The 1,004,049-nt window shown below is 35.8% G+C and overlaps 25 protein-coding genes and 3 long non-coding RNA genes across 56 annotated transcripts; 15 read left to right on the top strand and 13 right to left on the bottom strand.

Moving 5' to 3' along the window:
• Positions 1–31,803: 31,803 nt before the first annotated feature.
• Btbvii (BTB-protein-VII) lies at positions 31,804–46,208 on the bottom strand. Of its 5 annotated transcripts, none has more exons than XM_071999997.1 (6): positions 45,546–46,208; positions 44,595–44,948; positions 44,140–44,493; positions 43,367–43,496; positions 36,315–36,871; positions 31,804–35,540 (listed from the first exon to the last, which is right to left on the bottom strand). In XM_071999997.1, exons 2-6 carry the CDS (start codon positions 44,904–44,906, stop codon positions 35,283–35,285), a joined length of 1,611 nt encoding a protein of 536 aa, XP_071856098.1. In that variant the 5' UTR covers positions 44,907–44,948; positions 45,546–46,208; the 3' UTR covers positions 31,804–35,282. The 5 variants fall into 5 exon arrangements, with proteins under 5 accessions (XP_071856098.1, XP_071856101.1, XP_071856099.1 ...); XM_072000000.1 differs by having other exon boundaries at positions 36,315–36,868; XM_071999998.1 differs by lacking the exon at positions 45,546–46,208 and adding an exon at positions 45,331–45,539.
• Positions 46,209–46,708: 500 nt separating this feature from the next.
• On the bottom strand, positions 46,709–56,656 carry LOC139985519 (beta-1,3-galactosyltransferase 5). Of its 2 annotated transcripts, none has more exons than XM_072000004.1 (3): positions 55,952–56,656; positions 50,015–50,608; positions 46,709–49,656 (listed from the first exon to the last, which is right to left on the bottom strand). In XM_072000004.1, the coding sequence occupies exons 2-3, from the start codon at positions 50,568–50,570 to the stop codon at positions 49,142–49,144; spliced, it is 1,071 nt and encodes a 356-aa protein (XP_071856105.1). In that variant the 5' UTR covers positions 50,571–50,608; positions 55,952–56,656; the 3' UTR covers positions 46,709–49,141. The 2 variants fall into 2 exon arrangements, with proteins under 2 accessions (XP_071856105.1, XP_071856106.1); XM_072000005.1 differs by having other exon boundaries at positions 55,959–56,656.
• Sirt6 (sirtuin 6) lies at positions 53,255–62,355 on the top strand. Of its 2 annotated transcripts, none has more exons than XM_072000003.1 (7): positions 53,255–54,035; positions 58,186–58,313; positions 59,359–59,477; positions 59,560–59,683; positions 59,775–59,948; positions 60,316–60,439; positions 60,616–62,355. In XM_072000003.1, exons 3-7 carry the CDS (start codon positions 59,408–59,410, stop codon positions 61,102–61,104), a joined length of 981 nt encoding a protein of 326 aa, XP_071856104.1. In that variant the 5' UTR covers positions 53,255–54,035; positions 58,186–58,313; positions 59,359–59,407; the 3' UTR covers positions 61,105–62,355. The 2 variants fall into 2 exon arrangements, with proteins under 2 accessions (XP_071856104.1, XP_071856103.1); XM_072000002.1 differs by lacking the exon at positions 53,255–54,035 and adding an exon at positions 57,903–58,044.
• LOC139985520 (uncharacterized) lies at positions 56,953–58,275 on the bottom strand. Its single transcript, XR_011799428.1, has 2 exons — positions 58,140–58,275; positions 56,953–58,035 (listed from the first exon to the last, which is right to left on the bottom strand). It is a non-coding gene; the product is annotated as an uncharacterized lncRNA (long non-coding RNA).
• A 216-nt stretch (positions 62,356–62,571) lies between the features above and the next one.
• On the bottom strand, positions 62,572–166,451 carry LOC139985515 (uncharacterized). 2 transcript variants are annotated; one of them, XM_071999996.1, is made up of 5 exons: positions 166,311–166,451; positions 165,242–165,396; positions 71,330–71,403; positions 66,592–70,977; positions 62,572–66,370 (listed from the first exon to the last, which is right to left on the bottom strand). In XM_071999996.1, exons 2-5 carry the CDS (start codon positions 165,243–165,245, stop codon positions 65,804–65,806), a joined length of 5,031 nt encoding a protein of 1,676 aa, XP_071856097.1. In that variant the 5' UTR covers positions 165,246–165,396; positions 166,311–166,451; the 3' UTR covers positions 62,572–65,803. The 2 variants fall into 2 exon arrangements, with proteins under 2 accessions (XP_071856097.1, XP_071856096.1); XM_071999995.1 differs by lacking the exons at positions 165,242–165,396; positions 166,311–166,451 and adding an exon at positions 95,562–96,411.
• Positions 166,452–255,803: 89,352 nt separating this feature from the next.
• LOC139985343 (dual specificity protein phosphatase CDC14A) lies at positions 255,804–259,818 on the top strand (the record flags this gene model as incomplete). The annotated part of the gene is made up of 7 exons (XM_071999718.1): positions 255,804–256,009; positions 256,319–256,561; positions 256,648–256,914; positions 257,170–257,299; positions 257,372–257,550; positions 257,988–258,100; positions 259,610–259,818. Coding segments are annotated over 7 exons (1,347 nt in total), but the record flags the coding sequence as incomplete, so codon positions are not given.
• Positions 259,819–260,747: 929 nt separating this feature from the next.
• On the bottom strand, positions 260,748–265,083 carry LOC139998359 (PHAF1 protein CG7083). Its single transcript, XM_072022777.1, has 8 exons — positions 264,759–265,083; positions 264,167–264,249; positions 263,839–264,066; positions 263,562–263,771; positions 263,334–263,483; positions 262,972–263,136; positions 262,700–262,876; positions 260,748–262,574 (listed from the first exon to the last, which is right to left on the bottom strand). The coding sequence occupies exons 1-8, from the start codon at positions 264,820–264,822 to the stop codon at positions 262,377–262,379; spliced, it is 1,275 nt and encodes a 424-aa protein (XP_071878878.1). The 5' UTR covers positions 264,823–265,083; the 3' UTR covers positions 260,748–262,376.
• An 8,904-nt stretch (positions 265,084–273,987) lies between these two features.
• Positions 273,988–280,848, top strand: LOC139985332 (phosphoenolpyruvate carboxykinase [GTP]). Its single transcript, XM_071999700.1, has 7 exons — positions 273,988–274,391; positions 276,305–276,562; positions 277,232–277,416; positions 277,712–278,106; positions 278,536–278,883; positions 279,017–279,283; positions 279,872–280,848. The coding sequence occupies exons 1-7, from the start codon at positions 274,132–274,134 to the stop codon at positions 280,328–280,330; spliced, it is 2,172 nt and encodes a 723-aa protein (XP_071855801.1). The 5' UTR covers positions 273,988–274,131; the 3' UTR covers positions 280,331–280,848.
• Positions 280,849–280,955: 107 nt separating this feature from the next.
• On the bottom strand, positions 280,956–291,881 carry Ca (RCC1 and BTB domain containing protein claret). Its single transcript, XM_071999698.1, has 20 exons — positions 291,615–291,881; positions 290,748–291,205; positions 290,214–290,662; positions 289,936–290,114; positions 289,465–289,865; positions 289,213–289,390; positions 288,921–289,132; positions 288,654–288,835; positions 288,455–288,582; positions 288,230–288,361; positions 288,019–288,150; positions 287,821–287,947; positions 287,183–287,745; positions 286,716–287,084; positions 286,220–286,592; positions 285,666–285,994; positions 284,708–285,549; positions 284,504–284,637; positions 284,250–284,428; positions 280,956–284,157 (listed from the first exon to the last, which is right to left on the bottom strand). The coding sequence occupies exons 2-20, from the start codon at positions 291,170–291,172 to the stop codon at positions 283,894–283,896; spliced, it is 5,598 nt and encodes a 1,865-aa protein (XP_071855799.1). The 5' UTR covers positions 291,173–291,205; positions 291,615–291,881; the 3' UTR covers positions 280,956–283,893.
• A 999-nt stretch (positions 291,882–292,880) lies between these two features.
• LOC139985662 (U4/U6.U5 tri-snRNP-associated protein 1) lies at positions 292,881–297,367 on the top strand. 2 transcript variants are annotated; one of them, XM_072000259.1, is made up of 11 exons: positions 292,881–293,183; positions 293,551–293,999; positions 294,083–294,211; positions 294,272–294,691; positions 294,768–294,909; positions 295,097–295,371; positions 295,460–295,547; positions 295,634–295,832; positions 296,674–296,860; positions 296,946–297,100; positions 297,178–297,367. In XM_072000259.1, exons 1-11 carry the CDS (start codon positions 293,021–293,023, stop codon positions 297,203–297,205), a joined length of 2,235 nt encoding a protein of 744 aa, XP_071856360.1. In that variant the 5' UTR covers positions 292,881–293,020; the 3' UTR covers positions 297,206–297,367. The 2 variants fall into 2 exon arrangements, 1 of the variants encoding a protein (XP_071856360.1); XR_011799468.1 differs by lacking the exons at positions 296,946–297,100; positions 297,178–297,367 and adding an exon at positions 295,975–296,099 and having other exon boundaries at positions 296,674–296,862.
• Positions 297,368–297,510: 143 nt separating this feature from the next.
• On the bottom strand, positions 297,511–334,166 carry Plx (PTB_TBC1D1_like and TBC domain-containing protein plx). 4 transcript variants are annotated; one of them, XM_072000256.1, is made up of 16 exons: positions 316,202–317,277; positions 304,952–305,074; positions 304,445–304,627; positions 303,986–304,291; positions 303,679–303,883; positions 303,216–303,332; positions 302,904–303,120; positions 302,489–302,806; positions 302,122–302,408; positions 301,858–302,019; positions 301,458–301,774; positions 301,107–301,359; positions 300,901–301,019; positions 300,589–300,813; positions 299,542–300,504; positions 297,511–299,400 (listed from the first exon to the last, which is right to left on the bottom strand). In XM_072000256.1, exons 1-15 carry the CDS (start codon positions 316,286–316,288, stop codon positions 299,584–299,586), a joined length of 3,840 nt encoding a protein of 1,279 aa, XP_071856357.1. In that variant the 5' UTR covers positions 316,289–317,277; the 3' UTR covers positions 297,511–299,400; positions 299,542–299,583. The 4 variants fall into 4 exon arrangements, with proteins under 4 accessions (XP_071856357.1, XP_071856358.1, XP_071856359.1 ...); XM_072000257.1 differs by lacking the exon at positions 316,202–317,277 and adding an exon at positions 333,880–334,166 and having other exon boundaries at positions 297,511–300,504; XM_072000258.1 differs by lacking the exon at positions 316,202–317,277 and adding an exon at positions 330,575–330,766 and having other exon boundaries at positions 297,511–300,504.
• LOC139985664 (uncharacterized) lies at positions 313,630–314,790 on the top strand. Its single transcript, XR_011799469.1, has 2 exons — positions 313,630–314,234; positions 314,497–314,790. It is a non-coding gene; the product is annotated as an uncharacterized lncRNA (long non-coding RNA).
• Positions 334,167–334,807: 641 nt separating the features above from the next.
• Elp3 (elongator complex protein 3) lies at positions 334,808–337,402 on the bottom strand. 2 transcript variants are annotated; one of them, XM_072000260.1, is made up of 9 exons: positions 337,228–337,402; positions 336,869–337,110; positions 336,545–336,748; positions 336,220–336,473; positions 335,953–336,142; positions 335,660–335,877; positions 335,309–335,569; positions 335,045–335,226; positions 334,808–334,953 (listed from the first exon to the last, which is right to left on the bottom strand). In XM_072000260.1, exons 1-9 carry the CDS (start codon positions 337,244–337,246, stop codon positions 334,868–334,870), a joined length of 1,656 nt encoding a protein of 551 aa, XP_071856361.1. In that variant the 5' UTR covers positions 337,247–337,402; the 3' UTR covers positions 334,808–334,867. The 2 variants fall into 2 exon arrangements, with proteins under 2 accessions (XP_071856361.1, XP_071856362.1); XM_072000261.1 differs by lacking the exons at positions 336,869–337,110; positions 337,228–337,402 and adding an exon at positions 336,832–336,850.
• A 12,910-nt stretch (positions 337,403–350,312) lies between these two features.
• On the bottom strand, positions 350,313–619,184 carry E23 (ABC transporter G family member E23). Of its 8 annotated transcripts, none has more exons than XM_071999701.1 (13): positions 618,249–619,184; positions 611,198–611,931; positions 392,539–392,699; positions 388,870–389,039; positions 379,119–379,224; positions 374,072–374,172; positions 373,198–373,453; positions 371,916–372,086; positions 369,782–369,903; positions 363,799–364,006; positions 359,283–359,497; positions 355,656–355,864; positions 350,313–354,262 (listed from the first exon to the last, which is right to left on the bottom strand). In XM_071999701.1, exons 2-13 carry the CDS (start codon positions 611,308–611,310, stop codon positions 354,067–354,069), a joined length of 2,028 nt encoding a protein of 675 aa, XP_071855802.1. In that variant the 5' UTR covers positions 611,311–611,931; positions 618,249–619,184; the 3' UTR covers positions 350,313–354,066. The 8 variants fall into 8 exon arrangements, with proteins under 8 accessions (XP_071855802.1, XP_071855803.1, XP_071855806.1 ...); XM_071999702.1 differs by lacking the exons at positions 611,198–611,931; positions 618,249–619,184 and adding exons at positions 467,245–467,337; positions 486,402–486,565; XM_071999705.1 differs by lacking the exons at positions 611,198–611,931; positions 618,249–619,184 and adding exons at positions 467,245–467,337; positions 486,464–486,535.
• An 827-nt stretch (positions 619,185–620,011) lies between these two features.
• On the bottom strand, positions 620,012–624,622 carry LOC139985783 (ATP-dependent DNA/RNA helicase DHX36). Its single transcript, XM_072000511.1, has 14 exons — positions 624,432–624,622; positions 623,561–624,127; positions 623,232–623,421; positions 622,986–623,160; positions 622,766–622,914; positions 622,555–622,687; positions 622,284–622,479; positions 621,935–622,199; positions 621,554–621,846; positions 621,023–621,449; positions 620,740–620,948; positions 620,565–620,647; positions 620,397–620,488; positions 620,012–620,320 (listed from the first exon to the last, which is right to left on the bottom strand). Exons 1-14 carry the CDS (start codon positions 624,487–624,489, stop codon positions 620,224–620,226), a joined length of 2,934 nt encoding a protein of 977 aa, XP_071856612.1. The 5' UTR covers positions 624,490–624,622; the 3' UTR covers positions 620,012–620,223.
• A 696-nt stretch (positions 624,623–625,318) lies between these two features.
• On the top strand, positions 625,319–630,685 carry Kri (uracil phosphoribosyltransferase krishah). The gene is made up of 7 exons (XM_072000512.1): positions 625,319–625,545; positions 625,701–625,743; positions 626,187–626,336; positions 626,394–626,538; positions 626,621–626,751; positions 627,053–627,116; positions 630,440–630,685. Exons 1-7 carry the CDS (start codon positions 625,409–625,411, stop codon positions 630,493–630,495), a joined length of 726 nt encoding a protein of 241 aa, XP_071856613.1. The 5' UTR covers positions 625,319–625,408; the 3' UTR covers positions 630,496–630,685.
• A 407-nt stretch (positions 630,686–631,092) lies between these two features.
• On the bottom strand, positions 631,093–635,985 carry LOC139985785 (SH3 domain-binding glutamic acid-rich protein homolog). The gene is made up of 5 exons (XM_072000513.1): positions 635,553–635,985; positions 633,720–633,902; positions 633,386–633,532; positions 633,133–633,173; positions 631,093–632,948 (listed from the first exon to the last, which is right to left on the bottom strand). The coding sequence occupies exons 1-5, from the start codon at positions 635,595–635,597 to the stop codon at positions 632,783–632,785; spliced, it is 582 nt and encodes a 193-aa protein (XP_071856614.1). The 5' UTR covers positions 635,598–635,985; the 3' UTR covers positions 631,093–632,782.
• A 1,639-nt stretch (positions 635,986–637,624) lies between these two features.
• Rpl37a (ribosomal protein L37A) lies at positions 637,625–638,595 on the top strand. Its single transcript, XM_072000542.1, has 3 exons — positions 637,625–637,767; positions 638,217–638,345; positions 638,422–638,595. The coding sequence occupies exons 1-3, from the start codon at positions 637,765–637,767 to the stop codon at positions 638,566–638,568; spliced, it is 279 nt and encodes a 92-aa protein (XP_071856643.1). The 5' UTR covers positions 637,625–637,764; the 3' UTR covers positions 638,569–638,595.
• A 105-nt stretch (positions 638,596–638,700) lies between these two features.
• Positions 638,701–678,594, bottom strand: Pgant5 (polypeptide N-acetylgalactosaminyltransferase 5). Of its 4 annotated transcripts, XM_072000538.1 has the most exons (9): positions 678,454–678,500; positions 676,808–676,898; positions 646,636–647,456; positions 645,606–645,924; positions 644,922–645,099; positions 643,685–643,865; positions 641,579–641,817; positions 641,362–641,496; positions 638,701–641,284 (listed from the first exon to the last, which is right to left on the bottom strand). In XM_072000538.1, exons 3-9 carry the CDS (start codon positions 647,243–647,245, stop codon positions 641,135–641,137), a joined length of 1,812 nt encoding a protein of 603 aa, XP_071856639.1. In that variant the 5' UTR covers positions 647,246–647,456; positions 676,808–676,898; positions 678,454–678,500; the 3' UTR covers positions 638,701–641,134. The 4 variants fall into 4 exon arrangements, with proteins under 4 accessions (XP_071856639.1, XP_071856638.1, XP_071856642.1 ...); XM_072000537.1 differs by lacking the exon at positions 676,808–676,898 and having other exon boundaries at positions 678,454–678,594; XM_072000541.1 differs by lacking the exons at positions 643,685–643,865; positions 676,808–676,898 and adding an exon at positions 642,448–642,628 and having other exon boundaries at positions 678,454–678,594.
• On the top strand, positions 678,258–679,078 carry LOC139985806 (uncharacterized). Its single transcript, XR_011799502.1, has 2 exons — positions 678,258–678,395; positions 678,468–679,078. It is a non-coding gene; the product is annotated as an uncharacterized lncRNA (long non-coding RNA).
• An 11,101-nt stretch (positions 679,079–690,179) lies between these two features.
• On the bottom strand, positions 690,180–989,632 carry LOC139985554 (monocarboxylate transporter 10). Of its 5 annotated transcripts, none has more exons than XM_072000072.1 (12): positions 989,393–989,632; positions 984,595–984,863; positions 801,592–802,091; positions 800,124–800,289; positions 788,936–789,058; positions 787,770–787,943; positions 720,062–720,230; positions 716,688–716,852; positions 702,626–702,911; positions 700,520–700,694; positions 692,861–693,067; positions 690,180–691,959 (listed from the first exon to the last, which is right to left on the bottom strand). In XM_072000072.1, exons 3-12 carry the CDS (start codon positions 801,760–801,762, stop codon positions 691,541–691,543), a joined length of 2,055 nt encoding a protein of 684 aa, XP_071856173.1. In that variant the 5' UTR covers positions 801,763–802,091; positions 984,595–984,863; positions 989,393–989,632; the 3' UTR covers positions 690,180–691,540. The 5 variants fall into 5 exon arrangements, with proteins under 5 accessions (XP_071856173.1, XP_071856174.1, XP_071856172.1 ...); XM_072000073.1 differs by having other exon boundaries at positions 984,595–984,888; positions 989,486–989,632; XM_072000071.1 differs by having other exon boundaries at positions 989,486–989,632.
• LOC139985574 (uncharacterized) lies at positions 829,410–831,196 on the top strand. Of its 2 annotated transcripts, XM_072000122.1 has the most exons (5): positions 829,427–829,505; positions 829,579–829,843; positions 830,387–830,631; positions 830,724–830,917; positions 831,040–831,196. In XM_072000122.1, the coding sequence occupies exons 2-5, from the start codon at positions 829,597–829,599 to the stop codon at positions 831,179–831,181; spliced, it is 828 nt and encodes a 275-aa protein (XP_071856223.1). In that variant the 5' UTR covers positions 829,427–829,505; positions 829,579–829,596; the 3' UTR covers positions 831,182–831,196. The 2 variants fall into 2 exon arrangements, with proteins under 2 accessions (XP_071856222.1, XP_071856223.1); XM_072000121.1 differs by having other exon boundaries at positions 829,410–829,843.
• On the top strand, positions 831,444–833,379 carry LOC139985400 (nose resistant to fluoxetine protein 6-like). The gene is made up of 9 exons (XM_071999809.1): positions 831,444–831,510; positions 831,606–831,813; positions 831,901–832,066; positions 832,153–832,232; positions 832,305–832,400; positions 832,491–832,620; positions 832,696–832,870; positions 833,009–833,151; positions 833,230–833,379. Exons 1-9 carry the CDS (start codon positions 831,444–831,446, stop codon positions 833,377–833,379), a joined length of 1,215 nt encoding a protein of 404 aa, XP_071855910.1.
• LOC139985544 (uncharacterized) lies at positions 837,515–905,801 on the top strand. Its single transcript, XM_072000045.1, has 24 exons — positions 837,515–837,545; positions 838,766–838,994; positions 867,724–867,968; positions 868,061–868,254; positions 868,377–868,498; positions 868,605–868,847; positions 868,943–869,150; positions 869,238–869,403; positions 869,490–869,569; positions 869,642–869,737; positions 889,054–889,183; positions 889,259–889,433; positions 902,672–902,916; positions 903,153–903,346; positions 903,470–903,591; positions 903,731–903,973; positions 904,071–904,278; positions 904,359–904,524; positions 904,611–904,690; positions 904,763–904,858; positions 904,932–905,061; positions 905,137–905,311; positions 905,444–905,586; positions 905,670–905,801. The coding sequence occupies exons 2-24, from the start codon at positions 838,769–838,771 to the stop codon at positions 905,790–905,792; spliced, it is 3,810 nt and encodes a 1,269-aa protein (XP_071856146.1). The 5' UTR covers positions 837,515–837,545; positions 838,766–838,768; the 3' UTR covers positions 905,793–905,801.
• Positions 840,621–863,048, top strand: LOC139985588 (nose resistant to fluoxetine protein 6-like). The gene is made up of 9 exons (XM_074111625.1): positions 840,621–840,681; positions 840,773–840,980; positions 841,068–841,233; positions 841,320–841,399; positions 841,472–841,567; positions 841,641–841,770; positions 841,856–842,030; positions 861,721–861,863; positions 861,942–863,048. Exons 1-9 carry the CDS (start codon positions 840,621–840,623, stop codon positions 862,089–862,091), a joined length of 1,209 nt encoding a protein of 402 aa, XP_073967726.1. The 3' UTR covers positions 862,092–863,048.
• Positions 848,009–860,551, top strand: LOC139985570 (nose resistant to fluoxetine protein 6-like). Of its 2 annotated transcripts, XM_072000116.2 has the most exons (6): positions 848,009–848,348; positions 848,865–849,109; positions 849,346–849,539; positions 849,662–849,783; positions 849,923–850,116; positions 860,355–860,551. In XM_072000116.2, the coding sequence occupies exons 1-6, from the start codon at positions 848,126–848,128 to the stop codon at positions 860,406–860,408; spliced, it is 1,032 nt and encodes a 343-aa protein (XP_071856217.1). In that variant the 5' UTR covers positions 848,009–848,125; the 3' UTR covers positions 860,409–860,551. The 2 variants fall into 2 exon arrangements, with proteins under 2 accessions (XP_071856217.1, XP_071856216.1); XM_072000115.1 differs by lacking the exon at positions 860,355–860,551 and having other exon boundaries at positions 849,923–850,215.
• Positions 877,260–879,099, top strand: LOC139985586 (uncharacterized). The gene is made up of 3 exons (XM_074111638.1): positions 877,260–877,419; positions 877,540–877,661; positions 878,970–879,099. The coding sequence occupies exons 1-3, from the start codon at positions 877,286–877,288 to the stop codon at positions 879,038–879,040; spliced, it is 327 nt and encodes a 108-aa protein (XP_073967739.1). The 5' UTR covers positions 877,260–877,285; the 3' UTR covers positions 879,041–879,099.
• On the top strand, positions 894,827–898,583 carry LOC139985342 (nose resistant to fluoxetine protein 6-like). Its single transcript, XM_071999717.1, has 13 exons — positions 894,827–895,050; positions 895,612–895,856; positions 895,948–896,141; positions 896,262–896,383; positions 896,490–896,732; positions 896,828–897,035; positions 897,123–897,288; positions 897,375–897,454; positions 897,526–897,621; positions 897,695–897,824; positions 897,910–898,084; positions 898,217–898,359; positions 898,443–898,583. The coding sequence occupies exons 1-13, from the start codon at positions 894,840–894,842 to the stop codon at positions 898,581–898,583; spliced, it is 2,154 nt and encodes a 717-aa protein (XP_071855818.1). The 5' UTR covers positions 894,827–894,839.
• Positions 989,633–1,004,049: the final 14,417 nt, after the last annotated feature.

Raw genomic sequence — 1,004,049 nt, 5'->3', positions numbered from 1 at the left:
TAGGCAACAAGGCGTATCATTCGTGGCGATGGGGGAGAGAGCGTAGCCGAAACACACAGAGACAAAGAGGGCTCTCGTATATAGGCTTTTATTTGGCAAACATCGACGATAGACGGGCCGCACAAAGGGCGGGCATTGTCGCGTATTTACGCGGACTGACAAACGGCCAAATACTCGATACGACGTCGCCTCGTACTTTCAAAATACACGGTACATCTTTCGAGTCTGGCGATATTGCACAGGCAATTCTGCTCTTGGTTTCTTCGTTATGTTCTCTCTGCGAGGGATGACACGTGTCTTCTGGATCGTTGCTTCTCCCTCTTTGCTTTCTTGTAGGATTCGTATGAAAACTTTCCTCGAGGAGGGTAGACGCGTATCTCTCGCATTTTCTCGTCTCTGGTTTCTTCGAATGAAAGTTTTCTCGATAGAAGCGGACGGACTTGTATCGTTTTGCATTTTCTCTTCTTTCTTCTTCTTCTTATTTTGCTTGCTTCGGCGGAAAGTTTTCTTGATAGAAGAGGACAGCATTAGGTGTATCTCCCGGTCTTTTCCTTTCCTCTGCTTCTGGTTTTTTGAAAGTATAGTTGATTGAAGAGTGGAGGAAGAAGAGAAAGTTGATTTTATTTCCACTTTTTTTCTTTTGTTTTCTTTCTGATGTTTTAATATATGTAGTTGCCTTCTTGGGCAGATTGACGAACGGGCTTGGTTTTTTTCACAATTTACCTCTTTTGATACAGGACATGTAACTTTTGGATCTTGCTCTTTCTCTTCTTCTTCTTGGCAAGGATATATCTAAAGTAGCAATATTGCCTGGTGCGGCTCGACGTTTCTTTCTTCATGGTGTTCTTCTCTGAAGAACATGTATCTTACACATGTGCTTTTTTTCATTGAAGAACAATTGTTTCCCGTTTCCTTACATTGACCTTTTTTTTTCAGTGTATATATAGTTAATTTCAGTTCTTGTTTTGTGGCTCCTCGGGATAGAAGTTTTCTTTAACAGAACGGAACACAGAACAGAAAGGAAAACATAATTTTTTTTATTTTCTTCTAAAATACTTATCTCCATCGGGTAATTTGGTTTTTAATTTACCACAGATCTGGTCTTTGGATATAGAATCCTGTCTTCAAAAGTAGCTTCTGCTTTCTATTATTTTATACTTAATACTTCTATAGTTCTTCTTCTATTCAAAATCGTTACGACTTCCGTTAAACCACGATTCATTTTTAAGATATCGACGAACAAATTTTCGAATTGGCCACCAACTTTTGTAGTGACATCGAAGAGTTGGGAAGGATTATCCGATCCAGAGAGAAGAAACAAAAGGAACCCCTAGTCCCTTATTTGTCAAATATAATTTCTATATAGACGATGAACAGGCAAACACCTCTCTACGGTCAATATGCCAATTCTTCAAGGTTCTGGTTCATATGACTTGCAGCTATTCTCGATTAGCCTATTACAAGCAATCCTACTCTACTCAAATAACAAAGAATAGGAAAGCTGTAAGAAGCATATTACTGTGTCATTACAATGGCTACAAATTTCCATAAATGTACTTTCTTCGAGCTTCAATAATGGACAGAAAAAAGTATATGAAACGAGAAGTACGAAGGACATCATAATTTTTCAAAATGGATTTATGTCAAACAAAATATTTATGTATATCATAGATTATCGTGTATCATTACGATGAAAAGGCCACAAATTTCCATAAATGTCATTTCTCAGAGCTACAATGATGGACAGAAAGAAGTTTATAAAAAGACAAGTACGAAAGACGTCATGATATTGCAAAAAGTTTTACTGATAACGTTAATAACTGCAAAATTCGGAATGTTTTAATAATTGGAAATTTAACCCTTTCCTTTTTCCTTTCCGCCTACTTTTCTCTTCTACTTCCGTATTTAATTTTCTAAATTCAATTATCAAACTCCTCTGCTTACAAAACACAATCCTTTCTAGTTTAAGCTCCAAATTCACTATTAGAATCCTCTGTTTCCAAAATTTGACTCTTTCTAATTTCAGGTTCTTCGCTTATAAAACGTAATAATCTTTCATAATTTAAATCCCAAATTTTCCTAACCTCAAAATTCCCTGTTTACAAAATTTGACTCTTCCTTTATTCAGTTCCAAATTTTCCACTCATGAACCATAATAATTCTTCCTAATTTAAATCCCAAATTTTCCCAGCCTCAAAATCCCCTGTTTTCAAAATATATATAACTCTTTTTAATTTCAGTTCCAGGTTTCTCTTACAAAACGTAACAATTATTCCTAAATTAAATTCTACCTTTTCCCAACCTCAAAATCCCCTGTTTACAAAATTTGACTCTTCCTTTATTCAGTTCCAAATTTTCCACTTATGAACCATAATAGTTCTTCCTAATTTAAATCCCAAATTTTCCCAACCTCAAAATCCCCTGTTTTCAAAATATAACTCTTCTTAATTTCAGTTCCAGGTTTCTCTTATAAAAGGTAACAATTATTCTTAAATTAAATTCCACCTTTTCCCAACCTCAAAATCCCCTGTTTACAAAATTTGACTCTTTCTTTATTCAGTTCCAAATTTTCCACTCATGAACCATAATAATTCTTCCTAATTTAAATCCCAAATTTTCCCAACCTCAAAATCCCCTGTTTTCAAAATATAACTCTTTCTAATTTCAGGTTCTTCGCTTATAAAACGTAACAATTATTCCTACATTAAATTCCACCTTTTCCCAACCTCAAAATCCCCTGTTTACAAAATTTGACTCTTTCTATAATCAGTTCCAAATTTTCCACTTATGAACCATAATAGTTCTTCCTAATTTAAATCCCAAATTTTCCCAACCTCAAAATCCCCTGTTTTCAAAATATAACTCTTCTTAATTTCAGTTCCAGGTTTCTCTTATAAAAGGTAACAATTATTCTTAAATTAAATTCCACCTTTTCCCAACCTCAAAATCCCCTGTTTACAAAATTTGACTCTTCCTTTATTCAGTTCTGAATTTTCCACTCATGAACCATAATAATTCTTCCTAATTTAAATCCCAAATTTTCCCAACCTCAAAATCCCCTGTTTTCAAAATATAACTCTTTTTAATTTCAGTTCCAGGTTTCTCTTATAAAAGGTAACAATTATTCTTAAATTAAATTCCACCTTTTCCCAACCTCAAAATCCCCTGTTTACAAAATTTGACTCTTCCTTTATTCAGTTCCAAATTTTCCACTCATGAACCATAATAATTCTTCCTAATTTAAATCCCAAATTTTCCTAACCTCGAAATCCTCCGTTTACAAAATTTAACATTTTCTAATTTCAATCCCAGATTTTTCGCTTGAAAACCGTAACAATCCTTCCTAATTGAAATTCCAAATTTTCTCAATATCAAAATCCCCTGTTTGCAAGATACCAAGAAAAATCGGCGGTGATGTGTTACGATGCAAAAGCACCCTCGGGATGCGTGACCAAAGGGTGCTTAGGGGATGGTTTGCACCCCCTGTCACGAAACAACGTTGGAACCGTATCGGCATAATTACACGGACGGTGTTAGTGTCACATATCCTGAACAATGACCAGGGAGAGAACGATAGAGAATGGGAGAATGTTAGAATGGGGTGGATGCACCTGCAAGGAACCATATTTCATCCGGACGCGGAGCAACGACTTTTGTGCTTTTATGCGCCGTGAAATCGCGAGGATCACTAGGTTTCCCTAATTTCTATTATGCTCCACATAAGACCGTGCTAAATGTCGACTATCACGGCTATTGGGGGTCCTCGAGTTTTGTTTCTTGTTTCACCCCTTTTCTTTTGCCAGGTAACGTTACTTTGACAAGCTTCTTCTCTTACGTATAATATACCTTTCTTTGGAGATATTTTTCTTACCCTGTTTATATTCTTTTTTTTTTTTTTTTTAGTGATTTATTTAATGAATTATTGAAATTTGGTTGATTCAGGCGTGTGTAGATATTTAACGTTTATCATGTGTGTTATTTTATCAAACTATGTATAAACGATTTTATCGTTTAAGCGAATTTTATTATCACATTAAAATAAAAATGCTTTTCGTTCCATTCTTTAGTTTCTCATTATAAGGTAGAACGTTCTAAATCTGTGGCAACGATGATCAAACCTTTAAGTAACCTCACGTAGAATCCTAACTCCGAATCACAAGGAAAGATATAATTACGAATCATAAACGATAAATAAATTTCAACTTCGCAGATCAATAATTGCGATTAGTATAAAACCGACACGAAAGCAATATTTACAAATATCACGAAGCTAATAACAAACTGAAGAATTAAATTTCATTTTAAACACTTGCAGCCAAACTGTCTGCTGTCTGTCCACGAGAAATGTTAATTCTCGGAACAATTTTCCATTAAACAGGTCAACCAAGAGGGAAAAGATGGACTTTATCGATTCAATAAAATGGAAATTTCCAGCTTGCATATTCTCCTGATGCTTATCATTTTGCTTTAATAACGCGAACGTAGAACGTGTATTATAAGTTCCTTTAAAAAAAAGTGTACTGTACGGACAAAGCTCAAAAGGAAAGAGATGGAAGGTGGAGGACCACCCTCGATCAACTTTTTCACAAGTTTTCTGCACGTGGCTGTCCTAGCACCCTTTGGTTACGCACAAAAGGGTGCCCCGCATCATAATACGCGTCGAAGATTCTTGGGCCCAGTTGCGGCATCGAGATTCACGAAAGGGTGGATCGAATTTTAAATTACCGTCATTCGTTATAAATTATGCGACGAGTATGTTACAGGTCGATCAGAGACAAATCGATAAAGGGTTGTTAAAATTATACCGCCTTTTTTCAAATTAATCATATTATTAAGAATATTATGTTGAGTGGAATATACCAGTGGGACACTTGTTGCGAATGATTTCGAGTTAGGGGTTGTGTTTCAGCGGTCGCGTCATTAACGCGTAGTAAATTCGCCCTGCTTTTGTCTTTATTCGCGGTATGATATTCCTTATGAGAAGAAACGTGTGTTTCTCTTTGCCTATCGGATCGTATCTTCCTAATTCTTCGTAATTTTCATACTGTGCTTCACTGTCTTTGAAGTCACAAAACTTCAAGATCGTATTTTTCGACCACGTGCGAATGAATTGCGAAGAATATCGGTTACTCGGAGAAATTTGAACACAATTGTGAAAATATTCTTGAAAAGGTAATCGGGATCATTGGGATCGTATTGTGGTATCGTGAAAGAACAATTAGCAAAATCTTGATGAACTACAAATAGAGAAGGAAAGTGATAAGGGGTTGGGAAGGTTGGGAAATTTCGATGGATCATGCATTTGTGGTCCTTTAGAACAATGGGCAATTGGAAAAGGCAATTGGTGTGTGACCACCTTGGATCGACAGCTGTAATATACGTATTCGTTGCAGGAGTAGCGAGAACTCTAGTATAATTGGGACGTCTTGGTGGAAAAAATCAGTCAGTAGCAGGTGGTTAGCAATCGATAGTTGTAGTTGGAGTTTACGATTGAGTTGCGACTAGTTGCAGTTACGAGTAAGCTGCGAATAGTTGCGGATTGATCGTTGCTCATGAGTTGTCGAGTCGCTGTGAGTTGCGAGTTGTTAGTTGTAAATTGTAAGTTGAGTAGTTGAACAAATTTAGTTGCCTCGGTTGTACTACATTGAGTTCTAATTAAATATTTATAGTTCTCTGTTTCAGTCACGATGGATAAATCTATATAATAAATAAATAGAAATCACCGTAATTCTGATCTCTACAGTATCATACATAGAAACGTGCGTACTAATTTTCGTAACGTTAAATACTACAAATGGAATATAAATATATTTGTCCCTTATCGTGACTAGTAATCGGTTAACGTGGACTAAAACACTCGTAGTCCGAAATATAAAAAAAAAAGTTAAGTATCGAGGTAAAAGGTAAAATATGGAGATACAAAAGGTAAAGATCAAGATTCAGATGAAAAGCAAAGAATTGAAATATGAAAGTGTTTTTGAGTTTAAAGAGCAACGTCTGACAGTGAAAAGCGACCTATTCTAACGTGGCGCATGTCCTCAGGCTTGTTCAACCCTCGTGACGGTCTTAGGCGGACATTCCACGCTGGTCGGCCCCGGATAAAATGTAATAACGCGTCCTCTTCAGGCTGGCGCGCACGAATCCATCTTTCGTTAACGAGGGTGGAAGCTCACGATTGCGTCCCAGGAATGCGTGATGACTACTTTGTCAGGAATGCGTCGTGGCACCCATACGCGAAAACGGGAGCGAGCGAACGCTCCAGTTGTGCCTGCAACAACCACCATCCGCAGCCAAGAAATCTTCATCTACCCTTTTTTCTCTTTTCTTCCTCCTCTTTTCCCCCTTTCCGTCTTGTTTTACAATGTAGAATTCGAGACCAGCCGATTTTACATTTCTTTCTTTTTTTTTTTTTTTTGGTTTACTAGAATTCAGTAAGAAGAAACGTTCTTACTTTTCGTTTCGTTCTTCCCTTTCTTCCTTTTTCTTCTCTTTAGTCGACAGTTTTTATCTAGCTCGCTTCTCCGTTTCTCTGGTCGTGGAAATTTCTAAGCGAAATTTCACCCGCTGCCCCACCAGGTAGAAAACTGAAATCCGGAGCACGTGCTCGTTTCCGATGAAATACGATGTAATTTTGAAAAAATCGACGATTTTATCGTGGGCAATAATCGTCTGATTAGCTGACGCGAAATCTGAAGAAATCTGAAGAAATCTGAAAAATCTGTCTACCCCGCAATGGGGTTCGATGCATATTGCAGGATACCAGTTGAAGATTAAAAAGTAAAGAATTAGATATATAAATATAAAAAATATAGAAAAATAGTTCTTATTTAAATAGGTACCAAAGAGAAGAAAGTAATTTTTCCACTCAGACATCGTTAAGTAATAATATTGTATATATGAACGTAATAATAACATACAAGTAAATTTATATATATTGAGCACATGCAATAAAACCATTTTGCCTACTTTTTTCTAATTTCTACATTTTATTTGTTTTACTAAAACAAATAAACCTTCTTTATTTTCTTTCTCTTCTTTCTTCGCCATCTACAATGGAGGGCTAAGACACGTTGATCTTCGTTTGCTGTCTTATTTGACTTTTTCTGTTTTGCTATTTTCCTGTTTTTCTTCTTCTTTTGTTTTACTAAAATGCTAAAAGACGTTGCTCTTCTCTTTCTTTCCTTTTCTTTTCTACTTCATTCTATCTCTTTCTTTAGACACGTAGATCTTGCTTCCTTTTCTTATTTTTCTTCTTCCTTCGCTTTCTTCTTTTCTTCGATTTTTCGTTTTACCAGTATCTAGCACCAAGAAACTTGTCGATCGCGTTTCTTTTTCTTTCTTATTTCCCTTTTTCTTCCTTTCCTCGCGTTCTTCTTCTCTGCTTTTCTTTTAATGGTAAGGGATGAAATTCTATCGGGCGACATGAATTATTGCCAATTGTTCTATCGTTACGTTGAAACTCCTAATTGTAAGCTTTGAAACGTTCGCTTTATCCTGGAAATGAATGCCGACCGAGAAATAGTTCTTCTACGGTGAATTTTGCCAATTTAATTTCTAACGAATGAAATAAAAGATAAGAGTACGCGAAATTTTGAAATTTACGAAAAATTAAAGAAGACTTCAACTGTCTAAAATTAACATGACAAAGAAACCAGAAACTAATCTACAACCAGACAATACAATACAATTGGCAATACAATTTCATTGTATTATAAGATATCGTATCAAAATACGAGTAAACGTACTTTCAATTATTCTATCGACCGTGTCCAACATTGCTGAAATAAATCAAATCTAAACTAAAATATAAAAACCCTTCGTGTCGTATAAACGAACGAAAGAAAGTTACGAAAAATCACGAAGCTTCACCAACGTTTCAGAAGCTTTCACATCTGCACGGAGCATCATGCACGGTACAAAAAAAAGAAGTATTAACAACGTGATAAATCTCTCTTTGATCGCGGTCAAGCTTCCCTTTAAAACTTCTGTCGGCTTTCATAATTTCCTCGCTCGCGGGCCAATTAATCTTCAGCCCTTTGAACGAAACACGCTTTCGAAAAAGTTTCGTTTTTTCCAATTTTTACGTGGGTGTGTTTGCCGAGCGTCGATGCCCGCCATTCCTCGGGGTTTGCTGCCTTCCGATTCGCTCGATAAAAAGGACACACGCAGTGGAAACCAGCCAGCAGAGCAGAGATGCGATACCCTCGCAGTTTCACTCGATACTTTCATTCCCTTCGAGACGATTCTTTTGAGGAACGCGAGGGTAACGTCGCTCATGCAGAAACTCGACGCGTACTTAGAATGCTTTTCCACGGCGGAGCAAAAGACTGGAAAGGAGGAGACGGGTTGGAAACGAATGATCGCAGAGAAATTTGAGAAAGAAGAGCGGAGATCGATGATTTTTCCCGCTGTTCGATTTAGAAGAATTTCGCGCACTTGGAATTTTTATAACGGCTTTGGAAATACACGAAGATATCTGAATTAGAAATGAAAATATTGGATCGATAACTAAGTGATTGCGAATTTTGTCATTTGGTGGTATTCACAAAATTTATTTTTATTTTTAGCATTTTTAATTTCGCCTTGCCTTCGACGAGGTTGCGATATAATTTGATACGCTGTTCAGTAAGCGAATGAGTTATCTGAATCGTCGTATGTGTTTGAATAAAATAGAAATAAAATAAAGAAGTCGGTTGTATGTTTTTTAGTAAAGAGCCTTTCGAAGGTTTTTTACTTGCGTTGATGATTGCAGATGGATGACGCGTTTGTTTGGCTCCTCGGATTTCGAATACGATCTTGTTTGAGCAGGTTTCCGGTTTTTGATATGTTGAGATTTGGAAAGTTTGAGGGGCGAGAGCCAATGATGCTGCTGAGAATGCTTGGTACAGTGTCTCTGAGATATTTTCAAAAGTGTATTGCACCTGATACTGATAAAAGTTCTGCAAATATGGACGTATTTAGAATGTTTTTCAGGGAAAATTTGAGGAAGAAGAGTGTTTTGCTTTGTTTGATGAGATTGGTACGTTTGATGATTTTAGCTCCTGTTTTGCTACAACTACAATGCTTCAAAAATTGAAGCGCGAGTATACTCATTAAACGTGAGACTCAGATTTTGGAAGGTTCAATCTCAGATAACTCAAGTTCAACTGCTCAAAAGTTGGAAAAGGAAACTGTGAAGCACGAAGACTAGAGATCTTTTATCCTGTTAGATAAAATGAAATATGAATATTTGAAGATTCTAGTGAACTACTAGAAAAGTATGTTTGAAGTAGTATGATCGAAGTTTTGGAATTCAGGCATCGGATGTCTAAAGTTTCATTGTTTGAAGTTTGAGTGCTCGCAATTGAGAATGCTCGAATTTTCCACGCTTGGAATTCGATTGTTTGAAATCTGAGTTGTCAGAGTTAAGTCGCAGCTGTTGAAATTTTATCTCCTGCGATTTGAATTTTCTGAAAATCGGTACTCAACTCCTTTAAAAGATAAAGCTTCAGCTACCTGTATATATTCGAAAGATTAAAATTACGTTTGCTTTTTAATTGTTCGATTCAGAGTGGAAAAATTGAATCTTGTATACGTGAAATAAAATTTGAAGAGAATCGGAGCGTGAGGAATTTAAGTTATCCGCGAAAGAGAATTCATTTCGCTTAACTAGACAAATGCATGCAGAGTTTAAGGCCGGTACGGACACCTTTGTCTCCTGAATAATAAAAAAAGCTACTATTTAAATATTCATATTCCCTATGAATATATTCTCATCTCTTTGCCATTCAAATCTTACTCGTTATGAAATCTTTTTCTCCGTTCTTTCCTCCAAGCAATATCCTCACCTGCAACCATGATGCAATATTCCAGCCATAAATTAACACTCTTAATGCTCAACATTTCTGACAAACTCACACCTCACACCCAATCATCATTTTCAAAGATATAAAATATAAGAACACTCCTGTCTTTTAATTTCTTTCTCTACTCACAGATAATTATGATCCAAATTGGCTAATTATCAACTGGCTATGAGTCAACAATTAGTATTTTAAAAGATTCAAAGGTATAAAGTATAGCAACTCTTCTGTCTTTTAATTTCTTCCTCTACTCACAGATAATTATGATCGAAATCGGCTAATTAGCAACTGATTGTGAATCAACAATTAGTATTTTAAAAGATTCAAAGATATAAAGTATAGCAACTCTTCTGTCTTTTAATTTCTTCCTCTACTCACAAATAATTATCATTTAAACTGGCTACTTATCACCTGGCTATGAGTCAACAATTAGTATTTTAAAAGATTCAAAGGTATAAAGTATAGCAACTCTTCTGTCTTTTAATTTCTTCCTCTACTCATAGATAATTATGATTTAAGTTGGCTAATTATCAACTGGCTATGAGTCAACAATTAGTATTTTAAAAGACTCAAAAATATAAAGTATAGCAACTCTTCTGTCTTTTAATTTCTTCCTCTACTCACAGATAATTATGATCGAAATTGGCTAATTATCAACTGGCTATGAGTCAACAATTAGTATTTTAAAAGACTCAAAAATATAAAGTATAGCAACTCTTCTGTCTTTTAATTTCTTCCTCTACTCATAGATAATTATGATTTAAGTTGGTTAACTATCAACTGAATATGAGTCGGCAATTAGCATTTTAAAAGATTCAAAGATATAAAATATAAGAACACTCCTGTCTTTCAATTTTTCCTATACTCATAAATAATAAATAAAAAAATAATGATAAATGAAGATTAATTTTCACTCAATAACGTTCTTCCAAAAAATTGTTAAAATAACTATTATTTTGTATCTCTGTCTACTATCATCGCCATACAATACATTTCCATATAAAACTCCTCCTTGTCGATCGTATCACGATTATTGAAACACCCTATATATAAATTTACAACAGCCACTTAACGTAAAACGTAATCGCCAAAAATTCACCAACTCGAACAGCTCTTCTATCTGTCATTTACTGAATAAATCCGCTAAACGCTTCACGCCTACGCTCCTCAAACAGCTAATTCGCCCGTCATCTATGATATAACTCCCCTCTGTCCAAGCATGCACGCACAAAGACCAGCGTAAAAAAGTAAACAAAAATCGAGGGACGTGGAGTCGACGTTTCGACGGCAGACGGCCTTACGATATAGCTACTCGGCAAACAGCCACCCTCTGCTTAAACCTCTTCAACCCCCTTCAACCCACTTTTCAACCCCGTTCGATCCACCTTCGCCACCCGCCGCGAGATTTTCGATGGACGCGCGGCAATCGAGATTCACGGCGACTTCCGGGCCCGATACGAAGGCAAGGTGAGCGTCGAATCGCGATTAACAAGAAGCGTGCAGCAGCTTCAAAGGGCGATTTTCCGCGTGGTTCACCCGAAACGACACGTGCCGCCTCGTGGCCCTCGTGCGACCTTACACAATTGCCATTCGCGCAGGAACAACTTGTCCCGTGCAACAGCCATGGATCGGTATCGTGTTTTTTTTACAGAGGTACGATGTTGTTCGGATACACCGGTTCGCAAAAAAGTACTTAACCCCTCGCCATACCATTTAACTCGGAAGAATCCGGGCTCAAACGTTGCGCTCAAATGGTCGGAAAAGGAGCCGAAGTGGCGGAGATAAAGTGTCGGAACTTGAAATATGATATCGCACGACCGAGTGCGTAGATAGCCGCGCCTGTCTTTAGGAAAAAGACACCATTCAAGACATTCACAATAGGTGTGAGATTAAGATTACGAATGAGACTCGTGATGTTCACGTTTCACATGAAATTAGATCACGAGCCTGACTCGTGATATTCAAGTTTGGCTCAAATTTCTCATCACGACTCAAACTCGTAAAAGTATGGCAAGGGATTGGCACTAGAACCACCGATAGTTAACACGAAGCTATTTCTACCAAAACCAGTCAAACTGAGTGGTCTTTAAAAAATACGTAACAGTAGAATATTTTTTTATTTATCGATGTATTACTTTCTTACAGAAGAAATTCCATGTTATGTAGTATATTTTTGGTACTGTTAATTCATCTGGGATCATGATCCTTAAACGAGGGTTGGAACGTTTATAAAAATTGTAGAAAGTCATTTTGATTGGTGTGATATTTCTAGTGTTAGCATCTAGCGATCGCGGAATTGATGACATCGAATGATACACGGTAAAAATTTTGAGAACGTGTGGGAAGTTGTAGAAAACGAGGAAACTAGTTAATTGAGGTTCGATAAACAGATTGCAGGACCCAAGTATCAGTCATTTTAACTGGTATTGGTATAAGTAGCCTTGATACAAAATTATTTTCAGTTTGAATACATGAGAAACAAAATAAAATTCATTATATTATTCTGTTAGTTATCGTTGCAAAAGTCATTACATCATCGCAGAGAAAATATAGCATGAAGTAGGAATTTTAAAATAAAATTGTAAAACCAATCCATTTGACTGGTGTGGTAGTTCTAGTGTTAAGCGCTCACTGCGGTGAACGTTTACGTGCATAGTTGCTTACCAGAGTAATTCGAACGATTATAGAAACCTCTTATCAATAATTCGTTATTATTATCCTGCGCGTGTGCGCATGTTGTGCGGGGAACACTTTGGAATTTCATTAGCGTTATAATTAAAAGGCAGGATTGTCATAAGTACTATATTGGTAAAGTTGGGAACGAAGTTGAAAACGCGCTTTTATCCGCCAAGATACTCCAAATTGTAGAGGGGGTGCGTTAATTAGCACGTATCAGTATCGCTTTCCAAAATTTTGTTGCGTTTCACGATGTCTGGTACGTATCACGGGGAAACGATGCTGTGCGCGCTGTATCCACCGTTCAAAGAGCAGCGAAACGCACTTTTGTTTGTCAGCATATCTGAAATGCGAACAGGCAGATACGTTTACGCGAATATTTGTACGATACTTTCTGAAACGTTATATTTCCCGATGTCCAGCGTATGCCGAGGAAAACCAGCTATACGCGCTGTGTTCGCCATGGAAAGAGGAGAAAGAGATATGGATAGATAAAAGGAATGTAAAAATTACAAGAGAGGTTTTTACTGCAAATGTATATATATGTCGAGTTGTCATTGGAGTTAGGGGCGTGTAATTGTGGTTATACAATATAGATGATATTTACTAGTACAAATATGATTATTACAGAATTTGACAAGTAACCGTGGCGATTAGATACTCGAGATGCTAATGACAATGATCTTAGGTTCAACGACGAATCCACGGTCAACGGGGTAGCAAATGCGTTTTCTTCCAAGGTCTAAATCGAACTCAATTTACTGGTTCACAATTCAAGTGTAACTCAATTTACTTGTCCACAGTACAAGTCGAACTCGCCTAACTCCCCCAGTGCAAGTGGAACTGCACTTGTATACTCTTCTCTGTACCTTTCTGTACCTCTTGGTTCAATTATATTTTTAAGGAGAACCATACAACTACTGCATACCTCCGTTAGGTAAAAACGTCCCTCCCATGACCGTGGCTACGTCTAGCGACCATTTGTGTCTTTTCGAGCCCAAGCCCATTGTCATAAATCTCTGGCACACATAATTGGATTAAATCATAAACAACTACTTGTAAGTTTTATTATTCAAGTACAGTTATAATAAAAGGTCTAGACTAAAGTTTGTGCGGTGGTGTTCCGAAAAATTCCAAAAGAAAGGCCCCGATGTCCTTTCGTCTATATACACATGGACCTGGTTATTTTCGAAGGTGGTCTGTTGAAGTAGCCTCAAGTGCAAGTTTTTGTAAAACGAAAACGATGTTCGTTTGTCCATCGTTGAGAGTAAAACAGCGAGCAAATTAGACAATTTGTCATCGGCAGCTCTACGAACATTTTTCATTGATTCGTAAGCGAGATACGATCGTGCACGATTTGTCCATGTTTCCGAAGGCTGAAAGATTTTCAAACGACGTGACAAAGATCGACGAGTTTTAAGAAGAAGAACGTGGCTCCGTTAAACATCGAGCTTATTATCGGAATGGATAATTGAATCTTTAAATAATTTAATAATAATCTTTTAATAATAATCCTTAAATAATTATACGCTTGTGCCGAATATCCTGCAGTTTCTATGTACATTTTCACATTTGTTTAAGACTTCACCACTCGCGGTCGAGTTCCGCTAATGAAATTCCAAGATGCTTTGTATAACACGTACAGTGTATTCATAGAATATTTCTACGGGTGCAACTGTATATTTATATCTAAAAGAAAAAACATCTTACCCTGTGTTTTGCACAGACTCCTGCGCGAATCACAACAATGATAAAAATCTGTATTTCTTGTGGCGAAAAAAGAGCGACAATGGTAAAAATAAGTACACACTACGTTCGTATCGTATTGATATTGTAAAATTGTAAAATCGTTGGTCAGACACGGACAAAACGACAGGCGCAGGCGGGAAATCAATTTTCCATTGAAATGTTTCGCCTGCTGGCTGGTCGTGTACGACCAAGAAACGTAAGCATCGATGAAACACGAAAAACAATCGGAATAACAGCACAAGTGTAGCTTCTGGCCTGTTTGCATGGCGGCCGTCGTCACCCGGATATGAATCGGCCGTGTGCTCATGTGATTTTGGCAAAGAACAATATTTATTCGCTGCTCTGGCCCGTGTTTGATCGTTCAGGCATTTGAAAGTACCGATCGTCCAGTTTATACGTGCCATGGCTCAAAAGGAAAAGTCCAATTTGGATGAAACGCTGCACGCTCGAAGAACAGCTGAAAATATTAGATACATAGTTTATTTTAACTGTGGCAACTCGTGTTTGAAGGATTAAATTACGAATAAAAAGTTCGACCTGTTAACAGGTAAGTTTTAATTACACGGTTGCTCGGGTAACAGATAGAGCAAAAATTGGCTGACTTTTGACACGGAAGCACATGCTGCAGTTGAGGACAAATTTTCACGGATGCCTGAATAAAAGAGCAGCACAAAAGATTGCAGTATTTTTGCAAAATCAATGGTACACGTATACATTGCATATGGTTGGCTCGTGAGTTGATACAAAAATTCAGAAAAGAAGAATCGCATCCTGATAATTTACACCTTTTACGTATCCGCGTAATATTCGAATTTCTATAAAATGAAAATCCGAATTTTCCTCGAATCACACTGATCGCGTCGATAATAATAACTTTGTATGCATTAGGTCCTTCGAAAAGTTTCTTTCGTTTTATAAGAAATTTCGTTTTACATTATTTTGTCGAATTACGTATGATCCATTCTGTTCTATCGAAATAAAGATTACAACGTTCGACAGATTAGGTTTCACGTTTGTATAAAGACGCGTTGTTGTAAGAGACGTGTCTGTAAAAGAAAGACACTTTTTGAACAACCTTACTATTAGGATTTAATCTTGAAGTTAAGATTAATAACCTTTGGAAGACACAATGTTTGCGTTGAAATAATATTCAGTAATGTTTATTAAACAGACACTACAGAACCTGATGTATATAAGCGAGTGATATAATTAACAAGGTATACAAGAATTGTTGATTGTTGACCAGTTACTCTCAGACTAGACTTAGGTAGTGACCCATGATCCCTTAAATATTTTGAGCCCTACTCTCTATACAGTAATGAGTATGACCTGTGTAAGTGTCCTGTTAAAATGCCTGTGTAAAGGTATTGTGCCTATACGTGAAATATCGTTGTATTCCAACACTTACAAAATAATAATAATAATAAATAATCCTTATAAAATGAAAATTCGTGATCACAATTACACCGCTCGCATCGATCATATTCCAATATACGAAATTTTTGTACGTCTTCCCTATAGATCGATGAAAACAATTCGAGCAACAGTCTGCAAATTAGCAGCGTGATGCAAGGTGTTAAATGTACGCACGTGAAATTTGAAAGAGAACATTGCCAAAAACCAACGACACCGACAGATATCGTTCGACACGGTCGCGCGTAAGAATTTCGTCAACGCGACTGCGTTTCCACGTGTCGATCGTTCCAGAAATCGAGAAGAATGTCGCGTGTTTGCCGGAAGAACGGTTCCCAGGTTCGGGTTCGGGTTCGTCCGACCCTTGTTTTCGAAGCGCGTCGCGCGAGCAATTTCGGAAAGCCGGTCACTTTGCAAATAGTTGCTCTCGTTTGCGAACTGGCTATGAAGATTTCATAGCGATCGTTCTTCCTATTCAACGATCATGGGGTGGGCTTCGAACGTATCGTATTGACAGAGGTCACGTGGCGAGGGCTCATCACGTGCGCTCCTACGCCCATGGGAAACTCTCATCTCCGGCAAAGAGATCGCCTCGATCAAAAGTCAGATTTCTTGTTCCGAGTTCCTTTGATCTCTTTCGCATTGATATTACTCATTGATACAACTTTAAACGAAAACGTTGTATATTATATGTATAGGGTGATTTATTTGCACGATATGCACGTTTGTAGCGAATATTGAGCAGCGTTAAAATTATCGTCGATATCAGTACCAATGTTTAAGGATCGCAACGTTGCATTCACGATAATTATGTAACATAATCGCGTACGATAATGTTGAGAACCTCGAATATTACTGAACGCTTCGTTGGAGAATTTCGTGGAGAATTGAAATATCGAAAATTTGTGTAAAAGAAGCGTATGACGAACTTCTATTTCGTTTCTTTGGATCTTCGTTTCTTATGGATAAAAACGACGCGTATTAAATAAGGAACAGAAAGATAGAAACATAGAGAAAACAGAGATATGGTGTCCGATAGAAAAGACACGAAACTGGTGAGAACAAGAGGATGAAACTGTTTTCAAGCGACCGGTCTGCTATGAATGACAGTGTTGATCGAGCGAAACGTATACATTTATGTTTCATTTACAGGAAACCGTAGTACGTAAAACGAGTATCAAGGAAAATTGCCATTTGCCATATTGTATGCTACGTGATTCTAAAAGAGACAGTGCATTACACATACGGTTAAAGATATTCGTAAAATATACGACGAACGAGCTTTTTTTGCACATCCGGATGAAAATCTGTGCCCTCCAAATAAGGAATAAAATGATAGAAAAATAGAAGAAAAACATAGAATTGTACCATGTCCGATAGAAAAAATACGAAACTCGTTGGTACAAGGGGATGAATCTGTTTCCAAGCAATCGGTCTGCTATGGACGACAGGCTTAATTGAATGAAACGTACGTTCTACTTGTAGGAAACCGTAGCGTTTAAGCACGCACGCGACCAGAGAGGAGTCTCCTATTCGATCATTATGCCCCCGACGTAGCTACCAGCAAAACCACCCTTCTGGCCGAAGGTGTAGGTCGCGCGAGCCGCAGTCACGTGTGTGTCACGTGCCAGGGATTACTAATTATGCGCCGAGAACGATCATAATATCCTGAGCCCAGTAGGCATACTGCATAGATACAGTTAATATCTGGCACGGCAAACACCACCACCATTCGCCGTTCCGATTTATGAATAAAGTTCCTTGCTCGAACGCCGCCCTCGATATTTGATTTTCACACATGAGCATCATCGGTTCATCCGACGTCTTCCGAGGATTTCTTCCTTTTCTTCTTCTCTCTTTTCTTCCCAGCGAGAGTTTTCGTACAGCGAAAGTGGAAGTAAGCTTTGATAACGATCATCGAACGTTTTCTTTTTATTTGGAGCAACGAAGATATTTTATGAGAAATTTGCGTATATAGCGCATAGATTTTTAGACAAGATACTTTAAAATTAGATGAAAAATATTCGTGGGACGACCTGATGCAATGTATGAGACACAGTACGGTAGAAAGCGACAAACTATCCAAATAAATTAATAGAAGCTTTATGTGTGCATAATTGGAATTCTAAAGAGGATGGAAAATAAGAAACATCCTCTGAATTTTGCTCGTATACTGAACCGTCAGTAATTAAATACTAAAACACATGCAATAGTTTCTCGATTTAGAAATCCCTATCTTTTTAAGTGTCGATTAAAAATAAATGATATTGTATTTACATTTAGAACGAACTTAATTAAGATCGATCTATCTTCATTAATTTTTATTTTCCAAAACCTCCTATCGTTTAAACGTCCTTTTATTCTTCGCTGTATTATTAAATACATAACCAAAATAATTAAGTTTTACATCGTCAAACGAGCACAGCACACAAATGAAAGCAAAATTCACGAGTCTACCGAAACGAGGAAACGAAAAATCAATTGAAAGGGAAAAGGAAACACCGATTCATGAGAAAGCATCCCTCTAAAGGGTGTAAAAAAAAGTCCCTGGCGGTATTTCCCGATGGACATAAATTGGCTACGCCCCAGATTCGCAGGATCAACAGGCTTCGAGAAGGAGCGAAGGACAAATTGCGAACGATTCGACTTGGTGTTGCTTGTTTCATAGAAATTCGGCCAGTAACTACGCGGAGAGTAGCCGAAAGAGATGGGAGGATTTTTACGAGCAAAGGCCTAAGTGAAATTCCCTTTCCAGGACGAAATATTCCCACCATAGCGGTGTTAGGAAGGGCGGTGAACGGTCATTAATTATTTATGTGCGGCAAGACGTAACGATCGCGACGCGTGTCGAGGCTTTTAGCGGCTACGAAGAGACCTTCTGGCCGAAGGTCGCCACCTTCGCACCTTCCGATCCGCCCTGGGGAAAATCTGCGACGACTTTATTATAGAGAACATTCGCACGCTCGATGAGCTTTGTTTCTGGCGAAACTTTACTACGCGGCTATTTCTTCTATTTTCCCTTTTTATTTTTCTATTTTAATTTTTGACTCATTTGTACATGTTTGCGTATTTAGCGTTTGAAATTGTTCTTGGTCTTTTGGAATTTTTGTATCATTGTTTTATTTTATGAATATCGAACGTCGATTAAATTTGTCGTTACGGGAGATTCTTGGAATTGAAATGATTCTTTTTTTTTTTTTGTTACAGATATTTGTACGTTTAATCGTTTGAAGCTGTTCTTGAATTTTTAGAATTTTTCCATTTTATTTATCGATGTCGAGTGTTAATTAAATTTGTTATTTTGAAATATTTCTGCGACGTAATTGAGTTGAACAGGAACAATTTTTTTTTTTTATCATATCTATCCGTGAGTTCACTATTTCAATTTATTTTTAATTTCTAAAGTATTTGTATTTCACTCGTTAAAATTAATCGTCGATTGAATTTATCATTTTGGGAGAATTTTGAAACGGTTAATATCGACGACTGACATTTTCTAAATATACGATACCAAATTTTATATTATAAAATCATTGAGTATATATTAAATACACTCAGAAATCTTAAGTTAATTATTATGCTAGCATCAAACTGAAAAAATTCAATACTCAATGGAAGCATTGAGAAATGATAGAAAGTGGCAGTAATATAATAAAATACTGTACTTATACACCTGTTAATCAAAGATTCAATTTTTAATCCTTTTTAATTCAACTGATTAAGCAACCACAATACTATTCTCGTATTATTCTTTCGATCAGAATATTTAGTATTACATGTTCACTACGGTTCGATTTAATTAACAGCCCTATCGATATCATGGACGTCCCACGAATGATAACGATGTATGGACAGCTTTCTGTTCTCAGGAGATGAAAAACTCTGACGATTATTCGTTATCATTCTGAAAACATTAACATATGCTTCGTGGCTTCAGGATTAATAAGGCATTAACAAAACCGATTCGCCGCTAACTGCAATTTTAATCCTCCTTTTCGACCCAGTCATATTTGAATCTGTAGCTTGGAATTTTTCAAAAATGCCCTAGCATAATTAAAATACCAAACCATCTACCAATTCGATACTTACTTCGAAGAACAAAACTCTTCTAATCTACATTTCATGAGCTTAATTTGCCTTAATTAACAGATTCTTGATTGAGCCATTCAGAAGCCACATTCCACGCAAAGTATAGAAACACGATATGACGTTACACCGTTTCCTAGATTTCCCTTAGAACTTGCCATTGCGTGTTATTATTTATTTGCTTACGATGAATCAACTTACGAAAGTAAATCGTTCGTTTCTTGAGTGTTGAATATTGATCGCGAGCTTACGTACTGAAATTAAGAAATTAAATAAAAAGCACAGGTATGATCAGTTTGGTTTCTGAGAGGCTTAATCGGGAATATTAAAAACTGATTCAACTAAGGAAATTATTTCGTTTGCCAAAATAGAATCAAGATACCCAAAAAGTTCACATACACTGGAAATGTGTAACTCGATCCAGTGAACTGTAACCAACTAAATCGTAACTAATAATACGTTATAAATCTACAAAATATAATAAACTATAATATACTAAAAATTCTCGTCATTTGAAAATCGATCAACGTTGCAAATTCGTCTAAATCCAGAGACGAGGAAGATCGATGCATTAAATATGGCGTCGGAGGGAAACTTGGCGGATCCCTACGCATGAAGCAGCCCTAGCATGGTACAAGGGATCAACATGAGCTTAACGGCAGGCGCCAATATACCTAGCTACCCCCTCACCCGCACATACCGACCAAGCCGTCAAGCTGTGGTATTAAACGGGGCATGCGTGAGGTCCACGGTGGTTGGTCACGTGTACGTTTCCAACCACCCTCTATCCTCGCCACCCCCTAACCGACTGTGTGCGTACATTCTTACGATTTCTAAGGAAGTGTTGCCTCCGAGAACCACGCCACGGGACAATTAAATTGAACGCCAGCAAGGGAATATATGTATAAATGGAGATATTAGTAAGGGTGCAATGATAGTTTTGCAGGGGTTGGAAATAGAATATTTGAATTCCTTTTTATATTCAGAAAAATTTGGGGAGATACTTGGAGAAATTTCGTAGCAGAGGCTTGGTATTTCCGTGGTGGTTGACTTTTAGAACGTTTAACTAATTGTACTTGAGGTTTAGATTAAAAGTACAGACTCATGGGAGATGGAATCTTTGTATCTCCTTTTGTATTCAGAAAATTTTGGGGATACTTAGGGAAATTTCGTACCGGAATCTTGGTATTTCCGTGGTGATTAAGTTTTAGAACGTTTAACTAATTGTATTTGAGGTTTAGATTAAAATTGCAGGCCCATAGGGTTGGAGATGGAATCTTTGTATCTTCTTTTGTATTCAGAAAATTTTGGGAAGATACTTAGGGAAATTTCGTACCGGAATCTTGGTATTTCCGTGGTGATTAAGTTTTAGAACGTTTAACTAATTGTATTTGAGGTTTAGATTAAAACTGCAGGCCCATAGGGTTGGAGATGGAATCTTTGTATTTTCTTTTGTATTCAGAAAATTTGGGGAGATACTTAGGGAAATTTCGTACCGGAATCTTGGTATTTCCGTGGTGATTAAGTTTTAGAACGTTTAACTACTTGTATTTGAGGTTTAGATTAAAATTGCAGGCCCATAGGGTTGGAGATGGAATCTTTGTATCTTCTTTTGTATTCAGAAAATTTTGGGGAGATACTTAGGGAAATTTCGTACCGGAATCTTGGTATTTCCGTGGTGATTAATTTTTAGAACGTTTAACTAATTGTATTTGAAGTTTAGATTAAAACTGCAGGCCCATAGGATTGGAGATGGAATCTTTGTATTTTCTTTTGTATTCAGAAAATTTGGGGAGATACTTAGGGAAATTTCGTACCGGAATCTTGGTATTTCCGTGGTGATTAAGTTTTAGAACGTTTAACTACTTGTATTTGAGGTTTAGATTAAAATTGCAGGCCCATAGGGTTGGAGATGGAATCTTTGTATCTTCTTTTGTATTCAGAAAATTTTGGGGAGATACTTAGGGAAATTTCGTACCGGAATCTTGGTATTTCCGTGGTGATTAATTTTTAGAACGTTTAACTAATTGTATTTGAAGTTTAGATTAAAACTGCAGGCCCATAGGATTGGAGATGGAATCTTTGTATTTTCTTTTGTATTCAGAAAATTTGGGGAGATACTTAGGGAAATTTCGTACCGGAATCTTGGTATTTCCGTGGTGATTAAGTTTTAGAACGTTTAACTACTTGTATTTGAGGTTTAGATTAAAATTGCAGGCTCGTGAGGTTGGAGATGGAATCCTTGTATCTCCTTTTGTATTCAGAAAATTTGGGGAGATACTCGGAGAAATTTCGTACCAGAGTGTTGGTATTTCCGTAGTGGTTGACTTTTAGAACGTTTAAGAAAATGTCTTTGTAGATTAAATTAAAAGTATAGACCCACGGGCTTGGAAATGGAATGTGGGATGATTTTGGTTTGGAATTTGTATTTTTCGAATTATTCGAGGAGAAACGTTAAGGAATGTGGTGGAGTTTTAGAAGCGTAGTCTTCCTAAATTTAGTTACAAATATAATTTCATAGGGATTGCGCATGAAATTCCCTATTAGATTTATTCAAAAATTACCCGCTTTGGAATTATTTCATTATTTGGGAGGAGATGTTGAGGAGAATGTCAGAGTTTTGCATTTTTCATGATGTTCGACTTAAAAAATTCTTAAAACGTGTTCGTGAACTTTATTAAGAAACGCAGAGATATAGTTCCTTTGGTTTTGTAAGAAAGAAATTTAAATATTATCGTTCCTCTATAAATAAGAAAGATTACGAAAGAATATTGAAAGATGGAGATCGAGTCCTTTATAAGAGTCTCGCGTTTTGCTTTTCTGCGTGGTTTTATGAAAACAGTAAAATTCTAAGAACAACGAGGAATATAAAATTTCCAATATTTCTGTCACAATCGAACTAAATTCCATCGTATCCGCGAAACAAAATTATTCGCCTTTCCTACGAACATGTAAAACACGCGGAATCTCAAATTTCCTATTTCGTTGTAGCCATTCGCGAAATATCTATAATTTCCTGAACGACATGTAACATAAGATATATATCCAGTAACATTGCCAAAATACTTGCAAAATTCGATCAACGTACCCTCTCAAATTTCCTTCTTTCTTCCTTCGAAAATAGATCTGCGTGATTTCTAAGATTTTTAAGATTTTTCTAGTAAAACTGTGTTACGATAGAATCGTGAATATTCTAAAACGAACTGGCGGTAATATCGAGATGAAGATAATAAAAAATTCCAACGAGAACCGATCTATTTGCAATCCTTTCAAGAAATGAATCAAATCTAAAGAGGGGATATTTCAAATGATCCGTGCCGCGATTAATTCCGCCGGAAACCGGTCGATTTTCTTCCATCGTCATCCCCGGAATTCCCGCTTTTCGAAACGTTCTTTCGCAATTAATATTTCATGTTTAATATCGTCGAATATTTTTATTACTACGAAATATGAATTCCGTTTGTTTTTACGTCCTCCATTACTTTCATCGTTAAATTTCAAGTTTATGCGTATGTATGTATATCGATATATGCACGCGCCGGTGTAATTAACGAACGCAATTTTTCAAATGAAGTACACGTGGAATGTCATTCAATTAAATCAACCTGACTATAAAAAGAAGCTATTATTGTCGCTTGAAATTCGTTGCATGCAACTGTTATTAAATGCAACAATTTCGAAGGAAAAAACATGTTGACTGGAAAATTCTGGTTATATTAAAGGCTGTAAAGATATAAAAATTTTTTAATAGAACGCGTGTAAATTGTATAAATAACGCGATCGCATAGATTATCCGCTTTTTAATTCCAACCAAAAAATTCCTTACGATCCAGCTGCGAGATAAAAATATTCGGATTCTCCAAAGAAACGTGAAAAACACAAACACTTTTATCGAAAATCCATAATTAGATCGACGTTTATGCAAATTCACCTCTTTTATGAACACAATTAAAGAAATGGAATCTAATTACAAATTTCTTTCGTCCCTTCAAGATTCCAACGAATAATTTACTGCAGATACTTTGCATATTAAATCGCAGATTAGTTGAAAATATAAATTTCCTATAAACGCATAAATATCTGCTCTTCGATTATGATATACATTATGCAGGCGAATTTAAGGTATTTTTATTATAATATAAGGTATTTTTTTACTTACTTGTTGCTGCAATTCTACCGATATTCCTATAAATCTGTTTATCGTGCAAGTTTAAATTCAAATTAAGAGCTAAAGGAAAGATTATTTCGAAATTTACATTCGCGATGAAACGTGTTCGAAGAAAGTCGTTCCCTTTTTAATTTCGGGGAGAAACGCGTTATTTGCGGAGCGTTAAACGCGTCGAATAAGCCGCAAGACATATCTTAGTTATTTAGAACGCAACGTCGTAGGGAGAAGCCTCTTTCATCCCTTCGAGTGTCCTGCAAGATTTAATTAAAAATCGGCCAGACTAAAGCGGCACACACAAAAGATACGACGCGTTCTTTGCTATGCATCGTTTTGAATTTACAGAGAAACTTGGAACGCGTTGAATAGGTACGTTTATTTTATAATTTCTGAAATCAGGATTCTCTCGCACGATAATTTACCAGCTAATCGTATTGGCAAACTGTATATACTAAACTGCTCTTTTATAATTTCATTATCTTCATCGACGTCTTACTTCGTCTTCGACTGCAAAATTTATTTGTAGAATTGTGCTCACAATTTTACTATTTTTTTTTTTTTTTCTTAACAATTGAAATTCTTCTTCAAGGGAATGATCTATTTGTGAAAATTTATTTATTCCTCTACTAAACTTGTAAGAGCAATTGTTAGCATCGATTACTTGTAACTTACAATTAGTTAGGTTCAATCGTGCAAAAAAATCTAGACGTCGCGAATTTTTCCAATTCTCTCGAGATGTTCAAATTAGAAATCGACAGAGTGGAAGAAGCGATTTTCTGAAAGTTGCGCTGAAACTGACAACTCGTTAATTTCATTTCTTTAAGAACGTGTCAAGCTAAACGTCTTATCGAGAGATACGACAACGATGCGATTCTCGTTTACGAAATTAGCCTCGCGGGATACAACGAAAAATTTCTTCCAACGTGTCGAAAGTCATTTCATCCCGACGATTTTATTCCAACGTTGAAAAAAGACGTAAGAAAGAGGGAAAGCCGAGCTTAAAAGAAAAATCAGCGTACCTTAAAAGAAAAAGAGGAAAATTCTAAAGCACTGGTTCCCGTTCCTTTTCCACAGCGTCGATCGATCTCCATATATCTGGAAACGTTCCTCTGCCTCTGAAATTCCTCCGACCCTCATTCCAACAAAAACATCCCCCGAGACAGGTATCCGGAGTTCCATAGAAATGGCGGAAAAGCACGGTACGTTCCGTTCTCTGTCTATGCTCCGGCTCTAACCTGTGCTGTAGCATTGTATAAAGCGCAAGCCTCGTCCTGTAGTAGGTACCTCCCTGCTCCTCCTCACCGCACTATTGACGGGAGTTTTAATAAAAGTACCCCCACCAGCAAAGCTAAACGTCGCAGTGGAAGGACCCGGTGAACGCCGAGCCAAGAAGATATTGGGTAAAGCAAAGATCGTAAGGACACTTACAGACATCGGGCCCGGGCGAAATTTCGGAGCAGATTGAGACCACCGACGCTTTACTCTCCCCCATGGCGACTACAGTAATCGTAATTTTCGCAGTGACGGCAACGCCGAAATTCTCGTTTAACGACACAACGAAAATCTATTGCGCGCATCCGGTTCGTACGACGGCCAGGTTTTTCGACGTTTCCCAAGCTTTTTTGCAAGTTGATTTATCGACGTTGGCTTTCCGGTTTTTATCTGAAATATCACAAGTTAGATATAGGTAGCGAAATGGTTGTAAGCCAGAGGAAGATACGCGATGATAGATGTAGATAGGTTGCAAGAAATAAAGCTACGCTTATACGTGTAATGTAAAGTATTTTTTAGATGTAGGAGGGAATATACGTTGTGAGATGAGAATGCGGACGGATGTGAGTTTGGGGTAATGTTAGATGGTGTAAAAGCTGTATAGGAATGAGCGAGAACTAGAAATATGTGAGCCAAGGCCTGTTCGTAGGCTGTGAAAAATAAATAAATTGAAAGTTGGATATTAGTATGGCGAGTAGATCGAGGATTTTTATGAATTTACAGCAAATTCAAATATACAGAAGTACAGATATAATATTGGAAAAATAGGAGCGTTCGTTGGAATATTTAGAGGATGGAAGAAATTTCTATCTCCATTCCGTTTCTCTCGAGATTATTATTTATAGAGATTCGAACTACTATAAATATATTCGCAGTGGAATGAATTTTTTATTTATTCAATATGTGTTGATTATCGTGGTAGCTTTAACCAGACCAAACTTCGAATCGATGATCAAAGAAAGTCGACGCATAGGAAATGAACAAGATATGGTACGATCGTTGAAAAGGAATTCTCAATGGATGAATCGTCACTAGATCACGCTCTAGTGCGGCGTAACACAAGGTGGCGAGATCGTCCTTTGAATATAAACCCCGGGACCATTATGACGCCTCGTCGATCCCATAGAAAGACGAGTCTCGGTTCCAGTGGATCCTCCAGACAACAACCACCGATCCATCGTTTCCACTATTCACAGACGGCCTCTGTGTTTGACCACAAACTGTTTTAATCCCTCTGTTACTTCTATTTGCGTTTCTCAAATCGTTGAGCAATATCCGCTGGCTCGTGATCCGATGTTACGTGGCCTGGCCACTCTCTTTAGCCGTCATCGTAGCTGGATGTATCGATCTCTCGATGAATCCACGCCCTATGCATACGATTTGAAGAAACTGAAAATGCAATTGTTCGGAAAGTGGAACGAAAATGGGAAAAATTTGCGATTGTTTGGGGAGAAGCGAAAGGGAAGAAGTAGCGTGCAAGTGACGTTTAGCTAACCCTTTGTCGAAGTAGAATGGAGAAAGGAGTAGAAAGTTTTACATTTTAGTGGCTACCATGGATAAAATGTCACCTTATCTGAACTTTCCGATCATACGTACGGTACTGTAAAAAATAATTTTCTTTATATTTAGTATCGAATAATATTAAAATGTTTCATTCTACTTACTTATCTTTATTAATTTTTTAATTTAAAAAAATATGCTGCGGCGAACTTTCGCTCGTGACAGTTTTTGAAGATTACGTGATATTTATGGCATAGGTGTCGATTTACGATCTGACGATTTCATAAGGAAGAAGGTAAATAATACTTTCGATAAATGCTCTTGATAAATCAGCTGAAGTATTCAGTTGCTTGTGTAAATATATAATTGTAACAATTATGTAATTTTTGATAATTAATCGTAACATAAGCCTCGTCGTACGATTCTTCAAATTACGTTTCATAGCACAGTGCCCTAATTTGACAGAAAAACGGATAGCTCAATTAAACTTCCAAAAGAAATTTTTGCAAAAGAAAGGAGAGGATAGAAATAGAAGCAGAAGCAAACTAAATTATTATTAGAGAAGATTCTATGGCAATATAAATATACAAAGATGCAGATGATATAAATTGAATAGGACGATTAATCAGAGGTCGGTCAGGATCACCTGACCATTGGTTCTTACACCTGGGGATGAAACCTGTACGAAATAAGAAAGAACACAACGAAACACCTGTCATTAGTTTGCGGGCTTCGATGGAACAGTACAGTTAGTCGATAGTTAAGCAAACAGGAGAACTTCGTGGCTAATAGCGTGTCAAATCTAGCAAGGATAATCGGTGAAGGCCTGTCAGCTGTGTCCACAACGATACTTTTCGCTCTTGTCTTTTAAATATCCCAAAGCAGTTGATTTATCGACTCGTACGTACTATCAGATGATCGTTTTATCAGCTTTCGTGATCATCGTCGATGTCTATCAAATGGTCATTGAATCCCCATTTTTTAATATTTGTTCATTCTCAAAAATGGGAATCAATTTTTTTGCTCATCGTCGGTCATCGAACGATGATGGAGTTATTCCCAATTTTTTACATTTGGTTATTCCTACAAATGAGAATTAGATTTTCTAAAAAACTAAGTCAATAGAATTATGTTTTTCTTATTATTATTATTATTACTTAGTCCGTGCCTTTGGACGAATTTTCGGTTTTACATCTCGTTTACCTGTCACGCTTTTTACATTCTATCAGTCTTCTGGCGTTATCACCTTATTGCCTCCTCCCTTACATCTATTTAAACTCTTTTCCTTGTCTATTTCTCTTTTCTTATATATCTACCTCCCCTTTTATCCACTTTGTTATATCGCACTCCATTATATATTCTGTCTCCAAAACTATGGCAACTTTTGGGCTTTTGCCTCCTTGCTGTACTTCTTTATTGTCGTTCCTCCCCGTCTTGTATGGCCCTTCTCTTCTCCATTATTGTTTTCAATTCTATTAGTCCTTCTCCAGTCTCGTTTAGTATTTTGTCTGTGTCCTTTGGTCCTCCCGTTATTTCGCATTCTTCTATTACGTGTCTCAGGCCTTCTTCTTTCCTTTTACATAGCCTGCATGTTTTTTCTCCCTCTTCTTTCCAGTATTCCCTTGCTTTGGTCTCGTTTCCACATCTGAATCTTGCTAATATTTTTCTGTCCTTCCACTTCATCCTCCCTTCTAAGTATTTTGGTAACTCTTCTTTGGCGATTTATGTTTCTCTTATTATGATTATTTTATTAAACGAAAAATTAAAAATTAAAAATATTATGCAAATCCTTTGTATTCTTGCAAGCTTAACGTTGGAAAAGGAAATCTGGTAATGTTCTTCTCATTGCGCTGCACTAAACAACAGTCCGAAATAGAAGACGTTAATCGACGATTTTTTCTTGCAACCCCAATATAAAAAAGACAGATCAACAATATCCTTCTTCTCGCGTTACGCTGAGTAAATATCCAAAACAAAAAAACATTAATCAAATCCTTACGAAAGCCTCTTACCAATCCAATATAAAAAAAATACTAATTTTTCTCTTACTATTAATGTTGGGACGATTACTGTTACTCTTCCTGCGTTACGCAGAAGAAAAAGAGTATCCGAAACGAAGAAAATTAATCAAATCCTTAAAATGTCCTCTTACAACCTCAATATTAAAATAAAATAAAATTCAGTAACATAAATTAACTAAAAAAAAAAAAAAAAAATCAGAAACTGCAAGTGAAATGTTGCGTTAACATAACATCGGCCATTAACAGATTAATCCCTGAGCGCGTGCACACGAAACCTTCAAGTAGAATGAACTTTCATCGCTACGGAAGGTTCAGCCGAACTTAACGGTCGACCGGGATAAGGTTAAAGGTTATCGTTCGAGGAACGACGAAAGAGGGAACGCGTAGCCATGAGGCTTGTTTTATGGCTCCGCCCTCGGTACACTTGCTATTCCACCCCCGCGAGTGTGACATGCGCGTTCATAGCACCCCACGACGGTTCTCAAACTCAATTCTCTTCCACTGAAACCGAAACTATCTCGTTGAATAATCCGGGATTACCGAACGAGTGATTTTTGTCCAAATTTTGGGGACAATCGCAAATTGATGGACGACCATTGGGAGAACAGATGAAATTAAGATTCGTTAAGTGTTCGTGGATCTGCATTGTGTTCGATTGATCTTACACCTGCTTCTAAATGATTCTGTGCCAAGGTAGACGATGATCGAGAGGTTTCACCTTCTTGTTCATATTCAGTTAACGTTAGAATTATCGACGACTAAAGCGTAAAATTTGTAACAATTGGAATGAAACTAGTGTGAAGAAATATGTAGTGCAAAGTGAAGGAGAGACTTTGATTTAGATCTCAGGTTGTCCCAAAAGGTTCTTTCGTTTTGTAAGGAAATAATAGGTGCACGACATGTTTTGTTATTTATCTGAATAAAATGGATTATACGTAATTCGATAAAATAATATAAAACGAAAAATGCTGGGCATTTATTATCTCCTTACAAAACGAAAGAATCTTCTGGCACAACCTAATATTTTATAAAGAGTCATTAAAATTCCTAAGAATGTACCTCAGTAAATGTATGAAATTTTGATGAATAATTAAATTAATCAAATTAAATAAATTAAATTAAAAATAGTTATAGAAGTGTCCGAAAAAAAAAAAACGACGCTATTCATTAGTAGATAAATATCATATGTGGATATAGAAACGTTGCGTTAAGTGGCTGATAGATACAAATGTAATGGAATTGCTCTAACAAAGAAAGCTACGAGGCTAATCGATTAAGAGAAATAAATGTTACTTTTTGACGACAAATGACAATAGAAAAACAACTTCTCGCGGTTAGTAATAAAACGTAATAACACAATGACAATGTGGAATAAAATGAATAAAATGGATACCTATATCATATACCAATATCTAAATCTCAACACAGAAAGAAACGTCTTAATGTAGTCGCTCTTTTTCAACCGATAGACCAATCTTCTGTAACATTCTATACACATGATCAATTTAAAAGATCATCCACCTCTACCAAAACGTCCAAAAGATTCAAAACCTATCAACCAACAAATGAACAATAAATCTAAACACATTAGACAAGCATCTTGATCCGATGATATCTCTGTTCCACCGACTGGTAAACCGATCAGTCTGCATAATGTGATTTAAACGTCACCCTAACGAGATCAGGTTCGGCCCCAAGGTTCGGCTCGCTGCAAGGTCGACGCGAGCGAAGGGTGCAAAACGATTAATCCGTGACTTTTCGTCCGAAGCAGGATCGAAACGTGCCGTTATATCCTTTGCTGTAGGAAACGGGACGAGGGAGCCAGCTGTCGACAGGGTAGCGGCTGCACGTACAATATCACCGTGGCTTTTGGGGGATCCAAGATGACGGTCCTCTCTTCCGTCGTGTTACGCTTTAGGGAGTCTCTCCTCTGGCGTCAGCTTGCGAGGGAAGAAACGAACTGGCTGACCCTGCGGACCAGCCCATGGAAAAAATGTCCCTTCGCATAGTTATTGATGTATCAGCGACACGATATCGCAGGAAAGAAAACTAACGCGTTTGTGCAAGATGAAACTCGCGTATTAACGCGTTCATTGTCACGTAAATTTGATATATTTTAGCCCGGGAACCGCGACAGATCGAAATATATCGCACCGTGACATTCGATTTTGCAAAACATTGTATTGTGTTATGTTTACGTTTTATTGTGTTTTTATTGAGCCATTCGTTTTCAGAAATTTTTTAGTCGGTGAAATCTGCCTAATTTTCATCGTCGTAAGAGACTTGTTGCTAGTAACGCGTGCGTCATCGATGACCACCGTGACATTTAATTTGAGTAGATAGTTGCAGCTTCGGAGAATTTACGTTTGGTAGCCTTGAGTTTGAATAAGATTTTTGTAAAAAGGTGGCTACTGGTTTACAAGACGAGAACACGATCAACGGTGGCTTCAGATCACACGTTGCGTTAATGTACGAGTACGTGGTTATTGGACGAAAGTATAGTGAAAGTTGCAATTTTAGGAAACTTATGTTTGACAGTCTTAAGAATTTGTAGAATTTTCTAGACTCCTATGGAGACTCGATTTTCTTGAATTTTTGAATGCTTGGTGTCTTGGAAGTAAGTCGATCTTCAATTCGGAGAAGGATGAAAATGGACAAGTGTGCGATTGTGTTACGTTTTTTCCAAACGTTTGGTCGAAATTGTGCAATTTGAAAAATTTGTGTTTCGTGATCTTGGGTACTTTGCGAAAACTTCCAGGGAGTTTTCCAAGTTTCGAATGCTCGGTAATCTTAGAACTTTAAGCTTTAACTCGTGCAACGAAGCAAATTCCTGACTGATCTTTGTATAATCTCGACAGTCGTGAAAGTGAATTCATTTCCTTGGAAGTGGTACAAAGAAGTCCATTAAAGATCCATTAATAAACATACATATGCAAATCTATTCGTTTAATCTGCATCCAGATAAAACAATAAAAAAGATACCAGAACTTAATCCTGTCTCGAAATCGTATCACGATCATATCTTCGAAATAAACAGAAAAGACGGCGATACGTTTCCATAACTGTCAATACAGCCATGTTGGATCACATTGTTTTTATTTTAACTTACGAACTTACGTCGCTAGTTTTACATAAAATATACTTAATCGATACAACTGCGCATAATATACTCGTGATGCCGAAAAAAAATATATTGCACGTATGCTACATTCTCTGACGTCTTATATTTTACTTTGTATAGTGCGCGAGACATCTTTGTGATTGCAGAACGTAGAATATCGTAACGCATCCTTAAACAGGCTGAAAAATACATTTTCTCTTGTACCAAGCTCTTTCTTTCTGTCTTAACAAGCGACAGGGTGTATCCATTGAAAACAAAAAAGATTCTTCCAAACGGAAGAACGAAATATTTCCTGGATATCCGTTCTCCAATTTATATTACAGTGTCTTTCTTAAAACAAACTTAACGCACTCATTCTCGTACATCGAACTGAAAATATTCGTTTTTCCGGACAAAATTGCATACGATGCACACACACGCGCACACTCACGTTTTATGCACGTTTCTTTCGCGACAACACAAAGTCACGTGCCGCGTCTTTCATTTTGTAACAAATATATCTCTATACATATTATATGTATCTAATATAATAGAACTTCTGCAAACGGCTGCAAAATATTTCATTTTCAGCAAAGGTTAAAAGGTTTTAAAGACACGATTCCTTACTCTCCTTCGTTCGTAGAAAACTATACTCTTTGTTTCTTCCTCTCGCGTTTTTCGATTTCTCTCGACGAATACGAAGATTCCGTTGCTCTTTGTCGAAGCAACCAATCGATTCTTCCGTTTTGTTATCCTACAAAAAGTTCTTCGAATAAATGCAGAAAATACACGTTTCACTGGAAACGAAGGCTCGTTGGAGATCTGCGACACGGTAGCCAGCACGCAGAGCTCCCTTTAATATCAAAACGATCAGATCCGACTGTTTCGCGAATATCAATGTATAAAGTTCCCTTGGAACCGGAAGTCGATAGAAGTACATATGTACAGTTAAGCCATCAAGTTATTTACACGACCACGAATAAATTAATTGGTAGAAACAAGCTGTAGCCTGTTTATCTATTCAGGTCCCATAGTCATTACCGCATACAATTTTTATTAAAATCAGTGTATAATTTTTAAATAGAGTAAGCAAATGGTATCTGTATTTTTATTTGCTTACCTTTTTTAAGTACTTGTTTTTTACTTACTTGTTTTTATAAGTATTTGTATTGTAAATTATATATATATATATAACATTTATATTTGTATGTATATGTATATCCAAATGATTATACAAATGTCTATTTTGTTCCAAAATTTGCTCTTTTTCTCTCGTTTTTTAAATAAAAAGGAGGCAATACAATTAATTAATTGTATATTTAATTGAATATTCGACATGGTCAGACGGCCTTGAGTAACCGGTTGCTCATAAACAGGCTACAGCAGTGAGTATTTATGCAAAGATACAGAGTGTTTCAGATAACCAGAACTTTATATAAGTTATTATATAGTCGTTCGATTCTTACTTCGCAATATTTCCTCTCCCTTCGAAAAATCTATGTGATTCGTTCTGCTTATATGAAACAGCCTGTACACATCTAATCAACTTAGAAGTTCTAGGAGAACGACGTCGGGTTTCTCTCGAGTTCACAAAAGAACGACAATTAATGTATAATTAAATAGCAAACAATTGTTGTCCTTGAAACTCATCTCTTAGATTAATTATACACGATATGGTATAAATTACACAATTATAATTTAACGTATAATTCACAATTATACCCAGGCGTTTCCCTTTCTCACGAGACAAAGTAGAGGACAATTTCTGATGCAATGAAGAAGGTACGACAGAGTACAAAGACGAGAAGAAAAAGGATAGGAAAATACCTGGATATTCTTGGAGAAAAAGCAGGATGCTGCTCTAATGGGATTCTACCGTGGCTTCGTTTCAATTGCCGGACGTAAAACTATCGTCCCTTCGTGTTAATATTTGCGACACTCGGCGTCGTCAAAGCCGCGTCTCCTGCTCAAGCCTCACAGATATCTTCCGTCCAAACACACTCTGTTTACTTCCTGAGGAAATTCTTAGACGCATGTCGTGAAACGAGCTATACAATTTTTAATTAAGAGATCTGTGGACGAACGTTGCCAGTAGATAGAGTCTTTCGATGACGCAACACGTGCGTCATTGCAGGAGCGATCATTGGACGATGTTGTTCTTTCGAAATGACGATCTACTTCGATCGTCAATTTTCTGGTCTGTTAAAGGAGAAATTTAGATTTGGATTAATTAGGTAAATCTCAAACGATTTGGGACTTAACGTCGAATCGAATAAACCGTGTGGGTTGAGATTTGTAGAGCTGCACGTGGTGTTTGTGATAGCTCAAATTAAAATTCAGGTAGCTTGGCTTGATCTTCAATGAGTTAAGCTTGAGTTTTTCTTTGCTGGATCCCATAAGCCCACGGTTAAGTTCTTTGTATTCGAGTTGGATTGGGATGTGTTCAAGTTAAAATTAAATGGACTTTATGGGATATTTAACTGTTGGTCTGATCAAGTCTCAGTTTAATCCGTGTTAATTGGATTTAATTAAGTGCAAGTCGATTAAGTACTATTTCTACATGTCAAGTAGAATCTATTTTTTCCTTGTATGTTCTTAGTATGCAACAAGTCACAAAAATTCAGAATTAATGTTTCATTATCCTAGTGAAGACTTCCATCGTATCTTCCTGTGTGTCAAATTGCCCAGGAAAAATAGTTTCTTTAATTATATGATTGATAAGGAAACGTGGACTTTCTTCTTTTTTAGAAAATTAGTTCCCTCAAATGTCTATCACCAGAAATAAAAATTGTTCTAGATTAGATAGAACAATTGAACTATTAATAAATGTATTTCTCATGTATATAAAATTATGCATCAAATTTCTGAAGCCAGTAACAAGAAATATAAATTCAATTTCACTTACAAATTGAATTAGAGCTTATTTTACCTATTGAAAATAAATTGAAAATAAATCAGGGAATCTTAAATAACATCCCAGTCCTTTTAATATCTAATAGCACAAATGATTATCAAAACTCTCGATCCTTTGCGCCTCTTTTTTTTTTTTTTTTTTTTTTTACAACTGCCCGTGTCGTTCTAATAATATCCTTAGGAACTTTCATTTTCAATTCTTCCTCTTTGCTTTCATCTTCAAATATCGTCTGATAAGGCAAACGATAATGCACAAAACAGTGGACAAAAATGACTTGTCATTCCAGGTCTTTCAAGTTCTTTCAAACCTTCAATAGTTAACTTCCCATGGTACGTCCATCGTCAAGGTTCACAAACATCGTAAAACGAAGTGTATCGATATATACAATGACATAACGGAACCTCGACGAAGGGACAAAACTTAATTCGGTGGTTGTGAATCACAAATCGAAGAATTCTTATTCAATTTGTGATTCTTGTTAAAAGACGCACATTCAAAATTGACGTGTACGATTCGAAAACCCGAATTTATAGACGTAAACGCGTTAAACTGAACTGGTTTTCGGCAAAGGTTTCAGCTTCAACTCTCGTCGTTGCTCGTGGTAGTCTTGGAAACAGGGAACGATGCAGAGGTTGGCTCGACATTCCGGACAATGATACTTCGTTTTCCTTCGAAGCGTCCTCCCGTGGGAGTCCATCGTGTTCCAGCAGTGCTTGCAACCCAGAGCTGGCCCTGGCCGTAACACTGGACAATGACCGTATCGTAGGTCTCCTGTATTCTCTCGAGACTCCCTGCCCGTCGTCTGTAACAAATTTATACTTTTTTATCGATTAGGTTCATAATTGCTCTAACGTTTTGTCTATAGACGTCTGGAACGCAATGAAAATCATCTCCTCGGAACATGTAAATGAAGAATTTCTATTTGAACTAAAGTTTTTTTCACTTAAGCCATAAATCATACATATACGTACCAGGGAGGTCCAATTTTTCAATAACTCAATACATTAATATGACAAAAATAGAATAAAATAAATACAAATAAATAAACATTAGAAATCTTCATCTAAAAGTAACCAAAGTATCTTCTAGGAAAATACTTCGCAGTATAAATAAAATATCTTTCTTGAAACTATTTATACAAGTTCTCTTCGTTTAATAAGCCATAGTTTTTCCAAACTCTTTCTACCTAAACGTCGCAACCTTAGGATGCCCTCGAACGATCAACATATATCGTTAATATTTCAAGCTTCTCAATTGAGAGGTTCGATACATATCGTCAATATTTATTGACAAACTACATTTTCGTTGAGAATCTTGAAATATCAACAATATCATTGATCGTCTGTATCATCTAACGCTTAAATCCTAATGCTATCACCTAACAACTGAACTGCCAATGTTTATGCTTCATAGCTTTATAAGCAAAACTAAGGAAATCTAATTTACAGAGAAATTTGTTCCGCTCGCTAAGCAACGTATCAAGTACGTATTATACTTTGAACATTCTATATGTGTGCGCTTTTAAATCCTTCATAAGTGTATAAACATCCGCATTCTACTAATAAATATACCATACTTGTGGAGATGAGGAACTCCGCCTAAGTTCCGTGGTTTTCACCCTCAAGCCAGATGATGTGGACCCTGCGGTAGTCTCCGTAGTAGTTGTAGCGATAGTTGGTTCCTCTCTGATTTCCTCTTCCGTTTTAACAACAGGCGCCGGTTCCACAACGATCGATGGACTGGTGGTCCTCCTGGGGAACTCTGGGTTCGAGTGTTGCCTGTGTATCCAGTAATTCCCACTGCTGGATTGTTGCTGACTAGACAAGAGCGGATGAGAGTGTTGTTTCATCAAATAGGATGGCTGAGGCACGGTCAACAGGTTCGTCGAGGTGGTCACCGTCAACAGACTAGGCTGGTTCACCAGAATCGGTTGCGGTGGCGACGAGATTCTCGTTTCCTCCCAGCTCCTCGACGTCTGTGGCAGGTTCAACGTCGGCGCCGTCATATAGATAGAAGACGAGACGATATGAGGTGAAGATGTCTCGCTGTCTGGCGACAAATGATTCGATTCCTTCTTCACTCGGGGCTGACGCAACAGACGACACCTCTTCGGGCCTACCTGCTTACAGACTACTGGAACGAAAAGGGAAACGATGTTAGAAGTTGAGATTAGAGGTGACATGGATGAAAGTGGACATTTAAAACACAATTTCTTGAACTCTTTTTTAAAGCGTCGATGGTGTTTTATACGCGGAGGAGGGGATAATTTATTAAATGGGGTAATTGTGGCGATTTATTTAGTAATTAGTAATTGGTTGAGTACTATAGTTTGTCCATCATAATTATAATTTTATTATCTAACTTTTTGCATAGAATAGTCTAATTAAAATAAAATAGATACGAAAGACTCGATGTTTTGTGTTTCGAATATATTTTATAAACAGTTTGATAAAACGTACGGTAAAATTTATTGTGTAAAGCAAATTTCATGGGATTTGATTTTTAGATATATACAATTCTGCCGCAAATATAGAAACTAATAAATATTATTTATCAATAAAGTTGTATGTAAACGATATACAAGATCGTGAGAGGAATAAGAGAACTCAATGACTCATGAGTAATTAAATTAATTTTGAACAGACTATAGTACTGAAACTACTGAACACTTACAATTAGGTGATAGTGGTTAAAACGTGCTCTTCGTGTATGCAAACGACAAAATTTCATTAATATGCGGGCACAGATATTTCCTGCTGAAAGAGTTAGATGGTGGTTCTTAAATAAAAAAGTTTATTTTTTATACAATAAAATCGCTACATAAATAAAGATCTAAAAAAACGGATTTCTTACGTGAACAGAGTCGTAAGCCTGGCCAGAAACGATTTTTCATTCATTCTTCCTTCACGTGATTTATTAAAGGCGTTATACAATAACATTGACACATCAAAACTCGACTCTCTGCATATAAAATTCGGTACCGATTTTAAACTAGTTGCTTTTTTTACACCTCACTTATTTATTCTGTTTTTCGTTTTTTTTTTTTTTTTACGAAGTATCAATGTTTAAGATAGTGTACATTACGATCAACATTTCTTTAACATTCTATATTCATCTATCGTTTTGTACAGACGTTCGGAACGAAAACAGGAAACAGCGAAACGCGCTCAATTTTCGCCAGAAATAATTAGTCGATTATCTCGAGTAGTCAATTATTTTCTAATAAAAGGATTTCATTGAGATTTCATGTCATCGATGTAAAAATTTCGGAAAAAAATTTCGATTCCTACGTACATTTTACAATTCAACTATTTTACAATGCAATTACTTTATGAATTGATATTTCCATTATTAGTCTAATTTATAGAAACGGAGACAGAGGAACAAAAATTTGCAAACCTTTTGCAAATCTTTCGTTATTTAGTTCATGTACGAGTTAAAAACATGAATCTCCAACTCTATTAAATGCCAAGTACGCAAAAATGAGTGATAGCACTCGTTCGTACAAATAAACAAAAAAATTATATTATGTACATTGTCGTTAAAATTCATTCGCGTCTATTTAAATGCTAAACAAGAAGATAGTATTCGTTTTAATTCTAGCGTCGTAATATAATATTTTCTCGCTTCAATGGAACACTTACAGATCATTCTCTCTTCCCATTTAATCATAAAATGAGAAAAATTATTATACAATTAATTTTGTAGAGAAACTTAAATCTTTGTCTATTTTGAAAAATATCGTAAGTTTTCGTAGTAAAAGGAATTAAAAAATCGAATATTAACATTAACTAAAATCATTTGTCCAAGAAAATTGAAAAAATTCTCCAACCATCAATGATAAGTTGTCACATCGTACACATCTATTTTTCAATACATGCATTACTTTGTTGTATTCCCTTACTTCTTTCTTTTGCTCTTTGCTTCTCTTCTTTGCTCAGGTTATACATGTAATTGTACGTTAACAGATCAACGAGTTAATGAGGAAAACGTTTGTTCCCGCGGATATTGCACTTAATTAGCGCTTATAGGCTACAACATCCTAAATCAATCGGAACTATACATGTAAATAACATACATATTGATATTAATTACATACTTTAAAAAAAAAAAAAAACAGATAATTCACCAATGAAAATTGCGATGAATTTTGATGAAATTGAAAAAGATTAAATTAGTACATTTAATCCTTCGTAAATATCGAGGAACAATTCGAATACGTTAAAAAATTACCTGATTTTCGGTCAAAACGAAAGACAGTACAAGAACTTCACAGTATTTGTACTAAAGTGATCCTGCACGCTAATAATCGTGCTACTATACCCTGTAGCCTGCTGTCTCTATGTACAGGGTGTGCTATAAAATGTCTCATTCGATATATAGCAACGTTTTAATGATTACCAGACGCGATGTTTCTCCCAATTGCATGAAAGTCATCCCCACTACTGGGGGCGATAACCCTCCTCAACAGGTCCTGGCGTTCTCTATGACACATATACCGCTAAGTTGGGCGACTAAGTGTAATATGACTTGATCCGAATTCAAATATCCACGAGACAATACTAATTTAACAATGGCAATTGTTAATTTCTGATTTTTTGAAAATCGAATTTTTACTAACGTATTTATAAGATTTTTTAAAATCTTTTTTAAAATCTTTTTTATATAGGTATTTAATGCGCGAGAAAATATAAGTTAATGTCATTAAATAAATAAATATGTTTCAAATTGTATCGTATTTGATCTTATTTCAGTCAGAAAAACCTGACAATCGATAAGTTTTATTCATAAAAAATTAAAGATAAAAGTATTTCATCGTAGCGCTAGTATTATGTAACATGAACCAATAGATATGTTTCTTTCTTTTTTCTTTTCTTCTTCTGTTACTCGCATTATCGCCCTCTACATTCGACAAAACAACGCATCCGTATCTATACTTAGGGTCAAGTTCCGTAAATAAACGATAATTGCAGGCCGTGTCACCTGATTTTCTGGCAATTATCGTGACATTACAGTATTGCAAAAACAACGTGAATTATATTTGAATTAAATGTTACATGATATCGCAGATACAGCGGTAAACTACTTTTTTGACTGAATCACCAGGATTCACAGACATTTTCTTTACTTCATAATTGAATTAATCTTACAATTATGTATTTTATGAAACACCCTGTATAATAGAATTTTTTACGCGGAATAATCCGTCGAAAATTTTGAACAAATTCCTTTAAACAGTGCAACCCTCACAAAAGCTGTTATACTCGTTACAAAAAATATAAACGAGTTTAGATATTCTTTACAGATAATTATGATTCGTCAGAAAATGTATGCTCTTTTTCAACGACTGCAAATTAATCGTAATACATGTATTGACGACGCATTGCGTTTCACTTCTCGCTCGTAGATAAGTTGTTAATTCCGTAGGATGTATTAGCTACGTGTTTTTTTTATGTGCAAATACACACAATATATTCTTGATCTATGTTTCACTATCGCTACTTTTATTCACTATGTACAAAAATGTCGCGGCATGGTACAGGCTAAAGTTGATAAAAAGCGAAATAATTCTGACGTGTCTGCGTAAGATTATTCCACCAACTTTAGATTATATCGATATTCGTGTGAAGACCGATCATGCATCGATAAAAACGTGAAATTAAAAATAGTTCGCCCATAAATATCTGAAATTACAAACAAGCAAGTATATGCTTTCAACGTATGGTCGTTTCTGCTCTATCACATTCGTGTATAATTCAGATTTCAAAAGATACGATTTAAACTAAAGGAACCTGTTCCAGAATTTGTTTTCTTTTTTCTTTACCCTTCGCCGGAACTTTCGGTGCTCGACGAAAAAGAGTTGCCGTCGTCCACTCTGAACTCGTTCACTCACAATTTATTATTCTAATTGATTCCAACGAGTATCCGATGAAATTATTTATTTAACTCTTACACGATCCTGTTTTTTCAAAACAGTGACAAGATTTCCGCTTCTTTCTAGGATTGAACCAGCCAGAAAAGAAGTATGTACAATCTTTAAGAGTTACAAGTCAACGAGCTTCAGCGACGACATTTTCCATTATAATATACATGTATCCATAATGTAAAAAATCTGTAGTGTATAAACTATGATATACTGACGTTTCCAGTTGTTCGAGATCATTGCGTTAGTCGAAAAGCACTTTTATAGATACGTATGAACTAGGCAAAGAAAATATCTAAAACTGTATCGTTCCTCTTCATTTAACAAGAGAATACGCATTCTCTGATGAGTATTGCCGATCTAAAATTCTTCTTCCACACGCTTGTTTGGTATTTAATACTTTTCAAGCTCGTCTATACAAGTGACCGTTGGTATCGGCGTGTCGTAGCCTGTGGCTCACATCGCGTTGTAGTTAACGCCGTGTAAATTGATTGGCATTGTAGTGCTGGGCAATGCGTAATCCGTATGCCTGCTATCAATGTAACCACTTAACATCGTATGAGGACTATGAGTGGTTAGCATGGTATGCGTGCTGTGGGTATTGTGTGTACTGTGTGGGGTGGTGGGAGGGCCCATGGGCGTAGGACTCTGCGAATTAACCGGCTGCGCCGACGGGGCTGGCGGTGGTGAGGAATTCACTTCTTGCTTGACCCTCGATTTCAAGCTCGGTCGATTGTTCGGGTAACCACGCTTTTTGTATTCCAGCCAAAGTGTTCGATTGTTCACGCCGAACATCCTGGCTGCTTTACAAAAACCTATACCGCCGTATCGAACGGCGTCTAATGCCCTGATAAAATTCTCGTCTGCTTGCGGATTTGTCGATCGTTTCCTTTTAATTGCGGTCTGCGGACTGGCGCAAGGACTCTGGCAGTTACTCGGACACTGTGCCGACGGTGATGGGCCGCTCGACGATGCGTGCTGCAATGTCCCGTGCGAGGAGTTCGGATAATTCGTCAGGGCGCAACTGGAACCAGTCGTGCTGGTACCAGAGTACTGATCGCTGATGGTCGAAGAAGCTGTTATTTCGGGCGTGGTAAAAGCTGATGACGCTTGGATCGACAGATTCGTTTGACACGAGGACAGAGCGAAACGTGGATATGTATGCTCCATAATAGTCCATTGCAATCCTGTGGAACAGACCGGTTCATACTTTGGTCAGAGCACAGGAATATTATTTCGTTAATGGCAGTATGTATGTTTTCATATTGGCGCAAAGATAAATACTAATTATAGGTGTATATTATATATATATATAATAGATTATATGTATATATTATATATAATACTTATGAGACGTGTGTTGCCTTTTCAAATGGAATATTTAGAAATCGAATAGATAAGGATCTTTAATAGGCAAAAAGAAATTAAATATTTGTGTAATATAATAAAATCGTGATTATTAAAAATGTATTGTTATATATATATATATAATAATATATATATAATATATATATAATATATATATATATAAATATAGATATAAATATATCGAAACCTGGCAGCGGTAATGTGTTCGTATGATAATAACAAATAAAATAGGCAATTCGGCAATAATTGGCTTAATCATAGTAATTAGACTATAGAATCGGAAGAAGATATCTAATTGAAATGAAACGTATTGCTTTATGCTACTATGTGTGTAGAAAATAAAATAAAGATGCTAAGCTGTAAGCAGAAAAGAATGGAAATATATTTGTAAAAATTTGTGTGGAAATAATGGTATACATATGGGAATATTAAGAATAAAATATCGTGGCATGGCACAGATACATTTTAAAGCACATTTGTCATACATATTTTTGATATAGGAAAATGTGTCCAGCTTTTTATTACATGAATTAAAGGACAGAGTAAGGCACACATACACACTCAACAATGTTTAAGGCCCGATTTTACTGTCCTCTAAAAGAACATTATACATTGTGTGCTATGTATCTGTGTACCATGATGAATTTCATGAATGAGACTAGCCTTATAGAAATTTGCACTACTAATTATGATTTTTTTTTCCTCTCAACTTTCGCTCTATTTTCATGTCAAACGTCTGTTGATTTTCCTTGTGCAGTACATTTAAACGCATCTGTGCCAGCATATAATGTGTTTAAGTATCATTTGTTCGCATGCAATTTCGATACCCACCACGTTCGCTATAGATTGTGTTTCGCTACTAAACTACTAAGATATTTGTGCGAGAGACAGATACATCATGCATATTTAAAATTGAATTATTGCCGCTTGTGCATAAATAAAGAACAGAGTTACCAAATATATGTACATATTTGGTAAAAATTGAAACAGTATTTGAAATATAAGCAATCTTTCTTTCGGACAATCTGTAAAATCTAATTATTAATAATGGCCTTAATTTTTAAGATATATATCTTTACATGTAATTAATTAAAATAATCTATATCATATATTCTACTTATATTGTATATACAAAAACTATTCCTAATATTTTTTAGAATTACCGCTTATGATAAAACATAAACCAAGTATTTTTTTATTGAACATATTTGGAAGTGTTAAAATTCCTTCTTATATTATTTTACAACATATGTTATAAATATTTAAATATACAAATCTATATCAAATATCCTAAAATTATGTCAAACTAATGGCACACATTAAGGAACGTTACTTACCTTGATGTGCGGGTGGTTGTGAAGAAACTGTACTCTGTGCAACATTTCCTCCTGACTGTTGACTCACATCTTGTATTGAGCCATCACTTTGTGCGGGAGTTGTTGCCGAACTATTCTCCATGTTACTCATCTGAAATGAATGACAGTTTTATGTTTTAATAAGTTATATAAAAATTAACTATAATATATCAATTAATAAACATAATATTTTATATTCTTTTTATATATAAATACTTTAAGAATAGTAATATTTAGCACATTCAATACCATGACGATCACCGGTAATCGTCACTGAGCTTTCCATTTACGTCTCTGAAGACCGGACATTCTTTAAATTATTTTAAAATATGTATAACACATAGTTACTTATACATTCCTAAGATTAATATTAGTTTTTAATAGTACTAAGAAAGCATAATAAACAAGGTGCATTGGTAGACAATGTAACACTGTTTTATTCATGAACAATTTTTAAATGATTACATGGGCATATTGCGATGAACCGCATTAAAACACGGCAAGCAATAATAAGGGTTACTAGTACAATCTCCACAGAATGTGGTTACTTTTTTTGTGCGATTTTTTGCAAATTCTCGACCAAATTTCTTCACATTTTCTTCATAGCATTTTTTGCATTGTCGTCTAGTTTGTCGTGCGCTTCCATCTTTGCTTTGTATTTCGTGGCGCTTATAAGAAGTGGGGACATAAGTGACGTGAACGGAAAGTCTATATAAATACGCATTGCAATGAATATGTTAAACAAATATACTTACGATCGATATTTGATCCTCATCAATACTTCCTTGAGATTCAGTACTAGTATTAACAGGTCTTCTTAGACTTTCGCTACCTTCTTGTGAAACTATCAACGGTTCTGGTTTTACAATATTAGTGGCAACTAAAGTGATTTCATTCATTTCTTCTGGTTTCTCACCAGATCCAGATGTTGATCCTGTCGATGATTTCCTTAATCTCTTTCTACGAAAGGATGGTGATAATGGAGAAGGGCTAGGTGAACAAGATTCCCCACGATCTCCTCCTCCAGGTTCACTACTACCACTTGGCCACTTGGTTAAAGAAGCACTGTGCATTTCTGCGAGTCCTTTTATTTTTAAACTCTCTGCGGTCTATAAAATACAAATGCAAGGAAAATTATATCAAATTACATTATTACTACTGTAATAAATATAAAAGATAGCAAAATAAATTCTGAAATGTTTCAAAATACCTTTATGATAGATGGTAACTGATCCTGTGATATGTTTACTTCACCATAGTACATAAAGTCAACCATGATTTTTAAGTCAGAGAATTTTACATCCTTTAATATGACGATTGGATGTTGACATGGATTCACAGTAAACAATGATTGAAAATATGTGCTACATGCAGACAGAACAACTTTGTGTGCCTGAAGGTGTCTGCCTTCAGCAGCTAATGTCACATCCACCAGAGTCTCATTGTTCAACAAATTCGAAAACACCGAAATGAAATTTGGTTGATGATTGTTCCACCGCAAACAGAACTGTTGCATCGACATCACAGCAAATAGTCGAATAACTTCCAAACACTGTAATTATATCTGTAAAATCATTGTTCTCTTATTTACTCATAATGAAATATATATATGTGAAATAATACCCGTATGAAATATCATATATCAATAACAAAATTCATTTCACGAGATTTCCAAAAATAAACGGCAAACAATGTTGAATAAATTTCTATCAACCTCTACAAAGATAAAAACAAAGAAAACAAGGAGCTTGAGATAAATAAAATTATTGATGAAAGTTCATGTCAGTAATTATAAACATCAAATCGTAGTCAAAATGTATAATTTCCTTTACATGGAACACAAAATTATTAAATAACTTCTGATGAAAATACAATTTAACTGCTGTCGTAATTTAACTGAAGCGAGCCACTCGATGACGACAAAAACTCGAATCGAATTTACCAACTTATGTCGCGGGGAAGCGAGTTGTCATTTCTAAAAAAAAAAAAAAAACGTAGGAACTACTCGTACAACTGTTGAAATTTATCGCAAATAATTTTTCAAGAAGATAAAACAAAAGAAAGACTGCTCAACTATACGGTTACAATCACTTAACACACAACAAATAGATATAGACTCGTAAGGATCGCGATAAAAGACAGACAGAACAAAATTGCTCACTTTCAGTACGAACAAGGATTCCTCGACGATAATACCGTGGTTAACAGAGTATCCGCTGGTGAACACGATGCACTCCGATATCGAGATTGTTTTCGGTGTTTATTAGGAAAAACAGTGTTCACTCGACGCTGCCATATATTCGACGAAATTTTCCACAACAGACTGAGTGGTGACGCTTGTGTAATTCACAAATGACGTCATAGGCGAAAAATTAAGATATTACGTATGGCGCGCGGTAAACTCCACAAAAATCACACCGACAGATATGTTGATATCGTGAGTAAATTTTTCATACAATCGACAAATACTGAGATCTTATCAACGTGCGTCCTTAGAAAATCTAACTTGATCAATATAGCGGCCGACTTAGAGTGACATCTATCGAGGATCTGTCAAAAACTACGCTTCTTGCATCTTTTGAAATATTTTTTCTTTTTTTTTTCTCTCTTTTTTAAGAATTGTATATTTTTGAATGATGATAAGACAGTATGTACGATTATGAAGATACAAGTTTTTATGGGCGTTTGAATTTTGATTTCGGGGCGATTCGAAGTTTTTTAATATTGGAAAAATTCGAGTGGCTTCGAACATAATTCGATACTTGAAATTCTTGAATTTTTAAGTTTTGAGTGCGTGAATCTAGAAAATCATAGATTATGAGTAACGTGTTTTAAATAATAAGTATAATATAAGGGACTACATGTATAAGATATAGAAAATAAGATATAAGAAATTATATGTAGACTGCGGATTTTTATGCATTTATGTGAAATTTTAAATTACAAAAATGTATAAAATGCACGTAATATGCAAAAACATAAAGAACATTCAAAGTGAAGTACTTGTTATAATATTTAATAGATGAAATAAATTTTTACGTAGATTACATTTCCGTACTTATGTTAATAAAAATATGAACTTGCATGAAAATCCGCAGTTCCATGATACGTATGCATAAGTTTTTAAAATTATTAAAACTTTCGAGGCTTATGAAATCCTTGAAGGCTCAAAACTACAAGATTGAATTTTTTTAGAAAAATTCGAAATATCAAATTATGTTCAAATTAATTCGTATTTTTCGTCACATATAAGTTAATATTCGAAACAATTCCACGTCTGAAAAAGCGAATAAAATTATTTTTGGGGTTACAGATAGCGTACAATTGAAACAATCCGTAGTTTATTGAAATTATAAGTATTTTACTCCATTACTATATAAACACGTTCGATAATATACAATGAAAAAATGCTCGGTTTTTCTACATAATGTGACAAAAATGCTGCTATAGTTAATATAAATTAAATAAATAAGAAAAAGATTGTTTAATCCACATCAGAGAATAATAGACATGATTCTTTGCTAACTAATAGTCACCAACATTTTGTACGTATATCTATAAGTGTATACAGAACAATTCAGAATTTACAGATCTCCATTGCAGCAACAGTGAAGCGTATTATATTAATTGTTACTGTTTAACACATATATTCTCTCTCTCTCTTTCTCTTTCTCTCTCTCTCTCTCTCTCTCTCTCTCGCCATTTTACAGAGAAATTCATGCACTTCTTTTGCAAATCGTATTCGTTGTATTCTAGATTGAAACAAAGAGAGAAAACGACAGAACAATCGAGATTTAAATATGTATATCGTCGGTTTGCCAGAAGGTTGATATACTTAAAAAATTGTTACTTCTAAAATGAAAAAATTAGTTCTATAGAAGAAATTTATTTATTAAGATGAAAATATACTATTTAATAAGAATAATATCATACTTTAAAATAATACTTTAATCCTTTTTCTAGTAGTAAATAATATACACAAATAATATATACCCAGAACATAAAACCTTTCTTGTAATTTATTATCTATAGGTGCTAAACGTAAATGGAAGAATGCAGGAAAGGAAAAAGTTGCACAATTGTATAAACATATAGAAGCACAAACTGCTAAAATTACAGAATTGTGTACTATACAATTTGGTACTAACAATGAGATGAGCTCAACGTTGCAAAAGACAGAATGTGAACTTGAGATAATGCAACATTACACAAACTCAGAGTATTTCAAATGCAATATAGAGAATCAGTAGCCAAAACAAGAGAACTTAGCTGGCAAAACGTCCAGGGTGATGAAACTAGAAGAAATAGCTACACACGAGCATAACTAATTAGTTGAACTTAGCCCAAAATTGAATTTAGGAAATACCAAAACTACAGATTTGAAGATTAAGCTAATAAATGAACAAGATTCCAAACCCTGCTGTTAATTATAAAACGATTTCATTGTTAAATAGTCAAGTAATTAATAATTTCCAATTTGAAACCTATATCAAATACAATTCCTGAAAATATATTATTGTCAATTGCAATTTTTAATTGGAAACTTTTTATATCAAACATATTGCTTGAAAAATATAATATTTTCATTTGTATTACTCTCCTAGCAAACCAACTGAATATAATCATAACATATGTGTAAGTGTGTGTGTACATACCTATATTGAGGTATATTGCATCATCGATAAATATGAAAATTGATAGAAAGAAAGGTGCGTGTAGGTTCAAAATCCATGTTTTCGCTAATCATTCAAGGAGCTGAGAATTAGAATTTTATTCGAATCGTCAGATAAACGATTCGCGTTACAAGAACAAGAATTTCCAGTTTTTAAGCCCTCCTAACTCGCGAATGGACCCTTGATTTGGGGTTATACTTATTGGTACCTAATAATCTCATTTCATATAATCAGATTTTATATAACAATTTGATATCTTAAATTTTGAATTGAATATCTATAAATTTGTTTTTATTTCTTGATCGTTTTCTGGCCCTATAATCTTGGGATTATAATACATTTGTTTTTGCATCAATTGATTCACAAAGAGGAAAATTTCATTATGCGATGTTAATATGATATGCATCGCTTGATCATTTTTACGATGAATTTTTCAAAACAGATTATTCAATAATAAGTAAATTAGTCGAATATACATCACCAAACAAGGAATATACAAATCATTGTGCGTTGATTGTGATGCACTTCATCAAATCAGAAACGTTTTTAAGAATTTCATTGAAACGTTGATTACGTAATATAGCCGTAAAATAGCCGTCACACAGATATAAAATTACGAAAGAAATTATATTACTTTTATAACATCATTATGGAAAAGCCAACCACGATAAAAAAATATTATATTATTCCGAAATATGCGATTCGATATTTAGAAAAAATTTCCCTTGCAACGAAGTATAATACTGTAAAAATACTGTGCAAAAAATTGAACACTCACGAAGAGAATTATATCCGTAGAGAATGGAAATGTATGAAAAGTGTGCAAAATATCAAGTACCGGAGAATTTTTTTGTCGTATTAAATAAGAAAAAGATTTATGCATCTGCCTTATAGTTAATAAAATTTAATTATCGAAATATTTCGTTTGAGAATTAATTTTTAACCTTTGTTTATATCTAAAGGTTACTGGGGATAGGTAAAAGAAAGAATTTAAAATCGCGATGAGGCTTTTTCGTCTGAAAAATTATCTTGAGAATAAAAATGATCACAGATGCATAAATGTCTTTCGTTCATTCGAAATGTTTCAGTTTACTAGGCTTTCGCTGCTAGGCCGTGGTTTAGTGACCAAACTCTGTAAGGCTCTTATCTCGTTTTCAGTGAGGTTTGGAGGTCCGAACAGAAACTCCCTACGAGAATTTGGATTTGATAGAAGGTCCTGCATATTCTCGTTAGTTAGCACCAAGTAATGCACAGAGGTTTGTGTTAAATTTACTTTCCTAGCTAACGTCCCGGTAATATGAACATCGTCGATCCAGAAATATGGCTCTTTCTGTGCCTCACGATACAAAAGAAATACGCTATCAGGAGAATAGAGTATAGCCCATCCGGCACAATACGCAGGATAGTGTCTGCCAGGATATTCTTGAGGGGAGACTCTCCACTTGGAACGCCAGGATCTCTTCACGGTACCCGTGGGTAGAAGATCGCATAGGATCAATCGTCTGGCTCCCCATGGCGATAGATCACGAGTCAAGAAATCCAACATGGCAGGTATATGAACAAAAACATCATCGTCTAATTTTAATATATATTTGGCACCTGAAACGGTAAAGAAAAGGAACATCTTTCAGAAACTTCATATTTATAAAGAATATATTTTCGTAATAAATTCACATTTATCACAGAAATTTACAATTATAGATTTGTCCATAGCAGTTCTTTCTTCTACTGAAATAATATTCAAAATAATCTTGGAATTCCATCATTGTTTGAAGATATTGCAAGTTCTAGACATATTTGATAATATTAAGAAATCTTTCTTAAGAATACCTGATAATAAACATACGTTTATCATCGACTATGAAAGAATTAACGAAATATCATGACAATAAAAGAAAAGAATTCTGCTATATTTAATGGATTACAGAATTATTCAAAATATCTCACAAAAACTTACTTGGACAATGATACGTAGCCCACTTCAATGCCATCACATGCTTGTAAGTCATGTTTCTGTAGGCATCGAGAAAGTTGCCTTGTATCAAATCTTTGAATTTTCTATTCTCCTCTTCCAGCATCGTCTGATATTCATCAGACGAGCCGACGAAGAAGAGGAGCGCCACCTCCGGAGATTGCTGGCCCCATGTCTCCCTGACCACGTTTCTCTTAACAAAGTTTTCGGGAGCCGAATGAACCAGCATCAGCAGCAACGGGTGCGTCCGGTTGCACGGGTCATTGTTGATCGTGAACCGGAAGTCCTTTATGTCGATCAAGGTGGATTTGTCACCGAACGAAAGTTCGTGCAGTAAATACGGCTGCGGGGAGAGCGTCACGTTTCCGGGAAGGATTAGCAGATATCCCGGTGCCGACGCGCCGCTGCTGTACGGCGTCGGTGAACCGGAGCTGTCGATGTGAAGCCAGAAGGAGAAGCATCCAGTCAGTGCCAAGGCGACCACGAAAATCAAAGTGTAAGGCGACGTACCGGAGGCATGGAGTCGCCGCTTATCCAGCATACTAACGAGTCCCTTACATCATACACGTCTAAGTCCGGCTGAAAAAGACAAACATTTGTGTTAGATTTTATTCTTTATTTTGATACAGAGTGTTTCGTAAATAGGTGAACAAACTTTGGTATCGTACTTTCTCCACATTTCAAGAAAAGTCTATAGGTCAGGAAACTCTTCCTTTTCAAGATGTAAGCACTTTTTCTCAAAATTTTCAATGAAGCGTTTTTTTATCCGGTTCTATACACTTTATTTTCATAGTACAAAATTTTCCTAATCATACATAGAATTAAACAATTAATATGTAAATGTTATAGTAAATGTAAGTACTTCTCGAAGCCGCTGTAGTTGCCACGCGTAGAATTATGAACACTACCAACGTTTTCTTCTGTTACAAACGATACAGTAGAACAAGTTAACGCTATAGAGTCTCTAACTATATATTTCTGAAACATCTTGTACATAATATTAGTTGTTACATATAGTTTTATATTTTATATAAACATAATTATATGCTCTATAATATTTGTTTCATAGATAATAAGGGAAAAATTCGTTAACTCCTGAAGTGGACGGTTCAAGCTGCATATAAGTTGAGGAGTATATACAATAATGATTTTGTTTGTAAAGAACATGTACATCACAACTCACTGCTATAATCTGCGATATTGTATTTCATCTTGTTCATATATGAGGTGGTATTATTTGTAGTAGTCGGTATACCTAGTGTGGTGATAGTGTGCTACTGCTACTAGTGTGTAGGGATGAGACAGGTTCTGCTGCGTGGGGTAGATGTCGCTGCTGGGGTACTGCTGTATTTTCTTCTTATTTTTGATGCCGCGGAAGAAAAATCGGACTCCGGTCGCCGGAATTTAAACCCGGATCCCGAACGTTTGCAACCTTAGGCGCTAACCACTGCGCTGCCGTCGTCCGACACTACTGAATACTGGTGGTATTTTACTGTCGAGTGCCATCACATATACTTTTAACAGTCGATAATTTCTTGAATATTACAATACAAGTAGCGATAATACAAAATGATAAGATTGTTTAATTTTCCGGAGGTTGATAAATTAAATATCAATACCTAAATATCAATTCAACAAGAATCAATGTTGAAACGCGTACACATTTGAGTTGGTATGTGTCCAGTTGGATGAAAGACAGCCAATTATCGATATTTTAGGTATACCTTGAACTAACGTCAAACTTAGATCGCTAATAACATTCACTGATAAATGGCAAAAGAGTTTGCGGCCAGTTGAACACTTGAAGGAGACGAAACTATAATAAAACTAAATGAAAGTGCATACCAGATGAATTATAAGTGAACGATTTAAATGCACATGTATATACATGTAGTATCTCCTACGGATGACTGACACGGTGCTCACGTCCATACACTATCTTTCATCTTCCACAGGAAATGTTATAACTAGCTATACATACATACATACATACATATAATATATATATATAAAATACATGTTTATTTATTTTTGTAGATAAGTTGGTGATCCTGTATAATACCGTATCAGTGATAACCGATACTTGAGATTATTATAGATAAAAATGTGCCAATTATTTGCTATGTGTAACGTGTGTAACGTATAATTATGTTCTGCTCGTTGCATCTGTAGACAATTTAATTTTTATACAGTTTAAGGACGGAGATATCTCATATATGTCTGTATAACCATAATCTCACTTAAAAACATTTGGCACATCTTGTATTTGTTCTGTTAATAATGCACAGGAAGGTATAGACGAGTTAGGTATTATCCGCTTGAATAATTTCCATCCTCCCATAACCTTGAGCAGTTTAAAAGTCTATGTTTCAAATGTAGCTTCTCCGAGGTTATAGCATTTGTTTAAAAACGTATAGATTAATTTTAGTTTCGAAAGGCCCCGGTGGCCGATAGACGTTCAATATTGAGGGGGCTTGATGAAAGGAAGTAGGGGAGTGTGAGCCCCAAATATAAAATGTTAGTTTTAGATATTTATTTATTGATATATTTCCGAGGTATTGATACAGGACTTGCAGTACTGTACATTAAATTCTGTCTATACTGATGTTACTAATGCAAGCGTCATTACTGAAATAACGTCGTCATCGCCGTCAACTGTCAAGCAGCCGATGATGCAATAGCGATATTGGCTTTAGTATCTATGGGGTGTTCCACCTACAACCCGGTCACTTCTTTTTACCGAAATATATTGGGTTACACTTTACTTAGTGTAATTTTGGATACCGTACCGGATACTGTCCGGATGGAGATAGAAAAGTACGAGTAATATCGGTTAGGACTAGGCTATATATTTTCCTTGTCGAAAGGCTACTTTGCCAATTTCGGTGATTTCAAAATATGTTGAGAAATTTTATATTTTGAACGACCTTTTCCTATACAGGCAACCAATAGTTGGCCTTAGTTTTCGAGTTATACGCAAAATATCTCGCTACTCCGCTTTAGTTTTCAAGCTGGCTTAAGTTAATATTAAAGTTAATCCAGCATTTAATAGCTTAAACACTTTAGAGAATAATTAAATAAAATATAAAACATCCTTTGGGCGGCCGAGGTTACAATAATCTATTTTACGTGAAACACCCTATAGATACTGAGGGATATTGCCGCTGTATCGTCGCTTACTTAAGAGATAACGGCGATGACTAAACGAAAACGGTTGTATTAATAACATCTGTATAGACAGAATTCAATGTATAAATTTCTAAATGTCTAAAAAATGTCTAATATTTTATATTTAGGGTCCATCACCGCCATCAAATTTCGAGTCGATAGGTTACCGAGGGCCTTTCGGAACTTCAACCCAGTAACGTCCCCATTCGGTTTATTTACATCCCTTTATCATTCAATAATTACTTCAAAAAATATACATTTCCAAGTATTTGGTATGCAATGTAAAGATTATTACATATTATTTTATCATTGAACTATATAAAATTTTATAAAAAGATAATAACGACAATTATTTGTTTTTATAGATAAAAAGTATTCTCCCCTTTGGAAGTCATTTTTTCCAGTTCAAAATTTTCGAAACTCTTCTGTCGACATTCTTGTCCGGTTTCTAAAACTAACGTTCTTTAATGAATTGCTTTCTGTAATGCAGGAATAATAGTTGGTGACACCGGTTATTTATCAAAAGATTACAGCGCTTATCGCATGGATATATCGGCCACTCGGCCGACGTGGCAGTGTTCAACGATCCTCAAAGCCTAAAACATCTTGTTCAGGTTCTACATTATTTTTTCATATAAAATCAGTGTATTTTCGATGCACTCAAAATAATTTTTTTATCTCTTTTATATGGAAAATATAAAAACAAGCCTGGTAGCTTTCATTACTTCATAGACATCTTAGATCATTAGATCTTGAAAACTATATGGGACACTCCGCTGCATAGGAAAGAACATAGCAATTGCGTCACAACTTATTTAATCGATACATAAATATTTGTGTAAGTACAAAAAAATTTGTCACATATAAATTCCATTCTTTGGCTATTAATGTTCGTATTTAACGAGATCAATACAGTAATATATATCAATCAATATTAATAAGTCAATTGTGATAAACATAATTTTGTACATGTGAAAAAGTGATATATATATATATTATATTATATATATATATATTTTTAAAGTAATGTACACACGCACAGTAATATATACACACATATATACTACATTGTGTGTGTGCGCGCGCGCGTATGTGTGTGATGTATGTATTACATACTTCATTGTTTCGAAGAATTTTAATGCAAATGATTATTGTTAAGGGTAACTTATAACGTGTGATAACCTTTCACTCCAGATTAGCTTTCATTACATGATTTCCAACTTAAAAATTAATAATTCTGCACTTATGATATCATAATAAATGCAAACAATTATTATATTGACTTTACTATTTTAATTACATAAATTTTTTATTTTAAATACAGAACAATTTTATGTTGAGTAAATAAAATTCATATTACCAACGTTTTAATTAATTTTTTATAAGTTATTAATTATTTGTAACTTTTAGAGATCATAACAAAAATTACTACAAATACTTTTGTGAAAAAATTTAAACACCATATTACTGTGAACCGTGCTAAATTACGCAGCGTTTAGAAAGTGCTTTGAAAAAATCAACATTCCAGAACCTTCACTTCTAATATTCCGAAAACGTTTGAAACTTATTGTATTGTAAAATAATATTATAATATAAACACGTCTTGTTTCCTAAAGATCCTCATCTCTGTTTCCTCGAAACAAAGGAAACATTACAAAGCTGGTTGCTTTACATGCTTCATTAATAAGTCATGGGGAAACTTGTTACTTGTTACACACCCCGGGTCTCAACAATTAGATAGATAATTTATGAAACAATATACATTCACAGTTTCCCTTATCAGTTTCGCAAGTTTAAATATTTTTATAAATAATCTTAATGTTCGAAATTTTTATTTCTAGACAAATATCTTTTTAATATACATCGTTTTTAATATAATATATATGATATAATTATTAAATATTTCTATTATAATTGTCAAATTTATACAATATTAATATACGCATTACTTCTAAATATAAATTTCTAAGTAAATCGTTTAATATATTCAGGAAGCTAACTTTCTTGTTATGAGAATATGCAGGATGTTTCTACTTCTTTTCGCAAAATGGTATCATATTCTACGATTAAAAATAAGAGAAAAATGTTATATAAACATAGATTCAAATATGCTTTATTAAAAAATTATAACAAAGATTCAAAATAACAACAGACTAGTTTTCGTTCAATGGACTATATGAATAAATTGATGATTTATGTAGTTCCATTTTAATGACAGCTGTCAATGCTGTATTTATAAGAACTGAATTTGAAATGCAACTAACCTAAGTAAATACATTTCGCAAATCTATTCTTATAGTGTATCGATGATGAAAGCCGTAACTGTTTCGTATTTTTGTTATAATTTTTTAAGAAAGCATTTTTAAGCCTATGTTTATATAACATTTTTCTCTTATTTTTACTCTTAGAATATGCTGGTGTCATTTTACGGGAAAAAATAGGGACACCCTATATATAAAACAAGGATATACTGTAATATATAATTTATTATGTTACTATAATATCATTTAATCAATTTCTAATATACATATATTGTTTTCTTCCAGAGTGATAATTCATCTTCTCATAAGAATATACATGAAACAAAAAGAAGCTTTTGCTAATCGTGCAACATACGCATCCTCGAACACTACTATCGCCTAAGCGCTTCTATCGAGAAACGAAAACAAAAGCATCAAGCTATAGTACCGAAAAATAGCAAATGTGTAACCCGACCCGACCCAACGGAAAAAGAAGCAGAAAAATTATACTTACAACTTACGTGCGATAAAGAGCAATGAAGATTTCGCAGCATCTGTCGCCCAGTTAGAAATCTTGTCTTACACATTCGGCACAGTTGACATTAATGCCTCGACGTCGCTGAAGCGTAGTATAATGTAATCACAGGGAGTTTGAGGTTATGCTAGATGAACGTTAACGACAACGTCGTATTTGACGCCTGGCATATCACTATTGGGCCAAGAAAACGTAAACGCGCGTTCTCGAAAGGAAAAGCTACGCGAACGTCAACAGAATGTGGATATCTCGGATTGTTCAACAGCTCTGTTCCTTTTTTTCCTGACACCCTTCATTTTTCCCTTCCTCTTTATTTGTTTAATCGTATGCTTCTCTATACGACCGAGACAGATCGAACCATGTGTAGAAAAATTCGCTAGGATATGAAACCCACAGTGAGATGCCGTGGCCAAAGAGCGAAGTCCGTTTGAGCCATGAGTCGATGGTAAACCCGGTGTTCCCATCCTACGACTCTGCGCTGTCTATTGGGCGCACCCTCTTCAGTCAGCCTTGCCCATCGCGTCAAATGCGGGAAATTCAAGTAACAAACCTTATCGATTCTCTCATTTCCTTGACATAACTTTTATTAGAGATCATGGTTTTGAACTAGTATTAATACACTTGACCTGTCAATATTCGACTACATAGTATTAAAAAGACACGTGTACTTGTACATTATACGTGTCCTTACGAGATTATTATTCATGCTGTATACTAATGTTTTACTAAATGTATGTTTGCAGTAAATGTGCTGTAGCCTCTATGTACACTTTCGAATTTCAAATTTTACTATTATATTCACGGTAGTTATGTCTCACTATAGTGCTAATGAAATTTCAGAAAGTTTCGTACAATGCACATTATGTATTTATAAAAATTGTCTGTGGTAAGTATCCGAATATTTTTGTGACCTGTTGTATTTAAATAGACGTATATTATTTCACGTGTATTTAGTTAAGATAAATAATACAAGTAATGCATGAGATTTCATAAAATTTTTTAATCGATCAATTATTTTTGTATCTTTACAGATTTATGAATAAATTGGATAACAAGAGTATACTGTGTCATTTGTTTTAGGCTTAGAATCTTTTCAAGTAGTATTGTTAAAAGAATGAATTATGATATAATATTTCGCTCGACTTCTACATATGAAAGTTCTCTTATTAATTCTGTGCAAATTGTAATGACTAAGAGTACCAGACTTTCAATGTTCAACTTCTAAATATTCAAAATGGCACTTTCTTTTATTATTTTATTTAAACATATTAACTTATTTCACTTTACACAACGATATCTAAGACCACGTAGAATATAAAAATTTATTTATATAGAAAAATTTGTGAAATCATAGGGGATCGTACCAATATTTATTATAAAATTCATATCAAAATGCTTTAAACGTCAAACGCTGAGCGAAAGCACAGATACAAAGTAGCGCTGGAAACTTTACAGGGTGAATCGATTGTAAGAGGAAAGCGGTAAGAAGAACGAAAACGCGCGCTTTATATCGCACTTTACAGTTCTTCAACTAAACAACTAATTGTTTCAAATATTACCGCGAACGAATTTTAATCGCAAAGAGTAGCCGTAGATGGCGCTGATTGTCGGCGGCATGAATTGAATGGACGCGAGAAACTCAAGCGTCTGCAGCGCTATAGCCACCTCTCCCTGGGGCGCATCCTGCGCATGCGTTGCACGTTTATTATCTTCTTTCTGTTCAAGTGCCATTTCATTGCATGCAGTGCAGTCTATAAAACAGAATGCGTTCTCGGTGGATCTCGAGTTTCCTATCACTTATCGTCATTCGTAGCGTATAAACATAACAGCACGCGGTCATTAACTTACAAATTGTTTACGTGTCGTCCGACACATGGGAAACCGTTGATATCGTGCACGAAATGCCAGTTTTCGTCTAATAAAAAACACGATCGAGCCATTGTTAGCGTCGTAGTCGAGGGTTTTCGGAGTCGAATAATTTGTCGAGCGATAACGCGCGAGCAAAAATGTCATGCAGCTACGCGGACGGTCTCTCGCAGTACGAAAACAAAGGAGTGCTGGGCCTGGAAGAGGTAAAAACCGTTTATTCACCATTGCCCGTTTGGCGGGAGTCGACCATCCGCGACGATTTTCAATCGTTCGCCCACCCAATGTGTGAAAACTTAACTATCGCCTTTTTTTTATTTCCTTCTCTTTCCTTCCTTTTTTTATAGAGATACGACAGCGTTGAGGCGTTGCGACTGAAGTGCGGCCTTCTAGCCGATTGGATACAGGCGGCACGGCACGTAGTCGTTCACACCGGCGCCGGCATCAGTACTGCTGCGGGCATTCCGGATTTTCGGTGATTATCATTTGTAATTTTTCGCTCGAATCCCCACCCTACTTCTAACTACTTTCATCCCCTCTCCCCGAGCAGCTCCCGATCGGCTCTCCCGTAATTCCGATTCTCTGCTTATGCGTTCCAAAGCGCCACTGGGCCAATTCTTTTAAATTAATCGAGCGGGAATAACGGAAGCGCCGAAGAAACAGCCCGAAATATTTCCTTTCGAATCGACGCGTCCACCATTGTTGCGTGCGACAATGCCTCACCGTGATCTATCCCAAAACGCTGATTAACTTATGAAATCGAGCAGAAACCATCGAATTAACTCAAATTTTCCGAAATAAATGCAGAGATAGAATGATAGCTAATAATTCTAACAATTTTCTTTTTTTTTATTTTGCGAAAAAGTTATGAATTAATTTTTTAAATAAATAATTATTCTTTTATCCTATATATAGTACGTAATGTAATTATATTACTTCATGTTGTGTATGTGTGTGTGTGTGTGTGCGTGCGTATGTGCGTGTGTGTTATATGTAACACACATATGTAACATGTTACACACACACACACACACACACACACACACAACATATGCCATTTTTTATATTTTAAATACATTATATCTTTTTTATCATAAGTAAAAAATTATGAATTTTATGATAAATAATAATTTAATTGAAATTAACGTCCAATTCTATTTTTATTATATATATATAATTATGTTTTGTTTCCTTTTATGTTATATTTCATATATGAGTCACACACAAGCCCTACTAATTAACTCCATAAATTGGAAAGTAGGAAAAGATGATGATACAACATTATCTTTTAATATATATTTTAGAATTTATTGTTATTACCATGCTATCTCTTTGATAAATTGTGAAAATAGGTCATCTGTTTTTTGAACAATGAATATTAATAATCTACTTAGATAATGAAATTGAGAAATTGACAAAGAATAAAGTTGATCAGTTTGACTTTTGAGAGACTCATATAGATATATATATATGTTGAATATTTCTAATAATTTCCATATACTATGTATGTGGTTTCTTAGAGGTACAAATGGAGTATGGACATTAGAGCAGAAAGGTTTGAAACCTACAATGAACATTTCTTTTGACGAAGCAATTCCTACAAAAACACATATGGCATTGAAAAAATTAGTAGATGCTAGTGAGTACAATTATGATAATACAGAGCAATTATATACTTTCATTTCATAGAAAATTTCTGATCAATATTATTTCTCCTCCAGAAAAAGTTAAATTTATTATAAGTCAAAATATTGATGGCTTACATCTTCGATCAGGAGTACAGAGACAGTATCTTGCAGAATTGCATGGAAATATGTTTACCGAACAATGTGATAAATGTGGAAGGTTGGTATTCTTTTCCCAAAAATTACATTGTACAATTACAAATTTACAAAATATTATACTTTATTTTTTTCATTTGTTAATGTTCATCTAGGCAATTTATTCGGAATTTTGCAACTAAAAGCGTAGGAAAAAAGTCCCTGGACACTGTATGTAGATCTGAGCAAATTGGTGGTCGTCCGTGCCGTGGACGCATGCACGACACCATCCTCGATTGGGAACACAACTTGCCAGACAGTGATCTATCTTTATCTGACTTACACTCTAGGTAAATCGGCAAAGACCTCTAATGAATTGAAAGATATTAATTTTTTTTTATATCGTGACATATCACTGAGATAAATTTCAAGGCACTGTGCAAAAGTTTTTAAACAGGCGATAAGAATATTGTAATAAAATGAACGTACTTTGTAATATAATTTAATGTGAAAAATTTGGTATTTTTTGCGAACAGATAAAAGGAAGATCGCCTAACAGTTGTTGATGTATTAAAAAGATTTGGAAAAACGATTCGTTGATCTGAAAAATCCTATATTGATATCTCAGGTTTTAGTTAACAATTATTTACGACAATTATTTTGTTTGATAATGCTATTGTGAAAAAATGTATTTAATATAAGTATATACGTTTACAGTGTCGCGGATTTAAGTATATGTCTTGGGACGACACTTCAAATTATCCCGAGCGGTAATTTACCTCTGTACACCAAAAAATACGGAGGACGTCTTGTTATATGTAATCTACAATCCACAAAACATGTAAGACAACTTTTTATCTTTAAACTACTATCAAAGTTTTTACTCTAAACTTTTAATAATTAACCTGTTACTAATTTAAGGATGTATTTGTGTAAATTACTATAGCATACTGTGGTCAGTATACTTGTTCGAGTAAAAAATTAATATGATTAAAAAAACAAAGAATATTATTTTAGGACAAAAAGGCAGACTTAATTATCAATGGCAATGTTGACGAAATAATGATCAGCGTTATGAAAAAGTTAGGACTAGAGATACCTGAGTACGAAAGTACAATGGATCCTACGCGTAATTCTGACACAACGTCCAAGGAAATGGACTGGACGATACCAACGAGCAGAATAAAAGAAATGAACGTTTTGTACAAAAAGGTGTGCAAACCGATGAGAAGGAAACGGAAGACCTTCATGTACGAGCGGGAGAGAACTGACACGAAACGAGAGACGAAAACGAAGAAACAAGCGTTCATGATGAAACAGGATATAAAAGCAGAGGATACGATGAACACAGCGAATCAGGTTTGCAACAATGCGGTAGTTCCGGAGGATATAAGCAATAATGCGGTGAAAATCGAGGACGAGATGAAAGACATAGAACCGTTCGACTTCACCGCGAACAACATGACTCAGCCAGATCCTGGGTTGGAAGTGAACGACATACTGTAGCATGATTTAAGCAGGTGGTGATCCAGCGACCTAATACTCCTATTAATCTTCAGTCTTTGTTAAATTTATTTACGAGTGCATATAGTATGGATGTTATCTGTATGTGAAGAATGCCTAAAAAAAAAAGTGCTATTGATTTGTTTATACGAAAACGACAAAAGAAAACAAAAAAAAAAGTAAGAAAAAAGTAAAAGTATAAGTTTATTAACCGGTAAACCGCTTTTATCGTCAAGTCAGAAAGCGCTGCAATACGTGTAAATATGTGTAGTAGTACTTTCGTAATCGCTTCCATGTTCTGTCCGCTTTTTCATTACTAGTAGTTCTCTTCTTAATCAGAGAAAATCAAGAGTTTTTCCAAGTGATCTAATGTGTATCATACTCTACTGACATACACGTATATGCATGCACACCATGTTTTTCTCCATTACGATACATTAAATGTTAAGTACGTAAGATGATTTATTTAGAATCGTTTGTAAGGTGTTAAACAGAGATTTTGTAGTACAGCGTCGATCATGAGATGATCTTTCTTCAAACGGATCTTGAAATGATCGTGAAGAGCGCAGCTATAACGTGTTACGTTCAAGTGCGTTTAATTCGTATATCTATATATATTATAGGTATAATACTGTTCGTGTTTTCCACAGAAAATGAAAAGAAACATGACCAAAAAAATCTTCCATACACGAAGCGATTATCGGAAGATCCGCAGATGTTTTAAAATTGCACCGGAATAGTAAATACTCGTTGCTACTTTGAACGTTTAAGATTGAAATCTTTTAATAGAAAGCTCCATACGAGCCTCGGTGTTGTTTGATCGAATCTAATAGTTAAGTGTCTCTTGTTAAACGCACATACGTTTGTATAATCGTGATAGAACGACTAAGAGCGTTTTGTAGGTAAAGGATGAAACGGATAATGGGACCGCGAATGTTACTCCCTCGACAATATGTCTCCCGAGCGAGTTTAAAAGCGGAAGTGCAAAAATTTGAGAGAGAGAGAGAGAGAGAGAGAGAAATAAAGTATGGAAATGCAAGCGAGTCTTTCTTATATCGGCATTCGACGCTATTTTGTCGATAGCGTTTTATAGTAGAACGCAGATTAGTGAAATGTGTAATATTTATATGTAAATAGTGATATATATGCTTGGTTGCTCCTAATAATTTATTACTTTAATTGATATTATTTACTGGACGTTACTATTAGTGAAATATTATAGCATTCGACGGGAAATAAAATTGTGGAAAGGGATTTTTGTATAATCACTATTTCCTATTCTGTTTTAGGTAATTTGGGAATTAAAATAAGTACAAGAGAATGTTCAATTTTTCATCTTGATATATTCTTATTTATAAGCAAAATTTAAACAAGGATACAATATAATCATGTACTTACACGTGCGCTACAATAATTACTTTATAGCATAATTCTTTTTAAATCAATTAAGAAAAAACATCACTCCAAAGATTTAAATACATTTCGCCTCTTTAATAAATAGATCTTTTTCGTTTACATATTTTATATTTTTTTTTTTTTTTTTACGTAGACTTCACCGTCACGTTGCGCTGCGCTACATCGACGTGGAAACATTTTTGAGATCTGAAACAGTGTTTCCTGCTTTTTTTTTATCTAAATTACTCCTTTTTTGCACTAGCATTTTTCTTTTTTTATTGTTTCAAACAGTTTCCAAATAATATTGAATTCATATACATACATGAGGTTATATGAAACCGCATGTTCGAAAACATTAACGATGCAAATCGTGTCGTCAATAATATTATATAAAATAAAATTAAAGTTAACAAATAATAATTCTTTTTGAGGAATTGTTTTATATTATATCTTTGAATGTATTAAAAGATTTTTCTTATATTAACAAAGAAACACCGATTCAGAGCGAAATTACTGGGGCTGTTTTCCGTGACTACGAAGCACAAAAGCTAACGTTACGTTTTGATTTTCGTAATATTAATAAAAAAAATATTCCGATATTTTGTAATAAATATACATTATTGTAATAATTATACAAGCTTTCACAGATTCTTTTATCGATAATTTATGCTTCCAGCATAGATGCTAATATTTTCAGTATCTCTATATTTACACATTTATTTATGCGTATGTATTTAAGAATTAGTTAATTCCTATTGGACACATATATGTTTAAATCGTAACCGTTGACATCCTTAACCTAAACATTAGTATAACGATTATCCCATTTATGTTTAGTCGAATAGGGGATTCCTCGAATATCAACATGTCACGAATTGCTACGTATCAATAGTCAAAGCAGGAAGTCTTCTTTTTTATACATGTACTGCGCGAACGAAATTATCGATATTTCTTAAGATTTTTCCACCGAAATCTATAATTTATAGAATAAAATTTTCAAACTATACACGTTCCACGCAATACACATATAACATACGTGTGGAAGAAGAATCTAAGTGCTATTGACGGAACTTGAAAGGAAACGGAAAACACCCCGAATAAGTTTACAAACGGTCGACTTTCGACGAGCGCAGACATCGATTCGCAAGCAGCCATTCTCGCTAAAGAAGGATAAGTACGGTGAGCTTTAAAAAGGGAAAGAGAGAAAGAGAGACAAAAGTGAAGATTGATAGGAAAGGAAGAGAAAGAAGATGGGAAAGAAGTTGTATATGATGGAATGTATTTGTGTCACATAAAAGAGATCATATAGTGAATGACAAAAGGCAAGAATGAAAAATTATATCAGAAGCAAAAGACTGCGGAGAGGAAGAAGGAAAAAAGTACTAAACGATTAGAAGAAAGTATTTACGATTAGAAGATACAAATGTTTTATCGATTGGTTCGACTTGTATTTCTGGTGTCCACCGAGAAGGCCGATAACCGACATCAGAATCGAAGCCGACTATTTGGTATAATTGCATTTTTTTTTTTTAAATATTGTCCTCTCGATTCCTAGGGGACTCGAATGAACGAGGACTATATGCACGATACGACGTAGAACATAAACCTACCGAAATTTTTAGTTAGACTATCTATGTACAGTAATCATTTATCCGACGGAATAGAAATCGATTATTACATATATATATATATATATATATATATTTATTTATATAATTATATACGATAAACTTTCTTTTCTATATTGCTCTACTTGCATATTATTGAATCGCGTTCTTCGCTTTGCATGACGTCTACCGAGAAGAACGTATGCTATCTTACCGACTGAGCTTCGCGGTCCGGTCTCTACGATCAATAAATCGAACGCGACTTCAATTTCTTTCGGTTGTCTCAGTTTTCGATTCGCGTTTCGAGACACCTTTTTCTTCAGCAAAAAATAAGTACATCGCTGATAAGGAAAACTTTCCATTTAGAAAATCTCGATTTTAGGTACGTGATGAACAATAAATAGAAGTATTATATGGCTAACTTAATTCGTTGTGTAAAATGTATCTTTGGGTTTTAATACGGCTCGCTCGATTAATGAAGAGAAAGTCACCGACTAAGTATATGCTCCGTGACGTTCTCTTGTATCATTCCTGACCAGGGGCATAAACCTTTTGTTTTGACACGGCTTTGTATTGACAAAGCTTAATCATGCCTTTTTAATGTACAACGCTAGCTCTTAGAGAAACGTGTAAGCTTATTAGAAACGTGTGATTCACACGCATTTGTGGTTATAATATGTACATAATAGAGAGAGATACGCGGAAATATGTTAGCCCGTGTTTCGTGTGGGCGCGAGAGATTAGAAGAAAGAGAAAATAGAAAAAAAAAAAAGAGGAAAGTAGGCACTTAATTGACGAAGAAAAAACATGCAGCGATTCTGCGAAAGTGGCTTTGAGCTGTTGTAGTCAATTTAAACATTTCTCTTGGCTCGAACAAAGCATAACAACTTTATGAAATTTTATTGAAATAAGCTGTTAATTCGCTTATGTTGTTAAAAATCATTAAAATTCATCCACAATATAATCATAGATTTAATTTTATGTAATTTGAAATTTATATTTCTATTGGCATCGTTGACATTTGTCATAGTTTAAAAATATCACCAAACGACTCATGTTTATTAAAGAAAGAAGAAATTCACCAACGTCAAATTATAAAAATGTGTGAAATTAAGATAAAAGGTCTTGTATGTTGTTAAATTTCTTCTTCGGGAATACGGTTAATATTTTGTAAGGTGATATTCTAAAAGAATCAGTCTGATGTCCAATAAAAATATCTAATAATGGAAAGTGCATTTATTTGAAAAGATGTCCAATTCACTCGAATTGTCTACAAATCTTATGAAATTATCAATGTATCGAGTGAATTGTAACATATAGACAAGTAAGAAATGACTACAATTCTTTCACAGTCACGCAAAAATGAATTACTACAATAAGTATTGCTATATAAAAACACTGATATATTGTTGTATTTCTTCATTTTTTCAACAAATTTTTGTTAGTTAAATTAACTATCAAGTAAATAACAATAAAAAAGGGCTAAAAGAAAATCAAAACTCAATTTTTAACAATATTTATCAATTTATCATACTTATTAACACGCATGCACACTTTTGTTTCTCAAATAAGTACCTACTTACACTATCTCTATTATACAAAGATCAACTTATCGATTGACTTTCGTACACGTAAATGGGAGGGAGGAACCTAAGGCACGATCGTGAAATGTCCAAAAAAAAGCAACAGCCGAATCTACTTCACTCATGGCTACGCTTTACTCCTAATAGCTTGGCGGCGTCATCAGCGGATGCCTGTAGTACTCTGTCGATGAAACTCTTGTCTCTTATTCCCAGCAGGTTCGAGATCAAATCATTGTCCGTGCTCTCTGCATCTGGGTTTGCGTTTGATGGAATACTGGCCAATTTTCCTGTTAGAGTGGTTAATTTCTCGTACGGATTGAATCTTATTAATCCACTCGGGGCTGCATCACCGGTCGCGACTGGAGTAACAGTTGGTAAAGAGATTCTATCTTGAATACGGGAATTTCCGTTGTTGGCTGCCACCAGAATTTGTTGTTGTTGTTGACTTCGTGGCGTGATCGTAGGTGGCTGTGCAGGTGAATTTTCTTCATCTCCGCTTGTACCAACATACATGGTAGAATCAATGGACTCGTGCTTCTTTCTGTGCCGCAGCATACTATGTTTTAGGGTGAATCTTCTGCAGCATATATCGCAGGAGAAAGGTCGTTCTCCGGTGTGTGTTCTCATATGGCGCCGAAGATCCTCTGCAGACCAGAACCGCCTCATACAGAATGCACATACAACCTAGAAATAATAAGAAATTAATCGTTTTAGTCGCAGTTCGCATGTTTGGTTAATCAGTCAATTGTTACAAAGTAACACTACTTGAAATAGACTTGATAATACAGAGCATCAGTTAACCATAGACAGACTTGATCATAGGTAAAGGAGTTCTATCTACGAATGATGTTCACAACTTATTTACGCTCTGTATAAGTCTTTCTTAAAAAAGTAGATGTTCTTACCTTCCTGTTACTATAGTCTGGGAAACGTCCCCGTTTTTCTTCTCCGTCGCTGGTATGATGTTGTGGCGGCGGTTGTTGCTGGTCTTCAACCGCGTCGATGTCCATGTCCAATGCCCCTTTTGCTACTAACATTTCGTAGGATTTTTTGTGGTTCATTTTGATGTGTTCGAGGCAGTCGTGTCGTTCTGCGAAACCACAATCGCACAAGTGGCACTTAAAGGGAACATCACTGGGCCCTGGTGATGATCTTGGTGAAGGTCTCCTTGACCTAGCTGTTTCGTTGGCCAATTGTGAAGCGCCGGAATTCGATTTGGTAAGTCCTGGCATCGAAGAAGTTTCTATCCCTTCAGACACGCTCGAAGACTGACTATCATAATCAGTTTGTTCGTTGTTCGGCTTTGGACACTCCTGTGGGCTGGTTTGAGGTTCACTGGATGGAGTCTCCGACCTGGTCTTCATCTTCCGAGCGTGTTTAGTGGAACGATGTTTCTTTAGGTTACCCAACGTTGAAAATGTTGAGCTGGGACACTGATTGCACTTGTAGGGTCTTTCAGGAACGTTCCTCATGGAGAACGAGTTACTATTGTTGATGACCGTTTGAGAATCTGGAGAAGAAGAGTTTCTAACTCTACGCATCTTGTTCGGATTTGCTTTGTGTTTTCGGAGCAAGTGACGGTCACAGTTGGATTTCGTTGTGAATAACAACGAACAGTGAACGCATTGGTAAGGTTTCTGTCCAGTGTGTGTCAAAATATGTCGTCTGAGAGACGAAGTCCATGGAAAAGGTCTTTCACAGTATGGACAGATTACTCTATTGGGGGCCATTGAATATGCTGATTTCTTCTTTTTTTTCTTCTTTTTCTTCTTTTTCTTTGATGCGTTCGTTGAATGTGATGAATTTACGGAGTCGGATTTTTCATCACTGCCGGAATTATTGCAATCACTGTTCGATGCTACTAAACCTTCTTCATCGCTTAAATATTGGGGTTGAAACTGTTGGTATTGTTGGGAGGCATTGTCCAACAGTTCCGACACGCTAGCGAGATCAGGTGCTCCATCCTCCATCTTATCGCTGTTCATATTAACTGATTCCGTTTTGAGCACTCTGTCAGGATTCTTATCAACGGAATTTTCCGTCACAGTAGTCTTCTCCGTGTCAGATTTTTTCTGTTGTTCAGTAACAGTTTGTTCGTTCTTCTCCAGCTCAACATTTATCTCGTTTGGGCCATCGTTTGAACATTCCATGGCTTCTTCTTTCACTACAGTTTCTTTCGTAGATTCTGTAGCTTCTAATTGCCCACGCAAAAGACTCTTCTCTCTTTGATCCTGAGATTCCTGATTTTCTTTTTCCTGGGGCCCTTCGTCTATTACCAGTTCTTCTTCAGAGTCATTGTCTTCCATTTTGTTTGCTTTTAATTGCTGTGCCAGGATAGCGTACTTCACTTGGTCGGAGATGGAATGCCTCGTAAATTCCGGATTCGTTGACTGTTCCACTTTTGGCAGGATGTTGTTGTACGATTGACTGCCTTGAGAAGTTGCCTGTCCAAGGTTTTGAATCAGCGTAGGATGGCTGGAAGGTGGTCTTCCCCTTGTCGAGTGACCCCCTCTGGGTCGCTGGCTCCAGTGCTGAGGATGTTGTTGTTTAATGTGCCTTTCCATATTGCTCCTCAAGGTAAATCTCGCTGAGCAATGTTCACAGGTAAAAGGCCTCTCAGTTCTGTACCTTCGTTGCTTTTGTTTAGGCATCAGGACTCCATTTTTGATTACCATCTTTACGGAATTGGACGAGGGTAGATTGTCTGGTTTATCGCGGTTCGTCAGACTCTTGTTGGCCATCTTAGAAGATATTAATTTGGCATATTCACTTTGGTCGGTTGTTGAATGAGACTGGGAATTCATGTCTCTATTTTGAGAAAAGGCGGTGAATCCCGCGCTACCTATGGGTGGCTCCACCAAAGTACCTCCGCTTGTCAACTGTAGACCTCTGACCAATTCCTTCTGTAATCTTTCCTTCATAGAGAAATCCTGGCCAAAGACATGAGGATTGAACATGTACGGTGGTAATATTCCAGCTCCTACGCTACCAGGGAATGTACTGAAATTTCTGTAGATTGCGTTAGCGTACAGAGCTTCCAAAGATGTCGGTTGAGAGCTACCCTGGCCAGCTTTCAACAAAGCCTCAGTCAACAATAATTGACTGGTAGCACTGTACAAATCTTTTTGGTTATTACCAAATTGTTCGTGAGCCGCGGCGAAGTTATCGTTCTCCTTCTCCTTCGACTTCTTGCTGAGATCTAATACGTCCATGGAAAGGTCCAACGGACCGTCTTCGCCTATGTTTTCCGATATGTTGAGACCTTTCTTTAAATTCATAGGACTAGCTTGTATTCTTTGGTGCGAATCTGTTTTGGTTTCTGTGACTAGAGATACGCTACCCTCGGACGACCTCGACTCCAAATCGTCGTCCAACTTCGAATAATCCGATTTGGCATCCTGACCAGGTTTTGTCTCCTCGGAATTCCTTTGAGTCAGCTCCAAAGGCTGACCATGCCTTGAAAACGCGTCATTTTTTTCGAAGTGGCTAGTGCTGTATATTGACATCGAGGAATTTTGCAGCTTCGCCTCTTCTATTATTCTGATCTCACCTCTTACCTCCATAGAAACCGGAGGATAATGTATTTGCGCCTGGTGGTGAAGATCGTCGCGTTCTGGCGGATATACCAGGCTCTTCCTCACTTCATCTTTCAAAACTCTGGGCGAGTTTCCACGTTCCACGTTCTCGTTCGTAGAATCTTCATTTGGATGGTAAATGAGAACGCTCTTAATGTCTTCTCTTGTCAATTTTCCATGTCGGTTTCGTACATGGCGCTCACAATTTGCTTTAGTTGTGAAAGCGTAATTGCAGAGAGAGCATTCGTAAGGTCTGTCGCCATTGTGAGACCTCAGATGCCTCACCAGAGTCGCTTTATCAGTGCTGGTATAAGGGCACATATTACAAGGATATGGCATGCCAGGTCCCACGCCCATGTGCGCCCTATTGTGACCTTTTAAGGCTCTTAGATTAGGAAATATTGATGAACAGAGCCTACAAGGGAACTCTCCTTTTAATTTCATTTTTCTGAACTCCGCAGAAAATGCGTCTTGAGCTTCCTCCTCGTGGTACTCTGCGCAATACGTACTTGAACTACCAGAAGAATTTACATTGGTATTAAATTTGATGTTGTTCTCGGGCGTACTGGTGTCTGATCGAAAACTCTGTAAGATAGGTCCAGAGGTGACGGATATGATACTCTGGATATCGGCAAGATCTTTGCCTTCTTTCGCTTCCCTCAAAGCAGCCTTGTTTTGAAGATCCAAGCCAGCGAAGAAATCGTCTCTTCTCGATTGGCTATCGTCGGTTGTCCTGCTTTGCAAGTTCATCGTGCCGCAGTCAGTTTCGTGGGCGTCCAACGCGGATCTACAAGGGAATGCTCGCAGACATTTGGAGCATTGGAATTTTGCTACCTCGCCAGAAGCTGGTCGGTGAAGCGACTGTTCGCAGACAGCTCTAGCTATTGCTGGGAACTTATCGGACGAGAAATCAACGAACGTTAAATCATTGAAACCTACTATCGAGTTTCTCAGGTTTCTCGCGGTATTTCCCATCGAGTGTTCCGCGAAATGTATCATGAATCGATGCAGATTCAGTACTCTGTGGTTTTTGAACGACAAGTTGCACGTGTCGCATTTCGCAGGGAATTCCGGATGACTTCGTTCCAGATGCGTTTCTAAGAGGGCGCTAGTGGCAAAATCCTGTCGCCCGCATACTGGACAATTGTAAATGTTTTGGTTGTCGTCCGGTCTCGATTTCATTTCGCTTCTCGAGCTATTTAGAAGAATCTTGTGCCTCTTCTGTGTTTCGCTGTCGCTCGCATAGTTAGGGCACTTTCTCTTTCCAGTTACCGACGAGGTCTGTTCCTCGTTCCGTCTGTCTCCGATATTTGGCGAGTTTCTTTTTGTGATCTCGTTGTTGTTGTATTCCTCGAGATGTCGCTGCCTAGATGATTTGTCCGAGTCGCTGCTACCCTCGGAGTCGGTGCAGCTGTTAGGCGAGGCGCCTCTGTGCGCTGTCCTCAAATGCCTGTTCATATTGCCGTTCGTGGTGAACGCCATCTCACAATACTTGCATTTGAACGGCCGTTCCCCGGAGTGTACCAATACATGTCTGTCGAGGGAACTTGCAGAGCTCAGCACCTTATTGCACACGCCGCAGCAATAGTCATCTTCGCCGCTACAGTCTGTGCTGCGAGGCGAATTATGGCCGCGTAGGTGGTTCGTTAACTCCCTGGAGGTGGGCAAAACAGTCGGACAAGCTGGACATGGGTGTGCGCTTTCTGGTAGTTCAACCTGTAGAAACAAGCACGGAAAATGTTAAACGGCTTTGATTCTCGAATAGTAAATAAAATAATATATAGCGGAGTATTTAAAGATAATTAATAGCTATACGCGTTAAGTAACAAGCTATGGTAATAGATGACGACAACTGAGATTGTTAGATAGGTTGGATCCTTCGGTATTTAATCGATGACTATCGTAAGATACATAAACAGGTAAAAAAATGTGATAGAATAATAAGGGGAATATCGTACAATGAAATAGAAAGATTGCTAAAGAATATGAATCTAAAATCTATTTTTGAGAATTTTAGTTTAGAACGGGATCGAACTGATTGATACTTTTATTACTTGACTGGACTTACACTAGATGGTGAGGATGCAGCATCAGCTGGTGTTTCGTTCTCATTTTCCTGGGTGGCTCCGTTCTTAACAGTAACTGAAACATAAAGGAAAATCACTGTAAGACAATTGCAATCTATATTAATAGATTGATACTTGATTTAAAGTCTATACTCTTCCTATATTGTTCAAATTTTCTTTAGAACTTTTATATCCTAACCTATTGTTTTATTATCCTCACTACAGTATCAATCCTGTGATATCTGATATCGATAAATTTTTAGCCTTACGAAGTGATAATCTTAAAAAACGTAAAAAAAAAAAAAAAACGAAATAAATAAATTCCGTCCAGATATTAGCTTTTAAGATGTCGATGATACATTTGTCTTCGTCGATTTAGCATTATTTTCACATCGTTCATTCATATAACGATTTTAATATGACTATATTAGATACGATTATTTTCCAAAATATATCGAATATTCCTTCGCTCTTAACTGCTATTAAAGAAAAGTTTCTTCTATGAGAGAAAGATCATCGCTGTGCTTGAAAGTAGGTTAGAATTTTCAGTTGTTCTATACGCGTAACTAACCGATAGTAATTTCATCTGACTCAATAATGGGTTATTGTTTGTAAATTTTTTAAATTGTAACAAGCGAGCGATACGATCGCGTCATAGAAATGGACGCGAACCACGCGCGTCTTCCGGAAGCTGATAGAACGACCGCAAAGAATGCCTCGAGGCTGCTACGATGACACTTATCAGCTACTCGAACCACAATCGTCCTTATTTACTAAGTCTTTTCTATTCTGCAAGCTACTGTTGGAGCAAACTTCCGAGAACGATATCATGTCGAAAATAATGTCCAATATCGTTGATCCGGTATCGTTACAAAAATATTACAACATCGATACGACGTTGATATAGATATTAATTTCGTACCCGTCAAGAGTCTTGCCGTTTGAAATTATCGATTGTATGGTTTGTTAAAAATCGACGATAATTCAGTTATTATTATTGCCAAGCTCTTATTGCGATTTATTTTATATCGTTAAACTTCAGGTATTATTACTCGATAAAATATTTGAAAGCGACGACATTCGGAGATTTTATTATTAGACGTATCTGAAGCGTATCGTTAAGTTACCTGAAACGTTGAAGGGTTCTATTATATCGACTGACGTAACTAGAAATTTTATCTTCGTATCGAAACAATTCGAATGATCTAACAGCGAGATCAATGTATACGTAATTATTTGCGATACAGATCATTTGTACCATCACGTTCGCTAAGCGAAATCGACTTGTCCTAATTCGAATCACGTAAATTCGCCCGAACAACGATCCGCAACCACGAAAATTCACTGGGAACCGCAAACGAAACCGACGAGAAGCAAACATTGGATGAAACAAACTAAGAGCAACTCGTCTCGAAGTATCAATCGACGGTAATTGTATAAGGTACGAATGCAGAACTACGCTGAAATGGAAGAACTACGCTGCGATTGCGATATGCGAATAAACAACGGTGAAATATGAGGAAATAGCGTGTTCGAGAGCTTTTGAAAATAAAAATTCCAGTAGCGCAAACGAACGTGATCTTGTACGATCGACTTTATCTCGCTCGAGCGTTCTCTTTTCATCCGACAAGAAAGTAGATTAAGAACGACAACGACAGCGTCGTGCGTCGTCCATTCGAGCCGTAACACGATACAGGCGAAACATCTTTGCTCTGTTATCGACGATCAATCGTTAGATGGATTCTAACATCACCGAGGAGACTAAAGATTTCGTAGATGTTTTCTAACCTCATATTTTCTAACCTCCTGTGCAGTTTCGTCGTTCGTTGTTGTGTAAGCGGAGATTGTCCATTGTAGAAATACGTTTTCATTGGACAGAGAAGGAAGAACGAGAAAAAAGCAGAAAGAGTATGAAGGAAAAGTTAAGACGAATAAACCTGTGATAAAAGCTTGGTAAAAATACCGAACGATCTTCTATCGTTCTCTTATCTATATATCTGAGTAATATTTAAGTGCAATATTATCGCTATTTTAATCTATGAAATATTCAAAGTTTCCATTATGTCAAATCTCGTTACAACGTTACACGTTCAAGAAGAAAAGTGTAACGCTATCAAAATGATCTTACAACACGTGTGTTCGATATACAGTTAATCTTTGCTTTTAATTCTACGAATTGAATAATTCATTCGAGCTTCTTTGCCATTTAATCGTCTTGCACAGACCTAAATGTAATTTTACCGCGATCATGTTGATGCGTTCTGCGGCACATTGAAATATGCAAGAATGTATATGCACGCTAGATAAATAGACTATATATTTCAAATGAGATTCTCTGTTTCGTTCATAATTATATTCGTAATTACAAAACGAGTACATAAACGTAATAACCGTAAATATATATCTAGTTATCTACGATTAATAAAAATACAGAATTTCTACCAACATTTCTGTCAATGTATAAATATATAATTATATAACCAAATGTGAATATAATTATATCTCTAAGTATAACAAATTACTATTGCAATTTCCATCCCTGAAACTTCTCGTCGTAAATGTGCACTGCACCTGTAAACAAATGCAAATCGTTTCGAGCGTCTGATTTTAATAAGATGACGAGCCTATAGAAACCTAGCGGACAAATTGCTGGCACAAGGACAGGCCCGGTCTTCGTCGATTCGGTGGCAGGACGAGAGAGGAACAGGTGCGATTAAAGCCGGTCTCACACGCCTGGCATTCCGCTGACAAACGCGTCGGCCAGGTGACTCGATTCATGCGCGTAAATCACGCGGGCCAAACGGGTTTTCGGCCAGTTTAACTCTACTCTGATTTAACTTGCGGTTTGCGTCCACGTTTAGCGGACAGGTTGGCATTTAAGCGCGCGAATAAATTCGACACGAATGATGTACGTGGACGACCGTCACGACCTAACCTCCACTCGTTTCTCGCTTCGTGCGTACAATCGGACCACCATAAGTCAGGCACCGGTGAAAATCGCTCACGTGTGATCAAACGAGACGATTCAACGTAGATGATGGAAGATTCGTTGATCGAAACGATGTGATCGACGATAGAAAAAAAAAAAGAAAAATATATATAGGATGATTTCTTGATCGATCGTTTAGTGCGAATATGTCGGTAATATTCTATTAGGTTGGCAACTAAGTGATTGTGGATTTTGCCATTAGATGGTATTGACAAAATCTGCAATCACATAATTGCCAACCTAATAGATTTCCATCGATCGCGATCTGACTGTAGTTTTGAATCAGGCTTAGCCGAGAAATAAGTCGAGGAAGAATAATTTACGAGATAAAGTGGAAATAACGTGGTGGGAGGCGACGAAGCTCGATGAGCTACATATATCGGATATATGTTTTGATATTGGGTTTCTGGGATAATCGCGTTTGGAGTACACAGTTGCATTTTGCGTTCGAAAAACCACAGTATCGAAATATGTCAGGAGCATCGTGAAAATAGCTATTTTTATTAGTTGGTTGGTATCATCATGGTGCGTATAAATGTTCAGCTTGGATTTGTCTATGCATGTAATTGGGTGAGAATCGTAACGTTACGATTTTGAACGCGATTTCGATGTGAATTTGAATGAATTCGAGCATCGAAATTTGAATATTCATTTTATGTGATAGTATAATATTTATTAATATTATATTTCCTATCTTCGAATTTGCATCTTTGAATTTGTATTAGGTTGTCCGAAAAGTTTCTTTCGCTTTGTAAGGAAATAACAGATGCACAATGTTTTCCGTTTTATATTAATTTATTGAATTATGCACGAACGTAATAATAAAAATATAACGAAATGGATCAAACGTAATTCAATAAATCACGATTTCGTATAGTCGAAGATAAATGTCGATTTGAATTTGAGAACTGTGAAAAGGATATTTTTATTAAAGAAGTTACTTTTTTACCAAGCAACGTACGAATGGTAAACTTTCAGTGGAAATTGCAGATGGAAACTTGGCAAATTGAAACGATAGGTTTTCAGTTCTTAGAAGATGTTTATACATTGTAAAAATTATTGAAGAGCATTTGAAACGTAGGTGATCGATTCTCCAAGTTCAAGATTATCTATTTGATGGCGCCAGATACCTATGTAAGTATAGGAAATGTTTAAAGGGTAACAACGAGCTCGCAAAAGCCTGCCTGATAACTTGGTTCTGCAAAGTAAATAAACATTTATCTAGCAAATGAAAAAACCTACTTATCTTTTGCGCAAGAGTGACTACCTTCTTATCTGGATTTCGAGAAATTTCGTTTTTTAAGTATTATCTCGAATGATATGTTGCAGTCGACCGACACCTCGCATCCAGCCGATCAACGTTGAAAAATCAAGACCAAGTTGAAAGATTAACTTCAAATTGATCGATAACAGATTATACGTTTAATCGATAAGCTAATAAAAATTTCGCCACCGCTAAGCATCGAAGCCTTAAAAGAAGCGCAAAAATTGGCAATTTGAGAAAATTGTGAAAATTTACAGTCTCCAATTTGTTACATTCGGCTGAAATTACGTACAGTTACGTATTAGGTTGTCCGAAAAGTTTCTTTCGTTTCATAAGGAAATAACAGACGCACAATGTTCTTTGTCTTAACGAAATGGTCATACGTGATTCAATGAAATAATTTAAAACAGAAATTCTTAAAATTATGAAACGAAAGAAACTTTTCGGACGACCTAACGTACATCGTTTTCAATGAAAATTAGAAATTTCCAACTTTGTCAGAGAAGATATTCGGAGAAATTGTCTGCTTTGGAGATATAAATCTTAGAACAGAGAATGGATACTCAAGTACATATTTAAGTTTCTTTGTAAAAATTGCAATTTAGCTTCTATGTATGTACGTGCAGTAGCGTATATTTTGTTTATTTTTTATTTTTCATAAGGAAGAGAATTTCGCTCGGGCACGTACGTAAATATTTAATACTTTTTAAACTTAATTTAACCCAATGATTCAGGCCAAATATTCGCAGAATGGTAAAAGACGATCGGAAACTGTAGGAAATGGTAAAAAGCGACAAAAGTGCGACGAAGAGTCGCATTAAACGAGAGAAGACAACGCGAACGATCGGGCGGCCGCTAACTCTGTTTCGGAATTCGAGTGAAAAATTTCACGTAGTTGCAGCTGTCCGATATTGAAAATTGGAAGAGATTAGAAAATGAAATATAAATCAGTTGACTATCCGCTATAAATATCGGTGGCGTATGAAATCGAGGATACACACGGAGCAGGCGAGTCTGGTGAAATTCGGAACAGATCCGTCCGTCTTGACAAGTGGAAATCCAGCTGCTTTCCATTTCTAACGATCACCGATCGCAGACCAATGGTTACGAGGCTCTGTCAACCACGAAAACCGATTTCTATTTTCTTCTCCGGCCACTTCCACCTGTCGATCGAAACTTACGACACTTTCGACCATCGACGATTTCTAACAGCAAAAATAAAAAAAAAGTTTCGTTCAATTCGTTTCACCCATTTTGGGAAGTTTCTTCTTACGAAGAAAGAATTTTCTTTTGCAGAGACGAGGAAGAAGAAAGGAAGAGCCGTGGAACGTTTCTTCCAGTTGGAGCGTACAAGATCGATAAGGTTTCTTCTTCTTTTAATCGTCGCGCTTCGATGAATGACAATATTTTTTCGATTACGTTCGCGTTGTTGATTCAGCAGAGTTCAGAGAAACGTACGCCATGGTTAGAAACGATGACAACGCTCCTACGTCGATTATGTCGAACAGGACTTCTGCAAAGTTTCTTCGACCAAAGATTCCATTATTCTCGACGATTCTCCGAAACGATCGTTCTCTTCGATGCAAATAAATCGTTTCGTGATTTTCGTTTATTCGAGTTCGATCAGCTTGCCGATCTGTTCGGATCGTTGTAATTTTAAGTTTCTGTAGAGCGAACTCGTCAGAGAGAAAAATCGATGTAAACGGAAATCAGTAAACGCGCTCGACGATAAAAATTAGCGGTAAATTTACGATTTTCAAAAATTGTATAATATGTTACGAAGTTAAGCGCGAAATTAGACTAAAGCAATCGAACGGAAGATTCAAAGTTAGCGTTGTTTGTAGAGAAGAGATCAGCGCGAAGATATTTTCTACGAGATCGTTCGTGAGATTTTCTACGATTTTCGATCGAGAATGATGTTTGATTATCGGTATTTATTTCTTGGAATTATCAGAGATTTCGATCGTTCGACGCGGAAACGATCGAAAGAGCGAAAATTGAAAATGATCGAAGAAAAATGTTGACGAGTGACGAAACGATGTTGTGAAATCGATTTATGAAAGCTGCCGGTTTATTAAAGAAATATTTAAGAATATTGACCGCTGATCGGCCTTCGGTCACGAAAACTGATTTGTGTTTCGTATTTCGCGAAGCGGAAGCATTTTTCGAATTGTATATTCGATCGAAGAATCAAATCGAATCGAAAACACTTTTGGTAATTGTTGAACAAATACGAATGACACAGGTTTTCATTGATAATTTCAAATTTCGTGCCAAGTGAAAGAAATTCAACCTCGCTGTGTTCGAATTTTGTCAATATTTTCCATAGAGCGTTCTTCGTTCCATTGAGAAATTTCAAAATAAAAGGTTACTCGAAGATCGAATAATCCCCTTATTATTAACTTACCAACGAAAATCAAAATTGTTAACTACGTTGCTCTATTTGTGCAACCTTCGAGTTCTAATTTAGGTACTCGTACTTTAGATGCTGGATTGCCAACGTACGATAACGCGAATCCATATTTTCATCGCAACCATAATTTCTAAAAAATATTCACCTAACCTCAACTGTAGGAAAATCATCCCTTTCTATCAACATTAGATCGAACTTCATCCAATAAACTGTTATCATCCGGTTAAAGAAAACAAAGATTTCTAAAAAATGTTCACCTAACCTCAACTGTAGATAAATCGCCCCCACCATTATCAAACTTCGTCCAATAAACTGTCGTCGTTCGGCTAAATAAAACAAGATTTCTAAAAAAAGGTTCACCTAACCTCAACTAGATAAAATAGGTAAACCATTTCTACCATTATTATATATATTAATGTTAACCTAACCTCACCTATAAGTCGTTGCTTGTTATCGTTATTAACGTTGAAATCCAGCCAGCGCCAAACTGAAAAGTATGGCAGAAGAAACAAAATAAAACATGTAGAAGATATCGCAAATAAACAAAAATTCACTTGTATCCAATTCCTTTCGGTTGTCAATCTCGGCTTCGAGATGTTTTTCGAATAATTTTTCACGTATAAAATACAGAACGGTACAGCGTACGTATCGCCATTGAGCAGAAAGGGTCTTTCTTCAAGGGCCGTGCGCCACGCCCTGTATCCGCAATGCACCCCCTGCGAGAGAGTTCATGTTGCAGGGAGTCGTGGAAAAGGGAGCAGTGTCAGTCCATCGAGGGCGTACATGCGCACTTCCGCCAACCGGCGCCTCCTACGAATCATAGTGATGCTGCGCTGAAGCATTGGTGGGGGAGATGCTCGCCATTGGCCGCTTCTCATCTGTCCAGAGCTTTTATCTCGTTCCCCTCTCCTTCGCTCCACTAACTTCCCTCTCTCTGCTACGCGTCCCCTTTTCTCCTCGTTTCTCCATCTCTTACTCGTATTTGAGAAGGTTCTCCCCCCCCTCACTCTCTCTGTTTTGTTACATATATATATATTTTTTCTTTTTCTCTCCTTTGTTATATACATATGTCTGTCGTGATATTTACTCGCCTTCCTGGAAGGCGAGTTTTTAAACGTTGGAATTTAAAAAGGTTCTTTTACTCGATAGATTTTAAAAAGAAGGCAATGAACTCGACGTTCCCGTAGCTTGTCAATGGCCTCTGCACCATCCTTTCTAGGTGAAATTTCTTGCTTCGAGACCGAATCATTTCGAGGGTTGCTGTGTGGAGATTTTGGAATTTTTTGAGGTTATGAGTTTACGTAGCATCTACCTATATCGCTCTTGCGTTTCTTTTAGGTCGGTTGATTTATTGTCCTTGCCTTTTGGATCGGTGTCGTGATTAAACCTAACCTTAAAACTTTTACCTCAATTTCATGCTGCGATACTGATCGTCGAAAAAATCGACGCCGATGTAGTCGCGTGATGCTGAATCGGCGGTAGGAATTTTTATTTCCTTTCTATCAAGCTTCGTGAATCACGAAGTAAAGAGATTTATGACGACGAACATAACCAAAGTTCCACGTATTTCATCGGGGGAATGTTTTGCTTTGCTGTTAACTTGTTACTACTTTCAACGACAATAGTATACATATATACAAGAATATGCTAAAAAAAAAACAATGTACATATTACTTAAAACAGTCGCTATCAAGACTAACCTCAAATCGTCAGTCGTTGGGTTTTTGTGCATCTATGACAAACTGAAAAATTCAAACATAAATATAACATGCACGTCGTAACATAAACTATATAAAACACCTAAAATTACACGTAACATGTAAAATATAAGAACCACGTAAAAATCTGAAATTCATTAGAATGATCAACATGTCGGACAATGCTCTATTTAGGTTATATTTTCTCGATCATCTTCCCGAAGATACGAATCTGCGCATAGATATCCGCAGTCTGTTTATTACTATACACCTAGCATTACCGTAACGCTAGACATTAACGTTCCTCTATATAGAACATTCCCAGGAATGTTATATTTTTCCACACGAATAAACTTTTATACGACGTAATTCCTACATGACGTACATATAGATAATGTACATATTTCACTTTACGCATATTTCCACCTTTTCCTCGGTTCTCTATGCTCTCATCTTCCTCTACCTCCTCCCCTCCCTCCTCCCCTCATTTACTTCGCTCGTCTCGTCTCTTCGAGCGAGTAGCTCGTCGTCGTCGTCGTCATCGTTGTCGTCCAGGCTCGCTCTTTCCCTAGCTCTCCTCTCGCTCTCCTCTCTCTATCGTTCCCCCCACCCACCCCCTACGTCCCCGCTCTCTTCACGCTCGGATACACCCACGCAGCACCACGCAGGAGAAGCAAAGATGGCGGTCGGTTAGTGTGTTTCGAGAGTCGTAGCCCTGACAACCTTGGACTTACCCAGCCGTAACACCCTGCCACCCTCTATGCGCTCTGGGTGACACACACGCTCTCCCTTTTTTCCCATCTTTTTCCTTTCTATTACTCTTTCGTCTCTCTCTCTCTCTCTCTCTCTCTTTGGTATACGAGCCCCCTCGGAAGTCATAGTCGATCGATTCCACTTTTGGCTGAGTTTCCCAATTTCATTACGCAGGCGATTTTAATTTCAAATTGCGAGTAAAATTTCATTTAAAATTGGCAAGTCGTTCGATCACGGGAAGTAGGGTATCGTAGCGACAGTTTTATTTAGCGCTTTAGTCCTTTCGGTATTCGTGGGATACGATGTGCTTTTAAATGGCTACGTCTTAAATGCTTTACTTTCCATCGTGTTTCGGTATATTCGGTATATCTAGATTCTCAAGGTTTCTAGCTCATTTGCTACGTTGGATATTAAAAATGTTTTAACTCGTTCGGATTTCCGGAGTTCCCAGTGTCAGGGATTTTCGTATCAGTTCTAGGGAATTTTATGGCGTGCACAGGCACGCAGTTAAGTCGAAAATTTAACAATGGTTCTCGCCACAGTTCCTCCGGTTGACGGTTCAAATTTGCAACATTAGATACATAGAGGAATTTCTGCTACAGGTAAAAGTTTCCTAAATTACGATACAAAGTTCTAGAGACCATTCCGACGAGTCTAGTTATTTCAAAGTTTAATATCCTTTCTAATTCCCGCAATTCCTAATGTATATTTCTTAGCTTCCAATCTTTTTCTAACTTCTAGCCTAAGATAAGGCAAAATTCCTATTGGCCATTTATTCTGAATTGCGGGTAAGCGATATCTAAAAGAAACTATGTAATATTGAAATAAAATTCGGAATATCAATCCTAAACTAAAAGAGAGAAAAAATTCGAAATTTCCAATTCTCTGTCAATTACCTTCGCCGATCGATAAATAACAGATCGATGAACTTTTCTATCACGCACTTCCTATTTACGATCGCCTGCTTAATATTGATCGCGAGTACATCTCATCTGCATACGTATACTAAATAACAACATGACTGGACTAAGAATAACGAAGATGAACGTACTTGTACAAATTCGTAAAATCCTAAGCATCCAACATCGTGATAGCCGATAACATAACTAACCATCGTAACTATCCTGTTTGTACATGGAACAACAATATTCTATCAGCCAGACTTTGTATAGTATGTAGCGAGATTAGATTCTAATTCTCTTGGGTCCAAAGTTTCCACGGAAGTATTAAGAGGCAACTCGATACAAGACTTAGGTTTGCGACGATGAAAGATCGATATCTAAACTGTATCACACAGCCTTATCACGAGACTACTCCACATCCAGCTTTCGCTTCTCTTAATTCTGCCACTAATCCAGCAAATTATTCCTAACCATACGTTGATCAGTTCGATCAAACGAGGTTTAATCCGGTGACCTCGACGTTCAGCCTGCACGATCAACATCCTCGCTATCTAGCTAATATACATCAAATTTGATCCTCGATTTACTCGTCTGTTTCCATTGACGTTGTCCTGAATCGCTATAGGTAGCTAGGTATTCGATACGTTTCTTCAGTTTCCATTTTATCACGTTCGATCGATATTGATATCGTGTTCTCGCGAGGAGCAGACGCAAGCAACGTATTATTTCACGCAAACAGATATTAAAAATAAGAATTGTGTCTGTTCGAACGAATGGAATTAATGGTATTTAAAATATAGCGGTGGAAGATACGAAAGAATCTTTGTATCGACCGAGACAAGGTCGCGATAGACGACTATTATTATTATTATTATTATTGTTATGTATTATCTTTTTACAAGACAGGAAATTTCCTCTAGAAATTTATTAGAAAATTAAACGATGAAATTAATTTTGATGAAAGCGCCACTCGAAATATCGTACGCGAGAAACTCTGTAAGTTGCTTTTAGAAGAAAAAGGATGGAAAAGCGGAGAATTTCTTGGAAACTAAATCTAAAAACTAAATTATTATGTTATATATCATAGCAATCATTATATAAGTATCATATTTTATATCAACGACTGTATTACAATAATTAGACGATTTCTTCGATCAGCTCCACTTCTACGTTTCTACACGACGATTACGAAATATGTATATAGATATACAGGCGTGATTATCTCGTCGCAGCATGATCGACAGTCTTTCTCCGAAAACTTAGATCTGTACGTGTGTAAACACGGGAGTTGACCTCTAGCTCATGGGAGCAAACAATGTAGAAGCAGTCTCTGGATCGTATCCGATTCTCCAAGACGACGAAAAAGTTCCATGTATTATGGATTTTTTGTTTGCTTTGTGTGTATTGGTCGCTTAGCTTGTTCCTTTCTATTTGGTATTATTTTTAGAATTGAGAGAGTACAGCAAGAAAGTACGACGAATTTCCAGTCATCGAGAATAGATCGAAGGAAAAACGACTCGTAGCAAAATTACGATAAGAAGTCCATTCGTTGGCGAAAAATTGTTTTTGCAAGAAAATTTCAACTTGTGCGAATATCTACCAAGTTGTCTGAAAAGCGTCTTTCTTTCGCAAACGTGTTTTTTACAACAGTGCACCTTCGTACAAACGTGAAATGTCTGTGAAATGTCGCGGTGTTTATTTCAACAGAAGAAAACCGTACGTAATTCGACAAAATAATATAAAACAAAAAACACTGCGCGTCTATTATTTTCTCATAAAACGAAAGAAATTTTTCGGACAACCTAATACATCGAACGAGACTATAGAATCCTATTTCTTTCAAATATGTTCGAGGAGAAGATACTCGTAGAAGAAATCACGTAAAAATTCCATTTATCCGAATATTAATCGAACAACGTTGGACAAGACAATTATTTTCGAGACAGCGAGAAACCCAGTAGAATTCCATTTTTTCGCGCGTATCTATCGAGAAAAAATTTTGAAAAGGAATAACATCGTGACAGAAGGTCGTTTTTATCAATAGAAATATCGCAAGCACCAACGTGAAAAATAGACGAATAATTGTTATAATATTCATAGTTAAGTAAGTAAGGTCGTAAAGAGCGTCTTCCTGTATGGATGCTCAGTATTCCGCATGTTGCGTTACGCGTGCACGTTTTATTACATTGTTTATCGTGTATTCAGAGTATGTAACGTTCGTATATCATCCTTATGGCAAAACATTAAAGTTATTATGTTAATCGTCATTTTGTTTTTATTCATATAAACATAGCTTCATGAATGGTTTATTCGACATAATGGTTTATTAACATAAATCTCGTAGGAAACGAAATAACTCGATCGTAATTTTCGTAACGAACTGTAGCAAAGTGTAGACGATCTCTTTCGTTCGACTAATTACGTCTAATAATATAAGAAATTCGTTTGTCATAAGAAAATAACGCGAACAATCGGAAAATTCCCCTCTCTGTTTTCTTTCTAAACTTTTACTTTCCATTTCGCTCTGTACCTTTTCGTTTATGTAGCTCAACGCCGAACCATTGGTTTATAGAAACAGGATAAATACAAAGAGGATTAAAGCGCGATAGACGCGGCGAGAATGTTAAAACAGCGTAGGAAACACGTTTCTCACGTTTTCAAGATTTTCTTGGGAACACCGGGAACGCGGCTTGGATCCATCCGTGCAACGAACGCATGAAAAATGAAAGGCAACGTTCGTCTGGCGGTCGGATCGAAGCGAGGAAAATTGTTTCTCAGGCCTGGCGGCGAAACCAGAACGAATCTTTAATCGTGATATTCTAATTTCTTCCGGCTCGTCCATTTTCTCCGTTTCGAGACATCGTCTCGGAACCAGGAAATCTCGTTTTGCTTTCGGCCAGTTGAAACGCCTCGCGATCTTAACGAGCTATTTCTCTCTCTTTCTCTCTGTTTCTAGCACGTCTATCCACGTTTCAGAGCTCGTTAATCGATATCAGCGAAACATTTCCTGTTATCTTTCGGCGAATTCGTTTAAAATATATTTTTATCGGAAATAAACCGACTACGATCAAGAGATTCAGCGAATGTTTGACGAACACGTTTGTTGTTTCGTTCGAAAGATACTGTACGTAGTTGGAGAATTTGATTCGAGTTGAAGATTTGATATGGATCGGGATTAAACGTTGCGAGATAGCAATTAAACGGTGTAAAGAAGATTTCTTTGAAACGGATTATCGAAACAGTGAAATTCTTGGGAAACTCCAAGGTTTGATCGAATTGCCCGATGGATAAACGCGGTTGAAGGTACGTTTAACGCGGAGTCGATGGAAGGAAAATTGAAATTAATTTTTTTCTGTAAAAAAAAAAAAAGAAAAAATATAGCAGTGTGTAGTATGATAGTAATTTATAAATAATTGGAACTCTATTAAGCCTGCTACGTAGATAGGTAGGATTTAATCCTGGCTATGAATCTTATTTTTGCAAGCAATTTTTCTTTGTTTTAAATCCAGTATAATGAAACGTTGCAATAATCAAAGGATAAAGTGAACGAGATTGGCATTGGATCTACCATTAACCTTTTGCACTGTTACGTCGAGTGTGAACTTGATATCAGTTTTTATCTCAGGAATTTCTTTGTCGAGTCCCACTTTTTTGTGTGTAACGTGCAAAAGAAAAGCAGGATTGTATCCTGGAAATTGTTTCAAGATATATCATACACTTAAAAATTACAAAATACAAAAATAGTGTTAATAAAACTGGTATTTAAGTGAATTTGTTTCTTCCTCTATTTATTTAAATTGTCTTATTCTTTAGTTAAAGTAAATTTCAAATAAAATACTTCAAATCGTTGGGAGCTTCTGGTAACGAAATTGAAATAAAATTCCGAGTGCAAAGGGTTAAAAGTTTTCCAAGCAACGACAGAACTAAATTTCCTGCAGCGAGACGAACAACATTCGACAATTTTCAATTATTAACTGTTAAACTTGACTAAAAATAAAAAGTTCTCGGCTTACGCGCCGTGTTAATGTCTCTACCTTTTTCTTCTTACTTTATCATATTCAATAATTTATATATTCAATAATTTTATAATATCAGGAAGTTCTCATGTTTGTTTCTTGGCTAAGCATCCAATCAGACGTTTGTTTGCCAAGACCAGAGAAATTATTAAATATTATCGGCGTTTTGTTTACTTCCGTTCGACGTCTCGCAGCTGCTAACGTATTAGGTTGGCAACTAAGTGATTGCGAATTTTGTCATTAGGTGGTAATAACAAAATCGGCAATCACTTAGTTGCCAACCTAATACGTTAGCAGCTGCGAGACGTCGAACGGAAGTAAACAAAACGCCGATAATATTTAATAATTTCTCTGGTCTTGGCAAACAAACGTCTGATTGGATGCTTAGCCAAGAAACAAACATGAGAACTTCCTGATATTATAAAATTATTGAATATAATCAACGAGTAACACCGCCATAATTACGTCGGCGAACGTGGAGCTGTGCTTGAATCGGCCATTTCTTTCCCACCGACCTCGTTGCTCCAAGCTTTCGTAAAGCGGAACGACAATCAGAAGCTTTATTTCTACAAGATCACATAATCACACGTTGAAATAACGAAACACTAAGGAAACAAATTGAACAATTTTCTCGGCCAATATGTATCTGATCGTAACATAATTCGTGCTGCATTCATATTCGTTACGACGTATGTAATTTATGTTACGATCCAAGAACGTTCAACGCTATCGGATAATAAGAAACTTTTCGGTTGTTTTTCGTCTGACGAAACAAGAGGATATTCTTAATGAAATTTCCATCTTATTATATTAAATTCCATATTTAATTAATAAAATTATAGTATAGTACGTTCGTTTAATTAATAACATTCATATTCGGATATTACGTTATTCCATATTTTGCAATATTTTATATTATCGACAAAATCGAGCGTTTTTAATTAAACAAAGATTTCAAATAAATATATATATATACAGAAGATATTTATATTAAATATATAAATATTTATTTAAAATCTTTGTTCAATTAAAAACGCTGGATTTTGCCGATAGTATAAAATGTTGCAAAATAAAGAAGAACGTAATATCCGAATATGAATGTTATTAATATATATACAAACAGAAGATATTCATATTACACATGTAAATATTTATTTGAAATCTTTGTTCAATTAAAAACGCGCGATTTTGCCGATAGTATAAAATGTTGCAAAATATAGAAGAACGTAATATCCGAATATGAATGTTATTAATATATATACAAACAGAAGATATTCATATTACACATGTAAATATTTATTTGAAATCTTTGTTTAATTAAAAACGCTGGATTTTGCCGATAGTATAAAATGTTGCAAAATAAAGAAGAACGTAATATCCGAATACGAATGTTATTAATATATATACAAACAGAAGATATTCATATTACACATGTAAATATTTATTTGAAATCTTTGTTCAATTAAAAACGCGGGATTTTGTCGATAGTATAAAATGTTGCAAAACATGGAAGAATAATATCCAAATATGAATGTTATTAATATATATATATAAACAGAAGATATTTATATTAGATATATAAATATTTATTGAAAATCTTTGTTCAATTAAAAACGCTGGATTTTGCCGATAGTATAAAATGTTGCAAAATAAAGAAGAATGTAATATCCGAATACGAATGTTATTAATATATATACAAACAGAAGATATTTATATTACATATATAAATATTTATTTAAAATCTTTGTTCAATTAAAAACGCGGGATTTTGTAGATAGTATAAAATGTTGCAAAATAAAGAAGAACGTAATATCCGAATACGAATGTTATTAATATATATACAAATAGAAGATATTCATATTACACATGTAAATATTTATTTGAAATCTTTGTTCAATTAAAAACGCTGGATTTTGCCGATAGTATAAAATGTTGCAAAATATAGAAGAACGTAATATCCGAATATGAATGCTATTAATTAAACGAACTTATACTTGTACGATCTAATACCATATTCGATTAATATCGTATACCGGGTATATAAACCTCGCAAAGAGCTTCGAGTAAGCTTAATAAGAGAAAAAAAAGATGGATATAGCAGAATGGAACGCCTACACTGTGCCGACCAAGTATCGACTAGCTTACTGACTTCGATCGAACCGACTCGACCGACAAAAGAAGCGAAAACTCGTTCCAAAAATGGTCTGTACGAGTGAACCATGTACCGTGCATTTCGTTGCATATCATTTGGAAGCAAACGAAAAACAGGTACCGAAACGTGCTCGATTTAGATAACTGGTTGCAACGACAATGAAACGACGAAGCGGCGAATCAAAGGAATATTTTCTCGAGCAATTTCTATTGACCAACGTGTGCGACCCAGCGCAAAGGATGTCACGTAAAGAATCTTCGTATACGTGGCCCAACCGAGTGTTTCCGCATATACCTAGAGACGCGGTCGTCATATCTACAACCCGCTGCGTATGGATCGTTACCAGAGAGAGCTTACATATTATGCAAGAGGGAGGAGGGAAGAGGAAAGAGGGCGGTTGCAATAGCCGGTAGATTGGTAAAGTGAGACGCGGACAGTCGAATGATTCCGCGATTTTCTTCCGCAACAGCCGCTATTTTACGATGCTCGAATTTTTACACGCATTCGTTTCCACGTTGCTGCCGATTTAGCGGATAAAATGATTTGCGATACTTGACGAGAATGTTGAGTACGAAATTGTAAATTGTAATATATAGCGAAAATGCGAAGTAATCTAAAGATAACGATTTTTCTCGTGTCTCGCTCGATGATTATTATTCAGATTATTACTCGACGTTGGAAATATGTAATTGCGGAAACAGCGGAGTAGAGGGAAAATATTCACAAGCGACACAAGCCTGTTCCTAAGAAGAAAAGTCAAATTAAAAGAACGACGAGCAACGTAGTGTAAATCCGTAGGTTTTTTAAGTTGTTTTTTTTTTTTTTTGGTGCGGCGAGGGTTTTTTTTTTGACTGGTTAATTTTGAAGTTTACTTTGTGTTTAACGCGCTCTTATAATCGATTTAACGAATTTTTTTTGGACAGAAAGAACGTTTTTGTTTAGAATTGTCGATATACGAACACCGGATATACGTGAATCGAACGAATTTCTTAGTATTTCCTAGAACGAATTTCTATTGAATTTTTTCCTCTAAGAACATCCTAATTCCTGGAATCCTTTATAAATGGATACGGTGCCTATTTAGAACATGAATTATTTATATTCGCCGATGAATCTGCATTTTAAAATTGCTGCCACTAAATCAGCCGCGAGATGCAGGTTATCGATTCACCTCGTTCTCGCGATTCTTCTTGGAAAATCGGGTCAGTGATGTAGTCAGCGATGAAGTAACAATTATTATACAACGCGAAATAAGATGCATACCGAAAGAAATCGTTCGATTTAAATAATTATTAGCCGCATGCAAAAGTGTCTATTAGACCGTGGACTTTTTATCCGAATTTATAGGAAATTCGAAGATTTAAAAATGCGCAGAACGCACGCAACATGCAAAAATATGCAAAATATCCAAAGCATAACACTTTTTAGAGTATTTGATATGAAAAAAAAATTTTTTCTACTTTCTATTGTTAATTCCATTTCTTGCATTCTCATTTGATAATTATAATTAAAGGTTACAATACAAATTGGTACAATAACATGAAATTGCATAAACATTCGCAGTATAGTCGTCAAAAATATTTCTTCTTATCTAGAAAATTAAATTCACACGTATTCCTCTTTCCAAGATGACCGTCTTTTTCTTTTTTCTTTGTAAAAGATACAAAGTTTTATAGAACAACTCGTTTGCAATCTCTGAAAGCAAATTTTCGGAGACTTCGATGCGAGAAAAGTGGCGAAAACGCCACTGTCCAACGACCACCGACGAGACGAAGGATAAGCGACCAAGGTTGGAGGGCAAGGACCCCGAGGGTGAGAAAAGGGAGCGGTTGATTTTCCATGCCACGCCCTAATTCACCAGCCCTTCCCTACGAAAACCTGCTTTTCTCGCCTGTTACCCCCAACAGATTCCCATCGAATTTGTATCTTCACATCTTTCTATTTTCTTTCGATCTGTTCTTTAAAAAGCTTTTTAAAAGTTTTCTTTTTTCGAAAGTTTCCGTCAGAAGATTTTTTGGATGTTGCTACGAGAGAAAAAGACACGTTCGTTTTATCTTGTTACTCGTAACGTGTGTTCTGGTTCCATCGCACGAAACGTTTTCCACTGAATTTCCAAAGCAATGTCAGCCGATGAATTAAAGAAAAACGAAGGATCGTTATCGGTGCCATTAACGTTTTAAATCGTGAAAGAACATCTCGAAATCTTCCATCCAGACGAAGAATATTTTATGAAACTGCTTGAAACTTTTTGGTGTCGTCGGTTATTTTTCATTCTACAAAGTTTTCATCAATGGGAAATTCCAAGATGCGCCATTAATTCTTTTTCTGTTTTCTTATCCCATAGCAGGAAGTATAACGACCCTTGTTTCGAGAAAATTACACGATTCATCCCTTTATTAACTTTATCGATTATTCTTTTCCTATGCCAAGGTGAAAGCTATTTTTAAAATTTCTATCTTAAACAAAAATTGTAAAAACGAAAATGCTAAATAAGAAGCAAACACGATTCTTCGTAAGACGTGCTAGTAGATTTCCACGTTTCTAAATCTGCTTAACAGGAAGATTAATCAACGTTATATATTTCCAACCAACATTCTATTTTCTCCGCACGTATTATAAATTTTATTAACAATTAACCCTTGCTAAAAGTCAAATTTCCCGCTTTCCAAATTCACGGTCAAACACGAAACTCCGCTACGCGAAACTAAGGCAAATTTTCCACTAAAGAAGGAACAAACTCCTGCGCGAACCACCTGCTACTCCAATTCAAAGTTCCTCGTCGACTTCTCGTATCTTCTCGTTTTAGAACTTTCAACCTTTTTCAATCCTCGTTTCGAAATATCTGCCATTTGTCGGCCGTACGAATGAAACTATTATTTTGTCCAAAAAGTGTCTTTCTTTTACAGACACGTCTTTTACGACGACGCATCTTTATACAAACATGACACCTAATCTTCCGAACGTTGTGATCTTTATTTTACGGAAAATATTGTGCATCCATTGTTTCCTTATAAAACGAAAGAAACTTTACGGACGACCTAATACTTTGCGAAGCAAGTGACTTTCAAAGTCACGTCCGAGTGTATCTATCGCAAAAGCGAGAATCACGAGAAAAGAACGAAAATGCCGAAATAAAGAGCGTTGGAACGTTGTTCGAAGAATGCGACTGACTGCAAGATACCGCAGTTTCTTCATCCTCGAAGATCGTCAGTCAGTCCTTTTACGGGAGCGGTTCGACAAATAATTTCTAAGATAAGAGGAAGAGTTCAGGTCCTTATCTACGTGGACTTGGACAGGCATGTCGCCTGTTTTCTTCTCCCTCCTTCTCTTTTCAACCTTCTCGCTTACCTTGTCGATACTCGTCGATAGATTAGAATTCAGACACGTCAGCGTCGTGGTCGCGAGATCGCTCCGCGCCTTTTCTCCTCTTTCCACGACAGCTTGAACCGCGTGCGTATCGAGCGACGCCGAAAAAAATCGATACGAGGCTTCCTGGAAACTGAGTGGACGGCTGGCTGGTTCTGGTGGGATACCAGAGCTACGATTGCGTCAGCGGCGATCCCCGTAATCTCGTTATCTCGTAAGCTTCTCGTTCCACGGACGCGAATTTTTCCCCTTCGAGAACATGACTAGGTGCTATCGCGGTCGCGTTTCAAGAAGCATCATAGGTTACGCATGGAAACGCGAAAGGCTCGAACCATCGTCGTGCAAGTCGTCTGACCGATTGAAATTTCCATTTTCACGCGCACAGTCCGAGAGAAATAAAATCGAGATGGAAATTCGTTTTAGTCGGTGAATTCGTGCGGTTGTTGTTTGTGCGTTTGCGTTGGAGAAATCGAAGAGCGCGAAAGTGTAGGCAAAAAGAGCGACCAGTAATGGAAAATATATATAGAAAAAAAAAGATGTAAAAGAGGAGAATCATCGTGGGAGTATTGTAATTGGACGGCGAATCTTTCTATTTATGATAGATTTCTATGCTCGTAGCTAAAGGAATAGAACTGATAGAGTAGACTGCAGATATTTATGTTGCTATGGGAACTTGCAGGGTGTGAAAGTTTACAGAATGAGAAGAATAATGCAAAAAATATGTAACAATGGAAAATCAGGATGGAAGTTTTCCTATTAGACAGCGAACCTTTATATTTTACATTTTGATGCGCACAGGCAGAGAAACACAGCTGAGATACAAATAGTAATTTGTTTTAGCTGCTACCAGTAGACCGCGTACGTTGATATATTTATGGGAAATTGCAGGGTGTGAAAGCGTACAGAACGTGAAACATAATGCAAAGATATGGAAAAACGATGAATCATCCTACAAGTTTATTAATTAAAATGTAAAACACAGCGAATCTTTGTGTTTTACATTTTTTATTCGCATAGGCAAAGAAATAAAATTCACTGGTTTGTTTATGCGTTTATGGGAAATTTAAGGCTCTAAGAATGTATAGTATATGTATAGTATATACAAAGATTGAGAATTCATTTTCCAGACGATTGTACGAGACTTTTTGGACAACTTTCCTCGAAAATAGGAATTTTTCTTAGAGAAGACACAATTATTCGATTTAAATTTAGAAGACATCGATTTATAAGAAATCGTGGCTCCTTTAGATAAGTTTCTTTTCAAGTACAAGTATTTAGATATTTAACGATTTTTTTTAAATAAATTCAACGATTTCGTTCGAAATTAGAGAAATCAATTTAATTTAGAATTACGTAAAATTAGAATCGTGATACTTCCAACGCATCTCTCTCTCTCACAAATTTCGTAAAAAAAAAAGATAGTAATTTCGAGCTTGTTTAATTAAATGAAAATTCTCTGTTTAATCAAAAATAGAAACTTTTGGTGGATAAACGTTAATCTTGATCGAAGATTACGTAACAACGAGATCGTAATATTTTACATGCACTCGTTTCCACAAATTTTTCTTACAAAAGCTATACGAACGTGTAATAACTATTTCAATTAACGTGGTCTAACTGTATTTGAAAAATAGAAATTGCATTTAAACAGATCAACTTCGATCGGATATTACGTAAGTCGGCGATTATGTTCGTTTTTTTAACTCTCAAAAAAAAAAAAAAAAAAAAAATGTTACGCTATTCTTCCCATTCGTGTTCAATCTTTCGATAATTTCTCGATCAAGTCAGCTTGTTATTGATCTTTACAATAGAAATTTTTGCCGAGATACAATTGTCTCTCATTCGAAATTACATAATACCAGCTATATAACATTTCCAGTGCCATTTAATCAAATTTCGAAAAAATCTGTTAATCCTTCGATTACCAACACGTCGGATCATTGGAAACTTTGGTGGGGATACTATTTTATCTTCGATTGCAGAACAATGAAACCAGCGAATTATCTCTTTCTCTCTCGTCTAATCGTGTTTTATCATCCTTGCTATATTTTTCCCGTCAGATACAAATCTAAGGACGAAAGAATTCAATTTCTGATAAAACCGTCTCGCCTGACCTAATTCGAAAACTAGAAGAAAATCTCTGTCGTCAATTTTGTTTCCGCAAAGTTAACCGAACTAGTTCTCGTTTTATCGAGATTTTACGGAAAAAAAAGACCATCTGAATTTTTATTTATCAATTAAACATATCAAAGATTAAAATGAAATTTCTAATAGATAAATAAAATTCACAGAAACAGCTCAACGAATTAATCAAATTTCTCAACATCTTATTTATCTCTTATTTATTCTCTCACATCTGATTTCCGTTTCCCTCTATTTACAAATTTTCATCTTCCCGTGCTTCATAAACTCTCGATACCTAATTTCTGTTTCCTCTACGTTCTATTCGAGAAACACCTTCAGGAACGTTATCGAAAGAAAAGTTACAGTCACATGGAAAATTAAAAGGTAATTGTCACTCTGTTTTCGATATAGCGGAAATCGTACTCGGAACTAATCGGCTCTGAAGGAAACCACGAAACGCACAGGTCTATCGTTTATCAAGCATTTTCAGCGAGCGAACGAAACGGAGTCTCGCGTAACATTGACACGCGAATTTCAATGGAGAACGTGCGCCGCGTTCTTGAAACGAAAATCCCATTACACGCAGACTTAATGGAGATACCGATAGGCATCGATATTTTCTGTGTTAATCGAGATACAAAGCGAAAGCAGAGACAAAAGAATGAAGAGGAAGAGAGACAGAAGTGGCGAAACACAACGGTCACGAACGATAATATCTCTCTTTCCTTCTTCATCTTCTTCTTTGTTGTAGTACTCGACTTGCTCATTAGCCATCGAATTTCGGTCGTTTCCTCGCATCCTGTTGCCTCTCGGCCCAAATATTCCCAAGCCACCGATAAACCGGCTTTAACATCGCGTTAGGTCGATTCGAAAAACAATAGACGCCTCGTTAAAATAGCGAAAGGTGGAAAACAAGATCGAACGAAATTTGTCGAAGTCTAATAAAAGAATTCTACTTGTTTGTTGCTTCTTTCTTTTTTCTTTTTTTTTTTTTTTTTTTTGTATATCTGATCGGTCTCCTTGAAAAGACTCGAAGAACACCGAACGAAAATAAAGCGTTTCCGGGATGGACGACTTTTGATCTCGGCTGTTCGGAGAGGTGGCATTCAAGTCTCCGCACGATGGAATTAAAATGGCCGTGTTAATGGAACATAATGATGTGCTTAATTCGAATGATTATACATAGCGATAGGAAGATGGCGTCTGAGCGAAGGATTCGAATATTTTTCAGTAGCGTTCTTTTTTTTTTTTTTTTTAACAAATCCACCTTCGTCGACGATGCAACGCTTTATTTACAAAATTGCCGAGATTTCGACGATTCTCTAAATGGCGAAAAATCGAAATTTCGAAGATTCGCACTTTTAATCTTTGCAGTTTTCGAAGCTTGAAACTCGTTTCTCGCGTAATAAAATTTACCGCGTGGAATCTGCAAATTTGTTCTCGAGCAAAGCAACGTCGTCTACGTGTTTGTTATTATTTTATCGTTTGGTCCTTAGAGGACTAACGTTCTAGATCGTCGTTAGTTTGTCCTACCTAGTTAAAATATCCTATCTATCGTTTCGAATCTGACGAGAATCAATGTTTTATCGTTTTTATCTGTTTTTGATTTGCTCCAATGTGAAATTTTCGCCATTTTCTGACGATGCAAATATATAGTTTGAAAAAGATACAGAGAGTGGAAGATAGAATCTTGAATTATTCATTGAATTAGAACACGTTAGATAGGATATTTTGACTAATTGTAACGAACATCTGAAATATTCCTCTCGTTCTCTTAATTAATTATAATAAATAATTAATATAATTGTAATAAATAATTAATTATAATTATAATTAATCTCGCGGTTTACTAGAAAATGATCGGCCGCAGCATCCTCTCTACTTGTTTATTCTCAAAGAAACTAAAAATATACAGCCACAACGAGCTATTAAGACGGAGAAATGTTCAGAAGATGAACTCGATCGATTTCTTGTTAGCAATTTCATGTAACATTTGATGTTCGAAGTTACCGAGGATATTTGAGTTTCCATCTACGACACGCGAATCAAATAGCGACAAAATTAATTATAGATTCTACACGACCAGCAACGGTATGTTTACGGATCAAATTACATAACGTCACTCGTCTCGTCTCAAAACGAATCTTTAACTTTTAATCGATCTCTGTGTACGCGATAGATACGCAACGATTGAACTAAGAAGAACGAAAAAAATAAAAGCGGTGTTTGATACGATGGATCTTAATCAATCTCTGCAAGAATCTTTAATAAATCTATTATTAAGAAACCATTTTGTTTCCCATTTGTGTCTGTATATTATCTCGGACTAGAAGAGTCCTAGCTACGATCACTATTAAGCAACAAAATAGCGGAACAAACCGAAAACAAGAGACGCAAGAAATCGATCGACGCGACGAGAGAAAATCTCTTATCTGTATCTCTCTGTCGAGAGAGAGAGAAAGAGAGGCGTAGAAAGAGAGAGAGAGAGATAGAGAGAGAAAGAGAGGCGTATCTCATCCAGTCACCTGACCACGAAACAGGAAGAAGAGCAGACGTACCTTTCGTCGAGTAATCCATTCTTCCCTCAGTTTAGCGCCGTGATCGAATTATAAAATTCCAAGGTCAGCAGTTCAGGCACTTAAGATCCAAATAAATGGTGTAGCTTGTGCACTTAACACGAGATTTCTTCACAGGGACCACATCAAAAATGAAATCTTAATATATCACTGTTTCGCTTGCTGCACGATGCAAGGACAACTTCGTTTTAATACTCCAACTTGTATTGATATTATACCAAACGATACACAGAATATTATATCGAATGTTATATTAAATATTATAATACTAACGAATATAACTAACGAATATGACTAATGAGTATAACTATCGTATATTATTAACGTATATCACTACCGAAGTAATATAACGAATATAAAAAAGAGAACGAAAAATAATTTACACGCGCACAAACGATTATCTATGTATTCGTACGTTAATATAATACGATACTAACAAATCTTCACAGCTTCTGTGTATCTCGATAATTACGTTCCGCGAAACAAAAGTCCGTTTCACGAAACGCAAGTTCGTCCATTCGGCACAACGATCACCGAGTCACTATGTCTTCTATCTGGCTCTTTAATTTGCTTCGATACACTGTCTTCGAATGTCACATGCACGCGATACGATGGTCTGCGGACGAATAACGTACTCCCGGCTCGAGTCTGGATACTTATCGTCTGTCACGGACACACAGATACAATCCGAGAGAGATAGACCGATTCTGACGGAGCGTGGTCATATAGACTGAACCGACGTGACGATGTGCGAGTTATATATATATACGTATATGCAGAGGAACACCACGAGCCCGCACGAGAGAACAGGTCGTTACAGACCAACTCACCGCGGAGAAATGACACGATGTGCTTCTGACAATTCCTCTTAGTCTGCGCACGAGAGCCTCATCATCCCTTCTACCTGTCCCCCCACCCCGTACCTTCCCCGTATTCGGCTCCGTTCGACCGCCCGACCCCCACTCCGACGACTCATAATCCTCCCCACCACTAGCATGCAACCCTTCTTGCTCTCACTCGTTCCCCGTCTTCAGTGCGCTTCTCTTCCCCTATTCTCTGGCTTACGCCCTTCCACCAACGCTTCTCTTGGTCCCCAGTGCGCTACAATGTTGAACATCACTATTCTAACGTTTCTTCTCTTTTCTATACTCTATATTTTATCTGTTTTCTCTTCATTTTGGTAGTAGAAACTAACGTTGGTCCAGGATTTATTAAAACCTACGTGATGTACGTTCTTCCGTACGTTGAACGATAAAAGATGCATCGAAATTCACGCGTTTCAGGACAGCGTTTCTCTTTCTAGTACATAGTATCTAGTTTCTAGTAAGCGTATCCTTTGATTTCCATCGATCAGTATTTACAAAAGTACGTCTATCTATCTGTGTTTCTAATTCCAGCTACATTATGTGAACAACATACGGTATCTAAGCGTCCTTGTTTACTTTTTACGCGCGTCTTTCCCTGAATCCTATACGCAGCCCTAACTTCGTCTTATGCATCATCCTCCGTTATGAAATGATTCATAGTATTTATGCATTGTCGCTTGTTTGTCATACGTGTCTCTCTTTCTCTAAGTAAAAGTACCAAAAACCTATCTCTATTCTTCATACTAGAGTGTATCCTTCTCTAGTAAACAGCACAGAGCATTACTCATCCTTGTTGATCTTTTACGTTTCTCCTGACTCTTGCGGTCATCCCCACTCCTGAAGCCTCTCCCGCCAGGTCACGTCGCTTCCTAAGTCCTTACGTGTTTTCCATAGGAGAAGCGTGTACCCTCTCGGGCTGTATCTCTTTCTATTGCCTCTCTTTCTACCCCTACCCGAGTAGAGGGCAGTCGGAGCATCCTTATCGCGCCCCAGGTGCTTCCTTCTCTCGCCTCGTGATCGTTTCTCGGCTCCTGTCTGCTGTCCCTCCTCTCCCACGCGTCTCACCGCCCATCCCCTCCACTCTGACCTTTCTCTTTCTCTCTGCGCTTTATCTTATCCCCGCCACCGGCGGTCCGTACCTATGCCAACGCCGCTCATCGAGTACAGCGCGCGCACATACATCGCTCGCCTGTAAATGTGTGTGCGTGTCGCCGGATGGGAGAGCGAACGCGCGCAGCCACCCACGCAAGAGGGACGACGAGCTTCTCCGGACCATACGATATGTGAGGGCAGGCGAAGCGAGTTTTCCCTCTTTTCAGCCCCGGGAAACGCTGCATCGTTTCCGTGCACTGCAACGGCAATTACGTAAAGGGGTGACGCGTTTCGACTGATCTTCTTAACACGGCGCGTAACTTTTTCTTTAACACAGACCATGTTTATGTAATTTTTCAACCTCGCGAATCTACGAGATTTAGCTCAAAGCGATCCGAGAATAGGAGCGTTGCGAATACGTTTCGTGCGTTGGATGGAACATTTTGGAGCAAAAACGAAACGTACGCGCGCTGTTCTTCATTGGCACTCTAAATGACACACAATTTTAAGCGATGATAAAAGCTGTGTGCAGGATATTTGGTACTAATTTAGACATGTTTTGCAGGATAGATAGGTAAACGTCCATAATGGTAATTAGTCACAGCGTACATAGTATCCAGGGACTATTTCTAAATGACTATTCGTATCGCGTACGTTTATCAGATATAAGTTTGCGATATTTATTTTACCCTTCCTATGTATCTGTGCGCAGAATGTTTACAAAAATTGGTAGCAAAATTCAGGAACTTGCAGAACTCGCTGAAAGAAGCAGAAACGCGAGTTGGAAAACTACTAGTTTCGAAATTATGAGAAGCTTAATGCGTAAAGGTACATACGATAAACCAGTTGCTCCGTTCATTCGATTGATGCAACGAATCGAAAACTGCTGCTAGATGATGCCGGGGATTTTTCAACGCGTGCGTGCGGCTATGAGGAGACGCGTGTATCGAAATAAACGATGGACATATCGAACGTACGCTGAGAAGTTCGAAACAACATTGGTTTTACACTTATGTTTATTAAGACGTTTTTGCTTGTTTTCGCGAGTTTGGCGACAACTTTTACAGACACGCTGCATATTTTCAGCTTGGATTCAAACTTTACCGATATAATCATCGCGACTCATTCTTTGTTTGCTAATGAAATTTCAAAATGTTTTACACAACACGCACAATATACGCACGTAAAGATTTTCTCCGATAAGTGAGACTACGAATACTTTTGCGAGCCGCTGTATCACGAAATAGGTAGATGACTGATACCAATACGATAAGAAATTCTTAGTACGAAAATTACTAAAATTCATGCATACATTTGCAATTTTCGCTTAGATCGAGTCATCGCTATCAGACAGAAAATTAGTTAATTTGTACGTACATTAAATAAGAAAGGCGTTAAATATATATAAGTTGATATTAATTTTAAATACAAGAATATACATAAGCATGTTGACAGAGTTTAGGTTAAACTACGACCATCATTCCAATTTATTTTGTACGTGTAACTGCAAGTCACCGCATAGCCGAAGGGCAGACAGAAATAAAGAATTCTAAAACAGAGAAACTAAAAATACGAATAATTTATGATATCTGATCATTTTTCTCGGAACCACCTTTCGAACAGGTACGTCAATCCGTACGAAAGAGTATACGCTATATATTGACAATAATAAACCTTCTTTCATTTTACTTACGTACTATCGTGCATTTCATTTCTACCCAAGAAGTACACAGTCACTATTTTCTTTTGGAACAGTGGCCTGCGAATATCCCAAACCTTTCAACTTCTACATAATATGCAAAATGTACGGATGCAGACAATCTCCTATTTTACGATGTTCAACAAGGACGAAATTACCATCCCGAATATTTACAGTGTAATGATACATTTGCTTGCTTTTTAATTTATTGCCTCCGAGCAGTTACTCGTTTGTTTGCTCGTTCAACGTCTGAAACGCAGAAACAAACAGCAAGACTTCATTATTGGAGAATTACTGACTGATTTGCCTTTATTTATCGTGTTTGGCAACAGTTGATTTTCTTGAAGGAAAGGAATTCCAAAGACAAAGATTTTCCTAATGAAAACAACTGCGAACCCGTGTATCTTAATTATTCTGATTAACAAATATACGAGCGAGGAGAGCGGTTCCGATCCCTCGTATCTTCTTACGATAAACGTTCTTCGATCTGTTTAAGAATGTATTTTATGTATCTATGGTCAAGCGATATCGCTGCTGCTTGCGAGGCTTTTCCAGCAAACTGCGTATGTTTTTCTTTGGTTTACCGCGAGTCTTCAAATTTGAGGTTTCGGACAACGTGGAGGAAACGATCATAGGAATTGCATATTTTGGAATTTGTCATGATAGAAATCCTATTTTTTAAATTAAATTTCACTGCATTGGTAACATTCTTTTAACAAAAGATTTTTAAGTTATTATCCTACAGATAGAAATGCTGCCAGCGTGTGGCCAATTGTCGTGTTAAATTTATTAAATTCAGGTTTAAGGGTTGAACGAAGGGTTTGATTTAGAAGATGAAGAAAGAAAGGGTAAAGGTAGGAGAAAGAACGTATAATAGGAAGGCCGATTGTACGGAGAACAAGTTGCAATTTATAATGATCACTTGGTCTTTTATATAATTTAGTTTAAATTACAGTTAAAACGAACTCTTATCGCGATAAATTTCATTTGATAAGTAATAACCGTTTGTTTAAATATACACTCGTATATCAGAGGGTGGAGGGTTAAATATACCGAATTTGTTATTATTTAAAAGTACTTTAAATTGATTCAGATATTTTGGAAAATTAGAAGAAAGAATAGAACTGAACGAAAGGTAGATGTATCGATACCACGTTCAATATTTTAATATTTTTAATCTTCGGTCATAATTACATATTATAGTTGCTGGAAAGATCGTGAGAAGAAGAATAGTAATTATGTAACGAGAATATTAATCTTTAAATTTTGCAATTAATTCGATGTAAATTAAATAATTTAGAATTACACGTTTGCACGGTGTGGATCCCTGTGAATGATCCTTCTTTGCAATTTGATGATCAGCCTACCTAATTAATGCTGCCACTTTTATTATCCTCCTTCGTTACTACCAGCAGGCTAATAAACCCTTTAGTAATTAAGGAATATAAAACTCGTATGGAAAAGTAGGTTGAAATGGACACTTTGCGTGCTGCGAAAATAGTTGATATAATAGTTAATTATTTATCACAGTAGCATAAACGTGTCATTCGTGATAACGAAAAAGAGTATGAAAAAAAAGAGAAATTTTACACATTTTCTTCTAAAAAGCAAGATCAAATGAATTTTAATTAATATTCACTGATTATGGAAGAACATTTTTTTTTTTAATTAAAATAGTCTCTTTTGAATTCTTTTAAATATCTTTACGTTAATCTATCTTTATTTATATTTTTATATTATAATTGTTTAATGGTATTATCTATTATTACACAGTTAATCAAGAAGAGAAAATAAGAAAGGAAGAAACTACAAAACTAAGATAATCCGTTACCTCTATTCCAATATTTCGTTACAGGAAAGATTTATTTGTTTTAAATCCCTCTGAAACGATAGAAAAATCTTATACCTGATGGTAGCAAAAAGAGTAGAACATCTGTGAGGTGTGTTAATCTAATAGCGGTATTTTCGGGTGCAATAAAGTAATGTATAACTTTCTGAACAACTATTGTCTAAACTGCTTGTCTAAGCTGAATATCTAATACCTGAGATACATAAAACAATTTCGTCGGATTTGAACATTTTTGATGAGGGCAGCATCTTTGAGCAATCGAGTTTTCAAATTTCTGAATTTTTAAATTCGTTCCAGTTGTCCAATCTTTCGATTTCAGGACATGGAAATTTTTAAACTTCGAGGTTTTCAAACCTCTAAACTTTGGAATTTTTCAATTCTTCAGCTTTTAGATCGACGAATATCGGAATATTGTAAATTTCAGAATTTTCTAGAATTTTACACTCCCAATTAATATAAAACCGTTAATATAGAAATAATAATTAATATAGAACCTACAAATTGTGGGAATTATTCGTTTCCAGAATTGTTGCATTTTGTAACATTGAAAATTTCAAGCTTCTAAACCGACAAATTCGCGAGACTTTAAACTCTTTAAAATGTCCACTTTGTATTTTATAAATACAACGAGTGAATTGAATTTACATATATAAAAAATCTCGAATTTCCCACTTCCCTGATATTTAAGCTTCGAAATTTTTTATTCCTAATTTATTTTTCAATTTACATAAATTAGTTTTCTTCGACCTTCGCCAGAAGTAAACTAAGCCTCTTTGCATCCCTCGAAGATATCATTTATCACAGACTGTCCCCTTTCTTTGCAGCGTGAAAAGGACCATACTTTCTATACGTTAGAAACAAAATAGAAATAATAATTGAGGAAGAGGGTCGAGATTGACCGCGATGTCCATATGGTCCATCGTGAGCTTTGATGCAGAAAAAAGGGCTGCAAAGGGAAGTAACCCTTGCCGTTATTACGAATCTCGCGTTCTGGACCTGTCGGAAGTCAAATCAGATGGGCAAAAAAATCAGGATCACAGTTGACTTTTAACCGTTTCCGCTTCTACCTGCCATTGAGAAGATCCTCTCGCGTCACCGCATCTAAAACGGACATTGTCCCCTTCTTGCTTGACCGGAAGCAAAAAATCTGATTTATCTTAAGCGTCACTTGCAATCGACGAAGGATTCTTCTCAGTGTAAAATCGCTTGTTTTGACACGTTTAGAATTATCGATCGAGATGGGTAGAGAAGATGTGGAGAAGAAATGGACGACGAGAGAGGATCAAATTACGATTCGTAGAATGTATCGTTTATTTTCTGACTGTTAGAAAATTGAATATAGGAAATATAGAAAATGTAGGCAACAGAAACGATATGAATTGAAATGAATTTCTTTGCAGAGAACGGAGCGAAGGATAATTGTATTTATCCATCGTTCCTCTGAGAAACTAAAATATATCGGATCGAGGGTGTATTTTAATTAATAACTGAAATATAAACAGAAGCATTAACTTTTGGGAAAAGCACGTTTGTGCTATATTTTACCAAACTTCTCGATTAATAAGTTTAATAACAATCAGCGTTGTCTAACAAATAATCGTTAATATTATACGATTAATATAATTAACATCTGATTAATTTACTTGATGGAATATTTATTGAAACGTTTCTCGAAAAACGATTTCAACGAAATTACAAAATCTTACGGACAGGAAACCACGCGTTTCCATGGTGAACTAAGAGAAAACAAAGTGGAGGTAGTCAAACGACCGTGGTAATAAAAAATAAAAAAGTAACTATATTCATTTCTGGCAAATGAGCCGGATGCTAAAATGAATAAGTGAACCTTAATCTTTAAGCTATAACCGTATTACTTCTAAGTCGCAAGCAAAGGTCAGCCATATGGTCGGTTAGGATCATGGGTGACGAATGTCCCTTTCAGACGGTTCGCAATGTTTAGTATGTTTTGTACATGTAGTTAACGTTTCATACTTTGAGTCATTTCTACGACACGTGACGTGGATCCGTTTCGAAGCCAATTAGTTTTCGATCCTTGTTATCTTCTCTATACCTTCCAAGATCTTTTTTGTTTTTTTTCTTTTTTTTTTTTTTTAGATAGAAATCAATTACGATCAATTCTCATAGAGAATTTTTATCAATTACGATGAGTTATCGTGGCATAAAACATAACTTTACGATAAGATTTTCAGTATTCTTCAGTCAAATTCATTTAGAAGGAGAGTTGCTAAACGATCGGAATGTTTAGTGAAGCTCGCGTTGTAGCGGTTATTGAATTTCGAAATTTCTTCTTTAACTGTTGATATTTTTAAGTTTCTCTGTATAGTTTCATCGGTTACGTAACAAGAAACGTTACGGATAAGCTTTAGCGTTTTTGATTGCGATCGCCGTTGAGATCGAGTTGTGCCAAGGTTCTTTTCTTCCTTGTATTCCATCGATTTTAATTTTCCATGAACCATGTTTGAAATTATAGAAATTATGCAATAACCTATATTGGTTAATTATTCGCTGTTAGTAACAATAAAACGGTGATTAATCGTAATCGATCGAGGAGTCGATGATCTAATGAAATACTGTAATTTTGTAGAAATTTATAAAATTTTCCTTTTTATATATACGTCGATTACAGCGAATTGCATTATAGGAATAAAATTCGGAAGGGAATTTATATTTATTTAAAATAGCATTATACAGGCAACGTTGAAACGGTTGTGTCGAGGGTTGTTCAGATAATACGACAGCGTAATATTTTCCAAAGGAATACGATTTCTTAGATATTTCAATTGCAGCTATGTGAAATACGCTGCAGGAATAAATAGTATAATTTTATTGCCTTATTTATCTAAAAAAGTACCAAAGTAATATATTTTATGACCCTAATATCTTCTTCTTTCCATCTCCTTTTCAAGTTCGTAGTAAATTTGTTGACGTCAGAATGCTGGAAAATTCTTGTGTATAATTCATCTTCTTTTGCATAATAGCCAAATATGCGTAGGGTACATTTAGCGTGCATAATAAGAGATATTGGGTATATCTTTAAGAATTAGTTGTTCACTACTTAGCGTTCGCTATCGGATACAAGATTATGGTTAATGGTTTAAAAGTAAGTAAGTTTCCAAGATAAGGGATTACTCTCTTCGAAATTGTTGGGGTATTTACCGTTTTAATGGCAGGGATTTTTAAGAATATGCGCTTTACTGTGCCAAGCAGTGCCACAGATTGCGTTCATTTATTTACGAGAAATATCGAGTGACAGGATCGTGCTGCTCTGTCTTTTCCTTTATGCAGGTGGCTTACGATTATTTGAAGAAAAGTAATTACGAGAGGAAATTCTGATGAGTCACATTTGGAACTGAGAGCGTTGTGAATTGACGATCGTGATCACACATCGCGAACAGCACGGTCGCGCTGCGTGACACTAAAATGGTTAAGATTAGGATCTTGGAAAAATATTTATACAATGACTCTTTGGGTAGTTTGGCTGCAGATTTTGTGAATAATCGCAGATCGCAGTGAAACTGTTTTCAAACAGTTGCGTAGGACGAGACGAAGCGTCAGCGGCTAGCGGTCAGATACTCACGTATAGGGGAAGATAGAATCTTTTGTTAATTTTCAAGTTTTCCTAGCTATGATCTACCGAAGGAAGAGTACACGTTATTACGAATATGTAATCTATTGCATACATTGTATTTATTTTGCATGCGTAATGTTATCCATATACAACGAAAGAGCAATGAAACGTTCGTAACAAGAACGATATTCAGAGCAATTTTCCATTGAAACTCCTCAGCTCCTCCTATACCTCCTAGTGCAACGGACCGATTACTCGCTTTAAAATTTATCTTCAAACATATTTGATAATTTCTACAACGAACGAGATACGAAACATTGGCAAGAAAATTCCTATTCAGCGCAATTTTCCACGATTTTCAGCTACGCCTATGCCTCCTATTGCAAAGAACCGATTATTCGCTTTAAAATTTATCTTTAAATATATTTGATAATTTCTCCAACAGACGGGATACGAAACGTTTGCAAGAAAATTGATATTCGGTCAATTTTCCACGATTTTCAGTTCTCATTGAATATACGTAACACGTACAACGAATCGAATATCCGCTTCCAAATTTCATCAGACACTCGCTTCAAAGATATTTCATAATTTCTACAACGAACGAGATACGAAACGTTGGCAAGAAAATTCCTATTCAGCGCAATTTTCCACGATTTCCAGCTCCGCCTATGCCTCCTATTGCAAAGAACCAGTTACTCAAACTACAAAATTTATCTTTAAATATATTTTATAATTACTCCAAAGAATGAAATACGAAACGTTTGCAAGAAAATTCCTATTCAGCGCAATTTCCACGATCTCCAGCGCCGCTTATGCCTTCTAGTGCAACGAACCAGTTACTCGCAAAACCAATTGCTAGAAAATTTATCTTCGAATATATTTGATAATTTCTACAACGAACGAGATACGAAACGCCTGTAATAAAATTGATATTCAGAGCGATTCCACAATTTCCAAGCTGGATCGTGGATATCGTGGCCAGGATCGGAGGAGAGGCGACACGAAGAGGAAAGTCGGCATCGACCACGGTTTCCGGGACGGAAACCTGTCAACGCGACCGCGTCTCTCGTGGCAACGAACGACAACGTTCGTTCCCTTCGTCCGCTTCGCTTCTGATAAGGTGTTCCCACAAGAAAACGCCCTGGAAACATTGCTAGAGTAGTTCGTAACACGGTGATGCTGCAACACGTCAATAACTTTTCTCGTTTCGGGTGAGAAACCCCGTAGCTACGCTGATAAAAGCCGACAACCGAGGCGATTAGATCGCTCGTGTTTGCTTCTCCTCGCCCATGTTTGAACGATGATGTCACCGTTGGTCCATCCGGTTCGGGATTAGGTCAAAGTCTCTGGCCAACTGATAAAAATCGAACTGTTCATCCTAAAGGAAACTGCATCGATGGAAAAGAACTGCCTCGTTTCATTTGTTTTCATTTCTTCCTCTTTGCATTTTCGTTTTACAATCTTTCTTTTGTTCGTTAAGTCGGTATAATTCGTAAGCCGTCGTACGTTGATGCGGGCTGTTGGGTTCCTTGACATATTGCTAATTTTCTGTGGTGATTTGTGTACAATTTCCTTAGGCTTTTGTAATTACCAGGTATATTTAGTGTACGATGTTGAAATAGACTAAAATATTAAAAGCGAAGCGAAAGAAATGAAACCGCATGGATGAGAACAAACAGCTTCGACATTATTTTTCATCCTTATTTTATTTTAAGATTTTCCATCGTTCGAAGATATCGTGTTGAGGATTAATAATATTGTAATTTCGAATTATTATTCATTTCGAATCACGTTTTAGCTAAGAATATTGAAAATTCTGCTTGGAAATTTCACGACAGAGAATTTCTTTCTGCCAACAGTCGCTTCGCAAGAATCCGTTGAAAACGAACAAATTACGCTTTCTGAATTTCATACTGAAAAGACGTGAAATCGATATCTCCGGTTAATCATACCGCTCGAATATTGGCCAAAGAATCGGCGATTTCAGCTCGTTAATACCTTTTCCTCTAAATTTTAACCTTATCGAACAAGATTAATGAAGATATCAGCCAACGTTCGAGCACAAGATCGACATCAACTTCAACACTATTCGCGATTTTCCATCCGAAAGCGATCTCTCGTCTTATTCGATGTTCGATATTTCACGAGCAAATACAACGATGATTGTAAATTTAGCGGAAACGAGAGAAATTGTGGAGAAACGAAGCGTTCTCTTATCGAAGCACAGCATCGTTACTAAGAAATCTGCAAATTTCGATGGATATTTGCGATTATCCGGTTGGCCTCGCGAAGCTACGAACGTCGACCACAAAAAACAAAGTTGCCACACGTTAGATATCAATTTGATGAGTAAGCGTTTTATCGTTCGTCAAGGAGCGAGTACAGAATCTTTTCGAGGTCTTGAACGAAAGCTAACGCTTTCGTATCTGGAGGCCAGATAATTCCTCTATCTGGAAACCGACGCGTATCGATGGCATAGTCATATAACGTTGCTATCTGATTCGCTGAATCAGATTATAATCGCCGATGTGCCTCGTACATCGCGCGATACCATCTGCGAAAAGCATTTCCTTTTTTCTCTTCCGAAGGAAACAATCGAGTTTCATCGTCTGTTCTTTACGAGTAAAGCGTATTGGAACGCGTGGCTTGTCGCCGAGCTTGCGGAGGAACGCAGGTGACACGCGCCGATTTTGACGAAAGTTCGCGCAAATGGAATTTTGCAAAAGTGCTCATTACACTTAGCGAAGAATTTCCGCGTGTTTGTAAATCGTAAGCGACAGAAGATACGAAGAAATGGTCGAATTAAAAATTATAGCGCGTCTGGAAGTCTATAAATTCGTGGGAAAAATTCTTTGAAAAAATCGGCAACTGTCTATGTAATTTTTGTCAAGACATGATCTTTCCACAAATTTTTCGCGATTTATAGAATTCAAGACACGGTGTGATTTTCGTTTCCATCGATTCTTCGTATCTTTTGTCGTTTATGATCGGCAAGTATTTGCGTGGAAGAATCGGCTCGGATAAAGAGGCTGATATTTTATTCGAAATAAAATACAGGTACGAACGGATTGCGGTTAAATTCTTAGATAATTTTGACGAATATTTGTACAAGGTTTCATCGGAATCCGCGTGTATTTGTCTCTGGGATTTCCTCGTTAGGTTGAGCATGTGAGAGGATCGCCAAACACAGCTGTGTATTTCGCCCTCGTATTTGTGATAATGCAACGATGCGAAATTTTTTTATTTCGAATTTTTTGTTAAGAGAAATTTTATCGCCGCGTTAGTGAAACTCTGCTGATTAAATTGAGACTAAACACGATATTACTAAAGATAAAACACTAAAGCGACGACGAAATTTCGCTATTTCAAACAGCTTACTAATAAACATTTCATTGGCAATTTCATCGTTGCCGAGATTTTTCTGATTAAAACCATTTTTTGATTGAGACCAAACACGATATTACTACGAGAATGATGCAGAAAATAATATACGTTCGGTTGTAGAAGCCATATGAAGCGATAGAATTATAGAATAAAATAAAACACTAAAGCGACGGCAAAATTTCTCTATTTCAAATAGCTTACTATTAAACATTTCATTGGCAATTTCATCGATGCCGAGATTTTCCTGATTAAAACCATTTTTTGATTGAGACCAAACACGATATTACTACGAGAATGATGCAGAAAATAATATACGTTCGGTTGTAGAAGCCATATAAAGCGATAGAATTATAGAATAAAATAAAACACTAAAGCGACGGCAAAATTTCTCTATTTCAAACAGCTTACTAATAAACATTTCATTGGCAATTTCATCGTTGCCGAGATTTTCCTGATTAAAACCATTTTTTGATTGAGACCAAACACGATATTACTACGAGAATGATGCAGAAAATAATATACGTTTTATATATATAAAAGCCATACAGGAATAATTATAGAATATATATATATATAGAAGGTGATTTAACTTCGTTCGCACATTGATATGGATCATAGTAAATTTTCAGCTTAAATAAACAATATCGTCGTTGTTTCGTACATTTCGAACGCCGACACGAATTGACAACGCAGCAGGGGATGTGACGATTTTAATGCTATTTCAATGCTAAAGGCGTTTTTCCGAAAATAAAGCTTGGTTTAAAGCGATGGTACTAAAGCGATGGTACTAAAGCGATGGACGATGGATTATCGTTAAGGTAATAAATGCGGGAACTCAAAGGGCAGATAGGCAAACCGTATGTGATGACAAACGTTCTAATCTTTCATCTCTCGTTCGGAAAGGATGTATCGGACGAGCCAGATCGTTATCTCTTTGCAAAATTTGAAAACTTTTTAGGCGAATGACGCTTCGTAAGAATCGATGATTTAAAAGATTGCACGAAACGACGATTATGTCGACTAGAATATTATGTCACTGTGGATACGACGAAGCAAGGTACTTAAATAAAAAATAAATAATTAAAGTTTGGTCAAAATTTTGTATTAAAATTGTATAATAATATTTGCATTAGTCACGCTTTAGGACTAGTTTATACGATTCTGGTCCATAGTACGTATTCTTAGAAATAAATAAGCGTAGGAAAACTTCGTAGTATAATATGGAACTTCGAATAACATCCATAAAAGTGGCAACAGTGTAATTCGGAACGTGTAAGAAAAGCCTCTAACCATAGTAAAAGTAAATTATGGCTGTACGGTTTGCTCCGCCCCTAAGCAAAATGTTTAAACATTTCAGGGGTTAATCCGGACAAAAAAAAAGATAAGAAGGTTCGTCGCGCATGGCTGGACAATTAACGAGCCAACATAATAAACACTTTTTCCTTTCTTAAAAAAGTACATAGGCGAACTGGAAATTTAGGATCGTTTATTGCCCTTCTTAAATAAGAAACGCTATTCTTTCCTTAATCCTTATTTTCGCAACATCAAATTTTTTCATCAATTTTTCTTTCTTTTCTTTTTTCGTAGTTAACGAGAGAGACGAAACGTAATATGTTTTAACTTAATTAGTATACCGATGGCTTGATGCGCAAATATTTCGTGTCCATTCTCCGCAATTTCGAGAAGAATGACTTATTTTCTTTATTTTGGCAATATCAAATTTTGTCATCAATTTTTTTTCATAGTCAACAAGAGAGTTGGTACTAAATAACACGAAACGTAGTATTTTTTAATTGAATTAGTATACCGATGGCTTGATGCGCAAATATTTCGTGTCCATTTCCCGCAATTTCGAGAAGAATGAGTTATTTTCTTTATTTTCGCAATATCAAATTTTGTCATCAATTTTTTTTCATAGTCAACGAGAGAGTTGGTACTAAATAACACGAAACGTAGTATTTTTTAATTGAATTAGTATACCGATGGCTTGATGCGCAAATATTTCGTGTCCATTTCCCGCAATTTCGAGAAGAATGAGTTATTTTCTTTATTTTCGCAATATCAAATTTTGTCATCAATTTTTTTTCATAGTCAACGAGAGAGTTGGTACTAAATAACACGAAACGTAATATTGTTTAATTTAATTAGTATACCGATGGCTTGATGCGCAAATATTTCGTGTCCATTTTCCGCAATTTGGAGAAGAATGAGTTATTTTCTTTATTTTCGCAATATCAAATTTTGTCATCAATTTTTTTTCATAGTCAACGAGAGAGTTGGTACTAAATAACACGAAACGTAATATTTTTTAATTCAATTAGTATACCGATGGCTTGATGCGCAAATATTTCGTGTCCATTTCCCGCAATTTCGAGAAGAATGAGTTATTTTCTTTATTTTCGCAATATCAAATTTTGTCATCAATTGTTTTTCATAGTCAACGAGAGAGTTGGTACTAAATAACACGAAACGTAGTATTTTTTAATTGAATTAGTATACCGATGGCTTGATGCGCAAATATTTCGTGTCCATTTTCCGTAATTTTGAGAAGAACAAGTTTGAAAGATTTAATGGTATCCTGTAATTGAATAAATATTTTTATTTGTCGATATTTGTCGTATTTATCGATACTTACGTAATATTGATCGCAAACCGTGTACCGATCATTTTTAGAAATATAGAACGACAAAGGTGGATCGTTTTTTCTTGAAACTAAATATAATAAAGAAAAATGTAACCTCTGACAAATTTATGAAGCAGACATAATATAAAGGACAAAGATACAATTCAGAACTATTTGTTGCTTATAAAAACTTAAATTTCACGAAAGTCATCGAACATTATAACAATACGATGGTGTATGATATAGTATACAATACATAATATGATATGATTTCTGTTTTATATTATTTCATCAAGTTACGTATGATCCATTTCGTTCTATTTCTGTTATTACGTTCGTGCATAATTCAATAAATTAATATAAAACAAACAACATTGTGCGTCTATTATTACCTTATAAAATGAAAGAAACTTTTCGGGCAACCTAATACTTTCTCTAATTATTCCGCTGTTAATTATTCTTCGTATCGATCGTTCGATCGTTCGAACATCGAAGAAACCTCCATTACTCGATTGCACGGAGAGTTTGATACACGAAACGGTGGGTCCAATTGTTGGTCATATTCTAACGGATAACCTACATTCGAGTCAAACTGATACGACTCATGAACGTGCACGTGGATTAGCCGAGTGTCTTTCGTATGCATCTTTCGTCGCTTCTTTTCCTCCGTGTACACCTTTATTCAGGTGTATCCATCGTGAACACAAACGCGTAAGTATACGCGCTCACGGTCAGATATACAGACGTAAATAAGTGGGCCTCGTACCGTTGTCTCCCGTGTCTTAAAACGAAACGGACCCACTATATATATAAGGGAAAGAGGAGAAAAGAATGCGTCGCGAATAAAACGTTGCGGGTAATAAATTTTTGTCAATTGTCTTTCAGGTGATTTGATTCTCTTTATTCTTTTCTCCACTCTTTTCTCGAGGAATAATTTATATTCCTTTTCACATCTTTCGATTCTCTCTTTGCGCAGCTTTCTTATTTCCGAGATTCTTTTTTTCCTTTTCTTATATTTTTTTTTTTTTTTTTTTTGCTACGTAGGATTAGTTTTGTTGTCGCGTAAAGTTATTTGCTCGTAGGTCGTAAGCGTGAAATTTTAGATTTTTCATTTCGATTCGATTTAACGCTAATTAGAAAATTTCGAGTACGAGCGGATGGTCGAAGAGAGAAACTAAATAAATCCGCTTAAGCAAATCCTAACGTAGACAAAATTTTGCGAAATATCCTAATTAACACTTTGACTGCCACGCGGAAATCACATGTTCCGCTCAGGACGTCATAGTCTTTTAACACAGTGCACCGTTAGATACAAGATTTGTTCTCATTTTTTTTAAATGATGTTCCAATAAAAATGTTTAATTGTTCAATTTTTCAATTTTTATTTCAAAGTATCTTCTATTTATCGGTAATATTCAAAACCTAACCCTAATTGTCAATTTTCATTCAATTTTTACAATTGTAAGAAGTTGATGCGCTCCGGTCACCAATGACCGTCGCGTCACAGGAGAAACCGTGGCGGGTCATATACGACCAACGTGGCAGTCAAAGTGTCAAGTGAAATTCTAATTGTAATTAAGAAGTTTCAATGAATAAACAACGTTATACACGAGATACGCAGAAAATTTCGAAAAATGTGAAGTTGATCAGCGAGATTGATTTCTCTCGTGCTTATCGTACGTACAACTATACTATACGTACAACTATACTACTCGATGTTACTATACCATAGTTATTCAGCATGGTGCGTGTTAAAATAGTGTCTATCTATATCAAAATAAAACACGATACGACATAAGACACGTATGTATCAGATGCAAATATCGATGTTAACCGTATATTTCGATCTATTATCTACGTTAACGCGTTAATAAATCTCACGTTCGAAGATTTCTATCTAAATTAAAATTTAAGAAAGAATGAATCATGATTCGTCAGAAAGTATCAGGCATGTGTGTGTGTGTGTGTGTATGCACATTTCTATGTATATGCCGGTAGTACCTGTAACGAACAGATGTCTGGACGACTCGTGTAAATATAAAGTACCTGTCTAGCCTCACCCTGGCAGCCGCCCTTTCGCCTCTCCGCGTCATTATATGCTCATCAACCACCTTCCATGGGGTTGCGACTTTATAACATGTGTGTCGTTAATGTATAACGTGCACGCGAGACACTCTTTGCTTTCCTTCTACTTGTCACACATTGAATTTTCCACTTTCTTTCGACCATCGTCTACCGTTATCCTTCTACTTTCTTAATTATTCAATATAAGTATCTGATAAATAACATTAATAATTATTTATTTCCTACAGTTAGTTTATGGTGCGCCGTTCTGTCTTAAATTTCTACATTTTTCTTGCGATTTTTAAATTTGCTTCTCGAGATGGTCGTTTCTTCATAAATATCTTCCACAATTTTCTTCTTAGGAATTAGATTTTCTTATTTGCTCAATTTTTCGATCGTTTCGTACAGAGAAAAATACGAATAAATATTTTTACAATTTTGTTTGTAATAACTAAATTTTGGAAAGTTTTTCACCGATGATTACGCTTCTATCGGTGTTTTCCTGGAAGCTGAATTCGAAAGATAGCGAAGAAAGTGAATTTTGTAAAGATTCGTGATACTAATTTATCACGTTGTTATCGTCGATGCCAGGATTAATTGCAATTATTTAATCGTAATACAGAATAGTATTCGTGAAATATTTAACACTTTTATCATCGCAAAAATCCTAAACCCGCGCAATGAATGCAATTCTTTAACTAACTTCACCCTTCCTACTTTCCATTTGAAAAATCAAAATTTAAACGAGACTCGACGAGAAACTATTTCTAAAGCGCATAGAAATCAAATCGCAATAATTTCCCAACTAACCGATTCGCGCAATAATCCATCAACGAATATTAATTAGGTCGTTTGAAAAGTTTCTTTTGTTTTCTAAGGAAATAATGGACGCACAACGTTTTCCATTTTATATTATTTTATCGAATTACGTACGATCCATTTTGTTTTATATAAAAGATCACAACGTTCGACAGATTAGGTTTCATGTTTGTATAAAGATGCATCGTTGTAAAAGACTGGTCTATAAAAGAAAGACACTTTTCGGACAACCTAATATGTCCAAATTGACGAGTTACAAATTATCGATCACGATAGTTCCCTTCTATGATCCGATCAACTTGAAAATAGTTTGTAAAATCTGCCTGTAAAATTTCATTTGACTCAACACTAAAATTGTTACTGTCAAGCAACGGTATTCCCTGACATTTTATCGACCGCAAAAATTTTACCGCTCTTCAATTTTTTTTTATTTTTTTATTATTTTTTTTTTTTTGGTAAAATATTTCAAGTTCGTAAGCTTTAGGTAAAGGATCGATACGCATGTGACACGAGCGCGCTGTCACCAGACATTAACATTTGGCCCAAGCTTGACAAGACTTAGGTGCCACCGGATGTGAAAATCTTAATATTGATAAGGCATAAGTAACTTGTCACTTGGGAAAGTTCACGATAATGACATTGTAGCTCAATTATACAAAAACGTCCAGGATTTTCGCGGATGCTCTTCCGGAGGTGTTGGCGTCATCCGCGTGAAAAATTACCCCGGTTGACGTCAGTCGACCGATTGTCGACGATAATCGGAAGACAGAGAGAAAAGAAAAAATGTAAATCAGATTAAACGACGATTTTAACTTCGTTCCTTCTATTGTACGCGGTAAATGCGTGTCGATTGGATGTTGTGCATCACGGATTTTGTTTGTTCAACTGGACTTATACCTCGTAGTATGTACGTAAATATTCTGCAGCATAAATCGTTATAAATCCAGACGATATGAATTACAATAAATAGATTCGTGTAATCGTGTCTCCGTCTAAATAAAAATTGATAATATTCATTTCGGCGAGGGATACGATTAGGTAATTGTAAGAAGAAAGAGTCTAAAATACTTCGTTTTGACGGTAGTTCACCTTTGATAATTTTGACGCGAAGAATACAAAAATTATATATTTTTAATAAGTTTATATTGTATATAAAATACTATCTTGTATATTAGAAACATATTATACATGTATTATACGTACTATAGAAGAATAACAAAATTCAAAAATTAATAATATTCATTTCGACGAGAGATACGATTAGGTAATTGTAAGAAGAAAGAGTTCAAAATCCATCGTTTTCACGGTAGTTCACCTTTGATAATTCTGGCATTAAGAATACAAAAATTATATATTTTTAATATGTTTATATTGTATATAAAATACTATCTTGTATATTAGAAACATATTATACATGTATTATACGTACTACAGAAGAATAATTATAATTATAATAATATTATTATAATTATAATTTAAAAAATATTATTCATAATAATTATAGAAGAAAAATTCAAAAATTAATAATGTTCATTTTGGCGAGAGATACAATTAGGTAATTGTAATAAGAAAGAGTTCAAAATCCATCATTTTGAAGGTAGTTTACCTTTGATAATTCTGGCGTTAAGAATACAAAAATTATATATTTTTAATATGTTTATACAACATATAGAATACCATCTTGTATATTAGAAACATATTATTTATATATTATATGTATTATAGAAGAATACAAAAATTCAAAGATACACACGTGTGTGTGTGTGTGTGTGTGTGTTATGTTATGTATCTTTGAATTTTTGTATTTATTCATATATATATTTACATATTTCATATATATGATATGAATATGATGTATATATATATATATATATTGTAATTATTCATATATATATTTATATGTGTTTTTAATGCAAATTTTTCATTTGGCGACTTGCAAGGAATCCTCGAAGAACTGTAACTGTACAATGATTCGACGTTTCGCTTGGAAGAAAGGCTACTTTCGTCAAGAGAGAAATAATCGAACAAGCATCGAGTAACACGCGTCTTCACGTAGATGAGAAGCAGATTACAGATCGGTCCGCGAGCTTTTTATGCTTCCCGTGTTTCCGAAGTCTCATTCATCTGTGAACGAAACGCTGTTTGAATTACGAATGAGCAACGGCCATTGGTCTGCCCTGTCCCCGCGTATTTTTATTCAACCGCGTCGATGCTGGACAAGATTCCTGGTCGAGTCTCGAGATTTCCCTCTTTTAATCGAAATCGATCGAATACGCCACTTCATGTTTCCGACGATGTAATCAAAACGAGTAGAACTTCGCTAGAATATTGTTTTGCCTATCGAGTGCTATACAGTGGAAAATATTGTATTTCCAATTTTATATATCAATTTCAATGTAGAAAATTGTATATATTTCTTTAGAATATGCGTTCCATGTAATCTTGCACCTTCAAATTAAATTTTCTATAATCGCGTAAGAACATGCGGTCTATCGGTGAATTTGTAATTCTGCCGAACATATTCAATGTCGGGCTATCGAACGAGAAGGAGGACGAGGGAGGACACTGAAGGAGCGATGCTCGAAGATTGTAACATCGAAAGCGTGCAATTCTATTTAAATCGCAAGAAGATGCATCGTTGAAGGACCAAATAATTTCGCGATGGGAACTATTTTCGTCCAGCCCCGAAATTTCCTTCCTTTCGTCATCATTATAAATCGATTAGTTTCATTGAAGACGTTTTCGATACGAGATTGTCGAATAAGAACGAAAAGCGAGGAAACTGAAAAAGAGAAACTGAAAATATCGCTCATCCGTAACACGTTGAAAGAGAAGATGCTGAAAGAAAAATTCGACAGTTCAAGTTATAGCCGAAAATAGAGACGTATTTTGTAAATGTACACGAAACGCGCCTCTTTCGTTCGAAATTTTAAATTCGATACAAAAATGTCTCGTCCTTCGCTCGAAAACGATTGGCAATTTAGTTGACGATATTAGAATCAGTTGCACCGTGTGCTTGAAATTTCGTGCAACGTTCTATTTGCATTGCAAAGAAAAATAGCGAAAAGGCCGAATATATCAGTTTTTAGCTAAATTAATTAATTTCACGACGGAAGCTTTCTCGGATAAATTGAAATCGAAATTGATCAGCTTTTACTTCCGAGAGATGCTTCCATCGTCGGACTATTGGAGAGGAAACGACAAAAAAGGCAACTAAAGGAACGATACTGGGAGTTTACGGTATCGAAAGTGTGCAATATCCGATTTAAATTGCAAAGAGATGCGTCGTGAAGGGGCCGAATAGTTTCGTGACGGAAGCGTTTCGGACAGATGGTATGTACTGCTTTCTCGCGTATGGTTTCCCGTGCATCTACTCGCATGAACGCTTCCCCTCGCTCAGGTACGCGTCTACGCTTCGGGCAGGTTTCCTCGAGATCCTCCCGTTCACCGAATTTCCTTCGTCCTATTACGCAACGCAGCTGCGAGAGAAGTCGAAAAACTTCTCCTTAACGCTTCATGTATAATCATCTCGTTATCTTATTCTTGTTTTGACGCACGATTTTAACGAATTTTCAACGCCACTGAAATTGACGATTATGTAAAATTTGCAAATTATATGAAACTCGACAAATGTATATTTGATGGTTGAAAAATTTCAACCAGATCTTGTGGTATAGAATCGAGGACGAAATTCGTTATTTCGATATCACACGCATGTTGCGAACAGCATATCGTTTATTTGAATATTCGATTGATTTAAGAATACTTTTTTTTTAAAGATTTTAATAATTTTAATAATAATTTGTAGAATAACCGTTTACGGGATGAAGCGTAATTTATGCAAATTTATGGGATAACAAAATTCGCGTCATCTTACCCATGAAAGGATAACGTCTCTCAGATTTCCATGTTCTGAGGTTCGGAAATCGATCCAGGATCTTGGATCGGCGATTTATGATCCAGGCTGAAACCTCGACCCGGCAAGAATTTCTCGCGTGGCCGCGTCGGAAGGAAGCTGCGAATCGCACGACCCAGTGACGTACACGTATTTACACAAACGCACTTACGTACGTGTACCTGTCGTATCTTCACATATTTTATTTCAATACGCCACACTACAAGAACACTCGGTGTTATTTGAATCTCGTGTAATTACTTTCAGACGAATATCTTTTCTAAAAATCGGTAATTATGCGATGAAATATTCATTCGTTGCTGCTTACATAAATATAATAAAATCTAATTGAATTGTTTGATAATAATAACTTTAATAATCGAGCTATCCTTATTGCGCAAAGTTGGAATTTATTTAACAATGTTCAACAGTTTACATAGCGAAACTAAAATTCCTATCATCTGCAACGTAATATTCAAATCAGATCGATTGAACGTTATTTAAAAATATATTTTAGTCATCGTTGAACTACGAATTTTTGCGCATACTGTGCGAAATTTGGAGATAAAAGGATGCATCAAAGAAATACATCAAGTATGTAGAGCACAGTATTCTTTACGATATCCGAACGAACGAAACATTTGGCTATGTAAATTCCATTTTGCAAATTACATCTACGAAGATACGAATCCGCATAAATTCGTAGGCTGGTCGTCGTTACAAGATCACCGACGCAGGCCAATGTGTCCAAGCGTGAGTATAAAAAGAATCTGAAGGTATCATGTGGTAGGTCTGCTGCTCATTTCGTGCATCCCGTATAATGGTCCCCGCCGACCGGAAGTGAGCTACCTGTCTCTCACGTGTGTGATGCAGCCAGCCTCCCAACGTGATGCAACGCAACACGGCTTGAGGTCGCATGCGTGCACAGTGCACACAGCTGCACGGACAAAACCCACGCACCGGCTTCGACGTCTCTGCCTGTCACGGTGTCCTATGTTTCCCGATGCACGACGTTGCCGACGACAAAGTGTCAACGAGAGACAGCCAACTTCTATTGGTCGGCGACGTGCTGTTTCGAATGGTCGTAAAGTAGTCTGATCAAACTCCTTGAGAGGAATGACGATGATCGAGAGAAGAGACTTTTCTAGAGAAAATCCTATCGGACTTTCTATAAAGTCGCCAGGAAACGGTCGTTTGAAAGTCGTGTGATTTCTGACGAATCGAGACGCCAAAGTCTGTGAATTTTTGCGTTTATTCGCGGGGAAATTTCAAGATGTAGCAATACGCAAAATGTAGGAAATATGATAAGTAACTGCGCGTTACGATATTAAGTAGATGAGATAAATCTCTTCTAAGATTAGATCTCTTCAATTTTCTTTACGTCAGAGCGATAACGAGGCGAGCGTAACTCTTTAAAATACTAAATATATATTTCTGGTCGATATTCGCAAAGAATTGTTATTTCAATTTCTCACCTTGTCTGTGAGAAAGCGTGCGAAATCTCCAGCGTTACGCACACGATATACAAATTCAGAATAAACGTTATTTATCTACAATTGCTCGTTATTTTCCTATCATTGATCGTTCCTATTCTATTTATTCATCGACTTAGATTCATTACCATCCACAGAAGAACGTAAAAACGTACAGGGTAACTAAATATATACAATACAGAACAGCACTTGATATGGAACAACTGCGGTGTCTCTAACTATTGTGTTGACAACTAAGTGATTGCGGGGTTTGTTATTACCACCTAATGACAAAATCCGCAATCACTTAGTTGCTAACTTAATAGACAAGTAACTAAGAAAATCAATCGACGATAGCGTAAAATATTTCGTTGAAAGGGAAAGACAAGCGCATATTCACGGAGCTTCGCTGCGAGCTATTCACCGAGTTGTGGGCTTCACGTGGAAATTTCTCGTTGAATGTGAGTGTTCGAAAGCGAGTAAGAGTTTTCGAGAGTTAAACAGCGAAATATCTTGGCGAACACAGGTTAAAAATATTACTTTTGTATGATTTATCGTTAAACATGTTTTGGTTTCTGAGCGTTCGAAACACATTTACCGTCAAATTTATTTTCCTCTTAATATAATTATTTCTCTGTCTGAAAAATACAAAAATAAATTCATGTGTAATATGGAACGCGTCAATGACACTGTTACCGACGACGATGATACAGAATTGATATTTACTTTGCGGCGGTAATTAAAAAAAAATAAGCGAAAGAGACGACAATGGTAAAGAGTTGTCTAACGTGTTTGATGAGATCACATCACGTTTCATCGAGATCACGAAGAACGTGCTACAGACGCATTGTTCGAAAACAAAGAAAATCAACGTGACAGAATATTTTTATTTAAACAACCATTCATTTTCCGCAGCGAAAACAAAGTTTCTTCAGCCTCGTTTAACATTCGCACGACGACGATGTCTGCGTCTGTTCGGATCTCTGGTTCGCGTTGTTTCGAGATTTCCGATAATTGTAACGGTGTTATATCTTCTCGTGATAGTTTTTGAATACAAAGTAGCATAATTTCTTAACCGGGGGAGACGAAATATTTCGTCATATTAAGTAAACGATCCTATTGGGTGTGACAACACAATTCGTCACGACATCGTGTCTGTATGGAAATAATTTCCCATTCTACCCATTCTAGAAATTTCGACATAGGCAGGAAAATATTCTCTGGTTAAGAGGTTGAGAGTCGAGCGTTCTATCGGTTACTTTTCAATTCCGCTTCCTTTCGGCCTTGACAGACCAGGTAGACACAAGTCGAATAATACTTAGGTTCGTTGTTGGAATTAGAGTTACGCGAAAACTATTCGTTGGCTACGACTCCGGGTCTATGCTAGTTCCTTTTCTCAAGTTTCTCTTCGGTTTAGTTTTAGCGATAGGTCGATGCCGGAGACGCGACGCGCCGCTCGTAAAAATCAGTTGCGGCGAGCTTTTTGCGACTTGTACGAACCCGCTGTCGCATTTTCATCGGTTTGGATTCTGAGTTTATTTTACACCTGTGCTTTACACGAGTATAACGCTGTATCGTATTCCTGAAATTTATATCAAACTAGTTTGCTCGTTGCTTTTAGGCTGATTATTTTTAAAAGAGACGCAAACGAGAATTCCGAGATTCTAAGAAAAAATCGAAGAGAAGACATCGTGGGCGGGAAGATTGACAAATTTTGATTTTTATATTGGAGAATGTTCTACGTACAAATGAGAATACGAGTAGTATAGTATTCAAGCTCAATTCCGCTTTGCAAATAGTTGTTAACAAAGTTAGGAGATGGTGTCGCAACGTGTCGCCTCTATAGAGGAAGACACAAGCGCCAATAAACTAAACAAGAGAAAATTATTTCTTGGTTTTCATCTACGTCACCTAAACGAACGGAACATTGGATTTTCCTTGCGACTAAGAAGCGGCGCGTACAGGATTTTCCATACAGGTACACTTTTCCTTTTCACGAACTTGGGACTATGTTAACGCGCAAGGTTTCTTTTCTTCCTGAAAAGCATGTTTCTTGGCACTTGCAACAAGAAACTGTTTTCTGCAACCCGCTTCTTCAATTATTCATCCGTCGATCGTTTCTAGGGACAACAGCCAAGAATCGAGAGGTATTTCGCACATGTCAGAAATTCATTAAGCGCGATGAAATTTTCGACGAAGATAACGCGATTTTCGAGAAAACCGGTGAAGTCGTGGGATCGTTAAAAGCCCGACGATCGCACACGGAGAAAAGTAGAGACGCGGCGAGGAAAAATGCCGTGATTCATCGAAGAAAATTACTACGTGGCGATTATTTCAAAAGGAAGACGAACGACCGAGTGAAACAATTAATTCGTATTTTACCACCCGCAGGCAAACTTCCACAATTTCCATATCGCAGGCTAAACAGCTTTCACGCGGAGGAACTAACCGAGACCAAAGAGCCGTGTTCTCACCATGGAATAATACCGCTCTCGGTCGGTGGCGACGGTAGAAACAATAAAAAGAAGTAGAAAAAGAAAACATCTATTCGATGAATACAAACTAATCTTCCTTCGGAGCGTGCACACCGCGATGCACGATGCTCGGGAGGCTGCATCGCGCACGTGGGAGACAGGTAGCTCGCTTCCGGTCGCCAGAGACCATTGTACGGGCCACTGCGACGTTCCTGCGAGTCACAATGTTGCCAACAAATACTACGTGCCCGGGATTTCCCTCAGTGTGGTCCATCGGTAACATTATGGACGTTTGCAACGTTAGAATTCATCGAGACAAACTATTCTCATAGAGAAACTGATCGCGGCTATTGTATTTCTGAATGTGAAGGTTTTAAGTTCAGGCAGACCGATCTTGAAGATTTCACTTTGCACAGATCGACTTGGGTGAAAATTTGGAGAACCGCGGCAATGCAATGGTCGCATCTCAGGGGAAAAGTAGAGTACACGTTGAGGAAATTTCATTGACATGAATTTCATGTTATCGTGAAATTGAAACGCGCGTTAAACGAGTAAGTTGAGTTTCTCGATATAAAGTTAAAGATAAGTTTATTATGTTGAGAGTGTTGTCGAGTCGTTGGAGGTGAGCGATCAAGAGATGGCCGCGTATTCTCCGATCTTAGATTTCTACTTGGATAACAACGCGATATAAAATGCAAAACTATTATTAATTTAACAGTACTTTCAACGTAATAATAATTTACGAGTGTATTGTTACATTTATATTTATATCGCAGCATTTCAATTTATTCACATTCGCACGTGCAATATCGCGCCAAATAGAAGGCACAGAATTATATTCTCCGTCATTTGTTTCCTATTATTGCTATACTGTTTCAACAGAATCTTACAGATTACATAAAAGAATCACGCAATTCCATTTATTAACGAAATTTCAATCGATCGAAACGGACAAGTATTTTAAGATTTCGATCATAAATTGTCCCTAAATAAAGAGATCGTATTGAAGTATATATGAATTCATTGTTTTCCCGATTTTTTCAAAAATGGACCTGGGCCATTTTCAAAATAAACGCTCCAATATAATTCTATTAAACTGTACCACACGAGCTTCTTCTTTTATTAGGTTGCCCGAAAAGTGTCTTTCTTTAACATAAGTGTTTATCTTTAACATAACAAAATGGATCGTAATTCGACAAAATAATATAAAACAAAAAGCGTTGCGCGTCCATTATTTCCTCATAAAACGAAAGAAACTTTCCGGACAACCTAATACATTTCGATTTACACTTCGATCCGATATACATTTATCGAATTATACAGGTGTCATTTTCTTCCACAAGCTTCCTGCATCTTTCACGCGACTCGAATATTCCATCCTTCCAGAAACTCGGGTTTTTCGACGAGAAACTTTTCCATACGATTTTTCACATCGACCAAGTTTCCTTAAGAATCGCAACGAACTTTCCGAGCGACCCAATATCTTGTGATTTCTCTACACAGCGACTAGGAAAACTATTTGCACGTTGCATTTATTACAATATTCGTATGCTGCTTACTTAGGTCCAAGCGCGTTAAATTTCATATCGTTTAGTGGTATCTTAATACGATCACAAAAGTTTGATATTGCGAGAATGAAACGTAAAACCCGACAAGAGGAAGTATATAATATATAATATAGTATTAGGTTGTCCGAAAAGTATCTTTCTTTCGCAAACGTGTCTTTTACAACGGTGCACGTTCATATAAACGTGAAGTTAAAATAATATAAAACAAAAAAACGTTGCGCGTCTATTACTTCCTCATAAAACGAAAGAAACTTTTCGGACAACCTAATTCATTCATGAGGTCTGTACAATTACTCTTTACAATCGCTGTGTGCATTTTCAAATTTCCTTCCAACTTTACCAATACACGATAACGACGAGACTTATCAACGATGTTAATGAAATTTCCAAACGTGGAAAAGCGTAACACGCCTAACACGAATATGTTTTCACTTTTTATTTTATAATTTACGAATGTAAAAAGTATGTAGAAGCACTCGAATACTTTCGCGAACAATCTCTACGTACGTATACAAGCAAGAATCGACTACATATACAAATACAATAATAAGTACACGCAATTACCACTCTCCCTTTTTCTTTTCCTCCGGGCAACTCGGCCTTTTCTTTCCACCGACCGAGTATGTAAAACGCGAGGAAGTTTATTTCTATAGACGCCGCCGCCGCGTCTTTCAGAACGTTTCCTGTTTGTTAAAAGAACGCGATAATGGTCTGCTACCCGTCACGGACAGAGATTTCTTATCCCGATACTGGCTAGGGACTTTGATTGTTCGAACCGCTTATTAGATCTTTTCAACATCTTGGATATAATTAATGATAGTTGCGATTGATGATCGTTTTCATTGTTCGCCGTCGTCGCGTATTGTTGAAAAGCCTCATTAATCTCTCGTTAACGGGCCAGCCCAATAACAATAAAAGCGCAGCGTAGGAACTTTGTTCGTGCAAATCGCCTGCCATTTTCTTCCACTTTTCTATCGCGTTAGCGCCTTTCACCCTGCGCCACCGATTAACGTAAATCAAAATCGTTTCCTATGGAAAAGTCCGCTGCAAGTCAAGTGTGTACAGGTGAAGGGTGTGTTTCGAGGATTCCTTAATCCTCGATCGTTGCACCACCGTTTCTTAACAGTTTCCCGCAGCCCAATATTTCCGAGGAATCCGAAACAGACTCGGAAAACGATCCTTACACTATCGAGGTTTGAATAATAATCGACTCGATAAGTTTGCAACTTACCAGTTATCAATTATCAATGTTAATTGATTTTTATCGTTATAGAAGAAGAGGTCGCGTAAACGAACCTTCTTATTCTTGTAATATTTTCGTGGGCGCAATAATATTACATTACGTTTTCAATTTATTGCTTCATCGTTTTTATCAGTTATGAGACACCCTGTATCACGTGCTTTTTATCATCTTACGCGTCACATCTCTATATTTTTTACGTAAAGAAGAACGTCACGATGGATTTAAACGAATTTCTTCTTGCAATTATCAAATGGACGAAATGGTTTATAAGATTAATTTACATAAATATGGCTGATATAACAGGTACGAAATTAAATTTATAGCGTCGATATTTATAACGTCGTATTTAAAAAATAAATTAAAGTCACAAGGAAAGAAGCTTTACACTCTACCGTGACTTTCGAGAAAATGAATTTCTAGTCATCCGTTAATGTCGCGTGCGAACCGGCATTCTTGTCTCTCGATGAAACTCGTAATTAACCGCGTCTGCAAAGATTACCGCAATGATTAAACCAAACAGCTCGACTAACATTCTTTTATGCTAATGCCATTCCCGTTTAAATAGTTACGCAATGAACGGCGCGGTTGAAAATCCGATTAATTCGATATCGTAATCGTAGTTTATCGATTACGCGGAGGAGAACAATGAAGCAAGTCGTCTCCCGGAAGATGAATCGCGAAGCAATCGCTGTGGACGATAAATCGCGCGTGATAGGCTCAACAGCTCAGAAGTAATGTTATCGTCACGTCGATAGCAATGATAAAAGCCACAAGTGTCACAGAACGAGTTTACGTGCCCGACCAAACAGAATCTTCGGATCCGATCGGAGTTCGTGGTCGAATTTTCACGGGAGAAAGCCTTGGAAAATTGTACTATACATGGGATGCTTCTCTTATCGAGATGCATAATTCAAATTAACAGAAATAACATAAAACGCTAAATGAGAAGAAAGTTATCGTTTTAATAAAACGAACTAATGTAGAGCAAATCTTCGACCTTCCATGCTATAGGATAACCTTGAAGTTTTTAAACTTTTAATCACTTGCCAGACAATTGTGCATAAAAAACCATTTAATTTTGTCTAATGAAAGTTTTTTCTACTCTCCACCGTTTCGGAGTTACGACTCTCTGGAATTGTGTGGGATACACCGTGCAGCGTAACAAGCCTAGTTTCACCTTTTTCAAAGTCCGTAAAATTCCTATATAATGTAATATTCGTAATCGTAAATGTGCAATAAATTTGTCAAATTCGTGCAATTATAAATTTGTAAAGCCATGTATCCATGTAATTATAAATTCTAAATTTATAAATTTCTACGATCTATACGAAACTGGAAATTTCTAACACTCGTACAGTTCGTTTAGATTTCTTAAGTGGCTAAAATTCGTATAAATTGTAAATTTTCGATTGTCGGTTGGTTCTATATATTCGGAAAGCTGATTTTCCATGGAATTAGCGCACATTATCTGATTTCTGCTCGCTGTATCATGCACCCACCAAGGGTAAGAGCAAGGAGTGGGCAGTGCACGTAAGTCAGGATAGTTAAGAACGTAATAAGATAGCGTAGAATCAGCTCATTTCTTACTTCTAATCGCATATTACATGTTTATTTAGTTTACTTCTCTTCAAAGAGTTGTTTCACAAATATTGTCATTGTTCGGTATCATTTTGATCTCACGAATCTCAATAATCCAACGAAGGTCATCTTGTAACAATAATATAACAAAAAATAAAAAAAAAAATTATATTTTTTCCTATTCCGGTAATTCGATAGCAGGCTGAATTACGTGGATGCGGATCATAGATAACGGCGAGGCCTGCTACAAGCTAGCAATTCCAGGAATTGGTGGGGATAACTCGTGGCCGTGTAAAATATGTATAAGCGGACATATTCGTGGTCATATACTGTATATTATCCGGACACTGCGCACTAATTATAAATTTCTAACATTACTACATGTTGCTAATTATAAATTCGTGAAAGCTGCGTAGTCGCAAATTCACAAATTTGTAAAATCCATATATGTAGATTTGTCAAATTTGATAATTATACATTTGTAAAGTGTGTATAGTTGTATATACTCGTAAATGTAGAACATCCATGTAGCTATAAATTTGTAAAAGTGCATGTGACAGAAAAATTTGTAAAATCCTTGCAATTGTAAATTCGCGACGTTCGTATAATTACGAATCCGTGAATTTGTAAAGTGTGTTTGATTACGTATACTCGTAAATTTATAACATTCATGTAGCTATAAATTTGCAAAATCCATATAACTGTAAATTTGTTCAGCGCGTATGACAGAAAATTTGTGAAAGCCATGCAATGGTAGATTCGCGAGGTTCGTATAATTACGAATCCGTGAATTTGTAAAATTCACGCAAACATAAACTCGTAAAGCGTGTACACACGTAAATTTATAACATCCATGTAGCTATAAATTTGTGAAATCCATATAACCGTAAATTATTAGTTCAGCGGATGTGACAGAAGGAAATTTTCAATTTGCAAAATCCGTGCAATTACGAATTCGTCGATTCGCATGATCCATATCTGTGATGATAAATTTGTGAAAACCTCCTTATGATCATAAACTCGTAAACTGATAAACGTCCATGTAACCTGTGAATTCGTAATATTCGTGTACTTTAATTTGAAATATGTATATCGCAAATGAAATTGCAAATATATAAATTAATTTCACGCCTTTTATCTCGTTTCCTATATTCCCAATATCTATCGATTCTGATTGACGACGTTCATACGCGATAAAACACGTTTAATCGTCGACGAACTGGCTTCTCAAACTCTCCACGAATCTGCCGTACGAGATCCCCCATCGTGTCGCCGTGTTTGCACATCTGTGATCTGCTTGCGTTTCCAGCAAGTCGGTCGCCTTTATCTTCCATTTTATTCCGCTTTATTTACAAATTACGATCTTTCTCATCGGTATTATCACTTACACATACGCGCGTGTACGACTCTTTAAAAAAGAGATCGACGTTGAACGCGTTATCGAAATTCGTCGCGAATTCAACACATCCTCCGCGGCGGCTGATAGAGCGAGCGGCTGTTTCATCCGCCAGCAGATTTCGATCTACGGATTCGATATCGCTACGAGTTGATAAAACTTCGGAGAAAAGGATGGAATTTTTTCAGAATCGCTGGCTCGCTCGAACCTGCGATTATTTGTAAGCTTGGAGTTGGAAGTCGGACGATCGTGCGCGCTCTAGATCATCTGCTGATCGTTTCAGAATCGTATGCTTGATCTGTTTGTTATCTTCGTGTTGACAATTTACGGATGTTAAGCTATTTTTTAACTCTCTTATTTTTTCAGACGGTATTATTTTTAGTTCTTTTGAGGTTTAACTCGCGATGACCTTGTTCGTTGATTTCGTTTCCGATTATTGGCTCCTTCAATGCCAATCTCACCAGGCCCGTTCAAATCACCGCTATCAAAATTGAATTTAAAATTGTACGCTTTATTTCAAATTGTTACCTCTTTGCTCGTCTTTAGCTTTATCTAAATTCTTATATTAACAGAATTTGAGAAATCGATTAGTCGGATAATATAAGGATTTACATAGAGTTAAACGAGCAAAAGAAACAACGACGAATGTACAATTTTGAATTAAATCTTGAAACCGATCGTTTCACCAGACCCTGGTAAAGTAATCGTTAATGAGTTCAGGTAATGTCATAAGTTTTATATCTTGCGTAATGTACACGTTTGTTCGTTTCGAGCTTTCCCATCTGCTGGTTGAACGTGGATAATCTTTCAGTTTCTGACGATTCGTTTTACTTATTTCGCGTTGTCGTGTCAAATTTTTACCAAAATCAACTAATTTTCTATTTACTTTCTATCGATGTTAATTTCCTCTCGCTCAAAATCATTCGTTTTTCTCCTCTAATCACCCCACCTCCGAATTTCTATCAGCACCGATAAATTTCTCACCTATTTCCCATCCAACTACCGTTTTCTCAATTTCCTATCGAAGCTTTCAATTTCTCTCTCTCTCCATCCGAACATCTATCCTTCGAATTTTAATCTCAATTTCAACGTCATATAAAATCACATTATAATCTAGAATGAAGGCGCAAACGTAGATCGAAATTAGAAACACGTATCTACATCGGCAGATAAAGAGAGCTAGAGAGACAGAGATAGGGAAGAGATTTGAAAAGTTGAGCGGAGAGAGGAAGCGGAATATTCCGTCCGTTTCCCTGCGCGACCACAACGAGACGGTGCAAACAGCCACATCTTCCACGTTGTAGGAAAAAGATACGTCGAAGATATAGCGACTTAGGAGTTTGTCGAGCGGATGACAAAGGCGTGTTCTTTCGTCGCGGAAGATAATGTACGTTCGTGTACACAGGTGGTAAGACGCAGATGCTGCGTTTAATCGTCGGAGGCCGTGCTAGCTGGACGAGCGGATATACACGATCGATGTATCAACGATCATTCTTCGTCACGAGCGAAACAAATTTTCGTTTTGTTACCTTTTCAAATTCTAACGAAAATCGATCGAACGAGCTGCTGCAACAAGGAGGCAACTTTATCGAACTCTTAGCAATCAGCCAAGAAGAATTAAAAAATTAAATATTTCGTCGAACGTGTGAGGAACTCAATGAACGTTATGGTAGTAGTAAATTTTTGTAATTTTGATGATGGGAAACTCGATTTAGAATTGCAATTACTATGTCTTTTCTTGCAATAAATACAATTTAAAAACTTGTCGTTCTGAACTCTTAAGTTCGATTGAATTTTCGTATCTTCGAAGCTTAAGTTTGAACGAAGTTTGGGTTTTAAACGGTCGAACGTTAAATTTCTCGCTCTCAATTACGGCATGTAATTGAAAGAATATTTCTATGAGATTTATGAAATTTATGTGGAGAACTGAAATTTCGTAATTCAACTTGCAGCTTAATTTTACTTCGAATTTTACTTAGAACACGTTGCAAGCAGAATGCTTCAGGTCTCTGTTTCAGAGAGGACAACCACAGAAAATCCTCATACCTTGCGAAAAAATGTTCAGAAACGCGTTAGAAGTTCGTGAAAATCCCATGAATGGATCGCGTGGATTTATGCAAATTTCTATTTTTAAAAATATCGCAACAAAGATCCGTTTCACCTGCTAAAAATCTAAGACATAATTAGACCGCGAATTTCTATATATTTACGAACCTTGAATATTCTATGTACATAGTTTCGTCTATTACGCGGTTCCGTGCATTTTTCTGCTTTTAAATTTCTCCTAAATTCGCAAATATCGCGGAAAAAATAAAAATTACCTGTAAGAAGATCGAGAATCGATCATTTCGACGCTGGTAACGTCTAGCGTGAAAACGAGAGACCATCGGACTCAGAATCCTTCGCGTCTCTTGAGAGAAGCGGAAGTCGTTGTGCCGCGAGCCGATCTGCCGGAGGAGCGCTCGAACCCGAGAAGAGAAGAAGCATAAGCTCGCATGAGCACAAAGAATTATTACATCTTCGCGGTCTGGTGCACGAGGCTGTGCGTTTAGTCATGCCACGTCCGAAAGTGGCCTCTGGCAAAGAAGGAAGAGGAGAAGGAAGAAGAAAAAGAAAAGAAAAAGAGAATCAACGACGTTGAGCATAACAGGAAGCGGCACACCGGCTACACGACCAAATTATCGAGATTTCCTCCTGTAGACCACCGACGAATGGGACAATTTCAGTCGCTCGGTGTTTACGAGGAAAGATTGTAGCCGAGTCTAATGGCTCCTTGGATATGAGAATATCAACTATAGTTCAGCACCGTACGAAGAAACGTCGTTTCTCCATTCTAACTATAGTATGTCATGTGCGGATATGCTACAGCAGATAAATGGCAAATTGTCGTTGATTGTGCGAATAATTGAAGATCATGGGAGAAAAATTTGTAATGGTCATTTTGCGAGAACAAGTATAGCAAGTATTGGGTTGGCAACTAAGTGATCGCAGATTTGATCAATACCACTTGATGACAAAATCCGCAATCGCTTAGTTGTCAACCCAGTAGTAAGAGCAGACCAAGTTTTGTAGAAAATTAACGGTAGATGTAACGAAACAAGCAATATTTCGATAATGCGATGCGTAATGTTTTTGGAATTGTAAGGAGGATCAAGCTATACGATATTTAGTTACGAAAGGAAATAAAAATAGACTTGTTGAATAGAAACTTATGCGACAGATATCGCTATACACTGTGGCAATTTCTTTTGTTCCGATTTTTCGACTAAGAATTATTCTAAAGAAGAATAATTGTAATAACAAGTTGACGTTTTTCAAATTCCTAGATTTCATGAAACTTCCAACAATTTCCTCATTTTTGACTTTTAAGAGTTCAACCTGTAACACAGAGTAGCTTCTACTAAAATGTGCGAAAGATATATCACACACATTTGAATTACTATACCTTTTTTATTACTATAATTTTACCATTTACAGTAGGATAATACGGTAATATAGGATTTGTGGAGATTTTCTATATAATGTTATTATATTAATAGTAATATATATTATCATTAAATCATCATTACCATTGATAAACCGCGATAAGATTTGTTAAGGAGAATCTCTAACTCTGTAGACGTATGATTTAATTTCAGCGCTTAATTGTAGCTTCGAACTTGCTTATGAGAATTTTGAGACGTTTCTTCGAGAGATTGATAACGGTGTTAATTGGTTAATTAGTAGCTCGATGCCCGATGCGAGATGAGCGATAATTCGGAATATGGATGTTAATAATAGCTTGATCGAAGTATGAAGGAGATACGAATGCTGAGCGTAAATTACGATATTTTCTGTCGTCAGAACGTTGATCTTGAATGTTCACGGAAAGAACTTATCTATCTAAGAAGTTCGATAATCAATCGATGATTCGTCGTTCGGTGTAAATCATAAATGTCGATTAAAAAATGCTCTCTTACTCCTTGTGCTGTTAAAAAATTCTTTCGCTTTACTATCATCAAATTTCTCGATAAAATAAGATGAATTTACTGTGCATGTAATTTAAAAAATTATTCAAATTTAGCAATTATATTAACATCAAGCGTCTAACATTTAATGCTATGGTATTCAGATCAAATTGATACATTAACTATAGTTTGTTTTATCGATAAACAACATTTCATCTACATATATTTAAAAGAGAAACCGCGTTTTATTAATTTTCCTATAGAAATTATCTTTATCTCTGTTTCGTGTTATTTTTTATTATTACTCTGATTGATGTTGTATTATTGTACACGGGCATTTAGCATGTACCGACGTTTAATATTCGGATCAAATCGTTCCAACAAATCTACGTCACGTATTAATAATATGTTAATGAAACATAAAGTATTAATAAAATAAAAAAATGAAGAAACAGATACAGCGCTGCATAATATTTTCTGCCAGTACGCATAACCCAATCCTTTTTTTTTTTCTCATTTAGCCGAACCATCGAACGAAACAACGTTTCACGAAATGCAAACGAAATTCAAACGGAAATCTCTTTGGAAAAATGCGATGGAGGCTCCTGTCTGGGTCGGTTTATTTGTATTTCGCGGCTAGATTGGGCTCGTTAGCCGTACGATCGCACAGCTAGATAGCCGAGGCTAATAGTTTTCTTCGTAGAAGGATGCACGCGAGCTTACAAGAAACATCCGCAAATTTTATCTGGCCGTCCATTTACCGTGACGATGCCGTATCGTCGATTCTCTGGAAACTGATCTCTCTTTGCGAACCACTTCTTCTAATTCTACCGTTACGCAGTCATTTTCACGTTTCGACGATTGTTATCGATGACGAAGCTGTTCGAGCTTCTCGAGTTTAAACACTTGCCAAGGTAACTAAACGTTTCGCTCTGCGATATCGATCCTTAACCTTCGCTGTTTTGCTTCTTCTCCGAACATTTCCTATTTCCTTTAATTTATTTTTGTTCCTTTCCCACTTTTCTATATTTTTATTTTCGATTTATCTCGGTGTATTTTATATTCTGCGAAGATTTTTTAGCGAACTTTCTGTTTCTTCTTCCTCACGAACTTTCTATTTTTATCGAACACTATTTATTATTTAATTATCGAATATTATTTATTATTTAATTGAAATCGATATCGCGTACAGAATTTTTTTTTTTGAGACGAACTTTCCATGCGAAGATTTTTTATCTCAATTTTATAGAAACATTTAATTTCCCCTTTCTAAACGCGTCTTGTTTGAAAAATATATTAACAATTTTATCAAACATTTCTAAATAAATCTACTTCGTATCCTTTGCCTTCTCAAATACATTTCATCCTTAAATATGGTGAAATATGTTATTCGATATTCTTAATAATAATCTCAATACTCGCTTCTAAATCAAATTAAATATTTTATTAAATACTATATATGTATTCATAAGTGAATAGTGACAATATTATTGAAAATATTCAATATTATAATTAGCCATACTTCAAGGCAAAATATATTTGAAAAGAGAAATAATACGTTTATTATACATAAATATATTATATATATAAATAACAGTTTATTTTAAAAGGCATAGATTTTGACTGGTTTTGTTGATGGAAAAATTAGAATGTCACGGGTGTAATACTATACTAATCTCTGAGGCTTAAGGAATTATCTACACTTTAACTTATCATATCGAACGAACGAATAAAGAGTATAGGTATATAATACGTTTAGTACATTATTCTTTTCTCAATTATGTCTTATTTTTATCATATCTATACTATCGATGTATATCGAATCGAGATGAAATTAGGAGAAAAATTTGTACGATGTACACGGTATTAATAAAATAAAATGTATTTCGTGGAACGTAATATTAGGTTGTCCGAAAAGTTTCTTTCGTTTTATGAGGATATAAACGCACAATGTTTTTTATTTTATATTACTTTGTCGAATTACGATGCATTTTGTTACGTTAAGATAAACACCGCGACATTTCAGAGACTTTGTTTCACGTTTGTACGAAGGTGCACTGTTGTAAAAAACACGTTTGCGAAAGAAAGACACTTCACGGACAACCTAATGTATAATCGAACATTTTGTTTGTATTTTATGCGCTGGCTAACGTCTTAATTTCGTTATATCCACGCTATCAACGTAATAAAATGAGATGGAATTAGAACGAAATTAGTAGAACACACACGGTATTAATAGAATCTCTTCTGGTAAGTAAACGTTGGTAATTTAAAGTAGAATCGAGCTAAGGGTTTGAATGTTAAACGAGAGTTTCGAGCGTCTTGTGGCCAAGGTATAAGAGCGAAGAGGTAGAAGCGGGGAAGAATTGAAAATTCGGGGTTCTTTTATGGCCATTTGGGATGCAAGTCAGTGGCCGTTTGCAACCGGGGTCACTGAACGCGTACAGTTTCCTGGGCAAACTTTCGTTCGAATGTGTTTCCGTGAGGTTCTTCCTCTCTCGACGATACAGCACTATTTTTACACGTGGAACACAAAGTCAGCCTGGCAATTACCGATAGGAATAAGACGAATCAAACTCGTACACGTATTTATACAAATCAATGATTTATTTGAATTACCGGCGTATCTGTGAAAATCACCTTTGAGATGCTCAACGCTGAACATTTTTTTTTTTTTTTTTTTTCGTTCACAGAGTCGCGATATTTATGAAACTAAACGATAATAAATAACATAATAATATAATGATTGTATAATATATACAATAGATAATATGGTAATAAAATCGAGACTGCTGAAACTTTACTTTTAAATAGAACGAAATTAAATAGAAGATACCGAGAAGAAGATATAATTTGATGGAAAATTACAATTAATAATGGAAGAAACATTTATAAATTTATTCTGTATGGATTAAAATTTAATTTTTAATAATTTGTAATTAACTTTCTCCAGATATCTATAAATTATGGAAAGCAGACAAACGAGTCGTTAATTTTGACTTAAAAAAATAAATCATTAAGTAAGAAAACTGTTCTGTAGCGTATGACACCAATCTTCTTATCATCTATTAATCTTTAAAAACAAATATTATCGCGCCATACTATTCCAATAAAGCAGCTGTAATAAAGAGTAAAAAGGAATAAAAGAGTCTTTCTACTCGTTAGCTTGTAACTACATAGTCGGCCGTAATTAATTCGGACACGTTGCGATGTTAACTGAAATTGAATACTTTCCGCAATTCCTATTTTTCAGTTATTTCGTTCTAAATCTTTTCCTTATTTCCCCCGTATCGTACTAGCATAAATCAGATACTTGATACACGTGTTCAAAAAAAAAAAAGGGTCTTTTGTTTTAAACAATTCTCGAGATTCTTCGATACTCCTCCAAGTCTGTGGAATATCACGCGATAGTTGTTATCGTTGAATTTCTTCGAGCGAAGTAGAATCGAAACGGAGACGCGGAGAAAACGAAAGAAGGTGGCAGTGTGCGAATGGACGGCTAAATTCGATGCTTTCCACTATTTTCATTGTTTCACGTTAAATCATAAAATGACAAATCGTAAAATAATCGAACGATAGATCATAGGCGCGCTGTAACGCAAAACACCAAATAAAAAGAGAAATTTTTTGGAGTTTTGAAATAATCGTGGCGAGCAGGCGTCTCGATGCTTTTCACCGGCGCTGTAATTTGCATTGTCTGAAAAATAAGCACGTGTCCGCGTATCATCGAGCGACGTTTTACAACGACGTGAAACGATGGCACGCGACGTTGAAGTGTGTGTTGGCGGAGACGAAATATAAGAGAAACGGGACTAGACGAATCGCATAAGTACTGCATCATAGCGGGATCGTACGTATTAAATGACGTCTGTCTGGCGTTCCTCTGGCATTGCCTCGTCTTTCAGAAGATGCATCCACGAAGCAAGGGCACGATGAGGCGAATCGGAAGCGAGTAGCAACGGCTCGATGGAATTCGCTTATGTGACGAGGCGCGTGGAAAAAAAATCGATGAGATCGCGATACACGGTTTAGCTGGAAGAGCGTTTACTCTTATTCCGCAGACTGGGCGAAATCAATCGGCAATACGACCCGTTCCAACACCGCGAAAACGATCCTCTTCCACTCTCGAAAACGCTGAACATCGATGATCCTTTTCGTATCTTTTGCACGGATTCTGAGTGTACTATATATCAAGTATATTCTTTCGCGTTCCAACAGAGACAAATACGAGAGAACGTTGCGTTTGCCGTGAACGCTTCGGTTGAACGATTTATTAAGAGACGTTGTTGATCGTTAAAACGCGACACACCACGAAGAGAAGGAGCAATGCCAATTTTTGCAATTGATCCGTCAGACACTTTGTCGTTCGTTGGAAAATATGGGCAAAAATTGTGACTGTTACGGGAACTTGGAGCAGACTATCATCGGCGTGTCTGCGATTTATTGAAAGAAAATGAGCAACGGAGATGTTCTAAATCGATGGAGGAAAATCTTGATAAAAATATAAATAAAATGTGGATAAAGATTTTGTTTATTGAGAAGCCTTTGATCAAATAACTGTAGGTTAGGAGTGTGATTTATTAGAATAAAAGAAAGAATAGCGATCTTCTAAATCGATGCAAGGAACTCTTTATAATTGATTAGAAAATATGGGCTGATATTGCGATTGTTACGGACTCTACGGTTAGACAAATATATAACTTTCGTTCGTTAAAAAGTATAGACAAAGATTCTGATACTTACGAGACCATCAATTAAATAACCTATGTATACGACTTCGATTCGTTAAAAAAATAATCTTTCAAATCGATCGGCGAGACTCTTTATAATTAATTAGAAAGTATGGACAGATATGGTGATTGTATTGAACAATTATAGGTATGATTTCGATTCATTAGAAAAACGAAACAATGCCAATCACTTCAATTGATCCAAGAAAGTCTTTATAATTCGTTAGAAAGTATGCACAGACACGTATAATTTTAATTACACATATAATTTTCTATAGGTATGACTTCCATTCGTTAGAAAAACGAAACAACGACAAGCTTCTAAATCGATGTACGAAAATCATGACGATTCGTTGGAAGATATGGACAACATTTTTAATTGACGTGGGCCTTCCAATTAAACAATTACGTGAATATCGATTTATCTAAGAAAAGAAGAAACAACGACAATATTCTAAATTAATGTACGAAAATCATGACAATTTGTTGAAAGATATGGACAACATTTTTAATTGACGTGAGCCTACCAATTAAACAATTACGTGAATATCAATTTATCTAAGAAAAGAAGAAACAATGCCGATCTTCTAAATTTATGTACGAAAATCTTGAGGATTCGTTGAAAGATATGGACAACATTTTTAATTGACGTGAGCCTACCAATTAAACAATTACGTGAATATCGATTTATTTAAGAAAAGAAGAAACAATGCCGATCTTCTAAATTGATGTATGAAAATCATGATAATTTGTTGGAAGATATGGACAACATTTTTAATTGACGTGAGCCTACCAATTAAACAATTACGTGAATATCGATTTATTTAAGAAAAGAAGAAACAATGCCGATCTTCTAAATTTATGTACGAAAATCTTGAGGATTCGTTGGAAGATATGGACAACATTTTTAATTGACGTGAGCCTACCAATTAAACAATTACGTGAATATCGATTTATCTAAGGAAAAAAGAAACAACGACAATCTTCTAAATCGATCCACGAAACTCATTAATAATTCATTAGAAAACGAAACAAAATCTATACGATTGTATAGTTGTAGAATAGAGCAAGAGAGAGAGAGAGAGAGAGAGAGAGAGAGAGAGAGAGAGAGAGAGAGGGAGAGAGCGATTGAGAGAGAGGGAGGGAGGAAGGGAGGGAGAATTCATAGCTCAAATTCAATACTTAAGAAAGAAGAGAATAATTTAAAAGAATTCTCTAAACGTTTTCTAATTTACCAGAGAACAAACACAATCTGTAAAATCATGGAATTCCATTGTACGCGAAGCAGTGGCGCATCGACTCTTACAATATGATTTTGCTGAGTATCATTTTGGTATTTCCAAAGATTTTCGAGGATCTGGCCAATCGTATCTCGCCGGTGAGCCAATAAGAGGCGTTCCGTTTCTTCGATGTCACACGAGACGAAGCTTGCGCAACATCGGAATACTTTTCCTCGCGAACGATGCACCTTACGGTATTTGTAGCGTAATTCGACTTTCTCACAAATTCTTCGAAATTTCGATGGTACTTTATTTAGCATATTGTCTAAACACGCGTCGATTTTACAGCTTTTTCGAAATGAAAATATTTATCTTCGATGCTGAAAGTTTACACCAGGGACGAGAAACGACAATTATCTAAAAATCTTTTTATAAAATACGTGAGTTACGGAAACTTTTTTATTATTTAATTGGTGAGAATGCAAAGCAAATTAAAGAAAAGTCATGCGATTAAAAGATTTCAATTTATAAACCTTCCGACAAATTTCGGCCAATTTGAAAGCCGAAAACCTAATCCAAAGCAAAACGATATTTTCCTCGTCGACGGTTGCTACGTACGACCGATATACAATTTCTCTCATCGATAACTATCATGAATTATACCGAAATAAATTTCCCTGGTCGATAACCATTATCGGGAATGAAAAAGCGTTTTCTCCTACTTACAATTATTATTCATAACCAAAAACATTTTGGTAGGGAGAGATAATTGTTGTCTTACGACTCTTCTCATTTTACCCATGACAGTTATGGTCTCTGATTTTAACGCGTGATTATTATAGTAAACCGTTGGAAAAATGACTCTTTGATTAATTACAAAATTGACAAAAATAAAATTAGAAAAATAACATCTTAATAAAAATGATATGTACGCGTAGCGTTCAAACGACTAGAAGATCTTTCTAACGAAAACTCTAGTCCTCGTCTGATCGTTTCCAAGCAAAAATGGCAACGCGAAACGCGTAATGTCGGTGATTTTGGCGTCCAAAATGCCGTTGATCGACATAACGCGAGGTCGCTGTTCTGTCCATTTTTGAATTGTTTGTTAGAGTGTGTGCACGTAGAAAGTGCAGACCACCGAGAAACGTCTCTCTAGAGGGAGAATGTCAGACATGCGTGAAGAATATGACTTTCGAGACACGACGTGTCTTACTTTTGAAAGATATTGTGGCGGTGTAAACGCGTTAAGGCCGCAGAAATCGAACATGTGAGTGCGTAGGCTCGCGGATTCTTCGCACACCGAATGACCGAACAAAGAAAGTACGGCTCGTCCGGAAATCAGAAACCGAGCCGCGTTCTCTTCCGATCCTCCGCATTTCCTCGAATCGATCGACGAGCTTCGAGTAAGCGAATTCCTCGCGATCGACCGTTACCAACGAGATCTTCTAGTGGAAATCGAACGTCAACTCCAAACAACGTGATTATTTTATGTTTGCCTTTGCTGCGTTACACTTGTTTCTTAATTCGTTAATAATATTCAGACGACAAGACGAATCTTCGTAAAGATATTCACGCGGAAATACGATTCTGTATGGAAATTCCGATTTCAATTATTACTAGGCGCGGATATTTATGGAATTTCGTATTTTTATAAATATAATTGAGGAAATGGAATCTGGATGGAAAATTGTTTTATGCATCAAAGATTATGGAAATTATATATGGAATATTATACTTTGGCTATTTTAGATATTTTTGCAATTATGAAATTCTGATATTAATTATTACTAGAGATATTAGTAGAGAATTTTATATTTTTGTAAATATAGTTGAGGAAATGGAATCTGGATGGAAAATTGTTTTATGCATCAAAGATTATGAAAATCATATAAGGAATATTATACTTTGGCTATTTTAGATATTTTTGCAATTATGAAATTCTGATTTTAATTATTACTAGAGATATTAGCAGAGAATTTTATATTTTTTTAAATATAATTAAGGAAATGGAATCTGGATGGAAAATTGTTTTATGCATCAAAGATTATGGAAATTATAAATGGAATATTATACTTTGGCTATTTTAGATATTTTTGCAATTATGAAATTCTGATATTAATTATTACTAGAGATATTAGTAGAGAATTTTATATTTTTGTAAATATAGTTGAGGAAATGGAATCTGGATGGAAAATTGTTTTATGCATTAAAGATTATGAAAATTATAAATGGAATATTACATGGCCATTTTAGATATCTTTGCAAATTATGTGTGCTTCTAAATCTATGTATCTTTTTGTATCTTTAAATTTTCTCGAATATTTTCCTATAATAATATTTTTATAGACAGATAAAAATCAGAAGACTGGTTATCATTAATCTTCAATGACCACGATTATCTACTGTCAATTTACACGTAAAAATGTCAAAGGGAAAGAGATTAAAATTTCCCTTACAATTCTACCTACGTTTAATCGTAGTTGTAATAAGTTATATTACTAAGAATTCCTACACAATTGTGTGTAAACAAGTAGAAAACCTACAACCTTTTATTTGAATAATGCCTATAGAGCAAACTGGTTGCAAATTGGTGTTTACGGTGTAGGTAAGTTGTTTGGTCCGCTAACCTCAGACGTTTTAAATCCATCCTCAGATTATGCACAGAGTAATCAGAGCTACTGTATTTTACGAGACGTTATTGTTTCCCAATATTTGGCTGTGCAAATGATCAAACATACATACAGCGATAAAGGAGTAAATATAATATAATATAGAGGATTAAGAAAATATCGTGTGTTTTACGTTCAGAAAAAATAACCGAAAAACAAACCAAACGAAAAATCCTATGATTATCCTAAGAATATTCAGGCCAAGAGGAAAATGATCTAACCGAGGAAAATGATATAAGAAGTAAACAGTAAAACTTCGATCGGGCCATTTTATAGTTGGCTGGAGAATTTTTGTCTCCTTGAAGAACAGATAAATAAAATTTAATTCTTATCAGAAAAGCGACTTCTACAAAATTACATAGTTACAGCATATCGCTTCGATATTAAAACCAAGTGCTGACGATTCAAGATTTAGGAAACGCTGAAATTCGCTTCAACTTTATTATCTTATCTCGCGTTACCATCGAAAGCGACAGAGATATCTTCGAATCGGCAATTTTTCACACAGTCAACCTAGCAATTTTTTCTCCTTCTCTTTTTCTTCTCTTCGTTAAAACGCCAATGAGAATGAAGAGATAGAGGGAAAGGGGAAAAAAAGAAGTTTATCGTCTGGCCAGACGCAGAAACTGCATTATGCTTTCAAGACGCGGATGTCTGCAGGAGTCGGAAACTGTGCTTACAAATCTTGCTCTCAATTGACGGTGTTCCTTCTTCCCCGTCGCTTCTCGAGGTGGCTCACGATGGAAGAAGGAAATGACGCCCTGTGCATAACAAAATGACGATACGTCAGACCGTGGCACCGTTGCTTTCCACGAGCGACGTGTGACACGCATTACGCGACAGATTCATCGCGGATGCGCGTGTCGAAAGAAAAAAAAAAAGAAGAAAAAAGAAGAAGAAAATGAACTCGAAATACCGTGGAAACGATCAAAATATTTTATCGATTGAATAATAGAGAATCCTAATGTTAATAATCTTCTTGCGCACCTTTAAGAATTCTTTGTTTCTAATTAAATTACGTTTATGCAAATTACTATTTTCCTGTTGGTTTGTATTTTGATATGTTGGATATATTATACGTTATCTTTGCGTTCTCGTGTCTCTAAATTTCTCATAGTTGTACAAAAATCTGTCCAATAATTGTCTATTTTTAATACGCGGAGCGCAAGTATACTACTTGGCCCTCGAGTACAGCCAGCAGCAAAAGGACTGCTCGATGATGCGTTAATATTCGAATCGATGTGAAGTTTACGTCAAAGAAATCAAACTGAGAGATACACAGACCGTCTCAGATTGTGTCAGCCAAACGTTGTATTTAACGCTTCACAAAATTATCCCCCGATGCGCATAATCGATCAACAAAGACTTCCACTAATTTCTGAAATTAGGCTTCCTTTCCAATTTTCTTTTCCTATTTTCAGCTTCATCAGCGCGATCTTTTATTTTATTCTTCGATAATGTTCGCCGTGCTGCTGGTTCTTCTTCAATTTTTAAGAACGCTAGCGAACGAACGGTATGATCTGGTTTGCTGGTTTAGAGAAAAATTGTAAATTGATGGCGGTTCTCGACGTCAGAAACGGGACGAGATTACCACGCGATCGTCCATTACATAATACGTTACGCGTAACACGTTAACTCGAGGGAAAAGAATTGCTCGGACACCGGGCATCGTCGGTTTGTTATGCGAGGGGCATCATTTCCTTCTCGTGGCCTCCGTGAGAAGAGGAGAAATGATAGAGAACGATGACTGGAGACCAAGGAACCGAGAGAACAGCTGCGATTCACCTGGCCACGCCACCCAACAGTCTAAAGTTGTCCTCCTTTCATCAATATTCTCGTACTACCTTCCTCTTCAACTTTTTATTGCGATATAACTCCTTACGCGTATGTCTAATATAGCCTTTTCGTGAATAAAATTATAGTAGCTGGTTGCATAGTTAACGTATAATGATCGTACGGTAGTATATGGTAGTAGTATAGCGGAGTTCATTTATAATTGTTAAGATTTGTTTTTGTTGGCGGTGTTTTTCCTTAGAAGAACGTTTTAATCGATCTTGTTCTGTTTTTTGAATTTCGTACTTCCAAACTTTAATCCTTCGAGGTTTCATATTTCTCTCAACATCTTTCTCCTCGATTTTCTCTCAGGGAGCCAAGTTCTTTCAACAATGTTGAGTCGATCACGTAATTGAATCAAAATTTCCATTTGCTGTTACAGTTTAAAGAATTCCAAATTGAGAATATCAATTTTTAACAGCCAATCGAATAGGGAGATCTCCCCTCTGTGAAGAACATCGCTGTGTGACCGTACGGGGAGATCTCCCTTTTTGACTTCAGCAACGCGTTTTCTTTTTCCTTCTTTTTTTATCGCCGTTATTATCAGTTATTCTTCCCAAATAATTGCACCACTTTTTCTGCTTTCATAAAGTACAGTATACAATAAAATACAGCAATTTAGCGGTGTTAAAGTGAATGAAAAAGTTACACTATCAGTTATGATTAAATAAAGTTATAATCGAACGACACTACACTGTAAAAAAATATTAAAATGCATCATGAATTTTTAATTTCACGTTCAAGTCGTGTTATTTATCATTGATCATCTTTAATGTTTTCAATTTTACCTATTTTTTTATACTTTTAATTTCATGTTTTGTATAAACAATATGTGAAATCGTTAAATAAAATCATTACCAAAAATATAACTGACCACTTAAATAATTTGTAGACTTCTTTATTTTTTTAAGTAGTCAATATTAGTCCTCGATACTTGGAAAAATCTGCGGTGGACAACGTATAGGTTGGCTTGTCCGTTTGCGGTGGAAACGCATAGCTCGCTGTGGCACGCGCCGTTGGCTAAGTGCGAATAATCTCTAATCACTGAAATTCCAGAAATCTATTTCTATACGTAAGTCCAATTTTTCAATCGGTAATTGACTACCGAATCAGACACGTCCATATTCTGTTACAAGCACATTTTGCCTCTTTCAATGCTTCCAAAATTTGTTCATCAATTGTTACTCTCTGACATAATCTCTTTTCACAATTTGTATATCAATCCTTAAGCCTTGAAACTTCAAACTTTCTATTCTAAAATGTCAACAGTGTCAAATTGGAAAAGATTAATTCTTAAGAATCTTTTCAGGGAAATTAGGAAAATTCGTTTAACTGGTAATTTTACAAATTTAACGTAAATTGCATTTTACCTTGACCTTTAAATGCTTTTAAGCTGCCCATTGTATGGTATTACAAATTCTACAGTTAAAGCATCCAGCCTAAAAAATCTCTAATCGTCAATATTTCCTAAACACTCGTTGTTCTTCCCCTTTTCACTTCTATCCATTTAACGTACAAACCATAAACCAAATTCTCAACTTCCTAATAATAAAGGACTTACAATTCTTAGCTGCGCATAAAACCCTACTCAAAATTTAAAATATCCTTCAGTATATCTGGTAGGTAAAAATCCCTAGACTCTTCATCCTCTTTTTTTCTTCTCTCGCCTCTATCTACTAATTCCTCCAGGTTAAATTTGCATCTACGATCGACCACACTGAAACCATGAAATCCTCCAGTAAACCACGTAAACCCTCGGCCATCGAAACTCATCTTCCCTCGAATTTTCTTCGTCGAGGAGATTTCATCGAGCAACTTTCACCCTCCGAACACGTCGTTCCATCGATTTCTTCATCTTCGATTTGCCATGCACGATACGTCGTTTCCTTCTTCAACTTCTACCTCGCTCTGAACGCAGTACACGAGGATCGAGAGAAGAGAAGGAACTCGATGGAGAAGAGAAAGGCGACGAAATACGAAGTAAGTGCTCGCTTACACTGTATGTGTACCAGAGGAACGGCACGTGTTGTACGACCGGTGGCATTGGCCGGAACCAGCTCTGTTCCGGGCATAAGGGAACGCGTGCGTCTCGAAACGGGACACGGGAAAAAGGGCTCGACCGAAGATGACGGGTCAAGTGCAATCAACACGGCCACGCAAACGACAGCGACGTTTATATCCAGCACGTGTGCAACTATGCTATATCTCGAACAGATATAGGCAGATATACATATAAGTTGTTTCTTATTCTTCTACTTTTCGCCGAGAACCGCTTCCGCTTAAATCCAAATCAGTAAAACCAGAAGTCGAGTGGATTTTTCTTTGTTTGCGAGACAAGGAATTGAAATTGATCGTGGTTTTTCGTCTTGATAGGGCAGCTAAGAATTGATCATTTTATACGAAGATGAAATTGCTGTGAGACAAGAGGTGGTGTATATAGAGCGGCTGCAAAACACATTGGCACGTACATACCTTTATTTATTCGATGATTCCATACATCATTTAAATACTATTGAATCTCTATAGTCATGCGAAAGTATAGTCATGCGCTATATGATATGGAATTTAACATACTTGGACTTAATTAATCGTTGCATAAATGTTATAATAAATACAATGGTGGTCTTGCAAACATTGTAGATGTTACAGGATTGCGACATAATGATGTTAGCTGTAGTTCTGCTCGTGTTCTTTGTACGCTTAGACCGAATTGATACACAGTCAATGCATCAGACCAAAGTCTACATCCCTTTAACGTATTGGGTTGGCAACTAGGTGATTGTCATTAGATTGTAATGACAAAACCCGCAATCACCTAGTTGCCAATCCAATGGGACATGTATTATGTTAAAAAGCTTAGAGATTTTGTACACGTTAAACCATATTTCACGCACATATCAAAATATCGTTACATAATTCTACATTTAATCATACGAAATGATAAGAATTAAATTATAAAATTGTAAAATCAAGGTAACGAATGTTTAAAATTTACAACAATCGTACCTATACTACATTAATACATTTCACTTCTCAGAATAAGAACATCGTTTACGAATAAGATTTCTTGCCTTCGTACGGTTCTAAAATCGCGAACGAACGTTTCTCGAAGAAGCTGAAGACGAGAGACGTCGATTATGGAGATCTGAATTAAGAGTCACGCGTGTCATTCGTCCAGACCATTTGCGCGTGTGAAAAGCGGACCTCTGATGACGTTTGCGCTTTAGAAACGACCTTTTCGGCGTTTAAACCGGAGCAGGGGCCGATTTGTACGGAAAGAAACGGGGATCCTGGCGCTTGTGCGCTAGTAGCGCGTTTCTTTTCTTTTTCTGGCGCGCGTGCACGCGCGTAATCACGTGAGTTACCCGTTTTGCGGGTCCGGTGTCAAATCTTCGTGGCGTGGGACCACGGACGCTTAAAAAGCCGTTTTCGGCCTCTCAGTGTCGTCGCGGAACGCTTACAAATTGCCCCGTTTAAACGGAGACAAGAAACGGGAGATTGAAACGAACCGTTTAGTCCTGAGTTTCGGAATTTTTCTAAATTAACGAAAATTAACGTTTCTCTGGGAATGAACGTAGTTCGCAGTAACCAGAGAGAATTTGTTTGTTGTCGAAAAGGTTTTAAAATTGGATCGGGCAAGATGTTATTTACTTCTTTTATATCTTTGATAAATCGACGATAAAAGAAAAGAGATAGAACTCGGAGAAGGAAGTTTCCTCGGAATTTTACAAAGAATGAGATTTAATACGATTTCAGTTAGATTTTGAATTAATGGGAATACAAATTTTAGTGCGAAGATCCCCGTAACTTGAATAATTTTTACGCTGTTTTGAGTAACATTTTCTATTCGGAACACTACCCTTTTGTTGATCGAACGTGATAAATTGATAAGAAGACGATTAATAAGAAGTTGTTGGAACGTGGAAAAGAAAGTTTTCTCGAAATCTCGTAGGAAATAAAATTCGATACGGTTCTCGGTTGAAATCGTTAAAAATTTTTGCTGAAACAAGGCCGAGGTAGATGGGACTGGAATTTCCAAAATGAAAGTAGCTAAAATTTTACTCCAATACAGGTCATACAGAACTTGAAGAGACGCGAACGTCTCAAGTGAATTTCAAACTCTCGATAAGAATTTTTAATTAACTTCCAGCCTTTCCAATTGGATCTAATGTCATCGAATTTCGATATAAAAATTAATAGAAACGAAACAAATGAAAAAGCGTGAAATTAAACGAAGTCTCCCGTACGTTTAAAATAAAATGAAAAATGTCTCGATAGAAAGTTTTCATTTCACTTGCGAGCATAATTCGCCAAATTCGCATTCATACGCTCATCTTGCATTCCGCGAAGCGAGCGTAACTTTATGACCTGGACCAGCCGATTACCGCGAAACTGTATCGTTTTAATCTCTAGGGATCAACCGCTAGTTCAAATAAGATTACCGTCTTATCTGATCGCGTTAACAGAAACGTGGATGACAATAATATAGTACCAGTTGCTACAACACCTTCCCGACTCGCGTAATAGACAAACGCGAAGATAAAAGAAGTTTAATGTCGGTGTGACTCATTTTTGGAATTAGTTAGGCAGGTGTCTTTAAATTGTGTGGGTATAGTAACTGTGCAAATTGCAAACTCACGCTAGGCGTGAACACTTCTCTTTAATTCCCATGAAATACGAAAATACGCAATATATATATGTATCGAATATTTCTAATAACATCGATAACACGTTTGAATCAAGAAAATATTTTAATTCCTAAAATTTTCTGAATATTTTTAAATATTTCTCTGGACAATATAGAGCGTCTACACGGAGGTTTAAATCTTCTCGAGCTATTCGCAAGGTTGTTATTACAACAATATCATCGTGTGAAGTTACGTACTCGTGTATCTTTGTTCCTTAAAAGAAACAAAATTCTGATCGCAGAGAGACGACGAAAGAAACGAAGGATATTTGTTCTTGATTAGCCCACGGGAAGATCAGTAACTTTAAAATACCAATAAAATATTTTCTAAAGAATAAAAAAAAAAAAAAAAAAAAGAAGAAAGAGAAAAAAATGGAAAATAACGAGAACACGGAAACGCGAATTTAATTTAAACCACAAAGGCACGAGCCTCTCGGTTTCTATCTCGTACAGTTACAACACACGAGGAGGGTAAAAAACACGAGCTCCATTTTAAGCGACCACAAAACCGTTTTTCCGTCTCTTGCATGCTCGAAACGAGGAATCGTTGCCTTTCGACGTGGTTTAATCGCGAATTCTCGAGGATCGATGCGAGCTGTGTCACGGATGCCGAAGAGAGAAAGAGAAAGAGAGAGAGAGAGAGAGAGAAAGAGCGGAATGAACGATCCACGGATAAATCAGACAGGCGTGTTTTCTTTTCCGTGGCGGAAGGTAAGCTCGTATCCCCAAAACGCTCGACTTCCACTTAATTCCCACTCGAACGAATATTTCTCGTTTCTCTGTTATATACTCTCGATTTATTCAACCATACATCGTTATACTAGTGTACAGCTAACCGTGGAAGTGTCTTGAAGAAACGAGAGATCGAAGTAAGCGAAGATATTGCTCGGACTCTAATAAGATCGTCTCTTAATTAGAAACTTCTGTAATTATGAAATTAAAAATTGATAGCGAAGGTAAATCAGCTTCGCGCGGATAGTTTCGGTTCTTGCAAACGTACGTATAAGGTGGTTCGCTTGTAATAAAAATGCAAGTGTGTAGATACAGAAAAATAGCAGATCTCCAACGGAAGAAATTATTATTATGCCATTGACGAGTTAATTTGTCTTCCTGGATCAACAGATTAGTTATTTTAACAAAAAAAGAAAAAAAGAAAGATAATACCTAGACATATTTTAGAAGGTAATTTATGGAAGCAATAACTGTAATTATAAGAATCCTTTTTTAATTATTGAATTTCTTTCGCATCTTTTTCACGTCTTTTTATATTAGAAATTTCGATTTGTCGATCGCTGTAACGCGGAACTGCTCGCTTTCGATCATTTCCATCGCGTTAGTCTCCCTCTCTCTCCTTCTCTGTATCTTACGATGAAACTACCAGTGCGTTTTCGGAGCTAGTGATTTCCTCTTATCGTGCGATCGACGGCGTAACGCGCCTTCACCGATTCCAATTCTAAAGAACGTAACCGCTCGCTTCCTCGTCTCTCGAGGCTTTCCTGGTTCCTCACCGGCTATCCATCCTGTTCTTCTCTCGTAACACCAAACGATCTCTTTTAACATTAACATCGATACGCTCAAGTTCGATAAGCAAATTATACCGGAACAGCTTAATTAAGATACTGCGTCTCGATAGAGCAAGAAGCGACACAAATTGCAATTTGAAAAAGAAAGGACGACGAGAGTGAAGAAACCGTTGAATGCTGATGTCTCAATGGACACTCCACTCTTTTCCTCGTGTGTATTTCAATCACGTTTCCTTCAAATTAATTGTTTAGCTTATTTATTAGTGTTTTCCTCTATTGCTGCAATTATACCGTCCAATAAGGGAATAACTACACAAAAAAATCGTACATTTTTTATTAAAAATCGCTAAGACCAAAGACACACAGCTAATTGGAACACGGTAAATCTAGAACTGAAATTAAAGCAGAGGAACAAAATAAAATACAAATCTTGCGAAAGACAAAATTATCCATTTAACCTATTTTACCTACTACAGCTAAATTAATTACTTTTTTAAGTACCATCTACGCAAATTAATAGGTGGAAACGCTGCAGCGTGTTCTCCGACGATCGATCGATTACACCGTAGCTGTAGCTATCGATAAATACATTCACGAAGACGTCGTTATATGCTATGTACTATGACACTGCGTAAAACTGGCAAGATTTTCTCGCGAAAACATCAAAGCGTCGCGACGCGAGCAGCTCAGTGAGGATTACGAGGCACGAGCATCGTATCCGCCTTCGCGTTTTAACACACTTAAACATGTTCGAACGTACATAAACACATATGCAAGAGAAGCGTGTAACCGGCTATCTCGGCTGGCTGGCCGCCGGTTTCTCCCGCGCTAATTAGCAAAAGTTCGCCGTGCAATAAACGCGTCTAGTTTTACGTAACCCAGCTGGACAAACCTGGCGGATTGCGAGCGAGCGAGCGTACGATCTACGGAAATAAATGGCGATATAGCGTAGAGAAGAGGAAGAGAGACGAGTTACGTCTGCGTGTCTTTGTAAAATTGCTACGACACAAGCGACGAGATAGAAATTGTGTCGAAACGAGAAATTTTTGTCGGGGAATTTTTTCTTACGTCTTTTTAATCTTCAAGATCAAACTTTTAACGAGCGTCGTTAATCGTTGACTTTGTTTTCTAAATCTTTCGTATAAATTTTAAAATTGACTTTCTACGTGGCGAACATTGAACGGAATTTTGGAATTTCTCCACTGTTTGTCAGTTTCAAGATTGTTTCTTTTTTTTTTTTTTTTCTTTTTAAGAAGCACGGTTGTTCGAATCGTGGTGACTCGAATTTTGAATTTCCAACAAAATTTTCAATAAAATTCTTTGCCGTTCAAATCCTAACGCTTACGTCTCGATGCAAACTAACGCGCGTGACTCGCAAAGTATGTACGAGCAACATTAGACACAAATTGAAGAGATCAGGTTCACATTTTGTCCAGTTTTTTCATTTTCAAACGCCGCGCAAAATTCTGAACTATACAAATTCCAATGCCTTCCAGCCATCAAATTTCCAACTTTCAATCCGTCGAGCGTTCGATCGTAGTAGAACCCGTCTTTCAAATCTCCAACTCTGCACAAGATTCCCAACTATACGAATGCAAATACTTTGCAAACTCCAAATTCCCAGACTCGTAGATCTGCGAATTGCCAACCTCCGACACTTTGAAACTGCAAAACTTCCAAATCCACCTTTCAACTACCAAGCTTCCAAGAGCGTTCAACCCATACAAATCCAAATCTAAACATAAATACTCGAAAACTTGCGTGCGTGTGTCAGCGATGAACGTGACTCAAGCAACTTTCAGCAACCTCCATCTTTCTGCAGACGATGGCGAGAGATAATTTTCGCGAGACCACGTAAAAGCACGGTTACTTTGGCGAATCGTCGAGTAGATAATATCCGCGAACAGCGAGCACAGCCTCTCTCTTCCTGAATCGGCGTGGCGCGTTGCCATGGGCTCTCGCTTTCCGGACAGCCTCACCTCTCCGTTCACTGACCATTTATGCTCGACTAATTTTACTGGAAACACACACACAAAACGCCTCTCGATCTAGAGGAACCGGTCAGAAGAGACCGCGAATCTCTTGCGACGCAGGTCGATTTCGAAAAGTTCTCGCTTTCGAAAATCGCGATTTGAATCGTTGCTCTCCCTCCTCCTCTTCTTCCTCTGTTATACTTGTTTGGCTGTAACGCAGACAATTTTCTGCATTTTCCGTGCAGAACGAATTATTAAGCGACGGGCCACGCGTAACGATTCGAGTTCACCCGCTTGGTAAACACGTTGTTGGCCGGTTCGATCGAAGATCGGTGAAAATTCCGTTTCGTAAGGAGCCTCTTTTCTGTTTCGAAAGGGGAGATCGGCTCTGATTATGAGCTGGTTCCTCGTGAACACTCGCAGAGATGTTGCTTTTTTTTTCGTCCTTTTGCTTTATTTCATTTTATTTTGTTCGCCTTCTTGATTTCCTGTGAACACTTGCACAGATATTGTCTTTCTTTCGTTTTTTTCTTTTTTTTATATATATATATTATTTTAGAAGGATTTTTAATGATTCATACTTCAGTGAATCTTAAGAAGGATATACGTACGTGTTTATAGATATATGTACATATATTATCGTTCATGATTGTTCGAACGATTTGGAAAGTCGATGCACGAATAATTAAAATTTCAGACACGTTCAGTCTTGTGAACATCTTGGTGAGATGTTGGTTTCTTTCATTGACTTTCCTTATTTGTTTTGTTTACTTCTTCTGCTTGATTCTGAACACCTGGTGAGATGTTGTTGTTCCGCTTCTTTCCTCTTCAGCCTTTATTTTATTTCATCTAATTTTGTATAGTTTCTTGGTTTCTTGGTTGGCCTTTTGAATATCTTCTTTTATTTTATCTTAGCAGCATTTTTAATGATTCATACTTCATTGAATGCTAAGAAGGATACGCTTTTATATGTGTATATTGTCGTTCATAATTATTCGAACGACTTCAAAAGTCGATGGATAATGCATGAATAATTGGAATTTAAGACACGTCCAATCTTGTGAACACTTGGTCAGATGTTGCCTTCTTTGATTACCTTCTATCGTTTTATTTCAATTTATTTGATTATGATTTTTAACGATTCGTACTTCACCGAATCCCAAGAGCAACACGTTTATACACATCGATGCACGTAATTATTCAAACGAATTCAAAAGTCGATGGATATTGCTTGACTAACTGAAATTTAAGACACGTCCAAGCTCTAATCGATAATACGATTCAAACAGTGTTCGTTGTGTTCCAACAGAGAATCCGATAATAACAAGAAACCCTTAGGTTTATCACAGAATTGACATTCGAGACAAAATATGTTGAAAGTCCTTAACGTAAGATTGAAACAAGCGACCATACGGCACACCAACAGCAATTTCTTTCATATTTTGCTCGAATTTTCTTATTAGAAAAATAAAATTCGATCGAAAATCATTAAAATTTAATATCGACTTAAGAAGTTACAATTTTCACGTCCACTTTCTGCACCTCCCACGGAAAACTATGTCTTGAAAATAGTTGACTTATGGTTTCACGCGTTCAAACACGACGATACCATCGTAAACACAAGATGCAACCGAAAGAAAATAAAATAAAATATATGGACTAAAAAATCATCGTTTTTGTATAAAAATGTATTGAAAAGAAACAAAAATAATAATAATGACTAGGTATCATCGAGTAATCGAACGTAATAATGATATACAGGAAAGCCTGTTTATATGGAGCATAGGCGGTAATCACACAATAATCGCTCAATTGTTGAACTGAAGTTACTAAAAATAAAAAGAAAATATCTGACTCTAATTATGAATCTGAGATTTCTCTAATCAAATAGAGAGTCTTCCAAAGCGTTAAAATACTGGAAGCTTTAAAATAAAACCTATACGAGTACGTCAGGTCTATTTTTTAGTGATATGAGTTCGATAATCGAGCGATTATCATGTTCAACGTATACAGGTTTTCCTGTATATTATTATTACGTTCAATTACTTAACGACATCTGGCTAAGAAAATTAATTTCTTCCTTTTGGTACATCTTTCGATAAGATCTTCCGTTTACTAAATTTACATATTTTATCCTTTACTTTTTAAAGTTTAACTATTCAATAATCGATATGCATAGAACTCCATCGTGAGATAAAATTGATGAAATGAGATTTCACGTTGGCTACGATAAAATTGTCAATTTAAAAAAAAAATTTAAAAAAGTAATTAAAAAAAAATTATATCACACCACATTTGAAATTATATCGTCGGAAAACAGTGCTCGTCCCAAATCTCAGCTATCTATGTATTGGACAAGTAGGTGGAATTTCGGACAGACAGGCGAACAGAAAATTAAAGCAAATAAAAAGCGATTAACGATAAAAAAGAAAGGAAACGGCGCAAAAGAAATAGAAAAGAAAGGAAGGAAAACGGGGAAAAAATATGGTTCGGCGTCGGATCGTTAGAGCGAGCGGTCCGGACAATGATAATTAAAAGTAATTAAGAACCGTGAAATGAATTTCGCAACCGCACTATTGCGGAAAGAAAGATAGTTACGAGGCGATCGAGCTATCTCCGGCTGTTTCCTCCTTTTCACGAGATACACGGCTTCGTTCCGTCGCTTTTATCGGAAGCATTTCGGCCCCAGTCCAGACAAATAAATAATCCACGCTCGTTCAATAATTCATGTTGCCTGTTAACGTGTATGAAGAACAGGACGATCGTCTGTGAGCCACCATCCGATCGTTTTTCGGTCTTCATCCACGTTGCGTGTCACATCATTTATTTGATGAGTAACGAGCTGCTTTCAAAACTCGATTTTTCTCGGCCTTTCACGGCTGCTTACCCCTTGATGTGAATTTTATTCGGATGTTGCGTTGCGTTCGACAATCGAGGAATGTGAGCTTCGTATGATTTGTGAACTCTGTTTTTCTGGTTCGAGGTAGAAGATGTGGAAGCGAGTTCTGTTCTTCTGCTTTGAGTTAATTTCGTGTAAATCTTGGGACAGAAAGAGAGAGAGAGAGAGAGAGAGAGAGAGAGAGAGATTTGACGAAATCGAAGGAACTGGAGTGAAGGTTGAAGAGGATTTGCGTAAGAGATCGTGAGAAGTTGAAGATTTTAAAAGATGTACATTAGGAAATCGTAAGGGACGAGAAAAATGTTTAAAAAGATCTGGGAACGCCTAGAAGTAGAATAAAAGTAGCAGAAATCATTTAAAAGATAAATTGAATTCTAAGAAATCCTGAAAAGTCCAACAAAAGCCTGGGAAATAATAAAACAATTTATTGAATTGTACAAAATTCTATTAGGTTGTCCGAAAAGTTTCTTTCGTTTTATGAGGAATTAAAAGACGCACAACGTTTTTTATTTTATATTATTTCTTTTATATTATTATTCTGTTGAGATAAACATCGCGAAATTTCACAGACTTGGTTTCACGTTTGTATAAAGGTGTACTATTGTAAAAAACAAGTTTGCGAAAGAAAAATACTTTTCGGACAGCCTAACACAAACTCTAGAAACGCCTAAGAGGATCACAGAAAATTCCTCGAAACCTAAACAATCGGTAACAATCATCTCGATTAGAAAATTTCCAAATCTTGGAAAATTATACAAATTTCCCCAGAATCTGTTAAAATGTCCTTTTAAAAATTTTAAGTCTCGACAATCCCTTGACAAAATTTCCTCAGAATCCTTCGATATGGACTTCGCTAATTAATAATAATAAAAAAAAAAAAAAAAGCAAAAGAAGAAAAGACCAACGAAAGCAGGACGTTCGAGTTGATTCGCTGACTTCCTATTTGTGGTTCGATGATAAATTGATTTAATGAACTATATCTTCCTGTTGGAGTGGCCAGATATGAATAAAGAGGAGCAAAAACTGCTGGTAGTATCGTTGGTATCGAATTCGCAATCTCCACTTCCCTGTTTTTCATTCCAGTCGCACTTTCACCGATTTCATCTTGGCGAACTTTACATCAAGCTTGACGCAGATTCACTGATAACGATCACTAGACGCATTATACCGATGTTGAGCAAAGTTTAAAGAAAAAATTGCGTGATGCCAAGCCAGTGAATACGAATGGATGCAATTAACATCTGGAATATTTACATGTGCTGGCTCCTTGATACATTTCAGTGAATGTCTAATTGAAACTTAAAAAAAGAAAAAAAGAAAAGAAATTTACTTTAGTGCTGACTAATTGCGATTAAATTGAAAATAACAGAATTTTCAGTTGTTAATATTGTAGAAATGAAATATAGGATAAAGTATTAAAACAACAATTGAATTTTATTTTATTGTTAAGTCGAGGAAAGGGGCAGAATTTAGCGCAGAAGTAAAATCTGAAATAAAATAATCCAATTTTGCGGTTGTTTATTAAAATTATTACTCGACTTTACATCGTTGTTAATTGAATGTAAAATAACCAGATAACTGTGAAAACGATGTAAGAGACAAAGAAGAAATATTCTGCTCATTCTTTTATTGGAAAAAATCAAAATTGCTAGATATAGTCATAGACTTGGCACGAAATGGACGATACAGAAAAATGGCGAAAACATAATTGAAGAGATAAATGTGTAAAGTATCTAATAAAAATACGAGATTCGTGATATTTAAAGATCATATATATAGGTATTTGCAAGAAAAGAAATATTTAAGCTACATACGTCGTTACACAATTTGCAGTAAACATTCAGCTCCAAAATGGAAAATTTATTCTTTGTGAATTTTCTCTCATTGCAAATATATTGTTCGGACAAATAAGGTCTCTCTGTGGCTTAACCTGCTTAACTTTCGTCTGATGGACGAATAAACGTAATTGAACTTCCACTATAAGAAAAATAAAGAAATTTGAACTAATGAAATATTATTCGGTATTTCTTCATGCTTAAAATAGATTCTACGGATATAGCGTATATCGTAGATACTTGCTCAAATATTTTGACATATATCAGATAGACGAAACTTTCTGATTCACCAGAATCATCAGGTGGATCCGATGGAAAATACGATAACGCATGGAAAGCGTACGGAAAATCACGTTCAGCAGACTCTATAAGGAAGCGATATTTCTTTCGTAGCTATTTTTAATGGAAACTGAAAAAGCTTACGTAATGATTCGTTACAGAAGAACAACAAGGAGCTGCTCATCGCGATGGTTTTTACCACGCGGACTTTGTCGGTGAAACTTCCTTCGGATTGGGAAGAAAAGAAAGTTCCTCATCCAGATACGGACACGATATTAAGCTAATCATTTATATTAGGAAAAAAAAAAAGAGAAAAGGTAGGATTCGGAAATAGATAAGAATAGAAAGATCATTTCCTACTTCATCGAGATTTTTATCTATTTCTCATCCAACTTATTCAGGATATCGAGTCGTTCGTTTGATTAAGATTTATTTTTGATGAACGTCTAACGAGATACTTCTTTTATTCATTTGGTATTTTATATTACTTGATTTTCGTTTAAAGACTTCGAATAATAACAAATTTTGGAACTTTCGAAACTTCGTACCGCATCATCCTCTTAAGAAAAGAAATAAAGTTAATAAAAATTCGTCTCAACTCCGGCAAGATTTACACACATATTTTAATCCAATAGAATATTTCTCATCTATCAATTATTAAAAATGTTTTAACGAATCAATCAACCCATCCTCTCTGATTTTACAGGTTTATTTCAATTTCATCTTATAACGCGAACAAAATTTTTAACTTAAAAATGTTCCACATCGACGTTGAATTTGTCAAAGAACGCGTTAAGTTCTTTTCAATTTTATTCGTATGCTTAAGAAAAGAGATAAAATTAGCAAAAATTTCTATCTAACTTCACAAAGATTCGCATACATATTTTCAAATCTATAATACGATATTTCTCATCTCGAACGAACCTGCATCCGATTCTACCAAGATTTATTTCAACCTCATAACAACATCTTTTATTTAAAAATGTTTAATATAGACGTTGAGTAGTTCTCTTAAATTTTCTTCAATTTTACTGCCATTTACTTTCCAGTCCGCAATGATACGTCTTATTCAACGACTTGAACAAGCCGTGAATTTTTGTTTGCTTTTGCCGTAACATTTAAGTTAGCGGAAACTTTCGACAATTTGTATTCGTAAAGGTATCAATTAGCGTCTTTAAGGACGATGATCGGAAGTCGAGGAGTGAGCACGTGCAAAATCCTGTCTGCACCAGCTGCCACATTCCAATAACAACTGATACTTGATCACGAGGATTTTGAACAGGTTTTGGCAAGCGACACTTAACACGGGTCAGAAACTACATCGTGCATTCTGCTCGATCGTGTTCAATGATTAATTGGCGAAGGAACACACGTCGAATGTATTGACGTCGTTCGAAGAAGGCTGATCTCAATTTCCATTGTGCACACGTATCCAAACGTGTTTTTACTGTTTTCTACATACTTGGAAAATATTTAACATATATTGTAATACAATTTTCTGACCGCTGCAACTCGTGAAAATAATTTCTACAATTTCGATCTTTTTCTTTACTTTCCAGTGGTTTCCTGTGTAACGTAAGGATCTTCTAGTCTCGTCTTTCACTTTAACGCCAAGAGTTTTGCATCCTGTGACGACAGAAAATTAATTACAGATAATAAACAAGAATTCTACGAAAATTGAGCAACCTTCCGATCGAAAAAGGAAACTTTCTGCTCTACAAGAATTGTAACGTGACAAATTTCATCGGGACGACACAACGACGCGAGGGAATTTTCAAAGAATCTTTCTTTTTACAAAAACTCTCACGTTGAAAATATCGTCGCGAGGTGGTGAAATTTGCAAATGTTTTGTTCCTCTTGTTTAGAAAATAAAACTAGCTACAGAGATTTATTGTAACACGAAGACGTTACGTTTTCTATTTTATTTCTTTTTAACAGAAAACGACTCCGACACATCGTTTCGTAGGAAACGTTGCAAATCTCGTCGTGAGATTGTAAGTTTTTTGAAACTCGACGACATTTCTCGAGAAGAAAAATAGGCCGAAGAAGTCTATTACAAGATGAGCACGTTATGTGAAGAGAAAATGGAACTGGCGTGTTTCGTAAGAGTGCACAGCCGGGGTTACGATGCGACATGTTCATCTTGGAAGAAAACTAGAGCTATTAAACGAGTCTTGCTACACCCAACGCCATAAATCCCATAAAGCTTCAGTCTAGCTGAACGTTATAGCGTCCGCTATTTCTTTCGTCCAGTTGGACTTCCAGTTTTAGATGGAAACGCCATTCGACTATAAAGAAACTTCATAGCCATGGGATCTTGTTGATGACACCGTGAAAATGTCTGATCACAGCAGCAGATACGACCAGTATCCGCGGTTACGTGACTACTGGTACTGGCCTGTGAGAGGTGTTCGTATTCAAAACGCGCCTCAACGCTCCCTCTGCGCTTCAGTTTCCATTCTCTATCGTTAATCCGAGCAACATTTTAACCAAATTTCCAATTCGTTAACCTCGAAACGTGGGAATAAACAACGGCTAGAATCAATTTTTGCCACCCGTGCAGCGTAGCTTTACGAGCTAAAGATATTGGCTTGGCAACTAAGCGATTGCGGATTTGCCAATACCACTTAATGACAAAATCCGCAATCACTTAGTTTCCAACCAAATAGATGAAAGAGATTTTATGTAACTTTGTAAGGGGAAGGAAAAGTATTATTTTTATTTCGTTAGTGGAATCTCTCAATTCTTCGAGATATGAACTTTACTTTTTTCCCATTAAATCGATTAAATTATTCGATTAAAACGAGTCATTTTCTTTTAAATTGAGAAACGTAGTTGTCTTATTCTTAAGAAATTCTGCGACGTTTTACAAAGGAAGCAGATATTGTTAAGATGTTTTATAGATAGGCTATAGATGCGTGTAATGGATAAATCAGTTCGCATCGATGCATGTGTACGCGTGTGTACAAGTATTATCTCTAACTGTTACCTGTTTCGACTTCCACAATTACGTATCGGATTAGGCGTGGTCTGGGTGTGCTTTGTCCGCTGCATCAGTCACTTTCGATCGAGTAAAGTGCGTCTTTGAAACGAGCGAACGGAATATGCATTCTCGTCGTTGAATTATTTCTTATTTTCGGTAGTAAAAATACGCGGCAGAGGCAAACAAAAATTTGTAGCGTCTATGGTGATGTTATTATGATGTGAATGAATGGACCGTTAGAAAGAAGATCGAAAGGTTTGAAGGTTTATGTTTAAAGAGGTTCCAACTTACGCGATCGCAAACGGAGTGACGATCAATGTGGCTTTTGAAAATACGAAATTGCGAATTCAATCGAAGAAAATTCGAGATACGCGGCAAGCAGACTTGCCAATATGTCACACGTATCGCATAAATACTTTGTTTTATGTTATTTCACACGATTTATTATCTCAGCGCGGAATGAAATTTTGACAGGATCGTTTCATCTTTGTTTAACTTATTTTTACTTTCATTTCATTTCGGATAGGAATTCCATTAAATTCGCGGGACATACGTCGCACAGGTAAATTATTCTTTGAATTCCGCACGATTCTTTGTATCTTTCCAATCGTGGATCGTAATTTAGTCGCGTGTAAGTTGATATTTTTAAATCGGAAGACGCTACAGAAAAATCTACGAGACAACGGGTCAAGGTATTGAGTGACGTTTATGCAAAACACGTTGTTAACATAAACGAGACGAACGACATTGCGATAGGGTCGTAATCGTGATACGGTAAAAGAACGAGACTAAGATGGTGAATCGTGTGGCACGCGTAATCTCTGTAACGCTACACTTCTCTATTATCTGTACACTACCTGCGTTTTATCCGCGTTACATCCTGTATATATGTTATTACATTCGTACGAAGTATGTGTACACAGGATGTTCGTGATACATCCGTGTTGGAAACATCCGTGCGATTTAAAGAATCGAGTTCTCCTCCGGCGTTCGGAATGAAATAAAACTTGTATTTGATCGTCCAATTCGCAGACTGTTTACCTTGACTTTGTACTATAATTTTGTTTCAATCGAAATTTAGATAAAAGTCATTTATCGAATTAAGGTACGATCGGTTGCTTTGTTATAATACGTTGAAAAATACCGTTGCATGGTATTATCAAATTGGATTGATTAACGAGGAACGAAGCATTGGAAACTCGAGGTGCGACGACTCAAGAAGAATATCACACGGGGATTGTCCAGCCAAAATGATATTTAAAGTATAATAAATTCGAGCGAAGATTTAAATATAAAGCAATTCTCGACGCGTATCTCAGATACGTACGACTTTTCTTAGTAAAACTGCACAAAATTACGATCCAGAAGAATGAAACGCGAATATCTGAATGTACATTGAAAGAAGTTGCTTTATACTCGCTATATTTGTATGTGAGATTAATTCTATTAGTATTTCGTCTCACACAAGCCTATCTCAAAAAAACATTTAATTTTCCAATTTAACGAAATACAATATATTAGATACATTACGTATATTATATTATTACATATACATTAGGATGTCCGAAAAGTTTCTTTCGTTTTATAAGGAAATAATAAACGCGTAATGTTTTTTGTTTTATATTAGTTTATCGAATTATGCACGAACATAATAATAGAAGAATGACGGAATGGATCATACGTAATTCAATAAAATATTATAAAACAGAAATTGTTGTTAATCTATTATCACCTTATGAAACGAAAGAAACTTTTCGGACAACCTAATACTATAATATAATATATTACACAAAAATTTACCAAAATCATATTTTCTATCCTGAAGAATAAAAATAAACCTATTCTTATATAACAATCTATAATAAATTTCAAAGAGTTTCTCCATACTTGTGGAATCTATATCAGAATAAGATTAAACGGATCGAAAGTATTCGATTTTCGATAAAATAAGATAAAAGAAACGAAGAATTTTTTGTTTTGAAATAAAACTTCGCGAAACTACGTTTCCTATCTAGAACAGTAGAACGCGAATCTTTTATTTACGAATTATCTTATAACGCAATATCTTCTGAATTACGACTGATCACTGCGACGACCACACCAACTGCTCGTTCAGCAGCGTTATTTTTATTCTCTTCCTGCAACAATCTCGTTCAGTGAGATCAGCAGTCTCAAAGACATCCTATACACGAGCGAGCAGATCGAGCGATAAGACGAACAATCGCGAGATGGGACACCTCGTATCCTTTTGTCGCTAACACTACGGATGTACGTATCTTTCGCAAGTACAACGTGTCTATATTGTTTCGATGTGTTATCATTTAACACGGCGGTACACGCGTGCATACATCATCGCCAGGTACATACAGTGTCACACGTTGCCACGTGCTGAAATACTCAACTGTTGAGTCTGCATACGCGTATATCCGATTCCTTAGCCTTCTGTTCTTTGCTTTTGTCTTTTTCTTTCTCACTTTCCTGTCTTCTCTAATCTACCACGCTCGAGACTTTGGCGTACGTTTACAAAACTTCTTCGATCGATATACACCTCGTGGTACTTTTGAAGATTATTATATATTATTATATCCTTTTCTTTCTGTCAATTTCCGACAGTTTCTTGGGTTTTCTTTGACTTTCATTATTTCTTTTCTTTTTTTTTTTTTTTTTGTTGGCTTTGGTATTGGTAGTTATTAACTGGATTCGGGTGAAATTACGTTAGAAAATATGTTCGATGCGATTACTCGTCATTTAACGCGTTTAATTTCGTTGTTATTATACAGTAGGCACATGTAATTGATTCAATGCATTTCTGGTGTCTAATACTATTGAAGTGTTAGGTTGTCCGAAAAGTGTCTTTCTTTTACAGACACGTCTTTTACAACGATGCTTCTTTATACAAATATGAAATCTAATCTGTCGAACGTTGTAATCTTTATTTTGATAGATCAAAATGGATCATACGTAATTCGATAAAATGATATAAAGCGAAAAATGTTGTGCATCCATTGATTCCTTATAAAACGAAAGAAACTTTTCGGACAACCTAATTCATTCATGAGGTCTGTACAATTACTCTTTACAATCGCTGTGTGCATTTTCAAATTTCCTTCCAACTTTACCAATACACGATAACGACGAGACTTATCAACAATGTTAATGAAATTTCCAAACGTGGAAAAGCGTAACACGCCTAACACGAATATGTTTTCACTTTTTATTTTATAATTTACGACCTAATATATATCTGGTATACTATTAATTTGATGTTTGTGATCGATACGAAAAGAAAAGAGGGAAAAGAAAATTATAACGAAACGTCATGTTCAGAGTAAAAATTGGTCAAATTTCTTTAATTTCTTACTGTAATCGATTTTCCTTTCGACGGAGGAAAAAAGGAAAAGCAAAGAAGACCACCGAACTCTACGTTTCTTCTAAATTGACTCAACACAAATATTTTCGGGCCTAATCCGATTTTCCCTAATCTTTCTTTGCACTCGATATACAGACAAAAGTATACAGCTAAAGAAGAGAAAACGGGATATAATCGTAAATCATGGTATTTACCAAAGAAGAATCACCGAATCCTGTGCAAACTATATGCAAACTGAAATTCATAGCGGTGTATATGTGTAAAAATTTGAAAATTCTTGAAAATATCATCCCATCGGTTTCGTAATTGACAAAGTTACTGACTAGAGTACGGATATTTATGCAAATTCATATTTTTATGCCGACAATGTTACTTTTATAAACGCGATGGAATAAATGGAATGTGAAAAGACAGTCGTCCTACTTGTTAGACGTTACAAGTATTATACTCTGATTGTTTTACATATTTTTACATATCATGTACATTGCGTATATTTCCATACCTTCAAATTTCCCACGAATATGAAAATTCATAGTCTAATCGTAATTTCCTTTATTTTTCATCTGTGTTCGTGAATTCAAGGAACGTAATTGATTTATTACAATAGCAAATCGTGGCGTACGTTATTGTATTTTATGAAAAATGACGACGCACCGACAGTCATCGTTATGAGTCTCTAATTAGATTTGTACAACAACGAAACGCATTGTTTTACAAAAAGCAGCAATCGACTGATTTCGACCATTAGAAATCATCCATGTAATTAAACTTTCGTATACGCGGATTACATCGTTCTATGAAAAATAGCAATGAACTGACATATACCGTTACAAATCTGAGATGTAACTAAACTTCTCTAACGAAACACAGATTAACATTACTTTACGAAAAGTATCAACTAGCTTTCGGTGTCATAAATCTCAAACGCAATGAAATTTCTGTAATAACAAAACGCAGGCCATCGTTCTACGAAACACACCTTATAGGTCTTCTGACTTGGCAGTCTCGAAATAAAGATAATTAAACCCCTCTAACAAAACACAGATTAACATCTCATTTTGTAAAAAAAAAAAAAAAAAAAAACAACGATGGACTTGACCAACGTCATTGCGAATTTCAATCCTGCCTATAGAAAGAAACATAATCGAAAAATAGAAGAAACAACGTTTCTTGCGATCCTTCGGAGTTCCACGAACGTCCAGCGGTATCTACGCGTGTAACGGGACGCTTTTACACAATAGTAGTACGTTGTTGCTCGTGTAGAGGAGAGGAGGTGAAAACAGCGAGGGACAGGAGGGGTCAGAGGGCTAGGAAAAGCCGATTCAGAATCAGCGAGCACGTTGTTAATGTAGATTGGCCGATTGCGGGGCCGATGAATCACGTGGTTTCCGGGCTGCGTGTCCGCACGCATATCGAGGCACGCGTTGACAGAACGCGAGTCTCGTGACTCATGTATTGCTCAGGATCTTGAATCTTCCTTCCATTCTGGCCAGCTGCGATTTGCACAAACAATCCCGGGACGATATTTGTCTACCGTTGTTTTCTTCTTTCCGAATCGTTCGTCGTTAGGGCAACGATCACCCTCGTTTGATTCACGATATTTTCTTCACGAATTATATGATATGCTTCACGATTATACAAGAAATTGAAGGATTCGATGAAATGCTCGGAGAACGTGTTTATTTTGTAACATATAGTCGTGTAATTTATTTATTACTGTATTAGGTATTATTCATCGAATACAATGCAACAGTATTATGTTAGATACGAAAGTATTCCATTTATAAAGATACACTTGGACCACGAATTTTCATTATATTCGATAGATATCTACAGGTACATCTTATTTGTAACTCGTGCAACGCTTATAGACGAGAGAAATTCCATTTTTCCGTAGCGAAGGAAATTCAAGAAATTTTCTCATAGTGCAATCCAACTCTTTCGAAATAATTCCCAAAAATTCCTCGACTATTCCAATGAATAAAAAAGGAAACAGTAATCGTTTGGAAAGTCGAATGCTAAATACTCTTCGCTGTAAAAGGATTCCGCTTTAACTCAAAACTAAATTCTAACTTAAAATATTCCTCGTTCTGGGGTCTCCGAATTATATCCAGAATTATTTCGTAAATAATAAAAAGAATTTCCCAATGGACGAACTTTTGGATTAGAAGACTAAACGAACGGTACATCGATAGTCCAGAGAAACGTGTCAAGGGTCGATGGAAGGACTGATCACTTTGGACGCTGGTGGGAAATCGTTTCCGAGTGTCAGGATATCTGGAATCGACCGATGCCGTTATAAACGTCGAGAAAAAGCTACGAGCAAGAAGATTGTCGATTGATAATATTGCGCGCGCGTAGTTATCAGCATCAAGTACGAGCGTCTTCGTAAACGATAAACAGAAATGGCTACAGTATAAACACGATGCGCCTTGGATACATAGTTTGATATTTAATTTTTTATTTTCTCCGCCACTCTTCCCCGCTTCATCAATGAACTGCCGCGTGAAACGATCATCGATAAAAATGTGCTCGAGAAATGAAACGAGTATCGAACGCATGACTCGATAGAGCAGAACACGTATTTCGTTTCTAATTTTTTCGAAAAGTCAATAAAGAAGTTGCGAGATTGTTTGATTTCGATTTATCTGATCGATCCAGTGGAATTTTAACCGGAACAGAAAATTGTACGCCTCGTGCGGTAGATCGTGCGTATATTCAAATTAAAAACAAATATTATCTCTTCTGGATTGTTATCAAGAAATATTTTAATGTAATATAATCGAAACTTGAAGTCGATTAAATTCTCTCTTCTAGGTATTAATTTTCTCTTTATCGATTACTTCTGTAGAAAATAATAAAACGAAGAATTCGTATCGTAGAATAATTAAATGACATTATGGAATCCTCGAAAGCTATGGTTTTTGAAAAATCAATTTTTGGAAATGCGGATCCTCTCGCGATTAAAGGGTCAACCAGATTGAGCACGTGCAAAATTTTTTATCGATAGAATTCGAAACGAACTTTAGACTCGATGGATTTATTTGCTGGTGATGGTTTTCGATCGATCTTTGAGCAAACTGTGGCGAACCTTGGCAATGATAGACCTCGAACGTTATCTTTACTTGGCAACGTGTTGAGAAGACGCAGATAATAATTCAAAGCGCCGACTATGCGTTGAGATTTCAAAATGTATACTTGTGTTTCATGATCCAAGCATTAATTCATATTCATAATCATATTCGATGCATTCATATTTAATTCATATCCAATTGATATTCAATTCATAGTCATGATCATGTTCAATGGATTTCCGAGCAGAAATTTCCAATTCATCGGTCAATCATATTTTAGGTACAAGTACCATCTAAGTATGCAGAATGAGGTGTAAACGAATAATGAATACGTAGCAGACAGGACGTGCGACATAACGAAACGATACTGATTCTTAACGAAGCCCCAAACATTTTTTACAATCTGTCACACAGGTACTACGTATGTATAACGTATATACTTACACTCGCGTATCAACACGATACAATGGCCGTTGTTATTATTATCTTCGCTATCGATATCATGCGACGAATCAATCCTAACGTAATTACATAATTCATTAACACAATGATCCAACGGCACAATTACAGTAACGTTTAGCATATAAAAAGATAAACACATTATTCTTGACACAGCAATACGAATAGGTACATACGTACACTGAAAATAACGTCGAAACAAAATAAATTTAACCCGTTAACGCACGACCAACCAATCACATTCTGTACCGATCAACGCGCATCACGCTTTCGTATTTCTAAAGGCACTTGCTTTCTTTCGGCTTCCATCTCGCGCTTTGCTTCCTATCGAACTATAAAAGCGCAAGATCGGAATTACAGCGTCAGAATTACAGACAATATATCGTTACATAGGCAAGAAACGATCGCGTTGAAAATAAGTTCGTGCATTTTTCAACGGTTATAGGAGATTGTACGTGAAGGGCTTAACAGCGGAAATAAAATAGAAAGGAAGAAAAACAGGGACAAATCGTCGGAGAATTTTTTCGAAGGAAGACAAAATTGAGACTCAGAATGAACGTCACTCACCCATGGTATCTTCGGTCGTCTCGCGAAGCTAACCTTTCCACCAGGTAACGAGGAAGAATCTCCGACGCCTCATACAAGCGATCGTTCTCTGTTTGCCAATCGAATCAGCGGATCGATCGATTGCGCAGTTACTCGAACGGAATCGGCTCGCGTCTCTGCAACCAAAACAATTCCAACTGTGTCTCGCTGTCCTACTAATTTAGGTATTGAGACGGTAAACTGTATAAATGCCATTGTAAATATCGTTTCATAGTGGGAGTCGTTAATAACTCAATCTCGTGGTTCATGTGAAATGAATAAATAAAAAAAAAAAAAAAAAAGAAGACAGATAAAAGAAATGTAAATGGCAGGAAGGAATAATTTCAATACTATTAAACAACATGCGTCTGTTTAACAATCGAACGAATCGGATTTTCGTTACTCGGTATCTTTATAGATTTAAGGAGATGATATTGAATTATTTAAATCGAGGACTGTTGGCACTGTGTTATCTTCTCGTATTAAAATACAAACTCACGATTTTTATCATTTTCTCTGCATTATTATTATGCTATTATATAGCTGATAATATTATTAGTATATTTTATTACTCCTATGGAAATAAATATATCGTTATACCGCACTATTATTTCGAAATTAATTATTAACACGATATAAGGTAAATGTATTTTTATTATTATATTCTTAAATATATTAGATTGTTCGAAAAGTGTCTTTCTCTTAGACACGTCTTTTACAACGCATCTTTAAAAGTTGTGATCTCTATTTTGATAGAACAAAATAGATAAAATAATATAAAACGGAAAATGTTGTGCATCCACTATTTCCTTACAAAACGAAAGAAACTTTTCGGACGACCTAATATATCACAGTATGACCCACAAGTTATCAACAATTTCTACTATTCACGAAACAACCAATTCCAACAAATTATCTGATATTCACGCGTCAAGAAATTAATAACAAATTACGTATATCCAGTATAAAAAAACATAAATTACCCTACGTAACATGCCGTTAATCGCTACTTTGCGCAAACAAGATAATTCCTAATCTTCCTTGTACTTACGTCGTTTACCCTTTCGACGTTATGTCGTCACTCGCGGCAACGATTATCATCCACGCGTGTTTATTCCCGCGTTTACCAAAATTACAACGGTGCCATGTACAAACAACGGTATTGAGGGTTGGGAAGAAGAAACGATTGGAAGTTGAAACAATAGGAAAAAGAAGAAGGAATAACTGCATAAACGAACTGTCGGTAGTATTTCACCGTTATGTCAGACGCGAGAGAACGAGCAACATTCCTGGACCGTGTCCAGAAGCGATCTGAATTCCTCAGCAGAGAATTCCAACGAGACTGTCATTCGAGGGTCTCAAGGTGAACACACGGTGGATCGGCGATCTGCGTTTCGCGTATGAATGAATACCGGTCGATCCCCACGCTGTAGCTTCGCGGAATCACCCTTCGCTCGTGCTCCAGTTAACGATCGGGGGGACGGCCGATTCTTCCTTTCTCGCAAGAAGGGACGACCCTCTTTTTCAGCGTTTCGCATGCAGGATATGCGTATTCAAATGCAACGGATTTTTCCAACGATCCTCTGTTTAACACGTGCTTCGACGATTGGTGAAAGTTCGGATGGTTGCGGTTGTGGCAGTGTTCGACTTGCGCGAACATCGTTGCGGAGTAAAATCGGTGTTTGCGGAACATGGAGGAAAGATAGAAGAGGTGCGTGAGAATGTTCAGAAGATACGAATTGAAAGGGAAATTTCGCGGAAAGAGTAAGAAGAAACTTTTGTACGAAAAATCACGTCACCTATGCGCGACTTTGGCTGGCAGCTGTTACGACGGTGTTCGAATCGCGCGGCAATTGCGTTACAGAGCAAAACGTAAGGCGTTCGCGGAGCATCGAGGAAAGATAAAAATGTGACAGAATGTTTAAGCTATGTTTGAATACGAACGTTTCAACGTGAATTCGAAGGAGAACGTAATAGAATTCGGCGGGAGGAATTCGTAAAGAATCATGTTACGTACGCGTGACTTTGGCTGCCAGCGGTTATCATAGCGTACATGTTGGACAAAAGTTATTGGAATATAAGGCAAGTACTTGTTTGCGGAATATGTATCGAAAAAAAATAGAGGTTTGACAGAATGTTAAAAAGGTAGACGAGAACGCGACAGAATTCCACGGAAAGAATAACAAATTTTTGCATAAAAGATCGTGTTACATATGCGCAACTTTGGCTGTCATCGATTATGATAGCGTACAAGTAGCGCAAGAATTATTGCTAAATAAGACAGGTATCTATTTGCGGAATATATATTAAGAAAAAATAGAGGTTTGACAGAATATTTAAAAGATAAGAATTTCAAGAAAAACATAAATTAGTAGGAGACAGAGGAGAGGATCGGATGCAAATATTCGCAAATATTGCAAAACGTCGATATCTATAGCCGAAAGTAGTTCACCGTGAGAGTTTCATCGTGCAATTTCCTATAAATCGAACGCAGCATTCGCTCACAGCGACTTTCTATCGGTACGCCGCGAATTTGTATTTATTTACGAAGAATTTAAAGGTGAAAAAATTATAAAATACAATAGAGAGAGAGAGAGAGAAAATAATATTAAAAGTATCCGAAATATAGTACTCGCCATAGTAATTAATAAGTAAAGAAATTCTCTATCTAGATATAGAAACGTGAATTTGCATACGTATCTACTTACGAATGTCGCATGCTTGTGTTATAATAATAAAAAGAAAAAAAATCCGACGTTGAAAAGTATCTGATGTTCGTAAGAAATCTCGTGTTTGGAGTATTTTAGGATTTTTTTTACATCGCACACTAGATTACAAATATAGATTACAACTTACGTCGTAGAGGAATGAGTGAATTGAGAAAAAGAAGAAAATAAAACTGTCGAGGAAATATTTCGACAAATATTGTTGAATCTTTCTGTACCGTGTTCGATCGATGACTGACGCTATCGATTATACAAAATGTTACGTGTGCTAAGTATAGCATTTATCATATATTACGTTGAATATTCCGTAAACATTCGTCCAAAGCGAAACTTCACTCGTAAACGATCGAGATTATAATTATGGATAATTTATTAATATTCTACTTGCTGTATACGTCCCAACGCACAAGAATGTTTTCGATATGTGATGTCAATTGAAATTGTCGATTCTAATTTGCGGAAGTTTATTGGAAAACACTTTTTCATGATAATTTATGCGAAGCATTGTATATAAAAATAGAATTTTCTTGACCTGTCATACGTAGTATATTGTTAGATTCATTTACCAATGTCATTTATTCAACTTACTACGTATCGTGTTTGTTTTCGTTCCTCAAAATATTTTTAACGTCGTCGTTTCTTCAATTCCGCTATACGTTGCGCAGTTTATTGAATTCATCAAATCTGAAATAAAATCTATGAAACGCTGGAATAAAAACGCGTGGCGAGTATTTCTCAAAATTCGAGGAATCAATTGAATCTTAAATTTACGAAACACTCACGGTGCAATTTTGCTTGAAATTATTTTGATAATTCTTCAACTTTTTGAAGACCTTTAATTGAATTTTATCAAATTAAAAGCAAGATTTGAAAGATACGGTCAGCGAGATACTTGGAATTTAGATAAAGTCGGATGCTAAGCTCTGGACGGTACGTGTGAAAGTAAAAAGAAAAAAGTCGTCTCCAACGTAGACTCCTATCTTCTTTCAATATTTATTCGATAATCGACCATAGAACGCTCTGTATATCCAATTGAATTTCTTAGTACACGTAATAACGAGACATTAAATAATCCTTCGATTAAACGTTCTCGAAAAATATTTCGTTGAAGCAGATAAGCATCTATTGGGTTGGCAACTAAGTGACTGCGGTTTTTCTCAATACCATCTAATGACAAAATCCGCAATCACTTAGTTGCCAACCCAATATTATCGTATGATAATGTGAATTATAAATTTTAAGGGATGATATCCAGAAGAAAGGCTTAGGTATCTAGAACGAATCAAGTATTGATCATCGAGTATTCAAAATCGATATAATCGCTTCGTTAATATTAACACCGATATTATAAATAGCGTATCGGGTTTCGTGTTTCGTTGCAAGCAACCCAGAAAATAAATGTCGGTCACCGATGAAGCTGAATAAAATTAATCGTACTCTGCTCAATCTTGTCAACCCTTTCGCCATTACAGGCTTGTTTATCCGCGAATTTCAAACACTGGCCGATATATTAATGTTTCTGAGATTTTTCAAAATTCAAAGTTTCGTGGTTCTTCGGCTTTCGATCAAATTTCTGACAGTACGTCGAGCTTTGTTTCGACGTATCGTGAAACTTCTGATTTATTTTTCCGGTGCAAAACCGAAGGTTTAAAATCTAAAACATTGAAATTGTTCAACGTGATACATGGAATTGCAGGTTATACATCTTGCAGAAAATTCACATTTTCGTGAACGCAATCGAGATTCTATGGCTACTATGTTATAGATATTTTGATTACGTATAATAATTCTGACCCTTCAAGTTTCCTGTAAATGCATAAACAATCACAATCTAATCGCGTGTATCTATAGGAAATGAAAAAGAAAGAAGAAGAAAAGGTTGGAGTAGTTTTAAAAACTATTATTTTCCTTCGTTTCTTAATCGCAAGTCGAACAACGTGACTTGTGAAAGACCGATAACGCAGCTATCCTATCGCTATCTCGCAACGAAGGAGAATAAATTTTCATATTCTACGCGAATTAATATCCACTGTCCCGGCAACACAGAAACACGTTGTTGCCTGGTTACAGGCATAGTTAGAATCGAAGGTAATCGAAGGTAAGGATTAAAGGATTTGAAGAAAGGGTCTACGGCCTATTATCGTAAGATTATTCGAATTTCGAGGAAGATTTGAAACTGGCGGAAACGAAAATCGAATACTTTCTCTCGGCATTCCGTTCTGGTTCGAGCACGGTTTATTTACACGTAGCGATAGTATTTCTAAGAATAGTGCACGCACGCTGGTGGAGGCGTATTATCGGCCGAGTACCAAGGCGATCCTGCTTTTCACATAATTACGAGCAAAGAAGACACTTTGCGTTTCGTCGTTATCGTTTCGTGTGTCTGGCGAACCGTTTTAACTTTTTCCGCTTAGACAATTCTGCATCGGTGGGATTCTACGTTGGAAGAGAAATATCGTACGAGGAGGTCGGTTTAGTCTCGAAAACCAGAGCAAAGACTCGCAATAGATAGGACGATGTACAAAATAATTTGTATCTGTAGCGGTGGCTGCAAGTTTCCAGCCAAAGTAACAAGTAAACGAGCTAAAGAATTTTTGCCAAAAGTCTCTATATTCTCGCAAGTGTAACGTGTTCTGTATCTTATAAGATGAAATAAAGAGTAAAAATCGCTGCAAGAGAAATTTTATCAAATATGTAACCGATTGAAATAGAAACTTTTGTAAGGAAATCTTTGCTTTCGCAATCAATTCTGTCTGCAAGATTTCGTTATGAATTTCAGAAATTTTTATTACAATAATTAGATCTGTCTTTAGATTTGACGCTTCGAAACAAACGAGCTTTTCTATCAAACATTCGCTTTTCCAATGTTTATTTCGAAACTTCAACGATCTGAAATGATAAAAATTGGGCAGAAGTTGGTTGTTGTTGGAAGCTTCCAGGTTCCTAGAATTTCATTTAACGATAATATGCTCGTGTTTCGGTCTTTTCTTGAAACATCAAATGTCTCGCTTTTCCATTGACATCATCCTATAAAATTTTCCATGGAAGAGGAGCGATAATAATATTTCTGTCCTCTATAATTATTCCATCAACGATAGTGCGACTGCGTTTTAACCTAAATTCTGCAACCTTTGTCCTTCCTTAAGACGTACATTCTCTCGCCTGTGCCACTTTTCCTTCGAAATCTTCCTACAAAATTTTTCACACGAGATGAACGATAATTCGATCGGACGTAGCGCCAGGTAGAATTAAGCGAACGTAATATTTCTCCGTATTTTCTAATTATTCGCCTGTTCGATTTAAGAGCTGTTGCCATTCGGATAAAGTAAAACTGCGAATTCAGTTACGTGTTGGTATTTCGTCTTCCAGCGAGCAATTCGAAAGTGAAAAACGTAAAAGCGGAATAAAACAAAGAAAGGAAGAAATACGAAAGAAAAGGTGTTGTACTGCGTTAGATGCGTCTCAAAAGTGATTTACGAGGTTGAAAGTAGACCGGCTGGCGATTGGCAATCGCGTCGGAGGAAAGCAACGCAGGCAATCGGTGATTTGAACGGGCGGTGTTTCCTCGCGCGATTTTTCCTCGTGCTCGAACTGGCCCGAAGGAAACCGGTCGTCTTTATCATCGTGACGATAAGTCTGCCGCTTGTCCGCTGCTTGCGCAACTATTATGCGCCGGAGAAACCGTGCTTCGTATGCAAAAAAACGTGCTCGTTTCTTCTTTCGCTCCCCCTTCTTTTTTTATTTCCATCGTTCTAAATGTACAAGCAGATTACTTTTTCTCTGCTTCGTAAAGAAGTTGAACTCTTCTCATATATTTTTCTACGAGTTTTCTAGATTTTGTTTCTTCGTCGGACCTAAAATAATTCGAATACGTCGACGCTTTCGTTGAATATTTATATATACATAATTAATATTTATATAAAGATTAATTTCTTTTTTTTGCAAATAAATCTAGTTTAAACACTTCGAGATCTTGGAAACTATAAGTTGCGATAACGTTGAATATTTATAAAAAATATGTGCAAGAATATTATAAATATATGATAAACACGTGGTTGCAGGTATTCGGAAAAATGAAAAATTTTCAGTAAGCGTTCAAAGAGAAAAGGCAGAAAATTTGTTTTGTAATGTTTCGTCTTTAGAAGGATACAAAGTAGAACGTTAGAAAGGATCGTTTTAAATGATTGATTTTATGCTTTCTCTTTTGCTCGTTTTAAGATCTTTTATCGTGGTTAAATTTGACTTCAACGAGGAAAAATAGAATTAAAATTGAAGAGAAGCGATAAGAGATCGTGTGAAGTGAGTCTGACAAGTGTACGAGAGGCTGGACCATTCGAGAAGTGGGGAGATAAATATCCGGATTGGCTGTGGTCCAGAGACCAATAGCAAACGAGAAGATTACGCTTGCGCAGCATCCGATCTCTCTCGGCATTCATCTCTCTGGGGATACTTGATTTTTCACGAAATGAAGATGTAAGGCAGAATAATAAAACGATACAGCAGAATGATAAAACAAAATTACAAAAAGTATCGAATAAAATGCTGTTGTGAGAAAGTAGTAGTTAATTTTATGAGGTAAAGTAAACCTCAAAATAAATTTCAATATTAGTATGTGATATTAAAAATTATAATTTTTACCATTCTACCATTTTGTAGAATTTTCTCATACTCGAACAATATTCAAACAATATTTGTCCAGAATTTTGTTCATATTACAGAGACTCTTATACCATTTCCATTAAAACTTCTAGTTGTTTATTATTAAAATTATAATTTTTACCATTGTACCATTTTGTAGAATTTTCTCATACTCGAACAATATTCAAACAATATTTGTCCAGAATTTTGTCCATATTACAGAGACTCTTATACCATTTCCTTTAAAAATTCTAGTTGCTTATTATTAAAATTATAATTTTTACCATTGTACCATTTTGTAAATTCTTTCTGATATTTAAACGTTCAAACAATATTTGGAATAATATTGATAAATGACGATATCAATTTTGTTCATTGTACATTACAGAGACTCTTATGCCATTTCCATTAAAACTTCTAGTTGTTTATTATTAAAATTATAATTTTTATCATTCTATCATTTAGTAAATTTTTTCTCCTACTCGAACAATATTCAAACAATATTTGTCCAGAATTTTGTTCATATTACAGAGGCTCTTATACCATTTCCTTTAAAACGTCTAGTTGTTTATTATTAAAATTATAATTTTTACCATTGTACCATTTTGTAAACTCTTTCTGATGTTTAAAAGTTCAAACAATATTTGGAATAATATTGGCAAATGACGATATCAATCTTGTCCATTATACATTACAGAGACTCTTGTACCATTTTCGTTAAAAATTCTCCTTGCTTATTGTTAGTTACTGCGGATTTCTATGGAAACTTGAAGGTACAGAAATGCAGAGAACGCATATACAACATAGAAATGAATAAAATATTCAAAACCCAATAACTTTATCGATACTCAATAGATAAAACATTTTTCTATCCGAGTCCCGTTTTGAAAATTGTATTTGCAGACACGCCAATTAACAAAAATATAAAGTCTACTTATTATCAATCTCCATTCTTTCTCATTAACGCCAATCTTAACCGAATCAAGAGACAGACAGACAGATAGAGAGGTGCAGCAAATTCTCAATTTCCCTGAACTAAACAAACCTTCCACTCGACTTTCTCCATCAAAATACAACGCTATAATGATCACAATATTACAATTTCAGCAAACGTTAAATCGCTTTCAACATCTTTCTTGCAAGGTCGTCCAAGAGAAACGAGGAAGAGGAAGCAAAGGGTCATCGAGGAGAGAAGAACCGGAAATAAGGCGAGGAAGAGAGGTGATTCAGGCCAAGATCTGGGGTCATAGGTTCGTATACCTGCACGTTCCACAGGGACTTTGTCCGCTACCTGTTCGATCGGCAACGTGCGTGTGGTAACGTCGATTGTCGAAGGGCTGAAGGGACGCGATGATCCGGTATAACGGGAGAGTCTGTCAGGTACGCAGGTCAGAAGAGACCCAAGGGTGAAACGTTGCGGGTCACGCAGGTACATAACCCTCCAAGGGGCCCGTTTAAATGCCCTTACATCGCTCTAACCCTTTCTTCGACACGCGAGTGTTAAAAAATCTTCGATAAAATATGGTATACCGCGTTTCGTTGACCGGATGCTCCGATTGGAGGACACTTCGCGAAGAAAAGAAATTAAGAGCAGGAAGGTGAGGAGGAAGGGGGCGCAGACATCGGCGAGCTCGGAGGTTAGAAACCGTTTGCGTAGAAGGAAGGAGATGGACAATGGGGTAGAGAGAACCGTTGGGTGTTTGCGAAGGAACGACGAAGAGAACAATCTATCGGATCATGTTCTTTTGGAGTGACAGGGGTTGATCGATGACGACTGGTTCTGGCTTGATGTAATTTCGCGCTGATTAATTTGCTGCAATCCAAATGGGCATTGTATACATTGACGAATTAAGAGAATCAGATCGGCGATGTTTAGCGTTGATACGTCGCTAATGAAATAGCAGATAGGATTCTTGTGCGTCTTCTTTGCTTCTATTTGCAAGCGTGTAAGGGGTAAGAGAAAGTGGTGGATGGAATTTCTTCGCGATTGCGAAACGCAATTTTATGAATTTTCTTTGAATACGTTGAAATAGGAGAAACAATTATCGACGATATTTTAAAGATTGATTTGGATACAAATTAACGATAAAACGAAAAAGATTTGGTTTCAACTGGTCGTAATTATAAATAAGATTTTCTGTATTCCTTTTTTAAGTACGTTGGAATAAAGTTAATGAAACGAGTATGTAATTTCTTACGCAGGAAAGTAGGTTCGCAGATGATGAAGTCTACTGTCGATCCAACAGAAAAAATAAAAAAAAAACAAACGACAGAAGGAAACTATGATTGTCATTGTAAAAACGAACGACTCTGTTGAAGCGAGGTTTGTTGCAAAGGTAGCATTAGTCACGTTGTAGGTAGTAAATAAATAAAGATAAAAGTAACGGTTGCAAGAACGATGGACGGCGGTATAACTTGCTACAATAAAAATCTACTTATTTTTCTTTTTCGTAGATTACAAATTTTTATACTCGCCTTCGAAAAATCTTTATGTCTTGCAACGATTATTAAACATTTTTACGCATCGCTACACGCATATTAATTCTCTTTCGAATTTAGCAATGGTAAAATGCTAGGAATTTCGCTTCGTTGCTTATAATTTGACTCGTAGATCGGAAAAAAATATCGGTAATGGACGTTCTCGAGAATTACAGATTCAGCTTCTAAAGTTAAATATTTCTTCCAGATATATCTATTGAATAATGTAAAGAATATGACGATGTAGTGGTCATGATAAGAGAGGCGATAAACTTTTACTGACGTGCCTGGTTAAATTTCAAGGCTCTGCACGGAACGCGTGCAATTCTCCGAGAAAAATTCGCTCGACGTTCTCGAATCTATGACCTACAACACGTGTTCTTAATATCCGTGACAGAAACCAAGCAAATAATCTGTTTCTCACTTTTTGAAATTTTCCAATATTTAGGTAGATTTCCATTGTGTCGAAGCATTTAAATTTTTTAATTTTTAAATGCTCAAATTTCCAAACTTTGGAAGGTTTGAATATTCATATTCTCAGATTATCGATCGTTCGAGATTCCAAAATTTCGAAGCTCGCACACCTCGTAGTTTCGAAATTGTCAACCGCTGAAATTACCAAACTTCCGAATATCCGAGCCTTTAGATTCTCAATTATCGAAATTCCCGATTTTCCAAATCTCCGAACGTCCAGTTCCCATATTTTCGGACGTTCAGACCGACGAACTTTCAAATTCCCCTACTTCGATCCTTCAAAATCAATTCCAACGTAACCTAACGCTCGATCCTTTTAATTAAAAAATTACTGAAAAATCTCCAAGAAACGAGTTACTGAAACGCCACGAAATCCTGAAAACCTGCCAGAATTCCAAAAAGTCAATAACGACCGAACTGAAAATTCTCGAGCTATGCAACGGAAATTCACGTTGCGCCATCGAAAGCGACCTTTTCCGCGCCCAACTGCTCGCCATATCCAACCTACACGTAGCTACGTGTCGGTTGCTCTACATAAGATCGAGTCACCACCCTAATCACCACCCTGTAAACATTCTAACGGTCGAAAATTCCAACCGATCCAACGTTCGTCCTTCAAAACCACTAAACTGACGGTCTGCATCGTCCATGTTCGAAGCAACAATACGAGAGTGGGGACAGAGATAGTCGTTGCTCTAGTTAATGAAATGCCATGTACGAGCCTGGTACGAAGTCCAGAAGCAACGAAGAAGAGAGGAGAAGAAGAGAGGAGAAGAAGAGAAACGAAAGACAACGCCAATATCGTCGGAAGGTTTTCGTCCAGGTGCGAGGATATTCCGCATCCCTTAACGGTTCGTCGCATTAGTGTTCTCGTAGTGTTTCCCATCGTCCGTGGATACGCGTAAGCTGGACACGATGAAGGTCACCTGTGTCTAACGGATTTTTTCGACCTGATTTAAATAGGTTCCACGCCGTATCACAATATATATATCATATATATCACGCACACAGTGAAACGTACGGGGATGTCCAGGTAAAATTCGATGACCGCACGTTCCTTTTTGCTCGCAGCGGCAGAGAAATTTGCCTTTTCCAGGTAGCCAGAGTCCGTCCATGGGAAATCCATGGGAATCTAGGCCGAGCTGACCATTCGTATAGGTCAGTCGATCTCGAAATTAGAATATCGTCAACCCTTTGGTCTTGATACGTCTCCGGTGTATGACACACGTCCTGGGACCTTTCTCTTCGAAGATTCCCGGGTCCTGGGCTTTAGATTCTTCTGCAGGGATGAGAGATTTGTTTGGGGAGGATGGTATACAGGTAGGTTACAAGGGAGGATGAAGTGGACGTGGCCATGGTCTAGGGGATGAACATGGGAAACCGGGGTCAGTTATTGGCTTTTCATGGATTACTCGATTTGAGATGGTTTGAGCTAGCTGTGACGAGCAGCCTATGCTTCGTGCATTTACGCGACGCTTAAAGCTGTATAAACGTGTACGACGTACATAGTGTGCGACGAATGTGTACAAAATATATAAAGTATAATGTCGATTATAATATTTACATAGTTTGTAAAACGAATCTTCGCACAAGCTCAACTTGTTTTAGCGGTGATCATAAAAATCTCCGGCTTAGAGGTAAGTGGATTGGGAAATGAGAAGAAGAAAAAGTAGGGAAGAAAGTGTGAAAATTCATAATTTTGCGATTACGAAGATATTAAATGTATAGTAACTTGCTTCGTTTATTGGACGTTGCTGCTTGAACCGTAGCAACGCTACTTGTGACGAGTCAATTTTCGTAATCTGTTTTCAAATATACATCTATTATCTTTCGTAACTTATTACAATATCATTATCATTCTTTCATAAATAACATAGAAACGAATTGCGATCGTTATTTTCTCGTAATTAGGATCCGAAGCAACATAAATTAGTGATTTTTGAAAACCGTTCTTCACGTTTCAATACGCACAAAGTAGTTACAGAAACAAAACGGCAAAAATATACAAAACGAGAAGAGACAGCACGAGTGAGACCGATCACGTATCCAATCTCCTTCGATTAAATTCAATTATCGCTTCTTGGTCAAGTTTAATCCTATCGCTTTAACGAAATTATCGTTTCTCGTCCGAGTTTCCTCGTATTATACGCATCAAGAAAATTACCATTTCCCGTCTAAATTAGATCGTGTTATATCAATAAAATATGTTGCGCATAGAAAACTGTAAAATAAAATTTTGCTCGATAAATTTTCTTAGCGTGTTCGATGGAGAATAGCATTTGGATGGTATACGATGAAGAGTATTTAAGAAAGAAAATATTCAGGCCGCGTTAACAGGTAAGTACTTGGTATCGCGTCTCTTTACCAAAGTATACCAACTCGTCGGTCGGTTTGAGCTTCCAGAACTACTGATACATCGCGATTAACATAAATTTACAGACGGAACGTCCGGTGTACTGCCCTGCGACTGCCTATCAGCGTGGTAACTGTCTGCTTTGCATACACTTAATTCTTAAGCGTTATTTATTTCTATAGATGCATCGTGCTCGTTTAACAACCGAGAGAAATCTACCTGCTTTGCATAACAGATATTATATAATATTAGGTATAATAGCTGGTAATACCAATTTTATATTTAAATACGCGTGTTATGATAAACGTACGTAAGTATTTGCTACTCCCTGTGTGTAGATTTTAATTTGATAATATTCATTTCTTTTTTTTTTTTTTCAACATAGATGAATATCTGTGTCTTTATGTTTCTCACGCGCGGAAATCGTTTATAAAATACGAAACTAACGTAATTTTATTCAATTAAAGACATTTGCATTTAAAGACGCATTAAAATATAACATTACGTAGAGAGATCAAGCGAACATTTTCTTATTTCGCGTAACCTCTCGTAATTTGTTTGCCTTTCTCACCGTTCATAGTTTGTTCTATTTTTGACGCAAATTTCTTCTTTCTTTCAGAAAGTTCTAAATTACATGTTCTAATTCCAAAGAGCCAAGATTCGCAAGCAGTTTGTCAGGATTTTCAGTCTCACCTTAATTCTCTTAAAATTCTATTGCAATAACGTCGATTAATTTAATTGCACGCGACTAGAACAATCTCAAACTGATGACATTAAAATTTCCTGGAAAACTCTCGGCTCGTTGGACCTCGGTTCTCACTATCTTTCGCTTTAATCGTTGAAATCGTAACCTGTGAATGTAATTTTCACATCGATTTCAACTACCAATACAATCATTCAACCAAGGCGTGTTACAACGTTCGCGTTATTTCAAAATGTTTCGCATAACACGGATGATACGCTACATTCGAATACTTTCGCGAGTATCAGTGTATGTTGATAGACAATAGACTGTTCGTCGCTGTTAAATAATTTTGCAACGAGAAACAACGACCGAGTTGGCGGCTCTGTTTCTCGATTAACTTTAAATTAAATTAAATAACTTTCTCTGGCGAGTACGTGACAATCCTATCACCGACCAATTTGCATTCAATGAAGCGACAAAACGAAAGGACGCAACATGAAAAGATGGTCGGCGTAGTAAATGAACAGCGGGTGACGTCCGGGACAAACACATAATCAAACGCAAGACGATAGAGTATCCTCCTGACCTGAGGATCAATGAATGATCGACATCGATCGGCGACGATCCATATTCATGGCGGATTCGACGAGGCGACGACACTATGGGGGCAAAAAAGGAAAAGAGCAGGGAAGGGAGAAGGTAGAACGACGCTTCTGGTTAGCCTCGAGCATCGGCCCGACCACGACTTATTCGCGTGAATGTAACGATGATGTTGCGCGTACCGAACGGGGTCGTAGGTCGTCGCAAACAATCCCAGTGTGTGGGAACTCGTGTCAGAAAACGACTGCGTTCGCTTCCAGCAAAAGACTTGGGGCGAAGGAGAGGGCGATCAAATGCTGCGGAGAAACTTGAAGATGATGCCGGGCAATTAATAGAAAATAAGAAACCGCGTCTCAATGGAAGAAATTTTTAAAGAAAATCATCGCTTTGGTTGGGGAAATCGGAGTCATTCGAAGTTTTACAGAGGTTTGTTATTCGTTCTCAGGAGTTTAATGGAATTGTAAAATAATAGGCGTTCAACGTTTGAAATAGATTTGAACGCATCGAAATGGATAGAGTTTGATTAGTATTGAACGATTTAGGGATGTTTGGTTTTCATGGAGAAAAATTGCGATTGGAATTATAATAAGAACTCGTTACGTTCGTATCGCTTGAAACAGATGGTAGAGAACGTAATCTTTCCTGCGTGAGCAAACATCATCGAATAATTTCTACAATTCTTAGATTACATTTTTGGAACATGAAATTCGACGGTGATCCAACGATACGAGATAGGTAGATGAAAGGAAGCTTTACCTTCTTAAAGAAAATAACAGAAACGTCTTACGACAAAATTCTTGAAATCATTATTTCCAACGATATCACCAATAGGTACGTTAATTCTTCGATAATCGCAACAACAGCAACACGTGCCACCTTGGAACAGAAAAATATGACGAGTATTATCTATTACTCGGTCGTTTCTCCATCAGTGTTATTTAAACCACCATTCGAACTACAGCTAAACTAACTCAAACTTACATATATATATCTGCTACATCCTTGTCGTTACTCGTCAATAATCGACTCTTAAGTCGAGGTAAATTCGCTAGCTTCTCTGCCCTGGGCTAATTGTACGTTTGCTTAATAGTTGTGTAATTAGTCACGATAACGAGGACGTTAATGCCTTCTTTTTTTTTTTTTTTTTTTCAAGCGCTCGTTGCAGATACTTTCTGAGGTAAGAAAAACAGGAACCAAATAGCTGTATGCCGGCGATATGCTCGGCTAATGCCCGTCATTGGTTATATTCGGCATATCTAGAGTTGAAAAACGCGTGACTCATCGTCGCGTATCTGTGACGAACACGTAGCAAAGAATTCGCGTGCTCTCCGGCTAGAGCATTAAAAAAATATGGAGGTTCTGTTTCTGGTTTTCAAAATAAAGATTTCTAGTATACTTAAAGATGTACGTAGAATTCGCAACTTACGAGCTTGTTCAATGTGGCGAAGCAAATAAGAAAGTTCTCGCTCGAATGTAAAATTCAAACCTTACAATCGAGTTACTCGGAGCTTCGAAGCTACAGGTTTTTTTTAGTATTTAAAAAAGTATTTAGAATTTGAGAGCTTCTTTGATACCGAAGAATATGACGAAATGTTCGTACAGGTCTTCGTATAAAATTTAACCCTTAAAATCGAGTTACTGGGACGTTAACGAAACAAGAGGAACTGGTAGACTCGTATCATTTGATCGATTATCCTAACTCTTTCTTCGTCAGCCTTAACCACCCTTCATCCACAATTTACGATGCTCCATTTTACACCGAAATGAATCTTTACTATCACGTGACACTGGGTTTCCAATTTATTGAGATAATTAACAGTAAACCGCAGATGTTTCAATGCAAATTCCTTGTACCTCTCAATTTTCCTACAAATGTGAGAAATACTGAAAGTTTCAGCGTTTCTAATTCGATCTGCGGAGACTGTACAAGCTCGCTATATCTCAGCCCGTGCTATAAAGTAGCTCCATTTGTTTGAACGAAATTTTAATGGACATCTGATTTGAACTCATCGAAGATGTGAATTCTTCTTATACATATAACGAATAACTTTATTATGAAAGGTAGGTATAAACAATTTAATTTTCAGAGATCACGTTGATCGACATAAATAATAGCATAGAAAAAGGCGTACAGTTTTGAAAATTTTCCTTGGTATCTACGACCATCTAAGCTGTTCTTTGTATCCTGAGACGTCGAATATTAATTGCCATCAACTTGCGAATTCTTGTGCGTTCCTAGAAAATTTGAGGACGCAGAGAATACGCGTAATTTAGGAAAATATACAAAACATCCAAATTCCTAGTACTTTCGATAACATCTAGTACATAAAACAATTTTCTGCCTAACGTATTTACATTATACGAAACAGCATCTACTAATCGCTCAATTTAAAAGATTGTGTAATTAATTCCTGTAATACCGGCTAACGAAATTGAATCGTCTTCGTAAAAGATATCGGTGTTCTATCAAGGATAAGAGGCATCCGAAGACTAGCGATCGGAAATATCAAATACGAACCCTGTAAGTGGTGCGACAGATTCGCGTAAACGAAGTTCCATCGTGATTCAAAGTGCGCGTCCGCATAGATAGAGCTGTCCCGTCCCCCCTCGCTGCTTTTTCGTCCGTCGTTTTCCTCTCTTTCAGCGGATAATCGTTAAAGCAGGTGTCCCCGACGAGCGTGGGAGAGCGGAGCGCCACCCAGCGCAACTCCCAACCCATTACTATAACGAACACCAAAGCGTCACCATAGCGACCCGTGGAGAAACACACGTGGGGTTGTACAGCGGCCCGCTCCCGTTTTTTCTCTCCCTCGCACCCATACGTCTACCGTTTCCCCTCCCCCTTCTATATTCACCCTCTTCCAACAAGCAGCGCAGAGTCTTCTCTCTTCACCCTCGCTCGTTTCCTCCCTCTCGACATTGCCTTTTCGTTCTTTATATACTCTTGGCTCACTCTGGCCACGGTGGCCCGTGCTTTTTCAGCGAGCAGCGCGAGCTACCCTCGCCCTTCGACCTCTTTCACCCACAGCCGGAATATCTCCGACTAGCCGTCTCTACGTTTGTGAATTAAAGCCCGAATGAGCCAGCCAACGTTACCATGGCCACCGGTCTGGTTGCCATCGCGATACTTAGGCACAACATAAAATCGCCACTTTGACGATTCGTTTCGGGCCATTGATGCCACATCAGAATCAATTTCACCCTCCTCATCGTCCTCTCGCTATGTCCCCTATCTATATATCTATGCACAGACGTGGGCGTAATTCGTGGTACGAGGGAAATCAGCAAGATGATCACCGTGACGCGATACAACGGGGGGATGAAGCAGGCAAGATGGAGGATAAAGTAGCGTCCAAAAGCGTGCAAAGCGTAGAATTACTATTGAATTACTCGGTGAATTATTTACTCGGTAATTATTAGATAATTATTATTATAATTATCAGGTAACACGATCGTATCCGTATCATACTCGTTTGCGTCGTAATTCGTTAGTTCGAATCTTTCGTTCGATTAGATCGCGGTGGAATTCGGAATTGAGCGATGTGATTGAGAAACATAAATGCAAGATCGAGTCATGTACGAACACGGATGGCAAAGCCTTATGAACATGCAACGAGTACAGACGCAAAAGACAAATATAAATATTTATCTCGCTTCTTCCGAGTTGCGAACTGTAATTAATCGAGAAATTTCGCTTACGTAATTCGATTAGAACGTAATCGAGTACAGCGTAAGTAGATTACGGTGTGATTGAATTAGCATAACCGTGTTGCAGACTTCAATTTCCGGAAAATCGATGTTGAAAATCGATCAACTATATACATAGGTGTACGCGTTTGTCCAATTCCTGGAAATATTGGTTGGAGCAGTAAGTTTTAGTAAGTACCATCTTGTGATAATGATATAATATTTGTAGATAACATTTTGTATTATATATAATATTCAGTATATTACAATTCTTAATTAGATAGATTTTGTATGCTGTTTAAAGAAAATACGGATAAACTCGTTGCTCAATCCAAATAAAAATTCCTTTGCTTGGAATCCGGAACTATTGAATTTGAAAATTTGTCGAGTACGCGCACCGAGTTCGTACGTCTGACCATTTCTTTCACAACGAAGCTTCAAACCTTCAAACTCCGATTTCTTTTCCTTTATTTTACCGTAGAATCTTCCTGCAGATTTCACACGCAAGTAAAGATGTAACGAATTTAGACTCGCGATGTATAAATCGAATATTCGTATCGACGATGGTAAAGTTAATTCCGTTTTCAAGCGTAATTTTTATCGGCAAACTTTCATGATCCACGTTGAATCAGCTCGCTTTCTGGTCGGCTTGTTTCTTGCTCAGGAAAATGACTTTCTTAGAAAGGGTTCACCACGAACCTGACCGCTGTTGGGTCGACGTAATTTTGTTTAATGGTACCGTCGATGACGAGGCACGCGTAACATTCGTTTGGGGAATTATGGCCTCTGTCGTGTGGATGATTACTTGTTTAGGTTCGATTGACGTTGAAAATCGTCGAAATGGGGTCGATGTTAGGATATTCCCTAGTTCTGCATTTTGTTGCTTGGTTCTAATTCTAATGCCGAATTCTAATGAAATATCTTCGCACTTGTTAGACTGGAAATGGTGTTAAGATATTTCTTGCTTCTTGGTTTTACATTGGTCGTGTAGTTATCTGAATGTTGATAGAATCTTGTTGATCGTAAGATTACAAAATCGAAGAGATCGACGGAACTGACTTTTTCTATTTGTCGTAATTTCTCCACTCGCTTTCTCATCCTTTTCTAGATTTCTCGTGAATTCAGATGTTATTCTTCAGTGAATTATAATTTTCTATTTATCGAACATTTCTCTTCTATTTCCATTAAGCTACAAAATTCTGTAACCAACGTCACGCGTCTCTTTCAGTTAAGATTGCTCGAATTCCCTTTCCTCGTACAAAGCTGAACATTTTCAAGTCCAATGATCTCGTAGCTATATCTGATCCGTACGTTGCGAAAATAAATTTCGTATTATACGAATTACTTTTTCAATTAATTTCCTATCTTCTTCTTTTTTTTTTTAGATTTCTTAATTCTTCCGCTTGCCTCAAATCTTTCGTCTAATTTTTCAACAGACATTTCTACGACATTACGTTCCTTCTAGCTATCTTTCCAATTATCATTCCGATCTATCTCTTGTTCTTAGCTCCAATGTAAAAACAGTCCACGATTTCGAGTTTCATCGCGCAAATAAAAATCAATGGATCAGGAACATTTTTCAGGTTGGATTTTTTCCACCGTCAGCATGCACATTGCGAGTTGGATGTTCGTGCAACGAACGCATAAGCACTGCGTCACACGGATATTTAGGTATTTAGTCGTACCCACGTGTGCATTTAGGTATAACGATCTCAAGTTCAAGCTCACACGCCACACGGCCGTGAACGGTTCCATTTGCTCGATAAAGTCGAAAACTCTCGCGACTCCGACCAACTTTCTTTCGCCACGTGCCAGGCGAGATTCAAATTAATTGAAATTAACGAAAACGCGCGCTACGTAAGAAAATTGAAAAATAAGCGCGCGAAATTTGATTAACGTTACTGGAAAGTTAGTTTCATTTAAATCGTCTTAACGCATCATTAAAACAAAGAAGATATTAATTAAAAAATTAACAAGATTTGTTATTGATTCTAACAAGAGTTTAATGCTTTTTAGTTTTACGTATTTATGTAATTTTGAGTGCAAAATGGTTATGTTTGATTATTTTTAGATTAAATTTGAACTAAGTTTGGATCAGTCTTAGATTAGATTTGGACTGTGTTTGCATAATACTTGACTTAAACATAGTATAACTCTTCTAATTCTAAGAAATAATCGAAGAAAGTTTCGAGCAGTGTTTCAAATTGTTATTTTTTCCACGTAAGTAATGCGTCTTGGAGAAAATAAAAATTATACGAATATATTCCATGAACAGTGAAATTTCGAACAAACTTCCTGGAAAGATATTGTATCGTTCTTGAACAAGCCGATAAATTGTCCATGATAATTAGTTTCATAAATAAATAAATAATTAATATACAATCTTCCTATCGATTATGGTGGGAGAAATAACACCGCGAGTGACTTCTTAATTTGTTCGAAAAATTTGGCTATTTCGATAATTTAAAATGAAAGAAACACAGAAAAAGACTTAGCAACTACGGTTATCTCTAACTTGAGCAATATAGCTCGATAATTTCTGTTAACAGGTATGGTATCAATAAATGTAGATAGGAATTCTGCTGTTTAAGCGACTACTATGTATGAAAAACATTTCGCAGAACTACTTATTCTATTTCCATGAGATATTCCAAGTAATTATAAACATCGATTAGTTTCAATGTTAAAGAAGCAAATTAAAAAAGAGATACGTCGAAGATACATTAAGGTACCAGGAATATATAATCGATAATACAAATTTTAAATAATACTTTTACAACAAAATGTTCAACTAAAACAAGCGAGTCAGGTAGTTTCAGATTAATTTTACATTAGATTTCCATTACGCTTAACGTAAACTTGAATCAGCCTCCAATTTGACTCGGTTTAAATTTTAATCAGAATTTCGATTAATCACAAATCTTCAGGTTTGTAGTTAAATTTTACATTTCTATTATATTTGCATCGTATTTTACTTAAACTCGAGATAAGTTTAAATCAGACTTAGTTCAAACTTTATCTATATTTGAGTCAAGTTTGTATTACGAGTTCAAACTAATTTTGGATTAGATTGAAATTTATCTTCGCGTTACATTTGACTGAAACTTTTGTCAAGTTCCAATTACACTTATTTCAAACGTTAAGCTTCCCACCAGATACCTAACCACGTAAGTTCGAAATATAATTTCGCATTAGATTTAGAGCAGACTAGATCTGGATCACTTTCGACTGCAATATAGCTTTCGATTCAATTTCAGCTGTTTTTAATTTTTATTTGGATTACGTTTGGATTAGAGCAGGTTACGGAAGATCGTTTGACGGAAGTTTCGGCGACCCTCGGGCACGCTTTCGATCGTTCCACAAAGCCGGAGCGGAGCAGTCGCGCAACAGAAGGCGTTTTACACGACTTTCCACGTCGCGGTATGCACACACGTCGCGTCGGCTCCGCGACGGCCACGGATAAAGGCGAACGCACACGCGAAACCGAGAAGCGCGTCGCGCGAACATCGTTACGTGATCCGCGATTGTTATGTAAATATGGCTGCTCGCTTACACGCCCGCGGACGCAAAACGTCGTTTTTCACCGATTTTTCGTTTCCCTCCTCGTCTGCTCTTCCTAATTCCCTTGTTTTCCTACCGTAGAAACGTTCGACGTTGCTGGTTACGATGAAAATGAAAAATGAAGCTACGTGGCAACTTAATTTCCCTTTTTATGTTCTGCATCTTTAACACGATCGCTAATGGTGTTACGTGTTCCAAATTTATGTTTCAAACTCATTTATTATTTGCACGTATCTGTTCGAATCATTTAAGGAACATATTTGACATCCTAATCGAATGTCCTCATTATCGAAACTTTAACACTTGAATAGTTTATTCTGGTATTTACACCGATTAAAAGATATATATTTGGAATTATAATTTTCCAACGTTTCTGCATAATTTCTCGAGAAACACGTACATTTTATATTCTATGGTAATTTATTCCCCTAAATCATCTGAATTCCCTTGAAAATCTCCAATCCGTAGCTTCAAAAGACGTTGCGCTAATTTATCCTCCTGTGTAATTCATTGTAAAAAAGAATATTACAAGTTACACTCTCTAAAAGTGTCCATTCTACAACTTAAAAAAAAAAAAGAAAGATTTCCATAATTTATTCCTCGACGATAAATCATTAGAAACAAAAACCTTAGAAATTCCGCAATTTTGTCGTTATCATTAAAAAAGAAAGAAAAATGCCGAGAATCACGATCTCTAAAAATCCCGGTAATCGACAGCCACGGAAAAAATTTGCGAAATAATTTATTCCTCTAAATCATGGAAAATGTGAAGATTAAAAGTCTCAATCTTGAAAAATCTCAACACATTTAATCTTCGGGCGGAATTTATTTCGGAGATAGGAAAAGGCCGGCACGAACGGTTCGAGCGATGGCCGCGATAGGGAAAGAATCTTTCCGCGTGTTCCTCGACGATGGGCGAAAAAAGAAAACTGGAGATCACGTGGGGGCGTCGAGTGAAAGTACAACAACAGACGCTTGTTAGAAGTGGATGCTTGTTAGTTAACGATCGGCGTGGCCAATAAGATGCAGGGCCGCTCATCAGCCCAGTTATTTATTGCGTGCGATTGCGAAAAACGCCGCATCGTGCATCGGTGCGCGCCTCCACTCTCGTATCTCCATTTCGATTTCGAATTACGCAGCTCGATCGTCTGCACCGTTTTATACGTTTCTATTATATCAAACGATTCAACCGTTTTATTTCTGCAAATTCATCTGCGAACTTATACTGAATTTACACTTGATGAATTGTCGAAGCGAGACGATCCGATTTGCTCGTGTTTGGCGACGTTTGAAGAGGTTTGGACAGGAAGTTTCTGTGAAGATATTTAAGATATACAGATGGTGTGTATATAAAATGTACTTATATTTGGTAGAGTGGATAAATTTAGATAGAAATTCAAATTGCAGTTTAAATATCTCTGCAGATATTGGGACAAATCAATATGATTTTCTGTCGCATGTTCTAATAAGAATATGTAAGTGGAACGAATGAATGGGTCGAGTGAATGGTAGTAAAATAAGCGTAAAACGTGTAAAAAGTGTGCAGATAGTAAGAGAAGTGCACGAATATAGATATTATAAAAGGAAAAATGTGAACCAGGAGTTAACCTCTTAGGTACGATACGCCACTATAGTGGCTTTCGCGGATGTCATCTTGTATTACGACGCGCCACTATAGTGGCTCACTCTACTGACTCATTCGCTCACCGTTTCAGCTAAATGATCTATTTCGGTTGTCTTGCATTATACTTTTTTGTCCTCGCAATGCTTTATAACAGTGTTAACAATATATACAGACAGAATATATAGTCTTTGTTTTTGATACGCCAGTGTCAGATATCAATTGTTGCTTTCCGTTAAAATAAATATACCATTATTAGATGCTGTTTTTAACATGCCGATCCGTATCCTTGTAATTATAAAACAGAAAATAGAAAGAGCAATTTGAAAAACATTATCGTGCTATGAGTGTGAAAATTGTTACGTGGGTCTGTGTGTCGTAAAATATATCATACTCAATTGTACTATTAATTATTAAAGTAAATTATTAAAGTTCAAGTATATGTACCGTATCTTAAAAAAAAAAATTATAATTTAATTATCGAAAACTTCATACCAATGTGCTTGCATAGAGAACAGCATTATCCGTCTCACGTTGCAGTGCTATATCGTTTACGCGTAATTCGCGTGGAACTCTGCAGTACAGAGAAACAACCCCATAGAAAATTCAACTGTACCTACGAGATTAAGGCCTCCTTCGCCAAACACGCTTCCGCGTCGCAATTTCTTTTTCTTTTTCACGATTTATGATCTGTGTACGTTTCAGAAAATACCAAGATTTATTGTATACTTTGCGTACATACGTACTTTTGGATTTATCAGTTTGTTCGGTACATTGGAATTTCTCAAAATTTCACAGCGTGTTGTTCGCACGTTCGTTATACGAAAAAGTTCGAAGGGCAACGAATCGAAGGGCCGAGTGGATTTGTTGGTCGAAAGTTATGGCAATTTTTCGTGGCATTGTTCAATTTTTCGTACAATTCATGCATTATATTGTTCGATACTCTGAATCGTATGTAAAGAATTGTGTCGATGTAATAAAAATTTCAGTGCTCTCAGAAAATTTTAGTGACGATTTATTCGATCTATTCAACGATTATGGTAAATTTTCACTTTAATATAAACACTGTAGAATAGAGTTAATACGACATCCGTAGTGTACATGTAACGTTGTCTGGTTCGCTTCAGCGACGATTCGCTACTGCCGAAATTCACTGTTTGCCCTTCTATGCCGATTCGTTTGGCCTACAATGTCGCTACACATACATAAACTGTCATAGTCGTTGTTTATTTTTCCTTTTATCGAAAATTAATTTCAATAAATTTCCCTGTCTGCTGTGAACCGAGTGTGGGCATTACTGAATAAATTTTTATTTAAATATGTAATTATTTAAGAATAGTTAATTAATATTAGAAGAGTCATTTGTTATTTGAGAGCTCAAAGAAAACGTAGAAATAAATTATTTTTTACTTGAACAAGTCCAAATGTTAAAATGCAACTTTCTTTTATTATTTACTATCCTTTTTTATCTTTATTTATTGTTTATCGATCGTTGAACAAATTTATTTTCAAACAGATATAGCATGTTGATGCGAGTGATTTTTGTAAATTACAATTCATAATTTTTAATAATGTTTGTTACCTATGATGAATACGCTAAAATCGAATAGATTTCCGGACAACTTGTCCCAAAAGCAATTTTAAAAGCTAATGTGAACTATGACCTGTCTATTGAAAAATAACCACATTAACCTCGTGATTGTTTCATTGTACAAAATGGAATAGGTAAAAGACAAAAGCAAAGACTATTTACTTATATATATTATCATTTGTTTTCCATGAAATTCAAATAAAACATAAAACTTCATATACAAATAAGAAATAACGAATAAATAATTTTTGCCATTGTTTAAATGACTTTTATTCAAATAAGAAATTTATTTCCCGTATAGCAACTAAAATATTCTTTCAATTTCCTATTTATTATTTAATAGGTAAATAAAATTTTGCCCGACACTGTCTATGAAATATTCTTCGAATAAGTGTAATTCTATCTCTACATTATTCTCATTATTTTATCTAATTAATATCCTATTCTGAATATTCTTCGAATAAATATAATTCTATCGTCATATCACAGAACAAATGTCTACATTTATATATCACCTTATCTACCTCGATATATTACCATTCCGTTGTAGATATAATTTAAATAAATGCAACTCGATCGTTTACAAAGTCCGCCTTCCATTTTAGTTAGTGGAACTTGCAACTTTAAAATGAACCTTTTTATCTTACATTATTAATACCACGTGCTTCGCAAAATTCTACTTAAAGTACGTATAACATAATAAGTAAATCCTATTATTAAAAAATCGTTAAAGAATGTCCACGATCAAACGATCGTATCTTTTTCTGTTTCATTTCAAGGGACCTTACATTCTACGCTCTACGCTCTATTCTACTGACATATTCTCGTGCAACGATTGCGAATTCGTGAACAGGTATGGCCGCGGAGCAGCGGCGAAGAAAAGACGCTTCTGATAACGATAAACGTCATATCGCCTCGTTCCCCTTTTTTCCTTTCGCCCCTTGTTACAAACAGCTTTCCATTGTCGACTGATCGCATTATGCTTTCACCTTTCGCCTTCTACTTCGTCATAAATCTTTAAGTTTCATATATCCGCCAGGTGAATATTATCTATAATAATTTGTTGCAAACTTTCCTAAAAAAAAAAAATTGACTCTAATTTTCATTTCAATTTCCTTCCATTAGCGATACGTTCGATTTGCTAGAACTAAATTCTACTTATAAGAAAAAAAAAAAGAATGTTGTATTATCGAATTGCGTTCGTTACTCTACTTTTGTAAAGGTTCATTACCATTACTGATATTAATAAATCATTCTCAAGAGTGACAAATAAGATAACGAAGTCACCGGTCCCATTAGATATTCGCCGAGATGTCCTCGACGCACAGGAATCTCTCGTAGAAACGAATCTATCTGTCGATTCTCTATTCCATGCAAATTCTATGCGGAACGTATGGAAATTAGCAAATTCTACGGCAAACATATTTGTCACGGTATCTTTGATAATATATTACATACGCGTCTGTGCACTCGATGATTGTTCTGAAACGTAGTAACTTTCCTGGAAGACCTTTCTAGCAGGCACAAATCGCTCTTATTTCTTCGTAAAATCAAATTAAACTAATCGCTTTTCTTTTTGCAAGGGAAACAAATGTACGAAAATTACAGATTAAAATGTCGCCGCAGTAATTTTTCTTTTTATAAATTAAACGAATACGTATGCCGTAGCTTCAAATGATTACTGATTCGATGTAATTTAATAAATAAGAAATATTAATACTATGCTTGTTATATAGTTTTGACTTCTCTATTTTTTAACACGCGATTTCGACAGCGTGGTTGAACAAATATACAAAAACATGAATTTCCATAAACGTCTGAATGATATAAACGTCAGAAACGGTGTCAAGCTGAAGCTGTTACGAATTACATGCAGCCAATAACCTGCCTGCAAAACCCCTAGAATTCGTCACATCGAACGCCCCTAATTTTCGGTTCCCAAGTGCATGGAAGGGTCTGCCATTCCATCACCCTCGATCTCCCATGGCGCACATTCGATAGAATGGAGCTTTGGGCAACCAATGAACCGTTCCAACGATTTTCCCAGCAGAAGAAGTAACAGGTGAATCAATGGCGAACAAGTGAACTTTCATATGTACTTATGTAGCTATCTCAAATATGGAAAGAAAGTTTTTATTGGATTATTGTCTGGATCGCCTATTGCGAAATGTGTATCGTTATTGTTTATTTCGTAGCAAGAAAAGGGCAGATCACGTGACACTGTAGCAATAGATGACGATAGTGATTAAACAATAATGAAATTTATTAACGAAATTTTTTATATAAAATTGATAACAGTGTGGCTAATTGTAAAATTTAGGAATTTGTAACAGTGTCTATAATAGCATTTTGTCATTAGATGGTAATGACAAGATACGAATATAAGTCATAGTATAATAGTAAACTTGACTAATGTACGATAGTGAAACTTATTAATAAATTATAATATATCTGTTACTGATATATCTACCAATTATTTTAGGAAGTTATAGCTAAGAGCAAAATTTGTTAAAAAAACTGTGGGTATAATAGCGAAGTTAATAAATAAAAGCTTTTTACTGGAGTATTTTTTTCAAAAGTATTTTGGAAAAATAAAACACAGATACATCTGAAAAAAGGTAAAATAACGTGGCAACACTCGACGATACGGGAGATCGGACAAGTCGATTGTCACGTTTCGCGGAATAGTTTAAGCGAACGGTAAAATGTCCTTCCTTGGCTCAGTATCGAGTATCGAGCAATAAAGCGTCGAAGTAGTGATAGCGGCTAATAGACACGTAAACATCTTCACTCCAACCTCTATGCACGCTGTTTCCTAAAACATTTTCACTTACGTTCTAATGTAAATCAATTTAATAGCCTTCGTTACGCTGGTTTCCAAAGTCGGATCATCGTATTCGCAATATCGCGAAGAATAAACAATGAATTTGAACAGGTCAACGAATTGCCGAATCAAAATAATTATTAAAACATCGAAAAAATATATCATCGATCTTTGATTATTTTCTCAGCTACCTCCACATAATATTTTCAATATAATATAAAAAATAAATATATTCGATATAATAATTTCAAAATAAACGTATATGTAATGCAATGACGAGTATAAAAACAGGATATAACGCTCATGCTCGTAATATTTGTTATTTCTATTTTCCTATAATGTTGGACTTAAAAATACGTTTTCTATACTTTAAAGCACTATAAACTATACAACGACTTTCAAATATTTATTTCGAATAATCGTTACAGATTAAATAAATAACTTTAAGTTTTTGATATTAAAACTTTTCCTCTTTATACGTTCGTCACTGAAGAAAATTCGTATATTTTTAACATTTCTCTTTAATCGTAATAATATCGTTGCAATTGTCAAATCGATAACTCGGTTAATTTGTCACCAGTCCACTCTCGAGCAAATTTACACGTAAAATCATTTTCCGCGAACGTTCGCGAGTACGACGTCAATTTTCAACGATCGATAATCGAACGATTGCTTCTTAATCCACTCAAGAATAATTTTCATTTTCTAGTAACTATATTTCCCGCCCCGATAACGCTCCATTGATTACTCGCGTAAAATTCAATCGCGAGTTCTGAATAATCGTAAGAAGATACTAAATAGGTAATTACCGGGTCATTAATCAAATTAACTGTACGCACGTATCTTGATCGACCCGAGCGTCTAGATTTAACGCGTCGAAGAAGGGAAAAGTGAAACGGAATTCTGTTGGTGAAACATGGAAACAACTGCTAAGCTCCTTTAAATGGTTAACTTCCTTCTAGAGTTTTACATTAAATGGAATTTACAGATAGTAAAGATAGGTTTTATTAATTATACAATTTTTATGATATTATTTTCGTACGTTCACCTTACTTTTCACGTAATAACAGGAGCAACGCACCATAAACTATAACTATAACTATAGTATCTATAGATATACTCTATATATACTCTATTCTCTATACAATATACTCTACTCTAAAAATAAAAATGGAAATCGAACATAACGTGCAACAACTTTTACGATTTTACGTCTCATTTTTCTTACGAAATTACAAGACACAAAATATTTGATTATCATAGCAAATCACAATTTTGATATCAGTACATATCTACATTCACGTACGTCCTATTCTTCTAAAATACAAACGAAGCATAATACTCGATGAAATTCCTTCTTCGTTTCAAAATACTTTTATTAATAAAAATCCTACACCTGTGACAATCTCAAAAACCTACACCCTGCGACATCCAATAGAACTTCTTTCGCGCTTCAACATATTCCTTTTAATAGAAAACCTTCACCTATGAAATTTTTAAACACCCTACAACAACTGATTCGTGTAGAAATATTGCAAATTACACAGTACAATTGTACAGTGCACAGGAAATGAAATTTCCAACGCTCCTCAAAATATTTCTATTGCTAGAGAACCTCCGCCGCTGAAAATTTCAAAGTGCTACGCCCTATCTATCATTTCTGCTACGATTGAAGGAAAACCGAGAAACAAACCCTTCGAGCGTCGATCGACAAGGTTTATACGGCGCCAGACTGATCCCGATAGTAAAAGGCCAGAGCACTTTCGCTTTTAGCGAAAATTGTTGGTAATTACGGGTCGGCATCAATTTTTCCTTCGTCGTGTGACAAGTGCAACGACACTGTGTCCCTCTGTATACGTGTTTCTCGCACACACGGAAACCATGCCATTGGCCTGTTTCCCGGGGACATTTTCATATGCGCTGGAAACGAACGAGAAGATCGTTGACCGTTACAAGAGCAGAGGCAGATACCGATTAAAAGTGAACGAACGTGAAACGAGCCGCAGTGAAGAAGAGAGAAAGAGAGGAGAAAGAGAGGAGAAAGGTAACGCAACGTAATGGAAATGTGGATATGCGGTTGGCGCGTGCGCCTGCAGTAGGGCAGGGCAAGACGACAGCTGTTTCAGTCCTGAGGCAACATCAGTGTTGCACCTGCCTACTTGCTTTGCCTGCCTGCCTGCCTGCTTGTCTGCCTGCTTGCCTGCCTGCCTGCCTGCCTGCTTGCGAGTTACAGCGAACTCGCGAACCGAGTTCGAGTTCGTACGCTTGCCTGCTTGCCTGTCCGCTAAACCTATAACCACCTACCCACCTACCAAGGCTAGCAGACTCGCTCTTATTAGGTGACTGATCTCTCAGTCTCCTTCTTCTTGTACCCTTTCGGTTTGTTTGTTGTTTTTCTATTTTTTGCTTTTTGTTTTTTTTTTTTCTTTTTGCGGAGGTTTGGGAATTTTGGAAGGAAGAGAAGAAGAAGAAGTTACGGTGTTCTTTTTTAAATGGTTAATGGCTGGGCTGTACGATTTTCGGATTGGCGGTTTGAATTTAGGGAAGGTTAGGGAGAGCGAAGAAGTTGAGGAATTCTTGAGAACGCTGCGGATATAGTTAGGTAGCGGCGATTTGAAGATCCGGTCGTTTCTAATCGATAATTGCAGTTCGTTTGATCAGCGAATAGATCGGAAATTTATGACTCGAGGAAGTTGGAAGAGAGGATCAAGGAGTTCTCGAGAGGCTCATAGAAGTTTCCTGTTGATGATCACTCGATCTTTAATAGGCTTTGTGTTTAAACAGGATGTTCGATATGTGGCGTTTAATGTGTGAGAAATTATCACGGAATACGACGAATGCTGTGGATTTACGTGCAGGATTTACGTATTGGAAACTTCACACGGTCAAATAGATCCTCGATCGACGATATGTCGTAGACCATAGACTCTCAGCACGTGGCTCGCCAGTTGATTTTAGGCGGACGATTAAATGTTACAATTAAATATCGAAACACATTACACGATAGAAATTCGATAAGAAAATAGATAGCGAAAAATTATTTACGAAAGTGGATCTGGAAATCGTAAAAGTTTGAGAGGCTTATGATATATAATAGACTATAATTTCGAGGGTTTTCTGGCGAGTCAGCACAACTAAGATTCACGCTTCGGGCAATAAATTTGACCCAGGTAGGTACCCCTTTATGCAGTTGGTAAGACGGACGTAGGCACGTGTTAAGAACGTTAACACTTTATTTTCGGATGCGTGTGCTCGCATAGTTCGGTGACGACCTAATGTATCGGATGCGTCGTCGTGTCACGGCGCCCGCATAAGCAAGCGTGGCACGCGTCACGACGCCTCGCCGTCGATAAACAAGGCGCTGGAAACCAAAGGTAACGGGATTTAAAGACCGATCTCTGTCTTCGACCTCCTCTCTTTCTCTCTCTCTCTCTCTTTTCCTCTCCTTCTCTTCCAATCTAATTTTATCGCCTAGAGAAATTCGACAATTGTTTCGCTCAAGTAGATACGTTTTCGGCGTCTGTGCTTGAATTACCTTTTCCATTTATTAGAGTACATTCGTCAGAGCGACGTATTGCAATCGTATTATACCGTTGAGAGACGTTTTCGAAGTAGAAATTTCTATAACGAGAAATTAGAAATTAACAAAGCAATTTTAGATTACGTTGGTTTTCGTACCCGTGTGCGTGTAAATGTAACCATCAGCAATTTACGACACGTACGAAGATAGGGCAGTCGTAAATAGAGGAATTGTTATGTTCAAGTGATTGGTAAACTTTTTCAGTTAGTAAGTTAGGCTAATGGCTTGCTGTATTATATTGCTATATTATCTAATGACGAGCATGTTTTTGAATCTGACACGACATGAAAAAGAGAAAAAGAGAGAGAGAGAGAAAGGAATGAAACTTGAACGTGGAAATGAAAAGAAATTTAAATTGATTTGGTTTTGAGTGGTGTCCAAGCGTCGTCTATCGGAGCTTCGATCATGCATATCGATAGATCCCAGCTCGTATAGAGGACTGACAATAAGAATCGCGACTTAGAAGGCGACCGTTGTCACTGCAGGCCTACTTCATGGCGGAAGTCTCTTGACCAATCAATCCGTCGATTCTTGGTCAACAGGTCACTCGGATCAAATGGAAGAGAAAATTAATGTGGCTCGCCGCCGTGGAATGCTTCTACATTTCATTATTCTCCGATCAAATCACCTTATCATCGACAAGAATAGAACAAGGTCTTCTAAAAGTATACTTTTGACACGTGCGAGATAAAATCATCGTAGATTTTCAAACTTTTTAACGACGAGTAAATGGCCAATAGATTTATGCGCATACGTCTCGTATGTGACATTCTGACAATCGGAAATCAAAGTGATCAATTCCGCGTTCGATACATTTCTCAATTTCATTTTTCAGGTATACGATTAGCATCCACTTTCAAACAGCAAAGGAATTACTTTCGTAAGTTTCTTTATCGCAGAAAAATTGGTAAAATTAATGGTAAATTCCAAGGTAAATTTTAACAGATAATGTTTATAATATTTTGAATCTCATTCATTTTAATAGAATCTCCAAGGTTACATGAAATACATACTCTAAACAACTGAATGAAAAGTGTACTGTCCATTACGGAAGTAAAAACAACAAGTATTCTATCTATCTCTATAATCGTACTATTATTTATAACAGAAATGAGAAATGAAAATTAAAATTCAACCCTTAAATTTCATTACGAACCTAAACTCTATCATCTTCTCCTCTAGACGACACGTTTTAACGAGTCATAAATTCGACAACAAATCTGTAGCTCTTACCATGCAGGTGCCTAATTTTCTAATACTATACACATCTATTTATCTATAAAATAATATTACGTATTAAAATTCATCCCTGGCAAATTTCACAGCAAGCAAAAATTCCCTGCGTCTTTCCTTCAAAGCCTAAACCCTAAATCTTCTAAATGTTATCACAAACTCAAATTGCACTATTTTCCTTGGATAAAAAGAATTGCAGCGAACGCGATGGATTGAATGGAGCCGAACTGAAAGCGCAAGAAGAGCGGCGGGCAAGAAACCACGAGGGTCACAATCGAACGAGTCTGAGAAACGAACGCACGCGGTTAGTGAATTGTAAAGAGAAAAGAGACGTTACAGTTAGGTCTAAACAACAGGCCTGTTGCTCCCGCATATAATACGCGGACGAGCGCATGGCATATAATATGAGAAAATACCTCGTTACTTAGATTCCGGTAATAGAGCCACCGACGATGCCTTCTCTTTTCGCTCGGCCCGTCGGTCTAGCGGCAATTTATTAACGTAACCTCTGTGATTAGATCGCGATTTAATAAACGACTGTGCGCCAACAACGTCGAATTAAATGTAATAAACTCGATACGGGCTTTAGCGTGACCCGATTGCGACACACAGCCGACAAATGTTCCATGATAAAGCAGTCTGCAGATCTTCGATTAAATCTTTATTCTCTAGGCAACTTGGAATCGCATATGTAATTTCGTGCGAATTTAACACGGCTTAACTGCGAAACTGTGTAAGGTTCACCAAAATGTGTTTTTTCATTTTTTTATGTTTTTTTTATTTTTTTTTATTTTCTAATTCCTATTTTATCATTTCATTAAATGAGAGAGTTTCGGATTGAAAGAGAGAAAGAGAATGGATTTTTGCGCGTTGCATATCTTTATACGCGCATTAAAATCTTGATTACTGCGAGCTTAATGAATTGGAGTAATGAACTGTCTCGAGTTGATGAATAACGCACGACCACGTTACCAGATGAAAAACAATTGCTGATGTATCTGCAACTTTGTTAAGAACGGTTCGATAAATATCGAAACGAGATAAACAAGTTAACGATCGTTAATTAAACATGAAATTTCGACGCGAACGTACGTTTAAACGAACAAAAAGTGGCGATTAATTAACTCTGGTAATTAAGACGTCCATACGATAAATTATATTGACGCAGAAAAAGAAAGAAAGAAAAAACGAAAATTTATCACAAGAGAAGACAAATGACGAAGGAAAATGAATAGAGAAAGAAGCTTTATTTTTCCTAAGTGAATGAACGAAGCTGCGCCCACAACGATGAGGCGATGACAGATGTTGCAACCGTATTAGATAATTAATCTGATGGAGGAAGGAATGGATGCTCGAATGACGGGCGTGGAGGGATGATTATCGAGCTCGTTTAGTTTTATTAACTCGGGATGAGGGCGATACCCAACCTCTCGACTTCGTGCCCTTTCGATCCCCCGTGATTTCTACCTACCCTGTAACGGATATCTAAATCTATATAGAAAGCGAGAAGAATCCTGTGAAAAGTAAACTTTCATTGTTTGGATAAAAATAAAATTGGGAAAATCGGGGTTTTTACCCTCGTGAGAATTTAAACATAAAATTGTGTGAACCGTGATATTATCTCTTTTTAAAAATATTTCCGATCTCTTTTTAATACTTACAATCTGCTTAAATATTTCATCGTTACGTACATCGTGTAATAAAAATAATTTATTTTGACAGTACTGTATCATAATGACGTGTCATGAATGTTAATCGATAATTTTAGATCGTCCTAGAAAATACTTAAAAAATTACAATCTTCTTTCAATCGTCATTTTATCAGTCTTCCATTAATCTTGCAATTAATTTATAAAAGATTCAGTTTCCTAATAATTTCCACAAATAGTCACTGTGTATATTGCTTATGTCAGCAGCAGCCACGTAACTTGAATTTCTTAACAAAAAAAGTAAAGGAAGAATTCATCGAATAATACTTAAATTTCTTCTTCCAATAACAACTTTGCTACACACCAACCGCAATCATCGCCAAATCACCTTTACCTCCATTTGCACCAAATCACCCAACATGCTCCCGAAACTCTCCCACACCATTCCACTTTCCCTTCAACAACGATCACCCACGATCTCGCAAACTTCCTCCGTATTCTCCTCCGGAGATCGATTCCAGGGAAGCCAATTAGAGCAAAAAGTTGGTGATCGATCGGTGTGCAGGAGGGTGAACGTCGAAAGCAAAGATAAAAAACAGCGAACAGAAAGGAAGCAACTAAAAAACAGGCAGAACGAGGATAAAGCTTCGTTCAGATTAGTCGAGTTACTTGAACGAAAAGCACACGAATTCAAGTTTCGAATGTCTCGAAGCGTTTTCTTCTCGAACAAAAGTTTGCCTTCCAATCATTTCGAAAAGGTCAGGCGATTTGACTTCAAGTTGTTGCTCGTAAAGATCAAGTTACTTGACTTCAAGTTTGCGTTCATACACTTAAAACAAGTTGCGTAATTTCAAGTTTATATTCACACAAACCAAGTAACTTGGTCTCAAGTTTGTGTATATGAACACCCAAGCCAAGTTGCCTGAACCTGGGGATCGCATTCATACGAATCAAGTTACTTGACTTCAAGTTTATGTTCATATACGTTGATCAAGTTGCTTCGACCTCAAGTTTGCGTTCGTACAAATTAAGTTACATAATTTCAAGTCAAACGATTAAATTTATCCGATTATTAGGTAACCTCGCTACTAGTATATCTATCTGATAAAAACTAGATACCGCACAGGGCATCGTTTCCTCCTCCTTTCGGTTGGACCCAAGTGGAAAGCAAACTAAACGAATGTACTCAGAATCCGAGTCATTAAAATTCGATTAATTCGACTAATCTGAACGAGGTTTAGGTCTGTAAACTAATCTGAACGAAGCTTAAGAAAGCTATATAGTCAGAAGTGGCAGAAGGTCCACCCACGCTCGATCCAGGGAGAAGGATAAACAAACGATCTCCCCTCGACTCGAAAAAGTTCCTCGGCCGGTTTCACAACTCCCTCATCCCCCTTCGAGTCCCTCGATCTCCCTAAAAAGGTGGAGGGGCCCTTTGGTAGCGTGGTGCCACGCACCCTGACATTATCTGCCGGTTTATTATATAGGTACCTGGTGGCACGCGCCGGCCCAGGCAACAGCTGCTCTCGCGGCGAACACCGGAGGTGGATGAATAAAGTGAGAGGCACACCTTGCTGCAGACGCGTGCCGGCAGCCTTCAAGATGTGAATACCGAGATCCTTCGTGTGTCTGGCCGTTGCCCTCTCGCTTCTATCTCTTAGAATCGGACCCGGTGAAATTTTGCTCTTTGGACAGACACGGAAATTCTACTTCTACTGATGTGTCGTTTTCATGTTTGTTCTATATCGTACAATTTATTATTGCGGATGGATTATCGTAGTTCGCGTACTATGAGTGAAGGATTGCTCCTCTAATTTTGTTTCACTTTTTTCATGATTCTTATTAGATGACTTGTGTCTGGTATGTACGTATGAAATATACGAAGTATTTTATGTATTATCCGAGTATATAAGTTATAGTTACCTAATTTGTTATGATTCTTCTTTGACTTCATTTTTACAAATAAGAAACAGAATACAATATTTTGCAAATTTGTAATTGTACAATGTCATTTTTGGGGGAAAAAAACCATCTTTACACATCCTATCGCATTGTTCGATAAACATATTTCCGTGCAATTCTTCAAGATGCTGTCTCTGTATTCCTGGTCGAAGATGCAAGCCATCAATATTTTGACTTGTAATAAATCTAACTTTTTCTGCAGGAGAAATAATATTATTCAGAAATTTTCTATGAAATGAATGTGTATAATTGCTTTGTATTATTATAATATCGTATAGATCAAACGATTCTGTCGTGTATAGGTAGCATCGTAAAAATATATTACAAAGGGAACAAGTTTCTCCTTCGATCTAATAGGCATCGTATAAACGATTTCATAGTACTAATAGAATACAAGATATAATATACAGAGATATTGAACAAACATCAGGCATAGTCTTGAATTTGGCCACGAAAGAACATGCTACTATAAATTAAAATTCCAATGCAGTTAACCTTGCATCAACTTTATGTAGCTTCAATGAGCCTGGAAATATAGTCTGAAAACTGCACCACTTTCCCTTCGTCATAAAACCCTGCGTAAAATAACAACCGTCGCGTAAAAGACAATAAACGCGAGTAACACGTCCACCATAAAAGTAAATACACCGAAGGGGATGTGAATGGGAGCGATGCATCTGCGAGGAGTGCAGAAGATCGCGCGACCATCTTGCAGATGCGGGACCCGATGTTTGCGCGTGTGTAAGAAGTCAGCTCTCTCGAGTCGTATATCGCGGCATTCATCCCGGAGCATGAAGGGTAGCACCTGCTACCTGGCCCAACAATGCTCTCGCTCGGATGAAGATCCTCGCATAACATTTTTTATCACTCAAACAACGACGAGATGGAGACCGAAGCGAGCCGAGTCGAAGAGTGCAGGCTCCGCGTCGTTCCCTTAACCCAGATTCGTCCGCAGATATTTCCAAGCAATTCTTTACTTTTACTTTCACGCCGCCGCACAACGCGACTTGCACAGTGAACAAAAATGGAAATAATCGTCGTTCGATTTTTATCTTATTATTCGACGATATTCGTCAGTCTGTGAATAAGCAAATTTAATGTAAAGAATAATTCCATCAAACGTCGATGCAGAATTTGCACTCGTTTGTCATACATTCTGGTTGATTCTTGTTAGGTAAAGCTCGTTACACCTTAAATGTGGAGAATTTAAGCGAACGTACGTGTAATTTTATTTTCCAATAATTTCCAACAGCAATTTAAAGAATACGGTTAAAACTGTTCCGTAATTTTGATCGTTCTGTGTCAAGGAGGTATTGCATTACATTCGTGTGTAACTTTTTCCTGCTATAAACTGCTACATTGAATATTCTTTATTTCTTTTTTCTTTTTTTTTTTTTTAAGGAATTGGATTACTGACGACGCTTGTTCCAAGAAAATGTTAAAGGTTACACAAAGTCTCTGTTCTTTACCAAATGTCGGCGCAGTATGTGACAAAGCGGAAGAAAGGATAAATGATTTTTGCATGACACTAACGAAAAAATGGGAAGATTGCTCCCGATTGTCACAGGCACTAGTTATTTAAATGTCCAAGTACTACTAAGTGAAAATATAATGAATGAGTAAGATATTTCAACTGAGCCAGAGAGTAGGAAAATACTAACGAAGATTTGATAAACAGGCTTTTACTCGCCTCGGATCCTGCGATACCAAGAAAACACAGAACGACACTAAGACAACAGAAACGTGCTGATCATGCTCTTTTCCCTGTCATCTTCATATGTAGAAATAATTAAAAAATGCTGCGCTATAAAAACGCAAAAATTAAAAACACCGGAAGATTCGTCCCCACAGGCCATTTGTTTGCGGAAGCTTCGACCAGTGTGGAACGCAACAAGATTAATTCCAAAGATGCCTTTTATATTTAGCAACCAACTTAACGTAGTAAAAAATCGTAGTAAATACGACAATTTTAATCGCGGAAACTCGAAACTCTGGAAAATAATAATCCAAGAATATACTTTAGCTGCCTCGATACGAAGAAACACGTGATACGGATCGACCTTTCGAACCGCAGAAGAAGATCTCGCGCAGGATATCGATAAGATCGCATCTTTGATCTGGTGTAGCCGGCGTTACCTGTATCGTGGGTCTGCGAACGCCCGTTTAAATTCATGAATGTCACCTGCTGGTTGAAGGAAGGCGGCGTTGCTGGCTTTCAGTCGAGCCGCGCGGATACACAACGAGATGCGTATCAACATCCGACGACAGGGTGCCCGGCTCTTTGGCCCGCCTTGAATTTCCCGCCGAACCGTTCATCATCCTCGCTCGTAATCACACGTTGTCGATCGTGATAATGCTTAAAACGTAGCCGCCAACCTAATTAAGACTATCATCTGTGACAAAGTCTAAACGAACCGCGGCTCTCCCTTACTTAACTTCTGCCACTGAAAATTCGCTTTTATACTGATTACACTGGTTGGTTCATTTTGGGCAATAAAAGGTACGTGTGAAAGGTATTTTGAAATTATCGGGTAAATTAGGGTTTTTCGAGAGACGAAGGTTTTTGGGTTGTTACGAGTTAAGAATATATTTATGGGATATCATTATGGGTTTTGGGTGTTACCTAATTTCATTTTCGTAGACCGTAAAGTTTTAATCTCATTTTTCCCTGAGTTTGTATGACCCAAAATGAAAATTATGCTTTACCAGATACATATCTATTAAAATATGAACACTGTGTTTAAATATTTGGCTTTAGTAACTCGGATATATTCTATGCACCTTTCGTTCGACAATTTGTAGGGAAGACGCGCTTAGAGATAGAAAAATGTGAAATACAAGCGAAGGGGAGAGCACAATCTTTAACACGTTCGCTGCGGATCTAATTTTCATTGTTTACAGCGCCGTATGTTAACAAATAATTTTTGTATAATATCTGTTTCTGTTTTGCGAAACTTTATATGTTACGCGTAAATGTACATTTAATGTGAATTATTATGAGATACCTTTTCATAGAAATTAAATGGAAGTCAACGTACAATATGAATTATTTAAATAACGTTACGTAAGAAAAAGTGGTAACGCATACGTGTTCGCATCTTTAGGATGGAACTGACAATAACCTACTGATCGAAGGCAGCTGGACCTTCCTCGAGTCATCTGCTTGTGTAGCTCGCGATGCGATAACTATTCCCCCTTCTCGCCACAACTGCATTAATGGATATTTATTATCGTCATCGAAGGTGGGTACCCAGAAGACAGCTGACTCGGAGAGGAACGCTGTTCAACGTTGGATGATGCGAGCCAACGAGATAACTTGTTTCCGGTCCTATCAGAAATTCCATACCCACTTTCGATTCCAGTGAAAATGTTAGGTTCGTAATATCGCATAAACTATAGTATTTTCACCGTATATTTTAAACTAGCTAAAATTATTATAAGTATAATTATTAGTAAAAAAGTTTGAAATTTATTTCGAAATTTATTCTAATCCTCAAATTATCTGAAATTATTTAAGTACAAATACTAACAAAATTTGAACTTTTACATTTATTCGCTTTATGTTATTCGCTTTATACAATTTTTATTTCATACCTTTCAATTTATTATTTATCGCGAGATTAAAAAGGCTTTAGATTGGACAATTTTATTAAACCTAGTCAGCTCAGAATCGTCACGCAACTATCAAGATAACCAAATAATTATACAAAAAGAATCTCATTCCTCAGATTCATTGTCAACAAAAAGCATAGAAAATATGTAGAAATTTTTACTTCACGCATATTATTTATATCTTTCGTCCAACCGTGAACCCTATCTCGCAACAAAAAAAGGAAAGAAGAAGGAAATATAAAACACAAGCGTTTCTTCTATTTAATTATTAACAGAATTCCGACTTCTAAACTAATTCTGTATCCGATACACCTAACAGCCGAATCCAGCGTATTTCCACCGCAGAAACGATTATCCTCGACAAGCAATTAATACACCTCTCTGCTGACCAGATAGAACGCAAATATTTGACGCAGCCAAAGTGTGCAATTCCATCCGGGGGCCGTGTTTCGTGTCGCTATGGTGGTTTCGGCACGCGCGTACCACTGAAGCCGAGTGTGGGAAGAGCACACAATCAAACGCTCATATTACTCACACACGCGAATACACGTAGAAATAAAAGAGAGAAAAAAAATAAGTAGAAGGGAATATAAGAGATGATGGTATTATGTCATCCGGAAAGGCGGGAAATGTTCTCTGGTAATATCGGTCTCCGGTGATCAGATAGGAAATTGTATAGGGATGTTTAACGAGGAGGGTAGAGGCGTAAATGCCACGCTCTTAAAATGTCAGAACAGCATCCCTCTAATAGGCTGATAGGTACCATTCTGGCGCCGACCTATTGTCGATGTATAGTTCATCAAGTTACTTTGTCACGGTTTCGGGTCATCTTTTTGCTCGTAAGCCACGAGGGGAGAACCGTGAGATACGTAAAAAGGTTTCCCCTTACCATCTCTTTTCGTTCACCTTTTTTAACGCTGAGCATAGATGCTTTCGGAGGTATCTTTTTTATCGCGTACATTTTTTTCTTTATTTTTGATGGTAGGTGTTATGTAATATTTTTTTGAAACAAATTCAAGCATCCAGATAATTACATGAAACGATGAAATTATGAGAAAGAAGTTTATTTGAATTTATTAATATATATATGAGGAAAGTTAATTTAGGGATTGACAAAACATAACGTTGTGGTTGTAAAATACTTTTGGGAATAAGTTTAATTTTCTACGTGGGAAGAGGTTAATTAGAATATTAGGGAACGATGTAGGTGTAGTTTTATATTCTGTTGATTTACAAACGCAAGATTCTTTGGGGAAGAGTAGAAAAATGAACTACTATTAAAAGGGAATTTTAGTCGAATAACAGAGGAATTGGAAGATAAATGGTAATTTAATTAAAATTAATTAAAGCAGAATTCGAATTAATCGGAGAAGAATATAAGTTTTAAAAACGTTTCTCGACTTTATAAAATTCCTGTAGAACCACATTTATCTTGTAGCAAAGGAAATGTGAATTTTTAGCATTAACCACGTTGGTTGAATCTCATTAAAGAAGATGTAGGTTCCACTTTGAAAATCAAACGGCACTCCGTTCATCTGATAACGGGAAACAATGGTATTATCTGAACTGAGAAAAGTGAGAATTTTTAACACGAATAATTTAATGGAAAGTAAAATTGTATTGCATCTGGAAAAATGCAAATTCCGCGGAGTTTTCCTCGCTTCGTGAGCCGAGAGGCATTTCGTTTATCGTGTGGTAGGAAACGATCGCGTTGTTTAGACGGATGAAACTTAGGAATCTTTGTTTTCGAGCGCGTTCGCGCAGCATTCTGTCACGGTTCGAAGATGCTTTTAAATTTCAAGACGAGAGAAAAGGCAAGAGGGAGCGACTCGAGCTCGCAAGAATCGCCTTTGTTCTTTCTGCTACGCTGCCGTACCGTGAAACGGCAACTTTCCTCGATGACGAGACGCTGAACCGATTATACAATATCAAAAAACGAGTTCTGCACGCGATAAATTTCAACTTGCTTATCGAATCCACCTCGGAATCACGAGGTGTCATCGAATCATTGCTCGAACTATCGTGTAAATGCAAGAATAAAGATTACGATCAGTGATAATTATATTAATTAAAAGTACATTCTGCGACTGGTTTCGCCTTTTATTTCAGTCATTAACCTACTCTGTTAACTGTGTCTCCCAGTTATATACCTTTTCTGCAGCCGTACGATTGTATCGCGTAATAAAGTTCTGCGTGTTATGATTTTCATATCAGAGGAAAATACTACATACATATTCTTTAGGAATAAAAAGTAGAGTTTCTAGAAGATTACAAACGTCTAAATTATTCGTATGGTTAAATTATACGGATTTCAAACGAACTAAATTACACGCAATTAAACGTAAATAACAATATAATTTTCTAGAATTAACACTTTTCAAGTAAGTGATATTACACGCACTCTTTCAACATCCCAATATCTAAATATTCTATATTTTCTCAATTATAATTGAAGATAACTAAATCTCAACAGATCTAATCTGTGCATGTGCTGTAGGAAAGGAACGAATTGACACTGTATGGTCTTGAACAAAGTTTCGATTTCCTTATCTTCCCTTACATGTTCCAAATTACTCTTTCGATTCTCCGAACACGTAACCTTCCATATATCTATTTTTCAACTATAACTCGCTTCGATGTTCCAATATTTCATAAAATTCAAACGCTATGTATCTTACTGCTTCTCATTTGATATTCAATATAAAAAGGAAATATATCTTTCTCCACGAACCACGATGTTTTTTATTTAAAAAAAAACTTACGTATATTTATACGTATCGAGACAGTCGACTAGCAAACGGTAACCCACATTACTAATTTTAGGATCATCGAAATAAAATAATTCTAATTTGCAAAAATTAAATATTAAGCGTAGTATATTTCCATCTATCGCGAATGGCAAAACGAAATATATAAAATTGACAGTAACAATCAACGCGTCAACTATTTGAAAAAATTGTCCGACTATTAAATGCGAGTCGTCGTGCCTCGATTCTGCGATACTTTGAGCGTGTTCCAGAGCGAGGAGACGGCCAGTCGAGCGGCGCACGGCCGAGTGTCACATTTTTTCCCCGTTTCTCTGTGACGTGGCCACCCACACACGATCGTCGCGCGTATCGAAAGGAGGAGCGTGCACCTATCGGCGTGCAAATGTGTCCACCGGTGGTCGATAACGGACAGAGACGCCGCAGAACTGTTGGATGTTCATCGGACACCGTATATCCTGTTATTCGGCCTACTATGGAACGATCGCGTCGCAAACAGAGAGAAAAGAAATAGAGGAGCGAAAGAAGAAGGCACGGACGACGAGCACAAATATTTTTCTTGTTCTTTTTTCAAGCGGACGAAGATTTGCTCCGTGTCTCGTTGCTGAAGAACGCACATCTCCCGCTACGGCCATTCGATCGAAGTGAAAACGATCTTATCTAAGGCAAAACGACTCCGTATGAGATCGGCGTTACGTTTCGCGCGTTATAAATATAAACGTTCGCGCGTGTCGACGCGATTAAACGACTTTATAGGAAGCTTTGATTGCACAGGGGCTACGCAGAGTCCGGTATTTACAGGTAGAACTCCGTTTATCTGAACTGGTCGGGCGATAAACAGTTTATATAATTGCAGGACATATACATAATAGGAACTCTGCAATTTTCTCTGCTATTATTTTTCGTTCACGTAGTAAAAGAGCTCGCGTTCGGATCACTGAATCGAACAGCAAAAATTTGGTTAAACAGGCATTCAAATTTAAAAGAGCGAAAGATACGTGGAATTTTTGTAGTATTTGCACATCGCTATATTTGTTATAGCATTTACATACTAATTAACTCTCCTTTACGGCTAGATGGCTGCGGGTATAGTTCCTCTATAGGGAACAACTCGCCGTGAATATTCGCTTTGCGTAAAAAAAGTAGTTGATCGAAAATAGAACTTAAACACCGAACATACAAATAGCCGATTTCTTTCGCGATTTTTTAGAAGAACCGTATTTTTAACGCGCAATCGAACATTTATTAGTACCGAATAAATCACCGCGCACGATCGTCGATTATAGTGAAAAATGAAAGGGGATTAGCTCCAGGTACTGTATTCAATTTTGTATCATTCAGTACTATTTTCATACGACTATAAAAATTCGATACTATGAGAAAAAAAAAAAAAGGAGAGCAGAATAAAGAAACGCTTCGTTGAAGGATAATAGTGTGCGTAAATATTTTTTGTAACTGCTATAGTGATGTATACAGACTGCGAATTTAATGGCGGATTTAATCAAATTTCTATTTACGATGGCAAAGAAGAGAAACTGTAAAAGATCAGTGACACGAGCAATCACCATGATTTTAGAAAATGACGTTACGATTGATCAGAGCAATGCACAGATATAATACAAAACAACTAAACTAAATAAACTAACTATATAGATAACTATTAGCAATTCCATTTACTGTTGTAAGAAATGTCTGTGACAAAAATTACTAATCTCATAGACGCAAGCGTCGATTTAAAATTTTCTTTCGTCAGCTTCCGTAAATTCCACGTTTGTGAACGTTGCTGATAAACGCGTAGATTAGCCAGCCAATGCGATTCATATGGAGTCGGGTAGATCGGTGGAAATGGTTTGCGGGAAGCGCGTGCCTTCGCGAAACTGGGAAAAGCAACGATGTCTGTGCCGTTTCCACTCGTGACCGGCACGACTCATTAGCGACATTCCACATTGTTGCCTGACTCATCGGCAATACCTTAGGCCCATACAACTCTGCATACCTGACTACAGAAGCTCATATTGTGATTTCGATCAGACGAGCTCGATAGGCGATCTCGTTCTAGCTTTTAACGACCTTGGAACGAGAAACGATAATGCTACTTGCTGACTCGTTTCGTCATCTTTCATACTTTCCAGCGCCTTTCGACGAGTTCTCCTCCGTTCTCCTCTTCGTCGCGTGATTTCGAGAATTTTCTAACTGGAAGCTGAACATTTGTGGCTCACGTTTAATTTTTGACCATTGCAAGAAATACAGGAAAATTTCCTATTTTGGGATTAACTATGAGTTTTTAAAAAAGCAAGCAAAGCGAAGATTTATATAAAGCTTTTTGGGATATAGAAGATCAGTTCGATGATATTTTAAAGTACTTTTCACGACAATCATATCTTTAACGATTTTAAGAAATCTCATCTTTTTTCCATTTAGATAAGTTTCCGGTGAGCGAAGATGACGATAGCCGGATCGCGCAATGTTTGGAAAATAAGAGAGACGAGGAAGAATCTCAAGTTACTGTGTTTAAACTCGTATAAAATAATTGGCCAAAAATAGACTTTGTCTGCTCCATATGTAACCATGAAAGCTGCTCTGAACTTCTCAGTCCAAACTGGAACCAAATGTTTTACATAGCACGCTATGCTAATAAACCGATTTTATCTTAAACTGTGATGTACGAGCTATTTGAAACTATTTTTCTTAATAGCTTTTATCTTGAACTGTGATGCATGAGCCATTTAAAACTATTTCTCTTAGTGTCCTTAAATAGACGACTTAAGCCAGATAAAAATTTTCCAGCTTAAAACGAGAATTCGCGTTTATCGCATCTCCGTGATGACGACAGAATTCCTCGAAGACAATATGTAATTAAAGATATCCGCATAGAGCTGCAGGACGAGGATGACACAGTGCTCCCGAATGAATTGCACGAAACAATAATGGCGACCTATTCTCCAGCTCGTCCGTCAGTGAATTAGGGTAGAAGAGAAGGAGAGCGTATTTTTCGAAGGCTTATTACGCGTCTCGAATCTCGCATAGAACGTCATGCAACAAGATGCCTGTAATCACACTCGTTCACACACACGTAGACGTATATACACGTATACAGGGTGATTAAAAAAATGTGGACAATATATGATGCGATCGTAGGCATCGATACAGCGAGGAAAATTCACCTACAGAAATATCGTTCGATATTTATTTTTTAAGTTGTAAACGATTTAATTCTACGCTAAAAATATGTACAGTTGTTAGTTGTCCTACCGTCAATGAATCGGTTGAAGGTTCTTTCCTCTCTGTTTCATTTATACTTTATGGTTTTTACTCTGAAGAAACGGATGACAATAGAATTTTCCGGCTGTCGTATTGAATTAAAATTCGCACGAAAAATTCGTCGTAAAACGAAATAGTGTTCCCATTACGAATTTGTATCAAGTAATGAAACGTTCGAACAAATACCGTTTTTTAATCGGATACTAAAGTGAATTAAGAAGAAGCATCGAAGATTCGCTTATGATATAGAATTCGCCTTGCGGTGAAACACAGTCGGACTTGGTATATCTACGAAATTTTAAATCGTATCTGGAATATTCATTTTCACCTGTCTTATTCGTCAAACATAATATAGCATTGTCATTATTAGTTGCAAAACTTGTTCAGAAAGATACAGACGAAAATTAAAATAAAAAGCTTGTAAAAGTTTTTTGGAGAAACGAAAAATTTGTCAAAGACGGACTGCTATGAGGCTATACGTAAATGGCAAACAGTGTATTTCCTTAGCATAGAATTAAATTATCTATAGAATATCTGGAAAAATAAAGCTCAATCGACGTGTTTGTACACGAACATTTTTCATTGTAAATATCGCCCACTTATTTTTTAGCAGCCTGTATAGACACACATACAGAGAATGTATGGTACCTTGAATTCGCGTGTTCCGCGGATCGTGAGAACTGGTGTAGTATCTTTCAAGAGCGTGGGTTGCGAGTGTTAGTGTTTATTCAACAGGCAGAACAATGCACAGGACTGTCGGTGCTCCGTTCCGCATTGCTGCGCCCAAGATCATCAGCAGCCAGTTTGCTACTGTTCTAAGTGTAGCTTTGTCACTATACGATGACTAACGTGTACCTGGACCTCGTCCTCCCTCTCTAACAATAATGTACGTTGATCGTTATTTAATGAAAATGTAAGTGTTCGGATTACGTGATGTCTGAGAGACCAAGAGACACCGGATTCTTACGGCTACGATTGTCTCTTGGAAGCGTTATACGAAGAAGGAAATACTTATCTTGGTTTTACCGTGATGTATTAAAATCAATTAGAATCTTCCTCTGATTTCTCAATCACGAAGTTCCTCTTTTCGTCGAAATTTCGCGAAAATTTGGCAAACTTCATAGAATTCTCAACTTTGAAAAATTCACAGCAGCCTTCCATTGGAACCTTACCACTCTTCGGTTAATAAATCGCAAAATTCTCTCGCTTCAACGATCCATCTTGGGATAACGATGTTCATGTCGATACAAACTTTCACAAACCTTCCAGAATAGTTCTCCATCGGTACCAACAACGTCCTAATTTTACAGAATTCTTATAAAGATCAATCACAGACAAACATAAAATAAACATAACACAGATAAACGTAAATCATAGAATTTCCTCGTTCGTTTCGAAATCATGCAGAAAGCTTGGCAAAACTCTCGAATCAGTTCTTTACCATTATCGACGTACCAACCTTATGAAGCTCTGCTCAACCTTGGGAATCTTCTGTTGGGAGCTAACCTTCCACCGATTTGTAAACCAGCGTTTATAATTGTCTCTGCGCAATGGCCAATTTCGAAATCACAAAAATCCCTCCACCACCGCAAACCTTCACAAACCTGTGAAACGATCTTCGCCACTACCAGCATCCTAACATTACGAGGCTCTAGAAATCATTTATCGAAATCTGAGCCCGCAGTCTGTAAATCACCACTCGTAATTCTCCGATTCTAGCGTATTGCATGATTTCGAAATCCCAACAGTTCTCCCATTATCGACTCTCGCAAACCTCCTAAAGCGGTTCTCCGCCAGCAGCTAAATGCATCCCAGTTCAACAAACTTGCCAACTCGACGAAACGCAACGTTCTACCTCGACAAACCAAAAACAGCTATTAACCACCCACGCAGCACCCATTCCTTCGTATTACATAGATTACGCAAGAATTTCTCGTAGCACGTTGAATTTCTCCTTCAATAAGGCCTTAAAGAGGTGATTCTGGCGGCGCCAGTTACGCAAATGCCAATTGGTCCCCTACCCAGCCGGGTTAACCTCGATTCTCGTTCGCATCATCTCCCGTTTGCGGTCGAACAATGGCGGCATTACGCGGCGCCTAACTCGCGTCTAGATTTCTCAGCTGCGAGCCTGCGTTCACGTTAACGCAATTTCCACGAAAGGTGTGTACCCGAAGCACGGAAGACAGCCCGTGGAGCTGGCGAGGTCCCCGGTTATTGATCGGTTGGCTGGCTGGCTTGGCTCGGCTGACTGGCTGGCTGGCTGGGTTGATTTTACTCCCGGCCTGAGGAGGACCATACTGGATGTGGTATGGATAATGGTCGACTATACGTATACCAGTTACACCCACAGCTGTACGTGGAAGCTACACGTAAGCTGCTATTACCGCATGACGCAGATATCGGTTTGATTATCAGACAACCGGTCCAAAGATGTGTTCGTGACGATATATGAGGTATTGGGAGCGGATGTGTACTAAAAAAACCAACAGCCTTTGTCTAGTCGTCCGAACTATTGATAAATCTTTCGCGATTTTATAATAGGATTTCTTGTGTATCGCTATTTGCGTTATACATTTACTGAAAGATTCGTAATTTTTTTAATTTTCCACATAGGCAACTTCTCTCGTAGGTTACGTTTTTGTGAATTTGTGTATTCTAACGAGCAGTATTTATTCTATAAAAGCGGAGGAATTAATTTTTTTTTTAAATCAGATCTAAATAATACAAATTAGAAACCAGTTGCACCGAATGTTTTGTACTGGTATCTATTCCAGATAGCGAACTCATTCAGCTCGTTGAATATTGAGGTTTTAGTCTGATTTTATTGTTAAAGCCTCGTATACTACTCGAAACAATTAGAGAATCCTCTGTGTTATATTGATCTTTCTAACTACCGCTCATGCATAATTTTGAAATGACTGTCTCAACCTCTTACGAACTATAGTATTACGACTATAGTATTTCTTAAATGTCATCATATGTAGCACAATTATCGACACTTATTTCCTATGGAAAGCTCAAAGTATGTATTTCTTGTATGTAAAAAAATATGTCATTATTTGTTAAATCGTTTATTCTAAATTCTTCATTTCATTACATTGTTAACCTTTATCGGTATATTCGACGAACGTGTCAGTATAATGGAGCTTCTGTTTGCTTGATTACTACAATAGTTCATTTACTTTTTCAGGCAGTCTGCAGTTATTTATTTGCAGCTTCTTTAAATTTGGCTGGCGCTCGATAGAACTGTGCGGTGGCTTAGACGCTGTTATTCTCTTAACGAAGATTAGGTGTCGTCTCGTAGGGTTTCGGCCGGTTCGGAAGCTGATACGAGCTGCCGGCTTCGTTTGAGAAACGGGAACGATCATCGATCGCGAGAACAATTTCTCAATGCCGGAAGAGTATTTTCGTGACGTTAACGAAGATTTCACGGATGGTGCATAAGGTTGCTTTACTTATAGATGGTTTTACGTAATCGATTACTATAGAGCGAGTAAAGACAGAGAACGATACGAAGGGATGTGTAACGAAAAATTCTAACAGATATTTCTACAAATTTCTTTCAAGGAATTTTGGAAAAGGCCAAAAATTATCCAACGCGATTTCATTTAAAACAAATCAATTGAATCGCGAAAAAGAAAATTCTTCAGAGACAAGTTCTAACAAATATTTCTATAAAAAAAGAATTAGTAGACTAGCCTGAATAATTTTCCTATTAAAAATTAATCCGAATTATGTAGACATTTCTTTCGTGAAATTTCAGAGAATTTAGTAGTCTCGTCTGAGTGATTCTCCTTTTAAAAAGATAATGAGAATTATAAAAAAAAAATTCTGAGGTATTTTTATAAAATTTTCTACGAAATTTAGGAGAAACAAGGAACTATTATCGGTAGTTCTGGATTGGTGTACGGGAAAACGACGCAGACAACGAGGGCTGGTGAGCTCGGCGGTGAAGCGAGGATCCAAGGTAGGTGGTTTCGTAGCCTGGCAACCTGGGCTAGTTCCAGCCGTAACCACACCCTCGATTGACCAATTTATTACTCATCTAACAACCGTCGGCTACTGTGCGCCGCAGTGTGTGATTCTGATGAGCCGCACGGTCGATCCAGCTAGCCTGGATCGTTGCAGCGTTTGCGCTTGGATAACCTACATTTCGATGCTCTCTCTCCTTTTCAATTACCGTCTGATAATCCGCCGACTGACTGGATCGATACCAACTTCAGTCGAATATTTTTCACTCTTTTAGTTCCTAATTCAGCATCAATTTCTCAAAGTTTCGTGTACTAAGAAAATCTTAATTTTAAGAAGGAGTCCCTTAAAATTACATCATCCAGGCTTTAAGAGATTTATTCTTTAACATCCTTCAAAAATTCAACCGTTCAGCGATCAATGTAAAAAAACCCATTGCACGAGGGGAATGATAGTTTCAGCCATCCCTTCGACATCTTCATCGAGTAGGTTTCAAAAACATTCATCCTTTCAACGTCATGCTTTCGATTAATCTATTCCTTCGACGTGCAAAAGTTCAACTTCTTATCGACCAATACGAGACAACGTGGGATCCATTGCGCGAGACGAACGACGATCCAGTCACACCCCTTCAACATCTCTATCAACATACTGTAGGCTTCAAAACATTCATCCCTTCAACGTGACGCCTTCGACTAATCTATTCCTTCGACATACAAAAGTTCAACCTTTTAGCAACCGATATAAGAACATATCGAACCTACTGCATGAGACAAATCATAATCTCAGCCATACCTCTAACATCTTCCAAACTTTAAAACATTCGTTCCTTTAACAAGCAATACGTATGAGAAACTAAAGAACCCATTCGACGAGACTAGCGATGATCTCAGCCACCCCTTGAACATCTAACGGGCGATTGGTAAGGTGGGCGGAGGTACGAATGCGAGAATTCGCGAGGAAGCCCTAATGATCGAGCGTTTCTTCCACGAACCCGGGGAATCTGATTCAAGGGGAGGAAGAGAGGTGTGGGTGGACGGGCGCCCCGCTCGCGCTAAAGTCAGATCTCCAAGGTTTTATAGGTGTGTTGGCTACAAACGGTTGCTAAGCTACCTGGCAGGGAGGCAACCGGTCAATACCTCGCCTCTGCTTTACCTCCGCATGAGCTAAAACGTCACCGGTGGAGAGTTGCTCTCTCCACCTGTCCCAGCCCCTCCCGCACGCCCCTGTGCCCACCGACGACCCACCCCGACCCTGCCGCCACCAGCAGCAGCACCAGGACGCGCAAACGTCCCCCTCCGTCGTGTCACGCCACCATCCCGGCCGCGTTTCTGCTCCTATAACCCACGGCCGCTAACCCCTCATCCGTATTTATCTCTATCTTTCTCTTTTTCTCTCTTGCCGCCGATATTTTCGCCCCTGTTCTTCTTTATTTTAGTTATATTTGAGAACTTTTTTCACTCAGAAGTTCCTATGTCAATAGTATCTATATCTGTTTCTCACTTTTTCTATGTTCCTCTGGCAGCTTTTCGTTCTGTTTTTGGGTAAATTCTCACGATCCTCGATCGCTAACAACTCGTCCATATCTATTTGTGTCTTTTTCCTTTGCTATTTCTTCGTTTCTTCGTGAGTCTTTTACTTTGTTGTCCTTTCTGGTTCTTTTTATTGCATTGACTTTTAAGGATTTTTTAAGAATTAATTTATTTATTAATTTTTTTTTAATTGGGCAGGTAAATATCGAGCTCAGACGAAAGAGGCAGGTTTACGGGATCGGAGGATGAAGTGGAATTTTCTGAGTCGTGTTGGAAGTTTGAAGGTGTTGAGAAGGTGGAGGAATTCGTAATTCTTTGTACTCGCTTTCTCCAGTTTTTAATTGAAATTATATATAGATTTGTCTGATGTTCGTGATAAAAAGGATAAGTATTTTAGATAGAAGATAGAACAATGATAGGGATGGTGAAGAAGAATCAGGGTGTGGCGGTAGCCATTTCAAAGAATCGAAGATATTGAGGATTGTACAGAATGCAAACCTTTGTTTCTGTTCTTGTGTTTTCACGTTTGTTTTTTCACGTCTAATGGAGATTGAAAATTCCCTGGGTTTTTCTGTTGAGAAAACATATTACACGAATCCGCCACCCTTTTTCGTGGGGGTGGCATTGTAGTCTAACGTCCACGCGTGTTTCCACAGGAAATGAGGCCGTGACTAAATGGAATTAATCCCATGATGCAACGCGCGCAGGTTGATGCGGAGGTGGATGTAGGTTGATCAGGTGATGTGAGCAGCTTGTGTTAACAAGGTAGGCTAAGTTTCTGTGGGGTCAGTTAAGGTCTGAAGATGAAAATAGAGTCATTTTGGGCTTTAACGTTACGTTCGAAGTTTCTTCTTCAAACACATTTATTCGGGGAGTATCCGTTTCTTTTGCAACGATTCTCTATGTCTTTTAACTATAATTTCTTCTTGGTTAATATGCTGATAATATCTCGATAATACCGAATATTTGACTAAAGATTTCAATCTTCTTTGGACTGCAAATTTTTATATTTATTAAAAGATTTGTGTCACCTATTAAAAGCTATAACGAGAATTTTCCAGATTCTACACGTTTTTGCCTATTACATGTACTCTATGCATCTTTTATCTTTAAATTTCACGTTAACGCATAAAAATTCCCATTCTACTCGTCGTTCTCTTTCAAAATCTTTTTTTCCTATCTATCATCTTCCGCCTAAAAAAAAGAAAAAAGAAAAAATGGAACAAGACATCCTCAAATTCTTCTCAAAATTCCTTCTTTGTCAAAATAAAACTACGGTACCCAATACGTATAATTCTTATTTTTCCGCAATTCAAATGAAATTTACGTGCATGGAGGAGAATTTCAATCGAACTCGTAGGCAGGTGATATGATATCCGTACCGCGTCTCAGTCCAAAGTTTCTTAATGCACAATGGATTAAGTGAAATGTAACATAGGAAAGAGAATAGAGTGTTCAAGATCAATGTGCTCGATAAGATCGTTCCGAGCATTATGCAATTTTGTACTAATTATTACGTACACACGTGTATCGAACGGCGTATCTCTCCGCATTTTAAACGCACGAACCTACCGACATACGTATATTCGTGTCCATGCCTCGGATTACATTATGCCCACCTTTCTTCCTTGTTTCTCGGAACCATAATTGCACGACCTTCTTAATTTTAATAAGCTCTCTACGTTACCGTATTATTAACGAAGCTTCAAAATTACCCGTTGCACGTTTCCAATTTTATTGGATTGGAGGGTTTTAGCATTTAATGTCTCGTCAATTATTATTATAGTATTTTAAACGACTCGATGAAGATCGGTGTTTTAGTTTTAGGAAATTGAGACTCGACCCTTTCTCGAAATTCGTGATTTCTTGTAGTTAGACTGAGAGCAGTGGAGTTTCTTTCGTAGATTTGACACAATCACGCCATGTTAGTGTCCCAATTTTTTTTACAATTTACAATAGTTAAATATTAAATGCATACTTGTGTATAATCGAAGAACCAAAGAGAAACTCAACTCCGAAGAATACTATCATTTTCAAACTTCTAAGAACACGATTTAAGAGCCTCGGGTGGATTAAAGATAAAAATTCATCGACTACAGTAGCAGATACAAGAAAACTTAAAAATGATACACCGTGATAGATACACGTATTAGTAACTTGTTGCTATACTAGTTATATGTTGTACTATATCGGTAACAATCATTTATTCAGAGATATACATATTTATCTATTAATTGCCCTCGTTATATATAATTGCATTTCATACTATGATGTCTCTTCTGTCTTTTGTCTCATATAGCGAGTACATGCGTATGTACCATCGTTGAATACAATTAATTAGGTAGAAATATATCCACGATAAGTTTTGTATCGCATGGTAGACTATAAAACCATGCGTAAGGCTGCGAGAACTTACATACAATAGAAATGAAATATGACACGCGATAAAAGCTTCACAAAAAGAAAATAAGAATACATGTCACCAAAAATATTCTTCTCCAATGTGTATTACTAAAAATTCCAAAAATAAAATTAACTTCCCTGCGTGCGAAAACCACCGCGATCATCAACAACCATCCATCGAAGATTGATCAGAGAGAAGTTAAAAAAAATTCGATCCACAGCAAGGTAGAAAAACGAAATGAAACCGGAAGTGGCGGTAGCTGGGTCGATCGCTCGGCTCCCCTAAGCGCGGCTGCTCCGCAATAAAATTATCTATGGAACAGGCGATATCTCCCTTCGCGCGTACTCGTGTTCACGCGTGTTCCTTTCGTGGCGACCGAGCCAGCCACCTATTTCCGGGAACCGTAGCCACGGGTCGCCCCGCGCCCCGTGAAGCCCCAGGGACGAGTGAAAGGGGTGCACTTCCCTCTCTCTGTCTCTCGTTCACCTTGCTCTCGCTCTGCACCACCCGCAAACACGCAACACACGTTCTCTCCGTGTCGGTACATCCCCCGTGCACACGGAGGGCCGATGCTTCTCGCTTGCTCCACCAGCGCGCCATTTTTCGACTCGATGACAACGTCACATTCGGACCAAGGCTTCCTTTCCTCATGGTAAAAGGTCGTCTGGACAGGGACACTCCCTCGCCTACTTACGTTATATTAGCTACGAGTTTCCTTGCTGCTACTTGCGGTTTGCTTGCACGTGCACAAAATTGTGTATAGTGTGCGAGACGCATTCGATACGTTGGACGATGTTGACGAGATACGGTCGATGTCGATGATGTTACTATATTATACGGTAGTTTTATGGATCACGTTTGTCCAGAATTTTAACTAAATTGGGGACTAGAGGGTTTCGTGTTCTCTTTGTTAATGGAGTTTGACCTATAGTCGTTGACTAGACCGCATCTACTGTCGAGATACTCTTTTGTCTGTTGTTTTTGTTCCTCTTTGTTAGGATTATGGAGGTTCCAATTTGCTTAATGTTTTATCGCATCAGATATATATAGGAAACGGTTTTCGAAAATTGTTACTGGGTTTGGTTTTCTTATCTCCTTCCTTTCTCATTTAGCCTCCACTATTCTCATAGATGAGGCAAGACACTTAACTTTATTCACTATGATGAATAATCTCGATGACAAGGCTGATACTAGTAGACTTTTCTTCTCATTCTCTGTGTTGTTTGCTTCTAACGTTTTAGAATTTGGTTTGAGACAGCGAAGTTCTTGCAACCGATGTTTGGCGATTGGTGAAGTAACAAGTTATTCAAGAATGAGATCGTAGTATCTGTGGATAGCATTGAGGCAGAAACTTCTGGTAAATTTGATTCTTCTGAAACTCGCAGTTCCACATTTGGCGATTTACGAGAAATTATAGTGAGACCGGAAAGTGAATTTTTAGTCTTTTGGAACGTATGCAATATGGTTAATCGCTACACGTGTAAATATAACGGTAAATTCTCATTAGCTTTATTAACGTTAATCAGGAAGGTGCAGATAGCCGAAACTGAGAAACTTCTTAGTCCCGAAGTTTCTGAGTTCCGAACGATCATCCGATAAGATCAGCTCGTTAAGATGAATAATTTACTCTCTTATAATCGAAGTGCGAAGACGTCAGGAGCTAAAGAGCTTCTAATGATCCGGGAGAAAGCAATGATGTTTAACCTAATCTACCACCATTAACAGATCCCCTAATGTTACAACAGACATAGTTCTTCTAATGGCACAAATATAGTAAATAAACTACCCTGTAGATAACAATTAACAATACAATGTCCTACACGTATCTTCCAACGATTACTTATCTCTTCCTACTTCCGAAGCAAATACGGCAACTCGACTGTCGATCTTTATGGGTTGATGGAAAATTTGAAGACATACAAATGCTAATATATTACATCATTATCAATATCATTCAAACATATACGTTATACTAATTTTGCTATTTAAATCACATCTATCTAGATGAAATATTAAGAATTTCAATGTAATATTAGTATAATTAATATATTTGAGGGATATAATTCTATTTTACTTTGTTAATATTTTATCTAAATAGTACTTGATCTATTGACAAATCTATTAAAAATGCACAAAACGCACATGATATATAAAATATCATAATATAAAAATACACGATATATCTAAAGCATATCTTCATAATATTTAATAAACAGAATTTTTTAAGCAAGTTCAAGGCTTTCAAATATGTTCGTAAAAATATGAATTTCTACAGACATGTTAGAATGTACATAATACGCGAAAATACATAATTTTTTATAATATCCAATAAATAGGAATAATTTTTTATTCAAGTCCCAAGTGTTTCTAATTATATTAAATTCAACATATATCGATGTGTTCCGTGAACGTGAACTAATATATTAAGTTGTCCGAAAACTGTCTTTCTTTCGCAAACGTGTTTCTTACAATAGTGCTCCTTCATACAGAACCTTCATACAGTGTTTATCTCGACAGAACGAAATGGATCGTACGTAATTCGACAAAATAATATAAAACAAAAATCTACGTCTATTATTTCCTCATAAAACGAATGAAACTTTTCGGACGACCTAATAAATTTGCATAGATATCCGAGGCCTAACAATAATTATCTTGAAACTTTCCAACAGGGGTGTGTATACTTTCCATTTACGGGAAACTGAATTCCCAGCAATCCCATCGAGTTTTTCCACGAATCGATCGAAATACATATTCATAAGGCGAAGTTATACACGATGCCCTCATCCAGAGAAGAGCAACAACGTACCCGCAGGCGAGTCGATTCCTCGGTTTCAGCCGCGTGCACATCCTCGCCGCAGCCTCGTTGCTCACCTGCGTTCACCTGTCTTCCGTTCGCTCGTTTTCCTTACCCCAACGTGGGCGAACGTGCGCTCGATCCACATTGTGGCGACCATTTAAACATCAACCGTTTCCCAACAGCGTTTCCAACGGCTCCCACACGTCGCCGATTAGACAGACACGCGGCTTGGAACTCGATTGCGACATCACAAGGCGGACTGTTCCTCGTCCAGCGTATATGGAGATTTTTTCCAACGCGTTACAGCCAGACAATCGCTCGTTGTACTCGTTCTCGCTTTTCTATTATATACAGTAAGCACTTGGGTATTGTGGTGCCAAATAGGATGAGTTTCTTTAGAAATGAAACTTGTGGTCATCGGCAGTCAAAGGTCGTTTAACTCTTTAAGAGTATAAATGAGAAAGGATGGAGGATAGAGGATTTGGGAAATAATTATTTCTTTCACCAAGATTTCTTGTATTTTTATTACCAGATATAAGAGACGTATAGTTTCGCCTTTTTATGGGATACGAGTATTGATAATCGGAATACAGTGAGATTACCGAGCGAGTGTATCCTTCAAAATATATTCACAAGTTCTTACACATACGTGCATGTTGCACAAACGTTGAAAAGATATAAAGTATATAGAAATAGAAATTAGTAGAAAAATATATGGGTAAGTCGATGTTATATGAACCTTATTCTTGTAAGGTGTGTACTCGTTCTTGACTCTCGCTATATGTACGTATGATGAAATTTATAATATTATATTAGGTGGCTGGCTCGAGTCTTTCGGGCCATATTATGGAAGACTAATCTTTGCAGCAACTATAATTCTTGTTACGAAGTTGGAATAACAAAAAAGATATATTTATTGTACAAAGTGTTGAGGTTATTAGATGTATGTGAATACAAAGGAACATGTGGATAAATTGTAAGGTAAAAAATACTAAAATACTAAAGTGTAAATACAAGTCGGAATATAATATGAGCTGATCCAGATCCACACGCTAGCAGTATTACCCTATGACTGAAAACCCTGAAGCCAACGTTGCTTGTGTACAATTTATGGTTTGCCTTCGACGCAATCTTTTGTCTATAGGCTGTCGATAGCTTCAGTGCTTGAGAAAACTAAAAGAACAGATGTAGAGTTTTCTTAGAAGCGATGACCACTTCAACGCAAAGGAATATTGGAGAACGCCTATACGGACTAGTGGTAGAAGGTTTTTAAGCGAACTTGAGGTAGTGTCTGAATTCCAGAAGAGCTATAGCTCGAGAAAGCTTCGAATCCATATCTTCCAGTACCACGGATCGATATTCAACAAGAGTATTCAAGAAAGAAAGACGTCGTGCTAATACTCGAACGAGACTTCCTTACACTGTGCCTATTTTTATATTCTTTAAACTCACTTCTATGATAGAATTACCGTTGATAGTTGCAAAAAAACAAAGTTGCACGTCCAATTAAGGATAGCTGTGTTGGAAGAGGCTCACGGTAGAACGAAGTCCAGCGAAGAGAACGAACGAACAGGTAACGCGCTGTGTTGCATTGAATGTTAATTAATGAGAATTGCGATCGACGTGTACGTTTCGGAAGAAATCGAGAATATAGAAAGTAACTAGAGGAAGAAGAATCGACGTTGGCTGCAGGCTGGGAACTATAGCGAGGTGTCTGTGAAGCAAAAGCCAAGGAAACTTGTCTTTTGTCAGTGGCATTTCGAGTTCAACGTTCTCGTTGGATGCTATCACGCGATCCATCCGCCATCATTCTCCCCGTACTTCTGCGAAAAACCAAACTCGATAGTCGTTTCATAATTTATGCCTGGTATAGCTCTCCCGTTTCCATTTTCACGCTCTGCACGCTGCCAGAACGGTGGAATAGTACCAGTTTCTCCGTTTGGTACGTGCAAAGGTATTACGATCGTGATGATCAAACATAGTTTTCACAGTGTATAGACCTTTCAAACGATTCTTTAATTTCTGTTCAGAATTTGAATATTATCAACAGTTCTAGAATAAATTTATCCGGGAAACAGAGCAGGTGAACGAAGGAGGATGTAGGAAATTGTTCCCTTTCTTGCAGTTTTCTTGACCATTTACTCGTGAATTTCCATTCCATTGCTCTTCGTTGTCTTTCGTTTCATTTCTCTTACTTTTAGCATAGAAAGATAATTCAATAAAAGTATATGACACAGGCGAGATATTACACCCACGTTTGCTTGAATTTTTTCAATGATTATTTCAAAATCATTCGTTCCTTTTCGAGATTCTTTTTCTTATTTGCGTTGCTAGCTGATCTTCGATAAATCACCAATCATCCCAATTGCGAAAATATATAATTACGATCAAATTACAAATAGGCTTTGAATTTAATTTGTTAAACACAATATTGAATGAATCAAATAGCTCAAGTAGCAAAGAGTTAAAACTTCGAAGCTACTTCACGTCCTCTTTCAACCACGAACCATTGCTGGCTATTCTTCCTCATTTCTTAAATGACCGCAAGCTTATAAATCATAAATTATAAACGACCTTTCAATTACTTAGTACTTATGACCTATTCAAAAAATATAATAAAAACATATTATAATAATTCCTTTGGATCCCATACAGTTAATTACAGAATGAGATAATCCTAACCAAATTACAAATCTGATTTCAACCTATTAAAGAAGAATCGATTACAACAAAACATTGAATTGTAGAGAGATTAAACTTGAAAACTATAATTCTTCCATTGCATTCAAAGTTGCATACAAAAGCAACCATTGATTTCAACCTATCATAAAATATAATAAGATTTACAAGTATGGTCGTTGCAACCATCGCCTCGAAGGATATCAGAGGAACCTATGTTTACGGAACTACATAATCGTAATCAAGTTACAAATAACCCTTTGATTTACCTACAATTGGATAAAGGAATACAAATAAGCCGCAAAAATACCAAAGCAAAGTTAACCTTCGAAGCTACTTCATCCCCTCTCGCAACTATAAGTCCTTTCATCATCCTTCTCTGTTTCCGCAGTCCTAAATGACCACAACGTTAGAGGAAAAAGAGCCTAGGTTGCCGAAGTTATTCGTCCATCATCGTTTATCCAGGCCTAACGAGCCTATAACTCAATCCAACGTCAGGATAAAGTACACACGAGTGGCTGTCAAGTCGACAGAGAGGGCGAGAAGCAGGGAGGGCATGATTTCCATAGCAATCTCGAATCGCTTCTCAGCGAACGCACGAATGCATTAAGCTAAGTCCCGTAGAGCGGTTATCTCGTCCGCGAGAATTGATCAAGATTAGAATTCCCACATCCGGAAGCGTTTCTTATAAAGTTTCCCTTTTCCTTCATCTTCCGCGACCGCCTCTGGCCCGGCCTCCTCGCGCACCTTCTACTTTTCTTTCATCTCTTCGCCCGTGCCGCGCTTACCATCGCGAAACGATGCACCTGCGGATATATCATGCGTTCACCATGGCGCGGCACGGTGCGCAAAATGCGATTAAACCGATTTCTTCTAGAACAGAGCAACGGAGAAGCTCAGTAGAGTCTCGAGAGTCGTAATTAATACACGTGTACTTAATGGATTTTCAAAGGTTTTCTCAGCAGAAAAATCATTCCTTCCATGAGGTAAACTGTGGAATGTTACGCGTCTATGAGAAATTCTAAGGTACAAGAATGTACAGAATGCAACGTAATATGCGAAATTATATGAAATTGCTTAAATTATCCTACTTGGACATAAGACAAATTATTAGTTATCTAATTATGCTTGTTTATTATATTTAGTGACGAACGCGTTAACGAGGGATCGTTCTCTTCCTAGTTGTTACAAGGACACATTTGTTTTGTTTTCTACGTCATCCGTTCCTCGTTTTCTCTTTATCTTTCTTTGGTACGACTAAAGGAAAATTGGGATCTTAGGATGTTAGGACATGGACGATAAGATATTTCCTATTCAATTTTAATCCTTGTGATTTGTTTTATCAGCTACAGTCGTTAAACTTAACTGTTTTTTTTTGGAGACTTTAACGTGAGTAACATGAAAATCATGAAAATATTTGACCTAACTTAGGTCTAACGGTTTCCAATTCTCTGAACTAAATTAAATGTAAACTAAATTTCTGTGTTATAGTTCTTGCTAGTTTGAATGGTACGGATATTACAAGATAAGAAGGATTGAAATTGTTTCTCCGTGAAAAGTGAAAAATATGACTTAATGTGTTTCTCTTCTATGATGTTGGTGTAAAAATACAATAAAGAAAGTGATCGCTGACTTTGATCTCACTTGAGGATGAATACCTTGAATTTCATAAAATCACATTCCATTACCTTTTGATTGTATTCGCCGATATAAAACCAATCTGTCTTATCATTTATCTCAAGATCAGATAAAGAAAAAGCCAATTCTTTCCACTTTAACTTAATTGTTAATCTATTAGGTAATTTCACTTTTACTTTTTAATTTTGCTTTATCTCGTTATCGAAAGTAAAAGCAGCTAGATAATCTCACTGGCACCGTTTAATCGTAAAAACGCAACGTTTATGTTGCATTCCATCTCGTTTTATCAGCGAACGTTTGTAAGGAGCCAATAAGAAAGCCTACTGAGTGAACATCCATCCACAGAGTGCATCTTTCGCCATCGGAAACAGACAGCGAACTCAGCCTTCGACAGACGCCATGACTCATTCGACAGACTTTCCCGTTACTCACCGCGTCCAACAAATTCATCACCTGATATCCTTCATACATAACTCCCTTATCGCGACATCGCGTCTTTCTATCCATCTTCGTGCCGTTCTTTTGTTCCGACCAACGAGTTGGAAATAAAAAAAAGAGAAGAAAAGAGTAAAAGATACCGTGGGTAATCGGCAAAAGTGAATGAAAGACGTTTTAAGACGGAATAACTTTTTTTCAAACTGATCAAACTACTCGATTTTTCCTTCTTTCTTTTTTTTAAGAGTGAAGATTACTTTGCTAGATGACGTGTAAAAGAAACGTTGCAGACATTGTAACTGGTCGACAGAGTACACAGAGGGTACACAGAGTTTTGTTTCTGTATATGCTAGAAGTAGTATCAGGCAAAATAGTATATACGAAAGTTATTCATTGATAGTTTCAGCATAATTGGTCGCCGTAATTACTTCGATATTTGTTAATAGGACAGGACGAAAGCAGATACGTAATCCCAAAATTAGATGATAATAAATAAATATAGGTTTAGTGGTATTTGGTGTTAGTATTGATGCAGTAGATTTGGTAGAAAATCTTACGTCTTTGAATCGAACAGATCGTTTTTCAACTGTGCTATATTCAAATATTTCCTGTTAGTCACCGAGTTACGCTGAAAGATCAACAGAAACAGATGCGAATAAAAAAATTCAGAAAAGTCATCGAGATATCTTTCTTCTATACAGTTTTCGCACACAAATAGATTTTAATATGAATAGATCGTTTCATTTTCGAACGATCGATTACTGTGAAGAAATGGACATTTTTCTTCATTTCTTTTTTTTCTGACGAGAAAAGGTGTCTGAGGATTTACACGCGACAACGCTGTCGCAGCACGGTGAATATCTTCCGTGCAGAAGTTATGCTTCTCGTTTATCAACTTGCCTTTTGTGATACGCGATCTGCTATATTTGCACCGGTGTCATCGAAGCAAATTGTCGCCGGTATAATACGAGAACGGTTCTGAGAAAACGGATGCGGCGCTAATATTTCCGAGCCACGTGTAACACGCAACACGATCGTTCGAAAGATCGCTAAACTCGCACAATTTTCTCTAGACTTTACACAGATTCACGATCTTCGTGTCTTTTCACATTCATCGCACTATAATGATCCACGACGCGCGTTTGCTGATCTTTCCTATCCTCGGGATTCGAAAGATATATTTTCCTAATAATGCACCTATGAAAATTTCAATTAAAAGCAAATTGAAAGAAAAGAAAGTTCTCGCTATCAAAAGGATTAAAGAATTCTACTAATAAATTTATTCTAACGTTTGTTTAATATCATAATTGTCAAGATCCAAAAAATATCTCAGTATTTAACAACCCGTATAAAGAAATAGAAATCTTTTCAGATTTAAAAGCAAGAAAATTCTCGTCGCATTGATCAAATGGAACATGCTATTGCAAAGTTAACAGATGATTTACTAAATGATGGACGATTTCATTCTAATATTTACCCTCGAGACCAAGAAAAAATAATTCACCTTTTGGCAGTCCCTGTGTAATAAGAATATGCAAATCGAATAAAGGGAAGCCTTTTAGATATAAAAATAAGAAAAGGAAATTTCCATTACGTTAAAAGGGTAAATATTAATTGTCAATTTTATTATAGTTCCAAAAAACTCTGTCGTATTTTAAAAATCTTGAATGGAGAAGCTGACAGGATACGTGATACAAAGTGTTACGCAAAAACAAGTAACACGTCAGTCGACTCCATTAAAATAATTCTCATTTATTTGGTCGCACCTCTAGAGAAATTAACCGATGGTAATAAATGTTAAGAGTAATAAACGACATCCGTGTAATTATCACCGGTATCGTTCATAAATTCGCCGGCGCATGACATCGTGCGAGGCTACAATGTGATCAATTCAATATGCACGATAACCGGACGTGAGACGTTGTAAATTGTTGCAAATATCACTGAATTATTGGCGAAAGTATATCGCTGATATAAATGCGAGATGTTGCGCGCGTTTTGCATCTGTTCCTTGTCTGTTCGTGCTGTGTAATTTTTCGCCGAGCATACTTTCGATACAAAGTCACGTCTCGGCTGTCATTTTGACAGGAACCAATTTTTAATCGATGATTATCAAGTCACGTTTCTGTCTTTAATTACGTACAGCGAGTCTTTTAGTTTATTTTAATTTGAATAATTATTCCGTAAAAAATATGCCGTACGTTTTAATTCCGTGTTGCACGGATTACATTTTTCCATCAATGTAATTCTCTTCCTAAGAGATTGATTCGGTTGTTTTCGAATTACAAGCTGTTAAAAAGAATCAAGAATTGTCTCGTAAATCCTACAGTAACCAGGACTCGTAAAACTCGTATCAATCTTCGTGTTTCATCGTGAATTCTTAAGTGAGGTCTTTACGTCGGCAATATTTATAACGCGTCGTTCGAAAGAATATTTGTTACGAAAATTTCGTATTAATCTGACTGATCGGACATCCCTCTCGATTCATTTGAACCTATTGTGAATTAATACCGAACCCCCCATACTGAATTAATTAATTAATTAATTTTTCGTACTGTTAGCGTTGAATTCTCAGAAGATCTGCGTTCGTTTGAAAAATATTGATTGGAGTAAAAAAAATACCTATGACAAAAATATATAATTATTATCATTGATGGTATAAAATATGTAAAAATTCTCCATTATCTCATGATAATTATTTAAACATCTGAATGAAACATTATCTCAATATTCTAGCAAGCATCATGTGCGTGCTCGTCCAGCAGACTCGCACACAGACGAAGTGTGAAACATAAAAAATGCAAAACATCGAAATAAAGGTATCCTGTTCTTCTTAATGCACTGTAATTCTCCGTGCGGATAATTAAGGGGACCAGAGGAAGAGGGTCGAGGGGCAGAAGAGAAAGAAAACCCTCGAGGAACACCCTCGGCGTCGAGGACAGAAAAGATGATGCGGCGGCCACGTGCAAAACCGTATATAGTACCTACGCTAATTCACTATATATAGTCTGCCGATTTATTGCAATTTCAATTCTCGATTTTAATCTATTTTTAAATGCGCATATTTTCCTACTATATTTATCGAATTTATTATACGTATATCAATAATAAATTCCAAATTATTCAATTTTACAACCTAATCATTAATAAATTCTTACCAGTTACATTAGTCTGATAGCTTTTGATCGATTTGTGGTAAAAATATATTACGAGTGACCAGCACGATAACTTCGAGTCAATTAAAACGAAATGGTCGACTATCTTGGAATGCGATACAGACAGCAGAAACTTTATTTAGTATATTCATATTACGTTATATTTAATATATCGATATATATTAAAACATAATTTAGTTCTCCTAGATGGCAATGAACAAATTTTCATTTATTAAAATATCCGAAAAATATTTATTAATATGGAAGGGAGGTAGTTAATAAATTGTAAATTTTATTTATTTTAATATAATATTTTTCGGACTCCGTCTTCATCCATATAAAAGAGTTATGAAACGCAAACTCCGCGTAAATTGTGGGACCAAAAACTCGTCTGCGTTTTTTCACTACTCATCAAGCATAAACGAACCGGTGGCTCTCGGAATTAATATGCATATGTATTCGATCGTTCTAGGCCGGCTGATACGGTCCCGAGATCGAATAAATAATCATGCGGCATTATGCGCTGGATGACCCTTGATTACTGACCTCCTCACCTCTTGTACCCGACCACGCGTGAATTATTCATCATCCTCGGTCGCGCATCCTAAAAACTCATCACCTGGGCCGAAAACGTCTTCTCGTGGCGGCTTAATGAATACCGTGAAACGACGAAGAACCCGGTCGATGCGTTTCCTTTACGATCATCGGAAACGGTGAATCTACATGCGTCGTATTGTCCACCGTGAAACAATCGAGTTATAGCAACCGATTCTTCTGTACCTCCTAGCTTTCGAATTTGTATTTTGAGAGTTCTTTTTCTGGAACATCCCATGGATCTTGCAGGAATTATATTGTTTTCCTATGATCCCTGGAATCCATAATTCAATTACTTTTCTTAAATTACCTTCTGCATGCAAAGAAACCACATTAGTATCGAAAAATGCTCGAATTAGAAATGACCACTAGAAAAGAAATTGCAAGTTTTCGAATCCGAAAACATTTCACAGAGGATTGTAAACTTTGTCAAATTCATCCTTTGAAAGTAAAACATTTCCTCAGGCAGAACTAAATATCGTTATCCCTAAAATCGAAAATTACGCAAAAATTAAAGCTACGTAACACATCTCCAGAGCCATAACCCAAATCTAACCCAAATTTAGCGCAAGCCTGAAAACCATACCTTTCCGCCTAGTCTTCAAGAATCTACCAAATTTCAAGTATCCAGAATTATACCTATGTACACGATCTTACTCTAGAATTTTCTATTTCTACAAATTACTCCTATAACCGAAAAATTCAATTACTCCCACCATCACCCTGAAGAAAACGAACCTATGCATATAAGGCATCTCGAAAACCATAACTCAGGTGTAATGGAAATGTACGAACCATGTCTCTTGCCCTGTGATCTATAAAATTTCGAGTGTCTAGGGAATTTTCGCGCGGCAACGAATGCCCGCAGATGCGTTTCCCGTGCAGATGTATCCACGTCCGTGGAGATACGCGCGCATTACCTTTACACAGGCTTGAAACGGCGTGTGTAGGTCCACCTGAGCGAGCAGACGAGCGAGTGAGCACGGAGGAGAAGGTGTCTCACATGGGTGCCTCTGTTCCCTGCAACACGAGTCCCACAGATGGGGGAGACATCCGGGCAGCTGACGTTCAAATGAAACTGACTGACTGACTTCGGCTTAACCGACTCCACATCCTTCTTCGATTAAGGAGAACTACGTCCGGGAGAGGAACGTTGGAGAACGGAGGATGGAACGTTTATATATCCCGTCGAATTGTTTTCCCTCCCGACGTTAGGGAGAGGAAGGCCTTTAGCCTGTCCCTTCATCGGTCACACACTCGCTGCAATCCTCTTTGTCTCCATTTATTCCTTCCTTTCCAACCGGGGAAACTTCCAAGAAGAGTAAAGAAGATCTTTCTTGGAAAAATCTTGGCTGATATTCTATTTCTTTTCTTTCTTATAGAATTCAATTGACAGTGTACAATGGGCGATATTTGTATGCCAGCAAATTTATTATTGCTTCTATATATCGATTAATAAGATACAATTGTTATATAATAAATTTTGTATCGTTTAGTAAGCGCTTTCGTACGATTATAAAAATCTTGTACCAAGGAAATATTAATATCGCGATTGATATTTATAACAATAATATTATTATTATTAGTATAATATATTTATAAAATTTGTTATAGTGCAGCGTTTTCAATCTTCTGTAAGTATATCTCGTATATTTTGTTCGAGTAAATTTCCCTTATATTTCCCTACAATTTTGATAGGAATTTATATCGTAATCGGAAATATACTAACAATAATAAATAATTGTAAAACCTCAATTAATAAATTAATATCTCTGTTCTATATAATATTACGTACCCAAATGTATTACGCGCAACTTGATATACGTCTTACGTAACTTATACTACTGTTTCTTTAGAAATTTTCCAATTTTTATTAAATTTCAGATATACTATGATTATCTTATATCCTTCCTTAGATTTACGCATATTTATGAAGACTGAAGGTATTTTATAGCTTCCTGGTCATCTTAGAGACCGCTTTTTGGGAAGATCGAAGTATCTGAAGAGATCTCGTGTTTTTTAAATTAACGAGAAGATAAAGAGAATTTAAACGTGTCAGGGCGTGAGAAGAGCGTAGAAAGTGAATCGTGAGAAGTAAGCGTGACGAATTATGGAAATATTACAGTTCTTCTTGGTTACTTTTGTCCGTGATATATTATACAATCCTTTATGTTTCATTCTTTCAACGTTTATTTGACGCAAGAACGAGGATGAAATTCAGAATGTCCTTGCCTAGACAATTTGTCACAGAAAGAATCCTTCGTCGATCTTCTCTGTAGACTTTTATCAAACTACATACAATATCTTAAGAAAATATTCCAACACTTATAAGAGCCTGTTACGAATACACTATGACTGTGCTATACGTCCACGCATGCAATGACATTCTAGTATCATGATTATATTGATAACGTTTGAAACAAATTTGAAAATGTATATAAAAGCTACAAAATATTTGATGCAAGTAGAGATCGTAAGAGTATTTAAATAGTCAATCATCCATTATATTAATAATGAAATTATCGTTATATGTTTAATACAGCTGAATAGAATATATATACTGTACACTAATTTTTTATTAAACACGCGTTTGCAATAAATATTTTATAACTTCTATACCTATATAAATCTTTTAATTGATTTCAAAGAGCAATATGCTCGTGAAAATCGCATCTCATTACAAAACCAGCGAAATTTCAAAATGTTTTATACGACACGTACATTACATACATCGATATTTTTTATGGTAAACGTTCGAATCTTTTCGCGAGCCAGTGTACATTGATATCAACGTGATTCGATAAGATTGCGTGATATACGCAGAGAACGTGCCACGTAATACCTCGACTCGCGTTAATTTAGCCTTTGTTACAGGCCATCTTGTCGTAGAACGATTAACGAAAGATGATCGAGCACGTGGTTCTTTGGATCTATCATCGATCGATGATTTCATGGCGTTAATAGTATCTTTATCTTGTCATCTACTTTCCCTGTTTCAAGTTGATATTTCGTAATGTGTACGTGAGTGATATAAAATACTGATCGTTAAGGTTTAATTGGCTGAGACGAGGAATTACTTACAAAGTGAGTCCGATAGGATCTTTAAATACATACTAATTTAGTTTGTCAACGAGGTCATAAGATATTCGATAATTATTATAAAAATATCATTTTTAAATGATTTTTAAAAATCCTCAAATAACTTCTATGATGTGGTTCTTCCAAAGAAACTCCCTCCTATATTCATACTAATTCCTCGAATTTCCCCAAACATCATCCTTCTCCATGCAAACTGTTCCACCAAAATTATACCAAATCAATTAAAACATCAACTGTCTTTGTTCAAAGTATTCTCAACAAATGTACATCAACGTGTCTATATCAAACAATTCATATTTCTCCAGAAGCTTCCTTTCCCAAAAATCTTAAACACACAACCTATCAAAGTCCACCATGTTCCATATCCAACCAATTTTAAGGCCGTCGTTACAGTGGATCCAGTGTTCTGGCAAATGACGACTCCGCGATTTCAAGTATACTCGATAAATTTTCAAACTCGATTTTTTCGTGAACTAAGCCTTAAATGCAAAGGATTTTACTCCATACTTTGTTCTTATTTTCATAAGGAATCGCCTCGTGCCCGCTTGTACATGTCGTTCGACCGCAGTCTATATATTGGGTTGTCCGAAAGGTTTCTTTCGTTTCATACGGTGATAATAAATGAAGAACAATTTCTGTTTTATATTATTTTATTGAATTAGGTATGGTCCATTTCGTTTTATTTCTATTATTACGTTCGTGCATAATTCAATAATCTAATATAAAACAAAAAACATTGTGCCTCTATTATTTCCTTATAAAACGAAAGAAACTTTTCGGACAACCTAATATATGTATATTAAGTACATACGTAGATTCTTCCGAAAGTATGCTTTCCCTGTCCTCAATGAAGATCGACTCAACGCGTCGACCGAATAAAACACGTACGCAGATTCTTACTATCCTATACGTTCCGACGTTCAAATGTTTCATTTAGTAAATCGACTATTGATCAGAACACGCATCCGCTGTAACCATATCGTAAGCCATAGAGCTAAAACTACAGCTCATACTCCATCGAGATGTGATCCCCGGCGCCGTTGTTCACGGTGACCAATTCCAACGTACGCCGGGTTCACAAGGCTCGCAGGATACCGTGTAGAACGAGATGGAGCGCGGCGTTTGCTCGCATTTGCAAGGGGGACCAGAGGAAAGACAAGAGCGCAGAGAAAGAGACAGAGATAGAGCGAGTGAAAAAGGAAGGTTGGAAAAAAGGAGGAGATAGCGTACATACCCCAGGGACGGGGAGTAGCCCGTAAAACGACGAGGGCCGGACCAGGGCTTCGATAAAGGGAATAGTAGAGCGACGAAGAGAGGAAGAGAACGGGAGAGACAACTGGAGAACGAGGGAGAGAACGGGGAGGGAACGGATAAGAGGAAGCGTGGGCACTCAGGTGTGACTCTCCCGCGGGTTCTCCTGCCTCTCCTTGCCAGCAGCAACAGATACGCGGACCTTGGTCTCCCCGTGCACCTCCGGAAGTGCTCTTTATCTCTGTCGGTCTGTCCCCTCGCCCGTACCAACGTGCGTGCCTGCGTGAGTGCGTGCACCAGCCCGTCTCGCTCCTCTCTTTATTTCCCCGGCTCTGGTCTCTCCCTCGGTTACAGACCACGTAGACTGCAACGGCTGCGTTTCCCTGCCTGATTAACCGAAATTTCGATCGCACGAATCGTATCGACCAAACGGTGAATCCGTGACAGCGGCGCTAAGGTTTTCTTTTTTTTCTTTTTTCGGCAACGTTTCGGAGGTTGCGGACGAAGGGTTACATTGGCAGGGGAGGTTCGTAGAGGTTGAGAAGGAAGAATGGGATTGTACATAGATAGCGTGTTGGATGTTGGCGTTTGATAGTTTGCCACGTCAGATCGCCTACTGTTCTTTAGGTTTTCGCTAAGGTTCGATCTTCGGCAACCGTAGGATGCGTATCGCTCAAACTCCTCCAACTGATCGATTACGTTTCTTGAAAATCGATAGCAAGACGTTTTCTGAAGTTCCATACGAGAACACGTAATTAATGTTTCGTTTCGTAGCAATGATTAACTTCGATGAATTCTGTCTGGCTTAGCTTTTACCTAACGTGTAAACTCATTAGTCGATTCATAGTACACGTTTCATACGATACACGCAGTGCATGTACTCGTTAGAAATAAAGTTTGAGCTTTTGCTGGTAGGATTATAGCGATGAATTGTAAGAAATGTATTTATTGGATAGTGTTTGAGTAAATAGTTTCGTATTGTAACTATACATTACTTATTGTTACTAAATTTGATATTTTTACTGCAACAACTACGAAGATCAGGGTTAATCTAGAATCTTGTCACAATAATTTCGGATTTGTAAAGTTTTTAACGAAATTATATCGAGTTCTTTATACTACGATTGAAGATTCTACTTTCATAAGACAATCGAGTAAACGTCAATTTTAATCTACGATTTTCCTAAGCAATTGAAAGAATTCAATTAAAGAAAAAGTAGAAGAAAATGCCGGTATTCTAAATGATGTTAGGAGAATATACACATAGCATCTATTTGAAATAACGTAAAATCGTTGGTTGGTAGCGTATAGCTAGACAACGAACGTGTGTACCACCTGCTATACACACTGGCCTCTAACTGTTCGATTCACAGCTCTGCTCGAAGCAATTTCCTTTCACAGAGCTGAAAAATGAGAATGTTAATTTTTCATCGAACGCCCGACCGAATACGTCACCACGTCACCGACGACGTTCTAAATCCAACGAAGGCAGACGTTTCAGACGCAAATAAATTCAATCAGCTCTTTAGATAGAAAAGAAAACAACGGAATTACACAACATTAGTCTCTCTCCATCGGAGTAATTTTACAGATAAGATATTATATTTCCATTACAGCAAACTCGATGAATAAATAGAATTCACGGATTGACGCAAACAATTCCCAAAAGGTAAATATTTTGAAAGTTCAACAAGAATTAAGTTAGACAATAATTTTTAAAAAACTTACATTCTTTTTAAATCTCAAGGGACAATAAACGAACCATTTCTTTTCGCTAAAAAAAAAAAAAGAAAAAGCTATAAGAAAAAGTCATAGAATTTACACACATTTTAAGAAGCATAACTTGTTGAAAAGAAATCTATATAAGAAATCCCAAATAGGATCGAATAAACTATTTCTCTTCGCTAAAATAAACGAATAAAACAATAAAATTCGCAGATTTTAAGGAGAATAGAGTATGGAAGAAAAATCTCGCGTAAGAAATGAATGGTTTACTTGGTCGATGATACTGCTCCCAATGCACGGCGCGTCGCAGTCTCAGGCAAGAAGAAAACCGATGCAAAGGGGACATGAAACTCGGTGAAATTCGCATTACGTATTACATAGCGATGAATCCGATGTGTCTTCGAAAGGTAACAAGCGGCGTGCAGGTGTACGATACAACGAAGCAACGGAATGATCGGCTGTTACACGATTAGACGCATTTCCCGCATTTATTTACACGCAAGACTAACTAAGCCGACCCACGTAAGTGCTGGAAAGGAGGATTTTCTTAGATTTCGCAACGATGCATGCCCCTTTCGGTAAAATAGCTTTTACGTCGATCAATTTCAAGCAAGAGGAAGTTGAAGAGTTCTTTACGATATTCTTTATTAATTCTGTGACTTTCAGTATCCTGATGGTTACGTATTTTCAGGTCATCGTCTTTCTTAGACGCGTGTCGAACGCCACTGTTAGCTAAATTATTGGAAATTTGATAGTTCTATTTAAAGTTTTAATTATATTTAATCATCTAAAACGTTGATGGCGTTACAATGTTACTAAACTAAAAAAATAACGATCAAGTATTTCTTTATATCTATAAACATTCTATTCTTCTGCAATTATATAATTCGGTATTTAACTCATTATTCTTGTGCATATAATTAAATATTCCGATATAATCTACCGACTTAATCTCTGCTAAATATCTCTATAAAAATTGACCGAGAAATTTGAGTACATTAGCTATATTATTAGAATTATATTATTAGAATTGAATATTCTACTTCGAAATACTAATAAACTATTCTTCAATATTGAAATATTATTTTATTCTTCTATGATTAAATACTTTAGTATCTTCCTATAACAAATTTCTACAATTTTTTCCATATAATTTCAGATTTGTTAAAAAGAGCAACTTATCCAAAGATCATTGAATCGCTTTCATCTTCTCTATCTATCTATTATTTATTAAAAAAATCAAAGCGTATTCGCGTTCGAGTAAACAGAATAGAATGAAAATAGAAGCAAAACCGGAGAAACGAAAGAATTACGGAGATGGAATAGCACAACGGAATGGTTGGGCTGGTGGGGCTTAATCGGATGAACAGACCGACAAACTAGACGTTCTCTTCAGCTTTAGAAACATCGACGTATGTGGCAATTAATTTCGTTACTTAAGTTGGACGATTGTCCGATATTAGAAATGATCTTCCTCAAACCAGGCGAACGTCTTTCTTGCGTCTAGTTCGCAATGAACAGTTAGCTGTTTCGAACGAACTGCATACGTAGCTTATCTAACTACTCTTTCTTCATACGAAGTTTATCCGATCGTGCAACGAATATACCGGCGATTTTTATGAATGCACGAGAAATTTGAAAGTGGAGAAATCCGCGAAGTGCAAATAATTGAGAAAAATGGACACGTGGAAAAGTGAGTTTAGAATAATTTATAAAATATTCACAGTATAATAGTAAAACAATTTTCTATCCAGATTCCATTATACTCGTACAATCTTTCACACGAGTATATCGTATCCGTCGAAATGTGAATTTGCATAAAAATCCTCGGTCTAGCAACAAATATCGTGAGTTACTGTAGAGAAATTTTCGAAATCTTTTTATCGTAATATAAAATTCAAACGTCCGTAATCAAAATCCAATTAATCTGAATTACGTTCATAAACGATGAGACGATATAATCCAATGTTCGTCAAGTGCAAGCACATATATTCAGAAGCGATCACGATCTCGATTGGCAGCTCGAAAGTTTCCAAGGCTCGAGCAGCGACGACCGAGTTGGCGAGGAATTAAGAAGCGGAGAGGAAAGGGCGTATGGGAATAATCGCGGGAAGCGGGGCGTCTTTTTTTTTATTCTTTCGAGAGAAGAAGGCACCTCTGCTCTTTTTCCATTCCTGAGAGGAGAAAGGAAGCAGAGGCCGGGCGAAGAGAACAGAGACGAGAAGAGATGCACGGAGAAGCAATGCTAATTCCTAGCTTGGAGTTGGGAGACTCAGAGAGGTTTCCCACCTTCTACGGTTTCCCTCTTCGAGACAGCGCGACGGCCACTCGTCTGTCAACCGTTGGCGATGATAATGATTTCGCTTGCTACAATCGTCTCCGTTCGATTCACGACCGTTGTGTGCCAGTCAACTTGTTTTAACACTCAGCTGATATTTAGCTCGTTTGCAAACTAAAACCTCCAAACCGAAACAAAGGAATGCATCTGTATCAATGAGGCAGAACATTTCAACAGGAGAGACGTATTGATAATGAAACTTGATTTCTTCATCTTTGTTATCGTTCAACATATTTTTAGAAGAATTCAAATTAGGCTGAGTGATTTTGTACACATTTTATAAAAAATAAAATACACCACGCGTTACTAGATTTGTATAAAACCTATTTAATTAGAGATCAAGTTATTTCAATTTTTTTTCCTTTTTTAATAATTCAAATATTTATATGTATAGTTTAAGGAATATATCTTTAGTATTCCGAGAAATATACTACAATATTTCAAAGAGAAGAGACATATTTATAGTAAAATTTGATTTCGTTGAACACATCCTCCTCCTAAGCAAGCTTTATGCCTCTTTCGATTTATTTATCATTTATTATTCGTCTTCAATTCTATTTCTTTAATACATAAAATACTGTATAAAGCACATTATGAAAATATTTTGTCCAAACTTTTCTAATTTTTAAGATCTTGTATCCGAGTCGATTACATCGTATGTATTGCACAACTACGTGTCAATCGTTACATGTAACAGGAAATGACTGTAATCCCTGCTCGGAGAAGATAATTAAATTCCTGTCATAATAATAATAATAATCTTATTCCTAAAAAGGTTGATCCTGTTCACACATTAGAAAATTTTCGACCAAAGAATCACCGTTAAGCACATCCGCTTTGAATCTGAGTTACATAATACAGGAAGATATAAAAATCCTAATCGACCATATTTTCTAAAGAAAATTAAAAAATAATAAATAAAATTCCAAGACTGAATTCGTCGTTCTATGATAGAGATATAGGTACGTATTTCTTCCTGCTGTCCGTACTTTATTCCATTTTACACAAATCATCGATAACGCGAGTAACGCGAAGCTTGCCGCTATTATCGGTCTTGTAACGCTAGGACGTAACATCAAACGAAATCGATGACAGAGATAATGGACGCAGACAATATGACGTCGAGTACTGAATATAAATTGTCCCCGAGTTAGGACGTTCGCGGATATAGGCTTTGTTCGTAATTCTGTCCAATGATTTTAGAATAAAATTGCAGGTTTTATTGAAACCACGCGACATCTGTCGGAGAACCAGCAAAATAATGGACAACTTGCCAGATAAATTCGTTATGCCGTTTTTATACCTACCCTTTTCTCACGGTTCTAATCGAATAAAATAGTTGATACTACACAAATCAGTGTTACAGCAATTTTATATTCTATAAACGAATAAAACCGTAATAAGTTTGATAAATTATCGTTGACAACAAATTTGTTGTTTAATTTTAGTGTTTTTTCTTTATGTCTCAGTCGCGTCGAAACATGGCAAAGAGATTCACGAATTTATCCCGGCTTCTTTTTCCTACAGACAACATTTCGTAGTTTCTAGTGTTGACAGTTACGAAATCGAGATATGCTCCGTTACTGGCCATGCAATTCATAATTTTCTCTGTGCCTGTTTCTCGATCGAGAAATATATCATTTTATATAGTCTGATTAACGTCGCACCTATTATTGGGAACTCGCCATCTCCACTTTGATAATACAGTGGTTCTTCGATTGATCCAATCCTTTAGCAATTCTTACGTTAAAGTCGTATGTTCTAGGTATGTTCTTAATATAGGGGACGATTATTACGAGAAGACTTACAACTTCCTAGTTGATATCGTGATTCTAATAATAGTCGGTCGTGTTTATTGCAAATGTTACAAGTACTCGTCGCTATTACCATATACAAGAGAAGTAGATTTATAGAGATCAACAATTTTAATCTTTCTACTTGTGGAACAAACTGTCTTAAAAACTCTCAACAGAATATTCGTCTGACAGTCTGATATTCGGCTATATAAATATTTTCAATCAACCGAGACACAAACGTTCTTTTTTAGTACTATTTAGTAAACTATCTTTTTAAAATTCTTCGACAAATCCTAATCATCTTTCGCTTTATCTACTCTATGACTGCAATGAAATGCGTTAATCCCATTTAATAAATTATTTTCTAGAAATTTTCAACAAATTCTTTTGAGCTTATCCACTCCATAATAGACACAAACTTCGTCAAAATCGCACCGAGTGAATTATTTTCTCCAAAGTTTCTTGGACTCCAATTCTAGAAATATTTATGAATTCCATTTCCCTTCAGGCTTATCTGTTTCATAATCGGAAATAAAATTTGTCAATCTCGCTTAGTAGAATAATTTCTCAAAATTCCTCAACAAATCCTAATCTTCTTCCACCGTATCTACTCCGTATCTGATACGAAATTCATCGATCCTATTTACTAAATTATTTCCTCCAAATTTTCAACAAATCCCAATTTTCCTCCGGTCTGTCTATTTCATGATCGATGTAAAAGCATTGGTCGCGTCTACGATCGGATCGATTGCGACGGGCAAGCGAATGTCTGTCACTGGAATCGGTAGAAAGTCGAAATCCCTGGTCGCAATGGTCGAGAACCACTATCCGTTGTTTAGCAGTTGTCATTTCGCGGATAGTAGTCGCGAGTTACGATGGCAATACGGGAAATGCTACACTCATCCACCCTGGCCAGGCAGAACGACCGTTACATCGCGAGCTCTTACCGGCCTTACCGCTGTTCTCTCTTCTGCGTCAATGGTCAATCGTGGAAAAAAGGAAAAAGAAAAAGAAAATCTACTCCGAACACCGGTAATTTCCATGAACCGACCATATCGTCGATGCGCACTGCGATAAACAGCATCTTACGTCTGATTTCTCCGTTTGCAGAGACTACGTAATTTAAATGCAGACTTTTATGAAATAGAGATCGTAGTCAAATGAGATATTTCACGGTGTGATTATAGTTTTCTGTCACAGTTCGATTTATCATTTAGAATGATTAGTCCATTTAAATTAATTTATAAGTTATAACTTATAAATATTTTTAATAAATTAATCGTTCCTAATGCTAACGATCGGAAAATAACATTTTAATAAATGATGATATATCTATTTGTTTATTTATTTAATTTATTTGTAAGTTATATTATGAGATTGAAGATTGTATATGATAGGATGAAAGTAATATAAGTGGAGATTTTAAGGATTTATATTTGGTCGCGTATTTCAATTGTTAAAAATTTAGTTTGATTTTTAACGTTCATTAATTCTAATCTTTTCATGCCTAAAAAATAAACATAATGAATTTTGTACACGTAATAGAGAAGAATGTTTTATGAAAAATAGCAGCGGACTTAAATTGGCGATGTTTTGATTTCGTACGTGAGATTTTACATTGGAAAGCGCTTTTAGCGTCGAAGCGATGATTGGAAAACTAAAACATTGTTCCTTTCGAATTTCACAGAACGCCGGGGAATCTGTGACGAGTCGACGAGGCACCAATGATCCATGAAACCCAGTTCGGAGAGCGGTGATCTGAATAAAAGTACGACACAACTGTGCACGTTTCAGAACACGTTCTTCTTCTTTCTTTTTTGCTCTTTCCAGATGAAAGAACAATTAAAATAAATATAAGTCCTATCTGCCTTTACTTTTTGCTAATTAAATGATTTAGAAAATAAATAAATATGAAGTAAATAAAATAAAAAACTAAATAAAGACGAAGAAGAAACCAATCGCACCAAGTTTACCGATTCTAACGTTGAAACATTTTTTTTTTTTCCTATTTACTCATCGTTAAACTGTGAATTTTTATGTAAATTCCTATTCTTGAGAATACATTTAAAAAGGTCGAATCTCGATGAAAAATTTATCTATCCATGTCAAGTATTATACCGAGCACTGTACTTTGGATATTTTATCCTACCTTTTCATATCATGTGCATTTCCTGCAATTCCGCGCTTTCGAATTTCCTATAAATACATAAATATCCGCAGTCCACTTATCATCCGCAACCACGTTCGAGTTTCCCATCCTCTGTTATCTCGTATGTGTGTGAGGGGACTTTAAAAGGAAGAAAAATGCAGAACCACACGCGTTATCTAAATGCACGTTAAGGCAGATATGTATTCGGTTCATGAGATCGACGAACGTTTTAGAAGGTTCACGCGACGCCTGATGACCGGAAGTTGTCGATACCGTAATGTTCGGGTACCGGGCGAACCGGAAGCAGGTCCCACGTGTGCTACAGAGACGCGTAAGAAACGGAGAACGAAAGAAGTGGAAGGGATATAAAGAGACGTAGTCAGTCACAGTACAGTTGAGACTTTCTTAACGAACGACTCAATAAATCAATCACGTAAAAGAAACTTATACGCAATGGTTTTTGCATATGTATGATGAGTTATTATTAAAAGACTCCCCTAGCCAGACGTCGATTAATTTTCACGAAGAAGAGGCTGCTTTCGCAAGCGTTACACCTTGTCGTTGCGTCTTTACGCGCATTAGTATACTTGATGCAATTCTTAATGCGTGTTACATGCCCAGTAATTTGATGTTGCTTGGCTTTACAAGTGTTTTCGGCGTTAGTGAGCTGTTGAATTACTACGTTTTGTGTTATCGTTAGTCGTGTTGTTTTGTCTAGGACGAATACGTATGAAGAACGACTTCCTTAGAAGAAACATCAGGTTCGCTGATCAGATACATCATTGACGGCCAACTACTCGAAGTAAATTACTCGTTTCCATATTTTTATTTATCTCTGAAACATATCGCGACAATAACAAATTCTAAAGAAAATTTTCAAATAGAATACTTGTAATTGCATTCTAATTTCCAGTTTATGTGCTGCATATCCAGTTCAACGAGTCAAATACCAAGTTATAATTTTTATAACAAAAAATATAATCTCAAATTGTAATCACATTTCCGAACAACCAAAACCTGTATTTCCATATTACACGATGCAGTCTCCGCTTCTCTTCTAACTTGTCGATTCTCTGATATTATTAATTGATAAACCATGGTACAAAAGTCCAGATAACGATATGAATAACAGAGAAAGAAAATTCCAAAGGCCGTTCGATACTTCTATTTTTCACAACTATCTGTGCAACTCCAAAAGCCAAACACTCGAGTATCGAACAACAAAGTACCAATAGATACGAGAGTATCGGAATATCAGGATACCAAAGTACCGAAAATAAGTGTCGTCGACACTTGCATCTCCGCATGACCATAACTCAATGCAATCTCTGCTTGCATCTCGAACGATGCAACGATTACGTGCGCGATATTACAGCAACGAGGATAGGACAAATGGTTATAGTGTTGGTAAAATGGTTTTCCCAAGGTCACGATCGGGACCATCTCCGTTTTCCCGACGAGAAAGCTCGATAAAGCGTAGCATGGCGTGGCCACGGCCTATGGTGGCGGTGGCGGCGGCGATCACGATCTCACCGCATCTAAAATCACCCGGCGGTCCTCGTGATTGTATTAATTCACTTGACAGAATACAGAATACGGGACGCAGAGTGTATACAGATGCGGCAGCGTGCCGGTGTTGGATGTGGATGTATTGTCTTCTCGGCTCCTTTCTCGCATTAGCATAAGAATTCAGCGTGTACATGATCCGCGTATCAATCGGCGTCCCGGTGAATCAAGACTTAAATCTTGCACCATGATCACCCGGCGACGTTCGAATGTTGAAATATCGTCATCAAACGATTGGAAACCAACGGGGGACGGCTACGTTCACCCACCGTGATGCTACAGCTCGGACGATCTGTCGTTCGTACGTGCGAATATACCGCCTCTTAGGTACTCGGTAGCGTCTAGTAACGTGGATTGATTCGTGCCATTTTTCCAAATGAAAGTTTATTAGCAGAGAAATTGTCAGAGTATTTGATCGTTCGACTACGTTTCACGTATAAGTACCAAGTTATTATATGATACGATCGTATCGTATTTTTGTGCTCGATGATTATTTTAAGCTCGAGAGCGCATACCACTGCACTTGATTAACTGTACGAGAATTGATAGAGCGAGATACGTTCAATTGTAATATAATATGTTCGATATTAATGGTGAAATTGTCAGAACGGTAGGTATTTGATCGTTTGAACAGGTCTGATGCTATCGATGTACATCGTAGATACAAAGTCTCGAATCGAAGATTTCTGGGAAGGGTAGGCCCGAGTTGCGAGTTGTGTATTTTTGGAAGGAAAGGGGATTCGCTTATAGGAAATCGTTGAATTCTTCAGAGAATCCAGTAGTGGGGATTCTAACCCCTTTGATGTGTCTGAATGAACGTTGGAATGTTTTGCATACTGAAGTTTAATGGTTTTGAAGAAGACGGAGTATCCTGGAATTTGGAATTTCTCGACGTTAGAATTGAATACGTTTCGAAGAATTTAGCGTCTAACGTCAGAGCTTGATATTTTGTCTAGCAATCAAAAATGAAAATTTGATGTTCTTGGAAGAATTAGAATATTTCTAATACTAGAGTTTCATCATTTCGCAGAACGTTAAAACATTGTCAACGATCAAAATTTTATTATTTTCTCTATATCTATATTACGCTATGATTATTCATCATCCATAAATCATATTGCATTGTGATTATCTATAAGCTAAATCGTATTGCACTATAATTATTCATAATCCATGAATCATATTGCGCTATAGTTATTCATAATGCTACTATTTTCTAAGTTACTAAGTTTCATTTATCTCACTCCCAGGTCTTAATATTAATTATCCACAGAAGACATTAGCTTCAGAATAAAACTATCTAACCCAGAATACGAAGGTTGGAATTCCTCGCTGGAGTCTCCTAATGTTATCGATATTTTAAAAGCTATGATATTTTTTTAATGTTTTCAGCAGCTGCACGAAGGCAAGAGGTTGTAAGGATGCTCTGTACCAGTTTCATTTTGGAACCTTGTTTTGACTCTCATCGTCCAAGGCCAAGGAGGCCCGATTTCCGAAATTTATATCGAGCCAGTTCCAGAATATTAAATCGAAAACCTTCTCTGTGCTCTGTCTCGACCCGAATCGCGCACAGTTATGAAGATAAATTTGCAGCGTCGTTCAAACAGAATGAAGCTGCATGTCCAACATCCTAACGGGAATCACGTAGAATCGCGATAAGTTAAAATGACCACTATCACGTCATGTAGATTCAACTTCCTGTCTTCGATAAATCCTTGCATCATTCTGACGCGTTTCGATCGAAAACAACCCTTAGTCTTCAAACTAAACTGTTTCTTCCAAACCATAGGATAATTCAAATTCGGTGAATTATCTTATTACTATAATATGTAAAGTATATTATATTAACATGGTATAAACTATCCGGGACCAAGTTTTCAAATAACGTGTAAGAGTTAGGTAAATGCAACGATGTCGAAGGATCTAAATAAAATAACTTAAACATCGTTTTGCCAGGATACAAAAAATGTACTAAAGTAAGAGACACTTCTCAGAGACTCAAACGAAGGGTACAAAAAGATTTTTCATGATTTAGAGAAAAGTAGTTTATCATAGTTTACCATGCTCGAATTTGTTTTTCATAAAATTGTAAGATTTAAGTGGGAGAAGTAGCGAAAAAGAAAATGTTGAGCATATCTTATATTGAAAAATAATTGAAGATCTATATATTTGATATTGGAGAGCGGACTTTTACGGAAGATGGAAAAGTAGATAGAATGCGAGGTAATATGCAGAGATACATAAAATGTCTGAACTATAGTCGTTCTTATAACATCTAGCGATGAAATAAATCTCTGCATAGGTTCTATTTATTTAGTCATATTCGTGAAAATTTAAATTCGCGCGAACATCCGCAGTCTACTCGTAATATAAATTAATTGAAGAAAAGATTATAAATGAAATGTTGCTTTTGAATTCAACATTTTCCTTCGATAGGTTAAAAGGAAACTCTATCTCGAAAGAGTTAACAGATATCGGTTTCCTGCGTACTCCAGCAATTGCTCGAGAATTCTTTAAAACGAAAGGTTCGATCGATCGAAATGACGGCAGGACGATAAAAGAGAGGAAAGCTGGCAGTTTTCTCTTACAACAAGGAAGATTGAAAAGGCGGGACAGCGGCGCGGATGTGCAACACGGCCAACTGAAAGGATCGACGATCCATCCAGTGGCTCCAGTCCCAAGAACAGAAATTGTTACGTGCCCGCTCCGTCGTCGTGATTCGAATGCTCATGCGTATCGACCGCGGTCATCCAGCGACGAGAGGAGAGACAAGAGAGTTCCGTGGCGTGGCTCGAGCGGAGAGCTTTCTTCGACGCGTGTACACACGCGTCTCTGTCCCCCAGGTGAAACACACACGTACAGGGTGTCCCACAATCAGTCACGCAACCAGAAATAAAATCATTAGATGTGTAACGATGAATTAGGAAAACTCAGAACAATTATTTATTAGTATCTTTCGGTGTCGTTTAACTCTTCCCTTAACGTGTCTTTGTTTTTCAGACGAAGCACACACCTACAGGATGTCTCACGATCAGACACGCAACCAGAAATAGAATCACTTTATGTGTAACGATAGATTGAAAATTTTTGAGTGAAATTTCTAGTATGTATTATGTTAGATCTCTTTTTTAAGAAAGTTTAATTGAGTATCACTCTCTTTTTTGAGTCTCATTTTTCTCTGCACACATGCGCCTCTACCATGTGAATGTCTTAGAATATCACAGAATAATTTTAGCGAGGAATTAAGAAAATTTACGAAGGAAATCTTTATTTTTGAGGAATTTTAACTGAGCAATTTTTCTTGGTATCTTTGAGCATCATTTAACTCTTTCGAGGTGGATTTTTGTTTCAACAAGGCATGCGATATATCTGCGATACTCTTTTATAATACCCAAGTATAAGAAATACACGTTAAGAATGATTTTTAAATGATAGATATGTACGACAAAGGAGAAAAGCTCGTAGCCCTGACATCTCTCTGACACGAGTAATGTAAATTATATAAAACGATAATTAAGAAGCCAGGAATTGTAAAGAAACCAGCCAGATGCGCCGAACCACTTTAAGGAGGAATCCCCACGACTCGTACTAAATCCATTTCTTTTTCTTTTCATCTAGGGGTTCTACGCTTGGAATGCGTGTAACACATAAAGATATACAAATACATCCAAAACATAGTGCTTGTTCCAATAATTAATATATAGAAACAGATCCTTACACTTGAGTTTCACGTTCAGATGCGCTGGACTCAGTGCAACCTAACGATAAGCCTACTCAAAAGAAATCTTCTATTAAAAATCTCACAATTTCTCCATTCGTTTCTCCGTATACATATATATCATACATATAGAATCCTAATAATCTTGATAGTAACATGATTACAGGACACCCTGTATCGGTACACGCATAGAGACGATTGTTATGCCGTGGTAGTTTGGCGGGACGATGAAATCCGTGCTGGTAGAGAGCGCGTGCACACGAACGAGCTCGTCAAAGGCGATTGTCCGTCCACGCGGAAGCAGAGCCACCGCTTCGCGAGCATCTATCCCTCGATCGGCCTCTCACTCGCAGAACACGTACACCTCGTGTCCCCGTACACGTTCCTTAGCCTCTTCTTGTATGCCGGTATTTTGGCGGCGGTGCGTGGATGTGCCAGTTACCTTCGCCTCACGCCGCTCTGCAACGTCCAAATTATCGAATAGGAGAGCCAGCCACGATGCTTTCGCGACCAACATTCCAATGGAGCTCGTCTCGATTCCGATCGATGACATTTCACCAAGTGAAATGTAGTCTGTATCGTGGCTTTTGATGGCCGGGTTCCACTGGATTGGAGGCTGGTTTTCTCGAACGAGTTTAGTTAGTTCGACCAAGGATGCTCCCTTCGATGATTCTTTCGATAGTTTGATAAAGGACCTTTCCCTTGGTGTTGTTCTTTGGTGAATGATTTGATAATTCGACGAAGGATATTTTCTTTGCTGATCCTTTTGATAATTTGGCAGAAGATTTGTCAGTTTGGTAAAACATGTTTTCTTTGATGATCATTTTGGTGGTTGCTGTGTAAAGCATTAGTCAAATAAGTAAGATTCGTTCGACTATTTTTTACTTGTTCTTTTGGTGGCGTTTTGATAAAGAATTTGTTACACAAGTAGAATTACATCGATAAAGGATGATAGCTTGATAATCTTTATGATCGTTTAGTAGAAGATTTGTCAGATGAATGAAGCTTATTTGGTAAACGATTTTTGGCTATCCTTCTGCTACATCTTTGATCAAGCATTTGTGAGACGAGTAAAATTCTTTTGGGAATTTTTCGAACATTCTTTTGATAATCGTTTTGGTAAGAGAGTTGTTAGTTTGATAAAGGATATTTCCTTTTCTGATTCTTCTGATAGAAGAAGCTAGCTAAAAGATGCTCTTTTTCACGATCCTCTCGATAGTTGCTTAAACCTGGTCGCAGAAAGCAGAAATCGGGGCAGCTGAAAACCAGGTCGATTAAGAAGAAGAAAAGGAATCAAGGGAACATCTCCCTCTACGGTTAAGCAATTTCTAAGCCGGCTAATTACGCTTCCAACTGGTATCGTTCGGGATCTATTTTAAGCGCAACGTATCTCGGGTAACGTTACGCGAGCTGGATAAGGCTATTGAATACCGACAACTGGATTCCAATTTTGCATTTGCGATGTACGCAATCGCGTTCGTATATGACTACACGCCTCTCTTCAAACATATTAAAACATTTACCAACAGCGTGGAAAAGAATTATGTTATGAAATCTTAAAAAAAAAAGACGAAAAATATAGATAGAATTTCCATCAACTTTGGATAAATAAATGAATAAAGAAATATTCAATGTTGTAGCTTTGCGTACAATGAAACTAAATATCCCTCTCGACCATTACCTTAAACAAATCTATTATTCGTGTTACTAATTTTCCCACTGTATTTATTATTATCTAGTTCTGAATTCTGATTCGTACTCCAAATCTCTGACTTCTGCGCTTAATACGTTCACTGTCTTTTCAATGATCTTCCAATTGGGAGATTACGAGGATCGCGATAAATGATTATAACTCCAGCGAATATAATTTTTGCAAATTCCTAAATCGTTATTTTGAATTGTACCTGCAACATTCTCACTCGAACGCAGAATTCCGGTCGATTAATCGTTTCCTTAACAAGTTAATCGACCGTCGCGCTTTCTATGAAACCAGAAAGTGTTCGTCTAACGCTTTGTGAACAGGGATGTGCGTACCTAAACGCGCACGAAACTTTCAGTAAGAAATATCGATCTGGTAAGTTAATCTCTGTAAAGCTGAGTTAAGATTAAACAACTCATCGGAGGAATTCCCTCGAAGGACAAGCGCGATGAGTTGGCCATAATCCGGTCGTTAAAAATTTCCAGAAGGTGGCCACGAGGCAGAGCGCTCGCGACCAACATCCTCTGCTGCGGTCATATGTCGTCGTCGTCGTCGTGTGCGGCACGAAGATCCGCTCATTGTTTCTCTAATGCATATTGACTATTAACAGCGAATCCGCTTTTCCTTATACGCGAGGATATAACTACGTCACGTCCTTATTCGCCCGGCATCGTCTCGATCGGCCACGCTCATCTTCCAACTCGCGGCCATATTCGGCCCTCCCACCCACCGCACAATGCCAGCCGCATTCATAAACCTTATTCCTTACTTGCCAGCCGATCAATCGAATTCAAACAATCTGTATTTATGCTTGTTTTATTGTACATCATGCGTCTGCGAAATTTTACGACTCATTTTTCTTCAGAGAATCACTGCAGCACGTGTCACGTGGTGCTCGTATAACGCGACCAGAAAATTGCTACCGCGCCCAAAATTGAAATTGGAAATACTTTACACGCGTGTATACGTGTATGTGATGATAAATGTTAGAATTCTTTCGGACACAGTAGGATAAGAAAGGTTCCGCCTTTTTAGTACGTGGGTTCGCGTACGCACAGTGAGATGTTTTTCGCCCCATGTTGAAGTATCAAGATAACTCGGAGCACAACGGTTTCCAATATATCCCATCGATCTGGTTTTGTCACAGATACGACTAACACACGCTTAATGAGCGCAAAAGACATGTATTAGTTTGGTCGATACACCCTCGTAACTCGTTTAGAGCGGTCGCAATTTGAAATAAAATTTCCGTGCAACTAGAGACCTTCTTGGTGTCTTAAAATTCCGTGCGCTAAATAGTTCGATACGCAAGACGAACAAAGGAGAATGATATTTGTAGTTGAAATACATCGAACGATTAAACACATATTCTTATATTTACTCGAACAATTTTTATTGTCTTATGAAAATATTATAAATATTATAAGTTGGATAAATATTAAATATTAAATAGTATGTTGCACATATAAAATATCCACATTACATCGATACAGATTACATTGATTTACGTCTTCAAGATGAAAATCTATGCAAAAAATTACCGAATAACCAAAGTAACCAAATATGAATGGATTCTACGGAAGAAATGATCCGAGAGAAAATCTGTAGAGTTTAAAAATGTACCATCTACAAGCATCTTAGTGTTTGAAAGAGGTGAATTTACAAATATTGTAAGGAACGGTAATCGATACTAAACAAGTTTGAACTGAATCATTCGAAAAGATGACACATTATCGTTATCTAGTGATTCATCTTGTATTCGCAGTAACTAATTCATTACAATGCTGCAAGTACTTCTCCCAATTAAACATCCCAAATTCCCCAACGAACCAAACAATGACTTCACTCGAAGTCTGGGAGCGAATCAACCGCAAAAAGGAATACATCATCGCGCGAAGAGGACTAAGACGAATTGGGTGTCGAAATTTCACGCGACTCGAGTACTAATTAACCGTCCATAACTGGATTTCCCTTTGCTTATGAGAACAAAAACTCTGCTTCATTACGATTTCTTAATCTATCCTTTATCTCCGGTACTGGTAATCGTATCTAAGAATTAACTTAAATAAATTAATCCACTCGACGTAATTGGAATTTCAATTAGTCATAGCAAGCATATGTATATTTTGAAAGAAAAAAATTCTTTGATTTTTAATTGTCATAAAAATTTTAAAAATTCCTTACTTTTCACTAACGTTTTAATATTTGATATTTTAACATCAAACAAATTTTCTATTAGTATTTCTATTCTGTTACTATATTCTATTAAAACTCGTCTTTATCTGCAATTTTTCTCAAATTAATAAGTTTGCCACATTATTTTTCTAAACCTCTCAAATAATTCATGTACGGTTATACGCATAAGAATATATTCTCAGCTTCTGTACTATACATATAATACATAAATCTGTTCTCGCAATCGGATCTACCTTGAATTCAAATCGAACGATAAGCGAGTAAAGCAAGATTTACACAACACTGATAGATAGTATTAAATAACCAACGCCAACAAACAACTCCAACGAATTCGACTCGACCTTATCATTGTTTAGTTACTCTTACACGTGTCAACTTATCATCTCTCTGATAAAGATAACATACTCTGAGTACGGGACTCCAACTTATAAGATAACCTTATGTAGTCTCATCTTAAGAAACAAGATGATTATGTGAATAGTTTCTTGCACAGGTCGATGATAGGTAGCCACAGAGAACGAACGACATCGAAGCGATGATTTCGATTTATACTTGTTTATTAGTAGACTACAGATTTTCATGTGTTTATGGGAAGTTTGAAAATGCATATGCTGTGCAAAAAGAATACATGAAATATGATCGACGCAGGGCGTTCGTTATAACATTACAAATAAAAGAGGTTCCAATCCTTCAGTTATGTTTACAAAATTTGAACCTGCAGAAACTAAATGCAAATATAACAAGAGGCTAAATCAAAAGACACTGGATACACCCTGTATATTTATTCATTTTTACTGCAAGCTGCATTCTATTATACATTAAAATGGAAAGAATAAATTCTTATTAAGTTTCTATTCTACAACTGAAAGACTTTATTTTAATTCTAAGATTGTAAACTTTGTTGCATAAATTTCTATTCTGGAATCCTAAATTTTGTCGTGAATTCCATCGTACATTTTATTCTAAAATTAAACGCCATGGCTAAACCGCAAAATTTTTACGCGCCTAAGGGAAATTGGAAAACGCAAATAATACAAACGATACGTAAAGGTAAAATAAATAAGCAAATGTATGGACACAATTTATCAAAAATATAAAATATATAAAATATGCAATTTTCTATCGACGTTCTATTTCTTTAAAATACGTTCTCGATAGTATGAATATGCATACGAATCCGCAGTCTAACCATCGTGCAAGTAGGAAGCTGAATGAAAAAAGAGAAAATGGAAGAAAAGGGGTGGTAGTACAGGAAGAGGATATCGCAGACGCGAAGAATAAAAGATGCAACGAGGAAAGTCGTGGTAGACAGAAAAAAAGGAGCGACGACGAGATAATTGTCGAAGGGGGACATTGGGAATGGAATTATCGAGAGGGCGGAGAAACAAGGAGAGGGATAGAGAAACAGAGAGGCGAGAAGTGGGAAAAGAAAGGCGTGGAGAGGGGCAGATTTATCGGCAGAAAGGGGAGGAAATGGAGAACAGCAGGAGACGGAGAGTACGGAGAAACCGAAGAGATGAAGGGACTGGGAGACGTTCTTGGTAACGAAGCCATGGAGAAACGAAATTTGAAACGATAAATCGTGTACGAGGGAGATAAAGGCAAACGAAAGGGGAAACCGTGAGAAACGGAATGTCCGAGCGAAAGATATAAAGAAGCTGTGAATAATATTATGGAGGAATAAAACACGTGCAATGTTTATAGATTGGAATGGAGAAAGATGACGAAAGAAATCAAGAAATGTGTAGATCAAGAAAAATGTAGCAAGTGCGTAATATGAAAAATGATATAACAAATAACGAAAGACAAATACGATGGCAAACATGAAACTGTTAGGTTGTAACATTAAATTTTCAAATGTATAATTATAATCACATTATCGGAATAAGACTTGTTAATCTGTTCTCTAACTTGATTTAAATATGTGAAGTTATATTATAAATCTAGAAGAATTAAAAATGGTGAGCTTCCTAGACAGACGATGAAATTTTGCTCTTTAATTCCGTCCTTACGAATCTTTCTCTTTGTCGAATATTTCAAATCGCTAAAAAATCTAAATATCAGTAGGAGGATGAAACTTCCACCTGAAGCACTATAGTTTGCCTGTTAAAAATGATACGTTTGCCTATGAGAGTTAAGTAAGTAATAAAACTCGAAAGACCAGTCGCAAGCCACGACGAAAAAAGAAATACGTTCCAAAAATAACGAAATTGGTGAAATTCTTACGCAACAACGCCTAAAAATACCGGTAGAAAGCAAAACGGTTCGATCGGTAAACAGGCGAAAGAACGAAAGATGATAGAAAGAAGAAGAGAAGCAGCGGGAGGAGGGAAAGAATTTTCTCAAATTTACGAAAGTCTAGAATGGTAGACGAAGTTTCGCAATATTCGTACGCAAGCTACGAATAATTAAATACGACGACAAACGTGACGATAAATAAATAAATAAAAAATAGCGGACAAAGTTTCAACGTAAAGGATCATATTTGCTCGTTAATCGTACAAAAAGAAAAACAATAAAATAAGAAAAAGACGAGAAGAATGAAAAAGCAAAAACTCGCAAGGACGCGTGACTGAAAAACAACTACCGTTCCAAAAATAACGAAATTGGTGAAACTCTTACATAAAAACGCTCAAAAATAACAGTAGAAAGCAATAGTTCGATCGATAAAGAGGCGAAGGAACGAAAGATGACGAGAAGAGGAAGAGGAGCACGGAGGAGGGAGAGAGAGAACGGCGACTGGGCGGATTTCGAATGCATCGCACGGATCGCTACGAAATCTCGGATTCTATTAACGGAGAAATTATAACGGATTGACGGACGCAGGGAATGGATGCACGGAACGGATGGACGGAGCCGCCTTGTTGTCCCGCGAAAGATTTCTCTTGAATCGTAAATACCGATCAGTCGCTTTACCGGTTAGGCCTCACGTTGCATGTTAAACCACTTCCCGGTGCATTCGCAAATTGTACCGCAGTGACATAGTGGAAAAACAAGGAGGAGGCAGTGGTTGGGGAGAAGAGGAAAAGTTTTACGCAAGATGGTCAAGGTGGAATACGTTGAGATTCTTCGTACGAGAAGAATGGAAGATTTAAGAGAAATTGCCATCTGAGGCTACTTGTTTCTTTTCCTTTTTCAAATGAGAACAACATTGCGTCATAAAAATTGCAGAAAAAGTATTAGGTAGGGTCAGAAGTTAGGATTAACGCGTTGACCGCTACGATGGTCATCGATGATCCACGTTATTAAATTAAATTGGATAAATTAGTAAAATTAAGTTTTGGGAATTTAAACTGACTTATGATCTATGGATTTTATATTCCGTAATATTTTAATGTTATTGGAATTATTATTATTATTGTATTATTTACATTACTGAACATATTGCAACATTTCTAGAATTATAAATATTTCCTAACACGTATGAGTTAATGAAAATGGTACACCTCAATGTCGACTTTTTACGAAGCTTTTTAAAGACATCAAAAGAAATGATCAAGGCATGCAAGGACGTGCACTTTAATTAAAAGTAACGCAACTGTAATTACAGTCTGAAAGCAGAGAAAATGAAAAACTTTGACTCACCCTTTGTAGCGTGCGTTGATATTTCTGCAACTTCTTATCGTCTCTAGCCCTGCGAACGTTATTAGAACATTGTTAGAAATTAATTGTCGGGACATCAGTATTGTGAAAATATAAAATGCATTATTCTAAAAGTATATCGTATACGAATTATGATCCAAAAGAAACGACCAATGGTCAATCAACTCTTTAGAAAAAAAAGTTGAGAAACGTGGAGACTCGACAGACATCTGGGAAACATGAGATCAGTAATTTGGCGTGGCAAACAACGATAAATTTAGGAGCAGATTTTATTTTGTTAGAAAATGAAAATTGTCCAAGGTACACGTATTATAGTATCAGTAACTCTTAAATTCTCTCCTACAACTAAAAGAATGAAAAAATATGAGAAAGAAATACATTTCCTTTTCATCTCATTTGTTTTTCCAGGTTCAGAGAATCATGTGTTTGGTTAATTACAATTTTGTAATCAAAAACTATCTTTGACAACAAAACAGACAAATCTATGACACTGTCCCCAAATTAATGCATATCACGATAATAAATTAAAAAGAAGCATATTGTTTTCTGTGCAAGATATGACTAGGACATCTTTAAAAATCAATGACCAATCACAAGGAAATTTCGACGATAATCATTTTCATATAATTTACAAAATGATTTATCAAGGCTGAAACATGGTATTGTTTAATTGTCATACAAGGTGTGTGGTTTATAGAAAATAATCGCGCTTATAGGAAGAACACGTTTCGATATTCTTTCATCATGTACGAGCAAAAATGTTATGTACCCTCGAAAAGAAACTATCATACTTGCGATAATAGAAACATCAACCCAGATGGTACTTACGAAATGAATACTGACAGAAATTTGTTTGTTTTGTATTCTTTCTGTATTATCTTATATTAATCTTTTTCTATTAGAAATTACTACAGTTTATAAACATCCAGATGTTACTTATATCTGTGAATATATAAAAGACAAATTCTATTTTGCAACGTTATACAACGGTCGAAAGGATGTAAAAAGCACGTCTAATATCCATTTCTTTACAATCGACGACGAGCTAATTTACAATAATTTTTACTACGATTTTGGCCCTTTAAACCTCGCTTGTTTATACAAGTAAGAATTTAAAATCCTTTTATACTTCTAAATAATAATATTTTTATATGTCCCTCAAGTATTATCTTTTGATAGTGTCCACCATATCTGTAATAATTTATAATTATATGAAAAAAACAAAATTTGAAATAATAATTTCATAAAATTATTTTTTGTATAATTAAGAGGATTTGTATTTAATTATACTGTTATACAAATTATACATTATTATAAAATTCACAATATTAATTAAAAAGAAATAATTGTAATAAGATTGAAAACATTGGAACTATTATCAGATGATAATACTGTTAATAATGTTTTTTACAGATACTGCTGCAAAGTAAGTAAGAAGCTCGAGAGCCCAGGAAATGAGCATAGACAAATCGTGCACTATACATCACAACGAGATCACAAAAGGGCAAATTCCGCATATCTGGTTGCCTCTTACGCGGTATTATACCTGAACAAAAGTCCAAGAGAAGCTTACAACATTCTTTTTATGGGAGGTGAAATTCCTATAAAGCCATTTCGAGATGCCTCTATGGGATCAGGAATTTATAATATTCATTTGTCAGGTGACAATTTAGAGTGGAAATTATAAACTGGAAAATTAATTCTACTAATCGAAATTAATCTTATATAATCTACTTTACAAGAATAGATTGCTTGAACGCGCTTAAAAAAGCAGTTTCTTTCGGCTTTTTTAATTTTTGCGACTTTGATGTGGTTGAGTATGAAAAGTATGAGGACATGAGAAACGGTGCCTTAAATTGGATGGTACCACAAAAGTTCCTGGCTTTCGTTGGTCCAAGTACGGAACCAGGCACACCTTATCATCCACCTGAGTGCTACATTGATTATTTTTTAAAGAACGAAGTCACAGCCGTGGTCAGATTGAATAAGAAAGCATACAGTGCATCGAGGTACAAATCTAATCTATAATCACAGAGATCTTAATAATTTCAACTGATGATTTTTTAAAATTCTATAAGATTATCTAATTGTAGAAGAACTACATTATTTATTGCAAATATTGACTACTTCCTAACTTTTAAGATTTATTACTCTATTAATACTGAAAGAATTATATTTCCCTGAAACTCTTAGAAATTATACGGTTACATAATTTGTTATGGCTCTAAGTTTAGAATGAAATTAAAGTAATGCTTTAAAAATAGATTCACAGATGTAGGGATCACGCATTACGATATGTTCATGCCAGACGGCACGGTACCACCGAGAAGAATACTGAATGAATTTTTGCAACTAAGCGAAAATACCAGCGGTCCGATAGCAGTTCATTGCAAAGTTATTTGAAGTTCTTTAAACAATTTTCTAATCTATCTTCAAATTTTATTTACTATATGAATAATATTTTAGGCTGGATTAGGAAGGACAGGTTCATTAATTGCCGCATATTTAATAAAGCATTATAAAATGACGGCAAGAGAAGCTATTGCCTGGATAAGGATTTGCAGACCTGGTTCCGTTATTGGACATCAACAAGCCTGGTTAGAAAATATAGAGAAAAATTTGTTGAACGCTGGTCAACAATATAAGTAATTCATATTTCCCTTATTAGATATAAATAGTAATATTGCAATAAAGATTTTTGATCATTGAATCAAAAAAAACAACCTTAACCCTTTAGAAACTAATAGGATAAAATATTTCAAGGTAACTGTTAAAAGGATCATAATTTGTTTTTTTCTGGCATCATTGAAATTTATTAAAGCATAGGATCTCGTTGTAAATTGAAATTATTTCATTTTAAAAATTATATTTAATTTATTATTATTATATTATCGCATTATATTGTTGCCGTATGTTATATCATTGCATTTATTATTGAAAGAAAATCCGTCTCGAAAGGGTTAATACAGATAGGAATTGTCTTTCTTACTATTCATTTTTAATGAAAAATAAAAAAAGAACACGACGTATAAATAATATTCAGTACATACCTATATACATCATGGTGATGTATCATTCGCAGACTGAAGTATTATGGCGATGGTGATGTAATATTGCACCATAAACGCGGAATATATTCGATCGCAGACAAGTTGGAAAGGAAAATACACTACACGCTTGATGGAGGGTGCACAGGTAGGACTTTATGTCTCTGCCTAAAATCAACCAATAATCGTATAAGAAAAGAGTATACAAGGAATAGAATTTTTTATTAGAGGCTAGTAAAGATATTACCTATGAAAATTGTAATTTTCAATCCAGCCTTTATATTGAAGATCTTCAATTTCTGCTTTGACGAGAAAGTGATGATCTAACAAAAGAAAATAATTAGAGAAAAAAGAATGGTGAAAAATGTTAATTTTAAATTAGAGTTAGGATTACATTAAATTATGGTGGCAATTTTTCAATGTAAATTTGTATTGTTTCAGAACCAAACCACGATAGTCTACCAATAGAGAAAAAAGGCAAAACGAAATTTACGAGAATTTTAGGTATTTATTCAATATTTTATCATTTTCGTACTTTATTTCTTAATTTTTAAAAAACACAAGTAAAAATACGGTTCTATATAACTGATATAAGATAATATATATACGTAGTATATTACACTTTTCAACATAGTATTCTTTTCTAATTGAAAATTGTTTCTAAGTTAATTTCATGTAATTATATCGAAATTTCAATAAATCTTTGGTATTCTAGCATAGGTCTACTGACCTTGAAAAACTAACATATAATATTTTGCTCTGTTACATTACAAAAGCTATTGAATTATATTATTATACCTTTATACAAACCATAGTAGTTGAAATCCTCATTATGAAAGAGTGTTGGCGTCATTTGTAACGTAAAATTAGGAAAAAATTCAAGAGTACGTCGAAGCGTGCAGGAAAGAACAATCGCGCGCCAAAATTACTTCAGAAATATGCTCGCGCATCTCAATTTCGATTACTAATCGATCGAGATTTCTTACCACGTAGAAATATATATATAACTTTAACACTTATGATACCTTAACGAATGAAATAATCATAGAAATTGAAGCAAAAAATTAGTACAAAATATATTTTTATAAGATATCAACGTAAGAAGACATTTATTTACAGAACAATCATTATCAATTTCTTGTCGATCATTCAATACTTCATATCTATCGATAGCTGCGCGCGCAACCAATATAAATTGGAATTAATAATGAATCGAAATTAAATTAAAATTAAATTATTTATGAGAACTAACGACTCAGAAAAGTAACAGGGAATCATTAAAATATTTTGCAGCAAATATTATGAGTTTAAAAGAAAATATCAATAAAACAAGTTTTCGCGCCAATAGATCTCATACCGAACATTCTGCGCGCGCATCCAATTTCAATTGGTTCAATTTACAATTTCTAACATAGTGGTAGTGTTCTTTGTCTTATGCAATTTTCTTGTTATTTATCGACACTACGATGGAATTTGAATTATGCAGTCATTGTAAAGGTATCTTTTAGTGCATATATAAAAGGTAAACTACAAACTTGAAGAATATAAAAAAGAATTTAGGCTATGTAACTAATCTACATCGTTGAATAAATAAATAAATTTTGTTCTATGCTATGCAGGTATTATAATACAATTTTTTTTCTTTTTTTGCTTATAGGAAAATTAAGAAATTTTCGCGGAACAGACAATTCAGAACGAACACCACAGAAATACAGAGCTATGGATCCATATATTATGACACAAGGAGATAGACTGAACGAAATCAAAATGAACAAATTCAAACCATCTCGAACGTCAGAGTCGCGACAAAAGAATTGCATCTCTCACGGATTGGACGCTTTGAAAAACACGCGTCGAAGAAAATAAGTAAGTAAACATAAAAGAAAAGAAATTATTTTATTTCGTTCAAACACGAAATTTACTTCTTTCTAGTTTAATTTGAATTATAATTGAGATTTTTTCAAACCATACAAAATATATATATATTTTTTATAATTAATATATAATATTAATTAATATATAATATTAAAACATAATATATAATATTAATTAATATATATATATATATAATTTTTTGAAAAGAAAATACACAAGGATCAGTAAAGCCTGACAGAAATATTGAAGGAAAAATGATTTATAGAAAATTTTTTTTACATGATTTTATAATCCATTCAATACAAAATGATTCATCCTTGTATAAACTAAATAGAGAGATTTCTTGGGAAGAATTATCAGAAATAATTATATAGAGAATACAATTTCTAAAAGATCCACTGATTTTCTCTTCCTCTGTGTTTTAATTCTACCTTTTCTTTTCTTTTTTGAACATTTGTTATTGCATTGGTGAATGCTTCAATGAAGCTTGTTTAGAGAATTTTATGCTCTATATATTTACTTGAAAATAATTTCCACGCAAAACTGTTTCGACAAAAATCGACAAAAATGGGAGATATTCCATCAAAATAGGATTTTGAGAAACAAGAACAACTGCAGATCAACACGCAGATCCACATCTCTTAAAGCTTTTTTTGTACAATTATGCGTCAATTAGCACTTTTCTTCAACAACATTATTTATTCCATCACTTTTACTTTTACTTTTTACTATTGAGATCATTCGATATTTCAAGTTTGAACTTCAAAGGAAATATCATCTGTGTCCAATAGTGGAAACAGAAGGGTACAATTTACAGAGATTTATATCATAAATCATGGACCACAAAATTTCTGCTAATTCGGTAAACAGGAAGGAAAATCGTCACGAATCTGTGCAGTTAAAAGTGACAATCAAAGTAATTCATCGTTCATGCCTCGCGCTCCAATCTCGAACGCGTTCTTTGTTATTTATATTTTACGATTATTACTCATTACAGATCTTATAATCGCTGTAGATTATCAACTATCAAAGTTTATACGATACATAAAACATATTCGCTTTTATACCCTATGATTAGCAGGAAACAAGTTCATATAGGGTATATACAATTGTGCAATTTAACATCAACGTGAAATCTCGAATTTATAGAATAGAAAAAGAAACGAAAAGAACTTTCCTTCTGGCATCGTAAGCTAATGACAAATTCATGATATAGTATTTCATATTACGTGACTAAAAGGTTAAAGACTAATTCAGTTTTGTGAGTACACTTATAATCACAAGAATTATGTAATGCCACAAAAATTGTATAAGAAAGTAATTAGTTAATTATCCTTTCTCTTTTTCTTCTGTTCTTTGTTTGTGTTAATGCAAAGAAGTAACTTATGTAAATATTGCAATTTAAATATTATATAATGTATTGCGCTTTGAATTTTCGTCACGTATCACAATGATTATAGTTTGATAGATAAAAGCGTAAAAAACAGGCCATGAATTTAATTCCTCCCGCTATGATAAATACTTTTTTTGTTATTCAGTGTATAGTTTTATCATTTTTTGATAGACTTTTACGATTTTACATTCAATTCTGCACAGATTGAATGGATAATGCCATTCTAATATGTATAATATATATTATGTCTATTAATTTGTGTACCCAAAACATCGCTTTTGTATCATCATTTATCTTTTTTTTATTTCTATTTGTCTGTTATCTTAAACACGCGTTAAAAAATTTTGGTTTCTCGAAAGTTAGATATCATTTTTTTTACTTGCACTAAGCACATTATAATATTTTACTGTCATGTGTTATTAATCGTTACTGTCGTTATAATCATCATAGGTTTATCATTAACTATCAAAATTCTTATTATCCTTTGAAACTACTCCCCTTTTATATTTTTTTTTCTTTTTATTATAGAGCTCAGATATTATAATATTCATCGCTCACACAAGATCTTTTTTTTTTAATTTTTAACTATATTTAAAACTTATAACCAAAAGATAAAAACAGTATATTAAATATGATATTATTGAATATTGCAGACACTTGTACCCCTTAGTTGATCGTGTTTTTGCTTTTTTCGTGATATTTATTCCTTTTTTTATTTTGTTTTGTTTTATTTCTCTGGGTTTGGATATTCCAGGGAAAAATATTTATGTATATCGTTACAAGCAACAATACATGATATTCAAAATGATATCGCTTGATTTTCTGAGCTTTAAACCGTCATTGCATCCTTCATAATCTTCCTCTCTTTTTTTTTTTTGTTCTTTGTTTTTATGTAAAATCCTCACGATTTCAATGTTGTTACGTTAGTGTTAAAAAAAAAAAGAAAAGAAACTGCATCAGGATTTTGCATGCATTTGCACTCCCGTTACTTCTTTTTGCATCATACAGTCTTTTTTCAAAGGTGATGTTATGCAATTTCCGACAAAGTTGAAACATGCCTATTTTTTGTTTGTTTTCATCTTTTCAAAAACATCATTCCATCAATTGCTCCTCAAAGAGCACTTTATAATGCACCATATTGTATAAATTATCAAGGTCACACAGCTCTGTATAAAGTTACACTCGCGATATGTTGATTCGCCATGACTTCGACGATCGCGTCGCGTATACCATAACAAAACGTACACCCAAATGGATTTGTTGTGTTCGTCGAGGAAGCACGGTTCAATACTACTGGCCGTGCACTAGCCTTCAACTGTTCGCTTATTCTATCCCATTTTGTGTAGGCAGTGATCTAAAAAACAAACGATCGTTGAAATTATCTTAATCTCAAACACTTATCGAACATTTATCAAAGCTGCTTGTTGAAGCTGCTATTATTTGTCTTAACTATACATCTCATTCAGAAATATATCGTACCGTAACTGGAGAAGGGGAAACATCTATAAGTTTCCCCGATTCGGTGGAATTATTTTCTGGTGGAAGAGTTAAAGAAAACTCGCAACGATGGTACATGTTAAAATTATAATGCCCCGGGTAATTTGTGTGTAGCACAAACTTCTTAACACATTGGGTTTTGGCATCAAATAAAACATCCTAGAAGAAATGACAGAATGTTTAGATATATATGTATTTCAATTTGCTGATTTACTTTTTTGAAGTATGGAATAGTTATTAAGAGAAAAATGTACCAATCCTAAAGTAAAATAGTTGTAGAAGAAATCCGACCGTCTTATTTTATCGCGTTTGTGTGCGTGAGGGCTATGAATGCGCATCTTATCCTCAGCTTTGAAAAAGACTCGAGATGGTGCTCCCAAAGCACTCAGCACATCTTCACAAGTATCACCAAATAACACCTATAATTGTGTATGTTGTACAAAATATAAGAATGCAGCATACAGCAAAGTTCAATTGTTATAGATTTAAAAGTTCTCCCATTGCTATAACGATCATACAGCTCACTTTAAAAGTCACTTACAATGTTTGAAGAAGTTTAGACTATACAGTACTTAGGGATAAAAATTCTACTACAAACTAGATTATAAAATATAACCTCTTTGGTTAAGCAGCGTTTTTTTGGCTCCAGTAATACCCTTGTTACAGAGCTACCTTCTGTGAAAAGGTGCAATCTAAGACCTCGTGTACGCATTTTGTCTCGCATGACATCTGCCTTTTCTAAATACAAATTGTTATGATAGCAAACCTAGCAAAATGTGATTATATAATATTAATCTTGCTTAGATATTTGTTCTGTTCTATAACACCAATAAAAAATAATTACAAGTGGTAGAGGTGGTGGTGGTGCCTTTAAGTTGTGCTCATCGCTTCCACCTCCAGCACCCATGTTACCAACATAAATAGCTGTTTTTGCCACAAGGGGAGATGTTCCATTTGGGAATTGCAATGATCCTAATCCATGTGCATATCCAGGTTGAAACTTTGAATCAATGGGAAAATAAAACGATAGTCCTCGAAAATTTAACACAAATACCTAAAAACCAACACTATTTGATTGCACAGATTTTTACTTATCGTTTATATAAATGGAAATACTATACTTGTTTATCACTATCATAAACACCAGGATGGGTTGCTCCAAATGAATGTTCAATCTGTTCAATAGATGGCAAAACCTCTGGTGAATTGAATGGCAAACCACAGTATTTGAGTTTAACTAATTTCATGTTATAAATCTCAATTATTTTGAGCCTTTGTACCACTGGGTCGAATATAAGCCGAACTCCATCATGAGGTAAGTTAATTACTAAATCTACATCTAAAGGATTCTGCATGTGTAAAACATACAATTTAATTCCACATTAATTACGCAAAAGTAAAGAATAGGATAATAACATATAAATCTAATTTTTATCAATATATACTTACACTATCACTATAAAGTACTTGTACTCCCCTTATAATGCCCACTTGGGATTGTATTATTGATACAGATTGGGAAAAATGCATGCCTGTAAGAATAACTCTTTCTTAAAAGTAGACCACACATTATCATTATTTCATGAATTGCTCGTATTAAACTGTATGCGCATCAACATAATTATTTCAAATAATATCATGACTCTCATTAAACTCATATCTATTTATAAAGTGATATCTTATTAAAGCGTCAATTTCCAATTAATTACTAGCCAATTAATTGATAATCCAGCAGCGAATGTCCAAATAGCGAGGCAATATGTGTAAACAATTACATAATAAGCAACAAAATATTCATAATGATCACCATTTTCTTTGTTTACGCGCGATTGTCAAACGAGGTGTTTACAAATAGAATGAAATAGCAAAGTACGAATGCTGACATGACGACAACATCAATAAAGTTCAATTTGAAAAAGAGAAAAGAGTATAACGGAAATTCTCTGTTAGTTTTCCAAATTATTACAAATTAATTTGATGAACGCAAAATTACGCGTAATACGACGTAGCCGCGATACATCGCGAGTATTTCGTCACTTGCCTAAAATAAATTCCCACTGCTCGCAGCCGAGGGATCTTTCGGGCACTACCTCGAGTTCCAACATCTCTAACCGATTCCTTTTGTTATTTCCCTTACTTTTATAAATTAAATTAAAACAGAGTGCACCACGCGTCTCCAAATATCATGAGAACTGCGTTGTTCCTTTGTCTACGTATCGCACTGTTACTAATCACCAGATAGCCATATTGCTTTCCTAAACAATAAACCTCAACACTCTACTCTCACTGCTAGCAAACTGTCACCGAACAGCTGATATGTGCCGCGAATTACGTGAAACAGAATCAGACTATCGACTGTGTACGAAACTGTCGCCATTTCGAAGAAAAACTTCGTTTCTTTCGCTTTAGATGCCGCCACATATGCGACTTCGTCGGCTAAAATTAGCAGTGCGAATATTTGAATTTTGCCTCAGAAACCTTTTTCTAGAAACAACAAAAATTTGAATTAACAATAACTACTTTGCTATTTATTAAAGCTGTTTGATTTTGTAATTTTAATGTAAACGATGTTACATTATGTCGTGATATATTTGTTGTTTAAAAAAATGTATATCGACATTGGAAAATTGGAAATATTGATTGAGAAGTTTTATGTAATTATACGAGTTGTAAATAAAGCATATACGGGAAAATGATCTGATTTGTAAGCGTACTACGTATTATTTTCATTGATCACATGCTAATCATGTTGGTGTATCTTTTCTTCATTCGCGCCGCGATACCAATCACGTGTACAGATGTTTCCAATTACGAGATCCGCATTATAAAACATGCCTCCTTCTCGAGATCTTTCTAAATTCAAATTAAATTCAGTAGTAAATATTTACTCTTTTCCTTATCTTTTTTTTTAATCCTTTTACATTGTACGAAGACGTAACCAGATACGTGTTGATTTCGAACAACAGGAATTATGTTTCCTTATTTTAATAATTCCTTTTTTCTCGAAATTTTTTTATTTTATTATATTCTAAGTTTCATAAAGTTTAACGAAATAAATTTGCAATAATAGACAAGATTCTTACTAAGCGGACAAAGAAAACTCGATTTAGCAAGTTTGCAATACAACTTCCCTTCATTATAAGATGTCGGGGTTAAAGATCATAGATAATAGAATCTTGTATTCTTTGTTAACCCACGCCGTGGGGGGTTTTACGATTGTAAATACACGAAAGAACTTTCGCTACAGCAATTGGAAATATTTGCATGAAAGAATCGTTTCAATCATACTTTGTTACAATAGAAAAGAAATGAAGAAAAGATATAGAAAAATTGCTCGATTATTTATAAAATACTTCGATTCTTCATAAAAAGAAAAAAATAATATTATGTAAACAAAAAGCTTCTTGATTGTAAAAATTCATTTTATGGAAAGTATTAAGGTTTGTGATAAATATGTTGGAAATTTGAGAATGTAACGCAATAGATAGTCAAAACACAAAATAATCTTTCCCGAGATATATATGACGCATTCTTATTGAAAATCATCCGGATAACAAAGTGCGGTCTTAAGATAACAGTCTGCGAAAAATTCTGCTTACGAATTGATAAATTAAAAAATACAAAGATCATGTGTATATTCTATGTATGAATTACAAACTATAAATAAAAAAAATAATCTTCTTTAGACTGTCCTTTATCGAAGCTTGAAATTTTACAAATGCACCTTTTTATTTTTATAGGAAGATCAATGTTTCTACTCTGATGCAAAGAAATTTTTAATTTTCTACTGAATAAGTAGTAGAAATTATAAATCTATTTGAAATCAATATCATCGTGAGATAACGAATTTAGATCAATTTTGCGATCAACGTGAATCAAAATGGACAAACCTTCTTTTTAAAAACTTAATAAAGTACAGTTACAAAAGACAGCACTGAAACACTTTTACTGCATAAAACCATTACTACAATAAATATTATAAATTTATCCAAAACTAACTGTCATCGTTAGTAAACAATTGAGATAAATTTATTTATTTTCTGAATGAATCTTAAAACTAAGCAAAATACTTGAGAAATATGAATCGTACCTTCTTGGTAAAGCTAAGAGAGTTACACTAAATCGCCATTACAACGGAAATATTTCCATCTTATACAATTACATTGGAAAGATATTTGAAACTATATAATTACTATTATTGGTGGAAACTACAGATAAATTTATCGGTCGCCTGAAAGAATTTTAAAACGAACGAAAGCGTTTGAAGAATGTGAATAGCGCTTGGTAAAGTTACAGGTTCTAACAAAACGCCATTGTTACGATTGAAATACTTTTTCCTCGTGAAACGGTTGTTGGTGCATACATCGCGCGGTCGTGCCCACCATGTTATGCAATCAATTATGATAACCATATCATGCGCTACACAGTCGAGCCTCCAGAAACGTCAAGCCACGCGTGACTTTTCTGCGAATATGTATGCGTTCCGTATTGTGTATATTGTATATGTTTATGCAAAATATATCGATAACTCTGTGACACCGGGTCGAAGTTATCGAAGTCTAGAAAAATATGAGAAAAAGATGAAAAGGGGAAGAATGAAGGCGATAAGAGACGAGCGATTTCGAGGAATTCATTCGAACCAAAACACAATGACTCTTATTTCAATTCCATCTTCGATTCTCTCTGTCTCTTTTAAAAGCTACATTTATTTCATTGTTACACGAAGACCACAAGTAAAAGTATCTTTGTTAATTTTCTGATCTTAATGTCACTTTATGATTAAAGGAGAATATTTTAGTATATAGTTGATAAAAATGAAAAGAACCTATTAGATTTAAAATATAGTCGATGAAGATTTATAGGAACTAAATATATAACAAACGATATTTTAATATTCCCATGAGCAATGTTTTTGCTGTTTTAGATTTTCAAAAGATTTGAGAAAACCTTGGAATACTTCCTTAAATCTGTACTACATTATACAATTAGTTTTTAATTATTTTTAGGGAAAATGTTAGTAAATGCACATATAATACAAAAACTGAATAAACTTACTTAATTTGGAATTCAAATAGAAAATGAAACTATTTAAAGAAACATCATAGCAAGATTGAGGAATATCTGAATAAAAAGAGTACATAGTTTAAATGGAAAAACGAATTATGAGAGATGTAAGGGAAAAAACACTGTAGGAAACATTTAGTCTATTTTAATAAAGTTTAATATGCAATAAATCTTTACAAATTAATTAACCTCAATGCTGTATTATCGCAAAAGAATCAAATATTTTTTCTATTCCTTTATTTAGAATTGTAAAAGGAAAAGTGATCCAGTATACGTGGTAACTCGAAACAAAATAATTAATATTTTCGTGTGTTTATAAAACTACTATCAATAAATCTGATACGAGATTGAACGCAATATATCTATAACTATTTATGCACAATTTTATTGGACGCAATCGCGTTCTATTCTTTCTAGCATCCTATTAAAATATACCTATTAATTCGATTCAATTGACATGATCGCTTGATAGGACAAGGTCCACGGTATCAACTTTGCGAACGGGTCAGGTAAACAAAATACGCAGATCGACGTTACGTGGTACAAATGTCTCATTTTGATCCGTAAACATTTTTTTACTAAGACGATCCGACTTCATCGATGACTCTTGACATAGGATCTTCATGGATCGAGAAAGAACGTTGCCAAAACTATATATATAACAAAACAAAGAACAATAAATAACACGTTCAAAAATCGTATTATTGTTTACCAACTACGTATCTTGCTAATACGTAAACATCGATAAATGACATGGCAAGAGGACTTTGCAACATTACAACATTATTTTTATTAACACGGTTCAATTTTGTTGTCCGACTTGTGAAAATATTCGTCCGCTTGTAGATACCTTTCATGAATACCATGCGTGTTATGTGAAACATTTTGAAATTTCATCAACACTGTTATCTGACTCGATTGTTATGATTGTATTTGTATTGGAAATCAATCTAAAAATGTATTTTATTACTCTCAATTACCCTTTGATCTTTCTTGTTGTAGTAAAATATTTATCAATAAAAATGATGGAAAAAATGATAAAAAAAAATTCATCTTCGTGCCTGTTATCTTTCTTTGTTTATGTTTGTAATTTGACTGATAAACGATATAAATGTCGTTTAAATTTCTGTATAAATTTCTAGGCAATTCGTGCATCATTCAAGACTTGTTTACACACCTGTACGCATTCGATTAGCATAAGCGAGCTACTGTTTTGTCGTTAAGAACCTTTCTTTGTCTTTTTCCGCTCATCTCGATGCATCGATGAATAATTTTCGTATATCGCAAAGATAGAAAAAAAATTTTGTGACGTTAATACGTAGCATTGTATACGCGGGATAAGAGGTCGACCAGCAAGCCTTAGCTGTTCGGAGAAAAAATTTTCTCCGATAAAAAAGGAACAACGTGCACGCAACGTGAGTGGCTGAAATACAAAAGCTGTTATCTCTACTCAGCTGAAAAAGCATTCGGTCGTGATCCTTTTATCGTTCCCGATGGTTTCGCGAGATTCTTCGTGTTATATTCCGTGGTCTGGCTCGCGCAGACACGCAAACACCACTGGACTAATCATTAATTAATCGGACGGGGTGAAAAAAAATGCTGGATGTTGATAAACTCGCTGAATGTTACCTTGAAACGAGACATTAGCTAAATAAATCATTGCAACAAAATCATGAAGTATACGATTGCTGTGTGTGCAGACAGTTGTACTTATAAGCAATTTCAATTTAACTCAGTTTCGCTTTGTTTGAGATAGCTCGACTCAATGCAAGTTAGATTTAGTTTAAGTCGATTCAGTGTAACTGATTTCACAATGTAATCGATTTAAATTAGTTTAAGTCGATTTATTTCCATCAAATTCAGCTTATGATATAACTTAATTTAATTCAACTTTCAGTAAATGTTAACTCAATGTAATTCAACTTAACAGCTCAAACTGAATCTAATTCAATTTAAACTTAATTTAATATAAAGTCAGGCTAATCGAATCTATTTCAATTTGATGCAATCTGATTCTATTTAATTCAACTTAATTTGATTCTAATTCTATATAATACAAGTTGATATCGCCTAACTTACTTTCACGCAATTTAACTCAGCTCTAATTCGATTTAATGAAATTCAAACGCAATCTAACTTAGTTCTAAAATTAAATTAATTCAACATGATTAAACTTGACTTAACCTTGACTCAACTTCGTTTGAACAGAATGTAACTCAGTTTGTTTCAAAACATACGATGCTACCTCGTTTTCTGATATTTATAAAAAAAGGAATTAAATAATCGATTTATCAGAGGCTGACGTGTACCGGAGATATAGGTCACAAGTATGTACATGTAAATAAATACGATATTTAATGTCTGGCTTTCCTTGGGGGAAACCTTTAAAACTTTTCTGTCAATGATTCTTCCAGGAAATTAATCGTTCTCTGGATTGATTAATGGCAATCCGGGTCTGCAAAGTCCAAACAAAGTGCGATGTTGTTCGAGAAATCTCTGTAAACAATAATGTTGTATGAATCGCATATAGTGGACAGCTTAGATCAAAGTACAATGCTTGAACATAATTTCTTTCTCCCAGTAATCTTGCCTCGATGTTGTCTTTTTCCGAACGTTGGACGAGCCAGCTCGATCGATTTCTTCTATATAATCGATATTAATTCATGTTTCTTCCAAAAATTATTGCGTTTGCCAAATTATTACGTTGCCGAAGATATAAAACATCTCAATACATGTAATATAGTATCTAGAAAATGTTATTTAATAATAGAACTATCGACTTTTATGCGGACCTAAATATATATTAAAGACGATTATAATTAAACGGTTCCATTAAGGAAATGAAATTTAACGAGATAAAATCCTGTTAATGGATTGAATGTCTAATAATAAAATTGAAATAACATTTTGATGCAACGGTTCATTATGGAACTCGTAAAAATATTGTAGATTATAATTATAAGTGACATAATAAAACAAAAATGGATATGTATGATCAAAAGTCAATATTAATTTTATCAGAAGTTATTAATATTCTTCATTATTATAAAAACAATAATCGCTAAACAAAAAAGAAAGTCATTCATAAGAAAAATACGATGACCGAACGATCGCAATCTTTGTTGGTGAATTTATCATGCTCAGCTGCAGTAACTCTCTATTCATTTTTTGATCCCATTATAAATGAACATGCAGAATGCATCTCGTTGCCTGTAGTCTGGTCCGTAGTTCACTGTCTGACCGCGATAGTTCACGAATGCCACATTTTTCGTGATAAAGTATGAGGGACAACAAAACCTATTGACACGATTTAGGAAAAGATATATTAGACTTTATTTACCATCGAAAACGCTATTTTATCTATTTTTCCATCGTTTCTTGTTATTAAAATTAAAGATCATACATTCGTCATATCCATAGTATACATTATGTTGACAATGAACTTTCATACTTAACCGTATATTTAACAGTGAGTTTCGTATTTGCGAGGGATTTCGATGATTGATAATTAAAGAAAGATGTACTGGATCGAGGATCAAAAATTTTTAATTATGATTAATTTGATACGCAATTCAAAACTAAATATTGTTTTTAGAATAGTTATCGTCATATTTAATAAGAAAATGATCTAAATCTTTAGCGATTGAGCCAAAGGAAAATTGGAATTTTATCAGTTTTAATCTTTAAAATAGAAACAACGACGATTAACATATTCACCAAGATAGCGATTAGATAGAAATTAGGCGAACGCTCTATTGATTTCAGAGTTAACAGAAAATCCTATCCTAATCTCTGTTCCCTTAACTAACAGAAGAATCAATTATCTTGCAGATAAAGTGCCAAGGACGTTGACACAAAGAAAAAACGATTTAACATTCGTTATAAGATCGTTTCATGCAAATATATGTTTGAGTTTTTTCGTATTATCTTACAATTTTATATCATTAATTATATTGCCAACTTTATTAATAATTTATATTAGTTAACATTTAAAATTGGATTTTTTGACAGATATAAAATTATGCGATTAATAGTATTTGATAACATTAGAGAATATTCCGTTCTCTATTGTGCAATTGGAAGTTTCAGCAAAGATTCCAGAGAAGTTTTTTGCTTCACGTTATCAGAATTGATTCATTTAGGACAGCAATTCTGACAGTGTTCTACTGCTTATACTTTGAACTACATATTATCCCATCGATTAGATATAAACATCACGATCCACATCGATCCAACGTTCGTTTATAAGCAATTTAATTGTTCCTCGGACGAACTGGTACCGTTTGAAACTGACGGAATTCTAATCGACTATTGTCGGGTTGAGCAATCGTTGGATTTTATTGATCTTTACGAAACAGAAAATATATCGATCTATCTAAATATTTTGGCGTGCCGTTCTTTATAGCAAATATTGAACAATTTTATGGACCTCAACTACAGTAATCAAATTACGCTATCGTGTATTTAGTTTGACACACCTCAGTGCAAATGTATCGAAATTCGAAATCATTTTGAGCACGCACATTTCAAAGGCTTCAAAGTTACAAATTTAAAAATATCCGTAAAACTTGCTCGTTCGTTATTGTTAAACGCTATTCTTGAAAATCTTAATTCTCACGACTTTTTAATACTGCAATATAGCAAGTGTTTTATTTACATACAGTTAATTCCCTCATGCGACTGCATATAATAATCAGAATTTTAATAATTCAATTTGTCAAATATCATTTCTCCAAATCTTAATTTACTCAATAATCCGAAAATATCAAACAATCTTTATCTCTTATTTCCTTTCAACATTCATACAACATGTATTCGATGCATTAGCGCAGATCAATGGTAAAAAGTCGCTCGATAATCGGGGATAACCCGATCGATCATGAATTGAGCTGTTCGTCGATCTTCCTCGAGGTTTTGATAACGATTCTTAACGATTCTTTTTCATGTATAATTTTAACTTTTTTAACGAAATTTCATTGCGATCTAGCAATAATAACTTGTTCAATTACAATGATAGATATACGACACGCAACATGGAGCCTGAAAAATATTGAAAAAGGGATCATAATCGCAAAATCTATGTACGAATGATACTTCTACATCTCAAGATGCTCCTACGAAACGCTTACAACGTTAAAACAATCCAAAGCTCAACGATGTATATCAATGACCGCCACCACTTAATACTTGATATTTACGATCTTGATGCTACGTCGTTTCCACTAGATATAAACAAAATTTATTATTAATCGTTTCTCGAGACGATATTTAACCCGTACAAAGGTGCTCCGTTCAGATAATTAAAAGCGATAGAGCACATTGTTGGTCTTTCGCGACATCGCGTCGCGTCGCATGCTGCGCTAGATAGAGGAAAGGGAAAGTGTTGGCGCAAAAATAGAAGAACGAGTGGCGGGTAACGGTTTCAATATAAAACGACACGGCCACTGCAACCGATTTCGTTTTAATGCAACGCGTGGGCCGATCAATCACGGTACCGCGATTACTTTTACTTCGATCGACTCGCCCGGGTGCAGTGCATTCGAAACCGTGTAATAGTGCGTTATGTTCCTCTTTAAATAGTTTATTCTTTCCTTTGTTTCTAAGTGTCGTCGACCATTACCGCTAACTTCATATATCGGCCGCCACGAATTCACGGCTTGTTACTTGCTAAGTACCTACTACTACATAAAACCTCTTCGTATGTTCACCTCAAGACGACTTCAAGGCTGTCACCAGACTGTCACGAGATAGAGAATATAGAAGGCTCGATCAATCACGTTCGACGTCTTTGCTCCATCAATCGTGTCACCGTTCGCTCGATCGATAGACGTCGGAGGATCCTGAAGAACATCTTCCATCATCATTAAATAATTCAAGCTTTAAATCCTTTTCTTCTCGAAGTAATAATCTTCTTTTAAATAATTTTACGTTTCTTCATAATTGAAATTCTTTTGCAATTCTTCTAAAATTTCTTCAGCGTTTATCTTCATTCTTATAAGGAAGTCAAATATCGAGGATCTTCCTTTAAATAGTTCGCTTAAAAATAATCTTACGTTTCTCGAAAATCGATAAGAAGCTCTACTTCTAAAATTTCCACGGAGTTTCCCTTCGTTCTTATAAAGAAACCAAGTATCAAAGATCGTTTGAGATCGAGTCTGGATAGCGACAATCGGCAAGGCGAAGAACCGCGTCAGCAGTAGACTGACCCAAAGTCCGTCGCCGATTCCGCCGGCGTTCCGCACCGAACCCCCACTTTGTTCACCGGAAGTAGATACAGCCAATCCGCGGGGCAAATCGCTAGGGCTCGTGTGAAATCCTTGTCGATCGTATAAAAGCGAGCAACGCAGGACATGTCGCCGAGAATCGATCCGATACGCTGGTCGAATCTTGCCAGTACCAGTTTTCGCACCACAAGAAGCTTCTCCATAGCTGCAGCTTCCGTCAGAGGATCGTTGATCAACAACCCAAAGAATCTTCGATATTTTGGACCGATCGATAGTGTTAACGTCTTTGGGAGCAAACAGAAGATAGCAAGATTCGCGATTTTGAGCCATCGAACTATTCCAAACGTTGGAGAGATGCCGCACGCGATCGACGTGTATTATCCGCGGTGAGTACGATACTGGGATGAAGAAATGTCATCCTGCTTGCATTTAGAGAACTTGATGATGAGCTGGTTGGTATTGAAGCGAACTTGAAATTTGTAGGAAAGACCAAGTTATTTGATTCCTCCTTTTCCTTTCAATGGATGTTTGAGTTCATTTTTAGGAATTTTAATGAAATTGGAACATTTTTCAATTGAAGGGGAAAACGGAATTACTTGGTATTTTCTTCTTTTTTCTTTTTATTTTTGAAGAATATTTGAGTTGCTCTTTTAATGAAGTTTCGGAGTGGAATCGGAAAGAAAGGTGAGATTACTTGATTTCTCGTTTTAAATTGATATTTAAAAGTAGATTTCTCGAGGAAAAATTTCAATAAAATTTTAAAATAGAATTTAAATAGAAGGATCTCTTGTGATCATTTGGTATTTTTTGTTTGAGATAAATAAGTCTGAATTGGATAAATATTTCGATTAATAACGAGTGTGTTACAAAAATTTTCAAGTAAAGTTCGAAACATTGTGGTTCGCAATATCATAAAGAGCTTAAACATCCTGCAGATACGATTCAAGTATCACGCAAAATTATAATACATGTCCCAAATTCTTTCATAAGTATGCATAACTAAATTATATTATTTTTAAATCATTTCTAAAAGAGGAATCAATTTGGGTGAGAGATTGGAAAAATTCCGAAGCGATTGCTGCATAAAATGATTCAAACAATAAGAGATAGATATGAAACTTACTATTAGCATAGAAACTATTCAGTTGACTCTATTTGACTGCTATTGCATAATGTAGTATAATATCCAATACAACGCATCATCGTTGCGCAATTTGTATGCACTGTTTGTTTACAGTATCATTAATGCTATTTTTCTATAGAAGACAGACATCACTTTTTATCGTCTGCGACTGACTTTTGTTATTAAATTGTAATAATTATACAAAATAGGTTTTCTAAATATAGTTTAGCACCGTCATAGTGTTTACGGAATAACTGAGATAAAGCGATGATGATTAGTAAAGACAACACAGAATATATTAATTAATTAGTTAATGTAACTTTATATTTTATTATGAGATTATTACCATTTACATCCCAGTTAATTTTTATTTTTGAAAAATTGTCGTTTATTTAAAATCTCTTTTCTCTACTTCTCTGTTACGAATATTTTCTAAACGAATACAGTTTCATTATTATCCTTTTATTATAAGAAATTGCTTTTAGTTAAACAATTACATTTTCTTTAATTGACAACTATTTTTAAATAACGAAGCTTCTATGTTACTTTTCGATGTGGACAAATAATAGTAACGTCTAAAGTATTCGTCATGCTTTTACTTTTCTTTTAACAGAAAAGTACTCCATAGTGTCTACTCTAAACTATGTATGTTCGTCGAAGCATGAAAATTTTTTAAATGCAGTTGCAGCATGTACTTATAAAGGCAACAGGTTTGCCGGTAAAAGGAAAGGGTACATTTTCATGTACGGTATGCAACAGCATGAAAGTTGCGAGATCTTTTTCAACATCATCAATGAAAAGTAAACGGGTAACTCTCGATCATACTTTGATCTATAGAGACAGGTTGTTACTTCACGAAATATCGCAATGAAAAATAGCAATGTAAAAATTCATTTTTTCCTTTAATCAAAGTTTCTATAGTGATGAAGTAAAAGTCGACATGTTACTAACAGACACTCTGTGAGACGCTCTATATAAGATCTGTTATGCTGATTCAAAGCTAGTGATTAGGCTTTTATGCGTTAAGTAGAGTAACGTAGAGTACTTCGAATTCAGAGAATGAATATCGCAAAGGAAATGCGTTAAAAGATATTAATATCTCGTAAAATCTAAGCGTTTGAATGTGAAATAGTTAATAAGCGTTAAGAGTATTTAAATTTTCGTTTTATTTTACAGAGTGTCCACGTTGGTCACCAATGTGGCGAAAAATCCATCCATCAGCAACAGTTACGATTGTATAGGGAAGATACCGTTGCTGAATACACTGACAGAACCCCTTGCTCCAAAAGTTTGTTCATACGTCGAGGAATGTGCATCCCTTTGCTGTCCTAAGGACATTTACATTTGCGATGGAAGCGATGCAGAGTACGATCATCTGTTGAAACTTATGGAAAAGAATGGAACGATATCGGCTTTACCAAAATATGAAAACTGGTACGTGTTTAATTCATACGAGAGCATATAACATTTAGGAAATTCTTTGAATACGTAAGTTATTTTGAGCAGTCGTTCTTTGGACATTTGCCAATATTTTCTTAAATAACATCTGTTTTATAAGGATTTGAAGATATAATTGAGCAACATAAGACTTAGGAAATTTTCAAAATATTTTTCAAGATATGAGCTATATATCAAATAACAGAGAATAATGACAAGTATATAAATAGAAAGTATTGGTAAAATAGCTATAGAAGGATAATTAAAATGCGAATTTTTAACCCTCCATTTGCATAATAAGTCGTTTTCTACCAGTAATTTAAAGTGGTTTTCCACATTTTCTATATTTATTTTTGTTTAAATTTTGCTTTGTTTAATAAAATTAAGGTAACATGTAGCAATAAAAACTATTCAATGATATTCTAGAAACTTAGAAAATTATTTAAGAATTTTGGGGATCTTTCTGTAACTCAGAAACCTAAAAAAATTTGCTTGGACTTGTTGTTAAAGGACACAGTATGCAGATGATACCAGCAAAAATAAGGTTGCAGACGGAGGACTAATATCTAATTTTCTATGCTCTCAAAATTCTAATGAAAACTCCGTAGCTATTTGAAAGGAAATTTTCAATGTACATAATTATCGTAATATAAATTGTACTTTTAGTTGGCTTGCTAGAACGAATCCAGCGGACGTAGCACGCGTCGAGAAATGCACGTCCATCAGCACAGACTGCAAACGCGATACTATTCCTACTCCACGTAACGGTGTTACCGGAGAACTGGGTAACTGGATTTCTCCGGTTGACATGGACAAAGCTATTCTTGAACGTTTCCCAGGATGCATGAAAGGTAACTTCAAAACCTTGAAAAAATACATTTAATTCCTTAACACACCCGAGACCGGCATATTTTGCTAAGATTGCCCCTACTGCTTTTACCTAATTTTAGAACAAACGATTATTTTATACTTCAAACTCTATTTTATAATTCACTTTTCTAGTCGAACAATTATTTTACTTACAATCCAAGGATTGATTGATAATCAAGCAATAATCGATTCATAATCAAATACTGATGTCGAGTTAATCTGAGTTAATCAATTTAGTAAATAAAACAAACTTATAATTCCATTTTAATAATCCAGGTCGAACAATGTACGTCATCCCCTTCAGCATGGGTCCAATGGGCTCACCTCTGTCAAAGATTGGAATAGAGATCACAGATTCCGCATATGTCGTCTGTTCCATGAGGATAATGACTAGGATGGGGAAAAAGGTCCTGGAAACCCTTGGCAATGAAGATTTCGTCAAGTGTCTGCACTCTGTCGGTGTACCAAAAAGCGACTCTAAGGTTGAAGTTAACTCTTCCTGGCCCTGTGATCCTGAAAGAACCATCATCCTTCATAAACCAGCCAAGAATGAAATAGTTTCTTACGGTAGCGGTTATGGTGGCAATTCTTTGCTTGGAAAAAAGTGTTTCGCTCTGAGAATTGGTTCGACTATTGCTAGGGATGAAGGATGGCTTGCAGAACATATGCTCGTACGTAACATTGTATAATAATTCGCAACTTCACCTTGCATGTAATATGTTGAAACCTTTAAAGACAATTGTATCAAAGTTTAATTTTATAGAGATTACTATCATATAGATTAAGAACAATTATCTTAAATACTAAACTTCGTTTTTAATATAAATTAAAAGCAATTGTTTTAAACACTAAATTGATATAATATAGATTAAAGGCAATTTTGTGTATGTCTTGAACATCAAGACCCACTTTCAATATAGATTAAAGATAATTGTCTTAAATATCAAAACTTACACTTTAAATAAAAATAAATTTTTTTAGTTTTTAAGATATTAAGACAGTGACAACTTCACTATTACTCTTATAAACTGTTTCAATCGTTACTTGGCACTTACAAGTACATTAGTCGCCTAAGATTCTGTATCAGTTACCTTTTGTAGATACTGGCTATCACAAATCCAAAAGGTAGAAAGCGTTACATTACTGCAGCGTTCCCCAGTGCTTGCGGCAAGACCAACCTAGCCATGATGCAGCCGACGTTACCAGGGTATAAAGTCGAGTGCGTGGGAGATGATATTACCTGGATGAAATTCGACCAGGAAGGCAGACTCCGTGCTATAAATCCAGAAAATGGATTCTTCGGCGTGGCACCCGGAACCAATAGCGCTACGAACCCTAATGCTATGAGAACTATCTTCAAGAACACTATCTTCACCAATGTGGCTGCAACCAGTGACGGTGGAGTCTTCTGGGAGGGATTGGAAAAAGAAATCAGCGATGACGTTGAAGTAGGAATTCATTATTACGCATGAAAGTATTTAACAAATCCTTATCACCAAACTGCGAATGTTTTTTCTATTCATAGGAAATTTAAAAACTCAATATTTCCTAAAACTTTCCTAAGTAAACATATTTGTATAGATCACCGATTGGCGAGGCAAAAAGTGGACCAGAGGATCTAGGACCCCAGCAGCGCACCCGAATTCCAGATTCTGTACACCAGTCAAACAATGTCCTATTGTAGATCCTGCTTGGGAAGAACCAACAGGTGTTCCCATCGATGCTATTCTGTTTGGAGGGCGAAGACCAGAAGGTATTCCTCTTATATATCAAGCTAGAAACTGGCAGCATGGTGTTTTCATTGGAGCTTCGATGAGGTCTGAAGCTACTGCTGCAGCGGAACATACGGTACGTAATAATTCGAAGAAGAATCATCTAAAAAAAGATCATCAAAGAATTATTCTATACTAAATTGGGATCATTATTTTCTACTTATACAAAGTACTTTATTAACCAATTCGAGACCGGTGACTCAGACATTGTTAAATCATGCGATCCCTGATTAAGCTAATGATGACGGCTGATCCATGACTGAGAACGTAACGCATGGGTCGTCTGCAAAGATTTATATTGTCAGTAGACTACAAATTTCTGTACATACATTTATGAGAAATTTAAAGGTGTGAAAAAGCACACAATGCAGAAATATGCAAAAATACGTATATAAAATATCAAAAATACAGTACCGACTATGAATGAAGTGAATCTCTGCTTAGATTCCGTCTTTTTTATTTGTGTGTTCATAAAAGTCTGAATTTGAATAAATACTCAGTCTAACTATCAGCCAATTCTCGATTGCAACCAGAAAAATTATTGTTAGAATACGCTGGTCTCGAATGTATTGAGAAATTTAAAAGGAAGATATAAATTCTTCATCATGCTTCTCCATTTCAACTCTATGTTGTGAAACTAATTTGTATAACAATTGATAATCAGGACAAAGCAATCATGCACGATCCGTTTGCTATGAGACCCTTCTTCGGCTACAATTTCGGACATTATCTCAATCACTGGCTGAATATGACCGAAGTGAAAAATGCCAAGCTACCAGCTATATTCCACGTGAATTGGTTCAGGAAGAATGCTGATGGCAAGTTCCTTTGGCCAGGATATGGCGAGAACTCACGCGTTCTAGACTGGATTCTTCGAAGGCTCGACGGCGAAGACGTTGCGGTAGATTCTGCCATAGGTTTATTACCAAAATTACAGTCTTTTAATTTGGAAAACTTGAAGGAGAATGTAGATATGGAGGAATTGTTCAGTTTACCAAAAGATTTCTGGCAAAAGGAAGTTGAGCACCTTAGGGAATATTTCGACGCGCAAGTAGGCGATGATTTACCTGCAGCCATTCGTGAAGAGCTCGATCGTCTCGCTTCTAACGTGGATAAGCTTTAATCCAATCGTTTGATCTTTAATATCGTGGAAAATTTGAGTAACATCGACATACATCGAATTGTATTTTTTTTTCTTCTTTTTTTTTTATCGAAAGTAAGGTATTTACAACGAAGACTAGAAAGATTCTCAAATTAAGGATCATATTAAAGTTCAAATTGAATCCGTACAGGGATCGTAGTCCATACAGAGATAGTTATACAGATAGTTGTTAGGTTTTTTTATTATACTGAATCTAAACGTAGTATTACGACGATTTCTACTTGAACATCGAACATAATTGTCATATTCATTAAAACATTTTTCTTCTTGTTTACTCTTTCAAACAAATGCTCTTTCTTTACACTTTACAGTATCGTTTTTATTATAAGAAAATACTTCTTAAAAGAAAGAACAGATTTTTTGTAAGGGATCGCGTGCGAGGATAATAGTGTGCAAACTAGCGAAAAAAGCAATTCAGCATTTGTAACTTAAAGAATGATATGTATTTTTGGATATGTATTTTCTAATAAAAAATTTTAAGAAAATAATAAGTTGTTTTACAGTTCTTTTTAAAGATATTCAATTCAAGCTATTTATCTGGAAGACAATATTTGGATGGATTTTATTTGAAATAAAAGAAAAAAAATTGTTTTAATTGCATTTATTCTGATCCAATATTTTAATTGTCTAAATACTATCAGTGAAAGACTTCATAATTTATATATGTATAAGACATTCAAAATTATACATTCGGATGTATATTACAAGAATATTGCAGCTGTTCACATATATAGAATTAGAACTTTAAGAACAATTTTATACTGTATATTGAATTTAATATAACTTACACAAAAGAAATGTATCGATATTTCTTGTTGGAACTTAAATAAACAATTTACTTCAATTGGTATGCCATATACATACTATATGTTTAATATAGATAAAGAATAATGCAATTTACATAAAGAAAAACATAATGTATATATTTTGTATAGAATAGATTATCTTTAAGAAATTTGTTTAAATTTCTTGATTATTATTTTAATAACATTATACCCGTATGTTAAGTATCGAGAAATAAGTTGGAGACCTATATGTCAAGGATATAATATATACTATACATATATTATACGCTTTCAAATATATTATACAATTTAAAAAGAATAGCTAATAGAATAAAGTATCACACGTGTTAAATACGTAAATTTTGTAAAAGAAGGATTGAGATATTATTCAATGTTATTTTTGCTTAAAATATTGTACTTTCTTAAATGACACATATACTGTTTCCTTATTTACAATTTTAAATCTTCTATAAAAAGAAAAATAAAAACAACAATCTCAAGCATCTAAAATAAGTAATATAAATTTTGTTTAATATCACATTTAGGAAATTAGTATGTGTCTGATAAAAAAATATTTCCTGTGAACTAAATGAAGGTATTTATAATTTTTAGATATAAAGGAAGTATTAAAAATTTACCAAAGAATATTAAAAATCACTTCACAAGTATTTCTACTTATTTTTATCATTTTGTTATGAAATCTTCAAATTTACTTATTTTCTTCTTAATGAGATTGATCATTATTTAAATATTTTGAATGATAGTGAATGACTCAACACAATGTATATCTGTGAGTAATTCTTTTGCATGTCAATAATTAATTTTTTATTACTTCTAACTTACATTATTTTGTGCGAGAAATTGGATGTACATACATATACTATTTATTTTATTCATTTTGTGCTATTATAATTTTACACCTTCATTTAGCTCTACAATTTAATAATATAATTTTAACAAAAAGAATATTCATTTTATTCCACAATTTGCATTGATTAATTTCTAAACCTTCATTTATATTGGTCACTAAAATGATAATGGTAAAGTTCCCTCACATACGCAAGTATTATTTTCCACTTTTATGCAATTCTACTTTAAAACATACAACAGAATGTGTCTATGAACTTGCTCCGTCTGTAACCAAAAGTTTCTAACTTTATAAACAATGTTCTATGTACAAGTTCTACACGTTTACAATGTCAATACATTGATCATCTAATCAACATAAGTTCACAAAGAATCACATGATATATATATGTATATCTTTTTTATTAATGATCTATTCTTTCCAACTTCTAAGATCAACTAATATATTCTGGCATATACTTTGAAGACTAGATCAATACATTTTTCATCAGTCCTTAACACTTTGCACCAATTTTATAAGATTGCACAGATAATAGCTGTGTCCATTTTCTAATCTTATCTCCTTTTTTTTTCTTTATATATTTTACAATGTTTCTATAACTACTGTACAATTCTATATTATGGCTTCACAGTAAGTAATATTTGGTTAACAAATATATTAACACTTTCGCGCCCGCATTGATTCATTTCTCATTCAACTCTGTTATGCATATATCTACCCCTTTTCTCTCTTACCAAAATTGTAGAAAGGGTATCCCCTGAGGTCTGATAAAATCATGAAACAAAAAAAAAAAAAAAAAAAAAAAAGAAAAAAGAAAAATACGTAGTATCGTGCCATCGATCACGAAAGTGTTAATAAATTTTATATCTTATTGACATATTTTCTTTATAGCCGTTTATATATTTTACAACACACTATCTGGATCTTTCAGTTGAATTAAAAGTTAAAATTGTAATAAGATATAACAGATAATGATAAGCAATTAGTTCTCAAATAAAATGTAACATCTGCTAAAAGGAATATTTCAAGCAGTATAAATTAAAATTCACTAACAATATAATTATCATATTCATAAAAAATAATGTTTGTAAAATATCAATTCTAAAATTTGTACAATCTAAGATAAAATCGTTTTATAAACAAAGTCCAAAAAGGAAAAAATTCCTGGTTCGCTATTCTTCACATTACATCGTTGTATTTGAATCTCTAACTTATTTTTTAAAATATAGTGCTAACTGCATGTAGAATATTAATTGAAAATGACATATTTCACTACATCTTTTTTAATTTTCTGAGGTTCACAAATTTAAATATGTATACTCAAAATGTTAATGCTTAATGTTATCCCTTGTTAATTCATGATACGTTTTAGTAAAGTATTTGAAATATCACTTGACAATTCATGAACACATAATATGTATCTAGTTTCAGTGAATATGTTCAATTTTAAAGTGCATAATGAAATAATCCTCCTGATATTGGACACGATGCATGTTCTTAAGTAATGAAACATATAGTGCACTATAATGATATCTATGTAGAATTACCTATATCTATAGATAATCTAAAAAATATAATTTCAAAGATATAGAGAGCTTTAGTTCTTTACAGTGCTTTGTAATGTTTATTGAATACAACGCAATTGCGATGGCAAGTGTTGTCCGTAAATTTAAACGTAATCATTATTTTAATTTACATTAACTACATTTCAGTGTTAGTTTAATGTTTTAGTTCAATAAAATTAATTTAAAAGTTCACTCTTTCATGTGTATAATTTTAGAGTTCGTTAAGATCCTAAGAAAAAGTTATATGTCACCTTTTTCTATCATTTTGTTCTTTTTCGTTAAAATAAAATGTCAGGTACATACTTCTCACCCACCATGTTTCTTCGCCAATGTTTCCAATGCTCTCGGTATACACATAGGGCATAGTATTTCCGGCTTAGTAGTTTGAGATAACATTTTTCCTAAGTACTGGGCTGTATGTGGAAGAACTAATGATTCGGATCCCAGTAACTCGGTTTCCATCGTTGGAATTACTTCGGTTTTATATGTAGCTAGTGGAAAATGATGTCCACACGTGAATATCATTGTATCTTCTTCAGCCTCGAGAAATCGATATACTGCATCCGGATCCTAATTTCATAAATAAATGTTTATAAAAATAATTCTTAATTTAAGCAATACTTTAAATAACAAAATAAATGTACTATAATTTTATAATCTACCTTAATGTGTACAAAAGATTTGGAGTCATGAATATTAGAAGACACAGTGCTTATAACTCCTTCCATCATTTCTTTTGGAGTATTATTTCCACTTGAGCCTGGATATCCAGTCAATGGCGGTCCAAATTTGTCAGCCATTAAGCAAGATAATAGTTTAATGTAATCAGGCATAGGTTGGTCTAAAATAAATAGATAATAATTTAGTATAAAGTATTTATATTCGATATGATATTTCAAAACGTAAGATTGCTTACTTTGATCGATATGATGTAATAATGTGGAACACACTTGAAGACAAAACTTAAGAGAAAAACAGTTAATTGCAATAAAGTTTTTAGTTTCGCTATTATTTTTATTTATATCCAAATATTTATCCATGATCTCTTGGCTGCAAAAATATTTTACGATTATGACGATGTTATTTAAAAACGTACAATAAATAAATATAATAAATTTACCAGAATAACAGCAATCCAAGAGGATAAAAGATCGATTGAATGTGTTCCAAAAATATATTCTCTATACTTTGCATCGGTAAATCGTGTTTAATCCAGAACTCAAGCGCATCTTGTAACATTTTACATTTGATAGTGTCCGTTTCGTTTTCCATTTCATTCAAGAAAAACTTAATAACTTTTACAGCTTCATTGGTTATATTATTCTGCCGAGATCGAGAAATTTTCTTTTCATAAAATGTCCCGTAACTTTTGGGCAACTGATCTACACTTTCCTTCATAAGAGTAGAAGGAGGAGAAGAACTATCTTTAGTGGATATCTCTGCTTTTTTCTGCTTTGGTAATTGGTTTTCCTTGAAAATAAGACTTTCCAACCATTCCTCCGAATCAGAACTAGTGTCAGAATCGAAACTATCCCCAAAAATCTCCATAGGTGCATTTTCACATTTAATATCTCTGCACAGTTCTTCTAAGCCACCCTGACAATCGAATGTGTATAGTTCTTGTTGAAGCGTTTGCAGACTATTTAATGATTTGCTTGCAGGAATTTTCATTTTGTTCCTAGCGGCGCAATCTTTTACAGAATCAATCAGATTCTTCTCTATCTGTTTATTAAAAAGTTCAGTGTTTTTTCTAACGTGATGTGCTGATGAAGACTTCTTTAAATCACACTCATCCAAAGACTTTCGTTCTGTCTTCTCACACAAATTTTCAGACTTCACTTTTGAGCAAGATTGCAGACTCAATACATGTAAAATTTTCAATTGATACGAAAACGCATCGGAAATATTATGCTGCAGCATAGCTATTTTTGAGCAAGCTTGATAGTTTCCCAACTCGACACTCTAAAAATGTAGATATAAAATTATTAATTATACAAAATTTTTATTAATATATCGTTATAGAACTATAAGTTTTAGTTGATTCTTTTAAAAATTATGTAAGATAGTAAAAAACCAACCTTCTCTATAATTCTTGAGGAATCATATAAACCAGAGAAATATTCTAATGCATAATGTAGTGTCAATTCTCCTGGTGATTTTTCAATAACGCTCAAAGGACGAATTATACCCGCCAGAGAGGGTATGTCATAACTTTGATAAGAAATAATGGGAGCGGGAATATTAGGAACTTGACTAGGTACGTCCAAAGCTACATGCGATGCGTGAGGGAGCCGTACAACTCGCTTTTTAATCAACACAAGCTTATCGTCGGTGTCACGTGCATCTTTTGCAGGAAGCCGACCTAATTGTGCTCTACTATTATTACCCCAAGCTAGAACTGTACCTCCTGAAAGAGAATACAGCGAAAAATGAAAACATTGTTGATAGCAGAACCTGAAACTATTTAACGAGAATAATCACTTAAACTAATTAACTTTAAACTAATCAAAAAGTCTACGCCTAGAAGCATAAGGGGATAATGAAGCTAAATTTTGTACTATAAACATAAAACTTATTTTCTTCAAGCTTTTTTTAACATTCGTCAGCACAACATATTATGCAGTTTAAATACCTGGTTGAATAGCGACTGTATAATCGTATCCGCAATGAATTGCAACAGTTTTAATTATAGGGTTTATTTTTTCCTTGGATTTACTGCTTTCTGCCTGGAATGATCTGGCTTCATCATGTACATTTCCATTTCTCTCGTTCACCGCAGAATTCTTTACATCGCCGTTTAAATCTTGTTCCTCTTCCACTCGTTTGTAAGCATTATGCCTTGGTGGTACTTGCGCAAAAATCGAAGCAGGATTGTAACACAATGGCGTAGGAATCGGCACTTCCCGTCTGCTACCATTGCCTATCTGACCATCCAAATTTCTGCCCCACATATAAAGCGATCCATCCTTCGTCATGAGAGCATTATGGTGGCAACCAGCCGATATCTGTTACATTATTATTAATAGATGTGTTATAAAATTTAGATATAGAAAAAATGTCAAAATAAAAAAAAGAACGATAAAATACGATAAAATAGTAATCTTGTTAAAGAGAATCTTCCAACTAACCCGAATGATATCCCCTTTGACTAAACTCGTATCTACAATAGTTGGTTTTAAATGTGTTTGAGCTTCTTCAAGGGACCCGACGTTTACATTTTTTAAACATGTGTTATCTAATTTTTTTCGTGATTCTGTACTAATACCGCATGCTTTTGATTGTACATTTCTATTTTGTGCATTATTTTCTAAGACTTCTTCATTTGTATCATTCATGTTTGCGGAATCCGTGACTTTTTCGAACTCGTCAATATTTTCAAATTGCTTCATGTCTCGTTGTTCCAATATTCGAGTTCGTTTTTGCGTTTGTGCTTGCAATCGGAGAACTTGGGGACTAGCTCCCCATATATATAACTTATTTGTATAACTAACAGCAAGCTAACAAAAAATAATGTCATTAGCAAACATGTGTAATCTTTTCTTTTATTTACTTTAATATGATAAATGATCATAATCCAATAAACTTTTTTACCTACATTGTGAAAATATCCAGTTGTAATAAGAGTTATTCTTTCTGATAACGAAACTTTTATTGGCACTGAACTCTTAACATTACTACCCACACCCAATTGCCCAAAAATATTACAACCAAATGCATACACAATACCCTCTGTTGAAAGAGCTAATGTATGTGCATGACCGGCAGTAATGTAACGTATAACGGTACCAAGTAATGACGTAACTAACGTGGGAGTCATTTTTTTGTCGGTATTACCATGACCCAATTGGCCATGAACACCCCAACCCCATGTGAAAACTCTACCATCTGCAGTCAATGCTACTGAATGGTATTGTCCAGCTACTGCATCAATAATGACTTCTTGAGCCAAAGAAGTGATCAATTCAGGGGTTGAACATTGTAAAATTTTCCCCAGACCTAGTTGACCAAACTGACTTGAACCCCACGCGTAAACGCCGTTATTAGTTACTGCCAGAGTATGACAATGTCCGCAAGATACACTGAGAACCTCAACTTCCATGAGCCAGAAAAAAGTTATAGCTTGAGGTGAACCATATCTCAATACAGATGGACCAATTCCTAATAATAATTAATATAAGTATAATACATATAAAGGGTATAAAAAAATATGTCTTTAATTGCATGTATATTTACCTAAACATCCATGCACAGAACTTCCCCATGTATAAACATTTCCATTCCTAATAAGAGCAACATGAGAAAATCCAGCACATAATGGTCTTCTTTTGAAATCAGCACCAGAATTAGTATTTCTATGATCCTAGTTTAAATTATATAAATATATGATTATCTATTTAACATGAAATACTAAGCAGTTTATGTGATAATTACCTTCTTAAATTCTAATAATTCAATGTTACACGTAGTAGATTCTTGATGTAAAATAGATTTTTTACAAATCAAAGTCAGTAAAATTAGTAAAAAAGTTTCTATGATTTCTTCAATGAGTGTATCAGCCTCATCCTACATAAGAAATAAAAATAAATGATAATTATATGAATAAACGAATGAGTTAATTGAATAATAAGTTAATTATACATACATTTTCTACGAGATCTATAGAATCACATTGACTAGATTGAGAACTGTGCGAAGTAGTTCTATGACGTAATCGGCATCGCACTACCCTAGGTCTTATTACTGGATTCGTTGGATCGTATAGTGTTACTAATCTCTAAAACACAATAAAAATATTTTCATTAATTATTTTTATATTATATTATATACTATTAACGTATTTATGACATAAACACAATTTAAATCCTACCTGAAGTACAAAAATTTGAGAGTCTTGAAGATTATCAAGAATAAATGACATATGATTTCTAGCTAACTCAGGATAGACTAACATTGCTTGCATTAGACTTGGTTCACTTATACATATCAGCAAACCATCTAAAAAAATTGTTTTATGAATAATTACATAATTATCTTTAAACTATATTGTAATTATAATTTTGTATTACATGGTGTTGGTTGGAAATTGCTTGTGCTGAAAGTATGTATTGTCCTCATAAGAATATCTAACATTTGTCCATAAAGACCCTTCTGTGTTGCTAAATGATGTAACACTTCCCACAGACACGTCTGTCCAGCGATATTAACTGCTAACAATTCATCGTAAAAAGAATTTGTAGATAAGAAATACCTAAAATTCAAATGATTTTTATTGAATATTTTCTTCATAAAGTTTTTATAAGTCATATCTGAACGAGTTTTAGTTAAATGCTTACAAAAATTCTTTATATATAGCTTTGGACTTTTGAGATGAAGCTCGAAGCGTTCGTTCGATAAAAGCGAGAACACATAAGTTAGAAAGATGTATTCTTGGTGCAACAGGCATTTCGCTAATAACCGGGGAAGTTAAACAATGTGTAAGACAACGTAATAAATCCGCTGTATAACCAACAGAAGCAAATTTTAACATACTCTTCATTATTCTACACTGAAAAAACAGTAATCATAAAAATTATATACAAATTTTAATGAGGAAACAATGTTAGCATTTTTCTTATATTTACTTACTTTAGACAATTTATAGCAAGCTACAGCACGTGGAAATTCTTTATTAGTTAAAAGTATATCACCAGCTTGCTCTAATAATTGTTGTGCATTAATACCGAGTACTACAGCCAACTTTGCCGCCTTTTCAAGTTCATTATTTTTTAATACTAATTCCATAAAAATTGATAATATTGATTTCCTGCAAATGAAAACGATATGATTATTGTGAATTTTGATGAAACGAATAAGATATAATAAGGATATAACACTGACCTTAAAACAATTTTATATACAGAATGATTTGTTACAATTATACAAGTATCCACATGAGGTAATTCGATTTTAATATCTCTTACTCCCTTTGGTAACGTGTATTTATGTTTAATTTCTTCAGAAAGTGTTGTTGGTGCACTATTTGTACAATCAATAGCTCTGTACACGGCACGTATAACTTCTTTACTGTTCACCAAAGAAAAGTGACCAACAATACACTCTGGATTAAATTTACCATTATCGCTTTTACGAGTTTCGGATAATCTGTCTGATATTACATATATTACACGTTGACTGGCGTCAGTAATAAAAAAAAATCGCTGAGTTAATAAAACGTTTCTACATGATTCAAATACTTTATGCGCTGATAAAGGTACAGTAGTAAAATTAGGTCCATATACCTGCAATTTTAAAATCGTTCCTATGTCATATTTATTATTACAACTAAGAATTAATAAAATATTACTATACCAATATCTGATTTGTAATAGAATGGTAACATGTATATAATTGTTGTCCATCCCTATCTAACTGAGACATTAGAAATACATCTTTTGACATTGCTTCTGGTGTTATCTGATTCTGATTTACTTCTGTAGAAGAGTCAGAATTAATACTTATATTTTGTGTATTTCTATTGCTCGTAATATCTGTAAAATTAGTAAAAAGATAGTTAAAAGTTAAATTATTCTTATTAATGGTATATAACAAAATTAAATAATTATTGAATTTTATGTGAGTATACAAACCATGATATTGTAAATTTTCTCCTAATGTCTGATTTTTTGTTTCTATTAACTTTTGTCTAAGAATTGCAATTTTTTCCACAGACAACTGCTTGAGTCCTTGCAATCTGGATCTAGTAGAAGCAAATATCTTGGTATTATCATACATGTTATCATTTGTATGCAATGCATTATATGATTCCCCATTCTCTAAATGATGCAAACAACTGTATGTACGCTGCTCCAAAAGTAATCTCCACTGTCCTCTGGATTGGCTTGTTATCAGAAGAGATACAATATCATTACTTTGATCGCGACAAATATGCAAACTGGCAATATTCCCTTTGATTTGTGTGACATTTGTTTGATGGCCAGTTTCAAGATTTATAAATATAATCTCCCCATACTCAGTTCCAATAATACCAATTTCAGCTGGTATTACTGTACTTTGCCACCATACAATTGCAGTAGGCCTAGAAATTTTAAATTATAAAAATATAATAACTGAAACATTAACTTATGATTATGTTTCATTACAAATTCAATTATGATATGTACTTCGAATGGGATGACTGTGAACTAATGGAAGGAAAAGAAGTTATATCATCACTAGTCCATCTTTTGTCCTTCTCACAATTTTCATCTACAAAGTATAGAGCAGGGATTATATATACAGATCCATCAACACTTGTAGTGAGCAACCATGATCCCATAGAGTGAAAACATAGAGCTGCGATTTGTTTGTGAGATCCTTGGAACCAAGGTATTCTTTTAATTACTGCGGTAGATACTGAATCTTTCTTATAATACAAAAAAATGTCAGCATTTCCTGTTGTAAGTGCTAAAAATAATTTTTTTCCATATTCACATTGTGCACTGTGTTGTATCTCTGTTGCTTTAATCAAACATTGTAACTTAAATAGCCTTTCTTCAGTAAAACTTGTCATTGGCTGAAAGCCCTCTGTGCCTATTTCTGCAATCATTATATTTATGGCAACTGGTAATCTTAATACTACCTGAAATATAAAATATTATATTAAATTCTTTAAAGAGATTTTATTAAAAATATTATCATACAGTACCAGAAGAAAAAATACAATATATATTTTTATAAATTTCAAACTTAATATCTACAAAGATAATGTAATTATTAAATTTTTAAAAATATACAAGATTTTATATCTATCAAACTTCTAATTCCATAAAAATGTAAATATAATACAGTAAAAAAAAATAAATAGGTGAAAAAGATCATCATAAATTTCTATGACTTACATATATTTAAATCAATAATTAATAAATTATTTGTCATATACATGATCTAAGAGATCGTGGAAAAATTTACATAAGATGTAATATTCATATTATGCTATTTATTATTATAATAGTGTAAAATATTTATGAATATATTGCAAGATATTATACCTGTGTTTATGCGCTTGTAAAATAATATAGTTAACGAGGAGAAAGATTTGCCTATTAAGAAATTCTTGTTGTGCTAAAAATAAATGATTGCAAAAGTAATCTAGCTTAAATATCACATTACGCATTCCGTCGAAACGTATTTATTTTTTCCCTACACGAAAAACGAAGAAAATTAATTATTTACAACGCATTACATCTTTACAATAACACCGCCGTCAAATTTCCAAACGTCAGAATACCAAGGTTATATTGCATTATAATCACCACTATTACCATCATGAAAAAAACAAAATTATTAGTTTATTATGCAAGCGAATATTTCTTGCGTATGCGCCTTGATAGATCATGAATACAATTACGAATATGTTTTAATAATTTTAATATTTTTGAGACAAAATTAAATACTTTTAATTTATATACATAGGTGTACGCAGGTACCGAAAATAAAGAATGTTAATGAATACAGTACATACAAAATGTATGAACACATATTTTTATTTTCCCAAGAAGTCAAGTTCTACATTTTTTTTTATAGCATCAAATTTTGATAGTCATATGAAATTACTGTTAAATAATACGAAATTTAATATAGTAAATACTATAACAAATAATATACTATATCAAACCTCATATCGGTCTTAGGACCGTTTCTTCTCAAGTTTATATACAAATTTTTCTCACAATCATACTTTTCTAGATTTCATGATTATGAATGCTTTTTTAAGCGAGAATATATATTTGCATATTTTTTTTTTTTTTTTTTTGGCAATATAGAAATGAAAAAGACAGTCCTAAGACCGATATAAGGATTGATACAGAGATCATAAATGAAACCGATATATATATAGAAATTTTAATTTTTCACAACAACTAGGCATTTAGAATATCTTTATATTAATCAAAACCGTTATGCATAATATTAATAGTAGTGTTAATAGTAGTTATTAACGGTTATTTTCGAGACCGTCTTAAAATACATCACTGAACGTTCTCTATTGTTCAAATACGTACGCTGATGTATGGCGGACTGCGTACATGCGGATGTCTTTAACGAAAATTTAAACTCTTTATAGCTTGAAAAACAAATTTCAACCGATATTTAAATTTTATATATAATAATATAAACTAAAGAATAAATATTTCATAAAATTTAAAACGCCAATATTGAAACAGATTTTTAAACTGGATACACAATTGTTTCTGAAAATATTTTAGGTTTTCCTAAACATGGTTGGTAATATTTACATCACACTTCACATAGTATTGTCATTTGAAGTGCGCATTGAAAGAATGGCGGATGGTAGTAGAAATTGACAAATTAGAGCCGAATAAATTGTAAATTTAAAAAAAAATTTAAGGAAAAAGGTGTATCGCACGGTATACGTGTAACTAAAACGGGCTTCAAAATGGGCTCGAATAAACGACATAAGACCGAGAAGAGTCGGGACGCTAAGAAGAAGCGTCACCGTAGCCGTTCACGAAGCTACACGCCTGAGCGCGAGAAATCGGAAAAGCACAGGCATCACAAAAAGCATAGAAGAAAAGAACGCAAGGATTATGATAGTGATGGTTATTATCTGCTTCATTATTTTTAAATTATACAAATACGTTGCACAGTGCCTTTTCTCAATGTCGTGTGTTTTAGTAAAAAAATTAACTACGCGCGCACCGCTTCAAAAATGTAATTATTTATGAGCGGTTAGATAAGCTAAAATACTTTTCATTTATCTCTGTTATTTCTCCTTGTCATCGTTTCGAAAATAATATCGTGTTTCGTCTGCGCAGAAACATATTTATCAATTTCAAGTACAAGATTAAGTAATTTGGAGGGAATCAAAGCAAATAATAATATATACTTTGCATAGGTACATAAGCATTTACTATGATGAGCATACGATAGTTAATATCAGTTAATACTGCGTTTATTTTATTTCAGTTGAAATAGTTAATGCACCTCCACCCCCAAAAATTTCTAAGTCTTCACATCCGTCAACGCCTCCACCTCCTGAAATTTCTAAGCAGCACAGCCCTTCGCCAAGCAAAGGCGGTGGAACACAAACCTCTCTATCGATTGAAGAAACTAACAAATTAAGAGCAAAGTTAGGTTTAAAACCATTAGAAGTTGATAGTGGACCAAAAGATGATCCTAATAAGATTAAGGATGACTTGGGAGAATTCTATCACAAGCCTGCTCCTGATGTTAACGAAAAGTTAAAAACCCAAAAATTAAAGGAAAAGATTGGCACTCAGAAACAGAAGAGATTAATTGAGGCTAATTTAGCTAAAGTAAAGAGTTTAGGTGAATGCGACTCTGATGATGATACCAGAAATTGGATTGATAAGACCAGACGTTTAGAAGAAGAGAAGAAAAAAGCAGAAGAAAGGGTATTTTCAAAATGTTTCAAATCTATATTATTCAGTCGGCATATTTATAATTAATGTTTTGATTTTTTCTATTTTCATGCTAGGCAAAAATGTTAGATCAGTTAGACGAAGAATTTGGAATTGGAAATTTGGTTAAAGAAGAAATTCATGCTGCACGTAATACAGCTTATACTGAGAAAAATTTAAAGGGCCTCAAAGTGGAACATAATATTGTAAGTACCTACATTTATGTATATTTTTAAAAATTATAGCAATTGAATGATATTCAACAGGAGAAATTTGAAGAAGGCAAAACACTTGTCTTAACGCTAAAAGATCGACAAGTGCTAGAAGAAGGCGAAGACGTGCTTGTTAACGTAAATATAACTGATGAGGAACGTTATCAACGTAATATTTTCAATAAAACGAAGAAGCCTGGTTATGATGCATACGATGAGGATAACTTCGATGAATTCGGTTTTTCAAAGAAAACAATTTTGGAAAAATATGACGAAGAAATTGGAGGAACGAAAAAAGACACTTTCACGCTGGGAATTAATAACATCAAAGACGTGAAGCAGAATAAACTCGACTACGTTAAACAACGTTTAGCCAATAAACGATTAGAATCGTTACAATTAACAGAGCCAAAACTAGCTAGTGAATATTATAATGAAGAAGAACTTGCGAAATTTAAGAAGCCAAAGAAAAAGGTAATTTTGTGAAATCAAAACTTCATGCTATTTCTTACATAATATACAAGCTCAATATCTTGTCATATCATTTTAGGTTCGAAAGATTAGAAAGAAATTAAAAGCAGAAGATTTAATTCCTGAAGACAATGATTATCTTCGAGATCTTGGAAGTAGGAGAGCCAAAAAAACCGAGGACGTAAAAGAAAACGATGTTTTGGACGTAGATGATTTGGGAGGTATTTAGTATATTTTTTTAAAGATTATAATTACTTTTCAGCAGTTGGACCTCTGTTGTATTGCTGATTATTATTATGCGTATTATGTACAGTTAATTATTACTATTAATTATATTAATTATTTATACTGTTATATTACTATTGTACTGTTTAAAAATACATAAGCCAATTTTTCTTCATCCTCAAGCTCCCACTGAAGATCTCAGTGGAATAAAATTGGAAGAAGATGACAAAGAGTTGGAACTACAATTAGCATTAAAGAAGGCTCAAAAACTAAAAGAATCCCAATTATCAAATATCGAAAAGGTTGTTGAAACTATAAAACAAGAGTCTATGGGTTCTGAAGAGAGTCAATCTGGAAATATTGTTCTTAACGCCACTGCAGAATTTTGTAGAACACTAGGAGACATTCCTACTTATGGTCTTGCTGGAAACAGAGAAGAAAATGGACAGGAGTTGATGGTATTGAATGTTTTATTACTATATTTCTCTTGAAATGGTATTATCTAATCTCCTTTTCCTATTTTCTTTTTTTTAATAAAAAATGCAGGACTTTGAAATGGATGGAGTCAAAGAGGAACCTCCTGCAAACGAGGATGAAGATGATGGCCGTGGCGCATGGAATACTGTGCATCTAGGTATCTCTAACATCCAAGCAGATTTTTACATTGTATATTATCTTGATCTTTTACATTGTATATAATCTTTTATATTTTATGAACAGATGAAAGTACATCAGAACCAGTAGCAATGGAAGCCGCGATTCTGGATGCAGAACCTTCACTCGGACATGGCGTAGGTGGAGCGTTAAAACTTGCTATGAGCAAAGGTTATTTGCAAAAAGAAGATAGTAGTAGACCATCTGCGTCTCGTTTCGCACATCTACAAGCTCAGAATTACTCGATAGAGGACAAGACTTATGGGTATGTATGGAACAACTATCATTCAATACAAGAAGCTTTCTTACATATTTGGAAAGAGAAATAAATGTGAGAAATATTCTTCTATTGAATGCATACCAACGAACCTTGTTAGACAAGTCTCTAGTGAATTTCAAACTGTTAGTTAACAGTCGTAAATAGAGAGCTCAGATTTCGGTGCTCGGAAAATGGATGATCTGCTACCGCAACGAGATTAACTACTTTGTTGGAGATGATGAAAGGCCTAAGAAGAGAGTAGGATTAATAGAGGTATGTTTATATTATGCGATTCTACTGTACCAAGCGAGATCTGTACGAGCGTTCTAGACAAGTCCAAGTATGGATTGAAGTTGCATTAATATAATTAGCAAGAAAAGAAGTTCATCTGCTATATATACATCACAGTATAATATTTTACTATTGCATTCTATACATGCATGTTCAAATATGGGTAATAAAATAACCTTTAGGTACGGACTTTATACAATCTTGGTTTGAACTGAAATCCTTTTTAATATTTATGGTTATACGTTCTATCAAATATGTTATAAAAGTTAATCTCCTTTGAGGAAGTAATAACAAATAATTTAATACATACATATACATATAATTAGTTAAACTTAAATATATCTTTGATAAGAACATATTATTGATTACGATAGTTAATATCGACTTGTTTAGATTCGTGTTAATTTAATCGCATAATGTAATGTATCTTTGAAATTTAATAATTTTTTTGTTCGCGGTAATGTAAATTTCGAAACACCGAATTCCATGAGCTACTATCAATTTTTACACTTGAACGAAGTTTATTGTTATTTGTATTTATCTTTGTTTTTTTTAGAGATGATGATAAATTTGGTAGAAGGGATCGTTTCAATGGTCCAACGTCAGAATTCAAAGAGAAGGATGGTTTCAAACCAAATGTTAAGTTGGAATACATCGATGACGATGGTCATGTTTTAAGTGCAAAGGAAGCTTTTCGATATCTCTCACATAAATTTCATGGGAAAGGTCCAGGAAAAAATAAGGTCAACTTATTTATTATCCTACCTAAAACTCTCTTTCCTTTTTAAACTGCAAAGTGGATATTAAACATAACTTTATAATTTATAGGTTGAGAAACGAATGAAAAAAGCAGAACAAGAAGTTTTAATGAAACGAATGTCATCTACGGATACCCCTCTAGGAACGCTTAATTTATTACAAGCGAAACAAAAAGAAACTCAGTCGCCATATATAGTACTCAGTGGAAGCAAACAAATGCAAACGTAAAGCAATTTTATATTACTCTAGTAGATATTAATTAAAAGTTAATTTCGTAATACTTATGAATATTTTTTTTCAGGACTAGCATATCGAAGTCAAAGCATTAAGTTAAAGCTAATTGCTGTAAGAACTGTATATAATATAGTGACAGAAAAGTCGGTATACTTTTTCAACAGAATAGTACGTTGGAAAGTGAACACTTGCACATTTTTCCTTTAATTTGTTAATCTACTTACACGATAATAAAATAACATTTGTGAGTTTACAAAGGCAACTAATTTTCTTTGGGCCCATTCCTTTTTTAATTGAAAAAATCATTAAATAATAAGTTTTTTAAATAATATAATTATTTATTTTATTTTTAAGGTTTTGTTATACGGGAACATTACAATTTTAATTTTCGCGTATGATATGATTGAAATATTGTGTTTATATTTTACAGACAAGTTTGTAAGGCTTTACTTACATTATAAGTCAGATATGCTGAATTGATATATGAAATCTTCAATATATGTACATATCGATGCAATTACCAGAGAACATTACTTACATTCTCTTGGTATATATAAAACAGTATAAACTCATATTTTGTCACAGTTCTTTTCGATAATGATACTTTATATACTTAAAATATTTCATCTTAGTTTTTAATCAAATAAATTGACTGCTATCACAATAAAATTAAGTGTAGGGAACAAACGATGTTCACAATTATATCTTATTTATATCTATATTAGAATAATACGATTTCTATATGCTAACAGTAACATGTGCATAAAAGCTATAAATATTTTAACATTACTTCTTAATTACTCATCACAATTTACGATTAAAGTTCCTAGTTATCTACTTGTACAAATTGCTATTCGGAAGGTAGAAATTCCGGTACTACAAAATATTTTATCCTTTCTAATAATTACCGTACAAACGTACTGAACATTGTTTGTTTTTATCTTTTTGCTTTTTATTTAGTACAATATGTTATTATGAGATTAAAAATATTTATCGGCTTGCTAAATAAAAGAAGTCTTGATCAATTATGATGACAGCATGATTCGCTACTGATATCAATTTGAGTATTTTTACAAATTATCAACGTCATTATTTCGTATTTAAAAAATGATTTCTCTTTATGAGAAGGTTGAACGGCATTGATTATAATACATAGTATATAGTATTCCTGATATCACAAGGCTTTCCTTTGTGCAAAAATAGTAATAATACTTGATGATTTCTCGAATCTTACACAGTGCACAATAATTATATAAATTATATCTTATAAATATGTCTCGAATATACACGATACAGTTACATCTCAATATATGTTTTAGAAAACTTCCTCTCTACTAGTTATATACAATTTAAAAAAATTTGTTTTCTTTTCTAGAAAGTTTGGCACTTCTCTCAATTATTTATACAAAAGTAATAGGAATTCTTCGCAACTAAAAACAGTAATCTTTTAAATATATTGTTTAGCTATTATTTGAAAATACTTTTTTAAATTAAGGCAGCAATATATTTTGTATTGTTAGCTAGGAATTTTTGAGTAACTTTGAAACCCTGTCAAAAATTCAAGTTGACTTACTATTAGGGCTACTGCTCGCTGAAATTTGTTATTTTGATAAATAAAAATTTTGGGCAACTATGTACTAACAACAAAAAATATATCATTAATCGAACAAACAACGTTTATTCCTTTAATTCAATATTTATTTCTTAAATGAATTCCTATCAATTTTGTAATAATCTAATGTACATTTTGATACAGATATGACTTCTATTTGCTTGATTCTAAGAAATTTAGTTTACGCCAGTAACATGTATTTTGTCAAATAATATTACCAATAAATTATAACTATATACAATTCTGTTACTTCGCAAAATTCAATAGAAACTATTTTCTATGTTACTGTCGTTTTAAACAAATTTCTTGTCAGCAGTTTATTTATTATATTTATGTAAATATTCCTTTTTACTCTTTCCTACATTCAAATATTTTTGATAGTTATTAACTTGCTGTACTTATTCTTCCTAATTTTTCTCTAAGTTTTTTGTTTATGTATATACATATATACGTATGAACATATTCAACTATATCTGATACTGATACATTCACACAGAAACATACGCGCACACAAAAGTCGCGTCAAGTTTTTAAATATTATAAATTGACTTCTTTGTTATATATAGTTTTGCTTATTTTCCGTTCTCTATCGCATGGTATTAAAATCATTGGTATAAGTAAAAGGGAAGTGCGAGTCTCAGCATATTTTGATCGGCAGTTCACCTCTTGTAGACGGAGCTTTTGTTAAAAAATAAAAATTGATTGTTGTATCAAAAAATTGTATACAAGAGAGGACACGTGCACGAAATGTGGAAGTAAAAGATGAATTATGATACTGTTCCGTTAGCTTTTTGGGTAGACCTTTCTCAAGTTAGTTACCTTCCAAGGCATCTTCCTTGAGCGCAACATCATCAGCAATTGTTATCTGTTCAACGTTTCTATGTTCTGGTTCTGAGCGTTTTTGCTCATACCTTCATCTTGGCCGCTTGGGCTCGATAATCTTGTTGATTTTATCGACTTCAATTTCGTTGTTCCTCCATATCTAAAATTCACATCGCTGCAGGTATCCAGAGGATGCATCGTTCCAGTTAAATTCGTCACGTTATCATCGTTTGTAACTTCTAACTTTGTAATTGGTACTTTTTGAACAGATCCTAACTCATAAGCTGATTTCGACGACTTCAACTTCATATTTGAATTTAATGGCAGCGAACTCGATTTCTCCAAATTGACTTGTTGGATCTTCAAGTGATTATCGTCCTGCACCATGTTCTGTTGTTCGGTTGAATTTACCGTATCAGTGATCCGAATATCTATATTGACGGTTTTTGGATCGTTTTCGTCATTTCTAACACCTTGCTCATTCGCATACTCATTCCTAAGAGCGGCCAATTGTGCTCGTTGCTTCTGAATATGATTATGCGAGTTTGAGAAGAACGACGAGACTCTCTCCAGTTTTGTAGCCAAGTTTGGTTGGCTCAACGTGGATTTTAAAGGGTACGGAGTATCCACTACGTTATTATTTTTTAACAAATTTTGAGATTCTCTTCCTGCGGAGTTACTCTTGATCATTCCCATTTTATTATTATCCTCGAGCACTTTTAGAGAGTACAATCTACTGGCTGTGCTTCTTCGTTTCTCAGCGATGCTTAACTGAGCGATTATTCGGCGAATTTCACCAGGAAATTCGATGTCTGGGCGAGTTTCAGATAGTTGTTGTATAAATGCACCCAATGTAGCGACAGTCACTTCTAGACTGCGATTCTGAGATTCAAGTTTGTGCAGGGTCGATTGCTGCATAGATCTTGCTGTCTCCAAACGGTGCAAGTCGTTCATAGTAATCTGTGATTATAATTATATTTATTTAATTTTAGAAACAATAAAACCTTATAGTTTTTAAGTAAGATTAATGTTTAAAGATCTTACTTCAAGTTGTCCACTGAGCTGACCGACTTCTTGCGTAAGTTGCTTGTTAAGTACTTTTAACTTCTCCAGATTTTCCATTTGCGGTTTCATTGATATCATTTCTTCCTGTAACACCTGGTATTCCACTCTATATTCGTTCAATTGCTTCGTAATCTCTTGATCCGGATAAAACACGCGTTTCATAACTCGGTCCAGAATTTCTTTATCTACAGCTGGTACGCGCGTCTATAATTAAGAGAAATTAAGGAACATAGGTATTATAGTTATATCAGAGAGCTTCATTAAAAAAAAAAAAAAAAGAATTTCTCATACTTTGAGATATTCCATAATTTCTTCAAAACTGTCACACATTAATAATTGATCTTGATGCTCTTCTAACAATGCCATAGCTACCCTGAAAAGTACCTCAGTACTTTCCAAGAAAAGTAAATCTATAAAAATAAATATAAAAAATAAATACCTGAAACTGTAAACATAAATACGTGTGTATAAATTTGTATTCATCTTGTTGTACTTACCAAAAACTCTAGTCACAAAACCAAGTGGAAATTGACTGGCAAATAAAGTTAGCAACCATGGTGCAGCGTATAATGTGGGGGAAACCTCATGTTTGTCAAAATGATTATAAATCGCAGGCAATCTATCGTGCAATAACCTGGATAATTGATACAGGTACAATTGTAAAGCTGCCATATCAGGAAGATATAATTTCCTTAGGCCTCTTCGAAACATTAAGTGTCGCAGGAGGAAAAACGCTATATCTTCTGACATCTATTAAAAATAAACCATATTTTAAGAAAAAGATGCTTATTAATAAAAATTAAATACTAATTAATAAAATAATAAAAATTAAAAATATTTAAACTCACGTGTAAAAGAAGAATGCCAGCTACGAAACTGAGACCTTGACAATAACCAACTTCATGGTCCAGAAGCGAGTAAGCTTTCAGCAAATTGAACAAAGCTAATTGTCCAGGTCCTAGAGGTGAACTGAAATATGGATGGTTTGGAAATGTTCGTCCTAAATCTATTAAAATTGCATGTTGCTGGGACGTAAGCTGTTTCAAAAGCAAATCGTATGGTGTATTGTAATTAGGGAAGTCGCGCGTGTCTATTGGAGGTTGCTTCAAGCAAAATTGTTCGGCCAAAAATTGCCATACTTCTCCTCTCTTGCCTTTTGGTACACCTGTAATAATATGAATAATTATTAAATCGTTAAGTCATTGTATCTAAAAATACCTTGATATTTAAATTTTTATGATCACTTACCTTGTTTAATAGCATGTAAAAGCATTTGATTATCACATTTTGTAGAGATCCTCGACTCTTTGCTTACTAAAAGGTCCCATACTTCCATTAATTCGCGGCCACAAGTGTTAAGTTCATCATACTCCAATTTTATTCTCTTAACAGTCGCTTCTTCTTGACGAACTGAAATTAAGTACATTTTTATGTACACGTTGAAAGAAGTATTTCTCTATTATTCAGGAAAAGATATTAGATAGTATATTATTAAATATTGGATTATATTACCTCTAAGCCTCGCGTTCTCCTTCTCCATTCGTATAAGTATCACCTGCTGATTGATAGCTTTCTTCCACAGATCCCTTAATTCTTGTTTCGTTCTGCGCGTCGGCGTCGCCTGGGGAGATTTGATGATGCCAATATTTCCTGTTTTATCGCTTTCTTTTTCGTGATCTTTATTGGGAGTTACAACTCGATTCAATATAGCTTGTCTCCATGAGCCATTTGACTGTACCGAATTGTTTCCATCTGTCTCAGTTGGAGACATTTTTGGTGAATTTCCTACCTTCAGGAATCTATTAAAGAATATCATAAAAATAATAAAACAAATTCAAGTTATAATTATAAACTACATACTGTCAAAAATTATACGTACATATCCATCATAGAACTCTTTGGTCCAGTATTTACAGTCAATTGTTGTTCAGGTGAAACCCTTAAAGATTTGGGTCTACTAGAATCCGGCGAAATATCTGCCATGGACGGTTGTCGCGACATATCGGGGCTTTGGCTACCGCTTTTTTGTATCACAGTGTTGAGGTGACTCATATCTTTTAAATGTCCAAGTCCAAGGTCATCCCGCGAACCCTTTCTCTTTATGAGGTTATCAAAACTATTTGTAAGCGAGCGTTTCGCTTTCATGAATATTGTGCTTCCGACACCTACGCCTAGGTATTGATTAAGAAATTCACTCCTGAAACGTATTATAGATTAGATTGAATTATTAACATAAATAAAAATTGTATTTTTAATAAACATTTCAAGAAATTTTTTCTTAAAAGAAATTTTACCTATTCTCGGCTGTGTCATGAACGTGCCTAGCCTGCTTCGTCTCGCAATGAGCACGCAACAGCCTTATTAAAAATTGATTTTGCTCGCGTAAAGATGTCCCTGTACCACCGGCGGCCTCAGCATTTTTGTATTTACTAACGACGATTTCCTGCTCGTCCTCCGGCAGCATTTCCATCCGCGAAAAAATTATATTCTGGGTCCTCCTGTCATTCTGTCCTGAAACCCGCAGGAGAACATGCTAACTTCTTACTCGTCCCATAATTTTGTTGGCAATTAAAGGGAGACAAGACATAAGTATACTCGTAAATTACCTTCGATTTCCTGGCACAACTTGTTATACCAATACATGGGGCAGTGTTCGCATGAAAACACGGAATATCGGTCTTTCCTTGAAACTTCGCATGTTCCAACAAACGCTTGTGAAATAGCTAAAAAATACGTATATGATTTTAAATTGTTTGATTTTAGTAAATTGATACTTCAATGTATTTTTATATTGTTAAATTAGATGTACTTGATTAGAAATTATGGAACTTCTACATTATTAGTTGTTTATACAGGGTGTTCTATTAGTGATGGAATCTGCCTTATCTGAAATCAACACTGAAAGAAGATTAATGTATTTATTACCAAATCTTAGCCAATATAAAGTTTAATTTCTTATATTAATTAATAAAAATTAATATATATATATATAGGAACTTTCTCGTTGCAATGCCGGATTTATTTCATCGTAGCAGACACCATCAATAAAGAACAAGAAACTCGTTTTACCAGCGACAAGATCATCTGCAACGGATTCCGATTGGCACTTGAATACGTAGCCAACAAAAAAATCCATGTTATTCTCTTTGCAAATAAAACCGAAGTGCTCGGGGTTCTTAATGCCTTGCACGCAACTCGCCACGTCTCTGAGTTGCTTGTGAAGCAATACCAGCTTCCTATCCGGGCTGATTAATCTCAAATCATGTCGGCCTACCTGAAATTCAATGTCAGATCAAATCAGTTTCGATACAGATCCTATATAATAGTATATATATATTATTATTATATGTAATATATATATCGAATCATTTCAAACCTGGAAGAGCATCGTGCGATTATGTTCGTCACCTCCTCTCGCCATGGAATCCCTCCTGGCATTCAACACGCTACCCGTAGAGGAAGCCCGGTTTCGCATAACTTCCGGTACTTGCATTGAATTATTGTTTGTAACATCTCGATTCTCCTCGCGCTCGTCTTTCTCGGCGAGATTGGGGTTCTGTGTCTTTGGAAACGTTTCCACCGAACCGGTAAGTGCTGGCGGTACACCCAGCGAGTTAACCGGCGATATGACCCCATTTCCGGAGACATTTTCTATACTTCCGGTCTCACTAGCATTAGATTCCTGAAGTAAAAATTGTTTCTTGATATTATCTAATATACTGACTTTTTGAATTATAATTAATATACATGTACAATTGTAATGATATTATAATAAATATTATAATTAGAATATATGTATAATTTAGTATAGAATTAGGAAGAAAAGATAATTTACCGTGCTATTTCTCCTATTATTAGAAGACGTTAAAAGTGATTGGCGCTGACTCTCGGAAAGAAAGTTAGTCACTGACGGTCTCGATTTTTCAAGTCCGTGGACGCGAAATCTTACTAACGCATCGTCTATGAAGCCCTCGGATACCTTTGGATGCGACACTCTGATTTTCCCCACATAGAGCACCTAAAAGTTATTGATTATTAATCTATATTTTAAAAGAAAATTATTCAGTGAGAAAAATTGTATCTAAATTAAAACTGGGGTCAGGGACTTCTAGCTTTTAAAGATCATTCTTGCACTAATTAAAGTGTATATATTTAGAGGCTGCAACAAGTATTAATAGCAGAAGTGCTAATAAGTATATTTATAGTCTACAAATTTTATTTTTAAATAATCTTATTTCGTATTTTATTTTTATTCATTTATACTTATTAACTTCATAGATGTATAGAGCAGTGAAAAGCGTTTAAAGGAGAAAAAGAAGAAAGAAGAAACACAAAGAATCACCTCAAAGAAATGGGAGGAACTTGGAGATATGTCAGCACCTAGGGACGTTAGGCTGGCCGCGCTACTTTGCGATCTTTGAGGGACATCCCGACTTTCCTTCATATTTCTGAGGAATTGTTGAACCTGGAAACAAAGCGAAGCATTGAATTGTAATCTCTTTCTCGTGACATGACATCATGGTATTTAAGTTGTAAATTAATTCTTGTCACGCGACACAGACAACAATCGTGTCTTTAATTCTCGAGTTCGAAATTCTCGCGAAAAATACAAATTATATAAATTTAACATTTTATTTTAATGTTAGATTTACAAGTTATATTTAAATAATAACGAACGAAAGAAAGAATGTATTTTATTAAAAATTATGGAGAAGAACGATTTAAACGTTTTTTAAATAGATTCCTTTCAATTTAGTTACAAAGCTCGCCAATTTACATAGTAATGTATCGATTTGCATAATTCACACTGTTGTATAACACTAGTGTGGTGTACGTGCATCACCTATGCGTTATATATTGGCGATATATTTTCGAGGTAAAAATTTGTCAGAAATTTCCCAGAAATAATCCAGGATGTAGCATCCTAACTGCACCATTAATATACAAACCGATTTCGCAAGAAAACGTGGTCCAAACGTGGCCGATGGCCGTGGACCAAAATAAATTTGTTTCGAGAGCATTCGCCGGCCGCATGGTTTTCTCTTCTTTCTTTTATATTTTCCTTTCCTCTTAAACAATTCCAGATTCGTTGTTTGTTGTTCATCATTCATTCTTAGACTTTATTATATTTTCTTAGGTTTTATTCCTATTTTTTAACTACTATTGCATAAACTAGCGATACATATATAATATTTAAAGGCGAAACAAATCTCAGTCTAGGTTTCATTTCTATAGCTATGTTTATAAACGCATGTCTGAATGCGCATAAACATTCGTAGTCTAGTAATTAAATATAGATATTTTGTTTACCATTTAATGATCTAGAATCTAAGAAGATCAATCGGTAAGTCATTTACAATAATAAAACGCCATTGAACTAGTGCGACATCTACATCATCTCGATTTGTGAAACAACTTTCTTATAACTCAATAGCATCCTCCCATATGCATTTTAAAATAATTAAATTCCGTGTTAGAAGAATATTAAAACCCTCAAAGCGTGGTTTCAAGCGTTAGGAATGGAAAATTACAAAAATAATATTTGACCATTGTTTTCTAGACACCATAATATCGCTAACATTATACGTTTCTTAAATAGCTTTCTACATAAGCTTCCAAATAGCTTTCTTGCTTTTGTCTCGTGAAGAATTTGTCTGATTGAACTTCTGAAATACATGTGCGATACGTTATCATATTTTATAAACTGCTTCTCCTGCAAATGCAACTTGTATAGTGCTGCTACCAGCGTGTACTAAGGTAGAATTTCAAACTAAGAAATAACGAACTGTTCGTGCATCGACAAATTCTTCATACAACGAGCTCATCCAAGCGTTACCTTGGAGGCTGCCCAAGCGTTAGGTTACACTGTTACACCAATTTTCATGAGCAATCTCGCGTGAGACACGCGAGTTCTTTGCCATTTACGAACTATGATGTATACGTACAATGACACTAAAAAGTATGTGTACGTATTGGGTTGTAACATAAATAAGTTTGGATAAACTCAATATATTTATTGACCGAACTTATTTTTGTTACAATCCAATATTATTAACGAACAAGTGCGTTTGTATAAGAAATAGAGAGAAAGATTAAAAATATGGAAGAAAGCTGGAAACAAAAGGGGTTGAATCCTATAATCATTGAGAGTTCGGAAAAACAAGGGGAAAAGCAAGCAATCGATCTTTGGTATAAACGTGGCTGACGTTATGAGCCACGTTAAGAGCAAACAATTTATTATGCAAACTACGATTAGGTTTCGATTACGCGATATATCGAGAACGATTAGCAAGCCGAAAATACGTCGAATGACCCGATCGATCAGAGAACAATTTGTATCAATGAAAAGAAGATTATCTTGACGGGTGGTTATCTGGACGACCATGAGAGGTCTTCTCAGCTGCGACAGGAGAATCTCGCTAGCGTAGTTGCTGACACAGATCGGCACAAAGCGGCAGGGCTTCCTTTATCCAATTACCAGACAAGCTTTCTTTTTATTATCCGGCCGGCCCTTTCTCATACTGTAAAATATGTACGACTGACACTTGATACACATTGACTGCAATCTATACAGGACGATGAATAGCAACGCGACATTGAAACTGGGGTATCTCAATGAATTCTCATCCTTTAACTACAAATCTTTTTTTAAATTTTATGAATGAAGACTTGGGAGAATGTAAATTTAGCAAGAATGCAGATTAAAATGTAATTCTAGGATTTGCTTTATTTTCCTAATTTCCTATTTTGAATTATTTAGATGGAATAAAAGATGAATGACCATAGAAAACAGTTGCATAGTTGAAGAGACGTGTTCTAGCTTTCTAATAGATCGATTAAATTTCTCATATCGTGTTATACTTTTAGATGTAACAGAAAATGAATGGTCATAAAAGAATTACAGCAAATACAGAAATGTGCCTAGATAACCGATTTAGTTAATGTATGTACATCGAATATATATTAGCAGACAGATGTATACATTTAATTGTAAAGTAACGGTTTAACAGATCACGAGAAAACTAACTTCCTGTCGCCTTTACTTCTGGACTTAATCATTCTTAATAAGAGGATACTTGGATCGGATATAAATAACCTGTTTCCCGTCATCACATGTAACAATATCAGTCATATAACGAGAAATCTTGCAATATAATTGTCATCTCCTGAATAAATCTTTAAAAAAAGAATAGAATGACAATACTATTAATTCTGTATTATTCCTGATATATCTAGTATTTTTTTGCTTACATTTTTCAACGAACAATGGCAATAAATTTCATTTAACATTTCAATATTCGCATTCATCGAATCTCCTCTGTTTCAGCTATAAATACCACCACTGAGAATAATCGCGAAATTTTCACAAGGTCTTTAAGCGCTCGTGTACGCCACATCTATCGTGATTCTCCATCTTCTTTGTTGACACTCGCTCCGTCCACTCCCAATTGATCATCGTCAATTCGAAACATGAAAGCACGCGTGATCATCAAAAGAAGCACGGTTTTGCATCGTGACGCTGCTCGATTGAGTGCACGTGGAAAATTAGATTGAATATCGCCGAGAAAGACCCTATGAACCGTCTCATCGAGTTGTAGTTAAATGGTAACGGGTATTTCGTAAGCTGTGCTCCCGGACCAAGGGCGCTCGCATGATCGACGATCGTGAGAAAAGACGCAGCGGAGAAATCGCTTCCGTCCGTTTTTCCAACGCGCTTCACGGCCAAGAATTAATGAGACTCTCTGCACGCGCGGATCTCGTGTCTGTGAATGGAATCTTCGTTGTGAAGTCAACGATGGATGATATTCTTTTTTCAACTATCGGATTTCTGCTATCTACAGGGATATTCTTTCAGTGCAAGTAGAATAGGAATGATGTCGCGTAACTTTCCAGTAGAAATGTTCGAAATTATTGCAATATGATAATTATTTTAGAGTTACCACCTCGAAATTTTTAAGAATTTGTAAGATTTTTTAATTTCATGATCGCAGTTTTTTTTATGATCCGACTATGGATTTTTAAATTTGCAAAAACGTAACGTACCGAAACTACATGAAACTTCCAACGCAAAATATTTTATTACAGTATTTAGAATGTGAATCAAATTTATACCTAAGTCCCATTTCTTTCGTTGCCTCCATAAAAATACGAATTTACATAAAAATCCGCAGCCTAGTTATAACTTCGATATACATATATATATTTTATCGCAATCGTTGATTAAAGTTTTTTACACCAAGAAATTAATAAGGATTTTGTAGAACTAATCAGGAGTTTAAATCAATTTGTGAAGATATACGTCGGAGATTGTTAAAGCAACTCTCACTTGATGAACTTCTGATCGCTCACGAATGCGCCTTGCGCGTGCAATCATTCATCATTCGAGATGTGCATAGCAATTACTTTTTGGAACGGAACGAAGGTAAGGTGTTTCATAAGTGTATTTTAAGGACTGCATGGAATTCAAAGAATAATCTCCCTAGTTTCATTCTTTTTTTTTTTAAATTGCAGAGTTTCAGTAGCAACTACTGTAAACGTATTATTACGTAAATCTTCTACAATGCAAATAACCAGGCATTAATTATTGATGAATAGGAATTTAATGAAAACCATGTTTGTGACGATTAGAGATCTCCTATGAATGACAATAAATACAGACCTATTAATTCTGTTATGAAAGTTGATTCGATGAAATTAAAGACATACATATAATTAAAAAATTATATAACACATATTGTATGAAAGTATGCACTGTATACTATAAATTATATGATGAACTAGATTATACATTGCACAGTATACAATATACTGCCCTATAAGGCATATATATGTATTATATATCAAACTAAATATATAAGAAGTAATATTTATTTTTATGAAAATAATGAAGAGATTCTTAATGTTTAGAATCAAGTGTTTTGCGCGTTGAAACATTCAAACTATACAGATACTTTCACCCTGGCGTTCATTTATGGAGCAGCAGCGTGAAAAGAGACGGGAGCTACATTTTCATACGCGCCATGTGTCGACCATAATTAAATCCTAATTGCTGGAGCCAGACTTAATTTGATTTGACGCTAAAAAAAAAAAAGAAAAAAAAGAAAAGCTGGATAGTGTCGATAACCGTACGTGTAAGGTCTTTGATCTTGGTTGACATAGTTTCCATTGAAATGTCGTGGAATGCGTCACGCGTGTCTGCCGACACTTTTACAGATTAAAATAAGAATTGTTGAGGCCGAACACCATGAATAAATGCACATAAATTTTCTTTCGCTTAAAAGTATCGTTGAACGGGTATATATATACTTTAATATCTATCAATTGATTTTGCAATTTAATACAATATGATTTTAATTAATGTGTGCTAATGGACGTTATAGCAAGCTTGTAACTAATGTGGCGGAACACCTATAAAATAATTTATAAGCAAGTTTAATGATTAAAATACAAGGAACATTTTATTTCTGTCTGTCATTATTCCTTATTTGTAATTAATCTGGTTTATAATGCGAAGGAAATCACATTTGCTATTGCAAATAGATTTGCTATGCAAATGGCAGCGGTCGAGAGAAGAAATATTTTAGAGGAATCCATCTAAAAATGTATGGCACTCAATGGGTCTAATTATATGCAGACAGCTTGTCTCTCCCAAACGTTACACGAATATCCAAGCTTTCACTTGTGTTATTTAAATACCACGATCATACTTTTCCAAGTTGCTAGATCTGTTGACTCACGATTTTTTCCATTACTACCGAAACAATTATATTACATTCATTGAATTAATTGCTTAGAAATTAGCGAGTTGCTTGCTGAACAGTGTTTTCTGCTAATCGGCCAAAAATACTACAATCTCTGTAAACATGTTAGAAAATCCCTACATATATCCTATGTGCAATAGCAAATGTACTATTCTGAAATGTGCATCAATCAAACTTTATCAAAACAAACTTACGTAAGCAAATATACTGAATGTGTATCATAAAACAAAATAAGATGCAAATGTTTTTCATTTGCTGATTTATTCTTAATCTGGTACTCCTAGTTCCAATAAAAGTGTGCAAGTATCAGATAAATTTAGTTTAAATGTTGCATACAAGAAAGAATATTTCACTTCCTGCTTCTGGATAAAAGCATACAGTGCTGGCTATAAGTACCAGAACTCTTGCAGAACTCTTGCTTTCCATTATTTTTGTTTTCTAAATATTTTATTATAATAATATAACAAAATATAAAATTGCAATAATATAAATACAATCTACGTTATAATGTAAAATACTAAATATGGTATTTGTCAAAGTAGATACAACTAGTAGGTATCCTGATATTTATAGCTAACAGTACAATGTAAATGTTTTATAATAAGACACCTAGCAAGACACCTCTTATAAGATAACTATGAAAAGATAGTAGCGTAAGAACGCATAGAGTACCTCGTGCACGTACGCATACACCGTGAAACAGCAATAAAGGGGGAAGAGAAAGAATGCAACGTATCTGTCTACGTGACCAAATTAACATTAAGTCCGAAACAAGCAGTCATGTCGAAGGAACAGGTAACATAATACCTACGAGCGAGCAGTGAACAAACTGTTACGCCTTATTATCGACACTTTGTTGCAGAAAGTACTGTAATCATTCTAACACGATTACGCGTTAATGAGCACGTTTTTTGTGGCAACCACCAGATCCATAGACGGAAAAACTGGTTTAAAACTGTGTTGTGGATATTCATTGAGACACTCTGTTTCTTCTCGTCCTACTATCGCCTTCTCCTGCCGTTGTCATCGAGAATTCAAAGAATCGTGAAAGCAGAGATACTGGTACGTGATCGAAATGCCATAACTTTGGCACGAGGCTCCTGGATACCGGCAAAATTCGTGACGGAACTCGGATACAAGTCGATCGAGCGTCTCCTCTAGCTTATCGCACATTTACTAAATTCTGGTTCTTACTGGAATTATGTGGAGAAATCCGGCCGGATGTTTTCAACTAGCATGTTGCATCTATGCAATATTTAGATTTGAAAGTGACATTTTACATAAAGATTAGACCTTTCAGGCAATTGAAGTCTAATAATCTATTTATTAAGTAAACGATAGATGTTTTTAGTTTTGGTAAAACTAGTGATAAATTTTAATCCATTGTGTATTTTGTAAAAAAAATTATTATAGAAAATGTATTTCTATTATTAATTATAAAACTGCGGACTTTCTTTTAGCATTTATGGGAAATTCTAAGGTGCAAAAATGCACAGAATGCATATAATGTAGAAAAATATATATCTGAAATATGGCACTGAATATTGAATGGCTAAAACAATTTTCTATCTGCGTTCCATTTCTTAATTATATGGACAAAATAATTGAGGATTTTTTCAGAAAATTCCACAAAACCCATAGAAATGGAGAGTTAAGTAAATTGCATTAGAAATGTTAGTTATAGTTTTCAATATTCACTAACTTTTATTACAATTTTATTGTTTTTATATTTACCGAATAAATGGAAATTCCATGATAATTAAATTATTGGATTAGAAAATACAGATCTGTATTATACGTTTACCATAGATCTATAAGCTGGTTTTTCAGATTGTAGCTCCTTTTAACAACAGAAATACATTCTTCCTTTTCTAAAATAGAAGTTTTCTTTAAAGCCCTACAAACGTTCAATTCTGGAAGAGTTAAATAAAGAATAATGAATCTTTTATATAGACAGAATTTTACAGAAAAATCTGGTGTATGCCAATACCTCTGTTCGTCATTGTACCTGACATGAAGATACCTCTAGTAACTTTTGCGAGCACAATTTGCAGAATGCAGGCTGTAGAATGTTGAGTGTGGAATGCAAAACGTGGAATGTGGAATGTGAAAGATGAAATGACAAGATACGGACTGCAGAAATATTAAGGCTGTTGGAAAATTCATGTGGTCACGTAAAATGCATTTCTTATTCGACACTATAAAACTAACTTCGATTGTTTCTTTTTTAATGAAAAGATTACTTGGCTGTATAAATATAAAATAAAATGTTAATATGTACATAAGAAGCTTTGCGTGAGCAGTCAAAGTAAATAACATTTATTTTCTTGTTAACGATGCAATCACAGAATTTTCTACCGGTCATCTGTTTCTTCGTTTCTAAATTCGAGAGTAAAATTCTCACAGCACGAAACTAAAAAGAATTATTCGCTGCAAAGAATTGAAGAAGAAAATAGAAGTAAATATAGGACTTCTAAACTTATCGTTTACCTATATTGCTGGTCTGTAATATTTTTGAATTTTTTCATAACTTATCTTTCGTTCTATATTTTTATTACGGTTAGGTATCTTATGTCTGATCTTAATATTTTTATTTCGATTTAAATTATAAAAACGAGTATCTATTATTTTGTTTGAATAATAAGAAAAATATATTGCTAGAGTTGTTGAAATAATTGCTGTGTAAAACGATTAAGAAAGTGTTTTACAACATATTGTTAATTAATTGCAAATTTAATTCTGTCTCTAATCGATAAATAATTTTGACATTAATTTTCGTACAAACACTGCGATGTCATTTAAAATTAAATGAATCACGGAATTCCTAACTGTTGTCAAGAACTTGTCCTATTTCTATTTTCTAACCTTCCATAAATTATAAACCGCAAGGTTTCTTAGATTATTAGTAAATACCCGAGGAAAATATTATTGTGACAGATCAACTGCCTAGTGTAGTTAACATATAGATTCAAAATAAAAAACTTTACTACATTCTACATTAACATCCTGTCCTTTTCCCGGCAAATGATGAATTAAAAAAAACTAATTTCTTACGCAAATGAATAGCTTGGACTATTCAAATAGAATGGAACGCATAAAGATCACATTAATAAAATAGAGATTAGCATTGTCGTAAGTTCTAGAATAGATAAAGGGTTCAAAATGAATAAATTTCACAAAACGTCCGCTAGGGGCGACAGTGGTAGTGAGCGGTTCCGATCAAGAAATAATTACGTCAAACTCCATTCAGACGTGTTTAGTACTTTACGTAACTTTCACTACCGCGTACAAAGTAGACGTGAGAATGCAGCGATATTCTTAAACGTTTAAGAGCCATCCAATCTGCGTCATATGTAAGAAATAACACAACAGAAGTAAAAAGGATCTGCGTTAATAAAACCGATATTTTTTTACAGAATAATTGGAACACGGTCATTCGACGAACCGAACGTTGGCAAAGAGCTGGGATTCTTGCTCGTTTGTTCGTTGTTGTAAATTTAGATCCACGGTACGCCTGGTTCCACGAACGTAAGAGTCTTACTAACGACGACAGACGGAAACGAGAAAAAAGGAAAACAGCCTCCAGGCTAGCGAACATCCTATGTCGCGCATACGATTAGTCGCAAAAGATGAATAATCTCCTGATAAGCCGATAAGAATAAATAACGGATATGAGATTAAGACTACTACTATAGAACTAGATATATTCGTGGCGAAATATCAATAATGACTGACGTCGTGATAATGTTTGATCGAATTTCTGAATAGGAAAAAACACATTCTCTCTTCCGGTATAAATTATCCCCACCTTTGTGTGCTACTATCATGGTCCAGATAATGAAGAATCGTGCCAGGAATTTCAAGGTAGTAATTTGACTATGACATACATCTCGATTTACCTGTGTAACATCTGGTAAAATACGATATAATGATTTTATTTATTAGGGAAACGTTTAAATTATTTTTTTAAATTGAAAGCAGATATGATTTTCTGTTACTAATCTGACCATGAAACACGTTCCACTGTGTTTGTTAAGGATCTGAGAACAATTAACTAACACTAAATTAAAGATTTTCTATATAAAATTTGAATGATAATGATATGAAAATTATACTGATTGTATAGGGATAATTAGAAGATTAACGTGGTACATGAGAAGATGGGATTGGCACGTTTGTTGAGAAATAGGGCGAATTATGGTCATACAAGAAATGATAGACACCGTTTTAGAAAGCAAGAAGGAAGAGCAAGGAGAAAAAATGGGCTAAAGAAACTGCGGAGAAAACGGGAAAATTAGACACGTAATGTCTCATTTTGTCTTTGCCCATACGCCATTTGAGATAATCTCTTGTGGATTTTAAAATGAATCAATGTAATATTTACATGGAGATATTATATACAAAAATAGTATAAATAAAAGTTTAATAATTTAAAACATTTAATGATATATGAATTTTGTAACTTAAAAATGAATTTATATGCATCAAGTAATAGATAATAATTAAGGAATAAATTATTATTACCGACAGTTCTTCTTCAATTTAATCGAAGATACAATACAATCATCAACATGATAAGTACATAGCAAATTATTTCAATCTATTGCCCATTCACAATAAGATAAAAAAAGAATAACTTCATAATTCCCATAGTACATATCTCTATACAAGATCATTAAATTATCTCCTATAACAACAAACTTCCTAGAACTCTTCATTATCTAGCACTAAATGCGCATTTGTTTTTAGTAAATTTCAAATGAGAATTAATAAACATTGAATATTTCATTTCCATAATTACCTGTTAGAATACACAGATAGATAAATGCGCATATATACATACATACATATATATATCATTGAAGAAGAGTGTTAAAAATTTTGTCAGATCTTGACCTGCGCTTTCTATATTTTTCCTAGACCAAAAATACCCCTATACAATACGAAGAAGAAAGAAGAAAAGACTTAGTACGAGCGTACCCACCAAATAGCACGCATCACATTAATTCATGCTATCTATTTTAGGTTTGTTTTTTACTTTCATATAGAGTTTATTTAATCTACAGCGTGTTTAAAAGTATATAAAGATATTTATTATGCAATGTAGTGCGTTCTGCGTCGTATATTTTGTATTGCACATTTTATTTCATATAGTACGCTATTATTGCTGTGATATTGCATTATTAATAAATTGGTTAGCATATTTTCGCATGTATTAGAAATTTAAATTAAGTACAGGTACAGAGTACATACAGCATGCAAAGATATACAAAATATCAAAAGTGAGGTTACTGTATTTCAAGGATAAAATAAATCGATATTTAAGTCCTACTCATTCATAAATCAGTCATATTCATAAATATACAATTTATTTGTACTCATAGGATATTAACATAATTTCTATAATCATCCTCATATTAATAAATAAACAATAATACCTAATAAATACATATTCTCATCCAATAAATCTTTTAAACATTAATTAAGTTGATAAACCAGGCCATGATCTTACAATCTACATAAAGAAAGTAAAATATTGGAAAAAAAGGAACGGAACAAGAAACCGATTCTTACGGCTTTGTATTAATAAAATATCAATATAATTGGTACTATCATCCCACATTAATAAATAAGCATTAAAACCTAATATTATCCAAAAATCCAATAAACTTTCTAAATATCGAATGTTTTCAACTTCATAAGTCAGTTCACGACCTTAAAATTTACACAAGTAAATTAAGAAACAGAAGCTAAGAGAATGGAACAAAAAACCGATTTTTACGACCTCGAAGTAAAAAATCAGACTGTGAACGGTTTCTTGATCTACTCACTGTAGGCTTTTTGCCAATAGCGCTTGCATCGCTGTAGGATGTAACCTTCATGTAAGGACTGGAAGCGGATATCGGCACGGTAATCATTTTTCCGCCCTTTGCTTCTCCACCTTTCTAGCATTCGACGGCCGAAAAAATCGAACGTAAGCCCAGTCACCACGTTCACCGCGGTTGCTTTCCCTCAAACCGAAGATTTGGCACGTTTTCAGGGCCACTTCCGGCGACACGACTTTTCTGGGGAGAACGATGCACAGTCCCCTTCCGGGACGATGACAAAGCGACGCTATTCGAGCGAGTTTATTACGCTTCTCTAATTTCACGTTGATCTGCCAGCAGCTGGACGCAAGCAAGTAATCACTGACTCTGATTTATCGTCGAAAGTTTTGTTCATTCACCTGTGACGCTTACTCGAATAAATTTTCTGTTAAATGACGAAAGCACGATTTTGCGTCTATAGAGATCGTCAAAAATGATTTTACAAGTTTCTTGCGAAGTTTGGTATACGTCGCCACTGAGTAGAAAATGATTTATTTTCAACCGAACTTGTGCGTCTCCTTTCAAGGCTGTTCACAATCGTAGACTCGTTTCTCCTTCAACGAGCTATATATCACCGAATTCGATCTCGAAATTTCTACAGCAAAGTATTTATAATTGAACAACAAATATTTGCAGTTCTTTTTTAACACTTTTATAGTACATCGAATGACGCGGGAAATTTAAATCTTTCGCCAAGTTCAATGTTCCAATTGGAAGCCGTTGAAATAATCTTTCTATTTATTCGACGCAATTTCGACTGATTAATCAATATTAGTTCCTCGATTATAATGTTCAAGTAATGTTTAAGTACTTTAAAATATTCTATATGATTTCATTTAGTGTCACTCACACATTATTTAATGGGAGCTCGCGATGCGAACCGCCGCGTCTCAAGACAAGCATTGCACTGATCTAATCGTGGATTAGCGTGCGAACTTTTCTAGTAGAACGAAACGACGTTGTTTTCGAGTTGACGGAACTTCTTACTTCGGAACTAGTAACACCTTTACCGACGGACGAGCAAACATCGACTGACGCGTAGCGCACTTCGCCGCCTAAGGCCTAAAGGCCTAAACAGACGAATGGACCTCTCCATTGGTTGTCGCGCGCTTCCAGGTAACACCGGTGGATTATACTCATGAAAAACACCGTTAAAAGGGTTGTCGTCATAATTGATTCTCGAACATTTGTTATCAAATATTTTCTGTCGATATTAATTTATTAAGCTCATAACGTTTATTGCTTCACATTGTTTACCCTCTATAGATGTTGTCTTCATTTTTCAGACGTCATTTGTTATCACAGGGTATATTATAACATAGTTTACTTTATAAAGATAATCGTCATTAACTTATAAGACATATTTTGTAACTAAAATTTGAAGTTAGTAACAAGATGTCAGTCGAAAAATAATTTAATTTTACAATCTTAAATATACTTTGTTATGAATGGATCCAATTGCAGGATGCACTTATGTAATGCTGAATCAATAACGATGATCGAAGGTTACTTCTACATATATTTCTGTTTTCTCCGTGGCAAGTAGTAGCTAATATGCCACACTTGGTAGTCAAGTGTGAGAGGTTTTTAATAATTCATTACTCCCGCGCAGACACCATTGTAAGTTTGTTAAATCATGGATGAAATCACGATGGTTACAATTATAATATAAACCTTCATTGGAAGAAAGAATCATCCGTTAATTACTACCTTAAAGTTTGCGTTGAATGCGAATTCATTTTCATATAATATATTGCATTTATACATTTGATTTCACCTTGATAGATTTACGCATCTCTTCCAGAAAATATACTTAATTACTTAAATTTATATGTAATAAATACTTAAACTTAAAATAAAGCATGTGTAATTTCAAGGACATCTATGAACAAACATTTTTCCTTTTTGCGCGCAAATGTGAAATATTATTATATAAGTCTGTCGTTCCAAAATGTCTAGAAATCACTAAGTCGTAGAATGATGATTTTAAAAACTCTATTTCAACCAGTTATTTTCCAAGTTCCTTGGAGCAAATTTACGTTTATATTTTTTATGAAAATAGATAAAAAATATGGTAACAATGCGTGTATCTCTCATTTTTGTCCAACTTATCTAGAATTAAGTGTCTGATAAACAACGATATTTCGGTTACGTCAAGCAATATATAATAATAGTGCACCTTTGATTACAAACATTCCAGAGGGGCAATTCCGTATGAAAACCTCGATAAGGACGACCGGAACGTACGTGCCTCCTTCAGACACGCGTTTGGATTTTTTTAACGCACGTGCCCGAACACTTATAACATTTTACAAGCTCGTTATTCGTAAGCAACGTGATTTGCAAGTCAAACGAGGCGCATTCGATTGGTGGAGTTTTCATTGCCTCGTTTAATCGGCCATCTTGGAAAATTTAGTTCGCTTTTGCGAAGAAAATATTATAATAAATATAATTTCTTAAATAAAACTTGCGTAACCATATTAACTACTCACATTAGAAGAAACAGGGAAGACAAATTTCAATATGCACATTGCTAATCTTTTTTTATGTGAACAGTGAAAATCGAATGCTACAAAATTTGTTTGTTGATTCATCATATGCGCTAAATCATCGGTGAAAGATGTATGTTATTTGGGATAGGTTAAAATTTATATGTTTATTATTTCTTGAAGAAATAATATGAGATGGATACTCTTCTAATAGCAGAAGATTAGTTGCCTTGTTTTCAACGATGGATTAACCTGCGGCGAAATTATTTCAAGCGGATATTATTGTTTTCATTGTACCGTGCAAGTGATCGCATTTAAGTTATTGGAAACGCCGCCAAAACAAGGAGGGCGCTAAAGTATTCTTAACTAACTATATAATCCTCTGAAATTCTTATCGCACTTTTTACTTTCATTACAAAAATGGTAAACATTATCATATTTGAATGTCAATAGAAGTCACCGGTTTTCGAAAGGTACAAATTCTACAATAGAATTCCTCTGTACAGAACGGTTATTGTTTTCCTTGTTCTACATACATACATATATTTTACTGACTGTGAGATCATTTGCAATTCAGGTAAGGTTCCACTCTCTCGTGTCTTACATTCAAAAACACACCACCATTTAACCCATCCCTAAACGTGTATACACAGTAAGACTGATGGTCTTATCTATCATAAGGGGATAAGAATAAATTAACGGAATCCTTTATGTCCTGAATTATGTCATTTATAGTCCCACTGCTGCTTTTATTCTAGATATTTCAAAATATAAATATTGTTACTATTATTACAGCACAAAGAAACATCAGAAAAGAAATAAGAATATACAGGATTACAGCAAGGATCAAAACACCTGTTACTCTAATATCTTGAGGATGAAAGATGAAAGTTGGCACAAACATCGAATTTCGAACCTGATAAACAATTGTTTTATGTATTTAGAAGCGTAGATTCGGCAGTGTTTGCTCTTCATGCTATTTCAGTAGCATACATCTTATTGATACATTAACGTAGGAGGCAGACGTCAGGATTCCAAGTATACACATACCCCTTCTCGTTATCATTCCGATTGAATGCGTGAACATGCGATGCATTAACATATAATGTTGTTGATTTCTATGTATTTATATCATGTTCGTTATATTCCGTCTTTCTTCGCTTTTAATATTTGCGTTTAATCTTGACCGATCTTGACTCTTCTAGGTCACTACATTCTTTTAATAATTTTGTTTACACAATTATTTTTACATCTTGACTGATTTTCATGTGTCAGAAAATATTTCATTTGCATTAGTCATACTTTTTTTGTAGTAATATTGCGTGCAACATCTTTGCGTTTTTCTATTTGCAATATTTATGTATACATCCTAATCAATATTTTTATTTTCTTTTAGGCTAAAAAAAAAAAGAAAGAAAAAATCCACAACAATGAAAAAGATGCAATTAACATTATCTGTATGCAATTACAATTATCCAGATCACTCTATGAATCAGAGATAGTCCGTTCATAAGACACAAACGTTGCTTTCCTTTAACTTCGACGCATTACCTTCCAATCGTTAAAAATTCGTGGTTCTAGTTACCAACCCAATATACGAAACTTTTCACGTCATTTTTAAAATTAACTTTTAACTTCCATGCGCGCGAAATTTAAATTACGATTCGACCACCTTCGTGTCAAATTTAAATTAGACGAAAATTCTACGATAGAAACGTTTTACTTTAACGACATCAAGCGACCTGTTCACCGAATCGAATTTTAATTAGACGCGTTGTTAGCGAGATCGTAAATTGCCGTCAAGAAATAGGTCCGCGAAATTTTTCCTTTCTTACATGCGAACGCGTTCGTTAACACGATACCATGTCAGTATGTCAAAGAGGCTTAGAAACTAATGGAACTGTTAATCCACAGAAACGGGAACTTCGTGGAAGAATGAAACCTCTGGAAGGAGTGCGACGCTAATGGCCATAGGGTTAAACCAAGATGGCGTGCAATCTTAAGTTCTCTTCAGTTACACTTAAACATGGTTTAAGCCGTACTTTTAAACAGTTATATAAATCCATCAATGAAAACTGATTTTAATTACAACTTGATATCCAGGCTTTACTGTTAGCTATAATCAAGTCGAAAATACTTTAATATTTTTACAAATCCCTTGATATTTTAATATTATGTTAATTTACTAAAGTTGAAAACGCTTCTTTATAAGTATTTCTTAATATCTTCATATTAATTAATTCTTTTCTGAAATCTGCAATATTAACCTCCAACTTGAAAGTCCTCCTGTATGTTATTTGTATATTTCGACTAACAAATCTAAAGTTATAACAGAAAAATGACCAGTATTAAAATTTGCGATAAAAGGTTATGTACCATAACCTCCAATTCAAAAGATTGTTAGTATGTCTTACGCTAAACACAGTTCAGGAATCCGGTTCGTACCGTTTCACATGTCGCACATGTTTTGCCCGATCGCACCGGTGTTAATGAAAAATAACAAATCGGTCGCGGAGAGGAACCGGTTTATGTCGTTGCATCACCGAACGTCGAGTATTCGTGTCTTTCGATGCAACAGCGAGTTTCATTCCAGACAATCGCAACGGTAATTATTGCACGTACCGATGTACTCGCACTCGCATCGAATCCAAGGTCTATCCCACCCCGTCGCCGTTTCGTCACAGACATTTTTCACGGTCAAATGGTGGGGAGCTTGTTAAACGTCAATTTAACGGATCACATGAGCCGTTTCAGAGTTAGCAATCGCTTTCCAATTAAATCAGCTCCTTTAGGTCATTATTTGAAACTGAGAAACGGTTGGTAGCTGAGCTAAGGAGGATTCGAGAAAACGGGACTTTAAATTTATGCGCGGGTAGATACATACGTGTAGGGAATATATGAAACGTTAATCTTGTCATAGTTAAGTCATACCGTTCTTTTTTTCTTTTTTTTTTTTTTTTACTACTAAAAGAGAGAAAGAAACGATGCATGACATTCTGGATTTTAGTAACTGGTATTCTATCAAATCTTATTGGATCTCTTGATTAATAAATTTCGATTTAGCTTTATTCTAGATATATCGATATAGATATACTGATCTAATGGATACGCGCTCTTAGCCTGATTAATAAATTTGAACCGTATAAATGTCTTATTTAATAAAACCGGTATAAATGGAATGAGATAAAAAGTGAATTTTGGTTGCGATAAGCAGTTGGTCTTGTTCTACAATACATCTATTAGAAACGCGGCTTTAGCTATAATACCATTCTCGAATTGCACTGGAACTTCCGACTAATAAATTTGAAGCATATAAATGTATTATTCGAAAGGAGTGGTATAAATAGAATGGAATAAAAGTCGAGATAAGTGTGGCTGTGATAGATACGAGTTTATGTAGGGTTTACCAATATGGCATAGAACAGTTTAACTGGTAGCAGCCGCAGTAACAGTATCCCGAGCTCTCTGGCATTGGAATGTAGTAAGAATACCAACGTGTGCCAATGAACCATGAAAGGTCCTTTCATTTCGTTGTCCTATTGTGATTGCATAATTGCGATAATTGCATCCGACAGGATCTTGTTTCAACGAGCAATGACATAGAATAGATATTTTCCATCTCTCTTGTCGTGGGATTTGATATTGATGCGTACAATAAATATTTTAGGGTATCTAACTCTTTGATAACGTAATAAAATAACGAAGAATTCAGAACAGATAATTTGGAAAATAATTATTTACTCACTGTCAACATCTTTTGCACATATAAAAGATAAGATATATATACTTTCGAGAAAATAGATATTAATAAGTGTAAGATGAAAGGGTTAAGAGAAGATGAGAAATATTAATTTACAATTGGATAAATACATACGTACTTGTATTCTGATAAAATCATGTGATGTACTCTGAATAGCATATATCTGTATCCTAATATCATCCCTCTATTTTAAGCTAGAAAATATAGTATTTAACAAATCTCAGATTGACATTGAATCAGTCCAATGATTAAAGAGTTCTGTGATCCATCTCTCTTGCTCTTAGTTACTCAAAATAGAACCTTCTGATTAACTATACTGTCAACTTCCTCTGATCTCTGTTCTTGGAAAATTATTTTGTTTGCGACCTTCTGAAGAACAGTAGTGATTTTCTGAATTGTTATACTGCTGTTTCATATGAAATAAGAAAATGCAAACCAGTGATAAAATCAGAATCAGAATCTGATAATCAGGATGATCTACCTCTTAATAACTGTGGACAACTATTACATTCAAAACTTTAAAAATTCAAAAGTGTAAAAGTATTCAAAGAACCTAAGAATCGAAGAATCGAATTTTTATATTCCTTAAGACGTAGTCTACAATTTTCATCGCATTATTAAATTAGAAAAGATAAGAACGGTATCTTATTATCAATTTCAGGTAACGCAAAATCGATGAAAGCAACGTGATTCAAGCAATAAGATGTCATCGTTATTGCAGATTGCATTCTCGTCTCGAAGAGAATGTATCAGTCAAGGACACCTCGCTCCAAAGAGGTATTAATCTTAACAATCCCTTCCGCTTTAACGAGCAATAAAGTTTGAAATAATGCAATACCTTCATCTAGCTGATAAGAATCCGGACTGATAACAGCCATAAGAAAAAAGTTCCTCAGCTCAGATTTACGTCAGTCTTAGTAATCTAAATTTTAGTCTTAAATTCATTCAAAATTTATTCAACGGGGTCGATTCTTCCTGACTTGAATTCATTAAACTGTAAGATTAATAGCTTTGATTATGTCCAGGATTCTTAATTATCAATCTGTTACGCAAAGAGCTTAATTGCAACCTCAGAAAAATATTCTACAAGGGAAAAGCATTGTATCAAAAAAGTATAATTAGGTTAATAGAACATAATTAAGTAATTTGCTTAATTACGATATTATGATAGAGTATAACGTAACTAAAATTCTAGGAAAATGCTGCTTGAATATCCCAGTAAATTTTTTTCACGTAGTTTGACCACTTTGAGATTTTATCTAAATTTTACGAGTCTACTGTAATCATCCTATTACATTCCCCCATTGTAAACAAATAGTAAAAACTACCGTGTTTTCTTGTTTCGTGTAACCGAGTCACCCCTTGTACATTAATTAAATCCCTTCCGCCAACTTTATCGTACGTACCTATGAACGGGTTATATATCTTTTTGCAACGTGGTGTGGCAAGGAATTTACATTTCTCACAGTAGGGTTCGGTACATTTGCTTGGGTTCATCTTACGTTCTATTATAACCTTGTTTCAATTTAAAATAATAGAGATTTTGTTTTTTTCATCAAATCTAAATTTGAATTCAAATTCAAAGATTTAAAAATTCGGCAATTCAAATATTTCAATATTCAAAAATTTGATTTTGCGATCAAGTATGATATCAATAGTATTGACTATGCAAAGATTCGTTTCTTACGAAGCATTATATTAATTTCTATAGAATCTAATCGATATTTGAACTTAGTACAAAGAAGAAGATTAAAAATTATACTAGACATTAGTAATAATTTTCTTATTAAATCTTATTAATTTATCAACTGAGAAACGAAGTATTTTATCGAATACAATACAACCGATAAGAATAAAGAAATTGATACAAAGAACATCAATTATATTCTGATATACCAGGTTATTCTCTTTTTCAATTATTTGAAAATATAATGACGCGAAAATAAAATAATCAACAAAACTAACCTTAAAATATTTGTTTATATGGTCTTTGATACCTATTATTGCGCTCTATTGGAATGTGACAATAGTTCGGTGAGAAGAATCGATATCGTTAACGAATCGATAAATCGGCGATAACCGGTCGAACGTTCAATAGGTTAGGCGTAGTTTTTTTTCGGTTCGTTTCCATTGTTTTCGCTACGACTGATTGTCGTGGTTTTCTCACGACGCACGGCTCTGTTTCTACGTTATTAACCCTCTTCTTTTGCCACGTCCTCGTTTGAAGCCGACCAAGTACCGTCGAGTGGCGTCTTCTAATGGCGTGTACTCGACCGCCGACAATCTTAACACGCGGAGAAGTCGTAGAAAGAGAGAGAGAGAAGAAAAAACATGTTCGGTTGCCGTGCAACGCTAATGATAACGCGCCATGCGTCAGGCGTTTTATCGGCTCTTTATTAATTTCGGTTAATCTGGTATGCTCGTTATTGATAACAAGAGGGTGAAGTTTCTGGTTTTAAACGTATTTCTTCAAAGGGGATGGTGAAAACTGAAAAGAAGAGATACAGTTAATTGCTAGTTTTATATTTGAATTTATGTCCTCTTGGACATTCAAATTTCCGAATTTTTGGATTTTTTAATCTTCTTTGAATTTCCGAATTCTTGAAATGCACGGATAGCTTTGATGTGGAATTGGTTGACGAAATATTAAACTTGCAAATTGCTCCCTGATAAAAGATCTTTCTTTTATAAAGATCGTTTCTCAAGTGCGATCTTCAATTGCATAGGATGTTTCGAAATATGTATATACTATAGATAGCATGATTGCCTTGTGCAATAAATCTTAGACGATCGTTATCAAACTTTTAACTAAGTGTATGTACAATAAAAAAGATTACATTGAATTAATCTTGATTTAAGTCACGTTCTACTATTTTAAATTTAATTTAAGCGATTTAAATAATAGAGGATTTTACTTAGATTATTTCGAAGAATTCGAATTTAAGATAGCAATAAAGAGTATTGTGACACGTAATGGGTAATTTTAACTGCCTCCTCTTATTATTAACGGAGGTACTATACATTCATCGCACAGAGTGCGATAAGGGCCAAAAGTCAACGATACAATTGACCACGCGGTCGTATGTTTCCAAGAAATGTCCTTCGAGTTATGGAACAAATGTCAGCCATCGTTTGAAATTAAAATAAGGGACCTCACTGAGATACTTTTGTTTACTGAATTCTAGTGCGTGATCATTTGATTGCTTGATATCAAAATGACCTCCACAAATTGTCACTACCGTAATCATCATTTTATTAAGACTAATACAAAAATTCGTATTTCTAACATTAAAAATTAGAATTACCATTTAAGTGTATCTTCCACAGAAATAAATTTCAAATTCGAATTTTTATATTCAACTAATTTCCCATTGCTAGAAACGTTTACTTCCACCTCATACATAACCTTAAACTTGTACAACAAAAGTAAAGTTATCAACGCGATTCATTCGATACATCTCATCCAATTACATTCTATGTATTTATTAAGAACGATGAATCTTTGCATTTCAAATTGACTAAAATTTATTTAATATAGATACGAGTTGCTTATTTTTCCAATTTTGTCGTAATACAGTTTGGTCTATCTGCGTGACGTCAAAGCTTAGAACGACAAAGTTCGAGGGAGAAGATCCTCTCTTATCTTTGTACGTTTTTTCACGTACGCTAAACATATAAATCGATTGGCCGCGTTTCAGCCGAGGAATAAATATTGTTCGATGGTTTATGTTGCACATCGTTCAAGTCTTTCGACTACGAAATGCATCCCCGCCGAAAATAGAATCACGTATCTATACGTGCATAGGCGTGAGTGCATCGTGCGCGTTACGTCATTACGTAATCGGTGCACGTGTACAGCGAATGCCGAAACGGGGGAAATGATCGAAATCCCAGCAGTTCGCGCGTGCACCCGTTTTGGCACCTTCCCGACAATCCAAGTACAATCATTTCTTGGATCACTGGGAGAAACGTAGAAGCTCGTTAACACGAATTCAACACTCATACGGCCATCGAGGCTTTTTGGGGAATAATTCGTTTTCCACTAATTTTCCTTCTTAATTGTTCACAAGACTAAAATCACTGATATTCCTGGAACATTTCTTTAATATCTGTATCTGGTTAATTCTGATTAACTGTTTATAACATGTTCAGATTTACACGAATACCACAATGATACTACACATGTTCTTCAACCCAAAAGTAGTCTCTAATAATCTCGTTGCTGATGCGACTATAAATAAATAAATAAGGGGAAGAATATGTAAATAGCTATTTGTTTCTTGAGTACTGAATATTAATCGTATAGTTATATAATGAAATTAGGAAATTAATAAAAAGTTAGTTGACCAGTTTGATTTCTGAAAGGTTCGTGTATGACAAATTCAATCTCATAGAAAAACATAGCACACGCCAGTTTAAAACTCATCTTCTAAAATTTCATTATAAAATATCACTTTTTTCCAGAAGAAAATTACCTGCGAAAACCGATTTAACCTTTCACGAGAGTACCGTCAAATATTTTTACGTACGCCTGGAGCGCTTTTTAAAAAATATTCGCTGGACGTCGCAACCAATTTCGCCATATTTTCACCCGGTTCTCAGGAATTAATGCCAGCGGTACTTGCACACTGCTTTTATTATTTTTTTACGAGATACAGAGGCTCGTAGGGTAGTGCAATTTATCGTCGTGCTCTGTATATTACCGGCCAACGCGTAACTTATGGCGATTAAAATATGTCACGCGAGATTACATGCTCCTGCGTGCTCGTCTATACTTGCCTACTCTCGTACGTGTTGCACTTGAAAATATTTTCATTTTGTAACGTTTATCTCGGCTTCCTCTCGCGATAAAAATAGGACATTCATTCCATTTCTGCGACTACATATATATATATACATAGAAATATTTCTTAATCCACTGATAAGCGGTTATCCAGAAATATCAAAAAAAGAAATGTCTATTTATCGACTGAGAAATTTTAGATTTAAAGATGATCTGTACAAATGTTTATAAATGTGATAAGTAGAGATATAAATGTTGATTTATCTCCGTAATTATGATAATACTAGTGATGTTGATATCAGTAATTTGTAAATAGTTTACTTTTTTATCGGCAATTTTACAATATTAATTTTCTCGAACATCGACTGATGTCATCATAATATCGGTTGAAGAAATCGTTAATGCACGCAACCAGTATTCGTAAAGTTATGAATAAATACGCTCGATTAATACAATACCGTTACCACGATCTCATGACGACCGCTGAAACATATGTGGAAGTAAATATCTTTGAGGAATTCCAATGTCACGTAACTACGACATTATAATTTGCTATATATCAGCAGCTCTATGGATTAAATGCAATGTAAGCACACTGTAAAGTATCGATAACTTTGCACAACAAGCGATCAACATGGCGCTCCAATTTCGTCACGGAATTAAAGTTTTAGATCTGTATCGACATGTATCGATCTGTGTCGAGCAATTGGACAGCGTCCATCGATCTTTCAATACATTTAGCACATCGATTCTCAATCCGTGTCCCCTGGACAAGATAAAAATCGGTGATAAATAACAATGATATCGAAACGAAATTATTTTTTTAAATCCACTTCAAATTTTTATGCTCTTTCGAAATACACAAAGTGCTCCAAACTTTTCTTTTTTATACTCGTTATAACATTTCACAATGTTTAGATAGAAGAAATTGGAACACTCTGTATACAATTCTATCCGGATTCTTATTTACCTTATCGCCATAATATTGAACACATTTAAGAATTTAATCTGGATCCTATCGCGCAATTAGACTAATATTATATCTACTAGTGAAATCTTAGAAGTCAGAAGTTACAGGTTATCCGTACTAATAAATTCTCTTACATAACAGCAACAAGTTTGTTAATGAAACATACGTAGTTCTGCACAAATAAATTTTATAACTTACAAATCAATTGTAACTTGTCAATTTAATAATACCATTAGTTGATAGACCTAAAATACACATATAGACAGTGTGTGCCAAACATAGAAATATAAAGATAGAGTACGCGAGTCATATGTTACGAGTCATATGTGTAAGTGAATACGATACGGGAATAGAAAGAGAACGCTACATAGAGTCCCCTTCTGTCCTTGTCTAATCAGGCATGTACACTAACGACACTGACGCCGCTCGTTGATCGGTGTTACATATATATATTTACTGTATACGAACGTGTATGCGTTATTAGACAAGGACACAAGGGGTCTCTATGCACCATTTTCTTTCTATTTCTACATCACTTTCACATGCTATACATGTATATATATCTAACGCGGTCTCTCTTTCTCTTTCTAACAGATATTCGTTCGAAATAGATAGGAAAGAAAACAGAGATCTCGTTATTTATCTCTATCTTTCTTTCAAAGAGGTTCATTTTCTCAACACGTCATTTGCGATCTATTCTTCTTATCCCTATGGTTTGTGTAGTAAAGTGATATCAAAATAAAAGTCAAACGCCGGTGCATTCTAATCGGTGTTGATACAAGTTTCTTTGGCTTTTAAATTCGAAATGACCGTTATTACGACGTTCACGGTGAACGGACGTAAAGTGTCTCCAAGATGGCGGTTCTTTGCGAACGTCATTCAAACTAATCTCCTATTAATTCAATCTAGATTCCGTGGTACGCGATACTATACGCTTAAATGTAAATCCACGAAGCTTAACAAGAAATTCATGGTCAACCAGGAGTGTCCCACTTTCCGGCAATGTTCAGCGCACATGTCGACGTGGGCGTGCAAGCATAACACCGAACATTCCTCGTAAGCGCAGCAACGCGTAGCGCGCCACTTTGCCGAACAAAGATGCAAATTCGAGAATTGTTGCACATAATACGGCGCGAAGATCCTAAGAGACTTGATAAAACGAAATAAACGGCGCAAATAATAAGTCAATCGAGGTGCTTGTTTAAAAAAAGACGGCGAGAATTTGCGATGGCAATTTTAAATCAACAATTTTGCGATAAACTTGTCGAGGCATATTAATTATTGTAGATAAGATATTCAATGAGGAAATTATCTATCTATACTTCCTTACATAAGAATCGACCTGAAGTAGGTAGATTATTTTGTTTACGTATTTTTATGTTTTAAATACTATCGTGGTGAAAACAAAAGGACCTTTACCTATTATAGATAATAAATTATTCATAATGCATATAAAAGATCTTACAGTATATACATCTTTATACACTGTAGAAAGCATAAGAATAGAATTTTATAACGTATTTATTAGTATATTAGAATATATTTCATTATTATATATTGTAATAATATAAGGTATAAATACTATGCAATTTTAATATGAAATAAAACAGAAAAGTGTGAATTTTTTAGTAGTCGCCATCTTTCGGTATTTTTAGCTATTACGAGAGATCGTGTCCCTGACTGTGTCAATACATTTGGACAACACGGCGTTGATACATTTGGTAACACGAGCATACACGTTCCTACTAATTGCCTTGCAATGTTACATCTCGAAAATTGTATGGACACATCGATCCCTTATCTGTCAGACATGTAGGCGTACGAACTTGATACCAGAAATTCTCGGTATAAGCTGCCATGCATATAGCGTATTATTTGAATAAATAACGACGCGATAATATAGGCGTATGTTTGCTTCGGTATCCATTATGTGCTTTTATTAGTCAGTATCTATTTATTACAATATTCATCGTGTTAACGTAACAAATACAAGCAAAGTTTCTCTTTAATTAATTAGATTAAAATTAATAGATAATAATAGAGTAAGATATATCTTTTTTTACAATTATTTCCTAAACTTTCACTTATTTTCAGTTCACTTCCAAAAAGGAGCGTTTAAGATGACTCAAGATGATTCATCCGGAAGAGTGGTTGGTTAGTAACGCGAAGCAGCGTCTGCGATTTTCGTCAAATTTCTCTAAATATACCAATTTTCAACGTGATCATAAATTTATGGAGTATTAATGTCCAAATCGATTCTATTATTTCTATATCTATTATCAGTCATGTTGCCAACTAAATGTTCCCATTTTACGGTAAACGGTTCGTGACTTACCTATACGACAGTTGGCGTGGTACGGTGTTTCTACAAAATAGTATACACGATATTCCCGATGAAGTTTCGCGCGGATCCTGGAACTACTTAATGGGAACAGTGAAAACACACAATCACTAGATCACTATCCGATAACTTCGCGAAGTTCACGAACGGATCCGATGCCATTCGTGTGACGGGAGCTAATGGTTGCGAGATGATACCCGTAACGATCGTTAAGGACAAACTTAATAATAGTAGCCGGATATTTACTATAGATCGCGAGTCGTCCAATTGGCCGGTCGGAGACGAATTCATGACTGGCGGCCACTTTGTGAATATATCGCGAGCATCGAGCCAAAATCGTCGGACGAAACACAGATTCACGGCCTATGAAAGGGTATGATATACACATGATATATACTGTAAAGAATGGTAACGTACTCATATAAATGCAAATATCTTGTAGATACGTATACTTGCTAAAGTATCGGCACCTTATCGGATCACTTAAAGAAAGTAGGATACTTTTAGGGAATCCCGAGTGTCTCTATTCTACATCGAGTATGGGTGAGATAATGGTATTTACACATTTGTTTATTTTATATATAGTGATTCGTGGAAATATTTGAGTACTTACAATAGACAACTTTGGTGAATATGCTACATAATATTGTAATATATATTATATGATATTTATTAGTATATTATTCACAATCTTTGAAACCTTAGAAACATTTTAATGAAACACAGTTATCATAAATAAAATTTCAAATTAATTAAATAATGTATATAGAAGTATAGTATATATATTTAACATAAATAAATGCTTCATAAAAAATTAGTATACAGAATGAATAATTGCTTCAAACATACATATAATTAACGGTAAAGATGGCTTATTAACTCAATGAACTGTAGTTTCTATGTATAGTTAAAAATATATTCATGATAATTATAATTATTACATTACATGTTTTATTTAATATACTAATATATATAAACGTAGATACTCACCAAAATATTGTTCAAATACTTTTATGAGCCAATGTATAATGCGTTACTGGAAAGATGATTAGTCTTGGGATCTGGTATATAATACCAGAGAAACTCATTTCACAAAGTCAGTTTCAATAAATGGTGGGATTAGCGACGGTCAGTTAACAAAGCAAAACCCTGACCAGTTAACGTAGCACTACTGTACACTGTATACGGTTGCGTGGGTGCAACCTGTGCACGCACAAGGGAATTACCGCTCGCCTGGAACTGCTCTTGTCGTGCTTCTTAATCGGCAATTAAGATTATGCAATCTTCGAGATAATTTATTGTTTGAAATGTATCTAATTAAAATAATGACGCGAGTAACATAATACTGATGAAATTACGTGATTATATTGTTAACATGACGATAGGAATATGTGAAGAAAAGCTGGGGAAATTCTTATACTTAATTATTTAATTAATTTAAATCTCTAGGATTGTGAGATTTTATCCACTTGAATGATTTGATATTCAATGATATTATTGAAGGTTTTGAGAATTTGTAACTTTCAAATTTCTATAGTTAATATCATAATGCAATGAAGCAAATTTTTATTAATTCTAGAGTGATATATACATTGTAATTATATAGTTCAAATATAACTCATACATACTTGTCTATTTCTTATCATGGTAACAGGAAAAACAATATCGTGATATAGAACATGCTTTTTCTGAAATAGATAGGAAAAAATAGTTGAAGAACAGACGAAAGTAAAGATTCTATTGACATAATTTTATCGGTAAATTGGTAATTTACCGATATTACATAGAATAGATAAGAATAAATGCCTATGAAAATTGGAAAATTTATAATTCTTATAAATTTAACTTCTTTGCTGATATTCCAATACAACAATGACGTAATTAGAGTATTATGACACTAGAGGTCGTCGAACTCGGTGCATCACTTTCCACTTGCACATTGCTTAACTGAACATTGCAAAATTGGGACTATGCGAATAATTTCCCGAAAATTCGCATTAAAGAAGTTAACGAAGCAAAACTTCAAAAAAGAAATCTAATATCTCTCGTTTTCATCGGTATTATTAGAATTCCGCGAATATGTAACATGATATGACATGAAATATTTTCTCTGTCGATAAAAAAATCTACTTTTGAACGAATACAATATGTCGTTTACTTTATCGTTTACTTTATGAAAACAAATGAAACAGTTTTGACATGGATAAACAGCTTCGTAAAAATATATATCGAAAGAAGAAAAACAGAAAATGTAAACTATAGCCTTTCGAATTTTTGTGACTTGTATATTTTAGATTGAATTTTTGAGGTTTTAGATTCTGTAAGTAATAAAACGCAACAAAATAAAACAATTTTCCGCGCAAGGAATTCTGAGGAGTTCAGGAAATATAATCGAGTCTCGCGGACGTTAAAAAATATCATGTTAAGTAACTTTAATTGTAGACGTAATTTATTGGTCGAGCAAGCTCAAGAAAGTTACTGTTGCGTTGAAAACGATTGCTTTTTACTTTACGAATGTTGCCGATGTTTCTTAACGACATAACCTTTAGAACTTTACCTATCACAATAATTTGTGAATAATTATTTGATAAATAATTTTTATGTAGTAAGAAGAAAATTACAAAGTACACGTAGAAATTCATTATGGAGTTAAGATAACGATGTTTGTTTACATAACAGCGTAACGTTGTTCATGGTATAGGTTTGGTATCGACATAACTCGATTGTGACTTTTTATGCAAATCAGGACTTCTGTGAAATAATTCTTTTAACAATTCTGTAATTATTATGGAAAGTAATTTATTTAACAAATATTCTGCATGGGTTATCAGCGATACACGCGGCTTGGTGACAAATTACAAAATTGAAGCAGCACGAAATTTATTAAATTCGAAATTTTCCAACTGAACTTCATTTATGTATCTGTATTTATCATTCTATTTGTACAATACAAAATTCTAATATAATATTAAACATACACAAGTTCATCCATCTATTAATTGCAGATATAATGCAGTAACATATAGACTGCAGTTATTTATGCAACTTTATATTTTGATAAACAGTTACAAATAAAGAAATGGAACCTAAACAGAATCTACTAACCACTAGATATTATAATAAGTACTCTGAATATTTAAACATATTTTTCTGTATTATGTGTATTCTGACACCCTTACATTTCTTACGAGTGTGTAAAAATCCGCAGTCTAGTAATATTACAAGGAATTAAATTTTTGAATGTTTATACATCGGCGGACCTAACCTAAATTTTAATCAATGTTTGCCATTTCACTTACCCCTATGATTTGGCGCCAGGATAATACCGCTTTCTCTGTAAACGCCTGGTCGTCCTGTTGTATTGACACAAATGTTCTAGCATCTACCGTTCACCGACCCACTCCTTCCACGACATTCTCGCGTCGGCCGCGCAAACGTTCAAGCGTCGGACAAACACGCGATAATTCGTTTTTACCGAATTGCGCGTTTGCGATCGACTTCTATCTGAAGAAATGCACATTACAAGGCAGACCGAGCTCAGACAACGACGTTCACTGATCGACACCGGTGTCACGAATGCGACTTGCTTTTGTTTATTCTCTTCGAGCGCCGTCAGCAGGTGGCGCGCGAGAGAGTGGGGGAAACTATTAATAACAATCGGTGTTTAAATCTGGATATCGAAATTATATTTACTTAAATCAGGCTTTCAGTACCATGAAAAATTTTTATTTGTATCGATGTTTAAATTAGAGCTTTTTAATAATTTCAATACTGTGAAAATTCAAATTATGGCAGCAGTTGATTCGATTTACTCGATTACTTAACACAGTTATTGAGAAACATAAGAGTGCGTTTTTTAGACACTGTTGATAGTGAGCAGCACGTGTATAAATATGGGTTTTGATACGTTCTTCCCATACTTGACCTTGTCGGTATCCGACTATATATCGTGAATCAAAAACAATAAATGTCTTGTAACTTCTATATGCATTTTCGAATTGGTTTCAAATTTTGCTACTGTAATAACGATAGTTGTCTCATTACAGTGCTAACGAAATTAAAAAAAAAAAAAAAAAAAAATGTCGGGTAATGCACATAATATACTCATACAAATTTTCTGTAGAAAGTATTCAAATACTTTTATGAATCAGTGTACTGTTAAGATCACAAATTTAATGTTTGATCGATAATCGGTTGTTCCAACGTTTTCTAACAAAGATTTCTAATAAAAGAGAAAATATTATGCTTGTTGTTTTTTCTTCTTTTTTATTATGAAGAAAATAGTATTTATTTGCAAGCTATAAGCATCTTTGACATGTATGGACCATCAAGTTCGTATCCCATTTTCCGATAATAATTTCTTGTCCCGACACCTGGACAGAATTATATACATCATAATAATAATAGATTTATGATAATACTTATAGTATTTATTGTTAAGATTATGAAATGTAAGATCTGTACCTGATATGACAGCAAGTTTATGAGATCCATGTTCCTCCCTCGCTATCCGCTCAGCTTCTTCCATTAATAACATTCCAAATCCTTGATGTTGAAATTTTGTAGGATCACGAGCATTTACTGGAACGACGCTACCATACACATGAAGTTCTCTTACTATTGAGCACCTGTCTTTAAGTTCTGGTCTGTAAAACGTATCTGATTTAATATAATCGTATTCCAATACTCATATATATATCATATATAATTTCTGTAATTTTACTTTACCTAAACGTATCGCCCGAGCATTTTCTTAGCCTTAATAAACCAACCAAAATATCTTGTGTGGGATCTTCATAAGACAAGAACGTTTCCCACCCGCCATTGGCAACATAATCACGACGTATAAGTTCTACTTCATAAGGCTGTATTTTGTGATGGATTTCTTGAATACCAACTTCTCGAGTTCTAACATCGCGGCAATCAGTTCCCAAATCTTTCATTCTTGCCAATGCCAATTCGCGTAAATTTCCGTGTTCCACGCCCGAACTGCGTATTTCAAAATTAAATTTAATCTAAATAGAAATGACCAAAATAAACCAAATAAATAAGGTGTAAATGTAGTATAAATAATATTACCTGACCAAAGGCATAGGTATATCTCTCTGTACACGATATACACGAGTCCAAGGTGGTATCAGAGCCAAAATTCGAGCTATAAGATCTATTAAAACGCTCGGTGGATAGCTTTTGTATCTTCCTGTCTTCCACAACTCATATAAGCCTGTACCACGTATAACTAATGTTGGATAAATTTTCAGACCATCTGCTCTGAAAGCAGGGTTTTCAAAGAATTCCTAAAATATACATAATTTCTTTGATAAATAAAAAAAGTGAATAAGGAATGTTTTAGTAATACAGTTATAACTCACAATGAATTGGTTAACATCCCTTTCAATATCGACATTCGGTAAATCTGGCATCATATGTGCTATTACTTTGAAACCAGCATCCTTCGATAGTTGAAAACTCTCGCACACTGCACGGACTGTGTGTCCTCTGTTAGTATCTCGTGCTACGTCCTCATATACAGATTGAACTCCAATCTCTAACCGAGTACACCTGTTAAATTTGTTCGAAATATGAGTCTAAGGAAATTAAAAAATATTTATTCATGTAAATTATTATAATACATGTACCCATAAAGTAACATGTCGGAAAGATGTTTTTTAAGGCAATAATCAGGACGCGTTTCTATAGTAATACCAATACACTTTGTACGACTTCGTTCAGAAAATTTAACCGCCTCGCTAACATTACTGCTTACATGACCAGATAAAGCATCATGTAAGTTTCGAATAAAATAATCTCTGTAATCTTCTGGCAGAGACATGAAAGTACCGCCCATAACGATAAATTCAATTTTATCTACACTGTGTCCCAATTGCTTCAGCTGCAACAGTATTTTATGGTTATTATTTAATGTTTCTTATATAAAAGTAGTTAATAAATTCCTAACTTCACCTGCTCCACACGATGCCTGGTTTGTAGAAATGGATTATACCTGGCTCGAATAGCTCTCATTGATGTAGGCTCATAACCAGTATAAGACTGTGTGGAATACTCAAAATCAGAGTCAGGTCCACCAGGACAATACACACAAATATTCCCTGTCATGTTGATATGAGGACATCTGTGAGGTTTACACATTACAGCCACAACAGCTATCTGTAAAGACCAAATTATTCACTGAATATATTTTTTACAACAATTTGAAAAGAATGTTGTTGAATTTCTATTAAAGATTTTACATTGCAATTATAATATAGTAATAAATTAAATACTAACTCCACTGGCAGTCCTAATAGGTTTTGCTTTTAATTTTGGTACTAATATATTTCGTGCATCAATAGGTACAGCTGCTATAATATCAACTAATCTTGGTGAGCTTTCCAAGCCATATTTAGAAGCAATTCGAGTTTTTAATTTATTCAGATCAACATCTCTGTTTTCATCATGCGCTTTCAATAATTCTTGTATAATTTCGCCAATAGTTATAACCATACGTTCTTCCTTACTCTGTTCAAATTCTAAAATTAAATACACATACACATATTTAATAAAATAGTAAAACTATTTCTTCTATAAATAGTACTGCAAAATGAATAATCATATATTAACTATTTTTGTGCAATAATAATATTTACCTCTTCTTTTCTTTACCATTATGATAGTTGTAAAGAAAATCTTCCAAGATCACTAATAATGTAATTATTACTTTTTTTTGTAAAATATAAACACTTATTATTGTTAAATAAGGTTCGATTTCAAGGTTATATTTGGTGACAGATACACTTTTCGGCGATTGAAACTTAACTAAGACCATGAGAACTCAGTCAATAAGTTCATGTATGCAGTGATCTATATCGCCACCAGAGGGCTCTGTAAGGAAAGTACTAAAATTAATCTTGGTTTCAAACCCATATTATTGTCAATTAATCGTTATGATGAATTTAAGTTTCTTTATATTTCGGGTATAAAAAGATGATAAAAAAGACATGTTTGGTATTATAACATCATTTTATTAGATTTAAATTGAAATCGGTTATAAATTATGGTGATGAGTTTGAATACTAGGACTAGGACAAATGGTTCTCGCTGCTCTGCTTTGTATACTCAATTTCATATTGCGTACAGTTGGTGAAGAATAAACATGATCGTTTGCAAATGCTTTCTCTTCCTCTTTCATACACACATGTACAATCACGCGTGTTATCTCATACCTCTCCTTGAATTCCTTTCGCTTTTATAAATGCACATGCGCCTCTTTTTATTTCTTCCACTTTCATTTTCCTGTTTGTTATTTTATAACACAATCGTAATAATGCCTGCTCAATTATGATAAATGCACCAAATTCCAGCACGCAATGTGCATAAGGAATGCAGTGCGAAAGATATCTTTTTCACTCAACAATGTTCTAAAGAACAAAGTTTCGTATGGCTCATACAAAATTCGAGAAACGTAACATATAACACCCTTATGCGTAGTAGCTCTTACATAAGAATCATTATCGTTTAATAATTATATGATATCGTAAGAAATTAAACGAAATCAGAGAAGATCGAAAGGTTAGATTCGATCCATCGCATCGAACCGATGTTGTTGCCCGCCATCGACGACTGCGCGTGCGTACTGCGCAGCAGTAACCGAGTTCCGCTTGTGAACATCGAGTGACCAAAATCTCTGATCACCGCACTTCTTATGCTCTAGGATCTATAACAGCGATTTTCAACCATGTGCCGTGAAAATTTTTGAAAGATGCAGTATCCAACTGTTTAATTAAGGACATTGACGTCTTTTTTCTTAGATTGTCAAATAAAAGAATGACAACAGCTAAAACATAACATATTTTTTGTCATGCCGCAGAATTGTAATAATCAATTTATGTGTTCTATGAGATGAAAAAGGTTGAACATCGCTGCTCCAGAATCGCTCGAGGTTGACGCATTGTACGAATTGGTGATGCTACAGACAAGAAACAAATGAACCAGTTTCGTGGACAGCGCTCCACTGGTACCTCTCAATCTCCAATATCATTCGCGAATCAAAAGACGCAATCGAAAGGGAATATCTTCTATTTGGTCACATCTTTAATCGTAAGTTGCCAGCAACTCTCTAATACCAGCATTGGAGCTCCGTCCACGATACAACGTCCATAATGGTACTCCTAAGAAGTAGCTCATATGGAGTAACTTCGAAGGCTCAATCGGAAGTTTCTTGAGGAGTGAGACTTATTGCAAAGAGACTTAAGTCTCTCAACAAACTGGACACACAATGTTGTTCCGGCGATAGAATGTTTGCGACACAGTTAATAAGGAACGCCACTCTGTTGTTGAAGCCACACACGATGCGGTCCATAAAATAATACGATAATTTCATTTGAATATTTAATCGCACTTTATTATAGCATGTTAATACTCAATGAATAAAGTACTGGGTGAATTGGGTGGTAGTAACTTTATTTAAATAAGTGAATAATTTAAGAGAAAAAAAAAATTATTGCTAGAAAAATTCGCAAGTGTTTCATATTTTAATTCGGAATAAAAGTAAATGCATCGCGAAGCAGAAAAATAACAATAAAATACAATATCGTAAACGCGCATCGCTTCGTGGGTTCAAATCAACGAAGTATGTATCTCTCTACACAAAATCGCCATCGTTTACTGACTCTGCGTCGCCGACATGGCAGTGATTACAGCGATAGATCGAAAGTCGATTGTTTGCGACTATACATACGAGCTCAAGCTTAGCGCGCCTCTCTTGTTTTACCACGAGAGACATTCCAACTAGTAATTGAGACTAATGAACCGTTCTCCTCGACTCGACGTTGACCGATTAAAGGCGAGTTCGATTCTCGAATATCTCGAGGCTCGAACCGCTTCAACAATCACACGCTCCGCCACAAAGATCGTTTCCGATTATTCGTTCCAATCCCAGCGCGATTCGTGACGCGCTATTTCGACGTGAACACGGGGGGACAGCGTCCGATTTGTTGAATCGAGACAATATATCGAAATCGAAATGCGTAGTCTCCGCTCGAATTGGAACGTGGCTTCACTTACACGTATCCTATCCATGGACATATGTAAGAAGTATAGACCGTGGGTGTCTTATGAAAAGCGCGGTCCTCGTTGAAAGAGAGATAAAGATATTTAACGTTGCCTCCCTTTCTCTTTCTAACAGATATTTGTTTTTAATAGATAGGGAAGGGAAGAGAAATCCCGTTACTTATCCCTATTTCTTTTACAACGAGGCCCATTTTCTCAACACGGCATCTGCGGTTAACACTTCTTAGATCTATGGTGCTATCTACTTTATTCAAAAGCGAATTTATCGAAGAATTGCGCCACTCAGTTCACGTGTCCTTTTATGCACCTTTTCTTTTCTCATATTTTCCATGGTGGCTATAAATCGTGAATCAAATGTCAAATGTCCCCAAGCGTTCCCTCGCATGGCTGACAGTGCATGAAAATGAAACGAACACGACGTGAACGAAGAGCACAAGAACGAAGACGATGAATATGTCGTATTTGATCGAATACAGTTCGCACGACCATGGCTTGCATGTGTACGGTATGAACATGTGTCATTGCAAAAGTCGCCATTGCGTTCGTTACACTCATCTGTTTTTGATTGAAGTTGGCTTCGAGTGTAAGAGCAACATCGATAGTTCGATCCATTATCCGATAACGTAATATCGATACAAGCACACGTTTCGAATGTTGTTTCACGTCGATCCTATCGCAAAGTTAAAATGCCGAAGAATCGTTCAATCGTTTATTCGTTCTTTACTTGAATCAATGGCGTCCGATAACGTGGATCTGCCATCGAATTGTGTTTCTGTTGCAATAGCAGCCTTTGCAGTTCTACAATCTTTTTTTTTTGGAGGTAATACCGCGTCCGCAAATTAGTGTATATGTAAATATATATGTATACATATGTATCATGTATTTATACATATATATGTATATATATATATGTGTGTGTATCACATCGCTATTCAACAATTTGCACAGCACAGCCAGCGACGCCATCTATTTACATCCCCGTCCATATTTTTTTTGATCCGGCACACGATGTCGATAATTTAATTCTTTTATTTTTTTCACATTTCTCAACATCAGTTCGAGGAAGAACTACGTTATAATAAATCTTTTTCTTTTTTCTCTCTCGATAAACAGCTTTTTCGACAATCTCTCGCTATCTTTTTTTTCGTTTTCTCCCCTTCTTTAACGGTTACAATAAATTACGAAGCGAACATTTCGAGTATGCAACAGCGCGTTTTTTAGTCACTAATAAATGTTATGATGGCCGCGCACAATCTGAGCTTGTAGATTATTATGCAATAACCAACGAATAGCTTTGAAAATACAGACACACTATCTTTAACAAATCCTTCATAAAATTTCACTATCGAAACGTTTTTTTCGCTTGACTTTTTTTTCTTTCTTTTATTAGAACGACTGCCATAGTTGGTCCGCCATATTGGATCCGAAGAGACGAATTGACAACGATCGTTCGAAATATACATACGATAAGTAAATTAAGAGTAGCTATACAATTACTTATTTTTGTAGCTATACAGTAATTTATTGGCATCTTCTTAATTTTATTAATAATTATTTATACAAGATCAAATTGTGCTCGGCAGAATGGTAACACTTGCTTTGAGCAGAAGGCCGTTCGCGTCCTTGAATTTGTACGAGATTTATATCATGATCAATTTGTGTCTACTTTATCGTAATTTCAAATTCAAGAAAGCGCACGAACGTTTCAGAGTTCGAAGCCGCACAGTTCTCGCTTGTGAATTCACTGTGCTCGAAGAACATCGGTAACATTCAAGGGCCAAGTTCGCTATAAGTTTCTTTTGGGACACGTGCGAGCGTTTCGCACTACTCGGCTCGTCCTTTGGTCGTCGAATCGAACATTCAATTTCAACTTCGTCAGATTCGATTTTTTCGAATGTGGTATTACAAAAGTGATTAAAACGAAATAACATTAAATAAGCAGCGTTTCAGTAATAACCGAAGGAAAGTATTTTCTATAACTTTTACATTTCTTTACATTCATAAAAGTTCTTAATTTAATACAAGATCGACCGTATAATATACCGTGAAACTCATTGATTGGATTAAACCTAACTTTATTTACAGGTTAAATAAATCGAGAAATCCTTCATATATATCTATGAGTTTCGAAGAAGGCTTCGTTAAAAATTATGTCAAATAATATTAACCAATTATCACAAGTGCAGCTCTAAGGACGCGAATGGCCTGCAACACTGTTTTTCTGCGATATGCAACGTCAATATATCATCCGAACAGTAGTTACTCGATTTACCTAGGAAAAAGACAGGAAACATAGGAAGAAATTCAATGGCTAGTCGTCGATATCGAAGCTGATTATTCGATTCAACTCCATTCAAGATCGCCTACGCTCGCACGCGCATTACTCTCACCGAGCACACATGCACACGCACGCCTCAAAGTAACGGGAAAAGGGGGACAATAAAGGACGATAACATCGATAACAGGATTCGGTGCTTCTTCTTCTCACGCATCTCTGGCACCGAGATCCTCGATCTACATCAAAGACTCCACTATTCTTAAACTCTCGCAAAATCCTACAAGCCGCTTCAAACATTATGTTCAAAGAACATTTTTCTTCTTCATCGATTCCCCGAATTTTATTTCATTTTTTTAAATCAGTCTAATTTGCAGGAGACGCTCGTAAAATCGGGGAATCACATTTTTATCGAAGATAACGCTACGCGTGCCGCGCATTGGAATCATCGTTGCTGGAGAAGAAGAGATATTTAAATCGAAAGGAAATGTTGATATTACCCCTTCTTCCCGAAGGACAAGATGATAATCGTGCAAGGGTTCCTTCCACGAACAGCCACGACTCTTAGAACGTTTCTAGAAAAATGAAAAACAGGTGGAAGGAATCGTTATACGTGTCTAAATGGCGCGCCGCGCGCAGACGCCATCGTCAAAAGGCGCGAAACAAAGACAGCTCGCCCTGAACGTAGCGATCGTTCGAATAAATCGGCTATCGTTCACGGGACGATACGATCTCCTGTCTTCGAATCTTCCTTTCTTCAATTGAGATCATTCTTCGGCAACGAGAAGGAATCGGGCCTGCGACGAAGAAGCGGGTTTGAAGGAAGAAGGGAGGCGAATTTCCACGACCAAATTATGGGAATTTACATTATTAGAAGAAAGAATTGAAAAACAAAAATGGAAGGAGAAAGTTCTCGAATGAAACTCGACGAATTCGCGAAGAAGAGAAAGAAAAAATGACGAGCAAAAGAGATAAGAAATCGGAAGAAACCGGCGTTCAGGTTGAAACGATGAGGATGACGATGATCTCGCGACGATGAACGATGGAGGGCCGACGGAACGACCCTGACAACGGCGATGCTGACGATAATAATATTAATAATAATAATACAATTTGATATAATATAATAATCATAATAATAATAATATTAATAATTAATAATAATAATCCTTATCGTTTATATCAATGACGATTATTTAACGATTATCGGTAAAATCAAAGTGTGATAACGCTTTCTCTCTCTCTCTCTCTCTCTCTCCATATATATGTATATTATATATATGTATATGTGTATAACGATTTTCAATTTCCTCCTAAAATTGTCGGCGCGGAAGGAGGAGGGAGGAGGATCCGGATAGGGGGAGTAGGTAGATCTACCATGAAAAACCGCGTCTGTCCTTTGATTGGGACAACAGGTATAATACTATCAGTTAATTAATATCATCTCATGTAATAATAATCATATTAATGATATAGGGTAATCGTGTTAGTGCTAAGTGTATTTATCATCCGTCTTAATATACATATATAATTATGTATATGTATGTATATCTTGTACGATATTTATGGTATGTACAATACGCAGTCTCGAAATATCTTTTCATGTGCGAAGATTGATAGACTGGAGGGATGACGATAAAACAGAATTTCTGCGTGTGTGTGTGTACCTATGTATACGTGTATAATATGTATATGTATGACACGTGTACGTATGATGTATGTGTATTATAATTTATGACAATCGTTGTGCGAACGATTGATCAGTACAGCGCGTATCCGTGTGCTCCTCATTCGCTCGTGTGTATATCGCGCACATACATACATACATACACACACAGACATACACACATATGTATATACACACACTTATATATATATACACGAATATAATATGCGTATATATATAACCGTAACTAAAGTTAATATATTAACTTCTTTTCCTTTCGTCATATTTTTTTTTTCTTTTCCTTCATTTTCTTTAGCACACATTCTACATATGTACTCGATTATTACTCGCAATTTCATTCGATTTTCTTTCCTTTCTTTTTTCTTTATAATAGGTACTAATTTGGGGATCCACGGCGGCATTAATTAGTGGAACACTTTTTGGCATTTGCATTTTTTTTTCTTCTTTTCCTTTATGTTAGTCCCGCGGTGCTCTTCTTCTCTATCTCATACACACACATATAACAATCTCGCTCTCACTGTCACACTTTCACACGTAAATTGTTCGACCTCCGTTCTCCAGAAAGAAACGCACCCTCTTCCGCTCTCATTCTCTGTGTTTCAATAACATCGTGGCCGTGTACTATGTTCGTGCGTGTTCGTACGTGCGTTTTATTCCTATTTCCTTTTGTTGCTGCTGTTACTGGCGTACCGTATGTGCGCATGTATAAGATGATGCTCGATATTTCTACGTTTCCTAGCAAATCTCCTCATTTTTAGTTTCTTCCTAGTCTCTGTTCTTCCTCCGATTTCCTATTCTTTGTTCTATTATTTACTTATTTCCTTCTTCTTCGAGATCGTCGTGCGCGAGCAATGAGGATGTTTCTAATAGGTAGAACACCGGTCAGAGATCGGTGCATCGAGACAGGGGATCGAAACAACAAACTTTCATCAGGACAATTTCGATAATATTCCGAATATGCTATATTGAGTATTTCGGAACGTATACGTCATTAAATTCTGCATGTTTATTTGCTTAAAACTTTTTAAAATCCTCTTCGTACAACATTCTTTTAACATTCTTTTAACATTCTAGATTTGTCATCCAAAATGAGAGTAATATTGAAATATAGAAATCCAAGAATCGCAGCAGATTTAAAGAATCTGGAAAATATCAAGTTTCCGAGCTTAATATTTTCGTAAAAGAAGAATTCCCATCGAATCTTCGTCGGCATCTTTTCAGAAATCCCAGACGACCAAACGCTACGCTTTTCAATCTTTCGTCCTTGCCGTTCCACCCTCGACTCGTCAGTCTCTTCATCTTCTTATTTTTTAAGCTCAACGTTACCCCCTCCTCTTCCTTTCGTTCTTTCTAAATCTACATCTTCCCCCTGGGTCGCTTCCCTCTCTCGTAAGTCTCGCAGATATTCGCCTACGTGTGTGTGTGTGTGTGTGTGTGTGTGTGTAAAATGTGTCTTTATGCATGTCTACGTGTGTTATACGTTTATATGTGAGAGTGTACGCATTCGCATTCCTTGAACTCGACTTGGCACAAACAACAGAGTCTTTGTAAAAAAGGCACTATTTTTGTAAAGCGAAACATTCACGCGTTATATCACGTCTCGTCGCCTTCAACATTCCTATTCTCACCCCGGCAAAGCAGGGGTCTCTCTCCCGTGAGACGCGTAGAGAAGGGGAAGATACAGTCTGTGCGGATTCACTCGTTTGCTCGAGGCCATTTTTGCTGTCTACTCCCTTCATTTTGCTTGAATACTTTTTATTTTTTTCTTTTATTTTATTTCTGTAGATTTTTAGTTTTTTCTGCTACCGATTTATCAGTTGGAACATAAGAGGATTAATTTAGTTTTATAAGAGACAGTTACGTTAACATTTATATTTAATCGAGATCATCTTTGTCTATCCTCGTCATTTTGTTCGAATGTTCTGTTACTTCTGGTGCTTGTTTTAATTTCGTAAATCTGTAAAAATTCTAGCACTGATTAATTAGACGAATAGAAAAGTCAATTTACTTTTGAGAGAAGACGACTGTATAAATTAGGCAATATTTATATTTAATCCTGTTATGGTTTCTACATTTCCATATTCTTCGATCTCTTTCGTTTCGACAAACGAAGGGAGTTTAACGTTTCAAGGAAGTCATTTGAATAAAATTGAAATATTAAGCAATGAAATCATCCATATTAATAACGGTTCTTTCATGCCAGTCCTTAACTTGAGAAATGTTTTTAACGGCTAAACACGAATAGAAAATGATCCAAAAGATTTATTTCTGATTTGACTAAAAGCGAAAATATAATGAATGTAATATCCTGAACTTTCATTTAAATCATTTTAGCGTTTTGCAATATTATACCATAGGAAACTTCGGAAATTCCAGCACCATAGATTTATTATCTTCCATTCTCCTATAATTATATTAACTCCTAAGATCTGGCAGTAATAAATCAGCAAATAGCCTCGATAATCAAACTAATCTCGCACAAGCCATGAAAAGCCAAAGGTCTAATTTAAACATCCCCTTTCGAATTCTCATCCTCGCGTCAACTATGTTCCATTCTCATCGCTCGATTACATATTCCATCGACTCGTGTTTGCGAAGAAGAAGCCAGAGCTAGAAGAAACGTGAAAAATATCGTCCGCAGAGAATTTGGCTGTATTAATTCCATCGTAAGCTCCATGAAGAGATCACGGTGTATGGCTGGTTCATCGATATTTCGGTCGTACAGACCGCAAGGGTGCAACACACGAAGATTCTGAATTACGAGAAAGTCCCTCGTAGACGGTGTCGTGGTTCGTGACTCACGTCAACATGTATAAAAAACGTTTTCTCAGTCTTATTGTAGTTTTAGTGCAAAAAGCATGTGTAGCTTCCTCGAATTGATCAACTCGAGGATCGCGAATGTTTCGTTCGAACTACGGATTACGTGCGATCGCTGTCTGCCTAACGTTGTACGATACGAGAATTATACTGTTTTCCATCGAACTCGACGATCGATGATCGGTATTCGTGAGATTCGAACGCTGTTCGATCGATTAGAAAATTCACGTTTCTTATTTGGATTTGCATCGATTCAGGTGGATAAATGTCGTCGATAAAATGCGCATTTTTATGCTTTAAAATCATGTAGATTGGTTTACTAATATCTTTCTATTTAAATAAATTCATGTTTTCATGGATATGATCGAATAAATGAAATCTAAGTAGAAAATTGTTTTTGCCGTAAAATATTATTACGAGTATTATACTTCGAATATGCTACACGTTCTTGCGTATTACGTTAATCTTCAAATTTCATATAAATGCATAAAAATTCGCAATCTGTTTCTCAGGAATGTGATTATCAAAGAATGGCAGTTTTATTATTCATAGAAATTCCAGAGTTTTTGGGCGAGTTTGAAATCGTAAAAATCTTGATGATTCACGGTGTTTCATTTTTTATCTTCCCTCTATTTTTCTCCGTTATTTTATATGCTTCTTAAGATGCAACACGTACGTCGATCGTCGAGGTTCGACGTTCTTTCCTTCGCAAAAAGGGTAATTTGTAAACGTATACAAATGTCGGGATGCTGTGTATAGTGTATATAATACAATACGAGTATCAAAATTTTGAAAAGACGATCTTTTAATTCCAAAACGATCCGGCCAGTGATGTTCCTTTTTTTTCTGTATAGATGCCGTCAGCCACAAGTATTACCACACTTGCTCATATTCAGTGTAAATCGAGTGCTTTTTACTGCTTTTATTTTTATTTCATTCGCAACATGTAGGTCTTATAATATAAAATATTAAATAAAGTAAAATTTGTTAGAGATCTTTAACCCTTTAACCAGGAGGTAGGATGAGTTGACTCGTTACTCGGATTAACAATCTTTTGCATACAATAATTTCTCTATTTACAGATGTCCTATTGTTAAATATGTTCTCATAATTTCTCTTAAAAATCAATTGTATTGCATTTACATTACAAGGCCTAGAAATTGTACTGGTTGTAATTAACTAGTCTGTATTTGCTTTTAGTTTCACGCTTATTAGATCGCGGATGTTCGTGCGATTTTCTCATTCCATCGATACAATTAAACAAATGGTTTTCAAATAGAGAATTTTGTCTTTGAAATATTATAAAGAGTATTTCGCTTTGGATATTTTGTGTATTTTCGCATGTATTACGTACATTCTGTACACAGTTGCACATTTAAATTTCTCACAAATACACGAACATCCACGGTTTAACGATTACAAAAGCTGTCTGATCATAAATTCTGGTTAAGAAATAATCCGGTCGAAAGATTAATAACGAGTAACGAGTAGGTGTCCTAATACTTACACAGCCGACCATAAGCGTTAGGACACCCGCTGATATTTAGTAAGAATCGAACGTTCTTCGCCTCTTTCATCTTCTAATTATTTCTAATTATTTGTGAATCTGTTGCTTCGTTCGCATCATACGTACCTTAGAATGCAAAACACTTGTTAGTAAAGTAAAATTTACTCGAGTTTTTCAATAAATCTAACGAGTCGGTGTCCTAATACTTATGGCCTGCAGTGTATAGTCAGCAATGCATGTCCTAGAATAACCCGTCTACGAAAGAGTCGTTTTACAAGTAGAGAAAGCAATACCGTACGACGTTGTCGTCCCGTTCGTCCATTGAACAACGGTAAAATAGAACAGATGGAAGTACTCTTAAACGAGTGAGAAGGGAAACCTTCTTCGAAGAAAAGGTTTTTCTTTCACGAACCGTAAGAGAAAACGCGTGTTCCGTTTACTCGCTGGCACAATGGCAGAAAAAGTCGAGGACGATTCGCGGCGAGGAAAAATGCAACGAACGGCGGGAAAAGTGTTTTTCTTGCTATCGCTACTTGCGTCGATTTCTCCTCAAGCATCGACGATTGCTTTTTCCTCCGTTAGTTTTCTTCTTTCCTACGGTTTCGATCGTCCGTCTTGATTTTATCCGACGATCGTTTAATCGATTTTCTCGTGGTTGAACTGTGTCAACATGTCTTTTAAAAAAGACCTTCTATCTTTTTATATTTTATTTTATGCTTTGACAGACATTGCGCTATATCTAAATAAATATGTAGATATCGTTTGCTGTGAACGGAGAAGTTTCGCGTAGATTGTGAATTTTCTTTTATAATTTTTACGTGGAATTTTTGGTTGCAAGTAAAGTGGTATTTCCTTCAACGAACGAAGCAGCTTCTTTTGAAGTTTTAACGGTGTAGATTTAGTTTTGACGTATTACATAAATGTAACACAAAAAAAGAACAAGAAAAATGTTTCATTATAAAGTTACAGCAAGTTATACCTGCTAAATAGAAGCAAATATAATTTTTTAATTTCTGTCTTGCGATCGCAAGGTATCACGCGCTTTCTAGTTTCCTATAAAAGATATTGACTCGATATGAAATTAAAATTCAACGATGTCGAACTTCTCCACTCGCGTCAAACAACTTCTATGTAGCCGTTAAAACGAGTTTCGTTTAAAAATTCTACAAGGTTCTAAAAGTTGAATTTCTTAATAAACGATCTTAGTCTTTCTGGCAGTGATATTTTATGTGCAAATCGCACTTACAATTTCTAACAATCGTTAAATACAGTTTTCCAATAATTTCTAGTATGAATTGATCCTACCGGGCTTCCGTATTGAAACCCATTGTACCATTCTTCATTTACATTACATTTTATCTCATTTCTCATCGAACACATTGACACAATTCGAACAATTTCAACCTCAAAATTCCACAAAAAACTGACACGTCAAATTCTCCCGTCAAGTAATCGCAATTTTCTCTCCTCCTTTGGCAGTGATTAATATCTTACGTGCATGGAGCTGCACAACCTCATCGCCGAGGTAACAGTAGAGATTTAACATGAAAATGTCTCTTTTGAAGCTGACGAACGGTATCAACGATAAACGAAGCCTCAGGAAAGAAGAAAACCGAACTTCGGTAGCGCAAAAAACGAACGACGACGGTGAACGACTTTCGAACGTGGTGTTCTTCTCTCTTTTCCTAACCGGTGTGCGCTGTTCTTATTCTCTTCTCTCGCTTGCACTCTCTCTTTCTCTACAGCTTTCTCGTCGACTTTTCCTTCCACATTCTCTCCCTCCCTTTCACTCTTCCATTGCGTCCCTCTTTCTTTGCTTAGAAATCGTTCAAGTAGAAAAAAGAAAGCGTTACGAACGAATAAAAAATCGTTAGAGACATTGACACAGCCAAATCTTTGTTTAAACGTCTCTGTTACTCCGTGTTGTTTGTTCCGATACAGCGTACCTAATCTGAACTCTGGACCGATTCCCCTTAAATCCTACTTTTATTGGGAAGCAACTCGTTCTGCTCGTCCTAAGGTCTCACCCACCCTCTCTTCGTTCCACACCGAACCAACTTTGAACACTTGGTGGATATTGCGTTGTGCGTGCACCGGACGAATCCCGTCGCGCGGCCTTGAAAGTCGAGGATCGTTCGGTCGGCACCTGTTCCCCTCTTCGTTTCGATTTCTTCCCACTGGTTCACCTGTATTTGAGCCGTTTACAGGCCAAAGTGGTTACCTCCACTTTTCGACATTTCTGAAATGTTAGCGTCGAAGCACTTGATCGACGCTTATCTTATATAACTTGATCAACACACGTTCAATGCGAAGTCGACACGTATGTCGAGCAAGAGCAAGTTATACGGTGACGACGTCGGTATACGTATCGACGTCATTCTTTTTTTATTTTTAAACGACTTAATGCGCGTTCATCTTTTCTCCTAGGAACAAGTAAAACGAATTTTTTTCGTCACAGAAAGTAGGACTCGTAGAGATCCTCCCGTATGGAACGTATTAATTTTCCTCGTTTCTCGTCTCGTGCAGTTAACTGATTTAAAAATGGCAAATAAGCGGCTCATTTAACCCTAACGTAGGCAACCAGCTATCCATTTCTATATTTCTCTTACCAATTTTCATTTCCTAACGAAGATATCCTTCCGGGACGATTATAACAAAGATCTCCTCCCTTTGAATATTTCTAAAATTTATGTAAAACTTTTAAACATCGAAGCTTCAAACTTTATACATTTATTAGATAACCATTTTGGTTTTGGTTGCCTACGCGAGGGGTATTTTCTTCCTCGTTGTTTTTCATATAGCATAATTTTGTATCATATATTCTTTTTATATAATTTTCGAAAAATTGGCTTTTGAAGAGAATCGAAAGGGGATTAACGGTAGCCTGACCGAACGAGGATATGCAATAGAGATCGTGGACGCGCGATGGTTCCCCAAAATTCGTTCTAATTCGTCCTAATTTCGTTTGTTAACATCGCGGGAAAGCTGCGGACGATTACGTGGACCGGTCCACGGTATAAATATCCGGCGAGTCGTCCGGTTCGTCGCACAGAATCGAAACGTAACTCGTTTTGGCTGACTAAAAGACACACAGCGTTCCTCTTGATCGATCCTGACCGATCCACGTCAGCCAACCTAATCTATTTAATTACTTACTAATAACAAACACTGGCTCTCCGTGATTTCTGTACGTATATGTATGTCTAGCGCATACATGTATATGTATGTGTGTGTGTATACATAAGTTTATTTGAAGGTTTTGTACGGTGAGCTGTACGGTTTCTCACTCTTCCGGGGAGGAAAAAGAAAAGGATATTTGATCTCGTCTGATCGCGTTTTTCCTCCCTATGTGCTATGTAGTTAAAATTCTTTTTTTCCTATTCGAATATGCTCCAACTTTTGCAAGTAACGCAACTGGATCGTTTGGTAAAAAAGTCTCTGAATAGAAACATACTTGTGGTTCGCTTAGTATTCGCCCGTGTGTGTTATGATATTCTTACTCATCGTATCGTTTTCCGTTTTTTTCCCCCGTTCGATCTGTCGGTGCAAGAATGTACAAGAATGAATAAAAAAAGAAAGAGAAAATAAAAACGTCGCGTGCCTCCTAGTTCAGTCCGCGGTTTTTACATATACATAATGATAATAATAATTAGAATAATAATAAAAAATAATATTAATTATTAAAATTGTTATAATAAAAATAATATTAATAATAATAATGATAAGAATAATTATTATAATATATATAGGATTTTTCTAAATATATATATATATGTGTATATATATATGTTTCTATATACACAAGGTAGACCTAATGAATTTATTATACCGCGCGTTAAATGTTTCATTTAGATCCCCATAACGTGTCGAGCTCCTCGAGAAACATCACATAGATTACGTCAGAGACCAACAAACGTTCTAAGATCGACTTAGAGTCCCGAATCTCCCATAGCCAGCCTAATCATTTTACGAACCTTCTTCTTATTAAATCGTACATATTTTCATACGTCGGGTATTTCCTTTACCTTTCCTCGAATTATTTTATACGTCGTTACCCGATGTTTAAAATGCGCGACAAGTGCAAACAATTAACTGCTATAAACCTCTCCCCGCTCTCCCTTCTCCATTTCTATTCGAATTGTTCCATTCACAAATTCTTTCCAAAATTCTTTTTCTCCATTCTCGCTCTTTGCACACGTGTTTCTCTCTCTCTCTCCCTCTCACTCTATTCTCGTTTCATCGCTTTCCTCTTTCTACAAACCGATCAAAATTGGCAGCCTATATATATGTATATGAACGGTTGTTTTTCGCTCGATATATCCCTTAACGCAACTTACAGCGTCCGATAATAAAAAGTACTAAGTGGTAGAGATGTAGTTTTATCATAATCCATAGAATTAGCAGCAGCTTGTCCATCTTATCAGCTAGGGGTGAATATCGTCTTAGCAGCGATAGATTGTTCAGCGGTAATAAAAATGTAGAAAGTAAAACGTGGATAGTCGCTAAGAACGATTTAAAAAGTTCCTCTCCGTTTTCTTATCTTCCTCTTTTTTTCTTCTTCTTCTCCTTTTTCTTCATTTTCACGTCTCTTAAACCTAAGCGTTTCTTTCTTCTTCGTGTAGGGTGATTCTCGACGTGGCGTGAAGTTTCATTATCTCCGCGAGTTTCTATTTCCGCTTTGCCTATTTCTTCTCATCTGCCTCTCCTATGAGCTTAAGAAATATGCTTCGACGTACAAATGTCATGTGTGTATGTGTGTGTCTGTTTTCTGATTCCTTTCTTTCAGTCGGTACCGCGACGCCACGACGTCGCATCGATTCTTTCAAAAGATATTAAAGAAAGAAAGAAAAAAAAAAGAAAGAAAAAAAGAAAAAGTAAAAAGAAATGGCTCTCACACTTTCTCACTCACGCTTGTTCTCGTTCACTCTTACATACTTTCGCGTTTTTATACGTAAACACACAGATACAGACATTCTTTCCTCTATCATTATACCCTTGTTTCCGCAAGAAATTAAAACAGAAGAGTTCCCTCCACATTCTTTCTTGTGTTCATCCACCCTCTCTCGTATTCCTCTTACTTCACGTGATAGCGTGATATATGTATGTATATCTATCTATTATATATATATATATGTATGTATATATATATATAAAGTCTCTACGTGTACAATCTTATGTATAGTCCTCGCCAAGTCTCTTGATCACGCGTTTTCGCGCGTTCTATCTCATCGCCCGTCGCTAGCGGGAACGAGCGGAAACCCCCTATATTTCTCCGCTCTCTATCAACCCCTATTATCTTGGTTTCTTTTTTTTTTTTTTTCTTTTCTTTGTTAACCCCTCGTTTCGCTTAGGTCGCTGGTTTTTCCCTGTCTGTCTGAGGTATTCTATTCTGCGAGATGCGTGTACAATTAATAAAAATAGTAGCTAATCGCTCGGTAATTAAAATAGCGGTATCAATAGTTTGGTAGGCGGCGTTGAAAAGAGAAAAATCCCAGAAAAGTTGGCAAGCTATTCCGCTTTCTAGAAAGTTTCTTCAACTAATTATCTCCCCTCGAATCTCTCCCCTTCGAAGATTCATTCTACTCCTCAAAATATAATAGACGTACGACACAACGTTTCTGCCAGAGGAAGAAATCTAAAAATTCCTCTTTCCGATCGCGTCCACCCCGCTCCAATCTCAACCGTCCTACTATGCAGTTCGATTCGATTTCTTTTATTCGATTCAGCTTCTTTCGAACCGCTTGATTCGTTCGATTCGACGAACCTAATTCTGTAGGAAAATGATTACGAGGGTGTAAAACGTACCCGTGCCAGTTCGAGGATTATCTTTTCACCACCACCTCCAAGCCCTGCGCCGTCTCGAGACGACCAGTGGCATCCTGGAAAAATAAACTTTCGCGCGCGGTTTCTGTTCGGGTTGTTCCGTTCGGTTTCGCGAGCTACTTTGTCGCTGCCCGTGGGCGAAACGAAGGGTCAAAGGGAAGCTCGACGACGATGTTGACGACGACGACGATGATGACGTTCCCGTTAGCGTAGCGAGGCCGTCCCGACGTCCGTCGATCGCGGCCATAATCCAACATTTCGTGGATAAGGCGGCAGTAGAAAGGCGGTTCTTCTCATTGTACGCCGTTTCACTTGGGCACGCGATAGTAGCGCAACACCAGGTAGCCCAGGGTGCGGAATATCACTAGGAACGCCAGGAGGACGGCCGTGTTCGCCCATAGTGGAAGACCGGAACCCCTGGCGCCGCCCTGGCTTTCTAGAATCGCAGACACCGGTATCGTCGTCGAGTTCCTGCACTCTTGGAACTTGCTCGGCTGCGAGCATCTGCAAATCAAAGGATGGATCGTTCGTTGATTAGTTTGGTCTCGTTCTCGGTTTGATTTAGTCATTTTTTTGGAGATTCTGGATTGGCTTCTTTTTTATTTCTTTTAAGTTTTCTTTTAAGTGTTTAATGTTACACGCGCCTTTCAAGGTTACCGTGACCACGACGAGAACGATCAGTAGCACAGAGCCTACCTATAATAGGTCGTATAAACCAATATCTTTCAGAAAATCTAGAGCTTTTGTGCCAGAGTCTTGCTTTTGTAGCATGTTGAGCGTATTATGTACGTAGTTGAGTCATGCTGTACTCTGTGGATCAGTTTGTGCGTTTATATGTGGGACATTGAAACGTGACAAATTGTGTCGAATATATATAATTTGGAAAAATATACAGAGTACGTAAAATAGGGCACTCGCTGCAATATTTAATTTTTATTTCATTTATGGATGTAAAAATATATAGAACGAATATAATGTAAAAAGATATATAAAATAGCCAGAATATTGAAACTAGATAAGATGATCTTTTATTTAATATTCTATTCTATTTCTTTAGTCGTGTTCATAAAAATAAAATAAATTTGCATAAAGTTATAATATTAATTTTTTATTTAATATTTCTCTTCCATATAAATTGCTCATCTTCACAATTTCATTTTCTCTTCCCTCAATCTCATCTTGATTCTGGAATTTTGCAAACATCGAAGAGAACAATTTGGATTTGATTAATGCGTTGCCACGCATCGTTGAACCAAATATGACATCGATTCCAAGAATCTAGTGTTCACCATAGCGTGAGCTCTAAAGCGGTTAGACGTGATCGTTGAATGATGCATCGTATCGCGTCGCAGTAGAGGTTCATTTATCATTTATACGCGGTGTTCCTCTAAATTCGTGAATGACAGAATCTAACCGGACGAATTTTAAAAATCAATTGTCCTACAAACGAAGCATCAAACGCGAAAAAATATTCTTTCGTCGATTCTACTTGTTTAAAAAAATAATACAAATCGCGTATATTCGTAAATTACAAACGAAGCTTCGTCCGAAAGAATAAAAATTGTTCCATAATTTGTACTTATTTATTCGAGGAAAATTGGCTCGTGTAAATTCGTAAATTGCAGAATTTAATTTTTAAAATCGAGCATCTTATAAATAGAGCTTCAGTCAACAGAACAAATATATTCTATAATTTCTCTTTATTTTTCCAAGGAAAATCAGCTGGTGTAGACAATGAACTTACACTCGACGAATATTTAAAGTCAATTATCTTAAGCTTCACGCGAAAGAAAAGATTCAAGTCCATAATTTGTACTTATTTTTCCAAGAAAAATCTTGTAAATTCGTATTTATTGACGATGCCATACTCTTTATAGATTTTGAAATTGTTACTTACGTGATCGGCTCGCCGACGCCGAATTCCAGAATCTGCATGTTTTGATAGGCATAGTGCACCATGCTCGCGTATCTGGCCCATGCCAGCCATGGCGGAACCGCCGTCGCCAAATAACCGCCAAGTAACTGTGTGGCGAGCGTGTAAAGCGCGGACGCAGTTATACTAACTTGGAGGTCCAGACAACATGCACCAACGAAGAATCCCACGCTCTGAAATCAGAAAACACAGTGGCGTTTCGAATTATTGAAATATAATTTGAATTCATCTATGGTGAATATTCTTTCAGAAAGACACGATTAGGTGGAAAAATCTAAAAAACACTGTACCAATCTATGAAACCTATCGTAGCTTAAAAGTATAATTTTGATGTAACTTTGCAACTCGACGAGATGGAAGGTCAGGTTTATACATAGGAATTGTACAAAGAATTCGAAGAACTTGCTTTTGGCAAACTAAAGAATGTAACTTTGGACGCAAGTAAAACATGAGATTTCTATGCGGAAATTAAAAAATGTTTTTTTAAAAATTTCAAAATAATTTAACAAAGCAGAATGACGCTTCTGATTGTGTGTCACATAATAAATGCAGAAATTATTGTTTTCTTTTATTTTCTCTTTTTATCTTTCAATTCTGAGACGTCCTCGGTTACTCATTTTAATTTCTCCCTGATTACTTTCTAATATTAAAGTAGAAATTCCTAGACAATTTGGAAACTTGATCAATTACTCGATCAATTATATTATTAGATTTATTAAATGTGTAGATATCTTGCAACAAGAATTTTATTACAAACGCGAAAATCTCTATACAAAATCAATTAATCAATGGCAATTTAATCGATGAGTGGAAGAACACGATAAACTGTCGTTTAAGCGATGGTCGATTAGCAATTGAACTTATAGAAATCGAGTCGATCGCGACATTACACACCGGCATGTTGTGAAACGCGCGAGTTACTCATTTCCGTCAATAGGTAGGTGGTTTTGAAAGTAAATCGCGGCCGCCTTTCATGCTACGATGACTTAGTACATTGACCGTAGGTGGACAGTGTCGAGGGCTGGTCGTACGAAGGGAGAGGAAGAGGAGGGGCGGAAAAAAAAGGAAACCGCGAAATTCTTGCTGTTTATATTTCTTGTGACTAAAGAAATTTGCCATGATTGCGACAGCATGCTGTCGTTACTCGCACTGCGGTTCTGTCATTGATGCTGCGTCCATTATTTAACGTTACCACGTTCTTCAAATCATTTTCCAATTTTATTTTCTATTTTTCATTGAGTACATCTTTACATTTGAGAAAAAAATTTAAAATATCGTCTTTTTTCTTTTTTTCGTTTACCGTAAAAGACACAAATATCTAAAAATTGAAGTAGAATTGAAAGATCGACGTCTGTATGTTCAGTGAAGTTTCGTATCTGTATGAGAATTGAAATTTTGTTTCTTTACGAGAAATAAAATTTTAGTCGACTTCATTTTTTTTTTTTCTTAGGTTTATGGTGTGCTAATTCGTGATTTAATTGTTCGCATAATTTGGAAGATAAAATTATTCCATGATATCGATAAATGAGAATAAAATAAGTGAGAATGAAAGAAATAAATGAATACTATTAGTTAATAATAGCATTAATAAAAGTGTAAAAACGAGGAGGGTTTGAAATTCGTTTTTAGCTATTAATTTACATTTGAACGACACAGTTGTACATGTAGTATCTTCTTTGAAAATTTCTAGTACACTGCCATTAAATATTCACAAATTATCTCAACATGCATACAACTCGCTTCTGCCCCATTTTCAAGTAAACCAATGTAATCAATTCCATTGAAACGCGTATACAAACATTCGTGTTTCAATTTCATTGTTTGAATCCTATTGAATCAACCTCGTTTCTCTTGAATGAAAAAATAAACCATGTAAATTCGCCTGTAGATACACGATCAACACGAGCCAAACGCTATTACGTTAAACTTTAAATAAAAAGACGTAGATATCCTTGGATCGTATCTTGCTAATCGAGATTTAATGTTTCTCGAATGTCTCACTGATTTTGTACGAGTAGGCTTCTGACTAATAGAAAATATACGAGAAAATTGTCTGCTTCACCAATCTTACGAGTACACTACGGATTTTTATCCAAATTCATACTCTTGAGAATATAATTAAAAAATGGAACCCAGGTAGAAAATTGTTTTCCTACCAAGTATTATATAGATTGCTATACTTTTGCATATTTCGTATATTTTGTACAAGAGATTTCCAAAAGTCCCATTTAGACCCTATTTAACTTTATTAATGACACAGTTAGGGTAATTCGGCATGGCTGGTGTTTGCTATTCGCATCTTAAGATCTTTAAAAGGACTTTGCCGATGATTGTATCCTATTGCAAATCGATCTCCGTCACTTTCGTGCAGAATTAACGGCATGTCACTAAATTTTACTAAATTCCATTTAACAAGGTTATCTCGACGACTATGCACGATTATGTATGAGTATAAACTCGACAACGTGGCTCTGTCTCAAGTATCAGAGATTCGTGAGTTAAGCGTCCGCTATTCATCGCTTAAAAAGAAAATATTAATATTAGGATTTATAAAGCGCTGTGCTTGAAATTTCAGTCCTCCCCTCGCTATCAAGCTGTTACATTGCTCGCTTGTTAGACCGTGGTTGGGGTATGCATCGGCAATTTGGTCGCCAAATCAAGCTAAACACATACGATTAATAGAGAGGATACAGCATAGCTCGCTAAGATATGTGACCTTTAAGTCGGGTCATGGAATGGCTTTTGCGGATCATAATTACAATCAGATCATGAGTCAGCTTAGCCTTGAACCGCTTGAACCCCCAAGGACTTTAGCGGATCTGCTTTTCCTATTCAAGCCGGTTAACGGTATTATCACGACTTGTTGGCCACGGCTTCTTCACTTGATTCATTTTTACGCTCCTATGAGACCATTTAGATCTTCAGCAACTTTTTCTCACGCATCGCTGTACATCTGGTCTTTTCTAATTTTTGATCCGCTAAACCGCATATATGTGCTGCTGCGAATTCGTCTAGCACGGCTGTACACATTTACCTACGCGACGTTAATTCCTTTAGAAATTCTATTGCCAATCATCTGCAAGTCTTTAGGACACAGCTCCTTTGTCTGCGGCTCTTGCAGACAAGTTTACATTCACTGCAATACTTACGTACACTAACGAGACTTGTCTCTGTTTATTCAATAAATATATAGAATTAATAGAATTCTCTATTTCTGCTTAGACTGCCATTCACGCTACAAGATATAAGAATAGTCATAAAATGAGCCAGAATTAGAAGACACAAACTCTCTCGTAAACAAAGACACTTACGTAATAAATAAGTCATAGAAATAATTATAGTTCGACTATAATCGACAATCTCTATAATCCAAATTAATATCTATCTATGTAAATCTGTATCTCAAATTGCTCATATCATCCCGTATCTTCTTTCCAATATATATACTATAAATATTTGTTCATATTACGCGCGTTCCGTGTAATTTTCCACTTTGGAATTTCCCACAAACGCGACAAAATCCGCTGTCCGCTTACGAGTAAACTTTCCGACTGAGAGAAAATGAGCGAAAAAGATGAAAAAGGATCCTACCTGCGCGACGACAGTGTTGAGTAAGAGGAACGCCAGCAGGGTGACGAAAACTGCCGGACTGTGGAAGCCCAACATCGGGTAACTAATGATATGGTAGACCGCGGGCAACGTAATCGTAAGCGGCAGCTCGCCGACCATTTTCGCCAAGTAATAGGCCGAGAGCCGATACGATCCTGACAGTCGCTCCTTGTTGATCACCTCGCGTTCTGGAGGAACTGAAACAGAATTTCATTTGCGATTAATTCACTTGTATCTGTATAGAGCGTTTCGATAATTACGATACAATCGGCAAGACAGTGGTTTTACGTGAAAAAATAAATCGAAGATGTAGAATAAAATTGTCACACATTGCGTGCTTCGTTTTGGATAGAACAGGATTTGGAAATTTGTTTAGTGCACGCGAACTCGATTAATCCCGTACTGGGTATGAATGAACAATTAGCAGCAGATTGTCCTGCATGCGAGAGTAAGCGAAAAACGTGGAATAAAATTTTTCCAATTGGGGCCCTGTTTTCAAGAGTATAGAGTTGCAACATGTTCAATTAAGAATCAGTTTGATATGTGCAAATCTATCTAAACAAAATTTCAAATTTAATTTTCTCGCGAGTGAAACTTTACTAGGAAAATTTACTAAAAAATTTTTATTATACTGTTTCGACGTATTTGGAATGGGAATTTATTTGAAGTGGGAAAGTATTCCTATATCAATCCCATATGGAATACGTCGAAAGGAGTTATAAATACTAGAATCGTTTGTTTTAGTTGTAAGAACCCTTACAAGAGAGAAGTACAATCGTAATTTAACTAATTTGGCATGCTATTATTATTTCTTTATTTTCCTCTTAAATCTGTAAAGACCATAAACGCTACAACTCCAAGTTCAAGTTCCTGTAATTAGCAGAATCTTAACAACTCACAACCAACGTTTTATACAATTGAAACATAGCAGAGAATTCCTTTTCAGAGTAACAAACCGTTAACAACAGATATACAACGTGACGACCGAATCCAAACGAGAAATTCTCGTGAACAAAGGATAGTAAATGATAAAATGGAGAAGTTAGTAGTTTCGTGATTATTTTAGGAGGCGCACAACTTAATCATAGAGCCAGCAGCGATGTCTAGTCGCACGAGTTTGCCATTTTACAGTCATCGTCCCTCATCCTCGAGTAGAAAGTGAAATGGCTACAAGCAGACGATGAAAGCAAACTCGAAAAAGGGATGCCGGCTCGCAGCGAGCTGTAAAACCGATTTTAGCATCCTCTTTGATTCCCTCTCCATTCGAATCTCTTCCATCTCTTGGCTATTCATCTTCCTTTCTCGTTTCTTACTCTTTTCTACGCCTCTTATGCTTTAGTATGTATACTCTTACTATAATCACGAGCTTCTAGCTACAGAGTCGAAATTCTGTGCCTTCAACTTACTTGGTCTTTGCCTTTTGGTGCAAAATTTTGGGATTCCTGAAGAAACGAGTTTCTTTGACGATGGATTGGCCTCTTTTCCTTGTTAAATAAGAAGTAGAAAAACGGCTTCTACAATATTCTTTCATTTAGAGAAAATCTCTTGCAAGTTTGGTTCTTTTTGTGGATATCTTGGACTATTTATGTAGAATTTAATATTTCCCACGTTCTCTTTCTTTCTAATCATTTGCGAGGATAGCATAGTTTTTCGTATGTTTTTCTTACATTTTTCATTGCACTTTATAACTTAACTCTCCTAGAATTATTTTTTCTTCCCGAGAAAAATTGTTTTTTATTGACCACTATAATAGAAATACACTTTCCTTCTTTCGGTGGTTTTAATATTTATTGTTTGGTTAAACGATAACTTATTAAATAAGTATCATAGTCCTGCTAGCTATAAAAATTTCTGTGGACGTTCTGACACCAAAAGTACCAAAGTTTCTCTCCAGCCTTTTTAGATTTGTACTCTATACATTCGAAACGACCATTGAACATTGATCTCTCCTCGCCATGAACACGAGAAAACACTCGACTTCCCTCGAGATCAGATAGATACCAATGCGGACGACAATATTCAACGATAAAAGAACTTTAGCAAACTTGCCTTCGGACAATTTTGACTTAACCAAGTTTTCTAGTATTGTTCAGCAATATCTGTCCAATATTTTCTACTTCCATTTACTGTAGGTTTTCTAACGTAGAAGGTTCATGTTGCTTCTGCGAATGCCCAACTGCAATGGAATTTTCTGGGATAAAAATGAAAACAGGCAACGAATCGAATAAATTGAAGAGCTGATAATAACAACGATCCTGGTCAATCCTTATCTCTTTGTAGAGCAATGAAAAGTACTTCAATATAATATATATTCAGTATATAAATATATATTTATATATAATTATATATGTATTTTTTTGAATCACCAGATACAAATTTGTCTGAAAAGAATATCCATTCTACATGTCCCATTTGAAATTTTACATGCAATTATCTCCCTATTGTTATTCAATATTATCGTTGTCAATATATCTGTTATCATTATTGTTGGTGTTGCTATTGTCATTGTGGTTTTGCACTATTTGTTATTAAAAAAGGTATTTCAAACAGAACTTACATTATTTCGACTATAATAATAAATGACCTCGAATAACCTTGGGAGACCACCATATTATAGGTTGATAAATTTGTTACAGAACGGGTTACACGACTACCTAAGTGAAAACATATAGTTCCATTAAAAAAGAAAAAACAAGGATCGTCTTGAAATATCAGAGGCCCATCTAGACGAGTTTCGTGACCAATACGAGATATTCCCCTTGGAATAAGACAAATTCTGCTTGAAAAATTTGTTTCAATCGCATACTTCAAATGGGACATCGGTATAAATTGACTTCTACAGAATATTAAATTCTTACAAGAGGCGATAAATGTTAATGATTTACGCAAAAGTCAGAATAAAAGTTAAAGTGCTCTGAGATTAAGTGACTCATCCCAAAGTTTTGTGATAACGATTAGCCGGCAATTAGCCAACGATAACGATGAAGTATTCCAACAGCTGATTATTTAACCTTCATCGGTCCGTCGTGTCAAGTTTGACACACTTTTCCGGCCAAAGATTATAATATTCGGCCATTTATAGAACAATTTGTCCAGAACCTTCTCACTTTAATTCTCTTTCTATATTCTTTGCGACGAATATGCGAATGAAATCCGATAGAATAATTTTCAAAATTAATTAATTATCTTTTCGTTTCACTCACTTTTTTACCATTGTGTCGAATCGACACCAAGGGACTCGCGTAAAGACGCGAAATCCAGGGACGTTTGAGGGTTAAGGAATTGAAAGCTTCAACAAAGACAGAGGAGTTTCGTTACGACCATCACAGTTTCTTCTAGTAGAAAATTTCTATGGCGTTTCAAAGACAGGCTGACCGTCTGAAATTCGTCACGGCCGTTTCGAGCTTTGGTACCGGGTACGACAAAAGGGCCTCAATTGCCGTGCCGGATGATAAGTGGGTCACGGCACGACCTACATACTAACGTCTTGATTGACCGTTCCTCTGGTCCTTTGCAATTCTTTGCAATAAAAAAAACGCGCGTTCGACTGAATGGCCGATTCAGAGCGTCACGTCGTCGCCGCTCAATTAACCAATCTACCTCATATCTGAGACTCTCCGCGTTGTTGCGCAACTACCTCCACTTGTCCATCACCACCTGAGAACTTTCCATCGTCGAGCTTCGTTCGTCGTGCTACTTCTCTTTCCTTTCGTATATGTTCAGCAACGTTTTTCGGCTAGTTGATTGGATGGCAGGAAATTTCCAAGAGAAAACTCTTGGGGATAGGTAAGGGAGAAATTAAGGAGTTGTTGACAGACTTGGGTCGAAACTTCTGCAAGTATTTGTACAGAATGTTCGAGTTGGTTAGTAGGTTCTAACGTGTAGTGAAAATTAAAGAGTTCGTAAGACGTGGTAGAATTAGTTGATAAGTTGTAGTACTTGCTTTTTTGTCTGGCAGCAATTAGAAAATTCAATTCGACGCTTGAGCGCTCTTTTTCTGCAAATCTTTTTTGTACGATCGCTTGGATAGCTTGGATTTTTCCAATTAATTTATCGCCAATTTGCTTTATACATTGTAAGGACGTTGGTATTTGTTGATCAGAAACTTGAAGAAATTAGGAGTTTTTGGTGCTTGAAAAATCTGTAGGAATTGCACATGCACAAACTGTGTAGATAAACAAACGAGGTGAGAATGAGTAAACGTACGAACAAACTGAGAATATAAGTAGACAAATTGAAGATACAAACGACAATAAGAATATAAACAACAAATCAGAATGTCGTATATTGGAAATACCTTTACAACGATACTAGGTATAATTGCTAAATATAAATAATCTGTAAATACTTTCTGCTGTAAAATAAAAATTGCGCGAATATTTCGTATTTTCCGATGAACTATACTTCTTCGTTAAATTGGATTAAATTTCTTAAAACCGTGGTCCGCTAAATCGCTAAAATTGGACAAGTAAATATAGAAGGAGAATGAAAGACTTACAACTGGAGAGTGCACCAAAGTGCGCGAAGAGCATCCAGTACGTGGTGCTGAAGAACATCCAACCTTGGATATCATGAAGTGCCGCTTCTGTTCTGGGAAGCCTTAGCCACAACAGTCCAGCGAGTAAGCCGAGAGCTATCGTTTGCAGCCAATTCAGACGAGACAGCATTCGTGGCCGTGCCTCTTGAAAGTTTCTTTCTGATAATACCTGAAATCATTAATCATAATCTTGCGTTATGTATATGTATATCTGACACATGTTTCATCTTGTATCTAGAGAATTATATATTTTTTGCTTGTATTTGAATGTAACACGTTTTGAGAATATGTAAACCAGTGAATTCTATGTTATTTCTAAATGAATGTTCATAGTAATAGATGTTTTATTTAAAATCCAGTGGAACTCTATGTAATTCGTGAATGTTCATACAGTAATAGAAAAGTTGAGAATTTTTTTTTATATATATGACACCTTCATAAATTACTTTATTATATTACACCTACTATTACCTTCATTTACACTTATCTTTACTCTTTAATTTACACTTATGTCAACTACTTTATAAATATGGAAATTAAAATAGTGCGACACGAATAGAAATTTATCATAAGTTGACAATTTCTTTCAATCTTTTTATACCTGAAGTGTTGAATGAATCGATTAAAATTTCGTGCGCGTGAATGTGTGTGTATTACAATAAAGGAATTCTTTCAAAAGAAAATTGGTCGGTACGAACACTGTTTACCAAAAATCGTAAAATAAAATTATTTTACAGTGATCCTTCCAACATCGTGCAACACGTACGAATAGTAAACTTGACCATAAAATTAAACCAACAATGGCCACGACTTGATCATTACGAAAAATTTCTTTCAAACTGCGAACATGTATGAAGAAACTGACTTTTTGATAGGTTCCAAGAATATGTAATTAATCAGAGGCTGATGGAGGTACTGTCATAAAAATTGAAGGAGTTGGACGACTGAAATGCAGATACACAACTTGGTTATTAATCTACGTGCTCGGAACGATATGAACACTGCCCCCGTGCGCGACAATGTCACAATGCAAGGTTGCTCAGCTACACCTCTTTGGTGCAGCTCAATTATATCAGTGGCCGTGAGGAAATAGAACGCAAAGTTTCACAATGCTGGTTTCGAAGGTCTCTTTAAATTACAACTATAGTACGCGAGCAACTTCACCATATGACGAGCACGATATCGTTAATTACTCAATTAGCAGGCAAATCGATCTCAGCCGTCGATCTAAGCAACGTACGTGTTCTTGTATACTTAGCGAGGCTGAATTTCATTTAAATTCAAATGGCTAACTTAAAATTATCTGTAATGTAATCTAGCTGTCTATTATATCTGAATTTTGTTGATTTATTGCGCTGCAAAATAAATGCGGCCTGGTTTTATGCTTACTACAAGATACGTGTGTCTAAAGACAAGGCCAATTTATATTTTAAACCGAACCTTTTCAGATACTTGAGAAATACGTATAACAGAATTCTTTGACAAGTGACAGTGTTTTTCATACAGTTACTATATATATATATATATTATTTTTATATTGAAAAACTGTAAAACAAAATATGAACCTTTGGAAACGTTTTTAAAGTTCAATCAGCGTTTTCTAAGTAATTAAAAACATATTTGTGCATTACATATTGGCGAATAGGATTTTACTGAATTTTAATGAAATCCCTTTTCGTAAGATTAATTAGGAAATAGAATCCCATGAAATTTTGGGACTTTATTAATCGACGATCCGATAAAGATAGAACATTTAAAGATAAGTTACACGTGATACAAAATATACCAATATAATAATAAATTACTCTAACAAAAATCGTCCCATGAAATTCGGTCATTATTAACAAAAGAATATCTGAAATTTCTACGTCAACATAATTTTTTATACATTTCAAACCAAATGACATATAACGCAGCTTATATCATCTGCGTAAAAACAAAATAATCTCACGAGATCGTTTCACGCTATACGTAATATCAATCCAATGAATCATTTACCGTAAAAATTAGTTACTCAAAAGATATCAATTTTCTTAAGAAACAATTTCCTCCATTTTCTACTCCTCATCGTAAAACGTTTTCTAAATCTGAACATCGCGATCTCAACACGCAAGTGAGGCGGAATATAAAAAGAGGGGCGGGACTTTCTCTATCGTGAATCGAGCTGAAAACACAGCTGCGCGAAGAATAGTTGAATCGGGTAAAAGTGATGCAAGTGGCGAGATGCGTTTGCACAAAGCACGCCACAACGAACAGACATACCGGTCGTCGTAATTATCCGGATATGGCGAATCGCGTAAACGCGACCTAGTTCTCTTTTCTGCGTTGCTCGATCCTCTTTAGCGAGCCGATTCTCTTTCTTTTATCTTCTTGCTCGTCTCACTTCCAGATCTCCGGCTTTTCCAATTCACGGCACCCACGCACTTTCTTCAGGAATCGTTCGATTTCTTCAGGGTGGAGAAATTTCTTCTCGACTGTCACTTTGATAAGAAGACGTAATTTGAAGTTCGATCCCAGCTTTTCTGATCGACGAGACGCTTGTTGGGAAATTTTATGGAAGGTGAAGATTTCTTCGAAGCGAATGAATTTCTTTTCGATTATATATTTGGTAAGAAGGTATAGTCTAGAGTTTCGGTGAGGTCAAGTGAAACAATCGATTGAATTTGGTAAGATTCTTTTTTCTATTGAGATTCGATTAGCGATTGTTGAGTGAGTTAGTGAATTTTTGATTGATTTTCCTAGCGAACAAATATAGTAAATATTACTTTCGTTCTGAGAGATTCCTTGCTTATTTATTATTAAGATAATTAATTAAGGTTAAATTCGATCAATTATCAAGATTCCCTTTTTATTTCCTTTCCATGAAAATGTGTGATTTATACTGTCCTGAAACATCTAGCAAAGTTTAGATTGCACGATTAATTTAAAAGCTTTTTTCAGGGTAATTTTCCTCATGATTTTGATGCAAAACTATTTTAGTAGACGTAGACTCTTCAGAAGAATAATTGATCACATAGATAATCTGCTGTTGCTTACAGATTTTCTCGTAATTTTACTAAAGTACAGTTTTGGTGTTTCAGCGAACGAAGTGGTTCAACACAATTTAATAAAACTTTACTTGAAATAAAATCATCAATAAAATCGACGAAAACGAGTATCATATTGACATTATGTTTGTATCATTTATTCTCTACTACAATTCTTACACGCGTCATTATATTTCACTTTTCAAGACGATCCCCCGAAGCTTTGTATCTTATCTGAAACCTGTTTCGAAACTTGTACTTCCCTCTCGAAACATATATCACGATTTACGATAAACAATTTAAAAACTATGGTATAATTTGAGCTCCTTTAATCACACACGCTTCCAACTTTTTTTTTCATTATTCTCATTTAGTCCTTGATATCCAAAGGAACATATTGTTCGGAAAATTGTTGCCAATCTGAAAAATGACTGAATGAGTCGTAATAGGTGAAAGATCGTGTGCCAGAGGATTAAATGGAAGAAATAGTAGGAGCACCTTGAATATTATCTGGAACGACTATGCTACAGCTATAGCCAGATAAACGTCGAGGACTCGCGATACGAATTTAACGCTCGCATTAAACTCGAATCCTGATGTCATTTCCATTTGCCTCCCTATTATCCCCTGCATACCAGACCACTCATCTAAATTTTCATATTGCTATTGCATGCTCTATTAACCGTGCAATGCAATCGAACTTTTTGATCTCTCCTTCAGACGACGACGACGACGACGACCGCTTCTCTTTGCTTGCGTTAAGGCCAATTCGAGCCGAGCATTGCGTTTCCGAGGAAATCAACGCCATTGCCCTACATAATTCTCAACGTTGGCGGTTTGCTTCGTGGAATGTCGTCGGATATTTTTCATTTCACCAAGAAAATTTCTCTCCCTATTCTCCTTACTATTGTTCCGATTGACACTTATCGCTACTTCATTTCAATAAACGTTCTTCGTGCTAGAGACACTGGCATTGGTATTTGCTATTTTTAATCTTCCGAGAATTCTTTTGTATATTGTTTGCACTTTTCTTATTGTTGTTTATCGAGATTTATGTGCGGCGATTTATTTCAGGGATAAACATTCTTTATATCAGCAGCGTTTACTGGTATCTATGATTTTTGATCTTATGACGAAAATTTCTATGTATTTTTCTTTTTTAATTTTCATTATTTTTCTTTCTTTGTAAACATTTTTGTAGTAGGCAATGGTATTTCTTAATAATTTTTTACTTCGCAATAAAAATGTCTGTTCCTATTCCTTTTGTCATTCTTTAATCATTGGTTCGGATTTATTACCATTTATTGCGGATGTAAAAATTCCAAGGTGTTAGGATCGATTGGTAATTTTTCGTTTCTCTCACGCTAAATATTCTCCTTCTTCTTCGTGTTATCCCTCTTAACCTTATTGATAATTCAGATTTATTGTAATTTATTTCACGCATAAAGATCTTTCGTATTTATCATGCATTTATAAACAGAGATATTCTCGGTAAGAAAATATTCATATGCGTTCGAGTTTCTATTTGGACACTGACATTCATCAAAAATTATATTCTCTGTAGCGTAATGATCAAAATCGTCGATCAGAAATCTGACAGAAGAATTGTTATTAATAATTCAATATTAATAGACAATTCAACATTAAAAGTAAACGTCTCGTTTGGAAGGCAAGTGTTACAAAGTATTTTTAGAGTAAGAAATCTATAAAATTCTTCTCTTCATTTAAGAGTATAAGAAGCTGACCTCTTGCTGAATTTTGATAGTACGTCTGCTGCATAGATAGCACTAGAGAGTTAAGGTTACGTGGACGGAAGGGAAATATTCAAGATGGCACGCTGCAACGCAACGCGGCAAGGGAAGTGAAATCAGAAAGTTAACGAGAACCGGAGCATCATGCGGGACGATCTCATGACGATTCTGTTTTCAATTGCTAAACTGACGTCACTTCTTCTCGGGAAATAACGGAACTGAGTCCGGTTCATTTCGTTCCCTAACGATACGCCTCTTTGGCCTTCTGAACTGTATAAACTTTGCCATTCTACACATTCAGTTATTCAACCTTTATAGCTTGTCTAATTGAAAATTGCCTCTGATATAACAGAATGTAGTAGGAATATTTATCTGTACAAATATCTTGAACGTATCTATCAATGTTAAAGATACAAATTTTTAACAAAAACATTTTTTTCATTTGTATATACTGTACAAATTTGTTCTTCCTTGTTTTTGTACAGTACAATACATTATTTTGTGTTTAAAGGTAACTGAGAATTATCAAATTAATTTGTATATTTAATGAATTTTTGTTCAACCTTTCAGCCATTTCTTAACAATCTTTGATATATCAATAATATTTGATGTATCATAGACATTTATTCTTTTCTACTTAATGTCCCCTACTGAAAGAAAAACTGGTAGATGTTTAACAGATCAATGTTCGCTGATAATTGTAGAATTTGTATATATTAAATAAGTGTTCTTCTATTAATTGTAGCAATTGTACATCTCGAATTTATTTTATTTATTTATAATTAAACATGTTAATATCAAAGACTTGAGACTATTTGTAAAAGAACTCTGTATCTCTATTTGCTTCTTTTATTATCTTTTAAATAAAATAAATTTCTAAATGAAATTATATTTTTCCTATTTTTCAGCCAAATAATTTGTACTTAATCTGAGATTATTAAAATAATATCTTGCAAGAATGGATACAAATTTAAGAAATTAGAATCGGTCAATCTTTGAAAAATTCCTCCTTTCGTTTTCCTCTTATATTTTATTGATTTCTCTTGACAAAGGCACCAATTTCTATATCTGTACTATCGTTACAAACTGCACACATGTTGCATGAACATTGAGTGCAGCGCAGTTTCAACGCCTAACCGTTGGAAACGTCTGCAAAGTGGTACTCACTTTAAATTGCGACCAGAAACTGGTGGGCCACTGCCAGGCATAGTCGTCGTCCGCAGAACTGGCACTGCTGCTGGCATGGCTTTGTGTGTCCAACCACAGCGTACGACCTTCGTCTTCTTTCACTGTAAATCATCGACACAATGAAAGGGCTAGAGAAGCTTTGTTCATTTTTCAAACTTTGTCATTTCAAACCGTAGCACGGAAAGAGAAAAATACTAAAAAATCAAAAGCAGAATACTTTTTATTGCAAGATTATATATATACGTAAGAACGTTATATTAATCTTAATGCAATACTAAATTTTGGTATATCAATCTTGCTCATACCTCAACAAATAAGAAGATTTTCAACGCTCTAAAAAAGTGTTCGTTATAAAATTGAAACGATTGGAATAAGTAAAACATTTCTAAGCAAAAAATAAGTTATATAAGTCAAAATAGCGAGATTCAAGTACGTACTACGCAAATTAAAGATCGAATGTATCGATAATCCTTTGAAATTTTTACAATTTCTCTTCATTTAACTAATTGTAAGATTTCTCTGATCAGAAAGTGATTTAAAATTTTTAACAATTAAAAAAGAAAAAATTAGATACACTAAGATCGTAAAACTCGAATATTGCACAAATCAAAGATCGAACGTAGTTATAAAAGTTAGAGTTATACAAATTCCTACGGTTTCTCTTCGTCCTGTCAATTAAAATTTCTCTAATCAAAAAATGGTCTAATTAAAAAAATGACACGAACTAAAACCGTAAAACTCGAATATTCACATAAATCAATCGATCGAATCGAGTACCGAGAGAGTTATAAAAATTTCTACAATTTCTCTTCGTATTACGATCACGATACACATAAACTACAAAATAGAGAGATCAGAAACGTCGAACAATTATTATTGGCGAGTCGAATCGATCAGTTTTCTCTCGACTCGCAGTGTTCCTTTAGGCGATCGTTCGACCTTTGATTGCTCGCGAAGGGGGAAACGAAAGAATCATCCCCTCGGCCCGACATACTTCTCCGCCGCGAAAAATCCCCGTGTTATTGCTAGACAGTCCATTTATAAACCGTTAATCAATCGACGCCGGAGGAAATATTCGGCCGAGCGAGATACTCGTATCTCGACGAATGATTACTGACTACAATGATCCGCATTCATCGTCCAATCGAACGATTCTTACGAACGTACGTTTGTTCAACGATGAATAGACCTGGAAAATAATCCTCCCGCGAGATCCAACCGCGTTTATACTCGTTCGAATTTGGACAGAATTAAGGTATCGTGGTGGGTCACGTGTCTGCAGATTTGTTGATAGTTACACTGTGATTGTTTATGCAGTTTAAACTGTACAAATGTGTGTATATAAAGAATCAAAAATATTTGTATTTACTAAGCGAAACGAATTGTGTCATTTTGGTTCTGTTCAAGAAAATATAATCTTGTATAAACGTATACAATCTATTGGTGACCTTGTCGAATTTTATTGGTCGTATATATTGAAAGATCATTTTTTATTTTTGGTAAATGTTTTAATAAATCTTTGTAATATTACTCGCAGTAGTAGGAGTATTTGAAGATTAGCATTCGAGGTTCTAGCAGTTTCTTAAAGGCTGTATATTTATTCCTTTATATTATAATTCTTTAAATGAGCTCTTTGAATGGAAGAAACCTTGTAAATTTTGAGTCAAACGCTTCATAAAATCTTAATATTAATTATCTCCAAAATATAAAACTACAAATTTCCAGCCAAACGCAATATAAAACAAACTATTTGAAACCAAACACAATATAAAACCATATATATTCATCCCCTTAGAAATTCCAAAGGAAATACAATCTATTTAACAACAGAAGGAAATAATATTCGACTTCTCTATAGCCTTAAAATCCAAAACAATTAAAAATCCTCTTGAATACTTAAATCCTTATCCCGTGGCAAGCATCGGCTCGAAAAATCGATCGAATCTCGCAGACACGTTGACCCACAAACACCGGCCGGAGCCACCGGTGAACACGATCTTCGAGTTTTAAGCGGCTGAACCGGAACCGCAACTATTCTAGCTCGATATGTCCGCGATAATCCCTAGGCGTGCATACAGCCGACACCATGGACCGGTCGTGCACTATGCAATACCGTTGTGGCTGATGTGGTGTTCGTGATAATGGATCAGATGGTCGCAAAGCGGATGCTGGCTTGGATTGTACTCCGGACGAAGTTCCGGCGGGCAGTCAGGTCCCTGTCTCGTGTTCCTCGCCGCGGCCACGATGCGTTCGCGAACCTCTTCTGGCCCCTTTATTTGCTCCACTGTTAACAATCCAAAATGGAACATTGAAATTGGACATATGCGCGAAACGCTTAACTTTAATTGTTATTAGCGAGTTAAGACTGTCTTGGGTAATTGCACGACCTGATTTGCTAGTACGGTAAAGGGAATTTTCATGAGGATGACGAGATATGATAGTGGTTGCTTTGACTGGAAGTTTAGAGCGGTTGGAGTAACCGCTGCTTTTGGATATTTATGTCGGGTTAAAGACGTTAGACATTAAATGAGATATTCGTATCCTCAAACAATTTTCCTCTGAGTCATTACAATTGCCAGGTTTAGCGTTAAATATTGAATATTCATATTGGGTTTAGATTTCAAATATGATATTATCTCTTCGAAAAATTTTTTTCTAAACGAATAGAGTGGCTACTGATTTTCAGTTAAATATTGAATATTTATATCGAGTTAAAGATGTTAAAATATGGTATTAAATAAGATCTTAATTCGAAGAAGAATCCGAAGGATACGGTAAATATTTCTATGAATAAATATATTCCGGAATAAATAATCCTTTGATGAATTAATTACCTTTGAATAATTACCTTTCCTTGGTCTTCATAATTCGTTCGTTAAGAAGTTAAATTTATTTCAGCCGGATTAGGATTTTGGAAATAATGTATAGGATTTTGGAATTAGTATAATAATAATATCAATAGTCGCTTATCGGCTTTCGTCCATCGCGACCTTCTTTCAACGTGTACAGTGATTTTTCTTATTTTCTACTTCTATATTCCACTCGTGTTTATAATTCTATTCATTTAAACAGAATACTCTTATTCTTAGTTTATTTAGGAATTAATATTCAGTTCTATTACGTGGTTTTATTAATTGCGTAATATTCAATTTTAATATTTCCAAGTCTAATTTTATGAAATTATTTTTTTGTCTCTCTAATTTGTATAATGAACTTCTACGAAGTATTTATTATTCTAATACGTTGTTGTATTTTATCAAAGCAACGTATAAGTTGCCTTATAAGTTATATTTATCTCACTTTAATAATACACAATAATTTTATATGTATTTGTATGATTTTAACTTTAACATGTTATTTCATCGTTTGTACTTTTATGAATAAGAAGTACTCACGTATAAAATCAGCAGGGTTATAGTGTGGCAGTAGCGTGAGTCCAATCGTGGAGAAAAACCTGCCAATATTCGTTGTAGGGCCATAATATGCCACCTGGCCACGACTCAACAGCAGGATCTTGCTGAAACTGTGGAACATCCTGGAACTGGGCTGATGCACTGTTACCACGATGCTCTTGCCTTCTTGTTCAGCGTATTTCTTCAATCGTGAAATCAGTCCTTGTGCCGAATGCGAGTCCAGTCCGCTCGTTGGTTCCTGGATAATCGTATTTTTAATTATTTTACTTTCTACTTGAATTGTGCAATGGTATAGGAGTCAAGGATCTTCAGAATCGTTATTTTTTTATTTTTATCCTTTCTAGCAGAGCGTTGCTCCTTTGGAATTTTGAGTAGTTTTGTCGTCGAAATTGAATTGTAATTACTGTCAAAAGTAATTGAAGAATATATAATACAGCAGTTTTTAATTGTGAGATATTTTGAAATTTTCCACATAATTTCTAGCCTTGAAGTTTATTTAAGAATCCTAAAAAATATGCAATCTTTGAATATTTTAGGTATATGAATTTTTGTAAAATAATCTGGATATTTCCAATAACTTCAAAAATATGCCACACTGTAACAATAGAATATTTAAAAAATAATCAGGCATACTCTAATGATAATAAAGCTTCTAAAGTAGACAAAAATACGAAACCTTGTGGAATATCGATGTCAAGGAAAATTCTACAGGAAATTACCACCACTAAAGTATCTTTAAAGAAGATTATTACTAATAAATCGTTTCAACGGAAATGAACAAGAAATAAAAAATTCCAAAGAAGCTGCATAGAAAAGCCTCATTCCTCTCTATTATCAGCAACATTAAGGAGCTTACGTCGAGCAACATGAGCGAGGGATTGGTGAGAAGTTCGCAGGCTATGCTCGTCCTCTTCTTCTCGCCGCCGGACAGTCCTCGTTTCGTATAATCCCCGATAACTAAAGAACAGAAAGCGAAAAATAAAAATGAAGAACGCAGTTACACGGCTGTCTATATAATAGGGCGAACCTTTTGGCTCGCCATTATCTCGCGTTGGTAATTAATTAACACTAATTGGCAGACGTATCCTCGATGTTCCGGCGACTAAGGTGGATACCTTAATTCACACGGAAAGACACGATAATGATGGGCGCCGCGGTTAAAAATACACTGCTCAAAATACGTAATTGGGATGCAAGACGCGCGATACGTATTCCGCGAACTTAATCTCCTCTGCACACGGTGTCTTCGAACTTTGTTGAATTTTTTTCACAAGCCAAACTGATCAACTTCGCTGTTTGGTAATTTGTCAAGTTTCGTTACATAAATGTAAGTGATTAATTCTTAAAAAAATAATTTAGTTTTGTATGCTGGTTTATCGCAAGAAGATGACACGAATGATAGTCAATTTTAAGGTAACTCTAAAATGTAATGTGTGTAACATCGCTACTTCCCTACACATTTCAATTTGTGGCGTCGGTCAACCTGAATAGTTCATGTTGCACAACTTGAGTATCGTAGTTTAGAGGCATATTGGACCGGAGAACGTAGGATGTATGAATAGTAGAGTGGATGTTAGTAGAACCGGAGGGAAATTGAATGGAGGAGAGGTGAATTTGTGGTTTCTGTATTTTGAAATTTTCTTTGTGACGTAGGTAATGCTAAACTGAGAGATTTGCTTCTAAAGAGGAAAATAAAGTTTGTAGTAATTCTTCGAATTAAAATTGTTAAATACTCCAAGAAGCTTTTTTAGTAAAATATTTACTCTTGTGTCTAGTGCTGGGAATTTATTTTGATTCGCAAATAACTGCTCCCTACTTTCAAGTAGTCTTTACATTTTTATCAAAAGTTAAATCAATTTATTGTAATAATTCTAGTGTTTTTTCGCAAATTATAGAAATATGTTAGAAAAAGTTTTACGTATTTTCATTTACAAGTCAAAATGTACGATAAAATCTATAATACATAATAATACGATATATATATAATACAATAACAAAATATACAATGACCATCGCTGTGATTAACAATAAAAGGAATGAAATTCATTGCTATAGAAACAGTGGAAAGGCGTCACTGTGTTCAATTTACCTATACAATTTCCTAATTACTTCATAACTCTCAAACTCGTCCCGGGTTAACAATTAAAATCGATCAACAATCAAATCCCATTTCGTTCGCTACAACGCTTCCGTCACTATTACTGTACTCATTTTTCTCGTCGCGAAAATTATCGAAATTCGATATGAAGGTAAATTTCGGATCAACGACCAAAAAAGGAAACGAATGAAAATTCTCGTTCCATCGGTCCTTCCTCGATTGAAATATAAAATCGTTTCGTCTGGTCCTGAAAACGATCCCAAATTGGATTACGAACGCGACAAACCTGTAGCGTTGCTGCAAAAGCAGAAATAAAAAAAAAAAAAAAATTCAATTCGAATTTATTCCCTATCCAATTAAATGAAAAAAATTGCTAGGTTGCTCATCAATGATGAAACACGTCGGTCAAACGGTTGGATATCTCCATCGTAACGAAATAAAGTGAAAAAATCAAACAAAAAATTAACAGAGAAAAATGGTTTTTTACTGGCTGCTGCCCAATAAAAGCGTTATTCAAGTTTTGTGATCACTTTTTATTACCTTTCATTTTTTCATTGATTCAGAAAATAATTTAGAATGAAACAAATATGACGCTTGATGTATTTCTTTTGCGCCTTTTTTTTTTTTTTTTTAATACAACAGGAATTAGCCCACGTTCGATTCTTTTCGTTCCAAGTTTCACACTTCTTTTCTCGTTTAACGTTCAACGTCGACTGTTTTCGCCTTTAGTTTCCTAAATTTCATTTTTAATTCTGTTTTTAGCGTTTTATCGACGAACAGCGTTGATCTATTTTCTGCGAGAAGAATTGCCGATAAGACGAGCAAAGAAATTTCAGGAAATTTGACAAAATATCATTAGGAATATTAAGGTATTTCTATACCAAGAAGATTTCGTCCGAAAGAAAAAAGAAAATATCGATGTCTATCGATCCGAAGCATTAATTAATCAAGAATTTAATCTTCCACGAGATTTCATAATCGAAGAACCACATGCCAAACGATTTCATAATTTGCGAAACATTAACGGTTACTTTATTACGTAATAACTTCTTCATATAAATAAATATGTCTTTCTCGAACCCGCACGAATATACGTTCACAATGCTATTAAATTCAACCGGAGTCAAATCAGGTCAAACGTAGTTTGAAGGAAGCAACTTTCATCGAAACGTGGCTTTAAGTTAATCTTGGTTGGACTTCAAAGCGTTTCGAGGAATCGGGATAAACGATCGATGCTGGCAGAAACGATCGTGATTCAGCGGGCTGTAACGCGTCGCGATAACAAACGATTTCGCGAGTCTTTACGAGAAGGGATGAATGAATTACGATCGCGGAAATCGTCGATCAAAATCATAAGACCGAACGACGATGAGGAGGACGATGGCGAGCAACGATGGCGACCAGCAATGGCAACGCGACCAACTACGTTGCTGATGGCCCGTTTCTTACCTCTGGAAGTCATAAATCGCCACCGACTCCTCGTTCGACGTCCATAAACAAATTATGGCGAATTTACACGGCTGCGACGCGAGAGATCGTCCTAGTTTCGCGAGCCCGCGCAGACGCTTTGATCTCCGTGGAAACAAACGTGAGAAATCGTGTGAAATTGGTGCTTTTTCGCAAAGTGATTTACAAAGATATTCGAATACTCGTGGAAAAATTTTACGTATATATCGTACGTGTTGTTTAAAACGTATTGAAATTGTATTATGACTATAACGTGACACATTACGATTTTTAGGATCAGGAAATGTATAAAGAAATCAGGAAATGAAAAGGAAGATATAAAGAAATGTATATGACGTTACGATTTGGAAATGTATAAAGAAACATGCTGGAAATGTAAGATATTTACTGCAAAAATAAGTTTAGTTACAAATTAGTACGTGTGTAGGAGGAATATAATATATAATATTCGATTTTATGTAAATTTTAAGCGATTCGATCAAGATAAAGTTGAATAGTAACATCGTATTTGAAGATAGAATTTGAAAACACGTTAGTTTATAGAAGAATGATTATATAAAAGAAAATCTAAGGTGAGTGAATATTTTAGTACGAAATACACGATTTGGAATTACACATTAATTATTGTGTAGCAATCATGATTCTTGTAATCGATCGATATAATTGATGGTAAAATTTTTGCATCGAGTTTTGATTTATGTTGGTAGCGTTTGGTTGGGGTTGAAGTACAGTCGACGTTGCAACGAATTGATTTACGTAATTGGATATGTTATAACATTGTATAATTAAACATGTTGCGTGTGTGGTTACGGTATTTTTTACTTTGTCCTTGTTACGTAAATGTTGGCGCTTGATAAAAATTCGGGAGGGTAAAAATTGTTGCGAAATGTTTAATTGCATAAGGATACGATTGCAGCAAATAACTATTCTGTTTTTATCTTTCTCAGCATGTAGATAGGTACGCGCAAATTATAATTCAGTTAAATATACAGTTATTTTCTCTGGAGTAAGGAATTTCAAATTTAATTAAAAAATAGTAGCAGCGGTAACGGTGTTATTTTCATTCGATATTAAAGACATTAACAATGCATCAAAGGAAAATATACCATGGTTGCCATGTAATCTGACCTCATTGTTACAACATTGTAATAACAAATAAAATTCCCCTTTCGACCCACATATAAAATCCATGTTTTCCTTTATATCCTTTTACGTATTTTCTTTCAAAATATTTCGTTTTTATTTATAATTATAATCGTCAAACATAAAAAGTTAAAACAAAACGTATATCATGAAATTGGATCAAATAATGAAATTAAAAAGGAAATTAACGAAATGTTAGGAGTTAATTGACTTCAATTTTCATTTTCCTTTATCATGTAATTTGTAAAGTACATAATATGTTTCTTTAATTTGAATTACTTGAACCTGAGTTTAGTCAGCAAATTTGAGAACATTTTTCTGATACTTTTAGCATTAATCAAGTGCAATATAACTTTAAGATCTCATAGTTTGTTAACCTTAAAATAGTTATCAAATACAAAAACTAGATATAAATGTATATGTAACTTATAAATGCACTTATAATAATCACATTTGATCTAATAAAAAGACAAAGAAGGAAACTGGGAAATTCAACAAAATCCTAAATCTATAAAATTACAAATTAGCCATTTTAACCGTTCTGATAGTTTTACCATTAATCAAGTGAAATAGTACGCCTTCCTAACCTCAAAATGATGGTCAAACACGAAAATCCGATAAAAGAATATCGTGCGTAAATTCCTTTATAACAAGCATCATCGAACAATCAGATAAAACAGAAAGAAAAGTAAGGAATCCAGTAAATTTTCCTCAGTAAGATTTTATAAAATTCCTGCGAAAAATGATATATTATTTATTCATTCCGACAATTGCTAACCTCAAAATGATGGTCAAACACGAAAATTCGATATCAAAATATCGTTTGTAAATTTATCATAATCATTATACAAAAAGAAGTAAATAAACAAGAAGTAAAATTAAGAAATTCGACAAAATTCTAAATCTGTAATTTATCCTACGAAAAATTACCGATTAACTACTCTTCTTTTAACGATTCCTAACCTCAAAACGATGGTCAAATACGAAAATTCGATATAATCATTTCGTGTGCAATCCAATCCAATATCGTAAGTCTTTTCAAACGACCAAATAAAAAGATAAAACGATCGAACGAAGGTGAAAGAAGAAAAATGCAATAAAGTGAGACACCGTGGCGCGCAAAAGCAGGCCGCCACGTAGAGAACGACCGCAGGGGCTTGGCACGATCCGTCGATCGTGTCCGATCTATACTCACTGGTGTCTTGGCAGGCGGCGAGGTCGAGGACCTCGATGATATGATCCACGCACTGCATCTTCTGGGAGTGCGAGAACGTGTCCGGAAGCCTGAGCCTCGCCTGGTACTGAAACACACGAACAACAAGAACTGTCAGATCGAAAGAAACAAAAAATATAAAAAAAAAAAAAAAAGAAAAAAAAAAGAAAGAAGAGAGAGAAGAGAAAAATGTCAGATCGACGATTAAATCGGCGAAAGCGTGCAACAGAAAACGGTAGATATGAACGATGAGAAGGAAGATCGGTATCGTGGCGGACTTTACGGAAAGTTGAGACCGCCTTTTAACCCAAGCCACGGCCCCGTTTACGCATTAAACAGCAATGTAAGCAAAAGCCGGCGGCGTGGACGTGCATTTCCGTTTCGTAACATCCAGCCCACTTTGTGTCTATTATTACCATCTGACACGTACCCCCGGGGATGCACCGGTCCGCTCGTAATCGCGATCGTTAAATCAATTACGATAACGCGCTGCAGCAGCCGTTACGTTCCTTGTGAAACCCACCCAACAAGCCATTTTTCGATCCGGACGGGTCGTCACTTTGTTCCTAGCCTCGTCTTTCTGTAGATTCTTTCAAGCTTTTGAAAGTCTTTCAGGTTGGTAGGTTTGGTAGATGAAGAGAGAATTTTGGTCGTTCAAATGATGGATTTTCTTCCGTTTGCTGGATCTCTGATCGTTTTCAACTTCTTAAAGATATGTTTGTGGGAAGAGGAAATTTCAGTGGTTTGACAAGCATTCTTTGGTTATCTTGAATTTTTTTGAAGGTCGATGGATTTGGATGAATAGGCTATTTTCATAATTCGTAGGCGATTCTTTGGATCTACTGGCTTTTTGGTTATTTTCAATCGATTTGGTTTCTAAGTATTTTCAATATTTTTGGCGGGTTGATGAAATTTAGGATTTTTGGAGGAAGAATTTCAGTGGTTTGTGAATGATTCTTTGGTTATTCTGGATTTTTTAAAGATCGATGGGTTTGGATCAATGGATTATTTCGATAATTCTAAGATATGTGTATCTATTGGCTTTTGCTCTTTTTGATAAGATTGACTGGAGAAAGAGTTTCAATGATTCGAGGACAGTTCCTTAAACCTGTCAATCCTTTGAAGGTTAACGTTGCAACTTTTTAAAACTTCATAAAATAATAATACGTAAATGAGAAAGAAATACTTAGAAAAATACGACACTACTAACCGCAATACTAAAAATCGAATTCAATAAAACAAGTTTATATTAAAACAAGTATAACGTCGCCTTGGCGCAACATTTGTGCTTAACGAGTTAAACAGAAAGTTCGACGTAAAACTGTTATCTCTTTAGAAGGCGTATCCAACTTTTCCAAGTTAATACTCCAACCTTTTATAACTTCGAGAAATTATAAAATATAAACGAGTAAAGAAATACGTAGCTAAGAAAGTATAACCACTGTCTGCTTGGTGTAACTGCTAACCACAGTATCAAAAGTCGAATTCAAGAATACGAGTTCGTTAAAACAAGTAAAACGTTGCTTCCACGCAACGTTTGTGCTTAACGAGTTAAACAGGAAAATCAGAATCGAAAACTAGAAACGTTGTCCCACCGACGATCTTGGCATAACAACTTAGCGTAACTGCAGATCACAATATTAAAAAGTTGAATTTAATAATAACGCAAGTTTATTAAAACAAACAAAACGTTGCTTCGGAGCGCAACATTTGTGCTGAACGAGCGAAATAGGAAGATCTGGATCGAAAACCAGAAATGCTGTTCCAACGACGATCTTACCATCAACTTGCCAATTAGACAACACACGAATTATGCAACGAAGTAATTGCGAACTTTGCAGCGAAGGAGGAAGCTACGTGTCATGTGTCAGGTTGTAACGAGCTACACTTTCGACAGTTCGATCAGGAAAGAGCCACCATCGTTCTTACGCGATTCTGCACGTAGCGCATGAACTTTCCTCGTCTTGAAACGCGTTCACGTGCATTCGATAATTCGGGGACACGCGAGGACAAGCGTGTTAGTATCGGAGGGAAACGCGCGGCCACTGCCGCTTTTGGAATTCTTTCATGAACGTCGTTTGAAATTTTTCCCGGATTCCGTCCTGGAATTCGAGAAATTCACCGACCGAAAACAAAATGAATTCCAAGCTATTTGATTTATTTTCCACATATTGGAGTTACAAGCGACGTCCAGTTATATTGGATTTTTGTTCATTGTATCTTATCTTTCATTCTTAAGTCTAATTTGTACAGTAGAATTTTTGTAGGTTTTGACTTGTTGGTCATGTCGTGTTTCGAAAACGCATTCCTCGAAGGGAATTAGAAATTCAATAAAGGCAGAACCAGGTTAGCTGTGTGATCAAAATTGGAAATTAAGGGACATTGTGTTTCTTTCTCGAAGTGACGCTTTCTATAAATAGTTTAGGAGGCTTAATTATGCAGGATAAAGGGTTGCTTCTAAAATTACTGGTATCAAAGAAAAAATACTGGAAGAGAAGCTTAACGAATAAGAAACTCGGAGATGCACCAAAATTGAACTCTGTGTATTGCGTATGTTCAATATACTTCATATTTGGCAGAAGGTACATTTACATCACTTTTTCATTGTACGAACCCTTCAAATAAATAAAAATATCCCGATAACAGGAAGATTTATAAACAGTCAGTTTAAAAAGCCTTCTTGCACCACGTAACAAGGCTATTTTGACTAAAATAAAATTCTACCAAGTTTTGTAGGAAAATTAGTATATTCCATATTCGATACCGAGAGGATAAACGCTTCCATGAAATATTAACAAAATATATAGTTTCCTAACATTAACGTAACTCATAGTCCCTTAGGTGTTTCAATGTTTTTACAGAATACATTTTACTACGAGATATTTATTGTTAAGTATAATTTTATACGAAGATTAATATAGCAGATTAATTTGAGTAAGAATTACAACTCTTTCATAAAATGCACGAACAAGTTCGTGTTCTATCTACATTATTGATGATTGTATCTATAAATATTTTACAAAAATACGTTGGTAACTTGACAGACTTTTATGTACATACACATGTCTATATGTTTCTTTATTACTACGTAGATAAATACGTGCACAAGTTACCGAGTAAAAAATATAATTCCACTACGATAGAAACGTTTTCGAAAGCAGTCAAAGGAAACGCTTACATGGAATACGATAGTTGGAATAATTTTCGATCGCTAAGGCCCAACGATAAATAAAATCGATCGTTTCTTAGCCTCGTTGACTCATATTTCTGCTCGAATGGAAGGCTGGAATCAGGCGTTCGATGCCTCGCTGGTGGGCTTTTAAAATTCTATTATGTGCCTGATTAATAGTTCCACTTAATCATTCGACGAAAGTATGCGCAACTATATAAAACTGCCGATAATGGCGGTCGACGCGGTTGGTTAACTTAAATCAATGTAAAGCAGCCAATTAAACAGCCCATTGTTTCCTAGCCGCCTATTTGAAATTCCGCTCGAACGAAACCATTAAGCATTAGGCTTAATGAAAGGAAACTCGATTCTCATCTCTTGGTGATCGACGTGTTGCTCGCGAAAATTTACACGACGACTGGAACAGCACTCGTGGATATTATTATCGCGGATATTACGTCGGAAACGGTTTGATTAATGCGTCGACGACTATGTACGGGGATTCAATTAAGGAAACTTCGATCGTTGGCTTTTTCCTTTAGAAAACGTAAAAACGACCAGGGAGAAATGCTAGAGGTTTATCCCTTCTTTCACAAAATTGAATAATATATAGGCAGAAATGGTGTTTTAGAAAAATTTGTTGTGAGAAAAAGCTGTGAGAATTCAAGAAAATATTTGTTCTAGTTTAGATCGACTGTGTAGTACGTGTCAGATCTGCTAGTATTACAATTGTTGTGTCAGAACATACATGTACATTAATTGTTTTTTCCATTGATATTAGTATGCTATTTTTTAAAAATTGTAAGGAATCTGTGGTACTATTATTCAAAAGAAAAAAAATACAATAATCTATTTTTATCGATATCTGCCTCAATTTTCTTATTTTCAGTATTTCAAGAAAGGAGAACAAAAATTCAAATTTTTACTCTGGAACAATCTACCCTTAATATATACCTAAGTACGAGTACACTGTATCAACGACAATATTACAACTGTAATTAACAAACAACTGAACAACTATAATAAAAATGATTTAAATAAAATAAGCATACATAATATTAACACACGAGTGCCGTTTTTCTCCATACGCGCTCTATGCTCTCTATATATGACGCGCACATGTTCGCGTTCACAAGTCTTTTTCGTAAAATTCTGCAAATTTACTGCCGTCACCAGCAGCGGCATATTGTGTGAACCCGCTTCGCTGCGCATATGTTAATTTTATCAAAAGCATCCACTTTATTCGTTTATTAATTTATCAATTGGAAATAAAAAGAAAACACAAGCTGGCTATTTTCATACGTAACTTCGCCCTGGAAAATTGTAATAATTATTACACCGATATTTGTGCAAATTCACATTTCCACCAACACAACTAAAACGATTTTTCCATACATATCAGTTATATCGTAACAAGTGTGTATCTTTGCATGGCTTATTGAACAGAAGGTCTACATTATGTTTCTATCTTTATTATGTAGAACGCTATATTTATAATTGCATCACTTTTGCGTCAGAGGGTAAAATTATTACTTATACCGCCATGGTCCTAGTTTCACTATATCGGCTGATCTTCGGTTCTTTCGTGACGCTGTAGGCGGAAAGTTGTACTGCTATCGCGAATAGTGGCGTATCTTGCGTTAAGTCAGCCTTATAACGCCGTTAAAAATGACTCGCCAAGATCTCCCTGTAAACTTTGAAAAATCTCTCCACTAAAATCTACATTCTTTTTGGTTGCGTTACCATCAATGTCGGACATTGATACATTTTCGCATATCACGTGCATTTTCATTATTTTGCACTTTCCAATTTCTTATGGATACAAGATAAACCGTAGTCTAGAAACGGCTTATAAAATCGAATTTTTCCTGAGTCACGTTGTTAGTTCATCGCGCGTGGTCGGATTATTTTTGAATCATTTTCGTGTGCACGCGGCTTAAGGTGGATGTCGGCTCGGTCGACACACCCTGCCTTGGCCGCGGCGGGCAACGCGGACGAACGTGCCATTTTCTCGACGGCCGGGAGTCCGTTACACAAGAGGATCCGTTATGCGGAGAGAGAAAGTGGCGGCCGACGATATTTCGCTGCGGGTATAGCGGTCGTCTCTCGGCCAGCAGGAAACTGGACTGCTCCAGAACGGAGCACGACCGTGAACGTCATCTTCGCCGGCTGGTTTCCATAGAACGACGGCGACGTGTCGGCCATCACGCTCCACGCGGAGAAAAGGGAAAGTGAGAGGTGGTCGAACCATTCGTTCAATAGCTTTTCGATCAATCTATAGAGTATCGACTTTATAAATATCCAAGAAAAAGCTTTCGAACGAGAGAACAATGGGACGTTTTGAGCGGAGGATGACGAAGTCAAGAGGACAAAATGTAGAATGTTGTAAGATTCAGGTCTGTTCGACTCTTTAAGCAGACAAAGCGAGTCGAGGATTAACACGATTGACATAATTAAACGAATTATTTCTAGATGGTTTCGATTCTAGGAAACGAAGGATGGAAGTAATCAAATATGTAGTTTTTCACTTTCATCTGGAGAATTGAAATCAGTTTGGTTCCATTGGTACCATTGGTAAAATTGTTCGATCTTATGAATAATATTTTAATACAATACCACGCTACGGTAGAAAATACGATAAAAGATTAGAACGACAGAGTAGAATTTGAAAAAGTTGATGAATTCAATAAAGGGGTGACTGGTCTAAAAGATCATTGTCCCATTCAAGGCAGCTTTCTATGAAACCGGCGATACATAGAATATCCGAAAACAACAAACTGATGCAAAATTTTTAAATTCTTCTGCGAGCCAAAACCACACAAAAATTAAGACCTTACTAAATTGCGTTTGTTTTTGTTTTTCGATTATCTTCGTTGAACAATCGGCTAAAATATCTACAAGGAGTAGTAGGAGGAGGAGGAGGAGAAAACGTGGAGAGTCGGCGTAAAGGCGCGTCCATAATTGTAAGTACGGCGACAGGCATACGTTGATGGCGAGAGAAAGGCACGAGGAGGAAGAAATACGAGCCCGTGAACGAAAACAACGTGACACGACAAAGTAAGAGAATTGGAGAACGTAAAAAAAGGAGCGAGATAAACGATGGCAGCGGTTGCTTTAAGCGTATTATGCACGTAGGGAGACGGCGCCGAATGTTTTTGAAACACGTAAGACACGCGCTCGGCGGTTCACTGACCGAGTTATGACGTCACCACAACTCTCTTTCTCTTTCTCCACCTCTCTTTATCTCTTTTTTCTTCCTACCACCCTCTATTTGTCACGGGGCAACTCCTGTCTCCCTTGCCATAATCGAGAGGCCAACGTCCCGTTGGATCGGTTTCGTGTGTCACACACATGTGTTTCTCGAGTACTTACGTACTTACTTGCTACCGTGAATGTTTCTTCGACACGTATGACGTATATCTATCTTCGTCTCTGTGATTAAAGAAATTTTATTTTTGGCAGTTTCGTTGTTTGAAGCGCAAAGGGATCAACGTCACGTTTATGAAGACTGATCGCTCGATCGTTTGAAGAATGAAATATTAGTCGTTCTAGATCGTCTTCTAACGATAGAATTAAGAATTTTCGTCGTTTCTGCGCTGGGGAAATTTTAGGTGATTGTTTCGTTACATAGATTATGAAGAGGACAGAGTTTATTAAGGTCAATTGGTTGGTTCGCGAAGAATTAAAGGGTAATTACTTATTCCAATAGCTACTGTAGTTAGGACATTTTCAAAAATGCAGTTGGTTAGTGGTATATGCTCTTCCGTGAGAATTTCCCGATCGAAATTAACAATTTCTCTTATACGACGTTGATAAGTTTAGCGATAAAACAAATATAAGGTTCGACAAAGAAATTTAAAAGGTTACAACCAATACTATTTCGCGATACTATTTCGACGATATAAGGAGTATGGAAATTTCCATTAAACATCTTTTAAGAATTTCTTATTTATACTGTGAAAATTAAGAAGCATCGGCAAACTTGCTTCACTGTAATTCGTAACACAGGAAAGTGTCTCTAATTTGAAAAAGTATCTCGCTAAAGTGAAACACAATAAATTTATGTGTCTAATTTCGTGAACATTCCAGTTTACTTGTTCGGACCAAACTTGAAAACGAAACGTCAAAACAAAGCGCAACGTACCTACTAATAACACGATTGAAATCCGAAGAATAACAAATATACGTATCGTCCATTCGAACATTCGTTGTGACAGTCTAAAATCTAAAATCCCCAATAAATTGAATCAATTCGCTAATGGACGATTGCGACACCTTCCTAGCGTGTTAAATCCGCGAAAATGCAACGGTTGGTTGGTTGGCTTGTAGCCCGCATTCCAGGCGATCTCGCACCCGAGGTGTCCTCCTAATTTTCTGTCGCGAAGCCTTCATAAATTTCGCGCGGAACTTGGCACGCACGCAGCGTGCCGATTTTCCTGGAAAACAGGGAAACACCGCGGGCCAGTATCGGCCGCTTCCTATTTCACCAGTCGGCCCCGGAATCGGCCGATCTTGTCTAGCGTGTCTGACTATGTCTCTCTGTTTCTACTTGCGTTCGTCTGGCGGTAAATGTGGACGATTTACGAGTTTCTCTGCCATCGAAGCGTTTCTTTCTTCCGGCGGTAACAAGATTGCACCCTTTGTCGATTATTAATTCACTTTGATCCTTGTTTTTTTAGTATATATATTCTTTAACTTATATATATAATGAAGATTCATGTTTTATTTTCTGACGAGGTACTTGTATCGTCATTTACGTTAAAGTATCAATGTATTGGAAAGTTGCTTTTAAATATTGCTAAATAAATATTACAAATATCGTTTTCTTAAGTTCTCTAAAGGGTTATTTATATTGTTTATATATTATTTATGTTATACTATTATATTATAATATTTACGTTAGATACGAGTATTTTTTTAAAGTCTTCTAATTAAAGTATTATTCATATTATGTTTATTTGTTTGGGAATAGGTATTTAATTTGCTGTATTCTGATTAATTTATATTCAATTATAGTGAATTATGGATATTCCGTACGATATTATCTTGACGACTACGTGACTAGTTTTCATCGCTGTAGAACAGTCATTATTTTATATGTTCTTTATATAAATGAATCAAACGATACAAAGAAAGATAAGGTGGATGAATTGAATGTAATATTTTCAAGAACCATTATTTCGCCGTAAATAAGAACGCTAAGAATAAATTAGCATAGAACAGTACAGTAATCAACGTCCGATGTGGTATTAATGTACGGTTGAATGAATTTATTAGAAATTAGATGTGAGAAACGAATTCTTTATCCTTGCAGTTAATGACAGGAATAAATTTTTACGTCAAATTATAAAATATTTTAATGGAACAATTTCTTCGTTCTACTATTCTACTATCGCAAGAATCGAAATTATTTCGCGCTAATTTACATTAGATTTACATTAGATCTCGTACTATTAATTAGTATATTTAAATATTATTATTATTTTATTATTATTATTAGTAAATTTAAATAAGCTCCATGGAACACACGATCGAATCGAACTTCGTTACAATTTGGAGGATAAATACTTCTTTTTTTTTAGTATCTATTGTTTTATGACACGATCAGAGCCTAAAGAAAAGGTCCGGCATTTTTTTCGTAATCGCGTACATTGATGCAAATTCGATGGGTTTTATGACAGGGATCTTTGGGCTTCGTTTAATGGCAACTCGTTCCATCGGTTTTATCGTTCGATGGAGTGATCGTTGGAATTTATCGGTCCGCTACATTATTATGCCGAGGGAAATATTTAGACTTTTGCCATTTGATAAGATCGGTTTTATGGAAATTGCTCGCTTTTACGAGGAAAGATTTCGCTACGAACACAATATATAAATATATATAAATATCAAAGCTTTCCTCTTTTGCTTCGATTCTTTCTCTATTTCTCACCGAACGATCGCAACTACATTCGATTAGATAGTCATCTTTATGCTTCTATGTTCTATGAAATACATTCGAAAGCACGAAACGAGCATTTCTGACTGATTGAACTGATAAATTCCTTCGCTTCTGTATTTTCATTTTATAACACGTTTTCTACGAAAGTATCAATTTTTTTTAGCAAAATGTGCGAAGCTATTGTCATAATAATAATTTCTCACTGATTAAACCCATAGATCCGTTCATTTTTATATGACATAGTATTCTGTAAACGTATTGGTACATTTTCTACGAAGGAGATAATATTTCGAAACAAAGAGCTTAATTCTATATGAAATTGTTATCGTAGAAATATTTTCCGATCGATCGAACCGATAAATTCGTTCACTTTTACGTTCTTTGCTATTTTCTACGTGCATTAATATATTTTCTGCGAACGTAGCAATTTTTTTACTACAAGAAGACTAATTCCATACGAAATTACTGTGGTAAAAGTACTTTCTCATTGATCGAACAAATCAATTTGTTCGTTTCTCAATATTCTATAGACGTGTTAATAAATTTTGTTAATACGTTGAAATAAAACGACTAATTCCGTGTGAGACGTGATTGTTCAGGAAGATAAAAGGTAGTAGACTGACCTCGAGAGTCTGTCGTAATGTGAGATCGGGAAAGAAAACGTCCTGCTGTTGCACGTAACAGATTCTTCTGCGCCATCTTTTCGTCAGCCTTTCACGATTCAGCCAGATTTCACCCCCGTCCACGCCTACACGGCCTGACAGGCAGTTCAATAACGTCGTTTTGCCGCAACCTGTTCAAATAAAATCAACATTTGCATTTATCGGAAGGACAGACGTTCAGGAAATGTTACTCTTATATCATATCAAATATATGTCACTTATATTATATTAAAATTTAATGTGCAAGCTATTTCAATTTCAATTTTTATATAATCGGATGACATTGATTCTGTAATCTCAAGGAGCAAACTGTCTTTAGATCAAGTTCATTTATTTTGTAAATTTCGTTATATGTATCATCTTTTCATTATTTTTTACCATTTCACCCAGCCTTTCTTCTCGTTGTACGAAATTTGAATAATAAATCAAATTTAAGTAACTCAAGAAAGTAGCTTACAATTGGCGACTAAAAAAATTGTGCCATTTCTCCTTCTTGTTTCGCAAAATCTTACATAAAATCGTCGAGCTTAAATGAACGAAGAAACTAACTTAGAATCATTGACACCAATTAGCAATTGAAAAAATTTCTCACCCTTTCTCCTTCCTTTTTATTTCACAAAATTCTATAGAAATTCATTAAAAATACCCAACTTGGATAAACCAAGAAACTGGTTGAAAATTACTGGCACCAATTAACGACTAAAAAAAATGTTCTCATCCCTCCTTCTTTATTTCATAATATGTAATACATAATATTTTACAGAAATCCCAGCTTCGTTAAAAATGGCCAACTTAAATAAACGAAGAAATTAGCTGAAAAACGCTGACACCAATTAGCAAACTGAAGAAAATTCCTCATTCTTTCTTCTTCCCTTTTATTTCACAAAATTTCACACAAATCCTAGTTTCATTAACAATAAATCTCGCTAACTTAATTTTAACGAAGAAACTAATTTCACCGAATGGAAAAATTCCTCTTTCTCTTTTACCTTTCACAAAATCTTACCACAAAAATTCCAAGTTTCAATAAACCAAGAAACTAACTGATCATTGAAAAATCATTGACACCAGTTAACAATTGAAAACTATCTCCCCCTCCTCCTTCCTTTCTTCTTCTTTCACATAATTCTACACACATCACATAGCTTGGTGAATAAACGGAGGCAGCCAACTTAAAACCACCGACACCAATTAACAATCGAAAATATTTCCCTCTTTTCCTCTTATTTCATAAAATAATGCACGAATGGCTGCATTAGAAATACCAAGCGTAAATAAACCAAGAAATCAGCTGAAAATCACTGACACCAATTACCAACCGAGGAAACTGAAAACCTACATAAAGCAACATAGTCCTTCGTGACAGGAAAGCGTATGCAATATCGAAAGGGTAAAATGTATGTAATTCGACTGGACGAGGTTCGCCCATTGAATGCTTAAGTCTTGAACAAGCGGCGTGCCGAGGGTCGGAATAGTAGATTTTATTCCTAGAATCGTCGCCATTCGGCCAAGATATACGATGTCCGACGTGGAAATACGCTTGGCGCGTTCGGTTCGACCGGCGACGTTAACGACAAACCGTGAAACGGCCGGAGTGCACGGATGATTTGTACTCGCGTGCCCCGTACACGCGGACTTGCGGCTTGTTAAACGAATATCAAGGGGAGAAACGACGAATCTCGCGATAAATATCGCGCCAACGTATCGCTTGTTACCAAGGCACGATACTCGCGTAGCCAGCGATCCTTGTCGCGTTTAAACATAGAAGAACCGCCGTGAATTTACCCTTAGGATAGCGATCAGACACCATTCGACGCGTGGTGAATACAAAGAGCGGTATTCCGCTGATCTTGTTTTCCAGATTCTGATTGATTCCGATTTATTATCGGAGCAGAATGAATTTCAGTTTTTCGATTACCGCTACGTAGCATACATCGATCATTGTACCGATCAGACCGTTTCATTGTTAGCGGAGGGTGAATTTTTTTGTTTGCTACCAAATCCTATGTATATATCGATCGATGTTTTTGCATATTCGAATTTTTGTGAAGAGGATAAAAGAAATATGGTGTAAGCAGAGATCCGATCTAGCAAGTATCGTATTATATATTTGCAATCTGTTCATTATTTGTTAGTAAATAAATAAATATATTTTAATAGCGTACGATGAATTTCACAATGAATTTCATAATGCATTCTGAACAGAAATGTAAACCGTGACGCTGGTTTACGAATGGCCTGTTCTAAAATACATTGCAATTATTGAAATAAACGAAAATGAGTTAAAATATTCACAAGAAAAGAAACACGTCTCTCTACGTTATTTACAATTTTTGTCATAAAAAGGAATTAGACGTTTTTCTACGACTTTTGATGATTTTAATCAGAACTCAGAGAGGGTTGATCGAAGTTCTACAATGTTTGCTAAATATATATTCTGGAATTTCCAACTATAATATGAAGAATATGAACTCCAATAATTTGTCTCTTAATTCCAACCTTGTCCTCGGTAGCTAAAGACATCGTTGATGAACGTTGCGAAATATGGCGAACGTGCACACAAGTTCTCAAATAGAAGCAAAGGGGGAGGACGAGTTACGAGCGCGAAATGGCTGAAGCAGAGGCCGCGAAATAAACGAATGACGCAAACTGCCACGAAATTGTCCAATAGAGGGCCACGGAAACCCGATCGGGTCATCAGCATTCGCGAGAATCGCTACGAAACAAACGGTCAATTAGTCTAAACGAGGCGAACGAAATTTTTCTCTGGCCGAAAAATTGCGCTGATCGTTCTACGTCGTGATAAATATGCATGTCGCGTCACGATTGTCCTGTCAGTTTACTTTTCAAGCGATGGAAAGGGCAAAGACGCGGCATGGTTGAATTTAGTCCGATGTAAAAATAACAACGCGTACTAGAATAATTAAACCGACGATAGAGTTGAACGTTAAAACGTCAAAAAATAATTTCCACATGAAACGTCTGTCATTAGACTGTTTGAAAAATAAGCCGCAGATTTTAACAAAGAATTTGATCAACAAGAAACTCAATTAATTAGCAAACAATTCGATAAACTAAATCCTTAACATTAATAAAACATCCATCGTCTTTTGGAAGTAAAATTTACACAATCCAGCGATAGGGGAAGATTCGATAATAGAAAATAAATGACATCCTACCGATTCGTAGAATCATTTTTAACTCTTAAATCCCTTAAATCTCAGAGAAAATTCCTAAACCTCTACCAACCAAGATTTGCTTTATCTTCCGATCAATCGCTAAATCAATTCTGCCAAGAAGAGAAACTATTGCTGCCAGCTTTCGTACAGCCAATCTGTCGGAGATTGAAGGATTATTCCGATTCAAGGGATCGGAGACCAGAGGGTGGAGTATTCTTAACCCTCATCCATCCCTCAGTCTACCAACTTAATTTCTAACTTGACGTCAAACTACGTCCAACTTGACGCACGATGGTAAAGAAAATTCGTATAATGAAAATATAGATACATACAGCTTTTAGAAACTTTTCTATCAGACAGTTAATGTTGCAACCAAGTTCATCCAAGTTTATATTATAAAGGGTTTAATATCGCGCGTTAATATTAATTCGTTAATACGAATGTACGTTACCTGAGGGGCCCATGACGGCCAAAAGTTCGCCGGGTTTAACAACACCCGAGACATCTCGGAGGAGGGCTCGTTTCTCCTTGACCACCTGCAACCCCCGGAAGATTAGCTGCACCGGACGAGAATCCAGCGGGTACACCAACTGCAACGCTGAGCTTTCCACTCTGCAACAAATGATAAAAGGTTCAATCAAAATGTTCTAGTTTCATTCGTTTCGATTTCAAAGATAGAGATCTAGTTTCCTTTGTTGATCTTCCATTGGAAAATTGGGGGGGGGGGATGTCTCTCTACAGGATTTGTTCGTGCTCGTCGATGTGTCTGGGTTGAAGGGAAAGTTTCCCGAAGGATTTATTTAATCGACGAGCTCGCTTCTTCGATGTACCTTGTCTTCGTCATTTCGAATTTCTTTCTATTTACTTGTTCGTCGCGTTAATCCGTTTGTTTGACATTTTCACGCAATACTTTTTGTCGTATTCTGTTTAATATACTTCGCATGAATCACGTAGAAACGTATGGTTTTTATATCGAGACGTTGAATAAATTTTTAATCGTAGCAATTTTTTAAAGGACAAAGTTTTTTAAAATACAAGGATTTTGTGTATTAAAGTTTGTATCGAGATGGATTTCATAAATGAAAATTTCTATTAAAGTAGATGCGAGTACTTGACGATTTATATTAACGCGATGCACGGTTCAGTGAAGAAGTGGAGATTAACAGAATTCTAATTAATTTGTTACGAAATTAAATTGATTACGAAATGGCGTAGGTCTGAAACTAAAAGAAGTCGAGTTCTTCGTTTCTTGAACGTCATATCGATCTACGTTACGACAATATGCAAGAATTTTTACATGAAATATATTCTCGATCGAAATCACTTTCATAGTCACTGACACAGTTATGGAAAATTTTCGGTAGTTTTCGACGTCTTTTCTATACAGTTTAATACTTAGTTTAATAGAGTCGAATAATAATTCGGACAAATTCTGTCATTTTAAGACGAAGTTTGTTTCTGACATACAATCGGAGAGGATTTCGAAACCTTTTAGCGAACCGACCAGCTGCCAGAGCAACCGTCTGACAAACGCTCGGCTTCATAATAACAATGACGTGCCATCGGAGCTATTTCGCGACAGTAATTAAAGACCGACACGCGTTACGCCACGAATCAGACCGCGTCGAACAAGATCTGGCTCGCTTTCAAATGAAATTTCCTACACGTTCCTCGTCCTCTGCCTCATCGGAATAACCTCCTTCTCCTTCCTATCCAAGTACTTTCCATCGTTCGCAGTACATTCAGACGTACGACCATTATTACATTGAGCAATCTAAAATAACAAATCAAATTGAATGGCGACCGGTAACAAAGGTCCGAACCACATTTAGTACATTTCCAGATAAAGTGGCTTTTAAGCTACACTGTTCCATAACTTTCAAGCGCTTAACGTGCTTCCAGTGTTTAACATTAAATCGCCTGGTGACGCGATATCTGCAACCTGTGTGTACTAGAACCAGATCTACTACAGGCGCTGTAAAACCATAAATTCACTGTTAAATTGGTCGATCCTGACCAAACTCTGCTACGATAGATTCTTATTCTCGGTTGCTATACGATTCTTAACGTCTTACGTAGCCACACATTGTGACGATTATTCGACGAAACGAATTGCGACTTGTGTGAATCTGATAACGATCTTCTTTAGTAAACGTGAAAATTGTACGTTGATCGATTTAGGAGACGATAGCGTTGTTAAAAGTTTTGAGAATTATTGAGTTGGCAACTAAGTGATCGCGGATTTTGTCATTAGGTGGTATTGACAAAAATAGTAGCAGAGTTTGGTCAGAATCGACTAATTTAACAGTGAATTTATGGTTTTACAGTGCCTGTAGTAGATCTGGTTCTAGTACACACAGGTTGCAGATATCGCGTCACCAGGCGATTTAATGTTAAACACTGGAAGCACGTTAAGCGCTTGAAAGTTATGGAACAAAAGCCACTTTATCTGAAAATGTACTAAATGTGGTTCGGACCTTTGTTACCATTCAATTCGATTTGTTATTTTAGATTGCTCATTAGGTGGTATTGACAAAATCCGCAAAATCAAATATTAAGGAATGTAACTGTTCGAAAAGATGGAACAAAGAATAGAATAAAGCTCCGAATAATTAGAAAGCTCGGTTCATCGATTCGCGCATTCGTGTCTGGATATAAAAATTAGAATAAACGCGCTGCATAGATCTATGGGAAATTTTAATTTCAATTTTTACACGCGTGTATCTCGAGATCGAATGACGGCAATGGATAACAACGACGGTATAGTTATTAATATCGTTGAATTTGTTTTTCACGCTCTTCGAAGATATCGAAAAATAAAATATAGAGATCCAGCTATAATGATATCGATGATCTTAAAATCTCGTATAAAGAGCGACGGTGATAAAAAATTATTTTTAATGTAACCTTATCATGAGAAGCTTTTTCATATAACAATAAATAAAAGATATTTAGCTTGGGAAACTATTCGGAGGAGAGTAAACGAGAAATAGCGTGCGATTTTCACGAGAAACGTTCGCCGTGATTCTACACGTGTAATCGAAATGAAAATTCAGTTTATTTCAAAATAAACCAGCGGAGATTTCAACGAGCGCAAAAACGGGGATCATCCAGTTGCGGCTGACAAAAAGTTCGTTTCGCAATGTGTCACGATGTTCGTCGAAGAGAAAGGCAAGAAAGAGATGCTTAGGAAGACACGTAAAACAGCTGTGCCTCTGTAGGTTCTTTGATAAAAAACGTTTTCGACGTGAAATTGATTAATCTGTTAGGCACTTGTAACGTCATGTGGCTTAGAGGAAATTACATGCAGATGTACCTAATTTTTGTCTGCCTAAAAAAGACGAAACTATGTCTTAAAGATAAAGAAAAAAAAAGAATTTAACAACTCGTTTTACAAAATACGAAATGAAAATAAATAAATATTTATAAAATACAGACTCGATTAGAATGCTATGATACTTGAAATATATTTTGCACGTAGAACTTTTATTATTAACTGTTTTGTATTAAGAATTCCTATCTTTGTATTATTATTATTGCTACTTTCGAAAGAGAGATCGATTTATAACGTTGCTTTGCTTTTTATTAACTCTCTTTATTTTTCAAATTTTTGAAGATCGTACAATTTGATAATTGTTAGACGCCAATCGCTAATTGGTGGATTGTGAATATTTATGCATTTAAGCTTATGCAAAAATGTACACGGTATACACAGTAAATTATTCGGTATAATAGACAAATTAGAAAAGAATGAAAAGTATACAATTTAAAGGCTCCAACAATATATGCGATATTATATCACGAAAGTTATTATAAAAGTATTGTTATCAGATCGCGAATGTTCATGTATTTATAGAAGATTTAAAGCTGCTAAAATTTGCAAAATTCGATATTTACAATACACATAATACAATATCCAAGATAAAGTATACGTGATGATGTATTCACTAGCTAAAATAAATCTCCATGTTACATTTTCTAAAAATCATATTCACGAAATTACGAATTTGTTTGAACATCCGTGATGCAATAATTATAAAAAAAAAAAAAAAATTCTACAAAGCTCTGTAACCGACGAATACGTATCAATTAACATTTTTATTCTACAATTAAGAACTTAATCATCCTATGCAACCCTTTCACTTGCATTACAAACACATTATGCCATCGTCGATTTAGAAAAGTTAAGATCAATCTAGCTAAATCTGCTTACTTCCCTGTCATTAATTTCGCGTAATTCTTCGCGTCTAAAGAAATTCTGCTTAAGAAACCAACTGGTTAACGAATGCTCCTAGTTCGACATCTAAATAGAAACGTGTTAATTTAATCGCGTTGAAAACGGTGAATGACGTTGAATTGGCAAGAAACTCTCGATAATTATCCGCCATTAACGATGGTAATCAAAATTATTTCGTGTCGATTTCAATTACATCGACTTGGGAAGAACTTTAACGACCATCGTCTGGGAGAACACGTTTAATAAAACGATATATCGGTTTCGCAAGCACTCGGTTGGTCTTCCTGGAAGAAAGAAAAGAGTGGACGACCAAAGAGGAACGATCGTTTCGCGTTTTTCTCTCGATTAATATGATCGTACTCGTACAGGGAAGAAATTGCGCGGTCTTCGTATTAATCTCAATTATGTTGTCAAACTGCATGGCGTAATAGTTGTATCGAGTAAAAGTTCAATTTCGTTTGAGGGAAAAAGTCGATGAGAGGAAAAACTGAGAGAATCGGCCGTTCGATCGACGTTTCTTTAATTAAAATTCCTATCAAGTTGACAAATTAAGTCTCGATCATTCTACGATCTTGTCCTATGATCGAATCGAACGTTTTTAGCGATTGAAAAAATTCCCAATAAATGATTTTAATAATTTAAATAATACCTTTTTTTTATCTTTTTTAAATAAAAATACTAAATTAAATAATACCTTTTTTATTATATATTTAGAAATACACGGTTACATGTAATAAATTGGATATAATTGGGAATATGGGTTTAATTATTCTGGGCAATTTTAATAATTGCAAAAGTTTTAGTAATTACGTTTAATAATTTTAGTAATCGGGAATATCTTGGATAATCGGTTTTAATCAAGCTGATAATTGTAAATAGCTTTAATAGTTTTAATAATTGGTAAAATGTCACCTCTTGTAAGATAAGTAAAAGGATTAATGAAAAGGCAGCTCTAGAAAATGAAATTAGGACATTGTTTAGGAATGACATTTATTTGAAATTCCAAGCAGTAGAATTAGGTCTAAAGTCAATTTAAATAGTTTTATGATTGTTTTAAAAGGCAATGTAATAGCAGGTTCTTTCATTAAAATTCTCCGTGCAAGACGGTAAACTGAACTTCCGTTCGAGGCAACCTCGATTGTTTTACGACGATTCATTTCGATGCAAAATTACTTGGAAGTGGAAGTTGAACGATTTCGAAGACGAGAAAGCGTGCACTCGGTTCGTTGGATCGAAATTCTTCCGGCGAGAGGGCAATCCAAACTTTTCTCGTATCAATTTCAATTGCTTTTAAATCGTAAGTAATGCCTTTTAACGAGGAAATAGATTCATCGTAAACCCGAGATAACTTATAAGTTCTCTGAATAATTAATTTTTCTAATTTCTGATTAATAGAAACTTATACGAAATTTAATAGAATAGAAAATAGCATTCATCTTACTCTTTTCTATTGAAAATTCCATCGGAAATCGCGATGATGTTACATTAGCTTGATTAGTTGACTTTAAAAAAATTTTTTTTTATTTCAAGAAATCTTTTCCACCGAGTAAGAAACTAATTTCCCAGGAATTTCCAAAGAATTACAACAACCTTGCGTTTTCTATACTTAAACATCTTCCAAATTACATCCATCATTCTCAGTTCGAAATTCTTCGACGAAAAACCATTGTTCTGCTCGCATTTCAAAAATCTTTTCAAAGCAAACCTACTCACTGCATCGATTCTCTTGCTCGTAAATAATTTTCTAACAAAAGAAGATTCAATGTAACCAAATCGTTACATGCATCATCTATCCGCTACGTCCATCAATTTGAAATTCTTCGGTCAAAGATCATTGTCCGCCTCGCATTTCGAAAATCGTTTCAAAGCGAACCTGGCGTTGCATCGATTCGAAAAATTCCAAGAAAACTCTCTCCTTTCGTAATGGAAAATAATATTCCAAGGAAGAATCGACGATCGACGTAACCGGTACAGTCATCAACCTCTGCTTTTACGTCTCTTCGATTCTTCAAAACCATCCACGTTCCTCACATTTCACAAAGCTACGACTACGTCAGTTGGAAAAATTCCACGGCAACCCTGTTTCTCGTACTTCTCGAAAATAATTCTCCAACGAAGGAGGAACCAGTATAACCAGATCGGACTCATAGAAATCCCCGTGAAACGATGAGAAACGCGATGAGAGAACAGCTTTCGATCCGATCGGCTTTCAGTCAGGGCTGGATGTTTTGCGAGGCGATCAGGGACGGGAAAACGGTTTCTGCAAGGCCGTTCGAAAGCTGCACGCGCCATCGAATAAAGCCAGAGCCGTCAATTAAGGCGGCCAGCGAACATCTTCACTCGCGCCAGCCCATATAAGCGGAATCAATCTCGCGACTTTCCAATGGGTTTCCAAGGAGAATAGGAAAGCCGCGTCGTAAGAGGGAAGTGAATCGTTCCCATCGAAATTCTTCTGCAAAACGTTGCGTGTTGTCACGAGTTGTTTTTAGTAAAATAGCGTAACGACGAGTCGGAGTGGAGAATTTTTCTTTCTTCGTTATTATTATTCCATATCTTATAGAATTTAACGTTTCTGTATTTTTCGTAAAAATGTTTTGATATCTTTAAGAATTCTTCTTAAAATTAGCGATGGGAATTTTTACAGTGAAATTGATATTACGCGGTTATTCACAGTGTTATCGTTGTTATATAATGTTATATAGCTACATGTTAGTGTTTTATTGATACTTTATGGCATTTTACGTATCCTTATAGCGTTCGTCTATTATTTCTAATCAAATTATCGAATGTTAAACGTTTTAATAGAATATTATTATTATTCTTTATAGAACAGTAGAACTATAATAACTACGATAATTTCAAATATTCTAAGATAATTTACACAAAATTCTTATAGCATCCTGACAAAGCGTTTATATAATAACATTATTTGTGTGTAGATAAACTGACGAAACACGACGCTGCTTATGATAGTGAAGAAGCTGTATACGAGTAACTTGAGTATTTCCTAGTAAACATCAATAATATCGTACTGTTGGTAATTTCTACACCTGCACTAGATGGAATTTCAGTCGTGAATTTTTCAGATAGAGGACCTTTAATCATGTTTCGCGTAAACACGTCAACGACCTCAGTTAGAGATACGTAATTGGAATGTTTAATTAAAAACCTAGCAGTTTCTATGTTTTGCCATTACGATGCTACGTTAGACGTTGGATCAGAATTTTGTGTTTGCATGTTTGACGCGGGATTAATTAGCTGAGAAATATTTATGATTGCTAGAAAAATTCTCTGAAATTCTTAGTGCAATTCCATCGCGTATAACCACGTGCTTTACTATAGCTCGTTTGTGCAAAGGTTAAAGATTCTTTGCTGGGAAAATACGAATTTGTATTAAGTTACATTCGGTTAACGTGAAATGTAATATAATACTCAGCTAAATGCTGAATTTTTTTTATAGAAATTCTGTTTGTTATACAAGAACTAGTGAATGCTTTTATCAATTCAAGCTTTAAATTCGAATATTTCAAAAACTCGGAAATTCAATACTCCAACAATTTTTGGAAAGAAATCCTATAAATATCTCGAATATCGAAAAAATTTCACGAACCGTTTCACCACCGTTCTAACCTTCGATCGATCTACCTTTATAATTAATTAACACACCGGAGGTTGATTTCAATTTACCAAAAATTGTTCAACAACTGTTCAACAATTGTTCCATTTTAAAACTCTCAAATTGGAAACCAGTTCGATTAAATTATAATTCCATAAAAACTCCGCGAATCTTTTCATCGCCATTTTAACATTTAATCGAATTGTTTATTAACTTTTACAAACCCTGCAATTTCTAAATAATTAACACCCAAACACTCGTTACGGTCCACCAAAAATTAATCCTAATACCAGTAACGTTCCAGAACTAATCACAACCTCTGTGCAACAAATTAATTTTTAAACTAATTTTCAAACCAAAAATAAAAAAAAAGCAAGACTTCGACAAAATTTTATATAAATTCCACCAATATTTCGAATGAAAAAAACTTCACAAACCTTCAATTTACCTGTATTAATCGTCGAAAATTCTGTCATTCCTAAGTATACTCGACACTCAAAGACTCGTTTAAATTCACCAAGAATTCATCGTGATCCCAGTAGCATTCAATTTTCAGATCAATTTTCAAAGCAACTTGCAATCGAATTATATTTCGTAAAGAAATTCCACAAACTTGTTCTCCACAGTTTCAACCTTTGATCAAACTCTCTACTAATCTTCGCAAACTCTGTCAATTTTGAATACTTACTTAACACCCAAAAACTTATTTCAATTCACCGAAAATGAATCGTAACTCCAACAACATTCCACAACTGATCGCAACTTTTAGCAACTTAGCGAACCAACTTCCAAACTCGCGACCTTCGACTAAATTCCAAATAAATTCCACTGGTATCTGCAAGTGCAAAGAAATTTCACGAACCTCTTCACCATCGTCTCAACCTTCGACCGAGCTCTCTATTAATCTTCACAAAGCCTGTCATTTTCAAGCGCCTACTTAACGCCCAAAAACTGCTTTCAATTCAGAAAAAATCAATCGTAATCCCAACGGCATTCCAGAACTGATCGTAAGCTCTACTTAACAAACTCGCTTCTAAAGGCAAAAAGCACGACCTTCGGCTAAATTCCAAATAAATTCCACTGGTATCTCGAGCCGCAAAGAAACTTCACGAACTCCTTCGCCATCGTTTCAACCAACGTTTCAACCTTCGATCCACCTCTTTCTCTCTCTTACACAAATACGATTAATCTTCACAAAGCCTGTCATTTTCAAGTGCCTACTTAACGTCCAAAAACTGCTTTCAAATCAGAAAAAATCAATCCTAATCGCAACAGCATTCTACTAACCGCGACCTTTATTTAACACAGCAATTTCGAAACCAATTATCGAATCAAAAATAGCAGAATGTTCGATTAAATTCCAATTAAATTCTACTAATATCTCGAATTAGAGAAGAAATTCCACGAACCTGTTCGCCACCGTGTTCCTGGGCGGTTAGTACCGTTGGAAAATCGTTGATGGCGGCCGCGTGCCACGTGGTGCCACGTTCGCGCGTGCACGCCTTGCGATCCTCCCCCGGTGAAATCGGAAAGGAACTAAGAAAGAGGAACGGTCGGTCGCGTCGCGATACACAAAAAGCGGGGGTCGTTGGACAACGGAGTCAGATAATAAATTCCCAACATGGCAGTATCACGTCATCCCGGGTTCGTTGAACCTCGACGTTGCACGACGAACGACCGTCGGTGAAGACGTTCGGAACACGGGGCGATGGGGGGATCCTATGACGAAGGGAAGAGGAGAGGCGAAGTTCGTTTCGTGATACTTATCGACGCGTTCCACCAGCACCCGTGAATCTTTCGACTTCGAACCAATCGTCGATCAAACTTCGAATTTGGCTATCGCGGAGCTGAATTGCAGAAATCGGATGTCACGAAACTGGAGCATAGAATTGGGGGTAGAGATTGTTCGGTCGTTACGGTGTTATAATTTTTAGGTCTTTCGCGAATCTTCAAAAGTGGCTCAGGAAACTAAATTATAGACATTACACGTCACGAAGTTGAGCTGTAGAACTTGAGTGTAATAAAACTGAAGCGTAGAATTAGGGGTAGAAATGGTTGCTTATAGCGTTTCCATTTCTCGCGAATCAACCAACTTCGAAATAGTTAATTTCACCTTTTAATTGTATGCCAGTAGATTTTTAGAAATTGTTCTTTGTAATGTAATAGGCACACTTTTATCCTTAGCGTAATGTCATTTCATGGCTAAGAAGGAATATTTTGATATAAAGCAGGTAAGTAAAGTAGATAAAAGAATAAAAATAGACGACAAAAATATAACTTAGGTTAAACAATATGTCTGAGGTTACGAATATATAAAATATATGTTCAATGTTAAAATGAAAAGACAAGAATACAGTTAATGTTGAAGCTGTTGCTCTGTAATTAATATTTCATCACCGTTATTACTTCAATTGTTATCGTTGCCCATTTTATTAATTCCACCTTCCACTGTTATATTAGTTATTATTATTATATCCGTGATTATTATTCCACGATTATTATTTTAATTATTCTTATCCACCTCACTGATTCCACCTTCCACTGTTCCACAAATTTCAATTTCAAATTGCCCCAATCTCGTTGAACAAAAACTCTCGCATCACCAGCCGAACGAAATTTCCACGGTACCAAAATTAACTTACAATTTACATAATCTCGCCATAATCTCCAGGCTTAATTCGAGCAATTACTGTGTCAAGGCGGCGCGAAATTAAAATTTTCATCGGTTTTCGGCCGATTATCCACGCGTAACGTCTCTGATTTCTCCTGCAACTTCACGGACAATAGGTTCGTTCATTAGATTGGTGGAATTGGGCCGCGATGCGTAAGCGTTGCCGCTCCTTCTCTTTCCTCGTCTTTTTTTCCCTCGATCATTTTCGTAATTCATCGCCTCAATGCCGGGTCGAGGTTTCACGGGGTTAGGTCTCGTTGAAGGAAGTTCCAGGGTCCCTCCACGAATTGACCCCGAGTATCTCGAGTTCGTTGAACCCGCCTCCTGTGCATGCAAATTACAGCCACGAATTTCGACTGTTCCCTCGGTGAACTTGTAATCACTTGACCTTTCCCCCTCCAATTCTTCTTTCTTTTGTTACGCCATTCGTTTGATTATTCCTCTCATTTTAATTTCACAGGTGTGTAACTTTTCGTTCGTTCGAAGGTATTCGAACACCTCGAGAGGGAAAAATGGGAGCACCTTTAGTCTTGAAAATAAGAACACTAAGTTACAATTCTCAATGCTAATATCTTTTTCCTTGTTACTTGTTTCTCTTAACTACAATTTTAATACCAATATTGGAAAATTCTAACGAAATATTTAACATTAACAATTACTTAATATTCAATCTTGTTATATATTTGTTCAAGAATTTTGTATTTCCCTCTTAGGTCATAACAAAATCTAATTAACGTACAATGTGCAGCTTCTCAAAATCTTCAAAATTCTTTTGTTTTCCTCTTTATTATTGAAACTTCGCTTCGACCAAGTTTCACGAACCTTTGAAGATTAAATTCCAGAAGATTTCTCCAGAAAGCAATCATATTTCCTCGAGTATCGATCTAAGCATTCCTAAGGAAGGAACCACCTCTTTCCGCTCTCGTTCATCGGCCGAAAATATCGACACGGAACGTGACAGAGCGCGTGTTTCAACGCCATCGACAGACCAAACACATTCTGTCGATAGGCTTTTCGAAATTTACGAGTGATGACGAGAGAGAGGGAGGGAGAGAGAGAGAGAGAGAGAGAGAGAGGGAGAGAGAAGGAACGAGAGACAGAGGGAGACAAGAAGAAGAAAAAAGAATGGACCGATCAACCTTCGAGAAGCAGTCAATCACCCCAATAAAGAATCAGCCCGCCCCGAAACTGCGCGTCGCGAGAAACGACAATTGAATTACAATCGAAGCTAATCGTTCGGTATCGATTCGAATCTTCCTTGTGACAAGCCCGTGATCTTCGTCTTACGAAACTTTTTCTCGAAGCGTAAATTCTTTGTCAAAGAGGAATTTACAAGAATCTTAACTTACTCTGTAGTGTCTGACGTTTCTTTTGGGATGGAAAACAATTGCAAATTAATCTTTTCGATCTTTGCAAACTTGTTTAGAAAGATCGATAGTGTTACTCTTTTTCGAAAAGGAAATTTGCAAATTGCGAAATAGAAATTTACAAATAAACTTGCGAAAAAGAGATTGTAACGATCTTACCTTACTTTCCAGTCTATGATCTTTCTCGTGATACGAAAAATAGCTAGGAATAATCAATAGTTAAATATTAACTTCAATCTCCGCAAAGTCGCTCGTACAAATTTATAACTGTCGTTCTTAAAGCAAAGAAATCTGCAAATTGCAAGATAGAAATTTACGGAATATCTTGCCAATTGCGAGCAAATATCCTTATCCTCCAATATTTTACCTTTATTACGATACAGAAGAAAGAGAAAAGAGAAACAATGCCTAGAAATAGCCGAATATCAACTATCAATATCTTCGATCTGCACAAAGTCAATTAAACGAAACTGATAATACAGCTTTGTGTGATACAAGAAAGGAATTTTTATGCGCCTATTATGTACGTGCAAATTGTAAGACAGAAATGTATAAAAAGTCTTTCGACGGCCGAACAGAAGAATAAAATAAAAGGAATGAATTCTGTGGCGTTTACACGAGATGTTGGTAAAGGTGGAGCGAATAAATCGCGGGAAGAGTTACATCATCGTAAACAGAGGCTGCGCGCACTGTGTAAGGGAGTGTGCTGCGTGTGCACAAAAGGGAACCGAGAACTCGATGCGTTTCGTCGTTGCACGCACGTAGAAAGTTTATCGTGTCGTTCCAGTGAACGATTTTGCCGGCGGAACGATTTTCAGAAGTGGAACGGAGCCTTTGTGAGCGGGCGCGAGTTCGATCCAGCCGATTCGCTCCGTCAAATCGGAGAAATTGCCGGCTTTAAGGCGGGCGACGTTCAACGACGGAGTAATACGCGAAAGACGGCAATGGCGGACGTAATATTACGTAGAAAGGGGCCATTGTGAGTTTCTTCTGCGTGAGGATTAAGTTCCCTTACAGAGGGAGAGTCGAGCCAAGTATTTTCGTATTATTGTCATGGAAATTGCGGTATTACGTGTGAAAGGGAATCCTTTAAATTTCAATAATATGTATATTAGATACCTGAGGAACCAGAGAATAATCGTAGTACAGGGAATGTGATAAAATTTATATCCTATCATTTTGCAAATACTTTCTACGATATTTTATGTATACCGTGTCCAGGACGTATATTGTACCGTTTGAAAAACATTGGAATATTTTTGTGAAGAAAAATAACGTAGGATACGTGGAAGGTACATCGATGGAAAATTAGGAGCGTAGTTTATGCGGTACATTTATGTACTTAATCGAACTTTTAGAATTTCGTACATCGAAAACGAACCTTTCTAATTTCAATTGCGATATTTAAGATTTTAAAGAGACGCGACACTTATGTAGCTTCAATGTTACATTCGCAAAACAAAATAATCAATATCCTTCGACTCTGCTAACTATGGAAATTAATTTTCTTATCAATCATATTGTAGCGGTTAGATTAAATGTATATTCAAATTTAAAAGCACGATGACTAGCTTAATTATGACATATTTGTACATTAAATTACATCCTCAATACTTTGACTATCAAAGCAATCTGCGAGGCAAATAAATTTTTATTAATTAGCGTCCTTCGATTCTGTGTCAACTAAAAACAATTACTCTGCTATTCGTCATATCATAGTGGTTAGATTTAATCTAAATTCGAATTTGAAAAGACGGTGGCCGGCCGCGTCTATATTTATCCGCCATTACTCGGTCTGTTATCAGGTGAACGGACCAAAACGGGCTGCCGCTCATGGCGTTCTCTCGTTTCTCGGAGATCGGTTCAACGAACCCTGCAGCACGAGTCATCCCGTATCACAGAGGTTAATTGGGGTTGTAACTTTCTCCGATCTGATTTATGCCCGCGAAACATTGTCGCCCGATGTCGACTTTCTTCTTCCAAGATCGTTTTCCATTGCGATCACTCGCTCTTTCCCTTCCTCTTTCGCACAAGTCATCGTCCATTCTTCTTCCTTTTCCATGTTTCGCTGGTGTCGAAGATTTACTATAGGTGAAAATAATAGCTTTCGCCGATCCCTTAATGGATCATGTTGACCCAATCGGCCCTCTACTGATAAAGATGAAGTACGAAGCTGTGATTTCGATGACTTCAAATATATTAGTGGAAGAATGGTGAACCAGTGTTCAATTGTGCTTCAAAGCCACAATTGGACCCCGGTGTCTTCTGACATCGCGATTGAGGGTTCAATTGCGATTCAAGGTTGCTTCTCTCGTGTGCCTTCGTTGGCCTATTTTTATGGCGTGGAAATTTTTTCAAACGCCCCATGTTGCTACACGTATGAAGAGCCAAAACTACGAACAGAGAAATTAACAAACTCGATAAAAAAAATCTAAACTTCCCCAAAATAGAATTGTTCGTAAACCTGTGGTTTCTAATGTCCTAAAAATCATTCATAACAGAGGTTACAAAAAGGGAATTATTTTATCCTGTCAAATTATTTGACAGAAAGCTACCGAACCTGTGAACCAGGCAAGAGAAAGAAGATGAGAGGGAAAAATTATAGCATAGCTACAAATCTACAACAATATATTATATTTCATTATTCAGTGGTGTCTTCGAATGACTATACGATACGTAATACGAGGAAAACGAAGCGTACTACCTGATAAAAAGACTGATAAAAGCTTCGTCGGGAAATAAGGCTACAGTGGAGCTCCGAACGCTATTTATTGGAAGCGCTTTTAGTTGATGTCCGATTAACCGAACGTTTGCTGGTTGAATTCACTTACTTGGACGTGGAAACGAATAGAAAAATTGGTCCTATTACATGAATTCGTCCGGTCCAAAACCATAATCTCGATTTTTGTCATTGTTATTATTCGTAGGGGGAAATATCTGGATGCAGGTTGAATGTTTTCCTGATGTTATTACCTTTTTAGAAGTTAGAAAGATAGAAAGAACTTAGCAAGGTCTACTTAGATTTTTTTAAATGGGATCATATATTTTGTTAATGCAACGCGTCATTTCGTTGATAAAAGTATTAACACGCTTATGCTGAAAAACCATCAGCTTAGCAGATATTTTAATTTGAATTTGTCAAATGAAAGAGAAAATATTCTCCGCGTCTGTTTCTGAATCTTCAGCAACCGATTTAAATTGCCAATAAAATACTTGATGTTACAATTATCGTAAAAAGCATTGGATTTTATCTCCATCCTTCCGTATTTTATACGTTAAATTTAACAAAATAAATGTCAAAATATCGACTAAACTGATGGATGAACTTCGTCGGTAGAAATAACTCGATGCTTTTACACAGTGAATAGCGAGCTGTATCGATCAGCGCGTTAAAAAACACCCCTATGAATCCATTTAAAAAATGAAAGTTGTCTTACATAAGTCCTTGACGCGTTCATCAACAAAAAAAAAAAAAAAAGAAAAAATAATGTCAGAACATGCAAACCCTCGAAACCGTTCAACTTCCACCCAAACACTTCTCGTCGCGAATAATAATAATGACAAAAACCAAGCTGGTAATTTCAGGTGAGACTCCCTGTATAATCTGTTTGCTCCGCGACAAGCTCAGATGAAGTTCTACTGTACGTTCGAGTATTTTTCATATCCACTGTATATCTATGTATATTGTATATATATGCACATCGGATGTCAGCTCGTTTACAGCTGGAACAGCGACAACGTCGACAATGTTCGTTCGTCGAGCGTTAGATGATCGATCCACCGTGCCGGTTCATAAATTTCTTCGGTGATATGCAAATTTCTGTGAGCGGTATCGCGAATGGTCGTTCTCGCCGGCTCCGATCACGAGGTTTTCTCGCTCTCGTATGAATAATTATGCCGCGGCCTTTCAAGAGCGGCGTCTCATTCGACAGAAGCCGGAATCAGTTCCATCGTACACGGATCGTAAATTTGCAATACCGATATGCAAATGGTCGAAGCGCGTGCTTATCGTTTCGCCCGACTAACCGTATCACAATCGCGTAATTGTCGGTAAATTGAGTTATCAGCGGCGCGTTTCATCGGCTGCTCGTTCCACGTTTACTCCCTACAAATTCTAATTTTCTTTTCGTCTGCCAGCCAGAGAATTTCGTTTTACATACTGGTAGGTAATAGATAGACAGCGTATGTTTAGAGCAACCTCTAGTCTTATACGTTAAAGAGTTTGATACGTCGACATTAAAACATATTTAGAACGGTTGTAGGATTACGTGTTACTTTATACTTGAGATAAAAAGATTCTTCGATTATTCTTCGTATGTATGTGTTGTTATTTCTGTATTTAGAGGTAGGATCACAATGGCTATTATTTTATTCTTTGGATAAATCTATCACATCGTTCTAAGCTGAAAAACCTTTGTCGCACTTTCTTACATGGACTAGGGATAACAACGAAAGAATATCTTAAACCTATCGATTAAATCCATCGATTATATCTAGAACTATCTTCCAGTTATTATTTATTTTAATTAGCGCATCTGCATGTGGATGGCGAGCGCGAACTCACGTTATTTTCAACGGTATGTTCCATCAAATATATTTCTATCACATCAATTATACATATATGCCATTTCAATTATCAGGCAGAAAACAGTTAGGTAAATCAACAGATCCGATATATAAGGATTATACATAATAACTTTCCGAAAACAGAACATCTGTAAACCTACGCTTTCTAACCACCAGAAGATCCATCCATCGTGAACTAAAAGATTCAGTTCAAGAACTGAAATCGATCGATCGATTAAGCTCAATTCGTCGTTATTCATTTTTAATCCCGCGGCGAAAGGAGTTTCCGATAACATTAAAGGATGAGAATGTTGAACGTTATGGGAAATTATCGTAGGTGATCGATCACACTGTATTAACGATAATATTTAAGCTTACGGAAAAATTTCAAAGTTGCTTATTGATCTTTTTTTTGCATCTTTTTCGACGTTTTATATTTTATTCTTTAAGAGGATTGCAAATTTACTTTAATTTCTATTCTTGTGTTTTGATCATATTGTCTAATTCTATATATATTTATTCCTATGAAATTTATTTTTCCTATTATTTGTTCTTATCATATTTATTCTTATTCTAATATGTATGCTTTAAAGATGCATACGGCGAGTATTTTAAGTGATACAGCCAGCGTTTAACCGGAGTGCTCTAGGATGTGCTACATTTTACACCGTCATTTCGCTAATTGTATGTTATTCTTTCGTGTGTGGATAATGTTATCTAAGGAAAATAATCAGCAGATAAAATAGGAGGATGTAAACCGTGAAAGAGCTCGTGACTCATTCTAGTAGTTATTCTTGAGTAAATATGTAGATTAATGTAGATAATATGTAGGTTAAATAGGCTGAAGCGAAGGTATGGTGATTTGATCGTGTAACAAATTACTATCGTACACTTCTATTGACGTTTATATGGCACAGTAAGTATGTATGTTGTTCTAATGGTATGCAAAAAAAAAAAAAAAAAAATAGCAAAAGTTTCATTTCTTTCTTAACAACTCGCAATAAATCCGTGTTATCGAGGAATTTTTAATAGGCTATTGATAACGTTCATTTGATTTTGCATATTATACTGCGTCTTGAATAGGCGATTAAATAGCTTACTATACCGAAAGAAACAGATCTAGGCTTCTAAAACGTGAAAGTCCGCACAACGATTTCTCGATTTTAATTTCTTATCTGTTTGTACCCGGCTGATTGATTCGTGAACCTACTTCCTTGTTAACCTTGAAAAATTCCACTTTAAATTGCAATTTTACCATTTGAAAATCGTCAACTTTCACTTCGAGGAACATCTACGATCTTCCGTGTTAACATGTTTAAGAGAAGCTTTCGTGAAAACGACGAGTTTCGAAAATTCTAGAATAGTTTACTGTGTTTGTGTACATAGTTTTTAATGAATCGAATAAAATTTTGAATGTTTCTTAATATTCATATTATTAAGAATATTGTGTCTATGACAGATTATTCCGATTATATATATTGTACATTTCACATTCTCAATGATTCTCTAAGCATCTTTTTTGTTTTACATTCTTCAAAATTTTCGATGATTTCAGGAATTTCGGAGTATTTTTTACTATGCCGTATAAACTTTCCTAAGAAACTGCAGATGTAATATTCTTAGTATTATGTAACATTCTCTATTACTTGTTTATTTTTCTTCATATATCTTTTCACATTTCATTTGATACTCTCTTTACCACTTTTTTAAGAGCCATTTAGTAAATTCAAAAATTCATCAGCATTTCTTCTCTCCAACAATCTTCCTACATATTATTAACTACTATTTATTAATACCACATTTCTACTTATCAAAGACCCACCATTAATCCTAATCTGAATCACTATTATAAAATGTCGCGTTGCATTCGTCATAAAAAGATGCTAAATATCCAGGTTGACATCTGATCGCCAAAAGTCCCTCTTTACCTAAGAACTTTCTTTACTAATATACGTTTCTACACACATTATTCATTATTATTTATTATCATTAAATTTCTAGCTATTAAAAATCCACTCTGCTCCAGCATAAATTGCCATTATGCCTATACAAAAAAGAATGAACTCTGATCACTGCGTGAGTCCTAAAAAAAATCGAGAAAACGTCAGGATGACTTCTAGTCCCCACAAAAATTCTTCCTTTTCATTTCCATATTTCCTTTTTCCTTTACCACGTTTCCATACGCATCTCCATCACATTCCCGCGTATCAAAAATTCAACTTCGCTTTAACCTAAATCGCAATTCTCCTTATACAACGTTCTAAATCCAAAAAATCCGAAAAATCCGCAATGAGCTGCGATTGCCTGTGATTATTGCCGTGAGCAAACAGTGGCACGGCAGAGCTGTGGTATCGGCCTGTAAATCGAGTTATCGAGCACATTTCGATTTTTTCGCCTAGCTGGAAAGAGTCCGAGGACCGTGCAAGCTATCTTCGCGGGTATCTTTTGCTTGGAAAGTGGGACGCCGCTGCGTCCAGCTCTTCTCTCTCTTTCTCTCTCTGTCGACCACTGTCTCTTGTCTCTTCTTCTTCTTTTTTCCCCTTAACCTTCCTCTTTCTCTCTCTCTCTCTCTCTTTCTCTTTCACCCTCTCGCTCTCTTTGTTTTGCAGGACGTTTTATCACTTTGCTATCGCGCATAGCTCGCAATAAGTAGCGTAGTAGAAAGTACGAGCATTTGGTAGTTGTATTTTAGCTTTCACGATCAGATAGCCGGGGCCAGTGTACGCGAATTGCACGCAGCCATTTTATTATCGCGCTTTTGCTTTCCCGCCTCACCGTTTCTCTCTTTCCATCGCGTTCTCTGTGTGTCTCGCGTGCGTGACAATTTTTAACCCGTCTACTGGGAAAGGCGAAACGATGCAACGATTTCAGACTGTCTATATGGGTTACTATACACACGTAATTATCCACTTGTTTTTGTATCGCAGATATGTTTATTTATTTCTGCATCAAGTATTTATCATAATGCTATGTTCCTGTTTATCTTATACAATTTTTTCAGCGGATTTTTGTTGGCCAGTATGTTGTTGGGTAATAAGCAGCTCGTTCCTGTTTCGTTCAAAAGTTTTTGTACTATAAAATACCATAAATAATGTATTTATATGCAAGTAAAACCTTTAACTAACGTTAACTAACGTTGAATTGTTTTAATATTTGTTCGAATTAGAATTCTCACCTCGTTTATACACCCTCGTTACAATCTCAAGTTTCAACCCATAAACGATATCATCGAGTCATAGACAGTACGTTTGAGTTAAATTCTTTCGGTTAACGTAGTGTTTCTTGCGTATCTAATATTCTTCCGCGACAGCAACAATTTTTGTTATTCTCTCGTCGTTCAATAATTTCTACGTAAATCTAAAAATTCCTTAGTATTTCCTCTTTATCACTTCTAAACACATTTATTTCACACATTGCGCATAAGACAATTGTACTTCGTTTTTAACTTCGCGAATAAAACGGGAGGAACTTCAACGACAACTGGGAATCAGGATAATTTTACAAATCAACAAATTCGGGATAGAAAACGTAACGTAGTCGTCGTGCTTGTAGGAATCATATTTCGTAGTTCTAAAAAATGAAAAAAGAGCAATTCGTAATTTTTCGAGTAAGATAAGAATTTTAAGAAAATCTAGATAAACTTAGGATAATTTTATGAATCATACATTCTACGAACCACGGTGCTTCCAGGAGACTTTCAGAAGAGAAAAAGTATCCTAATTGTTCGTTATGATTCTAGGAACCACGTTTCGTCGTCCTAAAATACCAAGGAAAAGGATAATTGGTAATTTCTCGAAATAAGGAGAGTCTTAAATAAACCTGGAGATTGGGCTAATTCTATGGAAGATTCGCGAGTTTCTGATTTCTAGAAACAGCATTCTATGGAGGCATCGTGAATGCAAAAGCGTCTCCCTACGACGAAAGCCGGCTGCAGGAAACCCGTTTCGTTCGCTGCACCCAAAACGAGGTTATCTCGGTTCTCACCGAGCCGCGCGTGCACCACGCGTGTAATTTCGATATTCCGCACAATTTCTGCCGTGTCGACATCGGCCACGACCCTTCTTATCCCTTCTCATCTCTCATTTTTTTTTCTCCCCCACCACCACCACCTCTAACTGCGTACCGTTGCAACAGCAAGACGAAGGAATTCCATTTTCGATATTTCCAATGGAAACGGGCGTAATCTCCCTCAATGAATTTCTTTGAATGAGAATGTAGCCAATATAAATCTTGATTAGTGATGCGAGATAAACTTAGAATGGTCTGTGTGTGTTCTTTAATTCAAGTCTTCTAAGCCGTGATAAATAGACTGCGAATATTTATGCAAATATATATTTTTACGAATATAATTAAGAGAATGGAACTTACATAGAAGACTATTTTATCTACTAAATCTTATACAATGTATTCCATATTTTATATATTTCTTTATATTACAATATGTGCATTCTGTTTATTATTGCGTCTTCCACTCGCATAAATTCATAGGAATCTATAGTCTAGCGATAAATGTTAATATCAAATTGTAGGAAAAATTATTCTTTCACATCGATTTAAGCTTTCATGATTTTTGTAGATTTCTGAGCTTCCGGAAATAATTTCCATTTATCAACCGTTAATAATAAAAATACACATTTTTCCTGGTATTTTTGAAGTAAGAGCGGTAGATTAAATTTAGAACCAATTTTATTTATTCGAAGAGAAAGATATTACTCTTTTGAAATCTTCAAATATTAATCGGGAGGTCGGGGAAGCTGGCTAGTTTTCTCAGTGGATGTTGTTCTATGAACGTCTTTCGTATCGATTCGTTTACCCAGGACAAAGAGATACGTTTGGTCGCGTCACTGGCGTTAATCGAGAGACCGAGGCATACAGGATTGTTTCTAAATTCGACAAGCTCGAAATAAAACTGTAAAGCGGGTCACTTTGTAGCGTTGCGATTCTCTGCTTTTTCTCCCGTTAAATGAGTCATCGACGATCTGCACAAGAATCGAGAACCGAACACCGTAGAAAAAATATTCTCTTAATTAACCTGCATTCGTGACTGCAAGTTTTCATTTTAACGAGAAGAATTGTTCTGTGCAAGAATTTTTCTTACACTTTCTTCGCGAGAACAACTTTTCTTCAAAACGGTTTTCTCTTATTCCCTCTTCACGGTATAATAAGTTATATTTAAGTTACGGTCGTAATGTAGCAAGAAGCCTGAAATTTTATGCAAATTCGCGTTTTCGAGAATATAATTGCAAAAATAGAAGCTAAGTAGAAAATTGTTTTAACGTATCAAGTATTACAGAAAGCACTATACTCTGAGTATTTTTTCATATTACGTGCTATGTAATTTTGCATTTTCAAATTGCCTGTAAATGCATAAAAATTCGCAGTTTAATAATAAATTATATATATAATAAATATAATAAATTTGTAATAATCTCAAACGTTCATGTATACGTACACACAGAAGTAAACCAATTTCGAGTCAATCTGGATACGCGTTTTATTTGTTTAAGAATGCAATGCAATTTACAAAATAAAAAGAAAAGGAGGAAAGAGGTCCGTGAGAAACGAGGCATGTCCAGTTAAAAAGACCACAAAGAGAAAAAAATCGGGTACAACGTGTTCGAGCGAAAGAAAGATAAAAAAGAAGCGTTTCTGGCGCACAGAGGAGAAAAACAGGGACGCGCGAAACAAAGCGTCGTAATTTTTCGCCAACGACTCCGCAAGATACGCACACACAGTGTTTCCTTCACGATTTTCCTCGCGATCGCAACTAGGCGATCGAGATCGACTCGCGTACAACTAGCAATAGCCTCGAATCGCTTCGAAAATAACAGAACTTCGAAATGAAAAACTTCGATAGTTTTTCAATTTTCTGTTAGAATATTGTTCCGTGTTGTTTTTGTGATATTGAAGGAATCGATTGGAAAAAAATACATGCACACACACACACACACATATATATATATATGCGCATATATAAAGAACAATAGAGGAGATTGGTTGTAGTCTTTTAATGTAAATACGCACGTCAGAGAAAGTGGATGAAATAAAAGAAAGAGAATCGACGTCAAGAATTTGACGTTTGAAATACAAAATGTGAAAGGGAAAAATGGAATAGCGGAGGAATTTAAAAATGCTAACTGTTTCTAGTTTTTGCAGTTGAAAAATAAAGAAAAGACGATAGAGAAAATGGAAGTATCGTAGCAGTTTTTCTAACCATCAACGACAATCACAAATCTCGTTTATTTAATTTCTTAAAGTATTTTAAAAGATTCTAACAATCTTAGTATTATAATTGTTCCAACAAGATGGTATTATTCTAATAACTTCCCTTTAACACTTAGCACGATACTTATCCTTCACTCTGCATATTGATCATTTTTAACCAGTAATGAAAATGGAATAGAAAAATGGAATAGCAGAGGAATTTAAAAATGCTAACTATTTCTAGCTTTTGCAGTTGAAAAATAAAGAAAAGACGATAGAGAAAATGGAAGTATCGTAGCAGTTTTTCTAACCATCAACGACAATCACAAATTTCGTTTATTTAATTTCTTAAAGTATTTTAAAAGATTCTAACAATCTTAGTATTATAATTGTTCCAACAGGATGGTATTATTCTAATAACTTCCCTTTAACACTTAGCACGATACTTGTCCTTCACTCTGCATATTGATCATTTTTAACCAGTAATGAAAATGGAATAGAAAAATGGAATAGCGGAGGAATTTAAAAATGCTAACTATTTCTAGCTTTTGCAGTTGAAAAATAAAGAAAAGACGATAGAGAAAATGGAAGTATCGTAGCAGTTTTTCTAACCATCAACGACAATCACAAATTTCGTTTATTTAATTTCTTAAAGTATTTTAAAAGATTCTAACAATCTTAATATTATAATTGTTCCAACAGGATGGTATTATTCTAATAACTTCCCTTTAACACTTAGCACGATACTTGTCCTTCAATTTGCATATTGGATCATTTTTAACCAGTAATTTTAAGCAATTTTTCATTCTCTTCAAATTTTTGTGGAAATTCCGCTTCGCTTAGGCGAATCAAAGTAACAAATACCAGTAAGAAAGTATTGGATGGTATTCTGGAAACTTGGAAGAATATTCAGTGAATTTTTGAGGACTTTTTAAAACTCAAGGACCTAAAAAAAGCCTGCATGGATTTAAACGACCCAGTATGCAGACGACGTCAATAAAAATAAGGTTACAGACGGAGGGTTAACACGTCTAATCGAATCTAATTTTACCAACCAACCGCTCTCTGCGATCCCCCTTATTCCAAAAAGCCAAAAAAACAATGGAAATTTCACTTTTCCTATTTCCCTGAAGAATTCAAATTTAACAGGAATTTTAATGCAACGAAAATGTCTAACTCCCAAGAGAGAAATTCCATAAAATCTCTAAAACGTGATCTTCCAAACTTTCACAAAAAAAAAAAAAAAAAAAAAGAAAACAAAAGAAACAAAAATCTCCAAGTCTTCGAAAAGAAATTTGTAAAAATTTCAAAAATATATTCCAAAAATTCTCTCGTAAAGGAAGACTGCAGTTTGAGAGTTCCCTAAAAAATTTCCATTTTCCGTAATAAATGTTCTCCGCTGTTGAACGATTCGCGTGATACACGGCGATTGAAGCTATGCGACCGGCTCCAAGCATCTGCCGATCGCGTCGAAAAGTTCCACGCGGGAGAATCGTGTGCACTGTGCACCCATCGCTAGTCAGCGGCGGTGCAACGCACGGAGGTCTGGGTGCGACGAGTACACGCGTGTGTCTGTGTGTTCCTGGCTGGTAGGTGCACCGGCACGGAGGAGAGTAAACGCAATAACTGTATCTCTGGTCCAGGGGGTCACTGTTCCACGACTGCGAGAGCACGCTCGACTGTTCTCTCGGCTTCTTGCCTTATACACGGTGTCGCGAGATCCTGTATACAGGGTGCGGCCGAAGAACACGTTTGACACTAGAACTACCGATAGTTAACACGAAGCTATTTCTACCAAAACCAGTGAAAATGACTGGTCTTTAAAAAATACGCAATGATAGAATATTTGTATATTTATTGATTTATTACTTTCTTACACGAGGAATTCCATGTTATGTGGTACATTTTTGGTGGATCATGATCCCTAAACGAGGGTTGGAACGTTTAAAAAATTGTAGAACCAGTTGTTTTCACTGCTGTGATATTTCTAGTGTTAGCATCTAGCGATCGATCCGGAATATTCCTGATAACTGATATCATCATATCGAATGATACGCGGTAAAAATTTGAAAAACGCGTGGCAAGTTGTAGAAAACGAGGAAACTGGTTAATTGGGGTTCGATAAACAGATTGCAGGCTCCTTTTACATTTTGCCTTGATATAAAATTGATATAAAATTATTTTCAGTTTGAATACATAGAAAACAAAATAAAATTCATTATATTATTCTTTTAGTTATCGTTGCGAAGGTCATTACGTCAGTGTGGAAAAAAATATAACACAAAGTAGGAATTGTAAAATAAAGTTGTAAAACCAGTCAATTTTGACTGGTGTGGTAGTCCCAGTGTTGAACGGGCTTGAGGTAATGTGTTGTGGAAAGATACAGAGGGGAAAATATGGAATGAAATTTGTTCGTATGACGCTTCGTTTTTTGAGAAGATCGAGTTTGAAAATTTGTCAAGTACACTTTTAAACTTGAGGTTGAGTATACTTAAACGAATGAACAATCGATAGAAGGTTCTTCTATATGGAAAAATAAGTTAAAAGAAGCGAAAAAGAATTCTCTCCTTCGAAGCTGCATTTTCAAGGAAATAAAGTTTGGTTAATGGTTGGTCTGATACACGCGTATGATACTTGAAACTTTCAAATATATTTTTCTGGGAAACAAAGAGTCTCGCGGACGAATTCTATTCTACATTCTCGACTTATTTTCACACGTACAGTAACGTCCCGTCCATTACTTGCTCCTGTTCAATGTAGAATTTATCATGTTCGGGTATGCTCGATGAATATTCTAAATGGATTTTCTCGAGAACGAAGCGTCACATGGAAAAATTGTGTGTTTTCTTCTTACTTTGTCACGGAGAATCACTTGAACGCGCTATTCGGTCACACCCTGTATATATTGGTGCTCCTCCATCCAGGAGAAAAAGTACGAGAATAAATGTCTTTGCCTCTTGGAAGTTTAGGAGTTGTAGTAGAAAAAGATTTTAGAAAAGCAATTTTAATGTCTCGGACTCGAAGTTTTCAACCGAAATTTTGTTTACTGATTTTAGTCAAATACAGATTCTGCGTTGCTAGTTAGCGATACTATTTAGTAGTTTGTCACTTTGAAACACAGTTGAGATACGTTAGACTTTTTATTTTGATAGATAGAAAAATATCGGTGAATGCAAAGTAGAAGAAAATAAAATAAAAAAAGGGAAGTATTCAAATTTTTAATCAAAATTCTATTTGGTCCCTTCGACGTAGCATATATACCGTTTGTTATAGACAAATAATGTGGACAGAACGTAACAACATAGTGATGGACATAAACTAAGACAAAATAGAATAACAGCGAAGTAATATATGTATAGAATAAAATAAAATAAAAAGAAGAAGAATCGAATCAAGCGAATGAATAATATCAGTTAAGAAAAATGGGAAAAAGGAGATTAGTTCGAACGAGTTGAAGAATGTCGAGTGTGGTAACAATAATTCGTTTAAATCATTGACAAAAACTTAATAAAAATAAACCGATAATACATCAAAAAATGTAAACAAGTCCAAGAACGAATGGATAAATCATACAAACTCCTGTGCCAACAATCGTCCAACCCTTGAATAGGGGTTGATCGAAGTTTCTGTGGCAGATCCTGAAACGTGCAGGACAATTGTACTATTACAAAACTTTTCAGTACACTCGGATGAAACAATAGGAGAAAAAAGAATTTCGTGGTAGTTTCCAAGTTTGACAAAGTTATAATTCCTCCGAATATCTTTGTCGTGACTCGAAAAGATGGAAAATTCTTTCCCCTAATTTTTCCGTTTGCGAATTGTAACTGCGGACGTCTCAAAGCGTTGCATGTGAAAGAATCGTCTTTTGTTTGAAGATTCTTGAAATTTCCTAAAAGGGACTTTCAGTTTGCCAAGATCGAAGTTTTTGAAACTTCAACAGGCAGCAATGTGAAAGAAGCATCTTCTGATTGAAGGTTTCTTAGATTTCTAAAAGCGATTTCATGTTGGAAGATTCCTCTCTTGAAGTTTTACAGATACATACACGACATCTTCCATCAATAATAAATAGAAAACATATTGTACGTCTATAAAGTAGATTCATTAAAAATGAACAAACGCATGTTTGACCGTTTTTCCAAATTCAGCTACTAAAGTCTGATCAAATAGAAGCTACTGAACGTAAGTTCAGATACTGTGCGGGCGAAACCGCGTGCGGGTAGCTGGTACGTTCATAAATATGCTCACTAATACAACGTGAATATGGTAAATATTTATGACCAACAATAGCGTACCAGTCTAACGTAACGTTTATTTAAAATATTAATTTTTCTATGAAATACACTTGCATACAACTGAGATGGTTAATAGCCTTCAGAGGTGAATGCGATTCTAAATAAATCAATTAAAAGAAAACCTGTGGGAAAGAAACGCTTCATTGAGAAATAAATACTTTCTGTAGCCACTGTACGATCATCGATTAATTTCTATGATTTTTCTCCAAATATTTAGCGATTCTCCAAATCGTTAGAGTGGCGTTATTTTCTATTTTACATAGAACGAGGATCGTGCTCGTTCCGGATCGATAACCGTTTGCCCCAGTTCGGCCACCCTTGCTTCTCGAAAAGTGAAAACAATCGGATGTCCACGTGTCCCTGGCCACGTCGTTTCCCTTTCACTTCTTACCACCGGACCCGTACTACCCTTAGGAAGAGCGCACCCTTTCCCTTTCGCTTTCCCTGCCAGTTTTCCGCCACACTGAACGGAATACCTACCAGAAAAGGGCCTCTCCATGCAAACGCTTTTTTTTCACGTTGAATTTTTCTCCACTTGCTCGCGATTCCATTAATTTCCTCGTTTCACGCGTTACTTTCACGGATTAAAAATGTCTCGTGTGAAATGTGTCGTTTGTTACGTACGTCACGTTCAAAGCACACGTTCTGGTGTATTGTTTCGGCAACTAAGTGATTGCGGATTTTGTCAGTACCATCAAATGACAAAATCTGCAATCACTTAGTTGCCAATATATTAATCGACCGCAGTTGGCCAATTGATTTCACGTAGAAGATCATTCGAAAATTTTGATATCTGAGATGATACCAGAAGTAGATTTCATATTGGAGGAGAAAGGGTGAATTGATCGATTGCAATCAACCGATCGATTTAACATAGAAGATTTTTAGATTTAACGTTGTAGTTGGAATTATGTATTTCTTGCGTATATCAACGTTGATTGTCTTTGTCGAGAAAAAGTAATTATTGATAGTTGGCAATATCCAGGTATCTGGAGAGAAAGTTGAGTAAGAAGTATTTCTTGTCAACAGAATTTCTCAATATTCTATATATTCGTAATTTATCTAATAAGGTTAACTTTCTAATGGTGAGAATATTTTATCTTATTAATATCTCATTAACATTTTACTTCTTGCAAAATCCTTTTATTACATACATACGCGTAAAAACTTCCTAATATAATATCAATATGAACAAATTCATTAAAAAACTTAATACATTAGTTATAGTTGAAAATACCAAATGATCTAAAATTATACGCTTTAATAAAATAATATAACCACCAGAATAGAACAAGAATAACGTAATTTCCAAGAAGAGAGAAGAAAATTGCAAATTAAAAAAAAATCTTCCTCAATCCACCACTCTTTTTCCAATCGATTTACTCGAGCAAAATTGATCCGGTGGCGTGAATTCGCGCGAACGCTCTCGCTTCTGCAGCTCGTTTTCCAGCCCCCGAAGGGTCTCCCTCGTTTTTCTTCTTCCTCGTTTTTTTTTTTTTTTGCGCGCGTGCTTCCCCACGGTTTACCCGGAATAATGACCCAATAATACAGCTGACCGGGATTTACGTTTACAGCCCGTGAACTGGATCTGTAAGGCGAGAGCGTTAACGAGTTGCCAGGAACAATGGGAGACGACGCACTCCTCGCGGAGAAATCGCCCGCGAAATTTCCCTTCGAATATTCCACGTTGCCACGCTTTTGCGCAAAACATCGTCATTTTCGTAAACGAGAATATTTTCTTATTTCCTTAGCAACAGTTTGCAAGCAAACACGCACAAATTTATATAAATGAGATGATCTTTTATTTCTTATTTTTTCCTTTTTGGAAAAGTTTCTATGACTATCGAAAAAAAAAAAGATCAGTATTTGTACCAGTTATTGTGGATGTTGAAGGGATCGACGTTGTGAATCAACCCTTAAAGGTCATTACGGGTGAGAGGTTATTTTATAGCAGCGCATCATTTTCATCGAGAAGTTAATAGTTACAGTTCATATACTTTATAATATACGTAAAAATACATAATAAAAGATTTAATACAAACAACTGTTAGTATTCAGTGTTACTTGAAAGATCGAAAAATTGTAAATTGTTGTTTACAGTGTAAAAGTAATAACATTGCGATATTATTAAATCATATTATATATATATAATAAAACCAAGTACAGTAAAATATTCCTAAAATTCACAGATTCTCTAAAAAACGAATAAAGTCAAAATCAAATATGAACATGTACATCAACGTGGCATTGGCTGATGACATATCCAATCTTATTATAACAACGAGATATAACCACTGAGTATTTACGAATAATGAAAAACGAAGGACGAAGATGTACACGTATGAAGAAATATGAAGAAGGAAGACATAAATAAATAAATAAATAAATATATGGTAAAAACAAGTACAGCGAAATATTCCTAAAATTCACAGATTCTCTAAAAAACGAATAAAGTCAAAATCAAATATGAACATGTACATCAACGTTGCATTGGTTGATGACATATCCAATCTTAAAATTGCTCTTCTATAAAATACAGAAAATATGATTCATCATATCCTTCATCTGTGATCTTTAATTTACAAAACTTTAATTATAACAATGAGATATAACCACTGAGTATTTACGAATAATGAAAAACGAAGGACGAAGATGTACACGTATGAAGAAATATGAAGAAGGAAGACATAAATAAATAAATATATATATGACAAAAGAAGTAGAAATAAATATTTCTAGAATATTCATTGATTCTCGCAAAAACGAAAAGTAAATTACAAATTTCTTGGCGAATGGGCCCCGGTATCATTGGAAAGGGGATCGTGCGTCGGACCATAGCAAAGGATGACGCATCATCGAACACCGTAACCGTGCTGCCCACTTTGAACGCCCACGCTACCGCGAACCCACGTGTTTATGCAAAAATCAAATTTCCCGATGGCGGGTGAAAAGACAGCGGTCCGTTCCCCATGGACAAATCGGGTGCCCCTTCGAACTGACGTAGCCGTTTTCTGTCGCAACACCATATTACCATATCACAGCGCAATTATTCCGCGTTTGTCAATGGCGTCACGTTTGACGCCCGTCGATCTGGCATTCCACGATTTTCCCAGCTAGTGGGTGTCCACGATTGTTCCCATCTCACGGCTAGATGAAACGATCGTTCACTGTATCGGGAAAAAGTCGAGCGATGACGACGTTCTCGACGTATGTGTCGGTGGGTAGCAGGCCGACGCGATAGTACACACGTCTATATGGTGGTGGATGAATTGAAAAGGATCGATCAGGTGTATTTTTGACGCGCGACGTGCAGCGATATTTGTTCATTTAGGAAGATTGAAGACGTTGCAGAGCGTTCGTATAAGCAGATCGCTCGTGTTTGTACTTTTATAAATTGAAAAGGTGGAATTGTATCATAAGTTTACATATTTCACGAAATGCATATTAGAATAAATAAATGTATATGTTATTTACATATTGTCGAAATGACGAGTGCTATACTAAGAGGATATCTCGTGTATTATTGCACGTTATATGCGCTGCAAGTTAAAAACGTGTTCCGAAATCTTCTAATAGTAAAACAGAGATAACTTTCTCTGCATCGTAAGTGTGATGTTTAGTAAAACTGTTCATTGTATTCGAACATTCTTCGATCGATTAGAACTGAAGAAAGTCTGAAAAATTGAAGAAAGGAAAAGAGAGAAGCTTCGAAAGCTAGCAATCTTGAAAGAATTTTCTTCGCGTCGTAAGCATTTAATAACAATTTTCAATTATCTGTCGACGTATTTCGTCTCGTTAGGATTGAAGAAAGTCGGCGGAATATCTGAAGAACTGAAGAAAGAAAAAGTCTCTGAAAACCTTCCAAATGGAAAGCAAATAATGTTCTTATTCTCATCACAGGTACATAACAGAAGTTCTAGTCATTTCCCAACATGTTTCATTTCATCTCATTGGAACCGAAGGAAGCTCTGGAATTGAAAAGAAGAATCGAAGAACCGAAGAGAACAAAAAATAAAAAAAAAAAAACAAAAGAAAAAAAGAAATAATGTATCGGGAGACGTTATTTTTCCCGATCGAAACTATTCTTCTTTCTCCCCTTCCTTTTTGCAATAACAACGACGCTGAACTCGTCGCCGACGATAACACGGCGTTATCACCGCCCAAAGCGAGCCACATCAAACAAAGCAGCCTGGCAAGTATTCTTAGCCCCGATAAAAAAAAAGAAAAAAAGGAAGCCTCGAGTTACGAGTGTCGTTGCAAATAAATCGCAACAGCGAGACTCGTATTTTTTCGCCGTGGCGTGATCTCGTTTTTTCCACTTCTCTCGCGAGATGATAACTACCCGCGTATCGCTTTTGCGAGAGAACGATACGAGAATCGAGTGGGACAAAACAGATCTCGTTCTTTTCTGTCCGTTTGTGAAAAATTTCCCTTCACGCCGATTCACGTTCTTTCCTGCAATACCATGTGATTTATTATAGCGAATTTATTATATTATATACTATAATAAACAAATTGTTGTCTCAACCATTGTTTCATTTTTTTTTAATCAACGTTCGGTTTGCTTTTGATCGCTGTTCTATTTAGTTAGAGAAAAAATTGTGGAAAACCAACCATAGGTATAACCATTATGACACAAGCTTTGTTAAATATTCGTTGGAAAATTTTACTTTGTTTATTGTTTTAGGCGTTACAATACACGTACGATATCAATGCGTATGTTGTATGTATGAAATAATAGATTTGTAATAAAACAATGAAAAATAAAAACAGCGAAGAGTATTTAATTTGTATCAAATAGTTTAGCTACAAAAATAATAGAATTCATTGAAAAGGTTAAAATTTTCAACAAGTTGACTTAAGATAGGAAAAGAAGTTATGATTCATACGTACATAATCATTTTGGCGATGACATAATTTTTGAAAAATAATGGTCATCCAAGTCACGAGTCTTCCGATACAGTCGAATTAATATCATCAGCGAAATATTACAATAAAACAAACGACAGTTTACAATTGGTTAATTGGTTAATATCATTAGTTGGCAAGTTACTGCAGAAAAAATTATTGTGTGAAAAGAGAAACGAATGGAAATCAGATTGTAGAACGTCCATTTAACCAACTACGCAATCGTCTCGCTGTGACAACGTTACTTTGATAACCCTAGCTTGTGTTTACAACACGTATCAAAGCACGTAACTTTAATTGTAACTTTATCGCTAAAATTATCGGAATAATTGTCTGCGTTATTGAAGTCCAGCGAAAATACGAACACCGATTATTTATAAAAATGATGTATTTATTATATTTACAGTTAATAAATTACGGGTTCTTCTGGAAATAATAATAAACGTCAACGATTAAATACGGCAATTGCAATTTCTCAACAATTCATTCTTTCTTCTCTATATTGTACTTACGTTTTGTAGAATTATACTTAAATGGAGAGAAGGTTTCGACCTTAGCAATGAAAGCAGTCGTGAATAATTTTATCGTCGCATCGTCAAGATCATTTGTCTTATGACCGAATTCTCAGTGAGTCAAGGTTGACGGTGAGTTGGTCATTCAGCGCTTCATACTCTACATGAATTATCAAGAGCTGTATACGACATTTTTAAAGATGATTCAAAATCTGCCATGTAACCGAGAGTAACACAAAGAAAAGAAGTAGAAAGTGTAGTACCGAGGATAGTCTGAACGCTGGCTGACCATGTACTGCAAATTCTACTTGTTATGCGATTTTATATGAACACGATTCTGCTCTCCATACTCAGAGAACTGCGGTTGAAAGACATTTTGCAGACTATTGCGTTATTCTTGCGTATTACTCGCATTTACATTGGTTTCTTCTTGTCAATGGTAATGTTATTCATATATTTTATTTTTAAATGGAATGCAGTGTTTCAATTTACTTTGAGGAGAATAGTCTCTCGCTTGTGGAAGAAAAATTCCAAATTCAGAACCAAGCAGGATCATAAATTTCGCAATTGATAAAAGAACTAGGACACCGGTCGTCACGCAATCGCGTAAATACAGAAATATTCCTTCATTGTTCTCTTATTAGAAGATTTGTTAATACGTCTAAACAACGCCATTTACATCCTCCAAATGCCAATATATCGTCTCAAAAAAAACATTGTACTCTAAAGTATCTCCTTACCGAATGTGATGAAAAGATTCTCGAAAAAGACTTCGTGAAGTCACTGGAAATCTTTGAAAAGAAAAAAGAAGCAAACCTCTCCCCCTCTACATGTTACGTAACGAAATACTTTCTCTTAAACCTTCCTACTTTCCAAGCTTTCCAAACGGTGCGATACGATGAACAGCTAAAACAGAGCAAAATAAAATTGCCCTAAAAAGGGACAAAACAAGCCAAACTCTCCTCCAAAACGTCATCCAACGAAATACTAAATTCTGTTTGAAATTTCCTTAGGAATCTGCTGAAAACACCTACGTGAACAAAATAAAGCAAAACTACGCTAAAAATTACATATTCGGCGGTGCGTTTGACGCGATGCAACACACACCAACACGCATACACGAGAATCGCGTGCGTGCAAGTCGGACGTTGAGTGATGATATCAAGTATATATACGACTGTGTGTCACGGGTCATCGGCCCTCGGATATTCTTGGCAATTCTCTCTCGCTACCTCTTTCTCCCTCTTGCGCCCCCTTGTTCGCTCGATTTCTCCCTCTCTCTTTCTCCCTTCTTCTCACTCTCCTTTTATTTTTCCCTCCCTCTCCATCCGTCCCTCGGTCTTCGACGACCCCAGCGAGAGAGGAGGAGGCTCGTTTCGCTCCCCTCGATATCTCTGCACACATTCTCTCCTATACCTTTCTCTCTCTTTCGTCCAACCAGAGAGGAGAGACTTTCTTCTCTTCCGCTGCTGGTAGCTGCATGCTGGTCCGTGCATCGTTCCTCTTGCTGGCGTCGCAAATGCCCCCGCCACCCCCTTCGATTGCCTTCTAATAGTCCGACAATCCGAGGGACATCCTGCCCTTCCGGACGCGGCTAACGAGAAAAATCACCGAGAGGGAGGGAATCGATCCTTTCCTGTCGCTGTCTTCTCGCCAAGGTTTCAATTGAAACGCGCCAGCCACAGGGGAATATCTATTTATTTGTTAAATTGCTTCTAGTCAACTTTCCTGTATCGTTTCTTCGTCAATCGTAAATCATGCACCCGAACAGGCTATCGATTTAAACCTTAAAATATAAAAGCACAACTTTACGTAGCTGTGAGTATCGAAATTTTCACTGCAACCCCTTGAAAGCTGTTTGCCTGTCCAATCGCCCACTTCTCGAATCCATTCGATTGCCTGTTCTCTACGTCTCCTACCAAACTCTTACAATTTGCAAGTAGATTATTCCGACGAGTTCATGAGATGGCAAGACAATGCAGGATTGGCTTCTTCTACAGAGTCCTGCTGCTTCTGAATTTGTCTTTTAAATGGGGGTTAAACCTCCCTTCTGAGCAAATTTAGATATCCCATTCTTAAGCGGAGACGGGATGAAGATGATCGAGAGCCGTTGCGGCAGCTGGTTGGAATCAATAGATCGAGAATGCGGATAAGTAAAATGGTTTCTAGATTCTGTAGCGAGCTGCTCGCTTTTGAAGGAAGAAATCTTCCTAGACGATGTAGAGTTTGATGATGAAATCGAGGAACGTTGATCGAAAAGCGTAAGGTTAGTTGTGTCCAAGATACTAGCACAATCGATAAATGGATTTAAAAAATTCATAAAAGTAGGACATTTTATAGGAATATTAATACCATACGCATTTAGAAAATTCCTTCTAATGGAACTCAGTAAATCTTTTCTTTCATCATTGTAAAACAATTCCTCTCTGAATGTAGCAAACGAGGTCTCTTAAATTTAGTCATTAATTGCCCGTATTTTTCGCATCTAAATTATGAAATTTTCCCATTATTAGGTCCCATGCTAAAATAAATCTTCCTACAAACGATACTCGAATTACAAAAAATTATCGTCCCTTTTCCGCGCAAGTGTATCGTTTAACTGTCTTTGTAAGATATTATATTCGATTAAACACCTCTAAAAACACCTGTCTGTCTTAACCACTCTTCAAACCAACTTAATCCACACCCTCTCGATCGTCACTCACGAAACACCCTTAGAATGTCCCATGCGTCCTTGGTCGCCGTCAACGACGTTCTCAGACCTCGAACACGGCTGACAAGGGCCAATTCGTCGACACGGATGGATTTCAATTCTCGCCCCGACGAGAGGAAAGGGGTGTCTGGTTTAATTCGCTGGTAAAGATTTTACGAGGGTCTGTCACCGAGACAAGACTCGTCGTCGTTCCTCTTTCGTGAAGACGAGACGCAACAACTTGGCGATAAAACCACCACGTAGACGTCTCACGACTTCGGTCTAAAGGTCGTTCGTCGAACGTCATGTGTCGGGGAAACGACGATTTTCATCGTCTACCGTCCAATGACAAAAGAGATCGCCATTGTAATTATGCAGTAAATAATTCCAATTTAATTGCAGTCCAGATGGATTGTTTGAGTCTCTTGACTCTGTTAAAACGAAAGTATTACAGTTGAACGCTTATAGACTTATGAATATATTATTATCGTTGCTGTTAAGCTGTATATTATTAAATACATATTTAATACCACGTGATATTTTTTTTATTAAAACGCACAATTTTGTTTTAAAGTTTATGCGATTATAATAGTCGAGCCTCGTAACAGTGTCGATGAAATTTTTTAATATTTTTTAATATGTTTGGAACGGTGACGTAAACTTTGGAACCAAAGAACTTGAACGTAAATAATTGCAGTGGACTATGCGAATTAATAATTCTAACGCGTGTCAATTTAAACAAATTTTGAGCTATCCCCATGGGAAAAATTTCCATAGAGAATATTTTAGATGGCATCACAAAGACGTATATAAAAAATACCGTATAAACTTAGTTTAACTTTGTAGTCTACGACATACGAGGGATATTTTCGATACTAAAATATGTGAAAACTGTTGCAATCAATGAACAAAAATTATAAAAGTGTTACTTGCCCAAAATAACGGAGAATATGAAAATCGTTCGGGGTTGAAGGGTAGAATTCGTACGGATTTGTATATTCTTACCTGTAACAGAAAAAGGAAGGAAAATTAGAAAAATGCAAACGTCGTGTAAGTGTTTCAAGTTCAAAGTTGGCTTGATTCTACGCGAGAAATACTGTAAATGCAAATAAAACTCGGCACGATAAAAGCTAAAAATAAAGAGAATGCCAATAATATAGAACTCATTCTCTTTTTTCTTCTCTTTCTTGATATTTTCCGATCGATTCGTCGGCACTCGGATACACTGGATTTGTTTAAAAAATAAGAGTAAATGATGGTTTCAATCAAGTGCAGTTAAAAATATTTTCATAATAATGCGAAATGATCTAAAATTTAATTTCGCGTAATATATTACTGGTATTACGATTCGTTTTAAAAGCCATCGTCTACCTTCTGAATGATTAAAAAAATAATGAAACGATGAAAGGAAATATCGGAAATGTCGATGGTTTCGTAGCGGATGGCTAAAAGATTTACTTGAAAATTTATATTCCTCTCTTTAGACAGAATCAGAGCACGAAAATGTAAAACTCGTTAGAATTTTCGTGATCTAAATGATCTAAATTAATATATATATAAATAAATAAATATATATATATATATTCACTGAGAAATGTATACTTTATATTTAAAGTGAGATTTCTAAAATTCGTATTTTTGTCTAATCTAATAAATTCTACGATATAATTGATGAAATTCACGATAATAGTATAATTCAATAATTTAGTAGGTTATAGGTAACATAAGATACTATATTTTTTAATGATCCGTTAAATTCTGAAGAAATGCGTTTACGTATGTATGTACATATATTGGGTTGGCAACTAAGTGATTACGGATTTTGTCAATACCGCCTAATGACAAAATCCGCAATCACTTAGTTGCCAACCCAATATAAAAGTTTAAAAACTGAAATTATTATCTATGAGAAAATGTATAGTTTCAAAATTATATATAAAATACAAAATGAAAAATATAAAGATAGTTGTTAGAAAAAATGAATTACAAAACGAATAGAGGAAATTAACGCAACAAACACAATCGATGCAACATAGTATATAAAAATATAAACATTAAACTGAATAGTAAAATTATATAAGAAAAAATTTAAAGAATTTCTGGCTCGAAGCAATGAAAATTACTTTAAATGACAACTGACTCCTAATGGATGATCGAAGGATTTTTCACTGATCTATATTTCGTTTCCTAATGTACCCTTTACGCAGAAACAGAGCATAACGATGGAAGAGAAAGAGAAAAATAGGAATACTGCTTCGAGGTGATCGGCGAGGCGTCGAAGATTCATAACGTAAAGTAACAGAGAAAAACAGAAACGAAAGGCATTAGTTATGCCCGACAACGAGCGGCCATTAAAATCGCAACGCGTTCGAGTAGCTTCATCATCGTCATCGTGATAGATTGTGGGCAAAGATCACCGTGAAAACTGACCTGTAGTTTACAGGCTGTTTCAGTTTTCATAGAAAATCAACGCTCGAAACTTAGCAAATATAATGAGAAATTTCTATAGAAAATTCTTCTCAAATCTCGTATTTATCACTAAGGAATTATAAAATAAAAATGTTTACGATTTTAATTAGTATGCAGAATTTATATTCAGAATTTGTTAGATTTAGGACGATTCGACTTTCACGCTGTTACGTTATTAATATCCTATTTCGGTGGTTTACCTGTTTGCAAATTAAACTTTTCAATGTAATCATATTCTTTCTTTATTTATTGTTGTTACACTTGCCTGTTTCGCAATTTCTGACATTGTCTGTTGTAAATGGATTTCTTTTACGAAATTCGTTTCGTTTCAGAGTTTTACGTGGTTATCGTTAAATAGACTAGAATCAAATAGAAAAGGACAAGAGCAGAATAAAATTTGTAATTAAGGTAATAAGAGTGTAAATATATGTTTGTCGAGTGATTAAAAGTGTCTTTGCGATAGTTCCAATTGTGCACTTTCGTATTATTTTTCCGTATAATACTTTAAGGAGTGCAACCTTTGATGGCCGCCGCGTTTTCCGTAGTTTTATTCTACTAGCTCTCGATCGCGTACGAAAAATGCTTGATATTCGTTACTAGTTGCTCTTTCTCTCTATCAGAATCCTTCGTATTCCATTTTGAATTCTTGATGTAGTCACTGAAAGTTCTCCTTGGAATATTCTACAATTAAAATATTATTATTCGAATCTCACATATTCAATTTTCTCAATTCCAATTACATAGCAACTATTAATCTACAGTTATTAAACTGCAGAGCAATGTGAACATTCCTTTCAGGCTGAACGCTTTTTCGGTTTATCTTCATACGAACAAAATGATATAAATCTGGTAGTTTGGTGAAAAATTGACCACACAAAAATCCCAGTGTACAACTAGTCAGTGTCAGCTACTAAAAATCCTTCGAAAAGATCTTCAAATTTCTCTCGAAGAATTTAAAGTTTCTCGTCGATCTTCGATAAAAGTAAAAACAGAAGGTGCAATGAAATAACAACTTCAAAAGCTATCTATAACAGCAAACACCAGGAAAAGGACAATTCAGACTATGAATTTTGACAATTTAGAGTACAGTGGCCCACGTTAAATGGATCGATTTCCGATAAAAGTAATGAAGTCTGGGCAAAGGTTTTTTTCGCTCCCTAATTGCTATAACGAGTACTCTACTTCCGATATCTTTCATATTTTTGTATATTTTGTACAAAATGTATATCGTACAAATGTATATGATATACATGTATATTACATTCTATACATTGTATTATGGATATTATGCACATTGTGCGCGTCTTTGCATCTTCGAATTTCTCATAAATGCACAAACATTCGTCTATATTTTATCGATAAGGAATGATCGATGTCGTTTCGGGAGATGTTCGACTCTATCGCTGCACCGCGGGTCGTCGCACGGAAAGTCGATCGTAGGACAGTTTCACCGTCCGGGAAAAATTCTACTTCTCTCTTTCCCTTCCTCTTCCTCCGTGGAAATCTCTTTCTCTTTCTCCCTGTCCCCACCAATTTCCCCTTTCATCAGCCGGCGTTCCGCCTACTCTTACTCACCTAATGCTCTTTTTGCGAATCTACCAGCACGGATCGCCGAGGAGGATGTAAATAAACAAGATCGTTATTTCTTTGCTGCCAGTGAGTGGGAGTTTATGCGTGCTGCTCGTGAGAAGGAGATAGTTTTCTACATTTTTCTAGATTTTCTGCTCTCTTTAGACAAACTGGCACGTTCTGCCGGATTACAAGGATGATTGGCATTTTTGTTCAAGTTCAAATTATCTCGTCTCTGTTTTCAAATGTTGCAGCTTTTCCTTCAACGTCATAGCATTTCGTTCGGATCCGGTTTATTTCTTGAAGAAAATTTAACTACTCGATCGTTAAGTCAATTTATAGAGCGAATTATACAGGAATAAGTAAGTTGAGTATGTTAGTGGCAGTTTACAGTTAGAAAGTCCATAACAGAGGAGTTTAATCAAATTAGCTATGTATACATTATTGAGTTTTTGTAAAATACCGGCTCGCATAGCGTTATTTTTTATGCCAATCTATGTTTATTATCCTTTGTTCGAATGCCATTCAAGAGCTGAATTTCAAAAAACCCTGGAACACGTGTCTATTTAGTTTCAACGAAGAGTTTGTTCGCGAATTTCCCGTTGTGTTTACCCGTTGACAAAAAAGAGATGAAAGAGTGAGAGACACAAGAGATGAATTTCGAAATTTGTTGGAACAATCGTGTTTGTTTATTTTTAATGAGAAGTTCGTACAGCGAATTTCATGTCTCCAACTTTGGCAACTCGTCGGGAGGTTTTGATATTCTTTAAACAAAATTTTATCCCTTTAAGGTGAAATTTCTTTTCATCCTTTTAGGATCCGTATTTCCAAAAATCCTTTCCTATGGCTGCGTCGTAAAAGAAGTACAATGTCCGACTGTCTACGTACAACGATTTTGGTCACAGCGTTGATAAGCGACTTATCGTTCTTACATTTTCTATACATTTGTATAGTTATATAACCTGTGAACCTCCTGTCTTTTGGTTGTCATTTTCTTCCGAATCTATTCCTCGTATCTTTCCGTCGCAGGAAAATTTCTCCAATTTGAGGCAAATATAAAGAGACTCGTTACCTAATCGTGCAACCGTACGTCAAACGATTCTCTTAAAACGCCAAAGTCCCTGTTTCTCTTGATACTAACGTTGAAACAAAAGCGAGTCGTAAAATGAGATAAGAAAATCCGTAGTAAGATTAATATAAAAAACAACGCGAAAATCCATCGACAATTCTACTCAAGATATTAACGGTTAAATGCATCGTACACCGACTCATCTCGTAAACGATTCATCAACTTTGCCTAAAACTAACCAGCAACCTGTACCCCTAAGAAATCATATTAGAAAATGCTGCATCAACCGAATCTGCTCTCTCCGTCGCAGAAATGTAGCGAACAAATCCCAGGCAATTCCACGGTACGTTCTAAACGAGCAAAACGATCGAATGATCGGCAGAGGGAGAAATAAGCCGGGGAAAACAAGCGGTCTCCGATAAACGCTCGAATAAAGAGGCACTCGGAGCAAACAGCGCCATAAATAAAAACGGACTTGCTACTCGACTGCAACAATCTTTCCCTCCCCCCTTTCTCTCTCTCTCTTTCTCTCCGTTCCTCTCTCTCTCTCTTCCAACACTTTCGATGCATTTCCCGGAGTGCAGAATGAACAAAGGACACGCGCCAAGGGGTTAAAAAAAAAAAAAAGAAAGCAATCGAAATCGCTCCGATAGTGTTGGACGACCGCGTGACATACACTCACATCTGTGCAATATATGCATACGTATATGCATAGTACGTATAATACACGTAACGTAGAGAGATGTGTGCAGTAGTATGCAACGCGTGTGCAATACTGTACTGTCGGTTGTTTTCCAACGTGCCGTTGACCTCGTGTCGCGCATGTATCCGTTTACGTGTCTGAGTGTGTCTAAGAGAGTGTGCAAGAGAGAGAGAGAGAGAGAGAGAGAGAGAGAGAGAGAGAGAGAGAGAAAGTGAGCGCAACAGTCGCGTTGGCGATGTGCATAAACAACGGTGTTAACTTCCTCGAGCGAGGAAACCAACGGTCGTGTTATCGAGGCGGTTGAGTACAATGTTGATAAGAGTATTGGGATTTTGCATCGATAAATTTGAAGTTTCGCGTGGTTTTCTTTGATTAAGTTTGTAATGTCGGGCGTGAATTTTTCCTTCATTTGAGTTTTCATTTATTTCACTTTTATTTCATTTTATTTCGTTCGCGTGGAATTGATTCACACACAGACACGCGTATCGTATGGAATAGTTGAAAGTTCTCTAAGAGATCGGACAATCCTGTTACTTCATACGGACAATCTTTCTCTTGTTTCTATTGATTTCTAGATACCACGAAGATAAGAGTATCGGGATTTTCTATCGATAAATCGATACTCGGTCGAGTTTGATTAAGGTGGTGCGGGATAGTACGATATTGAGCTATTTGATTTGGATAAAACCGGTGCGCACATGAGCGTAAAATGGTTTAAGCTTCTTTTTTTTTTTCAAGATTGAAAGACTGTGTTATTTCACGTAGACGGTTTTCCTCGTAGTTCTATTGATCTCCAAATACAACTCGAGATAACAGTCGTGTGGTTTCACGTCGATAAATTCAACTCTGCTTTGGTTCTGTTTGGTTAAGATTACGCGTGATCGTGCGATCTGAAGTGTAGATTATTTGGAGGTTCATCGAAATAGTTTAAAGTTAATAGGATAATTCAAAGTTCCTCTTGAAAGATCCAACAGTTGTGTAAACATCTTTCCTCGCGAATCCATTGATTTGCCATTAAGGTGCAATGCAGATGAAATTCTTCGGTTGTATGTGAATCTACGTCTATTTATGTCGATAAGTCGACGTGTGAATTAAATTGTAAGCAATCCTTGAGGCTGTATGTCAAACTTTAACTATGGCCTGACGTGCAATCATTTGGATATTTTACATATTTTTACGATACCACGTGTATTCTATTCTACGACTTAAAAATTCATCGGGTATTAATTATTCTAAAATTCCTAAGTACATAAATTTCGTATTAAAGTAGCTGAAATTAGTCGAAAGGGCTGACGACTATTTTCATCTGTTTCGTCAGCGAAATGGTACTCTGGCAACTTTTCAGTAGCTGAAGTCGTTCGAAGCGAATCGAGGGAAAGACTCCCCCGTAAGAGGCTTTTATCATCGTTGAGGTTACTTAATTGGGGAATAGTTTATCAACGCGGCGAGGCACTCGGGCCACGGCTGCGCTCCGCTCGATAAGCCGGCGTCCTTAATTTCCAATTATCCTGGTTATTAAGGCCGGAGAGAAACTTCGCGGATGCTTCCTTTCACATTGTATGCCCGCGGACTTGTTTATCGTCCCCTTTAATTGAACCGACATCGCGAGGCACACTTACTTACAAGTCTCTTCTTCTTCGCGAACCCCTTCGAGATCTGCATCCAGATCGAATTTCTGTTTCGATTAATTAAGTTCCAGATTGCTAGGTCGTTGTATTTTAATTTCGTAGTAATTGTAAAGTGGTCTTTGCGAAGGAATTTTTACGGACGCGAGTTTCTACGGGAACTGGTTTAATATTTCAAGCGAAACGCGTTAGGTCGATGAAAGGATACTTTAAATAAAATTGAGATACAAATAAATAAACGATTGAAATACAATTAAACCATGAAAGAGGGCGTGTTAAATTGTGACGAGCGCGATGAATTAACTTTTAGTTGTTTTAAATCCTCAGGTTGGATTTTCTTGCCGTGGACGTAAAAATGTAACGAGATAGTCTTTAGTTGAATAATTTCATTTTAATAAAAAGGGAATGCATTTAAAGAATTTGATTGCAATACAATTAAACCATGAAAGAGGGCGTATTAAATTGTGACGAGCGCGATGAATTAACTTTTAGTTGTTTTAAATCCTCGCGTTAAACGTTCGATTTTCTTGCCGTGGACGTAAAAATGTAACGAGATAGTCTTTAGTTGAATAATTTCGTTCTAATAGAAAGGGGATGCATTTAGGGAATTTAAATTAAGAAGAAGATCGTTTGGTATTTTATCTGCGTACAACGAATCGTTCGTTTGATTTATTTATCGAGTTAATTTCGTATTGTTGTTTTTAATCTTCTGTATTTTTTATTTGCAATGTTTAGGAAAGACTTGTCGGGGTTGACGACCAGGCTAGTCGCGAAATGCGGAGAAAATATCCGGACGCGTGAAAGTTCGCTTCTAATCGCGGATGCTCGCTCGCGGGATGCGGTTCTTAAACGCGATGCAGCGCTTTCTATCGTTTTCCTTTTAGACCTCGAGAATGTTCTTCGATTATCTTACTTACGATCATTTAACATTTTCTGTTCTCTAAACTAAGCGAAACTCCTTAGAAATCTTTCTTTCCACAGTATCTGTTTCATATAAATTAACGCTAATGTACCGAACGTTAATTTTGAAGAGGATACACAGCGAAATGATTTCTCGAGAATCGAATGTCAAAGGAAATTACAAATTCTCAACGAGAAATTATATTTCCAAGACACGACGAAGACGTTGATTAGTGGAATTATGTTAAATGGAATGACAATTTTTTCTAATAAAAATTTTGAACACAGCGGAATGATTTCTCGAGAATCGAATGTCAAAGGAAATTACAAATTCTCAACGAGAAATTATATTTCCAAGACACGACGAAGACGTTGATTAACGGAATTATGTTAAATGGAATAAAAAAATTATATTAAGAATATTTGACTTGAAACTGAGCAGAGATACAAGTCGAATCAAACTTCGATCAATTATGATCGAATAATAGAAATGTAAAAGACGAATGTCCGAAGATGATCGCTTTGAGTTGACACGGAATCAAATTTTCAGGAAGTTTAATACGATGAACATTTATGTTTAAGTTGAACAAAAGAGATCAGAGAGATCGATTTTCATCTAATCACACATCCTAATTCACCAGCTAAAGTTAGAAAAGCTGAAACTCGATGAACGAGGAAACTTGTTTCGTCTGTAAGGATTCTCTCTTAAATTCAATAACCTCGATGGCACTTCAAGTTCCAGAGCCACGTTCTTCCAATCGACCTCTTCTAATTTTTCTCCTTTCGTCGATAACTGCCAATGTGATTATTAAACTTAAACCATTGGAAATCGAAGTTTGGCAATTTCGGAAAATGAAAAAATTCATAATAAACGAAACGAAATAAGGTGATTCCGACTCGATATCGAAGGAGAAAATACGAAAAACAACGATATAGTATCGATTCGAATCGAAATTAAACAAGAGAGTTTGTCCTCGAACTTTGTTGCTCTTCGCGTTTATAATTTGCTATGGTTAAACTTGAGCCTCGAAATTAAAGTTTCACAATTAGAAGAAAATAAGGAAATTCGTAAAAAAGAAAAAAAAGAAAAAAAAGAAACCGAATGATGTGATTTCGATTCCAGGTAATTCGATATGAAAAGGGAAAGTTGGTCAAAGTAAAATAGAAAAAAGAAACGAAGCAATGTCGAAAAGTTGTAAGAAACTCAACATATCGTATTAATCCTGCCGCGATTCTCTAATTTTGTAATTTTCTGCCGCACTCTTACTCTTCTTTCTACAAATAAAAAGACTTTCAATGTTCCGAAGAAAATGTTCGACAAAATCGAAAAACAAGCAATAACGCTTATCAAAGACAATCTTTCGTATTTTCAACCTTAATTTTTCAAACTTGAGAACCTTCCCTATGTCGAAGAAATACGATTAACTGAAAGAGACGAGAAGAACGCATCGAAATTAAAAAAGAAAGCTCGTGAAATCGACAAGAAATTCTACGACGCTAATTCTAAGCAAAATATAACACGAGCTATTTAAAACAGGCTCTCCCCTAATTTCACCCCTTTCATCTTCAACCTCGAATTAACAGAATAATTCTCGTCGCAATCGTTAAACTTATACCTTGGAAATTAAATGCTGCAATGTTACGAGATTAAATTGATAGAAACGAAACGAGACGATGTGGATTCTAAGCGAAAATTACACGAGAGCAAATCAATCGGCAGGGACTCTCCCGTGGTTCCGCTTAATTGTCAAGAGAGGCCTGGCCGCCATTCACGGATCATTTTCGAAATAATACGTTGGCGGAGGGTTCGTTACTTCCAATTGACCGACTGGCCTAATTTCTACCGATTTCTCTCCGGCTCGCTGTTGCACTATGCGATGCAATTTGCACTTTGCGTGCACTTCGACGTCCGCGTCCCGACCATCGATCGTTGCAATTCGTTTCACGCCTTTATTTTGCACCTGTTGCTTGGCCCTTTTGTATCCAGGGCTTGTTGCATGTAGCAAGAAGAATAGAAAGTGCGCTATTTTTTACTTCCTCGTATCCTTTCAAGTCTTCTCGTGGATATTCGTGTGGACTTTTGGGGGATGAAGATTGGTCGATTAGAAATAAGATTGTAATTCTTCGTAGATAAAAATCGTTCGCGACGTTCTCTGATTCGAATCGGAGAATTGGCGAAAGGGTTGGATAATTTTGAACAAAAGGAAAATTAATTTACGTTTGTATATGAAATTTGTTGGGTACTTTGCTCTAGTATTTATATTGTTAAAAGTAATAGCTTAACATATAGTCGATGTTGTAAATGTAAAAAACGAGAGTGTCTTTACTTAAACGCTATTTTTGTCGCGAGAGGAATTTTAAATTGTAAGATCGAAAACTCCTTCGTCATTTATATGAATCGACGCATACGTATATATATAAATTGATATAAGTATTCGTTCTATCTGCAAATGTGTTTGGTATTTTTCCATATATACAAAATATGGCCGAATAACACGCACAAATACAGTGATGAAGCGAGTCCTGATGAAAAATCAAGAAGAAAGTATAAAATACAATTTTTCGTACGACTCTTAAAAAAGATCGAGTTTGAAACTTCATCGAGTATACTTGAACACGACTGGTTGCAGGCTAAACAGGAGGAAATAATCGGTGGGATATTATTCTACACGCGAAGATAAGTGAGAAATGTAGAGTAACATTTTCTCACAATATCTTTCGTTTACGAGAAAAATAAATTTGAAAATGTATTGTACGCGTCTACCAGGCCGGTTATTAACCGAACACGAAGGAACTCTATTTTCTTGAAAATGAACTTCGAACAACTTTTATTTCACACCTTTCACTTGTTTTCGCACGTGCAATAATCTGTTTCTGATTATTTGCTCGTAACTAGCCAAGTTCGCGTATACGTATCAAACTTTCCAAAGTTAATTTTCTCTAAAACTAAGTCTCGGACGAAAAAATGTTATTTTACATTTTCTTTTTATCTTCTCGCGAGGAATCATCTGATGCTCGCTTGTACGTGTTATTCGATCGTATTCTGCATAAATTTCATGGTTGTAGAGACTGAAGTATTCGATCATCGAGACCACGAAATTCACTTGTCGTATGCGGATCGAGCGTCTCGACGCGCGTCTTTTGCCAGAGCCGGCAGAAAATGTGCGATCTCATCTCTCCGGCGAAAGAAAAGCACACTTTCACGACGTCGGAACTCAACCTGGATTCCACGAGCACATTCTTCTGCCTCCTCCGAAACCGGAAGCCTCGTCAATCAATATTCCTTCTTTAGAAAATTTTATATAAATAATGTTTTTAAGATTTCACAAACGCGATAGAGTCATAGCGATACATTGCCATTAATATTCACTTCTGCTTGTTAGTATCTTAATAATAAAATTTGTGAAATAAGAGCTATAGTAACTTCAATTTTCCATCAACTCTAACAAAGCATTTTTAACAAAAAACATTCTGGTCCAAGTTAAAAATGTAATTCAACAAACTTTGTAATTCGACGAATGCGACGAGCCTGAAATACATTTAACTTTCGTTTACCTTTAATATCGGTTTGCAGAATTTTCTGCAGCGAATTTATTTGCAAGTATTTATTCACGACAAATTTGAAACAAACAGTATAGTTTCCCTTGGATTCTTTTAATAATTTCAGTAAAAACAATTTTCCAAACGAACATGAGAATGTAATTCGAAAAATTTGCACGAGAGGAATTTCGAAGTTTATTTTCAAATAACAATTTCATAAAGACGATAATATCGAATCTGAATGTTTTTATTTTCCGAAGGAAAATGAGAAGTTCGTTCTCGTTTAATGTAAATTTCCAGCTGACGATGTTTCGCAACGATTTAAAAATGTAACTGGGGAAATTCGCGTAAGATGAATTTTAAAGTTTGTTTCTTTGAATTTTGAAATCGCGTGGATTTGCAAATTTTTAATCAACTTCCTATGGCAGATAATATTAAATATGAATTATCTGACTTGCAGAATTTTCTGCAGCGAAGTGTGAATTTAATTGGACGGATTTATTCGCGACGAATTCAGAATTCGTCGCGGCACCAGACGAGGGTTTAATCGAGTTTCCGGTCCCCGACGCGACCTGTCGGTTCACATAATTGATACCTCGTAATTTCCCTTACGTCCGCCTCTAATTGCTCGTAATGAACACCAACGTTGATCAACATTCGCGGCCAAGAGGAAACGTTCGCCTGGGTTAGAAAATTGTCGCGCCCTCGTGATGGATTGCTCTGACGATATAAATCAAACGACACGTACATGCTATGAGTCTCGTCCGATTAGTTTGCAGCGTGTTCAAAGAACAAAGGAGCCAGTGCACCTCGACAATCGTTAGTTGTGCAATAAACTTGAGCTCTGGTGAAAAATAATTTCATATGACAAAATAGTAACGAAGACATTTAATTTTACTTTTCCAATTTAATTTGTTGCTTTACGTACATCGTATGGTATTTTAGGTGGAGAAGCAACGTTGTTACGTTTCGAAGCAACGAAGACTATTTTATCAAATTTTTTCAATTTAATTCGTTGCTTGATAAACAAGGAGGAACGTGTTATTTTATTCGTGCGATTTAAATAACTTTGACGCGGTATACGCAATAGGAAATGATCGTTACAACGAAGAAATAAAGAGAAAAATTTGCGAGTTCTGAGAACGAGAATATAAAGTTTCTGTGCATTTAAATATTTAGTGCTTTTTTATGTTTGTCAAACGTGTCCGTTACTTTCGCCGATACAAAATCGAAAAGAAGAGAAAGTTATTCTATAAATAAACCTACAAACATTTAGCAACGTCTTCCACTTAAAAACAAAGCTCTTAACCTAAAAAAACCATCATTGTAAAAATGTGTTAAAATAACCGATCTGTCGTAGAGTAAAAATTTCCCAATAAACAGAGTCGATGCTCGTTTCGTCCTCTTCAAACGGTCTCTCGCAACCGTCTCGATTGTTCCATTAAACCCGAACCAACGTAGCAACGATTTTTACCGAGACAATCGTTACCATTAATCGCTCATCTGTTTCTCGTTAACCAAATGGGAAGATCGAAAGGGAAAACGTTAAGGAGGATCTACGATAAAAGAAGCAAATCGAAACGAAACGAAATCGAAGCGAAACCAAACCGAAAGGGAACGAAGAACGAAGCGGAGATAAGAACGAGGCAACTGAAGCGAGAAAACGTGCAGCGTCTGTAAGTCAGAATTAGCAGAGTAAAACTACGAGAAAGGAGAAGCCTAGCGGCGCAATTAAGTCTTCAACGGAGAAGCGTCGTCGGGTTTGCGAGTTGCATCGAGATAAGCGAAGGGGGCCGCCGCTAATAAAACGCAATCGAACGCGGCGGAGGCAACGATGAAGTCATTTCGCCGCGATCCGATAAAAAATCGCGACAACCCCGCTGGTCGCCAGCAACAATTAATCCACGTCAGTTGCCGGTACACCCTGCGCACGGCACAGGTTCAACGACTGTCTTTTCTAGCGTGTACGGTGTACAGCCTCGTGTGCAACCCGATAGAGATGTTGTTTCCTGATGGTTATTATACGGTAACACGTTATCTCTTTGTAGATCGCGTCTCTTCTATTTTAATTCTAATTTTAGTCGAGGAAAGAACGAATAAACTCGTTTTCGATAGATTTCCTCTTCGGACTTTTTGTGGTTCGGAGCGTCGATGATTATTATTTATCGTTCGCCCGATGCAAATGTCGTCGTTTCAATTTTCTAATTCTATTGACTGTTCAACCTTTCTCTTAATTTAATAACGTTAAGGAATTTTCTTTGTAAATAAAAGGAACCGTTTTATCAACTGCTCGCCTTAGAACATCGAGTCGAGAATGATGATCACGATTCAATTTGACCAAGATTAATTGTAAGCTATGTACTTGTAACGAAGTTTGCTTTGAGTTCTAACTGTACTTTCTATTCTTCGGATTGAATATGAATTTTTTTATAAACTTCGCTTGGAATTCTAACTGTAGTCTCGATTATTCAGACTGAAGATTAACGAAGTACAAATTATATCAATCATCCTTACACTCTTACTTTTCGATTAGAGAAATTCCAATATTCTTTATATTCGACGTACTATTCTCTTATCCAATCGCACCGTAAATGGATCAGTCAAAAAGGTGCGAAACACCTCATATTTGACATGCAAATCCTCGACTATATTCGAGTAATCTTCTCTAATAAACGAACGAACGAAAGCAAATTAATTTCCATTAAAAGCTCTTTCTAGCTTTTCGACCAAAATATCTCAAAAGTCTTCATACTCGACGTGCTAACTTCTTATTCGTTAGACCCGAACAATCTCACGAATAAGCGAACCACAAAAGGCTAAAACTCTACGTATTTAACGTAGCAATTTTTTATCGCGCGTCTCTTCTATCGTGCGCCGATAAAAGAAATCGTTGCTTAGCTTGGACAGCTGCAGAGTTCGAAAATTGTAAACTCTAGAGGAGAGACATTTGAAAATTTCTAGAGAAATGTTCGCGAGTAATTCCATGGACGCTGTAAGGCTGACAAGGTACGCCATTATCCGCGAGAACACTACGACCTTCCGCTCGCAGCGTCGCAAAACAAGCGAAGATGAGGCAGCGTTGGTGCGAAACTAAGGCCAAGCTGATGGAGGCAAAAGTATAGTAATTTTGCCCTCTGACGCGAAACTGATGGAATTATAAATATAACGTTGTACGCGATAAAAATAGAAAACATAACGTAGACTTTCTGTTCGGTAAAAGCAAGTTTGAAATTTGTTGAGTCGTGTGACTATCAATGCAAATGCAATGAAGCTAACCGCCTCTAATAAACGAGCGAACCAAAACAAACGAATTCCGATGAAAACAGCGTCACCTCTAGCCCTTCCTTTCACAAAGCTCCTACTTCCACGATCAACGACCTCAGCATCGACTGGGAACGCGATTATCGGCCGCGTATTTGCATCTAACAGCGGCCGCAGTCGGCGAGGATGACGAAAGAGGGGCGAAACTATCTTTCACCAGAGGCGACCGACCAAAGCCGACCCAATTCCCCTTAATTGCCCGTGAAGGGAGTCGCGAGAGGCGCAAGAAATCGTTTTACGATCATCAGGAAGTACGTTTTACGAGCGACGCACGCCGGAACACGTGGTGAAGCCGATGAAAAGCAAACCGGCGCTGCGGGAAAAGTGTGCTGAAGAAATTCCCCTCGTTCGATATCGTTTCCTTAGATCGTCGCTCCACTTTTTCCTTTCCTTTGTTTTATTCCTTTCGGTTGTTTACTCGGTTATCTTCCGAGCGAACGATTAGAAAACATCGAGATGGAGGATCAGTTAGGAGAAAGAAATCGAGTTACGTCTGAAATGGATCGGGGAAAAAAGAGAGATTTCGATCTCTCGGTGTTAAACAGAGGAGGATACGGTGGACGTTGCTCTGGCTGATTATGGTTATTATCGCTCGCTCTTACTCTGACCTACACTGTAGGTATCCTCGGAGAATAAGGAGGATAGGTATATGAAAGTTGCAGATTTCGTGTTACCGATTGTTTTCGTTTTGGAAGGCGTTTCTGGGTTATAATCGAAACGATGATGAATATCAAAGTGGCGTGAAGAATAGATTATTACCTTGCAGCGATTACATCTTCGTTTCTATTCAGCTATCTATTTTTATGTAAAAAAAAAAAAAAGAAAAAATGCAACTTTTATCTAAGAATTTGAATTTTAATAAATATGTATAACATTCAAGTATAGAAATTCCAAGTATTCGATAACAATCGTTATAAGTAATTAGACTGTGGATTTTTCAGCGATTTCACGTTTTTCTGACGAAGACTGAAGAAATGGAATCTTCATAATAATTTGTTTACTAGCAATACTCCAGCTCGGATATTTTGTATATTTTTGTATATTATTCGCACTCTCTGAATCTTTGGATTTTTATTATTGTAAATGCAGAATCATATTAATAGTACATGGATTTTTGCGCGGAAATATCGCGTTATTTGAGAGCTATCTGTACCGACGCATGGATTATTTATATTAATAATCCAAGTGATAGTTGGTTATCGAATCTGCCGGCGTTAAATTCGACTCTCAATTCGAAACGACTCGTTTGACATTCATGGAACACGTATTTCCGTTTAATCTCGCGGATCGACAGGAAACCGCGCCTTCTTAATCGCTTGTCTCCAACCGTCTTCAGCTCGACATATTAGCGCCAACGAGATTCAAAGAATATTCCGAGAAGCTTATGATTAATGAATGTCGATCAAACATCCCAGGAATCTCGCAGATAATCGAAAAACAAGAGGATAATCGAAAATCGACGATGGATTACGCTTCTTCTCGTGTCTACGTATGTTCTTGATTTAGTTATTCAAGATTCATGAATAATTTAACATTCTAGAACAAGTTTATGTAACGATCTATTTGTTCTTAAATGACGCAACGAATTATTAGATCAAATTCATGTAAACCAATCGAAGTTAATAGCTACGAATAATACAAAGATTACCAAGATGCTGCCTGGACGAAAAGAAAACGCAACGATTTCAAGTTAAGTTACCGAACGTCAGAGTACTTTGTTCTAAGTTGTACTCTTTATTTTACTTAACAAATACCATCGATGAGAATATAAATTACGTAATTAACTGTTCTAATATTAATATCCACCTAACTCACAATATACAAAACCCCATTTCAAGCTTTAGAATTTACGCCATAAGGAGCTAAACTTAACGTTCAAGATCCAAAAATTACTTCGACCAATATATTTTTGCAATTTCCCATCTCAATGAAAGCAACTCCAACATAAAGAAATTGTGCATAAAACCAACCTAATACCCACCCACCCACGCAATCTCCCAAATGTAAAACCTCGATTAAACTTTCAGAATTGACACGTTAGGAAATCAAACATCCCTCAGAACACTCAAGATTCGAGAATCACCTGGTTCAATTTCCCCTTGCAACTTCCTATCGACGTAAATAATGCCGACTAACATATACAAACTACCTATCAAATCAACCTAATACCCACTCACCCATACAATCTGGCAAATACAAAATCTCGACTAAACCTTCAAAATTGATACGTTAGGAGACGAAACATCTCTAAAAACACTCAAGATCAGAGAATCACCTCGCTCAATTTTCTCTTTCAACCTCTCGCGGACGTAGATATAATAACTTTCATTGCACTTTCGTATACAAACTATATATATGTATAACCAAGCTAGTACTCACTCATACATACAATTTTTCAAATATAAAATCTCAATTAAACCTTCAAAATGGATTTCTTAACGTGTCAAACATCTGAGAGAACAGCGAATGCCCGAGAATCACCTGGTTCGATTTTCTCTCTCAATTTCCCATCAACATAAATGTATAATAACTTTCATCGCACTCTCGTACATAAAACACGCGTATAAAACCAGCCTAATACCCACCCACACGTACGATCTCTCAGAGCCACCCACGAACACGCTAACACACTAACAAGTATAACATATCAGAAGGAAAAATATAAAATACAAAATACCTCTCGACCAAAAGGAGGACCTTGATGTACGAGTTCTCGTCGATGCAGCCGGCCACCATGTCTACCGGAAAGACGGCGAAAGAGAGTAAGAAGAAGAGGCTAGAAAGAGACGCGAAATCGAACACGAATCGTCGAACGGGGCCCGCGCTAATTAAACGCGACGAACGAGAAAACCGTTGATATTCGTGTCGTCTGACCGAGTTCGTGCCTCTTGGCAAAATCCAACAATCCGACAATTGTAAACGACTGTGAGGAACGTGCGTCTCTCGTCACGTCGTGTTTACCGGCGAGCAACACCGTGAAAAACCTCCGTGGGCGTATGTATGTTCGCGGCCGGCCACGGATCGACGACTACGCCAGTGCACGCCGCTCCATCGACCATCGAGCGATCGATGCACCGCGTGCCATTCCGCGCGTTCTGGCGTTTCCTACACCGCGAAATCGATTTTTCTCTGGACGGTCGATCGCGTTGGTCGACGAGCGCTCGCGCGCTCTCGTCTCTTTTCTTCCACCTTTTACTGTCACGCGACGCCTGTTCACTGGATGGCTCCACTGTTGCCTGACGGCGAAAGGGGATAGAGGAGATTGCTTTTGGGACAGGCGGTGGGTGTCCAGGGGAGGGAACACGGTTTGATACAGTGGAGGTGGAGAATGACTCGTTGCGACGTGATTACGATACGTATATCCTCTGATGAATCGTTAATCGCGATACGAGCATCGAAAGTAAGTATTTCACAGGTTTTAGAGTTTCCGTGGATGACCGATACGATTGCACACCGGTGATCCATTTATGGCACGTGATTGATCGAATTTTCGAAACAACTCGCGGATGAACGTGTATCGCGTTTCGGTCGTTCTTTGGTGCTCAGGGGACAGAATTCAGTTTGATCCAGTGAAGATGAAATATGGTTTGTTACCACGTGATTACTATACCTGGCTCCTCCGACGAACCGTTAAGCGTAATACGAGCATCGAAAGTAATTTCTCAGTTTCCCTTCACATCTGATCAGATTGCTTCTCGCGATTCGTCTGTGACGCCCGGCGTGACTAATCGAAATTTGGAAACAACTTGAGTATGAACGCGGTTTTTTGACGTCCAGGCGAAGAAGCACAGACTGATCCAGCGCAGATGGAAAATGTAATTACGCTGAATCTACCAAATCCTTTGATCAATCGTTAATCGTAATACGAGCATCGAAAGTAATTTTCGAGTCTCTGGCGATCGTTGATCCGATCGCATCTCGTCATCCGTTTACGATTAAATCTCGTAAATCTTCGAAGAATGATATCCTAAATAAGGATCAACGCTGCGAACATCCATATGAGAATTTGCAAGTGTTTCATGCGGTTGAAGATCACGTGCCACCTTGTAAATACAAAAACTGTCTGCCCGCTGAAGGGCTTCCCAATGAAAAGCAAACGCTCGTTAATGACGCATAGTCCCTACCATGGTCGAAAAAGTCCACCTTCGAAGCCCACACTCGATCCAACAATAGACGCAACAACTAAACTCGACGAGTAAACGCAGTCATCCTACCGTCATTTGGAAAAATCATTCACGTATCTGTGCACCATGCATGATCAGGCTGTAACCAGTGTTCGCGAACCTCACGCCTCGGCTAACCTCATCCTAGCCTCGACTGTCTTACGTAAAATTCTCTGTAGACAACCATTCACCGATGGAAAAGGAAAAGGAGGATGAAAAAGGAAAGGGAAAAGGAAAAAAGGAAAAGGCGACGCGTCTCGAAAGACGGACACGCGTTTCTCTGGCGAGTGGAAGGCGGCTTCTCTGGAGAGTGGCGCGGAGAGAAAAGGGGCGACGAAAGAGATCACAGAAAGCCAGGATACGATAGAAAGAGAGAATAAGAAAGAAAGGAGAGAGAAAGAAAAATGGAGAACTGGTCACGCCCGGCTCGCCCAGGCTGGGCCTCGACAATCGCGACGTTTTCAGGGCGAAAAACCGACCCGGAACCCGGGTCTCTGCGCTCGCTTGCACTCTGGCTGGCTCTCGGTTGGTCGAGTCGATCGGTTGTTGGCTGACTTGGTTGCGTGCGCTCTCGCTCTCCCAACTGCGGTGCAGCAGGCCACGCGGAAGTGAACGGCGCTCTCCCGCGATTTTTCGGCCCAGAAAACGTTCTGGCGTGGGTGTCAGCCTGGATACCTCGTTCGATGCACTCCTGACTAGGAGGCACGGTCACCTTCGCGCAGCACGTGAACAGGTAAGCCAATTGCGGCTGCAGCTGCATCCATGGGTGCTCTCTGTGTATGTCTCTTTACAGGGATTGTCGCAGAGTGCTCAAACAGCGTACATCACCGTTCAAAAGTCGTAGGGCAATTGCTATTGGGATGGATATTCGTTGGAATTGATGTGTTTAATTAGAAGAGTGTAGTTAGAAAAATGGAACTTGGATGGAGATGTATCAAATATCGTAAAGTGTACCTTACGTATGCTTTGGGTAGTTGGGTATGCTTGGGTCTGTATACTGACAAAAGTTAAGTAAGTTTTGTTTATCAGGTTCTATACTTCATTTCCATAGTACCAAATTGTCATATTAGCATTGAAAATGCTTGGTATTAACATTGAAAATACGAAACTTATTGTACTTGCACCTGGTTAATTAGCGTGTAAATACTGTAATAAATATGGCAATGTCGTAAATACTTCTTGTAGCCATTGGAATACCATTTATCGTATGATAAGGAACTCGTATTTAATCTTTTCGATGTATATTGTCTGTGCATCGTACGATAAATGATAATAAAAATCAGTAGAAAGTGACCGACAAGTGGTTTCCTTCTTCATATTGTTAAATTCATTCTGGGAAAGATTAACTGAAATCCTGATTCGATTGAGTACGATCATGCGAATCTTAGGTCTTATGATTTGAATGAGAAACCATGGGTAGTGGGGTGAATCAATGAACTCCAGCTGTATGAACCGTTTGTTTCTCAATGGATTCAGATAAACGGACTTCTACGAGCTTGGATTTCAATGAGTTTTGTTGCAGATCAAAATTTAATGGCACAGGTATTATGGATAATCGAGTAACTAACTTGGAGCAAGATTGTTTTATGGAAGTTATCAGTACTTTTAAATTACTTTTAAATTAAAGACAGCTATCGATCTTAATCTGACTACAGTGACGTTTCAACTTCTGTTTGGAATAGTTTGGAGTAATCGTCGTAACGGTAGAAATGCATTTGATGGTGCTTGTATCAATAGACACTACATTTCGTACAACACCATGTAGAACGTGAAGTTACGAAATAGTAGTTTAACACAAATAATCCATTTTGATTATCCGAGCCAGCAACTGCGAATTTAAACAACGATCTCGTTCTTTAAAAGCTTGTCAGCAGCTTACAAATCTAATTTCCAAGAATATTCGCGTGTTTTAAAACTCTATAGAATATTAAACTTTTTAATTATTTTTTATTTATTAAACACGACTTTGCTTAATTTCAGTTTGATGATCTAACAATTCCTTGGACCTTCAATGTAAATAATTATCTTATCTCCCAAAAGCTTCTCAACGCCTAGCAAAGGTAAATTTCTAAAAATGTCATTTCCAAAAATTTTCAGGTTGTTTAAAACCCTTGACAACCCTTAAATTTTCGACAATGTACGCATCGCTGCGTTTAATCCTATCTTCTGATCTCTCGAACTTAAACAATCGCCTCATCCTACAAAAGCTTCTCGACCACCTAGCACAGCTAAATGTCCGAAAATTTCCACGTTGCTTGATACCCTCGACAATCGGAAACTCTTCTTAACAACTACAAGCAACTGCTTTTCAACAACTTCAAGCAACTGCAAACAAGTTGCCTCTATCTTGGAACAATAACACACTCCCCTACATTTAATCCCATGTTAATAACCTAATCGAATTCCATCATCTTCCGAAACCTTCTTAGAAGCCTGCAACAACTTTTGACAGACAGTGTATAGCAGCCAGCGTTTAATTCCATCCGTGTCAACAGCAAGAGAATAAGAGAGATTACAGGCTGGCCGAGCCGAGCCCAAGCTTTCCTGCAACGGGACACACAGCCAAGAGGGGAAAGAGCAGAGAGAAAGAGAGAGAAAGAGAGACGTAGTGGAGAGGAGAGCGTTTCTCGGATATCGGGCAACGATACCAAGCCAGGCACTTGGATTCATAGGCAGATTTAGGTGGATATTGTTTCCGACGCGACGTAGCCGCTTGATGTGGGACGTTGCCCAGTTACCGGGCGTCCGGGTTCCCTTCTCGTCCCCCGACTTCTCGTTGCCGATTTTTCTGCGACGCCGGTGCCAGCGTGTACTTGCTCTTCCGAGACGATTTGCTGCCCTGGATCGGTGTACGCTGGTGTTAGGATGGATCGTGGGACCGATTAGGTTAGCGAGGTTAGGCCCGTGGGCGCTCTTCCTTCTTTCTCATGATTGTTTTTCGTCTTTGATATATGGCTTGTAGATTGTTCAGAATTCGATAATGCATTATGTTTCCTGAGTAGGTGGAAGTGTTTAGTATTAACCAAGTATCGCGTGGTTCTGAGATACTGAGCTGGTGACTGTAGTTGAATTAGATCGGTTTGACGATAGGCTTGACGCTTTTTGAGAAGAACGAAATCTTCTTTGGAAGTTTCGTGAATGTGGATGCTACAGTTGTAGATGCTGCTTTTGCTGTTTGTTGGATTTTCATAAAAATTGATGGGAATTTGATAACATTTCCTGGCTAGGTGGATATGATTATCGTTAAGTGGATTAATGTAAGTGGATTACATCGATTTCTTGTTCCTCGAAAATGTTAGACGTATGATATTATACTACAGATGCTTTCTTTCAATGTTTGTCGAATAATTCTTCCAAGTTTAGAATATTAAAGGAACCAGACGTTGTTTTCGGTGTTCTTTAGATGAAATAGGGCTTGATGAAAATAATAATGATAATGATTTAGTTATGTCTCGCGAATATCGATGATGCTCGTGAATCTTGTTTTTGAATTTTATGCAATTCTGGTTGTAAGGCTGACGATAATCTGACGAAAGCAATCAAGCCATATCGTTGCTACGTAATGCGTTACACGATCTTCTCACGAGGACTCGTCCGATACGAAAATTCGCAGCAGGTTGAAGCTACCGGTTTCCAATCGGTTCTATCAGCGATCTGTTCTAAAAGGCTTAATTAACGAGCCACGGAACTTTCCTCGCCACACGCTTTTCTCTTCTTTCTCGAAACTTTTCCTCGTAACGAGCCGAGAAACTGTGGCGCGGAAAACCGCCTTATCGTGTCACCACGAATAAGAGAATTTCGCGTGATTCAGGATCTCGTTCATTCGAAAGAAAGTTTTGCCCAGTGCTTGGTACACCATCGCCAGTTTTTCCACCTAATTAAGTTACAGAAATTTTTTCATCGCCGTGTTTCATTGTGAGTTAGTTGAAGAAGTGCTGATTAAATTGAATGGTTTTTACGTTGGCTGAGAAACGCAAGAAAGACGTGAATAGCAAATGCAGCGAAGGTATTAATTAAGTTGTGAAGTCATAAAGATTTCAAAATAAATTCGTAGAATCTTGAATGTCGATTGTCGAAGTAAGGTCTTTCAAGTAATTAAATTACGATGCTTCTTACGACATTTTACTGCAAGTAAGGAAGAAATGAAATAAGCAAGGAAAACCTGAAAAATTGTATACTAATTTTCGACTTTCTTCATTATAATTAATAATTTCCATTCGTAATTTTAGATTGGCCTAAAAGGAATTTCTTCTATAAATTATTTTTGGAATTATGTTTCGCAATTTCAATCGATCTGCGATTCTGATTGTCCCGATTTTAATATGGACGCTGCATCGTCGATAAAACTGTGAAAAATATCTCCAAGATACACTATTTTATCGAAACTAATTAAATCCAAAGACATTGTTATCTAAAATAATGACCAGATAATACACACAACATCACGTAAATTACAAAATTCATACAACGAATACTTTTATAAAAAAAAGAAGCTTCTCGCAACTATTAGATAAAATACAAAACTTGCAAAATTCCTGGAAAAATTGAATTTCATAGAAAAACAAAGTTGTAAATAAAGGATCGATCAAACTGTCAGGAACTGCAGGCTGGAAATCGTTTTCTCTTTTTCCGGTGTCACCCGGTTTCCCTTCGTGATCGATAAAAATGCGAACTAGTTTTGTCGGAAGCAAACCGACACGGTTCAGTTGTCGAATTAAAGACGGCCGCGTAATATCGCGGAGAAAATTACATGTCACCGATCCATTCGCAAGTGGAACGCTCTCCGCGGGGACTTTCGAACAGAAGATGGAAACGGGCACGGTTCGAACGCTCGCTAATCGCTAATGAACCACGATACAGTCTAGAAAGTGCTCCTCTATCTCCTCGATTATATCCATTTTGCGGCTACTTCTATTGGCCGTCGTTTTTTACCGCCATTTACAGACTCGTGTAGCTCGAACAATTTTTACGCTATGAATAATGTTACGTAAAATTGGACCAATTTTCTAAAATATACTTGTAACACTTTACTTATTTTCTTATCAAACTCGTTATCGGTAATGTTAGAGGCTCGTGTTGTAAAACTAAAACAATGATTTAAGAATAAAGATACAGTAGTTATTTATATTGGATCATCTAATCGACGCAACGTGTGCTTCAGTAGTAAGGGATATCTAATGTTCGACTATGTAAGCTTAATACTACTTACTAGATTCGCAGGTTCATTCTACGAATATTTCAATCTGAGGATATACTATGCTATCTATATACAATCGATTTTACAGTCACATTGTTTTCTATATATTATAGACAATGTAATATACATATTTTGTTGTTGATATTTATTTTTAAATAATTACTATATTTATAATATAAAATTTTTTTATTCATCTTAAAAATATAGTTTCTCTATTATTCCAAAATTTTAGTAATAATATTATTTTTTTATTATTACTTTCAAGAATTATAATATTATGAAATTATTTTATTTTATTTAAATTATTGGTTATAAAATTTAAATTTAATAAAAATAATTTATTTATAAGAAATTTTATACAAACTATCCCACTTGTTTACTACAGGTTCTCCCAAAATGATCGGCCATTCTTTGTACCCAACACTCTACTCGTGACACAAGCACGAAAACTACTATCAGTTACGGAAATGCTTGAAAATCCTACAAATTCATAAAAGACTAATCTTTCACAGAGATGGCTAGAAATATAATTCTCATATAAACTTAAAATCATCCAAATCGCTTAAGGCACCCATCGCTAGCTACTAGAAGCACAAAAATGCCGAACAAAATGATGAGAGAAGATCTCAAGAAGCCAGAAACAACCGATCCTTCATAAAGAAGCCCACCAACACTATTCGCAATCATAGTCAATTATCTGTATCTTTACAAACATCGCTGAATAAGAAAGTTCATGGTGGAGAAGGCGAAGATGTTTAGCAAAAGCTCGCGCACAGTCAACGTTTTACATAAGTCGTGTATCGTGCTATCAAGGAAGAAGCGGAGGGCGGCAGAGTGAAGAGGGACAAGGGAAAAACCGGCAGGACCGACGAAACAGGTTCCTGGTTGCGCTCGTTCCGGCGTACGTGAGCAGGGAAGTGGTAAAAGCCACGGCGGAATGCGCCTCGCCGCAGCCTTGAACGTGGTTGCGTCTTGACGCGTCGCTTTTCGCGATAACAGCCCCTCGATCGGTGGTGTAACGAGGGAGTTGAAACCTATGAATCCGCCAGGTGTTCGATTTCAGCGTAAGGTGGTAAAATTCAGAGAGAAAGAGAAAGAGAGAAGGAGAGAGAATAAAAAGTGGGTAAAAATTGTGCGAGGTTAGGGTTTTAAACACACACGCGAGTGTCGAAGTTCGAGGAAACCTGTGGCTGCGCTTGGCTGACAAGCTGAAGGAGGAAAATTATAAATTAAAGCGTAAAAGAATTTTTCCTTTTCCTTATGGAGAATCGTTATGTGTGTTGTTTAATTTTTGTGATTTTTATTGCGGCGCGAGCATGTTATCCCTGATCTTTCACCGAGAAATGTGAATGTTTCATAGTATAGTTTGATCTCTTGCAAAGTTTATAATATTTTCAGTGAGGTTTGTGGTGTCTTACGATGGTGAACGATGATGATAAAGTGACAAAATAATATATTTTCTCTTTCGTGTGCGGACAATTATGGAGATATTATATGTAGCTTAACTTTTCGTCGTCTTTTTATATTATTTAGAATGTAATATATAACGTGGCATGATGTGCGGCGTGCATGGTATACGATGCAACGTACATCACGGCGTGCATTATACAGTGCCAAGGAAGTTTCAAAATGTTTTACACATCAGACACAGTACGAACACGAAAAAGTTTCTATGATGAATGTTCAGACACATTCGTGAGTCAGCCGCAATGTTCCAAATTAGAAGATAAAACAGAACTCCTTCGCCTCCGTCATTCATAAATCAACGCGTATGCAAACGCGCGAACGTCGTAAAACGTTTGCTTGTTTAGAAACACGTCGCCGTAATAAATTATCAGCAGCAATTAATCGTCGACCAAGAAGCAAGAGATCGCTTTATTGAAACCCCACGAGCACCTTTCCTTTTTTGTTATAACTCGGCTTGCTCGTCGAGTTTCAACCCCTTCTACCGCAATTTTCACTTTTACTTCTCTTTATTCGGGTTTACTACTTCTACCTTGATACCGGGTGTCTTTCTTTTATATGGTTAGATAACAGTTAAGATAAGCAAAATGAGCGATCGTCAAGTGGGATGTCACTGTTTGCAACAGAGCTATTATACACGTTGTTATTACATAGTAATACCGGGTTGCGAGGTGCGCTATTACTATGATGCAGCATTGCTATATATCAATTAAAAGGGTCGAGGGATATTGCCGTTTAATAAGCCCGATCACGAGCTTCCCTCCTTCCATATCAACGCTGCCCATCATCGCGTATGTTAATTACGGTGTCGTTATTATTAGTTGAAAATACACCCTTATGATTATGCATACGCAACTTATGAATTATAGTTTTGAATACCGTGCCTTTATATGCTATATTTATACGTTGTAGTTTATTTCATGTATTTGTGTTTTGTACGAAAGGTGTATCGAAAATTATTGTACAAGTTGAAAAGATACGATACTTTATATTTATGAATCTATTATTATTCGTTGTTTGAAAATACGCCCGTATGATTACACATAACAAGGTTATGAATTATGATATTTAATAACCCACGTATAAACATACATATAAATATTGTATCTACGTATGTTTACGTATGAATTAGTCTTTTATATCTTGTAATGTCTGTTGTATTTTATTTGTCCACTTGTGTATTATCCACGGGGTGGCAAATGTTTATGGTACAACCAGAAGAATGTGCTTTATGGTCCAAATACAAGTCGAAAGTATAAAATGTACATCTGAAATGTTTATGTAAAATGTACATGTAAGTTTCATATAAAATTCCTTTAAAAAACACGTTGGCATCGAAACAAATAATTAACGCTTAACTTCTGAAAAAAAAAAAAACAATTTATCTTAATAGAAGTAATCATTCATAAAAATCTGCGAAACAACACGCGAATCTGCAACTTATTTCTAACAGACCTATCTATAACACGAAGCAAGGAACATAAAAAGCTACGTATAAAATGCGACAAAAAGAAGAAATTTAAAAATAGGATATAAAACACTCTGCATGTACGATTTCATACCAAACGTCCCTTCATAATCAAAACCACAAAAAAAGAGACGTAAGTCTTGACATAGGCAAGACCACCAAACCGCAACGAACACACACAAAACGCATGGCGATCGTTCTCTAACGCCCCACCATGTAGCCACGTCTCATCCCACAAGTTCCACTGACACGAATCTCTCTCCAAAACGACCATCTCGATCTCGAATTTCTCCGAGCTATTCAGGCTCGCCTAATCGGTCGTCGATCATCATCCCTCTAGGTCAGAGCCGCCCTCAGAACGCATGAATGTTCTCGAGGTGTCTCGTTATAAATATCGAGGCGAACTAGGTTGCAGGTGAGAGTGTCGACCAACGTGTACGTATATACATGTAGCTCGTGAAAATACATCGACATTCACCATAGAAATCTTTTACGTCCGTATTGTACGAGTCGTATAAAAATTTTCAAATGTTGTTAAATATCGAATAGTTAAGGGTTTGCATGAAATATTTGGAAATTTCGTTAACAATCATCAATGATGCGTCTATGTAAAATATGTGGAAATTAGTATGAAAAAAATTGGTGCACAGCGTTGGTGGAACGTTAAATATACTCCTATTTAAAAAGAACTTTTTATTAGGATAATAAATAATTGACTGTTTCAATATTTTTCTGATATCTTCTAAATATATATTTATATCAAATACCCTGCAATTATTATACGCTTCCTCAGATTGGTTTCACACATTACCGACATAATCGCGATAGCAGAGTCTCATGGCGGTGCTAATGAAATTTCAAAATGTGGAAGTATAACAAGCATAATGCATACTCGTAAAAGGTGTGCAAGAAGGTTCGAATACCTTCGCGAGCTTGTGCATGTGTGCCTCTAACACGCGTGTCTATACAGTTTATTTGTATGCACGTCGTTTCGATACAAAACGACGAGATGCACGCGATTGCTTTCCACGACACGAGCATGTAAACGAGAAACCCGAGAGCTTCATCCGGGATAGAAGGATTTACGGAGGAGATACCGATCGTGAATCTGCCGCGGCCCGATCGCGGATCACCGGTAATCGCCGTGATTCTAATATCGGCGAGCGACTTTCTAATTTCACAGGGAAACCACGCTCGAGAGGCGTCGACACAGTTTCAGAGGAATGGTCCCGATGGGGTGCTTCTTCTTGATTACTCATTTCTGACTGCGAGAGACTGGGTACTGCAATATTGCAATTAGGCGGAACCAAGAAGATTTTTAGCATTATAGCGTTGACGTTTGTCGATTTCTACTGAATCTCAAATTTGTTTCTGAATGTTCGTATTTGGTTTCATTCGATTCTTAATTTCAGCGGAAGATCGATCAATGTCTTCTCAGACTAATTTTCCAAGCTTTGTTACGAACTGAGTGTATTTCTATTCAAATATAAAAGCATACATAGTTTACTGGTAGTTTACTTCATGGAATCTTAATTGCAAAATTTACGGAATAAAATAAACTTTAATAATAAGATAAGAAAGTAAACCTTCCAACGCAATTCACTCCATCTACGTTTTATCTCACGCTCCCTTTTTCCCCATAATTCTCTCCCCATAATTCTTATCTATAGAGAAGATTTCTCGTATCATCGACTACAACGTTGATGTTTGATTTAGGTTCGATCAGTAGTTCGCTTCTCAGCGAAATATTTTCGATTATTTGAAAATAAAACAAATATAAAACACAACGATAAACACGAATAAGAACAAGGTCGTTGACAATCCACCCCCGAAGAGCTACAGAGCTATAATACACAGAGGTTCGTTGAAGCGAGAGATGTCGCAGTGTCGATTGCCGGCGGCGTAGCTCTCGTTTAATGGGTGCAGGGTCAGGAGGGGTGGTGGAAAATGGCGAAGGGGAGTAGGGAGGGGGGAGGGGAGGGGCTCGTTGTCGTCGTCGGCGACCTCCGGCCGGGAGGCAATGCATGGAGGAAGGAGGCAGGCAACGCTCTCCGGCTGGAGAGGAGATGCAGCCGGAGGAAAGTGGCGGAAGGGCGACGAGGGGGTGACGCCGGGGTCAATACACCCGTAATCTCGGTGAAATGCACTTGGACGCAACTACCGAAGCGCTACTACTGCTGTTACGCGAGCCCTGTACCGAAGGCTAGAAATAAGTATCGAGACGAGGCGAAGTTCGCCAATGCGTTCGATACAATTTGGTCGTGCGTAGTCGATCGGACGAATATAATTTTGGGCTGTTTGTGGATCCAGGAAAATAATTTTCGTAGTAGAAGACTGAATTTTTTAAATTCGAGAGTTGGAGAATTTGTTTGGTGGAGAATAGCTGAAGATCGCGGGAGAAAGTTTCGTGACACGTAGCATGTTGCGCTTTTCATACGAAGACTTTCACGTGAAAGGGGAAAAAAATACACAATTGAACATATTTCTCCACTCTGGTTGTGATTTAAAAAATATTGCCTGACGTAATATTAAAATATGGAAATACTATTGAAGATAGTAAATAATTGCATCTGTACAATTTGCATAATTGAATAAATTACAATGCATCACGGTAATACAAATATGTGTAGACTTCTGCGAATCTTTTCTATGTCTACGTAACAAGATATCCATCAAGTACAGCTGTAATAAAAAAAGAAAGTAAAACTCAAAAAGAGTGCCAACTATGCCACATTTATTCGGATCTACTCATCCTTTGAATAATCAAAATTATTCCAAAGACATCATCTTCTATCATCTGTTACTTGACAAGAATACTATAAAACTTTCATCAAAGGTGAATTTTAACAATACAAATTTCTGAAAATCTTTGTAAAGTACTGTGAGTGCGTCCCATCTATATTAACCGCAGCTGAACAAAAAGAACAAGAAAAAATAAATAAAACCTAAAAAGAATCATCTACCATCAACCACCATCTATTACTTCTCCAAGTCCAAGAGCACTGTACAACCACGAGTCAACTCACTTTCATCAACGTGAAATTGCAATAATACCAATTTCTGAATATTGCTGCAGAATCCGCCGAGTCTCATCTATATCAATTTACAGTCGGTGTAGAAAGCCAGGAAAGGCAAAAAGAACCACAACTCTCTAAATTACCCCTATTTAAATCTAACTATTCTTTCAGTAATCAATATCAATCCAAAGACACCTTCTACCATCTATCACTAAACTTCTCCAAGATCAAGAGCATTATACGACCAACAGTGACTTTCATCAACGTGAAATCGTCGAAGGGATGCCCGAGACACGACACAGGAGGGTTCCGAGACGAGGGTCAAGGTATTTGCATGCCTGGAACTCGCGAGTTTCACAGAGGGTTCTTGCGTATTTGTCCTGCTGATGGAATTGATTATCATTGAAACTCGCGAAGAAGAGAGCGAAGATATATCAACGCGTCGTTTTAAAAAGTACAGGGGCTCGAAGCGGGGTTGATCTTCAACTGAAACGTCATTGAAGAAGGTCAGGGTGCATTGGATTCTCAGATTCAAAGGGGCGTCGATGTTTGCAGGGAATGTGTATCGTGAAATCCGCGCGCATGGGGTTTTCAGAGAACCTTGATGCATAGAAGGGTTGCTGAAGAGGGATCGTGCCTCGCTGACGGTCATTGGAAAAGGTCAAGGTACTTGTCTCTTTTGAAAAGAATCGCGCACGTATTTGACTGGCTGGTGGCAACGTTGTGCAAAGAATGTGAGCCGAGGGGTTGCTTCTTCTTTGAGCTTGCTGCTTCTTCTTTTTGAGGAAGCTGTGTTGGAAATTGTTTGTGCAAGCAATTCAGAAGCAAATGTTAATGGGCTTGAGTAAATGCACACAAGTGTACATAGATGTACAGGAATGTGACTTTCTTTATTTCTGATTTTCTTTATTTCTGTTTAAGGGTGAATAAATACTTGATCAGATAGTTACATGAATATAAGCCAGGGAATAATCGAACTTCTGTTGTATTTCAGCAAAAATAAATATCTTTTCGTCTGTCTTTAGAGGCGAAGAAATTATTCTGTAGAAATTTCTATTGCAAAATTAAAAGACTAAGAAATTAGATGGGAGACTCGGGATTAAAAACGAATTAATTGACTATCGCGTTAGATATTTAAAAATTTTACATATCCTTTGGTTTTTTTAGACTCAGTTCCGCTGATTTTAAATTCAGATATAACCGAAACAACTGATTCGATAGATTTTCAATAATTCTATATTCGCGTGGATTTCCAACTTTTATCAAATCCTTGTTTAATTATTTATAAGTTGTAACTTTGCCCAAGATGCAAATTCATATGCCAATTTTACAACAACAAATAGCCCAGTTTGGCTAATGCAGCCAACCGTAATAACCTTAAAACGGCTGAGAAGTCAAGAACCTCCGCCATAACCAACGCCAACTGCACAATTGCACACAGCAAAGTACAACTACGAATCAGCAGCTAATCAAGCAAACCTATTGCAAAATCACGCTGCACCACTACGATTCAAGCAAAAGTTCAACAACCTCCTCGCTTTGAACACACAACGTTACTCAATGCAACAACTCGATATCCATTATCAGACGTGCACGTTACATAACGCGATATTCAGCTTTGATTGGACGCGTGTTCCGACCTTTCCGCGACGTGAGTCGCGAGGAAAACGCGTTTGATCGATTGGCCGATGGAAGCGGCCGTTGCCGAACGATCGTCTGGCGAGATTTCCGCGGGCGATCGGCGACGGATTTGCCAGGCGAGCGGCCGGTTGCAAAACGGACCGCGGCGCGGCGGCCGCACGCAGTGCCTCGAGTGAAAGTAACATTCTAGACACGTGATGCGGCATCACGCTGCACGCGCCGCGGAAAAATGCGCCAACTTGCACCTGTGTGCGTGTCACGCCGCTTCACTGACGATCGCGGAGGGCAACGCGCCCCACAGTTACCCGCGCTCCGAGGACTTTTCAGAGTTTAGTTATCTCTGGAAAGCGAGCTTCAAGACACATCGTTGACAGCAGACGTACGTGAATCGACGTATTTCATTTTATAAGTAGGCTGCGGACAAGACAGTTTATGCAATTCCATATTTTCACGAATGTAACTAAAAAAAAGTGAAAGCTACATAGAAACGTGTCTCGTTTGTTAAATATCGTAATAAATTTGCTTCGGATATGTTATATATCTTTGTATGTTAGACACACGTTATGTGGATTTTTGTATCTTGAAATTTTCCGAAAATTCACCAACGTTCGCGTTGTAACGAAAGAAGCGAAAGTTTAGAATAGAAATGTGTTTCATTTATTAAATTGTATAATATTTATTGATTATATATTTGGATATTTTATGTATTATGGACGTGTTGTACATTTTTTCACTCTTAAATTTCCTGACAGCGCACAAACATCCGCCGTCTATTTATAAACGAGGACGAAAGATGCGAATCGACGTTCTCCGTCTCATAAACGTTGACATATTTCTTAAAAATATACTGGAACTGCGGCGAAATTTATTTCACAATGTGTTAAATACACTGTCCGCTATAATTAGTATATTACGTAAATTAGTATGAACTGAATGATTTTCATTGCTTTTAATTTTTAGTTAGTCTCAGTTAGTGCCATCAAATTGGTTACTTAATTCTCATCCCGCATATTCTAACTATTCAATAAAGTACAATTTGTTATTTCCTCAATAATTGTAATAAATGAGTGTCACAACATTTATGATTGCTAGTTTTATGACCTCCCATGTCTTGCTGAACTTTTGAACTTTTATTAGGCAGAGGACGTTATTGGAGTTTTCTCGATTAATTTTGAAGAAAGTCAACGACATGAATAAAAATGTTGACTTTGATAGAATATGTTGATGTCAGGGAGGAAGTATTATTGAAGTCGTCTCCATTAATTTTGAAGAAAGTTAATAACATGGATGAAGAGCTTGATGACTGATGAAATATGTAGATATTACGCTGAAGCAAATGTTTCGTAAGAAATAGTGTTCGAAAATGTTTCGAATTAATTTTCTAAATATTTAAACCGGATACGGAATTCTCGATTTTTCTTGACGGAGAAAAATATTTAAGAAAATCAAACGATGCAGTTAACTGGAAATATTCAAGTTACAAAGTATACGTTGTTCTATTATATAATATCGTAGAATTCTTTTATTGGCCAAGTTTCAGAAAAGCCAAAGAATCATGGAAGAATGTCTGAGTTTTGAACTTTTATTACATGACAGGTGTTTAGTATACGTTTATCATAGACAACTTGAGTAATTTTGCGGAAAGTCAATGAACAGACGTTTGTAGGAGAACACCTTCCGTATTGGCTAACTTTTGAACCTTCATCGTAAATCTTACCGTTTGGTCATTAAAATTTTCTTAATTAATCTCCGCGGAGTTGAACGAAAGATTACTACACTTCGTAAAACAATTATTTCTGTAATGATAGTGTGGACGCGATGGAATTTCAAGCGATTGTCTGTTAATTTTAGAAGAACATAGCCACTTTCCTACGCTTCTCAAAGTCAAAATCGACCAAAGTAAAAGCCCCTCGCAACAATCTCCTCTAGCAAAAACCACAAAACCACAGCAAACCTTGCAACATCTCATCTCAACCGCCAAACTACCTCCGCCGGTAACATCATGCTCCGACTACAACTTCCGGTCACTCTATCACCATACCGTCAGCGCCAACACAGCTTCAAAGAGTAACAGAGACACAGTGGAACGTTTGAGAAGGATCTAGAAGAAGATAGGGGCGAAGGTTGGTACGAGGGAGCGCTGCAATTTTCTAACGAACCGCGAACGGGATTCGTTCCTCGATAAACGGGCTGATTTATAGCGGCTTCTACGCGTTTATGGACAACAACGAACGGGCCGCGTACTGCTCTCGATCCAGTCCAGCCGGATGGGCGCAAGGACCCCGCGCGCTCGCGTTCGCCGACGCGGAGAGGACTCGCGCGGAGCGGGGTCCTTCGCCGCGCCGGCCACGCTCTCGCACTCCAGACAGACCCATAAAACGCTTTATATTCCTGCTCGCGAAGTACCAAGCCAAGCCAGTATACGCGAGTTTTCTAAGCGCGCGCACGCGCGCGCCGACCGCCCGAAAGGGAATAATAAAAGCGGAGTACGCGCAAGCTGGTAACCGTCTGCGCGAGACCACGAGATGCGTTTTGAAGCAACCTTCATTTTGAAATATCACGATTTTCTTTCTACTGTTTTGCTTGCTTGGAGAAAACTTTATGGGGTTTCAGGCTGTTTCAAGGATGTTTGTAAGTGTTTGAGGAGGTTTGAACGAGTTTGAATGTTATTTGCAGTAGGATTTTTCGTTTCCTCGTAGATTTAGAATAGCAGGTTTCGTAAGCTTGTGTTTGAGAAGCTATGGTGGAGGCGATTGCTTTCATTTGAAATATCGCGATTCTCTTTGGCATAGTTTTGGTTGATTCGAAGAAGGTTTTGAGAGAGTTTCGGAGAGTTTAAATGGTTTCTGTAGGTTTGACAAGGTTCAAGTGGGGTTTGAGTTTATTTGAAATATGAAGATTTTCTTTGCGATGTTTCGATAGGTTTGGAAAAGGGTGTTTTATAGATTTTTCAAGAGCAGTGGTAGAAGTGGAAGTGTTAAGACGATTGGTTTCGTTTGAAGTACTACCATTGCAAAATTATTTCCATTTTCATGGAAAAATCTCGAAGAACAGATATTTTCCGAGGGAAGAACGCAAAGTTGCATGGCTCGAGATAGAACGATCGATAATGACAAATCAATCATCCCAAATAAAACTCTCGGAGACAATCTTTATTCAGATAGTGGTTTAATTTTTCAGTCGATGACATCACATGAAATTAATCAAATTATTCGAAATCGGAGATTTCGTGCCAAAACGATCGTTCAAAGCAAATGAACCCAAAACGTTGGAGAAAATCGAATTTCAAAGTGAGATCTGGGCGCTAGATAATTTTGGATTCTCTCGTCATGATACCTTTCTCGAGATAGGGCGATCAATGACGCTGAAACGATAGTCACACGTCGAACTGTCTAGAAAACTATTGCTAATTTAGGAACTGATCGATCACATCGAATTAATCAATTTAGTGATTGATTCTTGACATTGAACGATTTATTCTAAACCGTCTAACGACCAATAAAATAAATGCCTAAATCAAAGGAAATTTGATTTCAAGGAAAAATCTGCAAGAACTGAATTTCAAGGAGAAATCCGTGAGAATTAAGTTTCAAGAAAAAAAGTTGTCCGAATTAGCATGCTTTTCCTTGGGAAAGAGCGCAGGATCGCGCGGCTTGCGACACGGAGCAATCGATAATCCTGGATGCTTCCGCTATGATGCCTTTCCACGAAGCTGTGTCATTGCACCAGCGCGGAGAGGAGAGACGGGTTGCATACAGAATAGAGGATGAAGGGGGCTAGGCACCCTCGTGCACGCATGCACAATGCTCGAGGAGGGTGCAACAACCTCCTCCACCTTGGACTAGGAAGAGGAGAAGGAGCCGACGAAGGAGAAGGACAGCGAGGCGACTGCCGAGGCGAGAGAATAGTCTGCCACGGTCTACAGTCGCGTTTTCAAGCACGCGTTCCTTGTTACTTGCGGTAGAAAGAAAGAGAGAAAAAGGGAGAGTGGGAGTGAAACGTTGCTGGAACGTTCGGTTGCTTTTTTCGTTGGTTGCGTTGGGGAACGTTAAGTTCTTGAGTCACTGGATTCTTTTGTTTCTCGCTGCTTTTGTTATGGAGAACATTAAATTTTTGAACCACGCAGTAGCCAAGTAGTTCTTATGTCTCGCTTGTGTTTGGTTATAACGATCTTCGGCTGTACGATATTTTAGATCTTCCAGTCTTTGGTCACTACCTTCGTTTTTGGTGAATGATTTCTATTGATCGTTCAAAGCTTTACGTTTGGAATTGATATTTATTTATTTTTTTTGGCGATAGAATATATTTGCTGGCTGATACAACATTACAACTTCAGATCGGTAATTATTATGTCTTTTTAGTTGGTGTTTAATTACTCTTTTTAGTTGATGGTTTCATTGATCGCTATAGATCTCAGTTTGAAGTAATGTATTTCTTGGTTAAGAAGATACCTTAGATGTTTAAATCAATGATCATTGTGTCTCCTTTTGGTTAATGTTTTCCTCGATCATACAAATATTGAAATATTTTTAAACGCATCTTGTGAATATTCATTAGTCATAGGAATATTCCATCTTCGAGTTACTAATTTTTATATTTAATTCTGTTCACTGTAGAAGAGATTACACTTTGTCATGGTATATTAATGGATACATATTCTAACTAAATTATCTTATCAGAAATTCCATTTCGACATCATTTACACAGTTTAATGAAGATGACGGGAAGGTGATCAAAAATTGGGAAACCAGAACAAACTAAAATTCCCTGAACGTTTCAATATTTCATCGTTCTGCAGTGTACACGATTCCCAAAACAAATAAAAAATACAAGCTGTAACTATTTATTTTATTATTTACCTTTGCTATAACCGACCGAAAAAGCTACGAGTAATCTGATGGCATGAAAAATCCTATCTAACCATAATTCTCATTAGAAACCAAACAACGCGACAGAGTTATTACCTAACTTCAATAATAAATATAAAATAATAATAAAAATTTAACGGGCAAATGAATTTCGATAATGAACCACTGTCATTAATTTAATTTCTAATAACACAATAAAACAAACTATAAAATTAGAATGAACGTTATTAAAACGTAATATGTCAGCATAGAGACGAATCAGCACATCGTGCTTCAACAGCTCGAAACAATTCCTAGACAAAGGCTCATTAATTCGTCAATTGAAAACCAGCAATTAATAATGAAACGGAAGATGAAAGGAATCGATATCGCGTAATAATATTCATTAAATTAGCCGCACCAAAACGATAATCGATAGGAATGGCATGACTCACGGTGGCATAATAGGCTTCATACGGTGTCTTGAACGTTTATCCAGGCGTTTAATTACATCGGCCCTTTATCATGCAGATTAGAAAGGTGTCGATGTCGGATACGGTGTCGTTTGGGATTCTGACGCGGCTAATTGTCAAGCTGGCCGATTCGATGACGGGTCACCGACACCGATCCGGCGATGCTGGCGATCCTCACCGTTCTCGTCGTTGTCGTTGTCGTCGTCGTCCTTGTCGTTGTCGTTGTCGTTATCGTCGTCGTCGTTGTCGTCGTTGTCGTCGCCGCCGCCGTCGGTTTCTACACGCGAGCGGCAAGGGAATGCAGCCAGAGAGGAAAGAAAGCGACGAGAACTTCCTACGATCCGCGGACGTGCGGCGTCGCATATTTATCGGCCGGACTAGCAGTTCTACGAGACCTAAATGCGAATCGTGCCTTCTGTTCCATTCATGTCGCCAGGGGAATCGACCCGTGGAAATCGATCGAAGAAGATAGGATTCTAGCGGATTCTTGCATTTAAATTACATTTGACGCGCGTAATAAGGTAGAACTATGCGAGTCAGCCATGTTCGAACATATTACGATTCGATTTTGAAATTTTTCACGGGATAATCAAATTCAAGAAAATTTTGCGCGTTGAGAGGTCAAGCGGCGCATGGAAGATGCCAAAGGTCCAGAAAAATGGGCGCTGTCGTTATGCTAGAAATTCTAGAGACGGTCCATTTTTGACCCTTGTGCCGCTTTCCTTGAAATTCTGGAGAAAGGCAAGAAGCTTTTTATTTCGACGTGCATGGAAAAAGACAACGGGAAATTCGACTATACAGCGTCTGGTTTTATAGCGTACAAATGTATGTTTCCTTACGTCGTGTACTGTAATATATCGTGTTTTTAATTTTTATTATTACTTTTCATTTTATTGTTATTTAGATAACATACACGTAAGTGTATTTAAATTTATGCAGCTACGACAAACTCTGCGAAATCTATCGATAGCCACTTTACACGAAAAACAGATCATGCGTAAATAATAAAGCTTCTTCTTTGTCATATTTCTACGTTTTATAGGCTTGCTACTTGATATATATGAACGAATGGATACAAAAACTGTAGACTTGTAAGTAGTTTAGAATTTTACATAGGATTTTACAAGAAAGTCTGGTCTGTGCCAACATTTTTCTTCATCACCGTATACACCTTACAAGGGTTGAAGGAGTTGAAAGAGAGCACATATTGAACAAGATACACATTACTATCAACCGGATACATTTTGATAATATTTTCTATGAAACTGAAATATTGTGATGATAAAATCGGTCGGAAGTCGTTCAAGTTTACGTGCATCGTGCGTCGAGACGACAATTTGCTACATGTAAGACAAGATAAGGAGCTCGTAAAAAAATTGTTATATGGCGGACAATTTGAAAAACAGGTTCTGGAAATTCCTCAATGTAATGACATAATTTGCTATTTTTCATAAAACGCACGCATCTTATACAATATCAATTTACGAATAATGTTTACAACGAGCATGGGTAGCGAGATTCGAGGAGTTCCTATAAGATGCGTATGATATCACGTGTGCTCTATTTTCGTTCGATATCAACAGTTAATAGGAATATTTGGTACATTTTGTCTACAAAATTCGGCTATTGTTCTATATTACGTTACTCGACATATGTTCAACATATCGATTTAATTCTAATCATATAGTGGAACGTGTCTAGGTACCAAAATATATTATACATAAATGAATTGTCATAATCGTATTGATATGATGGAAATAAGGAATCTTTTCAGTGAAAATGATAGTAATTTTATAATTAAAATAACACGATTTTAATAATCGCAATAATCAAAAATCTGGATCATTTTCATACTTTTGACAATTCTAGCGTTAACAGACTAAAACAGAATAAACGACACGGAAGAATATTGAACAGAAGTTTCTAATTTCCTATGTACGGGATGGTTTGCTTGCAAATGTATCTAAGCTTGTGGCTTTTCAACGAAATAAAAAACCGTATTATCCCAACTATGTTTCTCTATAAGAAAGTAGATTTTTAATCAGATTCTAAACGACCAATGTCAGAGTTTCCACATACTCGACATAGATTCCACCACGAGTTTGACTCGTACACGGTGAAAATTCCAACACCGGAAAATAGATGTTACGGAGAAAGAGAGAGAGAAAAAGGGGGGAAGGGGTGGAGAAAGACGCGCCGGGGACAACGACCTTGCATTAGGTCACGGCCTTGACATCGTTTCGAGGAAATCTCGGTACGCTACTAATGCGCTAACAAGCAGCCTAGACCACGTGTGTGCATCAATCACACCAGCTGCGGGCTCGTTAAAACTACTCATCCAAGTTTTACGTTTCAAACATAATTATTAAAAATGTACATTCGAGTAAAAGTTATTAGCCAAGTGGCTACAATTACACCGGCTATAAAAAGTATTTATAGGTACATACTCTTATTTTCCAATGAAACGTTTCTCTATCAGGTCTCCACGTTTCACAGTATTAAATTTTTATAGTCGTATGATATAAAGTTTTATATACTTGGACTTAATTAATTGGTATATAAATGCTATGATAAATAAAATGAAGTACGAGTACTTTCTGTAACTATATAATGTAATATATCGTACCTTGAAGATGTTACGTTTGTCAGGTCCAGTGTTTAAATGGCTTCGAAATTGGAAGTGGAAGAATATTTGTAAACGATGACATGTGACTCTTACCTGAAAGCAGAAAAACATGAAGCGTTATGTCATTGATCGCTTGGTAGTTTTTAAGTGGATATAATTATTGCGACGAACATATTTCCTTGCGTCATTAAGGATAATGGATGTGTTTTAGCTGCCGGGCTTACATCATTCTGTAACCATGTTATATTAACCAGATTTTAGTGACGATAATATTATCTAATATTAACGTTCCCTTATTAATCTTTTAGCTGCTCTATTAAAAACTTCATTATAAATTCTATTCACTATACATGCTTATTATAATTTCTTTATAAATCGACTCTTAAAGTTGTCACAATTTTCCTAATGCAACTAATATACACATATTATACACGTTAAACACAGTGGTTCATAATCCCGTGTAAAATCACAAATCGAGAACTTGTATTATAAATTCTACATACTGATAATTCCAAACACATATATACACGTTACCAAACATATACAAACGATAGCTCATTAAATTACAAAACGTTCACCACCTTCCGAGTCATTAATCGACTTTAATCTAATCAAACACTATAGAAAAATTTACTGGACTACTCTTTAAAGCAACAAAATTGCAGCTACGAACCAATTACCCTTATCCATATTCGTTCGCAAAGACGGAACATTTGCATCTGATAAACGGCCCAAGATTAGTCCCCATTCTCGAAGCAAAACCCACAAAACCAACCAACAATCATATACGTGAGAGGAGAGAAACAGTTAGCCGAAGCGAAATACAGAGAAAGGGAGAGAGATCGGACAGCGATTTAGATAAACATCGAGGCATACTAGCGCGTGGCTATTCCGCGCATAAATCTCAGCCAGCGCGGTCACGCGTTCGACACAAATTATCCTGTTCGCGGTACACGTGATACGTGCACAAGCAGACGGAAACGCCGGTAATGTCTGATTTCCCAATCTCGCGCCTGCCAGCCAGCCGGTAAAGGCTATCGAGGCCCATGAGCCTGCCCTCTCTGATTCATTGCCAGTTATCACGAAACTGGCAGTCGCTGATCTACCATAGGTTCAATGTACTTTCTCGTTTGTTCCCGCGACCTGGTAAACATCGCGGAATCAACGGAAGTTTTGCTTCTTTTAGGATCTAGGATCTGTAGATTTATGATATTCTCTATCATAGTCAGTGTTGGTTTTGTTCATTTTCTTCTTCTGGACCAGTTTCTTATTATTGTTGTTTATTTGTTACAACATTAAATGGAACAAATTTCTCTGATATAATATATAATCTCTAATACAATCGTGTTAGGTTTACAATGGGCAACTATGCACCTTGATTACAGAGATTAGTAGAAGCAGAGTCTAAGTAATTAGAAGCAGTCACATCGAACTTAGACTTCTTGTCGAATATCGAACAGTTTGATATGTCGACTTAAATTTAATCAGACCTAGGAATCAACAGATTTCCTATAAAAAATTGACACGTCAACTAAAATTCGAATAAAAGAAATCGATCTGCTTCCCAGAAACCGCCTGATCAAAACTTGACCACGTCAATGTAGCTTCAACGATGATGCAGAAATCAACGTGTCAACCAATAATACAAGCATCCAACTTTCAACGACCCCGAAAATCAGCCGAGAACCAATGACCTCGACAAAAGCCTCGCGAGCCTCAGCAGGTTGTCCATTAAACATCACGAAAGCTCGTTTCACTTTCGTTGAAGCACGCGTCGGGTTATTTCCAAATATCAGTCCATTCGAACGACACAACGTCACGAAGTCTACCCTCCAACCCTTTTCATTCTGCCGCTCGTTTCGTTCAATACGGTCGTTTCCTTCTCTCGTTTTCGCTAGCACGAAGGGCTTACGCGTTACGCTACGTGACACGAGAATCACGTTACACCCATATAACACGACCGCTAACGATCACGGCTAAACGAGCCAGCTACGTGACTAAATCACAAGCCACGCAAGTCCCGCGAGTCATGAACGCGACGACTCCACGATCCTCTCTCTGTCTGCATATCGACGTGGTAGATACTCTTCTACGCTGCCGGCGATACCAAGCGAGAAGAAGAGTGCGCAGCATGGTGAAAAGTGCTCGTTAGCATTTCCACGCGTATTGACATCTGCCGTGAATGGTGTAGGTTGTGGTTAGAGAATAGTAATACCCATGACGATGAGAGTGCGTAGAGGTGTGGACAGGTTGAGGGATGACGTAGGAAAATTCAAATTTCAACGTGTTGATTGGTATTCGTGGAGATTGCGTGTTGATCGTGGTTGGATGTCGTTTGTGATGTATCTATATGTGTAGGGTCCGACCGACTAACATCTAAATGCGAAAACGATGTGATTCTTTGTGTAAAAAAAGAAAAATATATGGATTTTTGCTAGAAAACAAATCGTCCCGTGAAAAAATTGTATTCTACATTTTCGACTTATTTTTACACGTAGAAGAACCTTCTGTCGATTATTTAGTCCTGTCCAGTTTGAATTTAGCATTGTCAAGTATGCTTGATAAATTTTCAAGCTCGATTTTCTTGGGAACTGATTCGAAAATGAGACAAATTTTATTCTACGTATTTTTCTTCTTTTTACACGAGCAATCACATCATTCCTGTTCTTGCATATTGTTCTGTCGGACCTTGAAAATTGTTACGAAGGGAAAGATACGATGTGAAAGATATTCCTGAGATACGAATAGGTCGAAAATTAATTTGGATATTCCGAATTCTTTTTGTAGAATCTGGGAATAGTTTGTCGATATTTGTAGATTTTTTAAAGCTATGAGTATTATATGTAGGATTTTTTGGAATTACAATAGAGATAAAAGTATAATAGCAAAGATAGTTTTATCTGCTAATTATTCATTTTGTAATCTACAATAAATAGATTATACGTATATTAAGAGGAAGGTCTCGAATTTTTATGAAAGTTGGAGGTAATTTGTTAGCGTTTGCAGCTTTTTTACGCTGCTAGTTCCATAGATACTTTAACTGTGGGAATTGTAATAAAGATAAAGTTACGATGTCTAAAATAGTCTTATAAATACTTGCCATTTAGATTCTGTTTCTGTTTCTAACAAAATGAAAAACAGCCCAGTCAGAAAATGATAAAATACAAACATCAACTCACAAAGTACCAATAAATCTACAATTTTTAGAATTCTAACACTAACCACCTGACTTTCGCAGATCTACGAGTGCATTAATCTCTGTGTATAATAACGATCACTGAGATCACCATTCCCAAGATTTTGCGAACAAGAAATCGAATTTCTAACTCTTGCAAAGATCGCTAATAAATCAATCACGAGAGAACAAGAAAACAATTTGCAACCGTACATACATAGCACGGGCAATTGCAGCAACGTGCAGGTAGGAATTTTGGTCGTGCGAGTAGCAATTACGTAAGTTTCGATCGCGCGAGCGATCACGCGAACTATAGATCGCAGCTGCGCGTGTTCTAAGGAAATTTTAGTCGCGCGAACGATCACGAGACTTTCAACGTTCTTTCGCCATTGCTATCTCAGAGGGAACGAGAGGACTGTTAACCCTCCATAACCGGATTTCTCGCTGATTATCGGAAAAAAGATTACGATTGATTGCAGTTTTTCACTCTAATAGAAAAACCGATAACGGCTTTATAGCGTTGTATCTATCAATTTAGTTATATTGATTGCTCGGTAGCTGCGCGATTGTATCGGTACTCTCGATATCTCTGAGGAATTGAAATGATTTTATTTCGCCCTTACCGATCTAACTATTTATTTTCCCTTCATTTTTTTTTCTTTTTTTTTTTTTTTTTACTGATTTACTCTTCTACCTTTATTTTCATTTCTATTAGTTTGTTCGAAAAGCTTCTTTCGTTTTATGAGGAAATAATAGTTTATCGTTTTATATTATTTTGTCGAAGTATGTACATTTTGTTCTGTTGAGATAAACATCGCGACGTTTCACAGACTTGGTTCCACGTTTGTATGAAGATGCACTGTTGTAAAAAAATACGTTTGCGAAATAAAGACACTTTTCGGACAACCTAATATGAGCGGCGGACAAAATATTTCAAACTGATATTTACGAGTATTAATAACATTCGTTTTAAATTATTATATGGGTAATAGTCATTTATATTCTATAATTTACTCTCGCAGTAATTCGTATTACATCCTGGAATTATACCAATCTTAATAAGTATAATTCCGGTTTGTAAACTTACGATGTTTTTATAGCACTGTTTGCAACTGTATTGATGTTTTATATTGCTACATATTACTGGCTGAGAAAAACAGAGAAATTAGAAAATGCTGTCAGATCATTGTCAGGAAAGAAGCATAAAATATTGTAAATGGATACTATACAGCGAGACCGAATTAATACCAAGGAAGGTTAATCTAGAAGACCTGGAAAGTCGCGACGACGAAAGGTGAATCCACTGAATTTGAAATTTCCAAAGCGATTAACCTCCGAGACCTTTGCTTTACATAAAAGTTCCAATGAAACGAGCTGATACGAGCCACAAGTTGGCGCTATTAAGATCATAAAAACTGTATCGAACGCAACGTTGTAATTATCGGATTTAAAATTCAAACTCGAATCGTATCGACGTACGATCAACATACGATTAAATAAAATCGTTATCCATGTGGATGTGTGCGTATAATTAAACAAAACATCTACTGCCGGGACAAATAAAATAAATCGGGGGAATCGAGGCCAAGATGGAAATCGAGATCGCGAAGCGTGTCACGAATTCAGTTTGGAACCGCGAGAATCACCCGGTAGAAGGACGAACGGATTCGAGGTGGACTGTGAAACGCACGAATACCAAGGACGAATCGCAGCACTGCCCCACATTTTAACCGGCCAATGCACATCTCGACCCCTTCGCCCGATGTTCAGCCAGCCTGTTCGCCGGAGGAACGCGCACGAACCACACGCTTGAACCCGCGACCCGGTGATCGTTCGACCCCTGGGGTCGGCTGTCCAACCGAACCAACGATTTCCGTGGTTTCTCTCGTCAGCCAGAGAAAAATCGATCGACACAGATACATATGTACTCTTCCTCTTGGAGAAAATGTAGTAGCTTGAACTTATTAGATTGTTTCATAGTGGCATTTTATAGCGAAGAACTAGTTAATTTGATTGATTTAACGAATTTGTTCCAGATTATAGTCTAGCTTATTAACGTAGATATTATTTTTGTTGTTTTTGGAGGAGATATAATATTATATATTGGGTTTATTAGGTTAGTTCGATGGTTTTTTTTTTTTTTTTTTTTTTTTTTTATAGAGAAGAAACGATTCATTTGATTGATTTGATCTGATCGATTGCAGATTAGAATGTAGCTGATTCATCTATGTTTCATTATTTTTAGAAAGAGCATAATATTATATATTGGATTTATTACACTATTTCAGTGACTTTTATAGAGAAGAAATAATTAAATTGTGATAGATTTGTCAGATTAACTGCAGATTAAAAACTCATAAACATATGTACCTTCTTTTGGAGAAACAATATACTGGATTTATTCGATCGTTTCTTACTGGTTTCTATAGGGAAGAAATAATTAATTTGGAGTAGGTGAACAACTCTTTATAGAGTCCTAAATACTGCATTGAATACAGTGTTGAAACGACACTGATCTAATAACACACATAACATTTATTAGATGTTCCTTAATCTAATAAAAATTTTATTTCGCTAGAAATAAGAACGGATGGAATATTATTGTTCGTTTTGAATCTATTCTTATTTTATTCTTATTTTATTCGTAACTCGTAAGTAGTACATGTTTGGGAAATTTAAATGTACATTCTAATTTCAATTTCAAATCGCAAATATAAATTTAAATTCTAATATAAATTTCAGCTTCAATTTGAATCTTTCAAATTCAAACATTATACATCAGCCTTTTTAAAAATATGTTTCAAGATAATTATATTACAAATTGTATTACATTGGTAAAAAAGAAACAACATAATGCTTCGATATAATAACGATAAAAAGAAAATTTCTATTTTTTGTTATAAGAAGTAAAACGCTCCTGAAAATTGAGAATTTGATTGGAAGATAACTTGGAGCTGGAGGCTCGAATGGAGCCTACGTCAACGACACGAGAAGCTGCAAGAGTTTTCTACGCTAATAGATACTATATTACAGCTATAACGAGAGAAGGAATCGTGGTCGCGAGACCGTTTGAATTTTACGGCCGTCCCTATTCTTCACGGCTATCGTATTTATGGTGCACCGTAAGAGAAACACAGTTCAAAGAGGTCTGTGCGAGTCCGATCGAGCCGGCCATAAATAATTCTCATCGCCTGAATTCGCTCTGATTTATAGTTAATTCAACTACACCTTCCTCTTAGCCAGTCGTTTTCCTTTCGCATATCTGCTTCTTTCTTTCCATCATCATTTTTCAATATTTTTCAATATTTTTTTCTCTTTCGTTATTTATTGTAAAGAAAATTACTATTGAAGATTTCATACGTTAAAAATGATAATTGGTACTTCTTGTATTCTGATATCCCTAACCTGTTCCAACACTTACAAAATTGGCACAAAACTAGCACCTACATTTCGCATTGATATATGAATAATAAAAATGACAGTTTGTATAAGCCTATTCTCAATCCTCCAACAATTGAGGCGAACTAAAGAACTTGTGAACTTGTGCGTGAAGTAAACAGACCTAACTCAAACCCAATCCACAAACTTTTCCACTAAGCTCAAATGCTACAAATAAATTTGTTGTTGCTAAAAATATGTATGAAACCGTATTTTCGTTAATAAAAGATATGAATTCGTATAAACACAATTCCCCAAATACTAATGAAACCTAACACGACTCGCATACTTCTGCAAACTGTCACAAACAAATATTTCTGAGCGAAGATATGAATTTCTATAAACCCATCCTCAACCTACCAAGAACTAATAAACAAACCTAACCCAACTCACAAACTTCTTCGAACATTCACAAATAAATGTTGATTCTCTACGTGGTCACTATCATCGTGAATCAATCAAACCTAACCCGACTCACATACCTTTTCAAACTCCTACGAACAAAATTTTTCTGAACGAAGATACTAATTTTTATAAACCCATCCTCAATCCAGCAATAACTAATAAACAAACACAAACCTAATCCAACTCATAAACCTCTTCAAACATTCACAAATAAATGTTGATTCCCTACGTAGTCTCTATCATCGTAAACCAATCAAACCTAACCCGACTCACATACTTCTTCAAACTCCTACGAACAAAATTTTTCTGAACGAAGATACTAATTTTTATAAACCCATCCTCAATCCAGCAATAACTAATAAACAAACACAAGCCTAATCCAACACATAAACCTCTTCAAACATTCACAAATAAATGTTGATTCCCTACGTAGTCTCTATCATCGTAAACCAATCAAACCTAACCCGACTTACATACTTCTTCAAACTCCTACGAACAAAATTTTTCTGAACGAAGATACTAATTTCTATAAACCCATCTTCAATCCAGCAATAACTAATAAACAAACACAAGCCTAATCCAACTCATAAACCTCTTCAAACATTCACAAATAAATGTTGATTCCCTACGTGGTCTCTATCATCGTAAACCAATCAAACCTAACCCGACTCACATACCTCTTCAAACTCCTACGGACAAAATTTTTCTGAACGAAGATACTAATTTCTATAAACCGATCCTCAATCCACCAGTAACTAATAAGCAAACCTGACCCAACTCACAAACCTTTTCAGACACTGACAAATAAATTTCGATTCTCCACATGATCAATATCATGGACCAAACCCTCCGCTGCACATATACATATACTTGTGATTCTTCGCATCTACCCTCTGCGAATGAAAGAGACCGAGAGGCCGAATAGAAGGAAAAAGATCGAGATACCGGTAGGCACGAGCCAGCAGCCGCGTATCAGCGTATCTAGGAGCCGGTGAATAGAGGCCACTCCGTGTATATTTTCTGTACGCGTGTCGGGACGCATTTTTACGTTACGTAGGACGGGAGGTATGTGAGGCCGACTCTCTCGCCAGCCAAGCAGATAGATAGATAGCATGCGCAGAGAGAGAGATTGTATCTGCGGGGTTCAGAGACCCCGTTCTACGTGTCTTTACGTATCTGTGTTCTATACTATATTACTGCATATGACTCTTACTACGCGTATACACATACATATACACTTCTTGCGCCATAACTTCGTGGACATGTACTGGCATAATACGTTCACGAGTGATAAGCAGCCACGCGGGCGATGTGTCTCGCCCTATCAGAGACTAATAACGGAATTGGTCAGTGTTTGCGTAGATCAGCTGGTTAGAATAACCGGCACAACGGGAGCATTGTAATCGTCGAGACGATAGTGTGAGTTCAGGAGGTTTGAAATGGTTGATTGTTCGTATCGGGCCGCTACGTTGAGAAAGATTTTATGGAAGTATTCAATGCAAAACATAATACGTGAACATAGTGTAGTACATGTATGATGTACATACGTGACGATTGAAATTTCGAAAGATAACCGTCCATAGTATAATTGTTTTCTTCTACTTATTTCACATCTTCGTGATGTTCTAGATATCCTTACAATGATTGTAAGAAGAATTCTGAAACATTTATTTCCTGATTACTGTTATTTCTATTTAATTATTTAACAGGTTTCTAAGGTTCTTTTTGGAAAATTCTCGAGTACGATATACCATGTATGTACAATACTATAGTGTTAGAATTGGATTTAGAGTAACTAATGTGCCACATTCCAGAAGTGTTTTCTTTAGATATGAATTATCTGGAAGATCAGAGTATTTAAAAATCGTCAACGTCAATTCACTCGAACTTAATATGTTAAAAGTCACTCTCGTTAAGTAATCTCAAATTCCGCGTTAAACATATTGAACCAACCCTATTCTCAATGAATACTCACAACAAAAGCAAATACAAATTTACATTCTAAAGTACTAAAATATAACCTCGAGATCTATTTCATTAAATGTAAATTGAATCTGAAACTTAATATCGAACCTATCAAACCACCACTTATTTCCAACACTATGAACGCTATGTACATTTAAAACTATAATTATGCCAAGATTACATCTCCAACTTAAATTCCACTTAAACTTAATCTCAAACTCTCATTTATCAATTAATTCGATTAAACGCAATCAGCCAGTTACAGCTTGCTTACACAGTATCGATCGATTGAGAAGAGAATCAGGTTCGATAAATGGAGATGGATCGGTGTTCCCTTTGAAATTAAAATGGTCGCGAGTTTAGCGGGAGGGTTCCTCACTCGGTGTATCGGTATTTTTAGCGACGTTCCGGACTGAATTGGAAGCTGAGACAGCAGGGGAGGAAGCGTTTAAATGCGCTCCATGGAGGAAATTATGCGCACCCCGGGGCCAGACTGACCGGACACCGACGGAAGATCGTCGGCAAAGATTTATTCTTACAATTACCGATAATGAGACGTAATGCGGCTACGGGACCGACAGGTCCAACTGTTGACCCTTCGACTCTCTTCAGTGTCGAAGAACTATCATTTTAATCAAAGTGTATTGAAGCTTTGGTCGACTTTAGTCTTTGTTTAGTTTTATAGTATCTTTTTTTTTTTTTTTAATTAAGATAAAATAGTTTCAATTTGTGACACGTATACTGCGGATTTTTACGCTTTTATGGAAAATTTAAAAGCGTATAAATATTCAGAATGGGTGTATTATGCAAAAATATATGAAGTATCTAGAGATTTTCAAGTTATGGAACCGTGTAAATGTTTGTAACTGCCACACACCGCTGAAATGAAAATGCCAATCATCTGTCATTAAAGAATCAAGGAGAACTCACTAAGTTATTAATCTACATTGATTTAAAAATCCAGCTTTCCAAAAACTTAAACGAATTTTTGCTTGAAATTGGAACAGAATACCTAATCATTTCTAAAATTGTCCTAAACACATTTGTGACATCTTCTGCTACGTATCTATACTAAAATAAAGATGCTCCGTTGCATCAAATATTCAGCCAGAATTAAACTCTTCGTGCAAAAATTAACAGGCCATTTACCTCATTAATACGTAAATTTAGTTTTGCCCTTGTGAGTGATAATAAACGACAGAGTTATAAATATAACAAAGAGCTGTTTAAAATTAAAATTGTTTGATTTATTATTATCTATTCACGTTTTATTTGAGTAAAATTCTTCCGAAGAAAATGGAGTCGCGAATGGGAAAAGTCCAAAAAGTGCCGATCTACTGTTCATCATATTTATGATATTTAATGAATAACACAACTGTCCATAATGTGATACAACGAGTATTATACTTTGGCTATTTTACATATTATTCTATATAAATCTCACAATTCCATCTCTTTATACAAAAGAATTAATAAACTTCCAAGCGTCGAACACCCCATGTTTAAATGAAAGACATAAATTGAAATTAAATAAAAGACAAGTACCAAAATCGGGAAATCTTGTATCTCAACAAAGTAAAGATAACGTTGATAACGTTGAAAATAGAAACGATATAGCAAGAAGCAGATAGATTCAAGGAGTCTTTCGTCCATAATACGTGCATTTACCATAATCCAGGGTGGTTGATGTATGTGTTCGAGGAGGTTTAATCACGAAGGATCGACAGGATCCCATGATACGAACACGGGAGCTTAAGGCGGACCCGGCACGCTAATCCAATCCAGGGAACTACAACGCAAGGGTTATTCACAAATCGATGAAGGTTAATCAAGAGAAACGAGAATTCGACTTTTAAATTCTTCAGAAACTGTAATGTACCCCGTTCGTTGTAGATATAAAACGTAGAGGATATTCGCGGAAATTTAAGAAACACTTCCGTGGTAGAATAACTGCAAGCTATTTTCAGAGAAAATAACGATTACAGAGCAATTTCTAATGAAATAAAAAGATCCGAAATGATAGGAGGCTACGTGCAAAGTACATCTTTAAGGTATTGATTTTCTGGAAATTTAAGCGAATCAGCTATGGGATAAAATATCGAAAATTATATTAGGAGGAAAAATTGAGAGATTAATTTATGATTAAATAAAACATTGTGTACGTAGATATTTCATATAAATGGTATTTGTCTGCTAGAATATCTTTAATTATAATTAAACAATGTATAACAAATGAAAATTATTTGAATCGACATGAAAAGAAATCGGAGATAAAATTAAAGATTACAAAATGAATATTTCCATAGAAATAATTTTAAAAGATATTCGAAAGTAAAATTTACATTAAAATGGTGGTAGAAGAATAAATTTCAAATGAATGATATTTTTCAAAGGTGATTTACATCAATGCGATAGACAGTGATTTAAAATTAATTAAAAATGATAATAATACACAATACATAATAACAATGATACAAATTTAATACATCAATCGGCATGGTAAATAATCGAATGGAAATTTTCCAAAAGTGAATTTCTTACTAAGAAGGTATAAAAACTGAAAAGAAGCGGAAAATCACTTAAACTTCATGTTGACACTTCAGAGGTTAATTGATCTGAAGTACGAACTAAAAGAATAATTTTGTAACAGCAGGAGCGTATCGGGGTGCTCTTTTTTCAAGTTTCGTTGCTCTTGCTCATTTATCTTGCAACACTCCAATTAGAAGAGCTAGGGAATTCTTTTATACCGGTCGTGAAACAGCAGGATTTCGCAAAGAAAATTAGACTTCGGATTGCACGAAGTATTCAGGGTGTTTAAGTGGTTACGTACACATTTAAAACAGGTGAGCTTAACTTTGCTACCAAAGGAAGAGCATTTTACAAAAAGGGACCCTCGTTGAGATAAAAATCTGGAAAAAAGTTCGAATGGGATTGTTTTCCGCGCGATGTCAAAGAAGCTTTAGAAAAAAAAAGAACAAGGAAAAAGTGATCGAAAAACGTAGGGAAATTGATTAAAAAAAAAAGATGCCTTGGAAAGGTAATGAAAGAGATCGACGCGAGAAAAATCGTAAAAGTGGAACGTTCACCTGAAAAGGTTATTAGAAAATGGTGATTTTGGCGTGAGGGGAAGTTTAAACTAACCCTCCGATTATAAAATGGAAGAGGGTAAAGTGATAAATAAAGGTGGGCGAAAAATTTGAAATTGCTAATCTACATGAAAATACGTCATGTGTTTAAACATATTTTTTTTTAAATAGGTACTGAAAGAACCTTTTTACTAAAATAAATATTTTTGGTTTTTAACGAAATGAAAATTAAAAATAATATTAAAGAGAGCATTTCCTAAATTACAATTTCATGTTAAGTATCAAAAGTGTATTATGAGTATAAATAACAAGGATAAAAATATGTTAGGTATAGAAAAACCTTTCTATAATGTAGTAACTACTACAATACGGTGCCTCATTTGTATACAAAAAATTCTCTAAACACAAATAGGACAATTTTTACGAAATTCTCGAAAATCATTCAAAAACCATGAAAACGTTCTATCGTGTCAACGTCAACTGGACACGTGTATTCTTCTCGCTTCCAACCACTATTCCTCCATCCCGATACCAACTCCGAGATCCACTGAAACATCCTAAAATATTCACAAAGCACGTGAAACTCTCTACCAAGTCTAAACTAGCAACCGAATCTCATCTTCAATTTCCGTCGAAAAATCCTAGAATATTCTCAAAGAACAAGTGAATACTAAAGTATCTACCGTTTCCTTTTTCAATCACCATTTCCCAAACGAAAGAAAAATCGTTTCTAAGGTCTACAAAGGAACCCTTGAATATTTTGAAAGACGACGCATCGTCTAAATCTTGTCCATTCTTCTTATTGTCAGCTAGCGACGATAATGTCGCGAGAGTCTTGGAACCGCGCTGATTTGTGTCCATCACAACACCGTCTTTCAAATGGAATAATACAAGAAAAATCAAAAAAATATCGTAATACCTTACAAAGCTAGAAAGATGATTATCAGAAAGTCTGAGAGGCAAGAAAAGTGCTGCCTTCTGTTGCTCACTGGAATGTTAAAAACCCGAGGAACTTCCACGAAATACTAAGTAAGCCAACTGCCAAACGACTAGAATAGGAAAAAAGCTAAAGGTGACGAAAGACAAAAAGAGGAATTTCTTCCTTTCGATTCCTCCTACTTTTTGCTATTCAATTTTATCGAAAGCGATGGTCGCGAAAGTTCGTGGTCGGAACACGTGGCTGGATTTAGAGACGGGTGTAAGGACGCGGCTCGTGGCGCGGTTGCCGGAAAGAAAAAGCGTATACCTTCGCGCAATTTAATCGGAGAGATCAGGTAGATCAGCTGGCGGAGGCAGGGAGTCTGGGGTGGATGTTAGGTTGGTCGGTCGCCGTGCGGATATCGACCCCGGGTTCACCGACCTTTCTCCGCCACCATCGACCCCTCCACCTGAACCTTCCGCCATCCCTCGTCGGCCAGCCCTCTCCTCCCTCCATCCGGCCCCCGCCAACCTAGCTAACCTTCTTCTTTCGCTCTCTGCTGCCACCCTGGCCCGCCAGCAGCTCTCAACCCTGCCAGATGTCCTCAACCCCGGCACCCTTCATTGATCCACCTTGCGACGCTTCTTCGAATTTATGGAAATGTATCGTGTGTAAGTACTTGGACACTTGCGAATTATTGCAAATGTATGAAATATTCTGCGGACGAAGTTCTTTAATCTAATTGTTGCCTCTGATCTTATCTCAGGCAACGGTATACAGTCGACGTGGATAAAGACAATAGTTGATATTATACGATAGTAGAAAATAGTATGAATAAAACATGCAATTATCGAAGGTGGATGAACGTTTCTTGCGAGGAAAAGATATTTCTTAAATATTTTGTCTATCGGAAAATTCATTATGCAATGTTTCATTTGGTTCTGGTTTCTTATCCGTGTCGACGCGTATTGGCCGAAAGTGCCACATATGCAGATAAGACCATGTAGCAACGCGTACCGGTTTGTTCATTGGAGAATATTCTAAGATTTTTAGATGGAGACCGAAGATGATGCCCGGCGGGTAGAAACTAAAAGCAACGGGTCTGTTTCTATTTATCAGAGATACGATGCTCCTTCAAAGATGGAAAGTAATAAGTTTGAAGATAGCGAAACTCATGTTGAAACAAATGGTAGTTGGCTCGGTATCCTTATGGTATGTAACTCTATAAAGAAACATAGTATTGATTTAGTTTGTTAACAGGAGTTTTCTAGTGAAACTCGATGAAGCAATATCAACGAAAGATATAAATGATTCGCATAACGTCAGCAGCTGATAATCCTATAGATCATAATTCTTATTTCATTCCAACATTCCAGATGTATCTCCAATATATTAGCCAATAATCTAAGTATTCGACGAACAAAATTAAGAGATTGAACAAGATCGGTTCGAAGAAACTTTCCAGTTAACTGAATTTCAACATCCCCCCCCCCCCTAATCGGCTAACAGATATTTTGAAACGCACGATTAAGTACCGTACGTTATATTATTCTCGTAAATTCAAGCCCATTGCCGGTTACGAATCTTTACAAACCCGGTCAAAAGCCTCGAGCTCGTTATTAACGAAAGCATTCGGCAGAGAGAAAGGATTAATGGACTCGAATATGTTTCGCTATCTATCGAAAACACTGCTGTCGGTTTCCCAACAGCTGTAACGAAAAGCATTGCGAGCGAATTGCCGCCGAACACGCCGCAATTCCGTCCATGGGAACTCGCCATTAGGCGAATGATCGTGCTACGAAATTTACAGATCGATTGAAAGATGCTGTACCACTGAAACGGAACTTTACAATTGCACCAGCCATTTGTACTCTGCTTCTTTGTTTAGAAAATCACTGCAATCTGTCGGTGTTTTTCGATATTGAAGAAACGCGTGTAATTAATTGGATAAAGAGAGCGTTAAAAATTTAACAATTTTTTTAAGTAAATTCAAATAACAACCCTTTGTAACTCTCGAGTATACTGATCTCCAATTCCAAATTGTAATGCCAGCTTCGAATTTAAATTCTAAACCTGAAACCACACGATCAAATTTAAAAGAAACTGCCCCGAAGAAGCTCTCAATCTAATCTAATTACACGACTCAACAACGATCCTCGAAACTCCAATTGGAAAGTTTCCTTCGTTTCGAAGAGCAAAGGACGACAATGCAACTAAAAGAAACTCCTTTGCAAGAATCCACTCGAATTTCATTACGCGAGCCTCGAAAACAATCCTCGTTTGTCAACGTTCTTCCCATCCACGCGAACAAACGAGCACGCTCGATATAATCAACGAGCGGAAAATCGTCGAAACCCTAAATGGGTCAGTTTACGACAACTTTTCACGAGGGATTGTTTCGTCGACTGTTTAAGGGCGCGAGCGGAACCAGTTTACACGCTAATGGCTCGAAATGCTCGCCCGTAAAACACGCAAAAGTGAAATTGTTACGGTGGGCGTGTCTTTCATTTGTCGGCTGGTTTGCATCCTTTAAGTTCTTTGCGCAATAAAAGTTTACGAGACGCTGCCGCGTTGTTCCCATATCCACTTGCCAAACCGCCATTATCGTCTACAACGTTCTCCAGCGGTTCCAATGATCGTGTATTTAACGTAATTCTCGTTTTCGACTTTAATTGCGTTTATATTTACTGCGGAGAATTAGGTTACCTAAAAAGTTGTCTGGCTGTTTTCCTGGATATTTCATTCCCAATTGGTTTTCAGGGGTAGTAGAATATTGCGGATGGTGTAAGTATCGTCACAATTGTTGTTTTAAATAGTATGGACAGCCAAGGGTCTTATGGTTATAATTGAATTGGGAATGATTATGCAAATTTATATTCTTACGCATACAATTGAAGAAATAGAACATGAATTCTTTAGAGAATTGAAATGTTTTCTTGTACGTATGTGTAGTATGTGCACTCTACATATTATTGTACTTCTTTTGTACGTTGAAATATTCCATGAATAATTCACAGCCCACCAATAATTACAAGGGAATTAATCTTGTATTGAGAGGTCTTAGAATGTCGTCAATGAGTTTCAAGATTTTACACGCACCCAGATACAGGAAAAACATCAATGGATGATATTTCGTTTAGCATTTTTACATCGTGTTTAGGATACGAAAAATTTCTGTCGCTAAATGTCTCATAATGTATTCTTATACTTTCCCACTTTGTTAAGAACAGTAGGAAATTTATTATGTTAGCGAACACCATGTCGAGGAGTTATATATTATAGTTATATATTATATATTATATTATATTAGAACTGTATAATTAATAATCTCTTAATAGCCGAATTTGTAAAATCAATGAATCCTCCGTTAAAAAAAGGAATGTTTCTTAAATAGTACAGGAATATTTTATTTTATTTTAATTTACTAATAAAAGAGAATCTAAGAAAAAAAAAATTTTCAAATAAAACTAACAGTATTCTTACAACTCTCATATCATTTATTTATAGAAGAATCTACACGATACAATAAATCTACTTTTTTAAACCAGATATCAATCATTACACTGTAAGAAAGAGAATAGCAAAAGACTCTTCGAACCTGATATCTACTAAGTTCTATCCTTTTTCTTTCAGAATGGTAACCTTTACCAACATCTCCACGCACACACGACATAGGAAACATTCAACATCGATTAGAAAACTAGTATGCCATTATAGGTAAGAAATCTGACGTATCTCGTCGATGATCTTTTATCTCGGGATTATTAATTCGAACGATTTCGTATTAAATAACGGTTATACCAGTTGTCACAGGATAGATAGAAATATTTATTTGACATACGCACTTTAGGATGGAAAAACGAGGAAAGGAAGCAAAGAACGAGAACTACGAAGGAAAAGAAAGAACGAAGAATAAAAAATTGACGAGAGTTCCACGGACTGACGCCGGCAGGTAATTAAAATACAGCGTCGATATCGCGTCGGGTAATATTATCGAGCGCATGTAAATTGAAACACGATATCAGTTAGCGATACTGTCTGCAACGCATATGCATTCTCATTACGGCTATATTAAGCTTGATTCAATTATACGATACACCGATTGCGCAACTGAATAACGAGCGACGCTTGAAAATTAACGATAAGGCAGTTTTTATTTCGAACCGCGTCAAACAATCCTCGATATCGTCGAGAAGATGCAAAAATTGTATTTTAAAAGATGTATTGCGAATTTGCATATCTTTTGTATTTCCATTCTTGATTAAAAATCTAGCATAGGATCTCTTGCATAACGTAGAGGACTTGTGAGAAAAACAACCTTTGTTCGTGCTTTGCCTTTTACCAGGAAAGCAAAAGAATACTGTAACATTCGTAATTCCATGTTCAATGTATTTTAATTCTTTGATGTAGAATATTCATTAGATTACATAATTGTATCTTAGAAAAGCGTATGTCCGTGTATTTATAATTATATCTTAGAAAAGCTAGAATTAATCTAATCGTGAAATCATAGACCTTATAAGAAAATTTTTTATAAAACTGGTTAATTTCCATTAGATAATACGTCAAGATATAGATCATTTCTTTATGCTATCGATTACCCACATCAAGTGATGAATGTAACTTTTATTATTAGAATTACGTATTCGTTTAAAATATTCGAATTATTTATTCGACGATAAATTTAACAAGAATCGTTTTAGTTCTGAATCTCCCAAATAAAAGTATTATTGGTTTAGCCTACTTTTATTACGAACTTTTATTCGGAACTACGTGCGAATAATATTAAGCGTCGTTTAAAAAAAAAAAAACGAAACGTCGAATATCGTTTAAAATTGAGAATTGTGTCGTAACGTAGAGTGGAAATTTCTATTAAATTTTTGTATTTATATGAACATATTGTTAAATAATACGAAATTTAATATACTTGGATTTAATTAACTAGCACACACATATGCTGTAAACGTCGTAATAAGTAAATACGATGTTTCGTAAATGGTTTCTGTACTCACCGTATATGTATAATTAACAGACATATTTTATAATAAGCATAATGAACAGATTATGAAATAAAAGATGATAAAGCAATATTAAAGATATAAAGAGATAAAGATATAAGAAAGCTATATTATAAAATAGAAATTACCACGCAATACACCGGACCTGCGATCGAAGTAAACAGAACGCCGCCCAATTCAAGACTGCGAGAATTCGGCACTTCCCCGCCCTTATTTGCCTTTCTCGCATAACCTGATATTATTATAAATGTTTTTCATACGAAATCTATACCTGACTTCTGCTCGAAAATTATCCCCACAAATATCTACCGTTTATTCACATCACTTGTATATTTTATAAATATTAATTTTAATATTTTCAATGTATTCGTTATTTAAAATAACGAACCTTCTGCTTCGTATAATTTTAATTCTTGACAATTTTATTTCCTGCAAATTTAATATGTTTGGATATCAAAAAATATTTTTATCTGTAATAATTTAATCTAATTATATACTTTCTATGTACCATTGGTATACATATAATATTATTTAATACAACGAATACTATATACATAGTATTCTTTAATTTAAATGATAATCTAAAATTCATTATAACTCTCTTGGAATATGATTTATTAACTATATACGTGATAATATTAGTGAATCGACAAGTAAGAAGTTATAGGTTATAGACATTTTTAGTATGTACAATTTTATAATCTTACATAACATAGAATTCACTTATTTCATTACTATATTCCTTCCAATTAAAGAAAATCTATTAGTATAAATAATTTACAAGAGTGACGTGTAAAATTTCGCTAATATTATTTCAATTATACAAGAGAGTCTAAATAATAGATTCAAAGTATGTATTAATATATTAACTTCAAATTGAATTAATTACAGTTTCAATGCATATAACTAGACTACGAATCCTCGTGTATTCATTCAAAATATGAGTGTTGAACATTGCAAAAATCCACAGAATGCATATATATACATACGATAGAATAATTGTTATAATCTTTAGCAAGAATAACGAATCTCTAGCTAATTTCTATTTCTTCTATTGTATCCACGAAAATATAAATTTACATAAAAGTCAGCAAATCCACATGTAACCTACACTAAAGAGAAGGGAAACGAATTTTAAATTTTCGTCTTACCTGCTCTATACAGAGTCAACACGATGCAAGCACCAAACACCAGTAAACCCAATAAAACTCACTCTATCACGATTCATTCATGCGGCGCGAACTCGGTTCTCCTCACATTTTTCTGAATCGGTTTTCGATCTGTAAATGCGGCTAAGAAACGAATCGCTCGAGGAGGTAACACTAACCGATGCACCCTATATATTAGCATGTAAATATATGTAAATACAGGAGGTGCGCGCGTCTCAAAGGAGAACAGGGTTGCCAACTCTGCTCGCTCGCCGCTGCCATGTTACGTAATTGTTCGTTGCACCGCGCGGCCCCGTCGCTTTCAAACGTGAGAGACATCGAGACACTTTGCAGTTTCGCAAATTCGCAACGTAACCTCTAACGAACCACGAATTTCAGGCGTAACCCCAAGAAAATCCTCGTTAGTTCTTGTCGTGGTACGAAACGAGACTATCTCGTGCTCTCGCGTTATCGCTAGATATCGTACAATCGATTCTCGAAGTTTACATAAGAGAACGTTCGTTTATACTCGAAGAATAGTAGCGATCGATCGAAAGGAATTATTCGACGGAATCGAATTACATGCTGGAAATATGAAGACTTTGTGTTGTGTGAAAGCATGGCTGTATCAAGTCGCATTAACCTGTTAGCTGGCTGACACGAGTTAATTATTACAATAGAAATGCCAAAACATTGGTATTTTTGAAGCAATAATTTTTTATTCATAGGCATTTATTATGTATGTATGCATATTCAAAATACATCTGTTGCATCATGTTCGTATTTGCTAGTAATATGTACTGATATAACCTCTTTAGAGATCTTGATAAATGCGTGTATAGATCATTTTTATTTCACGATCCTTGAAGATTCTAAAGTACAATAACTGCATAATGTGTATATTAATTTCCATTAAGTATTTCAAGATATAATATTTAGAAATTATGTTTTAAATATATACGATGAAAAAATAGAATAATTTTGTTCTTTGATCGTCCATAAAGATGTTAACTAAAACTGATGATTGGACGTTAATGAAAGCGATGATGTAAGTACAAGATGTAAATCGAGATAAAATTATATTAAATTTATAGCTAGATAAATTATTATTATGACAATCAAAATACAAGTAATATACACGAGGAATTAATTCTTTCTCGTTAACGGGTTAAACCTCTAAAAAATAATGTGGTGCGGGATAGGTTTATTCGCTCGTTTTTCAATAAAAATGTTTTAAGTCGCTGCAAGTATCAGCGTTACAACCTTTTACACGGATGTAAAAAGATATTAATTGTAAGAAGCAGAGGATGAGTTCGTCGAGTTAAATCATTTTTTATATATTATTCGTAGGTGTATGATACATATTTTTTGTTAGTATTACATCATCCGCAACAGCTTCCCACAAACGCGTAATTATATTTTTTATCACAATATTAATATATATTACAAGTTTTTACAATTTGACCGATCATTAATGTAAATATTAAGCATCAATATTATAGTAATTGTAGCGATAGGTCACATACATTATTCATTGATATCGATCCATTTACGGTATCCTTCAGCATCATAGAGAATCTTGTCTTATCTTTTTCTAATCAGATTTACGACTAAAAAGAACGTCACATTACAGGAGATATTTAACTACGCAATATCATGAAATATTTCATGCAAACACACTTCACCAACTCAGCACAAATCTTAAAGAGTGTAATATTATTACGATTTCATTTGCGTCTTGGTAATTAACCTAAATAAGATACCCAACAATGCGACGAGTATTACACACATTTTTTCTCTCTCTCAATTAATCGTGGAACGTAAACACGTAGTACTATGTTCGTTCCACGAAAGCCAAGTTCGGAGCTACAATTTTATGAAAACCTCATGGAACACTCTTTTCCATTCGTTCGCTAGTTTCAACGTTAACCTAGTTGAGAGTACTGTACAACAGTAACATATATCACACTCCTTTTGTGCCTCAGTAGCAATATAATAGAATAAATGCACGTGTTACCATTTGGTATATAAAAAGTACAAGAAAGAATTAGTACTTTTATTTATAAGATCTACTAGCTAGATTTGGACTTCAATTTTAATTTAATTGAGAATATTGTATAACAGTAGTTCTATATATTGTGTCCTTTTTATAACTCGATCAATAACACAACGAGGAATATCTATCCCTACATATATCTATTGTAAAAAGTGTGAGATTAAAAATTTAATATTTACTACAGTCCCTTTTGTATCTCAGTGAAGAACTAAATTGACTATGTCTGCTATAAGAGAATACAACATCGTATTTTTATTTAAACTTCTACATTAATTCAATTAAGAGTACTCTACGACAGTACTTCTAAATATTAAACCATTTTTTGTAGTTAAATAACTAAATAAAAAGTATTTCTTCGACAACGTGAATTCAGAACACGATTTTCCACTTCGACTTTGGAATTAACCCAAATAGTTCACCCACAATACTACAATGTAGCACGTTCTTCAGAAGAGTTCAGCTCTGAGTTTCAAGCTGTGAGCTTCAATTTACGAAGACTATTCGTGCCACAATTGCACCAGATCTCAGCAGAATGTCTACCAATTCCCCTGACAAGCAAAGGTCCAAAAAGGTCCCCAGGTTTCGACTCTAATAACACGGTTGCAACCGTGCAACACTACCGGCAAATACGGTAATTTACCGAAAACAGGTTCACCGGATGATCACAACAATGTGGTTAGCCGAAGCAAAAAGCTGGCCGAAACGATGCTACGACCACGGTCAGTGGTCTTCGATGCTATGCTCTTTGACGAGCAACAACCGGCACACCCTAAGAAACTACCACTCCCACGGTCTCTGATTATCATTTAACCCGTTTCAATATGTCGGTATTTCTGCCTCTTAACGTGCCTCGATTCCTGGAAAGTTACACTCGGTGAACGTCAATCTTCATAGACGAGTTGATTCTTGGGATCGATGATCAACGTCGCGAACGATGAGAAGAATAAGACGATTGCTTGTAAGTGGAAACGATTCTATTGAGTTGTTATGGATGATGAATGTTTTGGAAGAAAAGCTTTTGGATAGATTTGTTGGAAAATCTTTCTTCTCGGAAGAAGATTTCGGAAATAAGAGGATACAATGACGAAGTAAATTGTTCCACCTCATAAAAGGAACTAAATGTACGCCTTTAATTACGCAAGTCTGGAAATGCATCCAAAAATAGCTGGCGTTTAACATAGACTAACCAAGCCAAACCGCCAGAGATTCAAATACCGTATCATTAGAACGCAGAATAGCCCCTAAATCTTAACACACTAACATCCGGCTTTGCACCGTGCAAAATATCACGCGCGGTCGAAGAAACACCATTAACTTACTAACTAAAATTTTACAAAAATGTCCCATCAACTATTAGTTGTTCGATAATCAAACACGGACAACCTGTCAACTAAATAATTATAAGAATGTTACCAATCAGGACTCCTGTACATTGATCAAGACTTCCATACGTCTGTTTAACTTCATTCTGCTGTAAGTAAATTCCATCTTCTAAATGAAACAATGTCCTAATGACGTATGAATAACATTATCCCATTAATCTTAAAAAACCAAATTCTAACATTCAAATCGACTGAAAAATCCCATCACTCAGCAACGCGTCCGAGCCAAAAAGTCACCTGTGTCAGCATCGTTCAAAATATCCACCCCCGAAACTATTTCCAGACGTGGGTCCAGCACTGACCTACGTTTTTCCAGCGGCAGACGATAGAATCCCTCGTTCCACGAATCAGAGAGACACACAGGACGCAGGAGAGGAAGAAAGAGAGCTCGCCAGCGCTAGAGCACAGGGCAGAGAGCCGAGTCGGGCAACGCTATAGACGTCGGGACGCTATCCGGTCGATACAGGCAACCGGCAGACTAGGAAGTAAACCCGGGCATCAACCTCTCTGCCTACCACCCGTCACCCTTCTCCGCAACCTCGCGCCGGACGGACGCCGGGAGGAACCCCCCTCGATCTCTCGAATTCGCTCTCGTCGCTCTTCGACCGCGGGTGCAACGACCTCGCCCCGCCAGAAATTTGGATCTGGAGCGAGCGGCTGCAAGACCAGCCGCAACCTGTGCCGTGCATTTCGTAATTATCGACGCCGCCAGGACGACAACATAGTGGGGTGGAGTCCCGTTTCCGTCGTCGCAGACCTGTCTCGCCAACATCTTTCGCGATATTAGCCACCGCAGAATGATATTGACTTTGCTGTTCAGATACTGATCTGCAGTGACTGCAACTGGAGGACGAATGGGGTGTTCCATGGGGATGAATTTTCCTTCCCCAGCAAGTGGAAGTGGAAAGGGTAGGTCTTCGACGGACCATGCAGAGTCTGGTCTTTTAGAGGGTTGTGTTTGATTTATTGGAGTTGGACTGATTTGTCGTTTGGCTGTTTCTTGGGTTTGGACGGAGTTCAGGTGGGAATTTAGAGTTTGGACTTTGGTTTTGGGAGGTTTAATTGCCAGGCAGGACGATTAAATGGGTTAAATAGATAGGAGGGGTTGGGTAGATAGATCGGGGTGGTTTTAGGTCGGTTTGGTTGTTTGCTGCTTCTGGGTGGATTTTAGGTGATAATTTAGAGTTTGCCTTTTGGTTAGTTTAAATTAATAGATAGACAGTTTGGTTTAGACAGATTGCGTTGGTTCTGTAAGCTGATTTTGGCTTCGTGTCTGGTTAGTTCTTGTTTTTATTGCAAATGATTATTTAGAGTCTGGTGTTTGGCTGGTTGGGATTCAGATGATTTCGTTGCTTCATTTAATTGGATTTTGTTACTTCTTGTTTTCTTATTAGAATTGCAGATTTTGTCCAAAATACATATAATAAACTAGGGGTGGTGACTATTAATGTGGTTAAATGAGGTGTGATAATTTGCTCCAACCGAATTCAAATCGTCGAGCTTCCCTCGTTTCAACTGTTCTTGGATATTGTTTCAATGAAATTAAAGTTTTTGATACTTCACCTAACATAGTGGTCACAATAATTCTTAAAAATTGTAAAAATCATTATCCGAACCAACCTAAATCCTTCAACATTCTTAGAAACCTCGTTCAAACCCAACCTTATTCCCCCTACTGCCAAGAAAAAGCATTGTCTCATCGAGGTGGAATGCAAATAAAATGATCGGTAGCGAACGTAAATCACGATCTCTTTTAGAAACTGGAAATGGTCGGAGAGTCTTCCGTCTCCGTATAATGAAAACGTAATGTCCCGTAAAAGCAGCGTTCCTCAACGAACGAAGCAGACGAAAGAGGAGAAGAGGCAAGGAAACGTGGAGAGGTTCGTTAATAAGCCGGTAACAATTTTGGACAAAATGTTGCACCCATTAAAAGCCCGATGTTCTGAGTTACGATGCGCCAAGCGAGATTACCAGACAATATTTATACCCGAGAGACGAGAGACCAGCCAATAAGGGAGGGCTGTCTTCATTGGTTAAATTCTTGTACCTTGAGAAACGGGTCAAACTGTTCGTCTCGAGAGTGGACTTTCCATCTTCGATGAAGTAACGCTTGATATTATTGCAAATTGAGGCTGCTACCGTGTCTGATGTATGGTGTCGGCGATGTGGAAATTTTGGCCAAGGGAGTTCTCCAATATTGAGAAGTTTCTTTCGAGTTAAGTTGCTTCAGAGAAACGGCGGTAAAATGGACGAGGGGCGAGGGAAAGCCGCGAAGTTTCTTACACAGGCAAGTTGGCCGAGGTTTGGCTGGGTTTGATGACGCGTATTTGCTCAGTTAATTGCTATAGGTGAAAGTTGCCAAGTCGTGTGTGCATGGATATTGTCTTTGGGGAAAGTAAATTGGTATCGATTGTTTAGGAGCTTGTTTACGAGCTTGTGTTCAGATGCTTGTAATTGTAATTTAATGCATGTTTCAGAACGTTTGAAGCTGCTGTAAGTTTGAGATCAAATCAACTGTGGCCTGATAAACGACGAAATTGCAGAATTCGATTATTCCAGGTTAACTGTTCGATTTCTAAGCATTAGTGATGCATCCTCGTATTAGAATCAAGCAATTTTTTAAGCAACAACACAAAGTCGATCAAGTTGATTTTTATGTGATCCATGTAGTAAGTATATATATGTAAATACCTGTATATGAAGTAAATTAAAGAAACATTTTAGATGAATAACAACCGTAGCGATAAAACCAAGCCATTGAACTAAAAAGTATTCTATTAAAAATAGTGGCAAAAATCTGGTGCCAAGAATCTTTAGAAAATACCATGAAAGGATCAATTATTTTCCAGTATATTCTTAAAAATTTAGTTTCCTAATTCTTCTTGAAATCTCCAAATTTATCTTCCAATTTTATCTATAAAAATATTCTGATTTCAAATAAGTTTTCTCCTTTTCTTCCTTTGTCAGTAAGAAAGTAAGGGAAAATTGATGGAGTGCATTAGATGTGATCGACGAGTTACTGACCTTAAACGCATCGGCTTTTATTTATGCATAACCGAGTTCGCGCACGAGGTAAATTTTAATGTGATACGACAGTCTGGTCGGAACGATTCCGAAGAAAGGATCTGTGCCAAGGTAATCGAAATGGAATGCCACCCGTCTGAACCTTTTCTTTTTTTCTCCCTATTTCTCTCCTACACGCCTTGTTTCGAGTTCGAGTTCTCAGACCACTGGATGTCGATACGAAGAGAGAAAAGAGTTTTTAATTTTATACAACGTGATCTATCCTTTTTACGAATATTTTTAACTCGACCAAGTGAATAGTAGGAGAATAGTATCTAGTGTTTCTACATAACATTTTTAATACTTTTTGACACTTTTATTCGTTACTTCGTTAGCACAATTTCATCGCTACCAATCCTCTGGTGTTGTTATTGAATTGCATGCCGAACTACTACATTCTATGTAATTCTTTCAATTTTAAATGTTCGTATAAAAATGTTCATTCGATTTTACATATCCTTATATGGATATACTGATTAGTATATCGTAAACTGTAATCAATTTTCTTAAAAATCTACTTTTAGACGGAAATACGTCAAAATACAAATCCAATAGGACAATTGATTTCCCTATTTTAGAATCCTCAGATCAATACACAATAAATAATTAAAACATACTAAAATGTATAACCCAGTTATCTAACAATAAGAAGATATTAGAAAATTTAAAAAAACAAAGGAATATTAATTGTTCCAATAAAAGAAGGGTATCCTACGAGAAATTTTAACAGTTCTCCTGCAATTTCATCAATTCGTATTAAAATATTCATTTGCATGTCACACACGTTACATATAGGTAACCAATATTTGCTACAGTTTCTTTTCTAACTGAAATAAACGAGCCTGTCGCAGAATAAACCCTAAGAACTTAATGATCCAAAAAAATTTCCCATAAGAACTAGCAAAGCTTTAGAACGAAAAAAAAGCTAACGAAATAATATTTCCCCGGAAATTATGCACAGTTTTAATTTAAACCTGAAGATCTATCTCAAATGCTGCTAAAATGATATTAAAAATACAGAAGGTGTCTGCAAATTTGCAAAGTTCCCAATATACCTAAAAATAATTCAAGTGTGAGAGACTCGAATCGGTAGACAGCAGGCACCGATCAAGTCAGCAATTATCTCTGGCAGCGACGTATCCGCGAGGCGAGACGCGACAAAGGTCGCTGCTGGCAGCGAACATTTCACAGCCTCCTGACATTTCCAGCTTTGGAAAGTCTGGGAATTCGCGGGTCGAAACGGTGCACCGCGGCGAATTCGATTGCGCCGGATACCACGCGACCGACCCACGAAATATTACACCACCATGCAAAAATCCTTAGCACATCTTCTATATTTTTCACATAATCTTAGGAACGTCTGCGAGCTTATCAAATTGAAATTGCTAAATGGACTTATTTTTAGAAAAATTATTCCTGTATTAGTATTTATACTTTCCTCATCGTGTAAAGTATCAAGTTAATACATTCGATGCTGCTGATACATATGCTAGTGATGTAACTGTTACACGTTGAGTTTCGTGCATTTTGATAGAGCAACTTATAAATGCAAAGAAGGCGGTAGGCAATGCATTGGAGCAAATATTATTACCAGACTCCGGATGTTCATGCAAATTCATATTCTTATAACTTAATTAAAGCAATACAGTCCAAGTAAAAAATTTATTTCACCCGCTAGATATTGTAAGAAATATTATACTGTGATGTCATACTTTTGATATTACACTTTGGATGTTATGTATATTTTTGATGATAAAAACCATCTAAGTATCTGTACTAAGTAACAGAACAAGTATGGCAAAATAATATTCCGTTGTATTTTTTCACGACTAATTAATTTTTCTACAGCTTTGAAATAAATATGAGAAATATCCAAAGATCCAAGTGAGAATGTACAATACTCTGAGCAAAAATCTTGAGCCATCTGCATTACTGGTCTTTCAATAGCAGATAACGTATCGTTAAATGCTTTCTCATATGTTCTTCTGCGCACCAAGAAAATTGCATCTCATTCTGATTGGAGAAATAGAAACTGGTGACTGCTATGAATAAGTTGTTTACTAGCAACACAATGATGCAATATTAAAATAGTACAGTAATGGACATACAAAGCAATTCTTAAAGAATTCGTAGACCTATAGAGATGAATCTTTATATATGTATTTTTATAGAGTTGTTTATAGAGCGAACACTACTTAGTATTGTATATCATATGTATCACTGTTTGCAAATATTCTTAAATAACCATTAATATCATCTACATGCGATTAATATATACCTTCTCGTCTCCTATTTTTGGAAACTTCATACAAACAGTTACGCAACTGTCTATCAATTTTCATTTAATTCCTTAATTTATCACGCATCATACAGCTTCTCGTCGATAATTACTTATTTCGCAACCCTCACAATAGTATAATAACTGTCTAGTAATAAATATCATACGAGGAATTTAATTTACTTTACCTATTCGTATATCGTGTGTGCTCAATTACAGTTCCATTTAGAGATTAGAATTCCTGTATTGAATACTCGGATCTAAAAATGATATTCGATGTAATTAACGAACCTTCTGTCTTGTTTTCACGGCGAAAACTAGACAAACCAGTTGCGAAGACAAATTTCGTGGAGGAAGGGAGGAAAAATGAGTTATCGTCAAAAATATCTAGCACGTTCAACGCTAATCGGTCTATCGTCTGACAGAGTCATTAAACTCCGTTTACAAGCAGAAAGCAGTTCCTCTGGTTGTTGGCTGGATTTTTGCTGGCACAAATTTCCCGATGCTCGTGTAATCAGCAACTGGAAAACATCTCTTTCTCTGTCCGGTTACACGTACGCGTTTGCATACATACAACGTTTCTTTTTATTCACATAAATTTCACGCTGTCTGAGCAATCCATGATAGGAATACGCGCACACTAAACTAAGATCTCGACCATGTAGCCTATAATTTTCCAAGCTTTAATAAAAGAAAAGAAAAAAAAAAAAGAAAAAACACGAGAATAAAAAAGATTGAAAAGAGACAAGATGGTTGATCTTAATCGATTGTAAATACGTGTTTTGGAATATCACCAGACTCGGTGATTCAGTAACTTTCTTCTTTAGGTCTTTTGAGTATGGCGAAATAGGATTCTTGTAACATTTCTGTTGCACAATGCTGCCCTTAATTAGAAAGTATTATTTCATATTTTTGTAGATATAATATACGTAATAATATATTAATAAAATGTAATGTAATAGAAAAAGGGAAGGGAAGTAGATGAAATAAAATGAGAAAAGTTGCCAACTAAATTAATTAAAATATAGAAGTTCCATTATCTTTTAATACTTTAATCTTCAAATTTGTCGTAATGATATCTTGGTTTCTTAACAATTTTATCCTAATGGTATACGAAAATAATGGATCGTAATTATAATTTATTCGATAATATTATTACGTATTCTACGATGTTACTACACTGCAAAATAATCTCCCTGTAGATATCTCAATTTCTTTTTAAATTAATTTCAATTTCTTTGCATAATACTATAGAGGATTAATATCAGAAAACTCTCTTTTATTTGTTATATAAAAATGAAACGAATAATATTTGCGATTAAGTATATAGATTGTACGGTTTTTAATGAACTGTACGATTCGATTACGTTCGATTATTGGGACCACGATCGCCAAATATCGTCGAACGATGCAGTGACGAGTTGCAATGCGACGCACGAGTCACCGATCGCATAATCGCGACGGGACACGTGTGTTGCACCTTGAATCTGACAGTATAATGAGCCGCGACGTCCATTATGGAAATGTTGGATTATTGATTTGTCCGAGCGTTGGCGTTTTTTAATTACACGCCGCGAAGGCGTTCATCACAAAGGCTTCGATATAGTTCGCGATTCTTTATTCAAACGATGATCCGCGTTCTCCATCATACGTTGGAATCGAAGATGAGTGTTTGCATGTTTCGTAAGAAATTTATTTAGCAGTTTAAATATTGGACATTCTTCTACTTTGCAGGAAATTTATTGGTTAGTTTAAATATTGAATATTTTAGAATTTTGTGGCAGGTTTGTGTTTATAAAATTAAATAGCACAAGTTGCTCAATCGCGTAAGACTAATTGGTTCGAATACTAAACATTCTTCGATACTTTTATGAAATGTATTTATTGCTTCAGAAATTCTTATTAAATTTCTTTCGAAAGAAGAAATGATTTAATGATACTTCATCCGACTTTGAGTTAAGAAACCTCTGTTATTAGTAACTTTGAATCCTCTCACGTAATCGTACGAATTAATATTTCAGAAATAACTTGATAATTTACTATTCGGATTTATTAATTCATTACAGAAAATTACAGAAAAATTACAGAGAAATTACAGAAATAAAAGCCCAGTTAATAACTCGTCTATAACTCGAAATCAGATCTTACGAATCGGCAGGGAGAATGACTTTTTCCAATTCTTTAATGGAATTCTGCAATGCAAACAAATCGACTGATCTTCGCAGCGTTAAGGAAAATACCCAACAACACCAACGAAGGAAGAATCTATTCGCTGACAATATCCTATCATCCGTTCTCCTTACACTTTACACGGCCGTTCCATTTGCAGCTGTGCAAACACATCGTCTATCCCTTCGACATACACGCTGTGCAAAAATTCTAGACCATATGCCAAGAGATATTGTTTTGTTATGTCGTGAGAAAGAATTTAAGCGCATATATGTACTTACGACTGCCATACTTTAATCTGATTGTTAATTATCTCCAGCAACGTTAAGCGTCACTTCGTTTCAAAATAATCAAGTTCTTGTCGTCGTTACTGTCTTTGGAGCAAAACAGATAGAAAATCAAAGCATTCCATCTATACTAAATATCAATAATAGATGTTATGATACTTATGGACCACATATGTATACGCATATTATATAGCAATGTTCATACGTCATTTAAGACATTGTCAAAATATCATTTACCATAAAAGATTAGGAAATACGTGACGAGCTAGCCTGATACATCGCACAGAGAATCTAGTCGCATCGGGTGAAATCTCACGAGTCGAGCAATTATTACACCGCGCTAGTAGCGATCGCGGTGACGTATGGTTATTCAGAGATGCAAATGTGCAGTTTCTGCGGCCGTTCGCCGGCCAGCACACGCGCGTCCCACTTTTCTTCGCGGTCGGAATTTTATTCGCGGCCTTTTGCGCACCGAGACACCGACACGCAGCCTAGTGCGTCGAGAGAGACGGTATGTCGCGTCCCCTTGATACGGTAAACCGAACACCGAACTTCTCTCCTCTGTCGTTTGCCACTATTTGCGGTGAAACGCAACATGCGATACCACACCGCGCCGGAACACGATCCTTGCACGCGGGATCACCGTCAACGATCAATGTAGAAATGCTGTTTACGAGATACTAATCGAAAGAAGAAGAAGAAGAAGGAAAAAGGGAGGTTCGCAGCGCTTAATATCAGGACCATTGATCTTTTAATATACAAAGTGTACCGAAAATCGCGGTGACAATTTCTGGTTTCCTTTTACGAGAAAGTCATGAAGTCCCGTCGTGTGAATTTGGAAAGCAACGAGAGTCGAGTGGGTTGAACTGATGCGAACTGTAATTGATTTTCTCAAAGACGAAACTTCGTATGAAGAATTGTCATTCGTATCAATCTTGCACCGATATTTTCCACTTACGTTGCACAGAGAATCACCTAGTTTCGGTTTCTGCCACAGAATGGAGCACCTAAGTGCGAAGAAACCCATTGAACCGACTCTCGTTACCTGCCAAGTGCGCGCGTACTTAACGAAACTTCATCGTCGATTTTCGAGGTCTCCTATCAGAAATTCTACACTTTGCATATTCGACTTACTTTTGCATGAGCAACTTTCCTCGTGTACTTTCGGTACATATATATATATAGACATCTTGTAGATATTTAATTGGAATTAAAGCAGTATGAGGAAAACAGTTGAATATATAATCATATTTCTATCAGAATGAAGGGAAGCTATTAATACGACTAAACACATTTGTATGTTTATAGTTGTAGAAGTTAGGAGTCTGATATACCAGCTTTTACTTTGATTTGGTACATTTAGCGTTAATTCCTGTGCTAAAATAGCAGGTGTACAGCATTTCGTTACCAACGTCGACGATCTTACGTTTCAACGCCGTTGTCGAGCTTTGACACGGACTGACTCGTATTTGAACACTTATCATGGAAAACTGTTATGTTCATAATTGTACGTATCATACAGAATATGTTGAAAATTTTGTTAGCACTGTAAGATCGAAACACGACTGTCATGTATACAATAACAATAATAAAATATTTATTGCAACTCTGTGTTTCGCAGAAATCACAGATGTATTTAAACGATCAATTGTCCATTACACAGCATTATATAGCAAGCCTTGATATTTAACACTAGAACTACCGATAGCCAACACGAAACTATTTCAAAATGATTGGCCTTTAAAAAATACGTAATAGTAGAATATTTTTATATTTATTGATTTATTACTTTCTTAAAGAAACAATTCCATGTTATATAGTACATTTTTGGTATTATTAATCCATCTGGGACCATGATCTCTAAACGAGGCTTGACACATTTATAAAATTGTAGAACCAGTTATTTTGACTGATGTGGTATTTCTAGCGTCAGCATTTAGCGATCTAGCTATCGATCTGGAATTTTCCTGATAACTGATTTCATCATATCGAATGATACGTGGTAAAAATTTAAAAAACGCGTGGGAAGTTGTAGAAAACGAAGAAACTGGTTAATTGGGGTTCGATAAACAGATTGCAGAATCCTTTTACGTTTTGACTGGTATTGGTATAAGTAGCCTTGATACAAAATTATTTTCAGTTTGAATACATGAAAAACAAAATAAAATTCATTATATTATTCTTTTAGTTATCGTTGCGAAAGTCATTACATCAGTGTGGAAAAAGATATAACACGAAGTAAAAATTTAAAAATAAAATTGTAAAAACCGATCAATTTGACTTGTGTGGTAGTTCTGGTGTTAATGAGATTACTAGATATAATATGTGTTTAAGATAATATTATTGTATTTTGTATTAAGTTCCTTTTTGCTGTTTTTATATTTCTCAATAATATTTCCTATTATTCGTAATTTATATTACAAGTACTGTAATGGCCACTATAATGAGTTGTTCTATTTCTTTGAAGAGTTATATTGAGTTGGCAACTAAGAGATTGCGGATTTTGCCATTACCACCTAATGATAAAACCCGCAATCACTTAGTTACCAACCCAATATCATGTGGATAGCGTTGCACGTAAATGATATATATGTGGTTTTTTATTAATTAATGTCGCGACAGCTGCTGAGACTATCAGCGAAAAGGATACGTGAATTACGGATACACGCGTTTAGTAAATTACAGTTCATTACTGTTAAGTGATTTCATAGTAGATTTAGAAAAGTGATGTCTATGATGACTTTCGTAAGGTCTTCAAATTAATTTCAATTTCTATGCAACACGAAACAGTGATTATTCGAAATCGTCAGTCTAGACTATCAGCTTCTTAGGATCTTTACATGAAACGCCTGCCATACGGCAATAACAGTAAAATTCTAAATCTATGAACAATAAACCCCACTTTCTCCAACTAAAACCTCGACTCTCTAGCTTAAATCACAACTTTCTCCACTACATAATAATCTCCATAACGAGTCCTACCAACAAATCTGATTCATAGAATTAGTATAATTTAAATCTATTGCATATTCTACGAATTTGTTGCACATTATTGCATGGAAAAATAACTTGCAACAGATTTTCCAATGCCAGGAAATTATCGAGAAATGCGAGTTTCTCAGACGCTAAACTGATCAACTCAACTTTTTTTTCCCAACTTCGTTATCTGTGCAATTTCTCAAAAAATGATTCACTTACTTTTATATCAAAAACTGTCTTTAAACAATTGTTTAAATATCCCTTATATCGTCACTTACTTCTGTTTCTCAACTTATAGAGTCGATCAGTATGGCTTCTGACCGGTTTAAACAACAAAGTACCATGCCTCTTAGAAATACCTAAAACAAAAATGAATAAATAATTACTATATGGTTTCAGAATAGAATCGAATAAGAAAAATAACAACGTCACGTACTTCTACCAATCTTGCCACCTTTTTCCGATCGTTTTCAATCAGATTACATTTTTCTAACGCGAACTAATTTATCTCCAAAATTTGAATGAGATATGAAAGAGGATTATCGATATTCGTGTATTCTGTGGTTCCAATTTTATGTCAAAAATTTTCTTAACGCGTTATAAATTCTTTCTGTTCGTTAAAATGAGGCCACGATCGAGATAGAAAAAGATCGAAGATCGATCGAATTTCTCCAAGGATCCCAACGAAACTACTTCAACTGGAGCCATAAAAAAAAAATCCTTGTCCGGAAAGGCATTTGTCGAGAGTGTCATTTCCCAGCGCTTTCGTTCGATCAGCATTGGAAAGCTGATTCCGCGAGCGTTATCGCGCGAAGAGAAACGAAGCGAGGCGAGTGCAGCGGGAGTGACATAAAGGGGCGCGGTGTGGGTGTAGACGATTCTATCTAAGTCCGAGGGCAATGCACCGCGTATGCACGACGGACGGCCAGAGACTCGCATCACTTAGCTCACGCTCCTTAAGAATCCTCGCTCTCCTTTGGTATGCCGACGACGTCGCTAAATTCTCCTCCGCACCTGCGCTCATCTCCTCGATCCTTCGCGAATCGACGGTAACCGCACGAACGAATCTTTTCTTGTCGCCCTATGGTGATGCTGACAACGACAGTCTCTCAAAAGCCAAACCGGACAGTGACACATTTGATTGTACTCGAGTATTCCATTACTGTGGAACTTCGATAAAATAAAATTATTTACCTTTTGTAATATGTTTAATTATGGAGCTTCGTGTTTATCTACAGGAAGAAATGATATAGAGAATAGTAAATATCGTTTATAATATCGTCATCTTCCTTTAGTTTCCAATTCATCCACTCAACCTGATTTCCGAATGGCTCAATTTCTATTCGGACTTAGGTTTCTATTATGGAAACACGAGAGTTAAATATTTGAAGAGTAGAGACGGGTTTTATAATATTTAGGTGTCGTGCGAAGAATATTCGCTTAAGGACGAGCATGGACAAGTTCAGAACCTAACTGACATTTCCATCCGCCGTAAAATCGTTGCCCTATACCAAATACCGCTCCTTTGAACTATTAGCTTGGCAACTAAGTGTTTGCGGATTTTGTCATTAGGTGGTAATAACAAAATCCGCAATCACTTAGTTGCCAAGCCAATATTTTCCAGTAGAATTATTGTTCCAAAATAACATTTGCATAGAACGAATGTTATTTTCACGTGTAATAGGTTCTATCGTTCATCCTAGAAAGTATGAATGATCTTAAATGTCTGAAAACGATTGAAACTTTGAAGACTAACCGCTATCATTTCAATGAAATATTACACCAGATCGAAATAATGTTTGGTAACATTGAATTTATAAAACTTTCCAGATAAATGATACGTCCGTAAGTTGGGGAAAAACTGGAAGTTGCATATGTTGAAGCTTGAAACGGTTTTAGGGAATAGTTCGTTGAATAGGAGAACGTGTAACGTTTTAAGGAGAAAGTGACGGCTGAGTCAGACAGAGGTCGCCGAGACATTAGCTGTCACGCTTCACTCTTGGAACGATTATACTCTTCAATGCTAGGAAACACTGTCTTTTTAGCAACTGCATAGCTGAGAATCGTGTTCTTTACTCCTACGTAATTCAATGTTTCAACATGGTTGTATCACGTTAATTTATGGCCGGGAGAGCGTCGTTGTGACAATCTAACGATGTTGCATTGCCGGTAGAACCACTAACTACTTAGCGTGACGCGAATAAGTATTTCGAACGCGTAAAGGATATCGATGTGTAAAATATTTGACAGAAGAATATCAAATATAATATAAAAAAAATGTTCTTCCCTAATTCGTAAACATCTCCATCCTCAGTAGTTGGATTTTCCAATGTTAATTCGTTAAGAAGATCGTAGTTGTTTGGAATTTTCTTTTTTTATTGGAAGAACTAATAATAGGATATTGTTTCGGCAATGACGCAACGGTATGATAATAAATAGATCACTGATACATAATGTGAGATTTGCAAGTCATACGATACGGTAGATTAATTCAGAAGGTGGAAGAAATTTCATTGATAAAGTTGAAGCAAAGTTCAAATTACGATTCGATATATTACAAATAAAACATCAAATAATATATTAATAAACATACGAATAGTTTATAGTAATCGATGTTATAGAGAAATAAATTACGAAATAATGACGATGAAGAAAACTTTTCTTCGAGTTCATAATATGATACTAGACGTACTTTCGAAGTCTTCCAAATATTCGAATTTAACGGGTGGAGGCTCGTCAGGGTGGAAAACCCTTGCAGAATGCAAATTAATTACATATATAATTACGTGCTATAAAAAGTACGGTATAACACCTTACAACGATCTTGCACTTTCCTCGAGCATAATATTCGATAAAGAAAACTACTTCACGAAAGAATAATTCTATCGACAATTCAGAGTATGCGTAAATTTCCTGAATTCCCTACATCTTCTTCCAACGATTACTCTTGCATTCTATTTCCATAATATCCATAATATATCCAATTTGAATATCTTAAAATGTCCTACTTGCATTTAAAAGTGATGAGAAAGATAGAAAAAGAAGAATCTTCTCTGGTTTCTGATATAAGAAAATAAATTATTCTCGGCACGAAATTAAACGAAGAAGGAGAAGCGATAGGAACACGAAGATGCAACGAGGTCACACGATTCGATCCCACGTCGCCAAATCGAGGGTTGAAAGCAAAGCGGGTGCCGCTGGCTTCCGATATTAATTTCGTCCATCTTAATTGACCCGGATGCACCCTGTTCGAGTCATTGGCTGCATTCATCAGCGGTCGCGTAACATGGACCAACGACATCGATCATCCGCGGCAGTGACATATGTTTCGTGTAGCTGTGATCCACGCGACGTCAAAGTAATTGGCAACGACTTCCGCGTCATAGAAACACGTTACATACGTTTGCACGAGGCCGCTTTGATTTTCCTATTTTGCTCTGACAAAAGAGAAACACTTTGTGTTAATTACCGTATAAATTACCATCTATAAGCCTATCTAGAGATGAGATGACGAAAGTAATTATATCCTCGTTAGATATTTTCGTTACATAAACGGGAAACATTTTCCGATATTTTGATATTAATGGCGTTGAGTAATTTTTTTTATAATAAATGTTAGATATATTTTTTATGTAATAAATTCTGCACAGTGCTGAACTCTGATTTTAACAAACTAAATGACATCGTAAGACGATTTTATATATTACAGAGATAGGGAACATTAAATAAAGGGAAGCTGAACATCTTTAAGATGGATGTCAATTTGGTAATTAAAAGTCGCGTTCGTGAGAGAAAAATCCTTGATTTTCTTTTTTTTTTTTTATTTTTACTGTAATTAAGAAATATTAATTTTATCTACGCCACCACACATCACAATCTTTTGCAATTCTGCGAACTATTTTCTTTTATCTACCTTTCAGCCGTTTTATACCATTTCCTTTTTCCCGTATATGAAACAGATAAAAATCAAATAAAATATACGAAATGTATAAAAATTCCAATATAAAAATACATAAAATGTAGGAGGAGATTCTGGTGAAATATATAAAACATACAAAATTCTTCTTCTCTGTAACATAATATAAAATGCACAAAATTTAAAATATATAAAAATTTCAAATTTAGAATATAAAATTCGCGTAGCTAGCGTCAAAGCTACGGAGAATTCAGAAGCAAACGCTGTGAAACGCCAGAGGGGCAGCTCGTGACGAATTTTTTCGCGATTCACGTCGCAATCCGTGAACCGAGACGCGTTTTATCGCCAACACAATGAACAGCTTATTCGCCGGTTCGACGCTCGACTTTCCTCCGTGGCACGCGGCAAATATTGAAGCTCATTTACAGATAAGACTTTTGCAGACTGTCAGGCGTACGAGCAAACGTAGCGGTGCAAAAGTATCGCGGATTTTTCGTATTCGCTCTATCTTGATTCTTGTTAGAATCGTTGCGTCATGGTGTACATACATGCTAGACTTTTTCTAGGATAAAGAGGAATCTATTTATAAATGGACGACCTGTTTGCACATCGATAACGCCAGCTCTCTGTGCGTTCTTCTTGAAATATAATTTCGAAATTCCAAATTGATCGAGTTCCTTTGTACGATCGACCGTAGCTTATATAATTTTGACGAAAATGAAAAATGAATTAAAAACTCTTCACGAACGTGTTTTAACGTGTTCACCGTGTTGTTCAACGTAATTCCGATTCATACGTCTTCTAACCCATCCTCTAAGTCGGAAGTATGCAACATCAGAAATCACATATTTTATATCTAATTTAGAGGACTGTATATTGTAAAATTGCTATTTATAAATCACATGATAAGTATTACATTGTCCGAAAAATTTTTTTCGTTTTATGGGGAAATAATAGACGCACAACGTCTTTTGTTTTATATTATTTTGTTCTGTTGAAATAAACACCGCGACATTTCACAGACTTGCTTTCACGTTTATATGAAGGTGCACTGTTGTAAAAAACAAGTTTGCGAGAGACACTTTTCCGACGACCTAATATTCTTCGCGCGTCAGAAATACTACCATCTCGAACATTGTAATCTGCCTTATAGAGTATATAAAAAAAGATAATAAGCGACGTATCATTACTATTTTAACTTCACTATATAAAACGTATCGTTCGAATTTCAAAAATATTCTACTTTATTAATATAATAATTATTATACCTATAAGTAAAATTTAAATATTAAAATATAATAAATAAATATATAAAATATTCAATAGAAATATAAAGAATAATTATGCTTTTATTATTTATTACTTTATTATACCACTAAATACCTCAAATTATACTTAACGCCGCAAATAATCTATATGCTCAACCATGAATTATCACAGATAAACTGCGTTTACTAAGAAAAATCTACAAACGAAGAACGCGTAATCAAACCTAACGGAACAATCGAAACCTCTTGTAACTTAATCAATCAGTCTGCCTGTAACCACCATTCAGTCTCTCGTATTCAAAACACGACGCGTATCGTCTGATATTCGACATAGTTGGAGATCCTTGCAGCGAAACGAACGAAGTCAGATTGCATCTGGACAATTCCATCGGTGCGGACGATCGACCCAAAGTCACGGCGGTTTCCATCTCGATCGAGAGCCGGCTCTCGATACCGAGTTCCATACCAGGAACGTCGAAAGCCAGAGCAGAGCGTATACTGCCAAGGAAGGAAGGTTATCGTGCTCGATCCTAAGGATCTTGGGTCGCGTTCACGTCGAGGGAATCAGGGCTGCAGTGCGTCCCATTTTGATCGAATGAATACGCCACGATTCGAAAGGCGATAACGAGCCCTCTGCAGCACCAGGTGAACGAGATTCGAACGAAGGGCTGGATCGTCGCTTATCTACGTTGTGCCAGGTCAAGCAACAATGCTTACGGTTTGGAAAGATGGCTTTGAATTTGATTCGAACGAATCAGAATTGCCAGTTGTTTGCAGAATTATTCTCGTTACTTTCATATTAGCGTAAATTGTCTTTACGAGTTCACGTTATACAGCTGCTAATATATTGGGTTGGCAACTAAGTGATTGCGGCTATTGTCATTAGGTGGTATTGACAAAATCCGCAATCACTTAGTTGCCAACCCAATAATTGAGATGCGAAGGGTGTCGAAGTTTGAATCCAATAAACGTTTTCGTTATTGTTTAAAGCGATACTCAAGATGAGAGGTTTGCGATTAGATGGAGAAATCCTGATCAGGCAAGAAATTCTTATTTTAATATTAGCCCTTTGACGTACAAATATGTCTGAGGTGACGTGATTTATTTTTGCCTGGTATTTTAAACGTTGACGTCTCCGAGACGCCAAGAATTATACATGATTTTCTGTCCAGCTATATTAAATCCTTAATGCACAACGAATCCTATTTCATTTGTATGTCAAGGGAATGAACAACGTTTTTAGAAATTTATGTTATCTAAATATAATCGTGACTCGAGGAGAAGAATTTTGGAGTTTGAATCAAATATACGGTTTTTAAGACGAAATGTACATATGTAGTTAGATGGCGAAATTCCGATCGGACAAGAAATTTTTATTATCGCATATATAATTAGCATTTAAGAAGAAGCATTTTGTGGATTAAGTGGAATAAACGTTTTCGTTAGGATTTGCGGTAGCTTCGGTGAAAAACAAACAAGAAATGGAGAAAAGGAAAAAAATTGAAAGATCGAGAGAGAGAGAGAGAGAGAGAGACTAAATGAGAGAGTATTGGTATCTTCGGTGGAAGAGGAGTGGTTGGCCACCCCTGGCCTGGATACCGCGGCGTGTTGTTCACCTCCGTGTGAAAGTACTCGCGGCACGCACACGCGAGCACGCACACTCGTGCATCGATTCGCTCGCGCGTGCACCGGCTTCTATCTCGCGTCGTCTCTCTTCCTTCTTGCAAACTCCCGCCTCAAACTCTTTCTCTCTTCTTGTTTAGGTCTTTTTGTTTTCCCCCTCTACACTCTTTTCCTCTCTTTTCCCTTTACTATACATACACACTCTTGCTATCTTTTTTTCTCTCCTTACTCGCCCATACAGCCTGTACGTGTGTATGTGTGTACGTTGGAACCATCGTCGTTCCTTTTTGCGTATAGACACAGCGTGGCAGAACTTGTCAGCTTAGAATTCGTCAGTCAGCAGACGTTGACTTGGGATGAAAGTGGTATTTTTTTAGTGGATTTTTTTATTCAGTCTTCTACACCATTGGTATCCTTGAGTATTTTTAAATGTTCGTGTTTGATGGGGTTTGAGAGTCAGCATGTGTCAGATGATGTGACTCGGAAGGATTGCGGTTGTTAAGAATTTGTGAACGAGCCGAATGAACATGTAAACAATTGATTTTTGAATTCGTCAGAGAATATTCCTATTTTCTTTGGATGTTACGTTGGAATATGTTGGTTTGATCGTTGACTGAAATCACGTTTGTTCTTCCTTACCATTATGCTTTCTGCGCTACTCTTTTCACTTTCATTCATCTTCTTTGTAAGTCTTCCTGCTTTCTTTATCTGTTTTATTTCCAACTGTTTATTGTTAGAATTTAATCTTGAAGTTAAGATTAATAATCTGTGGAAGACACAATGTTTATGTTGAAATAATATTCAGTGATGTTTATTAAACAGAACTACAGAACCTGATGTATATAAGCGAGTGATATAATTAACATAGTATAGAAGAATTGTTGATTGTTGGCCAGTTACTCTTAAACTAGACGTAGGTAGTGACCCATGATCCCTTAAATATTTTGAACCCCACTCTCTATACAGTAATGAGTATGACCTGTGTAAGTGTCCTGTTCAAATGCCTGTGTGGGTGTCTGTGTAAGGGTATTTGTGCCTATGCCTGAAATATCGTTGTATTCCAACATTTATTATTTCTATTCTGTTCCTTTGAAACAACATTTTTCTATCGTTTATCTATCGTTATTTTACTCTTTAGTCTTTTTTTTCATTTTTATTGCGAATATATAGAAGATTAGGCGTCTGAATCTGGTCCGGAATTCCCTGAAGTTTCTCTCTAGAATCACCTCTTTTTCTTTTATTTTTATTTTCATTAGAATTACATTAAATTGGCTTCATAATCTACTTTCTTTTCAAAGCAATCCTTCCACAAAATCATTTGCATCTTTATTCTGATTTTAATCCTCTACCCTATTTGCTTTTCAAATCTCCTTTTTCCCATCCTCAGATGCTCTTTAAAACCTTTCACTCGGCTATTTCTTTCTTATTCTTCCAATTGTTCCTACATTAGGCAAATCTAACTAATTTTGAAATTTCCTTTTCTCTACCCTTAATTTTCCACTCTTTCTTTTACTCGATTTATTACGCATAAATTAAACCAAATCCAACGATCCTGAATCTTATAAAATTCCTTAAATCAATTATTTGCTTCATTTCTCCAATTTTTCTTATATTAACTCGACAGGTGGTTCTCGAGTTGCTCGATTTTCCGTCTCCAAACCACTCGTTAACCATTTCTCTCGCGTCTTTCTTCTCCTTTCATTTCACAGGGAAATCTCTAAGCGAAAACCCTAAGGAAATGCAACTGCCGTGTGTCGAACACGTTTCAAACGTGACACAAGGAACACGTGTACGCGCCGCGTAGAACGTGAACTCGTGGCGATCTCCGACCAGTTGAAACACAAACGAGAAGGGAAAATCCTAGCGGAGAAAGGAGAATCGGCGAATAGAAGAACGGGAGAATTCGACATTATAACTTCTATTCTAACGATCGCGCAATTTAGGTTCAACGACCGTTAGAACGGCCAACTGCGATTGGACCATCGACTATTTGTAAGCTACACAGAGGATGGTCTTCGATAGGGAATACTTGGAAAACAGCCGTGGAATTAATTAGACGAGAATTTCTGTTCAGATAGCTATCTATACACATAACTGCGATGCTTCAGCCACTATATAACTTAACTTTGCAAATTAAACGCCCGAGAAGCGCTTCTTACTTAGCAAAGTGAGCCACTCAGTAGCAATTGGTTCCTACAGCTACTTATTCCTGTTACGCGTTACGTATATTGGGTCTAGAAATAGTTGTTGAAATCTTGACATAATCTATTAATTCCATTTAAATAGAGAGATCGCTGAAATACAAATTTTTCTACCGCAAATCTATAGTATTTTATTTAATTGGAAAATTTTGTCGAAAGTTTGGTGAAAAGTAAATTTCTAAAAGTAAATCGCAGAAAGCTTCTTAACAGGAACCTTGCATCTATCAGAACCTTTCTGATACTGCTCCTTCTTCTTTCAAAAACCGTAATAAGCATCATTTGAAAGATTCTTCCATCGGTTTAAACAAATTATCATCACAAGAACGTATTCTTGAAAATTTGACAACGATTGTGTACTTCTCTGCAAAAGGAGATCATTTTTAACTTGCACAAGTTTTAAGTCTTTTAAAATTCACTCTCTCGTATAGATATTATCACTAAGGGGATTACATACCAACAACTGTCATTTCAAAATTTCACCCACCTAAGACCCAATATTTCGATATTTTAAAAATCGCCGGAAAATCTCCTGTTTATGACCAAACACTCTACACCTCAATAACTATCGTTGAAATCTTCCATCCACCAAAAATCCAATGTTCCAAAAATCACCCACGGACTGTCTCCTCATCCTCAAAGACTCTACGCCATATCTCTAACTATCATTTAAAACTGTTATCCACCAAAACCCAATATTCCAAAAATTATCCAAAGACTGTCTCCTCGTCCTCAAAGACTCTACACCCTATCTCTAACTATCATTTAAAATTGTCATCCACCAAAAAGCCAATATTCTAAAAATTACCCAAAGACTGTCTCCTCATCCTCAAGGACTCTACACCCTATCTCTAACTATCATTTAAAATTCTCATCCACCAAAAAGCCAATATTCCAAAAATTACCCAAAGACTGTCTCCTCACCCTCAAAGACTCTACGCCCTATCTTTAAAACTGTCATCCACTAAACAGCCAATATTCCAAAAATTACCCAAAGACTGTCTCCTCATCCCCAAAGACTCAACACCCTATCTCTAGCTATCATTTAAAATTGTCATCCACCAAAATCCCAATATTCCAAAAATTACCCAAAGACTGTCTCCTCATCCTCAAAGACTCTACGCCATATCTTTAAAACTGTCATCCACTAAACAGCCAATATTCCAAAAATTACCCAAAGACTGTCTCCTCATCCCCAAAGACTCAACACCCTATCTCTAGTTATCATTTAAAATTGTCATCCACCAAAATCCCAATATTCCAAAAATTACCCAAAGACTGTCTCCTCATCCTCAAAGACTCTACGCCATATCTCTAACTATCATTTAAAACTGTTATCCACCAAAACCCAATATTCCAAAAATTATCCAAAGACTGTCTCCTCGTCCTCAAAGACTCTACACCCTATCTCTAACTATCATTTAAAATTCTCATCCACCAAAAAGCCAATATTCTAAAAATTACCCAAAGACTGTCTCCTCATCCTCAAGGACTCTACACCCTATCTCTAACTATCATTTAAAATTCTCATCCACCAAAAAGCCAATATTCTAAAAATTACCCAAAGACTGTCTCCTCATCCCCAAAGACTCAACGCCCTATCTCTAACAATCATTTAAAACTGTCATCCACCAAAAAGCCAATATTCCAAAAATCAGCCAAAGACTGTCTCCTCATCCCCAAAGACTCAACGCCCTATCTCTAACAATCATTTAAAATTGTCATCCACCAAAATCCCAATATTCCAATATTCCGAAAACCCGCCAAAAGTCCTATCGCGAGCATCAACTCTCCATGTCTTCGTGATCTCGTGCACAAGTTTCCGTGGCACGATCCTCCGCAGAGCGACAGAGTCCGAAAGGACCGCATAGGAGCGGACTGATGTACCGTTACGAGACAGAATGGCGGTTGTTAGTGTGGCAGTGTGTTAGCCGGGCAGGATCACGTAGGTAGGTAGGTTGCCGGGTAGCTGTGGCGTGCTTCTCCGCAGAAGTGTAGGTGTATACACGGGTGAACGTGCGCGTTCGAACGACCTACGAGAGCTGAGGACGCGGACAGGACGAAGACCACGAAGAGGAGAACGAAGACCACGAGGAAGAGGACCCGGTCTCCCGAGCAACCACCGCCGAAGATCTACTGCGATCTCCTCCTAGCTAGGACGCAACAGCTGCTCGTAGGTAGTCGGAAACCTGTCCCTACAAATCTTTATAACTGCTACCGCCGTCACACTGCCTCCCCCGTTCCCTTCTCTAAGCTACGTGGAGACCGGAGTCCGCAATATATCAGAAGGCCCTGCCTCTTCTTCTTCCTAGGTCCTTCGTCACGGCGTTATGATATTACGACGACCTGGATGGAGCACGCAGTTCCGCCTTCGCGTTCGATCTTTTCTACGTTTCAATGCTTTTGAAACACATCTGTGAATTGATTACATCGGGGACTAAGCTTCTGAAATAGTTTCTCTTTGAAACGTCTCTAACTTCCTATCAACCATGAAACTTTTTATTTAACTTTAGGAATCTTACGAGTCTCACGATCGCTCTTTTCTTTCAATTGTTGGTATGGCTACGTTGAATTAATCTACGGTTTCAGCACGACGCAGTGGGATTTCCTCCTACGTGTTCAGTTTCTTCCGGCTTTTAGATGTCTTTGAACGAATTGAACACGCGTGAATTGAATATTGTTGAGGTTGGCTGATAGAAGAACGAGTGCATGAATTTGTAATAGAAAAATACATTGAAATAAGTATAAGTATAGTGTATGCTGATCCAGATCCTCGCTCTTACATTGTTACGGTACAATAGACAAAATGATAGGGAGCACGCTCATATTAGGTCGTCCGAAAAGTTTCTTTCATTTTATGAGGAAATAATAGACGCACAACCTTTTTTTGTTTTATATTATTTTGTCGAATTACGTACGATCCATTTTGTTCTGTTGAGATAAATACCGCGACATTTCACAGACTTGATTTCACATTTGTATGAAGGTGCATTGTTGTAGAAAACACGTTTGCGAAAGAAAGACACTTTAAGGACAACCTATTATATTTATAGCAAAGAAAATTACCAAAAAGTTAACCTTGTAGCTCTAGCTGAAGACTACAAGAAATAGAAATCTACTTATAGCTCCTTTGTTTCTAGACTTTGTAACCCAAAACATAATTTATATTCAATGGCATAATAATATGGACCTCTCCTTACTTCAAATTTTCTTGTTCCGCTGAATTCTTTTCTCTTCGTAACAGCGGTCTCCAGGTCACGGATATACAAAAGAAAATGTGTAGAGTTTTTCTTGAAGTAATTGCTTCAACAGATATGTTAGGGATTACGCTTGCGAAATTCTTCTTTAAAGAGTCTGTTTAAAGCTTTTTATTAGAACCTTGCTGTTTTGTTTCAATGGCTGTTGCGATTGCGTCGAATTAATCCAGCGATTTAATTTTCATACGCCTGTTTTAAATGAAAACGTCGTTAATGAAAGTAGTTACGTCGACGAATAATAGCTTGTTGAATTTTAATACGATGTCGGTCAGCTTTTAACCGCATAACTATAGTTCATCGTATTTGGTGATCGTAAAATAGGGAGATAAGTAAGATGACTGTGGACCATTAATGTCTCATTAATTTGTCTGTATATTTCACTAATATTCAGCGGTTATCTTACTTTTTAGTGTGCAAGTTCGTTTCAGCTAAATTTCATAATTTTATCGAAATGTTGAAAATCGCCAGAGCGTAAAGCGGAATACTGCCAAACTTACGCGCGAGAAGTGACACAACAATGTAACCAAACGAGTGGTGCTCAACCGACTATAAAATTGTTATTGCTTGATAAATTACAGTTGCGATTGGTCGCTGAATAACCGGCTCCGTGAACTCCGCCATAGCCTCAACATCGTTCCAATCCGTTAACTTCAACGAAACCACTTTCACCCTTCGAAAGCTCCCTTTAATCGCTTCTTAAATGGACCAGATCAAAAGAAATTCTAGATATCTCGAAAGATAGGAATAGAAGTTTCGTACGAGAATTCTGCGAGTTATATTTCTACGCAAAACACACTGACAGATTTTAGATATCTCGGTATCGAGCTGAGAAATCTCGGACAGAAATTTTGAACAAGTCTTTATAATCTTTTCTATATACATAAAATATAAACTCTAACTTTTAGTGTATGTTCTTCACAGAAGATCAGAAATATTCCTGCTGATATAACGATTAATAAAAAAAAAAAAAAACAAAATTTCTCCAGAAATTCTCGAAGGATTTAAGAATTAAAAACTAGCGCAAGAAAAGAAAGATTTGAATATCAACCTGTCGTAATAGACGTTACAACATAATTGTAATTTTCGTACAAAAAGCAAACGTAAGGGAAAAGATGTGGCGAAAAAGAAAGTGCGAACGTTGACCAATTAAATGGAACAAATATTTGCCGAACGCGTTCGTATTCTGCTTTCTAAAACACGGAAGTCTCACGAGATTACGCAATCACATCGAGCATCCGACTATCATTCCGGTTACGCTTAATTTAATGAATCAAAGAGAAGTAACGGTCGCGCGGGAATTGCAAATGCTGATTTTTAACATTCCACCGTAGCTGGACACGTCTGACCCACTTTCGGTGCTCGCGCCGCGCCGATATTCGTGGCTCGCCTCCTTCCATCCGAAATTTATCGCCATTTACCATTTTCGTTCATGGTAATATCTAGATAATCGGTGGCGGCTCGCGGTCCAGCGAACTATTAACTGAATAGAAAGAGGCGATTCTCGGTAAATTTTCAGGCAGCGAAAATTTGAATTTTGCACATGTTAAAAGCGATATCGAATATTTAGCAGTTCTTTTTTCACCAGTTTTATATTCGCGAAAATTTTCGTCCCATCGTGGACAATCGCAGAGAATTGCTTCCGTAGTGGTCGATTCTCACGATTCTATCTATTTAGCAAATTTGTTAGAACGTTTAAATTCAATTAAAAATCAATTAAAAGGACATGAAATTGGATATTAATGTACGAAATGTAACACGAGAACGAAGGAAATTAAATATTGATTTAAAAATAGATTGATTTAGTGAATGCACCGAATGCACGCGTTTCACACACCTGACACACCTGTTGTATTACGATTTAATTATTTTAACCACCGATTGTTACATATATCCATAAACTGTCAAACTCTATTATTATACCGAAACACATAGTTAAAGAAAAAACATCGTATATCTTTCCATTATGATTCAATTTCTATTCCAAGAACAGTTTAATTGTCTTCGTTCTTCGATATAGTCGAAAGAATTCATAAAAGGCTTTGAAAAGAAAAAAGAAAGTAGAAATACAAATGAACAAATTAAGAAACTATTTGAAGAATTGCCATTCGTCCATGCTCATTACGTAGGAAAAAATAAATAAATTCTAAGCAAGGATGTCCAAAAATCCAGCCTTTGAATCTTAAAAGACACGAGATAACAAAGGATGATGACAAGTGTCCGGGTCGAAAGGTTGAACCCGTGAAACATAAATATGATCGAGACCGCTGAATCGCGGTTATCCTTGGTCTATCGATGCTTCCTCAATAACCGCGACAGATTCGAATGAAAATAAACGAGTCGCGAAAGCGATCGCGTTGACATCGTGACTGGCATTGTCACGCTACCACCGGATCGTTTCTGCCTGGACAAAGTTAAAAGACAATTAATCTGAATAACATAGCCTAGACCCGAGTGTCCTACATTTCGCTATTCGACCGCGTACGCACGCCTCCACCGATGAAATAGCCGCGAATTACCAGTGGACACACTAGCGACGTTTCGTCGGCACGTTAAACTATTACAGCAGTTATTTAGAGTTCATGAACGATTCAGAAGAATAGAACGTACGCGAGGAAGGTAACATTTTCTTCTATGAGAATACCGTAGCTGTATATTGTAGTATCGTGGACGAGGAGCCTGGTGAGTGTCGTGCGAATTATAAACAAGCGGTTGCTGAGCATGTGCGTGTTGGGCTAAGACAAAAGATACGAAGCTAAGACAAAAGACAAGAGGTTGCTAAGAGACATAAACGAATTAACAACAGTCTGAGTTGAGAAGCCAGAAGCTAGTGACGAGAGTTGCTAATTAATTATCTAGTTGTCTTAATTATAATACGTTGTTCTGATTAGTTCAATTTATTTAAATAACCATCGTTTCCTGTTTAATCAACATCTGTTTAATCTGTTCGTTATAAATAAGCTAATCATAATAGTTTACGATACTACAATATAAATATTGGGTTTTTGAGTTGTTTAACTCTTTCGCTTCTAGCGCTGCTTACAGGTTCAAGAAGGCCACGCGCTCAGAAACAGTAATAGGAAAGGCTAGACATCCTGCATGCCACGGCTATTGAAACAATAACCAAATAGTAACGGAATAGCCGCCTCTGAGATACACCAAACGACAACCCCTCCAGAGGCACTAAAACCTCGACATAAAAACCCTCCAAAATAAGCGCTCGACACCAGTCTGTTGAAACACCTTGAATCATTCTGTTGGAACACTTTGAACCTTCACTCTGTTGGACTTTCATAATAAATTCTGTTACCATATACAAAGTTCAATTTCTTCACCTTATTTGTGAGACGTTCGAACTACAACGCGAGGAGATCACCGGCGATCTATCATTTTCGTGATTTCTTGTGTCTCCTACGTGATAACCACGCGATGACTCCTGAGCCCAAACCTAACCCCATATATCCGGCATCCAAATGATGCATATACAAGTGCTATCTGTAGTCAAAAATACATTTTCTCGTTATCGGCAGAACATTTTCTGTTGATTTTATTAACATATTGGATTAATTAGTTATTGTTGGAACAACATGAAAACATTTCACGTAATACATTTCAAACATCCAAACGATCGTGTACTGTTTCATGCTAAAAAATCCATTAAATCCATTGACAGTGAAACGATATTTCATATACGGTTCTTACAAGAATTATTGTTATTTAAGACTTAGGAAAACGTATATACAGCAACCACGCACACTGTGCGTATTTCTGGCGCGAGTTTCCGTTCACACGGTGACGGTACTTCGGCGGACTGGACTGCCAAGGCGAAAGGGTTAAAGTTAACCAAGGCTATGGTTTTGCTGGGAAACAATAGAAATTCTGCGCGGATGAGATAATGGCATTATCCGATACAAGGCAGAAGATTGTAACGATCATATCTGGTTTAATGGTGTTAAGGAATAAAGTTTATAATTCTCTAGATATACAATTCGCTAGATTTATTTCATGCTGTAATTTAGCTGCTGCTCTTACGCTAATTTAGCTGTAATTTACTGGAAATTGACGCTTATTCGACGAACCAGTAGGTGCGAGTACTTCCGACAATTTATGCGACTGAAACTCTGTTTTTCCTGATTTTTGTTCATGCGAAGAAATCTCGCTGGGTAACTTTCGTTTACCTTTTCATGTAAATTCATCTTCCGTGTCGTACACGAACTTCAGAATAGATATTCTACAGAGAGACAAGTCATTTCATCGATCAATGATATTAACAAATTTACCATGTTTGTTAAATCCAGATAAAAGTTGCAATTCTTCATCGCCTGTAAAAACTTCTCCCGCTCACCAATTTTTCAAGGCTAGGGAAAATCTTCTTTCCATCCTAAATTATCCAATATAGCTCGTTCTTTGCTGTATTTTCCAAAATTCCAAAAAATTCGTTGATCGAGGTTGTACAGTGGCCACAAAAGGTACATTTCCACCACTGTATTTATTAACATTAATATTTATATAATACTAATTGATTAGATCCAAGTATATCAAACCTTAATTTCGTGTCACTTGATAATACTTCCATATGACAACAAGAAATTGACACTATGAAAATGAAATGTAAAAGCTGCTAAAAAACGCTCAAATACCTTTTTTGTAGCCACTGTATATGTTCACCTTCGGAGAATAAAATTTCATTTTCGTCAAATTTCCGTAGGATATTATCAGCCTAGGGCAATAAAATAACAAACTATAACTATGAAACGACTGTTAGGCCAGCGTCCGATATCCAGTGAAAATTGTATGCGTTTCATTGCTTGTGTTTTCTAGATATTTTATTATGAATCTGTTATTTCATTCGTATATACGTGTGTTAGAATGAAAGATAATAAATAAAGTAGAATTTATGGGAGTTTTTCAATGAATGTAACGAGCCCTAATATTTATAGTCGACAGTGTACAAAACATTGCGCAAACGTTTGCCAACACGCGGATCAATGAAGATGATCCCTCCACGGAAGTGTTTCTTTCTCCCTCCAGACTAGACGACGCTCGTCCGTGTCATCATCGATGAAAATACATTGCATCGACAACGTGACGATGATAGTCGTGTGTCGTTGATTTTCCTTTTCACCATTGTTTCGCGCCGATTCGATGAGATAAGTGTTAATGGCAGCACTGGGATCGGTTTTAATATCGGCTTGCGAAAGATTCTGTTGATCGACGACAGGTTCTCTTCTTCTCTTTAAGCACCGATGACGAGATCTTAGCGAGAGATTCATTTAAAGTTCGTAATAAAATGCCATTTCCCTACCTATATTGCCTTTTTCCACCACTTTGTATTTACTTTTCATTTAAATCTTCGTCTCCGGTGAAAAGAAAAAGGATATTATGGTTTTTAATTACGATCAGATAACACTAGATTGCTTCATAAGTTTCACAAGTTTTTCACAAGACAATCGTAGATATTTATGGAAATCTACATCTTTCTGAATATAAGTAAGAAGATGGAATTTAGATAGACAATTAGTTTATCCACTAAACGTTGTCCTTTGTTTGTCATTAATTGTATCAATGAAATTTATGGTTGTTATTGCTTCTATTTATATTAGAAAACTCACAAAGCATGCAATGTCATGAAAGATTTTTGTTAGTCGTTCTATTATTTATTCTATCAAACTTTTTGTAATTTACGTGTATTAGATGTTAAATATCTATTAATTAGGAAACTAAACAATTAAGAAATAAAACGATTTTGACAAGGTAAGAGTAACATTTGTCTATTTCAAAAAAAGCAAAGGCAAGAACTTTCTTTTTCGTTGTTTACAGCCGTCGAATTATAATCATTTGATTGTTGAAAAATAATCTTTGTTAGTATCTCGTATTTAGTTGAACGAGGAACTTGGAAGACATTTTTCAGAAATTCTTTCCAAACATTATGTGCACATTTTCTCTGCGAATAAATAATTGCTCGACAAATATCCCGACCACCGTGTTCCGTGTATTTTCTCTGCTGTTTAAACGCCCGTTAAGAACTTTCGTTCCGACAAAGTGAGGAAATCTGGCTTCCTTTTTGTGCGTAAAATTGTGCAATTTGTTAAACTGCTAATTAAGTGGTTACTAACCAGACGTATAACAGAGTCTTCTGGAATTTTTACTTTCGTAAATTTCTTTGAAACGTATGCAAAAATTCAATTGAAAATCCGATAGCTGAAAATTGTATACAGAAAACAGTTAAATTTAGAAATTATGTTAATTTTTGAAGTGACTAACAGACGAAAGTTGCAAAGATTCAGTTGCTGAATCAAATTGCATAGAAAACGATAGAATTGCATACAAATTAAACAAAGAGTAATAAAACTTAAAAACGCGTTATTTTCATATAAGCATTGCAGTCAAAATTCATGCAGAGTAAATTGCATGGAAAATAATGGGAATTCTATTAGAAAGAAGCAAATAATTTGTTCTATCTTTCAATAATATTCTCGTAGAAAGCATTGCTTCTTGGCCAAACCTCGACTGCTATAATGTAAGGTGTCATATCGTTTATTAAATATAATTTTTGGCGATATAAATATCTTCACAAGAAGTAGGAATAATCACGCTAATCGTCTCGGTAATGGGATGCGTAAGTTAGGCTTAAAAATAGAAAGTGAGTGTTATGACAAACGACACCTTGAAACACAGTTGCTTACTACACAGAACCCATCCGATACTTGTTAACACCAGAACTACCACACAAGTCAAATTGATCGGTTTTTACAATTTTATTTTTAAATTTTTACTTCGTGTTATATCTTTTTCCACACTGATGTAATGACTTTCGCAACGATAGCTAAAAGAATAATATAATGAATTTTATTTTGTTTTTCATGTATTCAAACTGAAAATAATTTTGTATCAAGGCTACTTATACCAATACCAGTCAAAATGTAAAAGGATCCTGCAGTTTGTTTATCGAACCCCAAATAACCAGTTTCTTCGTTTTCTACAACTTCCCACGCGTTTTTTAAATTTTTACCACGTATCATTCGATATGATGAAATCAGTTATCAGGAAAATTCCAGATCGATAGCTAGATCGCTAAATGCTGACGCTAGAAATACCACATCAGTCAAAATAACTGGTTCTACAATTTTATAAATGTGTCAAGCCTCGTTTAGAGATCATGGTCCTAGATGGATTAATAATACCAAAAATGTACTATATAACATGGAATTGTTTCTTTAAGAAAGTAACAAATCAATAAATATAAAAATATTCTACTATTACGTATTTTTTAAAGACCAATCATTTTGAAATAGTTTCACGTTGACTATCGGTAGTTCTAGTGTTAAAGAACGCTTATTCACTATACATCCAATTAGTATTGCCTATATTTCAAAATCTCTGAATAGGAAATTAGACGAAACTAATTGCAAATTAGAACGTGATACAACATTTTTAATATTCGTGCTCGCGTTTCAATTCATTTTACTTTCTTCGAATATAACGCAATTAATCCTGATACCAATTGAACCTTCGTTCAGCTACGAAGAAATTTCTACCTTGAAAAAGTGGCAACTGTTCGGTCGCGTACGAACTGAAATTTTCGGGTTTCTCTGTGTTCCTTACAAAATTCGAAAATTGTTGTAAATGAAAGAAGGACGGAAAATACGATGGGAAATGAGAAAGGAAGAGAAGATATTTCGCGCGAATCGATTTAACGCGTAATATTTGATGGAACAGAAGTTCAAGCGATCCGCAACTGCCGCCAAACTGCCAAAGAACGTTGAATCTTCGTAAATTGTGAACGCGGCGCTTATGCAAATCACGCCTGGCTATTTACGATAGCGCGCGCGCACGTTCACTATTGTTTTCTCCGCGTTGGCCGGCTGCGTGAAAGGAATAAATTGCCGGTCGAATCGATCCTGAAACATGCCTCTAAAATTAGCCTGACTGTCGTTCGACATCGATGATTTTTGGCTTAGATCGATCGTACGTGACGTATTTTCCCAAGTGGAGAACGCTGCTCTCTTCTTCCCTTCTGCTTTAACCCTTTCACTTGATTCGTAGAAACTCGAGTCAATCGTTGTGTAACCATTACAACCGAAGAGTAGAGTTTTTCCCACGAAAAAATATGATTAAACATAGTTTCGCTGGTTTCCTGATTTTTGTCTCGGTTTACGATCAAAGCGAAGAATTTTAATATCGACGTAATCGAAAATGGACATCTCAAACAGAGTGAGATTGCTTATGTTTATCTGGAGAATCGGACAAGTAACTTTCATTTTTATTTATTGATTCGTTAGGAACGTAATTTTTGGTAACGTGGGATTATTAATTGGCAAATTTTTCAAATATATTTCAGATATAATTAAAGTTGATTTGATTTAAGATTATGGTGCTTCTGGAATTTTAAACATTTTTAGAATAACGTAAGGACGATCGACTTTATGCGAAACGTTCTTCAAATATAATTGAAAAGTAAACATAGATGGTTTTGTTACGTTCGAACGTAAGTATATTTCTGTAAATTTATAAAACGATAGAACAGTTTCCTCCGACAGATCGTAAGATTGAAATCTCAATTTATCGCGGATTAAGAATCGATAAAGTGAAATACAAGTATCACAGTGGAAACTTATCCATTTGCTTTGGACAGAAAGCAAAGTGCAAAACCAGAGTCCAATCATTTGATGGAAATCCATCTCAAACTGGTTCAACGTGTTCGATATTTCAACCCCACGACTTTAATTTCGCTTTAATCCCTGCGTGCTAACGGCGGCGATAGATTAATTAACAAAATACCAATTGACCCAAATATCTGACCTGATGATCGTGCAAAAACGACGAGACACGTGTGTGTGTCGTGCAAGAAAGGTCGCTTCGTTGCGTGTCCAGTGACACTTACGCTTACATTGGACAAATAATTCCACCACGATCACGTTCTCGTTGAGGGAATATTTAAAAACGAGGAAAAATGTGAAGAGAAAAGACAACGAGAATAAGTATAACGAGTATGAGATCAGAATTAAAAAAAAATATATTTTTCTATCTTAGAAAACAGTGCAATTGTGCCCGAAAGTATAGTACTCTTCCAACCATTCATCGTCTCTCTCTCCCTCTCTCTCTCTCTCTCTCTGATTTCATATGATCTTTCCCTAGTTTCATTGGAATGATTTATTGGAAAAACTAAACTGCGAATTTTTATGAATTTATAGGAAACCAGGAATAAACGAAAATATATGGAACATCCAAAGTAGAGGAATTTTTATATTATTTGATAGGATAAAAATAATTTTCTACCGAGGTTCTATTTCGTTTAATTATATTCTGGAAAATACGAATCTTCTTATAAATCCACATAACGACACTTTTACTTCTACGTATCATATTCCTTACACTTGTTCGCGTCAAACGTGGTCATAACTTTGCTCACAAGATCATGTAAAAAGTTATCTATCTGAGCATCAGCTAATTAATTCAAGTGATCAAATAAACTTCGACTTACCTGTACAGAGGAAGAAACCTATTGGATTGGCAACTCTTCATTACCAACTAATGAGAAAATCCGCAATCACTTGGTTGCCAACCCAAAATCAAGATCGAAGATTGTCGACGATCGCGACACGTTTTCATCGATGAAAAATTAAAAAAAAAAAAGAAAGAAAAAAGAAGGACAAAAATGTAAAGAAGGAGAGAAACAAAGACCGTAATGAAGAGTCAGAAACGACTGGATCGTTGTCATTAATCGGTCTGCACGTTTTCGAGACTTAGCAACGATGAAAGACCGCCTCTGTAATTCCGTCGTCGTTTTCGTGGTGATCACAGCTCGACTGTGTCATCATTGCATAATAACATTCAGTCAGAGACACGCTTGCACATCATCCGAGTAACGTCATGAAATAATAGCTCAGCTTTTACGAGTTTCCATCGATGGTTTCATCGTCGAGCGTTTCTTAGAAAAACAGGAGGATTCGACGATTAACGATCGATCGTTGTCATGATCGCGATGCTTCGAGAATAATGGATGAGCAGTCGGACAGATTTGCATTAATTTAATTGTCGAATGAATTAACGCGTCGCGTCGGTAGCGGGAATTCTTTATCAGGATAAAAGCGGAGGGCGAGAAATATTACGGAGGTTGCAAGAAGTTTGCCTTCCCCATGGGAATTTTCATGCAAATTTTCCGAAATTAACGAACAATGTCAGAGCGAATCTCGATTAACGTCAATCGTGTAATGTAAACGTTCGTAATTGCGCGAGTTTCTTGGAAAATGTCACTATTGATTATTCACTAAATTATTATTAGAATATGGAGAGTTTCCTTATCGACTATTAATCAAATTGCTTGGAGTTTTACGAAGTTTTACTGTCGATCCATTAATCGGTTTATTTTCTTTTAATTGAATCGATTAAATCATTGCAAGGTTTAACGATTGATTCGTTAATAAAATTACCGAAGGATTATGTTTTCCTTAGGAAATAAACTGTTCGAGAATTTGTAAATTTTTAGTTTGATTTTAGTTTTTTTTTTAGTTTGATTATCGATTGTTAATTGAACTGCTTCTAAATTTGGGAAATTTCAATAATTACTGATAAATACGGGATTTATAGAAACATTTTCGCATTTATAATCTATAAAACGTACACACACCCACACACACACAGAACGTGAATTATTATTAGCATTATTATTAACGAATGGAATAAACCTTATTCACACAATTCAAAATACTTAGCTATTATTTCAAATAATTATCACATGTAAAAGTAAAACCGACGTTATATTCGCAAATGAACGAATCACAAAGCTAACAAACTCGGAAATAGTCGAAAATTCCCATTCAAGAATTCCACGTTCTTTTCTTAAAACTGAATTCCTCAAAAACAAACCCCATGGTTCCTCCAATCTAAGGCATCCAATGCCAGCCACGTAACCCAACACCGTCGAGAAATCCCAGGAAAAACGTTCCACTGAAACGAACCAACGAGACCTATCTAAACCGGAGAACAAAAAAGAAATCGTCGTATAATTCGCGCAGAGTTCGGACATTTTTATAAGGCCTTAAAAATCTAAGATCGTCGAAAAGAGCGGAGGAAAAAGAGGCTGTAAAACGCGACTAGCCGATTGGCTAGCAGAACGCAGGACGCATAATGAGCGTGGTAAAAAAAAAAAAAAAATTTATCCAACACGGTTACGCGCGGGGGGAAAGGCGAGTGGAAGTGGATGGACGAAGCCACCCCGCGAGAAATCGCGCGATAAACCCGATAAAATCGAGGGGGGAGGAGAACAAAGAGTGCAGCAAGAAGAGGGGAAAAACTAGGCGCTGCTTGCTTGTTTCAAACGGTTATATACGGTGGAACGAAGTTGGCCAACGTAAAAAACCGTAACCGAGATAAAGGCCGCGAACACGAGAACCGGGGAATCGCGACGCGTGGGCGGTTGGAATCGATCGGACTAGTCCGCTTGGCTAGTCGGACCACGTTCGTGGACCACAGCCAAAACCCAGGGCCGAGTTCTTGTTCCTGGCTAAACCAGTGGACTGACCGACCTAAACAACGTTTAGTGTCAATAGTTGCATGCAATCGAGCCCACACAAGCAGAGGTGAAAAGCTTGGCGATTATTGTACCGTATAGATAGGGTGTCCTTGACCATCTTTCCTGCCACGGGATTTTTCAGAATTTTAAATAATACATCGCCGTTTATGTGGGTTTATGTATACGATCATTTAATTGGAATTCTTTCTTCCGTTTTTCTTTTTCTTTTTTTTTTTTTTTCCTTTGGTGAACGAGTTGATAGATAAGGGTGGAATTTTAGATAAGTTGAGTGGTAAAAACGTTGGGTGAAAATGTCGTGGTACGCTGGAATTTATTCGGGTTCGTACGATTAATGAGTATTAATAGCGTATAGACAGAGTAATTTACTTGGAGATTTTTTTGATATGGCAGTTGGTAGATAAGGATGGAATCTTAGACGAGTTAAGTAGCAAGAATGTTGGGTGAAAATATCGCGGTACATTGGAATTTATTCGGGTTTGTACGATTAATGAGTATTAATAGCTTATAAATAGAGTAGTTTGCTTGGAAATTTTGTTTGGTAACAGAGTTGGTAGATAAGGGTGGTATGTTAGATAAATTTAAGTAATAAGATTGGAAATATCTTGCTATATTAAAATTTATTTCCATTCATTTTGTTGAAAATAGGTTGTGATTATTACTCGTCGTATAAATAGCATGTTTCTTGGAAGCATTTTTTTTTTTCTTTAATAAAAAAGCTGGTAGATAAAGGTGGAATTGTAGATAAATTTAATAACGTTGGAAATATCGTGGTAGGTTGAAATTTATTTGGGTCGATTTTGGTGGAAGTAGGGTGACGTTATTACATTGTATAAGTGAGATGTTTTCTGCAAGTTAGCAATTAAAAGAGATTGATCGATACCAATTTCAATTCATATTCGTAAATCTATTTAAAAAGCAAAGAAAAATATAAATACAATGAATAAATGAGAAGAAAACTCTTGTGAAAAAATTACTCCAGCCATAAACTAGAATCCTTCCACAGAAGGTTCGTCGAAACTGTCTGTTCCATAAAACATACGTCCTAAAATAAACCTTCGCCCTCGAATTCAGGACCTCCCTCCATCTCCTTCAAGTGCTCTCTTCCAGAGACCCGAAAACCGAGACAGCCTTTAAAAAAACGTGCTCGACGACGGAAGTTGAAGACGTCGTCTACGTAAGAAGCGCGCCAATTCGGCCGGAATTATCCCGGAACAAGGGTTGGTACATCGTCCTCGTCGACCAGGGAAGGCTGTTCTATACACCGACCTTATTGTTCGGGGCAAAGAACGAGAGAAAGAAAAAGCGAAAGAAAGGAGGATCGAGCCCGGGTTAAATTTAAACAGCCGCACTCTCGGGTGGGCCGGTGAAAGAACTAGAAAAAGAAGGAACGCGGGAAGGTAAAAGATAGAAAGAGACGCGAGTTAACCGTGCGGAAGCTAGTCGGCCAATTTCCAAGCTTTCCTGGCCAACGTCGCCTAATGACCGACCTTCGGATTAATCTCCGAGGGAGGAAAATCCTGTCTGACATCAAAAGAAGAATCTCTCTTGCTCTTTCTATTCCCTTTGAACGGTCTACGCGAGGACACTTGACAAATCTGCCTCCGGAGGGAATTACAAAACTGCCAGACCCCATAGCCCTATACAAGGTGTCCCGGTATTTATGGAACGACCGACAAAGTGGCGATTCTGCGGTGAAAAATGTAGAATACGGTAAAAGAGGATAGAATTTTTCATCATTCAACATCGAGTAACGCTTTTTGTTGCCTCGTGTTGTCGAATGTTCCAACACATCTGCAACGAACAATAGCTTGTGGAAATATTTTGTTCGCACCGAAGCGACATTTTGACGTCAAGTGAAAAGCAAGCAACGACTTTTTCAAGAAACGCGAACAGCAGCGAAAGGTGATTCGATGTTGCTTCGGTGGAGACGAGGCTTTACGTTATAAGGCACGTCGCTGCAGTCCAACACCAAGTAGTAGCTTAGCGCACCAGTTGATGTTTAGTACAAAGTATACGCTTTTCGTAACTTTTATTTCCTACGTATTTTAGCATAAGCATTTCGTTCCTGTTTTATAACCTACGATACAAAATGAAGTAAAATTTGTCAAAGTTTCTCAACGTAACGACCAAGTACCCTAATATTTATTATTATATAGAAACGAGATAACAGATTTGTAATTCTAAAAAGAAATCAGAGAAGAGCATTGGATTTATAGCGAGTATCGACAAGTATCCTAATACTTATAACTGGGAACATAGTTTACTACTATCACGTTTGATCGAAAACCTACTACCGGGGGGTAGCACGAAGAACTTTTTCTGGCTGCTTATTCAAACTTCAAATCTCCAGACATCCGTCTCTCTCGACTGGAACCACCGTGTTTCTCTGACTAACGCGAAATCCAAAGATAACAAAAAAGGAAATATATAGAAAAGAAGGTAGAAAGAGGGACGATAAAAGAAGGGGGAGAAAAATGAGGGGAAAAAAAGGGAAAAGAAAACAGAAGGACCGGCGGCGAAGGTGCATTCTCCGACGAACGCTGAACGACGCCTCACAATGGCGTCTGAGATAGTCTGATGAGGTTATTTGTTACATTGTTCGGGCATAATGGGGAGGGCCTTGCAATGGATCGCCCTCATCCCCCTTTCTGCCGCCTCCAAGGATCACGAGAGAGACTCTGCTGGCCTCTTCTGGGACCCACGGGTCGGCCACGGTGAGCTTTGATGATGCCCTCAGCCTCTCCTGCGTTCTCTCCCTTCAGCGTCAGGGTCGTCGGCGGATTTTTGGCACGGACTCGTAACGGAGCAACCGAAGCAAATCCGATCTTCATTTCGGAATATACACCGTCGCCCATAAGTACGTGGAAACTTTCGTCGATTGTTACCAACAACACCCGATTATGTGAATCGATGCCGGACTATCGATCAAAGTCGATGCGAGAACCGAAACGTGGCTCGCCGATTTTCACGAGACATTGCACGTGTAAGTGCAACGTAGTGAAAAATATTCGACGATAGGTATTTTTCTTCTTTTTATTGGCAATTACTCGCATTTAGGCAGTGAAAATAGTTCTTCGATTTGGCATTGGAAAAACGTACTTTCCGAGATGGAAACGTGAACGAACGAATTTCGTGTTTGAGAACGAGGAATATGACTGTGAAGCCAGACTTTTCTCTGTGAACGACAGTATTAATTTCGGCAAAAATATCTGTTTCGATAGTTGTAAAAAAGGGAAATCATACTAACGGTTTGATAGCTGTAGACAAAATTCATCTTCTACGTTGAAACGCTGCAGGTAGTCTGCTCGAAGATTGTAAGCGTGTTTATCTAAGAAGATGCAATAATACGTAAAGGTAGATAAGAAGTTGTCGAAGCGAGGACGAAAGGTAATCTTGGAAAGTACGGAATTGCTGAATCCACAAGATATTTCAGACTATTCTTTCGATTTAACACGCCTAACTGCGCTTACATCACCGCCAGACATTCTTGTTCCTTGGCCCGCTCGAACCCCTGCGTCGTTTACGATCTTCTCTTCGCGACGACTCCAGATGTGGCTGTTGCCTCCACTGTCGAAGCACGAGACGTACGTCGGAACAAATATGAGCTAAGACTAGGAATAATATTCGTCGAGAAGTTCGTGGAGAAGGTGGACAATTTTCTTTGCCAATTATCATCGAAGCGAACGTCTGACTCTGCTAAGATATTCTAGTTAAAACTGAAGTACTTTCGACTTTTTCGGAATTTTTTAATTCCAGGGGCTGTGTCAGTCTGCTCGCGCGTTTTTCAGTAAATTATGGATTTTTAAGGAATCCTCGAGCAGAAGTGTTGAATTCCTTAAGAATTTCTCAGTGAAGTTATTCCACCTTTTGTGTGGATTTTCTCATGCGAGGAATTTCAATGTTTCGTTAATCTCTGGACGAAGCTATGTACTTCTTTGATAACTTCATCAAAGACACCAGTATAAGCCGTGGCTAGGAATAATATTCGTCGAAGAGTTCTTGGAGTAGGCGAACAACTTTTTTCGCCAATTATCCAAGCGAATGCCTGACTTCGCCAAGAGATTCTAGTTGAAATTGAAGTACTTTGACTTTTTCCTGATTTTCTAATTCCAAGGGATGTAGTATAGCTTGTTTTGCGTAGTTTCCAATGAATTATTACGGACCCTTAAAGCATCTTTACGTAGAATTCCTCATCAAAGTTCTAAAGAATTTCTCAGCAAAATTATTTGATCGGCTGTAAATTTGCCGAAGCGAGGAATTTCAATGTTTCGCTAATCTGCAAACGAAGTGATTAACTTCGTCGTGAATTCTGTGTGTCGTGAACAGAACTTCGATTGCTCGTGAATTTCTAACGGCAGAAATTTTCTTTTCCATCAATTTTTAAATCACACTGTCGATATTTCTCGGAGTTTTTCGCGAAAGAACCTTTTTTCCCGCCAGTTCCAACGAGTATCCTTTTGCGCGTTCGCAAATGACACTATCGGCAAAGTTTCTCTCATCGAAAATCATCGTACGAAGAACTCAAAGTCGAGTCAGTGAAAGATCACATGAGAATCGCTGTTCCTGTCTAGTTAACGTTACTCATCAATCGACTCTCGACAGCAATAAAAGAAATTTAAATATTTTATACTACTGTCTTGCAATATTTTTCTTCGAATATATAGAACTTCTTTACGTGCCTGTAATTCCTGTAGCGAGCTACTGTAACGTATCCATTACTCCGATACATTTTTCACATCTTGGCAAAGCAGCAACTTACGCCGTTTACTTATTGCTCGATAATGTCGCATTTACGTACAACTTTTACGTACCATTTCGCTTCCTTTTAAAATGGGTTAGGGAAACGCGAATGAACTTATTACTCAACCTAATAGTTTGCACTGGCGGCCGTAAGTACATATTTGGACACTTCGTGACGTTAGCTTGAATCCACTGCTTGTCCACTGCTCATACTTTTTAATTATTTCATAACGAATCTGTTAATCAATTCGTATCGCCTTAAAACATGTAAAATACCAAACAAAGTAAAATTAGTATTAACAATAAGTGGTAATACTTATTGGCCGACAGTGTGGTACGTGTGCCGCGAGATTGGAAAAGATTGGAAATCGCTGGTCTGCAGCGAACCTCGCTGTGACCCATCGATATTCCGCAAACTGTGTTCTGGCTGATCGTGCGATCGCCGCACGCGGAGGCAGCGCAGCGCTGCGTGCATTCCTGCACCCGATGAACCCACACTTGTACGCAGCACGCATGCTGATACGGGAAGCCACGTCCAGGCGAACAAAGAGGATCGCCCCACGTCGCGTCCGTGAGGAGGAGCGCCAAGGACTCAGCCGCAATTAATTCTTCGTCACTGGCTCTCTCGCGATAGGTGGACAAGCAACTGAATGACCGACGAGGAGAACGAAGCATCGTCGACACGCCGACAAGGAGGGAAAGAACGGAACATCCGGACCCCATGCAGACGGATGAACAGTCCGTGCATACGTCGAACAACTGGTCGAGCATAATTGACCGCTCGTTCGATGTGTTTCTCCTCGCGTAAACTATCTTCTCTTCTCTCGCAAGGCTGACTTCTTGAAACGATCCGCGCCGATGAATTTCTTGGTGGAGAACAACGCTGCCACGGGGGTTACGGCGATTCACTGGGAATCTACGGTTGTGGTCGGAGAAGGTTTAAAGTTGCAGCTTGCGAGTGACTATGAGCAACTTTGTGCTACGCATTTTTCGCTATATTAGTAACAATTGTCCGCTCTGGCACATATATTACCTTTGTTTTTTGTAAAATGGGATTACCATAGAATTATCGTAAAATTAAATAGAAACAATCTTTTAAACTTTCGTTCGTCCGTCACTGGGTTTAATGAAACGAATCACTTCGAATTTGTATCGTATACGTTGCGACAAATTCGAATCACTTCGGACATGATTCGAATCTCGAAAAGATTCAACACTTATAGGGGCTTGCAAATTTCGAGCTACCAATCAATGCAAACGTGACTCTAAACTACGATAAATCTTGGGTCTTGTATTTATCATAACTCGAATTTTCCAGAGCCTAATGTTTTATGTCGATAACACTGTTTGGAGAAAAATAATTGAGAAGCTTGTGAAATATAGAACGCTCGTCAATGTCTCAAAACGTATCTAAGCTCTCAACAATTTCAAAACTACCAAGGTTTCCAAGAGTTTTAAACTTCGAATCGTGTTTTAGTGCAGTTCAGTTCGTTCAGTGATTTCAATCTTCTGCTATATGTGTATATACAGACTCAAAGTGATTCGAAGTGTTTCGGATCCCATCGTTGGTAATGATATGCCAGGTTTCAAATATTTGCTTGCACGAATTTCTAGAATCTAACTCGGCTGAGCTTAGCCGAAGCTTTGTTGTAAAAGCGATTGCGCGTGTCATACGGATTGAAACAGATATTTTTGAACGTAGCACAGCTTGGTTTGGTTTGGATTTTCGCTGGATCGCCGGCTTCAGAAAGATTGAGAAAGAGTGTGGCAGTGAATTCGTTGAATGGACGTTTTGTAGGTCCTGCGTTCTGTATGCAGGACCATGTACAATGTACAGGGTGAGACATACAGAGGCAAGTCGATGAGTCTTTTCGCACCGTGCACAGGTTAGGAATAAAGAGGTATCGTTTGTTAGTCGGCGTTCCATCTGTCAGCCTCGGAGATTTTATGATCGGTGGCTCTAGTCGTTCTATTTCGCCAGATAATTGTGTTCTTATTTATTATAATTTACTGACGTTAGAAATCGAACGGAATAGGATCTCTATTACTGCCTGTTGAAGTGGTCACCACTTCTAAGAAAACTCTACATCTGGTCTTTTCAGTTTTCTCAAGCACTGAAGCCATCGACAGCGTATAGACAATAGACTGGGACGAAGGCAGACCATAGACAGTAGACAAGCGACAAGTAGACAAGTAACACTGTTAGCGTGCGGATCGGGACCAGCTCAAATTATATTCCTACTTGTACTTACAGTTCTGTATTAAAATACATTTTCTACTTTACAATTTATCCACGCGTTCCTCTGTTCGTACATCTAATAACCTCAACACTGCCAAGCAGATCTGCGCAACCATCGTCATCCAACCATCGAACAGACGTAAGCAGCGTGAACAAACCAATTAACCAATTAAACGTCCATCGCGAAAGAACACGCAGGAATGATCGACGAAGCTTGATTCCGCGTTCGATGGCGATGTTACGCGTCGCTTCCGAAATAGAACAACGGCAGGACGAGGCGCGGTGGTTCTCGTCCTTCTCGCGGAGCGTGTCGCCGCAGATCGGAAAGAAACGTCGCGATCTCTTCGCTGTCTCCTCTCGTCTCCAGACGTGTTCTCCCCGGGAGGGCGAAATTAACTGCATGCAAATGCTCTAAACGAGCTATTACCATTGCCAGGCCGTTTACATGGGAGGTGGTGATTACGCGAACCTCCAGTCAAACGGCCAGACCTCTACCTCTCTTTGTGTGTGTGTGTGTTTCTGCCTTGTAGTTCTTCTCACAGAGGTCTGACCGTGGACCATCAGTATTTATGCGTTTGTGCGAGCGTAGAATGACACGCGTGTGAACACAATAGGAGGATGGAGGTGAACGTGTGGGTTGGGAACGTAAAATTCGCGGTAATCGCGTAATGGCGTCGTTTAGGCGACGTCTCCGCGATAATTCTCTGATAATTCATTTCAGAATAATTTTCTATTCAAATTACGCAATTACGTAATTGGCGATTTTGTTGTAAATTTTCTGATTGTTTGGCTGCTAGTGAAACTTTAGAGCGATGAAATAGATGGGATTTAGGTTCTATTCTGTGTAATATATTCAGCGTAGTTTTAAAACTCGGTTGCTACGCGCCTTAAGGAAATTACCTTTTTACTTGGTTCTGTAGTTGAACACACGTTGCTCTATTTTCTATGTAGCTTCGGAAGCGTTGCCTCTCGTGATATTAAAATTATCGATGATATTAAAATGTTTCTTGTCTTATTAGCTGCGTCTTCGTTTTTTAAAAAACCTGGTCGACTGAAAAGCTAGCCCTAAGAAGCTTATATCTCCGAACCTAACAGGTTGTTTCCGTTTTCGGCTATGTCGTATTAACCCGTTGACGTACAAACAAAACTAAAAATATCATGTAATATAGCTCGACTTAAAAGCTGCGTACAATGCTTAGCGTCTCAGAGACGTGAACGTTTGAAACGACATACGAAACAAATGATAAAATATGGTAAAATACCAAACACCTGTAATCATAAAATGGATTCAGGATCATTAACTTGACATAGATTCGTCATGTTTTTCTCCCGTGCTCTTCAAGCTCCTTTGTCCATACGATTTTGTCAAAAAAAGTGCGTCTTTACTGAAAATAACCAAACGTGCGGATACCTCGCAACACTAAATGTACACAAGACAAACATAAATTTCGGAGGACCTGCTAGCCGACTATCAGATCGCTAAAACCGCGCCGCAAACCTCGGCAAACGTCTGCATAAAAGCCCAGCAAACATTCTTCCATACTTCGAGCGATTTCGCCTTCGTTGCAACCTTATCAAACTACTCTAAATCTCGATCATTCGAAACATTTCAATTACACTGCGATTCTCCGCTTCTTGCGAAACATTCGTCCGCTGTTTCTAGATCGAGAACAACGATTTAAACGAGGAAAGGGCGGCTGCACTCGACGGCGTGCAATTTCGCGCGTGCAAAAAGGAACGACGACATCGTTGCGTCGCGTTTCCAAGCGCAGTTCTGTTGGGGAAAAAACGGCAGATAAGGTGGTAGTTTCGCTCATAATTAGTCGTTCACGTGGCACGTATGTTTCCATTTCGTGTGCATCGCAGTGAACACACGTCGCGTCGCGTTTATTATAGCGAACGAAGATGAGAATGCAGCGACCAGCGCCGGAAGTAGGTCGCACAAGACACGAAGAAACACCGAGTGTGCCAACCGATCCCGCTGACAACGTATAAGCGTCGATTCTTCTATTATTTACCTCGCGGTCGGTTCGCGTTCTTACATCCGTCCGTGGCAAATGTCCCTTCTTTCCGGTTCATTCAAGACCCGCATCCGCGACACAGTTGGCCAACGTTACGCCCCCTTTCCAAGTAACCATCACTTGCCAACTAACGCCTTTTCCCTTTTTCTCCCTTCGATGATACGCTGAATCGTTACTTTTTGCCGACCGATTGAACGATTGGCCGGCTTCTTCTAGAGACAATTTTTTTATTCCAATTTGATAATGTTTGATGATGTTTGTGGATGCTTTGTTGGTAGAAGCTGCGAGTTCGTTTGCAATGAAAATAAAAGTCTGTAGTTACAATTGCAGTGTATTTGATATAGCAGCTTTAGAGAAATAATTCTGTTTGCTTTGGTAAGGTTTGTTGCCGTTTGATCGTGTTTGAGGAGACTTTGTTAGCAGAAAACAAGTAACACAGATGATTACGAGTCGAATATACGTAGGTGTATAGATTGTACTGTAAAATAGTGTTCGATTTGGTGTTTACTTCGACATCGTAATTCATAAAACAATCTTTTTAGTTCCTTCACTAAGCTACGTTCCATTATGAAGAATTCGTTATGCAGAACAGTCGATGAAGAAAATTTTCTCGAGGTCGATCGAAGCGACCGAATTTTCCTGGGTCAGCACGAAATTAAGCAAGAAATTGTGCGATAAATCAAGCGATGCGCCACGTATGCGAGCAGATTAGCCACCGACAAATGGAACACCGTGAAATAGAGGTGCCAGAGGCCAGCTGTGACCAGGAGACGACACAGCCTCTGTACCATTCGTGGATTTACTGTGATCAATAAATTGCATATTTTTATGCAACTCCATATGTTTATTAACACAATTAAAAAAAAAAAAAAATGGAATCTACACTCCCATTCTTAAATTCTGCGACATCTGTTGATTTCATACAGAACGTTGATCCAGATTGCTGGAAGAGTAATTAATCGATCAGAATTTTATATTTGCAAAAAAAAAAAAAAACGATTCTGAACACACGATGGAAAGTTATGAAACCTATTCATAGGAATTTTACAGGGTTGCAGTGAATTACGAATTATACGCTAGCGGCTACACAATTTTTTGCTTGAAATTACGTTAGAAGAACATCGAGCGAACAAAATTTGCCAAAATTAAAATCTGGTTTATGGATGCATTTATAGCAGCCTGTGGTCAAATAATAACATACAAAACGCAATGCAAAATGTGATAGAAAATCAAATATAGCAAATATAGTGAAGAATCTAATAATAGTTAATATGTAATAATCGAATAATGTTAAAATTGACTAAAATAATAATCGACAGATATACAATGGATAGAAACGTTGAAAACAATCAATGTTTGTTATACGATTGGAGAGAAATATTTATTACGATATTGACATACAAGTTCGTCAAGCTTGAGGTTTCAAACTAGGTTAAATGAACTAACTGAAGTGCTTGTAAAAAACCTACCAATGAGGATACCATAGTATAGAATTAAAGTGCATTTTCTCCCTCTAAATAGTTATTAATAATGCCAGAAGACAGAAAAAGAAGTATAAGTGGCAATAAACGTCAGTTAATTACTTCTTAGCTTTTGTCTATGCCATCCATCTAAGTCTAAATGAATGGAACATTGAGTTTTCTTTACAATTAAGAGCTGGCACATACGAAGCTTTTCTACAGGCAAACTTCTATTTCCCACGAACTAGGACTACTTACATTATTTCTCCTGAAAAAATTATTTCTTCGCAATTACAGCGTTTTCTACAATTGTTGTCCGGTCGTTTCTCGCGTTTTGCCTCGTTTTTCTGTAAATGTCCTAATAATAACTACGAACTATTGAGGTTGTTAGATGTACGAACAGAGGAACGCGTGGATAAATCGTAAAGTAGAAAATATATTTTAATACAGTAGCGTAAGTACAAGTAGAAATATAATTTGAGCTGGTCCCGACCCGCACGCTAACAGTGTTACCCTATGACTGAAAGCCCCGAAGACATCGTCGCCTGTCTACTGTCTATGGTCTGTCTTCGTCCCAGTCTATTGTCTATGCGCTGTCGATAATTTCAGTGCTTGAGAAAACTAAGAAAACCAGACGTAGAGTTTTCTTAGAACGATGATATGCGCAAAGATAGGTTTCGGCTATTAAAAATTATAACTGCGTCATTTTGAATACTTTTGATATATTTTTCCATGTTACGTACATTTTGTACGTTCTTGGATTCTTTAATTTCCCATGGAGTGTATGGTATTCGAAAATATTATTAAAAACGTACGCACTGGCTTCTTTAGAAGGTTAGTAAAGGGCTGAAAGAAGAAATATTGAAATTTGCCTGCGATTCAAAAGCGATTTTCTGCTGAATGATTCAACGATGGAGGTTCCTTCTTTTATTTCGGTTCTTTGTTTTCGAAGATACGCGGCCACATTGCAAACGGTGAAATCTTTTATACGGGGTGGAGTGGCTGGCATTGTTATTTTAAAGTGTCTGCGTTGTTCGTTGATTCAGAAATAGAATAGTATCGAAGATATTGGCGCGGCTGTCGGTTTGGATCGCGAAACGAACGTGGAAACGAGCCGAATTTTTCGCCACTTCGGTGTAATTCCCTCGCGGCTTCGTCGTAAAGACGTAAAAAATTGGCCGGTGAAACAACCGTACGTTTGTCTCTGCTAAATAATCGTCGTAACGTAAACTATCGTGATCCTGAGGATCTAAGCCAAACCGAGTTTTTCGGGGCTCGAGAACAACGATTCTTGGCGATTTTATTGTAGAGAAGAAAATTCTTCTTGGAAAATATGATACAGTTGTCGCAGGTTAGTCCAAAAGTTCGAGTATATTTATTTTTAGATAGCGTGACTTATTTGGGAATTAAATTGAAGCCTAAGTTAAATGGAATTCTTCAGAACTGCAGGATAATTCTTCGGATAATTATTGTAAAAATTGTGACAAAGTAATAGCTTGCTAAATAATCCCGTGATAACATAAAATATTGTGACTTAGTGAACGTAACAGGACGAAAATTAATTATCCCATTATCGAGGTGGCAGAGTTCCAAATACATAGTCAGAAACTGACCGCATATAGCGGAGAAAAAAATGCCTGAAACTATACAGATCTAACAGATCTAACGCAAGATATACGCGTATTCTGGCAAATTAAAGAAACAAGTTCTCTCGCTAAATTATAAAGTGTCAACCCATCAACTGGGAGTCTTAAACGTCAAATTAATTCGTCATTCAGGTTGTCACTGTCTTAGACGCGATAAGTTATATCTCTGAAGACCTTCTGTATTTACGCACATCGTAAAACTGTTGAAAGTAAATGTCCATTTATATATTCATCTACGTAATTAAAATTATTTTTCTTTATGTAATTTTAACAGCGACAAGGGGCAATTATGTTAAAAAAAAAAAAAAAAAAAAAATAGAAGAGGAGTCGGTTAGAAATGTTGCAAATAGATAAAATGCCCACGTTTATCGAAATAGCTTCGATCGAATACAAAAGCAAAAACCTTCGTGCAGTAAGCAGGAAGCTTAGAATTCGATTAAAATATTTTTACACTGAACGACGCGAGGAGAACGGTGGATAATTAAAGGCGATGAAACGTTTCGAGTAAACTGAAATTCGGTTACACATTTGTAAAACATAGATACGAAAAGGAAGAAGAAATTTTTTCAGGAGAAACGGATACCATGCGATGCAATTAGCCGAGAAAACTGAGGAAAAATCAGAGGATGTAGAATTTCGCGAAATAATCAAGTTTCGCTTGAAGACGCTTTTACAACAAACGAAATGAAAAGAAAGGAAGACAATTTTTAAAAAATCAAAAAGCGCGGCAAATAGTAGAAAGTAAAACTAAAATTCAAATTCATTTGAGACAATTTTTTAGTAAACAAAATAAAAAGATAGAAAAAATCTACAATAGATGGATAAAAGAAAGAAAAAAGACAAAAACGTTGGGACTCGTTTGGAGCACTTTTGCGGAGAAATCGGTGAATAATATTCGCGTTTCTGGTGATTTACGAATTCTCTGAAGTGTCAGTGACGCATAAATAATTTTACTCGTCGCTAAGCATCAGCGTGTTAAACATGGGGCAAGAAGAGCGGTGGTAGTTCGCCGACCGACACGTTAAGTGCTATCAATAACAGTTCATTCGTCTTTGTCCTGATATAAAGTTGACCGCTCCTTTGACACGTTTGTTAAACTGGTTACCATCGACTTACTAATTATCCGTACGCGCCTTAACTTTCTCATAATTATATTTGTATCTATAATTAAATTACTACGCTATAAACATGCTATAATTATCTGTTAATTAAAAAATAACTATACCATGCTGTAATATACTAATAATTCCATAAATAATGCTACAACAATTTCTTCGTTATATCACAAATTATTATAACATAGATATTCTATATATTCCAACTAAAAATTATTACAAATTATTTACTGTTTATCATAAATAGCAAGTGTTAAACTAAAAGAGGAAAACCATCCGATTAAAATTTCCAGGTGATTCCTAATAATTTTCGAAACCTGGTTATCGACTTTTCAAACGACCGCTGTGAAATATTTTGTAACGAGAAAACTTCATTCGAGTGTATTACGTATTCTCGTTAAAGCCTATCCAACATTACCGAGAAAACAACTTTTCTACAAGGAGTATTAATTACCAGGATACTTGTACGTCGACTTTGCTCCAAACTGTTGATTAAAGAGTACAGTATACACACTGATAAATCGCCTTCATCGGCGTAGCTCGGCAAATTATTGAAAAAAGTAGTTCAGACAGAATTTTCCGAAACTTTCACCGTAAAGTATACTTCGCGTGACCCTCCTACCCGGAGTCTCGAAGAAAAGCGGTAAATTGAGCCAGCTTCTTCGCCAAGAATCCTTTCAACATCCTCGCAGCCTCTACAAACACGATCCACTTGCCTCGAATTTTCTGAAGAGAAACAATTTTCTAAAAAGGAATATTAAACGTAAAATACCATGTACTGTAGCGTATTACACAATATAGAAAAATATATACAGAGTACACCGTACACTGCAACCGTGAAACTATTCTACGTGAGATTAAGCGTGCGTTCGAGTTTATCAACGTGGCAACCACTTCAAACAAGTTCAAACATAGACGTGGTCTTTCCATGATAAAAGCAATTTTCCAAGAGGAAATACTAAAGCTAAAATACTACATTTATACAGTATACCCTAGATCCTAAGCATGAAAACGTTAGAAATGGGAGTTGGACGTGTGTTCAAGTTTATCAGACTTTTACGCAACGTATGTTAAACGATATACCGTTACGATATTCTAGACTTTAGCTCGACAACATAAACACGCGAATAAATATCCAGAATCTTCTGTATAATTCAATCTATTAGCCAGTTGTGCAAACTCTGGCAATTCGATTCTCGTGGACGAGACCTCAACGCTATCGAGAATAGTCCAACACAGAGAAAACTTGGCCAGAAACTTCCAACATAAGGCTGCTCGATTCACCCTTTCGTCCTCCGGGAGTACCTCTATTAAAAAGAACCCCAAGAAATCGCCCCTAAAACGTATCCTAAAAATCAGGCTCCCCTTTCACAACAAGCTTTTTCCCTCGAGAAAACAGCTTTTCCCCTCGTTCGGCCGCGAATCTTTCTCGTTCCCCGAGGAACGATCCACCCCGCGTCTCATTTTTCCATGGAACAAACAGAGGACGAAGAAGTTAAAGAAGTAGAAGAAGAAGTAGAAGAAGAAGAAGAAAGAGAGGAGAGTTTCCAACAATAGAAACGAAGTACACATGGCCCAAGAAGAGAGCAGACGGGTCTCGGTCGCGAGCTTAAACCCCGATGCATCCCGCGTCTCCGGATATATATCCTGTCCGTGGCCGGTCGGCCCGTGCAAATATTGGACGGACGTGGAATTTCGGGTATATTTTAAGAGATCCATCTGGCGGGGCCGAAGAACGTTCCAAGAAGCAATTCCGATCTTTACGATGCTTATTCTCGGGGCGAGCAGGGAGGAGGCGACGATGCATGCCGACAAAACAACGGAATACCGGTCTTCTTGTCCTTCTGGGGGTGACTTCTTGTGTTTCGATTGGTTGCTTGTAAATCTTTGGAGACTTAATCCCAATTTGCAAACCTAAACTGAATCCAGTGTCTTTGATAAGCGTAGATATCGTCATTTTGCTTTGAGATCGTAGAGAATATACAGTTAACTTAAGGGTGAGTTATTCCCTTCATTTAACGGATATATTTTGTGTTTCGCTTCTTGTAGAAAATCTTCTAGAACGACGAGATACTACATCTGTTTTTATTCTTCCGAAGATATCTTCTTGTGCTTCGGTTCGTTGCTTGGAAATTGTTGGCGGTTCTAGCGTCTTTGATAAACGTACATATCGTCTTCTTGCTTGGAACTGTATAGAGTTGATTTAGGGGTGAGTTATTTTGTTCGCTCTTCTGCCCGTTTTGACGGGTATCTTTTGTATTCTGACTTTTATAGGATTGGAATTTTAATTTCAGCGACAAGATGTTCCGGCTTGCGTAGAGTCAGTTTAAGTTGCGAGCTGTTTCGTTCGTCCTAACGACTTGAAATCTAATAAAATACGTAAAACAGGCCATCGCCAAAACAGGGAAAGGTAAACCTTCTCGAAGAAGGAATCGAGAAACTACTTAATCCGAGTCACCTATATGTAACAAAATTCTAACTGCTTCAAACACCCCTAAATCTTCATCAACACCTACCTGTGAATCTTGCAAACCAGTGAACAGAGAATGATAATTCTATCAAATATTACGTAATAAATATAACGTGAATCTCATGGAACTCGAAAAATCCAGGCGTTTGAAGGAAAAAAATGGCGGCCACGAGAGGAATCCTCGGTTCGCCACTTTTTCCCCTCAAGGTCGGAAATCGGCGCGAGTCACCTCCTTGTCCCTCTTCCATCTCCGCTGGTTCCTCCGGTCAACGACGACCTTTGCTTTCCTCCTCCTTTTCTCCTTTCCCTTTGTTCCTTCCTCCACAACCATCCTCTCACGCTCTTTTCTCCTCTTCCTTCCTTTTCCTCTCTTTTTTCCTCTCTCTCTTCCTCTTTTCTTCTACCATTACCATTCTCTATCTTCTTTCTCGATTCGACTGGCAGAACGTACCACCGGTGTGTGTTGCGTGTTTGAATGTCAATGACGGCCACGGTTCGTGTGTTTATCGGCAGAGATTCGGCAGCCTTGGTAGGCGCTAAAATTCTCACTTTCGGTCTCGTTGAGGTCGGCCCGTCTGCCCGGTCCGAAATTCCGGACACTGATTCACCAAATTGGGACTCGTACAGTCCGTGTCCGCGGATCTGGGCTAACCATGATACTCTTCTTCGCGAGCTCAACCATCTTTCTTGTAGGCGAGTCTACCGCGGGAAGGACAATCCGTGGATAAACGTGGTTGATGTTTCGTGCATCAATTTTAATTGGACTGTTTATCGCTTCCAATGACGAAGGAATCTTTACTATCTTACATAATTTTTTTTATATTAACCCTCGTTTATCTAACACCCTGAGCTATTTCAAAATCCCATCCCTTGCCAGATATTGAAATACATTTTCCTCCTATCAAGAGATAATTCCTCGTTAAATTCCCAACGAACTACTCGTCTATTTTACGTGATTATTCCTTAGATCAATTCCCTTCAGCTTAGCTCGTCAAGCTGCAGCGAAATTGCATCCCTCATCGTATTAAAATCCAACGTTTCTCTGCCATACAGAAAATGCTGAATTTCCAACAGATCGTTCGTCTATTTTATATAGATTTTCTTGAAATCAATTGTCTTTTATCCAACTCCTTAAACTTCCTCGGAACTCCGTCCCTCGTCACAACACGTAAAACACATCTGTTTCTCGATTATGAAAAAAACTATTTCCATTGGAAATTTCTTAAAAAACCATTCGTCTATCCTTTTGCCGAGATATTGCGAGGAAAACAAGCGAACGATAGCACGTCCGCCAGACGATCTCTCGGTTGTGTGTACTTTGGCGGGTACGCGCGTTTCGCTGCGCTCACGTTTGCCCAACTATTCAGCGAGAAGACAGCAACCTAGGTGATAAACGGCCACTTTGGGATAGGTCAATCAGAGACGCGGGCACAGAGCTTGGACTCTTCGACGGCCAGAGATTTTATCGACGCGAACTTTGCGCCACGACTCGAAAATAAACCGGTGCTGTGTGCATGTCGATACACACAACACATAGGAGGCGACGAGCAATAGCCAGAACCGACCAACGGGCCAACCATTTCTCGTTTATTCTTTAATCGTCGGCGTTTCTCTCGTTCACATTCAGTCGTCTAGAAGAATGGAGATGTTCTATCGTTGAGCTTGAATCTTTTTGTTTGCAAAGCAAAATAAATCTGCAGATTTTTATGTTTTATCTGTCGCTAGCAGATCGTACACGTTTATGTAAATTTATATATTTTTATCTGTACGATTAAAGAAATAAAATATGAATATACAGTGACTTTAGCGTAGACTGCTAATAGAATTTATCTCATCCCCTAATTTCTATATTGGATTTTTTCTTTGGTAGTTTCAAACTCTTTTGAATATTTTATTGATACGTGTATATTTATTTATTTATTTATTTATTTCGTGTTCGAAGTTTTATTTTAACCGATAACAATTCAAGCTTCTTCTGCTTCGTCGAAAATTTATAGCTCCGACATGTTATCTCGTAACACGAAGTCACGTTTCTCAATAAAATGTAGTCCAATCTTAACTTTAATTCCTTCGATAAAAAAATTAATGAAAATATATCCAAGTTGGTTTGAAACACGATTTACGTATAACTGCTGTATATTCCAATATTCTTCGTTTAATAAAATACTCGACCAAAAGAACAATTAACACTTTACCCAGCGGAAGCCTATTAATAGGATTTTCGATGGCAACGCTCATCGACCGCGAGCATATTAATCGACTTTTTACCAGACTAACGACGTATCCATATTCGAACGGGTCGATCGTGAGTTCGTAGCAAGTTCAGTCACGAGCGGTAGATAAAACGTCAATTGGAAGAAAAACACAGAAAATCGAGACAATTTCAAAAACCTATAAGCATAGAATAAAAATCATTCCTTATTGTATTCATATAGAAACTTATAATTGTAAATCTTTTTCTAACATTTACTGTATCCTCGATACTTTTAAAAGGGATACGAAGATGCATTGATAAGTCCTTGTAAAATATTCCTCTTTTCTTTTCGACGTTTTTTCTCGGCAAAGTTTAGAGCGTAAAACACGGCAATATAAAAAGTTGTGAATTTCTGTTTTACGAAGCTACGCGCGTCACAGAGACGAGCGTTCGGTGTTCGACGCTCGATTTTATGAGTTTTCGCAAGGTTATCGGTAAAAACGTGCCCTCTGCCAGATAGATAACGAAAATAACGCGCTTTGAAACAATGCAATTTAACCACGCACCTGATACGCTATCGGCCTGCAAAAGGAGCATGATAACTCAATGCGAAGGTTGAAGATAACGTTGCTGGCTGACAACAAAATATAAATGCTCTTTCGAAATTCAGTCTTGGTTAACGCGATGAGCGAACAGCACGTTCTACGTATCGGTGAACACCTACGGACTTCCTTCTGCAAAATAGCTATGATGCCATTGCTTCGAATTCCGTTTTACGCTCTCGGTCTTAAATCCAAGTAAATGGAAAATTATGTAACTCTATGTGTACAGAGTTTGGGGATAGATTAGGTTGTCCGAAAAGTTTCTTTCGTTTTGCACAACATTTTTCGTTTTATATTATTTTATCGAATTACGTATGATTTATTTTGTTCTATCAAGATAAAGATTACAACGTTCGATGGATTAGGTTTCATGTTTGTATAAACCGACAGTCAAAGAAGAAGTATCCAAATTCAGCAATAGACACAGCACAAGAGTTAACAACTACCAAAACCCTCTAATTACTCAACTACTCGACACGTCGGAACAGATCCGCAGGCTAAAAAGACATTACACCTTAGACCTAAGCACTAGATTCAAGTAGAATCAAACATACTATAAACGCTTATTAACCATGTCATAGTACCACGCCAGATAAATTTACTTAAAATTCTCTAACGAGAATTGATTGTAAAATAAACGCAAATAAAAAAAGAAAAAAATGTTTGTATAAAGATGCGTTGTTGTAAAACACGTGTCTGTAAAAGAAAGACACTTTTCGGACAACCATGAGGAAGAGACGATTCGAAAACTGTAGTAGCTTCATGTTATATTAATTACGTTAGTTTGACAATGAGCTATACGAATACTTAAGACTGTATGAAAAAGTAACGACGACGATGGATGTAGTTAATTAAGAAAGAGGGGAAAACAACGTCTTATAAAGTACGGTAAATATCAAAAAGTAAAGGAAGATGATATCGTAGAAAAATCCTGAGCTGTACATGAAACTTTTATTAAATAAAATGAAATAAAATATTAACTTGACGAAATATATTATATATATAATATAGAAACTGTTCCTTTTGCAAAATAATTAAGATATCGCTATAGTTGAAATATCATATTATTTCTTAATTTCTTTGTGTTAATTATCTTAATTTTCTTTGAAATTATATTTAGTCGAAGTTAATAGGAAACTATAAGACCTTTGCGTATAAAATTTGAAAAAGATATTAGCAAGGGATAATGAAAAAATTAATTGCTACATTAAAAATTAATTAAATTAATTGTTATTGTATTGGGTTGGCAACTAAGTGATTGCGGATTTTGTCATTAGGTGGTATTGACAAAATCCGCAATCGCTTAGTTGCCAACCCAATAGCTTCGCTATGTTCTCGTCAGAAACTGTGCTTCTTTCTCGTTTATTTTAATCAGAGAATTTCAATAGAAAGTTCTTCTTCGACTCGCAACTGTAGCTACAAAATATATTTCACGTATGAGAGTAATATAATACGAGTTTATTATTATACGAGTTTAATATATTTGATATTAATATAATACGCGTAATATATACCAAGATTCACGTGTCTATCGAGGAAAAAGTGATTTGCGAAAATGTGAACAATTACGAGAAACGCGTCAGATCTCGAGAAACGTCATCGAAATGGCAGTCGTGGAATCGTCAGTGACCAGTTTCTAAATTATTACCGTTTCTATATAACTCTCATCGTCCTCAATAACAGCTGAGCTCGATTATTGGTGAGTTTCCTACCAATTACGAGGACTGGTCGTCGCGGCTTTTCAAACACACGCGCCATCAAACTGGAAAAACTGAAGAATTCGAGGAATCTCAATTCATCTGAACCAACACGGACACGTAATAGGTCGAGCAAGCTTTTAGGTTAATCGATGATTATTCCATTCTGATATCATCCGTATAATTCAATAATTAAAGAGTACAGACAGAAAGTGATAAGAAAGTGACGAGACTTCTAACTTGGAAAGATTTATAGTACAAATTTAAACTTTGGTATTTTGTAAGAATCTGCTTATGTTTAGGTAAAAATATCAAGATATTAGATGTCATCGATGAAAGAAGTTTGTATTGGCACTAGAAAGCTTTGCACGGATTGATTATGGACAATAATTTCAGTTTGATATCATTCGTATAATTTAATATAATAATTAAAGCTCATACGGAAGAGTAAAGTAAAGTTTGATACGAGTCTCTCTATGCCTTAGTTATCAGACGTCACTATGTGGTCAGTGAAAAGATATTTGTGTTATATTTCAAAAATTTCCACCATACACGTGGCAAATGGTGTAATATAAATGACAAATAAATATGAAAATTGAATGCCCGGATTATTACCAAATACGTAGAAAATAGTATACAAGGTTCGTTAATTTAGATTATTTAATTCAAATAATATGAAAAATAGGAGAACAGAAAATACGAAGAATAAAGGAACAAAAAGATATTGTCAAAAATTGGAAGTTGCCGGTGAGGCCAATTCGATGACTAGAAACTACATCAGATGCGTTCTACTCTTCCTATACATACATATTCAATAAAAAAAAAAAAAAAAAAGAAATAAACGCGTATCATTCTTCTACTCGGCCCTTCAATTATTAAATTCCACCATGTTCCACGTCTTTCTCAATATCGCTTCCAGTTAAATGTATTCCACGTTTCAGAAGTTCTTTCTTTAAAGGCAGATTTCCAAGTCCAACAATCGAACGCGGTGGATTCCAAAGGAATTTAAATGTATTTCTTTTCTTTTATCTTTCCTTCCTTTTTTTTTCTCTCCTTTTTTTTTCTTTTTCTTGTATTTAAACAAAGGTTACAGAGGTAATTGAAATTGTCGTCAGGGGCAAGGGAAACATATAGACGGTATAAATAGAAGACATTGAGTAAAAGAGGCTGTCGAAAATGCGCAACTGGCAGCAATTGGTTCCGGTTACCGATAACTTTGCCATCAGCCTTGACTTCGAGATTGGAACGTAGTTGCGACGACGAGACGGTGCAACACTGACAGACCGGCGAGATTTTCGGAGGTGAGAAGAGATTCGAGTGAATGGTTGCTGATGCTGTGTTTTCTTTGGCCGTTTAGGTGAGAATTCTCTCACCTGGCTAACCGCCGAATCATTCGATTTGGAATATTGGAATCGATATTAATTGGTCGAGACGTTGGAAATAATACGAATTTACTGAAACTAGGAAAACAAAAAATATCAAGACGCTTGGAATACTAGGAAATGATTGGAATGTTGGAAATATTGGAAATACTGGAAGTAATGTAAATACTAGGAATATTGGGAAATTGGGAATATTTTTTGAATCATTGGAAATGTTCAGAATATTGAAAATAACCTAAATAATAGGAACATTAGAAAATTAAATGGTAAAAGCAATGGAAATACTTGAAATCTTGAGATTTTTTGAATCATTGGAAACGTGCAGAATATTGAAAATAACGTAAATAATTAGAATATTAGAAAATTAAATAGTAAAAGCAATGGAAATATACTTGAAATCTTGAGAATATTGGAAATATCGAAGAATGCAGAGTACTGGAAATATTGAAAGTAATGGAAATTGAGGATACTGGAAGGTTAGAAATACTTGGAATATTGGAAATATTAGAAATTTTATAAATATCAGGGACACTTAAAATGAAAGAAAGCTATTAGAAATTTTGAAAATTTTCTCTCGTAATTGGTAATATCAAATATATCCAAACTTGTTCTCGTTATTATAAATTATAGCTTTTTGGAGATATCGACAGATATTTTTGTCAATTATCTTTCATGTACAATACAAATATCAACTTTCATCCACAAAATAGCGTTCGAATTTTTGGATTTCATCCATCTGTTTCATCCAATTTTTCGTTCTGTTCTTCAACTGCTTATTTTTACTACTGTCCTATCATATTGGTGGTAAAAAATTGTGCTTTTGTAATTCTTCAGAATTTAGAAAATGATGTCCTACTAACATTTTTCATATTCTGAGCTATACATTGGTCATTTCCTACCATTCTGCCCTAAAGAAAATTCTTGATGACATAATTTTTGAAGAATAATGTGGCACGAGCAAGTATGTTAAAATTAACTATTATACAGAAGATATGTCGTTGCTTGTAGTTTCTTCATAGTAGAAAATTGAAGAACTTACGAGACATGAGACGAAAATTTCGAAATATCAGGGGCCGCATAAAAAATTACCTGAGAATGACTAAAGGTTCGCTAATGCATTGACTTTCTCCAAAGGATCAAGGAACTGACTACCTGCGATCGAAGTATCTGGAACCAACCCTCATAAATATTTCATCCATCTTTCACAACATAAATTTCTCAAAATCTTCTTAATAACAGTATTAGGTATCTTTTTTATAACTTCTTTCGCCATCAAACTGCTCTAAATTCATCTAAAAATCCTTTCCAGGTATTCAACCTCTCGAATGTTTCAGAAAATTCAGAACTTCCTTCAAAAATCTCTAGCAAATTACTTCACCATCTACCTACAACTCGAATATGTAATCGAGACGATCAAAAATAATTACAGCTGATTAAAAATGAACGAAATTCTCACGATCGCCGTAAGACGAATCTACGAAGAAGCTGATCGTCCTTCAACAAGATAACATCTTTGAAATCTTTCACATACGAGAGAAAGAAATCATCCCGATGATCTCCCGAAAAAGATCTATGCGGAGAAATGTCAAAGTAAGATCGATCGGACAGAGAATTTCATTGAAATAAAAATCATCAAATGGTTTTCCACGAGAACGTCTTCCGGATCTATTTTATATAAGAGAAATCTAAAGATTTTCCGGAGAAATCTCCATCAAGAGGAGATCATCGACATTTTTCGCATACGAGAGAAATCTAATAGAGTAGCATTAGAGATCGTTGGAAGATTTTTGACAAAATTTTCCAACAATTTCCAGAGAGATCGTCAAGGTCGTGATCCATCGAGCACGCCTTGCAGATGTTCCGCGTACGAGTGAAATGTATTACGGAGAATCTTCCAAAAAACCGCGGCACAGATATTCGAAAACTGTTCAAAAAATTTTCCACAGATCCGGCAGACACTTTTACAACATCTCTCACGAATCTACACTACAGTATCACAAATGGTGTAAAATCCATCATACCTCCGCTAAAAAGAAAATCATGAAAGAATGAATCGTCCGAAAACCTGAAGACAAATTTTTCTACGAAGCAAATTGACCATCGTTCGATTCGAAATCCGTGAATGACTATGTGCAAAAGCGAGAAAACACGATGCTCAGGTTGGACCAGGCCGCGAGGAAATCGCGCCGCGACCGGATATACGACGATAAAACCGAAAGTAGCGTGACGTGGGCCCGTTGCTCCCCCTTTTGCCCTCTTCCCCCCTTATCACCCTCTCTCTACCCGCTTTACATTCGTTCGTTTATGCTCTCGCCAAGGTTGTGTTCCGTGTGACCATGCCCAAAGCCATGTCGTATATATGCAAAGCAAATGCAAGGTCGGTCGCGCGTGTCTCTGCCGCGTCTATGCGCGATGGCGCGCTTGTATCCGTCTCCGTGGGGCCCCTCTCGTTGCACGCAAACATCACGACCACGCGATACGCTACCAGAGAGGAGTATGCATGTAATCTGGGAGGCAATGACGTGGCCCAAAAAACGGTGGCTTCGTCAAAATCCCCAGCGCCCCTCCGCATAGGTCTTCCTCCTCTACGCAGACTTCTCTTCTCTCTTCTTCTTTTCTTTTCTTCTTCTTTTTTTGTCTTTCTTTTTTTTCTGTTCAGGAGAACCGAGCAAACGGCGAAACTGGACCTTGAGGCCCCGACGACGTGGACACCGAGCTGTACTCTGTGTAGTTCTTGTGCTATAACATTTTAAGTTAACGCGAAACAGGCAAACGTGGGTGCGGAAGGTGGGGATCGAGGATATCGGAGTATCGAGCGGTGAAACGTTGAAGGATTAGGAATGTTAGATGAGTATCGAGTAGCGAAATGTTGAGGCTAAGGAATATCTTATGATACTGAATTAGTGAAACGTTGCAGGATCGCACATTTTTTAATACCGAGCGGTGGAATGTAGAAGCATGAAGAAAGTTGAAGTATTTTGTACTGAAAGATCGAAGGACTAGGAATGTTAGAGCATCGAGTAGTGGAATGTTGATGGAAATTGTCGAGTATCGAGTAATGGAGAATTGAGTTAGTAGCACAATGTTGAAAGATTAAGAGTACAAAGTATCGAGTATTAGAATGTTGCATAGAGAATATTGGAGAACTGAGTAGTGGAATATTGGATGAAGAATATCGAAATATTCATTCAGTATTGGAATGTTGAAAGAGAATCGAGCAGTGAAATGTTGCATTGAGAATACTGAAGTATCGAAAAATGTAGCGAAGAATTGAACATTTTTGAGTATCGAGCAGTGGAATATTAAAAGATTGAGGGTATTAGAGAGATATTAGGAATATTACATTCCAATGTTGAAAGATTAAGAATGTAAAAATACCAAGCAGTGGAATGTTGAATGATTGAGAATTTTGAAGTATCCAGTTGGAATATTAAAATGTTGCATTGAGAATATTGGAAAACCCAGTACATATTGAACTATCGAAGTATCGAAGAACATTTGAATGTTGAAGGATTAAGGAGTTTGGAAGGTTGGACTCTTGTTATGAAAACAGCAATAATTGCTGCAATGAAATTGCAACTAAAATTGAAATTGCATAACAATCAGCAATTTAATACTAAAAAGATATCTGTGCTTAGTGACATCTATTGGAAAATCTCAGCACTAATCCACTCCATAAATTACTCTAATCTAATCTAGTATCTGTCCGTGTCAAACCAAATTCCCTACACCGCAGATCCGTCACCAACGACAGCAACAGCCTCGTCGTTCGTCGTTTTATGAATAATTCACGACGACGATCCGACAGACGAACGCCGAAACGTTAGATCGTGCTTCGGTTTTCCACGATCTACAGAGCTTCTGGCACGGGAATCTTGTTCGTTCGTTGCATTCGATGGAAGCCGTCAAAGCAAACTAGTGTTTTTTTCTTTCTCTTTTCGTTTTTTTTTTTTTTTTCTCGCACGTAATTCCAGCAACAACGTCGAGACTTCAAAGCGGCGATACGAGAACTCTTGTTTAAACCATTAATCCTTCGGACAAATCTGTCTAACACGAGCAGATACAAAGAGCAAAAGCAGCAATAAAAAGAGAGAAAGAAGAAAAGAAAAACCGACTTTCTTTCGATTTCTTATACTTTATTTCGTAGCGGAAATAAGCGCGCGTAAATCAAAATTTATTTCCCAGCGAGAATGAAACTGCTGTATGAAAACCTTGCCAGAGGAATATCTTTTTATGCGAACTACAGATTGGAATCGACTTTTTCATTTTTCACCGACGAATCACGAGATCTCTGGAGATTCGCGAGAGGAAGAGGAAGAGGAGAGCAGAGGAGGATTCTATGCGTTGAAACGCGGTTAAAACGCAGACGAACACCTTGCGTTCCAGCACCGAAGCTGCTGTAAATGTTCGGCCTTGAACGGTATTTATCGACCCGTTCTGCATACTAGATTCGCAAATAAGCTGATTCATTATAAGCGATATCGCGTTTTCATTCATCCACCTTCTTCCACGGAATCTTTCACGGATCGGAGAATACTCTCCGTTGTATCGAAGATCGAATCGTGTTCCGAGGATTCTTCCCTCTCTTTTCTTTTTGTCTCTCTATTTTTAATTCCTTTGTGTAAAATCACGTTATACGATCGAATCATCTTGCATGCAACGTTTTATCATTTTTTCAGCTACGAGCGCGTTATATGATCGATTCATTTTGCACAGACTTTTCCAATTCTTTTCCCTAGGAGAATATTATATGATCGAATCGAGTCTTCCATTCCTTTTCTTCTTTTTCTCTTTTTCTTTTTTTATAAGGAATTTTAAAAATCGAAGAATTCCAAAGTATTTAGAAGAATTTTCGAATTGGAGGATCATAGATGACCATGGAGTCTTCTTATATGGACTTTTTTAAGTTTCTTCTGAAAGAACGCGTTATATGATCGAATTGTCTCGCATAGATCTTCACTTTTAACCATTTAAATTTTCCTTTCGCTTGTGCAAATTATCTTTTGTGGTAGAAGCGAACCAACGTATAACACAAAAGATGTATCGTTTCGATAATTGACTCGATGTGCAAACTGTATGATATATAAAAATACGTCATATAGCAGGGATAAGGTATTCGCTATAACGTGTAATATATTTATAAGAGAAACACAAATATGCATTTAATTCCTATCTTTTGAATTACGCAGACGAAACTTCTGAATGTTTCGCCAATCAGTCCGAGATAAAAATTCGATCGTTTAGCAATGTCTGGACATCAGGTTCTAGCACCTCATGCCGCTGACCTGGTCAGGTAAATAATCAGCCTTTTTCCTGGAAGCAACGTCCACCACGAGTTGCTATGCAGCTTCGCCGCGTTTAGCAAACTGACGTTTGACGTTAACCAATCAACCCTCGTGGCTACTCTCTCTCTCTCTCTTTCTCTTTCTCTCTCTCTCTCTCTCTCTTTCTCTCTCTCTTTCTAGTCAATGGGATTGAAAGATTCCATTCGAATATTTTATCTTTCGGTATACTTTCCACTGGAATATTTTCTTAAAAATATTCTTCTATAATATGAAGATGCTAATCTGGGACACACGGTAGACAGAACATTCAACGTTATCGATTAAAGGTGGCGAGTTTTGTTTGTAAAAATAAGTACAAGGACCACGAACGAAATAACAATTCAATTCACGAACGTGTCTTTCCTTCGCTTCACTCGTGTGAATTATCATTCTATTTAATTGGCCAATTTAAGAAATAGAAAAGAAAAAAAAAAGGTGACGACGTTCGTGAATTCTTAATATAGCAATTTCATTATTTAAATATCATTAACTTTATGCTTCTACTATAAAGTAACCTAGAAACTTAATATTCCAATGGGCCAAGGAACGTCCTAAAAAGCAAAACTAATAAAAAAGTCAACATTAGTCATGAACACGTCAGTCGTTCTCCGATAAAATCGTCAGAATAAAAGGCGAATAATTTATGAGGAGATTTCGAAGGTAAGTCGAAATTAGATAATTAGTATAATATAATAGCGTCATGGCAGACGCTACAAATCAATTTTCTGCAGTTTTTAGGCGGCCCGCCATTCACGATAAACGATTCTGCAAACGTTTAGCATGGCCACGATAAAAACACACTATTATCCTTTTAGACCATTAAATATCGCGTGCAATTTGTCCAACGATTTCACGACTATTGGTTAACGAACGTAATCTCTTAAACGACAATATATTAATCCTTTTTGCTACAACTTTTGCTCGTATATCGATAAAATGAAAAAAAAAAAAGGAGTATAATTAATTTGCTGCCTGTCGACTTACTCGTTATCGACGATGAAGACGTTAATGTAATTCCGTGTTGGATTCTTACCTGAAACAAGAAGAAAGACAACGAATATCTGGTTAATATATCTCGATCGTTCGTACGCCAGGAATTTTAGTTTTAGAAAGAAATAAAAGAAGAAGAATAAGAAAAGAAATTGTGCATATAGCGAAGAGACGCGGACGTGGTGTATTCATTCGTCCGATTTTTTTGCAACACAGCTAGGCAAACATCGTCTCTTGACTATTTTTACACCTGTTACGCAAAAACGTTCGTGCACTTTTTCACGGACGAACCGCGAATTAGCTGTTCTTTAAGACTCTTTTACTGCAATGATGTTCATCCGTTCGATTTCGTAATTTTTCTTCTCCTACGTGGTATCAGAATTCTTTGTGCTGAGATTATTATCGACGAGTATCATTGTTTATTGTTTTGGTATTCAAAATAGATATTTTACGCTGTGCAGTGGTCGAATTATTTCTAGCTTGTCGATAGATCTATTCGTTCAACTTGGCAATATTGTACATATCTAAGTTTCGTTAGGATAAGAATAATAATTTGTTCGACTTTATAATCTTTCACCAAAATCTCCAAAGTTCTCGACTTATTTTTCTGTATAAACCTTTATTATACTTTTATATTACACCTTATATACTTATTACAAGAAACCTTTGTGTATTATTATTCATAATTTTACCACCCTCGAACACGTAATTTCAAATTGCAACGATTCAAACCTCAACAGCTAATAATTTATTTCACCATTTCATGCCTTTCTTATTAACTATGCTACCTCCAATGTACAATTGTTTACAAGACACTCTATAAATCATAATCCATCTTTCAACCAGCCCAGTATTCTATTTAAAATTCCACCAGTCGAAATCTCGGAACCTAGTGTAGCCAAAAAGATATCTATACCATTGCCTTTGCAGTCGTGTCATCAATTACAAAGCACCTTCGTACATTATCATTATTTATCATTTCACCACGCCAATATTTAATTTCAATTTATCACACCTCAACAGCTTTTGATCTATTTCTTCCATTTCACGTCACCCTCATTATTTATAGGTATTGTCTTTCCCATCGTTACAAGACACCCTATACATTATAATGCACATTCCTACCACTACGGCACTCTATTTCAAATTCCAAAGGTCGACATCTGGAAACGTAACCCAGCCGAAACAAGTCGAAATTCAAACTCAACCCCCATTGAACGTCCTACCCGAGCTCATCGAGCTGCGCTGCATCGAACCGGGTCTATCTACGTCACTGTAGAACCGCGAACCCCTCACCACGAAAGGAAAGCGGCTTTTCCAAGCCAGTGGCCCACATTCGGCCTGCTATCAACGTCCATCCGCAAGCCACGGTTCCCACAATCGGCAGAGGTCGGCCTGTAATTCGTCGAAAAGCCTCGTCAATCATCCCTCTCCGGGGTAAACTTCCTCGAAGCCCACTCTCTCGCTCTACCTTCATCGACCATTTCTAAAGCGAGACATAGAACGAGGTAACACACGCGCCGGGAATCCTCGCTCCGGCGTTGCACGGCAATAATTAAGCTTGGAGAGAGGAGCAGGTGCAGTGCAGCGAGTGTTACACCCCACAAGAGCCACCAGGTCCTTTTATCTTGGTTTGTCGGCTCAGGAATAACGGGGATGTGTTGGCCCGTGTATACATTCAAAGAAATATATATATAGAGAGAGAGAGAGATACATATGTATATATTATCGCTCAAAAATGTAAGATATTCTTTACTTCTGATGTTCATAGCTTGTGAAGGAAGAAGAAACGAATGAGAAATTATAGAGTGATATATTATTTATAAGACAAAGTAAAATAAGAAATAATTAAGTTGGTTGTTTCCCAGATATTCATGATTTAATTACGACAGAAAGGCGAATTTAAAAAATCATACGATGGCCTGTTTATTCCATTTTTAATACGTATTCGTGATTTGTAATAATAAGCCCCGCTGTTTCGTTTGGGAAATATAGTATATTAGCTTATCTGTTTAAAAGTAAATAAATACAAGTATTATAAACAATATAGAAAATAATGTAGCAAACATAGTATATTAAAGATATAAGTAAATAAAAAAATAATATTTATAATATCCTCGTTTCTTTCTACTCTTCAACCTAAGGAAATGGTCAGAGTGTAACGTCACAAGTAACTAGCGTAATTATACCTAGACATCAAGTACGTGAAAATACATCAAATCTCCAATACACCAGGAATATTTTTTCTGTAAAAAAGAAAGTCCGAAAAAATTCTCTCTTGTCGAACGAACTTCAAAAACTTTTGAGCGCTAGTGTATGTATAGAGGATTCAGTATATAGGATATATATTTATATATGTATATATACATATATACAGACGATGAACCGCGGCACTGGGCTACCTGGATGTACCTGGACCCCAGTGGTCCGCATTCCAAAAGTCAAGGACTCTCTCTCGAACTAATCCAAACGTCGGAGGCGCCTCTCTTTTCGCCACGTGCCTCTCCTCTCTTCTCCTGCGGTCTCTCGCGGTTCATCGCCGGATCGTTGCTGCCGGGCCTTCCAGAAAACGCTCGTAGATCATCATCGCGCTGGGCACCGCAACGATCGTCGATCCATCGGCCTCTGGGAGGATTGATGCCTTTTTCGATCCTCTTTTTGCTTCCTTTTTCTTCCCTTTTTTCCTTCCCTTCTTTTTTCCTTTTTTGCCTGGCTTTTTTCTTCTTACGTTAGCCTCTTTTCGTGGTTCGTTTCTTCGGAGCTGAGTCGGTTTTTGGGGTAAATACGACGGAAATTTGGACAGAAAATGTATCATCGGACGCTTGGTTATTCTTCATCGACTGTTATTTATGTAGAAAATTGCCATTGAAGTGCTTCTGTAAGTTTCAATCTCTAAGATGCGTTTCCTATTGTTCAGAATTGTCTCGAGTTCGAAGAAGAAAGTACAACAATATTGTTATTTATACGAGCGATTCCTCGTTTCAATTTTATGTTAAAACTTTCCTTGAAATAGTTGGGAAGTTCATGTGGCTATTGAAACGACGCATGAAGATTCCTGGGCTACGGTTCAGTCCAGGCTATTTTCAAAGCAAACTTGAAATTTGAAAGTTAACGACGCTGGCAGATGCTTTTCTTAACGGGTCCAGATGATAGGATCCGAGTCATGAAATAAACATGGAACTTCTATACGCAAAAATGAAACATTCTAAAAAAGGAGTTGCGTTATAAGGTAGATCAAATTATTTAATATTTTCAACTTCTCGTTAATCCATTTTATAAATCTATTCAGCAAACGTTAACGTTAAAACCAGCAAAGTTTCTTTCGCGACTTATAAACGTAGGAAAGAAGAATCTTCTGGTAAAATCAGATTTCTCCAAGTTCATCGAAATGTCTTTCATTGATCCATTCAGCCAAAATTCTCTTTTCGAAGAGATCTCGCGCGTTCGATGAAACTGCGGATGCGATGTAGCAACGAAAAAGCGGTTATAAGGACCGTTTTCTTTTCCAGGGGTTTACGTAACGCGACAGGGGGAAAAAACGTCCCCTTTCTGGCGGGAGATCGTTCTGCATTGTCACGGGCCGTCCGCGATTCGCTTGCGTGCGGATTGGCCACGGTGGAACCTTGGCTTTCGAGTTTCTTCTTTTGCTCTCTCTCCGTGCTGATGCAAGGATTTGGGTTTAACGAGGTTCCAGGGGTACGCGCACCGGTGCCTTCTTTGAGACATTGAAATCCCGCCTGCTCGATTCGAGATGGAAAAATATTTATTAATATAAATGTACGATCTTTTCTTTACTCAGTCGCCAAAGATATTGGAAACTTGATAAAACGCGATATCGATAGGAATTTGATAGTATGAGAATGGAAAAATATTTCATGATATAAGTCTATTTATTATTTATTTGCATATATTATTAGTTTGTTGTTATAAATAAACGGATATTTGATATCATCGATCTATTAATTTATGTTTTAGATATACAGATATTGGGAAACAGATGAAACGTGATATTAACAGGGATTTGTTAAATTTCGATATTTTAACGTTAAAACCGTTAATAATGAAATATGCTACGTGGTATTTTACAAGAAACAAGCCATTTTTCATCAGTTTTTAATTTTAGAAGAAACGATTGGACAGCGTTTGGCTTATTAAGAGCCAAATGTTTCATCTCGATAGAATTGGCCAATTTAGATTTAAAGGTAACTTAAATAGATTAAATTTAATCCACGCAAATCTAATCAAAGTGATATAATAAAAATGAATAGATATACGTATGTGTATAATTATGTAGCTATCTCGATAGAAGTGAACATCTAAATGCTTTTAGTAATTGCGAAATCAACTGATTTAATAAAAGAAAAATCTCTATTTTAGCGTAGATTTAGCAGTAAAACGACAGAACTTAGATGAAACGGAATCTTTGACACTGCTATGTAACTCCTCTTAATAAAATGATAAATGGACCGATAATTACAAATCTGTATCGTCACTTATCCCAAATTATCACGATATTCATCCTTTCAACCTATCGAATAAAACAGCATTAACACTGACAGTATGCAAATCCCTGCAGATGCATGATTATTTAAATTTTAAGCTGTCTCAGGGACGATGAAACCCGAAACGTACTTCATCGTTATAATAAAACTTTCATATTTATTCCGCGACTCGAACCCCATCATTTTCGTCCATTAACAAATGACATCTTCCACCTTACAAAAAAAAAAAAAAAAAAAAGAAAAAAAAGTTCCCCAGGCCAACCACCATAATCATTAAAATCCAGCTTTGTCTTATCGTTACGATGTTGAGTGGGTCATTTCATGGTCGAAGATGTTCATTTAGACGGAACGACAAAATTTCGAAAATTGTGATATTTTCTGATCAATTTAACTTCTAAGAGACTCGATTAACGCAAGACTATTAAACATGAATATTAATGATGTAATAATAAAACACACGTTCGAAGTATTTTCTTTTTTTGTTAAAAATCCCCGAATGACATTAAAACGTTCGTTCTCGTTACTGTAACATAAAAAATGTCCATATTTTACGAACGTCCTTGGACGCATGCACGAGTAACATAGTAAAATACACGTGTTGGCAAAAATTCGAGCGACCTAGGCGAAGGCTAAGCAAAACGATGCCTGCAGGCAAAACGGGATACGGCTATTCTCTTTCGGGTAACTATGCCGCTTCCGACTATGACACCGAAGGCCGACGCGAGAAATATCGAGGACCCGTTAGCTCAGCAAGCTACTAACTCACGTACGCCACTATTCTTGCCTGATTTCGTTTTTATATTTCTTTTTCCTTCTAACTTTAACGTTTGACGTTTGGACTGGTATCAGAAACATTGGAACTATTGGATTGGCAACTAAGTGATTGCGGATTTTGTCATAATATTAATAATCACATACTTTAGCAGAACAGTTGATCCGAGTCATGGGAAGGGTCAAAGAATAAACGATAGAGAGACATTCTTCTATCATGATGTTGAAAACGTAACAAATATATCAACGTTTTGATCAAATTGCATCAAATGTCCAAGTACTTGTGTGTATACGTATGTACAGTCGTGACAAAGATATGAAATGGATGAAAGTACGTATGTGGCACATCTATTGGAAAATCGTTCACGCTATAATGCTGAACCGTGGAACGAGTTTTACTTTCAACGTGGATCGATATTGAAATTCTTTTCGAGATGACACGAAACGGTCCACGAGCGTGTCCCATTTGAACGGTGTTGTCGATGAAAATCAGAAGTCTCGACGGATATAGCTTAATAAGGGAATCGTACCTTGACGGTCGGAAACCGGTGCTACAATGGCGTACAGTTGGCTGGAAGTGGGTGAGCCAAGGATATCAGAATACGAAAATAGGTCTCTGATTGGTCAATCTTTCGTACCAACTGATATTCTCAAAAAATACCTACAATTCCACTGTCTTCTAATAGCAAAGAGTACCAAACGAAATGGTACACCGATTCAGAAAATTAAACGAATTACATGAATCGATTAGCCGATCAACAAAATACTTCGTGATCGGAGTGTTGCGAGAAGAATTGGAAAACATAAATAGAAACCGAAGAAGATTGTCGCACATTTGTTCAAAAGTTTCCATTATTTGTTATCACGCCACTTTGACTTGTATATCCATCACTCGTGTCAACAGTCTTTTAACGCTTATTTTATACACAACTTTTATTAGAACGTCGTACGAGTGGCATGTCGATTTATTAAATCTACTGGATTTATGTGTTTCTGTTTGCTTGGTTAATGCGTAATAAAACGGTTCGCAGTAACGATTTTCAATTTTTGTAAGCAATGTATTAATATTTATAAGGCAATTGAAAAGAAATTACCTTCTCTCGTGTGAAATCAAAGTTATTCAATTATTTGAAAGATTCGATTATCCAAAGAGGAATGCGTCGTAATCAATTCTCATAGTCGACATTCTACTGTACTAACAATGTTGTAAGCTTCAAGAATACCGTATATGTCTAATGAAAATTGCTGGAAACCTGTTAACATGTGATAGCTTGGAATCATGGTTATAGCTTAGCCGTGTTTGTTGTAAGAGCGAACCTTTCGTCTATTTGGTGTGAACGACCGTTCGCGTGTTAGGTGCGAATGACAAACGTTAGGGCATTAGGAGGGATCGAAGAGTTATTTGAACCGCCAAGACCTGTTTCGTGTGGCCCATGTGCCTGCAGGAATTTTGGAAGTATATGTGAAATTTCAACAGGAAGATATACCTATGAGTAAATATCTAACAGTTGAAGACATATTTGATTTAGAAATCAGAAGATCTACATTCGAGGAAACAGTAAAAAGCGCAGGTATCAGACGTAAATTATGTGCACAGTCTATTACGTACTATACAATTAGTTAGAAAATGCGAATACCAGAGATGTCGATGTCCATTCAATACAAAATATAAATACTCTACTAATATTAGCGTGTATTGAACGAAATATATTTTATTATATATATAAAAATAAGAATTTAAACCAACTGTCAAAATTCCTCTACATAAACCTAAATAATCTAAATCAATCTCTACACCATGTCAAATTCACAAATTTTACATTCTACGTTACAAGGTACATATAACGCGAATCGAGTAACAAATTTGTAACTAAAAAATAAAAGCAACGAAAAGTATTTAGTTTGTACTCTACATCAGCCAGTGTGCTAATATGTATGATCGAAGTGTACTTTCTTTCCCTTTCTTTCATCAATCCATTTTCCTATATACAATTGTCAACGTTGACCCCAAGAACTCCTTGATAAAAACCACAATCCACTAGAATAATATGCTCTCACGGACTACCCTATTTATCCCTATCTACCCTTAACTAACCGAGCATGGCTGAGATTTTTGCATCGATCCCAGTATATATCCATGAGATAGAAGGAAGGGAGGAAGGGATAAAAAAAAAAAATCAGCGTACGTTCAACGACCGAGTTCGAGCCATTAAAGAGCAACAGGTTTCGCTGCTCTCTAAGCAAGCAGCAGCCCGGGAATCAAGAGAGCCGCGTGACGTATGTACCTACTCTCTATACGCTGGCCGTATATCTTTCTCTGCTCTCGAAGGCCTGGTCGCGAACGCGGATAAAGGCGAGAATAAAGTCGAAAGGCATTCACCCTTGGTGAAAGTAGTTCTCCGATCGATGTCGCCGGCACGTTGCACGCGCCAGCGCGCGGGACGCGACAAGCTCGAGCTTCTGTACAGCTTTCACGCGATTCGGTTTTCCAATCTTCTCGATTGTCTTCCTATAGAGAACGTTCCATTTTGGTTGGCCCGTAACTGGTATAGCGAATCAGTAGAGTGTGGACTTTTAGGCGTTTTTATATTTTTTTTTTTTTTTCTTGTAGGCATATTAATTAAAATAAAGGAACGTAATTTGGATCGTAATAAATACTTGGTTTCGAATTTCTCATATATTTTTGCGTAATTGTGGGCGTTTTGGAAGCCTCGAATTTCCCGCGAGTGCATGAAAATCCGCGATCCAGTGATTAGACTGCGTATTTATAGGGAGCTTGAAGATCGAAAGATACACGATATGCACACAGCGTAGTATTAAATATGAAAAATATATTATTTTCTGTAATATTTAGTAGGTAGAACGATTTTTTTTTATCTAGCTTCCGTCTTTTTAATCGTGTTCAACGAGACTTTGAATTTGCATAAATATCCGCGGTCTAGCAATTATTTTCATCGAATATATAGAATGTTTTATTTTCACATTTTCTAGTAAATATATTGACAAGTACAATAGGTAGAAAATGATGTTTCTAGAGACGTACAGCAGATACAGGGATGTAGAAGATACAAATAAGGTGTTATTAGATGGAGATATTAAGGTTAGTTGAAAGTTGTTTACGTTCCACTAAACGAAATCGCATATGTTTTAATGCATCGATGGATGCGGTTAGTCGTTCCCATAAAAAGTTATTGACCTATTTATATCGCATATAACCTTTTCTAAGATTTTATGCGTGTATACACGTTCGTATAATTTTTTAAATAAAACGTAGGATTTTAATGTGATTTTGTAATTTTTCAATGAGAAATTGGTTCACAAATATCCTGCTGTGTTTTAATAAAGTTTATGAACATTATTCTTTTATTTTTATGCTGCATTTTATATTTACGAAGAGAATACAGGTTTCTCTACGAACTTAATACGTTTATTCTTGCCTGCTGGTATGCCGCTTATACAACATCCGAGAAAATAATATAAAAACGGCAGCGTAGAAAGTTTACACGTCCACCGATTATGACGAAATAATCGATTTTGCTCTTAAAAGTGTACCAGCGCGTCGTGTAAAATATTTAAAAAATCATGCATTACCATAAAAATCATTAGCAATTTGAAGAATGAAATGCTAATTATAAGAAGACCGAGATCAGCTTCTCCGTGAAAATTATTGGTACAATGTTATTCTATTTTCTTTAACGCAGCAAATTTTAATCTCTGTTTAAGTTTCTTTAAATTTCTAAATTGCTCTTCTCTGTAGATATCCTGCAAAGTTATTCAAAATGGTAATGATTTTTTAATTGCATCGGTCGAAAGAAACAGGGTGGAAATTTTCGAGTGGGAAACTACTAGCAAAAATCGCAGTAACGACCGACAATGTTCACGGTTTTTCCCGTAACGATCGTAGATGAAAAAAGGACTTAATGACGCGGGTGCATAATAAGCGAGGAAAAGAAAATTAAATGCAAGCTATTCGTATGACTAACAGTCGTAGCGTGACTATTAGACAGGAGAACGGGCTTCTAAAGTGTCCAACGAGGTCATTGACCTGCCGTATAAGTTCGTACACTCGACCTCCCTATCAAATCTCATTTCTTTTGTCTTCGATATCCGATCTCAAAGATTTTACAAATACACGAGAAATCGTAGTGCGCGAGGTCGCGGTACGAGTCTTTGTGCGGTTACTGAAACAACATGCAGGAAACTTTATTGCGATAGAACTCGAGAATAAAAGAAGAAATTCGGTGAATTCGAATTTCAAGTTTACAAATGTTTAATTTCAAAAGAGATTATAAATATCAAATTTTCAAGTTTTAAGCATTTAAATCTCGAGATTCCTGATATAAAAGATTCAAATTTGAAGCCTACTTCTATTTACAGGTTTCAGAATTTCAATCGCTCAGGTTTTAGAATTTCGAATGTCAAACGTTCAGGTTTAAAAATTTCAGATTTTAAATACGCAAACAAGCAACTTCAGACTCAATTATTACAAAATTTGGTATTTCGGAACGTCAAATTCTTAATTTCGAAATCTTGAAGTTTCGCGTTTCAAATATCAGAGCGTCGAATTTCAGCCGCCCTGATTCCAGGATATCCAGTGTAAAAACATACAGATTTCTAGATTTCTGATTCTAAATACGCGAACGACGAACTTCAAATGTAAATATTACAAATTTAGAAACTTTGAGACCTCAAATTTTCGATCTGGAAATCTTAAATTTCTCGTTTCAAATTTCAGCGCGTCGAATTTCAAATATCAAATTTCAGAGCCGATGAGCAAAGGAAACTTTTCACCACCGTCGAACGATGAACTAAAAATTCCCAAATTTTCCAGCAACGGCCTTTCACATATAAGTATTTCTTCCGCGATATCGCCGGAAAATCCCCGAAACGTCTCGTATAAACTTAAAAATCCGCCTAAAAATACCGAGAGACCTCCGAAAATACTCGGGACGCGTGAAATCGGCGTTGTAGGACGGCGCGCAACGAATCGATTCGCAACGGCGCATGCGCGCTCGCGATACTCGTTGGTCGCGCTGGTTTCCGCGAGGCAACGCGAAGAGCTTTCTTTTCCGGAAAACGTCGGCCACAATAGCTCGAGAGTGAGAGTCGACCGCCTCGTTCGAGTGTTAATACTAATTTCACTAAGTATCCGTCGTCTAATGAAATGAACGCGGTTGCGGCTCCAACTTGGTCGTCGCGTCGGGTCACCGACCTGTTAGAGTTTAAAGTTTACGACCGTGTGTGTGCATCTGTATGCATGCGTGTATGTATGTGCGTATGTGTTTAAATGTGTGTGTGTGTTCTCTTTCTCTATTTCTCTCTCGGTCTACTCTGTCGTCGAGGTTCAATAGTCATTGGCGTTAGGCGGAGCGGACAGCGAGCGACGCTTACATTGTTACAGCCGCCGGCTGGAGCAATCTGAATTTCAAAACCGGAATAAACGTGTAATTGGCGCGATTCGAGTGACGGAGGCCAGCCTCGTTTTCAGTACGACGCGAATGTTCTGGCGTCGGTCGTTTCGTGCGACTGTCGTTGAATTTTGTCATGTACATGACTCTTTAGGCGATTGGTTGTTGAAGGTTGGAAAATTTTGGTTGATAGAATGAAGATGTTAAATGGAAATTCGATCGAATTAAGATGATCTTTCCAGGAGAATTTTGGTTACAGACTCGATAACTTTTAATAGAATATCGGTTGAATTAGATGATTTTTGATTTTCTAGAGAATTTATCCCTTCGTGTGTCTTTTGGTTATCCTAATCGTTTTAGGTGTAGACTGTAACTATATTCCTTTTACTGCTTCTAATGAAACTATTAGTTATTCTGACGTCATTTTTCCGCTTCGGTTGAATTTTTTCCTTTATCGAAGATCTGAATCCTCGTAAGGTCTAGAAAATAGTAACTTCAAGATACTTGTATATAAATCAAGAAACGACCGACGAAATTCTAAATTGATATAAAGGAACGTTGTTACATGATCTCTACATGTTAGATATCTAACACAAATTCGAGCAAAGATCCTTATTTAACAATTAATTCACAGGTCTGGAAATATTATTTCTTTGAATTCGTACGCAGTGAGAAATATTTGGTAATTCAGTTTCGTAAATATCGAATGCCTTACGCTTCAGCATGATTGTTTAATTATTCGTTCACAAATTCCAAAACATTGTTTAAACGAATGAGGTAGTTCAGTTTTGAAGATACGGAATGTTTTATGCTTTGACGTCTTGTTGATTAATTTGATCCTATAATTCTTTCCCTTGCAAGCAATCAAAATTCCTTATAAACGACCTGCAAAACCAATTTGAAATAACTAAGAGAGTGTTCCACCCTTGAAAGACTACATGTAACGATGTAACGTTAAAGGTAGACAGATCGTGGCAATTGTTTCACCGCGTCACCCCACGTCGTGATTTAATTGCACCAGGGGGGCAGAGTAATTGATCCGTTCGCGGTGATTCCAGTCATTAGGCGGCGGCTTCGAGTGTTTGAAAGGGTCACTGACCTTCCGCCAGGCAGGTTTTGTTAGCAGTGTTCGTATCGTTAGGTACACATACCAGTCGGACGAGGATTACGTTAAGCTTCTGTTCGTTCCTTCCATCCAACCGCTACTGTCTCGCAATTAATTTTTCGATCTTGACACTCAACGCTCATTCAAATCGATAAGCCGATCTATCTGGTCGTTTACTTTCAATACGACTTCCAGTTTCTAATTTCTCCTACTGATCGATGTATCATATGTCTCCGTCGATCTTATTTTTGATACAACGAAAGATTCTGAATCTTAAGTCGACGACTGTCTAATGAGAAACTTAATCAACTTTGCGTGACATCATATATATATAAATTAATTTTTGGAATTTTTTTTTGAAGAATTAAACATATAAATTTGTTTTGTAACCGTGTGACGGTAAACACCTGTTGAAACAAAAAGAGGCGTGATATTGCAAGAAGAAATTGAAAATTAATAACGCGTTTATTAAGAAAGTGATAATTAAACAATGCTTTCGAATTATATTTATGAAAAATGATGCGTAATAGTCCGTCTGAATCAATCTGCTTACTTGGAAACAGTCATTTTAGTTCTTTCCCTGAGTTTTGTAATTAATTTTGTAATTAAGTATGCGCTTGAAATATTTCGCGGTATACTTTCAGGAATTACATTACTAAAGCTAGAATAGTAATAATCTTCGGAGCTTTGACGTATGTGAAATGTAAAAAGCGAGGAAAGGTGAAATGTTAGGATGAATTTCTCTTGAAATATTATATGGAAGAATAATAATCTTATCGTCTCTTTCTACAAAATTTCATCGAAATTAAACTCTTCTTGGAATTTCACTGAATATTCATTCGAAAAGATGACAAAAATTGGACTTCAAATTTTTATAAAATTCATTACAGACATTCGTAAGAAGCTACGATCTGAACGAAATGTATCTTATCTTCTAAATATTCGTAACATTTTATTTTCGGTAATATTTTACATATACGTCCACATTTTACATGTGTCCTACATATTTACGCATAGACTTACATCTTTTCGTATTTATATTACTACATTATTTTGATCGTAAATATTCACGATCTCGTAACAAGTGAATAAACCAATCTAATAAAAATTTCTCGATCGAGTAGTCAGCAAAGATTGAGATAGAAACTAAAACAGAAAAACAGGAAAAAAATCATGACCTAAAAACCAAACTTTCCGTAATCAGCCCAGACCTCTAATTTTAAATGATCGTCAAAAACAGAGAAAAACGCTGCTATTAAAAGCCATTAACAAAAACGAGATTCCACGACGAGTCTCCATTAATCATCCTCCTTCTTTCTTTGTTTACAAAACCTGGTTAAAAAATTGCGGAGAGAAACGGAACGCACACCGGCTGGCACATTCCAGGCATCGTTCCGACCATTTCTTCCACCGATTCACAGTCCTCGAGATTGCCTTTTGAAACGGCGATTTACGATTTCGTTCGGTGGTTCCCTGGTTGCGTAACGAGGCCACGGTGTTTCGGGCAAATTTGACGAACTAACAGTAACCACGTCGTGACTGTTAGACGGAAGGAACGCGTTGGTCGAATGTTCAAGGCACTGATGGAGGTCAGTCACCTTCTGGTTGGAATATTCGAGCAGAAGGGTTCATTAGACGACGGTGCGCGACGACGTCGGTACGCGCCGCCTTAATAATCTTTAAGGAAAACCGGCTGCAACCAGCGAATAACAACATCGATCAACGACTCGGTACAACAACTATAAACAGCAAACCCTTCCGGCGAAAATCACTCGAGACAGAGTTCAAACGCTGGACAGTTGTCTGTATCGACGTTAATGTGCTTGATTTATACTACTCTTCATAAATATACATATGTACTTTAAATGGATACTTTACTCGATTTATAATAACAGTATTTGAATCTGGCCAACGTGTACAAATTAATAACGAATCGGTAGTTAGAAGCAACATTTATTATCTTTTTATCGTTGAAATTACTTATCAGTAAACACAGCAGTAATATATTTTTTGCTATTCACTATGCGAACTAGATATCTGCTAGTTACTGGTAGTTCGGAAACCACACGATTTTCTAAGCTTTGAATTTGCTATTATTTATGTGATCTTTTTGCGACGAATGAACCCGTACAAGTACACGAGTCATTTGTTTCTTGATAGTTGAACACTAATCGCGCATATAAGTGTCGAAATCAAGAAATTAATAAAATCCGGAGTTGATTAATTTGACCTAAATTTCACTGCTTACATCATAGCGTATTTTTATCAGATTGAAAGAACCTTCTCAATCTGACTTACAAGTTAGAGAAAAGGAATCTGTGTATAAAGAGTTTGCCAAGTTTGACAATTGCAAACGCCACTTTTGTTATTGCATATTCACTTCTAAGTATCAATTTAATCAGATCGCGGTAACGACTATAAAGGATAAAATCATTGCAATTAGATTTGCCCATAATTTTGCGACGAAAATAAGAATTTTCTCAACGATAGACAAGTGTCTATGACTAAATACAGTGCAAGAAATAAACAGGATTTCATTAAGTGATTTGAGAGAAAGAAAAGATTAGTGGAGCTGGATCAAAGACGGGAATAAATTTGGAACGAAGGCGGATGTAAATTTGGACTTCGGGTATTAAAGTTTTATGTATTTGTTTTGGACGTCTGCGACGCTGCACTATGTATTCTACAGTAGTTGATAAACGAAAATCGCTAAATATCTATTTTAGGTGTCTATATACTACGCAGAAATTTTATTATAAAATTACATTAAATAATTACATTAAATATATATATATATATCCTTTTGATTTTAATAATGCGTTTAACATGTTAGTGGAGAACATTTTAGTAAAGACATCAGCGAAGATCAATGAAACACATGCAACGAATCGCAGGTCAAATCGATAAATGCAAAAATACATTGTGTACCCTACTTCTTCTTTAACTCTGTGAATTTCAATTCTAATTAAAATGCTCATTAGATCACATCTTCTCTACTGTTTCGTGTTCTTGAAGGAAAATTTTTATTCCATCTTTTCTCCAATATCAAACACATACGTGGCGAAATGAACAAGAGAGACTTTTGTCGCGTAGAGAACAGAAGATGCAACGAAGTACAAAAAGAAGAGGCAGCACGGAGGGCAAAAGAAAGGAATGCCGCGAATCCTACGACGGAACTTTATTCACAAGCGACCGCTATAAATTCCCAATGAAACGTGCGACGACGTGAATCGAGTTGTACAGCCGTGTTACGGTTGTACTAGTAAACTAATTAACCACGTTAATGAGCCGTGATATAAGAGGCATGCGTACGCACCGGCAGTTGCATGCTCGATGTGTATCACATGCCCGCGGGGGCTAATGGCGTACCTTCCATATCGCAAACCAGAGAAACAGACAAGTCCTACTTCAGGCTTTCGAAAGAAACTCCAATCGAATGAATTTTGTTCAACGATGTGCGTCATTAGGATTACTCGTAACGGGATTTTCGATCGTTCTTAAGATAACTTGTCGCGTATTAATTGAAGAAAAACACCAGATATTAACGCGCCAATGTCCAATTTCCTTCCTCCTCCCTTTTTTTCTTTCTTTCTTTTTTTTTTTTTTTCGCAATCGCATAATTATAGGAATATATGAATATATATTATCGATAACGTAATTTTGTTTGGTTAATTGAGAACGATGAGCTAAAGTCATCCGGATTATTGGTATCCTAGATGTAATAATTTATCGCATTTTGTTGGATATCTTCTGCTTTTTACATGCACGAATTAGTATTGGAGATTTGACTCGATTCATTTTTAATGACGTAATTGCTTGATTAATTTAATTGCTTAATTTAATGACGGAATGCTACGTTTCTAACAACAAATGTATTATTTTTTAATTTCCAGTCCATCCATATCAATTTCTCTGATCGAAATAGTTAAAATATGATATATTAGTCAAATATAATTAACAATTTAGTCTAAATATAACAAATTGATAATAAATAAAATGTAGAGGGTGAAAATATTTTATTTGTAATTGCTATGATATATATATATATGATTTCAATATGCAAATTTGTAAATTTCCAAAGCACTGATTTTTCTAATCCTCAGATCTTAAATACCGAAAAATTACAGGCCATAGGACTAAACGAAGCTAAGTCCTTGTATCGCTTTGCTTTCGTGACTCCCTTTCAAAATCCCACCGCACCGTTCAGACAGTGGAACGACGTTTTTTCATCCCGCTGAATTTTACGAGCCGAAAAATTGCGCAAGTTCGCGTTCGCACGCGCGTCAACGAGCGCGCGAGACCGTGTACACTGTACACCTTTCGACGAGCGTCACCGTTTTGCCAGCAAGTCGATGCAACATCGTTAGGGAAAGGGAAGATTACGTTACGGAACGCGCGGCGTGTAATTTGTCGTCTCGCTTTACATAAGAGACAATTGCGCGCCTCGTTTCTTCAACGACCGAGTGCGTCGATCTTGACGAGTTTCGCTGGCACCGAGAACACTTTGGATAATAGGATCGACGATTAAGTCTCGCACAAAAAGAAAATCGTTCGGAACATTCTGCTTCGGGTATTAAGTTCGAAAAATTCGTAGTAAAAGTTAAGAAAAATTTAAACAAAATTTGTCTTTTTTGCCAATTACTGCTCTCTCTCTGTATTTCATATTTGTATCGTAACCTTTCGATGAAGTTTTAAATGACCTATATATGTCCAAAGAATAATTTTTGCTTGATTACACTCATAGAATACAGCTGGAAAGTTCTGTCAGACCTTGGGACTTTAAACCTTTCAGATCATAATCGACTTAATTTTAAATTTTAATACATTTCTTAATTTCTTGATTTCTTAATTTTAATATATAGGTATACGCGATAAATACTCGATTCTCATGAAACAGATGACTTACGTCTATGAGTTTATTCGTCGCAGAAAAGTGACGTAAAGATAAATCTAGAAAACTACGTTTGTAACATCGTCACTTTTCTGTACTTTTCATGTATAGTCATACAGAAAAAATGTTCACACATATAGCACATCCTTATTATCTAATGAAGTATTTCTTTGTCAGGCTCTACATTTCCTGCTATCAAATTCTACTAGTCATATGAAAACGATACTAAATGACACGATATTTAATATACTTGGACTCAATTAGTCAGTATATAAATGTTACGATAAACACAATGGTGTGCTAATACTTCCTGTAGCCACCATGTGTCATATATCTCGTTGCTCATATATCTAACCCAAATCTAATCTCTGCAATCCCTCAAATCCTATCCGCCTTACAGCAAAAACCCAGTAAGTAGCACACGCAGCAAAGACCCACCAGAACCCTCCGTGCAACAACCGGTGCACCGTCCTTCCTCCGCATCCTGCCGGTCTGTGATTTTTGCAGGTGCACCGGCAGCGGAGCAACGACGCTTGAGAGAGAAAAACAGCGAGAAAGAGAGGGAGAAAGTCAGAGAGGGTGGTCGGTGCAAAAATACGCGCGCATATCGCCGGGTCGATACGCCAATGGAATATTGGCCGTACTATTGAGTCAGAGCCACCATACATTAACATATTTAATGCGGCGAGCGCATACGTATATACACACGCGTGTATATCCGAGCTAGTGTCGCGAGGTACACAGTTGAAACGCGGTGGTTGCACGTGCAATCCGCGCCACGCCAATATGCACACGCACACAGCACGGCGCATGCGCAAACTATGCACTCGACGAGTCATTGACCCGCGTATAAAACACTCACACGGCCGCGTTAACACCTACACATACATACATACATACGTTCGCGAGTCGCTTGGTCGTTCGGGCGGCGGCTACGTTACTGATGGTGGGGGTAAAATAACGATGGCGGGGGTAAAATAACGGTGGTGGGGGATGGCGGTGTCGTTCAGAGTGGTGGTGGTGCAGTGCACTGCAGTTGCAGCATTGCACAACGCGGGATCGTGTGTTCGCGGGGATTGTGTTCTTCTCGCAGTTATTATTATTACGGACGCGGAGAGAGACGCGAAAACGTGGCGCGCGAGGTTGGGAAACCTCGCTGGCCTACGATGACGATCAAAAGTCTCGAATATACCGTGGACTTCTCATTCTTTTAACCCTTTGCGGTTCGCGGTATTTTCGAATTTTTGTTCCAATCCATCCGCCCTCATTTTGTCAGTCACTGTCAATCACTGCGCAGCTTTCTGCTACTGCAATATTTTAACAGCAAACTATAGTACAACATATTCATATATGGTTGAATATATACATTATACGCAATATTATGTTATCATATAGAAAATGTGATGTCGAGTCTCGCACACGATACCGCGAAGCTTTAAGTTGTGGACAGTGGATGCGTATTCTGACGGAATGTTATCTTAGCGAATGAAACGTTTGAAGGTCGATGAACGAATAACACGTACGGTAGATCGTCGTTTTCAGTAGAACAGGGGATAACCAAGCAGTTCCGATAATAGAGGATGTTTTGAATTACAGCTTTGAAATGGAATTACGGTTTTGATTTAAGGAAAGATCAAATGGCCATTGTTGCTAGGTAGAGGAATTATTTTTAACCATACTACCTGTTTGCTACGAAATGATAGTCTCGTAAGGTCCAGAAGCTGGATAATAAGACGAATCGCTTAGAATAATAGGGGGATCGCGTTTCTCGCCAATTCGGCCAGGGTAGATTGAATGTTAGCGACGAAATACTGCGCGCTTAACGCGTTAGTATTTCCTCGGGCATCTCAGTTATGTGAACGGCAGAGGGATCTTTTAATTATATTGAGCGGTGTAGGTATAGGGCCGCGGTGATTCAACTCGACGGAATATTCGCGTGCAGCTACCTGGCTCTATTTAGAATCTACGCGGTAATTGTCTGAGTAGGCGTTACCCTGATTATCTCGCGCTGCGTGCACACCTTCCGTGCGTGCCTCTCTGTTACTCTATTACGAATTAACGCATGGAAAAATTTCTTTATGGTCATATATATTTCTGAAATAGTTGTTTATCGGAGCTATTTAGATACTAGATATATTCAGTTATAATTAATGGATAAAGTAATCCAGAAACTGTGTTGTTTACGACGTGTATTTATCGATAACGGAGTTTTTAACGTTTTCTTTCGTTTGTTTTTGACCGTAGTTTCATATTTAGAAAACAATCTATTTATAACTGTTGTTGCCTCTCAATTTTCAGGTTAAAACGGGAACCTCTTCAGAAACAGACAGGATTCCAATTATAGAGGGTTAAGAAACAATAAAATACAGAAAGTCGGGCTATAATCGAGACCAACTCAACCTCCGACGCAGGATCGGCGACGATAACAAACAAACGTTAGATCGGCATCGTGGAAGTACCATGTGTCCTATTTGCGAAAACGTGGTCGATTAAGAAATTGCGGGGTTAACCGCGGAGCGACTCAGCTCTAATTGCCAGCTAACGTAACGCTTCTGTGGTACTCTAACTCTATTATTTCAATATCTATCGCGTGCCACGCGAACCAACAAACAGATCAACAAGAGTCCTTCCAACCTCCACGCAAAAAACCTCCATCTATCTTTAAACGAAACAGGTGCAAAAAACGCAGAATGTAATAAAAAGGAAGAAAATGATTTTCAATAGAGAAACCGGGTTGAGTGAAACTACACGGCGAGGCCCCGTAGCGGTTTCCCTGCTCTCGAAACCGAAAACTGGCCCACCAATTGGACACAATGCCTGTCATGAATTTCGAGAGATCCGCGGGCTAACGTCCGGGGGCGGGGTAAAAAGCCCGGGGACCGTAGGGACCCACACGAAACGGCCGCGAAACAGCGTAGTTGTTGACTCGCTGACTGACTAAACTAATGACATCGTTACTGACTGGCCTGGCCTTATGCTGTCCTCTCGCTCACGCTCACGGTCTCCGCCAATTCTCTTTCTCCTTCTCTCCGATTCCTCCGTCGTTTCTCTCTCTCTCTCTCTCTCTCTCTCTTTCGTGGATTCTCGTTCACAGCCGCGCAACACACGACCAAGGAGATGTGGCTGTGCGCTCGCGCGCGCGTATGCACGGTGCACTCGGTGCAGCGACGGCGGCAGCGACGACGCACACACCGATGCACTTTCACGCATACACGCACGCGCGCACATTCACGCAGTCGCGCATTGAGCACAGACTGCGATCACTGCCGGAGTTCAACGATCCCTTGACTCGTCCCTCTCGCGCCTCCCCCCACCACCTGAGCCCAGTCGTTTGCTGCCCCCACCCCTACTCCATCTCCGTTGCTCACTCGCGCTGGCGCGTTCTCCACACGACTTTCTATCTCTCGCTAACTTTTCGTGTCTCTTTCGTATCGCTCGTTCCCTCCTCCTTACACCGTCCGCCTTTCTCTTTCTACACGCTGGATATATCTCTCCGTTCCCTCTGTACACCACCTCTCGGTTCCTCCGCCTTCAAGTCCCTCCTTTTCTTTCGGTTCACCGTTTCCCCTGCTTCTCTCTCTTATACTCTCTCGTCGATTCTGTCTCTTCCTGTCACTCGTCCTTTCCTTCTGGCCTCCTTCCCTCCCGCCCCTCTTTTCCTCTCGGCGGCCGCGACTCGTCCACGCTGGTCGCCCGCCGCACGGTTCACTGTGTGGCTACTCTCGTTCCTTCCCTTCTTCTTTCACCATCTTTCACGCGAACGCAACGCGCCCTCGGTGCAGTCGAACGGGAGCGCGAGAGTGCAATGTCTGAGAGGAGAGAACCGGAGACCCCCTTTCTCGCGGCCGCAACGCGGAATGGGATATCGAGGACCGATAATGGACCTTTCCGTGGGCTGCTGCTTGCTCTGGCTGGCTGCTGTTGCCCCTTCGTCCCCTCGAGTTCGTAGGAGGAAAGGGGCAACCGTCGGCCGAGATCGGATCGAATCGAGCCGCAGCGCGCGAGATCGCGCGAGACCCAAGTCCGTCCAGCACACCGGCGGCGGAACCTGAACCGCGGGAAAGTTCGATGATCCGGCTGGAATCGATCTCGAGGCCGATCGAGATTCGGTCCGTCCTCGGGGCGGATATACCCGAGGCCTCCCCCTTTTCGAGCATCGGGGAAATAGTTTCAGTCGTTGATCAGACCGAGGTATATACCGATTCGTAATTAATGCTCACAGGAATATAGGGTGAACCGCGTAACGTGATTACCTGGGATTATTCCGTTGTTAGTGGATCGATCGAAATTCTCCTGTGTCGTTCGATATGCTTTGAAAAGAGACGTTTAAGATGATTGTGGTATACCTTTATAAGGTGCTTCTTTTCTTTAAAGTTTTACAACGTTACGTTAAGAATTCTTTTTTTCCCCTAAATAAATGTATAATCTGTTTTATGACTGCACTGAAGTGTAATTTTGTAGATGCTTGAAACAACACATCTCGAATAATTATTGTATCGCTTATAATGTTGTTATAGGATTCCTTCAAGAAATTTTTCCCGTAGACTCAGCGTCTTTTAGGCAAATTAATTTGTACTTTATATACGTACTTAGTTGCAAAATTCACTGATATCTAGTATATACAGTATAGTATATTTCTTATCAAGAATTGATGTAATTCACGGAGCAGAAATTCTATTTTGAGAAACTTAAAAGATTCCATAGCTTGGTTTAATTAATATAAACAATATTAAGAAACTGATAACAAAATTGGCAAGAGCTTCGATAATCCCTATATCACTTGCCCAATCTCACTACTATCATATCATTATTTCATCATCCTCTCAATTTCCTTATTGACGTAGAAAAATAAAATTAAATCCGCAAACTCACAGCGCGCCAATAATCAAAGCAATAATCGAATATGGAAGTAGAATCGATAGAAGCAATTCACTGTAACAATATCTAAGCAACAGATCCGGAGGAGATTCAGAAGAACTCATCTTAGTATAAAGCATAAGATAAAGCTCCTTAGATCTCCCTGCTAAGAGATAGATTTTACATTCATCAATGACGCACATACATAAAATAAATATACTAGCATACTAACTAAAAATACTCTAAAGAAAATTACATTGTTTAACTTCCCTATTCCGATATACGAAATATAAAAATTTCTCCAGAGAAGTCTTCGATCTCACCAAAGAAACGCACCAAATTTCCGACCATTCTTTTTTCACCCTTTTTACTGCTGAATATTTCCAAAAAATAAACTTCTCGTGAATTCGGGTTTCTAAAATTCGCGAAAGTCGACGATTTCTCCGAGTTGGTCGGTTAACGCGTTTTCGAGGGAGATAAGGGGCCACCGCGCGACTGCTTTATCTGTCCGAACCGCGTCCTCATTCCATTTCACCAGCCACGTCGTTCGATAGACGCCGCGCACGCTAATCATCTCGGCCGGCAATAAAACGCGCGTATATTCGGAGGGAGGCCGATGTGACGGAATGCAACAACGTGAAACGGCGAGCGTGCTGTTCGAGTGATCGTGTGCGTGCCACGAACACCGTCGAAAGTGAGAGTACGACGAGATACGCGCACGCACAAAAGGCAACGTAGCTGCTAGCTAGCTCCTCTATCGACCGTGTGTACACGTCATATGTACTTTTATGCGTGTTTATATACAGGGTGTCCCGTAGCTGGTATTATATAGCAACAGAAGGTTATTCTACACGTAAAAACAAGTCGAAAAAGAAGAGTAAAGTTTTTTCGTATTGTAGCTACATTTGGAGATAATCGAGTTTGAAATATGTGAGGTTGGCACTTTGTAGAGTTACACGTACCCTACGAATCTTCAAACTAGATTTTCTCGAAAATGAAGCTTTAAAGGAAAAAACTTTATTCTTTCTTTTTGGTTCATTTTTATGTGTAGATTTTCTATCTTTTATTAATGAGAATGATAAAAGAAAGAAGTTTCGGATTTTCGATATCATTGTAGCTATGTCAATGGAGCATAAAGAATTAATTAACTATAAATTATCAATGCATAAATCAACGATACAACACTGATTTTGTACTATCCTATCGAAAAATGTTCGATGGAATAGATCTATAAAAAAACCTAGGTATTTATAAAATTACTTTATAAGATCCTTATAGAATTTAGTACTAGTACGACAAAACTATAAGATATCAAATACATCGCCGAGGCTTGTTCTTGCTATTGTAAACCTAATACCACATACTATGAATATTTTATATATCCTTGCATATTATATACATCCTCGACGCTACTGTATCTTTAAATAGCTCATAACTCTTCACAGTCTATTAGTTATAATTTTATGAATTCCAAACTTACTTAATAAATATTCTATCACATATATAAATGATACATTTAAAAAAAACCTATTGCATCTATGACATTTTTTATTCAGAATAACTCCCCAAATATACCTATTAATAAAACTTGTCAATTTCATTATAGAACACCCTGTATGTATATATTCTCGTGTATATTCACCTGGTTAACACCGTACGGGACATGTGGATACGCGCGTGTGCAAGGGACGACTTGCATCCACGAGGATGCAGTCGATGCATCGCGACCAGCTGAAACGTCCGGTGCAACTTTATCGCAGCTGATCGTGGATCGGATTCGAGGCGACGCGACGTGGGAGTCGCAGGTATGCAACGTGAACACGTCGTCGTGTCCCAGTAATGGTACTTGGTATTTGGTGGTCTATTTCCTATTTCTATTATTTGAATAAAAAATTGTTCAATATTTTTATAAAAAGTTTTGTTGTAAAAGTGTTATTATGAATTTAATTACAAATCCTCTTCTAACTAATGGACCATTGCTAATGTTACAATTAGGAAATCGAGCGGAGTTAGATCGGACATACCAGTCAAATATTTAAAGCGAATTTTCTCAAAACCAAAGGCTTGTATCGAAAAATGTTATTCCACGTTTTTGATTTATTTTTTCATGTAGAATCTCTCTTTTGTCTTGTTGGATTATGTCGTTCGGTTTTAATACATAAAACCACATTTCTTCATGATGTACCAGTTTCGATTTTCTAGTGCATTCGCTAACAGTAATTATTCCATGCATACTAATTGGGTTACGAAGCTCGAGCACAAGAAACTCTAATCTCCGTCGAGCTACAAACTTAATATACTCTGTTAAACACCAATTAACTTAGGCCCTTAGGATACGTATTTTTCTTCTGTTTACCGATAAAAAATGATCAAAACTGTTCACAACGAAAAATTTTTAACTGGGAAGAAAGTGATGTCCCTTCTAAAAAGAAAGCAAACACTTAGAATAAATGATGTTAGAAAAAAGAATTAGGTTTGAATTGGGTTTGAACAAAGTTTATTTCAATGCCGAGAGATGAAAGATTTGCAATTAATTTTAATATTCATGGTTACGAGATTTCTCCCATTCAAAATCATATTTTATTGCACTATAAATGTCAATGCTTCGATTCTTCTTAGATATGAATTGCAAATTGACAATTTTGCGTTGAGCATTAAAACATCAAGGTCACACAACTTGATATGAGAATAGAAACTGACTAAAAGCAAAGTATTTTAAATCCATCTTAAACTAAGAAAAAACTTTATCTATTTATAAAATGCGACGGTTATTTCGTAGGAAAAGAGCTTTAAAAACCAAAACTGTCTCCTACCACTTCACTTTGACAACTTTATTAAATAATCAAATATTATCTCAAAGTTCTCAGAATAAGGGCTATATGTAGTATAATATACAGGGTGTTAAAAAATATGTGGGACACTTTTAGAGCATCTCAACGCCGAAACACGCGCGAAATTCGGCGTAAGAAAATAGTGAGGCTTTTCTAAAATAAATATACACCGCTCGCCAAAAAAATTGCAACACCCTCGTGCAATTTCGTACGCAGGATGTTGCAAATCTTTTGGCAAGCAGTGTATAACGTATTTAATTATAAAAAATACTTAATTATATAAATACGTATATTCACGATATACGATATACGAAAAATAAAATATTTACGTAATTTACATAATTAATTCAAAGATAAAAATCTCAAAAACTCTTCAAAAGCTATCAAACATCTAGAAACTACGCGATAATAGATGATTCAAGCTGTATCAATTCAAGTCGAGCAGAGTTTGCGAGATCTTTCTCTTTCTGTTTCTCAAAAGTGTTATTATGAATGGTGACGATGGAACGTCCGGTCGAAAATCTCGACGACGAGCGAAAGTATGGCGGAATCGAGGCAAGGCGCGTCAATTGCCGCGCGTTATGAGAAAATAAGCACGTACGTACGTGACACGGGCCCGGAGGAGTAGCCAGAATTGACCCCCGCGCTTAAAGGTCAGTGCGACGCGGTGCTAACGACTCGATAACCACCATGATTGTACATATATTGGCCATCTTATCAAACGGCGCGCCGTGGGCATTAAATCCTATCACTTTCCCCTCGTGACTCTTTCGCGCCGCCGCCATAGTCATCGTCATCGTCGTCGTCGTCTTTCGTCGCCGTCGAGGGATCGTTTCTCTGCTCGATTTTCTCGTCGACAACCTCGCCAGTGGGGGCGAAATTGAAGAAATTGAGATACTCCTGGCAGTAAAACGTTGGAGTTTAACCCTTAACTACAGACGTCCGTGTTTTTGCCATTAGAGCAGAATATTTGATAGTCTCTGATGTTACTTGGCGAGTTGATTTGTTAAATTATTGTCTTGTTTTAAGCTACATTATTAAGCTATTTTAAATTAATGCAATGTAAAGTTAATACAGTCGTTGAGAATTTCGACGATTGAACACATACAAATGGGAAAATTCTTTTTTTAAAATATCCTAAGTGGTTAAGGGGTGTTTCTAATAGCACAGAGTGTTTGATGATCTCTCATACGACTTGATGAATTTGTTTGTTAAAATATTGTACCATGTTGTATTATTAATTGACTTAATCGTTTGTTAAGGCTTTTGGTAATGAAAGATGCAGAAGCGATGAAAATTTCCTTTGCGAGGTACACACGAACCATGAAATTTCTATTTACAAGATACACAGGTGACGAAATTTTTCCGTTTAGGTTCCCTCAGTGGAGTATGGTAATGAAATAAAAGTTGAGATTCTTCCGAGAAACAGTCTGAGACTGCTACTTGTAGTTAATTTTTGCAGAACCGAATTTTGTTTTGCATTCGGGAAAAGATATTTGTTTATCGGTTGTGAATAATCGTAACGTATTTTCTCTGATATTTTTACGAAGTAGACATAAAAATCACATCAATGTTGATATTGTTATTTAAAATCTTTTTAACGGAAACAAATACATTTATTGGTTCATTATTTATAACTATGTGAAGATTTAAATTAAGATTAATTTAATAATTTAAGGTTAATCCTTTGTTTATCACAAATTCGTGCATATTTCGTGGTATCGATACGATTCCAAGGAGAATTTTGTTAATTTTACTTTCCTTTGGATGCAACGCTCTGCAAAGGATTGGAGACGCGGTTTCAAGAAGTGGAAAGAACAGCTGTGTTTGGTTTTGATCAACGTTTCCAAACTCTCTCTCTGTGGAACTCGTAATTCATATCGTCTATCGTTTGCTCGTGTCTTGCAAAGTCATTTTGAGGAATTCGAGTGGTACTTAAATTTAGAAAATATTTTCTTGAAATAATGCAAGCAGCCTTGTTGTCACTTCGAAAGGATATTGAAGAATCTGACTTATGATCGTTCGAATTATAATTTAAAATTATTTCTTCTTTGTCCGAATTATAATTTAAGCTATGTAATTAAATCTTAATGTTATATTTTAATAATGACGCGAAGATAAGGTTTTTCAAACGATGAAATAGCTGCACTAGCTTTCGCGATTACGAATTCCATTTCTTATTATTGTAGGTCAGCTTTTCTAAATTAAATTTACCGCTTTATGATGCTCTACTATACATAGTTGTAATGATCACGAAGAACGAGATCATTACAGATCCTTTTATCCGTAATTTTGTAATTAAGTTACATCCTGTCAAAATGAGACACACGGTATGAGTCACGAGAAACAGGACACCTAAATATCTCCGTCGAAGATGCTCCACGAAAAAAGTTGCACTATTCAAGATGACAAATATGGTATAATGTATAAATAAATATTTCGTTTCACGTGATTTTCAATGTTATTTTGAAGGTCATCAATGTTTTTTTTTTAACCCGAATTTTATAGTCTTCTACGTGGCTAGTGCAAAGATGAGTTCAACAAACCATCGCTTTCCTATGTGATGACCTAATACGTTATACTATAAAATCCAGACATTAGCCCGCCATAAAGAAACCCACCATAAACCAACCCACTCTCACACTGTAATATCATCTCTTAAATATCCTACGTATTAAAATTAGACTACAGATGCAAATTTATGCAGATTTGTACAAATACAACAAAATGGAAATCTAAAGGTTTGTTTCACCTTCGAAATATTAGAAGAAATATTTTATTCCAAATATATTATTTCTAATAAAATTTCAGTATTTAATGTAGATTATTAAGCAAACTTGCATCCCAAACTTACATGTAAAATTGTTAAAAAAAAAAAGACTACCTAACTTGAACCAAGGGATGCTACAATTGTTTCATGGAAAAATTTTGTTGAACATTATAATAGTATCTGATAAGACCATCCTCGTGTCCCACGGCCTGTAGCAGATTCTTTTGCCCAATTTTTTCGCGCACGTTTTTCGTCCCAGATCCACAGGCTGTGCTGAAGGCGTGGCCTTGTGCGCAGAATTTTAACCGATGCGACGATAAGTTCAAACCAACGCGATAACCGGAATGAAAATTCTTCTCGAAACACCGCACGCCTTTCTTGCTTGAGTCAATTGCACACGCATACACATACCTCTTTACATCTGTTTTATTCCTCGTACGTAAGGAAGAGAAAGCTGGAGGATCCTTTAAATTTCGCGGCTCGTAATCACGTCGTAAATCAAACGGATTCTTTTGATTGAAAACAATCTTGGTTGCTCGACGAACTGGTGGGTCTGGTTACAGAAGACGCGGCCCCACACCGACTGCGTCGAGCTTGATTTATCAAGGTGCTACTATAAATAATTAGCTGCCCGTTGACAGCATTCGCCACTTTCTAATTCCGTGCCTCCACCTAACATTTGTTTCTCTTTTCTTTGCTTAAGGTAGAAGATTGAATAATATATTGGTTTGGGTGTTTTGATTTATTTTGCTTGATTGATGTTTGCAGCCTAGGCTAAGCATCTTTTAGCGACTGATTTCTTTTGTAAAATTCAATCCTATATTTTTAACTAAATTTAACATCTATCCAGAAACAAAACATTCACATCAATCACTTTGAAACTTCAGCCGATCTGAGAGCTATCAAACACAATTCAAACCGAATTACCATATCCTTGGAGCAAAGTCCACCAAATCCTGTACCTAAACCTCAGTGACTTGCCAATATCTTTCCAACAGCTAGCTTAGGTAGCTATCACCTATCTATCTATCCAAAATCCAAAAATTCACACCAGTGACTTTGAAACTCCAGCCAATCTAACAGCTACCAAACATAAATCAACCTGAAAAACCATATCTTCAATCACAGAATCTATCAAGTTTTGTATCCACTAACTTCCCAACACTTAGCTACCTATCTATCTATGCAAAGTCCAAAAATTCACATCAGTGACTTTGAAACTCCAGCCAATCTAACAGCTACCAAACATAAATCAACCTGAAAAATCATATCTTCAATCACAGAATCTATCAAGTTTTGTATCCACTAACTTCCCAACACTTAGCTACCTACCTATCTATGCAAAGTCCAAAAATTCACATCAATGACTTTCAAACTCCAGCCAATCTAACAGCTACCAAAGATAAATCAACCTGAAAAACCATATCTTCAGTCACAGAATCTATCAAGTTCTGTATCCACTAACTTCCCAACACTTAGCTACCTACCTATCTATGCAAAGTCCAAAGATTCACATCAGTGACTTTGAAACTCCAGCCAATCTAACAGCTACCAAACATAAATCAACCTGAAAAATCATATCTTCAATCACAAAATCCATGGAGTTTTGTACCCAGTAACTTTCCAACCAACTGCAATATCTTTCCAACACCTAGCTATCTATCTATCCACCCAGAATCCAAAAATTCACATCAGTAAGTTTGAAACTCCAGCCAATTTCAAAGCTACCAAACACAATTCAACCTAAATAACCTTGTTGTCGCTCGCAAAGCCCATCAAGTTCCATAGCCAAACCGCAGTGACTTTCCAATATCTTTCCATCATTGGGAACGTAGCGACGTTTAAACGAGAACAGCAATCGTTGGCGAATATTGAAAGCGTCGCGTGGGAACAATGGGCCAGCGATTATTCCTCGCCTTGGATCCGGATTAACCGTGCCGGAAATGAATTTCGTGTCGCGAGCCAGCCTACCAATAGTTTCAGCCAACATGTCCCCTCTTTTTTTCGCACTTTATTGCCGTTCCATCGATCGTACCGGGTTAGAAACGTGGCGCGTCCTCCGACCCATTGAAACACAGCCCTAATGATTACGTCGAACGAAGACCGCGTCTTTGCTCTCGTAAACAAACGTTTTACGACGGGATGCGACGAGATACGCATCATCGACGAGACTTTTAATAGTTGGACGTCGGCTGCGTTGCAATAATCGTGTCAACGGGAACGTTTATTGCCTCCAGCTGGCCAGCTTTTCGGAACTGGTCAGGAATTTGATGACGAAGGAACGAGACTTGAACGTTGATTAAAACGTGGTTTACTCGTGCCTTTTACGCATTCCCCTCGCTTGGAAATAAACACTGGATACGTTTCCCGGCGAACGTTTTCAAATATGACTCTCCACGATGATGTAAGAGTTCCGGTGAATGTTTGATTTTGGTGCGCGTAGAATCGTGGACGAGGTATTTAACATCTAACAGAGGATATGCAATTTATTTTTTAAATTCTTTCAATTCGGTGACGCCTATATTGTCACACGACAGCATAGAAAAGTTTCATCTTCCTATCCTATGCGCTGTGTACAAATCTCGTAATTTTATTCGCATTTTAACGAGACACGACTGTCACGATTCTATTGATAAAACTTCGATCGGAAAATGTATACAAAAGTTACAAGATATGTATTTATTGCAAGCGTATGTTTAATAAAAGCTTAATACATTTACATATAAATATTCGTGATCTACTTTTATTAATCTCTGGATTATTTGTGCGACGATCCTTATGACGTGAACCGACGGTTTGACGTCTTTAAACGTCGAAAGCGAGAAACATATATTGACGTTTCTCATTTTATAAACGTCAGGGATGGACACGCGAAAAAGCCGACGTTGTTCATCTTACAGACATTGACATATCCTCGAAAAATATGCGGAAAATGAGGTATAAAAAGATTTATTTCACGGTGTACCATCGACGATGTAACAATATCTTACAATATCTTAAATAATCGTATAAATAACGCACATATTTAAACACGATATCGTTTATATGGACCACCCTGTATATAGGGGTTCTTACATGCCGGAGACCGCCTCGCGCCCGTACAGAAATAGCCTTACAGCCCGACGTGTTATGCGGTCTATCGGTGTGCCGCTGCTCGGCAGACCGCTTGCTTTTCCCGCGATCCTGCATCCTTCTGTGCACGATCCTCACGGGAGGACTCCTCCTATCCCTCGTGCACGAGATTTTCGCGATTACGGAACCGAAAGGGAAAGGCTTCCATTCGAGGAGAATCGCAGGTTCAACGACTCGGTTCGTTTTCGCACGCGTCTCTTTTCTTCTTCGCGATGGGAAGCGAAGAAATGATACCTGCACAAGTTGATCAAAGTATGCACTTTTGGAAGTTAGAAAGCAACGTCGAAGCAAGAAGAGGAGTAACGCTGGACAGAAATTCTTCCAATTTGTTAGATTGACATATTTAAATCGCTTCATCTTCGCCTGATCTTTAGCTTGCCGATTGTTGAAAACACAACAATTCGTTGGTCCGATTCAACCTGATTATCCCGAGAAACTATGAAGAATGACCGACGATCACGCTGTTTTTCATACGATTACGATTGATAACAATGTAATTGGGAAGTAAAAAGAGTTAGAAGCACAGAACTTGTAATGGACATAAGCAAGTATACTAACACTTATGCTGGACAGTGTATAGTTATTGCAAAAATTCTTACGTGGCTGTTAGATTGTAAGAACAGAGTTCAAAGTATTATCAATACGAAAGAAGATTTACACGGTTGCTATAAATAATTATAAAAAAGAAAAGACCAGGCTTAATTATATCAAATCAAATGAACCTTCCAACGTCTTCGCAACGTTCTCGTTGAACCGAAGATTTCAAGATCTCGGTAAACCCAAGGAAATTCCATATATCTTGCAATAGAAACTTTTCGTAACTCCTCTAAACCTAATCCAAAGCAATCGTATCCATCGGAGAATTACGCCAGTCGCGACAACTCCAATAAGGTTGTCTGTTCACCTATCGTCTGAACTCATAAGCAATCGCTGCTCAGTATCTCTATATAATATAACATATTAGAGATATATAGGTGCATGAAATGTGGTCGCAAGCTCGCTGTATGTTGCAGTAGCTTCTTTGTTATCGCTCTTGTTGCCGTCCCAGTTTCTTCGGTCCGATACACGCAGTGCGTTTCAATACTGGCGCACAATACTGTCGCTTTGAGCCGTGCCCGTTGAAACAATGACACGATCCGTCCGACGATAGCCGTACGTCGCTGTTTGAACCGATTAGTTCAATATTTTTCCTTTTTCAACAACTCGCTGACAGAGTGTCGCAAATCTTTCTCGCGCGTTATACACCAAGATATGATTGTTCGAGTCAGTGGAATAGAAATTGGATCGAGCTAAGCAATCTGAGCTAAGTAGTCGTCAAATTTTGTTGCTGCGAGCATTTTTGCATCGATCGACAGTCAAAAATTGTAAAAATCTCGTCAAAGCTAAGAATATTCCGTTTTACCATTGATAACCCGAATATTTTGTCAGACAATTGGAAGACGAAGAGGAGACTCGTTTTTAATCTTCCTACGCCAACATTGATCCTCGCAACACCATCAAGCGAACATTTCAAAATCTCCACAGACGCAAAAATATTTTATCCATTGATAATAGCCATTTTATCACTACGTTAAGTTCGAATATTCCATCAGAAAATTGGAAGATGAAGATGAAACTTGTTTTTGTTCTTCGCAATATCATCACTCGAATACAAATTCGAAGATCCCAATAAACCAAAGAAAATACCATCGTTGATCGCGTTAATCGATCAATTCGAATGATCCAGCAAACGGCATTTACATTTTTATGCAGTTTTCGTTGTAAATTTCTACCGTTTCTTTGCATCTTTCGATGTATTAAATAGGTTTTCGTGGCGAAAAAATGAAATGGGATTCGTTCTACGACTGGCTCTATGAGTCGGCTACGTTATGTGACTGTTCGCACGACTGCAATACACGGTTCTTGTATCTGAGAATGGAAAAAACGACGCACGAAATCGGTCACCGTGGTTCACACTTTTTTCCGACAGTTCTTGAACAGTCGCGGCGATTCTACTCGGTTGTTAGCGGTTCTTTTTTCCCCACCGTTTGCCAACTGGAAAGGTGATTGATCGTTAGGGAAACTTCTCTTTTGTAAATTGGAAGCGTTTTATCTCGATATTGATACAATAGACTACTCTGTTTTCGTCTATTACGTATACCCGAAAATTCTGATAAAACAAACAGACTTGCTTGCGCAAGTTCGTTCATCGGGAGAAGATAACACGAACGATAGTACATTTTAAGGCAAATTTAAAAAACTACATTTGTAACACCATCAGCTTTTCCCGCTGTCGATTCATAGAGTTGATCGACGTGACTTTCCAACGCCTCGTATCATCGTCCTAACTTAATTCTAACTTCATTTCTATAAAAAAAAAAGTGGAATTAACCAATCCAAGTATATCTCAACTTATGATAATATGTCGAAAGTTTTACTCAGAGAGCATCAAACACTCGGTTCGCTCGAGTCCTAATTCCAATCGTTTGATCATACTAAACCTCATCCGCTCAACTTTAAACTTAATTCTCTCGGTTTACAAGCTAGTGGAGATAGAACGGTGAAGAACTAGAACGACGATATGTAGATCCCAATGGAATTCGATGCTCCGTCGTTCTACCGCCTTTAAACCTTCCAGACTTATTTACAACGAAGCAAAACCACGTTCCCTCTTATCCACCCTCTATTCGAAGTCTCGTGGCCCTGCTCGGAGGCAACGAACGGAGAAGGAGCGCACTTGTCGCGCACTTGGCACAGGCGACGATGGTTCCCCTGGTGCTCCTGAGGAAGAAGAAACCCGACTCTCTGCCTACGACGAGCGACGGCGACGAACATTGGCTCCAGGTCCTAATCCCGGGCTAAGTTACGACGCATAAAAGTCATGAGAAATAACCGTGGCTGGTATATCCACGTAGAAACGAGCGGCGCCCGCCCGTATCTCGACCAGCCACGAAAGAACGTCGACGTTTTGGGAGAAACTACATCGTCACGTGGTATACAGAGTGTCTTGTAACTGGTGCGTACGAAGATCAGAGAAGAACAACGTGATAAGTATATTTTCGTTGATTTATTGGCAAAGAGTAGAATTTTAGTATGATGGTATAATGGAGAATGAGAATCATCTGTTAGGTCCGAAGATGTCCAGCTTTTCAAAGTAATTGTTTCAAAATAATTTTAATTTTGTTAATGTTTGCTCAAAATAATTGAAGTTTTATATTAAGAATAATCGAAGAATTGGTTGTAGATGGCAATATTTTAATATATTTCTTTAATATACTGCTTGTAATATCTTATCCCGCATATGCTACGGATTATTGTAACAATTTAACGAAAGGTCTACGAGAAAATCAGTTCTTCAAACTAACAATTGCCAAATACATATTATACGTAAAATTTCACTATTTCAGGTCAAACCGAGTACCACGTTATTAAACGTCCAACCAGATCCTCTGAACAGCTGCTATGAAAATGCTAAAGCAAAGAATCAGATACGTGCAGATTCGGCAAACGCATGAAACCAATTACGCGTATCCAAGAACAAACTGAACATTAGATTTTACTATTTCACATCAAAGTCGGTGTCACACCATTAAGTAACCAAGCAAATCCACCAAGTAGCTAGTACAGAAATCGTAAACGAAAAAACCAAACGCGTACAGACCCAGCAAACATAGAAATCCAATCGCACGTGCAAATATCCAAATACAAATTCTACATAAGATTTCACCATTCCGCGTCAAACTCAGTATTAGGCCATTAAGTAAGCAACCAAATCCATTAAGTGTAGCCGCTACAAAAATGCCAAGGGAAAAAGATCCAACGCGAACATAGCCAGCAAACGTATGAATCCAATCGCACATTCAAACATCCAAATACAAGTAAATCGTAAAACAACCAACTAAATCCACCAAACACCTGCGAAACAGCAAAGATGCGAAAACGAGCGATCGGAAACTCGCGCATACCCATCGAACGAAGGACAGCAAATTTCTCGAAAACAACCCTCTACGTAAGCAAACTTGCTTCCACCTTTCCGTCCTCGTTTTTCGTGAAAAACGAAATTCCCCCTTACAATCTGCGTATACTGTACGTGCATAGGAGCACAACTACAGGACACCATGTATATCTGAAACGAGGGAGAAAGTTTCCACTGCTGGTTTCGAGCCCTCGAGACCACGGACAGCCGAGCAAGAGAGAAACGAAGACAAAAAACGATGATGATGAAGAGGGAAGAAGCAAAGTCTCGAGAGCAAAGAGATCAGAAGAGGAGAGAGGAGAGAGACTTAGAGAGAAAGAGAGACGTCCACGGCGCCGGTCGTTGGCCCGTTGACGCAGGTATATACACCAACGCCTAACGGAGTGTACACGTCCGTGTTATGTACTTGCATTCGCCGAGTCAAGGATGCGATTTGCATACGGTCATCGGATGTCTCTACGTTCGCACCAGAGCCACACTGACGTCTGGTATTCCGCTCTCTGTCGTTGGCCCGTTCATACGAATACGCACACGGAATAAATAGCGGCTTTGGTGAAGCAACGCGAATGTGTGCAAGCACTAACGTAGCTGCGCGTGTATTAGGGACGGTCGATATCAACCGGTCTCTTTCTTACTCTTATGCCGGGACGACGTGTTCCGACGGCGTTCGCAGCTACGCGTAATCATAATGAGTCGCGCTCCCGGGCATTATTCTTCGCGTCGCGTGTCCCCCCGCTGGGTGGCTGCCTTTCCTCCTTCCTTCCACCAGCTTACTTTCTTTTTCTTTACCGGTTTTTCACGCCGCGCCTGTAGTTTCCCTACCGATCGTCTTTCTAAAGTTCGCGTGTACCGACGCCGGTCGATCGATTTCCAGAGACGATCGCTTTTGCCTTTGAATTTGCCAGACGTTTCTTTGCTTTTATTCATAGTATTGGGTTGGCAACTAAGTGACTGCGGATTTTGTTATTAGATGGTAATGACAAAATCCGCAATCACTTAGTTGCCAACCCAATAGAACACCATTTTATATGAATCATATTTATGTTTGTCAGTGCTGGATTGAACGAATTTTTGCTGATTGAATCCGTTTATCGAGGTTCGTATTATGTGAATTGAAGAAGAAGAATTGGTAGTTGGAGCAGCCAGTTACGCGTTGTACAGTGAACTCCAATTGTGTGAGACAAATATTTGTCCGCTGACAATTTCACGCTAATGGATAAGATATATTCAATCGTACAGGTCTAGACAAGTTTGGAAGTTTTATGTGTTCATAAATATGAATCGTATGAATAGTGAAACGAATTAATATACATATATGATAATTCGTATTAACGGAGTTCTAGCATATGGGAAATTCGAAGATGCAAAGTGCACGGAGTTCACGTGATACGCAAATGAACGGAATCATTTTGAACGTATCATTTGAATGAGATTGTTTTGAAGAAACGTCTTTTGTTTCAACGTTTTAATTAATTAGGCGACGTTTCTCTGAATAATTTTTCCGAACGAATATTTAATTACCAAAACAAAACTTCATTTCCATTTTAGATTGAACGCGAAATCTGAACGGAACTGAATAAAACTGAAAGACTTCGGCTGAAAGCAAAGGATCGTTATGTAGTAACGTTCCAAAATACGCCTTGACTTATCGGAGTTAAAAGCTCGGCGAGTCGTAGAAGAGACAGGGATTCGATAACGACCCAAAGATAAGGTAACTCAGGTTTTCTAGTTATCTTAGTTGCGTTAATACTAGTTTATGGCTGGTCTATTCCGTGGTGGAACACTTTACCCAGTGAACTCACGCTTAATTACGACGTCTACCTCTATCCTGAAGAAGAAATATCTTAAACGAACTCAGCCTCGTATCTTTCTAAAGATACGAAAATATATTTTCAAAGATTTCGTCATTAAAAGCGAAGTTTACTCCAATAGAAGTATGTTTCTTCCGAATTATCTAAATCTTCTTTTGAAATAATAATACAGATAGTAGCTAATTAACATTTTATAGATACGCTTCGTAAACAAAAATTTAATCTCATCGAACTCTAAACTTCTGTTAAACAATAAGCTTGTAAAATAATCTTGATAATCATGATATTTTGTCGTTCGTCAAAAATTGAATATTCTGTACCCTACGATCCTCCAATTTTTACATTTCTATCTTGCTCTCAATTTTCCCGAACAAATTGCAACGTCTTAGGAAGATGTTGAGCACGAAATTGCAACAAGAGATCATGCACGCCAATAAGATCTTTTTCGTATTTCGTCCAAATTGTGTACAAAGATGTTTTTTAACGTTAGAAAAATATAATTGCATCGAAAATAACCGAAAGAACGTAGCAGGTAAAAACGTATTACACCGATCCATTCGATGTTGCACGTCGATCGTCACTCGTCCCTTCCATTCGCCCTTCATCCCCATATTTCAAACATAATTAGCATCCTCGAAAGACTTGTTCTCAAGTCCCATTAACGAGCAACGAAAAAAAAAACATCTTCCTCTCTAATAAACGAGTAATTATCAATCGAAGGAAAAATTAGAAAGCAACGTTCAGCGGTTCGTAAGGCTTCAAGTCGCGCGATACAAATAAGCTGATCGTGTGGGACGACGAGAAAGACAATTTTAGACGCGAGACCGAATTTAACGGCACGACACGATGATATCGTAAATCGGCCCGAAAGCATGGCAACTCTCGTGTCATAATTTCATTCTCGACGCGGCTTCTCGAGGACGCGGCATCGGCTCGTAAATAATCCTGCGAAAGATAGGTCTGTAGCGTACGTATGTATGTACGCAATGATTTTGCGAGAAATTTGGTTCGCTTCGCGTGTAAATTGCACGACATTCGCATCGTAATCGAATGGATTCATTATTGTAGTGGATGATAGTACATGATTAAGGAAGATGTACGTACGTACTGTAACGAGAAACAAGAACAGAGAGAAGATGATGATATAGAACGGAAGAGCGAAAGAAAATGGACTTCTGGATAAAAGGATATTCCTTTTATGGTTTGCGCCTTTTTGTATATCGAAAAATAGCCTCATTTTCTGTCATTAATAAAATGACAGGAATTATTATTCTCGTTAAGAGATATAATTGTTCGCAAGTTTTCGATTCTGCGTTTTACTTAAAATAGTAACAAATGTTCTTTAGCGATTATTTTCAAAACAGTGTACTTAAGTTATTGTTTTCATTAACGGATATAACTATTCGCAAGATTTTGTCTTTAAATAAAGGTGAGTGGTTTTTGAATGACATTTTAATCGAAATTGAAATCGTACGCGATTATTTTTTTTTTTTTTTTAATGTGTAAAAATAGCATCATCGTTATAACCTGTTCTCTTAAATAGAAATTTATTTTATCCGTTGTGTCTTACCTTCTACTTCGAATATTTTATTTTTATTCATCGCTGCATATCATACGCGTTCTGTATATCTTCAAATTTTTCATTTTGCCATGCACAAACATTGCCCGTCTAATAACTACACAACGATAATAGCGGATTTTTTAGATTATGTTCTTACGTATGGGTCGGACCACTTCTGTCGTCAAAATTTGGCGGCGGACGGAGGGCAGAGTCTCGTTTAAAATACTTGGAACGACAGACGTGGATGATGGAACAACGACGACGGAGAGCACACGCCAATCACAGTCGAACGCCAATCGTCGACTAAATTCGGCGGAGTTACACTTTCGAATTTGGCAGCACGACGGAACGTGACTTCCGTTTCTTCGTACTCGGCCTCTCCGCCACGCGTCCTTGGCTCCTTCTATCTTTTTCTTCCTCGTTTTATTCATTCTCTTTCAACTTCTCTCTGGGATCCTCTCCGCGGAACTCGAAACGGAAGGCGTGTGCGCTCACACAACGTGCTCGTGTAACAACGAGCGATAGATAACTATAATAAACTCGCCACACTCTCCTAAGAGAGACGGAGAGAAGAAGAAAGAGCGTGTGTGGCGTGGCTCGCGTGAGGTAGGTCAGCGTCCCACACTCGATGCCGGAGGAATCCCTGGCACACTCCTATTTCGTTCCAGAACGAGACAACATATACTAGTTTCAGTAATCTAGTTGCAGTTCGGTTATTATTTCGTCGGTCTCTTTGATGATTCCTGTAGCGATGAGCGTTTGACAGTTTTACGAGATCCTTCGGTCGAATTTTACTCTTTGGATCCAGGTGTTTATATTAGACATTCTTGGGAAGATTCCTCCGCCTAATTTTATTCTTTGCACGAAACGTTGTTAGACATTTTTTGGCAGATTTTTTTCTTCCATTTCATCGAATTTTATTCTTTCCATGGTGAGTGATATATTGGATATTTGTTTGGTAAGCACTTCTGCTAAATTTTATTCTTTGATCGATGCATTGTTTGACATTTTTTAACAGATCCTTCTGTTAAATTTTATCAAATTTTATTCCTCACACGATAGGTACTATATTGGAGACTTTTTTGGTAATTTTCTTGCTAAACTTCTGATGAGTAATCCTTGAAATACTTCATATTTGTTTATTATAAATATCAATTTTTGATAATAAAATATAAATTTTTTATGAATATCATATGGTTTGTTTGTTAACGTTAATGCTTTATTGTATTCTACTAATGTCCCATTGGAAGGTGGTGAAAGATAATTAACATCTGATCGTGTCTTCTTTAAAGATTCTCATAATGATGAGTGACTTTTGACAACTTGTAGCAAATTATTTTACCACATTTTCGGCTTCGGTTTAGTAAAAATACCAATGTATTATTAGATGTAGAAAATAGTAGAAGTTAATTTCAGCTATGTAACTTATCTCTTCTTTCTTTATATATACACCAGTTCCTTCTTCTTTATTTTTTTTCTTTTCTTTTTTTTTTTTTTTTTTTACTTCAAACAAATTACTTTTGAAATTTGTATTTAATACATTTAATTACACAGTGATAGTCCTTGTTTCGATGCTACATCAAACTGGACGATTCCTCGTGTCTGCTGCTTTCCACGAGAAAAATCACTCTCTAACGGGACGGATTAGTCGAGAAGCGGGTCAATGTCACTCTCACGGGAGAAATCATTCTCGGTACCCTTCACTCGTATGACAAAACTATTAAAATTCCGAGTAATCACACGGTGTCATCCAGAGTGACCATCGAAGAAACGAATCCAAGGTAGATACATGCAGCCTTCCACGGTCGTTTCACCGAAACGAATTTTTCTATCTCCGTAATTATGTTCCTTGCAAACCGATTCATACAAGAATAATTCTATACTTGCCCTTACCATTCCAATTATTCTACGCTATTTCTGTCTACATATGCACTAAAAATAAAGTAATTTTGTCGTTCAAGGAAAAGCTAGATTCATGGGGAAAAACAGGTAATTAATTGTTTCAGAGAAGAATGAGCAAACGTGAATAAGTATGATTGGTCTTTGACTTTTTACGGATATCTTACTATGTTACTTGGTATATTTTTACGTTATGAACATACTATACCGTGACATAGGCATATTACGAAAGATTTTAACAAGAGATTCAACATTTTTTCTTTTTTTTTGTTATATTATGGCTATACACTGATATTATTTTAATTTTATTTTTTAATTTTAGCGTAACAGATGAATATTACAAGATCCATAAAACGTATAAGTTACTACGAAGGTTTAAGTTTAACGAGCAAGTCTACTGGACATAAACGAAATTTCGACAGTTCATTATCGAAGTTTCAACGAGAACGATATAATCGACAATCAAAGATCAATTTTCTTTAAGAACTTCCAGTCATAATATTGCAATTATGCAACGGTATATTAGTACGATATAATAATATATTAACGACAGAGCAATATGAGACAACAATATGAATACACGATATATAAATTTCAAGGGATTAAACTCCTATTTTTTATTATTAATTTAATAGTAATATTATAAAAAATTAAATAATACGATTAAAGCGAGGCGCTTGCTTTTTGATAAGCAAAATTTCAACTACAGAGGGATACAAAATATTTATTATTAACACAACGAATAAATAACAGTTGAAATAATTGGTCGACCTCTGCGGAGCAGTATATTTTTAACAAAAGACTTGTAACTTTTGTATACAATGCTTACAAGAAGCACCGTTGTATATATTATAATCCTAACATCTACACACTAATTACCAAGTTTCATGTATACTAAATTCCCCATCATTTGATCCTCCTATTTGGCGAATCGGTTAATTCCACAAAGCACATAATAAAAAAAAAAAAAAAAAAAAAATCCATGGAATCACAAGATAAGCATCAGTCAAGTGCTTCAGTACCGAGGTTTCAAAAGTCTGAAAAAGTAGAGTTTACCATTTTGTGGACGATTCGTTTACTGCCATATGACCACAGAAAGTTCGTACCACAAAAATAAAATGTAGAACCGAATAAAAAAAAAAAAAGGTTTCATTAAATAATAAAAGTACATACAGCTACCTTTTGTAGTCGCTGTACGTTTTTACGTTCGTTGGAAAATCAACCGATACGCTGATCGGCGCGTCTCATTTTACAATATTAATGAAATTTCAAAATATTTGACAAAAGCATCTAACACTACCGTTCCGAGTCTCCAAACATCGTATTATATTTTAAAATATCGCGAGTGTAGAACGACAGCTGTGGCTGTATAATAAACGACAGTTATACGTGGATAACAAACGACACCTGAAAGAAAAGAAAGTTTCACGAAACGCAGGCGGTATATGGACAAAAGGTTGGAACGAATGTCGCGATACTTTCATCGGCAACAGTATACGTTTCGTCGACGTGGAAGAAAAGGCAGCAGGCATGCGAATACCTCGATGAAGAGGAGGCCCATTCTGAAAATGAATCATTCTCCGTGGCCGAGGACGCCTGACCTGCCTCACGCGACTCCTTCTACCTCTGTCTCTTCGAGACAGACTCGTTTCTACGCGCGCCGGAAAGAGAAGGCTACTCAAACGTGAGCGAGTGCGCGCGCGCGAGCACGCGTACTCGCTCGAAACAGGCGATCGAGAAACGTCCGGGACGAGGAACGGGCCCGGGCGTATATTCCCTTCTTAAATCAGACGAGCCAGAGGCCAAGGGAGGAATGCAAATGCCTCGTTTAAGACGAATCACGTCACGGAGGCCAGGCCGAAGTAGCGAAAGACCACGCTGAAAATCACAAGGTGCAGCCGAACAATGCTCAAGCATTCGGTGTTTGTCTTTTGTTCGAGGCGCTTCTTATTCAGGGAGCAAGTCGTGCCTCGTAGCCGTGGAACAAATTTATGGTTAATAACTCGTCCGGACGAGGGACGTCGTTCCGTCGACCAGCTTTTGACTCGCAGGACCCTGATTCGCCACCGGTGCGCACACGGAATTCCAGAGAGACTGGCAAACAAGGAATTTTGTATGTTTCGTGTGTTTATATAGGACGTGGAGCACGTTTTAGGAGGAACTGGGTCTGTGGGCTTTCGTAGGTCTGCGAGCAGACTCAGGATTTCACGAAGATACGCGTTTCCGTGGCTACGATCATGAAACCAACGTGAAACAGTGGTAGTAGAGGCCAAGGAATATCGTGACGGGTATATCGCTTTGAATAATTTTGCACTCTTGAATTTTCTATAGATCTCGGTTTAGCGTAATTTATGATTCAATCGTGCATCTTTAACGAGGATTTATTTATGCGGATCAGAGAGGAGCTTGTGAATGTTCGAAGCTTAACCATCGTGTGTTACGGGGCAAAATGAAAAGAAATATCAAGGTGTAACGAGGAGAAAGCGTTTTGCTTTATTCTATTCTATCGATGCTCGAGGTGCATCGGGATAATTAAAGAATGTATCCGACGAAGGTCATCCGAAGCGATCAGAGATAATAAAGCGTTTTTCAATGAGCAATGTAAAAGCGATGCGTAATTCGTTAAAAGCGTTTCTCAAAAATAAGAGCGTACGAGTATGGAACGAGCATGCAACGTCTGCAGACACAGAGAAAAGACACCTGCATCCAGGCATAAATAATCCCATGAAACGAGCACGCATATATCATAGCTTTAACTGTAATGAGTTCGCGATGAATCTTCCAAGACCAGGGCGTCTCCTTGCCCCTTGCTAACCAACAAAGTAGACAAGTATATATCGAGTAGAGATCGCGAAGACCGTAAATAGGTATCGAGGCGTTATCTAGATCGAAAACTGGATCTTCGGCGCTAAGTCGTCGCTTGTATTAACGCAATATTTCATTTGTAATTTTTTTTTTTTTTTTATCGCTTTACGTTATTGAATTGTCGTGTGCTTTTTTCTTTTCGTCGTTCTTTCTATCACCTGGATTCTACAGTTTTGCGAAGTTTAACTCTTAAAGGCTATCGTCAGAGCAAAATAACGTCTGTGTCGTCATTGTAAAATATCCGACACAGTGACAAAGAGACGATATGAAATTGAGGATAAATCGAAACTTAAGGAAATCGATAAACATTCTCAACGATGCGGTAAATTGCTGTGCGGTCTTTAATTTTATGGAATTTAAGGAAACTAAAAGCGGAGTCTCGATTATCCAAGTTCCATTTAACCGTAGCTGCGTATTATCCGACCTCGAACTGCTTCCAACTTTACAATAATTCCATCTCTTACGAAATTTTAACACGAAGGATGCGAAAGCGTAAATAGTCAGGTATTGTGAAACCATTTAGATAAACATTTCCAAACGATCAAATAATTAAACCTAAATACAGCATTATGATTTTATTCAACGATAGACTTTCCCGTATTATCCGAATTTCAAATTATCTGCATCACAATCGAGGTTCTATCGTATTTTTAAAATTCAAATATTTTTACAATTAAAATAGAAATTTATAAACACAGCGATTAAAAATCGCGTCAACTACCTGGTCATTGGCGACTATAAACTATTTTACGCTATTTTGCTTCTCGATTATATTCGAAAGAAAGTAAAAAAAATCGACACATTTTTAACACATTTCATGATAAACTATTGATTGTTGAAGAGTTAAGAAGACTACCATAGTCCTTGAAACTATCGTGGATTCGAATGGACGTGCGTTCCCTCGAGTTACATTGAAGGAACGCGACTCGACTGCTGATTACAGAGGCACAGGAACCGAGAGAGTAAATAGAAATGGAGTGGGTATAATACAGGTTCAAGAACGGGCCTGATTGCGTCGAATTTGTACGCATTTGCCGCGATAACCGTGAATGGAGAACGGTGTAAATAAAGCGAATAGCAGAAGGTAGATTGTACAGTAGCCGATTGGACTGTACGCTCGTTGATTCGATCGTGCTATTAGAATCCGTGCATGAAAACATGGGGTTTCACAAGTTGGCAATTAGCCAGTTAAATGTTGTAGTATTTTACATATAAATTTCACGTTTACATGTTCGATTATTGTAAAATATGTGAATCTTCGAATACATTCGCTGCTACGAATGTTGCATATCATGTTATGTTCAAGATGGAAATATTAAATATATGCAAAAACGTAAATACCGAAACGAAGGATATATTATCAGAAAGAGAAGAAAATATTGTTTAAAAAAAAAAGTATACACCGAGCAATGACGTTAAAACGAATGTTATCACTTAGAATGAAATTTAATTTATGTTTCTGATAGATGTAATAGCATAATAAGATAAAATAAGGAATAGATGCAATTTCGTGTTTCTAAAATACTGAAACTTATGTTTAATGAAATAAGAAGGAAAATTTTACATGATCGATTTAATCTTAAATAATCTTTATGGATTTGGATTTGGAACATAATTGTTGATAGAACGATAGATAAAAATGTGGATAGGTTAGTAATCATTGATGTTCCGTTTATCATTACATTCGATCTGAAATTTGAAGTGTCTCTTTCATAGATCAGAAAATAGAGCACCGAGATAACTGCATTGTTGTATATCGATTAAACTGAATATCTCTTGTTTGCTGCTTTCGATCGTCGATAGACCAATCGAAAGAGAAATAAAATAAATGGCCACGGTTTACGATAGGCGATTCGATAGAATATATTGGTACGATAATCATAATGCACACATCATAATGTACGTATTACGTATCGATATCGAAAGATAAGAACAATTCGAGACTACCAGAATCTTTAGAATCATCATACGTTGATTACAAAATTCATACTCTTCGTTCGTTATGTCGAACGTGATCTATAGAAAGACGATATGAAATAAACGTCGTTCTTATGAAATAGAAAATAAGATTCTCCAATATCTTTTATTTTGACGAATAAATCTTTGAATCGAGCGAAGCTTAAGCTTAATAAGATTAATAATAAAATTAAAATTAAATTAAAAAGTAATAAAATTAATAAGTTAAAGCAATAAGATATATAGGAAACCTTATAGAATAAAATAAGGTCTTATGGAAAATAAGAGTTTCCAAAATTTTAACGTTCTACGGATAAATCAAAATTTGCGATAATAACGAAAGAAGGTTCGTCTACATTAAATAGAAATTCAAATTTTCCAAAATTCCCTTCCTTTCGAAGATTAAATAGCAAGAGAACTCGTATGTATTAAATAGAAAGGTCGAATGTTTATCTCCCGGAAATGAAATGAAAGTTCTCCGACGCTTTTAATTTCAGCAAAAATCAGAAAAATTCCTGGATTGTAATGAGAGAAGGGGTACGGGATAAAGCCGATGATTTCGTTGGTAAAACCAACTGTTCCAAACGGACTGAGCTTGCATGAAATTCATTCGATGCTTTAGCTAAAGCAGCGATCTAACAATGCGTCTGCAGAGTTTCGCGAACGAGACGATGAATCGATTTTCGATAGGAACACGGCTACAATTTAAGCGAGTATTTTCGTCCAGCCGCATCAATTGTTTGTTCTTCCACAAATTAAACTCGTGACTGGCAATTCAGAAACGGTTGAAGACCTGGGCAATTTTAAAACGAAAGGTTTCGATTCTGAGGAATGTTCTACGCTCTCGTAGGTTTATTTATCGCAGCAGGATAATACCATTAAATTATAATTAAATTATAAATTATACGATATAATAACGAAAAATAGTAAATTCTAAAGCAAACTGAAAAGACAATGTTTATAACGCCATCGCTGTACGTTTCAATTTATGGAATCGATCGATCAATTTTAAACGATTGAATCAATCAATCGATACGTTTCCATAATTTGAAAGAATATCAGTAATTTTTTCTAATAATACACAACATTATTTTACGAGAAATAGCAGCGAACTGACTCACGCCGCTCGCGATACTCTGTTCTCCGGATAAAAGGCTAAACGATAGTGTAAAATTCTATGGAAACAAGAGAGATGAACAACGTCGAGCGAAAATACATATATCAACGACACAATTAGAAATCACAGAAAATAGCATGGTTCGAACGTACGAGATAAAAATACCACTAATTTTTCGAAATATCACATTGCCTATGATCGTAAGCGATAATTACGGACTCGTAACTTGGAATATTTATAACAGAGAAATTATAGGACGACGCAACGCCAATCGTTCATAAATCATTCAATTACTACTCTCATTACCATTTAAACACGACTAACAGTGCTCTTTGCATTCGTAATCAGCGCGCCACTTAGAAAGGAGTTGTCGTTGGGAAAACGTCTAAGCTCCAAACTCGAAAATTACCATCGTGTGAGAACGAAACAGGTTTCGTGGTTTCCTATGTGTGTAAAGGGAACCGAAGTAGAAAACGTTCGAGCGCGTTTGGACGAAAGAAAATAAACTGGAAAGTGTAACGTGAAAGCGACACCAACTATAAGAATCCTTTCGTAACTTGATTCTAATTGTGATTCGATCCGATAATTTATAGTTGATTACAAGGTTGGCTATGGTTTGAGTCTAAGCCGAATGCTCCAAGTGCGTTCCTAGAAGTCGTTCGGGTCGCAGGTTTCACTGGAAACCAAAGCTCAACCCTAAACAGCCACTCGATCCCTTCTACGCTACTCCAAACACTCGTCATTCATAGGCAACGTACGAGAAGTTCATTCACATCGGACATTCCTCGAGTTCGTTCCTCCCAGGGGTGTTCTTCGTATTTCTTGCCATTATTTCTTCGAAGATATAGTTAAACAAAAGATTTATGTATATGTTAAAAAATCGAATTTAATTTCTTTTTTTTTTTTGGAAGATTAAGGAGATTTTTTCTGTGGAAAATGTATGTATTATACGTTTGTTCTTTCTTCTAATTTCTTAGTCCTCTAAGAAAATAATCAGATAAAGATATATATAGTAAGGATTAATCGAGATCGAATTTCCAGACTTAGATATTCCTTCAGAAAGTAAATATTGAGAAAGTATACAAGTTTCGTGGTATTATCGTGACACTTTAAATCGACTTCTTCTGGTAGAATCGCCCTATTGGAAAATTTATTAACGAACTGCTCGAACTTAAATATAACAGTTCATCGAACGCTATAAAAAGAATAACTTGAAAGCTAAACGAATCACTTAGAATCCAAATCGATTCTAGTCTTTCAACAAAACCTTGATGTTACGTTTGATATACATAATCAGAGTTACATCTTTCAGAATCAGAAGATACGAGGAAAACCAACTTGAAACTTCGAACGACTTTCAAACTTCTCATCAGCCATTGAAAACACGAAAAAAATTGTAAAAACCGAGTTCACAAGTCAAAGTGAAGAATAGCTCGACTTTTTCAAGAAGATCTTAATTTTAGATCCAGAATACGCAATAACATAGTATTCTAAAATAGCTAAAGTAATCGACAAGGTAAATCAGTATGATTTCTCTGTAGCTCAGACATCTCGGCACAAAGTTCTATTGAAACAATTGTTTTTCTCTGGAAATGGAACGATCAAGTTCCAACCTATTGACTTTTTGGCTTCTATGTAGCTCAAGTGTCTTTAAGATTGTGTTCAGATCTTCGCTACAAATCGAAGGCGTCTCTCTGTGGAGGAAGATCGCGTACGCACGCGAGAGACGCTGTTCCGTGGTAAATTAGACGCGAAGCTGATAGTTCATTCAAGGCCGCGCTAGGCTACGGAGGAGAATAGCGCATTTTTCTAGGCTATTGATTGCGTCTACCGAATATAGGGTAATATTCAATCTACTTAATGGCACGGTTGCCTGCGTGCACCGTCCTCGATTTCATCTCACCGTCTCGGCCGTTGAAATACCGGGCCTCAACGGCTCTTTTTTCGTTCCACTTTTGCGCCTAGGCAAAACACACTCCCCCCGCCTCGCTTCCACACGCTGCTTTTTTCCCTAACCTACCTCAAGAAAACGCGATTTCCTTCCACGATTATTATTCTTATTATTCGTATTATTATTATTATTTATTATTATATTATATATCTTATTTATTATATTATATTTCTTATATTATATTATTATCTGCGCCTAGGTAAAATACACTCCCCCCGCTGCTTTTTTCCCTACCTTGCCTCAAGAAAACATGATTTCCTTCCACGATTATTATTCTTATTATTCGTATTATTATTATTATTTATTATTATTTATTATTATATTGTATATCTTATTTATTATATTATATTTCTTATATTATATTATTACTTGCGCCTAGGCAAAATACACTCCCCCCGCCTCAAGAAAATGCGATTTCCTTCCACGATTATTATTCTTATTATTCGTATTATTATTATTATTTATTATTATTATATTGTATTATATATCTTATTTATTATATTATATTATATTTCTTATATTATATTATTATCTGCGCCTAGGTAAAATACACTCCCCCCCTGCTTTTTTCCCTACCTTGCCTCAAGAAAACGTGATTTCCTTCCACGATTATTATTCTTATTATTCGTATTATTATTATTATTTATTATTATTATATTGTATTATATATCTTATTTATTATATTATATTTATTATATTATATTATTACTTGCGCCTAGGCAAAATACACTCCCCCCGCCTCAAGAAAACGCGATTTCCTTCCACGATTATTATTCTTATTATTATTTATTATTATATTATATATCTTATTTATTATATTATATTATATTGTTATTTGCGCCTAGGAAAAATACACTCCCCCCGCTGCTTTTTTCCCTACCTTGCCTCAAGAAAACGCGATTTCCTTCCACGATTATTATTCTTATTATTCGTATTATTATTATTATTATTATTATTATTTACATTACCATCTCTCTCACGATGATAATGCAAGTAGATGGAACACACTTGTTGGTTCTCTCATAGTTTGAAGAAGTTGGAAAGTTTATCGAGAGACGATTTGTATGGTTTTCTTTTAGCTAACAATGGAAATGTCTAGAAAATTTGGCAAACGTTTGACTAAAAGTTTCGGTAGGTCGATCACTCGTGATTAGGTTTACGGTAATAAATTGTAAGTCCCGTCGATGAGCTGAGAATTACTGATCAATTTTTGTTGGAAGAATTCGAAGAAACGCATTAGCCATGTTTCTGTAATTTCGTTTCGACCGTGGAATGGAAATTTGTTTGAAAAGTCACTATCGTTTCGCCACTGTAAACGAGGTTGAAGATTGTTGCACCTGCCACGCTGGTTCTATCGAAAAACCTATATGATATATTGAGAAATTCCTACGGTGTTGACCATTGGTTTAGTACTACGAATGATAATATTTAGGAAATCTAACGAACGACTGTTCAACGCTATAACACATAATCGGAGGTTGGAAATAGTATCGAAACGTTTGAAGACTATCTGCGGTTGAAAGGATTTAGAAAGTCTTTGAAAAATGTTCTTCTGACTTTGATCGATTGCAAATGGAATCGTTTGAAATGTCTGATGTACGTGTTTTTAGCTTTATGGATCAAGAAATTTTTGTTCCGTATATCATATAGATAGAACCGTTGAGAACAGTATGCAAAGAAAAAGAAAATTGTATTGAAATTGGAAAATAATTTATTTTCTTATATCGCTATATTCAACGTGGCTCTCACAATCATTTTCTAATGCTGTGTACACAAGTGACTCGGTCGCTGAGCCTGAAACTTGTTTATCAAGGTATCCAGACTCGAATACCTCAGACTTTTTTCTACGACTAACATATTCGAGTGGTCTAGTATATATTTGTTGATAGCGAACGATTTAGCAACCTGGGGATAACGGATAAAATCAATATCACAAATATTGTGAGGAATTTTCAAAACAACTGGAAATCAAAACCAAAAGATCGTACCTCGCATGGATGAACGAAATTCTATACAAAATCCTCTTCACGAAGAAATCTGTTTCTATTTTCTGTCGAACTTACATCCTTTTTCTAAAGTTCTACAATTATATAGAAACCATAGAAGAAAAAAGCAAGATTCCTCATCTTTGTAAAGAAATAGAAATTCTCAAAATTTATGCGTTTTCGAGAGTTTTCTACGATTTTGTATAAAGTATACGAATAATATTTGTTTCGTCATATTTTCTCAAGTATCTTCCATTCTTATTTCTTTCGTATAAATTTCATACTTCGATGGACCATAATGTCAGTATCAAATTTCCAATTCGAGAAACTACGCAAAATGGAAAATTAACAAAATAATCGACTTGTATAACGCAAAATTGACAAAGTAATTAAAGAGCTAACGTTGATGTTTAAGCATTATGCATCGGAGCAGGTTCCATGGTCGATTTTATGCGACCGAGCCACACGAAAAGGCTCGCGAAAGGCAGACGAAAAATGGCCAAGCGCTTCGGAGAAGGCGAAAAAGAAAGGAGATCATGTTTTGAATGCGATGTCGCGAGAAGTAACGTCGAGAGAAACCCAGTTATCGAGAGACTTTTATGGAGAGGTCGTGGCTGCTGCAGCGAAACGCCACACGCGTCTTTTCCAACTAAGCGAATTCCTCGTTCACGTTCTACACTGCGTGAATAATTCAGTTATTTCTTTTATTCTTCGTTTCTTTTCATTTCTCTCTTTTTTCGAATGTATTATCTTTAAATCGCTCTTTCTTAATATTAACTAACGCTATATACCACCAAACCTATAATGGCCTTTAAATATTAGCGTCTCGATCTTTGATGCTTCGCGAGAAATTTAAATGCGACAATACGTAATAATTTTCATAAAGATTCGATCATAAATACTTATGAATTAATTAATAAAAAATGAATCATCTTGGATAACGCACAGACAAAACGTTAATAACAAATAATAGTAATAATAGTCTACACTTATATTTTCCATTCCTTTGCTCGTTCCATTATCTTCTGAAACAGATTATTTTTCAGTTGCTCTTTTAATCGTTTGATATCTGAAGAATAGATTATCACCTAAGTAAAAATTAAACCTAATCGTTTAAACGAGAGACTTTCCGAAAATGGATTTGATCGATCGGTGGAATGTCGTGGAAACTCGAAAAAATTAGGTTTCGAAGGATGGAAGAAAGAAAGGAACCGATTCAGATGGGAGAATGGAGGAGATACAAAGAAACGAATGGAGACACGATCGACGACGGTTTCCGAGACGTCGAAACGTGCCGTGAAATCGAGCGCGGTTTCCAACGATCGATCTCTTGCGACTCTGACTAATTCCGTCGAATGAATCATTCCATCTACTCTCGAAAGAACACGGCCAAAGTGCATTGCACCGGACCGAATTGAACTTGAATCCCGACGCGTTGGTTGCGCTCGTTCGTGAGATAACGCGAGCTCTCGATGCGTTTCTTTAAATAGTCCCCGTGGCTTTATGTATGGTGTTACATAAGTTGCGGAAAAATTACAAATTCGACCACCTTTCAGATACACGAAATGCTTCCTTTTTTTAAAAGAATATTGGTTTTTTCAAAAGTAAAAGCTTATACATGAGAACTTTGCATCTTTGACTTATTTTTTCACGTACAGTCACCCCTTTGAGATATTATTTCTAAAACACCCTATGTATACGTGTATTTACACACGTGTGACTTAGTAACAGTGAGCCGATTGAAAGAAATATTCCAAATTACTTTTCTCTAGAATTACAAAAATTATTATCCCACATCTTCGATTTATTTTTTCATATAGAATTATCCTCTTGAACTATCAACCACAAGACACTCGACATATATATATATTTACACGTCTATAACCTAGAAACTGTGAACCAATTGGAAGAAATTAGGTTAGATAAATATTTCAGAAACAAACCTTGTATCCAAACGCTTTGCTCCATATCTTTAATTTATTTTTTCAATATTAATAGAATCACCTCTTTCAACTATTGTAATTCAAGTTACAAGTCATCACACATATGTGTAAAGCCATACTTGCTTGCACACGCCTAACCTAGAAATCATAAGCTAATCGAAAGAAATTAAATTGATTAAATACTTCAAATCAATTTTCTCAAAAACAGAGCCTCGTAACCAACCATTTTACTGTATCCCTCTGACGTAGGATCATTCCCTCGTACCATTAATTACAAAACACCCTTTGTATATGAATATTTACACGCACCTAACCTAGAAATCGCAAACTATTTGAAAGAAATTAAATTGGTTAAATACTTCAAATCTATTTTCTCAAAGACAGAGCCTTGTAACCAACCATTTTACTGTATCCCTCTGACGTAGGATCATTCCCTCGTACCATTAATTACAAAACACCCTATGTATATGAATATTTACACGCGTCTCACTTAAACTAATCGAAAGACATGGGATTAGATAAATACTTCAAACCAATTTTCTCTGGCGTAAGATCATTCCCTTGTATCATTAATTACAAAACACCTTATATTTACAAATATTTACACGTGCCTCCTCTAAAAACCGTAAACCAATCATATCGGATTAGACAAATACTTGAAATCAATGTTCTCGAAAACGGAGCCTCGTGTCCAACCGTTGTACTGTGTCCCATTGACGTAGAATCAGCCCCCCGTACCATTAATTACAAAACACCCTATATATATAGGAATATTTACAGGCGCCTAACCTAGAAACTGTGAACCGATCGAAAGAAAAATCGGCGGTTTCTCCTCCGGAGAAAAATCGAGTCTTCCGCCTCAAGATGAAACCGTTCCAGTTTCCCATGCGTGACCCACTCTCGGCGATGGGAAGGGAGCGCGATACGCGCGTGCACGCTCGCGTTCTCCTTATCAGCGGCGCTAGTAAGTAAGCAGGCGAAACAGGGGCGTGAACCGGTCCAAGAGGAAGAAAAGTCGATGGATTTCTCGTTGCTCGCCAGGTAGCAGGATGTTCTAATTGAGAACCGTTGAAAGTCCAGGAGATCTCGTATCTCATCGGTTTCTTGCCGGCCACGACATCGTTTCTATGGTCGCGTGTTAGATGGACAGATTTTCTACGGAAATGTTCGAATGAATGGTGGAATTGGTTAAGGCAGAACCAATTAGCGGAACGAGTTTAACGTCAAACGTGTCGACAGATTCTTTTTAAACGCGCTGCTTTTTCGTATTCGTAATTGGAATTTTGTTTATTTATTTATGCCAGAGAACACGATGTCTGTTTTAGTTTGGAAGTTAACAGTTAGCGAGGAATTCTTCTTCATGGTATTTACACATTCTTTCGTTTACTCGTGGTGTAGAAGCTGAAATTGATTAACATTCTCTTAAATTAAGTTTCAAATTAAAACCATAACATGGAATACTTGCTTGTAGCGGTATTTACACATTTTAAGTACAATTCAAATCTTGCTTGTTTATTCTTCTGATTTATGCATCGTTTTGTGTAATATAATTTACTTCATTCCACGATTTCATACCTGTACTTTCGCGTACAAACAGGTGAAATCTAATAAATATTGATATCCCATAAATTTGATTAGGAAAACGAAAAAACAATAATTAAGTTGATTATCCAACATCAACAAACCTAAAAGTAAAATTAATCACAGGAAGCTAAACGACCACAAGCGGACAGCGCTCCACGAAAGTTTGAATATTGATTTGCTGGTAGCATTATTGATAATAGCCGTGACAGATAAGACGAAAGTTATCAGTCACGTCGTTTTCTACCGAAACAAAGCTTGATTTACAAACGTATTTCACGAAAAATCAAAGACCAAGGACCACATCCCGTGGCTGCTACGATAACGTCGTTTCCAACACGTTATTTTCTTTCCGTTTTTTTATTTACAATTTGCCAAGACGGTGTTCTCTGTATCAGCTTATATTTGGTGCGTTCACACCGATAAACAATCCAGCAACTAATCTTCCGACACTCACATTTTCGAAACGTGATTGTGGTAACAACAACTTCCAGTTTGTTTTTTTCCTCTCTTTTTTTTTTTGTTCTCTTTGAAATTTCACGTTCCAGAAACGTCAGACCTCTGGGTCCTCTTTGATTGAACTAATATTATTAGTGATATTTTACAAATGACGATTTAAGTAGATTGAGATAAAAAAAAGGATCGAAAAGAACTTGTGCTCTAATGTTCTACGATGAACATCATTAATTAAAATAACTAATTTCATGAAAAATTTCTTTTTATCTATCAATTATTATAACGAGCATTGATACTTTAATTCTTTATTTTATCTTATCTTTGGGTATTTTACATGCTTTTACATTTTGTGTGCAGTTTTGAAAGGAAAAATATGCGCAGATTTCGAAATTTCGAAGAATTGTCAGTTAGCAGAGAAATCACTTTTTATCAAATGTTGAAGAGAAATTAGATTTTAGTATTGAAGTTCTGTATGTACAGTGGACTGTTGAAATATTCGAGAAAATTCGCTCGCTCTCCTCTGCGTCGAATCTCGCTTCGTTCGCTAGCCGCAGGAAAATACAGAACCTTCGTACGATTTCGAAAGAACGAGACGCGAAGTGGTAATCGATACCTCGAAATACTTTCGAAACTTGGATCCGGAAAGCAAGGAGAGGTCTTTGGTGATCGTCGAAATATGATTTATATATCATTTCTGCGAACTGCGGTTTTACGCGTATCCGGCTTGCGGACTCCACTTTCTTTTCTCTTGAAGACCCTTTAAACACAAATGGAGTAAGGTTGGTGGTAATTCAAGGGTCCGTTTCCAAAACCTGATCAAAAGTGCTCGATTTCACTCGACCAAACGCCGGAACAAGTCAATTCAACTAATTTGATGAAGAGAAACTACCCAATTGATACCAGTTACGTAGTCGATAGGTAAAGATGAAGTGTATGGAATTTCTATGGGGTGAAAGGCGTATTAAACAACTGTTACGTAAGTCTGTACAAAGTTATATAAAATTTTGGAACATTCGAGGATCCTAATAAAAGCTTCCACATAATCAAAATAAATTTACATGTAATATAATATTATACATACAATACATATAATAAAAATAAGCATGATCAAAATTGATCCTTGACCTATGAATGGTACTATGAAATCGCGAAGAATTTGAGGATTCTCGAAGGAAAATGTGAAATTCCTATGGGAAAGTACCATACACCGTATATGCGAAGTCATGGGATCTTAAAAATTCAAGAACTTCCGAGACTTTTTAATGAAAAGTTACGAAACCCAGTAGACATGTGAAAACACACAAAGCTATGAAATCACCAAGGATTTCAACATCCGTAAAGAAGCTCCTGAGATTTCCTATGGGAACGTATGAAATATCAAAAGATTGTTACGTCAGTTTGCAAAGGGTTATAGAATCTTTAAAAATCCAAAACTCTTGGAACAGTGGTCACAGAATCCTACAAAATCGCTAGCAGGAAATACGAGAGAACGAGAATTCTAAGATTCACGAAGGAAATTATGGTATGCGTATGGAAATTTACGGAGTGCAGCCGAGTCGCTACACGGAATCACTAAGAATTGCAGAATCCCCACGGAAAGCCGTAGAAACCCTAAAATCTAAAGAATGGTCGCGCAAAGTTCAGGAATCCCTACGAAAACCTAGCAAACCGTAGCGAAATCGTAATGAAAATTCACGGCCAACGTTCGTCTGCGTTTCATCTAATAGAATTGTCCCTCTGTAATTGTCGAAATACGCTAATATGTATATCCTGAGATTCGCCAAAGAAGAGTTACCAAAATACTCAGAAGAGAGGATGAAGTGGAAGGACAGAAAAATATTAGCAAGATTCAGATGTGGAAACGAGACCAAAGCAAGGGAATACTGGAAAGAGGAGGGAGAAAAAAGATGCAGACTATGTAAAAGGAAAGAAGAAGACCTGGGACACGTAATAGAAGAATGCGAAGTAACGAGAGGACCAAAGGATACAGAAAAAATACTAAACGAGACTGGAGAAGGACTAATGGAATTGAAAACAATAACGGAGAAGATAAGGGCGATACGAGACGGGGAGGAACGATAATAAGGAAGCACAGCAAGGAGGCAAGAGCCCAAAAGTTGCCATAGTTTTAGAGATAGATTATATAACGGAGTGAGATATAACAGAGTGGATAAGAGCGGAGGTAGATACATAAGAAAAGAGAGATAGACAAGGAAAAGAGTTTAGATAGATATAACGAAGGAGGCAATAAGGTGATAACGCCATAAGACTGAGAAAATGTAAAAAGAGTGATAGGTAAACGAGATGTAAAACCGAAAACCCATTCAAAGCCGAAAGGCACGGACTAAGTAAGAATAAATAAATAATAAAAATAAATGTACATCCTGAGACTTAAAATGCAGCCAATTACTCCTTGCCGTGTAAATGTGTATTATGTGGCTATGGTATCCTTAAAGTGTATTATATTAAATATATAGTTCAACAATTAGTAATCATCGAAAGAATTAGAAAAAATTCGCACAATGTTTTCAAACATTTCGAACGAAGATTATCGTAAGATTATTGACAAATATTGGCTTGGCAACTAAGTGATCGCGGATTTTGTCATTAGGTTGGTATTTGGTTGCCAAGCCAATGGTTTCTTTAAATACGTTATGAAGTAAAACAAACGAAATGTAATGTCACGTTTGAATACAAAAGATATACGTTTACATAGTAAGGAGGGATGGACAGAGATATTTTTTCTAATTTGAAGATTCAATGGGGATAGTGTGGTAAAAAAGGATCAATTCAATTGACTGAAGAAGAACCAGCTGATGATGCTAGAGCGCATTGTTTTACTCGCGCTATAGTTAAAACTATTCTGTGTGTTTTCGCTTTGTAAAGTAACAGTAAGTATTTTTATAGATCATTCCAGTTCACTGCAGCTTTCTACCATTGCGAGACAGGATTGTTAATATATGAACAATTAAAATCCAACAATATAATATTGTTTGTAAAAACACTTCGTCACATGACGAATTACAAATCACGAGAAACAATCAGAGGGAAAAGAAGGAACGAACATTTCAAGATCTCCAACGTCGTTCCGGCATTATTTAGTATTAACGAAACTGTTGATCGAACGACGGGGCAACGGAACAAAAGGCACGATCAAACAAACACGTGCGCAAACAAGCAAGCACTGTCGACGCTCGTTAAATCAACCACGATAAACAACCGCGTCGTTATAAATAAATTTTACCGAAGAAGAGAGACGGGGATGCTAAGTAACAAAGATAGGAAAAGATGTGGTGGATGATTTTGTTCTTTTCCTTGTTCGATAGAGAAGCAATGTGTATATAAAGATCACAGGCAAAAGATATGATAAGTACATTTTTGTTGATCTTTTAATTTCAATGTTACTTTGTAATATGTTCGTGTAGAGTACGCAGCTAAAAGCGAAAAATGGCACGATAAGGACCACATATGTAATTGGTGACGTTTCGTAGAAACTAAAGAACTACTCAAACAAACAGTATATTAACTTTTTAAAGACCGATGTTGAGTTAAACGCAACGTTTTATTTGCAATTTTTTTTTCAGACGGTTTACATTATTAAATTCTGTTTTTTAACGTTCGTTTAATATTTTTCTTGTCGCTATTGTTTCCACATAAATCCCACAGATTTGTGAAATTTGAAGAAATCGAAATAATTTATAACTTTGTGATAAACCTCTCCCTCTCTCATTTTATTTGATCCTTAATACATCTTTGATATTTTAATATTATGACAGACAATATTTTTTAAAGTTATTAAGAGAGTGGAAAGATACACGTTTAGCCTTAAAATCAAAGAAAAGGACAACGTGAATTTTAAAATTGCTGCTCTGTGAGAATGAAAAATCCGATTTATCGTGTTTTGCTGCTCTAGTCTTTGTATGTATAGAACTGTAACAACAGTTATTTCGATAAATACGAAAACGTGAATATAAAGTTGATGAATGGGGGAAAAGAGGAGCTGGAAATCATCGACGAACATGATGACACGGCGGAAGGTCGCGAGACCAGACATGGTTTTGCCAATGTTGGACGCTTTTTATTGCACGCTGAGATTTGCCGACGTATTAGTCGATGATATATTTTTTTACGACATGAATAGATAAGGGGCGAGCGCTTTCTTTCGAAAGACATCATCGACTGTATCAGTCGTGATAAGGTATTTAGCGAGCACGAGCGTACATAACGTTAATTACTATTTTTCTTTTTATTTTTTACTTTTTGTTCGTCTTTTATTTACGAGTCTTTACTTTTCTTCCTTTTTCATTACCAATGTTCAATGTAGTATCAATTACACATGTTATTAACGACACTATATTGGAAAATATATTAAATATATGCAAGACATTGATATCATACTAATTTTTCGAGTAGTTTGATTTTCTTCATAAGCATTAGCAAATTGTGAATTTTGCTTGTTATATATTTAAGAGGTTGAGAATAATTTGGAGATTTTGATTAATAGGTAAAATAGTGAAGAAGCTAGTGAAGAAAGATCGAGTTTTGAGTTGAAGAAAATTAAGTACGGGCGTGTGTTTAAATTTAGAATTTCACAAATATAATAATGACTTTTTCCTTCCATGATACGCGAAACGTGATATGTCCTCTTATCTTAAGCTCTGGTTGTCTTTGTTCTGTATACTTTGTTCACTTTGTTTGCTAAATTATACGTTGTTCAAATTGTATTTAATTTCCAAATACTCATCTAACAATAACTCATCGTCTATCTGATTTTAATTTAAATCTGATGAACCCTAATATCACACAGTCTTTAAAAATAATTAATTTTCTATTGACAAATTGATCTTTATTTCTCTTTTCAAAGTATGTATATATTGTATATATACTTTATATATAATATGTATATATTTCAAAAATGTATATATTGATATAAGAAAAGCTTCTTTATTAAAATAATAGAATTAAATAGAATTCGAAGAAATATTCTTGTCTTAGACTCATAGATGTGTACTGTGGTTACGTTGCTCGAAACAATTGTAAGCGCAACCTGCTCAATGTTTTTCAAAATCTACTCGATAGCTAAAATAACCACATAAACTTTTCACGAAATTTAAGAACATTCACATGATCGAAAACTATTACATATATCATACGATAGCACGACAAACTTATAACATCTAAAATTCACTATTAGTTTTTCGAAACTTGACAAGTCTGAACAAACAATTACTGTTAATTAATTAAAATAAAGTAATAAAGTAGAAAACAATGAAGCGTCTTCGACAATCCACTACTCTATTCTTTCTCAAACCGAGAATTATTTCTTCTCTTCAAATCATTGTTTCCATTTGGAATATCGAAACCATAAAAATTCGAATCTTTTCACAGTAAAAAATTATTCCATCCAACATCATCGTCGAAATTTAATAAAATATCGATCTAATGAAAGGAACCTTCCAATTGTTTCGAGCAGACGTCAGTCAACTATTTCCACACCGTCGTCTAAAAAATATCGGAAGAAAAGTAAATCTAGCTACGAAGTATCGGTAAAAGAATCACTTACCTGGGAGCATTGATGATCGGTCGGCCCATTGCCCGTTGCTGGCGCTTCTCGTTGCTGGGAAGGCGCAGGTAATCTTGGTCGCCAAAGAGGAACAGATCCTTTGAAATAATCATGTCCACCGTGTGGTTGCCGGTTATAGCTGCCCGCCTCTCTCTCTTATCTTTCTCTCACTGCCGAACCACAGGCTGAACAACGCACCACGACGACGACAACGACGTCAAACGCGACGGAATATCCTCACCTAAGTCCCGCCACCTCGACACGTTCAACGCGATCTCCAACGACGATTTTCCACCGCGATCAGTTCCCTGCTGCTGTCTCTCGTCAGCAAACGAACATTTTCGCCAGCTATTCCCGCGACTCCGTGCCGATTTTCTGTCCAAACACCTAGTCGCGAGCATTAAGTCCGAATAAAATTTAGAAACGAACGAACTGATCGATATGAAGCTGGTGTACGGTGCACGGTGCACTGGTTCCGAGTGAATCAGCGTGTTCTTTGTGATCTTTTCTCAAAGATAATTTAAACGAGATCGCTCAAGTTCTCGTCAGAATTCTCTGCGTCTTTGGTAGAGTCGTCGGAATCGAAGATTAAGAAATTAACTATGAAAGTTCGTGAAATTTCGAGCGAAAACGTAGCTAAGTTTTGCCTTTGTTGACGAGTCCTGATAAATTAGCAGTATCCTTGCAGGTGCAGCGTTCCGTGGGAAAGTTCTGCGGAGATCGGCTCCGATTGTCTAAAAAAACAAAAGATGAGTTAGTGATATATCTAAGAGGAAGTTGTTTACGTTTCTGAATCAAAGCTAATGGTAAGTATAGGAGTTGTTATCACGAATACCTAACGTCTTTGGAACATTATCATAAAGCAAGCTTCAAAGGTTTGTGTTAAGGAATGATACGAATTTTGAAGAGTAGAGCGAGATAGAATATAGTACGTGGAATAAGCAAACACAGACTGTTTGGTTAATAACCTGTTGCTTTTTCTGATCGTGAACAACCTGATTCTATTTTCTCTACAATGTACCTAACATAGTATAAATTTGGAAATTTGATGAAAACTTATTACTTCATAGAGATTATAATTTTATGGTACCATTTCTGGTGTTTACGATGAAATTTGGAATAGAGATGTTACGGGAATTCGTCAATTAAGATTTAAATTAGTGAACATTTATCCCTGCAATCGTCAAAAGTCTTCGTTGCCAATATAAACACGTAATTTCAGTTTCTAGAAAATAAAAGAAACATGGCGGAAGAAGACGCGGTAAAATGGTACAACTAGGTAATGTCAATATTTGTAGACTAGTGTAGTGGCGACGGATGCACAAAAATTCAGGTCAAAATTAATCAGTCAATTTTGAACAGTTACATCTCTATATTCACATCGAAACGCGTTTACTTCGCGTCTACCAAAATTCACCGCTACACAGCAGGGAATGCTCTATAATCTCTGCAAAAATCCAATTCAACTCTCGTCGGAAAACAAAGAAAAGAATCATAGAAAAAAGGAAACCGAAGAAAAATTGTCAACGAATATTTAGTTCCTCTACTTTCAAGTGTATTATTTATTATTTATTCGTAATAAAGAGCTTTCCTGACTGCGAGTTTAAATAGAAATTTGTCTCATATGCTGAATATTACAGCAAGTTCTCTAGTTCGGATATTTTACGTATTCTATAGACTTCTACATTCTTAACCCTGCAATGGTCTTCGAATTTTCATATTTTAATCTCACATTTTAGCAAAACGGATTTATAATGTTAATTATTAATATAATACGAAATTTCTCGAAAATGCGTAAATATCCGTAGTATAGTCGTAACTTAATATGGCGTATAGGCTACGCCATATTTGAGCTACTTGCGACCCGTATAACTAATATTCGCGCAACGAATATCTGGAATACGCTGTACTCGCGCGAGAGAACGACTCGCGTTCACGCGTTCATTCATGATCGTCTATTAGCAGTGCCGAAGGTAATCATGTCCGCTGGGTAATCCGTTACCAGAGACGAGGTCGGCACAAAAACGGGACGAGCAAGCTTTTCGCGCGAAAATAGCGGCTTTCTGATCGAACAGCCATAAAGAACACCTAAAGAAGGCGTTATTATTTTCGATATTATTTTCAACCTTACCTACCGCACATTTGTTATTGTTTCTCATCTTGCTCTTTTTTTGACAGCTCTTGCCTGTTCTAAGAAACCACGTAGCCATTAATATTCCTCTTTTTGGTAAATTTGTTAATATTTCGCACTGAACTAACTACAAACTAACTACAAAAAGTAACGTAACTGAAATAGAAGAGACTTTTGGAACACCCTCTGTGTATTGTATCGTAAATTAATTAAACGACTGCAGCGCCATCCCTTTAGTCTCATTTCAAAAGCCAAAGTACATATACAATATTAAGAAAAATTTTTATACATATATGTATATGTATATGTAGCAAGATTTTATAGATTTATAAAACAGGCGAAGAACTATGTACTTTATCGTTCGCAAAAAACATGATTCATCTTGCACCACGAAACTGAGACACGAAGAACCTTACGTCGAAGCGGCTTATTGTAGCCAGAAGTTATTCCAAACAGACCGCGCGAAATGTAAATAAAAAATGCTGCCAACATTTCTCGCAACACAACGTTTACAGCTTCCGAAGCTCGACGACAAAGAAGCATTTAAAAAATCTGCTTCAATTTCGCGAAACAAAAATACATACACCATACATACATTTACGTATACAGCATACACACATTTGATACATATACATGCGACATATATAGGTCACCTATTTTTGTTCAACAACGCGCGGACTAGCAGCGGCTGCATGTTTGCGGCGATCGACTTCCGAATTCTTCGCATAATCCGAATCGCCGCCATTACACTGTGGATAGTCGGTTATTTATCGACGAGATTTGTCAGTCGCTGAAAGTCGCAAAGTAGCCGCGATCACGAGCAAAGACGAATACAGTGGGGGCGAACGAGTCGCACTGTATGTCGCGTCTGAAGCTGACGAAGTAAATCGAGCGGATATACGCTGTGCGCATGAGAACTCGTCCCATATTTACATCGCGCCAATTTTCACCCGCCAACTGTTAGGCATTAGTCACGGATGAGTGGCAAGTATACGAGAAACGCTGGTGTATCGTGGACATCTTCCTTCGCTCCGGTCAGAGATGATTTTGACAGGCGTCTCTAATTAGTCGAGGCGAATTGTACGAGCCTAAGGCGCGATCAACCAACACCGTTTTAATTTTCATGGCCTCGCGTGCAAGAAAACCACCGATGGCCTGCTAACGTTTTCATTTCCGTTCGACGATTTTGTCGATGCGTCAACCTTCGAACGTGAAATTAGTAACGACGTGGTCACGCAACCTATTCCACTATATTACATCGAAAAACTGGACAAAAGACGATTTTTTAGACTTTTAGGAATAATTAACTCTTAATTGATATTGCTGAGTTATATAGTAGATGATCATTCAGTTTAGGTTAGATTAGAATCAGGTTTCTTAATTTTAGAATATTTAATTTCAATTTATATTCTGTATCTTTCTCAATGGCTTTGATAGTCTTCATAACTTAGAATACAGAAAACACTTTGTATTAAGTAAACTAAAATTATGTGAATTGAAATCGTTATGGGTTTCTAATCTCATCTACAACCAGACGAGGTTTAAATCTAATTAAGGGTTAGGTATCACGGTCGTAAATACACATGTACATATATAATGACTCACGAAATAATTTGAACACTTACCACAGAAAACTTCTATGTATGTATAATTTATTATTACAAAGTTGCTCTACCTCCTCATTCTACATCAAAGTAATAAATTATCTTAATTAAATATAATTAAATTTTTTAATGCGAACAGGTCACTATGGGATATTCAGTTCCCTCGACGCGCCTAGTGGCGCTGATCGAAATCGACAACGTTGAGAAAGGTTATGGCGCCGGTACCGAAAGTAACGGCCACTAATTCGGCCGTGAGTGAATGCCGACCGAAAATACAATATCGAAAAATAGATAAACGTATCCAGAATCGGCCGATTCCAGTTGATCGTTTCTCTCTTTTTACAGTTTTCATATGGTGTTGATGTTTTATTTACGTGTCGTGAGCGGTAAATTTGAATTTTTTATACCGGGCGAATGGCTCGTACATTATATTGGCAACGTTTTTGACGTGCGAACCAGATTCGATGTCGTTTATTTTTTCTCGGAAAGAAAAGAGAAATAGGATCCGTATCGCTTGAAATTTTTAAGAAAGCTCAAGATATATTTAGTCAGGCGTACTATCAATGAGAATATACACGATGATTAAGAACAATTATCTCATCGCGAGTAGTACGTTTCATGTCACGGGTGCAACGATCTCAGTCTGTTAAACGGCAAGATCAATGAACACGACCGGCCGACCGATAACTGCGTACGAGATTACGACTTCGAATTTCGGTGATTATCTTCGTATCGATCGAACTAGTTCAATATTTAAAAATGTCGTTTTAAGGAATCCACCATAATATTATTTTGTACACTATGAAAAAGCAATTATTATGAAATTGACTGCTTTTATTCGAAATGATTATAGAATTTGTTAGTTTTTATAAAACACCACATAAGTAATTAGAAAGATTATTATATCATAAATTGATTCATTTCTTGAATCATAAAGAAAGTTTATCAGTATCACCTAATCTATTTGTTGCAGACGTTATGAATAAGTAAATTAAAATAAACATTGTTTCAGATTTGTTTCCAGTAGCATTAAGAGACTTATATCAAAACCCACGAACAAGCCACTTACCACATAATTAAGCTTACGAATGGAACGATAGAAAGAGAAAGGTGTGCGCACTCAAACACGTAAGATAAGAATAGGTGAATGACAATACACCGGGAAAAACTAATTTGGCACGAACAAAGGAAACATAAACAATGCAAATAGCCGTTTGTCAGGCCGGCAACCAGTGTGTAACTTCATTTTTCCGGTTCCACACTAGTTAATTACCACGAAATCGAACAGGGCAAAAACACGTACTTATCCCGATTTACTTGATTAGAATACACAAGTCAACCGGTTGGATTTGTTCCAAAACGAAGTTGTTCCTTTCAACGGTACAACCATGCGGCCTAATCGGTGTTTTTGAGCATAGGAAATCAAATGCACGCTTAATTCGCATAACCACCACTAAAGATACATGTCTGCGATTCTTTGGACCAACATCGTCCCTTCTTGTCATTGACACCGATAATACTGTTCATTCAACGAACATCGGTGATGAAAATTACTCTGCACTCGCGAACAATGAACTGTCTCGATATAGAAAAAAAGAACAAGTACCAACTCTATATTTAGATTACCTGCATATATTCAAATTTTTTTTCGTGGTTATTTTTGGTCTAAATAGTTCGTTCGAATTTCGAGAAAAGAACCATAGCTATAGAAACGACAAGCTGGAAGATAAGATGCTGCCGACTCGTGGCAAAGTCTAGCATTCGTTGATTAGATACGAAATTATAAAGGTTCGTGAACTTAACGAACAAAGCGACGAAATAGAGCTACGGTATCAATCGTTTAAAGAAATCATAAATATTATATTATTATTCTTCTTAATAAGATACAGTACATGTTTTATAAATTTTCAGTATACAGCAGATATTTTTTGAAAGAAGATTGGCTGCACTGCGACAAAACCGCCCGATTAAGTGTTATTACGAAAGTACGATGTTTATAATACCTACGGTAGGTAAGGTCAGCGTATTGGTGATAAGGTCATTGCAAGAATGACGTACACGTCCTTCGGCTGTTCGTCCTCGAATGTAAAGGAATTAATTTTTAATGAGAAAATATCTGGTTTCATTGAAGCTTACACAAAAAAAAAATTGGCTTACAGTAGCTCACAAAAATATTCAGACACTTGTAAAAACCTTTTATAAGTACATTATGTGTGTTATACGAAACATTTTGAAATTTTATTAGCGCTATAATAAGTCTTGACTATTATGATTATATCAATTATATTATATTACAGTAATAAAAAAATTTTAATACGTTTTATATGATACATACATACTTCCTATGCTAAATGTTCCAATGCTTTACTGAGCCATTGTACATTTTCGATTTGACTTTTAAATGTCATAAACAAATTTATGTTGGGGGGAATATATTGTTGTCCGCACAGCTGGTGAAATTATTATGATAAATAATTTCATGTGAAGCAATATTCGAAAAAGAATATCAATATTCTCCGATCAAGATATTTTCCTACAATAGGGCATTGACGTACGAACAACCTTTGAACGAGAAAACACCGGTTGCAGTGAATGACCCTACGCCCTTGATACTCTCGAAACACGTTCACTCCGTTTGAAACTCACATTTAAAACGAGTACTCGCGCAACGCGAAAGGGAAAATTGAACAGTTGAAATGGTAAATGATGTAAGTGGCAGAAATGCAGATTTTCAATATAAACAAGAAATGTATTGGTTCAAGATAATGCCGCTAACAATTTTAACTGTACCTTGCCATAACCCTAAAAAGCTAAAACAAATTCTAGCACTTACAACGTTTAAATCTGTATCTAGTATAAAATTTAGTACTATTTGAATTCCTCAATTATCAAATACCGTAAAAGCAGCGATAAAATTAGGTAAATTTAACGCTGTTACTATAATGCATTGCAACCTTTTTAATTTATCGGTATGGATGGTTGCATTTCTGCCGATTCGAATGACTTTTTATAAAATTTTATATATCTCTAATTTTCGTACTTTAATCGTCGGTAGTTCTAGTGTTAAAACAGCACATTGCACGTCTCGCCGAATGTTGGTATTCCTACCGATCTCGATAATCATAAATCGAAGATATTTGAGAATTCGAAAATGCCATTTCGTCTCGAAATTTCGGACGTGTTTATCGAGATTCGAATACCAGCGGGAGGTTGGTTTCCTGATTTTACAACTTTCTAGCAAAACGAATGAAAAACAGAGAACAGTAACTAAATATGTATGCAGTTTGTGGAAGGTGGTAGTATGAAAGCTACTCACGTAAAAAGCACGAAAAATTCCAGTGTTCCTCGCTGTTATCGCTGCCTATGATCGAGATGAGTTTCTCGATCATGTAGGGACCCGAAGAAGGAGAAGAAGAAGAACTTTCAGTAGGTCTCGAGTTTGATATTGGTCGTAGCCGGTATCTTCGGCCTCGTCGTCCTCGGCGTCGTCCTCCTCGTAGCTCCTGTCACACATGCACTGTGCATCGGCCACGAACATGCGGCCATTGCGCGGCACGCAGTCAATGAACCCGCATTGCTTTTCAACCGAGAGAGTCTTCGCCTTTTTTTCCCTTCTTAAACCCCGGAACGCACTATCGGCCGGCCTCTATCCGCGGATCTTCGGCCGCACACTCACGACATATATTCCGGTGGCGGTTTTGCACGAGGAACACCCGACCCTCCCGGTGTCACTGGTTCTCTTACCTCTTCCTGCGCCGTGTCGTCGTTATTTCTCTCTCTCCCTCTTTTTCGTATATATGTGTATATGTGTGATACGCGGGTGCGCACGCGCGTGTTTCACGTCTCTCCTCGGTTTCGCACGTGTATATACGTATGTATACGTCGCGACGAAAATCCCTCTCCGTCCCTCTTTTATTTTCTCGTTCTCCCTCTTTCTACCTTCGTACGGTCGTTCAGTGACCCGCTCTCTCTTTCTCTCCCTCTCTATATAACACCAATACACGCGACTACGATTTTTCACCAGTTCTTTTCTCTCTCGTATTACGACTCACGACTCAAGGGTTGAGAAGCGAATACGACGTATAACCGATAGGTATACGATTTAGATATAGGATACGGGATCGCGATGTTGTACTATGAGCACTCGTATAGACTCTGACTCGTATTGGAGTCTCGTGTCCCCCCCGAAGTTCGACCACAGCTTCACGACGCGACACTCGCGGCGGTCGGATGCAGACTGAATCGGACGCTACGTGCCTCGCTCGTGTATTGCCAGAACGTCCCTCCCCTTATCCACCCTCCCTCTTTTACGCTCGTTCCTCTTTCTCTTCCCCCTATTTACTTCTCTCTTCACGGTGGCTATCAGCTCGTGCCAGACCCCAGGCTCATTTTTACTGGCGACGGCGACGCGCTAACGTACAACTAGAACGGAGGGGAGGCGGCTCGCTCGTGAAATTTCAAAATCTTTTTGTTAAACGATGCTTCCTATTTTTCCTATGGATTATAGGCCGACGACACAATGGGCACATATTTAAATGGTCAGCCTCCGTTACCAAGCGATTATCTTTTTTGTTTGACTTCAATCTTCGGCAAATTTCATTAATTTGTTTTTTCTTCTTTTCGTTACGAAGATTTGTACATTTGAATTGACTTCTTGAAAGTTTGAATTCAATGAAAAAGTATTTAGGAAAGAGATACGTATTCTTACACACAATTAATTGTCTCTTTAATTTTGTTTCTTTCCTTCTTTTTCTTTATGAAACTTTGAAATTTGAATTAAATTTCTGAAAATTTGAAGTAGATGAAAAAATATTTAGAAACGGTGTTTGTGATACGATCTCAAGCACAATGAATTTACGTCGAGTAAAACAATGCATAGAATATTCTTGATTGCTGCATTTTCTCCACAGATCATTAACCTTTTGAAGAGAGAGAGTTTATGATTTATGTATATAAATGAAATTCTATACATGTTAGACATACCATCTATATTCAAATCGTGCAACGATGTGTTTAATATATTATAATCATGTAGTAGGATTTGAGTGAATTTGAAAATTAAAATTGCAAGGTCGATAATTTTTTGTTTTATCTCCAAAATTTTATTTTCTGAATATATATTACAAACTTGATATATTTTTACTTATTATAATTAGATAAAACTATAGGAGGAATTATTTTACTAGAATATCTTAAGGGGCTTACTTAATTCAGACAATTAAAAAACCAAGTTCCTCTAGCTATTTCGCTATGCTTCAAAGTCATAATTATCATAGTTTATTAGATCCTATTCAAACTTTATCGTGCATATCATCCTCACAATTTTGAATATCAGAATCAGAAAATCCCAATTCCTCGTCTTTTTGAGAAACCAGTTCTATGATAGCACTATGATCAACAAATGATATTAGCGCTTTTTAGAAATACATAAGAAATGAAGGAAATATTAAAACATAAAACTTACTTTAATACATCGCCTTCAAAGCCATTCCAGCATACTGTTCCCGGATGTGTTATTTTATACTCTAACATATTATTGAATTGTTCTTGTAATTTCTGTAATTAAATTATAGATAATTATGCAAATTCATTAAGTACAAATTTTATTTTACAGATACATCTATTTTTATACCTGAATAAGTTGTGCACTTTGCAAATCGCAAGCAAACATTTGATTGTTTGCTAAGCTGATAAAATAGTTTCCTCTTTCTTTTCCTGAAACAATTGAAAGTATTATATACACAATATATACACAATATATATTGTATATACGATTAAAAATTATGTAAGCAACAGAATGCACGTACTTATAGACATTTTTGGAGCAGTAAATAATAAAATTGGCGCGCTAACGCATGTAGTATCATGCAAATATATCGCTGTCGAAAGTTGCTTTGTAAAATATGTAATAAATGGGTTGGGATATTCCCTAACTTTATCATTTACACTTGACGGGTGTATAGTAACGCTGCCATCTTCTGGAGTCCATGCTCTGGTTCCATTTTTTGTAACTCTCCTAAACATAAAATAAAATTTAAGGTATATTTCCGCTTTCATTATCCTTATTATTGTACTAGGAACCAGACATACCTTATAATAGCAATATTAGGATACAATGCAGCACATACTACTGCTTTCACTAATGTTATGTTACTGGAGTTCCTATTAGCATTAATGTCAGCGGGATTTTCTGAGTCCATAAATTTCATTTGACATAAATGTTGAGCAAATTGAGTTTTCATTTCAGAAAGTAGTTTGAGCGTATTAAAAGAAAGGAAATATTCCCTACAAAAAGAACTTGCATAACTTTTTTTATACGCAATCTCAAATCTTCTTAATGCTTCAGATAACGCGATATGATCGCTAAATTGATTCATATTTAATTCGAGTTTCTTTTTTCGTGCGTCTTCCTCTTTTCCAAGTGGACAGTAAAAAGCATCTTTAAAACTAAGACTCGCCGCGATTGCAAAAACTGGTTCTACGCACGAAAATAATGATGCCCATATGATCATTTTCCCTAGTAAGAATAAACAATAAAATGATTATTATATAGACATTAATAAAAAATATTAATAAAAATATAAATTATGTAAAATTATATTTAATATATAAGAATAGTACCTGTTCGTGGATCTAGAGGTAATTGAGCCAAATGATAACCCAAAGGAGTCAATTGTTCCTCGTCATCTAACGCGTTGAGAGTTCGGAGTAAATCCAAAGATAGATCTATAGCTTTCATATTTGGGGGATCCATAACACTTGCTAAGAAAGTTTTAGCTTTTCCCAATTGTAACAATTTTATTTTTAAAATAACTTCCTCTAAACGCGTCCTTAACATTTCGGGTAAAGGATACTGGTCTAGTGCCATTTCTCTAGCTTTTGAGTACAAATGATAACAGACACCAGCTTTTACTCTAAAAAGAATATAACATACTATTACTATAATAAATATTTTAAATAACAAGAAATTTTTTTTTAGAATTTTGTCTTTGAATGTCTTACCTGCCTGCTCTACCTCTTCTTTGTTTAGCATTAGCTAACGATACCCATTCAGGTTCCAAAGTTTGAACATTTTTTTGGAGATCAAATTTACCAGATTTCATCTTTCCGCAATCAACAACATATACTACATCTTCAATAGTTATAGAAGTTTCGGCTATCGAAGTTGCAATTATTATCTTCCGAACTCCTTCAGCTGGTGTTTTAAAAACGAACTTCTGATCGACAGTTGGCATACGAGAATGAAGAGGATAAATAACATACTGATCTACAAACATTAAATAATTTGTTTAAACTAAAATTACGATGGCAATAAGAATTTTATATTAAGCGCTATATCAAATATGTTTACTTCGTGGATACTGTCCATTTTCCAGCATAGTTTTATGTAGTTTTATTATATCCATCATACCAGGAAGAAAAACTAAAATAGCTCCAGGATCTTTAGTTTTACAAATGTACCTAATTAATTGTTCTATAAGATCAAGAGACAATTTCTCGCTGTTTGGATTCCGTAATTGTTCAATTACTTCTTTTGAATATTTCTTCTATAATGCAATAAATGAAACAAATAAGAGAAAGAATAAATATAGAATAAATAATCATAGGATAAGAATACTTGCCGTAGCTATAAGCTGTCGTACATAAGGATATAGCACATCATGAAACTCATCCCTTTTTCGTTGTTCTTGTTTATATTTTTTGATATGTTTTCTATGATCTTGAGGTATTGCAGCTGATGCGGGAAATTGATATCTGTAATTCAATTGTATTGTTCAGTTTATTTATACTACAATTATTTACCTATATTGTTTTTAACGAATATGAACTTACTCTGTAAAGGATAGGATGTCCTCTAAATAAAATTCTGTTACTGGATAAGTAAAGCCAGGAATATGAATCATTGGGCAATCATTATAATAACTGGAAAATCTTTCAGAGTTAAGTGTTGCACTCATTAAAATAACTTTCAAATCGGGTCTCTAAAAAATGAATTTTTTTATATAACGGGAATTAATACCATTAAATTTAATCTAGATATAATTAAACGTACTTTAGGGATAATTAGTTTCAGTAAAGCAAGGATAAAGTCACTTTCGGTAGATCTTTCATGAATTTCATCTAATATAATATGAGAAAATTCTTTTAAGGCTGGATCACCTTGCATAAATTGCAATAACATTGCAGTAGTACAAAATGTTATGCTGCCTCTATCTCTCGGTAATACTCTACAAATAAAAAACAAACAACACAATCCAACCTTTAGTTGAATTAACAGAAGAAATAAAAAATAACATACTTTTCAAGTCGGATTTGAAAACCAATGGATTTACCAAGCTTCTCTGCTCTCTCAGCTGCAACTCTCTCAGCAACAGATATAGCTGATATCCTCCTAGGTTGAGTGCATATAATTCGCACAGTGCTACCATTTTCTTGTTCTATTTGGTCATCCAATATATACTGAGCAACCTGTGTTGTTTTTCCACAACCTGAAATGCATCTGTATAATAACTGTATCTAATAAACTATTCAAAAAAGCTTGTGAATATGTTATATTAGCAATCTTGCATTATATAAAATCAATTATATTATTAATATAAACTCTGCAATGAAATACAAAAAATTTACCAGTTTCTCCACTTATTAGAATAATCTGATTTTCCTTAATCAAATCTAATATTCTTGATCTTTTATGATATGATGGTAATTTTATTCTAAATTGTTTCATGTTTTCATACTCCTGCATTGATTGCATTGTCTTATATTCATTTAATAATATTTTATCTAGTTCAATATTTCTTTCTAATTTTGATTTAACCAGCAAAGCTCTGGCAAGATTTTCTTGCATATTACCAGATACCATGTTCATAAATTTTCTTTTAAATTGAGAGTCACGAATATGCACATATTTATTTTCTAACACACCATACGTATCCTCAGTGTATGCATTGTTATATAATTTTTCATAATATCCTTTAGAATTGTCTAACACGTGTTCAATTTTTTCTTGAAGATGTTCAGGTAACTTAATAACTCGAGTTTCCTTTTTCTTGGTCTTTTCTTTGGCCTTGTCTCTATAATAAAGCCCTATTTCTTTGCCTCTCAACCAAGGTGGATGTCCTCCTCCTCTGCCTTGTCCACGGCTGTCACGTTCAAAATGTGACCCTCCTGACTGAGAACTTTCACCTCTATCTCCTAAATATGAATTAAACATAAAATGCAATGAATATAAAATCCTATTAAAAGCTACAGAAAATTATTACATTTAATTGTAACACATTATTTGTATGTGTAAAGCTAAAAAATCTAACCTCTAAATAATCAACAGATTATCATCAAATCTGGGAACAATTAGATATGTTGTATATATCAGATACTATATATTATCAATTTTTTAACTTTAAATGAAATTATACAATATATGGAATATAATTCCAAAAAATAGAGTAATTGCACAAATATAACTATATTGTCATATCTTCAAAATAATTTTATTTACCATGTCTACGTCTCGGATACATTCTTTGTGCTGGAAATAGTCCGTAAGGATGGGACATTCTTTTTTGACTAATCGTATGAAATCATTAATGTTATTTGTTCGTTACACGTTCTTTTTTAACTACTTAAATATTGACAAATTCGCCACTCCATCTAGAAACACTATATCCTCAATTTTCGCTAAAGGCGACTCTAAAGCTGGTTGATTGGTGCACGCTTCATCCAATCAACATTTAGCCTATGTATTTATTAATTTCAAAGAATATCCTCTGTTAATTTATATCTCTCGATACATAATTAACTTAACACTCAAAAATTATTCTTAAAAGATTAAATAGAAATTATTCTATTTCTGCCAAGATCTGATAGTAAACAAAATTGAGGTAACATAGAATTATATTTAAATAAAATAAATGTAGGAAAAAATGTTGGGAAATAAGTTGAATATCAGATTTTTTTTACTATTATTATTATTTCATCGCAATATAAAATCTTCAATAAATATTCTAGTTAATACGTTAATGGCTGGTCTGCCGGATTTTTTTGCGTATATATACTGTGAACATCGTTTACTCAACATCTAGACAAGTACCTACACTAATCTGTAAAGACATGAAAAGTTGAGCAGCGGGTTGACATAAAAACAGGGGAGGCACTGCTGTTTATCGCTATTGATATGTACATGTCTAGTATGTATACATATTATGACGTGTACTAAATATATATATTAGTATTTATCACCCAGCTTACCATCACACGTTATTACATTATCGTATCTATATATATAACACTTTTGACCAATACGATTGCGTATCTTTATGATTGCATTGGATCTACAAGAAATAACCAATCAGACCCACATTCCTTTGCCTACCCATCTTCTCATGTCTGCATAATATAATAGTATCTAGTGCTACGCATAGTACTTAGTATAGTACCTGATTGTACGAAGTTAGTACATGCATACAAGAAATCAGCATGGGTAGCACGGAGGTAACACCGATTCCAAAGAAATTAAACGAAAGCAACGATATCGTTGATGTTTACGGGCCGAACTTAAAAATCCTTCCATGTAATAATCAAGTGAAGGAACTGCAGACTATACTGCGAGACAAGTAAGTAAACCGACGGTGAAAATGATTCGTGTATCGACGTATACAAGTATTTTTTTTTAGCTTTAAAATGCCGGCATGATGCCGGCGCATTGTGTCATCGTGTCGTTTGCCTCCAATTAAACAATTTAATGGACACAATGCATATCCGTTTACAGAAACACCACGAGGAGCGATTTCAAGTTCTACGCCGACCGTCTGGTGAGTCTTGTTTTTCTATTCAATTATATGTTCTGACGCGTTGTCATGTATTTTCGAGGTAATATTTATTTATTTTAAACACTTATGACTAAAACTGCATGCATCGTGAGTGGAACATATGTTTCATAACAAGTAGAAATTTAATAATATTGGTCCCTTTTTCGAGAACAAATCGTTTCGTCAGACGTGGCCATTCTCCCACTGTACGCATCGTGTTCTTATGCTTTCACCGAAAAATATAGTTAATTCTATCTAATGAAATCTATTTTTATATTTCCTGTAATTAGAAATGATATTAATTTGATATTTTTTCTGTAGAATTTTTACAAGTAATTGAATTGTATCAAATCGATATTTTTATGGTAATAGTATTTTTTTATTTTATGACTTATATATCTATGATAACTTGTGAATTATGTACACAGCAAATTAAACATTTGTAGATAAGACTAGTGATAGAAGAAAGTTTAAATCAATTACCTTTCTCCAAATGTGTGGTAACTACACCAACTGGTGCCAAATACAATGGTTTGAAGTATCAGAAAGGAAATTGTGGTGTGTCTATAGTAAGAAGTGGAGAGGCCATGGAACAGGTATATTTTATTAATAAGTGGATTTGTAAAAGCATATTAATTCTAATGCATTTTCAGGGCTTAAGAGACTGCTGTCGTAGTATAAGAATTGGGAAAATATTAGTTGAAAGTGATGCAGACACCCATGAAGCCAAAGTAGTTTATGCAAAGTTTCCAGATGATATATCTGAAAGGAAAGTCTTACTTATGTATCCAATAATGAGTAAGTGTAACAGCTTTAGATCATACATGTAAGTTCTTTTGTGTACAATATTGTAAAACCAATGATTTATTTTAAATGAAAGGTACTGGGAATACTGTGATAAAAGCAATTGCTGTCCTAAAAGAACATAATGTAATTGAAGAAAATATAATTTTATCAAATTTATTTTGTACACCAATTGCAGCTAAGTCTCTAGTCACTGCCTTCCCTCAGGTGCGTACACTTTCTGATTATAATAATTTCTTATTAGACGCTTTCTTTCTATATACAAATCATAAGAAAATTTCATTAGGCTTTAAACTTTCTTTAAGTTCACTTTAAGCCAAAAAGGTAGATTAGTTGCCGATTCTGAAATTATAAGCCTGATAACAAATATTAACTTTTTAACAGCTTTTAAAAAGGTAAACTACCTTAAGACATTCTTTACTGAACGTATTAATTAAGTTATTTCAAACTATTTTTATATTGTAAACATATCTTAATTGTTTGAATGAAAATAAATTTTCTTTTACAGATGAAGATTTTAACATCAGAGATTCATAGCATTGCTCCAAATCATTTTGGACAGAAATACTTTGGTACGGATTAATTATATTTTATTAGCATATTATTAGCATATTAGCATATTATCATAAGTTAGTATCTACAATAGATGAACTGATAGAAAATCAGGTGCAGAAGGTAACATGTTTCTCTAAAGTATAATCATAAAGCATAATACAGGATTCCTACAGGAAAAAAGATATTAATATTTTGTTTATAGCATTACCACTGCTAACTTTTGTAAGTTATTTTTGATTTATTGCAAGGAAATATCAAACAGTGTGATCAATTGTGTAATCATAATACATAATTCATCATCATATAAGAAGTACATATTTAAAATAGCAACATCATTTTTCATGTTCTGTTATCATTACACTTCTGACTTGCAAATACCTTCTTAACTTTTTATTTAAATATTTATACATAAAAAAGATGAAAATTCATTAAACATGGTTACTACATAAGTTTTAGTACAAAAAATCTCCATGCAATTGTTAAAATTGCACATAGTAAAAATGTATAATTTTGCACAATGTTTAAGTTACTTATCAAAATAGTCAAAGAAAATGCTTTGACTATTACTTATAACTAACCTTATTATTTAGTAATTTTCAGTATTGATATCTATTATTACGCTTAAATAGCATATATATAAAATTTTATTAATATACTTAAACAGAAAAAATCAATATAGTACAAGTTATGTGTAGAAGAAAAGTGTTTCTTAAAAAGTATTGAAAATTTTACATAGCGTTTGCAATACTGTATTATGTAATTACTTCAAGTTTTGTAAAAGCATTTATCTTGTTTATTATGTTATGTATGTTTTACAAATTAATTTTTATGGTATTGCAGAATGTATAAATATAGATTTTAAAGGTGTGGTACTTTAGAGACACTTTTCACGTATGGTTCTCAATTTGCGATTTATATTCATAATCTTCATAATCTTCAATAATAAAAAAACCTCTTTGTTTATTAAATCAATATTCCCGATATACTGTATAAAAAACGTAAAAGAACGCTTTATATTTATTCTTCAATTAATACCTGAGTGAATGTATGCAGATATGTATGTATTTTGTTCTCATGTATTCAGAGTATATACTTTAAAAACTGTGTATTTATATTTGTATTTAAGAAATCATGTGAACCTTCTGTAGATTGATTTTCTGTTCTTAATGTATAGTTGTAAGTAATATGTTTTATTATTATTTAATTAAGACAAATCAATCATATATAAATTGATTGATCTTTTCTGCATAATATAACAATTACAATCTTTTTTCTATTTTTTGCTCTATATACTGTGAACTATGAACTTCAACAAAACAAGTAATCCCATAGTAAAACATGCGTTATATGATGCGCAAAGTGTAATGAAAAATATCTTTTATGTAATTATTTATTAAAATTATAGTTCAGTGATTGTTACAATTTTAATAGCAACAAAAAGTACATTTTTTAAAGTATATTTTAGGCCAATATTTTGTGAATTTCACAAACAAAGTATGATTTTGTTACAGAGTAACAATATATAAAATTTTTTCAAATGCTGTATAAAAGAATATTAATTTTCTCACGGTTTTTTCATGTTACTATAAATAGTAACTTATAAAATTTATAAAAATGATATTAATTTATAATGTGAACTATAATAATGGAAATTTTGTAAACGACATAAGTTATTTGATAATTTTCAATAGTCTCATATAATTATAGCAAAAAAATATAAAATAATGCAAAATGTTTCATTATCTGAATGATAAAACAAAATTTTACTTAATAATTAAAAATACAATTTGCATAATAATGTGGTAGTCACTCTACAGGTTTAGATAATTGTTTTGGGATAAATTTTTCGTTAAAGCAATTATATAATTAATAAATAAGGAAATTATAGAAATACTTTGTTTTTAAGTACACGTCTTAAATTGAATTTAATAAGTAATGCAAGATGTATTTAAGTAATATTATTTATTTATTATTTAAACATCTTGTTCTTCAATTTGTATATAAATAGTATTGTATATCAAGATAGATATGTATTTTATTGTAAACATGGATCATTATAATGAAATTAATGATATGAGAACATTTAATATCTGCATAGCGAAACATGATATTTTACATCAACAATATGTTTGGCATTAGTATTTCAATTTTCTCCTAATTATCATTATAATAGTGTCAACTGTTGAGTTCAATTTTGTTTCAATACATGCTAATAGTGTGTGAATAAGTACAAATATTAACATAATATTCAACATAGTACTAAACATAAGTTTTTAAAAACATACACCAAAATGATGTATGACAATGTTATTTACCGATACTAATATGTGATTTCATTTTTCATAAATAGTCACATATAGTCACATATACAAAATTAAAATCATTTGTTATAAAATGAAGAACCATTTTTATAATTATTATGTATTACTAAAGTACATACAAATTTTCTAACTATGGAAAATGTTAAAAAATGTAAATTTATGAAGCTTATCACTACCTATATCATTATCATATTAATCAGATTTTTTGTGTGACTGTTGAATGGTATCTAGAATTGATGATGCAGCTTTTACATGTAATAATCTTTTTTAAAAGTATAATTATTATACATTATCTTTTATAACTTTTCTTTACTGATTTCATTCTTTTTATTTTCTTTTTGCTCTTTTTTTCTATTATGAGACATACAAGATTTAAACTCTGAAAGTCTGTAGACCCTTCAAAAAACAATTTACCTTGAAACGTGCCTATAAAAAGAGCTGCATTACAGTATCTAGAGCTGTGATTTCAAGAACCATATGTGCATTATATTATATCATTTGAGTGTACACAGATGTCTGTTATTACGAACAATACTTGTACACCTGTTATACTGTAAGTTACCACAGAGTAATTTTCAACATTTATAGCATTTTCAATAAATTTATATTAGTGAAAATATTGTATAATATGTATATCTTGAGAAATATGAATAAAATTTCACAGCAAGTACTAATTACCTAACATAAACAATTTAAAATAAACAAAACTTTACAAAAGTGAAACGTGATTTATTTTTTTATTCGTTTGTGAATACAAAGACATACTTTAAAAGCAAATGTTTTAAGGTACATTGCCTTTTATTTTAAATAAAGTGATATCTTTCTATAGCTGAAGTATTCCTTCCTATTACTAAATATTTAAAAAGAATTTGATTTTGTTGAAAAATTTTGTACTTGTTTAAATATTATTTTTAATATTTTTCAACAATTTATGTGTATAAAATTTTATTCATTGTATACAGTTATCTTCTAGATGATCTTCATAAAAACTTCAAAAACACGACAATTATTGTTTCCAGGATGTTCTCGTTTCGTCGTAGGGGAGACTACAAACATACAAGGGAAAGATATTTGAAGAATTTGTGTTACGAATATACACACACGTTATGCAGATGTTAGAGTTTAATTTCATTTTTTAACAAATTTCAATTGAAAATAATTACCAAAACGTTAAGGAATATATTTTTTTAATGTAATTATGCCATACGTTTAAAATATTTCTGTAGTCAGTTTATTACATAAAAATAGCTAATTTATCTATTAAACTTGAACAAACTTGCTTTCTATATACTCAATGTTTTATTTTCGTATTTATTAACGTTAATGCTAGTCGTTTATTCATTGTTAATATGGAAAACAAATATTTATTTTTAAAAATTAATGTTATGAAGAATATATAAATATATATAAAATTGTTAATACGATAGTTAGATCGATTTCTGAACATCAAATTGACGTGTAAAATTACAAAGTATATCAAATTGCTTTTTATTAAAAATAGAAATATCAGGTTTTATAAAGTAAAAATAACTTACTTACCAAAAAACATTCCTAGAATGTATAAATTCAATTAACAGCCAGCGAATGTTGATTAGTGACAGGTACATAGAATAGATTCGTATGATACACTTGAATAGATGACAAAGCTGTATATGTGGAATTATTAGACAAATTTTTAAACTTCTCTATCATAGTATTTATTAGTAAATTTTTATATGTATGTAACAATGATTGGCATGACTTATATATATCATGTATAATGAACATTGTTCTTGTAAATATATATTTTCAATACATATAATGTTAAAATTTATTAACTGTGATGCTCATGTCCAACACCTGTTGCTCGTGAATATATCATTCTCTAAGAACGAGGTGGACATTTTGATTCGTATGTGTAAAGCTTTTAATTTCTCTTTTTTTCCTAGTCTGATTTTAATAGCATATATTTGATATTCAAAAGCTGCGGTATGTTATATTAAAATTAGTCAGGCTTTTTATCTCATGCATAAACGTAGTGTAATGAACTCGATACTTTACACCTTCATTTCATAATAAAACAGTTCATAACACTCGCATAAAGCTTTGAATTTGTTCGTGATTAATACCCGTCTATTATCTGATCAGTAAGTGTGTATATTGTAAAACAAACTATTTCAAGCTGTTTGGATGAGTAACACTGCATAAATATATGTAATCAATATCAAATTTTTGTACAGACAATAATGAATAGGCCTTTGATAAAAGGGTTTTAACATCTCCATTAAACTTTCACTCATTTTTGATCTCATAAGTAAACATTTTCAGCATGAGAAAAAGAAATCAGCTATAGCTATAAGTTACTCTATTCCTGTTTTCAATTACGGAATATCTATGCGAATTAGATTGTAAATATAATCGTAACAAATTAAACAAATTTATCAGATATATCACGTGCAACTAAGAAATCTGACCTATATTAAACCTAACGTTTTTTTGAAGTAATAGCGAGAATTATTTTAGGATGCATTTGACCATAAAAAATCGTTAGTGTATACGACATCATCGGTACAACCTATTATAACTAATTTCGTGTCGTCTTTTATAAGAATTGCATTTCATACAAAACTGAGTGTCGTACTGTCCGAACTTACTACACACTAGGAAACTACATTCTTAGAAATTTCGTACAAAACCAATCAAATGACACTAGTATAATTTAAGACCAAATCATTGTAAATGGAAGCCATTCATCAGTACAAATGGTAAGTCTACAATTTATAGCTTGGACCACTGATAAATATACAAGGACACTTAATAAACTCTTATAAACAATTTAATGTAATTATAAAATGATTAAGAATAATTAATGAATAAGAAATTTGAGACAAAAAAATAAATTTCTAAGTAGGATTTATCTATCTAAAATTCATTGCTATAGTTTTAGCGAGTAACAGGACAAAAAAGCGTTCTCAATACTGAAAATTTATTACTCCTAGCACATTATTAGAGGTTCGTTTAAAAATAAAGAATAAAATATAATATAAACAATGTAAAATATCAGCATAAGAAATTAAAAAATTTATATTATCTACTGATATGAAGAAAAGTGAAATTCATTATCTTCTAGTCAGATAAAAAATCTGATGGTGAAAACATGCTCGATTTCAAATATAAAATATTTCTATAAAAGTATCGCTTATGCTTCATTTATACTGTTAACTATATTTTCTGCAGAAAGCAGAAATATTATCTTGGCAGTACCTTCACTCAGCCTTAGAAGTGTGATAAATATAGCTTTTATAAAACATCCTTTTCAGTGGAAAACCAAGGATTTTAAAGAAATATAAAATGTCCCACGATCATATGGGTTTATTTCACATCTACTCTTCTTTCTCTTGGTCACCAGATTTCTCTTCATTTTTTTCAACATTTTCTTCTGTATGTTCCGTAGTATCTTCTTCAGGTTTTGTTTCACCATCATTTTCTATAGATTTAGGTTCATCTGACTGTACATTTTCACTTGGTAAAGTTGTTCTTTCTTCAACACTAAGACAACAAATAAAAAATGCAATTAAAATATTTATAATAAAACAATTTTTATTTTTTAAACAACTTGTTATGTAGAAATAAAAACAAATAATTTCAATTACACATATTTACAGCTATAGCAATTGTCCAATTTAAACGATTGATCGCAAAATTATGCAATCAATGTATCTATAGTGCTTACCTTTCTGCTTGTATTGCAGTTGCTTCTTTGTCTGTGGAAGGCTAAAATAAACATGTAGTAGTTAGTATGGACAGGGTACAAATTTAGTACCAAGGACAAAACACCGGCAAATAAACATAACTAAGATGATTACAGATCAAGTTTTTGAATAATGTTAAAAAAACATATACATATAAATTAAGTAACATATGTGGGTACATTTAACATTCTCCTTACAATTGTTAAACAGAGTTCTATTACCAACAATATTTACCTCTCGACTTGTAGTATTTCCATTTTCTTGAATTTCCTCACTTTGTTTTGAATCAGGAACATTTTCTTTTCCACTAGCAGGTGGTTCCACTTTCAAAAATTCTTCCAATTCATCCATTTCATTTGCCAAATCAAAATCTTCATAATCCTGTGGGATGATTCATGATAATCATTTATAGTTCAAGCGTGACATTTAGAGAATTTCTAGTTTAAGTTTTAGAATCATGTATAATCTATTATTAATTTCTGAAGCTAGATTTTCTTAGCTTTTATCATTATTATTGTTTATTATAACTTAGATTATAAATTGTCAGAATTGATATAATGACATTTACCCCACAGTATTCATCTTCATTAAATATTTGTGGAGGTAATGGATATTTACTATCTCTCGCAATACCATTAGATTGCATAAATTCCTTTTCCATCTCCTTCCCTGGTTCTGTTATATCAATTGTCTCATACTCTACATTTTTGCTATCTAATATCATCAATACTCGTTGTTGCCTCTTTTTTACCTAAAAGAATTCAGTTAAATATAAAGCCTAGATATTTTCTTTACAATCTAAACTTAATTATTAATAAGTAGGCTATGAATGTTTATGCAAATTTATATCTTTATTTCATATACTAACTTTTATCATAAATAAAAAATGGAACTTAAATAAAAATTTATTTCACTTGCTGAATACTGTTTGAATATTTCCTATATTTCATAATGTACACTTTTGCACATTTAAATCTTTTATAAATACATGGACATTAGTAGTCCACTAACAAAAGTAGACAAGTGCAAATTTGAATTTTCATGAATGCAACTAAATAAATGAAACCTACATACAGAAGTGTTTCATCCACTAAATATTACAGATTATTATACTTTAGATATTATATGTATTTCTGCATACTATACGTATTTTGTGCGTTTTACAATTTCCAATTTTTCATAAATGCATAGAAGTCCGCAGTCTACTGGTAAAAGACCAAGTTTCGAAAGTTGTAAATGAAACTTCATCTGTTTCAGTCTCTGGCGCAACATGAAATAACGTATCGATTCAAACAAAAACGTATGCCGTTATAATCTTATCAGCGACTATTAAAATCTAACGGTATTATAAATGGTGCCGAAAAAATGCACACGAATTGATCATTGATCGAGATTGAAGGAAAAATTGAGTAAAAGATCAAAGCCACATAAGTTTTCCTTACAACGTCAAACGTAAACATTATAGAACCATTCACGACTAAAGTACAAAATATGTATCAAACTAGTTAAAATAATAGATACATAAAAGGAAAGTGAAACAAAAAAAGTAAGCTTTTATTCATTTTACAAAATGTCATTCAGACCTCTGAAACTGCGTCATTGTAATCTACAAAATTTCTACGAACGATTTCAAATAGATTCACTTTAACAATCCTATTGTTAATCCAAAGATTCGATTAACCAAAACCTCTGGCTATATTCCAGGAATATGTATCCCTCGGCATTCTGTGTATCTCTTCGTTGTATGTATACATTTCTCGCAAAATTACGAGGTGCAATCAGTTTGTTAACACGTTAATTGCCACGATGGTCATCGATGATCTACGTTACTAAATTTTTGAGGTTAAAATAAATTTCGCGAATTAAGAAATTGTCAACAATGTGACTGACTTTGATAACACTGTCAGAGAGAAAGTGGGCAAATATAACACAATATTCAGCAAAAATTATAGTGTAGTATATTTTAATCCATTACGACTGACAGTGTAAAATATGTACATAAAATTCGTGTGGCAATCGTGTTAACTGAATCTAACATATGTATGTCCTTTAATACATTCAATCAAGGGATAACTGGCATTTCGTTAGACGCGTATATAAATGAATCATTTCGATCGATAAACCGTGTAGTGTGTCACGTTCAATAAAGATTTTCACTCGATGACATTGTCGGTCGTTAATCGACGCCTCGACCGTGAAGTTTTTCCGACGTAATTCGATCCAACGTGAAAATATCGAATAAGAATTCAGGTGCCCGTAAATCTGGCATTCTCTTCTAAGTCACATACACACATATATAATAGGTCTATACACAGACACGCATACATTCTCTCTTTCTCGTTACTCGGTCTCGGGGATAAAATATCTTGATATTCTTTGGTTACGTTCTTTTTCCACTCACTTCCTTGTTGCCGCTGATACCCGATATGTAGACTTTAACGACCATCGTTAACCGGTGCTTTTGTTACCAATTGACACTCTCGCGCTTTTATTCGACGTGTGCCACGGTTAGCGGTTTCGCGGAGTGATAAGCGATCAGTGAATCACTATAGGCTATTAGCCCGCGGATCGCCAACAGTGAGCAACACTGATTTAATGCGCACGGGTTTGGCTAGTATTAGTCTGGGATCCACTGGCTACGTCATTTCAGGCCGGTTTTCGAGCGTTCTCAATGTTCGTGTACACGTCACTGTTTCTATTTTTTTTTTCCTTTTTTTTCTATAGGTGGGGTGCTTGTGACTTGTGATGAATTAGAAATTGTAGAGTAGTGTAGAGTCTACTACTGACCAAACTATAAAGGACACTGAAACAGATAATACTATTTAGGACAGTTATAGGAACGTTCTCATGCACGTCATTGCACAGTGTACACGACGAATCCTTGACCAGCCTTGACAGAGACTAGAAACTACTTACTTAGCTCATGAAAGTATTCAAACACTCTTAGAAACTTTTTATGTTTATATTACACGAAACATATTGAAATTATTCATTATATATAAATTACGTATTGGAATTTTGAATATCGTGATTATATTAGTAAAATTTGAAACAGTGATGGGAATGTTATAAAGATATAAAAATTATAAGATATTTATTGAAAGCATAAACTTTACAAAGGCCACTAAAATATTTGAACAATTAATTATTTACTGTATTAATAAGCCACAATATGTAGTGATATTATCTTTAGCTTTAATTGCATGTTTTAGATTACTATTCATACTGTATACTAATTTTTCACTAAGTATATGTTTGCAATAAATTTCTTATAACTTCTATATATATTCTCGGACTGGCTCCAAATTTTACTATTATAATCACGATAGTTATGTCTCAGTATAGTGCTAACGAAATTTTAAAAAGTTTCGTACAATGCACATAATATATTTATAAAAATCATCTATGGTAAGTGTTCGAATACTTTTGTCAGCCGCTGTATATTTATATTTATATTTATATTGTATTCGAATTTATAACAACGTTAATTAAATATAAGAAAAAATGTATTTCTAACGACACATTGTAATTTTATAATGTCACAATATCGAATAATTCTATAATTATTTAAGTAAATAAAAATAAGAACAACTGAGTAAGAAATATTCTGTAGGACTCTGTATGTAAGACCCTAGTTATTCTGTAAGATCGTTCTGTCGAACAGAATAAGAACATAATGTAAAAATCGATATAAAACAGACTTCAAAGAGCAATTCAGATTTGTACAATAAGAATGAGGAATGAAAAAGTTTGAAAATGGCGCGCAGAATAAGAATACAGGTGGCGATATAGAAGGAGAAATGTTTTTAAAGCCGAATTTACATCTTTTCACTCTGCATGATCAACGCAAATTATTCATGGAAAAATATTGTTTTCATCCGCTTTCTAATCAAAGTGATCATCCAAAATGATTACTGAACGAAGCAGAGTTAATCTCTATTATGAATTAATTGAACTGGTATAAACACTCCGGTTTTTATTTTTCACATTCACTTACTTCACTTCACGTATTTCAGACGTACACTTTGTCGAAACGTAACGATTTCGGTATTGAGGTCAACTGTGCGACTATATCTGCCTATGAAAATTTTTTGGTTACTTAAGATTGCATATCCGCTGTACCTAAACGTATGTTCTTGTATTAGGAGATTTAGACAAAAAGTATTGGCACGCATCCTTATTTTTCAATGTAATGTTTCTTTATTAGGTTCTGCATTTCATTTTTATAGTATCAAATCTAATTGTCATTACAACTTTTGTAGTTGTATGAAAGTACTACTAAATACGTAATACGAAATTTAATGTACTTGGAACCTATTTAATTAGTAGGTGAATACTACAATAAATACAATGATCTGTCGATACGTTTTGTAGCCACTGTAGGTATTTCGAAGATGATGAAAATGATCGTGATAACTTATTCTAGTATTTATTTAGGAGTACGCGTGAGAATGTCTTCGTTTATTTTCTGTAATGCGCGATTTAAATTCGCGCCTTTTGTAAATGCACCATTGCATTACGATTTCCGGTGACGACGACGGGTAGTGAATATCGGACTCTAAAATCTCTTTTCTTTTCCGGTTCTTTTGGAACGTATATCATATTTGCGTAAAATGGTAAGATATGTTATTTGGTAATATTTTGTGAATCTTATTAAAATATTGATGAAGTTGATAATTTTGTATTGAAAAGGATCACCGATAAAATGTTTCTGTGTATATTGTTTATTTATTGCAAATAATTTGTGTAGAAATAGTGATTTAAGGTTATGTTTGCATTTATAGTTAAATCGCTATTTAATTGTCACATTGCAATAAACTTTTAATTATTATGAAATAAAAACAAAATAATGCAATATATTTAATTTCTTTTATAATAAAAGTTTGTCAGAAAGATTAATATTATAAAGACAATTATGGTTGGTTAACCTATTAGTGTCAAACAAGTGTTTTTTCTTTTGTAAATAAATGTTTTATCATTTCAATTGTTGTGATCTATAAATACATTTAGGCTATAGATGGTAGAGGTATTTAATTTATGAAATACGATTATGTCTATCTATTAGGCTAAACGCACGAAGAAGGTTGGAATCACTGGTAAATATGGTACTCGATATGGTGCCTCTCTCAGGAAGATGGTTAAGAAGATGGAAATTACCCAGCACAGCAAATATACCTGCACCTTCTGTGGCAAGGTGAGAGATAAATCCTATAATCAGTAATGTGAAGTAAATAAAGATTACAATTTCTATTTTATTTCTTTTATTATAGGATGCTATGAAACGGAGTGTAGTGGGTATCTGGTCCTGCAAACGTTGCAAGAGGACTGTTGCTGGAGGTGCATGGGTATATTCAACAACAGCTGCTGCTTCTGTTAGATCTGCTGTCAGGAGGTTACGTGAAGTTAAAGAACAGTAAATAAATGTAATATGTAGTTCATAATGATATTTTGTCTATTTTATTTAACCTTTTGACTCTTTAGTATTACTTAGTTGTAAGATATCAGTTACTAGATTTATTCTGGTAAAGGGGTAATATTAAAAAACAAGATTATTTTGTGTCGTATTTAATAGATTCATGACAATGTAACAAGATACATAAGACTTAAATTTTTTGAAGCAATATTTGATAATATGAGGGTAGAATTTTTCTTTTTTATTAGAAAGAATATTTAGAAATTATTTTGGAGGCACATCAAAATTATGATATATCTACTTACTTATATTTATGTTTTCATTGTTCTAATAATGTATATTAAATTCTGCTAGAATAATTTTATAATCCTTATAAATTTTTTTCTTTTGGTTATTTGATGAGAACTTTTCATAAAAAAGGAATACATATTATCTCGATCAAACTAATATTTAAAGGAGTATGCAATTTAAAAAAAATATCTTAAAAGTACTGTTTGTTGAAATTAAATATTATGCACATATATTATTTAAATTCAATAGAACATATATAGAATATTTTATTGTCTTTGAAGGTATGTTCATTCTAGTATTTGACTTTATTATAAATGATAGAAAAAGTAGATTTTTTTACTTAAATGGTATTTACATACATATGCATAAATATTCTTATGTAACAGAAAATTTCTTAAAAATAAATTTTATTAATTCGTATGTGTGTGCCAATAAGTAATCTTTAATGTTCCAATGTAATTCTTACAATTATTTTTGTTAATAATATAATTTTTATAAATAATTCTAATTCTAAGCCTAAGATGAAGTAAAATAAAGATGATAAAACAATACGTATAATTCACGATGCGATGGATAATTTATAGTTTACAAATTATTATTGACTTTATCTTTTTTTTTTCTATATTTTGTGCACTTACTTGAATTTAACTAAATTTTATCAGTTAAAACGACTAACAAATTATCTACAAATTCTGCTAATACAATTAAACGCATATTCAAATAATATATTGATTTAATAAAAATTAACTGCTGTACAAAAATAAATACTATCGTCTTGCACGAATAATTAAATATATAATTAAGCTGTAAAGACGCGATAATTTGTTGCACCATCACCATTCTTTCATGTAACTTAAGATTGAGTATATTTCTTGACATTAAGGTTCCTAAATTGAAATTTTAGTGTCATATATATTTTAATATATTATAGATGTAGTTTAATGCGTTTCTTCGCGCGCGCGCGTTTAAAGTTATAGAATCAGTTAATTTCTTCCCCCAACTTCGAATGTGAGTATAACTATTAGCGAACATTTTCCAGAAACATTGCTTTACTTTGTTGACTACCTTTTCCTCTTCTTTCGAAGTACGAAAGATGTTTAACTTTAGTTTAATGTAATGCAAGGGAAGGGCGCCAGAATCTAATAACAACATTTTTACATTAGTTACACGAAATGTTTTTCCATCGTGTTTTATTCGACAAGAATATTGCACTCTAAATTTTTAGCACGCTTTAAATATGCAGAAAACAAAAATGGTCCAAATCTATGAAGAATTATAGCTATGTAAAATGTTAGAACATCGTAAAGATATCTAGCATTTCTTTTTGTTAAGAAAATGCGGAAGACATTTTGTCTTGAATTTAAGAAAGTATTTAAAGTATAACAGTACAGTGAATAACAGTCAATAGTAGTTTTTTTTATACTCTTAAACGATATCTCGTTAATCTCATATTGCTATGGCGAATTCAGGTATAAGTACATTTATCTTTTTAAACGAATAAAAAGAAAGTAACAACTAAATTATATATGAACGAGATGCAACAAGGAACTGTTAGAAATATCAGTATAAAAAGATCCAGTGCTCTTCCCTAATTGCTAGAAAATTGTACAATACAAGTTCTAAATCGTAATCGGTAGTGTCACAATAATTCCACTAGCATTCCATCATTCATTCCCTGTAGTAATACGTCATTTATACTATTAACATATCTGTGTTTCAGTGCACTGATATATCTTCCAGTCATCCAGCATTGCACTCATCCCATATTATCAAATATGTCTCTCTTTTGTATTAACAATTATTTATTTATAACAGTGGTCTGATATGCTTTCCTCTCTACTGTTTACTAGAAAAGAAAAAAAGAAGAATGTCCGCATACATGTCTCTTTGTATCACTTGTGCATATCCATACACAGTCGGAAATAGGTTTCTTTCTTTCAACACTTGTGCATTTATCATTGAAGGCATACCATGAAAAATGGCAGTAAATACACGATACTGCTAGTAACAGTAAATAAATCCTATATAACTAAAAAGCATCAACCTCAATCTCTCAGTTTCAAGGTGTACTCAATTTCTTGTTTATGATCACTATTAATCCCATCGACGTTTAATAGATCGACAAAACGTGATACTAAATTGTTTTCATGAAGTACAATACTAGTGCTTCTCCTTGATTTTTCAATATATGGAAGTCTCTTGAGTATCAGTCCTTCAATGTAGCATTAAATAAATCAACAAGTATTACATATAAATGTTGCACTTGTAAACACCTCGTATTAGCTGGCCTGCCATTTGAATTTACTGCGCATAATCCACTTTTGGCCGATGTTATGCGAATCACAAGATGCTAATACAGGTAGCATTGCGTCGTTCAAACGAGGTTTCGACAAGCAATGTCCTGTATTAGTATGTTTGATCATTTTTGTCTAAAAATAAATGTATATTTTAATGAAATATCATTACTTTTTTAAAAAAAATTACGTTTAAATTATTTACATCGTACCTCTTCATTATAAACCCATGCTTGATTTCCACCCATACCATGACATCTCACTATTTTGACAGGACCTTGGGGACTAGCTGCATCAAGGCACATATCATCAGACATAATTTGCTGTCGTTTAGTATAAGCAAACACCTAATTAAAATAAAAAATTATATTTCAATAATACTGAAAAATCTACTACTTTCAAAGAAATCAAGAAGATTTAGTTATTGACCTGATTACCACCTAATCCATGACAGTAACTAATTCCAACATTTTCACCTGTTCTCCTACCCATAGTGTCCAAACAAGATTGTGTGTCAACGTTTTGTACATCACCCAAATAATAATAATCTAGTGGCATAGGAGATTCTGGATAAATATTCTCCAAATACCACCTAAAGCTTTTACATTTAAGACGTTCCCTTAACTTAATTCTTTCAGATACATCTCCAACAGCTACGTTTCGGGCTCCTATGAACAGAAGGATCAATTGAATAATAATAATATTTGATTAATATTTATAGACTTTATAATGCGATAGTGTGCTTATACATATGACTGTTCACTGAAAGAAGGATGTGTGTTAAAAGTATGTGCCAAAATAAAGACATTGCCATGTGTGCTGTACTGATGCTGTATGCTTGCTATTGGAAATAATTGTGCTATCGTACATTGACCTTTCTTAACATGTTAAATTTGAAAAAGTAAGTCTGTACCTCTTTGAAAATAAAATGTAAGGCAACTTTAGATTGAATAGAGTAATCTCTTCACTGTGTCTTTTATTTTCTATTATAACCCTCTTTCTTGAGATTACATCTATTATATAGAGCATTTTCTTGCTTTAGAGATGGACGAAACAAAAAGGCACTTCTCCATTAGTCTCCTAATATTAACGGGTATCTGATATATGCGCATGTAGCTGGTATCCAACTGCACTTAAGCTTTATAGTTAAATGCAACTTATAAAAGCGTACCAATCACCCGATAGAAAAAAATTCATGCGAGATAGAGTAAATCCCAAAAAAGAAAAAAGAAAGTTTAAGATGATGTTAGCGATATTGCAGTCTATTCTCTTTCCAGAAATGCTGGTGTTAGTGCTACCTGGATTAATGTTGTAATAGAAGTACTTCCATTGGTCCAACCAGACCTCTGCGAGTCGCGCATTGTTGTGGTTCACTATCTTGCTGGTACCACCAGGGAATGTATATGGTGTTGACTTACGGAATACATGACCGACGTGCGAGCACGTTACGATCTCCAATGTCCCACCACACATCCATATCTAACCAACTCAGTTCTGTTAGTATGTTAGCAATTACAAATGGACAGTTTATAACAAACAAGAAACAAAAAGATCTAATACATTAAAAAGGTTCAGATTAGATGGACGCTCGTGTTCTCCTCTCTTGGTACCTATAATATCGTTGCTTATAAAATGTATCAAACAAAGAAGCAAGCAAACTTATTTTGTTAGTCGGCTGGATGGATGAGTGGTTAAGACTATACCAAAGTATATTTGTAAATCCACAAACAAATCAATAGTATTCCTGCAAATCAAATCTCATGGCTAAATGTAACTAGAACATCCAGAATTCTTTAACATACACGCGCGTATACACACACATACACACAAAGAAAAAAAAAATATATATATACTATATATTTAGATAAAAATACGTGACGTACATTTATGTTAATATAAAATTCGATGGTAAATGCTAAAAGATAATTTGGTTAATATCGCACTAAAAAAGAGAAAAAAAACACACTTAAGATTAATTTTAGAGTCAAATATAAATCAACTACATATAGCTATGGGTGTTAATATTTTTAATCTATAGACCGTTACTGGCTATAAAGATATTTAGATTAATACTCCATCAAATTTTTTATTCGAAGTAAATAAAAAAGTGTGCTATAATACAACTGAATTTTATCTGAATAATATTATAGCATCGGCTGTATCAGATACCCGTCAAATACATGTAAATGCTCGCAATCCTACTTTTTAATTAAGTTATACATACTAACGTATTTTATGTAACTTTTAGTTTATAAAATTTTTTAGTATGTGATGGCAAACGTTAAACTTACAATTGTTCTTACTTTCTTTATCTTTCTTACAGTATATTATTATTATTATTATTATTATTATATATTTTCGTTTATAGATAATTAAAAGAAAGAAAAATGCACACTTCTCTACAGCAAAACTCGAGGAGGGTCAACAAATTGACTATCGATTGGCTAGCTATAATTAACTGTCTATTAATTGATATACTTGAATTAAAAAAGAAAACAAAGTATACAAATGAAATGATACACGCTGTTATCTAACCTGGGTTCATGGCATAGTAAAAATCTCTCCACTCATCCATCCAGACTTCGGCCACCCTAGCCGCATTGTGTAGAACTACTTTGCTGACACCACCAGGGAATGTATACGGACTCTTGTCTCGGAACACATGTCCAACATGTGAACATGGACTGATTTCTAACGTCCCACCGCATTGCCATACCTACAAGGTACTTATGACTTCACAAATGAAGATGAAAATGTCCATAGCTAAACCCTCTGTGTATTTTGGGATCACAAACTCAAACGTTTCACTAGATTATTCAATAAATAAATCCAACGTGTGTATCAAACAGTGTTGGGCAAAATCTTTTCACGATAATTTATTATAAAGAAACAAGAAATTTTAATTGCAAGTAACAAATCAAAAATATCCGATCGAATAGATATTTATCCGGATTAAACTTTATTCGATTACGAATTTAATCGAACTGTTATTATTAAATCAGTTATAGTAATCACTTTGGTGATGGAAAGTTAGTACTGTTTAAATAATATCAATAATAATACCCAGCAATTGATTAAGTATGCGTGAAACACGTGTTGTAAATTCACGTGATATGAAGAGACGCTTACAAAATTAAGTGGGGGGCAAAAACAATTAACGATCATATTTGTATTATGGTTTTGAATAATTTTACAATAATTATCCTGTTAATTATCTCAATAAATGATAATGAAATAGGGAAGATAATTTGTTATGGATATAACGAACAAGTTTTATCCGGATGAATTATCCAACGAAATGAAATTAATAATATTCGGATAATTATTTTAGACAAAGCGCCCAATTCTCATCAAAATTATCGATTACTTTTAACTCTAGAATTTTCAAGAAGCCTTTGTATTTTTAATTTCTTCAAATTCTCGTGTTAATTATCGAATAAAAGTTCTGCCACACAAGAGAGGATCGAACAAACAACTACAGATAGATAACAGAGAAAGGAAAGTTTTTCATGGAGCCAACAGCATTAAGAACGAGCAATTAGCTGTGAAAGCAAATGAAAAAAAAAAAAAAGAAACGATTTATATATATAAATCATTAACTATTATTTTACTGCTATTATTATTTATTTTATTATTAACTAGATATGAATTTGAATAGCACAGGCACGTATTTCGTGACCAAAACACTTTTATTTGCTCGCGTTTTGTAACTTCATTTTCATTTAAATAGTCTGACCGCATAAAGTAAATACTGTCATCGATCAATACTCACCCGGAAGCTCATTTCGAGGTTTTCGCCGCCCCAAATATCCATGCCTTCGTCGTACGCTCCCAATTCGTAAAAATAATCCTTATCAATAGAAAATAATCCGCCGGCCATCGTCGGTGTTCTCAGAGGGGCTGTTCTATCCCCTAATCTCCTGTCCATTTCTCTTTGCGCCACCCTGTACCTTGAAGATTTACGAAACTTCGTGTCAGTAAATGAATTAAATAATTCAATCTATCGGTAGAAAATATTGCCGTGAAGATGACAATAAAGGCTTATGCTATAAAGGCTAGTCTCTTTTTTTTAAAGTTAAACTGAAAAATAATTTTTGGATATCGTCTCATAGTAAGCAAGCTGTTTAACAAACAAATGTAAGACAAATATAGCAAATAATTTTAAAAAGATAAAATATACTACACAGAAATTATACAGAAATAGTGAGCTTGCTTTAATTATAAGTTGAAGATAATCTAATGTAGTTCGAGTCATTAGAACTTTAATTTTTAGAAATCGTCTGACATTAAATTGTTTATTAAACAAGCGTGAAACAAATATAACAAATAGCTATGTAATGATGTACAGACATAAACTCAAGTGATTATGACCTCAGTTCTTTGAAATTGTCATATCGGGAAATCCCAGTCTTGAGCTACAGAACTTTGTTCACAAAGTCAATTCGATGGTCCTTACCATCTAAAATTCAGTTTCCAATTGAAACCACCCCACGTCATATCGCTGGCCGGAATGTACTCAAAGGTATCGTCGCTAATCACATCAATGATGGGACAGACAACGGTTGTCCTGTCTTCAGCGATCCTGGATAGCAAAGGCTCCAGCCAACCTTCTGTGCATTCGCAATGAGCGTCTAGGAACGTTATAACTTGTCCTGTCACGTGTCTCGCCCCGAGGAGCCTAGCTCTGATTAGACCAGATCTTTTCTCTGTACGGTACACATATGTAGGGACCGGTAGCGATTTTACATAGTCCCCCAGGTCTTGCTTCAAGTGATCTACGAATCGAGTTTATGGCGTGAGCAAAAAAGCGTAGAGAAGTGAAAGCAATGTTTACCAGATCACAATGACTGAATATTGAAAAATAATACATCCATTGCGGCAGTAGGAACTGGTTGACTTGACAATAATTAAATTCTATATAATGCCACGTTTCCCTGCTACTTTCACATCGTAGACATTTGGTGTGAATGTTTATTGTGAATCATTTAGGTTGAGTTTCTAATGTTAGAAATCAGTAGAAGGATCGAGTATTTGAAAGTAGAATGTGAAAGAAAGGTGCGCGATCGTCTAAGATTTTGAGAATGTTTACACAATTTGCTTAGACCGAATGAAAGATATTTTAAAATATAGAAAAAAAAAAAAAAAAAAAAAAATTAGAATGGCAATTATATAAACAAGAAAGCATATAGAAAAGTATCTTAGAATCTATAAGATATATATATAGAATACATAATCCCTTTCACTTTTTCAAAGAAAGCGAAACAAAAATATCTAACACGATGCTAAACTTAAGAATGCCATTATATTCCTTAAGCAACGTATACACGTTAACCTTAGATTTACCCACAAATGGAATGGTTTCTCTACTGGAGAAGCGCACGAACACAAAACCTCATGAACTCATTCAAAACCGCACCCATCTATTGAGACCACTCCCAAGACCAGACCATCCCAGTTCCTCTACCACCAACCATTCTCAGGCTCACCTTGCTCGCTCTTATCATCCACCAATATGATCTCCTTTAACAATGTACGCGGAGACCGATTAATAACCGACCAAACAGTCCTGAACAACGTGCTCCATGCTTCATTGTGGAACACTATCACGATGCTAGTATCCGGCAGGTACTTGTTGTACTTCTTGGTCTTGCAGCCCTCTAATCGAATATCCTTGAGTGACCGATTCAACGAGATCATATCGCTGGCCATCAGGTTAAATTGGTTCAGTTTGAACAGCTCCTGTTGCCTGGCCTCGTCTTCCGGCGAAATGTGTACCGCCGCACCCATCTCGCCAGGCATCCCTTTGTTCTCTCGGACGACCTTAGCTGGCCTCCATAAATGTAATTCCGATTGTTTATATCGGTTTTTGCTCGCTTGTCCAGCCGACTGTTCCTCTTCTTTCAATAAAGCTTCTTTCGAATGAGGTAAACTTTCTTCGGTTAACGTTTGCTGTTTGTTATTCTCCGTGCAACCCCATCCGGATCCTCCGATGCAGTCCGAATAGAGCATCAGCACCATCACGTCCACCAGGAACCATACCAGCGACGTGAGCAGTATCACTTGACACGTGTGAATGCGAATTTTAGAGCGGAACATGTTGTGTCGGGGCCGGTCGCCTGGTACCCTGAGCTCATCACCCGATCCTTCGCGGTTGGAGACGCGACGAGCTTCCTGTTCGACCAGGCCGTTCTGTGCACCGGCCGTTCAACGACCGTTCGGCTACCCGTCACTCAGGGAAGATCAGACACACTGTGAGCTATCGCGATCCACTGAATTACATGACTACGCTGGCTAAGACTTTCGTGATCTGAAAGAAAGAAACAGAGAATTTGAAGGAAATTGTAGTTTGCGAGTGTGGCCTGTGCGATGTTTCGGGAGTGAACGAAATACGTACTGGCGTTTACAGTTGGAGAAGTTTCAAGGTATTTGAAGAATATGGTAGTTTGGAAATGTGATCTTTGGATTATCGCCTTGGTTAAGGACTTTATTGGTTATTTTTTGTGAACGTTGCACTAGGTGTCGTGTGAGGATATCAGTGAAGAAAGAGGAGAACTCGTGTTTTCAAATGGAAGAAATGTGTATAAATGTACGTAAATGTAGGAGTTTGAAAGAGTTTGAAGACTACAGTAGTTTGGAAACGTAGCGATTTGTACTTTTGTAGCGATTAAGAATTTTTCGTGTAAATCTTTTAAATTCGACCAATTTTTATTCTCCTTATTCTTTAAATCGTTGTTATCCTCGTATAATCCGATATGAATATTATACCTCGATAGGTATCATTGAAATACAGATAATTTCAAAATATTCGTTCTTGTTATTCCATAGAATTTTACCATTTCTTCTGTATTCCACGCTTCTTATGAACGAAGTATTTATAAAAAGGAAGACATCTGAAGAGACATACAGACGTAAAGAAGAAGTAAGAATAACATCAAGGTTGAACCTATTCTAACGCCTACAGAATTTTAAGTAAATGACAATCTGCGATTCTGAAATCTATTCATAACTGACTCACCATTTTCACTAATTCTCGCATAATCCAGATTGCAGATAGTTGTCTAATACAGACGAGTACACGTCCATCGATATATCAGAATCTCACGATACAATGCACAAGCCCCCTCTTTCCTCCCAACGAATCACCAAACCCGAAACGAACTTCGATCCCCACGAGATTAATCCTTCGAGCAAACTGAATCCTCTAAACGAGCTTGAAATTCATCTTGGAACCCGCTACCGAGGCTGCAATCGAGCCATTGATTTCCACCAAAATAGATGGAACACTCGTTCCAGCCATTCAAATTAAACAGCCTATTATAAGTATTTTAATGTGCTACACAAATAATTCGTTCTCGTGTGTAACGCTAGGCCAGCTAAACGTCGTTTCGACTCCTGTAAGACTTCTTGCGGGTTACAATCGAACCGGAAGTCACGCGAGGCCGTTTATTTTATCACGTGCATAATATATGGGGGACCATTTACCATTATCGATTCGTTTCTACTCGTTCCTTGCCATATGTATTACATAAGTATCTCTTGAATAGCGTTGAATTGAAGTTCGTATAAAATTTATATTCTTTTATTTATCATTACTTTGTTTACTTTTTAGTTATGTTCATTGGTATTGTGTAAATGTATGCGTATGTAGAATAATATTGGCTTGGCAACTAAGTGATTGCGGATTTTGTCATTACCACCTAATGGCACATTGCCTCTCTCCCACACAAGTATCGAGTAAGTAGATGGAATAATAGTTTTTTATTTATCGATGTTTCGTTCGTCTTTTTGTGCAGTGAGTTGTCTGCGTAGTAAGCAAAATTGTATTCTTGGTACTTCATTTTCAGATCTTTATTTTCTTTGTCAAAGATATCAAACATTTAACTTAACACCAGTGAAATCATTCGTAAGCATTGGAGAATTTTTTGAAAGGCTACACTATCAGAGGAATTAGGTTCGGGCATGAGAGATCTAGTTTGCCTACGCAGAGTTGACGTTACGAAAATCAAATATATAGAGTGATTTCGAAATCGCGATACAATGAGAAAGGACGTGAAAATAAGTGGAAAATGCGGAATAAAATTCTTTCGTACGATGCCTTGCTTGTCAGAAAATTGCACGTGCCCGACACGGTCTCAGATTTAATTTCCTTACAAACGAGACATCAAATGAAAAAATCTCGTTCTATCTACATTTTCAATTTAATTTTGCATTCAGAATAATCTCCTGCCAATTGCCTATTCTTGTTCGGTCAGAAATTAGTCAAATGCAAATGTACTCGACAAATTGTCAATTTCAATTTTCTCGAAAGGCAACCATAGAACGGAAAAGTTTCATTGTTTATTTTCAATTTATTATTTTTGCGTGAAAAATCACGTTCCTTTAACTTGTATTATAGTTATCGAATCATATTCTGTATGTTATTATTTTTTTCATTATTAAAGTATCTTTTATTTATCAGTTATTACAACTTTATTGCATAAGTATACAAATGCTCATGAAACTCAAGTACCAATAACACTCGAACGATATCGGTTCGCGTGACAGAAAGAGAAAACAAAGTGAAACAGACTTCTACGACACCTAAGCGCACACTGTGCTCGTTCTTACGTTTTATATCTTTGGGTTTTCATTCTCGCGGTTCGTAGCGAGTGTTCTCGTCGATGCACCGCGAATATTACACCGGATGAATGGGCAGAAAAAGAGGCGAACTCATCCTGAACGAAGCGGGATTTCGAGTGCGTGGAACAAAGACAGTTCTGTGCCACATTTTATGCGTTTTGATCGGCGATGGATCGAGAGGCTGTTTCACCGGCTGGCCAGCTTTTTTATGGCTCTAGAAAGGAACAAGAGGACGGTAAAAGCTGAGCAAGAAATTGGCTAACTTGCGATTTTTATCTATATTCGAGAAAAATACATTAGAACTATATTTTCTATATTCGAACAAATTGTCGATTTTTTTCCTGATAATCTAAAATAGTACGAGAACAAAACGATAGCTAACACGAAGCTATTTCACCAAAAGCAGTCAAAACGAGTGGTCTTTAAAAAATACGTAATAAAAGAATATTTTTATATTTATTGATTTATTACTTACTTACAGAAGCAATTCCATGTTATGTAGTACATTTTTGATATTATTAATCCACCATGATCCCTAAACGAGTGTCGACACATTTATAAAATTGTAGAACCAATCGTTTTCACTGCTGTGATATTTCTAGTGTTAGCATCTAGCGATCTAACGATCGATCCGGAATTTTCCTGATAACTGATATCGTCATATCGAATGATACGCAGTAAACATTTGGAAAACACGTGCGAAGTTGTAGAAAACGAGGAAGCGTATTAATTGGGGTTCGATAAACAGATTGAAGGACCCTTTTACACTTTGGCAAATACCACTCATTTCGACTGCTATTGGTATAAGTAGCTTTGATACAAAATTATTTTGAGTTCGAATACATAAAAAATAAAATAAAATTCGTTGTATCATTCTTTTAGTTATCGTTGCGAAATTCGCTACATCAATGCGGAAAAGAAATAATAACACGAAGTAGGAATTTGAAAATAAATTTGTAAAACCAGTCAATTCGACCAGTTAATCCTTGCGGCAAGTAATTTTCTTTTAAAATTGTTACTAAATTTCCTTTCTATTATTTATCGATAACAAAAACATGTTGGAACATATTGGTTTTCTCTTGTAAAATTTTTCAAAGAGGAAACAAGGCAATAGAATTTTTTCCAAAACAAAGTTTCTTTTTTTTTTTTTAGAAAAGATATAATGCAATAAACTTTGAGACTAAATTTACCGAAGACAAATACTTTTATCTCTCAGGCAATTAAAAACTTATGAATGTACAACGTAAAATAAAGTACAGTATGTTGTGTATATGCAACGTGAAGCGTAAAAGAGTTCGAAATTTTATGAAAACTAAAAATATATAGCATAGTAACGTTGTAAGGTATTCAAATGGATTTTTATTTGATTTCAATTTTAATACTTGATACTATAGCTACTATAGCACGATAACAACTCGTTTGTTGTTTTGATAAAAGATCAAATTGAAAAAGAAAATTCTTTGTGGCTGTCGAGATAATGTCGCAATAGACGAGAACCGATAAGCGACTATTATTATTATTATTATTATTATTATTATTGTTTCCATATCTATACTTTATTTGAATGCGATCAGCAATAAACTTTACGAATTAAAGATATCAGAAGATCAGCCATTGTTCTAATTTTTTTGCTATATACATAAACCTACTTTTTTTATAGATTTGGGAGATTTATGGTAGTATTGTATAGTGGCATAAAAATACACGTAATAATATTTCATTAGATTGTAAGAGCGAGGTGTTATAAACATTCGTTAGCGAAGTTGATAAATCTGTAGGAATAAAACGAAAAATATCATGTAATTTAGGGTTTACTTTAAAAGTTGTGCGTCACAATATTTAAAAAAAAAAAAAAGAAAAAAGAAAGAAATAGAAAATAAGACAAAGAATCGCTTTAAAAATTGGAAAGCGAACCGATCATAAATATCACACATCGGAACAATTCGTTTTGATAATTTTAGAACGGTTGAGTAATTTAATTAACGATACTGTCAGATTTATTGGAGTTTGTTTCAAAGTTTGGATGTGTAATATTAAAAATAACATTTCTTGAAATAAAGTGGAAAGTGAATCGATGACAAATATTATATAATTTAGAGAAATTTATTTTGTTGATGTTCCGATAATGGAATGAAATTATTATCAGCATCGTGAGATTTATAGATACTCGTTTCTTTAGAATTATTACAGTATCCGATTTATAGAAACCAGTTTCAGGAATTATTTTACGCAGATATTGTTATTTTTATCGAAACGGAGGAAGTTAATTGACAGCGCCAGCGCGCGATTTATAGATATCCAGCCGGAAAGTTGAAAATGACGTTGGAACAGAATTTACTCATTATGAGATCGTGTAGATTGTTTAAAGAAATTCGTTTCACAAGTAATCTTAGAAAAGCTGTTAACTTTATCGGAATAGAATGCGTTAATTAACTATATCTAACAGTATAACTATGATCAGGAAGATACCAGCAAGATATAATAAGATATCCATTAAGAAAGATTCAAGATAATTTAAGAACAGGATCATTTGATCTTAATGCTATATAGTTGCGAAGAATTCGTTTAAAGAATTACTTTTGACGAATTGTAAATATTGTTGGACATAATCCAGTTAAACGAAGCTCGATTTAATTTGTAGAATCTTGCTTCAGAGATCAAGAGAGTTTACAGACTCTTATAGAAACAGAATTAAATTAAATTATATCTGAAAGATTATTACCTCAGTTGAATGTGATATAAAATTGTTATAATAAATACATTTTTATTGTTAATTTATAGTATCACACGTGTTAGTATAGGAATATTTTCAAGTCTCACGGCACGACTTTATATCTGTTGCTGATCTTACGAGAGGACAGGAGAGAGAATTTTCTGTTGCCAAGTGTTATGAAGTGGAATGAAGAGATACAGCAGGAACAAGTGTTAATTGGAAGAGTATAATTAAAATAAATCTGTAACGCAATTGATGTAATTGAGTTTTTCTCCAATATGAGTGGCGTTGCATTTTTGTCTTGTAATTAGGCTTCTACGGACATCATCTTGTGATATCGATCTGAAGAGGATGTTCTTTTCTGGATTCTTCTTGCTAACTGAATTTCTAAATAAATCTAGTTAGCTCTCCATTAGTTTCGCAAAAATACGTGTTTCTTCAAAACCTGTTAGAAAAGCAATAAATATTAAGAATACTAATTTCTATCTGAACGTGTTCTGGATTTCATCAAGTAGGAAATTCCAAAGTTTGGTAAATCTACCAGAAGAAAGTAGAACGTTTTAATCAGGAGAAATAAGTATAAAGTATTAATAAGTATTTTTCCTTTTATATTATTTTATCGAATTACGTATGATTGATTTTCTTCTATCAAGATAAACATCACAACGTTCCACAGATTAGGTTTCATGTTCATATAAAGATGTCGTCGTTGTAAAAGACGTGTCTGTAAAAGAAAGACTTTTCGGACAACCTAATAGAAAACCAATCGCAAACAATTATTTCGTTCGTATTATAAAATTTCTCATCGTCCTAAAGTACCTATTTTTCCATACAGATCAAATTTTAATAGAAGCAAAATCTGATAAACGAGATACATATCTACAGAAAGCAACGAACCTCGCAACCAGGTTATCGACCATCGCCAACGTTCTATTCCAATTTCTACGGTAAATGTAAGAACTTCCTGATTTCCTCGTGTCTCATCGATTATTTCATCCTTCCGTCAAGCCGGTAAAAATACCAACGATTGCTATTAAAAAGTCAAGAAGGAAACAAGATCTATCCAAATGGAGTCATGCGAGATCACAAGAAAGCCAAAAGCCAATTTAGCAATTATCCTCAAAGTGCTCATCCCATAGCCATGCTCTTACGAAATCCGGAGATTTCTCGTCTCACTAAATTAACCATTTCTCAGACGCCTGATTGGCCGTAGTCTAAACCAGCGTAGAAACAATTTTCTATTCCCAGAGGTAGCTGCGAGGCAAGATAAAAGAGGCGCAACAAGAGAAGCGGAAGGAAGAAGAGAACTGGAGAATGGAGACTATTACTTATACAGTTCATAAGCTGCTTAGAAGGCCTCCTGCAGTGAGATCCAGAGAATTGCGAGAAGAGCGTGCACAGAAAGCGAGAAGCTCGCGCTCGTTGTCGCGATTATAATAATGATCGAGCGATCGCGACACGTTGCATGTGTTCCGTGGAAATTTGTGGAAACAAACGAGTAACTGGCAAATTTATGCGTGGATGTGTGCACGTGCTTGTGCTCAACACACGAGAGAATAGTCTAACGAGGACATAGCTGGGAAAACGAAGCGAGCAGACAGCAGCAGCCAGTGGCAGACCTGGCAGATGCTAATTAATTAAAGTCTCAGTCATATCATTCACTTTCATCGGGATATAGAGTGTCGCGGTAAATAACTGTTGATAATTGCCTGCTACCGAGAAAATTCATGCAACGGAAACGGGCTTACCACGCGAGGTTTCCCCCCTTTTTTTTTTAAGACAAGTAGCAAGAGTGGTAAAGCTTGTTTGACGTGTTACAATAAAATCCAGACTTCTTCGAGTAAAAAGTTAATTATAGTCTTTGACGTTAATAAATTCATCTGTAAAAAGGTTAAAAGAAAATCTAATCCTCGTAAGAAGATTCATTAGAATTCAGAAAAATTTCGTTGCAATTTTTCTATTTTAATTTCGTCCACTGACGAGGGAAATCTTGTTAAAAGTATTCAGAGGTGCGTATATCAAGCAGAAAGAAGAATCGACTTTGTCGTTGATAAAATCCTTAAAGAATGTAAAACAAAACTTCCATGAAAGAATCACAGAAATTTCTACAACTTTCATTGCAATTCTTTATGCTCCAATTAATTTTAGACTCGATCACAAGCGAGGAGGATTTTCTTCAAAATACCAATATTAATATTCACAAATATATTTCAAATGAGAACTAGCCATCCCCTTTGCAACTATGAAATTCACCTGTAAAAAGATTAAAAGGAAACCTCCATGAGAAAATTCATCAGAATTTTTTGAAAAGCTGCATTATAGTCCTTCGTTTTAAACTCATCCACTCACGTGGACAATTTTGCTAAAAGACAAAGCGGCTCGTATTAATAAAATCCTAGTCGTTTGTCATTCAAGAATGCAAGTTTCGCGCAGCAGCCAGCAACCAGCCACAGCCGGTGGGATGCATGAAGTTTGATGAGTACTCGCCTCGAGGACTCGGCTTCGGGCTTCAGCCAAGTCTGCACAGGCAATAAGCGGCTGGACGAACTTCGACCCTATGGATGGGGAATGTCAAACAAAATACTCTGCAGTCGAGCGAATTCGCGATACTTTACGCTTTACGTTGGCTTCTCGGAAACGCGGAATTTTGTTTGATTTCGCGCAGAAACCCCATGGAAGGTTCTTCGGTGGGAACAGCCGGAGTTGCTCGAAAACTATTTTATTTTAATTGACACCGCACTGCCGAGAAATTCGAAATCATGATACACGAGGATCGATGGAAGTTTGGCTTGGTTAACTTTTTAAATAATTGTTTTTGATCGCAGTACGACACTTTAGGTGTAGTTTTGTCGTATCGAATGAATAATTCGTATTTTATAGTTTTCTAGGGTATTCGAGAATTTTGACGTTGAGGCGAAATTAGGATATTCGTTTAGAATTTTTTTCATTGAAAATCTTGATGATAATAATATGTAATATAATTATTTTACACATTATTTTATATAGAATTATTGTATTATGTTGATGCATATGGAGACAATAAAATAATGTATGCATTAATAAATTGTTTAAATGGAATAAAGAATGTGTTTAATATTTGTATACGAATTTTCAATTACTAAAAATACGAAAGAAATTTTCGTTTCGTTTGATAAAGACCATTCGGTACATATGTATTTTTATATTTCAAATCTAACTCAAGAGATGCCACGACTATCGATAATAAAGATTAATCTTCGGATATTTTCGAGTGTTTTGAGTACGTACAAATACCACCTTAATTCTTGTAGGTTTCTTATTCCGCAGTTAATAAATCATTGACTATAACATCGAAAGTACACAACAATAAAGAAACATAAAGTTAAATGAAATTCTTGATAACATAGTAATCACAGCTGTAATCGAATAGTAAATATTGATCGTTCCTTTAATTGCATGAAACATTCCATTTCTTTATAAAAATCGTTCTAAAGATCAAAAATTAAGAAAATAATGTTCTGAAAATTGTAAAATTTTCGAAAATACAAATACAAATTTGTACATTCATAAATTTTCAAAAGAAAAAAAAAAGGGAAAAAGGACAAAACACAAAGTTTTTGGAACTTTTAAATTTTCAAAAATATCACAACTATTGAAATATAACAAACGATTTTTATTTCTGGATAAATCTCGTCAAGAGCAGTTTAAGAGCAGTTTGTTGTTAACGTTTCAGTATTAAATAGGAATTCAGAGTCGCAGATGTTCTACAATAACGTTATGGCTAGCCACATAGCGATGCAAATTAACTACAATATTTCATGCTCCCTAATTCTCCTCTAACGTTCTGAAATTTTCGTTAGCCTCTATACTACGATTACTTCCAATTATAAAATCTGACAGAATCTTTGCTAACAAGTTTATTTATAGCACAACTTTCACGGTTCCCATATATTCATGTAACATTTCTAAACGGTAGGATGATTACCCAAGAGATTAAAATTGTGGATTCAGAACTATTCAGAAGTCCTTTGAGAATGCAAATTTATTGAAACATTCGAGAATTCCTGTAATAGTAAAACAAAAGCGCTAACGATAATTTATCTAACCGTCTAACGTAGAATCCTGAATTTGCATGAAAACTCTCATAGTCTTAACATCGTTTCACAACATTTTTCTCAAGTTCAGATCCGATTATCTAAGGCGATAAAGTTGTTGTTTTACCGATGTTAGGTAAACACTTAGGAGTTTCTTCCATATTATGATGATACAAAATTCAAAATTTAAAAACAGACTAAAATCTTTAGCAATGAATTTATGTAATCATATGAGATTTCTCAATTTTATTCCAAGTTCTTTTCCATAAGTTTTTCTCCTGATGACAAAGAGGAAACATATGTATTTGTATCTGGAATGTAAATTTATCAAGATATTCAAAACTCTCTTGATATTATAGCCATCTTTAACTAACAAATGTATCAAAACAACGACGAATTTACATCAAGTAATCTCGTAACCGAAATCTTTGCAACATCTGCAAATCGTGAAACGATTACTCAACAGGTGAGGTAATCTCTTATTGAGACATTGAGATATTTAGAACTTTCGTTTAGATTGTAACTATTTGGAAATACGAAATCTCCAAATGATCCCAAGATTTTTACAAAAAATTGTTAGAATTTTGACAGTATATTCGAATCGTAAAACAATTATAATAAATAATGGAAATTAACGATATGCAATTTACAAAAACCCACAATTTTCCTTCACAAAACTTTTTATCTAAAACTTATAACGACCTGATCTTTGCCAACATCTTTAAGTCGCGAAATGATTACCCAACAGACTGTAATTGCCAATTATCGATCAATCGTGCCATCTTTCAGAGAACGTAAATTTTATCAGACTCTAAAATTGCAGAGCGCTTGCAGAGAACGCTGTAAGTATCAAGAAATAAGTTTCTCAGGTGGAAAAGAGAACTTCTGCATTAATGTAGCAATCAATTCTTGAGAAAGGCAAATCAAAATCCTGTCTGTGCCACCTCTTGGTTGCAAACAAAAAATTTAATATTCCATTCATTTAGAATTTCAATAGGTGGCATAGACAAAGACCAGAAAACAACTAACTAATATTTATTGCTACTTAAATACTTTTCTATAAAGGCAACATTGTGACAACATCTTCTAACGTTATTAAAAACTATTTAATGTAGAAAAGAAAATTCCACTTAAATTGAAAATTCTATGATACAGCATTCTCATTGGCATGTAAATTTGCCCATAAAAAACTCAACATTTTTCAATTTTGGCACCTGCGCTATTTTCTACAAGCGTTCTTCCATTGTTCTCGAAATGCATCTTCGATTACAAGATCGAATAGTATGATAATTTTCAATCAGAACCTGTCCCAATAATCGTAATAATCCGACCTTTGGCAACAGTACCAGATCGCGAAACGATTACTCAACAGATAATAATCACCGATTCCGTAACGTCTCCCAGAGAATGCGAATTTATCGAGACATTTAGGAGCCGTGTCTTTTAATCCTCGAATCTCTTCAAAGTAACACGTATACGCAATCGGATGTTGCGACAGGGAACAGTTAATTATAAAATTGAAATCGCCAGGTTGAGAATCAGGCGCCGAATATCTCGTGGAAGGAATCGTGTTTCGCAAGGTGCAGCCCCATGCTGGAACACCGGCCATTTACGAAGGCAAATTAGCGGAATAATAATGAGTCGAGGTGCAATGCACTTGTGCAAATGAGATACGGAAAGAAACCTCGTTGCTCAATGTTTCGTAGGGTCCTATGAATGCACACGCGAAATACGATAGGACCCCCCATAACGCAGGAGATACAGTGACGACCATAAGAAAGTTTAAAGTGTAAAACGGAGGAAAAATGCTGTAATTTTATAAAACTGACCTATAACTCGCAAGAGAATTGAACGTATAATAAAGGGTAACGCATGTATGTTATTTTCCTATTTAAAATATGTACAACTTTTATTCTACTGCGAGTATATATTTTAATTTCTGTTAGATACAGATTTCTAGAGTTTGTTTTTTGGAAATTTATAATGGTAAAATTCACGACGGAGCTACGAGTAAAAATAACTGAATTTTATTTTCGAAACTGGTGCACACGCAATTAATTTTTCCGATGAGAGACACGGTCTATTTTCACCTCAATGGCCATGTTAACAAACAGAACACCAGTTTCATCGATATAAATTGTATCCTGTAAAGATTACAGTTTGCTTCGACGTTCTTTTCGTTTGCAAATGTTTCCTTTGGTATTTCCTACTATTCCCTTATTTTCATTCTAATGTTACGACGTTATACAGAGTGCTACTGTTCTAAAACATAGAATAAAGTTATCATGTATTTGTAAGAGTAGGTATCGAATCTGTGTATCAAGGCTTTAGATTAAAATCGGGAATGTAATTTTGAAATCTAGATTATTTGATTAAAGAATACGAGCTATGTATCAATGTCTTAAAATAAATAATATGGATAAACATTACATATTTGACATGATATTTAAGGTGATATGTATTGGTCGTATCAATTTATTATCAACCTCTTGATGACACGTTAAGGTAAACGTATCATTAATAACTCGATGAGAATTTTAAATTCAACCACTTAATTGAATTTCCTATAAAATCTGTTTTGAACTTTGATCAACTAGGATAACTGACATAACGGATTAGTAAGTTTCACGGAGACACGCGAAACTTTTAAAACTGCGGCGAAATAGCGGTTTCGATGTCGTGCCATCGACCATCTTAATCGTCGTTTCTTTATGGCTCGTGTTCTAAACGATCGACCCGCAACCTCATCAGATTTATGAGTCTTTGGCCTTTTTTTAGAGGAACATATCGAAGGCGGTTCGATGAAAATAGTTACAACGATCGAAACGAGACTTTCCAACGTGTTTTTATATGGTTCGTCGAGAAACCGGGTCGTTTAGAAATTTTTATCGATGAACTTCTCTGTCCTTTATGCGTTTATTTCTGTCAGTTGTCCAATAAAATCTTTCGAAAATGCATAGGTATCGATTTTCTTCCTCTACGTGTATATAAATATATATATATATATTTATTTATTTATTTTTCGGTTTTACAGCTTGGAAAAGGGAATGGTTCATATATTTCTAACTTCCATTCGTCCCCATATAACTCTAAGAGCCACCCATCACATCCAAAGATCCACACTCATTCACACTTAAACTCCAAACGCACATAGATATTCCCTTTTATATCTAATACTAAAAATCAATATGTATCTTTATTCTTCTTGACCTATTTACACTATCCAACATTTGGTTTTATATATATCATCACATACTTGTGTTTGACTTACAATTAGTTCAATAGCTATATTTGCTTTTTTCAGAAGATTCTTAACTATTTTATCATTGCTTCACTTATCCCATCTTCCTATAAATCTTTCTCTCTTAATACGCTAGAATCGAACCTATAGCAGCCTTTTGATAAATATTTTAACGTGCTCATTTCTAAATTACGTGAAATACATTTTCTTTGTTCCTCTGCCAATTAGTAACTAAAGTTCCTCAACGTTTTCGTATCCTGTCCCTTGTTATTAGTTTGTGGCTGTTTCCTACTTCATCCTCCTCCAGATATTTCGCTTTACCCACTGTTCTTATGTATCTGTACCTACTATCGTATTTGGCATTCTAAATTTTATCACAATTATCGATTCTTTATAGTTCATCGGTATATTTTTGTTTCAAAGATTCTATTTGTTATTGTATTTAACTAATAATATCGGAGTTTCTTGTATCAATTATCGTTTCTTTGATTTCAGATTGGAGCAGTCAAATGAAAAAGAATTGCAAATGTTACGTGGCTTTCAATACTACAAACGCAAAAATACTTTTGATGATAAAAGCAGCTTTATTTTAGTTGTATTCCCAATTCGACTTTTGCTAAAACGTCAGGAATTAATTAATAGATATTAATCACGGAGCAATGGTAATAATTTTATTACCAATTCAATCAACGAATTATAATCCTGCTTCTCTCACAAACGAGCAGAATCCGAGTGATATAATATGGAAATCTCGATAAAAGGCAAATTAGTAAATAGTTTATAGTAGAAAATAGTTGAAACAACAGGCATATCATCGGAAGATAATATTATTTTCGTTATTCATATGAAATAAGTTCGATACAATTTTATTAGAGATGATCTCATAATTTTCGGAAATTCAAGTACCTATGTAATTATATGGAATTATCGACAACCCTAATCGTGACTTTTTATCAATTCCGTTACCAATTTTCTACATTAGTTGATTCTATTGAATTACTAAAAGAATGTGATTATCTACCAGCAGTGATTCTTAAATAAATTTGAACATAATCGTTTCAAATTTTATCCACGTCGGTAGAAAAGTTGACTTTATCAGCGTCCTTGAATATTACTCTACCTTCCTTTCCACAGAATCGCAGTGCAATCGAATATTATATCGCTATATAACACGAGATAACGCGCGGCTTGTCTGATAATGTCACAGCGCCTTCACCGACTAAAAAATTCTATCTGCATCTTTCATCCTTTGATACACTCGGGCGCGAGAAATGAAATTTCTCACGAAAGAAACTCCGCTTTCGACGCCGATGATAAAATATGAAAAGCCTATTTATCCTTCGCGCGACGGTATCCTCTCTTTTCTATAAATAAATAGAATTCTTAACTTGGCATTCGAATACTTTAAAATTTTAAATATCGCTGAAAGCTGGATTTTTGTGTTTATTTCAAAGTTTGCACAAACTGTGACAAATAATTTATATATCGCGGAATTAGAAAAAAATTTATCATGCAATAGCAAAATTTAGAAAATCAAACAGTCAGTATTTTTATCAAATGTACACTTTCGTTTTGTTTAAAATTTTTCACGAACTGAAAAATGAGCATCCAATCTTGCACCAAACAAACCATTCTCAATTTTAATAAATCTAGATGTTTATGCAATTCCATATTTATATGAACATAATTAAAGAAATCTATCTAATCTAGGTAGAAATTTGTTTCATCTGCCTATTACCTCTATTTTAAATTTTAAACATTTTACATATTATACGCATACTGTTGCATATCAAATTCCTAAAGAGTGTATAAATATTCGCAATTCTACTAGTAACGAATTTATCTTAAGAAGGACAACTTCGGGAAAACGATTTCTTGTAAAATTGATCATTTCTCTCGTTTCATATATTCAAGTTGCAAAAATATCCGCTCGCGTACAAAATAGTCGTTGCCAGAATGCAATTTCACGAGATCCTATTCGCAAGATGCAACGATGCGGTGTGAGAAGCATCGCTCTGTATCGACGATCCTTTGACGATAACACGTGCATTTCGATAGGAATGCTGATGAAAAGAACCTTTTTCTCGTGGATAGGGCATCCCTGTATATTTCTAGTCAAATTAATATTCGAGCATCATCTGATATCGTCAGAGAGATCCTATCGATTCGTGAGTGTAACTCTTATCCAATTAGTAACAGACAGAGAGAAAAGGGAAATAGGACATTGGTTCTCAATATGGAAGAGATAACTGGTTCTACGTGAATAATTTGTGTAGCGATGAACAGATGTGTCGACATAGATCAGATTTCTCTGTAAAATCTGATACTATCTCTAAAATCTATAATTCTATCTTTAGTCTGCTCGTAAAATATAACTTTCCAATATAAAGATTAAATATGTTGTAATTCATCATCGTTATTAAAATACAATAAATAGTAGAAAATGTATGACGAACCGTACGCGTGTATTTAGAGAGACACGAGATTTATCGCTAGAACTTCCGGTTTATAATATATATCTAAGGATAAATAGTCTCACATATAAATCATTATAATTCAAGGGATTATTAATTATAAGTAGATTTATATGGGTATGTCTGTGCTTAAATAAAAGTCAATATTAATTTTGGCAAATATACCATTACGTTTTCAGTAATTGTGAAAATATCTGAAATCCATTGTTTACTGTAATTAGTTCTACAAGAATTTTCGGGCCAACGTAGAATCAACAAAGTAACAGTTTTGAGACTGAGGAACTGGCAACTGTAGCCAAAAATAGTAGAGCTATCAGATTCGTGCAATAATTGTATAAAATGACAATAGCCGACTGCTATTTAAGATCCATTTGTATTCGCAAAATATATATTTGCATGAACAGTCGCAGTCTGGTGATTAAACCTGTGCAAAAACACGTACAGAATGCATAAAATATAAAATATCCAAAGTAAAATACTCGTTATAATATTTAGAGATAAAAATCTTTACTCTCGGCTTTTATCTCTTTCGTTCCAAAATGTAAATCTGCATATCCGCATGCACATGCACAAGTCTATTCATCGCTGTACCTTCTTATCTCAACTTCTAATTTCCATATAGGAACGTATGGAACTGATAGGATGTGATGTTCATGCAAAATAAATTTTTGTTAGAAGGATTGACATTTTCAAATCTTGCTGTCGCGACTTTTGATTGAAATCTTGCTTTGTAAGTGAATTTAGAAAATAGTTTGAGAAACGTTGCCATACAAAATGGTACATGGGCTAATTTGCAGTTCGTTTCATCGCGTCGATGGGAATTAAAGTGAATCTGGTTTTACGGTGGCCAGCGACGAGCAGTTCGAAACGATTTAAACCGTAGGTAGCAGCGCGTGCATAGTTCGGAACAAATAATCGTACAAACGGGAATTATTCGATCGTTTACGTTGCCTCGATTGTTCGAGCGAAATTGCGTGCACCAGAGTGAATGGAAATCAACCTTCGAACGGCACTCGTTCCGTTTTCTGCTTTCACGTGTGCAACAGTCCTCGTGATGCTTTTAATGCGTTAATCGTGTCATTTTTCACTTTTTTTGAATACCGTCCTTTTTTTTTTTTTTTAAATCGGAAAGCTTTTTCATGTAAACATATGGTAGGAAAAAGTAATAAACGAAAATTGAAATTTATGGCGACGGCTAGGTAATTAATTGGAATGCCGATGCATGCGACTTTTTTCTAGAATTGGATGACATCGAATGGAAATAGAAAATATTAAAGCGTAGAAAAGAGAAGAAACTTTTTGTCTTATCATGTAGTTCACTTCAACTTGGAATACTTCAATATTCTTCGATTTTGAAAATTTAATCTCGGAAATATAATATTGTTTAACGTTTTATCTTCGACATTAATCTTAAAAAAGAAAAAAAGAAAAAATAGAAAGCGATCATATAGTGCTAATCGATAAAATGCATGTTCTATTTATAAAAGCGCAAAGTTCATTCCTCTATTAGAATTCTATTCTGGTTTCATTAAAATTGTGTAAGGGATCTGATGAATAATCGATGAATAATGAATTGATTAAATTATATAACGAAATAATTCTTAAGATAACATAAAGTATTTAACATAAAGTATCGCAGATTAATCAATGATCAATAATCAATCAATCATCTTCATGTAAAATTAAATGTCATTGTCGAGGGGCTAAAAAGATTACGCATGTGGCCATTTTTAATATCATGAAATATTGAAAAACGTCTAATCCACCTTTCCATCGAATTCTACTGTAATCTTAAAAAATATTACAGAGGAGAAAAGAAAAAGATTTATACTTTTATTTACAATTCACGATCGGATTTTAAGGATTTCCAAGTCACAGCTTGAGAAACAGCACCGAACATGCAGGCGCGCTTATAATGGGAAACAATTAATTCTTAACATAATAAAAATTGTTCCGTATCAGTCTTCAAGCTCGTGAAGAAACCAGACAGAACCGAACTGTTTCTGAATTTGAACGAAACCAGCATTCAGAACGCGGCGAGATAGTAGCCGAGGATAAAACTTAATGATACAACTTCCACTTTCATAAACGCGAAACTCTCACGTTGAATCCGTATCTCGAATGTTTGTGAAAATAAGTTTAGAGCGAATCGAATGACCGTTTAGATGGAAGAACAAAAGATATATTATTTCTTTTCGTTTAATTTATATCCTGTATATTAAATGGCAGATGTAACAAAATTTCGACGTTGTCTTTCGATTCGTCCGCTAAAAACATCGAGCTTGAAATTGAATAATGTAAATGTTATTATCTTGTATGAATTCTTTATGTCGGTTTCTTTTCTAGGCATCCGAATTTACGTAAAATTCTATTCTACACACGAATCCGACATCTCGAAACACTCTTGCCATGTTCCTCGAATTTCAACCACAAGATGATTCTACCTTGAAATTCTAAAAATCCTTCTCTTATACTTGCTATCCCAAGCTTGCGCAAATTTCTCTCGCTCTAATTCATCTTTAAAATTGTACATTTTCGAACTCCCCTTCCTAACGTTTGATACCAGAAATGAAATTAATATTACAATTCTGAGCATCCAAACAAAGTCTTAAGAAACTATTGTGTTGGTAACTAAGTGATTCCAGATTTTGTCATTAACTGGTAATGACTTAGTTGCCAACCCAATACCATTACGTATGCTTACGTGTATGTAGTTTATTAAATAATCTAACCTGCAATAACTGATACGTTTGGAAATGGAAATTTATATAAACGCAGATATTTCTTATCAGAGGATGATGCTGTAATGATATGATGTAATACAAAACATCATCTCAAAGTGTAATCATAATAAATACATGGAAACGTAAATGACATTCTTTATACGTTTCTTTCATTTTCTGTGACATTAAGCGTGACGCCTGTACAATGTGCACTTGAATTTTTAATAGATAATACACCAATAAACCAACAATATTCCTATCGACGCAATTACATGCACATAGCAGATGCACATACTTCAAACAACATCATGCGATTGCTGTTTGACAGAGATAGCTGTGATGTAGTATAATCTCATTATTTTTTATCGAGGTGTTTATAAAACTTATTTAAAAGATATCTAAATCTGGCTTAAGGACTTATTCCAAGACAAGAAATGAAATATCGTAGAAGCTTGTAAAAAACATTTCAGAGAATTCGTTATAAAAAATAAATATGAGAGAAGCTTTACAATGCTGAAGAGGAATTATGAGTCTAAAAACGATTGTAATATCCAGTTCATTAAGAACCAAGTAATATACACATAATTTATCACATAAATACAGCAACTTCCTTAAACTACATGAGACATAGTATAACATAGTAGTTGGAAGAAATAGAGACGCAAAAAAATTATTAAGCGAATCTTCCAAGTTTTATTTCCTAAGAACACAATGTTGAAAACACGTTGCAACGTTAACCCTTGACGGATTGACAACATAAAAAAAAATTTTGATTCGTTCAATTCTTTATGAAATTACTTTATGAAATTCTTATGAAAATTACCAAGGAATTTTTGATTTATTCTATTTAGATTGATTCAGAATGATACTCGAAGTGTATCATGATAAGAGAAGAACGTATCTGATGAAAACCATGCCAAAGCATTAGAAATTTGTCAAAAAGAAGATCGTAAGGCTGTAAATTGTAAATGGCAAGAAGCGTATAATTCTAGTTAAATATTCCTCAGCTTTCGCTCGGAATTTTTCCAACAACCTAATAACGTGTATTTGGAAACACATTTGTCAAAATCGAAATTTAATTAATCGATCGATGCTTCAACACGAACGATCAAAGCATCGATCATAGATCACAAGCAGGATGTTTCGTCAGAAATATCGGTCAGAAGTTGAATTTAACAAACGCAATTTCCATTTCTCTGTTTCACCCTGGTGATGGATGTTCGGCCACTTTCGAGGCACGTCTCATCCGTTCCGCAGCGAATTCGGCCGAGAGTTTCGCGCTGTGTTTCTCGCCGGGCGGCTGCAATAACTTTTCCTAAAACACGTACAAAACGTTCGTGCCGGACGCGTTATGGATTTTACAAAAGAGCTTTTCAACTTCCCCGTGGCGCGCCGACGTCCTATCGATATATCGTTTCCGCGCCTATAACTCCCTTCTTCGATCTCGATATAACTTCGAATTCCCGATTAACCCCTTTCATTCCTTCTGGAACAACGATTTCTTTTGTGCGATTTGTGAAAACGTAATGCATTGGAGGAACGTTTCCTCTAAAAGGGTTTCACAGTATTTCAGTCGTGTGCGTATATATATATATATATATATATGTATATAAATATCGAGAAAGTAATAGAATTTACGACCACAATGGAACTCATTTAAATTTTAATAATTTCAAGTTTATCAATCAGATTTAATGTCTGTAAATTTGGATACTGAATCGGTGAGGATACAGACAATTCGCATAATTGGAATTATAAATTCATCGATTCCCACCATCGTCTATTACTTTTCATTTTTATTTTATAGAAGTTTACGTTCGGATACCTGAAATCCAATAGTCAGGTGTTTATTTGAGTCAATAAATGAAATTTTATTGCATATGGAACAAGCGAAGAATCTTTGAAGAGCGTTTGAGACTATCATGTAAATCGAGTCCTTGAGACCATCGAACGACGAGCGTGTATGGTCATTGCGATATCTGACCATATTTCAAATCTAAATTCTATTTGTTTAATTGTGAATTTAAGGATTCGAATCTAAGGATTCAAGAACTTCAATGATGTCGTACATCAGCATAGTGAAAGAAGTGCGCTAGTGACTATAATAGAAGCTCGCATTTAGATAAGTATGTAGATTCAATCCAGGAATTCAATTAATCAGGCACCAACTGTAATTTCATCAAATTAAATGAAATTTATGTAATTGGGCTTCTACTGTAATCGTCAGTACCTATCGATCCAATATTCGTATTTCTGCAATCGTACAGGCTCACGAAAGTATTCGTACACCTTGTATACCTGAATATACAATGTATGTTATCCATTATATTAATAAACCTTAATATTTGCTACTTTTTATATGCTTAAAATGACTATTTATATCGTACATTGACTTTTTAATAAATAAACGTCTGCGATAAATATATCGTAACTCACACGTCTATTTGCAGATAGATTTCAAACTTTATCAATGTAACCATCGTGGTCCTGTCTCATTACAGTGCTAACGAGACTTTCTAAAAAATTTCTATGGTAAATTTTTCAAATATCCTCATCAGTCGGTGTATATTTCGCAGCGTACATTTTCGAGGTTGCTTTCGGGGAATTACTAAACAAATCCAGGGATTTGCCATTGTTTAAGAGCTAACGGTTCAATAACGCGCCAACGTGCATCGTAAATGGAGCAACGCGCTACTTTGTTCCCTTCGAGACATCGATTTTCCATCGACGGAATCGCGGTGAATCTTAAACGACGTTGCTGGGAGCTGGAACACAAGTTTCTAATGTACCGTGCCGTATTTTCTGCCGGTAAAACTAGGTGTTGCTAGAAAATTAAACGCGAATTGCAAGGGTAACTTTGTCTTTCTTTGTCTGTCTCTGTCCCTCTAGAAAGCGAATTGATTTTATTATGCGAATCTTGCGATTCATCTCGAGTATCCTACCTTTTATCTCGCTTGCATCTTTGCTTTTGGATAACAAAGCAAAGGTATGGCAAAGTTACTTCAAGTATGTCGTAATATGTATGTAATGAATAAATATCCTGAACTTTTATGAATTCGGTAGAAATCTATAATTGAGTGTCCTTTCTTTTTTTTATAGGAATAGTTTCAAACTCTGCGACCTATTTTTCTCAAACTATTGAAGGAATTTCAATTAAAGTTCCGTTCACCTGAATAAATGATTTTACTGTGAGCTTCTCAGAAGAAAAGCTTTCTATTGGACAAAACGATTGGTTGGATATGTTTTTTCTTTCAATGCAGGCGTTGCCTTCTAAATTCCTTTATTTAGAATGTTCAACAATCTGTTTCGAATTGCCGTGCCAAATTTGTATTGAATTTGTATCTCTATATATTGAAAACATTAACATTAAAAACATTAAGAACAGGCCAGGGATTTTTTAATAAACACTTTATTATTCATTTCCGAAACAGAAAGCTATTCTGTATCTCTGATTTGGAAAATTGAGAAAGAAAAAAGAATTTTGCTGGTTCAGGAAGATATTACATCTGCAAAATTAACGATAATACGTATTTCCAAGTTTTCTGTCACGGAAGTATTTCAGAAACGTAACTAACGATAACAACGTTGTTGTATCATTTATTAATAAACGATAACATTATTACAATTTTTCCAAATATGAAACACCGCAACAGGGCCGTAAATCGAAGCGAAGAATATGAATCAACGAACGTGCCGATAGGAGCTACATGCGAACAATAAATAAAATTCGAAATAACATTTCTCGCAAACAACGCGAATCACGTTTCGATTAAATTTTCTGTACATATTTATCACGCCATTCGAAAAACCATTCCCATTCTCGATTGACTCTGAAAATGCCATTTCGCCAAAAAAATAAAATTTCACTCAATTAAAACACGGAAGAGGAAGAAAGACAGAGAAAATATTATTTCGTGACTGTCCAATTTATTTTCGCGTGAGGATCCACTCCATTTCCGGTTGCTGCGGCACGAAATGAGCCGTAAAGCAAGGCCGATCCAATATACGCGAGAGAATTCATGGCAAAGCATCCTCGGGAGCGATGCAATTCGCGACATGAGTGCTCCTGGCGTAATTAACTCGCGCGACGATTCAAGTCCTCGCGTCCGTTCATTGTTTGGCCCGCGAATGAAATTCTTCCGTTGAAAATCGCGTCTGCCCGCGTCATTCCATTCGTTCTTCGTCCCGACCGAGTAATTTATCGACGAAGAAACCGGCTAACGTCGTCGCGAAGGTGATAAAACTAGGTTAAAATAATATGCACGCGAAGCCTTTATTAAGTATCGTTACTTTGCAGTCTATGATATATGTATGTACGAGAAAATATCGCTTTGGAGATACGCTTTTACGATATGGAATATACAAGGTGTCATAGAAAAGAGTTGCACTTTGTTACGATCCTTCAATTGTTTGCGTATCGAGCTTGTTCTTAGTTCAAGACGGACTTTTAAAATTTTAAGAAAAATTTAATGACGAAATTGTAACGAGAAATTGCTAATATTCCTAACAATTCTTTCTTATTTTTGTCAAATTTGAGAAATTTGTTAACCATAGAAAAATATGATTCGGTTGAGAATGTCTTTAAAGGTTCATAATATTCACCGCAAGGAATACTAAATGTTTGATCAATATTTTTGTATAATTTCTTATAGGAATATTTATTCTCTTCGTGTGCTCTTTTTTATTTTCTACTTTTCTAAGAGAAGATACTGCATATACGGTGTGTTAAAAGACAAGATATTCTAGATAATAAAACAACGCAGAAAGTTTAAACGATGTTTTTGTATAGAAATTTTCCTCGTTGTCTTGATGTCTAAATTCATGCTTTATAAATATTGCCTATTTTTGTTTAGCATCCTGTATGTGCAGAAATTGGGCGTTTATCAAGACGCTTTATATCCCATGGATCTCATATGCTCACACTATACTTTTCATTAAAGTCGCTCACGTACATATTTAAGGTACGTAAAATAAACGACGATGTGCACCGCCTGTGGTGTGCAAGCCAATGGCTTGAACTAAAGCTCACACAAAAACAGGGCAGCATAGAATGAACTATGCATGATAGTACAGGTAGTAGTTGCAGTAATTGTTCTCTTTTTTCAATCATGCCTGAAAAGCTATATATGTGTATGTGTATTAATATCTCTCAAAGAGTAAAATAATATTATCAATCGTTAATTAATTTTTACTCTTTTTAATAAATATAAACTTTCGCGATTTTATAGCTGCTATTTTTTAACAGCGTGTGTATTCATGACTAAAAGCTCTCGTTTGCACAGGTGTTAATAATAAAAGATAAATATTTGGTTACGCGTGGTGCTATGTTATTTGCAAAAATAATACATGCACTGGAATGAAGTTCGTTATCATATCATTTAACAAAAATAAATATTGTTAGATTATACTAAAGATACAATTTACATAATAATCAAATTTCGCATGTAATAATAATGATATAAAAATAAAAGAAATATATATATACAAATACACACATATCAACGAAACAAGTACTGTCAATATTTATCCTTTACTAAGAAATAATATTTTCTTTCTCAACGCGCACTTTGACCATTATCTTTAACATTTCAGTTCCGTATCGATCGATTCATATTCACAGTTTCTATATCATAGTTTTAATAATATAATCCTTCACTATGGTAGAATTTTTAAACCTCTTATCTCGCATTCTAAATTCCGAATACCGGTAGTATTATATTTCTAATTATGCTGGCGAACCTCGACAATGCAAGCGATACAATGAAGATCGCAGTATCATACGAATACCGTTATTACGCGCCGTTTTATACGGGTCACAAAACCGGCAGAAACCTTTCCGGGTAATAGCGACTAAATTAACAATGGAATTTATACAGGAAATGTATCGAATGATTGTATATTTTTTTTTAAACGCTCTGCAGATTAGTTGGAATATCGCGACGCACTATCACGCATACTGCAACCCAAGTTTTGTACAATACTATTGTATCTTGCCTTATTATTATAATATTATTGTATCTTGTATCTTGCTCTTTTATTATTTTTCTTAGGTACCGGGAAAAATTCGCGAGGATTTCTAGAACGAAAATCAAATATTCAGAATCTTTTCGTAACGTAATTTCATTTAACGCTATAATTACTATTTACTTTGACAACTCTGTTCCAGCGTTCTGCAAGCTCGTGCATTTCTTCGGTGTAAAAAACTAGATTTTTAATTGCAAAGCACGAACTAACCGATGTTGATTCGGCGTGTGTATAATTGTTAATTAATTGCAAAGAAGTTTGACATTGATGAAGATAGGTGGTAGTTAGAGGGGATAGGTCTGGATTGCAAGGAGGATGTGGTAAAAATTGTTATCTGACATATTTTATTTTTTAACGAGTTCAAAAAGGAACACGAGGCCGAGCGTTATCGTGTAAAGAAAAGCCACCTTTCCTGCTTTTGAGTGGCGGCTGAACTTTTTTGAAATGCATATCAACTGGATAGATCAAAGTTTCTGTTGATACTAACTTTATGCATTATATATGCATTTTATGTGCGTGCGTACGTGTGCTGAAGGGGGACTAAGAAAATTTGTTTAGTTCAAAGCAAACTATAATGTTAATTGCAAGATTGGATATACTTCCGGTGTACTTGACTCTAGTAGTCACTTAAAATTTTCGCGCGCTAATTTAGGCACATATACATTACCATGCAAAGTTACGTATCAAATAAAATTGCTTTTACAAATGAATAATAAATATAAAGATGCTTGATGTTTATTTTTAAATTTGTTGTTAATTCCATTTTAGTAAAGAACATTGATTAATTCGAAATAATTAATATTTCGTTCTTGCAACAGCGAGACTTCTTTCGACGATTTCATCAGATAATTCTTTAATAAACTCATTTTTATTATTTATCATCCTACGTCTAATATTTCAAACAATTTTTCAAAATCAAGAAAAGCTGCAAATAAATATGTTTATAAAGACGACATTCGACGACTCGTGTCTTTTTGCACTATATAGGAATATTTCCTAGCTATAATTATCTGTAACTGCTATTATTATTATTATTCATAGTTTACTCTGTATCTCATGCATATACATATTTCATCCAATGGATTTTTCCTATAGATATAATATAACATGAATTATTAGATTCCTATCATAGATGGTCTAAGACTTCACACACTACTACGCGTATAGCATTTGCAAAGTAGTAGAAAGAATCACGTTTTCTGGTATCTACAATCACATGATAAACACAAACTGACAATACATTAGCCAATTAATTTTCTTAACATCTCAAGCTTCTTCTTCCAACTTCTAAAAGTCCGTAGCGATCGATGAAATGCAGAAAGAAGAGGGGGAGGGGGAGCAGAAGAGAAAAAGGAAAAAGGCCCAAAGAAGGCTACCACTAAACAGCTATTAAATGCACGAAATGATAAGAAGCACGGGGCTATCGTATATAAGTGGTATACCTAATTTATCGATCCATACAGTGTATCAAGCATCCCGCATATACGCGAGACTGTAATGTTCAAGCACGTAGTGTTACAAATCCAATCACAAGAGGTCCGCGTGACTCGTTGAAAGCCGCGATCGTGTGGGTCGAGTGTCGTGAACAATTCTCGTTACAGCACAACGAGCAGTCTTTAAAGGCTTCTCGTGCGAGCATCGATAAACTGCACATATGTACATGCGAACCTTGTTTTCATAAGGCTCGCTTAGGCGTGTTTGCTTTTGCAAACATACGGTATAGCTCAAACGTATCGGTCCATCATCTTCGTTTTTTGTTTTGAAACATGAGATCGAAACTTGATTAAATCGTCGCGAAACTTCCAGAGTACGATATTCTAGGAATTTTAATGCCGAGGCTAACGATGAATTTCTGCATTACGATATCAGAATGATTTATGAAAGTTTATGAATATGCATTGAAGAACATTTTTACTTATCTTATGCGTATTAGTAGAATTTTTCGAAAGTTCGTTAACATCGTAATGAGATATGATTATCATAGTTATATTGCTAAAGTATGAAACAAATATAAAAATGTATATAAATGTTACATGTATTATTACATATATATATATATATATAATATATACAAATATTACATGTATTTCGTGCAAGTTACAAAAGTAGTTTATGCATCATCCATTGGTACAAGAACGATCTCACGAATATATATAATATAATACTTATTTAATAAAATGTATGATTAGCTGATCAAATACTTCTGTGACGTTTACCAAATGTACGCCTGCAATAAATGTCTTAAAACTTCTCCGTACCTACACATTTCTTCTAAACTCCATAATTTTAAACCATGATAATGATGAGCTAATCAAGTCTTAAAATCTTTAGTATAACGTAACAAAGAAACAAAAGCGAAATGTACTAATCAAGTTTCAAAATCTTTTGCATAATATAACCTCATAATATAAACATAACCTCTATATTTATAAAATCTCTTTATAATAACAGATCAATATATGTTTTCCCCGGCCTATTGTATGATAAAGACATGAAAAATAAATAGAAAAATTGGAGGTTGTTCGTGCCAAGTTAGTTATTGCGCCTATATCTGTAAATAGATAATTGTCAGCGTGATCGGAAATTTTACGACGCACTACCGGCGGCGTAACACAGGTTTCTAAGAGGCTTCCAGTAAAATCGCTTGTTTCAGATAATACCGGCGCGCGCGAAAAATAATACGCGTCGCTTATCCACCGATTACGAAAGACGTGTGCTTGGTGCACGTCCACGTAAAAGACTTCGTAAATTTACAAATTACTCTTTTCACTCAATGCACGTTTTGTTCACGGTTTATTTCACTCATGAAAGTCGTCATCGCCGTCGTCGTCGTCTCGCGACCCGTTTCGTTCTCTCTCTCCCATCGTTTTTCTTTGTCGAATGCATCACAGCACTTGCGAGTGTGGCGACACACTGTGTTACCTTACCGTTAATGTTTCAGGTTCGAAAGCCCTTCGCGTGAATTAAACTACAATACTTATTGCTTCGTTAAAGGATAATTTGCTGGACAAAGCTTACCAGTTAGTTTCATAAAAAAAAATTCAATTTTGTAAGAAAAATTGTACTTCGTACTTAAGGTACTAATAATGTATCGAACACAATCTATGACACATGGATTATTAGTAATTAATACACGTGGCTTGAATTGAGGAGTATACAAAATGTGTTAATATTTTGACAAATTTAACATTAATATTTTTTAAGAAGCTTTTTTTTGAGAATTATGTAATATTAGTATACATGGAATAATAGGTTAGGTGGGACTCCCTTTAAGAGCTCTTGTTACTACTTAGATGCTAGCAGAAACAAATCCTATTAAATTAGGTTGTGAATTCGGTGTGTTTCACCTTAAGCTTATGATTTATAATGGTAATTTGAGACGATACTTTTTTAGGTTAATTAAGGTAATTATTTGTAGTACTCCTTTTTGTGTCAATATTTGGATAATATTCTCTACAGCTTTTTTTATCAATTTTAATATGAAGGCGTGAGCTCAACGGGAAATAAAAATATTTTTATGATATTGTTTTCGATTCTTTGTATGGATTTATTTTTTATTATCTAAATTCCTCTTTTATCTTCCGTATTTAAATTATGGATTTAAAGTAACTTTTTGTTAAATATAATAAATTAAATGTATGAAATTGTTTGATAGAATTTTATTTTCAGTTATAAATGAAAAATAGTTAATAAATATTGAAAAAATAAAACGAAACACGTATATTCAATTCTTTAAATTACATTGGTTTTCAATAAATTATCACAAAATATTTTTCACCAACTAGCACCTGCAATCGAAATACCCTGCGACGAAGATCGTTCGACACGTATCGAATTCAAAAACGAGGCGGATGTAGTGCATAAAATATGAGGTTAGTCGACATTTCACAGTTTCGTGCATAATTAACGCGAGAAACGGAGAAGGGAATACGTTCTAACAATAAAATCTTACCGCAATTGCTTGGAACCATTTAATCTCATCGCGCGATGCTAGAGCCGAGTTTAAAACGGATTAATTAGCAACGTTTAATAACTATATTCTTCCTGGCGCCCATAAAAAGAAAAATCCTTTTAGAACTAATTATGCAGCAAGCTCGAATTGAGTCAGGACGTCCCACTTTCAAATTGATGACATTGAAATATTCATATCAGTATAAATGGCAGATATTAATCTTATCTATTGCCTGATATAAAATTATCGAAGATTGCAGTAGTTATAGAAATCAGTATCTGTTAATAATGGTATTACCTTATCAAATATTCAAAATTAATCATATTCCCTAAAAATATTCTTTGGTTTTTAAAAGCCAAAATCAAGGTCTATTTTGTAAATGTATCGTCTGAAAACAATATATATATATATAGTGACTCAAGAAAGTATTTGAACATTTATGGAAACTTTTTACAAATATATTATGCAAAACATTAAAAAATGTTATTAGTACTATAATGAGACACGACTATCGTGATTATACTAGTGAAATTTGAAATGAATCTGAAAATATATATAGAAATTACAAGATATTTATTGCAAACACTTAGATACTCAACAAAAGTAGACAAATTATTTGTACATCCAATTTATTCACTATATTAGTAAGTTATAGTATCTATCTTCATTTTCTATTACGTGTTTCAGATGGCTGTTCACACTGTATATTAATTTTCAACAAAATATATGTTTGAAATAAATATTTTGTAATTTTTATGTAAATTTCCAGATTAGTTTAAAATTTTACCAACATACATATGTAATCATGATAGCCATGCCTCATTATAGTACTAATGAAGTTTCAAAAAGTTTCCCATAATGCACATGATATATCTATCCGCAAGTTTCCGTTACAAAGTTTTCGAATATGTACTTCCGTGAGCTACTATAAATGCCGATACCATGTTCTAAAAAGATAATGCTATTATTCTAACCTGTGAGATAAACGAGATTTACCGAGTCGGTGCGCACGATGCGCCCCCAATTTTCCAAATTCCTGAACTGCACGCTATGCCGGCAGGAAATTTCATCATAACGTGATTAGCCAAACGCAAATCGTTCGTGTATTTATCGTTAGCATTACAAAGCGTTGCTTCAAAGTAAAATATGCTAATCATTGGCATTATCAGGTGTATAGGATTCCGTGAATGCCATCTTGGAACGACAAAACGTGATTTTAACACGTTAACCCTGCGATCACGTTTTCCAAGCCTATTACCGCAATGGCAATCGTTTGTTCTAACTGCACATAGGGGTCCGGCCGATCGGTACACGTGTCCTTGCAGGTCGAATAACGTGTTGTCTTGAACTGGCCAATTCACTCATCAACCGACGAGAGAGAACTTTACACGGCCAGACCTTTCACTCGTTTTATTAATCACCACCGAGGTATGCTGCATTTACCTATTTAACGTTCTTCGATGGAAAGAACCGGCTTTGTCTTCATGAATTATTTATCCATCCGTTAATGAAGGTTATTCGCGGCGAACCGCCGCGGTATAGATCGTACGTTGTTCCACGTAAGGACAGGAAAAAGAAATTACTATTGTTCGACATTTTCACGCGTGCTTTGAAGCTCATATATCTCTGGTGGGCGGGCAAAAGAGTGTAAGTGTCAGAACTATTAGTTTTGCAGTTTAAAGTCCGGAGTAAAGTCAGGTGTTACATTTATAGGATATATAATTAGAGTATCAGGTAAAAGAGCGAGAAAGAAATGAAACTAACCTATATCAAAAGACCAATAGACAACAATACAGACAATATTAGCATATCTATCCCGTTGATCAAAATTTGACTTACATAACATATGTACCCTTTCGTCCATCCATCAGATATATTGTCTACGAATTTTTATATCCCAATTTTCTTCTCGTCCCAATAGATAAAGATTCTTAAAAAGAAAAATAAGAAATCGCGTGTATTAATGTTTCTTTTCGATCTTAAATAAGATTAGAAAATTTGTTAATGAGAAAAAGAAAAAAAGAAAAAGAAAAGAAGAATGATTAGGTTGAAAATGAGTCAAGGGATGAGGGTTAATACATTATGGGGATTCGATGGAAGACCTTGGGAATACAGTAAAAGACGAGCAGGTGTGCCGCATTCCTTTAAACGGAATACCGACATAGCCGGTAGAATAAGATTACTCGCTTCACGACCGGACTGGCAAGAACGAGATGGAATCCGCGCGGTACGGTTCTACGGTGAATCGGAAATGCGTAACGCACGCCGCACTAAAACGATATATGTGTACTTAATAGGTGAAAACGATATAGAGAGGCCGTAAAATCAGTGGGAAATTGAAGGTTTATACGTTTCGACTGTTTCGAAATGTGTAATTTTAGATGTATTTGAGAAGATATGGGCCGCGAGACCCTATCAGGACTGGCAGTGATGCAAATCTGAAATACTATTTCTTCTTGTCTCTTTCAAAAGTATACTATTATATCGAATAAAGTACATAGCGTGAAAGTATGCTATAATAAGTTTAAAACGTACAAGCTAATTTTCATGAATACAATTACTATTATTAAGCGACAACAACAACGTAATAAAGAACGATTTTAGTAAAAGATTGTAAGATAAACATCAACCCACAAGATCTAAAATGATTCAAGAAAATGTGTATAATATTACTTGCGGTTGTATCAATAGATGTTCCGTAAATGCTTTGATATACAATTACCGTAGATCTATTGTATCTACCAAATAGTCAACACACATCATTGCAAAAGTCGCATAATTAATTGCGTAGTCGCGTCTACGCGAAGAAACTGTCCCGTCTATACCTATATATACCTATCCACGCAGCACCGTTACGTTGCAACACCACATGGTCGAGTATCGGTCGCGTGACACGATCTAAAAAGATATTACCCAGTTTTATCCTCGGTCGAGACCGCGCTCTTTCGATCGCTGTTTGGCTAGTCTCCGTTTCGCCCTCGGTCTCGTTTTCGTCCCGGGCAACACTACGTGATATTACTTGGCGAAATAAACGACCGTCGAACTTCGTGCTCTACGAGGCACCACAAAAAAGTCTGTTATTAGAAGCCCATAGTGGAAATAGCCGTGGAAGTCATCTCGGCACGTAACGAGGTATCGATACGTCACTGCGATCCCGGACGCACGTATAGGTATATTCACGCGATCTTTTTTTGTAATCCTATACACGCAAACGAAACGTTTCATGGAGCACCGGACTGTTTGTGGCAACACGAAAAGAAAGCGGGACGAGGAATGCAACACACACGACGTGGTGATAGATCAGACTGGCGAGAGACGCCAGGTGCTAGAAGCAAACGATCGGTCAAACTTCTCTTTCGAGATGACGACGGCGACGAATGCACTTCACACGACGGCGTTCTACATGACACACGCGGTTTTCATGACTGTAAATATCTATTTTTCATAAGCAACGACTGATTAGCACGAATTTCATTGATACACACCTCTTATGACCTAGTAACAAGAACGCCTCCAGGTGCACATCCCGTACATCGCACATACGTGTACATCCGACACTGCAGAGCCACTGAAAGCAGCGCCGAGGTTAGGCTATCGTAGTGGGGACACCTGTTCGACATCCGTAGCAGCACTTTCTACGTTCTGACGGCGGTGCGTGGCCTCCCGATATCGATAGTGGCCACGATCGCCGATATACGCACTATCGAGAGCTCCCGTCGACCGAATCGAGATTTATCGGACGCGAACAATTGAAGTCTTCGACTCCATTCACGCTCGACTCCTTCTCATTGATTCCACTAAGACGATCGGCGCACCTCTTGTGACTGCTACTGGAATTACTGTAGTCGTTTCTGTTCGAATCGTATGTGGGTCAGTAATGAAGTTTGAAAACATTCAGGCATAGATGCATTTTTATAAATCGATTATTTCGAACATAAAAAAATGAGAAAGATAAATTATACATATAATATCAAATGGAGTTGTCAATAAGGGATTTCCACGTCTTAAATTTGGTTAAGATTTTAATATCGCATATTTACGAAATTTCGTTTCATCGTTTATATAGCCGTTTTTAAACGCTGGATAGGATTAAATGTATCACAAAGATAATTCTGAAATTATTTCTTCCATCATTTTTTGTTATTTTTAGTATGTATTTCATTTAGATATATGTACATATTTATGGTCATTGTCTACATGTGGAATTAATGGAAAATTTAATTAGTAGATGAAATAGAATTTTGTATGTACAAAAAATTCTGTCATTTGATCTTTCTTTTAGTTTTAATTGTGCGACATTTAAGCACGATGTACACTTTATATTTTATTATATATGTAATTTTTTTTCGTAACCATCTTATCGTCTGGAGGTAAAGTATGATTTTTCTTTCAATGTCAATCTTACCATAAATAGAACACACTGTATAGAAATTCTTTAATTTTTTTCATTTCATTCATTTCATTTTTAATTCATTAATTTTTTAATCTTTTCTAAACATGTAGTTGCGTTATTATTTTGGATATAGTCATTTACTAAGTATGTACATAGATAAGAATAAAAAATAAATCATATGTCGCGTTCTGAAATACCGACCAAGAAAATCGGAGTGTTTCTTATGCCCTCTGTGAGTTACCACGACGAATATAGGAATCAATGAAAGGAATAAAATGCATGTTAGTGAAATGAGGTACGACTCGAAAACTCGTAATTTCATATAGAATAAAGAATAAAGAAAGCGATAAATATGGACTTGGCGCTTACAGAGCATCGCATCACGTTCTGTAATACCGACTATTCAGAGCTATTACTACGCTCTCTATAATTTATGACATGGCGTCGAGTGCAATTAGCCTATTTGAACGCAGACCGTTTATTTAAATAAAATTTTAATTAATGCTCGATTAAGTTAGTTTCTAGTGGTTAAATTCATGTATCTGAACGTGAAGTACCATTTTATGAACGAGAAATCGTAAGTAATAAAGAGAATCAATGAGATCTTATTATATGAACTTCAGTTATACGAAATATTTATCCCGCGACATTTTATATAATCGATTATAAGAAACTTATCAAGCCGTTCGTGAAACTACCATTGATTTCTAAAATTGTAGATCGGACTTGTTCGATAGTATGCGAAGTGAAGCTGTTTGCGAACCGCAAAATATTCGTTGGAAAGGCGTGACAGGTTTACACGAGTAAAAATAATTGACTCGTACAATCGGATATACATTTTATTGGTCCAGCTGTTCAACTACATAGAACTATTTATAAAACTTTTACAAAATGCTCAACGCTTCGTAATGGGAGACCTTGCGTATTTCCTTCTCTCTTCCCCTCTTCCTCTTCAATCGTCTCGTATTTTAAAAAGTAAAGAAGTTACGATTTCCCGTAAATGTCGGTTTACAAGAAGCTTTCACAAGGATCAAGTATTACATTTTACGTGTGTCTGTATACGTGTCTTTACGCGTGTACGTGTACAGTGTATGTATGCGTGTGTACAACAGGTTATCAGAGAATTCCTCGAGATACATCTACGAACAGAGTTACGCGGATAGCGGATTTTCAAAAGCGATTTGCCGTCTCCAAGTCTATCGTGATTGCGCAAATACTTTCCGCTATATCCCAGCGGGATATATCCCACTCTGTTCCTCTATGAAACTTTCGTGCGAAAATTTGCCGTTCGAATTGAAAAAGTTCCCTTTAAACGGCCATCGACGACGATTTCTCGAGAACGACGCGTCGAGAATCGCTCGAATATCTATAGGTTTGTTCGTAGTCTCGTTTTACACGCAGAATCTCTTTCTTTTTTTTTTTTTTTTCTTTTTTTTTTCCCTTTTAAGCGTACATTTAGTAGTTACGAACGAACGGAAAATGGTACACGAATAGAAATCGAAAAATCTGGTCTCTACGTTCTTAGTTCTTACGACGTTTCGCTAAAATTGGTACGAGGTATAAAACTCGATTTCACGCTGCTACATTTTAAATTCCGCGCTCGAGACTGTTCGTTCAATATCGTGGGAGGATACGTTTGATTTGTCGTAATAAAAGTGTGAAATTCAGTGAACGTATATACTACACCTAACACTGGTAATTAATGTATGCAATTATCGTTTGATTTTATATACGCGTCGATCGTTAACTAACCAAACGATAAATTTATTTATTTTCCATAAAGTTAAATTTGTTATCTTCTCTGCGAAAATATTAGCGACAATATGTTTCTATTATCAGTAGTCGATAGCAAGTAATCATAAAAGGAATTAAACACACGAATGCCTGTGATTAGCATTAATTAACGATTGATAAATATATTTACTTAGTACGACACATTGGTAGAAGCATAATAACAGCGTGATAAGTATAGAAACTGTGTCGGACGAATGGAAATGCAAAGTATATGAAAAAACATATGTATAGAGAAAAGAAAAGAATTATTCACTCGTATATTTTATAAAAAAATCATCCAAATCCTTAAAACATAGCACTGTATAAACCTAGAAAATTTCTGTGGAAAGTTATAGATTGCTGATGCTTTAATCATATTGTGTAGTAGTATCAATAGAATGAAAATGAAAACTTAATAACATTTTATTTGATAAATCTATGAATATTCAGTTACTTTAAATAAAATAAATACATATCATTTTTTAAATTAATGCGTTTTTGTTTATGCATATGTAAAAATTTGTCAATACATGTAAACTTATCAAATCAATATGTGCATACATTGACCAGTTAGTGTACATGTTTGCTGAATTGATACATTTGCTATAACAAAGATCTGATGGACCGTAAAGATTAGAAAAAGACTCTGGTCTTCTATGTTTCTTCGTGGATAGAAAGCTACGATTGTATTGTAGAAAAAACACTCGAGATACTCGTGGACAATGAGAAGGGAGGAACTGTCGTACGATGCTTGTTAAAAGGTCTTTGCGAACCTTCCTTCCTATCATTATGTTAATTTGCGTTTGTCGTTTAATCGTTCGATTTCGAAGATACAAATTTCAAACTCCTCGTTCAGTTCGATTAAACCTACGTTAAATTTCTTGAAAATGTTTAAAAACTTTTGCGCCTAAAAATTCTTTACGGGGAATAAAAAAGCGTTGTGCAGCATATGGAACATAAAATGACGGTTTTCTTCTGGTTCGTTAACGACCCAGCACGATAGAATATTACGTAATACGTATATTGTTTCATTAAACTACGAAAACGCATTAGATTAATAAATGCTTCACTGAAGTTTGCTCGAAAAATTAGAAATACGAAAACGTTTCAATAATTTAAGAAATAGAAATAATTTATCAAATTCATCAAAATTTATCAAATTCAATATTTCATACTCCATAAAATTCTGCAGTCTATGTGGAAGACGAAATAGCAATTTCTATCTACGAAAAGCAATTAGATCAACGAAGCATCTACATAAACCTCAAGGTGCTAAACAAAATTTGCTATTTTAAATATTTATCTAATATTAGATTAAACTCGTATATTAAACAACGTTGTATTAACAGAATGTTGATCCTTAAAGGAATGAAATTGCGGCTTTAAAGAGTTGAGAATTCGCATCTCCGGCTTCTCACTCAACGTTCGTCGCGATTAATCGACATACAATAAGTCGTGGAAAAAACACACGGTAAAGTGTTCGATAAAGACAATTAATCCTATGACGAGTGAGTTCTTATTGGTTGATTAATTAATTCGCTTTTTCCACTCTTGGATATTACACTTCAAACGCTTGATCGTTCAAGAAGATACAAGTGTGTCGAAGAATTATTATGCGAACAGTGTTCTATAAAAATTGGCAGTATACAAACAATTCACCACAAAGAGAATCAACGAAGAGTATGAACATCTTGGAATAGGGATCGTTTAAAAAGAACGATACATCGATCCTTTTATTTTCTTCTTTTTTCTTCACGCGGAAATTTTCGTATATCGTTCATCTAACTAGGCGAAACTTCGTACATTAAAAACTATACGACACGTTCTTAAACGATTCGTTAAACTTTTTATATCGTTGGTACTTATGAGTTATCTGTTTTTTTCTCTCTTTTTTTTTTTTTTTCTAATAAAGGTACCACGTTGGTTATAAATTGAAAGAAGCTGCAGTAGATATAAATTTCTACTGATTTTGTGCTTCGATGAATTGTGATGCTTTCGTTCATCTCTTCCTTCAAACAAAATTTCACGTTACACATTTCGCTAATTGCAGTAATTGGTCGTTGAAAGTTTTATCAGTCTATGACTGTTCAACGTAATTCGTTAACAATCGCAGTAAAATATTAATTTGCTTTTACCATACGATAAGTTTGCTTTTACGATACGATAAGTTTGCTTTTACAACAACGTAAAGTTTCTTCCGCGATAATAGGAGGATCATTTCCCAAACGCAAAGTATCTTAAATACAATGGAACGTTTTACGCTTTGAGTTACCAAAATTACGATACAATTGAAAAATCTGAAGCTTTGGAAGTTCGCCGATGATCCTCTGATTTTTCATATCACCACCAAATATTTTTCACTTTCTTCGTTAGTAGACTGTGGACGATTACGTAAATTCATATTTTTATAAGATAACTGAAATAATACAATTTAAGTACAGCTTCGTTTCGTTTATTGAATATTATAACAAATAGCATGTCCAGTTTTTCCGGGCAAATTTTGTGCTAGTTTAGATAAGAGATACGAAAATACGGAAGTCTTCATCGTTTCTGTCGATAGATACAAGAGTATCAGCAATAAAAAGGAAATAATTGAATTTACTGTTTTATAAAATTCATTTCAATTATATTCCATCTCAGCTCATTTCATCTTCTCTCATATTCTTCGTATCCTGTTCATCGCGCATTCTGTCTCTTATCGAATATATTTTCTCATTCAACGTAAAAGTTTAGCGCTTGATCGAGCAATATCGAAAGCTCAAGCGTATTATTCTCTTGATATTTTCGATCTTTCTCGTAACTTTTTACCTAACCTTCGAATGAACATTTTTCCTTCGTTTATGCCCATCCAACATCCTCACGACGTTTGTCCGAAAAAATTGGGATATTATTTTTACGTAATATGCGCATCCTGCGTAATTTACACGCGTCTAGTAGTTCTATCCACAGTCTACTTATTTTACTTACAATTAGCAACGTTCAAGTAACGAGGCGACTTTCGAAAGGTCTTGGACAGCAATTTAAGCGCGACAAGTGACAGCAAGAAGCGGAAGCGTGACGATATTGTATCCCTTTTACGGGATTATCTAATCTAATTAGCAAAGCGAATCGTTCTTCTCAACTATGTAATCGTTCTCGTGGCGTTTTTTAATTCCCCTTTTCTTCGTAATTTTCCATCTCAGAAGCTTGTACCACGATGGTCTCAGAAGAGCCGATCCGAAAAAACCCACAGTAAAGTCTATCGCGTGAAAGGGAGTTGATATTTTTGTTCGATTCGCGATAAACAAACGATGTTCGCGTGGCTGAATCGTCGCGTAAACCTAGAACACTTAATATTCAGGTACTAATCACTTTATCATTCGGTGACTCGTTTGCTGTGTATCAAAGTCTTCGAGATGAGTTGTTCTTATTTAAGAGCTAGTAGGAATTGAATGGCTGAACCTTTGGCTGATGTCGTCAGACATTGCGAAGAGATTGCTGCGACGATTTTCTCCTAATCTAGTTTTGATTCTCGTCAATTACTTTGCTGTAATCTAGTTTTGATTCCTGTCGTCTCGAAATCCTATCACAACGAAGATTCCCTCGAATCGTGCACAAGTTACGTGAAAAAATCAACTGAGAAAGAAATTATTTACGAAACATCGTACGCGTTCTTCTGGATTTTTTATTCTTCTTTGTGTTTTAGAGTAGTTTTACCGTTCTTTAGAATTCAACAAATTAATTTAGATAGTTTTGATTCGATACAAAACGAGTTATACTTCCTAATAGAACCGGTTACGTTTTTAAATCGTGGCCATTTGTAGGCGAATAGCGTGGAAAATTTAGAATGAGATTCAGTGTAGTAAATTAAAAGCTTCGTAGTAGTTCTATAACGACTACTTGCTTTTTTCAATTCGCAAAACTCGTTTATACACGTTTCACTTAATTTAAATAAACATTTTTCGACATAAATTTTTAAAGGTCGTTTAACTTCCAGATTGAGCGTCCACAAAGTGCAAAATAAAATCCGAAATAGCTGTATTTATTTAACTATTAAATTTAACTTTTATAATAAAATTGTATGAATAAACTTATCTTCCTTTTTAATGTTATAAAATATGATTTTCTAATCATTGTTGCAACCTTCCTGTAGCATTTACTCACTCTTAAATCTTCTTCTTGGCACGTTGAAACTTTTAAAACACTACCATAGCGTGCAAAAGAAGATTTCAATAACACCATAAATTTTGTTATCAGACAAAGCATGCTATTCACTATTATATCAAATAAAAGAGTGAGTGACATCAGCCGAAGATTAATATTGACTTCACGTGTTTCTCGATTGTTCGTCCTGGATCCTCAAATAAAGGATTCCCTTTTAATAGGAATTTCTACTAGAATCTGAATGAAAAGTTCAGTGAACTACTAAAGTTGAATACTTGTTTGCAGGCTGTACAAGCTTTTCTTTCTTTAAAAGTCTATTCTTCCTCTGTTACTCTTTCATCTTACTTAGAAACTCGAAAGGAAACAACGATCGTCTCTCTAACAGAGACAATAATTGAGCTTTTAGATATATTATACACGAATTACACAAGATTCGTCGACATATTCCATCGTGAGTGTGTCTTTTCTGACTCTTTTTTTTTTTTTTTTTCGTTAAATCGTAGGTATGCGTACATTTCAATTGTTCCTAAATTGTACTTACTTTCCCAGGTTTCTACGATAGTGTATATTAAAACATAAGCAAAGTTTCTAACGATTCTGACGTGACGATCCTGGAGACCAGCTCCATCCTCTATATTTTATATCTCTAGAAATTCGAATCTTCTTTTTCTCATGCTGCCACGATATTTCTGTTACTTTGTTCTGCATTCCACTTTCCTTTTGCTTTCGCCCTTCTGTGCTTTTCTTTCTTTTAAGTTTCTAAATATTATTTCGTGAACACACACGGGAGGGAAGTATCGATCCATTTGTTAATGGGCGAGTGCCTTTTAAACGATACAAACGAGAAAACATATAACCTATCTCTATATGTAGACATTTTTGGAATATTTTCCATTGAGACGTTTGCAAGTTTGCTATTTCTTAAAGCTACAACAGGGGTAACTCTTCTTTTTTAATATTGAAAACATAAAACAATGCATTCGAACAATTCTTTTTCTTTTTTTTTTTTTTTTCTAATTCAGGTGTAAACGTTTGGGAGCTTAGAATTCTTTCAAGTCACGAAGGAAGACAAATTGTAACCTCTGCATTGAAATATTTGGATGTTTGGAACTTGTTAAAAAATTACAACGAGAAGATAACTTAATTGCATAAGAATGTTTTTCGATATCAAAATTGAAGAATTTGAAATAGTAGGATGATGATTAAATAAGGAAATATATAGACAGATACTTCTCTCACAGTAACATCGTAACTAAGAAACCATTAACACGAATAAGTATTTCCCTAACTTACTTTGATACTTCAATTATAGATCAGATAGACTATATAAATTCCATTTACATACATCATACATCTTAACACCATTTCACTTTCCACCATCCACAAGCGAGTGGCATAAAACCTCTTCACAGTGCATTTTAAGATTCGTTTCTCTCAACACTAATAATCTCTCCTTGCATTCACGTTTGATTCTACCAGTTGTCTTTATTAACATTCGCGCTTATCTCGCGTTTTCGAGTCATCGAAGTTATCTTTTCCAAATAATCGGTCGTATTTTGCTTTTTATTAGAGGAACTCGAAGTGTCTTCTTTTGATTTTTGTTTCATTTCACCAGATGATCATTTTTACGTTCTCTATGCCTGTACATAGAATATCGAATAATTTAATAATTTGTTAAACAATAATTGAATAGAATTCTTACTAATGAAATAATTGAATTTAACAATCGATATTATAAATAAGGAGAACATAGTTCTAGTAATTAACTAAACATATTTACCTATTATTATTATTATTATATGTATTAACGATTAATATCATAATGATTAAAATAGCTACATCATGTTATTGGTTCAATAATCATCTAGATTATTCATTTAACTATTAGCCAACAATTAACATTATTTATTCACACAATCAACTCTGACAATCTAAATCATATCTTGTACGAATCGTGCTTCAATATCGAATAAATTTATTATTTCAGGTAAATCGACCATTTACAAATAATAAAGAAGAAAATTATAGTTAAGCTAGTTTTAAAAAAATTCCTTAAAAAATTCATATTACTATCATTATTACAAAAGCTAAGTAACAGTTCACTGTCATACTGTTGCATTCTTCAAGATACAACTGGTATTATTACTTCAGTCGAAGCTACAGTTTTTAAAAGTACTTCTAAGGAATTTCTCTAATGTTTCAACAGCTACTAATCAATAAGAATCCAACTGAAGGTTCATTTTCTGTTATCCTATCTCTCCTTGATATTCCATAAATTCTATAATATTTTAACCACATCTAACAAGCAAAAGTCCACTTTCTATTATCCTGCGTTTCTCCAATACGCGATAAATACTCTAACGTGGCAACAGTCTACTAAATTCAATCAAAGATTCACATTTCGATCATCCTATCTTTCCACCACACTCGATAGATTCTCTAATATCGCAGCGCGTTATAATTCGATCCAACGAAGATCCAATTAAACGACCGCTGTCTATCATCCTGTTCTTGCTCGGTACTCAATAAATGCTCTAATATTTCAACAACTGAGAAACAAAACTCCACTTCTCGTTACTCTACGTTTCCTCAATACTCGAGAAACTAAAAGGAAGCTGAAATCGTCCTTCGATAAATACGACCATAGAAATCCAGCTCCGCATCGTCATATTTTCCCTCGATACTCAACGAACTAAAGGAAAAACACGAGGCATTCCTTCAAAAGTGAAATTTTTAAGAAATCATCGCGTTCTACCGCCGATAAATTAAAATGGATAATAAGAAAAAAGTTGAGATGAATAAGTTAAAAGAACGCAGAACGCCGATCTGGGAAAAATATGAAATTGACGCTTAACAAAGCAAACCATCGAAAGAAGTCACTTCGAGCTTCCTCCGCCTTGATCGGTGACTCGCGTTCGCCAGAAGCGTTCGGATCCCGGTAATCATCCACTTACGCGTCGATCGCCGGCATAATCGATGTAAACTCGAAAATTTAGTGATCGGCGATGGAACGTTGCGGGCGTAATTCGGCCGTGGGCGGTCTTGAACGCGGGCCATCGTGTTGTCGACACGCATCGTTTGCCTGGCATCTGCCAATCGGGCCCGGCTGAATAGAATTTCCGATGACAACGAGATTTCGATGTCAGCCGAGGCGCGCGTTGTCAAGCATATATACCCGGGGACGACGTCGCGATAATAGCCGCTCGTATTGTTCACGGATATTGCGCGCACAAAAGATCGTTTCGATTAACCGAACCGAGGCCGGATTACGCGTTTCCCTCCGCGCCGGTCCGCGCTCTGCTCTTCCGCTTTCCGGCCGCGCGCAACAACGGCCAATAATTGTCGGATTTTAAAGAGCAACGATGAGGGCTCGTGTTTCCACGTGGCTTCGCTGCTAAATTTATGGAAATATGCGGTAGGGGTAGGGGTAGGGAAGGGGGATGATGATGTACAGGGTGTTACCCAAACGGTGATACAATATCAGAATCGTTAGAGTCTCATACTTTGTATTTAACGACGTTTTAAATTTGTATTTTTAATTTTGAAAGTAGATTAATAATTGCCATAAATAGAATATTTACAGAATAATGGAGTGGTATAAATTAATTAAAATCAAATAATAATGACAGTACAAAAAGGAAACTCAGCAAATATGTTTCTGTTCGGATTCGTATGTTATCGAAGCGTAGACGCTGCGAGTATGCGAATAGCGAAGACATGTAGAGAATAAGCAACGTAAGAGGTAGATGTTGCGAGGTGAAGTTTAAATTGTGGGATTTAAGTAGAAGCTAAGTAGGAGAGATGAGAAGCTTGGGCGTTGGGAAAGTAGAGAGGAGAAATGCGATTGAAAGATCGGCTCAATCCGGTGGAGCGGCTTCGTGGGAAAGTAAATAATTAAATAAATAATATGAGCTTCTCGGTGGCTAAAGTTATCACGCAACTCCATCTTCTAGTAGATTTATAATTTCGTTGTTAAATTTTTATGCATTTGTGAGAGATTTGAAGCAAAATGTACAAAATGCACGTGATAAGCGGGAAAGTATAAATAAGTTGAGATTTAGCATTCGTCATAGTATTTAGCAAATGAACAATCGTTTATATAAGCTTCAGTTTTTTAATTATATTTGCAAGGATATGCCTGTGCCAAATTCTTCGCGTTAAATATTCGTAATAAGACAGTAACTACAGAGATTTTGCTATTGGAATTAAAATCACCCAAGGAACGAAACAAGAAAAGAAAGATAAGGAAAGAGGAACGCGAAAATGTGTATAGGATAAAAACAATATAAAACGAAAAGTATTTGTACTTCGTTTTTAATATAATAGTTTAAGTTTGTGTGATGGAATACTTCAAATACGAATTTCATGAATCTGGTGATTTATTCTCTCACGTAAATTTGTCTTTTTTCGAATTGAATCACTAATTTAGGAACACCCTGTATAATGAACGATTAAGAATCATTTGGCGCATTTGTTTCCGGGCACGTAATTCGGATACTGAACGAAAGGGTGGGATAAGTGGTTTAGGGAGCGACGTTTTCTGGCGTTTCAAAGCCTACGTGTAATCTGGCTTTTGTTTGCCGACGAATGGGAGAGATTTGAAGGAATACGGGGGTTAAAAGTTAAGTAAAAGAGAACGTTGAATAGACAGAGGACAGAGTCTCTTCTTTGTGCCTACTTTCAAAGGAAAAGCAAAGATAAAAAAAGAACTATGAAGTTGTTAAGATGAATTTGACTAACGTCATTTAATTTGTATGGTGTTTAACTATACGGGAAAACAAGTTTTGAAAATATATTAATAATTGCCATAAATGGAATATTTAGTTAATAATGAAATAGTATAAATTAATATAAAACATCAAATAAGAATAACAGTACAAAAAGAAAACTAAAAAAACTATGGACATAGTTCGTAATGTTATAAGAAATTATTTAATTTAAGTATTGTAAATTCTAATGTCTATATTAATATTTTCCTGAGTTCTTTTAATTGCGATAAAATCAAGTAAAACTTTGGTCATTTATTTGTGATCTCGAATAATCAATTAGGTTTAGGAAAGTTGTAATACCTAGTTTTCAACAAACTTATAGTTCGATTAAAGAAAATCAATTTTATGGTTCAATGAAATAGACTCGGTACTACAGTCAGTAACTTTTAAACTGGTTAAAAGGTCGCTCTTTAACACGTTTAAACTCTGTACGATTATTCACCGGAAGGCGTGAAAAATTCCCAGAAAAAGAACGTGCTCTCCATTCTGCGATTCTCAAATCTTACAGAAAACGGTACAATGTCGGATTCACAGCGGTCGTAAAGATCTTTCCTTTATCGTAAAATCCTTCATTCTCTTAGATTATAGTTTTCAAGGCAAGCTGTTGCGAGTCTTTCTCTTTTTCTTTCCTTCTTCGTGAAAGCAACTGAGCAGAGCACGTACAGATTCATGTAAATAACGATGAAAAATTCCGTGACAATTATATCCTCCACAATATCCTTCTTACTCGAACCGTGTTCGGTCACCTAAGATAGATCTGGTTAACCCAAATTGTCCCATAGACCAAGAATGTAACAACGATAATATTCTTTAAAGTTAAAAGTGTTCTTTAGAAACGAATATCATAGGAATCTATTTTATACGTAAACGAATTCCAAACTTATGTCAGCAAAAGATTTGTTATTTCTTGAATTTTTGTTAGTTTATTTCAATATTTTTAATCAAAAGTTGGAAATCACTGTGTGCTCTATAAAATGTATGGACATAAAAGGATTAGAGTTAGTTTAGAATTCTATTATAACTTAAAATATCCTTTGGTCATTCAGCTATATGTCAAGACGTAAGAAACTTATCTAATATTAATATAATAATACTGATATATGACATTTCTGGCATAATTCTACATTAATAGTTTTAATCATTTAAAAAATTGTACTTGAATCTTTTAAAACTAGACAATTTTGTGTATAGATGATACAAATGAAAAAGTGATGCCAAATTTGTTATATATAAATTTACACTTCATTTAAATTTTAAACTAAGAAGCTAAGAGCTACGTTTGAACGAAGTTGGCACATTTTAGATAAAAAATTTCTCTCGCCACGTACAACATTCTAACACTTAACCAGATCTAACTTCAAACAACTAACAATCAACAAATCCCAAGAATTCTCCATCATAGCTCCAAGCTTGATCATCGTCGTATCCAACTGTCTACAACAACCAATCAATTATATTCGTCCCTTCTCCTGGTTTTTCCAATTTTTAATTGATTCAAACGCTAGTGGTGATTTGTTCGATCACCGTGACGTCTCTGTGCCGTCTTGGCCGACTCCTGTAGGAATCCTGATGACTCAGACCCTCTGGAACGCTCTTGCTAGGTCTCAGAGGCCCGTAGAATTGCGGTTGATAGTAATGTTCGGCAGTGTGCATCCTCTCCATTTCTCTGTCGCGAAGATTCTCCTCCATGTCCAAGGGCACGTGTAACGATTGTGATTTTGGCAACCTTGGCCTTGGCGGCGGAGGACAGGCACACGGCGGAGGTATGGTCACGTTGGAGAGGTGCGAGCCAGGAAGTAGAGGAGACGCCGGCTGGCGACCCCAGCCAACCAGGAAGAGCAACGCTGCACCGCACAAGGAACTTAACGTGCACGCGTAGTAACCCACCCTCGAGCTGTTCGCGTTCATGTAACCTGAAATTTAGAAATTAGGTGCTTTTAGCGGAGGTTGTACGGAGGTCGTACGTGAACAAAGAAACGCACTAGAGATGAGTTCGGTGTTCTGTTTTGGAAAATAGTGTTCCTCAAAAGGTATCATGAAATTTACAAGTATCGTCGATAAAAATTTTCTGTTTTAATCTATAAACAGGAAATTTGGTCTGGAATTTTATTTCTTGATCCGTGATTTTCCAGATGAGTATCGTTATGGGAATTAGCCAATGAAGAAAGACATGAATTTTGTATGGGAGTAAAGAGAATCCATTAGAACACGGTTTCAAATTCTATTTTCAGGCACAAAGATTCCTAAAGAGGATCATGAAATTTGAAAGCTTCGTCCATGAAATATTGTTCTGCTTTAACTGGTAATATTAATCTAAAAAATGAGTATGTCTCGTTATTGGTCAGCGAAAGGAAGGATGAATTATGTATGCGAGCAAAGAGAATGCATTAGAGTGGAGTTTCAAGTTCTGCTTTGAAAAACAGAGTCTTCTCGTGAGAATTATTTAACTGGAAAATTCCATCAATCAAATTTTTCCGTTTAAATCCGTAATCTAGGAATTGAATATCGTCGATGGGAGGTGATCGATGGAAGGAAATATGAATTTTGTATGTGAATAAAGAGAATTCATCGAGCGTGTCTCTTATCGATTATTTGATAAAATATATTTGTTTAAGAGCACTACGATTCTTTTTAGAACGTAGAATGAATAATCTTGTTCAATTGTTGAGAAATGCTCGATTTCTATTTTACGGAAAATACATATATGTGTATGAATTATAATAATTGGAAGATTCGACTAAAGTGAATAATAGCATTTGACAAAAAGATACGAAAGTAAATGAACGAAATAAATCTGAAAGAAACGCGGTTTACCAGTAAGAGGAACTCCGAGAAGAATAGGTAAAGCTTCTGCGGCCTGCACGAGTGCCCAGGAGCGTGCAAAGTGTTTTGCCCTCAGTCTTTCGAGGGCCAGCATTTTTAGGGAGTAAAGTGCACCGCCGAGGGATGCGCCGTACAAACCGGAAGCCAGAACCAGCCCGTGGTAACCTTGCACGCTGCCCAAAGCCACCTGAGCTATGGCTGAAAAATGAGCGATGCATCTTCAGTCATTGATCTTGAAGAAAATAAAGAGTATTTTCTTTGACGATTATTGAGTCGAAGAATTCAGAATATCTTTTTGACAATTAGTTACGGAATATCTAATTGAATTTTAAAATATTCTATTGTTTAATATTCATTCGAGAAAATGAAAATCATAAGAAAAATATATTAATAGAACTTACAAATACATATAAGAACGCACTGCAAATTCATGAAACGTGTGTTCATCACACACATACACCTGAATTTTAAATTAACATTTGGAATATCTGTGAGTTTTATATAATTTGAAATTGAACTGTACACCTATTCACCTAACTTCAACCGTAAAGAAACTCATCAATTTTTAATATCACCAGGCAAAATAAATTCATCGCAGAAGACATTCACGTTGACAAATTTCGTCAAAAAAAAAAAAAAAAATGGCTATAGGAACAACATAGGATTTTTCCTCAAAATTGTCCTAAAGTTCCCTGAAAGCACTTGATAATCGAAATATAACTGCTTTGAAATTTACTGTATAATCTCATTAATATTTCCCTTTTTTCATAATCTTCTCTTTGCTCTTCCTTTTTAACGTTTTTCCCCATCTTCGCGTGTATCATTTCCAATCTTTAATTGTCCATCCTCTTCCAACGATATTTCTTCAGACATAAATAAACAACACAAGAGTGAACATAAATTCCTTTCACCCTCTTCGATCAGCCCCAATCTAAACCATTTCTAAATCGTCATATTTTTAACTATCGTAACATTCCACGTCCATGCACGTCACTCCCACACGGGAAGAGGATAAATACGTAACGCGACGAAGCTCGCACACTGCTTGCCTGTCCTCTTCGTGTCGCTTGGAGGAAATTGCAAATTCTTTTCGTCAGATAGTTTATCTATCGCAAGTGAATAGCAACGTTGGCAACAAACTCGATTCAACAGCAGCCACCGGGATAAGCCGCTTTTTTGGTGGGTTGCAACTCTTCCTGGTCGCGTTTGTATATTTAGCTCTCGCTTGTCATCTCCTCTAGCCGTTTCCACGAAGTTGAAAAAGGGACGTTTTCGCGTACACGTGTGCACGCTCGAGCTACACTAACTGCAAAAAGTATATGCGCCCACCAATGCGTTTACTACGAGTTATATGGCAAAAGAAGGTTTAAATACGAGAAGTTGGTACAAAAAGTACTATACTTTTACAAAACATGTATGATTGTTTCTGATCAAAGCATTGGATAAATTTAATATATGTACAGTGCTGTAACAGATGTTAGCGATGTGGTGAAAAATATCTAATGTAAAAGTTATTATTAAAAGGTAGCAACTTTGAACCTTCTTTCGTCTGCTATTGAATACATTAGTTAATTGCACTGTAATTGTAGTTAACACGTTGACGCGAATATCACATTGCATATCATATTTTATACCAAGCGTCATACTCATTATAGCACACATTTGAATATTTCTCTTACTGCACCATAATCTTCGATCTTTGCAAAATACTGCATTCTATTTGATAATATTATCGAAACCATACATATTGTTCAATATTTTTCAGTCTATGAAATTTATTTTATTTCAAGCGTTTCAAGAAATTTAGTAGAACGTGGATCATCAATAACAGACGAAAAACGACAGTCACTGTGTTAATTAGAGCCAACAATAATAAATTTCGTACCATTTAGCAGTACTTTCATGCGATTACAAAACTTTGTTATTATGAAAATTAAGTGTTAAATCTAATAAAAAAAAAAAAAAAAAAAAAAAAAAAATGAATGGCAATAAATAAATTCTCTACGAGAAAATAAGAGCGTGTACAGTGTACAGATATTTGTTGCAGCCACTGTATGCGTTAGGGTCGTCGACTGAAAATATGGTTCTTCGCTGATTACGAGTTACGTTTTCAGGAATTTTTGCTGCTACGCCCCACGTTTCAACCCTTGTTCTCGTTCATGGGCGTCGTGATGCTCGTCCAGGAATTAGTACGGCTCCCAGTCCGGGTTTATCCGGTTTTATTTCCCTCGTGGACGATATTTACGTTAATGTTAGTGGCGTGAAGTATTTTTTGATGTTTTATTGGTCATACGTGTTTTAAAGTTGCAATTGAAATTTAAGTGGTCGAGGGTGGTTCATTTTTGGGAAAATTTAGAAGTGTGGATCATTCCGAATACCATGATTTTTTGCTTTTATAAATATCTTAATTCTTAACTGGTATTGGTGAATCATATTGTAGGATATTTAATTTTGATTTCTTTTGATTAGATAGAGCGTAAGATAGAAGTGAAATAAAATATTCTGAAATCAAGCGATCTAATCTAAATTCTTATGGGAATCTAAAAAAGTAGTTTTAAAGCAATCTGTTGTCTTAGAAAACGATTTCCTTAAAACTCTATCAAAACACCTGTAGGAAATTCTTATTTATGCTTATAGCGTTAATTTCCAATTAAGTAATAATAAAATTAGTAGAAAATTCAATATATCTATACGCGACTAAGAACATAATTTTTCAACCAGTAGTACAGTTACATTGTTTTATAGATTCTGTTGTTTCAAGGCAATCGTAATATCATTTTTTCATTATTTCTTATGAACGATATTTATATCAACGTTGTTTGAGCCTTTTTATAATTTGTTATATCATATTATATTTTCATATTTTAGGATATCTGTTAGGGCAGCTGTTTTAAAGGTGGAATTCGGATTCGTGTGGTAGAAAGTGGTTAATTTCGAACGTTCCGAGAATCGAAGGTTACAACCAAAATTAATATTTGGCTTCTCGGTCTGCACGTTTATTTTTTGACAATATTTCGGTAACGAATATTGATTTCGACACACGGTGATTAATTTCAGACAAGTTTTTCGTAGCTACCTGCATGCGAAATAACGTTTATACCGTTAATTATCGTATACCAATTTACATATGTTTAATTACCATATCTAAATAAACTTTCCAATAATAACAAATTGATTCCAAAAATATCCTTTCCAAGGTAAAATTGTAGATAAAATTAATATTTGCATCATCGTTACATTTCTGAAATATCTTCTGTATGGTTGAATTGTCATATTTAATTAAAAAGTAAAATTTTACAAAAATATTGGAAACATTAGTTTCTATAATGATTGGGTCTGTCTCGAAGTTACGAGATAATTATTGACTATAGAGAATAAATATTATACTAATTTCCATTGATCGTTAATCGACAACGATTTGTTTAATGTTCTCGCGAATGTCTCCATGCGATTGCTATCAAATTTATGCATACTGGCTCCAATAAATTAAACTATTATTCTATATAAAATTGGTAATTATATATTAAATATTGCGTGTGTCTAAATTATGCACATAATTGCTCACGAAGCGAGATTTGTCTAAAAGGTCTTTAAAAAGCAATCAAACAAACGAATAAGATACTTCATCATATTAAAAGCTAAAGGCTTGTTCATTATATTTCTTCCATTAATTCTAACAGTGAATTATTTTTTAACATCAAAGTCACTGTATTTTACCTAATAAAATTACCCTATTTAACGAAAAGAATGCCACAATTCAAAAACTACTTTACAAATTATTCTTAAAGTTTATAACCCGTAATTATCCAATTACGATCCAAAATCGCCCCGAAACAATCATAATACCTAGATAACACCACCGCGAATAAAAAATATTCCAAATCATTTTTTTCTTCCTTTCAGAAACCTCATCGTTACTAAAAACATTTCATCGGATACAAAATAATCGCTTCACGATAATCGTCGTTTCTAGATAATTGGTAAGAATAAACCATCTTCTGACAATAAAACATATTCGTCCACGATCGATCTCATCCCAATTAAAATCAACGGCCGACTGAAATTACAGCAATCGTCTTCTTTTTTACCATAATTTCCTCGAACAATGAGTATCGAGCCTCAGGTTGAATACGTCTCTGCATCTCGTCACGATTCTCAGATTCCTGGAAACGATCCGGATTCTGGCAGAACCGGTTCGGTCAATCGACTGTTCGCCCAGCGTGGGATTAAAATTTCACGTTTGAGCGCGCGGCCGCGATGAAATATTCCGCGCTTCTCAAACATCCACCGAACGATTCGACGATCGCGGGAGTTTCGTTTTTTCTCGGAGATAACCGCGATTCCAACCAATTCCATGTATTTCGTCCCTTAAATCGTACATAGTGCGATTAAAAGCAAGTAGTTTTTTCAAAGCTCACTTTTTGCCATGCTTTCTGCAACGATTACAATTTTATAACGAGCGAGTGACGAATATCGAACTGGATTAATGCAAGTGAATTTTGCTTTGAAACGACTTTGTTCGGTTATCTGAATATTTTGGAATATTTGTCAGGAAAGAAATTATTATCCTCTTTCGAAACGACTGTTTTTAGTTGTTTGAAAGATTATTTTAAAATGCTCGCGAGAGCAGAAATTATTCTGTGATTTACTTTTTAGATTCTCTTGGACAATGATTCTTACTACTAACTAATTAATTAGGCTATCAACTTCGATAGTAATTCGCAAAATTCACTCGTGAAATTTATCGCGCCCGTTAGAAGACAGATTGACCAACTGTGTTTTTTGTAATTTATAATTGGTGTTCTTAAAAAAAAAGAAAAAAGAGAGACATATGCCTTGCTTATTTAGATGCGTTTATTGTAACAAGATAATATAAATAATTGTAAGTTCCGAGGAAAATTTAAAAACAGAATGTTTCTAATATTGTTACCTTTCTCTATTTTTCAATTTATGAAGCGGGCCATGTATTTTGGTATTTCAACGCTTTAAAGTTACCATTTTTGCATCATGGTTGTAGAAGTGTATCGAGCACCATATATATAATGTATTTTTCTTCTTACCAAAATATCCATACACGTTGAAAAATTTTCTATTTTTAGGAATTATATCTTTTTCAAAATTAATAATACCGTCCAAGGTTGATCGATTAAAAAGCTCAGGAATACGTATAAAAATTCTAACTAACTTTCCCATCAAAATTTATCCCTATCGCTTTAAGAATGCGTTAAAATCACACAAACAAATCCAAGCCTCGTTTACGTACACCTCACGAAAATAAAAAGAAAACTCTACAGTAGAACTAAATGAAACAGCATACCAAGTACCAAAAGAGAACCTCAAGCTGAACTAAACCCCTATTTTACTTCCATCCCATTATCCAGCCAATTAGAAGCTCGGATCGAAAATCGACAGAAATATCCCTTGTGGTGGAAGCTGCACAGCATTGGTAGATTAGTTTCTCCTTCGTTAACGAAATCACTGCGAGCCTGGGCTTAGCGTTGCGTTTTAAATGCGCTTCCTCTGTCCAGAAGCAACCCCATTAACGATTGCAACGATCCTTTTTCTCTCTCTTTCTCTGTCGGAGCGATATTCGTCTCCATGTGGCCAAACGAAAGAAAGGAAGGAAGGGACGAGAGAGAGAAAATGTGCGCGCATGTATGTATAACAGAAAGAGAGAGAAAGGAGGAGGAGGGAAAAAGGGAGAGAAAGAGAAAGGAGAGTGGCGAAGCCATCGAGGGGGTGACTCGAGAACAGAATGGAAAATACTTTGTGTCGAGAACTCGAGTCGAGGGTAAGCCGGCTGAATGAGGGGCAAAGACGTGTATGCGGCTGACACTCGAAGAGCCCAGGCCGCTTCAAAAGGGTGCACACAACCGGTAGAGGGAAGGTGGACGGGGGTTTGAAGTCTACCCCGGGACTGAATGGGGGCTATACGTTTAGAAACCTCCGGACAACGAACCTTCTGGACGAAAGCATAACACACACGACGGTCACCAACGACCGTGGTTACCCTTTCTACTTACTGGGTGCTCGAAAATATTTTTCATCGTGGGAAGATGGATAATTTTCCCTGATTGATGCTTAATTTTCTGTGTCTTGTTTGGATTGGATTTAGAGTTTGTCGGTGAGTTGTATAAATTATGGACTTTTTTAGAGAGATTTTGATATGGAAATATTCTATCGGTGGATCGCTTCTAGTTTTAATTTTCTTCTTTCTTATTTGGATCAGATTTAAAGATTGGCAGTGAGTTGTACAGAGTTATGGGAATTTTTTGGGAAGTTTTGCGTCTCATAGAGATTTTATTGATGGGTGGTTTCTGTCTATGAGATAATCAAATCTAGAATACTGTAAAAGGATTAGCTGAAGTTTGATTGATATATAATGTACACAAGGTGTGTTTAATACGAGAATAAAGATTGTAATTTGTAATATATTGTACTATAACTGCATACATGTTAGAATTATAAAATCGAATTACGAGGTAGGAAAATGACGTTCTTTGAAAACGCGACTATAATACAGTAATCAAATTATATGCTTTAAGAGTAATTGCAGGATATTGCTCGTTGTAGTAGAATGTGTATCACATCTCCTATATATCGTGAGTATATCCTCTTCCGTGCATACCTTCTGCAGCAACGTCAAACCTAGCGAAACACCGAAATTACAGTTGATACTGTTTGAGGTTGTGCGCTTAACTCCTGCCCTTTTGGGATAGAGCTTCGTCGTTTTGCGAATAATGTAGCAATGTTGCGAGCTTCGGTACTAGAAACCATCTGAATACAAGATGCTATCTGACTAAGCTTCCTAGGTTGTTATAATTGTTGATAAAACGTAGTAGATACACGTTCAAAAACCTACAAGATAGTATCACACGAATGGCTAGAATTGCTTTCCACTTTTGTTGCGAAACAATTTTAGGAATAAATTCATGAACTTAACAAGTGATATAGAATTTTATGTCCTACGGTGTCCTAAAGTTCTTCAAAATACATTCCTCTAGATTTTCGCAAATTCCTTGCAATACTACAAAATTATTTAATTTCAAGAGAATTCTTACGAATCTCTAAAATTCACACCTGCGCTTTCTCGCACGATTAAAGTAATATCAGCAAAGTTTTACGAGTCACAGGTTACACATTCTAATACTCTTGGATAATACCGACAAAATTTGATAAGGAAACGCCTGAAATTCACAAGTCAATTCTACAAACTCCAAATAATCTGATTGTTCCCCGAAAGGATGATAAAATTATACAGCAGAATTCTATAATCTAAAACTTGTGATTCGTTAATCGATATTATTAATCGTCAAACCACTGTGCAGAAAGGCCTCGGAGTCACATTCTCCTCGAATCTCTTGAAACTTCCAACAAAATTATACTTCGTTTCACGTTCCTCCAAAATTCCCTCGATTTTCATTAAAAGCTCGATATTCCCCGTCCAAGGCGGATCTGTGGGTAACGTCGTCTCGCTCAAACCAAAGCAAACTCCTCGACACCGCAGAACGCTCCTCAGTCACGCGATCCTCCATTCTCTCTGTCTCTGTCTCTCTCTCTCTCTCCCTCTCGACCAAACTACCTTCCCTCGCGATCCGCAACGCGGTTCGAGCACCCTCGCCACAACAGCGTAACGCGTTGTATACTGACCAACTCCGAGTAGCGCTGCCTGACAGAGATATTGCCTGGACACTAGGCATTGGGCAGATGGTCTCGCGGTAACGACACCCCAAGCTGCGCAGCCGAGTGTCGCTGCCAAACCCAGGCAAGTCTGCAAGAGCACCACTGCGCTCGCCTCCAAACCATCTTTGTGACCCTGGATAGCCTGAAACCGATGTATTTTTCATTAGCTGATTGCCACGACAGAGACAGATCTGAATGTACAATAGATTGAATAAGTGGTTAATTGAAGAGGGGTCTGTCGGATCGATAGTGTTGAGAGACGTTTGACGAATAGGTTTGATCTGGTTTGTTGGAGAAAGAAAGGTGATGGCACGTTTTTAATTACGAGGCTTGTTGTTTAATATCGTCATGGTGGGTCAGTAAGTTGTTTATGCAAATTCATATTTTTATGAAGGTAATTAGAAATAGAATTTAGGTGGAATATTGTTTTATCTGCTAAATATTATAAACGGAACCGTGTTTTGAATATTTTATATATTTTTTCTATCACCTGTACGGTCTGACGAAGACTTCTGATAACGTGGAAGAAAGATCGGAAGAGAAATGAATCCAAAGCTAGGGAGATCTTTCAGGATTTAGATCAGATTTTAGATTTACGGAATCGACAAAGGGAGAAGTTATTGTTAGTATCATACGAAGCGAGAGAATTCAAAGGGGATTATAATTATTCTGTGTGAAAGATTAAAAGATGAGTTGTATTACGTTTTCCTGTCTCGATTCTAATAATTCTACTTCGTGTATGCTTTCAAATATTCAGTTTTCACAGTTCTACGAATTAAATTTCTGTTCACATCGATTTTCAACATTCGGGAACGTCATCCACTGCGAAGAATATCACGTTGGAAACAGTTTCACGAACTCCTATCAGATCAGAAATACTAACTGACGCGTGTAGGCGTGCAGAAATTGAGACAGGGCGTGCAGAAGCGAGGTCAACCGCGATTATGAACGTGTAAACCGCCTAACTTTGCCGAAACTTCACTGGAGAATGAAGTTGCCAACTGTGGCCCGTTCTCTGATTGCTGCTACCGAGTAATACGCGTGTTTCTGGCAGTTTGACGATTCAGCCTTTCGGATGGTCCGACCATGGTATTACAAACTGGCCAGTCATCAGTTAGTTAGCCTTTTGTTGAAAAGTTAACTCTGCTGAATCGTTGTATATCTCGTATCATCAGTTACTATCTATTTTATGGTGACGAATAGAACCTGCGATGTTTCTATTAATTCATGATTCGATTATTTCTCGATTTTTAAAGCCTATACAGATGCAAAATATGAAGATAATGTTTGTAGATGTTTAATATTCGTATAAGCGTGAAGGAGGAAAGAATTTCGGCAATTGAAACACTCAGAAGCCACACTGACTCAAATGCAGAAGTCGAAAAATAGGGAAAATTGATGTTACAAACTTTAGTACAACGTTAAATTGACTTTGGTATTTGCTATAAATGGATTTATGAAAATAAATCAAACATTTCTTCAGAAATGAACATCAATTACGCTATGTATGTAATAAAATTGAAAAGTTTACAAAAAGTGAAATTGATCCGTTGAATATATAGTACATTTGTATTGTACATGCGAGGGAACGTAGAGCGAAAACACACACAAGTTCTTTGTAATACCTCTCCAAATTCTCTCCATACCTTAACATGATCAATTTGGTTTTTGGCTTGATTGAGGCTTGATTGACAGTCGAGTTTCGCAACAGAGCTAATGAAACTTGAAAATGTTTCGCGTAACACACGCGATATATTCATAACACGTTATTGGAGCCTGGATTTTACGATAAAATTAAAAGAAACGAACGATCCATCGTAATGACAGGTAAATTAGAATATTTCGCGACGTAATTATTCCTATCGTCTCTTTTCTCGTCGAATTGCTGGACAACGAAAAATCTGAAGTTTCGTATAACAACGTAATGCATTCGCAAAATTACAGGCGTTCGAATACTATCGCAAGCCTATATACAGCCGAGAAACGTTGCAATATCAAACTTCTCAATTCTGAGAGTCGAGAACAGGATCCAGCCTAAAGGCAGTTGCTTGGTAGAGTAATTAAGGTACTCACGATGTAAAAGGCAGGCGTATAAAGGCCGAAACCGGCTGCCCCAGCGGCCAACATCAACATCCTGACAGGCCGACTACCTAGAGGGCTGAGATCCACCCATGGCTGTCTTGGTGGCTTCGACGCGGTCTTCTTCTCTTTCAACTTGCCACCTCGTTGATTCTTCACGTGTAACATGGCCCGTCGTTGCGGATGATAGAGAGAGGCGCTCCTGTAAATCAAGCCCAGGAAGAAGGCCAACGACAGAGCTCCGGTTACCGACTGCATGCCACGCTCCCAGCCCAGCTTTCTGCGGGAACACCGTGTCGTTATGGTTACACAATAGAATTTCTTTCTTTTCTCTGCTTACGATCCACTCTTACGCAACTTTCCTCCATTCGCCATCAAATCCTTCCATTACTTTTTCCCCTCCTTCTATTTGTATTTCTATCGTATCTGTCAATTTTTAGTATCGGTTAAAAACGTTTGTTTGTTTAATTACATTCTTATATACCTCTGTTCGGAAATGTTGGACTGTTGGAAAAAATTCGCAACGTTTTTGACAGCTGATTCATCCCACTGTATTATGCTTGTCGTGTAATCTCACTTTTCTTACGAGATCTTCAATCTGTTTTTCTAAACTTCGCTATGAACTTTCTGAATATTTTGTTTGTTAAAACGGAAACAGGGGAGTTGAAAATATAAGAAAGTGGAATTCAGAATTGTACAGAGGAAATTCTATCTTTTGATATACATTCGTAAAGTAATAATTGCAACGATGCCACAAATATTTGTAATTATTGATCACTTGACCGCGGTTTTTTCTACGATCTCATAGTTTTATTAACGGAACTGTTAAAATGCAATCTGCGTGAAGATTTATTCGATCCATTAAATATTGTAACATTCGTATATACATTCTGCACATTGTCGCAATTATTAATTTTTGTAAACGCATAAAAATCTGTAGTCTATTCACAACAATGTACCACGATATTCGTTCAATAAATTTTTACTGCTCACAATAAGTTTAATAAAGTCACACCGATGGTTCTATTGGGCTGGCAACTAAGTGATTGCGGATTTTGTCATTAGATGGTATTGACCAACCCAATAGCTACATGTTAAGCGTATACGAAAGTAACAGCCGTTAGCTTTAAGTCGGTAGCAACAAAAAACATGGTCATTACTTTTGTATACACCTAATATATTCAAAGGCTCTTATTAAATAAAAAGCCACACAAAAAAGGAAGAAATTTCATTATACCCAGAGAGAGAAAATTGTTCATAGTTTCATATTCTCACTCTGGAGAGCGTGAATTCGTTAGAATCTGGCCAGTGAAAGAGGAATCCTTAATTAAGAAAAGGCGAAATTACGCACGATGGATTCGCAGACTCTGAACATTCACCGAACAGAGAAAGTTTCTGTTTCGTCGTTCACTGGAAGTGACCGCAAACTTCATAACGCGACGTTTCGCCGCAACTAGCGCCTGTAAAGTCCAACTTTAGCGAGTCTTACACGCTTTTGTTTCAGCGAGACATTAAACGGTGAATCGTTTGTAATTCTATGACAAGGGAGATTTCTTCATTTCTTTCTTTTCTTTTTTTTTTTTTTTTTTCTAAACAGAAAGAAACGTTTTCGATAATCTTTTTCATAGTGACAAACATTTTTCGAACACGTTACGATAAATAATGGCACTTGTGATGTCTGTTTGGCTCGATGGACGTGTTACTTAGACTTGTCTAATGATGTATGGACTCGTACTACTTGCGCGTGAAGGTGTGCAATTTATTCGGTTTGCAAATTAATTGTTTCATTAAATGTACGTTTGTAATTAAAGGATGCAGAGTATATTTTTAACAATTAGACAATATGAATTTATTATCTTGTAGATTATTTTTTTTAAGTAAACTTCTAACGATTAAGCCGTATGAATTTATTGATTCGTTGTATTGCTATTTTTGTAAAGTATATTTTTAGCCACTAGACATTTAATATCTTCATTTTAAATGCTGCAAATATTAGAGTTTTTGTTTGCTAATATTCGTTTTAAATATATGTTAGAAAAGGTTTGGGATTAAATTAAAAATCAAAGAATTGCAAGTAATTATATTTGTTAATGAGAATAATTTACAGATTCATTAATGGGATACAACGAACCGTCCTTTTCTCTCAGAGTTAATTCATCTTTTTCTTTTAATTATTTGGGGAATTCTTAGAATTTTGGGAATTTGTACGTATTTTACAAAATAACGACGATAATTCCGAACTTGATGGTATTTTATAATTAAAATGTAGTTTTTAAGAATCTATATATCGCAGATAAGTTGTCGCTCTTAACAAACCAATCAGGTTGTTATCGATGAGTTTTACGATAGAGTGGTACAAAAATTTAGATTAAGAAGAAGTTCCCAATACGTTAAGAAGAAAGTTATTCCTCAATGGGGAAAGGAGAATAGGGGCACTTTTCTTGAAAAGTTTACTCCGGTCAAAAGTTCTGATCGAATAAAGCTCTTGTTTGGACGTTTTCGCAAAGAATTGATCTCCGAAATGCAAACTTCGAAACTTAAGTTTTCAACGTGATCGTTCATAAAAATAAATTATTTATCGTTCTTCATCTTTTTCATAAATCATAAAGGAACAAAATATATAAAAATTCAGGAACAGGAATATATAAAAATTCAGGCTCAGTTAGGATATAATGTATTATTACAAAAGATAATAATGTAAATGATGAAACATAGAATATAAAAAATCTTATGACTAAAATGACAGATTTTTATGCAAATTCATATTTTCGAAAATATAATAGAAAAAATAGAACCTCGATAGAAAATGGTTCTACCTGCCATACATTATACAAAACACTATAATATTTTGAATATCTTATATATTCTCATAGAACGTGAAAATTGTTTCATCTATCACATATTATCTTTATGATATGTATATTTATATTACATAAAATGTATATTTTTTCATATAACGAGTATTCTACATAATTTTCCACTTCTCAATTTCCCATAAATGCATGAAAGCCCTCAGTCTAATTATAATGAATCTTTACAGTACTAATTATCATAATAACATTATTATAAAGAATACTAATGTAAACTATAAAAAACAAAAAATATAAAAATTCTAATCTCAAAAATCTACGAAAAACCAAATTTCAATGTAATAATATAAACAATGAAAAATAAAATTATAAACAGTCTTACGACGAACCTTTCATGAATATTAATATATCAATATTAAAATAAAAATATCTGAATAATAGTGGAAAGATCCTAAGAATTTGATAAGACCTGATACATATTTATCCGTCCACGAACGAACTTATTCTACTTGCTCGTCGAAATACGCGAATATTCTGTTTATTATTATAAATGATACTAATGTAAACTATAAAAAACAAAAAATATAAAAATTCTAATCTCAAAAATCTACGAAAAACCAAATTTCAATGTAATAATATAAACAATGAAAAATAAAATTATAAACAGTCTTACGACGAATCTTTCATGGATATTAATATATCAATATTAAAATAAAAATATCTGAATAATAGTGGAAAGATCCTAAGAATTTGATAAGACCTGATACATATTTATCCGTCCACGAACGAACTTATTCTACTTGCTCGTCGAAATGCGCGAATATTCTGTTTATTATTATAAATGATACTAATGTAAACTATAAAAAACAAAAAATATAAAAATTCTAATCTCAAAAATCTACGAAAAACCAAATTTCAATGTAATAATATAAACAATGAAAAATAAAATTATAAACAGTCTTACGACGAACCTTTCATGAATATTAATATATCAATATTAAAATAAAAATATCTGAATAATAGTGGAAAGATCCTAAGAATTTGATAAGACCTGATACATATTTATCCGTCCACGAACGAACTTATTCTACTTGCTCGTCGAAATGCGCGAATATTCTGTTTATTATTATAAATGATACTAATGTAAACTATAAAAAACAAAAAATATAAAAATTCTAATCTCAAAAATCTACGAAAAACCAAATTTCAATGTAATAATATAAACAATGAAAAATAAAATTATAAACAGTCTTACGACGAACCTTTCATGAATATTAATATATCAATATTAAAATAAAAATATCTGAATAATAGTGGAAAGATCCTAAGAATTTGATAAGACCTGATACATATTTATCCGTCCACGAACGAACTTATTCTACTTGCTCGTTGAAATACGCGAATATTCTGTTTACAAAGTCTAGAACGTCGTTTGAATACGTACATATGTACATATGTACAATCTACAAGCGTCATAGAACCCCATGCGAGGCTATATCCTGCTAGGTCAGGTGCATGTAGATCGTGTTTGACTCGATATGGGATTATTCTCTTCGCCTGTCGGTACATTACCGCTTTACTTGCACAGATGTTGACCTCTTCTACTTGTCTGTATACAGGTATACCTGTACTACTTATCCGGTATACTTATCCGTACTAGATACGGCAGGGAAAACGCGCTGTTGAATTTTAAATGAAACTGCTTATTGGCGCATGTCTTCGTTTCGCTTAATTACTCAGACGTTCTGTAATTGCACATCCTTTCTACTTTATTGGATAAATAAGAGCAGATTTACGATGTTGTACCAGTTTCTTTTCCAGTTAGTGTAATGTAATTTTGATTATGTAGCGATAAAAGAATTCACATTTGGATTTAGAACGTCGAAAGAGTTATTTAACAATTTCACTTGAACAATTTTACGAAACTCACGCGAACACGTACAATTCCAAAGCAATCAATTAAAACGAAATTTCGAAACACGTACGTAAGTTTGTAGTATCACAATTTCCACTCAAACGATGAATAAGATGTATTTGTAGATACAAAGATATGCTTTTGAAACAGTTCCCTTGAGCGATTCTTCGAGAGATACATATAGATGAATTCGTAATATCGGAAATATCAATTTAAACAACTGAAAGATTCGTATTTTAAAATTCACAAGTTTAAACAGATTCACGAGTGAAATATCAAAACTCACAGGAGAATTTAAAACGCCAAAGGGATTATTTCACGTAGCCTTCTCGGCGAAACATCCGAATTTACATTAAAATTCATATCTCTGAAATCAAATCGATAATAAAATAAATTAATACGAAATGATAAAATGTTATTTATTTACCTGCAATTGCAATAAGCAAATTTTCCAACGTCCACATAACATCGCGCACAAATAAAAACCTCTTTGAGAATAAAATCCTCGTGCATGACGGAGGAACGTTTTAAAGGAACGCGATGTTCACTGTCGTTCCTTCGACGCGTTCTTGCATGTCAGCCACGAACAATAACCATCTTTATTCGTCGCTTATTGCCGAGTGAAAGTCGCAGGTCAGCCGTCAGCCGACGTTTACGACGTTCCTACACGTTTCGTCGAGTACGAACCCCTTTATTCTCTCTCTGGCACGCGTATTTCCTCATACGAAGAGAACGTATCGCCTTACTGCTTTGTTACAGGCACAATAAATAACAGGTGACGAGGTATTACGATCGCCTGGCAAACACGGCTGACTGTACTCCGTACGCGTAACACGTGTCGCGTTAATACCGTGCTTATACCACTGGCTGACGATGCAGCCTGGTCTCAAGCACGTGTACATGCTCGCCTGTTTAATGGTTTCATCATCTCGGTTACACGGAACGCAATTAAACTCTCCCCTTGTTTCTCCTTTTTTATACTTGCTAACGAATCATGTCACTAAATCCTGCTTTAATGTCTGTTCTTGGAAATGTTTCAGTGAAGGTGGCTACTGCGGTTAAGGGAGGTTTTTGTTGAGGTAGATTGTAGTCCTTTTGATTTGGTTATTTGAGTATTTGAGGGTGGAAAGTCGGAATGCTGCATAGTGGAAATACACGGAAATGGGATTATTTGGTACTTTGGAATATTTGTTTCATTCTGATTAATATTCTGTTACAATGACTGGTAATTAATTCTGTAGCTGTTTCATTTGCTTCACGAGTTTCTTTCAAACTATTTTTATTGTACATTCTGTTTTACTATCAACATACTAAAATGTTGTTTTGATAATAATTTCCTAAGTTATAACTAGGATGTACATGTTTAACTATCTGTGACATTTAAGACGAAATAGTTCAATAATTAAGTTTGAAAAGCAACCTAGAACAAGAATAATAATCTTAAAAAGGATAAAATAAAATACTTTTCGCAGAAAGGAAACCAGGTTACTTTTGTTTACTACCCAAATTACTAACAAGAAGGAACCAAGTAAGAATTACGAAGTCGAAAGAGTAAAACGCTTCTTCTGTTCATCTTGCAAACTTCTAACAAAGAATAACACTTTATATTCATAATCATCAACCTAATTCGCACTTACAAAATTCCAAAGCAACCGTTTCTCGACACAATGAAATAGTTTTCGCAAAATAGGAACAAAGCTTCTTCTAAACAACCAACAAATAATGCGCTTTCCCAATAGAAAAATTCTTTCAAAGAATTCCACCGCGCGAGTCAACGTTACAATAAAACGTTACGTCTGTAAGAGTTACGCAGATGTTACCATGGAACGAGCGTGAACTTCGACGCCCACGCACTTCAATGTAACCAAGGGCAACACGCCCACGCGATTTTTCGCGCGATAGTCCCACGCATCCGATAAATCTAACTTTCTGGCTTATAACTCCGCTGGCTACTATTCAACGTGTTACTGTACCAAGAAAAAAAAGAAGAAAAAAGGAACATTAATCGATGTATTTCGCGTTTGAAACTACGCACAAGTTACCAAACGTCCAAATGATACAGAGACTCTAGCGAAACGCCAACCGCCATCAATCAATCGCCATTCGACGGTCCATCAATCAATGATCGAACCAATCACGGTGTTAGCCGATCGATGAAATGTCGTTCAAGGCAGCTCACGGCTGGATATCGCGAGAATGGCTCATGGAAAAAATGATCTTTTTCCGGAGAAAATTGGTTCGGGTTTGTCTCATAGGAATGTAATTTGTCCCCTATAAATGGAATTTTGTGTTTTTAGGACGAAGGGAAACATAAGCGATAAAAAGCTTTTACTTTGATTCGGAGATTTGAAAATGGTAATTTTTATAAATTGTTTTCCGGCTACTGAGTATGGATATTTTATATTGATCTTTTGTAATCGAAATTTTATTTCTGAAGGAAAGTGTAAGGAGTAGAAGATTTTCAATTGAATTCGAAAATTGGAGATTAGTAATTTTTATTTCTTATTTCATTTTCTTTGTTGATTACTGAGCACGAATATTTGACAATAATTATTACAAATAAATGATTTTACGCTAGTGTAATAAATTTTACAAATGTAATGTAACATTTAATGAATGTTAATTTATGTGCCATAGAAATTTAGTAAAATAATTCAAAATATCCACCTCATTTGTTTTATGCTTTTTTTCTTATTCGGAAGAGAAATCAGTTGTTGAATTGCCGTAATAAAGAACATAAAAAAATTATGTGGAAAACTAATTATTGCGACGATAAAACAAGAAGATAACTCTAAACATAAAAGAAGTCAATAATTATGAATAATATCGAGCCATTCGAACTGACCACAGAGATAATAATAAAACAGAAAGATAATTTATTTCTGAATAAAACACGTTATACTAATAAATATAGGTTACATTGTTTTCCAACTTAAAAGTTAATAAATACTATTATAATTTAATATCATGACCGTTATGAATACCATTATATTAATTTAATTAACAACTTGATAATAAAATTAATTACATTATCTACATTCAACCGTATAAAAGTTTTAGAAAAAAACTTGCAAATGAAAAATGAAAACGAATGATGAACGAGTTATGGGTATTAATTATTGCAGTGGTATGTTCACCAGGCTTTTTAATATTCGAACAAGCTTCGCGAAATAAAATTCACTGGTAACCGTGCAATCTCGCGTAGGTTACACGGTTCCCTAAATATTCTGACAACGAGGCGAATGCGAATTCGTTCAATTAGCGGCAAGCAGAGCGTACAGGCTACGAACGATACAATTTCATTTCCTACAATTTCCTAAACAGAACGAACGTTTGGTCTGCTTCGTTCGTGCTACGCGAGCTAATAACAATCGAATTTCGTCTCTAATTTCGTAATTTCGAGTTCGTTCGATACTCTGTTATCATTTATTTAATGATCGTACAAGTGTGCCCGCTCTATGGAAAAATTTCTAGTAAACTTCTGAAATTTCTACAGACGAAGCGCTGGCTAAATTTATAGTTCGTAAAGTGGCATAATAGACTCACTATGAATAAACTGATCAGGCGATTTCACGTTTCTATACATCGTTGTATAAAATTATTTACGTTTTCTGTTTAATTATGCATTTTTATATCAATGATATGTTTCCTTTTATTATTTTATATGGACTATAGGTTTTGGTAAATTATTATATCAAATTACCTATAAATTACTTTTACATCAATTATATATTTTTTCAATTATTCCATATCAGTCGTACACTTTTAATTCGTTTTTCCAATTACTTTCAAAATTTTCGAATTTTTCTTAAGTTTTTTAACAAAGATTAATGTACGTGCACTATGTACAATATAGTTAATACAATTCACTTGATTGCCAACTTTCTATTTAAATATCATGTTACGTTATATTAATATATAAATAAATAATGTCAAGGTTTGCAACGTGACCTATATTTTTTAAATGCTACATGCTAGCTTCTAAAACTGATCTTATCATTATCATGCATTGCATCATTGTTGCATCTACATAACGAATATAATTTCATTCGTAATTTTGTGATTAAATTACGTGCTGTTAGAAGTAAGGTAGTTTCAAAATATTTAGAACAATATTTTGATACAAATATTATTAACATAATTAATTTCCATCAGTACATAAACGTAGTTTCTGTCTCCTTTAACAAGATTAGTATTATTTGCTTGCAAAAAGGTTATTAATAAATAATTGAAAAAATAGTTGTAGTAAACATATAAGAGAGAAATATCACATGTTATCTAATTGTTACTGTTGCGTGTTAGTTTCGAAATCGAGTTTGTATCTGGATTATTTTCGCATGAAGATACTCGGTACCACGCACCTGCAATGCAGTGGATTCGCCTGTGACTCATGGATCACTTGTCTGGGTCCGGGAAAAGCATTAGTCCGCTGGCAAATGGCGAGGAGTCGTGTCTCATCTCTGACGATTAGGCTATCTTAACGATGCAACAAGTCATTTGCTGATTCCAGGATTTCCGTAAGCTGTTCACTTATTTTCCTTTCTCTTGATAAAATTCTCATTGCCTTTGAATTCTCAGTGAGAACATTTTTACGGATGAAAGAACTTCTGCACTGAAAATTTGTCGAGAATTTTATTTCTCGAAAATTATCACGTGCAGTTATTACGACTAATAAAAATTCTATTGAGTTTTTGATACTTGAGTGAAAATTTTACTGCATCGAAACCATGTGCACACTCTGTTTTATCAAAATTTCAACTCGACGAGAGGATTCAATTTTCTCGATTGAAAAATATTTTTCGTATCACCGTGAATGAAGAATTTTCGTTTATGTTTTTTCGGCAAATATTTTTTTCATACCACCACAAAGTAATATAGCGCGTAATATATGAGTTCGCTTATCTCGACCTCTTTCAACCGCTGGCGAATGTCATTTATAAAACACTTGAATACCCATAAAACGAAAATCATCAAACTATTTATATTTTGGGAATTAAAAACTGGAAACGAAGATTAATGAAAATCGATCTTGCCAAATTGTTTCTGTGAAAAAAATTCTCTTCCAATTTCAACTCCTAGAACATTATTTATAAAATGAACAATTATGAACCTACATGGATGTAGATTTTTTTTTAAAAGTAGCTTAAAACAAAAAATTAAATTAATAACAAATTATTCCAAATTTCACTCACAATTATAATATCGTTTATGAAACTTATGTATTGTAAACTTATATGTGTTAGGTTGTCCGAAAAGTTTCTTTCGTTTCATAAGTTGATAACAGATGAACAACAATTTCTGTTTTATATTATTCTATTGAATTATGTGTAATCCATGTCGTTCTATTTCTATTATTATATTCGTGAATAATTCAATAAACTAGTATAAAGCAAAAAACATTGTCGTCTATTATTTCCTTACAAAACGAAAGAAACATTTCGAACAACCTAACATATAAATTGATTTCTTCTTAGAAGATATCTCATAAAGCACACGAAAACCTGTGCGCAAGTGTTTGTATTTGAGGAATGAAGAATGAAAAGACAGAGGCGAAGTTAAGAGCGTTTGAACGTCAAAGCAAATCCTTCAAAATGAATTTATCTGCCAAACTAGATTCTGGCGTTCCCAACTTCGACTTTTACCCTCGAATTACTCCGCTTGAGATTTAATTATGAGCACTGTCCCACGCTGAATTTACGATCTTCTCCTTCGTTCGTTTAATTAAAAGCATTCCAAACGGGCCATTTCTTCTTTCGTCATCGCCGCTTAATATTCGGCCGGAAAGTGTGATCGATCCATTAACACAATTAAGAACAGTGGGAAAAGTAATTCGCGTCCCGACCAACTTTCCCTCTTGGATTTTCGAGATTAAGCACATTCTATGCTTGCGGTTCAGTCGAATCAGAATATATCATCTTAACTGCGCGTTCTCTGAATTCTGATTATTTAGAAAACTGTTCAGAAAATCCTGTGACTTATTCAATTCGGAACTTGTTCAATTCGAAATTTTCGGAACTCGAGTAATTTCAGTGAAATTAAAATTTTGAGGACGATTGTGAGAATATTATTCAAGGTAATTAATTTTAGTTTATTTAAGATATTGAATATTATCGAGAGTAATTAATTTGATTTAATTAAAGATAGAATAACTGTATTAGGAAAATAGAAGTGGAAAAGAAAAAAATGTGGAACTCTTAAGAATCCTAATAAAAATAACATTTTAGCGACAACTGTGGCAATATTATCCAAAACAATTAAGAAAAGAATAAATAAAGAATAAGAAAGAAAGAAATAAGAAAGGAGTTCAGAATTTGAATAAAATTGGAATGTTTTCAATGAAAAATTATATTAGCATTTTACAAAAATCTAATTTTAAAGTTGAATTATTATAATGTTACGAAGAAAGCTCAATTTTGATAAAAACCTGAAAATGTAATACACGGTAATGCTGGGGAAAACATTACCCGCTATTTTGTTTACAAAATATTACGAAGAGAAAATTTTTTATATTTGAAAACGAGAAAATATGCATGTGCACGTATACATGATTAGGGTATTCGAGGAAGTGAAAAAAGTTCGTGTCTAGCCAGGTTAGCGAAATTCTTGATATAACGAGAAAATTACACGGTTATAAAAGTAGAACACGATCATATTTGATTCAGAGAGCAGTATTGCTTTAACTATGGCGAATGAACATGGTCTTCGAGCATAGTAAGACCACTTCAAGCTTAGACACTCGGTATTCCCTTCTATTCACCAGCATTTACAAACAGGATATGTACAAATGTTTGATTTATTCTACAACGATGAATTATAATAAATATTCCTGAATTTTTTAACAATTTTTAAACAACTACGAGTAATATTATAATATAAACTATGCATGACACCTTTCATATACTTTCATAAAGTATTTTTTAATCGTTTTGGAAATATATAATACATTGTTACGAAAAAGTTAAACATTGGAAGATTCGATCGAATGAACCAATAATCGAAATTTTCGCAAAGTTTGTGAATACCGAATTTTATTAAAATATAGAATAAATAATTCTATAGCCTTGTATTTCATGGATTTCGATAAATACCTTTCGATTAAGATAAATGTAACTAAATAAAAAATAATTTCAAAATGTTCGAACGTATAGAGACAAAAGTATATATCAATTATAACACAATTCGAAATCAATCCATTCGTCTATCGTGAAATATCTAAACAGATTGAAAAGATTAGAGGATATGTTATACAGTTGTGATCGACGATCGAACGAACGAACTATTCCATCTGTTCGAGACGATACCAGCATCGAGAAAATTGGACGTGCAATTATCTCTACGTCCACCTAGATTCCAATCTGTCTGGCATTTTCAACAGATGGACATCGTAAAAAAACCTTTATACGATCTTCAGAGGATTTTTATTGGCCGCAATTTACGTTGCTCGTCGTTGCGTGTCGATACTTAATAGACACCTCTGTACGATTTTCGTTTTTCCTTTGTTTCAATAGCGTGCAGCAGAGAATCGTTTGAATAATAATCGGTTATAGTCGATGGAAAAATTATTCGTTGCCGATAAAATGCTCAAACTGTTCGCGTAATGGAAATGTGATATCATGCAATAAGATTGGTAGTCTCGTTCTAAATCGATTGATTTGTCTGGTTCGATTGTGCGCGGGCTATTGGAGCAAGGTGATCGGTATTGAAATACTTGATGGAATGATAATTGCGTTCCTATTATAATTTTCTTGTGTTCCTTTACGCTTTACTGCATGTGAATTTTGTTATTTCATTATTCATTATTTTTATTATTAATAATCTAAAGGCGGACAAGTACGCAGAACGCACATAATAAGCAAAAATATATAAAATATTCAGCGTAGATAATTCGTCATAATACATTTAATGGGTAAAAGAAATCTTTGCTGAGGTTTCAGTCAGATTGTCACTTATGATCGCAAAAAATTTGAATCTGCATAGCTACCTACAGTCTAGATATTATCTCTATTATTTCGAGTTAAATTAAATCAATAAAAATTATTGATTTAACGAATGAATGTGAAATTATTCCGACAATCTTTATATGTGTGTCTTTATGGCTAATTAAACATACATTATATATTTGTTCCTCATTTGTTTAATTAAACAGAGACTTAATGCTTAATTACACAGAAAATTGTTCATTGATGAATAAATGCGTATTTGTTACACTGGTTAGTTTATTTCTCATTTAATCAAGTGGAATTAATTTTAATTTAATTTTACGCTTTCCATTTTTTAAATTATATGAAGTTAATGTTTAATTAAATAAAGAGAATTGTTAATTCCTTGATCAAATATGAAATTGTTTGATGTCAGTTTATTTTTCTGGATATATTGTATATTTGTTTGATTAGATATGAATATTGTCACACGTGTTATAGCGAACTGCTCTACTTGTCTGATTACATCCAATCCCATTCTACTTGGACGACCAGACACGGAGGTGTTCTATTTGCCCGTCCAGATATGTATCTATCCTACTTATTGGGCTAACGTAGTTATTCAGTTGGCCCTGTCAGATCTGATACGCGACTGTTCTACTTGTCTGATCATACGCGTCCAAATTCCATTTTCCTGTTTCAACAATGATGTATTCTACCTGCGTGTCTATAAGCGTAATTACCATGTTTCAGAATTGATTATTATTCCATATACTACTTTGTATCTTGTGTCAGTTATTCTGTCAGCTTATAACATTATTTCAACGTCTTTTCTTCGTTTACACAGTAGATATAGAAACAGGACAAATTTATGATACAATCCAATACTTACTTTTTTAATATTTTGATTTTAATGAAATCAAAATTAGTTACATTGTAAATATCGTAAATATTCAATTTTTACTTAAACGATCTGTCTGTCTTCAACGAGATTCCAAACATATTGCTAGCAATAAAATATCAACTTATAGATACAATATTATAAAATTTATAATTCTAAATTTTCCCTCGTAATCAAAGATACAATTAAATCTCGCGCGCCAATTAAATTTCTACCGAGTTCAAATTATACCAATATTCTACTTGCATCACTTTCAAAGTAGACGATGAGTATCACAAGATATTTATAATTTCAAGCTTCCTCTTATAATCAACGATACGAAAAACAAATACATATAATAATTCCAAATTTTCTTTCCAAATTAAAAATGCTGAAAAGCATCTTCCAAAGTATCCACCGCGTGTCGATTAAATCTTCATCAAATTTGAAAATTAAAACTGTGCCAATATTCTGTTTGTCTCGTGTTCGAGGTAGACGACGCTATTCTTATCTGCTAGCGGAAATAACTTACCCGACAGCTTCCCTGTAGAAGACGCTGAAGAGCACTATTCCCACCCCCGTGCCGGCTTGCACGACCATCTCGACGAACTCCCGCCGTTTTCTGAAGTAATGGCCCAGCACCAGGCCGGCAGTTTCTCTCACGAGGCCAGCACCGGTGCCCAGTACCACGCCGTAGCTGTTACATTTTGCAAACGGTGAATCGTTTCACTTCGCAGTAGCGAGCACTGGGAATAGCTTAACGATTTGTTAGAAGAGCGAGAGTGGGCAGGATGAAAGAGGCAAAGCGTTAGATACGTTTTCGAGGGCGTACGCGCAATACGCGAATCAGAGCCAAGTTTCGAGCCAATTGAGATTTACAAGTGCTGGCGAGTTTCCTTGAGATATTGGCAAATTTGAAGCTGCTGATTGATCGTAAAAGATTGAAAGATGTTATCATAGTTTAGGGGGAAATAAACTAGAGATTTCGAGATTTTCCAGCTGCAGTGGATAGGATTACGAAAAGGCAGAGTCAGATCCTTTTGCAACTTGTAGGATTTTGCAAGATTCTATTAAAATTTTTTTTATATTTTGAGGATTTTTTGAGATTTCTCAGGACTTTTGTTAAGATTGTCTTCAATTTTGTTTGTAGTGTTAGTAATTTGGTAACGCTGTTTGTCCGACTTCTTCCAAGGGTTGAAGGAATTTTAAATTCAACTAGATTAATTAAAATTTGTATACAATTAATAAAAATAAAGGAATTTTTTAATACGATTTAAATTCGTATTAGAGCGAATACCACTGTTTCTTTATGCTATTTTCAAGGCAAATTAATACTACTGAAGAAAAACAAGATAAAAAATGGAAACTAAATCTCAAGAAATATTTTCCTTGTTCCAATAACCATTCCGATAACAATAAAAAATAAATTAGTTTCTAATACGACACAAAATGCTAGATCATACAAACGACACAAAGTCGATTCTTGATATTTTTGAAAAAAACTGATATTTCATTGAATAAAAATTTTATACGATCAAAGGGAATCATCTATCAAAACTTTCATATTTCCGCTTTCTGCTTTAATCACGTTGAATCATTTGTTAACGCTATATGTCCCATATATTTCTTCGAACAAATCCTGTTAATTTTTTCTTTTCCTGTGGAGTTCAGGATCTAAGCTTTCAACGAAGACTGATCGTCTTCGATTCGGACATCGAAGGGTCGTATCTCAAGGGAGCCACAGGTCCAGCCTTGCTAGTTTCCGCCTATCCCCTATCATTTTTCACTTCCTGGAAAAGCTCAGTTTTGCGTTTCGTATAAGGAAAAAAATGTCACAATTTTAATGTTTTACTTTCGCTTTAAACATTAAACAAAATGTTTTCATCGCTCTTCAAAGGAAAATCGCACAACGTTTCAGCAAAGTACAAATTTGTTAAAATTGGACAAAATGTATGTTAATTTTTCGTTAAGTTACTGATTTATTAGAACTGGAAAGAAATGTAAATCAATTGTTTGTTATGTCACACTACGTAATTCGCAAAGAATCGTGGAAAACGCGAATTTCATAATTAGCGAATATTCCAGGATGTATGAATTAACTCGGAAGGAATTACTAAGAAAATTGGAACAAATTTGCCAGAATTCGAGGAAACGTGAATTAATTCGTCAGAATACGAGAAAACGCGAATGTTTTAAGGATTCGAGGATATGTTGTATAAAATTGAAATCACTTGAATTAATCTTTAGAAGGAATCATGAGTTTCTTATGGATTTCGGCTTCATGTAATCATCCTGTGATGACACTATCGCGACGTTGTACGTTATCACTAAAAATAGTAGCTTTTCTACCTTTCACCTAATACTGAATAATAATCGAAATAAAAATAAAAAATTACATTTACTTGATTTTATTAATCTGTAGGACAAATAAAAAATATGTACTGGCAAGAAATTTCACTAACAACATTATAAAGAAAATAAATAATATTAACGATACAAACATGATTTTGTTCGATGATAGCCAGACTGCGAATATTTATACAAATTTATATCTTTATGAACATAATTTTAAATAAAAGATTGTTTTACGTATCGAATTTTATAAAAAGCACTATACTTTGACGTGTTTTATATACTGTGTGACTTAGACGATGTGTCATGAGCTTTCTATGCAGGTTTACATTTTTAAGTTTCCTACAAATGCATAAAAGTCGCCGATCTAATGATAGCTTTTAAGCTTAATATAAAAAGATTAAATAAAACATGAGTAAATTCGTGATATGCATTTCAGAGTTTCTGATTATTTGAAAGAGAGTTCGTGAGAGTTAGTATGAGAACGTGGTTGTGTTTTCCAGCGACTTAAAGCGAGATATCGCGAGCGTTTGTTGCGTTTCCACTGAATTATTAATTCTTTACAAGAGTGTGTAGTAACTCTTGGATGGTTCTCAGTGGAAGTTCAAGTAGCTGGAATCGCACGAACTTTAAAAGTTAAAACGGAATACAGAGAAAAAAGAAAATAAAAACCGGAGATCCGCGAATTAATTATCTTTGAGACTCGAAACTGGCAAAAAGTTTTTAATTAAATGTACGTTTCTAAAAATTCTTTGAAGTAAAAGGAGGACATAAAATAATCGTCATTTTTCATGATTATCTCCTGTTTACTTAAGAAAGTCGTTTCAAATGCTATTCGAATTAATCAGTAATATAGTTTGAATTAATTCAATCGTTTCCAAAGTCTAAAGATCGTCTGAATTTTTGTTTCAAGAAAGCATTGTTGTTTTCACCAACACAGTAATATAAAAATAATTCACATATACATACTCTATGTAAATTTAATATGAAGACAAACGACAGATGTATAAATAATTCAACCAGCAGTGAATGTATTTGATCATTTTCAAATTTTATATTCTGCTTCTTAATTCTTTAACAACATTCCATAAATATCTTTTTATCACTATCGTTTTCATTTTATTCTAATGTTACGTTTCTTGTTATGTATTTTATAGTAAAGCGTCACTTTTCAACGTCAAATTTTGAAAATTCAAAAACAACAAGGAAATTCCCAATTTTGATTTCCAATTGTGACTTATTGATTTCGAAAATCTACTTTAAGCAAGCTGAACAGTTGAAAGAAATCGTTAGAAAATTGCAGAAAATTATAAAGCCTAAAAATCAATTTCAGAATTTTTTCAAAGTATCGTTTATTCCTCTCATCCGATTTATTTCTTGGCTCTGAACGTACGCAGCTTATTTACGATATTATGCAATCTATAAATAACGCAAAACATCTGTCCAAGCTTATCTTACTCCGATAGCAACGTGTTCGTTAAGTAGATTGGACGAATACGAACTTTGAATCTTGCATCTTGCATCTTTGAAAAAACGAGGTAGTTTGTTACTCACCTAAGGAGGACCTGGTGCAATTCTGCGGCGAACGAGGTGAAGAGCGAGGCCAATGCCAGCACGAGACCGCCGATCACCGCTGTAAGCCTTGTACTTCCACGGCGACACGCGCCAACGACCAAGGGTGCCGATCCACGGGAGACCGCAGTGCTCAATGCGCCAACCCACGCTGAAACGTTAATTCGATGGTTACTTGGAAAAGGCCAAACACGTGGATTGCTTGCTGGAGTTCTTCTCTCCAGTGTATTTGCCAGGAAGGGCAAACGTTGCTCTTCTATTTCCTGGAAACCATGCTTTTCCATCGACTCGAGTTCTTATTACCGAACAATCCTTTCTTGAGAAATTTTTGATTTTTCCATAAGATAATATAGTAACTGTTGAGAGGTTCTAGTTATGGCAAAGGTTTATTGTATCGTTGAGGTAACGAGATTTTAAGATGACGAGGAGAACTCTTTTCACTGGACAAATATTTGGTTTTAGAAGGATTAACGACATGTTACTTGGAGCTTTGTTAGCTCAATATGTTGCCTGCTATTCGCGATTAAGCGAAAGAAAAGTGCAACAGTTATCGATCGACATAGTATTATAAAATTAAATAATCTGAACAGGCACGTGTGTTTTAAAATAAATCGTAGGACAAAGAATCGACTAACAATTAATACCATTCCGATGGTTATTAATCGTAAGAATGGAAATCATTAATAAAAATTCAAAAAGCAATGAACATTCGTCAAGTGTTATTTGTTATTTGTTATTGTTAATTGCTAGCTCATTGTAAAATTAAATAATCCAAACAGCCACGTTTGCTTCGAAATAAATCGTAAGGCGATTATATTAATATATAATAACCAGACTACGGACTTTTATGCGAATTCATATTTTTCCGAATGTAATTAAAAAGATAGGAGCTGGGTACAAAATTGTTCCACTTACCAGATAGTTTACATATTTTTTCTATATTGTATTATTTACATCCTGTACAATCTTGCACTTTTAAATTTCCTATATAACTGCACAGAATGTATATATATAACATGTAAAAATATATCAAATATCCAAAGCATAGTACTCATTATAATATTTAGCACGCAATATCTACATTCCACTTTTTAATTATCTTCGTAAAAACATGAATTTGCATAAATATCGACAGTCTATTAACCAAAAACTATATCATCCTAGATGATTTAATAATATCGGTTCATCGCTATAATAAAAATGCATGAGTCGTCGATTTCAGCGCTATTAGACACGAAATACCAAGAAATCTCCGAAATAGCAACTCCCATTCTGTCGGGCGAATAGAAGAGGGGGACATCGAACAATAAAATTCCAAATGGTCCCTGTTGTCCTGCCACGATCCTCCTCGACGTTCCAGCACGCTGTTTGCCCACTTGGCGGAACGATCGCCGTGCGAAATAACCGGGAGGAATTGCCACGATGAAGAGATACACCTGCTCGTGAGCCTTTTTAATTAATAAGGAGAGCGTAACGCGAACAAGCTTGGACCGTTCTTAATTACTCGAATTAACCGTCTGGGTCAGGTCGTCGGCTTCTTAATTAACCGTAGTACGGACTTAACGTTTCGACGAAGCTTGCGAATTCTATAGATGCCAGAGAAGTTGAGATAGCGTTAAATTTCACGGTACAGTTAGATGACTTTCGTAGGAGCATGTTAGAAGTTGACTTTTAGCTTGTTTCTAGTATTCGCTGTTGAATCAGAATGTTTTAAGGGAAATAGGGGAACGGAGGAAGTTTGTGATTTCGTTTTGTAGTTAGGTGGTTTTTATTAAAGCCGCAGGTGGATTTTTATTTTGTTTCTCGAAGGAAGATTACATTGGTACATAAATAGAAAGATTCTAGCGGGATTAGTTTGACGAGCTTCGTTATGAGAGTATAAACGCACGTTAAGTATATAGGTTTGAATAGAAAAGTGGCTTTTCATATGTTCGTATCATGCGCATTCTGCTGCGTTCGAGTTGCAAATGCAATTTTGCATTCTTGAAGCTTCTGTAAATACATAAAGCTCTGCAGTCTAGTAATAAGACTCGATTATCACGATTACATTGGCAAAGTTTGGAACTTGTACCTGAAGATATACGCCGATGAAGAAAGCATCATACGTCGCTATGCATATCGACGATAATTTGGATTAAATTATATACAGTTACAATACATATGTGCTAATTAATTAAGTCCAAGTACAAGTATACGAAGTTTCACATCTTTTAACAGTGTTTTCGTATCACTGCAAAAATTCGATACTATTTAAACTGACATATAGAATCTGCTAAAGAAAAGCGCTCCAATGGAAGATAAAGGTATGTGCAAGTGGCATTTTTAGCTGCTATAATTCAAGGCATGCAGCCATGCAACCGTCCAAAATAACTGCTGAACAAAGACGGGGTCGTAGGGATGCTCATTAACTTTCCAACTTCATCGAGGCCACTCGCTTATCACCGTTATCAGGCAAAGTGTCATATCTCACCGTCTAACTAGAAATCGATAGGGACACGTCGTGGAGTCCGCGCCGGTTTAATACCAACGAAAATTATTGTTCAAGTTATGGCCGTTCGGGTTCCACGGTTCGTTGAAAGAAAAATGGCGGGATAGGACTTTAACGGAGGCACGCCGTGAACAAAGGGAGCACGTTCGAGTCCGCTTGATGAATAATGCAAGAAGCCCGGTCCTTCCTTCGCTTCTGTTCTTTGTGCTTGCAACATTGTCGAGCATCTTGGAATTTTTGAATTTTTCTTCTACGATCAAATTGATCGAGGTCGGAGAATCGAATGGCTGCTCGTCTCGAGGGATTTTGAACTAGGATTTGCTTTTGAATTCCTGGTGGAAGCATAGGTTTCATCGAGTTTATTATTAGGTTTACGATTTTTTTATCCTTTTTAAAGATTTTCCTATTTCTCCTCTGTCAGTCACGTATTTGTTGCGTGGTGGGCTTCTCATAGTATACGAATATTTTACAACGATTTTTTTTATACAATACATTTAGTTTATTGTTAGATTTAGAAATTTTTACTTTTCTTCAAGTTTGCTCTATTTCTTGTTTGATCCTTCGCTACTTAATTCCATTCGTATAAATTTCATATTTTAATTGCTGATAGTTCTGGTATTTATTTAGTTAATAGAAGTTACATGTACAGCTCAGGAGCTTTTTACAATGTTACACTTCTTCTGTACTTTGCGTTATCTACCGTACACCATAATACATTGTTTGCTCTTATTCCCTGGCCACCTAACTATTTTCATCGCTTTCGCTATCGTCTCGCGCAGTCCTACTTATTCGTATAGTTCATTAGTTCTAGTATTAATAAGGAGAAAGATTACAATTAATATTTAATTTTTATTTTATATTTCTTCTTTTTTATCAGAACATTTAGAATTATTAATTCTTTTGTATACGTAAGAAGGTGTACAACAAATGTGCAATAGTTGGTATTGCATGTCATTTTGACAAATCCAACTACATTGAGAGACTAATATTTAAACATAAAATTATACGATTTAACATCTAAATAATTCAATTAAACACCTTCCTACTTTTAACAATCAATCGAATAATTTTTATGTTGTTCTATTCATTGTTTCAAGTCATCTTTTTCTCTTTTTATCTTTTGGCCTTTGCCTTATATACTATACGTATGGATATATGTATAATCGTGTATACATAGGGTGCCCCAATTTAAACGTCAAAATTTCGGGAACACATAGGGGACTGATAAACTAAAAAAAAAAAATAGTCTTCGTTTTTACGCTTATTTATTTACACTTATTTAACGAGGGTGACACTGGATCGTAGCTGCAGTGCATCACATATCACCGGAGCGATGTCTAACTGCAATTAAAGTGGTCACTGTTTCAACAGCCTTTCTAACAGTATTTTCATTAAATACATGACAACATAAGTAATTAAGCATAAATATAAATAACAAATAAGCGTAAGAACAAGAACTCCGTTGTTTCTTCCTCTGCGATTTTCTCCAAAATTCAGCAAAATCGAACAAACTTTTAAAAATCCTCTTTTTATTATTGTTAAGTTTAAGAACGTCAAGAACTTTTGAAATTTATACTGGGCATACCCCGTAAATCGGGTTTGTACACGTCCTATTAACAAATAAATAAACGAATAGCTAAATAAATACTGTTAATTGCATTTCAAGTAAAACATTCCTCAAACACCCTCCACAATTTCACTTAGTAAAATTCTTTCCGCAGTAACACACATTGTTTGCCGTATGAACAGCACGTTTGCACCAATGACGCACGATTCGCATTCTGTTTGAAAGTTTGCCAGCCAACAAAGTTAAGAAACGTCGTCTTCAGTCGTGCAAAGGTGAGGTTGGAGAAGGGACCGGAAGAGGGGCCGAGCCATCCTGAGTCATCAGCTAACAGACGTATTTCGCGGTGCAAACCTGCTAAATCGACGTAACAGGTGCACAGGCCTTCCAATAATTTTCCATTCGCGCACTTTACGTTCGAATGGTCGCGTAAATCGAAGATTTCATTAACAGGAATCCACCGGTCTCTGATAAAACTTCCACTTAGCGTCCAACGAATAACAACACGCAGATTCGCTCGCAATTATTCGATTTCGATGAACCTCGACGAAAGCGCGGCCACCACATTGTGGAATCCGGAACACGCAACTGTTCGTTTGCGTGTAATTAATGACTCGTTGTAATTAATAATGAGTAGATTAAAAGAGGAACTAGAGGCACTTTGGAGCGTTTGAAGCGCATGTAAAATGGAATTTCAAGTGTTTGTTTTCGTCTGTGAGAATTTCACGAGTAAAATTACTGCCTCGAATGGAATAATTCTACGAACATCTTTTGGATAATACAAGTGAGAATAACGTTCTTAAAAATGAAAATATTCCCGGGAAATGCTTGAGATTTAGAGCATTCTCGAATATTCCAGTACTCTTCATAATTACTATACTCTGCAAAATTGTAATATTCTCGAACATATTGGTACGTAAACGACAGTCAAATGTTGCGTGAAATTTGAAAGCCTTTTGATGTATTTTCCTCATTAAAAGATATTTTTAAGATATTTTCTAGCAAACCTTTATGCTGCTAAGTAAGGAAAAAGCCCATGAAAATTTCAGTATATACTTAAGTAACAATTAAAGATTGCGTGAAAGTTTGAAAACTGGAATTTAAAACAGAAATTTTTCATGTTATGTTCGTTCGAAGCACAACGTTTTTTTAAATATTCCCTTGCAATCTTTATGCTATAAAATGAGAATAACATTTTTAGAAATGATAATATATATTATATTCTCCAGAATTTTAACGCGTAAATATTTATCAATTAAAAGTTGCGTAAAAGTTTGAAACCAGCCAAGGTATTTTCAAAAGGAATATTTTGATGTGTATCGATCTTGAACCCTTTACATCGGCAAGTGTCTAATCTCGAGATTTTAATCAACCAGCCAAGGAAAGGTGGATCGGTCACGTACACTGAGTTTCCCTTCGTTTAATCCCATGAATAGGGTTGTCGAATCTGTTACAAGATTTTTCAGAAACGATCGGTTAATAGAGCGGAAAACACGAGAGCGTGCTTATCGAACTCAAACACATCATCAGTGAAGTACTTTAAGTGATAAAACGTTGGATGTAACGCCTATACGCAAACGAATTTCAATCAAAATAATATGGAGTATCGTAGAAAGTATGAACGACACCTTTACAAGCCTTAAAAGCGACTTTATAAATTTTATTATCTTTAGAAATTTAAGTTGGACTCTTAAATTTTGTACGTTAAAGCTTGTACTTTGAACTAAAATTTTGAGATTAGAACGAACGTAGTAAAGTGGAAGTTTGATTAAATCCAGCGATCTTCTTAATTTTTAGAAATTTCATGGAAATTTCGATCCTTAAATTTCTTATATTTAAATCCTTTAAGTTAAACCTTTAAAATTGAAATCGGCGGAATAAAAATCAAATTTGACTAAATCTGTTAGCTCGTCCAGTGTTTAGAAATTCTGGAATTAATTAGATTTAGATTTTTTTTATCGAAATTAACGTAAAACTAGTAAATCTGGTTAAAGTCGATATTTCACTGAAATTAATTCGAAATTAGATCCGAACTGAAAACAGACATTTTTTATCGAAATGTACAGGCAGGTGCAAATCCGAGAACGCATCTGGTGCCAGTTACGGTGCTTATAGTTGGATTACTGAATTTCAGCCCGCTTCCCCTGAAATTAAGGACACGTAATAGCATTATGTCCCTACATATATCACCTAAAAATATAGAATTCAGGAAGTTATTCGAGAATCTGTTTTCTACCTGTGTTCGCAATCTTCTAAGAAGCTTCCTCTGGAACAGATTTATCGCTCTGTGCTAGTTTATGACCCCTTCGAATTTGGATAATGTTACGAATTGTATAAATGACAATTGCAAGTTAAAAATCATCGAAACAAAATCATGTGGAAGACTGAATAGAAGAATAAAAAAATATTGATACAATTTGAATTGAAGCTTCTTAAAATTTCAGCGGAGGTCAATAAAAGCAGTATAAAAAATTATTCTAAATACAAATAACAAAATAATAAAAATACAAAATCTAATAATTTAACAAGCAATTAAAGCAACAACAATTCACTTACACTTTGCCACACGCTTCGTCTAGGATGAAAATTTCAAATAAATTTGAAATTAAAAATTCTACGCTTTCTCGATAAAATAACATTTTTATATTCCTTTATTCGATAGATATAAAATCTGGAGCACTTTCCAACAGTACAGCAGCAGCATTTAATAAGATTACAGAGAGGAGCGTTTGAGAGGTAAGTACACAAAATGTTGAATCCGATCATCGAAGCGGATCGTCTGTCTTCGTGAATTTCTAAACGAAAGCTCGCAGGCCATTAAATCGACCAACGAACAAGAAAGTTTCGTCAACGAACGGCCATAGTCGCTTGGAACGTGAAATATCACGGCGATAATTCCGATAAGATTACTCCTTCGACTCTTCCTCCAAGTTTTCTATTAAAAGTCGCCGTCCTCGTAACTTTTCTACCTGCTGATTTCTTCGCGGCCTCCAGTTGGAATGGAAAAGTAAAAGGGAAAACGATCGAAACCGCGATTGGAGAAAGAATTCTGATAGTGATACGACTTTGTGTCATAAAACGAGTAAAAACAATCCGGCAAAATGATCTATGGTGTTATAACGTGTTTGGAATAATCGGTTTAAATAAAGTAGAATTGTTAGTGGAATTTGTACGTTGTTTCGAAACTTATTCGAAACGTATCGTTTTCGTATGTTAAAAGATGCGAAAATTGTAGACGATGAAAGAAATATATAATTACTATTTATTTAATTAATTATTCATTGTAAATATAAAAATGTACAAAATCTAATGGAATTCATGACGAATGGTCTTGTAAATTTCTCTAGACATTTGTTATAGTCAGACAAGTTTCCTCGTACTTTTTTACAGTGACGGACGAGTATACATTCGTTTGGAATAATATTTATTCCAAAATAAATTACAACGTAGAATATACTAAATGTATACCATCAATTCATGAATATAATTTTCCATGGAAAGAATAAGAAGCTAGAAAATTTACAAGCTAGAAAAAGTACAAATTAAATAATAAAAAAAAAGGATAAGAAATAAATACAACTACACCGAAGGAATAAATTTGGAAGAAAATAGAAATTCCAGCGACAATTGTATTGGGATTTTGTCATTAGGCGGTATTGACAAAATCCGCAATCACTTAGTTGCCAACCCAATATATCGTCGAGTGTAACGAGACTTTGTAATCAAATTCCAAGAACCTCAGGATCTTGGCGATTCAGTACTATCGACCTGCATATCGAGGACGAAGGACAGAAATGTGACGAGAGGCGTAATAGCGCTGCAACGGAGGATTACAGATGATTTACGAGTGGAGAATCTCTCGTCGGTGCTTTGTTATCTCGAACGACAGTTCTGGAAACTCGTGTAGGCTGTATCGTATTAAGTAAACGGGGATAAGGGTAGAAGCAGAGAAACGAGTATTCTGAATGCACTCATTAAACTCTTTCGCAGGTCCATGACAGGCGAGTCTGTCTCCCATCGGACTCTTTTTCCGCAACTTTCTTTCCTCTACTCTCAACTTTTCTCGCTGCGCGCTTAAGAGGATTCACTCGTCTGTAGATACATGCAGACACTTCGCTCGGACTAGTTACTTGTCCTTATTTCCCACCTTCGAATTCTTATTCTTCAAACATCTCATTCGCACTCTGCTCTGCAATCCTGATTAGTAGAATTTTTATGCAAATTCGTATTTGTTGCGAATTCTCAACTAAATGACGATCGGTCAGATTCAACCGATCGGTTGATATAGCGAACCTTGAATGAGATTAACACTCAAAGTGGAGGTAAATTAAATATATCGAGTATCAGTATAGTTTGATCATTTAATGTGCATTCAAAGTGCAAATTTTTTATTTGCGCTTTTTAGTATACACGTAGAGTTTGACGTTCTGATGCAGATGATTGTACGATCTGGTTGAGTTTGAATACGAACAGTACGACGCTTTGATGAAGACTGTGGTGGGATGTTGTTGCTATTCTCATCAAAAGCTTCGTCTCGTTCTCACATCCTGACTTTCCGTCTCTGGGTTTTTTCTGGTTTAATTTTACTCTCATGGGTGCATATCCTTTCGTATTGCCACCTGTTTACCTTGACTTATCGGCATTTAGGGTGTTTTTTAACATCTTAATGATGTCAGCATCGTAAGGTTTACAGCTTGGAGAGGTAGGCAATTCGGACTTCCCAAAAAGGGGAGATGTGTTGTCCGAGTCATAAACTGACGGCCACTCCAAATCTGGAACAGTATCTTCAGGAATACGACCGCAGGAGCAGCATTTTGATGGAAATTTGTTTTATCTATTGAGTATCGTGAAAAGTAACACGCGCTGAATATTTTATATATTTTCTCATATCATGTGCATTTTACGCGTTTTCGTACCTTGAAATTTCTCGGAAATGCGAGATTGCAGCATATGAAATTTCGTTCGTGTAACGTTTGAATCCCATTTTTAACACATCTGACTGTCACTTGACTTTTCAGAAGCCAAACCGATCAACTCCATTTCTCGGAAATTTGTCGATCTTTTTACTTGTATACGCGATTAGAATAGAATTTCTAAAATAAAAATTTAAGCAACGATAACTGATTATATATAACTTCCACGAATTTATTTATTATTGAAACAGATAACAACAATATCACATTTTTCCACTTTTCAATTTATCCAGTTGCTCGATATGAGCGACTCATTTGATGATTAAAGTGCACGGCCGCGTCTGTCTCCGATGAATCATCGACTTGCATGCGAATGTTACGTGCTGACATAACTATGGTTATCAAGCCACGGGAGAAATTGGCTAAGAGAAACTGAAGTTTACGCTCTTTTAAAAGCGGTAGTTTTAAACGCACGAAAAAAATGTATTAAAATGTAACACTAAATAAAGAGTATACTATGACGTCTGTATTGATCGACTGTTAGAATATCTCTACTAATTGAATGTCAGAATATGTCTAAACTGATTGAAGGTTCAAAGATGTGCTCTGGTGGAAAGCTATATCTGATAAAAATATGTATACTGATAGAAAGCTAGAATATGTATTGTAGTATTGTATATAATTATAATTAGTTCATTAATAATAAATGGATTAAACAGATGTTAATTAAACAGAAAACAATGGTTATTTAACATGAACTAATCGTAACAATGTATTATAAATAAGACAACTAGATAATTAATTAACAACTCTCGTCAACACAGATTCAACTGTCTCTCAACAACGCTAATAACACTATCTCGACAACGCAATCCGCACTTTCTGGCTTCTCAACTCATACTGCTGTTAATTTGTTTATTGTCCCCTAGCAACCCTTGCCTTTCGTCTTAGCCTCATATCTCTTGTCTTAGCCCTACTACGCATATGCTCAGCAACCGCTTGTTTACAATCCGTACGACACCTCCCAGGCCCCTCGTGCACGATACTACAGTATCATCATAGTACTCGGAGTAGCTGAGCTATTAAGTTTGTACAGAACGCGTGTTGGCTATTGGTTGTTGCTAAAAATTAATTTTTCAATCAACACCATCCTTGCTGAAGTGGTCATCGCTTCTAAGAGAACTCTACATCTGATGTTTAGTTTTCTCAAGCACTGAAGCCATCGACAGCGTATAGACGAAAGACTGCGTCGAAGTCAAACCATAAACAGTAGATAGGCGACGTTGGCTTCAGGTTTTTCAGTCATAGGGTAACACTGCTAGTGTAACATACTCAAGAAGACCACCCGCTCAGTAACCACATAGACCGAACACCCTGCATGCCACATCTGTTGAAACAATAGCTAAAAAGGCCCCTCCAAAGGGACTAGACCCTCGGTAGAAGGACCTTCCTAAACCAGCGCTCAAACAGTCCGTTGTAGCATCTCGAGGCAGTCTGTTCTAACATTCCGAACCACGCTGTTGTAACGCTTGAACCGTCACTCTGTTGGATTTCTGCAATAAATCTCATTGTCGCATACGGAATTTTATTTTCTTCACCCTATTCGTAAAAGAATCATTTCGTTCGAACCGCAACGCGAGATCACCGGCGATCCGTTAATTTCGCGATCTCTTGTGTCTCCGACGTGACACTAGCGTGCGGATCTGGATCAGCTCATATTATATTCCGACTTGTATTTACACTTCAGTATTTAAAATATATATTTTCTACCTTACAATTTATCCACGCGCTCCTTTGTATTCACATACATCTAATAACCTCAACAATCCTGAATATTACGCGCCTTCTCCTGGTTTTAAAGTATCTTTCGAAGATACAAAGCTCATAACACGTCCCAGGCTATTGAGTGCGAAACAAACTAAAAATCCCAAATGTAATTGCTCATGTCCCATTGATAAATCTTAAGATTCCAACTCAAAAGTAGCTCTCCTTCGTGCTATAAACTTCACCGACGAATACCTCGCGTGGTTCCTTAGTTGTCCCGGATGGAACATACAGCGAATATTTTACTTCAGTGTAATAATCATAAGTACAATTAAGTATAGTTAGAAAACCAACGAAAACATTTCTTTTGAATTTAACTGAGAATAAAAGTAACGAATGAAAGAAATTGCCCTAAAACATAAAATGAGGGGAGTAAAAACGACAAGTTTCGAGTTACGTCTAATACAAAATGTTGTAAGTTTGTAAGACAATCAACTTTATGAAAAGGGTTTTACTTACGATTGTTACACATTCAAAATTCATCCAACTCTTACATGCAACTTGTATTTTAATATCTATATTATCTAAGGAACACGGCTATAACAAGTCAGAGAAATTGTTATTATTTATTTCTACTTTTATTTTACCTTTACCTGTGTTGTTTAAACGTTATTATCAATTGAAAACTTTTTCATTCCCACATTCTTTATTTTTCAACAACTATATTGCTCAATATATCTCTTGCATTACATAAATGTCTTACATTACATAAACACTGTGTACATGTAAACTCATATTGCATCCTCGTATCTCCACTTTTTACTAACTACACATTCAAACGTAGAACTGTACGTAGACTACCACAGAACCCACCAAAATTCAATCAACTCGCTATCTAAAAAAGAATAGTCATTTCATCCTTCCGTGGATCTTCTATCATTCCACGAACCGCAGACGCAGTTCGATACGACGAAACATGGTTCTCGCCAGTTTAGAGGTTTCGTCGCGATGATCGAAAATCGAACATTTTGCACCGGTGGAAAGCAGAAAATATCTCGACCTTACATGTGTCTACGATTCCGTAATTGATATTTTAATAGAACCACAAAAATTTCCCTTTGCCGACAGAATTTTGTTCAATTAATAATTAGAAGTAAATTTTGCTGAAATATCAATTTCCATCTTATCGCGTTAATTTAGCCTTGAAAAACTGAATTCAAAAACGCAATTTCTAAACGCAAAGAATGAAAAATCTAAATTTTTCTGAAATTTTGCAAGATTATAAAAATCAGTGGATTTATTAAAATTTCTATTTCATTACGTGCATTTCAATGTAAAGAATCGGAAAGCAAACAATTAAAGATCTACGTTCTTTTGAAATTTCAGCAGATACAATTTGCTCGATCGTAATTGGAAAGTTGTAACATTTAACCACAGCACCAGGTACCAAAATTCATTCACTCTCTAAAGGCAACAGTCATTTAGATCGCCCATGAACCTCGTGTATCGTTCCAGGAGCCGCAAACTCGATACACGAACGCAGTTCCATACGGAACATCGTTCTCGCTGGTTCGAAGCTTCCGCCGCGAAAATCGAAAATCGAACATTCTGCACCGGTGGAAACCGGGAAATATCTGGCAGGCGAAGAATTTCTCGCGGCACTCGAACTCTCGGACAATGCGGTCTGAATATTACTGCTGTTTCCGGCGGCGACTTCGCCACGGGGATGATTATTATCGCGAACGAACGCTTCTCGAGGAATTGTTTGCCGACTATTTTTTCCTCTTCTTTCCTGATAAAATGGCGGCTTTTATTTCGACGTCGAGTTACCCTCGGGGAATAACAGTCGACGAGGCAAGATGCTTGATTTACAGTGGAAAATTCAGCAATGGGAAAGCGAGTAAGTTTGAGAAAAGCAGGGTTTGAATCGATGGAGCGACCCAATCGATGGCTTTCGATATTCCTGCTTCGTCAGCGAGACGGCACGCTCATTATGTCACCTCGACGTGATGGTGTGAGTTGGGAATGGCGAGTTTACGAAGTCAAATGAACGCAGATTCTTTTGGAGATGAATGACATAGGGTTGGAATTGCACCATTCGTGTGCATTCGATTAATTTTATTTTTCTGCGATATTTGTTTAAGTGAATGATTTCAATAGAATTTATGGATTAAAATTTATTAAATAGGTTTACAGATTAAATAGAATAATAGATCGCAATAGGATGGAATTTAAATTTCCCAGCAATTTACATTTTATTTATTTAATCGAGTATCGAGAGAATAAAGTTTTTATTGATTATAACATTCCATTAACAAGCTTAATCGATTGTCAAGGGAATGGAGTTGAAATTTTTTTAAAGATTTAATTTCTCTTATTAGAAAATCATGGTTACAAACTATAGAACTAAAAGAAATCAAACTTCTTATTAAATTCTATTTTTACACTATTAAGATCTATCTGATGTTCAACAAAAAATTCATCAGAAACACCTACACTTAAATATGATCTTCGGTCGGCCAGCGTTTCAAAACTTCTAAACGACATTTGGTAACACAGTTGAATAAAACAGGAAAAATTTCCATTTAATTTTCGAAACGATTAATTCTACACAATCTACCTAATTCCTCTGGCAGCCCTGAAGACTTTACATTACTTCGTGACGAAGCAAATTGTACTCTATTTCTTTTTTATCCTACAAACTTGCCTCAACAGAAACAAGTCGAAAATGTCAGTTCCATCGACTATTCTTCTTCGGTATACTGTAAGGCATTATGGCGTTTTTGGATTAATTACGTGGTTGCGCGATTAATTAATCTGTTCGTTCTTGTCGACCGTTTCAAGCCCTTTTGTTTTCCTATCGCGTTCGTTGGTTTTGTCGGACCAATGTCCGCCCGGCCTCTGCTCCACCTCTTTCGTTTCTTGCTGCTGTTGGGCAAACAACATGAAATCGATGGAAAATATTTGCGTCGATTAAACGAGATACCAGCAGCTCGTATTTCTCGTTTTACCTCGAAACAGATGTCTTCTTTCCCTGGAATATCCTCGAGAGAGAAAGAGAGAGAGAGAGAGAGAGAGAGAGAGAGAGAGAGAGAGAGAGAGAGAGAGAGAGAGAGAGAAAGAGAGAGAGTTGATCGAAGGTTCTTCGATTAAGACGTTTTGTTCTAATTATGTCGATTCGTGGATCGAATAACTTTCAGACTGAGTATCCACTAAAGATGGTTAGATAACACGAAGTGACATTTAAGACGCTTCACAATGTGTGAAGGGATGGAAAAAAGTAAAAAAAAAAAAAAAAAGAAAAAATGAAGTTTACGAATAACAACTTTTTATATTTTTGTGTATAAAGAAACGAATCTGGATCATAATCTACTCATAATCTTTGCTAAATTTTTTAGGAATTTTGTTGTAGAAAGCGACGCTTGAAATTTATTGCAATTTTCGGCCCCTTTTTTCTTTATACGTTTAATTTGATTTTTACAAGTTACGTTTAATGTTATACTGTCTTTCATACTGGCAAGTAATTTTTTTACGAAATTAATTATTTGTCGTAATTTTTATGTTAAACGTTTATCAAGTTCGAATTGAGTTTTTAGGAAAGTACCAGCAAGTACCTCCGTGATTTTTTTAATACTAATCAAGGACACGTTAAACATTATATATTAATATCAAATTTATTTATTAATTTATATTTAATATCAAATCTGACCAAATCAGAGAGAATAGTGAAAACCATTGTCAATCCATTTACCGCATCGCGGTGCACATCGCTGTTCAGACCTTTAGCACAGTCTTTATATTTACATAAATATGTTTATATATTTTTACATTTAAAAAAAGACAGTAACACGCGACGAATTGAAAAAATTAAAAGAAATTTTGTAAATTATACAGATACAAATTTATGATCTTTTTGCCTGAAACCCAGACAATCGAAATGATGGCTACTACTTTTAAAGCGTTTCCGCTGAACTGGTAAGCAAATCTTTTAAACAAAACTTATTCATTTGAGATGAAATTGCAATAGGAAAGATTGAATGAAAAATTCTTATTAAACAAAAAATAAATATCACCTCTCCTTTTAAAATGAAATTGTATCTCTTTCGATGTATCAATCAACGCATCTTTACATTCTCTTTAAAATGATATTAGGGGTCTTAGGTCGAAAATTGATTAGTTTACATGCTATGAATTTCATTCCGGACGCCCATACGCTCGACACACCGTAGCGTTTGGGTCAACCTTATCGGTCTGGACCTTGTGGGTTTTAACGAGACCTTTTTTAATAACTCTGTTACGACGTGCATGTAACAAGAAAGACAATAAAAACGGGCGGTTAGATCCCAACGACCTTGAAAAAGTAAAACATCGTCCACGATATGGTTCTTATCGTGGCGATTCAGATTTATTGGCGGCGATATAAAATGGATATAAATTGGAACGTTGCTAATTGAAGCAGCTTCTATGCAGAAGTAAATTTTAATTTTTTTACACATTGGACATATTGTGAACAATGTAACGGATCCTAACGGTCAGACTCTAACGACTTTGAAAAAGTAAAACATCGTCCGCGATATGGTTCTTATCGTGGCGATTTAAATTCATTGGCGATGATATAAATTGGATGATTGCTAATTGAAACAGCTTCCACGGAGAAGTCAGTTTTAATTTCTTACACATTGAACATATTGTGAACAATGTAACGGATCCTAACGGTCAGACTCCAACGACTTTGAAAAAGTAAAACATCGTCCACGATGTGGTTCTTATCGTGGCGATTCAGATTCATTGGCGATGATATAAATTGGACGATTGCTAATTGAAACAGCTTCCACGGAGAAGTCAGTTTTAATTTCTTACACATTGGACATATTGTGAACAAAGTAACAGATCACAAGACACAACGCGTGTTACGTTGTCTGAGCTAGATATATTGGGTTGGCAACCAAGTAATTGCGGATTTTGTCATTACCGCCTAGTGACAATTATTTAGTTGCCAACCCAATATTTTATTTCCCAGTCGACCACGCTGGTGGCAAATAATTTTCGGTGGCAAAGAATTCATTGACGTAAATACAATATGCAGCCGACAACCTCCTCGCGGTGCATATCAATACACAAGCGGAAACTTTTTCGCCATTTTTTTTAAATCTATTTAATTCTTCTCAGGCTATCTGTTTTTATCACATTTCTTGTTATACGCAATTTGTACTTATGGCAATAGCATTTATCGCAATATGCACGCCACAATAAAGTAATTAGAAGAGGCTGCGTTAAAATTTATGACGACAGATTAATCGGCGTTCGTTTCGGATGTTTCGTTAAGATTCTTCGATGTTTCGTTTCAATCATCTTGCCTTTCGTTTCATTATATCACAGAGACTTCTTTCCCAAGTACAAATTCACTTACCATTGCTGATAAAAAAGATTCCTATAAATTACTTTTATCACTGTGACACTTCCAGATAGATGTATTTCACAGATACGAGATCGTGTCGTGGGAACAAGGCATCCCACGAAGTGGACTGGTTGCTCCAATTCGCCTATGGCGCTAAAAATGTCCGCACGTTGAATTATTCTCGGCCGATCGAACCACCGGGCTTGGTTACCTGTTGAAGCTGAAACGGACGATCGGTGAAGTCGCCCAGGAAACGCTTTCGAATCGTAAACCCGGCCAATACATATTCATTTTCCGTGCAGTTTTTCTTCGTAAATCGATCGCCACCCTCGAACCATCCGTAGCTGTTACTTCAATTAGTCTGATAGGACATTGGTTCCTTCGTCGCTTTAAAATAACTGCCATGATTTTACGAGATATAATGAAAAGTAAATGGACGATGAACGAGATTCTACCAATTTCTTGTAATTTCAATATTTTAATATTTTTCATTAGCTTTATCGGTTGAAAAATTAGGATACTTCTATTGAAATTTGTGTAATCATTGAATTAGAAAATTGTCATAATGCGAGTATTATTTTATTATTTTTCATTAATGTTATAGATTAAACAATTACAATATTTGTATCGTGGTTTTGTGTAATCGTTAAATTACTAGATTGTTACAATGCCAGTGTTTTATTATTTTTAATTAATTTTATAGATTAAACCAATTAAAATATTCATATCGTACTCATAGATTTTCGTAAGGAACAAATTTATCAAAAGAAAGTTATACTACTACAAGAGTGAGTATTTGTAGCAGCTCCATAGATAAGGTTTAAAAAATTGTCGATGGTTTCGTAGAAGAGATAAAAAGTGGAGAAATTCAGCGAGATGTAGGAATTAAGAGATTATCGTAATCGAGTTTTAGTAATTTGTGGAATGATGTAATTGAATTCCACGAGACCATCGATCATCGTAATTGGGGTCTACAAAGTGAAGGGTCACGAAGATAATCGAGTTCAGCCAACTTGAAGACCAACGTGTTTGACCTTCGTGATTTTAAAGAGTCGCTTGCTTTAACTCTACAGTTGATAATTATTCAGAATGATAATAACGTATTATGTAACGTAATTGCGCGTTTGTAGATCATTAACATTATATGAATCCTAAATATTCGGAAGATTTATACATTCTAGAATTATTACATTTGATTTTTAGCAATTCGGAAACTATCCTTATATTCTATTTGCATATTTTTTTATATTTTTATATTCTATTCTATTCTATTCTAATTGTAGATTATAAATGCAATATTTGCGTTACGTGGATATTCTGTTAGATTGTCCGGAAAGTGTCTTTCTTTCGCAAACGTGTTTTTGTACAACAATGTACCCTCATACAAACGTGAAATCAACTGTGTGAAATGTCGCGGTGTTTATCTCAATTGAACAAAACGGATCGTAATTCGACAAAATGATAGAAAACAAAAAACATTGTGCGTCTATTATTTCCTCATAAAACGAAAGAAACTTTTCGGACAACTTAATACTTGTGTTTTGTTTCGGTGTTACGTGAACATTTAAAATTAAACTTTGTTTCTTCACGGCATATTTTAAATCTGACAACGACAAAATACAGTGTCGGTCAGAAGAAAGTTGAGAAGATGAGCGATATGACAATGTACCATGATTCTACAAAATGGAATTATATTTGACAAGAGCAATCGATGAGTATAATATCCCACAATAAACGATTATAAACGATATCAGAAATATGGTAAAAGTGTTTAATAGCAGTGTGGAAGTTATTTATTTAGATTGAGTAGTAAGCTCGTTCACGTTTTCTTAATATAATATACAAAGCGTTATGTCTTTCACATAAAATTTCTCTAGTAATTTATTTCTTTACAAAAATACATATTAAGATTATTTGTCTTCTCCATCCATAACTTACGAGTTTTTAATATGGCCATCATTCGTGATATTAAGCTTACGAATTCCAAATTATATAACTTAAAATCTAAAGTCTATTTTCTTAAAACCTAGTCGCCTAACGTGCTACGCTAACAGCGATAAATATAACAGCGAATTTTATTGTATAAAAAAATTCAAACAGTTATATCTTTACATTCTTCAAATAGTTTTTATAACTCTCTTCTCAACGTACCTTCCCGACGAGAGTTGAACGAATTTATTATCGAACCCAATACTTGTAACCTACCAATTTCAAACTTTCTTTCGTCGGCCACTTATGCCATCTGATAGAATTCTAATTTAATTCTCCTATTGAAGAAAGATCCTACAAACTTCAATACTTCACAGAATTCGCGAATCTGTATTTGCCCCTTCCATCTACAGTAATCGATATCACGGCGTACGAATAAGCTCGATAATGAAAAATATTTTAAACGACGCGGAAAATAACGCTTATTCAACGGTACTTTCCAACATGGGCCATTAGTCGAAAGTTTTGATTGCGGGCCTGGCCGTATTCACGCCTCGTGCACGGCCAACACGCGGCTCACAGCCGGCAAAGCTTTCCCGGAAGTGGAACAAGATTTACTGGCCGCTATGTTCTTCGGTCGCAGGAACTTTCGACGATCGCTCGTGGCTATTGTTTCGCGGCCTGGCCAGATTGCATAGAAAACCGGCCTCGGGTCTCGTGGCACGATACTTCGGTAACGAAATGCCGAAGAGGACATATGATCCTAATCACGATACGTTGAACTTCCGAGTAAAAGTAAAAAGTTTGGTAAAACTTTGGATTCTGTTTGAAAAATAGCTTGGAACTATTTTTTGAAATCTTTGCTCGTCGTCGATATAAGATTCGATTAAATTTCGTTAAAAAATTGCTATTTGTTTATCGATGTAAGATTAGATTAAGAAACTTGAAATTGCGTATGTTTGTTCGTTGTCGATATCAAATTATAATTCTTTGCTTGGACAATTGGTTTTACTGACCAAGAATTGATCCCTGACGCCATCTGATATAAGATTAGATTTTCTACTGAAATGTTAATATTCGTTTGGTTTTCTCGATAAAAGATTACAATTTTTTTAATGAAAATAACATTTCTTTGTTTGTCTTCGATATCAGAGTAAATTTCCTATTGTAGGAGTTTACTTGGAGATTAAATAGACGCTCGATGTACATAAGATATTTATCGATTATGCAGGGAATAAAATCCAATTTTGTATTTTACAAAATACAGAATATAAAGGACTTGTGTGAGACCCATTTATGTAAAAACAATTATGTAAAAAAACGTTTCTCGATGTTTAATTGCTCGACTGACAATTGATATGAAAATATCGAGCATGCAGGGAATATTGAAATGAAAATATAGAGGAAAGTAAAAGTACAGAAGAAATTACTGAAATAAAAATATAGAAGGGAATATAGTAATATATAAATATATAAAAGAACGCATACACGTGAATCGATATGAAACTCGTTATTAATAATTTAGAAAAGAAAGTTGGAGTTTAAGTATAAATTTGTTGGAGTTTTAACAGAATAAAATAAGCAAATGAAAGGAGAAAAGGTATTATAAGCTTTTGGTCACTTTAGCCAGCTTCTCTGAACAAATCTACTTTCGTTTACTTTCGTCGTGGAAATACAGTTACGAGTTTTCCTCAACAAATTTAACGACAATTTCATTCCCTGCTTAATAATATTTCCAAGATTGGTCGATTCGATGTCTCTCGTTTAAACAATTTCAATTTCACTGAACATCGTGCACCTGGAAAATTATTCTGGCTGTTCTCCAAAAGTCCCTGAAGTCTCCAACCCCTGGCTCTTTATCTACAAGATTCAGTGCTTAAACGGGTGTAACTAACAGAATTTCACATAAAATGAAATTCGAAGCTTGGGTTATTCGAACATTATTGAAAAGCCGTAGATTAAAAATATTTTGAAATCAAAGGACATGTAGTTCAAAATAGTTAGAAATCATAAATTTATTGACTTGACATATATTTAGATACTCAAGATTCGAGATATTCAGAAGTTAATCAGTTCGAAAAATCATTGATCAGTTTTGATTGACAAAAGAAGAGAAATATCTTAATTCCATTATTAAGAAAAATTCCCCCCTTCTCCTTGAAACCAAAATTTTTATAGGGTTTCTAATATATATATTATTACGATCAACAATCTATTTATCAGAATAAATAGACTAACAAGACAACTGCCATTAGAAAGAGGAAGAAATGTTTAGAACAAACAAATGTTTGTAACAAGGCTTGCACTGATTTAGTGTTTCATCTTTCTAAGACTGTCTTTGGAGTTGTAGAGAAATTTGCCTTTCGTTTGTCGTCGACAATAGAATCTCATGTTCAACTTCGTATCGAAAAGTTTATAACGAAACGAGAACCCACTAATTTGAACAATGAAATAATTCAATACGTAATTCAACGACTTGAACGATAAAATATCAGAAAGAAGGACATCGTCGAAAATAAACAACAAACTCTCGTCTCCAATTATATCAAAGAATTATCCTCATAATTATGTCAAGCATCATCGAATGAGTAATAATAATTTCAATAATAGATACAGTATCTACATAAAGAAGTTAACAAAAATATTTGACAATGTTTCCAATTGAAGATTCAGTGGATGATGTTATCTCTTCGCGCCAAAAATGAAAAAATTCTTAGCGTAATACTGAAACAAATAATGTATAATGAAATACGTAAAATAGCTAACAAATTCATTGTCGACGAAAATTGTAATACCAATGTGTACTAATTGTAAAACAAAATAATTAAGTTAATAATACATCTAGTATAATAATATACCTAGTATTAAATTATATATTAATAATATACGTATGCCATGAATAAAATAACAAATAAGCCAGTAAAATGCAAAGCAGAGCAGAAAGGAAATTGCGAAAACGGAAAGCCAGTAAAATTAGAGACACGTCTGCAAAATTCGCGTTCTCAACGTCGAGTTTCATATTCTTGCTTGGACGTAACGAACACGGACGGAGTAACGGGAAAAATTAGGGATCGCCACGAACTGCAGGTTTTAAATTGCAAATTAACAGCGTTTCCCAGGGCTGTCGCGAGCGGTGCGGTAGCCTCCACGTATAATTCAATGAAGAAACAGTTAAAATTTATGGCCTAGACGTTGTTCCGCGCTGCGAGTTATACTATACATGCGTGTTAGCCTGCAAGATTCATAGCTAGCGCAACGGTTATGGTTTAACAGTAGAAAATGCTGTATCTTGTAGTTTGTTATCGTCTAAAGTTAAGTAATTCTATCGACGATTATTTCGGTGAGCTGAGAATCATAATTACGTAAGTGAGTTCTCAGCTATCTTCTTATAAAGTGGTGTTCTGAGTTCGTTGTTACGGAAAATTTATTATGTTTCTTCAAGCCATGGAAACCTGTCGCGGCAGAGAGCAAAGTTACAACACAATTGATCGTTGTTTTAAGGGCTGATACTCCTAAGAATTGAAACACACGACTAAACCAAAATTCTCCAAATCTTAATTTTCAACCTGTCTTTTGCGTCATGGTTGTATAATATTGGATAAGAGAAGAAATAATAATAAGAGAAATAGGAATGGAGAAGGTAGAAGCAAACATGAAATTGGGATAAAAGTATATTGGAATTAGAAGAGAATTCTGTTTGCTTTGCAAAGCAAATTTTACGAGATTTCTTCACGAGAGAAATTTTATAATATGAAATTTCTGAGAGATGATAATTACTGAAAGTATTGTTTGGTTCTAGTCTAATATAAAGTGTCAATACGCGCTTTAACTGCGAACGAATTAAGTATGAAAATATGTGTAATGATTAAATGGAAGAAGAGATAATTGTGAGGGAAAACGAGGGTAATAAGTAACGCTGTTAAGTAAGAATTTGATTTGCTCACGAGAGAAACACGAAAGAAGATTTTATTCTGACGCAATGGATATAAAATACCAATAAAATACAACAATACAGCGACGAGCAATTAAAATACATCAGAAAAATGTACATATGTATATGAGTAGATATATAAGTTCAAAGCTACAAATTAAACATATACATTTAGCGATTACCAAAAATTTGGACGTTTTATTTTCATAAAGAATTTTTTCTTTATTTTAAATTTTTCCAGAATTCAATCGTTGATGGTAAAAAGATATATTATTACTTTGTAAATATGTATTTAGAATTAAATTAGCTATGATATCTAAATATCTAAATGTCAAAGATCAAATGATGTTTTCAGATAATAATCGTTTTACTAGCTTTTTTTCCTCCCTATTTTAAAATTAAAATTTCCAATTTATCACATTGGAAGCGATATCTCTGTATATGTTAGGTTGTCTGAGAAGTTTCTTTCGTTTTATAAGGAAATAATAGAGGCACAATATATAATAGAAATAGAACGAAATGGATCATACTTAATTCAATAAAAGGAAAGAAATTGTTGATCATATATTATCACCTTATAAAACGAAAGAAACTTCTCGGACAACCTAATACTTTTACTGTCTAACAAAACAGGTAATGATTCCCTACCTATCTAGGTAACCATTGTACGGAGATAAGTGGTCGTTAATTAAACCTATACAGAAGAAGATAATAATTTCAGTTTTACGTAGTTGTTGAAAACTTTTTCCCTGATATTTGCTTCACAGCTGTCTGAATCTTCAGCAAATAAATGAAACGGGGAAATGTTTGCTGACTATCAAAAAACCGCCTCCTTATAACGAGATAAAAATACGTAACCAAAGGTTCGGTAATGTACAGATATCAACGCGCTATAACATTTGAAAATCAATCGTTATCATTAAAATACGCGAACACAAGCGTGAATAATTTTATCCGGTTCATGTTTCAGACATTTCATATACGTTATATAATTGTAAAAAAAAATCAGAATTTAAAACGTTTCATATAAATTCGAATTCTGCCAAACCTGAAATTGATACCAAAAATTTGTGACGCTAATAGGAATCAGTTTTGCTATAAATCCTGGCGGAAAAAGAGCAGCGAGAAGAAAATTTCTGCTCGTTAAACGCTCGAACGACGAAAATAATCGAATGTTTTTGTAAATTTAATCAACGCGAAATTGCATGACATACTTTCGAATCGATATAAAGGGAACAAAAGGAACGTTGTAGATAAAATGTTTGCTTTGCAACTTTTGTCTTGTTTTCATTTAACTTTTTTTTTTTTTTTTTAAATAAAAATCCACCTGGTTGTAGGAACTATCTCTTGTCTTTTATACAAAAACAGAGTTTCGTAATATTCAGATAACAATGTAGGTAACCTTTTGAGCTTTTTGGTTTTAACCGCAATAAGTTTGTATCGTAGTTTTTACTTAGCCATACATAATTCCGTTCTACTCGCGTGAATATGTATAGCCTCCTATTCTACTTGTCCGACCCTATACGGTTGCCATTTCCGGTCACTGAACAATGCACCATTTCCATTCTCTTTGTCCGGTTACGTACGTTGCCTGTTTCTGGTTGTTTAACAAAATATAATTTTTCTGTTTGTCGATCCTCAGATTAAAACTTTGCCTCACCGGTGTTTCACTGTTACGCTATTCATTATAGGATTAGAGAATTTGTACGATTATAGAAAGTTTCGAAAAATATTTGTCACTTTCATGCACGTTCAAATATTCGAATAAATATTGGATTTTTTGATATTGCACATTGGAATAAATATTGGATTTCATTTAAAACCGAGGGAATTTTTCTTAAACGATTTATTCTGTTGCATTTTATATTAAGTCACTGCTTTCCTCGATCGTACCTCGAACGAAATATTACAGGAAATTCTTCACTTCCAACTGTTATATCATTTTATCCTTGCACCACAAAACCATCTCATAAAATCACCTTATAAAATCACTGCTTTAAACTTCACTCGAAATATCGCTTCTATAACGACATTTCATATCTTAAATTTTCTGCTCGGTTGCCATTTGCGAACGTTCATTTTCGTAAGTTTCATCCGTGGAAAAAAGCAAGTCTCTCGGCGGCCCTGAGGACGCATTTCCGCTGAATTTGTAGGATACTTTGAAGCATTCCTCTTTCTCTAGCTCCTGTTGCTGTTTTTCCTATCCTCATATTCAACCGCCAACCCCAATTCGCTGGGTTTTCTCTGGTTCACGTTGATCATGCTCGCGTTTCGTTTCTCCCCTGCTTTCTCGTCCGCGAAACTACCCTTGCGCGTTTTAAATTTCGTAGCAAGAGACTTTTCCGCGAATTAGACGTCTGACATTCTCTCCCCTTCTTCAAAGATGTTATAAATACATCGTGTTTGGAAATTACATTGCCAGAAGAAAAGCTGTCTTTTTAGGTTTGCTAGAGATACAAATTTTAGTAGAGTAATTTCTATCATCATACAATTGTGCATATAGTATAATAGGGAAAGTTCTAATGATGGATTTAACTTAATTTGGTTTGTAATCGTTACTTAATAATGCGAATAAATATTACAAATTGGTAGAATTAAAGCAAACTTTCTATATAAAGAATTTTTGAATTTTGAAAAATTAAAAATTAGACTACATCGCTTTAAGGTACAAGAAATTTGTGAATCTTATAATGTAGAATTTTATGTAGATTATTATAGTCGTCGAGAATTCGAGATTATATTATATGAAACTCAATTTTTTCAAAATTTTCAAAATTATCACGCTCGTATTTTGAGCATTCGAAAGTTATATTCGAAGCTTAGATGTTCGGAAATGCTACGATCTTAAGTTCCACGCATCTCAAGTATAAAGAACAAAGATAGAAATGAGATTTTTTCGTAATACGATTAATCAAATTTAGTATTTCCCTATTTATACGTATGTCAATAAATTATTTCACAACGGACATTGTAAAAGAATCAAAAAAATATCGACAAGTTCTTTCTTATTTTTTATATCCTATAACCTCGTTGTAATTAGAGCGATTATTTTTCTATTAGAAGTAGTTTACAGATCGGTAAGAAGATCTGTTTGCGAGATTCCATGGTTTATGTAATGGACTCAACCATGTTTTTGTTCGTCTTAGTCAACATGAAGTTTCACAAGCTTGAAACGTCATGAAATTACACTTTCGTTTAATTCAAACGCATCTCTGCCTGACTAGATTAGATTAACGAGGGTCTTACAGGCTTATTGCACGACATAAATGGAAGTTCAGCTAGACTTTCATTTTACGAGCGTGGCGGACATAAGCTTCTTCGAAGATAACGTGTATCTTATCGAAGTATTGGACTTATACCAAGGTTTTATTATTCTGTGCTACTTTGTACGACTTAGAAATTGATTCTTGTTCTTGCCTCGTTCCATTAGTCATTTTTGTTTATTGCTATATCGATATATTTTTATCATTCATTTTATTTATCATCCGTATTATTCATTTCTATTCTACATTCTTTTTTTGCGTTTTCATTATTCAATTTAATTCGACAATTCTAACATAAGAAAAACATAAGAAGTCTCTTCTCTGTTGAGTCATGAAATAATTTAAGATTCATTGAGAATAATCGAAAGATAATCGGGAAACGGCTACTTCAAAATCAAGCAACCAACGAAGAATTATTCACCTAACTATGAAAATTTATTTAAATTTCGACTTGAATGTCAAAGAATTTATTTGCAATTTTGTATTTCTCAAATTTCAAGAAAAATCGTTGAAATAATTCATGGCCGACTAATCGTCGAATAATTAAAAAATCATCAACGTTCTTTCATCATAATCATACAAAATCATTCGTTTCGTTAACACTACACAATACGTATTATCCATAGCTCTAACACACCTAACAAAATACCAAACTACAGTGTATTTCTCATCGCACTATCTACTCCACTTATACGTATTCTTAAACTGAAGCCTCAACTTGTATCGTTGGAAGTCATACACAGTATTAGAGTAGTTATAGGACTCTAAACCACCTTATGGTCCAGGTTGTGTCATTTTCAACCGATTATCGTCGCTCTTAAATTATCAAGCAACTGTACGGACCAGCGTCGGTTCCCATTATCTCGTTTCGACCTCTTCATCCGTCGACTTTAACCAGGTTCCGGGGCGAGCCGCAAGCCCTTCGGCATTTCACGTGTCGTTCAAAGGGAACGAAAACAACGAGACAATCAGCTCGGGCGAGTTTCGGAAATTCTAACGACGACACGTCGAATCCCAGCAATGCCAACTTTCGAGAACAGGCTAACCGCGCACGGATTGCCGTCTGACTGTTCCCAGAGAATTATCCGCAGTCCATGACGTGGATACCAGGTCTCGTCTGCCTGGATAATTATCTGTCTCGTGCTGGCATCGTTGTTCTGTGTATAGGACAGTGCAGCTTAAATGGCCTCCGTGATACGCCAGCAGCTTAACTTTTAGAGCTTACGTCCTCCGCGAATCTCGCATACCAGACAAGGTTTTGTAAATTACGACGGTAGTGATTTGTATTTTATAGATGCTCTTTCAACCCCTTAACCCCTTATCTTATCGCTTGAATTTATGCGAAATTAAGTATACTCGTATCGATTAAATATTATTCTTTCGGTTTTACCGCTATAATAAAAAGAATTGTGGTATCGTTGCAAAGATTGTAGCGCAGCTTTGTGCATCGCATTTCCGTTTATATCGCGCCATAAATCAAATATAAACGCTAATCGCGAAAATCTAAATATCCAGCAAGCTCCATAAAAATCAGGTTGCAATAAAGTTCACGTTGGAATATTTGTCTCACAATTTCCCGTCTTATCGTTTCTCCTACGAACGAGTTAACACGGTTTCTGGGATTTTCTTCTTTTCAGAGGAGCGATATTTTTTGAAATGCAAACTTTTTTCTTTTTGTAATTTAATCATCATACGTTACTGAACAAAATAGTCACTTGTTAAATTTATAGTAACAAAATTCGGGAATCTTCAACCGATTCTTCTAAAATAATTTGGTCCAAGCTTGTTGATGGTGCTTAGGTTTTAGGTTCTGTCGGTATTATTTTATTTTGGTGCGATTTATGATTGCTATGAAAGGTTCCATAAATTACGATGCTAGCGATTTGTAAGTGTTATATGGACGCGCTTGTAAGGGTTGCTGATAATACTGAGATATTAGATTTCGTCGACGTTATTTTATTTTCACGTGATTTATGGTGTATTTAGAAATTTCGCCTGTGTAGCAGTTTTACACTTTGTCCGTATCGTTTTATTTTGCAGTGATTTATGGTGTATTTAGAGATTTTGCCTACATTTCAGACTCCGTAGATATTATTTTATTTTGTAGTATATTTACATTCTTGAATTAGACTTTTGATTTTATCGATATTATATTTATTATAGTGTGATTCACGATTTAAACTAATTTTATTTCGGCCTTGTAAACTCGCTTTGTTAACGTAGATTTTCACCTAATTTAAGCATCGAGTTGCATAGAAAAATTTTTATACGTCGCAGACGTTTATTTAAAAACACTTTAATTTAGAATTATTTCTAAATTTGTAGGCATTTGCTTTTTAGCAAAATCAAAACCGAAATAAAAGATTGTAAAATTACAAATGTAATATATTAAGATCATAAGTTTGTTAAATCTGATTGATCTCTCAATCTCTCGATTATCACCACGATACAAATTAAAAGAGAGATTATCTGTTAATTTTCCAATTGTCCAATTTGCCCACAATAAATTTCCTCGAAATACGCGAATGTTACTTCGAAACATCTGGCTCGTTCGATTCTCGTTACTAAACAGAAACTATCGCTCTGTAATTTTACGGTAATTTGGAATTCCACCTGATTTCGTTCCCATTAAAGAAACATTACACTTTTGTAACACGAAATTTACGACACGTACATGCTCTATGGAAATCTGTAATACAAACATACTTCCTTTCTTTGCACTATTTTAAACACTTTAAAATCGATACTTTAGAAGTATAGTGTACGTTTAGGCTATTACGAAACATAATGTTATTTCACGCCTACAATTTATATCATATTTTTTTTATCTATAGCAAATCTATAGCAAATTGCACTAATCTAATATTGTGATTGCCATTATACAAATAGTATTACAAATACTTTTTGTTGAAGTGGTCGCCACTTCTAAGAAAACTCTACATCTGGTCTTTAGTTTTCTCAAGACATAGACAAAAGACTGCGTCGAAGACAAACCATAAGCGGTATATATGTAACGTTGGCTTCAGGGTTTTTCAGTCTTAGGGTAACACTGCTAGCGTGTGGATCTGGACTAGCTCACATTGTATTCTACACTTTGTATTTTAATATTCACAATATATATATATTTTCTGCCTTACAATTTATCCACGCATTTCTTTGTATCCACATACATCCAATAACTTTAACACTTTTCAACATAGTATTAGAAATAATAACAAAACAATAAAGAATTCCACAAATCGATAAAAATTGGTTCCATAAGAATTTGCATTTTCGTGCGATATAATACTCGAGAGAATATTATGGCTAAATAAGCGCAAGTGAATTTACCAAATAAATTCACCAAACGATGTACGAGCCTCATACAAGTTTCGGCTCTCCAACAGAATAATCTATTCATAAACACAGCATTGTACGATCCACGGTAATTAATTTTGATATTCAATGCAGTTCGATCCGATGCGTGCACAACCTATAAATCAGTGTTCGATAGTTCGAATACCATAAATTACATTATTAAACATTTTAGTCGAGAGATTTCGAAGAAAATTCGGAAGTTTTACGTGCTTCCAAGCGAATAAGCAAATATCGATTATAATTCTTATCTTTGTCGTCAAACTAGTTCATTTCCCACTTAATTTTTTCAATTCCTATTATTTGAAGTAAAAAAGGCAAAATAACTTACACAATCCATAATCTGTGAGAAAATAATTCGCATAATTTCCAAGAAGTGAAAGACGATTCTCAAGATAGAAAGGAAACGGAATTTTCATTATTTCCAACGAGAAGAGCTAATAACTGTCGTATTTCCACGAACTAAAATTGCTTTCGCGTGAGCTTTATGAGTATTCGATGCTTTCTTATTATTTCCAACAGTCCGTCGAAATTTCTCACCTGAAATATCACAGAGAAAAAAAGTTCTCTAAATTGTTGGCACACTTCGGAATCGCGAAAGCTCCAATAATTGCACGTTATCTGACTTCTGCGAAGTTTTCACGATAATGGAGATGAAAATTGGGCCGCAAAAAAAAAAAAAAAAAAAGAAAAAAGAAAAGAAGAAAAGAGAAAGAGAAAAAAAAGGAAACAAAACTAGAGAATCGTAAGGGGTGGTTGAATTCCGTTCCTTCGGCCTCGTTTAATCCATTCGTTCTCGATGTCTGGATGGAGTACGAATCGCGGAAGAGAAAGAGAGAAAAAGAGAGAAAATGTTTAGCAGACGATGGAATAGGCAGAGTTGTCGTGGGTGAAGTCTTTGATCTCGAACGGGGACGTAGCTGGGTCAAGGAAAAACTTCGTTCCACGTTCCAGTAAAGATCCACGATAGATGAACATCGACTGGCGGGTTGCACTCGTGCGAGGATAAAAGAGAGATCGAGTGGTGTGTCTTGCGGGATGTTGCTACTTTATTTCTTGCTTTGTTGTGTGTCGTGCGATGCTTCTGATTGGAAGCTGATGGGTTTCACTGTCCTCGTTTTTCTGGGGCAAGGTGGACGAGACAAAAGGTGGATAGATTTGCTGTTAACGAGGCGTGCTGGTTTCTTTGAAAGCGCCAGTAACTAACTTTCCTAGGAACTTTTATCCGAGGAACGTTTTTATCGAGTAAATTGAATTTCGCGTGAGCTTTATTAATATTCGAATGGGATTGAAGAATTCCTCTTTGTGCAATTTAGCACAATATGCCAGCCGCTTTTAAAAATCCAGTTAGTTCACGAAAGTCCCAGTTAGTTCAGTGTTTCATGATGTTCGAGTACCAGTGATCATCTTAGATATGCTTGATTTTATGTTTAAGTTTCTATCGATGGATCGTGTCGTTGATCGTTTAATTAAAAACACAGCTTACGACGAAAGAAGCAGATTCTTCGTCTGTGGAGATTTATACTTTGCTACTTAATATTGGAATATTATCGAAAATAAAAGTCGACGAAATAATTTCGAGTATAACCGAATTGGAGTTCTGGCCAGTTATACACTCGGTGATCGTTAAATTAGAAAAATCTATACCAAAGAGTAATTAGAGTGGAAATAAAAATCTAATTTTTATATGAGCAAGCTATTCTCTGTAATGCTAAAAATAATTAGCGTTCGTTAACCACCGAACTTACTATTTCATTGCTCGTTCATCTAAATTTCTACCAAATATTCCATTAACGATTTATACGTAAATATACAAAGTGTACCATAATTGATGATACAAGCAGGAAGAGAGCAATTTTATTTGAGAAGACAGACGGAAAACATAGAAGGAAATTCCTCGATATTTTACTATTCACCCTCATTTCGTAAAAATGCAATATACACAGACAGAAAACCCGAAACAATTCTCTGCAGAGCGAACAATTAAACTTTCAACTGTGGATAAAATGAACAACGCTCTCTAATTCCTCGATATTTTTACATTCCATTATTTCGTCGAAAGTTCCATATTCACTGAAAAAGCAAGCAACCGCGTTATCAGGGAACTAAGTGTACAATGCGCGATGCGCCATCACTTTTCAACCCTTTCGCTCTTCATCGTCCCAGATCCCCATCGTTCCATGGCGGTGGTTCTTAAACCCATCGATCCATCAGAGGCTCAGTGGCCCGTCCAAAATCAACGAAGCTTGTTTACCAGCGGAAACAACCCTCTGCTCGACACAAGAGGATCGATCATCATCGCGGAAGCCCGCAATATTTGCATCGAAAACGCTCGATTTTACGCCCTGTCTTCGCTAAGCAAAGAGTATGTCTAAACAGAGAGGACACTTGTTGCTGGCAGCGTCGCATAAAATATCGAATATAGGTATGAACACCGCGGCCGGAAATGTTACTTGCTGAACAACGCGGCTATCGAGGCTGCTGCGGTTATAGTTTCGTTGGCTTGCACTGATTAGCTTATGCATGACGTTTCCGAACGCTGCTCAGATACGCCATGAATGAAATTTGCATTTGTGGGCTGTGGAGATGCGGAATGGGGCTGGCAAGTTGAAGCGTTTATGAGAGGTTGGTCGTGTTTCTCGGTTGGTTGATTGGCCAGCATGACGATTATTAATTGATAAATTGGCAATTATGGCGTTCGTGAAAAGTATTAGGTCGTGTGAAAAGTTTTATAAGAAAATAATGGATACACAATATTTTCCGTTTTATATTATTTTATCGAATTACATGATCCATTTTGTTCTATCAAAATAAAGATCACAACGTTCGACAGATTAGGTTTCATGTTTGTATAAAGATGCGTCACTGTAAAACACGTGTCTGTAAAAGAAAGACACTTTTCAGTCAACCTAATAGTAAATTTTGTCCGTTTATTTTCATCCGAGAAGCGATTGAACAATAAACTTGTGTCTTTTTGAAATTTGGTGTTTTTTACAGGATTAGAATATTGTCAAATGTAGCGCAATTCGTATTCTTTCCCTTTTCTTGGAGTAGGAATTGCATATTTTTTTGTGAATGCAAAATACTTTATTGTACTACGTATTTTACCTAATTATTTTTATCATATTATTTTTATCGTACGTTTGGAGAAAAAATATAAAGATTAGTCGGAAAATATAATACGAATTTTTAAGGTAGAGATCAAAGGATTGTTTATAAACCGAAAGCAATAAAAAGTGGTAAATTCGATGTTAATCGGCGCAAGCAAAATTCTGACATGTACATTACGATTTCATGCCAAATTTCATCTGTAAAAAGCGATAGCAGCTTCATTTGCATCCTACTTTATGTTCGCGTAATTAAAATTCCGGTCATATTAAACAAATACAGTTTGAATCTTCTATTCATTCAGTTTGATATTTCTTTTATGCATTCATGCATAGAAACGAATTCATTAAAGTGCTGCTGGCAATGCACAGTCGCTTGGATCATTACAGAAATTTATTCGAGAAATCTTTTTAATCTTGTCACGATTTTTGCATAGTTTCCCGAAGGTATTAAAAATCGCGCGTAATTTTACTATACGCTGAGATATCTACGTTTGAATATTGGAAAAAGGATGGAAATACATATTCTTGGACGATATGAAAAATGGCGAATAAACGTGGATTTCGTTTGACAGAAGCCATACATCATCTTGACTGATCGTCTTCTCAGTTCAGTTTGATTTCGTAACTCAATTAACGATAAAGTTTCATCGCCGATGTAACCAGAATAAAGATTCAGCCGTGAAATAGAGAAAAATGTTGCAACGTTTTCCTTCGTCATATGCGCTTCATACGTGCGATTCGTTTTTTCGTGAAATTCTTTTGAAAGAGATCCCTTAGAAATGGGGATTTCGGATGATAAATGCAATTCACTTGGAAGGTTGAAATACAGTGAATGAAAGTTCCTGGAAATTCTTAATTAATCAACTCGCTTTAACAATACGTTTTTCATAATATCTACATTTTCATCGCAGTTCTTCCTTTCCTTTAAAGAATGTTTAATGTTTACTTTCTAATTCTTTCCCTTTTCCTCTTTATATAATTCTTTCAGTTTTTCTGTTAGGTTCGCTGTATTACAATTTTATAAAGTTTCGATAGTAACATCGTTCATAGTTCATTGTTTTAAGTTTAACTTTTCAGACAGATAACGTTATTTACTAATGGGAATGACTCGATAATTAGATAACCAAATCTACTTTGACAAAAAAGAAAATATTTTTCCATCGATAGATAAAATCTTAATTTTCTTTAAGAACAAGTGAACTAATTCACACATTTTTCTCCTATATTTTACAATTCTTTGCCTTTTCCCTAACTAAATTTTTTATTCCAGTTTTATAGAAACTTCGATAGTAACGACTTCCACTGTTCTGGGTTACACTTTCCAGAAAAGCTAAGGACCACCGGATGGTTAGGTAATAAAGCGTATTTTTACGATAAGTTTAATATCCTGTGATCCATTTTTATCCTAATTTATACATGAATTTACGATATTTACAAAGAAATCCACGTATTGGGTTGTCCGAAAAGTTTCTTTCGTTTTATGAGCAAATAATAGAATTACGTACGATCCATCTTGTTCTCGTGAGATAAACATCGTGACATTTCACAGATTTGGTTTCACGTTTGTACAAAGGTGCACTGTTGTAGAAAGCACGTTTACGAAAGAAAGACACTTTCCGGACAACCTAATACGATAAAAACCAGCATGAATTTCACAGTATCAAGTATCCATACGAATTTGTTCAGCCTTTCACGATACAACTTTCAGGACCAATCAATGAAAAGTATTTTTAATGGTATTTAGTACTTGGTCATCTGTTAGCGAGGCAAAAATGACACACCGTGTCGCCGTTTATCGTCGACTCGCGTATTTCAGATTCGCCGATGGAACACGAGGGAAACGGAACGTTGCTCGACGAAGTGAAAAGAGTATTTCCCAAGCGACGTTTTTCCAATCATCGAGAACGTGCGGTCCTTTCGGATGGACCTCTTTGAGTTACCCTACTCGATGCCGAGGCCAGGCAAGGATTCTTTTTCAAAGTAAGAAGCACCGCTTCACGCGACGATAACGACCGACATTCACTCACTTTATGACGATAAGAGAGCGTAAAAGTGATTGATTTCTAGCGTAACGTTGGTGATATGCCGAGATTCAAGCGAAGATTTTTTTCAGAGTTTTCCAGCGTGGTTAATTTGATTAGCTTAGCAAGTTCTGAGAATCGTGTAGATTCTGTTGAATACTCATTTGGAAATTGATTATCGACAATTTCACCCATTCACTTTTTTTCCTTTTTTCTAATTGGAAGCTTCGTTCGAGGATTTCAGTGGTTTGTAGAATAACGTTCAAAGGGAAGCGTAAAAAACGCAGCGGATCTGATGGTAGTTTGTAATGTAGAATAATGATCTTGAAATTGAAGCTGATGGTACTTTTTAAATGTAGATTAATGGCGGAGAAATTGAATTTAATGGCATTTTTTTGATGTGGAATAATGGTCAAGAAATTAGATTTAATGGTAGATTTTAATATAGACTAATGATCGAAAATTTGGCTCTCCGATATTTCAAAAATAAAATTAGTCAAATAGTATTTAAAGATGATTTTAGTTACATAATTCATAGATAAAGATCATTTTTACTGTCAGATTTATTCTGATTCTAATTCAATTAATTAATTGGATTCTGTGGATTTATTTCGAATACAGTTGAACAAAAATTTATATGGTTTTGAAGATGTTTATATTATAATTTTCTGCACCCTCTTCAAAAGAAAAAAAAAAAAAGAAGGTGAAAGAAGAGACGATATTGCTCAGTTCGGTGCAACAGACGAAAAAGTCGTCTTAATAGGCACAGGAGACTACGAAAGTAACAGGAACGGACGCGTGACTTTGTCTGTCTTTGGACATGTTTCGTTGCTAGACAGAGGTTCGATGACAGGCTTTTTACGTTCATCTATTCTCTTAGTTCCGCCAGAAAGTAAGGAGAGATATATTTCAAAGAAGACAGCCTGCAGCATTGGCTGAAGTTGAAATACGATCGAGTGTCGAGAACGTTGCTATTCTTTGTGTCTTTCTTCACAGTTCGAATTAAATGTAATTGAATAAAGAAAGTATGCTTGTATCGATCATAACTGAGACCTATATATGTACGAATTTTCATAAATTATTGATAATTCATGGTATTCTTTTCGTACACCATTTCCAACGCATCGATAATCTCTGATTTGTAATTCGCACATTTCGCGAGAAATTTCGTAATAATGCAATGTTTTCCCAAACAATTGAAATTTTCTTAGACTTTTAACGGTAAGATTTTGAACGATGATCTCTTATAAGAATGATCATGGTGTTGTTAATAAAAGAAAAAATTCATATACATCGTATAAACTTTTTATCCGCAACTAATTGAATTAGCTTTTGCTAATTAAGGTCGGATCATTTTGATCGGCAGTGTGTACTCCCATTCTTTACTTTATATATTTTTCGGGATTGCATATTCGAATTAAAAAGTTTGTATTAAAAAGCTCGAACTGCAACATTTAAATTCAAATGTTTAAAGTGGAAGGACGTTCTAATGTTCCCAAATGCGATTTCCCACAATTTCCAATCTTCCACTCAATTTAACTACACGAAATCTTCCTCAAAGTACTAAAAGCACCATCGTAAAACTAGGAATAAATTCGAGGAACATTTAATTACACCGTGGGAAAGAAAGCTCATGAGAAAAGGTTATTGTTCATCGAGAAGCAACGAGCAGGTCCGAAAGAAAAATCAGTAACAGTGGTATGCATACAGAAGATGCATAAAAAAGTCCCATCGTGGAACAAAAGCAAAAGACAGGTAAGAAAGCAACAGTGGATGCGAAATATACACGGAAGAAACCGAGTGAAAAGCCAGGAGAAGGAACAAAAGGTACACGGTAAAAGATCGAGAAAACCCCAGAGAAAGATAACGCGCAAGAAATGGAACAAAAAGATACCGACAGAAGGATAACTGGAACAAGCGAAGAAAAATAACGTAACACGAAATAACACGAGGGGAAAAAAGAAAAAGGAAATAAAAGGAGCGCCATACATTTACCAGATTACTTTCCTTTAATCACCGTCATCTAATTCTTCGCTACGAAATGTCCATCATTATCTGCGGCTGTCCGATGCACAAGTTCCATTAATTTTGCTCAAGAAATTGCTAAAATCGTTTCTAGACAACGTACGATTCTTTTTAGATTTCCCTCCTTGGTATTTGATGTCGTAAAGATAAAATAATAATTTAAAACCGTTACTACGATCAAACCTCGAACATTTTGTGGTAGACAAAAAAAATATTTGGTTCTATATCTTTGTATCTTTAACGCACAGTGACGAACAAAAGTATTTGTATATTTGGAATGTAGAAATAAAAGGAGAAACATTTTACTATCTTATTAATAATATTAAAGTATATGTAACAGTATATTATTCACAGATATATATATATTCATAAGTATCTTTCGTTTTTATTTATGAATTTTTATTATTGTAAGTATTTATGAATTTTTGTAATTTTGTAAGTTTATTGTAAGTTTATATTCCTATATTCCTACTGTATGCATACTCATATCTCTCATTGTATTAGACACGGATTTTTCAATTTTCGATTTCAAGTTTTTCAGAAAACTTGAATTCGATAAAAGTATATTATTGATTACGAGAATACATAAAACGTATGAAATATCAAGTAAAATAATTAATCCATAAAAATATTCACCATCCACTTACGACGTTTAGAAATCCAATAGTGAGTTACAATTGATAAATGAATGATCAAGTCTATCAATTGAAAACCATAATGAATAGTAACTGTGTTACGCCACGAGGCTTTTTAGAGATCGTATTTCCAACCGTCGCTCGCGGTCCTCCAGCGTCGCAGATATACCCTCTTATGTGCCCGACGGAAAACACACATTGTATCGACGAACGCATACTTGTCACCAAGCAACGAGTTCTGGAACCGTCGATCTCGGACCGTTATTTTATAAACAAAGAAGTCGGCCTGCGTGATCATCGGCGCGTGCGGTGGCGTGATCCGAGCATATGGGGGGGTCGTCTCCCCGAAAGACAAAGAATCGAAATCTGTAACCGAGCAGTCTCATTCGACAACTCTAAGCGAACAGTCGCATCTGAACAGTCTCATTATAAAATTCACACCGCATACATAAAAAATCGAATCGATTTGCTATAAACATTAACTGTATCTATCACGAAACAATTTGTGGCGCTTCTATTATAATTTAACTTATTGTTAAAAATATATGTTATATTAACCTGTTAACACAGTGTTAATTTCAATTAACCACCCCGGTTATCCTAACCGAAACACGGGGAACGACTAATTCGCGGCGTCGATTAGCCGAATCGTAGCGAGAATTTACGCCTCTCGCTGACGCGTTTTCCTCGCGACCGCGTCTCTCCGCGAACGGTCGTAACATTTGGTCCTTCGAGCCGGATTCAGTGGTAAGTGAAAAGTGCACACCAGTGACACCCACTACCAGACAGTGCCACGTGAATCCAACATAACCAGCAGCGGAAGCGTTACCACCCCAGCGAAGTCAATACCGCCAGGGCCGTCAATCCTGAGGAGGAAAAACCCGGTGATTGAAGAACGCAATCACAGAACCTCACGCCAACAACACACGGTGACGAGCAACAGTAAATTCACAGCCAGAAGGTAAGCTCGTTCATTGCATTGTCTTTACAAACCGCTATAAAAATGGAAACCACCGACCATATTGCCAACTTGCGCCGGAGACGGGGTTACCAAATTGGTCGATTTACTACCGCATCCAAACGACTCGACGAATACGAACAATGCGATCAAAAGGACAAGTCCAGTTTACCTGTCCACCAGGCATGGGTCGAAGACGCGTGGAAACAATATCGACTATTGCAAGACCAACTAGAAGATTTAGGCGAGGAGGCAAACCCACGCGATCCCGAACTTGAATCAACATATTTCAATCTGATAGTACGAATATCCAAGCTCATGACCAATACACCCGCATCAACGTCGACACCGCCAATTCGCAACTCATCCAACATCGCCGAGCCGGCTGCGATTAAACTACCAGAAATGCACCTACCCACGTTCGACGGGACAATGGAAAATTGGCATTCTTTTTATGATTCATTCTTATCCACAATTGATCGAAGCGAACAATTGACACCCGTCCAAAAATTCCAGTACCTTCGAACATCGTTGACTGGAAAAGCCGCGCGGACTATCCAATCGTTGGACACTACAGAACTAAATTATCCGATTGCTCTCGATACTCTTAAAAATAAATTTGACTGCCACCGTCAGGTTTGCATGCGCCATTGGGATCTGATACTTGATTATCCGGAAATAACCGTAGAGACACCCGAAGCAATAGACGACTTTATCGAAACAGTTCAGATTAATCTTCAAGCTTTAGAAAGACTAGGTGAACCAATTACCTCAAACGTAGTTCTGCTCAGATTATTCACCTGGAAACTACCATCAACCATCATCCATAAATGGCAACGCACTCTGCCTGACAAAAGGATGCCGTCATACACACATTTACTAGAATTTCTGAAAACACGAACAAACGGGGATAGAATAAGCTACGCCAAAATCGTAAAAAAGAGGGCATCCGATTCACATAATCGGCAACGACAAACCGCGCCGCGAACCCACACATTCATCACTACACAGAGAACGTTGGTGTGTCCTACTTGCCAAGGATCACACGAAATTTGGAATTGCAATGTCTTCAAGGCAAAATCAATCAAAAATCGCATTGAAACCGCCAAAAGAGCATCGCTCTGTACCAATTGCTTGAGTAAAGGTCATTCCGTGGCTCAATGTTCCGCCGGTTCATGTCGCATATGCGGACTGCGACATCACACGTATCTTCATCGAGATCAGAGTTCTGAGAAATCACGATCATCTAGCAGTCAATCATCGAGCAGTCATTCGTCGAGCGACCGATCATCAGGCAGACGATCACCACCTAGTTCTCCGACACCGCGTTCCTCGCGTCATTCGAAACGATCCGAATCATCTCCCCGACCATCGCCTCGATCATCTCGCCGATCATCGCCTCGATCATCTCGCCGATCATCGCCTCGATCACCTCGCCGATTGTTTCCTCCGTCGTCACGCCGAGCGTCTCCTCCAACATCTGGCCGATCATCTCCCAGAACTTCTCCCAAACGCGAGTCCCGCTCGATACGAACAAGGGAGACCGAATCAAATTTAACGCCGAATCCTCAACGACAAGGGAGACAATGACTAAATCAGACGTCGTTATTAGGGACCGAATCGCACAAAGCGGATTCAAAAACCTCGCTTCTATCCGAACCATCATATCACGATCTGTTAGTGACAGCGCAGGTTAAGATTCTGGACGACAAGGCTCAACCAGTCCGTTGTAGAGCTCTGTTAGACACCGGCTCTAGCATGAATTTCATTACCGAGAAACTGGCAAAAACATTGAAACTCGGTCAACAGAAATGTTCGGTCCCAATCGGAGCCCTAAACGCGTTATCGACGACATCGAAACACTACATCACGGCTACAATCACTTCGATCGATGGCACATACGAACGTACACTGACGTTCCTTATTATACCCACCATATCGACTTGGGTCCCAGATCAGCCCGTAGACCGCTCAATAATACAAATTCCACGGAATCTACAACTAGCCGATCCAAGATTCCATATACCTGCCCCGATCGAAATTATATTGAGCGCCGGACCAACACTAGCATCACTCTGTGTCGGCCAACTTGACATTAGTCACTCAAACGGGCCTGACTTGCGTCTGCAAAAAACGAGATTCGGATGGGTCATCGGGGGGAGCCCAACCTCGCAATCAGCAGCGCACACGTTTCACGCCTCTACGGCGGCCCTACAGGCGGACCTCGCCCGTTTTTGGGAGATCGACGAAGGACCGCTCATTTCACACATCTCAGAGGCGGAACGACAGTGCGAGGAACATTTCCGTAAGCACGTTCAACGCAACGACGAAGGGCGATACATTGTCGCTCTCCCATTTAACAACACGACTTCGTCGCTTGGATCCTCTAAAGCCATAGCGATGAAACGTCTCACATCCCTCAGCCGCAGGTTCCAGCGAGATAAACAATTCGAAGCCGATTATCATGCCGTAATAAAGGAATATCTCGAATTAGGACACATGACGAGAGTCACTACGGACCGTGCTATCGATGACGGATATTTTCTGCCCCATCACGGCGTAATCAAGGAGTCCAGCCAAACTACGAAGCTCCGGGTCGTGTTCGACGGATCTGCACCAACCACCACCGGAGCTTCTTTGAACGATATACTGCATACGGGACCAAAACTACAGGAGGATCTATTCTACATTCTCCTGAGATTCCGTTCTCACCAATACGTCCTTACAGGCGATGTCGAAAAAATGTATCGACAATTTCTTGTGCGGCCAGAGGATCGAAAATTCCAACAAATTTTGTGGCGTAACACCAAAGGAGAAGTTGACACCTATCAACTCAATACACTGACGTTTGGGCTTTCAGCAGCCCCATATCTAGCCATTCGGTGCCTCAAACAATTGGCAGACGACGAAGGACATCGATATCCACGAGCGGCAGCAATTCTACAACGAGATTTTTACGTCGACGATGTTCTCACAGGAGTTGATACAAAGGACGAGGCACGATCACTAAGAATAGAGCTCACAGAGCTGCTTAAATTAGCCGGTTTAAATATTCGAAAATGGGCGTCGAATAGCCGGGAACTGTTAAACGGACTTCCCGAACAGGACATAAACGACAAGCTTCTCCTCGGCGAATCTCAAACTGTAAAAACCCTGGGTGTTGTTTGGAATTCATCTGATGATTCCATCCTGTATTCCGTCAAAATCAATCCCATCACCCCTCAAATCACGAAAAGAATAATCAGCTCTGAAATCGCCAAGATTTACGACCCTCTTGGATTGCTATCACCAGTAATCGTTCGAGCTAAGATGCTGCTTCAACGAATCTGGACATTGAAAATCGATTGGGACGAGTCGCTTCCGGCCGACGTACATACAGAGTGGCGCAAATATTATACGCAATTACCATTATTGAATAACATAAGGTTTCCACGCAAAACCATAATCAAATCCGCAGCTGAAATCGAGTTACATGGATTTTGTGACGCCAGCGAGAAGGCGTATGGGGCATGTGTTTACCTTCGCACGATCACTCCCGATGGCCATGTCTGGATACGACTCCTCACTGCGAAGTCAAAGGTAGCTCCACTCAAATCACTAACCATTCCAAGACTGGAACTGAGTGGAGCACTTCTTCTCACATCACTGACGACCACAGTACGTCAAGCGTTACAAAATAACATCTCTCGCACCGTTTACTGGACGGACTCCACCATCGTCCTTCATTGGATTAATACATCACCCCATACGCTGAAAACATTCGTCGCCAATCGAGTATCAGACATTCAAAATAAGACTCACACCTCAGATTGGCGTCACATTCCCACCGCGGACAACCCTGCTGATCTCATATCTCGAGGTCAATTACCCGAGGATTTTCTGCGATCAACGATTTGGCAACATGGACCGGAGTGGCTCCAACAACCTGAAGAACGCTGGCCGACATGGAACCCCGTACCTTTAACAGAAATACCGGAGCAGAAGAAGGCAACCTGTCTATCGTTGATTCCCGCCGACCACAGTCTATTGGAGAGATTCTCCTCGTGGCCAAAACTTATCAGAGTCATCGCTCGTTGCCTACGATGGCGACAAAAACAGGATCGAGGGAGCCCTCTAACCACGCACGATTTAACCATTGCGCATAACAGATTAATCACACTGCTGCAACTATGCTATTTTTCAGATGAAATCCACAATCTACAAACAAATCGAAATTCCACAGTGAAGGGAAAACTACAGCGACTCAATCCATTTCTGGACAAGGACGGGATGTTACGAGTCGGAGGCCGACTCAGTCATTCAACATTGCCCTTCAACCAGAAACACCCAATCATCCTACCCAAATCCTTTGTCACATCACTCATAATCGAGCACGAGCACCTCATAAACCTCCATTCCGGAATTCAAGCCACCCTATATTCCTTGAGGAGATCTTATTGGCCTATCGACGGCCGTAGCCAGGTTTGGAGCACGTTGAAGAAGTGCGTTCGTTGCTGCCGAACTAATCCACCCCCAGTGGATTATATAATGGGCGATCTCCCAGCCGCACGGATAACAGAATCTCGACCGTTCACCAACGTCGGAATCGATTATTGCGGACCATTTTACGTCAAGGAGCGAAAGGATCGCAACCGACGTAAGATAAAGGTATACGTATCAATTTTCGTATGTCTTGCAGTCAAAGCGGTCCACATTGAGCTGGTCAGTGACCTCACTAGCGAGGCCTTCATTGCGGCGCTGAGAAGATTTATTGCTCGTCGAGGATTCTGTACAACGATCTATTCCGACAACGGTACTAACTTCGTTGGCGCCAACAACGAGCTGCGAGAACTCCGGAACCTCCTACGGTCCGACGATCATAAGGTAAGGGTTCAATCATTTCTAGCCGACCGACGGATCGAATGGCGCTTCATTCCTCCAAACTCGCCTCACTTCGGTGGGTTGTGGGAGGCTGCAGTCAAATCTTTCAAACGACACCTCAGACGCGTCGCAGGTAATGAGCTCCTGACATTTGAAAACTTGAACACACTCATTATCGAAATTGAATCGATCCTAAATTCCCGTCCGCTCACTCCAATATCCACAGATCCTAACGATCTCCTTGTCCTTACTCCCGGTCACTTCCTTATCGGAGACGCACTAACGGGTTTGCGAGAACGAGATTTTACAGATACTCCAACTAATCATCTCTCGAGTTGGCAACACATCCAAAAAATCAAGCAACATTTCTGGCAACGCTGGCATCGAGAGTATCTGAACGAGCTTAATATCAGAAACAAATGGAGCAAGGGCAGTCATGGTATACGAGAAGGCAGCATCGTCCTCCTCAGAGAAGACAACGTTCCCCCAATGCAATGGCCATTGGGCAGAATCATCAAGGTCCAGCCCGGCGCAGACGGCATCATACGGACGGCTACCGTACGAACGGCAACAAGCACACTGGATCGGAGCGTCAAGCGGATGGTACCACTACCGAGCAGATCGCCGACAGATGACTCCGAAACACCCAACAGCTACGACGTCTAACGAGAGATCCACCTCACAATATTACCCATATTACTTGATCGGTACCCTCTCAACGGGGGGAGTATGTTACGCCACGAGGCTTTTTAGAGATCGTATTTCCAACCGTCGCTCGCGGTCCTCCAGCGTCGCAGATATACCCTCTTATGTGCCCGACGGAAAACACACATTGTATCGACGAACGCATACTTGTCACCAAGCAACGAGTTCTGGAACCGTCGATCTCGGACCGTTATTTTATAAACAAAGAAGTCGGCCTGCGTGATCATCGGCGCGTGCGGTGGCGTGATCCGAGCATATGGGGGGGTCGTCTCCCCGAAAGACAAAGAATCGAAATCTGTAACCGAGCAGTCTCATTCGACAACTCTAAGCGAACAGTCGCATCTGAACAGTCTCATTATAAAATTCACACCGCATACATAAAAAATCGAATCGATTTGCTATAAACATTAACTGTATCTATCACGAAACAATTTGTGGCGCTTCTATTATAATTTAACTTATTGTTAAAAATATATGTTATATTAACCTGTTAACACAGTGTTAATTTCAATTAACCACCCCGGTTATCCTAACCGAAACACGGGGAACGACTAATTCGCGGCGTCGATTAGCCGAATCGTAGCGAGAATTTACGCCTCTCGCTGACGCGTTTTCCTCGCGACCGCGTCTCTCCGCGAACGGTCGTAACAAACTGTAACCATTATTTTTTAAAATTCACCTTGGAACTCGACGTTATTTACGCTATCGTCACGTGATAAATAATCTGAAAGAAATAAATCCTTTATTTTATGCGAGTTGAAGTATTAGTTCTACATGCGAATAATAAAATTGACAAATTTACGACAAGCAGTGTTGATTAATTTGGCTTCGGAGAGCATAAAATGGAACGTTCACTTTTCTATATTCTTTCTGCTCATCATGAACAATAAATCGAAGATAGCTTGCTCTCGTGATAGAAACTTCTTCTTTCTATTCACCCTCTCTCTCCTTTATTATTTCTTTGTATAGTTTCTCAGCCGCATTAAAAAAGAAAAAGGAGGTCAATAAGATAAAAGCAAAGTTATGGTTAAAGCGTATTAAATAAATTTGTGACCAATGCAGCTGTTTCAGATTGTAAAATGCACGGAGAGATATGTGGAAAGAATTGTAAGCCCGATCTATTTCTACTGTAGGCTGAACAAGCCGAAATAAAGATAGATTGTTTAAAATGTATATTTTCTTATTACAATTTTATCTTATTTCTCATCCTAACTTTATTCTATTTTTCATTATAATTGTATTATCTCGTTTCGTCCATTCTTCGAAATTCATCCTAAACTTCGTATTCTAGTCTAGCAAGGCTCAGAGAGGTTGTGCCGGCCATTGTCATCGCCAGCGCACAAAACGATTTCAACAACTTTCTCGTCGCATTGTTTTAATTATCGTAACATCGTGCCGCGCCTCGGTGCACCCGGTCGTTTCAGAATCTTTGACCCAGATCCCGTTGAATGCCGGCGTAACGAGTCGGACGATGGAAAAGCTTCTTTTCGCAGCTCCTCGCGACCTCATCGGGCTACTGACCATGTTTCTTCCGATACCGGAGATCCTCGTCCCTCCTGTTCGATGCATTTGCGCCGGAAGTGGCCAAGAAACCGAGGAGAAGGAAGTTTCGTCGCGCATTGTGCACTGCGGTTTAGAGGTTTAAGGGTTTCGTTGCCCCGGAAAACGATATAGGGGAAGTTTGAAGATTTAACACTAGAACTACCGGTCTGTAACGTGCGGTAGTACTCAGAAATATGTGGAGACTTGGTAGAATAGTTTGTAGAAGAATGCTATTTAGTCGTAGAATTAGAAATAGATTTACGGTGATTTTATTCTTTGTCATAGTTAGCGAAATATTATAAATAGATTGTTGATGTTTATGCATCTATGGGGTATCCGAGGATGTAAGAACGCATATAATATGCAAACAGATATAAAATATTGAAAGGATAACGTTCATTATAATATGTATAATAATATACAATATTCATTATAATATCTGGAATGTGAAATCTTTATGTAGATCTTATCTTTTATAGTTGTGTTCGTAAAAACGTCGATGTGCATGAAATTCGCAATTAATTTGGTGGTAGTAATATATTAACAATGTTTAAAATCATTTAACACCTCGACAAATGGTGTATTTAATTTTAATATACCATTAATAAGGTTTCGAATAAACAATTTATATTTCATGTTACCAATGATCCTGTTTGTACGTACACTTTAGTAACATTCACACGTTTCATTAAATATAAATCGATCGATATTCTTTTAGTAACTTCAAGATTATTGTAATCCCGTTAGAACTGCAAATTTAAATTAAAAAAGCCGAAGGTTAATATACAGATTTCTAGCAAAATATAAGTTTTTCGTATAAGATCATCATGTTCACTCTCTATGGCCAGAGTATTTAATTATGAAAAAAAGAATTACAATTGCTATTAGTGTCTTCTTATCTAAATACTGACGAAACTTCTGAACGAAAGGTAATAAACAGATAAAATAAATAGAAAAATCGCTCAGATTGGCAAATAGGTCCTGCGCCGCTCAGGCTGGCAACTAAGTCGGTGCGCTGCTCAGGGTGGCAGCTAAGTCCTGCGCCGTTCAGGCTGTCAAGGTGACTCCCAGCATGGTGACACCTCCCGGAAAGAAACAAGGCCGAATGCTGGGCAATTCAGAGCGCAACTGCCCCCTGAAATCAGAGTCTAGGCATACCAGTCCGGGTTACGCGAAACCAGCGGACGCTATCGCACACAAGGCGGTGACAATATCAAAAGGACAACTTCGAAGCGATACATCATCGGATAAAGATCGACACAATGAAGCAAGATGGCTACATACGCATGCAGCTGTAAATCCTAATCCACTGCATCCAATCGAATGGAAGGAATCTGAACAAACGGAGGGTAGGATATCTCTGATTCTGCCTTCTGTGAATAATTGGCAACGTAGTAACGTAGGAGGCCAGTTCATCATCAGACATCGTACCGTACGGGTGAAATACTTAACTCCCAACAAGATCTTACCACCGCCGTGTTCCTAACATCACACTTTACGTTTATACAGCAAGTGCAAATACAGTGTTGGATTACTCTAACACTCGATCTATTAAACCTCCTCCACCTTGAGCGTTAATTCATTCGAGATACGCGATATCGACCGATCGATTTGACCTGACCGGTTGTTCTTTAGTCGATAATTTGCAACATATTTATCATCCATTTGGCAAAGTTCAGGCTATATATTCACCACTATATCGATGAAACAAGGTTTATGCCATTTTTATCTTGCTCCATTTACCCACACTCCATCGAAACACTTATACTTTTTTTTCCAATAGAACGATTTCTATCTCGCTTAAACTCGAGGCAAGGTAGTAGGAAAATTTGTTGAATATTAGAGCTTGCCGACGATGATAAAGGGTTCATCGATTTTTTTGAATGGGTGAACGGAATGGATGGGCGATTAAAGAACGCGAGGCAATTACAGGAAGCCGTGGAACGTCGTCGACGTTCGAGGGGTCGTCGGGATGAGCTAGGTGCTTCCGCCTTTTTACCCTTCAAAAGCGATGCACTGCGGATTATGCGTCCCGATAGTAAAATTGTAATGGTCATCGGGCACATTATAGCCGCCCTTGAATCTTTAACCTTCCAGCTTTGCGACAGATTATTCTCGTCTTTAGCTCGTGCGTGTCTGAAGTTATACGGGGTGGCTCGTAACGATATGGCTGGATTCTTATGATACAGTTGAAAAATGAATACGATGAATACGATAAACGAAGATGAACGAGGTAAGGAAAAGCAATACTCCTCGGAGAGAAATTTGCCCAAGGACATTATTTTAGAATACTTGCAATACTCTGTGAGAGATAAAAATATCTTTTGCAATTCTGAATTTTCGGAGTGAAATTCGAAAGTAGTGGAATTTATCCGACAGAGGATTTGTCTGTAAATAATTATCCTGCAATTTTAGGGAGTGAATTCTTGGAGCGAAAAATTCTGATAAATCAGATAACGGAGGACAGAAAATTGGATTTCCTTCCTGGTCAAAGTGATTATTTTACATTTACGATATTTTCCACCAGATGAAAATATTATTTTATGAAATCTTAGGGGATAGATTCATGGAATCTAGTTGAAAAACAACGAGAGATATGAAGAAATCTATAATGAAATTCCTTCTGGCGTTTTGATATGCGACATTTTCTTTAAAACGGAGATATTATTTTATACAAATTTACGGGCTGAATTATGAGAATACGTCGAAACATGCGATAGAAAATACGGAAGATGAACGAGATCAAGAAAACTGGAATTCCTCGTGGAATTTGTCAAAGTATGAGATTGGAAACATAAAGATTCGAGGATGCATCAGAGTTCAATTATGGGGATTCTTTTTTGCTTTTTGATTAGACCAGTAAACTTCTCTCGTATATTTCTTGTATTGTAACAAAATAATATGTAAGTTACCTAACCTACGTTTTTCAACAATGTTACGTTTACGCGCCTTTTTCTCAATAAATTAAACCAAGTAAATGAATATTTTCTAAAAGATAAAAATGAGAGATTTAATCGACTAGCTACATTGATAAAAATATTCGAATATAAAAGTTTTGAAAGCACACGAGTGCTTTCAACACAGTATTTCTTGTACGTGACTAAAATAAAAGCTTATATTAAAATAACCAGTCAATGTTCAATGGAGAATACTTATATCGTAACAGGAAATTTTCCTAGCATTTTCATGCTTACCACATAGCATACATTACCCCATATGCATACCCATTGCCAATCTATTATACATAAATACACGTTTGATACCACACCATTACCTATTTGCAATTTTATATATCCATTTTATATATCCTTGTAACCAGGCGCTTACTATAAGCAGCTCTTGAACACTGGATATCCCTGTTTTTAGCTGGAACAGCAAGATCTAAACACATCCTGTTTCCCAGAAAATCTCCGATAATGAATTTTTTAATCCCAACTCGAATAACTTGTACAAACTAATTTCCAGCGTTGGAAATTTCGTCCAAACAAAACACCAACGAAATTTAATTAAAAAGTAAATAGGGAGGAAAAAATGCGCAAGCTAAACTTGGGAGTTAGTTAAATAGAACATTAAAAAAAGGAAAGTGATTATCTAGCTAACAATGATTATGTTATTTAACTGAATTTTATTTATATTTCGAAATAATTAGTTCATTTACATAAGAAAATGATTTCTCTCCGAATTGTTTGACCATTTAGTCGCGAAACGAAATCACTTTTTTATTTTACTTGACATTTTATTCCGGAATAATATCTCAAATATTTTCTAGTCTGTTACCACTTAACGTTGTGAATCGTATGAGAAATAGAAATTTCCTCGCAACGTTTCATATTCATTATCATCCGACAGCGATTGAAATTAAATAATTTCCAAGAACAAACGCTGTTCCCCTGTAAGATAATTCAATTGATCGTAACAAATGTACGGATTATAGTTAGAATTCAACAGAGATAGATCGTATTTAAATTCTAAGTAAGACGATTCCATGCCATTGAACATCAAAGATTTAATATATACGCTCGTTTGAAAATTCAAAACGCTATATGTAAGAGCAAGTGAGCCTAGTAAACTTATCTAGTAGAGTCTGACGGAATCATAGAATCAAATCCGATTAGAAAATCCTCCTAGTCTTGAATCGTACACTCAACACTGTAATCAAATAACAAATAAAAATCTACTTTATCGTGTCTTTTCTTCTACGACGTTTAAATATTTGTCGAAGCTTTGATCCGAATGAACAGCGCTTTTCAAACAAGAAGCATCGTTAGGGAGGGGCGGGGAGTGAAAAATACAGGAAAACTCCGTTAATACTAATTAATTCAGTGAGGAGGTCACGGGTCTCGAACTAAACCTGATTTAAACTCGACTTCCGGATTAACGAGCTTTCTACTGGTAAGGTCCATTTATGGAATTTTCATATTTCACCGGACGAAAGGACTTCCAGTTCGATGCGAACTTCAAAGCCCTGGTGTGATTTTCAATTTACGACCGACTCCGCTCTTTTGCTCCTACCAAATATTTAACGAGCTACCAGTCTATTTTCCAACCTACTATTTTTTTCAACTAAGTACGTTTCTTACAACGATGAAACACGCGCCTTGTATAATTTACGATGTTCGCCGTAGCAGCTTGAAACGATCGCCATTTATATAGCGAACGGATGTGGACGAGCAGTAGCAGAGCCTTGTTGTTTTATACGTATGTACAGGGTGGTGAAAAAAAATTGAAAACTTTCATTTTTAGCTTCGAAAGAAGATAGCATCGACTATATGGAGGAAGAAAGTTTTGATAGATATCGCAGTCTCGGACAGATCTCAGTTGAAATGAAGATAAATAATTGCTTCAACTATTTTATTATTCTTATTTTACAAATGACAGAAGTAAGTTTCTACTTAATTGCTCGGCGCACGGTGCGGATGTTGGATAATTGATGGCACAATGGAGCAAGAGTGTGTTTGGATTAATAAAAACAGCCAATATAATTATTTACTTCTTACAATTATCATAAAGTATCGTTATACTTTCTGTCGTTTGGTTCTATATGTTTCTTTAATTGAATTTGATTCAGATGGTTTTATAGAACTATGTATTAGTTTTTAAAAATAATTTCGTCGATGTAGAAATCGTTCGAGATGTGCATATTATTTTATACATAAAAATGTACCTTTTGAACTAAATGACCATTGTAAGGTCCCTGTACAACGTATTATTTGCATTTTGTAATATTCTGAAAATAAGGATTAATTTTAGCTGTTCGATACTCCTGTTATTTTTGAAGCTACACCTTTGACTTGATAGAACATCATAAACAGTCATCGTCAAGTCTAAACTTGGAATTAATACGTACGCGTATACCAAGCAGATTTTCAAAATCGTTTTCTTCGAAAAGGAAGCTTCGTATGCAAAAATATTATTTTACATTTCCCATTTACTTTTTTCTTTTTTTGTTTTTTTATGAGGAATCATATCTCGCTTGGTTGTACCACCAGTCAACTGCATAATGTATCTTCGAAGTTCTGAATTGTCTTTTTGGTCGCCCTGTACATGTATACGTGTAAAACGAAGAAGTGAGAAAAGGAAAAATGGGAAGAACGAGGAGAAAGGAGCCGTAAAGAAACGAAACTTTCAGAGCTCGAGTAATAACGGCAGAAGCGAAGCAAGAGGCGGCGCGTAATCGATAGACGACGTTAGACAACATTGTTAACTTGCAACAGCGAACAACAAGTTTTCGCGCAAGGAACCAAGCGACCGGAAAGTTTTTAATTTCTTATTAGGGCAAGCTGGAAACACAGTTTTTCGATCTCGTCCCTCTCCTTTTTCCCTCGCTCGTGTTGTTTACTCGTCTACCTTCGCACTTTATGGAAATACATAGTAGTTCTGGCGTTGGTAACGTAATTGGGACGAAATAGTCGTTAAATTATATTCCTCTGGTTAACGAACTGGTTAACGAAGCAAACGTTTAAATGAAAAACTTTGAGTGATAATGTAGTAAATTTAGTAACGTAATACTTCATGATTTATAGATCTAGCGTTAAATATCTGTACTGCTTCACTATACCAGAATCGCAGTATCCATCAGTTCATAACATCTCGTAAGTTGACTAGGAATTTTTATGGAAATTCAAATTCTTGTGAATGTAATTAAAAGAAACGAAACGTTAGTAGAAAATTGTTTTGAAAATTGTTAGATGTATGTTATGCAATCAGAAAATTTTTATAAATGCATACAAATCCGCAGTATACTCGTAAATAAAAAAATTTTAGTATAAAAGAATCATAATCTAACGATAAAAAAGTTATCGAAGCCAACAAAATTCCGTGTAATATCAGAAAGCTACAATGACCCGTTAACATTCGAGCTAACCTCGCACTGCAACCATGAAACCACAGGAAATAATTTCAAAACTACGATAAATCCTGAATACAACAAGCGACACGATTTGTCAAACGAGAGTACAGCAAATACAACATACGGTTTCCCTAATTTTGGCCAACGTGCAAGAGTATAACTGTGATGGAAACTGGGTCTATTCCCTGAATCCCGTGAATACGAGTTACACGCGTGGCCAATGGCGTATCGTTGCACGTCTCTGAAAATAAATCCCTAAAGCTTCGGATTTCTTACCTAGCCATCGGTTATATATACATACATATACTATGTTTGCTACTTGGCGAGTATCAAGCATCGGGAGGATCACAAAGACGATAAGGCTTTCGTGGATGCGACCTGTTCTTCGAGACAATATTGAACCAGTGACGGTGGTAATACGTAAAAGAACTATGATCAAATAAACTTTCTTCGTGTTTTCGAGATTTATATTCCCTGATGATTGGTAGCGAATTAAAAGATTGATTATCTTAGGAGAAAATATGTTTTCGTTGTGTATTTGTATTGTTAGTAGAGAAAGTACATTTTGTGGAAATATTAGGAGATTTCTTATTTTGATTTTGTAATTGTAATGCTATTGGAAGATATGCGATCAAATAAACTTTCTTCGTATTTTCGAGATTTATATTCCCTGATGATTGGTAGCGAATTAAAAGATTGATTATCTTAGGAGAAAATATGTTTTCGTTGTGTATTTGTATTGTTAGTAGAGAAAGTACATTTTGTGGAAATATCAAGAGATTTTTTATTTTGATTTCGTAATTGTAATGCTGTTGGAAGATATGTGATCAAATAAACTTTCTTCGTATTTTCGAGATTTATATTCCCTGATGATTGGTAGCGAATTAAAAGATTGATTATCTTAGGAGAAAATATGTTTTCGTTGTGTATTTGTATTGTTAGTAGAGAAAGTACATTTTGTGGAAATATTAGAAGATTTTTTATTTTGATTTTGTAATTGTAATGCTGTTGGAAGATATGTGATCAAATAAATTTTCTTCGTATTTTCGAGATTTACGTTCCCTGATGATTGGTAGCGAATTAAAAGATTGATTATCTTAGGAGAAAATATGTTTTCGTTGTGTATTTGTATTGTTAGTACAGAAAGTACATTTTGTGGAAATATCAGGAGATTTTTTATTTTGATTTTGTAATTGTAATGCTATTGGAAGATATGTGATCAAATAAACTTTTTTCGTGTTTTCGAGATTTACGTTCTCTGATGGTTGGTAGAGTGTTAAAAAATCGATTATCTTAGGAGAAAATATGTTTTCGTTGTGTATTTGTATTGTTAGTAGAGAAAGTACATTTTGTGGAAATATCAGGAGATTTTTTATTTTGATTTCGTAATTGTAATGCTATTGGAAGATATGTGATCAAATAAATTTTCTTCGTGTTTTTGAGATTTATACTCCCTGGTGATTGGTAGCGAATTAAAAGATTGATTGTCTTAGGAGAAAAAAAATGTTTTGTTATGATATAATATCCCGAGAAATTATTACGAGATTTTTCGTTTCGATTAATAGACAGTTGATGGATTTGATTGACAGATTAAAACAACTTGTTGAATCACTGTGTATCTATTTTTCCAGAAATTTCAGTATTTTGGGGCGATTGACAGAAAACAGAGTTGATTGTTTCATCGATGAATAAAAGCAATTTAGTTCAATATCAGTATATTGTTTCAATGATTGAGTAATTGTTATTTGGAGATACTCGTTGGTGATTGAGTGTTGATTAATCGATGAATGAAAATGGCAATGATTACGTACTTAGATATAATGTTTCTCAACTTTAAGTATTTTGACGTTGCGCTATAAGTATATTATATTTACATTATTATTTGCTCTTAATTTAAAAAAAAAAAGAGAAATTACCTTTATCAATCTTCCATTGAAATTCTCGTATATTCTGCTCTTCATTATAAAATGGTTAAATAAATTTAAAATCCTTAATACCATTTAAATTCCAATAAAACAAATTGCCTAAAGAGTCTCTGGAACATTTAACGATCCAAACCAATACAAGACCACAATCCACGCTATATCCACGAAGCAAATAATCAAACAAGCTTAAACAATCACCAAAAATCCACCGCTCCTGAAATCTCAAACCCCAGAAATCAATCACATCATCCGCTTCGATCAGCGTTCAATCCATTCGGTTCCTGTTCGCCCAATCAGCGGAAACTCACCGTCGAGCAGACTTTAACCGCAGTCTACATCGATAATTTATCCACGTAACTGCGTGGAATCCGCGATTCGCAAACGGTTTCCCACGGTATGCGAGTACGTGTGTGCTGATAATCGAATCTGAAAGGGCTTTCTGCTGGAATCGATGAAGCACACGCGTTTGGAACTCGATTAACCACGAGACGTGGAAGAAACTGCATAATAAACGTCGCTTCATATTAAAGAACGACTGCCTCAACCGAGAAAAAGTCTCAATTGTAAGATATTTTAGGTCTGTGAATCCTTGAGGATTCTTAATTAGAATACTCTTAGGTTGTTCGAAAAGTTTCTTTCGTTTTATATGGAAATAATAGACGCACAATGTTTTTTGTTTTATATTAGTTTATTGAATTATCTAATTTACGTAATAATAGAAATAGAACGAAATGAACCATACCTAATTAAATAAAATAATACAAAACAGAAATTGTTGTTCGTCTATTATCACCTTATGAAACGAAACAAACTTTTCGGACAACCTAATATTTCGGTAGAGAAATTATTTATACAGTTTGATAAAAAAATTTCATAATCGTAAGTATAATTCTTAATTAGAATATTCTATCTAATCCTCGCTATCTCATATTTAAGGAATACTTATAACAAGTAATTTCCCTGATACTTAGGATTCCATTTTTTAAATATTCGCAAACGTCGTTACAAGCTACTGAAAATTATAAAGTCGATTTCTAATATTATCCGATATAACAGAGAATAAAGAGCTACATTGCCACGTAACAAATTCCTTGAAATTTCGATATGAATAATATTAGTATCCTAACTTATGATACTCGATAGAACAATATAATAATAACATAGAATAATAAAGTCTTCCCCAATTACTGCAACAAGTAACTTTTTCGATACTTCAAAGTTCCATTATTTTCATCTCCCCAAACAGCTTCTCAATCTGCCAATGTTTCTGCAATATTTCCATCACTGAAAACTATCAATCACAAAATCCCACAACCATATCTTACAAAATAAAATATTCAGAAAGCATCTTTCTCTGCGTTGAAACGTCGCCCTTCGACTCCAATCAGCCAAGCAACAAGCCACCGCAAACTTCCTTCTCCTTCGCCTGCAATTTTCACAATAAACTTCCCGATCTCCGCAAATTCAATCTTCCAGTTGGTAACCAGCTTTCACGTTTGCCTTTATCGCGTTAGCTCGCGATAAAGATACGAACGTCAGTGCGGCTTACGAACCTCGATCAACGGTGTACACGGCATTCAACGATCTTCGTGGCGTGTCTCGTTTAGCAAGACCACGTACCCGCTGCCATTGTCAGTCTAGCAGACGCGATATTCGCCAGGCGATAAACGACAACGACGTCGCGAACTCCTCGCACACAATGGAGCTTCTTCCGCATTTCGTCATTGATCGAGGTCGTGAAATGCGCGTGCATCGATTCCTCCAGAAAGACCTTTCGCGTTCGATTATCGACACGCATGCACTCGATGGGAAACCGTTTCGCAGTGTATTAGAACCACTGTCTAAGCGGCAGATGTTCGTAACTGGACCGCGGATTTTTACGAAAATTTATATTTCGCTGGTTGTACTTAATTAACACTAGAGTTACCACACCGGTCAAATCGATTGGCTTTACAATTTTATTTTAAAATTCTTATTTCATGTAACATCTTTTTTCCGCAATGATAACTAAAAGAATAGTATAATGAATTTTATTTTGTTTTTTATGTATTCAAGTTCAAAATAACTTTGTATCAAGGCTACTTATACCAAGGCCAGTTAAAATGAGTGATACTTGTCAAAATGTAAAAGGGACCTGCAATCTGTTTATGGAACCCCAATTAACCACTTTCCTCGTTTTCTACAACTTGTCACACGTTTTTCAAATTTTTACCGCGTATCATTCAATATGATGATATCAGTTATCAGGAAAATTCCGGATCGATCGCTGGATCGCTAGATGCTAACACTAAAAATATCACAGCAGTAAAAACGACCGGTTCTACAATTTTATAAATGTGTCAACCCTCTATTATGGTCGCAGATGGATTAATAATACCAAAAATGTACTACATAATATGGAATTCCTTCAATGGGAAAATAATAAATCGAAAAATATAAAAATATTCTATTACGTGTTTCTTAAAGACCAGTCATTTTTGACTGGTTGTGGTAGAAGTAGCTTCGTGTTAACTATCGGTAGCTCTAGTGTTAAGTAAATGGGGCTTGACAGTACAATTAGCGATCTGTGAATTTCCATATAAATCGATATAATTTAAAGGATATTGAGGTATCAGTAATTCGAAATAAATAGATCTATACAACTGTGTTTCTATCGAGATAAAAATCGATATTAATTTTGTCAGGGATACCTGTATTTTCCCAGTGATTTGTAAGAAAGGAAAGCAATTTTTTGAAAACTATCATTTTCGCAGTTAAGAGCTCGCCAGTTCTAGCGTCGAACAGAGATTCGTTTTATCGATCAAGGAATGCAAAAAGTAATGCTTTAAGGGATCTTATATATTTCTGTACATCGTACGCGTTCTCTACGTCTTTAAATTTTGTAAAAATGCGTACGAATCCGCTGTCTAATTATAACTTTCGCCATTTCCTATTACCTAATTTTTGTGCTTTTTCAAAGTGTCTAATTCTTAATTGGAATATTTGTATTTAATCTATAAAAATTATTTATATACGCATAAACATAGTGGTCGGTATGTAACAGTTAGTAACTAATTAATTAACTTAGTCTGTGCGTCCTTTACAATTAAATGATTATGAAACTAACCACGCAAAGGATTTCATATATTAATTACGTTTGTGTACCTCCGAATATAATATCCGACTAATTTCCAAAGCATGGACAATGCGTCGCGCCACACAGCTGCACCCATTATAAACCCCAGTGGCTATAATTTAACAGAAAAAAAAAAATGTTGCGACGTTCATCGAATCGCGACGCTTTACGTTCAGTTCAATATGCGCAGGCAGAGATACGCCGTGTGTTGCATCCTTAATCAACGTGCGAAGATTCAATATGCGGTTCACGCGATCAGGATATTCATTCAGCTGTAGAACGTCATTAAGGATGCTGGCTGCTAGTAGAAAACTTATTCGAGAGCCGAGTTTCAGCCGCTGTAATAAGCCACACGCTCTGCTTCTTTGACTCTCTTGTTTGAACTACTCCTTTGAACACGATATTCTCTGTTTGTTCTCCGAAACTGTAGATCTGCGCGAATTTCAGTAGAAAAATATCGAATTTCGTACTTGTTAGTAGAAACAGAATATATAGTAGGCAATTTTTTATTAAATTAAATTTTCATTAAATTAATATGTAATTATTAAATAGTACTAGTCAATAGCCAGTTAATAAATAGTTAATAAATAACTATTAAATAATATTTATGCAGTTTCTCACAATTGAATTGACAAGTTAATTTAATGTTATTTTGAATATTTGAACAGTGTAAAATATAATTTAGTGCTTCAGTATTTTATTGTTTTTAGAATTTAGTAAGGATTTTGATAATTCAATAATACGATAGAAGGTACAAATTGTTCCATTTAGTTTATTCGAACAATTTGCGGGAGGATTAAACGTTGAATTTTCAAAGTGCTAAATAGTTCAATAATTGAACGAATTGTAGTTACAGAAAATTTGTTTCATCAGTCTTTTCGATATGCCTCTAAGAATTTCTTCATCCCTCTCTTCTATGAAACTTTCTAAAACCTTGAAGCTCTCTATTCGGTCAGAAAAATCGTAAAATTTGCCCAAAATCCTTTTTCAATCGCCAACCATTTTTCTGCGCAACGTCACTCTGCAGGAAGTTTCGCAATTTCTATGGAAAACTCCAGCGAATTATTCTTTTTCACTAGCGTCCGAGCTTCAAATTAAAAAAACCGTCGAATCGAAAACTCGAAAGAAACTGAACTGAAAAATAAAATCGTTCGATTTTGTCGAGTTCTCGCCGCTTGGAGATTACAAAGACAGCTTCTCAGGGATCCGCGATCGAAGGGTCGAAGAGGGAAATCTCATTTACCAGGGGACATGGTGGAAATTGAATGTCACGAGTCGCTGCTGGGATACCCCGTGACGAACGGAGAACGAGCACCACGGCGATGTATAAATAATAAACGTAGCGAAGCCGTGTGACGTCTTCTTCCCTGAGTTGTCGAGTGAATTGAACTTGGAATTTCTTGCTCGTGGCACGAGATTCCGAGAATACCGAGAAGACACAACGAGGATGCACGTGAGTTCAGTTTCAGCTTGCAGGTTGCTTTCAATAATGAGAACGTCTAGGGTGAAAGAAAAGGAGGAAGGGAAGTGCTTGACAACGTTTCAAATCGTGATATTAAAACGGTGTTTTGAGATGAAGCTTGCGAGTAGAAATACGTAACATTGTACGATAATCTATGAGAGTGGCAAATTAGACAAATTGGCAAATTCAGGAGATAAATCAGCGAATATGGGAAAGTGATATTTTCATGAATGAAAAATGCAAAGGAACAGATTTATTAGAAAATTGTAAACAGACGTCTCATGATATTACTATGGAATTTAATGTATTATATAACGATGTGCTTGGAATAAAAATTTTCCTCCATATTTCTGTGGGTAAACAATTAGAGAATGTGATGAAAATATTACGTAACAAAGAGCCAAGGAAGCAAGAATAATTAAGAATTAATTTAACGTTAACGAAGCTACATCTAAATTAACAACTATAACGAGTCTAAAAAAGCTTCGTTCTTCTTATATTTCTAAAACGAATAAAAATTTCATAATAATTTAACTATTTGCCAGCAATATAATTCTATAATCATTCAATCGTATATATAATTCAATAATTGACATATATATATAATAGTATTTATTGCACCATCTGTATGTTTCAATGTTTTCGAATAGTAATACGTAATTGGTACATATATAATTCTATAATAATACAATTATGTGGCGGTTTACACACGAACCAATAGGACCATGTTTTAGAAACCATGTTATATCCTCAATTATAAATTCCTAGAAAAATTTTTTAAATCCATTTTTCTACAGCCCCTCGAAAAATCCTCTCGTTCCACTTTCGTGCTGTGCACCGCAGAAGCTTTATACTTTTTTTCCCGACGCAAAAAACACGCGTAACCGAGAAGAAGGATTAACAAAAAAGAAACAGAGTAGTTTACACACAACTGAAGCGCGTAGCTGATTTCATTTCGTTACGAGTTTTCCGCAAACTCGACAAGTGTTGAGCAAACTCGACATTCGTCGCGTGTCGTTTTTTTCGTAATCGGAGGAGAAAAAGGATACACGTACAGGTACACGGAAGAAGGCAAGTGATCAGGAAACGCCATTAACATCGGTGGAAAAATGTAGCCGCAGCTATCGGGCAACAAAAGCGCGCCGCGGCGCGAACAATCGGCACGCGATATTTAAAAGCGAGCACAGAGTCGCGTTCGTCATACTTTAATGAAAACTAGCGAGCATGCAACCTCGACTTCCAACCAGGTCTCCATACTGTGAATTACGACAGCGTGTCGCGCCATTTCGATTCGACGATACAGGCGACCCCGTTTCGCAAGATCCGCCACGAGGAATGGGAATTTTTATAAATCGTATTGGAATCGTTCTTTATCGGTTCTGTTGATTTCACCGGGGAGAAGTTAAAATTAAAAGCCGAGTCTTTCAAACAGTTTTGAAAGAATCGCAAATTGAAAGAATATTGTATTCTTTTCATTCGTGAAATTTTTGCTATCGGGCGTGATCGGAAATTTTAATGAAGTTGTGTTTAATTGCTTTAGAAAGACTAGATAATTATGCAAATTTATATTTTCATGTAATAAAATGTAATAAAGAATGGGATCCAGACACAGAAATTGTAAATTTATGCAAATTTATATTTTTATAAATGTAATAAAAAGAAATGGAATCCAGATACAGAAGCTTGTTTCGTTTATCGAATATTTTAATAAGTAAAAGACATTTTATATACTTTTTTACACCTATACATTAAATAAGATAGATATTCTCGTCATTGTTGAAAATTAAGAAATTTTAGCGAAGGTATGTTATAGTTAGATTTCAGACATTTGTGAAAATTTATATCTTTATGAATATAATTTAAAAAATGTAATCCAGGGACAGAAAGTTCTTATATCTGCTAAATGTTGTAATAAGTAGTGTATTATACATTTTATACTATATTTTGTAACGTTTTTGCACGTTCTAGCTTCCCGTAGATTTTATAGAGATTAGACGCTATCGACATTGCAGAAGCTCACCGCACGATATATCGGAGTTTACAAGACGATTACTCATTCGATATAATAAATTCAAATTTTATATTCCAACGTTCACGGAGACATCGATACGAAATATTACAAAATAATCTGTCAAACATATAAAATAGGAATTAATAATTCAATCTTTTGTAGTCGAGCTTTCACCCTTTTACAAATGAAAAATTACGTAAAATATAAATAGTAGTAATAAAGATTAATAATAAAAAATAACAGAATTTCAGATTCATAATTTTTACAATTTCCGTTATGCTTTAAAAATATGCAGATGCTTCCCACGCAAGAAAATAAAATTGATTTATTCTCATCGCATCGCTCCAACGTTCGTTGTGAAAATTGTTGGTTTGTGCGAAAGTGTAAAGAAGGAAGACACCGCATTAAGAAACTAAACCTTCCCTTGCACTTGACATTTATTTTAAAAGTGAAACCTAGAACAAACAAATCTCACCAAACAATCTTCGCACCGCGACAAAAAACCCCTTCCTCTCCTAAAAAAAAAAAAAAAAAAAAAAAGAAGAAACAGGAGGAACGAAGAAAAATCAAGGCCATCTTTATACAAAAGGAAATTCACAAAGAATTTTTTTACACGTTATAAACGACGAAGTTCCATTCACTTCCGCGTGGTTTCTTCGACGGTGTGCCAAGAGTAGCGTCAAGAGAGAAAAAAAAGACGATCGATACGAGGACATGACGCGTAGGTTATGCTTATGCGTGTTTGCGTCTGTATGACGAGAGGTACGTCCAGTTTCAGGATCCTGAAAATGTCACGCCTGTCGCAATGAAAGACTTTCACTTTTCTGGCGACACGGTAATCACGCTAGTTCTCTGTGGCCCGCCCTTTCACCTTTCACTCTTGACTGTCGTGCAAATTAAGCAGCATTTAACACTCAGCTGCTTAGGAAAATTGCGCCGAAAACATCACGCTCGATGCTCAAGTGACTTCTAACGACGCGTGCATTAATTAAGAAATGTTTCCTTTCTACTGTGACTGATTTAATTTCCGACGTTTGATGTGAACAGGAAGACAGCGTCAAATCTTTCATTAGAAAGCAGTTAAGTTGCTTTGTTGGCTTTGTATACTGCATTGCGTTGTAACATAAATTCGTCCTGTCTTTATATTTTCCTTTCATTCATATCTGTTATTTATCAATGTACGTAATGCATCTATAGAAACTGGATGAATTTATGTCCTAATTTAATATATTCGTTGTATCTATTATACGATATGTGTAATATATGCAGGAGAAACAAGACGAATTTATTTTACAATCCAATATATGTACATAAAGTATGTAGTACAGACCGCTGTAATTCTTAAATAATTTCGTAAATACACTCGCAATCCACTATCGCTTACATCGCAACCACGTAGCCTCATAAACCTCAACGACTCCATAATGCAGCCCTTAGCAGGAAGAAAGTTCAAGGCAACCATCTCGAAAGTAAAGCGCCAACACCTCGCTAAACTACCTGTATCACAATATCCGTACACTATATATCCATCAAAGGGTTCTCTTATTTCTCACCATATGCTGAAAACTCGCCAACCTTCTTCAACTCAACTAGACGTGTAACTATCAAGATCGTTCTTCTTCTAAACGCGTTCACTGCCAGTACATTTTCTCCCCACATTACTTAGGATAATTAGAATATGATAAATTTCACGGATTAAACGATTTTCAACAATGTGAATAATTTAGATAGCATCGCGAGTCATATGTGCGCAAGTGCAGTATAATATTCTGCGAAAATTTAATGTTGTTTAATGACGCGGCCGAATAACATGTACAAGCGGGTACAAGCTGATTGCTTATGATAAAATAAAATTTTATCATTTAAGGTTTAGTTTACGAGAAAATCGAGTTTCAATATTTATCAAGTATATTTGAACATGGTTAATTCCGAACTAGACTGGACTAAATAATCGACAGGGGATTGTTCTACTCGTGAAAATGAGTAGAATATTAGCTTGGATATTACTTATGATTATATCTAATATTAAATAATAAATGATCAGGTGTGGGGCAGATTAGATTTTAAATTAGATTATGCAGAAATAATACGTATAATAATAAGCCCGATAACGATCAAAATATTTAAAATTATCTATAAAACACTTAATTAAGAAAGCAATGACCGTGGTACTCTGATAGATAGCGATTTTATATCAACATTCAACGACGCGTGGCTCGTTCAGCATGATCGAAGCTGCACTGTACCGCGAGAGACGAGCGTGGCAAGAGTACGAGAAAAATAAACCATGGAAAAATAAAAGTAACTGAACCTGTACAACAACGTCAGACACAAAGGTCGCCGCTTAAAATATAGAATCAATCGGTGGCAGTCTGAAAAATGTCAACGCGCATCAGGCTCGCGAATCTTTTCGTTCGTTTTCCTTGTTTCATCTTCTAAACTTTGCCCAAAGGGTATCGAGAAACGCGGATACCGCGTCCAACTTTCCACTCAATGCCGCGAAAACGGTACGCTCTGGGACTTGCCAGACTTTTCTTGTCTACGTCTGAAGAGACGTAGAATCGAGATACGTGTTCTCACAGACCCTACGACACGCGCTTCTTGCTCCTCGCAGTTTTGTAGGTTGCGCAACCCGAGAACGTTCCGGGAATTATTTGTTCCAGAAGAAATTTGCGGAGGGATTAGTTTCAGATCTTTTTTTCCAACTTGTAGTTGGTAATCTCTTCTTTAGAGACTGTTGTTTGGGACCATTTGCCAACATTTCGAACTTGTCTCCCTATCAATAATTTGAGATCTTTTCTCGGGATTGCTGCTTGAAACCTATTCTTTTGGAAGTTGTTGTTTGAGATCGTTCGTCAACCTTTCAAACTCATTTTTCTCTCATTAATTTGAGATTTGCTTTTGAACATAGTTGTTTCGAGTCTCTGCTTTTATTCGGTGGTTGTTATTTGAGATCTTTCGTGAACCTTCAAAATTTATCTTTCCACCATATGAAATCTATCGGTAAAATTAAAAAGAGAATTCGAATCAAACTGTTTAAAACTTCGATAAAACTTCGACTCAAATAAATCGATGGAAAGCGTTGGTTTTCCGAAATCTCACTAGTTAAAACGTATTAAAACAGACGCGCAGAAACATTCAATAGAAAGTTCATTCACAGCTAGCGTTCATGAAGCGTTCGTTCGTCCGAGCAACACGAAGCTCGATGTTATTTGACTTTCGCAAAATTTATGGCTTTCCAGGGGGATGAACAAGTGGTAGTTACATGTGGGACGCGTGGTTAAACGACGATAGTTAGGTCTGCATTAAAGGAAACTACCAGTATTCAAAGTCACGTACGTATCAAGCGTCAGGCAAGTCGTAAATACTAGAAAATGATAGCTGAAGCGAGCCGCTCTGAAACCGAGTTCGATTTGCTTCATCTAAATTTTATCTGTCGTCGTGTTGGAATTGCATCTGTCGACTAAAACATATTTCGTAAACTTCCACTTTTACCAAAATTAATTAAATGACAATTTCGTTAGACTAAACGCTTCAACAATTAATTCGATTCATCAAATAGAATTTTTAGGTCGCATAAAAATGTCTTTTCGAATAAAAATGAATAAAAATTTGAGGATTCGTGTATTAAACATAAGCACTAATAAATAAAACTGTGACAATTTTATTCTTTATAATCATTATAGCCGCGTCTAATGGCGTATTACGATCCGATCAAAGTGATCTTTGCACGCCTATATGTAGCAATGAAACTGGTATTTATAAATGTCAAATCTCACGAAACCATTCTGTCACTGGATAAATTCTTTATCTTCAGATTCTTTAATCTTTCAATTAGAAATCAGATTATGAAAGGTCGTCTAAGCTGCTGGAAAAACCTATAATATCAGTAGAATCACTGATATTTAAGTAGTAAATGTGTGTAATAGTAGTTAGTAGTAGTAGTAGTAGTAGGTATAAATTATTTTTAGCTTCCCAGGTATAAGAGGAACTCGGTTTACAATTATTTTCCCTATTGCCTTGCACTCTCACTTAATCATCTCTACACACAATCTTATTCTACCTTTATTTTACTATTCCATGTCTAGTTCTTGCGTGTAGCAGTATATATGATAAACAATAAAATACATTATTACCACGCTCATTAATAATTAATCGAACGTTACAGTCTGACGATTCCATAAAAAAAGTAGTAATTGTTGCTTCCAATTACCCATTCGTTTTTCATACAATACAATAAAATTCGTATACTGTTACTATAAATCAACTAAAGTGTCCGGATATTTATGAGCGTTAGCGTGCAAATCGACAGATCAAAAGACCGAAACTCGCCAACGTAAAATATCCACCGCCACCAGATGTTATGATATATCTTGTACGCGACACCTTTTGAAGATTGATCGGCGACTGGCGCGGCGACCGAGACGTCACGATAGATTAGCTGCTGGCGCAGTGTATTGAAAATATCGTAATTTTTGCGATGCTGGTCGCCATAAATTACACCGTCGTCAGTCCACGGACGCGGAAACCACGTAAATATACCGATCGATCGATCGAACTTTTCAACCACATCGCCGCCTATGATGTATACTAGATAACTAAGTAGAGTAGGTCAACGATAAGCCCGACCGCCGCTGCCACAACGCCAGTATCTATCAGCCCGTCCACGGAGCTTCTTCAGTCTTCGATCAAATCGTTTTCTCGCGAGCCTCTCGGCGGCCATTATTTTCCCACAGACTTTAAATAAACCTCGACTTATCGGGGACTTCCGTATTTCATGTCGCGCCGCAAGGGAAAGCCTCTTTTCCCCTCGGTAGGCCTCGGGTTTGTCAGGGTTACTTTTAACGTTTCACTCTAATACTTTTTCCTTTCCAACAGTGATACTGCTTGCTACAGGTCGTGAGAGGGATAACGGTTTATTACAGAAAAAAATATTATATAAAAAATATTATGGTTTAATATATCGCCGTGTTAATTCAAATAGACACATATCCAGGTGGTTTCGAGAGAAATGACTTTTAGTATTTAACGATCAGGCGTCCATTTCACATACGTGTAAACGTACAAACTGTTACATTTTCTGTTTCAATGCAGATACAGATTTTTTATTTAAAGTGTACGTAGACAAATTATCTTTCGGCTATCTGGTAGCGATGACTGGATTTAAGCGGAAGATCACGTTCTTTTAACTTGACAAGGTAATCTAACGACGTATGTTGCATTTCTAACACGTGGTTCGAAATTGAGGAAATTTTTGAAAATACACTGCAGCTCATAAGTGTGTATATGGATACTTCGTGATGTTAACTTGAATCGAATGCTTTCCATGGTTTTTCTTTTTTATTATTTTATAAATCTGTTGAATCGTTTGTATCATACGTGCCTCACAATGTAAAGTACTAAATACGGTAAAATTCGTTGAATTTTTGCAATAACTATAACGAGCAATAATGCCAACGGAAAGCAGCATGTATCGAAGAGGAATATTTTTTGATGAAATATGTGGTTATATATACATACATATATATATAGAGAGAGTGGTCATTCAATTGTAAGCTATTTATTAATACTACATTATACGTAGTATTGTTCGATAATAAATATTACATTAAATATATGTAATGTCAATATTATATATACTCTGGAGAGTTGAATATTATGGTAAATTTACTATTGGTATTAAATTAACATGATATTAAGTGCAATATCAACATCATACATCTTGATTAAATCGTTGAATACAGATTGAAAATTGAGAATTTCATATGTTACAACGTAGTATTTGTCTCATATCACTGTACTGCGATAATAAAAGTGAAACGCTATGGTCCATCGAATTGCTTCCAAATAGGCCTCTTCAGGAAACTTGTCGAGCAATTTGCAAAACAAAACCATCGCGAGAGAAGGCGAAGCTTACACGGGCCGATCATAGCTTCCCTCCAAATTTCCCCCAACAAATCTTGCTGGAAGTATCTGGAAGAATTCTCAACGCTATTCATCAACGTCCCCAAAAAGAGGAAAAATTCCTTTGATACAGACTAACTGAACCTCGAAAATGAACTAGGAAATTCATCTCGTGTTTCCTTCTTTGATTACCTTCTCGGCTTCCCTTGGCTAGCGAAAGAATAAGAGGAGAACGGGAACAGAGGGATTATTTTAAATTCAAGTTGGCTGTCATTATGAAATAACTGGGCGAAGAGAAACGCACGATTCCACGGGAATAAATCCTCAGCAGATCTTCGTTTCGGAGCTGAGCACCGGCTCTTACGTTTGAAATATTCCGAAGAAAGGATCCTTCCTCGGCGGTGTTCGGCGAGACGTGCTGAAAATCCCTGGAGCAACGGCGAGATCCCCGTCGATGGGACGCCGGCTTTATTTCGCGCGGCATTTTGACAAAATAATTCATCGCGGTGAACGAAAGGCAAATTTCGAGAGACTGTTACGTCGATTTCAGTGAAAGGATGCGGAAAAGCGGGCCAATACGAATACCGATGCCTGATACTTTCTGACGTCTTTGGCGTTAAATTGAGAAATATGGTGCATCGAAAGGTTCATTCTATTCTGCGATAAATTGAAAGCAGAGCGGAACGATTTATTGCGGTCGATTAGGCTAACCCTGTTGCGTCATTTTTCATCAAATGTTATTCTTCAATATGTAAGCGAAATTTTGGTCAATAGAATAACATCGATAGAATTTTCGTCGTAAATTTTCGCTGCTAATACTTTCTACATTGTTGCCTTTTGCTTATGATTCCAATAGACAAGTCGATTTCATTTCTTGCTCGTTCTTTTACCTAAAATTCGCACAGTATATTCAAAGTTCAACACCTGAGCTTACATTGTATTTTGTTCTACATATTACGAATGTATCTCTACAAGATTTATAATTCATTTTGTTTACTTTTTCACTCGAACGCCACAGATATTATAAATGCGAATGGAATTTTAAAAAAGCTGTTATCCAATCGTTGACTTCTCGTTTTAACTTGCACGAGAAAAATATTTTCTTAAAACATTAGAAATCTGTTTTGTTTCCAAACTGAGAGCAGAGTTCATTTGGTTACATTTAAAACTTAAAAAAAAGTTCATTGTCTATAGTCTACCAAACTGTTTCGAACCAAACACTACTCGAAAAGTTTATTTAAAAAGCCATTCTCGTGTCGGGTATTTCGTTGAATTATTATGTCAATTACAGAGAGGATTAATCGACTGAATAGAAAATCAATTTGATAATAGACCGTATGTGTATGTGTACATTGTAACATCTACAAAGAAACTTAAACGAACGATATCATCCGAGCTCGACTCGATTCTAGCGAAATGAAAGTTTCATGCGATCCGTCGCGATTACGAAAGAATCATCGAATCAATCCCACGGTGGAACAGCAGACAGCACTTAACTCTTGTCGCCACGTATGAATTTTTCACGAGTTTGTAACCTTACGATCGGAGTTTTCACAGTTGCTTCAAAGAAAGTATCCACCCGCTGCGCTGTAAGCTGCCTAACTTTTCAAGAAACGTTCTGCTCGTAAATATACTTGTGCGAATTTTTTCATTCCCTACTTTTATAATGTCCATAATAAACGATAGAAATGATGCAGAAGTAACTGTATACCTTTGCATTTCGATTTTAGGATAATTTCGGATACAATCAATCTACGCTCATTCGAATATTTAAAAATATTATGATATCGTGGTTATGTTGATAAAATTTGAAGCGGATCTGAAAGTATCTATACAATTTGAAAGATATTTATCGATAGCATTGGTTTCAAATTTTACTATTACAATCACCATACGTGTTTCATTATAGCGCTAACAAAATTTCGAAAGGTTTCGTACAACTCACGTAATATTGGGTTGGCAACTAAATGATTGCGGATTTTGTCATTAGATGGTAATGATAACTTAGTTGCCAAGCCAATATATCCACAAAAAGATTTCTGTGATAAATGTTCGAATACTTTCATGAGCGACTGTATATGTTACACTTATGTTTCATCGTAATAAATAAGCAGCGTATAATTAGCATCGGTTAAGAAGATAAATACGTTTTAACATTTTGCAAAATCTTTCTATTTTTATCGGATATATTTTTCTCACTTTAGGCTTCCCATTTACAAACCGAGATTCCCAAGAATTCCTAGGATCAACGTCGCAACAATAATTTTTTCCTCTTTCCACAGAAATTCATAAACCGCAAACAATAAAAGGACTTCAGAAAGAAGCATAATTTAGAACGTACTATTCGGAAGCCTAAAGTTTCACCGAGGAAAATTATCAGGGTGAAGTTTCCTCTGGTTGTCACGGGTCCACGAAGGAGGAAATATTTTCCGACGGAGAAAGTGTAAGATGTATGAAAACGTACCCAGATCCATGAGATGTTCCTCGCCGAATCGTCGCACAGCGTGAACATGAAGAAGCCCGAAAGCGAGCTGCATTCCAGTGGTGAGCAACAGGGCGAGGAACCCGGCTGCGCAAACCAGCCATCCCCAGCCACCCTCTGGATAGAAATGCGTTCGCATGGCGGCGACGTCTATGCCTGAAGGGAAAGATTAGTCTTAATTACGATTGCTTTTTACATGGATCGTGTGAGCGAATTTTTTCGTCCGCTTGGCCATGAGCACAGTAATTAATTAACGAATCAATTCTATTATTCTTCTCGATTTTTTCTCCTTTTTCTGTATTTTTAAATATTTTTTCTTTTTAATACTTTATTCGTAAAAAGCATGGTATACATAAAAGATAATAAAATTATACTGTAGCTTGCACGGAAAAGGATACGCGCGCGTATTATCTTTTGTGTTGGGTTTTATCCGGATCGAACCGACTGTGTCCCTGTAGTGCCAAATTCAAACTGCGTATATAGGTACACGCATGTGTGTGTGTGTTGAGTGAGAATTGTGAATAAAGGGTACAAAAGTTCGATTCGTTTGTAGTGCAAGAGCGAGACGCTATTGTAACCCTGTTACATCCAATCTCGTAATATTTTATACTAAAATCTGATATCTAGAATAAATTAGAATTTCCATTTGAATTAAAAAGTCCTGTACGTTGAAAATTGATTTTAAAAATTAATTTGGAGAAATTTCATTATGAAATTTTACTATTCAACGAATGAAAAGATTTTTCGTCTTCCAAGATTAACAAGTTGCAGATAGTTTTTCCCGTTGGAGAAACTAATCATTTTTTTATCGACATTTATTAATTATAATAATTGCATGGTCGATGCTTGTGCATTTATAGGAAATTTGAAATTGTAAAAATGTATAGAATGCATGTAATACGCAGGAAGAATACCTCAAGTATCGAAAGAGAAACGCTCATACGTTTTACTGTTTAAATACATTGATATAAGTATGAAATTGTTTTGATATTGACTTTCAGGGATAAGCAATAGTGAAATCCAAAAAAAGTTGCACAAACATCCGCGATCTAACGATAATATTTTAACCCGATTCAGTATTGAAATTGTATTGAATTTGTATTCAGTATCGAAATACTTTCTAGCATGAAAGATACGTATTTAATTACCTGGACGACGAAAGGCTGGCACACAACGATGAAGACTTCTCAAATCACCGAGCACCCAATTACTATTTCCGATCATGCCATCATGCAGACTTCCCTCTGTGTCCATGTAACGCATTCGAGTATCTAAAATCAGAAGAGAAGCAACTATTAAAAAGTAGAAATACTTTACATGAATATATGAAAGATTGAGAAGCGAATCAGCGTAAATTTAACTTGCCTTGGGGATTAATGAGACAATTTAAAAACTAATTTATTGTTAAACTGTTTCCAATTACAATATTTACCTGCAATAAATCAAAAAACCCGAGCGTCAACCTCAAAGGGAAATCAAAATCCGGACAAATGCATAGGTCGATACATTCAAATTTTTCAGTTGACATTTGACACAAGACACAATTTTTTAATTCGCTCTGATTTCTTGTAAAGAACAATGGTGATTTTCTTTCGTGTCTCTTGCAGTTAAGTTCATCTGTACGTTATCTCGTAATAAAAATCGTTTCTCGCATCTTCACTGGCGTGGCAAATTTTGTTCAAAACCAATTTGTAAAAACTATATTTATCTTAGTCTTGCACTGATTGGCTTCTGAGCCCTGCGTTTATACGAAATGACGTGACTTTCGCAATCGACGCTACGTTCGCTTGAATGTAAATTAAGAAGGCTACGCGCGGATTAACCCCTGGCGGATTAGGCACCACTGTTTTTGCGTAATTCGACGATATATTTGCAGGACTTAATTACACCGAGAACTGGCTCGCAGATGCGTCCAATGAATTTACGGGGCACGACCCGTTTTGTGCGCTGGCTAAGCCGGGCGATAAAGATAAACGCTGTTTATTGTGAGTTCGGCATCGTCGAAGACGAACCCTCCACGAAAAAGAGGCAAATTGAAATTACGTTTTATTAAAATTACGTTTCATGAACTTAATATCGCGAATCGCGGTATTTTATTGTGAGTAAACGTGTCTAGGAAATAGAGAAGGCTTCGTTAATATTCTAAATTAGAATTTAAGAGGATTTAATTCAATTAGAATTTCGTTTCACAGCTTTTAAATAGATTGAGGACTATTGAGCGAAGTTAATGTTACTTGCTTTGTGCATTTTATTTCTACTTTCTTGAATAATTATGTGGACCCTGTTACTCGACTTTCTATTTCACTTTTGTATCTGAAATTGTACTATGAATTGTAATTATCTCTTAAAAACTATAGAAGAGTATATTAGTATTTTAAATTGGAATTTAAGAGACTGTTATATTTTAGGTGATAGTGACGCGTGATAGTTTAGTGCGTGAAAGTTACAACGCGTTAAAATAATTATGAAATTAACGATATTTAATTTTGTGCTGTATTTTTGCTTTTGAAATAATTATTGTTGAATTCTCTAAGGAATTAGGATTGGTTTATGTTAGGCTTCGTGATCTCAAAATTAGCATTATCCAATTGTACGACCACACGACTGTCATTATCGAATTCCCTGATCCTAGAATTATCACTATCTAGTCCAACATTCGCGAAATTATCACTGGAAAATCCTATAAGCTTGAGTTGTTGCTGCTGGAATCTCCGTCTTCCGAATCTACTGTCATTTCGATATTAAATATCACGAATTTCTACTAATTTGAAATTCCCACTGTCAAACAATGTTATTGTTACAGTTGTTCTCTATCGTTTTCTACAATTTTAAAATCGTACTTGCAAAGTCTTTCTAAATTTCACAGCATGAAAATACAAACTTTGCTTTCCTTGTTATATTATTTGCTTATATCATTTGCTTAGCTTCCAAAAATCTCTGCCATTTCTATATTTTATTCCTAATTTATATTGTTTCCATTATGATATTTCTATTATAATCACGGATTTTGTAACCGACGTTTATTAATATTAGTCACGAGATCTCGATAATCAAGAATATTCAAAATACTAATTTCTGTTTCTCTTAAGGCTACAACACAGAACTTATACTGTAGATTCTACCAAGTTCATAGTACAATTTTGTTAAAATGATTATATTGAAAAAGGAGCTCTAATTGAAGAAATTAAATGTTGTGGGTATATAGTTTCTACAGAGTATAAAATTTTCGTATTTCCTATACCTATGGAGCTTCACTGTAAATCCTGCAAACTACTCCTAACATATACTGAATCGTAACAATGTAAAAAAAAGATAATAAATAAATTCTGTGATACGTGTACAAAGCCCAATAACATGAAATTTAATTCCTATTTATTCCGACAATTTCCCAATTTTTTTGTCATCACTGTATGTAATAAACTTCATTAATTCTCGACGTTTTATTGCTATACAACCTCCATACACGAATATTCATCATCCGTTCTATATTTTCTGTTTTCCATCAGAATTTCCATTACAGCGCGCGAAATATTTAATTCGAGGTTAATGGAAAATTTTTCAACGTTAAAAAATTGATTCTCGGCAAAGAGAGAGAGAGAAAGAGAGAGAGAGAGAGAGAGAGAAAGAGACAAGTATTCAGTGTATCCACGATGTTTCCGTCTTGCAAGATCGCAACCCTGTGCCACAGACCGGGGATGAAACGAGTTGAAAGAAATGAAGAGGAAAAAGGAGAGTCAAGTGGGTTAGATAAAAGTGCTCATGAAAAGAAGATGCTAGTTGCTATGGGGTGAGAACGAGGGTCAGCAGTCTTGTGGTCGAGGGTTCAAGAAAGCGGGTCGATGATTTTCAGCCGAAGAAATGTTCAGAAACAATCTTGGAAAAATAGTGTTCCTCCATTATTTCGCACCTATCGATGACTTATAGTACATATATTGTTCGTCCACGTTTTGCATTCTCGAGAAAAACAGCTCTGAAAGTTCAATGGTAATTTATAATTAAATAAAAACATTTTACATTGTATTTATCGATGGTATTATAAAATTGACTAAAAATTGTGCATTGGTCCCTCTTTAGAAACACAAAATGACGAAGGTGGAGATCATGGTCCCTGAAAATATCTTTAAATACGAAATACAAAAATATTACTTTTGACAAATTTATGAAGTAGAGATAACCATGACTTTTATAGTGCATAAATTAATTGTTAACTGGAGAACTATCATCTACGTGGGGAAACTCAAATTTCAAAAAACGTGGACAGGCAATATGTATGCGATAAACACGTTTCTTGCTAATGAAATACGCGAATAATAATTCAATTAAAACTGAATTAAGAAATTAAAAATTAAAAACTAAAAATTAAAAATAATTCGTATAGAAAATTTATTAGCGAATCGATTGAAACACGACACGCATCGATACACTCGTGAGTTTGCGTGAATTCAGAATTGAATTCACATAAGAGACTGAAACTAGATCAATCCGTTCGCCAAATGAAATTCCATCCTGTTCTAACTAAACTTCCGAAGAACGACGTCGTTGCAAACTGTGAGACGTGAAAACATCACAAGTTAAAACGTTTATATTAATTGTTTTATATAATATCCTTCTATAATACTCTACGATGAACATTTTCGGAAATACGGGAAATTTTCAGAAGCCATAGGAAACAGAACCGCGCAATTTGAATTTCCATCTGTCTTTCGGCCATGGGAACCAATTTCTTAACGTCGATTCGCAAACGAGTTCGCGTGAGCGTAGCTTGTAAGGAAAACAGAAGGGAAAAAATTGTGGGAACATAAATAGTAGAAACAAAAAAGTTAAGAAAGAAAATATTTAAGTAGCACGAACCAAAGCAAAAGCAAGTAAAAAAAAAAAAAAAAAAAAGAACAGGAATCGGCGTGACACGTATTCTTAATTATGGCACGACCGTTCGTGCCGGCATCGCTGAACGTTCCTTTCCGCTTCTTTTCCTATCTCTTCTTTTCTCCTCTTAATTACAACGTACAACGGCAAAGTTTCCGCAAACAGCAAAAGTTCCTCGTAAAATTCGTCTTTACAGGGCTAATGAAGTTTTAAGCAATTTAAAGTAGAATTTTAGCGACGCTCGCTGTTTGCATTTTTATTACGCTCTTCTGGTCGCTGTTGGAAAATGACCCTGGACTCATCGAAAGCTTTCCCACCGCGTAAAAATAAAGAGTAGCGATGATACGTCGTTGCAGATATTTCAATTCTCTCTGTTATTCGAAAAAACGAACTTAGATCTAATGTGGTCAAGTTAAATATAGTTTCTTCTCGAAATAAGAAAAACATGGATGCGCCTTCCAATTTCTGTAGTCACGTGAAATCATATTACCAAATGGTGGGAAATTTAATACAGTTAAATCCAAGAGACTGGTATTCAAGTGCTGTAACAGATATAACGCGTGCAAAACACTTTTTGCAGCCTTTGTATAAGAATATTTATTAGCAACAGAAGCATTGTTAATACTAGTCGTAGAACTTAATTATTATTAATTTGTTTATTCGACCATTCGCGGAGAGACGCGATCGCGAAAAAGCACGTCAACGGGAGTCGTAAGTTCCCGTTACGATTAGATAATCGACGCCACGAACTGATCGATCCCCTTATTTCTGTTAAGATAATAGGGGTGGTTCAATTAAGTATATCAGGTGTACATGTTTGTTTGTTGCTGTCTGGCCGGTATAGTTGTGGTGATAGTGCGCTACTGCTCGTGTGTAGAGTGAGACAGGTTCTGCTGCGGGTCGCCGTTGTCGCTGCTGGGGGACTGCTGCATTTTTCTTCTCATTTTTGATGCCGCGGAGGAAAAATCGCACTCCGGTCGCCGGGATATGAACCTGGGTCCCGAACGAACGTTCGTAACCTAAGGCGCTAACCACACTAGTTAGTATCGAGTGGTGGTATTTTGCTATCGAGTGCCGCCACATATACACTGAATTAACACGTATAAATTACAGTTTATTCCAACAACTTTATATAGAAGCTAGTAACGCTGGTGCGTATGTACAAGTTAAGTAGGTGATTGATCTAAGGGTAGAAACCCTGTAAAGATATGTTGACTATTCTAACGATGAAGGATAAGTGAAGTTCAGTGACGATGCTGTGGCGGAGGAAAGCTAGTGATGGGTGTGTCTAGCGCACGGAACCATCGGATTTGTTGATGACATTTTTTGTTAGGAAAGTGAGGGCAGTAGACATTGCTTCTGATTGGATAATAACAAGGTTGGTGGACTAGGAAGGGTCTTAGCCGTCCTCGATAGAAAGTTGTTAGTGGGAAGCATCATACGTGAGAAAAACTAACTTTCCCGTGTCTTCCCGTAGTAAACAATAAATGTAAAGAACACTTGAAATAAAAGATGCTTGTTTGGTCTGAAGGACCTTAACTATGGTGGGTCCTGAAGAATATTGAGGGTACGCAGTAAGGATGTGTAGACATCTGGATGCCATTTTGTCTGCAGTGTGTGTCCTGGTTTAGGTAGAGAGTCGGCCGACGTAACATAATAATGTAATAATTTTCATTTCCAAGTGATTTTGTTTCGAAAGATCCTATTGGTTGTTGGACGACGGGCAGAAAATTTTCAACAGACAACTTGAACGATTATCAAGTTGGAGTTGAAATACAAGAAATTGGAACAATCCAAACAAATAATGACTGAACTAAGGCTGATTCAAAAGTAAAGCTAATAAATGGTATTATAACTTGGTGTGGAAATGAAAGGGAATTAATTTCCACGTCAAATGTCTTTCCAATTTATCATCCTGTTCTTCTCTCGATTCCATTTGAAAAGGACAAAGCCAGGATATTCAAAATTAGTTTACCTTCATAATTAATTACCGGATCGCACGAGTTAGGCACATTACGGTTAATTTTCTTCACAGTCGACTGCCGGAACAAAACTCGTTTCTCGCAGAGAACGTTTCAACGTTCGTTCACGTGCAATTTAAAATCCTCTCTGTCTCTGCGATCAAAGAGACAATTTTATATTTCCCTTCGATATTCCTTTCTCCGTGGACGAGAAGGAAGATTCGCTATTTTCCTCTTAAATTTCTATCGATTCTACCGTGAATAATCTCCTTCCTCTATTCCACGGCAAGCGGTTGAGATACGAAACGGAACACTCATTAACGCACCGAGTTCTGACAAGCAAGAAAAGACTGCAAAAGGAACTTCTCTTTCCATTGGCTGATAGTGCACAATGGCCGAGGATCGGACGCAAAGGCGAGAAATCAAAGGGACGAAATATTCTTAATTACAGTGCGAACGAACGTGAGCCAACGAAGGAGATAAGCGCGTGGATCGGCCGAAAAATGAGGCTGCTAGTGAAAAATGGATCGGAACGGAGGATGTTCTGCGCCAAAACCAGGTTGAAAAACAAAAACTGCGGACGACGAAATTGCCATGAAAAGGAATTACGACGCTTCCTCCGCTTTGCTAAGATCTCGCCGCCATCGTAACTTACCGCTTTGATGCAAAACTTATGAGAATTTTGTGCCGTGAATTTCCGAATTTCTCCTCCTACTATTTCTTTCTTTTTTTTTTTCTTACTTTGTCGGATAAAATATGAGTAGAGGAGTAGAGGAACGGGTTATATTTCATGCGGTAAGGTTGTTCTTTCAATTTTCCAAAAGGTTTTCTTGTACGGAAACTAGGAGGAGGAATATTAATAGGAAATCTTGAAATGGATGAACGTAAAATGAGACGCTTTCGGTCAGACGTGATTGAGGTATATGGTCTGATTAGAGTGAGTTTAATTAGAGGATTACTTGAGAAGATTTTCGAAAGTGGCTTGCTTCCTGAGATGTTGTATACTAATTACGTGGATAGTGAAATTTACCTACATTACCTAATATTAATTAATCAAGTAATGGGTGAAGCCTAAGCAACGAAGTTGCGAGTCTTATGAAAAATGCATGGCGTCAGTGGAGCTTTTAAAAAGCTACACAAAGTGACATTATGAACAAGTATTATATTTCGGGATATTTTATTATTTATTACATTTCTTAAAATATAAAGTATAATAAAATATTATTTTTACTACTGTACGTTAATGTATATTAATAAATTATGAAAAAGTACATCAACGTATCAAGACCTTAAATACCAATCTCACTTAACAATTTCGCAAAACAATTTCCTTCCCCGAGATTCTTTTCTAAACTGTTATTGTAATACAACATAGTAAACTATATAAGAAAACATATATAAAAATCAGTTTGAATCATAAAAAATAGTAGAACATTCTTTTTCCCAAATATTCTCTTCCAAAACAAGTTTCATATCTCAGGAACTACAGTATCTACTTTTACTCGGCAACGAAGTCACAAAACACTGACCACAATAAAGAAAATCCAGCGACATATTTCCGTTTCTATTCTGTGGCAACCATGGTGGAACAAAGAAAAACACTCGTCCCGATTGAACCTTCAGGTTGATATATGTGCCGGTTCCACGGGAGATTTGTCAAAAATCGATCGTGCACGAGAGACAAACACGCGTCTCTTCGAACGAATAGCAAAAAGTCGAAGGATTTTAAAAGAGTCGGACGATTTAACTGTCCCGGAAAGTAGATCGAGACGTTGTTGCCGATCCGTGAAACGATATTAGGAATTGCACCGCTTCCTGTAATAATTGTTTTCCGAAGAAAAACGCGAGCCCGAGTAATTTTCTTCGATGGAAAACAAGCAGCGGTTTTTTTTAACTGTGGTTCAAGTTTCATTTTTATGATTGTGCGGTTTAGTGGCACTTTTGTACTGAGAGTTTCGATGTGTTCTCACTGCAGTTAAAATATTATTGATCCCAGTAAAACGACTGAGGAAATTTCTCAGTGAAGATTTGTAGTTTGGTTTCTCGCTTTTTGATAAAACAAACGTAGAAGGAAATAAATGGAATGTACTGTTGCATTGTTGTCGAAAAGTGGAACGGTGTACGAAGAACAGCTTATTAAGAGATTATTGTTTTATCAAAATGTCCAATGGAGGTAGAATTTTAATTGTTTATTTAAATACCCTGTATACAATAATTATAAATTTGCAAATCAATTTGATATTTTATTAAACTCAATATAAGATGACCATCGTAAAATGGAATGTTTATAAAGAACTATAAAAGAATGCGATTAATTAGAAGTTAGAGAAAGAGCGAGAAACAGTACAAGTAGTAAAGGTTCGTCTATGGTCAGACATCTCGTTCAGCACGTCGCAATCAATATATTTTTTGATATTAATTAGAAAGAAAGCGAGAAGTAAAGTAAGTAGCAATGGTCTACCTATGGTCAGACAATATCTTGCACTCGATACAGTGATCAATATCTCATAGTATATCGTATACACATTTATTTAATACGAACATCAATGAAACAATTATTTGAAAACTATTAAATTATTTATTTTGTAATTGTTAAAAAATTAGAAAATTAATAAAAATACACTTGGGAAATTAGTAAAAATTCGAATTGTTTAACTATTCTATTTCTATCGTTAATAAACAAAACAATATCGTAAATATCCTTCTCAACTTTTATCCTTTCCTTTTTTTTCTATTATACAAATTTCTTTTATGCTATTAAATTTAAATTCTGAAAAAATATTTTAACATCCCATAATCCCATCAAATATTAGCATATTCCACGTAAACCCATTTATACACACAATATATCTCCAGTAATATCCACTAACATAAATTTCTCCCTTGATAAATTCTAACTACCTAAATCATCTTTAACATCTGCCTCCCAAATTACCATTCAACCTGTCGCGTTAGCATTATATCGACAACAAGAAAAGAGAAAAGGAAAAGAAAAAGGAAAAAAAGAACGAACGAATCAGCTTATCGAAAACAATAGAAATAAAACAAGTGGGAAAAGCTTCGATATCGGTAAATCGAGCGAAAAATCGGAAAATTTCGTACCGCCACGGATATTTCGGTTGGGATTGCGTGCACGCGGGTCATCTGCATAATACGAAGCGAGCGTGGCGATGCCTGCAACTGATTCGAAATCGATTCTTTCGCAGAGGGTGAAGGAGGGTTGACCGTGCAAATACAATTGGAAAGGGTCGGTTTGTCCAATCGCAAGTGTCCACCGTGTTTAACCGTAACGCGAATTCGTTCGAAAACTATGAGTGGGTCGCGCGTCGTGGTCAGCTCCGAAGCTTGTAAATGACACGACAAATTAACACGAGTCAACGTGCCCGTGCGCGAATTTCATCGTTTCAGCAAAATCCTGACTGTACCGTGAACCTTTCTCTCCTTCTCTCCGCAGTCTCGTTCATTTCATCAATTTGATTTTTCCCACCTTTTCCTTGTGAAACACGCGTGCGGTCCGGCTGACATTCGCGACTGTCAACTTGTTGAATTGTTTCCCTTTTTCACGCGCCTCTGCCAGCTGACAGGTCACTTGCGAAATTCCCGCGATATTTTTCATTAAAACGTATGCGATTTCGTTGTTCACTGTGACAGCGGCGATGAAAATTCCGATAGAATTTTACTGTTATTCTTTTGGATTATATGAAGAACGATACGTAAAATTTTTACACCTTTCGTCACAGTAGATATATTGCATTGGGGAGCGCGAATATATTTTTATTTATACCGTGCTTCGTAATTGTTGGAACTTACGCGACTGTCGAAGTCGATACACGTTGCTTGGCTAATTTAATTTTATGACCTGTACCGTTTCGTCGTGGCTTCTCAGCTGATTTAGGGTCCGAAGATGTGAAGATTCCTCGTAACGAATCGCCGATATTTCTTAGGAAAATGTGAATAATAGGAGGAAAATCGTTTAGACAGTTTAGACAGTAGAGGACAACAGAAAAATTAAAATTAATATTTATATGTATAAGTGCGAGTAAATTTTCTATTAAATTTTGTCTGTACTGAACACTTTGGTAACAGCCGTGTATTTTAAAATATATAATATATCGTATTACACATTCATTGTTTTTAGTAATTATAATTCAGTTTCGAAAATTATGATACTTTCTTAATTTTAGCTCTTTAAACTTCCTTTTGTCCGCCACTCTGTATACAATGCTGGATCATCTTACTCTAGTACGAATAAAGGCCTATAAAGTTAAACGATTTAAAAACTCTGAGATATTTCCACTTGTTTTGTATACGAGGAAGCACTGTTTCATTTAACGCGTTTTGCATTTTATTCGATTTCTCGGGGGCATCTTTCAGCGAGATTGCGCAAGTTTTCTCGTAAAGTCGGTATAAGAACGACTCTATCCACTCGGCCCTCTTGGTAAACTTGCTCATAATCTCAGAATGCTTCTGTTTTCGTTCCCACGGCGCGACGTTGCTTGCCAGGACACCGGCCTAATCCGTTTCCGTCAAGTTTCGCGACTACGTTCAATATTCAACAGCAGGTGAATGCCGAGAGAGGAAGAAAAAGGGAGGACCAGAGAGACTTTTTCAACGCGCCAGATTGAGAATCGTCGTATGTATGTGACGAGGGACACCGTATTTCAACTTTGGAAATATCCTTTCCATATAGTGTCATGAAAGTTGCTCGAAACATGAATTCAGCATTTGCAAAAGATGAAAAATCTTTTCTGTTTTGCTTAAACAATTCTCTAGTATACGTTATCCTCAAATCAATTGTAAATACAAAGTTCCGTTCTAACTTCGTTCCAAGATCATCTCAGTTTTAGAAATGCTGAATCTTACAAACCTTGAACGTCGAAACCAGTTAATCGCGCTCGATCCTGCTACATTTTAGCAAACAAACAGGATTCGTAATGTTTCGTGAGAAATTGCAAGGTAAAATTGGAACGAAAAAAGCTTGCGTAACAAGACATTTTTCATATTTCGCCCGGTAACCGAAGATATTCTTCAACGCTAGGAAGAGATCATTGGGTGGAAGATGATCGAAAGCACATAGCAGTATCGATGTATATCTATAGAGTTATGTGGAATATCATACAGTGGCATACAGTGGAGGATGTATAACAGAAAAATGTTAAAAATTGATACGCTATGTATGTTAGTAACCTTTATCCTATAAATTTTTTACATATCGATGATAATCATCCACAGTGTGCTACGTTGTACGTATATTACGCTTATTCGCTGTCCTTAACAAGTATAAATCCACGTTAAAAAATCATGGTGCCCCCTTATGTTTCTTATTTTACAAACTTCTTCTAAACTTTTTCCCGATATTTTGATAAAACAACGTGCGTTAAAAATTTTATTTCACAAGACTACACGTCACGAGCGCTAACCTCATATTTATTCATAGTCGATGAAAGCAATTTTTTTTTTTTTTTCGTAGCCGACAGGAAGAATTCATTTTTTACAAAGGTGTACTCACCACCGTGATAGGAACTGCCCCGATGAGGAGTGTAGATACCGTTCCTGGGCTCGGGACAGTGGCTCGGCGTGTAATACTGCATTGGATGATGCACGTAATTGTTCGGGGTGCTCGGCACGTGTACCGGATGGCAGTGCATACATCTTCGCGGTGTCTCCGGCACGCCCTGCACAAAAGAAACATGTCTGCAATGCATCGAGAAAAGCAATAGCGATCGGGCACGCGAGAACCAATGATAAATCGCGACGATCGACGACGTAGCCTGAAAATTAAACGTCGCAGGATATCCGCCGACAGGGGAAAGTGTCGCTGGCCGAATACCAATTAGGGGATGAACGCCCCACGCAATTCTCGCAAACTGATCGGCGACGCCTACCTTCTACATCTACCTGTAAAATGCGCTATCCGATGAATATCGATTTTTGCGTCGAATCAATCTATTGTATCTTATGCGTGGAACATTAGAATAGAATCTTTATGATTTTTTTTTTTGTATGAGTGGATAAGATGATAGATAAGACGTAAGAAATTACGACATAGGCTAATTAGGATCTTAACGGGAACGTAGTATAAATATTCTAAATTGACAAATTATATTTTTTGTAGATTTGTTAATTTTATTTATTCGAAGAGTGCGTGATTAGTATTGAACTTTTGAGGAGATAAAAAAACGTACTTCGATAAATATTTATGAAGAGGATGACCTAAATGATAAGTAATTTCAATGTGAATTTAAAAAATGTGATCGTTATATCATCCTCTTTTCTGTGACTTTAAAATATCAAAGATCAAACTCTACCATTCGTTTCCATTTAACAATTAATCTTCCTTCCATCCCTAACTTGTACAATCCCTGTGGCTCAGAATTTGGTTAAATCAGCTACCACCCTGTCAATCTTTTTAAAATTTGCACTTGCTACTCGATGAAATACTAATCAGTCGATACCCAATCAATACGCTTTCGATAAAAGAAAAACCTATCTTTCATCTTCTTCTTTACCATTCTGTCGATCATCCTAAAATGTCCACCTATTGTTACAGATTAAATACAAATAAAAAGAAAACATTCAACTACCGAAAAACTTTTTTTTTTCAATGACACGCGTTTTTAACAAACAAGAAATAGTCTTTGACACATTCTCGCGTCCATCTTTCATTATTCACCAATCTGAAAATCTTCTTAACATTTTCGTGATTATTGCAGATTCTACATCGAAATGCCAACTGCTCAACTAATAGCCAGCTATTGAAAAACGATGTTCCTTCGACAAATAAAACAAAAGATAGCTCGTCGAAAACCGATAGCTGAAAAAGGAGTAGAGCTTGCAAAACGGTGCACTAAAACTTTAATGTCGGACTTAATCCACGAATTCGCTTATAACCTTACGCGTTCTCCGGATACGATCACCCTAACGATGATAATCCAATGACACGAAAACGACGGGATTTTTTTTTTTTTTTTAAATACCTGCATAGAATGCTGGGATCGGAGCGATCTTATCGAGCCAGCTGGGTGAAGGGAGGGCACGCTACCACCGAAGTTCATCGCGGAATTCCTACAGCCGCCCGGGGTGGACCAACCCCCGCGCACGCTGGCCGAAGTCCACCCCATAGCGCTGCCGCAATCGTCCACCAGCATTTTCACAGCGAACCGGGCATCTCACTGATCCTCTTTCGTCAACTCGACGACCTGCAATTCCCTGGATTTCACTCGTCGTCTTGCTGCTCTATCGGCGTAAGCTTGCGTAGTTCTAAAACTGTTCTTCGAAATGATTGTCCTCGATATTATTCTTCAAGGTAATTCCTATTTTCCCGTGATTGTCGTTAATCTGAGTGACGCTGGTGATCGACCACGTGGAGATTGAGATTGAAATTGAGACTGGTCGAAGAACGACGGTGGTACGGTGGCTGTTCGTGAAACTCATCTTTCGTTGCTGAGAGTTCAATCGTCTCGATTCAGGCGTGGATCTGTAAGCAGAAAATATGAAACGTGGGTGAAATAGAGAATTGGCGAGTGCTGGCTGTCGATTAGAACTGTAATTAAGCGGATGGGAATGGCGAGAGAGGTAGCAGAGGTGAAATGGGACGCGGATTAAAACTGTACTTTACTCGATGAGGATTCCAACGGAACGATGCGAGATAAGAATTTTACCATGTTCGATTTTTTTTCTATAAGTTAAGCTTTTCTATAAGTTGAGCTTTTCGTGGTACGTTAAAGATATCCTATAACAGATATAGAATAGAATATTCAAGATTCGCGTATATTATTTTTCTCATCTACGGTTTACTCATCTATGGTTTCACGAAATCACCAAATTATGTTACGCATTATGATAGGAATAAAGGGGCTATTTAAGGTTCACTTTTTCTTGTAGGATATTAAGGAGAAGTGTGTATTAGGGATAAAGTAATTTCACCTTTTTATGGCATGATTCGAATGACGTTATATGTTACATATACACAGACAATGTTTAAGATTCTCTTTTCTTGTAAAACGTTATACCATATTTGTCAATTTGACTTGAGAGAAGATTTTAGATGATCTCAGTTTGTTTAAAATAATAAAACAATCTTGACCAACACAGAAGAAGAGAGTTTACGCTGACAAGAAAAAAGCTGAAGTTATTAAACGCCAGCTAAGATGAATTATCAAGTGTCCAAGCGAGCGGAACGACTTTACTGTAAGCACGGAACGCACTTCTCCGCCTCAATATCACCGCAATTTGCGTTTTCATAATAAGAATTAATCCGCAATTAATCCCGTGTCTCGTGCAAAAAATCTCAACCGCTGGACAACAGGGTAGAGTGATGGAAAAAAGTAAAGCAACGCGTAGACCGCGAATAAAACAGTTCGGAACGAGTTTCCTCGCCGGTCTAGAGACAAAACAAACCGTGATTTACATCTGGAATACCCGTCGTCATGGTTAACCGATTTGCATCCAAACGCGGATTAATCCGCGCGCTACGACTGTCTTCTATCACCAAGCGCTATCACCATTTTTTTTTTAAATAAATAATTTTTACTTTTTTCCTCTGTTATAAAGAATGTAAGATGCGATGTTTACGAAGTAACATCGTCTACCAGTCGTTTTGAACAGTAAATTTTCGATAATCTCCATAAAGAAATCGAATGCCATTTGCCGCACCTACGACTGACCGTGCGCGGTGATAGGCCCCAGTCGTCAGTTGAATGCTGCTGATGCATTCAACTGTCCTCTTAAGTAGGGCATAATGCAAATGAATTAAAAAATTTATTCCGCGTCATATGCATAAATAAGCGGACCGACGATATGAATCCGGTTCGACCTGTCTGCTCAGAGCATGGTAATTTATTACGAAATCGTTGCATACTTATCCTGTCAAGCCAAACTGTCATCAGTATTTAAATTGTTTTTTTTTTTTTATCAATGGTACAAAAATTTACTTCAGGTTTTTTATAAAAATCGGTGACATATTAACCGGTAATTTGCTGAATATTCGAAAAGCGAACGAGGTTCGTGAAAAGAAGAGATTGAAAGAGTTTACGTGTTGGTACGTTTATGTTAGGTAAATTGAAAGTTTTGAATATTGATATTCTAGATAGATATGAAAATTATGGTTAAAGAATCTTTTTAACAAGTTGAGTTGATTTTTTTTATGGGATACTATAACATACATATATTGAACGTGAAATATTTCGTTTATTTATATCGAACGTAAAATATAATAATATATAATATTATTACAGTGTGAGACGAGTTATATTTAAGGCAATCGTTAATAAATAATGTTTAGACACAGAAATATAAAGAATGGCAACGCAGTCCGTTGATTCTTTTCAGCAGTTTAGGACGATGGATGAAACTATCGGTAGAAACATCGACTTTTCTTTGTAAAATTCTGTTATGAATTTGTAAAAAAGAACACGATTCCTCATACAGAGTGTTCGTGAACTATAAGAAGATAAAAATTGAAAGCAATTACCATATTAAATTCTCGGAATAGTTATTTAGTATCGATTCTTGCACTGGTTTTATAACAATAGAAACCTCAAGTTTCAGTGAAAACGATTCGTTGTATGTTTTTCATTATTTATTTTTATTTTCTAGCTATTGAATGTTCGTCGCCACGTCACCCATAGCTATGTATGGGTGACGCTCTTCTTGTTCGAGTTAATTAAACATAGAGTATTATATATAGAATATACAACATAAAAATATTAAAAACACATTATACCATACTTTTTATTAATTTATATTCTGGATGAAATATTACATTATGCTATATCGAATGGTATTTGTTAAAACATTCCAAACACATTTGAGGTGATTTTGCACATTTTGAACAATAGTTGTAGACTTCGTCAGCACTACTCTCCTCACTTTCAAATCTATTTTTACGCTGTTTACTGAACATTTTGAGGATGAAAAATCACTGATGTGCGTCTCACCAGTATGCTTCTCGACTAAATGAAAGATCTGAGATATCTGCCATGAGATCCCTCGAAATACTCTAGCGGAAAGCTTATCGCTTTCTCCATTTCAGAACTAAATAATCTTTTCTTTACCATGAATCGAAGGCGATAAACAATGAATTCCCGCTTGTCGCTCTATTTACGTTCTGCGCACCGGCGGTCGGATTTGGGCCCCGCAGGAACTTAGGCGAATCACACTGGGCGACGAAAGTGTTAAGATATAATCTTCGAGTCTAACGTTGAAATACATCGTTTCACCGAACAGTTCAATAAGTTTCAAAGAATTTGATTAAAATTCAAACTTGACAAGTCCTGCATGCTTCTTTTGAATGCAAATATAATTCAATAAACGTAGCGTGATTTATTATACATCAATATGTATACGCAATAAATCTCGAAGTATGTAATTTGAATTTCCGTACGAACGAGATTTTCCATTAACGCGCTGAGAATTCTCACGCAAATGGAAAGTTTATCCCAACAGATATAACAGGATTTTACAGGGAAATTTGGTCTCTGCCGATACTTTTCCTCGTTAGCATACACAAAATACGTAGTTTAACATAAATGATCTTTGCTTACGAATAGGAAAACAAAGTTATCCGATTATCCGACCAGCGTGTGCCACGAATAGTTGGAATAATTAAGGTTCTATAGTAGTTGGAAACAATACCGTTGTAATACACACGAGAGTCAGCCATTTCGTATTATTTCACCAAAGTTTCTTTATCGATCCATCCTTTTTCCAGCCCGAAAATTTACGACTTCCGACGTTGATCCGATGACCGGCCGTTTCGTAAACTCGATACTCGCGCGGTTTCACGGCCGCGACTGTGTGCGCAACTTCCGCAATAAGAAGGACCGTACCGGAAACAAATGGCGGATTTGTATGCGCCGCCAGCGTTACAACCTATATATTTCAATTTTACCGGCGCTACACTGCGGAGGAACCTCGTTGCGGAATGCAAAAGCATGCCGGGGCCGTAAATCTTTTTACAAAACGCTTTTTAATCGAAACACTTTGCACAAACCCGCCAGCCTCGCCCCTGTCGGAAGTTAGCTTTCCGGCGGTAAGAATTGTTGGGACCAAGTTTTTAAACACGGCACGTGATCGGGCAGAAATTTAGCACGAACTTGTTATTAACAGACTGCAGATTTTTACGCAACATGCGTACCGTGCATCTAATATGCAAATATTGGGTTGTCCGGAAAGTGTCTTTCTTTTACAGACACGTCTTTTACAACAACGCATCTTTATACAAACATGAAACCTAATCTGTCGAACGTCATGATCTTTAGTTTGATCGAACAAAATGGATCATACGTAATTCGATAAAATAATATAAAACGGAAAATTTTAGGTAGCGAGGATTAGATAGAATATTCTAATTAAGAATTATACTTACGATTATGAAATATTTTTATCAAACTGTATAAATAATTTCTTTAGCTAAATATTAGGTTGTCCGAAAAGTTTCTTTCGTTTCATAAGGTGATAATAGATGAACAACAACTTCTGTTTTATATTATTTTATTTAATTAGGTATGGTCCATTTCGTTTTATTTCGTTATAAAACAAAACACATTGTGCGTCCATTATTTTCTTATAAAACGAAAGAAACTTTTCGGACGACCTAATATAAGTAAAATGTTTCTAAAATATTTATTATAATATTTAGTACATGAAACGGATTTTTATTTAGCTTCCATTTCTTTAGTTACGTTCACAGAGATATAAAAATGTATGAAAGTCTACGGTTTAATCTTTGCTAGATGTTTAATTTGTTCGGATATCGAGAATTGTTTAATTGATTCTCCGAATTGCAGGCGTTGTAAATTGATATTTATGCAAATTTATTATAATATATTATAATTACTAATATATTAAAGATTTTGTTTGCTTTTTAGATACATTATTTAGAACGGTTTGTATATTTATGTACATTCCTTATGATAATGTATGAAAATTGTGACTTCGTCACGCTGAATTTTATGTTTCGTATTTATTATTATTATACACCTAGTGTGTTAATTATTGAAATATATTCGATTTATTCTTTAAAAATGTTACAAGAATATGTTTCCTAAGGTTATATTAAGTTCATTTTATTTAGTCAGTTTGTTACTTAATCTTATTCTGAGATTTACGTGCTGACTAACTAATTAATAATGATTAATAATAATAATAAATCGACACATCCAAATTGCAGTAAACGTGTGAGCAAAGAAACATGTTACTTTCTCCTATCATAAAAATTTCTGCTTGCGAGAGTTAGATTGATTAAACGTTAATCCTGTTACGTCTTTAGCTTGTTTTCAACTCAATCATGTTTCTACGTTGTAAGAAAGTTTCTTAAGTCCGAGGGAAATATAAAAGGGCCATTGTATACGCGTTTTCTCGTTTTAATTTTATGTTAAAGTTTCTCTTGAAACGATAAAAGTCTTGTTGCTTGCTGAAACGCGAGAAAGATTGGTTCATAAAAATTCGAAGGAAGGTGAAATTATCTCAGAAAATCTTCTATTGCGAATGATGATTAAATTTATTATTCCTAAATTTTCCCATCACAAGTTAGTTAAATATAAATTTAATTTAAGAAAACATCTCCGACACGCGGGGAGAAACTCAGACGTTCGAATCTCATTTCTCATTTCAAGAAGATTTTCACTCGTAGATCAAAGCTCGGAAAATTCCCTGTAATGTACGTCTTCTTAAATTTACATTTCAATTCCCATCCTGAAATACGAATCTTTGATTAAAATTCGAGTTTGCATTTCGTAAAAGAGTTTCCAAAGTTAATGACAAAACTTACATCCGTGTTGATTAAAGTTTTCTTTCTGAATGCCACTTTTACATCATTCATATCAGATCTTCACAAAACGAAATGATCAAAATCTCAGTGGTACTTTCGATGAAAACATTTTAATTGTTAAAACAATAATATTTACTGTACGTATTTCTCTATCTAAATTGTTCACATCTCATCGCTTCTCCAAAGTATAATTTTTCGAAAGCTAAATTAACATTACAACTTTTGTAAACTCTTACTGCATCGAATCAAAAAGTTTGTAGCTTTATTTAAAAAAAGAAAAAGATACATTCGAATTCGACGTTGATTCCAGTTAACATAAAGCGACAGAGAAATGAAAAAAATCAACGAAACTTTGCTCATCACGTTCTTTTCCTATAATTTTCACACGTAACCTGCTAATAAATAATAAACTTCTCCTTGCAAGAGCGAAATATCCAGAGCGCGCACGTTTCTTAAAAAGTTGCGCTTAGTGATTTCACATTTGCATATTCTCCATGGAAGCATCGTTCTGTAACGCGACACTTATGTCTTTCCCACGAGAAATCCCTTCTAATCCCACTTCCACTCATATCCTCCGGCTGAACCTTTCCCCAGCAAGGCAAACAATCCCTGTTCCATACAAATCATCATTTACATTCCTTTCTTCGAGAGAAAGACCATCTTTTTTCCCCACTAACGAAAAACCAACCACATCGCACATTTTCCCAAGATCGTCCTTTTTCTCGAAGAAAACTGTGTTAACACTCTGAGGCTTGCGAATGTTTCGCCTGGCTACGAGCGTGACAAAACCTTGTAAGGTAGCTCACATCACACCGAACCATTTCGCTACGTACACCTGCCTGGTGAAATAAATTTCGCGATGTTGTAAGAAAATGTGAAAACATATCGTTGAATATTAAAGAAGAATATTGAAACGAAATTTCAGTTGCTGTCCGATGGACACGCGAACTGCTATAAAATATGCTACGGTACGACATTTCATTTTTACCGTATCTCACATCGTGTTCGCGCATTTCTTCTTCAGTGGTGTCATCTAAATCGTTCACATCGTTGATAATTGTTTAATTCATCAAGTTTATCGGTCTAAGAAATTCAGCAAGACGCGTGTCATCGACCCACATCGTGGCAGTCGACATGTTAAATGGAAACCACTGAATGTTATCGCGAGTTTTTATTAAATGGACAAACAAGAAATTATAAATAGCGATAGAGAATCAGTGAATTTCTGTTCAGATTGTACACGCATGTAGAAACCGGTAGAAGGAACGTTTTGATAACTTTCTAATGCTTTTTCATGTTTCTTTCATTTCTCATGTAATCAAACTGTAATAGCATTCCCAAACCTTTATTTTTAGCGCGACTCACTTTTGGAAATAGTAAGTTTACACGAGCCACTCGAAATTTACACGAAATGTAATTGCTGTCGAATTTGATTGACAAACATTTCAAAATTGATTCGATGTAGGTACGAGAGCTGGGAGAAGCCAGACAAGAATTAGTAACTCTCACGTAAGCTCTAACTAAAGCTACTTTGTACTGTACATCCGACGATTCGCGATAAGTAAGACTATCCTAATGAACACGTAAAATTCATGCTATGTATAATAGTATAGTATAGTGTAGGATTTCTACTACAATTAGTTTATTTACAACTAATGGATTCAACAGATGTTGATTAAACAGGAAAGGATGATTCAACGTGAACTAATCACAATAACGTATTATAATTAAGACAACTAGATAATCAATTTGCAACTCTCGTCACCACGGATCCAACGCTCTCTCTCACGCGGACTACAATCTCTGACTTCTCAACTAACACTGACTGTTAATTCCTCTTTTTCCTTTAACATCTCTTTGTCTTTTGTCTTAGCCCCACCACGCACGTGTTCCGCAACCGCTCATGATCACGGTCACGCAGGTCTTTTCCATGAAACTATTCGATTGAAGAACCGACGATACATTGTTGGGCCTGCCAGCACTTTGGCTTTCTCGCGACATTGTTTATGGTTCAGCCGATATTTCTTAGACAATCTGTCCACGATACTACAATAGTAAATATGCCAAATAAACATCATTTATACTATTAAACCAATCTCAACCAATCTACACATCCCACACGATCACGAACAACTCTAAGTAGGTTATTTTTCACATTTTCTTCCAGCACAGTCCACATTTTCTCAGACGTAACTCTGACAACAGAAACCCGAGAGAATCATAAAATATACCCATAAAGTTTATATCACAGAGCATCAAACAGCTCCGGCATTCATTTCGACGAGTCAACGTACACCGCCGCCGGTGTTCATTACTCCTATAGCAACCGGAAGTCGGGTATTAGAGTGGCCTAGGGACCAGCTAGAAAGAGGTAAGTTGACACAGGCTTGGGACTTGGGATCGTGGAACGTGGATGGCCAGTCGTAGGGCCGGATAATCCGACTAGATTGAATCCATCGTTGTCGAACGTGTCACGAAGCTTGTGCAATCGTCTGTGCGCGCCATTTTAACCCTTAAATTACCGACGTTGTGCCGATGTTTATTTTAGTCGCAACTATTTTAACCCATTTGCATCCAAACGTGGATTAATCCGCGCGCTGCAACTGTCTTCTATCACTAAGCGCGGATTATTACGCGCGCTACGACTGCTTTTTTTATTTCCATTTTAGTCTAAATAATTCTTTTTTTAAATAAATAATTTTTACTTCTTTCCTCTGTTATAAAGAATATAAGATGCGATGTTTGCGAAATAACGCTGTCTACCAATCGGTTTGAACAGTAAATTTTCGATAAACTCCATGAAGAAATCGGATGCCATTTACTGCACCTACGATCAACCGCGCGCGCTGATGGGGACCAGTCCTCTTAAGTAGGGCCATGATGCAAATGGGTTAACTTTGACTGCCACGCCGAAATCACGTTTTGCTCAGGACGCCACGGGAGTATTTTTATTATTCAAAGCATATAATGGCAAAATAATAATAAATTAATGATGTAAGACAACATTCTTCCCCAATGGACCATTTATCTTATTGGTGGTCATTGGTGACCACCGTGGCGCCTTGGTAACAGTTGATAGTGATTTATTACAACAAGGCTTCGTTTATTTCAACAAACCATTCGCATTCGTTATTTCGACATAAGCAAAACGTGCAGAATATATTGTTGAAACGTGTAGAAGATATTAGTAAACGGTATTTGCTCATTTTATATATAATAGTAAGGTATGTTCACACTTCTAACTTCAATTATAGTATATATATATATAATATATATAATTATAGTATATATAAAAAACAGGATAAAATCCATTATACTATTCTTTTAGTTCTCGTTGCAAAAGTCATTACATAATTCTGGAAAAAAGATATAACACGAAGTGGGAATTTTAAAATAAAATTGTAAAACCAGCCAATTCGACCAGTGTGGTAGTTCTAGTGTTAAGCTGCGATCCTCGAATTTCTTATGTTGGATCATCGAGTAGGTCTTAGATTTTTTCTTCCACCAATTACAAACTTTATTCCAACACCTTGCAATGATACAATTAAACGAAACGTCCGGTGTTCTGTTCGATAATCTCCTGTCAGTTAGTGTGTAGCGTTTAGCGCGTGTAAAATTGTTTCTGTGCAGAAACGTGACTGCAGAAGGGTTTAAGTCTTATCCGACGAGCCAATATTTTAATCTCACTTTCGCTTTAGTCGGTTAAGAGGCTTACAAGGATCCGGGAAAATTTTTAGCATAAAGTTGAACCGAGAAATCGCGTACATCGATTACGATATTTGCTTACTTTCGATAGAGATTGACTTTAACGACAGAGAAATACAGTGCAGATAAAAATGGTCCAAAGTTGAGCGGAAATTCATGATTGAATTTTAAGATATTGAAGCTTAGCTCATTCAAGTAATCCTGCTTTGCCATAAATGAAAATTTTCCGTTGCGAATAACGTATGGACCAGTTCAACATTAGTATCCTCGATTTCAAGATACCGAAATACACAACGTGTATAGTAGCAAAAAAAGAAAGCTTGTAAAATAAGAAGTATAAAAAGAAGCTTTAATCTACCAAGATTATATTTAATAAGATCAACGAATAAATATAAAATTAGATTGGTCATTAAATTCGTTTGTCTTTCTCTAACGTATGCATCCCGTAAAAAGTTATTTGACGAATTTTTTTATTTATTCTTTGTGATAGAACAGACATAAGTTACTTTTCGATTACACAGATTTTGTCACATTTATTTAACGAAATGTGAATAAATTTATGTCACAACTTGATATATACCATAGAATATACGACCATTATCAATAAAAAAATGATTAAAATTCATAATGTATCAATACTCAGCTTTCTCTTATGCCCCATTGTGTACCCACTTTATTTTTAGACAACAATTTCAGCGCTTGGTCATCGAAAGATAACTCCTTGTTGTCCAGGAGCTGGACATATCCGATTCTACAGGGAAACTTTCTTCGGAAGCGTGCGCCGACTGCTGAACGTCCAACAAGACACGTTTTATCGTTACTAACCAACCTCTTGGTGACCTTCCATTGGGGATGAGAGTGGAGGCGAGTGTCAGATAGGAGGTTGAAGCGAAAGCTACGTGCTTCGAACAGCTTCAAACAGCTTCCAGCAACAACCCGTGCTTCCGTCGGTCACGCGTTGCCACGCTCCGTGCGAAGACGCTTCTCGCGTGATTGTTTTGCAAATCGTTGCAAATGTCGAGCGTGGTGGTGGTTGTCCGAGCGGAAATTGCAAGAACGTTGACTAAGATTGCGAGTTTGGAAACGTTGCTACTGGACATCTTTTACGGTGTTGCAGTCTGAGAGCATGAATTTGGCAAGTTGATGATTGCGTTTCTTGAAAGGTTTTTTTTTGAAAGCGTTTCAGAGTAGAATTTGGAAAATTCAGGGATGAGCTACATTGTGAGGATTGCTACGTTAGAAAACCGACAAATCGCGTATATCACTCGTTCAACTGTGAAATACAATAAATATAAAAAATTCTATACATAGATTATTCATTGTCTTCGCAAACTTTTTCGGTATTTTTTTTCTTGTAGAAGAAAATCTGCAGGAACAATTTTTTTTAATGTTATTCCAAGCAAGATTCAAAGCAATTGTTGTCCGGTGAAAATCTTTTCCTATATATCGAGCTTTGAAAAATTGCGCTGTTAGATGAGAGAAGTTTTAATAAAAATTCCTTGTGAAAATTGCTACGCTAGGAGATCGAACATGCAGATTATTTATTTCGTTTGCGAAATGTACAACACAAATTTCGTATTTATTTGTTCAATATCCGACTCTGTAAAATACGTGTTTCATTAAAAGGAATAATAAATCTCGTTCATACTATTCGATTTGCAAAATCCTAGATGAAAAGTTCTTTTGGAAATTGCAAAAATTGCCAAATTTAGAACACCGTTAGAGGGTCGTATACGTGGGTTACTTATTTCGTGTTTGCAAAGGGTGTATATGATAAAAATTTCGTATCGTCTTATTTAATATCCGAGTATGCGAAATACATTCATCATCGAGAAGAAGAATATTCTGTTCGTATTATTTAGCCCATAAACTTCTCTAATCTCTGCGCAATATCTCGCGGTGAAGTGTATTATAGAGAACAGTGATCGATTTATCGGCAAAACGTCAAACAAAGTTAAATATCCCTCGTCGATCGAAGGATGAAATACCGAAATCGCGGTATCAGCATCGTGCCTCGAACTTCCGTTCGAAGCATTCTCCATTTTTGTCTTCCAGAATCCCTCTAAATCCAGAAATAAAAGAGATTCCATTTCAATTTCTTCCCTAGTCAGATTGGATTCCGGCTTAACGAGCGTTTCTTTCCTTTTTCTTTCTTTCTTTTGTCATCAGAGTTTCGATGCTTTCTTGGTCCCTTTTCTACCATTCGTAGGTCGATAATTATCACCAATCGACCTTGATGGCAGCTATTCGATCGCTGCAGTTAGCAGCGAAACGATAGCCATACGAAACGCTGCAGTAGCTTCAAAGAAATTCGAATTGAAACACAAACAGCTGGTTTTTATTGCTCATTTATGCCGCTGGACTGTGTAATAAGCTCGTTCAGATTTCTCTAACTCCAGTTTGAACCATTCAAAAGCTATACTGATCAACACTGAGAAGCAAAGAAAAGTATATCGAATTGTTCGAATTTAATCTTGAAGTTAAGATTAATAACCTTGCGAGTGATATAATTAACAACGTATACAAGAATTGTTGATTGTTGGCCAGTTACTTTCAGACTAGACTTAGATACTGACCCATGATCCCTTAAATACTGATGAGCCCCACTCTCTATACAGTAATGAGTATGACCTGTGTATGTGTTCTGTTCAAATGCCTGTGTGGGTGTCTGTGTATGGGTATTTATCCCTAAGCGTGAAATATCGTTGTATTCCAACACGAATGTTACAATTTTTCAAGAATTTCGTATGTCTACGTACTATAGCTATCGCACGTAAATTTGTATAATATTCGAATGACAAACGAACTGATATTATGTTGCATTTAAAGTTAACAAATATTTTATCACTTGTCTTTCTAGTTCTTTAATGCGTTTAATTATAGTTAAAAGACAAATACATCTCTTTAGGAAACGTATCTTTATGTGCATGGGGATTCTTCTAAGATTTTTATTACATCTGCATCTGTTTCGATTTTAAACGCGTTGTAAAAAGCTTCCTTTGAGCTTCCCTTTTTTACAACACGAAGGCAAGCAATCAAAAGGTTTCCCCTTTTGCAACGGAAGTTCATTGAAATTCACTGTAATCGTGGACAAATGCTAACTCTGTAACGAGAGCCTCGAAGAATTTTCAGTGCTAAGCAACGTCTCTATTCAATGTACCGCGGTGCACAATCATGCGACTTAATTATTTCAGACATCTCCGGACTCTAACGAGATTCATCCGGATACTTCTATACACAGATACGATGCTATTCTAAACGCAGCATCCATTGATTTTTTCTTACCTGATGATGTTACTTCTCTTTATTATATTTCACATTTTTTTATGTTTTATTCAATCGGAGTTCACGAGAGTTAACACTGAAAAATAGCAAACTAGATCTTGCCAACTAAATTCTCTTTTATAGTTCGATTTCTTTCACATTTATCTTCGCATTCTACGGATTTCGGCAGGTGCCCAATCCAAAGCCTCCGGCAAAAACCAGGATTAGGCAAATCTAACGTCGATCATCAGCAAATCCTGTGACACATATGTTAACTTAGATCTTTTCGATCGAGAGTAATCTTGGGTCATAGAGTTCGTATTCAAAATATCGGTCTGTGTCTTTCTCTATTTTTGTATTGAGTTGGCAACTAAATGATAGCGGTAGCTGAAATGGAAAAGTAAGAGGGAGAACGATCAAAACCGCGAATGGAGAAAGACTTCTGATAGTGATAAGGTTATGTAAGTGTGATAAAACGTGCAAAAATAATTCGGCGAAATGATTTATGGTGTTATAACGTGTTGGGAATAATCGGTATAAATAAAATAGAATTTAGTGGAATTTGTACGTTGTTTCGAAATTTATTCGAAACGTATCATTTTCATATGTTAAAAGATGCGAAAATTGTAGACGATAAAAGAAATATATAATTACTATTTATGTAATTAATTATTCATTGTAAATATAAAACGGTACAAAATTTAACGAAATTCATAACGAATGGCTAAATTTGTAAATTTCTCTAGACATTTGTTATAGTCAGACAAGTTTCCTCGTACTTTTTTACAGTGACGGACGAGTATACATTCGTTTGGAATAATATTTATTCCAAAATAAATTACAACGTAAAATATACTAAATGTATTATTAATCATATTATATTCATCAATTCATGAATATAATTTTCCATGGAAAGAATAAGAAGCTAGAAACATTTACCGAATGTTCAGCACAGTACAAATTGTAAAGTATAAATTAAATAATTAAAAGAAAAAAAAAAAAAAGAATAAGAAATAGATACCACTAAACCAAAGGAATAAGTTTGAAAGAAAGTGGAGATTCCAGCGACAATTGTATTGGGTTGGCAACTAAGTGATTGCCGATATTGTCAATACCACTTAATGACAAAATCCGCAATCACTTACTTGCCAACCCAATAGTTTCAGAAATTCCAGAAAAGGACGAGGCCTGCACAGGATCGCCAAAGGTTAGAACCAGAATAATCCATAAAAATAAACATAAAACTCGAGCACTTCTCGCTTGGGTATTTGGTTCTTACGTGCAGGTCACGGTAGAAATAGCGGATTGAAGGTAAATTGTACTTGAGAAATACAAAACAATATTTAATTATCTATATTTAATAATAATAATAATTCTCAGTGAAACTATTCCGCACAAATTCTCCAACGACTTTTATTTATTATTAATTAATTCTACCACGACGATTTCTTTCCACGTCTCTCACACAATGCTGAGTACAGTTATCGCGACGCGTATATTCCATAGTTCATCGACCATCTTCTCATTCATACAAATTCTATCATTTCTGCATTATAAATTTTTGGATTAGAGAGATCTATACGACATAAATCATGGAGACAAAGAATTATTATCGTCAGCGTATAATCTTTGTTTGGAGTAAAGAAACATTATTTAATATTTCAGTAATTTCATTCCGACACTGTCGAGTCTCTTATCTTTCCTCCTAAACTAACGTTATATATTCGCGTATCATAATCAAATAATTCTTCGCATAATTCGTAATAATATCGTGAGCCCAGAAGCAATTACATAACAACGTCCATTTAGCAGTCAATGTCATTGCTAGTTGGCGGAAAAAACTACGGATAAACGACATTCTCAACAACCGAGAATAAACGTCCATCGAGAGAAATGGACGAGGCAGACGGGTTTTAGGTCTCACGGCAGCTCGCTCCGAAACTGTCAGCCGGAGAAGTTTAAATGGTCGAACGATGAATACCGGAGAACCGCGACTCGCTGTTGTTTCGTTCGTTAAATTAATTCACACGACAGTTTGAAGCAATGCTTTATTGTTGTTTGTCCGACATCCTTGTTTCTCATTAACCGTTTTTACTACATTTTCACGAGGTTGATAAGTTGCTCGATTCTTGTTTCATTGAGAAATAAGACGGAAAAGTGGAAAAAGTATAACGTCCATTTAGACGTTATACCATGGAGAATGATGTGTGTATTTATGAGAAACTTTAAAAGTGCAAAAACGCACATAATGTATTTAATATGGAAAATTATATTTGAGATGTTGTAGTAGTTTGTTGTGGGGTGATAGTGCGCTACTGCTGGTGTAGATATTGCTGCTTTCTTCTTAATTAGATGCCGTGGAAGGAAAAATCAGACTCCGGAATTTGGATCCGGTTTCCGAACGTTCGTAACCTAAGGCGCCAATCACTGCGCTGTCAGTTGCTATCACTTTAATTCACGTTTTCACATCTCAACTGGTATTGCTGCTGTGGAATATTTATTTCTCGCGTGTCGTATTTTATTTGAGGTTTGCTATCGGACGCGATGAAAAGGTTAACGATAATGTTTCTTGGATAAAAGCATACGATGATACATGAAAACATGTAAACTATGTGTACATATTCAATATTAAATTATGTAAATTATTGCGCAAAGTTAACATACAGAAGAGATCTCTATTAAACTCTTACTTCTTCGTTTGCGTAACAGTGCCGTAAAAAAGTAAAGTATAAAAATCCTAACATAATTTTTACACCTTCAAAATATAGCTTCACAACTTAAAAATTTGAACACAAAAAAATGTCGCCAATCGATCGTGTAAAAAAAGTTCTCAGAGTTTAGGGGATTAAACTACTCGTCACTTTCTTCCTCCATCGTCCAATGTTGCTGCACTTTATCGTCGCGACAATTATATTGAACACAGCGAACGGGTTGAAGTACCGGAAACTTACCTCGATTATTCTTCTTTTTCTTCTAGCGAAAGTGAAATTTGTTTCGCGACAGAATTCACCCGAGAGACGAGGCTGGTGGTTTGCGAAGTTGAAAGTGGAAAGATTTGAATCACGGCTGCTCCAACGTTAAGCTGACGATTATTCGTCGCGTGAAAAATTTTGAAAAACGTGTTACGAGGTATCTGCGATGACTTCAAATAGAGGTTGTTTAGTAGGTTGGGCAAGATGATGGACCGTTCGAGTTGTACCCCTGTTATGAAGGTACTTCGCGGCATTAAAGGCAAGTTCGCTCACGAATTACCCGGCAAACTTGCCGACAGTGATTTAGATGGCCGAGTTATTTGTTGAGGGTAAAGGAACACAGTTTTATCGAACGCGTGACTTGTCTAGCGTATTGGCGGTTCTTCATTGATTCCTTGACACGTTAACTGTCGATTTAATCGAATCGAAGTTTCTGATCGGGTCGCGCTTATTTGACTACTTGCGAAGGATCGTCGTAGGTATTTGAAGAGATATTCCACAGGAAGTAATAAAAAATAATAAATTGAATTGCTATAAAAGTAATTACGAAAATGGTTTACTAAGAAAATTATTTAGAATGTAAAACATTGAAGCATTCTATACAAAGCTGAGTTTGGTCGGGATAATTTGGATAATAAATTGTTGTTTTCTTTAAATTCTCCCGTGTCCTTGATCGGTCAGTTCGACGTCTTTTATCTGCATAATATAGTTTTCATGCGCGTCTAATGCTTCTTCCGGAATCATTTTTCCGAACGGCGATATTATGCTGACTCCGTCGAAGATAATGATTTTTTTGTATTATCAGACAACACTAATAATTTTGCAGCTAATAATTCTCTAAATCTTCTGATATTTACATCCTTCCTTGTTGCAATTTTCTGATACAAGTAAGTTTATTATTTAGTCATCAACGAACAGCTGAAACGCATCATTTGGATTGACATCGCCAGGTAATTGCCTAATGAGGCCGTCTGTCTCAGGAAAAGGAAATAACTTCTGCCGACCATTAAATTCATTCCATTCACCAAATTGAATTGTACTTTCCTCGGTATCATCAATTCTTCTTTCTTCTTCAGTGACCAATTCTTGTAAAATCTCGTCAACAGTATCTTCATTACATTCAGTATCACTGCGATTGCACTTATCATTATCCAAATCAGAATCAGACGATGTAATTCTATTGATATTTCTATTTCTAGGAAATCTGATTTCTTCCTCGTCGCTACTATCCGAATTTGTGTAAGCCTCGTAAAACCTTTCTTTTTCACTGCTATTTGACTCACTAAAAAATAAGTTTCCCATTTTTCTTTTCGACATTGTAACGAATTAAGACATGGATTTTAAATTCCCTAAAATATCGGTGGGAGTACCTAGCAGAATACGCTTGGTACAGCGGCACTCGTGGCTTGAAGGAGATTTCATTGAAGACACGTGCGGCAGTCCACGTGCAATGGTGCCCGGTTGGGTCGACTAATATTGCAAAAAATATACGATCGTATTTCAAAAATTCAAAGTTATCTTGATATCTCCAAATATGCAAGATATTTGAAGATAAATCTCGACGCTTCCGTTTCCAATAAATTTCTTGAAACACGACATATTTTTAATTCAAATGACTGTTAATCAAATCAACAGGCAACAAACATTTTATAATTAATTTACATATACAAGCAGAGAAGAGCTAGCTATATTATTTATTGCTTTAGTGATGTCGGTTGGATAAATATTACAAACAATATAAGGTGCCATTTCAAAAATTCAAAATTACGTTAATAAATCAAAATATGTAATATATGTGAAGATAAATTTAAAAGATGAGTTCCTTAAAACGTGACACTTAATTTATTCAAACCGTTTTTCGATAAAATCAATAAGTAATAAGTTATTAGCTTTTAGACAGTATTTGTTAATGGCTCATTTCGCGTAATATTAACGAATAAGAAATACAATTAAGTAGGGAACGAGAAACTCAGTATGGCGAAAACCAGCCTGCCAAGTCGCATTTATTTGTTTCTCTGAACAACACTGGAAACCGTGCTGTCGCCGGAGCAACAGCCCTAAACAACTGGTGTGCAGTCGCTGGCAGGAAATTCGAAAATTTCAGCTAGCCATCGGCGAGTGCACGTCGTTTTGCAGAGTGTGGAACGATTAATCGTGGATTCGCGAGCGTGTCGCTCGCAGCGTGTGTATTCTCTGTTGTAAAACGTGTACGGTACATACACCGCGATGCTGCATCGACGTTGCAATGAAAAGCGTCCCACGTAACAATGTTCTGTGCTTTCAGCGGCGCCGTTGAACGAGGGGAGGGGAGGGAAAGGCGCGAAAGGGAAGTGCGTGGAAGGGAAAATTTTCTCTCCTTTTCTGCCTTTGCCCGTGCGTGCACGGTGGATGAGATCAATAACACACCACCAAATGAAATCATCAAGACCTTACGACGTGTACTTGTACGCCGTTAACTCGCTCAGCGAACAGACAACTCACGTCTTCAGCTTCAGCTTCTGCTTCTTTTAGAACACACTTGGTTCTAAACTTGCTCACCGTTTTCCCTTTATCGCGTTGGATACTCCAATTACCATCGTTCGGTTCGTAACGAATTTCACGGTAGCGCTGCAAAACTGTATAACGTTTATGCGTTAAAGACGTTGGAATAATACAACGGAACCGCCACTTCTTTAACATAGACATAATCCAGACTTGATGTTTAAATATAGGATTTTTTCACGTATATTCAGAATATCTTCGATTTAGCTATGTATGCGCCATAGAATCACAATGAGGTAGTTGTAGACGAAATCATAAGGAAAATCACTTAATTTGACTCGTTTATCAGAATAGTAAATTTTCGTCTCGAGTAGCATCGACGTAATTAACATCAGCCGATTTCTCTATCTCGATTAAGACGATAGATGTATTCGGATGGAACCTGACACAGGGTTTTGAAGTTTAAATGTAACTGCATATTTCACAAAGAACACCTTCGAAGACTGAGTTTGCCGGTGAACGTTAAATGTACACGGAACGATGTTGTTCTACTGCGTTTCTTGAGCGAAGAGCCGAATGCAAGTGAAGTATGCATGTGGAGAAGATGAAAACTTTAGGTGGACGTACTTAGAACATAAGACAAGCAGATCCGTCAGTTACAATTTTCTATAAGAAAAATTATCGCTGCTAATTGTCAAAAAATAGCTGGTAGGCAAGATGAGAACTGACTGCTCTTCAACTCATAATTACTCACAATTATGGAACGAATCACGGGAAAATCTCGCGTGTTTCAACGTTTAACGGTTACCGTTAATCGATCCAAGCAGCGTCGTGGCTGAAATCGAGATTTAACGAATGCATCGTAGAACTAAATGATTCGACGGCAAACATTAAACCTTATGACTTACAGATGGTATTAGTTGACATAGAGATTAATTTTCGACACGACAGTAACAACTCTTTGGAGATTATTGCTTTTCCGATGGATTTGTCAAGGAAAGCGTAAACAACGAAATCAAACTGAAAATAGACGTATGGCAGCTGTAGAAAGTTCGAAACTGTTATCGTGGAAAGGTTATTATGGATGATGAAATGGACGAGTGTGTGATAAGTGAGTCGTGCAACGGAACAACAGATGTAATTCAAACTGATTTGTATTATATATAATATATTAATATATTCTACGTAGATGTACACAGTCATTTGCCAACAAAGTTTTCTTCCAGATGAAAAATAAAAAATAACACGAGACAATGAGGCAAATTAAAAAAATTATTTCTCTACGATCTTCAGCATGCAGATCAGTAGTTCGAAAATGTTTTAATTGCAAGCAAAAAATTATGCGCTTAAGCGTTAATTTTACATCCGTACAAATTATTTCTTTGCAACTTTATGATGTTTATTAATTCATAATTTTGTAATCTACAGACGTCCCTGAAATAATGATGCATATTATATATATATATATATATATATATATATATATATATATATATGTCGGAGATGAAAGGACAACGGGGTCCCCCGTTGGAATTACTTGGAAAAACCTCAATAGCATTCACGAAATAACCCAGACACAGTCATTCGAAACTTGAGACAATGAGCTTAGGCTCGAGGCGACAACCGGTCGCCGAGCGTAGCCACGGTCACAGGATGAACGTTCCACCTAACAGAAAAGTGCCAATATTATGAGACACACGTTGTGTTAACAATCGAACCCCGAGCAGGAGCAATGTCGCAGCTACGCGGGTCTGCCTAGCAACGGCGGCTGGAGCTTTGTTGGTATCCCCGGCCAACATTCAACAAAACGAACGCGATCGTAAGGAGAGGAAAGTTTTCATCAGTCAATTATTCTTGTGATCTCCTTGGAGAGTTACACATCGTCTTTACGAGCAGTATATACCGAGCGTCATAGCGAACGTTACTTTTGTGCATCAAATTCTATTCTTAGTTTAACGAAGAGTTAGCCCGTGGACCGTGGATTCGCTATATCGAAACTAAGGTCATTGCCATTAACGTTTAGTTACCGCGGCCACTGGTCGATCTTGTACTATTTATATTCGTGATAATAAACGCTATCTCGATTGTGCAACAACGATGAACAACCCAGGCGAAGATTCTTTACACGCCCCTAACCCAAGCCCCAACGTCAACCCGACATATATATATATATATATTATTATCGTTATCTATATATATATATATGTAGATTAAAAAATTATGGATTAATTATCTACGAATCACAAAGTTGTAAAGAAATAATTTAATACGGACATAAAATTAAGGCTAAAGCGCATAATTTTTTGCATGCAATTAAAACATTTTCGAACTACTGATTTGCGTGCTGAAGATCGTAGAGAAATAATTTTTTAAATTTGCCTCATTGTCTCGTGTTATTTTTATTTTTCATCTGGAAGAAAACTTTCTTGGCAAATGACTGCGTACATCTACGTAGAATATATAAACGATTAATTATCCTGAACACACGATACATTGTTCATCTTGATAATTGTATAGCATAATTTCTAAAATACAGAATTATTTCATAAAATAATATCACGTAATATCAAAAGCTAGTAGTTTCTAGTTTCATGGATGAATAAACAGTTACTATACTGTATAAAACTGTATAAAATACTGTATAAAAATTCAATGATAATATCTAATCCTAAGTCGTTTAATCAAATACAGAAATGTAATAAAACTATTACCATCGTATAAATATTCAATCTTTACAATAATTCGTGATGAAATTCTAAGTACATACTCTTGGAAGATTGATCCATAAAAGACAACCTTGTTTGACAGGTTTCAAAGGGTGAAGGTTTTAGTCGTTGAAAATGGCAAGGTGTTCGTGTCTAACATAATTAATTACAATTTCAAGCGTGCACGTGTCTCAGTAATCGCGAGACATTAATTTAGTATGACAGCTAAGTAAATTACTTACTTACATATCTGCAAAATATTAGATCGTGCGAAAAGTTTCTTTCGTTTTATAAGAAAATAATGGATGCACAAACATTTTCCATTTTATATTATTTTATCCAATTACGTATGATCTATGAAATTTTTCTATGTTGTTCTATTTTTTTAGAAATTGTTCTATTTTCCATATTGTTCTATGAAACTAAAGATCATAACGTTTGACAGATTAGGTTTCATGTTCGTATAAAGATGCGTTGTTGTAAAAGATATATCTGTAAAAAAAAGACACTTCCCGGACATAATACATAGATACATAGATAACGTATTTGCCTTATATCTCGATATTTAATGCGCGTAATAAATGAAAATACGAGTAAATAAATATTTCAAAGAAACGAATTAAACTTTGATGGGCGAATAAAATATCCCATTTTATTAAACATTGTTTATTTAAAATATTTGATTTTAGAGTTTAAAAGTTCGAAACTCTGGATTTAGGAGAACTTGTAAAGAAATAAATAAATTCGAGAATTTAATCGTTCGATAACTCAGAGCTACGAAAATTTAAAATATCAGCGATTTGTAAATCTAGAATTTCAAAGTCATAAAATCAGAATGATTGGACATTTGTAAATTATTTCCAAATTTTACAGTTAAGGAGACGATTTAAATTTTTTCGGTATTATAGAACTGATCGTAACAACAACAATTTCATAAAAGAAATAATTTAACTAATAACGGTAGTGAGCCCGCATCGATTTCTTTGAAATATTATTTATATACACATGTAAAAATGTTTTAAACAAATTTAAAAATAATTTGTTCGTGATCAATTATATTTCATAAAATCGTTCGTAGCTTGATCAATTTTAGTTTCAAACTATGCTTCCTTATCTTAATTTATTTATACACTACCGATAGATAGTTTACAACAGAATTTAATGCAATTTTAGAAAACTATTTGTTAAGAAATATTATCGAAGAAAAAGCTATTATTATTGACATTTGTAACGGTAATTTCAAATTAATAATACAATTATCAAGTGTTGCAATATCGAAAGAATAATATATATTAAATGGAATTTGAGAATAAACATATTAAATAGATAACGCTAATTTTTTCAACATCTCCACAAGAATCATCTTTACAAAATGCTGAATCGTCACTGTAGTATCGTAAAATAATCGTACAGAACTTGTCGAATTTTTAAGGAGTACGAAAACAACATAATGATAATAAAAATGAAAATGTTAACGAACCAGAAGGAACAGTAAATCTCCACGAGCCATCAGGCCCAGCGCGTCCATGACCCTTTTCCGAAGAGAAGGTATCTGGGAAAGTGAAAAGTGAACACGACCATATTTGGTCATGGACGAGTACAAAAACGCGCGTGTGGTGGGAAAGTGTCGCCTTTAGTCGTTACTGGTTAATTAGCTGTATTAATTTAATTCTTCTAGTTGTAATTTATTAATTTATTACGAAACAGTTTTAGTTAATTAGTTATAGTTTTTCTGTTCTATCATTTGTAAATAAATATATATAAAATAATGAACACAGTTTATTAAATATTAAATAAATCACAGCTCGTTCTTTATTCTCTGACGAAAACTATTATAAACAAGATGGAATTAATCATCGACCTATACAATATCAAGTAATAATCGATATTTTCATCCCTCCAAAGTCATTCTATCGATACACGAAGAAGCAAGCCCTCCTTTCAAGGAACCAATCAGCTCAACAAGACACCACTCAACCTAAAATCCTACACCTCGTCTCAAGAGCACACTGTGCGCTGTTCGATATCGAGAAAATTGATAACAGATCGCCATTTATTTTTAATCGAACAGGCAAGATGGTCCAGACAGTTTAGACATTGTTAGAAGAGGCTTATCAGCTTCGAGTTGGTCCCTGGCGAATCGGAAACGTATTCTACGACTGCAACCGTTGAGAACGAAACAAAACGCGCTAACATGTGTCGCAGAAAAATTGCAACTTTCTTTATTCTTTGTATTCCTCTTTCTCGATATTCCGAGAAACAGTTCCTGACTCGTGCAGCCGTTTGACCAGCGACCTTCTTTGAGAACAGATTCGCTTAATAGCTACGAGTTTTCTTAAATTATGGACATATGAATTTATTAACCGACTTGTACTAAAGGTGAATTTACTTGTACTAACAGTTTGACAGTTTTGTTCCGAAAAGAAATTCAGCGGCGAAGTATTTTTTATATTTAATTTGCATGAAATTCCATTTTTTTTTTTTTTAGCGAAAGAATATTAATGGATGAAGTAATATTTTCGTTGGAATGGGATGGAAGGATAATAAAAGATCTAAAAAAAGAAACGCATATTTTAAAAAACTGTCTGGCTCGTCGTAAATATAAAATTTTGTACTAGATTGTAAACGTGAAATTTAATTTTAGAATTTTAGAAAGTTCGAAATTCTGCATTTAGGGGAACTTGCAAAGAAATGAACAAATTCGAGAATTTAATCGTTCGATAGTTCAGAGCTATGAAGATTTGAAATATCGGCGATTCGTAAATCTAAAAACTCAAAATCATGAAACCAGAAAGATTTGAAACTTGTAAGTTTAACTCTAACTATTCCATCGACTTTGTTCGAGAGAAGCAAATTCGGTGAAAGAACAACGCAGAAAATTCCTGAAATGCGATGTATTTCCTTCTAGAAATTTTATTCATCGAACATTGAGATTTTGTTCAAAATGAGACAGGAAAATGGTAACCTTCTATATTAGATTTACAATTCATATTTCTGTGCATTTAATTTGCATCAAGTTGCAGCCATTAAATTTTACCTTCTCTCTACTTACTATGAATAAAGCGTAATCCTTCAAAACATATGTAGTAGAATGAAATAATGATAAATGATGTTTCAAGTAGTCTTTCGACGAAGCACAATACATGCGTAATACAGTAGTTGGTAAATGGATTGAATCAACAATATCCGTTTTATTGTTGGAAATTCGAGTAGTTAATAGCTGCCTGATTAAAGAACCGACTACAAGCATTTACAGACAATCTCATGCAAAAAGGCTGCTATAATTATGGTACGTTATATCCAGGTTCGGTTACACGCTAAGTTTATCGTGCATTAATTTTACCGTTACGTCGATAATTAATTTACGAATAACATTTTGTACTTCTCAATTCGTTTTATATATAACTTGATGTTTTATATTCGTAAAACGGATATAAAATAAAAATTCTATCCGTCGATATTACAGCAACCTTAAGGTGAATTGATAGAAAGTGAAAATCTCAATCAAAGTTAGACGAAGGATATATGATAATACCTTGTCGAAAAATGTAAAACGATGCAAATAATTTTTGTGTATCAGTCTCATGAAAAAGCTTTTAACTGAATTGAATATATTAAGCGGAAATCAAATATAAAGTGGTATTATTGCGTAAAATTTAATTATCACATAAAATGTTACAGTATGACAAAGATCCATTATTTATGTAAACTATCCACCGTTTATCGTATTAATTTATGACAAGTAGGATCAGTTGATGTAAAGTACAGACAGATACGGAGAGGTCGGAAAGTCAATAGTCAATATCGTAACCAATATAATCAGACAAATATTGCAAAAATTCTAAGGATTTATAGGATCAAACGAGAAGAAGAGGAAAGTGAAGAACACAAAAAAGAAGATGATCTCTTGTACCAAGAAAAAGAGAGAAATATACGAATTACTTGCAAGGAAGATCACGTCGTGTTATACATTTTGTTGACACTGTTATACAATTTGTTAGACACAATGATGAAAGAACTTCTATTATTTTGGTGATAACATGCTGCGTCTTCTATGAAATCTGAAATTATCTCTTTGAGGTACAGCATTTTCAGACAAAACAGGACTCCAGTTGCACAGGAATTTTATTTAAAATTACTATGGTTCTGAATGAGTTACGAACGCACACATATCAAACCTTTTCATCTCACGGAACACGCAAACTAATTTACATTAAAACTCTGCTGCACGTCAAACGATACGTTATTTACTTCGACACAGGCCATTTACATTGGACGACTATTATTGGCTTTTTTGGCGATTTAAGGGAGAAGTTGTCACAACGTTCTTATTCTTAATTATTCTTATTATTCTTATTATTATTATAGAAATTATTGCAACATCGCAGGTTGGATATTACACATGTTAACGCGGATATGCATATGTATCGCTATGAATAAAAACCGTGTTTTAAAAAAGCTATGCATCGAGCTATTCTATTTAGAAGGTGAGATCTCTAGCGACTATGTTTGCATCGGTAATTACAGCGCTCGGGCTATAACTTACTTTTTGTATCCCGGTTATCAACATTGTTTTCCGAATTTTGAAGTTCCAACGACGGTGATATTTCCGAAAATATTTGGTAGCTCTAGGACTTAGTCTGTCGAATCGTCCAGGCTGGTAAATTTTTTATTTATTGTTGGTTTCAAGTTGGAACGATGCGACGCTTTCAACCGCTGTATGTTCAACGATGTAAATTCTCCGACGAGATGAAGAACACGCAGCGACAAAATCGGCTCTCGCCGTACAGCTCGAAAAAGTTTCGTCATTTACAAGTTCGTCGTGTTCGTCTTTTAATTCGCTGCGTACTGTACGACCTCATACATCGTCGTCGCGCCCACCTTTTACGTCATAAATGACATCTCAAATATTTTACTAATTTTATGAATACATAAAATATTTCCTTGGAGCGAGGAATAGAATGTTGTTCTCAACGTTTGAATAGAAACCGCAACCGAACGATCTAAAGCGATACTACTAGAGAATTCGTAAACTTTTCTTATATTTTTCTAAGTTACATACGTTACAATATAGTTGATTGTTATTGTCGTACGACTTATATGGTATAATTATTCTAGTTGCGTCTCAGAAAATATTTTATAATGTATACTTTATTGATCGAACGCTGTAAAAATAGCGCACTGAAATTTTAATTACATAACATTCTGAAGACAAGTACTTGTCTATAACAAATACGTTCAGTTTACAAATGACATTTTAAGATGTCCATAATCATTAAAGCGCTAATTAAATGTTGAATACCCCTGTTGTGAAATCCTTTTTATGGGAAGTTTCAAAATCTTTCCTTGAGTGATAGATATTAGCACTGGTAGAGAAAGTTTTCCATAAATTATCCACGTGTATTATATACGAGGACAAATGAAATTAATACAAAACATTCATTATATATTTGACGAAATTGAAATCTATTTTGCCATCTATACACGAGCAGAACTATTATAGAAACGTTTGTGAATATCGAGAAACGGAATAAATATTTACAGAAAAATTAGAATTCTCCAATCATAACGTCATCGATAAGACGTGTTTAAAATAAAAGAATACGCAATTAAAGCTTTTTTCATTTATCAATGATATCTTGCATTTACAATCTGTGTTCGAGCAAGAGGCAAAGATCATTATGTCTTCCTTATGTTAATAGGTTTGTAAGAAATGGTATGAAATGAAATAAAAATGTATTATTTATTAGAATAACTAATACATAGTACTCGTTGGGGCAACAGAAATTACAGTATTACTTCTCATCAATCCTTTAACTCATTTTTCGCTGAACTGAAAGCGTTGCTTCCACTTAGAAGTTGGCACGGCTATTACATCGATCTAGAAAAGAAGAAAAGAAGAAATAGCCTACTTACTCTACATCTAACTGCAAAATGTAGATATGTTATAGATAACATTAATTCTATATCGCAAACAATTAACAGAATGTTATTCCACATGCATACAATAAGTAAAAAATGAACAACTACACATTTTTGTTTCAAGTCTCGTTCTCAAGAAGATACAGTTCGTACATGTCTCGATAAGAACTGGCCTGGCACGCGCACATGATAAATTTTTTAATTTATTTTGCACGAAAAGAAAGAAGTTCTCTCGAGAAGGTGAGGGAGAAAGAACAAAAACGAAAAAATTGAGCAAAGATTGAACGCCAGAACGCGGGTAGCTGTCACCTGCCGATATTGTTGTATATATCACCTCCACAACATATTTCGCCAAAGTTTTCCTCCTTCAAATTGCAAACAAAACACAACTTGCAAGTTTCTTTTGACGTAACTCTTGGTACAAATATCTGAAGCATCGCCTGTCATGGTTACATATTCGGTTAGATATTAACTTTTTTAAATCACTTGAAAAATGTAAGTAGAAAATGGCCTCACTTAGCTGTCCTTTTCACTTTCATTCTAATTCACATGTATTTATATGTTTCTAATATTAACGACAATATATATCATTCTGCTCCTGCAATTAAGTAGCTGTTACTGTAAAAGCATAAAACATCTCCAATGATGGAACCCGCCATTTTTGTAAAGATTGGTTTACTTCGGCAACTGTTAGTTTTGGGAAGAAACGCTTAGCAGATTCGGTATTCCGTCATAAGAATCTATTATCATCAAATAATGAACCGCAAGAAATTAAAAAAGTTTTAAATTTGCTCAACAGAATATCCATATGCTAATTTACGTTTCCGAACAACAACGTACCAATAACACAGATGGTTACTACATTAATTGAACTGGGATCCATAATTGAGCGATCAATAAGAGGATAGAACATGCGAAATCACTCTCGGCATCCTACGTCATAAATTCTGCGTTCCTTTCTGGACACGGTTAGTCTTACCGCGATCTTCCTCGAAGTTGGTTCCTCATAGTTGAGTTAAACATTTCATTCATATTATAGTAGCCATATTCTTGATCGACCATAGTAAAAAGTGTGCGACAAGGTATTTCATCGTATAAGAAAAAATAATAGACATTTGAGTTCTTAACCATTTTTTTCAATAGAGCTATTCAATAATCCAAATGTACATTTTACTCCGGCGAATGCAGTACGGAAATATTTCGTCGTGGATATGGTTATCCCTTTTATCATTAACAATGATTTATGTGTCGATCCAAGCGACCACGATAGACACAGTAACCATGAGGAAGGTACTTCCAGCGTACGCGCTTTTGGAAAATACCGACTCTCTAAATTCCAGCAGATGTCGGACGGAAATTGATAAATTTCGTAATGCTGTTGACAACCAGATAATTTGGGCTCTAAGAGGTAAATATAACTTTCAAGATATTTTGACGAATTTCGTTCGACAAAGTTACTGCTAGTCCATTGCCAACAAAGAAAGAAAGGAAATAGACCGAACAAAATATGTATAAAGCTATAGTGATATATAATTCGAATACTTATACGCTGTTGTTGTGATTGTGTTTCCTGACATACGGTTGTTCACATGTGGAACACGTTTATACCGTAGAAAATGCATCCCAATAACATAAAAAAAAAAAAAAAAAAAAAAAAGAAAACAACTTGTGCGTAACCGCCAGAATTCTTCTAGCTCTGATCATGTCGCGATTGTATAAAGTACATAATTTTTCGTCGAATCAATCCCGACCCTCGAGACTTCTTTCGCACCTTGCGCAAGAAACTAGTTTCTTCGTTCGAAGTGCGTACGTAGGTTCTCTCAACCAATTCCATCTTCTGGCTTTAAACATGAAACGACAAATTCTGCATTCAACTTCTTTACCGCTTCAAATCCTTATCGCCAATTGTATCATGAGTTTTTTTCCAATGAAATATTATATATTCTTTAAGCGTTGGATACAAGTGGAGTGCCACCCGTGGGATTTCTGAACGGGCACAGTTATTGGTTAGGAGATCGCCTAGCTTGCACCAGCCTCTCTCGAAATCTCACGCTGTTTATCGGAGATCAGAAACGAAAGAACAATACGATATACCGGAATCCGGACGAGGAGCATCCACCTTTTGAGTTTCGTTTTTTTATTGGACGCATGCGGCACAATAGCACTATGCAATATCACATAGAACTATCACACGATGTAAACACGTGGATATCCTCCACATTCTGATTGGCATAACGAATCAGATTTACATTATCGGCTTTTATGATTGTGATGAACGTTTCTTTTAGGATGTAATAACACTTGGACTTTGTCTACCGGCTTCCTGCAGTAAACACGATGTAGCTACAATGCTAGATAAAGTCTTCCATAATGAAACTCTTTTCATTGGAGAACTTTTTGCCATGAACTTCAAACTCATCGAAGTCACTGATTTGGTGAATGATTATCAATGGCTCCTCTCTACAAAGATGATCTCCATCATGTACGTAAATTTCAAGCTCCTAATCGACAGTGCGAATTTCTATTCTCAATCGACATAAATACAAATATCACGATCGGCGTTCGACTAAATATCGAGTAGAAACCTTAAAACTTTGATTACAGAGGAGTTTTGCTATTGTTGTGTACTACCGTGACAGCAGCCACAGTATACGATATTTTCGTCCATCGAAACAGTGTAAACAGCGAAAAGGAAATCGTTGCGCTTAAAAATGGAAATACGGAGGGTAAGCGATACATGCAATGATACTTGGCATTCTGTATGTTAATGATCCTGATCTCCTCGAGTTTATTTCATGAGAATCTGTGTAACGTACGGTTAACTTTGAATAGCAGCGGAGAACGTAAGGAAAGTAAAATGCAAAACCAGTGACGATGAATCGGAACTCTTAGAATCGGAGGAACAAAATTCCATAAACCAATATCTGCTCTGTTTTTCGCTGCTCAGAAATGGACGGGAATTATTTAAAATACGAGAAACTACAGATTCTCTGCGTATATTTTACGGTATGAGAGTGTTGGGAATGCTATGGATTGTTCTTGGACATTTGATCATGTTCAGCCTTTATGCTATGGGTAAGAAATGGGCCTCAATCGCGTTTTAATTTCACTAGTCCATTCCGATTTCTGATATAGCACGACTTTTTTAACGACACCAATTGTGTGCGTAGCTAACAAAGCACTTTACAACATGTTGGGCGGTGAAATACTCAACGAAATCATAAATAATCCGACGTTTCCGGTGGACACGTTTTTCTTTATGAGTGGTTTTCTGTCGACTTATAATTTTCTCAAGGAACAACAAAAATTGAGGAGAATATCGTCTATAAAGGAAAGGGCGAATATATTCCTTCAAATAATTATGAAACGATATATTAGGTATAGATGATTTCAAAATGTCCTTCTGTTTTAATTTATGCGTGATACAAATACGATGATAATGAAATAAATACATTAACTTCGAAGGCTCACACCCGCATATTTCGTCGTTATACTCATAGCGATATTGACTTTCACCTGGCATGATCATGTCTCAACATCTTTTCTCTTTGAGTATCCAAGTGATAGATGTTCCAAATATTGGTGGACTAATATACTTTACATAAACAACTTATACAACTGGAATGATATAGTACGTATACTTTCTCAGATAATTTATTGCAAACATCGTTCGCGTTACTACAAAAGAATCGTTTCACAGAGAAATACTGTTTGCAGTGTCTCACATGGAGTTGGTACCTGCCCAATGATATGCAGTTCTTCATATTTGGTATTTTTCTCCTATTGTTATCGATCACGTGAGTTTGAAATTTGGGTTTGTAGTCATTCACTGGCCAGTTTTAGCCGACCACTAAAATCGACTGTTTCAGGCATTACAATATTGCCATTGGCTTAGGCGTTTTTAGCGTAGTATCATCGATACTATCAGTCTCTTATGTAGGATACAACATTAATTACCAGCCTACGTAAGTATACAAAATGTTTAACATTTTTTATTTTATAACATAATTTATAACATAGGGAATATGTAAATATATGAATATTTACTTTCCTAGGTTAGACGACTTATATCACATGGGGACAGACTTTTATATACGACCGTGGTGTAGAATATCGCCATACATCATAGGAATAGCCACATGTCTCTTTCTTACAAAATACAATTTCAAATTACATTTATCAAAAGTAATGTATACCGTTTATTCATTACAACTATATTCCTATACATCTTTTTATAATGCAATTAAATTTATCTTACAGAAAAGCTTATTCGTTGGTTGGACCTTGGTATCTTTATGTAATGGTACGATTCTCTTCGGACTCGATAACAGGAACATACCCTTATATCTATCCATTCTTTATTTGGGCCTCAGTAGAACAGGCTGGGCACTGAGTACTGCCTGGGTGGTAGTTGTATGCACTACGAATAATGCCTGTAAGTCGATATTTTTCATATTTCACGCACTCATTAATGCGTTATTGTTGTTCTTCTTACTATAAAAATACTCTTTGTGTAATGCGAAGTATTTGACGTTTTGTAAATTACACCCAAGTATATTCGATATGTTTGCAGGGATCGTGAAGAAGCTCTTATCCCTAGATATTTTCATTGTTTTGAGTAAATTTACGTATGGTATTTATCTTGTAAACCCTATTTTGATAATTTTGGCTATAACTTCACAATATTATCCTTTCTACTTTGATAACGTCACCATTGTAAGTATAATGTAATTATTTCATTTGGAGAATTTCGACGTAGTATTAGTACTACGAAATAACGTTTCTATTTTTCAGGGTATTCTGTTCGTTGCAATCGTTCTTTGTAGCTTCGGTGTTTCTATTGTGTTATTCCTAATAGCCGAAATGCCGTTTATATCACTCCTGAAATTATGTAGTAGTGTACCAAAAAAAAAGAAAGAAGTTGGTGATGGTAAAGTTCTTTGAGTCTTTAAATTATTAAATTAAATTAAATTAATAACAGTAAGTTAACCTTCCATATGTTAAAATATAGAAAAATATATATGTTTGCAACGACGATCTCCGGATTTACTGTAATTCATTGTTTCACAACATTTCATTATACATGATTCACAATGTTGTTTAATATTTTCAAACATCTATGTTAGGAATTAATTAAGAGAATCACTTGCGCAAAAGTTTTGCACGTTCTTCTAAGAAAGTGATTTGGACGACGAAAAGAAGCTCATATACAAATAAACATAGATCACTGAAAGAGAAGAAAAAGTCTGCCGTTCAGTACACGACTACCTTCTCGCAGTTGTTTCTCGTTTCTAGCACTACCAGTTGCCTTGCACGTTAAAAAACAAAAGACTTGGAGAACACGATGAGAAAACACGTGGACAATGCTGCAGGTTCACGTATACAAAGTAAATCGTGCTGTCTCATACTGAAATTCCCTTGATGATACAAATTTTTTAATAGGACTAAAATTTATTCTCGTTCGACGTGTATAATACCTAATTTGGCCACAAGCGTCACAAATTCCAACTTTACAGCTTCTTGATTTTTGTACGATCATGGCCAAACCGGTCGCCATAAGACCATAAAGTATGCAAAGAATGATCGAAACTTGATCCATTATTCAGAATTCAAATGCACATACAGTGTTTGAGACGCCGAGCCCGAAAGTGATGTAGCAGTAAAGATTATATGCTGCAAGGAAGACAGGCTGACAAAGATTATTTATCAGTATGAATAATTATCAGATTTAATTTAAACAGGTGGTATATACATTAAGTGTTTGTTATAATATGTCAATTTGAAGGTAAAGTCAGATGTATCTGAAAAAAACGTCCGATAACATCTCGGACGAGATATGTTGGCAGGGATAAGACAGGCTGATTAATTATTTAAATGTTTTGGAATTGACGAGGATGGTTGATTTAATGTTACTGATCGCACTCCTTCTACATATGACCAGCCCACCATTACCAACACCTGAGTTATGCAGCGACTCGAAAAATTCATGTCGGAATAAGAAGTGAGGGAAAGAGAGAAGAGAGATGGGTCACAAGTCGCTGATCATTGCAGAAAACTGTTAATTTCTTAAGCGATAGAATATGTGTTCAATGACTTCATAACGTTATTATTGCTCGGAGAGACAGAATTTTGTGGATTCAATTATAAAAAGTTGTAAAAACGTATTTATATAAATGGATAATAATATGAACATAGAATATGAAATAGAGTATACAAAGAAATTCTAACTCGGTGTATAAAATTTTGTATACAATAATGTTCGAAGGATATTCGCACGGAACACAGACTAAGTCATACAATAGATTAAGAGTAGCAAATGTTAGGAACGTTACAGATCAACAAGTAAACCGAAACCGTCTGCAGTTAATTTTCGTAAGAAGCGATCGTCAATTTCGGTCAGTGACTTCAAAGAGCTTTACAAAGTGTCGTTCCAGCGTAATATTTCGTTATCTGGACACTATATAGAACCTAGAATTTAACCTATACGACAATACATCAGTTCCTCTGATTTAGGATTCGGATTTTTCACACGCTCTGCTAATTACCGATTACATTGTATAGTCCCACACATATGAGTTTTGAACTGGAGCAGAATTTCCGAATTTCTGGCGCTACTGTAAAAATTGTCCATATAACCATTAAGCCAAAGAGCATAATTTGAAGATAAAAGATATGTTGAAACATTCTCTATATTTGACGAAACTACACAGTAAATTTGAGAATTTGGTAATTGTAACATTCATTTGAAATATGTCATACGCCAATGGAAAATGATTGAACAACATTTTGGTGACAACCACTAGCATTTACTTCTAGAATATCAAGAAACTTTTCATTATTTCTCTCCTTATATGTATACGGAAAAATTATTCAAAATATCAATTTCTACAACATGTGCAAAAATCATTGAAACAGCAGAGCAGTTAGCTGTTGCGAATTCTCAACTAATTAGCGATCAGGTCAGGTTTGCAACTGATCGGTTGATACCGCGAACCGTGAACGCTATTAACGCTCAAAGTAGAGGTAAATTAAAGATACAGAGTGATATTATGTTTACTTGATTTATTTGCACCGTTTAGTATACACTAGCAAGTTAAGATGTTGTCCGATTGAAGATTGGAAAACTACTGTCGTTCGATGATGGTGTTGTCGCGGATGAAAATTAGTAATGGGTGTGTCCAAAGCACAGAACCAGCGGATTCGTTGATGGCAATTTTGGTTAGGAATGTGAGAATGTCGCAGAGCCATAAACTACCAATAGAATAGCCAGAGGAAGGGGCCTAAAGAACATACTGCATGTCATCGAAACAAGAACGTAGACTGATCTAGGATCAGAAGATAGTAACAGCATGGCAACCTCTGACACGAGAGCAGGCGACACCCGCTCCATTAGGGCTAATCCCATAGTATATAAACCTTGACAAAATCAGTTCTCTACACTCTCTGTTCTAACACTCTTAACTGTCACTCTGTTGAATTCACATAATAAAATCTGCCAACATATCTAAAGTCTGAATTTTTCTTATCTTGCTCGTGAAACGTTTAAATCTACGCGAAATCATTCGAACGACGCGAGGAAACGACCAGTGATTTTTTAATTTCATCACTCCCCGTGTCTTCGACGTAACAAGAGCAACGATTATTGCTGCTAATTGGATAAGGAAAAGACTGATGGGTAAGGATGGGTGTTGGCCGCCGTCAATCAACGGTCGGTTATAGGTGATGTTGTACATGGGAACCGTGCCTTCCCGTGTTTTTTCGGAATAGACAATAGCTCAAAGAAATGCTTCAACTTTAAAATATACTTGTGTAATCTTAAGGATCTTCACTATAAAAATGCTAAAATTTATGATGGCCCTAATCTTCTTGCGATTCTTGAGGATCCGCAATAGCGGTGTTTAAACATCTGGTTGGCATCTTACCCAAGGATAGAGGACACAGGACGTAACAGACGTCCCAAACCAAATCCTTTAGCTGTTACTAAAACGACAAATTAAAGACGCCTGTGATAATGACTGTAGCCACACAAGGCCTTCGTTAGGTCCCGGGACCAGGGAACCGTCATCTTGCTAAAACTACAACTAACGACGAACGCAAAGTGTCTCGCGGCCCTGGCACAACGATTCCCTTTTCAGCGGCTTTTTTGGTCCTTACTGTAGTATCGCGGAAAAATTGTTCAAAAAAGACTGACGAAATATATACAGTGTTGCGAAGGGGTCGAGAAGCTTCGATAGGACTAATGGCCCATCAATATGCATTCGGTACCTCAGTCAACAGTCGGTTGCTAGTAAAGAGTCGAGTTGCGAGGAGTTCAGTAGTTGCAAATGAACAGTTGAGTCGACAGTGAGTTCGGAGCAACAGTCTGAATACAGTCCAGGTAACAACCGCTACTAATATTAATAAATGTACTGTTAAATTAATACGCCGAGTAGTCCTTTGGCACCATTCACGTCCTACACAGCATGACAATTATAAATAACAAGGATTTTAACTAAATTTAAGTACGAAAAGTATAAACACCGAATACTATATTACGAAATATGGTGTCATTCGTAAACGCGAGAATGTTCTAGTTGACATGACATAGGGTCAACCACCGAACAGATAATAAATGATATGTGATGAAAGGAAATAGTTACGCCACGAGGCTTAGTGCAGATCGCATTTCTAATCGTCGCTCGCGGTCCTACAGCGTCGCAGACGGACTGTCTTATCTGCCCGACGAAAAGCATACAATGTATCGACGAGCGCATACATGTCAATAAGCAGCGAGTTCTAGAAACGTCGATTTCGGTCCGTTATTTCATTCTCACAAAGAAGTCGGCCTACGTGATCATAAGCGCGAGCGGTGGCGTGATCTGAGCGTAGTGGAGGTTGTCTCCCCGAGAAGACAAAGAATTGATCTAAGGGCAATCAGTCTCATTTGAAGATTCAAACGACATACATAGAGAGGTCTGACGATTGAAAATAAAGTCGCTTAGACTAACGAATTTATCGAGAAATATCAAAATTCGAGTCGAATTCGATGTGAAACTCATCAGCGCGCGGATGCCGCATAAATAGTTTCGACAGTCTCGTGTAGTCGTTCAAACGAAAACGTCGATCTGAGGGTTAGTATCGGCATTAGAAACGGTTAGTTCAGTATCCTTCGTGACTTCGAATCTTCAACTTCTCCATCAGACTGCAGGTAAGAATATTTCACCTTCAGAAAATAGAGTCTCACTGAAAATACCATCTTCTCCACCAAACGTAGAGTAACGAAGCTGTTCAATTTCTGCGTATTCAAACAAAGCAGACATTTTTGCTGAGAGAATCGTCAAGAAAAACTAGAAAATCATGTCTTTTTTTCAATTTAAAAACACAACAACGCCAGTGGTTATCAATGCGAGGAGTGGCTTTGTTTAATGCTCGATACAATGGTTGAAGGATTGATCGCCAGAACGCGGGTAGCTGTCGCCTGCCGATATTATTGTATATATCACCTCCACAACATATTTCGCCAAAGTTTTCCTCCTTCAAATTGCAAACAAAACACAACTTGCAAGTTTCTTTTGACGTAACTCTTGGTACAAATATCTGAAGCATCGCCTGTCATGGTTACATATTCGGTTAGATATTAACTTTTTTAAATCACTTGAAAAATGTAAGTAGAAAATGGCCTCACTTAGCTGTCCTTTTCACTTTCATTCTAATTCACATGTATTTATATGTTTCTAATATTAACGACAATATATATCATTCTGCTCCTGCAATTAAGTAGCTGTTACTGTAAAAGCATAAAACATCTCCAATGATGGAACCCGCCATTTTTGTAAAGATTGGTTTACTTCGGCAACTGTTAGTTTTGGGAAGAAACGCTTAGCAGATTCGGTATTCCGTCATAAGAATCTATTATCATCAAATAATGAACCGCAAGAAATTAAAAAAGTTTTAAATTTGCTCAACAGAATATCCATATGCTAATTTACGTTTCCGAACAACAACGTACCAATAACACAGATGGTTACTACATTAATTGAACTGGGATCCATAATTGAGCGATCAATAAGAGGATAGAACATGCGAAATCACTCTCGGCATCCTACGTCATAAATTCTGCGTTCCTTGCTGAACACGGTTAGTCTTACCGCGATCTTCCTGAAAAAAGATGGTTCCCTATAGTTGAGTTGAACATTACATTCATGTTATAGTAGCCATATTTTTGATCGACCATAGTAAAAAGTGTGCTACAACGTATTTCACCGTATAAGAAAAAATAATGGACATCTCAGTTCTTAACCATTTTTTTCAATAGAGATATTCAATAATATGAGTATAAATTTTGCTCCAGAGCATGCAGTATAGAAACATTTCGTCATGGATATGGTTATCCCTTTTATCATTAACAACGATTTACGTGCCGACCCAAGCGACCACACTAAACCCAGTGACCATGAGGCAAATACTTCCAGTATACGCGGTTTTGGAAAATGTCCATCTTCTAAATTTCAGCAGATGTCGGACGGAGATTGATGAATTTCGTAATGCTGTTGACAACCAGATACTTTGGGGTTTAAGAGGTAAACAGAACTTTTAAGGTATTGTGAATGAATCTCAACTGCCAGCCGATTGCATACAAAGGGAAGAATAAAACAAATCACATTAAACATATAACACATAGTCGTATAATCGTTACATAAGAACGTACAACCATAAACGGATATAGAACTCAAATAACTATACACCGTGCTTGCGGCTGTGTTTCATGACATGTCGCATCCCTTGTTCGCATGTAAAACGCATTTGCACCGTAAAAAATTAATAACAGTAAAAATAACTCTCATGGAACCGCCAGAATTCTTCTAGCGACGATTATGTCGCGGTTGTATCAACTGCATAATTTTCAGTCGAGTTGAACCTCGACCTTGAAACTTCATTCGCACTTAGTATAAGAAAGTAGATCCTTGGTTTGAAGTGCGGAAAAGCGACGGTCATAGTCGTAGCTGTTTTCTTTATCCCAGCAAACTGCATTCTCTGGCTTTAAGTACGAAACACCAAATTCTGCATTCAACTTCATTAGCGCTTAAAACATTTATCGCCAATTCTATCATCAGATGTTTCCAATGCAGTATCATATTTTCTTTAAGCGCTGGACACCAGTGGCGTGCCACCCGGGGGATTTGTGAGCGGGCACAATTATTGGTTAGGAGATCGTATGGGTTGCACCATTCTTTCCCAAAATCGCACGTTGTTTGTCTCGGAGGCGAAACGCAAGAACAATACGATATATCGCAACCCGAACGAGGAGCATCCACCTTTTGAGTTCCGTTTTTTTATTGGGCGCATGCGGCACAGTAGCACTATGCAATATCACCAAGAAATACTCGAAGAAGTAAGCACGAACATATCGCATGCACCTAATTAGCATAACGAATCAGATATACAATGCAGAGTTTTACGACTGTAACAAGCGTTTTTGTAAGGATTTGATTACGCTTGGACTTTGTTTACCGGCATCCTGCACCAAACGAGACGTAGCCACGATGCTAGATAAAATATTGCACGACGAGACTCTTTTTATCGGCAAACTTTTTGCTATACACTTCAGGCTCATCGAAGTTACCGATTTGGTGAATGATTATCAATGGCTCCTCTCTTCAAAGATGATCTCCATCATGTACGTAAATTTCAAGCTCCTAATCGACAGTTCGAATTTCTATTCTCAATCGACATAAACAAGTAACACGATCGGCGTTCGACTAAATATAAGTAGAAACCCTAAAACTTTGATTACAGAGGAGTTTTGCTATTGTTGTGCACTGCCATGACAGCGGCCACAGCATATGATATTTTCATCCACCGAAACCGTGTAAACAGCGAAAAGGAAATCGTTGCGCTTCAAGATGAAAGGACGGAGGGTAAGCGATACATACGATGATACCTGGTATTCTAGATGTTAAGGATTCTGATCGACGTGAGTATATGTCATGGAAATCTACGTAACGTACGGTTAACTTTGAATAGTATTGGAGAACGCAACAGAAGGAAAAGGCAAAACCGATCACAATGAACTGGCACCCTCAGAGACGAGGGAACAAAATCGCGTGAACCAATATCTGCTATGTTTTTCACTTCTGAGACATGCACAGCAAATATTTAACGTACAAGAGGGTGCAGAAACTTTGCGTATATTCCACGGTATGAAAATGTTGGAATTGCTATGGACTATACTGGCACATGTGATCCTGTTCAGATTGCATGTTACGGGTAAGAAATGAACTTCACTCGCGTTTTAATTTCACTAGCCCATTCTGATTTCTGATATAGCTTGACTTTTTTAACGACATGATGTCTGCAGCTAACAAATCGCATTTGTTCATGATGGTCGGCGAAGTATCCTTACAACTAGTAAATAATACGACGTTCGCGGTGGATACGTTTTTCTTTATGAGTGGTTTTCTGGCGTCTTACGCTTTTCTGAAGGAAAACCAAAAAATGGAGGGAGTACCGTCTATAACAGAAAGGGCGAATATGTTCCTTGAAAGAATTATGAAACGATATGTTAGGTATAGATGATTTTAATATGTCCTTCTGTTTTAATTTATGCGTGATGCAAATACGATGATAATGAAGTAAGTACATTAACTTCGAAGGCTCACACCTGCATATTTCGTCATTATACTCATAGCGATATTGAATTTTACGTGGCATGATCATGTCTCAGCACTTCTTCCCTTTGAGGATTGCAGTGCTATGTGTTCCAAATATTGGTGGACAAATATACTTTACATAAATAACTTCTACAAGTGGGAGGATCTAGTACGCATACTTTCTTAGATAATTCAATGCAAGCATCTTTCGCATCACTAGAAAAGAATCGTTTCGTAGAGAAATACTGTTTGCAGTGTCTCATATGGAGTTGGTACTTGCCCAATGATATGCAGTTCTTCGTATTTGGCAGTTTTCTTCTAACTTTATCGATGACGTGAGTTTGTAATTTCGTTTTTTAATCCCTTAGTACCCAGTTTTACCCGAGCTCTAAAATCGACTGTTTCAGGCATTATAATATTGCCATGGGTATAGGCGTTGTTTCGCTAGTTTCATCAATAGCATCTGTCGCTTATATAGGATACACTCTTAATTACGAGCCTACGTTAGTATACAAAATGTTTAATACAAATTGTACCATTGGGAATATGTAAACATACGTATATCTACTTTCTCAGTTTAGACGGACAATATAAAACGCTGACATATCTTTATATACGACCGTGGTGTAGAATATCGCCTTACCTCATAGGAATGGCTACATGTCACCTTCTTACGAAATGCAACTACAAATTACGGCTATCGAAAGTAATATACACTGTTTCTATCAATTACGTCGTTATACCTCCATTTCTGTGCATCTATCAATAACGTGATTCAACGAATCTTTTAGAAATTCTTAGTCCTTGGTTGGACCTTGGCAATTCTGTGTAATTGCTCGATTCTATTTACTCCCCTGAACCAAAATATGCCCTTAAACTTAGCCGTTCTTTATTTGGCCCTCAGCAGAACGGGCTGGGCACTCGGTATTGCCTGGCTGGTAGTTGCATGCACCACGAATCATGGCGGTAAGTCAATATTTTTCAACTCACTCATTAATGCTATAGTGTCATTCCTCCTGTTGCGAAAGTATCCTTTTTGCAATGCGAAGTATTTAACGTTTTATAAACTGCAGCCCACTATATCATTTATGGTCACAGGTATCGTGAACAAAATCTTGTCGTTGGATTTTCTCGTCCCCTTTAGTAAACTATCGTATGCTGCTTATCTCCTTAACCCTATTTTTATACATTCGACTCTTTCTTCAAGTTATTATCCTTTCTACATTGATAGCATTACTTTTGTAAGTATAATGAAACTATTTCATTTGGACAATTTCGATGTAATATTACCATTGTATTCTGTTTTTCAGGGTACCATGTTCGTTACAATGGCTGTTTGTAGTTTTAGTGCTTCTATTCTCTTATATGCAACAATAGAAATGCCGTTTATGTCACTCCTGCAATTGTATAATAGTGCACGAAGAAAAGCGAAGCGACATACTTCTTCCTGAATTCTTCGCTTTCGTTGTAGATGTATTTATGATGATGATTATTATAACAAACGTTTAACAATCTACGGGAAATATTCCACATACCTGTTAAATAAAGATACGTTAAATAGACAAAAGTATAAATGAAACGGAAATCGTGATTAGAAAGTGTGCGTTAAACTCAAACGCATTCAGAACCTGTCGACTTATTCGGCACATGCAGTCGATGCAGTCGATGAACTACAAAAATACCGGGTATCTATCCGCGTCGCTGTAATGTTCGTCAGTATGACCGTTCCTTTAAAATGCGTTTTTAGAGTAATACGTTACTTTCGTTGATATGCATGACACCTAATTTGACCATGTTTCGTTAGATATCTACTGAAATTTATTGGTAAAGCGAAGCTATTCCTTCTTTACATAAGCACTTATGTAAGCACTAAAAAACCGTTAGACAATTTTGCAATATCGATGTAATATTAGCATGGCAAGAACTGTGAGTTGTAAAAATGGATGGATATCAAAGGAATATGAAGAGTACAGCATACTTCGTAGTTTTTTAATTATTCGTCCTGTTCCATTCCAACCGCCTGAATAATGTACTAAAGTTTTGCGATTTTCAGCTTTAATTAATCAGCACTATTAATAGTCATCTATAAAATCGACATTGACTGAGTACAAAGACTGTTACAATGAGAAATTACAAGTTCGAGATACGTACGTTAGGTAGGTGAAGCATCGAAACGAGTGAAAATATGCCAAGAACAAGATGGATATCAGGAATTTTAGCATAAAGAGTGATTTCCATCAAAGCTATGAAAATAAAGATGTATGTTATTTCCCGTTTTGTTTGATATATGATCCGAATGAGATGCTGTCGCGTGATGGTTACACACGTTGTGTGAAAAACAGAAATCTGTTATGCTAATGATTATACAACCAACATACCATTTGGAAAACAGTATTCTTCTAAATTCGAGTTGATGTCGAACGGAGTTAGTTAAATTTCGTAATGCTGTGAATAACCAGATACTTTGACGACTAAGAGGTAAATAAAACTTTTAAGATATCTTGACAAACGTTATGCGACGAAGCTACTGAAAGTTGATTACGACTGCGGAAAGAAGAAGGATGCAAAGCAATCGAAATACGCATAATCGATTACGATTCAACAAATTATACAGTCGGTTAAACTCAAAAAATATGAAAATAATTGTTGTGCAACCGCGGCCGTTTCCCTGGGGGCAAATACGTCGCGTTACGTCGCGATTGTGTCAGGTGCATAATTTTTCATCGAATCAACCGTCGAAACAGAAGCATGGGCTTCATAAAAATGATGAACGTTGTCGCCCAAATGTATCCCTTTTGCCGATCAGCTGCTTCCATTACAGAATCATGTGTTTTTCAAGCGTTGGGCACCAGTGATGTGCCACGCAGGGGATTTGTCAACTAGCACAATTATTGGATAGGAAATCGTCTGACTTGCTCCATGCTCTCTAAAAGTTACACGCCATTTCTGTGACAGAAAGTACGAAAGAACAATTTTGTTGTTGGACTTTTTATTGGACGTATACGGCACAATAGGGTTGTGCAACATCGCATAAAATCGGGAAACGAAGTAGGTACATTGATATTTCAGTGTTTGCATCTCGAATCCATATATCCAACGATTCGAGTTGCAATGCTACTTGCATTCAATACATAATCATCAGTATAATTTATACAACAAATTAACGATGTATGTTACGACCGTTCATGTAGAGACGCGATCGCGAGGAAAACGTGTCAGCGAGAGGCGTTAATTCTCGCTACGATTCTGATAATCGACGCCACGAATCAGTCGTTGTTTCGATTAGGATAACAGAGGTAGTTCAAATGATTCTAACACTGAATTAACAGTGTTAATACAAACTTGTATATTTAACAATATTTAAAATTATAATGAACAGGTCACAAATGATTTAACAATGATGCAATCAGTTTGTTACTGTAATTCGACCCGCCTTAATGATATTTCTCGATGTATTCTTTTGACTAAGCGACTTTAACTTATTCGTCTGAACCTCATGATGCATTCCGTTTGTATCGTCAAATGACACTGATTGCCTTTCAATTCTTTTCTTTCTCTCCTCTGGGAGACGACCACCATCACGCTCAGGTTTCGGAATCGTTCGCGCCTATGACCACGTGTACCACCTTCTTTATGTACATAAAATAACAGACTGAAGGCGAATCGATGCTTTTAGAACTCGCTGCTTGACGACAACGATGTGCTTGTCACTACATTGTACATATTTTGCCGGTCATACGAGCGACCATTAGAAACACGGCCTATAGTAAGCTTCAGGGCGTAACACTAATACAAAACAAGTAGTGCTCATTAGTACAACTCATGAAATTTATGTGCGACCTTTCACGAATTCAACGAATTATTATTTTTTTTCAGAATTTGATGACGCTTGGAATTTGCTTATTTGCATTCTATATTATACGCGAAGTAGTCACTATGATGGAGAGAGTATTCTATAATGAAACTCTTTTCGTCGGAATACTCTTTTTACAGACTTGAGGCTGATCGAAGTCTCCGATTTGACGGATGATCAACAATGGTTTCTCGCTACGAAATTCCAAGCTCGTTATTGAAAGTTCAAATTCTTGTCACCCATTGGGATACATGCTACATATCTCGATCTGCGTCCGATGAAAAATCGACTAGAAACTTAAAAATTTTGAGTACAGTTAAATTACTATTCAGAAGTAGCCATGTTTACGATACGCTTGGGTATTGAGAACACGATGCACATGGAAAATTAAAAACGTTGTCATTATTGCTAACAGGAACTTTCACATGGAAACTAGCGTTATAAGATTACGTAAGAAGATTCCTACATTTTGATAGTTTCGAACGGGACAATCGCTGGTTTCTTTTGGACATTGAACAGGTGAAATTTTGTATTTTATACAAATTTTATACAAATTACGAAATGCGTGTATTTTATACAAATTTTCACTTCGGTGTGCCATCTTAACAATCTTGATCCACAAGATGCAAGGGTGTAACACAAAGGAAAAAAGATGAAAAATCGAGCAGAGATCGAGTCAATAAGACTTCAATCAAGCTCTGTGGATGTTCGTCGAAAATGCAAAAGACGACGAGGAATGTGAACGATCCTAAAAGCATTCTTGGCAATTAGAAAACAACGGGGTCTTGTCGATCAAATAAAACGCATCTACGGTTAATTTTTTCATGCCTGTTTAAGGAACCAGCTCGATGAATACGAATCGAAGAAACGAGAGTCCGTTAGGGATAAAGGCTTTTGCATCGAAGGAGTATATCGACGAAGGAAAAGATTTTTATTTGTTACGCGTATCCCTCCAATTCGCTGTTCGCAAGGTGGATGGGCGCATAGCTCTATACAAAAAGCCAACTTGTTTGCAAGTCACTTAACTAATGTCTTCAAACCATATTCCTCCATTATTGCCACCGAAATAACGGAATACTTGCACTCTACCTTCCAGATGTCTCCTCCTATTGAACCTTTCTCATCTCAGGAAGTTATAGATTTAATTCGTCGTCTAAATCCCAGGGAAGCATCGGGACACGATCAAATAAGTAACAAAGCTATCAAGGAGAGCTTCCCATAAAAAGGATCGCTCTCATTACTTCTATTTTTAATGCAATTCTTCGCCTTGAATACTATCCTAAGTCTTGCAAAATATCATTGATTACTCGTATCCCTAAACCTGGAAAACCAATACACGAAACTAGCTCTTATCGCCCAATTAGTCTTCTACACACTTTGTCCAAACTATTTGAGAGGATGCTAACGAAACGACTCCTTCCACTCTTAGAGGATTTGAAAACAATGCCAGATCATCAATTTGGTTTTCAGAAGCAACATTCTACGATAGAGCAAATTCATCGTCTAACTCATAAAATCAAGATTTAGAAAAGAAAAAATATTTCTCTGTAGTATTCCTGAACATTCAGCAGGCGTTCGACAAAGTGTGGCATGAAGGACTTGTATTCAAACTAAAGAGAATCCTATCACACACTTACTACTCTATCTTAAAATTATATCTAATTAATGATCAAATACTCAAACGCTATGACCGCAACATTTCCAATAGAAACCGGAATATCTCAAGTCAGTGTTCTTGGACCTCTGCTGTTCACCATCTACACTGTCGATTTACTAACTTTAATCGATTTAACAAAGATAACCACAACGACATTTGCTGATGATACAGCCTTATTAGCTTCGCACTCAGACTCGACAATTGCCTCCTCTACTCTCCGGTGAGGTCTCGACTCCATGGAAGAGTGGTTCCACAAATGGCGCTTCAAAGACAATGAAAACAAATCCAGTCATATAACTTTCACGCTAAGAAAACTAACGTGCTCACAGGTGACGATAAATAATATACCTATTCCAGGTAAAAGGTCAGTCAGATATCTGGGCATGATTCTGGACAGAAGATTAACATGGAAACAACATATCTTAGATAAATCGAAAGAACTCAAAGAGAAATTTAAAAAATTGACTCATCGGCCGACTTTCCAACCTAAGCACGCAAAGTAAAATAACATTATACAAGGCCATATTAAAACCTGTTTAGACCTATGGAATCCAAATATGGGGAATAGGAAATAATTCCAACATAGAAATTCTCTAACGATTCCAATCGGAAACCTTAAGATCTTTAATAGATATGCCTTGGTACGTCACCAACGAAAAAATTCATCACGATCTTGAGATACCCACAGTTAAAGAAGAAATATCCAAGTTCAGCAATAGACATAGCACAAGAGTTAACAACCACCAAAATCCTTTAATCACTGAACTAACTACTCAAAGACGCGTCGAAACAGATCCACAGGCTAAAAAGACATTACAGTCTCTACGAAAATTGATTGTAAATTAAACGCAAATAAAGAAAAAAAATAAAACTAAAAATAAAAAAACTTATAATCCAAGTTACAGTACGACGCCAAAATAATTTACTTATTATTTTCAATGAGCATTCATGGTATAAAGTCTACCAAATAAAAAAAAGAAATTTATAACGCGTAAGTCGATGAAATAACGAACCGGTTAAGACTTTTCCCAATCACGCGTATGAAAGTGGAATGTTTATTGCCTACGAACAGCGAAAGTACACTCCTCGTCAAAAAGATAGCCGAGGTGTGCCATCTATAACTTCTCAATGACACGTGTAAAGTTTTTCGTCTCTAACGTATAATATCAAAACATTATGAGCTCAGAATATGCGATTCGTTGAAAATAACTAATAATATTATGAGGTTTAGTGTGTAACAAAAAAGATTGTTTAATTTTAAGAATTAAACCGATGCGATATTCTACGTCATCAATATTGTATCCTGTATCGATTACGTATTATCGCGCTTTAATATTATCCGAAACCGCTGAGTTTCTCGAGCTCCATTCGCCATTCGAGCTCCATTCGCCATTCGAGCTCCGCTTAAAGCAGTCGCATTTTCAATCGAACATAGTACCGAAAGAACAGCAACGTACTTTATTGTGAAAGAGAACAAAATACATTCGGGTGACTGCCGATAATCGTCGAGAGTCAATTCTAATAATCCAAGTGTAAATCTCATTTCAAAGTATGAAGTGCGGAAGAATTTCGTGGATATGGTTATTCTTTCTATCCTTAACAAGCTTTTACGGGCCAATGCAAGCGATTCCGCTAGACCCGATGACAACGAGGAAGATACTTCCAGTGTACGCAGTTTTGGAAAATGCTGATCTTCTAAATTCCAGCAGATGTCGGACGCAGATAGATGAATTCCGTAATGCGGTGGATAACCAGATACTTTGGGCTCTAAGAGGTTAATAGAACTTGCAAGATATATAGCCGAATTTGATTCCACGAAGCTACCGCTGATCAATTACAGCGAAAAGGAAGGAGGCAAACAGAACGAAATACGTATAACCGACAGTGATTCAAAAAGACGTACACCGTCATTGCGATTGTGTTTCGTGACATGTTCTCGATGAACACGCTTATACCGCGGCAAAATTGGAATCAAAAACGATAGAAACAACTCTTGTGCAACAGCGAGGATTCTTCTCATCACGAGACCATCAAGTTACGTCGCGATTGTGTAAGATCCGTAATATTTTATCGAGCCAACTCCCGATCATGAGACTTTCTTCGCATGTTGCACAAGAAACTAGTCCCTTTGTATAGGGCGTATAAAAGGTGTGATCGTCGCCGCCATAGATTTTCCGATCAGCTGATGCTGTTGTCTTCAAACGGTGCGCTTAAATTTCACACCGCCTCAGATCCTTATCGCTAATTGCATCACGAGCAGATTCCAATGAGATATCATGTGTTTTTTAAGCGTTGGATATCAGTGGAGTGCCATCCAGAGGATTTCTTATCGGGAATAATTATTGGTTAGGAGACCGACAAGATTGCAAGCTTTTCTCTGAAAATCGCACGGTACTTCTTTCGGAGAAAATACGAAAGAACAATTCGATATACCGGAACCCGAATGAAGAATATTCACCGTTTGAGTTTCAGTATTTTATTGCACGTGCGCGGCACAACAGCACTATGCAATATCATATAGAAGTAGAAGACGAAGTAAGCAAATGGATATTTTAGAATTTGTATCTCGAATGTATACCTCTAACGATTCAAGTTGCAATGCGATTTACAATCAGTATGTATCCAGTTTATGCAGCCAATTAAGAATTTATCCCATTAAAATAATATTAATATATAACATCATTAATATTAAAATATTTCATGAAATTTACATGTGAATTTTTACGGTCACGACGGACGATTAGAAATTTGAAAAGCTGCGTTCATTTTAGGATTTGATCACGCTTGGACTTTGCTTACCGGCATCCTGCAGCACAGACAATGTTGCCACTATGCTTGATAAAGTATTTCGTAATGAGACACTTTTCGTTGGAAAACTTTTTAATATACACTTCAAGCTGATCGAAGTCTCCGATTTGGTGGATGATCATCAATGGCTACTCTCTGTGAAAATGATCTCCATCATGTACGTAAACTTCAAGCTCGTAATTGAAAACACGAATTTTTGTCTAGCCAGATATATATTACATACGTCGAAACCTGCATCCGATAAAATACCAACTAGGAATTTTAAAATACTGATTACAGAGGAATTTTGCTATCGTTGTGTGCTACCGTAATAGCGGCGACAATATACGACGTTTTCGTCCATCGAAAGCGTTTAAATAAAAAAAGGGGAAGGCTTATGTTCGAAAGTAACAACGAGATAGGTAAGCTACATATCCATTGGTACTTCGTATTGACTATTACTTATCACAAAACTGCGCTCGCGTTACCAATCTTAATTATTTACATCGCCTTGAGTTTATTTCATGGGAATGTATATAACGTACGGTTTACTTCGAATAGAATTTGACAACGTAAGAGAAGACAACCGCGAAACCGACAACGAGGATCCGGCACCCCCCAAGTCGGCAATGCAGAATCGTATCAGCCAACATCTTCTGTGCTTTTCAGTTCTCACCAGTGTAGAGGAAATATTTAAGCTGGAAAAGAGTGGAGATAAACTACGCATATTCTACGGTTTGAAAACGTTAACAATGGTATGGATTATTGTGGGGCACGTATTATTCTTCGGATTTCATGTTCTGAGTAAGAAATGAATTTTAACGATGTTTTAATGTTACTACTCCGATCCGTGTTCTGATCTACCATGTATTTTTTTAATGCAGTCACTCCTTTACACAGGTAACAAATGGCATGCATATTTACTGACTGACAGTTTACTCATGCAAATCGTGAGCAACTTCGTATTTTCAGTCGAAGCATTTTTCTTTATGAGTGGTTTTCTGTTGTCGTATACATTTCTGAAGGAACGACAAAGACATCAAGGAATCCCGCCTATAGCAAAAAGGATAAACGAACTTTTTCGAAAGATTGTCAAACGATATATAAGGTGAAGTATAGTATCAATGCTTAAATAGTTCTATCGTTCAGATTTCGATGATCATAGAATAAAAACATTAACTTCGAAGGCTTACACCTGCATATTTCGTCGTTATACTGATAACGATATTGAATTTTACCTGGGATGATCATGTCTCAGTACTTCTTCCCATCGAGCATCCGCATACAAAATGTTCCAAATATTGGTGGACTAACATACTTTACATCAACAACTTCTATAGGTGGGATGAGCTAGTACGTATTCTTCCTCAGATAATTTATTGCAAACATCGTTCGCGTTACTACAAAAGAATCATTTGGAGAGAAATACTGTTTGCAGTGTCTCACATGGAGTTGGTACTTGCCCAATGATATGCAATTCTTCGTATTTGGCAGTTTTCTCCTAACTTTATCGATGACGTGAGTTTGTAATTTCGTTTTTTAATCCCTTAGTACCCAGTTTTACCAGAGCTTTAAAATCGACTGTTTCAGGCATTACAATATTGCCGTGGGTATAGGCGTTGTTACGCTAGTTTCATCGATGGGATCAGTAGTTTACACGGGGTACACTCTTAATTACCATCATACGTAAGCATACAAGATGTTTAGCACTCCTTATAACATAGGGAATTTGTAAATATACTTATATTTACTTTCCTAGGTTGGACGAACAATATAGGACGCTGTCATACTTTTATATACGACCGTGGTGTAGAATACCGCCATATCTAATAGGAATGGCCACATGTCAGCTTCTTACGAAATACAATTACAAATTACAGTTATCAAAAGTAATACATACTGCTTGTTCGTTACACCTATATTCCTCTGCGTCTTTCAATTATGTGAATAAATTTACGTTTCAGAAAAGCTTGGTTGTTGGTTGGACCTTTGCAATTTTATGTAATTGTTCGATTCTCTTCGGAGTCACGAACAGAAACATATCCTTAGGTCTCTCCGTTCTTTATATGGCCCTTAGTAGAACAGGCTGGGCATTAGGCATTGCCTGGCTCGTAGTTGCATGCACTACGAATAATGGCGGTAAATATATATTTTTCATGTTATTCAGTAATGCGTTAATGTCATTCTTCTTATTGTAAAAATACCCTTTGTGTAATGCGAAGTATTTAACGTTTTGTAAACTACACCCAAGTATATATTTTACGTTTGCAGGTATCGTGAACAAAATCTTATCGCTAGATATTTTCGTTATTTTGGGTAAATTAACGTATGGTGCTTATCTCATAAATTGTATTATTACTCTTTCGTTATATTCGTTAGATAATTATTCTTTCTTCTTGTATTTCACCAATTTTGTAAGTACGATAAGGTAGTTTCATTCGAACAATTTCACAATAATATGAATCTTATGTAATAATAACATATTATGTTTTTTCAGATCTATATTGCCATTGCAGTGATTATTTGCAGTTTCTCTGCTGCTATTGCCTTATCCGTAACAACGGAAATGCCATTTATATCACTCGTCGGATTGTACAATAATCCAGAAAAATGAAAAAAAAGACATATACTAATACATATTCCTAAGCTCTTCAATTAATACACTAATGGAATTACTGTCTCGATATATGCACTTTCTCTGTCTGTCTGTCTGTCTCTGTCTCAGTCTCTCTCGAAATGTTGAAACATTTCAGCTTATTATGATGTTCTCTGGAACCACAATTGGGAAAATAGCGTCTCTTGTTTAACGTAGATGTCCAACATTATACTGTATCGTATAGTTATTACATATCTTTCTTCCTTTCTTTCCCCCTTTTTCCCGTTTCTCTTTCTGTCTATTTTGTTGAAATGATTCTCACTTCTAGGAAAACTTTACATCTTCTCTAGAATTTAGTTTTCTTAATTCTCGAAGCCATTGAGTATTCTTTAGCTCTAAATCAATTTGAAGGGTCTCTCAACCTCATAGCCTTTTTTAGGAATATGTCATGCACGGATAATATAGACGGACCAGTTCTCGTAATTATATAAATACTCATAGGCCCATGGCTTCGAAACTCTATTGTAAACTAACACTGGTAGCGTGCGGATCTGGACTAGCATACACTGTACTTATACCTCTACTTATACTTACTCAAATATATTTCTATTATACATACATTCACGCCTTCCACTTTATTCTATTCCAAGATAAATCTCAACATATTTCAAAACAAGCTCGCATTTCAAGTGTCACGGTACTAATTCTTGATCATCGAATTTTTAATATAGCCACGCAAAATGCATTGTCTTCTACATCTCTTCCATTATATATATTCCTAAAGATCTTCCATTATTCCTATATTCTGATATATTTTACGAGCTAATCCTGAAATCCTGATTTTATGTTGTTTCGTAAATAACACGGTACTTTTTTTATTAAATGTGAACGTACACGTAAAAACACAATGTATAAATTATATTCAATTTCAGAATAATTAAAACTTTAACAATTCACTCGAAGGGAACGGCTGAGTTGCTACGACCCAGTTCCCATGAGACCTATTATCTCCACAACGAACAGAATATGATATTATTAATAACAAAAGAAAAACAATAAAAAAGAATTTGATCGTGAAAATCCCGCGACTCGCCACTTTAATTAAGACGGTGTAAAATAAGAGGGAAGAAATAAAACGATGGGTCTGAACGGCAGAGACTTGGGATTTCCAGTTTCTATTGGAAATGTTGCGGTCATAGCGTTTGAGTATTTGATCATGAACAGCTTATTGATTAGATATGATTTTAAGATAGAGTAGTAGGTCTGTGGTAGGATTCTCTTTAGTTTGAATACAAGTCCTTCATGCCACACTTTGTCGAACGCCTGCTGAATGTTCAAGAATACTACAGAGCAATATTTTTTCTTTTCTAAATCTTGATTTTATGAGTTAGACGATGAATTTGCTCTATCGTAGAATGTTGCTTCTGAAAACCAAATTGATGATCTGGCATTGTTTTCAAATCTTCTAAGAGTGGAAGGAGTCCTTTCGTTAGCATCCTCTCAAATAGTTTGGACAAAGTGTGTAGAAGACTAATTGGGCGATAAGAGCTAGTTTCGTGTATTGGTTTTCCAGGTTTAGGGATACGAGTAATCAATGATATTTTGCAAGACTTAGGACAGTATTCAAGGCGAAGAATTGCATTAAAAATAGAAGTAATGAGAGCGATCATTTTTATGGGAAGCTCTCCTTGATAGCTTTGTTACTTATTTGATCGTGTCCCGATGCTTTCCTGGGATTTAGACGACGAATTAAATCTATAACTTCCTGAGATGAGAAAGGTTCAATAGGAGGAGACATCTGGAAGGTAGAGTGCAAGTATTCCGTTATTTCGGTGGCAATAGTGGAGGAATACGGTTTGAAGACATTAGTTAAGTGACTTGCAAACAAGGTGGCTTTTTGTATAGAGCTACGCGCCCATCCACCTTGCGGACAGTGAACTGGGGGAATTATTTGCGGAGGACGAGTGAGTTTCCTGGATGCCTTCCATAGTGAGTAGTTGGAGTCAGCTGTGGGAGGAAGATTAGCAAGATATTTTTGGAAACAATCATTTTTGTAATTTTTAATGATTTTGGTTAGTTCTCTTGTTGTGTTATTTAGCTTACGCTTGTCTTCTGGCGTTCTATGACTTTGCCATACTCTTCTAAGTCTACGTTTTTCTGCGATTTTTATTAGTATGTAATGGGGGTATTCATGTTTATTGACAGAACACTTAGTAAGGGTTGAAGAATGGATCACGTTTATTATGCTGGGGTTTAGATATTCCGTGGCTGCTTCTATATCTTCGACTGTTATTAGGGATATTGAGGCTGATGTTGAATGATTGAATACTTCTCTAAAGAGCTGCCAGTTTGTGAGTTGGTTATGAATAAAGCCATTAGGTTGGTTTTCGATAATTGTTGAGTTTATCGTTGCTATGACGGTTGAATGATTTGAAGAGAGTTCCACAGAAGAGTTGATTTGGATGTATCTTGGCGAGATGTTTTTGGTTATGAAGAAGTTTAATAGGTCAGGTAGTTTGTTAGTGTCAGTGGGCCAGTAAGTGAGTTCATTTATACTGAGGTAGTTAAGTCTGTTGGCGTTTATGGATTTCAAGAGGTTTTTGCCTCCTACTGTGATAAGTCTGCTACCCCATTGCGTATGTTTAGCGTTATAGTCTCTTCCAGCTATGAATCTATTGCCCAGGTCTTCGAGGAATTTATCGAAGTTTTCTGTGGAAATAGAATGTCTAGGAGGACAATATACTGCTGATACGGTGATTGGACCATGCCAATCTTTTATCGCTACGTTTGTGGCTTGGAGGTAGTCCTTCTGCAATGATGGAAGCTCATAGTGTTTTATGCTGGTCTTGATGATAATTTCGGTGCCGCCGTGGGCCTTTCGACTGGGATGTTGGGTACGGTAAAAGTTATAACCATTTATTTTCAGATAATTTTTATCGGTGAAGTGAGTTTCAGATATGAGCATTATGTCGATTTGTTGTTGTTTTAAGAAGAGTTCTAGTTCGTATTTATGCTGAGCTAGACCGTTAGCATTCCAAAGAGCTATGCGTTATTTTACGTCGGAGCGTGTTAATTTGTCCACGATGATTGTAAGTAATGATAGCAAGTTATTAATTTGCTCTGTTTGTTTGACGATTCATTTTTCAAGTCTATTGAAGTTATCCGTGTCTTGTGAACTGGGAACGCTATTTTGAGTACTATGGATTTTCGGTCTGCTTTGATTTCCTTGAACTGCCTGTGCATAGGAGATTGAAGGAGTAGTGAATTCTTGTGGGTTAAGTGCTTGGTTGGCTAGGTCCTTAACTCTGGATTTGAGATACTTATTATTATACAAGGTCTTGTAGGCTGTGCAACCTTTATAGTTCGCAGGATGCTCTCCTTGACAGAGGATGCACTTAGCTGGGGTTTCTGAAAATTTAGTGCACTGATCTGTAGGGTGAATACCTGCACATTTAACGCAGCGGTGGTTATAGTTGCAATATTTTTGCGTGTGGCCGTACTTTTGGCACCTTTTGCATTGGACCATCTCCTTTTTTTATAAAAGGTGGTTCAATTTTTACTACCGAGTTCATTAAACGATTGATACTATAGGCTTCCTTGTTATTTGGTTTTTGCTTAAGGTCGATAAAGAATAAAGATAGCGGGTTATTTTGTGATTCTGTGTCTTATATTGCTAATGTTTTTTACTTCATGGCCATGTTCAAGTTTCAGTTCATCTAAGTTAGCTTAGTGATGGATGTTGCGTAGTACCACACGAAAAGGTCTTTCTTGTTTCAGTTGATATGTGTGGAAGTCTGCGTTCAGAGTTTTTAGTAACTTTGTTATTTTTCTGTAGGAGTGTGGATTGGCCAGCGGGGTTTTAACCTGATTGTTTTTAATTTTTAGTATGTAATCCTCTCTGTTAATATCTTTCTCTATGGACTTTATCATTGTTCGAATGTCGAAAACATCATCAATGAAGATTGATGGGGGAGGAGGATTTTTTTGTGTGTGTTGAATTGTTAATGTTTCAACTATGTCCATAGAATTGTCTGTAGATTCTAATATTGCGAATCTGTTATCAGTGATAACGTGTCTTGTTGTCGGTTCGTTCTGACTAGTGTTCACATTTTTTTTGACTGAATCAAACTTACGTTTTTTGATGCTGTTGGTGTGGTTTGGAAGGTGGGTGATATTATCCTTTTGCCACGGAGGAGGCAGAACGGTGCAGTTGTAGTTTAGTTCGTGAGAACCTGATCTGGTTACTTGGGCCATCTTCGAGCTAGTTAATTTAAATTGAAATAACTAGTGGAGAGGCTATGATTTGAATTAGAGATTTGAAGTGTTGGATTTTCCACGAGTACGTTTAGAAAACACTTGGTTTGTTTCTGTTTCCACTTACTTTCGACGGAGGGTCGTCACTTATTGTGAACTTCACTGAGCACTAGACACACATGTGCACGCTTCGGCAGTCGAAAGAAAACTGTTGCCATTGCTAAAAGGGACTTTCCCACGGAAGATCTACTGCGTGTATTTTATAAAAATTTGCACTTCGATGTGCCACCTTAACATCTTGATCGACAAGATGCAAGGGTGTAACACAAAGGAAAAAAGATGAAAAATCGAGCAGAGATCGAGTCAATAAGACTTCAATCAAGCTCTGTGGATGTTCGTGAAAAATGTAAAAAGCGACGAGGAATTTGAACGATCCTAAAAGCATTCTTGGCAATTAGAAAACAGCGCGGTCTTGTCGATCAAACAAAACGCCTCCACGGTTAATTTTTTCATGCCCGTTTGAGGAACTAGCTCGACGAATACGAACCTAAGAAACGAACGTTTGTTACAGGTAAATGCTCTTGCGTCGTAAAGAGTAGTCGACGAAGGAAAAGATTTTTATTTGTTACGCTTGAATTACGTGGCAGTAAAATTCGATGAAATAACAAGCCGGTCAAGACTTTAACCAGCCACGCGTATTAAAATGGAATGTTAATTGGCCACATGCAACGAACGTAAAATCTAGCGAAGAAGCGTTAATCTAGCGAGGCCGCTACCAAGAGTGAAAGTTTTTAAACGAAAACAAATCGCGAAGGTGCTTGGTCTATTTCCGATCGGCAAAATGACATAAACTGGAAACGAGAGTAGGTCTGTATGTTACAAATCCTTACGTATCCCCTTCACTGTCAGTGATAGAATCCCACAGAAAAAGAAAGCGAATTAAATGTAGAATTACCTTTATACATTGGTCTACTGCTGACTTAAATTCGCGAAATGTTTATTTCTGATTCTGATTATTATTGACGCATATTCATGCTGTTTCGTAAACTTGTTTTTAATTACTACTGTGTTATCATATGTAACGGTTTTGAACATACTGTTTACTTGAAAATGAATAGCCCGGCTATCGGAATTGAAATAATTTTATAATATAATTTAGTAGCTTAGTTAATGCTCCACAAAGTTGGTCAAAGAATGCGTCGATCATCAATCATTTATTGAATTTATTGAATTTATTATATTTATAATCTTCATTTTCTTTCTTTTTCTTTTTTTCTCTTTTTTTTTTTTTTTTTTTTTTTTGTTCTAATACAAGACCATATATGCAAAGACGATATCTAAGAAGGAAAACTAATCTGTAACTTCTTGACCGCTGCTCAAAAAAAATCTAAGGAGCGAGATAAAGTAATAGGTTAGTAAACTTCAGTTACAGCGTTCCCATAAAATAAATGAACATTTTAAAGCGATATATTTCAACACACTCGCATTTTAATAGAAGCAATGAGCAATAAAATTATAGAAATCCCAAGGAGGCTAGCTCAGGCTACTGCGTCAAATCGTAAACGTATTAGTAATTATATCGACAGAACTTACTTGGCTGACAATTCTAAAAAACGCACTTGAACAATAAAATATAAGGTACAAAGCAACGAACATCAGAGGCAAACGATTCAAATAACTAATACCAGATTACATAATTGGATCAGAGAAAATAACATAAGAGACTAATACAATTAAAATAATTGTGATACTTTACATCATAAATGGTGAGTCCTGTAGCGAATACCCATTGTTGCGCTGCAATCTTATCGGAAACCGTTGAGTTTCTCTAGCTTCATTCGCCGTTCGAGCCCCGTTCAATACAGCAGCATATTCGATCGAATATAGTACCGAAAGATCAGCAACGTACTTTATTGTGAAAGAGAACAAAATACATTCGGGTGACTGCCGATAATCGTCGAGAGTCAATTCTAATAATCCAAGTGTAAATCTCATTTCAAAGTATGAAGTGCGGAAGAATTTCGTGGACATGGTTATTCTTTCTATCCTTAACAAGCTTTTACGGGCCAATGCAAGCGATTCCGCTAGACCCGATGACAACGAGGAAGATACTTCCAGTGTACGCAGTTTTGGAAAATGCTGATCTTCTAAATTCCAGCAGATGTCGCACGCAGATAGATGAATTTCGTAATGCGGTGGATAACCAGATACTTTGGGCTCTAAGAGGTTAATAGAACTTTTAAGATATATAGCCGAATTTGATTCCGCGAAGTTACCGCTAGTCGATTACAGCGAAAAGGAAGGAGACAAATCGAACGAAATACGTATAACCGACCGTGATTCAAAAAGATGTACACCGTGATTGCGATTGTGTATTGTGACATGTTCTCGATGAACACGTTTATACCGCGGAAAATTCGAATCAAAAACGAAAGAAACACCTCCTGTGCAACCGCGAGGATTTTTCTGATCATGATATCATCACGTTACGTCGCGATTGTGTAAGATGCGTAATTTTCTATCGAGCCAACTCCCGACAACAGCCTTGCGACTTTCTTCGTGCGATGCATAAGAAACTAGTTCCTTCATACGGGGCGTGCAAAAGCTGTGATCGTCGACGTCACTGTTTTCCTGATCAGCTGATGCTATTGGTTTCAAACGGTGCGCTTAATTTCCCCACCGCATCAGATCCTTATTGCTAATTGAATCACGAGCAGTTACCAATGAGATATCATGTGTTTTTTAAGCGTTGGATACCAGTGGCATACCATCCGGAGGATTTGTCACAGGGAACAATCATTGGTTAGGAGTCCGACAAGGTTGCAAGCTTTTCTCTGAAAACCGCACGGTACTTCTATCGGAGAAAATACGAAAGAACAATTCGATATACCGGAACCCGAATGAAGAATATTCACCTTTTGAGTTTCAGTATTTTACTGCACGTGCGCGGCACAACAGCACTGTGCAATATCATGTAGAAGTAGAAGACGAAGTAAGCAAATGGATATTTTAGAATTTGTATCTCGAATGTATATCTCTAACGATTCAAGTTGCAATGCGATTTACAATCAGTATGTATCCAGTTTATGCAGCCAATTAAGAATTTATCCCATTAAAATAATATAAATATATAACATCATTAATATTAAAATATTTCATGAAATTTACATGTGAATTTTTACGGTCATGACGGACGATTAGAAATTTGAAAAGCTGCGTTCATTTTAGGATTTGATCACGCTTGGACTTTGCTTACCGGCATCCTGCAGCACAGACGATGTTGCCACTATGCTTGATAAAGTATTTCGTAATGAGACACTATTCGTTGGAAAACTTTTTAATATACACTTCAAGCTGATCGAAGTCTCCGATTTGGTGGATGATCATCAATGGCTACTCTCTGTGAAAATGATCTCCATCATGTACGTAAACTTCAAGCTCGTAATTGAAAACACGAATTTTTGTCTAGCCAGATATATATTACATACGTCGAAACCTGCATCCGATAAAATACCAACTAGGAATTTTAAAATACTGATTACAGAGGAATTTTGCTATCGTTGTGTGCTACCGTAATAGCGGCGACAGTATACGACGTTTTCGTCCATCGAAAGCGTTTAAATAAAAAAAGGGGAAAGCTTATGTTCGAAAGTAACAACGAGATAGGTAAGCTACATAACCATTGGTACTTCGTATTGACTATTACTTATCACAAAACTGCGCTCGCGTTACCAATCTTAATTATTTATATCGCCTTGAGTTTATTTCATGGGAATGTATGTAACGACGGTTTACTTTGAATAGAATTTGACAACATAAGAGAAGACAAACGCGAAACCGACAACGAGGATCCGGCACCCCCCAAGTCGGCAATGCAGAATCGTATCAGCCAACATCTTCTGTGCTTTTCAGTTCTCACCAGTGTAGAGGAAATATTTAAGCTGGAAAAGAGTGGAGATAAACTACGCATATTCTACGGCTTGAAAACGTTAACAATGGTATGGATTATTCTGGGGCACGTATTATTCTTCGGATTTCATGTTCTGAGTAAGAAATGAATTTTAACGATGTTTTAATGTTACTACTCCGATCCGTGTTCTGATCTACCATGTATTTTTTAAATGCAATCACTCATATACACAGGTAACACATGGCTTGTATATACGGTGGACGACAATATACTCTCACAAATCATAAGCAACTTCACATTATCGGTTGATACATTTTTCTTTATGAGTGGTTTTCTGTTGTCGTATACATTTCTGAAGGAACGACAAAGACATCAAGGAATCCCGCCTATAGCAAAAAGGATAAACGAACTTTTTCAAAAGATTGTCAAACGATATATAAGGTGAAGTATAGTATCAATGCTTAAATAGTTCTATCGTTCAGATTTCGATGATCATAGAATAAAAACATGAACTTCGAAGGCTTACACCTGCATATTTCGTCGTTATACTGATAACGATATTGAATTTTACCTGGGATGATCATGTCTCAGTACTTCTTCCCATCGAGCATCCGCATACAAAATGTTCCAAATATTGGTGGACTAACATACTTTACATCAACAACTTCTATAGGTGGGATGAGCTAGTACGTATTCTTCCTCAGATAATTTATTGCAAACATCGTTCGCGTTACTACAAAAGAATCATTTGGAAAGAAATACTGTTTGCAGTGTCTCACATGGAGTTGGTACTTGCCCAATGATATGCAGTTCTTCGTCTTTGGCAGTTTTCTTCTAACTTTATCAATCACGTGAGTTTCTAATTTCGATCTTTAATCCTTTAGTGCCCAGTCTGATCTCTAAAATCAATTATTTCAGGCATTACCATATTGCCATGGGCATAGGCATTGTCACGCTACTCTCATCGATAGGTTTACTCGTTTACGGGGCATACACCCATAATTATCAGCCTACGTAAGCATACAAAATGTTTAAAATTCTGTATAACAGAAGGAATTCGTAAATATACTCATATTTACTTTCCTAGATTGGACGAACAATATAGAATGCTAACATACTTTTATATACGACCGTGGTATAGAATACCGCCATATCTCATAGGAATGGCCACATGTCAACTTCTTACGAAGTGCAGTTACAAATTACGGTTATCAAAAGTAATATATACTGTATGTTTGTTACACCTATATTCCTCTATATCTTTCAATAATGTGATTAAATTTACGTTTCAGAAAATCTTATTCGTTGGTTGGACCTTGGCAATTTTATGTAACTGTTCGATTCTCTTCGGACTGACGAACAAAAACATACCCTTAAGTTTATCCGCACTTTATTTGGCCCTCAATAGAACAGGATGGGCATTAGGCATTGCCTGGCTCGTAGTTGCATGCACTACGAATAATGGCGGTAAGTCGATATTTTTCAAATCACTTATTAATGCGGTAATGTCATTCTTCTTACGGTAAAAATACTTTTTGTGTAATGCGAAATAGTTAACGTTTTGCAAACTACACCCTAGTATATTTGTTACGTTTGCAGGTATCGTGAACAAAATCTTATCGCTAGATATTTTCGTTATTTTGGGTAAATTAACGTATGGTGCTTATCTCCTTAACCCTGTTACTATACTTCTGGCTTACTCTTTAAATTATTATGTTTTCTACGTTAATATCGTCAACTTTGTAAGTACAATGAAACTATTTCGTTCGGGCAATTTCGACGTAATATTAGTATCACGAAATAACATTTCTGCTTTTCAGGGTATGTACTCCGTTACAATGGTTATATGTAGTTTCAGTGCTTCTATTCTGTTATCCGCAACAATCGAAATGCCGTTTATATCACTAGTGGGATTGTATATTAGTGCACGAAGAAAAACGAACGAAGTTGATACCAATAAATTAGTCTGAAACTTCCAATTATAGAATTTATGACAGGTTCACAATTCATAATGTTGTTTAATATTTTAAAATACCTGGGAAGAAGAATTAGTTAACAGAATCACCTGTGCAAAATTTCTCGATGTTTTTCTTTGTCAACGAGGATATTGTACATTAGAAAGTGATTTGGACGAAGAAAAGAAGTTTATATGCAAATAAATATATATTACTGAAACAGGAGAAAAAGTTTTGCCGTTCAGAACACGGTGACCTTCTCGCAGTTGTTTCTCGTTTCTAGCACTACCAGTTGCCTTGCACGTTAAAAAACAAAAGCCTTCGAGAACACGATAGAAAAACGGGATGACAATGTTACAAGTTCACGTCACCAGACTATAAGGTAAGCAAAAAAATGATCGAAACCTAATTCATTATTCAGAATTCAAATGCGCATACAGTGTTCGAGACGCCGAGCTCGAAAGTGATGTAGCAGTAAAGATTATTTGCTGCAAGGAAAGGAGGCTGACGAAGATTATTTATCAGTATGAATAACTGTTAGACTTAATTTAAACGGATAGTATATGCATTAAGTAAGATCAGGCGTATTCGAAAAATACATCCGATGACATCTCGGACGAGACATATTGGCAGGAATATGACACGCTGATTGGTTATTTAAATGTTTTCGAATTTGCGAGGATGGCCGATATAATGTTATTGGACATTCTTCCTTTACAAGTGATGAGACCACTGCTACTGGCACCTGGGAAACGGAGCGACTCGAACAATTCATACCGGAATAAGAAATGAGGGAAGGAGGGAAGAGGAAAGAGTCACAAGACCCTGAACATTGCAGAATATTGTTAATTTCTTAAGCGATAGAATATGTGTTCAATGGCTTCATAACATTATTATTGCTAGGAGAGACAGAATTTTGTGGGTTCTACTATAAAAAGTTATCAAAATGTATCGATAAATAGATAATAATATAAATATAAATAGATAATAATATAAATATAGAATATGAACTAAAATACGATGGAATTCTGACTCGGTGTGTTAAATTTGGTCTACAATAAAATATGAAGGACATTAGCACGGAACACGGACTGAGCAATACAGTAAGTTAGAAACGTCACGGATCAACAAATATCTAACTGAAACCCTTCGCGGTTTATTTCCACAAGAAGCTATCCACAATTTCGGTTAGCGAACTCAAAGCGTTGTTCTAGCATAATATTTTGTCCGGATACTACATAAAACACAGAATTTGACCTTTATCAGGTCTGTAAGTATGAAACCGGAATTTGCCTATAGATGGCCCTAGCTAATAATGTAGTTATCATTAAACTGCGTCATTGATGCCAAACGTCTTTGTTGACATCTGACAAACATTTTCGACTCAGAACAATACAAGTTTCATATAACAGCATAGTTTGTAATAGCGTTGAACATGTCGAATTTTGTGCCTGGAAACTACGATTTGCGGACAGCATTGATTTTCTGTTACCATTTGAAGAAAACTGCTGCAGAATCGCATCGAATGCTTGTCGAAGCTTACGGTGAGCATGCTCTTGGTAAATCACAGTGCTTTGAGTGGTTTAAAAAATTCAGAAGTGGCAATTTTGACGTGAGGAACGAAGAACGTGGAAGACCACCGAAAAAGTTTCAAGACAGAGAATTGCAAGCATCGTTGGATGAGGATGACGCTCAAACGCAACAACAACTCGCTGATCAATTAAACGTGACACGAGAAGCCGTCTCCATACGTTTGAAAGTCATGGGAAAGATCCAGAAGGTGGGAAAATGGGTTCCACGTGAACTGAATGAAAGACAGTAGGAAATCCGAAAAACCACTTGCGAAATGGTGCTCGCCAGATACAAAAGAAAGTCATTTCTCCACCGAATTGTGACTGGCGATGAAAAGTGGATATATTTTGAGAATCCTAAGCGTAAAAACATCATGGGTAGCTCCAGGCGAACCACCGACATCGACTACAAGACCAAATCGCTATGGACAGAAGACAATGCTCTGTGTTTGGTGGGATCAGAAGGGTATAATCTATTATGAGCTGTTAAAACCTGGCGAAACCGTTAATACTGAGCGCTACCGACAACAAATGATCGATTTGAATCAAGCTTCGCGTGAAAAACGACCAGAATATCAAAAAAGGCAACACAAAGTAATTTTGCTTCATGATAATGCACCATCACATACAGCAAAACCGGTCAAGGAAACGATTGAAGCGTTCAGTTGGGAAATACTTTCGCACGCGGCTTACTCACCAGACTTGGCTCCGTCCGATTACTATTTATTTGCATCGATGGGACACGCACTTTCTGACCAGCACTTCACTTCTTACGAAAATATACGAAAATGGCTCGATGACTGGTTTGCCTCAAAAGAGCGACAGTTTTTTTGGCGTGGCATCCACCAATTGCCAGATAGGTGGGAAAAATGTATAGCTAGCGATGGGCAATACTTCGAATAAAATATTTTTAATCATTTTCATACAATAAACGTGTATTTTCTGTACAAAAATTCCGGTTTCATATTTACATACCTGGTATTTTACATCGCATTGTTCAACACATATGAGTATTAAACACCGTGTACTATTTGACGAAATATGGCATCATTCGTAACAGGCGAGCATGTTCTACTGGACGAGACATGGAGGCAACCGTCGAAAAGATAATAAATGTCATGCATAACTATTTGCAATACAAGAGTTTTAGAACGTCAATTATCCGAACTAATAGAGAAATAAAAAAGTTTCTATAAGCTGTTTTTCAGATAATTGATTCGAGAAGACTCAAAATTACAGGAGATATAATAATAATATAGACTAATAACAATCCGTTTAAAATATAACGAAATGAATCCTTCTCAAATAAATGTTTGTATTGCATCTGTCTTGTTTTGTACTATTAACTGTCTCAATCCAATCCAATGCATCTGCATGTTTTCATTCATGTCAATATTGTCTGGAGAAAGAATACGTGAAACTAATTTGGCTCGCATTGTCATTTGGATGGTTACATGATGTGTTCCGAGCGCTCTTAAGTATGGTTGGAGTAGAACGATATTTCACGTTTCACACAACAAAGAAATACAATCTTTTAAACTTAATTTTTTATAAAATCGTAAAACACCCACACCATTATCGCCAACAATCAATAGATAATAATACACGATGCAATAAATTACTCCCGTAACGTCTCTTAAAAGATACAATTACCGTCTGCACCACAGACTGCTTTATCTAAATAATTATGCGTCACAATATCTCGTTCAATGCCTAAAAGTTCACTTGTGGAAAGATGTGATGACGTATTAGCCAACATTACAAGAATAATTGGGTCGAAATAACTTGTTCCGTCCGAAGAAACAAAACTTTCCGAGAACGACGCTGTAACTCTCAAAACAATTCCATTGAACAGTCCTAGCAATATTTTTAAATTTCTAGGCATATCGCAGTTTAAATAGGAGTTTTTCCTAATCTTGTAATTTTTCAATTTAACGGAGTATAACGGTTCGATCGGACTAAGTATCGGAATCCTAACTAACAACACTGAGGAATGATTTGCTCGTAAAATGTTAATTGGGAATTTATTGCTTTCGGTGCGAAACCAATCAGCGCGCGGATGCCGCATAAGTAGTTTCGAATTTTATTAAACGCTAAGTCGAGTCGAACATGACATCGCTAGTCTCGTGTAGTCGTTCAAATAGAAACGCCGATCCGAGGGTTAGTATCGGCATTAGAAACGATTAGTTCAGTATCGTTCGTGACTTCGAATCATCAACTGCTCCACCAAGCTTCAGGTAAGAACAGTTCACCTTCAGAAAATAGAGTCTCACTGAAGCTCTTTTTTACTATGCTATCTTCTCCATCAGATGTGGAGTAACTAAGCCCTCAGTTTCTGAGTATTCAGAGGAAGTAGGCATTCTTGCTTGGAGATATCATCAAAAAGAACTAGAAAATCATTTCTTTTTTTTTTTTCAAATTTGAAAACAAAACGAAGTAACGCCAGTAGTATTCAATGCGAGGAGTGGCTTTGTTTAATGCTCGATACAATAGTTGAACGATTGATCGACAGAACGCGCGTAGCAGTCGTCTGGCGATATTGTTGTATATATCATCCCCATAGCGTATTTCGCCAAAGTTTTCCTCCTTCAAATTATGAACAAAACACAACTTGCAAGTTGCTTTTGATGCAAACGTCTACAGTATAGCCTGCCATGGTTACATTTTCGTTTAGACCTTTACTTTTTGAAAGCAATTGAAAACTGTAGGCTTTCAAACATATTTAAATGTTTATAATATTAACGACAACACATATCATTCTACTCCTGCAATGAAATAACTGCTATTGTGAAAGCACAAAACATCTGCAAAGTTGAAACCCCGCAATTTTTTTCAAAATTGGTTCATTTCAGGAACCGTTAGTTCTAGGAAGAAATACTTAGCAGATATAGTATTACGTCACAAGAATCAACTACGATCAAATATTGACCGAGAAAAACCGAAAAAATTAAAAATTTGTTCAACAGTGTATCGGCGTGCTGATAATTGACGCTTTCGGTAAGCCACGAGTCGATAACAGTACTGCAATAATTTAATTGGGGTCTCGTAACTGGGCGATAATCAAGAAGATGAAATAATCGAACTTATGTTCTACGTCATAAATTGTACGTTCGTTGCTGGATACGGCTAGTCTTCCCCCGATCTTCCTAGCAAATGTTCGTACCCAATTGCTGCGCCGAACATTCCATTCGTATTAATAGTCATACTCTCGATCGACCATAGTATCGAGAGTGCGACAACGTACTTCATTGTATAAAAGAGACTAATGATCATTTGTGCTTAACCATTTTTTCCCACAGAGATTTTCAATAATTCAAGTGCAAATCGTATTCAAGAGCATGCAGTACGGAAAAATGTCGTCGGGGATATGGTTATTCTTTTTATCTTTAACAGCGATTTATGTGTCGATCCAAGCGACCACGATAGACATAGTAACCATGAGGAAGGTACTTCCAGCGTACGCGCTTTTGGAAAATACCGACTCTCTAAATTCTAGCAGATGTCGGACGGAAATTGATAAATTTCGTAATGCTGTTGACAACCAGATAATTTGGGCTCTAAGAGGTAAATATAACTTTCAAGATATTTTGACGAATTTCGTTCGACAAAGTTACTGCTAGTCCATTGCCAACAAAGAAAGAAAGGAAATAGACCGAACAAAATATGTATAAAGCTATAGTGATATATAATTCGAATAATTATACGCTGTTGTTGTGACTGTGTTTCCTGACATACGGTTGTTCACATGTGGAACACGTTTATACCGTAGAAAATTCATCCCAATAACAAAAAAAAAAAAAAAAGAAAACAACTTGTGCGTAACCGCCATGTCGCGATTGTATAAAGTACATAATTTTACGTCGAATCAATCCCGACCCTCGAGACTTCTTTCGCACCTTGCGCAAGAAACTAGTTTCTTCGTTCGAAGTGCGTACGTAGGTTCTCTCAACCAATTCCATCTTCTGGTTTTAAACATGAAACGACAAATTCTGCATTCAACTTCTTTACCGCTTCAAATCCTTATCGCCAATTGTATCATGAGTTTTTTTCCAATGAAATATTATATATTCTTTAAGCGTTGGATACAAGTGGAGTGCCACCCGTGGGATTTCTGAACGGGCACAGTTATTGGTTAGGAGATCGCCTAGCTTGCACCAGCCTCTCTCGAAATCTCACGCTGTTTATCGGAGATCAGAAACGAAAGAACAATACGATATACCGGAATCCGGACGAGGAGCATCCACCTTTTGAGTTTCGTTTTTTTATTGGACGCATGCGGCACAATAGCACTATGCAATATCACATAGAACTATCACACGATGTAAACACGTGGATATCCTCCACATTCTGATTGGCATAACGAATCAGATTTACATTATCGGCTTTTATGATTGTGATGAACATTTCTTTTAGGATGTAATAACACTTGGACTTTGTCTACCGGCTTCCTGCAGTAAACACGATGTAGCTACAATGCTAGATAAAGTCTTCCATAATGAAACTCTTTTCATTGGAGAACTTTTTGCCATGAACTTCAAACTCATCGAAGTCACTGATTTGGTGAATGATTATCAATGGCTCCTCTCTACAAAGATGATCTCCATCATGTACGTAAATTTCAAGCTCCTAATCGACAGTGCGAATTTCTATTCTCAATCGACATAAATACAAGTATCACGATCGGCGTTCGACTAAATATCGAGTAAAAACCTTAAAACTTTGATTACAGAGGAGTTTTGCTATTGTTGTGTACTACCGTGACAGCAGCCACAGTATACGATATTTTCGTCCATCGAAACAGTGTAAACAGCGAAAAGGAAATCGTTGCGCTTAAAAATGGAAATACGGAGGGTAAGCGATACATGCAATGATACTTGGCATTCTGTATGTTAATGATCCTGATCTCCTCGAGTTTATTTCATGAGAATCTGTGTAACGTACGGTTAACTTTGAATAGAAGCGGAGAACGTAAGGAAAGTAAAATGCAAAACCAGTGACGATGAATCGGAACTCTTAGAATCGGAGGAACAAAATTCCATAAACCAATATCTGCTCTGTTTTTCGCTGCTCAGAAATGGACGGGAATTATTTAAAATACGAGAAACTACAGATTCTCTGCGTATATTTTACGGTATGAGAGTGTTGGGAATGCTATGGATTGTTCTTGGACATTTGATCATGTTCAGCCTTTATGCTATGGGTAAGAAATGGGCCTCAATCGCGTTTTAATTTCACTAGTCCATTCCGATTTCTGATATAGCACGACTTTTTTAACGACACCAATTGTGTGCGTAGCTAACAAAGCACTTTACAACATGTTGGGCGGTGAAATACTCAACGAAATCATAAATAATCCGACGTTTCCGGTGGACACGTTTTTCTTTATGAGTGGTTTTCTGTCGACTTATAATTTTCTCAAGGAACAACAAAAATTGAGGAGAATATCGTCTATAAAGGAAAGGGCGAATATATTCCTTCAAATAATTATGAAACGATATATTAGGTATAGATGATTTCAATATGTCCTTCTGTTTTAATTTATGCGTGATACAAATACGATGATAATGAAATAAATACATTAACTTCGAAGGCTCACACCTGCATATTTCGTCGTTATACTCATAGCGATATTGACTTTCACCTGGCATGATCATGTCTCAACATCTTTTCTCTTTGAGTATCCAAGTGATAGATGTTCCAAATACTGGTGGACTAATATACTTTACATAAACAACTTATACAACTGGAATGATATAGTACGTATACTTTCTCAGATAATTTATTGCAAACATCGTTCGCGTTACTACAAAAGAATCGTTTCACAGAGAAATACTGTTTGCAGTGTCTCTCATGGAGTTGGTACCTGCCCAATGATATGCAGTTCTTCATATTTGGTATTTTTCTCCTATTGTTATCGATCACGTGAGTTTGAAATTTGGGTTTGTAGTCATTCACTGGCCAGTTTTAGCCGACCACTAAAATCGACTGTTTCAGGCATTACAATATTGCCATTGGCTTAGGCGTTTTTAGCGTAGTATCATCGATACTATCAGTCTCTTATGTAGGATACAACATTAATTACCAGCCTACGTAAGTATACAAAATGTTTAACATTTTTTATTTTATAACATAATTTATAACATAGGGAATATGTAAATATATGAATATTTACTTTCCTAGGTTAGACAACTTATATCACATGGGGACAGACTTTTATATACGACCGTGGTGTAGAATATCGCCATACATCATAGGAATAGCCACATGTCTCTTTCTTACAAAATACAATTTCAAATTACATTTATCAAAAGTAATGTATACCGTTTATTCATTACAACTATATTCCTATACATCTTTTTATAATGCAATTAAATTTATCTTACAGAAAAGCTTATTCGTTGGTTGGACCTTGGTATCTTTATGTAATGGTACGATTCTCTTCGGACTCGATAACAGGAACATACCCTTATATCTATCCATTCTTTATTTGGGCCTCAGTAGAACAGGCTGGGCACTGAGTACTGCCTGGGTGGTAGTTGTATGCACTACGAATAATGCCTGTAAGTCGATATTTTTCATATTTCACGCACTCATTAATGCGTTATTGTTGTTCTTCTTACTATAAAAATACTCTTTGTGTAATGCGAAGTATTTGACGTTTTGTAAATTACACCCAAGTATATTCGATATGTTTGCAGGGATCGTGAAGAAGTTCTTATCCCTAGATATTTTCATTGTTTTGAGTAAATTTACGTATGGTATTTATCTTGTAAACCCTATTTTGATAATTTTGGCTATAACTTCACAATATTATCCTTTCTACTTTGATAACGTCACCATTGTAAGTATAATGTAATTATTTCATTTGGAAAATTTCGACGTAGTATTAGTACTACGAAATAACGTTTCTATTTTTCAGGGTATTCTGTTCGTTGCAATCGTTCTTTGTAGCTTCGGTGTTTCTATTGTGTTATTCCTAATAGCCGAAATGCCGTTTATATCACTCCTGAAATTATGTAGTAGTGTACCAAAAAAAAAGAAAGAAGTTGGTGATGGTAAAGTTCTTTGAGTCTTTAAATTATTAAATTAAATTAAATTAATAACAGTAAGTTAACCTTTCATATGTTAAAATATAGAAAAATATATATGTTTACAACGACGATCTCCGGATTTACTGTAATTCATTGTTTCACAACATTTCATTATACATGATTCACAATGTTGTTTAATATTTTCAAACATCTATGTTAGGAATTAATTAAGAGAATCACTTGCGCAAAAGTTTTGCACGTTCTTCTAAGAAAGTGATTTGGACGACGAAAAGAAGCTCATATACAAATAAACATAGATCACTGAAAGAGAAGAAAAAGTCTGCCGTTCAGTACACGACTACCTTCTCGCAGTTGTTTCTCGTTTCTAGCACTACCAGTTGCCTTGCACGTTAAAAAACAAAAGACTTGGAGAACACGATAAGAAAACACGTGGACAATGCTGCAGGTTCACGTATACAAAGTAAATCGTGCTGTCTCATACTGAAATTCCCTTGATGATACAAATTTTTTAATAGGACTAAAATTTATTCTCGTTCGACGTGTATAATACCTAATTTGGCCACAAGCGTCACAAATTCCAACTTTACAGCTTCTTGATTTTTGTACGATCATGGCCAAACCGGTCGCCATAAGACTATAAAGTATGCAAAGAATGATCGAAACTTGATCCATTATTCAGAATTCAAATGCACATACAGTGTTCGAGACGCCGAGCCCGAAAGTGATGTAGCAGTACAGATTATTTGCTGCAAGGAAGACAGGCTGACAAAGATTATTTATCAGTATGAATAATTATCAGATTTAATTTAAACAGGTGGTATATGCATTAAGTGTTTGTTATAATATGTCAATTTGAAGGTAAAGTCAGATGTATCTGAAAAAAACGTCCGATAACATCTCGGACGAGATATGTTGGCAGGGATAAGACAGGCTGATTAATTATTTAAATGTTTTGGAATTGACGAGGATGGTTGATTTAATGTTACTGATCGCACTCCTTCTACATATGACCAGCCCACCATTACCAACACCTGAGTTATGCAGCGACTCGAAAAATTCATGTCGGAATAAGAAGTGCGGGAAAGAGAGAAGAGAGATGGGTCACAAGTCGCTGATCATTGCAGAAAACTGTTAATTTCTTAAGCGATAGAATATGTGTTCAATGACTTCATAACGTTATTATTGCTCGGAGAGACAGAATTTTATGGATTCAATTATAAAATGTTGTAAAAACGTATTTATATAAATGGATAATAATATGAACATAGAATATGAAATAGAGTATACAAAGAAATTCTAACTCGGTGTATAAAATTTTGTATACAATAATGTTCGAAGGATATTCGCACGGAACACAGACTAAGTCATACAATAGATTAAGAGTAGCAAATGTTAGGAACGTTACAGATCAACAAGTAAACCGAAACCGTTTGCAGTTAATTTTCGTAAGAAGCGATCGTCAATTTCGGTCAGTGACTTCAAAGAGCTTTACAAAGTGTCGTTCCAGCGTAATATTTCGTTATCTGGACACTATATAGAACCTAGAATTTAACCTATACGACAATACATCAGTTCCTCTGATTTAGGATTAGGATTTTTCACACGCTCTGCTAATTACCGATTACATTGTATAGTCCCACACATATGAGTTTTGAACTGGAGCAGAATTTCCGAATTTCTGGCGCTACTGTAAAAATTGTCCATATAACCATTAAGCCAAAGAGCATAATTTGAAGATAAAAGATATGTTGAAACATTCTCTATATTTGACGAAACTACACAGTAAATTTGAGAATTTGGTAATTGTAACATTCATTTGAAATATGTCATACGCCAATGGAAAATGATTGAACAACATTTTGGTGACAACCACTAGCATTTACTTCTAGAATATCAAGAAACTTTTCATTATTTCTCTCCTTATATGTATACGGAAAAATTATTCAAAATATCAATTTCTACAACATGTGCAAAAATCATTGAAACAGCAGAGCAGTTAGCTGTTGCGAATTCTCAACTAATTAGCGATCAGGTCAGGTTTGCAACTGATCGGTTGATACCGCGAACCGTGAACGCTATTAACGCTCAAAGTAGAGGTAAATTAAAGATACAGAGTGATATTATGTTTACTTGATTTATTTGCACCGTTTAGTATACACTAGCAAGTTAAGATGTTGTCCGATTGAAGATTGGAAAACTACTGTCGTTCGATGATGGTGTTGTCGCGGATGAAAGTTAGTAATGGGTGTGTCCAAAGCACAGAACCAGCGGATTCGTTGATGGCAATTTTGGTTAGGAATGTGAGAATGTCGCAGAGCCATAAACTACCAATAGAATAGCCAGAGGAAGGAGCCTAAAGAACATACTGCATGTCATCGAAACAAGAACGTAGACTGATCTGGGATCAGAAGATAGTAACAGCATGGCAACCTCTGACACGAGAGCAGGCGACACCCGCTCCATTAGGGCTAATCCCATAGTATATAAACCTTGACAAAATCAGTTCTCTACACTCTCTGTTCTAACACTCTTAACTGTCACTCTGTTGAATTCACATAATAAAATCTGCCAACATATCTAAAGTCTGAGTTTTTCTTATCTTGCTCGTGAAACGTTTAAATCTACGCGAAATCATTCGAACGACGCGAGGAAACGACCAGTGATTTTTTAATTTCATCGCTCCCCGTGTCTTCGACGTAACAAGAGCAACGATTATTGCTGCTAATTGGATAAGGAAAAGACTGATGGGTAAGGATGGGTGTTGGCCGCCGTCAATCAACGGTCGGTTATAGGTGATGTTGTACATGGGAACCGCGCCTTCCCGTGTTTTTTCGGAATAGACAATAGCTCAAAGAAATGCTTCAACTTTAAAATATACTTGTGTGATCTTAAGGATCTTAGCTATAAAAATGCTAAAATTTATGATGGCCCTAATCTTCTTGCGATTCTTGAGGATCCGCAATAACGGTGTTTAAACATCTGGTGGACATCTTACCCAAGGATGGAGGACACAGGACGTAACAGACGTCCCAACCCAAATCCTTTAGCTGTTACTAAAACGACAAATTAAAGACGCCTGTGATAATGACTGTAGCCACACAAGGCCTTCGTTAGGTCCCGGGACCAAGGAACCGTCATCTTGCTAAAACTACAACTAACGACGAACGCAAAGTGTCTCGCGGCCCTGGCACAACGATTCCCTTTTCAGCGGCTTTTTTGGTCCTTACTGTAGTATCGCGGAAAAATTGTTCAAAAAAGACTGACGAAATATATACAGTGTTGCGAAGGGGTCGAGAAGCTTCCATAGGACTAATGGCCCATCAATATGCATTCGGTACCTCAGTCAACAGTCGGTTGCTAGTAAAGAGTCGAGTTGCGAGGAGTTCAGTAGTTGCAAATGAACAGTTGAGTCGACAGTGAGTTCGGAGCAACAGTCTGAATACAGTCCAGGTAACAACCGCTACTAATATTAATAAATGTACTGTTAAATTAATACGCCGAGTAGTCCTTTGGCACCCTTCACGTCCTACACAGCATGACAATTATAAATAACAAGGATTTTAACTAAATTTAAGTACGAAAAGTATAAACACCGAATACTATATTACGAAATATGGTGTCATTCGTAAACGCGAGAATGTTCTAGTTGACATGACATAGGGTCAACCACCGAACAGATAATAAATGATATGTGATGAAAGGAAATAGTTACGCCACAAGGCTTAGTGCAGATCGCATTTCTAATCGTCGCTCGCGGTCCTACAGCGTCGCAGACGGACTGTCTTATCTGCCCGACGAAAAGCATACAATGTATCGACGAGCGCATACATGTCAATAAGCAGCGAGTTCTAGAAACGTCGATTTCGGTCCGTTATTTCATTCTCACAAAGAAGTCGGCCTACGTGATCATAAGCGCGAGCGGTGGCGTGATCTGAGCGTAGTGGAGGTTGTCTCCCCGAGAAGACAAAGAATTGATCTAAGGGCAATCAGTCTCATTTGAAGATTCAAACGACATACATAGAAAGGTCTGACGATTGAAAATAAAGTCGCTTAGACTAACGAATTTATCGAGAAATATCAAAATTCGAGTCGAATTCGGTGTGAAACTCATCAGCGCGCGGATGCCGCATAAATAGTTTCGACAGTCTCGTGTAGTCGTTCAAACGAAAACGTCGATCTGAGGGTTAGTATCGGCATTAGAAACGGTTAGTTCAGTATCCTTCGTGACTTCGAATCTTCAACTTCTCCATCAGACTGCAGGTAAGAATATTTCACCTTCAGAAAATAGAGTCCCACTGAAAATACCATCTTCTCCACCAAACGTAGAGTAAAGAAGCTGTTCAATTTCTGCGTATTCAAACAAAGCAGACATTTTTGCTGAGAGAATCGTCAAGAAAAACTAGAAAATCATGTCTTTTTTTCAATTTAAAAACACAACAACGCCAGTGGTTATCAATGCGAGGAGTGGCTTTGTTTAATGCTCGATACAATGCTTGAAGGATTGATCGCCAGAACGCGGGTAGCTATCGCCTGCCGATATTGTTGTATATATCACCTCCACAACATATTTCGCCAAAGTTTTCCTCCTTCAAATTGCAAACAAAACACAACTTGCAAGTTTCTTTTGACGTAACTCTTGGTACAAATATCTGAAGCATAGCCTGTCATGGTTACATATTCGGTTAGATATTAACTTTTTTAAATCACTTGAAAAATGTAAGTAGAAAATGGCCTCACTTAGCTGTCCTTTTCACTTTCATTCTAATTCACATGTATTTATATGTTTCTAATATTAACGACAATATATATCATTCTGCTCCTGCAATTAAGTAGCTGTTACTGTAAAAGCATAAAACATCTCCAATGATGGAACCCGCCATTTTTGTAAAGATTGGTTTACTTCGGCAACTGTTAGTTTTGGGAAGAAACGCTTAGCAGATTCGGTATTCCGTCATAAGAATCTATTATCATCAAATAATGAACCGCAAGAAATTAAAAAAGTTTTAAATTTGCTCAACAGAATATCCATATGCTAATTTACGTTTCCGAACAACAACGTACCAATAACACAGATGGTTACTACATTAATTGAACTGGGATCCATAATTGAGCGATCAATAAGAGGATAGAACATGCGAAATCACTCTCGGCATCCTACGTCATAAATTCTGCGTTCCTTGCTGAACACGGTTAGTCTTACCGCGATCTTCCTGAAAAAAGATGGTTCCCTATAGTTGAGTTGAACATTACATTCATGTTATAGTAGCCATATTTTTGATCGACCATAGTAAAAAGTGTGCTACAACGTATTTCACCGTATAAGAAAAAATAATGGACATCTCAGTTCTTAACCATTTTTTTCAATAGAGATATTCAATAATATGAGTATAAATTTTGCTCCAGAGCATGCAGTATAGAAACATTTCGTCATGGATATGGTTATCCCTTTTATCATTAACAACGATTTACGTGCCGACCCAAGCGACCACACTAAACCCAGTGACCATGAGGCAAATACTTCCAGTATACGCGGTTTTGGAAAATGTCCATCTTCTAAATTTCAGCAGATGTCGGACGGAGATTGATGAATTTCGTAATGCTGTTGACAACCAGATACTTTGGGGTTTAAGAGGTAAACAGAACTTTTAAGGTATTGTGAATGAATCTCAACTGCCAGCCGATTGCATACAAAGGGAAGAATAAAACAAATCACATTAAACATATAACACATAGTCGTATAATCGTTACATAAGAACGTACAACCATAAACGGATATAGAACTCAAATAACTATACACCGTGCTTGCGGCTGTGTTTCATGACATGTCGCATCCCTTGTTCGCATGTAAAACGCATTTGCACCGTAAAAAATTAATAACAGTAAAAACAACTCTCATAGAACCGCCAGAATTCTTCTAGCGACGATTATGTCGCGGTTGTATCAACTGCATAATTTTCAGTCGAGTTGAACCTCGACCTTGAAACTTCATTCGCACTTAGTATAAGAAAGTAGATCCTTGGTTTGAAGTGCGGAAAAGCGACGGTCATAGCCGTAGCTGTTTTCTTTATCCCAACAAACTGCATTCTCTGGCTTTAAGTACGAAACACCAAATTCTGCATTCAACTTCATTACCGCTTAAAACATTTATCGCCAATTCTATCATCAGATGTTTCCAATGCAGTATCATATTTTCTTTAAGCGCTGGACACCAGTGGCGGGGGATTTGTGAGCGGGCACAATTATTGGTTAGGAGATCGTATAGGTTGCACCATTCTTTCCCAAAATCGCACGATGTTTGTCTCGGAGGCGAAACGAAAGAACAATACGATATATCGCAACCCGAACGAGGAGCATCCACCTTTTGAGTTCCGTTTTTTTATTGGGCGCATGCGGCACAGTAGCACTATGCAATATCACCAAGAAATACTCGAAGAAGTAAGCACGAACATATCGCATGCACCTAATTAGCATAACGAATCAGATATACAATGCGGAGTTTTACGACTGTAACAAGCGTTTTTGTAAGGACTTGATTACGCTTGGACTTTGTTTACCGGCATCCTGCACCAAACGAGACGTAGCCACGATGCTAGATAAAATATTGCACGACGAGACTCTTTTTATCGGCAAACTTTTTGCTATACACTTCAGGCTCATCGAAGTTACCGATTTGGTGAATGATTATCAATGGCTCCTCTCTTCAAAGATGATCTCCATCATGTACGTAAATTTCAAGCTCCTAATCGACAGTTCGAATTTCTTTTCTCAATCGACATAAACAAGTATCACGATCGGCGTTCGACTAAATATCGAGTAGAAACCCTAAAACTTTGATTACAGAGGAGTTTTGCTATTGTTGTGCACTACCGTGACAGCGGCCACAGCATATGATATTTTCATCCACCGAAACCGTGTAAACAGCGAAAAGGAAATCGTTGCGCTTCAAGATGGAAGTACGGAGGGTAAGCGATACATACGATGATACCTGGTATTCTAGATGTTAAGGATTCTGATCGACGTGAGTATATGTCATGGAAATCTACGTAACGTACGGTTAACTTTGAATAGTATTGGAGAACGCAACAGAAGGAAAAGGCAAAACCGATCACAATGAACTGGCACCCTCAGAGACGAGGAAACAAAATCGCGTGAACCAATATCTGCTATGTTTTTCACTTCTGAGACATGCACAGCAAATATTTAAAGTAGAAGAGGGTGCAGAAACTTTGCGTATATTCCACGGTATGAAAATGTTGGGATTGCTATGGACTATACTGGCACATGTGATCCTATTCAGATTGCATGTTACGGGTAAGAAATGAACTTCACTCGCGTTTTAATTTCACTAGCCCATTCTGATTTCTGATATAGCTTGACTTTTTTAACGACATCATGTCTGCAGCTAACAAATCGCATTTGTTCATGATGGTCGGCGAAGTATCCTTACAAATGGTAAATAATCCGATGTACGTGGTAGACACGTTTTTCTTTATGAGTGGTTTTCTGGCGTCTTACGCTTTTCTGAAGGAAAAACAAAAAATGGAGGGAGTACCGTCTATAACAGAAAGGGCGAATATGTTCCTTGAAAGAATTATGAAACGATATGTTAGGTATAGATGATTTTAATATGTCCTTCTGTTTTAATTCATGCGTGATGCAAATACGATGATAATGAAGTAAGTACATTAACTTCGAAGGCTCACACCTGCATATTTCGTCATTATACTCATAGCGATATTGAATTTTACGTGGCATGATCATGTCTCAGCACTTCTTCCCTTTGAGGATTGCAGTGCTATGTGTTCCAAATATTGGTGGACAAATATACTTTACATAAATAACTTCTACAAGTGGGAGGATCTAGTACGCATACTTTCTTAGATAATTCAATGCAAGCATCTTTCGCATCACTAGAAAAGAATCGTTTCGTAGAGAAATACTGTTTGCAGTGTCTCACATGGAGTTGGTACTTGCCCAATGATATGCAATTCTTCGTATTTGGCAGTTTTCTCCTAACTTTATCGATGACGTGAGTTTGTAATTTCGTTTTTTAATCCCTTAGTACCCAGTTTTACCCGAGCTTTAAAATCGACTGTTTCAGGCATTACAATATTGCCGTGGGTATAGGCGTTGTTACGCTAGTTTCATCGATGGGATCAGTAGTTTACACGGGGTACACTCTTAATTACCATCATACGTAAGCATACAAGATGTTTAGCACTCCTTATAACATAGGGAATTTGTAAATATACTTATATTTACTTTCCTAGGTTGGACGAACAATATAGGACGCTGTCATACTTTTATATACGACCGTGGTGTAGAATACCGCCATATCTAATAGGAATGGCCACATGTCAGCTTCTTACGAAATACAATTACAAATTACAGTTATCAAAAGTAATACATACTGCTTGTTCGTTACACCTATATTCCTCTGCGTCTTTCAATTATGTGAATAAATTTACGTTTCAGAAAAGCTTGGTTGTTGGTTGGACCTTGGCAATTTTATGTAATTGTTCGATTCTCTTCGGAGTCACGAGCAGGAACATATCCGTAGGTCTCTCCGTTCTTTATATGGCCCTCAGTAGAACAGGCTGGGCATTAGGCATTGCCTGGCTCGTAGTTGCATGCACTACGAATAATGGCGGTAAATAGATATTTTTCATGTTATTCAGTAATGCGTTAATGTCATTCTTCTTATTGTAAAAATACCCTTTGTGTAATGCGAAGTATTTAACGTTTTGTAAACTACACCCAAGTATATATTTTACGTTTGCAGGTATCGTGAACAAAATCTTATCGCTAGATATTTTCGTTATTTTGGGTAAATTAACGTATGGTGCTTATCTCATAAATTGTATTATTACTCTTTCGTTATATTCGTTAGATAATTATTCTTTCTTCTTGTATTTCACCAATTTTGTAAGTACGATAAGGTAGTTTCATTCGAACAATTTCACAATAATATGAATCTTATGTAATAATAACATATTATGTTTTTTCAGATCTATATTGCCATTGCAGTGATTATTTGCAGTTTCTCTGCTGCTATTGCCTTATCCGTAACAACGGAAATGCCATTTATATCACTCGTCGGATTGTACAATAATCCAGAAAAATGAAAAAAAAGACATATACTAATACATATTCCTAAGCTCTTCAATTAATACACTAATGGAATTACTGTCTCGATATATGCACTTTCTCTGTCTGTCTGTCTGTCTCTGTCTCAGTCTCTCTCGAAATGTTGAAACATTTCAGCTTATTATGATGTTCTCTGGAACCACAATTGGGAAAATAGCGTCTCTTGTTTAACGTAGATGTCCAACATTATACTGTATCGTATAGTTATTACATATCTTTCTTCCTTTCTTTCCCCCTTTTTCCCGTTTCTCTTTCTGTCTATTTTGTTGAAATGATTCTCACTTCTAGGAAAACTTTACATCTTCTCTAGAATTTAGTTTTCTTAATTCTCGAAGCCATTGAGTATTCTTTAGCTCTAAATCAATTTGAAGGGTCTCTCAACCTCATAGCCTTTTTTAGGAATATGTCATGCACGGATAATATAGACGGACCAGTTCTCGTAATTATATAAATACTCATAGGCCCATGGCTTCGAAACTCTATTGTAAACTAACACTGGTAGCGTGCGGATCTGGACTAGCATACACTGTACTTATACCTCTACTTATACTTACTCAAATATATTTCTATTATACATACATTCACGCCTTCCACTTTATTCTATTCCAAGATAAATCTCAACATATTTCAAAACAAGCTCGCATTTCAAGTGTCACGGTACTAATTCTTGATCATCGAATTTTTAATATAGCCACGCAAAATGCATTGTCTTCTACATCTCTTCCATTATATATATTCCTAAAGATCTTCCATTATTCCTATATTCTGATATATTTTACGAGCTAATCCTGAAATCCTGATTTTATGTTGTTTCGTAAATAACACGGTACTTTTTTTATTAAATGTGAACGTACACGTAAAAACACAATGTATAAATTATATTCAATTTCAGAATAATTAAAACTTTAACAATTCACTCGAAGGGAACGGCTGAGTTGCTACGACCCAGTTCCCATGAGACCTATTATCTCCACAACGAACAGAATATGATATTATTAATAACAAAAGAAAAACAATAAAAAAGAATTTGATCGTGAAAATCCCGCGACTCGCCACTTTAATTAAGACGGTGTAAAATAAGAGGGAAGAAATAAAACGATGGGTCTGAACGGCAGAGACTTGGGATTTCCAGTTTCTATTGGAAATGTTGCGGTCATAGCGTTTGAGTATTTGATCATGAACAGCTTATTGATTAGATATGATTTTAAGATAGAGTAGTAGGTCTGTGGTAGGATTCTCTTTAGTTTGAATACAAGTCCTTCATGCCACACTTTGTCGAACGCCTGCTGAATGTTCAGGAATACTACAGAGCAATATTTTTTCTTTTCTAAATCTTGATTTTATGAGTTAGACGATGAATTTGCTCTATCGTAGAATGTTGCTTCTGAAAACCAAATTGATGATCTGGCATTGTTTTCAAATCCTCTAAGAGTGGAAGGAGTCGTTTCGTTAGCATCTTCTCAAATAGTTTGGACAAAGTGTGTAGAAAACTAATTGGGCGATAAGAGCTAGTTTCGTGTATTGGTTTTCCATGTTTAGGGATACGAGTAATCAATGATATTTTGCAAGACTTAGGATAGTATTCAAGGCGAAGAATTGCATTAAAAATAGAAGTAATGAGAGCGATCCTTTTTATGGGAAGCTCTCCTTGATAGCTTTGTTACTTATTTGATCGTGTCCCGATGCTTTCCTGGGATTTAGACGACGAATTAAATCTATAACTTCCTGAGATGAGAAAGGTTCAATAGGAGGAGACATCTGGAAGGTAGAGTGCAAGTATTCCGTTATTTCGGTGGCAATAGTGGAGGAATACGGTTTGAAGACATTAGTTAAGTGACTTGCAAACAAGGTGGCTTTTTGTATAGAGCTACGCGCCCATCCACCTTGCGGACAGTGAACTGGGGGAATTATTTGCGGAGGACGAGTGAGTTTCCTGGATGCCTTCCATAGTGAGTAGTTGGAGTCAGCTGTGGGAGGAAGATTAGCAAGATATTTTTGGAAACAATCATTTTTGTAATTTTTAATGATTTTGGTTAGTTCTCTTGTTGTGTTATTTAGCTTACGCTTGTCTTCTGGCGTTCTATGACTTTGCCATACTCTTCTAAGTCTACGTTTTTCTGCGATTTTTATTAGTATGTAATGGGGGTATTCATGTTTATTGACAGAACACTTAGTAAGGGTTGAAGAATGGATCACGTTTATTATGCTGGGGTTTAGATATTCCGTGGCTGCTTCTATATCTTCGACTGTTATTAGGGATATTGAGGCTGATGTTGAATGATTGAATACTTCTCTAAAGAGCTGCCAGTTTGTGAGTTGGTTATGAATAAAGCCATTAGGTTGGTTTTCGATAATTGTTGAGTTTATCGTTGCTATGACGGTTGAATGATTTGAAGAGAGTTCCACAGAAGAGTTGATTTGGATGTATCTTGGCGAGATGTTTTTGGTTATGAAGAAGTTTAATAGGTCAGGTAGTTTGTTAGTGTCAGTGGGCCAGTAAGTGAGTTCATTTATACTGAGGTAGTTAAGTCTGTTGGCGTTTATGGATTTCAAGAGGTTTTTGCCTCCTACGTGATAAGTCTGCTACCCCATTGCGTATGTTTAGCGTTATAGTCTCTTCCAGCTATGAATCTATTGCCCAGGTCTTCGAGGAATTTATCGAAGTTTTCTGTGGAAATAGAATGTCTAGGAGGACAATATACTGCTGATACGGTGATTGGACCATGCCAATCTTTTATCGCTACGTTTGTGGCTTGGAGGTAGTCCTTCTGCAATGATGGAAGCTCATAGTGTTTTATGCTGGTCTTGATGATAATTTCGGTGCCGCTGTGGGCCTTTCGACTGGGATGTTGGGTACGGTAAAAGTTATAACCATTTATTTTCAGATAATTTTTATCGGTGAAGTGAGTTTCAGATATGAGCATTATGTCGATTTGTTGTTGTTTTAAGAAGAGTTCTAGTTCGTATTTATGCTGAGCTAGACCGTTAGCATTCCAAAGAGCTATGCGTTATTTTACGTCGGAGCGTGTTAATTTGTCCACGATGATTGTAAGTAATGATAGCAAGTTATTAATTTGCTCTGTTTGTTTGACGATTCATTTTTCAAGTCTATTGAAGTTATCCGTGTCTTGTGAACTGGGAACGCTATTTTGAGTACTATGGATTTTCGGTCTGCTTTGATTTCCTTGAACTGCCTGTGCATAGGAGATTGAAGGAGTAGTGAATTCTTGTGGGTTAAGTGCTTGGTTGGCTAGGTCCTTAACTCTGGATTTGAGATACTTATTATTATACAAGGTCTTGTAGGCTGTGCAACCTTTATAGTTCGCAGGATGCTCTCCTTGACAGAGGATGCACTTAGCTGGGGTTTCTGAAAATTTAGTGCACTGATCTGTAGGGTGAATACCTGCACATTTAACGCAGCGGTGGTTATAGTTGCAATATTTTTGCGTGTGGCCGTACTTTTGGCACCTTTTGCATTGGACCATCTCCTTTTTTTATAAAAGGTGGTTCAATTTTTACTACCGAGTTCATTAAACGATTGATACTATAGGCTTCCTTGTTATTTGGTTTTTGCTTAAGGTCGATAAAGAATAAAGATAGCGGGTTATTTTGTGATTCTGTGTCTTATATTGCTAATGTTTTTTACTTCATGGCCATGTTCAAGTTTCAGTTCATCTAAGTTAGCTTAGTGATGGATGTTGCGTAGTACCACACGAAAAGGTCTTTCTTGTTTCAGTTGATATGTGTGGAAGTCTGCGTTCAGAGTTTTTAGTAACTTTGTTATTTTTCTGTAGGAGTGTGGATTGGCCAGCGGGGTTTTAACCTGATTGTTTTTAATTTTTAGTATGTAATCCTCTCTGTTAATATCTTTCTCTATGGACTTTATCATTGTTCGAATGTCGAAAACATCATCAATGAAGATTGATGGGGGAGGAGGATTTTTTTGTGTGTGTTGAATTGTTAATGTTTCAACTATGTCCATAGAATTGTCTGTAGATTCTAATATTGCGAATCTGTTATCAGTGATAACGTGTCTTGTTGTCGGTTCGTTCTGACTAGTGTTCACATTTTTTTTGACTGAATCAAACTTACGTTTTTTGATGCTGTTGGTGTGGTTTGGAAGGTGGGTGATATTATCCTTTTGCCACGGAGGAGGCAGAACGGTGCAGTTGTAGTTTAGTTCGTGAGAACCTGATCTGGTTACTTGGGCCATCTTCGAGCTAGTTAATTTAAATTGAAATAACTAGTGGAGAGGCTATGATTTGAATTAGAGATTTGAAGTGTTGGATTTTCCACGAGTACGTTTAGAAAACACTTGGTTTGTTTCTGTTTCCACTTACTTTCGACGGAGGGTCGTCACTTATTGTGAACTTCACTGAGCACTAGACACACATGTGCACGCTTCGGCAGTCGAAAGAAAACTGTTGCCATTGCTAAAAGGGACTTTCCCACGGAAGATCTACTGCGTGTATTTTATAAAAATTTGCACTTCGATGTGCCACCTTAACATCTTGATCGACAAGATGCAAGGGTGTAACACAAAGGAAAAAAGATGAAAAATCGAGCAGAGATCGAGTCAATAAGACTTCAATCAAGCTCTGTGGATGTTCGTGAAAAATGTAAAAAGCAACGAGGAATTTGAACGATCCTAAAAGCATTCTTGGCAATTAGAAAACAGCGCGGTCTTGTCGATCAAACAAAACGCCTCCACGGTTAATTTTTTCATGCCGGTTTGAGGAACTAGCTCGACGAATACGAACCTAAGAAACGAACGTTTGTTACAGGTAAATGCTCTTGCGTCGTAAAGAGTAGTCGACGAAGGAAAAGATTTTTATTTGTTACGCTTGAATTACGTGGCAGTAAAATTCGATGAAATAACAAGCCGGTCAAGACTTTAACCAGCCACGCGTATTAAAATGGAATGTTAATTGGCCACATGCAACGAACGTAAAATCTAGCGAAGAAGCGTTAATCTAGCGAGGCCGCTACCAAGAGTGAAAGTTTTTAAACGAAAACAAATCGCGAAGGTGCTTGGTCTATTTCCGATCGGCAAAATGACATAAACTGGAAACGAGAGTAGGTCTGTATGTTACAAATCCTTACGTATCCCCTTCACTGTCAGTGATAGAATCCCACAGAAAAAGAAAGCGAATTAAATGTAGAATTACCTTTATACATTGGTCTACTGCTGACTTAAATTCGCGAAATGTTTATTTCTGATTCTGATTATTATTGACGCATATTCATGCTGTTTCGTAAACTTGTTTTTAATTACTACTGTGTTATCATATGTAACGGTTTTGAACATACTGTTTACTTGAAAATGAATAGCCCGGCTATCGGAATTGAAATAATTTTATAATATAATTTAGTAGCTTAGTTAATGCTCCACAAAGTTGGTCAAAGAATGCGTCGATCATCAATCATTTATTGAATTTATTGAATTTATTATATTTATAATCTTCATTTTCTTTCTTTTTCTTTTTTTCTCTTTTTTTTTTTTTTTTTTTTTTTTTTTGTTCTAATACAAGACCATATATGCAAAGACGATATCTAAGAAGGAAAACTAATCTGTAACTTCTTGACCGCTGCTCAAAAAAAATCTAAGGAGCGAGATAAAGTAATAGGTTAGTAAACTTCAGTTACAGCGTTCCCATAAAATAAATGAACATTTTAAAGCGATATATTTCAACACACTCGCATTTTAATAGAAGCAATGAGCAATAAAATTATAGAAATCCCAAGGAGGCTAGCTCAGGCTACTGCGTCAAATCGTAAACGTATTAGTAATTATATCGGCAGAACTTACTTGGCTGCCAATTCTAAAAAACGCACTTGAACAATAAAATATAAGGTACAAAACAACGAACATCAGAGGCAAACGATTCAAATAACTAATACCAGATTACATAATTGGATCAGAGAAAATAACATAAGAAACTAATGCAATTAAGATAATTGTGATACTTTACATCATAAATGGTGAGTCCTGTAGCGAATACCCATTGTTGCGCTGCAATCTTATCGGAAACCGTTGAGTTTCTCTAGCTTCATTCGCCATTCGAGCCCCGTTCAATACAGCAGCATATTCGATCGAATATAGTACCGAAAGATCAGCAACGTACTTTATTGTGAAAGAGAACAAAATACATTCGGGTGACTGCCGATAATCGTCGAGAGTCAATTCTAATAATCCAAGTGTAAATCTCATTTCAAAGTATGAAGTGCGGAAGAATTTCGTGGACATGGTTATTCTTTCTATTCTTAACAAGCTTTTACGGGCCAATGCAAGCGATTCCGCTAGACCCGATGACAACGAGGAAGATACTTCCAGTGTACGCAGTTTTGGAAAATGCTGATCTTCTAAATTCCAGCAGATGTCGCACGCAGATAGATGAATTTCGTAATGCGGTGGATAACCAGATACTTTGGGCTCTAAGAGGTTAATAGAACTTTTAAGATATATAGCCGAATTTGATTCCGCGAAGTTACCGCTAGTCGATTACAGCGAAAAGGAAGGAGACAAATCGAACGAAATACGTATAACCGACCGTGATTCAAAAAGATGTACACCGTGATTGCGATTGTGTATTGTGACATGTTCTCGATGAACACGTTTATACCGCGGAAAATTCGAATCAAAAACGATAGAAACAACTCCTGTGCAACCGCGAGGATTTTTCTGATCATGATATCATCACGTTACGTCGCGATTGTGTAAGATGCGTAATTTTCTATCGAGCCAACTCCCGACAACAGCCTTGCGACTTTCTTCGTGCGATGCATAAGAAACTAGTTCCTTCATACGGGGCGTGCAAAAGCTGTGATCGTCGACGTCACTGTTTTCCTGATCAGCTGATGCTATTGCTTTCAAACGGTGCGCTTAATTTCCTCACCGCATCAGATCCTTATTGCTAATTGAATCACGAGCAGTTTCCAATGAGATATCATGTGTTTTTTAAGCGTTGGATACCAGTGGCATACCATCGGGAGGATTTGTCACAGGGAACAATCATTGGTTAGGAGTCCGACAAGGTTGCAAGCTTTTCTCTGAAAACCGCACGGTACTTCTATCGGAGAAAATACGAAAGAACAATTCGATATACCGGAACCCGAATGAAGAATATTCACCTTTTGAGTTTCAGTATTTTATCGCACGTGCGCGGCACAACAGCACTGTGCAATATCATGTAGAAGTAGAAGACGAAGTAAGCAAATGGATATTTTAGAATTTGTATCTCGAATGTATATCTCTAACGATTCAAGTTGCAATGCGATTTACAATCAGTATGTATCCAGTTTATGCAGCCAATTAAGAATTTATCCCATTAAAATAATATTAATATATAACATCATTAATATTAAAATATTTCATGAAATGTACATGTGAATTTTTACGGTCATGACGGACGATTAGAAATTTGAAAAGCTGCGTTCATTTTAGGATTTGATCACGCTTGGACTTTGCTTACCGGCATCCTGCAGCACAGACGATGTTGCCACTATGCTTGATAAAGTATTTCGTAATGAGACACTTTTCGTTGGAAAACTTTTTAATATACACTTCAAGCTGATCGAAGTCTCCGATTTGGTGGATGATCATCAATGGCTACTCTCTGTGAAAATGATCTCCATCATGTACGTAAACTTCAAGCTCGTAATTGAAAACACGAATTTTTGTCTAGCCAGATATATATTACATACGTCGAAACCTGCATCCGATAAAATACCAACTAGGAATTTTAAAATACTGATTACAGAGGAATTTTGCTATCGTTGTGTGCTACCGTAATAGCGGCGACAGTATACGACGTTTTCGTCCATCGAAAGCGTTTAAATAAAAAAAGGGGAAAGCTTATGTTCGAAAGTAACAACGAGATAGGTAAGCTACATAACCATTGGTACTTCGTATTGACTATTACTTATCACAAAACTGCGCTCGCGTTACCAATCTTAATTATTTATATCGCCTTGAGTTTATTTCATGGGAATGTATGTAACGTACGGTTTACTTTGAATAGAATTTGACAACATAAGAGAAGACAAACGCGAAACCGACAACGAGGATCCGGCACCCCCCAAGTCGGCAATGCAGAATCGTATCAGCCAACATCTTCTGTGCTTTTCAGTTCTCACCAGTGTAGAGGAAATATTTAAGCTGGAAAAGAGTGGAGATAAACTACGCATATTCTACGGCTTGAAAACGTTAACAATGGTATGGATTATTCTGGGGCACGTATTATTCTTCGGATTTCATGTTCTGAGTAAGAAATGAATTTTAACGATGTTTTAATGTTACTACTCCGATCCGTGTTCTGATCTACCATGTATTTTTTAAATGCAATCACTCATATACACAGGTAACACATGGCTTGTATATACGGTGGACGACAATATACTCTCACAAATCATAAGCAACTTCACATTATCGGTTGATACATTTTTCTTTATGAGTGGTTTTCTGTTGTCGTATACATTTCTGAAGGAACGACAAAGACACTAAGGAATCCCGCCTATAGCAAAAAGGATAAACGAACTTTTTCAAAAGATTGTCAAACGATATATAAGGTGAAGTACAGTATCAATGCTTAAATAGTTCTATCGTTCAGATTTCGATGATCATAGAATAAAAACATTAACTTCGAAGGCTTACACCTGCATATTTCGTCGTTATACTGATAACGATATTGAATTTTACCTGGGATGATCATGTCTCAGTACTTCTTCCCATCGAGCATCCGCATACAAAATGTTCCAAATATTGGTGGACTAACATACTTTACATCAACAACTTCTATAGGTGGGATGAGCTAGTACGTATTCTTCCTCAGATAATTTATTGCAAACATCGTTCGCGTTACTACAAAAGAATCATTTGGAGAGAAATACTGTTTGCAGTGTCTCACATGGAGTTGGTACTTGCCCAATGATATGCAGTTCTTCGTCTTTGGCAGTTTTCTTCTAACTTTATCAATCACGTGAGTTTCTAATTTCCATCTTTAATCCTTTAGTGCCCAGTCTAAAATCAATTATTTCAGGCATTACCATATTGCCATGGGCATAGGCATTGTCACGCTACTCTCATCGATAGGTTTACTCGTTTACGGGGCATACACCCATAATTATCAGCCTACGTAAGCATACAAAATGTTTAATATTCTGTATAACAGAAGGAATTCGTAAATATACTCACATTTACTTTCCTAGATTGGACGAACAATATAGAATGCTAACATACTTTTATATACGACCGTGGTATAGAATACCGCCATATCTCATAGGAATGGCCACATGTCAACTTCTTACGAAGTGCAATTACAAATTACGGTTATCAAAAGTAATATATACTGTATGTTTGTTACACCTATATTCCTCTATATCTTTCAATAATGTGATTAAATTTACGTTTCAGAAAAGCTTATTCGTTGGTTGGACCTTGGCAATTTTATGTAACTGTTCGATTCTCTTCGGACTCACGAACAAAAACATACCCTTAAGTTTATCCGCACTTTATTTGGCCCTCAATAGAACAGGATGGGCATTAGGCATTGCCTGGCTCGTAGTTGCATGCACTACGAATAATGGCGGTAAGTCGATATTTTTCAAATCACTTATTAATGCGGTAATGTCATTCTTCTTACGGTAAAAATACTTTTTGTGTAATGCGAAATAGTTAACGTTTTGCAAACTACACCCTAGTATATTTGTTACGTTTGCAGGTATCGTGAACAAAATCTTATCGCTAGATATTTTCGTTATTTTGGGTAAATTAACGTATGGTGCTTATCTCCTTAACCCTGTTACTATACTTCTGGCTTACTCTTTAAATTATTATGTTTTCTACGTTAATATCGTCAACTTTGTAAGTACAATGAAACTATTTCGTTCTGGCAATTTCGCCGTAATATTAGTATCACGAAATAACATTTCTGCTTTTCAGGGTATGTACTCCGTTACAATGGTTATATGTAGTTTCAGTGCTTCTATTCTGTTATCCGCAACAATCGAAATGCCGTTTATATCACTAGTGGGATTGTATATTAGTGCACGAAGAAAAACGAACGAAGTTGATACCAATAAATTAGTCTGAAACTTCCAATTATAGAATTTATGACAGGTTCACAATTCATAATGTTGTTTAATATTTTAAAATACCTGGGAAGAAGAATTAGTTAACAGAATCACCTGTGCAAAATTTCTCGATGTTTTTCTTTGTCAACGAGGATATTGTACATTGGAAAGTGATTTGGACGAAGAAAAGAAGTTTATATGCAAATAAATATATATTACTGAAACAGGAGAAAAAGTTTTGCCGTTCAGAACACGGTGACCTTCTCGCAGTTGTTTCTCGTTTCTAGCACTACCAGTTGCCTTGCACGTTAAAAAACAAAAGCCTTGGAGAACACGATAGAAAAACGGGATGATAATGTTACAAGTTCACGTCACCAGACTATAAGGTAAGCAAAAAAATGATCGAAACCTAATTCATTATTCAGAATTCAAATGCGCATACAGTGTTCGAGACGCCGAGCTCGAAAGTGATGTAGCAGTAAAGATTATTTGCTGCAAGGAAAGGAGGCTGACGAAGATTATTTATCAGTATGAATAACTGTTAGACTTAATTTAAACGGATAGTATATGCATTAAGTAAGATCAGGCGTATTCGAAAAATACATCCGATGACATCTCGGACGAGACATATTGGCAGGAATATGACACGCTGATTGGTTATTTAAATGTTTTCGAATTTGCGAGGATGGCCGATATAATGTTATTGGACATTCTTCCTTTACAAGTGATGAGACCACTGCTACTGGCACCTGGGAAACGGAGCGACTCGAACAATTCATACCGGAATAAGAAATGAGGGAAGGAGGGAAGAGGAAAGAGTCATAAGACTCTGAACATTGCAGAATATTGTTAATTTCTTAAGCGATAGAATATGTGTTCAATGGCTTCATAACATTATTATTGCTAGGAGAGACAGAATTTTGTGGGTTCTACTATAAAAAGTTATCAAAATGTATCGATAAATAGATAATAATATAAATATAAATAGATAATAATATAAATATAGAATATGAACTAAAATACGATGGAATTCTGACTCGGTGTGTTAAATTTGGTCTACAATAAAATATGAAGGACATTAGCACGGAACACGGACTGAGCAATACAGTAAGTTAGAAACGTCACGGATCAACAAATATCTAACTGAAACCCTTCGCGGTTTATTTCCACAAGAAGCTATCCACACTTTCGGTTAGCGAACTCAAAGCGTTGTTCTAGCATAATATTTTGTCCGGATACTACATAAAACACAGAATTTGACCTTTATCAGGTCTGTAAGTATGAAACCGGAATTTGCCTATAGATGGCTCTAGCTAATAATGTAGTTATCATTAAACTGCGTCATTGATGCCAAACGTCTTTGTTGACATCTGACAAACATTTTCGACTCAGAACAATACAAGTTTCATATAACAGCATAGTTTGTAATAGCGTTGAACATGTCGAATTTTGTGCCTGGAAACTACGATTTGCGGACAGCATTGATTTTCTGTTACCATTTGAAGAAAACTGCTGCAGAATCGCATCGAATGCTTGTCGAAGCTTACGGTGAGCATGCTCTTGGTAAATCACAGTGCTTTGAGTGGTTTAAAAAATTCAGAAGTGGCAATTTTGACGTGAGGAACGAAGAACGTGGAAGACCACCGAAAAAGTTTCAAGACAGAGAATTGCAAGCATCGTTGGATGAGGATGACGCTCAAACGCAACAACAACTCGCTGATCAATTAAACGTGACACGAGAAGCCGTCTCTATAAGTTTGAAAGTCATGGGAAAGATCCAGAAGGTGGGAAAATGGGTTCCACGTGAACTGAATGAAAGACAGCAGGAAATCCGAAAAACCACTTGCGAAATGGTGCTCGCCAGATACAAAAGAAAGTCATTTCTCCACCGAATTGTGACTGGCGATGAAAAGTGGATATATTATGAGAATCCTAAGCGTAAAAACATCATGGGTAGCTCCAGGCGAACCACCGACATCGACTACAAGACCAAATCGCTATGGACAGAAGACAATGCTCTGTGTTTGGTGGGATCAGAAGGGTATAATCTATTATGAGCTGTTAAAACCTGGCGAAACCGTTAATACTGAGCGCTACCGACAACAAATGATCGATTTGAATCAAGCTTTGCGTGAAAAACGACCAGAATATCAAAAAAGGCAACACAAAGTAATTTTGCTTCATGATAATGCACCATCACATACAGCAAAACCGGTCAAGGAAACGATTGAAGCGTTCAGTTGGGAAATACTTTCGCACGCGGCTTACTCACCAGACTTGGCTCCGTCCGATTACTATTTATTTGCATCGATGGGACACGCACTTTCTGACCAGCACTTCACTTCTTACGAAAATATACGAAAATGGCTCGATGACTGGTTTGCCTCAAAAGAGCGACAGTTTTTTTGGCGTGGCATCCACCAATTGCCAGATAGGTGGGAAAAAATGTATAGCTAGCGATGGGCAATACTTCGAATAAAATATTTTTAATCATTTTCATACAATATTTTCTGTACAAAAATTCCGGTTTCATATTTACATACCTGGTATTTTACATCGCATTGTTCAACACATATGAGTATTAAACACCGTGTACTATTTGACGAAATATGGCATCATTCGTAACAGGCGAGCATGTTCTACTGGACGAGACATGGGGGCAACCGTCGAAAAGATAATAAATGTCATGCATAACTATTTGCAATACAGGAGTTTTAGAACGTCAATTATCCGAACTAATAGAGAAATAAAAAAGTTTCTATAAGCTGTTTTTCAGATAATTGATTCGAGAAGACTCAAAATTACAGGAGATATAATAATAATATAGACTAATAACAATCCGTTTAAAATATAACGAAATGAATCCTTCTCAAATAAATGTTTGTATTGCATCTGTCTTGTTTTGTACTATTAACTGTCTCAATCCAATCCAATGCATCTGCATGTTTTCATTCATGTCAATATTGTCTGGAGAAAGAATACGTGAAACTAATTTGGCTCGCATTGTCATTTGGATGGTTACATGATGTGTTCCGAGCGCTCTTAAGTATGGTTGGAGTAGAACGATATTTCACGTTTCACACAGCAAAGAAATACAATCTTTTAAACTTAATTTTTTATAAAATCGTAAAACACCCACACCATTATCGCCAACAATCAATAGATAATAATACACGATGCAATAAATTACTCCCGTAACGTCTCATAAAAGATACAATTACCGTCTGCACCACAGACTGCTTTATCTAAATAATTATGCGTCACAATATCTCGTTCAATGCCTAAAAGTTCACTTGTGGAAAGATGTGATGACGTATTAGCCAACATTACAAGAATAATTGGGCCGAAATGACTTGTTCCGTCCGAAGAAACAAAACTTTCCGAGAACGACGCTGTAACTCTCAAAACAATTCCATTGAACAGTCCTAGCAATATTTTTAAATTTCTAGGCATATCGCAGTTTAAATAGGAGTTTTTCCTAATCTTGTAATTTTTCAATTTAACGGAGTATAACGGTTCGATCGGACTAAGTATCGGGATCCTAACTAACAACACTGAGGAATGATTTGCTCATAAAATGTTAATTGGGAATTTATTGCTTTCGGTGCGAAACCAATCAGCGCGCGGATGCTGCATAAGTAGTTTCGAATTTTATTAAACGCTAAGTCGAGTCGAACATGACATCGCTAGTCTCGTGTAGTCGTTCAAATAGAAACGCCGATCCGAGGGTTAGTATCGGCATTAGAAACGATTAGTTCAGTATCGTTCGTGACTTCGAATCATCAACTGCTCCACCAAGCTTCAGGTAAGAACAGTTCACCTTCAGAAAGTAGAGTCTCACTGAAGCTCTTTTTTACTATGCTATCTTCTCCATCAGATGTGGAGTAACTAAGCCCTCAGTTTCTGAGTATTCAGAGGAAGTAGGCATTCTTGCTCGGAGATATCATCAAAAAGAACTAGAAAATCATTTCTTTTTTTTTTTTTCAAATTTGAAAACAAAACGAAGTAACGCCAGTAGTATTCAATGCAAGGAGTGGCTTTGTTTAATGCTCGATACAATAGTTGAACGATTGATCGACAGAACGCGCGTAGCAGTCGTCTGGCGATATTGTTGTATATATCATCCCCATAGCGTATTTCGCCAAAGTTTTCCTCCTTCAAATCATAAACAAAACACAACTTGCAAGTTGCTTTTGATGCAAACGTCTACAGTATAGCCTGCCATGGTTACATTTTCGTTTAGACCTTTATTTTTTGAAAGCAATTGAAAACTGTAGGCTTTCAAACATATTTAAATGTTTATAATATTAACGACAACACATATCATTCTACTCCTGCAATGAAATAACTGCTATTGTGAAAGCACAAAACATCCGCAAAGTTGAAACCCCGCAATTTTTTTCAAAATTGGTTCTTTTCAGGAACCGTTAGTTCTAGGAAGAAATACTTAGCAGATATAGTATTACGTCACAAGAATCAACTACGATCAAATATTGACCGAGAAAAACCGAAAAAATTAAAAATTTGTTCAACAGTGTATCGGCGTGCTGATAATTGACGCTTTCGGTAAGCCACGAGTCGATAACAGTACTGCAATAATTTAATTGGGGTCTCGTAACTGGGCGATAATCAAGAAGATGAAATAATCGAACTTATGTTCTACGTCATAAATTATACGTTCGTTGCTGGATACGGCTAGTCTTCCCCCGATCTTCCTAGAAAATGTTCGTACCCAATTGCTGCGCCGAACATTCCATTCGTATTAGTAGTCATACTCTCGATCGACCATAGTATCGAGAGTGCGACAACGTACTTCATTGTATAAGAGAGACTAATGATCATTTGTGCTTAACCATTTTTTCCCACAGAGATTTTCAATAATTCAAGTGCAAATCGTATTCAAGAGCATGCAGTACGGAAAAATGTCGCCGGGGATATGGTTATTCTTTTTATATTTAACAGAGATTTATGTGTCGATCCAAGCAACCACGCTAAACCCAGTGACCATGAGGCAGGTACTTCCAGCGTACGCGGTTTTGGAAAATGTCCATCTCTTAAATTCCAGCAGATGTAGGACGGAGATTGATGAATTTCGTAATGCTGTTGACAACCAGATACTTTGGGGTTTGAGAGGTAAACAGAACTTTTAAGGTATTGTGAATGAATCTCAACTGCCAGCCGATTGCATACAAAAAGAAGGATAAAACAAATCACATTAAACATATAACACATAGTCGTATAACCGTTACATGAGAACGTCCAACCATAAACGGATATAGAACTCAAATATACACCGTGCTTGCGGCTGTTTCATGACATGTCGCATCCATTGTTCGCATGTAAAACGCATTTGCACCGTAGAAAATTAATAACAGTAAAAACAACTCTCATAGAACCGCCAGAATTCTTCTAGCGACGATTATGTCGCGGTTGTATCAACTGCATAATTTTCAGTCGAGTTGAACCTCGACCTTGAAACTTAATTCGCACTTAGTATAAGAAAGTAGATCCTTGGTTTGAAGTGCGAAAAAGCGACGGTCATAGTCGTAGCTGTTTTCTTTATCCCAACAAACTGCATTCTCTGGCTTTAAATACGAAACACCAAATTCTGCATTCAACTTCATTACCGCTTAAAACATTTATCGCCAATTCTATCATCAGATGTTTCCAATGCAGTATCATATTTTCTTTAAGCGCTGGACACCAGTGGCGTGCCACCCGGGGGATTTGTGAGCGGGCACAATTATTGGTTAGGAGATCGTATAGGTTGCACCATTCTTTCCCAAAATCGCACGTTGTTTGTCTCGGAGGCGAAACGCAAGAACAATACGATATATCGCAACCCGAACGAGGAGCATCCACCTTTTGAGTTCCGTTTTTTTATTGGGCGCATGCGGCACAGTAGCACTATGCAATATCACCAAGAATTTCCCGAAGAAGTAAGCACGTACATATCGCATGTACCTGATTAGCATAACGAATCAGATATACAATGCGGAGTTTTACGACTGTGACAAACGTTTTTGTAAGGACTTGATTACGCTTGGACTTTGTTTACCGGCATCCTGCACTAAACGAGACGTAGCCACGATGCTAGATAAAATATTGCACGACGAGACTCTTCTCATCGGCAAACTTTTTGCTATGCACTTCAGGCTCATCGAAGTTACCGATTTGGTGAATGATTATCAATGGCTCCTCTCTTCAAAGATGATCTCCATCATGTACGTAAATTTCAAGCTCCTAATCGACAGTTCGAATTTCTTTTCTCAATCGACATAAACAAGTATCACGATCGGCGTTCGACTAAATATCGAGTAGAAACCCTAAAACTTTGATTACAGAGGAGTTTTGCTATTGTTGTGCACTACCGTGACAGCGGCCACAGTATATGATATTTTCATCCACCGAAACCGTGTAAACAGCGAAAAGGAAATCGTTGCGCTTCAAGATGAAAGTACGGAGGGTAAGCGATACATACGATGATACCTGGTATTCTAGATGTTAAGGATTCTGATCGACGTGAGTATATGTCATGGGAATCTATGTAACGTACGGTTAACTTTGAATAGTATTGGAGAACGCAACAGAAGGAAAAGGCAAAACCGATCACAATGAACTGGCACCCTCAGAGACGAGGGAACAAAATCGCGTGAATCAATATCTGCTATGTTTTTCACTCCTCAGACATGTACAGCGAATATTTAAAGTACAAGAGGGTGCAGAAACTTTGCGTATATTCCACGGTATAAGAATGTTGGGAACGCTATGGATTATACTGGTACATGTGATCCTGTTCAGATTGCATGTTACGGGTAAGAAATGAACTTCACTCGCGTTTTAATTTCACTAGCCCATTCTGATTTCTGATACAGCTCGACTTTTTTAACGACATCAATCATGTCTGCAGCTAACAAATCGCATTTGTACATGATGGTCGGCGAAGTATCCTTACAACTAGTAAATAATGCGACGTTCGCGGTGGACACGTTTTTCTTTATGAGTGGTTATCTGGCGTCTTACGCTTTTCTGAAGGAAAAACAAAAAATGGAGGGAGTACCGTCTATAACAGAAAGGGCGAATATGTTCCTTCAAATAATTATGAAACGATATATTAGGTATAGATGATTTCAATATGTCCTTCTGTTTTAATTTATGCGTGATGCAAATACGATGATAATGAAACAAATACATTAACTTCGAAGGTTCACACCTGCATATTTCGTCATTATACTCATAGTGATATTGACTTTTACCTGGCATGATCATGCCTCAGCACTTCTTCCCGTTGAGCATCTCAGTGCTACGTGTTCCAAATATTGGTGGACTAATATACTTTACATAAATAACTTCTACAGGTGTGATGAGCTAGTACGTATTCTTTTTTAGATAATTCAATGCAAGCATCTTTCGCATTACTAGAAAAGAATCGTTTCATAGAGAAATACCGTTTGCAGTGTCTCACATGGAGTTGGTACCTGGCCAATGATATGCAGTTCTACGTATTTGGCTGTTTTCTCCTATTGTTATCGATCACGTGAGTTTGAAATTTGGTTTTGTATTCATTCATGGCCAGTTTTAGCCGACCACTAAAATCGATTGTTTCAGGCATTACAATATTGCCATGGGTATAGGCGTTGTTTCGCTAGTTTCATCAATAGCATCTGTCGCTTATATAGGATACACTCTTAATTACGAGCCTACGTTAGTATACAAAATGTTTAATACAAATTGTACCATTGGGAATATGTAAACATACGTATATCTACTTTCTCAGTTTAGACGGACAATATAAAACGCTGACATATCTTTATATACGACCGTGGTGTAGAATATCGCCTTACCTCATAGGAATGGCTACATGTCACCTTCTTACGAAATGCAACTACAAATTACGGCTATCGAAAGTAATATACACTGTTTCTATCAATTACGTCGTTATACCTACATTTCTGTGTATCTATCAATAACGTGATTCAACGAATCTTTTAGAAATTCTTAGTCCTTGGTTGGACCTTGGCAATTCTGTGTAATTGCTCGATTCTATTTACTCCCGTGAACCAAAATATGCCCTTAAACTTAGCCGTTCTTTATTTGGCCCTCAGCAGAACGGGCTGGGCACTCGGTATTGCCTGGCTGGTAGTTGCATGCACCACGAATCATGGCGGTAAGTCAATATTTTTCAACTCACTCATTAATGCTATAGTGTCATTCCTCCTGTTGCGAAAGTATCCTTTTTGCAATGCGAAGTATTTAACGTTTTATAAACTACAGCCCACTATATGATTTATGGTCGCAGGTATCGTGAACAAAATCTTGTCGTTGGATTTTCTCGTCCCCTTTAGTAAACTATCGTATGCTGCTTATCTCCTTAACCCTATTTTTATACATTCGACTCTTTCTTCAAGTTATTATCCTTTCTACATTGATAGTATTACTGTTGTAAGTATAATGAAACTATTTCATTTGGACAATTTCGATGTAATATTACCATTGTATTCTGAAATATCAATTCTGTTCTTCAGGGTACCATGTTCGTTACAGTGGCTGTTTGTAGTTTTAGTGCTTCTATTCTCTTATATGCAACAATCGAAATGCCGTTTATGTCACTCCTGCAATTGTATAATAGTGCACGAAAAAAAGCGAAGCGACATACTTCTTCCTGAATTCTTCGCTTTCGTTGTAGATGTATTTATGATGGTGATTATTATAACAAACGTTTAACAATCTACGGGAAATATTCCACATACCTGTTAAATAAAGATACGTTAAATATACAAAAGTATAAATGAAACGGAAATCGTGATTAGAAAGTGTGCGTTAAACTCAAACGCATTCAGAACCTGTCGACTTATTCGGCACATGCAGTCGATGCAGTCGATGAACTACAAAAATACCGGGTATCTATCCGCGTCGCTGTAATGTTCGTCAGTATGACCGTTCCTTTAAAATGCGTTTTTAGAGTAATACGTTACTTTCGTTGATATGCATGACACCTAATTTGACCATGTTTCGTTAGATATCTACTGAAATTTGTTGGTAAAGCGAAGCTATTCCTTCTTTACATAAGCACTTATGTAAGCACTAAAACACCGTTAGACAATTTTGCAATATCGATGTATTATTAGCATGGCAAGAACTGTGAGTTGAAAAAATTGATGGATATCAGAGGAATATGAAGAGTACAGCATGCTTCGTAGTTTTTTAATTATTCGTCCTGTTCCATTCCAACCGCCTGAATAATGTACTAAAGTTTTGCGATTTTCAGCTTTAATTAATCAGCACTATTAATATTCATCTATAAAATCGACATTGACTGAGTACAAAGACTGTTACGATGAGAAATTACAAGTTCGAGATACGTACGTTAGGTAGGTGAAGCATCGAAACGAGTGAAAATATGCCAAGAACAAGATGGATATCTGGAATTTTAGCAAAAAGAGTGATTTCCATCGAAGCTATGAAAATAACAATGTATGTTATTTCCCGTTTTGTTTGATATATGATCCGAATGAGATGCTGTCGCGTGATGGTTACACACGTTGTGTGAAAAACAGAAATCTGTTATGCTAATGATTATACAACCAACATACCATTTGGAAAACAGTATTCTTCTAAATTCGAGTTGATGTCGAACGGAGTTAGTTAAATTTCGTAATGCTGTGAATAACCAGATACTTTGACGACTAAGAGGTAAATAAAACTTTTAAGATATCTTGACAAACGTTATGCGACGAAGCTACTGAAAGTTGATTACGACTGCGGAAAGAAGAAGGATGCAAAGCAATCGAAATACGCATAATCGATTACGATTCAACAAATTATACAGTCGGTTAAACTCAAAAAATATGAAAATAATTGTTGTGCAACCGCGGCCGTTTCCCTGGGGGCAAATACGTCGCGTTACGTCGCGATTGTGTCAGGTGCATAATTTTTCATCGAATCAACCGTCGAAACAGAAGCATGGGCTTCATAAAAATGATGAACGTTGTCGCCCAAATGTATCCCTTTTGCCGATCAGCTGCTTTCATTACAGAATCATGTGTTTTTCAAGCCTTGGGCACCAGTGATGTGCCACGCAGGGGATTTGTCTACTAGCACAATTATTGGATAGGAAATCGTCTGACTTGCTCCATGCTCTCTAAAAGTCACACGCCATTTCTGTGACAGAAAGTATGAAAGAACAATTCGATATACCGGAACCGGAACGAGGAACATCCGGCTTTTGAGTTTCGACTTTTTATTGGACGTATACGGCACAATAGCGCTGTGGAATATCATTTAAAATCAAAATACGAAGTAGGTACATGTATATTTCAGTGTTTGCATCTCGAATCCATATATCCAACGATATGAGTCGCAATGCTACATGCAATTAATATGTAATTATCCGTATGATTAATACAGCAAATTAAAGCCGCACCTCATTAAAATAACCCATGACATTAACGTACGACCTTTCGCGATTGCAACGAACTATCAGAGATATGAGACATAGCGCTTTTTTTCAGGATTTGATGACACTTGGAGTTTTATTGTAATTCTATATCATACGCGAAGTTGTCACTATCATGGAGAGAGTATTCTATAATGAAACTCTTTTCGTCGGAATACTCTTTTTACAGACTTGAGATAGATCGAAGTCTCTGATTTGACGGACCATCAACAATGGCTTCTCACTACGAAATTCCAAGCTCGTTATTGAAAGTTCAAATTCTTGTCACCCATTGGGATACATGCTACATATCTCGATCTGCGTCCGATGAAAAATCGACTAGAAATTTAAAAATTTTGAGTACAGAGTAGTTTCATTACTTTGCTGCCATCATAGCAGCGACGTTTCGATTAGTTAAATTACTATTCAAAAGTAGCCATGTTTACGATACGCCTGGGTATTGAGAACACGATGGACATGGAAAATTAAAAACGTTGTCATCATTGCTAACAGGAACTTTCACATGGAAACTAGCGTCAGAAAATTACGTAAGAAGATTCCTACATTTTGATAGTTTTGAACGGGACAATCGTTAGTTTCTTTTGGACATTGAACAGGTGAAATTTTGTATTTTATACAAATTTTATACAAATTACGAAATGCGTGTATTTTATACAAATTTTCGGTGTGCCATCTTAACAATCTTGATCGACAAGATGCAAGGGTGCAAAACATAGGAAAAAAGATGAAAAGTCGAGCAGAGATCGAGTCGACAAGATTTCAATCAAGCACGGTGGATGTTCGTCGAAAATGTAAAAGACGACGAGGAATGTGAACGATCCTAAAAGCATTCTTGGCAATTAGAAATCAGCGCGGTCTTGTCGATCAAATAAAACGCATCCACGGTTAATTTTTTCATGCCTGTTTGAGGAACCAGCTCGACGAATACGAATCTAAAAAACGAACGTTTGTTACGGGTAAATGCCCTTGAATTTTGAAATTTTTGATTTTGAAATTGAATTGAATTTTGAAACGATATATTTAAATTGACTCGCATTTTAATATCAGCAGTGAGCAATAAATTTATGGAAATTGCAAGAAAAAGGTCAGCTCAGGCTTTTGCGTCAAAACTGCTAATCGTAAGCATACTACAAATTCAATCGAACGATACTAATCAGCTGGCTATACTAAAAAACTCGCTCCGAAATTAAAATATAAGGCGGTAAAAAATAACAAACGTCAGAGGCAAGGTTTTTAAAAAACTAGTACCGGATTACATAATTGAATAGGTGGAAGCAACATGTGAAACTTATTAGCAATTACAATGATTGCGACATTTCATATCATAAATAATATGTTGTGTATTGAATATGGTACATATAGCGCAGCAATTTTATCGGAAACCGTTGAGTCTCTCGAGCTTCATTCGCCATTCGAACCCCGTTCAACACAGCAGCATATTCGATCGATCATAGTACCGAAAGATCAGCAACGTACTTTACTGCGAAAGAGAACAAAATACATTCGGGTGACTGCCCATATTCGTCGACAGTCAATTCTAATAATCCAAGTGTTAATCTCATTTCAAAATATGAAGTGCGGAAGAATTTCGTGGACATGGTTACTCTTTCTATCCTTAACAAGCTTTTACGGGTCAATACAAGCGACCCCGCTAGACCCGATGACCACGAGGAAGATACTTCCAGTGTACGCAGTTTTGGAAAATGCTAATCTTCTAAATTCCAGCAGATGTCGGATGCAGATAGATGAATTTCGTAATGCGGTGGATAACCAGATACTTTGGGCTCTAAGAGGTTAATAGAACTTTTAAGATATATAGCCGAATTTGATTCCGCGAAGTTACCGCTAGTCGATTACAGCGAAAAGGAAGGAGACAAATCGAACGAAATACGTATAACCGACCGTGATTCAAAAAGATGTACACCGTGATTGCGATTGTGTATTGTGACATGTTCTCGATGAACACGTTTATACCGCGGAAAATTCGAATCAAAAACGATAGAAACAACTTCTGTGCAACCGCGAGGATTCTTCTAATCACGATAGCATCACGTTAGGTCGCGATTGTGTAAGATCCGTAATATTTTATCGAGCCAACTCCCGTCCTTGTGACTTTCTTCGTACGTTGCATAAGAAACTTACGGGGCGTATAAAAGCTGCGATCGTCGTCGTCACTGTTTTCCTGATCAGCTGATGCTGTTGGTTTCAAACGGAGCGCTTAACTTTCACACCGCCTCAGATCCTTATCGCTAATTGCATCACGAGCTGTTTCCAATGAGATATCATGTGTTTTTTAAGCGTTGGATACTAGTGGAGTGCCATCCAGAGGATTTGTTATCGGGAATAATCATTGGTTAGGAAACCGACAAGACTGCAAGCTTTTCTCTGAAAACCGCACGGCACATCTATCGGAGAAAATACGAAAGAACAATTCGATATACCGGAATCCGAATGAAGAATATTCACCTTTTGAGTTTCAGTATTTTATTGCACGTGCGCGGCACAACAGCACTCTGCAATATCATATAGAAGTAGAAGACGAAGTAAGCAAATGGATATTTTAGAATTTGTATCTCGAATGTATACCTCTAACGATTCAAGTTGCAATGCGATTTACAATCTGTATATATGCAGTTTATGCAGCCAATTCAGAATTTATCCCATTAAAATAATATTGATGTATAATATCATTAATATTAAAATATTTCATGAAATTTACATGAGAATTTTTACGGTCATGACGGACGATTAGAAATTTGAAAAGCGGCGTTCATTTTAGGATTTGATCACGCTTGGACTTTGCTTACCGGCATCCTGCAGCATAGACGATGTTGCCACTATGCTTGATAAAGTATTTCGTAATGAAACACTTTTCATTGGAAAACTTTTTAATATACACTTCAAGCTGATCGAAGTCTCCGATTTGCTGGATGATCATCAATGGCTACTCTCTGCGAAAATAATCTGCATCTTGTACGTACACATCAAACTCGTATTTGAAAACTTGAATTTTTGTCACTTGAGATATATATTACATACGTCAAGATCTTGTATCCGATGCAATACCACCTAGGAACTTTAAAATTCCGATTACAGAGGAGTTTTGCTATCGTTGTGTGCTACCGTAATAGCGGCCACAGTATACGACGTTTTCGTCCATCGAAAGCGTTTAAATAATGAAAGGGAAAAGCTTACGTTTGAAAGTAACAACGCGATAGGTAAGCTACACATACATTGATAAATGATATTAACTATTACTTAACACAAAACTGCGCTCGCGTTACCAATCTTAATTATTTACATCGCCTTGAGTTTATTTCATGGGAATGTATGTAACGTACGACTAACTTCCAATAGCATTGAACGACGGAATAGATGAAAAATGTGAAGCCAACAACGAGAAACTGGCACCCCCCGAGTCGGAACAGCAGAATCGTATCAGCCAATATCTTCTGTGTTTTTCATTTTTCACCAATGTACAGGAAATATTTAAACCGGAAAAGAGTAATGATAATCTGCGAGTATTCTACGGCTTGAAAACGTTGACAATAGTATGGATTATTGTGGGGCACGTATTGATCTACTCATTTCATGTTCTGAGTAAGAAATGAATTTTAATGATGTTTCAATTTTACTACTCCGATCCGATTTCTGATCTATCATGTATTTTTTTTAATGGAGTCACTCATGTATACAGGTAACAAATGGCTTATATATATACTGGCTGAAGATTTACTCATACAACTCATAAGCAACTTCACATTTTCGGTGGATGCATTTTTCTTTATGAGTGGTTTTCTGTTGTCATATACATTTCTGAAGGAACGACAAAAATATCAGGGAATCCCGCCTATAACAAAAAGGATGAACAAATTTTTTCAAAAGATTGTCAAACGATATGTTAGGTATAGTATAGTACCAATGATTAATTAGATCCATCGATGAGATTTCGATGATGATATAAATAAATACATTAATTTCGAAGGCTTACACCTGCATATTTCGTCGTTATATTGATAGCGATATTGACTTTCACTTGGCATGATAATGTCTCAGCACTTCTTCCCGTTGAGCATCCAAATGCTAAGTGTTCCAAATATTGGTGGACTAATATACTTTACATCAACAACTTCTATAGATGGGATGAGCTAGTACGTATACTTTCTCAGATAATTTATTGCGAACATCGTTCGCGATACTACAAAAGAATCGTTTCAGAGACAAATACTGTTTGCAGTGTCTCACATGGAGTTGGTACTTGCCCAATGATATGCAGTTCTTCGTATTTGGCAGTTTTCTCCTAACTTTATCGATGACGTGAGTTTGTAATTTCGTTTTTTAATCCCTTAGTACCCAGTTTTACCCGAGCTCTAAAATCGACTGTTTCAGGCATTACAACATTGCCGTGGGTATAGGCGTTGTTACGCTAGTTTCATCGATAGGATCAGTAGTTTACACGGGGTACACTCTTAATTACCATCATACGTAAGCATACAAGATGTTTAGCACTCCTTATAACATAGGGAATTTGTAAATATACTTATATTTACTTTCCTAGGTTGGACGAACAATATAAGACGCTGTCATACTTTTATATACGACCGTGGTGTAGAATACCGCCATATCTAATAGGAATGGCCACATGTCAGCTTCTTACGAAATGCAATTACAAATTACAGTTATCAAAAGTAATACATACTGCTTGTTCGTTACACCTATATTCCTCTGCGTCTTTCAATTATGTGATTAAATTTACGTTTCAGAAAAGCTTATTCGTTGGTTGGACCTTTGCAATTTTATGTAATTTTTCGATTCTCTTCGGAGTCACGAACAGAAACATATCCTTAGGTCTCTCCGTTCTTTATATGGCCCTCAGTAGAACAGGCTGGGCATTAGGCATTGCCTGGCTCGTAGTTGCATGCACTACGAATAATGGCGGTAAATATATATTTTTCATGTTATTCAGTAATGCGTTAATGTCATTCTTCTTATTGTAAAAATACTCTTTGTGTAATGCGAAGTATTTAACGTTTTGTAAACTACACCCAAGTATATATTTTACGTTTGCAGGTATCGTGAACAAAATCTTATCGCTAGATATTTTCGTTATTTTGGGTAAATTAACGTATGGTGCTTATCTCATAAATTGTATTATTGCTCTTTCGTTATATTCGTTAGATAATTATTCTTTCTTCATGTATTTCACCAATTTTGTAAGTATGATAAGGTAGTTTCATTCGAACAATTTCAAAATAATATGAATCCTATGTAATAATAACATATTATGTTTTTTCAGAGCTATATTGCCATTGCAATGACTATTTGCAGTTTCTCTGCTGCTGTTATCCTATCTGCAACAACAGAAATGCCGTTTATATCACTCGTCCGATTGTACAATAATCCGCCAAGAATGAAATAAACATATACTGAGCTCCTTAATTGATAAACTAATGAAATTACTCTCTCAATATATGCACTTTCTCTCTCTCTCTCTCTCTCTCTCTCTCTCTCTCTCTCTCTCTCTCTCTCTCGAAATGTTGAAACATTTCAGCTTATTATGATGTTCTCTGGAACCACAATTGGGAAAATAGCGTCTCTTGTTTAACGTAGATGTCCAGCATTACCCTGTATCGTATAGTATATTACATATCTTTCTTCCTTTCTTTCCCCCTTTTTCCCGTTTCTCTTTCTGTATATTTTGTTGAAGTGATTCTCATTTCTAGGAAAACTCTACATCTTCTCTAGAATTTAGTTTTCTTAATCCTCGACGCCATTGAGTATTGTTTAGCTCTAAATCAATTTGAAGGGTCTCTCAACCTCATAGCCTTTTTTAAGAATATGTCATGCACGGATGATGTAGCGGGCTATTGACGGACCAGTTTTCGTAATTATATAAATACTCATAGGCCCATGGCTTCGAAACTTTATTATAAAGTAACACTGGTAGCGTGCGAATCTGGTCTAGCATACACTGTACTTATACCTCTACTTATACTTACTCAAATATATTTCTATTATACATACATTCACGCCTTCCACTTTATTCTATTCCAAGATAAACCTCAACATATTTCAAAACAAACTCGCATTTCAAGTGTCACGGTACTAATTCTTGATCATCGAATTTTTAATATAGCCACGCAAAATGCATTGTCTTCTACATCTCTTCCATTATATATATTCCTAAAGATCTTCCATTATTCCTATATTCTGATATATTTTACGAGCTAATCCTGAAATCCTGATTTTATGTTGTTTCGTAAATAACACGGTACTTTTTTATTAAATGTGAACGTACACGTAAAAACACAATGTATAAATTATATTCAATTTCAGAATAATTAAAACTTTAACAATTCACTCGAAGGGAACGGCTGAGTTGCTACGACCCAGTTCCCATGAGACCTATTATCTCCACAACGAACAGAATATGATATTATTAATAACAAAAGAAAAACAATAAAAAAGAATTTGATCGTGAAAATCCCGCGACTCGCCACTTTAATTAAGACGGTGTAAAATAAGAGAGGAAAAAATTAAACGATGGGACAAAGTATCGAGTGGACGAAATTTCAATCACGCTCGGATATTTGTCAAAAATGGAGAGAATGACGTAAAATTTGAACGATCTTAGAAGCATACTTTTCAATTAGTGAACAATACGATTGTCAAATAAAACGCATCTACGAGTAATTTTTTATGTTCTTTTCAGTATCTAGTTAGGCGAATGCAAATCTAAAAAACGGTCGTTCGTTACAGGATAAAAGCCCTTTCGTCGAAGAAGTACATCGTTTCAGGAAAAGATTTTTACTTTTTACGCGTGAATTACGTGACGGCAAAAGTCGGTAAAGTAACAAATCGGTCAAGACTTTACCTAGTCCCGAGTATAAACCTCGACCTTGAGACTTTCTTCGTACGTTGCACAAGAAACTAGTTCCTTCGTACGGCGCGTGTAAGAGTTACGATCGTCGTTGTCATAGTTTACCCGATCAGCTGACGCTGTTGACTTCACACGGCGCTCTTAATTTTCCCACCGCTTCAAATCCTTATCGCTAATTGCATCACGAGCTGTTTCCAATTAAATATCATGTGTTTTTTAAGCGTTGGATACCAGTGGCGTACCATCCGGAGGATTTGTTATCGGGAACGATCATTGGTTAGGAGATCGACAAGATTGCAAGCTTCTCTCTGAAAATCGCACGCTACTTTTATGGGAGAAAGTACGAAAGAACGATTCGATATCCGGAACCCGAATGAAGAATATTCACCTTTTGAGTTTCGTTTTTTTTATTGCACATGCGTGGCACAATAGCACTGTGCACTATCATGTAGAAGTAGAATACGAAGTAAGCAAATGGATATTTTAGAATTTGTATCTCGAATGTATATCTCTAACGATTCAAGTTGCAATGCGAATTACAATCAGTATGTAGCCAGTTTATACATGAAATTAAGAATTTATCTAATTAAAATAACCCGTGAAATTTACGATTTTTTATGATACAATGAAATGCAGTTCTTCGTATTTGGCAGTTTTCTCCTACAATCACTTTATCGATCACGTGAGTTTGTAATTTCTTTTGTTAATCTTTTAGTGTCTAGTTTTACCCGATCTACAAAATCGATTATTTCAGGGATTACAATTTCGCCGTGGCGTCGTTACGATAGTTTCATCGATAAGGTCACTCATTTACATGGCATACATTCTTAATTACCAACTCACGTAAGCACGCAAAATGTTCAATACTATTTATAGCCTTAGGAATATGTAAATGTACGTATACTTACTTCCTCAGAATAGATTATTCATTCTTATTCTATTTTGTAGAATACTAGTCTTTCGATTAATAAATCAATGAACAGAAGTAACTACTTTGTGTGCGGGCGCACATACACGTCGTATTCGAAATTTTCAAATATTTCATTCTGTTACGATATTCTCTGTTGAGGAATGGCATTCAATGTTTCAGGAAACATTCGTAATTATATTAAATATCTCATAATATCTAGAAAGATGAATCAATTTTGATGTAGAATTATTTGCGGAATAGTTGTAAACATAGTTCTTCATTTTCTACGTAGAAGGTTGGCTCGGAAAAAAAATGGAAACTCGCGTACATATAATTACACATCACTGGAATATGGGAAAGACTCTTTACCGTGCTATGAGTAAACCGAGGGATGTGTGAGTGTTTCGAACTGTCTCTAATACTAGCAGTTCTCTTGTTCGCTGAAAAACAGAATTCTTAGAAAACACGATTAAAAGAACGAGTAAACAATGATTCAAGTTCACCCGTAAGAAATAGATCATTACAATATTTTGCTTTCCAACTGTCGTATACTGGAATTCCATCTACGATACACACGATTTTCCACGGTTTGACACATCTCATGTTAGCGATTGGTATTTGAACAATCTGGTAATTGGAAGCAACCTGGTGTAAAGTATTTTGATACAATGATAACAGGCTATTAGCGTAGGACTATAACGAGACAGTTGTACGGTCCACTTCTGCCTGAACTCTTTCGTTTTTGCTGTATTTATGACGGCGATGATTATAACGAACACAACGATCCATGTGGAACGTTTCACATATCTGATAAATAATAATGTAATAAAATAGCGATAAAACAATCTAGAAGCTGCTAACCATAAATAAAATTCCTAACTTAATACTCATAAACATTAAATCATTCACCCACTACAATATAAGAAATTAATCTCTTAGTGCAATAGACATAACATTATTCAATAGAAAATTAGTTAAACATACGAAATGGAGAGCTTTAAATAATTTCCACTATATTGATCATTTGCCCATTAAAACATAATCTATGTGGACGGAAACATTTATCCCTGAATCTCATTTTTACCTAAATAGAACATCGATAAAATAAATTTGCCTCGCTGCAGGGAAAGAATAGCATAGTACCAAAGAAAATCACATATCAGTTTTTGATTGACAGAGTTGGCAAAATTTTTAGTGTCGAAGTTTCTATATTGTATTGATGTTTTGACCATACTTTCATTACATCGGATTATTTGCATTTAGAAGATTTATAGCGGCAAGGTGATTCTTGACCTCACGCTGCTAAATGTTTAATGTTTAATCTTACGTGGAATAAAACAGTACACTTTAAGCTGTGGTCACACGAGCATTCCAATGTTCTTCGTAACGTTCGGTCATCTCGATGCTCGTGTGACTTCAACCTCAACGTGAAGTAAAACGGAACATATATATATATATATATATTTTTTTTTTTATTATTATTTAATTTGTACTTTACAATTTGTTCAGTTGGACATTTGGTAAATTTTTCTAACTTAATTGCTAAATAACATGTGAATGGCTGCCCCCAACGGGAACCCATCTTCATTTTATTAAATTAAATGGAAAAAGTAAAATTGGAAAGAAGATGAACAGTATGTAGATATGATACAGAATCTTCTATCATTTATTTTCTCTTTGCTTTACTACGACCTATCCTTTCTACCTTTTATCCATTTAACGAAAATTCGATAATTAATAAGATCAAGAATCAATTTAATTCGATGGAATGAAGAGAGGAAAAGAAAGGATTGGTACCTTGGTGAAATTTCCAGGAAATTAGCGCAGCTAATTCCATAGAAGCACGCCCTCGTTTAGAAACTGGAAGAAATTGGGGGAACAGAGCGATCGACAGGAAAGTTGGCGAGGTTGAATTAATTCGATAATACGCCGATCATCGCGCATCACGTCCCAATTCCTCGAACGACGTGACGTCTCGAGTTTTCTGCGCTTTTCGAGCTTCCTAGCCGACCAATTGATTCACCAAGCTAGTGTGAAGGCTATGACGAAAAATTACAAATTCCAGACACGTATAAAAAGTGTGTCAATAGGTCAAAAGCGTAGCAATTTGTGCAAGTGTAGCAAATTGCAAACTACGGTTGCAAAGAAAATCCATATTTGTAATGTAAACATATATACAATAAGCTACAGCTTACAACTTGAAGAACTAGAGAAACTCAGTGAACAAATCGCAAAACCGCTGCTGTTGGCCGGGGACTTAAATAATCGCTATAATCTTTGGAGATCATCCAAATCCGCTGATGCCAGAGATAAAATAACCGGACCAATAAAAATGTTCAAACTTAACATTCTCAAACGTTAAATGTGTAGCGAGCTATAATATAATATCAGCAATATAAGCAACGAATCTCTCAGTGCAATAGAATTAGCAATACTGAACGCGATATTACCTGAACGCATAAAATAGAAAGCCTTAAATAATTTACACTATGCTGATCAGTTCACTATTGAAACATAACCCATGTAGACAGAAGCATCTCCGCTGAAATCTCACTTTCACCTAAATATGATATCAATAAAATAAATTAGTCTCGCCACAAGAAAAGCATAGTAGAACGTCTAAAAAAAAAATAAACAGATTATTAAATAAAGCCACATACGATCAGGCAAACAATTTTACAACACCGAGTATGTGCAACAAAAGCGATCCGGAAAATAGACCTTAATCATACAACACAGAGATAAATTTTTTTATTGCCTTATATTCGATTCATCGCAACAACATAAAAATAAAAACAAGTTTTGAGGAAACGTGAGAATTATTCTGAACGCGATTACGTCACGACTATCTCAGATGCGTAATTCTTCGTCCAGTGAACCTTCAACCTCGATTAATGCGATTTCATATCAATGGTGAATAATTGTGAATAATTGTTCGTGACATAGCAACAAAGATTGAATTATTTATAGGAGAAGGTTATCATACATGTTTCAATCGTTAATGGTTTAATTACCCAAAATAACTGTTTTGCGAATATAAATAATTATGAGACTTAGTTTAAATGAATGGTATAAAAAACCTACGTGTTTGATGTGAGAAGTAGATTGCTATCGGAATAAGAAGTGAAAAAAAAAAAAAAAAGGAAAAATTGCAGGTAGCTGATCATTGCAGAAGACTGTTAATTTCTTAAGCGATAGAATAAGTGTTCAATGGTCTCATAACGTTAATCAGAATTTTGTGGATTCAATTATAAAAAGTTGTACAAATGTATCGATATAAATGGATAAAAATATAAATATAGGATATAAAATAAACGTAAGAAGAAATTCTAACTCGGCGTATAAAATTTGGTGTACAATAAAGTACGAAGGACATTAGCACATAACACAAAGCTATACAGTATATCAACAGGTATCTAACCGAAACTCTTCGCAGCTTATTTCCATAAAAAGCGATCCTCAATTTCGGTCAGCGACCTCAAAGCGTCGTTCTAGCATAATATTTTGTTATCCGGATACTACATAAAACGCAGAATTTGACCTTTATTTTACATCGTATTTTTCCACACATATGAGTTTTAAACGTCGTGTATTATTTGACGAAATATGGTGTCATTCATAACAGGCAGAAATGTTCAATTTTACGCGGCATTGCGTCAACCGTCCATAAGATATCAAATGCTATGGGGTAAAAGGAAATGAATATCGTGGATGACTGTATTTGTAATACAGTAAATTTGGAACGCCAATTATCCGCATTAATTAGGAGATAAACAAGTTCCAATAAGAATCAAAACCATAGGAAATAATGCCATACTCTCGATGAACCATAGTACCAAGAGTGCAGCAACGTAATTCATCGCATAAGAGAAAATAATGGTCATTTGTATGCTTGACCATTTTTTTCAATAGAGAATTTCAATAATCCGAGTATAAATCTTATTCCAAAGCATGGAATACGGAAAAATTTCATCGTGGATATGGTTTTCCCTTTTATCATTAGCAACGATTTACGTGTCGATTCAAGCAACCACGCTAGTCCCAGTGACCATGAGGCAGGAACTTCCAGTGTACGCGGTTTTGGAAAACATCGATATTCTAAATTCCAGCAGATGTCGGGCGGAGATTGATGAATTTCGAAATGCTGTTGATAACCAGATACTTTGGGGTCTAAGAGGTAAATAGAACTTTCAAGATGTCGTAAAGAATTTTTAGTGGACAAGAACATATCCTTAAGTCTATCCATTCTTTATGTGGCCCTCAGTAGAATAGGCTGGGCATTAAATATTGCCTGGCTGGTAGTTGCATGCACTACGAATCATGGCGGTAAATCGAGTTATTTTAAGTCAGCCATCTAATGCAATAATGTCATTGTCCGTGTTGTGAAAATGCTCTTTATAACATAATACAATTTCAACGTTCTATAAATTATATGCAAATATATCTTTTATGTTTTCAGGTATCGTGTACAAGATCTTATCACTAAATATCTTCGCTCGTTTGAGTAAATTATCGTATACTATTTATCTTATACATCCTGTTCTAATAACGTCGATATATTCCCTACGTAATTATCCTTTACTCGCTGATGAGATCATGTTTGTAAGTACATACACTAATATCATTCGAACAATTTCAATCTAATGTTAGTACGACGTAATAACGTTTTCTTTATTTTTCAGAACGCTATGTTTTCTATGATAGTTCTGGTTAGTTTCATCGTCTCCATTCCGTTAATAGCAGCAGCAGAAATACCGTTTATGTCGCTCCTTCAACTATACAAGCATTTGCACAAAAGAACGAAATAAATAAATATATAGCGATATATTTCCAAGTTTTCTAATTAATAAACTAATGAAAAGAAGTCGCTCTTTCGTGCGACCGTACACATTATACGCGCAGTCGGAATTTCCAAACATCTAATACGATACTCTATGCGCGTAATGTGATTTGTTGCTTCAGGAAACATTCACAATTTTATTCAGTATTTCATAATAAAAACTTGGAGAGGAGGATCAATTTATAAAATCATTCGCACAGAAGGTGCAAATGTTCTTGTTTATCAAGTATCGTTTTGCACGTAGCGAAGTGATTCGAGTGAAAACACCAAACTTATATACAAATAATTTCACATCACTGAAAGATAAGAAAGAATGTTTGTTGTGCTATGAGCAAAGAAAGCAATATACCCTACGTAGTGCCAGCAACGTCATTAATCGACTTCCACGAGCAGTCTGTTCACGGTGACCTCTCTCGAGTTGTTCTTCGAGATATTGCTGAAACTAACAGTTTTCTTGTTCGTTAATAAACAAAACTCTTGGAGGAGACGATTAAAAAACACGTAAACAACGATTCAAGTTCACCCGTGAGAAATAAATCACAACAATGTTTTGCATACCAACTGTCGCATACTGAGTGTGAATATCTATGATACAAACTTTTCCATGATTTGATACATCTCATGCTAACGACTTGCATTAGAACAATTTGGTAACTGGGAGCAGTCCAGACAGTGCAAACAGACTGATACGATAACAACTGGCTCCATTCACATAGAACCATAACGAAACAGATTTTTATTCCATTTCTCTCTGAATTTATAACTGCGATGATTATAATAAACGTACAACGATGTTTCATATACCCGTTAAATGAAAATGTGCTAAATGTACAAAGGTATAAGCGACGAAAAATCGTGATAGCCATAGAAAGTGTGCGTTAAACGCAATGGGAACCTATCGACTTATTTGGCACACGCAGTCAATGAACTGCAAATATGCTGAGTATCTATCCAAGTTACTGCGATGTTGGTCAGAATGACCGCTTCTTCAAAATATGTTTTTAGGCTTACATATCACTTTCGTTGGACATGTATATATTTAATATAATCGTGTGCCTATGCTATTCGCTTTTTATAAGCCTTTGATGATTCTCTAATATGCATGTAATATTAGCATGGCTAGAGCTGGTAATTGTAAAAGGTTATGAATATTAAAGATACTTTAAGTTTAAAAAACGCATTATTGTCTGTCAAATACCTATACTGTCCTATTGGAATAGTGCACTGAACTTTTATGATTCTTAACTTTAATCAATCAACACTGTGAATATTTATTTATAAAATTGTCAGTGACCAATCGGTAGATACATTTTGTTAAATTAAATTGGAAAAGTAAAATTGGGAAGAAGGTGAGCAGCATGGAAATATGATATAGAATCCTCTATAATTTATTTTCACTTTGCCTTATTACGCTCTTTCTTTTTACGTTTCTTCCTTTTAATGAAAATTCGATAATTAAATAGCAAGATCAAGAGTCAATTTAATTCGTTGTAATAAAAAGAATCGGAGAAAGGATTGGAGCTTTGGTCAATTATTCAGGAAATTATCGCGGCTAATTTCACAGAGACACGTGCTTTGTTTCGAAACTGGAAGAAATTAGAAAACAAAATCATCGACAAGAAAGTTGACCGCGTCGAATTAATTCGATAATACGCTTATCGGCGAGAATCACGTCCCAATTGCTCGCACGACGTGACGTTCCGAGTTTTGCGAGTCTTTGCAACTTCCTAACCGACCAAATTGATTCAGCTATCGAAGCTGATGAGCTACATAGGACGAAGACTATTACGACAAGAAATTAAAATTTCGAGACACACATAATCGGTGAAAGATCAAAGCGAAAGAAGGTTTGCCTAAAGAAGAATTTTTTCTATCAGAGTCGGGAAAATAGAAATAAATTTAACATACGTCGAATTTGATATCTGCGACGAAAATTGATATTTTCGGGATTTGAAGAGTTGACATTTAGAATTGCGAAAATTTGAAAGTAATAGAACTTCGAGTACTAGCAATTTTGGAAATTCGGAAATTTAAAAATGTGAAGATTTGGAAGATTTGAAATATCGAGAATTAAGAAATCTAAAGACTTGCATCTTCTGAAATTTAGACTTACAATTTTCCATTTCGAAAACTTTCAATACCTTGAAATTTCCTCGAATAGCAACGCCTATACACGTAACTGGTAAAATACTTTACACTTAACCGTAAAAGCATCTATTTCAAATTTTCACGAGATATCGGGAGAGAATACCAAGGTACGAATTACGTGTCTTGACATTTAACGTGACAGTCAAATACGTTCGTAACTCTGAACAGGAAAACGAAGCGTCTCAAGCGAGACGAAACTTTGCTTAACTCGTCGAATCATCGAATAACTTCGCGCCGTGATCCTGCTTCTGTTAATTTGTCAACTCGAGAATACACTCTCAACCAGATAAACGTGACAGGAAATGATATGTGAATCCGACACGACTGTGTATTTCAACTTCTAACCATATATTGTACATAATTCTGTTGCAACATTCCTGGGCAAGCACGTGCATCTTTGATCAAATTGTCGACAAGACAAATTCACTTCAAACTTGGATATCTATATTAATTCCATTTCCTTTTAAAATTCCGCTTCCGATGGATCAAATTGTTCTTAGAGGAAATTAACAGTTGAAAAGGTGCTATCCCAGTTTGAAAATTATATTATTAACGTTAGAGTGAGTCATAAAATTATTCATGCAAACAAATATATGACAAGAAAGGAACGAAGCAATAAGGAAATAAAGAAATTTTTAATATTTTTTTAGTTGGAATACTGATACGTAGTTAAGGGTCCGAAGAGTAATAAAATAATAAAAGATGCGTACGAGAAAATTTATGGTTTGTAATTATGAAAAAAAAAAGAACGGATTGTGATAAATTTTTGCATATATCCGCGTGAAGAAATTATTGGTACATTTTATAAATCTATATTTGACAGAATGATCTTTTTATTTTATATCGTATCGTTTCTATTTTTTTAAATTTAGATTAATTATAATTACAAGAAAAATTACTAATAAAAGTTAAAATCTTAATTTATCTGGCATGCAAATTTTCCTTAATGTACAAGTCATTTATGAGAAACATCTTTTTACCGTTTCACTCACTGACCACAAGAAAACTTCAGAAAATACTTCCACGTTCCTCATCGTCTAGTCAGAATGTTTGTTAGTTTACCTTAAAATCGAGATTTCTCAGAGATTGAAGCAACGCGTGGCAAAATATTGATTCTCCGTCTTCTATCAACATAAACTCGTGCGAAAGCGTAGTGGTGGCCGGCTAGGAAAGCAATTTCCATAATCAACGAGCAATTTGTTACAAAATTTTGCATCTACCCTTGCTCTGCTTCAGACTCAACTCGAACCAACGAATCGTAGCGAGAAATAGAATAACTTACACGTCATTATATCGCGCTATGGAAATATATCAGAATACAAAAAAAAAAGAAGTTATTTTATACTTATCGAATTAGAAATATAGAAAAATTTGTCGTATGAAATTATTCTGTAAACTTCGTAAAATCGTAAATTACATGGAAATAGATAGAGCTACGTAAAAAACGAGATACACGTGATTAGAAAAAGAACGAACCAAATAAATCCATAAAACTTCCTGGCAGTCGGAATTTTTTAAAAAGCAGAATCTGATTTGTAACGCGTCGTAAAGCGTGAAATAGCTTGAATAAAGCTACTTGAAGCGTTCTAACCTAGAAGTTCGGAAAAAGGGAGGAAACCCAACGGAAACAGGAAGCGTCAGGGTGGATATCGTACGAGTATATCCGACGCCGGTTTTCTGATACAATGCGCGATGAAAGGGTCGCTGAAAAGTGGCGATGTTAAGTGGCCCTCCCCGTGTATTTGCTAGCGTACAATGGGAATTACTTTGTCGAGACTCTTGCCCGTCCCCAAGTCATCGCCGTCTGCGTGCGAATGACTCTTGTATCGACATCCTCGAACTTTCCTCTCTCCATTCTCTCCCTTCCACTTCTTTTCTTCTTCGTACAGAACACGAAGTATAAACTACCAATTCCAAAATTTTTATATATAAGCGTGAGCATTATAAAGAGAAGACGAGATGGTTGCATAGTTGTATTGCGATCTTTTCAAGAAATATTGGATATTGTTCTTGGATATCGTGAAAGATATTGGATATTGTGTCTGAGAAGGGGTTGCACGATAGTTTAGTGCGATATTCGACATCGTAGTAATATATTTTTGCATAGAAAATAGTATAAATTACAATTCTGATTTATTTATATTCTTGTTTCGATTTATATTAATTTACTCCAAAACATGGAAAGATGGTACAAAAATACTTTGAATATCTTTAGGTACACGTGTACTGTGAATTTTTTCACCTTCAAATTTTACATGAATACATAAACATTCTATACTTGTTGCCATATAACTAGGTGCGTATGTGATTAATATCAATCTTACGAACTACAGCTATTTCAACAGGAAAGCACATTCGAATTGTAGAATGCTATAAAAAATGTCAAACATCGTCGAGTTTTATTTTCTATATATAAATAATATTCTGATTCATATCGGTGGAAATATCCAAAATGCGATCGGAAAATACCTTGAAACTACCGGACAATAATATTAAAAATTTCAAATATCATCAACTTTTACTTTCTGAGAACCCATCCAATATAATCCATATTTTTTATCGACGAAATAGCTGAAAACTGTATCGAGGTTGTATTTTGAGCGACGTTCGGGTCACCGATTTTCTCCGATCTTCTCCGTTTAATCGTTTCCGTTTTTCACAATTTCAATTTGTTACCACGACCGCGCATAATTTTCAATCATTTTCGCCTCCTGGAAATCACGATCGATCCCTGACGGTATACCACGCAACCACCGAAACATCGACGATGTTAATTAATAAATAAACGGTTGATTGCAGCGTGAATCCATTTTAATTAAAATCGAGATAGATCCGTCGATTTGCACGCGTTCTCTTTCCTTCTCTCTTTTTACATCTTGTACATCTACGGATCGCGTTCGGAATAGTCGATTTCAATGCTTTCTAATAAACCAATTCTATTGTTTATCAGACACTGACTGTTTGCTTTTTCAATTAATAAAAGTACGCGAATGTTTTCCATAGTACAGTTGTTTACTTTTATTGAAATAGCAAGATACTTTTGTTTTGTTATGTTTCATTTTGTCATAGCTTTTATTCTAATTTATTATGTGTAATATATCTAGGTTTACAGTAAAGATCGATAATTATAGTAATCATTTAGAAGAAAGAGTTCAGGAAAGGATTGGTGACAATTCAAATACAAATTGTCGAAGAAAATTAGCTATTTTACCATATAATTAGTTACCCAATTACTTGACACGACGGATCAGATCCGCAGACTAAAAAGGAAATACCCCTTAGATTGGAACATTAGATTCAACTAGAATCAAACATACTATAAACTTTTATAATCCAAGTTACAGTACCACGCCAAATAAATTTACTTAAAATTCTGTATGAGAATTGATTGTAAATAATCGACTAAATAAAAAAAAAAAAAAAATAAATGTTACCGTATGAACCAATCACTGTTTCTTTATCTTCAAATCTGCGTAAACGTAAAAATAGAGATTCGTCCGGTTCTTTAAATACTATGGCAAATACTAAAAATACTTTTGAGCTTCCGGACATTCTTGCATATTATTATTACTATTTATTACGTTAATTAATTCCATCAGCCTAGAAATGAATTTGTAATTTCTTTCATTCATCTTTCCATATTTAAAATAGCTGCTTTTTCACTTAACCTATTCTACTCTTACATTCTTGCATATTATATGGGTTTTATACATCCTTCCGCATTAAAATTTCTCATATACTCGTATGCAATCGCAGTCTATATATATATATATATAACATTCTCAAGAAAGTAAAACTTTACTCATAAGAACCTGTTATAACTCCAAAACTAATGATATTTAAATTCACGTATTTATTAATATTTTTGCTTGCTCTGACAAATAGTACATTCTTCTGAAATTTAATCCCAACATTTTAGAATTATATTTTCTTTTATATTTCTTTTCTTTTTCTTTTTTTTTTTTAAACCTTCTCTCAGCTATCAGACACTATTTTAATGACATAGCAACGAAAGGGGCACGTAAACAGGAGCATCGATAATCCCGATGTCAATCGATAACCAGAGCCTCGTTGTTCAACGACGTTATATTATTTATTCGCTCTCGTTCACTTTCTAATTAAAATCTTCGTTTCGATGTCGTGTAAATTATCACGCGTCAACAATCACGATAATAACGATGAATGTCTGCTGGTTTTCTTGCCTCTTCCATGCGAAATGCCAGTCAGAGATCGAATGGAATATAGAATCGTTTTGCGATGACTGTGATTGTGTTCCAAGAAATATTGGAAATATTTGCCAATGGATGGATGTTTCGAGATAGGAACGCGTAATGTTAGAAAATAAGAGGTGGATTTTCAAGCATTCCTCTCAGTTGACTGATTTACGTGCGAATTGTTTATTATTTTGAAATATGAACTAGTAGTTTAAATGAAGCTACCAATAATAACGTGGTAAACTAAATAAATGACCAGGGTATTTACAAATATAACTAATATTGTATAATTGTCGAATATTGAAGATACATCTTTTTGCTGTAGCTGAAGTTTATCGCTAATCCATTTCTAATTCAATTTAGAACTAGCATAAATATGATGTCATTGAAGAACTTGTATGTCTTATAAAGGAACAAAACCTGTATCAAAATAATAAATATTTCATCAGAAAAAAATTACACAAATCGGAGACAGAATAAAGATTCGTAGATTACAAAAGATATTTGATACCACGATTTGTGTAAAATTATATTGGGCTGGAAACTAAGTGATTGCGGATTTTGTCATTACCACCTAAGGATAAAATGTGCAATCACTTAGTTGCCAACCCAATAGAATCTAAATTAGAAGAAAGAACAGCGACGAAAAAGATATTAATTGAGTGTTTTCTCTCTGCTTGTATAACCGTAGTGTTGAAAAGCACGATACAATAACATAAATTGATTGGAAAGAATTTTAAATCAGGTATTGTATCAAAGCACCATCGACTCTTAACGTGTTCAATTTAACAACTAAATTAAACGCTCTTAACAAAGAATATTTTTATTGAAATCACATGTCGTCGAATCAACGTTCACGCGAACTCCAGCTAAGTATTAAGTTGTAGTATTAGACTTGAGAAACAGAATTCTAGCGATAAAAAGGAAACAGCCCACACAGCTTCATTTACGTTCGTCGCGTGCACGTGTATACAAACATAGAAATATTTTTAATATTTCCGCATTGCAAAAATTACTTTACAAATGGAACAAGAAATTTTATTAAACAGGATCATCCTTTACGATTAAAACTAAAAGGAAGCGAAGCTTGTATGCTCATAATGCAATATTTTCGCAGAGGTAAAAAATTCTTTGTTAGTGCTATGAAGTTTTTGTAAAAGTTGGCGAAAACTGACAGTTTTTACAGCCAGTAGAACGACGACTGAAACCTCCCTCAGTTTTATACGAATAGCCATTTCAATTTGCATAAGATCCCAGATATACATACAATAGTATAGCATACAATAGCGATCGATTTCACTTGCAACAGAATATTCGTATGAATCTAATTCAGCTTTCAGACTTCGTTTCATATATAGTGGCTAGAAAAATATTTGCATACCGTTGTCTTATCATAGCGTCTATTAGGTTGTCCGAAAGGTTTCTTTCGTTTTATGAGGAAATAATAGACGCACAACGTTTTTTGTTTTATATTATTTTCTCGAATTACGTACGATCCATTTTGTTCTGTCGAGATAAACACCGCGACAATTCACACACTTGGTTTCACGTCTGTATGAAGGTGCACTATTGTAAAAAACACATTTGCGAAAGAAAGACACATTTCGGACAACCTAATATTTCAATTCTACACCAGTCCTGTAAAATCCCAGCACAATATTACGATCGAAAATATGAATTTTGATGCATTTATGCAAAATTAAAGGATACAAAATTGTATATCCAATGTGCAAAAATATATAAAATACGAAGAAGAAGAAATATAAAAAGCTTGTTAACACGACACTATAATGTTTAATAAAGTTTAATAAAGTACCATGTTGGTGAATTAGTTTTGTATAGGAAAAAACATAATAAAGAAAGAAAGAAAAATATGTAGATGATTGAATTCATAATACTTTTCCTATTTCATGCCAACCTTCTGACTAAACTTGTAAAACAATATGATACTAACGCAAAATGATAATGTGTATCTGGAAACAGATAATTTGGACATTTGGAAACATAATTTGGACATTTGGAAACAGATAATTTGGACATTTGGATTAACCGGTCAGATCCATTTTCAACTTATCACGAGCGGACGCTGATATCGAGTTAACCAGAATGGAGTTACTTCAAAAGCGTTTCACTGCTAGGAAGACTGTTTTATCGTGTTTGCGTCCCTGTTGTTCGAAATTGTTGAATCTGAGACTCTCGTAAAGAGGATAGCAGAAGGACAGAACTAGGATGTGATCGATGGACTGCAGTAGCAACATGAGAAAGAGACTTGTAAAAGAGATTTGGAATCTCTATGTTGTAGCTTTAAAATCTCTGGAAATTGGATCTTAATTCAATTTAATCTCCAGCCTCAGAACGTTAGAATTTAATCCGAATTTTTAGTATTTTAAATCTCAAGAAATGGAGTTTTAGTCCTTGGAAATGTTGCGTTTTAACTTTCTAGATCATGCGTATTATATCTCAAAAACTTCGAAATTGAAATCTTGCACTTGATTCTTAAATAATGGTCTTAAATATTATCAAATCGTTTACAGTTTAAAATATAAACTTTGTATAACTTTTTCGTGTACGAATTATTCTCATTGTCTTAACCTGTCGTCTATGAAGAAGCCTCTCAAAAGTCAAACGGATCAACTTTACTTTTTATTAATTTCATTACGCAAGCATACGATTAATATTCAATTGTCAAGAAATAAATAATTTATTTAAGCCAGTTTATTGTAAGACGATGACATAAATATAAAATCAATTTATGGGATTGATCAATGTTGTTTCCCACTTTTTCGCCACTTTGTGTGTTAAATCGCCAATTTTAAATATTTACCTACCAATACATCTAACAGCTGCTAAACTTCTTTGGTTAAATTGTTACTCTATCTGAGTTTAATTTATATAAATGAAGAATAATTAATTCAATTACAATGTGACTCATTTGACTATTTTTTCGCATCATTTTATAAATTTTCGAATTATCTTCTAGCAGAAAAGAAACTAGTTATCAGACTGCAAATTTATAATAGCCTAAGCGATTCCCATTCCTTCAATTCCGACCAGAAAATTAAGTATTTTTCTCATCAACCGTTCCAGGCGCTCCTCGAAATAACGAATTAAAGAAATCATTTAATTCCTGACAGAGTTCCATCTTCCTTCCTTTTCCCCTAGCAAGAGCAACGAGAAAACGAAGGTTAATAATTTCATATAAAACAGCATCGTGAAACCATTGGTATATAATCGAGAACGATCTGCGCTATGAGAATCGTCGACTCGTAAAACAAAAAAAAAAAAAAAAAGAAAATAGCAATTAGCTCTTTTTATAGGAATTAATCGATTAACTCATTTAAATTTTCGATTTTCTATAATAATAGAGGATATTATATAGAAGTATTGATTATTCTAGTATATTTAAATTATAAAAAATAGATTGATTTATGACAAGATCATATTATCGTTTACCAGAAGAATAATATCTAGATATTCTCCAAAATTAATTGTACAGGTAAGCTGTTTTCAAAAATGAGAGTTTCATTATTCCATGAAATTATTTTGTAATAAAATTATTTTATAAAAATGTTACGATTCAAAAACTGTTTCTCTTTTTTTAATAATAGTAAACGTTACACTGTGCAACATTTTACAAAATTTTGATAAAGACGATAAAGATCTAAATACTATTAGCAAGATTAAAAAATGAAAGAAAAATTTTCTCACTGCTACATACACAGCTAATCGTATCTTCCTTATACTATATACTGTACATATACTAAATATCTTCCATCTAAAATCTACTTCTACGTCGTAAAAATTTACACAGATTATCGGCCAAAAATTTGCAGTTGATCGTCCATAGTTGAAAAATGTAGTTCGTCGTTAAATATCCAGCAAAAACTAAACAATACGACATTCAAGATTCGAGTAACGAATATCAAAGAAAGCTACTTAAACGTATTCGAATAACAATGTGAACTGTCTTCACAGATCCATAGCGAGTTTTAATTTTTAGAAATATACAGAAGTTAACTATAAACGCGAACTATATCCAATTGATTTATGCGAATAAAATTAAAAGTCAATACAAAATCGACGAAATAATGTTCAAGATTCGAGCAACAAATGAAAAATAAAACCGCTCGAATGATTTTAAACAACACCGTGAATCAATTTTTCTATTCCACGGTAAAACTCCCTAGCATTCGCTGTTTCTACAGAGTCGAAGCATGGCGCGTTTTTAACGCATCTATCGATCATCAGTGGCCAATTAACCCCGTAGGCCGGGCCACCGGTTAATTGGAACAGTACGCATTGAAATGCGCATTCACCTGCGACACGCACGCGTCGTCCTTCCGGAAATCGCTAATTAGCTGGTAAACTGGGGCCCCGACCAATCGCGATATCTTGAACGTCAAACGCCACGGATTACCGAAATTCGCGATAGAAACAGAGGAGATCGCATTATTCCCTAGGGCGCGTGCTCATTATCGTTCGACAACGACCACACAATGCGATTCGAACGATCCAAATAGAACAATGTTGGTTTAGCTACACAATTTCTGTTTCCACGATTAGTCCACGTAGATTGTAAGCTCCGTATATATCGAGAAAAATGAAGATGAAGCTTACAGGAACTATTTGGTTGGCAATTAGGTGGTAATGACAAAATTCGCAATCACTTAGTTGCCAACCTAATATCATTCGTTATTATCGTTAGGATAGGGGGTTGTTTCTTACGATAGAAAATATTGTACATTACTTTTATAATTATATACTATTATTATATATATAACTATTTTATTATTATATATTGTATATTGTATATAATATTGTATATTATTATAGAAAATCGAAAATTTAAACCAGTTAACCGATTAATTCCTATAAAAAGAGCCAATTGCTATTTTCCTTTTTTGTTTTACGAGTCGACGATTCTCATAGCGCAGATCGTGAAAATGCCTATATTTATTTGATATAACTGCAATAAGAGTAAGAATGTTAAAGGAAAGATTTCGTTAAAAAGTATCTTTTTATTAAGTATCCTAGTACAGAGAAAATACTAGCCTATTATTTGAATAATCTAAAAAATGCCCGAAACGAAGCTGTTTAAGGATATCTATGTTTGTTTGATATAATTCCAATAAGGTTAAAAATGAATAAGATACGCGATTAAATTATATAGAGGCAAACAGGGGATGAAAGAAAATTGAAGGGAAAATTTTACTTAAAAGCGTTCTTGTTTAAATTAAATTAATGTATTAAATTAAAAAGAAAATCCGAAACATCTCTCGTCAATAAATAAATAAAAGAAACCCACAAACCAATTTCTGCTTTAAGAATAACGATAATAGAAATGTCGAATGAAACTAAACGACGTTCCTAAATATTAAGAGGACTCGACGACTGACGATTCAATCGTAGAACGGCAGAGGCGTCGAAATTGTAACGAACGAGCGTGGAACAGCGACCTGGTCGTCGAAACGATGTCACGTCGCACGTGCCTTTGACAGATATCGTTTTCTCGGTCGTCCGGCGTTCCAACGATTCCCCGGTGATCGGTGCACCGGTAAAAACGGCCGAGGAACGAGACGCCCGGTGCTCGATGAGTTGCCGCACGCGCGCTACCCGAACTCCGATCGAAACAACCAATTTCCGGAGACGTCGTCGGTCGCGACGTCGACCTAATGGCTCGTCCGACTCCTCGTTACGATGGAATCTAGTCGGACGCGACTGGAATCGAACGGAAACTGCGAACAAGAGAACTGTTGCACGAAACGATCCTCGGTTTTTGCCCTTGCAGGATGCATTTCGAAGCACTGAAATTTATCTCACGAGCTTCACTTTGAACGGTTGATAATCTTCGTGGCCATGAAATTAATTATGAAGTGAGACATTTGTGATATAAATAATTAAAGGATGAGAGAAAGCAATGGTAATAGTAATATGATATATAATAATATTAAAGGTCCAGCAATTACCATTGCGAAAATATAGAATTCACATTTTAACATTTAACAGTTTTCTTTGAAAACTGTTGAAAAGAATACATATCATACATAAGCATAATTTGTAATTTTCACATCTCACTATTTCATTATTTACAAGAAAAAATATCTTCAGCAGAAACTCAATCATAACTTCATACTACACTCTTATACCTAAAAGACAACATTCGCCTGCTGAATTAAACAAACACCTTAACTTCGACAAAAACGAAAACCCATCATTTAATAACTTCCCAATAAAGTTTACCAACCTCAACACCTACAATCCAATCTTCATATTCTTAATCAACAACTGTACGCGCTGACTTTCACAAATTATCATTACCAAAATATACTATTTACATTTTACGATTTAACAACTTCCCAAAGAACATCGCTAAAAATCCATTTATCATCTCATCTAATAATACCGAAAATTTAATATTTTATGATAAGTAAAATCATGTTAAAATCTGGCTCATTGGCAGATGATCTAACTTAAACATGCAGAGTAAAATAATGCTATATAAAGCCATATTAAAACCTGTTTGGACCTATGGGATCCAACTATGAGGAACAGTGAGTAATTTCAACATAGAAATTCGCCAACGATTCCAATCAAATAGATGCATCTTGGTATGTTACCAACGAAACAATACATCACCATATTAAGATACCCACAGTTAAAGAAGAAATATCCAAATTCAGTAACAGATATAATATAAGAGTTAACAACCAGCAAAACCCATTAGTTACCTAATTACTTGACACAATGGATCAGATCTAAAAATCAGACTAAAAAGACAATACCCTTCAGATTTAAGCATTAGATTCAACTAGAATCAAACATGCTATAAACTCTTATAATCCAAGTTACAGTACCACGCCAAAATAATTTGAAAATTTATAATTCTCAATGAGAATTGATTGTAAAAAGTCTGCCAAAAAAAAAAAAAAAAAAAAAATCTGAGCACATCTGGACTTCAACGTTCATCTGCTTAATCGTACGCTCAATTCTTTCCAACTTTCATGTATTCTCATCAGCATCGACCCAAAATACAGGGATTTCTCATTGTGTGTGAAGAAGCAGAGGCATCAAACATGCGTTGGCGTCTCGGGAGAAGCAGAATATTTGCCTTCCGTCACAGTGTGCACTATGTCTGGCGCATAACAACACGCAGCTAACAGCTTCCTGTAGGTTCTCTTGAGCTGGTGCAATCAAGGGAACGAGGGGAATTAACAGGGGGAACAGGGCTCGTTCACAACCTCGCGATCTGCATCTTGTTTGCGGATGGGCGATCGAACGTTTCGTAAACACAGGGAAATTCGCGAAATCCCTTCGGCTGTAATCCGTTCGAGAACGTTATCCAATGCTTCCACCTGCACGTGATCAATCGACCACCTTGTGTTTTATCCACGTGTTTAATTTAATAGCCTTATACGATCAAATGATCTTCTGATCCTGATAGAAGATTTTCAAACGTGCTTCTCAGTTATTCCTAACTGTTAGAATCATCGACGTTGGTTGTATAAAATTTGTATCGAAGAAATTGAAACGATTAATCGATAGACTCAGGATTTTCATGCAAAATTTTTTAGGCGATAAGTGAAAAGTTTTATCGATGTACACAATATGAAGAAGTATATGAAATATCCAAAGTACAACGCCTGCTATAATACTCGATAGATAAGATAATTATCTACTTTTCTTTTAACTGCATTTTCAAAAGTATGAATTTGCATAACAAATCCGCAGCGTAGTAATCAATCTAATCAAGCCTTGTATTCTAAATTTCAACTTTCAACAATTAAGCTTCTCGCGGGATACACCGATACATTTCGGAGCTTTTTTACATTTTTCAATTGTTTTACTGAGCAATTTATCAATCCCTTGAAGGATTGATCGAAAAAACTGTTGGGCGAATAAAAAACGAAGTGGAAAGTAATTTATCGCAGGATTAGTGTTCAATATTTCAAAAAACGAATGATTTACTTCAACACGTTCTTCTTTTCAACTTGTAAAATTGATCGTTGTAACTATCTTACGAACAGCTCCATCATGAAACGTGATCATTCACTGTGAAACGCAACTTCCATTAGATAATTCTAATGCGGGTTCCTCTAATTCCTTTCTACTTAAATAAAAAGCCTCACCTAATTTTAATAATGTTACGTCCAAAGGAAACTTCTGAAGTAGCTCGGATAAGCACAGGGAAATTTCTAATTTTCTCCACTCTGGGAATTTCAGTCGCGAATGAAACGAAAAGAAACAGAAGAAGAAGAGAAATTCCTGTGACGGTGTGTCATGGGCGAATGTGTGAGGCAGCGTTTCACTAAATCGAAAAGAGTTAATTGAGACGATTATAGTAGCCTATAATTTTCGCGTGTAAATATGCGATGATCGTCGAGCCGACGTTAATCGATACATAGAATCGGCCTCGAAACGTTTGTAGTACGGCAATCAACTCATTTCGTCGGCTTTTGGTACTTAGCCGTGCTTCCGATTGGTCGTGTATTTGATCAGCTGCAGATCAACGGGAAATAGAGATTAGCGGCCAAGCACATTTACGTGTTTTTGCCTGACTCTGCCAAAATCATGATTCTGATACTTGTCATCAAAAATTCCCACTATTTAAATGCAATTGCTATCCACACGAAACGGGAGACACGTGTTTCTTTATACATTTATGACAGCGTTTAATTAAATAAAATTTCAATTCCCCTTCGGATGTGTCCCTTTCGTTTTCTGAAATTCAATTATAAGAATGAACTTATCAATTTGAGTTGAAAATTGGATACTGCATTAATTTCTCTAGAGATACTGGCACATGTATGTTCAGCATGATTCCCAGTAATATGATGATTACAATGTGCTGTTCATATAAATTTGTATTTTCATAAATACAAGTGAAGAAATAGGATTTAAATTGAGGATATTTTTTACACGTTAAATATGGTATCTATTATTTCGAAACTGAAGACAAGTGAAACCTTATCATTTATGCTAAAGTATTAAGTATTTCAGTCTTCGAGAATTCGGGATTAACATAAAGTTTATTTAAATCAGATTAATTTGAAGCTACAGTTTCATCTGAATTGAAATGATACATTTTATTCTGTTTGATTTGTTTCAATGAAGTATATTCTAACTTGCAATCTCCTCGTCTTATTTCTTCTGAACGTTTTGTCACGTTAGAAATATATCTCTGCCTAAAGGGACCAAATGGAAACTCTGACTTACCAGTGCTAAATAACGTCGTATAGGTACTATGCATATCTACAGTTATACGTGATCACTCGAAACTAAACTTTGATCGTTTCAAAGACATAAATTTATCTGTTCACAGCCAAGCCCTTTGCAAGTTCAATCGCCATTCCGACACAGTTAACAACAAACTTCTGATAACGTGCCCCTAAATGCTTTATTGAATTAAATTACTAACATTAACAGTGGCTCATATTAAACTTCGCGAAAGACTCATTTGTTTAATCAAATCTAAACGACCTTCCATAAGTACATATTTGGACAGTTCCAAATTATTGTAAATGTGTAAAATAAACTTCAAACGAATGTCCTCGATCCAATTACAACAGATTCAAAACATATTGACCATCGTAAAACAAAACGACAATCGTTAAAATCGAAACGTTTCATTGTTCATTGTAGATAGTTTTCACATTTGTATTTTCCAATCGAAATTTTTCACACTGATGACAAATTGTCTCCTTTTCATGTAGCTTTTCGAGAACGTGTACATGTTAATGTTATAAGCATATGTATGGTTAGCTTGAAGCTTTGAATTGGCCTTTAACAAATGCTATTTAACATCACCTCCAATCGCTAAGTTCTGGATAATTTTGTACACAGTTTGTAAAATCGATCGTTTCATACGTAACAACTTAATGTAATGAACATCTGACAATGAAATATTTTGATCGAATTGCACCACGTGTTTAAAAATACTTACGGACGCTAGTGTAGAATTTCCAACAAGTGAAAACTTATTTAATACGAAGTTATTCAACTGAGAATTTTCCGTCGTCAAGCGACGCATTTTTTCAAAGACAGATGAAGTTTTAACGGGATTACTTTTCAATAGAGCCGAGTATCACTTCGAGTCGGCTTATCTTAATTTCAAACCAAGTTCGAGAGGGCTCAGAGAGCATTTTCACGAACCGAGCAACGGGCTCTTTTAGCTACTGATGCCATTGCATTCTGTCTCCGGTTTGGTTCCACGCTTTTATTTTTTCTTTTTTCTTCTCAATTCCCTTTCTCTCGTTTTCTCTTCCCGTCTTCGTTTTTTTGCAAGGCTTTCGCGCGAGTGCAAGCTTTTAAAGACCTTTAGCAGCGGCGGTTTCAGAGGCGCTGTTCCGGTTCACCTAAATCTTTGCTCTATCGACTGGAAAGATCTGCTCGTCGTCGTCGTCGTCGTCGTCGTCGTCGGCGCGTTGCGATCACGAGAGCCGAAGAATTTTTTTTACGGATCAACGAATCGCCACGCGTTCGCCTAATTCAACTGGAAATGCGTTCTGACAGCTATTGACCGACTAACATTGACACTTTCCCCTTGACTTCGTCTTTTAAGGGCTATTCTGCTTTAAAATCTTACTTTCCAGGTACCTTTGAGATTTTCTTTCAAAGGAATCGTAGGATATTTTCAGTCGGTTTTCTTGCGTATATATCTATCAATGATTGGAGAATATTGACCATTTTTTTCAAGTGAAAATAATGAAAAGCATGTCAATTGTATTACGTAGAGTCTTCTTAAAAAATTGTTCTAATGACTGACGCTGTTTTCATTATTCTGTTTATTTGAAAGGAAAAACTGAAAATGCGTCTTGATTACTATGGTGTATCTATAAACCAGAATTTTCAAAAAATACTATTTCTTATCATTTATCTACTAAAAAGCTAGATATGAAAAAATATTGAAAGAATCAGTACTCAAACTTTGAAATTCTTTGACTTCTTAAAATAATTCTTAAAATATTCCTTACATTTAAAATATAATGTTTATTTATAAATATTTAAAATATTTCTTACAATAAGGGTATAGGCATTTTAGGCTCAATTGATGACCAGTTAACAGACTAACAGTGATCTTAGAAAAAAAAAGCACAAGTCGTAGTTAACACCGTCCCGTGTTACTAAAGTTGAAGTGTGTTGACCCGAAGACAGAGGATTTGAATTTCTTAAAAGACTTTTCAAAGCTTCGAAATTAAAGCGTTGAAGGGTGTACTTGAAATTGGAAATCGAGATCCTTTACTTGCATACCATCTCTCTGAAAAGTCTCAGATTTTATCGGTGGAACAGGCTGGACGTCTAAGCTAGCGAGCTTTGAAGAGTGCTCAACGTTTGGGGTTCGTTGGATCTTCTAGTTTATGAGGAAGTACTCCGTGTTACATCGTAAAAAGACGGCCGAAATATTCGTATTGAGCTAGTAAAAAATTCGAACCAGCAAACCCTGGAGAAATACACGGGAAGTGGAGGATATTCAATGTGCCAGACCTGGATATGCTTGTCTTTCGAGTGTTCCACTTTATGACTATCACTATACAAGAGTTACGAACGCATTGATAGAGCTAGGCACTTGTAATTTTGAAATATGGGCCGATGTGAGATAAACTTGGAACACGGCAAATATGTGTATATACATTGATAATTTCCATAATTTTAAATCAGCAATGCTACACCTATGTACAGACATACACAGAATTTAGTTAACCTTTTCACAACCAAATAGTTTTGGAACGTGAAAATAACTTCTTTTTTCAATTATTACTAATAGTTACTATATATTTAGAAAATATTAGACAATAAATAATATCGTCCAATATTTGGTATATTGATTAATATTATTGTTGACAATAGAAATAATATAATAAAACCATTATTGATAATAGATATTAGATGATTGATTTGGTTAATAATAGACAATTTCTCTGATCTTTTAAAATAATACATATTGTTTTAACTGTTAAATACTATAAGGGATTTTATACTTTAGACATTTTATATATTTTCTTTATAGCTTTTATACCTTTATTTTATACTTTCAAATTTTGCATTAGTCCATAAAAATCTGCAGTTTATTTATTATACTATTCGAGTTATATTGATTTAGAATTGTAGGATTGTAATGGTTGAAGGCAATAAGACAAGAACCTAGTAAAACAAAAACCTAATCCCAACCTAGTATTGTATTAATAAAATAGTGATACCTATGAGTTATAATTTCTAACAATTGTATTAAAATTGTAGAAGCAAATATATATGTAAAATATATTGATTATTTATTAAAATACTTTCATGAATATTCAATACTTCAAATGTTTCAAATTTAATTTTATATGCATTTTAAATTTAAAATATATCTAAAAAGTATGTATTCTGTGAAATTTCGTTATCCGACATTCAATTATTCCGTAAAGCATAATTATATTATATAAAATGAATTTTTGCTCTGAAAAACAAATATTTCTCTATAAATGGAATATTCATGGACAATTAAAAAGTGACAAATAAATCATAACGAAATATGTACAATTATATCAAATTACAGTGGATTTCGAAACAAAAGCTTTAAAAACAAAGAGAAATGGTAAACAAACGCTAGTCAGCTTAACTTTAAGTATTTTTTATATTCATAAAAGCTATACATTTGAAAAATTAATACAAAAAAATTAAACTAAGAATTTACCTATTCGACTTGAATAGCAAGAATGGCGGCATTCAGTCTGCATACGGCAATCATCACAGGAATTGACTTAATTTAACAATACACTTCACGATTAACACTATAACCTATCACACATTTGTTTCGCTGTCAATATCTATACATCACATATTAATTTTTATCATAACACTATTAACAACACTTAAAAAGTTGCAAAACTGTCTGGAAAGAATGTAAGACGCTACGAACGACGTAATTCCGCGAGACGAACTGAGTTTGTAACACTTGATTAGTTTAAAACTTCCTGTCTATATATTACAAATCGCGATTTAAATATAATAATCATCTTCAGTCACTTTAAAAATATTTATATTAATTATCAATATAATTTTTAAATTGTTTGATTAAAATTCAATAAATAGTTTTATTGAATATAATTAGATTACTGTTTAGCGTAGTATTACAGAATTTCGTAATTCCGTTCCATAATGGCGTCAGTTACCGGAACTTTCTAATAGTCGTAATAGTGTCAGTTTTTCACTTTTGATCGCGTAATACTTTAACGTGTTTCATAGTGAAATATAGTTCCATAAAATAAAAGCACAATCGAGCACAAGTCGACAAGGATAATAAGCAAACCAGAAACTTAACATACAGGTATGCAAAAACAATTTTCTATGTGGTTAATTTCCCCGCGTTGCATCGCGTCCTAGTTAATAATTTCCCAGCATGCCATTTGCCACATTGTGTCATGATTTTTTCGCGTTAATTCACAGTTCAGCTCGTTTCATCTAGAATTTCATTAATTATTCGAAATCCTGTTTGAAGAAGATATCAAATCACGTTTCGATGCCGCAAATATAACCAAAAGAGGTCGACTTGAAAATACAAGACGTGGCTTCAGTTCATGATAGTGTGTATGCAGTATGTGTCGGGTACTCCGTCCATCTACGTCCTAACCGGGCTTCAACATTTGATGCTATGGAATTGTGATAATAATTATCCGAACATCGTCGAACCAGTGCAGCGTGGAAATTAATCTTTCGAAATAACGTTCATCTACCATTCTATCGCTACTAATGATAATTATTCAACTTCGACTGTGCAGGTAAGAGTCACTAAAAGAATATTGTTTTCGTGACGCTATTCGTTCGTAATTGTCGTAATCATTTGATGCAACTGCTGACGACAATCAAAGTATAAAATTTGTATTGAGTTGGCCAAAAAGTAATATCGGTATGAAACTATACCAAACTGATGTAAACGATTCTCAACGCTAAAGATTAGATACTGCTGACATTTCAACATTTTCTCATGTGGTATAGACTGGAAATTTGATCGTTATTAATCTCAATAGATCCGCCATGTTTTAATATCTACCATCGGTAAAACTAAAATCACAGAACGTTTTGAACTATCTTTGGATCATTCTTTCATTCACCATACACATCACGAATCTTTTTTGCTGTTTGTATTTTTATCTTTACCTTATCGGTTTGTATCTTTTCGACAGTAAAAAGTTATAACTGCACGAAAATACGTCTTCTTATTGTTTATGTTCAAATAAAAATAACTAAAAAAATTTAACGAAATACATTGAACACCTTTTTAAATTGCGCGTTAAAATCTCAGATTGTAGACTATACATGCGTTTTGTAGATTACGAACAATCTATTGTTTTAAAAACAGAAACGATCTCTTACGTAAAAATGTTTATATTACGTATTTGTCAACTCGATTCAATATACAGTAGTCAGTGCTGGATTAAAGCTATTGAGGCATGGGACTATCGACAAGCGGAGCTTCATAAAATAAGGGAGGAAGTGAAATGAATCTACGTAAATAAAAAATGAAATTTATTTTCTGATCAATTATATCTAAATGTCTCGTTATGTTTTCTACAACACAGCTATTTTGTTTTTAATCTTTTTTAAGATAATTTAGTCGATATACTCGTAAAATAGAATATACTTTTCATGGAGGATTTATAGTCTATAGACTATAGCTCCCATCTATACATACACTATACATATAGGGTAAAGAATTTAAGATGAATGATGTATGAAGGTATCTGTAACGCACGGAAAAGAATCAGTTTTCATCTCGCGTGCAATTTATTGAATTTTATAGATGGATTCGTGAATTGTGTATTGACTTGTCGTGTCTGTTAATCCGCGATTCATATTTTAGAAGAGGTTAATTATGCAGTGCAAGACTTTTCTCAATGTCATCTATTGCACTCCAGTCTATTTTTACGAAATGAAAATCGACAGTTATCAGTAAAGAAAATTAATTAATTAATCTCTACGGGTGTTAATCAGACCAGTAACCTGTCGCAATTGAGGTTATCTTCCTCAGAATCTCGCTTTTCTCGCTCTTCTTTAATATTCACGGATGAAAAACGACAACCATTCTACTGAGATTTCTTTCGAACCATTTCAACCTCTTTGGGTCACTCACTTGTAAGACGATTAATGTTTCCCCTGTGCTTGTGAGGTTAACCACAGTAGGTAATATCGCGCCCTCTTTCACTTCCATTAGCGTCTATTGCAATTTATGATGATGATATTTTTGCGATTCTCTTTAACCTAACCTCGCGATATTTCTCTCCTTCCTATAATTTCATTGGAATATTTTATAACATTATTAATGTCGTAGCTTGGTCTTCTTAACGAGTGGTTTGGGTATTTACACATAGATCATTCAACTGACCGGCTGTGATTTGTGGAGAATATCGACTTCAATCAGAATTGCGTAACAGCCTGATATTATCCCAGTGTTGCCTGTTGAATAAAGCAAGATGCATAAAGCATCAGCCGGGTAATGTGTATGCCACTGCTGCATCCGTGATTTATACCTACATACGTACACAAGCACTCACATTTCCGGAGGTACAGCCGGGAGAAATGGCATCTGTTACCATTTACCCGTTGTGCTGACTTTTGCTTCTGAAACTGTCGCCGAAACGACGTGCGTATTTTTTTGTTTTCTTTGGCTCTCTCTCGGAATAAGTCACCCTTTGTCGTAATTAGTTACTCTGCGAAATGCGAGTCGGAAACCCGATGTCGATACCGAATATCATTCACGTGATCACGAATAAACTACGATAAAACGTGATCGTATTTTTCTAGTCTGTTTTTTTTAGTTCGTTACGAGTTACGTTCCTGAGATACGTTCGAAATAAATTGTGACTTGTGATTCGTAGAATATACACGTTCGTCGTATTTCAAATAGAAATATTACGATAATATTTTCTTATGAATCTGAAATCATATTAATCCTATTTTTCCATTCTTTTTTATTCGTTTTTATTTCTTGTATAAGCAAATGATAAAAGAAACGATCGAACAAATTTAAACACGAATTTCATTGATCATGTTAGGGGTTTATTAATTCTCCATTCGTGTCACTATACGTTCACCAGTGGAATTAATCGCATTCTCTGTAAATTTTTGCAGCACGAAAATACAATGGCCCAGAACTGTCGAATTCAATACCGGACATTTTATTTATGACAACATGATTTGTACGCAAAGTATTTTAAAATAAATTTTTTAGAATGCCAATAATGGATGGCGTTTATCGGTAGTGTCATGAACGTACAATCCATAGACCAAATTCACTGCTGTGCATTCTGCCACGCGAACACAGAGACATTGTACGCCATTGGCGTTGTTAATGGCACTGATCATCGATTGGTTATCGATTAACGTACACGAAGTATAACGTTGCTCGAGTTCTTTTAATTTAACACAGTAATTACTTTTCCATTGAAGGTTGTCTTCCCAAGAGTATAATTAGAAATGTTCAACGTATTGCATAAATTTAATTGGGTTGAATTATTTTTTTGCACTCTGCGCTAATTTTTTTTCTTTTCTTATTGATTATATAGTATAATTCACTTCTCAATTGGTAAATTTGCCAAATTTAATAAGAAACGTTCGTTTTCTTTGTACTAAGTTAAAAAACAATAAATTTGGGATTTATAAAATGACGCAAGGAAGTTTGAAGTTAGAAAAGAAGTAGAAGAAGATAGTTAGAATAATACGCAACATCTTGTTATTTGAGGAGTTCGCAATAAAATTAACTCTCGTGAAATTTCTCGATCTTTTAGGTAACAATATATGTAAGTACTTTAGTAATCGGAAGCCAAATTCATATTTAGCACTCAATGGAATCATAGAAAACAATCTATGACAATATGAATTTCTACCGATATCGTAGCTTATTGTTAACTTAGTCGTTCTATAAAAGTAACTCTTTTTAAAGCTAATTTTTAATCGAATAGCATTTACCAAGTGAATTTACTCATTTACTTCTGAGTCCGTGTTAACAAAGTTAATATTCATCAGGGTGCCACAATCGTGTAGCTTTCTTAATTTTTTCTTTTTTATTAAGCTTATTTGCTTTTTATTTCTATCGTTTCTATGTAATATAGTATGAGACGTCTTACTCCAAATTTAACCTTATTGTTAATCATATCCATGGTTAAGGATAAGTCCACAATAATGTTTACAGTAATATTCCATTAACCATTTCTTGAAGAAATATTCAAATACTTAAATACCTGTATTGAAGAAATGTAAAAATTATAATGGAGTATTGTAGAGAACGTTATACAGCAAAAATGTTCTCCTTCCCTTAATATTTAAAAAATTAATATTTAAATATCTAATTAGTATTTAAAAATTACAGGAAAAGTATAATAATTCACATTTTTAATGCTTTATTTTACTCCTCCTTTTATTTGATTTTGGACATATATATTTACATATATAGCTTCATCGATATATTGATTATTAATAAAATTCATAGATATCTATTTCTAAAAGACTCGTACACTTTTGGATTTAGTAAGTCCTTTTTCTAATTATGTAAATAATTACAAGAATCGCGTTTATCGGTGATCCGGTAGTAACAACATATGTATATCGGTAACAATATCGTTAACAAGCACCGCCATCGAACTTCGGTCTTTATTCGAGAATCTCTGGTGCAAGGCAACCGCAACCAGCCTGTTCAGGGTTTCCGAGAATCCATGGCTCTCTGGATTTCCATTACAATTTGTAACTTGAAACTTCTCCGGTAATACCCCGAATGGAATATTAACCTTTCGCAACTCCTGCACAGTGATTAATACCGCGGCACGACAACGAGATTGCATTGGCCGATCCTTGCACACGGTGGAATTAAAACGACGTGACTGTCGATATGATCGATTATGAGCGAATCCAGATGAAGAGAAAGGATATCGTATTGGATTTTTCATCGATTACCCTTCGATAGAGACAAATATTAGCTCTTCTTTGGATAGATTGTCTTTTTTAACGCGACAAACTATGAAAATGTTACAGGTGAAAAGTTCAAAGGTGCAAAGACGTTTTCATTTACTTCTGACAAAATGTTCTTTAATTTTTTTAATTACAAAATTACGATCCAATCCAATTATAACGATTTTATTCTTTATAATCGAGCTGTTCCGAGGCCAACGTGTTTAACTCCAGCTTGTAAAACTTTTTAAATTTTAGTACCGAGGCACTTAATTAATCTTTCTTACATAATTCCATGAATTTTCCAAATAAAGTGATTCAATTATTATAACTACGTGTAATAGAATATTAAATTGTATAATAAATAATAAAATATGCTATGTTTTTAGTAGGTATCTATTATATGAAAACGTCTTGCAACATAGTATAAAATATGAATTTATATAAACATTCATAGTCTAATTATCACCATTACCTTTCATGTTCATTGCTTTCCTTCCTATTCTTGTTAAATATTCTCATCCTCGAATCTAGGTTACGTGACTTATACTTTAAAGCTGTCAGTTCTGACGAGAATAAGAAAAATTGCGTCATTTAAAAAAATGAGACCTTGGTTCGAGGTTCTTTCGCATATTTCCTCCTCATAATGTTTCCTCCCGGGCAGCTAGTTACAAATGTCCGAGTTTTATTAATTCCATCACGGTGTATGACCTAAAATTTCAAAGGAAAATGATCCCGTGCTGCCAGTTGCATGTGACACGTTAAATTAAGTTGAGAAATTTCTCAAGAGTCGTCGAGTTACATTTAACTAGGATCCCCAGAATATCCAATATCTCTGCGATCTTTTTACTCACCAGTGACGTTATTTTTTCAAACCATCCGAATATTTAGATATCTGTTTCCATCGCAAAAGAAATTTTAATCTTTACACCCGGAGATAATTTTCATAAAATCTTTTTCATGCAGTCCCATGATAACAGCTATCTCGTAATTGTCCACTTTTTAAATTAAATGACAAATTAATAATTATCTGATAAGGATTTGAGCAATTGAAAGTACCAATTTAATCGTATCAGTATTATATTAAAGTGCAAAATTGCACAGAATGCACATAGTATGAAAAAATATAGGTATGAAAAATAAAATCAAAATTTGATGCTTTCTATAATACTTAGTAACCATAAAGACTTTCTACCGACTCTGTATCTTCTTTAACTATATCTATTGTTAATATGAATTTGTATAAAACTCCAAAATACCCATTATTTTCAACTTTTACATTAAAATGAGAATTTTTTTAATAAAATAACTTTAATTGATTTAAATGATAATTTCTGAATTTTTATCTTATAATTCAGAATAATTATAATTTGAAGTTACTTTATTTTATTCAAAAATTTAATTTTAAAATTTACTCTTTAAAAAGATGACGTAAATATTGAGTTTCCAATTCTTGACAATTTTATTTTAATTGTGATATTTATCTATTAAATTGGGGCAAATCAGTCTAATCGTACTAAGTTTCAGAAATCAATTTCAACGTGTTATAATATTCCAGCAATAACTATGACGCGATATAAAATAATTTTCTTTCCCATGAAAAAATTCTAATTGAATTATATCCTGTCGGAAATAAACCAGTGATATTTCTGACTATTCTTACTGTACATCAAATGACCTTTATTACTAAACAGAATTATTTCTGTCATTAACGAATGACACGGTACAAATTATGAATTACTAAACTTCGAATCAAAGTCTTTAAAAGCTGTTCTACGATTATGGTCAAACAAAGGGAACGTGTTCGCATACGAGCCCATGAAAAGGGTTCTTCCGGTACATAATTCAATCTCTGTATTGTTCCAAGTGTCATCTATGGTTCCTGTGCCGTCTTTCAACGTTGAGCCGTACAATGGCCACGATTTATTATTAAAGGCCGCTGACTTTTGGTCAAATATCGCGACGACAACCAACACGAATCGCAACGCCGCCCACGTATCGGCAAACAGACCTAAGATTCCCCGACACATTCCAGAAATTAGTTTCCACAATTGACGCTTCAGATGCTTTTCTCTTTCTATTGTCATTGTCATTAGGTGGTATTGACAAAATCTGCAATCACTTAGTTGCCAACCCAATAGTACCACCAGCGCATGTTTCTTTCAAGCGTTACTTTTCAGAAGCGAATTAGTTGTTGCTACACCGATGAAGATTAATAGTTGGTTTCTCTGGCAATCCAGCAACTGCAGACGCTGACCATTTTTCAGAAGAGATAGTTTAATTGGTAGATCGGATTGCTAGATGCACGCGTTTCTTCTTCTTCATGGTTATTTTGCTGTCTTATGTCTAAGAACTCGACATACTAGTTCAATTTATTTTGTTTCAATTTTACCGTACGTGAAATGTGTTTTTTAGAATAAGATAAATCTCTTAGGTTGATATTCAAAATAATTAAACATTGATTTAATAATAATTTTGAAAATAACTAGACATTAATAGAAACCAAGATTGGATTCAATATCGGCATTCCATATTGAAGATTAATTGCGTGTTCATCTATTACCAGAAAATTAATGATATAACTTTGTAGAATAAGAAGCTGCTTCAATTTTCTTAAATCCTTCACGTCGATCTTTGTAATTTCTCTAATACGTACACATTAACAGACACCCCAAATTGGATTCAATATTGACATTTAAATATTGTTGGAGATTAATTAGGAGTTCATCTGGCTGTTTGTGATATTCAGTATTGGTATTTGCATAAAGGTCAAGAAATTCATCGATTATCAAATAATTTTATAAGACAAGCAACTATTTTGCATGAAAACTTAGATTAATGGAAACTGTGTATTTGCTTTTGATTACTAAAATACGAAAATACAATTAAATTATCAAATTCTGGAAACAATTTGTTCAATATGAATCAGTCAGAGGGGAGTTTCAACTTAGATTGCAAAATGTTAATATATCAAGGCCAACAGAATTCAAAACCTGTAGCAATCCTGTAGCGATCCTTAACAATGTTGCAAAATATTGTATTTTTTGACGTCCCAAATGACTTTTTTTTAGCTCTATTTATGTATAATTATTTTACAAACAATTTCACCACTCTTATCGTATTGCAAATATTTGTTTACACAACTGTGAGTAGATCATTTGGCTGTAATAAAAATAAGTCACAACTCTAATAATGTTAAGAAACGCAACTGTATGGAAATTAAATCGCTTCTTCGCAATTTATATAAGTATCTGTAATATTTGAAATCTTCAACATGGAGTACGTTTACTAGATGAAGCGGTCGTTTTGCTAATGTTAAATATCAGAAGATTAAATGACCAAAAATTAAGAATTAACGGAAATTCCATTTCAAGTTCGAAAACTTGTTTAACCGTGACCCGCGTTTTAACCGCAAGAGGGTGTGCGTATATTACCACAGATATTGGATATCGGGTTTGTTAATTATTTCAACGTTTTCAGTTATCAGTAACCGAAAATGGAGCTACGCTTCGTCACGTGATAATTTCCAAAAGCAATTCTATGTAAAAATACTCAGAAATTCGGGTTTATATTTCTCGCCGATATCGTAAAAATTCACTCGTGTGCTGAAAGTTAGCTCTTTAGCAACATAAACCAGAAAATTCCATTCGGAAATTTACATCGTTTAATACATTTATTACTAGAAAATGTTACTATGTGTTCACATATGGAATTAACAATTTTTAAATAAAAAGTAGCTTTATTTTAATAATAAAATTAATGATCATACGACATATATATATAATAAATGAATATGATTTGCACAAACACATTCTCCACTGCACGTTTTGCTTTCCTAAATGATTTTGCTGAAACGCATAGAAACAGAATGTACTGATAATCTGAATATCTAATCATTTTCACCAAGTAATAATCAAAATGTTCATCTCTGTACAATTTCATCATAGATCGTTTCAAATATCGTGTACAGTTTTATATCTTATATATTTCTGCATACTTTAGAAAATTTATTCAGACTGCTGAGTCATTGTTTTGTGATCTGTTTTTCTTCTATTATCGAGTACAGAGATTTCGCTGGTCGACTTTTTGTTTGTCCTATAGTGTCACGTTTAAAACGATATTCGAAATTCGTTTCGTTCTATTCGTGCGAGAGCGTTTTCGCATTGAATACGCAGTGTGCTTTACGAGGATTGTCGGGCAGGCAGAGATCCCACGGATAAAAGCTCGTTGATGGATTTATCGAAACGCGTTCCGCTATCGGGCATAACTAAATTCGTATCGGCACATTGAAATGTTGGCAATCAAAGCGCGTCTTAACCATTGCACTATCGTGAAAGTGGTCAAAAAGTGCTACCATGACTGTATTATTTACTCTGCAAAATGGATGACAAAATTTAATTAGTTAATTCTATTATTGCAACCATATATACATTATACATAGTATATTATTCATGTATTGGATATTTTTTATCAAAATTATTTAAATTTTATTAGGACTGGTTATTGAAAACTTATATTCTTGGATGCAAGAATGATCTCATTGAGTAAAAAATTAAATACTTTACGTATTAGTAAACTATAGTAATAAAATACACTGGTATAAATTAATTTATTTTAATTCTCTGCAAATTCTGCAAAGTAGATAACAAAATTCAATTAGTTAATTCTATTATTGCAACCATATATACATTATACATAGTATATTATTCATGTATTGGATATTTTTTATCAAAATTATTTAAATTTTATTAGGACTGGTTATTGAAAACTTGTATTCTTGGATGCAAGAATGATCTTATTAAGTAAAAGATTACATACTTTACGTATTAGTAAACTACAGTAATAAAATATACTAGTATAAACTAATATATTTTAATTCTCTGCAAACTCTGCAAGGTGGATGACAAAATTCAGTTAATTTTATTATTGCAATCATAATACATTATACTTAATATATTATTCATATATTGAATATTTTTTATCAAAATTAGTTAAATTTTACTAGGGCTGGTTATTGAAAATTTGTATTCTTGGATGCAACAATGATCTTATTGAGTAAAAAATTATATACTTTACGTATTAGTAAACTACAGTAATAAAATACACTGGTATAAACTAATATATTTTAATTCTTCTGCATGTAGATTCGTAATACATAATAATCATTCGTAGACAGAAAACAATTTATAAATTGCTATTATAGTGACTCTGTGTAGTCGACAAGTTAATTATGTTATGGAAGATTCGATTTAGCAAAATAATAATTATATCATTTCGAACATTCGGAAAAATGATATCGAAATAGGACAACGTGATTCGCTAGTATGTCTAATTACTCTTAGAACAATTAAGGTCGCGTTACTTTGTTTCAGTTAATTCGCCAACATCGTGTTAACGCTCCCAGCATCCTAATTCAATTAAATATACATTGTCCCAACTAATTGACCTACGTACGTGTATAATTAACTAGAGGAACCATAGGTATATAAATGTCATTGATTCTTGCCTTTGGTTAATTCGACCGGAAGCACACACTACCTCCCAAATTTGTCGTATAAAGGTAGACTTACGTTTTCACGTGCCTGCATCGTTGCAAATTAAAATTTTCATTTTTTCTTTGGAAAATATTCTGCAGTAAGGAAGAAATATATCATTTTTTACTGTTTTTCGTTAATGGTAGCAAATAGTGTTTAAGATATAAAATTGTTTGTCCACAGAAATATATAAAATATATTACAGTAAAAAAAATAATTTCTATGTACTATAGTATTCTCTAATTAATAAATCCATATTGTCCATTTTAGTTTGACAATCAGATATATTAAAACGAGCAAATTTCTTCATTTCATTTTTGTATAAATTGGCTTAATACATACTTGGAAAATAAAATTTTATATTAAATATTATCTATAACGATTAAATATTGCAATTCTTTTTCTTTCGCATCGACTTGTACTAATTTTGCATCGAAATTCTTAATACTAATTAAATTAGCTGATATTCCATTCTCATCTCGAAAGTCTCCTGATTTACTATTTTTCGTATAGTTTACTCGATAGAAGAAAATTTCATTTCAGATACACGCATATAGATAATGATTTAAAAATTTACAGAAATATAAATAAATCCTAATTTCAACGTATTATCTTCCAGTCCACAAATTTGTATCTACCACTTTTATTTGACCGGACGAATATTTATAACACGCAGATTGCTTAATTACGTTCTTTAATTATAACTAGATATTTAACGTTCCGCTGTAAATAAAACAAATTCATACCACCAATGAATAGAGAGAAAGAAAGCATGGAAAGGAGAATAATAGAGTTGGACCGCACGTAATTACTCAGCAGAACGCCACCCGTGGAACATTTTACTGGAGAGTTATTGCAACACGTAACTGATATACTCGCACGATTAATCCACGCGCGTGTTGCTCTTGAATTACAAAAGCAACATTGTTAAGACAATGATAATTAGCCTGATACAATTAAATAGCGTAATCGGATTTGAAATTTCCGCGCTGGTACCATTCTCTTGTATTCAGTCAGTTATAAATACTCTAAAAAATGATATTATATTTGATGATTGGTTAACAATTTTATCAAATTCAAGCTATAAGATTTTATAATAAATAGAAGAAAATGGGACGTATTTTTTAATCCTTATGAGACTAATGGTACAATATTTTCTTTTTCAGAAGCACACGGTTACGGCACATGTACGTTAAATAACTTCTTCAATGATTAGCTTCTAAAAGTGAGCAATTATTATTGTCCCTATCGTGAAACAAAAATAACGTTTAATCTTCTTTTAATCTTTAATTATTAATCCTCCCTTTAATCATCAAAGAATTCATCACGAATAAAGAATTACCTAAATCCTTAATTATCGGATCTACTCGATACCGAGGACAACTAATTTGCCATAATTCAATATTTCCTGTAACGAGTGAAGAACAAAAGTGCCTCAGACATGTTTCATTAATCCATCACGTTTCATTAATTAATCACTTTGATGCCACGTGGCTCAGGGTTCTTAGTTCGCTATCTACACCTATTCGTTAAGTAAAATACGCTCGTTAGCTAGGCTGGAAATTCGTTTATCGATTGATTATCGTCGATAGTGGATTATCAGACGATCCTTATGAGATCCATCGAGGGGATGCCTGACGCCTTTGCCAGCGGCTCGACAGCCAACATCGTTGTAATTTAAATGTGTAATGGAGCATTGGTGACTAGAAATCCACTAAGTCTGTGAAATATTTGAATTCGATGGAGATCGCGTAACTAACTTATACAGAGACTTAATCTTAGATTTCTTTCTTCCTCGCTTGCTAAAGAGACCTGGAAGGACATATAATGCCGCTTTTTATGATCATACGTCATTTATGTAGGGCAGTTTCCTCAGAAATGATCCTCGTATCTTGTACACGAAGCGACGGCTGGATCGCGTTAAATTTGATACTTTACAAGAGTCACATTAACAGTAGTGTGGGAAAAATTAATTAGCGTGCTAGTAGGTTTGCTAACGGTATGATTTATTTCAATATCGTTCACGCCAACACAAAATCAAGCATGATGCTCCGTCAATCTATATGCACGCAGTCATCATTCGTCACTAACTCCTCTCGTCACAACGGCTCTCTTTCACGCCGACCATACTCCTTGACAACGCTGACAACACAACATTCTCCGACCACGCTGGCAACACTAAAGCTTTCCAACTCATTCACAGCTACCTTTTATACTCTAGCTCCGGTATACTTGGTCAGCACATGTCCCATGGTCAAGTAGATCTTCTTAATTACCCAAGATTTTTCCCCGATACTACATTGTATACCTGGCACGCACATGTCCCATTGTCAAATAGATCTTCTTAATTAGCCAGGGTTTTCCCCCCATGCTACAGTAGTATCTTTTTTTTATTGGAAGAAATGCATGATTTTACCACGCTGAATCTTGAAAATTGATCTTTCTGAATTTGAACAATTCGATTGCTCTTTCTAATGTGCATTACATAAATTCTAAGCTTAAGGTGATTCGCTGTATATACAGAGTTATTCAAATTAGTTTTTCCATCAAGATTATAAATGTTCCAGTTGAAATGAAACACAAGTTGTTCGGGATTTGTCTGGTTGCCTTGCTTTAATATAAAGGTGGACCAACGCTATTCACGTAACTGGGACTTAATTTTATCACTGGCGGCTGTGATGCTTTTTATCGCTGGTCAGCTTCGTGTCGTATGCTATCATATCGTGGATTATTGGCTATATTTTTCACAAATCTGCACAGGAAAAAGCCTAACGATGTTGAATCATATCACCTTCTTGACGGACAATTGATGTCTCCTCTTCATGAAATTAAGTGTCCATTAAATAATAATAAATTTTAGCAATTGGCGCATATTGCTGCACCGTATAACGTTCCATGGTGATTTGTTTATGTCTCCTGATGAAATCTATCAAAAACTTGAAATAAGAAGACACGTCAATCCGTTTTGACGCTCAAATATATTCACCTCGATATGAGTTCTTACGAGATTCACAATATTTAGAATATTTGTATAATTCTGTCCCTGGATTCAGATATAAAGAATCCTTAAATATAATATACATTCCGCTACTTTTTCAAACCAGTTACATGAAATTTTATCCGACTGGAAATTCTTAAACGTCGGTTGTGGTTATCAAAAGAGAAGAATTATGAAGCTAGCTGTTAAGCTTTTGAAACGAGCTTAAAGCGCATTGTAGCGCGAGATCAGATTCCGGAATCGCTGGATAGGAAAGGTGGACACCAGGCAATTGCTATTTTTCTTTCTTACGCCGTACACGCGGCTATCTTGGAATGAAGCATTTTCCAACGGTCAAGATAAAACACAACTGTCTCTGGACCATGTGTAGAAACGGAGTACGAATTGGTTTTTCAGTCGAATGGATCGGTATTTTGTTACCGCGACGTTTCTCACGGAATAATATTGCCTTTTCCAACCGGTACGTGCATTGTGCTTGGAACTTACATACGATGGACCTAAAACGTTTCAGCGTTACTTTCTGGTTCCACCAAATAGGATTAGGGACCAGTTCTCAAAACTTTCCAATTGCTAAAACTTCGGTGTTTTCGTTATAGTTGCATTATTTTCGTTTTATCGTTGGAATTCTTTATCTTTAGTAGAAAATTATTTAATCATCGCATCTTGACTATATCTGGATTATGAGTCAACATCTATTAGATTCCTTTGGATTCTTCAGTTTGCCAAAATTATTTTCTCTAGCTACAATATGATTTACCATAGACTAGTCATGCATATCTACATGTAGAATAAATCAATCGATTATAATCGATATAGTTACATAAAATAGATTAATCAATTACACAGTACTAGAATTTCGGTATTTTCATATAAATCCTTGAAAGCAATAACAATGCTTTTCATACACTCTATTATAACTAAAAATTACGGAATTATTATTTGTCGGAATATTCTCGTGCAGAACATCAGAAGATAGAGTACTATACATATAAGTATAATGTAGAAGCATCATAACCTAAAGCTCTTTGTAAATTCTTCTCATTTTGGTCTACTTCTTTATCTATTCCATAAAATAATCATAACTTTGCCAAACGAAACGAATTGACTCAAGTGAAGAAATAAGCAGAAGCAGAAAAACAGAATAAAATTTCGCAATCTACATTCAAAAGGTTTGCCAGTACTGCCAATTAGAAGCAAGAACCGCGAAACGTCTATCTACCCCTCCTATTCTACTTCCTAAAAGAAATCTACTAAAAGCCAACAAATAAAGAGAAAAAGGAGGAACTGGAAGAAAAAAAAATCACGTACAAAGTACAGCGAAAGAAGGTGCGTATTTACAAGAGAAGCAGCGAACAGGGCATGAATATGTAACGCCTTTAATTTCCATTCGATGCAAACGAAGCTCGCAGATTTTAAACACCAAAACCTAGCTTCCTGAAAAGTGAATCCACCATTCAGCCTCACCGATAAATTCACGTCAAAGACAATGATTCACGAAGACGTATATTTCTCCTTCTCTTTTTAATCTTTAGCACGAAAAAGGGGAAGATTTCTTGCGGTGAATCGCGTCCTCACGTTAAAATATCGCTCTTGGGATGTTTCACAGCGAAGGGGTGGAAATTTCTGGTGAATAGTTAGGGTTATAAATTAAACCATTAAGCTGGTGCACGGTGTCAAGGATTACACGGCCTGATTCTTTCTCGCTTATTGATGGACTCTTGCCGTTGGCGCTAATTGAGTTTGATAATCGTCGTGGATTACGCCTCGTGGATTTCCTCGTGGAAATCGAACAGATCTCGTTAATTTTCGTTGTCTTGGATACTTCTTTGCTTGCTGCTCCTGGATCCTCAAGTACTATAGCATGTATTAGGTTGTCCGAAAAGTGTCTTTCTTTCGCAAACGTGTTTTTTAAAACAGTGCACCTTCATACAAAGGTGAAACCAAGTCTGTGAAATGTCGCGGTGAAATTTTTTCCCTCCAATTCTTATTGTAATATTAACATACAAAATATGCAGAAGATCTCCTTTTGCATTCTTTGCTTTCCACCTGCTTCTCCCCTAAATTTTACTTTCAAGTTTTATTATAATATTAATATATGAAATATGGAGGAAATCTTCCTTTGCTTCCTTCTCTTCTCTTTCCCTTTTATCCTTTATATTCCCTTTCTTCCCAATCTTTGTTATACTACTAATATAATATTACAATATTAAATAATACAATAGAAAATTACATAACAATTACATTACATAACCAATTAAATGATCTCCCTTTATTCAATTGACGTTTTATTTATTCGTATACCACCCCATTCCTTTTTCTCGCTTCTCTCTTCTTTCTTCTTTATCAACGAAGACAAACAAACTCATCGATCACGTGTGCAATCAGGTCTACACGATAAGTGTAAAACGTCTGTGGAACACGTTAGGGGATTGCGGCGAACAATATTCAATTACACCGATTAATTAACGCGTCTTCCGTGGGGATGTTCGTGTCATCGGTTTCCGGTCTCGTTAACCGCAGAGATTCCACGGAGGTTACGGCGAGCGAAATCGCCCCTTTGAACGGGCGCCTTTGCTCAGGATGTATTTGATCACGATTCGGCTCGAACGAGGGTTGTAACCCATCCCGTTTAACGTTTGCTATTGGTTCCCTGGGAGCTGTGCCACGCGATCTTGTACTCAAGATAAACCTCCAGCACGCTCGCTCAGGAAGACATTATGGACTTTTACGATGGTGGACTGGTTTTGAAAAAGTGATTTTCACGAATGCAAAGCCCCTTCAACGTCGAATATTCTTGTCGTTTTTAGAGGATGATGAATATAGTAGGATATGCTAGAACGATTTTTAAATTTTCCTCGTTGTAGAATTAGTTAGTTCTAAGTTACATTACACACACACACGCACGTACTGCCGGCTATTGATAAGTATTAGGATTATCTATTTACTCGTTGCAGTTGTAGTAAAATTTTAACAAATTTTTCTTCATTTAGTATTTTACATCGTAAGGCAATATGAATAAAAATTAATACTAAAATAATTGAGAAGCGAAAACAGTGGAAGATATACGATTTAAGTTCACAACCTAATAATTATGGTCGGCATTGTATTATATATGTTTAGAAATAATCTGTTGCAAATCTACAATGAAGAATTCTTATCTAATATGATGATTTAAATGAGCGAATTTTAATACAAATGCAAGAATATGTATATATAAACAATTAATTCATTTAATTTGTAAACTTTGTATTCAGATCTAGATTAATTAGTTCCCTCGCTATATTCTGTCAGCTTATGACTGAAATTATACATATATATGTAGGAAAATAATTGAGAGAAATAATTTTGTTATTAGAAATAATCAATAAGTAAATAATTGAACTAGCCTAATGATCAATTTCGTGACTTCATCAACGACTTCAAAAACATTGCTATTATTCTAGAAGTTACACGCGAAGACTAAAATATATTTGGTAGTTGAAATACCGACGATTGTTTTTAGACGTAAATTCCTATGTCAGAGATGCATTAGACGCGAAGAAATTTACAGCTTTTGAAAACCTTTTGGCAGCTTTCCAAACGCTGTCGTGGGAACGTTTTTGATCTCGCAAGAAAACTATCTTCCTAACCATTAAATGGTTATTCAGACATGTTTAAATCATGTTTTGTTGCATTACGAATGTACAAACGGAATGACTAATGATAATCCCTTTGTTTGTCGGAATTTATTCGTTGCTTTAGTCAAAACACAGTCTCGTGTTTTATGTTCTAAGATTTCAGTGAAATTACCAATTGCATACATGTTAATATCTCGCCATTACAATTACTCGTCTCACAGAGAATCAGAAGCACACACGAGCTCACAAAAATATTCGATCGCTCTTAGGAATCTTTTGTGAATATGTCAGACGTGTTATATGAGACATCACGAGTTACAAGACTCGACTATCACGATTATATTAGCACAGTTTGCAACTAGTCTGGAAATATACATTTATGTATGTAGCTATATGGAAATTGCAGGATATTTCACACATGTATACGCATAGATATTTTGCAGCGAGCACAGAAGTATTTAAACGGTCGATTATATCAATAAACCTCAGTCATTATGTTAATAAACCTTAACTTTCAGTGCGATCGTACTTAAAATTTATTATGTTCCTAATTATGGCCATTTATATCGTTAATTATTTACCAGGTATGTGTTTGCAAGGAATATTTCGTAAATTCTATATACATTTTCAGATTGCTTTCAAATTTGATCGATGTAACCATAACAGTCTCGGTTTCATGCGATGCTAATGAAATTTCAAAATGTTTTGTTATATAAAACATATAAAATAATATATGTTTTATATTATCTAAAACATAGAGTATGACATAAAAGTTTTCTATCTTGCACATGTAGTAATTGACTAGAAGTAGTAGCCGATGTTAATAGAGGAAAAGTCTCCAGAGAGACGGCGGGAGATGGAAAACGGTACAACAGCAACGAAGTTCCGCCTGGTCAACACACGTCCCTTCAAGTTCGGCTGGCAAACGATTACGAACGATTACGTGTGAGACTCGTGCAGAGTCGAAAAGTACTAAAGGAACTTCGTGCCACGAAACTTTCGTCGAATCCGATTTCATGAATGGATCGGAGAGTTTTCGTTATCGAGGTGAATCTAATTTAATGACCTTCTTACGATGGTAAGATCGAAGTTGTATAGGGAGTTTTGCTCTCGCACAAGAGATAAAAGAATTGTGGAACGTGCGATGCTTGGAATAATGGGCGAAGGAAGTTCAGATTAAAATAGAAATCGATTTCACTTGATTTTTGCATGTCCCTTGCATATTCACAATAAGTGAAGATTTTACAAATTCTTGTAAAACAACAGTGTTAATGTTGTTACGATTCGTAGATCTTGTTAATCAGAAATATTTTCGAATATATTTTTAACGAAAACGTTCTTAAAAGGCGTCAGAAATTAGGAATTCCTAAATGAATTCTGTTATAATGTCTACTTATTCTTGGACAAACTTTCAGTGTCACTTTTTCAATGTAACTTCCACATTCGTGAAATTTTCTTGCACAATGCTTTTCGAAACTTAATCTATTCGAAATCTGAATCGAATATCTCGATTAATTTCTTGTATTTCTGTTTCGTTTATTATTCTAATTATAATATTAAGGAATATTATAATACAAAAATTATCTTATAATCATTCTTCGAGGAAAATATCTATCTATTTTAAATTAAAACTTGTTCACTTAAACGTAATTATTTAACAAAATTTTAAAATTTCCCTCAGCACGACAAATATGAAACATGCTCGTAAAAATTAACACTGCAATAGAAAACAAAAGACAGACATCGAGTCACTTGTTTAATATCTATCGGACATTGATCTAATCATTTTAACGCATTAAATTCATCCATCATTTGTTAAACTGTTCAACGCGTGTCATTTCGTTCAGAACGAGTATAGATCATTTAGGCGAAGATTTAGGATGTGTTTTCTGCACGACCATTTACAGCAATATCTTTTCTAATGCAACACGTAGTTCCCTAGAAAATTCTATCGCGCGCTAATCGTAACGCTTTGGTATGCAAAGCTCGTTTGCATTTTTAAACAAACCTTCCAGGTGTATTTCGCGTGCTTCCGTAACGCTACTCCGCAAATTGGACAACAGTTTCTGAAATATTAATATTCGCTCCATTTGCCGTGAGAAACACGCGAATTGAGTGCTGCAGAGTTTGATAATGCCACGAATTCTACATTTCGTGTATTTGTTTTGGATAATGAGATTATACGATGAAAACTTTCAAGATGTATGTGTATATATATATATATATAAATCTGTTGTATGATTATAATAATGTTGAAACTATGTTGTCATTTCTCGTCTTTCGTGGAAGAGCAAAATTAAAATTCAATATATCGTCAACTAATTGCATATTAAAGCTGTCTTTCCGCTTGATTTTGAGAAATGAATATGTACGTGTTTATGTCATTCTCTTGAACATTTAAAATATATATGAACAGACTAGAATACATAGATTAGTCTGACCGAGATAAACTGACAAAATGTTATTCGTTTCGAAAGTCTTACATCTTCGAAAGTGTCAAATTATATCCTTTTCCAACTACTTTGTATTAGAATATTTCGTGTTAGCTATCAAGTGACATAAAAGTCAGGAAATCGATAAAATCGAACTTGTCATATCTTTCCGTGCTACCTTCACATAGAACGACAGCTTCGAAGCTCTTCTTGATCGATATCTGTTTTAAGAAATCAAGATTTTTCGTAGAAAGTAAGTACCATACAAATTAAGCAAAATTTTATTTTATTCTGCCAAGAATACGTGTATAGGTAACGAAACATCGGATAGGATAAAATATTAGAAAGTAGATTTTAATATCTTATAAATCACCAAAGAAGAGTTAGCAAAATACTTAGAAGAGAGGATGAAGTGAAAGGACAGAAAAATATTAGCAAGATTCAGATGTGGAAACGAGACCAAAGCAAGGGAATACTGGAAAGAAGAGGGAGAAAAACGATGCAGGCTATGTAAAAGGAAAGAAGAAGACCTGTGACACGTAATAGAAGAATGCGAAATAACGGGAGGACCAAAGGACACAGAAAAAATACTAAGCGAGACTGAAGAAGGACTAATAGAATTGAAAATAATAATGGAGAAAAGAAGGGCAATACAAGACGGAGAGGAACGACAATAAGGAAGCACAGCAAGGAAGCAAAAGTCCAAAAGTTGCCATAGTTTAAGGGACAGAATATATAATGGAGTGCAATATAACAGAGTGGATAAGAGGGGAGGTAGATATATAAGAAAAGAGAGATAGACAAGGAAAAGAGTTTAGATAGATATAAGGAAGGAGACAATAAGGTGATAACGCCATAAGACTGATAGAATGTAAAAAGCGTGATATGTAAACGAGATGTAAAACCGAAAGCTCGTCCAAAACCGAAAAGCACGGACTAAGTAATAATAATAATAATGATATCATATAAATTATATAAAAATATAATATCTAATAAAATTGTACGCTAAAAATGCAAAAACGATACGATACGAACTTGGATATAAATGTTATGTATGGAGTCACAATTCGACAGAATAAAAATAGGTATTTTGGTGAAGCGTATGTTACAAAATTACAGAATGAAAGAAAGACGAAGAATTTACGATACAGAAATGAGAAAGAAGAATTACAGAATAAAAAAATGTAATAATCTAATCTAAATCAAGTTTCATCCAATAATTCGATTTGCATCTGAGATCGTTTGATACGCAACAAGAGGACAGAAGCCTAATCTAGATGTAATTTCGAGACAGTAGAATAGTATTATGGGACAGAATAAACTGAACGTTCAGGATGATCTCCTAAACTGAATCCACAATATGACAATTAGGATCGTTCATATTTGATAGACTATGTTCTAATCGTCTACCTGAACTAGTCCAAATGGAAGCTGACTGGTATCGAAAATCCTCCATCTAGAACTCATCATCATCTCTAACAGACTGCGCAAGATGAATTTCTCACCGCGAACCATTTGAAATTCCTGATGCGCTGCGTTCTGATCTATTCGACGAGCGAGTAGCGGTGAAACGTGTTCAACGAAAATGCCGCAACAATTCTTTCGTCGGGCAAATTCCAGTTCCTTCGATAATGGAGTCTAATTTTCCCTAAAACCTACCATTTCACACCTTTGAATATTATTTATCGATTTCTGATTACGTATTCGACTCGCGAAAATTTTACCGTTGCTTTAGTTATATAATACTTCACAGGGTGAATTTTACGATTTTGTCGACCTATTCGTGGAAATTATTGAAAGAAGGTTTTCAGGATAAGGAAGTTAAAAAAAAACTTTTTCTTCCGCCGTATTTGGTTACTTTAATTATCTATATTTAACCATCATAATTAACCTAAAACCACCAACATCTTCCATGTATATGAAATAGATACGTTGAAGTGGTAATTATAAAAAGAGAAAATTAGAAAATTTTCTTCGACTACATTCGGTTACCTTAGAGGAGCACTCAAAGAATCAACTCTTTATTCGGTATAACATCCATATCGCGTAGCTAAAGTAAAATCACTATTATTGCCCTCAATATACGTGAAATACAGATGTCGGAGTTCCAATTATGAAAAGGGTAAAGATCTTTTTCGATCGTATTTGGTTACTTTAGTCAGCACTCAAAAGATTGGCTACTTACTTTAGTATAACATCCACATCCCACAACTAACCTGAAATCACCATCTCCATTCACGAAATGGAACAAAACCTCAAACACCAGCAAAAAATATTCCCATCATGCAACTTTCAATTTCCCCGTGTAGACTATATATCGTTTGTTTATACTATCGAACAAAAACCCTTGCAGCAATGATCTGTTTTTACGCCATGCATCTCCGGTGGCGATAAATTGCACGAATGCCCGAAGCCAGAGCAATGTCCAGACGAGAAAGCTACCTCCCATCGAAAGATACCAAAATTCATCTGTATCGCGTAACGCATGCTCCTATGGTGACGAAAGGAACTACAGTATCCCGTGTTAGAGTATTATGAGAATAAAAGAACAGAAAAGGATGAAAAGAATAGAAAAGAACGGTACGCTGGAGACGAGAGTTTCATCGACCGACGCGTAGAAATAACGTTTCGCTTTTTATTCTATCACGTGTTTTGCTCGCGCGTAGCTTCGCTCGTATTCATTTATTGGAGTCAGGCCAAGCTATTACGTTATACACGGTGAATACGGTAAATTGCTGGTCCGGCTTTTCCCTTGCTCGCTTTTCCATCGGCCAAGTGGATTAGTCCGTTGGATCCTCTCCCTTGGATCCCATCCCTAACGTTGGATTTCTGCCTCTCGTTCGACGTTGCTTTCCAACCCTGTCGTCGCTTCGATGTTAATTAACAAAATACTCGCGAGTCGAGTGTTTCCTTTTCCGGGACCACTCCACCGGTTCTTCGCGACTTGTTGAAGGTCCCTTTTCGTTGCTTTTTCCCCTAGGGAAGGAAGGGTGGAGATTCTCCTTTTCTTTTTTTTGTTTTTTTTTTTTTTTTTTTTTTTGTTTTTTCTTGGTCCTGCCACGATCCTCAGGAAATTGAAGAACAGTCGATTGTAATATAGTTTAGAATTGGCTTCTTCGATAGAAGCTTTTGATGCCCTTACAGTGGTAAATATTGGAATATTTTTAGGATTGTCTCTGGGGTTTCTGTCGGTAGGTTTCCCAATAAACAGAGAGTGGGTTTTGATAATTTGTGGTTTGCGTGAATTTAGTTACGAAATGCATATGTAATTTATACATTGCTGTGCAAGATATTTGATAATATATATGCGGTACTTTTGGGGCAACATAGTAGTCTAATTGTCGATGTCGCTTAAAACGAAACAGTCGTTTGAGCTTTTAGTCAAACGTAAACGTAAACGTAGCATGAGATTATACGTATTACTTGTTTTTCTTGAAAATATTTTCGTAAAAATTATGCCTATTTCTAATGAAAAGAGAAGTAAAGGAGAAGTATTGTATGTATAATTAACAGGAAATCAGGCAGACCATTGTTTTCGTTGAAAGTTAATGATATTCGCGAAGAAACAATTCAATGATACAACACGAAAATTATAAATGATCCAAAGCAGAGGTATGAAAGAAAAACTTCAAACGAAATAATCATTTATTACTTCTTCTTTTTTATAATTTTTTATTTATAAAGATACATAGGCATACAAAGGATTTAAAAGAGATTAGCTTCTAAGTTTACCATACTAGTTTACAGTACACTTTGTTATTACTCTCTGCCAAGTTTAACTTGTACAAAATCTGACAGTAAATCAAATTCTGTAGCTAACTATCCATTGAGTCAAGTTTGCAGAGAGCCAGTCTTCTCTAAGTCAAGTCCGGCCAACCTTCCAAAAAGTAGATATAGATATACGTAGTATATTAGAATAGATATATTAGAATAGAATAGAAAAAGTATAGAAACGTATGTATGTATGTATATCATTAGCTCATAAGATGTAATGCGATTGCAAAAAGGGAGATATTTTTTAGAAAATGTAGCAATCAATTTCATCTGGTTATTTGTGCTAAATAATGGTAAAATTATTTGAAAAATTTTGAATTTGAAAATTATTTGTTAAAAACAAAGCAATTTTAAATCTCTTAATATATGTACATATTTCCATTTCGAAATGGCCATTTTTTAACTTTAAACAAGTCACGACACAGTGCTAGTGACGTTTTAAAATTCAAAATTCATAACACATATAATTAGAGAGCGGATGCTTATGCAACTTTATATATTTATAAAAATAATTGAAAAAATGTAACTTGGAAAATTTTACCTGCTAAGTACTGTAACGAGTAGAGTACATTTTGCATATCTCATACAAGTATTTTTACATTATTACGTAATATTATGTGTATTTTGTGCATTTTTGCACCTTAAAATTTTTCATAAATATATACACGTAATATAATATTCGTAAAAGCTGCCTACAAGGATACGAATACTTTCGTGAATCAATGTATTCGCCGTACATATTTTCTATCCGAAGCGCGAATCTCTCCATTATCGAAACCAACTTTCACCCTACATAGGTAATTACCGAGCACTCTAGCGTACACCAATCGAACGTTCCCCTTTACCAAACGGCGCTCTCAAACGTAAAAGGCCGAAACATCGTTGTTTTCCCCCTTGGACTACGGTCTCAAAGAAAGAGTCGATGTAGCGCTCTCGATATATTGGGGTCAGGAACACGTGACGCGTGATGCATTGTTTAACACGTTCACTATCACGCTAATCATCGCTAATCCACGGTTTGTCTTTCACTAAATTTCTTAGAACGATTAAAATAATATTTTTTTATCAAAGGTTACAATCAAGATTAATATTCTTTCCTTCAATCAAACGTTATTGTTAAAAAGATATTGTTCATATATTTTGAATGCACGATAAACGGTTCATGTTCTCATAGAATGATCAATACGATGTATAAATCATCCCCTTTCGTAAGCAACAAATGCAGAGATAGTGCCATGTGCGAATATTAACGCGAGTAATCGTATGTAAAATTCACGTGTCAGTCAAACGTATTAATTACGGTCGATTAAGCATCGGGGACCCCCTCTTCGTCTCCTCTCTTCTAAAATCAGCATCCTTAATGAATCGATTCGAACGGGAAGGCAGATCATCAATCCGTCGAATTCAGTTGGCCAACTCCCTTGAAATCGTCGGATCGATGCAAGTTGCACGTTCCACCATAATTAACGCGATGCACCAACGAGAGCCCTGGAATACACCTAACTTCAGCCCTCGTGACTCCTTTATGAGCAAACACCGTGTGAGTTAGCGGGCCAATTATGGTGCACGAGCCACCTTCATCGTCGCGATATCGACATCGATGCTCGTGCATAGTACATGCGGATGCACGTTCCGGTTGAGGATGTTCACAAGGCGGAGGCAATTAGAGGAGTATGATGCTGATGGCTCCCAGGGTAATAACGTGTTTTGCTTCGGCGAGTGTCGCGCGTTTAATTTGACCGTGCACTTGGATTTCAGACGACTCGTGCGATCGCTTCGAGGGAAACGGTAAGTAGTTATTAGCGAGAGACATCTTTTGATTACAAAGATCTGTGGTATCTTCGCACGACGGAGGATATAATGTAGCGTTTTAATGAAAAATTTCTTTTCAACATTGGAGATTTTTTAATATCGCCACTGTCACAGCGAATAAAATGGTTAACATGTTGTTTTTCAGACAAGTTTTAGATTTTTTGGCTTCTGCATGGATATCTCGTAAATTTCTCACGAGTTTCATGGAGATTTTAGATTTTTCGTGTTCTCGTAGAAATTTTAGATTTTTCCGGTTTTCCATAGAAATTTCATACATTTCACCGGAGTTTCCTAGAGATTTTAGATTTTTGAAATTTTACGTAGAAATTTTCGTAGAAATTTCCGGAATTTTTATAGAAATTTTGTAGATTCCTGCGTGTTTCGTAGCGAGTTTAAAGATTCTTGGGACTCGAATAGATTATTTGCAGAGTATATGGCTGCAGGGTCGTTTTCTTCGTTGCATTATATATTTTTTCATATGTCTCTTATTTTCATCCCTTTGATAGAAGCTTTATACTTTAGCCGTTAAATCTAGCGTTATAGGGAGGATTCGGTTGGGAAAGGTTCGAAGAGTTACAGTATAAAAGAAAATTTATATTATATAAAAGAATCATAAAGAATGTACGTATAAATTATAGACCATGAAATGTTTTTCATATTATAATATTATACAAAAATTACATTATATTTGTGCATTGTCGACAAATACAGAAAATATTTTGAACCATAAAATCTGAATAAATCTTTGAAACTGCAGAATCGAAACCCAACGATCGATTGCAACCGGCGACAAAAACGTAGATTTCCTATTTATACGACAGTTTTATGCCAATGGTTAAAGAATTATTGGCTAGAAACGATACAAAAACAAGAAACTTCCATATTACAAATGCAATAAATCACAAAAGGCGTGTTAGTATCCCAATATCGCGAGCCCGCCATCATCATCTCCACAAATCCTCGTTACTTTCAGCATTGCCGGTAAAAGTGGCTCGTGCAGCCCGATAATAAGCCAGCATCAAACATTAAGATCGATGCGCGATAAAATCAGCCTGTCAAGCGCACACGACCCTCCCGATTCTTATTCGAAAGACCATTTTTATAGTAGTTTCCACGGTGTAATGAGATCGTAAAGTCGGTTACGTATAAAAATTTGCATGATCGACTATTCAAACAAAAAAATTGGCAAAAACTTACAGCGGCTACAAAATGTACTTGCACATAGGTGTCATTCATTTCTAATAGAACATTTTTTGTCAGTAGATTGCGTACTTGTATGTATCCATAATAAATTTAAACGTGCACAGTTTCACAGATTGCATATAGTATAATGAATACATAAAATATTCAAAGAGGAATACTTCTTGTAATTATTAGTAGTTAAGGACACAAATTTTTATGTAGGTTCTGTTTCTTTAGTTCCTTAATGTAGCAAATAAAAATATGAGATTGCATAAAAATCCTAAAAATCTACAGTTTATTTATCTTCTAGCTTCTACACTTTATTTTCATAGGAAAAGGAATCATAGGGAATTTTCATACAGAAGTTATTATACTTATATACTTAAATCTAATTAATTAGTATGTATTAGATTGTCCGAAATGTGCCTTTCTTTCACAAATGTGTTTTTCCACAAATAGTGCACCTTCATACAGACGTGAAACCAAGTGTGTGAAATGTCGCGGTGTTTATCTCGACAGAACAAAATGGATCGTACGTAATTCGAGAAAATAATATAAAACAAAAAACGTTGTGCGTCTATTATTTCCTCATAAAACGAAAGAAACTTTTCGGACAACCTAATAGACGCTATGATAAGACAACGGTATGCAAATATTTTTCTAGCTACTATATATGAAACGAAATCTGAAAGCTGAATTAGATTCATACGTATATTCTGTTGCAAGTGAAATCGATCGCTATTGTATGTTATACTATTGTATGTATATCTGGGATCTTATGCAAATTGAAATGGCGATTCATATAAAACTGAGGGAGGTTTCAATCGTCGTCCCACTGGCTGTAAAAACTGTCAGCTTTCGCCGACTTTTATAAAAACCTCATAGCACTAACAAAGAATTTTTTATCTCTGCGAAAATATTGCATTATGAGCATACAAGCTTCGCTTCCTTTTAGTTTTAATCGTAAAGAATGATTCTCTTTAATAAAATTTCTTGTTCCATTTGTAAAGTAATTTTTGCAATGCGGAAATATTAAAAATATTTCTGTTTGTATACACGTGCACGCGACGAACGTAGTTGAAACTGGGTTGATCCCTTTTTATCGCTAGAATTCTGTTTCTCAAATCTCTGCGCTCTCCGTAATTGCACGAAGAATTCAATGAAATTTCTTGTATCCTGCACAAGAAGGCGTGAAACAAAGAATGTGAAGCATTCACCGTGTAATTACTATAGCAATTTTCACTTCGAGCCGTGGAAACTCAAGAGGATTAAAAGAAGAAATCAGCGGTATCCACCTCCTTCTAGCGAGGAACACGGTCGTGCGTGCTTTAAACCAAAATACAAAAATGCACTTTCCAAAAAACATTAAACCCTCCCTTGAAAATTGTATTCTCTAGCCGTTTCTTGCGTCGAATCATCGTGTGCCTTCGAAAAGGGTGTAAAAAAGAAAAGGAAGAGAAAAATCCTATTATCGAGCGTGCACATTGAAGGATGACGATACAAAAGGGAGCAGCTCGCATAGAAATGCCGTTCGCTTCGATTCTCAATAGTCTTCTTACCCGTGACAGATCACGGAGCCAGGCTTTTGTCGCTTGCGTATCGATGATGAAATATGAGCGCGTTGCGTTCGTTGGACACCCGCTATTTTCCCTTTCTTTCCTTTTTTTTTTTTTTTTTTTTATTCCCTTCCATCTCGGCACTGTAGAAACACGCGCGAATTTAAGCGCGTTACGACTTTCTGATTTTTCATTGCAAGAAACTGACTGTCTGCGATCAGATTCCGGCTAAGAGATGACACGGTGAATAAAGAATCGGTGGTAAGCAGTGAAACTTGTAAATTCGAACTTGGTTGTTTTATTCGCAGATTTTCTTCCGGAAATCCTCTTAAGTATAAAAGAGTAGTAACTCTATCTACGACTTGTGTATACTTGGAACTTTTTTATAGATCCATTTCAGAACTATTTTATGGAGTTTCTATAGAGTAACAAGAGTGGTAGAAAATTATGTATAAAAATGTGTATATTTCAATGTTTGTGAACAGAAAGACAGCGAAAGATCTATTCCACCGAGTTGAAAATAAAGAGCAGAAATTTCATTCGACGAATTTCATTTGCGCCCTTCGAACATTCTCTTTTATGTACACAGAGATAGCTGTTATTACGATAATGTTTATGACATTGCTATAATAAGAAGATAGGGCTGATAGAATCCTATCGTAGGATCTTTGACAAGGAAATAGAAGGACTTTACACTGGCGAATGCTTTAAAAGATACCACACGACAATAAAATATAAAACAGGATTTTCAGCATGGAAAAAGGCCAAATATTATTGTGTTAAATATATATAGTAGGTTGGAAACTAAATGATTGCGAATTTTGTCATTAGATGGTATTGACAAAATCTGCAATCACTTAGTTTCCAACCCAATATAAGGTTGAAACAAACGATAAAGTTAAGGAAATAATTGCATGTAGAATGGTTTGTATTACGTATGTTTGTTATAAGTATGCTTTGGAAGAATTTAACGAAAGAGGCGGATAATTACATCGAGTTTATCACAGTTACCTTGTTAGATAAATAAAAACAATGTTTGTAAATCGATGATGTAGCGTAATATCACGATATGTGCGATAATGCAACGCGATAAAAGGGTAAAATTTTACATCGTCAACTTTCCCATGCAGCAATACGAGTTGAGTTTATTTGTGTACCGCATGCATCACATATTTATAGAGCTACAGGAAGCATGTTGGAATTTTGTTAAAGACATGCATACGCAATTCGTGAAAATTCTAAATTTTCGTTAAAATCTAAATCAGAAATTCTTAAAACACGAAATCGTCATTACTAACAAATTTACGAGTAACAGAATTCGAGGAACTGTATTTACGTCACTCAGATTCTTCATTCGGTACAAAAATCAATAATAAGTTGAACTAATTCTGTAAATTATTATCTTGATAACTGACAGTGAATATTAAATTAAAGATAAGATGGTACAAGAACAAAATGTCTCACAAATGTCATTCAAATAGATCATTCGTCGCCAACGGACCAAGAATAAAGCACACGTTCATAAATTTCATTTCGATGTTTACATCGAAAAGTTTATGATACATTGCCAAGAAATATTCGTCCATACTAAACGTAGACCTAACGAGCGTAGAGATCTTTGACGGAAGCCAGAGCTTCACCTGGAAAAAGTCAACGTACCGTGACTTACTCGGTCGTTCGACGATTTTTCCCCCGATTTTTACCGTTCGACCGCGTGCACGCGATTCGTGAGTCCTTCAAGCTCCGTTAGCAAGTTTTAACGAGCGTGAGAAACGCTAGCCTAAACGCGGGCCGTCGTCTGACGAACTTAAATCGCTTTATCTTACGGAAACAGCTTCTTCGCGTCGCTAAGCTTGCGAATCTCTCCTTTGACCCTCGCTGAACAAGCTCTCGGGGACTTGCAGTCACTTTCGAGATACGCTATGGACATTCTTGGACGTTTTCGTGTGTGCAATTTCGGTTTGAACATTTTGTGCGCCGCTGATAAATCCGAGAACAGGAATATGACGACACAGGTGATAATTAGCGATTGATGTTAATGATAATTAATAAATTTAACCTTGTTACTCTCTTCGATTCTTTTTCATGTTTGTGTCTCTTCACATATATATTTTTTTTAAATTGCTAAAAAGAGTGGGATACAGAAAAAGTAATAAAATTGTGTTGAATGCTAAGATTGAAATTTAAAAATTGTGATTTAAGAAGAAGAACGGTAGTTCGAGACGCATAGAATTCACGTAATGTGCAAAGATATATAAAATATTCTATAAATATCTGTTTTAATTCTATCTTCAGATTCGGATTCATAAAAATGCGAATTTGTAATAGAAATTTCCAATTCAAGGATTAAGGAAGGATTAAATTATGGTTGGTCTTATCTCGTAAATTTTCAATACATAAAATCAAAACCGTTGTATTCATGCTGCTTTTCGACACGATTACTTTCAACGAATATTATACAGCGATGTTGTAAATGAAGAAGAAATGATGATTTCACAATATTTACATGTGAAAGAATTAAAAATGATTGAACTGAAACTGACTTGGATTAGAAAAGTTTCTCTTTAACAGATGATTCGATTGATAGAATAATCTGGTTCGAAATAATCCAACACGTTCTCGTGATATCGATTAATCGTAGGATCGACCGTTCGTTTACATAATCGACCGAAGAACCAATGAATATTTTCCGTGTCACGCAATCAGTTGATATCGATACAAAGTAAGAAATTCAGCGACGCTCATATTTTGAAGATAATCGAATATTTTTAATGCTTTCCTTCAAAAGATCGAGTTAAATACGTTCGTAGCATAAATTGATTTTCCATAACGCACTCTGATATAAACAATCTCTACATAATTTTCATTGAATTTCTATTAATGTACAATTAAGTTTAATTCCGTTATAAATTATTAACGTAAACGTGCTAAATCAGATTATTGTATTCGTAGACAATAACAAAATTAGAGATTCAGTATAGAACGTATCAGTATATCAGCAGCATATAGGAAAGATAACGTTTTCCTGGTATTTCGAAACAACACGCCATTTTGGGAAATTCAGGTCAGAGCTTTATGCAATTTTGCATCTATTCAAATCGGAAATTTTACGTGGCGAGCTATTTCACTTGCTAAATAGTATACGTTTGTAAAGTATAATGCAGCAGAATATTTTCCCGATTCGCGTGCCATCGGGCGATGCTCTAAACCTACGAATTTAGCTTTTAAACAATACTGATCTCTCTAGATACTTCAGGATTTCTCTAAATTTATTCCGCAACTTCCACGAATAATATCTAAGCAAAAATTAAGCTCTCCTTCTTGAAGTTTCTTCGTATTTCTCACTGGCCAAATGTTAACTTTCGCCAGCTTGAACTTTGGTTAATTTGGTCCTTCGGAATTGTCTAGGGATTGAAAGGAAACATCAGCAAGAAACTTCGTCAGCTTCGTTACGTTTGCCTAGAATCTCTATCCAATGTGAAGTCTTTAGGAAGAAATTGATTAAGCACACACAATCTTTGTAAAATCTCAATTAATTTCCATTATCCAAGCGCTATTCTACGATGTATATTTTATAATATCAACGTCTGTATATTTTATGCTTTTATTTGATGGCTGAAAGGAAATGATTTAGTACGACTTGAGCTAAAGAACTAAAGCTATTTCTTCGATATATACCTGAAAATGCTATTTTTTTGGACTTGTAGTATTACTCCAATGGTATGGTTAATCCAATCATACGTAGTATGAATAGACCGCGCATGTTCACGTCGATGAACATTTTTACGAATAAATTGGAATAGAATGAAACCAATTGAATTTACTCGCAGCTTTATTTCACTAAATACTATAAAGATAATTTCTGTATTATATATATTCCGTTCGTCTGCGCAGTTTTCAATTTTTCATAAATGCATGAAAAACCAGACTGTAAAATATGGATATCGAATATTTCAACTTTTGAAAACAGCTATCTAAATATCTAAATTTGTGTAATAGATATTCTTGACGTCAATAAAAATCGAGTGTTTCTTAATTTTTGCGATGGACGTTGACTTTGATGTACCACACGGTGATAAAAGTGTCGGACATGATACAAATTATTTTGAAGAGAAACAAAACGATACGTAAAAACAAATAACGATCTGTATCTCGTTTTGTCCGGTTAACAGGTTGAAGAATCGTCCATTGTTTCACAGGATACGTAGCCTAAGCTCGTCTCGAACGAGAACATCGACGATTGAATTGGGTCAGTGCAATACTTTTGTCTCGCGTGGTTACGTCGAGGAACGTTTCGTCTATTTCCCTTTTTTCTCTCTGCCTCCTTTTTTTTAATTTTCGCCGAAACAACTCGCTCTCCCCATAGGCTCTTTCGATTCCACGTTTCCTCTTCCTCTTATTCTTCTTTTTCTTTTTCCCTTCTCTTCTTTTCTTCTTCGTTTTTTTTTTTTTTTTTTTCTTTTTAGATTTTAGGAAAGTAACTGGAATTGATTCGAAGACAAGGAATCAACAGAAATGTTGCTACGATATAATACAACGCTTGGAAACAACTGATTTCACGGTGATCGTTCGAAATTATGGAAAGTTTCGATCGTTAATTAGGTTGGGTTTTAACGAGTCCCACGAACGAGACAAGTTTTAATTGTGAAACAACGTTTGGCGCGGAAACGTGCATTTTCTAGGATGATATTGAATTTTCTAGCTGTTGGGTTTGTGAGAAGAAACTCATTTGTTCTCTCTGTGATAAATTTAAAATATATATATAACACTGGCTCACATATTTTCAATGTAGTTTAATTGCAATCGAATCGATTGCGCCCAATTAAAATTAGCTATGTCTGAATGTTGTGAATGAAGTAATAATTTTCTTAAATATCGACTGAATAATTTATTCGTCTTCTTAGATTATCTATATATATATCAGTTTACGGAAGTATTCGGACAGAAAAGACGAGTTTTTTCATCTGAACCCGATTGAGAGAATCGACTAGTTCAATGAAATCTACAGAGATTTAAATATGACTCGTGAAATCATTTGTAGGATACGCGGAAGTAAAGAATAATAAACATATTAAAAAATCCAATAGTACGAATGCGAAAAAATTCGGTGCAAACACAATGAGTGAGAAAAAAGCAGATGTAACGAGAGAAGAGTTCAACCTTATCATTTACTGGAAGCTTATTATAACATAGAAAATATGAATTCTTCGCAGCTTACGCTTTAAAACGTAAAGAGAATCATGAAGTTTCCATAAATATTAATCGATATTCATAAAGATAAGTCTATTAAGTCTAATGATTTTTCAGGTTTATTTCAGTTTCTATAAAAGTGGCGATATTTACAAATAGAAGTGCGTGGTCTACATGAAACTGGTTTTCTTATTACGATCAAAAACAGACGTCTCTGTTCCATCGGTTCGGTATGACACGATAGAAACAAAAGAGAATGGTCCGTTTGGCGGTGAGAAAGTGAAGGTAAAATTCGCGAATATCGATTTACTTTGGCGACTAACCGAAGGAGAAGCGTAAGTCATTAAATTAATTCCGTCTAATTTCGTTAGCCCCGTTCCGTCGGTTTAACGGATTAATTCCTTGAGCTGCTTTAAAACGAATACCTTTAGGCGCCTGTAATTTGCGAATTAGAATTTGCCTTTGATCGCATGCCGCCAGGCGAATTGCCTCTATTACAATGAAAAGCCACCAAAGGATCGGTTGCACCGGAACTAGGAATTTCTCACTATTATGCGGCATATGTTTCTCACAATGTTTACCCAACTTTGTAAATATATTTTCCACTAGAACAAATTGTCGGTTTTCAGGAAATTTGTCCATTTCATCTTTCTCTTCGGACGCGAATAAAATAATTACCTCTCTTTAACGTCACAGAAACATTTTCTATTCACAATCTCTTCAGAATTTTGTCATTCACCAAACATGAAAATTAGAAAAACTACCCTTCTTTAACTTAATACTAAAAGAAATTCCACAATTTGTACAAAATATATCACATACATATTCAACGGGATAAACGTAAATATATATATTTCTCAATAAAAAATTGTCCACAATCTCTTCTTTCAATCAAACGTAGAAATTGAGAAAAATAGCCTTCTTTAGCTTAACTAAGAAACAAAGTTTCCAACCAATATTTCTATAGTTTTCCCAAGGAAACATAAAATATTTAACGATGTAAATATATATAATTATATTTCGACAAAAGTAAAAAATAAAATAAGAAATTATCCCGTTTTTATCCCTTCAACTTTCATCTCTACATTTAACGATTTAACCTTCGTATTGGAATATTTCTCAAATCTTATGCAGGTTTCAAACGCACGTTTCTTTCACTCGACTCATTCTGAAGTACAAAGCGAAAGAAAATACTCGTTCGAAGGCTATCAAGAGTGTAAAGAACACACGTTCCTGGCGTATAACGATTCTCGTATAGAGTAAACACGCGAAGCAAAGCCGCACGGGGGATGTTGGCTAGCCTTCGTGACTTTTAAAAAGCCGACAAGCCCTCAAGACGGCGCTTGTTGCCGCCGTTAAAGGTCGTCGAGCCAAGAAAATAGCCGCGATGTGACACGTTTCCTCGTCTTCTTTCCGCGCACGTGCTCGCGCGAAGTTGTGTACAACGTAGTTAATTTTTTAACGACACCACCGTCGTGACGTGTTTTGAATAAGAAATAATTTTTTCCACGAGTTGATAGAGTATTCTACAAGATTTCTTTATACTTTCTACGTTTATCCTGACTTGGTTTAGACGAGAAACAACCTTATGGGAGAATTAAGGGAGTGGAAGATTTTGTTTATAATTTTTTTCAAATGCTTGTGTGTTTTAAAAAATAAGTTTCTAAGAGGGTTCAAGGGGCAACAAGTTTTCTTTATAATTTTTTACGTTTATCCTGACTTGGTTTAGACGAGAAACAACCTTATGGGAGAATTAAGGGAGTGGAAGATTTTGTTTATAATTTTTTTCAAATGCTTGTGTGTTTTAAAAAATAAGTTTCTAAGAGGGTTCAAGGGGCAACAAGTATTCTTTATAATTTTTTACGTTTATCCTGACTTGGTTTAGACGAGAAACAACCTTATGGGAGAATTAAGGGAGTGGAAGATTTTGTTTATAATTTTTTTCAAATGCTCGTGTGTTTTAAGTAAGAAATAAGTTTCTGAGAGAGTTCACGGGGCAACAAGTTTTCTTTATAATTTTTTACGTTTATCCTGACTTGGTTTAGACGAGAAACAACCTTATGGAAGAATTAAGGGAGTGGAAGATTTTGTTTATAATTTTTTTCAAATGCTCATATGTTTTAAGTAAGAAATAAGTTTCTGAGAGGGTTCACGGGGCAACAAGTTTTCTTTATAATTTTTTACGTTTATCCTGACTTGGTTTAGACGAGAAACAACCTTATGGGAGAATTAAGGGAGTGGAAGATTTTGTTTATAATTTTTTTCAAATGCTTGTGTGTTTTAAAAAATAAGTTTCTAAGAGGGTTCAAGGGGCAACAAGTTTTCTTTATAATTTTTTACGTTTATCCTGATGTATCTTAGATAAGGGATAATCTTATGAAAGAATTGAAGAGAAGAATTTTCTTCGTAAATTTTTACATCTGTTTTGATGCGTTTTTTAAATAAATATTCTTAACACTAACCTTTCCAGGCCCGGTCAAGTGACTTCGAAATTTTAATTAAAATTGTACATTCGTTGTTATTTATTTTGTTCGTCTAACTTCATGTACATTCTTATATTATTCGATTAATCAATTTCTCAATTTTCCTTAATATAAAGATTTACATAAAATTAGACGAACAAAATAAATAACAACAAATGTAAAATTTGTAATGAAATTTTGAAACCGTTCGTTTGACCAGACCTGGTAAAATTAATGTTAAGAAAGTAATATTTTTACAAGAGTTGAAGGGTTAATAAATCGATTAAAATCAGACAACATATGTACAATGCTTTTAAAATGGAAACCAACTTCTTTTTACGAAGCTTTTACGAAGAACATTTCGAAAACTATGATACAATCAGAAAAAGCAGATATCATATGATCGATTAAATGATCCATTTAACACAGAATCATTACTTTTCTATTAATCCAATAAAATTCATAGAATTTTTTAGATTCAATTAACATTCTTGTTTCTTTCGATCTATCGTGAATCTATTAACCGTGAACAGTGGAATATTTTGAATATGATAAATGATTAATTTAATAATAATACGTAACGGAAGATCGAGTGGATTCTTTGTGGATTCTCGAGCGTTGAAAAAGCGAATGCTTCGATCGATTCACAGGACGAACGACTCTCTTGGAAAAATTAGCTGTCCTCGATGAATAAAAGAAAACGCGGAATAATGAAGGTATTTGCAATTCACCTCGCCTAGTTTCTTAAAAGGGAGAGAGACTTAACTGTGAGATGAACGACGTTGCAAGTCAGTTTCCACGAGCTGGACTTCGCGTCTCACTGCTAGAGTAAATGAAACGTGGAATGGAAAAATGGAACAGTGAAATCATTTCTATTAAATGACTATTGCTTAGAAACCTAGCATTGAATTGAAAAATTCTGCAGCTTTTCTAAATTTTCATCAGAAATCTATCGTATTCCGGTATTTTTATCGACGTGTTTGGTTTAAAAATTGTACGTCACGACTCTAGAACTTTTTAGTATTTTTACAATATTATGTACATATATATATATAATCTACCAATTTATTCCTTGTAAATGAAAAACCAACATTTTTAATTCTAAGAGCTACAATAAAACTGTAGTTTAATATTACTGTATGTATACTATGTATACTGTATGTACTATATATTACTGTAATGTATTAATATTAATAGATTTCTTAATATGAAAAATATAATTATTAATTCCTATATATATAGGAATTTTTATTAGAAATTAATAATTATATTTTTCATATTAAGAAATCTATGTAATATTAAACTACAGTTTTATTGTAGCTCTTAGAATTAAAAATGTTGGTTCTTCATTTACAAGGAATAAATTGGTAGATTATATAGTAGAGAAAATATTATTTCGTGTGTACATGTTATCTTGCTTAAATTTTGCGAATAAAATGATTTCTGCCGTAAATTCTCGTAGGTAAGTTCTCGTTCTACACTTGTTGCTAGCCCCCAAAGCAATTACCTTTCACTGCACGTCAAATCGAAAACAGAAGCCAAATACCATTTCGAAAAAATATCAAATAAATCACTCGAATTCACCGATTGTTCGACATTCGTCACTTTTTATACAATATCAAAGATGAAAGCACCATTTTTCCACTCTATACTCTCTGTATCAATTTATCTTCCCTTTCATATTCTTTCGCTTCCAACCATTTTATGATTTTTACTATTTCGCTTATTTCTAATTTCTTTCATACTGCAAACTTTTATCTTCTTCTTCTTCTTTTCTCTGTCTTTTTACACTATGATTGTTCTAAATTAGTCATCGGGTTAAAAATCATCGGTTCTTTGCAATCGAGAGTGATAAAATTAAATGAAGAAACAACACAAATATTTTTAGTAAGCTATGCTGATAGTTTTTATTTCAATATTACTATCGTTGTGTCTACCATACACAGATGCAACAAATATTTTTCAACAAATGGTCAGATCAGTAATACGCGATGATATACTCAGTGTATTATTATATTGGTTTGGCAACTAAGTGATTGCGGATTTTGTCAATACCACCCAATGACAAAATCCGCAACCACTTAGTTGCCAACCCAATATTTATACAGTAACGAATAATTTTCATATTATGTGGAATAATTTTAATAATTTCAGATTATGTTTGCAGGTTCTATAACTTTGCACATACGTTCTTTACATGGAATACTGTCAAAATATTTTTCATAATTTCTAATTTCTATTTCTAACTTCCAGGTTTTCAAAATGCTGTTCAACTATGTTGCAATACGGTTGTGCTATTACGCGAAATACATACAATGTTGAAGCGTTGATTAGCTTTGAATCTCGAATGTTGGCTTAGAATTTAGAAGGTGTTGTAATTGGAAAAGTTCGAAAGGCTTGGTGATCCGGAGTGCAAGCGAAGTTCTAACAACAAGTAGGACGTTCTATTCGGAAGTTTACACAATCGTAGTGAGATTGATAGCATAGAAACACAGAAATACACTCTCCTACGCTTCCAGCATTTAATTACGGATTAGCCTTTCTTTGACGCGATATTGTCGCACGATAACGGACTTGAAAATTCTGAAGATCTGAGAATCAGAAAACTCGAAAATGTAATATCGTGATACTAATTTTTTTCAGATGATTAATAATAATAAAATAAGATAAAGTTTATGGACCAAGAAATTTTCGGCATTGTGAATAATTTATATAACATTGTGAAAAAGAATGCGTAAATGCAGTGTAGTATTTAGCAAAGAATAAATGTTACGGTGCAATGTATTTCAAGCTGTTACAGCTTCCAGGGAAAAATATATAAAATTCGTGACAGTTAACTTGTTAGCGCAGCGTTGGCTTTTAGTAGATTAATATTTATTTATCCATGAAAATAAAAATAGAAAAAGAAAAACAAACATGAAAAGTGCTCGATGGGTAAAGTGCTAAAATCGACGCTCACAGACAACGCGTTTCGATCGCAATTTCAACAGAAGGCAGACTCGTTCGTTGGTAAAACACGTGTCTCCTTTAACTTCCGTTTATTTTAGGTAATTTTCGGTCGGATGCAATTCATTTGTTCGCGTAGAATCCGGAAGCTCCTCGATTTTCTATGAAAACAATTCAATAATACAACAAAGCTTGCGTTTGTATTAAAAACAAATATGATATTGTTTCATATTTCTTTAAACCACCAATTTTTTCACCCACATTTCACGTCGTGAAAAAATCAACTAGAAAAAGCCATATGTTTATTTATAACTTCGTTCCGATTGTAAAAACCAACGATACATCTTTCACCACGCGACAATCCTAATTAAAAGAAGTAACTTTTGCGTTAAAATATTTTTTCTAACTCTTGCAGTTTCCCAGTTAAAACACAAGATCGAAAAATATCCGAATTTTCAAGAATCGATCTTATCCCCCTTAAAGTGAATTTCGACAAAAAGAAAAATTACGTTATACTACATATTATATGCTCCACGTATTCCCAAAGCTTCATAATTTTCTCCATTTCCTTAGTTTTCTTAGATCTTAAGTTATCCAAAGTCACGCGTGTGAACACAGCGTCGAACAACTCGAAACTATTTCTGATCGTTCAACCAGAAGTAGCACGTTCGTCTATCTTTGGTCGAGCAATGTGATCGTTTCTGATGGTCCTGTAGTTAATCGTGCAAACGTTAGAAAATTAGTTGACAAAATTAACAGCGACAGCAAGACTACGAGCAAGACTAAATTTCTAGATATACGTGTATCAGTTACATGAATGTTTGTGGAACATTGCAAGCGATCCGTGTGAATAATTTTTTTAAATGTAAATAATCTAACGAATAATCGTAAAATAACAACAAGAAGAAAACAGCGATTGAGGAGATAGCGTAGAAATTAAATTTTCACGAATTAACACTTTGACTACACGTTGGTCATATGTGACCGACTACAGTTTCTCCTGTGACGCTACGGTGGTCATTGGTGACCAGAACGCTTGATCTTCTTACAATTGTAAAAATTGAATGAAAATTGACAGTTGGGGCATTTTGAATATAACCGATAAATAGAAGATACTTTGAAATAAAAAGTGCCCCACTGAACAATTAAACATTTTTATTAGAACATCAATAAAAAAAAAAATGAGAACAAATCTTGCATCTAACAGTGCACTATGTTTGCATCTATATCTTTGAGGGTTAATTTACGAATATTATTATAAACACAGCTTAGGAAATAATCGTAAATGCTGCTTTATAATCATATAATTGAAGTTAGAAGTGTGAACATACCTTACTATTATATATAGAATGAGCAAATACCGTTTACTAATATCTTCTACACGTTTCAACAATATATTCTGCACGTTTTGCTTACGACGAAATAACGAATGCGAATGGTTTGTTGAAATAAACGAAACCTTGTTGTAATATATCGCTATCAACTGCTACCAAGGTGCCACGGTGGTCACCCATGACCACCAATAAGATAAATGGTCCATTGGGGAAGAATGTTGTCTCACATCATCAATTTATTATTATTTTGCCATTATATGCTTTGAATAATAAAAATACTCCCGTGGCGTCCTGAGCGAAACATGTGATTTCTGTGTGGCAGTCAAAGTGTTAACAATTGCAACTATGAAAGAAAGAAGTCGCTCCATACGAAATTTAACATCAGAACTACCACACCAATCAAATTGACTGGTTTTACAATTTTATTTTCAAATTTCTACTTCATCTTATATTTTTTTCCGCGATGATGTAATGACTTTCGCAACGATAACTAAAAGAGTAATATAATGAATTTTATTTTGCTTTTTACGTATTCAATCTGAAAATAATTTTGTGTCAAGGCTACTTATACTAATACCAGTCGAAATGTAAAAGGATCCTGCAAATTTATCGAACCCCAATTAACCAGTTTCTTCATTTTCTACAACTTCCCACACGTTTTTAAAATTTTTACTGCGTATCATTCAATATGATGATATCAGTTATCAGGAAAATTCCGGATCGATCGCTGGATCGCTAAATGCTAACACTAGAAATACCACAGCAGTCAAAACGACTGGTTCTACAATTTTATAAATGTGTCAACCCTCGTTTAGGGATCATGGTGGATTAATAATACCAAAAATGTACTACATAACATTGAATTCCTTCTGTAAGAAAGTAATAAATCAATAAATATAAAAATATTCTATTATTACGTATTTTTTAAGGACCAATCACTTTGACTGCTTTTGGTAGAAATAGCTTCGTGTTAACTATCGGTAGTTCTAGTGTTAACGCAATTACCGTACGCGTACAACCTCTTTACGCACTGTACTAATTCATGATTAAACAACAAAATGTCGAACAACGATGTGGTAGCATAAACCTTTTAATTGAACGAGTTAAGGTCGATCTACTTAGTCGGCCGACCAAAAGTTGCCTAATGTAAACGGGACTTTATTCATACTGCAAACCATTTGAACGGATGAACAAAGGACAATCGCGAAGTTCCTGCGAAAACAGAACGGATCGTTTGCACTGCAATCGAGGCGAAATAAAGAGGTAGCTGGAAATAATCGGGAACGAGGAGAAACGGAGTGTTCGAAGATCGATTGGACTTTTCCCATTATAACGTCGTCACCTCGTTCCATTGTTTCCAGCGGTTGCTTTGTTTGCGCAACGAATGTGGATGCTCGCGAATCATTCTAATATTAACCCTTTCTCTTGTAAAAATTGCAATTTACTTTATATCGTTGTTTATGTTTACGGTAAATTGATAGATCGTATCAGGAATATTTTATTTATTTTTTGAACTTTACTATTATCTTTTTTCTTCTTATCGATTAAAATTAGCTTCTCTTTTACCTCGAATGTTTTTACTTCTTATTTCTTAGACAAAGTCTTATTAAAGAGTCGATAAAAGAATGGATCAATGAGAGAGTTTCATAATGGAATGATTATAATGCATCGTGCAACGAAACAATTTCAATTACGTACCTTTATATCTACGGTAACGAGCAAAAGAAAGTTTCAAGAGGTAAAACAGGGGAAATAACACTGTAATTGTACAAAACTGAATTATGATTGACAAGAGAAACAATCGTACAATATAATTGTGATATAATTGCCCTGTAAGAGACAATTGTTTGGAACAGAAGAAACGTTTAATACAAATTCCACGTATGCTGATCCACGCAAGTATCAGTTTTAAACTTGCTTTTTTCCGATACTATATATGGCACATCGTGTGCAAAATTCTAATTAAAAAAAAAAAAAAAAAAGGATATTAATTGTCACCGTAATTTAATCGTAAAATTTCTCCGTCCTTACTAAAATATTTGAAATATACGATCATCTATCTCGCTAAATTATCAGAGAATGCAAATAAATCTAAACAAATGAAATCCAAGAGAGGAGATGCTGCAGCAGAATGAAAGAAAAAGAAAAGTGGAGAATCGTAGAGAAGGGCGTGTATATATTTCACAAACGAGGGAATGAATTATCGAAATTCCTGATGCAGCTAGCGGATGCTCGAGGAATACGGAGGGAAATTGAAAGGGGGTAGTAAGTTTCCCTGGCCGATGAAAATATCGAGAGAGAAGCTATCGAGAAAGTCGTCTTCCTTCGCGCCTCGAATAAATACGCTGTAATCCAGCCGATAAACGAGGCAGTGCAGCGGAAAGATTACCCTTCACCGTGAAGCTTCTCGTTGATATACGTGTGTCACACGTGGTGTTACGTGATCCAAGGAATCTTCCTCGATCGTTGCCTGTTATCAATCAGTTGATGGCGAAATCCGAGCAACAATTTCTTATTGATCATTCGTAAAATTGAAAGTAATTTCAGGGCTGGCGTGAGCTTTTGTGGGGTCTGAATACACATTCAAATCCTACACTTAAATTTTACAACGAGGAATTATTTATTTACAAATGCTGTTACATATTATATATTTTTTCTAAGCAGTTTTTTAAACAAATCCAAGTAATATTTTTTCGCATCCATAATTCGCTTTCAAGGGGCAAGAAATTCAATGATAGTACAAAATCTGTAATATACGACTTTTGCAAAAAAACTGTTGATGTATTGTATTTTCTCTAAAAAGTACATTTCTCTGAAAGCGTTTGCATTTTTCTTTTTTTTTTTTTCAATCTAAAGTAGTTTCCAGGATATGAGGACTTTATGGATTTACACTGAACTTTGATTATACTTGCCACTCCTTTAAACTGAATCATCGCTACTAAAAATGTCTTGAATCCGTTAATGGTATCATCATTCTGTAAAAAGTTAATCAAAATCGGTGTTTTTTAATTGGTTAATTTTCGTAGACCACAGGGCCTCTCAAAACGCGGGGCCGGGCTCTGCGTAATTTAGAGGCTGCGAGACAAATGATTCGAAATAACCGACGATGAAAGTATATGTTTGGAAGCTTGGAATCATCGTGGATATATATTCGATCATTACATTGAAATTTCGAGAATTTTTCGTCTGAAATCGTAGAAACTTTTGATAGGAAAATTACTACTCTGTGATAATGGAAATACTGTGTACTTTATATGTGAAAATTAAATACGATCGTAGAAAAATTAGAGAAATTAGATTAGGATTAAATTGGAAATGAGATCGTGATGTTCGTGATATCGTGTGATCAAAAGTCTATCCAGCTAAAGTAGATTAATTCTAGTAAATTATACGTGGTAATTATATACAGTACGGTATAGTAAATTATATTGCAGTAGGATAAGAGCGACGTTATGCATTTTATAAAATACGAGAATCAGAGGAAAGTAGTTTAGAATCGTGTTACGTTCGAAAATCGTTCAATCGGAAATCTATTAAAGTAAAGGAAATTATATTACTGTGTGTTAATAGGATCGTAACGTGTTCTATAGCGTTCGAAAATTAGAGGATAAATTTGTTAAAAAATTGTGTTATTTAGGGGAATTATTTCGTCGGAAGTGTATCGAAATCTATACGAAATTACTATTCACTCCTTAATACGTAGATTACTATAGACTGCGATCGAATTTACATATAAAGCCACGTCTCACCTTTTCAATCTCTCCTCGAAATACTAATATCTGATTCGCTATCAATCGTAATTTAACATCAGAACTACCACACCAATCAAATTGACTGGTTTTACAATTTTATTTTCAACTTCCTACTTTATCTTATATTTTTTTCCACAATGATGTAATGACTTTCGCAACGATAACTAAAAGAATGATATAATGAATTTTATTTTGTTTTTTATGTATTCAAACTGAAAATAATTTTGTGTCAAGGCTACTTATACCAATACCAGTCGAAATGTAAAAGGATCCTGCAATCTGTTTATCGAACCTCAATTAACCAGTTTCCTCGTTTTGTACAACTTCCCACATGTTTTTAAAATTTTTATTGCGTATCATTCAATATGATGATATCAGTTATCAGGAAAATTCTGGATCGATCGCTGGATCGCTAGATGCTAACATTAGAAATATCACAGCAATCAAAACGACTGATTCTACAGTTTTATAAATTTGTCAAGCCTCGATTAGGGATCATGGTCCCAGATGGATTAATAATACCAAAATGTACTACATAACATGGAATTGCTTCTGTAAGAAAGTAATAAATCAATAAATATAAAAATATTCTATTATTACGTATTTTTTAAGGACTAATCATTTTGACTGCTTTTGGTAGAAATAGCTTCGTGTTAACTACCGTTAGTTCTAATGTTAATATAATATACGTGTTACTTTGGAGGTATTTTTAACGTGTAACGTCAACCGCAACGAAATAAAGAAGAAAACGCACCGCGGGGAATAAAAGATACGCGGTAAACTCGAAAATAGGGCGGAATACGTGTTTCCTTCTTTCTTTTCTGTTTCTTTTTTTTCTTCTTCTTCTTCTTCTCCAGCACTCGTAGAATATTCGATATTTAATATCCTTAATGCGTTCGAGCAACACGTCCGTCGCGTCGCGTTTCAGAAATATCTTTAGAAAGTAGAACGAATTTGGCAAACTCCCCAAGGACGCGAAGGAAAACCGGTTACGCATTTCACGCAATGACAGTCTTCTGACATGCGGAAGCCAGCCTCCACAGAATATTTCTGGCGTATCTACTTATCGCCTAATAAGTTTTATAAAAACGCCAAACAAGACGAATTTAAATATTACAACGTGATATCAAGATTTATCAGCAAAATAAATATTCATCAGTCACATCCTTTACGTATTCGTTGTTGCTGACACGTACAGTGGCTCGCAAAAGTATTCCAACATTCACCATAGACATTTTTTTATAAACGTATCACGTGAATTACACAGAACTTCTTAACATTTCGATAGTAATGAGGCACAATTATCGTAGTTATAATAATAAAATTTGCAACCAATCGGGAAATGTATTTAGAAGTTGCAAGACACTTATTGCAAACGTATAACTAGCGAAAACTTAGACTTAAAATAAATATTAGTAAGTGTTAAAATAAAGTTAAAATAAAGTGCAAAGCTTATGCATCCAATAAATATCTTGTAACTTGCGTATATACATTTTCAAATTCGTTGGAAATTTTACCAACATAATCGCGATAGCGGTGCCTCGTTACAATGTTAACGAAGTTTCAAACGTTTTGTACAACATAAAGAGTTGCTAACTATAAAAGTTTTTGAATACCTTCGTGAATTACTGTACATTGTGTCTCTTGGAGATTTTAACACTTTATTACTTAAAACTCAGTTAATGGAATTTAATAGTATCATCGTTCGAGGTGATAAGGTATTACGCAACTTAGTAAATTTCTTTAATATTTCATGTCCTATGAGCTTTGAATTTTTGCTAATAAATTTTGTCAAACTGATGACATTTCTAACGACGATTTTATTTTAACTGTAAGGAGTGGAAATTTTACAAATTTCGTAAATATTGTATGATTTCTAGTGATTTACATATTTATTACTGTAGTGATTCTATTTTGTAGCACGTAATGCGGAATGTTGTCGACATGATCTTATCGACAACAACGCATCATTAAGCTCCAATTACGACGTATTAACGACAAGCATTATTACCGAATTATGCAGACAGACATTAATATGTTTATGTTCGTGTTAATCGAATGGAATGTATCGCTCCAATACGTGGGCTTTTAAACAAATGTGAAGGTCTGAACGGACTCGAATTTCTTCGACGAATTTTGAGTCGTGAGGAGTTGTTCTAAGCCTCGCGCATTAAATCATATAAATATTTCATGTGTAATAGATCTGTCCATTTTTATATACAAATATTAAAAATATATATTTATATTTGTATAAATTAAAAATTTTTTAATATAGAAAGCTTGGCACGTTGATCACGAGAAACACCGAGAAACGAAATAGAATAAAACTCTGTTGCTTTCAACTTTAAATCTGTCAGCGTTTCAAGCGATAAAAGATTTATGCAATAAAAGTTTCCTAAGAGACTCTAGTCCCTTTGATAACGGAAAAGGAAACGCGATAACTTTTCTTCCTATGTCATTGCAGCGGTTAAAAAATGTATTTTCACAAAGTGAAGACTCCCTTTCCTCGCGAATTACATCGTGAAAATCAATCAACTATTCTGATCTATCAGCGTTAAGAAATTTATGGAACCACAATAACGTTTAAAAGTTGACATAAGTAAAGGAACATCTTTATTAAGTAGGAAAACAACTGAATCATACTTGGCTTGTTCAAAGAAACAGATGCCGTTGAAACAATTAGAAGAGTCGTTTACGCGTGAAAGTAGCTTAACTCTTTTATCGAGCTGTCTTGATTATCGTACTCTAGAGAGTCGGTAAAAAACTAGGATAAAACAGGAAGGATAAAATAGACAAAGGAACGCGGTTTGTTTATCAGAATTTTATCGCGACCGCCGTACTGTGCTCTTCAAAGTCTCCAACAATGAAACTCCACGTCTTCTCGTAAGGCCGACCAACTCTTCCAACTAGTTGCTTCAATTTTGTTTGTTAGAGACACGTTTTAAAAACCAAAAGGCGACTATCACGAAGGGGAAAATAAAATTCCTTCGGTTTGCCTTACTAACAAACGGAGTATAAATAAAGATTTATATTAAATACGGAATACTATTATCCCAAAATCGCTACTGCACGAAACTAAGCAATTCATCGAGTGTTAGAAACCTTAAGAGAATAAACAAGATGTGAAAATATATGCTATATATAGAACATAAACAGATTCGCTAAAAATTCCAAGAAAAACCCAGGTGAAATGCCGACTATTATTCGAAAATCTAATTCATCGAGTCTTACGAGTTTAAGAATATAAAAGAAAAATCTTTAACAATTCTCCGAGTGAATAAAGAGACCGGATAAGATATACATTATCTCACGAAAATTTCCTGACGAAATTTTACCATTAAAATTCCTAAACAATCACACCCTTACATAAAACGAACTTATTAAGCGTCGAAACACCAGAGAAACATTCCTCGAATCATCAAAAAGGCCAGAAGAAAAGGCCAGATATCATTAGTTGCCAACCCTATACTTGATTTATTATTATTATTAGTATATTACTTGATTCATTGAGTGTCCTCTGCGAGTCAAGGAAAAACCAATAAATGAAGAAAGAGATTTTTCGAAAAAGAAAAGAATATTCATAAATAAGTATAATATTAAATCATATAAAAATAGAATATTAGAGATTAAAGATATTAAGATATATTAAGATATATAATTTCTCCGAAATTTCGTAACAAAACCTCCACCGTGCTTGAGTGTGGCGTAAAAATTAGGAAATCTAATTTCCTAGCTGGCAAACCCCAACGGCTGCAACAAGGGGTGAGTGGTGTCAAGGTGCACTAGAGACACTGTGCCAACTTTTCGTACCTACGAAACGCCAGGGGTGGAATAGGGTGCGGCTGGGCTTGCGGAATCGTCGAAGCGAGGGGAAAGGGGTGAGTAGAAAGTGCATAGAGTGGGAAAAAATAAAGAGGGAGGAATGGACGCGAGAGCGAGTGGTGCTCGAGGCACGCAACACCACGCGAATCCACGCAACCCAGTTTCGCTAATGACCCCGGCCACACGCGGTCTATTGTTTTATCGGTGGGAACCATCGCTTGGAAAAAGTTTCTGCTTCGCTGGGATGATCTATTGTCGAGTTTCCGGCCTGTTCTGCTCGTATTTACAATAAATGTTTGCTTTGCGATTTTCTGTTAATGACGTTTGTCTCGACACTATCGCCAAAAGGGCGATGTAATTAACGCAAAGTGAAAGATTGGAACTCGAGGAGAAACGGTTCTGTTTTGCCGTCGAGAGATTTGTCAGATTTTGGAGCTGGAGGAAATTTTAAAGAATCACATTAAAAAGGAAAAAAGAAAAGAAACTTTTGTTTGTTAATGTCGTAATCCGTTGATGCATCTCTTAATGTTGTGTTTCCATCTAAGTGTTCGTTTGCGATTTTCTACTAATTACGATTGTGATTTGTTTCAAATTTAGCAACAGATTCAAGGTGGGGTAATTAACGTAATGAAAAGGATGGAAACTCGGAGGAAAGCAGGTTCTGTTCTACGTTAGTTTGTCGGGTGTTTTCTTAGATTTTGTAACTGGCCGCTTGTAATTCTAAAGGATTTGAAAATTTCTACCACGTACACTATGAAATTTCTGCGATTTTTGTCCCGGTTTAATTTGCTTTATGATGTTTCTTAATGACGTTCATCGGGAATTCTATTAGATTTAAACTGAGAAATAACGAATCCAAGAGATTGTAAAGAATTAAAATTTAAAAAAACCTGCTACCTGCTGTCGAGCTTCCACGTAAGCGTTTGTTTTGCGGTTTTTTTACTAATGATGATTGCCGTTTGTTTAGAATAAGTTTGAACCTATCACCGGATTTAAGATAGGACAATTAATGTAAAGCGAAGATTTGAAACTCGAGAAAAAAGTGTTGCGCGTATCTGCTCGCTGTTTGTTAAATTTTTCTAGCCAATCTTGTGCTTCGTAACTTGAAAATTTCTGTTTCATTTGCAAGATAATCCGTGACGTTTCTGTAATTTTATGGTTTTATACAGGTTTACAATTTTTTTGTTGTTTACGATTTGACACGTAACCTTGGTTGCTTATAAAAAAGTGTAATTATAAAATCATGACGTTCTTGTTGTCATTTTCTTATTTCCCGTACCTTTTCGTTAATACCATTTTGGCCAGTTTATCATACGCAATATTTTGTGCAACAGTTACATCCCGTTGTTTTCCATCTGTTTGAATTCGCGAAAACATTTTAAGGGATATTTGTTTTTCCCAAACGTAAATTCACCGTCGAAAAAAGAAGGATGATAATCCAATCGATAGATTCGATAAACGACACCGATAACAGGTTACCGAAGTATCGTTATCAATCCGTCATCGAAGATCTTGTTATGATAACGAATCACCACAAAACAAACGAAGTGTGTTGCTTCTCAGAATATCTTCTCTAATCCAATTAAACTACGTGCAAGCGAATGTCAAACACCGCGAATAACAAGAATATCAAATGCGTATCAAACAAACAAACGCTAGAAAACAAAAATTGAAATCGATAAACGAATCACGCGGATCAATCTGCAACTCGCAAATTGTTTGTCAATGTTTAATTAAAATACACGCTATCAATTGAGAATATCAACGCGATGATATTGCTTGTTCCGTGTCACTGGACATTAAGCTCCTATTTTTGTTACAAATACATCAAATAAACGAAAGAAAACAATGCAAAAAAAAAGAAAAATTGACGAGCAGACGAGGGACACGATTGTATCGATCTTGCATCGAAATATGTTCACGGTTCGTTCCATATTAATCGATATTTCCTTCTGTCTTCTCCTGCCTCTTTTATTTTTGCAATAACGACCGAAGCTTTTCTGCTTCTTTTATTATCTATTTTTTATGTATTTTTTCTGCTCGTTGGAATACGCTTGGGCGAAAGGATTTCGCGAAAGATAGCGAGGCAGAAATCGGAAACAAAGCCAATATTAAAGCCACGAGCACTTTTAAGTCTTCGTATTACAACAGCGAACCGCTATACAACACGAAGACGTAAAAGGTACACGTGCTTTAATATCCGGCGAGCCTCCGTGCTCTTTTTCTCCCTCCCCTGCCACCCTCTGGGAAATTTTGTCCCCTTTACCCCGTGGGTTTCTTCCCTTCGAAAAGTCGCGCGCCCCACCTGACAAAATTAATTTACTCTGCCGACGTTTATTGTGGCTTATGGGTCATTCCTCATGCATGGCACACGCATGATAGAAGTGCGTCTTTTTTAATATTTGGTATATAGCAATTTTCTTTATAATTCATCTTTAACTTTTATCTATAATTTTTAACTTTAATCAGACATTTTGTTTTATTTTGTCCTTACTTGAAATATTTGATATTTATAGTAAATTTTAATAAAAGTATACATCAACAGCTATGAGCATTTGGAAAGCTACTTGTTATATTCATTGAGAAACTCTGACAAGTTTCACTTCGCTCGATTACTTGAAACATTTGATATTTGTAGTAAATTTTAATAAAAGTCAATAATTATGAGCTATTGATAACTATGAGCTAATATACATCAATAGCTATGAGCATCTGGAAAGCTACTTGTTATGTTTATTGAGAAACTCTGACAAGTTTCACTTTGCTCGATTACTTGAGATATTTGATATTTGTGGTAAATTTTAATAAAAGTCAATAGTTATGAGCTATTGATAGCTATGAGCTAATATACATCAATAGCTATGAGCATCTGGAAAGCTACTTGTTATGTTTATTGAGAAACTCTGACAAGTTTCACTTCGCTCAATTACTTGAAATATTTGATATTTGTGGTAAATTTTAATAAAAGTCAATAGTTATGAGCTATTGATAACTATGAGCTAATATACATCAATAGCTATGAGCATCTGGAAAGCTACTTGTTATATTCATTGAGAAACTCTGACAAGTTTCACTTCGCTCAATTACTTGAAATATTTGATATTTGTGGTAAATTTTAATAAAAGTCAATAGTTATGAGCTATTGATAGCTATGAGCTAATATACATCAATAGCTATGAGCATCTGGAAAGCTACTTGTTATGTTTATTGAGAAACTCTAACAAGTTTCACTTTGCTCGATGTTCGTGAACCATGAATGAGTCATAGAAAAGATTATTTCGTTAAAACGCAGGTACTTTTGTTGAGTACGGTATTAGAGAATATCTATGGCATAATATCGTTCGTTAATGCACAATTAATGTGCAGTTAAATGTATTTAACGGATCTAATGCGCGTGTGTTACATAGTGATTCATTGGCGATCCACTTAACGCGATGCAATGGTTACACTTGCAACGTGAAATAAATGAAATTTCACCTCCATCGTGTATGTAATATAAAAGTTGTCGTTTTAAGTATTGAAATTTTTTCATTCAGTCTTGAACGTTTAGGTTTGTTCCTCGTGAAAGCATTATTGATAACGCAACGTTATTAGCTGGGACTTTATTTATACTTATTGGACCCTATACTACGCTTGCTTAGGCCGCTACCTGGACTATTTATAATGATAGGATATTTCGCTTGGAATAATTAAGAGCCTTTTAAAATAAAACATTCGATAGTTTGAAAATCGTTCAGACGCTACAAGGAAAAGATTTCTCTCGTGAGAAAAATTATAAGAAAAGACTCTTGTTACATGCAGAGTAGAAGTAAATTAAAACTGAAAATATCGTAATATCGTCGTAGAAAGGTTAACAAGAAATAGAAAATATTAACAAGTCCTTTACCAAGGGCTAATACCTAGAACAAAGTAACAAACTAATTTACAGCAATTTTCCATCTCAAAGAACCTTTCATCAATCAAAAAGTCAAAGGTTATATGTCTCGTTATTACCGATACGAGCTACATCCACCGACTTCAATAATATCGAATAACGTGCAAGTGGAAAGCAAACAGACCAAATAAATATTATCCACCTCTCTTCCTCTATCATAATATTTCCTTCGTTCAATATTTTTATTCTATAATTGCTCAGCGAGACGATTTTAAACCTTCGTCCATCCAATATTGCCTTCGAGACGGTACAATTTAATCGTTTAGTTTGGAAGCACACTATACATGCAACGTCTACTTTCTATTTTTATCAGGAAACGGTCTACTTCTCAAGATTAAACTTAAATTAACGATAAATCGTAAATTGTCACGTTTATCGAAGAGTATACATTTGCAATGTCTCAAATTGTATTAGGAAAAAGACATCATTAAGTTTTGAGGGAATTTATTTAATTTACGTTTCAGCTAGTTATTACTTTAATTGTATTTTATTTATTATACTAGCTTTTTAATATTCTAATGTTTTAACGTAAAAATAATGTGGGATAATATTTTCTAGGTTTATCTTATTGTTTAGGGTAATTTATTATTTTATGGAGGATATTTTTCTAGACAAAAGTGATTCGTACTGTTTAGTTTATTTTCTAGTATACGAGTACTGTCCTTCGTGGAAATATTCTCTGTAGAGACGATTAATTCATATCATTACATAAATATTTGTCCACGACAATTTATGTTATCTGTAGCCCTCCTCGTTAACATCATGATAATTGGCTGCTAATTTTCAGTATAATTGTCGTATATTCCGAGGCAACAAATATTCCACAGTTGATGTTTATTGAAATCGACAAAAATTCAATAAATACTGAGAATTAACTAAATACATAATCAGTAACACTGAAAACTTACTAAAAAAAAATTGCCAAATAATAATACAAATCAATTAAACTTAATTAAAATACCAACCTTGTACTGCTCCGAAGTAGCGATCATTTCCGAAAAAGAATCCTGTCGACGTTGTGCGATCTCCTTGAACGACGCGTCCAGTCTCGATGAATAGAACTTGTTCGAATGCTTTCACGTTGCTAAAACGGCAACACGATTTCCAGTTCAATCGAAATCAACTCGTCCATCTTGGCGCATGATCGCTGAACCATCAATTTAATCATGTTTGCTCGACGCACGTTTAAACGACACGACACGGTGTTTCACACTTCTGCCGGAAACTGGATACACTGGGGAAAATCCGGCGATCGAGATCTTTCAAGTGGTAGACACGATTAATGCAGCGGAACAAATATTTGTTTTTTTTATGAAATCATATTATAAAGCAATTTTGAAAATATTATAAAACGATATTGAAAATTGGTTTTCATGGAGAAGCGCAGTTGGTAGCGGAATCGTAAGGATTAGAATTGATTGCTGCGAGGTTTGCGATGACCTTAATTTTCATGTTAGATAGATCGATAATTTCAAGTCAACTTATGGTAAAAATTTCTATTAGGTAGGAATAATCTCTTTTCTCATTTTCTGATAGTGTTTAATTTCGAATCACGAAATTCCCGATATTAGATTGATTAATAATTGAAGATCAAACGGAAAAAGTAAAAGGAAACATTTGTCTTCTCTTCTGCTAACACTTAGCTTTAACTTCGAATCAGAACGTTTCTTAGTTTATGTAAGAAAGAATTTGTAATAACAATTACAAATTATCGCTTATATCGGGTGCTTGATTAGGACAAAAATTTTTGTTTGTTTGGAATCGACAGATTTTCTCTCGTAGGTAACATTAGAATTAGCAAGTTTGCGAAAATTAGGAACTTGAGACGTTTGTTCTTGCAATGATTGTTAAAGAGATGCAGATATTTTTGAGAAATATAACGATGACTTTTATTACGACAGAAACGTTTATCTTCATTGTGCTATTTCAACTGTAATTATTTATTCGACGTCTATGTATTTGACTACACAATACATATTGCTAACGAAGAATCATCCAACTGTAGAAAAATGTTCCCATCTTCTCCTACAACGATCTTCCTACAACGAACAGAAATTAAAAAATCTGCAACAATTCCCACAGCTATAATTCCGAAAATTTCCATAATTAACTACGTTATAAACGAGCAACAGATAATGAACGACGTGCTAATTATGACGTATATTATACAAAATATATTATACAAAAAACAAATTGTATCTCGAAATTCAGATACGTCACAAGTTCAACCGAATACGTCTAGTTCGACATTTCCAACATTTTTTATTCTCATAATATACGTAAATTACGTAATCGTAAAAATTCTGTGGCACATCAAAAATATTTGATTCGAAACAGGAGATTCATACCGCACGGCTATTGTTGTTCTAGCTGTTGTCATTTTTCGATTTGACAATCTAAGATGAACGAGGTCGGCGCTTCTGCATCGCGTGTTTTTAAAAATCCTCGCGGCACGCTGATTGAAAATCGCCGATGCAAACCAAAAGCTTGCAACAATTTCCAAAAATTACCAACGATACGAACAACGAATGGTAATTTACAAAACGACAGAGAAACCAAAACAGCACGAAATTCAAATGCGTCACCGAGACCAACTGCGGACCTGGTTCTCCGTGGCGTCTTTTTACGAATTTCTGGTCGTACGGTTGGCGACGGTAGAATGACGTAGAGGGCCTTGAATTCCCGGAAGACGGCGCATTTCTCAAAGAAAGGCATTACCCTCGGTGGAAGCTGTTCCACAGCGAGAAGAAAAGGGGAAAAAATGTGGCGATGGAGGGAATAAATTCAAGAGAACAAAGCCTGGCGTTTCGCATGCGTTCGAAGCCCTGACCTTGACCTGGCTGCTCGTTCGCCGAAGAATTCCCCGGCTCATTTCTCCGCTCAATCGTTAATGCCCGCCGATTAATTCACGATGCTTCCTTTTCTCTTTGCGCGCGATTCATTCCCGTGAGACACCGCGTTTGTCTGACACTGAGTGTCAATGTCCTTAATTAGAGTTAATCGGAATCTGAAGAAACTTGTGAACAGGTTGAAACGAGCGAGCCTTGACCAGCGACGAGTTTTATCCCACGAGTCAATTTTCTACACAGCTGGAATGGTCGATAGATAAAAAGAGAAACAGAGAGGAAAGACAAGCAACGAAGAAATCCCTGGAGAAAGTAAGGCTGAAAGGCAACCTTCGTCGGTTTATCTACCCACGCAGCTAGGTCCCTGTTGCGAGAGGTTAAGTTCGTGAGCACAGGTGGTTGTGCAACCCGCAATGCTGGCTAACATCGAACAACGAACGTAGAATTTCCTTATTCTACGATAAAACCAGTTAAAATTATCACTATCGGATTTTTTGTAATATTAACTTTTATTGGAACAAACTTATGATTAGATACATATACGTACTTATTTATTTCCGACTAATTGTAATTCTACTTAACCATTATGTGGTTCAGTGTAGATATATTTGAGTGTACACATACATACAGTATTTGCAGGAAATAGGAAATTGAAGGTCGACAGGTTGTGCCGTTAAGTCGATGCAGGAATGTTAATGGAATATTACAACAGAATTTGTAATTTAAATTTGAATATAATTTCAATAATTTGAAAAGTACCAGTGTTGCTCGTAAATTCAATTAATTATTTTATGAGAAGTTTCGTTCCTATACCTGATACGGAACTTACGAATATATTTCTCGCACTTTGAAGAATTATAAACGCGCAGTGATTTGCAAAATTTCATTTTCAGAGATAATTGGAAACCAAATTAAGTGAAATATGGTAAGTAAGAATTCTTGCTACTTATATATCCGCCAATCTATACCGTATGTAGATAGTTATAATTAGCCTTGTGTGATTCTATATCGAGTTAAGCTCTATACCGTATTATATAATGAATTTTATTTTGTTTTTTATGTATTCATACTGAAAATAATTTTGTGTCAAGGCTACTTATACCAATACCAGTCAAAATGTAAAAGGATCCTGCAATCTGTTTATCGAACCTCAATTAACTAGTTTCCTCGTTTTGTACAACTTCCCACACGTTTTTAAAATTTCTACTGCGTATCATTCAATATGATGATATCAGTTATCAGGAAAACTCCGGATCGATCGCTAGATCGCTAGATGCTAACACTAGAAATACCACAGCAGTCAAAACGACTGATTCTACAGTTTTATAAATTTGTCAAGCCTTGTTTAGGGATCATGGTCCCAGATGGATTAATAATACCAATATGTACTACATAACATGGAATTGCTTCTGTAAGAAAGTAATAAATCAATAAATATAAAAATATTCTATTATTACGTATTTTTTAAGGACTAATCATTTTGACTGCTTTTGGTAGAAATAGCTTCGTGTTAACTATCGGTAGTTCTAGTGTTAATAACTGCAAGATCTTGCTGCTTGTAATACTGAAGAGGGAACGGTAAATTCTGTTCTGTTATGCTCTCTAACGTCGGTGATCGAGGATAAACGTAAGTGGCTCGTCGTATTTCTTCAGAGAAGAATAGTAAATGACAAACATCAAACTCCATCGCTCTACGTTCAGCGAAGGAAGCCCGAGCTATCGAGATTAAGGGATTATATGTAGCCTACTGTCACACATTGCAGAAGAATATTAAAAGTTGAATGGCAAGCTGCATCGCGTCACGTAACACCATTATACCGAAAGAAATTATCGAGCATCAGCATTTGTGATATCTCGTTATAGAAGACCACTAAGCAACGCCGACGTTTATTATTCAACGTAAAGTAAATCTATCAAAAATATGGAAGAATGTTAAACAAGGAACGCGAAATTTTATTTTGCAGCGTAATACAGAAAGAAAGAGATCGGAAATATGAAATAAGAAATTCAAAGTCATCCATTTAAAAGATTATTTGCAATTTTTATTGGCATTTTAATGTCATCTCTTTTAAAAGCGACTAAACAATAGCAATTTTTCTTGCACCGTTATTCCACATAACATAGTAAGAAATTTCAACCTATGAAAAATAATTAATCCTTGGAATTGTACTATTATCCGTTGGAAAAGAAACTTGAGAGACGAACGACGAATTTCGTAATTTCGTGCAACACCAGGAAAGCATCCTAGTCAAGCGTCATCTACTACAAAACTATCGTAGATATCAAATTGCAATCTTTATTATTCCAAATAAAACAATTTATCAAAAATATTTCGTCGTAGGGAGCCTAGCGTCGTTCGTTAGAAAAGATTCTTGAACAAAACGGCGAATTTCATAATTCCATGTAACACCAGAATAGTCATAAAAAGTGACTAATTATATGCATTGTAACATTGCCTGCTACAAAGGAATCTCGAACAAAGAACGGCGAAATTTATCTACCTCGTGCGTTACCCTCAACGAAGAATCTCAAGCAGCGAACGTCAAACTCATCGTCCCGTACAACCTCAAAAAAACGTCTAATGCATCGAAAATAACTAATTACAGACGCCCTGGTATCACCCATAACGAAAGAATGCCAAAGAAAAAGCACGAAAATTCATTTATCCCTTTGCGTTACCCTTGGTAAAGAAACTCGTCCCACGCATCCCCCTGAAAAACATCCGATCTGCTAAAAAATATCTAATTACAAGCATCACCCGCTTCGGAAGAACCAAAGAAAAAAGACCTTAGACTCCGAACTTCGTGTACCCCACGCGACACAAATTATTTAACCGAGAGAACCTGAAGCTGTCTAGCACAGGTGGTTGCGGGCACCCAAGTGTCACCCAAGTACCACGGCAAACCAGAATACCAACTTGGATTGACCACTGCTCTTTTTTCCATTCGAATGAAATATTTTCGATAGAGGAGAAACTTTCGATCAAATTGCTGAAATCGGAGACACCAACCGGATGCGCACTGGTCGCGATCACATCGATGGCGTACGTCGCGAGTCGCGAGCCGTTGGATCGACGCGATCTGCCGACGATCTCATGGTGTACAGCGCGAGATAGCTCTTCCTGCAGAGAGGAGCTCGATCGACTGGCCTGGGCGAAAGCCGTCGCGCGACTGAAACCGCTCTCTGCCCACAGCATCCCTGTCCTTTCCACCCCTTCGTTCGTCGACGTGTCCCGCTCTTTCAGCCTCTTCCAGCGTGCACGCGCGATTCCCTCTTATTTCACCGACAACACCCTCTCTCGGTCAACCCCCTCCCCATCTCTCTCTTTGTTGGACGTATTCAATGCTGCGTGGGATTACGCGGGGGTGGATTCGAAGGAAAAGTACGCAGAGGTGACGCTCTGATCGTGGCTTTGAATCCGCGCGTGGGTGGCTTTCGAGGGAAATAATTAAGAGAAACGTATCGCGATGCGGTTTTTCAAGATCGTCGGCTAGACTGTGTAGGAACGCTATTTTTGCGATGGTTTTAAGATTACTGGGAATTGATTTCGTGATTCTTCGAGTTGCGTGGTCTTGATGGCTCAGCAACGTTTCAGGGAAGAATGTGGCAGGGGGTTAGGTTCTTGGAATTTGGAGAAATGGGAGATTTTTCGAAGTTTCTTTCTGGGCGATTCGAAGATTAGTAGGGAATCTTTTTTTGTTCTTTTAATTAGTGCGTTGATGGCGTCAAGGAAGCAAGGTAATGGAGGAATTGATTTTTCAGCTTCTTTCGGGTTGATTTCGAAATCAGTGGCAATGGATTTCTTGACTTTCTACTTCTTGTGGTATCGATTGATGGAAGAATGTGGCAGGTAAGTTAGACCTTTGGAATTAGCAGTCGAACGTGGATGATTTTTTATTTAGAGCTTCTTTGGGAGTGGGTTTTTCAGATTTTAGTAACACTTTCTAATTCTCGTGGTATGATTAAGGGGACGATTGATGAAAGAATGTGGCAGGTGAGTTAGACTTTTGCAATTAGCAGTCGAACGTGGATGATTTTTTATTTAGAGCTTCTTTTAGAGTGGTTTTATGATTGGTGGGAATCAATTTTGTGATTCTTTAATTCATGTGATCTAATGGGCGGCGATCAAGGGAAGAATGTGACGGGAAGTTATATTTTTAAAATTAGGAATTGGAAGTGGTTGATTTCTGAGAGTTTCTTCCGAGGTGGTTCTGGAATTAGTGAGAATTAATTTTGTGATTTTTTTAATTAACGTGTTGGTCTAATAGAAGGTATTTGGTAGGAAAAATTATATTTGTATTGAAATCATTATGTGTTACTAATCAACCTGCGATATATTTGATTCATCAGAACCGCGATTTTCATTTTTATGCGTTGTCTAGTTTGTTTCTGAAAACTATTCATAAATCTCGCGGTATAAAAATTTTATAGCCATGAAACGCTATTACATTAAAGCCTTTCATTTTTATGCATCGACAAGTTTGTACCTGAAGACCACTTATAAATTTCATTGTATTAAAATCTGTGCAGTCTCGAATAGTGTTACACTAAATTACCATCTCCTGTACAGTCTAATTTAAATAGTTTCATTTATGTATACAGGTGTTCCATTTAACTGGAAACGGTGGAATATCTCACTTGGGATTAAAGTTATCAGAAACTGCCTTACAAAAGTTGTTTGTTACACTTGTCATTATTAATTAATACTAATTACCATTTAACCCTTTACACTCCTATGTCGAGTGTGACTCGACATCAGTTTTTATCTCAGGAGCTACTTTATCGAGTCCCACTCGATATTCTTTCAGTCCCACCTTTTTTTGAAAGAAAACCAGGATTGCATCCTGGAAATTGTTTCAAGATACAACAATAGCGTGAATAAAACTGGTATTTAAGTGAATTTGTTTCTTTCTTTATTTATTTAAATTGTCTTATATTTTAGTTAAAGTAAATTTCAAATAAAACACTTAGAAACGTTGGAAGCTGCTGGTCAACGAAATTGAAATAAAATTCCGAGTGCAAAGGGTTAATAATATAAACTTTTCCACGTCCAATCTCGTTCTTTCTTCCCGAAACTCGTATTTTCATTCTCTTCTTATAGCAGTAAATCCATTTTTATCGATTTTCTCAATTTTATATTACTTGGCAAAAAACTAGAAATACCTCAATATGAAATATCTGGAAAAATCGAAGTATGGGAATGAGTGAGAGTTGGAAATATATAAGCCAAGTCCTTTTCTCAAGCTGAGTGAAGCCGAAAAATAAGAGAATTAATAATAATAATAATAATAATAGTTGGAAGAAACGAGGAATTAGTTTACGTGACTAACATTACGAATATTTTTTAAATGTTCAAGTGGATCGCAAAATATATATTTGATCACGAAATCAACTGAGAAGATAGTTTCGATATAGAATCGACAATAAAATTTCAAATGAAGAACGCGAGCTATCATGTTCTTCAGTTCGTATATTTTATAACATTCAGTGTCGATAATTTATAAATTTGGTGATATTATTATATTCGTATTAAAATCATTATATTTTATTAATCCATCTCCGGTATATTTCATCCATCGGAATTGCTATTCACGTTCTGTGGCCTTCGTGTTCATCCCCTAATTAGACGAACGATCGATTCGATGGACGTGCATGGCTTGATGAAAATCGAATCGCTACTAAGTAGAGTAGTTTTGTTTGGAAAAGTGGCATAATTAGGAATATCCCGGTATCGAGTTCAGTGCGTACTTGTGAATTTCAAATGTTTCCAACGCTTGCGTATAGTTTCCATTGGAATCGAGAGCGGTTCTCGTGCGAACGAGAATTTCGTTCGTCATCAGACTGATATCGAAAGTTTCAACCTGGTAGGAGGTGAATTCTACGCGAAACTGGGGCGCGTTGCGTGTATCATTTTTCAAAATTGTAGAATTCATCGTCGCACGTGTTCAACATCATACACTGTCGGTGCTCGTTTCAACGAAATATACGTAAAACGCACTGCCGCAACTTGGAAATACATGAAATTTCAAATTTCACGTGAATTTAAAAGTTTCTTTCGCCAATATTCTTTGATCGTACCGTTTCAATCATAATTATTTAACGATATCGATGGAAACTGCGACAGCGTTGACTCGTAATTTGTAAGGTTCACTTGCGCCGATCGACTTTCCTTCTTATCAAACTTATCGTTAACGCGCAAGAAACTACATTAGTAGCAGTAACTTGTAAAGTTTCATCAACAAACAAGATCAGAATATTAATAAGAACGAAACCACCCCCCGAAGTGCTGCAACCGTTCAACGTTCGTTCACGTCTCTCCGAGAAAAACTCTAAATATCGTAACTATTGGTTCGTCGAACTGATGGATTTCAAATTTGTTATTTTATACGATTGTTCAGAAAGTGCGTATACGATCATAATGACACTGGCTTTCGTGAAAATAAAATTAAAGATTTTTTAGAAAATAAACGTTCCTTCCTATCCAACGAAATGATCTCTACAAAATATACCTAACGCAATTAGTACTGTAAGAAAAACGATAAAAACAGTTTACGTAACATAGTGTCTAATCTATTGATTTTGTAATGAGCTCTCTTAGAATAAATTTATAGTAATGGTACAAAGAACCCACGTTTCTTTTCACTTTTCGCATAATTATGTATTAGGTTGGCAACTAAGTGATTGAGGATTTTGTCAATAGGTGGTATTGGTAATCGTGGGCAGATCTTTTCTTTTTTTTTTTTTTTTTTATTTGGAAGAATTTTCCAATCAATTCTCATTGAGAATTATAAGTAAATTATTCTGGCGTGGTACTATAACGTGAATAATAAATGATTATGGTATGTTTGATTCTAGCTGAATCTAATGATCGTGGACAAATTTCCTAGAAAATATCGGATGAACTATAAACAATGTTGCGAGGAAACCTAAGTATCGACAGCCCGAAAGAGTCGGGAAACTTCAATGAGCCAAGCGGCCTATCAATGTGTCGTCGCTCTTTCAGTCAAAAAGTTACGCGGAAGGAAGCGTACATGATCATAATGGTTACGGAATACGTACATGGTAGGGGTATGAGAAAAGACAAAGGGATGCTTAAGGGAGAAAGACGAATTAATAGTCAGTCGTTAACTAAAAGTCGAGTTGTGAGGAGTTGCGAATTGAGAGCCGAGTTGTGAGGAGTCGAGAGTTGAGTTGCCGAGTTGTAAACTATTAGTTGTGAGTTGTGAATTATCAATTTAGTTGTCCTAGTTCTATCACATTATTGTATTTAGTTTACGTTAAATAACCATCGTTTCCTGTTTAATCCATTGTAAATATTGGGTTGGCAACTAAGGGATTGCGGATTTTGTCATTACCACCTAATGACGAAATAGATCCATCTATCAATAAGCTTATCATGTAGGACAGAAATCATTGGAAACTCTAATTTCTAATATTTCTGAATAAATAAATCCTGTAATATTTTACTTGAAAAATTTAAAGATTATGTTATATACGTATGCTTGTTCATTTCCATTCCACTTCTTGAACCCCTAGAACGGTTATGCTGTATACCTACACACATGCATCAAGAGCAAAATAAATTCACAGCAATGGAACAATGTAATCGGATTATGAAAATTGTTGCGCGTCTCGATGTTTATGTCGGGATACGTTGATTTATGGCACTGTACTGGGTTGCATCTTGAAGTATCTAGTTGCACCAACCGATCCTCTCTTCAATCTTACCTTCTTCTGCTCCATGGCAAATTCAGTCCTCGAGATAGCGTATTAATTACCACGTAAGCACGTGTATGCTGATGACGGAAAATTCGTGTCACTGCGAAATACAGTTTCAGTAACGAAGCATAATGCTCGAGGGATTAATTATGAGGTGGTGTTGGATGTAAGTGCCCAAGAAATGCTCTCGATATTCAACAAAGAAGTTTATGAAACAATTAACAGTCAACAATCAACAATCACGTTTCTCGAATGTGTTTGCTTCGCTGTTACGCTAGACCCTTCGCATTTCGCCGTTCGAAACGGAATGAATCTTTTGTACGAAACCAAACGAATTCTTTTCTTTGTTGCCCCTCGATATCTTCGCTACGCACGCGTTTGTTAGACGTCCGTATCACACACTCAAGAAGACCACCCGCTGAAGAAGGGCCATTCGCTCAGTAACCGGATGGACTAGGCATCCTGCATGCCACAGCTATCGAAACAATAACGAAGGAGGCGCCTCTGACGCGATGGTCCCTTCAAGGGGACTAGACCCTCAATATAAAAACCCTCCTAAACTGGCGCTCGACATCATTCTGTTGTAACACTTTGAACCGTCACTCTGTTGGATTTCTATAATAAATTCCATTATCGTATACGAAGTTCAATTTTCTTCACCCTATTCGTGAAAGAATCATTTCGTTCGAACTGCGACACGAGGCGATCTGTTAATTTCGCGATTTCTCGTGTCTCCGACGTAACATCCGCGACGGTTGCCGCGTATGTGTCACAGACGAAATCCGACGACTAAACAAAGCGATGAGATAGCGAAATACCCAAGCGCCTTAGTATGAGTGACCATCGGGATAACATCCGGTCACTCTATTCGTTCTCAGAAATATATGATCGAAGCCTTTTCCCACTCCCACGAATAAAAGAATTTAAATACTCCCCCTAAAATCATTCAAGTCAGTCTTGAACAGTCACGCCTAGAGCTCGGAAGTGTATTGCAAACTAGAAAAAAATAGTTTTTTTTTTTCTTAAATTTCTTTTTTATTTTACGTGACATATGCATCCTTCCGAATATTCGGCGTACCGTAAGGACCGTAGGAATATCGATGGTACTGTCACGACCAGTACACTTCAAAACCGATGTCTGGAATCAAACATACTATAAACTCTGTTAGAATTTAATCTAGAAGTTAAGGTTAATAACCTTTGGAAGACACAATGTTTATGTTGAAATAATATTCAGTGATGTTTATTAAACAGAACTACAGAACCTGATGTATACAAGCGAGTGATATAACAACGTATGCAAGAATTGTTGATTATTGACCAGTTACTTTCAGACTAGACTTAGGTACTGACCCATGATCCCTTAAATACTTTGAGCCCCACTCTCTATACAGTAATGAGTATGACCTGTGTAAGTGTCCCGTTTAAATGCCTGTGTGGGTGTCTGTGTATGCGTACTTATCCCTCAGCGTGAAATATCGTTGTATTCCAACAAACTCTTATAATCCAAGTTACAGTATCACCCCAAAATAGTTTACTTATAATTCTCAATGAGAATTGATTGTAAATAGTCTACCAAATGAAAAAATAAAAAAAAACCGATGGGTTGATGATGGAGATAAAGATGTGACGACACTCGACGACAATGTATATCTCCGAAGCGAAGCGCCTAATGAGCCGTTAATATCCGAAGAAGAAGAATTAATTTTAATTAAGAAGAATTTATTAATTTAATATCGAGGAGAAGGCGTGCGTGGCACCGCGTGGACAGTGGGGATATTGAGGGAGAAAGGAAGAAGAAACGGATCCGATCGAAAGTCAAGTTGTAAGAGCTTCAGTCTTGGAAAGTCACGGCTGGAGTTCGGAAGTAAACTGTCGTTAGTGTCAACAAAGTGTTAGGAAATAAATTCTCTCTTTTTATTTTCATCTTCGATTTCTTTTTTTTTTTTTTTTTTTTTTATTTTACGTGACAGTACATTGGGCATGACGGCCTTACACTTTGATGGTATAGCGCTTTGTGTCGCGAAGCTGTCGCAAAGTTCCGTCGTCGAATTCCGCCACAATTACAACGACCTACGTACTATATATTTAGAGACAATTATCATGTTTCTCTGTATGATGCTAGTGTGACGCCAACCACGTGAGAGACCAGGCCGCGCTTCGGAACCGATGGGATGATGACGGAAATAAAGATCTGGCGGCACTCGGCGACAATGTACGTCGCCGAAGCGAAGTGCCTAATGAACTCTGAATATCCCAACGGTCCTTTCGCCGAATGTTTGAGAACGCCTAACAAACGTGTAGATAGTGGGGATATCGAGTGATGACAAAGAAAAAGAATCAGATTCCGCCGAAAGTCAAGTTGTGTAAGAGTTTCAGTCTTGAAAAGTCGCGCCCAGAGTTCAGAAGTAAATTGTAGCCAGTGAAAAACAAGTGTTAAGAAATATGTTCTCTTTTTTTTTTATTTTTTATTTTTATCTTTTATTTACATCTTCGATTCCCTTTTTTTTATTTTACGTGACACTAGCCCGGCGTTAACGCGGAATTACTCGTTGAAATTCAATTATTAGATGCGAAATCGATCGAAAGGACGAAAGCTTCTTGCCACGTGACAAGTCATCAGCATGTTGATCGCTGGATGGAAGAATGCTGGTATCGAACAATACGTCCATTTTCTGCGTGGCCGTGCATTGTTCGTTCAGCGCGTTCCCTTCGGAAACATTGTTCGAGAAACGGGCCAGTCGGCGATTAATCGCCGAGCAAATATCATTATGTTTTAACCATTGCCGGGCGAACAATCGCTCGAGTCGGCCTGAATTCGTGGCTCGTGGGCCGCCAATTAAATGCTCGGATATTGCGGCCATCGAGAACGATTAATTGCACACTTCGTAGACTCGGCTCGTTCGTACTGAACGCCGATATCTTGATAAGGCTGTTGCATTTTCTTATCGATCGATACCGTAAAAATTTGCAATCTCGCCATATGATTGTTAGATCAACACGTTCGCTAGTACGTAAACGTGTACGACTATCACCAGACTGAGGATTCTTGTAAGTTCTACGCAAGTTCTTATTTTCACTGATAAAGAATTTTAACTTGAGCGTGATTTTCTTATTTATAATATCGTGTACCTTGACTCGCGAGAAAGCGACAAATAAAAATAAATAATTCGTTACTGCCACGTTTCTGAAGATTCTCAAAGAGTTAAAATCAAACGAGAAAGTTTTTTTTTTATTTAATTTGTACTTTACAATTTGTCCAGCTGGACATTTGGTAAATTTTTCTAACTTAATTGCTAAATAACATGTGGATGGCTATCCCCAGCAGGATACCATCTTCGACTTTGACTATTTTATTTTTTTAGTGAGGTCAGTGCGGTGTTTTCTTTTTAGTCTTCTTTCTATGAGAGTTTTACTCGCTTCAGCAGTCAGCTGCTTTGAATGTTGTTTCTTCCTCATATTGAATGAGAAAGTGATAGAAAAATTTATTATCTGATACCTTTGGTATTACGTTGCGTGTCTCAAATTGGAAACTCCTTCGATCCGCATGATAGTTGAACGAGAATTTTCATTACAAATCGTCTACATACTGAGCACGTCGACGTTGCAATAAACAAAAGGTTTTCTTGAATTTCGACCGGATTGATCTTAAACATTGTGAAATTTTTTTATGGTATTCCTTCTTACGTATTTCCCTTGCTACGCAAAGAAGAATGCAACCTTCCGATCGAGTTGCAGAAAACAAATGCTTCCTACGCTATGAAACAAGTTATAGATGGTTCAAGACTCGACTTCACGGAGAAGTTGGCTTTTGTGAGGCAAGTCGTTGGCGTATCGTGGAAAGTCACAATTTCAGCGAAGCACCGTTCGTTCCACGGACGATAGCGGTTCGATGAATGCCCTTGCAGCAACGAACAAAGAAAAGTTTCGCACAAAGTACGCGCTCGCGTATCGTCCATTCGAAAAATCCGTGGCCATTATGCTTCGCGGTTTCTTTCCTAGTTTCTATTATGGGATAGAAACCCCATCGATCGTGTGGCAACGGTTTCTCGAGGAAATCCCGCTTTTAACGTTCTCCTCTAACCGTTGCAGCAGAATTTCCTTTCAACGTGCTTTTCACCACCTTTTTCTGCTCGGCCTTCTCGCACGATTAAACGCCTACATTCGGACGAAATTTATAGAATTTTCAATGGAAAATTATGGAATTTCGATTGTCAGTCGAACCAGGGAACCCGGGCTAAGTTAAATTTCGTGAGATTTTGTCGCGCGATGTTTGAATCGATACTTCAACATTTTATTGTAACATCAGATATAGTTTTTGACGATGTCATTTTGCTACAGGTGAATAGAAAAGTGCAACATTTTTGGTTTCTCTCTCGCTGTGCATGTTTATGGCTGCTTCATGGGGGTGTCCTGAATTAGAATGTTCTAAAACGGCGTTTTTTTGTGATTTTTCTTAGAAGGGAAAGAAAGAAATGAAGTTATTGAATTTTCAGGTATGGTTTTATATATATTTAACGAATGCAACAAATTTTTTTTTGAAGTAAAAAAACAATTGTAACAGAGTTCTAAGCCTATTTCATGGTCATCTTGTCGCTGCAATCTTCAATCGGCGGGAAAGATCCACCTCGTAATTCTTGACTGAAACAAAAAACTAAGAAAGTGAACTAAACAACGGCAGCAAAAAATGTGAAATTAAAAATTTTGGAGGGTTTAAAAAAAAAGAAAATAAACTTTAAGGTGCTATAACAATTATTTATATAAACTTTTTTCTACCTTTGTTTAGTTCACCCAGAAGAAAAATGTATAATAATTTAATCCTTTTTTGGTTTTCTGTCTCAGACAAGAATTACGAGGTGGATCTTTCCCGATTAAATACTGCAGCGACAAGATGACCATGAAATAGGCTTAGAAATCTGTTATAATTTTTTCTTTTTATTTTAAAAAAATTTTAACTTCATTTCTTTCTTTCCCTTCTAAAAAAAAATCACAAAAAAACGATGTTTTATAACATTCTAATTCAGGATACCCTCTTATATCACAAACGTATGTATATAGTTTATGAAGTGAAAGATTTATATTTTACGTATCGCCGTTTGCGAAGTGGAAAATGTAGATTTTGAAGTGAAATTCAAAGAGTTCAAGTAATGTACGTATATTGCAAAACCGGAATTTCGTGCAAATTCGAAAGACATGGACTACGTGAAAATAAATAAAGATAATAGTTAATGAAGTTAAAACTGTTTTATATTGAAAATATAAAATACAGAGACAGAAATGCAACATTTGTCGCAATTTTTTGCCTAATTTCCTGAAACGTAAGAAATGTTCTGACGATGGAAACACTAGCGCACCTATTTTTAACGTTTGATTTATTGCTCCAGGCTTCTTTAAGTTTGCAAATTGTTTAGAATAGAGTTTCAGCGTTCCGAAATTATGGATCTTCGCGATATTGTATAGGTGAGCATAGGGACTAACGAGTGTTTTTTGCACGATTCCCTTAGTTTTGCATCCGGAAACTCCGACTATGAGTCTCATTCGTGAAGTTGTAAGTTCCACTTTGAGTTTAATTACTCTTCTGAGGCGGTACATGTCGGTTGCTGTTTAGACGATAGATGGAAAACAGGGAAATAAACGATCTAAACTTTGAACATTAATATAATTCATTTATGATCTGAGAAATAATTATTGTCAATAGGTGGTACTGACAAAATCCGCAATCACTTAGTTGCCAACCCAATACATCTCGGAAAATGTTGATCTCTTAATCGGAAAACAATTGATAATTTTCTCTAAATTTTCTATTCTTAAAGTGCGTAACATTGGGAAATCTTCATACTTTATTTTCAAATTGCAGGAAAAATAATGCAAAAATAATCTTGACAATTTATAATAGAATATGGAACGTAATAGAATAATTGAATAATTTTATAAAATTATTTAGAAGGATATCGCTTAAATGAAATTCATCTAGCGAGTAAAGTTCTTAAAAAAATATTTCACACTTATTATTTTTTATTTGCAATCATCAATATTTAAATGGCGTGAGCAATTGTCGAAAAATGTGTATTGAAACGGTATTTAGTTTTTAATCTCTGGAAAACCGGAGAGTATCAAATCAAATATTTCTCGAAACGGTTTTTATCAAATAAAAAATCCATTCGTATCGGACATTTAAAATAAAAGGAGAATTTCGTAGAATAAAACACTGGAACAAAACACTTTTATACGAAAAAAGTAAAAATTCCATAAACTTCCAAAAAAAAAAAAAAAGTCAAAAAAGGCAAATTAAAAGGTTTATTAATTCGATTAATACTTCTTAACAGTTCTCTTTCATTTTTGTCGCATCGTTAAAAAAATTTTCAGCCTTCAGAACGTCTATGTGAGACGTGAGGCATGCGGCCAAAAATCGATCGGAAACTCCGATCTATTTCTATGTTTGTTTTCCCTTTTTTCTTAACCGATATGTTGGTACGAAATTTCGCCAAGCTTCGATCGGTTCTGAAGAACGGGGATGAGACCAGTTGATGTTCCGTCGAAGCTTTGAACTTGCTTTTACTTCATTGTGCTCGTTTCCATCGGATAAAACCAACCAGCAAATACCAGCCCTGTTTTATTAGCTGCAATCGATCGCTTAATACTACAAATATCAGAGTCTGTTTTTCTGATATTTCTGTCGAGTATACTCTTGCTATATTGTTTAAAAATAATGTTTAAAGTACGATCTATTATTTGAAGCATGTCGAAGTAGGGTAAATATTCCATTCCGAGAACAAGCAGAAATACTCTTGTTTCCCCTTAAAGCTGGAAATTTGAGCTGATTCATTGAGAGATTAAATTAAATTAAATTTAAATTAAAGCTAAAATGACTAATGTTTCTATAATAATATACCGACGATCGTGTGTTCAAGCATACTATCACGACAGACACTTCGAAATTTTGTTATATTATATGTCGTGTTAAGTTTCTATGGAAGGAGAACTAACAATTAACTAAAAATATTAATTAATTGAAATATTTATTTTATGGAAACAGAAGAAAATTAGATTTCTAGTTGCATTAATTTCATCGATTTTAATCGTCCAACATACAACGAATTCTTCTGATTGAAAGTTAAAAAAGAAGAAAATGATTTCACTATGTAGAGACGCTGTTCCAATTCTCGTGACAATGAAGTTCCTTCGGTTGTTAGATTTATGTCATTCTACGTTATGGCATCCTCTAGGGTACAACATTATTCCAAAACCATGTTTAATAGGCCTTTTAGCTAATCACCTTCCATTAACTATCATGTTGATAATTACGTTATCCTCATTGATTTAAAGACAGGATAGGCATGACACTATATGGGATTTCGTGTCTCACGTTCTAAAATACCGACCTCGAAAAAAGTTAGTATTTCCTACGTCATCTGCGATTTATTACGACAAACATACATAGGAATTATATTTAACTGAATCGTCGAAAACAACAAAAACAATAGAATATCTGTGCACGAGTTTTATATGACTCGCGTCATGTAACTTTTCTTCTGAAAATATGTTACAATCGCGCACGGTGTATGCTATTTATTTATAAAATGTCATTTTCACAAAGAATTATTTTTAAATATACGATGTACAATATAATATTTACATACAATATTTTTCTCGGATATTTCACCATATTTTCTGACGTTATCTGTCTCGTTTGATAATAAGTATAGTTGAACATCGAAGAATCATAATGTCTTTCAACTTGAATGATCCAATGTTTGGTATCCTTAAGATGACGTGAGAGAATTTAATCGAAAAGCCAACTAAAAATGTTTCTATTAAAAGAAGGCAACCAAAAACACTAAGAGACTTTTTTTTATTTCGATGAATTTTACAATTAATTCTCATTGAGAATTATAAATAAATTTTTCTGACGTGGTACTATGTTATGTTTAATAAGTGTTTATCGTGTGTTTAATTTTAGTTGAATCTAGTGCTTAAATCGAAAGAGTAATGTCTACCAAGAGACTTGACACTGGAAACACCGGAATTTCCCTTCTTCGCTTTAATTATATTTTTTATAGCTTAAGAACAATTTGTTATAATTTCATACGAAAGTCAAATAAATTTTCTTTTCGAGTTAAAAAAAATTTTTTTTTTATTGTTTAATTTGTAATTTACAATTTTGTCCAGCTGGACATTTGGTAAATTTGTCTAACTTAATTGCTAAATAACATGTGGATAGCTATCCCCAGCAGGATACCGTCTTCGAGTTTGACTATTTTATTTCTTTAGTGAGGTCAGTGCGGTGTTTTCTTCTTAGTCTTCTTTCTATGAGAGTTTTGCTCGCTTCAGCAGCCAGTTGGTTTGAATGTGTTGCCGTTCTCTCCTTGTACTTTTCTGCCGACCTGCCGAAGAGATAGAAATTTGGGAATAATTATAGTTTATGTTACAGTTACTGAAGATGGAACCCCGCTGGGGGTAACCATCCACATGCTATGTTTTATTTATTTTTTTTTCCTTTTTTTTTTTTTATTCTTTTAATCTCTAAGCTATAATATTTTACCAAATGTCCTTCTGGACAAATTGTAAAAATTTACCAAATAATCAATAAAAAAAAAAAAAAAAAAATGTTACAGTTACTAATTATATTTAACAATTATAATTGAGAATATAATCGTCGGTGAAGATAATAATAACTTGTATACTTTCCACTGAACTTTCTACCGTCAGTTTGTCAAATAATTAAAAATTTCTTCTCCAAGATTGATCGATCCTACAAACGGAAGAATGTGCTTGGCAAGCACGAGGTAGGCATCCGGCCACGAACATCGATATATCGTGCGAGAAATTCGCAGTGCGACTTTCCAAGGTCAGGTGCTCTGGAAGCCAAAAATCAGCCGCAACACATTTTTTGTGGCCAAAAAGTTTCACTCGTTCGCCGATGTAGTTACGTCACGTTGCAGCGAAAAACTTTGCACGATCAATAATGAACACTCTTTGCTTTATGCAAGACATGTTATTGTGAATTATAATTGGAGTGTGGAAAGGCTTGGCGAGATACGAGGACGAATTTTGGAAAGATTTAAATTCCTCTCTCTTCCCCCCCCCTCCCCCCATCATCACATTTATTATTACCTTGACATTGAACTATCTTTAATATTTATTTATAGAAGTATTTGTTCCACTTTTGTTCAACACAAAGTACAGTAGAAATGATATAAAAATGATAGTCTTTTTAGGTATTTATTTTACTTGTGGTTAATATAAAATATAAATTTTTATGAAATGAATCTGTTGGAAAATGATGCTCTGTTTAGATATTTCTTTCACTTGTGGTTAGTATAAAATATACATTTTTATGAAATACAAAAATGATACTCTGCCTAACATATCTGTGAAGTAGTTACTTTATTTTTTTTTTTATTAATAAAAATGGTATTCTTTTCTCGTTTTTCTTGTGTATCAATTCTTGTGAGTACATTCATGGTGATAATGTCAATTATATTTTGCTTTTGCTGGAGGATCAATCTGCTGATGTTTATGTTTAATGGAATTATTGGTACCTTATTATTTGAAGCAATTAGAAGATCAAACGAATTTGAATGCAGAGATGATAATTAATAGCGAGGTATTCGTGTTAAATATACAATTTCTGGAGTATTATAGGATAGTAGAATTTCGTTTATGTGAAATTGTCAAGGAGCAACCAATTTATATAATTGGAGATCACAATAGTAGAAGTTACAGAAATTTGAAGATTCTTCTTTACACCAAGTATTCTCTAAGATATAATAAATATATGGTAAATTCTAAAATTGCTGAAACAATTTTTAAACATTATTTAAGCTAAAATTTATTCACATTGATCTTTTATGA

The sequence above is a fragment of the Bombus fervidus genome, chromosome 3, assembly GCF_041682495.2.
Source record: "Bombus fervidus isolate BK054 chromosome 3, iyBomFerv1, whole genome shotgun sequence".
In the NCBI taxonomy this organism is placed as follows: Eukaryota; Metazoa; Arthropoda; class Insecta; order Hymenoptera; family Apidae; genus Bombus; species Bombus fervidus.
Note: the sequence above shows the minus strand (reverse complement) of the source record. Positions and strands in the feature narration are given on the sequence as shown.

Coding starts and splice junctions, on each gene's coding strand:
- LOC139985515 (XM_071999995.1), bottom strand. Junction 70,978..71,329: donor CTGCATCCTCACCATCTAGT/GTAAGTCCAGTC, acceptor TTGTTTCTACAG/GTTGAACTACCAGAAAGCGC. Junction 66,371..66,591: donor CAGACTATAGTAACAGGAAG/GTAAGAACATCT, acceptor TATTATTTCTAG/GTTGTATGTGCATTCTGTAT.
- E23 (XM_071999701.1), bottom strand. CDS start 611,310: ATGATTATTTCAAAGGATCTGTTCCTCTTTGGCGACCAAGATTACCTG. Junction 392,700..611,197: donor CCGATCATCAATGCTCCCAG/GTAAGTGATTCT, acceptor CATTTGTTGCAG/AGTGGAAAGCTCAGCGTTGC. Junction 355,865..359,282: donor TCAACACTGTCGTCGCGCAG/GTAGGATCCTTT, acceptor TTCTGATTTCAG/AGCGTGGGATTCTTCGTTGG.
- LOC139998359 (XM_072022777.1), bottom strand. CDS start 264,822: ATGTTGGAACTCGAGGTAGTGCCCGAAAGATCCCTCGGCTGCGAGCAG. Junction 264,067..264,166: donor AAGTACTTTATAGTGATAGT/GTAAGTATATAT, acceptor TTACACATGCAG/AATCCTTTAGATGTAGATTT. Junction 263,772..263,838: donor TTTATGATAGTGATAAACAA/GTATAGTATTTC, acceptor GTTGGTTTTTAG/GTATTTGTGTTAAATTTTCG.
- Btbvii (XM_071999997.1), bottom strand. CDS start 44,906: ATGTCGATGCAACAGTTCTGTTTGCGGTGGAACAATCATCAACCAAAT. Junction 44,494..44,594: donor AGTTACCATCTATCATAAAG/GTATTTTGAAAC, acceptor TGTATTTTATAG/ACCGCAGAGAGTTTAAAAAT. Junction 35,541..36,314: donor GGAGTTCCTCATCTCCACAA/GTATGGTATATT, acceptor AATTTGTTACAG/ACGACGGGCAGGGAGTCTCG.
- Rpl37a (XM_072000542.1), top strand. Junction 638,346..638,421: donor CCTGCACCTTCTGTGGCAAG/GTGAGAGATAAA, acceptor CTTTTATTATAG/GATGCTATGAAACGGAGTGT.
- LOC139985400 (XM_071999809.1), top strand. CDS start 831,444: ATGAGAGTGTTGGGAATGCTATGGATTGTTCTTGGACATTTGATCATG. Junction 831,511..831,605: donor GTTCAGCCTTTATGCTATGG/GTAAGAAATGGG, acceptor TTGTGTGCGTAG/CTAACAAAGCACTTTACAAC. Junction 831,814..831,900: donor ATTATGAAACGATATATTAG/GTATAGATGATT, acceptor TTAACTTCGAAG/GCTCACACCCGCATATTTCG.
- LOC139985785 (XM_072000513.1), bottom strand. CDS start 635,597: ATGGTCGTTAAAGTCTACATATCGGGTATCAGCGGCAACAAGGAA. Junction 633,533..633,719: donor ATGAAGATGAATACTGTGGG/GTAAATGTCATT, acceptor ATCATCCCACAG/GATTATGAAGATTTTGATTT. Junction 632,949..633,132: donor ACTGCAATACAAGCAGAAAG/GTAAGCACTATA, acceptor TTGTTGTCTTAG/TGTTGAAGAAAGAACAACTT.
- LOC139985332 (XM_071999700.1), top strand. CDS start 274,132: ATGTCGCCGAGAATCGATCCGATACGCTGGTCGAATCTTGCCAGTACC. Junction 274,392..276,304: donor ATCGACGTGTATTATCCGCG/GTGAGTACGATA, acceptor TTTATTTTACAG/AGTGTCCACGTTGGTCACCA. Junction 276,563..277,231: donor TTACCAAAATATGAAAACTG/GTACGTGTTTAA, acceptor TTGTACTTTTAG/TTGGCTTGCTAGAACGAATC.
- LOC139985574 (XM_072000121.1), top strand. CDS start 829,597: ATGTACATTTTACTCCGGCGAATGCAGTACGGAAATATTTCGTCGTGG. Junction 829,844..830,386: donor GATAATTTGGGCTCTAAGAG/GTAAATATAACT, acceptor ATATTCTTTAAG/CGTTGGATACAAGTGGAGTG. Junction 830,632..830,723: donor ACATAGAACTATCACACGAT/GTAAACACGTGG, acceptor CGTTTCTTTTAG/GATGTAATAACACTTGGACT.
- Ca (XM_071999698.1), bottom strand. CDS start 291,172: ATGATTGCAGAAATAGGCACAGAGGGCTTTCAGCCAATGACAAGTTTT. Junction 290,663..290,747: donor TCACAGTCATCCCATTCGAA/GTACATATCATA, acceptor TAAAATTTCTAG/GCCTACTGCAATTGTATGGT. Junction 288,583..288,653: donor CAATTTCCAACCAACACCAT/GTAATACAAAAT, acceptor CAATTTTTTTAG/ATGGTTTGCTGATATGTATA.
- Elp3 (XM_072000260.1), bottom strand. Junction 336,749..336,868: donor CTATTAGGACTGCCAGTGGA/GTTAGTATTTAA, acceptor TGGTCTTTACAG/ATAGCTGTTGTGGCTGTAAT. Junction 335,878..335,952: donor GGGATGTTAACCAATTCATT/GTGAGTTATAAC, acceptor TGTATATTTTAG/GAATTCTTTGAAAACCCTGC.
- Kri (XM_072000512.1), top strand. CDS start 625,409: ATGGGTAGCACGGAGGTAACACCGATTCCAAAGAAATTAAACGAAAGC. Junction 626,337..626,393: donor GTGGAGAGGCCATGGAACAG/GTATATTTTATT, acceptor ATGCATTTTCAG/GGCTTAAGAGACTGCTGTCG. Junction 627,117..630,439: donor TTTTGGACAGAAATACTTTG/GTACGGATTAAT, acceptor TATTGTTTCCAG/GATGTTCTCGTTTCGTCGTA.
- LOC139985570 (XM_072000115.1), top strand. CDS start 848,126: ATGAAGTGCGGAAGAATTTCGTGGATATGGTTATTCTTTCTATCCTTA. Junction 849,110..849,345: donor ATATAGAAGTAGAAGACGAA/GTAAGCAAATGG, acceptor CGTTCATTTTAG/GATTTGATCACGCTTGGACT. Junction 849,784..849,922: donor CGAAAGTAACAACGAGATAG/GTAAGCTACATA, acceptor TACTTCGAATAG/AATTTGACAACGTAAGAGAA.
- LOC139985662 (XM_072000259.1), top strand. CDS start 293,021: ATGGGCTCGAATAAACGACATAAGACCGAGAAGAGTCGGGACGCTAAG. Junction 293,184..293,550: donor CAAGGATTATGATAGTGATG/GTTATTATCTGC, acceptor ATTTTATTTCAG/TTGAAATAGTTAATGCACCT. Junction 294,000..294,082: donor AGAAAAAAGCAGAAGAAAGG/GTATTTTCAAAA, acceptor TTTTCATGCTAG/GCAAAAATGTTAGATCAGTT.
- Plx (XM_072000255.1), bottom strand. CDS start 316,288: ATGATTACCGTGCCGATATCCGCTTCCAGTCCTTACATGAAGGTTACA. Junction 303,333..303,678: donor TGCAGATGATCTTGTCGCTG/GTAAAACGAGTT, acceptor CGTATTTTTTAG/CTATTTCACAAGCGTTTGTT. Junction 302,807..302,903: donor CATGACACAGCCGAGAATAG/GTAAAATTTCTT, acceptor AATACGTTTCAG/GAGTGAATTTCTTAATCAAT.
- LOC139985588 (XM_074111625.1), top strand. CDS start 840,621: ATGTTGGAATTGCTATGGACTATACTGGCACATGTGATCCTGTTCAGA. Junction 841,400..841,471: donor CTTCTAACTTTATCGATGAC/GTGAGTTTGTAA, acceptor CGACTGTTTCAG/GCATTATAATATTGCCATGG. Junction 861,864..861,941: donor ACGTTAATATCGTCAACTTT/GTAAGTACAATG, acceptor TCTGCTTTTCAG/GGTATGTACTCCGTTACAAT.
- LOC139985586 (XM_074111638.1), top strand. CDS start 877,286: ATGCTAGATAAAATATTGCACGACGAGACTCTTTTTATCGGCAAACTT. Junction 877,420..877,539: donor TCAAAGATGATCTCCATCAT/GTACGTAAATTT, acceptor CTTTGATTACAG/AGGAGTTTTGCTATTGTTGT. Junction 877,662..878,969: donor TCAAGATGGAAGTACGGAGG/GTAAGCGATACA, acceptor TTACTTTCCTAG/GTTGGACGAACAATATAGGA.
- LOC139985519 (XM_072000004.1), bottom strand. CDS start 50,570: ATGCTGGATAAGCGGCGACTCCATGCCTCCGGTACGTCGCCTTACACT. Junction 49,657..50,014: donor GGCTACGTATCATTGTCCAA/GTAAGTTTTTGT, acceptor TTACCGTTTCAG/GTGCCAAATATATATTAAAA.
- LOC139985342 (XM_071999717.1), top strand. CDS start 894,840: ATGTCGCCGGGGATATGGTTATTCTTTTTATATTTAACAGAGATTTAT. Junction 897,036..897,122: donor ATTATGAAACGATATATTAG/GTATAGATGATT, acceptor TTAACTTCGAAG/GTTCACACCTGCATATTTCG. Junction 897,289..897,374: donor TCTACAGGTGTGATGAGCTA/GTACGTATTCTT, acceptor TACCGTTTGCAG/TGTCTCACATGGAGTTGGTA.
- LOC139985544 (XM_072000045.1), top strand. CDS start 838,769: ATGCAGTATAGAAACATTTCGTCATGGATATGGTTATCCCTTTTATCA. Junction 869,738..889,053: donor AACATTAATTACCAGCCTAC/GTAAGTATACAA, acceptor TTACTTTCCTAG/ATTGGACGAACAATATAGAA. Junction 904,279..904,358: donor ATTGTCAAACGATATGTTAG/GTATAGTATAGT, acceptor TTAATTTCGAAG/GCTTACACCTGCATATTTCG.
- Pgant5 (XM_072000537.1), bottom strand. CDS start 647,245: ATGTTCCGCTCTAAAATTCGCATTCACACGTGTCAAGTGATACTGCTC. Junction 643,866..644,921: donor ACCTCGAAATGAGCTTCCGG/GTGAGTATTGAT, acceptor AGTACCTTGTAG/GTATGGCAATGCGGTGGGAC. Junction 641,285..641,361: donor CATGGGTTTATAATGAAGAG/GTACGATGTAAA, acceptor ATTTATTTTTAG/ACAAAAATGATCAAACATAC.
- LOC139985554 (XM_072000072.1), bottom strand. CDS start 801,762: ATGCTGGTGGACGATTGCGGCAGCGCTATGGGGTGGACTTCGGCCAGC. Junction 800,290..801,591: donor GATCCCAGCATTCTATGCAG/GTATTTAAAAAA, acceptor TCTTTTGTGCAG/GGCGTGCCGGAGACACCGCG. Junction 716,853..720,061: donor TTGCACCAGGTCCTCCTTAG/GTGAGTAACAAA, acceptor AAAATGTAACAG/CTACGGCGTGGTACTGGGCA.
- LOC139985783 (XM_072000511.1), bottom strand. CDS start 624,489: ATGTCCCATCCTTACGGACTATTTCCAGCACAAAGAATGTATCCGAGA. Junction 622,915..622,985: donor TGAAACTAATTATCCCTAAA/GTACGTTTAATT, acceptor TTCATTTTTTAG/AGACCCGATTTGAAAGTTAT. Junction 620,321..620,396: donor TTTGAAGGCGATGTATTAAA/GTAAGTTTTATG, acceptor TGTTGATCATAG/TGCTATCATAGAACTGGTTT.
- Sirt6 (XM_072000002.1), top strand. CDS start 57,979: ATGTCATGCAGCTACGCGGACGGTCTCTCGCAGTACGAAAACAAAGGA. Junction 58,045..58,185: donor GAGTGCTGGGCCTGGAAGAG/GTAAAAACCGTT, acceptor CTTTTTTTATAG/AGATACGACAGCGTTGAGGC. Junction 59,949..60,315: donor TTATCTGACTTACACTCTAG/GTAAATCGGCAA, acceptor ATACGTTTACAG/TGTCGCGGATTTAAGTATAT.